Raw genomic sequence first — 1,077,835 nt, 5'->3', positions numbered from 1 at the left:
ACCCACAGCCAATAAGGAGGGAATATGCTAATCGACTGTCCCACCCTCAAAGATGGCAACGCCCACAGCCAATAAGGAGAGAATATGCTAATTGACTGCCCCGCCCTCAGAGATTGTGGTGCCAGTCCCCTCAGCCCCCCAGCTGCCCAGGGTCGGCCCGAAGCACAGGCAAGCCTTGGATGGCAGCTGCCCAGCCACCCAGGGCCACCCAAGGCTCAGGTAACCAGGGCCAGCCGAGGCTTGTGCTGCCAGCAGTGGCAGCAGCAGAGGTGTGATGGGGCATCACCTTCCCCTGATTGCTGGGTCACCTCCTGCGCCTGAGGGCTCCTGGACTGTGAGAGGGGGCGGGCTGGGCTGAGGGAACCCCCTCCAGTGCATGAATTTTTATGCACCGGGCCTCTAGTCAATATATATGAAAGCCTAAGTGACCATTCAACCGTTCAACTATTCAACTGGTAACTATGATATGCACTAACCACCAGGGGGCAGACAGGTAGGTTAACTTGCTGTTGGGGTCCAACCAATCAGGACAGGGCGAGATGGGCCGGAAACGCCCTGGAGTCCTCCCGCAGTCCCTTCCCAGCCCTGATCAGCACCAATCAGGACTAGGCGAGATGGCTCCAATTGGCCCGATCAGGACTGGGCAAGATGAGCTGGACATGCCCTGGAGCCCTCCCGTGGTCCCTCCCCAACCCCAATCATGCACAGGTGGGGTCCTGGATTGTGAGAGGGCACAGGTCAGGCCAAGGGACCTACTGGTGCATGAATCCATGCACTGGGCCTCTAGTATTGAAGTAAGTATGTATGGTATAAGGTGGGTTATTGGGATGATCACTTAGTAAGTTATATGATGTCTAATCACTGGGTTGTACACCTGAAGCTAATATAATATTGTACATCCACTGTAATTTAAAAATAAAAAATTATTTATTTAAAGTCCACAAAGAAGAATAGACTGAGACCAAAGGTAGAAGAAGGGAAGAAAGTTGAGAGCCTATTGCAATAATCCAGATGAGAAATAATGGTGTCTCAAAACAGCATGACAGAAGTAGAAATAGTGAGAAATTTCTAGATACTTGATATATCCTATACTAATAAAAGAGAAAAATGGTAATTGGCGTACAACCGATACCTTTTTCATTGGCTAATCAGCGAGATATGCAAATTAACTGTCAGCCAAGATGGCGGCTGGCAGCCAGGCAGCTGAGAATAGGAGGCTTGGTTGCCCCAGCGATGGAGAAAGTCAAGGATCCCCGCAGCTGCAGGGCTCTGAGCTCCTGAAGCAACAGCTCCAAAAGATACAATGTTTCAATTAAAGAAGCTAAAAGATGGCGGTTAATTTGCATACTCAGGCTCCAAGCAGAGCGAAGCCAAACAGCCCTGAAGCAGCAGGGCAGAGAGGCCTCAGGGCCTGGGATCAGCAGAGTCGAGAGGCCTCCCGGCCCCGGTGATCAGTGGATCCGAGAGGCCTCCCGGTCCCAGTGATAAGCGGATCCGAGAGGCCTCCCGGCCCCGGTGATCAGCGGAGCCGAGAGGCCCGGCCCCGGTGATCAGCGGAGCCGAGAGGCCTCCCGGCCCCGGTGATCAGCGGAGCCGAGAGGCCTCCCGGCCCAGGATATCAGCGGAGCCGAGAGGCCTCCCGGCCCCGGTGATCAGCGGAGCCGAGAGGCCTCCTGGCCCAGGATATCAGCGGAGCCGAGAGGCCTCCCGGCCCCGGTGATCAGCGGAGTCGGAGGCCCCGCGATCAGCGGAGCCGAGAGGCCTCCTGGCCCCAGTGATCAGCGGAGCCGAGAGGCCTCCCGGCCCCGGTGATCAGCGGAGCCGAGAGGCCCCGCGATCAGCGGAGCCAAGAGGCCTCCCGGCCCCAGTGATCAGCGGAGCCGAGAGGCCTCCCGGCCCCGGTGATCAGCGGAGCCGAGAGGCCTCCTGGCCCCGGTGATCAGCGGAGTCGGAGGCCCCGCGATCAGCGGAGCCGAGAGGCCTCCCGGCCCTGGTGATCAGCGGAGCCGAGAGGCCTCCCGACCCCGGTGATCAGCGGAGTCCAGAGGCCTCCCGGACCCGGTGATCAGCGGAGCCGAGAGGCCTCCCGACCCCGGTGATCAGTGGAGTCCAGAGGCCTCCCGGCCCAGTGATCAGCGGAGTCGGAGGCCTCCCGGACCCGGTGATCAGCGGAGCCGAGAGGCCTCCCGGCCCCAGTGATCAGCGGAGCCGAGAGGCCTCCCGGCCCCGGTGATCAGCGGAGCCGAGAGGCCTCCTGGCCCCGGTGATCAGCGGAGTCGGAGGCCCCGCGATCAGCGGAGCCGAGAGGCCTCCCGGCCCTGGTGATCAGCGGAGCCGAGAGGCCTCCCGACCCCGGTGATCAGCGGAGTCCAGAGGCCTCCCGGACCCGGTGATCAGCGGAGCCGAGAGGCCTCCCGACCCCGGTGATCAGTGGAGTCCAGAGGCCTCCCGGCCCAGTGATCAGCGGAGTCGGAGGCCTCCCGGACCCGGTGATCAGCGGAGCCGAGAGGCCTCCCAGCCCCGGTGATCAGCGGAGTCCAGAGGCCTCCCGGACCCGGTGATCAGCGGAGCCGAGAGGCCTCCCAGCCCCGGTGATCAGCGGAGTCCAGAGGCCTCCCGGCCCAGTGATCAGCGGAGTCGGAGGCCCCGCGATCAGCGGAGCCGAGAGGCCTCCCGGCCCCGGAGCCGAGAGGCGTCCTTGCCCTGGGATCAGCGGAGCAGCGAGGCTTCCCAGCACCGGGATCAGTGTGACAGGGTGCGGAGCTCCAACCCTCTGATCGGCCCTGCTCTGTGCATGACAGGAGTGGCGCTGCAACCTCCCTATGGACCCTGCCTTGAGTGTGCCAGGGGGTGGTGCCCCAACCCCCCAATCAGCCCTACCCTGAGCATGACTGAGGGTGGCATCGCAACCTCCCAATCCACCCTTCTCTGTGCATGACAGGAGGCGGGGCCCCAACTCCCCAATGGGCCCTGCTCTGAGCCCGACCAGAGGTTACACCTAGGATTAGGCCTGCCCTCTGCCACCCGGGAGCAGGCCTAAACCAGCAGGTCCTTATCTCCTGATGGGTCCCAGACTGTGAGAGGGCACAGGCCAGGCTGAGGGACCTCCTCTCCCAACCCCGAGTGCACAAATTTTTGTGTACCGGGCCTCTAGTTTAAAAATATAATGGACAGGATTTTGAAAGCAGAATGAACAAGAACTGATTGGATATGAGTTATGGAATCAAGGATGTTGTCAAGGTTTTTGGTATCAGTAGCTGGAATGATGGAGTTGCTATCAGCAAACTTGAGGAAGACTGTGAAAGGGGGATTTCTGGTAGGGGTGTTGAGGAGGAGGTATTGTCATGAGTTCACTTGTGGATGTGCTAAGTTTTAAGTCTATTAGACATCCAAGTTGAGGGTTAAGTTCTTGAAGCACAAGTGTGGGTTCAGGGAGGATATCCAGACTGAGCATATAAATTTTTTTAATTCACCAGCCAACAGAGTGTACTGAAAGCCAAGTGATTGAATGAGATTACTAGCAAGTGAATTTAGGTAGAAAAGAATTTGGGTGTCCTTGTTCCTAGCTTTAAATTATAGAAGTAGTTTTATTACTGTGGTAGAAGAGAAGAAAAGACATTGAAAGGTAACTAGAATTATCTCCCTGATCACTCCAGTCCCAGGCTGGGCCTGGTCAGTTAGTAAGAATGCATGGATATTATTGAACTAACCCAATGTCCCAGGGGCGTGGGTCAACACTGAGAGTGTAAGAACAAACAGACTCATCTGAACCTCTAAATCTCAAGTCCATAAGGAGCATGGTCCTAGACAAGGTAGAAAAGCTGTTGACTAGCAGCTGGTAATCCAGCTCTCTATATTCTAGCTCAATGATTCTCAGTGTTGTCTATATTTTGTAATCACTTCGGGAGCTTTAGAATCCCTGAGGCTTAGGTCTTGCTCCAGAATTCTGTTTCAGTTGATCTGGGTGCAGCCAGAACACTGGAAGTTTTAAACACTTACCAGGGATTGCAGTGCCGGTTGAGAATCAGCCTTGTAAATGAAAAACACTACATTATTTTAATACTGTAGATGAAAGACACTACAATTAATAAGTTACCTTTATTAGCCCCTTTAGGAGCAGCTCTTTGCTTTGTGCTCAAGAAGACTTTAGAGCAGTGGTTCTCAACCTTCCTAATGACATGACCCTTTAATACAGTTTCTCATGTTGTGGTGACGCCCAATTTCATTGTTACAAATTGAACATAATTAATGCATAGTGATTAATCACAAAAACAATACGTAATTATATATGTGTTTTCCGATGGTCTTAGGCAACCCCTGTGAAAGGGTCATTCGACCCCCAAAGTGGTCGCGACCCACAGGTTGAGAACCGCTGCTTTAGAGAGAAGTTACTACCCTGTAACAGTATGACAGCTTAGAAGGGTGAATAGTAGACAAAGTGTAAAGAGGTCTTGAACATATTTTTAATTAATTAATCTTTATTGAGGTAATATTGGTTAACAAGTTTCATGTGTACAATATAATTTGACATCTGTGTACTCTATATATTATAAATTGCTTCTAGTATGTCATTTCTCAGAACATTGGGCTGTATGCAAGCAGAAGGACAATTTGGACTTTTTTGTAGTTTGTGATACAGTAGATATCGTGGAGGATAGCAGAAAAATCATCAGCTAGTTTGTGAGCAAAGAATAACGAAATATGCACACAGGATGTATTCAAACCTAGGCTATGGTACTGAATTTAATACCTGACAATTTTCAGGATGTGGGAAAAGTGAGGATATAAAAATGGTTTATTGATGCAAGAAATTTCTAGCTGTTTAGACAGTGCTTTCAGAACTCCTTCCAAACACATTTCTAGTATGTCGCTTTGTCAGACTGTTGTTCCTTTTGTACCCCATGCAGTTGACCCTGAAGAAGTCACACACAAATCTTGTTGCTGGAGTGCAAGAATGTCACATCCACAAAATGGGTTTTGTGACACAGTGTGGTGAAAAATGAAAGTATTTTGAAGGGCAAACCCCCATCACCATTTTGCTCTTCATAAAGTAACTTGACTATAATGTAGGAAGAATAAGTAAATTGCTAAAGAAGTAGTACAGTTTGTTCTATGTCAGTATTAGACAGAGGTTTGGGGGCTCAATTGAGGTAAAGCAATTCAACATATTTTCTCTCAAAGCCTCACATATTCACAAAAAATCTGACCAAAAAACAAAATGGATACCCAAATGAAAACACAATGTTTTTTACTCCGTATTTCCTAGTAGTTGTGTTTTCCTGCAATGCTTTTTTTTCCCTGAGGCAAATGGCCTTGGATCATCATGCTGTTATTTCCTTTTAGGGTGCATTTAATCCAAGAAAAATGTGCTTCTGGGCTTTGAAATGCCAAGGTCAAATTTTAAACCACTAGGAAAATAAATTAAGCAAATATATGCTGTTATAAATAGTAATAGGTGGATTAGTTCTCAGGCACCATGACAATTTTTGCTTCAAACCAGATGTTTAATTCTGGTCAGAATGTTAAATTGTGTTCTAAGGGATGACTAACATTGGTATTGTATGAATTTTAAACAGGAAAGTTATCCATATTGTCTCTTCTTATTAGCTACATGATCTTCAGCAAACTACTCAACGCCTCTGAACCTCAATTTCCTTCTCTGTAACATCTGTCCTACCCATTTGCTTTTACATGATTTTGGAACCAAATGTGATCATTTTATACTAGAAATTATAAAGAGTTTTTATAGTTATTATTTAACAAGTTAACAATAGCATACTCCACAATTTGGATCTGCAAGTAGTATTGTAGCATGTATTTGTGAAATGGTGATATTTTCACAGGTAATATAAATGTTCTCTAAAAGAGGATTGAGAGGTTAAAAAGGAGTTTTACAGTTGGTATCTCATTATTTATCCTGACATAATCTATGAATTTTAAAGGTAAAGTAAGCAACTCAGAATTATTCACATGCATATGTACATGTGCACGCGCGCGCGCACACACACACACACACACACACACACACACACACACACACACAGAGTTACTGGGCTACTACTTTGTGTCTCATATTGATAAGCACTTTAACCTGTTTCGTTAGTTCCAAAATAGGCTTCAAATTTAATTCATTTAACTCTCTACTGCTCTCTCCACTACCTAGCTCTGTTTAATCACATTGGGCATTTTATTTTATTTTTTTTAATATATATTTTATTGATTTTTTACAGAGAGGAAGGGAGAGAGATAGAGAGTTAGAAACATGGATGAGAGAGAAACATCAATCAGCTGCCTCCTGCACATCTCCCACTGGGGATATGCCCACAACCCAGGTACATGCCCTTGACCGGAATCAAACCTGAGACCTTTCAGTCCGCAGGCCGACGCTCTATCCACTGAGCCAAACCGGTTTCGGCACATTGGGCATTTTAAAGGAAATACTTATGTAGCAAAGGGATAACGATTAAAAGATACCATCTTAGTCCATTCAGACACTATAACAAAATACCACAGACTGCGTGACATAAACAGCAGAAATTTATTGGTCACAGTTTTGGAGGCTGAAAGTCTGTGATCAGGGCACCTGCATGGTTTGGTGACTGCCCTCCTCCAAGTTACAGACTTCTTGTGTGTCCTCAAATGGCAGACTGGGCTAAGGAGTTCTGTGGAATCTTTTATTAAAGGGCACTAATGCCATTCATAAAGGCTCCAACCTTCTGACCTAAGTACCTCCCAAAGGCTCTACCTACCAATACCATCACCTTTGGGGTTAGAATTTCAACATGTGAATTGAGGGCACATGAGGGACACAAATATTCAGACTATAACAAATATAGTGAAATCACATGCAAGTCTTCCATGGGTATGTGAATGACAGATATGGACATAGCACTTCTTTTTTTCTGGTATAACAAGATGTTCCAGGCTAATCTTGTACATTCCCTGCTTCAGCCATGGAATTGTCCATTTCTCCAAGGAGCCCTGTTTCATTTTAGTGGGGACTGGTATCTAGAAACCAACATTTGGTGCAAGATTTATGCTCTTTTTCTACTGAAGTATCATTGCTTCTAGGCTTTCAGGAGACATATATAGGAGATATATATATATATAATATATATATATATATATATATATACACACACACATACATATATATATGGAATAAATGTATATACATATATACACAAACACACATACATATATATCTACTTCTATCTGTATTCATATAGATATCTATTGGTCCATTGACAAATAGTATAGTAGATAGAATTCTGAAGATAGTTTCCCTAACATTCTTGGTTCTCTTTTAGTCAATCAAACATTAATGTAGGTACTGCTGTGAAGGAATTTTACAGATATAAAGTTCTAAGTCATTTGCCTTAAAATAAGATTATTCAGGTAAGCTTGGTCTATACAGGTGAGTCATCTAAAAACAGTTGTTGTTGTTTTTTTTTTCATCAGGAAGCAGAAAGGAAGTCAGTGACATGAAGCACAAGGTTTGACATGCTGTTCCTGGCTTGAAGATGGAAGGGCAATATTTTGAAAAATGTAGCTGGTCTCCAGTAGCTAAGGATGGCCCTGGCTGTCAGCCAGAAAGAAAATAGAGACTGCAGTCCTACAATTGCCAACAACCTGGATTAAGCCAATTCTTTCTCAGGACCTACAGATGAAAAGCCCAGCCTGACCAACACCTAGAGCTCTGAGGATAGAACCCAGACCAGTGCTCCTTGGATTTCTAGTATCAATGTAAGAAACATTCAAACTTGTAGAGAATTTTTAAGAGTTTATTTGAGCCAAGTTGATGACAATTGCTGGAAAGTAAAACCTCAACGGATTGAAATTAAGCTCCAGAGAATGACACTCATGCACTTAATTTTATTAGTGTATCTTACAATAAGAAAAGAAGACATAAGTGGGTTACATGAAATCCATTGGTGATTGGTGATAGATTAGGGGTAGGGGGAGGGGGACTTCTGGGATTGGATAAAAAGTAAAATGATAGACATACACTATGCTATGTAGATGCAAAAAGACAATAAACAATTAGGGTAAAGATTGACTTTTGTTAGGGAAAAATACTGACTTAGAACATGACTACCCACCATGAACTGCTTTAGTTAAAAAGTTTTTATTTTAGACCATCTTAGGTGGTTATTTAAGTCTCTGAGTTTGTAAGGCCATCATGCAGCCTTCCAGGAGTTTGTCAGGTTTTAGTATGTGGCCCCTTTCTATCCACACTAACCTACAGAACTGTGAGCTCATAAATGGGTGTCATTTTAAGCCACTAAATTTGCAATAATTTGTCACAATAGCAATAGAAAACTTATACAAGTAGACATTGATATAAATATAAAACTATGAGTTTACACTAATTCTGATAAAACAGCACATTTTTCTAATCTCCCTTTTTTCATATCTTACCTTCAAAAATTAATAACCTGATTCCTAATCTCCAAAATATTTACTTATTTGTTTAACTCCCTTATTTTAACCAATCTATTCACCATGTGGGTCATCTCTCTTCAGCCTTGGCCCTGCAGAAGTTCACTGGTTGAGTTTCCACCTGCCCAGACTCTATCATACGCTAAACCCAGACCTCTTCACCCATGGTGGCCATGACAGCCAGTTATCCCTGAACTTGTCAAGTCTGTCAGGTAGCCCCTTTTTTGTACACAGTTTGCCCGTTTGGTCATAAATCAATCTGAAGATTCATTGATGAGCAACCTTTTGGTTGTGTGGTACGCAGTTAAACAGACATGAGCAGAGAAAGGATAATGGGCCAGGTACAGAAGAGCAAAAAGGCCTGTGTGCCTAGCAAAGGACAATTGTAGGGTGGGACCTCATCTCCAGGGTAACCTTTCCTCCCCTAGCATATCCCTGGCCATGAGGTTTGAACCCCCTGACCTTTCCTCCCTAGAGATACTAGTAACACCTGGACCTCAGTTGTGTTTTCAGCTCCAGGCCCAGAAAAACAAAACCCAGACAAGCAAAGCAAGGCTGACCTCAGGACCAGGTACTTAAACAAGAACTCCCCTGCCCTGCCACTGATGAATCAATCCGTGGAAACCCAGACCCTGAAAGGACAACACCTGAAAAGCTGCTGAATATTCTATTGAGATCTTCCCCTGGCACCTCCCCTACATCTCCACCCTTAAAACCCTTAAGACAGAGGACCCAACTCACTCTCCCTCCTGGAAGCACTCCCGCACCTTTCCCTTTCCCGCATCCCCCAGGAGCCTCGCCTTCACCTTCCTCACTTCTAAGCTCCAAGGGCCTTCCTTTGCCTCTATAACTTGTTTCCTAAGCCCATTTTTTCTATGAATTGCTTCTTCTACCTCTGTGATTTTCCAAATAAATGTTCTCTTATAGTTTGAGTCTTGGCTCTGAATTCTTTCCTAACCAGATTTGAGTATGTACCAAGGTTGCTGAACCCAAGTCTGGCCTGCCTCCACTGGTCTAACAGCTGATGTGGTTCTTGCCACCCCAGAGTTGGATAATGTGGTTCCATGGTGATAGGAAGGTTCACTCCTAGGAAGTCACAGTGTCAGTTTTGTCTTGTTGAAATAATGGACCAGTGGGGATGGGGCAAAACTATGACCACAGGCCAAATTTTCCCAAAAGGGAAAGGATAAGTAAATGGGAGGTGGTCAGGTCCTATGGGCCTTCATTATTAAAAACTAGAGGCCTGTTGCATGAAGAGATTCGTGCAATAGGCCTTCCCTTCCCCTGGCTGCTGGCACCGGTTTTCCTCCGGTGCCTGGGACCCAGGCCTTCGCTCCGGATGGAGCCTTCAGTCTTCACTCTGCCGCTTTGCCCCTATGTATGCAAATTAACCACTATCTTTGTTGGGTTAATTTGCATACTCTCCTGATTGGCTGGTGAGCGTAGCAGAGGGATGGTTAATTTACATGTTTGTCTATTATTAGGTAAGATATCTGGATCATTTCTAAACTGTGAGCTATCATGTTGCAAGTTCATTTTTTACTTTATGCATCCAAGTAAATTTTTTACTTTATGCATCTAGTATAGCATTTACATAACAAAAGAGGCATAAAAACAGTGGTTCAATAACATAAATTAGAAACATAATGTGACATATTAAGTAAGGCTGAGCTTAAGGGGAGTAAACAAAGAACCTTTCACATACATCATCATATTTTTTTTTATCAAACTAATAATGTGTTTTCCTCCTTCATCTGTTGACATCTGTACCTTATGATAGGTTCTGCCAATGTACAAAAGAATTTTAGTTATTTCATGATCTAAAAGTTCTGTCCAATCAGTTTCCATAGAAATAACGTTATGGGCAAGATTGAGTTCAATCTGCCAGTACATTTGATTTCAGTGTTAATACTGTTTTAAGTTTTATTAGCCTCAAAGTTACTTTACCAATAACCTCAATATTGTATGATATTCCTGTGGCATTTAATATAAATTTAGGGTCATTATATTACAGGATAGGAGAAGGGCTCGTCTCCCACAGTTGCTTGTGGAAGTGGGGTTCTTGAGGTGCTGCTGGAATAAGCATTTCTGGAGACCCCCACTGGAGGATGAGATATAGTAGAAAGCTTTATTTCTGTGGAATTATATCCCTGGGTTTCCAAAATCCTATTTACCATAGTCCAGTCATAAAAGAAGTGTAGCTGTGGCTTCAGTATAGCTAAAATCAGAGCCAGTGTCCAGGGTTTCCTTTCCATGTTGGAGCAGGATCCAGTCCAGCACCAGGCTAGCTTAATTTGTGCTTCCCTGCTGTAGTCCATTAGTCCATTGCATATGAGGTCCGCATGGCCATGGGCCATAGTGATGATTGCAAGGAAGCAGGAGCAAAAGAGCCCCACAAACCAAGAGTCAAGGGCAACAAAAGCAATAGAGAGAGGATTCCTTTGTTTAGGAATGTGTATTCCCAAATTTTTGCCTGCCTGCAGTGGCCATGCCCATTGTGGCCAACTATCTCTGTTCCCAGGTGTGATTGATAGACAGGTACCTTTCCTATGTCACCCTGCCGGAAGCCGGTCCATCCTTGCCTGCTAGGGCTGGACCCCAACATATGGCGCCCAAACAGGATTCCCCTAGGTAAGCCTCCCCTCCATTGAGAGCCCCCACACTCAGGACAGATAGGACTCCACCAGGGTGCTGCAGACCCCCCTATAGAGGATAAGTAGGGTAAGAAGGTGGATAGTACAGATCTTAGATTGAGAAGATGTGCCATACTGAGTCCAAAGAAAGAAGACTCCGTATTGATCTTTTAACACATGCTTGCTAGCAGAGGAGTTAAGGTTACTCCCAGTCAGACAGAACATTTTATACAAGAAGTATGTCCATGCTTTTCTGAGGAAGAAAAGGTAAATGATAGATCAAGACTCAGGTAATAGCAGAAAGCGCCAATCCTTCTCTTAAAATGGATACAAGAGAGCATTTGGGGTTTTTCTTTTTAATGCCTGCTTTGGATTGAGTAAATGCATTTTACTCAGTTTTAACACATCAAAGTTAGCTCTTGACACAAAAAGAAAAATGACAATTCCATCAATATAAACCTTTTCTATAAAAACAAAAAAGGGGGAGAAGAATGTTATATGTTGAATTTTTTAAAAAAATACAATGCAGAGGGTTGTACAGCAGCCAAAAGGCATCAGGCCTCCTGTACAATAGCCTCTGCCGACTCAGCCTGGTAGAAGGATACACAAACCAGTCGAGAGTTTTACCAGATCTAGTAATGATATAGGGAAGAGGTTGTGTTTTGTGTCTTTCCAGAAGGAGCAGTGCAGACAATTTGGGTACCAGAGCATTACGTGCATCACCACAATGGACCCAGAGGAGCTCCTTGTCCCATCGTTCCAAAGACTTAGAGTTGCCTTGATGACAGAAAAGCGGAAAAAAGAAGAAAAGGAAGGCTATGCAAGGGACTGAGGTACCAACATGGGGTCAGCTGAAGAAGTTAACAACTCCCTCGTCAAATGGAGAGAATTACTTTCAGGACTTTTAGCCTGGGGGCGAGGATATGCTTGTATATTTCCACAGGACGCATATTCATCTGTGTGGATTCCAGACCCTCTAGTCAGACCTTATGTCTCACCGCCCTCCGTCCTCCTCCCTGGTATCATCCATATGGGCAGACCCAGAGGGCACAGCTGACTCCTCCCCGGACACCGACACCACCATCAAGCACGGCCCTGATGGACCCTTTGATCCAGCCGTTCAACACGCTGACACTTCGACACTTCGGGAAGCCCGTCGCCAATGACACCGCCCACTAGCCAGATCAACAAGGACAACCAAACCACTGACTTGGGAACAGCTGAAATCCCTTGACTGAAGAGGCCAGCAACCTTCTACAGGAAAAAGGCTCTGTGTGCACTCCATCCACTGTGTTTATAGCTACACTCACTGTCATTGCTTGCCAGTCTTCTTCCGAGTCTTAAACAACCCAATCCGAGAGGTGGCCGCTGATTTACATGCGCTATCATTTAAAAAATAAAAAAGGGGGAATTTGCCAGAAGCTGCTCCATCCTTGCTGCTTGACACAGTCACTGCAGGGAAGAAACATCTGCACAGCATGTTTTTAAAGGGACCTGGCGTATATGGCATACTGTTCTTAATATGTTTGCTCCCCCTCTTAGCACTATGTGTTTTAATCAAGACCACATCCCTGAGAAAGGTTGTTTCCCCAGGTGAGGATTTTTTCCCTGAAGTTAGGGATTAACAGGACTAAGAAAGAGAATAAATCAGTAAATCCCCCTAGTGTTACAGAAATACCATGTACTATTATGAAGAACTTGGACTAAGACTGTTGGCAATAAATTTGGTACTTGTTGAGCCCACATCCCCAGGGGTCTGCCCACCAGGGAAAGCACCAAAGCCTATACCCCTGGGAAGGCAAGCAGAGAGGCTGGGAGGCCATAACCTTTACTGGGTAGGATAATCTCCTTCAGTCACTTCCTTGTAGCTTATCAGTAGAGCAGTGACCTTGGAATAGCCCTTATAATGGAACACAGAGATTAATTTAGACAGGATTAAACTCAATAGAACTAGATTAACAAATGCCCTAACCTTTGGAATAGAATTGATAGGATTAAACTCAACAGAACTAGATTAACAAACGCCCTAACCTTTTGAATAGAATGGATAGGATTAAAATCAACTGGTATAAATACAGATGTAATAAGAGAATAAAGACAGAACCTAGCTGGAGAACTTGACTAGAGAACCTGGCTAGGCTGCTGATCAACTGAACGCTGTCTCCATGTCATTTCTTCTTTGCTGACTCCGTCCACACTTTTGGGAACCCCTGGACCTGCTGGGGTTGAACCCCAACATCACCCCAACTTTACTGGGCACGTGTGTATCTTCTCTTTGTTGGATCCCTTCCCCCAACATTTCTGCAAGGAATAAATAGGGTGGTGGTTCCCTGGGTAACGCAAAGCTGCAGCTTCCTGGTGATGCTGCCCAAATGACATGCCTATAATGTCTGGCCTCTCCTTTGCTCCGATTCTATCCTATCTAATAATAGACAAACAGGGTAATTGACAGTACCTTTGCTAAGCCTCCTATTGGCTAATCAGCTCAATATGCAAATTAACCACCAACAAAGATCAAAGATGACGGTTAATTTGCATATGTAGGCTCCAAGCTGCGAGCAAAGACTGAAGGCGAGCTGGAGCAGCGAAGATGGAAGATGGAAGGCGGCTCCCGCCAGGGCTGCGAAGACGGAGGACAGAAGGCGGCTCTGGCCAGAGTGAAGGCCTGGGTCCCGGGTGCCGGAGGAAAACCGGTGCCTGCAGCCAGGGGAAGGGAAGGCCTATTGCCTGAATCTCTTTGTGCAACAGGCCTCTAGTGTATATATAAAAGGCTAATATGCAAAGTGTCCCCTCTGGAGTTCTACTGGGAGACTGGGAGTTTGATCACTTGCTATGATGTGCGCTGACCACCAGGGGGTGGCCCGGAATGAAGGAAGGCCCCGGCCAGCAGCTGGAAGGCCCTGATCAGCCCTGATCGCTGGCCAGGCCTAAGGACCCCCCTACCGGTGTATGAATTTCATGCACCAGGCCTCTGGTTATTAATAACTAGCCAATTATAGCAGTATCAATTACAATAGAAGTTACTTACCAATCACAGAGAAATTCTTTAATCCTTCCCAACAAAAACATCAAAAACATCCCTTTCCCATGTATCATATATTATTATTTATTGGAGTAGATAAAATAGATCGGGTTTTGGTGAATTTAGAATTTCATAAAGTGAGGGCATAACCATTTACTTCTTTCATTTTCATGACTGACAATGAGATGAGTTTCGTATGTACTGTTATTTTTTAATATGATCCATTTACTTCCCAGTGGAAGTACCTGAATGTTATTAAGAATAGTTCCTATGCCAGCCAGTTAAACTATTGAGAGTTTTAGTTAAGATTTTAGCAAGGGTGGCTGAGCTAATAAAATTCAATGTCACACTGGTTGGTGTGGCTCAGTTGGTTGAGCATCATCCCATGCATCAAAAGGTTGCAGGTCTGATTCCCAGTCAGGGTACATGCTCTGATTGTGGGCTCTATCCCCAGAAGGGATGTGCAGGAGGCACCCGATAGATATTTCTCTCTCACATAGATATTTCTCTTTCTCTTTCTCTTTCTCTTTCTCTTTCTTTCTCTTTCTCTTTCTCTTTCTCTTTCTCTTTCTCTTTCTCTTTCTCTTTCTCTTTCTCTCTCTCTCTCTCTAAAAAAAAGAAAAAGAAAACATTTTTTAAAGTGCCTAAACAAAAGGTTCAATCATTTAAAAAATAAATAAAATAAAATACAATGTCATAAGTTTCATTTTCCATCTAAAAGTTTCCAAAGATGAGTGTGGCAATAAGAGTCTCACAGGAGTTTGGCCTGGGCTTCTGCATCCATTATAGTTGGCCATTGTTTTACAGCCATTTCAGATTCCATTTGTATTAAGATGGATAACAGACCTTGTTGAGTTAAGGTGCAGGCGTTAAGTAATAAATCAGTTGGTGAAAGGCAATCAGAATTAAAGGTCTAGTTAGTCTATTTTCTTGATCCAAATGTATATGCAAGCAATTTATGTATAGCAGGAAGTGTTCAAATCATCTGAATTAAAAGGAGATAGGGCTTGGTAGATCGTTTCTATTCTTTGTGCCACCATACTTTTGGTCTGAGCAGATGAGTTCAAGCAGTGGGAAAGACAATAGACTATGAGTTTGAATGCTACAAAAAGGATCAGAAAACCTACCAATATCATGATAATAATCTGTAACAGAGATCAAAACAAAGTTCCTAACTTCGAAGGTAGCCAGGTAAATAAGTCATATAGTTGGGTCTTTTCTTATTTCTTGTAGCCACTTAGTTTGTTGAGTGACCTTTTCTAATTGAGTCTCTGAGGTGTTTAAAAATGGGCAACAGGTAGTGTGAGCAAAGCACAAATTCTACCTTGTTCCAACCTTCTAATAACTTAGTCTTTCTGGCCACCAGCCCCATCCTGAAACTAGCTAGGAACCTCACCCTCAGGCACTCATTAGCATATACTCAGACTGTGCTTGAAAGGAGCTTCTTAAGAATAACAAAAGACACTCATATATTACTCTGGAAATTCAAAGGGTTTTATGAGCTTTGTGCCAAGAACCAGGGACAAAGACCAAATATATTTCTTATTATACTACTGATAGCTGCAGAAAAAGGCACCAGGTGTTAGAAGAGTGGAGTCAGACCATACTCTGGTTCAGCAACTTCAGTACTTAAGTTCTGGTTAAAAAAGAATTCAGATCCAAGGCTCAAAATATAAGAGAGTTTATTTAGAAAGTCACAGAGGTAGAAGTGACCTGTAGAAGAAATGGGCTCAGGAAACAAAGTACAGAGGTAAAAGAAGGGCCCTTGGAGCTTAGGAGAAAGAGAAGAAGAAAAACACACCTGGGGAAAGGGATTGGGGCAAGGCTCAGCATGCTCTGTAGAGGGAGCCTCACTGGGTCCCTATAGCCAAGGGTTTTTATCTGGAGGCCTCAGGGGAGAATCCTATCTAATAATAGACAAACATGGTAAGTGACTGTACCTTCACTGCACCTCCCATTGGCTAATCAGTGTGATATGCAAATTAACTGCCAACAAAGATGGTGGCTAATTTGCATACTGCAGGCAGGGTGGGACAGTACCATCTAGCCTGCCCTGCCGTTATCCAGGCCTGCCATCTGCGACCCTGGGCAGCGAGTGTCCATGTGCGACCCGACCCAGGGTGGCCAGGTGGGGCAGCAGCGATCCGCTGGCCCACCCAGTTGTCCTGTGTGCGACCTGACCCGGGGTGGCGCCCCAACCTCCGGATCGGCCCTGCTGTGTGCGCGACCTGGGGAGGCAGGGCAGGCACCTAGGGATCCGGCCTGCCATCTGCCACCCAGGGAGCAGGCCTAAGCCAGCAGGTGGTTATCTCCTGAGGGGTCCCAGACTGTAAGAGGGCACAAGTGGGGCTGAGGGACACCCCCCACCCCCCTCCCCCTCCAGTGCATAAATGTTTGTGCACCGGGCCTCTAGTCTATATAATAAAGGTCTAAGCTACCATTACGGCGGAACAACCAGAACAACCAGTTGCTGTGATATGCACTGACCGCCAGGGGGCAGCTCCTGCATTGATCGTCTGCCCCCTGGTGGTCAGTGTGCTCCCATAGGGAGAGTGCAGCTTAGCCAGAAGTCGGGCTCACAGCTGGCAAGAGCATCTCCTGCCTCTGCAGCAGCGCTAAGGAGCAGCGAGCAGGCTGGCGGTAAGGAGCAAGGGATCCTGGACTGCAAGAGGGATGTCCGATTGCTGGGTTAGGCCTACTCCCTGTGATTGTGAGAGGGTGCAGGCCCACTCCCTATGACTGGGAGAGGGCACAGGGGGACCCCACCCCCAGTGCATCACTTTTGTGCACTGGGCCTCTAGTCCCAATATAAAATTCACCAGCTTTCCAGGTGTGCCCCCCTCGTTGTCTCCACTGATTGGTCTTAATGTTGGCCATGGCATAACGCCATCTGATTTTGCAGCTTCTATGGGCCTGGAACTGAAACACAGCTGAAGCCTAGACATCATCTTCCAGGGGCTTATGCTTGAGGGAGTGGTCATGCAAGGGTTTACAGTTTTGCCTGTTGCTAGGCACCCAGGACTTTCCCCCCGGTAACTCTCTGCACCTGGCCTATCAGCCTAACTACCTACTGGAACATGTCTTTGACACATTTTTCTTCCTTTTGGGGCAGAGAGAGAAAGAGAAGGACTGGATTTGGGAAAATATGAAACATACATGTTAATTAAAATAGGCAGGTAATATACAAAACTTGTTTTACTATCTATAGAAAAAGAGCTCTCTCAACTAAATTTGGCTGAGAAACAAGGACAAAATAATTATATATTCACCTCAGTCTTTCAATAAAGGCAGAAAGAGCTTTCCATTTCAAATTTGTTTTTGTTTTGTACCACATGTGGGTTAATTAGATAAAACCATGTCATGTGCCAGATTCAATCAGCCTGGAAATAATCAGAAAAGTGAGTTTGGCATTGTTTGTGCTGTTTTGGCTCAGATGGACAAAAGCACAAAATGTAAATTGGCTCCAGAAAATCGCATGTGTGTACTGATGCCAGCTTTTCTTTCATGGGATTATCTCTGGCTGGCACCTGAGCAGAAGATGCTGCTCTGGATGACCATTAGGCAAATCTACATAATGTAGATACCCATTTTCCATGACAACCCCATGAATGGCACTTACTTTACTGCCTTTGACATAGGCCAAAGCCAGCTTGCCAGCTATTGGCAGTCAGGCAACTGCAACTGAAAATGCATGTTGAAGTTAAAGGTGAGAACACTTTTTTTTTTTGGCTTATCCCCTAGTGACTTTTAAGTTCCTTTCTTTGTCTTTTAAATCTCCTGTAAGATTAGAAATAAAGTCCTGCTTGAAACCACTCATCAGCTGTGTTTCCTTATTGTAGGTAGTTTAGTGAAATATTAAGGGAAAGAAGGCAGAGATTTTCACTGTCTTCCTACTTCAAGTTCATGAACATTTTAATGAATATCCAAAAGTGAGATCGTCATTTTCCAAACCTACTCATCTGATTGTGTTGTGCCCAGATTTCAAGATTCCCAAGGGCCCACCAGGGAGCCAGCCAGTCCGATGCAAAAGCAAAGAGTCCTTCATTTCGAACTAGTTCGGCTCCCCGACCACACTCACTGATGCAACGGTAAGCCCAGTGGCCGAGAGAGCGAAGCCTGATGGGACTGTGGGTTTTATAGGGGGGTGGAGTGAGGGCAGGAGAGGGGACTGTGGGCCCCGCCGATTGGCCAGGCGTGAGTCGGTGTCTCATGGTGTCTCATTACACATGATGTGGTCATAGCGATGGCGTGCACCTCCCTTGATTGTCATTGGCTAGTCCAGAGAAATCCTGGGTGTGGCTAGCAGAGGCCTGGGCCTCTGGGAAGAAGCCTCACCGCGCAGATGGCTCTGCCCAAAAATGGAGGACCCAGGGCAAGATGGAGGGCGCAGTCCTCGCCCCTCGATAGGCGTCCTTCCCCGAAGGCCACAGGCCGCTCCCCAGCACCCAGGAGCCCGAGGCGCCGTTCCCCTGCTGGAGGGGGCTTCCCCAGAGCCCCGGGCCCGCCCCCTCTCCGCAGCCCTCGGCCTTCCCGGGCAGGAAACTAGACCGGGGGCGGCCAACCCACGGGGAACGCCGGGACTGACCACGGGGAGCGCTGGGCATCAGGGCCTCTAGGTTGAGGTCTCGCCCTTTCAATTGATGATAAAATCCAAATTAGCTAGTTTTTCCTTCTCTTCCTGCTGTGTAAACTCTCTGATATCTATACCTGGAGAAATAGGATTACATACTGCTCTCCTTATATCTTTTTAAAAATAACATAGTCTATAATATTCTAGAATGTGGGATGAGTGATAATCACTTTCTCCCTAGTAAGGATGAAACTCCTTTTGCTCAGATTAACAGTGTCAAACTCAGTGGGCATATTTTATCCTTATCTTACTTGATTTATCTGTAGGTATCTGGCATTTTTCACTATTCCATTCTTCTTGAAATTTCCTTGGTTTCCATGACCCCACTCTCCTGACTTCCATCTCTCCTCTGTCTCTAGAATGCTTTGTTTGCAAGTACAGAAAACACAACTAAAACCTAGCTTAAATATTGGGTGACAGTTTCTTCAACAAGTTAAGGGCATGAATAAATGTGGGGGAAAGGAATTTTTGTGATTAAATGAGACTAAAATGACATAAACATCTTTTAAAGGTGAGAACTACCATTTTGTGGACTTTGGATCCTTATGTGAACAAACCAATTATTTAAGGTTTTTTTTGTAACAATCAGAGAAATTTAGATAAGAACTTGGTTATTAAGTAACACAAAAAGTTATTATTAATACTTTTTGTAGGGTATGTTAAAAAGAAAAGCCACAGGCCCCAAATGGCTTCACTTGTCCTCAAAGGCCATGATACCAACCTAATTGCAGTTTCTGCTTCACTTTGGGAGTGGAATTTTAAACCAATTTCAGTCTGAAATTTCCTGATCCATGAGAATTAAGTAATCTGCCTGATAAAACCCCCTGCCTTCCCCTAAGGGAAGGTATTGTTGCCAGTAAAAATACACTCTTTTAACTTTGTAGTCCCACCCTCTGTCTGCCTATGAAAACCTTCCGTGTTGTACAAACCCTCAGAGCACCCTTCTAGTTGCTAGATGTGATGCTGCCCAATTCATTACTCACTTAGTAAAGCAAACGAGATCTTCAAATTTACTCAGTTAAATTTTATTTTTAATAGGGTCTACAATGGTGTAATATGTTATAAAATGTTCATATTTAATAGGAACACATTGAATTATTAAGAGTGAAATGACATGATATCTTCATTTGCTTTAAAATACTCATTAAAAAATAGAAAAATTGTTGCAGAATCTTGACAATTGTTGAATCTGGATTTGGTGTGTGCGGGTTCATTATACTGTTTTTGAAATGCTTAGAGTTTTAAATACACAATTAAAGAGAAATTTTAAAAAGGGGAATTTTTACTTCATAATTTATTTAAAATACCGTTGTGGCTTTCAATGGTGTTTGCTTTATCTAAGACCATCTCTCTAATAGTAGGAGCACCATATATCCTGGTTTGCTAGGGCAATCCCAGTTACATCTATTGCCCTAATATAATAACTTATAGTATTATGTTTCATTTAAATGTGACCTAGTTTTGGGTGATAAATTAAACAGTCACCATGATTGCCAAAGGACTGCCAACCACAATTAGTGCTTCAGCTGTTCATGTGCAGCTGAAGAGAGATGAAGCTGTTTTCCCGGAAGCACCCAGCAAACCTTTCCTATAAACCCAATTTTCCAGAAGGGGTAAATGCCCATCCATAAGACAATCACCAGCCTAGAATGATGGGATACACTGGTTGGCTTTTGTCAAGCAGGGCTCTCCCTGAGCGTAGGGGACAAAGTCAGTCCTTGGCTCCTCGTTGGGTGAAGCCAAGAGAAACTAAGTGTGGAAAGGAAACCAATAATGGTTACTACACCTCTTCTTGCTATTCCCTGCCACTGCCCTAGTTTAGGCCTCAACATCCCTTACGCAGATGTAATATGAAGAAACCTTGTTTTCTTTAATCTGGCCTTTTATTTATTTTTCCTTTGACTTAAACTGGCCTTACCCAGCACCCTGACTCACCCACCTCCCTCTCCCTTGCTTAATCATTGAGCCCTCAGGACAATGAGATATTGGTCAGCATCCAGTAGCCTTAGAAGCAATGTTCTGGGTCTATTGACTACCGAGACAGACTTTTTAATCAAATTAAAGATAACATCTTGGCCTCAGTTGTCCTTTAGTTTCAGAGGAAAGCAGAATGATCTTTTGAGAAATCAGACAGAAAGACTCTATGGCTGCCATAAAGACCAGACACAATAGTCAATTACCTACTACCCTACCAATCAGTAGAGATCATGACCCTACTCCTTTAGTCACCATGACTAATGATTTTTTTTTCCTATACTGTATAATCCATCCCCTAGAAGCCATTGGGGAGCCAGGTCTTTGGGCATTAGCTCATCTGTGACTCCAGGCATGGTGCCATGTCCTCAATTAATTCTTTTATTTTTTTGGGGGGGGGCGGGGCACTGCAAACTCTTGTTCATGTATTATTGGGCTTTGATACATGCAGGTAAATGGACCCCTTCATTCTGGTCACACTGAGAATTGCAATAACTTTCTTACTGATCCTTCTTTAGTTTTGGCCCATCACTCCCATTTCACTACCAGAATGACCTTCCTAGAATGTAGATCTGATCATGTCACTATCACATTTGACATTTTTTAATGTCTTGCCTTCATCTATAGGATAAATTCTAAATGCCTTTGCTTATTAAATAAATCTGTTCAATATCTGGCCTTTGTCTGGCCTTTGTCTGTTTACCCTTATCCAACCTTATTGTCTTCTTTATACTTTAAGCTTTAGTAAAACTGAATTACTGGTAGTCCTGCTTACATACAATGAGTTCTCATACCTTGTTCCCACAAGCCTACCTCATTCTTACCAATCCAGCAAATTTGTATTCATCCTGCCATGGTCAACTTGGGTACAATCTTCTCTGACTCCTTCCTCGGTCTTTTCAGGCCCCTTCTCCTTTGTGCCCTCTGCACTTTGTCATACAGTAGCGCTCTCTTTTCTGACCAGACCAGGATAATGTTTGTGGATTAATAAAAACAAGAGAAAACAAAACAAAAAAACAATTAAAACTGGAATCATAATACATACTTAAAACATTATTTTTTAAATATCATGTAAACTTTTGTTTTTATCATCTACCCTAAGGAGTTTTGTTAGACATTTTTCTAATGACACCATCTTCCCTGCCCCCTATGAAATTTTAATACCACAAAAACATACACGATTGTAGTAAGTGTTTCCCTCCACGTCCTGCGTGGTTCAGGGTTCGGGTCTGGAAGAGGAGCAGCACAACAAATGAAAAAGAAAAGACAGGAGATAATTTGGGAATATTGGGGGACCAGGCCGGTGAGTCCAACTCAAGAGGAAGGACTTCCACTGTGCTCAGGCCTCACCAAGCTTTTTATAGTGAGAGGTAAACAAGGTAGTGGTTACCAAAGTTACACTGTTCTTGTGAGTTTCACTTGTTTTTGTTCTTGTGAGTTTCACTTGTTTACACCATGGTTATACTTCCTGAACTTCCTCAGCCCCTTAGCTTCTCAGATAAGATCTAGGGAGTGTTATAAGGACAAGCCTAATTATGCTAAAAGGACTGTGCCCTCTAAGCTGGGACTTGTTTGTGACTTTGCCAACAGGTCAGTCTGAGGCTTAACCCTATAACAGTTTCCCACACATGATAGCTATTCATGGAATCTATGCATATCTGTAGGGCCAAGAGCCTTTTATTTTGGTGAGTGTCCTCTGATTCATTCTGCCTCAAATTTTTTTCAGTGATAATCTAACCTCTAAATGTTTGTTTAAAATAAAGAAGGAACAAGACATTTTAAAAGTAAACAGTATAGAATCACACTCAGTTTTTATGATTCTTTTCCCATGTCTACCATTTGACAGCTTTAAAAAAAATTTTGCTTTTATCAAGTCATTTCAAAACATTTAATTTCATTTTCATAATCTCCCCCACACTTATACTTTACTAGGGGCCCAATGCATGAATTCGTGCACCTTGAAAGGAACTGTGGGCTATGAGGCTGCAGTGGGCACAGGGGTGGGTCTTGGCCCATCCTCTGTGCCCCCGCCCAGCTCTTCCCACTGCGGCCCCCAGTCCCCTGTCTGCTGGCAGCCCCGCTCCTGCCTCCACCACTCCCATGTGCTGATGGTGCCGGCCCGTTCGCCCCTGTTAATGGTTCAGAGCGATTTGGGCCAGTGCCTGTCAGTGGGTGCGAGCGGCGGCTGCCAGCCCCAATCGCCCCTCAGGAACAGGGGGAGGTGGAGAAGCCCTGAGGGATGATTAGGCCTGGCAGCTGCCGCTCACACCCACTGATGGCCCTGAGTGATTGGGGCCGGTGCTGGGCACCAGCAGTGGGTGTGAGCGGGGCCAGCACCGGCAGCAGGTGTGAGCGCCAGGTGGGACTGTGGTGTGTGGGAGCAAAGAATTTTCAGTAACCACCAGACACTTGTCCTAGTGACAGCGACTGGCACCCCGCCTTGGTCTGGCGCCCCCACTCACCTGCTCTACCATCCCGCCACAGCCAATGCCTGCAGGCTCTGCACTCTTCTGCCTGCTGCTGATGCCTGCCATGTTCCGTGTGTACCCCCTGGTGGTCAGTGCACGTCATGGTGACCGGTTGTTTGGTTGTTTGTTTTTTGTATAGTAGGGTTTTATATATGTAGATCACTACATAATGTTTACTTGAATTGTATAATTTCAAAGATAAGACAAACACACAACTGTTGTGGGGGGCAGCAAGGAGAAAATATACATGGAAACAAATAGGTGAAAGAGGTAATATAAAGAAAACAGTAACTAACACTTTTGTAGAACTTACTAGGTATCCAACACTATTCTAACAGCTCTACAAAAGTAAACTCACTTAATTCTCAAAATGGAAGTGTTGTTATTTTCTCCAACTTTACTGAGAAAGAAACTGAGGCACACAGAGGTGGATATATATATATATATTTCCTCCCCCAAAAGTCTTTTAAAACAACAAATGTTGACTGTTTTTTTGTTTTTTGTTTTTTTTTACTGAGATATTTCAGGATGTCTACTTTTCTTTCAAAAACTCTATTGAACATAATGTAATCTGTTAGTGGTATAACTAAAACAATTGGCCAGTGAAAATTGTTCTTTCTTAGGGGAGCCAGGAAAGTGAGTTTAGCTAGGTTGGGAAGAGATCCTGTGGGGAGACGATGACTTACTTGTTTCTATCCTTTCTTTCCAGATGAGGGTGACCTGAGCAAAAAACCAAAGGCTGAGAATAGTCATTGTGGACAATTTTCCTTTAAAACTACGGGTATAGGAGTAAATAACCTAAGCGGAAGTGGGACAGGGGTCAAGTCTATGAACAGCCAGCAAACTGCTCTCAATAAGTCTGTATCTAAGCTGAGGGGCAACCCTACTAAGCCCATCTCCCCTCCAACTTGCTATCCTCTTCCTGGCCCAGTTCTCCTTTCTCCCCTTTGCCTGACTTCTGCTCCAAAAGCTTCAGTTCTTGAGCAGAGGCATCAGCTGCCCTAAGAGGGTCTTGTTCCAGTTGGTCAGGCTGGCAGCCTGTGACTGTGAGGGCTAAGCCGCTAGGGTACACTGTAACCAACCCACAGACTGTGAACTCCAAATGATGCCCAAACGGTAAGCCAATGTTCTTCCGGGATCGTGTCTCATGAAGTTAAAGAATAAAATCATGGACCAGAAGATGTAAGCAAAACCGTGGAAATTTATTATAAGTGGATACAAACTCCCCACATGAGGGGGCCCAAGAAAGGGTTGCCATTGAATTCACTCATCTAGGGGTTTTATCCCCCCTGAGTCCACTGTTTGTCTACCCATGTAACTCTTTGACTGACTTCTTCTACCTTTCTTGCCTAGCAACCATTTCAAAACCAACCTCCTCTTTCCGAGGGGGAAAGAGAAGGGGCTCTTTTCTTTTTCTCTTGCCCCGTTTCTTGCAACATTCTGCACCTGCAAGATAAATATTCTTGTGGTTTGGAGCTGGGCCCTCCTTGACCGTGCAGTTATGTCCACACTTTTTTCTTCTTCCACCCCTGCTTCTTGTAACCTTCTGTACCTGCAAGATAAGCATTCTTGTGGCATTCTGTCTTTTTGCAAGACCAGCATTCCTTTAGTTTTAGTTGGCTCCAATGGTCACATCTATATTTCCTTCTTTCTTTTACCCCTAACCCTGTCTGCCTAACCCTGTTTCTAACTCCTCTCACAAAGAATCAGAGATCTTATTTGGGTACTTGACACTTAAGCCCTATGCCTAGAATAGTGCCTGATACCTAACAGATGCTCAATAAATACTTATTGAATAAATGAATGAATGGATAATAAAGGATACAACATGTACAGGTATACAACATTTATATCACTTATGAAGTGATCACCCTGGTAAGTCTAGTACCCATCTGACACCATATATAGTTATTACAATATTATTGACTACATTCCCTATGCTGTAGTCTACATCCCTGTGACTGTTTATAACTGGCAATTTGCACGTACCAATTCCTTCCCTCTGAAGAGTCTTGATGAGTGTTTTTCACCCAGTCCTACATACCACCTTCTAAATTTGTTTTCAGCTATAATTTCCATCTAAAAACATTTTACCTCATCATCTTCTTCTTCTTCTTTTTTTTTTTTTTTTAGATAGTGGGTGTCTGTATGGCATTATTATTATTTTATTGATTTCAGAGAGATGAATGGAGGAGAGAGAGGTAGAAACATTGATCAGCTGCCTCCTGCACATCCCCTACTGGGATCAAGCCTCCAACCCAGGCCTGTGTCCTGACCGGGAATCGAACAGTGACCTCCTTGTTCACAGGCCCACCCTCAACCACTGAGCCACACCGGCTGCATGTTACCCCTTCTTTACTGATTATCTCAATGGCTAAGCCTCCAGCAAACCTTTTCAGATGACCCTGGTTAAAAGAGGCCATTTCCTCCCATGAAAGCCAATAGCACTGTAGCAGTGACACTTTTCATAAGTACATTGCACAATAGGACAAATTACTTCCATATATTTTGTACATTTTATCCTTATAAGTTCCCTGAGTCAAACTATTGAACAAATGTTACTCACTTTCCACAGATAAGGAGAAATTTGAAGAGGTTAATGGGAATGCTCAAGGAACAAGCCTAGAAAAAAAATACACTAGACTCGGATTTCTTCCATTCTCCTAGTCCAGTTTTCTTTATTCTCTGTACAATGCATGTGCTCATGTTCTGGCATGTATTGCTATTACTCCGTGTCAGTGTTATTTTCCTTATGAGACTGTAAATTCTTATAGGCCCTAACTTATTGGGCTTGCTGATAATAGTAACTAAATGAATAAGTTAGCAGACCCTCAAACTTTAAATTCAGGAATAGGAAAAAGAACTATTTCTCTTCTTGTAAGCTGCTTTTGCAATGGGTATAAAGGGCAAAAATCCTGCCAAGTCGGTACAGGAGTTGGAAAACAGTATACAGGCTTCATTTGTTGGTTAATTTTTGTTCAAAAAGGCTTGACTTAAAAATTAATAATAAGGTGGATCTTCCTATATCCAAGTCAGCACAAAACCATTTGTGGGGAGTGAGATTTATTCTTTGCAATCTCATTTTAAAAATAGTCATTCATATGGGGGAAAGGGTAAGCAAACTGCCTCTAATATTGCTTTCATGCATGGGAGAACTGTGGCATTAAACAGAAGCCTGATCAGTAGTCGCGGGTAGGAAGAAGGGTCCGGAACCTGCAGGCACTGCAGTTTGATGAGACCAACATCAGCTCAAATGATGAAACCCTGGCCCTTGGCGCTGCGTGGGGAGGCCTCGTGTGGGCTTTGGACCGGTGGATCTGAAACATACAAAACGTGCTCCATGTCCCAGGGGACTCAGCTCTGGGTCTCACTCTTGGCTTTAACGGAACAAGTTGGCCAGCGCCTGGGTGAGAACCAGATCTCCCGGTGACCTGCCCTCCGCCGCCTGCGCAGCGGCCCGGCCTCGCCTAAACCCGCGGAGCCGCGCGCTCACTAGTTTGTCCCTGCGGCGCCCCGTAGGCGGCGCCCGGCGTCCCGTCTCCCTGGGCGCAACACCATGGCTGCCTTCGGCGGCGTCGCCCCCGCCGGCGAGGGCATCCGCCACGCCGAGTACTCGCCGCCCTCGACCAAACGGCCTGACGCGGACATCGACCGGGGCCTGGTGAGTCCTGCCGGCGCTCCCGCCTCTCTCCGGCCCCGGGCGGCCCGCCAGCAGCCCCGGTCCCCCCTAGTCCCTGCCTCACCTCTGTGAACCTCCTTCCCCGCGAACCCCGCTCCCGGCATTCATCCTTCATCTCTGCCCCTCCGCTAATCGGTGACCCGCAGTGCCTGGCGCCGAGACTAGGCGTGTGGAGAGAATGTCTGTCCCCTCGCAGCGGTTCTCAACCTGTGGGTCGCGACCCCTTTGGGGGTCCAACGACCCTTTCACAGGGGTCGCCTAAGACCATCGGAAAACACATATATAATTACATATGTTTTTGTGATTGATCACTATGCTTTAATTATGTTCAATTTGTAACAATGAAATTGGGGGTCACCACAACATGAGGGAGGAACTGTCTTAAAGGGTCGCGGCATTAGGAAGGTTGAGAACCACTGCCCCAGGGAGCTTCCAGTCTCGGGGACACCGACTGGAAGGGGCCCTTGGAGACGCAGCCCTGCGAGTGCTCAGGAGGGTTCTCCGCGTCACGTCGGGACCCCGGGTGTGGGGGCGGGGGGAGGTCAGGAAGGGCTGCTCAGGGAAGGGAAGCCACAGTTCAGCACCGGATGGGAGGAGGGGGAGCAGGTCGCCCAGCGAAGGGAAGACCAAAGTGTTTGTGGCAGGAGCGGTGTATCTACAAAGTTGCAGGCGGTTTATTCAGGCCGAAATGTGGAGCCGGGAAAAAGAATGGCGCAAGAGCTGCGTGCTGCCAGTCTCATGTGGTTTTAAGTTTTCTGTATTAAAAAAGTGAAAAGAAACAGGTGAATTTAATTTTAACAGTGTATTTTAGTTAATGCAGTATAGCCACAATGCTACTTCAGCGTGTGATCAACATAAAGAATTGTTACTGGCATTATAGATGCAGTATATGCTGTCTAAAACCCAGCGGGATTTTGCACGAACAGGACACCTCCCTGTGGGCTGCCCAGCCTGCAGGCGCTCACAGGTGGCTAGTGGCACCTTACTGACGCCTGCAGTTCCCAAAGGTCATTGGGGGCCGGAACATCGGAAGCATCTGCTAAACCACATGGAAGAGCTGGGGTATTCTGAGGGCAGTGGTGCCATTTTTCTGAGTTTTAAGCAAACAGGTGATAGGTGGGGCCATTGTAAAGGTCTGTGTGTAAGATGAATGGATTCGAGGGGGAAAGTGCGGAAACATGGCTGTTTTAGCCCTTTTCCACACCACATTCCCTGCTACTCCAGCCCACAGTGATAGATCTCGCCGACTTAATCTCCAGCAGAGCCTTACAATTTGGGGGGATGAAGACAGTTCTTTGTTGTGCAGGGTTGTCTCATGCATATTAGGATTTCTAGGACCAATAGTTCCCCGTCCACCAAGTGTCTTCCCTCCTACCCAAATTATTGTGACAACCAAAAGGTCCACAAATTGTCAAAATGTGCCTAAAGACCTGTTATGCTTCTGTTGAGAACCATTGGTCCAAGCATTGACCAATGATGAGGTAGAAGATAAGAGAGTTGATAATAATAACTTTGGGGAATTTGGAAGTACTGAAAGTAATGGGGAATTGACAAAGGTAAGTGTTAAGAAAGAATAAATGACCTAGGTGTGGACATATTCAATAATCTTTTAGGAACCAGTAGAAAAGAGTATGTTTTTCAAGGAGTTAAAGAAAAATTTTTCAGACCATTTTCAAAAAAGGTGCAATGTAAAGTTTTTAAACTATGTATCTGCAGAAGTAGATGTCAAATAACTTTTTCTCAAGTAAGCTTCTCTTTAGGAACTACGAATTAATGTTTATTAGCCTGCTTAAGGGATTAAAAAGATAAAAATGTTGGCAAAAATACCTGTGTAGTACCTTGAATAAAATAGTAACTTATAATTAATTGTTTAATAATTAGAAGTCATGTGAAAACTTTGCTTTAGCAAAGCTAGTTCTCATAGAAAAGTAGGACAGACACTTTAAGATTAAAAAGAGAATATCATCGCCCTAGCTGGTTTGGCTCAGTGGATAGAGTGTCAGCCCACAGACTAAAGGGTCATGGGTTTGATTCCATTGTGGCTCGATTTCCTCAACTAATCAATGTGTCTCTCTCACATCAATATTTCTCTCTGTATCTTCCCCTCCCTTCCATTCTTTCTTAAAAAAAAAAAAAAAAAAGGAAAAATATCCTCAAGTGAGGATTAACAACCAAAAAAGAATATCATCAATTTTTAAAGCAGTTTGAACAAAACTCAGTTTGTGTGTTAGCCTTTTAGTTTCCAGTACTTTTCTGAATAATATGACTCCTAGTGTTGTTAGGATAATGCAGTGATTTTCAACCAGTGTGCTGCAAGAATTTTTAAAACATGTGATAACTGACTACTTAGTCAGGGTTACTGCTGACCTCTTTTACCTTAGGTTGTCAGATAAAAAAATGACAACAGCCAATACAACACAGCCAGTGGTGTGAATGAATCAAACGTATACCTATTTTTTTGTCTGATTGCCAAATATATATATATTTTTGGTCTGCCGAAGAATTTCAGTAATTAGTTTATGTGTGCCATGAAATTAAAAAAGGTTGAAAAATTGCTGGGATAATGTAATGTATAAGAAAATTAGCCACACATGTATTTCAGTATGAGCAAACCTGATACATCTGGCTAAAACCTATCAAACACATCAATTATCAAGTATTCATTACCGAAAAAAAGAGACCACTTCTATTATTTTTTAATTCCAAGTTGATTTAAAACATATTTAACATACCTGGAGTCTTCCCTTTGAAGAAATCACATGGATTATTTATTGTCTATCCATATTTTTAAATTTGTTTTTTTCTTGCTGTTTTTTATATCGTAAATGGAGGTTAAAATGTAAGCATCATGGACAGAAAATTTGTTTGCTGTCCAATTTCCAGTTATTCTGGAATGGGAAGGTGCTGGGGTCTAGCCCCAGCAGGTCCAGGGGTTCCCAAAGGTGTGGACGGAGTCGGCGAAGAAGTAATGAATGACACAGAGACAGCGTTCAGTTGATCAGCATGGTTGGGTTCTCTTGCCTGGTTCTATCCAGGATCTCCAGCCAGGTTCTTTTATTGTCTTGTTACATCTGTATTTATACCAGTTGATTTTAATCCTGTCAATTTCTATTCCAAAGGTTAGGGTCTTATCTCCATTCCAGGGAGTAAAGATTATGTAGTTTAAGGGTGATTGTTTGTAGTTAAAGTGATTAACTACCCGCCTGGCACTTAGTTAAGGGGTTTTATCCCCTCCCTAACTTCAGGGAAAAATCCCTACCTGGGGAAACAACCTTTCTCAGAGAGGTGACCTTGGTTAAAACACATAGCGCCAAGAAGGTGAGCAAACATATTAAGAACAGTATGCCATATACGCCAGGTCCCTTGAAACATATGCTGTGCAGATGTTTCTTCCCTGCAGCGACTGTGTCAAGCAGAAAGGATGGACTGGCTTCTGGCAGGAAGGAATGAGGAGAACTATTTCTTCAGTGAATGGAGTTTATAAATTCAAAATACAAACTTCAGCTTATCTAAAATGTAACTCATATCTTCTTGCCAAAAACATGCTGATTCTCTTGTCTTGAATAATGCCATACTCAACTCCACTTCTCTTTTCCTTCCAACATTCAGTTCATGAGCCACTTATCCTGGTTTGTGTTATTTCCTTCTCCCTCCCTTCTCACTATTGTTCTGTTAGCCTTTATCATCTCTCCCCTAGCCTACTATAGTAGCCTTAAAAATTAGTCTCTCTGCTTCTGATATGTTACCCTTTTTAATCTACACACTGCCATCAGTTATCTATACTAATAAAGAGCTAATGTGCTAATTTTGGGGATGCCCTAAAGGGTAACGACCAGACCATTATCATATTAACTGGGGCATTGCTCCAGAGACGGGCAGAAGCAGGGAGGCGCCCGGAGGAGGTGGGACCATCCCGTGCCAGGGAGGGCAGGGGTGAGAGCCCACAGTACTCCCCTCACTAGTCCTTTGCCACCCACCACTCTCACTCTGAGTGCCCCATGGCCCACCTGCCAGGGGAAGGAGCACAGCGCAGCAGGTGGAGGCTTCCACATTCTCTTCCGGGGTCATGTTGGGGTGGAGTCACCGTGTTGCTCCGGAGACAGGGCGGAAACAGAGAGGCTCCCGGAGAAGGCAGGGCCAGCCCAAGGCGACTGGAGGGACTGTGGGCGGGGTTTGAAGTGGCCAGAGAAGGTGGGGGTGGTGGTGGTGGGAGGGGGGTGGTGGCTGGGCCAGGCGTGCTGGAGTGCTGTGTGGACAGGTTCGGGTGTCAAGGCAGGGCTGGAGGTGGGTGGGCGGCACTGTGTGATTTCACGCGCTGGGCTCCTAGTTTTTCTATAATACAGACCTTACAATGGTACCATCCCTTTTTATAATTTTACCATGGTTCAAACTCACTGGACTTTTCATGAACTGACCCCCAAAAGTGTATCCAGCCCTATTTTCCATCCTCTATACCAGTGATGGCGAACCTATGACACGTGTGTCAGAGGTGACACGCGAACTCATTTTTTGGTTGATTTTTCTATCACAAATATAAGTCTTTGTTTTACTATGGTTGCAAATATCAAAAAATTTCTATATGTGACACGGCACCAGAGTTAAATTAGAGTTTTTCAAAATCCTGACATTCTGAGCTCAAAAGGTTCGCCATCACTGCTCTATACTGTACTTTATCCTATGTTGTGATTTATAGTTTTCTCCTCTGTTTGGAACTTTGCCTGGCAAACTCCTATTCATTTTTAAAAAATGTTTTTATTGATCTTTTATAGAGAGAGGGAGAGAGAGAGAGAGAGAGAGAGAGAGAGAGAGAGAGAGAGAGATACATGGATATGAGAGGGAGACATCAATCGGTTGCCTTCTGCATGCACCATGACTGGGATGGAACTCACAATCTGGGCATTGAACTGGTGATTTTTTTGGTGCATGGCGCACTAGGATGTCCAACCTACTGAGCCACACCAGCTAGGGCTCCAATTCTTTTTTTTTTGATGCAAAGTTTTCCCTTACTCTAGTTCCCTTTTCCTAGTAGAATTAAATTATTTTATCCAACGTATTTCCTTATAAAGTCATACAATTTTTTAATTATAGTATTTCTTGTATCAAAATTATATTTTCATAAGAACCTGTGAAGTCTTTAAGGCAAGAACATTTATCTGCTGTGATTGGCATTGTAATTGACACATGGTAGTTACTTAATTGTTTAATAAATAAACAGCTATTAAGTTTACTACTATTAGTAACAATAAAAAACTTGGATGTTTGGTTCTAACATATTGTTGCATATTTTCTATAGGGTTTCTCCTTTATGTTAGCCTCTAAGGGAGAACAGTAATCTGTGTCTGTCTTTCTGACTTCCTCTCTCTCTCTCTCTCTCTCTCTCTCTCTCTCTCTAGAACTTAGCACAAGGCCTGGTGTATACAAAATAATTTTTGTGTATTTATATGGCAAGTGTTATCAATAAATGTTTGTTGAGTGAGTGAAGAGTCTCCATCTTTCCTCTCCATCACAATTACTACTTCCCTTTTTTAGGCAGAGGAATAATTCTTTTCCTTGTTAATTTCCTTCTGGTATAACTGTTCTCTATCTTGAACTTAAATGTTGCCGTCTCAAGATAGAAGTTTTAGCATTTTATAACACTTTCAGGCAATTTATATTTATCTAGAAAGTTATTTACTGCTTACGCTGTTTTGAAGGAATAAGATGCCTTAGGGAATTTGTAAACAATGTTGATGCCTTTTTTCCCCCTCAGCAGTAGCAGCTATGATGGAGTACACTGTTTTACCAGTTTTCAGAAATTCTTTGATTCATGGTAGATATTTGAGACTAGGTGACACTTACAGATATCTGACTTGGTCTACTTGTTGATTTGCTGGCATTATTTCAATGGCACTTATATTTTCCTATTTGAAATATGTGTTTTAACTAAAATTAGATATTTTTTATAGGCAGGGACCAAATTTTAAGGATCCTCATTCTCAGCTCCTAACAAACCAGGCACATGGATGTTATCTAATAACATTTTTGTTGAATGCTTAAATTAACAAATGAATGAAATAGCTGGATGGGAGAAAAATAGAGGATTAGAGAAACATTTTCTAGAATGGAGAACTGATGACCTTAAGGAATAAAAAAGAATAAGATAAATGACACTCTATTCTTTGACATAGAGGCCTAAATATAACTACCTAATGTTGTATGTAGTTTGGTTATTTTATTGCTTAATACCTTCAATAATAGGCATTCCCCACTTTATTTTTAAAGTTTGTCATTTCAATTTAGTGTAATAGATTTTTTTTTTTAACACCAAATACATGGGAGCAATATACTAGGTGTGTGTGGAGAGCATATGAATAAACCAGAATTTCCACCCTCAAGGACAGAGGTCAGCAAACTTATTTTGTCAAGGGCTAAAAAGTAAGTATTTTAGGCTTTGCAGGCCAAATGGCCTTTGTCACACTACTGTACTCTGCCAGTATAGAGTGTAAGAAGCCATAGATAATACATAAATGTGGCTGTGCTCCCATAAACTTTATTTACAAAAAGAGTTAGGGGGCCAGATTTGGCCTGTGGTTCATAAGTTTGCTCTAGAAGGCAAATTGGATCAAATTTAAGCATCCAATTGAAGACCAATTTTATTAGGTGCTATCATTTATTTGTTCATTCATTTAACGTGTTTATAGTGTCTCACTTTACTAGGTTAGGTACTGAGGCTAAGTGCTGCATTAGAAAAAAGATGATAAAACATGGCTTTTGTCCTCTAGGGACTTGAAATGTAAGAGAAGCCAGAAAAAGAAAAAAAAAAAAGTTTGTCCAAAATATAGATCATATCAATGAAAAAAAGTAAGGAAAATAAGTTGGGATAGACTCTTGATAGCTCTGAATGGCAGATTAAGGGCTGTGGATCATGTCTGTATGCAGTTGAAGTTTTGTAGGAGCTGTGTGATCAGGGAAGGGCTTTGGGAAGGTTAAGCCTAGAGCAATATGTAAGAAGGTACAGGATAGAGAAGCAGAAGCAGGCAAGACTATTAAAGAATGTGGGCAATGTTCTGGGAGTACAGTACAGGGGAGGAGATGATGGCAGCAAGGACTGTGATGGTAGCTAAATTGTTTTGTGCCAGGTGTTAAGCTAATGCTTTACCACTCATTTAGTCTGTGTGATAACTCTGTGAGGTAGAGATGCTGTTATAATCCCCCACTTATAAATGAGTCAATTGAGGCTTAAAACAATGACATAATTTGCCCAAGGCCGCACAGTTGGTGCATAGATGAACCACAAGGCACTCTGCTTTCTTGCCTCTGTGTTCTTACTCAGAATATATTCTCTCTTTATTTCTCTTTCCTATTCCATTTTTCTGTGAGTGTCAAAGACTAACCAGGAAAACAGACATAATTTGAGTTATATAAAACAAATGTAATGCAGAAAATTGGCTTTATAGGTAATGGAGTTGTAGAGGAGCCAAACAAGATTGTGAGGCAGTCCAGAGGTTGAGAACAGCAAGAAACCATTAGCATTCCTAGGGCTGGTGGGCTAACGGGAAGAATTCATGTTTTCAAAACCCCTCCAGTTAACTGGGTTCTGTCCACAGGGAGGTGGAGCCACAGAGACACTGATGCTGTTAGAGCTGCTGCTCATGACAGAGAGAAAAAGGGGGAAGCAACCTGCTCTCCCTCTCTTTACCCTCCTGTCCTTCACCATTGCATCTCCTTGGTCAGACTCAACTGGAGCCAGCTGACACCGGAGCCTGCAGGACTCAGGTCCTTTCCAACAGATCAGAGGAGGGAAGGGCAGGAAATGGACCAGTGAGGGCAGACAGGTCTGGGACCAACATGCTCATTTTATTTTCAGCTGTAAGGTGATTTGAATGCCACAGATGTTGAAAAGTTTGAAAGCATAGGCTTCTAAAAGCAGTATTATAGAACACTATTATGAATGGAGTTATTCCCTTAGCCCACAGAAATCTATTTAGCCTACAGGGTAAGAGAAAGAGTATTTTTCATGGAACTTCATTTTCACTGTCTTATGCTCTTTGAGTATCATTTTAATGCTATTAGGGATTAAATAAGCATTGTTAGCTCTCATGAAAATCTGATTACCATGAATAACAGTTTTTTCCTTTTAAATTGACTTTTTTCTTTTTAAAAAAACAGTAGTTTTAGACTTACAGAAAAAGTGAGAACGCCCTGACTGGTTTGGCTCGGTGGATAGAGCATTGGCCTGCGGACTGAAGGGTCCCAGGTTCGATTCCAGTCAAGGGCATGTACCTTGATTGTGGGCACATCCCCAGGAGGGGGTGTGCAGGAGGCAGCTGGTCGATGTTTCTCTCTCATCGATGTTTCTGACTCTCTATCCCTCTCCCTTCCTCTCTGTAAAAAATCAATAAAATATATTTTTTTAAAAAAGCGAGAACACAAAGTCTTCACATACCCCACACTCAGTTTCCCCTATTAACATCTTGTGTTAGTGTGGTACGTTTGTTACAATTAATGAACCAATATTAATAATCAAAAGCCATACTTTATTCAGATTCTTAGTTTTTACTAATGTTCTTTTAATGTTCCAGGATACCACTTCTCTTTAGTTTTCATGTTTCTTTTGGCTCCTCTTGGCTGTGACAGCTTCTCAGACTTGTCTTGTTTTTGATGACTTTGACAGATTTGAGGAGTACTCACAATTCTATTCAGGTGGGGGATGCCTCTCTACTGAAATTTGTCACTGGTTTTTCTCACAATTAGACAGATTATGGGTTTTGGGAGGAAGAACAGAGAGTTAAATGCTGTTTTCATCACATCATATGTAGAATACATATTATAAACATGATTTATCACTATTTATGTTGACCTTGATCCAGTCTGATAAAGTATTTGTCAGGTTTCTCCATTGTCAGGTGCTTTTCTGCCCCTCCCCCCTTCCCATACTATTATTTCTGAAAGGAAGTTGTTTTGTGTGGTCCATATTTAAGGAGTGGGGAGTCATGATCCCCCTTCTTAAGGGTTGAGTAGTCTATAAAATTATTTAGAATTCTTCTGCATGAGAGAATGTCTCTTCTCCCCCATTTACTTATTTTTATCAATCTAGATTCATGATACTTATTTTATACTTAGGTTTATAATCCAGTACTACTATTTTGTTGTTCAAATGGTTCCAGCTTTGGTCATTGGGAATCGCTTAGTTGGCGTCTGTGTATCCTTGGCATACCATCATTATTGTGGATTTTTTTTAGGACTTCCTTACTTTCTGCACTTACAAGGTGTTATAGCTCACTGTGTATATTTCTTGCCCCCAGTTCTAGAATCAGCCATTTCTCTAAGAAGCCTTGTGTGTATACTATTTTATCTCATGAGAAACTTCATTCTAGATCCCAACACTGGATCCTAATAATCCCATTTTTATCCTCTTACCCAATTCTTTCCTAGTTTTCTTATCTTCTCCCTGGATAGCTAATGAGGTATGAGAGTAAAAGATTTCCTTGTCTTGGGATCAATGATTGCTGCTTTCAGTCCACCAGGGAAAGTGGAATTACCCCTGCAGCTACAGCGAAGCTCTTCTTTGGTTGATTAGTTTTGGCTTTATTTTTGTTTTATGATATCTGGTGTTAGGGACTGCTAAGGGTTCTAGGGGATTGTTAAAGGACGGAGAGACCCATCAATCTTTCTGTATAGGCATTCCTCAGAGACATATCGGGTTCCAGTCCAGACCACTATGATAAAGCGAGTATTGCAATAAATGGAGTCATAATCTTTTTGCTGGTGGAGGGTCTTGTCTTCAGTTTGTAAAAAACATAATACCTGTGAAGTGAAATAAAGTGAAGCTCAGTAAAATGAGGTATGCCTGCATTCATACTTTCAAGTTTGTTATGTAATCTCAGTATGGGTCATGAGCAGAAGCACCTATCTCCAGGTCTAAGGTCAAATATGACTGCACATTCCTCTAAATGATTAAATATGATCTTCCAGAGAGTAATTTTCACTTTCTTTTGGAATACCTAGAATTTAACAACCACCACCACCGCAACTGAAAAAAATAGTTTGTATAGCAGATATATAGAACTGAAGGGAAGAGAATTAAACCAAGGGTGAAAACCAGTTACAGAATGGTAGTATCAGTAGCATTTCCCCATCCCCAGTATTGCCTAGTTACAGTGATGGTAGTTTTATTCACCAAGAACTTTACTACTTTATAGAACTTAGAACGTTTCTAAATATATTATACTAGAGGCCCGGTGCACGGGACTTGTGCACTGGTGGGGGGCATGGCCAGTGGGGATCGGCCTACTGTGGCAACGCCAGTCATCCCAGTCAGCGGATGGCTGTGGACCCGCCCTCTGAATGGCTGCTCCTGTTGTGGGAACACTGCTCATCCTGGTCAGCCAAGCAGCACTACCACTGTGGGAGCACACTGGCCACCAGGGGGCAGCTCCTGTGTTGAACGTCTGCCCCCTGGTGTTCATTGTGTGTCATAGCAACTGGTCGACCAGTAGTTCTGGCCATTCCACTTTTTGGTCGCTGGGCTTTTATTATATAGGATGGTTTTTATAAAGTATTTTAAGTAAAAGTTTTAATAAGTGCTGTGAATTGATACCCTAATGGGTATATTCTGTTTAACTATTTTGGGGTAACCCATTTCAGCCTTCCTTTCCATTCTAGAAAACTTGTGGTATTCTACCATTTAGAAACAGTTGGAATGCCATGCAGTTTAGAATTGTTGACTCATTCATTCTTATTTTTAAGTGTCAATAGATCTATTTCTAACACTAAATTTATTATCTGTATTTTATCAGTGTCATAATATTTTTAATTATGAGATTTTGTAAAGGATCATTTAGTCCCTTGCAGTAAAAATTCACTTTTGTCCAGTACAGGTGGTTTTCTGTGTTTGTTTGCTTTAAAACAATTTCCCAATCTTTTCAGATATAATGTCTTTTATAAGGTGAAAATTTTCATAACAGTCTCCTGCCCCATAATATCAGTTGTATTTTCTATTTTTATTCATTGACTATATAAAATAAGATAAAAATTAATGATATGTATGAAGATATTGAGTTCATGATGTGCAAGCAAATAGTTAAGGAGGAAGTGAACAACATTGAATGAATGTCTGCTATGTACCAGGCACTGTGTTATTTTCCCATTTCTCATAATAGCCCTGTGAAGTTAGATGTTACTTTTCACAATTTTCATTTAAGGGAACTGAGGATCAAAGAGGTTAATTAACTATCTCAAGGTTATACAGCTAGGAAGTGTCAGGATTGGATATGAAACTAATTTTGACTCCAAAAGCTCTTAACCATATTGCTGCTTCATCTTTTAGATATCAGAAATTGAGGAACTGCAACTTAAAGAAATGGTTTATAGTCTTAGTATTTGTGATAATTTTCAGAGTCTTCAGTTGCTTCAAGATATGTTTAAGAATTCTTAAACTTCAAAGCAGAGTTCGTTTTATTTTACCCTAACTCAAAAAGGAAGGAAAGAATACTGTGTAATGAAATTTAAGCTGTAAGCATTACCATTCTAAGAAATTGCTGCCTTAAAGTGAAATAGGCTTTTGTGAGAGAGTAAAAGCAGTTTTCAGAAAATTGGGTGATTTCCTAAGAAGAATTAGCAAAGCTACAAAGTGTTGCAGGTAAGGTGTACATCAGATGTAGGCCAAGAGAGTTTAAGGGGTACTTGCTAAGGACTTCACAGTCAGTATGATAAAAGTCTGTAGAAGTACATGATAGGGAGGAGGCTAGCTAGAGATGCAGCCAGATCAGGTATAAGGATAAAAAGGGGGGTACCAAAGATCAGTGCATTTATTTTCATTGAAGAGTGCCAGGAGGAATTTGTTTTTAAAGTTTCTTTTAAAGTAGACAAGTTTTTCTGACTTGAGAACTTAAAAATTATTAGGCTGCTTGACCAGGTAAGATCTTCCCAAGATTTTTCTAATAATTTATTTTTCTCCTGAATTTTTGTTGTTGTTGTTTTAATCCTTACCTGAGGTTTTTTTTTTTTGTCATTGACTTCTAGAAAAAGTGAAAGGGATGGTGGGAGGGGGGAGGGAAGGAGGAAGGAAGAGAGAGATTGAGAGAGAGACATCGATTGGTTACCTTTTCCATGTGCTTCAACTGAGGCCCAGGATCAAACCTACAACCAATGTACCAACCCTTGGCTAGGAATCTAACCCGAGACCCTTTGGTGCAAGGACTGATGCTCTAACCACCGAGCACACAGGCCAGGGCTTCTTCTCATTTTAAAAGAAACTATATATATAAAAGGCTAATATGTACAGTGTCCCCTTGGGAGTTAGACTGGGAGTTTGATCACTCACTATGACGTGTGCTGACCACGCGGAACATGGTGGGCAATCAGCAGTGGTGGCAGGGCGGTGAGGGAGTGAAGGAAGGTGGAGGTGGTGGCAGGGCGGTGAGGGAGTGAAGGAAGGTGGAGGTGGGGAACTGCACCGTGGCAGCATGCGGGTGGTGAGGGAAGGAGGAGGCCAGGAGGCGGGGAACCTGATCGGCCAGGCCTAGGGACTTTACCCATGCACGAATTTCGTGCATTGGGCCTCTAGTCCTATATAATAAAAGCCTAATATGCAAATTGTCCCCTTGGGCGGTGGTTCGACTGGGTGATCGGGAGTCCAACCGCTCACTATGACGTGCGCTGACCACCAGGGGGCGGCGCGGAACATTGCGGGCGTCGGCAATGTGGCCTGGCAGCGGGCGGCAGTGGAAATGCTGCTGGCCCTGATGGGCCCCAATGAGAGTGGGACCGTGGCAGGATGGTGGAGCAGGTGAGCGGGCAGCGCCAGGCCAAGGTGGGTGCGAGTGGGGGGGCCCGATTGCCCTGCAGATGGTGACTGGTGGCAGCGGCGGTGGCAGAGGGCAGGGCTGCTGCCTGGCTCCCAGGCGCTGAGGAAGAAAGGGCAAATAGCAATATTAAAATGTTTCTTCTAATTATTTCCCTTTCAATATGCATGAATCCGTGCACTGGGCCACTAGTTGTTTAATAATATCATATGGTAATTGTAATAGCTACAATTTATTAAATATTTACTACATGTAAAATACTAGGTGATATGTATGAATGTCCTAATTTGTGAAAATTCATACCAACTTGAGGAAGTAGACATAATTATTACCCTCATTTTGCAGGTAAGGAAACAGTAGTATAGAAAGGTTAAGTAACTTGACTAAGGTGAGGGACTTGACAAGTAAAGAGCCAAATTTCAAGCCATATTTCTTTGATGTAATCCAGACATTCTCATGATAAAAGGTACTAAATATGTAATTACTATTAACATTTTGGTTTATATCATTTTGGTTGTTTTTCTGTGTGTTATATGTGGTACATTTTATTATAATTTGCTTTTATTCTATATTTAGCATATTGTCTGTAAATTTTCCTTAATATAGTATGCAATTTTCGATGCATATTTTATATACAGTGGGACCTTGACTTACAAGTTTAATTTGTTCCGTGACGGAGCTCATAACTCAAATTACTCATATGTCAAATCAATTTTCACCATTACAATGAATTGAATGCTGTGCTGATGTTGTGGCGTTCACTGTGACGTTCGCTGCACCAACTAGCGGTGGGGTATCTGAAGCTGGCTCGTAACCCGAATTTTAGCTCGCAACTCAAAGCAAAAAATCGGCCGAGAGACGGCTCATATCTTGAAAAACTCGTTAGTCGGGACACTCGTAAGTCAAGGCCCCACTGTATGTCCTAATTTATTTACTTACCTTCTTTTGTGTATTCCAATTGTTTCCAATATCTATATTATAAATAATGCAGTGATGATATTCTCATGTGTAAGTTTATGCACTTCTTTGATTATTTCCCTAGGATAATTTTTAAGATTGTAGTTATATCAGCGGGTTACTAAATAAATGAAAAACAGTACTTAAAAGATTATTCTTAAGAAATCACTGTGTAAAGCAAGGATTTAAGTTTGGAGAATTTTAAAATTATATTAGAGAGTGGAGAAGTACTCATTTGTCATAAGCCTAAGAGTTCTGTTTCTTATGTTTTGCATTTGGTTTTGCTTTGCTTTGTTTTTGTTTTGCCCTCCTATTTACTCTGTTCTTGCTGTAGAAATGAATGCTTGTCTGTAGTTTAACATAAATTAAGTGACTTTGAAGTGGAGCAAATACAAATTAGTTAGCTTTGCCTTTCCTTTTTACTTAAAGTTTTCATGGGAATTGGTGTTTTGAAAGAAGATCAGAATTTTTTGTTTTTGGCAATGGAATAATAATGGTAAGGGTTAGGTAGATTAATGTGGATTGATTCAGTTTAGATATGAAAATCTGTGAAAGTCATGTTGGCTTGTCTTGAAAATTTTAGAGAAGGATAATTATAAAAATTCTCTTTCTAAAGTCATTTTACCATTTCTGATACTTGAGTATAAATTTCCTTCCCCTCCTTTTGATCTGCATATGTAACAGCTCTCCCAAATTCTGATCTGCAGGCAGTCTTTCTTGGTTCCTCTCTTTTCTCTCTTCCACTTGCTGTTTAAATTCAAAGAGCTTTTCTGGAAATTGAATCAAATAATAAGGCAGCATAAAACACTGAGTTCAGCAGATTTGCTTGTGATTGACTCTTAAGAATTGAGTTACTATAAGATAAAGGAAGAATGTTTTTTGAAACAACCTGCTCATTCTTATTTTCCACTTAGGTGAGACTTTTTTTTTTGGTAATAATACTGTGCTTGGGTTTTTATTTATCATTTCATAATGGCATGTTTTTAGAAAAAGAAGTCCAAAAGAGAGCGTATGACATCCTTTCTGTCCCCAGTCCTCTCATAGTCTTTCCTTTCAACAAAAGGCAACTCTGTTAAAGCAGTAAGTAGCCTTGGCATCCTTTTTCTCCCGCAGCTTTAATTGACAAATAAAACATTGTATATATTTAAGGTATATAACATGATTTGATATATATAAACATTGTGAAATGATTACCACAGTAAGCTAATTAACACATTAATCACCACACCATTACCTTGTGTGTGTGTGCATGTGTGTTTGGGTGTAATGAGATCACTTAAGATCTACTTAGCATATTTCATATATAAAACTTATAAAGTTTGACCAACATCGGCCTATTTCTCCTACCCCCAGTTCCTGGAAACACCATTCTACTCTCTGCTTCTATGAGTTTCACTGTATTTTACTTTTTTTAAATCCATTCATCTGTTAATGAATACCAATTTCTCTTTTTCTTTCATACCTCATATCTAATCTCTCAACAAATCTTGTTGCTCATAATATATCCAGAATCTGATAACTTTTCCCCATCTCCATCTCTAATCACTTTGGTCCAAACTACCATTATATCTTTCTTGGATTATTTTAATAGTTTCCTAATACACCTCCATGCCTCTGCCTTTGACATGTTTATTCTTAATATGACAACTAGGGATCATTTTAGAATTCTAAATGAGATTATCTTAAGCCTCTGCTCAAAACAGTAATGTTTCATGTCATTCCAAAAAAAACAACAACAACAACAACAAAAACTGAAGTCTTTATTTTGACCCCTAAGGACTGCCATAGTCTAATCCCCATGTTACCTTTCTGACCTCATTTCCTATTCTTTATTTACCCCATCTCACATTCTGCTCTGTGCACACTAACCTCCTGGCTGTGCCCAAGTACACCAGAAATACCCTGCCTTAGAACCTTCAACCATGTTCCCTCTACCCACAGTGATTTTTCCTTAGATATTCCTTCTTCATTTTCTTTTTTTTCTAAAGGCACCTTTTCAGTGAAGCTTTCCTTGCTCACTCTGAATTTGTCACTCTCTCCATATTTCATTTACTTGCTTAATTTTTCTATGTAGCCCACTCTCTGTTGTATATTTTCCTTGCTTAGATTGTTTGTATTTGGGCTCACGTTAAAATGTGCTTCACAAGGATAGGAATATCCTCAAGACTTCGAATTGTGATTGGCAATTCTAATAAACACTGAGTATTTTTTGAAATCAGTCAACCAATCAGAGATAGGAGATGGCCTCCAAATGGCTACTTGATAAGTTACCTAACTCTTTTATTGGGAATTTCTTTATTTTTGTTAATGTTTGTTTAGCAAGTCATTTATTCCTTTATGCGTTCATACTGTGGATTATCTTTCTTTCATTTTTATAATAAAATCTACCTGACACAGGTCCTAAACATCATTTTCTTTGTCTTCCATGAGACTTTTGGATATATTTATCCTAGTCCAGATATTTTAAGGCATGATTAAATGTCAATCTCTTAATCAAGCTTAACTATCATTATTCATTATATTTTTTCTCATTTCAAAACATAATTCCTGTTACTAGCAGACACCAATATAGTACACAGAGGCATCTGGATAGTAGGGGAGCTTTTCAAGACCATATTTATTCCATTACACAAACTTTTTAAAAACACACTACGTATTAGGTACTTTGGTAGATTTTGCAACTCCAAAGAGGTAAACATAGTCCCTACCTCCATAAGTTCACATTTTAGAAGGGATTTGAAGTAAGTAAACCATCCTATATAATAAAGCCCTAATATGCAAATCGAATGGCAGAACAACTGGTCGCTATGATGCACAATGACCACCAGGACGCAGATAAACAGGGGCAGCGCTGCTCAGCCAGAAGCCAGGCTCACGGCTGGCAGCAGCGGTGGCGGGAGCCTTTCCCGCCTCCACAGCAGCATTAAGGACCCCTTGGGGGATGTTCTGCGGGGAGCGGGCCTAAGCTGGTAGTCAGACATCCCCTGAAGGGTCCTGGACTGCTAGAGAGCACAGGTGGAGCTGAGGGACCCCCCCACCCCCAGTGCACAGATGTTATGCACCAGGGCCTCTAGTTATTAAATAATATACTAGCTATGATAATAGAGAGGTTTTCTAAGTACTAAGGGACACTAAAAAGTTTTACTTAGGCAAGGAAGTGGGCAGGGAAAGCTTTACTGAGGGATGACCTCGAAGCGGTTTCTTGGTAAGTAGGAATTTTCCAGGAGAACCTAGCAGAGTGAACAGAGAGGAGTAAAGTATTCAGATGTCTGATTGAAGAAAGGACTAACATAGAGTTTTTTGCCGTGTTTAGACAGTGTGCTGGGTACTTTTGTAACCTTATATTTCATTATGAGCATCCTACAACATAGATATTCACATTGTCAATTTATAGATGAGGAAATGGGGCCCAAGGAGATCAGTTCAGGGTCACAGCTGGTAAATGTTAAGTTGGAATTGGAGTCCTAGCCTGGTTAACTTTGAAGCTGATGGACTATCTATCTATAGCACCCCTCTATATACATGGAAGGGTGAAGTGGTGGAATATTGAAGGAGTTCATGCTTGTTGCATGGATGAAAAATATGAAGCTTATGAAAAAAGTGAAGATTTAAGATACTAAGAGCAAAAAGGGAGGGGTACCAGTTAAGGATGAGGAAGATGATGATATGGAGCAGAGTTGAAGGCCCAACCGTCGCCAGGAACCATACTTTTGTAATAATGCTATTTGGTGTGGACATAAGACTTCTTCTTTTTAAATTTTATTTTATTTTGTTATTGATTTCAGAGAGGAAGGCAGAGGGAGAGATAGAAACATCAATGATGTTTCTGCCTCCTGCACGCCCACACTGGGGATCGAGCCCACAACCCAGGCATGTGCCCTTGATGGGAATCAAGCCTGGAACTCTTCAGTCCTCAGGCCAAAGCTCTATCCACTGAGCCAAACCAGCTAGGGCTGGACATAAGACTTTTCTTCAGTAACACTTAGTGATCTTGGAAAAGGATTCTCTATGAAAATTCTCTCGTGATTTTGAAACCGACCAATGATTCTATTGAGCATTTACCTTTAAGCTGATTTCTATGGTGCTATTACGCATATGCCTGGAAATATTTAAATCTAACTTATTCATGCATTGTATCTGGTAATAGGGAGTGCAGTGAAAACAATGCTTTTTGGCCATTTTGACAAATATAATCTAAAGTCATGCATTTTTAAAAACTTAAACATTTTTATCAATATCACATAAATTTGTTTTGCACATTTTTTATCATGTTTGTTTTCCATGGTGACCATCATGCAATTGTTAAAAACTGAATTTACAAATATGGGGTAAATACAATGTTTTCTATTTTCCCAGCCTGCCCAATTGTAAAATAATTTATTGGTGGGATTTTAAACGGTTTGTAACTGGCTTATATTTTAGGTATATATGTGTACATATTTCTAGAAAGATCATCTTGTTCTATGTATGTGCTAGCCCAGTTTTGTACAGCATTCATTACACACACACACACACACACACACACACACACTATAGGCCCGGTGCACAAAAATTTGTGCACTCGGGGGGGCCCCTCAGCCCGGCCTATGCCCTCTTGCAGTCTGGGACCCCTCGGAGGATGCCCACCTGCTGGCTTAGGAACCTTGGCTTCCTCCATCACTGGAGCACACAAACCTCCTGCTCGCTTCAGCTGTGTGGCTGCTGGCCACCATCTTTGTTGGCAGTTAATTTGCATATATTGCTGATTAGCCAATGGGAAGCGTAGCGGAGGTACAGTTAATTACTTTTTTGTCTTTTATTAGATAGGATAGAGGCCTGGTGCATGGGTGGGGGCCTGCTGATTTGCCATGAAGGGTGTCCCGGATCAGGGTGGGGGTCCCCACTGGTGTGCCCGGCCAGCCTGGGTGAGGGGCTGATGGCTGTTTGCAGGCTGGTCAAGCCCCCCCCTCAGTGGGGACCCTCACCCCATGGAGGTTTGGCCAGCCTGGGTGAGGGGCTGATGCCTGCTTTCAGGCTGGCCACACCCCCTTTAGGGTGCAGGATCCACTGGGGTGCCTGGCCAGTCTGGGTGAGGGGTTGAGGGCCATTTTCAGGCTGGCCAACCCCCGTGGCAATGGAAACTCCCAGCCTCTCCTTTTTTTCTTTTTTTTTTATTCTGGGATTTATTTACCTTCTATAATTGAAATTTTCTAGCCTTGATAGGAGCTCAGAGCTGGCCAGGGGGGGCGGGAGGGAAGCCTCCTGCTTGCTCCAGCTCCGTGGCCACAGCCGGCTGAAAGAAGGTATCTGGGGTTTATTTACCTTCTATAATTGAAACCTTTTTGCTTTGAGTGGAGCTCAGAGCCTCTGCGGCAGGTGGGAAGCTTGGCTTCCTCCATCATTGGGGCAACCAAGCCTCCTGCTTACTCCAGCTCCATGGATGCCAGCTGTCATCTTGGTTGGGTTAATTTGCATATAGTCGCTCTGATTGGCTGGTGGGCATGGCCTATTGCGTAGCGAAGATATGGTCAATTTGCATGTTTTTCTTTTATTAGTGTAGATATATATAATTTGGTCTTCTGCAGGCTTAGAAAATGTTAGTTATTTTTATTTATTTATTTTTTAATATACTTTTATTGATTTCAGAGAGGAAAGACAGGTAGAGATAGAAACATCAATGATGAGAGAAAATCATTTTTTAAAAAAATTTTATTGTTCAGATTATTACAGTTGTTCCTCTTTTTTCCCCCCATACCTCCCCTCCACCCGGTTCCCACCCCACCCTCTGCCCTTACCGCCCCCCATCCTCATCCATAGGTGTACAATTTTTGTCCAGTCTCTTCCTGCACCCCCACACCCCTTTCCCCCTGAGAATTGTCTGTCCACTCCCTTTCTATGCCCTTGATTCTGTTTTATTCACCACCTTATTTTGTTCATCAGATTTTTTTATTCACTTCATTTTTAGATTCACTTGTTGATAGATATGTATTTGTTGTTCATAATTTTTATCTTTACCTTTTTCTTCTTCTTCCTCTTCTTAAAGAATACCTTTCAGCATTTCATATAATACTGGGTTGGTGGTGATGAACTCCTTTAGCTTTTTCTTATCTGTGAAGCTCTTTATCTGACCTTCAGTTCTGAATGATAGCTTTGCTGGGTAGACTAATCTTGGTTGTAGGTTCTTGATATTCATCACTTTGAATATTCTTGCCATTCCCTTCTGGTCTGCATAGCCTCTGTTGTGAAATCAGCTGACAATCGTATGTGTACTCCCTTGTAGGTAACTAGCTGTTTTTATCTTGCTGCTTTTTAGATTCTCTCTTTGTCTTTTGCTCTTGACATTTTAATTATGATGTGTCTTGGTGTGGTCCTCTTTGGATTCCTTTTGTTTGGGGTTCTATGCGCTTCCTGGACTTGTAAGTTTATTTATTTCACCAGGTAGGGGAAGTTTTCTGTCATTATTTCTCCAAATAGGTTTTCAATATCTTGCTGTCTCTCTTCTTCTGGCACCCCTATAATTCGGATGTTGGTACGCTTGAAGTTGTCCCAGAGGCTCCTTACACTATCTTCATATTTTTGGATTCTTTTTTCTTTTTTCTTTTCTGGTGGGTGTTTTTTACTTCTCCGTACTTCAAATCTTTCACTTGATTCTTGAGATCCTCTGGTCTGCTTTTGGAAGTCTGTATAATATTCTTTATTTCAGTCAGTGTATGCTTAATTTCTAGTTGGTCCTTTTTCATATCCTCGAGGGTCTCGCTAGACTTATTGAGAGTCTCACTGGACTTATTGAGGGTTTTGCTAAATTTATCAGCGGTTTCTAGAAAATTCTTGAAAAACCTTAAAACCCTGGTTTTGAACTCTATATCCAGTAGTTCGCTTTCCTCCATTTCTGTCATTTGTGACCTGTTTCTTTGTCTCCACATTTTGGCTGCTTTCCTGTGTTGATAGAGCGGTTTTTTTGTGCTAGGTGTCCAATAGGGCCCAGTGGCTCAGCCTCCCCAATTACCTGAGGTGGACACGCTTGGTGCACCGCTTTGTGGGATTTGTGCACAGTCTTGTTGTAGTTAAGCCTTGATTGTAGTTGGTATCACTGGGAGGAATTGACCTCCAGGCCAATTGGCTGTGAGATTCAGCTGTGTCTACAGTGGAAGAACTTCTGTTCTGGACACGCCCTTATGGGGCAAGACTTGTTTCAGTGGGACTTTGATCCTCACCGAGTCTGCCCCCTGAGTGTGTCCCTTATGGATCTGAGAGGTTGTAATCTGGATGGTCCCACTCTGACCACTGGGTACACTGGCACTTGGATCTCTAAGGAGGTGCTAATTTAGCCTCTTCCTAGGCTACCCAGCAGGAGCTATGGAGAGATCTGCTGATTCCTCTTCTTTGTTTGGGATTTGGAGGTCCCCAGATGAGGCCCAGCTGTGAAGCATTGCAATCTGCTGTGGGGCCTTGGGCCTTCTTTTGGATGATCTGGGTCTTTCTGACCCAGCTGCAGTTTGTTAGGTAATTTTAGATTGTAAAGGGCCAGGTCATTCATATGCAAAAGCCTCTGTGCACAGCTTGGGTAGGGCGGTGTCTCAGGGAATCAACACAGCGGAGCAAACAGCTATGGCTGATCCTCAACCCTAACCTGAGAGGTCCTGGGTCTCAGTATCCCGCGGTAATTGCTGCAAGCACCTCTGAGAGAAAGCTGCCCTTGAGTTCTGCCCGCTGCCGGACAGTCCAGTTTCTCCCCATATGAGTCTGGGTCCCCAGAGACTCACCCAACAGTGGAGTCAGGGCTGTTGGGAGCTTTAGACTCCCTCCCGATTGAAAAAGATAACCTCATCCTCAGTTGCCAGCCCTTTCCGCGTGTGCCTGGGTACCTCTGCACTTTACTTCCGCACCTCCTCTGAGTCTCGGTGTGCTTTTCTCTTTCTTTCTAGTTGTAGAATTTCTCCTCAGCCAGCCTTCCTGTGGTTCTGGATGATGTCCGTTTTGTCTTTTAGTTGTATTTTTGAAGTAGTTGTGCGAGGCAGCAATTTCAGGTGTTTACCTGTGCCACCATCTTGGTTTCTGCGAGAGAAAATCATTGATCCATTGCCTCCTGCATACTCCCTGCTGGGGATCGAGCCAGAGCCCGCAACCCGGATGTGTGCCCTGACTGGGAATTGAGCCATGACCTCATGGTTCACACCAGCCGGGCTGTTAGTTATTTTTCTAACCCATATACATTTGATTCTTCCAAGAAAATGTTTCAAAATTAAAACTTGCCCAAGGCAGTCTTGTAATTTTTCTTTTAAAGAGAAGAGTAAAGAAAAGCACCTTGTATGGCATCTACACTTTCCATTCACTATCTCCTACATATGTGTGACATGTATGGCAGTTTTAGCTTAGGCCAGTGTACATGTATACACACACCTTTCTTTTTAAATCATACTGCCTGATTTTATTTTCAGCACACATTCTAATTTTTCTAAGTCAAAGAAATCATAGCATTTCTCTACTTTCTATAAATGAACCATGCTGTCAGTCACGTTGCTTGAGCAATTTTAGACATTTAACCTGGTTATTGCCTAGTTGGTAGAAAATGAATGTACTTGTGGTACTAACACTATTCCTGATTCACCATTTTGCTTTTAAATCGCCTTTTCAATGTCATTTGTGTCATCCATTACTGGCAATTTAGATTTAAAGCATCATTATTTAAAAAAATATTCAAGTAAAAATTGAAGTACATCTTTGTTCTTGCCACTGAATCAAATACTATGTTGCATATGTAAAAGAAACAAAATAGATCCTACTAGCCTGAGGATACAATACTGAACTTTAAGTAAATGTGAAATAGCATAGTGATAAAGTATATATGAATTTTTTCAACAAAAGTAAAATACAGATGTTTATGGAATTCTCTATTAACACAGCTATGCTAAATGAACCATGGGCTATTTAAAAACTCCACTGTGTGTTAAGTATTCTTTTACTTTTAAAAATTCAAATAAAGGTTAGGTCAGAGTTCTGTGTGAACTACTTGCTCAGGTATCAGATTGACTGTATTGTACTACCTATTTCCTAAATTTGCAATTAGTTTATTTTCACTGTTTGGGTCATTCACAAATGTGGATGGTTAGGGAAACTTGTGTTAGAACTCTCTAAATTTGGGTCTGAGAAAACAATAACAAAAACCAATGATTTTTTAGTGAATGAAAAAATGTTAGGTAGTAGATACATATTTTTTCTTTCTGAGAAACAAATCATATTCCTATGTTGGACCAGTTAACATTAAAGGTTTAAGTTAATTGAGTACATCTAACAGCCTTAGTATTTTTATAGAAAACTTTATGAGGACCTTTATTCTTATTTCAGAGGACAAAATCTGGTTGGGCAGAACACATTATATATTTTTTAAATTTCAAGTTGGGCTCAGCTTCCAAATAATATATGTTTGTTTGTTTCAGTTGTTAATGCTAAAAAACAAACTGATTTACTATAAAGTTAATTAAAATACAGTTAAAGAGGTAGATCAGGTACAACACTTTTCCAACAAGAAATTTTAGTTCCAATAAAGAAATGAGACTTTGATTAGCTATGCTATACTTTGTCTTCTCAGTATGGAGCAGTAAGATTTTGATTGCATGCTTTTTAGTCATTTATTGAACATCCTTTTTTTGCTCTAGTGATCCACCTAATTTGGGTTTCTTTCTGTTGTTTTTAAAGGTGAATTTATCCTATCTAAAAAAAGAGAAACATGGTAATTAGCCGTACGTCTGCTACCCTTCCCATTGGCTAATCAGGGCGATATGCAAATTAACTGCCAGCCAAGATGGCGGCCGGCAGCCAGGCAGCTTGAAGCGAACATGAGGCTTGCTGGCTTCAGTGACGGAGGACTCCAACGTTCCCCGTCTGCCGCTGCCGGCCTCTGAGCTTGCAGTTTGAAACATTGTTACAAATATAGAATCTAAACAAAACCCCAGAAACCTGCTTTCAGCCAGTCGGGATCTGAGAGCTGGAGTTGGAACAGTGTTTAGATTATAGAACCCAAACAAACCAGATACCTGCTTTCAGCAGCTGAGGCCTAAGAGCTGGAGCCAAGCCTCAGAGCAAAAGCTGGCCCAGAATAAAAAAAGAAAAAAAGGAGCAGTTGGGAGCTTCAGTCACCTGCCAGCCTGAAAACAGCCCTCAGCCTCTCACCCAGACTGGCCAGGCACCCCAGTGGGGAACCCCACCCTGAACGGTGTGAGACCAGCTGCAAACAGCCATCATCCCCTCATCTAGGCTGGCCAGGCACCCAAGTGGGGACCCCCACCCTGATCCAGGACACCCTTCAGGGCAAACCAGCCAGCCCCCACTCATGCACCAGGCCTCCATCCTATATAGTAAAAGGGTAATATGCCTCCCCGCACTAGGATCACCGGAGCCACGAGGCCTCCCACCACCCGGATCAGCATGACGGGCCAGCGCCCAAACCCCCTGATCACCCTGTGGCTCTGTGTGTGACAGGGGGCGGGGCCACAACCTCCCTATCCGCCCTGCTCTGTTCGTGACAGGGGAAGGCGCCCCAACCCCCTGATCAGCCCTGCTCTGTGCCTGATAGGGGGGAGCTCCCCAACCCCCTGATTGCCCTACAGCTCTGTGTTTGACAGGGTGCGGTGCTCCAAACCCCTGATTGGCCCTGCTCTGTGTGTGACAGGGTGCGGCACCCCAACCCCCCCCGCCCCCCACGGGCCCTGCTCTGTGTGTGACGGGGTAGAGCCATAACCTCCCCATCGGCCCTGCTCTGAGTGTGACAGTGGCGGCACCCCAACCCCCTGTTCGGCCCTGCTCTGTGGGTGGTAGAAGGCGGCGCCCCAAATGCCCCCCACGGGTCCTGCTCTGTGTGTGACGGGATAGAGCCATAACCTCCCCATCGCCCCTGCCCTGCGTGTGACAGCGTGCGGCGCCCCAACCTCCTGATCCGCCCTGCTCTGTGTGTGACAGGGGGTGGTGCCCCAACTTCCCTATCGGCCCTACTCTGTGAGTGACAGGGGGAGCTCCCCAACCCCCTGATGGGCCCTGCTCTGTGCGTGACAGGGGGGAGCTCCCCAACCCCCTGATCAGCACTGCTCTGTGCGTGACTGGGTACGGAGCCCCAACCCCCCTGATGGGCCCTGCTCTGTGAGTGACAGGGGGTAGCACCCCAACCCCGATTGGCCCTGCTCTGTGCGTGGCAGGGGGTGGCGCCGCAACCTCCCCATCGACCCTGCCTTGAGTTTGACAGGGGGCGGTATCCCAACCACCCAATCGGCCCTACCCTGAGCATCACTGAGGGTGATGTTGCAACCTCCCTATCTGCCCTGCTCTGTGCATGACAGGGGGCGGCGCACCAACTCCCCAATCGGCCCTGCTCTGAGCCTGACCAGGGGCTGCACCTATGGATTGGGCCTGCCCTCTGTCACCCGGCCTAAGCAGCAGGTCATTATCTCCTGAGGGGTCCCAGACTGTGATAGGGCACAGGCCGGGCTAAGGGACCACCCCCACCGCCCCCCGAGTGCACAAATTTTTGTGCACCGGCCTCTAGTCTTTCTATAATGTTGGTCTTTAGAAATAGAGATCAGTTCTTGGAATCAAAATTATTTTACTTGTGTTATTGAATGAATAAAAAATGTATACATAAACGCAGGTCCTTGCTCTAGGAGAGTAAAGGTGCATAAAACACTTCCCTGGACTTCAGTGAGCTTGCCATGTATGTATGTATGTATGTATGTATGTATGTATTTATTTATTTATTTATTTATTTATTTCAGTGGTTCTTACGTTGGGGTTTGTGGACTGAAGGGCTTCAGGGTGTATATATATATTTGTGGTTTATTGTTGCATCTGTAGATTTCATCATATTTTTAAAAGGCTCTGGATACCTACAAAAGCTGAAGAAGGCAGGACACTTAACTATAATTTAGTGCAATAAATGCTGTAATAAAGGTCTTTGGGAGGTTAGCATAAACATTAGACTCCCACTATGTTCTACACAGGACCCTTTGTCTTGTTCCATGCTACTAAATCTCTTGTACAGAGTATAATGATTAGTATATAGTGTGATGTTTGTATCAGCGAGGGTTCTGGTAGTAACAGATGAATGGCTTTTTTTGAAGATAGTTTAATGGACTATTTGCAGAGGTGTGGGCCTGGTTAGGTAATAAAAAAGGGATGATAATTCTGTCAAGGACTTGGAACAGTTGGAAACTGTTACCCACCCAGGCAAAGGGGCAACGAAGGTGATGGGAATTGTATTCCAGAACTCAAGAGTTGTTGGCATGGAAGAAGAACCACTAAATAGGAGCTGTGTCCAAAGAGGAAACATAGCTGGGAATAATTTGTACTATTATTTCTATCTCCTTCCATTTTTTGCTTTTCTGCTGATGCTTCCTGTTGAGAAAGGCAAGGTCACATGCACAGGTTTTTGACTTTGCTCTGTCTACTTGAGTTTCCAACACTTCCTTACTAAAAGATGAGGAGCCACTCTGACTTTGCTCTGTTTATCACCTTCGTGGGACTATTAGTCCCTGCTTCAGCCTCTTTAAGTGGTCTTTGTTCTGCTTAAAGCAGTCAGTGTCCTCAGATATGCCTCCAGCTTTCAGTATTTTAGAATCCATGGGTGGAATGGAGTGGGGTGGAGGGAGGGGTGATGGGGTCTTTCTGCTGCAGCATTAGAGCATGCTCCTAGGCTTGTTTCCTTTTGACCACTGTCAGGGCACCCACTAGCTATAAGGGACCCATGCACACACTTGGTGCTGACCTTGCTCTGTTTCTTCTCTATGTGAGTAGAGCATTGTTCTATTCAGTACTTGACTGTGTTGTGTTTTCTTTTGCAACCTGACACTGAGATATAATGGGCAGAAGTATTTGGAGTCCTGTGGTGGGATTGGTAAACCAAGTGTAGCATTCTGTTCCACATGTAGTCCTTAGAGATAAGGGAGGCAGAGCTACAGAATAAGGCAAAGAAGGGTGGAAAATGTATCTATAGGGACAAATGGAGAATAATCAACAGAGTGTTAAATACTTACTTGTTCATTTAAATTGAATTTTTATTGTTAAACACAATTTAGCCTTACATATTGTTAGATTAAAATGAAAAATGAGCAAATGCCTCATAGCTTAATGTTTCTGATAGAAATACCTTAAAATAAAAATCCCTTTGGAATTGTAGAGGCAACTATTTGTTTCATATGTTTTGAATAGTTGAAATAGTAAAAATGATGCACTAATTATTAATCTATAAAAATGTGAAATTAGGCCCACCCTGTGTGGCTCAGTTGTTGAGCGTCGACCTATGAAGCAGGAGGTCTCAGTTTTTTATTTTTTTACTTTTAGGTTCTCCAGCCAGGTTCTGCCCAGGATCTCCAGCCAGGTTCTGTCTGGAGGTCTCCGTTTGATTCCAGGTCCGGGCACATGCCCAGGTTCTGGGTTTTGAGCTTGATCCCCAGTGGGGGTCATGGTTCTCTCATCATTGATGCTTCTGTCTCTCCCTCTCTGAAATCAATAAAAACATTTAAAATGTGAAATTAGGATAACTCAATTTTTTAAGGTTTTATATTTTTGAAATAATGTGTTTTTCATAATGTGGAAATTTGAATTATTTAATCCAGAGAAGAACTGCATTTTCTCGAGGCTACCTCAAAAACCACTTCTGCCGAAACCGATTTGGCTCAGTGGATAGAGCGTCGGCCTGCGGACTGAAGGGTCCCAGGTTCGATTCCGGTTAAGGGCATGTACCTGGGTTGCGGGCACATCCCCAGTAGGAGATGTGCGGGAAGCAGCTGATCGATGTTTCTAACTCTCTATTTCTCTCCCTTCCTCTCTGTAAAAATCAATAAAATATATTTAAAAAAAAACACACTTCTATGAACTTTCTCAGACAAATTTAAATGTTATAAAACATAATTCATATTTCTGTTATGCCACTTACATTGAACTAGAGGCCCAGTGCACGGATTTCTGCACTGGTGGGGGCATGGCCTGTGGGGATCGGCCCGCTGTGGGAGTGCCACTCATCCTGGTCAGCCAAGTGGCTGTGGAACCGCCCTCTGAGTGGCTACTCCCTCCGTGGGAGTGCCGCTCATCCTGGTCAGCCGAGCGGCGCTCCCACTGTCGGTGCACACTGACCACCAGGGAGCAGCTCCTGCGTTAAGCGTCTGCCCACTGGTAGTCAGTGCGCATCATAGTGACTGGTTGACCATTCATTCTGCTCATTCTGCCATTCAGTCGCTGGGCTTTTATATATATGGGCAATAGCTAGTTGTTTTTACCATATGCCAAGTCTCTATGCTGTCATTTACATACATTAATATATTTTTATTGATTTTAGAAAGCAAGGGAGAGAGAGAGAGAAAAAACGTCAGTGATGAGGGAGAATCATTGATTGGCTGCCTCCTGATTATTCCTGCTTTTAAAAGATTTTTGTTGGCTCTGACATTTCACACCACTAATCCGACAAAAAGATTTCTATGGTGTATCTCCTTAATTCTCCTTAATTCTGTATCCATACTAAGGGAGGCTTGGAAATATATGTCTGACTAAAAATGGAATTCTTGATCCCATAGAAGAAAAGAAGAATGGATATGGGTGGGGCAACCATTGATCTCTGATACATAAACCTTTTTATGTTGTGGTGTACCTATTTTCCTAAAGTGATTAGTGTGGTGTGAGAGGTAAATCCATAAGATCCAGCAGAATTATTATTATTTTTATTTTTATTGATTTTAGAACAAGAAGAAGGGAGAGAGAAAGAGAAATATTGATTTGGTGTTTCACTTATTTATGCATTCATTGATTGTTTGGCATATTGGGATGATGCTGTAACCAACTTAAGATGGAGGGCTGAGACTGAAAAGCATATAATAATATGGGGTATATACTAATTTAAAATAGATTTTTATCAGAATGAGCTCATAACTTTAGATTCTTGTCTGAACTCTTGTCTCTTGTTTAATAATTTTTACATCATTCTAGAAAGGTAGAAATAGACTAGCTTTTAAATTATTTACATTTTAAATAGTTTTTGGAAGTTTGACATATTTACTAAACTTGTATGTAATGTTTTACTAAATTTTTACATATAATAAATGCCATTGAGTATTGCAAGTGTAATGTAGTAGGAAAAATGTGCCTTTTATCTTTATAGAAGATAAATATATTAAACCCACTATTAACAATGGTCTGTAGAAAACATTTTAGCAATAAGTAATATAAAAGCTCTAGGTTAGAATGAATTCAAGTTTATGAAAATTAAATGAAACTCTAGAATTATTTTAGTTCACTGAAAACTGATTTGGTGTACAGGAGATATAATCCCATTAACTATAGATTTTTTTAAGTTCTATTGTCAGAAGAAATTGAAGAAAATGTAGTGTTTAACATAATTACTTACATTATTAAAAATGATTTACTTTTAAAACCCAGTGTGTAATACTGTAAGTGATTATTATTCTTCCTCCACAGGCAAGAAGCTTCATAGCTGTAGGACTGGGTGTTGCAGCTTTTGCATTTGCAGGTAAGATAAATAATGGTTACATATGAATAAATGTTATAAAATAAATTTTTCAAAAATCACTCCTTAATAAGCAGACTCTTCATATTCTGAGGTTTTGGGTTTTAAGACATTATACATTCCTATTCTCTTCACCATTTGTAATTATTGAACATTTTTCAGTGTAGCAAAATCTAGATAAACTAAGTAGTGAAGAAAAGTGATGATACAAAAGTTAGGAAAACTAGCCCCGATAATAGTGGATCTTCCTGGCAATTTTTTAGTCTGAGATATTGTGTACTATAAATAAAACATTTTAATATGAAACAGTATAATTGGTATGGGGTTTCTTTATTCTTCCATACTTATTTCTTCTTGAAGGTAGGATTAAACATTTCCTGAGCTGTCAGTTCTTTCTGGTGAGTGTAGTTGTTCCCTGTAGTGTATTTATTACTTCATTTTAAAAATATTTGTGTATTGTCTTTGATAAACTGCCAAAATCACTTTTTTTAGAAGGAACAGTTATAAAGAGTTAAAGCAAAATTGCTGTCTCTTCAATTTATAGTTTAGAGTCATCAACTTACAGTTTTAAATTACAAAGCTACTCCCTAATTAGTGTTTATCTAAGAGCATTTCCTTGTTGATAAAAATTTACAATATTTTGTTTTAGCATTTGTATCTAAGTTCCATGGATTTGCTCCTGTTAATTGAATGATCTTTTGGGTGAATTTACTTTCCATTGTGGTTTTATGTGGTTTATTGAGATCCAATAGAAAACTGAGGAAACCAAAAAAGATTTTTGTTTTGTTTCATGTACTATTTAATTTTGTCCACGTCTTGTATAAAGCACTTTAACAATAAGACCTTTAAAATCAAGAAGATCTGTGATTCAGATTCTCTTGGTCTTTATGCCATCAAGATCTTGTGTCTCATTAAATACATTACTGAGTTTTCCTGAGAAGAATATTCTATCTAAATAGAATTCTGGTAAACTTGCCACATAACCATAAGACAATTTTAGTAATAATTATTAAAGGAGAATGGGCATAGTTATTTCAAATTCAGATGTAATATTTTTATTTGAAATTAGAGAAAGATGTACGTTTGCCAGGGCCTTTCTAAAATCAGAATTGGTATTTATATTCTGTGCATACCACACTGTTGCCAAATTCCTATTACTAAATAGAATCCTATATAATAAAACCCTAATATGCAAATTGCCCCCTCGAGTGGGAGTTCAACCAGGGGGCGAGGCCAGCTGGCCAACCACCTGTGGATCCTCCCCCAGGCTCTGTGGGTGAAAGAGGGCGGCGCCCCAACCCCCCCGCCCCCCACGGGCCCTGCTCTGTGTGTGATGGGGTAGAGTCATAACCTCCCCATCTGCCCTGCCCTGAGTGTGACAGTGGCGGCGCCCCAACCCCCTGATCGGCCCTGCTCTGTGGGTGATAGAGGGCGGCGCCCCAACCCCCTGATGGGCCCTGCTCTGTGCGTGACAGGGGGGAGCTCCCCAACCCCCTGATGGGCCCTGCTCTGTGCATGACAGGGGGTGGCGCCACAACCTCCCCATCGACCCTGCCTTGAGTGTGACAGCGGGCGGTGCCCCAACCCCCCAATCGGCCCTACCCTGAGCGTGACTGAGGGTGGCATCGCAACCTCCCAATCTGCCCTGCTCTGTGCATGACAGGGGAAGGCGCCCCAACTCCCCAATTGGCCCTGCTCTGAGCCTGACCAGGGGCTGCACCTAGGGATTGGGCCTGCCGTCTGCCACCCGGGAGCAGGCCTAAGCCAGCAGGTCGTTATTTCCCGAGGGGTCCCAGACTGCAAGAGGGCACAGGCCGGGATGAGGGATCCCCCTTCCCCCAAGTGCAGAAATTTTTGTACACCGGGCCTCTAGTAATTCTTAATTTTCCAATCAGAAAATTACCCCAGGTGATCCAGTAACATGTAGAACTCCAGTAACCTAACTTATTTAAAAAACAAACATCCCAAACATTTTTAAAATACTTAAATTGATACTTTAGTGTTAAAATTATGGAAGATATTTAGATCCAAATATATTTTCTAAATAGAAAATATTTCACTTTTTGACTTAAAAGAAATAAACATAAAAAATATATATAAGTGATACATTTTCCCCAGGAACTCTGAATTAGTACCTTTCCCTCTAACTTTCTTCAAATTAAGAGAATTTATGGAGTTCCCTATACTGCACAAGTTTTAATGAAAGAAAATAAGACTTTCTAAGAGCATCAAATACATGTTTTCTTATTTACAAACATATACACTCTTCTCTCTCTCTCTCTCTCTCTCTCTAAAACATATTCTTACTGATTCAGAGAAGAAGGGAGAGGGAGGGAGAGAGAGAATCATTGATCGGCTGCCTCCTACACACCCCGTACTGGGGATCAGGCCAAAACCTAGGCCTGCGGCCTGACCTGGAATCAAACTGTGACTTCCTGGTTCATAGGTTGATGCTAAACCACTGAGTCACACCTGCTGGGCTCAATTCTTATTTATAAATTCATTCCAAGGATATATACAGCTTGAAAAGCTTTGGAAGCAGTTTCAAAAAAAAATTAGCTTTTAAGTAACAAGAAAACAGTTATAGAAGAAAGTTTAAATTAAAAGAAAAAAATTGTTTTAGTTTATTCAAGAGTGGGAACATCCTCCATGAAAATGTGTCCCTTGACTGTGGATGGCTGGGTGACCTTATCACACCTTAGGAATTCAAATCTACACTAATAAAAGAGAAAAATGGTAATTGGCGTACGACGCTACCCTTTTCATTGGCTAATCAGGGCTATATGCAAATTAACTGCCAACTAAGATTGGCAGTTAACTGCCAACTAAGATTGGCAGATAACTGCCAACAAGGTGGTGGTTAATTTGCATATGTAAGCACAATGCAGGGAGGCTAAAGGGAAAGCAGGAAGAAGCCCCCTGCCACTGACAGTGATCGGAAACCCAGAGGGGAGCTAAGAGCTGGGGGGCAGGGCAAAGGCAGCCCTGGGGCCGCCTTTGCCCTGCCCCCCAGCCATGATTGGAGAATCAGGCGCCTTTGCCGCCCTGGCCAGTGATAGCAGGAAGTAGGGGTGGAGCCAGCGATGGGAGCTGGGCACGGTCGAAGCTGGCAGTCCCGGGAGCTAGGGGTCCCTTGCCTGGGCCTAAAGCAGAGCCCACAATTGCGGGGCTGCTGCAGCTGCGGGTCCCCGCTGCCCGGGCCGGACGCCTAGGCCAGAGGCATTAGGCCTGGGCAGGAGCGGAGCCTGCAACCGTGGGGAGCTGGGGGTCCACTGCCCAGGCCTGACACCTCTGCCGGAGGCCTCAGGCCTGGTCAAGGGGCCGATCCGGTGATTGGTGATCGGAGGGTGATGAGGGTCAACTGCTCTGGCCGAGGCATCAGGCCTGGGCGGGGGGCTGAGCCGGGGATTGGGGAGATATGATGGTCCCCTTGCCCAGGCCTGAAGCCTGGGTCAGAGGCGTCAGGCTTGGGCGGGGGGGGAGCAAGCGATCAGAGGGAGATGGGGGTCCCCTGTCCAAGCCTGACACCTCTGGCGGAGGCGTCAGGCCTGGGCAAGGGGCCGATCCTGCGATTGGAGGGTGATGGGGGTCAACGCCTGAGGGCTCCCAGTATGTGAGAGGGGGCAGGCTGGGCTGAGGGACACCTCCCCCCCCCCCACACACACACCCAGTGCACGAATTTCGTGCACTGGGCCCCTAGTGCTTTATATAATGACAAGAAAGAGAGTTTTATCTCATTTCTCTCCCAGGGTAGATGTCTGTCAACAGAAGGTGGACATCAATAAAAGGAGGGGCTTGCACAATTAATCCAGAAAGTCAGCAATCTATGAATAATCCAGAACCCAGTATTTATCTCCTCTGCCACACACCCTCCCTCCCAGCCAGTGAGCAAGATAATTACTCTCAAGTCAAGCTAAGTGCCCCCCAGTCACAGTGGCCCAGTGCTGACATACAAAGCATACAAATAATTCTCACTCTGGCATAAAAGTGACAACTTTCTTGGAAGAAAAGCAGATACTCTAAATTTCTCAAAGTCTTTCTGAAACATTTTATAAAGTAATTTTTACTTTAGAAAAAATGCATACATGGCAAACCATCTGTAATAAAAGGCCCATTCTATAAAATTTTACCTGGTCCTACTCATATCTGCAATCATAATCATATTTACAGACAAATATATCTATACTAATAAAAGAGTAATATGCTAATTAGACTGGGAGACCTTCCAGGAGACCTTCCAGATGTTCTTCTGGACAAAGCCATGGTGGCGGGGCCGAGGTAGAGGCGGTTCGAGGCCAAGAGGGGAGGGCAGTTGTGGGTGATTAGGCTGGTGGGGGGCGTGGCCGTTGGGGGTACACAGACCAGCAGGGTGGCCAGTTGAGGGCAAGCAGGCCATCAATGGGGGTCAGTTGGAGGTGATCAGGACAGAGGGGCGGGCAGTTTGGAGTGAGCAGGCCAGCAGGGGGACAGTTGGGGATGAGCAGGCCAGTGGGGAGGGAAGGTAGGGGCGAGCAGACAAGCAGGGGGGGCAGTTTGGGGTGATCAGGCTGGCGGGGGGTCATTTGGGGGCAAGCAGGCTGGCAGCGGGAGGGAGCAGTTGGGGGTGAGCAGGCCGGCAGCGGGGGGGAGCAGTTGGGGGCGAGCAGGCCGGCAGCCGGGGGGAGCAGTTGGCGGTGAGCAGGCTGGCAGCGGGGGGGAGCAGTTGGGGGTGAGCAGGCCGGCAGCGGGGGGGAGCAGTTGGGGGCGAGCAGGCCGGCAGCGGGGGGGGAGCAGTTGGGGCCGAGCAGGCCGGCAGCGGGGGGGAGCAGTTGGCGGTGAGCAGGCCGGCAGCGGGGGGGGACAGTTGGTGGTGAGCAGGCCTGCAGGCAGAGTGGTTAGAGGCAATCAGGTAGGCAGGCGAGTGGTTAGGAACCAGCAGTCCTGGATTGTGAGAGGGATGTCCAACTGCCGGTTTAGGCCCGATCCCTGTAAACTGGCAGGACATTTTTCGAGGGGTCCCAAATTGGGGAGGGGGAAGGTGCAGTCCAGGCTGAGGAACACACCCTTCCCCGTGCACGAATTTCGTGCGCCGGGCCTCTAGTATAATATATATACTAGGGGCCCGGCGCACGAAATTCGTGCACTGGGTGGGGGGGGGAGGTGTCCCTCGGCCCAGCCTGCCCCCTCTCACATACTGGGAGCCCTCAGGCGTTGACCCCCATCACCCTCCAATCGCAGGATCGGACCCTCATTTCCCCCCATCACTGGTTCTGCCCCCAGCCCAGGCCTGATGCCTCTGGCCCAGGCATCAGGCCTGGGCAGGGGACCCCCAGACCCCTCCGATTGCTGGCTCTGCCCCTTGCCCAGGCCTGACGCCTCCGCCAGAGGTGTCAGACTTGGACAGGGGACCCCCATCTTCCCCCGATCACTGGCTCTGACCCCCGCCCAGGCCTGAGGCCTCTGGCCCAGGAATCATGCCTGGCCAGGGGACCCCCATCTCCCTCTGATCGCTTGCTCCACCCCCCGCCCAAGCCTGACACCTCTGACCCAGGCTTCAGGCCTGGGCAAGGGGACCATCATATCTCCCCAATCCCCGGCTCCGCTCCCCCCAGCTCCCCGCGGTAGCAGGCTCCGCCCCTGCCCCTGCGGGACGCCTCTGGCCTGGGCGTCTGGCCCGGGCAGCGGGGACCCGCAGCTGCAGCGGCCCCGCGATCGTGGGCTCCGCTTTAGGCCCAGGCAAGGGACCCCTAGCTCCCGGGACTGCCAGCTTCGACCGTGCCTAGCTCCCATCACTGGCTCCACCCCTACTTCCTGCTATCACTGGCCAGGGCGGCAAAGGCGCCTGATTCTCCAATCATGGCTGGGGGGCAGGGCAAAGGCGGCCCTGCCCCCCAGCTCTTAGCTCCCCCCTGGGTTTCCGATCACTGTCAGTGGCAGGGGGCTTCTTCCTGCTTTCCCTTTCGCCTCCCTGCATTGTGCCTACATATGCAAATTAACCGCCATCTTGTTGGCAGTTAACTGCCAATCTTAGTTGGCAGTTAATTTGTATATAGCCCTGATTAGCCAATGAAAAGGGTAGCGTCGTACACCAATTACGATTTTTCTCTTTTATTAGTGTAGATATATTCCCCCCCCGCCCCCCGCCCCAGTGACCGAACGGAATGACCAGAATGACTGGTTGACTAATCACTATGACGTGCACTGACCACCAAGGGGCAGACGCTCAACCCAGGAGCTGCCCCCTGGTGGTCAGTGTGCTCACACAGTGGAAGCACTGTGCGGCTGACCTGAATGAGTGGCTGCTTCTGCAGCAGGAGCAGCCGCTAGGAGGCCCAGAGTGAGGCTGAGTCTCTGCACCTATCAAATACCTGAGACAATCCAGACTCTGGCCTGACGCCACCAGCTGCTGTAGTCCCTCTGAAGTGTGTTCTAGAAAGAGTGCAAGGAGCTGGCATAGGCGGATGGCAAGAGGGGATGTGACTGTGGACCCCCCGGGGAGGCTGTCCTGATGGCTGAAGATCCTGGAGCACGGCTGTCTTCTGTCTCAGGATTCAATCATTTTTATTATTAGGATATCTAAGAAAGAAAAGCACAACAATAAAATAAATGTTTAGAAGAGTAGTCATCTTCAATGAGAAATTGTTAATAAATATCCTTGGCAAATATATCTTACATATTGCTTTTTTTAGTTTAGAGCTAACTCCATTAAAATGACTCCTGTATTGTATAGATTCTAAATAGTATTTGCTTTCCATATATTCAAAAGTGATTATCACTGCCCTGGCTGGTTTGGCTCAGTGGATAGAGTGTCAGCCTGCGGACAGAAGGGTCCCAGGTTCGATTCTGGCCAAGGGCACCAAAAAAAAAAAAATGATTTTCACTATATAAAGCAATACCAATAATCATTGCATATTCATGAGTATCTTCTTGTTAAAGGACTTCATCTACAGTTTTTGTGACCTATAACATTGCATAAGAAATGTATAACATTGACATTTTTTTCCCCGCTCTTGACAATCCCCTGGCCTCCCCTACCCCCCAGTGTCTTATGTACATTGGTTATGCTTATATGCATGCATACAAGTCCTTCGGTTGATCTCTTACCCCCCTCCCTCCTGCCCCCCAACCCTCCCCGGCCTTCCGGCTGCAGTTTGACAATCTGTTTGAGGCAGCTCTGCCTCTGTATCTATTGTTCAAAAGTTTATAATGGTCTCTATTATCCATGAATGAGTGAGATCATGTGGTATTTTTCCTTCATTGACTGGCTTATTTCACTTAGCATAATGCTCTCCAGTTCCATCCATGCTGTTGCAAATGGTAATGGTACTTCTTTTTTACAGCAGCATAGTATTCCATCGTGTAGATGTACCACATTTTTCTAATCCATTCATCTACAGATGGGCACTTAGGCTGTTTCCAGATCTTAGCTATGGTGAATTGGACTGCTATGAACATATGGGTGCATATATCCTTTCTGATTGGTGTTTCTGGTTTCTTGGGATATATTCCTAGAAGTGGGATCACAGGGTCAAATGGGAGTTCCATTTTTAGTTTTTTGAGGAAACTCCATACTGTCTTCCATAGTGGCTGCATCAGTCTGCATTCCCACCAGCAGTGCACAAGTGTTCCTTTTTCTCCACATCCTCTCCAGCACTTGTTGTTTGTTGATTTGTTGATGATAGCCAGTCTGACAGGTGTGAGGTGGTACCTCATTGTTGTTTTGATTTGCATCTCTTGGATGATTAGTGACTTTGAGCATGTTTTCATATGTCTCTTGGCTTTCTGAATGTCCTCTTTTGAAAGGTGTCTATTTAGGTCCTTTGCCCATTTTTTTGATTGGATTGTTTATCTTCCTTTTGTTAAGTTGTATGAGTTCCCTATAAATTTTGGAGATTAGGCCCTTATCAGATATGACATTGGCAAATATGTTTTCCCACACAGTGTGTTTTCTCGTTGTTTTGTTGATGGTTTCTTTTGCTGTGCAGAAGCTTTTTATTTTGATGTAGTCCCATTTGTTCATTTTTTCTTTAGTTTCAAGTGCCCTAGGAGCTGTATCAGTGAAGAAATTGCTTCGGCATATGTCTGAGATTTTGTTGCCTTTGGATTCTTCTAGAATTTTTATGGTTTCCTGTCGTACATTTAAGGCCTTCCTTATTTCTTGTTATGGCCTTCACTTTGAGGTCTATTTTGTCTGATATAAGTATTGCTACCCCAGCTTTCTTTTCCTTTCCATTTGCCTGAAAGATATTTTTCCATCCCTTCACTTTCAGTCTGTGTGAGTCCCTTCTAATGAGGTGGGTCTCTTGTAGACGGCAAATGTATGGGTCATGTTTTTTACCCATTCAGTCACTCGATGTCTTTTGGTTGGAGCATTTAGTCCGTTTACATTTAAAGTTATTATTGAAAGGTACTTGTTTGTAGCCATTTCTTCTTTTGTGTGGCTGTTTTCTTTCTGAGTTTCTTATTTCTTCTTTATACACCAGTTCCTTTAGCATTTCTTGCATTGCTGGCTTGGTGGTGATAAACTCCCTTAGCCTTTTTTTGTCTGTGAAGCTTCTTATTTCCCCTCCATTTTGAATGATAGCCTTGCTGGATAGAATATTCTTGGATTCAGTCCTTTGCTTTGCATCACTTTGTAAATTTCCATCCATTCTTTTCTGGCCTGATGTGTTTCTGTTGAGAAATCATTTGATAATCTTATGGGAGATCCTTTCTATGTAACTTTCCGTCTCTCTCTTGCAGCCTGTAAGATTCTCTCTTTGTCCTGAACATTTGCCATGGTAATTATGATGTGTCTTGGTGTGGGTCTTTTCGGGTTCACCTTGTTTGGGACTCTCTGGGCTTGTGTGACTTTTTTCTTCCTCACCTCAGGGAGTTTTCTTATATTATTTCTTCGAATAGGTTTTCTAATCCTTGTTCATCTTTCTGTTGTTCTGGCAACCCTATTATTCGTATGGTGTTTTGTTTAATATTGTCCCAAATCTCCATTAGACTCTCTTCCTGTCTTTTAATTTTTTTCTCCAATTGCAGTACATTTTGGGTGTGTTTTGCTTCCTTGTCTTCTAATTCACTAATTCGGTCCTCCGCTTCTCCTAGTCTACTGTTGATACTTTCAATGGTGTTTTTTATTGCAGCTATATCGTTCTTCATTTCTTCTTGGTTCTTACATAATTTATTTATTTTTTCATCTGTTTCTTTTTGCTTCTTGCATAGGTAATTGATTTTTCCATCCGTTTCTTCTTGCTTCTTGCATAAGCCGTTGATTTTTCCTCCATCCGGTTTATGCACTCTAGGGCCCTTATTCTGAATTGTTTTTCTGTCATGTTGCATGCCACCTTATCACTTAGCTGCTTTTCTGGCGAGTCCTCCTTTTCTTTCCTTTGGGGGTTTCTTTGTCTACCCATGTTTGATCTCACTGACATATCTAGACGTTGAGTCGTTCAGTGGCTGCTCTCTGGGTGGCAGTGGCTCCTTGGGTTGTGGTTGCTCCCCGGGCGGTTGCAATAGCAGCTGCTCCCCAGTTGGCAGCAGCTCCTCTGGTGGGTGCTGTTCACAGCTGTGGTGGCTCTTCTGGCTCGTGAGGGGAGGCTTCACATACAGCTGCTGTTCCTCAGACAGAGGGCGTGGTGCTCAGAAGGCTGCTGTTGCTTGGACCTGCTGCGTTGATTTAAAGGCACAAAATACAACACAACAAGGCACCACGTACCAGACACTGAACACAAATATATTCACGATATTAATAACTCCAAATAAAGATGACCACCTGAATTAAGAGAATTAGGGGATATGGAAGAAAGAAGAGAAAAAGATAAAAGAGAAAAAATTAAAGAATGGAAAAGTAGGGGAAAAAAGGAGTGCAAAAATGAAGTTGGAAAAAAGGAGGGGGGGGGAAGAGACAAAAACAAGAGCGAAAAGAGAGAATGAATTAGAAGAGGGGAAGAGACTACTTATATGAGGAGAAAACTGTGATAGAACCGCTACTAATCCCAACAAATTCCAGCAACAGCTCCCTGGAGATGAATGCAAACTAGAAGCAACCAATAATATCAAGAGAGGCAAGGAAAAACAGAAGCACAAAAATAACCAGGGTGGGGGACGGGGGGTGGAGGGAGGGGAAAAACCAGCAGAAAAAAATAAAAATAAAAAGCAAAACAACCTCACAACCAGTCCTAAAACACGCACACACACACACACACACACACACACACACACACACAGAGACACACATACACAAAAACAATATACTCAACAATGAAGTAAACAGCAACAAAACAATAGAAAGATAAAAGAAGAGAAAAAAAATTTTGTATAGTGAAGAAAGATAAGGGATATGTATATAAGGATATAGAGCAGTGGATTGGAAATAGGATATATAAGTAGGGTGAAATTTTGACAGGAGGTAAACAGAAGGAATAGGGAAAATCTAAAGTAGGAATAGGGGAAGAGAAACAGGACAACAAAAGGGGAAAAGTGAGGAAGAGGGTTTTAGCATAGACGTAAAATTGAGGTATGGAAAATTGATGCTAAAGGAACGATGAAAATAGAATGGAGAATCCTAATCCCAAAATAAAATAAAGAGAAAATAAAATGGCACTTTAAAAAATGGTAAAATGGTAGCAGTAATAATACTGGTTAAAAATAAAAATGTTGTAATTAAAAGGGTAAAACCAGGTGATGGAAAAAGAAGAAGGAAAAAAAATTGGTTTCTTAGTTAAAAGGTGAAAAAAAAAAAATTTGCAGTAGTGAAGGTCCTTCGGTTCTTCTACTCCTCAGTCTGGCTCACCTTAGTATTGCCAGGTATTCAGGAGAGTGTTGAATTTCCCTCGATACACTGTTCCTCCGTGTTGCAAACCACAGTCCTGATTTTAATGCAGGCCGTATTTGTGTCCCAGACTGCCTTAATTTGTGTTTAGCTAAGAGTCAGTTTGTGGCTCAGCCTCTGGGTGGCAGTGTTTTTGGGTTGGCCTCTGAGGCTATAAGGCTTCTCTATCCAGTAAGAAGGGTTTATTTTCTCTGTTGCACTTAAAACTGGTTTGGGGAGGTCCACATTGACATTTTTTATTCTATAATGAACTAGAACTTGACAAATTTAATAGTCATGATAATGATATTCAATAAATTTGGAATTTGAAAAAAAATATTGAAATAGTTATTGAAATGAGCTATATAAAATAAATTATCAATAAATACTGTGGGAAGCACTTTGTGGGTATTGACTTTGATTATAGAAAATGTATTTGCGCACTTTGTGGGTATTGACTTTGATTATAGAAAATGTATTTGCTTCTATTCCTTTTGCTTTTAGGTCGCTGTGTATTTCAGATCTGGAAACCTCTGGAACAAGTAATCACAGAAACTGCAAAGAAGATTTCAACTCCTGTAAGTTAAAGACAGCTTTCATTAGAAAGCTCATTTTGATTTTTAAGTATCATATTTGACAGTAATTCCAAAAAAAGTCTTGAATTTTCCAACTTTGTGGAAGGTTTACTTCTTTTATTATATCCTCAGAGAGTTTGTCTCATTTATTGATTTAGATTCTTTTAAGCTTCTTGGTCACATTTTTATATCCAACCTTTTTAATGATTTTGACATCTAATTATTTCTTACTATTGCATTCTTTTAGTATTATTACATCAATTTTGAGCTAATTTATTTTCCTTGTTTAATTAATATTCATTTGTTCACTTAGTGATTGTATACTGTAAACCAGTCCCTTTGCCATGAGCTGGGTATGGCTGGTGAACAAAATATATGTGATCTATGATCTTTTGTGGCCCACACAAGTGTTTATTTCATCCTGAAATTTGAAACTAATTCTCTTGTACTGCCACAACTGGTCATCTCGAACATAAAATTATAAGATTCCAAACTTGAAATCAGTAGGGCTTTTACATTAATCTACTAGCATCATAGCTGCACTGCTGAGCTAAAGGTAAGTGATGAATAAATGATAGGTAACTTTATAGGTTGGTAAACTGGTTTGGGACCACTGGAGACAATACAAAGAGAATTCACTGAAACATCTTACCTAATTAATAATAGACAAACATGAAAATTGACCTTACTTTTGCTATGCCTTAAGCCACGCCCACCAGCCAATCAGAGCAACTATACGCAAATTAACCCAACCAAGTTGGTGGCCAGCAGCCACAGAGCTGGAGCGAGCAGGAGGCTTGGTTGCTCCAGTGATGGAGGAAGCCAGCCTGCCACGGTCTGCTCTGAGCTACACTCAAAGCAACAAAGTTTCAATTATAGAAGGTAAATAAACCCCAGATACCTGCTTTCAGCAGGCCGTGGCCACGGAGCTGGAGAGAGCAGGAGGCTTGCTTGGTCCAGTGATGGAGGAAGCCAGCTTGCTACCGGCTCTGAGCTCCACTCAAAAGCAACAAAGTTTCAATTATAGAAGGTAAATAAACCCCAGATACCTGCTTTCAGCAGGCCGTGGCCACGGAGCTGGAGAGAGCAGGAGGCTTGCTTGGTCCAGTGATGGAGGAAGCCAGCTTGCTGCCGGCTCTGAGCTCCACTCAAAAGCAACAAAGTTTCAATTATAGAAGGTAAATAAACCCCAGATACCTGCTTTCAGCAGGCCGTGGCCACGGAGCTGGAGAGAGCAGGAGGCTTGCTTGCCCCTGCGATGGAAGAAGACAAGCTTCCAGGCGGCTGCTGCCTCCTCTCAAGGCAACAAAATTTCAATTATAGAAGGTAAATAAACCCCAGATACCTGCTTCCAGACACCATGGCCACGAAGCTGGAGCGAATTAAAAAAAAAAAAAGGAAAAGCTGGGAGCGTCATTTGCCAGGGGGCTTGATCAGTCTGAAAACAGCCATCAGCCCCTCACCCAGGCTGGCCAGGCACCCTAGCGGGACTCCCACCCTGATCCAGACACCCTTCAGGGCAAACCAGTTGGCCCCCACCCGTGCACCAGGCCTCAATTCTATATAATAAAAGGGTAATATGCAAATTGACCCTAACAGCAGAATGACTGGGAATGACTGGTCACCATGACACACACTGACCACCAGGAGGCAGATGCTCAATGCAGGAGCTGCCCCCTGGTGGTCAGTGCTCTCCCTCAGTGGGAGCTCTGCTCAGCCACAAGCCAGGCTGACGGCTGCCAGTACAGCGGTGGTGGTGGGAGCCTTTCCCGCCTCCTCAGCAGCACTAAGGATGTCTGACTGCAGCTTAGGCCTGCTCCCCGCTGGCAAGTGGACATCCCCCAAAAGCTGCTAGGCTGCCAGAAAGATGTCTGACTGCCAGCTTAAGCCCAATCCCCCAGGGAGCAGGCCTAAGCCAGCAGGTGGACATCCTCCAAGGGGTCCCAGACTGCAAGAGGGCATAGGTCGGGCTCAGGGACCCCCCCGAGTGCACACATTTTTGTGCACCAGGCCTCTAGTTACAGTATTACCATTGACTTCTGGGAAATAGATGCCATCTGGGATAGATCAGTTTGGCTTGTGGCAGTTTGAGAAAGAACGTCTTGTTTTAGCAAAAGCATTACAAGTTTCTATGGCTTAGTCATAAACAACAACCTCACTTTCAAAGTATAACATACTGACAAATAATAAAACTCAGGTTGAAAAGAACTGTAAGAGATTTTACAGATCTATAAATGCATGTCTCTGATTAGAAGGAGTATGTATTTATTTTCTATTTTTCTATTTATATTTTATTCCAATAAACTATTAATAGGTAGTTAGCATTTATTCAATAAATATTCATTAAGCACCTAGTATAAACCAGGCATTATTGTGTAGAATGGGATATAGTAATGAACCAGACAAAGACAATGCCATCTTGGACAGCGGTTCTCAATCTGTGGGTCGCGACCCCTTTGGCGGTCGAACGACCCTTTCACAGGGGTCGCCTAAGACCATCCTGCATATCAGATATTTACGTTACAGTTCATAACAGTAGCAACATTACAGTCATGAAGTAGCAACGAAAATAATTTTATGGTTGGGGCACAACATGAGGAACTGTATTTAAAGGGCCAGAAGGTTGAGAACCACTGATCTAGGAGCTTACATCTTTAGTGGAGACAGTTAAGAGATGAATACATGAGCTATATGATATGTAGAAGTGTTGACTGAGGGTAAGAGGTTAAAAAATAACAACAGAGAGGAATCTATATTTATAGGTGAGGGAAGGCCTCTGAGAAGATGAGGGAACAGAACCTGTGAACATCTCAGGAAAGAGTTTTGTAGGCAATGGGAATACTGCAAAGGTCCTGAGGTAGACATATGTTTAGCAGCAAGAGTAACTCCAGTGGATTATGGAAAGAGAATAGTTTGGGCCCAGATTACTTAGGGCCTAATAACTGATGATAACTGCAAATTTTCCTTTAAGTATAATGGGACCTTATGGAAGGTTTTGAGCATAGGGGCAATATGATTTTTTATTTAAATTATTAATTTGTCTGTTGCATAGAATATAGACTAGATATAGCGGTTGCCAACAGGTAGTCTGTGAGGTCTGAAAGGTTGGGTGACTGCTGACTAGAATTAACCAGAGTACATTGAAACCAATTAGAAGGCCTTGCGATAGTCCCGGTAATAAATTATAGTGACTTGAAATAGAATAATAGGAATGAAAAAAATACATAGTTCTTAAGTTGTTTTTTTTCCTCTCTTTTTTACAAATATTTTTTTATTGATTTCAGAGAGGAAGGGAGAGGGAGAGAGGTGGAAATATCAATGATAGGGAATCATTGATTAGCTTCTCCCTGTACTACCCCTACTGGGGATTGAGTCCACAACCCTGGCCGGTGCCCTTGACCAGAATCAAACCCAGACCCTTCAGTCTGCGGGCTGACACTCTATCCACTGAGCCAAACCAGCTAGGGATCCCTATTATTTTAACTGAAAAAAAAAAAGGTGAATAAATAACAGTCTTTTTTTTAAACATTTCACATTTATTTACACCAAAATTGAATGTTTTATCACCTTTCATTCACATTTAAGATCACTCTTGCCTGGTGTTCCATTTCTTTTATTTATTTATTTATTTATTTATTTATTTATTTATTTATTTTTATTATTTATTTATCTTTATTATTAAGGTACTAGTAGCTCTCTGCAGGGCCTGACCGCTCCGTGCCCACTGCCCAGAAGCTCTCCGCGGCCCAGAGGCCCATCCGTGGCTGGGAAATGCAAACGACTATTCTCAGGAACTCCAATAAAGGGCTTTCTTCCTCTTTCTCGTCTGGCTTTCACCCCTGTGCCTCTGCCAACAGTCCCTCCTGTCACACTATCCTCCACACCCTCCACCCTCTGGCCACCCGGATGTGACCTTGCCCGGGAGTTGGGGGCCACTCGACTCTGCTCAGCTCGCCAGTTCCTTCTCTTCGTATGCAAGCATTCCAAGCCCTGGCTGGCCAGAGGCCCACCCATGGCTGGGTGCGGAATGCTTGCTTCGTCGCTGTGGGAATGAAGCAAGCATTCCACCAGGCCACTCACATTGCCTGCTCTCAATGGCCACCGGCCGCCCCCGCCCTGTCCCCCCGGGTAGGGACTGGGGGACTCCTGCGGGGCTGAGACGACTGGGTGCCACCATCTTTGTGATGGAGTGACAGTTAATTTGCATATTACCCTTCATTAGATAGGATTATATATGTGTCCTTATCCCCTGTTTGCCCTCCCCCACCCCGCTCATGCCCTCACCCCCCTGGTGTCTGTGTCCATTGGTTAAGCTTATATGCATGCATACAAGTCCTTTGTTTGATCTCTTCCTCTTTCCCCCACCCTGCTTTACCTTCCCTCTGAGGTGTGACGGTATGGTCAATGCTTCTCTGTCTCTGGATCTGTTTTTGTTCATCAGTTTATGTTGTTCATTATATTCCACAAATGAGTGAGATCATGTGATATTTATTTTTCTCTGACTGGCTTATTTTGCTTAGCATAATCCTCTCCAGTTCCATCCATGCTGTTGCAAATGGTAGGAATTCCTTCTTTTTTACAGCAGTGTAGTAATCCATTGTTTAGATGTACCACAGTTTTCTAATCCACTCATCTGCTGATGGGCACTTAGGTTGTTTCCAAATCTTAACTATGGTGAATTGTGCTGCTATGAACATAGGGGTGCATATATCCTTTCTGATTGGTGTTTCTAATTTCTTGGAATATATTCCTAGAAGTGGGATTTTACTAGGTCAAATGAGAGTTCCATTATTAGTTTTTTGAGGAAACTACATACCGTTCTCCACAGTGGCTGCACCAGTCTGCATTCCCACCAGCAGTGCACGAGGATTCCTTTTTCTCCGCATCCTCACCAGCACTTGTCTTTTGTTGATTTGTTGATGGTAGCCATTCTGACAGGTGTGAGATGGTACCTCATTGCCATTTTGATTTGCATCTCTCAGATGAGTAGTGACTTTGAGCATGTTTTCATGTGTCTCTTGGCCTTCCGTATGTCCTCTTTCAAAAGCATCTATTTACGTCCGTTGCCCATTTTTTGATTGGGTTGTTTACCTTCCTTTTGTTAAATTGTATGAGTTCCCTGTAAATGTTGGAGATTAAACCCTTATCGGTGATAACATTGGCAAATATATTCTGCCATGCAGTGGGCTTTCTTGTTGTTTTGTTGATGGTTTCTTTTGCTGTAGTCCCATTTTGTTTATTTTCTCTTTAGTTTCCATTGCCCTAGGACAGTGGTCGGCAAACTGCGGCTTGCAAGCCACATGCAGTTCTTTGGCCCCTTGAGTGTGGCTCTCCCACAAAATACCATGAAACTTTCATGAAATTTTCATGAAAATACCATGAAAGTTTCAATACGATTGAAACTTCGTGGCCCGTGCGCAGAAGTTGGTATTTTGTGGAAGAGCCACACTCAAGGGGCCAAAGAGCCGCATGTGGCTTGCAAGCCACAGTTTGCCGACCACTGCCCTAGGAGTTGTAAAGGTGAAGATATTGCTTCGGCATATGTCTGAGATTTTGCTGCCTGTGGATTCCTCTAATATTTTCATAGTTTCCTGTCTTATGTTTAAGTCCTATATCCATTTTGAGTTTATTTTTGTGTATGGTATAAGTTGGTGGTCTAGTTTCATTTTTTTGCACGTATCTGTCCAATTTTCTCAGCACCATTTATTGAAGAGACTATCTTGACTCCATTGTATGTTCTTGCCTCCTTTGTCAAATATTAATTGAGCATAGTGGTTTGGGTTGATTTCTGGGTTCTTTATTCTATTCCATTGGTCTATATGTCTGTTCTTATGCCAGTACCAGGCAGTTTTGAGAACAGTGGCTTTGTAATACAGCTTGATATCTGGTATTGAGATCCCTCCTACTTTGTTCTTCTTTCTCAGGATCGCAGCAGCTATTTGGGTTTTTTTATTATTCCAGATTAATTTTTGGAGAGTTCATTCTAGATCTGTGAAATATGCTGTTGGTATTTTAATGGGGATTGTATCAAATCTATAGATTACTTTTGGTAGTATGGACATTTTAATGATGTTGGTTCTACCAATCCATGAACATGGTAAGTTCTTCCATCTGTTTTTGTCTTCCTCTGTCTCTTTTTTCAGGGTCCTGTAGTTTTCTGAGTAGAGGTCTTTTACCTCCTTAGTTAAGTTTAATCCTAGGTATCTTTTTTTGGTGAGATGGTAAATGGGATTTTTTTTAAATCTCTCCGTAAGTTCACTATTGGTTTACAAAAATGCCATAGATTTCTTGGCATTAATTTTGTATCCTGCTATATTAATGAAATAATTTATTAAAGTCTAATAATTTTTGGATGGAGTCTTTAGGGTTTTCTATGTATAGCATGTCATCTGCGAATAATGACAGTTTTATGCCTTCTTTTCCAATTTGGATTCCTTTTATTTCTTCTCCTTGTCTAATTGCTATGGCTAGCACTTTCAGTACTATGTCCAACAGCAGTGGTAAAAGTGGGTATCCCTGTCTTGTTCCTTTTCTTAGGTGAAATGGTTTAATTTTTGCCCATTGAGTATGATGTTGGCTGTAGGTTTGTCATATAAGGTTTTTATTATGTTGAGGTATGATCCCTCTATTCCCATTTTGCTGAGGGTTTTTTTTTTATCAAGAAAGTGTGTTGGATTTTTCAAATGCTTTTTCTGCATCAATTGATATGACTGTGGTTTTTATCTCTCAATTTGTTTATTTGATGTATCACGTTTATTGATTTGTGGATATTGTATCATCCTTGCATCCCTGGGATAAATCCTACTTGGTCATGGTATATGATTTTTCTGATGTAATCCTGGATCCAATTTGCTACAGTTTTGTTGAGGATTTTGGCATCTATGTTCATGTGGGATATTTCCCTGTAATTCTCTTTCATTATGTTGTCTTTATCTGGGTAATGTTGGATTCATAGAATGAGTTTGGAAGTGTTCCTTCCTCTTGAATTTTTTGGAATAGTCTAGGAGGATAGTTTTTAGTTCTTCTTTAAATGTTTGATAAAACTCCCCTGTGATGCTGTCTGGCTCCAGGCTTTTTTTTGCTGGAAGCTTTTTGATGACTGCTTCAATTTCTTCCATAGTTATCAGCCTATTGAGATTTGTAGATTCTTCCTGATTGAGTTTTGAAAGGTTGTATTTTTCTAGGAATATGTCCATTTCCTCTAGGTTATCTAGTATTTTGAAATAGAGATGTTCATAGTATTTTTTAACAATCCTTTGTATTTCTGTGGGGTCTGTTGTTATTTATCCTCTTTCATTTCTGATTTTGTTTATTTGAGTCCTTTCTCTTTGCCCCTTGGTAAGCCTGGCTAGAGCTTCATCAATCTTGTTTAACCTTTCAAAGAACCAGCTCTTGATTTCATTGATCTTTTGGATTTTTTTTTGTCTTTATTTCATTTATTTCTGCCCTTATCTTTATTATCTCCTTCCTTCTGCTCACTTTGGGCTTTTCTTGTTGCTTTCTAATTCTTTAAGTTGTAGAGTGAGATGATATATTACTATTTTTTCTTGTTTTTTGAGGCAGGCCTCTAGAGCTATAAGTGTCCCTCTCAAGATGGCTTTCACTGTGTCTCATAGATTTTGGGTTATTGTGTTTCATTGTCATTCGTTTCCAGGATGTTTTTAATTTCTTCTTTGATGTCTTTGGTAACCCAGTCATTGTTTAATAGCATGCTATTCAGCTTCCAATTGAATGACATAGTTCTTTAAATAAATGTTATTTATGTCTTTTCTATATTTATATATAGTAAATAGACAAAATTTTAGAAATCATTTGTCTTATGTTTTAGTTGTTCTTTAGTAGATACATTTATATTAGAGGCCCGGTGCTCGAAATTTGTGAACCTGCAAGGGGCGGGGGGGGGGGGGCTCTCAGCCTTGCCTGCACTATCTCACAGTCCAGGAGCCCTCAGGGAATGTCCCCTTGGGGAGCAGGCCTAAGCCATCAGTCACACATCCTTGGCGCTGCTGCAGAGGCGGGAGATGCTCCTGCCACTGCCGCTACACTTGCCATCCATGAGCCTGGCTTCTGGCTAAGTGGCGTTCACCCTATAGGAACGCACTGACCACCACGGGGAAGCTCCTGCTTTGAGCGTCTGACCCCTGGTGGTCGGTGGGTGTCATAAATGCTTGGTCGATTAGCATATTAGCCTTTTATTATATAGGATCATAAATAGAAGACTCCCAGCTTTTGTAGAACTACATTCTTTTACATTGTAAAGGATGTGAGAGCAAGAAAATGACAAAATTTTCACTTGTCTGTGGAGGCTCACAGATAAGATAGATTAGTTCAAGAGGTTATCCTGGGTATACTGAACTTGGCATCTGCATTTCTTAAGGAGAAAGAAATGATGCATGCTCCCTTTCTCTTTCCTGTGGGTTTCAAGTTAAGAAACATGGATTTTGATAAATGGTGCCTTGTTTTCCCAAAGTACTTGAAGTTTACAGTGAAACATTTTAGAATATCTTTATAAAATTTTTCTTAAAACCTTATTTGCTTCCTTTACACTTTAATATCATCTTGCTCTTAAATCTCTTGTTTCTTTTTCTCATACTTTTTTTGTTCTTTTTTCATTTTGCTGGAATACTGCCTAGAGTAATTTTTCCTATGAGATTCATGGATGATAAATGTTTTAAGTTCTTTGTTAAACTATTTGTTTCTTTCGCCTTCACTGTTAATTACCTTTTAGATGCTGGCTCCTTGGAGTCTGGTGGAGGCAGTATTAGAGAAGTATAGTCATCTTCCCTCAGATTGAATCTCAGTGCCCTTGTGCATGCTTTCCTGTGTACTTGCAGCCAGATATTTTTGGTACTCAGACTCTCAGCAGATTTCCTGGTGTCTTTATTCCTTGGTACTCTTTTAATTTTCTTTTGTTGTTTGTGCTTTTGGTTTTTAGGTTTTGGTGATTTTTGTTTGTTTAGTTCTGCAAATTTAGGGGATTTTTTCTTTATTACTGATGTTCTAAAACTTTAAGGAATTATTAGTGAGTCTTAACTATGTGAAATTATCTATTGTTTTGTAAGATTCTCTTATATATTTTTTTGTTTGTTATATTTTTCCGTTGTCTCTCTTTTCTGCTCCTGGAACTCTTATCAGAAAGATGTTTGTTGGATCTTTTAGTCTATCCTTTATATCTCTTAACATCTTATCTCTCATTTTCTATCTCCTGTATTTTTTCATTCTACATTCCACAGTATTTCCAGAGATTATTTTCCAGATCACCAGGTTGGCCTTTGATAATGGCCATTCTGTTATTCAGTCCATCCAGTAAATTTTTTACATCAATAATTATTTATTATCCAAGAATTTTTCTTGTTTCTTTTTCATAGCAACTTATTCTTTTATGAATGCGTTATTTCTTTGAATATTTCTAAAAGCAGTAAATCGCATTTTTTTTCTTCTGCTTCCTTATTTATCTTCTTCCTTAAAAGCCAGTTATTAACTGTTCATCTTCTTTTTCTTGAAGGAAATATTTATTGCATATTATTAGTGATCATGTTTTATAACAAAATTAAATGCATACACTTCTCACAAACATAAACTGGAAATCCAGGCATCTATCAAATTTATATACTGAACCAAAGTTCTGTTTTCAGAATTCAGCAGTCAATCATTATTCTGGCCCAGGGCCACCACGCCACGATTTCTTAGTGTTGAGGATCTTGTCAGTAATTTGAACAAAATCTCTTTATGTGCGACAGTTGTTTCCCACATAAAACGCTTTAAGGGCACAGTTATTTCGTCCTTGTGCTCCAATTTCCTAGTTGGCCCAGAGATTTCATTTGTTGAGACATCTTTTTGTTTTACTTCATCACCTAGTAGTTTGCTCTTTTTCTGGCTGAAGAAAATCAAGGAGCCCAGCATGGTCCAGGCGCCCAATGTGTAGATTGCAGACATCCACCAGTACCAAGACATGGCCTGGTCTGGACCCATGGCCTAGTTGTTCATCTTGGTTCTATTTTTCTCCCTTGATATTGGATTTGTTCAAATATCTGATGATCCTTGGTTATTGATTTATGTTTATGAGGATCAAGTTGATTAATATACCAAACTTCCTCAGCAGTTTGGTAGGCTTGCTTTAAAATTTAATTGAATGTGGATTTACATTCAAAAGGATTCTAAAAGGATTATCAGTGGTCTCTGAATATATAGGTGGGCCATGTCAATAGTCATGTCTTCCAAAGCAAGGAGCCCAGAGGCAGGCTTCGGACCTCCAGAGTCTAGGAGCAAAGTACTAGGTGTAACTGCCCCCCCTCCAGCCTTCTGAGTTTGGAAATGGGGTCTGTTGATACTCTTCTTTGTTTCTCTTCGGATCTACCACCCATAATAAGATGCATCACAGACATGATTCTCTCTTTAACCTGAGAGCTAAAGCAGCAGGTGGCAGGCTCTTTATGATTTGTATTAATGGAGTTAGGGATGGTTTATCTCTGCTGTTCTAGTTTAATTACTCTGATATTATTTTTTCTATTTGTTTACTCTGAATTTAGTGGGGTTTTTTCCTTGATTTCCGAGAAGTGTTTCTCTTTTTCCTCTGGGGATTGGGGCTGCTATGACTTTTGAGTATGTGCAATCTTACCTGTTTTTAATATTCCAGGATTTCTTTAAACTTTCTGTTTTTCTACTTGTTCCATTTCTTGTTTTCTAGGCCTATTATGGATTTTTGTTGTTTAAAATATCTCTGTCCTCATTTCAAGGTCACTTTGGAAAGCAAAATACCTAAATTATTCAGTCTGCTGTTTTGAACCATTACCCTTTTGCTTGTTTTTAAAAGTATTAATGTATATTATTGACTCAGCTAATGTCTAATTATCCCTATTTTTTTCTCTGGTGGGGGATATAAAACAAGTCATTTATCTTCTTTTGAGGCTTTTATTTTCCTATATGTGAATTTTCCTTTTTATTTGAATACAGTTTTTTCAAATTGAACTTCTATTGTTGTTAACATTTTGTTGTTAAGCAAAATTCATGGGTATAACACTAATTAAAATCATCCTTCTGTGGCTCTATAAATTAAATAGATTATTTTACATAATAAAAGTTTACAGTTTATGGTAAATAAGACAATGGAATGATATAGTTCTCTGGTTGTCTTGAGGGGCTTTTGTATTCCAAGCTATTGACTGACTGAGTAAATTAGCTAATGACTTTTTGTAACTTGATTCATTTCATATACGCATCCTTCAGTAATATATGGCACTACAACATTTAATGCTAATTTTAGAAGGAAAACAATTTTCATTTCTATTGTTTATATACAAAGCTGGGCAAAAGTCGGTTAACAGTTGTGAGTACATGAAGCACAGTTTATTCTTGTATTATTATTTATTAGTAGCCCTGTGCATGAATCTGTGCCTGAGTGACTCGCTGATGCTTGCCTCAGCAGGCCATCCCACCCACCAACGCTCTGTAGCTCGCTGCCCGCCCTCCTGTAGCTCTCCACAGCTCTTAGCTCACTGCTCCACACTCTTATAGCTCTCTGCCTGCTGCCCCGCCTTCTTGTAGCTCTCCCTGCTTGTGGCTCACTGCCCCGCCCTCCCCACTTATAGATGGGTTGTGACTTTAGGAGTCCTGGCTAATTTGCATATTCCTCTATTATTATATTAGATTATTATATTAGATTCTTATCCTATATAATAAAAGCCTAATATGCTAAGTGTTTGGTTGGCCGGTAGGCCATTCAACCAATCAAAGCATAATATACTAATGATATTCTAAGGCCGCTCAACTGCTCGCTGTGACATGCACTGGCCACCAGAGGGCAGACAGTTGACCAATCAACCAGTCACTGTGATATGCACTGACCAGGGGCAGATGCTCAATGCAGGAGCTACCCCCTGGTCAGTGCACTCCCACAGGGGGAGTACCACTCAGCCAGAAGCCAGGCTCATGGCTGGGAAGCACAGCAGCAGCGGTGGTGGGAGCCTTCCTGCTTCTGCGGCAGCTGGACATCCCCCGAGGGCTCCCGGACTGCGAGAGGGCACAAGCCGGGCTGAGGGACCACCGCCCCCCCCAGCCCCCGAGTGCATGAATTTCATGCACCAGGCCTCTCGTATTATGAGCAACTGTAAACCTATTTTTGCTCACCCCTGTATATACTTTATGAATAGAAAATACAAAATAATGTGTAAAGTTCAAACTGTATAACAAATAGACAGCATAACAAAACTAGCACAATTCCATTGTTTTTGTTCTTGGAAATTTTATTAGAAATATATAACCCCCTACTTTGTCTTTTTTATTATGTTGTTGTTCTTTATTATAATAATCTTATTTTTATGGATCTAAACATTTTCTTAACCCACTAGTGTTGTCAAAAATGATTCTGCATTGTGTTCTATCTATATATCCTCATGTAATGCGATATTGGTATATTATTTGTAAGCTTTAAAGGGCATTTTAGTTCTATTTAAGGGAGGAGTCAAGGGATACAGAGTTATAACTTTGTCCTTGCTCATGACACAGATACTAATTTATAATTTAAATTGAATAATATATTTAAAAACTCATAACATTTTATCCTATTTAAAATTATGTAATATACGAACTAAATTTTATATGAGTTTAGAAGGCATGGTTTTCTCTGAAGAAATGTGCTAACATGAGCATTTTTTCCCTCTGTCTGATTCTGTATAAAGTTCCCAAATATAAATTTCTTATCCTCAGAATGATCTAATTCTTTTAGAAGGGTTGTAATGATTGTATATATACAGATTGACTTACTCATAAGTAGGCGTGTGTTTTAGGCTATGAGCCTCACCCAGATGTAGTTTAAGTAGCCTTTTCTGAGTTTCTCCTTTTTTTTCATATCCCACATTTAGTCCACGAAGCAAATGTTAGTTCTGTTTTCAAAATACATCCAGAATTTGACCACTTTTCACTTTCTCCTTTACGTTGGTTCATACCACCATCATCTCTTGCCTAAATTATTGTTATACCCCCTTAACTGGTCTCCTGCTCCCACTGTTGCATCTTTCTTTCTAGTCTCTACATAGCAGTTGTTGGAGGAATCCTTTCAAAACAAAGTCAAATTGTGTAACTTCAGTGTTCTGGCTTCTTAGAATAAAATTCTAAATTGTTTCCATTGTTTATAAGTGCCGGGGTCCAACCACAGCAGGTCCAGGGGTTCCCAAAGGTGTAGACGGAGTCGGCAAAGAAGGAATGACACAGAGACAGCGTTCAGTTGATCAGCAGCCTAGTCAGGATCTCCAGCCAAGTTCTGGTCTCGATCTCCAGAGAGGTTCTGCTTCGGATCTCCAGCGAGGTTCTGTAGCCATGTTCCCTCGCTAGGTTCTTCAGCCAGGTTCTGTCCAGGCTCTCCAGCCAGGTTCAGTCACCAGGTTCTAGTCAGGTTCTCTTGCCAATTTCTGTAGTCAGGTTCAGTCCAGGATCTTTTGCCATGTTCTCTCCAGCGAAGTTCTTCTGTCTGTAGGTTCTGTGTTGGTTCTGTCTTCTTGGTTCTCTTCTAAGTTCTGTGTTCTAAATTCTGTGTCTTGCTGTCTTGTTACATCTGTATTTATACCAGTTGATTCAATCCTATCAATCTCTATTACAAAGGTTAGGGTGTTTCTTATCTCCATTCCAGGGAGTAAAGATTATGTAGCTTAAGCATGATTGTTCGTAGTTAAAGTGATTAATTACCCACCTGGCACTTAGTTGAGGGGTTTTATTCCCTCCCTAACTTCAGGGGAAAATCCCTACCTGGGGAAACAACCTTTCTCAGAGAGGAGACCTTGGTTAAAACACATAGTGCCAAGAAGGTGAGCAAACATTTTAAGAACAGTATGCCATATATGCCAGGTCCTTTGAAACAGCAAGGATGGACCGGCTCCCGGCATATAAGGCCTTCCACAATTTGGCCCTAATTACCTCTCTGATGCTACTCTCCTTGCTCGTGCCCCTCCAACAACATTGACCTTTCAGTCCAGTTTTCTGGCCTCTCTTGGCATTGCCTATCTGTTATCCTGACATCCTCCCCACTTGTCAGTTTCTCTATCAGTCTGTCTAGTAGCTCAAAACAATGTCAGTCATATCACATGAACTGATTTGGTTAAGGTGATCCAATGAGAAAATTACTGCAAGACTTAGAAAAAGATAAAGCCTTTTGCTGATCTCATATTCTTTCAGTTATATCTAAGTATATAAAATTATTATATTTGACAGTTAAAAAATTGGTAACATTTTTTAGGTGTTCATCTTGCTATTAGTAAAGGATCATTGTTTAGTGCTCCCCCCTCCACCCCCATAATTTCAAGATGACTTCTAGTAAAATGCATTATTCTTACTGCAACTATGTGAGGGGATTGAGGTCATGCCCTCTTATATATTGAATTAATTATTTCTTGCTCTATTTTTCCTGTACAGAGCCTTTCATCCTATTATAAAGGAGGATTTGAACAGAAAATGAGTAGGCGAGAAGCTAGTCTTATTTTGGGTGTAAGGTAAGTGTGCTGCATAAGTATTATTTTGTTTGTGCCCAAGCTTATATTGAAAAAGGAGAAAATGTTGCAGTAAAGTTATTTTTATATTTCAAATTATGAATAGAAGGCAGAGGAGAAATTATCAAGTTTTTACATTTTAAAATCTCTTAAGAGAAAATCTCACACTCCTAAAAAAAAACCCAGCAAAGTTGAAATGTGTCTTTATTCCATAACAAGGAGCTATTATATTTCTTCTTTTTCTTTTTCAAAAAATTGATTTGAGAGAGAGAGAGGGGGGGGGGGGCGGGCGGGGAGCAGAGAGAGAGTAAGAGAAAGAAACATTGATTTGTTGTTCCATTTATTGATACATTTGTTGGTTGTTTCTTGTATGTGCCCTGACTGGGGATTGAACCCACAACCTTGATGTATTGGGACAGTACTCTAACCAACCAAGCTACTTGGCCAGTGCTCAGGAGCTATTATATTTCAATATTAAAGTTTCAAAGCAATTATCATAATATCCCTCATTATGATACTGAATTGTTTCTGGATTCAGTTTTATAATTTGATATGAATCATATTTTCTATTATAATATGGGCTCTGTTTCACAATTATTTTCTAGTTTTGCAATTTGACATTTAGCATATTTTCTTAGACTTGTTTCACCTTTTAAACATTTACTAGAGGCCTGGTGCACGGATTCATGCACCCGGTGGGGTCCCTTAGCCTAGCCTGCATCCTCTTGCAATCCAGGACCCCTTGGGGGATGTTGGACAGCTGGTTTCGGCCCAATCCCTGCAGGCCAGACCAAGGGACCCCACCGGTGCATGAATCCATGCACTGGGCCTCTAGTATGGTTAATGTCTTCCCACCCTCCCCCATCCCCCTTTCCTCTGAGATTCATCAGTCTGTTCCATGTTTCCATGCCTGTGTATTGAGCGTCTGCCCCCTGGTGGTCAGTGCACATCATAGCTACTGGTCAAATGGCCGCTTAGGCTTTTATATATATACTAGAGGCCTGGTGCATGAAATTTGTGCATGGGCGGGAGGGGCTTCCTCAACCTGGCCTGCCCACTCTCACAGTCCAGGAGGATGTCCTCCAATGCAGGAGACGACCGGGCTGATCCGGGGTAAGGCTCTGCCCCCATCACCCCGCTGCTGTTGCCATTGCCAGCCACTGCAGCTGCAGGCCCTCGCTTCTTAGCGCTGGCCCCACCCCCTGCCCACTGGTTGGTGGGGGGCTATCTGGGGGCAGGCCGGCTGTGGGAGGGGCTGTGGGAGGTTGAGGCACAGCAGGTTGCACCCGTCCAGCCTTTGTGGAGGCATGGCGCCTGGACCAGGCCCACGCTGCTGTCTCTGTGGCTGCCTCTGCAGAAGGGGCAGCACTGGGACTGGGCTGTGCTGTAGCCTGTCCCGTGCCACCTCTGCAAAAGGGGCCACGGCGTTGGACCAGTGGTGTTAGACCAGCCCGCCCCTCCTATGTGAGCGCTGGACCGCCTCGTCTCTCCCGTGTTGCACCAGACCCTCGCAGCCGCTGTGGCTTTGGAAGGACATCCGAAAGACTTCTGCCCTAATTAGCATATTGCCCATTTATTAGTATAGATACTAGTGGCCCAGTGCACATTGAAAGGAAATTAATTAGAAGAAATATTTTAATATCACTATTCGCCCTTTCTCTATAATAGAAGTTTCAGATGTGAAAGAAAGTCACTGAAATGTATATGAAAATAATATATAAATTGATTAATAAATAATAATAACATGAGATAACAGCAAAAACATGATATAAAAACAACATTGATAAAAACAATGACTGATAAATTGATCAAACTTATTCTAATATCTCCCTGTATACCACATTAAGAGTAAAATCACTTTCAGAGTGCTTGACTAATTTCCCTTGTGATGAAGTATTTACAACTTTAACTTTAACGTCACACGCTCTTTAAACTTGAGTGAAAGCAACATATAACTGACCATGTCCAAAAACGGGTTCAGGTAGGAATATTCCTACTCTGTCTAGATTGGCACCAGCGAGAGCTTTATATCTAGCGCACATGCACGAGTCAACGTTTATTTTTAAATTGCCAGTGCACATCATATGTACCAGACAGTCGGATGGACATACGGTCAGTCACTTAGCCTTTTATATGTATAGATAGATTCTCTAACTTTGGTCAGTATAGGAGAAAGTTAATGATATTTTATGATTGCTGTGTGATATCATTTAACACTTAAAGTTAAGAATACTTTCCCTACCATAGATTTACCAGTAGTTATATTCAAATTTTTGTTGTTGTTAATCCTCACCTAAGGATTTTTTTCCCATGGCTTTTCAGTGAGAATGGGAGGGAGGAAAGAACGGGGAGAGAGAAAGAGAAACATTTATGTGAGAGAGAAACATCAAAAGGGGTGGGGAATGAACCCATAACCCAGGCACATGCCCGTGACTGGGAATTAAACCCGAGACCCTTTGGTGCATGGGCGGATGCTCCAACCATTGAGCAACACCAGCCAGGGATATATTCAAATTTTTATCTGATATTCCTTTAGAGCAGTGGTTCTCAACCTTCTGACCCTTTAAATACAGTTCCTCATGTTGTGACCAACCATAAAATTATTTTCGTTGCTACTTCATAACTGTAATGTTGCTACTATTATGAATCGTAATGTAAATATCTGATATGCAGGATGGTCTTAGGCGACCCCCGTGAAAGGGTTGTTCGATCGCCAAAGGGGTCGTGACCCACAAGTTGAGAACCGCTGCTTTAGAGCCTGTTTAAATTTTTGTGGGAGTTGGCTATCGTATAATATATACAACAAATCTCCTGGTGATTTAATCAACATAATTAAGCAAATATTAAAGTTTTATATTGGTATAATTTTTAAAAATCTCTTATAGACTAGCAGATTTTTAAGGCCAAAACATTTTATTATTTCTTATGACTTAACAAGAAAAATAAAAATGGGGAGGGAGGAAAGAAAATAGATCAGTTCAGCTTGAGATCTCTTCTCATCTGAGAATAGAAAAAGAAAAATTATTTTAAATAGGGGACCCAAATTAGCAAGTTATTTATATTGCTTACTATATCTTGCTTTAATATTATTCAGAATAGTATTTGTTATTTTTCTTGCATTTTTATTGGGCTCCTATAACATCCCATTCATAGTCTTGAAATGAACATATGAAATGTTTTATAAACACATTATAAAACCAAACACAAAGGTTTTTGAGAATATCATATATCATTCAAGGCACTCCTATTGTTAGGACAGATAACTATAAGTTGACTTAAGATACATTAAATACATGGTTATAAAGTTTTATCCATTGAACTGGAAGTTGTACAGAATTTCACAAGGAAAATTCAGTGATTAAGAACACAGACTCTGATAACAAGTGAATCTGGGTACGAGTATCAGTTTTACCATGTACTAAGTGTGTGACCTCAATTTTATCATCTGGAAAATAGAGGTTCTGTTAGTTTCTACTGCATACAGTTGTGAATATTAACACACGTGAAAATTTTAACATATTCATGGCACTTAGTAACTACTCAATAAATGCCAGTGAGGCAAAACAGATTCTTATCCTGGTCAAGTTATATTTAGCTTCTCTGTACTTTAGTCACTTCATTTTTTTAATATTTTTATCTATTTTTAAAAAGAGAGGAAGGGAGAGGAATAGAGAGATAGAAACATTGATGAGAGAGAAACATCGATTGACTGCCTCCAGCATACCCTGAACTGGGGATTAAGTCTACAACCCCAGCTTGTGCCCTGACTGGGGATCGAACCAGCAACCTCTTGGTTCATGGGTTGACTGCTCAACCACTGAGCCACACTGGCTGGGCTCTTCATTTTTGAATTGGAATTAATAATATGTAGCCATGTTAGAATAATATTAAGTGATATGATATGTTTTTATTTATTTGTAATATGTTTTTTTATTGATTGATGATACTTTTTTATAAAAGTACCTACCAAATAACAGGTGCTGAATAAATGTTGCCTCCTCTTTCTTCCCATTTCCATCATGAATACAGAAGCTAAATATTTGCCCTTAACCAATAAATAGAAGGGTAAAAACTTATTTGCTTCCCTCTAGCCCTTTCATTCAGGCAATGCAGATTTTGAGATTTTCAAGATGTAATTACAATGCTGTGGTTCCATTTTCTCTGGTCAGTGAATCTAAACTACTTAGACTATATAACCAAGTAGGTACAGGCAAAATGGAGCTGACTCTGATGACTTATTTAAAAAATACTGTGTGCTACAAATGATTCTGTACATTCTTACAAAATCTAAAATATTTTACTGTCCAGAAAAACTGTTATTACACCTGGTGTTTTCTGAAATGATGCACATTTATGACTTTCAAACTTTTTAAAAGCTTCTGTGGAACTCTGTTTAAATGTTGTTGAAAAGAAAAAGATGAAACCAGATTCTGCTCTATTTGCTGCAGGCTTGGGGAATACCTCAGTTCCACCCCACTGCCACACTCCCAGCAAAGTGTGTTCCAGGGAGCATAATTTGAAATGGCTGATCTAGGCAACATGGTATTTAAAGTTACATTTTCAGTTTCATGGTGAAATTGTCTACACTGGGAGATATATCAGAGCTACATTTCATTTTTATACTATGTTTAAGAACTAGGATTCTCCGCCTGGCTGGTTTGGCTCAATGGATAGAGCATTGATCTTAAGACTGAAGGCTTCTGGGTTCGATTCTGATCAAGAACACATGCCAGGGTTGTGAGCTTGATCCCCAGTAGGGAGTGTCGCAGAAGGCAGCCAATCAATGATTCTCTCTCATCACTGATGTTTTTAGCTCTCCCTTCCCCTTCCGTTCTGAAATTAATAAAATATATAAATATATGTATATGTATATGTGTGTGTGTGTGTGTGTGTGTGTGTGTGTGTGTGTGTATCATAAAAGCCTAAAGGCAGGCGGACATCCCCTGAGGGCCCCGACTGCGAGAGTGCACAGGCCGGGCTGAGGGTCCCCCCTACCCCATGCATGAATTTCATGCATTAGGCCTCTAGTATAAATAAAGAACTAGGATTCTCTCATCTTGTTTAATCTTTATAACAATAGGCACATGTATTAAGGTCCTAGGGACTTTAAGAAAAGGGGATAAACCTTGCACACAAAAGATACTACTTTCTTCATCTCAAAGCTAACCACTAGGAGTCCAATCATTATTTTCTTAAAGGTAGAATATTTTGAATGACCATATTTGTGCATATGAACTTTTCACTGACTTCAGTCTAGTTCATTGGTTGCTGTTCTTTAGTGTACGTAATGCTTATGGAGTTTTATATACAAACCCACATGCATTGTTATTGCAGGCAATGCAAATGATTTTCAAGGATAATTTTGACTGAAGTGCTAAATATTGTCTTATGTGTTAAATTAAAGCTTAATATCCAGAATAAGTTGCAACTTACCATATATACTTCCTCCCAAAAAATGCATACAATGAAAATTTGAATGAGTAGTCTGCATTTGATTAGCTTTATACAATAAGGTTTTTAAAGCTTCCCTTTTTTCATTTTAAGATTTTCTAAAGTACAATAATCTTTTAAAATGCTCATATTTACTAATACAGAACCTTTATTCTTCAAGGACTTGAACTTTTTACTGCCATTTATTTACAATTGGAGGGTGGTAAAAAATGCATTTAATACTAGATAGTATTTTAAGATCTGCCCTTCAGTAGGGAGACATGTCAAATATATACACAAAACTAGAAAACATAACTAATATAGGAAAGAAGTGTTATAGAGCAAGACAGGGGGAAAATTGTCAATGTAGATTAGGTACAGTAAACTAAATCATATTAGAATTTTTCACAGTAACATCTTTATTATTCTTGATAGGCAGTTAAACAATGAAGTGTTCATTGCCCTGGTACAATGGTAATGATTTTTTTCTCAAAATTTGGTACTCTTTGTCTCTGTCTGGGGAGGACTCTACAAACCAAAAAGTAAGTTTGAAATAGTCTTTAAAAGACTTCTACAAATAGCCAAAAGGAATACCCATAAGTCTTCATACTAAAATACTTATTACTTATTTGTTATTTATTAACATTTTTAAAATATCCCCATCCCCAGTTTTACTGAGATACAATTGGCATATAGCATTGTTCATTATTTTACGGTGTACAACATGATTTGATCTCCTCTATAATAATAAAAGCATAATATGCTAAGTAGACCTGATGTCCTTCCCGATGTCCTTCCTTCCGGACAAAGCCACAGCACATGGGGGCTGAGGCAGAGGCAGCAGAGGCCCCTGGCTGCGGTGGTGACAGGTGTGGGCCAAGGCAGAGGTGGCCACTGTGGCCAAGGCCCTTGCACGAATTTCATGCACCGGGCCTCTGGTATATAATAAAAGCCTAATATGCTAAGTGTCCGACCATTCAACCGTTCAATCAGTCACTGTGATGCACACTGACCACCAGGGGGCAAGGTGCTCTGACTGGTAGGTTAGCTTGCTGCTGGGGCACAGCTGATTGGGACTGGGCAACACGGGCTGGACACGCCTTGGAGCCCTCCTGTGCCCCCTCCCTGGCCCCAGTCGTGCACCAGTGGGGTCCCTTGGCCTGGCTTGCACTCTCTCTCAATCCAGTACTCATCAGGGATTGTCGGAGAGTCAGTTTTGGCTCCATCCCCGCAGGCCAGGCCAAGGGACCCCACCGGTGTACGAATCCATGCGCCAGGCCTCTAGTATGTATATACTGCAAAATGAATACCACAGTAAATTTAGTTAACATCCTTCACTTCATATAGTTAGTGTTGTTTTTTTCCTTGTGATGAGAACTTTTAAGATGTACTCTCTTAGGAACTTTGAAATACATAAACAGTATTGTTAACTGGTCACCATGCTGTACATTCTATCCCTGGGACTTACTTATCTTATAACTGGAATTTGTACCATTTCATCCCTACTCCCCCACCTCTGGCTTCTACCAGTCTGTTCTCTGTTTCTGTAAGTTCAGCTTTTTTAGATTCCACAAAAATGTGAGATCGTATACAGTATTTGTCTTTTTCTGTCTAACTTGTTTCACTTAGCATAATATTCTCAGGTCCATCCCATGTTGTCCCAAATGGCAAGATTTCCTTTTTATGACTCAGTAATATTTCATTTTACATAATTAACAGAAGTGGAATTACTGGATCAAATGGTAGTTGTATGTTTAATTTTTTGAGGAACCTCCATTCCTTTTCCATAGTGGTTGTATCAATTAACATTCCCACTAACAGTGTACCAGGGGTTCCATATCTCCACATTCATGTCAACACTTGTTATTTCTTGTTTTTTAGTGATGACGTGAGGTGTGATATCTCTTGGTGGTTTTGATTTGCATTTTCCTGATGATTAGTGATGTTGAGTCATACTAATCTCTTTACTTCTATTATCTAATTTTTCCTTAAGGTAATACTGGAAAGTTGTTTTATTATTTCCTTTTTACATATGAGGAAATTATAACTTATGAGGAAATTAATAAAACAAATTATATGGCTAATGAATGGTGGAATCAGGATTTTGAAGCTATATCTGCATATTTCTATAAGTACCTGCTTTTATCCATTGCAGCATGAATTACCCATACAAATTAAATTATTTTGAGCTTAACAACAACCAACCTCTACTTTGTCAGGTACTATTATTCCCATTTGAGGCCCAGATTTTGAGTACCTTAGATAAGATCTAAGTAGCAATACCAGGATTTTGTTGTTCTTGATCTTATTTTTTTTCTTGCTTAGAAAATGTACTAATGAGAAACATTTCTAATACTAGATAAATTAGGTTTTACCAAAATAGTTTTAGGTTTATTTAACTTTAATTATTGTTTAGAGCATAGATTCTGGCAGCCAAGCTTTTCTCATAGAGTTCTCAGAAAGTTAAATAAATTTTGAGCTATGACATGTTTTGAGATGCTCTGTTGAAACATAATAATAATAAAGCTAACTATTATGGAACACCTGTTACACAGCAGGTACCATTTTAGCACTTTTTTGGCATTAACTAATCCTTACAATTGCCCTACTAGGAATATGTTTTTCCTATGTTTTACAATGAAGAAACAGAAGCACAGTGAGTTAACAAATTGACCAATGTTAACCCATTCTAAGTGGCAGTGGGATTAACATCCAGCAGTCTAGTAGCTCTGGGGTCCAAATACCTGTCTTATACACTCTATACTGACTTTTCCCCAAATAATTTGAAGCTTGTGTTTTCAAACTTACCGTATAGTCTATATTGCTTTATTTTTTAAATGGGTTGAAAATAATGACTGATACTACAAAGGACTGAAGAAAAATACGTGCAGCATTGAATCAATTATTTATTTTGGTGGTTACTGGAATTAAGCGACAGGCTGTAATTTCATATTTATCCACAAGATGGTGAAATTTTCATTAGTTTTTAATTTCTTGAAACCCATATAAATTGTTAATTTATAATTTGACACCATTTATTATAAGCACTTTAATTTCTTTTTACAGCCCATCTGCCGGCAAGGCCAAGATTAGAACGGCTCACAGGAGAATCATGATTTTGAATCACCCAGATAAAGGTAAGTAAAATTCTTACTTTTCATAATATGAGGGTCAGAATCTGCTCTGAATTCCTTTCAGTTTACTTGAACTCATTATAAATGATTTATAGTTTAAATGGAAGTTAATATGCCAATGTATTATGATGTTTCTTATAATAAACTAGAGGCCGGTGCATGGAGGTCCCTCAGCCTGGCCTGCACCCTCTCAAAATCCAGGACCCATCGAGAGCTGGTTTCAGCTCGATCCCCACAGGACAACACCCAAGCAGTGCACGAATCCATGCATTGGTCCTCTAGTATGCATATAAGCTCTTTGGTTAATCTCTTCCCACCCTCCCCCCTTTTCTCTTCCCTCTGAGATCCATTAGTCTGTTCCGTGTTTCCATGCCTGTAGTTTCAGCTCCTGTGTTGAGTGTCTCCCTCTAGTGGTGAGTGTGCATCATAGCAGTCAGCCGGTCACTTAGGCTTTTATATATATACTAGAGGCGCGGTGCACAAAAATTTGTGCACTCGGAAGGGCGGGGGGGGGGGTCCCTCAGCCAGGCCTGTGCCCTCTCGCAGTCTGAGACCCCTCGGGAGATAACGACCTGCTGGCTTAGGCCTGCTCCCAGGTGGCAGAGGGCAGGCCCAATCCCTAGGTGCAGCCCCTGGTCGGGCTCAGAGCAGGGCTGATAGGGGAGTTGGGGCGCCGCCCTCTGTCATGCACAGAGCAGGGCGGATTGGGAGGTTGCGATGCCACCCTCAGTCACGCTCAGGGCAGGGCCGATTGGGGGGTTGGGGCACTGCCCCCTGTCACACTCAAGGCAGAGTCGATGGGGAGGTTGTGGCGCCACCCCCTGTCACGCACAGAGCAGGACCAATCAGGGGGCTGGGGTGCTGCCCCCGGTCACGCACAGAGCAGGGCCCATCAGGGGGTTGAGGAGCTCCCCCCTGTCACTCATAGAGTAGGGCCGATAGGGGAGTTGGGGCACCGCCCCCTGTCACACACAGAGCAGGGTGGATCAGGGGGTTGGGGCGCCGCCCTCTATCACCCACAGAGCAGGGTTGATGGGGAGGTTATGGCTCTACCCCGTCACACACAGAGCAGGGCCGATCAGGGGGTTTGGGCGCTGCCCCCTGTCACACACAGAGCAGGGCCGATCCGGGGGTTGAGGTGCCGCACCCTGTCACACACAGAGCCGCAGGGCGATCAGGGGGTTGGGGAGCTCCCCCTATCAGGCACAGAGCATGGCTGATCAGGGGGTTGGGGAGCCTTCCCCTGTCAGAAACAGAGCAGGGCGGATAGGGAGGTTGTGGCCCCGCCCCCTGTCACACACAGAGCTGCAGGGCGATCAGGGGGTTTGGGCACTGCCCCCTGTCACACTGATCCCGGTGCCGGGAGGCCTCTCGGCTCCGCTGATCCCGGTGCTGGGAAGCATATTACCCTTTTACTATATAGGATAGAGGCCTGGTGCACGGGTGGGGGCCGGCTGGTTTGCCCTGAAGGGTGTCCTGGATCAGGGTGGGGGTCCCCACTGGGGTGCCTGGCCAGCCTGGGTGAGGGGATGATGGCTGTTTGCAGCTGGTCACACCCCCTTCAGGGTGGGGGTCCCCACTGGGGTGCCTGGCCAGGCTGGGTGAGAGGCTGAGGGCCATTTTCAGGCTGGCGGGTGACTGAAGCTCCCAACCACTCCTTTTTTTCTTTTTTTTTATTCTGGGCCAGCTTTAGCTTTGAGGCTTGGCTCCAGCATTAGGCTTCCACTGCTGAACGCAGGTTTCTAGCCTTTGATTACCTTCTGTATTTGAAACAATGTTGTGATTCTGCTGGCTGAAGCCCGACGGACTAAAGCAGGTTTCTGGGGTTTTGTTTAGCTTCTATATTTGTAACATAGTTGCTTAGAGTTGCAGCTCAGAGGCCAGCAGCGGCAGGCGGGGAACATTGGAGTCCTCCTTTACTGAAGCAAGCAAGCCTCATGTTCACTTTAAGCTGCCTGGCTGCCGGCCGCCATCTTGGCTGGCAGTTAATTTGCATATTGCCCTGATTAGCCAATGGGAAGGGTAGCGGTCATACGCTAATTAACATGTTTCTCTTTTATTAGATAGGACTAGAGGCCCGTTGCAGGAAGATTCCTGCAAGAATAGGGCTTCCAGAGGCTGGAGTGAAGCAGAGAGGGGAGAAAACCTGATGAGGCGGGTTTCGCTCCCACTCCGAGCTGCTGTGGCTGGGTTTCCCCTCCCGCTCCCAGCTGCTCCTGCTGGGTTTCCCCTCACTCTCCCAGGCGCTCCTGCTACAATTCCCCTCCCACTCTCAGCTGCTCATGCTGGGTTTCCCCTCTTATTCCCAGCCACTCCTGCTGGGTTTCCCCTCCCTCTCCCAGGCGCTCCTGCTGCATTTCCCCTCCCACTCTCAAGTGCTGTGGCGGGTTTCCCCTCCCACTCCCAGGCGCTGTGGCGGTTTTCCCCTCCCGCTCCCAAGCGCTGCCCCTTCCCCTCCAAGCCGCTGCCCCTCTGACTGGCAGCCACTGTGGCTGGGCTTGCCCTCCCACCTCCCGCCTCCCACCTCCACAGCCTTGGCTCTGATTCTGTCCTCGCTTCGCAACTGGTATATGCAAATTAACCGCCATCTTTTAGCTTCTATAATTGAAACATTGTATCTTTTGGAGCTGTTTCTTCAGGAGCTCAGAGACAGGCGGCGGCAGGCGGGAACCTTGGCTTCCTCCGTCACTGGAGCAAGCAAGCCTCATGTTCGCTTCAGCTGCCTGGCTGCCAGCAGCCATCTTGGCTAGCAGTTAAATTGCATATCTCGCTGATTAGCCAATGGGAAGGGTAGCGAAGTTATGACTAAATACCATGTTTCTCTATTATAAGATAGGATTAGAGGCCCTGTGCACAAAAATTTGTGCACTCGGGGCATGAGGGGGTTCCTCAGCCTGGCCTGTGCCCTCTCTGTCTGGGAACCCTCAGGGGATGACCACCTGCTGGCTGAGGCCCGCTCCCCGGGGGATTGGGCCTAAGATGGCAATCAGACATCCCTCTGGCAACCCGGCAGTCCTCGGGTGCCGGGAGCCGGTCCATGCTTGCTGTTTCAAGGGACCTGGCATATATGGCATACGGTTCTTAATATGTTTGCTCACCTTCTTGGCGCTGTGTTTTAACCAAGGTCACCTCTCAGAGAAAGGTTGAATCCCCAGGTAGGGATTTTCCCCTGAAGTTAGGGAGGGAATAAAACCCCTCAACTAAGTGCCAGGCGGGTAATTAATCCCTTTAACTACAAACAATCATGCTTAAACTACATAATCTTTTCTCCCTGGAATGGAGATAAGAAACGCCCTAACCTTTGTAATAGAGATTGATAGGATTGAATCAACTGGTATAAATACAGTTGTAACAAGACAGAAACACTCAGAACTTAGAACACAGAACTCATGAGACAGAAACTTAGAACACAGAACTGAGAACACAGGGCTTGGAAGACAGGACCAAGAGAGACAGAGCCTAGGCACAGAACCTACACAGAACGTTCTCTAGAGACAGAAGAACTTCGCTGGCGAGAGCATGCCGGAGGATCCTGGACAGGGACTGGCCTCGGAGCCTGGAGGTGGAGCCTGGCGAGAGAGCATGGCAGGGGATCCTGGACTGAACCTGACTGCGGAGATTGACAGGAGAGCCTGACTACAACCTGGTGACTGGACCTGCCTGGAGAACCTGGACAGAACCTGGCTGGAGATCCTAAGCAGAACCTCTCTGGAGATCCAGACCAGAACTTGGCTGGAGATCCTGGCTAGAGATCCTGGCTAGGCTGCTGATCAACTGAACACTGTCTCCGTGTCATTCCTTCTTCGCCGACTCCGTCCACACCTTTGGGGACCCCTGGACCTGCTGGGGTTGGACCCCGGCACTCGGGGGATGTCCACTTGCCAGCGGGGAGCAGGCCTAAACTGCAGTCAGACATCCTTAGCGCTGCTGAGGAGGTGGGAGAGGTTCCCACCACCACCGTTGTACTGGCTTGTGGCTGAGCAGAGCTCCCCCTGTGGAAGCGCACTGACCACCAGGGGGCAGCTCCTGCATTGAGCATCTGCCTCCTGGTGTTCAGTGTGTGTCATAGTGACCAGTTGTTCCCAGTTGTTCTGCTGTTCGGGTCAATTTGCATATTACCCTTTTATTATATAGTAGTGCCTGGCCAGCCTAGGTGAGGGGCTGAGGGCCGTTTACCGGCTGGCCACAGCCCGTTCAGGGTAGCGGGTCCTGCTGGGGTGTGTGGCCCGTCTGGGTGAGGGGCTGAGGGCGGTTTTCAGGCTGGCTAAGCTCCCCAGCGGGGATCCTCACCCTATGAGGGTGTGGCCAGCCTGGGTGAGTGGCTGATGGCTGTTTTCAGGCTGGCCACAACCCCCGGCCACCCAAGCTCCCAGTGGTGGCTGGCTGGAAGCAGGTATCTGGAATTTATTTGTCTTGTATAATTGAAACTTTGTTGCCATGAGCAGAGGCCACCTCCGGCTCAAGGCAGGCGGGAAGCTTGGCTTCCTCCATTTCCTGGGCAACCAAGCCTCTTGCTTTCTCCACCTCCGTGGCTGTCGGCTGCCATCTTGTTTTGGTTAATTTGCATATAGTCACTCTGATTGGCTGGTGGGCATGGCTTAGGGCATAGTGAAGGTATGGTCAATTAGTATCTTTGTCTTTTATTAGTGTATACTAGAGGCCGTTGCATGAAGAGATTCGTGCAATAGGCCTTCGCTTCCCCTGGCTGCCGGTACCAGTTTTCCTCCAGCAACCGGGACCCAGGCTTTCTCTCCGGAGCCTTCAGCCTTCAGTCTTCGTGGCTCCCCATGGAGCCTTCAGTCTTTGCAGCTCTGGATGGACCCTCAGTCTTCGCTCCGCCACTTTGCCCCTACGTATGCAAATTAACCGCTATCTTTGTTGGGTTAATATGCGTACTCTCCTCGTTGGCTGGTGAGCTTAGCAGAGGGATGGTTAATTTACATGTTTGTCTATTATTAGGTAAGACTAGAGGCCAGGTGCACAACATTGGTGCACTGGGGAATTGGGTAGGCATCCCAGCCTGTGCCCTTTCACAGTCCGGGAGCCCTCAGGGGATGTCTGACTGTTGGCTTAGGCCTGCTTCCCGCCAGGCTCCCGCCACTACTGCTGCGCTCGCCAGCCGTGAACCTGGCTTCTGGCTGAGCAGTGCTCCCCCTGTGATAGCACACTGACTACCAGGGGGCAGCTCCTGCGTTGAGCGTCTGCCCCCTGGTGGTCAGTGCACGTCATAGTGACTCGTCATTCCGCCGTTCAGTAGATTTCCATATTATCCTTTTATTAGATAGGATAGATGAGGCTTTAGATTGATGTTCAGTGACCCACAGAAGTAGCAGGGGTATATTCTCAGCTTTTAAGAACTTAGTTACTGATTTTTATGTCAGAATACCTCACCCCTGTTTGAAGCTGCTAGCATTTTGACTAAGAAAGAGAAAACATGAGTTGTATATTTTCTGATTATGTAAACTGATTTGTGCATCATGAATTATATTTGTTTAACCTTAAATATAAAATCACAATATTTAGAGGATGTCCTCTAAATCTCTCAATGTGATATGTCATAGATGATTCTGAATGTCTTAATTTTATTCTGGAAGGCTCTGAGGCTGAGCCATTTATTTTTAACTGACCAGGTTTTTAATGTAAATTTATCTTACAGAAGACAATTATTATAACTTTAACTACACTACAGCTGCTTGCGAGTGAAAGCCCATATGTTCATTACTGTTTCTGCTCTAAAATAACAGATGGTAGAAAGTTGCACTGTATTTCAGAAGTCAAGGTGGGGAGTTGGGGGAGAAAAGGGAAGTGTTCTTTGGATTCTTAATTTAGACTTTCAGTTTTATAATTATTTTGAAAAAAATTAAAAACAAATTTTGGATTCATACCCATCCTAACTGACACCAAAAATAAGACTTTTTATTTCCCCCAGCTTTCCCACTTAATTACTTACTATAAAAATTCTTTTTACTAAACATTATCTCCTTTGGTTTTTGTTCTTGCTTTTTTTAGTGTGAATAAACAAGGGAATAAACTTTGAAATGAGGTTTTTCTTAAAATTTCTAAACAGCTTCAACAGTTACTGAAAGATCCACTCAACTAATTAACTTTGTATTGTGGGCTTTCAGAGTAATTACCTCAGAAAGAAAAGTGGTTACGTGCCTCCTTGAAGCCTCTGTCTCCTAAATATCCTCTGTCTTTTCCAGGTTTAGTGTATGCCCTTCTTTTATTGATCGCAGTAGATCAGGCACTCGTTTTTTAGATGATTGACAGGTGATTGATTGTGCCTATTGGCAAAGAAGCAAGTTCTAAAATGTATCTAAGAGAATATGTATTTTTAGATATCTTCAGTAAAAAAAGAAAATGTTTATATATCTTATGAGTCAATAGTGTTTAAAGAATTAATAACTTGACTTATTCAGAGATTGTATACTTATCAGAGGTATTGTTGACTGTCTATAGCATGTTTACTAATATCCTCCTGTCTGTTCCTGAGTGGGTAGCAGGTGTGAGGCCTGGAAGTAGGAGGCCAGCATTTTTCTGTCTTCTGTCTTCTAGTTAGCAACAGCCTAAACACTCTCCTTAACCTCTCCAAATGTCAATTTTATTATTTACAAAACAAAGTGATTTATTTTTAAAGCCCTTTTTGATTATATGATGCATAATATCTTTATATACCTATTTAATGAAGAACCTATATCATATATTTCTATTCAGATCACATTTTTAATTTAATAAAGATTCTTTTAATCTTTTTTGGATTATTGTCCCCTATAAGAATGTACTGACACCTGTGTACACTTGCTCATATAATTGCTCATTCACCCAAAATTTTAAAGTATTTGGATTTAAGACATTTCATAAAGTTCCTAAAACTTATTCGTATACACATACTTAAGAATTTCCTCTCTAATGAAAGTATGGTGAATTAATGAATACTGGAACTACTGTAGGGAAAGAACTTGTGTATGATAGAGTTGGGAGATGATAGGTTAGGTTATAAATCTGTAAATTGTCTTGTAAGAAGGAAGGTTGTTTTATTTTGTTTTTAATGGGAAGAAGATTACCAATTTTAAATAAAAATGTCTGATTTTCCTTGGAGAGAAAGCCAGGAGTATTTGAGGAAGTATGAGACTGGCCAACTCCTTTAAAAAAAATCATTTGAAATTTTACAATTACAGTTGACATTCAATATTATATTAATTTCAGGTGGACAGCATAGTGGTTAGACATTTATATAACTTATGAAGTGATCCCCGCCCCCATGAGTTTAGTATCTACTTAGCACCATACATAGTTATTACAATATTATTGCCTATATTTCTTCTGCTGTACCTTATATCCTGTGACTATTTTATAACTGCCAATTTGCACTTCTTAGTTCCTTCATCCAGCTCCCCAGCCGCCCTCCCATTATCCAGCATTTTGTTCTTGGTATCTATGAATTTGTTTATGTTTCATTTATTTATTTTGTTCTTCAGATTCCATATATAAGTGAAATCATATGGTATTTATCTCTCTCTGTCTGACTTATTTCACTTAGCATAATATCCTCTAGTTCCACAAGAAAGTGTACTCTTAATTTTGCCTCCCCTTTTTATAATTCTTCACCATGTTTGTTTTGGCCAAATCTGAGTGTTACAGGGGTTGCAAAAAATTAAATCCTGTACCCAATGCTTCTGAAATTCATGAAATGTTCCCTCACCTCTACTCCTCCACTACCCCAAGAGATTTTCTGTTGGATTTGCTACCTGATGGTAAAATAAAGTTAGAACTTCAAATGTGTAATCAACTGTAATTTATTACACATTTCATTATCAGCATGTGCAAAGAAAGTGACACCAGAAAATTAAGTGTGAGAAATGGCCAAAAATAAATCTTATGTAACCAGTTTTAAATGAGCATTAAGATGTGTTTTGGTAGAAAAGAAAATTTTGCTATTTTAATTTAATTAGGTAAAAGGTTAATTAATGTAGGAAAAAAATTTGATCTAATGCTTTTAGACTAATATCTTTTAGATTATGCTTTTTCAATTGCTGAAAAAAGCAGTTTCTTGTTATGAAATTAGTAGTTTGATATTTATGCCCAATGACTATAGAAAGGAGGACAGACTAGGTCAGTGATGGGCGAACCTATGACACGTGTGTCAGAGGTGACATGTGAACTCATTTTTTTTGGGTTGATTTTTCTTTGTTCAATGGCATTTAAATATATTAAATAAATATCAAAAATATAAGTCTTTGTTTTACTATGGTTGCAAATATAAAAAATTTATATATGTGACACAGCCCCAGAGTTAAGTTAGGGTTTTTCAAAATGCTGACACGCCGAGCTCAAAAAGTTCGCCATCACTGGACTAGGTACATTTGAAAAACTGTAGAACCGCAGAGATATCTTAGAGGCTATGTAATCCATTCAAAGTGTAGTCCACCTATTCATGCCAGAACACACTTTGTTACCTATGTGTACCAAATTACTAGTAAAAACAAAAGCAAAAGCAAGCATTTAGAACAGCAATTTTCAACCAGTGTGCCACAAGAATTTTTAAAACATGCAATACCTGGGCTGCCATTAGCTGAGCATTTCCTTCAATACAAGCCTTTGTTTGCCAACCACTCTTGCTTGTGAGAGTGGTTCAAAACCTACAGGTGCCCTTTAAGAAAAAAAAAGAAAACTTGCAAGCATGCACTATCTGACTATTTAGTCAGGGACACTGACCTCTTTTTCCTGAAATTGTCAAATAAAAAAATGACAGTAGCTAACACAACAATAAATGTCTGGTGTGAATGCCCTGTCTTGAACTATAAATATATGTTATATAATAGAGTTGTATTTTACTGGTAGCGTGACATAATAAGGTTGCATCTTATTGGTTAATTCTTGGTACCAGAAATCCTTATATACAAGTATAGGGAGCTAATTTTTAAAAAATATATTTTTATTTATTTCAGAGAGGAAGGGAAAGGGAGACAGAGATAGAAACATCAATGATGAGAGAGAATCATTGATCGGCTACCTGCTGTACACCCCTATTGAGGATTGAGCCCGCAACCCGGCATAGGCCCTGACCTGGAATTGAACCATGATCTCCTGGTTCATAGGTTGATACTCAACCACTGAGCCATGCCGGCCCAGCCACCTAATTTTTTAAAAAGTCACTTTGCAGCAATAAAAGTAGGTAATTACTATAATTTTTTAAATCAATAAAAATTATACCTATTTGTATGGTCAGTTAGTAAAAGAATATATTTTTTAGTGTGCCCCAGAATTTTAGTAATTAGTTTGTGTGCCGTGAGATGAAAAGTTGAAAATTGCTCATTTAGAAAAACTTATAGCGATTTTACATTACCATGACATCCAAATGTGGGGTAGTTTGCATTGTGTAAAACTATTGGTCCAACACAGAGTGGAAAAAAAATTTTTAAGTGCTTTTTGACCATAGTTTGAGGCACACTGATCTAAATCAATGCTGCCTCCTAAGTCAAGATTGTTTCTGCTCTCTTACGAAAAACAGCCTGATCACTCTCCTTAAAGATTTTTAGTGATGGAGAGCTTCCTGTTTTTGCAAGGCAGCCCTCTGGTAGGCAGCTCTAACTACTAGAAAGTTCTTCCTTACATTCAGTTAATATTTGCCTGCCTGCAGCATGAGATTATCAATCTTTTTCCATGTAAGTCTCCTTTCAATGAACATACTATTCTCTTCGGTAATAGTATTTAAATCAATATTAGATTAAATATTGCGATTAAAAACAAATCAAAGTGATAATTATATTGTTGAATGGATTTTTCTGATTACTCTCCTTGTAATAAAAGAACCTAAATTTGACATGAAGCCTTGGTAATAATATATTACAATTTATTACAGTATTTTACACTTATAAGATGAATTGCAAACATTTAGAAAAAGAAAGGTGATCACCAAGAGTCAACATGAATTCAGTAAAAAGAGAGTGATGCCTAATTAGCTCAATTTTCTCTTTTGATAGATGTATTTAGACTATTATTGGTTTCAGAGGGTTCCTCTTTCCTTTCCTTTCATTTCTGTTAATTAGATTGAAGGCATTGTATTTGAGTTCATTATTTTTTTTTAATTTTTTAATTAATTTATTACATATGTGTCCTTATCCCCACATTACCCCCTATTCCCCCCACTCATGCCCTCACCCCTCCTGTTGTCCGTGTCCATTGGGTAGGCCTATATGCTTGCATATAAGTCCTTTGATTGATCTTTCCCCCTTACCCCCACCCTCCCCTACCTTCCCTCCAAGGCCCGACGGTTCGATTGATGCCTCTCCGTCTCTGGATCTGTCCTTGTTCATCAGTTTATGTTGTTCTCATTATTTTTTTATAAAAATATTATTTTAGCATGTTGCTTTTCTTAATAAATGGTGAGACCTTTAAAAGTAAAGAACATCACATTAAATTTATAACCTGTATGTCTGACATTTAGTAAACTCCCACTATAGTATATATAGTGAATAAACAAGCAAATGCTTAAAACGAAGGCATACAAATAAAATTTACAGACACAAAAGAATTGTAATAACTAATATAATTATCATTTAAAAATTTATAGACTCTTTTGATTGATATGAAACCTGAAACTATTCTTTTATTCATTTAGAAATTGTTTATTCAACTTCTACAGAGTGCCAGACATTATACTAAATCTTGGGACTTCAACTGTAAAACAAGATAACTGGATCCTTATCCTCATTGAGCATACTTTCTAAATGGGGTACAGACAAAAATCCAGTAAATCTGTTTCAAGTTGGAGTAAGTGCAGTAAAGGTTACAATGGACTGAGATATGGGAAAGAGGCAGTTTTACATAAGGTGATTTGGGGAAGGCTTCTCTGAGGAGCACTAAAGAGTTAAAAGAAGCTTGTTGTGTTGTGTTTTGAAAGTCAAGGAACTAGCATGTGTAAAGGCTTTAAGGGAGGAAAGAATTTAGTGTGCTTAAAGACTTGATAAAAAAATAGTGGGATAGGGGTATAATAGTCAAGGGAAGAAATAGCATGACATAAGGTGGTGCCCAGATTTTGAAAATGATAGGTATACTTTATGATAATGAAACACTGTAGGTTCTGTATAATATTTGAAGTTTATTCTAAGAAGTTACCATCAGTTTTTAAGCAATAGAGTGATGTAATTCAATTTAATTTTTAAGAAATCACTTTTCTTTCAACCTAGTACTGGGAATATTTCTCATTGATATATTTTCTAGATCAATAAGTAAATAGACAACTTGAACAACACTTTATTTTTTAATATATTTTATTGATTTTTTATAGAGAGGAAGGGAGAGTGATAGAGAGTTAGAAACATCGATGAGAAAGAAACATTGATCAGCTGCCTCCTGCACACCCTCCACTGGGTTTGTACCCACAACCAAGGTACATTCCCTTGACCAGAATCAAACCTGGGACCCTTCAGTCCACAGGCCGACAATCTATCCACTGAGCCAAATTGGTTAAGGCTTAAACAACACTTTAAACAAGATAAAAAAATAATAAGACTAACAACAACAGAATCCTAGTATTGCTACTTAGATCTTATTTAAGGTACTCAGATTATCTGGGCCTCAAATGGGAAAAATAGTACCTGACAAGGTACTAACTGTTGTGAAACGCAAAATAATTCAATTTGTATGGATGATTAATGCTGTGGTGGATAAAAGCAGGTGCCTTTAGAGATATTCAGAGCCCAGGTCTCAAAAAGCATAGTTATTACTCTCTTAGAAGCCAGAGACTACCAGGCGAAGAAGACCAGGCTCACCTCCTGAAGGAAGAAAGACCAAGCAGAGAGACCTAGCCATCCGAGCTGTGGTCCCAGTAGGACATCCTGGACCATCCAGCCATAGTTGACCTGACACAGCTCAGAGGAACCATCCAGCTAATTCATAGAACAGTGAGAATCAAAAAACGTTGTTTTTAGCCACAGTTTTGGGGGTAGTTTGTTATACCATAAAGGCTGATATAGAAAGTGCCATGATGATAAGTACTTTTAAGATAAGCAAAGCAGAGTAGGGGAGGGGGACAAGATAGAGATTGGCAGCTGGAGAGGAGGCAGTTATAGTGTTCATTTATAGCCATCTTAGAAATTCTCTGTAAGGAAATAATATTTGGACAGAGACTTGAGGGAGTAAGTCATGCAAAAATAAGAAAATATTTCAACAGACGAAACATCAGATGTGAAGATCTTGAAATGAGAGCATATGATGTGTTTCTACAATTATAAAATGTGTTTGAACATAGTGAGCAAGGGAGGAGTGGTAGGAAATACAATTGGAGAGGATGCCCAAGGCCAAATTATAGAGTAGCTTGCAAGCTGTACTAAGAACTTTGGCTTTAATTTTTAAGTGTTATGGAAATGATATCTAATTTACAATATTAGAAAGAATACTCTGGCAGCTACAGAGCAAATAAGGAGTCAAAAGTGGAAGCAAGCCAGAGAGAGAAAGGAAAAAAGTATCTATCTAATCTAATAAAAGACAAATAGGGTAATTAACTGTACCTCTGACATGCTTCCCATTGGCTAATCAGGGCGATATGCAAATTAACTGCCAACCAAGATGGCGGCCAGCAGCCAGGCAGCTGAAGTGAACAGGAGGCTTGCTTGCTTCAGTGATGGAGGAGGCCAAGGTTCCCAGCCTGCTGTGCCGGCCTCTGAGCTGCACTCTAAGGAACAATGTTGCTATTATAGAAGCTAAACAAACCCCAGAAACTTGCTTTCAGCCAGCCGGGCCTCAGAGCTGGAGCTGCAACAGTATTTCAATTATAGAAGCCAAACAAACCCAGATACCTGCTTTCAGCAGCCGAGGTCTCAGAGCTGGAGCCAAGCCTCAGAGCTAAAGCCGGCTCTCAGTTCCAGTGACAGCCATAGAAGGTAAATAAATCCCAGAATAAAAAAAAGAAAAGAAAAACAAGAGAGGTTGGGAGCTTCAGTCATCCGCCAGCCTGAAAACGGCCCTCAGGCCCTCACCCAGACTGGCCAGGCACCACAGTGGGGACCCCCACCCTGAAGGGGGTGTGACCAGCTGCAAACAGCCATCATCCCCTCATCCAGGCTGGCCAGGCACCCAAGCGGGACCCCCACCCTGATCCAGAACACCCTTCAGGGCAAACCAGCCGGCCCCCACCCGTGCACCAGGCCTCTAGCCTATATAGTAAAAGGGTAATATGCAAACTGACCCTAACAGCAGAAGGACTGGGAATGACTGGTCACTATGACACACACTGACCACCAGGGGGCAGATGCTCAATGCAGGAGCTGCCCTCTGGTGGTCAGGGCGCTCTCACATGGGAGGAGCTCTGCTCAGCCACAAGCCAGGCTGATGGCTGCCAGTACAGCAGTGGTGGTGGGAGCCTCTCCTGCCTCCTCAGCAGCGCTAAGGATGTCCGACTGCAGTTTAGGCCTGCTCCCCGCTGGCAAGTGGACAGCCCCCGAGGGCTGCCAGGCTGCCAGAGGGATGTCTGATTGCCATCACAGGCCCAATCCCCTGGGGAGCGGGCCTAAGCCAGCAGGTGGTCATCCCCTGAGGGGTCCCAGACTGCGAGAGGGCACAGGCTGGGCTGAGGGATCCCCCTCATGCCCCGAGTGCACAAATTTTTGTGTATCGGGACTCTAGTGTATTATAAAAGCTTAAGTGTCATCTGACTGGTAGGTATGATGCTCACTGACCACCAGGGGGCAGACACTCAATGCAGGAGATGCCATGGCACACATTGGTGGGCACCACGGACCTGGCACTGACAAACCAACCCTTGGTGTCCCCCAAATGGGACACAGGCCCCGCCACCACCCCAGAGCAACACCCCACCAAATCACAGCCAATGTTTCCAAGACCCCATGGCTCAAAATGCAGCCCACAGCCCAGCCCAGCCCAGAAATGGTCACTGTGGTTACTGGGTAATGACATCACATAGCAGTACCCGGCTTCCTCTCCCTAGTGACTAGCCTCCTTGGAGATTCTTCAGCCCAGGAATATGACTTGCTTTATATCCAGGTGCAGACATTTTACACTTTAACCAAATGTTTGAGAAGCATTTTCACATGCCTCATATCATTTGATCCTCACAGAAGTCCTGGAGTAGGTAGATAGGAGACTTGGTAGAATTCTATTGCTTTTCTTTTTATTAGCAAGACAATGGAGATTTAGAAAATTTAGAAACTTGACCTGACTGAAAAAAAGTAAGAAATGGTGGAACTTGAAAATGACTTCAGGTTTTCTCACTGCGCAGAATATAGTCAAACATGACTACAGTTAAATATTTTACCCTTTGTTCTCCCTACGTGATTTGCAATAATAATTGTGCTTCGTGTTGATATTTACTGCTGTGTTGCTGACAATTACCTGAAAGAGAGTTGGGGTGCTTCACTGGGCTAGAAAAAGTTTAGCTAAATCATCACGCAGTTCTAATTAAGCAAATTTATTCTATGTCTATAAAAGGCTAAGTTGTATTGTGCATGCTTGTTACCTATAAAGCTCTCACTGGGCAATTGTGTGTGTGTTTCGATCTGTCATTGTTGATCGTGAATTTGGTTGACTTTTCTATTATAGAGAAAGGACAAATAGCAATATTAAAATATTTTTTCTAGTTAATTGAATCCATGCACCAGCCCACTAGTGTGTTGTGTGTGTGTGTGTGTGTGTGTGTGTGTGTGTGTGTGTATACACTGAGTGGCCAGAGTATTATGACCACCTGACGTTTGTAGGCATATTAGCTATAATTTCACAACGCTATAATTTCACACTGAAGTTGCTAGAGGGCCAGACCATTATAAATAGGGAAGCAGGTTGTTTACCACAACAGTAGAAGTGATTTTTTTCTGAAGATATGGGTAAACAATGTGATTTAACAGCCTTTGAACATGGGATGAATACACACACACACACACACACACACACACACACACATACTGAGTGACCAGATTATTATGACCACCCAATCAGTACTTCGTTGGGCCACCTTTTGCCTTCATCACTGCGGCGATTCTTCTTGGCATTGACTCCACGAGATGTTGGAAGGTGATGCGAGGAATCTGACACCATACCTGATGAATAATACTGTCCAGTTCTGTGAGATTTGATGGTTGTGGAACCAGCTGCCTAATGTCTCTTTTAACTTTGTCCCACAAATGCTCAATTGGATTGAGATCCGGTGATTGTGGGGGCCACCTAAGAAGGTAAAGTCTCCCTAATGTTCTTGAAACCACTCCTGCGCAATATGAGCACTGTGGCACGGCACATTGTCTTGTTGAAAGAAGCCATCTCCATTGGGATACGCCATCAACATGATAGGCTGAACTTGATCAGCAATGATACTTAGGTATGTTGTGCTATTCAGCGTTGTTCCACACGAATTAAAGGGCCCAAGTCATGCCAGGAAAACATGACCCAAACCATAACACTGCCCCCACCAGCTTGAAGGTTTGCACTCATGCATGTGGGGTGCATGCTTTCATGCTGTTTCTGCCAAATTCTCACTATGCCATCTGCATGATGCAACTGGAAACGTGATTCATTGGACCACATGACTTTTCCAATGCTCGACTGTCCAATCCTTGTGTTCCTATGTGAATTGGAAACGTTTCATCTTGGTAACTGCAGACTGCAAAGGTGTTTGAACAGGCCTTCGACTTCCATATCCCATATGATGCAGTGTACGGCTAATTTGCCTACAAATGTCAGGTGGTCATAATAATCTGGCCTCTCAGTGTGTGAGTGTGTGTGTGTGTGTGTGTGTGTGTGTGTGTGTGTCAAAGGCTGTTAAATTGCATTGTTTACCCATATCTTCAGAAAATAATCACTTCTACTGTTGTGGTAAACAACCTGCTTCCCTATTTATAATGGTCTGGCCCTCTAGCAACTTCAGTGTGAAATTATAGCTAATTTGCCTACAAACGTCAGGTGGTCATAATAATCTGGCCACTCAGTGTATGTGTGTGTGCATGTGTGTGCGTGTGTGTGTATACATATACATATACATGTACATATACATATACATATACATATATTCTTTTTTATTTTTTTGTTTTTTATTTTTCTTCATATATACTCATTCTCTTTCTACCTCCTCTATATTGAGTTGTGGCCATTTCCCCATTCCTTCAATTCCTTGACCTTACCTTCTGGAAATAAGCTTTGCCTCTTCAGATTCATCTGGGTGTTTGTTGTTTGGGTTAGTTGTTTGTTCTTTGCATTCTTCTCTGGGTATTTGTTTTTTTGCATTTTTTGGATTAGTTGTTGGTTTTCTTGAGTTTTCTCCCCATGTACATATGTTTTTCCCCTTTCTTCTTTCTTCTTTTTCTTTTCACTCTTACATTTTTTTCCTTTTCTCAATATCATTTTTGTACTCTTGTCTCTCCCCTAATTCTCTTTTCTCTGGTGGGCACCTTTATTTGGTGTTATTCATATTGTGAATACATTTGTGTTTGGTGCCCTGTGTGTTGTGACTTATTGTATTGTATTTTGTGCCTTTAAGTCAACACAGGACAGAGAGAGCTACATAACCAGAACATGGGGAGACAAAGAAACAGCCCATACACAAAAGAAAAGGAGGAATAACTAGAAAAAGAAGTAAACAAATGAAGGCATGCAGTATGTCAGAGAAAGAATTCAGAGCAGTGGTCATAAGGACGCAGAAAAGGATGGAAGACAAATTCAACAATATGTGTAAGAACCTAGAGGAAATGAAGAAGAACCAAGAAGAAATGAAGAATGACATCACTGCAATAAAGAACAGAATAGAAAGCATCAGCAGTAGACTAGAAGAAGCGGAGGACTGCATCAGCAAGTTAGAAGACAAGGTAGGAAAAAATACCCAAGCATAGCAGCAACTGGGAAAAAAAAAATTAAAAATCAGGAGGAGAGCCTAAGGGAACTTTGGGACAACACGAAACGAAACAACATCCGAATAATAGGGGTGCCAAAAGGAGAGAAACTGAGCAAGGAATAGAAAACCTGTTTGAAGAAATAATGACAGAAAACTTCCCTGATATTGGGAAGAAAAAACTCACACAAGTCCAAGAAGCTCACAGAGTCCCAAAGAAGATGAACCCCAAAAGACACATTATAATTGAATTGGCAAACACCAACAACAAAGTAAGAATCTTAAAAGCGGCCAGAGAGAGACAGAAAGTTACCTACAAGGGATTTCCCATCAGACTATTGACTGATCTATCAACAGAAACTCATCAGAAAAGAATGGAATGAAATATAGAAAGTCATGCAAAGCAAGGGTCTGAATCCAAGAATACTGTACCCTGCAAGGCTATCAATCAAAGTTGAGGGTGAAATCAGGAGCTTCACAGAAAAAAAGGAATAAGGGAGTTTATTACAACCAAACCAGGAAATGCAAGAAATGCTACAGTGTCTGCCATAAAAAGAAGAACTAGGAAGGGAAGAAGGAACACAGGCATAAAGAATAAAAATGGTGACAAACAAATAACTATAAATTAAAATGGTTTAAATCCCCCAATCAAAAGACATAGGGTAGCTGAATGGATAAGAAAACATGACCCATTTATCTGCTGTCTACAGGAGACCCACCTCAGAACAAAGGACTCACACAAACTGATGGTGAAGGGATGGAGAAAGGTTTTTCAGTCCAATGGAAATGAAAAAGAAGCTGGGGTAGCAATACTTATATCTGACAAATTAGACCTCAAAGTCAAGGTCATAACTAGAGATAAGGAAGTGTCATAATACTAAAGGGAGCATTTCAACGAGAAGATATAACTCTGGTAAAGATATATGCACCTACTGCAGGAGCACCAAAATACATTTAAAAAAAAACTTCTGGAAGATACCAAGGGAGAGATTGACAGCAATACAGTCATAGTAGGGGACTTTAATACCCTACTAACACCACTGCACAAATCCATTAAACAAAAATTCAGCAAAGAAACATCAATACTAGATCAGATGGAGTTAATTGACATCTTCAAAACATTCCATCCAAAAGCCACAGAATATGCATTCTTCTCAAGTGCACATGGGTCATTTTCAAAGATAGACCACATATTGGGACACAGGCAAAGTCTTTTCAAATTCAAGAAGATATGAATCATATCCAGCATCTTTTCAGATCACAACGGCCTAAAATTGGAAATCAACTACAATAAAAATAATGGGAAAAATCAAGTACCTGGAGGCTAATAGCATGCCATTAAACCATTACAGGGTTACCAAAGAGTTCAAAGAAGAAATAAAAAGCATAATTGCAACAAATGGCAATGAAAACACAACAATCCAAAATCTATGGGACACAGGGAAAGCACTCCTGAGAGGGAAGTTCATAGTTCTATAGGCCTACCTTAAAAAACAAGAAAAAATGGTAATAAATTATCTAACCTCACAACTCAAAGAGTTGGAAAGAGAGCAACAAGAAAAACCCAGCATAAGCAGAAGGAAGGAAATAATAAAGATCAGAGCAGAAATAAATTACATAGAGACAAAAAAAAAATACAAAAGATCAATGAAACCATGAGCTAGTTCTTTGAAAGGATAAACAAGATTGATGAACCTCTAGCCAGGCTCACCAGGAAGCAAAGAGAGAGGACCCAAATAAACAAAATCAGAAATAAAAGAGGTGAAGTAACAACCGATCCCACAGAAATACAAAAGATTATGAAAAAATACTATGAACAACATTCTTCCAACAAAATGGATAACCTAGATGAAATGGACATAATTTTAGAAAAATACAAGCTCCCAAAACTCAATCAGGAAGAATTTGAAAACCTGAATAGGCCGATAATTACCGAAGAAATTGAAGCAGTGATCAAAAATCTTCCATCAAACCAAAGCCCAGGTCTGGACGGCTTTACAGGGGAGTTCTCCCAAGCATTCAAAGAACTAAAACCTATGATCTTTAGACTATTCTAAAAAATTCAAGAGGAAGGCACACTTCCAAGCTCTTTTTATGAAGCCAACATTACCCTAATTCCAAAATCAGATAAAGAGGCCACAAAAAAGACAACTACAGGCCAAAATCTATGATGAATGTACATGATAAAATCCTCAACAAAATTCATTCTAGCAAATCATTGTCAGTGTTACATTAGAAGGATGATACACCATGACCAAGTGGGATTTATTCCGGGGATGCAAGGATGGTACAGTATCTGATAATTAATAAATGTGACACATCACATAAACAACTTGAGAGACAAAAATCATATAACCATATCAATCAGTGCAGAAAAAGCATTTGACAAAATCCAACACCCTTTCTTGATAAAAACTCTCAGCAAAGTGGCAATAGAGGGATCATACCTCAACATAATAAAAGCCTTACATGACAAACCTACAGCCAGCATCATACTCAATGGGCAAAAACTAAACTCATTTCCCCTAAGAACGGGAACAAGACAGGAATGTCCACTTTCACCACTCCAATATAGTACTGGAAGTGCTAGCCATAGCAATCAGACAAGAACAAGAAATAAAAGGCATCCAAGTTGGAAAAGAAGTAAAATGCTCCTTGTTCGCAGGTGACATAATGATATGTATGGAAAACCCCATAGACTCCATCAAAAAGCTAATAGACCTAATAAATGTATTTGGCAATGTAGCAGCATACAAAATTAACACCCAGAAATCTATGGCCTTTTTATATACTAATACTGAACTCACAGAAAGAGAAACTAAAAAAACAATAACATTTACCATTACACCAAAAAAAAAAAATAAAATAAAATAAGATACCTAGGAGTAAACTTAACTAAGGAGGTAAAAGATCTGTACTCGGAAAACTACATGACATTGAAAAAAGAGATAGAGGAAGACATAAACAAATGGAAGAACATACCATGTTCATGGGTTGGTAGAATCAGCATCATTAAAATGTCCATACCACCCAAAGCAATCTACAGATTTAATGCAATCCCCATTACAATACCAACGGCATATTTCAAAGATCTAGAACAAACTCTTCAAAAATTCATCTGGAATAAAAAAAAAACACACAAAAACCTCGAATAACTGCAGCAATCCTGAGAAAGAAGAACATACTTGGAGGGATTACAATACCAGATATCAGGCTATACTACAAAGCCACGGTTCTCAAAACTGCCTGGTACTGGCACAAGAACAGACATATAGACCAATGGAACAGAACAGATAACCCAGAAATTGACCCAAGTCATTATGCTCAATATTTGACAAAGGAGGCAAGAGCATACAATGGAGTCAAGACAGTCTCTTCAATAAACAGTGCTGGGAAAATTGGTAAGATACATGCAAAAAAATAAAACTAGATTACCAACTTACACCATACACAAAAAAGCAAACTCAAAATGGCTAAAGGACTTGAATGTAAGACGGGAAACCATAAAAAACCTACAACACTCCATAGGCAGCAAAATAGCAGACGTATGTCGTAGCAATATCTTACCAACACAGCTCCTAGGGCAATGTAGACTAAGGAGAAAATAAACAAATGGGACTACATCAAAATAAAAAGTTTCTGCAGAGCAAAAGAACATCAACAAAACAACAAGAAAGCCCACTGCATGGGAGAACATATTTGCCAGTGATATTTCAGATAAGGGTTTAATCTCCAAAATTTACAGATAACTCATAGAACTTAACAAAAGGAAGATAACAATCCAATCAAAAAAATGGACAAAGGACCTAAATAGACACTTTTCCAAAGAGGATATACAGAAGGCCAAGAGACACATGAGAACATGTTCAAAGTCACTAATCATCTGAGAGATGCAAATCAAAACAATACGGTACCATCTCACACCTGTCAGAATGGGTATAGTCAACAAAACAACAGCTGACAAGTGCTGGCGAGGATGTGGAAAAAAAGGAACCCTCATGCACTGCTAGTGGGAATGCAGACTGGTGTAGACACTGTGGAAGACAGTATGGAATTTCCTTAAAAGTTAAAAATGGAACTCCCATTTGACCCAGTAATCCCACTTCTAGGACTATATTCCAAGAAACCAGAAACACCAATCAGAAAGGATATATGCACCCCTATGTTCATAGCAGCCTAATTTACAATAGCTAAGATTTGGAAACAACCTAAGTGTCCGTCCACCAGCAGATGAGTAGATTAAAAAACTGTGGTTCGCCAAAACCGGTTTGGCTCTGTGGATAGAGCGTCGGCCTGCGGACTGAGAGGTCCCAGGTTCGATTCCGGTCAAGGGCATGTACCTGGGTTGCGGGCACATCCCCAGTGGGAGATGTGCAGGAGGCAGCTGATCGATGTTTCTCTCTCATTGATGTTTCTAACTCTCTATCTCTCTCCCTTCCTCTCTGTAAAAAATCAATAAAATAAAAACAAACAAACAAAAAAACCAAACTGTGGTTCATCTACATGATGGAATACTATGCTGCTGTAAAAAAGAAGGAATTCTTACCATTTGCAACAGCCTGGATGGAACTGGAGAGCATTGTGCTAAGCGAAGTAAGCCAGTCAGTGAAAGATAAATATCACATGATATCACTCATATGTGGGATATAATGATCAACATATTTTGATGAACAAAAATAGGTCCAGAGACAAATGGCAGGGGTGGGGCGGGGGCAGAGAGAGAGCAACCAAAGTACTTGTATGCATGCATATTAGCATAACCAATGGACACAGGTACTGGGGCAGTGGGGGCTTGCCCAGGGTATGAATGTCTGGGGGGGTGGGGGCAGGGGGCGTCAATCAGGGAAAAAGGAGACATACGTAAAACTTTAGACAATAATTTTTTTTTATTTTTTAAATATATTTTATTGATTTTTTACAGAGAGGAAGGGAGAGAGATAGAGAGTTAGAAACATCGATGAGAGAGAAACGTCGATCAGCTGCCTCCTGCACATCTCCCACTGGGGATGTGCCCACAACCCAGGTACATGCCCTTGACCGGAATTGAACCTGGGACCTTTCAGTCCGCAGGCCGACGCTCTATCCACTGAGCCAAACTGGTTTCGGCGACAATAATAATTTTAAAAAGTATGCTATCTATTTGAGAAATTAAATCTAGTTATAAATCTATCTACAAATAAAATGTTTGGCCAGGTTAGTTTTACAAGTGAATTTTTTCAAAAAATAGAAGGAAAAGATAGTATACTTTAATTCTTTTTATGAGGATAGCATATCTTTGATAGGAAGCCCTGATGAAGAAAGTTCTCAAAAGATATACACAAAAATAAACTAAATATTAGCTTTGTATAACTCTAAAAGTTCTTTGGTGCTCCTTCCCATTGCCAGTCTGTTTCCCAATTTGGGCCACCATACATTAGCTATCTTTTGTAGCATTTCAAATAAGTGGAATTATATAGTATACTAGCAGCGCAGTGCAAAATTCATGCGCCTTGAAATGAACTATGGGCCATGAGGCTGAAGTAGGTACGGGGCAGGTCTCGGCCCATCCTCTGTACCTCTGCCCGGCCCGGCCCACCGCGGCCCCTGGCTCCCCTGTCTGCCTGCAGCCCCGCTCCTGCTGCTCCCACGCACTGAAGGCGCCAGCCGCACTCGCACCTCCTGATGGTGCGGAGCGATTGGTGCCAACGCCATCGCTGAGTGAGGGCAGCGGCTGCTGTCCTGATCGCCCCTCAGGAGAAGGGGGAGGTGGAGAAGCCCTCAGTGGCGACCAGGGCCAGCAGCTGCCGCTCCCACCCACTGATGGCACTGAGTGATCAGGGCCGGTGCCGGGCTCCAGCAGCAGGTGGGAGTGGGACAGGTACCCCCCCTTGGTCTGGTGCCCCCCTCACCTGCTCCACCATCCTGCCGCGGCCAATGCCCGCCATGCTCTGCACACGCCCGCTGGTGGTCAGCACATGTTATAGTGACTGGTTGTTCGGTTATTCTGGTTGTACCGCCTTTCTATTTGCATATTAGCCTTTTATTATATAGGATTATATAGGATACTATCTGGTGTTTAGCTTCTTTGAAAGGAAAAATCAGTGCAGAATATTGGGCTCATCATAATGCATTTTTCTTATCTCTAGGATTTTACCCTCAACACTTGACTGACTGGGTAGACCTCCTGTTCTTTCATATTGATGTGTTGTATTTTATTCAACTCTTCTATTAGTGTTAATGGGATGGTGGATCTAAAATATAATAGTTCATGACACCCCAAAGCAGAAGAGTTCTAGCAGTATTTAGTGGAAGTACAAAGGTGCAGAGGTCAAGGGTGAGGTGGGTGTTCTAATTAAATAGAATCTAGATGGTTCCTCAATAAAATTGAGCAAAATTGAAAGATTCAAATGTATATTGTTCCCATTAAGTATAGGATATATGTCACATATTGTTATAGCAATCAAGAGTCAGTGCCAGAAACAAGATGCATTAAGCAGGAGGGCATTTAGTGCAGGGAACTAGTGTTTACAAATTGTTGGAAGGTCTGAAGGAATAAATTCTAAACTAGGCCTATAAGAATAACTCTCCAAACCAGCGGCTCTGTCAGGGAAGCTACTGCCTCCTAGACTGACACTAGAACTGTACTGAGGTGCTGTTGCTGCCACTGCTACTCCACGACCTCGCTTGCTGGCAGCAATAACAAAGAGGCCCAGGAAGAAAGCCTTACCCTCACTTCAGCCTTTCAAATTTCACAATTGGTAGCAAACACTACTTGAAGGGAATGTAGGAATTGTAATTTTTGGCTTAGGAACTTTTCCAAATCTTAGGAGGGTAGAATGAGAGCCAAGCCAAAATTTCTACTGTGCACATAAGTGAAAAGTCCAGCATTCCTCTAGCATTGCCATTGATGAGTATAATGTTTAATGAGACTTTCGATTTGTACCTTTGATTTTTTTCTGTCTGCTAAATGAGCATTTATAGACTATGATTTAAATATCCAGAATGCATACCAATCAATTAAAGGTTGTGTTTGAGTTAATATTTTAATATTTATTGAGGACATACAAGATGCCTGACATTACCTAGGTAGCTCTAAAAATTTAAACAGCTTAAAAAGATTGGCATTCCCTAATTCCAAGATTATTTTCAAATCATGAAATCAGTTTGTTTCATAATCAAGTGTGTATGGAAACTTTCATCAACTTCATGTATAATTTTTATTGTATATTCAAGGACACTGTGATATATTCCATAAGTACAGCAATTTAGATCTTGATATGAAAGTGTAACTGGTATACTCAAGGGCAAAAAGCTAAATTTAGCTTCCTCCTGCATTGCCCTGTATACTACAACACCATCTTTGTTGATCTGTTTTCCTTGCTTTCTTTTTCCTTAATCAATAAAAGATTTGAATAAACTCAGGACAATTACACCAGTACTATCTATAAGTTTTTTGGACCTTTTTAAGCTGCTGAGGTCTTAATGATGTTTTCTACAGCTATCGGTGATTGAAAATTCAAGGAGAGAATAAAAACAAAGAAACTGGTCAACTATAGTGATTGCTAGCTTGACTGTTAAGCAATAAAGTGTTTAGGACTAGAAGTTGAAGGCGTACAATGCTTGAACAGGTTTAATATGACAATATGGGGCTAGTATTTTTATATGTCAAATAGGTTCTGTTTGTGATTTATAATGATTCTGAATTTGAAATTTAGCTCAATTTTTCTCTTGCTGTTTGCATTAGAAAGAATTTATTTCAAAGAACTCTAAGAAAGAACTGACTTAATTTTATTTTGGGGCACAGTAAATGTAAAACTGTATTTCATAAGTATTCTAATGGATCATTTCAGAGAACAGGGAGAATTTCCTTTAACATTATTTTTATTATCATTCTTTTATTTGTTCATCTGTATTAGTAAATATGATTTTTAGAACTGGGTAGTACATAGTTGCCTTTTTAACTTGTATTTTATTTTTGTGAAATTATAAGGTTTGATTAGACTCTAAAAGAGCCCATGGATTTCTTTACCTCACCATTCACTTAATTTCAGAAAATTCTCTGGTTAAATATTTGAATGGTAATGTCTGATCAACAAAATGTTTGAGTGTTTTTCAAATTATTCCTGATTATAACTTTCTTTCATTATCTTTCTCAGATGTTGTCTTTGATTGTTGGGTATCTGTAGTGCTTCACTAAACAAGTTTAATTTATGCTGTTTTGATTTCTAGTCAGCTTATAAATTAATTTGTGAGAGAATGGATGGGTGGGAAAATATCAGAGAATTATAATTAAGATTGTTCTTCTTTTTGAGACTTAAAAATGTCAATAATAAAGTGTGTTTTAATTCAATTATTTTTCTTTGTCCTCAGGTGGATCTCCATACTTAGCAACCAAAATAAATGAAGCAAAGGACTTGCTGGAAGAAACCACCAAACATTGATTGATGCTCAAATACTACAATGAAGGAAAAAAAGGGGGTGCTTAAAAAACAAAGTCCTGTGTATTTAATCTAAACCACCACTGACCATCATAATTCCCGTATATGTACATGTGCTAACCCTAAATAATTTATTCCACTGTTATGTGGTATAATAATAAAAGATTAATAATCTGTCTTTTTATTATCTTTTAAAAGAACACCTTAAAATTCTATAACTGATCTTTTTTTCTTATTGTCTTACTTTCTCTGTGATAATCATACATTTTAATATTTCTGTTCTATTAGTTTAAAATTCCCCATATTCTTCTCTCTCACAAAAAGTATCCAAAAAATATGATCCTCAATAATGTAATTGGTATTTGTGAGCAATAAATAGAAATGTCTTTACTGTTTATACAGGGTAGGCAAAAGTAGGTTTACAGTTGCATTGAATTCTTTTGAGTTAATAAAGCTACTGTAAATCTACTTTTGCCTATTCCGGTGTTTATACTCACATTGTCCCAGTTTTCTCAGAGAAATTTAGTACTCTGTTGTTTAAGTGGCTTTAAATGTTTTGAGACCAAACACTGACTGCTATCCCATGGGGAAAGGATCTGAAACTTAATGGAATTTACAGAATGGTATTTTCTGAAGTAGTGGTTAGGACTCATTAAAGAACTCTGCTCTCTCTGAGACCCTATAGCTGAAGCATGAGAACTTGGAGAGCTACTAAAATGATTAAAGATTTACAAAATGAGCCCTATGAGGGAAGGCTGAAAGAGCTGTGAGAAGTCTGAGGAGTTTGTATTTAATTATAGTCTTCCGGTACTGTATATTTATTCAATTATTCATTCAGATATTCATTGAGCACTTACAATGTGTAGGATGCTGTTGTGGGCCCTGTGGGAGTTACAGGTGTGAACCAGACATAGATCCTGACCCAAAGGGTCTTATATTTCGAAAAAAGATAAATCACAAGAATACTATTAAAGATGTATAGATGATATACTAAGGAAGTTCAAGAGGAGAAAGTAATATTTTAAACTGAGAGCATTGAGGGAGCTCCATAGAGTAAGTGGCATAGAGCTGGGCTTTCAAAACAATAAGTGATATTGTTTTTATATGACTGGAAAGTCAGTACATTTCTTTTGAGATCAGTCAGAATAGTAGAAATGGGATATTTATTACTGTGAATAGAGTGTGGGGTTTCTCAAAAGCAAAGGGTTGACATATGGTGTTGAGGGGCTGGTCCTGTGGTTTACACTGCATTAAATTATTTCCTTAAAACAGCCACTGGTCATCATCACTTTACTATTCCAAAGGTGAGAAAACAGATTCAGATACAGAGTTACCAGCATTATTTTCTAGCATGTACTACTTTACAAATTCTGCATTCATCCCAGATAAACTGAACTACTGTATTTTATCTATCTAAAAATAATTTTTAATATCTAGATGCATCTTTGGTTTATTGCATCCTGTAGTTCGGAAGTTCTCCATGTTGGCAATATTATCAGTATTGAGTTGAATCATTCCTGTTGTGGGAGCTCTCCTGTGCAATGTTGGGCGATGGGCGACATCCATGCTTGCACCTGCTAAAGACCAGTAGCACCCCCTCAGTTGTGACAATTACAAATGTTTACAGACATTGCCAAATGATCCCGGGGGGTGCAAACTTGCCCCTGGTTGAGAGCCATGCTATAAATTTGTAGTATGTTTTCTTTTGGTACATAAACTAATGGCCTGACTTAAAGTTGATTGAATTTCAGAGTTAGTAAAATATCATTCTTGCTTTAAAGTCTCCTTGCACATCCTAATTTTATTGCGCTTCAATATTTTTCATTTTTCTGCTCACTGTTATCTTTGTACCTTAGATGCCCTTCTAATCCTCAGATCTTCATATGCTCAAAGTCTAGAGGTCCCTGAAGGCCAAACTAAAATGTATCTCTTCTTTCCTGGTGCTTCCAGTAAAAGTAATATGAATCAACTCTCGGAGAGCAGAGACCATATCTTTCTTGTTTACTGCCACATTGGCACCCAGTAAATATTGGTTGAATGAATGAATGAATATATTCTCACACCACTTTATTGCTCATTTTATAGTACTTACATCTTGGTACTGTGTGTAATACGCCTTATTTCTCCATTAAAGAACCTTTCGAGCAAAAATGTTGTCATTTATCTTTGTAACCTCTTCCATGTATTTAGTAGCCATCATAAAGTTGTAAGTACTAAGAAAATGTTTTCTGAATACTATACTTCACAAAATGTTACCACTAATTTTGAAAGTTATGCTAAGCAATATATGGGCACCCTCAGGACATACCTTTTAATTGACATACTTTCTAATGCATACTGTATTCGTGAGAATTTGAGTCCCCAGCATTAGCTTGGAATTTCTTTCATTCTCATTTTTCTACTAAGCATGTGCCGTAGAGTTAGTTGTTGTTTTGAATATTATCCTCCTATAACTTGATCTTGGGCAGTGTCTATAATTGCCTCATCTATAGAATAGAGGAAATGATAATTCTAATAAGGTGTTTTAGGAAATAATGTGTAAAGCATTTAGTCACATAGCAAGTACTCAAAAAATGTAAGTATTACTTCTTTCACTGCTCCTTTAAATTTAAATCTTTGAATACCTTGAATTAAGGTTTGAGGTGTGTTCCAGTAATCATTTATCTTACTCTTGAATCTGCAATTTGGGAGCACTTGGTGTGGATGGCTGGTCTCTATTTCATGCAGCCTCAATTGGAGCCACTTCAAGTTAGTACTGGCTGCTGGCTGGGAGCCCCAGTTCCTCTCCGCAGAGGCTTCTCCAGTGGCTACTAGAGCATCATCACACGATGGTAGAAAGTGGTCCAGAGACAGGAAGTGGAAGCTGCAATCCACCTCGCTCTGAACACTGGCAGTCATAGAGCCCGCCTAGATTTCAAAGGGAGAGGATAGAGAGAATTGTGAAATGATTAGTGGTCATCTTTACTATGTAGCAGGGCAGGATTTGGGTCCCCCAACCCTAGTCAAATCAGTTAAGGCATTGTTTTTTAAAAACATTATCAGGGCCCTAACCAGTTTGGCTCAGCGGATAGAGCGTCAGCCTGCAGACTCAAGGGTCCCAGGTTTGATTCTGGTCAAGGGCATGTACCTTGGTTGCGGGCACATCCCCAGTAGGGGGCGTGCAAGAGGCAGCTGATCGATGTTTCTCTCTCATTGATGTTTCTGACTCTCTATCCCTCTCCCCTCCTCTCTGTAAAAAATCAATAAAATATATTTTTAAAAAAACCCATAAAAACATTATCAGGAATGTAGAATTTAAGTACAGCTACCTGAAACAGTTTCAGATGATACAACTGCTATTTTAGGTAGATATTCAGTAGTCATTCTCTAAGTGGCAATGTCATAAAATTGGATTTTAAACAGCTACCCATCCTCATTATCCGTAAAGGCTTATTTGAATGGTTACCTATCTTCAGTAAAGATTGCTTGTACATATTTGCTGTCATTGCATATTCTTCTTAATTAAGTCTTTGTTGCTATTGCAGCTTCTGTTTAAATTTTTTTATCTTAGATGCAATCTGAGGGAGCAGGAAGGACCTTTCAAAAACAAAACAATTTAAAAAAAAACAAAACAATTTTTTCTTAGATTCCAGAGAAAGTGTAAGTCAAATGGACAGCCAATTAAAAGGGAGTCCAGGATGCCATTTAGACTATGGTAGATAGTGCCAATCTCCAGCATAAAGTCAAAAGTGGAGAGAAGTTACTAAGGGAAAAGTGTGTCGATTGTGGAAGACTATTTTATTTAGTCTTTTTTTTTTTTTTGCTTAAAGTATTACAAAGAGTAGTACATATGTCCTCTTTTTCCCCCCTTGACCTTCCCCCGGCCTCCCCTACCCCCCAGTATCTTGTGTCCATTGGTTATGCTTATATGCATACATACAAGTCCTTCAATTGATCTCTTACCCACCTCCCCACCCCCCGAACCCTCCCTGGCCTTCCCGCTGTAGTTTGGTGCTGCCCTGCCTCTGTATCTTTTTTTTCATCAGTTTATAATGGTCTTTATTTATCCTTAAATGAGTGAGGTCATGTGGTATTTTTCTTTCATTGACTGACTTATTTCACTTAGCATAATGCTCTCCAGTTCCATCCATGCCGTTGCAAATGGTAAGAGGTCCTTCTTTTTTACAGCAGCATAGTATTCCATTGTGTAGATGTACCACAGTTTTCTAATACATTCATCTGCTGATAGGCACTAAAGCTGTTTCCAAATCTTTGCAATGGTAAATTGTGCTGCTATGAACATAGGGGTGCATATATCCTTTCTGATTGGTGTTTCTGGTTTCTTGGGATATATTCCTAGAAGTGGGATCACTGGGTCAAATGGGAGTTCCATTTTTAACTTTTTAAGGAAACTCCATACTGTCTTCCATAGTGGCTGCACCAGTCTGCATTCCCACCAGCAGTGCACGAGTGTTCCCTTTTCTCCACATCCTTTCCAGCACTTGTCATTTGTTGATTCTTAAACCATTTCTTTATTTGATTTGAAATGCATCTTAGTCATTCAGCAAATATTGTACATTTACTATGTCATGCAGTAAAAATATAAATTCATTCTTAATATGTATAGTATGCTCAAACTAAATAGAAAAGATTCTTAAACATAGAGTGTTTTTTTTTTCCCTTGGTACTTTTGAATTAAGAAATGGAAGCTTATGATTACCCAGCAGGGTCATTAGAAATAACATATTTTATCCAAGTACAAAAATTCTTTGGTTGTCATAGGAAACCTTGAACACAGTAAAGAGCTTTTAATGACATATCTTCAACACATTTGGCAATTAGCTTAAGGTAGTTTAATGACATTTGTCAGAGATGATGAATGAGCCAGGCCCTTGATGGTCAAAGATGTGAAGTTTCTCTGACTCAACCCACCCACTTAGGATGAGCTACAGAGGCTGAGTGAGGAGTGAAAATCCAAGTAGGCCAGCTCATTTCACACCGTGGAACCACGCTCTCGCAGGCACTGCACCTCGCTCAGCAGTCACCTCCTGAAATAAGGCCTCTGCTGCACGGGGGATTTGATGGCAGAGAGTAAATGTGTCAGCATTGTTCCTCCCTCCTAATGGAAAGGCAACCAAAAAAGCGTATCTCATTAACACTAGATCAGTATCATGTACTTGTCAAAAACATTACATGAATTATGAGCTAAAATTTCATTTCTGGTGGAGTTATACATATGAAATTAAGATTTTTGTTAGAATAATTTATTAGCTGGTAAAGTTGAGAAGGTTTTCGGGGCTCATTTTTTTAAGGTAGAATCTAAGTTATCTGGATTATTGCCTACCAGTGAAATTGCTGGGCATGGTAGACAAAGAAAATGTTCCTTCTAATGATTTTTATGAGCTGAGTAGCTATTGTTCCCAGCTAAGTGCTTTTTTCCTTTTTATATTGTTGCTGAGCAAAAGAATTTATGAAAAGCTTTAAAAAATATTAAAAACCCTGCTCAATTGAAATGCAAGTTCATTAAGTACTGTTCATTTCTCTTTCTGCCATAATAACCCTTTCCCCCTCTGCTCTGTTGAACAGTGCCTAGCAGCACTGGTCAACATTTGAAGTCTGAACAGACTATGATACAGATATTCAATCTCCAGCATTCAGGGTGAGTTTAATTTAACATTGGCAGGATATGATCTCTTAAGCTAGATGTTAGCCAAAAATTTCAAATTCTTACCTCAACTTAGAGAAAGAAAGTGCCCCGTCCCTGGAAAATAAAAATCCACAGTGGAAAACTTAACTTGATTTTGACAAGATGAAAATCATCTTGAGATACTGATGCAATGCTGACATCTAAGCTTTAGTGCTAAAGACCAACAAATTAGAATCAGCTCATTTTCATTAATCCAAAATAATTTTTTAAGTGTTATTTATTGATTTCAGGGAGAGGGGGGAAATGATTTGTTGTTTCCACTTTTTCATTCATTGGTTGCTTCTTGTATGTTCACCGACTGGGGATTGAACCTATAACCTTGGCATATGGGGATGATGCTCTAACCAACTGAGCTACCTGACCAAGGCCATATATATATATATATATATTTAGTATTAATCTTCACCTGAAGATATGTTTTAATTGATTTTAGAAGAGAGGAAGGGAGAGAGAGAGCGACAACAATGTGAAAGAGATACATCGATCAACTGCCTCCCCTAAGTGCCCCAACCCGGGATCAAATCTGCAATCTGGGTATGTGCCCTGACAGGAAATCGAACCTGCAACCTTCTGGTGCATGGGGACAATGCTCCAACCAATTGAGCTACCCAGCCAGGGCTTAAAATATATATTTTTAATTTTATTAATAGCTAATACTTGTTAAGTACCTTATGCCAAGCTTCCTATCTCCGTTACCTCTTAATTTTCATAGCACCCCTAAGAGATTGGTACTGTTATCATCCCCATTTTACAGGTGCAGAAACAAAGGCTCAGAGGAGTTTAGGAACTTTGCCAGCATTATACAGCTAGTGAGTGGTGGGACTAGGATCCAAATCCAATTTGGCTTGACTAAAGCACATGCTCTTCCCATTTTATCATACAAATTCTGGATGCCTGGGAGTCAGTCGAATGAAGGGGCTTGCATGGCTCTTGGCTCATTCTTTGGTGTTTGTGACGCTTGTTTATAGATTGTGAAAATAGGTTTTTGGAAAGATCCAATGTCATTGGCATTATGAGCAAGGAGTACCTAATGCCTTTAATTCTGCCCTGGAAGTTGATGATGTCCATCCAGTTGTACATAGCAAAAGTTCAGTTGCAAAGTTTATCCGTGTGGGTTTCTCTGACTGAGGAAACTTGGAGATTTTACTTGAAACATTGGCAAGAGCTTCCAAGGAGAACATGTAGAGCAGGCACAGAAGACAGCTCAGGATTGTTCAGTAAAATTTTTAAAAATTGCTTTCCAATATTCTCAACTGTGAACTGGGTTATTTGTTCATGCCATGCTTTTATGTCAAATTCCAAATTTATATTTTGCACAGTTATAGGGTGTCTAGTAGAACCCATAAAACTTTAGTCACCACTGAAGAAAGTCTCTGAAATTATGCTTTTCAGTTGCTCAAATTAAGTAATGCAAAGATTCTAACCCCTAGAGCAGTGGTTCTCAACCTTCCTAATGCCACGACCCTTTAATACAGTTCCTCATGTTGTGGTGACCCCCAACCATAAAATTATTTTCGTTGCTACTTCATAATTGTAATTTTGCTACTGTTATGAATGGTAATGTAAATATCTGAGATGCAGGATGTATTTTCATTGTTACAAATTGAACATAAAGCATAGTGATTAATCACAAAACAATATGTAATTATATATGTGTTTTCTGATGGTCTCAGGCGACCCCTGTCAAAGGGTCGTTCGACCCCCAAAGGGGTCTCGACCCACAGGTTGAGAACCGCTGCCCTAGAGGTTTCTAACACCTCCTGACTATAATGCTCATACTTAACTTGTGAGTTCCCTGAATGCTAAATAAACCTATATTCAAAAATAAGTGCATTCCGAAGCCAACTCGGTCATTTTTCCATTTACCTGCTGTTTTGGATTATTGTTTTTGCTCTTCCCTTCTATGAATGTGAATAATCAGAGTTGATTTCAGAACTGTTTATATGTTGGTTTCCAAGCCTCTGGAGCAGGAAGAAATGATCTAATGTCTGTCCTCTGGTGGTGAGATGTCAGACTATACCTGCAAAGTCTGCTTCTCTCGGGTTGTCCTGGAATGCTGTGTAGTGCAGCGTTGCAGAAAGAGCAGCAGGCACACACGGAAATGCAACCCTCCTAATTAACACTGCTCAGATCTGACTTATGCTTCGCTCCTCAGCTTCTAGGTGCTTAGGTATTCAGTTTGCATTCTAATCTATTATATTTGATACTTATATGTATACTGTATACTTGTTTGGGGTTTTTCCCCCTTGTAAACAGATTTTTAAATCTAATATGTGAAAATAGATAAATACAGTTGTGTTTGTTTTGCTTTAAAATTGTAAAAGAAAAGCTAGATACTTTTATCTTTCTAGTTTCCCCAGTGCAGTTACAATAAAATCTGACTTGCTAAAATTGATTTGATACAGTTTTTCCGCTGTACAACTGGTAAAAGGTGCTAACCTAATGTAGCTTCTTCCACCTTGAGCATGAAGGACTGCTGCTTTTACCTCCTTACTTCATGAGATGTTTGGCCTAGTTGTCCCTCAGGATACAGTATTGATTAGTTCAGTTCTAAAGACAGCTATCAGAAACCAAAATCATAGACTTGCAGATTTTCTCAAAAGAAATTACTGAAACTTGGGTTTTTACCCTTATACCCAAATAAGCAATGAAAATATAGAAATCAGCCCAACAATACTTTACAATTGACTTTTGTATTTATCTTGTAATGCAAATGCCAAAGAAAGTGCCTGGTTCCTTGCTTTGTTTACTTGTTTCTTGCCTCTGGTGTCTTCATATCAATTTTTGGCCTGCAGTACTTTACACTGCATAAAGAGCTCTAAACATAGGCCTTGGTAATGGAAATGCTGACACAACCGAACTGTCACCCTTAAAATATGTTGTTGAATATGTCTGCACAAAGGCCCGGATCCCATACTTGGTGTAAGAGAAGAATAAGGCCACTGTTCAGAGTCCAGGTCTAACGGGAGGAGAGGAGAAATGGAGGTGCCCTCTGTTTCTCCTCTGACCCTTTCATCGTCTTCCTCCCCTCACCCCCACACTGAGCCCCGTGGAATGGCCACGCCTTAACGATCCACCAAGGCCAGTTGGACCTTCAGTGGTACAGTACACGTTGCACTCACTTCACTGGCATGGAGGTCCTCTTTTTGTCATCTGTGATCTCTTTTCAGATCAGATGAAGGACTGATAGTGTTGGGTTAACATACATAAAGGGACTATCTACCATAAAGCACAAATCTGAATTTTGTTTTGTCAGGGGAAGAGTATGTTTTTCACAGCAGTCTTGTGAATTAAGAACAATATATAGGATCACATGGTGAACACATTATCTCTGACTCTGTTGATGGAATTTATGTGTGGAACATCAATTTTCTTTACAGACATAATTGAGTCCATATTACCATGATATGAAGTTGCAAGAATCCATACGGAGTGTGGTATGTTAAATTTTAACAAATGTAAATGAAGGGGAAAATCAGAAAACCTGAAAATATACAATTGATAAAATTATTCATTTGAATTTTTTTTGCTCAAAATATATGCAAAGCAAAACTATTCTCTATATATTCTTTGTGTAGAAATACAAAGACAAATAGATTATTTTACCATGTTTGTGTGTGTATGTGTTTTTTTTTAATAGAGCATGTCGGACCGAAGGGTGGTTGCTAGGGTCTGGTGTGTGGCTCGGTGATGCACTCAGCTCCTTCCTTAGGGCTCTGAGTAGAGTGTCCGGTACCAGCGGGTCTGCGGGCCTCTTGTCTTTCTTAATATGAAGGGATTAGGGTTTTCGCCCCTAAAGCCGAGCTGACAGTTAGTTACTCCTGGGGAAGGAGGAACCATCTGGCTGACTAATTTGTCACTGGTCTAACTGACTGGAAATATCTGGAGCCACGGACACCTCGTTAGTGGAGGTTAGCAGGAGGTCAGGCGGTAATTGCTCGAGTCTCATCACTGGCAGCAGTGGAATTACCATAGTGTAAATTGGTTTTAGGGGAAACATTGATCAACCAAAAGAGCTTTAAAGAGTCTTAGTGTTCGGATTCAAGCTCGGGTTCCTACTTTCCAGACTCAATGAGGAAATGCATGGCCAGTGACTCTATGTGTTCCCCTTTTCACCCCCTGCAGCCACTTCTGTTCTCAAGGCTGCTTAAGCCTAAAACAGCTTTTGGTCTTTGCTGTCTTGGAGTTATAAATCCACAATGGTAGGAAAAGTTGGTGTGTTTTTTTTCTCCTAATAAACCTGTCTACCTTTGTCTTCTCTGACTCTTGCCTTTTTTTTTTTTTTTTTTTTACTTTTGTACCAGTTACACCATCAGCCATCAAGACACTCATGGCCTGGGGGCGCTGAGGCATGATTCCTGCTGGGCGGTTGGTAAGCTGTGTCCACAGCTCAGCTCCTCAGTCTGCCATGCCTTGCTTTCTCCTCATGGAATACCACCCACCTTCCTGCCCACAGAGTGAGACCGCGAGACTAATGAGAAAGGAGTGGGAAGTAATGAGAAATGCATTGAATGTTCTGGGCTCCTTGAAGAGAGGTGTTTGTTGGAGGCATTACTAATATTTTTGCGAGGAACAGCAACATCAATTTCTCATCTGAGAACCATTCTGCATTTGCACGGTCACTAGAGTGTTGAACCTTTCTCTTTTCTAAATGGGGGAGTGCCTCACCCATGACCTAATAGCACAGACTTGGATGTTGGTATTTTTTATTTCCAGCTCCAAGCATAAATCTTGGCTGCATTTTTCAGGTAGGTGGCTAGGAGAGCTTATATGTGTTTAAATCTATCTTAGGTAAATCTGCATTATTTTGTTTTCTCTCTGGGGCTGGGTGTATGAGTCAGTCCAGCACGTACTCCATTGTGCAAAGTGCCCTGGACTGGCCCCTGCTGAAACTTACCACACTGACAAATTTCCTTTGCAACCCAGCCAATCAGGTGTCCAACTATACCTTTAAGCCAATTAGTGTTTTTCACAGAGCCAGGTGCAAAGCTGCCAGGTAACATCTGCAAATGACTGGCCCTGCTCTAATGGGATCTGCATATGTTCGGCTCCATATGAAGATGTTTTTCATCTGACACAGAGTCATCTCTGGTCTTGTTCTCCACCCACTCCATTAAGCAGACACACCTACACGTGTTACCGACTTGATCCGCTTTCACGAGCAGGTGGTGCCTCGTGTTTCTCGCCTGGTGCTAATATTTATGTGATGCCTTTTGGGAAACTATCCACCCATCTCAAGCACTTTCAGAGGGAAAGGGGCAACAAATCTTTATGTAATTATCAAGGCATTTTCTGACAATTACTGCATGTCTTACCTAAGTTATCCAATAAAGGTTTATTTAAGAATTTCTTTTTAACAATGTTTAAAGATGGCAATTTTTCTCAAATGAGTTTCTATAACTTGGAGGACTGAGTACTTGAGTTCTAGTCCCCTAGCTCTGCAGCTAATGAGCTCTGTAACTCGGAGCAGGACACAGCCTTTTCCTGAGCCACTTGGACTGGCTGCACCCACTCTCCAAGGGGCGTACTGTCTGTAGAAGCAGCACACATTCCCGAGTCACTTCTCTGATACACTTTCTGTCAGCAGAGTGATCTTAGGGAAGTTTTGGTTTTCTGACTCATAAAATGGGTATAGTAATGTAGACCTTAAAGGGTTATTTGGGAAGTTTGATTTCACAGACATGGATGTGCAAGTTAATGCCATGGTAGCTTTTTAAAAATGATCATTTGTATTGCTTATCTTTTTGGCTCTACTGCTGTTTTATTTCAAGGACAGTACAAATATTACAACAATAATAAATGTTTTCTAAATAAAAAAACAAATTACCAGTAATTTCAACATCCTGATATTAGTCATTTTCTTTTTTTCTGGAGCCCCTTCCAGTACATCTTAATATAGAGACTAAGGGATTTGTCGTAGGAAATGCCTGTGGACAAATATGCATGTCTCTTGATTGGAAATCAAACTATAGTATTTTACAGTGACATTATAATGAAATTAGGATCTCTTCACTAAAATAAATAGCTGATCAGCAATACTTTGTCTTAGTTATTGTCTAATAGCTGGAAAATTGGTCCAAGAGAATTTAGAGAAAAAAAGATAGCCCTTTGGCCAGGTTTATGGCAAAACAAGGTCTGATATTAACAGCTGTCAATTATTGAGTGGCTGATATTTGTGCCAAACATTATGTGTATACATTATCTCTTTAATCCTTATAACAACCCAGTAGCTAGGTATTTTTATCCTTATTCCTCCCATGGAGAGTTGGTTCAAGGGCTTAAGCACCTTTCTCAGAATCACAATTAGCAAGGGACGGAGTTGGACCTGCTCCCAGGTTGTCTCACCCCGAAGTCCAGAAGTCTGTGCTCTGTCCCCATATCCTGCTGCCTCCCAAGGAGCATTCCCAGCTGAGTACACAGCTTGCCCCTAAGATTCTCAGCCTACGTTTCTGAAACTTTCCCTCCTGGCTTAAAGTGCATGCCTGGAATTTTATTGTCTTCTCCGATGGTCATTCATTCCGATATGACAACAATACAAAGACCGCCCGGCCTCTCAGGACATCTGTCACTTGTCATGTTGCATTTAGGACACCAGAGAAGGCGCCCAGCAAAATGCACTGGAGTCACTTTTGTGACAGACTGAAGAAGCTGGAGCTGGAACTGGAAATGACCTTGTGGACGTCCAGACCCTTAGCTGCAGTCTGATGGAGTTCCAGATCTGTGGCTTTTTAAAGCACTTCATTACCGCGAGGAGGATAAACACTGAGTTAAAAGGGAGGGCGGTAGGTCTGGGGGCAAGAGAGAACGTTATCACGTGTATGTTCGCTCCATTGGGAAACAGCAGGATTCTAACAACCCAGGCTTTGGAGGCAGACAAATGTGAGTTTAAATTCTGGTTCATATGCTTACTTGCTTTGGATAAGTTACTTAACCTCTTTGAGCCCCCAGTTTCCTTATCTCTAAAGTAGGGATAACATCACCACTTCACAGGATTGCTGTGAGGATGAAATAAAGTGATGTGTGTGAAACATCAAACATAGTGCCTGGTCCGTAGCTGTGTTTGTAAATGATTTCCTTTCTCTACTTTGGCTGTTTCTTGGAATCACCTGTGTAGCTTTTACAACTCTAATGTTCAGGCAGCATGCCAGACTAGCAGACTTTCTGGAGTGGGGGCCAAGCAACAGTATTTTTAAAGCCCCACCGGTATTTCCACGTCCAGCCAAGGTTGAGCATCCAGTGCTGGATGCAGGCTGAGTGTCCCAGCACTTGCTCAGGCCTGGTCTGTCTGCACGGGGTGTGGGAGCATAGCTCAGGAGGCAGCAGGGACTGAGGCCCTGGGCAGTGTGAGAGGGCCTGTCAGCTCTTTCCGGAAGCTGTGGGCAGGGCCATCCCCAGGGCCTGATGGAGGTTTACCACTCTGGGGCCTCTCCATCTCTCCTCCCCCGCCCCCCATTTTTATCCAAGTGAAACCAGCTTAAAATGGAATTCCAGAAAAGCCTGGTGAGGAATCACATGTAAAGAAGGCAGCTTAAGGAGGGGTGGTAAGCCAGGGGGAAAAGAGTCAGAAAAAGGATATGGTGAGAGCAAGCCTCTACCCACAGGTCCCGACCTTGACAGCACTCTGACTTTCAATGTAAGATGCTCAGTGTGATCATCTCTTTTTCCCTCCAGGAGTCAAGGACTGAGAGACTCATCACTGTAAATGCAGTTTGCTCAAATTATTACTGGGAAGTGCATTGTGGTCATTCCCGGAACCAGCAGCAACAGTCTCACCAGGGAGCTAGTTAGAAATGCAGAATCTCATTATAATCCACAAATGAGTGAGAGCATGTGATATTTCTCTTTCTCTGACTGACTTATTTCACTTAGCATAATGCTCTCCAGCTCCATCCATGCTGTTGTAAATGGTAGGAGTTCCTTCCTTTTTACAGCAGCATAGTATTTCATTGTGTAGATGTGCCAAAGTTTTTAAATCCTGGATTGGGGGGATGAGGGGACATTGGGGGGATAAGGACACATTTGTAATATCTTAATCAATAAAAAACATTTATTAAAAAAAAAGAAACAGAATCTCAGACCCCCTTGCAGACCTGCTGAGTCAGACTTGGTAGGGGTGGGGCCCAGGGCTGTGTGCTTTAACAGGATTCCCTAGTGGTTAGCATGCTCATTAAAGCCTGAGAAGCACTGACAGCATGGATGGACCTGCAGGGTATTACACTAAGTGAAATAAGTCAGAGAAAGACAAATACCATATGATTTCACTTATATGTGGAATCTAAAGAACAAAGAAATCTAGCAAACAAAATAGTAACAAACTCAGATATGGAAAGCAAACTGCTGATTGCCAGAGGGGTTGGGGAACTTGGTGAAAGAGATGAAGGGATTAAGAAGTACAAATTGGTAGTTACAAAATAGTGAAGGGCAGGTAAAGTACAGCACAGGGAATATAGTCAGTAATCCTACATAATAAAAGCCTAATATGCTAATTGTCTGGTCATCTGGTCATCCATTCAACCAATCAAAGTGTAATATGCTAATGATATGCTAAGGCCACTCAACCACTCACTATGACGTGCACTGATCACCAGGGGGTAGATGCTCTGACTGGTAGGTTAGCTTGCTGCTGGGGTCTGGCCAATCTGGACTGAGCAAGATGGGCCAGACACTCCCTAGAGCCCTCTCGTGGTCCCTTCCAGGCTGGCCAACCTCCTGCATCCCTCCCCGGCCCCAATCATGCACCAGTGGGGTCCCTCGGCCTGACCTGCACCCTCTCGCAATCTGGGACCCCTCAGGGAATGTTGGAGAGCTGGTTTTGGCCCAATCCCACAGGCTATGCCGAAGGATCCTACTGGTGCAAGAATCCATGCACCAGGCCTCTAGTATTGAAATAACTATGAACAGCGCCAGTTGGGGTACTAGAAATATCAAGGGGAACACTACATTAAGTATATGATTGTCTAACTTAGCCGTGGGCAAACTACGGCCCGCGGGCCCGATCCGGCCCGTTTGAAATGAATAAAACTAAAAACAAAACAAAACCGTACCCTTTTATGTAATGATGTTTACTTTGAATTTATATTAGTTCACACAAACACTCCATCCATGCTTTTGTTCCAGCCCTCCGGTCCAGTTTAAGAACCCATTGTGGCCCTCGAGTCAACAAGTTTGCCCACCCCTGGTCTAACTACTAAGCTGTACACCTGAAACTAATAAAAAATAAAATTGAAAGATAAAAAAATATAAAAGAGAGAGAGAGATTGAGAAGCACTGCTATAGTGAAAAACTTTAGGAGGAAACAATGTTTCTGAGTTTGAACTCTAGCTTACTGTGTGATCTTTGTAAAGTTACTTATCAGTTCTGAATTTTTCTTTTCTCATCTATAAATTGGAGACAAAATATTTGCCTTTATAATAGACAGACAAAGGAATTGTGGATGGGATATAGAGGGGTCTATAGTCTTGAGTAGGAAAATGATCATTGGTATTTTTACTAATCTCTAACTTAAATTTAGCATGATCTCCAATTATCAATGTAGGCAGCAAATCACTGTAGTGTTAGCAAACTGTACCTTTGTCAGCAGTAAAAATCTGTTATAATGGCTGTGACAGATATTTTCATATTATGTTGCAGTTACTGCAGATATCTCTACTTCAAAATTATCAATACTAATAAAAGAGAAAAATGGTAATTGGCGTATGACGATACCCTTTTCATTGGCTAATCAGGGCTATATGCAAATTAACTGCCAACTATGATTGGCAGTTAACTGCCAACTAAGATTGGCAGTTAACTGCCAACAAGATGGCGGTTAATTTGCATATGTAGGCACAATGCAGGGAGGCGAAAGGGAAAGCAGGAAGAAGCCCCCTGCCACTGACAGTGATTGGAAACCCGGGGGGGGCTAAGAGCTGGGGGGCAGGGCAAAGGTGGCCCTGGGGCCACCTTTGCCCTGTCCCCCAGCCATGATTGGAGAATCAGGTGCCTTTTCCGCCCTGGCCAGTGATAGCAGGAAGTAGGGGTGGAGCCAGCGATGGGAGCTGGGCACAGTCGAAGCTGGCAGTCCCGGGAGCTAGGGGTCCCTTGCCTGGGCCTAAAGCGAAGCCCATGATCGCGGGGCCGCTGCAGCTGCGGGTCCCCGCTGCCCGAGCCGAACGCCTCAGCCAGAGGCATCCTGCAGGGGCAGGGGCGGAGCCCGCGCGATCGCAGTGCCCCCCCCCCCCCCGCTGCCACTGCAGGTCCCCGCTGCCCGGGCCGGACGCCTAGGCCAGAGGCGTCAGGCCTGGGCAAGGGGCCGATCCTGCGATTGGAGGGTGATGGGGGTCAACGCCTGAGGGCTCCCAGTATGTGAGAGGGGGCAGGCTGGGTTGAGGGACACTCCCCCCCCCAGTGCACGAATTTCGTGCACCGGGCCCCTAGTCCTATATAATAAAGAGGTGATATGCAAATTGACCATGACAACCTTGCACAAGATGGCCGCCTCATGTGGTCAAAGATGGCCAGCAGGGGAGGGCAGTTGTGGGCAATCAGGCCTGCAAGGGAGAGCAGTTGGGGGCGACTGGGATGGCAGGGGAGGGAAGTTGGGGGCAATCAGGCTGGCAGGGGAGCAGCTAGGTGTCGATCGGCTGGCAGTGGAGTGGTTAGGGGGTGATCAGGCTGGCAGGCAGACGTGGTTAGGGGCAATCAGGCAGGCAGACAGGTGAGCAGTGGGAGCCAGCAATTCTGGATTGTGAGAGGGATATCCAACTGCCGGTTTAGGCAGTCGAACATCCCTCACGGGGTTCCAGATTGGAGAGGGTGCAGGCTGGGCTGACGGACACCACCCCCCTTCAGTGCACGAATTTTGTGTGCTCGGCCTCTAATAGTTTATAGACTTGCTGTTAGATCTTGATTTTTAATGTATTAACTTTGAGACATATACATTACTTGATCATAAATGTTTTTTTAGTTTTATGAAAACTATTTTAAGCCGATTGGTTTCATTTAAATTTTTTTATTTATTTTTTATTGTATATATCTGAAAACTTTATTCTGAAAGGGGGTCCAGAGGCTCATAGCTCCCCAAAATTGAAGAAATTCCTCTCTTGCCTTGCAAGTTGTTATGATGATCAAATAACAGAATCAAACCTAACGCTTAGCAGACAGAGACACCCATAATAGCACCCTGATTGTGCCGATCAACATCATCATGCTTTATCCTAAACCTGGACCAGATGATTTTCCAACATCTTCTGGGGGTACATCAGAATGCACATTGTGTCTAGTCAACTTTACCTGCGGGCATTTGTCTTGCTAGTCTGGTTTTATTGAATAAGAATTATTGCTTATTGAGTGCCTGCTCTGTGCCAGAGAGGTGAAGTATCTCACAGCTAGTAGCGGGGAAGCTGGTGTTCAACCTCCACACTGTCATGCATACTCCTACATCCAGATGTGGGGGGACAGGTGAAGGGCTTCTATATCCGTTGGTTCAAGAAGGTAACAGAGGTGATATCAGTTGGATCACTGAACATCTACAATCTCTTAGCTCTTACATTTTCAACAAACATTTATTGAGCATGTATTATGAGCCTGGCCCTGTGCTGGTTGCTAGGATATCCAGCTGGGTAACTCATGAGCCCTGCCTCTAAGAAAACACTATGTGCTCTGGAAGTGCAGAAAGAAAGCCCCTAACGCAGCAGGGGCAAGAGGTGGAAATAAAAAAGGGGACTTTGGATACAATGCAAAGTCCGTAATGGTTAATTTTATGTGTCAACTTGGCTGGGCCATAGTACTCAAATATTTGTTGAAACGTTATTCTGAATGTTTCTGTGAGGGTTTTTTTGGTTGAGTCTAACATTTAAACTGATATACTTTAAGTAAAGCAGATTGCTGTTCATAATGTGGGTTGGCCTCATCTAATCAGTTGAAAACTTAGTACAAAGAGTAACTTTCCCTGAACAAGAAGGAATTCTGCCAGCAGACAACCTTCAGATTTAAACTGCAACACTGACTTTTCCCTGATCTCTAGCTTGCTGGTTCACCCATCAGATTTTGAACTTGTCAGCCTCCATAATCATGTAGGCCATACCCAAAATTAATTTATATTATTTATAAATATATATCCTATTGATTGTGTTTTTTAGGAGGACACTGACTGATATAAAATACAACTGGACCAGGACAGTCAAATAAGATATCCCTCAATTATAAACTTCCCTACGACAACAATAATTTAGCTCTAATCCATGGACAAAAGTGACTTTGGCAAAGGTATAGTGTCCAGCATCACATACCAAGAGTCCCAGGATAATCTTTTTAAAAAATCTTTATTGATGAAAGTATTACAGATGTTCTCCTTCCCCCCTCCCCCACCCTATTGTCCCCTCCATCCAGTTCCCAAGCCTTCACCACCCTATTGTCTGTGTCATAGGTAACACATATATGCATGTAAGTTTTTGGTTAATATCTTCCTGTCCCTCCTCCCCTCTTCTCCTCTGAGATTCATCGTCTGTTCCTTGTTTCCAGGCCTCTAGTTCTATTTTATCAATCAGTTTATTTTGTTCATTATATTCCTTGTTTGTTTATTTTGATTTTTAGATTCAATTATTGATAGATATGTATTTATTGCCATTTTATTGTTGATATTTTTTAAATCTTGTTTTCTTCTTCCTAACTGCTTTTCTCTTGCTGCTTTTATGATTCTCTCTTTGTCTTTAACCCTTGGCATTTTAATAATGATGTGTTTTGGTATGGGCCTCTTTGGGTTTCTCTTATTTGGGACTCTGTTCTTCCTGGACTTGTAAGTCTATTTCTTTCACCTGGTAAGGGAAGTTTTCTTTCATTATTTCTTCAAATAGGTTTTCAATATCTTGCTTTCTCTCTTCTTCTGGCACCCCCATAATATGAACATTGGTACCCTTAAAGTTGTCCTAGAGGCTCCTTACACTATCTTCATATTTTTGGATTTTTTTTCTTTTTATTCTTCCTTTTGGGTGTTTTTTGCTTCCTCATATTCCAAATTGTTTATTTGTTTCTTGGAAACCTCTGCTCTTACTGTTGAATCCCTATAAATTATTCTTCATTTCAGTTAGTGTGTGCTTAATTTCTGACTGGTCCTTTTTCATGTCTTTGAAATTCTCACTAAGATCCTTGAAATTCTCACTAAGCCCCTTGAAGCTGTCATTAAGATCCTTGAGCAACCTTATAATCATTGTTTTGAACTTTGTATCTAGTAGTTTGTTTGCTTCCATTTCATTTAGTTCTTTTTCTGGAGATTTCTTCTGTTCTTTCTTTTGTGACATGTTTCTTTGTGTCTGCATTTTGGCAGCTTCCCTGTGTTTGTTTCAATATATTAGGTAGAGCTGCTATGACTCCTGGAATTGGTAGAATGGCCTTGTATAGTAGGGCCCTCAGTTCTGTAGTGCCCACTGGCTCAGCCTCCCCAGTTATCTGAGCTGGGAATTCTAAGTTTGCCCCTGTGTGGCCTGTGTGCACAGTCTTGTTGTAGTTGAGCCTTGATTGCTATTGGCGTCACTGGGAGGAATTGACCTCCAGTCCAATTGGCTGTGAGGACCAGCTGCGACTGAAGTGGAAGAACTGCTGTGCAGGAGACACCTCTATGGAGCAGGACTTGCTTCAGTGGGGCTTTGGTGCTCAATGAGTCTTCCCCATGAGTTTGTTGCTCGTGGATGTGTAAAGTTGTTATCTGGTGTGGTCTGAAGCTGTCCACTGGTTGCACTAGCTCTTTGGGCCCCCAAGAGGTACAAAGTCGTCAGCCACTGCTTGGGGCCACCAGGCAGGAACTACAGAGCAATCTGCAGATGGTTGCTACCTGTGTTGTGCTTGGAAGTGCCCAGGTTAAGTCAAGCTATCTTGAATCTCTTATTGATAGGTATGGGGCATGCTGATGCTAGCTGCTGCTTGTTTGAGAGATTTTAGGAAAGTTTGAAGCCTGAGCCAGAACAGTCCATTCATATGGAAAAGCCACTGCAAATAGCTTGGATGGGGCTGCAAATGTGTAGCACAGGGTCTCAGGGAATCACCAGGGTGGAGCAAACAGTGTGAGCCAGGCTGCCAGTCAGCTCTGCAACAGAGAGGTCTCAGAATAGGAACAATGACCCCTGCAAGCACCTATGTCCCTGGGTCCCCCGAGCTGCTGCCCCAGCTCTGGAGCTCAGAGGGAGTGGGACTGTGTAAGTTCATGTGGTGGCCCTTTAAGATGAACTGCCTGGGACTCCAACACCCACTGTGTCACTCAGCCACAATCCCCACTGGTTTTACAGCCTGAATTTATGGGGACTTCTTTTCCCAGCTTGGAACCCTGGGCTTGGAGTCTGGGCTGGGGTCAGGATCCCTTAATCATCAAGGGAGGGCTCTGCAGCCAAGATATCCCTCCATATTGAAAAAAGAAATGCCACACGTGGGAGTTGAAACAGCCAGTTCTGTGCCTCTGCCCCACCTACCAGTCTCCATGCTCTTTCTTTCTTTTTTTAAATAAATCTTTATTGTTGAAAGTATTACATATGTCCCCCTTTCCCCCCATTGCCCTCTTCCACCCACTCCCCCCAAAGCCTTCACCACCCACTGTCTGTGTCCTTGGGTTATGCGTATACATATATGAGTTCATTGGTTGATCTCTTCCCCCTCCACTCTCTCCTGTCCATGTGCTTTCTTCTTTACTTCTCCAGTTGTAGAACTTCCATTCAGCCAGATTTTAGGCAGTTCTGAATGATGATTGTTCTGAATTTTAGTTTTGATTTTGATGTGGCTATGGGAGGCCACAAGTACTGGTGTTTAGCTATGCAATCATCTTGATTCCATGGAAGATCTTGCCCATGCCATGCATCTAGCAATAGGTATATAGACTTTGGTCCCACTTGCAGAATGAAGAGGCCCATGAACTGGCTAGCTCCTCTCAGTCACAGTCCAGGAACCCTTGAAGAATGCTGATTTTAAAAGTTTCTCATAGGCAAGAGAGTCTTTGTGGAAGTCCAGTGGAGATGTTTCAGAAAACCATTGGAGAAAAATACCTGAAATTGGATGCATTAGAGAAAGTAAGAGGAACAGTTTGACTTTGCTTTTATTAACTACTTCTCCCCACTCCAAGATGGCACAGTTCAGGGCCAAAAGAACCTTTCTCAACCTGTGATTTCTCCCACAGGGGAAAGTGAGAGCATGTGGATACTTGCCTGGCTTCCCCAATTGTGCTGCTAAAGAGGCTCAGTTCTCTCTCACTCCATCCAAAGTACTGAGTTTTAAATGTCATGACTAGGAACAGTGATCAACTGGGTAAACAACAGCCAGGGCTTTAGAATGGAACATATCAAAGGTATGTGGATCTTATTGACTCTGTTATGGACTCATTGGCAGGCCTTCCCATTAACTGCTGGTTAGCTTAGTCTGCAGATCTCCCAACTGGCCCATGAGTACCTCCCACACTTTGGGCACCTCACCCGCACAAACACAATCTGTAGCCAGCTCCCTATGTGCACTCCAAATGACAAGCATGACCTTTGTCAAGTGGCTTGTAAGCACATGCAGAAAGCCAGCCTGAATCTGCAGTTATGGGAGATACCACAGACAAGCATTTAGTACCACCGTTGGGGGAGCAAAAATGAAGCTGTCAGGACTTGGTCTGGTACCTTGCTGAATCAATAAAAGATACATGAGCTTAAGACTTCTGCCACAAGAGGAAGCGAAAAGTGTGAAGTAGGCATATCCATAAGAGGACTGAGATTGCTTCAGAATCCCTACCAGGGCTGATTGATGAAAGGTATTTTTCTCCTAAAGTCAGTTAGTAAAGACTAGAGGAGGTGATGCTACCTCAAATGCAAACACAGGAATGCAAGACTTCAAGGAACATGAAATATCAAGAAGCATGACAACATGAAAGGACCATAATAATCTTTCAGTAACTGACCCCAAACATTTGGAGATCTGTGATTTACCTAGTAAAAAATACATAATAGCTGTTTTAAGAAACTCAAGAAGCTATAAGGAAACACAGAAAGACAATTAAATGGAATCAGGAAAACAATACACAAACAAAATGAGAAGTTTAAAACAGAGATAGAAATCATAAAATAGAAGCAGATAGAAATTCTGGAGCTGAAAAATACAATGTATGAAATGAAAAAGAAAATGCAATAGAGAGCATCAACAATAGAATGGATTAAGCAGAAGAATCTATGAAGTAGGACCTTTGACATTATCCAGTCAGCAAAGAATAAAAACAGAGTGAAAAAAGTGAAGAGAAGCTATGTGCATTTCTGCTTCTTGAGTTTCTTAAAACAGCCTTGTGAACTATGAGTATAGTTTATCAAGAGAAGCAATCTGTGGAATATTGGTATCACAGAAAAAGAAGAGAATCAGAAGGGAACAGAAAGCTATTCAAAAAATAAATGGGCGAGAACTTCCCAAATCTGAGGGGCAAGGAGATAGTGGGATAATATATTCAAAGTGCTGAAAGGAACAAGCTGCCAACCAAAAATACTTTATCTGTCAAAGCTGTCCTTCAGAAATGGAGAGATAAAAACATTGCCAGACAAACAAAAGCTAATTGAGTTCATCACCACCAGACCTATTTTACAAGATTGCAGAAAATTCTGCAATCTGAATTGAAAGGATGCTAATTGGTAACATGAAAATATACAACACACTGATAAAGATAAGTATATACTCAAATTCAGACTATTGTAATACTGTAACATGGTAGTGTGCTAACCACTTAACTCTAGCAAAAATATTAAAGGACAAAAACATTAAACTCTAACTAAAAAATAAGTTTCTAAAAATAATCTTAATTTTTTAATGAAAAATAACTATAGCTACAATTATTTGCTAATGAATACACAATATAAAAACAGGTAAATTGTGACATCAAAAACATAAAAAGTGGAGCAAAAAAGTAGAGTTTTTAAGTTATCAATGTTAAATAGACTATTATCTCTCTAAGATGTTTTATGTAAGCCTCATGGTAACTAAAGCAAAAAACTACAGTAGATATACAAAAAATGAAGAGAAAGAAAGCATACCATTATGGAAAATTATCAATTCACAAAGAACAACAGTAAGAGAGGAAGAATGTAACAGAGAACCACAAAACAGCCAGAAAAGAATTAAAAAGAAAGTAATAGCAAATTCTCACTTATCAAGAATTTCTCTAAATGTAAGTGGATTAAATTCTCCAATCAAAAGATAAAGAGTGACTGAATGAAAAAACAAGACCCAGCTATATACTGCTTACAAGAGACTCACTTCAGCTTTAAGGACACACATGTGCTCAAAATGAAGGGATAGGAAAGATACTTCATGCACTTGAAAACCAAAAGAGAGCAGAAATAGTTATACTTACAATAGGCAAAGTAATTTTTAACTCAAAAGCTGTAACAAACACACACACACACACACACACACACACACACACACACACACACACACACACCACAAACAAAAAGCAAAGCTGTAACCAAAGAAAAAGAGGGCCATTCTATAATGGTAAGGGATTAATTCATTAAGAGAATATAATAATATATGCATCAACATTGGCGTACCTAAATGTATTAAGTAAATACTAATAGATCTAAAAGGAGGAATTGACAAAAATACAATAATAGTATGGAACTTAAATCCCCCAATTTAACAATGAATAGATCATTCAGACAATAACCCTTACATATGTGGTTAACTAACATTTGACAAAGGAGTGAAGAATAGTCAGTCAATGGATAAAGGATAGTCTTCAGTAAATGATGCTGGGAAAACTAAATAATCACATGCAAAAAAAAAAAACAACACAAACAAATTTGGACTCCTATTTTACATGACTCACAAAAATAAACTAAAAATGGACTAAAGATTTAAACATAAGACCAAAGCCCATAAAACTTCTAGAAGAAAACATTGGGAGAATGCTCCTTGATATTAGTTTGGGCAATGAATTTTTTTTTAATTTGATACCAAAAGCAAAGGGAAGAAAAGCAAAAATAAACAAGTAGGACTGCATCAAATGAAAAAGTTTCTGCACAGTAAAGGAATCAATCAGCAAAATAAAAAGGCAACCTACTAAATGGGAGAAAATATCTGCAAATCACATATCTGATAAGGGGTTAATCCCCAAAATAGATAAAGAACTCATATAGCTCAATAGCAAAAAACCTCAAACAATATGCTTTAACAATGGGAAGAGAATCTTAATACACATTTTCCCAAAGAAGACATACCTATGGTCAACAGGTTCTTCTGGGAAATGGAAACCAAAACCACAACGAGATATCACCTCACACTTGTTAGAATTGCTATCCTGAAAGAGAGAAGAGCTAACAAGTGTTGGCAAGGATGTGGAGAAAATAAAACCTTGGGCACTGTTGGTGGGATTATAAACTAACGCAGCAACTAAGGAAAACAATATGGAGATTCCTCAAAAAATTAAAAATAGAACTACCACATGATGCAACAATACCATTTCTTGGTATATATCCAAAGAAATGAAATCAGGATAGCGAAGTGATAGACTCACTCCCATGTTCAGTGCAACATTATTTTCAACAACCAAAATACACAAACAACTTACATATCCATCAATGGATAACTGAATAAAGAAAATATGGTTAAACAAAGGAAAATGTGCTATATATATATACAATGGAATACTTTTCAGCCATGACGAAGAAGGAAATCCTGCTACTAACAACATAAATGAAACTTGAGGACATTATGCTACATGAAATAAGTCAGGCAGAGAAAGACAAACACTGTATGATCTCATTGATAGGTGGAATTTTAAAAAGCTGAACTCAACGAAACAGAGGTAGAATGGTGGTTGTCAAGGGCATGGGGTAAATAGGGAGATGTTAGTCAAAGGGTATAAACTTTTAGTTATAAGATGAATAAGTTGTGGGAATCTATTTTACGGCATGGTGACCATAGTTAACAATATTATATTATACTAGAGGCCACATGCATGAAAATGTGTGCAAGAGTAGGCTTTCTTCCCCCAGCTGCCGGCACCAGCTTCCCTTCTCTGGCCACCGGCAGGCACCCGGGACCTGGCTGCTTCCCTCCAGCCGCAGCTTTGTCAGGAAGGACATCCAGAATGACGTCCGGAAGATGTCTGGTCTAATTAGCATATTACCCTTTTATTATTATAGATACTTGAAAGTTACTAAGAGAGTAGATCTAAAATGTTCTCAGCACAAAAATAAAAATAATGCTAATTATATATGATGTGATGGAAGTGATAACCTTATTATGATAATTATTTCACAATTATTTTGTGTATCAAATTATCACCTGGTATACCTTAAACTTACGAAATGTTGCCATGGCCAGGTGGCTCTGTTGGTTGGAACATTGTCCCATACACTCAAAGGTTGTGGGTTCGATTCCCAGTCAGGACACATGCCTAGGTTGCAGATTTTATCTCTGTCAGAATGCGTATGGTAGACAACCAATCGATTGTTCTCTCTTAGATGGATGTTTCTCTGTCTCTCTTCCCCTTTCTCTCTTCTCTAAAATCAACAAACATATCCTCAGGTGAGCATTAAAAAACTTTTAAAATGTTATATGTCAACTATACTTCAATAAAGCTGAAACAAAAATATTAATGCATAAAAAAATAAAGTCCAACTGGCTCTATCCATTTATGATTATTCTCCTGTGTGTTTTACTTTCTGTTTGATTATGTCTTGTATTAAACAGCTCCTGGCCTGGGGTTCCGGGCCCCTGAGAGGTTTTTGTTTCATTACAGACCCTCTGAGACAGTGGTGTTTCTAGGCTAATGTAAGTTGTGCTGGTTCATTGGGCACAGATCATTTGAGGAGCTCTGGGAAGCCTGTGGTTAGGAGGAAAAGGAAATGACATTTATTGAGTGCCTATTGAGTGTGGGCACTGTGCATTTTACATTCATTTTAACTTCTAATTACTAGCTCAAAATGGTAAGTACAATTATCCCCATTTCACAGACAAGGAAACTGAAGTTTGCAGACCGCCTGCAATTACCCAGCTAGCAAGAAGGAACAGAATTGGAATCCAAACCCTAGTCTGTCTGCCTGACACCCAAGACAACCAAGTCAGGCTCTTTAAACCATAGTGTATGGTCACCCACAGAGGGTGATAGGCCCAGGGAAGAAGAGCCTTGCTCTACAGAGCCATCGCTCCCTGGCTCAGGACAGCGTCAGACCACCACTTGGCCCTTGCAGACACACCACCCCCTCATGTGAGCAATTACCTTATACTCTGCTTGAGTGCGTGAGGATGACACCAAATTGTTAAATAAAGGAGATTTCAGTCTCAGTGGAGTCTTTGAAATTCCTACTTTGATCTTGACCCCAGAGCTCGGGTTTTATTCAGGACTCTCAGAACCTTAGGCATATTGGTCTTCAAGTGCCACTTGATCCCTCCCTCCAGATTTTGCTCCACTATGACCCTGCCATGTTGCCCTGCTGATGAGACTATCACCCGGGGCAGAGTCAAAACTCTCCTGCCGTCCTAGGAGATTGCATCTATTGCTTGTTTCCTTATCTGTGCACGCTTTCATTCTACCAGACAAGGAAATTAAATTGGTCTGACACCATTTGCTCTCCAGAAAGCTACTTTGGCTGCTAAGTCTACCAAAGAGGGTGGATTTGTTTGGGTGCTGCTTTCCAAAGTGAGTGAATAGTCCTTTTCAGAGCCACCCACAATTAGCTGTAAGGCCTGAGCTGCTGCGCCAGGCCCGCCTGTCAAGAGGATTGCAGCCAAATGGGGCAGATGCAATCCAAGCAGGGCCAGCAGATTGCCTCTTAATTTAGCCCCAGAGGCATTTCCTGCTGTGCTCTGCCCCTCTCCCCCCGCCCTCCCACCTTGGAAATAAGAAAACGTGGAAGGCAAGAACATGTGTCAGAGAAAAACATCCAGGAGTTTGGACTCATAGACACAGACGAACAGTGTGGTAATGCCCAGAGGGAAGGGGGGCAGACAGGGTGGAGGTGAGCAAAAGGGGGGGGGGTGAATGGGGATATCTGTAATAGTGTCAAGAATAAAAATAAAGTTTAAATAAATAAATAAAAATGATTTAAAAAAGAAAAACTCACCTTCAGACTGCAACAGTGATTGGAAGAAAAGAGCTGAAAACCAAAATTAAATATTGGTTCTGCTTATGCTGCCTGGAAGGCTCTCCCTTGCCTAGTTCTTCTTGTGAATAAATGTCTACCTTTCCACCCTTAAAGGTGTCCCCTCTCGAAAGCTTTCCCAGCACTGACTCTTCCTGCCACCCCCCCCCCCTTCCCAGGCAGAGCCCATTGGCCCTTCCTTATGTATCCTTAGCATGTTTGAATGACTTTTTGATATAATTTTGGGCTCATCTATATATATATATATAAAAGTCTAAGCGACCGTTAGGACTGAATGACTGGTCGCTATGACACGCACTGACTACCAGGGAGCAGACACTCAACACAGGAGCTGCCTCTAGCCCACAGGCCCCAATCACCCATGGGGCCTGCTGGCCAACCTCCTGGTCTCTCCCCCTGGCCGGCAGGCCCTGATCTCCTGGTTGGAGTAAGGCCCCTAGTCTGGAACAGGGAACTGGGGGTGGGTGGCAGTGGACACAGCCCCTTTCTCAGGGGGGCCGAGGGCCAGCTCCCTCCTTGGGGCTGGTGGCCAACCTCCTGGGTCCCTCCCCCCGTCCCTCCCCACAGGCCCTGATTGGCCCGCTGCCTGCCCACCTTGATGGTGGTTGGCTCCTTCCCCTGGCTGGCAGGCCCTGATCACCTGATCAGGGCTCGTCCCTGGGTTGGGATGGGGAACCGGGGGTGGGTGGAGGCAGATGTGGGCAGCAAGGGAAGGAAGAAGTGGGGAGGTGGGGAGGCAGGGAACCTGATCTGCCCTGATTTCCAACCAGGCCTAGGGACCCCACGCATGCATGAATTTTGTGCACTGAGCCTCTATTATTATTATATATTTTTATTTTGACATGCTCCAAAAGCAGAAGGTAAGGTAGATTGCAAATACACAATTAAAATGTAAAATAAACTGCTTACTTTAAAGGAGGTGGCAAAATCAGGGCAAAGGGGCATAAAGTTAGAAATGTAAGAAAAAACAAAGAATGAGGTTTATGTATAAAATACAGTCTGGGGCCTTCAACTCAGATTCAGGTGGACCATTGCTTGGCCCTAAGTTTTCTGGCTGCCAACTCAACTCATTGAGGGGTTATGAACAGTATCCTGAACAATGTCCTTAGAATGGACATAATGTTTTCATGGGGCTGTGTCATGTCACACACTTTACTATCCACCAATGGCATCACACCTCAGTGCTCTTCAGGGAAAGCAATTCTGCAAGGCAACCTATGTAATTTATCTGCACAGGCTTCTGATGGCCTGGCTAGATTCTCTAGAAGCGTTACTGAAGCAGAGGGACTGCAGATACTGCTGGCCTCCATGAAGATTTGGATAAATGCTGTGTGGTGGTCATGAAGAAATATTCATTCTTTTCATCACTGAGTATCTGCGCCCTCTTCCTAATTTTGTGGAATTCCCTGAGTTAAGGTTGATACTGCTTTCCATTGTAGAAGCTGAAAGTGGCAACTATTTGCTTTGCCAGATTCCTTTGCAACTAAGCAGGTAGGCAGATGACTCAGACACCACCAACCTGTCCTAGAGCTATGACCATGACAATGGCTACAGAACAATGACCATTTGAGAGCAGCACTGGCAGCCACCCTGACCAGTGGCATCTAGTGATTGATGTTAGCAGTATCAATAATGTAGACAGTGACCACTTGAGCCAAGCCACTATCCTGGCTGCAAGACCCCCAATCTGGTTCTTCTGTCTTCCCAGTGGTTTTGTACATCTCTCAATATCCTTGTAAGGAGTTTATTCTCTGTTGATATCAACTTGAATTGGTTCTAGTGCTTGCAAGGAAAAAACCTGCCTGATGCTAGCAGCTCTTCTACTCTGCTTTCTGCCACCTACACACAGAGCAAAGGAAAGTCAAACTGCTATGAACGTCATGACTGCAGAAGGACTGAAAGACACAATCCAGGTGTGCCCGCAGAGAATCCGAGGAGGCATGGACAGGAAAATCGAACAAAGAAAGTCTTCCAGTTTGGGCCTACCTAGAATCTCAAAACCTAGCATAGCATTGTCCAATATGGTAGCCAGCAGCCACATGTAGCTGTTTAAATATGAATTTAAATTAAATACAATTAAAATCATTTTCTTAGACACACTAGCCACATACCAAGTGTTTGTTCAATAGCCACATGCACCCAATGGCTACCATTTTGTACAGCAAAGATATAGAACATTTCCATCATTGAAGAAAGTTCCATTGGATCATGCCGACCTAGAACCTTGTAATTCCAGTCTGAGTAGAAGGATGACTATCTTATTTGGCCATATCCATTGTTTCTGGTGGCTGATAAGGCTAAGAGTGCAAAGGCAGCAGTTCTATGCTTCTCTACCCTGGTAGACCTCACACCCACACCAGCTGGCAGGACGGGAAATACTCACTGAGTGTGCCCTGTGAGAAATGGCAGAGGATGGGGAGCCCCATTTACCCTTCTGCATCTTCTTCTTTATGTCCCTTATATTGCTTGTTGTTGGCTGCCTCAAGGAAAACAAAAGTAACGGCAACCTTGAATCTAATCCTCATCCATCATCCTCATTGTTCTAGGACCTGGACGAGGCTCTGCAGCCTTAGGGATGTCAGGACATGTGTTAGCAGTGAGGTTATGTGCTCACCCAGGACCTAGAACAATGTTTGGCATATTGGAAGCACCCAGCAAACATTCATTGGTTGACATACATCTAATGCAGACCCCAAGGGACCTGATATAAGACAGATAATTTTCATGCTAAATATCTTTCACTCAAGGAATGAGGGAGGCACTATAATGATTATATGATGGTACACAAATAAAAAATGGAAGTTTAGAGTATAAGTTCATTATAATTAAATTATGCAAAAGAGGTTACACATGTGAATATGTTTGGATTTATGAGAATTTTTATTTATTTATTTATTTTCAAATAACTTTTCTCTTTAAAAATAATATTCAAAATTCTTTTTTTGGAAGTGAAAATTTGTTTTTCCAAGAAAAATGATCTTAAATATATATTTTTTAAAAATTCCTTAAATATTGTTATATAAATTAAAGTGGTTAAAATATGTTCAGACAGATGTAATGCCTTCTGTGAAATGGAAGCAGTAATAATACCTACTTCTTGGGTTGTATGAGAAATAAGTGAGATAATGCATAAAAACATTTAGGATGGTCCTTGGCACATAAATAAATGTTAAGGTGATAATTACTGTTATTTTTGCACTGGAAATCTGAGGGCTAATAAAAGATCCAGGACCCTTGTCATTCCTTTCATGTTGTGGTTTTGATTCCCTTTCCTGAGGGCAGGGGTGGGAAGGATCTGGGCCAGCGGGGCAGCTGTGCTGTCTCCCTGTGTGCTCCCTTCTGAGGCGCTGCCAACCTTCTCTTTCCTTTCTATGCTTCTTGGTTTAAGCCAGTGGTTCTCAACCTTCCTAATGCCACGACCCTTTAATGCAGTTCCTCAGGTTGTGGTGACCCCTAACCATAAACTTATTTTCGTTGCTACTTCAAAACTGTAATTTTGCTACTGTTATGAATCGTAATGTAAATATCTGATATGCAGGATGTATTTTCATTGTTTGTGACCCACAGGTTGAGAACCGCTGGTTTAAGCCATGGGGTGGAGGGGGGGAGCCGGGCGGGGGGGGGGGGGGGGAGGGATTTTTCTTTTAATTCATGTCTGTCAGCTTTGCAAACAATTTTTCCCTTTGCAGCAATTTCATTCCTAACACAGACACTCTCCAGTGTTCTTTCTGTTGCCTTCATGACTCTATTCTGTTCACAACCTACAGCTACTTATGAGGGCCTGTCAGCTCCCAGAGGACCAAAGGAGCTGCTATCTATCTATCTATCTATCTATCTATCTATCTATCTATCTATCTGTCATCTATCTTCTATCTATTGTTCTATCTCTCTGTCTATCATCCATCCATCAGTCTATCATCTATCTCTGTGTCTGTCTCTATATTTCTTTTCATTTTTTTATTGAATTTATTGGGGTGAAATGGGTTAATAATATTATGTAGGTCACAATTCTATAATACATCATCTGTATATTGTACTGTGTGTTTTCCACCCCAAGTCACCTCTCCTTGCATCACCATTTGTGTCCCTTTGCTTTCTTCTACTTCTCTCTACCCCTTTTCTCTCTGGTAATCACCAGACTATTGTCTGTGTTTATGAGGGTGTTTTTAGTTTGTTTGTTGTTGTTTTTTTGCTTAATCCCTTTACCTTTTCCACCCACACTGCAACTCCCCTACTCTCTGACAATTACCAGTCTGTTTATAAATAGATCTGTTTCTATTTTGTTTGTTTTTATTGTTCACTAGAATCCACATAAGAATGAAATCATATGGTACTTGTCTTTCTCTGGCTGGCTTATTTCACTAAGCATAATGCTTTCCAGGTCCTTTGTCCTTTTTTATTGGATTGTTTGTTTTTATGGTGTTCAGTTGTATAAGTTTCTTATAAATTTTGGATATTAACCCCTTATCAGATATATCATAGGTGGATATGTTCTCCTATTCCATAGGTTGTCTTTTTATTTTTTTTGTTGATGGTTTCCTCTAATGTGCAAAAACTTTTTAATTTGATGTAGTCCCATTTGTTTATTTTTTCTTTTGTTTCCCTTGCCCAAGGTGATATATCAGAAAAAAGTATTGCTAAGAGAAATTTCCAAGATTTTATTGCCTATGTCTTCTTCTATGATTTTTATGATATGAGTCTACCATTTAAGCCTTTAAGCCATTTTTAATTTATTCTTGTGTATGGTGTAAGAAGGTGGTCTAGTTTTATTTTTTGCACCTATCTGTCTAATAGACTATCTTTAGCCCATTATAAGATTTTGCCTCATTTGTCAAATATTAATTGACCATAAAGGCATGGTTTATTTCTGGGCTCTCTATTCTGTTTCATTGATCTATATGTCTATTTTTATGCTAGTACCATGCTGTTTTGATTACAATTGCTTTGTAGTACCGTTTGATATCCGGTAGCATGATTCCTCCAATTTTGTTGTTCTTTCTCAAGATTGCTGTGGCTATTCAAAGTCTTTTGTGATTCCATATAAATTTTTGAATACATTTCTTTTAGTTCTGTGAAATACACCATTGGTATCTCTTTTTTAAAAATATATATTTTTTATTGATTTCAGAGAGGAAGGGAGAGGGAGAGAGAGATAGAAACAGTAATGATGAGAGAGAATCACTGATCGGGTGCCTCCAGTATGTCCCACATTGGGGACTGAACCAAAATGGGGTATGTGCCCTGACTGGGAATCAGACTGTGACTTCCTGGCTCATAGGTGACACTCAACCACTGAACCATGCTGGCTGGGCTACGCCATTGGTATCTTTATAGGAATTGCATTGAGTCTATGGATTGCTTTAGGTAGGATGAACATTTTAATGATGTTAATTCTTCTTTCCCATGAATATGGTATATGCTTCTACTTATTTGCATCTTCATCAATTACTTTCTTCAATGTCTTATAATTTTATAAGTACAAGTATTTTGCATCCTTGGTTACATTTGTTCCTATGTATTTTATTTTTTGAAATGTAAATAGGATTGTTTTCTTAGTTTTCCATTCTAATAATTCTTTACTGCTGTATAAAAATGCAACTGATTTTTGGATATTTATTTTGCATCCTACTACTTTACTGAATTCATTTTTCAGTTCTAATAGTGTTGTTGTTTTTGTTTTTTTTTTGGTGGAATCTTTCAGGTTCTCTATGCACAGTATCATGCCATCTGCAAATAATGACATTTTTACTTCTTCTTTTCCAATTTGGATGCCTTTTATTTATTCTTTTTGTTTGATTACTGTGGCTAGGACTTCCAGTACTATGTTGAATAAGAGTGGTAAAAGCAGATATCTCTGTCTGCCACAGTCTTTTGCAGCGAGGGTTCAAGAATCTGGAGAAGGAGCTGAGACATTAATGGATATACTAGACAAGAATTATAAATTTAGAAGGCATGGGGAGCCAGGCAGACCACTTCCCTCTAGTGGAGAAGCTCTCTGACTTTTCCGTCCCCCTTGTTTTTATTTACTAGAACATACATTTGCCCTTTAGCAAAGCAAACAGACATAGCAAAGGTAAAGTTTGATAAATAGTAAAAGATTATCAGGTTAAGGGAATTGCCTTCGACCACCATTGTCTCGACAGAACAATCGGTGCATAACCTTTAGCCCTTGCTAAAAGCCCAAGGTCCTTCAGCCTTCTGAAGGACTTCTTGCATAATTATGACAAGCCTCCAGTGCCTGTCTTGTTCCTGATCCTAAATAAAACACTTGCAGTTTTTGCCGTTAAGTATGATCTTGGCTGTAGGTTTGTCAAATATGGCTTTTATTATGTTGAGGTATAATCTCTCTATTCCCACTTCGGTGAGAGTTTTTATCATAAATGGATTTTATCAAATGCTTTTTCTGCATCTATTGATATAATCATGTTATTTTTATCCTTCATTTTGCTTATATCACATTTATTGTTTTTGCAGATATTAAACCACACTTGCATCGCTGGAATAAACCCCACTTGATCCTAGTGTGTGATCTTTTTCTTTAAAATAAATTTTTATTGATTTTAGAGAGGAAGGGAGAGGGAGAGAGAGATAAAAACATCAATGATGAGAGAGAATCATTGATCGGCTACCTCCTGCACTTACTGGGGATCAAGCCTGCAACCTGGCCATGTGCCCAGATTGGAAATTAAACTGTGACTTCCTATTTTATAGGTGGACACTCAACCACTGAGCCTCACTAGCCTGGCATGATCTTTTCAATGTATTACTGGATTTGTTTTGCTAATATTTTGTTGAGGATTTTAGCATCTATGTTCATCAGGGATATTGGCCTATAATTTTATTTTTTGTAGTTGTTTTTTTAAAAATATGGAACTCTTCACAAATTTGCATGTCATCCTTGTGCAGGGGCCATGCTAATCTTCTCTGTATTGTTCCAATTTTTATTATGCTGATGAATGAGCACTTGTAATGTTTTTATCTGGTTTTGGAATTAGGATAGTGCTGGCTTCACAAAATGAGTTGTGAAGTTTTTCCCCCTCTTAAATTTTTTGGAATAGCTTGAGAAGGATAGGCGTTAGTTCATCTTTGAATGTTTGGTGAAACCAGGCTAGATTGTTTATTTGAGGTCCCCTCCTCCCCCGTTTCTGCAGATAGCCTATAATGCAATGAATTTCCCTCATAGGACTGCTTTCACCATGTCCCATAGATTTTGGGTTGTTGTGTTCTAATTTTTATTTGTTTAGCAACATATTATTTAGCCTCCATGTCTTTGTGTGTTTTTCAGTTTTTCCCCTCTTAATTGATTTCCAGTCTCATACCATTATAATTAGAGAAGGTCTTGAAATGACTTCAATCTTATATTTATTGAGATCTGTTTTGTGTCCTAGCATGTGCTCTATCTTAGAGAATGTTCCATGTGCACTTGAATAATGTATATTTGTCTGCTTTGGGGTGAAATGCTCTGAAGATATTAGTTAAATCCATCTGATATAGTCTGTCATTTAAGGCTAACATTTCCTTGTAGACTTTCTGACTGGAATATCTATCCATTGATGCCAATGGGGTTTTATAATCTATTATGACTGTATTACTGTCAGTCTCTTCCTTTATTTCATCAATATTTGCCTTTACATATTTAGGTTCACCTATGTTGGGTGCATAAATGATTACAAGGGTTGTATCCTCTTGTTGGATTACTTCCTTTATTTTTAGTAGTGTCATTCTTTGTCTCTTACTATAGCCTTTGATTTAAAGCCTATTTTTTTCAGATACAAGTAATGGTACCCTAGCTTTTTTTTTTTTTCCTATCCATTTGCATGAAATATCTTTCTCCATCCTTTTACTTTTAGTCCGTGAGTATCTTTTGTTCTAAGGTATGTACTTATTGCCATTTTATTCTTTAATTTTGCGCCTCTGTTCCTCCTCTTTCTCCCTGTCCCCTCCTCTTCCTTCTCCTTCTCCTTCTTCTTCTGCATCATCGTCGTCTTCAAGAAGGCCCTTGAACATTTCTTGTAACACTGGCTTGGTGGTAACAAACTCCTTTAGCTTTTTCTAGTCTTGAAAATTCTTTATTATTTTTTTTCAATTTTAAATGATAGTCTACCTGGGTAAAGTAATCTTGGTTTTAGTTCCTTGCTTTTCATTACTTTGAATATTTCATGCCAATCCCTTCTGGCCTAAAATGTTTCTGTTGAGAAATCAATTGACAGTCTCATGGGAGATCCCTTGCTGCTTTTAAGATTATCTCTTTTTTGTGTAACCTTTCCCATTTTAATTATGATGTGTCTTGGTGTGGATCTCTGTGGGTTCATCTTGTTTGAGACTCTCTGAGCTTCCTGGACTTGTATGTCTTTTTTCTTCACCAGGTAAGGGAAGCTTTGCATGGTTATTTATTCAAGTAAGTTCTCAATCCATTTGTTCTTTTTATTCTCCTTCTTGTACTCCTCTCCTATGATGCAGATGTTGTTATGCTTTCATGAAGTTAAGGAAGCTTTGGGTCATTATTTATTCAATTCATTGCTCTTTCTCTTCTCCTTCTGGTACTCCTATGATTGCAGATGTTGTTATGCTTCATGTTGTCCCAAAGGTCCCCTAAACTCTCCTCATTTTTAATATTTTTTTATTTATTTTATTGCTTAACGTATTACAAAGGGTATTACATGTGTGTCCTTTTTCCCCCCCCGCCCTTGACAATCCCCTGGCCTCCCCTACCCCCCAGTGTCTTATGTCCATTGGTTATGCTTATATGCATGCATAGAAGTCCTTCAGTTGATTTCTTACCCACCCTCCCTCCTGCCCCCCATCCCTCCCTGGCCTTGCCGCTGTCTCCTCATTTTTAAAAATACTTTTTCTTTTTGCTGCTCTGATTGGGTGTTTTTTCTACCATGTATTCCAAATCACTGATTAGAGCCTTTGCTTCATCCAGCCTACTGTTTATTCTTTCTAGTGTAATCTTCATTGTAGATATTGTATTTTCATTTCTGACTGGTTCTTTTTTATGGTTGTCATTTTTCATGCTCTTGTGCAGGAAGCCAGTTCCAGCATGTCAACAGGGCTGAATCATCTGGAAATGGCTGAGGGCATTTCCCCAAACCTGAAAAGGAGCATTTAATGATTGCTTGCTGCCAGACAGCTAAGGGCATCTCAATCTACATGTTATTGCCTCCTACCGGCCAAACACCTGAACAGCCATAGGCAATTTCCCCCAATCTGAGAATGGATTCTGTATAACTAACCCTACCCTTTGATGTGTATACCTACCTTGCCTTAGGACAAATTGTGTTAATAAATAGCAAGGGGTCCTGAGACAAGGGGGACTTGGTTTCTTTAGCCAAGCTCCTCTGGCCCCCCAAATGCCTTTCAAATTATGTTTTTGGACTCTTGATTAATCTACGTATAGTGCCTTCCTTCTCCAGATTCCTGAACCCTTCTAGATGCTGGATCAAGACCAGCAGCACCCTTGAGCATCCTTGTAACCATTACTTTGAACTCTATATCTGATAGATTGCTTACTTCCATTTCATTTAATTTTTTACCTGGAGATTTCTCCCGTTCTTTTATTTGGGGCCTCTTTGTCTCCTCATTTTGTCTGCCTCCTTGTGTTTGTTTCTATGTATTATGTAGATCTGCTAAGACTCCCAGTGTTGGTAGGATGGCCTTATGTAGTAGGTGTCCTGTGAAGTCCAGTGATGCAGTCTCTTGATTATCTGAGGTGGATGCTCCAGGAATGCCCCTGTGTCTTTTATGTAGACCATACTGTTTTAATTGAGTCTTATTTGCTATTGGCCTGCTTATGCATGTGATCAACTCTCAGCTTAGATGACTCTGGGGATCAAATCCAACCAGTGTGTGAGCTGCTATGCAGGTGCTGACCAGATGAAGTGGAATTCCCTTTCCATATGCCACTTGTAAAGTTTATTGGATCTTACTCTTGTATTGTCTGAAGCTGGCTACCGGATGTATTTGTTCTGGGCCTCTTGGGATGGACTTGTGTGCAGGCCAATATCAGATGCTGCCTATGACTGGCCCTGAGCAATCTGTTGGAGCTGTAAGCAATGGACAATTTGTGGTTGACTCTGCTGTGCCTGGGTACTCACGTGAAGGAACAAGCTACACACTAAGGTGGGCTTTAACTAGAGATAGGCCTATGGGAAGGTCAGCAAAAGTCCCAAATCACCTCAAGAACCACCTCCACCTGCCTCCTCCTGCCAGCTACCTGTTAGGCTCAGGCACTGAAAGAGCCTCTGGCAATACAGGAGTTGCATGAAGTAGATTCTCAGTGAGTTACCAGGTAGGGGCTTGTGGATTTTACCAGATTGATATATGTTCAAATTCAGTGCCAGTCCTGGGTCTGAGAGCGCTTAACAAATGTCCTCAGTTATACCAAGTCTAACTGCCACCTGCTGTGTGTTCGAACACCTTTGTGTTAGAGCTGGGTCTCAGGGAGTCATCATGGTGAGGCCAGCAGAGTTTATCAGGCTCAAGCAGACCACAATTTGTCCCTGTGAAGGGAAGGCTCTACTTGGTTGGGGATGGGAGGAAAAAATGACCCCTGTCATTGAGTCACACAACTCAGTCTGTTCCAGATTCTACCAGGGCAGAAGCAGAGCTCAGCAGGGTGGGGAGTTAGGATGATAAGGCTAGAAGATGTCCTGTGAGGAGGGGTTGCTAGTTAGAGTTTTGGGAAGGTGGGGGCGGGGGGTGCACTGCCCCAGAGCCACACAACTCACTTAGTCCTGGATTTCACCTCAACCTTGGCAGGGTTAAGCCATTAGAAGTCAGGTAAGTAGAGCCCCCAAGCCAGAAATGTGGGTCTCCTGGAAGCTTGAAGGGTGGTCCTAGCAGATCTCCTGTGAGGAGGAAGCTCTAGTCAGGTTAATTGGAAGTTGGGAGAATGGCCCCTGCCTCAAAGCCACACAATTCAGTCACTGACACCCCCTGAGTCTGCCCAGAAATCTACACCCTGGCCAAGCATTTGACTCCTCAGCAGGTGTATGCTCAGCAGGGTAGGGCTAGATAAAGTCTAGAGTATGGAGCTATTGCTTTTCCCCAGACTGATGCCAGACAAAGGGTAGTGCTGCAACCAAGAAAGACAGTATCTGCAGTATAGAAGAGGGACTCAGTACAGGGATCCTGGTGTCTGTCTCTTCGGCTCTATTCTCAAAAACCCAAGATTATCCTCACATGGCTCTAGTCCTCTCTGCCCACACACTGCCAAAAACCAGGCTGAGTGGCTATGAACAAAATTTTGTGCATTGGCCCTAAAGAGGGTGCCTGTGTCTCTCCCTGATAGACAGAAGCCCTGCAAAGCCAGATGTTATATGGGTGCCACTTCCTGGCTCTGGTGCTCTGAGCTGGGGAGCCCAACATTGGGTTGAGACCCATACTTCTCAGGGGATCCCCCACAGCTGAAAAATCCCTCTTGAGCTTCAGCTGCTGCCCATGGGAGTGGGGCCAAGCACTTTTCACATCTCAGCCCTTCCTACCAGTCTCAAGGTGGCTTCTGTAAATCCTTGGTTGTAAGACTTCAACTAATATTTAGTTGGTTATTCAGGATGATTGTTCTCTAATTTAGTTGTAATTTTAGTTTGGTCCTGAAAGTGAATAGAGCTTCTAGCCACCCTGCTGCCATCTTGGATTCTCTGTAGTTGAGTTTTAAATGCTGTTGGCACATTCATGGGTGGGGTTCTCAGGTTGTCTGACTATATGGATAGCCCTCGATCACAGTGTTTGAGTTGCTGTGCAGCAGCTGCTTCTTGAGATGGAGTTGTTCCTAGCAGGGTCTGGTCCTCCCAGAATCCCTCTTTGGTTATGCTGCTTGTATGGTTAGTTGGGTGGAACTCTGGTATGGTATAAAGCTCACCTCTGGTTGCATTGGTTCTGGGTTCACTTTGGTGGGGTTCTGGTGCAGGCCAATGTCAGACACTGTGTGGACTGGGGTTATCTGTCTGGAGCTGCCATGCTATTCACTGTGTGTGGCTGGCTCTGATGGGTTTAGTTGTGTGTGGAAGGGGCCAAGCTACTGACAAGTGTTGGCTTCCTCCAGCTCTGAGCTGGTGGCAGATCAATAAAAGGTCCACCCTGAGGTCCTTCTTTACCTTTTGCTACTTTGCCACCCTTTGAGGTTGTCTGGTCTTCCTCCAGGGTATTTTGAAGACTATAGAGTGGGCTCAAGCTGGCCATAACCCACAGACCCTTCCATAAGGTATGAGTTTGGTAGGGCAGTTTCTAGTAGACTTCTTCCTCTTTCAGGTGGACAGAATTCCTGCTGATTTTCACTGTCAGATGCTATGCAGGCTCCTCTTCCAGGCTGTGGTGCTTTGGGCTGGGGATTCTGTCATGGGCTTAAGACCTCAAACTTCTCAGGGATACTTTTACAGTCGATATATCCCTCCAGATTCTTAACCACCACACATAGGTGCAGGGGCCAGCCCTTTCTGCATCTCTGTCCTTCTTACCATTCCTTATGTGGCTTTTCCTGTAAATCCTTGGTTATAATATTTCTGTTCAGTTGTCCTTCAGTTGGTTATTCAGATTGCTCTATAATTCTACTGTAAATCTAGTTTGGCACCAGGAATGGATGAGTGTAAGTTCTACCTACCCCACAGACATCTTGGAATCTAGAACAGAATTTTTGTAGCTCTTTGATTTAGTCTACCAATAGACATGCATAATAACTAACAATAAAACATTGTACTTTATCTTAACCCTTTCATAAACTATTTTTGGATTAATTATACCACTCTTTTTGCTTCTCAGGGTAACCTTTTTATAGTAGGAAAGGTGCTATTATTATCACCTCTATATTTAAAGTGAGAACTGAGGTTCAGAGAAATGTGATGATTTGCACACTGCCACAGAGTTAGTTTCATTGCTCCAGGACCCAGAATACTCATTTGCTAGGGAGTGTGATCCCTTGCCCTTCCCCTCCATGCCCCTGTCAGCACCAGGTCTCTCATTCCCACCAGAAATTCCAAATGACTCAGACCAAAGTTGCCCAAGAGAATCTATATGGCTTTGATGCATGAGGTGTCCTCTATAAATCATGGTCCATGGCCGCACATGCTTACTGGGGCTCCAGGCTGAATGGCTGCTCCGAGATCTAATCACTGTCCTGGTCTTAGACCACTGCAGTGAATCTTACATCGGAGCTGCAAGTGCTAAAGCAGAGATGCTGGTGGCAGAAGGAGCTTTCTGAGAGTTTGGTAGAATAAATTACTCAAACACTTGGGTTTTTCTGAAAGCAGTGAAGTTTTATTACTGGTATGATACTGAGATAAACAAAACGTAATCTACAGCATTGTCCAGCTCATCCAAATCGCATCTTCATTTTCCATGTAAGTAATTGAGAAAAAAATTGCAGAGACCTTCTGGAGCATTATCTTATTTGGATCTGATTTTAGACAGAACACAGTATTTCATACTGAAGGCAAGTGTATAGTAGCTGTAACTGCAGGCGAACTGCAAGGTGAAGTTGCTCCCCTGTACTATCACAAATGCAAATGTTTAAAGCTACTTAACAATTTCCCCTTGCAGCTGCCCATTTTATTTCTTGCAAAACTGGTAATGATATAAACAGTTGATTATGGTTTACAATAGCAATAAACCTCTCACAATTGGTTGTTTCCAAAATAAATAGCCATTCTGTTAAATGTTAAATAACAAGTCATAAACTGCTGAAAACAACCAATTTCTTGTGGATTATTGCCTGAATAAATTTAAAGCGGAATGGCAGATCATTAAGCTGTGAATGCCACTGATCAAAATCATTGAATTAAAAAATCAATCAATTAACTAATCCACCAAAAAACTCTTTAAAGAGTATCTATCCTGGTGGTTAAATTTGCCCATTTTGCAGGCATGGGATTTCATTCAGCTGTATTTAATAAGCACCATATTTAAAGTCCACAATATCCCAATTAATAAGAGACAGACTTGTTCACTAAGTTAAACATTTGAGTCAAATATATTCAAACTGCAGCCTTAATAGAGGCTGTTCTTGCAAGAGGAGTCAACTTCATTGGGGTGATTGACAGAAGATTCCTCGCCATAGCAACCAGGGTTATCTCTCTGGAATAACAACATTAACCTCCTTCATGACCAGTTTTTCATCCTTAAGTATAAAAGGCAGTTGCATGCATCTTGTGTGATTCTTTATTTTTGAATGAAGACTTAGCACTTAGCTAAAAATATGACAAGATGCGGGGAAAACAAATTAATTTTGAAGTCCTTCTAAAATAAAAAAAAACATTACAATGAGTCTTGTAGCAAGACAGTTAAAGGGCAGGAAGGGCCCCAATCTCTTGTGAGCACAGGGCGATGGCAGATTTCTAGTCATACGCTGCCTCTGAAATAGCCCAGTGCATTGATTTGCTTTGTGCTGTCATACAGCTAGGGTGAAGAGTTTTTTCAGATTTTATTCCTAGCTAAGTCTTTGACCTCAAATCCCTAGTAAATGTGTACATGTGCGCGTGCGGGCGCGCGCGTGCGCGCACGCACGCACGCACACACACACACACACACACACACACACACACCTCTTACCTGTTATCTAGTCTAAAGTAATGAATGATCTATATAAAATAGTATGAAAATGCAATTCTATCTGGAAAAACATGCATGTCCTGCAATCTTTTTGAAAGAAATTGCTAAATGGATCCTAAGCCACCTCCTCTGCCTTACATCTAATGGTTGTTGGAAGCTGTAGACATCATTGTCTTAACACGACACTGAATCACTTCCCAGCCCCGGGCAGAGATGCTGTGCCAATGCTCTGGACCTGACTTCGCCTGCCAGTCTCTGCAAGTGAAAAGTGTGGTTGCCGAAACCGGTTTGGCTCAGTGGATAGAGCATCGGCCTGCAGACTGAAGGGTCCCAGGTTCGATTCCGGTCAAGGGCATGTACCTGGGTTGCGTGCACATCCCCAGTAGGAGATGTGCAGGAGGCGGCTGATCGATGTTTCTCTCCCATCGATGTTTCTGACTCTCTATCTCTCTCCCTTCCTCTCTGTATAAAATCAATAAAATATATTTAAAAAAAAAAAAAAAAAAGAAAAGTGTGGTGCACGAGCCCTGAAGAATGTGGGGGCTGGGACTAGAAAAGACAAAGTGTAACTTGGCTGGGCCACCACTGAGTCCTGTTCTCTTTGTTTCTGATCTCACCTAAAGCCCATTTCCCTTTGGGTCTTCCAAGCGTTAATTGCAATTGCTACTTGAGAGGTTGGGCAAGCTTTCTTGAGGCTTGTGTGTCATTCAAAGTCACAATCTTGAAACCTAAGGACTCAGGTATAACCTCAGAGAACTCCAGTCCTCTGCTGAGGGAAGGTGTAGGGGCGGGGGTGGGCTGGGATCGGGGGAGAAGAAAGCTGCCACTGGGGCCAAAGCAAGAGGAATCTGGGAACATGACACTTAAAGAGTGAAACTGTGTGGCCGAAGAGGGGAAGAGGCAGTCCGGCAGTATTGTTCCAGGTGAAGCTCTGACCTGGTTTGGATTTTAAGCAAACAAACTACCCAAAGGCATGACAAATGGATTTTGAAAGGTGTTCTGTAAAGCAACTTTATACTAAGTTTGGAAATAGGAAGAACTCCTTGAGATCCCTATTGTGTTAGACGCAAACATTGGAGGCCTCCTAATATTCCCTTCATGACCGCCTTATTTCTGGAGATGCTGCCCATCTCCCCCACCACCACCAGCTTTGTTGCCTTTGCCAAGTTCTGGAACTGCCTGGACTCTAAGTTGAGCCCTGAGCCTCACAGCCTCATTCCCAGTTGCTCTCCACTCCAGGATTTGGATACAGTGAATGTCTCAGCAATAAGCATGGGACCTTGTTTCCTGAGTGGCTCCTGAGGGGACAGATAACACCAAGGAGAGCAGGTCTTGCTTCCCTGGGAGTGGACCTGGACAAGTCACCTGAGAATTCATTGTCTTCACCTTGAGGTGTATGTTCTCCTGGAAAACCTCCTGCAGAAGCCCATGGGGCCAAGGGGACACACCTGAAGAGCAGCCTGTGTCCGGCAGCTCACGGAGAAGCAGTGTCCAAGGCAGCACCATTGTATCTCATGCTTCCTGTCTTCCCTGTCTCTGTCCCCTTCCCTCCCATGCCCTCTTCCAGGGTTTTACTTCCCAAATAAAGTAGCTGTGCTGCCATCCTTGCCTGAATCTTTGCATGGGGGGTCAGTACTGAGAAAACTACCTAAAGCAGTCACCCTCAGGCAGTGGCAATGTTCTCTAAATGGCATTTTAGGGAAAGGACTGGGTGGTGAAAAGCATTGCCCTTCTCTCTGAATGAGTCCGAAGTCCCCCCTTCATTTGCTAGATGATTCTCTTTCCATTGCAGCCACCTCTGGAAGCTGCAAGTTTTCAGAAGGCTAAGGTTTGAGGACGGGTTCGTTCACCATTTTAAAAAGTAGTTTATAGCTTTTCTTATTCACTGACAAAGGGTAAATTGAAGAAAATTAAGCTTCACTGTAGTCAAAGTGTTTGCAATTAGTTTCTCTTCAAATAGAAAATAAATTTCTTTTAAAAGTCAGAAGAAGCCCTAGCAGGTTTGGCTCAGTGGATAGAGCGCCAGCCCTCGGACTGAATGGTTCCGGGTTCAATTCTGGTCAAGGAAACCTACCTAGGTTGCAGGTTCGATCCCCAGGCGCCTGCGGGAGGCAACCAATCAATGTGTCTCTCTCACATTCATGTTTCTCTCTCTCTGTCTCTGCCCTTACCTTCCACTCTCTCTAAAATTCAATGGACAAATATCCTCAGGTGAGGATTAACAACAACAACAAAAGTCAAAAGAAAAATAGTTCATTGCAGCGTTATTTACAATAGCCAAGACATTGAAGCAACCAAGTGCCCACCAATAGACAAGTGTAAAAAAGCCATGGTGCATATACATGATGGATATTATTACTTGGCCATGAAAAAATGAAATCTTACCATTTGTGACAGCATGGATGGACCTAGAGGGTATTATAAGTGAAATAAGTCAGAAAAAGACAAATCCCATATGATTTCACTAATATGTGAAATCTAAAGTACAAAATAAACAAAATTGAAACAGGCACATAGACACAGAGAACAGACTGATGGTTACCAGAGGGAAGGGGGCGTGGGGGAGTAGGTAAGAAAGGTGAAGGGAATAAGAAGTACAGTGGGGCCTTGACTTACGAGTTTAATTTATTCCGTGACGGAGCTCGTAACTCAAATTACTCGTATGTCAAATCAAAAAGTGAATGAGTGAGACACGTGATGCTGGGCTGATGTTGTGGCGATCACTGTGACGTTCGCTATGCCAACTAGCGGTGGGATATCTGAAGCTGGCTCGTAACCCGAATTTTAGCTCGCAACTCAAAGCAAAAAATTGGCCGAGAGATGGCTTGTATCTCAAAAAACTCGTTAGTCGGGACACTGGTAAGTCAAGGCCCCACTGTACAAATTGGAAGTTGCAGAATAGTCATGGGTGTGTAAAGTACAGCATAGGGAATATAGTCAACAATATTATAATAACTACATGTGGTGTCAGGTGGGCAATGGAAATATAGGGAGGCACACTTGTAAAGTATATGATTGCCTAACCACTATGCTGTACACCTGAAACTAGTACACAGTACTATTGAATTTAAGCTGCAATTGAAAAATAGAATGTAAAAGTTTTTTTTAAAAATTACAAGAATAGTAGCAACAGCAGCAAATCCTGAGTTGCAAATTGCTGGTGTGTTCGAATTGAGGAGACCCACTGCTTACCTGTAAACACACAGAGGCGGCACCGCCTTCCCTGGCCCAGAGGAGAAAAAGCAGATGCCCTTCCTTTTCCCCTCAATGCTCTCCTCAGAAGTCTTGCTAACCCTGTGCCTCATGGAAACATTTCATTATTTACAGGTGTGTTGGTTTATTCATGCGCCGGGCGCAGCCACCCTGTGATCTCTCTGTTTTGGGGAGTCTGTATGTTACTGCTTGGTTGCAACTGGTGCTAATGAGGCCAAAGTCTGGGTTCCATCCTCACAGGGGCCAGTTAACTCTACTCTGTTCCACCGCCAGAGGCTGCACCCAACCACTCTGGCTGGGGCTTGCGTGTGGCCCACTGGGCAAGGGCACTGGGGGGTCAGGTGGTCCCCACCTCTAGTGAAGGATTGCCACTCCCTGCACGTCTTCCCGCTCTACAAAGGTCCAGGATGACCTGCTTGATCCTCTCTGAGGTGTTTGTGTATGTGTTTTCAGAATTTCCCTCTTTCGTTCCATTGCTTGTATTTACCAAGTGCCTATTATGAATTAAGGACTGGGACACACTTCTTTTGCTTCCATTCCCTGGCTTGTTTATTCTTTATAAACATCATCCTCAGGGGTGGGACTGAGGGGAGATTGGTAGACATGAGAAAAGAAACTAGATGGAGTTACAGATTTTTATAGTGTTTTGTGAAAATACACAAGAAAAAATTATGCATTTATCTACTCACTCAACAAATATTTGTTGACTATCACGTCTTGGGCAGGAGGGCTACAGCAGTGAAACAAGACAGACTGAAGAACTCCCGCTCTGTGGAGTTTATGTTCCCTTGTGGGGGCTGAGGAACAGCAAATGAGGAAAGCTGGTAAACAGTATGTATGTATGTTACTGGATAAGTACAAAAGAGAAAAGGAGAGCCGGACCGGGAACAGAAGTTGCTGGGAATGAAACTATAATTATAAATACGTCAGTCAGGGCAGACTTCACTTGCAACAAGGACCTAAATGGGGACAGAGAGTAAGCTGTTAGGGGGCATCCCAGGCAGAGGGAACCACAAAGGCAGAGACCACGCAGAGCGGGTGTGCACGGCGTGTGAGGCACCCGGGAAGAAGGGAGGAACACTGTCAGGAAGGTCTGCCAGCGCTATGAGGGCTTTGGCTCCTTGCTTCTGGAATCAGAAAAGCCTTCATCAAAGACCTGACTTTGGAGCAAGCTCCCACAGCAGAGTAGTGTTGACACATTTGTCTGCATTCCCATGTGATTTGGGAGATGGCATGTGCACGTGCCGGGTGTGGTTTCAGACTTGAAGACTGTGTGGTTAGCCCCTGCTCCCTGCCCCACCCTTTGCCCCACACTGTTCCCCAATGCCACATGCTACAGCTACAGCCTAGGAGTCATGTGGAGACATGGTGGGGGCCCACACAAAGACTGGGATTATTTTAGCCACCAGCCAGGCAGGTGGGGGCTCAGAACAGACACAAAGGAATAAGAAATTGAGTCATTTCTTTCCCTATAAGTTATGGCCCTCCATTCATGCTTGCCAAAGAAGCATGTGAAAATTACCAAGCAAGGCAGCTCAAGGCCAAGTGAGTCAGGGAGAAAGCAGAGACTCCCTGAGTTCTAAGCAGGAAGGGGTCCCCTCAGGACTACCGGGAGGCCTTGGGAAGGGTAATAGAGAATACTAGAGGCCCAGTGCACAAAATTCATGCATGAAATTCATGCACGGGTAGGATCCTTAGCCGGCAGGGGCCTCCCTTCCCCTGGCTGCCTGCCACCGCTGCTGGCCTGGGTGGGGCCAGCTGGCCCTGCACCCTGGTCAAACTCCTGGTCGAACTCCTGGTGGAGGGAACAATTTGCATATTAGGCTATTATTATATAGTACTAGAGGCCCGGTGCACAAAATTTTGTGCACTGGGGCGGGGAGAGGGGGTCCCTCAGCCCGGCCTGTGCCCTCTCGCAGTCTGGGACCCCTTGGGAGATAACGACCTGCTGGCTTAGGCCTGCTCCCGGGTGGCAGAGGGCAGGCCCAATCCCTAGGTGCAGCCCCTGGTCGGGCTCAGAGCAGGGCTGACTGGGGAGTTGGGGCACCGCCCCCTGTCATGCACAGAGCAGGGCCGATCGGGAGGTTGTGATGACACCCTCAGTCACGCTCAGGGTAGGGCCAATTGTGGGTTGGGGCACTGCCCCCTGTCACACTCAAGGCAGGGTCGATGGTGAGGTTGCGGCACCACCCCCTGTCACGCACAGAGCAGGGCCCATCAGGGGGTTGGGGAGCTCCCCCCTGTCCCGCACAGAGCAGGGCCCATCAGGGGGCTGAGGAGCTCCCCCCGTCACTCACAGAGCAGGGCCCGTGGGGTGGGGTTGGGGCGCCACACCCTGTCACACACAGAGCTACAGGGCGATCAGGGGGTTTGGGTGCTACCCCCTGTCACACTGATCCCGGTGCCGGCAGGCCTCACGGCTCCGCTGATCCCAGTGCTGGGAGGCATATTACCCTTTTATTATATAGGACTAGGGGCCCGGTGCACGAAATTCGTGCACTGGATGTGTGTGGGGAGGGGAGTGTCCCTCAGCCCAGCCTGCCCCCTCTCACATACTGGGAGCCCTCAGGCGTTGACCCCCATCACCCTCCAATCGCCTGATCGGCCCCTTGCCCAGGCCTGACGCCTCCGCCAGAGGTGTCAGGCTTGGACAGGGGACCCCCATCTCCCCCTGATCACTGGCTCTGGCCCCCGCGCAGGCCTGAGGCCTCTGGCCCAGGAATCATGCCTGGGCAGGGGACCCCCATCTCCCTCTGATCACTTGCTCCACCCCCCGCCCAAGCCTGATGCCTCTGACCCAGGCTTCAGGCCTGGGCAAGGGGACCATCATATCCCCCCAATCCCCGGCTCAGCCCCCCGCCCAGGCCTGATGCCTCGGCCAGAGGAGTTGACCCTAATCACCCTCCGATCACCAATCACCAGATCGGCCCCTTGACCAGGCCTGAGGCCTCCGGCAGAGGTGTCAGGCCTGGGTAAGGGACCCCCAGCTCCCCGCGTTGCAGGCTCTGCCCCTGCCCAGGCCTAACGCCTCTGGCCTAGGCGTCTGGCCTGGGCAGCGGGGACCCGCAGCTGCAGCGGCCCCGCGATCGTGGGCTCCGCTTTAGGCCCAGGCAAGGGACCCCTAGCTCCCGGGACTGCCAGCTTCGACCGTGCCCAGCTCCCATCGCTGGCTCCACCCCTACTTCCTGCTCTCACTGGCCAGGGTGGCAAAGGCGCCTGATTCTCCGATCATGGCTGGGGGGCAGGGCAAAGGCGGCCCTGGGGCCGCCTTTGCCCTGCCCCCCAGCTCTTAGCTCCCCCCTGGGTTTCCAATCACTGTCAGTGGCAGGGGGCTTCTTCCTGCTTTCCCTTTCGCCTCCCTGCATTGTGCCTACATATGCAAATTAACCGCCATCTTGTTGGCAGTTAACTGCCAATCTTAGTTGGCAGTTAACTGCCAATCATAGTTGGCAGTTAATTTGCATATAGCCCTGATTAGCCAATGAAAAGGGTATCGTCGTACGCCAATTACCATTTTTCTCTTTTATTAGATAGGATAGAGGCCTGGTGCACGGGTGGAGGCTGGCTGGTTTGCCCTGAAGGGTGTCCTGGATCAGGGTGGGGGTCCCCTCTGGGGTGCCTGGCCAGCCTGGGTGAGGGGATGATGGCTGTTTGCAGCTGGTCACACACCCTTCAGGGTGGGGGTCTCCACTGGGGTGCCTGGCCAGTCTGGGTGAGGGGCTGAGGGCTGTTTTCAGGCTGGCAGGTGACTGAAGCTCCCAACTGCTCCTTTTTTTCTTTTTTTCTTCTTTATTCTGGGCCAGCTTTAGCTCTGGCTCCAGCTCTGAGGCCTCTGCTGCTTAAAGCAGGTATCTGGTTTGTTTGTGTTCTATAATCGATACACTGTATCAACTCCAGCTCTGGGATGCCGGCTGGCTGAAAGCAGGTTTCTGGGGTTTTGTTTAGCTTCTATATTTGTTACAATGTTTCAAACTGCAAGCTCAGAGGCCGGCTAGGCTGGCAGGGAATGTTGGAGTCCTCCATCACTGAAGCAAGCAAGCCTCATGCTCGCTTCCAGCTGCCTGGCTGCCGGCCGCCATCTTGGCTGGCAGTTAATTTGCATATCGCCCTGATTAGCCAATGGGAAGGGTAGCGGTCGTATGCTAATTACCATGTTTCTCTTTTATTGGATAGGATGTAGAGGAGGGGTGACAGGCGAGTGTGTCTTGATGCTTAGATGAGATGTGGGTCCGTGAATAGGAGCAGTGAAAGCGTTTCAAGTCTATGTCCCTGTGAGGGACAGTAGGATATTAGACATATTTTGGGGTCAGGAAGAGGACTTCCCAGGCTATGATGGGGTGACTGTGTTGGGAAAGAGCAGGAAAAGGGCTGAGAAAGAGGGGCAGTTTGTGGAAGTCCAGGCTGAGAAGTTCTGACTTTTTCTGAAGGCGATTCTCTGCTTTGGGTGGCAGGGCTGTAGCAGACAGAATCGTGCCTGTTTCCTTCATGCATATGTATGTGTATGTGTATGTGTATGTGTATGTGTATGTGTATGTGTATGTGTATGTGTTTGTGTATGTGGAAGCCTTGCCAGATATAAAATACAGGAGTCCCCGTTAAATTTGAAGTTCAGACAAACAAAAGATGCTTTTTCAGTATAAGTATGTCCCATGAAACATTTGAAATCTAAATAGAGGACACCCAGGTTAATTTGAATTTCAGATAAACAATAGACAATTTTTTTAGTATAAGTGTGGCCCATTTAATATTTGAAACATATAGTAAGAAAAATACATTGTTATATGAAGTTCACATTTAACTGAACATCGGGCATTTTGTTTGCTATGTCTGGCAACCCTGGCATGTGGTGTTTAATCAATGCTGCTTTCTGATGCTGTGGACTCCAGAGCAGAACCCCTCTCCTGCTCCACTAACTGGCCTGGACAGCTCTGTCGCCAGCAGCTCATTTCTTGGTCACCCTTAGGTGCTTGCTCAGCTCACTGATGGTTCCAGTCTGTGAGTTACTTATGAGTTACTTGTCAGCCCCCAGCTGCCTCCCAAGGGTCAGCTGCAGCTCCCCAAATCTGCCTCTCTAGAGCACAGAGTAGGAACCCTGACTTTTGCCAGCAGAGCTGTCACAGAGCTGAGAATCGATAGGCAGTCCTGATGTGCAGGGTGGGCTGGCATACCACCGCTACCCTGAGCCAGTACTGATTATGCAAGCGGGCTGTCTGTAAACCAAGCAGGCATGCTGAAATGGGATGACTCTTCAAACATCCCTCAAAGTCTCCAGGGCTCAGAGGGAGAGCCAGCAAGTTCTCTCACTAATGCAATGCTTTAGGGAGCTGCACCATATCCTCTTTTTCTCTTTTTAAATGCAAAGCCGAGGGGGTAAAAACTCATAACAGTCTTCTCTCCATTGAGACTCTATTAAATATGGGTCATTATTCAGTTTAAGAACCAAAGCACAAAACAGAAAAACTATTAGAAATTGCATTGAAAGCCTAGAATGTGCTGAGCATTAGGTATGTGTTATGGGGTTTTACTTATAATAATTTTATGAGATAGATATTACTGTACCATTTTTCAGATTAAAAAAACGGTGACTGACCCAGGCTCTTTCTGAGGGACAGGCAGCCTGTCAGCTTGGTTCAAACCCATGTCAGCTTGACATGCTGTGACACTGAATGCCACTGAAGGAGCGGGATATGTTGCTTACACCACTGGTCTGTCTGGCTAGAGCTAGGCTGTCCTTTAAAATTCCTAATTGATGAATATCCTCTGACGAACTGTCTCTGGTTGTTCTCAAAAAGATCAGGTGCCTCTCTCTGCTCTCAGATGATTTCATTCTCATCTGTGCTGTAGAAACTCCCTCGTTGTGCTGTAAAAAGCATCCACCTTTTTGCATCTCCATTTATCCCTGAGGTCCTCAAGGTCAGGAACCATGTCCTTCTCTATCTACAGAATCTAGAATATTGCTTGGCACACTGTAGACTCTCAATAACTATCTACTATTGGATGCTATTACTGTATTTCTAATTCTCTTTTCCCATTTGGTTAGAGAGCTCCAAGGATACTATCTTGTGGATGTGTTTTATTGTCCCTGCTGGTCTTCTGCATTCTTAACTATGGTTTTCCATGAGTTTTATATTTGCCTGTTTCCACTGAGCATTCATCTATTCAATAACAATACCGATAGAAGGTTCTTCCATGGTTGAGTAATTGGATAAGCATGGTTGCCAAAATGGCTGTATTTGCAGAAGCCCAAGCTGATCTTCTCAACTGCACTTCTCTGCGATTTGCTGGAAGGGTTTGAGAAAGCAAACCCAATAGGAGGCCTAACTTCCTCGACTTAAGGCCAATGTATTTTCAGTCCCAGTGATATAGGGAAGGAGCTAGATGCCAATGAAAGAGGATGACAGATTGGTTCTGATCCTACCTTTTCACTAAGCTTCTTAGAAAATGTCAACACGTGAAAAGAGCACGTGTTTCCATAAAACCTTCCAGGAAGTAGATAGGCAAATTTTCTCATGATTCTGCTTCCAGAAGGAAATGGTATAAAGAGAAACGTGTGAGGCCATGGGTACCCTGGTCCTCAGGGGTGAATGGGCTGTGGAGCTGATAGTCAGAACTCATGGGCAGGCACTGGCAGAGAGGGCTGCATGGTCTGGGAGCCCAGCCACCCGAACCTCAGGCCTAAGGAAGTGTATACATGGAGATTACAGCATTGAAATGTTCTTCCGCAGGTTTAAGGTCCTTCGAGGGTTTTGTAACCAACAGTGATTGCCCTGTACACCGGCTGTTTTTCTTCTAGGAACTGTCTGGGGTGAAGATGACTGTGACAGAAATCTGGGCTTATTCCTTTTATTATTATTATTATTGTTTAAATAATAATAATATGGCATTGGCTGCCTCCGCACCTTTTTCTCCTTCAACATCAAACTCTCTCCATCTCCCACTGCAAAGGTGCCTCCTGGAGTCACCCATCTTTATAGCTGTCTGGTGTGCAAATACATCTTCCTTGGTGTCATTCCTGTTAATGTAACCACATCCATTTCTTACATTGAATCATTTCACTGTTCCCCAAACCTTCATTGTGATGACCTTCTTGTTCCCGCTGGTAGGCACCACTGATGGGCCACCCCTCCCTGTGCTGCTGCCCATGGTGCCAGGCTTGGTGTCTGGTGGCTGCTAGGTCTCCAGGCTGCTCCCTGGGTGAAATGGTAACTGGGCTGGCTGCCAGAGCTCCCTGGGGGCCTCCCCCCCCTCCCAATTGCGCCCCTCACTCCGCCCCTGGGCTTGTTCTTGCTGACAGAGTTAATTTTGGTCTGTGTCTCTTCTGCACAAGAAGAAAGCCTGAGCTGCACTCAACAACGCCTTGAGATCAAGTCTGCAGGTGAGTTCATCTCTCTCATCTTCATCCTTTTCTTGCTTTTGTTACTGTACATATTTCAGAGATGTCAGTATTTTTTAAGGCTCCACCTTGGGGGAAGCTCAAGAAATGGTCTGTGTTAGCCTTGGTGAGGTTGAGACAGCTTTATGCGTAAGAGTGTGGCTGTTTATTGATCCCATAGAATAAGAAACCATTTGGAATATCCTGGCTGTGAGAAATGTAACCCTGCACCAGCCAAAGTCATTTGTCTGCTTCCACTGTTGAGAGAAGAATATTTAAAATTTTTCACCTGGGAGGAACTTCTTCAAAAGAATATTTCATGCAAACGAATACACTTCTTGGACTTGAATTAGAATTTGGATTAGAAAAATGAGCTTGTTTTGTCTGGGCCTACATTTTGTAAGAGACCATCTTGAGAATGAGAATGTGGATTACTCAAGGGTTTCTCGTGTATGCTCTATCTCGGAGTAGGTTTCAGATACAGTTTGCTCCACATCCCATATGGGGGGTTTGGAGTTTGAATTGCTGACACTGTTGATTTAAGGCTAGATGTTGCTGGGGAGGAGTTCAGCATTTTAAAATAAAATGTTAAAATATGCTGGCAAGAACAGTTTTCAGTTCCCACCGTGGAAGTTTTATAGCTAGTTGAAGGGGAAAAACATTCCAAAAATTAAAGTCAGAGATTCATATTTTTGTACACATTTTGAATTTGGGAGAACGTTACACTTTTCTCCGAAGGTTTTGCTTTGTTTTATAAAACTAGCCAGGTTCTGTGAAATGCACTTTCAACCCAGATTTTAAGTTTCGAGTGGCCCCCAGGGAGCTCTGGCAGCCAGCCCAGTTACCATTTCACCCAGGGAGCAGCCTGGAGACCTAGCAGCCACCAGACACCAAGCCTGGCACCATGGGCAGCAGCACAGGAAGGGGTGGCCCATCAGTGGTGCCTACCAGCGGGAACAAGAAGGTCATCACAATGAAGGTTTGGGGAACAGTGAAATGATTCAATGTAAGAAATGGATGTGGTTACATTAACAGGAATGACACCAAGGAAGATGTATTTGCACACCAGACAGCTATAAAGATGGGTGACTCCAGGAGGCACCTTTGCAGTGGGAGATGGAGAGAGTTTGATGTTGAAGGAGAAAAAGGTGCAGAGGCAGCCAGTGCCATAGGCCCTGATGGAGTTCAAGGCAAGGCAGGAAACGTGCAGCAGGCTGTAGCCATCATAGACATTATCCTCCTTGCAGGGCTCTCCATGCAATTACCAGCAGAATCACCAGAATAGTGAGTGGGGAAAAGCATGAGAGGTCAGAGAGCTCCTGAAAGCCAGGCCCAACAACCCTGGCCTTGCCGCAGGCTGTGATTCCCACCTTACTGCATTGGGAGACCCGCTGGGCATCGCCCACAGTCTTGCAGCCCACCTGTGCAGGGAGGAGGGGCAGAGGGTGCTGACAACCAGGGGGCAGGGGAGCAAGGTAGACCAGTGAGACAGAATATGTATGGGGGCTATAGACCCCGATTCCTCGCCGAGGACAGCCTAGAGAGGACAGCAATGAAGAAGATAAGGAAAATCAAGGCCATGAGACCCAAGGCCAGCAGCTACCTCAACGTCGATCCCGCCACCGCAACCTCAGTTACGGCCTGACACAGACGCCCAGGAAACCCTAAACCACATGGCGGCAAAGAGACTAAAGCAGCAGATCCGCCAGCTGAGAATTCGTTGGCTGTCAAGGCTCAGCAAGGCAGGGCCTAGTAAATGCCAGCTTACCATCTCTGCCATCACCCAGCTTGGTCATCCCACACACAGAAATGAATATGAAATTCCATCAATAAGAAATGAACAAAAGGTTAGAGCTGAAGACGTTAAGTGCTTGCTTTTTGACCATTGACCAGATAACTAGAACTATCTGCATTCTCTATGCATCAGGTTTTTTTTTTACTATTTTTCCATCATTTTATTCTTTTTAGAAATCTCTTTTTGGTAATGGCAAATGTATTTTTGTTTGTTTTTTAAAGCCCGGCTTTTCTCAATACACCTTTAAAGGGTTTTAAACAGTTTCATATCTGCTCAAGTTGAGATTCTTAAGAACCTCATTTTTAATTTTTAATAAAGTTTACAACTTGATTTTTTTCAAAAAACTCAACAACCTGCATGCACCTGTTAATAAAGATACACTGAAGTACTAACTCGCAGGCCTCAGGTATGATCTTATTTGGAAATAGAGTCATTGCAGATCAAGTCAGTTCAGATAAGGTCCCACTGGCGTAGGGGGGGCCCTGATCCAATGACACTGGTGTCCTCGTGCCGGGAAGGCTGCCTGCACACAGCAGCACACAGGGAGAGCACCGTGTGGCGATAAAGGCAGAGGTTGCCGTGACGCACAGACAAGCTGAGGAGTGCCGAGGAGGGCTGGCGACAAAGAGAAACGTGGAAGAGAAGAGGAAGGCTCCTCCCTTAGAGTCTTCAGAGAGAGTGTGGCCACCTTGACTTTGGACTTCTAGCTTCCAGAATTGTAAGGACATAAATTTCAGTTGTTTCAATTTAAGTCACCTGATTTCTGGTACTTTGTTTCTGAAGCTGTAGCAAGCCAATCCACCCTCTGATGGCCCTTGCGGCTGGATTGTAATTGCGTTTCTTTGTGAGCGGATCTGATCTCACTCAGTGGACTGGAAGCTCCTCGTGTTCCCAGAGCCAGCACGGACCACAGTCCACGGTAGTAAATATTGGTTGAATGAACACATTTTAGGAGATTAGATCTTAATGGTATATTAAATACAAACAAATATGGTATGAGAATTAGCAAGGGAGAAATGCCTGCTTAGATTGGTGCGTGTATTTTATTCATAACAACATCATATAATCTCATTTATGATTTGCATAATTGAACTATTTCACTGTAATTTGAAACCCAAATCAGTGGCCTCTTTCTACAACATGAATGAAATAAAACCAAGTTCTTCACCTCCTCTCTGGATGTTAAAGGTGATTGTTGTGTTAGTGAAACTAGGCCCGGATCTTCACCACCCCTTAACTTCTCAGCAGCTTTTCTGGTTTCTCACGGAGTTGGAATGGCTGCTGAGGGACTCTGCCTGCCTGTGAGATTTACATTATTGGAGATTTAAAGCAAACACTATTTCAAAACTAGCAGTAACTTCAATAATTGACTGAAGTTAATGCCCCAAGGTGGAATCTCAGATCATCAATTTAACTTACCTGCTTCTTAATCCCTGTGCAAGAGCTGGCATCTGGTGACGACTGTGTACCTAAGAGGCACAGCAGGAGGGACCCAGTGACTTGGGGGAGATTTGGGATGTTAATCTCACTGGGTCTTTATTTCTTCATGGATTCCTTTCTGAATAACAGCTTAGCAGATACTCAAGTGCCTGTGTGTGTTCATGCACGAGCTAGACCCAGCAGAGGGAAGACCACGGAGGACCCGCACTGCACTCACTTATGGAGGATATAAATAGTCCCCCTTATCCGTGGTTTTGCTTTCCAGGGTTTCAGCTACCTGCCATCAACCTCGGTTCAAACATATGAAATGGAAAATTTCTGAAATTAACAACTTAAAAATTTTAAACTGTGCACTGTTCTGAGTAGCGTGATGAACTCTCACCTTCCTGCTATGCCCTGGCCGGACATGAGTCATCCCTTTGTCCAGCACACCCATGCTCTATGTGCTCCCCACTTAGTATCGCAATGCTTGTGTTTAACCCTTATTTTACTTTAAAATGGCTCCAAAGCACAAGACTCAAGAGTAGTGATACTGACAATTCAGACGCCAAAGAGTAGCTGTAAAGTGCTTTCTTTATGTGAAAAGGTGAAAGTTCAGTACTATCTGAGGTTTCAGGCATCCACGGGGGTCTCGGAGCGTATCCGCCATGAATAAAGGGGGACTACTGCATGTGCCTTCTCCCTCCCTCCCCCAGAAGTAAAGTCATGAGGCCCCCAGGGAAGTCTGGCCTGACCCCCCCCCACTGAGTCACAGATGGAGGAGAAGGAACCAAGAGGGGAGACACCTGGCTGGGCTTCCCAAGAGCAGGCCTGCCTGGCTTGTGACCCCCCTGCCAACTCCACACCATGGAGCCTGGGAACTCACAGGAACCATCTGCCTGAGCACAGATGGGCCATGAGAGCAAGAGAGGGCTGAGCCTGCTCCCACTTTTAAGGCCAAGCACCCCTCCCACTGCTGTGTGGGATGTGATGCCAGGACTAGCGTCCTCCCTGGACTTAGCAACCAGGTCACTTCTTCCTCCTTTGGGAAGAATGAAGAGAGGGCGGGAAAGGGGACCAAAATATGCATCCCAATATTTCTTTCTGATCTTGAAGTAGAATCCCCCTTCCTCCATGAAAATGTGCCTGTGCATGGGGTGGGAGAGTGGGTGAGGCAAGACACAGGACTGCCACACGCCATCTCCACAGAGTGCTGCCAAGTGTGCAAGAAGGATTAGAGTTGGAATTCTCAGTAATCGTTTCTTCTCCCACACCTTCCAGACTTGGGCCTCCACTAGGAGGCTGTCCCCGCATATACCCCTAAGCTCTGGTCTTAAATTTCTTCCCTCTACTCACACACCCTCTAGCTTCCTCCCCAGATCTTCGTGCAGGGACCCCACAGCCACACCAGAAAATGGCCTGCCTTTCTACTAGAATCCTGTGTGCGGGAGCTCTGCAATCATGTTTCTTGCTCTGTCATCATAGCTGCAAGCCGGGGTGGGCTGAGGACTCCTGACTGTGGCCCAAGGAAAGCTGTGGGTGGGCTAACCACCTTACTGGTCATCTATGAAGATGCTACTAACAAGACAAGTACAGATTTTCCTTAGGGACCACACAGCCAGTCCTAGAAACCTACGTGGGGAAAGGAGTATGTTTCCAATTTGCCTGCTCTGGGCCTTGCCTCTTAGGGACAGTGACGTCCACTGCTCACCCCCCAGGCCCTGCTGCCTTTACAGGGCCACCAGGAGATGCCCCCTGCTGTGGAGGAAGACATGGCGCCAGGCCTGGAGCACTGCCTCGCGTTAAACTGTGTTGATCCAGGTCTTTTCTGTTAAAAGCAACAGGAAAAAGGAAAGGTCGCTCACTCCAATATAGATACGTTAATAAGTGAGATTATTCAGGGGAGAGAAGGGTAAGGGCTCCAAGGGAAGTGCCGAGAAACATTTGAAGCTTTCAAAGACTGGAAAGCTCAGCTGTGGGCCCCAGAGAATGAGCCCTGGAGGCAGCTTTGGGGGAGGCAGGGGCAGGCCGGGGACACTGAGAGGGACTGGAGGTGACAAAGCAAGTCCAGCGCCTGTTCAGAAGACGTGAAGGTCACCATTGGCTGTGGTGTAAGAAATACTTCAGGAGGTGGAAAGACTGGAAAAATATGAGGGAAGTAAGCCAGGCTGTGGAGTTCACACTTCATATGAGAGGCATCTGCAGTTACTCAAGGAGTCTGAAGAGAGTGATCTGGTCCAAGCAGCACTTGAGGAAGATTAATCCCATAATGCTGTGGAGGACGAGCTGGGACCAGTTAAAATAATGAGGAGGAGGAGGGGGAAGATAGTGGTGATGAAGAAGATGATTCAGATAAGATTTATAATGGCATTCACTGTCTTAAGCACTTTGCATCTATTATCACACTACTATGAGAGAAGACTACTGTTTTCACCATTTTACAGATAATGACACTAGGAACAGAGAAGTTAAGTAAGTTGCCCAGGGTCACCCAGCTAATAAGCGAAAGACCCAGAGTACAACCGGATGCTCTAATCTATCCATCCAGGCTAAACACAAGGAGAGGCAGCAAAAGTGCGACAGTGACACTAGAAAGACAAGGGGGTGTGATGTCATGGAATCAGAGGCCACCTGACCTTTCGTGATGGCAGGGGGTGCGGAGGGTTTGGGAGAGGGCAAGTGGAGAGGATCACGCACCTTATTGCCATAAGGCTCTGGGGGACAGAGGCCATGCCACTGAAATAGGGGAGCCCAGGGCAGGAGCTGGTCTCTGGAACAAGATGGAGCATTGGTGTCAGCCAGCAGCATCTCTGCTCTGAGCCACTGCGGTCCTACAACAGCCTTCTCGCTGCTTTTCCTCGTTTCCCCTGAGCCTTATAATCCAGCCTTTACATGAAGATCTCTACATCATGTAAAGCAGATCGCACTAGTCCCTGCTGAAATCCACGTGCCTTTCTCTGACTGACAAACCTCACACGGAGCGGCTCCAGCCAGTCCCTCTGACAACACCTCAGAACCCTTGGCCCGGTCTGCCTTGCTTCCTTCTCTCTGGCTTTTCATTGGTTCCCCATACCCGTGCGGCCCTGCCTACCTGCGAGCCACTGAGTGCCGGCCGGCGGTCTCTCTCTGCTCCTGCTCCCGGCTCACAGGTCCTTGTTGAAATGCTCACTTGCAGGCAGGTCTGCCTGGGCTGTGTCCTCTGTGGTGACCCCTCCAGTCACCATTAATCACGTCTCCTAGTTTTATCCATCACCACGCATGTAATCATGTTTAAGTGTACATGTATGTAAGTATTAGCTTCTTATTTCTGCTGAAACAAATTACCACCCACTTGGTGACTTCAAACAATAGAAGTTTGTTCTCTCACAGCTATGCAGGCCAGGAGTCCAAAATCAGCATCACTGGGCCAAAGTCAAGGTGTCCGTCAGCAGGGCCACCTGGAGGCTCTAGAGAACCTGTTCCTGCCTCGTCCACCTTCTGGTGCTTATTGGCATTCCTTGGCTGCTTGTGGCTGCACCGCTTCTCTCTCTTTTTTTAACTTCTAGAGACTGTTTATTTTCCATCCATCTTATTTCCATTCTGGTAAGAGTTTGTGGAAGGACACCTTAGGACCACTCAGTGGTTGTCCCTACCCTCTCAGTGGCCTGAGCAGTGGGGCTGCAGTCCAGTCCTCAGTGGGAGCTGAGTGCTCCAGTCTTCAGCAGGGAGCTGCAAGATAGGCCCGGAAGGCACCTGCACACAGGCTGAGCAGCATGAACTCAGGAGCTGGGGCAGTCCATTCATCCTGAAACTCCTCTTGGCCACAGCGTTTTCAGCTTGTCTAGGGCCACCCAGCTGTGGCCTGCTCTTCTTTTTCAATCTCGTCAGGATCTCCATAGAAGCAGAGTTCAGGTATGACCTCCCATGGGCGTCCATGGAAGATGGTACCATTCAGAACTCCCCAGGGCAGCATTCACCACATCAGAGCCCCCTTGTTTTCCCAAGGGCTGGCGATGTCCCAGGGCACACAGGAAGAGTGTGTGTTACACAGAGCAGAGTGATGGTAGAGAGGTTGACATAGACCTGTGAGAGGTCCTCTCTGTGAGAGGCTGATGGTCAGCCCTGGGATCAGAAACCACCAGAAGTCTTGGCTCCCGGAAGGCTCCCCGGGGCTGCTTAGTGAAGGTTCTAGGAGTGAAGTGTCCGGAAATGGGCAGTGGCTCCAGTGGCAGCAGCAAACTTCAGCACAGCTCGCTGCCTGGTGCTCCTGGACGTATGGCACTGATCCCAGCGGGCTTTTCCATGGCGTGAGCTGCTAGCAGAAGCTCGTCCCAGGTTCGTTACAGATTTCTGATGTAGATGCCATCACTTTTCCTTTTGTAGACGCACTATTCCATTTGGAGTCGGGGTCGGTGCCACCTAGGTGGGCTCCTGCTGCAAGGAATTGGAGGATATGCTCCTCCTTCATTTGCTGGGCATCAAGGGCTCCGGACATTGTGAAAGTTTCCCTTTACGTCATGTGGAAACCGAGAACAAGGCCACGTGGGCCTCTCTCTGGGTATCGCGGCAAGGGCTGCTCCACTTCACCCTCAAGGCCAACATTTCTCTGCTCCATCTTCCCTCACCTTCTCCTCAACGAGACTGTGTCAAAATCTCCCTCTGCTTCCCTTTGAGAAGAATAATCTTCCATGTCAAGACCCTTAACTTAATCACATCTCCAGAGAGCCTCTCTCCGTGCAAGGCGACGGGGGGTCATTATCTGCCTTCTGACAGCTTCCATCTCCCTTCTCTCGCTCAGGGAAGGAAAGCTGCTGCCTCCTGGGAGCCTAGAACTTAGTGGAGCCTCCACTGGTATTTATGAAATGACTAAAAGATTCATATAGCCAAGTGTATCGTATTCTAAAAAGCGTTTTTCATTATGTGTCTTAATTTAATAATAATACTCTATGCTGTTCTAACTTCTGTAACAATAAAACAGCTCTGATATGACAATCATCTTACACAAATGAAAACATGATTTAATAAAATGGCATTTTATGAGCTTTAGGCAAAGTTAAGGTTTGAATTATCTTGTTTAAATTAAATGGCTCTTTTGTGTTCAGTTGTAAGCATCACGAAGTGTGTCTATCTTGCTAATACAGCAGCATGGTTATATTCTGAATTATACAATTTAATTACATGTAACTTGGAATTTAAACTGAAATCTTGTTGTGATACTAGCCTGACCTTTGTGTCCACTCATTGCTGTCTCTTCAAGTGATGTGACACTCGGAACATGTTTTAAAATCTTTTAATTTTAATGGCACAAGTAAACCATAAGAGATGGACAAATCTGATTCTAACCCCTGCTTTGCCTCGTATGGCCTGAGTAATCCTGGGCACGATATTTAAAAGTCATGGTCCTCCCCCTATAAAATGGAGAAGAATGAGCTGAGGTAAGATGTGCCTCTCAGCTGTCAGCCACTATCAGTTCCCTCTTTGTCCTTCCTTTCCCACAAACATGCCAGGAAAATTCAACCTACTTTAAATCTGATAAGTAACTCCTAAAACCCACATATCCTATACATGAACATATTGGCCTAAAATATACACATATTAGCGTGTGAAGTGCTTCCCCTGCCAGAGGCCTGTGCTTGCTTCCTTTGCCATTGCCCTGTGCTCCCAGAGCTGCCAGAGGGAGGAGGGCAGAGGACAGAAGGGCGATGCTGAGCCTGTTCAGGGAGGATGCTGGACGCTGGCCTTTGAGGCTCTGGTGGTTAAGCAGAAGCTCCACATCACAATTCAGGCTGTGCAGGCTGGCACATGGGAGGGGAGGCTGCCGCCGAACTGAGAGAGAGAGAGAGAGAGAGAGAGAGAGAGAGAGAGAGAGAGACTGAAGCATGGAGATGACCAGTTTTTTTCTAAGGAGAAAAACACTACATACAGGGTGAATTTTTGGAACATGAAAAAGGGCCAGTTTACCAATCCCAGGCTGGCACTGGTGCCAGAAATCACAGAGTATACGCTGAAGAAAATATATGTCACATCCCAACCATTTAAAAGAGTGTTTTCTCATTTCCTCCTCTACTTCCTTTTATTACAGCTCATTATTTATTTCACAGAGTTTGGGCTCAGAGGAGTTGTTAAAGATAATTTGGCTCAACTTCCTTCCAGAAATCTTTACAACATTCAAAACAGATGGCTAGTCATTGTGGTGTTGCTTTTGTTGTAACTTATTTTTTTTAATAACCAGTTTTTATCAAACATCACTAAGTTAAATAATTTATTTTTCAAGTTCCCATTGAAATGACTTTCTCTTTACTGTGTGTGTGTGTGTGTGTGATATGGGAGTAGACCATGGGACTTTTTACCTCTGGTGTCTCCACCTATTAGCAGGGGCAGAAAGGGCAAAAGGATTTTCTGACTTAGCAACATTCCTGGGAAGGCTCAGTGCCAGGGAGTGGGGAGGGAAGGGTAGGAATAATCAAAAAGAAATCTCAGCCGTAACCGGTTTGGCTCAGTGGACTGAAGGGTCCCAGGTTCGATTCTGGTCAAGGGCATGCACCTTGGTTGCGGGCACATCCCCAGTAGGGGGTGTGCAGGAGGCAGCTGATCGATGTTTCTCTCTCATCAATGTTTCTAACTCTCTATCCCTCTCCCTTCCTCTCTGTAAAAAAATCAATGAAATATATTTAAAAAAAACTGAAAATGGAACTCCCATTTGACCCTGTGATCCCACTTCTAGGAATATATCCCAAGAAACCAGAAACACCAATCAGAAAGGATATATGCACCCCTATGTTCATAGCAGCACAATTCACCATAGCTAAGATCTGGAAACAGCCTAAGTGCCCATCAGTAGATGAATGGATTAGAAAACTGTGGTACATCTACACGATGGAATACTATGCTGCTGTAAAAAGGAAGGAACTCTTACCATTTGCAACGTCATGGATGGAACTGGAGAGCATTATGCTAAGTGAAATAAGCCAGTCAATAAAGGGAAAATACCACATGATCTCACTCATTCATGGACAATAGAGACCATTCTAAACTTTTGAACAATAATAGATACAGAGGCAGAGCTGCCTCAAACAGATTGTCAAACTGCAGCGGGAAGGCCGGGGAGGGTTGGGGGGCAGGAGGTAGTGGGGTAAGAGATCAACTAAAGGACTTGTATGCATGCATATAAGCATAACCAATGGACATAAGACACTGGGTGATAGGGGAGGCTAGGGGACTGTCTAGGGCGGGGGGATAAAATGGATACATATGTAATACCCTTTGTAATACTTTAAGCAATAAAAAAAATAAAAATAAAAATAAAAATAAAAAAAATAATAAAATATAATTGACATACAAAAAAAAAAAAAAAAAAAGAAAGAAATCTCAGCTTGAAAAAGGTCCTTCTGACCTTCAGTGTTGTTTTAATTTCAAATAATGCCAATTGAGATTTTCTCCTTATACCAGTAACTCAGGTTCAGGGAGACATTTTAGAAACACAAAACAAAGAAAACAAAAGCAAAAAACATTTGAGGGTCCTGAGATTACAATGTTTCTTCAGTTTTTATATTCTGCTCTCCACATTATATCATGGACATTTCCCGTGTTGTTATACATTCTTCTGTGATGTGATTCCTAATTGTGCACCGTATTCTATAGTATCATCCATTGTACAGCTCGCTCTAGTTTCCCTCACCTCTTGTCTCCTCATGCTGGTCGGGGAGCTCCCTCTGGCAGAAGCACTTCTTAATCTGCCTTGACTTTCGTCCAGACACATAAACGCTTGTCCCAGTGCATTTGGACGGGGACGATACAATTACAGTGCGTTTCCTGGGAGTAATCACAGCGGTGCTGCGGAGTCCATCTTTGGGTTTTGTGTGGATGATGTGTTAACTACACTCTGTCAAATCACAAACTTCTATTCCCCAAGCCTTTCTCAGCACACACAATCATTTTGTATTTCATGCCACAAGTGAGAATCAGTCTAAATGGTCCCTTTAAATCAGCCTTGGCTGCTAACTTTGGCTCCGTTGACATGCTATAGTCAAGGCTCAGGCAAAGCAGGGCCAGCGGGCTCAGCCTGACTGGACCAGAAGGACCGTGCAGGACTACAGCGCCGCCCGCTGTGACAGCTGGCCCAGGCCAAGGGCGGAACCAGGGCTCTGGCTCCCAGGGCAGGCAGCCCTGCGCACACACCTCCTCTTTCACCCGCCTGGCTTCTGCTGTCCCTAATCCAACGGGGCGCTGGGCTGCCCTGTGGTTGCTGACAAGAAGTGGCAGCGGGGCCTGGAGGCACAAGGCAAACACTTGCAGGGGGTCCCAGGGGAACCTCCATGACCTGCTGCTTTGTGAGGGACGTAAAGGATCGAGGCTTCTAAAGATATAGAATCTTGAATCTGTTTAGAGCTGACTGGCTTATTCACCTGGATTATTCAGCCCTTTAAGGGCACACACACACACACACACACACACACACACACACACACACACACTTTACAAGAAATCCTAGCCAATGAGACTCACCAGCTGGTTTGACTGATGAGCTCCCAACTCTCCATGTCATTTGGTGCCAACTGAACAGCTGCCCATAGGCCTGCCTTGGCACAGCCCTTGACCTTCTGGATTCTAATCACTTTTGCCTTCTCTTCACCTAGATCCACACCCTGGATAGTGTCTCTTTCTTCATCTTACTTTCTCTCACATCCTGTGCCAGATACAACTACTGACTTCATTAGGGGGTCTTTGGGTATTAGACCTGAATGTCCACATAAAAGAATGCCCTCCTTCCCTTTTTGTAATGCTCTCTGTCCCTTGGGCCTTTATCATGTGGCTTTGGAGGCGCTGCACATAGACACAGGGAAGAGCAACAAAGAAGGACATGTGTCAGGGACTGTGGTAACCATGGATTTTTACTTACTTTCCCCCAGTAACAGACTTGGCCTCCTAGCTGCAGGGATGGGCACATGCGTCCGCGCTAGCTAGTCATAGGGCCCTCTTTCTCTGGCCCATCCATCCGCCCAGGTGTGGCCGTGGGACCCATACAGAGGAGTCTGAGTCACCCCATAGGGTTGATTTAGGTAGCCATGTTCTACGCCATGTGGACAAAAAGAGAAAATACAGCCGGTACATAAAGAAGAGCAAAGGCAGCAGAGATGAGAGACAGGAGGAAAGAGCAGCGTTGTGGAGGCTCTGAGCACTGGTTCTGGTCGTTGAGGCCTTGTACCCTCCAGTGCTACTTCAATTACATGAAAATCCTCAGCATCCCTCTTAAAAATGGGGGCCAAGCATACTCTTATCTTGCACAAGCTAGTTTGTGATGGCCTCTGAACACACATGGCCAAAATGGCCCTGACAAATGCACTTTCAGACACCAGCAGGTGCCAGTTTGATTTATGAATATAGATGAGACATCCCTCTAGGGCAGTGATGGCGAACCTATGACACGCGTGTCAGAGGTGACACGCGAACTCATTTTTTTGGTTGATTTTTCTTTGTTAAATGGCATTTAAATATATAAAATAAATATCAAAAATATAAGCCTTTGTTTTACTATGGTTGAAAATATCAAAAAATTTCTATATGTGACACGGCACCAGATTAAGTTAGGGTTTTTCAAAATGCTGACACGCCGAGCTCAAAAGGTTCACCATCACTGCTCTAGGGACTTCTGGAAATAACACACTCTGAGAAAGACCCATTTCCTGCAGGCAAGCAGGATGAGGTCTCCTGCCATAATAATTTGGATTATAAAAGGGAAGTAGGCCCTTGTTCTGTAATCGTCGGCTGGTGAAACCAGCGACATGCCGGTTATACCCTCAGAAATTCATGCACGTCTCCCACCCAGTCTGGCTCTGGGCTGGATCTCCCCCACCTGCCGCTGCCCCAGCCTGAAACCTAGCTGTGAAATCACTTGGCTCCAGCCAGACATACCCTCTACTTCCCCCAACACTCTACAGAGGGCGGTTTCTAAGGGAGAATTGTGGAGGTTTTAATGGGCAGATAAATGTAGAAGGAGGAGGGGCAGGACGAGGGGGAATAATTATGGGCAACATCAAGATTTAAGGTTGTGAGGGAAGTGTTTGGTGACACCATTAACTTATCAAGTAACAATTATTGAGGGGAGAGCAGATATGTGGAAGAGATCAATTCAGAGTTGAAGATATTACACAGATGCACAGGTAGGACTGAGACCCACTGTTCCCGCTAACCAGACCCACCTGTTTAGCAGGTGTTTGGAAACACAAATCTAGAACTTAGGGGACAGTTCCAGGCCAGCACTTAAAAGCTAGATGTCACAGGCACATAGATAGAATTGAAGCCATGAGGATTAAATAAAATCACTTAGGAAGATAGTGTATTGGTTTCCTAGAGCTATTGTAACAAATTATCACAAACGCGGGGGGGGGGGCATTAAACAGCAGAAATTTATTCCCTCGCCGTTCAGCAGGGTAAAAGTCTAAAATCAAGGTGTCATCAGGGTCACACTCCCTCTGACAGCTCTAGAGAAGCATTCTTCCTTCCCTCTTCTGACCTTCTCGTAGTTTCTGGCACTTGTTGGAGCTCCTTGGCTTGTAGCTGTGTCACTACAGTCTCTGGCTCTGCTGTCACATGGCCTTCTTTCCTCTGTCTCTGTCTGGCTTTGTGTGTCCACTCCTTTTCTCATAAGGACACCAGTCCTGTTGGATGTAGGGCACATCCTACTCCATTACAACCTCATCTTAACTAATTAAAGCTATCAATACCTTAGTTCTAAATAAAGTCACATTCTGAGGTTCTGAGTAGACATAAATTTGGGGACACACTAAGGATAGAGGTGAAGAGAGAGGAAAAAGAGAGCAAAGGACAGAATCATGGGAAGAGTAACCATATGGTTAGAAGGTAAGTGTCAACATGGAAATGAGAGATAGTGGAAGGAGAAATGAGAGGGAGGAAGAAAGCAAGCCAAGGGAGTGAAGAGTGTTCTGCAAACACAGGAGTTAACCCACATCCACAACTTCTAAGAAGTCAAATGTGTGGGATGCAAACAGGTCACTGTGTGTGTTCATCAGAGATTACTGGTCACCTGGGGAGAGTGGACAAACATCCAAGATTGAGTAAAAGTGAGGGGGAGGGTGGCTGCCTCGGATGCAGGACTTTCAGTGCTAAAACCTGCACAGAACCAAACCCACCCTCCCTCAGCACCAATAGTTATTTAGAACTGAGGGTGGAGAGAAGGCACGGGTGAAGCATAATGGGTCGGGAGTGAATGGGACTTAAGAAATGTACTTGCCTGGGGCATGATTGTGGCTCTTCTGACAATTGCACCACATTGGGAGTTTTCTTGGTTAGAATGTGGTCTTGGGTTTTTAGTCCAAAGTAAAGTCTTCAGTAAGGTCATCTCAGTCCCTCACTGTCAGACATCATGGAACAACCAAATTACTAGAGATGGAAGTGCCCCTCAAATGCAGTGTAAGCCACTGTGATATCTATCTATCATCTATCTATCTATCTATCTATCTATCTATCTATCTATCTATCTATCATCTATCTACCTATCATCTATTTTAAATATGTCTTTATAAATTTTAGAGAGAGAGAGAAAGGGAAAAAGAGAGAGGAAGGAACACTGATGACAGGAAACCATCCATCAGCTGCCTCCTGTATGTCCCCTACTGGGGATTGAGCCACAACCCTGGCAGATGCCATGACTGGGAATGGAACTGGCAACTACTCAGTGCATGGGACGATGCTCAACAAATTGAGCCACACAGGCCAGGGCTAGGGCATGCTTTTAAATGACCCCAATTTTGAAAGTTCAAAATTGAGTGTGAGAGCTATCTTGCTCTGCCTTCAGAGCACTTATCTTCAAAGCATCCAATGCTAGGTAAACACCTTGGTTTTTTCGTTAAAAAGAAATTGTCAGAATATCTGACTCCATCCAGACCTTTGGAGGTGTGATTTCATTATTCATTGTCGGCGCTCCTCTTCTGGCTTTTGATCTGTAGTTTACAGAATACAGTATGTGCATAAGAAGGCTCTCTTTTCCATAAAGTGATCTCTTTACCCTCTCAGCCCAGAATTACTTTCCATTTATTCCTCTGATAAAGCATCGATGCCATGAGCCAGCATATATTAAATCTATCATTATACAAACACAGCACTAGACTTTTATCCAGCCCTGACCAGCAACCAGATCACTGTCCTTGCTCCTCGAGTGTTTGCTGATGATGGACACTAAAGGGACTTAGGGAAATTTTCATGACCATCAAATCTGAAGAAGGGCTACAGCCAGTCTCCCAATTCTATTACTAGCTTGCCAAGCTGCTTAAATAAATAATCTCAGTCTTTTAAAATACACATTCAAATGCCACTTAAATAAAATACTTCGTTGGCATTCCACCTCTTTTCTGATGGAGACCAATATTGTTTGCATGGCTTCAAGGACACTGCCTACCTCTTCAGCACCCTAGGCTCTCTTCCCCTTCTGCTCTCAGTCCTGCTGCCTATTTTCTAATTCTTCAGATGTGATATTTTCCCTTATGATACTTCCTCTGAGTTCAGTGTTCTTCATCCTCCTTTCCATATGCTTATCTCCAACTCATCCTTCTCTTGTCACCACAATTTTCACGTTTTCAGGGAAGCTTTTTCTAGTCGATCTTATGTCTCACTCACTACTCATCCCAGATCCCTCGGCTAGGGCAGAGTCTTTTATTTGCTTTTACAGAACCTCTACCAAGTCAAAATAGGCTGGATTTATAAGTACCACATCATCAAAATCTCAGGGTGGCTGAGTGAGGATCCACTGAGCTAGAGACACTCATCCTTCAAGGGTCAATGCCAAGTCTGTGAACCTGCCCTCTCTTGGGAGCTCATGAGTGTATGTATGTATGTATGTATGTATGTATGTATGTATGCATCTATCATCTATCTATCTATTTATCATCTATCTATAGCTCTATAAAGTTTTGTAACTCAATTGTGTTAAATATAGACATGCAAGTCATTTATTATTCATATTTTTAGATAATAAGCTCTTCAAGAGCAGGAAGATATTGTGTCTGGTTCACCTCTGAGTCTCTTGCAATGCGTAATCTTGCACTTATAGATAGTAGATGCTCTATAATGTTTATTGAATTAATTGATTAACTAATGTATGAATACTTATTGATAGCATTTTCTTTACTTATATATTTCTGAGAAATGTTAGATTCTTCATATCCTCTTATTAAAAATAGTTTCAGAAAACTTCATTTCCAATAGCTGTTAATAATGTAATTAAAAATCAAAGATATTTATCTAAATATGTATGGGTGATTTAAAAAAATTGATTTCAGAGAGAGGAAGGGAGAGAGAGAGACAGACAAACATTGATCAACTGCCTCCAGCACACACACACCAGGGATCAAACCCACAACCTGTGCATGTGCCCTGACTTCAGTAATCAAACCACCACCCTTGGTGTACAGGATAACACTCCAACCAACTGGGCTACATCAGCAAGGGCTATCTATAATATTTTTGACCCCATAAAGAGTCAACACAGTAAGTGTCAAGTGTCTGTGCTGCCCAAAGACCATAGTGTGTTAATAGGATGCATATTTCTGTGGGATAATTTGGGATAAAAAAATCTCCAACAAGTTTGGATTCTCAAGTCTAATTTTAGCAGTTACAAGGCAATGCTTCCATTTTTACACTATGGTCCTCCCTCCCTCCCTCCCTCCCTCCCTCCCTCCCTCTCTCCCTCCCTCCCTCCTTTCCTTCCTTCCTTCAACAAAAATTTGTTGAAGACCTATTAGATATGGTCATGGAAACTCTGAATTAGATATTTTGGAAGGAGTGAGACAAAAGAAGTCGTGCTTATCTTTTCCCATTTGGAAAGAAAAAGTTCAATAAATAAGGCATTTGACAGAGAACAAGAAACCTGGGTTTAATTCCCTACCCCTTCTCTGTCACTAAGTAGCAAAGTGAACTTAGCAAGTCACTCCCACATATCTGGGCCTCTGTTATATATAAAAAGAGGGTATCAGATTGATATCAGAATATGAGGAATTAGAAAGTCATTGTTCCAGATCGCTTTCACCAGTCACTAGAGCTGCTTGGCAGGAAGACATGATACCATCTCTTTTGGGCACCTATTGATCCCTATCTCCTTACATGGGACAAATGTTGAAGGAATCCAGTGGCAATTAGGTTAAATAGGAGGTCCTCTCACAATACCAGGGACTGAGTCCTGCTGCTGTGCTTCGGCTTCCTCCTCTATCTACAAGGATGGAAAACATCTCAAAGCCCACCACACCCTGCTGAACCTAATGCATAGGATTGGATATTTTATTAGCATTTTCAACTGAACCAGTGATTTGGAATAGATGATATATTTCTTAACCAATAATTATAAACCTTTATGGAAATATAGCTCAAAATCTAATAATTTCTATTTACTTTCTAATATTTTATATGATCACTATGAAGATATATTTAATTTTTAAAATTTTGGTGGATAAACATAAGTAATGAAAATAACTGGAGGCACTCATGTATGAATGATTATTGAGATGCTTCTTTCAAAGGAGTCTGAGATTAGATCAGTTAGCACACATTCAGTCACAGGTAAATGAAGACCAACTAGCAATGCCTGAAATCCTAAGAACGTTTTTGTTTATCCAACAAGGTCTCTGGAGTGGGTAGTTCCAGATGTTGGGAACTGGATTTGTGTTTATGCCATTCTTTTGCTTTCTCATAGTTGCAAGGCAGCTACTACAGCTCCGGATATCAAATCCTCATACGATTGAAACCTCAGAAAGGAAGTGGAGGACAGAATAAACCTCTCTCTGTTTCTCTCTCCTTTTATTAGAAAGACACACATCTCAGAAGCTTCCCCAGAAGGCTTTCCCTCTGTCTCAGCAGCAAAAGAGGTTGACAAAGCAAATATTCATGGTTGTTTTCAGCCTCTACTGTGGAAGATGTACAAAGGGTGAGAAAGTTGGGCATGTCTGGGGATAACCTGCCAGAGTGTTTGCCAGACTACATCTCCTTGGCTACCCACTGCCTCTAGACATTGTTCCTCCCCAACAGACACAGTAGGTGGAATGTTCTCACCCCCTGTCTCAGGGAGAACAAATCCACAAGATCATCTGGTTACCATAGATGGCACGAAATCTCAGCTCTCTGGGTGATCTGTAATTTTCTCCATCAAGTCTCAATGTAGATTCTTATAGAACAGCAGCTTATAGTTAAACAACTGTCTTTATACAGTTGTCTTTATACCTGCTCCAAACACAACAATGCAGGAGGAAGATACCTTCAATAAAAACTTCCATTTAGAAAAAAGGGTGATGAAAAACACACAATAAGCACTGTTTTTTTAGCACATATCTAGTCCTGTTGATCTAGAATAGTGAGAATAAGAGAGAATTCAATTATTTGGTCAAGCCTATCTGGCAGCCTATGATACTGTTCTTTGGAAAATATTTCTTATTCATTTCCCTTATGGCCTATCTGGAATATTAGGGGGGTACAACAGAGTTCAAGTCGTAGCCTGTTGTTGGCCAGCCTTAGGGTGTACCTTGCAATGAATACAGTGCCCTCAAAATGTTAGTGGGTTTTCTAATATTTTTGCTCAAGTCAATTCTTGTAACCAATGTGTCAGGTTGGATCCTTTGGGAAGCAGAATACTGAGATAAAAGTGTAAGAGATTTTTTTAGGGGGTAATATCTGTAAAAGTTATAAGAATAAGGAAATTGTAGGACAAGGAAAGCCTTCAACTATGATGTAGATCTAACACCTGAGAAAGGAAACAGTGAAGCATGCAGCATTGTGCAGGAAAAGCCTCAGACTACGACACAGATCTGACAACGTCTTTGCTAACTCAGGGAGCTTCAGAGCAAAACAGCTTATTCATTAGAAGAGCCCCACATTGGGCAGAAATAGCCAGTCCGTCATACTCCTGTACATATCTTGGAATCCTTGTCCTCAGTCATTGACTAGAGGCTTCTCAGAAAGCTGGACAGGATTTCAAAGGTACTTAAAGCTTGGAGGCCATCAGCTAATCCCTCTCATTACAAGTTCTTTCTTGAAGGGAGATCAGACTGGGGCACCTCCATGGCTATAATGGCCAAGAACCTGGTCTACCAGTTTTAGTTGTCTCCTGTCTTTATTAATTTAACGGTGGCCACTCTGAGGCAATTTGAAAGAAGAGGATTGAGCAGGGAGGCACCATTTCGATCAGACCTCTGCCAGCAGGCTTGTCCTCTTTGCCTGGGAAAGAATACCAAGTGAGAAGAGTCTGGGAGATTGGGCTCTAATTTGGCCAGTCTTATCTCTTGCTACGTCTGCACTTCCCTGCTTCTGACTCCAGCGAGTCTCCAAATTATGAAACTCCCAGTCACCTTAGATTATAGCAGAGGGCATCTCAGAAGGGTTCTTTTTCTCCTCTCCCTACTGACAGATCTCTAACCTATCATTATCTTTTTCTTGTAGGACCATGTTGGAAGCTTCAAGCAGTAGCTAATATAACCCAACATTCTAAAGCTTTCCCATCATTTCCCTTAATAGTATAGCCTCAGTAAGTGTGTGAGTTGAATCTCAAGTCATGACAAGCAAGAGTCTGAAACAACTGTCTTGCCACCATCTAATAAGTATTACCAATGCCCCAGCTTATAGGAGATGTCCTCACTGCCCTCTGCCTGCTATCTTGACTCAGCCATTCTGTATTGCCAGATATATTATTTGTGCTGCTCTATTTATTGCAGCCAAATAAAAAAAGAATGTGTTTAGCTACAAGTAAGAGAGAACCTCAATAACAGTGCTTTGAACAATAAATATGTTTTTATTAACTTATGAAGTCTGGAGATGGTTCACAGGTAAGTTTAGCATTTCTATGACTTTAAGACACCAGGTTATCATCTCATCCAGTTTTTAGGTTTCTTCTTGTGGTCACAAGGTAGCTGCCACAGCTCCAGGCACTATATCCTCACCTAACCATGTCCAAAAGGCAGAAAGAAGGGTAACATAAAAGTGTTCTCCTGCATGCCTCCTTCCTTTGATCAGGGAGGAAAAATACTTTCCAGAGGCCTCTCAGCTCAGTTCTATTAGCACGAAAAGCTCGTGTTGCTAAGGAGGCTTGGGTCATGAGTCTGTAGTATTTTCACTCTTCAAAGTGGGAGGAAGGAAAAAGGGAAGGGAGATTTGAAGTGCATATAACCAGACAGCAGTGTTTGCCGTAGGATTATGACTGTCGATCTCAGTCCTTCAACCTCCAACTTGGAAATAGATAAATCAGCTGTTGTCCCTTCCTGGGGAGTAGAAAGTTATGAATAATTTGTGCCCCTAGAGCCCAGAGAGCTCTTAAAACAAGGCCCTCATTTCATTAAACCTACATTCATTTCCATTGCTTATGTAATGGCACCTGATTGATTCCTAGGATAGGAAGTATTGGAAGGATAGGAGAATGGGTGAAAATTACCTCAAATCTACTCTACTACTCTTCTCCCCAGAACTGAATAATCATGAGACCCCCAGGTACTTTACTCATTTCTGGGTAGCAAGTGAGTTGAGGCTATGGGTAGGGAGATTGATAAGTTCCAGAAACCTCTGTGCTAGGGTTTTCGATAAGGCCATTGCAAAGAGAATAGATTATTGATGGAGCAAACTTAGCCACCAGTGAGGAATTGGAAGTAGGGGGAGCAGTGTGCCTTCACATGCCCCTGAAACAACGTCTTGATAAAGTTGCTGGTCCACCTTCCTGCCTTCAACACTATTCTCATCTCACTATAATTTTATCTTTCCAATTTTCTTAATCTCAGGATTCTTAAAAGGTTTTAAGCAAATTTTATTTCATTTCCAGATGTTTCCTTTGGAAGAGGCCTGGCTGATTGTGAACCCATAGATGTCATCTAGAAAGTTTGAACATATAAGAGAATGAGCAAAGCAGGGATCTTTGAAGAATTAACTATAGCCATGTAAAAATTATTATCACCTCTGGCCTGAATCTTTTACATTGGCCCAGCCTTCCTATGCCAAGCACTGGGAATACAAACACAGACACCAGCTTGTACCTCTGCACCCCCTCTACACTTCTGTCTTACGTATCTCACCCACAACTCTGGTTTCCTCTTCCTTTCTTTGACCCTCATTGCTTTGCCAACCTGGTTCATAACTCTCTGATGCAATTTGTTTCTTTGTTCCCTGATGTTTGGGGACACATAAAAAGGCCCCCACTGACCACTCTAGGCATACTGCTCTCGTTGGCCTACTCAGGTTTCCTAGGTCCATCATTCCAAGCACAGGAAAGTAATTGTAACTGTGAATACTTCTTGGATCTTGGTGGTTACTCTAAACTTTAATTGGCTTCTGTGGACATTTTCTGGATCTGGCCTGTACCTTTCCTGGTCCATGGTCAGTTCCTATGTTTCCCCCTCATACACTGGCCAGTGCTGGTCTGGTTCCCAGAAATGGGAATGATACAGGCCTTTCACACCAATGCCATCCACTATGATCTCACCTCCATGGGATGCCAGGGCTTGTTTGTGAGCCCTGACTTGACATCTGGTTTCTAAGCACGCCAATAGATCACAATCCCATCAAAACTTGGCCCCGCCTCGAATCCATTAGCTTGAAAGCTGAGAATCAGAAGAATTTGTAGCCCAATGTCACATATTTTATTTTTTTACTTTTGAGATTCCAATGGCATGGCTTCAGAGCACATGAACAGAAATATGGGCCCTATTTTCCCAGGTCCCACATCTGAGTACCTTTGTACTCACTGCATGATCATGTGCAGGTGACTTAGCCTCTCTGTTTCTTTGTAAAGTGGTCATAAAAACATCTTTGTAAATTTGAGGTGATGATTCAATAAATATTGCAATTAAAGCATTAAGTATGGGGCCAGACACACAATGTGACCATGAGCTCTGCCCCAGGAGGAGGAAATCCCTGTGGAGTAAGTTTACAGTTCTTCTAGTTATTATTGGCTCTGAATTTCTGCTTCAGCTAAAAGAGGCCAGTTCCAGGGACTGTCTTATCATCTCACGCTGTCTGATTCTTTTCTACACAGCCGCCCCGTGCTCAGTGCCACCCCAAATACCTCTGCTCTATAAGGTTGGGTATGCAGAAGGCTTCCTGAAGTTTTTGGGCAATGAGTGGGATTTATTATGTAGCACCACAAAACTTAGATTTAAATATAAGACATCCAATCCTTAAAATTCTTTGAATTCCACATCCCTCAGCCTTTATACCTGTTCCCAACTCTCTTTTCTGATTGCTTCTTTCCTTACCTTTGTTTCTTTGTCTCCTTAGGGCTAAATTTTTGGGGCTTTATCTTCTCAACCAAAATTCCCCATAAGTTATTATTATTATTTTTTTAACAAAGATAGTTCTCTTATCCTAAGAGGAACTCAAGTTGCAGTGTTTTAAATAATAAAAAATCCCCTTTTCATATGTTGATGGTCACTAATTGTGACAAAGATTTAAATGGGCACCAGTAATAAATGGCAACTAACAATTATGTTTTACAGTCTACAAAGCACTTTTAAATTCCTTGTCTCATTTGAATAAATTTCTTTTTTTGTTTATGCCCTAAGGGTTTACAAATAAGGGCTTCATACCAGAGGAGGGACAGGTATAAACACACACATAGACACACATGCACATAGCTTCCTGCTTTGCATGGGCTCGGTGATGCTCACAAAGCGCTGCATGAGGGACAAAGGGTCAGCCCACAGACAAAGTCATTGGTGTGGTAGCTATTGATCCTGAGTCGTAGGCTGGAAAGCCCTGAATCCCTGGGCCACCGTGGGCCACCTTGAGGAGCTAGCACATTCTTGATCTTTTAGTGGATACACGTATTTGGTTTCTGAAAACTCAGAGCATAGATAGGTTCATCTTTCTCTTGGATTATTGGGTCATTTCTCAGCATGTCTGAAGCCTGAACAAGAGTGAGGCCCTGATGGATTACACTCAGCATTCACAGTTCAAGAAGGAGAAATCTGAAATTTGAACAAAGATTTAAGTACTTATAAGCACAGAGCTTTCATCCTGAAGGACTAATTCACAGTATGCATTTTATATGTTTTTATAGGGTCATGTTGCCATTCCTGGACCCTATTTCTTAGCAAATGGGATGGGGGTTGGAATGACACTTATAAGTGAATGTATTCAGTGGAAAAGCTTGCCTTGACGCACATTGCATTGGGAGAGGCCATAAATATTTTCTGCACATGTGTTTTTATATCCCCATGATGCTTTATTTTGGAAAGCAACATTAATAATTGCATCATTAAGCAATAGAGAGGCTAATGTGTCAGCTGGCTGAATGGGGAAGACAAACCAGTGGTCATCTTGTCAAGTCATAAAATGGACTGTGCTCTGCCACCAGCTGCCTGCTTGCTTCAAGGTTCCACAGTTCCAGGACTTGAATTTATTAACCTTATGATCGTGACCTCAGGCAACTTACCAGCTTCCTTCTGCTCTCCAGGGTCCCAGCCAAGACTGAGATGGGAAGTTGCTGGACCCCACATTGGGGGTCATCATTTCCCAGGCCTTTTCAAAGTGTCCCTGAATAGCTGCAGAAATGGAGCACAGGTATGTCCCTAAGGCTCTTTGCTACCTTTGGACACACAGCATTGTACTGGCTTATCACTTTTCAATCTCCATCATTAGATCAAAAGCTCCATGCAGACAGAGACAGTGTCCTATGTATCTCCATGTATCCAGCTTCTAACACAATGCCTAGCATACAGTAATTAAGTAATAGGTTTGTTAATCAAGTGTATGAATTGCTGTATCCCAATTGGACAAAGGAATTTAGTGTGTGTGTGTGTTTATTTGTTTGTTTGTTTGTTTTCTGAGCTGAGTGGTTCCTCTATGACAATGCTCAACTCCCCTAATTCCATTTGGATTATTTTATATCTCTTGTGCTCTATGTAGGTAATGAATATTGAGAACATTTACACTTTATTTATTCACTCCCCCCCCCCCAAATATGGCAATATATATGGCAACAAATAATCAACAGCTATGGCAATAAATATTCTGATCATAAAATCAAATCAAAGGTTAAAGGGAGATAAAGTGGCTAGCAACGTAGGAGAAGGGATGCCTAAGTTGGTAAGTTGGTCCTGAAGCCAGGCAACATGGTGATGTATGAGCACTTCAGCTGAGAGCGGGTCTCAGTCACTTCCTAGGGGCAGTTTGAAGTGTGGATGGCTGTGTTTTTCATGACTAGAGAGAATTAGTGGCCCTTGATGGATGAGACTGCAAGATGCCATCCACCCAGTAACACCGAGTCAACCCTTATGATGAAGAATTATCTGCACAAATGACATTAATGTCCCAAATGGAAGTCATCTTTTATATTGTAAGTTAGTTTAACTTCAGGATATGATGTTTCTTTTCTCCCTCTATGTCTTGAGTTAATGAGGTTTGAGGGCTTATTTGTTATACAACGTCATAGCCTAGTATATGCTGTTGATTCAGGTTATTTTCCTGAGCAGAATGCCAAGGTGATTGCTTTCCTGGGTCCTTGTCCAGATGGATTCAAAGAATGCAGCCATGGACAAAAGGTAGTAGGAGAAAAGGGTGGAAACTTATTAGAAGCAAATACAAACTCCCACGTAAGGAGAGGGTCCCAAGGGGGTACCCCAATAAGCCCCTTAGTCTAAGGTTTATAAAAGCTGCTGTTCTTTGTCTCTTCATGCTCCCTTCTAATTGGACCCCTTCCCCACTTTACGATCCTATGCTCTCCTAATGGGTCACTCTTTTTGCCGAATATCAGCTTCAAAGCCCAAACCTACGTGGTGCTCCCTCCCTCTCTCCCCCTTTATCTCCTATGAAAATCTGTTTTCCTCTTTCTGCCATTTATCGGCATTTCTCTATCCTTTTTGAAAGTTTGTTTCCTTTTCCCACATACGCTGTAGGTTTTCCTTATCTTCTGTGAATGTATGTCTTCCTTTCCCCTTATCCCGTGGCACCTTTTATTTTCTCTGCGAATGTATGCCTTCAGGCAGCTGCAAGCCCTCACTTATGCATTCCTCCCCCACGGACCCTCTTTATTCCTAAAACTCCCTAAACCTGCCTATTTTATCCCTAAATTTCTTTTCACTATAATGAAAGATCAAAAAGGATGAAAGAGTGCTAATCAATGAACTGTTGCTGATTACCAGGAGAAAGTGATAAATTGGTGTATGAAAAGGCTCTGCTATCTGCCTATTAACGATCCGATAAGGACACTGCTATATGCTGATCAAACTGGAAACTGATAGGAGACAGGAGTGTATACCGTGTGTACCTGATGATAATATAACAATCTAAAAATAACTAAAAAAATTAAAGTAACAGGCCAAAATAAATATATATTTCTATAGGGCTGAAAGGAAACTCCTACACTTATGTTCAAAAAGCCAATTTTATAAGTATAGAATGGATGATATGTGAAAAATGACTTTAAGGTTTAACATGACAGTAAGGTCAATATAAGGTAAAATGATGAGCATATACATAATAATCTTCAGCTACATTAACAGAACTATGGAGTCTGAAACTAGATATAGTCCCATGCTACTGGTATTTAACACTGATCAGACCAGTACTGTACTTTCTAATTGTCTCAGATTAAATTTTAGAAATATCCCTGTAGAAAATAGTCACCAATATGTAGGGGGTTGAATTAATGGTATGGGGAATGATTGAAGGGACTGGACATGTTTTCTCTGGTTAAGTCTTATAGGGACTTTGAAAAAAAATGTTTTTGAGATATAATTCACATACCACAAAACTCACTCTTTTAAATTGTGCACTTCAGTGTTACTAATTGACTTTTAGTATATTTACAATGTTTTAAAAATATCACCACTAATTTCAGAATATTTGTGTCACCTCAAAAGAAATCCCATACCCATTAATAATCACTCTCTAATATTCCCTTTCCCTTAGTGACAGGAAATTACTGATCTACTTTATGCCTCTGTATTCATCTATTCTGGACATTTTATAAATAGAATTATATAATATGTGGCATTATGTCTCTAACTTTTAACATTTATCAAACTATTTTCAAACTTTTTCTATTTTGGTCCTGCCAGGTAGCTCAGTTGGTTAGAGTGTCATTCTGATACACCAAGGTAGCAGGTTCATTTCCCTGGTCAGGGCACATACAAGAATCAACCAAAGAATGCATAGCTGAGTGGAACAACAAATCCATGTTCCTGTCTCTCTAAGATCAATAAAACACAATTCATCTATTTTGTAGGATGTATCAATATTTCATTTCTTTTTATGACTAAATAATATTCCATTGTATGGATATACCACTTTTGTTTACCCATTTATCAGTTGATGTACATTTGAGTCCACCTTTTAGCTAGTAGGAATAATACTTCTATGAACACTGATTCATAATTTTTTATGTGACATATGCTTTTAGTCCTTTTAGGTATATACTTAGTAATGGAAATACTGAGTCATCTTGCAACTCTGTTTAATGTTTTGAGGAACTTCCAAACTTTTTCCCAAAGCAGCGGCACTGTTTTACTCTCTTACCAGCAATGATGAGCATTACAACTTCTCTACGTTCTGACCAACCCTTGTTATTTGTCCATGTTTTCTTATTATAGCCATTCTAGGGATGTGAAGTAGTATTTCACTGACTTGTGTTTTCCTATTGAGCACCTTTTCATGTGCTTATTGGCCATTTGTATATTTTCTTTGTAGAAATTTTTATTCAGATCCTTTCTCATTTTTAAATTGGCCTATCTTTTTATTGTTGATGTGTAATGATTCTTTTTATATTTTGGATACTAGACTGATCAGACACATGAGTTGCACATATTCTATCCCATTTTGTCTCTGCAGTTTCGTGATAGTGTCCTTTGATGCACATAAGTTTTTAATTTTGATGAAACTCAATGTATTTTTTCTTTGGTTGCTTGTTCTTTAGGTGTCATATCTAGAAAACTATTTCCTAATTCATGAAAATGTACCCAATTTTTCTACTCTTATATTTAGATCATTAATTTATTTTGAGTAAATTATGTTTAAGTAAATTTATTGTAAATAAATACATGGTGTGACATAGAGGTACAACTCCATCCTTTTGCATATGTATAGCTAGTTGTCCCAGCATCATTTCTTGAAGACACTTTTTTGTCATATTGAATGGTCTTGGCACCCTTGTCAAAATCCATTGGCTACCTTGCAGCGTGGATCCCGCTGTGCCTCCACTTTAGCGTTTTTGAGTCAGGAATTCCCAGCCAGGCGGGGGTATCCTGGGGCTGCAGGCCCCAGCTCCGGTCACTATGGACAGTTTTTCTCTTCCCCTGTGAACTCTTCAGCCACACCCGCCCTTTCACCTTTAAGGTAGAGGAAGGGGATGATGAGGATCATGTGCTGGCTTTGACCACGCTCTGCCTCACCGAGGGCACCAAAGATGAGTGTAATGTGGTAGGGGACCCGGGACCATGATCACCAGGAGACTGCAGTTCCTGTGCCAAACCTCAAGTTGTCCCGCTCAACCTCCTGTAACCTTCTGCCTGAAGTCAGGTTCTGGACCTGTGCGGATCACTCGGCGGCACCAGATTGTTACTGTAAGCAAAAGAGCGAAGAGAGGGGAGTGAGGAGGAGCAGGAAGCTGAATTGTGGCCCATCCTGCCTACCAAGAAGCAGAGGGGCAAGCCTTAGCCCTCCTTGGTCAGCTAGCTGCCTGCCATACCTGCCATGCGCCACCTTTAAGTATCAAGAATTTTAAATGTCTTCTTCATTGAAGAGAAGGGGTGGGGGGTCCTGGGTTGGTGCTAGGAGAAAGAGAGTCTCATTCTTCAGATGGCCCTGATGTTCTTCTTCTTTTTTTTTTCCTCTTTTGTTGAATTTATTGGGATGACACTGCTTAACAAAATTATATAGGTTCCAGGTGCACAATTCTACAACACATCATTTATATACTGTAGTGTGTGTTCACCACCCCAAGTCAAGTCTCCTTCTATCACTATTTATCCCACCCCATACCCTTCTCTACCTACTCCCAGTCTGCCCCCCCATGCCCAGAAATCACCACACTGTTTTTTAAAAAAAGAATTAGTTGATTTTTTTGGTTCCACAATGCTAATTTGACTGCTTTATAATTTTTACCCAGTAAAGAATTTTAGCCAACCTCTCTCCTTCTCTTCCCCATAAACTATATTTGATTTTTCACCTTTGCTTTTTTTTAATTAATATATTTTTTATTGATTAAGATATTACATATGTGTCCTTGTCCCCACGTTACCCTCTACCCCCCCCCCCCCCCGCTCATGCCCTCAACTCCCCGCCCCCCCCCCCCCCCGTTGTCCGTGTCCATTGGTTAGGCCTATATGCCTGCATGTAAGTCCTTTGGTTGATCTTTCCCCCTTACCCCCACCCTCCCCTACCCTCCCTCCAAAGCCCGACAGTCCAATCAATGCCTCTCCGTCTCTGGATCAGTCCTTGTTCATCAGTTTATGTTGTTCATTATATTCCACAAATGAGTGAGATCATGTGGTATTTATCTGCTCTCCAGTGCCATCCATGCTGTGGCAAATGGTAAGAGTTCCTTTTTCTTCTTCCTCTTCTTAAAGAATCCCTTTCAGCATTTCATATAATGCTGGTTTGGTGGTGATGAACTCCTTTAGCTTTTTCTTATCCGTGAAGCTCTTTATCTGACCTTCTATTCTGAATGATAGCTTTGCTGGATAAAGTAATCTTGGTTGCAGGTTCTTGCTATTCATCACTTTGAATATTTCTTGCCACTCTCTTCTGGCCTGCATGGTTTCTGTTGAGAAATCAGTTGACAGTCGTATGGGTACTCCCTTGTAGGTAACTGACTGTCTTTCTCTTGCTGCTTTTAAGATTCTCTCTTTGTCTTTTGCTCTTGGCATTTTAATTATGATGTGTCTTGGTGTGGTCCTCTTTGGATTCCTTTTGTTTGGGGTTCTCTGCGCTTCCTGGACTTGTAAGTCTATTTCTTTCACCAGGTAGGGGAAGTTTTCTGTCATTATTTCTTCAAATATGTTTTCAATATCTTGCCCTCTCTCTTCTTCTGGTACCCCTATAATTCTGATGTTGGTACGCTTGAGGTTGTCCCAGAGGGTCCTTACACTATCTTCATATTTTTGGAATCTCTTTTCTTTTTCGGTTGGGTATTTTTTGTTTCTTTGTATTTCAAATCTTTGACTTGATTCTTGGGATCCTCTTGTCTGCTGTTGGATCTCTGTAAATTATTCTTTATTTCAGTCAGTGTATGCTTAATTTCTAGTTGGTCCTTTTTCATGTCCTCCATGGTCTCACTATACTTATTGAGGGACTCATTAAATTTATCGGCGGTTTCCATAAAATTCTTGAAAAACCTTATAAACGTGGCCTTGAACTCTATATCCAGTCGTTTGCTTTCCTCCGTTTCTGCCATTTGTGACCTGTTTCTTTGTCTCCGCATTTTGGCTGCTTCCCTGTGTTGATAGAGTGGCCCTGCACGCCAGGTGTCCTGTAGGGCCCAGTGGCTCAGCCTCCCCAGTTACATGAGGTGCACCCCCTTGTGGGCTTTGTGCACAGTCTTGTTGTAGCTATGCCTTGGTTGTTGTAGGATCACTGGGAGGAATTGACCTCCAGACCAATTGGCAGTGAGAATCAGCTGTGTCTGCAGTGGGAGAACTTCTGTGCTGGAGACACCCTTCTGGGGCAAGACTTGCTTCAGTGGGGCTTTGGTGCTCACTGAGACTGCACCCTGAGTGTGTCCCTTATGGATCTGAGGAGTTGTGATCTGGATGGTCCCCCTCTGACCACTGGGTACAGTGGCTCTTGGATCTAAGGAGGTGCTAATTTAGCCTCTGCCTGAGGTTACACAGCAGGAACTACGAAGAGAACTGCAGATTCCCCTTCCTTTTTTTTGGAGTTTGGAAGTGCCCTGATGCTGCTCAGCTGTGTAGCAATGCAAGCCGCTGTGGGGCCTTGGGCCTTCTCTTGGAAGCTCTGGGTCTATCTGGCCGGGCTGCAGTTAGGTAATTACAGGTTGCAAATGGCTGGGGCATTCATATGCAAAAGCCTCTGCAGCAGCCTGGGTGGGGCAGGGTCTCAAGGAATCAAAGGGCGGAGCAAGCAGCTATGGCGGAGCCTCAGCCCTGCCCTAAGGAGTTGCAAGTCCCAGTGTCCCAGCAATGGCTGCAAGCACCTCTGAGGGAAAGCCGCCCTCAAGCTTGCCCGCTGCCAGACAGTCCAGTTTCTCCCCGTATGAGTCCTGGGTCCCCAGAGACTTCCCGGAACTGGATTTCAGAGCCATCGGGAGCTTGTGTCTACCTCGGGATTCAAAAAGACAGCTGAGTCCTCAGGTGCCAGACCCTTTCCGCGCACGCACGAGCCTCCGTACCTCTGCACTCCACCTCCGCAGCTCCTCTGGCTCTCAGTGTGCTTTTCTTTCCTTCTAGTTGTAGAATTTACACTCAGCCAGCCTTCCTGAAGTTCTGGATGATGTCCGTTTTGTGTTTTTGATGTAATTTTCAATTGTTGTGGGAGGCAGCAATTTCCCAGTGTTTATCTATGCCGCCATCTTAGTTTCTCCCCGGCCCTGATGTTCTTCTAATTTTATACTATGTCTGGGGCTTCCCTTTTCTCCAGGAGTGGGCAGAACTCTGAACTGACCTGGTCCTCTCTCTCTACTTGCCTTTGAGATTGAAGCTCAGCATCTGAAGCTCAGGGCTACACATTTTAAACACTTTAAATTTTTGGATAAAGGCTGAAATAAAGTGGTATAGAGTTTTTGCAAAATAAAAATTTTTAAAAATCAATTGACCGTAGCCTTGGTCCATGTTTTTCAGCAGTTAGAGTGTTGGACTGTGCATCCAAGAGTCAGGGGTTTAATATATCTGGGTTGCAGGGTTCCATCTCCCACCTTGGTCAGGGTGTGTACAAGAGGCGGCCAATGGATGTTTCTCTCTCTCTCTCAAATTAATAAATAATGAAGAAATAAAGAAAACCTACACTGCTGGGAAATATCCACCATCCCATCGTGGCTGGGAATCATGCTTCTGAGTACCACCAGAACCAGCACATGGGCTCTGTTGATTGTTTTCTTTGAGGTGAAGAAGCATTTTAGATTGATGCAATCTCACCTACCTATTTTTGCTTTTGTTCTTTGTGCTTTTGGGGTAATATCCAAAAGCTCGTTGTCCAGACCAATGTGAATATTTTTTCTGTTTTCTTCTAGTAATTTTACAGTTCCAGATTTTACTAGGTGTGCCAGTTAATAGAGCAGATTTTTTTAACAGATGGAGTTACACATATGTTGATATATATGCGATTTGATATATATGCTATTTTGATGCTATTTTGTTGTATTGACAGCAAGCTTCAAAACTTCATATGTCAAATTTGCTGAAGGTGTTAACATCATAGATATTTTTACACTTAAAAATGTTGAATTTCATGCCAAAAAAAGAGCATTTGAGAGAAGTTTTAATTCATTACTTTATTTTGAAGAAAAAGTTATCATATACTTCGGGAAGCTTATGGTGAACATGCTCCATCTCAGGATACTTGTGAATGCTGGTTTAAATGCTTTAAAAGTGATGATTTCAATGTGAAAGACAAAGAATGTCCAGGTCAACCGAAAAAGTTTGAAGAACAACAATTACAAACATTATTGAATGAAGATGTGTGTTAAACTAAAAACAACTTGCAAAAAGATTACACGTTGCTTAGCAAACAATTTCAGATGATTTACAAGCAATGAGAAAGATTTTAAAGGAAAGAAAATGGGTGCCACATTAACTGAATGAAAGACAAATGGAAAACCAAAAATTCATCAGTAAAATCTTGCTTCAATGGCACGAAAGAAAGTCTTTTTTTGCATCAAATTGTGACTGGCGATGAAAAGTGGACTTATTTTGAGAATCCCAAATGCACAAAATCATGGGTTGATCCAGGTCAACCCTCAACATCGACTGCAAGGCCAAATCACTTGGGAAAGAAGACAATGCTCTGCCTTTGGTGGGATCAGGAAGATGTGGTGTATTATGAGCTTCTAAAACCAGGTGAAACCGTTAATACTGATTGCTACCAACAACTAATAATCAATTTGAACCACGCTTTGATCATAAAACGAGCAGAATGGGCCAAAAGACACAGGAAAGTAATTTTGCTTCATGATGACATACCATCACACACTTCAAAACCAGTTAAAGACACATTAAAAGATCTTGCCTGGGAAGTATTAACCCACCCACTGTATTCACCAGACCTTGCTCCTTCAGATTACCACTTGTTCCAATCGATGGCACACACACTTTCTGAACAGCACTTCAAAACATACAAAGAAGTGGAAAATTGGGTCTCTGAATGGTTTGCCTCAAAACAAGAGAAGTTCTATTGGGACAGTATCCACAAATTACCTGAAAGATGGGGAAATGTGTAGCTAGTGATGGACATTATTTTGAATAAAACACTTTTGATGTTTCTCTTGAAATTATTGTGTTTTCTTTGATTATAAAATCCGCCATTATTAACCAGTACACCTAGTACATTTAAGTCTTTAATACATTTAGAATTAATTTTTGTATATTGTGTGGGGTAAGGGTTCAATTTAATTCTTCTGGATGTAGATATGCAGTTTCCCCATGACCATTTACTGAAGAGACTATCCTTTCCCCATATTGTGTCCTTGGCACCCTGCTTGACAATCAATCAGATTTATTTCTGAGCTCCCTATTCTGTTGCATTGGTCTGTACATCCATTTTTTCCCAGCACCAGATAGTTTTGATTACTGTAGCTTTTGTACATTTTGAAGTCAGAAATGTGATGTCTTCAACTTTATTCTTTTTGTCTCAAGATTTCTGTCATTATTTGATTTATTTGTTCAGTACAAACTTAGGATTATTTCTTTCTATTTCTGTAGTTAGCTTTGGGTAGTGTGGACATTTTAACAGTATTAATTTTTCCAATTCATGAACATGAAATATCTTTCCATTTTGTGGTGTCATCTTCAATTTTTTTTCATCAATGTTTTATACTTTTTGTGTATAGATAGTTCATCCCCTCGTGCATCTGTGGGCCCCTACCCCCCAGCCCCCCAATATTCATGTGTTTTTGTATATGTGTATATGTATGCATATCCTATCTAATAATAGACAAACATGGTAATTAACCGTACCTCTGAATGCTTCCCATTGGCTAATCTGGGCGATATGCAATTTAACTGCCAACCAAGATGGTGGCAGGCAGCCAGGCAGCTGAAGCGAACAGGAGGTTTGCTTGCTCCAGTGAAGGAGGGAGCCAAGGTTCCCCACCTGCTGCTGCTGGGCTCTGAGCTGCACTCTAAGAAACAATGTTGCAATTATAGAAGCTAAACAAACCCCATGCTTTCAGCCAGCTAGCGGAGCTGGAGATGCAACAGAGTTTCAATTATAGAAGCCAAACAAACCAGATACCTGCTTTCAGTAGCCGAGCCTCAGAGCTAAAGCCAGCTCTCAGTTCCAGTGACAGCCATAGAAGGTAAATAAATCCCAGAATAAAAAAAAAAAAGAAAAAAGGAGTGGTTGGGAGCTTCAGTCACCTGCCAGCTTGAAAACGGCCCTCAGCCCCTCACCCAGACTGGCCAGGCACCCCAGTGGGGACCCCCACCCTGAAGGGGGTGTGACCAGCTGCAAACAGCCATCATCCCCTTATCCAGGCTGGCCAGGCACCCAAGCGGGACCCCCACCCTGATCCAGGACACCCTTCAGGGCAAACCAGCCTGCCCCCACCTGTGCACCAGGCCTCTATCCTATATAGTAAAAGGGTAATATGCTTCCAAGCACTGGGATCAGCGGAGCTGCGAGGCCTCCCGAACCCGGGATCAGCGGAGCCATGAGGCCTCCCAGCACTGGGATCAGTGGAGCTGAGAGGCCTCCTGGCCCCTGGAGCAGCATGACAGGGTGCAGCGCCCAAACCCCCTGATCGCCCTGCGGCTCTGTGTGTGACAGGGGTGGGGCCACAACCTCCCTATCTGCCCTGCTCTGTTCGTGACAGGGGAAGGCACCCCAACCCCCTGATCGGCCCTGCTCTGTGTGTGACAGGGTGCGGCGCCCCAACCCCGCCATGGGCCCTGCTCTGTGTGTGACGGGGTGGAGCCGCAACTTCCCCATCAGCCCTGCCCTGAGTGTGACAGGGGGGAGTGCCCCAACCCCCTGATCGGCCCTGCTCTGTGCATGACAGGGGGTGGTGCCGCAACCTCCCCATCGACCCTGCCTTGAGTGTGACAGGGGGCGGTGTCCCAACCCCCTAATCGGCCCTACCCTGAGCATGACTGGGGGTGGCATTGCAACCTCCTGATCCACCCTGCTCTGTGCATGACAGGGGTCGGCACCCCAACTCCCCAATCGGCTCTGCTCTAAGCCCGACCAGGGGCTGCACCTAGGAATTGGGCCTGCCCTCTGCCACCCGGGAGCGGGCCTAAGCCAGCAGGTCCTTATCTACTGAGGGGTCCCAGACTGTGAGAGGGCACAAGTGGGGCTGAGGGACACCCCCCACCCCGCCAGTGCACAAATTTTTGTGCGCCGGGCCTCTAGTCATATATAATGATGATCTTTGTCTTTTGTTATAGTCTTTAGTTTAAAGTCTGTTTTGTTTGATATAAGTGTAGCTACCCCTGCTTTTATTGGTTACCATTTGTATGCATTATCTTTTTACATTCATTTACCCTCATCCTATGTGTGTGCTTAATGCTAAAGTGTGTCTCTTATAGGCAGAATATTGAGCCACTCTAAGATTTTAGGTGGGAAATTTAATATATTTTCATTTAAAGTACTTATTGATAAGTGAAAATTTATGGTTGCTATTTTGTTAATTGTTTTTTGACACTCGTAGTTCCTTTCTTCCTCTCTTACTGTCTTCCTTTGTAATTTGATGATTTTTTTTGTAGTGATATGCTTTTATTTCTTTCTCTTTATCTTTTGGGTATCTGCTAAAGGTTTTTCTTTGTGGTTCCCATGAGGCTTACATAAACTATCCTATATTTAAGATGTTATAAGAGTCTGCTTTAAAATCATAACTTCAATGATATACAAAAACTCTGTACTTTTACTTTCCCCCCACTATATTTTATGTTATTGATATTACAATTCACATATTTTATATTGTGTATCCATTAACTTATTCTAGCTATAGTTATTTTAAATAATTTTGTCTTTGAACTTTTATATTAAACAATGAATTACAAGGCATATCATTTTCATAGTAAAGAAAATCAAAGATAAAGAAAAAGTTTTGAAAGAAGCCAGAGGGAAAATATATCTTACTTACAGAGAAGCAAAGATAAGAATTGCATCTGATTTCTCCTCAGTAACCATGCAAGAAAGAAGTGAGTAGAGTGAAATAGAGTTGAGTGACTAAGAAACAACAACCTAGAGTTTTGTATCCTGTAAAATTATTCTTCAAAAATGAAAGAACAACAACAACTTTAATAGACTAATAAAAACTTGTTGCCAGTAGATCTGCCTTCCACTTCTTGCTGCTATTTGTTATTGATGATGTTTGTGTATTTGTTTCATCACTTTTCTGAGCTAATTTCATAAAGTCTATATATTTTGTAATTTGTGGCCACTGTGCTCTCTGCTCAGTTAGCTTAGTGGTCAGATAAATGATGCTGGGAAAGTAGAATATAAAACTTGACTCCTGTTCACCCTTCCCATATAAAAATCACTTCTCTATGAATTATAGATCTAAATGTGAAAGATATCAGAAAGTTCCTAGAACATTGGACAACATCTTCATGATCTTAGAGTAGACAAACATTCTTAGAACAATAAAGAAAGGTACTAACCTACAAAAATTAATGTCAATTCAAAAGTAAAAAAAAATATGATTATCTCAACTGATGTAGAAATTCAAAATCCTCTCATACAACAAAAACCATTTGCTAACAAAAATATGCACACACACTATACAGACAATGTTTATTAAAATACATTTTAGTGCCCTAACCGGTTTGGCTCAGTGGGTAGAGTGTCAGCCTACCGACTGAAAGGTCCCAGGTTCGATTCCGGTCAAGGGCATGGACATTGGTTGCAGGCACATCCCCAGTAGGGGGTGTGCAGGAGGCAGCTGATGGATGTTTCTCTCTCATCAATGTTTCTAACTCTCTATCCTTTTCCCTTCCTCTCTGTAAAAAATCAATAAAATACATTTTTTTAAAAATACATTTTAGTGTGTATACCTTTTTTGAGACAACCTGTATATATGGCTCACAGTGGTTTTATCTGGCCCACAATAGTTTTAACCCCCTCACCTCAATTTGTCACTAGAGGCATATCATTTTCATACTAAAGAAAATATAAATGTAAAAATACAAAGATTTTTACATTCATACCTGTCATTTCTGCCTCTGCTATAAAAATATGACAATAATGGGCCTCTGTGCAACAATCAGCAGGAGAGAACAGGCAACCCTTTTGACAAGACAAAGCCCTGGTTCTTTAGTTGGACACTGATGTACACTAAATAACCTGATTTCTACTTTTAATTTTGTTGCACATTTTGTAATCTCGGCAGAGTACCTGTCATTTCATGAAAATACTTAGTATATAAAAAAACTATAAAAACATCTAAATTTTACACTGCGTAATGCTGGAATAAAGTATATTAAACCAAAATTAAAAAGGTAAATTCAAGGTGTAGGTGGCAGGGTGGGGTTTGGAACTTGGACTTTAAGATTCCAAAGCAACCCAAACCATAGCTTACAGTTAGAAAATGTTACATGTGATCCTGAAGCTAACTTCAAGAAAATATCAGCAATTTGTAAGGGAGACTGACAGACTACAAAGGTGGTTTCCTTTCTTGTTAACTTGTAAAAATATCTCACTTTAATAAAAATTTAAAATGTTTAACAGAATGGAGGAGAACCAAGATGGCGGCATAGGTTAACGCCGGAGTTTGCTGCTTTGAACAACTACTTCAAAAGTGAAACCAAAAAAAGGAAGGGACATCACCCAGAACCACAGGAACGCTGGCTGAGTGGAAGTCCTACAACTAGGAGGAAAGAGAAACGCACACGGACACTCAGAGGAGGCGCAGTGCTGAAGTCAAATTCTGAGGTGCGGAGTGCGTGGAGCGGGCTGGCGGCGGAGGGCGCGGTTGTTGTTTTCAATCGGGAGGGAGTCGCAGACTCTGAGCACCAGATCCGGGCGAGTCTTTAGGGACCCAGACTCAAACGGGAGAAGCGGGACTGTCTGGCTTCGGTCAGAGCGAGTGCAGCTTTCTCTCCGAGCTTTGCAGCGGGTGCTGGGACTCAGAGAGGCAGAGCCCCTGGGGACAGGACTGAGAGCCGCCATAACTGCTCTCTCCGGCCCACCCTGTTGATCCTGTGCGACCCGCCCCGCCCAAGCCCTGCACAGAGGCATTTGCCGGATAGCCTCAGGCAAAGGCTAGATTAGCACCTCCCTAGAGGACAGAAGTTCTCTCACTGCTGACACAGCTGATTCTCATAGCCACTTGGCCTGGAGGTCAAACCCTCCCTGGAATTAGCTACAACAATCAAGATTTAACTATAAGACTGCGAACAAAGACCACTAGGGCGTGCACCAAGGAAGCATAACAAAATGCGGAGACAAAGAAACAGGACAAAATTGTCAATGGAAGAAATAGAGTTCAGAACCACACTTTTAAGGTCTCTCAAGAACTGTTTAGAAGCTGCCGATAAACTTAATGAGATCTACACGAAAACTAATAAGACCCTCGATCTTATATTGGGGAACCAACTAGAAATTAAGCATACACGGACTGAAATAACGAATATTATACAGACGCCCGACAGCAGACCAGAGGAGCGCAAGGATCAAGTCAATGATTTGAAATGTGAAGAAGCAAAAAACATCCAACCGGAAAAGCAAAATGAAAAAAGAATCCAAAAATGCGAGGATAGTGTAAGGAGCCTCTGGGACAGCTTCAAGCGTACCAACATCAGAATTATAGGGGTGCCAGAAGATGAGAGAGAGCAAGATATTGAAAACCTATTTGAAGAAATAATGACAGAAAACTTCCCCCACCTGGTGAAAGAAATGGACTTACAGGTCCAAGAAGCACGGAGAACCCCAAACAAAAGGAATCCAAAGAGGACCACACCAAGACACATCATAATTAAAATGCCAAGAGCAAAAGATAAAGAGAGAATCTTAAAAACAGCAAGAGAAAGAAACTCAGTTACCTACAAGGGAATACCCATACGACTGTCAGCTGATTTCTCAACAGAAACTTTGCAGGCCAGAAGGGAGTGGCAAGAAATATTCAAAGTGATGAATACCAAGAACCTACAACCAAGATTACTTTATCCAGCAAAGCTATCATTCAGAATTGAAGGTCAGATAAAGAGCTTCACAGATAAGGAAAAGCTAAAGGAGTTCATCACCACCAAACCAGGATTATATGAAATGCTGAAAGGTATCCTTTAAGAAGAGGAAGAGGAAGAAAAAGGTAAAGATACAAATTATGAACAACAAATATGCATCTATCAACAAGTGAATCTAAGAATCAAGTGAGCCGAAACCGGTTTGGCTCAGTGGATAGAGCATCGGCTTGCGGACTGAAAGGTCCCAGGTTCGATTCCGGTCAAGGGCATGTACCTGGGTTGCGGGCACATCCCCAGTGGGAGATGTGCAGGAGGCAGCTGATCGATGTTTCTCTCTCATCGATGTTTCTAACTCTCTATCTCTCTCCCTTCCTCTCTGTAAAAAAATCAATAAAATATATTTAAAAAAAAAATGTTTAACAGAATGACCACTTCCCAGGTAATTAAAACAACTTACATCTTAGACCACTATTTCTGTAAGCCATATCATTTGAAGTAGAAATCAGACCAAAAGAATGTATGGCAAGACTAAGTATACCTCAATTCCAGGAACAAAATAATTTATAGGTTTTTCTTTTTTTTCTTTTCTTTTTAATTGGGGGAGGTGGAAATAAGCAGGGTGAGTATATGACCTGCACTTTAAAATAAAAATTTTTTTCACTTATATTTTAAGTTACAAGCTCAGACTCTCACCAAGTGCTGAACACAAGGAACTCAGAAATAGTATAATAGCCAGTTAATAAGTAAAATCACCCAATAAATTGCAGTCAGAAGTCCCTTAAAAATAAATTCATGTATTTACATATTGTAGAATCAATGGCTCTTGTCTGCATTACTGAAAAAAAAAAAAACACAAACCATGTATATCTTTTTTTTTTAAGATTTAATTCTTTATTGTTGAAAGTAATACATATGTCTCCTTTTTCCCCCATTGACCTCTCCCTGGTGGGTCCCCCTATCCCCCTATCCCCTGTGCTCCCCCCCCACCCCCAGCACATGTCCCCACCCTCTTACTGTCAGTGTCCTTTGGTTATGCTTACACTAGAGGCCTGGTGCACAAAATTCATGCACCTGTGAGCCCCACCTCCCAGCCCCCCAATATTCATGTATTTTTGTATATGTGTGTATGTATGCATATTTTGGGTGTTTTTGTTAATCCTCACCTGAGGACATTTTTCATTGATTTTTAGAGTAGAAGGGAAGGCGAGACAGAGAGACAAACATAGATGTGAGAAAGACACATACATTGGTTGCCTCCTGCACATGCCCAGACCGGATCAGGCCAAAACAGCGTTCTGACAGGGCCGACTGCTGGTGGCTTACTGGGGCTCAGGCATTGAGCATATGGCAATTTTCTGTTTCTGCTTCCACTTCTGGTAGAGGTCCTGTTTGTAGGGGCTGCTGAAGTAGCGACCACTTTATGCCTTGATCTTCTTCTTGTCCTCCTGTCCTGACTCTCTCACAAATTGCTTCTTCTTCTGGTCCCACTTGAGCTGCTGCTGGACCCTGGTCAGGTTTTGGGCCTTGTCCCCCATTAGGTCCAGGACAGTGCCAGCCACCTGCTGCTCAAAGGCGCCCCGTCCCCACGAATGCTCAGGCCTCATTCACTGTTGAGGTCCTTGGGCCCACAGGGACATAGAAATCCTGGTCCAGCAGCTGGACCTCCTCCTTCCACCTCTTGGCTCCCCCTTTAGGTCCTGGCTGCTGACATTTCTGGCCCACGACCTCTGTGAAGACGTCCTCCACATGCTCTCCCGCCTCTTCCTCCTCCTCCTCTTTTCCAGGCTGCTCTGCCTGCTGTGCTGGGCAGTTTGGGGCTGGGTCAGCCATGCCTCCTGCCACTCTTGCTGGCCCTGATGGCTTTACAGTCCTTCTGCTGCTTGGCCCGCATCACCTGGCTGCTCAGGTCCCGGCTGGAGATGTTGCTCTCAAAGATGGTCACCCATGAGCAGTTCTGCTTGTTGCTGTCCACCAGCCTCAGCTGCCTCAGCTCCTCCTCCTTGAAGCTCGAACTGAAGATTGGGTGCAGGCCCAGCCCCACGAGGTCTAGCTCCTTTGGCCATTTGATGGACTCTGGCGAGGGCACCGGCCACGAGCGCACACATTGCTGCTGGGTGTTGTCTACCAGGCGGCCCAGGCCCTGCAGCTCCAGTGACGCCTCCAGGGTGTTCCGCAGGCCGCAGTCCTCATGGTCCATCATGCTCTGTGGCACCAGGCCCTGCACACAGTCCACACCTGAGGGCTCCTCGTGGGGGCGGGTAAGGGTGAGGGCACGGCCCAGGAACAGGTGCAGGTCCAGCAGGTAGGACCTCATCTGGGGCCATCAAGGAGTAGGCAGTGCCACGTGGGCCAGCTCGGGCCACATGACCCACGTGGTGCAAAAAGAGCTTGCCCTTGTCTGGGAAGCTGAATTTGATGATGTTGTCCACTAGCGGGATGTCCAGGCCCCGGGCTGCCAGATCAGTCATGATGAGGGTGGAGCACTTGCCCTGGGTGAACTTGGCCAGGTTGATCCTGCGGGCTGCCTGGCCCAGGGTGCTGTAGATGTGGGCAAAGCTCACCCTCTGGAGGGCCTTGGCCCCCTCAGAGACCTAGCAGCAGGGGGGATAGGCAGACGTTCAACGCCTGAACCAGGAGTGGGGGGGACCAAATGTGCAGTTGGCAACCGCAGTGCACGTCATAGCAACTGGTCATTCTGCCATTGGTCGATTTGCATATTAGCCTTTTATTATATAGAATGGTTGACCTCTTACCTCCCCCACCACCCTCCCCTGCTTTCCCTTCGAGGCTTGATGGTCTGTTCCATGCTTCTATGTCTCTAGATCTATTTTAGTTCATCAGTTTATGTTGTTCGTTATATTCCACAAATGAGTGAGAGCATGTGACATTTATCTTTCTCTGACTGGCTTATTTCACTTAGCATAATGCTCTCCAGGTTCCTCTATGTTGATGCAAATGGTAGGAGCTCTTTCTTTTTTTTACAGCAGCATCGTATTCCATTGTGTAGGTGTACCACTGCTTTTTAATCCACTCATCTGCTGATGGGCACTTCGGCTGTTTCTAAATCTTAGCTATGGTAAATTGTGCTGCTGTGAACATAGGGGTGCATATATCCTTTCTGACTGGTGTTTCTGTTTTCTTGGGATATATTCCTAGAAGTGGGATTACTGGGTCAAATGGGAGTTCCATTTTTAATTTTTTGAGGAAACTCGATACTGTTTTCCACAGTGGCTGCACCAGTCTGTATTCCACCAGCAGTGCCCGAGGGTTCCTTTTTCTCCACATCCTTGCCAGCACTTGTCCTTAGTTGATTTGTTGATGACAGCCATTCTGACAGCTGTGAGATGTAGTTTTGATTTTCATCTCTCAGATGATTAATGACCTTGAGCATTTTTTCATATGTCTCTTGGCCTTCTGTATATCTGCTTTTGAAAAGTGTCTACTTAGGTCCTTTGCCCATTTTTTTTAATTGGATTGTTATCTTACTTTTGTTATGTTGTATGAGTTCCCTGTAAATTTTGGAGATTAAACCCTTATCAGATATAACATTGGCAAGTATGTTCTCCCATGCAGTGGGCTTTCTTGTTGTTTTGTTGACGGTTTCTTTAGTGGTGCAGACGCTTTTTATTTTGATGTAGTCCTATTTGTTTATTTTCTCCTTAGTTTCCATTGTCCTAGGATATGTGTCCATAAACATATTGCTACAAGATATGTCTGATATTTGCTGCCTATGGATTCTTTTAAGATTTTATGGTTTCCCATTTTATGTTTAAATCTTTTATCCATTTTGAGTTTATTTTTGTGTATGGTATAAGTTGGTGGTCCAGTTTCATTCTTTTGCATGTGCCTGTCTAATTTTCCCAGCACCATTTATTGAAGAAACTGTCTTGACTCCATCGTATGCTCTTGCTTTCTTTTGTCAAATATTAATTGAGCATAATGGCTTGGGTCAATCTCTAGGTTCTCTGTTCTATTCCATTGGCCTATATGTCTGTTCTTGTGCCAGGACCAGGCAGTTTTGAGAACAGTGGCTTGGTAATGTAGCATGATATCTGGTATTTTGATCCCTCCAACTTTGTTCTTTCTCAGAATTGCTGCAGCTATTTGGGGTCTTTTTTTATTTCGTATAAATTTTTGGAGAGTTTGTTCTAGCAAACAAAAGCCCTGGTCCAGATGGCTTCACAAGGGAGTTTTACCAAACATTCAAAGAAAAACTAACACCAATCCTCCTCAGACTATTCAAAAAAATCCAAGGGGAAGCAATACTTCCAAGCTCTTCCAATGAAGCCGGGATTACCCTAATCCCAAAACCAGATAAAGACACTACAAAGAAAGATAATTACAGGCCAATATCCCTGATAAATATATATGCTAAAATCCTCATAAAATATTAGCAAATTGCATCCATCAGTACATTAAAAAGTTCATACACCATACCAAGTGGGATTTATTCCAGGGATGCAAGGCTGGTACAATATGTGCAAATCAATAAACGTGATATATCATATAAACAAATTGAAAGACAAAACCACATGATCATATCAATTAATGCCAAAAAGCATTTGACAGAATCCAACACCCTTTCTTGATAAAAACCCTCAGCAAAGTGGGAATAGAGGGATCATACCTCAACATAGTAAAAGCCTTGTATGACAAACCTACAGCCAACATCATACTCAATGGGCAAAAACCATTTCCCCTAAGAACAGGAACAAGACAGGGATGCCCACTCTCACCACTCCTGTTCGACATAGTATTGGAAGTGCTAGCCATAGCTATCAGACAAGAAGAAGAAATAAAAAGTATCCAAATTGGAAAAGAAGAAGTAAAACTGTCATTCGCAGATGAAAAGATACTGTTCATTGAAAACCCTAAGACTCCACCAAAAAACTACTAGACCCAATAAATGAATTTGGCAATGTAGCAGAATACCAAATTAATACCCAGAAATAGATGGCATTTTTATACACCAATAATGAACTCACAGAAAGAGAAACTAAAGAAACAAACCTATTTACCATTGCAAGAAAAAATTAAGATACCTAGGAATAAACTTAACTAAGGAGGTAAAAGACCTGTACTTGGAAAACTACAGGACGTTGAAACAAGAGATAGAGGAAGACATAAACAAGTGAAGGACATACCATGTTCATGGATTGGTAGGATCAACAGTACTAAAATGTCCATACTACCCAAAGCAATCTATAGATTCAATGCAATCCCCATTAAAAACCAAAGGCATATTTCACAGACCTAACACTTATATCTTTAGGGTAAAATGGCAATCCACATCTTTCTCAGGTCAGACTATACCAGCCCTCTCAGGACTGCAGGATGGTTCAGTTTGGGCAGCCCACCCCATGAGTCCCCTCGCAACATCCTAAACTGTCAGAGTCCAACTCTTGGGTTGCTCTTAAGGATTGCAGAATCTTTCATGGATTTCTGGGAGTCTGTGCCCAGTTTTCAAATAAAGTAAATGAAAAGAAGGGGATCACTCTCTGTGTGCCTCACTTCCCTTCCTGGTTTACTTCTCCTAGGAGTTTCCAGTCTTCCTGCATCCCACCATTCCAAACGTTTCAGAGGGATGGATAGCGTAGAGGCAAGAGACAGATTTGCCTCCACTTCTCCTTGAGGTCTGGGATGGCCCAGAATCCAGAAGTCGCTTAGAGTCGGTGACAGAAGCCTGCTCCTTTTGGCTCAGCAACTGCAGGGAGCACATTTCAGTGGTTTAGGAGCCACAGAAGGCTTCTGCGGATTAGTCACTGGGCTGCTCCTTCCAAGCTGCACAGTAAGCCCCACTCCTCAGGTGCTGAATTCTACAGAAATGCCTCCCAGGCGTGCAAGAGCAACAGGCTGCCCCTGTGAAGGGGCCCAGACCACTGTCAACTTCAGCACTTTCAGCTGAAGGTAGTGTGCGGGCAGCCCAGTTCCCCGGGTATGACAGTGGACACTGAGCACTCTGCCAACAGCATAGCTGGTCATTGTCTCCACCAGAGGTGGCTGGGGGAAAACAGGGGGATAGCAGCCCTGCTGTCCTAGTGGCAGGTTGTGATCTGGCGTGGAAGCATGGGCCAACACGAGAGGCCAGCCTGCACCTACATGTAGTCTCCTCTTGGTATCCGCAGGGGATTGGTTCCAGGACTCCACAGGACACTAAATTCCTTGGATTTGGGCGCTTAATCCCTTCCAAAAAATGGCAGAAGACAATGCATATAGTAAGCCCCTCCGGGGTGAGGATTCCCGACCACCATTGAAAATATCATTTTAGATGTGAGGAGGGTGGACTGCATTTTTATAGAGCGAAAAACAGCATATAAGTGGATTTGTGCAGTTCAAACCTGCTTTGTTCAGGGTCAGCTGTGCATTGGTTTGTGAATATTAAATCAAACTTGCTCCCACCCCCCCACTAAACCTAAATCGGTCATGATGAGTTAGCATTTTCTGTACATTGTTGTATTTGATTTGCTAAAATGTTGTGTAAGATTTTTGTATATATGTAAATATAATTTTCCTTTATTGTAATACTGGTAACCCTGTGCACAAATCTGTGTGCTTGTAGCTTGCCAGCAGCTCGCTGCTGCCCTCCAGTAGCTCTCCGCCCGCTGCCCCGCCCTCCTGTAGCTCCCTCTGCACCCCCCTTCCCCCTTCATAGCTTGCTGCCCTGCCCCCTCCTGTAGATCTCCGCTGCTCACTTGTAGCTCGCTGCCCCACCCTCCTGCTGATCTGTGATCCAGTCGATACGCTGTTGGTCGTTATGCTTCATGGCGTAATGACCATTTGCATATTACATCTTTATTATATAGGATTCTTTGCAAGTTTTGGTTTCAATGTTATGTTTTCCTCATAAACTGAGTTGGGAAGTATTCCCTCTTTTAATACTTCACAGAAGTTGTCAATTTGATATAATTTATTCCTTAAATACTTGATGGAAGTGACTGTTGAATTCTTCTGGATCTAGGATTTTCATTGATTTATTCCTTTGGAGTTTCTATTTGGTTTTGGTAAGTTGAGTTTCCTTAGTGTCCATTTCTAAAATTTTCAATTAATAGGCCTAAAGTTGTTTGTAATAATCTCTTATGATGTTTCTAATGTAGGATGTTTCTAATGTAATGATATCTCCTTTTTCATTCCTAACTTAGTTGTTTGTGTTGTCTTTGTCCCAATTTCTCTTCTTTTTCTCTCTTACAGACATGTTTTGTCCATCTTGCTAGAGCGATCTTTTCAAGGCTGACTTTGGGCCAAATCTAGCCTTGTACCTGTTTTTATAAATGAAATGTTATAGGGACACAGTCACACCTATTCGTTTATTGTCTATGGCTACTTTCACACCACAAGGCCAGATAAAGAGTTGCACAGAGACCATAAGCCTGCAAGTCTAAATGAAATTTATTTGGCTCTTTAGAGAAAAGTTTTCTTACTTCTGGTCCATGCTATTCATCTACTGAAAGAGCCAACTTTTTTCTTTGTTGCTCCCCTGTCTGTATGTTCATTTCAATAATACCTTTTCTTGTGTTTTTTTTTTAATTATTTTTTCTTGTTTATTTCAGTTTTAAAAAACTTCTTGCAATAGTTACTCAGATAAATTGGTTTTCAGTTTTTCTTCTTTACTAATTTATTTATTAAGAGATAAACTTCCCTCTAGGTAAGGCTTTAACTGCAACCCACACACTCTGATAGGTTTTCAATACTATTCAGTTCAAAATGTTTTGTAATTTCCATTGTAATTCTTTATGATCCTTGGAATATTTAGAATTGACTTAGCAAGTCCAAGCCTGTGAACAAATCAGAAAGAAATTATTAGAGATGCAGAAAACAGGTTTATACATAAGGATATTTAGTACAATATTTAGTAGAGAAATGATTGTAAAGAAAATAGTTAAAGGTTAGGACAATAATTAAATTATGGTACATCGACATGATAGAGTAATGTGTAGTGATTAAAAATCATGTTTTGAAAAGTATTTACTGATATGGGAAAATAGAAGATATACTAGTAAATAAAGAGGAAAACAGAATATCACAGAATATCATATGTTTCATATGGTATGATTCCAATTTTAAAAATAGGTATATCTTCAGAGCTAAAATGCTAGAAAGTTATAAAACAATTTTTAGTGTACTTAACTCTGAATGGTAAAGTTAAAGTTATTCTTTTTTACCAGATTACCCCCCGCCCTCCAGTTTTGTTGAGATATAATTGACATTCAGCACTGTGTAAGTTTAGGTGTAGAGCATAATGTCTTTCATATATTGTGAAATGATTACTACAATAAGTTTAGTTAATATATCCATCATCTCATATAGATACAAAAAAATTGTTTTCCCTGTGATGATAACTTTTAGGACCTATTCTCTTTAACAACTTTCAAACATACCACAAAACAGTGTTAACAATAGCCATCATATTGTACATTATATTCAAGAGTTTCTTTTAATTTTATTTTCATTTTTTATGTTTTTGCATTTTCAAAATTTTTTATATTGAGTATGTACTATTTTTATAATCAAGAAAGAGTCACAAAAAAGTAATTCCAAAGCTCACTTTTAATTCAGTGGTTATATAAATTGTTCCTTTAACATAAAATCTTTAGCAAGCTAAAGATTCTTTACAGTTTTAAAGATTTTGCTCCTCTATTTCACACTGAGAAATCAGACAAAGGCACTTGGAGGGAACCATATAGGAGGTGGCTGGAAGGTGACCCTGAGCATCTTCATGTTGTTCCAAGGAGCAGTCTGCTCCGTGGCTCCAGTGTCTGTTCAATAGCTGACAACACTTTCAGCCCTTGCAGCCTTGGTGGTCTTCAGAGCTTTACTGATTGAATCGATACCTTCTTATCTACCAAAGTAGAATAGACTTTTTAAAAGTCTTTCTCATTAAGAAAGGAATGCAAAAAGAAAAGAATGTATCCAACCAGATTCTATTAAGTAAACATTTTGTTTTTACTAGGTTCTATTAACTAAAAATTTGGTTGTAACGAAAATTTACATTTTCTTTATAGCATCAGATCATCAGTGGAAGAATCTTAAAAGAGGAAAGCTAAAAAGGGGCATTTTGGTTACTTGACTGATTACACAACATTTCCATATGGGATGTTTAATTTCACAATCTTGAATTAATCTTTAGCTAGTTTCTCATATCTGATGTCTAATCCATTTGGACTGGTATAACAAAAGACCACAGATTTGGTAGCTTAAACAACAAACATTTATTTCTCATAGTTCTGAAGGCTGGAAGTTCCAAGGTCAAAATGCTGGCGGGTATGGTGTCTGGTCAGAATGCACTTCTTGGCTCATAGATGGCTGCTTTTTGCTATGGGCTCTCATGGAGGAAGAGGCAGAGGGAACTCTCTGGGGTCTCTTTTATAAGAGCACTAATCCCACTCATGGGGGCTCAACCTCATGTTCTAATCACATCCTAAAGCCCCCACCTCCTAATGCTATTAGATTGAGTGTTAGGATTTCAAAATATGGATTTTGGGGACACATGAACATTTAGTCTATAGCAACAGACTTCTCTTGTCTTTCAAATGTTGCTGAACTAATATATTTTTTTCACCCTATCACCCTTCCTTCCCTAGCTGAGTTTCAGAAAACTGATGAACTTATTTTGAGTGTTTCTTCAGATATGGATGGTTTAGGAACTTTCCAAAGTTTTCCATTGATCATCTTGGCCCAAAATTTTCCTGATATCCCCAGAACACTGAATTCTGCCCTAATTCTATGATATGGTCTGTTTTCATATTAAAATGTTGGCCTGTAAGAGTAAGGCCTTCTTTTTATAAAAATTTAAATTCTTTATTGTTTAAAGTATTACATAAGTCTCCTTTTTCCCCCATTGACCTCTCCCCGGCTGACCCTACCCCCCAGCACACGCCCTCACTCTCTCTTACTCCCCCACCCTGTCTGTATGCTCATATGAATGCACACAAGTCCTTTGCTTGATCTCTTACCCCCTCATCCACTGCCTTCTCTCATAGGTTGGACAGTCTGTCTCATGCTTCTATGACTCTGGTTCTATTTTTGTTCATCAGTTTATATTGTTCATTATATTCCACAAATAAGTGAGATCATTTGATATTTATCTTTCTCTGACTGGATTATTTCGCTTAGCATAAGGGTCTCAAGTTCCACCCATGCTGTTGCAAATGGTAACATGTTGCAATCCTTTTTTACAGCAGGATAGCATTGCATGGTGTAGATGTACCAGTTTTCTAATCCACTCATCTGTGGATGGGCACTTAGGCTGTTACCAAATCTTAGCTATTGTAGATTGTGCTGCTCTGAACATAGGGGTGCGTATATCCTTTCTGATTGGTGTGTCTGGTTTCTTGGGATATATTCCTAGAAGTGGGATCACTGGGTCAAATGGGAGTTCCATTTTTAATTCTTTTTTTAAAAAAAATATATTTTATTGATTTTTTTTACAGAGAGGAAGGGAGAGGGACAGAGAGTTAGAAACATCGATGAGAGAGAAACATCGATCAGCTGCCTCCTGCACACTCCTCACTGGGTATATGCCTGCAACCAAGGTACATGCCCTTGACCGGAATTGAACCCAGGACCCTTGAGTCCGCAAGCTGACGCTCTATCCACTGAGCCAAACTGGCTAGGGCCATTTTTAATTCTTTGAGGAAACTCCATACTGTTTTCCACAGTGTCTGCACCAGTCTGCATTCTACCAGCAGTGCCCGAGGGTTTCTTTTTCTTCACATCCTCTCCAGCACTTGTTTGTTGATTTGTTGATGATAGCGATTCTGACAGGTGTAAGATGGTACCTCATTGTTGTTTTGATTTTCATCACTCAGATGATTAGTGGCTTTGAGCATGTTTTCATATGTCTCTTGGTCTTCTCTATGTCTTCCTTCGTAAAGGGTCTATTTAGGCCCTTTGCCCATTTTTTGATTGGATTGTTTATCTTCCTTTTGTTAAGTTGTAAGAGTTTCCTATAAATGTTGGAGATTGAACCCTTATCAGTGATAACATTGGCAAATATGTTCTCCCATGCAGTGGGCTTTCTTATTGTTTTGTTGATGGTTTCGTTTGCTGTGCAGAAGCCTTTTATTTTGATGTAGTCCCATTTGTTTATTTTCTTCTTAGTTTCCATTGCCCTAGGAGCTATATCGGTAAAGATATTGCTACAACAAATGTCTGCTATTTTGCTGCCTATAGCTTCTTCTAGGATTTTTATGGTTTCCCATATTATGTTTAAGTCCATTATCCATTTTGAGTTTATTTTTGTGTATGGTGTAAGTTGGTGGTCTAGTTTCATTTTTTTGCATGTATCTGTCCAATTTTCCCAACACCGTTGATTGAAGAGACTGTCTTGACTCCATTGTATGCTCTTGCCTCCTTTGTCAAATATTAATTGAGCATAATGTCTTGGGTCTATTTCTGGGTTCTCGGATCTCTTCTATTGGTCTATATGTCTGTTCTTGTGCCAGTACCAGGGAGTTTTGAGAACAGTGGCTTTGTAGTATAGCTTGATATCTGGTATTGTGATCCCTCCAACTTTCTTCTTCTTTCTCAAGATTGCTGCAGCTATTCAGGGTCTTTTTTTATTGCAAATGAATTTTTGGAGAATTTGTTCTAGGTCTTTGAGGTATGCCATTGGTATTTTAATGGGGATTGCATTGAATCTGTAGATCATTTTAGGTAGTATGACATTTTAATGATGTTGATTCTACCAATCCATGAATACTATATGTTCTTCCATTTGTTTATGTCTTCCTCTATTTCTTTTATCAGCATCCTGTAATTTTCTAAGTACAGGTCCTTTACCTCAGTTAAATTTACTCCTAGGTATCTTAATTTTTTTGTTTCAATGGTAAATGGGACTTTTTGTTTGTTTGTTTGTTTCTCTTTCTGTGAGTTCATTATTGGTGTATAGAAAACCCATAGATTTCTGGGTGTTAATTTTGTATCTTGCTACATTCGCAAATTCATCTATTAGTTCTAGTCATTTTTTGATGGAGTCTTTACAATTTTCTATGTACAATATCATGTCATCTGTGAATAATGACAGTTTTACTTCTTCTTTTCCAATTTGGATGCCTTTTATTTCTTTTTGTCTGACCACTATGGCTAACACTTCCAGTACTATGTTGAACAGGAGTGGTGAGAGTGGGCATTCTTGTCTTTTTCCTGTTCTCAGGGGAAATGGTTTTAGTATATGCCCATTGAGTATGATGTTGGCTGTAGGTTTGTCACATAAGGCTTTTATTATATTGAGGTATGATCCTTCTATTCCCACCTTGCTGAGAGTTTTTATCAGGAAAGGGTGTTGGGTTTTGTCAAATGCTTTTTCTGCTTTGATTGATATGATTATGTGATTTTTGTCTCTCAATTTGTTTATATGGTGTATCACGTTTATGGATTTGCTGATATTGTACCAGCCTTGCATCCTTGGAATAAATCCCACTTGGTCATGGTGTATGATCTTTCTAATGTAATGCTGGATCTGATTTGCTAGAATTTTGTTGAGGATTTTAGCATCTATGTTTATCAGGGATATTGACCTATAATTATCTTTCTTTGTAGTGTCTTTATCTGGTTTTGATATTAGGGTGATGCTGGTTTCATAGAAAGAGCTTGGAAGTATGCCTTCCTCTTGAACTATTTGGAATAGTCTGAGAAGGATAGGTTTTAGTTCTTTGAATGTTTTTTTTTTTAATATATTTTATTGATTTTTTACAGAGAGGAAGGGAGAGAGATAGAGAGTTAGAAACATCGATGAGAGAGAAACATCGATCAGCTGCCTCCTGCACATCTCCCACTGGGGATGTGCCCGCAACCCAGGTACATGCCCTTGACCGGAATTAAACCTGGGACCTTTCAGTCCGCAGGCCGACGCTCTATCCACTGAGCCAAACCGGTTTTGGCAAGTTTTAGTTCTTTGAATGTTTGATAAAACTCTCCTGTAAAGCTGTCTGGCTCCAGGCTTTTGTTTGCTGAAAGCTTTTTGATGATTGCTTCAATTTCCTCCTTAGTTATCGGCCTGTTGAGATCTTTTTATTCTTCTTGATTGAGTTTTGGAAGGTTGCATTTTTCTAGGAATATGTCAATTTCCTCTAGATTGTTTACTTTGTTGGAGTAGAGTTGCTCATAGTATATATATATATATATATATATATATATATATATATATATATATATTTACAATCTTTTTGTATTTCTGTGAGGTCTATTGTTATTTTGCCTCTTTCATTTCTGATTTTGTTTATTTGGGTCCTCTATCTTTGCTTCTTAGTGATCCTGGCTAGAGGTTCATTAATCCTGTTTTTCCTTTCAAAGAACCAGCTCTGGGTTTCATTGATCTTTTGTAATGTTGTGTGTGTGTGTGTGTGTGTGTGTTTTGTCTTTATTTCATTTATTTCTGCTCCAAATTTTATTACCTCCTTCACTCTTATTGCTCTCTTTCTAATTCTTTAAGTTGTGGAGTTAGATAATTTGTTACTAGTTTTTCTTTTTTATGAGGTAGGCCTGTAGTGCTATGAACTTCCCTCTTAGGACTGCTTCACTGTGTCCCATAGGTTTGGGATTGTTGTGTTTTCATTGTCATTAGTTTCAGGATGTTTTTAATTTCTTCTTTGATTTCTTTGGTAAGTTAATCATTATTTAACAGCATGCTATTCAGGCTCTAAGTGTTTGAATTTTTTAAATTGTTTTTATTATAGTTGATTTCTAATATTAGGCCATTGTGGTCTGAGAAGATGCTTGATATGATTTCAATCTTTTAGAATTTAGAGAGACTTTGCCTGTGACCCAATATGTGGTCTATCTTTGAAAATGTCCCATGTGCACTTGAGAAGAAGGTATATTCTGTAGTTTTGGGGTGAAATGTTCTGAAGATGTCAATTAAGTCCATCTCATCTAGTGAGTTATTTAGGATTGCTGTTTCTTGGCTAATTTTTTGTCTAGAGGATTTATCCAGTGATGTCAGTGGGGTATTAAAGTCCCCTACTATGAGTACATTGTTGTCGATCTCTTCCTTGTTATCTTTGAGGAGTTTTTTCATGTATTTGGGTGCTCCTGCATTGGGTGCATATATGTTTACCAGGGTTATATCCTCTTATTGTATCGATTCCTTTAGTATTATGAATTGGCTTTCCTTATCTCTTGTTATGGCCTTCACTCTGAGGTCTATTTGGTCAGATATAAGTATTGCTACCCCAGTTTGTTTGTTTTTTAATTTCCATTTACCTGAGAGATATTTTTCCATCCCTTCACTTTCAGTCTGTGTGAGTCTGTTTCTCTGAGTGGGTTTCTTGTAGACAGCAAATATATGGGTCACGTTTTCTTATCTATTAGGCCACTCAATGTCTTTTGATTGAAGCAGGTAAGCCATTTACATTGAAAGTTATTATTGATAGGTACTTGTTTGTAGCCATTTTTATTTTTTGTGTCTTTGTTCCTTCTTCCTCCTTTTTTTTTCTTCTTTTTACAACAGGTTTTTGATTGTTTGTTTGTTTGTTTTAGCATTTCTTGCATTGCTGGCTTGGTAGTGATAAAACTTCCTTAGCTTTTTTTTTGTCTTTGAAGCTCTTAATTTCCCCTTCAATTTTGAATGATACCATTGCTGGATAGAGTATTCTTGGATTCAGTCCCTTACTTTGCATCACTTTGTATACTTTCTTCCATTCCTTTCTGGCCTGGTGTGTTTCTGTTGAGAAATAATGTGATAATCTAATGGGAGATCTCTTATAGGTAACTTTCTGTCTCTCTCTTGCAGCCTTTAAGATTCTCTCTTTGTTGTTAACATTTGCCATTGTAATTACGACATGTCTTGGTGTGGATCCTTTGGGGTTCACCTTGTTTGGGACTCTGTGCTTGTATGACTTTTTCTTCCCCAAATCAGAGAAGTTTTCTGACATTATTTCTTCAAATAGGTTTTCTAACCCTTGCTCCTCTCCTTGTCGTTCTGACACCCCTATTATATGTATATTACTTCATTTCATGTTGTCCCAAGCTCCCTTGGGCTCTTCTCATGTGTTTTGATTTTTTCCTCCAAGTGCAGTTGAGATTGGGTGTGTTTTGCTTCCCTTTCTTCTGATTCGCTAATTCAGTTCTCCCCTTCTCCTATTCTACTCTTGAAAGCTTCCATATTGTTTTTTATTGTAGCTATATCACTCTTTATTTCCTCCTGATTCTGACATAGGTTGTTGATTTTCTCATCTATCCAATTTATAAACTATATGACCCTTATTTTGAATTCTTTTTCTGGCATATTTCATGCCTCTATTTCATTTAGTTCCTTTTCTGCCGATTTCTCCTTTTCTTTCCTTTGGATGTTGTTCTTCTGTCTCCATTTTTTCTCTCCACTAGGTGTTGAGTGGCGTGGGGCCTGTGGCTGAAGTTGTGAGCATGGTCGTGGGTGGCACTGCTTCTCAGGTGATCATGGGCCATCCATTCCTTGTGCGGTCACAGGACAGTGGCTGCTCATGGGGTGGCTGTTACTTGGGCAGTTGCAGGCAGCAGCTGCCCACAGGGAGGCTGCGCCTCGGGTGGTCCCCGGCAGCAGCTGCTCCTTAGGTGGTCGTGGGTGGCAGCTGCTTCTCATGCAGTTGCGGGCAGTGGCTACTCCTCTGGTGGTTGCTGGTGGCAGCTGCTTGCGTGGCTGCTGGAGTGGTCATGGTTCCCAGGGCTGCTGTGTAAGGCTCAGCTGTTCGCATGCATAATCGTGGTGCCTGGGGCTAAAGCTTCTGGCTGGGGGGAGGGGAGTGCCCTCCGGAACTCACAGAAGCCCTCAGCTGGGGTGGCTGGAGTCCCGGTGTCCGTGGGTCAGCAGCCGAGGCAGCAGGTCTCTGGCTGAGTGTCTGTAGGATCCCGGGTGATATCTGAGAGCACCCTACATGGAGGTGAGGCTAGGCTCCCAGTCACAGAAGCTCTCCCCTTTAAGATGGCACAGCCTCTGTGGCAGAGCCAGCACTCCAGAGAGATTATAGCAGTAGCAGAGGCTGTCTGGTTATGCAAGCCCGGTCCACCAGCCACCAAGGTTCCTGTGAGATCAGGTTGTCCCTCACTCAGACACACACACACACACACACACACACACACACACACACACACCATAAGTCCACACACTCCCCTTTCGCTCCCTCATTTACTCACATTCTCTCCCTTATTGCCATCCCCTCAGCCACCATCTTGTAATTCCAGAGTAAGGCCTTCTTGATACAGCCATGGTCAACTACCCTGAACTGTCACTCAAAAGCATATTTCAATTTTACTTAAAAGGTGTCTTTTTTTAATGTGTATTCCCCCAAAATAACCTTAACTAAAAATCAAATTTTAGTTTAGAGCTTTCTCTAGACCAATGTCTCTTTCTTCATTCCTATATACCAATAGAATTGTGCATTTTATTTTAACCTCAACCTGCCTGTGTTTAAAATTTTAAGCTAAGGTTAAGAGCTTTCTCTGCTAGCAATCCTACCTGGACATCTTATTTCCAAATAACTCTTTCCTGGAGAACATTTTACTGGCCCCACAGCTCAACCCTACTATATATGTCAATTTATCTGTATTCCCTTAGTTGAAAAAAATATTAGAATCATTTAAGAGCTAAAGTTTGTTTTAGATTTTTAATTTTATAAAATGTTTCCATGTTATTTTGATCAGCATGATTGCTGGAGCTGCCCTTTCTCTCTGCTCCAATCCCATAGCTCTTATCTCTGGGTGGGGGAGAAGAGCCTCCTATGAAGATTAAGAGGCATTAGGGTGGCTACCCCTGGCCTTCTCCTGCTGGCCCTGTACCTGCTTTGGTATGTTTCAGTGGAAAAAGGAGGAGAAGGCTTTAGGGAAGGAGATGCCTCCCCTGGACATTTTTGGAGTGGCTCCTTGATCTTGCCCCAGATGTTTCACTGACCTCATTTCCTTCTCTCCTCTGCTCATTACTCTCCAACAATGTCAGTCCTCAAACATGCTGAGTACTCTCCCATCTCAGCATCGTTGCACTTAGCATCCCTTCTGCATGCAATCCTCTTTCCCTACATATCTGCATGGCTCACTCTTCAACTGCTCAAATGGACCCCCATCAGACAGGTCATTGCTGACCACCATATATAAAATTCTTACTCCACTGTCAGCTTGCTCTTAATCCTCTTACTCTGCTATATTTTTATTTTCTTTTTTTTAAAAAAAATATAATTGTTATTGATTTTTTTTTTAAGGAGAGAGAGAGAGAGAGAAATATCGATATGAGAGTGTAAGCTCAATGGTTACCTCCCTCACACCCCTACCAGGGATTGAGCTCACAACCCAGGCATATGCCCTGACCAGGAATCAAACTGGCAATCTTTTGGTGCATAGGATGATGCCAAACCAACTGAGTCATAAGGGCCAGGGCTGCTCCATTTTTCTTCATAGCACTTGGCATCACCTGACATAAATATATATTTGTTCATCTCTCCACCACTTATGAAAAGGTAAACTCTGTAAGAAACAGGACTATGCTGCATTCCTACCATATCACCAGAACCTAGAACAGAGCTGGGCATGTAGTAGGTACTCATTGTTTAATGAATGAGTGAGTGAATGGAGATGACCTCATACATCTCTGCAAGTCAGAATTGGGAAGCCTCCTACAAGAACTTCTCATAAAGACTGCAAGAGTTTTAACCAAGATCTGAGAAGAGTAATTCTAAAGACTGAGTAGTGGCTATCTTTAGGCCCCAAGCCCATTGGACACATGTCTGAACTTTGACAAACAGTAAAATTGTAAATAAAATCAGAAAGATCCATTTCCCTGAACTATAGAGTATCGGTGCTGAACTAACACTGCCCTGGGGCTGTTGAATAGAGATAATTGTTTCTCTGATTTTGCCATGTGTTAGTTTCCTGTTTCTGTATAACACATTTCTAAAACTTAGCAGCTTAAAAAAGCTATTCATTACCTCATAGTTCTCTAGGTCAGAAGTCCAGGCAGGCTTGGCTGGGTTCTCTGCTTAGGATCTCACAAGTCTGAAGTCGGTGTGATTCAGATGGGAGCCACTGACTAATCAAATGTGAGTTATTACTGATCAGGTGACTGTGTTTGTACGCATAGGGTAGAGAGGACTGCAAAAACGTACTGGGGTCAGAGTAAATGTTACTAACTTAATCTGATGAGGTCTTGAAGATCTGATGTATGACCTTCTATGCAGTGGTTCTCAACCTTGGCTGCACATTAGAATCACCTGGGAATCTTTTTAAAATCCTGATTTCTGGGCCTCGTCCTCCGGAAATTCTGTTTCTTTGTTATCGGGTGGGGCCACAACATTAGTAACAAAGAAACAATTTCCGGAGGATGAGGCCCAGAAATCAGGATTTTAAAAAGATTCCCAGGTGATTCTAATGTGCAGCCAAGGTTGAGAACCACTGGAACCTTCTCCTTTCAGTTTCAAGATTGGACCTGGCAAGCAGCTAGCCAGAATTCACCTGTAGCATGTCAAGCTTAAAAGCCCATGACTTCTCTTAAGCACTCTTCCAGGGATAGGAAACATGTGGCATGCTTGCTGTGACTCACCACTCCCATGTCCCGTCACTGGCTGACCACGCAGACCTTCCCTCTGTGACCTGTGTAGCCTCAGAATCATCAAGACTGTGCTCCCGGCTGCCACTGTCAATTAAACAGAGTTGAAGTCCAGGGCAGAACTCATCTCCTGTCTGGACTACACTATACCTCAAATTTCAGGAATCCCAGAAACAGCAAGATTTCCACCTATTTCTTATTTTAGCTGCAAAATTACATATTGTAAATGTTAGGGGAACACCTTGACTCCCTCTATTGTGTACCATTAGCTGAATCTGACTAGAGAAAGGGAAGTGCAGAGAAGTGAAATCTTTTATACATTTTTTAGGGCTATTACTTAAACTTATATGAATTCTGGGATTCTCCTCTTGCAGAATTTCTCTTTTCTAAAGAGTGTAAAAGGAATTAAAATGATTAAGTAGAAGGAATATAGACTCAACATGTATGTAGTAAAGCCATTTGGGCTATTTAACCTTCTTAAAGGAAACTGAAAATATTAAGATGTTGTATTCTGTTCCCACAGAGAGGCAAGACAGCCTTAGGAGAGTCATTGGGAAGCTCAAGCTTATAGGAAGTTACTGGAAGCTATGAGATCTGTTTTTCTGAGAGGTAGAGGGGTCTCCTGAATGGTGTGGCAGCTCTGTTTGGATCTGGGAAGGTAGAGAAGGGGCTGCGGAGCCCTGTGTAGTTCTGTGGTTTGAAACTGGAAGATTAAGGAACCCAATGATCTAACCCGTGCCTACTCATCATTTCTCATGATCTGGATGGGAGTCTTGGGGTTGCAATTCTTTCTGTGTGGCTGTTCTTTCTCCCTGGTTTACTCTTTCCTAACTCTGTCTAGCTAACTCCTATCCAGTCCTAAGATCTCAAATTAAGTGTCATGCCCAGCAGTCCTGACCAGATGCCCCAGTTACACACCTGCCCAGAACCCCGTACTTGGGCTGAGTTACACTACTAAGTAATTCATTGCATAGTTCTTTGTTTAATAGATTGAAAGTTCCTTGAGGACAGGGTTGAACTCTTTCTTCCTCACTCATTTCTCTGCAAAGCCTGGCTCAGTATTTGAAACTCAGGCAAGAGCTCAGTAAATTTGTGTTGAATAAATGATGGAAAGAATCAAAAGTTAGGACAAGACCTTTCGCGCTCTTGCTATGATAAAGAGATGCCATACGTGGGCTTTATTTTTAGTATACCTTTTCCCTCTTGTAGCATCTCTCTTTTTGCAACAAACATCCACATATTTTGGGCTCATGTATTTAAGACTTAGCTCTCAGTTGTCTGTTAGGTATTTCCTTATTGTCAGGAACTAAGCTGACAATGACCAAGGTTATTGTAAACTATTTTTGGAGAATCTTAAACAAGATCTTTCAAAGTTCAGCTGCTTGGAAGTTTCTAAATTGGTAACCAAGATGTTGATCTAGTACAGTGATGGCAAACCTATGACACGCGAACTCATTTTTTTGGTTGATTTTTCTTTGTTAAATGGCATTTAAATATATAAAATAAATATCAAAAATATAAATCTTTGTTTTACTATGGTTGCAAATATCAAAAAATTTCTATATGTGACACGGCACCAGAGTTAAGTTAGGGTTTTTCAAAATACTAACACGCCGAGCTCAAAAGGTTCGTCATCACTGATCTAGGACATGTCATATGCAATAAGACGGTTCTCCCTAGACTGCTAGGAATCTCCAAAATCAGGCCACATGGCAGCTGGGGATGGATGGGAGGGAATTTTTTTGTGGTGGTGGTAGTGGAGGTGGGTGGATCAAGTAAGGAAAGGAAAGGGTCCTGAAACTGCTCCTCTAAATCAATATGGAGAGATAATGATGAACCTCCCTAAATTCCTCATTAGGCATGAACCCTGGGGGCTCGTTAGTACACCTCCTGCAGAGTTTCAAACTAAAGGTTAATGATTACAGAAAACAGTGCCTGTCCTTTCTAATCCACATAAAAATCATCTCAAAGGCTTTCAAAGTAATTCAGTTGTTTCCAGATCCAGTTTCCAGATTCCCTGAAGCCATGGGGCATGAGGATCCAACCTTATCTTTTCTAGACATTCTTTCCTTTTGTTGTAAGACTGTTTATTATTAAAATGTATGGACTATAATTGAAACTTTTGACTTTTCTGCCTATAGAAGCACCACTCCCTTTGGTAGGAGCACTCTTTCAAGGCTTCTGGGTTATAGTCCTCAGTAAGGCCCAAATAAAACCCTTAAATTTTCAGGGATTCAATTTTTCTTTCTGTTGACAATTGTGATAGTTGAAAATGCCTGACAAGACATCTAGCATTTTAATTAAGCATCCAGAAAATCAATATGTGCCTTACAGTCAAAGGCTCTACTTGGATGGCTGATTGGTGGATTGGTGGCTGGTAGGTAAATTGGTTGTTTCTTTACTTCTGGTCAAGGTTGGACTTTCTAATTCACTAGCAAAGTCATGATGCCTCCTTTACCTTGTTTGAAATGGGTCTTTCTGTTCAGGATTAATCACATGGGCCTTGGTGCTCCCACAGGCAGCAGTCCACTTAGGACAAGAAGGTGGCCACTCTTAGTCCCCTTACTCTGCTCTGTTTTGTGCATCACAAGTCAGTCCTTAAGACAAGTATGTTCATTTCAACTGAAGTGATATTATTAGAGTTGTCACCATCACTGGCCTCTCCATCACTACTGAGCATTGATTTGCCATGGAGAAATAGTTCTAAAACATCTGGCTTCCTTTCTTTTCCTCCCTCCCTCCCTTCCTCCCTCTTTTCCTTCCTTCCTTCCTTCCTTCCTTCCTTCCTTCCTTCCTTCCTTCCTTCCTTCCTTCCTTCCTTCCTTCCTTCCTTCTTTCCTTCTTTTCTTTCTTCCAAATTTCCTTTTTGCCTTTCTTTGTCTCCTTTCTTCAACCTTCCCTCTCAGTCGCATTCTCTGTCTTTTTCTGTTTCTCTCTGCATGGTCCTTTTTTTGTTTCTTTTTTCTTCCTTCTCTGTGCCATGTAAGGGTTTGTAAGGTGTTAACTGCACAAGGACACCTTGCCAAGAGGAGAAATGAGGGCGGAAAGCCAGCCTACACTGTGCTTGCTGAAGCATAAATGCTGTCATGGGGTTTTGTTGGCCCAGAGGAGTCATCTTTTCCTAATTTACACAAAAGCATTTTTGGAGCTAACAGTGACTTTCCCTGCCCTAGACTATTCCCAGGGGAAGCAGCTCCTTTGCATTTTTCTCTTGACCCAGGCTTCCTCTGAATCTTAATAGAAACCTCCATTGCCCTCCTTCTCCCACCTGCTGACCAATCCTGGGCAGGTTGCAATTGCATTTATATCAGAAATGTAGAATTAAAGTGTTTCTGCAATATTCTAGTGCTTTCATCTTTTGTTTGCTGATCTTTCAATTTTGCTGAGATTCTTCTGAGTAGAAAGAGCTAACCTTTCAATCACTTGCCTTAGATGTTTAACTCTAATTTTCTTTTCTCAGTTGTCTATATAACTAAGCCCTCCTAAGCTCTTGTTGATCCACTGGCAATGATGGTGCTTATTTGACAGTGGTGTTTGTTCCATAATCTCTGACTGAAAATATTGAGGATGCTTCTAATAGCTGTTGGACTATCAGAGAACTGTGGACTTGGAAGTTCAAGTTCTTGGAATGCTCTTGAGATTAAGGTTCATTTCTAAATTTCCTTTGTATCAGTAGTGCTTAGCACATTGCTTGCCACAGAATAGGCATTTATCAAGACTGTTGAGTGTCTGAGTGAAGACGTGCCTAAATAAATCCTCTTCTAACTGTGGGCTTCCTAGGAGACTCATCCTGGTGCTAAAAGTAGCCATTATAAATCCACATCAAGGGTGGTGTCCTGACCCTCACATCCAGCTGTCCCAGGGTATAGTGAGATGACACCTGTGTTAAGTGCTTGTGAGATACAAGAAACAGGTGCATGCTCAAGGTAAGCCAGTTTAAAAAACTTAAAGTATGCAGGAAAAGCCGGGGAGATTGGAAATCAGCTCAACAGCCATAGAGCAAGGCCTCATGCCAGGTCACTCAGGAGAGAAAGAGGGATTCTTCCTTGATTTACTGCACTTCCCTTGTGGTGACAGCGATTTCAGTCAGTCTATGTTGTTCCTATTGACTAACATTTTTGCTTTTTAAATCCTCATCCAAGGATATGTTTTTAATAGATTTTTAGAGAGAGGGGGAGGGAGAGGAGAGAGAGAGAGAGAGAGAGAGAGAGAGAGAGAGAGAGAGAGAGAGAGAGAGAGAAAACCATTATGTGAGAGAAACATCTATCAGTTGCCTCCCATACATGTCCCAATGGGGAATGGAACCTGCAATATAAGCATATACCCTTCCGGAGAATCAAACCCACAAACTTTTTTGTTTATAAGATGACCAGGGACATTGACTGACTTTTTGCTGTCCTCCAACCTTACAGTTTCTGGTTAGTGTCTGGTCTTAGAGTTCCTCCTTTCTATGACTCTTGCTCTAGTCCCATATCCAGCTTTTAGAGAGGGCTGGCAGGCAATGTTCAGCAGAGGCCCCACTGCAACATGCCGAGTCCATGTACCAGCCTGCCTCAGGGACAGTGCCCTTTAAATAGTGAGCTCCTCAGACAGGGGTTGTGGGAGGCAAATATTCAAGGCTTCCCAGATATGGTCAGAGAGCATGGCCTAAATGCCTCCTGAGGATTACTGCTTTCTCCTGAGTGTCAAACCAGAATGTTTTTATGGTTACAGTCATATCCCATTCAGTACTCACCCATTTAGTGCAGCTTGTCCCAGGAATACTTTTTTATTTTTATTTTTATGGATTTCAGAGAGGAAGGTAGAGACAGATAGAAACATCTATAATGAGAGAGAATCATTGATTGGCTGCCTCCTGCATGCCCCCCACTGGGGACCCAGTCTGAAACCCGGGCATGTGCCCTGATGAGGAATTGAACTGTGATCTCCTGGTTCAAAAGTTGATGTTCAACCACTGAGCCATGCCAGCCAGGCAGGAATACTTTTATGTTACATGTTCAAATCCAGTATGGTACTAAACTTTGCAGTAAAAGGACAGTGAAAAGACGATGGAACAGGCCAAACAGTAGAGGAGCACATTGAAGCGCCCCATCACTGGGCATGTGAAGGTCATAGAGACCTACTTTCCCTTGGTTCACAATCACTTTTACTTGCCTGTGAGTTCTCTTTATGTCACTGAGTCACAATAGCTGCCAAAAGGTGCTAGAGGTTCCTCAAAAGTGTCCAGGAAATGTACAACACTGGTGTGTTTGACTGAAGTTTGAGTCTCTTTCAAGAAAATGATTCAGAAAATAGAATTAGGGAATTAGGCAGAATCCATTGACATTATGAAAGAAGGGCATCATAAAACTCACTGCAGCCTGAGAAGACTAACTACAGTTTGTATGGGATTAGCAGAAATGATGGTTGGAACTTGTGAAACTTCAGGGGATTAATGAGAACTGTCACCATTTCTATTTTTTTCCCCAATTGAAGCTTACATTCAATGTTATTATGTATTAGTTTCAGGTGTACAACACATTGGTTAGACAATCATGTACTTTACAGAGTGGTCCCCCCAATATTTTAAGTACCCACCTGGCCCCATTTATATACACAGTTATTATGATATTATTGACTGTACTAGAGGCCCAGTGCACAAAAATTTGTGCACTCAGGGGGAGGGGGGTCCCTTAGCCCGGCCTGTGCCCTCCTGCAGTCTGGGACCCCTCAGGGGATGACCACCTGCTGGCTTAGGCTCGCTCCCCAGGGGATTGGACCTAAGATGGAAATCAGACATCCTTCTGGCAGCCCGGCAGCCCTCGGGGGATGTCCACTTGCCAGCGGGGAGCAGGCCTAAACTGCAGTTGGACATCCTTAGCGCTGCTGAGGAGGCAGGAGAGGCTCCCACCACCACCGCTGTACTGGCAGCCATCAGCCTGGCTTGTGGATGAGCAGAGTTCCTCCCATGTGACAGCACCCTGACCACCAGAGGGCAGCTTCTGTATTGAACGTCTGCCCCCTGGTGGTCAGTGCGTGTCATAGTGACCAGTCATTCCCAGTCATTCTGCTGTTAGGGTCAGTTTGCATATTACCCTTTTACTATATAGGATAGAGGCCTGGTGCACAGGTGGGGGCTAGCTGGTTTGCCCTGAAGTGTGTCCTGGATCAGGGTGGGGGTCCCACTTGGGTGCCTGGCCAGCCTGGATGAGGGGATGATGGCTGTTTGCAGCTGGTCACACACCCTTCAGGGTGGGGTCCCCACAGGGGTGCCTGGCCAGTCTGGGTGAGGGGCTGAGGGCCGTTTTCAGGCTGGCGGGTGACTGAAGCTTCCAACCTCTCCTTTTTTTCTTCTGGGATTTATTTACCTTCTATGGCTGTCACTGGAGCTGAGAGCTGGCTTTAGCTCTCAGGCTCGGCTCCAGCTCTGAGACCTCAGCTGCTAAAAGCAGGGATCTGGGTTTGTTTGGCTTCTATAATTGAAACACTGCTGCAGCTCCAGCTCTGAGGCCACGCATGGCTGAAAGCAGGTTTCTGGGGTTTGTTTAGCTTCTATAATTGCAACATTGTTTCTTAGAGTGCAGCTCAGAGGTCGGCAGCAGCAGGCGGGGAACCTTGGCTTCCTCCATTACTGGAGCAAGCAAGCCTCCTATTCGCTTCAGCTGCCTGGCTGCTGGCTGCCATCTTGGTTGGCAGTTAATTTGCATATTGCCCTGATTAGCCAATGGGAAGGGTGTCGGAGGTACGGTTAATTACCATGTTTGTCTATTATTAGATAGGATTCCCTATAATGCAATTTAAATCTCTGTGACTATTCTATAATTTCTATTTTGTATTTATTAATCGTTCCACCTTTCTCACCCAGCCCTCCAAATTCCCTCCACTTTGGCAACCATCAGTTTGTTCTCTGTATCTATGAATCTGTTTCTATTTTATTTTGTTCTTTAGATTCTACATATAAGTGAAATCATGTGATATTTGTCTTTCTCTGTTTGACTTATTTTAACATAGTACCTCTAGGTCAGCCGTGGGCAAACTACGGCCCGCAGGCCGGATCCGGCCCTTTTGAAATGAATAAAACTATTGAAAAAAAAGACTGTACCCTTTTATGTAATGATGTTTACTTTGAATTTATATTAGTTCACACAAACACTCCATCCATGCTTTTGTTCCGGCCCTCTGGTCCAGTTTAAGAACCCATTGTGGCCCTCGAGTCAAAAAGTTTGCCCATTCCTGCTCGAGGTCCATCTATGTTTTTGTAAAAAGGTAAGATTTCCTTCTTTTTTACAGAGCATTCCACTGTATATATGTACCGCACCTTTTTTATCTACTCATCTATTGATGGATACTTGGTTTGCTTCCATATCTTGGCTATTGTAAATCATGCTGCAGTGAACATGGGATGCATATATGCTTTCAAACTGGTGTTTTGGTTTCATCAGATATATTTCCAGAAGTAAAATCGCTGGCTCATAAGGCAATTTCATTTTTAATTTTTTGAGGAATCTCCACACTTTTTTCCACTGAGCCACACCGGCTATAGTTGCTGCACCAGTCTGCATTCCCATCAACAGGGCACAAGAGTTCCCTTTTCTCCACATCCTCACCAGCACTTTTTATTTGTTGATTTATTGATCATAGCCATTCTGATAGGTATAAGGTGGTATTTTATTTTGGTTTTGACTTCCATTTCTCTGATAATTATTGATGCTGACCAACTTTTTATATATTTATTGACTATTTGTATGTCTTCTTTGGAGAAGTATCTACTTATGTCTTCTGCTCACTTTTTCATTGGGTTGTTTGTTTTTCTGGTGTTGAGATGTCTGAGTTCTTTATAAATTTTGGGTATTAACCCCTTATTGGATGTATCATTGCCAAATAACTTCTCCCATCCGGTAGGTTGTCTTTTCCTTTTGTTGATTGTTCCTTTGCTGTGCAAAATTTTTTAATTTGATGTAGTCCCATTTGTTTATTACTTTTTGTTTGTTTACCCAGTCACCATTTCTTTAAATTTTGCTATAATGATTCAGTTGGTGCTCTCATTTTGGGAAATGCATTACCATTACTCTGCCCCAACCACCCCCTATGCTATTTTCCAAGAAATGAACACAAAACAATAACCAGGAGAAGAGCCCAGATCTTTCTCCCATCCTCGCACAGCTGTCACTTACTGGCTGGCATCTTCTCTGTTCTGTGAGAAATAAATGCTGCTGCATCTCTTCTCTTGTTCCACAGTGAGTGTCACGGCGAGTCCAGGTTGTTCCACTTTCGGGGCCTCGGCAGGTTGCTCAGGCTTTCTTCCAGGGGTTAGGTTGTGGGGAATTGAGGAGAGGCTGCTCAGGTCATTGTTCTTGTCCCCTTTGATCTCTTCCTTTAAGCGGCAGTTTCAGTCACTGACGCTATCAATCTAGCACATTTCATAAACAGTAAATTCGTTTTAAAAACCTGCTGCTGAGCAGCCATCTGTCTCCATTTTTGTCAATCTGCTATTATAACAGTGCAACTGTGCCATGAGGTCATCTTTCACGGAAGATTCCTTGTTCTGAAGGCGGACATGTTAAATGTGGAGACAAGAGCTATGGGCCAACTGACAACATTTCCGCCCACTAGCCTTTCATCACTGGAGCTTGGAATTTAAATCTTGTTTTTGACCTAAGGTGATATTGATGGTTTCTATATGTTGCTACGCTTGATTTATATACTTTAAGATTACAGAATGTCCCAACATCCTGATTTATTATTTATTAGGTGGGAATAAGGAAAACAGATGTTAGTACCATTTGAGTACTGCTGGTAGGTAAACTAAGGCACCGAATGCTCACAGTCAGATAGCAAAGGAGGAGAAATGGGAATGTGTCACAGAGCTATGATCTCTTTCTTGAACAACTGAGTCATCTTTCTTTATCTTTTTTTTTTTTTGGTACCATTTAAGCAATTCACAGAACTGCTATATGTGAACATTTTGCTCTCCAGAGGCCAGTCTGAACATAAGCGAGAGAACTGGAATTGGCTCTGAGCTGAATTGTAAGAAGAAGCTGACACCTGCATCCCAAGCCAGTTTTTAATACTTTACATTCTACAATGTATTCTCCTTGCAGCACTTATGACCTCTTTCCACTAATCATTTCTATTAGGGGAAAACATTTTTTAAAACCCTCAACAACATAAAATCCATGAAACCGCCCAAAGATGCAGACAGCACCAGGAGGGATTGTGGGCACTTGAAACCCTTCTGGCGAAGGCGGCTTGTTAACTTATGCTCAGTTCCCACATGCTTGTCTCTAGATGGAACCATTTACAAGAGCTTGGAGTGCATTTTACTGTATTTACCATCAATGATTACCTTTAAAAGCTATTTTGGATGAAAGAAGAAGAATTTAGGTGGGTAGCAGGTTTTCAGAGCTCTTGAAAATTCCATTATTTCCATGACAGTGGCACATCTTATCTGTTTACATAGAGACTTACCTAAAACAAGTCAAATCTAATCTGTAAGCATGGATTTTAAGGAAGAAGCCAACCTGTTGTGCTCATTCCTGCAGCATCCTGGGCTGTTACTGTCTCAATCGGTCCCCTCCACCTTCCTCTGACATTCCCTCTAGTCTCCGTGTTAACCCTCTTTGTAGCTTTCTCATTGCTTTGCTCTTGTTTTGAGCACAGTGCCCCCTTCCTGCTGGAATTAAAAGGGCCACCTTTCCTGTGAACAATCAGTGGATGTCAAGAATAATACTTTTGATTGCCTTATTCTCATTCCTTGTAGTGATGGTTAAATTTAAGTGTTAACTTGGATAGGTTATGACACCCAGTTGTTTGGTCAAACACTAGTCTAGATATATCTGTGAAGGTATTTTTTTAGATGTGATTAACATTTAAGTCGGTAGACAGGTTTCATCCAATCTGTTGAACACTTTAAGACAAAGAGAGTTTTCCCAAAGAAGAAGCAATTTGCCTCAAGATAGCAACATAAAAATTCTGCCTCAGTTTCCAGGCTCCTGGACTGCCCCGCGGTTTTTACATTCAAGACTGCAACATCAACCTGAATTTCCAGAATGTTGAGCTGCCCTATGAATTTTGGGTTTGCCATCTTCCATAATTGCATGAACCATACCTTAAAATAAATACAGGGTGAGGCAAAAGTAGACTTACAGTTGTTTGTATGGAAAATAATATAATAATTAATAAATAATAATACAAGAATTAAATCTGTTTCACATACTCACAATTGTTTTATCCCACCCTGAATCTCTAACTCTATCTCTGTCTCTGCCTTTCTCTTTCTCTCTGTCTCTGTCACTGTCTCTCTCTCCACCTCTTTCTCCATATCTGTCTATCTATCTACCTACCTACCTGCCTACCTAGACACTTCTTATCTATTGGTTCTGTTTCTCTGGAGAACTCTGACTAATACACTTAGTTAATACCAAACTTATTTCTTTCTTTCCAAAGGACCATCAGGTGATTAAAACATTTCAGAGTTTGTCCAGTTGGGACTCTGACTAGGTGTGTGATATTTGTCAAATTATTAATATCCCTGTCTCTGTTACTCAGCATTTATATAGGAATAAAGAGCCTTTCTCCGTTACCCAGAGAGAGGTCCATATGGCATTGTTTTGGGTTCCCATTGTAACTTAAAAGGAAACTTTTTAAAAATAAATCTTTATTGTTGAAAATATGACTTATGTTCCCTTTTCTCCCCATTGACCACCTTCAGCCCACCCCTGTCTTCAGCACCCTATTGTCTATGTCCGTGAGTTATGCATATATGCATACAAGGTCTTTGGTTGATTACCTCCCACCCACCCATTCTCCCCCCACCACCCCTTCCCTCTGAGATTCCTCAATCTGTTCCATGATTCCATGTCTCTGGATTCACTCCGCTCATCAGTTTATTTTGTTACTTAGATTCCACATATGAATGAGATCATGACTGGCTTATTTCACTTAACATGATACTGTCCAGGTCCCTCCATGCTGTCTCAAAGGGTATGAGATTCTTCTTTTTTACTGCTGCATAGTATTCCATGGTATAAATGTACCACAGCTTTTTAACCCACTCATATGATGATGGGCACTTCAGCTGTTTTCAGATCTTAGCTATTGTAAATTGTGCTGCTATGAACATAGGGGTGCATATATTCTTTCTGATTGATGTTTCAGAATTCTTAGGATATCTTCCTAGAAGTGGAATCACTGGGTCAAATGGAAGTTCCATTTTTAATTTTTTGAGGAAGTTACATATTGTTTTCCATAATGGTTGTACCGGTCTGCATTCTCACCGGTGTACTAGGGTTCCCTTTTCTCCACATTCTGACCAGCACTTGTCATTTGTTGATTTGTTAATGGTAGCCATTCTGACAGGTGTGAGGTGATACCTCATTGTCATTTTAATTTGCATCTCTCTGATGATCAGTGAAAGGGAAACTTTCTTTAACAATGTCCAGAGCCCTTGATGTCCAACAAATGGAGGAGGATGTCCTAAATTCCTTGCAGCAGGAACCCACTTAGGTGGCGCAACTGTTAAGGGCCGCTGGCAAAAAGCACTTGGTTTAAATATGTCGGCTGAAACTCAGAGCGAAGGCAGAGCCACACCCTGAGGGTGGACCCAATCCAGAGATTGGATGCCACTCAGTCTGACTTTCCCGCCCAGTGTTAAGGGGATGGATCTCATGATGTCGCCAAAAGCTCAAGGCCCACCCAGATGTGATGTAACTTCCTATAATTTACGCATATAATAAACTCTTTCCGGTGCTGGCGCTCTCTGTCTGTCCCTTGAGTCAGAGGGCAGACACTACACCCAGCCCAAGATTTTAATCTAATTTTGTGTCTGTCTTTTCATTTTTCTTTAATCCCATAAGCACCTCCTACTTAAACGAACAGGTTCACGTCTCTCTCTCCCCATGCGGGATGCAGAGAAGAGACCCCAGCCTGACATACACAACCTTGACTCCAAATGGAATAATGCATCTACAAAAGGAAAAGAGATGGCATCTGCATCGTAAATCTGAAGAGAATCTACAAGAAGTTTCTTCCGGCATCTCATGTCATTGTTGCCATTGAAAACCCCACTGAGGTCAGTGTCATATCGTCTAGGAGCATCAGCCAGTGAGCCACTCCCATTGCTGGACACTTCTCTCCAAGAATCTTCACTAAACATACTGCAGGTAGGCTTCCAGGAGCCAAGATATCTGGTGGTGACTGATTCCAGGCTGACCACCAGCCTCTCACAGAGGTGTCCTACATCAACCTGCCTACCGTCTCTCTGCTCTGTGTAACACACACTCTCTGTGCACTACGTGGATATTGTCATCCTCATGCAATAACAAAGGAGCTCATTCAGTGTGTGATGTGGCCTGGGAGGTTCTGAATGGTACCGTCTCCTGTGAACACTCATGGGAGATTATGCCTGACCTCTGCTTCCACAGAGATCCTGATGAGATTGTACAGGAAGAACAGGCCACTCCTGAAAGCACTGTGACCAAGGAGGAATTTCAGGGTGAATGGACTGCTACTGAACCCAAGGTCTCAGACTGGTCTGAAGGACTGCAGGTGCCCTCTGTGCCTATCCACCAGTTCCCTACTGAAGACTGGAGCTCTCAGCTACCACTGAAGCTTGGCTGCAGCTCCACTGCTCAGGTCACTGAATGGGTAAGAACAACCACTGAGTGGTGTTCAGGTGTTCTTCCTAGATTCTTAAACAGAAAATGGAAATAAGGTTGACAAAAAAGGTACAAAGAGAGTGTTCGCTCTGTTAGGTTGTTAGAAGGATTAAATGAGCATCTGCCACATAGTGAACACTACATGTTTATTAAATTTATTGAGTATCATAGTCTATTGATTTAGTGTTGTGGGCATAAAAAGATGTCCATGTGCACACTACTGTGTGAGGAGAGGCAGGGAGAAATGTGGGATGCCCGTCATGGTGCTCCCAAACCATTGTTTCTAGTTTTTCTGAAGGAATAGAGTTGGTAGCAGTGAAGGAAAGAGCATAAGCATTTGGAGGTAGATAAACCCATCTTCAAATCCTGGTTTCTCCATCTGGTAGCTGTATGCGTCAAAGAAAATGCATTAGTTGCCCTAGCCGGTTTGGCTCAGTGGATAGAGCATGAGCCTGTGGACTGAAGGGTCCGGGTTCAATTCCAGTCAAGAGCACATGCCTGGGTTGCGGGCTTGATCCCAAGTAGGGGCTTGTAGGTAGCTAATCAATGATTTTTCTCTCATCATTGATGTTCTATTTCTCTTTCCTCCCTTCCTCTCTGAAATCAATAAAAATATATTAAAAAAATAAAGCAAATGAATTAGCTTTTTGAGACTCCAGACTTTTTAAGATCCTAGCTCAATAGGGGTGGAGGTCTTTTGTTCTCAGATGAGTCCATGGAGACTTCACTCTGAGGGAGAAGGAACTGGAGGATGCATGCTTTGGTGTTCCACCCTGGCTCACAGCACTGGGAAGCAAGACTTCTGAATACGACACCTTGTCATGCCACTGTAGTCCTCCCCAGTTTTTCCACTGAATTTGTCCCAAAGTGCTTAAGAATGTGGGCTACAGAGACTCGGATAATGGTCTCCTTATTAGAACCTTGGTAAGGAGCTATAAAGCCTGGCGAGTAGACCAACAAATGGTACTGGGGGTGCAGGGCAAGTGGAAAAGAAACAGAACAACTGCCCAAAAAGTCTGACTTGAACAGCTGTGAAAAGTCCCGACTACACACAAGGGTGATGGGTTGGAGGGAAGCTTGGCACCTCTGGGGCATTACTTGGTTGCGGTAGTGGTGGTATCTATTTTTAACCAAAAATAATTAATTAATTAATTAATTAATTAATTAATTAATTGGGATTTTTTTTCTTCTTCTTCTCATATTATAGAGAATTTGCATCCTGGGGGATATTTGACAATGTCTGGAGTGCTTTTTGATTGCTACACCTGGGTAGGGAGTGCTATTGTCCTCCAGATCTGTTAACCATGCTATGCACAGAGCAGCACCACAGCCATGTACAATTTCTAGGCCAAATGTCAATAGTGCTGAGTCGGAGAAACCCGCCCTGGAGGCCCTCCCTGACCTAAAAGGCAGGGAAGCTATCCTAGTATGTACTGCTAGCTTGGTGGCAGTAGAAGCATAGGAGCTGTGTTGCTTCTTCTAGGACAGGAGACTTAAATATATTTTAGATGTTTTCTCCAAGGCCAAGAATTTCATTGAATGCCTAGTGTCGTACTGTGGGTGCTGCCTCACAAAAAACAGATATTAGACCATAGATTTGGAAATGACTTTGAGACTAATTCACCTCATTGCCTCAGCCTCAGCAAGATGGTGAGATAAAGCCAAAATGGATCTCATGACAGTAGAATCGTTTCTGTGACAAAGTGACCATACCTCTGCCGATCAGTTGGTGTTTTCCATGTGGCCTCAAGTTTTATGTCCCTAGGACAAACTCAGAGCTGCCAAGAGCTATGAATTCTCCTTTTTTTTTTTTTTTTTTTGGAGCCTCCTACCATTCCTAACAAAGGGCAAGCCTCAGGAAAGCAATGTTTAATAAAGGAAAGTTACCACCTAGCTTAATGTAGTCCAAGAGGCTGACAACCTGAAAAAAAAAATTAGGACAGGAAGAAGGAAACCATCTTTAGTGATTAATGTTCTAAAATTAGAGTCTGCAGTACTGGTATTGTATTTCCTCAGAATATTAATATGCCCTCACTGGAATACATCATTAAGATTTCACTGGAAAATTAGATAGGGCTAGGGCAGAGTTTCAGGCCGGAAGGATATTTTGAATATCCTAAATGATTAAAATAAACACATTTAAAAATGAATTTATTATGTTCAGGACCAGGTTAGTAACAAGGCAATAACTTTTAGGTCATTTTTATGGTGGCAGATGGGGAAGCCTTAGAGAATTCTTGTGTCCCAAAGAGCTGTTCATCAAAATATTTTCCAGATTCTTTGAACTGCAAGGGAACATAAAGCATGGCACTTCCAATCTACTCTGCGTAAGAGGTTGTGACCTACTCCAGATCACTTAGGTAGTAGCAAAGCCAGGACTAAAACCAATTTCTCAATTGCTAGGCTGTCACCGCGTGCTGCCGTGCCTGCCATTTGTCATGGTGTCTGACATTCTACCACTGACAGGAAAACAGATAAAAGATGATGGCGTTTGGTCAGGCAGACATGGCTGTGCATCCTAGCTTCACTACTCCTTTTCTGTGTGGGTTCCTGAACTTTTCTGAATCTTTTTTTCTTTTTCATCTGGGAGCTGAGAGAATGATTACTGTGAGTAGCTATCTGTGCCATGGAAACGTCTAGGTCTCCTAAAGCTCTTTATTGGGATGCAATTATTACAACGAGTTTTCTCAGACTGTGACTCAGGGAACACTTGTTCTGCAAGATGTGTTCAACTGTTTTCTGTGATTAATGTTGTTAAAGCACAAAATTTAACTGAGCAAATTTAAATATCTAGTTGGCTTTATTGAAGGATTCATGCATCAGGCACCATCCTATCTACTAAATAGAAGGGGGCTCCTAGGAGTTGTACAAAATGGAAGGTTTTTATAGGCAGCAAGAGGATGGGACAAGGGAGTTAAAAAAGTAGGTCCTTTCAGTCAAGGTCACCTTCTTGAATGCTCTTCCCTTAGGAGAAGGTAAGGGGTCTTATCAGGCAGATTGCAATACTAGAATTGACCAGGAAATTCTAAGCTGATTGGTTTAAAATTCCACTCCCCTGAGAGACTGAAATTAAAGTCAGGCTTGGTATTAAGTCATGGTGTGTCCCAGCACCATTGATTTAATTTCTTTTAAGAAGTGTTTCATGGTTAAATAAGTGTTGGAGGAGATACCAGTTAAACCAAGGTAAACAGACATAGACATTCTCAGAGATTTTTTTCTTGTGTCTTACCAAGAGGATATAACATGCAGAATTTCATAAATTTGCACTACCATAGAACTTCTTTTTAGTGGAATATCTCATAACATGTAGGACACTCATTTTCATGGCAGACAGTTTGGGAATTCCAGTAGGTTGATTGCATTTAAGGCCCCACCCCTTGTTTCTGGCTTCAGCAGGGACTTATTTTGGTCAATCAGTTGTTAGCAACTATGATGCAAGCAGAGGCTTGGGAAGTCCTTGTGCTTTGAGGTTGATTCTCTTGCTGCTTTTCAAAATCATGGCCTTAATCATACTCTTCTCTTGCTCCCTGAGTGTATGCTAGGACTAGTCTGCTGAAAGGATGAGAGAGACTTGGGGAGGAGAGTGGATTTGTCACAAATGAGGTCATTTGAGACATGTGTGCCCCAAGCCAAACATCACCAAAAACATGATTCCAACAGCAGCCAGCTGACCTAGAAAACATACAAGTGAATTCAATGAAGATCATGAGAAATATCCAACTTATCACAAACCTGCAGACCTGTGAGCTAAATAAATGATTGTTGTTTCAAGCTATTCAATTTTGAGTAATCTGTTATTCAGTGTTACGCGTGGCAAGAGAAAATTGATACAGACATTGGAATGGAAACTGATATAGAAGTGGAATGTGTATACTCTGGCTCCAACTATCCATTTTATTTCCACACCCAAAACTCATTCCTTTCTCCCAAGATCCCTTAAGATCCCATCTAATCATATTAACAGGCTCAATGTACAGGATCTCAAGATCAAATTTGGCTCCTTGGATGCAGTTCCTCTGAGTTGAAAACCTATGAACCAAAAAGACCAGCTATTTGCCACCAAACTTAGTACATGAGAGCAAGAAAGGACAGGATAATCATGGTAAAAAATCCCATGTTAAAAGAAGAATAGAAAACGCATTCGAGTCATTGGTTTTTACCAGTTCTGAAGTCTAGCCTAGCAAATGCTTTCAGGAGCTCCAGTTCAAAGGAGGGGACTGCGCCTGGCTTAGGCCTCAATTCTGCCCCCTGAGAGTGACTCTCCTGTCCATTATTTCTGTGGCTCTGTGCTCTTCCATCTGAGATGTCTTTACTTTTGCACTCTTCTTGGTCATCTCTGTGTCCTTTGAGCAATTTTTTCAGCCTACTTCATGTATCAGTGTCTCTTACTATCTGCATGTTGATACATTTCTGCACGAAAGAAATGTTAGAGAAATAACGGACCACTGTGTAGGCAAATTTAGATGGTCTAAATTTAGAGGGACCAGAACTTCTTGGTTGAAAATTGAAATTGTTTTTCATCTCTGGTCTCTTCAGTTAGCAAAAGATCCTCAAAGTAAAACATAGCCTGAGGCAATGACCCAATCAAATATTTATATTTAAGAATTTTTATTAATGACTTCTTAAAGAAGTAAAGTAGGACCTAGCAGACCCTCTATAGTAAACAGAAGGACTGCTAGGAATCTTAAGAACATTGTCCCACAGCAACCTGACTTGCATCAAAACAGTGGTTAAGTCTATAGAGAGATTTGGCTCTAAAAGAATCATAGGAGTTACTTTACGCTCATCAGATTTGTAAGAAACCCACAAAAATTTTTAGGGTACTGAGTTGTCAAAAGTTAAAATGAAAGAAAACCCCTGGTTCCCTCATTGCCTCAACTACATATATTGTTCATTCTCCTATGGGGTAGGCCAATCTGTTTTCATAACCATAGCAGAGTGCAAGAGCGTACAAATCTAGTCATGCAAGGGGGCAAGCAGAAACTTAAAGGTGCTTATCCAGCTTCTGCTAACATCTCATTAGACAAAACAGGGTACATGACCAAGTCCAGAGGTGGAGTGGGAAAAGATTGCAAAGTTACATGGAAAGAGTTTTGGATATAAATCATCCATTAAATTGACTAATAACAACCTCCATCTATGATAGGAGTTATTTCTGTGGAAATATAACATTTACTAAGTTAGAAACTTATCTTAGTGCCTCCCTGGACCATGCCTCACTGATGTACTACTCATGGTTTGGCCATCTCAGTTTCTTTGCTTTTTTGGCTGTTTTGTACATTTGTTTGGAATATTTACAAACCCACTTCTATTACTTGCTAGTATCATCTTTTCAAAGTAGGTTCCATATATATTAATTACCTACAGGGTTGAATGGCATCATCTCTTATTTGTCCTAAGTTAATCATCCTACTGGGAAGCATGAACAGCTGATAGAAATGGAGGAAAGAGAAGGAAGAACCTGAGGGATCTAAATTGCTGAAAGTAAAGGTATTTGAAGGTCAATGAAATTGTGAATGCGTATAAATGTGGCTATGTATGTACATTTGCATTATGTGCTATATGTGTATGTGTGACAATTTTTATTAGTGCTCATGGTGGTGGGTATTCCTTCTTAGTTTATTTAAAAATACCATTACAGCCCAGCCGGCATGGCTCAGTGGTTGAGCATCAACCTATGAACCAGGAAGTCAAGGTTCAATTCCCAGTCAGAGCACGTGCCCGGGTTGTGGGCTCAATCCCCAGTGTGGGGCATATAGAAGGCAGCCAATCAATGATTCTCTCTCATCATTGATCTTTCCACCTTTCTTTCCCTCTCCCTTCCTCCATGAAATCAATAAAAAATATTTAAAAATAATAAAAATACCACTACATTTGCCCTGATAAATCAATGAAACAGTGAGATAAGTATTGAAAGGGCAAAGCCACAGGGAAATGAAGGAAATATGAAATAGGAGTCAACTCTTGGGGGCTCCTGCACCCCATCCTGCACTAAAAGGTTTGAGACTTTCCAAGTGGCAGTAATGAACATTTCCTTCTCCCCATATATCCTTTTTTAAACTTGGAGGATGGGGAAATATGGGATAAAACATCCACGTTGCCTTTCCATGAAAGTAATATGAAACAGAGACGCACAAGATAGATTTTATACCTTTGATTCTCTCACCAAAATGCCCCATCCTAATTGGAGATAAAAGGATCAGAGAGAAGATATCTGGTTCTTTCTCTGTCTCAAGAGTGGGCTGTTGTTCTATTTCCTCTGAAACACTTTATATTTGAAAAAACACACCAGGTGAGTCTTTGCCAAGACTCTCTTCCAAGAGGCCTGATTTGAGTTAGGAGCTTTACTGATTATTCACTGATTTCATGAGTCCCTCAAACCTCCCAGTGAGGCCACGGAGTTCTTTGGAAGTCCTAGTTCTAGTCCCATGCCGTCCACCAGGCTCCCGGGACAGCTGGGAGGTTTCCTGTTATGTTTTGTGCAAGCATTTGTTATTCCACTTGATATGTAAGTGGTGACATCTGGGAGGAAATACTTTTCAATTGGCAGGGGAGTGTGAGGCCATGAGGTTGAAACGTTTGCTAGAAGAGTTCTATAACCTTAGACGACTTAGTAAAACCCAGTTAGTGGTTAAAATTACAGAAAGCCGCTCTAACATAGTTGCTACTATTATCCCCATTTCAGAGATTACGTATCAAAGAGATGAAATCACGTGCCTATGATCACTCAATTGTAATGAATCCAGAATAATGCTCTAGAACACCTCATTGTATTGCCTCTACTGCCAGGCCATCTGACCCCTTCCAAGACCCAAAGGCTGGAAGCTTCATTTGCCAGCCCCTCATAGTTAGAATCAGTACAAATATTTGACTCTAGGTTGGCACAGTCTAGATTTCGCTATCTGTCCTCTGCTACCTATAGTTTGATTGCATACCAGACCCAGCACCACAAAGCCTTTCTTTGGTATGCATTGAACCTAAGTTACTTTCATGTGCTCAAAGAACAGATAATTAGACACAAAATCCTACTCAGATATTGCTCAGAAGTGACAATTATCCTCAGTAAAAATGCATAGCACTTCCTACTTGAAACTTGATTTACTGTGATTGTAAGTCATAAAAATGATGCATGATATATTGATTTCATGTAACAATCAATATCTGTTTAATAACAAACAATGATTCATACTGGTTTTTATACATTATCTTTACCTGAAGACAGTTTTACTTCCCAGCCCATTCTTCACATTCTGTCTTAAAAATACTAGAGAAACAAATCCTTACTTTTGTGTAAATACATTCAAAGGCAAAGATTTATTTATTGATGAGCCTCAAATTGACCAATTTTTAGCTTTTTCTTCTAAAAGAAGAATGCTTTTTGAAAAGAGATTGCTACCAGATGTAGTGGATTACATAGCACTTGCTCAGATATGAAAAACAGATGAAATATTCTGGCTTCTGATTCAGTCCTTTTCTTATCTACACTGTTCTTCTTAAGTGAACTTGACAGTATTGTGGGCTGATATGAAGATGCACTACTTTGGTAAACAAGAAAAAAGGTTTTTATCCCCTACAATAGCAAATAAGCATTATAATAGAAATTTCCTTGTGCGGGGGAAGATATTACAATTTTCAACACAATAAATATATTTCCTAGGCAAAAAATGCATTTCATTACATGCAATGTTCTATAGTACATTAACCACTTTTTGCCATGTATGGAAAAATATCATTTTCTACTGTAAAATGTCTGCAATTTATTTTTATGAGTCTGTTTTTCCTATGAAGTAAGAACATTCCATTGCATAGCTCCATACCAATAAATGAACATTATATAAGAGGTGATATGTGCAGTACAAACGTCTGAGCTTTATTGTCTGGATATCTGTACAGTTCTGAGAGCAGGGAAACAATTAAGATTTGGCCCAGAGTAGCTAATTTTATTAATACAACCAGTCTGTAATTACTAAATTTACTGGAGTCCTTTACTTTGATACTCTAGCAACTATAATGGATGTGTATGTTCTCTAAAATAATACTATTGCATGCTCCAGCTGCAATTATAGTTTTTCCTGACAATGTTTCTGCTGGGTTAACACCCCCCACACACATAATTGATACTTTATTTAATCCTTGCATACGCTGTACTTACTTGACCATCATTCAAAATGGCAGTTGCCCAGAGCCATATAGTTTCTTCACAGTTGAGTGTATTTGACCCTGATTACTGTTTATTGGAAATACACCAAATAAGTGAAAAGGAGCTGCAACAAAGAATTCCAGCTCTACATTTTTCCAGTGCTGAGGGTTATTGCCCATCTGCTTTATAAGAGTTGCACAAGTCTTTGCAGCTTAGAGGATTATAATTATTTTGCTTATGTCAAGCTTACACTTGAAATATTTAATGGATATTTTGTAGTGATTATGCTTGTCTTATATTTATTTATTTATTTATATTTATTTAGTTAGTTATTTAGCTATTGTTTAAAGTATTACATGTGTCTCCTTTTCCCCCCATCAATCCCTTCCCGGCCATTCCTACCCCCCAGGACAAGCCCCCACTTGTCCCAGTGTCTGTGGCCATTGGTTATGCTAATATGCATGCATATAAGTCCTTTGGTTGATCTCTTAACCCCTCACTCCCTGCCTTCCTTCTGAGGTTTGACAGTCTGTTTGGTCTTTCTCTGTCTTTGGAACTATTTTTGTTCATCAGTTTATGTTGTTCATTATATTCCACAAATGAGTGAGATCATGTGATATTTATCTTTCTCCTACTGGCTTATTTTGCTTAGCATAATGCTCTCCAGGTCCATCCATGCTGTTGCAAATGATAAAAAGTTCCTTCTTTTTTACAGCAGAGTAGTATTCCATTGTGTAGATGTACCACAGTTTTCTAATCCACTCATTTGCTGATGGGCACTTAGGCTGTTTCCAAATCTTAGCTATTGCAAATTGTGCTGCTATGAACACAGGGGTGCATATATCTTTTCTGATTGGTGTTTCTGGTTTCTTGGGATATATTCCTAGAAGTGGGATCACAGGGTCGAATGAGAGTTCCATTTTTAACTTTTTGAGGAAACTCCATACTGTTTTTCACAGTGGCTGCACCAGTCTGCATTCCCACCAGCAGTGCACAAGTGTTCCTTTTTCTCCACATCCTCGCCAGCACTTGCATTTGTTGATTTGTTGATGATAGCCATTCAGACAGGTGTGAGATGGTACCTCCTTGTTGTTTTGATTTTAAATTATATTTAGAAACATAAACATTGACTATTTATCCCTAAGGACAGGGACAGGCTGATAGTAGGAAAAGGGCTTGACTATTTTGCTTGTTTGGGATGATGTATCTAAAGTACTGTTTTTGAGGAAACCAATGCCTTCAGTCTGCCTGGTTCGGTGTTATGTGCTGTATGCATGCTATCTTATTTAATCATCAGAGCAACCTCATGCAGTAGGTATCTGCATTATTATTTCATGACTCTGGGACTAGTGCCTCACTGTGGTTAGGTAACATGCCTTAAATTCCCAGCCTCAAACATTAATAAGGCCAGTGAATATTGGTGCTGAGACTAGACCCCGATACAAACTGAGCACTTTCTTACACAATATGAGTAATTCCCAAATGTTTGAAATCCATCAAAACACACACATACTGAATCACTTCAAATCAAAAGAGGAAATTTAGAGGTAGTAGAACTAGACACAATATTTTTGGTGAGCAAATATATAAACACATTCAGTATAACTTGTTTAACTCTGAAATGTTCATGTTTGGTGTGCCACACAAAAAAAGTATTTTTTCATAAAAAGTAGTTTATTCAGATAGTGATGACAGACTGATTGAATTATTGTGTAAACCTTTAACCATTTTAATATGAAGTGAGCCAAACTGTAGGATTTTAGGAATCTATCATCTTTTTATTTCCTCAGCTTATAAGAAGAAACTATGAATTTTATGGTACCATAATTCTTATGTTTTGGGGATAAAATATTCTTTATTGAGTCTAATAAGTAAACACGGCAGCCATTTTTAGAAAAGGGATGAAAAAAAATCACAAACTCAAAGTAAAACATCCCAAACCCCAAGAAAAAAAGGCATATCACATTTATTACAATGGCTATTTGTTTAAATAATCTTGTTTTCTACAAATTACTACCAACTTCTTCTGATTTTGTCATTTCATTTTATCATCCTATATAATAAAAGCCTATTATGCAAATTGTTCAACTGGGAGTTCAACTGCTTGCTGTGATGTGCACTGACCACCAGGGGGTGATGTGGAAATATGGCAGGCATCAGCGATGCAGTGCTGGCAGCAGGCTGCAGTGGAAGCGCTGCCGGCCCGGCCCTGATAGGCCCCGATGGGCCCCGACAAGAGTGGGACCGCGGTGGGATGGTGGAGCAGATGAGCAGGTTGGGCCAGGCCAAGGCAGGTGCAAGCAGGGACCCAATCGCCTCACCAATTGCCCCATGGGCAGGATGGTGGAGCAGGTGAGGGGGTGGCACCAGGCTATGGTGGGGTGCCAGGTGGGGCTACGGGGCTGCGAGGCTTGGGGTGCAAGCTGGGGCTGTGAGCCTGAGGGCACAAGCTGGGGCCTGATCCCTGCAGGACACCCATAAGGACCCCACCGGTGCATGAATTCTAGCACCGGGTCTTTAGTCCTTAATAAAAATGAGAGGTTTATCTAAATAGAAACAAACTTTTCTACACGTTCAAATGTTATTTTTGATGTTGTATTTATAAAAAACATTTAAGTACAATATTTTCAAACATAGACCACTGACTTTTCCTTGCTGTAATAGGTAAATGATACCTAAGCCAGCAAGAAGAGTTTTCTTATAATGGAATATTAGTCAGTCTTGAAAAGGAATTAAGTTTTGACACATGCCACAACATAGATTAACCTTGAAGACATTAGGGTAAATGAAGTGAGTGAGACACAGAAGGACAAATATTGTCTGATTCCACTTACATACGAGACATAGAATAGGCAAATTTAAAGAGACACAAAATAAGAATAGAGGTTACAAGGGACTGTATAAGGGTTATTATTTAAGGGCTACATTAAACTTTTGGGGGGATGATGATGAAAAAATTTTAGATATCGAGGTGATTGGTTACATAACATTATAAATGCATTTAATGCTATGGAATTTTACAATTGTGAATGGTGAAGATGAGAAATATGGATATTTTACGATAATAAAAGAAATAGGTAAGAATTCTGCCGAGATTTTACAACTGAGTGACAGAAAATTTAGCCTCTATTGCTGGACCTAATACCTGAATATGTTCCATTCAAAAAATTCAGAAGGTTCATGTGTGGGCTTTAATTCATTTGGTTTACTCAGCCAATAAATATTTATTTTTATTTAAAAGTCACAGTATGTCATGTCAGACTCCGAGGGACTAGATGGATGGGTAAGAAAGGTCTCCTGCCACCAGGACTGGGAGAGACAGCTACATTCGTAAATGATTAAAATACAGTTTAAGGGCTGCAGTAGAAATAGAAGGAATAATAGTGGGAACACAGGGGAGGAGGTTCCTGCGGGGATCAGGGATGCAGAGAAGAGCTGATAATTGATCTGGGTTTGAAGTTTGAGAAGGAATTGGATTGCTCAGATGTATTTCAATATGCACAACATTCTCACATTTCTGCCTTAAGTCTTAGACTAAAGTATGTACAGCCTTTTCAAATATTTAAATTTTTTTTACCCTTGTGTATAAGCAAACTCATCCCTGGAGTCAGAAAAACATCTTAGTTAATTTTCTGTCCTACTTATTAAATATTTATAAGCAAAACCACTTTGAGAAATAACTCCAAGTCAATGAAACATGCTCAAATCCTGTAACAGTATGCAATTTCGTAGGGAGATGAGGCAGAGACAGCTGGCCAATAAGCCCTGAAGAAACAGTCAATGCGGGCTGGCCGTGCAGAGGCAGGAGAAATGACTTCTGCTGGGAGATGGAGAAGCACTTCATGGAGCGGGCAGGTGGGGCAGGAGGTGTTTCCATTTTCCTCTGAAGCCTGTGTAGAATTAGGATGACTAGGTGCAAGTTCACTTCATTTGGATAGAATCGTATGAGCAAAAGCAGAAAGGCAAAAAATATTAGTCTTACGCAGGAAAGCAGTGAAAAAGCGAGCCAGAAAGGCCCGTTGGGGCCAGATTATGAGGCTCTCCAAACCTTTAATGTTCTGCTTATTCTTGGAATCCGAGAAGCATGATTTGTTACTGTGTAGATTTAGGAGAGAAAGGCCAAAGAGTCTTCACATCTCTATCCATGTACAAGGGATAATGGAGAAGAAAGGCCGTGATCCAAAGGCACCGGATGGGCACTGGGCCTGTGGGAGGGGTGGGAGCAGACAGAACTAGAAGCATGACATGATGATAAAAAGAACATGTTCTGGAGTCAGTCAACCCTGGGTTCAATTTCTGTATTCAAAACATACTAACTATGCAAACGTGGTCAAATTACCTACATTTTCTGAGTCTCATTCTCCTTGTGTGAAAATAATAGTAACTTCATATAGGGCTATTCCAAAGACTAGAGGATGGGGTGACAGGCTTCTGTAGACTTCAGATGGCCCTCAGAGACACCAGGGATAGTGCCTTCCTTGGGTAATTTCTAAAGTGCCAGCTGAACACAAATGTCTGTGAAAGAATTTAGGTTTTTCTTTCTGCAAAAATAAGTGATTCACATAATTGAAGTTATAATTTATAATTAATATATCCCTAGATAACTACTATAGTTAGTTTTAAGTATAAATAAAAATACCATAGCTGAAATAGATTTTCCTAGTGCAGACAGTTATCTGTGGGACCTACTCAAATATTTTTGAAAGCTGAATTAAGCATTTCATTCCTCTTAGTTGCCATTTAGGGCTCAGGACCACGTATTTAAAAAATAGTGTCTTGTTGTCAGATCTAATATAAGGCCCCTCCAATTCCTTTTCCTAATCAGAGCTCTTTGTTAGGGTTTTACGCTGTGCAGAGTATGCTTCTGCTAAAGTGACTATGGGCCATACTCAAAAGTATGAATGCAAATTTGAAAACATCCCCCATGCTTTCAATAAGAAATAGTCTAGATGGTGGTAACTTGTGTCCCTTCCAGACTTTATGTCTTTGTAACTAGCTTTTTCTTCTAATTATATTTCAGGTGACCCTCTTAGATTTTCTATTTTACATAATAACATTATCTGTAAATGAGGTCATCTTTTTGACTATTGTATCCTTATTTGTGCCTCCTGATGTAGAGTTAGATGTGCCAGGATGATGGTGGTAGTGGGCATCCACAGATGGAATATTAGTGTTTCAACATTTGATATGACATCGCCATTTAGTTTGAATCCCATAGCACGCTTGTCACATCTTTCCTGTCACCTAGCTCACATTATATAGGAACTTCTGGGAAATGTCTTTTTCTCATTGAGCCTGTGCTCATTAAGGAGAGGGTCTTTCCTTATTCATCTCCATATGCACAGTATTAGCACTGAGCCTGAACCAACGTATGTGTAGATATTTATGGGAGGTACAAAAAGTACCTTAATGTAGCAGGGCTCAATAAAAAGATCTCGAGGACAATAATCCAATAGGAAATTATGAACCTCTTTTTATAACTTCAAAGATCATTCACAGTCAGCTATTTTTCTAAAAAATGTTTTACTTAAAATTAATCAATATCTTAAATACTTGTCTTTTTGGTGATTCTTATATAAGAAAGCAGGAAGGAGATACAATTTAAAGCTCCATTTTACTTGTAATTAAAAGAAAAAGAAGAAGCTCAAATTCTGTTTAGATTGTTGATCCAAGTATGAATCCTTTAATTTTTTTTGTAACTTCCAGCAAACATACAAATAAATAAATCCAGGAATTAATAAGATTAACTAATTGGTTACTTTATAACTGCCCATAATACACAAAACAAAGGTAAATTTTATGTTGATTGTCTTTGGATGCTATTTCTTGGTATTTTCAAACAATTACTCTAATGTTATATGATCGCCTTTTCTTAGTACTCTCACTTCACAATTTTTATATATTCCTGTTTTAAATAATGTTTGGCTCTTAATGTCACTCATGTATTTATTCATTTGTAAATAATGGGATATGAGATGGGCTGAATAATGTGAAAATTTCTTAAGGAAGAATTAAAATATAACAAAGAATAATTTACAAAACCAATACGGTAGAAGTCATATTTATTGAAAAAAATTAATATCTTTGCTATAAAATTTGTAACAGGAATATTTACTGAATGTTTATTTTGATGCATAAACCTGAATATTACATACCAAATACAAGACAGTAGCACTAGTTTTTCCTTTATTTACATTTTATGAAAATTGTTACGCAGTCCATGTTAAAAGAACTTATGATGGAGAATTGTTACATTAGAAAAATAATATTCTTGATAAAGCATTCCCAAGGAGTCCAATCACATTTTCTGCCTCTTCAATAAGGCAAAAGTCCCTGGAATAGCATATAACTTAATTTACAAAATACAATAACTGTTCAGACACATATTCAAGTTTTCTTTTGGTATGATTTTTCCTCACTGTAAAATTACTTTTTTCTCTCTTTTTTCCCCCCTTTTTTTGCTAAAACAGGAACATAGACTTTTAGGAAAATGTCATTGAATGATTTTAGCTATACATTACATATACAACTCTGTAGCCTAGCAACAACCATTGCTACACCATCATTAACTTTAAATATTTTGCTTGGTGAGCTCTTCTCAAATGTAGCATATTTTAAGATTTTGCCATCATTATGATTGTGGAATCACTGTTCGGTTTGCAGAGGAAACAGACCTGTCAGTGTAGAAGCTCTGTTTGTTTAGGGAACTGGTACACAATTACATTTCCACTCACAAGAGAACGCCACAGATGCAACTAAAGTCAGGCTCTGATGGCTCCGCCGAGGTCCTGCCCTGGACAACCCCAACCGCCTGCCCTCGCTGCACAGCCCTGGACGGGTGCAGCAGCTTCATTTCCAGACGTGTGTCAGGTTTGTGTTTCAGAGTTAGGTAGTTTTAATTCCTTCAAAGGCACACAACTTCCATCTTTTCTCCAGCGTTGCTCCCACGCCTGTGAATTCCTGTTTAAACATGCGAGGCAGCCTCATCAAAAGCATTTCAATTTCATTTGCAGATATCTGTTAGAAAAGAAGTAAAGTCTGTGTTAGGAAAGGAACTCATCTTAAAGGTGGCGAGGGGCTGGGATGAGCTTTTTCAGTGCGATAAACAGCATGTGGTTTTACGTGTGGCTGTCAAGTAAGATCCTTATAAAAGGAACTTGAGGAAAGCGCTGAATGTAATTCTCTCATTCTGTGAGCAGCTGGTGGTGTGGGGCATGGGGCAAACAGACAGAAAATTCCAGGTTACCCTTCAGGTGGTGGCACCCTTGCTGGCAGTGCCACGCCTGACTAGCCTCCCTTGATATAAAAGGAGATAGGGGGAGGGACTTAAGAGAGCTCCCAGTAAGTTACCGCCGCTCCCAGAAACCATCGGTGCCCTCACTCTGCTCTGCAATGGCAGCACTTGTATGAAACTCGGTGAGGGCAGTGAGGACATGGTAGGCTTCCTGACACTCTAACTTCTTTCTCTACCTTTAACTTTCACTGGGACCAGAACACAATAAAGGATCAGGAACAGAAATAAAACCCAAAACCTACAGCAATAAATCTTCTTTTTTAAAATATATTTTTATTTATTTCAGAGAGGAAGGGAGAGGAAGAGATAGAAACATCAATGATTGGCTGCCTCCTGCACATTGGACCAAGTCCACAACCCAGGCATGTGCCCTTGACTGGAATCAAACCTGGGACCCTTTGGTCCGCAGGCCAACGCTCTATCCACTGAGCCAAACCAGCTAGGGTAAAAGTCTTGATATCTAGTCATAAAATCTAGGTAGACTTTTTAATTCAATTTTTTCTTCTACCAATTTTTAAATTTCATACTTTTTCATACCAATAATTCATTTCCTCTTAAAAAAAGAGCTAATTAGCCACAATCCTGCTCGAATACAGCCGCTGCTCTTGTTTTCTTGTGCTTGCTTCCTCACTGTGCATGGGGGAGGCTCCTATATAGCGAGGTGACTAAGGCCTTGGGTTCGGGGTCTGACATTTCTGTTTGAATCTTCTATCTACTATTGTTACGCACTAGATGACCCCTACCAAGATAGTTAGTCTCTCTACGCCTCAGCAAGTGGGAGTAACAACATTTCATTAGGATGTGTAAAGACCACTGGCTTAGCATAGATTGAGGCACATAGAAATGTTCGATGAATCAGACCGATTATTATTTTCCATTTGAGAGTCTACACTTTTCATTTAACACTATTAAGACTAATTTTAAAGAGAGATCAAAGAGACCAGGAAGTCAAATCAACTGTTGACTTACTAGTAATATTCACATGGAAAAGATTTCACATGGTGTATTCAATATTTCTGGGCCTATAAAACAAAACTTTAAGTAGTGGTAGCTCTAAAAGTTGAAATCAACTGTACTGTAAAATTTTCGTGTGAATTATTTTGAAATCTGAATATATTTCCCCATAAAACCATGCTAAATGGATAATTAGATTCTCAGATCAACTCACAAAAGCCTACTAAGCAGATGATGAAAGGTTCACAGTGGTTTTGACAAGCGTACTTCAATGAGCACTGTGCAAAACACCTCCACCAGCGTCCTCACTTCATTCAAACAACACTCCTGAGACCTGCGAGGCAGCTGTTACATTCTCCATTTTATAGCTGGGAAACCGGAGTGAATTGCAGAACTGTTTTATGAAAGACAGACTTTGGGGTGAACCTGCTGCATGTGGTTGGGACCTGAGCACTGGCATGCCACTAGCTCTCCCCAGGACTGTAGTCGGCTGCGGGTGAAGACTCACGGGTGCAGCTGTTTCTTTTTAAAATATCAAGCACCTGGGGTACTTATTAAAAAAACAAATGATCTAACCCCTTCTTTGGAGACTCTGATTTAGCTGATCTTAGGGTATGGCCCAGATAATCTAATTTTAACAGTCACCCCAGGTAATTCGGATGTTCAGGCATATTTGGGTTAAGAATGAGAGCTTAAATCAGACAGGCTTGGATTTTAATCTGCACTAGTCCTCTAACAAACCGTGAGACTTTGGACAGGTCATTGAGTAGCTGTAATTCTGTTTCTTGGAGTGTATAATAGAAATAACAATATCCCTCCCAGTGTTATTGAGAGAATTATACATAAAATGTAGCACAATGCCTAGCACAAATACACTTTCTATATATACCATATGTTAATGCTGATAGATGTAACACACTAATATCAAACTTTTTGCGGTAAGTGGTTCAAGATCTGTGTCCCTAGGACACAAGAAATAAGTACAGGGAGATATGCTGCCAAACTCCATTTCTAGTTGGTCTGGGAGGCAGTTTTCCTTCAGCTTTAAGGCAAGTTCTCCTCCAAACAAGCTCCTATGGACGAAAGGGGCCACATGCTCACCTGACAAGCTCAGGAAAGGCCTGCATGGCGGTCTTGCAAACTCAGAGCCCTAAAGTAACCACAAAGGATGGTCTGAAATTAAACTTTAAGTAAAAGCAGTTATCGTGGGTAGTTACATCCTAGGCCTTCTGTCTTTTTGCATCTGTAATAACATACCCTTGAAATGTCTGGGTAACTTGTAACTTCTCTTTTTCTGGGCCCCTTGGGGCACAACCTAATATGCTGGGCGCCAGGACAGATACCACAAATTCCTTCATTATCATGTTAATTGTTCCTGCACCCACCTAAGTATGTGTCTATCATTTTACTTTTTATCCAATCCCAGGGGTTTTCCTGCTTTGCTTTCTCCTGCTTCTCTAGTCCATCACCAATGAATTTCATGTAACCCACCTACATCCCTTTCCTTTGATTGCAATGTATAAATACAAATGTAACCAGTCATTCTCCGGAGCATTATCTCAATTCATTGAAAGTTCTGCTTCCCGGCATATGTCGACAGTTTGGCTCAAATAAACTCACAAAAATTCTATACAGATTTCAATGGTTTTTTTACATTAACACTCTCTTCTTTCTTTGTAGCAGGACAGCACAGGATGGGCAGTCCTTCCTCAGATCAAGCAAAGACTATAGAGAAGCTGGCAGACCAAGGTGACAGCCCGCCCATCATAAGCTTATTTCTAGCATAACTGCCACCTCCCTTAGCCTTGTGCTATTCATTAGGAAGGAAGAAAAAGCTGAATTCTTTTTTTTTTTTCATTCAACTTAGAAGATTCTAAGGATATATATTTTTTTAATCTTTATTGTTCAGATTATTACAAATGTCCCTCTTTTCCCCCTCATAGCTCCCCTCCACCTGGTTCCCACCCCACCCCAGGCCCTCGCCACCCCACTGTCCACAACCATAGGTACTGCATACATGCATATAAGATCTTTGTCCAATCTCTTCCCGCACGCTCCCCATCCCCTTCCCCCTAAGAACTGTCAGTCCACTCCATTTCCATACCCCTGATTCTATTACATTCACCAGTTTATTCTGTTCATCAGATTTTTTATTCATTTGATTTTTAGATTCACTTGTTGATAGATATGTATTTGTTGTCACTTTGTTTTCATAATTTTTTATCTTTATGTTTTTCTTCTTCTTCCTCTTCTTAAAGAATACCCTTCAGCATTTCATATAATACTGGTTTGGTGGTGATAAACTCCTTTAGCTTTTTGTTGTCTGTGAAGCTCTTTATCTGACCTTCAATTCTAAATGATAGCTTTGCTGGGTAGAGTAATCTTGGTTGTAGGTTCTTGCTATTCATCACTTTGAATATTTCTTGCCACTCCCTTCTGGCCTGCATAGTTTCTGTTGAGAAATCAGCTGACAGTCCCTTGTAGATAACTAACTGTTTTTCTCTTGCTGCATTTAAGATTCTCTCTTTGTCTTTTGCCATTGGCATTTTAATTATGATGTGTCTTGGTGTGGTCCTCTTTGGATTCCTCTTATTTGGGGTTCTCTTCGTTTCCTGGACTTGTAAGTCTGTTTATTTCACCAGGTAGGGGAAGTTTTCTGTCATTTTTTTTTCAAATAGGTTTTCAATATCTTACTCTCTCTCTTCTTCTGGCACCCCCATAATTCAGATGTTGGTATGTTTGAAGTTGTCCCAGAGGCTCCTTACACTATCTTCATATTTTTGGATTCTCTTTTCTTTTTGCTTTTCAGGTTGGGTGTTTTTTGCTTCTTCGTATTTCAAATCTTTGACTTGATTCTTGGGATCCTCTAGTCTACTATTGAATCTCTGTATATTATTCTTTATTTCAGTCAGTGTGTGCTTAATTTCTGACTGGTCCTTTTCCATATTTTTGGCATTCTCACTAAGATCCTTGAAGGTCTCATTAAGTTTCTCGGAGGTTTCTAGAAGATTCTTGAGTAACTTGAATCTTAACTGTGGTTTTGAACTCTATATCCAGTAGTTTGCTTTCTTCCATTTCTTTCATTTGTGACATGTTTCTTTATCTCCGAATTTTGGCTGCTTTCCTGTGTTTGTTTCTATGTATTGGCTAGCTGCTAAGTCTCCTTGAGTTGATAGAGTGGCCTTGTGTAGTAAGTGTTGTATAGGGCCCAGTGGCTCAGCTTCCCCAATCACCTGAGGTGGACACTCTTTGTGCACCCCTTTGTGGCCTGTGTGCACAGTCTTGTTGTAGTTAAGCCTTGATTGCTGTTAGTATCATTGGTCTCCAGGCCAATTGGCTGTGAGGACCATCTGTGTCTACAATGGAAGAGCTGTTGTGCAGGAGACTCCCTTATGGGGCAGGACTTGCTTCAGTGGAACTTTGGTGCTCACTGAGTCTGCCCCTTGAGTGTGTCACTTATGGATGTGAAGAGTTGTAATCTGGTATGATCTTGCACTGACCACTGGGTACACTGGCTCTTGGATCTCCAAGGAGGTGCAAAGTCAGCCACTGCCTGGGGCCACCCAGCAAGAGTTACAGAAAGATCTGCAGATTCCTCCTCTTTGTATCAGGCTTGGAAGTGCCCAGATGAGGCCCAAGCTGTGAAGCAAGGCAGGCTGGTGCTGGTGCCGGTCTTGGGCCTTCTTTTGATAGCTTTGGGGCTCCCTCACCCAGCTGCAGCTTGTTTGACAGATTTTAGGTTGAGAAAGGACAGGCCATTTATATGCAAAAGCTGCTGTGCACAGCTTGGATGGGGTTATAAATTGGGTAGAGCGGGGTCTCAGGGAATCTCCAGGGTGAAGCAAACAGCAATGGCTGCCAGTCAGCTCTGCACTGGGGAGGTCCCAGCACAGGAACAATGACCGTTGGGAACACCTCTGTCTGGAAGAAAGCCACCCTCACATTCCTGCCCTGATGCCAGACAGTCCAGTTTCTCCCCATATGTGTCTGGGTCCCCCAGAGTCTCGCCCCGCACTGGAGCTCAAAGCAAGTGGGAGTTTGTATCTCCCTCCTGATTAAAAAAGCGGCACACCTGGGTGCCAGCCCATTCTGCACCTCCGCACCGCCTACCAGTCTCAATGCACTTTCTTCTTTACCTCTCTAGTTGTAGTACTTCCACTCAGCCAGCTTTCCCGAGGTTCTGGATGATAAGTTGTTAGGCATTTTAGTTTTAATTTTGATGTGGTTGTGGGAGGCAGCAAGTACAGGTGTAAAGTTTACCTATGCCGCCATCCTGGTTCTCTCAAAGCTGAATTCTTGAGGGTAAAATAAAGACGTTATTTGAAGATAACATGTATGTTGGAGGCTAGATGGGGTCATCAGGTCAGGCAATGCCACCCAGCAGTCCTGCAGCTGGTTGTAAAATGTGTAAAAACTATCACCCAGAACCTTTTCGTTGCCAAATTCTTCTGAGTAAGGAGAGTGCCAGTAGGGGCTGTGTGGGAGGCAGTCGATCAATGATTCTCTCTCATCATTGATGTTTCTATTTCTCTCTCCCTCTCCCTTCCTCTCTGAAATCAATAAAATATATTTCTTTTCTGAAAAAGATAACATTTGCTTTAATCTTACTACACTCTCATAAAGGAGGGAATAATTTACAAATGAAGAAACTGAGGTCCAGAGAGATTAGGTACCTAATGCAGGGTAACTCAGGGTAAGTGTGGAGCTGGGGTACAGATCCAGGCTCCTTGGCCTTGTTCTGAACCATGGATGCCAATCACAAATACATGCCACCGCGAAGCAGATGGTGACGGAGATAATGGACCTTCCCTGGAATTCCTAACAGGTCAACATGCCGACCCCGTGGTGGGAACTTCCTCAGCTGAATACCGTGATGACCCCTGCAGCAGGAACTTCCTCAACTCATGCCCCGGGCCCCTCACCAAACACCTGTATAAAAAGAAATGCCTCCCTCCCTGTTGGCTTGAATTCACTGGCCCTGCCTTTGGGGCTCATGGATTTTCGCCTGGGGACACAGATTAAACCTTTCCTTTTCTTTCTTTCTGGCTGAATCGACTCTCTTTGTTTCCTGCACCACTAACTTTACAAATACTTGAGTATTTAGGGCCCAGTGGCCCAACATCAACAGAAAAAATTGAAAATGCCTAACTCAAGAGGGTTGTATGCATTCATATGCTAATGAACCCCACAGGAACCTTTCACCAAAACAGCAAGCAGATCATGGGGAATCTTGTTTTCCAGGGTTTTTTGACCTGAGATTAACTAATTTCAACCGCAAAGGCAGCAGAAGAAAGGTAGCTGCCATTTACTGAGTCCTCGCTGTGGACAGAGCACGGAATGAGTGCTTTATGTGCATTATCTCATAGAAAGTTTATTAAACAAGCAAACAAACTCCTCACTTGCTGGGAGAAAGAAACATAGAGGTAAAAGTTTGGATTCTACTCCTGGCATAACCATTAAACAGCTTCACCACCTTGTCTAAATCACAAATCACCTTATCTTTTGTGTGTTTTCTCATTTGCAAGACAAAGAAATGGGGGGGAAAACTCACTGAATGATCTGAAGACTTGGATCTGAGTGCTGGCCCCACCATCTTTGGGCAAGACATTTAAAATTAATCTGCCCACTAGGGTTGGGACAAAGATTTCAAACTGAGAGGATGTAGTAGGTCTTTTGGATACGTTAAGCACAAAACAAATGGCAGCCAGCACTTAGCACTTACTGTGTGCCAGATACTGTCCCGAATGCTGTCTATATATTGTCATTTAATACAGAGGGTAAAATTGAGGCACAGCGATGTTAAATAAGTTGTCCACGGACACACAGTGAAGTAGTGAAACTGGGATTTGAAATGTTTCTGAATTCTTATTTTGAATACCCAATTAGCCATTCCTCAGATTTTGACATAGCTAGAAATTAATATCATGGAAATTAGTGTCCTCAAAAGTAATTAACTCTAAGTTGCTGTTCGTAGTGCACAGTGATAGCCTGACTCTGCCTTGAAGATGTAAATAATGTGGACAGGGATGTGTCACAATTATAGAACAGACCAGCTCAAATGAAAGTCTATCTAATATATCCATTTAATGAGGCTCTCAGCTGAATTCTGGAGTATTTCCTTAAAGATGTTTGTATCTCATGCCAGAAGAAAGTTCAAGGAGAAACTGCTTTCAGGTTAGGTTAATGGTTTTTAAACATTTTCCAAACCCAAACAAAATAACCTTTGTGACATATTCCATTTTGGATTTTCAACACAAATTCAAGAGAAAATTCAATTTGTCCTCCTTTTTTACTTTATGGCCAAAGAATTTTTACTTTACAAATATCTTCACTTATTTCATTTCCATTTTCTGAAATCTCAGTTTCCCACACATCATGCATTTGGTGGTCTAGAAGGTGAGGAAGGTTGTCATAACAGTTTTATTACCCTCATACCCAGCTGGCTTTTGTTTCAAGAAACTAGGGGCTGTGTATTTTCAGCCTTTGATGCTGTCAGAGGGCCCTCCCATCCCCGTGTTGCTTAAAAATTTCTAAGTCTAACATATATTCTTTTAGAAAGGATTAATTTTCTCTAATTTAAAAAAAGAAGAAAAAAGGAAAGATAAAAAGATAATAAGGAATAAAGGCTCCATGTGTCAAAGGGGCTTGTGTGGTTGGTAATTTGTAAGGTCTGCTTGAATTTTTTTCTGATTTGTTGACTCTTACCCAAGTTCACTGCCTCCTTGCCAGGTTTCTAAGCACATGTGTAAATTGACACGAGCAGACCTGAACCAATTTTATTATAAGGATGGTTGGCTCTACATCAAGTAAGGGGAGCCGAGGGACTGGGGGTTCTTATCTGAGGCAGAGAAGGACACCAGCATAGGCTTTGTCAAGGCTGTACTGTCAGAGCAGCTGATTGTAAACCGAGATTTCCTTCCACAGGGTAAACTGACTGGTTGCCTGTAGTGCACAGTTTTCACATCCCTGGGCAAAGCATGGCCTCAGCACACAGATACATTTGCAGAGAGAAATACAGGAAGTGGGTGTTGGGGAGGGAAGGGAGTGGGAGATGGACATAGGAAGGAAGTATGGAAGAAATAAGGAAAGAAGGTAAGTGAGGAATGAGGAACAGAGGAAAAGAAAAGGAAAGAAGAAGGTAAATAGAAGGAAACAATTAGAAGGAGAAAAGAAAAGACCTGAATGGAAAAATGGGAGAAGAAAAAACAAAGAAGGAAGGGGAGAAAGAGGAGAAAGGGAAGAAATGTGGTAAGAAGAGTTAACATGTCCCAGAGGGAAGCCACACGGATAAGCATGGATTCAAGGATATTTCCCGTTAATAAACATGACTCAGTAATTTCACTCTTCTCTAACTCCTATATCACTAAATATTTGTTTGCCCAACTTAGCACTTCATTAGTTCATGTCTGATTCTCAAAATGGTTTGTAGATATTATACCATTTCCTCAAGTAGACCACAAGCTTTTTGAGAGCAGGGTTCTTACATTTCTTTTGTTCTCTGGCCATTCCCTGTTCTTCCTAGTCCCTAGGACAGTGCTGAGTTTCTGAAAAGCAGCGAATTACCTGAGCATTCACTGGATCCCTGGTAACTGCCAATTTCTCTTGCTATAGGTGAGCAACTGTCTTTTTTAAAATATATTTTTACTAGAGGCCCGGTGCACAAACATTTGTGCACTCGGGGGGGGGGGGTCCCTCAGCCCGGCCTGTGCCCTCTCCCAGTCTGGGACCCCTCAGGAGATAACGACCTGCTGGCTTAGGCCTGCTCCCCGGTGGCAGAGGGCAGGCCCAATTCCTAGGTGCAGCCCCTGGTCGGGCTCAGAGCAGGGCTGATTGGGGAGTTGGGGCACCGCCCCCTGTCATGCACAGAGCAGGGAGGATCGGGAGGTTGCAATGCCAACTCAGTCACACTCAGGGTAGGGCCGATTGAGGGGTTGGGGCACCACCCTCTGTCACACTCAAGGCAGGGTCAATGGGGAGGTTGCGGCACCACCCCCTGTCACTCACAGAGCAGGGCCCATCAGGGGGGTTGGGGCTCCGTACCCTGTCACGTACAGAGCAGGGCCGATCAGGGGGTTGAGGAGCTCCCCCCTCCCATCACTCACAGAGTAGGGCCGATAGGGGAGTTGGAGCACCACCCCCTGTCACACACAGAGCAGGGCGGATCAGGGGGTTGGGGCACCGCACCCTGTCACACTCAGGGCAGGGCCGATGGGGAGGTTGCGGCGCCACCACCTGTCACGCACAGAGCAGGGCCAATCAGGGGGTGGGGTGCTGCCCCCGTCACTCACAGAGCAGGGCCCATCAGGGGGGTTGGGGCTCCGGTACCCTGTCACGCACAGAGCAGGGTCGATCAGGGGGTTGATGAGCTCCCCCCTGTCACACACAGAGCAGGGCGGATCAGGGGTTTGGGGCACCGCACCCTGTCACACTCAGGGCAGGGCTGATGGGGAGGTTATGGCTCTACCCCATCACACACAGAGCAGGGCCCGTGGGGGGGGGGGGGGTTGGGGCGCCGCACCCTGTCACACACAGAGCAGGGCCAATCAGGGGGTTGGGGAGCTCCCCCCTATCAGGCACAGAGCAGGGCTGATCAGGGGGTTGGGGCGCCTTCCCTGTCACGAACAGAGCAGGGTGGATAGGGAGGTTGTGGCCCCGCTCCCTGTCACACACAGAGCCGCAGGGCGATCAGGGGGTTTGGGCGCTGCCCCCTGTCACGCTGATCTTGGTGCCGGGAGGCCTCGCGGCTCCGCTGATCCTGGTGCTGAGAGGCATATTACCCTTTTACTATATTGGATAGAGGCCTGGTACATGGGTGGGGGCCGGCTGGTTTGCCCTGAAAGGTGTCCTGGATCAGGGTGGGGGTCCCCACTGGGGTGCCTGGCCAGCCTGGGTGAGGGGATGATGGCTGTTTGCAGCTGGTCACACACCCTTCAGGGTGGGCGTCCCCACTGGGGTGCTTGGCCAGTCTGGGTGAGGGGCTGAGGGCTGTTTTCAGGCTGGCAAGTGACTGAAGCTCCCAACTGCTCCTTTTTTTCTTTTTTCTTTTTTTATTCTGGGCCAGCTTTAGCTCTGAGGCTTGGCTCCAGCTCTTAGGCCTTGGCTGCTAAAAACAGGTATCTGGTTTGTTTGGGCTCTATAATTGAAACACTGTTTCAACTCCAGCTCTGAGATCCCAGCTGGCTGAAAGCAGGTTTCTGGGGTTTTGTTTAGCTTCTATATTTGTAACAATGTTTCAAACTGCAAGCTCAGAGGCCGGCAGTGGCAGGCGGGGAACGTTGAAATCCTCCATCACTGAAGCAAGCAAGCCTCATATTCGCTTCAAGCTACCTGGCTGCCGGCTGCCATCTTGGCTGGCAGTTAATTTGCATATCGCCCTGATTAGCCAATGGGAAGGGTAGTGGATGTACGGCTAATTACCATGTTTCTCTTTTATTAGATAGGATTGATTTCAGAGAGGAAGGGAGAGGGAGAGAGAGATAGAAACCTCAATGATGGGAGAGAATCATTGAATGGCGGCCTCCTGCGTGTCCCTCACTGGGGAATCAAGCCCACAACCGGTCATGTGCCCTGATTAGGAATCAAACCATGACCTTCTGGGTCATAGGTCAAAGCTCAACCACTGAGCCATGCTAGTTGGGCAGCAACTATCTTTTTATTCTTTATGCAGCCAAATGGAAGTATTGTTACTTCCAATGCTTGTCATATGTCATAAATTTTCCTGAGGTGCTGTGATATCTATAAAACACATTCATTATAGCCTGTCTAAGCAACAGAAAACTCATTCAATCATTAATATATTGTGACAGGTAGTTATTTAGGAGAACATACATACTATTAAATATACATACTATTAAAAATTACTCAGGTGGGCAATCTTACCAACACTACTGGGAACATTTCATCTACCCTTTTCCCTAGCCACAGTCTGGGAAAGAATGCTCTCCACTTAAGGCTGATATGAATCTCCTTGAAACTGACCAAATATTTTAGTTTTGTATTTCAAGAGGTATGCTTTTTTTGTGTGTACAGAAATGCAAATGGTTCAACCCTGTGATGGGAAATGTGCATGTGTCCATGCACCACCATACAGTGGTCTCATGCCCAAATGACAGGCCTTTCTAAATCCTCCAGCATCTGCAGCTATGTTATGTCAAGTCTGGTTTTCAGAATCAAAGCTCCCACTCAGTGGGCCTTGGGAAGAGGTTGCAGGTATACACTAGTAGAACGAGCAGCCAGACACACTTGGAGAACTGGGTCTTAGTCTCCAAAAGCATTCACAAGTTGGGGGAGGGGCAGAGGGATCTGTCCCATTGGCCATAAGAAAGGCATGTTCACCTGCTAATGCTCCCCTCCTTGCTCCTTAGGATTGAAGGGTTCCGGGCTGCTGTGGGAGATTCTCTGTATGGATCAGAAACCATTTTCCAGATGGTGCTGCCATCTGAAGAGCTAAGCTGCCTGGGCCCAGGACATGGTTTTTGACTCAGCACAGCTTCAGGGAGCCATGTGCCCCTACTGCCTTTTCCCTGTCTTCCTCGGAATGAATTGCTTATTGGTCATATGTTATTGATACATCAGAGCTGAGTGAATGAGAGTGAGTGGTTTAAAAGCAGCAGAGAAGAGAAAGATATGCAATTATCATTTTCAAGAGCAGGAATAATATTTAACTGGAAAATGGTCCATTATCGGGTTACAGAGTTTTAGGGAGCCTGTGCAATTTACCTGGCCAGGAGAACTTAAATTAATTCCTGTCTCTCCTTCCATTTCTCATCATTCTTATACCTGTGTGTGGCCGTTGGGGAAATCCTAATAAAAACAAGCTGCAGGCTGGATTGAACCTGTTTTCCTTGCTGTCATCAGCACTGGGATAGGCAGAATCTAAATGTAATTTTGCAACATTTGTGGTGATGGCGATGGTGTCCTATGTGAAGGAAACTGTTGGTCCAAGTGGAGTCTTTAAAAAGCTGTCCTAATGCTCTGGTTTCTCTTCAGACCGCATAAATCTTTCGCCTTTTACTAAAAAGCTGTCCTACTGGAGTCAGCACCCCTCCACCCCATGTTGTGAAGGGCAGGAGGAAGCCACTGCCTAAATGCGACACGGACCAAACCTTGTGTGTGAGGCGGGCGGGGGGGGGGCACCCTGGGGCCCTCGAGGCAGGTGCACCAGGCCGCCGCACTGGACAGCCTCGGCATGAGCGGGCTGGCTGTGGCTCTGGCTCCGGGATTATGAGCCTTTCGCAGCTGGTGCAGGGACAAGGCCCTGGTGGATGCTTAGCCGGCAACCTTTCATTATTTTGTTTTCTGCTTAAAGCCCTGAGGATATGGAATCCCAGCATAGAGCAATAATTTGCTGTCTGGATTAAAAAGTCAATATCCTTTCAGCTTCACTGGGATAGAAAGAATATTTAGTTCAATCACTAGCACCCAGGAGTTTTTAAGTCAGAGCACTTTTTCCACATATTTTTTTACCTTGGGCACGAGAGAAAGGTTTGACAATTCTCCTGAGCATTTCCTTCAGGAGATGGAGGGCTGTCTGGGGGAGACCCTGTGTATTTCGTCATTATCTTGTAAATGAGAGTACCAGTCTGAGATGCAGTGGAATTCCCTTTGACCGATTCCCTTCCTGGAAGGCCCATCATTTGATGACCAGAGACCAGGTACGTGAATGCTCTGCTCTGAGATGTCTGAGGAGACCACACAGGCCTCACCCGACAGACACTCTGTTTTGAGGGTGAGAATAAAACAAGAGCTTCTACTCCACCAAAATAATTAATTATTTATCACCCCCGGTGATTTTACACACGCGCACGTGCACACACAGACACACACGCGCACGCACAAACACACACTTCACAGATGCACAGATCAGCAACCCACACTTGCTGGAGCAGATGGGACAAGCGCCCTGGAATTCATCGATAAAGAACAAGTGGATTCTTTGGCCGTTTCAGCTCACACTAAAACCCAACAGCTTCTCCACAAAAGCTTCCCACTTAGGATTTCCACACGGGGGGAAAGACATCAACAATACAAGGGAAGACAATGGCAGCAATAGGAATAATCTCTTGAGGGCTTATTCTAGGCCAAACACATTGGTGTGAGCAGTATTACATTTAATTCGCCAGGCAAAGGTAGTGGACATATTAAGGAAGAATGGTATTGGTGAAGGAAGAAAAAAAAAGCAACAAAGAAGCCTTTCAAAGCGTTATTTCAACAAAGTGACATCTCCAGCTCTCCCCTCCCATTCATGTGAGCTAAAATGAGCATTTTCTAACACCCCCCTATCCATAGGAGGGGAGCCCACCAAGAAGACACATTATGACTCTGAACTTCAAGAATCCTACAGCCTCCGCATTCCCTTTCACTCTGTTTGGTCTACCCTATCACCAGCTGTGAGAGCATAAAAGGGCATGCATCTCTGTGACTAAAAAATACTTTTTATTCGAGATGACTTCTCTCAAAGGCAAAGAATAAGCCCTATTAGAAAGGTCAAACAGTGGTGGGATCATGAATTGGTAAAATCATTTGAATCAAAGTAAGAACACAGTGTAGTGATGTAATTGATACTGACCATAGTATATTTAGAATGACAATGCGTGCATTTCAGGGTCAGAGGACTGCCGGCTGTGCTCCTGGTCCTACACACCCCGTGCTCTTTGCGGTGCTCTATGGAAGAGCTTCTTATTGCCATTTTTTCTTCCCAGCAGGACGTTTAACAAGCTGCTCAGTGACAGGCCCTGCCTCTCGGTTTGATTCTGTGTCCATCCCTTTCCAGGGCCCCCGCAGGCAGTACTGGTTAATGACATCACTTTATTTCGCCAGGGGCCCTCTCATGGTTCACCGGAATTCCATACATAACTTGAGCTCTTGTGCCCCTTCTCTTCGGGCACACAAACACTGCAGTGGGCCAGGAGTACAGCAATTTGCCAATGGAAGAAACAGCCACAGAGAAATGAGGAGTGATGTCCTGACTCTGGAAGTGACCCTGGAGGGACAAAGCTGACTCAATGGTTATTTCTGTCATTTAGAGAATAATGCTGAAAAACAATCGTTAATACAGTTTTCTTGAGAGTCATACCAGATCTTTATGTTATTTGAGGTGATTTTTCCTCTCTTGTGTGGAGTTCTGTGAGAACATGGTCTAAGGATAATGGCCCATTAGCTACCCTGACCTGATTTCTCCCTTGTTTTGGGAACTTTTCGGACAACCTGCAATTTTAAATCCCTCATATGCTTTTTAAAGTAATTTGGCATCTGATGAAAAAGTCACTGTCATTTTGGATAACTGCTCTTCTTTCTACAAGACAAAAGTGAAAAGAAAACAACAATCTGCCCAAAACCCAGGTCTTGTAGAGGAGAAATGCTGACTGACCTCCATCGGTTCGTGCACCCCTAATGCAGCTCACAGGCCCCCCTGCAACCAGAAACTGACATGTCAATTCCAGCAGTGCAAGTCCCCTCAAGAGAAAGAATTTACCTTGGAGTCCAGCTGCTGCATGTATGACCAAAGATATTCTATATTGGCTCCAAAAGGATGGACATGAAGAAACGTTGATATGATGCCTGAATTAAAGAGACAAATATTGGACATTATTAAGAGGCAAATAAGAGTCTCATCTATGAGATGACATGTCATAATGTCACCTAACTCCAATGATGGTTTTGTCAGGCTAAGTTATTTATGGTCTTGCCATTTCTAACAAGCATTCAGTAACAGCCACTCTGAAGACAGTCACAGTAACATGACAGACAGAACTACCTCATGGATTATAGTAGTTGGAGAAGCTAGAGCCCGAGAGACGATGTAGATGAATAAAGGTATTGCTAAACAAAGGCTCCTGGAAGCATTTCAACTACCAATTTTATGCTTGATTTACCAATATAAAATTGTAGTTATTAGAAGGATAAAATTATCTCTTTTCTTTCCCTCGGTGGACTTTGTTGTGTGAAAAAGGCTCACACAGCTGTGTCAGAAATTACGCTGCCTCAAATTTCCCTGATAATTATAGCTGCTAGTTATGAAAAGTATTTAATCCATATTTCCCCTAACTGCCACTGAAGGAAGCATAAATCCTGTCTGAAGCCTTTGCTATTGCTCCCTGGTTGCTGCTGCTGTTTGAAGGGAGCCCTCTTGCTTTCTCCTCTCTGCTGTAATTTACACGATCATTCAAAAGGTCCAGGAATGGATGGTTTGGTTGGAGTCTGATTATAGATCAGAAGGCTTTAAAATTAAATAAATAAATAAATAAATAAATAAATAAGAAGGCTTTTCTAACGTGAAAAAAATCAACTGTCAACACTGTATTGATAAATGAAAAACTTGATGTTGGTCTCAGGGCTGAAGTACTAGCATTGCCTTTCTACTCTCCCTGCTCTCACATACAAAATCAAAGTAGAGGACATGAGGACTTTGCTTCCATTTGTTAAGAAACCGTGTTTGGATGACACTTGTTTAGTTCTCTGTTAAGCAGGCTTTGAGATGACTTAAATCAGAGGATAAGCCCTCACATTGTTTATTTGGAAGCTTTGATGCTTGAAAGCCAAAGCAAAGGGACGCCCACCTTGTATGAAATGAGGTCAGGGGGAGCCCTAGACAAGAGCTCCTCATTCTTATAGGAGGGCACCCTGTGAATAGCCAGTGACCGTGGGTTGCTCTGGGGTAGGCTCTCATGGTGCCCTGATCGCCTGTGTGATACTTGGAATCTCTGGGATGCCTGCCAGTTTATTCTGAAGCATCTGGATAAGCGCCCTCAAACACCTGTCCTCAGAACCCTGCTTTTAGGTGGGCTGTATTGGTTTGCAGTGAAATGAGGAAGATAGAAATAATTTATTACATTTCTCCATAAAGCTCAAAGCTCACTTTCAGAAGTGGATCTGTTTTTCTTGAGATATTAAAGCCCTACTATTTTATTCTGAGACCACAGTCTTCCTTTTTTTTTTTTTTTTTTGCTAAAATGTCTTTTTATGAAATAATGGTGATGATAAAAGGTAATAATGGTAATATTAATATCTTCAGGTGGCAAATCGCCATTTTTAGTGTACTTAGTTGGCATTGTTTGGTTCCCCTCCTACCGCTGGGTGCATGTGGGAAGGGCCAAGCTGTACATCCATGCCGGCTTTTCCCAGCACCAGGCCTGGGGACAGGTCAGCAGAAGTCCCAAGTCACCCCAAGATGCACCGCCCCTCTCTCACTCCACCAGCTGCCATTTAGGCTCAGTCACTGAAATAGCTGCATGAGGTAGGTTCACAGTGTGTCGCCAGGTAGGGGTGAGTGGTGTTCACCAGACTGTTAGCAGCTCAAACTCGGTGACAGCGCTGGGCCTGAGGCCACTCAGCAAATGTCTCCAGTTATACCAAGTCTTGCTGCCACCCACCGGGTGCTTGCACACCTTTGTGTTGGTGTGGGGTCTCAGGGAGTCATCAGGGGAGGCCAGCAGAGAGTGGGCCTACCCCGATTAGTGCTGTTTAAAGATCATCAGGTCTTGTGGTTTGTCACAGGGCCAATCCCTCCCACTCCTCTCTTTTTGTCTTGTGAACTTATAAACTTTTTTGTTTACCTGATGAGAACAAAATATCAAGTTGTACATTCAGTTTAGTCAGTGCAGTATTCTCTTTGAGTTGAATGAGAAATGGGATCCTACCAGAATATACTTCCCTTCCTCAGGCTGCTTGGAGTTTCATTCCACACTGTGTCACACTGTATAGTTCTGGCTGAGATTAGCTTCCCCTACATCCACACTGGTTGCTAGTCTTCTGGGAAGCCCGGAAAACTGTGGGTCTATCAGCTCACTGGGGTGGGGTGGGGATGGGGGGGGCGGGGGAGGAGCAGCCCTAGGATGTCCAGGAACCTTAGCACTGCCGAGGAACAGCTATCTCTCTAGAAACCAGTGGAGGCCTGACCATAGCCAACTTGAAGTATTCCGGCTTCCTATAGCAGCCCATTCAAAGGCTCTAAGGGAGTAGCAGGAATGATGCTATGTGAAATCTGGGTCTTCCACAAAGCCACAAGGGCACAGTTGTCTGTGAGCAGTGCAGAGTGATAAAGCAACTACGGGAAGTGGAGAGAGGGAAGACTGTGAGTCAGTGGCAGAAGACTGATCAAACACTTGTGGTTTGAGCTGATGGTTCTCAGCACCTTGAGATTCTAAAAAGCTTAAAGTCCAAAAAGGAGTTTGGTCCACTTATTTGGTAAGTACTCTATTTGGGCCTTTCAGTAAATTTCTCCTTGTATCTGAAATGGCCTTGGAACTCCCTTGTTTATCCAGAGAAACTCCATGTATTGTTTCTTCTGACAAGGCACCTATAGCATAAGTAGCCCCTCTCTGTGTTTCTGATTTTAGTATGAATCACATTTCATTGTCATTAACTGCTTTCTTTCTCACTCATCTATGAACTTCTTGAGGTAAGAGATCATCTTGTCACCATTTCTTTGCTAACACAGTTCTTGTCATATGGCAGGCCAATAATGCTCAAAACGTGGTCCCAGAAGTGCCTGCTTCAGTATCACCTTAGATTTTAGTTTCACAACACACAGAAGCTGTGCATGCGTGGCTACAGATTCTGCCTTTTAAACAAGTGCCTAGATCAGCGGTCACCAACCTTACAGACCTCACGGGCCACCAGTGGTTCGCAGACCACTGGTTGGTGACCACTGGCCTAGATAACTCCTTCCCACAATGAGGGTCATTTTTACAGAAAGTTCTTGACAAATGTCTGCTGATTTATTGAGATGGGCATTTGGGTCTGGAAACAAGAGTTAGGTCACCTTTCATGTGAGGTTACAGTAAGAGGACAACTGTCTATGAGGAAGTGAGCCCTCACAAGACACAGAATCCACCATACCTTGATCTTAGACTTCCCAACTTCCAAAATTGTGAGAAATGCATTTGTTGTTTATAAGCCCCCACTCCACTTCCTCCAAAAAGATTTAGGTCAATGACTCATTCTTTATGGTCAGTAGTTTCTAGAGGAGAATACACTCCCCCATTTACTTTTCTCAGGCGCAACCTAAATATAGTCTCAACTCTATTCACTGAAAACATCAAAACATCACCACTCAACCTTTACTAAGTGCATGTGCCTACATTGCATTCTACTTCCTAATACCCAGGTATTAGGGGGAACATTCCAATTCAGATGTAAACTGGTCTGTGCAGATGTGTGAAATCAGACAGTGATGGAAACCATGGTGGTGGTAGGGGGAGAGCTTGATGTAAAGAAGCATCTTGGTTACACATAATATGTATGTCCTGATCTGCAGAGGAGCCGGGCATATGTAAAGGGTGTGCCTGAGCGGGAAGACCTGGAGGATGCAGCCAGGCTCGGGGAAGTTCAGAAGAACAGATGTTTTATAAGAAGAGTTATTAAGAAGGTTTGGACTGTATCTGGATGGGATTTACAATGATGACTGGCAATGACAGGGGGCCCAGGCTGCTGGGATTAGAAATCTATTGTAACAGAACAAATTAAAAAGCAAGAGAAGTTGGAGTGATACAAACCCAGAGTTTGTCTGTCAACATCTCTTCAAAGCTATTTGTCTCTCAATAAAAAAATTTTGACCCATTTTCCTTCAAAACAATAGCCAGTGGTTTCCAGCCAAACACAGCTCCAAAGCTTTGGTGCTAAATCAAAAGTATTGACTCATTTTATCTCACACAAGTTCAATGCATGCCAAAACCAACATGTAGGCCATATGTGAAATGAAGAAAGAGTCATAGCATAGGCACCAGGCAATGTCAGGCTGCTCTAATGTGTCGTGGGATATAAAATGCTACGCTGCTATGCCCCCATAAAAATGCAATTCTTTTAGGTCCAATTATATGTCAACCTGTCTTCACAAGGAATGATTGCAAAATTATCCACAAATCACAATAATAAAGTGGTTTCTAAGGGCCTATCTCCTTTAGTTGAATTGGAACATAGCACTCTGTCCCATTAACTGCCAAGCAGAAAATCTGACAGAAAGTTGGAACTCCCAAGGGAGTTAGGATTCAAATCTGTAAAGCTCCAAATAATGTTACCAATGAAATCCCACTGCTCTTCTGTGATATGTACCTAATTGGTATGGTTAAAGACTCCAATTTTATAAAAATTGTCATTAGAATGTCTAGAAAGAATACATACTTTTGCTCAGATAAATTAGTGTCACAGATCATCACTAATAACTAGGATCACCTGTTGTTGGGAAGTTCTAGCCCTAGTTTTTGGTGTTTTTTTTTTAAATCCTCACTGGAGGATATATTTTTACTGATTTTTATGGAGAGAGAGAGAGAGAGAGAGAGAGAGAGAGAGAGAGAGAGAGAGAGAAACATTGATCTGCCTTCCATATGTTTCCCAACTTGCAGGGATCAAATCTACAACTAGGTATGTACCCTGACTGGGAATTGAACCTGCAACTTATTTTTTTCTTTTGGTGTATGGGATGATGCTCCGCCAATAGAGCCACCTGGCTGTGGCCTGGGCAAGCCTCAGTTTTATGTTCTCTGTAGATGGAAGCCATTTGAGTAGCTTATTTCTCACTCCCTCTTTACCTTATAGGCAATTAAAACAATCAAGATTTGTGCCACTGCATTTTTTTATATAACATTTGTCTGTCTCAAAAGGGTATTGAATTATCTGAATATAGTCACATATAGCATATACTATAGGCATCCAGATGTGATGAAGATTTTGCCAATAAGTATTTCCAATGGAGGGCATGTTTTTGCTGTGCTCCTGGCCTTCCAGACTGACTGAGTAGGCCCAATGTCTTCGATATGGGATCTTCTAAGGGAAGATCCAGGGAAGTTGCTAATAGCATTCCTGACTATAGACATATCAGAAGTCCAGGAAACTCCCAAAAATTCTATTTATAAATATTTGTTGGGGGGGGGGGGAGTAGCTCCAGCACTAGAAACTCTTCTCTTTAACTAGGGCCAGAGTAGTTTGGGACACATATTCTGACATTCTGTCCCTTTCACAGTTCTTATCTAGATCCTAGAACCTGTAGGAGAGGTCTTTATTGTCCAATATTCAGGTATCTACAAAGTATGAATGGCCAAAGTCATTTAGCAGAGGGACTATTTAGAAGACTGTGTAAATAAACTGTGTTCTCCAAGTAGAACATAAAAGGAAAAGCTATCTGAAGTGAGAGGCAGAAAATAAAATAAAGAAAATAGAGGCCCATTCCCATGTTTTTTGAAACTTAAAGTGGTCTGTATTATTCAGACTTAAACAAAGAGGGAAAGTGCACTGCTGGTCATCATGGGCTTTGCTCAGACCCTAAAAGCATCATGGGGGAAAATCACAACTTTGTCACACTGAGCTAAAGAGAAACAGTTGTCAGAGTTTGACATGTTTTCCAATAGAAGAAAAATCCAGTTGCTAAATCCATATGGGTTCATTTTGGGTTCTTGGAACCTGGTAGCACATCAGCATGTCTTATGAAACTGGTGCACGGCATGTTATTACAGCTGTATATCATCAGAGAGAAAAAATAATTGGTTTTCCTTGGAGTATCTCTAAGTTGATGTCATATTCAATAACCCTGTAGTTGAAAAATCTATATATGATGGATGAAGTTTGGACTGTCTTCTGAATTTATTCCTCCTGTGCCAGCTTCTCAAGCCCTGGTGTACCTGTCATTTTGAGGTGAGTGTATGTGGCATTTTGAAAATGCAGCCAGGTGCTCCTCCTGCCAGATAACGACCTAGAGAAGAACAATGTGTCTCATATGTACAGCAGTCTCATTCTTCACTCGTAACCGTGCCAAGGAGGAGCCCACACTAGGCCCAGTGCCAAGGTGCAGCTGGAATCAGTGCTGTGTCTGCAGGAGTGAGAATGGCAGCTGCTCCTTCTCTGGATTTGAGGACGTGGGAGAGTCTTAAACACAGTGGCTTCTAAGGTGGGGTTCCAGGCACGTCACCAACACGTCCTCAGCAAGGACTCCTCCTTGTGAGGATAAGTACCATTGCTGGATCTGCTGCTGATGATATCAAAAGAGAACTTTTAGAGCTTTGTCTCTGGTCCAGACAAAGAAAAAAAAAATTAGTTGTATTTGGTGGGGCAACTGAATGGTTTTTTTAAAATTTTAATTTCTATTTTATTTATTTTTTAAGAGAATCTTTATAAGAGCTTATTTAACCTAAACTGATGATATAGGCTAGGGAGAAAGATTTCAAATGCTTTCTGACTGAATTTTTTTAGGTGAAAAGCAACTTCCTTCTTCTTTTCTCTTCCTCAAGGGGCAGTTTATTTTACTTATTTGGATTAACAGATCCAAATGGGCAGGCTGAGAAGCCTGGATTAGACTGTACTGGAGCAGCCTAGCACTGGTATTGATGTCCGTATATGGGCAGTGTGGGGTCCAGAACAAGTCACCACAAGATGTGCTTCTGTGCTATGCAGATTGTTTGACCTAAAGGCAACATTAGCCACAGGCTCAGGAGGAACTTCTGCCCCAACACTTAGCTACTTAGAAGAAACTGAATTATAGTTTTGGCTCATAAGAGATTATCAGCCATAATCTTTTCAACCCACCTACATGGCAGGGTAAACTTTTATTTACTAAACGTCTGCTCTTCCTATCCTGCGATGACCCTTTGAAGACTCCAAGGTGCATTACATCATCCCTAGCTCAGGATGTCTTATATACCTCAACCCCCCTTTCCATCTGTCAACCTCTCCTGCATGTGGGGTCTCTGATGCTCTCATATGCAAGGTTCCCACACATACATTTGTATTAAATTTGGTTACTTTCTCTTCCTGTAAGTGGGCTGAGTCACCTCTGAAATAGGGTTGCTGTTCACTTGACCCCCCCCCCCCCCCCGCAAAAAACACACACCACACAATCATACAAATCAACAGGTTCAAATCTTTGTTCACTTTAAGAACACTCATGAAACTGCACAGGCCTTCAAGGGTATGCATATCCGCAAAGACACCGAAGGCTGTCACTATACAGAAGATGTGTGCCATTCCATCGTTACAATGGTGGAGTTGGTAGGTGTGCCCAGGCCAAACACTGGGGCTGGACACAGGGTTGGTGGCCCAAAAAGAGTGCTGCATTTTTGCTGCTTAAAAATGCAGAGAGAGCACTGCTGAGTTTATGGGTTTAGATGTAGGTTCTCTGGTCATGGAGCACATCCAGGTGAACAAAGCTCCCAAGATGTGAGGTAGAACTTACAGAGCCCGGGGGTGGACACATGAGTTCTCCCTGCTACAGTGAAAGGCCTCTTACAGAAAAGAGCAGACTGTTCCTAAACCAGAAGAGGAGGCTGCACAGAAGAAAAAGATGCCCCAGAAGAAACTGAAGAAACAAAAACTTATAGCCTGAATTCAGCATGAAATGAATGCTAATGAATGAAAGTAAAAGGGAAAAATTTTTTTTTGTCTGTTATTTTCTCTTGTTAATCTGTCTCATGTCTATTTGATTATTAGACCAGCCAGAAGAACCTTAGGGATAGAGGAGTTTGTTCCTCCCTAAATAGTTGGTCTGTGGCTGGAGCCTCACACTTACCCATGAGGCTGCTGCAGGTGAGGGGTTCCTGGGGCGTCTGACACAGGCCGGCAGAGGCCCCAGCTACACTTCTTTAAATGGACTAAGGGAAATGGGACTTTGGAAACCCAGGAATATAATTCCACGGAAATAAAACTTTCTACCTGTGGGGGCCTCCAGACATGCTTATTCCAGCAGTACCCCAAGAACCCCACTCCCACTAGCAATGGAGAAAGACCACCCATGAACACTTTTCTCTGATAACAAAAGCTCCAAAATATGGCCAGGCAGAAATGTGGGCTGAACTCCATTAATGGCTATCAAACTGCTGCTAGCCTTCAAAGAAACTGTAAGCTAAAATGACAATAGCTATTATGAAATTAGCTATTATGACAATAGCAATTAGGAAAAAAAATGAATAAAGTGAACTAAATAAAGTGAACCTTGATGAAGTTAAAACAAAGATTTTAGCTCAGCACTACCAAAGGCTGAATGGGCCAAGGTGATCCCTAGTTGGTCACCTAAGATTAAAGGCTCCAAACAAGTCTGCTTGGAGTGGAGAAATTTAAAAGACTGTAAGGAAGAGATTGCAACGAGAAACCTGACCAGCAATCTCTGTGGGCAACAGTCAGGCTGGTTAAATGATACCAGATCCACGGTCCCTTGGCTTGACCCCTTGCTGGACTCAAAGCCTTTTTACTCAAGAGTGGGTAAAATGATCAGGAGATTGAAAAGAGGAATTCCCAGAAAGCCTTTATATGGGAATTCCTGAACTGTGGTACAAAAACCCATCGGTGAAGTCCTGACTCAGGCTACAATTAGAATAAAAGAATATGGACATGAAAGGATAAGATTATGAAAATTGAAATTGTAAGAGTGAAATGCTTCCTCTCTCTGGCCTTCAAGTTTGCTAATAGCTCCTGCTGTGCATATGCTAATTAACTAGAGCAGCCCCTCTGTCAGTGAAGAGGTGGGGAAACAAGCACTAACTAATGACTCCAGAACCAACGCAGATCAGCAGGTGTCAATGGGCTGACCAAGAACAAAGGGATTTAGAAATTTTGTGCTTTTCTCCAGCTCCTGGCTTTCTACAGTCCCCACCTACCTCTTCATCACCCATTCTCTCTTCCCCTGATACATAAGATGCCTGAATTTTTAGCTCTCTTATTTGCCCTAGCCGGTTTGGCTCAGTGGGTAGAGCTTTGGCCTGCTAACTGAAAGGTCCCAGGTTCATTCCAGTCAAGGGCACATGCCTAGGTTGTGGCCTCGACCCCCAGTGGGGGACTTTCAGGAGGCAGCCGATCAATGTTATTCTCTCTCATCATGGATGTTTCTATCTCGCTCTCCCTCTTCCTTCTTCTCTGAAATCAATAAAAACATATTTAAAAAAAAAAAAAAGATGGATTTGAGAATTAGTTCTCCCATCTTCTTGAGCTAGGCTTTCGCAATCAATAAACCTTTCCTTGCTCTGAAACTCTGATCTATTGAATTTGGCCTTTCTTTTGAAACACTGGGCACACAAACCTTGTACTGGTATACAATGTTTAAACAGGCTTTATGTTTTAAAAAAAAGTTATGTCTCCTGGCGGGTATGGCTCACTGGTTGAGTGCTGACCTCTGAACTAGGATAGGAGATCACGGTTCAATTCCTGGTCAGGGCACATGCTCAGGTTGCAGACTGGATCCCCAGTAGGGGTCGTAAAGGAGGCAGTCAATCAATGATTCCCTCTCATCATTAATGTTTCTATCTCTTCCCTCTCCCTTCCTCTCTGAAATCAATAAAAACATATTTTAAAAAAGTTATGCCAACTTTGGTTGATTGCATCTCTTTTACTTGATTGCATTACAGAAAAAGACATTGTGTCTCATTGGGGAACCGGGACATAAAGGCCATCAGTTCTTTCTTTGGCTATCAGAAGGAAGGCTCTAGAACAGTGATGGCGAACCTATGACACTATGAACTCATTTTTTCGGTTGATTTTTCATTGTTAAATGTCATTTAAATATATAAAATAAATATCAAAAATATAAGCCTTTGTTTTACTATGGTTGCAAATATCAAAAAATTTCTATATGTGACATGGCACCAGAGTTAAGTTAGGGTTTTTCAAAATGCTGACACGCCGAGCTCAAAAGGTTCGCCATCACTGCTCTACAAAGTAGTAACCTTTGTACCCTCTTGGGTCCAAGGACTTTTAATAATTCTAGAAATGTTAGGTTTGGTGGAGCAATTGAGTTGATATCCTTCCCCAGGGAACTGGCTTTCCAGGTCATTTCACTATAGACATTCCCTTTGCTGAAGACCACATTTCACTTGTGGTGACCACATTCCATTCTCTCCCCTCTGGGTATGCATAAAGAAGTCTCTGCCCAGAAAAATCCCGCCCAAAGTCCTTTAAAAGCTGCTGACTCCCCTCACTGGGTGCTGGAGCCATCCAGGCCCAGCCACCTAGTGTGTGAATGATCAAATAAATTCGTAATCCCTCACCACTCTGGCCTCGTGCTTTCCTCCTTCGGCGACCTAACAAGAAATATTTACTATGTGCCCCAGCTGAAACCTGACAATATATTTGAAAGGATTTACCAACTTTTTGATTAGAAATTTGGCCGAATTGGAAACTAATGCCAGGGCCTGATAAGAAATCTACCTAGGGGGAAAGAAAGCTTCCAAAAATGGGTGGATGAATTTGTCAGTCCTCTGCCAACATTTAGGTGGCGACCCATTTCTTCAGGTATTACAAAATAGCTGTCCTTTTTATTTTCTACAAATGAAGTCTTTACAGGGCCAGAGTTGTGTCTCTAGAAACAACTCAAAGCCTACCAATTCCTTTTTTATTCCCCAAACCTACCCTATTCATCTCAAAAGGCTTACAAATATTGGCTTTATGAAACCAAAGTCCTTCTAGGTGCTCACATTTCTTTCCCTGTACCTTTGAGATGTAAATTCTAAGAACTCTTATCTGGGCCATCTTTTAAAATACAAATTTCAGGGAGGTAATTCTTAATAAAAGAACAGTCATCTGAGCAGATCAATTTAATATACTCAAACTGTTTTTTGTTTTTTTTCTAAATTAGTGACGTTTGTTTTATGGCTAAAAGATCTCTGTGTCTGTATGTTAATGTGTATTATAGCATTTTCTACCTCTGCATGGTATTGTTGACTTATTTTAAAAGAGCTCTATTATATTGCTTAAACAAGCGTTTATATGAAAATTCTTAAAAATATAATAAAAACTAACCCAAGTGCTTTTCAGAATCATGTGATCTGGAAAAATATTTGATATTAAAGTTAGTTTTGAGTTTAATTTGTATGAATAGGCATATCTCTAGAATCATCAGCATTAAATACAACTTTTGTTCTACCTGGGTTTATTAAATAAGTTGATATCTCTGTTGCAAGATTTATCAGCAAAAAAATCGGTTTGATGAAGTTTTCACAAGTAATCTAATCTTAATTGTTAGGAACAAGTAAATTAGATAAATGTAAATAGGATAAAGGTTTTTAGGTGAACTCTTCAGCAATAATTATATTGTTAAAAGTTGTTTCCTAAATCTCTTTGGTAACCTGAAACTATAAAGTTTTGTTAGCTACCTAAATTAAATGATGGATAGTCATTGACTGCCTAGGCCCTAGACCAGCCGTGGGCAAACTACGGCCCGCGGGCTGGATCCGGCTTGTTTGAAATGAATAAAACTAAAAAAAAAAAAGACCATACCCTTTTATGTAATGATGTTTACTTTGAATTTATATTAGTTCACACAAACACTCCATCCATGCTTTTGTTCCGGCCCTTGGGTCCAGTTTAAGAACCCATTGTGGCCCTCGAGTCAAAAAGTTTGCCCACCCCTGCCCTAGACCATTTCCAAATAAAATCGAATAATGAAACATTAATTACTGAACATAGATTTATCTACTTTCTGCTTATTATAGAGGAACTAAAGCTATTTGGGTCTGATATCATTGTAATTAACTAGTTGTTAATAACAGAAAAGGAGCAAAGAGAAGACCAAATATTATAGGCATGTCATTTGGGCAGCTTCGCCAGGAAACTACAACTTCACACATCCCAGGGATCCGATGGAGGGGAGATAGTCACATGCCCAGTAAAGTTGGGGTGACATAGGGAAGGTACTTGTTTGTCAGTCACACCTGAGAACAGGTCATTGGGCAGAATAGGCTTGGCCACTGCAAGGGCTTAACATGTGAAATATTTAATCCCCTAACAAAGGAGTTTGCTCTATTGTGCTCTTGGTTTCTCTTGGCTTTCTTGGGACTCTTGTTGCTTCGGGCATGTTCTCTTGGCTCTCCTACAATCTCCCCCATGGTCCAGGTCATGTGGACCCCACACGCAATGGACTAATGGACTGCAACCAGCCTGATGCTGAACTGGACCCAGCTGCAGCATGGAAAGGAACTCTGGACACTGGCTTTGCTTTTAGCTCTACTGAAACCCCAGCTACACTTCTTCCGTGACTGGAATGGGACTTTAGATAGCCAGGAATGTAATTTTGGAAAAAAAAAAAAAAAAGCTTTTTACCATATCTCACCCGCCTGTGGGAGCCTCCAGAAATGCTTATTCCAGCAGCACCTCAAGAACCCCACTCCCAATAGTAACAGGGAAAGTCCACCCATGCTTTTCTCCAATACCAGGTCCATTAGCAACAATGTCTAGTGACACATTAAAAAATGTGCTATGAGGAAATATATTTTTAGAAAATTTTAAATGTGTTTATAAATGTACCAACCTAAAAACTACTGGTATAACAGATAATACACAATTATTTACTTCTTAGTTTTCACTAGAAATTAAGTTTTTTTAAGGTTATAAATTCTGATATATGTAAATAAAGCTACAGAAATGAAAAATAATAGGGAAAAGAATGGTATACAGGGAAATAGTGTATGTTTTGGCTTTTAGAAAATGGTATGAGATATGAAGATGTATTTTCATTAAGGGAAGTGAAATAATTTTTTCCTGGTTATTTCTGAATGTGTGTGTATGTACTAAAAGGGACACAGAAAGTTTTAGAAAGTTTATGAAAAATAAATGTTGAAAAAGGAAGTTTTATGCGTGGTGAATAAGACTGAAATTTAATCAGGTAAATGAATTTAAATATCACAAGTAAGGTGATACAAACTCAGACTCTGGCTCTCTGAGAAAAGGGCTATTGGTCTGCTGCTGATACCGTGAAAACACAGACAGCCACGATTCTCTGCTTTATCATGATAATTTCTGTTTTATATTGTCTCAATCAGGTCCTTGATTACTTAGGAAAATTGAACCTCCTCAGTAGTAACAACTAAGTTTTGCTAACCATTATGTAAACTTCTGTATTTTCTTCAAAAATTTTCATTGCCACTTTGGTCAAATGGATACATAAGTATCACTTCATAATGACTTATGATCCTATTTTGTCAAATGTTCAAACCTCTTTATATATTTTGGCAAACTTCCCAAAATTTAAATTATAAATAAGAGTATTGACTGGGGAATGATTTTGAGGTGTTCCAGAAGGGCCCCTGGAACACCTCAAAAATCTGTTTTCTCTTCTTATAAAAGAGAAATGTTAAACAAATTAGGCTTATTTCGGTGTGTTGAAATTACATGGGAAGCATTATCAAATAAAAAAAAATAACATTGAGCCTTCTTTATGTTGTATTTATATAAGTTTATGTTATAAATGTTCTAGAAATATATGTAAAATTGCTGAAAATCTGAAATGTCCTGAACCAAAATGTTTGTCATCAAAATTGAGGGACACACTAAACCACTGAACCTCAGTGTCAGATCGTGGCACTTGAGGGACACACTAAACCACTGAACCTCAGTGTCAGATCGTGGCACTCGTGGGCGAGGGCCATGCTGATGTCCTTGTGGCATGGCAACACTCTGCTCCTGAATCACAGAAATCACGATGGGTAAACGGTGACTGTAAATTACATGAACACCTGGGGCTCCGGGAAAGCCAGGACAGCTGCGTGGTTCTAACCGGCTCCCTGGCATCTTCTCCAGTTTTCACTGGTCCATTCCTTCATCCACGGTAGTACATTTGGGCTGGACTTTGTTCAGTTGCCGCTTAGTCCGGGTTAACAATATATTCTTGTTGTTGTGTGAATGTTTTCCTAGAGGAGCAGAAGCTTTCCTCTGCCACAGGGCTGATGTCCTCACAGAGGCAAAGAAACTATTAAACTATTAGAAAAAGTGTTTTCCCACTGGGGTGTACCTTCCAAAATCTCTAGTGAGTGAGGCACCCACTTCACTGAGAAAAACATATGCGCTTTGATGGACAACCTTGCAAACTTCTTGGAATTATCATTGGCCCTATCGCCCTCAATTTTCAGGCAAGTTGATAGAACTAATGGAAAACTAGAATCAGGCAAACCAAGTTTAATTACACAGGATTGAATGGACAGATAAGAAGGGTCATAATTTTACGACTTTTTACTTAAAATATTGCTAATTTCTAAAGTATTGTTTTCCAGATAACAGAAATTTTTCTTCTTTACACCTTTGTTATGTTTCTCTCTAAATGATCCTTCCAGACTTTGCAAACTCAATAATTGAGTAATTTTATTTTCATGGCATATAGCCTCTTCAGTAGTAACAACTAAGTTTTGCCAACCATTATGTAAACTTCTGTATTTCCTTCAAAAATTCAAATATATATATTGCGTATGTTCAACAGGAATCTGTTCTCTTTATAACAGGACACAATTGGAAACTAGATATATTACAGGGCTTTGATTGGAATGTCATATTTGAGAGAGAAATGCCTAAGCTCATATATGACTAGAAAGCTTTAAGGAATTAAGACTGACTTTGAAAGCCAATAAAAACAATCAATTAAAAAAGGTACCAGCTTGAAAAAACAGTCTGGTACCTTGCTAACCGTGGTTCACCGTAGTCTTTCCAGATAAGGAATGAAAGTTGCTTCCTGGGAGATGCAAAGAAAGAAACTCAGGATATTTTGGGAACCCCGAGAAGAAAGGAATTAACCCCAAATCTAGAGTTAGTGTAGGCAAGGTCTGATGGCTAGTATGCAGCTTGGCTTCTTAGCTTCGAGAGAACTTTAAAATTCAATCTGAAGATTCCTTCCAAAAAAGTCCAGCAAAGCCAATTTAAGAGAGGCTATGTGGTTGATTACTATTCTTGCTGGACTTATATCAGGCCAAGTTTATTGAAACTAGACTTACTTTGCAAATAAATTTGTTTCCATTTGGCTATATTTGACAAAAAATGAGGGTCATTTTAGAGAGAAAATTGTTTCAATAGTAACTATAATATACCTCTGTGGATATTAGGTTCTAGCGCTGTTTATTATCTTTTCAGTTAAAAAATTTTTTTTCTGCCTATAAACTAAACTGGATTCTGAGTTTTTATATTTTTCTTAAATATCTGGCTGCAGTCTTCCAAATTAACATTTTCATTTTCCCATCCATTGACTTAGCATCATTGGGTACTGAAATTGCCTGTTTGCCAAGGCCAGGCAAGCTAAAGTGGGACAACTTAAGGTAGACTTCGGAGAAATCATCACAACAATTCATCTATGTACAATCTTTGTTCCTGCTACAGAAAGATCACCACAGACAGTCAAACGTCGGACCAGGAAAATCTATCAGACTGTCACTCCTACGCTCACGCCATATGAAGATGATTCAAAACAGACAACTAGAAATCTCAATCACCTGCCTTCAGGACTCAGAAACTGAGATTATAGTCTGCTCTAAACATGAAACTTTGTTTTTCTTTTGTTTCCATAGAGAGGCCTCTTACTAAACACCTGACTGTTTGCACCATAGGCTTAACCTTGGCAGCCTACTTGCATCACTGCCTCCTGAAATGAGACATAACTGTTTACCTGAACTGAGCTTTCCTCAAGTCTGAGAATGGTTCAATGACATATAGAACAATCTAGCAACCCAACTTCTGCAGTGTCAGACTTCCAGAAAGTTTCAGATAAAAGTCACCCTAAGATGTGCTTCTGTGCTATGCAGATTGTTTTGAGCTAAAGGCAATTTTAGCCACAGGCTCAGGAGAAACTCTGCCCTCAACCCTCTGTGCCTAGAAGAATTTGAATTAGAGGACTTACCCTTAATAGATTATTAGTGATAACCTTTCAACCCACCTTCATGGCAAGGCAAACTTTTATTCACTAAACATCTGCTCTTTCTTCATTCTGCCATGACCCTTTGAGTCCCCCAAGACGTATTTCCACATCCCTAGCTCAGGATGTCTTATATGCCTCAATCCCCCTTCCCATGCCAACCTCTCTCTCCTGCATGTGGCGTCTCTGACTCTCCCAGGTAAGCAGGGTTCCCATTCACGTGTATGAATTAAGTTTGGTTATTTCCCTTGCTAATATGCCTCATGTCTATTTGATTATTAGACCAGCCAGTAGAGCCCTGAGGATAGAGGAAAGTTTGTTCTTCCCCCACAGCAGCAGTATCGGTCTGGCCTCAGGACATGGCCTCTCTTGAGCCTGGAAATCTGGCTTGGTTTGGTATTTTTGGACTGGACACAACCTGGCCTCTAGTTAGAAGCGATGTGTCACGATTTTGAAATTCAGATGCATAACATGTGGGATGCAAATTAATCTGTCTTCCTGTACTCAGTTTGATGTCGGACAACTAATATACATGGTTAGAGAAGAGCAAACCCCCATTGATTTGTACATTCCTAACTTGAAATGTATGCAATGTAATCTCGATAAAGCAAATCTCACCTCTGCCCAGAAGGCAACGCTGTTTAAATTGTTAACATGTTGGAGGTGAATTGCTTGAATATTTTTAATTGAATTACCTAAGAATTACTTTAAAAAAAAAAGCACCAGACGAGGAAAACAGAATATCCTTACCAATTAGTAGAGCTTCTTTCTCTGATTTTAAGCCTTGACTTCTTTTCTCAATGTTGTTCTCTCGGTCTTGGTTGACCAAAGCGACTGTCAACACATTGATTTCCTATAAAATTAAAAAACAGATATTTATGTAGATTCTGTGCATTTCAGTAAAAGCACCAGGTCCCTTAAACTCTAAAAAAGAGGTCATCACTTACATTTATAACTGTAGATCAATTTTTATAAGTAATTGCTCTATTTGCCCAGCGGTAGAAAATAATTCTAGAACTTAGTCTCCTGACTACAGCTCCCAGATAACCAAGTAATTCTCTGCAAAAATGGCAATTTGGTGCAAATTATCTTAGGTTTTTGTCCATGTTCTTATTTACTAACTATTACCAAAAATGATATTTGACTGTATCAACTTTAACAAGTTTTATTTCAAATATGACAAATTTTCTGAAAAGCATACACAGGCTGATTTATAATTATATGCCAGTGTGTGTGTGTGTGTGTGTGTGTGTGTGTGTGTCTGTGTGTGTGTGTGTGAACAGGGCCCATTGGGAAAGGGAGATAGAGTTGTTAGGAGTGTTTAAGTTGAGTATATATCCTTATACACAACTGCAAACAGTAGATAAAGAAAATGTTGGGCAATTCTTTTCTTTGGAAACTAAAAATGAAGAATTGTACAACAAACTAATAACACATGCAATATTGAGGCTTGGCTATCTTTAGTTCTTTCTATAGTCTTTTTTATTTAAAATCAGAGAAGAAAAATTTAACTCATCCTTTCAGACTTTATATTAGGACTCAAAATAGAGAGTGATTTAACAGAAAGTCAAGTTTAATTATCAGAGACTGCATATATGGGGCTGTAGAATCATTAGGGTAGTTGAATCCTGTTGGGGGGAAATTTCTTACTGATAGATAGGTCTCAAGGAAGAATTAGTATATTGAGCAAAGAGTTAAGGATGGTGTTCTAATAGATAGTAGGGGATCTGCCAGAGGACATGGGATAGGTAGGTAGGAAGGAAGGAGAACTTAGAAAGTCTGGGCAAATGGTTTGGCAGGTGTTACCAGGACTGGAACTGGCTATAGGATATTTAGCTACTTACTGCAAATTAACAGAATTGGCCAGGTAAAAGAATACAGGAGATTGTTGGGAATAATGTTGAGCATATAAAGAACACAAGTCCCATCTGAAGGCATTCAAATAAAAAAGAGAAGGAAAAAAATAACCCTCAGTGCATGCCAATTAATATAGATCTGTGAGCTGACTTTAATTTATGATCTACTACTTTGTAAATCAGGGATAATCATAAATTCCCAGGAAAGAAGGTCCTGTTGAAAACTGCAGTTACTAAAGCACCATTTGTTGAGCATGTTGGAGGCTTCTCTAAAGGTCACACTTACCTGCTGAAGACTGCGTGATCGGGTCTGAGTGAAAGGTGAAGATCGGTAAGATAAAGGACGGGGGAACCAGTGCTGTGACAGGTCACAGGGAAGGTTTTGGTTGACTAGAGGGTACCAACTGGGGCCTGAGGCTGGTGGTAGGAATGTGCCCATGAGGACAGGGGTCAGAAAGTTTTGGGGAATGGGCTAAGGAAAGTGTGGAGCCAGAGGAACATAAAAGATCTTTAGAGAAGAAAAATGTCTGGTAGCAAATGGACAGTTGCCAAAACCCCTCGCAGTAGGGACAGATGCACCATAATAGTGAACACTAAAGTAGCCCATTCTCAAAGACATTAGAGGACACACCAGTTTATGCTTCATATTTAATTCTGGAGAAAACATGGTCCAATTCTTAAGTCCTATCTTAAGAGTTTCCTGTTCTCTACATAGGATGTTCTAACTTATCTAGTTAGTAATTGGGCAACACATTTTACTGGGACATTGGATCATGAGTTAGCAAGGCTTGTCCCTTTTTTAAAAATTCACTGTCCTTATTACTTCCTCCCATCCCAAATCTTGAGACAGTGGAAGGAACATGAGAATGGGAAAGGTTCATTATTAGAAATAAAAAAATTATGAAGATCCTTTATATTTATCCCATTAAAATCCTTTTCTAATAGATCTAATATGCCCTGAAGAATGATATATCTACTAGATGTTCTGGAAAAGGTTCCAGATGCAGAGAAACTGAAAACTGGGCATGGATAAGAGTGGAGGGGGCTGGAGGGAAGGGAGGTTACTAAGAATAAATTGTTAATGGTGTCCAAAGTACACAGAGGGAAAGAACTTTGGGATTGGGGTATCAAGAGTTTCCTTGCAGTGAGGTCAATAGGATTATGAAATAGAATTCTAAGAAAAGTGGTAAAAACATCATTCACCTACAGACTGAGAAGCACTCAAGACTAGAAATGCACAATAGGTAACAGCTCTGCACTGGGGAGAAGAATGGACAAGATTATCTAGTAAGTCTTCTCTCTTACCTTTGACTGTAATTTCTGTGACAGCTAGAAGAAATCATTAAAGGGCTGGAAGAGGTTTTCAATAACTAGAAACTAGATTTCATGGCTTTTTTTTTTTTTAAGACTTCTTAAAGAGTTAGCTACTTGAAGTCAGAAATTTCCCCTCGGAAGTGTCCTTACCAATTACTTTGAGAAATGATACTTTTTAGGAAAACTCTTTCTCAATAATTTACTGAGCTAGAATTGTACTTTGTTGTTGTTTTGTTTTTGTCCCTCTCTACCCACCCAAGCCCCCAAGAACCAAGAATAATGGTTTCCCGATACAATAAAATCCTTTCATTATTCCCTTCATTTCATTACTCCTGTGGCCTCCTTAACTTTGGTGTGGTTTGCTCTCTACTGCAAAGCTTTTTGAACATGTGGTGTCTACCCACTGTGTCTACTGCCTCATCACTTGAAATCTCAGCTTTCTCATCAGTCACACCAGGAAACTATCCTTTAAAAGATTTTCAGTGACTCCTGTATTTTCTCAGCCTTCTTACCATGTGATACTTGACGTTAGCACCTCTTAACCATCTGCATCACTTGCTTCTGCTACATAAGATGTCCTGGTCTTTTTCTTCCTAATTTTTTTTTAGCCTTCACTGGCTTTTTCACTCCCTCTGCTGGCCCAGCATACATGGAGAAGGTAGCTTTCTTCTTCTTATGCTCTAACTTTGGTACTTGCCCAAGGGCAGTCACCAACTTTTCTTCTCTTTTCCCTTTTATCAGAATTCTTTTACTTTCATGGGTTCAATTATCATCACAACAACTTTTTAACTGTGTCTTATCATCACCTGACCATGGGGCTTGTCTGCTTGAATCGATCACTGCCCAGTTCAAATTCAAAGTGAGAGTGGGTAGGGGAGACAGACTTTAGCTGTGGCTCTTTCGCTAGGAACTGGCTGACCTTGGGCAAGCCCTCTCCTTCTTAATTGCACTTCCACACACAGTACAAGCCCCGTATCTCTCAGAGGCATTTATTCCAAGCTACTTGCAAGGTTTCCTTATCTCAGCACATTTCCTTTGTCACTTATGTAGCAGTTGATCACTTACATGGTTAGACAGAACTGACTTTCACTGGAGTGTGTTTTTTCAACAAAACCAGCAATTCCTTTAGGGCAGTCACAATACCTGACAAGGCGAAGCAGCATGGCCAAGTGGAGCTGTGTTCTGATTCTGTTGCTGTTCTTTATGTGTCAGGTAGGGCATCTCTTAACTCCCTCTTATGTAAGACATGCATAATAACCTATGCCTGTCTACTACCCAGAGCTACTGTGAGGACCAAATGTCAAACGTGAGATGGTGCTTTTGAAAATTGTAAGTATCTATGAATATACTGTGGCATCATTATTACCAATATTATTCACAGGACTGACTGGATAATAAGAGCTGCATAATACATACTTGGGGTACAGAATCCATGTAAAAAGTATGTATTAAACTTTGACTGCAATCATCTATACCAATAAAAGGGTAATATACTAATTAGACCAGGAGACCTCCCAGGAGACCTTCCTGACGTCCTTCCGGACAAAGCCATGGTGGCAGAGGCAGTTAGGGGCAATCAGGCTGGCAGGGGAGGGCAGGTGGGGGCGAGCAGGCTGGCAGGGGGCAGTTGGGGGTGAGCAGGCTGACAAGGGGGGAAGTTGGGGACAAGCAAGCAGGGGGGGGCAGTTGGGGGTGATCAGGCCAGCAGGCAAAGTGATTAGGGGCAATCAGGCAGGCAGGCAGGTGAGCAGTTAGGAGCCAGTGGTCCCAGACTGTGAGAGGCAGTTTAGGCCCGATCCTGCAGGGATCCCTGTAGGATCGGGCATAAACCAGCAGTCGGACATCCCCCGAGGGGTCCCAAATTGGAGAGGGTGCAGGCCGGGCTGAGGGACACTCTTGTGCATGAATTTTGTGCACTGGGCCACTAGTCTATATATATAAAAGGCTAATATGTAAAGTGTCCCCTAGGGATTTTGACCAGGAGACCGGGAGTTTGATCACTCGCTATGATGTGTGCTGACCACCAGAGGGCGGCATGGAACGAAGGAAAGCCCTGGCCGGCAGCTGGAAGGCCCCTATCAGCCCTGATCGCTGGCCAGGCCTACGGACCCTACCCATGCATGAAATTCATGCACCGTGCCTCCAGTATAAAATACATATGCAAAAATATACACACAAACTGTGGTAGTGTTCAAACAGTGCATATTTTCTATTTTCTACATGTTCTGTGGCAATGCTGTTGTACAGCTATCCTTATAATTTAAAAAGAAATAAGAAGAAGCCAATGACATACAGATGTCATTTTAAAGAGCTACAGGTAAGCATAGAGTGTAGCTGACTACTTCATTGAATAACATACTGAGCGACACTCCACTCCACACACACAGTAAATAAGGACACTACAATGTGATTTCCTCTGTGGGCCTCCAAGGGCTACAGCTACTAGTGCAAGGTGAGTGGGACCGTTGTCAGGATCTGCATGGTGAGGATTCACCAGCTCACCTCCCACTCTGCCAACACCATCACACGGCTCTTCTCATTCCTTCTCTACTTTCCTTGTTCCACAGCCTCATTTTTGCTGTTTGCTTCTAAATCCTGCTCTTAAATATTACACTCCACAAAACCAGGGGCATTGTAGCCACAGTCAACATGCCAATCAGCTATTTCAATATCCTTTACTCATTTTTTTTTTTTGTCAAGGTACCAAAAGCAATCCACCAAGTGCTTTGCCAGTCTCCACTAAGATATTGCCCATAAGATTAGAACTGTGGTTGGGAAGGAAGGAAATAGCGATACCTCTCACACTTCTCTTCCAGAGCCAGTGACTAGCATGTAGCAGTCGCCCAGTGGCTGATAAATGAAAGAGTGACCCACAAAAGAAAGTCCTGAAATAGTGAAGAAATGATGGATTTAGAAACAGTAGAATGGTCTTAACTGCCACCGATTTGCTGTAATCTCGTTTCCCTATTTTTATTTGTAGAAATAGATGATCTACAATGTCTTTTTGCTCTAAAGTTCCATGCCTGCTCTGTTCCCTCTTTCCTGAGTTGGAGCTTCCCTTCAGAGTAAAGCAGCTAACTTGGTACAGACAGTATGTACTTATCCTGGCTTTCAATGCAAAAAAAAAAAAAAAAAAAAAAAAAAAAAAAAAAATTAGAAGGGTAAGAGGAGGCAGAGGGAGAAAAATAACAAAAATGCAGATGGATGAGAGAATGGTTGATGAGAATGAGTGATGAGTAAGCTTCAAAATTTCTTATGGTTTCAGGGAAAATAAGAATTTGCCAATCCCCAAGTGCAAACAGGATCTCAGGACTTTTCTGTGGGTAAGAACTCCCAGGGCCCCACTAATACCAGTGGCCGAAGTGTAGTAGCGCCAGTTCAGAGGGTTCTGGGCTCCCACCCATCCGTGCCCTTTCCCCAGAAGCCTTTGATACTTAGGGCCTGCATGAGGGAGGCAGGAGAACCAACAGGCTTCCACCTGAGAGAGGCCATTTGAAAGCAGACATGTGGGACTCCTGCTCTCAGCCAAGATTTAGCAACTCATCACAATGCAACCACATTCTACACGCTGAGATGTCCTGCCTCACTGGGGTTCAGTTGCTGGCCATGTAGCATATATTCTTAGATAACTCCAAAACGGTGTTTTCTAAGATTTCCAATTGCACAGATTGGAATAGTTACAGGTCATAAAGGAGAAGCCTTTCAAGAAAGAGGTGTGGTTTAGGTGCCAGAGATCCCAGATGCAGCGCTTCTCCCGGCGGCCTTCCTTTCAGGGCATCCTTGGTTATATCCATCGAATAAAAACTTATGTAGTGCTTACTATGCACAAGTAGTATTAGAAGAACTTTGCAAATATGAACTCATTTAATCCTCACTACAGCTCCATGAGGTCATTACTACTGCTTTCCCATTTTACAGATGAGGAAATTGAGACACAGTGATGCTGAAGGCCACAAACTAGGAAGAAGCAGACTCTGGACTTAACCAATGCTTTCTCCTTACAGATGCTTTACTGTGCTACGTCACCTCTCTTGACTGCACTCCGAGCACCTATGATCCTTGCAAACTGAAAGTGCTGATTAAGCACTGGGACCAAATCCCCTCCTGTCCTGACCATTCAGAAGCCTGCAGGGGTTTCAGGCAGGACCAGTGAGCAGTTTGCACGGTTATGAATGCAAAGGCGAGCAAGGCAGGCAGCCAGGAGGGGCCTGGCTGAGGAGCAGTGTTGGTAGGGATGGGTCAGCTCTGTGCTGCTATTAGGTGGTGACAGTCTTCCTTTGTACAAATGTGTCTTGTAATCATGGTCTTTGCAACAGGGAAGGGATTCAGAGGCAGAGTGCCCGGACAATGAAGAAGATGCAGCACACTGCTCTCCTGGTTGGGAAGATGTCGGGGAGGAAAGCCAAGATCAATGCAGCACTTCAGAGACCAAGTGTGGGTCACGTGCAGGACTGACTGAGCTGATGAAGAGGCTCAGGAAGAGGGCCCATCCTATATAATAAAAGCCTAATATGCTAAGTGTCCAGTCGACCGGTTGGCAGTTCAACCAATCGAAGCATAATATGTTAATGATATGCTAAGGCTGCTCAACTGTTTGCTATGATATGCACTGACCACCAGGGGGCATACAGTCAACGAGTTACTATGACATGCACTGACCACCAGGGGACAGACCACCAGGGGCAGACACTCTGACCAGTAGGTTAGCTTGCTGCTGGGGTCCAGCTGATCAAGACTGGATGAGATGGGCTAGACATGCTCCGGAGCCCTCCCATGGTCCCTTCCTGGCTGGCCAACCCCCTGTGTCTCTCCCCAGTCCTGATCATGCACTGGTGAGGTTCCTTGGCCTGGCCTGCGCCCTCTTGCAATCCAGGACCACTCCGGGATCTTGGAGAGCCAGTTTCGGCCCCATCTCACCGGCCAGGCCAAGGGACCCACTGGTGCATGAATTCGTGCACTGGGCCTCTAGTGTGGTAATATGGCTGAACCACTGAGGTGAAGGGATAAGCAAGAACAAAGGGGTACAGAAGCCATTCTAAAGGAAGAATAGACCAATTCTCTGTGTGTGAAGTAGATGGAAAAAAGGAAAGTGAATTAAAAAAAAAATTTAGAAAAATCTGGATGACTAGCAGAATAATGATACCAGAATTAAAGATCGTAAAGAATGAGAAGTACTGGCTCCAATATTTCAGAAATATTGGCTGTGAGGCCTTGGAAAGGTAGTGAGTGGGAAATACAGGGAAGCGTCAGGACACCTGGGCTGGGAGTCACTTTGTAGCCTGTCTTCTGCCTCTCTCTGTCCTGCATGGTCCCAATGCACATCTGTTGTTCCTGTCACGTCCAGAAGTGCCCCTGCCTGGACTGTATGTGATGGCTCTGCCTGTAATCATCCCTCTACACAGGAAAAATGTCCTCAGCACCTAGCCTACTCTCCTGCACATGCTAAATCTGCAACTGATACTTTTTGAAAGAACTGTAGACCTTTGAGAATGTTTATTGAATTATATCAAGTGATTCTGTTACTACATAGAGAGGATAAGTTTCATAGGTGAAATAGACTGGCCTTGGAGATTTGGTCAGTATCCTTGGCCTGTAGTGATTTATTAAAAGTTGGTAAGGAATATATAGAGTGGTTAGTGAAAAAACTATACAATCACTATGGGTATTTTACATCATTTTGGTCCCTAAAATGCATTTATGATTGTGTCATATTAAAGGAAAATAATTTCTTTACTATCTTAGATTAAAGAAGGTAAAAAGTTAATTTTGAATTTGTATCTATTATTAATGCTTTCAATATGTCTTTAATTTAATATTAACTTTTTTGAAAACCACAATATAAGCTTATAAACTTTTCCCTTTCCTTTCTTTTCCAAAATTTAAGACAATTCTCTAGTTAAAACTTTAATTCTTAGTAATAACCTTTCTGGGTTTTCTCATTGTAAATATATATATATATATATATATATATATATATATATATATATATATATATTCAATGTGGAAAATTTACAAAACATAAAAAGAAAATAAAAATAACTGAAATTCTACTACCCAGATATAAACACTATTAATATTTAAATATTTACCTTTTATACAGTTTACAGTTGTTTGTATGGAAAGCAATACAATAATCAATAAATAATAATATAAAAATAAACTCTGTTTTGCATACTCACAATTGTAAACTTACTTTTGCCCCACCCTATATTTCATATATAACCCACCACACTTAAACTGTGGTCTCAAGCTGGCAATTAAATGACTTTCTTTTGGCATAGTTCTGTGACAGCTATGTTAAATAAAATCCATCTAAAAATAGAAAAAAAATGTCTTTGTATCCCAGTAACTCCATTCATGATTTAAAGTGTAGGTTGTAGTATTTTATTTTTAGTTGTATTATATGCCACTGTAGATGTTACTCAATGAAAAAATACACTGGATCTCAAAAACATCTGTGTGTTTCTCACCACTACGTAAGTGTCATCCACATTGCCATATCTATGCAAGTCCACTCCGTTCATAGCCTGAAAAAGTGCTGACATGAAAAATCTCCTCTACCAATAAAAATGAAGCAGCAACAGAAGAAAATAAAGTGAAATACTTTTAAATGTATTTATGTGCATCCAGAATTAGTCGGTTTGATTTATCTTATATGATACTGACTCTATTGCTGGTGAAGATTAATTGTATTACGGTGCTCTTGGCATGTTATTTTCCCAGTCCATTTCTCAGTATGATGTTTCTTATTTTTCTCTGCTACACAGCACCCACTATCATAATTTTCAGCTGCAGAGTTTACATTACTAATGGTAATATTAAAATTTAGAGTCTTTTTGACTTTTGTAGTGGTAAACTGGGTCATGAGAATAGATGGGATGCAATCTGATAAATGAGAAAGAGAGACATTTAATTATTATTAAAGTAAAATCAAATTTTACAAGGTTTGTAGGGCATGCTCTAAGATCTCAGTAAATATTAAATATTCTCCCCTTCCCAACAAAAAAAAAATCCAATTCTCTCTCCTCACTGCCTTCTTGCAGATGCCGTGTGTGATAAATGTTCCAAGAACTGTGTGTTCTGGATTGCCGATGCATGGTGCCTGATGAATGAGGAATTTGAGGTCCTAAGTAGGAAACAGTATGACTAATGACAACGATGGTAATACTAATAGATAGGCTTACTGGGTGTTTGGTAGATACCAGGTTCTGGTACTTGTATCCATATTTTGCAAATGAAAAAGTTGAGGCACAAATAAGCTTCCTAAGCTAACGTACCTAAAATGTGGTGATTCCAAGACTGGGCCCCAGGCAGTCAGACTCTGGAGCTATTAGTCTTTACTGCGTGTGTCTGAGGGAATCACAACCTTTTTACTTTGTTCAAGCCCCTGATCCCAACCAAGTCTTCTTCCTTATGGAGAGAACTGAAGCCAATCTTTGTGGAGTTTCCTTTTCAGTATATGCTGTCTCTCCAATGGGCTGTTGCCCCATGAGGATAGTGACTGGGCTGTGATTGGATGTGCTCCCTAAGTCCATGTGGACGTGGATGGACATAGTTAGGAGTGGCTCATGTCAGTCATGCATACTCTCCAAATGAATGTGATTTCTTATGAACCAGAGCCTTAAAATTAGTAATTGTATATTTTTCTTATTGGGTTAAGTAGCAACAAAGTTCAACATTTAGACTGAATAAGATCTCAGTTCAGTATGATCTGATTAGAATTTATTCAGCCTCCATCACTCTTCATTCATTAAATATTTATTGAGCACCTACTATAGAATAGGCTAGACCCGTGGTTGGCAAACTGCGGCTCGCGAGCCACATGCGGCTCTTTGGCCCCTTGAGTGTGGCTCTTCCTAAGCCTTAGGAGTACCCTAATTAAGTTAATAACAATGTACCTACCTATATAGTGTAAGTTTAAAAAATTTGGCTCTCAAAAGAAATTTCAATCGTTGTACTGTTGATATTTGGCTCTGTTGACTAATGAGTTTGCCGACCACTGGCTAGACAACAAAATTCTAAAGTGATTAATAGTGGTTTCTGCTCTCAAAGAAAGTAAAAGTCTAGAGGATGGATAGGATGTAAAAAAATATTAAAATACAGTGAGATAAAAGCTATGACAAGGGTTGGCCTCAGGTGCTATAGAAGCCCAGAGCAGCACCTACCCTGGACTGGGGCGGAGAGTGGGCAGCAGTTACTCCCTGTGTGGTCCACAGACTGGTAGCATCAGTCTCATCTGGGAGCTTAGTAGCCAGGCCTTCCCCATCTTAAACTCTAGGGTGGAGCCCAGCAATCTGTGTTTTAAGAAGCTCTCTGATTCTGTTCCTTACTAAAGTTTGAGAAGTATTGCCTTTGAAAATGTAACACTCACAGGTACATAACAATTAGTCAAGAACACATACATCAAATTAAAATCTGTAAAATAAGAAAGTTGGATGAGGTGACCTCTGTCACCTCTATTCTAACTTTCATAGTATGTAGAATTAATGCACAGCAAAATGAACTAGAATGAAATGTGCTTATCTTCAAGATCCCCTGCAGATCATATACAGAAGGAGTGTTTGCATCACTTACCTAACCAGGCCAAACATACTGGCAGAGCTGTCTGAAGCTGCTAGAAGTTCTATGTCAATTCATCATCAAGCTAATGTATGACAAGTGTACCCATCTGCATAGGCTTATCACTGTGTGAGATTCTGTAAGGCACACATACACAACACCTCCCCAAGGCACTTAGATCTGAGCTGAAGATAGACCTATCATAACTGGGCTGTTTAGAATGTCTGCAATGATGATAAATACTGTGGGGATATGGAGGAAATGGTAATTGTTTGGGCTGATCTTACTCTAGAATAAGGCCCCAAGAAATAGGAATTGAGCTGGGCTTAAAAACAGGTGGAATTTGCATTGCACGCAAAAAGGATGACATGATAGATGGGAAGTGGAATTATCAATAAAAAAATCTAATTACTTAGAATTTTTAATGAATGGTGCAGTTAGCTGAATTCGACCTGTTGACTAAAGCCATTTATTCAACATAACCAGGCCAACAGTTATTCTGTCCTTACCCGGAGGGACAATTTGAATATTGTTATATAAAATAGCCAGGAACAATATGTAAGCTCCCAGCTGGGAGACGTACTGTGCCCGTGTTCGTGGGCATGTGTGTGTGTTAGTGTAGCGAGGGAGTGGGGGTTACACCTACCCAATTCAGGGGCTTCACCCAGCCTGCACTTGCAGACCTTTCTCATAGTTTTAAGTCATCACTCCCAAAGCTGGCAGGCAAAGAAATTGCCTGTGAAAATTAGATTCTGGAAGTCTCATAAACATAAGTGCTCATCAGCACACACTGAACAGTCTGGAAATTGCCCAAAGAAAGCCACTCTGTAATCTCATGGGGAAGCTGACATAATAAACGCGATAGCGGTGCTGAGCATCACAGCCACAAATCTCCTCCACAAGGCCAATGCCAGGGTCGGGAAGTCTGAGGCATGTGGAATTTTCTTGATAAAAAATAATCAAATGAACAGAAATCTGGAAGTAGCTATTAATGGTTCCGACACTGGTCAGCCTTTCCAGGGGAACCTGCAGCGTTTTCGGAGCAGGACTACCAGAGACCTGGCGAGGGACTGCTTGTTGTCTCCCTGGGACTCTCACATGGCCACACGGCTGCGGCCCGGACAGAGGGCGACTGCCTCGGCTCTGATGCTGGCACAGCTCAGAACTGCAGACCCATTTCTTCAGGAAAACCCTACTGTCTCTCTAGAACAAGCATGTCAAACTCAAAGGCTAACACGGGCCAAATAAACAAGGTTTAAGTTTATGTGGGCCGCAGAAAACCAAAAGCTTCCATTTTCATAGAAACGTAGGTTTATTTTGAAAAGTATAGTATTTAAAAAAAAAAAGAACAAGAGCAATGATAAAATTAATGTTTTTTTCCTGACACTTGGCATCTCTTCTCTGCTACTATCTTTCCTACTTTGGGGGAAATCTTGTTCGCAGTGATTACTTTCAAAACTGACCCAAGGTGAATGTCAGTAATTCTGGATCTGACAGGAGACTTATTTCCTTTCATAATTGTAAATAACCGCTCACACCGTTATATGGGCTGGGCCGCAAAAATATTTGTTGTGGGCCGCATGGGGCCTGCGGGCCATGAGTTTGACATGTTTGCTCTAGAAAGAACAGAAGACATGCAGGCCTTTTGCTTTTGAGAACAACTTTTCTTCAGTTTTATTTTCCCTCTGTGTGAATTAGGAACACATGGAGGGGACTTACACCAGGTGTGGTTTGCTCAAGTTCTGAGGTTTCGTGATGACCTAAATTAGATTTAAGTGTGAGGACAGCAACCTTCTTGGAGGTTTGATTACGATGTCATTACAGGCGGCCGCAAACAAACATGGTGTCTGGTGCCAGGGTGAGCGGCTGGGCTGGTTTCTGATCTTTAATCCTGGTGTCCCTCTGGGCCCAGTGGGCAGGGAGGTGAAGCTGGCGGACCCACCTGTTAGACCCTGCGGAGGGAGGGCTCATGGAGAAGCGGCCCCAGCAGAGCTGGGACGATTTTTGAGGCTGAATGATTAGAACACCTTTCACTTTATTGTGGGTGTTTGCATATATTTATTTTGAAGTCTAACCTTTGTAGTTTCCCCCAGGAAGCCTACTAATATTTTATTTGCAGATTAACACCTGAGCTTTTAGCTTCAAATTTGAGAACCTTACTTTTGGCTCCAGTTTGCACTACGTGTTTATACTGGGGCAGGAGATTTCCCTAGGAGAGTGGCCGAGGTGCAGAGACGGTGAAAGCCCTCGCTCCTTGACCTGCTAGGGTTGACCTGGAAGTGCTGGCGGGCCCAGCACAGAGCAAGCCAGAAAACCCTTCCTGCTGCCCTCTTGCCTGCCCTCGCCCTTTTCTTCTTTCTCACCTTCCACCTACTTTCCTACTTTGTCATCTTCCTACACATTTCCTCAAAGAAATGCCACAGCTCAGTGCATTATGTGGCAACATGATGGATGAGCTCTGGCGACGAGCAGCGTGCGGAAACTGCCTGCCCTTTGCAGCATTGCCTGGTCTCCCAGGAGAGCCAGGCGCTGAGCTGAGCCCCCGAGGAAGGCCAGGGGCACAGCAGGTGAGCGGAGCAAGGCAGGGCCAGCCCTGGCTGCTACATTTCATACCTCTCCCCTCCCGGGCTCCCCTGTGGTCGGCAGAAACCAGGCGTGTGGAAGTCACTGTAGAATGTTTAATATTGTAAACGACAACAAGCACCATCCAGAAAGCCCTATGGCTCCTGAGTAAACTTACGGAACTATCAAGAGCAGGTTCACCTACTGGTGAGTCTTTGTTCCTTGCTGTTTTCTAATCTTTAATCCTCCTGACACAGCTCCTGACGCTCCCCTACTGTCTTCCAGGGGCACTAGGAGAAAATTCTGCTTCTGTCCACCTTTTGGGTTCTTGGCTTTTTAAGTAAATGCTCCTAAACTTTTTTCCTGTTCACTTTTGATCAACATACCAGGCAGTGCTAAGCTGTATCTCTTGGGAGGCAGGGATGCTGTGACTGAGACTTCCAGGTTTATTCGACTTTAAAATTATTCCTTGCACTCAAGGCACATCTGTATGTTTTATGTATGCCTCTCTTGTTGATGCTTTAGAGCTTGCATGCATTTTCTTGGCCATCTTAGAAATAAAACTTTAATGTTCGTTTGGGGCTAGAACTCGTTTTGTTCTTTTACTTGCTAACTCTTTCATATATTCTCTTGAGAGGGAAGACAAGCCCCATTTGGGTCTCGGCGGCCTGGGTCACTGAGCCTTGGTCTGGGATGCCCCAGGACACAGGCTCCACAATCCCCGGACCAACAAGGAGACTGATCTGCAGTTCCCAGCACAAAATCCTAAATGGCACATCTCCGCATTGTTCTAAATTATTTACCACGTATATATAATTCGCCTTTTTCTTCAGAATTCAAATATTCTTGGGAGTTATTTTCCTGTCCTGTGGAGGAACTCAGAATCCTCTCTATGTAGTACTACCCCAGACATTATTGGCTGTTTATTTCATCCCTTACCAGGTAGGGGCTGCGCTTGGATCTTTTAAAAGAAGCAGTGGATCTCCCTCTATTTCTAAATCCCAATCCAGTGGAAGGGCTTCTCCATTTAAAAAGTGCTTAAATGCCCGGCCAGTGTGGCTCAGTGGTTGAGCATCTACCTATGAACCAGGGGGTCACAGTTCGATTCCTGGTCAGGGCATGAGCCTGGGTTGTTGCCTCAAACTTCAGTGTGGGACGTGCAGGAGACAGCTGAGCAATGATTCTCTCTCATCATTGATATTTCTCTCTTTCTCACCCTCTCCCTTTCTCTCTCTCTAAAATCAATATCCTATACAATAAAACCCTAATATGCAAATTGACCAAAGGGCAGAATGTCTGGTTGCTATGACGCACTCTGACCACCAATGGGCAGACGCTCAACACAGGAGCTGCCCCCTAATGGTCAGTGCACTCCCACAGGGGGAGCACTGCTCAGCCAGAAGCTGGGCTCACTGCTGGTGAGCGCAGTGGCAGTGGCAGGGAGTGAGCCTAGACCAGCAGGCAGACATCCCCCAAGGGGTCCTGGACTGCGAGAGGGTGCAGGCCAGGCTGAGGAACCCTCCTCCCCCCAGTGCACGAATGTCGTGCACCAGGCCTCTAGTATATGTATAAAGTGCTTAAATGGTGTATGAATTAGCTAATGCATTGTTAAAGAATATTCATTGCATACTATCTGTGACAGCAAAAACAAATAATATTTTAAAGTCCCATGGAAAGGACTGATTAAATAAACTGCAAACTGCAGCACATCTGTGGCATGAAGTATTAGGCATTCATTAAAAAATCATATTAAGAAAACGAGAAAATGCTCATGATTTATTAGGGAAAAAGTCTAGGCTATAAAACTTCCCATATGATATGCTGTAAATTTGGTAAAAAATATATATATATATATTTGCACAAAGACAAAGATGAAGGAAATACAAAGAAATGGAAGCACTGATTTTTAAGAGGTAAGACTGCAGATGTTTCTTTTTCTTTATATTTTTCTGCACTTTCCAAATTTTTCACCCCCAAACATGGTACTGTTAGGATAAGAGCATTTATTCGTATGTATATTGGATCCATAAAAATTACAATCATCCATTCTAATTGATTGCTTTTGCTTCTGCATCAGGTAGGATTATCATGAACCATTTGGGGGAAGTAGTCTGCAAAATGGAACACGCTCGTCTCAATCTTAGCTTTAGCCCTATAGGTACCAGGTTCATGCAGACCATCTCCCAGGGAGCTGGCATTTGCGTCTCCTCCTGCTTTTCTTAAACCTGGCCTAGGGGAAAAAGGTATTTTCACTTCTCTAAGCCCAACCAGTCAGCTTTATTAAACATGCACTCATCCTGTTACATGCTCCAAATTCACTAATGGCAAGCAGGCCTTACCAACTCCTGTGCTGACACTAAGGGCAGCCTGTAGCCCCAGGTTCCAGCTGTGGAAACACACTGTCAGCAAGCAGGGAGGCTCCGGGTGCGGACACTGGTCCTGAGTGTTTACTGGAAACCAGAGCACTAACCATGAAGCCAGCCCCTGCCTCCGCTTCACGCAGCTTCCTCGCTTCCTGCGGGAAAGTGGGGCCCAGCAGGGTCTCCCCTAGTCATCAACCTTTTCAAGGGGCTGGGCTGGGGTGTGAGTGGGTTTTTCAGATGCGATTTTGGGTCTCACAGCAGAAAACATGGTTAACCAGCGGGAAAAGCCCAGCTGGTGGGGGCAGATTTAGAGAGTGGAGGTGGGGAAGGAAGCATCAGTGGCAAAAAGCAATAATTTACAGGAGCTGTAACTTGAGAAAAGGCCAACTTCGAGGTATGAGCATTTAATATGGTAACAGGGTCGTATACTACAGGGTAAAGGAAATATTAGTCCATGAAAAGTCTACCCTATTGATTTCAGACATGCACAAAGCAAGGGTAACCTCAGGCATTGACAGACACGAATCCGTCCTCCCCTGAAGGAAGACACAGTGGCTTTTCAGAGGGTCTTATACCCTACACACCCGCACATTGCACCCAACTCCCATCAGACTCTCCTCTCCACAGAGCCAGTCCTTCCAATAAAGGTCTTGTCTGCAGAGAGTTTTTGGAAACATGCAAACAAGCCCATTATTCCCACTGTATAACCGTCAGGGACAGTGAGTCCCGATGGAACGAAACAGTGGACAAGTTTTGGTTAGGACAGTGAGGCAGCTTCACCTGGGGCAGGAACCCCAAATCTCTAGAGCCCCGCACAGCACCAGGCACGCGGGAGGCTGGAGCGATAGCAATACCTAGCATGTACTGCTCACATTGCCCTGTACGCACCACTCACATCAGCCCTATGAGGCAGGTGTGAGTATTACTTCACTTTAGAAATGAAAAAACGGTGGATCAGTGGATCGCTCAGGGTCACCCAGACAGTAACTGGCAGAGCCAGGACTGAAACCAGGTCACTTGGCTCTCAGATCTGTTCTGAAACTTACACTCTGTCCTCTCCTTCAATGGATACTTATTGATTTACTGAGCACAGTTGTATGGCAGGCTGTGTGGGAGTACAAGCTGAGGGACTCGGTAGAGGCCGGGGACAGAAGGAGATGGTGAGAAGAGAGACAGGCAGGGGCTGGAAGCACTGTGACATTGCAGCCTCGCACCACAGTGTCTGCCGGCTCATCCTCCGCCCTCTCTCCTGCTCCCTCCTGCTCCCTCTGATAGAGCCTGTGGGATCGGGAGCAGCAGGTGCGAATCCTGACAGGAGGTGTTCCTTACTGTCTCCTCTACTCCTCTTACAGTTCAAGGTCGGGTCTCCCAAGAGCAGGGGGCAGGTGGTCACGGGAGGAAAGGATAGAGCCTGAGTGGTGTTTGCCCTTTAAGGATGTGGTCCTATTTCCTGGTGGGGATTTTTCTTTTTCTTTCTCACCTTGTTTAATACATTCGTATGTATTCTTAGCTCACGTGCTTACCTGCCTAAAACAGTGATTTTTCAACCTTTTTCATCTCATGGCATATGTAAACTAATTACTGAAATTCTGCAGCACACTAAAAAATATATGTTTTGCAGATCTGACAAAAATAGGTATAACCTTGATTCATTCATGTTGTGTTGGCTGTTGTCTTTTCTTTTCTTTCTTTCATTTTTTTTTTTTTTTGACAATCTAAGGGAAACGAGGTCAGTGTCCCTGACTGAAAAGCCAGGTATTGAATATTTTAAAAATCCTCACGGCACACCAGTTGTAAATCACTGGACTACAGGATGAAAGCCACGTTTGAAACGGCAAAACACTGGCACTTGCGGGTTCTGCCACACACACCATTAAACTGCGTGGCTGACAGGAGCTTGCTGCTGCTGCGTGCTAAAGCTGAGGAATGCTCCTCACACAGCATTTCTCCCGCGTATGCCTCACTCACATCTTCACTCCGCCAGGTTTAAAGACATCTCTCGTGGAGGCAAAGTGAAAAACTGAAATCTTTTCTCTTTTGTGTGTTTATTGTGGGGCAGAAAGGGTGTTTAATGGACAGTGGTAACCTTCCTCTTTAAAGACTGCAAGTGATTTCTCTGACCGCAGTGTGTGGCCTGAATTGTGCAAGTAGGGAATATGGGGTGGCAGCTCTCCTGCAGCAGAAACAGTGCAGGGGGAGAGAGAATTCACGGGAATCTCTTAGACCAGACCGGCCTGTACACTGAAGGCCGAGGCTGTCACTTCACCTGACCCCTCCCACTTGTTCCTACATTCCTCGCGTCCGCTCCCTTCCCTCCACTTTTGCACCAAACATACACACATTAGGGTCACGGATGGAGGTGCCTCTGGGAGGAAGGTCACCAAAAAAGATGCCAGATGGGGACTTTATCTTTTCTTAATTTAAGATTTTGATATCCATTATGCATAATTGCCAGGGACCAGGCTACGTATTCAGCACTTCTGGGGATTGGAAGACTGCTCAGTGATGGAGATGCAACAACAACACATAGCTTTGCTTTTAAGGGAAAAAAAAATTGGATCTGGAATAACTGAACTCAGGAACTGTGGTAAAGGCTAGTTTTAAACTTGGGTCCACTTAAAAGGTTGAACCGCCCACTGTCATGAATATGTCCAGTTCCACACACAAAGAAGACCCTGTGTAAAATCAGAGAGTGCAGTCCTCTTGCGAGCAAGGCCTTTGCGGCTGATCTCAGTGTCTGGCTCTCACAATTTTGGAGTAGTCTTCCCCTTTTCTTATGGGCACGGGCTTCCAAAAGATCTGTCATGTGGGGACAAAGGTGGGCCTCCTGAGGGTGCCTCTGTGTGGGGACCTCAAAAACACCAAACAAGGTGGTCAGATACTGTGGTTGCTCAATAAAATGTAAAAACAATAGAAAAGCAATATCTAGATTAGCTGGCATCCTGTAAGCTTCCCAACTCTCTAGCCAGCTGTTCTCAACCTGTGGGTCGTGACCCCTTTGGCGGTTGAACGACCCTTTCACAGGGGTCGCCTAAGACCATCCTGCATATCAGATGTTAACATTACGATTCATAACAGTAGCAACATTACAGTTATGAAGTAGCAACGAAAATAATTTTATGGTTGGGTCACAACATGAGGAACTGTATTTAAAGGGCCAGAAGGTTGAGGACCACTGCTCTAGACTAAGGCAAAGGTTGTTTGTAAATTGCAGGACTCAACATGTCATGTAGAGGCTCCCTCCAGGACAACTAATGGATTCCACAAGTGAGCATCTGCCACACTGATGTTCTGAACGCTAACGACTCTGTGAGTCTGAAGCTGCCTGCCAGACTTCATGGCACAGCGATTGACACACAGAATGCCCCGGAAACGAATGTGAGAGATGCAGACTGAGATTTATGGGCATGTTAATTACAGCATTGTTTATAATAGTTAAAAAATGGGAAGTTAAATGCCTAACTCATAGGTGCATAGTTCTATTATTTCATATCTACATTATTCAGCTATTAAGAATCTTGTCTTCGAAGAACATTTGGTGACAAGGAAAAAACTTATGATACAATGAGAAATCAAAAAGGTACAAACTTGAAGACAATGGTAATATTTATTTATTCATTTATTTATGGCTTTTCCCTCTGGTCATATACATGCACATGGCAGAAACGAACTAAAATAAAATATTCATAGTGGTTATCTTTGAGTAATGAGAAACTAAATTACTTCTCTTTATCTCTGTATTCTTTTCTGTAATTTTTTAAGTTTCATACAAAGTTTTCCTTTCTACTTGTACAATAGTATAGTTTTTAAAAACCAATTGTCAACTCTCACAAGAATACCCAGCTATACTGGCACCAATCTACTGTGTAATTATTATTAATAAATGATAATATAGTGAATCCCTACCCTCACATGTGAATAATTATGCACACAAAAAACATCTATTTGTCTCAGTCAATAACCTCTGGGCCAGAGGCTTTAAGCCTTAAGATCTGCATTAAAATGTATCTTGTCAAAGTACTGCCTACTACTAGTATATTAAATACCGTTGAGTACATACCCCGGGCCAGGTGTTTATCTATGTGCATTCATTTAAGACACTTAAGGATGAGGACGGTGAAGTTCAAAAAAGATGAAATAACTTGCCATGGTCATAAGGCTGTTTAGTGATCAAAATAGACTCAAACCCTCTCCTCTCAGCCTGGTTTGAAAGCCTTGTCTCATTCGACCACCACAGGGCTGGTGGAAACTTCAGATGACACCGAGACTTCATTTCAGACATTTAAAAATATCCTCACACAATATTTTGGTAGCATCCCCAGTGTGTGGCCCAAATAAGTGATTTTTGTTTCTTTTCTTTCACATAACCCTAGAGGAGGTGCTAGGGAAACTGTGCAAAGGAGACAACATTACAGACAAGAAAGAGGACACATGAACAATTCACCTACTGGGAACCCCTGAGAAAACAGGTTGTAAATGTAGCCTGGGCCTCTGAACAGAGACTGGCAGGTGCTGCTGGTTCTGAGGCTCCACAAGTATCTCACCTGCTATTGGTCAAGGTGCTGCTCCTCCCTCCTACCGACCTGAACCCCATCTCTCAGCAGTCAGGTCTTTGGGTTGGTTACAAAGCCCACACCATGGACCCAAAAGAGCTATTTTTAAAATCTAAAAATGTTCCTTTAAAAAGGCCAAAGCCCTCAAAGATGATCTCCTTTAACTTTTCCCATCTATGTATATAAAAGCCTAAGTGACCATCTGACTGGTAGCTATGATACACAATGACCACCAGGAGGCATATGCTCTGACCAGTAGCTATGATGCACAATGACTACCAGGGGGCAGATGCTCCAACCGATAGCTATGATGTGCACTGACCACCAGGGGGCAGATGCTCAACGCAGCAGCTGCCGAGCTGCAGTGACTTGGCAGCTGCAGTTACTTGGCAGCTGTGGTTCTTGGGTGACACACCCAGAACCAGAGAGGAGGGAGCCTGATTTGGGGGTGGGTCACCGAAGAACCGCCCTCTCGCAATTCAGGACCTCTTGGGGGATATCGGGAAGCCAGTTTTCGGCCCGATCCCCACAGGCCAGGCCAAGGGATTCGTGCACCAGGCCTCTAGTTTAATAATAAATGCCTTTCAACATTCCTCAAAACAGAGCCTCAGGGCTAGATATGTGTCATCTAATTTCATTCAATCAGCATACAAGATTATAGTGGTAACAACATCCTGCTCAGGTAGAACCTCACAATGACCAGGTGCTTCCACATCCGTTAGCTCCTTTGCTTCTCACACTAAGCCTCAAGGAAGGAAAGACAGGCAATATTACCTACATTTTACGGACCGAGGAGTTAAGGCGGACTGCCGCTTTCTCTGGCCCATTGGATTACCCAGCAGCTTCCTTGGAAGGCACAGAGAGCCTGGCTCGGGGGAGTGCATACCAAGCTGGGGTTGAGAATATGGCAGCAGTGTGTCCCTGAAGCCAGGATCCTGAAGAAGATTTTTAGGGTAAGAATGGGGGTAATGAAACACTGAGGTGGGAAGACATCTCTACTTAGGGCACAGTGTCTCCTATGGGGATCTCCGAATGAATGGCTTCCTCCTCAAGCTTCCTATTTTCTCAGTTCTATCCATTCGTCAAAGTCAAACACAAATGCCACAGACCCATGAAGCATTCTTCATTATCCAGCACAAAGTAACCTCAGTACTAACACCTTAAGGTTTTCACGTTCTTCAGCTCATTACAACATCATGATACGTTTTTGAGGTTTTGTCATTCATTTTACAAATGCGGAAAAGGAAGCTCAGAGATTTAAGTAACTTGTCAAATTGACACAGGTAACAAGCAGCAAAGTCCAAATTTCAAACTACATCATGTCATAGTGGCCTCACCTTCCTGTACACTTACCCCATCTTATATATTGCCCATGTGTTCCTTAACTCCTCAACTGCTTCACAAGTTCTTTGAGGGCAGACAGCAAGCCTTACAATTCTTTTTGTTTAAAAAAATGTTTAATCCTCATCTGAGTGTGTGTGTGTGTGTGTGTGTGTGTGTGTGTGTGTGTGTGAATATATACATAGAGAGAGAGAGTGGAAGGGAGGGAGGGAAGGAGGGGGAGAGAGATAGAGATAGAGATAGATAGAGATATAGAGATAGATATTGATGTGAGAGAGACACATAGATTTGTTGCCTCTTCCACGTGCCCTGACTGGGGCTGGGGATCTAACCTGCAACCCAGGTATATGCTCTTGACTGGGAATTGAACCCAAAGACCTTTGATGTGCAAGGCAACTCTCTAACCACTGAGCACACCAGCCAGGGACTAACAATTTTTTGTAAACTACTCCCTCCCCGGTACCTAGCAGAGCTCCATGTACACAGTAAGGTCTCAATAAGCATCACATGTTAACTATCTGTTTGGTGGAAACAGTAATTAATAAGAGGGAATTTCTGGTACTCTGCATGTCAGGCTCTCTGCTGTATAAAATTAAAACAAGAGGAAACATGAAATGAATCATTTCTCCCAGCTCTAGCTAATCAGGCATTGATTACCATGTCTGATTCTGTGGTATGTGAAAATAACTGCTTAGTAAGCATTTTCTGTGATGAGGGTAATCAGATACATATAGATATCAGAGATATTTTTTAAAAGACAAAAAAAAAACCCACACAAGACCATCAAACATATGGAGAGACAATGATCTACATGGTATAATATTGCACCTGAGACTGAAGAACTTCCAAGGCAAAGAGAGCACTTAATAATTTGGGGCAATTTAAGGAACACTAAGAGAGGCAGTCAGGCTGCTAACTGGGGCCTTGTACCATGATGCCTGTATCAAGAAGACAGATGCATCATGCTACTGTTGTGGGTCTGACACAGAAGAGGGGTACACTTTTCCGGGCTTTTATGGGAGAAATGGTTTGCCCTGATACCTCCTCAACATAGCGATCATTTCATTACCATCTGCATTGACAGGCAAATTGAATAAATATACATGCAATGTCTTATTAACCTGTTGGGTCTCATTCTATCTGGCCTCCCAACACATCATTAGTTTATAGCTTTGGAAATATAAAGGGCTCAAACAAATTCATTGAGATTAGAATTTTTATGGTAGAGATTAGGTCAGGTACTTCTACGTTGGCATCCTGTAACCTGAGCTACCAATAGCAGTGCCTATCTACTATATTTGATTGTCAAGGCAAGGACGGTGATCTTAATAAGCCACGGAGAGGCAGGAGTTCTGATTTCCTTTGTGTTATAAATACAATGCCACATTCCCATGAGCATTCAACCAACATCAATTAAAAAAGAAGAACAAATACCAGGTTTAGGGTACCTACATTTGTATCCTCATGGCTGTGGCCATTGGTCTCCACCAATTCCTTGGTACCTTTTAACTGCAAATTCAAGAAAAACAAACACAACACACCAAGTGAATAAGCAAGCATATCTATTAAGTGTATATCATCTTATTAACTCTGGTTCGTCTGAGGTTGCACTTTATAAAACTTCCAAGGAGGGAAAACACAGATGGGCCCATAATTCTAATGAGTCTTCCTTGGGTCAGTTTGAGACCAATATTTTATGAAACTTGACGGCTGGCAAAAATAAATGGATCTTGTTCATTATTTTTTAAATAACAAGATTTGAAAGCAATCCCATAGGCATAAAATGTACAAAAATTGGTTCTTAAGAATAAAAAATGATTTCATTTTCCAGTTGCATTGCTATTAATTTAAGCCCTGCAGTGCTTGCAAGCTGCCACCAGCAAAATGATGTGATAGCAACGGTGACTGGTGAAGGGTGGTTGGTTGAATAGGCCACGGAGCGACTGCCATGTCCTCTGTGAACACGTTTCAATGGCTGACATGGTGTCTGGAGGCCTAAAAGAAGATGGTTTGCTTCTTTTCATAAAGGAAGAACTGGGAAGACAGCTCCTTGGTCACCGAGGCATTAGCAGAAAAGCTATTTTGGACAGTGAACATTTGAAAACACTACTCCCTAGACTCTCTCTCTCAGAGGATTATGAGAAATCAGCTGTTACCAGAGTTCTGGAACCTTTAATTGGCATTTTACCCTAGCCTGACTCAAAGCAGACATATGGAGGCAGAGAGCAAGGGCAAAGGGTGAGCAGGCCTTGCAGCTGTTGCCAGTATTTCTTCCTGGCTTATTATGCTTCGAAGCAGCACCTTCTGTGCCATTTTTAATGCCTGAAATAAAGAATTCATGGTGAGAAATAAATGCTTAAAGTTTGAAAGAAAATAAATGCATATATACCATCTCTGTGCTTGATTCGAACACTGGTTTTCATGGCTACTTGTATACATTAAAATGAAAGCTTCATTATATTTTTAAGGCAATCTCAAACTCTAAGCAAGAAAGACATATGTTCTTTGTGCCAAGAGAGGGGCTTTGCCAAAGCAATGGCGACTGGAAGACAGTGAGTATGGGGAAGCTGGTTATGGCTCATGTCCACATCTCTCCCATTTATGAAAAAAACTGCCCACGATGCTTCAGGGCCACATCATTGATGTCTGTACATATAACAAGTATAAGGGAGCATGGGCAATGGGTGACCTATATGAAAAGAAAAGGGCGCGCAGTGATAAAGTGCCATCTATTGTCAGTGGGCACAAAAGGACTTTAAAAACCCCTCTACATTTTCCTATCTTACGTTTTCTTATTGTAGGTGTTCCTCACCTTCCTCCTCTCTTTGCTCATCCCACCTTAGGGCTGTAACTTGTGCCACTGTTAGAGTGGAGTTAGCTCAGAGTGTTTTGTTATTTTCAGCCGAAGTATAGGACTGTGCTGTTAAAGTGCTTCACCTTTGCAAGCTTAATGCCATAAATGTGCCCTTCTCCCCTTTAAGTCAATTCCATCTTCCTCCTCCGTGTTCTCATTATCTCTGCCCTAGCTTCGTCCACTACACATTTGCTCTCATCTCTCCCTGTTCACCAGCATTGCCGCTTCCCTACTCTCCTCTGCCAGGACTGATGACCACAGGTCATGCCTCCCTCCTGCAGGTTCCCCTCTCCCGACAGCTGAAGCCCTCGCTGGCCTGCTCCTTGGTGTATGAGTCTTGCTAACAAGACTCCCTGTTCTCCTCGCTGCTCCCTCCTCCAGATGGTGGGATCCAATACCGTGTCTCATGGGACTTGGGTCTTTTGAACAAGCTCCAGGTATTAAGCCAGTGGGGCCTGGAGGGACCTGGAGATGCTGCATCTTAGCAAACAGAGAACTCAAGGAATGAGCCTGCCTTCCCTGGAGGGGTGGGGTCGCCGATGGTAAGGTGCCCTCACAACCTAGTCTTTCTTTTCAGGGTCCCCAACAAGTGGCAGTCACTTTGAATAGCAAAATTCCAAGTCTTCTGGGAAGGGTCCATCTCTCTCCCTCTCTCTCTCTCTCTCTCTCTCTCTCTCTCTCTCTCTCTCTCTCTCTCTCTTTCTCTGTATGTGTGTGTGCAAAAGCAAGACTCCAGACCCAAACAATCAAAAGCTCTAGCAGTGAGGCCATTTATCTAGGCCTTACCTATGCAGGCACTGAAAAGGTGTTCATACATGTAGTTACCCTACACAAGTCCAAAGAAAGTCTTGGAAGGCAATGCTCATGGAGGTACATGTGCATTTTAAGTGTATGTCTCTGGGAGTGGTGGGTGGCTGCAAGATGAAAGGAACATGCCCACTGCATGCCACCATTAGCAGGGGTGACAGGAGCACCAGGAGAGGGGCTGTCAAGAAAACAGCTGGTGGTAGGGGTAGGACCCAATGCATTTGGCTGCTGTGGGCCTGCTTAGATTTAAATATTCTCAGTGCCTTTGCTTAAAAAGAGCCACCCCATTTAAATAGTACAGCAGATTTAAAAATGCGTTCTTTCCAGTAGTATTTCATAGGTTTCTAATGATGTTAGTGGCTCTGAATCTTCTCCACATTCCCATCTATTTCTTAAGTAATGGAGAGTGAAGTGTGATGCCTCACCAGTGACTGTGTCTGTGCTTTAATGATGCAAACCCTACAAGAATATAGCAATACTCTGAAAAACCGGGGTTCAGACTTCAAATCACATAAAGGATTTGAGTCACTCAGGGAGGGACTGCACATGTGCAAGCACAGGAATATAAACCACAAAGGTGAGAGCTGTCTGTTTGATCGGGAGCAAGTTTGAACCAAATCAGCTCCACTTGGCTGGGAGTCTCAAGACTGCAAAGACAGAAAGGTCCATGACTGCAGGTCTCCGAGACAGTCGGCCATGTGAATTTAGTAAACAGTATTTTTCAGCTCCATCTAACTTATCCAAAATTGTACAAACTTAGCCTCAGTCTAAGTTACTTAATCTATACTAGTAATAAAAATGTATGCACATTGTCTGGGATGCCGTCACAGTAACAGTAATGACCGAACAGCAGGCTGCGTGGGGCGACAAGGCCAGCAGGGGGGTTAGTGAGGGATGATCAAACGACTGAGCAGCAGGCTGCATGGGACGACCAGGTTGGCAGGGGGGACAGTTGGGGGTGACCAGGCCAGCAGGGGAGGGCTGTTGGTGAGGACCAGGCTGGCAGGGGGTGCAGTAAGGGGAGATCAGGCTGGCAGGGGGGGCAGTTGGGGGTGACTAGGCTGGCAGGGGGTGAAGCTGGGGGTGACCAGGCCTGCATAGGGGGACAGTTGGGGGCAATCAGGCCGGCAGAGGGAGGTGGTTAGGGGTGATCAGGCTGGCAGGGGTGGCAGTTAGGGGTGATCAGGCAGGCAGGTGAGCAGTTAGGAGCCAGCGATCCCAGATTGTGAGAGAGATGTCTGACTGCCGGTTTAGGCCTGATGCCAGGGATCAGCAGTTGGACATCCCCCGAGGGGTTCCAGATTGGAGAGGATGCAGGCTGGGCTGAGGGGAAACCCGCCCCATGCATGAATTTGTGCATCAGGCCTCTAGTATATCTATAATAATCTATAATAATAAAAACATACTATGCTAATTAGACTGGACATCCTTCCGTCCTTCTGGACGAAGCTGCGGTAGTGGGGGCTGAGGCAGAAGTGGCCGCCGAGGTGGCGGGGGCTGAGCCCCTTGCACAAATTTCGTGTATCTGGCCTCTAGTCCACACTAATAAGAGAGAAACATGCGAATTGGTGTCACTTTGCTATGCCCACAAGCCAATCAGATGAGTATGCAAATTAACCCAACAAAGATGGCAGGTTAATTTGCATACGCAGGCGTGGAGTGAAGACTGAAGACTAAAGAGGCTTGGAGCAGCGCAGAAGCCAAGCCTTGCTGTGTCCAGAGGGGGAGAAGCCTAGCCTCAAGGCTTGGCTTCTCTGCTCTGGCCAGACCAAAGGCCTGGGTCCCAGGTCCGGAAAACCAGTGCCAGCAGCCAGGGGAAGGAAGGTCTATTGCACGAATCTTCGTGCAACGGGCTTCTAGTATTAATTATAAAAGAGAATGATTTGTGTTACAAAGCATTTTCCTCCAAAGCTATAGAAGCTTATAAAGTGTCCAACACCTTCACTTTTCCCTCACAAATCACTTATACTTTTAGGGGAAAGTAACTAAAAATATATTTTCTTGACCTCAAACCAGTAAAAATAAACATCTGTAAAGTGACTGAGTCACGGCTGAGTAGGGTCACACTCTTCCAACTTCATATTTAAAAAATGTCACTTTTGCAGTTACTTATATTATACAAATAATGTTTTCATAGATCACCGTAAGTTAAAAATTTAAAACAACTGAAATTTGGTTAGGGTTGGAGTTACTCTGTGTGAGCTCCCCTCCCAGTTACATGCATTACGTCACAGGCAGCAAGTGCAGGCCCGACTAGGGAAGCATTCCAACAGCTCCTCCCCCACTCCCACCCCCATCCCTGCTCTTCCCATGTGGATGCTGGGCTGGACTCACTCTGTGCCGAGCCATCCATCTTACCCGCTGTAAGACTGCACTTTCAAATCCACTTATCATTGTCAGGCCACACTTTGCTATCACAGGAAGCCAGGATGAAACGATCAGATTTACAAACTTCATATAAAAGGTTTGCTGCTCACCGTGGTGAGATCGGTGGCCTGGTGCACAGGGAAGGTATTTCTTTAATGTTGCCATGAATCAGTCCTTCTTATGCACACGTCTGCAGGCGTGCCAGGGGTATGCTAAACTCATTTTCCTCACTATTAGACTTAAGAGGAAACTAGCTGCTTGCTAGGAAATATATCTGCACTGCCAATATTTTAAACCTTTACCAAAATTCATTTATCTTCTGGAAGAAACTCTCCCACATAGCTGGTGGGCTATGATAATCTAAATAGGAACCTATGAGTGACAACAGAGGTGCTGGGAATGAGATTATAAATTCCACAGAGCAAAGCCCGGGGAGGCTGGCCGGGCAGGGGGCAGGCTAATTGCACCGCAGGTTCACTTCCGTCATGCTTGCGCACCCAGCGCCCAGGGGACGCATGTCCATGCCTGAACCCGTCCCCAGGCAGAGCTGCTGCGGCCACTTACTTGCTCCTGGAGGACTTTGAGTAACGCCTGTGTGTGCGACTGCTCTTCCTTTGCTTGTTCCAGTTCTGACTTTTTGTTGTTTAACTCTTCCTGGATGGTCAGCAATTGCTGTGAGATGGAAGGATATGTAGGGTGAGTAGGACTGAAGGCCAGTGACTGTAAGACATTCAGAATATCCACTGGAGACCATGAGGAGATTTGTACAAGTCTCGGAGCTTAGTCCGTACTTCACTTAACTTCTGTGTGTGTTCCTCTGCCCGCAACTGAGTGTAGCAAGTCTTGTAGTTTAGGGACACACAAGGCTGTTTGTGACATTGCTGCACAATGAAGCAAGTTTGTTGTAGTATTTGTAAGGCACCATTATATTCCTTTTAACAAATGCATATTTGTGAAAACATGTAGAATAGTGTTAATAAACAACATATTGAAGAAGTAATATATATATATAATCGGTCATCTTGTCCAAGATGACTTCATTTTACTTACGACAGTAAAGCTACTTCACCGGTGGCTGGGGCCACGAAGGATCCTTTTACTTTCCCTGTTATGACAGTGATGTTTTATTAAATCAGCAGGACTGAAGTCCAAACTGCAATCAATATATCAGCCGAGAAAACTGCTGATATAAGCTGTCAAAACACTAAGCTATGGCCTATGCTGCTATTTTTAAGCCGGGCCGCTGAGGGGGATTTTGGTAAACCTTTCCTTGCCCTCTCAACTGTAACTGGTGGAGGCTCGCCTGTCTGCCAAGCACAGCGCTGCCCAGCACTAATTCTTTGGAACGGGTTGTATATTAATACACACACGGGCTGGGACACATTCAAGAGCTTCAGAACAGGCTCTGGAAACAGCTAGGTCTGTTCAAAGCCTCCTGACAACAGAGGGCTAGTTTAAAGAGACAGAAGCGCATTTCTTCTGCTCCTGTCCACAGAAGATGCTTCCCTAATGCTGTGAACATACGAGTGTTTCCCTGCCTCTTTGGGCCCCTGACAAACTGGCTGCAGAGCTTCCCAGCCAGCTCTTCACGGAAAGGCCTGGATAAACACTGGCACTGGGCTTCTGGTGGGGAAACCCACCAACTGGAAGGATTAAAAGATTTCCTTCAAAACCACTCCTTTCGGGGCATGTTGGGGGAGTAAGCGCTCAGAAAAACACACTGCGTTCCCTTGGGTTGGCTTGCTCTGTTCCTACTCTGGCACCCGATACAAGCTGAAGAACCTCCCTTGGTCCTCAAGCATAAACAGTGATTCCCTTGCAATTTTGTAATAACTCAGTGCCTCCTATTTCACCAGCTGCTCGCAGGTGAGGTAAAACACATCCCACACTGGCTCCCTGAACACTCCATGTGATTTATGCATCGATTGATTAAGGTACAGAAACCAGGGAGCCCGTCTTGTACTTCGGCACTGTGACAAGTACCTAAGATGACAGTTTACAAACAGTGAGGAATGACTCTGTTCCTTCATTCTCATTCATGACTCGTCCAGTTCTGAGGGGATCTCGTGCTCACTTTGATGATGTCAAGTAAATGTGTTTTGTTTTTCTTTAATCCTCACCTGAGCACATGCTTAGAGAGAGGAAGGGAGAGAGAGAAGCACGCGTGTGAGAGAGAAACATCAACTGATTGCCTTTCATACGCTCCCTGACTGGGGATCAAACCCTCAATCCAGGTATGTGCCCTGACCAGGAATCAAACCAGCAACCTTTCAGTGCACATGACCAACTGAGCCACTCTGACCAAGCGATGCCAAGTAAATTTTTACATCATTAGATAATTTCAAATCTAATCCTTAAACCTCCCTTAAAAATGAACCGAAATGAAGGGCAGGAAATTATCTTCAAAGGCAGGTTGCTTATGTGTGTTCCCTGAGCACTTGGAATAGCAAAATTTAGAGCAACCTCTGTCCAACAGAAGGGCTTGGCTACATTAATGATGGCACATCTGTACAATGGAAAACTATGCAGCCATTAAAAATGAAGCTGCACAGCCTGGCCAGAGTGGCTCAGTGGTTGAGCATTAACCTATGAATCAGGAGGTCATGGTTTGATTCCCGGTCAGGGCACATGCCTGGGTCTCGGGCTCCATCCCTGGTAACGGGTGTGCAGGAGGCAGTTGATCAATGATTCTCTCTCATCATTGATGTTTCTATTTTTCTCTTCCTCTTTGAAATCAGTACAACTATATATTTTTTAAAAATGAAGATTTTTAAAATGTCTCAGGACATAGAGGAAGTGCATCAAGCATTGTTCTCTGAACAAAAATTTCAGGTTTCTAAAAGTTTTCACTGAACTGCAACATATTCACAGAAAAGGATCAGGATACCATTTCTGGGCGAGTGGGTTTAAGGATGTTTCTGTTAATTTTTGCTTGTAATTTTCTGCTATGTCTCTATGGAGCATATACTGCTTGAGTAACGAGAAAAAAATCAAAAGAACTTGATTAAGGTTGGGGAAAGGACAAAGAAAGGAATACTACTTGGGTTTAACTCTCAGCTATTATTACCAATGCTGTGAATAAAGAAGAGGGAAAGTGAGAATCCCATTAAAGTCTGCTATGTCATTTACGCATTTATAACATTCTTCATTCTATTAAATCACACACACAATGTCATGGGGATGTAATGAACAGCATAGGGAATATAATATTGTTAAAATGCCAGTATAAATGTAGCTAACACTAATAGACTACATTTAAAATAGCTAAGATGGTCAATTTTATGTTATACAAACTGTACCATAGTTAAAAATTAGAAATTTTAAAAAGTAAATACACACACACCCTTTCCCTTTATGTCACTGCCCATTTTTAAGCTTCCCTCCTATCTCATTTCTTGATATCACACTTTTTAAATAAAATGTCTTCTTTCTTATTCCTACCTCCTTTTATTCTCATATGTAGATAACCACTATCAATAGTTTCTACTTTTTTATTCAAATATGTTTTTCTAAAATATATAATGTTCTTATTTGAGTATGCATTTTTATGTAATTGACAGTGTCACATTTACTTACTAAGCACTATGTTTTTAAGGTCCGTCCATTTTAATATGTACACAGGGTGGAGCAAAAGTAGGTCTATATTTGTAAGTCTACAAAACACAGAGTTTATTCTTGTATTATTATTTATTAACTAGAGGCCCAGTACACCACAGTCGTGCACTGGGGAGGGGATCCCCGAGCCTGGCCTGCACCCTCTCGCAGCCCAGGACCCCTTGGGGGATGTTAGGCTGCTGGTTTAGGACATCCCTTGAGGTGTCATTAGTGCTGCTGTGGAGGTGGGAGAGGCTCCTGCCACTGCTGCTGTGCTTGCCAGCCGTGAACCCTGCTTCTGGCTGAGCAGCGCTCCCCCTGTGGGAGTGCACTGAAACCAGGGGGCAGCTCCTGCATTGAGCATCTGCCCCCGGTGGTCAGTGCATGTCATAGCAAACTGTCATTCTGCCGTTTGGTCAATTTGCATATTAGCCTTTTATTATATAGGATTATTGTATTATTTTCCATACAAACAACTGTAAACCTACTTTTGCCCTGCCCTGTATAAATAATCTATTGCTGCTGATGCTGCATAATATTCTTTGGAGTGCATTCTCCCAATTATACCTAATGTACTCTCCCAGCGAAGGCCACTCCGATTATCTTCATTTCTCCCTCCTCTACACAAGGCTACAAAGGAACATGCTGGTGCACGTTCCCTAATGGGCCTAGGGAGGATCCCTTGCTATGTTTCCAGCCACAGAACTGCTGGTCCATAGGGTGTGCCTAAGGAGTTACTTAGCCAAAGCTACTCTACAGAATGGCTTCACCATTCTACCCACCCACTGGCAGTATATAAGAGTTACTGTGTCCCACATCCACACAAATGCTTAACATTATCCAACTTCTTAATATTTGTCAGTCTAATAATATAAAGATTCTTCATCTTTTAAAAGTTTTGTGCTTCTCTGACTCCTTGTGATTTTAAGCATCTTAGCTGCTGAAGTTTATTTATACTTTTAAAAAAAAATGTTTTCCTCACTAAAGGATATACTTTTTTAAAACTGATTTTAGAGACAGGAAGGGAGAGAGAGGGAGAAAGAAAGAGAGAGTGAGAGTCATCACCAGGTTGCCTCCAGTACAGGTCCAAATTGGAGATTGAAGCTGTAACCCAGGTCTGTGTCCTAACCAGAAATTGAACCTGCCATGCCATTCTTCGATGCATGGAATGGTGCTCCAACCAACTGAGCCACACCTATTTATACTTCCTAAAAGAATAGTCAAGGAATGTGGTTTTTAAAGGTGGGGGGCCTTAAAATGCTGATTCCTGGGCCACATAGAAGACCAATTAACTCAGAATATCTAGAGCTGTGACCCAAACAACTATGCTTTAAAAAAACACACACAAAAAAGCTTCACATATAATTTCATTTATATGTGGAATCTAAAACCTCAAATAAACAAAAAAACAAAACAGAAACAAACTCGTAGGTGGGAAAAACAAATTGATGGTAGCCAGATGGGAAGGAGGTTGGAGAGATGGTGGAAAAGGTGAAGGGATTAAGAAGTACAAATTGGAAATTACAAAACATTCACAGGGATGTAGAATACAGCATAAGGAATACAGTCAGTAATCTACACTAATAAAAGAGAAACATGCAAATCGGTGTCACTCTGCTACACCCACCAGCCAATCAGGATGAGTATGCAAATTAATCCAACAAAGATGGAGGTGAATTTGCATACACAGGCACAGAGCTAAGACTGAAGACGACTGAAGATGGCGGCGGCCATGGAGCTGGAGCAAGCAGGAGGCTTGGGTTGCTCCCAGTGACGGAGGAAGTCAAGCTTCCATCCTGCCCTGGGCTCCACTTAAGGAGGGGCTGGGGGCCTGGGTCACCAGGGGCGACCCATGCTTCCAGCTGGTCCTGGCCTCTGCTCAAGGAGGAGCTGGAAAAAAAAAAAGGAGGAGCTGGGAGTAGTCAGAGTGAAGAAGCCAAGCCTCACTGCTGAGGCCAGACTAAAGGCCTAGGTCCCAGGTGCCAGAGAAAAACCAGTGCCAGCAGCCAGGGGAAGGAAGGACTATTGTGCGAATCTTCGTGCAATGGGCCACTAGTATTCTAATAACTATGTATAGTGTGAGAAGGGTACTAGATATATCAGGGTGATCACTTCATAAGTGATGTAAATGTTTCATCCCTATTTTGTACACCTGAAACTAATATAATCCTATCTAATACTAAACAAACATGGTAATTAACCATACCTCCAACACGCTTCCCATTGGCTAATCAGGGTGATATGCAAATTAACTGCCAACCAAGATGGCAGCCAGCAGCCAGGCAGCTGAAGCGAATAGGAGGCTTGCTTGCTCCAGTGATGGAGGAAGCCAAGGATCCCTGCCTGCCGCTGCTGGCCTCTGAGCTGCACTCTAAGAAACAATGTTGCAATTATAGAAGCTAAACAAACCCCAGAAACCTGCTTTCAGCCATGCGTGGCCTCAGAGCTGGAGCTGCAACAGTGTTTCAATTATAGAAGCCAAACCAACCCAGATACCTGCTTTCAGCAGCCGAGGTCTCAGAGCTGGAGCCGAGACTCAGAGCTAAAGCTGGCTCTCAGTTCCAGTGACAGCCATAGAAGGTAAATAAATCCCAGAGAAAAAAAAAGAAAAGAAAAAAAGGAGAGATTGGGAGCTTCAGTCACCCGCCAGCCTGAAAACGGCCCTCAGCCCCTCACCCAGGCTGGCCAGGCACCCAAGTGGGGACCCCCACCCTGAAGAGGGTGTGACCAGCCTCAAACAGCCATCAGCCCCTCACCCAGGCTGGCCAGGCACCCAAGCGGGACCCCCACCCTGATCCAGGACACCCTTCAGGGCAAACCAGGCCTCCCCACCCATGCACCAGGCCTCTATCCTATATAGTAAAAGGGTAATATGCAAACTGACCCTAACAGCAGAATGACTGGTCACTATGACACACACTGACCACCAGGGGCCAGACGCTCAATGCAGGAGCTGCCCTCTGGTTGTCAGGGTGCTCTCACATGGGAGGATCTCTGCTCAGCCACAAGCCAGGCTGATGGCTGCCAGTACAGCGGTGGTGGTGGGAGCCTCTCCTGCCTCCTCAGCAGCACTAAGGATGTCCGACTGCAGTTTAGGCCTGCTCCCCGCTGACAAGTGGACATCCCCCGAGGGCTGCCAGGCTGCCAGAGGGATGTCTGATTTCCATCTTAGGCCTAATCCCCCGGGGAGCGGGCCTAAGCCAGCAGGTGGTCATCCCCTGAGGAATCCCAGACTGCGAGAGGGCACAGGCCAGGCTGAGGGACTCCCATCCCCCCCAAGTGCACAAATTTTTGTGCACCTGGCCTCTAGTATTATATGTCATCTGTAACTGGAAGATGAATTAATTTTAAAAATATTGACAAAGCAAATAACAAAAACCCTTCACAGATAATTCTAAGGTGCAAATGGGATGAAAACCCATTTCCTTTCATGCTTATTTATCCCTCTTTCTACTACAATGTGAGTTTCATCCGTAATACCCTACTCAAACTGTTCTCACTGAAGTAGCCAATGCTTTTCTAATTGCCAACTAAAGGCCAAGTTCTGTTTTTTCTCTCAATACACGCTCTCTTCAGGTGATCCTTTTCACACCCATGGCTTCAAGTACACATCTCATCCACTTATGCTTCACAAAACTGACTATATAGTCTCCACCTCACTCCTACCACTCACTAGACCAGGGGTGGGTAACCCCTGGCACGCATGCCAAACATGGCACGCCAGGAACTTTTGCTGGCATGCAAAATCTCTCTTATAGTCTTCCATTTACAATTTTTTTTCATAATATTGACTTTTTTATTTTTCAGAGAAATTCAGTGTAGGTGCATCTTAGATACATAAATAATTGTACATAAAAAGTTATCTTAAAGATCATAGACATGGATTGACAAGAGAGGGGAAGAGCAATTTCTATGCTTCTGCCTTAACTCTCCCTGCCTTCCTAGATCCGACCAGTGTTTTGGTTTCATCCACATACGTTTGTGAATCTTTGTTCTCAGTGATGAATTTTGTTAAGTCTCGTAATAGGAGTAGCCTGATGGATGAAAGTAGTAGCTCGTGCATATCTCTGAAGGTCACAAAATATAAACCTGATGTAAAACCTCTGTCATCAGTGATGCAGCAGCAAAAGTCCCACAGATAATATCAAACAGAGTCATAAAGTTTTCTGTCGGACTAGCAGTATACATGTATACATTAAAAAATAAATGTATTTTTCATCATCATATACTGTGTTTTTGTCACTCAAATGAATTTTATTATTCTTCAAGGTTCTTCACATACATACACCTTAAGAGATATCAAGTAGGCATCACATGTTCTCAAAAAATTAGGGTTGGCACGCAGAAGAATTTTGAGTCAGAGATTGTGCTGTTTTTGACACGCACTCACAAAACTGTTGCCCACCCCTGCACTAGACACTTATTGTTTCAAACCAGGCCTATTATCACCATCTCTCCACCCTGGCTTTACTCTATTACTGGGGTATCTAGAATTAAAACCTTGAAGTTAAACCCTGCTTCTTCATTGCCTTCACAGCCTCTCAGCCTCTCTGCCTTCTCTTGGTTGTCATGGTAAAGGTGACCATGGATCTGCTCCTTCCCTGTCATCCACTCCACACTCCTGGGAGAAGTGACCATCTAGGAATTAAAGTGCTCCCATTCCTGAAAAATACTGTTGGTTCCCCAACCTCTACTGGATAAAATCCAAACTACTGACCTTCTTGTCCTTCCCCAGAAATACCGGTCCTTTCATCACTCTCTGACATGCTCACTACTCAGAATCAGGCCTGCAAGTTTCCAATTCATTTTTTAAGCCAACTTAAAGAATGCATTTGAGCTAACACCAACCTATATGCGGACTTCATACAATAGAAAAGAGGCCCACTCTCTAGGGAGACACAATTTCCCACAAGAGCACATGGCTAAGTAAGGAGGTTGGGCTTGATTTCAGTCCCACTTGCCCATTTGGCCTGGTGCACTCCTCCAGGACAGAACTTGCATAACTCTGTGCAGTATGTGTGGGTTCCTCCTCAATAAAGACCTGTCCAACCACCCAAGCCAAGTTAGTTGCTCTAACATCTATACTCCCAAAGCACTTACTATGGTGTATTACATTTCATAGATAATTCCCAGCCAGATTACACCATCCAATAAATAGGTTCAGAATTTGGTTATCTCTCACACATAGTAGGTGATGAATGAGTGAACCTCTAACACATAGTAGGTGATGAATGAGTGAAGAGATGAATGAATACTTGCTCTGGTTTCTCCCACTTCTATAGGATTAAGCCATGATCTATAGCAAAAACAACACAAAACAGAAAACTGCACACACAGACAAAAACCAAAACAACCACAATAACAAAAACCACCTGAGAATCTATTACTGGATAATTTATTATTCTAGACATATGGACATATGAAACTTTCAGAGGAAAATAGCATTTAAGACATTTTGATTCATTACTCTGGCAGTTCCAGATGTCTTTCTTAATATAAAGGGGAATATTTCTTAAAAGGCTAAGAAAATCCAGTCAATGAATTTATCATTATGTAATTTCTTCCCCATGTTCCACCATAAAAAATTAATAAAAATAACAAAACCACCACTGGAAGAAAAATAAAATAAATACCCCTAGACTGTTTTCTGCATTCTTCAAAATTAATGCTTTCTTTTGTTTATGAAGCATAAACTTGTGAAACTAATATTTATGTATTCAAAACAGTGGCAATTCAAAACTGCTCTTCTTCACTTGACTAGATGTCCTATAAAAGCAACGTGATAATCCACAACTAGATAACTGAAGTCAGTCTTTCTGGTCCCCTTCCAGTTGAAATTTATGAGCCTGTAAAATATTCTTTCTAGTTTGAATTTTTAAGTACCAAAAGTGCCTCACAGAAGTTCACAGGCAGCTAAAACTTAATCAGAAGTGTCTCTCGGCTGGATTGGCTGACTGCAGCATGATTTTAATTTAACATTGGAGAGTATGGCATTAAACAGATGCACTATTGCATTTTTTTGGTAGTTACAATTGAGTGTGTTCCAATTAGACAATTATCCATATGCCAATCAAGTTCAAACACTCTGGTGGACAATAACAGGTAAATAGATGTGGTACCTGATACATCTTGATATTTCCAGGCCACTGACTTAATAGGATCATTTGTAATGCTCTTTGGGGATGCAGACTTCAGTGTGTGCTGGGTCTTTCTCTCTGACAAATTCAAAGAGCATTACAAATGTTATTTGGAGCCCCAGAACAAGTGAGGTCACATTTCCATTTTTACAGATGGGTGCATCATAGGCACACAGAGGTTGTCACATATGCAAAGCCACACTGGGAGAGACCACATGCACAGCTCCATTTCCTGCTTCAAACTATGATTTCTACCCTGGCAACACTGCACTGTCACTTTGAAATGGAAATCAGGACACGCGAAACTAAAAATCCTCCTAGCTACAACTTCTTTTTTTTTTTTTTTTTTTTTTTTGACATGCTTGCTTTATTTATTTTTTTTTTAATTAAATCTTTATTGTTCAGATTATTACATTTGTTCCTCTTTTTTCCCCCCCATAACTCCCCTCCTCCCAGTTCCCGCCCCACCCTCCACCCTCACTCCCCACCCACTGTCCTCATCCATAGGTGCACGATTTTTGTCCAGTCTCTTCCCGAATCTCCCACACCCCTTTCCCCCCCAAGAATAGTCAGTCCATTCCCTTTCTATGTCCCTGATTCTATTATAATCAACAGTTCATTCTGTTCATCAGATTATTAATTCACTTGATTCTTAGATTCACTTGTTGATAGATGCATATTTGTTGTTCATAATTTGTATCTTTACCTTTTTCTTCCTCTTCCTCTTCTTAAAGGATACCTTTCAGCATTTCATATAATCCTGGTTTGGTGGTGATGAACTCCTTTAGCTTTTCCTTATCTGTGAAGCTCTTTATCTGACCTTCAATTCTGAATGATAGCTTTGCTGGATAAAGTAATCTTGGTTGTAGGTTCTTGGTATTCATCACTTTGAATATTTCTTGCCACTCCCTTCTGGCCTGCAAAGTTTGTGTTGAGAAATCAGCTGACAGTCGTATGGGTATTCCCTTGTAGGTAACTCGGTTTCTTTCTCTTGCTGCTTTTAAGATTCTCTCTTTGTCTTTTGCTCTTGGCATTTTAATTATGATGTGTCTTTGTGTGGTCCTCTTTGGATTCCTTTTGTTTGGGGTTCTCCGTGCTTCTTGGACCTGTAAGTCCATTTCTTTCACCAGGTGGGGGAAGTTTTCTGTCATTATTTCTTCAAATAGGTTTTCAATATCTTGCTCTCTCTCATCTTCTGGCACCCCTATAATTCTGATGTTGGTACGCTTGAAGCTGTCCCAGAGGCTCCTTACACTATCCTCGCATTTTTGGATTCTTTTTTCATTTTGCTTTTCTGGTTTGATGTTTTTTGCTTCCTCGCATTTCAAATCATTGACTTGATTCTTGCGCTCCTCTGGTCTGCTGTCGGGTGTCTGTATAATATTCGTTATTTCAGTCCGTGTGTGCTTAATTTCTAGTTGGTTCCCCAATATAAGATCGAGGGTCTTATTAGTTTTCGTGTAGAGCTCATTAAGTTTATCGGCAGCTTCTAAACAGTTCTTGAGAGACCTTAAAAGTGTGGTTCTGAACTCTATTTCTTCCATTGACAATTTTGTCCTGTTTCTTTGTCTCCGCATTTTGTTATGCTTCCTTGGTGCACCCCCTAGTGGTCTTTGTTCGCAGTCTTATAGATAAATCTTGATTGTTGTAGCTAATCCCAGGGAGGGTTTGACCTCCAGGCCAAGTGGCTATGAGAATCAGCTGTGTCAGCAGTGAGAGAACTTCTGTCCTCTAGGGAGGTGCTAATCTAGCCTTTGCCTGAGGCTATCCGGCAAATGCCTCTGTGCAGGGCTTGGGCGGGGCGGGTCGCACAGGATCAACAGGGTGGGCCGGAGAGAGCAGTTATGGCGGCTCTCAGTCCTGTCCCCAGGGGCTCTGCCTCTCTGAGTCCCAGCACCCGCTGCAAAGCTCGGAGAGAAAGCTGCACTCGCTCTGACTGAAGCCAGACAGTCCCGCTTCTCCCGTTTGAGTCTGGGTCCCTAAAGACTCGCCTGGATCTGGTGCTCAGAGTCTGCGACTCCCTCCTGATTGAAAACGCCAACCGCGCCCTCCGCCGCCAGCCCGCTCCGCGCACTCCGCACCTCAGAATTTGACTTCACCACTGCGCCTCCTCTGAGTGTCCGTGTGCGTTTCTCTTTCCTCCTAGTTGTAGGACTTCCACTCAGCCAGCGTTCCTGTGGTTCTGGGTGGTGTCCCTTCCGTTTTTTGGTTACACTTTTGAAGTAGTTGTTCAAAGCAGCAAACTCCGGCGTTAACCTATGCCGCCATCTTGGTTCTCCGACCTAGCTACAACTTCTGCCTAGGTGTTCACCATGTCCTTGAAGGGCTGGGGGCTGTTGGCAACATGCTTTTGTGTATACATCTGAGTGGTGTGGTGGATTTAAAACTGTAACACCATCCCTCCTTGCCTTTTTTCCCCTTAAATTTTATAATTTTATTACCAAGGTGAAGTTTTAATATAGCTAACAGAATACAGAAGGTTAGATCTCATGAAAATCACAGACTAAAGTGAAAATACTCTATATGAAATATACCAGCAGCATCTCATTATAAGCTGACATCCACAGAATTGTGATAACTCGGGAATCTTTGGCAGGACTGATGGGTGGCAGGGGGATGGAGGTGGTGGTTGGCATAAATTAGAGCGGACCCCTAAATGGAACACTGATTTTTGTGTCATGCCTGGTGGTGGAGAAGTACCTTTTCTAAATTTAGGTCAGAGGCAGGTAAGGTGAACTCCTGCTATCAGGTAGCTATATACCGATCATGACTGACACCTTCCTACACACACAGACACATGTGTGTGCATGTATGAATGCATGCTTTTTTTCTTCCCGTCTTCCCCTCGCTTCAGGATTTCCCCAGTGCTTGGCTCTGTGTTCAGTTCTTTTAAAAGAATCCGTTGATATTCATTCATTCACCAATTCATTTGATCAATCAATAATCCATTTATTCCTCAATCAACACTGATCGACTAGTACACAGTGCTGGGCTAGATCATGTGGGAGATGCCAAGGAAGCAGACACTAAGCAGCCTGTCCTCTCGATGCTGCTCCGGGGAATGCTATTAGGCACACTGCAACTAATTTAAGGTGGCACAAGGTGCCAAGAATGACTATAACCAGGGGAGTTTCCATAGCAGATTTTGGGGGATCAATGTAGGTGTTAGGAAAATGGGCTCAGGAGATCCATTTTGAACCAGCACTTGTTCTACTTGTTAGAAACGAGCCACTGAATCTGCACGCACAAAAGTCTGGAAACAGGAACCCATGGAGTGTCATCAAGTTAATGTGCTTTTGGTTGCTTCAGTTTTAATAAATGTTATTCCGTCTCCAAGACTTTGCTATAAATCAGATGCCCTACTCAGTGGGCTGTGCATGTAAGGCCAGTAGACTATCACCTGAGAAAACGAGGTCCAGGGACATCCAAAGAGAACGGTCTGCCCAAGGCCATGGCGGGTGTGACTGTGTCCGGTGGACTGTTTCATATCCATGCTGTGCCATATTAACTATAATCAAAGGTCTGTGTGGCGATGCCCTGTCTATGCACCTGGCCTCCACCCTGAGTTCTCCACATGTTTCAGCCTGCCACCTGAGCCCCATTGTGGCCAGCGCTGCAGTCTTGTCCCCTTTTCTTGCTGTACAGGGAGAGGATACATCCATTAATCCTGCCTCCCTTGGTGAGATCCTGCTACCCAAACACACAGCATACAGCTGCTTCTTTGCTCCCCGGCACTCTCACGGCCGCCACCACCTCAGCCCTGCTCTGGCTCTCAGAGACCTCAGAGCCACTCGGGCCAGTGAGCCTTAGGTCCTGTCCTGCCCATGAGATCTGCCTGTGCCTGTTTGACATCGACTACCATCAATCCCCAGCCAGCTCGGATTGTTAGGGAAAGTTTGAGGTGTAAAAAAATCAAGTACTATTATTATAACTTAAGAGCAAGGCTTTGCCTAAAGGCAAACACATCTAACGGAGGCGGGGGAAGGACAGTCATTTACCACCTGGAACTACAAGGTTCGCTTTTCTCCTTGGGGGAAAAGAGATGGAATTGGACTAGCTTAAATTTTCTTGTCACAGGAGGTGGTAAGGCTACTCAAGATCTATTCTAGTTTAAAATGTCATCTGCTTCCACCTGGGGATGAAACTGCACTTCAATTTAGGGCGAGATACAAGGGTAACCAAGCTCGCGGACCGGTTTATCATTCCTGGCGCCTGCCTCTGCCTCCAGCGCTGAGACCCCTGGGGGAGACACATCTCTGGGAGAGAACTCCACATTCAGATGACTGATAACAGGAACACTGGATCGTAGAAATGAAATTGTGCTCAGAGCCTAATATCCTATTACACCAGGCTATACATATTTAATTCCTTGGGTCTTTCCTCATAAATCAATTCCTTCCGGCCTTTAATCTCGTCAATATCTTTTCTGATACTGAATTTTAAATGCCATTCTCATTGCTAGGCAGAAAGGCAATCTCTTGCTCGTGCTGGGATGAGGCTTCCTCTACAGCCTGGAGCTTGGCCCTGTGCCCTGACCCTGCTGTTAAGAGCCTAAAGTCAGCCAGAGCCCACAGCCCAAGCGCAGGCCTGACTGGGCTTGTCCCCTGGGGTCATGCCTTTTAGTGCCCTGGGAGCCTGGGCAGCTCTGGAGACTGGCGCAAAGGCAGAAATCAGTGTTTTCAAGGGTCTGAGATCTCAAGATGGGTGCCTGCTCCCACACACGCAAGGATTCTTTGGATTTAGATCATTCGAGCTGGTTTTAGGGACAGTGTCTCCAACCCTTACATATATGCCTACATTTCCACATAAGATCTGAAATCAACAATGACAGTACACTTACTGCAAAGACCAAGAACTAGAACTTGAGCTACTTCAATTCATTCCACAGGACCTCTTAGAGAATGCTTACATTTATTTTATTTTTTTAAAAATATATTTTATTGATTTTTTACAGAGAAGAAGGGAGAGGGATAGAGAGTTTGAAACATCGATGAGAGAGAAACATCGATCAACTGCCTCCTGCACACCCCCTCCTAGGGATGTGCCCACAACCAAGGTACATGCCCTTGACCAGAATCGAACCTGGGACCCTTCAGTCCATAGGACGACGCTCTATCCACTGAGCCAAACCGGTTAGGGTGAGAATGCTTACATTTAAAACTTAAACTAGTGAAACATTGTGAGAAACATGAGTTGTATTATTTTTGGTTGGTACGTGCAAATTTTCATATGTAAAATATTTTTACTAAATTTTAATATTTAAAAAATGGAAATGTATTCTTTTAAAATTGTTAATATTTTGCTTTGAAACAAAAGAACAAATCAAGAAAATGTATCAGTGGTACAATTAGTAGTTGTACTGGCTTTATTAAAATTCACTTACTGGATAATTATTTACATACTGTGTTATATTAAATATAATCAAAGGATCAAAGTTCAAACTGTTAGGTAGATTACAAAAACTATTGAGTAGATAGTTGTGATTTTTTTTTTCATTTCGCTGTACTATTTTATTTATTCTTTATAGGCATAATTATATGTGAATTTTAATATAAGAAACATTTTGCTTCCTGAATTTCTTTCTTGGCTAATATTATTATTACTAGAGGTTGATGCATGAAATTCATGCAAGGGTAGGCCTTCCTTCCTCTGGCTGCCAGCACCGGCTTCCCTCTGGCACCAGGGACCCCGGCTTCCCTCGCAGCCCCGGCCTCGTCCGGAAGGTTGTCTGGGGACGTTCGGTCTAATTAGCATATTATGCTTTTATTATTATAGATTTTCATTTCATGATTATTACTGCAAATAATTTTGTTATTTAGAGGAGGAGGACATTTACAAAAGGATCCTCTCTGAGTGTCAAATTGCACTAAGCACACCACTGGCAGGAAGCCTAGTGTCTGAGCAGGAGGAGGAGATCATGACCTTGGCCTTCTGAGTTGGGGAGGGGGGGAACTCTTTCAGTAGACATAGCCTTAGATACCACTTATTTAACGCGGATATCCTACTGGGAGGGACTTGTGAAAGACGGGTGCTTTTTAGCAGTTGTAAAATCCAGTGGTGTCACTAGTCATGATGGACCATCTCCTGATAAGGCAACATTATTACAAAAAATACATATAGCCAAGGATTGTCCAAAAGGAAAAATCAACAACAAAAAAGCCACAAGTCATTATTTCAAAGGTTCACATGACTTGCTGTGTGACCTTGAACAAGCCACCTTACTGCTCCGGTCTCCTCTTTTTCCTCACAATTGTCTCCTGAGAATAATGCATCATTTGCAAAGCAATGCACCAACTTCTTGAGTGCTGACCACAGGGGAAAAAGCTGCAAAAGTGGTTTGGAATGCTCTAAAACCCATTTTCACTTCTTCAGCTGATTTTTCAAAATGGTGTAATTTGCAGGGTCATTTCAGCTTCCTGTTTTTTGGGTTTTTTTTTTCCCCCCATTTTCTTCACATGTTAAATAAAGTTAACAATATTCGCCAGTGGGGTATTGTGAGACTGAAGAACATCAATTAAGTAGGTGAGGCTCCTTGGATGGCAAAGGGTACCAAGTTAAAGGAAACTGCTGTCATTATCCTCTTTGCAAAAAAGGAGAGAGTAAGAGCCAGCGAGGTTAAGTGACTTTCCACTGGCATGAGCAGGCACTACTGGGGATTAATATTCAGAGAGAAAAAGGTCTGGTGTTGAGCCCCACCCTCTGGTTGCCTTCCTTCTGCCAATTTTCAAAGCACAGGGCCAGCCAGCTTGAATTAACACCATTCATGCAATTCTCAGGAGATAAGTGTCAAATGCCTTGCTGAAGGAGGTATATGTATCAGTGATAGTCTCTCCATTGGCTGTGCTGGCAAGTCCAGTGCAAATGATTATCCAATTTGCTGGGATTTATTTATTTTTATCACTTTCTTTTTTGCAACTACATGAGGTAGTCATCACCCCAGCCTCTGGGCACATGTACAGCTGGTAATGTAGAAATTTAAAATATTAACATGCTTTCCAGCCAGGTTGGCCCATTTGCTTCAAACAAGAACCTGATTGAACAGCTGGGCCTTGTACTGTGGCCCAAAGGCCAATAGACATTTGTTGGGTTTATAACTCAGTCACGATCAGAGCTTATAGCTAGAAAACCCTTTTTGGATGGCTTTTGACCAAAATCCTGTGGCCATCTTTGAAGGTGCCTTACACAAAGTGACCTGGGCCTTGTTCCGGAGGCTCCTGGAGGGCCAAACCATGCTCATTCTAGCATCATTAATAGCAGCTATTACCACCATCACTAACTTCTTGACTGCAGTTTTAGGAAAGCAGCTTTTGATGTAATGGTTATAGAATAAGAATGCGTTGGGGTCTGAGATATTTTGGTTGAATCCTAGTGGTGAGAAAGTTCTAATGATCAAACATGTTCTGCAGATAAACAGATACAATATAGCTGAAGGTTGTGTCTCTACATCAGCCACAGATGTCTCAGGATGGAAACTCTATATTGTCCAGCTAGAAGGCCTTCATCACCTATGTTACCTGACTCCTAATTAACTGTAGAACTTTAGGGAAGCTAACTGAGTGATTACAATATTCCCAATTGTCGTAGCATAATTGGGAATATTCTCTGCTAGGGGCTGTACCCCCGTGGAAGCTGGGTATTGGAAGACCGTATGAGCAGTTGTAGGCATATAGGAGAGACTTTATTGCAGACCAAGTAGCCATCAGACAAAACAGCTCTTCAAAGTAGCCCCACAAAGCAGCCGGCTGGTCAGTAACACATCTTTATACCAACTTAGACAAAAGAGGCTTCTTGTCAAATAGTGACATCAGTATTTGGGTTATAGAAAGGTACGCCTGCTCAGTGCACACAGTAAAAATGCTGTGTCATTGTCTTTGCACATGCGTATGGCAAATTGGCCTTGACCATTTAAGGTACTCTGATTACGGCTCCCACACCAATTTTTCTTTCTTTTTATTTTTTAAAAATATATTTTATTGATTTTTTTTTTTTACAGAGAGGAAGGGAGAGGGATAGAGAGCTAGAAACATCTATGAGAGAGAAACATCAATCATCTGCCTCCTGCACACCCCCCACTGGGGATGTGCCCGCAACCAAGGTACATGGCCCTTGACTGGAATCGAACCCGGGACCCCTTCAGTCCGCAGGCCGGCGCTCTATCCATTGAGCCAAACCGGTCAGGGCCAATTTTTCTTTCTTAATACAAGTTCACATTGTTATGAGTAGGAGATGCCAACATTTAAGGGCAGAGTGAGAAGAGCCCTGAACTGATTGCCGCTGGATCCTTAGGTGTCTCTGGAGCAAGCTCTGCAAATACATGGGCGCAGACACCTATCCCAGGAGAGGTGCAAGGCAGGCCACACCTGCTCGTTCCCCCAAAGTCTCCCAGTTACTTTAACGCACTTAGGTTGGTCTGGAACCTCATGGTTTAGGAGTTTCAGAGTAATCAAAACCTCCTGGAGATCCAAGTTTCACCTGTTCCCTACGCCAAGCCCTGGATAGACAGGTGAGGGCTGCGGCAAGTTGCTTCCCTGAATGGCTTCACTCCTCTGCAGGCAGGTGTTCCCTGTGGCAGCTACGTAGCCTCTAGCCCAGTGGTTCTCAACCTGCGGGTCGCGACCCCTTTGGGGGTCGAATGACCCTTTCACAGGGGTCGCCTAAGACCATCAGAAAACACATATATAATTGCATATTGTTTTGTGATTAATCACTATGCTTTAATTATGTTCAATTTGTAACAATGAAAATACATCCTGCATATCAGATATTTACATTACGATTCATTAACAGTAGCAAAATCACAGTTATGAAGTAGCAATGAAAATAATTTTATGGCTGGGGGTCACCACAACATGAGGAACTGTATTAAAGGGTCGTGGCATTAGGAAGGTTGAGAACCAGCTCTAGCCTATCTCAGTTTTGCCCTGTCTCTGAGCTGCAGATTGTCTTTAAGAAAGAAAAACAATAGCAGCAGCAGCAGCAACGAAAGAAAACCTCTACAAATAGTGCCATTGCAGATGGTCTTAATATCTGGGGCTGAGATCTATTTGGTAAAATAAAATACAGTACCACCCAGCCTGCACAGATCTCAAAAGTGCAGACAGAAAATTACCATTTTTAAACCAGTCTAATCTTCTCTGCTTCAGAAACATTAAATATGGAAGGCATTAAAGTAGTGAGCTGAATTACCCAGGCCCTTTACAATAAATGGTGTCAGGATGGCCATGAATGATAACAGCAAAAGAAAAAAAAGAAAAGAAAAAAGAAAGGCTCCCAAGCTATAAAAATTAGAGCTGTTAGAGCTGTAGCTTTATGCTTAATGGCCATATCCATTTACCCTGTGATGAAGTGTTCCTCCAACCTCAGCAATCCCCCCACTCGTGATCAGCAATTGCATGCGTTTTAAATTACATGTGCAAGTCTACCCATGTCCTTTTAATGAAAATTTCAATCACAGGTTTTGCTGAATTCAGCTGAAAGGCCAGCTCCTAAGGATGATGGCACAGATGAGATCATCATCTGTGATATGTAGCTAGTTCAATAGGGAATAATTCCAAGGTTAGTGTTGGCTTTTAATTTTTCAAAAGGAAAGACTAGGGAAACCACAATTTTAGGGCCTGCTAATAGACTTTGAACAGCAATCTTTTTAATTTTTTGTTTTCAGATGACAATTTGAAAATGTAAATTACTATACAAAGCAAGTGATATAAAGCAGTTACATTCTAGTCCAAGTAATTGTATTGGGATTAAAAGGATTATATCAGGATTACTCTGGGAGGGTTAAAAAAAATCAATTGTTTTGTCACTGAGCTCACTATGGATAGTCTTTAACAGGGTAAGTTCTCTTGTATTGCAAGTTGATTAAAACCTCATTTTCTTTTGGTTGTTTTAAATCATGAATGGATATTCTGTAGCCAATTAAAATGATTGTACTAATCTGCTTTAACATGTTGTAATGGAATACATTTTATTAATAGACATTTGTAATGTTGAACCAACCTTGCATTCTTGGAATAAATCCAATTTGTGGTTTACACGATACCAGAATAAAATAGCTTTTTAAAAAAGAATTTTAAATCTATATTCATAAGTGAGAGTGACTTGTAATCACCTCCCCCCTTTTTTTACTGCCCTTGTCCTGTTTTGGTATCAAGTATACTAGCCTTATGAATGAGCTGGGACATGTTTCTTTCTTTTCTATTCTCTGAATGACTTTGAGTCTTACTTTGATGAAAATTTTAAGGTACTAATTTTATTTTTAAATGAGATTATTGAGGCTTTCCATTTCTTCCTGATTTAATTTTGATAAGGTATTTTTTTCCTATAGGATATCATGTGCCTATATCACCTAAGTTTAAAAGCTTGTCATAGAGCTATTCCTGATATTCTAACATCTCTTTAATCTGTCACATCTGTAGTTATACCTCACTTTCATTTTTTATTTCTTTTTTCCATTTTAATTGATTTTAGAAAGGAAGGGAGAGGGAGAGAGAGATAGAAACATCAATAATGAGAGAGAATCATTGATTGACTGCCTCCTGCACACCCTCTACTAGGGATCAAGCCCACAACCTGGGCCTGTGCCCCGACCTCGAATCGAACCGTGACTGCCTGGTTCATAGGTTGATGCTCAACCACTGAGCCACACTGGCCAGGCCTCATTTTCATTTTTAATATTTTTTATTACATCCTCTTTTTTGTGATCAATGTTGACAAAGATTTTCAATTTTATTAGTCTTTTCAAATAAATAACACCTGGCTGTGTTGATCTTCTCTACTGTATGGCTGTTTGCTATTTTAGTAATTTCTATTCTTATCTTTATTTGTCCTTCCTTCTTTGTGTTTATTCTCTTTTAATAAGATGCTTTCTCTAATTTTTCCTCCTCTTAAAGCAAACATTTAAATTTTTAAATTTTTCCTCTAAGTTCTGTTTTAGTTGAATCTCACAAATTTTGATATGTTGTATTTTTATTATCAATTACTCCTAAATATTTTAAAATTACAATTCTCTGGGTTCAGATGTACATTTTTAAATGTCCAAATATATAGGATTATTTTAGTTGTCATTTCTTTCACTGATTTCTAAAATTTCTTTTGTGATCAGAAAATATGAAAACACTCCTTCAAAATGACTGAGACTCGCTTTCAAGTCTAGCATGGGATTACTCTCTGTAAATGTTTTAGGTATATTTGATAAGTGCAGTTTTCTATACATATTCTACTCACCAAGCTTATGGAGGTTGAGTTGTATGGAAATGATTCATCGACTACAGACATTGGCAGCAACAGCAAGTGGAAGGGAACAGCAGAACAGCTTAGAAAAGTGTCCTCGCTCCGACATCTTCAGGGTCCTTGCACTGGAGTGTGATTGGCATGTTCCCCATTGCCCTTAATGTCTCAATTAGTGACCTATTCTCACTTTCAACATCAGGAAAACCAATTAGAAAGAAGTTGTAAGCACTGTATTGTCTGGTTTGGAGACTCCTCACCCACCCTTTCTACACCTTGGTTCGTTGACAAGCGTGGTGCTGGTTCGTTGACAAGCGTGGTGCAAATGAAAACATCATTAAGGCTCGTAAAGCATCTGGATAGTAGAAAGATGTTCTGAAGAGAAACACTGTTGACTGCACATACACATAGTCTACAAAATTGAAAACACCACAGCTTAATTCCCGATGGTGCAGTCATTCTTTGGAGTCCTAGGGCCTCGGGGGTTGCTCTGAATAAGGTCGGCGACTAATACTCTCTAGGATCTTTAATACCAGCAGAGAGCATTTGTGACCTTTACAAATAGAATGACCTCATCAATCCTTAAACTTCTACACAGTCTGCCAGAAAGCTAGTTACTCTCAGTAAGATGAGGTAATTATTTACTTGGGCCTAAATAGGGAAAGCAGTGAAGATTAAGAATTAGGGAAGTTGGTTTAGACTTTCAGTCTTAGAATAAAATGTGTATAGTAACTCAACAATTTGTTCTTTTCTTCATTCCTTTATTCAGATAGCAGTTGGATACAAAGTACTAAATTAGCCACAAAAGACTGGTCTTAGATGTCAGAATCAGTTTCAAGTCCAACATCAGAAGAAAAAAGAAACTAATTTATTTAACATGTCAGGGGGAAATCATAGCCACTGTGTCTCAACTCATGTTTTCAGGGAGAGAGGAGACAGATACAGATGAATGTAAAAGGAAAAGATTCTCAGAATGCAAACAGAGTATGAACTTGAGGGCCAGGAATCAGGAGCTCTGGGCAGCGAGATGAGGCTGGAAGGGTGAGGGGCTTAGCTCAGAGACTTAACCTCACTATTTGATTAAAATTAGGAAATAAATGTTAGGGCCCACTCATGGCCCTCCTGGTTTTAACAGCCTGTATATTGCAGTCCGCATGCTGTAACAACAGTGATAAAATTGAGCCCAGGTGCAGTCCAAATTTTATATCTAAAGCAGACTCCTCATTATTGCATTCTATCACGCTTTCTTACTGCGAGTGCACCGTGTAGCCAAAGCAAGGCATGGGTTTCACATGAGTAATGGCCAGAAATTGTGGGTTTAAAATCAAGCAAGTTGGTCACCAGCTGGGCAGAGAAGCTGGCTGGAGGGCCCAGTGTAATCAGAGGAGTCCTAAGGACCCAGGAGGGAAGGGCCAGGCCTGGGAGTGCTCCTGCAGTGACCTGGCGAGTCTCTGAGATCAGTCTGAGTTCATGTTATCAGGTGTAGGGTGGAGACACTACTTTAGGAACTCCTGTTTTTCCCTTTCCCCCAAATGATAAGTAGGAGGATTCCTGCAGGGGGAGGGGGAGGTTATGTTTGTAAAGAGAAACTCGGCATGCCAGCTTTTTATGGACTTTACAGCTAGATCGCTATCCAAATCTTCCTGAAACAAACTGAGCAGCACTGGAGATAAATACAAACCACGAGGGAAGAAACATAAACCCAGGAGAAGAGAGGACAAGGCGCACAGAGAATCACAGAGGGATAGACCTGCAGGGTACCACTCTGCTACATGGTGGGAATGACTCACTCAGGACAGGAGGTAAATCATGGGCGAGAGGCTGCCTATCTGATACTGTGAGTGAGAGACGCCCCCCCCCCTCCCGTCTTGCCACTGAAACCCCTCTGACTGTAATGCCTGGGTAATACCTGGCTTAAATCAATTAAATTAGTGCTGGTGGTAGAAGACATAAAAAATGGAATGTATATGCACAAAGACACCGCAGAATAAATTAAGAGAACAAAAGGAAGAAGAAAAAGAGATAATAAAGCTTTGAAAAGTCACTCTGCTCTTCCTGCATTTAAAAGCATTACTTGCAACACCCCTTCCTTGGAAACCTACAATCAGAGTTCAAGTATATTGTCTCCTTTTCTATAGTCTCCAGCACTTCCAGCAAATACAGCTGTTGTGGCTGTTTACTCAGTGGTGTGTGTGTGTGTGTGTGTGTGAGAGAGAGAGAGAGAGAGAGAGAGAGAGAGAGAGAGAGAGAGAGAGAGAGAAATTAGAGGAGGAAGGAGAAGGAGAGAGAGGCACAGAGACACACAGAGATGAAACAGAAACCACAAAAACATGGCGAGGTAACAGCCAAACTGAGGAAGTAGCATCCAGAAAAGGACTCCCTGAGGCAGGGGCTTTGCAATGATCCACAGAGTGAGGTGGGTGGTCTGTAAAGTGAGGACCAGATTGGGCACTAACTTTGTTTAGGTTTCCCTTGACGACTATTCAGCATGCTTTGTTAACAGGGGAGAAAACATAGTCTTTAACTACCCATCTAACAATATCTTGGAACTGAATTCCCCATTCCACACTGTGGGTACAGTTCCAGAAACTTTAAGTGCTAAGCTTGGCTATTCCCCTGGTCAATATTTGAAAATGATTACCCCTATATGTGCCTGTGAACCTAGAGAAAAAGAGCGAAAGGATACATGTCAATGTTAACTATAGTTTTACCTGGGTAGTGACACTGGGAATGATTTGTTTCCTTTTATATGCTTCTTTTATGTTTCCAAGTTTTCTGCATTGGTATACATTCTTTTATAAAAAGGAAAATAAAACAAAAATTAAAATGACAAACCTAGATCCAGAAAAACTGCAACTCCCACCTACGTTTCTCTTCCTCTCTGTTTATTCTCTTACTCAGATAAGGAGGGCTTTTTTCTCCGACTCGTTCTTCTCCTTTCAGATTGTTTCCACGTTGTATTCTCTCACCCCCACCACCAGCCTCCCTGCTTTCTCTTCACAGCCTTCATTTCTGATGAGAAGAAAATTGGCTGGTCTTTCTAATCCTCATGCTTCCTCCCCTAACCAGCTGCATGGAGAAAGCCCTGCAGCACGAATCCCTCCCAACTGCAGCCCACTGTGAGAGATGGATAATTACATCAGTCTGGCTGCGAGCGTGGCACCTGCTGTATACAGGCGGCGGTGTGTACGCCTGTGGTCAGGGCTGCAGCGTGGATGGGGCTGCGGCTTTGCACTGGCAGACTATACCGAATGAAGTCAAGGCCAGGCCACAAGGATTCATTTTAGTGTCCGTGGCTGGAGGGAGACACAACAGTGGTCAGACAGAGTAAAAGGCCAGTATGCGTCTGCAGCAAAAGCCTGTTTTGATTTATAGCATTTAAGAAAAGATCCATTTCACTATAAATCTGGCACTCGTGGTGTGATATGGCCTACAAGGCAGGAGGCAATTTCCAAACGAGGGGGTGGAGAGGAGGGTCACGCAAAGGTCATCCAACCACCGCAGCTGGTGTGTTGGGAACAGCAGAGCTCCTTTGTCCTGGGAATGGCTGCAAGTCTATGGGAGACACTGCAGACTTCAGGGAGGAACAGCGAAAGGTAGAAGCCTGAAGATTTGAATGTGTGCAGGGCAATGCCACTGGTTCTCCCCCTGGCTCCTACATAGATTCTCTGCTAGCCTCATTATTTTTAGAAGGGACAATTACTAATGAGGAGGGATTTAATGATCAAATTAATCAATGGCAGTGCAGGATAACAAATAATGAGATGAAGACTCCCGTAATTAAGTTTTATTAGGGCTTCTCCTTTCATTCCCAGAAGTGAAGAGTTTTATTTCTACAGTCCAAATTAATAAGTAAAAGCCACATATATGTTACTTTCTTTTTGCTAGCTCTCACTCCACTAATGTAAAGACCAAGTTAGGGGCTATGACATGGAATCAGAAAACAGGCAATGGCTTTTGTCAATAATATTTCCAGCAACTGACAAGCACGGGAAGGACAGAGCGGCCTGTCTCTCCTGCTCTGGTGATGACAGCATTCTGAGCACCGTGTCCAGAGTACCAGCGTAAGCTGCAGAAAATTACAGGGTAACAGGGAGAGCACCGGGGGCTGGGATGTGCCAATCACCACGTGCATTTGTACAACAGCTTTTCAAAATGCATGCACATACATAACCTCACTTTATTGCAACAAGTTTGGTCTGAGGTTGGCAGGACCCATTCTCCAGAGGAAGGACCCTAGGTCCAGACAGCTGACTCTCAGAAAGCTGTACAGAAAACACCTTTTCCTTCTACTGGTGCACTGTTTTCATTTCCTTGAGCAAAAGCCTGGCACCCCTTGGGTGGCTTATCTCGTTCCTTATCGCGTGATCTCTGTTCAACGAAAACAGCCAGACGCCCAGTGGCCCCTTCTTTGTGAAACTGCTAAAACACTTAGAGAGGCTCCCTTCCTAGTACTTTTACCTTTGTACCTTGGGCAGAGTCCAATGGGAATGTGCTTTAAACTCCAAACCCCTTAGCAGATGTCAGGTGCGATCATTTCAAGCAGGTAGACTTTTGTAATGTAAAGCCCTGGGCCCGGAATTAAAGAATTGGTTTCTATTTCTGGTTCCAAATGCACCAACCGTGCCTTCGATAGTCTCACACTGCAGTGGGATATACGCTTTCTTCAGATGTGCCAGAGAATGCAATCTGCAGATCTCAGAAATGCACAGGCTGCCGGCAGGAACTCTGCAAATGGCTTCGGCCGCCTGATGAATGGTGCCGCTGAATTATAAATGAGGATTATCGTCACCATCTTGTGTGCTGCTAGTCTAAGGCAACATCCCAAGGTGCTTGGCTGAAGAATGGGTAGGAAATGAAACAACAAACTCCAGGGTAGTTCAGTGAAAGGAAAAGAAGTCCACAGTGGATCCCAAATTTGGCAGCTACTATGAACCCTGATGGCCAGTCATTAACCTTTTTAAAGCCACATCATCTGACAGATGTGCATTTAATGACTATTCTGATTATACTAAAATGTCAAAGAACTTCTAATACGAATGTGGGTTGTTTTTGATTTAAAAAGAAACTTCAGCCCTAGCTGGTTTGGCTCAGTGGATAGAATATTGGCCTGCAGACCAAAGGGTCCCGGGTTCGATTCTGGTCAAGGATAGTACCTTGGTTGCAGGCTGTTCCACGGCCTAGACCCTGATCAGGGTTACTGCAGGAGGCAACCAACTGATGTGTTTTTCTCACATTGATGTTTCTCTCTGTCCACTCTCCCTAAAAATCAATGGGAAAATAACCCCAGGTGAGGATTAACAACAACTAAAAATAAATAAAACAATAAAAAGAAACTTCATCTGGGTCATTGAAATAAACATAGGGTCTGTTACTGCAGTTGTAGCTTGTGTTATTCCAGATTTTTTGTATGTTCATGATATTTATAGTCACACCTATTTTTGAACTTTTGAACTTTGTAAAACAAATGTTTTCCTACTTACACAGGAAAATCTAAAAGAAAGCCCCTTTCTCTACACGGCAATAATGTGATTCTCCTGCCCTGTCCAGCGATACTGAATTATTTTCTGCACTGATGTATGTTTCATATATTAACAATATTATGATAATGCTGTTATATGCTTCTTCCCCAGTGAGTAATCAACCAGATAATCATGGATATGCTATTCTCTTCCAACTGAACAATTCTGAGCTTCCTGAGGGAAGAGTCCTACTTAGAGGGCAGATCCTCATAATACATCCCACGGATTCCAAGCTAATCAATCTTTCATTTTTCACATTATGCATCTAGTTCATTTATCTAAATATTTTGCAAAAGATCTGAAAATTGATTTATCATTGTAAAAATGTTGAGTCTAATCTTTTGGACAATTTTTTTTCTCTTCTTATCCTTCCATATTTGTGTAATTTTCCTTAAAACAAACAAAAAACTCTAGAGGAAGAACTGCTCTTCCCCTGCCTTTCCCTGACCTCTGCATGTACTCACCCCTCCTTCACTCTTTCTACTCTTCTCCTCTTTGCACACCCTGCTGCACTTAGGCTTGCCTGCCTTGGTACTGTCAGTTTTGTTTTGTTTTTTTATTCCCTGCCTTCTTTTCTTCTAGGTCAAAACATCAAAACAGAATGGAAAACAGTTAACCATGTCACTATTATTATTATTATTATTATTATTATTATACTAGAGACCCAGTGCATGAAATTCATGCACTGGGGGAGGGGCATGTCCCTCAGCCCAGCCTGCACCCTCTCCAATCTGGGACCCCTCGGGGGATGTCCGACTGCATCCGGGGTAGTCGGACATCCGTCTCACAATTCAGGGCTGCTGGCTCCCAACCACTCACCTGCCTGCTTGCCCCTAACTGCTTCTGCCTGGCAGCCTGATCACACCCTAACCACTCCCCTGCCAGCCTGATCGACACCTAACTGCTCCCCTTCTGGCCCGGTCGCCCCCAACTGCCCTCCCCTGCCAGCCCAGTTGCCCCTAACTGCCCTCCCCTGTAGGCCTGGTCCCCCCCAAATGACCCCCCCCCGACGGCCTGGTAGCCCCAACTGCCCTCCCCTGCAGGCCTGGCTGCTCCCAACTGCCCTCCCCTGCCCTCTCCTCCTCTTGTGGTGTCCATCTTGTGGCCACATGGGGGCAACCATCTTGTGACCACACAGGGCAGCCATCTTGTGAGGGTGTGATGGTCAATTTGCATATTACCTCTTTATTATATAGGATATTGCAGCCTCTTCATGTCACCTTTCCTGGACTGTCTTCCTTTCCTCCTCCCTCAAACTCGTCTAATCTGTGTGTCTGCCTCCTCATCCCCAGGCAGCTATCTTTAGTCCCCATGTTCCTTTCTCTTAGACATTTGGAAAGCATGCTTACCATTCCTCCTCTCCCTGTCTGCTTCTGGACAGCCAGAATAACCTGTAATACACCTCCCCTGCCCTCCCTGGCCCACATGGCAACCAAGAATTCATTCCAGGGCTGCATTACAGCTAAAAGCCCCTAGAAGGGCTTTTGTTTAGAACATCAGACATATCCCATGGGTGTTTGCATTTTGTTTCCTTCCTCCAGAGACTCTATTAAAATGCCTGTCAATGAATAAACTTTAGGCAGCAAAGGGAATGGGAAGGGAGTTCTAGGGAGTTCCTAGTGTAGGGCAGTTCTGGCTTTTGTGCCAATCAGTCCTCATTCACGGGAGAGAGACCACGTGGAACACGTGGAGAGACAGACACCTGGGCTCAGCAGGGAGCCAGCCACGCCTTTCATTCCCCAATACAAACAGACGACCAGGTCCCCTCCCATGAGAGAAAACCTGTGGCATGAGAGAGACAGACTGAGATATAAAAACCAAACAGCCAATCCTGGAATACACAGAAATGATTCAGGAACAAAGAGAATTTTTTAAAATTCTGCTTAGTATTCTCAAAAAGATTTGAGAAGATAATGAAACCAAAACATAAAGATAATATTACATGAAGAGACAATAGTCAAAGAACAAAAATAATATTTGCAAATAAAATGTGATTATCAAATAGAAACTTAAATAGAAAGGATAAAAGATAAAGTTTAAACAGATAATATGAGAGAAAGAAAAATGGGCACAGAGCATCAGCCTAGTAGTTCATTTTCTGACCAGCGAACATTTCAGGAAGGAAACAGAAAACAAAAGTGTAAAATTATCAAGAAAACAGAGAGATGCCTATTGCAAACTCTGATCACTTTGGTCTGGTTCTTTGCTCGCAGCACTTCACCTAATGTAGCACCACCTTTTTATTTCCACTGGGAGCAGAGGGGCTGGGCTTTCGAGGATTTTCACAATTTTTAAGGGACAAGCTGTGTTTTTTTTTTTTCCAGAAATTAAAATAAATCTCTAAAATTTTCTTGGATATGCTCATTTTTACCTGTCCCCAAATTTTCTAATATCAGAAACACCACCACCCTGCCACAGCCACCTTCTCCACGGGCACCTTAACCGCTATAGCCATTACTGTCACCTCAGTCACCATGGTCAGAGAGTCACGTTCATCAGCACAGTCCCCTTCATCACCCTCAGTCCTGCTGCCATAGTAATTATCCTGATTTTGACATGGACAAATCAGACTTCCTCACGTATGAATTTCAGAGAGCAATTGACTGCAAACTATGTACTATTTCTAAATACTTACTAAGCAACAGAATAGCATAATGGAGATTTTAGAAGAGACGCTTAATGTAAGTGGTCAGATGCACTCACTGATGTTCTCATTTCAACACACGTTCATTTATTTATTAATTATATCTCAAAGACCATCTCTTGCCCAATTTGGCAAAACTAGCCAGGGTTACTTTATACTTTAGTTTCTAAAATGGTGTTGATCATAATAATCTTCTTTCCCCGTTTTTTCTGATCTTCCCTTGTTGAAAGTTATCCAGAGAGCTGACTTGCCTGGTCTTCATTCGTGTCAAGCTTCTGCTCTATGTGAGTCAATGGTTTACTGGCCTAAGACAGCTAGTCTTTAGGCAGCATCTGTTAATACTATGTAAAAGCACCAACGTAAAGTATTCATGGGAAAGTCTTCTGACATACTCATCATTAGTCACACATAGTTTTATGATCAGCAGCTTATAATTGTATCCTGTTATTTTATGAATATTTATCAGTCCTTTCAATATGATTTATACATGGCTTCAAAAAGAATTCTGATATTTTTAAGTCTGTTATTTAAAAATATGACATATTGGCCTATCCTCAAGAATAAAAATACAAATATTGTTTAAATTTAGGTGTGGTTAAAACCATAATGAGATACCACTGTATACTTACTGTAGTGGCAAAAAAAAAAAAAAAGACAAACCAAAACAAGCTAACCATATCAAATGCTGACTGATGGGGACACAGAACATCTAGAATCCTCATATAGTCCCATGGGAATGCATAATGGTCCAAGACATTTTGCAAAACATTTAATCAGTTTCTTAAAAAGTTAAACACCCTTACCATATGACCCAGCAATCTTACTCCTGGGTATTTACCCAAGTGAAATGAAAAATATGACCAAACAAAAAGTTTGCAAGTGAATGTTTACAGCAGATTTATTCATATTTGTTCCAAACAGGAAATCACCCAAATGTCCTTTAACTAATGACTAGGTAAACAAATTATGGTTCTTCCTTACGATGGAAAACTATTCAGTGTAAAACAGAATGAACTGATACAGTAACATGGATGGATCTCAACTTCATTATGCTAAGTGAAAGACGCTAGGCTCAAAATATTGCATACTGTATGATTCCACTTACATGACATTCTGTAAAAGGGAAAACTACAAGGATAGAAAACAAATCAGTGGTTGCTGGGAGTGAGGGTAACTAAAAAGGAGCATAAGAACACTTTTTGGTGATGATGGAACTGTTTTATACATTGACTGGGGTAGTGGTGGTTACATAAGTGTATGAGTGTATGAATTTGTCAACATTGATAGAACTGTACCCCTAAAAAGAGTATTTTATTGTATGTATATTTTACCTCAATAAACCAAAGAAAACAATTCAGTGTGGAAATCTGAAGATAAATAAGCATTTAAAATATGCATTATTGCCCTAGCTGGTTTGGCTCAGTGGACAGAGCGTTGGCCTGTGGACTGAAGGGTCCTGGGTTCAATTCTGGTCAAGGGCACATGCCCAGGTTGCTGGCTTGGTCCCCAGTACTGGGCATGCAGGAGGCAGCCAATCAATGATTCTCTCTCATCATTGATGTTTCTATCTCTCTCTCCCTCTCTCTTCCTCTCTGAAACCAATAAAAATCTTTAAAAAAATAAAATATGCATTATTTTTCAATATATACCTAAAAAATAAGAATGAAAGCCAACAACCTCACTATCTCTGTGGCAAAAACAGGTTACCTTCATTGCTAGCTTAAGATCAGGAAAAGGCTACTGTGTTACCATGGTTGTAAGCTATTATTGAAACATCTAATAATATTAAATTATGACTCACATGTAATGTAGGGGTAGAGTGAGAAACAACCTGACAAAATCACCCAAGGACTTTTCATTTTTAGGGACCTTGCCCATAATGTTTTCTTCATGAAAGTAAGAGATATGCTGTGATGCTAGTGAACATATACTTAATGAATTAAAAGAAGAAAGGTTAGAAACTTTTTGGCTAAACTTGAAGTTAATTCTAAAACTTGTATGCTAGTTCTAAGGCTGTTGAGACTCTTTTTTTCCCCCCTTTTGTTTATAACAGAAAAAATTTCCCATACATGGATTGCTAAATCAATGACATATGGGAGGCCAACCCCTTCTCTACCTGTTGACATGCCCGTGACATCATGATTTCCTAGTTTAAAAAGTAGACAGCAGACAGAATGAGAGTAGGTTTTAGAGTGAGGAGAGTTATTTGCTGTGGGTCTCAATTTAGCAAGTTGTGATAATTTATTCAAAGTGATGTGAAGGTAGAGATATAAATCTTAACAAGCGTATACGGTATATTTTAAAACGATATTAAAGACGGGTTGCCACAGAGATTGCAATGCATCTACCTAACAACCAGTAAAAATTAAACTCACATTTACTGCCACTGGGTTAGTGCTTCCCCTGTGCTAAGGAGGCGCTCCACAGTCAATCCCCCAGGATGTCAGCTCTCACCACTGTCTGCCTTGCTGTTTATGACCCAAGAATCCCAAATGAACCAGAACTCCTGACAGGCACCATGCTCGTTCGTGCTTCTGTGTCTTCGTCCATTCATTCCTCCATTCCAAATATATTCTGACTATCTGTAACCCACCCCAATATTCGTTTGATGTTGTTTCTGTAAATGCTGACTCTGACTAATATGTAGCTTATAGATAAACAGCATATTTGTATAAGTATCCTAGGAACTAACTTCAGAAGATACAGACTCCAACCTTCAGGCATCCTAGTTCTAGGAGAATTGCTGATCTTCAACCATAAAACCAAGATGACATAAAACCAAGATAATGAAAATCAGGATAATGAAAACCAGGATGACCCACAGCAGACCCTCATGTGACCAGTTTCAAGGTCCTTATTGGAATGGACTCTGCTGGTCTGAGACCCTTTCAACCCTCTCCATTTAATCTCTGTTCTGCTTTCCTTCTTCCTCTGTATAAAAACCTCTGCCTGCACTGAGGTGTGAAGATGGCTTTTAGGACATGATTCACTCATCTTCCTGACGGCCAGCACCTGAACAAACCTTTTCCCTCTTTCACAAGCACCTGTCTCAGAAGTTTGGCTTTTGTGGCAGCAGGTAGCCAAACCTTGGTCTCGGTTACGTATGTATTATGTACTTGTTACTGATTGAACTGTATATTCCCCCACCAAAATTTATATGGTGAAGTTCTAGCCCCATGTACCTTAGAATGTAACCTTACTTGAAAAGAGTCATCGCAGATGCCATTAGTTACGCTGAGGTTAGAGTGAAATTTGCCCCTTAATCCTATACAAATTATGTCCTTATAAAAAGTGAAAATTTGGACACAGACACACATACCTGTGAAGAAGAAAAAGGCAAAAAACAAGGTGTTGTGTTTACAAGCCAAGGAAGCACAAGGATTCCCAGCAAACTACCAGGAGCCAGGGGAGAACCATGGGACAAATTCATCCCCACAGCCCTCAGAGGAACCAACCCTGCTGACATTTTGATCTTGTACTTCTAGCTTCCAGAACTGTGAGGTAGTGAATTTCTGTTGTTTAAACCAAACCAAAACAAAACCCCCCAAAACAAACAAAAGAACTATACGAAAATAATTTTCCTACTAAGGAGATTCTGCAAATGCATGAGAAGCTGCAGCAACCGAATTCCCCTGAAAGGGGCTGTGGTTGGGTGGTGGCTTCTAACACTGCTCCTGTGTGGACCAGGCCCTTGGCTGCCACACACACACACCTCCCCCGAACCTACTTTTTTTCTCCCTGACTGATGAGCACATCCTCATCTCCTCTGACTTTCTTAGATTTGAATCTTCAACCGCTTTAAAGGTTTTACCAACTTTTAAAGCAACTAGGATAATCTTTCCTGGAGGAAAAGAGGGCCGGTTGTGGGAGGTGTGGCAGAGTGGCTTGTGGTCTTTTGGGAAATTAGCAGACCCTTCTCTTGGCAAGGGAGCCAATACACACTCAGTGCTGGGGCATCTGGACAACGCTAGGAGACTCACACAGCAGCTGTCACACCGATTTCCAAGCACGGGGACCTGAGCAACAACTGTCAGGACATTTTCCTGGTGAACTCTTACCTCTGAGTCTCACTGATGTGCCTAACACACACTGTGAACATCAACCAGTCAGACTCAAAGCCAAGACTCAAAAATTGCTTTAAAATTGCAGTAAATGTTTAAGACATAGTTTCTGTGACTTGGTCATTAACATGTTTATATCTTAATCCTCATTTCTTTTTTTTTTTTTCTTTTTAATTAAATCTTTATTGTTCAGATTATTACATTTGTTCCTTTTTTTTCCCCCCATAACTCCCCTCCTCCCAGTTCCTGCCCCACCCTCCGCCCTCACTCCCCACCCACTGTCCTCATCCATAGGTGCACGATTTTTGTCCAGTCTCTTCCCACATCTTCCACACCCCTTTCCCCCCCAAGAATAGTCAGTCCATTCCCTTTCTATGTCCCTGATTCTATTATAATCACCAGTTCATTCTGTTCATCAGATTATTTATTCACTTGATTCTTAGATTCACTTGTTGATAGATGCATATTTGTTGTTCATAATTTGTATCTTTACCTTTTTCTTTCTCTTCCTCTTCTTAAAGGATACCTTTCAGCATTTCATATAATCCTGGTTTGGTGGTGATGAACTCCTTTAGCTTTTCCTTATCTGTGAAGCTCTTTATCTGACTTTCAATTCTGAATGATAGCTTTGCTGGATAAAGTAATCTTGGTTGTAGGTTCTTGGTATTCATCACTTTGAATATTTCTTGCCACTCCCTTCTGGCCTGCAAAGTTTCTGTTGAGAAATCAGCTGACAGTCGTATGGGTATTCCCTTGTAGGTAACTGAGTTTCTTTCTCTTGCTGCTTTTAAGATTCTCTCTTTATCTTTTGCTCTTGGCATTTTAATTATGATGTGTCTTGGTGTGGTCCTCTTTGGATTCCTTTTGTTTGGGGTTCTCCGCGCTTCTTGGACCTGTAAGTCCATTTCTTTCACCAGGTGGGGGAAGTTTTCTGTCATTATTTCTTCAAATAGGTTTTCAATATCTTGCTCTCTCTCATCTTCTGGCACCCCTATAATTCTGATGTTGGTACGCTTGAAGCTGTCCCAGAGGCTCCTTACACTATCCTCGCATTTTTGGATTCTTTTTTCATTTTGCTTTTCCGGTTGGATGTTTTTTGCTTCCTCGCATTTCAAATCATTGACTTGATTCTTGCGCTCCTCTGGTCTGCTGTCAGGCGTCTGTATAATATTCGTTATTTCAGTCCGTGTGTGCTTAATTTCTAGTTGGTTCCCCAATATAAGATCGAGGGTCTTATTAGTTTTCGTGTAGATCTCATAAAGTTTATCGGCAGCTTCTAAACAGTTCTTGAGAGACCTTAAAAGTGTGGTTCTGAACTCTATTTCTTCCATTGACAATTTTGTCCTGTTTCTTTGTCTCTGCATTTTGTTATGCTTCCTTGGTGCACCCCCTAGTGGTCTTTGTTCGCAGTCTTATAGATAAATCTTGATTGTTGTAGCTAATTCCAGGGAGGGTTTGACCTCTAGGCCAAGTGGCTATGAGAATCAGCTGTGTCAGCAGTGAGAGAACTTCTGTCCTCTAGGGAGGTGCTAATCTAGCCTTTGCCTGAGGCTATCCGGCAAATGCCTCTGTGCAGGGCTTGGGCGGGGCGGGTCGCACAGGATCAACAGGGTGGGCCGGAGAGAGCAGTTATGGCGGCTCTCAGTCCTGTCCCCAGGGGCTCTGCCTCTCTGAGTCCCAGCACCCGCTGCAAAGCTGGGAGAGAAAGCTGCACTCGCTCTGACCGAAGCCAGACAGTCCCGCTTCTCCTGTTTGAGTCTGGGTCCCTAAAGACTCGCCCGGATCTGGAGCTCAGAGTCTGCGACTCCCTCCCGATTGAAAACAACAACCGCGCCCTCCGCCGCCAGCCCGCTCCACGCACTCCGCACCTCAGAATTTGACTTCAGTACTGCGCCTCCTCTGAGTGTCCGTGAGCGTTTCTCTTTCCTCCTAGTTGTAGGACTTCCACTCAGCCAGCGTTCCTGTGGTTCTGGGTGATGTCCCTTCCGTTTTTTGGTTTCACTTTTGAAGTAGTTGTTCAAAGCAGCAAACTCCGGCGTTAACCTATGCCGCCATCTTGGTTCTCCTGCAATCCTCATTTCTTTTCATGTCCATTTTCCTCAATTATTTTTTTCCTGCTTGGTGAATGTTTCTGTAGCAGCTACCTCTAATCATTAAGATAGTTTTGTAGGCAAATCATGCTCCAGATCTTAAACAGCAGTCAATATGGATGGAGGGATTTAAAAAATATCATTGATCATATATACACTAGAGGCCTGGTACATGACATTCGTGCACTGGGGGGGCGGTCCCTCAGCCCAGTCTATGCCCTCTTGCAGTCCAGGACCTGTCAGGGGGTGTCCGCTGTTGCAGAGGTGGGAGAGGCTCCTGCCATTGCTGCTGTGCTCGCCAGCCGTGAGCCCAGCTTCTGGCTGAGTGGTGCTCCCTAGTGGGAGTGCACTGACCACTAGGGGGCAGCTCCTGTGTTGAGCGTCTGCCCCCTGGTGGTCAGTGCACGTCATAGCGACCGGTCATTCCGTCGTTCAGTCGATTTACATATTAGCCTTTTATTATATGGGATTTAATTTTCCATTATCCTACTTAAATTTCCCATTGTTTAAATAAAAACGATCTCTTTTTCTTTCTTTTTGCCAGGAAAGAGTGGTTAGTTTACATATTCAGAGGAGTAAAAAAAAAAAATACCTATGTATGATGATAATTTGTACTATATTATTCTATGATAACTCAAAGGTCCAAACACCCTACGTGTATCAGATATCAATTGATGTTTTCAGGTATAAATCCAGCTGTGAATCTTTGATTTGGTTCCCCCACTGCCAGGGCTCAGCTTTCCCCTCTCTTCAATCCCTCATTTCTCACAGTCTGTGTTCCATTCCCTTCTTCAGAAGCCCACAGCATCTGCCTCCTTCTGGTAATTGCTGGAAATACACATTTAACTTGAGTGTGCAAGGTATCTGGAATTCATTAACAAAAGCACACAGATTGACTTATTTGTGAGTTGCCAGTTCCCCCAAATTCTAGTGCTTCATCCATCCCATCAACAACATGTCTTAACTATATACCTAGGGTGCTCGTGGAACCTGACTAGATCCCAGGTATAATCCAGAAGAAGTGGGAACAATGTAGCTTATGTTTCCATTGATCTTGAAAATAAACAAACTCCCCATGCTTCTGTAAATCAGCATGCTTTTGATTTAAACGTTCTGAGATTACAAAGCACCTGTGTCACAATCAGGATTTTTGCCTGTTTGCTGCACAGCTCAATTTCATTTGCAATCCTTTCCATCACCTAGACTTTCTTCCTGTGTTTCCTACCTGGGGGGTGCCTTTCTCAACGTAATTTCTTTATCTGGGGTTTTCTCCAGGTTCTACCCTCCCACACACAGTCATCACACTTTCCTGTCCTAGCAACTTAGCTTTTCAGTTGTCATTTCTTCTTCTTCACCTGCCCTGCAAATGGCTCTCATTTCACGTCCAAAGACTACACACATCCCTTTCCTGAAAAGCAAGACAAAAGAACCACAACACGCCTGGGCCGGTACCTGCTGCATGCCTTGCATGGTCTGCTGCAGGAACTGGAGCTGCTGGTCCTTGGTGAGGTTGTCTTCTGTTCGGAAAAGCTGTTCTTTTTCTTGCTTCAGCAGCTCCACCTCATTCCTGTAGGCATCCAGCTGCCAGCGGAGGCTGTCATTCTCCTCTTTCAGGGCGTAGGCCTGAGCCGCCAGGGCTGGGGGGCAAACAATGAGTTCAGGTGAGTCACCTTCCTGCTTAGACTGACAGGGCCTTCTGTGGGAAAGGGACTCTCGCCCAAATTATGAACAGGTGGTACCAGCTCAGAGTAAAACCAAACGCCTTGTTCCAGGGCTCCCTGCCGTGGGTGAGCATCATTTCTTTTGCAATTTTCATCTATTATATTTGTCTTGTCTTACATATGAATGTTTACTGTGGGCATAGATTTAATTTCTTCCAACGTTCTGTCTCATGACCTCTCCCCATATCCTCGGCACCCTCTCGAAATTTAGGATGTGCCTCCCAGGCAACAGCCCCACCAACACGCTGCGTCCTCTCCCCTCTGCCCCGCTGCCCAGCTCCTTGGTGGCTGCTCAGGGTGAGGCGGCAGCAGCAGCCCTGGGGAGGGCGGATTGATATGCGCACCGTCAGCCTCCTCTGCTGCTGGGGCAAATTGTTCTAACTCCTATCAGAATGGTAACCTCGTTCCATCGGTTTTACCAACAGTTTAAACCAGTTTTTCTCCACAAGGCCGAGTGGGTACGTGCATACTCCTCCCTGAACCCTAAAGTTCTCTGTGTGTAGATCCAGGCCTCAGTCACATCTCCATCTACCGAGAAACTGAGACAGTCCACTCAGGCTCGTGCACATCAAGCCTTCGGAAACAACGGAGACTGAATAAAAGCGGAGAATGAATGAAGAGAAAATTAAGCATGGGGAACCCTCCCCCACATTGCAGCGAATTGCTTCGTGGTCTCTCCCATATGAATGTCATTGCTTGCTGAGCACTCACCATATATAATGGACACTGGGCCTCGAGCTTCCCATGGACTGACTCACTTTTACAACTATCCACCCCGAAGCCTATGATGCCGGTGCTGCTGTTATCCCACTTTTTGCAGATGAGAAAAATGAGGCACGGAAGAGTCAGAGAACTTGTCCAGTCCCTCAAAGCGAGCAGCACAGCGTTCACGCCCAGGCTGCTGGCTCCGTCTTCGCTTTGAGTCATTGGGCTGCTGTGCCGTCCAGATGTGTTCGGTTCTTATCAGATTGTTTGAAACCAGTCTTGGACTCTCCCCTTTCCCTCTCCCACCAGTTTTCCATACTCTTTTCTCCCTCCCACAGAAAATTCATTCTCTACTCTCGGAAGCAAGAGAAAAGTGGGAGAAAAATGTAACAGCCTGTTATCAGTAACTTCTTCCTAGAAGTAAGTTTTGGTTTGTGGGGGCATAGTGTGGACCTACTGCACATCTGGTTCTCAGTCCATGCTCACCACCACCACCACCCAAGCCCAATCAGAGAGCCAGGCCGGGGGCAGCCTCCCAGAGGCTCTACCTCAGTGGTTCTCAACCTTGGCTGCACGTTAGAATCACCTGGGCCTCATCCTCCGGAAATTCTGTTTCTTTGTTACTAATGTTGTGGCCCCACCCCATAACAAAGAAACAGAATTTCCGGAGGATGAGGCCCAGAAATCAGGATTTTAAAAAGATTCCCAGGGGATTCTAATGTGCAGCCAAGGTTGAGAACCACTGCTCTACCTGCACCTCACAGTTCAAGGATGACAGGTCTGTACCAAGCGCTGTGACACCCACTGCATTCTCTCCTCAAATATCAAACATCAATTTATGTCACAAATAGTCTTACAGTTGAGTGTTTTACGGTATTCTGCTTTTCAAAATGATAATCTATGTATAGTCAACACTGAATTACTAATCAAATAGAACATGCAATTAACCAGAAAATTCCCTAGCACCAGCCATTAGGGATCAATTAGTCAACAAGCATTTACTGCATACTTTCTCTGTGCCCAGACCTGTCTGGGCATCTTGGATCAGAAAAAGGAGACAAAATATATCTCAAGGAGCTTAAAATGTAATATAAAGTGACACATTTGAATGAAACTAACACATTCAAAGGAAGAGAGGGCAGTGTGCTGCCTGCCATAGAGTCAGCGCTCAATAAATGTTGGCTGAATGACTAAACAAGCAACTTAGTATCAAGGGATATAACAAGGGAGTGACCAATGGGAGTTCAGAGAAGAGAAGGAAACATGCAGGCTGGAATAATCAAAGTGGCTTAGAAGGATGCAAGCCAAGAACTGGGAAGGGCAGCTAGTCAGGAGCCAAAGCACAAGCAAAAGACCAGAGACGAGAGCAGAGGAGGGAGTATTTGGGGCAGGAAGCAGGGGAAGGCTGACCAAACAGGGAAGAGTCTGTGTGGAAGCAGAAAGGGGCAGGTGAACCGTGTCAGGTGATGAGAGAGGACGGAGGCTCAGGAGTCAGAATGCAGAGTTGGGCTCACTGGAGTGACCAGTTGAGAAGCACTGACGGTGCTCGGGCAGTGGGGGCACATGAGGAAACTGGTGATTTAGGATGATTGGTTTGGTGCTGGTTGTGGAATGAACTGGAAGCTGAAGGGAATGAATAGGGGAAATTTTATTTGGTGTATGTGTGGGAGTGAAACTAAGGATCAGCTGATTTTAGAGGTTTTATGGACTTAGAAAACTAGAAATGGGCCAGGGTATACGCAGGAACATGAGCTAGTATGTTTTGGCACCGTGCAGCCCAACTTCAGATCTTGTCCACACCCTGAGACACCAACTCCTGACAGTTCAGTTTCCCAATCCATAAGGAAATAGTTATGAGGCATCATTTGAAAGAGGGATGTTGTAATAGGGCAGAATTACAGAAAATGCAAATGATGAAGAAAGTGTTGGCACTACATAGGCATATTACTACATTTAGTAGCATTCAAAGACACTTAAGTCATTTCCTTAGGAAGCTCTATTTGGCCCTTTCTCAATTCAGACTGGCATTTTTATTATCATAACTGATAGCAGGTGTTTGTGAAGAAATCGATTAGTATGCAGGGATGAAAATTACATTTTCCAAATGAATTGCATAGTCTGCACGATATGCTGAAATCTGTGTAGCAAAATGCAAGCAGCTATAAAGCATGAGCCAGCAACATTATTTAAATATATTATCTGAACATAATACATATAGGAGAGTGCACTATCCATTATTTTAGGGGTTCTCTTATAAGCCTGTGAAGTGGCACTACTGACAGTTCTTATTCTTGGCTAAGCCAATGACCACTGTGCCTGCCAAGTAGGATAAAATGTTGTTCGCATTTCTGGAATAGGAATGTGATATCATTGTCTATATAAAAACCCCAACACCTGTTCCTCTATCCAACCCCCTATTCCCACCCCCAAATCAATACCATAGCCAATCGCATCAATGTTTTTATAATTGGGCATATAACTGATTCACATTCTTGATTAAATGATTTCAAGCAAGATATTTTTAAAAAAATATGGTTACTCATGTGACAGCAAAATGGTTATCTTCTAAAGGGTGAGAAATTGTATATTGACTCCACTTAACTCCAGGCCACATGTTTGTAAACATTATTCAGCATCATGTTGCAGCCAACATTGACTCCACCCGGGAGGAAGCTAGATTATGTTTCTTGGACCAGAGCTCTAAAAGAAACAAAATCCTAATAATTTTTAACTAACATAATTTCTCAGTGTATTAAGAATTCCAAAACTCAAAAGGTCCACTCATTTCTCTTTAGTTCTTTCTGGGACACTGTATTAAATTAAATGGTTTTGAAAAATGTGTAATGAAGCTTCCATGATAAAATTTACCCTTGAGAGACTGCACAATAAATCCACTATTCAAATAAGCTTGAGGATTAAAAATAAACTACGGTATGCATCTTTTTGTAAGAATCCCCAAGGAGTGCACTGTGTTCCAATAAATGGAATATTTAGCTAACAGCTACCACATGTGGATGACTGATTTTCAATTTTAAAAAAGCATACAATAAGACACTTTAAATGTAAACTCTTCTGAACATAATGAAATCTTCCTTTGGCGATTTTAAAGGCACTGCTGAATGTAGTGATGCCTCTGGATTATCATCAGTTCATTCACCATCTACCTCTCATCGAGAGGCCGGGTGCGAGGAGCTGCGGCAGACACCAGGGTAAGGCCAGGGCAGCCATAGCTGTAGACTCATCCGGGACTTTAGAAAAACTGCTACTGAAATCTCTTGATTGAATCAAAACTGAAATAATAACATTGAAAAAGCTTTGCTAAACAAGATTAAGTTACACTTTAAAAATTAGCACCGGATTACTAAAATTACCAAAGTGATACTAGTATGAAAATTGATCCAAAGATTAAATTACACTGCTGAATAAGGGGTTTTAAAGGTATTACGTCACCTCACTGTACTCTTTCCTAGATGCCACATAAACCATTATCCTTTATAGTAATTATGGTCAAAGTGACCTCCTCCTCTGTCTCTTGTATTACTTATGTGTGTTTCCATGGAAACAGATAAGGCATGCATAACTTCTCTAAGTAAATAATCTGATGAAAGCTTTGAAACCTCTCTCTTACCGGCCTGAGCCAGCCTCAGAAAAATAATTAGCACTAAATGAAAAATGTAAGTTATTTTGGGTTATGTCCCAGTAAGCTAATAGTAGGTTAATATCCTTTTCATGCTCAGGCAAGAGGTAACTAACTAATAAAACACTTTAACAAATTGTTTCTAACAATATCGGGATTTCTCAAGAACAGTTTGTCTTTGTGTCTTTGGGGAACTCTGTGTTTAACATCTTCCCTCCGCTTTGCCAGATGTCCTTCTGGAACGTGGGTGGAATGCCCAGGGACATAGCTAAACTGTGCTTCTTTCCCATGTGCCAGGAAAGTCCTTTCCAAGGATTTCATCCGTTGCTGCCCAGGTAGGGGCTGTGCTGGTAGGTCCAGACCCTGGATGACTGGATGGCTCTGAGGCCTCAAAGGCATCCCCAGGGTATCTGCTCGCCTTCCAGCCTGGGTGGCCTGGTGACTTAGAGACACTCCAGGCTGCAGGCCTCCCTGCAGGGCACGGGGTCCCCGGGTGGTCTTCTGTGGCAGAGATGGCACTGTTTCCTCTGCTCGGGGCAGTGCTGCCCCTGAGAGGTGAGTGCCTCAGGGGTCACCGTGTGACTACTTTTCACCAGTGGAGCCTGAGGGGCGTGACCTTTGCCTTCTGTTCAATCCCTCGTTCTCTCCCCGTTGCTGGCATGCACCCGGGTCTCTGAATCACCACCCAGAGGACAGGTGCCCACAGGCCAAGACTATCTGCTTTGGAGTCTTCTGTGCCCATGAAATAAACATACGTTTTTTTAAGCCACTGAAGATTTGGGACTTACTTATAAAAAGTGGTGTTATTCTAACCCAATGTTCCTAGTTATTGGCACATCAGACTCCCCTGGTGGGCCTGCTGAAGCACATATTTCTGGGTCGTACAATACGGTTTGTCCGGGATGAAGCCTGAGAATCCGCATTCCTCCAAGCCACAGGGGGTGCTGCCGCTGGTGGTGCCCAGAGGACACTTCGAGAACCGCTGCTCACTCTGTCACCTGGGTCCTGGACTGCGGTTCTGGGGGCTTACTTGGACAAACACTTCTGAAGGTATTAAGTGCTTGGCTTGTCCTTCTGGTTTCATACCTTGACTTTTATTTGTATGGACCCCCGCTCCAAGCTCTGCACCCTGAAGATGGTCCTATGTCAGCCCTGTCCCAGTGCCCTGAGCACCTGGTAGGGAGTGAGGAGGAGATTCGGGCAAAAAGCCACTACTCTGTTTTCCTTCCCCATTTTCCCCAAATAACAGCAGCGATAGCAGCAGCAGTAATAGTAACAGTGGCAGGAAGAGCTAATATTTTCATGTGCCAGGTAATGTGATATGTTTGCACCCTCACAGAAACATAATGCAGGAAATACTAGGTTAGCATTTCCATTTCCAGCTGAGGAGACCGAGTTTGCGGACACGAGTTGCACAGGCTGATACTGGGTGGAGGGTTTGCACTCAGCAGGTGTGACTCCGCAGCCTAAACTCTGAAGCTCTGCATCAGGGCCTCAGGGCAGGTGGACGTAGCGGCTCCGGAGGGAAGGGAGCCAGGGCCCTTCTGCGAGGCTAACCTGCTCCTGCAGAGGGACACGCCCTCCTGCCTCTGTCCGGGGAAGTGTTCTGTTGGAGGGAGGTTCTGCTATGAAAGCAGAGGATGGCCCCCCTTTAAGACAAACACACACGTTTACTGCAGGAGAAATTCGGAAATGGCCCCGCCCGCCTGGCTGTCTGAGGCTGATCGGAACCACTGAGGGGTCCCTTCTTCTGCCCCGCGGTCTCTCTCCTCTGACGGGGCCACACTGATAGCCAGTAACTGCTCAGCTCCGGAGCCTCAGCAGTTCCTACGTTCCATGTGGAGAGCTGTGTCCCAGGACTCACGCTGCTCTCAGAACTCCGGAGGCACCGCCGCTAGAGTGCCTACCCCACGGCCTCCTCCCCTACGTTCTGCTTTGTGTGTCCTGCGCCTTCAGTTGCAGTGGTTCTCAACCTTCCTGATGCCGTGACCCTTTAATACAGTTCCTCATGTTGTGGTGACCCCCAATTTCATTCTTACAGATTGAACATAATTATAGCATAGTGATTAATCACAGAAACAATATGTAATTATATGTGTGTTTTCCAATGGTCTTAGGCGACCTCTGTGAAAGGGTCGCGACCCACAGGTTGAGAACCGCTGATTAGAGTAAAGGTGGCAGAAACCCCTCTGCCCACACAGGTCTGCCCCCAGGGTCTGAAGGGGCCCGAGGAAGGTGCAGCCCCCCCCCCCCCTCAGATGATGACGTGAAGCACTGGCTCCTGAGGCTGTGGTCCCTCGGTCGCCCCTCGGTAGCTCTGTGCTCCCAGCACCCAGGCTCAGAGCTGGGAAGCATGGAGAGGTGCCTGCGCAGGGCCAGTCTCCTGCTAGATCGCCTCGTCTGGTATCCACGAACCACATCGATCTGTGTTGCAGTAACACCTGTATCACCACTGAAACAGCAATCTTCCTCAAATTGCCCACAGAAATTCCTTCTGCTACACTGTTGCAGGATGATTATTATTACAACTTAGCATTGACATAACATTTTATACTTGCGGTGTGTATTACAGTCTGCGCATTAGTTATTATTGGGGAGAGCTAAACAGAAGCACAGTGCAGTGTCTGCTTCCTTCCTTGCGTGAGACCAATGGAAGGAGGGTAATTTGGAGAGTGCAGGTAAAGCAGATCCTGCTATTATAATGGCTTAAATGTTAGTCTGAAGGCACAACCAACAGCAGGCGCCTTGGAGAAAAAAACCCTCTGCCCTCCCTCCACACAGCTCTCCCTAATGAAGTGGTCTGCACGGAGGCAGCGACTGGGTTGCTTCCGGGCTCCTGAACTATTGAGAATTCACATCACGCTTCATCACTTTCCCATTGACATTATCCTCCGGTACCTCCCAAATCTACCCCCACTGTCCTCAGAGGAAAAGAGGGGAAGGAAACAGGCTTCCAACAGCAGGGTGCCTCTGCCCTTTAGAAGGTCACTGCAGGGCGCTGTGCTGGTGAGGGATGCCTTCGGAGCGCCAGGGTGAGGATGCCTAACCCCAGGGAAGCACATCTGCAGTGACTCCTGGGAACCTTAGCTGAGCGCCTGCTCTAGGCTCAGAGCGGCTCCCATCTGACCTGAGAAGTGCCCCTGCCCCCAACACAGGTATGGGCCTGGGGCAGCTTCTGAGACCTGCCCTGGGGGGTGGGGGCGGCTCGCCCCACAGGGTGTTACAGTGGTAGGGCCCCGGGAGAGGAGGCTCCAGGCTGGGAAAGCAGAGCTGAGTGAGGGCTAATTCATGAAGGAGCCCGGGCTGGGCAGCCCAAGTCAGCTGGGGGGAAGCAGGAGAGGGCTGCTCCCCAGCAGAGACGTATCCACAGGGGCCCAGCCGTCTCCCGGGAAAGTGCGGAGGCCGATGGCAAGGATCAGTGAGGCTGAGGAGAGGAGCTGCGCTAAGAGCCCCAAGTCCAGGCAGCAGGCACATCAAGAGGGGCATCGCCGGGACGCCTTTTCTTTTGATGAGACTTCGTTTCCTTTTTCACTTTCAATCCCTGTTTCCAATTCCAAGATGCAGGAGTACTTTTTCCTCCACCTCTGAGGTGTTAAAGATTCTTTACAGCAGTGGTTCTCAACCTTCTGGCCCTTTAAATACAGTTCCTCATGTTGCGGTGACCCCCAACCATAAAATTATTTTCGCTGCTACTTCATAACTGTAATGTTGCTACTGTTATGAATCATAATGTAAATATCTGATATGCAGGATGGTCTTAGGCGACCCCTGTGAAAGGGTCGTTCGACCGCCAAGGGGTCGCGACCCACAGGTTGAGAACCGCTGCTTTACAGGGAGTCAGATTTAAACCAAGGTAAACCCACACTGACGCGGTGACCCCTCCCGTGGCCTCGGCCTCGCCCCACCTTGGGAACAGCACTCCACCAGTGGGCCTGCTCTGCAGACTCACCCTGCGTTGTCGTAGACCTTGTCCAAAGAAAGAAGCTTTTTTTAAAATAATTATTTATTGAGAAAAGCTTTGAACAGCAACCCTTCCCCTGAAGGAATTACTCCTCTCAGATGATCTGCGGCAATGTTAAGGCCGTCACTTCTTCCTCCTTTTAACTAGGAGGTTTCTTTTCCTTTTAACAAAAGATCACTTCTAATTTCCTTCAAGAAATCTTGCCTCAGGAAGTAATTTTTCCTACTCTCCCTAACCCCCCCTAAACCTCCCCCCACACACTCCTGAACTGGAGGTTTCTACCACATAAAACATCCACTTCCTGAAAGGTGAAATGAGGGTCAGCCCCAAAGTTAAGTATGTTCTCAGTACGAGGCATTGCCCTTTGCAAGGATTAGCGACTTTTCCCACAGTCTTTACTTTATAGTAAAACACCAAATACTGTGGTAACAAAGATGAGTTGAAGAGAAAAGCCCCCCCTCCCCGCTTCAGTTTTGGCCTTATAGAAACTCTGTCTAGTCTAAATGGGAACCGAGACTTTGTTTTAAGCTTGGTGGGAAGTGATGGGCTGCCCGAAGTCTTCTCCAGCCCATATCCTCGGCACCGACGCTGAGAGTGATTGATGCACGCCTGGTGTGCCTGGCATTACCACGCAGACCCTCTCTAAACGCACAGCCAAGGGAGAAGGACACGGGTGTGAACAGCTCACTGGCATCGCCAGGCCGGTGTCTGTGCCACAGACAGCCCCCGTCTGTCTCACCTTGGGATCTCTTAGGTGAGGCTTCCTGGTCCCGTCCCAGACGTCTGAACCCGAGTTTTTGGAATGGGGCCCAGGGATATGCATTTCAGCATATTTCTAGGGTGATTCTAATGCATGCTGAAGTTTCAGAACCCCTTCCCTAGCCTTTTAAAAATGTATCTTCTTTGTTGACAGTATTACAGATGTCCCTCCCCCCCCCCCATTGACTCCCTCCACCCAGCTCCCTTCCTCTCCCTAGGTCTTCCCTGCCCTATTGTCTGTCCATGGACTTTGCATATATGCATATACGTTCATTAGCTAATCTCTTCTTGCCCCCCTCCCATCTGAAATAGGTCAGTCTGCTGCATGCGTCTATGTCTCTGGATCTATTTTGTTCCTCGGTTTATTTTGTTCACTTCCTTCCCACTAAACCACTTTATCTCTTACTCCATTTTTATTTTCCTCTCATTCTCATATTTTACTGCCTGACCTCAACCTGTGTTTGTTTGTTGTTGTTTTGTTGTCTTCTTCCCGACCTATTATTGACAGCTATCCATCCTCCTGTTACATGCCAGTGTTTCCAATCTTTTGTGCCCCAGAATCACTGAGGGGCATTTTAATAACACCGCCGCCAGGGCATTCCACATATGAGTGAGATCATGAGATACTCTTCCTTTCACTGGCTTATTCCTTAGCATAATGCTCTCCAGGTCCCTCCATGCTGTCTCAAAGGGTAAGAGAGCCTTCTTTTTCACAGCTGCATAGCCTTTTAAAACCATCCCTATTTCCTCGGGCTTTCTTTATAACCGTCTTCCACTCTTAGAATTGTTTCATTATTGTTGGACACCTGCTTTCTCTCCGGCTTTTCTAGCAGCTTCTCTGTTATTGAGAGACCCTCTCCTCTCCAGCTTTTAATATCCAACATGTCCGTTAGGAGTCTCTGCCACTTGCCTTGCCTTCTTACATTTCGTTAATCTACCCACCTGTTCCTCTCTGAAAGCCGCTCACTGCCTCTCCTGTGAGGACACTGTGACGGTATGTTTTCAGAAATCCTCAGCGCAGTCTCTCCACAACACAGTGCTCTGATCTACTAGATGTTGGGTATTACTTTTCTTCGCAGCCGCGTTTCTGGAGAAGGTTCCTGCTGCAGGGGGCTGTGGCCTGCGCCCAGGAGCGGCCCTGCAGTGCTGTGTCTGTGGGAACTCACCACCCTAGACTGAGCCTCTCACTGGAGGAGACAGGGCCGGGCCTGTGTGCAAGCTCTCCCCAGACAGCCGCTAGATCCGCTGTCTTTTCTCTTTCTTATATGTCCACGCATCCCTGCTTCCCTCTCTCACCACTGACAGATGAGCAAACAGTCCCTGGCTGTTCTCCCAGAGTCAGGAAAAAAAACACAGGGACCCTGTCCTTGGTTCTCATCACATGTCTCTGCATCAGCCTGCCCTCATGCCTTCTGTCCTCCCAGGTAGCCTCTTTCCCAACTAACCACAAGCACTTCAAGTGCACTTGCCACTCACAGGATCAGGGGAGTCCCCCCTGTGTCACATATGTCATACCTAAACTAAAAAACGACCTCCCTTTCATTTCTTCTTTGTTTTTTTTGTTGTTGTTGTTTATTATTATTATTATTGCCTATGCCAGTCACTTCCTTCCCACTAAACCACTTTCTCTCTTATTCCATTTTTATTTTCCTCTCATTCTCATATTTTACTGCCTGACCTCAACCTGTGTTTTCCCTTCTTCCTGACCTATTATTGACAGCCATGAATCCTCCTGTTACATGCCAGTGTTTTCAATCTTTTGTGCCCCAGAATCACTGAGGGGCATTTTAATAACACCGCCGCCAGGCCACTAACTCCCAGCCATTGGTATTTGTAGGTAGCTCCCCAGGTCTGTCTCATGTGCAGCCAGGGCTGGGACATCTCATTTAGACCTTCTGTTATTGCTCCAGTGTCAATTCTCAACACTGCCAAAGTACCTGGGATTTGCAGATGCCATGGAATCCCTTAATTGGTGATTTCTTACAATCTTGAGGAAACTCTCTCAGGATGAGCCTTGTGTTACTGCTGAGGCTTGGAGAAGGGACCTCATTTGCCAAGCCACCCCGGAAACAAAACTAAAATAGCTCAAGAGGCTCCTGACCTCATCTGGTTCACTTATTTCTTTGCTCTTTTCAGTGACCCTAAACTCTCTCTTCCAGGGATACCTATTCTCACTCATGTGGGCCACCTTTTCAGAGTCTTTCTAATGACGTGGCCACCCACATGACCCTCTCTTCAAAAGAGCTTCGCGGAGAGCTTGACATTCCCCAGTCAGCCCTAGAAAATGGGAATGAAGCCTCTCAGCACTTACTGCAGGACTCTTGGTTTCTCATTCATTCAGTTGGCTCCACTTCGCATTCTTCAACAGGACACATCTTCTCATTACTTCTCAGCCCCAGAGCCTGAGTACTACAAATCCTGCTCCCATAAACCTAGCATTCATCTTCTCTGAGTCCTTGGGCAGGGAGAGTGCTCATATTTTAAAATCTGTCTGCCCCTGGCCAGTGTTGCTAAGTGATTAGAGCCTTGGCCCACACACCGAAGGGTCTCGGGTTCGATTCCTGGTCAAGGGCACATACCTGGGTTGCAGGTTTGATCCCTGGCCCAGTAGGAGCGTGTGGGAGGCAATCAATCTGTCTTTCACATCGATGTTTCTCTCTCTCTCTCTCTCTCTCTCTCTCTCTCTCTCTCTCTCTCTCTCTCCTTCCCTCTATCTCTCCCACTCTCTCTGAAAAGCAATGGAAAAAGTACCCTCTGATGAGGATTAGCAAAAAACCCACACAACCAAACAAATAAACAAGAAAATTGTCTGATAGCTAAATTATAGCAATATTTCCCTGGGAGATATTAAAGCCCTCTATGTATTGATCATGATAATCTCTTTCAATTCTCCAGAAAAAGCCATTTTTGCTTTTTTGCTTTGCTCCTTAAGATGATTTGTTTTTGGTTTCTGATGAATATATTTTCAGAGAGCAATGATTTATTCTTACTAGCAAGTCCTTAAAAACCCTCTGCAAGTGCTAAATCCCCAGTTAAGTACGAATAATCAAACACTAATGCTTTTAAACACCTCTACCCCCTTTTCCAAGTGAGAAATAGAGCTGTTTGGGCAAGTTTATGAGGTGACCTTGATTGAATTAAAGAGGTCAGGGATGGAACAGATTTCAAACTTATGCTCAATGATTTTAAAGAAATGACTTCCATCCAATTAAGCAGGAATTAGCATGAAATATTTTATTTCTGAAAGGTTAAAAGAATTCCTCTGAGAAAGCAGCTCTCTTGTTACTAGCTTTTTATTGAACATGAGAGAGAAGGTGCCATGTATAGTTTTACATAAAGTGCTTTGTGAACACAGTGCTGATGATCTGGCATCAATTATACGATTCCTTGGGGCATAAACGTTCTATGGAAGGGGCAAACAGTCCAATTAAGTTTTAATTTCTATTTCAAAAGCCAAAGGATCTAACAACTTTCAATTACTAAAAATAAATAAATAAATAAATAAATAAATCAAGATATATTTTCCATCTGCAGTAGTCTCAACCTAGTTCTAGAGGAGAAAGTTTGAAATGTTACCTTACTAATTTTTTTCTTTTAGCTCCATCCTTTACTTTGAGAGAGCATGTCGTTCTTCCTGCTCTGAAGTGTGACAGAGTCTCTGATATATAATGGTGGAGCAGAACTCCACAGCGGAGTGAGGAGGGACTGGACTCAGTGGGAGTTTGGGGACTCGGAGGCATTTCTGGGAGGGGAGGCCTGAGAGGAACTATGGTGATGCTGATCTGCATCTCACATTTTGGTGCCACTGACCTCAGAGTGCCATGCAGACACGATTATATATTGGAAGGAGGCCACAGGGTATTAGAGAGAGAGAGAGAGAGGTGGGGCTTTAATTACGCCTGGGGTCCTCATCTGGAACACATAGTCAGGTCTGGGACAATGAAGTAGATGTTGTGTTGTTGTTGTGTGTGTTTCCTTTGGACTAAACAGGAAAAAAAATCCTTCAACAGATTAAAATTTCATTCTTCCTAGTTTTTTTTAAATCCTCATTGAGGATATGTTTTTACTGATTTTAGATAGAGAAGAGGGAAAAGAAAGATAGAGAGAAACACTGGTGTAAGAAAAACATTAATTGGTTGCTTCTCATACAAGTCTCAACTGGGATCAAACAAGGAGCCCAGGCATGTGCCCTGACAGGGAATCAAACCCGCTACCTTTTGGTGTACCGGATGGTACTCCCACCAACTGAGCCACTCAGCGAGGGCTCTTCCTAGTTTTAATTTCCTATCTATTCACTGAACAAATTCTTGTCCACTTACTGTATAAAATGCAATGCACTGGCCAGAGAGGAAAAGATCCTGAACTAGTCTTTAAGGGGCATAGCAGGTGGAAGGTCTTCCCATCTCTGCATGTTTTCACCCTTATTTGCTAAAACAAAGAAACAAAACAGCCCTAGCTGGTTTATCTCCATGGATAGAGCATCAGCCTGCGGACTGAAGGGTCCTTGGTTCAATTCCAGTCAAGGGCACATGGCCAGCTCGTGGGCTTGATCCCCAGTTGGAGGCGTATAGGAGGCATCCGATCAATGATTCTCTCTCATCACTGATGTTTCTAACTCTCTCTTTCTCTTCCTTCCTCTCTAAAATCAATAAAAATATATTAAAAAATAGAAACAAAACAAACCTTCTCCAGGTATAAGACAGAGTTCTGATGAACAGATTTATACAACTTCTCAGATACTCTCAGCTCTCACAGGTTTTTTTATTTTGTAGACTTTATCTATTAGTGTTGCTGAGACTTCTGAGAATAGAGAGCAGGCACTGTATGGAACCATGACCCAGTGCTATTCCAGAACAGAGAGAACTCTGATAATATGCTACTAGGATTTTTTTAGAGTAGATAAGCAACACTCTTAGATCAAAACTGAATATTAGTCTTAGAAGATTTCACTTGCTATTTTTTCCCTTAATCTGGCACTGCAAGTAAAATGATATCATGTTCTCACATACATCATGAGAATTCACTGAATATTTGTTGTTTTAGTTTTATCACTGCTTGGTATTATGACATTGCTTAAGACAACTTAAGGAGGAAAAGAACAAAGCATAGAGAAATGAATGACTAGGATGCTCAGATCATGTAAACTAAACTAGGAAAGTCTAGGATAGCAGGTGGAGACATTTCTTAAACAACTGATTGGTAGATAACTGAAGGAAGAATGAAATCCCCTATCCTATCTCCAAAAGATTTGCCAAATAAGTTGTGCCTGAAAACTTATAATTGCAAAAATTACCCACTATAAACTTGCAGAACTTTCTCAGCATTCCAACTAATTATTGTGGCGGGGGGGGGGGGTAAAAAAAAAACACCCACATTTTTCTCATTAATTTAGAACATGGGGTGGTATGGGAGAGGACATATTACTTCTAAGATTTCTTCTAGGCCAAATCTTCTCAGAGTCTGTGCATCTCAGTAAGATTGATATTATTGCAGATCTTCTCCCATTGACTCTTATTTTAAAGATTTATTGGGAGGTACAACTCATAAAGAAAAGCCTCAGGAACAGGAAGCAGGAAGAGCACTTCAATTAAATCTTGAAGTTAGATGGAGAGTCAATAAAATGGTGATGGGCAGGTAGGTTCTCCCTGGCCCTGGAAATGCAAAGGAAACATGGGAAAAGAAGGGAAGTTAAAGGGCTAGTGCTGTAGCTCAGATCATTGCAGATCAACCATCAACTCTATGCCTGTGCTTTGAGAAATGTCCTCAGTTTTAATTTTTTACTTTTTTTGGAGAGGTAGGCAGTGGAAACATGGGTTGTGACAATATGCTGTTTACCAAAGGAAAGCATTTCTTCTTTCTCTTGCCTAAAACCATTGAGCAGACTGTTTCTGAGGAAATACATATCACCCAACTAGAAAAGGGATCGTGCCAATTTCCTGAATATTTTTAAAAGTTGGAATGAGCTTAAAAACTGTTTCTGGATACACCACCTGTGTTGAAGCCAATCTCCGGTTAGTAGAAAATACGGAAAATAATGGAAAGACTAAGCATAAGGCCCAGCCAGCTTTGTCTGGGTTGACATGTACTGAACATCTCCAGTCTACCTTTGCCTCCAAATGGCACCACAGGGCCACACACACAGCAGGCATTCAAAGTCCCTGGTGGATTTTATTTGGCAACTGACTCTTAGGATGCCACTTAAGGCATTTCAGGAATATTCTGGCACTTTTCTCCCATGAAATTAGTCATGCCATGGAAAAGTCATTAGCCTAGAAAGAAGGAAACTGGTGTTGAGTTCTAGACTTTCCATTTACTATCTTGGACAAATAACAAAATTTCTCAACATGGACTGCATATTCCTATTTGTGAAAAAAGGAGGAGGCTATACAAGATGATTTCTAAGGGTCTCTTCTATGCCTGGAGAGACTCATCATTGCCAATCTCTGTGGGTAAGAACTCAACATGTCTGGCTGGTTTAGAACTTGAATTATTTGTTGGATCCTTAATAAATAGTTATGCAAATATGATCAGCCCTTGAAATAGGGAATGGTAAGACAGTGTGGTCTAGAAAGGTAAGCATATTATGGTAAATGAAATGTGGAAATTCCCTAGTTTAAAGCAAAAGAAGGCAACCAGTAAATGTCCTCCTGATACTTGTTACTGTTCTTTACTGCTTTTGACTGTCTTCCTAAACCAGTGGTCAGCAAACTGCAGCTCGCAAGCCACATGCAGTTCTTTGGCCCCTTGAGCGTGGCTCTTCCACAAAATACCACGTGCGGGTGCGCATGTACAGTGCGATTGAAACTTCGTAGCCCATGCGCAGAAGTCGGTATTTTGTGGAAGAGCCACACTCAAGGGGCCAAAAAGCCGCATGTGGCTCGCGAGCCACAGTTTGCTGACCACTGTCCTAAATGATTGAAAATGACCAGGTGGTACTGCCCTATCAATAAGAATTTTACCATATCCTCTTAATTTAAAAATTAGTATTTAAGGTAGCTTAATTATTAAAATAAAGCAATACATGAGCATATTATGGAACTTTTTTTCAGATGCACAAAGAAGAAAACAAAATCATCTTTTCTCACACCATCTAGAGATAATCACTCAGAATTTTTTGACCTATAATCCTTACAGATTATCCCCTAACATACAAATTGTGAGTCTAACACATACACAAACACACAACAGGAATGGCCTATACATTGATTTGTAACTACTTTGACTTTGTGAACAGAAATATCTGAAATGGTCGCTAATTGTCATGGGATCCTGAGGTGGAGACAGGAGGCCATGGAGGAAGTTGGTCTTATGCACGTCTATACCTGGATGGCACCTGGACTTTTAGATGGTGAGAACCATAACTGGCTACATCTGCTGCCATGCTCAGACTGAGGCTTATTTCTATGAACTCCAGCCTAGCAAACAGCATGGTAACCTATCCCCATATTAATTAATGTTAGTTGTTTTTGTCTATGCCAACCATAACTCTTTCAAATCAACTATGTAAGCCTGCGGGTTGTACTTTTATAAACATTGTCTTTTTCCTCCACCCTCAGAGCACAGTTCAGGTTCCTCTTGAATCCCTAAAGTCCCCACATAAAGATTTGGACTGCTTTGAAGCCTCAGTTATTTCTTGTTTAACAATCACTTAGCAATGTATCAAGAGCCTTCTCCCATGCCATTATATAGTTTTCTAAACATGATTCATTTTAAGGCTGCGTATCTATACTAATAAAAGGGTAATGTGCTAATTAGAGTGGATGTCTTCCAGATGACCATCCGGATGTCCTTCCAGATAAAGCCACGGTGGCTGCTGCGAGGACCAGGCCGAGGCTCAGGCAACCTCGGGCGGCTGTGAAAGGCCCAGGCTCAGGCCGGCAGTGGCAGCAGCAGCAAGGTAATGGGTGCAGTGCCTTCCCCTGGCAACCCTGGCCAGGTCACCTCCTGCAGAGGGAGGCCAGACTGTGGCTTAGGCCGGGGACTGAGGCAGAGGCAGTTAGGGTTGATCAGGCCGGCAGGGGAGCAAGGTAGGGGCGATCAAACTGGCAGGCAGGGGCAGTTAGGGTCAATCAGGCAGGCAGGCAGGTGAGCGGGTAGGAGCCAGTGGTCCCGGATTGTGAAAGGGATGTCTGACTTACTGACAGTTGGACATCCCCGAGAGGTCCCAGATTGGAGAGGGTGTAGGCCAGGCTGAAAGACGCTCCCCCCCCGCCATGCATGAATTTCATGCACCGGGCCTCTAATCTATAATAATAAAAGCATAATATGCTAATTAGACCTGACGTCCTTCCGAACGACCTTCCAGATGAAGCCAGGGCTGAGAGGGAAACCCAGGTCCCGGGTGCCAGAGGGAAGACAGTGCTGGCAGCCGGGGGAAGGAAGGCCTACTCTTGCATGAATTTCATGCATTGGGTCTCTAGTCCTATCTGATAAAAGAGAAACATGGTAATTAGCTGTACGTCTGCTACCCTTCCCATTGGCCAATCAGGGTGATATGCAAATTAACTGCCAACCAAGATGGCGGCCAGCAGCCAGGCAGCTTGAAGCGAACATGAGGCTTGCTTGCTTCAGTGACGGAGGAAATCAACGTTCCCCGCCTGCCACTGCCGGCCTCTGAGCTTGCAGTTTGAAACATTGTTACAAATATAGAAGCTAAACAAAACCCCAGAAACCTGCTTTCAGCCAGCTGGGATCTCAGAGCTGGAGTTGATACAGTGTTTCGATTATAGAACCCAAACAAACCAGATACCTGCTTTCAGCAGCAGAGGCCTCAGAGCTGGAGCCAGAGCTAAAGCTGGACCAGAATAAAAAAAAAGAAAAAAAGGAGCAGTTGGGAGCTTCAGTCACCCGCCAGCCTGAAAACAGCCCTCAGCCCCTCACCCAGACTGGCCAGGCACCCCAGTGGGGACCCCCACCCTGAAGGGTGTGTGACCAGCTGCAAACAGCCATCATCCCCTCACCCAGGCTGGCCAGGCACCCCAGTGGGGACCCCCACCCTGATCCAGGACACCCTTCAGGGCAAACCAGCTGGCCCCCACCTGTGCACCAGGCCTCTATCCTATATAGTAAAAGGGTAATATGCCTCCCAGCACCGGGATCAGTGGAGCCGCGAGGCCTCCTGGCACTGGGATCAGCATGACAGGAGGCAGCGCCCAAACCCCCTGATCGCCCTGCAGCTCTGTGTGTGACTGGGGGCGGGGCCACAACCTTCCTATCCGCCCTGCTCTGTCTGTGACAAGGGAAGGCGCCCCAACCCCTGATCAGCCCTGCTCTGTGCCTGATAGGGGGGAGCTCCCCAACCCCCTGATTGCCCTTCGGCTCTGTGTGGGACAGGGTGCGGCGCCCCAACCCCCTGATCGGCCCTGCTCTGTGTGTGACAGGGTTCGGTGCCCCAACCCCTACCCCCATGGGCCCTGCTCTGTGTGTGATGGGGTAGAGCCATAACCTCCCCATCAGCCCTGCCCTGCGTGTGACAGTGGCGGCGCCCCAACCCCCTGATCCGCCCTGCTCTGTGTGTGACAGGGGACGGTGCCCCAACTCCCCTATTGGCCCTACTCTGTGAGTGACGGGGGGAGCTCCCCAACCTCCTGATGGGCCCTGCTCTGTGTGTGACAGGAGGAGGGAGCTCCCCACCCCCCTGATTGACCCTGCTCTGTGCGTGACAGGGTATGGAGCCCCAACCCCCCTGATTGGCCCTGCTCTGTGCGTGACAGAGGGTGGCACCGCAACCTCCCCATCAACCCTGCCTTGAGTGTGATAGGGGGCAGTGCCCCAACCCCCCAATCGGCCCTACCCTGAGCTTGACTGAGGGTGGCATCTCAACCTCCCGATCCTCCCTGCTCTGTGCATGACAGGGGGTGACGCCCCAACTCCCTAATCGGCCCTGCTCTGAGCCTGACCAGGGGCTGCACCTAGGGATTGGGCCTGCCCTCTGCCACCCGGGAGCAGGCCTAAGCCAGCAGGTCGTTATCTCCCAAGGGGTCGCAGACTGCAAGAGGGCACAGGCCAGGCTGAGGGACCCCCCTGCCCCCCGAGTGCACAAATTTTTGTGCAGCGGGCCTCTAGTATGTATATAATTAATTAACCAGTGCCCTGGTGTTAGATATTTACATGTTTCTAGAGTAGTTCTGATAATTGGAGAGTTAGGTAACTGTGTCAAGTGGCAAGGACCCACATGGCCCAAGTGGAGATATAGGGCCTCTGGGACCCAGCAGCTCTAGAAGTTACAGTGGGCTCATTGAAGAACCTGCAACACCCAGCCTGAAACCCTATAGAATAGACTCTGCCTTAAAACATCTGCCCCTCCTTCTCTGCTAGTATAGGAGTCTAATACAACTTCCTTTCTCTGGCCACCTCCCAGAAGGCTTCCACATTGTGCCCTAGAACCAGGGAGAACAGTTGCTGAGTACTTAGTCCCTCTCTGGTATCAACGACATTCACCCAAGTGAGAGAAGTGTCTCTAAGCCATTTAGATATGGGAGGGCTTACTATACTAGCTTTTAATTAGCAAACTTCAATATCCAGGGCTTCTAAGTACAGTTAAGTCTTCACTTAACATAATCCATATGTTCTTGAAAATTGTGACTTTATGTGGGACAATATACGACAAAACCAACTTGACCATAGGCTAATTGATACAAATGGGAGTTAAGTTTCTGGAGCATATTTCTGATCACAAAAACATTACCAAACTTCTAAGCTTAAATACTTCTAATATTAAACATTGAAATAGACGTAAGCCATACATACATTTAAGAGAGATTAATAAAGACAAGTAAGATCATTTTTTCCAACCCCTTTGTTCCAGTTAAGGGTTGAGGTGGCTCTGCAGAGCCTATCCCAGCAGCTCAGGGCACAAGGTGGGAACTAACCCTGGCCAGGACAGGACACCATTCCATCGCCGGGCGCACGCACACCCACATCACCCAGACGGGGACAACTTAGACACTTAACCAGTTCACCTCTCCGGAACATCACTGGGACGTGGGAGGAAACGAGAAGCTGGAGAAACCCACGCAGATGTGGGAAAACGTGCAGATTTCGCACAGTGACTCCAGCCAGGAATCATTTTTTTTTTTCTCATCAACATTATAATGAAATAGCTCTGAACAAAACGATGCTACATGAGGACCTGCTGCATCAGTATCATACAGCAGCAGGCGGAATTTCTAAGGAAGGGAAGAAAGTGATTACTTCTTTCAATTATTTTTTTTCATTAGTTGCATAGCAATGAATGTGTATGACCAAATGGAATTCTGTAAGACATTCTCCCGTCCTCATTTTTGTATTCATACCATAAATCCAGCATCTTTAGGTCTTTGATTAATGAAGCTTATGAGCAACAGTGTTAGAAATCAATATAATAGTTTTATGCCACGGATAAGCAATGCAGTATGAAAGCAGAGGAGAAGTAGGACAATGATGTTCATAAACAGCAAGTCCATCAGTAAGTCCACCAGTGTGCTAAGAAGTTGGTCCCAACATATGTTTTAATAGGGTCTGTTATTGATTCTTTTGGCTAGTGTCCCACTTTCACAGTGTTAGAGTCACACTTGAAGGTGTAACTGGAGAGGCACAGAGGAAAATCAGTAGATGCTCTCTTTCCACTACCAACCAGCTAGGTAACTACAGCTTCTCTGCCACACGCACATTTAAGGGATCTGGAACATGCTTTTGGGAGGGCTGGTCCAGTTTTCAGGATTTTAATAACCTCAGGCATTCGCTTTGGACACCTCAAAGATTATAGCATCAATTCTCATAGGTGCCTGTGAAAGAGCCCATGATCCTGGAAGGATACACATGATTTGCTCTAATTTTCTATTTCATTAACATATAAAAAGGAAGCTTAAAAAATTCACTTGTTATATAAGGTCTGTCTGAAAACAAAATCATGCAGAATTACTATGTCTGAGCTTTAAAAATACATAGAAAAGTGCTTACATAGTTAATCTTTGTAGAAGAAAAAATAGAAACCACACAGTCTTTTATAGAAACTAACACGATTTTATTTTCTTCTTTTTTAAAAAAAGTTCTCAACTAAAGACAATTTTTAAATTGAATTTAGAGAGAGAGGAAGAGAAAGGGAGAGAGAGAGAAACATCATTGGTTGGTTGCCTCCTTATATATGCCCAGACCAGGAATGGAACCCGCAACCTTTTTGGTCTATGCGATGACCCTCCAACCAATTGAGCCACCTGGCCAGGGCTATTTTCTTCTTTCTTTATTATTCATTATTAGATCTTCCAAAATGACCAGGTGTTATTTTTATATGAAAAACAGGTTTGCCTTGGCTGGTGTGGCTCAGTTGGTTAGGCATCATCCCGCACCAAGAGGTTGCTGGTTCGACTCCCAGTCTGGGCATATGCCTGGGTTTGGGGCTTGATCTCCGGTAATGGGCATGCAGGAGGCAGCCAATTAATGTTTCGTTCTCATATCGATGTTAATGTTTCTCTCCCCCTCTCCCTCTTCCTTCCTCTCTTTCTCAAAATCAATTTTTAAAAGAAGTTTGAAAAAGAAAAACAGAATTTATGTTTAACATGTTACATGCTACTGGAGGGCCGTGAGCTGATCTACTAAAAGTGCTTTCTATGAGCACCAATAGAATCAGAGGAGAGCACTCGACAAATTGTGTCAATGTTGAAAAGGGTGATCCCTATTTCACAATCAGAAATTCCTACTTGTTATTTACAAACTAAAAAGCAAAATTAGGAATAAATACTACTAGGAATTCTTTCCTACATTTAGGAAAGAAAAAGAAAACTTACAAACTTACCCAGATGAAGTCATCTAAATTCCCTCAAAAATATTCTGATTTTTTTTTCAGAAGTTGTGAAAACCACACTTAAAATCTAACAGCACTGTGTTAATTCTGCTCAAATACAACCTGAAAACATATTTTAACATCCTGTCAGAATGAGATACCAAGAGTGTCGATAAAATGACACTAAAATAAATGTAAATTTAGATTGCTGTTACAAGTGGCTGCCTGGCTCTGGGAAGATGTTGGGTTGCTATAGTATTTTCCATAGCAACTTTGCATCTTATTACATAAATATTCCCTCAGTGTCCTGAAAGCCTGCTAAGAAAACAGGATTACATCTACTCTCCTATGCAATGATCCTGCATCAACTTATCAGACGATATGCCCAGAGAACATAATAAACTGTAATCCGGTAACAGCGTCCCTGGCAGGTGAGGGGAATCCACACACTGGGGCTGTGCACCAGCAACTGGGCTGGGCCCTTGTGCTTCTGGCCATTCGGTTACACTCTTCCCAGGTCAGGGTCTGTGTGGTTCTTTCTGAAAATTGGCTGTTAACTTCCTCACTCTTCTCCTCTGACTGCCAACAGCCCAACATCCCAAGCCCTTCACCAGGCTCCCCGGGCTCATGTCACTAGGCAAGAAGCCAGGGCTAACAGAGCCCGAGTCTACTCTGCACATGCAGCTGGAGAAGGTGCTGGCCTATTGCACGGAAGCCAGTGAGAGCCCACCAGCTCCAAGCCAGTATCAAGCAGGTGGTTTGTTTGAGAACCTCCGCGAGGGCGCCGGTTTTGTGGAGGTGCAGCGCACGTGAGTGGTTACAGTGTCGGGGAAATCCGTGCTTTCCTAGACACAATGCGATTTCAGCAGCACAGATCAACTTTACATAAAACACACGGTTATGGAAAATGTGTGCATATCTGAGAGCGATGTCAGGAATAAGGCATTGTCAGGCGCCACGTAAAAATAAGATTCTAAGGGGCTAAACTTAAAGACAGTGTAGGCTCCAAATGTGAATTTACAAAACAGATGAACACAGCCTGGCTGGGCAGAAGGAACGCTTCCCTCCCAGGTAATAGCACCTGTCTCTTGCACTTAAAAGGTAAAGCAATTTACAAAATGATGATTTTATAGTTTTCAGGAACATGTTCATTATGAAGAGAGAACCGTAACGGTATATAAAATCAGGGCACTGAAAAAAATCTATCCAAAATAAACATACATTGGAATTATTTGGCAAGATTAGCAAGAAGAGAGAGAGAGAGAGAGAGAGAGAGAGAGAGAGAGAAAGCCTTGTGTTTCTGGCCATTCGGTTATACTCTTCCCAGGTCAAGCGACAACTATGCTTGTAAATGAAGCTGTTTCCAGAATTTAGGAATGAAGCAAGCTACCGAGCCCACCTCGGAAGATGTATTTTATCATCTTGAAGCTGTATTAGTTTTAATTAATCACCCTTTCTTGTTAAGCATTTGGGCTCCCAGGAGACATTCCTTTGTGGTGAAAATATAATGCTTGTCTTTAACGGGGTGGTCACTGATAGACACACACCACTGCTGGATTCCTCCTCCGGGCTGTCATTACATGTGCACACAGAAGGCGACAAACAGCTTGTCCTCCCAGGCTCCTCTCACCACGGACATGCTTGCCCTGGGTCTGCTGGTGCAGGAGCTCCACCCCGACGGCAAGTGGCGTGGACTCACTTGCCCCATCTGAATGCTTGTGGCCCTCTGCAGAGCTCTAAGCAACTCCAGAGTAAGCCTGCTCAGATCGCACTCAATTCAATGGGAAGCGTCTACCAACTGCGAGTGAGATGGCCCCGGCCCCCTTCAGTTGGCCCCGCCACGGGCTGGAGGACCCTGCGCTCCCCTCCAGCACCCAGTGTGGTGCTGGGGTGGCAGTGAGCCCGACTGTGACTGTAACCTTCCCGTTGGGCACCCTTTATGTCTATCAAAAGCACTCCTGCCGAAACCGGTTTGGCTCAGTGGATAGAGCGTCGGCCTGCGGACTGAAAGGTCCCAGGTTCGATTCCGGTCAAGGGCATGTACCTGGGTTGCGGGCACATCCCCAGTAGGAGATGTGCAGGAGGCAGCTGATCGATGTTTCTCTCTCATCGATGTTTCTAACTCTCTATCTCTCTCCCTTCTTCTCTGTAAAAAATCAATAAAATATATTTAAAAAAAAAAAAAAGCACTCCTAAGCAGGAAACAAACTAAATCAGAAAAACAGGCAGCCCTGGTGTTCAAAGAGATGAAGGGGATAACAAGAGAGAGCCTTATTATTAAAATTTTTTAAAACTAACGCTTCCAGCTACATATAAAACTATTCAGGCAGACTGAATACTGCTAATTCCAACTGAACTTAATTATGAATCTCAAATTTGACTCGGCTGGCTGAAAGATTTGGCAAATCTTTCCAAATGATTTCTTATTGAAAAATTTTTTAAAAGTCTGTACCTATGATGTGGTGCGTTTCCATGGAAAATTGACAACCCAGAAAACATTCTTCATAATTAAAAAAGTAGTTGCTCCCCTAAAGAACTCAGAGCTTAAATGAGGTGTCATTAAAACCCAAGAACATTTGTGCATTATGGAATGGTTTAAGGGTTGTCTATTAAGCAAAGGACATATTAGTTTTATTCTTCTAAATTTTGTGTTCAATATACAATGTATACTCCCTAAATACTGGATGAGGCACATACACTGGGGAAATTATGTTCATTTTGGTTTATACTGAATTTAAATTTGTGGCTTTAGAACATATGTGGCATTAGGCATTGTATTTTTATTAGGTTAACATATTTCTTCTCTTCTAAAAGCATCTCACACTGTGTCTAACCCTCGCCCTATGCCCAGGGTCCACAGAGCCTTGAACACAACCAGGTGCTTGACAGATGTTTAGTAATAATCAGAATGACGCTGGGTTTCAACTTTCTGAAGGGTAGACTATTGAGCATGTGGCACTGTATTTTGTATGTATACATGTTCAGACCATGTGGGGGAAATGAATTATCTTTGTTTAAACATACTTATTAATACTTGCTATTTAATATTCTTTTTCTTTTTATGTATTTATTTTTTTGACCTTCACCCAAGGATATGGCTTTACTGATTTGAAAGAGAGAGGAAGGGAAAGAGAAAGAGAGAGAAACTTCATTGTGAGAGAGAAACTTATCGGTTGCCTCCCATATACACCAGGAACAGGGATTGAACCCCCAACTTGGGTATGTGCTCTGATGGGAATCAAACCTATGACCTTCCAGTGTATGGAACAGCACTCCAACCAACTGAGCAATACCTGCCAGACTAATGCTTGCCATTTAATTAGAACAAATGTTCTTAGGGTTGCCATCTTCCTATTACTTATGGAAAAAAAGCATAAAGACCAGAAGAAGGGGAATATGCAGTTGAAGTCAACACACTTTGCTTGAGCGCTGGCTTGGTGAAAGGCCTGGGGCCAGGAGCTGGAGGACGACCAAGATAATAAGCAGAGTCAACGCTGTAAGCAAGGCCTTTGCGTGCATTGATTCATTGGACGCTCACAGTGCTAAGACTGATCAGGTTCTGCTATCTGAGGCCTTAAGATCTAGGACAGACTTCCTCTTTTTTCTCCTCTCTTCCTTGAGCTTTCTTGTCCTCACCCCTACAGTCAACCTGGGGCCTGGGGGATGGGGGGGGGGAGGAGGAATTAAAGAGAAAAAGAGAGGGAGAAGGAGGGGGGAGGAGGAATAGATACAGCTTTTAAAGTCTGGCTTGATTCCAGTAGGAGGTAGACTATGCAATAATAAATTGAATTTTTATCAAAAACTATCTTCACAGGCTTCAGAACAGGATGCCGATCTTCTTGAATGAATGCTTCGATAAATCTGTCTTGGTTTTCAAATTTATTAACAAAACTCATTTTCATTTTTATCATCATCTTAGTTTTGCTTCAGCAAACTGCCTTCCCTTTCAAGATCCAGCTGATGAGGAGCAGTGAACAGCCTGCCCAGAACTACTACGATATTGTAGTGAGAGCCGTGCGGGGAACTCTAGTCAGACGCGTGGTAAATTATTATGGGTGGTGAAAAGCGGAAGTACAATGAAATAGTCTTCATAACCAGAAGATCAGAGATATGTTGACCAATTTTGATTTTTTAAAAAGAATTTAGCGCAAGGTATACAAGTCCTCCCCATGATACATTGTGTCTTCTCTAGAAACCAGTTCTCCCCGGCTGCCCCTCAGAAATAAAACTGCCTGTTAGCTTTTGTCCCAGGGGACAGAGGAGGAGGAAAGCCAGCACTGGGGGACCAAACTCCAGCATCCTGCGGGGGGGGGGGAGGGGGGGCAGCCTCACCACAGGCCTCCCACAGGCCCCGCATCCCAGAGGGAAATCCCTTCAATTTCCAAGAATGTCTGGGGCAGCTACTGCTCAGAGCATCCAAGACAAAATCTCATTGTTTTAGCAGAAACGAAAAGGGCAAGGGATTCTTTAGAAGATGGAGGATTTTACTTCTATTTCAGCGTTTGGCAATTCCCGCTAGTGAATTAGAACTACATTTTGAAGAGGCCTGCTCACAGGTGCCTGACAGCTGCAAATGTGTACCTACAATTAGTGCTGGGTCACCTGAGGAGATACCACTGAAAGATCCCCTCAGGTTGCCGCCGCCCCCCCCCCCCACCCCCCGCGCCCCACACCCGGTCCCTGGGTCCCTGCTTCAAGCAGCTGTTGGAAGGAATCTGTCTTCGGCTGGGTAAAAGACCAGATGGGAATTCCTGCTCTCCGACAGTGGCCCCAACATGCAGCCGAAAGAAAAAACCGCTGCCTGCTTTTGGCATGATCTTCGGGGCCCAGTGGAATAAAAAAGGTTAGTTGCTTGCCTTTCCCTCTAATCAGTCCTGAGCTTTCCTCATAAACCACATGCCACGTTCCCTGGTCCGTCTCATTTTGAAAGCACAAAAAAGACTTTGAACTCCTGGGGGCCTGGCATTTGAACTCCAGTTCTTTCATCTTTTCCCTCAGCACTCAGTAGAGAACAGGCTGTGTTGTGCTCATTAATTCTACTGACCAAGTAACAAGCCTGGTGAAAGCTTCTGAAAGCTCAGGTCCCACTTCAGGCTCTTACCAGACGCCTGGGGAAAACCAAGAGAGGTCAGAGAGATGCCTCTCAGTCAACCTTCCAGAGAGGACACTGTGGTCCCTGCGAGGGGAGAGGTCTTGGCACCTCTGTGGATTCTTTTGCAGCAGAGCTCAGGGTGATCATACAGGGACACGCTCGCTGCCATGGTCTGTAACCTCCCCTGTGAGCCACTGTTCTCAGTCATCATTCTGGCCCTATCCTAAGCAGACTACAACATTAGACACATTTCTTACTCGGGAAATTGATTGGTTGTTTTTTAAAAAATGTCCTTTCCTTGCCAAAAAAGCCACAGGTTCAAATAAAATTTTTTCATTAACTCTATTCTTTTCTCCTACACATACCTTATTAAGTATGTTAAAGATACAAGTTTCATGTAGACCTGCCTCTCATCTAGAAACTTCAAAAATGATGAAAGCTTTTTTGAGAAAAATATTTTATATTTTTATGGGAAGATGTCATTGAGTTTAAGAAAATCACACTAAAATTTACTCTTTTCCTTTGACAGATGAAGGTGTGCGGAGTAGAAATGCCGTGAGGAAGGTGGTTTCCTCAAACAAGCAAATTTAAACCCAGTTACGAAGCAGTCCTGAGAAATCTGTAGCGTCTCACTAGGAGGCACACAGAGACACACACATGCTAGCTTCACTTTTCAGACAAAGGCTTCAGAAAAGAGGGGCATGGTGCCTTCGTTTATGCCAAGCTTCTGAAAGATATAAGATATAAATAAATGGAATTTGAGGCTAAAAGGAAAATGTTCTAAGGTGGTTGGTCTCAAACTTCAGCCTGCAACAGAATTCCCTGCAGGGCTCAAATCGCAGATAGCTGGCTCTCACCTCCACCTCCCTGACAGTTTCTGATTCAGTAGGTGTTGAGCAAGGCCTGAGAATGTGCATTTCTAGTAAGTTCCTACCCGTGGTCGGCAAACTGTGGCTTTCGAACCACATGCGGCTCTTTGGCCCTTTGAGTGTGGCTCTTCCTAAGCCTTAGGAAGTACCTTAATTAAGTTAATAACAATGTAACTACCTATATAGTTTAAGTTTAAAAAATTTGGTTCTCAAAAGAAAGTTCAATCGTTGTACTGTTGACATTTGGCTCTGTTGACTAATGAGTTTGCCGACCACTGTCCTAGACGATGCTGGTGTCGCTGGACTGACGACCACACTTCTGAGAACCACTGCTCTAAGGACGCTGAGCTCCCTCTGCTACCCCTGGACAAAGCAGCTTTCCTTGCGACCATCATTACGCCTCTGATTCTCCTTGAAAGCCCTGGAGAAACAGGGCATTCACACCACTCTGCAACCCTGATGACATGACCATTTTCTGAATCTTGATTTTGGCTTCTACCAACAAATTAGCAAAGGTCACCTGTTTCTGGTTACCCGACTCTTCCTGTTAAAAAGCTTGGGACAGGTGAGTGTTTATTCACTGGTACATATGAGGAGATAGATCAAATCTGTCATGCCTCTATTTGTCTTTTTCTTTCTTTTTTTTTTTTTTGCAACAGTGGCAACTCTGGTTCTTCCTGGGCCCTGTACACCAAACTCTTCCCCTTGGACAAGCAGTCCCCATTGGTGTCCCCTATGTGGAGTGCCCACGTCCTTGGCCTGCTTCTACAAGACCAAGGGATTCACATATACACAATTCAAGGACAGAGTTTTACATCAGTATCTCAGATGAGACGGAGTACATGAACCAAGTTCACTCTGAGCTTCTCTCCTTTTTACAGCTCAAGAGTGATGCCCCTTCCTTGGTACAAAGTGGGCCAACCCTCTGACGGCAGGTTAGGTGAACCAAAGTTCACTGGAGAACAGTCTAATTCTCCAGCGAGCTCTTTCAGAGGCTAGAAAGCTTCCTCAGGGATTAAACAATTCACATGTTAGGACACTGACTGAAGCTAGATTTTATCTGCATTGCAGCATCAGTGGTGGCTACCATATTATGGAAAAGGATTTTTATGAGAACAGGCAAGTATCCCTGAAAAAAGTATAATGGCCTCAGACCTACTCATAAAGAAACAACTGGAACCATTTAAATTACTATGTTCCCAAGAAGTGTAAAGTTCTACTAATAAAAGACACAGTCACTCAGAGATGAAAGTTTAGTATAACTCAATAAAGGTGAGTTATGTGTTCATTTCCCAATGTATATGCCCCACCTGGGATTAGGAACATCATTGAGATACCTCACGGTGTGTGGCGGTTTTCAGCGTTACCTGATTCATCGACTCTCATTTTTTTAGTTGGGCTGTCACAGTTCTCATCATCTGACATTTCCATCTCCTCTTCGCGACGGATGCCCATAAGTTGCTCACTTTGAGCATTCCGGAGCTCCTGAAAGTTAAGAGTACACGAATGTTAGTCACTTTCCCAGTGGTCTTTTAGTGTATTATGGCTGACACATGAGCACCTAGAATCTGCAGTTTTCCCCTTTCAAACATTGCCCCACCTAATCTAGGAAAACATTCTGAGGGGTACAGAAGGTGGGGGTGGAAAGACAGAATCTGGTATCGGACTTGGAATAATTCCTGCTCACCAATGACTAGTCAAGGGCTCTTCAGCAAATTATTCAATCTCTCAAGTTTCAATTTCCACATTTGTAGAAAAGGAGATAACAACATCCACCTAGCAGGGCTGTTGTGAGGATTACACAGAAATACCTATCACCATGAGTGGCACACAGGAGGGGCTCATCGCTAAGGTTTAGGAATACAAGCAAGGAAATGTTTAAAAGACTGGTCTGCTACTGACCCACTGTACTGTGTAGCTCTAGGAATGTTTCTTCACCTCTCTTAGCCTCAATTTACTCACTGGAATATTGTGATGATCATACTTTTGAGAATAAAATAAATTAATGCATGTAAGATACTTAGCCTCATGTTAAGCACATGGTTCTCCAAGTTGAAAATGCAGACCTCTATTATTCTTCCTGCAGAATAGGGGCCATGCCTGTGAGCATTTGGCCCTGCGTGATCACACACACACACACACACACACACACACACACCATTCATATATTCAAATGGTCAAATTTAAAAATATGTTGGAGGGCAAAAAAACACCAGATGGCTTCTTTTCCTAGTGTTTTACATTATGGTGTAGAGTTTATTGTTTTTGTTGTGATGGTTGCTTTAGCATCACTTTATGATCTTAGGATTATATCTTATGCCCTCCACCTATTACAAGAGTGACTGCAGCCAAGGCATTTAATTTCTTTGAGCCTTTGTCAACTCACACATAAATGGGGAATAGTAGTAATAAAGGCCATTTGAATGCAAGCGTGCCATGTGAAAACTTATAAAAATAAGGAATTACAGAATATTGTTTTATAACTGTATCTAAAAATCAGAACGCTGTAATCATGTATGTTAAATAATCATATTATTTGTATAAATTTCTATATTATGTATTTGTGAATCCTTACCCATTGTGTTCTCTTATATGTGTTTCCCCTTTTTACCTCATTTAAATTGAAGTCTTTAAATAAAGTCAAATAGTTAAAATAATTTCACTTTATAATAAACCTTTGAGTAACAATAAAGCTAAAGTACGACGAGGTACTGATGGCATGACTTTAAGCATAGTTCTAAGGCCCATTCAATCAGTGTGTGCACATAGTAGTCTGTGTTATAGGTCCTTTCCGTTGTCTTCCCTGCTTAGCTCACAGATGTGTACTGCAGCATGATGGGAAGGAAAGTATTTGCCTGGTCAACTCTGAACCCTGGGAATCACCAATACAGAGGACGGGGAGGGGGATCAGCAGAGAGGCAAGGTCCCTGGGACAGGGACACATGTCAGGGCAGTCCTGATGGCCACCAGGCTGACAGCCCAGGCCTCCTTGCGTGACATGCCACCGAGTAGAAGGGGTGCCAATCCTGCCTTAAACAACACCATGGGTATCAGAGGCAGATGTCACATGTGATTAGTGGGGAAGTTTTTAGGTTGTGGACAGCTAATTTTTCTGACAAAGAGGCCAATTCCCAAAGAGGTGGCCTGAAAATACTTAAAACAAGGAAAAGCCAGGCGGAGAGAATAAATGAGCCTGAAAGAGCCTGTTGTTTAGTCCCCACAATTAATGACAAACTGTCATACAGTAGCTGTTCTAGTGGGGGAGGGCGGCAGAAAGGAAAACAATGGGAGGAAAAAAACAAGCTGAGGGTGTTTCCACAGGGTGCCTCTGGTTCAGCAGTAAATCACTCGCACACTCTAATAAATCTGCAAAGGTGTTGCAGATAATTAACAGATGCTGTACATGGGAACGCGGAAAAATCAAGCCAATTATCAAGCTTATGTGCAACTGAGAAATCATCCACAATGTAAAATTACCAACTGGTACTTAATCAATTAAGCGACACGTCGGAGAGAAAATCAAAGGTAATTTAGAATCCTATTTCCTGGTACATCCATAGAGCTGGCGGGAGTGGCAGGGAGCCATAAAGGCTCTTCGCAGGCACAACGTCAGGACAGCATCCTTTCTACCCCTCAGCAGGGAGCAAGGCGAGCAGGCTTCCCTGGAATAAAGCTGGAACCTCGCGTGTCCTGCTCCGCAATGGAGAGGACAGCCCTGGCCCCAGCACGGGGGACGCCAGGAGAGGGGGCCAGACGTGGCAGGAAGTGTGAATTAAATCAGTAGCTGATACTTGCTGACACTCACTACTAATGCCAGCCTTTCTGTGCACAGGTTTATTCAGCATCATGCCACTTGCCTTTTTCTTAATATTTCTTTTAATCATGTTTGGTTTTTACGTGAAGGAAAAAAATAAGCAATTCATAGATTGTTCCCAAATCTGAATCATAGTTCATGGATTCTGATCTGTGTTTCATAACGCTCAATTTGTATATTTCATCATAAACTAGGGCTCTTTCCTCCAGAAAATCAACCTTAACTGGGATACCGGGGTCTCGATTCAGTGTCTGGGGGAGCAGTAGGGAAGCATCCTTTGTTTTTTTCTGGCCCCTGAAAAGTTAAAGAGAAACCCCACCTTCTCCTTACTCACAATGCTGAACAGAGGAACAGAACTGCATCACTCACCATCACCTTCTTAGGCATTTGTGAACAAAATAAAAAATGTCTTTCTTAACAATAAATTGCACTAGCACTTTAAGTGTCCCATTATTGTGAAGTCATCGGCATTCACCATAATAACAGTGATAATAAAGGATTCATTTGCTATTCATGTGGATATTATATCTAGTGCCATTGGTATTCAGCTGTAATTTAGCATTAGTTAATGGGCACTTAAAATGCTACCCAAATGATTGATATCACAGTACTTTGTGGTTCTTCAAACTCTATATAAAACACTTATTTTACAAGTGGGAGCCAAAATCATTAAATAAATAAACCTTACCTTCTATAAGTTTGGGATTTTGAAAGGGGAATATCATTTAGAGAACTCTGATATCAACATGCTAGAGATGGAGAGACATCCACATGAAAAACATTCTCTCATTAAAAAAAGAAAGAATAAGCAAACAAAGACAGTATACTTACTGTTAAAGTACAGGTTCAAAGCGTACACTACACTGTGGAGTTAAAAATAACAGCCGGACGACCAATGACTAATGACACATTTTGGCCCTTCTAGGTGTCAAAGAAGGTCAAGTTCTGGACTCTTCCCTTGGGGTGAATACTCACATTCACACATGCATTGATGCAGAGGGCAGACGTGGCTAGCCCGGCCGCTCCCTCCCCTGGGGAAGTTTGCGCCGGGAGAGGTGTGGTTTAACCTGCTGGCTAGCATAGGGACTAAGGCATTGCTCATGAGGAGAAAGCGTGCATGAGAGGCATACCTGCCATTTCTAGACCAAAGAACAAACTCTCCTCATCATGTAGCAGAACAGCGACAAAACTCCGTATTTATTAAAAACTGGTTTTCTGTTTTACTTTGCACTTCATTTCATAATCATCAGGCCAAGTAGCTTGGTTTATTTCTGAGCTCTTGGCTATGAATGGAAGACGTTCTGCTCTCCCACTGCAGGGGAGAAGAGCTCTCTGTCCTCTAAGCAGGAAGTCAGCTCTTTGCTGGGTAAGGAACAAATCTGAGCTGGATTTGGGTGACAATGAGACAGGACAACGGCAAGATGACTGCCCACTCTAACAAAAACCGTAATGACTGCAGCCACACTATTCTCTGCCAATCCAGCTGTGTGATGGTGTTTAAAAAGTAATAATAAAATCACCAACCTCAGAATGTTTTCGCCAAATGTCTATGTTCTTGCGCTGAGCTTTCGAGAAATGGTCCCAAGCTTTTTGTCTGGTAGAAGCGTTGAAAACGGCCACAATCTGCTCAACTTTGGTGAACAAGGAAGTCAAACAAGACAAGTAATTTATGTTGTGATCACTATAGGGAAGCAAAGCAAAGACACTAGGAGTCTATGGATGATGTCACAGTAGAAATAACATCATCAATATCCATCCAATTTGTGCCTTTTGTACTTACATTTTAGCAAGGTTGGGATGTCTCCCTTCAAGTCTGTCTCCATAACCTTAGGTTAAAGCAAATTCTAAGTATGACTGGGGAGAGTCCGGGGAGACTGGCTTCCATGCATTCTTTACCTTGTTTACAAATGGACTTGGTATATGTACAGACTGCATGGGCACTGGTGTTGGCCTTCAGATACAGATAGATAGACAATGTAATGCCTTGGTTGGGGGCTTAGACATGAAGTTGGGGTAGAGTGGCTGGATGAGGAAGAGCCAAACATATATCTTTTTCTCTTTTGGTCTTTATCTGAAGGAGTCAGATGTAGCTCGCTGAAGACATTACTGGGTCCAAGTTCTAAGTTGGGGCCATGAGTAGCTGTGTCACATCTCCCCTCAATCTCAGGGCCATTTTTACTCCTTGGATCCTTTTTCTTCCCCTGTTGCAACCAATGCCGCCATCCCACCAGCCCTTGGGCAGGGAAGAGAGACCAAGGCTCGCCCAACCAGCAGCTCTGCCATGCAGACCTTACGTTCACACCCTCCACAGTTCATCACGACCACATACCATTCTGTTATTTCATTTTTCACTTTCTTCAGGCTCCCCTCCCTCAGCTCCCAAACCCCTTGAAGTTCCAACTCTATCACTTGGACCTCATTTAGAACTTCCGTGGCTTGCAGGCACAGTGTTATTGGAAGAATAAATGCCAAGGGGTTGTGAACAAAGCCATGCAGAGAAATGGATGGGCTCTTAATAGTGGATGTCACAGGTGGGGCCAAGCAATTGCAGATTCAGTCTTGCTTAAACAGTTATTGATTTAGTAGGCATGAGATTAAGGAAATTATAGCACTGAATTCACCATATGATTAAACATAAACTTCTAAATATTAAGTTAGGAAGGGATAGTTAAAATTAGCTTCTCATAGATGCTATCACTCTATCAAACGTATTTTTTTCTTAAGTGATTGCCAAGGCTCTATTATAAAAAAGGACATCAAAGCTCTTCCAAATCTTCCAGGTGTCCAAAGAATGTCAAAGAGCAATAGGATAATCTGCACAGAACAACAGCTGGTGCCACAATTTTAAAAATCAGCGCACAAAATAAACAAGTGTCTTATGGAGCATAGGAAGCAAGCAGATTCCATTCACTTCCCACATTGTGAATATCTTCTCATGCTAATAAGCAGCTACTTCCCGGCCTATGGGTAGTTTTCACGGGGGCGTTTATGTTTACTGTTTTCTACCTCAAGAGAATTCCAACTCCAAACTTTCCTATCTATCAAACTTTATCATCATGTCATGCAATGAACTTATTGCACTTAATTTTAACAGGAGGATTTGCCATCAGCTTATCTCACACTCTTCTTGACTGCCAGGGGCTTCCCTCTCCTCAGCTCACCCGGAGGAGGTAAAGCTGCCAGGCTAGCCAGGCTGAGCTGCTCTGAGGGTTGCCTTTCAGCTGACCACCTAAGCCCAGGGCTGGTGTCCGGCAGCATCGCTGGCAGAGGAGAATGCTGCAGCTCACTGCCTGGGGTTCCTGCTGTTCTGTCTGCATGCAGGCTGGGTTCACTGGGGACTTCAAGCTGCCTTTGCAAGGGCAACATAGAGTAGTCAGCCCAAACTATCATGTTAAAACCCTCAGATGAGATTATCTGGCAGGGACAGAGATGGTAGTGATTGTGAGATTTTTTAAATTTTTTTAAAGATTCTTTGGTCAGAAGGGACTGTTCAGAAGCTGATGATGTTCTTAAAATATATTTTTATTGATTTTCAGAGAGGAAAGGAGAGGGAGAGAGAGTAGAAACATCGATGATGAGAATCATTGATCAGTTGCCTCCTGCACGCCACCCATTGGGGATCAAGCCTGCAACCTGGGCATGTGCCCTTGACCAGAATCAAACCAGGGACCCTTCAGTCCACAGGCCAATGCTCTATCCACTGAGCCAATCCAGCTAGGGCTGATTGTGAGATTTTTAAAGAGAATTGGTCCCATTGCTTTTAATAGCAGAACTCTTTGATTGGAGTCAGTTAGAAGAGTAAGAACTGTGGTGTCTAACACCAGGCCTGAGGGGAAGGCACAGTAAGGGTTGAGGCTGAGAATTTGGGTTGTGATGGCCAAAATTCTGCCGTCAACCAGAGAAGGCTGTTAATAAAGGTGATGCCACTAGAGAGAAAATTGTGTGTTCATATGTTTATGTGTGTGTAGAGTGGAGGGAAGCTAAGAGAGACTAGCAATGCGCTTGGAGGTGTACAGAAGGGAAAGCACTTAGAAGAAAGACCCAATGGCCAAAACTGCACATGTTCAAGGTTAAAACTAGATCCCCGAATGTTTACTCAAGTCGTGTTTCAGATATTCCCTGTTTCAGGTTAAGTGCCTCTGTTGCTCAGACCATGCTATTAACATATTCTGGGCCATAAGTTCAATTCATTCATTCAGCAAACATCTGAGATCCTACTGGTTACGAGGCACTTGACTGATTGCTGGAAATATATGATTAAGACGTGCCCTTGCCCTTGATGAGATTACAGAGAAATCTCATCTGGGGAAAAAGCAGATAATTACCTTTTGCAAGAGAGGTATGGATGACACCTATGGGGACACAGTAACTAACTCAGTAGGTGGAGTCAGGGAAACACACCCAAAGAAAACCATATTTTTGCCAAGTCTTAAATAGTGAATCAAAACCTGCTCAGTTGAGAAGGCAGGGCTGCCACTTAAAGGCTGGCATGGAATGTGAAAGGACTTTGTGTGAACATAGGTGACAGGGATGGGGCTAATGCTGGCTGAGAATAAATAAGGACCATGTATACCAAACCATATTGTGTATTTTACATGCTGGCCAGAGAAGGCAGATCTGAGTAGGATTTGCTTGGGAGAAATGAAGGCGGAACTCTGGAGTGGAGGGAGAAGCAAGAAGTCATTTGACAGGGCAAGATACAGGACACAGTGTGACTGACTTGCTGTGAGGGAGGAAAAGAGGGAGACCAGCACGACTCAAGCTTGGGAAGAGCATCAGAGCCCAAGAGGATGAGCACAGGTGGAGGTCTGAGAAGAAGATAAAGAATTTGCTCTTGGGCATGCTGAATTTGAGAGGCCTGAAGGTCATTCAAATGGACCTGAAATACATACTGCGGGTCCAGAAAGAAGTCAGAATTCAAAGAGATATGATGTCTTAAATTGTCTGGGCATATCTCAATTTCATGTAATTGTATTCTTTCCAATAGGGGAATTAATTAAAAGCAAAACTAAATGTGATTAAGTTTATACTTCTTATTAATTTTTATATTTTCTCCTCCCCCCACAGTAACAAATAAAAAACACACCAAAGAACAAAAACTGTAACTCAACTTAGGTTTAAAAAATAGTTTCACAGTATTTCTGTGGCCCAATTTACTTTTGTCTTGCAAATAACAGCTCTTGGGCACTCAAAAGGACCCAGAAAGAGTGCTCAGATCAGCATAAATTCATCATCATTACAGGAAAACCACCTCAGAGCCTCTACCCTAATGAATGTGACTCAAAGACAGCATATATTAAAGACCATAAATGGGGTGACCACTACAACTGATGTCACAGGTAAAGACCATACACTCTTCACCAGCTCTAGCAGAGACACCAAAAACATGTCCATAAATTTGACTACCACACACTACTTCTCCAGTATAATTCTTACTGCTCATTCCATATACGATGAAGCTAAAAGCAGTTACTAACTAAATGGGATATTTAAAACTCTACTTAGAAGCCCAGAGAAGAGATTAGTAGACAAGATGGCGTTGTGATGCAAGCAGAACAAATTCATATCCATCCCCACCAGTGCCTTTACCATCTCTAGTGGTTTAAAGTGATGGCCGAAGGCCCACAGGAGCCTATATCAGTTAGTATACTTAAACATTCTGGAAGTATGAGAAAGAGTAACAGAAAGAGTTATCAGTCAGAAAATTTAATTTTATTCTTTATGCTTTTCAAATCTTTCTTCCTTAATTCTATGTTTGATGTGGTTTGCCCAAATTAGATTGTTTGAGGAGCATAAAAAATTACCTGACTTTTCAGAAATATGCTTGAATGTCAGTTTTAGATGTCATAATATAGTCTCCCATACATATCCAGCAGGTATCAATGGACAGAAGGGAAGGATAAACAGAGCTGTGATGAAGTTGGTCACCATTCTTTGCAAATCTCTTATTATAAGATAAGCTAGGGCATATTGAAAATTTAAAGAGTTTATTTGAGCAAAAATCGATTCAAATTCGGCAATGCCAAACTGGAAGTGGTTAGGAAAGCTCCGGTGACAGGAGCTGGGGAGAGGCTTTAACAGAGAAAAGGCAGAAGGAAAGGAAGGAAATTCTTGATTGGCCATAGCTCAAAGTCCTTAGGTTTCAACCTCAGGCACCTGACAGGCTTAGATTTTGATTTGCTTACATAGGCCACCACAGCCTTAGAGCTACCCCAGGCTAATGGCTCCTTGTTTGATAAGTGTAACATTCTACTAGGGGTTGATTATTCACTATCTCATACATGTGTAAGTGAAGAAACATGTATACCCACATGCACACATATAACATACACACATATATGTATATAGTTTTCAAAATTTCAAAAAATAATCCATAAGATCAAGCAATTTAACACCCCTTTCAGTACTTTCCCCCAAATGCTTGGACATCTGCTGAGTTCAGAGCATAGTCCTGACTTGAAAGAGGACTTTATAAATGATCTTGAGAAGAAGTTGTCTTCAGTCTTCTCAGGGAAGGACAGCTTAGGACAGGACATTCATTTACCCAGAAACAGGACAATTTAGACAAGTTTTACAGTATTTCAGAACAGGGTGTCCAGCACAAAACTTCAGATTTCTGGAATTTCTTTCCTCTTGAACTTTGATCTCTGGACAGAAAAGCATTGGAAGCAGCGGAAGAGAAAGGTTAGGTTCCGCCAATGAATACAAACAGGGCCCTTTCTCCCTCATGTCCTCCTTGCTGCATTCCTTCTCATAGTTCCTGCACCTTCTGCATTTTTTGTTCCAGCTAAACAGCTGTGAAAGGGCCTTAAATCCACTTAGTGTCCCAAATATCTGGAGAAACTGATTAAGTCCTCACCAGCAGCAGGCCTGCCTCAACAGAGCACCTGGAACAGATCTCTAGGCTTAATTTTTGGTTTTAATGCTATCCGGGCTCATGATAGAGCCTTAAGTCTATAGGGTTCAGAGGAAATTTCATTTTCCTTTAAGGGATAACATTTTTTTCAAATCCTTTCTGAGTAGCTCATAGGAAATTTTCAAAGGCATATAACAAATGAAATAGGAGATCTCTGCCACCCTAGCTTGTTATTGCTGTTTTTAAATACTCAGAGCTGGGTAGGACTGTGAGCCTTGGCCCCGAAATGAATAATTATAATGGAAGGAATGTAGTAAGTGATTTGGGCTCTCAGGACGCCCAGAGGAGCAAGACAAAGCCAGAGGGAGGAGTAGTTAGCATCAAACACGACAGGGACATGGTTAAGAGGAAGTTGCTAGGAGAGATCCTGGGGAGATTTCTGCTCACTCACTCAGGCAGGCTCTGCATCCCGAGCTCCGAGGAGCCCGCCCGACTGTCTGGCGGGAAGCCCAGGAGACAGAAAATTAATATGGTCAAACCCATACATTAGGGAGGCATTGACTGGAATTTCAAGTTGAGGAGGAAAAAGGGCATTCTGGGGTTTTGTCCAGAGATGAGTAAAAAGAGCATTGCGTGACACCATGACTCCATTACAGCCACCTCACCCCCGAGGCCAGCAGCAGGCATTTCCGAAGTCCTGACTCTGTGAGAACAGAGATTTTGTTCTTCTGGGAAATGGGATGGGGAAAGAAAAACATGCTGATCACATTATAAGAAAAGAAATAGGATGTTTTTGCAACTATTAAGCAAGCCAGAAATGGTCATGTTGTTCAAATAAATTAAGATATACAGTGACTTTTTAAACTCTGTATACATTCCAGTACATTTCAGGGAACTGTAGATCCCCTTATGAATGTATTAAAATATTTTGTAAAGTGACGAAACAGAAATCTATGAGAATATTACCAATTTATAGGTTGTTGTTTTTTTTTCTTTTTTTTCAATATATTGCCTATATTAGGTTTTTAAAATTTAATAAATCCCCCTGCCTAGATTATCCTTATGGACTAATTAAAGTAACATGCATATATAAGAAAAAAGGAATAAAATGAAAAGCAAAGCCTACTTTCCCATCCTGAGTGCCCCCTCCCCATTTTTCTCTTTAAAGGTAATGTACAGATTCTAGCACACCCACCCAGAGAAAACGGTATGCAGAGAGCATACACTGTGCATAGTTTCCTATGTGTAACATCTTTTTTCACTTTCACAAAAGTGCTAATATGATATGCACTGTGCTGCACCTTGCTTTTTTCACTTCACATATCATGAAAATCTATCCATATGTACATTAACAAGACTGCAGTGAACATCCTCAGACAGACCTCCTGACATTCTTACATATTTTTTAAAAAATATGTATTTTTTAATTGATATCAGAGAAAAAGGGAGAGGGAGAGATAGAAACATTAATGATGAGAGAGAATCATTGATTGGCTGCCTTCTGTACACCCCCTACTGGGAATTGAACCTGAAACCTGGGCATGTGTCCTGACAGGGAATCGAACTATGACTTCCTGATTCATATGTCAACACTCAACCACTGAGCCACACTGGCCAGCCTCTTACATAAAAAAAAAAATGTTAAAAGAAATTCTTAGCAGTGGGAAGGATAGATAGGAGAATATCTGAATTTTTAATTTTTGAGAGCTAAACTACACTCCAATTGTATGACCAGTAAGTGTTTTTCAAATTATTTTCCTACCCCTTGTCAATAGTTGGTTATTGCATATTTATTTTTTGCCTTCCTGGTAGATGAGAATAGGCATGAATTGCATGATAGTCAGCTCTCTGTACCAGAGCTACCCACATTTTCAGGTGCATTAGGAATCACAGAAATAAGTCCACAGACTCACCAGACCCCCTTTTATCAGTAGTTGACTTCTTGCTAAGAGTGATTATTTGGCAGGAAGGGGTTTCTAGGCACTTATTCTCCTTTGATTTTTTAAAAAATATATTTTAATTGATGTCAGAGAGGAAAGGAGAGGGAGAGAGGGATAGAATGATGAGAGAGAATCATGGGTTGGCTGCTTCCTGCACACCTTCCACTGGGGATTGAGCCTGGAACCCAGGCATGTGCCCTGACCGGGAATCAAACCGTGACCTCCTGGTTCATAGGTCAATGCTCAACCACTGAGCCATGCTGGCCAGGCATGTCTTCTCCTTTTTGACCCTCAAAATGGTGACCCTGCTTTCCTTTGAGTTGCCACTAAGTTCATTAATGTGCTACAAAGATTACTTAATAGCAATCGGCTATTTCTAACTACTTAGATTTTCTGGGCCAGGCACTCGCTTGATGATGAAGCAGTAGTCTTCAAAGTGTGGTTCCTGCGCCAGCATCACCATCATCTTTTGCAAATGCTCAACCCCAGACTTACTGAATAGAAACTCTAGGGGTAGGTTCTAGCAGATTATTTTTTAAAAATACATTTTTCCAGTTTTCTTGAGATATAATTGACATGTAACACTGTATAAGTTTAAGGTGTACAACATGATTTGATACATGTAGATATTGCAAAATGATGACCACATAAAGTCTAGTAAAGCCCTGGCTGGTGTGGGTCAGTGGTTAGAGTGTAAGCCCACGCACTGAGGGGTTGTGGGTTCAATTCCCCATCAAGGGCACATACCTGGGTTGCAGGTTCAATCCCCAAAACTGGTTCGTGTGCATGTAGGAGGCAACCAATTGATGTATCTCTCTCACATGGATTTTTTTTTCTCTCTCTCCCCTCCCTCCTCCCTTCCTTCCACTCTCTCTCTAAAAAGCAATGGAAAAAATATCCTCGGGTAAGGATTAACAAACAAACAAAATTTTTAAAAAAGCCTAGGTAACATTCATCACTATGCAGTGTTACAGTATTTTTTTATTGTAATGAGAACCTTTAAGATATACTCTTAGCAACTTTCAAATATGCAAGACAGTATTATTAACGACAATCACCATGCTGTCCATCCCAATCCGTGGGACTTACATATCTTATAATTGCAAGTTTATACCTTCTGGCCCCCATTACCCCTTCCCCCACCCCTACCCTCTGCCTCTGGCAACCACAGATCCAGTAAGTCTGTATCATTTGCATATGCATTTATACTACAGGCCAAAGTCTATGTGCACTGAGAAGCCTAAGGAACCAGATACTGTACTAGACACTGGGGATAAAAAGATCCAAAACCATTGCTGGTCCCTGCAGTCCTGCGGGTGGGGGTGGGGCAGGGGAACACACAGCCATATACAGTATTCCCTGCTATTTGAAAGTTTGCTTTATGACACTTCACTTTTATTAAAGCCCTAACATCAGTACCTGTTTTTGCTAACTGGAAGAAATCTGAATAGGATTTTTGCTTTTATGAAGAAAAGTGAAAACAACGTTCAGTGTTGGTTTTGCAGCAGCCGACACTGGAGGCAGCGCACACCTTCAGCATCCACAGTGCCCACCAAGCTCCTTCTCGGGAGCCACACGCATCCTCTCGGCATCAAGCCCCAGAGCTCTGAACAGCGTCCGAGCATCTGTGCTTTATTTCGTTTATTGTGTGCGTCCCTCAGCAAGACGTGTCCTAAGGTAAATAAGAAAAACCTGAGAGAGCGCGTAAGCGTGCTACACGTAGCATAAAACTGGATGTGATTCAGTGCATTTAGTATGATTCGGTAGGTTATTTTGGGGGTCTGGGAGTCCTCAAAATTTTTCTATAAAAATCAGTGATAATTGTGCCTTCACTTCATGCCCTATGAGTTTACAAAAGGCTTCACAGGAACATACATTTCAGGATGGGAGAACCTGCACATGACTGAGTCGCAGTGCGAGGAGTGCGGAAGGGGAGCTGTGGAGAACGCCAAAGGAGGCGGGAGAGGCTGAAACTTTAAGGCAAATGGAAGTTTGTGCCTGCCAAGAAGCCAAACATTCCATGTTATGATGGAGCAAGGACCGGCATATATCCCTCTCCAAAAGTGTACTGAGGACTCTGAGCACACACTTTAATCTAAAATACACTCTGCCCTATTTTTATCACTGTTGTTGAAGAATAAGCCTCAGCAGAGGAAACTAGTGAGGTGGGGCCCAGGGAATGCTGGCGGGACCCCACTCCTGCCTGTGAGAGCAGAGAATCAGGACGCCAGTGTTGGTCAAGTCATACTCCACCTCTGAGCAGCTGTGTGGCCTGAAGAAAGCTCCCCCTGTTCGGACACTGGGGACGGGCTGGATAAGCCTGAATGTCCTCTCCAGCTCTGTGACCCTGCAGAACAGGGTCAGCAAACATTCTGCAAAGGAAGAAGGTGAATATTTTTGGCTTTGAGGGTCACAACCACCTGCTAGTGAAGGTGTCTCCCTACTCAAGCAGTGTGCCCCTTATCTGTGGCTCCTCTCATCATCCTCTCTGGGCACAGACTTCTTTTGTTTGAGCTGTACTCTGTTTCAGCTGCACAAAGAATCAAGAGCATGTCAGTTCTGCCTTAAAGTAAGTGGACTGACACCTCACTTTCCCTCAGATCTAGTATGAAAGCATCCTGGCTTTAAAAACACTTTGTGACATTTTCCTGCGTGTGGATTCTTTCCAAAGCAGTGCAGAGGCTATCTCCTCATAGCCCTCCCTACCCATCCCCAGCAGCCAGAGTGTGTTAGCATATGTACACACACACACACACACATATGCACACACGCACTCTCTCTCTCTCACACACACACACACACACACACACACTCACAGGCATCCTCTCTCTCTCTCTCTCTCTCTCTCTCTCTCTCTCATACACACACACACACACACACACTCACTCACTCACTCACTCACTCACTCACACACTTCCCCAATACAGTGCCTTTTTCTCCAGGCCCATGCCAAGGTGTTAGGGTTTCCAGCTTCAGCTTCCAAAGTTATATCTTTCCTGAATGATTATGCTTCTCTCAGCACATATCAGTAAAAGAATGTTGAAGTGTTAATGTTAATAGTGGTATTCATTGGCTCTATATTTTCAGTGAGAGTGAAAGGAAAGATATGAAAAAGGCTCAACGCAGCCCTGGCCGGCCCCCAGCACCCCCCGCTGTCCGCTTTGGTGCCCTGTGCAACAGGAAATGCTGTGCTCGTCCTTGATGTGGAAGTGTTCATAAAAACTATTTTCTCTGGACATCTATTCCCTGTGAGCGAAGAGGTATTTTTAATAAATATTATGCTTCCTGCACTCAGACATTGCTATCAGTATGATTTTTGAGGAGAAATAGAAAACCTGCCGAGCTGCTAGCACAGTTAAGGGCTTTTTTTTCCCATGGACGAATGGATGATAGCCATGATGACCACAGACATGGGAAAGCATTTTAACAATTCATAAGGTTCTTTTTCCACAGTGGGGACAGAGGAGCCAAATTTCCCCTGGCAGGAATGAAATGTTCAGCTGAGATGTTCCTAAGAAGTAAGCAATTTCAGAAAGAACTATTTAGGCAGAAGAAATGTGGTGCAGGGCAGCAACCTGCCAGGAAGCGGGGTCATGGCGCACACGGAGATCAGAAAGCCCTCACATTTCACTGCCATGCTTGGTGCACTACCTGACACCTAGTAGGAACCCAATAAATATTTGTGGATGAATTTCATCATTCATTCGAATGCCTGAGGCTTTTATGACTTTAGTCAAGCAAAGAGACGAGGATGTGACAGAGGAGATGGTCGGTGCTTGATGTGGCCTCTGACAAGACTTCTGGCCAGTGTGTAGCACCAGGGGGTGTCCCACATGCTGTCAGCATTGAAATGAGGCTTAAAATTCACAGGCCGTCAGCAGACGTAACCTCCATTGCAAGGCAGAAACAGAACATGTGCATGGAGCAATATCTGAGCTTCTGGTCTGGGATCAGTTCGGAGCATCTGCCATCATGACTAGGTCCTAGCCCATATTTGTGTTTAGATATTCAGAGATATTAAAGGGTTGAAGGCATTGATAGGATGAGGGCTGTAGAATTTTCAGAGTGGTGATGAAACTTAGGGGACTGTTTAGTCAAACCCTTTCACTACAGAAATGAGGAAATGGAGACCTAAGAAGCTTAAAAGACTTTTCTAAAGTCACCTGGCTAATTGATGATGGAGCTGAGATTAGAACTGGGATCTCTTCATGCCTAATCAAGTCTCTCCACTATTCGCTATTTTCAAGATCTAAGATGAAGTTGATGCCAATTTCTCTGATAAATGTATGAAACAAATTTGCATGATAGTTCTAACCTTCCCAATCTCCAGGTTAAAATCTATAATAATAAAAGTATAATATGCTAATTAGACCAGACAGCTGAACAACCTTCCGGATGTCATTCCAGACATCCTTCCGGATAAAACTGCAGCAGTGGGGCCAAGGCAGATGTGGTTAGGGGCGATCAGGCAGGCAGGCGAGCAGTTAGGGGCAACCAGGCAGGCAGGCAGAGTGGTTAGGGGCAATCTGACAGGCAGGCGAGCAGTTAGGGGCAGTCAGGCAGAGTGGTTAGGGGTGATCAGGCAGGTGGGTGAGTGGTTAGGGGTAATCAGACAAGCAGGCAGGAAAGCAGTTAGGAGCCAGTGGTCCTATATTGCGAGAGGGATCCCGGATTGAGAGAGGGTGCAGGCCGGGCTGAGGGACCCCGCCCCTCCTGTACATGTATTTCATGCACTGGGCCTCTAGTTATAGTATTAACAGTACTGTAATAACACTACTGTAAAATTCTCAACTAAAGTATATTCTACATATTCTAGAGTATATATCCTTGACCAGAATCAAACCTGGGACCCTTGAGTCTGCAGGCCGACTCTCTATCCACTGAGCCAAAGCAGTTGGGGCTACATATTCTAATTTAGGCAAATACTTCGTTTTCTAACCAGATAACAATATCGATAGCAGTGTAATGCCAGCACACTTCTGCACCTCCACCTGGAAACTATTCATTTACAGGGAGAATATCCTCCTCTTATCATTTTTCTTTTCTTTTTTTTTTTTTAATTTGGATAAATGTCAACTTGATTTTTAAAAAAAATCTTTATTGTTGAAAGTATTACATATGTTCCCTTTTTTCCCCCATTGACCCTTCTAGTCCACCCCTGTCCCCACTCCTGCCCCAGGCTTCTGATCATTTTTCATGAAAAAACACTTGGTAGTAGAAAGCAAACTGTTCAAGGAGCCGACAGTCTTGGATTCTAATCTGCCCACAGATTTCCAAATGACTAAGGCCTATCATTTCTGCTCCCTGAGCCTCAGTTCCTAGCTCTGTAAAATAAGGGGTTGGAGCCAACGAGTGCCGCAGGTCTCCTCCAGCTCTGACATTCTACAATTTCTACTTCTCATTCTGTTCATTATGTTTATGGCATGTATTTTTAAATTAATATTAATAAACCCCTTTCCACTGCCATCTGCTTTCCCATTTGCCTTTTTTTTTGCACTTTGCTTCCTTCTCTTTCCTCTCTCTCCAGGAAGCATGTTGGCAAAGTACCAAAGTGGGAATATCACGGAGTGTTCAAGCTTTCATTAGATGTGTGTGTTGTAACAAGGCATGCACAATTGATCATCTTGACATGCATATTAATAATTGAATGCCGTGGTACATGCTTCCTAAACTTTATAAACAACTTCTCCCTGAGCTTTGAAATGATGAGCTTTGCTCATAACTGAAAAACTGAAAGTGGGCAGGCCTACGAGGAGTTCCTAGGAAGCATACATTTTTTTGTAGAATAAAGAGAAACAATTTTATTAAAAGCCATATTTGAATTAGGTGTTGTTTTAAGAATATTTTAATAATCTCTAGTCTTTGTGAAATTTTAAAACTCATTTGCAACGTTGTACTTTGTATTACCATGGGTTTAATTCTGCTTAAGAAACGAGACCCACAAAAACGGGGGGACTCTTTCCACTGGAGATCTGTTTTATTCCACGAGTAACAAAGGGAAAGTAATAATCTCATTATGAAATTTGGGTCAGAAACATACATTTTTTAAAAGCAAAGAAGATCGAAACCCAAAAATCTCTCAGTTGGGAGACGTGGGGAAGTTTCTGCTGATGGACAGTTTAAGAAATGACATAAACATGAGACAAGGACGATATAAGGATACGATAGCATAGGAATAAGATGATTCATATGAGCTGGAATTTTTTTCTCTTTCTAATATATCTAGCAAATGAGAGCTACCCAGCTGGCCCAGAAAGGAAGAGACACCCCCACTCCAGGACAGATGATGTCCTCATCTAACACCTTTGATAACTGCACATCCATGGTCAGAAGTAAAAAATGATCCCAAACAGAAGTGAATGGAGGCTCTCCTCCCCCAATCTCTTGGTTGGGTTCAGTCGCTGCCCCTTGATGGGCTAATCCAAAGCTCAGGTGGAAACAATGCCTGTTTGATTATATTTAATAGCTGATCCTGTGGTGAAGGCCAGGGATATGAAAAAAGGTTAGAACTTAAACAAATGTTGGTGGAACATAACACCAACACAGCTAGAAGGTAACTGCTGAGCTTTGATGAAGTAAATCACATTTTTAAATTTATGTTATTATTAATGGCTCTTAGTTTTTTTCCTCTTTGAGCAAATGTCACTTGCTCAAATAGGAAAGCAAGGACAAATGTGACAAGCAAGGAAAGGAGAATGGGGCATCTAATTCAGCTTAATGGGCTAACACTTAGTGAAATTCCCTTTTCATGCTCAACTAATTGGCTATTTCAAGCAAAAATCTATATAGGGACCCACCTGTTTACTGTGCCTGGAGCTTTGCAATGTACCTGACATTTCCTGGGAGTTGCTACATGAGCTGTCCCTTCAGGACACCAGGCCAGCCACACTTGCTGTCATAACCTGGTTCATCAGTATACTAGGACCTGCTTCCAAACTGCTTCAGAACAATTTCCCGACACTTGGCTTTCTGATGGAGAAGAGCATTGACACTAGGGATCTTTATGTGGAGAGAGTGCTTGGGAGCTTTCCCACCACCAGGGAGAAAGCTGAGATGCCATTCCTGAATTTTGGTGCTTAAAAACCCTAACCTAATTCTAAATGAGAAAGACAAAGTGCGATTCCTATGGTGTTTGCCAGGAATACAATGCAGATAAATGGGAGTATGACTGGTTCTGTTTTGGGGAAATACAGTATGTAAATCACTGTGGACAAAGCAGTTATTGTTTTAAACTCAACTCTAGGCACGGATACCAAGGTCACTCTACCACATGGAACCAAGCTGGAGGAAGCAAAAAATATGGTTGAGACAAATAAACATAACTCCAGCAGATATGACATGAGAAATATTTAAAATTCAAAGGATGATTGCCCTAGCTGGTTTGACTCAGTGGATAGAGCATCAGCCTGCAGACTGATGGGTCCTGGGTTCAATTCCAGTCAAGGACACATGCCTGAAAGCAGCTGATCAATGATTCGCTTTCATCATTGATGTTTCTATCTCTCTCTCCCTCTCCCTCTCCCTTCCTCTCTGAAATCAAATATATATTTGAAAATTCAAAGGATAATGAAATGAGCGTCTACCTAGAGTTTACTAGGTTACTGCTAATATTTTTATGATGAATGCTAGGATTTGGTTCCCCTTTGCATTGGGGAGCAACCAGCTTTATAACAGCACACAGAAGAGAATGAAACATCCTGAGGTTGCTCAGTGAGATATGCAATCTTCCTGCTCCATCTCACAGGCTTCATTCCAGCTCAGGCTCACTATTAAGGACTCACAGGAGGGCTGCTCAGGCACTCCATGGTTGGGATGTGTACCCCTCAGCCAGCACTGAGGCTGTCAAGATCAGCTAGAATGTCTGTAATCTCTGTTGATATCTGCTGGCTGCTGAAGTATTTCCCAGAATCAAATTACAGGGCTAAGTGTGATCTCCCAAATAGTAATAAGGATATGGGAAATGTGAAGGTTGTTGGACAGTTAGTTACAGTTGGGAATATGTAAAAATGATTTTTTTGTTGTTGACTCTTCCACTTCAACTCTCTTCATATCTCCCAGCCTGCTAGCAAGTGTCTGATAAAGTATAGCAATTTCCAATGAAAACATAGCTAGCTAGCTCTTTTCATGATTTGCTTGATTACACATGCATGTTGAAACCTCATTACCCATGTGATGGGATTTCCTTTGTGATGCTTGTTAAAATAATCAAAAGCAGACATATCACTAAATCATCACTCATTTTGATAAATGCTCCAAGGGACCTAATAAGATGCAGTGATGGTGAACCGACTAGAAAAGGGTGGATCAGACCTAAAGGAGGAGAAGGGTTCAAGCATGCAAAGAGTGGGGGGAAGAGCACATCAGGCAGAGGGAACAGATGCGCAAAGACTCCAAGGTAGGAGGGAGCTCTGAAGGGCTCAGCAGGAAGGGTGACGCAGAGTGAGTCAGGGAAGACTGACGTGGAAGAGCAGGCATGGAGAGCTTTTTAAGCTAGGGAGAGAGACTATTAAAGTGAAATGGGAAGCTATGCAGGGATTTCAGTGAGGAAGATATGATATGCATTATATCAGGTTAGAGGCCCGGTGCATGAAATTCACACATGGGTAGGGTCCCTAGGCCTGGCCGGTGATCAGGGCCAATCTGTGGGGCGACCAGCAGGGTGATTCGGGGGGCCCCTGCTGGCACCCGCCTTGGCTGGCCTGGGGCCTGTGGGCTGAGGGAAGCTCCTGCATTGAGTGCTTCCCCCTGGTGGTCAGTGCACATCATAGTGACTGGTCATTCAACCAGTCATTCCACTGATCCTTCCACTGGTCGTTCTGCCATTCGGTTGATTTGCATGTTAGGCTTTTATTTTATAGAGTAATGTGTAAAAACTAGCCTGAAGTGGGATAAAAGTGGAAAGGGAGGAACTACAGGGGTGGGCAAAAGTGGGTTTACAGTTGTTACTGTGGAAAAAATATAATACAAGAATAAGTCTGTGTTTCATGTACTCACAATTGTAAACCTACTTTTGCCCACCCCTACATGTATGGCAGAAATTGAAACATGTGCTCCCATTAGCCACTGTCCCCTTCCTCCTTACTGTGAGAACTCAATTTTATTCTGGAGCGCAAAGGGTCCAGCCAAAGTAGGACATTTCCCATTTTCTTTGAAGGTGGTCAAGGCCACATGTAATAATTCTGCAGTTAGAAATGAGTCTGCTGAGGATCTTTGGGCAAGTTTTGCTTTCCTGATCTAAAGTTTTGAGATTAGAGTGTGTGTGTGTGTGTGTGTGTGTGATGGCAGGATCAGTAGCAGTCATCTTAGACAACCATCTAGGAAAAGCTAATCATATCATAGAAACTCAGGCTTGACGGCCTTGAACCACTGAACTGGTACCGACAAACACCAAAATCCGGATTTTACTCTGTGTGACAAGAAAAAACTCCATTTATGTAAGATACAGTTGGGTCTGGTTTTCCGTTCCTCACAGGTTGACACAGTGTCTCACTGACACACCAGGCTACTATTGTGCCCGGGCAGCCTGCACTGCAGTGGCAGCAGTTAAAATGGGGAACAGTGGGCCTATTTGAAGGGGGAAGCATCGGGACTTCCTGATGGCCCAGATGTGGGGCTTGTGGTGGGAGATGATGGGTGTAAAAGTTATAGGATTTTGGCTTGAGAATTTATAAAAATGGGATGGAAAACCCAGAAGAAGAACAGGTTTGAAGATTAAAATCAAGAAGCCAATATTTGATATTTTCCAGTTGAGGCACCTTAGAGGTATTTATGAGAGTAGTCTCCACTCCTGTGGTTTCCATGGGGTGGGATTTCCCTCCAGGACTCCTGGCCCTGCTCCAGCCCTTCATGTTCTCCACAGCCAGGGGGTGCAGCAGCCGGCCTAGAGAGACACTCATTCCCCTTTGGTCCTCCACCTGCACCTACAGGTGCAGACTCCGGGGGAAGAGGCCTGTGGCCAGATGCTCAGCCCTGTCAGGAAGCCCATTCTCCATTATTGCTGCAGATCTCAACCTTGTTTTCCAATTTGACTTTTCTCAGCAATAAAATGCTGAGGTCTGGATCTTCACACACTAGACTTCTGTGTCTGGCGCTCATTGGTTTCGAGCCTAGGCCAGCTTATTTGTGTATCATGTTAGGCAGGCACGTCGTGTTCTTCCAGCCATGACTGAAACCTTGTTTTAATGGGTGCTTCTTTCAGAAGGTATTGCCAAAGAAAACTAAATTCATCCCTTTTTCTAATACGTGGCTGCCTTGGTCTTCATTGTTAGAGTTAAGGGTTCAGTCTTGCCCCCCAAGCAGGACTGTAAACTGCATAGGAATGAGAATTTATTTAGAATGGATGCCAGTGATCATCTATTGTTCAGGCATTTGGCTTCTTGCCTTAATTTTACAGGAATGGTATTATTAGAATTGTGTGGCTTTTCCCTGTCTCCCTTTTCTCCACTACTAATCCACCCTTCCCTTCCTCTACCCATTAATCCATTCTTTGCTTCCCTCCTTTGAAAGGCGGTATCAATACTAGTGTTCTTTATCCTACCCCTAGTGACCTTAACTTCAGGATTGCTGGGCATTCACAGCCAGGTAAAGGGCCATTCCTAAAGACTGGGGAATGTGGGGAAGCTTGTCTGATAGTGGCCTGTAGGAGACAGAATATGTAATAAGACAGTGTCCCAGGATGGTCTCACATTGGATATTTGGCCACTTATCAGAGTTTATGTTTGGGAGTTTCTTAGATAATATTTTACACTGCCACAAAAATGGGCTTTTGACAACAGAGTTATATAAAACACTTCTACACATAAGATCCTGGTTTTTCTTGGCCCTTTCTCTCCCCATTCTAACAGATATATTATCTCTTGGGTTTACACTGATGAAAGAGGTGCTAGCCATTTTGGCACATTATATCACTGACAATAACACATTCCCAGAATGAATATGTAAATCACAGTCACCCTCCAGCGTGAGATCCTGCACCTGGTGTGGAATGGAGCACGGCATTGTTACCGTGCCATTCAGTGGCTTTTGCCCAGCAAGGGAACATCGGCAGCTGTGATGCATTATGCCGCTGTGACGTTAACTACAGACACAGATAGAGTGCCCATAAAAATATACGCCCTTTTTTTAATAGAGCCTTGGGCAATTACCCTGACTATTGTTCTATGAGAAAGCCCCATTTATACCCCTTCATCAATTTAGGACACAGACATGAAAAATCACCAGCATTAAGTAGTTAAGGCAATTTGCTTTCCAAATGAAGAAAGGACAAAAAAATAATACTGCAGAAAAATCTCTGCTTCCTGAGTTGCCCGAGTTGACAGTCAAAAGCTCACCTCAAAGGGTCCTGAGGAGGCGTTTTCTGATGGTACCTTCTTCCTAAACAGAGCCCAAGGGTAATGTGTTCAGGGTCTCCTCCTACTGTCAGCACTAGGAGGACATGTGGGGGGTGGACAGCCCACAGGTGTGGTGTGGACTGTGGTAGGTCTACCTGATGGCTGGGCTGGGTGTTCTGAGGAAAGGCTACAGAAACGTTGCTCACCTTGAGAAGTAAGCTCTCAGGGCAGGTCCGTGTTCCTCCAAGTTGCCACAAAACATGAAATAGGTTATGAGGCTTGCCATTCGATATGGAGTAAGATGGGAAATTATTGAACTACTTACCCCCAAATGAAAAAATAAAATGAATACAAAAGAAAAGGCAAAATCACAACACGACACATGGCCCCCAAAATCTTACTTACATTGAGTGAGAATTCCGGTTAAGGCATTTTTAAAATTCTCCTTGGCTTCCTCCATCTCTTGCTCATGAGTGGCCTTTTCATTCATTAGCCGGCGGACGTGGCTGTTGGCCGACTGCACCATGGAATAGAACTGGTTTGCAGAACGCCGATTCACTTCTCCTCGTTCAATCCAGGAAAGTAACACTGTGATAGCCTCTGAAAACTTGCTATCATCTGGAAACAGAAAACCACCAAGTACAAATCACGCCAAGGCAAGAAAATACAGTTCACATTGGTTCCCCTCAAAAGACAGAGCTTGACCCATCCTAGTGGATTCATTTTCAGAATTTGACACATTAGTTTTCCTGAGACTAATCATTCTATCATCACTTAGCTTTCTGTTCCCATCTAACTCCCTGGCATCATAGATATACAAGAAACAAAGGGACATTTTCACCCTCCTATCTACCAACTTGCTGAGCTCAGTGTTAGACCTGTTATGGGCATTCCTTGTAATTACATACAATTTCATTCTTCCTTCAAACCCTGATTTCTCTTTCTGAAGTCTGGCTCAAAAACTGATAGTAACCTATATGGACTCCATTTCTTTATTCTTTGATCAGAAATAATTATACTGTGATACCAGTTTTTTGACTTATAGAATCAGCTGAGTTAGTGTCAAACTGAGGAAGACAGATTAAAGCACTGTAAAACTGGTTGTAATATAATATATTGTTCCTGAGGTGGTAGTAGGAACAAGTCAATTCTTGTTCTACTACAGTTCAAAACTAATTTTATTTTAGGTATAGTATAACATACTTGAGTAGGCTGAAAAATAGAATATTTCCTTGTTTTCAACAAAAGAGGACCTGGGGTTGTCAGTGTTTGCTTGGGAGGCTACTGAAAACCTATTTGAACCTGGTTTAAGGCATGTATGTGGTCAAGGAGGGGGATAGGAGTGGGTAAATATGTAATAAAGTTTATTTCAAAGAAAACAAATGGATTTGCCTGTTTGGAATTGGTTACTGGAACAGACCTGTGTTGTATGGCTTGGAGGTGGAGAAAAAGCATGTGTGAAGGTGATTAAGTTAATTGGAACTGGAAGTTATATGTCAGTTATTACAATATTAATCAATCCTACTGCTGAAAGCTCATTCGCATTTTCCAGGTAAACTTAAAGGGCGGAGTCTTTTGTTGGTATTTTTCTACCCCTGAAAAATGTGATTTAAGAAAAATATTCTACATTTTTCAAATAAACTGGGTAGAGTCTGAATTCTAAAAGTAAGGAGCAAAATTAGAAGAGTCAGATTCTTACTCATTTGACAAATACTGAGTGCCCACTATGTGCCCTTCCCTGGAGGAACATCAGAGACATCCTTATGTATTGTGTGTGTGCTTGTGTGTGTGTGTGCATAGATGCATGTAATATATATTACTATATAGAGTTTACATATTAGTTATAGTGTTTATACATACATATACACATATATACACACATACATATACACATATATACACATACAAACATCTATATTTATAAAAGCCTGCTTGACCAGTTGACTGGTCGCTATGATGTGCACTGACCACCAGGGGGCAGATGCTCAAAGTAGGAGCTGCATCCTGGTGGTCAGTGTGCTCCCACAGCGGGAGCACCGCTCAGCTGACCAACCCGTTCCGGAGGTCCACCAGCCTGGCGGCAGCCACTCACTCCCTCAGTAGATCTGTAGGTCCAATCTCCAGAGAACAGGCCAGTTACTGACAGACCGGTGCCATTGGCACGATCCTAACAGCACCGCTGGCCTCCTGGAAGTAGGCCTCGGGCACCTTGGCCCCTTCCCCTCCCTAGATGCTCCATAAGAAAGAAATGGTATAAAAGCACCTGCCAGGTGGCTCCCGACAACCAGCACAAATGTCAGCAGGACAGATCCAGATCCTGGGCCGGCAAGGGCATCCCACAGCCTGGAGGGCTGATCAAGGATGGGCGCCAGACACAGGGCCCACAGGCCACCCTGAGGACCCCATCCATGCACAAATTTGTGCACCCGGCCTTTAGTAAACATATATACACTCCAGATGAATGGATAGAGGGTGATTCATATTTGGTAAGGGAATTTTATTTTACTACTAGTGGTCTGGTGCATGAAATTTGTGCACATTACAAGGGAATTAATTAGAGGAAATATTTTAATATTGCTATTTGCCCTTTCTTTATAATAGAAGTATCAGAGATGAAAGAAAATTAAATTAGTAAAATGTATATGAAAATCTCCCTCCTGTCAGAGTCTGGGGTGCACCATGGGACCTAGAGTCAAAACCCACCCACCACCCACACATGCTTTGAAAACACAGGAGACCCAGACCCAGCCAGCCCCACGCCCATTGGGTGATACCCAGACCTGGCTGGCCGCACCCCTGTCAAGCTCCTCTGGGTGGGGGGTACAGCCTCAAGTCCCCCAGCCCAGTGCCGGGCAGGGGGTGCAGTCTCAGGTCCCCCAGCCTGGCACCAGGGAGAGGGCCATGGCCTGAGGTCCCCCGTCAAGCCCTGCTGGGCAGGGGGCACAGCTTGAGGTCCTCCGGCCCAGCGCTGGGGCCAGGGGCGAGGCCTGAGGTCCCTTGCCCCGGCCAGGCGCCATGCAGCCTCAGGTCCCTACTGTTTGGTCATGATGTTATGGCATCCCGGCTAATTTGCATATTCCTCTATTATATAGATAGATTTTATTTTATTACCTTATCTTATTCACAAATGTTTTGGAGTTAACCATTGTTATAATTTTACCCATCATACAAAACCTGCATTCGTGGAGTGCTTTGTGAATTTTGCAGAGTCCTGTAGAAATACTTTATCGTATTTTCACAGAGGCCCCTCCCAGACAAGGTACAGCTTCATTGCTGTGGCTGTGGCTGTGGCTGGGCCAGGAGGTATGCAACTGCGTGAGGGTGGATCAGCCTAGGCAGTGCTTGTGGCGTGTGTTCTGCCTTTTCCAGGACAGAAGCAGCTATTACCCAGGCACTGCTGACCAGCCACTCAGGCCTCCCCTGCTCGCAGTGGCAGCCTGAGCTGGGGACCAAAGCTTTGTGTCTGTGCACACCTGCCCCCGCTGCCCTGGCACTTTTGCCAGAGGAGAGAACTGGCTTGGGGAACGCCCACAGGGCACCCTGCAAGTGAAAGACTCACATTTTCTTGAAAATCTCCACCCACAGGCACAAAACACACTTGTTCGGCATCATAGCTGGCTCACACAATTTTGTTAACTCTGGAATTTCTGTCTAAGTTCAACCCTCCGTGAACTTCAGCTGCAGTGATTTCTTATCTCATTTTGTGGACCTGAGCGGCTCGCACAAGATAAAATCCATCATACAACTTAACATTACATTCAGGCCATGGAGAGGCCCATAATTTAGCCTTATGTTTGTGAGAGACCGGCTGCAACTGTTACAGCCAGAATAAATTCTGCCTCCCTCACACTCTCTACCTCTCTCCCTGCCAATATATGTTAGGAGAATGGACCACCAAAAAGACAGCAGAAATAAAACTAATGCTCATAAGAAATCTTTTTTTTTTTTTTGTCTCAAAAAATAAGAACAACAACAAAAAGAGGGCACGGGCTTCTTGTACCATTTTTCCCCTTGCCTGTGGCTTTCATTTCTATAGAACACAAAGGGAAAAAAAAAAATCCTCAACCTGTTGTTAGAAGGAGCAACACTGTTCTATCTTTCCTTCCCTCGCAAACTGGTAGTTTTTCTCTCTTGCTTGTGGTCACTCAGCTCGTAGATATCCTAATTCACTGTTAGGAAGAAAATGTATGTTTGCTTGAATTGTCTAAAAACCAAATTTTATTGTTCGTCACCCCTAGTCCTAGAGCATAAGCTCACAAGCAGATTATTGTTAGCTGACAGTTTTTAGAAAGAGAGAAAACATTCTTAGGATTGTGCAAGTGCAAATATGCAATTTAAAAAGTAAGTAGGAAAGAGCCTTTCTAACATTTTAACAAATAATACTAGATAGAACTCCATTAGCTTAAAAGAAGTACATAGGTTTGAAAACTCCCAATTTTCATCCTTATTTCTGAACTTTCTGAAACTGGCAGGCCGATGTATGATTGATATACTGACATTCCAAGACAATGTAAAAAACATTAGGTAAAGCACTATTGGTAACTCTAGTCAATATCTGTTGCCATGTAAGAAGTGATTTTGTCTTAATCAAAACTAGGCCAGTAACTCTCTGAATGGCTACCAAGGAGTATAGGGAGTGGTCATTTTCAATTTTTAACTGTTTTCAATATCTATCTATTTTCAATATCTAAATTCAATTTTGCACTCACTGCAAAGATCACTGAGAAGCAGAAAACAATATAAACTAAACAGGATTTAGATTGCAGGATTATTAAAACTATTCCTGTGAAAAGAAATTAACCGTGTTCATAAAAATCACATCAGACACACTTATAAGAATTCCAAGTACTTCCTATGAGCATGTTTAGGCACACCTCTGAACATGGGTGCAGATGTGCTTTTTCCACAGTAAAAATTCGGAATATTGGTACAGTATTGTGAAATGACTATGGAGAATTTTCTCCTTAAAAACTGACCAACGTTTTGTAACCAGGGTCCTTACAATGTCACACCTGGGTTTACCTCATAAGTTTTATTCCTTAATTTGCCTTTTACCCTTCAGTCCATCCCACCATCTCTTTGCCACACTCCTCTTTGTTCGACGCCTGGCACGTCTCCCTGCTTTTGCACATGCTCTGCACTGGTCCTAGGCCCTCCCGCTCTGGTCCACCTGCCTATTAGTCTTTGCTCCAGATTCAGCCTGAGTGCCTTTCATAAAAGAAGCTCTTCTATAACCCTAGGGTGAATTAGGTGCCCCTTTGCTATATTTCCACAGTTCTCTACATATCCTGCTATTAAAGTATCAGTCATTTTGTACAATAATTGTTGGTTCATGGATCTGTCTCCAGTTGTGAGAGGCTAATATCAGAATAAAACTTCCAGGAAAAATATGCCGTCTGCTGGTTACTCTGAGTTTTTCCCTTGGAAATCTATCTACAGGGAGGGGCAACAGTAGGTTTACAGCTGTTTGTATAAAAATTAATAATGCAAGAATAAACTCTGTTTCATATACTCACAACTATAAACCTACTGTTGCTCCACCCTGTTTATTTCATTATACTCCATTTCTAATAGATTTGCAGTGATAAACACTAGAAAGCTCCAAATTCAAAGTTGGGAAACATCAGTTGTCAATAAACATTTTAATTTCATGATAAAGAGTATTGTCACACTGCTTATCAGAGATAAACGGCACTTAAAGCTGGCTGATTCTTTTATCCTTCAGGCCCCTGAGGTCATTACCATTGGCAATAAAAGTTAAGGGCGATGTCAGATAATCACACAGAAGCACAGCCTCTACAGCCATGCATTAACCAGCTTATCAAATGGCTCAAAAATCTTTTTGAAAGCATTTTTAATTCTGAGAAGGCAATAACCATTTCTAATTTTGTGAGGACAAAATAATATGATGACTATCTATCATACTTCAATGTCACTTCCTGAATCCATACCCATCTCATTTCATTCCTGATCACTTCCGATTGTCAGCCTCCCTCCCTTTCCCTCTCTCCCATGCTTATTGAGCATGTTGCACAATGTAGGTGTTACAAAATCACAAGTGAATAAATCTTTGCTATTCAAAAACCACAAGCATGAGCCTCCTTTGGGAGCTTGTTTGCAAATGCAGACTCCCTCTTGGGCCTTTTGATTCAGAACCTGCATTTTCTTTCTTCCAGGTAATTCATATGCACATTAAAGTTTGAGAAGCACTGGAAGAAATTGTTCAATGGAGCCAGGGAACTGGTTGGGAGCCCATCTAAGTTCAGAGATCCTGAAAAGCTGAAATGGAAAGTTGCAGCTGGGATATTAGAGAAAATTAGAAAGATCTGATGTGATTCTTAGGAACTTTGAGAATCTTGTCCCCAAACTCCCTACCCCATTTAAAGAATAGCTGCTGTTCTGTCATCTCTATCCTGGAAGAAAACATGTGGAAAAAAGTTAAAGACTTGGAAATGGGCCTAGAGGTGACTGCGGATCCTTTCAATGGAATGCTGGGCACAGACCAGAGGCCCCTCTCCAGTGCCCCTGGTGATCTGATTCTACATGGGTGTGAACCTTAACTGTTTTTTGATGAGGCTATGTTAAAATGTGGTAGGGAATAGGACATAAATTGTGGAAAACTGATAACAATGCAAATAATTCTTCTCTATAATAATGCAAACAATTTTTGTCCAGTAGGAAATATAAATATTCAGAAAGCAAATTCTTTTTTGAACCAGTTTTAACTTCTTACCGATTCCCTCATTAATTAAAGAGTTAAACAGAATCACTGGCATGTGGTCATTTAACATTTGAAAGGCAGTCATGATTTCACTGTCATCGTGTACTTTAGCACCCATAGAACTGCAGACTCCACAGGGGCAGGGCCCAGGCTGCAGCACAGAGCCCAGGACTCAGCAGGTGGGCACTCTGTGAACTTTTAATCAAACTGATGTCCAGCTAACAAAGGGGGAAAGGAATCAAACTGGTAAGCAGCTATTTTCTACTCCTTTGTGTGCAGAGGCTGATCTGGCCCTAAATTTCAGAAGAGCACATGGGGTAAAAGTCAGGGCATGAACAATGAATATGAAAACACTGGTGACTGTAGTACCCTTATTTATGGCTGGGTCTATAGAGGAGCAACAGGAGGGGAGATTCCAGGTTTGAATACAATGTATTGAAAATGAGAAAAAAAAAAGGGGGGGGGGAGACATTCTATAGCACATTTGTTTTCAAAGACATGGGATACACAGACACATGTACACATGTGTACACACATGTGTACACACACAATGGTGTGTCTTTACAGCTGTCATTGATTTCTAGCTTCTGTGATAGCTGGAAGCAGTAGTTTACAGTGTATAGTTACACACTGATGCAAGGAGAATGGGAATTCCAAGATGGCTACAACTGCTACTACCGTGTTTGTAAAATTTCACTGTTTCCCCACACACTGGCCATCCCTACACAACTCTCCATTTTCTGGCTGCTCAATTAACCATCAAAAGGGGTGGTACCTTAACTATCCTCCAAATCATGAATAGCATAAAAGGCTATACACATAGTATTCCTCACTATCCCCAACACACACACACACACACACACACACACACACACACACACACACACACACACTTTCCCTAATTAATTAGTACCTGTAAAAATTTGAAAACTAAGGGGGGAAGTATGAAAATACACTGATTATTCCTGCATTGGAGTCATGCAAAATGTTTCTAAATGAAATGGCATATCTTCCTTTTATGAAGATGAGTAATGTTCGAAGAAGTGATTCGCAAACAGGCTCCTGTGCCCTCAGAAGGAAGTCTGGTTTTTACTAATGGAACTTCCACTTGGCTAATAGTATTATCGATTTTTACATTCTTAGAATCATAAATAGTGGCAGCCATCTCAGCACAACGCTAGCACCACGTCCACCCTTTCTCTCCCTGGCAGGCAGACGCTGGGTCACTCTGTATGCAACCCAGAGTCCAGTCCCCTGGAAATTATGGGTGTTGACCCCAAGAGGTCCAAATTTCTGACAACACATCGGGAAATCCCAAGGGCACTGCTTGCCAAGTTTTGTGTCAAAACTTCACCTGATGCACAGAAAAACTCTCCATTTCATCACACAAAGATTATGTGAAGCTTTCCAAAGCAGGGAAAGTACACAAAATATTTTAAATGCTCTTGCTAGGAGAGATCCTCAGTGAATTAGGATATAATCTCTCCCCACTGTCTGATCAATTTCTTCCTTCCACAGTCCAAACACAGGGTTCCTCCAGGGGTGGATGGTCTGTGTTAGACACTGAAATTCATTATCTTGTCTGCCTGGTGCTACTGTTTCCAATAAAGTGTAATTATGGTGTTATTGAGCTCCTGCTCACTTTCTCAAAGCCCTGCTATAAACTTTGGTCTGTGAGCACTTCCCAGTCAGTCTTCATTAAGTTGAATTGTCTCAGAACAATGTCTATTTAATCAGCAGGACGCCTGCTAATTTTCTTTTTTAGAATTTGTACTAACGTAACCGACACTGGAGCTCCATGCCTTAGGTGCGACACAGTTACACCTCATTGTTTCTTCTGGCTTCAGAAGGCCCTGTGGCCACTGAGCGCAGGTTTCTGGTCCCAGAAGATTCCTCCGTCTCACCCTGTACCTGCCAGGTGGGGTGCCTGCCTCTCCTGGAATAGCACCCTGCACTTGTCACTTGCAATAGTGGAAGTACAGCGTGCTTTGTAAATTGCCTCTATCACTCAAAAAACTCGAACTCAGTGAGGTAGAGGCTTGTATCCTGTTTTCTTTTCCCACGTGACAAATACTTGTGGAGTGATTGGAATAATGGCCGAGTGCAATCACTTCCCTAACTTTTGGCCATGGGTCATGCCTGGTAGCACTGTTGGCCAGAAATGCAACATGCTTATAGATCCAAATAGCTAAGAAACAAAGAAAGCAAATAGTTTACTGAGCATATATTATGTGCATACTTTTAGCACTGAGCAGGATAGAAAATGCCTTGTTGGTTGTAATAAAGACTTGGCCTATACAGATTTTGTTGGATAAAACTGATTTTCAAGCCGAAACCGGTTTGGCTCAGTGGATAGAGCGTCGGCCTGCAGACTGAAGGGTCCCAGGTTCGATTCCGGTCAAGGGCATGTACCTGGGTTGCAGGCACATCCCCGGTGGGAGGTGTGCAGGAGGCAGCTGATCGATGTTTGTCTCTCATCGATGTTTCTAACTCTCTATCTCTCTCCCTTCCTCTCTGTGAAAAATCAATAAAATATATTTAAAAAAACAAAACTGATTTTCAAAAAGAAACTCGTAGGAATGAACAAGTACGATGTAAATTTGGGGAAAATGTTTGTACTAAACACAAGATAGCAACATTGCTCTAGGGCAAAAAGAAAAATCCAAGTAGGTATTTTCAGATTGCTTTCCCACTTCTTTCTGACCTAGGCGTCTTTACCTTGGACTGACTGCATTTGATATCCCCATATCAATGAAATCATCTTCAGGGAAACAGTTTCCTCGGCTCCTCCTGTCTGGCTTTGCAGCATTATAAGGAGCATGAGTGGATTTCATCTCTGAGGCAGCCAATTTCCTAAGCAATTAAATGCTGTTTATATTCCAAGCTCTGTGCTTGGGTTGAAATCATCAAGCTTGATATTACCTGACTGTTGCCTAAGATGTATCCCCAGCTAGTTCATTCTACTGTAACTGCCATCTATTAAAATTTCCAATCTGTTCTCTCTCAAGGGATCACACGGTACTTTTTAAAGGTGCAGCTTCTAAATTTTGCAAATTATATATATATATATAATATATATTCTTTTCTTTTAAAAATGGCAAGGCTTGCCAATTACTTTACCAAACTGACATCCCAATCTGCTATCCTGCTATCCTAACAGGAAGGGCAATGCAGTATTCCTCTGGTATGTGTAGATACTCTCTGTGTTGACTCCTTAAAAAAAAACATAATGTAGATACCAAACTTCCTGAAATTCCTTCATGAGGTCACAGAATCAAAGTGATAGTTTTTGTCACTCCTACGAGTGGACACGGCAGAAGCTGATAAATACAGAATGCACTGAATCTGAAAGAAACAAGTGTTTGTTCCCAAATCAACATTCCTGGTTGAGGATGGTGCTCTTTCTCTTTCTGGCCACTTGGTATGGCTTCGAGTCTGAACGGAAAAGTGAGAAGATGCATTTACGTTTTATAGGCTTGTTGTCAGAGGGACAGTCATGGCCTCTGTGTCACATTGGGGCACTTCAGTGCAGCTGCAGGTTACTAGGGTTTCCCAGCCCAGAACAGGGGATGGGGGCTGGAAGCAGAAGGTTTTTTGTTTAAAAAATCTTTTTTTTCAAGCATAGAAAAACTGTTCTTCCTATCTTTCTAAAATAGGATTTGGGCAGTTGTTCATATACTTCCTGTAATGAAAACATCCAATCCACTGTACACATTGACATTTAATACACTGGCTATGCTCTCAAATACTCTAAGGACCAATTGCATCTCTCCCCTCATAAGAAACCTTCCGTGGCTTTTCCACTGTGGATGGAATAAAACCCAAACCCAGCAGCAGCCTTCAGGCCGCACTGTACGGCCCAGCTGCTTTTCCAGCTTCATGGGCCTCTACGATTTTCATGCAGGCCTCACCTTTGCCAGAGCAGACCGCACGCCTTTCTCCTTGGGTGTCAGATTCTCTCTGCTTCCTTCTATCTTTATTCCCAGGGCTCCAGCCTCTGACTAATAATGTGTTTATGCCCATTCTTTTTTCGAGGGAAAAAAAAATCTTGTGTATCCTGCAAAGTTCAAATTCAGCCTCCTCTCTGAAGACTTCCGTGACACTTTCATCAACAGTGTTTGCACTCATTCCTCAGCTCTCAAAGCACGTTGCTCATCCCTTGAACAATCATGTCACTGACTTTGTATTACCGTTAATCGTTTCCTTGTAGACACCTCTGTGTGGCCGGCGACTGTGAGCTATGTAACTCTCATTAAAACCTGACACACCTAACAACCTGAGGACAGACTGTAAAACACTCAGATGTTGCTCATGTCACACAACTTTGATCAGTAATGGCAAAAAATCCACATACACACCCAATCCTCATTTCAAGACCTGGCCCCTCCCCATTCATTTGTAGTTCACTAGGGCAGGTAATAAAGCCTCCACGTGTTTATCTCTCATAGCATCCAACACAGGAGAGGAACACAGAAAGCATCTGAAGAACTGAAATATACACACTTCTCGTCCTCCTTCTCTGGTAGGTGTTAGCAGTGCCCCCTCAACGCCATCTCTGAAGCCAGGAATCCTACTCTGCATGTCTCTTCTGTCCCAGCGCAGAGTGACACGGTTAAGGGAGGCTTTGTGAGGAGGGTGGAGTAGGTACAAGCTCCCCAGAGCAGGAGGAACACCAGGACCGCCTGCCCAAGGGGTAGCGCCAGCCTAGCTCATGCAACACAAGTCGGAGGGCAGTAGACAGCTTTGGGGCTAGAGCTCATGGCTCTTCTCCCCACTTTGCAGGCAATTGTTGAGTGGCAGTGCACACACATTCCCAGACCACAGCGGTGACAGCTCTGGAAAAGGGCAGGGCTCTGTCCCAACAGCAGGACCAAGCTCAGCAGAGTCCTTCTCCCAGTGACTCCCCCCCGCCCGCCGCCCCCCACACCCGTCATAGGGAATCAGCTCTTGAAGGAACAGAAAAACACAGGGCTTCGGTGTGGAGGGGCCACAGCCTTTCTCTTTCACTGGGCAACGGCCTCCTACCTTTCAGCTTTTCGGCCAGCAGAGCGGCCTCGTGCTCCGAGTAGTGCATGATGGCCGGCGGGGAGGGTGGCCGCAGCCGGTCCTCCTCCAGCTTGCGCCGGTGCCGCTCCTCGCGGGCGCGCATCCTCTGCTTGCATTCCCACTCGTAGAAGTCATCCCGGGCCTGGGCAAAGTCCACGTGAAGGCGGCCAGAATCTTTTTTGTCCGTGCTAGACCCTAATCGCATCCGGTAACCTGAAACCAATGGAAAGCCTGGTCACATAGCAAAGACGCAGCACCACGGTTTGGTCCAGGCCCCTGATCCAGGTGCACTGAGTGCTGTCATTTCCTTGTCCTTACGGAGGACACCCTTCCCGTTGGAAGGGGGAGGCAGCTCTCCTTCCCCCCAGCGACCCAGAAGCACTGCCAAGTCAGGCTCCTTATAGATTAGGGGACATGCACACTGCTCTGAGGTGTCTGTCTTAGAGGGTCTCCTATCATTTGCAAGCCAGTGATACCAAGAGGGTGATCTCAAGAACCTGGGCTAACTAATTCCTTCTTCCCTCTGGCTTCCAGGAAGCTCAAAAACAAATCTGACACATAGCTTTTTCCCTCCCTCCTACCTTTTTTTATGGCCCTGATTTTATATTTTCAACTTACTGTAACTCTATTGCATAAACTCCCTTAAATTCTTTTTAGAAAGAGATGGAGTAGGAGTAAAGAGTGTCCATGATATTTAAAGAGATCTACAAAGTAAATTCCACAACACCTCACTCAGGCTATCACTTTATTCTCTTCGAAAATGTTGCTGCTCAGTTCTCTCTCAGCAGCTGCAAAAGCCACAATTACCAAGGCAATTTTGCAATGCTGTTTTATTTCCACTTATCCTCTGGGGCACACAGGAGAATATTTTACCTTCAATCAAGGGGCCTTGCCGCTGTCTTCCTGACAGCCCTGCAGCAGCTCATCTGGCATGCAGCACCGCACGAATTGTCCGCACAATCTTTGAAGGCCACAGGAGCCAACACGAGAGCCCAGAGCCAGGCCAAATAATGGGCCTGCAAATCTTTGGGGGATTTACTGTGAGCTGCCCAACTTACAAAGATTGTGAGCAGAAATTTGATCTGAGAAATCAACAGAAACAGCACTGAAACCAGACAGCCAAACTTCAAATGAAGAAGACTTGGCTTTGAGGTTGCTCTTCAGTTTGGGGTACTCAGAATTAAAAAACATCAATTCAGGTCCCAGCAGGATGAGGGCTGTCAGGGCCTGCCAGAGGAGGGAACAAAAGCAGCACTTTTGCTGTGTAGGGGCTTTGCAAATAAGACACCACTGTGAAATGCTAGGCCACACTGGGCAGATATTCAAGACCTTGTGGCAGATTTCAATGGATTATCGCAGTATTTTGGGTTGAAACTCAGCTGAAAATCCCTGAAAAGGCTGACTTCTCCCCAGTAGGGCCCTTCACACATTTGAAAAGTTACAAATATGAAACAGATCTCACATCTGATTCCATTATGCCTTTCTTGTGCCTCGGTTTCAACTGTGTTATCTAAAAATGGAAAGACATAACAACAATACCTATCAAAAACTCAAACATCTGATCACAGATGAGCAGAATTAAATCTAAAGCACAGTGTATCTTGGTTGTGGGCCATGGAAATTTAACAAATCTGCAGGCCACAGTGAATATATATATATATATATATATATATATATATATATATATATATATATATATATATATATAACAGCTGAGCAGGCAGGGCAGCTTGAGACTGGCTAGTGTCCCAACTGGCTAAGCAACTTTCCCTTGCTCATGGCCAGACCATTGCTTTTCAGACATTTCTGGTTCCAAAAAGCACCCCCTCTTTCACCAAAGCATCATCATTAAGGCCTTAAAAGAGATCTGATGAGGCTGTCTCTAAAATTAGCTTGGCCTTCAGATGTGAACCCGGTCCTAAAATTAGACAAGCCTTCCATCTGGGCTCAGGCTTGCAGAAGCTCACACGCAGGAGGAGCAGCCCTCCCCCCTTCCTGTTCCTCACATTAATCAGCCTTTCAGATCTTCCTGTGACTGATGCTGCAGCCTCCACAGGGCAGCAGAGGCATAGCTGGGAGATGCCCACGCACCCGGGCAGGGGGGCTGGAGGTAAGGCCTTTGCTGGGGGTTCCTCCTGTCTCAAAAGGGCAGACCAAGGAGCACCGCAGTGCCCTGCTGAGAAGCAGGACCAGGGTCCAAGCTGGCAAAATCATAACATCAAGGCATTTATAAAGAAGTACCTTCACGTGCCTACGTTGGGTGTGTTCACCTTTGGCAATGTATTATGGGGTTTCTGATTGGGTCTAAACATTGTGCTCTGTTGGTGTTAAAGCACTTTTCATCTACTCTAACCCTCTCATCTAATCAGGTGGGATAAAGTAATAGTTTTATTGGTAGTGCTGGGATTCGAAACAAATCAGTTTGTCTTTATCATCATCAGAATGTTTGTATTAAAGATAACCATTTACGTACTGAATGGTTCCTATGTTGCAGATGCCTTGCTAAGCACTTAAAATCCATTATCTTGATTTATTCCCCATAACAACCCTATGAGGTAGTATCGTCACTATCTCAATTTTGCAGATGAGGGAAAGGAGTCTCAGAGGGAGGTTATCTTGCCCAAGGCATGTGAAGCCCAGTGCCAGGCACTCAACCGAGTCCCCAATTGTCTAATGGATCGCTCTGAGGCTACAGCTCAGGAATACGTGAAAAGTAAAACATAGCTGTCTGTGTGTTGTAAAATATCTTTATCCTATGTTTCACCTTCCATCTCCATTTCGGAAAGCTGTCAGATTTTTCCCCCCTCTTTGTAAGGTTTTATGGGAATAAGGGGTTTAAAGTTCTCCATATCACTATCTTGCTCAGGAAAGTTTCTGCCTTATTGGATTAACCCCAAAGCTTCTGGGGTTTGCAAGAGAATTTCATGGCCAATTGCAGAAATCAATCCGCAGTAATGTTCAGATGTGCTCTGTTTTGTTTTTTTTCTATCCTTTTTTCACCTTGCCCCATTGCTTTTGCCTCAGGAACAGGGAGGTAGTGCCCAGAGTGACTTGCTAAAATATGCAGATTGAGAGTGTGAGGAAATTGCAATGAGTAGAATCTAAAATACATCCTTCTAAAGCCACATATCAATACCAGCCCGCAATTCTTAGATTGGGCAAAGGCCTTGCAGAGAGACTCCATACACTTGCTCTGACACCCACAGAGCCAAAGGCAGTATTAGGTCTAATTACAACACCTGTAAAAATCTCCCATGTAAATTGGTACCAAAGAAGCAGGGATCATGGGGTGGGCTTAACCAAGATAAATGTACAAACGATTGGGCAATGATACTGGGTCTTTCCCTGGCTCCCACAGACTGCTTTCTGCAAAGAACTGATCTTGATTTAGTCTCCTGGTGTCTAGAAAGTGAATCACTTCTGAAAAACGGAAATTATGCTAAGAGAGTACTTTAATCTCCCAGAGAATTACATCCAATAATCATAATGGTCCTCAGTATTCATAATATTGCTTTTCATCTAATAAGCACTTGAGATCATTAATTAGAAGCTTGATGGAATTCCTAAAGACTGGATGTGGGAAACCATTCCTGCAGCGAGGTGCATTCACAGACTTAAGGTGGAGCTTCTGGCAGCCTAGGGAAAAGGCAGAATCCCTCCTTTTCTAGCCCCAAACTGTAAGGATTTTTATTGTGCATTAAGGCAAGAGGGAATAAACTCACATTAACATCATAAAACATAACAAAATGCCCAGAAAACCCCTTATGGAATGCAAAGTACCAGAAAGGTAAATGGCTTTATCAACCATGAATTCCTCTGCAAAGCGAATGTGGCAAAAATTCTTCTTGCTTTTCCGAATCGCTGTGATATCACCACACTGTTCAAAGACTTCTTGAATAATTTCCTCAGTGGCATTTTCTGGCAATCCTCCGACAAACACTGTCTTACAGCCAGGAGGTCGTTCTCTTGTGGAAGGAGGCGGAAGATCTAATAATTAAGCACAAGAAATAGAGGGTTTTGCCTTTGATTTCTTTGCGTTCTTTTTTCCGGTTCACCTGGCAAAAGTAAAACTCGCAGAGTAACTGTCTCCACTCTGGATAATGATAAATTTCTACACCGACTTACATTGATCATGGGCTGTCTTGTTTTTCAGTTCCTCTCCCCACCTCCTCCCAACTTTCTTTTCTCTTTTTGTTCATTTCTACACAGAGTAGCTAGGCTTGTCCGTGAACAAAGATAAAGTAAATGTTAGCATAATTTCATTTTTCCTTCATAATATGGAAACCCAGAAAACGAGGAAAAATCCTTTGCAAGGTACAAAGCATGATGAAATGACAACATGATGAAAAGCCTCGGTTCGTTATCTGCTTTGTCTTGTTTCGGGATAAGGAAGCAGCAAGGCAGAACGCAGAGAGCCGAACCTGAAAGCTCGCATGGTACTTACTTGGCTGGGAAACCCCGGGCCTGAAAAGAACTTTTTTTTTTTAGTATTATTCACATTGAAATGAGCAAACTATTAAATTTGGGGAAGGCTGTATAAAAAGATAAAATGTACACTGTCACAACATTTTACCTAGTTTATATGTAGATTACTAAAGCAATCTCCTGAAAAGTCCACTTAAAAAAAGGCAACACTGATTAATATGAATAAAAAAAATCCTAGCTATTTAAGCCCATAAACTTAGTATCTGAGGCTAAATTAAAAAAAAAATTCTGACCCATTTATTTCATCAAATGTATGTTTCCTTCAAGCAAATGCAATTTGGCCCAGGAGATGCAGGCTCCCCCCAAAATTGCTAACCGCCAAATTAATTCAATTTTCCATCTAGCAAAAAACATTTCAGAGTTTTTCTCCCGCAACTGTGAAGATGGATGGAAGTGCTCACATATTTCACACTAAGTTCTGCAGCAAAAGTCAGACCTCACTGCATGCAAAAAGATTCTTAATGCTGGATATATAGTTCCAAATCACAGGTACTGCCTTTACGGTGTTGAGTCAGCTCATGGACAGACATATGGACATATCTCCTCCACATGCATTCTAATCTAGAGATAAGGAACTTCTGTGGAATGGATCCCCCCACTCTAGTATCTATGTGGAAGAATTCTGAGTCACATCTGAAAATGAATGCAATGCTATGATAAAAACAGAAGAAATTTAAATTGATAAGCAAACATTTCTCACAGACATCACTTACTTGGATTTTGAGGGAAAAGAGTGCAACTCTTGCAGTGGATTATTTCTTTGATGACAGTCACTTCTGTTGGCGGCGGGGGTGGTACCAGTCCCAGGCCTGGGATCATTGGGTTAATGGGGGTGATCCCAGTCATCATGTTGAGGCCTGGATCAAAGCCTGGTACACAGATGGAGTCTGGAAAGAACACAAGATAACATTTTGGCTGGAGGATCTGAAATCTTTTACATTTTTCTAAAAATATCATTTGACTTTATGGTTTTTATTTTTTAGGAATTTCTCCTAGCACTGTAGAAAGCTATTCCAGAATGGGTGAGGAGAAAATAAAAGATGAACTTAAAACTACATGAAAAAGAAATTATACTATTTAAAACACTAACATGGCAGAATGGGACACAGCATATTAAAGTGTAAAACCATGCGCTATGAAGCTTTGCTAATATTGTGAATGCAATTTCTGTTTCTTAACACTGATGTATCATTTACACTGCTTTATGACCCAGGATGTAGGAAGAAATATCATTTAATGTTGAAGTGGCCTGTGAATCTAATTGTCAACCTACTTTCATCAGAAGAGACTTCTTACCCAATTGACCTAGATTTAGAAAAGTTCAATTTATATGTGCACATTTTATAATGGTGCATCCAGGTCCAACCGAACCCATTTCCCCCAAGAAATAAAACACACACACAAAGAGATATTATAATTACTACGGATGGGTTAAATACATGCAGGCATAAAATTAACTATATACATTTTTTTATTGTTATAGTATTACATGTCTCCTTTTCCCCCCAATTAACCTCCCTGCCACTCCCACCCCCAAGGTCAAGCCCCACCGCCCCAGTGTCTGTGTCCATTGGTCATGCTAATATGCATGCATACAAGTCCTTTGCTCTCTAACCCCCTCCTCTCCCCGCCTTGAGCAGACCTTCCAACTATATACATTTTTAAACCATACTTTCTTCCGGTAATTCAATCAGCAAATAACTGACCATCCTTCTGAAATCTTTATTCCCTGTATAAAAAACCAAATTTATGCCCTTATAAAAATTTGAAGGAGGCAGCAAAAAAAAAAAAAAAAGAGAGAGTTTTCCAATATAAGCACTGAATTGTTCTTTTAGTGTGATAAAGAAGCAATTAATTTCAAAGGTGATATAAAGGGACTTTGTTGTTTTCTTTTTTAAATAAGTAAGACTTTTCTAAGAGCAGGGGCTGTTCAAATGTACTGAGTTTCTAGAGTAGCTGCGAGGGGATCCCTCTCCTGGGAGATCTGTTTGCAGAAAACAGACACTCCCACTGGTGGTGTGATAATGTTCCCAGAAAGACAAATAGTAGCACAGATGCCACCAGGCGTAGTAGTCATGGTGACCCTCCACCACAGTCCTCAGGGAGGACATTCCCTTCTCTTACTTTTCCTACTTTTTCTCCCTCCTTCTTCTACATCATTCTTCCTTCCTGCCCCCTCTCCTCTGTGGCTCTCAGGTACCGCCTGTGCCTGGGCCTTGCACAGCCTTGCTCTTTCCTCACCTGTGCTGAAAGGTCACATAAGCCCAGAGGCAGATGGTATGACAACTGCACCTGGGTTTACTAAGCCATCCCAGAGCGTGTAGAAGGACCCACATGTGCTCTTCCTTTCTGGGAAAAGGTTTATGATAGCTTTTCTCCAGCCACCCTGGATGTTTCCACTCCTCCTCTGGGCCCCACAGAATAAGCAGGGTGATGCTAATCTATAATCCCAGGAGGACTGCTGTCCCACTTATTAAATCCATTTAACTTGATGATAGTGTATCACCAGGGCTTCAGCAAAATGAGGTTGTTGTTGTTGTTGTTGTTGTTGTTGTGTTTTTATTTATTTATTTTTAAATTCTCACCTGAGGATATTTTTCCATAGATTTTTAGAGAGAGTGGAAGAAAGAGGGAAAGACAGAGAGAAATATCAATGTGAGAGAAACCCATCCATTGGTTGCCTCCTGCACAAGCCCCCACCAGGGCGCGGAAGGAGCCTGCAACCAAGGTGCATGCCCTCGACTGGAATTGAACCCAGGACCCTTAGGTCCACAGACCACTAAGCCAAACCAGCTAGGGTGAGGTTGTTATTTTATTTTAAATATTTATTTTTGTATTTTTTTAACCCTAAATATAACTGCAAAATAAGCATTGTCTTTGAAAGTAGCCACCTTGGCATTCTAGTCACTTCCTCTATAATTATGATTCTCATTTTCTTCATCTGTAATGGGATTGTTGACTGGAGAATTTTCTGGAGCACTAGCATTCCAGACTCTAAGGCCCTGTGCTGATTTTGCTCAAAACCACAGTTTTACCAAAGACATACTATAAACATTTGGAAGTAACAGAGACAAGACTCACACTTGGGTTACTCATTTGAAATCCTCATAGTTTCATAGATCTTATTCCCACTTTACCGGTAAAGCAATTGAGGCTTAAAGCATTCAGTGACATTTCCAGCATCACAAAGCAAACATGGCAGAGTAGGAACTAGAACCCGGGTCTCTGCTCCATGTTTAAACAGGTCTCTTTTTAACTACTTCCAAGTTTCCACCAAGAATGACCCAGTGCTTGACCATTCACCTAATACATGTCACTACTAGAAATTTACTCTTTAAAAAAATCAAGACGTAGCCTTGTGATCCCCAGGCCAATTCTAAAGGAAAAGTTCCAGAACACAATGGTTCTCAATGTCATCATCAGTGAAATAACATACTGGCTTTCACAGTGACTATATTAGAAATAAAAATGGGAATATCAGCATATTTATGCCTTTACTTAAGCTCATTCCAAACATAAGCTTTGCCCATCTCTTTCCTGGCCTGTCCCTCACTATTGTTTGCCAATACGGGGTGATTTAAGGCTGAAACCGCTCAGGGCTGCAAACCCTGGAATGAGAGCCCATGAATGATATTAACCAGATGTTTCCCACAAATGAGATGAGAAGCCCAGTGCCTGTAGGCTGTTTTGGTTGTAACAGACTTCTGTTCTCTTTATGAAGGCCACATAAATAAATAGTCAGAAAGGGGAATGAAAGACACTACTCCTGAGCATGCATTACTTGGCTTTTTCCGAGACACCCAGAGAAGAAACTCTGGGGTTTAATGGAATCTACATGGTGAGTGCGCTAACTTGAAAAGAGCTTAGAAAGGAATTAACACCTAAATTATGTTGGACCCCAAAGGATCTGAAATTCAGTATTTGAGGAAGTAGGGAAGGATTAAACTTTTTTTTTTTAAGTACCGCTACTTTTTAACAATATATGAACAGATGAAAATTGCTTTCTCGAACAGCACAGGGATCTACTACATACTAACTCGTTAAAGCCAATGCACTATTTCCGAAAGTCTGAGAAAGACACACACACAGGACGACACAGGTGAGGAGAGAATATTCGCTCTGAGAGTCAGTTCCTTGCTAAGAAAAGGCGTCCTTGTGAACTTCAGAGATAATGAGCTATAATCCCACTCGGGGAAAAGAGGAAGAAGGCTTAAATTGCAGCAAGAAAGAATCCAATTAAGTACATGGTAGAACTTTCTTTTAGAAACTGCACTTGAACAAGAGGGAGGGTTATTTATTTCCAGGACTGCGGCCCTGTCAGCTCCTCTCTGTATTGCTGACTATAGGCACAGAGGCAGCAAGGCCAAAGCTCAGCAATGTTTCTTTTTAGTTGTCTTTTCCCAACCGAACAAGACAAAAGCAGAAACAAATATCTCATTCACTGGTTCATATGTAGTCCGGTGTTTAACAATTAGATGGACATTTTTCAGAGGGCAGTTGGGGTTTTGTATTCAGGACTTTGGAGGCATGGTGGTTTCATTCATTCATTCACTCACTCATTCATTCATTCAGTGTGTTTACTGGGCACATACTATTGCCAGGATCTGGAGTTACAGTGGTAACTGTAATATGTGCCCCACTTGAGGAAACAACTGAGTTTGAGTAGAGCAAAAAGGATGGGCACCAAACTCAAGAGAAGAGCTAAAATATGATCTGAGGCTCAAAGGATTAAAAGAGTCATCCAGGAAGGGACCTGCCCAGGAGGGCCTGAGCCCTCTGGGAATTCCAAGTGGTTTATAAGTGAGCACTCAGTAGAGTGGCTACAATGTTCTGAGGAGCCATGGGAGTCAGATCAGATCAGAAGCTCAGATCAGAAGCCACCCTGTCATTCAAGCTAGTAAATGGAGCCTTATTCTTTCTGGGGTGGCAGCAGCTAAATGTCAGTCAGATGTGCACTTGGCCTGGCCAGAGGCCCATACTGACTGGGCTGCCCTCCCTCCCTCCTTCTCTCTGTCTGCTGAACCTAAAAGGCTTGCCCCTTTTCTGCCTTAGCAAAAAGTCTCATTTGAGGTGAGAACTAGACCCGGATTGGAAGAAAGGTAATAGAAGCGAGTCTCCAGTCAGGGCTGGGCATAACTAGGTTAGGTGGATCCTGCACTAGGCTGGGCTGCAGCTGAGGGGACATAGGCAAGTTTTCAGCGCCAGGATCGAGTCTGGCCCAGAAAGTAGGACATAGTGCTCCAAGAGAAAAATACAAGAGAGGCAGCAATCAAGCCAAATGGTAGCACTGCACGTCTAGTCTTGTGTAGGGATTGTTAGCAGCAAGACCAGTCTAGGCAGGCCAGTGTGCCAGGGGGTCACTGGGCACATGTCACTGGGCCCGAATCCCCCAGGTCTAGGGTTCTGACTAGGGTCAGGGGGAACTGAGGTTTGGCAATAACATTACAGTGTCACAGGTCAAGAAATACCAGGTAATCATGCAGGTTAACTGAGTTGTGACTCAGTCTGGGGAAGCAAGACAGGGTCCTGACACCAGAACCGAGGCCTGGGGTTTGGGATGGAGGCAGTTCCAGTTATCGGTCCTGGGACACAGGGCAGAGCCTGACCAGTGTCAAGCCCAGTTAGATGCTGGGTCCCAAAAGGCAGGGCTCCAGGGCCCCCTTCCTCCTCCATGAGACCCAGATGAGACCTCAAGTGCGTGGAGAAGCTGAGCACATGGGAGCAGTGCCCAGGACTTGTGCCGGGCAGAGGGACAGACGGAGGGGCTCTGACACGCCTGCAGTGGCTCCTCTCCCTTCTCTAGAAGAATTATGGACCCAAAATATGATCTATCTTCACTGAACATGAAACTACGAGATACACATTCTGTTTACTGGAACAGGATGGAGAAACCGTTTCTCACAACAGTGTCCCATTGCAATTTCCAAGCCCTGTTTGACTGTGTCAGTTAAGATCATGAACTATTACAGTAATGCTTTTTTTTTCAGTTCCATGTCCTCCTTTTCTCAAATATTCTTAAAATTATTTCATGATCAACAAAGGAAAGCCATTTTTATAAAGGTGACCTTGAAGTAAAAGGCTCAAGTCACAGCTGGTTCCTTCACCTCTCTGGGCCCCAGGTCTCCATCAGGTGAATACGAACATAAACACCAGACAAACTTGCTCCGCAAAATGGGGGCATCAGAGGGGACAGTCTGTGCAAAAGCAGTTCTCAAAGTGCTAAGGGGCTGAGTCTGCAGTCCAGTGCACCTGTGATGAGGTCCTGGGTCGGCCACGCCCTGGCTTTGTGACAAGTAATCTTTCTAAGTTTGATTTATAATATCTGTAAAATGGGGATAAGCATATATAAATGTTAATATTCTTGTGAGGATGAAAAGGGATTAAAAAAACCAAAATGTTTAACCTAAATGTCCAGCACATGGTAAATACTCAGTAAATGGTAGCAATTACTTACAATATCAATACATGTATATGTTATGGAAAATAATATAACATTGTCTACACATAGAGGATCATGATGATGACGGCAAAGTGTTTCGTTTGAGAAATATGTGAGTGCCTGCTAGGTGCTCTATGTTTTGCTAGGTCCTTTGCCTGAAAAGGCATTATACAGTATGAGTCCTTCCTTCATGGAAGTGAGAGTCCAGTGGCAGAAACAACTAACCAGAAAATGACAATACAGTATGACAACTTTTGTGAGACATTTGAATAAGAGGTGCTATGGAAACACAGAGAAGGGGCCATGAAAACCAGTCTGGGTGGGGGACTGTTATGGGTTGAATTTTGTCCTCCTGAAAATATATTTTGAAGAGCTAATCCCTCTGGTACCTGTGAATGTTACTTTATTTGGAATCAGGGTCTTAACAGATGGAATAAAGTTAAGATAAGGTCATACTCAATTAGGATGTCCCTATGTAATATGACTGGTGTCCTTATAAAAAGAGGAGAAAAGCCCTGGTTGGTGCGTTCAGTGGTTAGAGTGCTGGACTTGCACAGAAGGGTCACAGGTTCAATTGCAGGTCAAGGGCACGTACCCGGGCTGTAGGTTCGCTCCCTGCCCCTGATTGGGGCCTGTGCAGTAGGCAACCAATCCATGTGTCTCTCTTACATGGATGTTCTTCTCTCTCTCTCCCCCTTGCTCCCTTCCCCCCTTCCACTCTCTCTGAAAAACAATGGAAAAAATATAAAAATATTCTCAGGTGAGGATTAAAAAAACAAAACAAAAAAGAGAGAGAGAGAGAGAAGAGACATTGACAGACAGACAGAAAGACTGCCATGTGACAATGGGACAGTGACTGGAGATAAGGAGCTACAAGCAAAGGAACACCAAGGACAGCAACAACAACAACAACAAACAGAAACTAAGTAAAAGGCATAAAACAGGCTCTTCCCTAGATCTTTCAGAACGAGGATGGCTCTGGCCAACACCTTGGTTTCTGGCTTCTGGCCTCCAGACTGTGAGAGAAGACGCCATCCAGTTTGTGGTACTTTGTGGTGGCAGTCCTAAGAAACTAAACGGGGGATAGAATCATAGAAGGAATCCTTGAGGAGGTGACAGATGACTTTAGTCTTAAAAAGGATAAATTCTATGTATGCAAATAGAATGTAAAAATGGTATTCCCCAAATATACGCATAGGAATAAGCAATGCAAAGATATTCTAAAGCAATGGTTCTCAACCTTCTGGCCCTTTAAATACAGTTCCTCATGTTGTGACCCAACCATAAAATTATTTTCATTGCTACTTCATAACTATAATGTTGCTACTGTTATGAATCGTAATGTAAATATCTGATATGCAGGATGGTCTTAGGTGACCACTGTGAAAGGGTTGTTGGACCACCAAAGGGGTCACGACCCACAGGTTGAGAACTGCTGTTCTAAAGGTTCTCTTTGGAAAAATATTAAAAACTAGTCCCCAGGAGGCAGAATTGCTCCTATGTTTTCCCCTTTGGGAAAAGACAAACTTTGAAGATTGTTACCTAGTTATTGAGGACAAATTAACCACTCAGCTTATAAATTAACATATTAGTGTACTTATAAGTAAATGCCAACAAGCAGAATCTTTAAGAAAGTAAAATTAGCCCTAATTGGTTTGGCTCAGTGGATAGAGCAGGGGTGGGCAAACTTTTTGACTCAAGGGCCACAATGGGTTCTTAAACTAGACCAGAGGGCCGGAACAAAAGCATGGATGGAGTGTTTGTGTGAATTAATATAAATTCAAAGTAAACATCATTACATAAAAGGGTACGGTCTTTTTTTTTTTTTTTAGTTTTATTCATTTCAAATGGGCCAGATCGGGCCCGCGGGCCATAGTTTGCCCACGGCTGGGATAGAGTGTCGGTCTGCAGACTGAAAGGTCCCAGGTTCAATTCTGGTCAAGGGCATGTACCTTGGTTGCGGGCATAACCACGGTAGGGAGTGTGCAGGAGGCAGCTGGTTGATGTTTCTCTCTCATTGATGTTTCTAACTCTCTATCCCTCTCCCTTACTCTCTGTAAACAATCAATAAAATATATTTTTTAAAAAAGAAAGTAAAATTAAAAACTCTTCAGTGATCTTTCCAAAGAGATCCAGAGGTGGGGAGATGTGTCTTCCATTGAAACCCAAAATGTATATCCAAAGTGAGTTCCTGGAGCCCTGCTGTGCACACACTACAAACAAAACCTCATTCTGTCAATAAACCCCTGTCTCCTTTGACCAGGGATGCAATGCTAGCAAACAGAAGAAATGCAACCTTCAATGGATACGTAAGTAATGTTGACTTGAGTGGGGAGTTATGTGTCCATATTTGAAAAGATGACACGACACACAATGAAGAGACTTTCATAACTTCTGACCAAAACTGGTGCAGAGAAGAGCTGACTGCTGAAAGAAGTCTGTCAGATCTTTCCAGCAACCTGCACACAGAACCAGATTTGTTTTGAGTGGGCAGGAGGGGAAAGCCTATCAAAGATTCTATGAAATTCACTTACACTGGGCCAGGGACTTGAATTGACACCAGCGCAATTCTGTGCAGAGGCTTGAGCTGTCACACTCAGAGTAAGTCACTCTGTGTTTCCTGAAGCTACTGAAATACACTCTCCAGATTCCAGATGCAATGGGCCTCATAGCTCAGGAATGAAAATCATGCCGGCACATATCAGTGAGGCATGGAGGGGATCACTTTGACAGGAAGCAAAGGACATTTGGCGTTACCAAAGATCCTGCTATTTCAAAGCTGAGAGACTTGGACATTTCCTAGTCCTACCCCCCTTGATTGAGAAAATTGAGGCCCAGGATGGTAAGTGACTTGCCCAAAGTCTAGTTAAGAGTGGAGCTGGAATTAGAATCAAGAGTCCTGCTGCTTCATCACTGTGCCTTTGAGTTCTCCAACATCACTCCATCCTGTCTTCCTCAAGACACATCTAGTGATGATACATTCACTGTCTCCCAAAGTGGCCCATTTTATTTCCTATTAATTTTTCCAATGAGATATTTATCCCTCATCTGTTGACTCAGAACCTGATATCATGTAGTGAAATCCATTGTCTGTATTCTGCACGCCTGGACTATACTCACAGGTAATTCTCTTTCCTACCATTATTGACCAGATCCATGAAGAAAGCCCACAAGAATAGCCGAGTCTTTTCTCAGCCAGCCTCACCACCCTGCTTCCTTTAATCCTTCCATGTAATGACTCTCCTTCTCTAAAACCCACTTTTGAAGACATCTAAGATTATCCCCAGAAATGGTACAGGTAGAAAGGTGTCCAACCACCTGCCTGGTGGGCCAATAGCATCCTGGGCCCCACCACCCATGCATGAATTCATGCACCAGGCCTCTCGTAGATAGGCCTATGGGGTCCTATGGGGGCGTGGGGGGCAGGATGCTATTGGCCCTCCAGGCAGGTGGTGGGACACCCTTGCTGGCCCAGGATCTCTCTACCTTTCGGAAGCCTAAACTTTATATTTTTTATGGACTTGGAACTAAACACCATGGTCATGTTTAAAGGCTTACTTTGTGTCAGGCCTGTGTTGAAAACTTCACATCATGTCATTAAGTGAATCTTTCCCACAGTCCCCGTCACAGCTGACACAGGTCTAATGACCTCATTCAAGTAAACCACAAGTCTTGTCTAATGGCACAGTGCATTATGCAACCTTGAGGAAGACATTTTGAAACAAAATAAAAGAGTTTGCATTTTCCATTGACTTTCCCAAAATCTATCTTCATAGGTTTTCTTCCTGTTTCAAATTTTCCCTCCTGACCCTCAATGTCTATATATTGGTAAGACAACCCTTTCTTAAAGTTCCTGTCCCTTCTAATCCACCAGCACATTTCTCTTCAAAGGTCAGATTCAGCCACAGAAGCAGAGAAAATGCTCTTAGACAAATCCATTTAGACACCTTCCCTAACACTGACTTCTTCTGAACCCTTGTTGTTGATTTCCAGTTTTGAGGGCCATTGCCAAATCTCATTGCATGTGCAGTCATTCTTAATTCCTTGTGTTGGAGGCTCATGCTAACTTATTTTCCCTGCTCTGTGACCTGCTAACTTATTTTACCTGCTCACTTGTTCTACATCTTGTCTGAATGTACTCCATAGCAAATCATTTGCAATACCAGGGCCATGCATCCTACCATTCTTTGTAGACATGCTTGAGCAGATTAAGTAATTTGAGGTGAGGGTCTGCCTATTTCCTTCAATGGTATTCTCCTTTCCTCTCAGTTCCTAGTTTAAAAACCATCATATGCCAAGACTTTTCAAACAGACCTACCTTTGAATGGTTTTCTACATCATCATTTTTGTCCCCATTGCCATTTAGGTTCTCATTTGGAGTATTGCAAAAGCCTCTTTCTGTGCCCAGGAGCTATAGCTTCTATATCTTCCTCCCTCTTCTTCTGCCCTTTCCTCCTCCCATCCCTCCCCCAATACCCTTTTCATACGCCTGGACCTGGGATCAGCCAGTGGTGCCACAGAAAACCCATGAGAATAGACTCTAATTGGGGCCTCTAAATTACTTATTTTGAACTTCTTTTCACATCCCTATCTCATTAGCTGATGATTAATTTTCTCTCTGTACTATGTTACGTGACTTTGTACAGCAGGACTGTTATATAATGATTTTTTAAAAAGCACTGAATAGGCACTTGGTGTTCTCCACTTTGTCCTGACAGGCTCATGGCAGAGAAGCAAAAAGTAGAGGAAAAAGACTGTTGAATCTTAAGAAATATTTTTGAATATTCAGCCAAGCACATTGAAAGCACTCCTCAATTAGATAATTGTAATGATCTATTTGTCCACTTATCTGTCTATCTTTCTAAGGTGGTGGTGGGGGGTGGTGATACTCTAGGTATATGTTGAAAGACTAAATAATTTATGTCAACATATTTCTTTCTGGCATTCAATGCCTCCTTGCTTTGTTGTACTGACCCCTTTCTTTGAAGTCAGGCTAAGAGCTTAGAGTCATATTGATGCCAAGCCCACTACAGTCAGTGGGGATGACAGCCGAGGTGGCATTTCCCAGCACAGAAACATCTTCGTAGGGATCTTCCCTTTGAAACCTGCATCTTTTCAAGGCAACAAGGAAGGTATCACCTTTTGATTTCATTTATTGACCTTGGTTTCAGTTTACAAAGCATCTGGGAGATAGGTAACATCTCATAAATTTAAACAAGAACAAAGGAAAGCTTATTCAATAGTTAGGTTCAAAGAAAACATTCACATCTTATTATTTTAAACAATTTATGTAGGTTTCAATTTAAACTTACTGTTTGAAGGCATTGAAGCAATACAGAGTTGGTCTCTTTAAATAAGATCAGCACAGAGCTGTGGACTTGGGAAAGAAAATAAGCCTATTTTAAAAGTAAACACACCACGAGTGCTCCTAAAGGAAAATGCAGATCACATGCTGTTTTTAAATAACAGGGTAGTCTATATTAATTTAATTTTTCTACTAGACTGTGTGGGAAAGGACAACTGGCTGACTCATCATCACCTTATCTATCACGACAAACAGTCCTTGCCACATAGTACCATCTAAAAGAACACTTGTCAAATGAATGAACGAAATTACGAAGCTCACAGAATTTAGAGTTCACACCAAAGGGACAAGATAATGAAATATTTGGTTGTTCAATCCACAATATCACCACGTAAATTCACATAAGGTTCTAGAGCAAATGATGGCTGCATTCCTTATATTCACCTTATTAACTGAACAATGGGAGCCTTGAGGGTTTCTGCTGGGTGTGCCTCTTATTATCATTAGAAAATGTTGATGATTTTACTTACATGTTACAGATAATGAGACTGAGAGGCACAAGGATTGAGGTGGTGCTCAGGATCACAGAGCCCACTGATAGGACTGTTCTCTGAGCTCTGGTTAACACACCTCTGTAAGATGCACCCGGACTCACCCTCCTGCCAGCCCACGGCTGCAGAAACACAGACCTGATCTTAAAGGAATGAGATGGAGAGGCAGGAAATGGGAAAAATAAAGGAAATGTAGATTATGGGTAAGAATGAGGAAATAAGGGCAAGAAATAGAGTTGAAGAGGGAGAGAAAGGGGAGGGAATCTTTCCTCCCGGAAAGACAGATGAGGGATAGTCTGAATCCCAGGTTCAAAGACAGGTTCAGTCTCCTTCCCAACTGCCTAGCTTCTCTACATCTCAGTTCTTAATCTGCAAAAGGAGAACGAAAAATCATGCAGTGGTTCTCAACCTGTGGGTCGCGACCCCTTGGCGGTTGAACAACCCTTTCACAGGGGTCGCCTAAGACCATCCTGCATATCAGATATTTACATTACAATTCATAACAGTAGCAATATTACAGTTATGAAGTAGCAACGAAAATAATTTTATGGTTGGGTCACAACATGAGGAACTGTATTTAAAGGGCCAGAAGGTTGAGAACTGCTGCCTTATAGGGTAGTTGTGAAGATTAAATGAGTTGAGATATATAAAGAGCTTAAAAGAGTGGCTGGTACAGTGGAAGCACTAGATGCATATTAGCTATCCCTTTAATGGTGAATATTATATATATATTTTGATGTGTACAACTATGGATGTGTGTTATACAGTATACATAATACAACATTGCCTTCCTTTAAGAAAAAGACATATGCCAATTCTCTGTTGCTCTCTAAGTTAATATTTTATTATCTATGAGAGTCCTGGTGCATGAATTCATGCATGGGTGGGGTCCTATGGGGGGGGAGGCAGGATGCTATTGGCCCTCCAGGCAGGTGGTGGGACACCCTTGCTGGCCCAGGATCCAGATCCATCCCACTGACATTCACGCCAGTTGTTGGGAACCACCTGGCAGCCACTTTTATATTGTTTCTTCCTTGCAGAGTGTCTAGGGAGGGGAAGCAGCCCTGGTGCCAGAGGCTGACTTCCAGGAGGCCAGTGGTGCTGTCGGGAGTGTGCCAGTGGCGCTGGTCTGTTGGTGCCTGGCCTGTTCTCTGGAGATTGGACCAGCAGGACTACTGAGGGAGTGAGTGGCTGCCCCTGGCTGGTGGGCTGCAGGGACAGGTTGGTCAGCTGGGCATCGATCCCGCTGTGGGAGCGCACTGACCACCAGGGGAAAGCTCCTGCGTTGAGCATCTGCCCCCTGGTGGTAAGTGCACATCATAGTGACTGGTCATTCTGGTCATTGGTCGCTTAGGCTTTTATACATAGAGATTCTAATTTCAACAAGTGATTCTTTTTTTTTTAAATATTTTTATTGATTGTAGAGAGGAAGGGAGAAGGAGAGATAGAAACATCAATGATGAGAGAGAATCATTGATTGGCTGCCTACTGCACGCCCCTTACTGGGGATCAAGCCTGCAACCTGGGCATGTGCCCTTGGCCAGAATCAAACCCAGGACCCTTCAGTCCCCAGGTCGATGCTTTATCCACTAAGCCAAACTGGCTAGGGCAAGAAGTGATTCTTTAGGTAGAAATCAGGAGGGTCTTCTAGGAAAACAACTGAGGAGGCAGTGCCATATGGTTTCCCCACAGGAGAAATTGCTCCCACTTTAATCTTAAGTAAAAAGCTTCTCCCTCTCCCCAAGGACCCAAGGCATTTCTCTGTGTCTGGAAATGGGAATTACAGGATTCAGAGCTGTTTTCTCTCTGCCTTTTGTTCCAGGTAGGTTAGGTGTTAAAACCACACATGCCAACTGTGTGTTCATTCATATACTCAGCATATCTGCTTTCCCCTGAAACTTAGTTTTCTCCTTTGTAACCCTACATTTTTAATTTAAATGAATATGTCTATGTTATTAAGCTTTTACACACCTATACACACACACACACACACACACACACACATAACAAATGTGTTTTTAATACATTCATATGCTGCTTAATGGTAGGGATACTCTCTAAGAAATGCTTCTTTAGGTGATTTTGTCATTGTGCAAACATTTAGTGTGTACTGACCCAACCCTAGCGGGTATAGCCTAAGACGCACCTGAGCTAATGGTATAGACTATTGCTCCCAGGCTACAACTGGTACACAAGACGAAAATGCTGTGTGAGTGCAAGACTAAATTAAAACAGAGCAGTGCCAGACTTTAAAAAACTTCATTATATCCGAGGCCCTGGCCAGATTTAATTATTTACATGTTCATGTGTATTTTAATTTAGAAAGCACCAAGGCCAAATCATGCTCTCCGGTAGTGTTTCCTTCAAGCAACATCCTGAGTGATTCCAGTAGCTAACTTCTCAGAGAAGTAAGCTAAGGAGAAATAATTTCACTAACAAATTGCCACTGAAACCTAACTCAGCTTTTTGGCTGAGTGCAGTTTACTTGGAGGAACATTTCTTTCTGTCTTTCTTTTATTTATTTACTAGAGGCCTGGTGCACAGATTCTTGCATGGGTGGGGTCCAGCTGGCCTGCCCTGATGGGGGCCCATTGGACCGGGCTGGTGGAGGGGAGGGGTCGCTCGCAGTTGGATGGCCAGGGGGAAGGACCATGGGTGGTTGGCCGGCCGGCCCCGCCCCCGATTGGGGTGTTGGGGGCCGATTAGGGGCAGAGCTGGCCAGGGGTGGGGGGACAATTGGGGCCAGATCAGGCTGGTTGGCTACCACAGTGCAAGTCATAGCCATCAGTTGTTCTGGTCGTTCTGCCATCCTGGTCACTGGGCTTTTACATATATAGTAGAGGCCTGGTGCACAAAAATTTGTGCACTCGGGGGTAGGGGGTCCCTCAGCCCGGACTGTGCCCTTTTGCAGTCTGGGACCCCTTGGGGGATGACCACTTGCTGGCTTAGGCCTGCTCCCCGGGGGATTGGGCCTAAGATGGCAATCAGACATCCCTCTGGCAGCCCGGCAGCCCTTGGGGGATGTCCACTTGCCAGTGGGGAGCAGACCTAAGCTGCAGTCAGACATCCTTAGCGCTGCTGAGGAGGCAGGAGAGGCTCCCACCACTACCGCTGTACTGGCAGCCATTAACCTGGCTTGTGGCTGAGCAGAGCTCCCCCTGTGGAAGCACACTGACCACCAGGGGGAAGCTCCTGCATTGACCATCTGCCCCCTGGTGGTCAGTGTGTGTCATAGTGACCAGTCATTCCAGGTCTTTCTGCTGTTAGGGTCAGTTTGCATATTACCTTTTTACTATATAGGATTGAGGCCTGGTGCACGGAAGGGGGCCGGCTGGTTTGCCCTGAAGGGTGTCCCAGATCAGGGTGGGGGTCCCCACTCGCGTGCCTAGCCAGCCTGGATGACGGGCTGATGGCTGTTTGCAGCTGACCACACCCCCTTCATGGTGGGGGTCCCCACTGGGGTGCCTGGCCAGTCTGGGTGAGGGGCTGAGGGCTGTTTTCAGGCTGGCGGGTGACTGAAGCTCCCAGCCTCTTTTTTTTTCTTTCTTTCTGGGATTTATTTACCTTCTATAGCTGTCACTGGAGCTGAGAGCCGGCTCCAGCTCTGAGGCCAGGGCTGGCTGAAAGCAGGTATCTGAGTTTGTTTACCTTCTATAATTGAAACTCTGTTACCATCACTGGCGCTCTAAGCTCTGAGCCCACTGCTGGCTAAAAGCAGGTTTCTGGAGTTTGTTTAGCTTCTATGATTGCAAGATTGTTGCATCCGGAGCTCAGAGCTGGGCTGAGGCAGGTGGGGAACCTTGGCTTCCTCCATCACTGGAGCAAGCAAGCCTCCTGCTCACTTCAGCTGCGTGGCTGCCAGTCGCCATCTTTGTTGGCAGTTAATTTGCATATCCTGCTGATTAGCCAATGGGAAGGGTAGCGAAGTTACAGTTAATTACCATGTTTGTCTATTATTAGATAGGATGTAGCTTGTTGACAGTATTACAGTTGGCCTGATTCCCCACCCCCTTTACCCACCTCTTCCCAGTCCTCACCTCACCTGCCTCTGGCCATCACCACATTGTTGTCTATGTCCATGGGCTATGTATATAAGTGGGCTAATCCCTTCACCTTCTTTCATCCAGTCTCCTCACTCCCTTCCCTCTGACCTCTATCAGTCTGTTCCATGTACCATGTACACATGGCTCTGGTTTTATTTTGTTTGTCAGTTTGTTTTCTTTATTAGGTTCCTCATATAAGTGAGATCATGTGATACTTATCTTTCTCTGACTGGCTTATTTCATTTAGCATAATAATCTCTAGGTCCATCCATGCTGTCACAAAAGATCAGAGTTCCTTATTTTAATTAATTTTTTTTTACAGCTGCATAGTATTCCACGGTGTAAATGTATCCCATTTATCCACTCCTTTACTGATGGGCACCTGGGCTGTTTCCAGGTCTTGGCTATTATAAATCACACAGCATTTCTTAACAACTTGTTTTGAATTATTTTCATTTTAAATAATTTCCTGTCCAGTTGTAAATTCAAAGAAAGTTTTCTTCATTCGGGGGTCTACATCTCATTCTCATTCCCAGGGTTTTGAATTGTTACAAAACCTTTATATCACACTATATTTTCAAAATCTTTTTTCAACCATTTAATAAGTTGTTCTCATGATATCACTCCAAGATTTTTCCCCCTTTCACAGATGAATGAGAAAGTTGAGGCTTTTAATCTCAACTTGAGACATGTGCCCATGGCATCATTACAAATGGAAGAGAGGTGCCCTAGCTGGTTTGGCTCAATGGAGAGAGTGTCAGCCTGCAGATTGAAGGGTCCTGGGTTTAATTCTGGTCAAGGGCACATGCCTGGGTTGTGGGCTCGATCCCCAGTAGGGGGCATGCAGAAGCCAGCTGATCAATGATTCTCTCTCATCATTGATGTTTCTATCTTTCCCTCCCTCTGAAATCAATAATACACACACACACACACACACACACACACACACACACACACAAACAAACAAGCAAAAACACAAATAGAATAGAGGCAGGTTGTGTCATACTGCCCTGGCTGCAGTAAAAGTCTGGTTGCCTACCACTAGTGCCCAGGGAGGCATGGGCAGAGGGGAAAAGCTGTGATGAACAATATTTGGGGTCCAGTCTCATGTCCATCCCAGGTTCCTCATCTCAGAGGTAAGGCTACCTGCACTGCCTAGTTCATTGTTATTAGGGATGCCAAATTATGTGCCTGGCATTTGTGTGTCAGAAGTTTACAAACAAAAAAAATCACTATTCAAATGTAAATTACAGTTAGGATTTTCTATTTCAAAGACCTCTGCAGCTCCACAATGGTGCTACGTGCTTATCTTCTGTGAAAAGAAAATTCAATATATTACTCTACATATTATTGTGCTTTATAGTATATACACAAGCATGACAGGAGGGAGGGGAGAAAAGAGTGAGAGGGAAGGAGAATGGATGTGGGTGTGTGTTTTCTCACTCTTCTCACTATGACCCATAGTGAAGGGTCTTGGTCTCAGCAGAACTATGCTATTCTGCGTGTTGGGGTCATCTACTAAATTCTATTGCTGAAAAAATTGAGTGAGTGGCACATTGCCCTAAGTTCCTCTGAGATACTTGCTCACTGAACATATTTAATCATCTACAAGGTTGCTAGGCAATGTGCTAGATGCTGGGGCAGAGGGATAAGTCAGGATCCCTGGCCTAAGGTGCTCAGTGCACTGGGACACAGACATGAGCACACAGCTGCATTAGAAAGTGGCAGTGGAATTAGGAAGGCAAACACAGTACCCGGGCCATCATCCTGAAAACAGCCCAAGCACACTCTGAATTACAAGTGGTTTTCCGCTTTGAAAGTATCTATTTAGCTGAGCCATTATGTCTCCAAAGCCAAGCACAGAACACTTTGTAAATACATACCCAAGTCACAGCATGGCTGCCCTTCGGGGCTGGAGCCACACTTTCAACCACAGTTAATTTTACTGCATTTATCAAATGAATTTTTTTAAATTCTTACCCGAGGATATGTTTTTATTGATATTTAGAGAGAGAGGAAGGAAGAGAGAGAGAAATATCCATCGGTTGCCTCCTGTATGTGCCCTGATAAGGGATCAAACCTGCAACCCTTTGATGCATGAGACGAGAAACCAACTGACCCACCTGGCAAGGGCTCACATGACTTTTTGAGGGCAGAGGACTGGTGGGTGTGTTATTTATCTTTATTTGTATATATTAGTATATGTGCTCCTCCTCCTCCCAATACCAGGACCATTCTGGGTCAGCAGGCCTCCTTCAGGTGGAGTTTACATGAAAAGCACCCTCTGTGTGGAAGACTGAGATTACAAAGCATAGCCTTGTCAGCGAGGGGTGCAGGGCTAGCTAATCTGTAAATCCTTGTTACAAATGGATGGGGAATTCACATGGGCCAGAAACATCAGAATAGGAACAGGAGCTTGGGCATTTATGTTTTTTGTTTGTTTGTTTGTTTGTTTGTTTGTTTGTTTGTTTTGGTTGCAACAAAAACAGGTGGTCACATTTTCCCAAATACATTTGTTAAGTTAGTCAAAAGAATTTGAAAACTTCCTCATACTTCATACAGAGGTATGAGTGAAGTGAATAATCTCAGCATAAAGTATTTGTTGAATACACAGAGCTAAGTTAAACTACAATAGAATATAATAAAAGATAAAATGTTTGAATGAAAACAAGTAGACAAGTGTTTAGGCTTCTTGCTTCCAGAGGGATCAAAATTTTCAGAGAAAATTAAAGGGACAAATAGAGTATCTTAATTTGTTGGAAAGCATCCCCAAATAAAACGAAAGGGCTGACAATACATACAAGACTGACACATTCACAGTAGATAATAAAAAGAAAGTCGGATGTGTAGGGGGTAAATCATCATCTTTAAGGACGCTATCAGAGAAATCAAGTCCCACAGAGCATCCCTCACACTGTCCCCCTCTGCCACCATTCGTTCAGCACAGCTCTGAATTGTTTCACCTTCAGCAGCAGAGAGGTATGAGCAGGAGATGCAGGTCTGACAACTTCCTGACAAGCTCCTCTAACTGAATTGGGGTACCTCTCCCCGCTTACCCCTCCATACCTGCTGGGGCTGGCCTGCCTTGCACTGGCCTCTCCAATGGCTGTGGGCACCAGCTCCTCTCAGACCGACTCCACACCATCCTGCCTGGATGGTTTCTTAGCTGTGGTGACCACGGCCCAAGCTTCTCCCAACCCACCACCGCTGTTCTGATCCTTTCAGATCCTTTTCCCCATAAACAGCTCCTAGGAACTGTCTCTTTTTCTCTTGGGTGAACTGCCTTCTGAGTAAAAGTCTGCTGTTCGCAAAATACGGTGCCTGGCTGTGAGGAACCCAAATGGATTGTGGAGACTTAAGTAATGGAGGAAATGTAAGTGAAATTGTCAGCTAGAAATGGAAGAGTCCAAACTCAAAACTAGGTTATTAGTCTTCTTGCAAAGCTTACTTTGTCTCACTGGGTTCGTCAGTGACAAATCCCTGAATTGGGTAGGTTATAGGGTTTCACCAGTACACAGAACTGACCTTTAGCTGGAAAACACCAGTATGGCCATATCATTCGTTCAGGCCAGCCTCCAGTCTGTTTGGTTAGTGCCCAAGACCTATCCGTTGTTAAATATTTGATACCATTGTTGCTCTTATCAAAATAAAATATGTGGCAAACAACAAATGTTTGGCTTCTACTCCTAGCAAGGAGAGCGTAACAAAGACCAGATATACTCTCCCACCTGAAACAACTAAAAACCCAGATAAAATATATGAAACATACTTTTCAGACATTGGATATCAGGCAGTGCAAGGCAAAGATCCCTGAGAGAGGGGAAATGAACAGGATGAGTCCTCTAATTTCCCAGTGCACTGCCATGAGAGAGTTTCCAGGCTACAACACAGGAAGGAGGAACCCTGAAGGGGCCCCGCAGTCTTCCTGAGTAAAGATATTGCTAGTAGTTCAAGGAGGCCAAGACCACTAGAGTTTGCAAGGCAGAATATTGACAAAACAAACAAACAAACAAACAAAAAAACAAAACTGCGCGCGCACGCGCGCGCACACACACACACACACACACACACACACACACACAACATGCGTATACATAAACACACAGAGCTCAGAAATAGAGCGTGTACACCTCAAGTCCTCAGCTGGGACCTGATCAGTGTATGTGTGTGTGAGCGAGGAAAATACCAAGGCTGGAAAGAGCAACACCCTAAAGATTAGAAAGAATACTCCATAGAGATCACCAAGGCTGGGAAGAGTTTGTTACCTTATCAACTAGAGTAGAAAAGCTTGAAAATTCATGAGGTTGTGGCTAGAATATTCAGAATGAATGTTAAGAATTGTGCCCCAGTAGCAGGGCACAATTAACCCTAGACCAGTGGTTCTCAACCTTCCTAATGCCGCGACCCTTTAATACAGTTCCTCATGTTGTGGTAACCCCCAATTTCATTGTTACAAATTGAACATAATTAAAGCATAGTGATTAATCACAAAAATAATATGTAATTACATATGTGTTTTCCGATGGTCTTAAGTGACCTCTGTGAAAGGGTCGTTGGACCCCCAAAGGGGTCGCGACCCACAGGTTGAGAACCGCTGCCCTAGACTAAAGGCTACTCTGATCTCAAATAGCAAATCTTAAACTCAAGCCTCAAAAGTTTCAAAGTGTTTCCAATTAAAGTCAATGTATCCTAGAATAAACCTCAGGATATTTATAGGAATACAAAAATATCCAGCACCTATAAAGATGAGATTCACAGTATCTGGAAACCAATAAAAAACACCAGGTGTGAAAGGCTAATCCTTAAAAGTGTAATTATTTTGCATGGCAAAGAAGAATTAAGACTGTAAATGGCCTTGGGGTTGTTAATCAGTTGACCTTAAAATAGAAAGATTACCCTTAATTATTCCAAGGGGCTCAAAATAAGCACAAGATTCCTAAAAGGGGAAATAGGGAGGCAGAAGGGAATGTTAGAGTGATCTCATGTGAGAAGAATTCAAGCCACCTTTGCTGGTTTTGAAGATGGAAGGGTGTCCACAAGCCAAGGAATGCAGCCAGCTAGAAAAGGCAAGGAAACAGATCCTGCCAGGCAGAAGTGCAGCCCTGATGACAACTTGATTTAAGCCCCGTGAGATTCTCTAATCTACAGACTATAAGATAACAAAGTTATGCTTTTTAAAAGATACTAAATGTGTATTATCTAGTTACAGCAACAGTAAAAAAATAATATAGCAAGTACACACAGAAGCAGAAAAATGTGACCAATAATAAGGAGAAAAATAAAGCAATAGAAAAATACCATAAATGACAAATATAAGTGGCCTAATATACTTGAAATTAAATTCCTCAAAGAAAGGAGATTGAGACAGAAAAATATTTGAAGAAATAATGGCTGAAGATTTTCCAAATTTGATAAAAAAAGTATAAACTCAAGTCCCAATAAGTTAAAAAAAAATAAGACACGAGAAAACTAAAGAAAAGATTTATTATAGTCAAGTTACTTAAAATCAGCAATAGAGACAAATTCTTAAAAGGACCCAGAGAAAAAAGATATGTTATATACAGAGAAATAAAAATCACAATTAGATCAAATTTCTTATTGGAAATAATAAAAGACAAAAGAGATTAAAGTTTTAAAAAAGAAACTGGTGAAAAAATGTCAGTCGAGGATTCTATACCCAGTAAAAATATCATTTTTAAATATTCATTTAAAATGAATATTTCAGACATAATAAATTATAATAATCCATCACCACAGTTTTACACTATGAAAAATAAGAAGGAAAGCCCTTTATGCAGAGAAATAGGATAGGAAATGCAAATCTTCATCTTCATCTACACAAAGGAATGATGAATATCAGAAATGATAAATATGTGCTTCACTGTGAAAGATATTATTAAACTTTTTAAAAGGATAATTGGCTGAAAAGTAAAAACACCAAGAATGTATTTTGGGTTTATAATATAAGGTGAAGTAAAATGTATGGCAGCAAATAGGACATAGGACAAGAGGGGGAGATAAAAGTGTCTTGTAAGGTTCTTATATGTAAAGTGATGAGCCAACAAAAGAGATATAATTAGAATCATAAAAGATAGATACTCCATTCAAAATAAAGCAGAAATATAGAAAAGATGGAATAAAGAACAGAATAGACAAATAAAATCACTTAGTAAGATTTATTGCAACTCAATCATACTGATAATCATATTCAATGTAAGTGGCTTAAATATCCCAATTAAAAGGTAGAAATTATTAAATTGGATTAAAAATAAGTCTCAATATAGGTTTGTAGCAGAAACCCACTTTAAATATGAAGCTACAAATAGGATACAAATAAAAGTATTGAAAAATGTACACCATGCTAACAAATCAAGACAGCTGGAGAGAGAGCTATATTAATATCAGACACAGTAAGTGTACTGGTTAATAATGCAAAATTTTTTCAATAGATGGAGTTACACATATGTTGATATATATGCGATTTGATATGTATGCTATTTTGTTGTATTGACAGCAAGCTTCAAAATTTCATATGTCAAATTTTGTGAAGGTGTTAGCATCATAGATCAGTGACGGAGAACCTTTTGAGCTCAGCATGTCAGCATTTTGAAAAACCCTAACTTAACTCTGGTTCCATGTCACATATAGAAATTTTTTGATATTTGCAACTATAGTAAAACAAAGACTTATATTTTTGATATTTATTTTATATATATATTTAAATGACATTTAACAAAGAAAAATCAACCAAAAAAATGAGTTGGCGTGTCACCTCTGACATGCGTGTCATAGGTTCGCCATCACTGTCATAGATATTTTTACGCTTAAAAATGTCAAATTTCATGCCAAAAAAAGAGCATTTGCAGGAAGTTTTAATTCATTGCTTTATTTTGAAGAAAAGTGCTGCTAAATGTTATCGTATACTTTGGGAAACTTATGGTGAACATGCTCCATCTCAAGATACTTGTGAACGCTGGTTTAAGTGCTTTAAAAGTGATGATTTCTATATGAAAGACAAAGAACGTCCAGGTCAACCAAAAAAGTTTGAAGACCAACAATTACAAGCATTATTGTATGAAGAGGTGCGTCAAACTAAAAACCAACTTGGAGAAAGATTAAACGTTGCTCAGCAAACAATTTCTGATCATTTACAAGCAATGGGAAATATTTTAAAGGAAGGAAAATGGGTGCCACATCACTGAACAAAAGACAAATGGAAAACTGAAAAGTCATCAGTAAAATGTTGCTTCAATGGTACAAAAGGAATTGTGACTGGCGATGAAAAGTGGATTTATTTTGAGAATCTCAAATGCACAAAATCATGGGTTGATCCAGGTCAACCATCAGCATCTACTGCAAGGCCAAATTGCTTCGGGAAGACGACAATGCTCTGCGTTTGATGGGATCAGGAAGATGTGGTGTATTATGAGCTTCTAAAACCAGGTGAAACCATTAATACTGATCGCTACCGACAACTAATAATCAATTTGAACCACGCTTTGATCGTGAAACAACCAGAATGTGCCAGAAGACACGGCAAAGTAATTTTGCTTCATGATAATGCACCATTACACACTTCAAAACCAGTTAAAGACATGTTAAAAGATCTTGCCTGGGAAGTATTAACCCACCCGCTGTATTCACCAGACCTTGCTCCTTCAGATTACTAAAGGGTGTCCCAAAATTCACGCAAGAAGTAATTTTGATATAAAACACAGGTTTATAACTAAAAATTGTAATTTTTTATTGATTCATAAAGTATAGAGTATAGGGTTATGTATGGAATCGCATATCGGGTAAATGGCCTCCACGGCTTTGCTGGCACATACGCACTCTTTTGTTATTGCCTGAGCAGCCGCATTTTCGAAGAAGAATGGTCCAATGATGCCTCCAGCCCCAAATCTGCACCAAACAGTGACACGTTGTGGATGCATTTGTTTCTCAACAATCACTCGTGGATTTTCTGAACCCCAAATGCATGCGACAATTTTGTCGATTAACCAAGCCATCAAGATGAAAATGAGCCTCATCCAAATTCAGCCACATTTATGCAAAACGGTCATGGAAAATTTCAACAAAAGAGTGCGTATGTGCCAGCAAAGCTGTGGAGGCCATTTACCCGATATTCTATTCCGTACATAACCCTATACTATGTACTTTATGAATCAATAAAAAATTTACAATTTTTAATTATAAACCTGTTTTTTCTATCAAAATTACTTCTTGTGTGAATTTTGGGACACTCTTTACTTGTTCCAGTCAATGGCACATGCACTTCCTGAGCAGCACTTCAAAACGTACGAAGAAGTGGAAAATTGGGTCTCTGAACGGTTTGCCTCAAAACAAGAAAAGTTCTATTGGGACGGTATCCACAAATTACCTGAAAGATGGGGAAATGTGTAGCTAGCGATGGACATTACTTTGAATAAAGCACTTTTGATGTTTCTCTTGAAATTATCGTCTTTTCTTTGATTACAAAATCCACATTATTAACTGGTACATCTACCGGTTCAAAATAGATTTCAGCACAAAGTTACCAGGAATAAAGAGGGTCATTTCATAATGATAAAGGTGTCAAATCATTAAGAGAACATAACAATTCCAAACATTTATGCATTGTACAGTAAGATTTTAAAATACAGGAAGTACAAACTGATAGAATGAAAAGGTAAAGGAGATAGGTCCTCAGTAACAATCAGAGATATCAATAACCCTCTCAGTAATTGTTAGGACAAAGAGACAGAAAATTAGTAAAGACATAGAAAATTTTAATTACATGATCAACCAATTTGACCTGATTGAGATTTTAGAGTACTTCACCCAACAGCAGTGGAGAACACATTTTCAAGTGTGTATGGTATATTTCCCAAATGGGCCATATTTTGGGCATAAAGCAAATCATAAAAGCATATTCTTGGACCACAATGAAATTAAATTAGAAATAAATGACAGAAAGATATCTGGAAAATCACAAAGTATTTGAAAACTAAATAACATTTTTGAATAAGCTGTAGTACAAGAAGAAATTAAAAGTTACTTTGAACCAAATAAAAACAAAAACAACATGCTAAAATTTACAGGATGTGACTAAAGAAATACATAGAGAAAAACTTGTGGCACTAAATGCCTTTATTAGAAAAGAGTCTCAAATCAATCACCTTGGCCGAGACTGGTTTGGCTCAGTGGATAGAGCGTCGACCTGCGGACTGAAAGGTCCCAGGTTCGATTCCGGTCAAGGGCATATACCTGGGTTGCGGGCACATCCCCAGTAGAAGATGTGCAGGAGGCAGCTGGTCTATGTTTCTCTTTCATCGATGTTTCTAACTCTCTATCTCTCTCCCTTCCTCTCTGTAAAAAAATCAATAAAATATATTTGAAAAAAAAAAAAAAAGTTTAAAAAAAAAAAAAAATCAATCACCTTGGCTTTCACCTTTCAAAAACTAGAAAAAGGAAATCAAATTAAGCCTAAAATAGGCAGAATAAGAAATTAAGAAAGAGGAGCAGATATATAAAACAAAAACTTTAGAGAGATTCAATAAAACCAAATTCTAAGTTCTTTGTAAAGATAAATGAAATTGATAAACTTCTGCCAGGAAGAGAGAAGATACCAACTACTAACATTAGGCATGTTAGAGGCAAAATAACTACAGGTCCTGTGTAAATTGTAAGTATAAAGGAACATTATGAACAAACTTATATCAATAAATTAGATAACTTAGATGGACTAGATTTCTTAAAAGACACAAATTGCCAAATAGAACTTTAAAAATATATATAGTTCTATATCTATTAAAGAAATTGAATTTGTAGTTAAAATCATTCTATAAGGAAACTTCAGCACCAGATGACTTCACTAGGAAATTCTACCCTAGTAGAAATTAAATGTTAGAGAAAAAAATAATGTAATTCTCTACATCTACAATCTCCTCCAGAAAAGGAAGGAATACTTCTCAATTCATATTATGATGCCAGCATTACTCTGATAACAAAACCAGACAAATACATTAGAAGAAGAAAAACTTATAGATAGTATCTGTTATGAACTTTGATACAAAATTTTAACAAATTGAATCTAATGATCTACATAAAACATAATATATCATGACCAAGTAGGTTTTTACCATAGGAACGCAAGGTGTGTTTAACACTGAAAAAAAAAATCAATTTGTGGCCTGGCCAGCATGGCTCAGTGATTGAGCATTGACCTATGAACCAGGAGGTCATGGTTCGATTCCTGGTCAGGGCACATGCCCAGATTATGGGCTCAATCCCAGTGGGGGGCATGCAGGAGGCAGCTGATTAATGATTCTCTCTTATCAGTGATATCTCTATCTCTTGCACCCCCTCCATACTTTCTGAAATCAATTAAAAATATATTTTAAAAAAAGAAAAAATCAGTCTGTGTAATCTACCAAAGTAGCAGACTAATAAAGAAAAATCCCATGATCATTTTCATCAACACAGAAAAATCATTTGAAAAATTTCAACATTTATTCTTTTAGCAAACTAAACTCTGAAGGAAACTTCATCAATTTAATAAAGATGATGTACTTAAACTTACAGCTATCCTTATATTTAATTGTATTTTCCTTATAATGTCTGGAATAAGGTGAGGATACCCACTCTCACAACTTCTATTCAGCCATCAATATATGTAACAACAAAGATGACTTTCAGAATAATTATGCTCAGCGAAAGAAGGCAGAAAGTGAGTACATTCTGTATAATGCCATTTATATGAGATTCTGGAAATGCAAAATAACTTATAAAGACAGATAAAAGATACAAGGTTGCCTGGGAATGGGGGGAGTAGGGTTAGTTTGAGTATATGGGAGAGAGAGATGATATAGGCACCAAGGAAAATTTTTGGTGTGACAGATATGTTAATTATTTTGATTGTGATGATTTCCTAAGTGTTATACTTATGTCAAACCTTATAAAATCATACAATATAAAAATGTACAGTTATTTTATATTAATTATACTACATTAAAGCTATAATATAAAACTGATTATTTAGGTCATCTGTAAAAATGCAAGCATTGCCACAATGAACCTAGTTGAATCCAGTCGAAGTCATAGGAATGCATTATTTGCTGTTCTTCCTGACATCGACATGAAAACATTAGGTGTGCAACAAGAGATACTTAATAGATTCCCTTTTAAACAAATATAGTCCACCATTATGCCAATTCTACAATTTCAGAAGTCAACAAGAAGAACATTGGGGATTGCACATAAGTTGAGCAAAATTTGGCAGGAAATATGTTTCAGGACTGAAAATTTTTGAAATTGTAAATGATTTGGTAGGGTGGGATTAATTCTCACTCTCAACTCAATCCAAGAAAGATAAAGATAAAGGAAGGCTCCTACATAACATAAAAACTTGCAGGGCTTTAGATGTCACTTTATATCTGAATTTGCGCTACAGAAATTCTTCTCCCAACTTGTTAAATTTCAAAACTACTCCTTGGAGCTATGAACAGAATAAAAAAAACACAGATGGCTCAACCTCACTGTAATAATGATTCAAGGCAAGTAAAGCCTAAGCTGTTTGTATTTCAGATTAAAATAGTATGGAGGAGAGAAACGTAATTATCCTGGGTACTACAATGAATATTAAGACAAAGCTGGTTTAAATATTGCTAATATTGCGATATTATTACTTTGGGTTTTCAATGCATGGGAAATCCTTACATCCTTCTATTACTTCCCTTAGAATTGGTATTTTCAATAAATTCTACACGCTTAATAAGGTCTATTTATTTACTCAAAGGCAACAGACCCTATGGTACTATCAACAAAGGCTTCCTTCATAATCTAGTACAGTGGGGACTTGACTTATGAGTTTAATTCGTTCCGAGACTGAGCTCGTTAAGGAGCTCGTTAACTCAAATTACTCTGTCAACTCACTGCAAAAAATCGCCGGAGAGACAGCTGGTATCTTAAAAAACTCGTTAGTTGGGACACTCGTAAGTCAAGGCCCCACTGTATTTCTGATGTTGATAGGGCTGCAACTACAGAAAAGGGTTCTTGGCAAAACAAGAAATGACGCCATTACTGTCCACAGGAATTCTCCTGGCCCTGCGGAGAGTCTTTATTGAAAGAAATACAAAGCCAGTGCCCTAACTGATTTGGCTCAGTGGCTAGAGTGTCGGCCTGCAGACTGGAAGGTCCCAGGTTTGATTCCGGTCAAGGGCATGCATTTTGGTTGTGGGCACATCCCCAGTAGGAGGTGTGCAGGAGGCAGTTGATTGATGTTTCTAACTCTCTATCTCTCTCCCTTCCTCTCTGTAAAAAATCAATAAAATATATTTTTAAAAAAAGAAATACAAAGCCAGTTTGTTGTTGGCAGAATGTATGGGTTTTGTTTAGTCGGAGCTTTGTACTTCTGGACACCACCTTGCAGGTAAATTACTCTCAGCTCTGAGCATCCTCCTTCTCCCCTTCTAGGAGGTGTTTCCACACTTTTCTGAGTTAAATGTCCCAGAATGAGAAGGCAGGGGTTCCAGGAGGCATCGGAGCAAAATGTGTGAGACTGATACACAGGGGTGCCCACTGCTGGTGTTCACTTCCTGGCCGTACCACTCACTAGCAGCGGGACTCAGAACAGACTCCTTGGCCTCTCGGCACACTGATGTGCTTATTTGTAAAAATAAGGTAATAATAGTATATGTTTCATTAGATGAACATTAGATGAGATAATAAAAACGAGGTGCTTAGAAAAAGGTCTGGCACAGACATGATTAATGTAAACAATTATTAGTAGTAACATAGCTTTGCTGACACAACAGCAGTTGTGGAGAAAGGATGACAGAAGCACCTCTAATCTGCCCCTTAATGGCAAGCACAGTAGGAATAAGAAACATAACTACTTCCTCTAATGATGCAGCAAACTCTTCTGGGAGAGAGAAACGTACAAAACCAGTCTATCAAATAATAATTATACGAATACCACCAATTACTGAGTACCTTCTGAATGCACTGCAGTGTATAAAAGATATCACATACACCACATTATTAATTTCTACAACAACCCATGAAGGAGAAGAGAGAACTCCTATTTTCCAGACCAGGAAACTGGAAGTCCGGAGAAGTTAAATCATTTGCCTCAGTTTATGTGGCTGGTAAGAGCATTTCTGCACAAAACTGTCTGGCTAGTAGCCCATGGTTTTCATACTATGCCATGCGGCTTTTCAATCCACAAAGTGTTGGTGTGTGCTGAGCGAAGGTATTCAGGAGGAAAACAAATCTGTCAGGAGGCAGAGTTTCCAATAGTGCATAGTTTTTTGAAATCATAAAAGAAGGATAGCCTTAAGTACTGCAAGCCAACCTGGTTGCCCCCAACAACCCCCCTCTGCCGGCCTGGTCGCCCCACGCAGCCTGTTTGGTCGTCCATTCGGTTGTTTCGGATATGACGGTCCCTGGCTCTTTATATATATAGACTAGAGGCCCGGTGCATGAAATATGTGCACTCTGGGGGATCCCTCAGCCCGGCCTGCACCCTCTCACAGTCCAGGAGCCCTCGAGGGATGTTAAACTGACGGCTTAGGCCCATTTCCCACAGGGAGCAGGCCTAAACTGGCAGTTAGACATCCTTAGAGCTGCTGCAGAGGTGGGAGAGGCTCCCACCACCGCTGCTGGGCTCACCAGCCATGAGCCTGGCTTCTGCCTGAGCAGCACTCCCCCTATGGGAGCGCACTGGCCACCAAGGGGCAGCTCCTATCTTGAGCGTCGGCCCCTTGGTGGTCAATGCGCACCATAGTGACTGGTCATTCCACTGTTCGGTCTATTTGCATATTAGCCTTTTATTATATAGGATAAGATGATGAATGTTAACTAAACTTATTTGGTGATCTTTTACAATAAGTTTAAGTCAAATCATTACATTGTACATCTTAAATATATACAGTGGTGTATGTCAATTATATTTTAATAAAACTGGAAAATTTTTTGAAAAGGTTCAAATAAAAGCAAGATACTTATTAACCTTTCACTACCAAATATTTAAAATACAATAATATCAGTTTTAGCAAGGATTTGAGGAATGGATCAACAATATGTGTAGCTATGATAATTATGCACTCCAAAATATTAATTGACATACAAAACTGTGTATTTTTAAAATTACACCATATTTTAAAAATTAAATACATTTGTTTATAAATTTGTAGAAAAAGTGACTATAAGGAAATACATTTATGAAACAGTGATTATTTCTAATCACAATTTTTTCTTCAATTTTTTATGTATTCAAAATTTTTATAATAAAATCTTGCTATTAAAACTTTTCTCTGCACATTCCAAGTTCATTTTATCCTTTTGCCTCTATCTTTGATGGGAAGTAGGTGTAACAGGGTTTCCATTACACAACCCTTCATGTCACTACCACGACATGTCAGGCTGATGATGTATAAAATGTCTTTGTAACAATGTTGTTGTTTTACTAAGAGAATTATTTAAGAATGGATGAGTAGGTCCATTGAAAAATTTCACTTTACATAAAATAATTTTTAAAAGTTCTGGTTCAGCAAAGAGAAACTTTTCTATGATAAAGGCATAAAGAGAACACAGATTGCATTATGATATTATCATTTTTCTCCAAACAAATGATGTACTTAATAGCTACTTCCCACTTAGTAAATTTATAATTGGGGAAAAATCTAATGAAATTAATGTTCATCAAAGAATAATATTTATATACTATTTTTTAACCACCCATCATTGACTTGGATATAAAATTTTCAGTTTTTGTTTGGACAATTAAGAAATTAGAAGAGATCTAAGATAGCAGCAAAGTAGGTGGAAGTTACACTCACCTCCTTCCAAAACTAAACTGGAATTACAACTAAAATATAGAAAAATCAACCTGAATAACCAAATGAAGACTAGCTTAATAGAAGTCTTAGAGCCAATGATTGACAGAGGAAGCCACATGCAGACTGGTAGGGAGGGTGGCGATGTGCAGCCACGTGCTGTGGCGGAGAATTTGGAGGGATATCTCAGCTGCAAAGGTCCCCCTGAGGAGTGAGGGGTCTCAACCTCACAGTGGGTTTCCCAGCCCAGAGCACCAGAGCTGGAAAGAGGTGCCCATATCACATCTGGCTGTGGAAATCCGTTGGGATTCTGGCAGCCAGAGAGAGACAGGAGTTTCCTGGAAATCCAGACGTCCCTTAATGGCCCAATGTACAAAATCTTGTTTGTAGCTACTCATCCCGGGCCCCAGTGGAGGGAGGGTGGAGCAGGTGAGACTCATGTGAGGAGAGGGTAGGTTTTGTGGCTCTGGAGAGAAAGCTGAAGGGACAGCAGCCAGAGTCCCTGTGCTGAGTCCCTCTCCCACACTGCAGATGCAATTTCCTTGGGTGGAGCACTTCCCTCCATAAGGCATCAGATAGAGGAATGTAATAGCACAGCTCTCCTATCTCCCTGTCACCCACCCTGCGGGGCTCATGCTCAGCGGGGGAGTCAGCTGCCTGGGCCCTGGGTGCAGAGATCCAGGCGGAGTCAGGAAGTGTCAGTGACTGAGTTGTGTGGCTCTGAGGTGAGAGCAATTCCCCACCTTCCCATGAACCTGACCAGTGTTATGTCTTCCTGGGAGATCCACTAGCTCTATGAGCTCAGGCTCTCTAGGATGTCCATGAAAATCCAGGATGGACTAAGTTGTGGCTTTAGGTCAGAGGCCATTTTTCACTCGCACACCCATCTGGTGCAAAGCTCCCACTTCACATGGCCAAATCCTGGTCTGTTTGGGCCTGATAAACTCTGCTGGCCTCACCCTGATGACTCCCTCAGACCCCGACCCACCACAAGAATCTGTGGGCACCCAGCAGGTGGCAGCTAGCCTTGGTGTATCTGGGACTTTTGCTGAGTGGACTCAGACCCTGCACTGGCACCACATTTAAACTGGCACCAATCTGATGAACACCACTTGTCCCTACCTGGTGACTCACTCAGAAGCTACCTCATGCAACTCATGTATGGCCAGAGGCTCTTTCAGTGACTGAGCTTTTCAGGCAGCCAGCAGGTGGAGGCAGGCAGAGGTGGATCTCTGGGTGCCTTGGGCATTTTTCTGACCTGCTCCCGGACTTGGTACTGGTGGAAGACAGCCTTGTTGAGCAGCATGTCCCTTTCCAAGCACACCCAGGGTAGTGCGTATCACTTTGTAGCTCTGAGCAGTTCACCCAAGGCTAGTCATAGGCAGCATCTGACATTGACTGGCATTAGAATCCCTCCCAAGAGACCCCAGAAGCAACACATGCAGTGACCAGCTTCAGACAACATCAGAGCAGGATCCAATAAGTGGATCATCACAAGTGGCACATCAAAAGGGAATCTTCGCAGGTACCAGGCCCTGCGGAGGCAAATCCCGCTTCTGCACCCACACAGCAGCTCATACACTGTGGTGGGGGTGGATCCTCACAGTCATACAGCCTGAGGGCAAACTCCACACAAGAACGGGCCCACAACAATCAGGAATCAATGATAACAGGGGGACTCATATAACCCACCAAAGGAACATCCCTGGAGCACCCAGCTCAGGTGATCAAGGAGACTATACCACTGGGTACCATAGGACACCTACTACATAATGCCACCCTACCAAGATTGGGGGTCATAGCAAATCTACATAATGCACAGAAACAAACACAGAGAGGCAGCCGAAATGGGGAGATGAAGAAACATTAATCAAATAAAAGAACAGGAGAAATCTCGAGAAAAAAACCTAAATGAAATGGAGGCAAACAATCTATCAGATATAAGTTCAAAACAATGGTTATAAGGATGCTCAAGGACCTTAGGGGAAGAATGGATGAATCCACTGAGAGCTTGTCAAAGAGATAGTAAGCATGAAAAACAACAACAACATCTATAATAATCTATAATAATAAAAGCATAATATGCAAATAGACTGAATGGCTGAACAGTGGAACGACTGTCCATATGACCTTCTGGATGAAGCCGAGGCTGCGAGGGCTGAGCCCATTGCATGACTTTTGTGCATCGGGCCTCTAGTAGAAACTATAAAAAGAACCAGGCTGAAATGAAGAACACACTAAAAAGAAAAAAAATAATACACTAGAAGGAATAAAACAGTAAGTTAGATGAAGCAGAGGATTAAATCAGTGATTATATCAGAAAAAATAAACTCTAAAACAAAAGCTATGAGACAAAGAAGGAAACTACATAATGATATAGGGACCAATCCAAGAAGAGGATATAACCCTTGTAAACATTTATGCACACTACATAGGATCACCTAAATACATAAAGGCAAATCTTGACAAACATAAAGGGACAGTAATACAGTCCTAGAAGGGGATAGTAACATTCCATTGACATCAGTGGATATTTCTCCCATACAGAAAATCAACAATGAAAGAACACATTTTTCTCAAGTGCACATGGAACATTTTCTAGGACAGACCACATGTTAGGGCACAAAATAGGTCTCAATACATTTAAGAAGACTGAAATAATAAAAAGCATTTTCTCTGACCATAATGGTATGAAACTAGAATTCAATCACACAAAAAGCTGAAAAACATATGAACACAAGGAAACTACATAACATGTTACTAAACAATGAATAGCTTAACAATACGATCAAAGAAAAATAACAGGGGATATCTTAAAATATATGAAAATGAGAACACAACAACCAAAATCTATGGGACACAGAAAAAGCAGTTCTAAAAAGGACGTTCTTAGCAATATAGGCGTACCTCAAGGAAAGAGACAAATCTCATATAAACAACCTAACCTTACATTTAAAGGAATTGGTTCTTTGAAAAGATAAACAAGATTGACAAACCTTTAACTAGACTCATCAAGAAAAAAAGGAGGAACCAAATAATGAAATCAGAAATGAAAGCGGAGAAGTAACAACTGACAACAAAAAAGTACAAAGGATTATAAGAAAATATTATGAACAACTATAGGCCAACAAATTGGACAATCTGGATGAACTGGATAAATTCCTAGAAATATAAAATCTTCCAAAACTAAATCAAGAAGACATAAAAAACCTGAGCGGACCAATATAACCAATGAAATTGGAAGTTAAAAAAAAAAACTTCAAAAAAGCAAATGTCCTGGACTGAATGACTTCATAGGTGTATTTTATCAAACATTCAAAGAAACACTAACACCTTATACTTCTCAAATTATTGCAAAAAAAATCATGAGGAAGGAAAACTCCCAAAGTCATTTTACAAAGCCAGCATTATCCTAATTCCAAAACCAGAAAAGACAATACTTACTAAAAAAAAAAAAAAAAATCATAGGTCTATATCACTGATCAACACAGATGCAAAAATCATCAACACAATATTAGTAAACCGAATCCAGCAATACTACATTAAAAAGATCATACACCATTATCAAGTGGAATTTATTCCTGGGATGCAGGGTTGGTACAATATCTGTAAATCAATTAAGGTAATACACCACATAAACCAAATGATGGATAAAAATCATATTATTATACCAACAGATGCAGGAAAAGCTTTTGATAAAATCCAGCACCCATTTATGATAAAAACTTTCAGCAAGTGGGAATAGAGGGAAAATATCTCAACATAATAAAGTTGATATATGACAAACCCACAGCCAACGTCATACTCAATGGGTAGAAACTAAAAGTGTTTTCCTTAAGAATGGGGGGGAAAAGTGATGTCTACTTTCACCACTCTTATTCAACATTGTACTAGAAGTCCTAGAAACAGCAATCACATGAGAACAAGAAATAAAAGGCATCCAAATTGGAAAGGAAAAAGTAATACTATCATTATTTGCAGATGACATGATACTGTATATAAAGATCTCTAAAGATTCTATCAAAAAACTACTAGAACTGATAAATTTAGTAAGGTAGCAGAAATCTGTTCCATTTTTATACACCAATAATAAAGTATCAGAAAGGGAAATTAAGAAAACAAACCCATTACAATTTATAATAAAAAAGCCTGTAAATAAATTTAACCAAGGTGGTAAGAGATCTGTACTCAGAAAATTATAAGACACTGAAGAAATAAATTGAAGAAGATACAAATAAATAGAAGCATATACCGTGCTTATGGATTAGGAGAATTAACATTGTTAAAATGTTTATGCTACCCAAAGCATAGATTCAATGCAATTCCTATCAAAATACCAATGACTTATTTCACAAACCTAGAACAAATAATCCAAAAATTTATATGGAACCACAAAAGACCTTGAATAGCCACAGCAATCATAAGAATAACAAAGTTTGACAAATCATGCTACCTAATATCAAACTATATTACAAGGCCATAGTCACCAAAACAGCATGGTTCTAGTATAAAAACAAATATATAGATAAGTGGAGAACAGAAAAAAACTCATGCCTATATGGTCAATTAATATTTGACCAAAAAGCAAGAAAATACAATGGGGTAAAGACAGTCTATTCAATAAATGGTTGTGGGAGCAAGTTCCTCCTTGATCCTGCTCCACAACACCGACTGTGGGAGCTCAGCTCCTTCTCTGCTAGGGGCTGTACCCCCGTGGACACCGGGCATTAGATGGAGAAGACATAAGAAGTTGCAGGTGTATAGGTATTACAGACCAAGTAGCCACTGCTACCAAGGAGCTATCAGACAAAACAGTTCTTCAAAGTAGCCTTACAAAGTAGCTGCACAAAGCAGCCTAGCCCCATAAAGCTGCCTCTTAAACATAGGAGCCACCCACCTGCCGGTCAGCAACACATTTTTATACCAACTTAGACAAAAGAGGCTTCTTGCCAAATAGTGACATCAGTATTTGGGTTATAGAAAGGTACGCCTGCTCAGTGCATACAGGAAGATTGCTGCGTCCTTGCTTTTGCACCTGTGTACAGCAACTTGGCCTTGAGCATCTGGCATACTTTGATTAGGGTTCCCACAATGATGGTGGGAAAAATGGACATGTATAAATCAAACTACCTTCTTACACCATAATATAAAAGCCCAGCAACCACAATGGCAGAACAACCAGAATGACCGGTGACTATGATGCTCACTGTGGCAGCCAACCAGCCTGATCTGGGCCCTGATTGCCCACCCTCCCCCAGGCTGGCCCTGCCCCTGATCTACCCCCAACACCCCGATCAGGGGAGGGTCAGGCTGGCCAATTGCCCACGGCCCCACCCTCTGGCCAGCCCCACTCCCGACAGGCCCCCAACACCCAGATTGGGGATGTGGCTGGCCAGCCAACCACCCGCAGACCCTCCCCCTGGCTGGCTCTGCCCCCGATGGGCTCCCAACACCCTGATCGGGGGCGGAGCCAGCTGGCCAATCACCAACGGCCCCTCCCTCCCCACCAACCTGGCCCAATGGGCCCCAATCGAGGTAGGCCAGCCAGACCCCACCCATGCACAAATTCATGCACCGGGCCTCTAGTACAATAATAAACTAAAAATGGATTAAATACTTAAATGTAAGACTCAAAACCATAAATCTACTGGAAGTATACACAGGCAATAATATCTCAGACATTTCTTGCAGCAATATTTTTTTGATATATTTCCTTGGGCAAGAGAAACAAGAGAAAAAATAAACAAATGGGACTATATAAAACTAAAAAGTCTTTCCACAGCAAAAGAAACCGTCAGCAGAATGAAAAGACAACCTCCAAAATGGGGGAACATATTCACCAATGAGACATCTGACAAGGAATTAATATCCAAAATTTATTAAAAAAAACTTATAAAACTCAATACCAAAAAACCAAACATAAAACAAACCCACAAACAAACCAGTTTAAATATGGGCAAAGGACCTGAGTAGACATTTCTCCAAATAGGAAACACACATGGTCAATAGATACATGAAAAGAAGCTCAGTGTCATCAGAGAAATGCAAAGGAAAACCACATTGAGAATCTCCTCACACCTGTCCGAATGGCTACTATCAATAAATCAACAAACAACAAGTGTTTGACACGGACGTGGAGAAAACGGAACCACAGTGAACTGTTGGTGGGAATGCAGACTGGTGCAACCGCTACTAGTATAGAAAACAGTGGGGAGATTACTCAAAAAATAAAAAATAAAAAAAGAAATTGCCTTATGACCCAGCAATTCAACTTGTAACGGAAGAAAACTGAAACACTAATTGGAAAGAATATATGCACCCCATGTTCATTGCAGCATTATTCACAATAGCCAAGATTTGGAAGCAACACAACTGCCTATCATTAGAGGAGTGGATTAAAAAAGCTGTGGAACATTTACATCATGGAATACTACTAGGCCATAAAAAGAAGGAAATCTTACCTTTTGTGACAGCATGGATCTGAGTAGAGGATATTATGCTCTATAAGATAAGCCAGTCAGAGAAAGATGGATGATTGCCAGAAGGAAGGGGATTTGGGACAGTGGATCACTTTGTAAATTATATGGATCCCTATTAGAGGGTCACTTTGTAAATTATGCGATTGTCTTAACCACAATGCCGTGCACATGAAATTAATACAAAAGAATATTGAGTGTAAACTGTGACTAAAATGAAATTTACGAAAAGAAATTAGAAGTAAAATTACTGTTAGACATTAAAAGGTACAAAAAGAGAATGACATTCTCTTTTAGGATATTAACTTTGAAATTTTACTCATTTTAGTAAGTAGTAATTCTCCTTAGCTTTTCTTTTAAAATATAGAACTGATTTTAACATATTTTATTTTATTCTTTGGAGCAGCCTTTGATCACACCCTTTTAAATTTCTACCAGAAATTAGAGTTCAAATATCAAATTTTGACTTGATAACATTAACTATAGGAAAAGTTTGTGGAACACCTTTAGAAAAAAAATGTTGTTAAAAAATAAACCCAAATGCATTTAGAAATAGAAGAAAATCATATGAAAGTTTTAGACTCCTTTAAAGCTAATGCTGCATTGATATACTTTCCCCCAGCAAATATGAATATATGCCCTCTATGTGCCGGGCAGTAAGAACTGGAGAGACAACTTTGAACAAGATAGGCTTGCTCCCTGTTCTCTTGAAACTTACTTACTAGTGGGGATTGATGGAGCATAAAGAAACAGTAAAGCAAGAAGTTAATTTCAGATTGTGATTAGTGCCAATTGCAGGGACATAACCTGGGGTGGGAGAGGAGGGAGGAAGCCATTTAACTGGTTTAGGAAGGTCTCTCTGGAAACTAGACATTTAATTGAGCTCCTAATAACAAGGAGCCAGGCTCCGAGAAGTCAGCATATTGGAGAGAAGATTCTGGGCGGAGGTAATGGATGGAGCAAAGGCCTGAGGGCAAGAACAAAGCTTAGCTTGTCCCCAAACTAAAAGGAGGCCAGTGTGGGTGGAGCCTGGTTGGACAGCGGTAAAGCTAAGAGATGTGAGATCAGGGTTTTAAACAGTGCCCCCAAGAGCCTCCGCATCCTTATAGTTAACTGGATAATCACTATTTTTTATGCCTATTGACTTTCTGCTTGAGTGATAATTCAAAAGTGCTCTAATGCTAAAAAGAAAGATTTGAAAACTCTGTAAATACTTTTAACTCTCCTACGTGGTAGAGGATATAGAGAGATATACACATATACTTATGTATATGTAATATATGTACATGAGGCTATATAAACATACATGCATGTTTATAAACATATATACTATATATGCATACGCAAAACATGTACATACTCACAAACACACACACACACACACACACACACACACACACAGTGCTTTTGAGCATTTGACAAGGATTCATACCAGAAGATCAGTGTCTTAGAAACTGTGGCAGAGGAGGTAAAACTGAACACTCATGGTTTGGAAGCACTTTAAGCTGGGGAGGCAAAGTTAACCATAGGGGGGTGGAAGCGTTTCCCCAGCTGGAGAAGCTCAATACATCAATGAAACCAGAGGCTACTAATAAAAGACACAAGAATGACATGCAGGCATATTCTGAAAAGAGCAGAGTTGGAAAATGCTAACATTGGAGACAGAGTCAATAAAAACAGTGTAGACACCATTCTTTAAGTGGATTGTGTCTTTTTTCTTTTTTTAAAAATATATTTTATTGATTTTTTACAGAGAGGAAGGGAGATAGAGAGTTAGAAACATCGATGAGAGAGAAACATCCATCAGCTGCCTCCTGCACATCTCCCACTGGGGATGTGCCCGCAACCCAGGCACATGCCCCCGACCGGAATCGAACCCAGGACCCCCCAGTCCACAGGCCGACATTCTATCTACTGAGCCAAACCGGCTTTGGCAGATTGTGTCTTTTAAAAAAAAATATATATATATATATTTATTTATATATATAATATATATATAATATTATATATATAATAAATACATAAATATATATATATCTACACTAATAAAAGAGAAAAATGGTAATTGGTGTACGACGATACCCTTTTCATTGGCTAATCAGGGCTATATGCAAATTAACTGCCAACTAAGATTGGCAGTTAACTGCCAACAAGATGGCGGTTAATTTGCATATGTAGGCACAATGCAGGGAGGCGAAAGGGAAAGCAGGAAGAAGCCCCCTGCCACTGACAGTGATCGGAAACCCAGGGGGGAGCTAAGAGCTGGGGGGCAGGGCAAAGGCGGCCCCCCAGCCATGATCGGAGAATCAGGTGCCTTTTCCGCTCTGGCCAGTGATAGCAGGAAGTAGGGGTGGAGCCAGTGATGGGAGCTGGACACGGTCGAAGCTGGCAGTCCTGGGAACTAGGGGTCCCTTGCCTGGGCCTAAAGCGGAGCCCGTGATCTCGGGGCTGCTGCAGCTGCGGGTCCCCGCTGCCCGGGCCGGACACCTCAGCCAGAGGCGTTAGCCCTGGGCAGGGGCGGAGCCTGCAACCGCAGGGAGCTGGGGGTCCCCTGCCCAGGCCTAATGCTTCGGCTAGAGGCCTCAGGCCTGGTCAAGGGGCCGATCCAGTGATTGGTGATTGGAGGGTGATGAGGGTCAACTCCTCTGGCCGAGGCATCAGGCCTGGGTGGGGGGCGGAGCCAGGGACTGGGGGGATATGATGGTCCCCTTGCCCAGGCCTGAAGCCTGGGTCAGAGGCATCAGGCTTGGGCGGGGGGTGGAGCAAGCGATCAGAGGGAGATGGGGGTCCCCTGCCCAGGCATGATTCCTGGGCCAGAGGCCTCAGGCCTGGGAGGGGGCCAGAGCCAGTGATCAGGGGGAGATGGGGGTCCCCTGTCTAAGCCTGACACCTCTGGCGGAAGCGTCAGGCCTGGGCAAGGGGCTGATCAGGCAATCAGAGGGTGATGGGGGTCTACGCCTCTGGCCGAGGCATCAGGCCTGGGCTGGGGGCAGAACCAGTGATGGGGGGAAATGAGGGTCCCCTGCCCAGGCCTGATGCCTCTGTCAGAGGCATCAGGCCTGGGCAAGGGGCCGATCCTGCGATTGGAGGGTGATGGGGGCCAACGCCTGAGGGCTCCCAGTATGTGAGAGGGGGCAGGCTGGGCTGAGGGACACTCCCCCCCCCACACACACACCCAGTGCACGAATTTCGTGCACCGGGCCCCTAGAGTGTGTGTGTGTGTGTGTGTGTGTGTGTGTGTGTGTGTGTGTGTGTGTGTGTGTATATATATATATATATATATATATATATATATATATTTATATATTATTGATTTTTTTACAGAGAGGAAGGGAGAGGGATAGAGAGTCAGAAACATTGATTAGAGAGAAACATCCATTACCTGCCTTCTGCACACCCCCCATTGGGATTGAGCCCATAACCAAGGTACATGCCCTTGACCAGAATCAAATCTGGGACCCTTCAGTCTGCAGACCGACACTCTATCCACTGAGCCAAACTGGTTAGGGCAGGATTGTGTCTCTTAAGAGAGCTGATGTAAATGGAGAAGAAATTTGACCCACTTTGTGAGAAGGCTTAAGGTGTTCTGTTAGAGGAGAAACAGATCTCGCTCACAGGAAAAAGTCAGAAAAAAGAAACAAACAAACACAAGAAAAGACAAAGAACAAATAAGACTGTTAAGAAAATAACAATGTCTGAAAACAAAGCATAATAATAAATTGCATTTGCCTGTTCAGAGTTGGAGATGTGATGTGAGGGAAGAGCAGGCTTTTGTGTGCTCCATTACCCTTTGGAGTAAAATCTGTTTGATAAGGGATTTAGTCCAGTACGACCGACAGTATTAATTTTGCACTTAAGTGTGGTTAGTACCGGGCAAGAAAGTGTCTCTGCTCAGAAACAGCAAAAACCTGCTAAAGAGGAAAGGCACGGGGTGAACATCACCTGGCGGGTGGAGTATATCCATCTTTCAAAATCCTACCAGCAGGGAGAATAATGGAAACAAGTTGAGTATAGCCCAGGGTCAAATCATATGGTAAGACGATAATTGCCTGGATGTGGGGCGCAAAGGGCATCAGTGCAGTTAGCCAGAGCTACCAGGGAAGGCTCTTCAGTAGAACTATGAAGTGGGACTTGAGGTGCCCTCACAGGAGCTGGAAGAATTTAGGCAAGTAGAGAGCTAGGGGAAGGTGTTCTGAATCATTAACAGCTCAGCAAGACCAGTTCAATCTGATCCAACTGTGAGTCTGGAAATATTGCCTAATTATTAACTAGCAGGTGAAAGAACAGAAAACAAACCTCTGGTGTCACTGCCAGGCTTCCATCTGGCTGCAGGACCATTAGGGGGCCCTTTAAATTATGGCTCGTGGGCAATAAAAAGAAGACATAGCTTTTGCTTACTAAATTAGCAAATTATTTGAAATTCCCCCGAGAGTTAGCAAGTATGCTAAGGAGAAGATATTCCGGCATCTCTGATGATAGTATAAATTGCAAAACTCTTTTGAAAATAATCTTGTGATGTCTCAGGAGTAACTGAAATGATCATATCATTTGTTGACTTGGAAACTGAACTTAAAGGAATATTTTAAATGGGGAAAAATGTCAATGTTAAGAACTGCAGAGTTGTTTATACTATTTGAAATCAGGAACAGCTCAAAGACAGAGCTGAGTCACCAAAGTTAAGCAAATAGATGGGTTAGATCATTTTTCACTATGGAGACAGTAAAGGTTAAAATAATTTTAAATATCTACCATTGGTGTGAGTGTAAAATGGGTTCAATTTTGTACAGAACAATTTGGCAGTATCAAATTTTTAAATCTATACTCCTCTGTTTCAGTCTTAGAAACAGAGAAGGGAAATGATTATATAGTTAAAACGCTTATAATGTGTAAAAGATCCCAAGGCATCTGTTAATTTCCTTTTTTAAACATTTGATCCTTGAAAAAAAAGATAGCACAATAGATATTGTTGATAGGCCCATTTTCTAATGTAGAACCCGAAGTCATAGAGAATAAAGGATTTACCCTTACTAGCCCTAATTTTATATGCCTAGCAAGTTAAGTCAAATATTTTACTAGTGTTCCATGATGCAGACGGTGGGACTTTCACAAGGCTAATATAGTCATCCATTTATGTGAAAAAAAACAACAAAAATACCCCTCTTTGTTCAGATGTAGGACTCCATTCAAGGAGGCAAACCACTGGGGTCTGGGGAAATAATGGCTGGCCTATTTTTTCTGTGGAACAACAGATAATACTACTCCCACTCCATTTGAAGGGAAGGGAGGGAGATAAATGATTTGTTGTTCCTCTGACTTAGCAAGTGTGAAAAAACAAACAAAAATAACTTGTATACATATAGAAGATGCAATGTGAATGCTTACAAGGAGGTGAGAATTGTGAGAGATCTAGTCTTCACAAGCATTGCATATACTTGGAGAAAAGGTCCAAACAGGGAGGTGAGGCATTATTATTTCACAGCAAGAGAATAATTCTTATCACTTCTAAAAGCCATGTAGACTCCAGTGGGTTTTAATATAATCAACTCATTAACCAAAGTAAATATTTAGAATGTGTTACAGCACAAAGATAAGAAATCAAGGCATATAAATGAGCTTTAGACATATAAAATTACTCTATAGAAGGAGAGATTACTCAAAAGGGAGAAGTGGTGTTGCACCAGATGGCTGTGTCCAATAATAACTTCAGTGGACACATATTATAATTGTTCTATTATTTATAAGGGAAATTGTCTGCAAAAATTCAGTCATTTTATATATATATATATATATATATATATATAAATTGTTATATAATATAAATATATATAACAATTTTGGCAAATATAAGACTGTGTCAGTCAATAATGTATTTCATTTTGAGTTTTAAAATCCTCCTTCTCATTTATGGAGGTGGCTCATTTATCTGATCGTTACCATTGTAATTAGCTAGTTATTAATAATAGAAAAGAGCAAAAGGGAGGCCAGACATTATAGGCATGTCATTTGGGTCGCTTCACCAGGAAGCTGCAGTTTTACACTCCCCAGGGAACCACCCGTCCCTTCCCTGCAGTTCACTGGGGAAAAGGACCAAACAAAGGGGAAGCTGGGTTCATGTGCAGTGGGTAGGGTTGACAGAGGGAAGTTGCTTGCTGCCAGTCAAACCTGAGAACAGAGATCATTGGCCAGAACGGGCAGGGTCACTGCACGTCCGAGAAAATTTGGGAATACAGAATCCCCCTAGACCAGGGGTGGGGAATCTTTTTCTTGCCAAGGCTATTTGGATATTAAAACATCATTGACTTAACTCACTCAATAAAAATGTATGTTGCTATGAAAAAAACTCCTAGATTTATTGAATTTCAACTCCTGCCAGCAATTGCCTTGGCAGGACCAGACCAAATGATTTCACAGCCTTACACAGCCCTCGGGCCAGACATTCCCACCCCTGCCCTAGACAATGGAGCTCTCACTCTTGGTGCTCTTGGCTTTCTGGTTGCTTTGGTTTTACTCCTGTTTACTTGCATTCACCCATGTTCCTTCTATAGCCATGTGGCCCTGTGGACCCCACACACAATGGACTGATGGACTGCAGCAGGGAACACAAGTTGGGCTAGCCTGATCCTGGGTTCGACTGTGAAGACATGGCATAGGAACTCCAGGCAGTGGCTTTAATCCTAGCCGTATTAAAGTCACAGCTGCTCTTCTTCCGTGGTGGGACAGAGGGAAATGGGACCTTGGAAACTCAGGGGTAGAATTCCATAGAAATATGGGGAACTCTGAAAACTCATATTCCAGCAGCACCCCAAGAACCCCACTCGCATCAGCAATCGGTGGGGACAAGGAGCTCTCCCCACCAATGACAATCCCAGAATAAGGGGTTCAATTTCACTATATGTAACATGGACTGATAAGCTTTGTCCAAATCAGGAGCTTTGGGGTTTCTTACTTTCTACAATAGCCCCTCTATCCAATCAAATACTTCTTCCTACCAATGGATATTTCCAAAAGTTTATTGTCATACTTACTCTACTTTGTCTTAATGTTCTCTTGATTGCATATCATACTCAAGTTACCTCTAAATTTACCTGCCTCCTTTCTAGACAAACATCTTCAAAGACTTGACTATGAAAGATGTTTCTATTTTTCATTTGTCATTATTCTTTCTTTCCCTCCCTCCCTCCCTACTTTCCTTCCTCCTTCCTTCTTTCCTTCCTCTTTTTTTCAGAAAAGTGGTTTACTAGTGGGTCAAAATTTAAATGTAAAACAAAAATGAAAAATAGTGACCATTAACATCACAAAGGTACTATTACTACTGATAAGCTATTTTCTTTGCCCTTTATGGCTTTCATAGGGCCTCCCTATGCACCATCCCACTTGGCCCTTATGATATCCTTCCATTTTTAACTCACAAACCTGCTTCTACCCCTACAACTGCACCAAATGGCTCTTGTTAAAGTCACCAGTGCCTTCCCCCATTGCAATCTTTTTACTTGACCTTTCATAAGAAATCATTCCTGCTGGCTACTACATGGATGATATATATGGCTTGGTTCCCAAAATGTCACACATTTTTGTTTTCCGTCTAATTTTTTTGGCTGTTTCTCCTCCTCAACATCCTTTACTGACTTATGTCCTTCTTTCTAAAAGTTAAATGCTAAAATTTTTCAAAGCCTACTCCCACACTCTCCTCTTTCTCTGTTCTCCTTATGCCTGTTCCCTCATGGCCATAGTGCCAATCCTGTTCTACCTGCTGTTGAACACAGATATCGCTATATGTATAAATGTGTGGCTCACACTTCTGTCACTCAGACACATATACCCACCTTTCTTCTTCATATCACCACTTAGATGTCTTGTGAGAGCTCAAACCTGAGATGTACAAATCTGAATTTGTGACTGTCCCCTTTATTTGCTCCTCCTATGTTTCTCATTTCATGCAATACAACCACCATTTACTCAGTTGCTTAAGATAAAACTTGGATTCATCTCTAATCCCTTTTCTCTCATCTAATCAGGAAGTCCTAAGTCCTCTACCTGAAAAATGTATCACAAATCATTGTATTCTCTCTAGCTTTACTACCATCCCCTAGTCAAAGCCTCACCCCTTGCTTATCTGGACTTGCATGGCCTCTTTACTCATTCCCTCGCTTTCATTCCCACTGATCCTTAAAATTCATTCTCTTTGTTAATTCTGATTCCATCATGGAACACTTCTGTTGAGTGAATGAACAAAAACAAACAAACAAATAAACAAATAAACTTCAGTTAACCTTAAAATTAAGCCAAACTCTTTCCCAGGACAGCCAAGGCCTCTAACCACCTCTTCAAACCCTTCTAACAGTCTCCACTCGCCCACCAAACTGGCCCTCTAGTTGATCTTCAAGTAAGTCAAGCTCCTTCTGCCTTGAGTGTCCTTTCATACATTCTTCCTCCCACTCTTTCCAGAGCTGGCTCCCTCCCATCCCCAGGATCTCAGCTTGAATTTTGTCTCCACAGAGAACCTTTTCCTGATTATGTGAAGAACCATGGCAGATTTTCCCCTTTATGCTCTGTCATTGCAACATCCTATTATTTACTTCATAGTAATAATTATAATTTTTAATGATATACTTATTAATTTGCTCACTATTTGTCTTCACCATCAGAGTATGAGCTGAGCAAGAAATAATTTTAGTTCTTCACACTGAAAGCTAGTCAACAAATATGGAAGGAAGAAAGGAAGGGAGGTAGGATGAGAGGGAGGGATGTAGTAGAGGGAGAAAGGGAGGATAAAAGGAGGGAAAGATGGATATTGTCAAACTATGACAATAGAAATACTATGGCATCCCTAAAAGTGTGTATGGCAGAGGTATAATATTAATTCGAAAATCCATTTGTTTTTCTTCGAAATAAAATTTCACTTTCGATATTTTCTGTACATTTTGGCTTGCTTTATCTATACACATTAAAATATGCTTTTCCTTAAAAGCTGTAATTTCTTTACAAATTTGTGTTTTCATTCAAAGTGTAAAATGAATGACTCTACTAAGAAGTATTTTAAAGAAATCCCTTTCTGTGTTCTTTTTTCTGTCCTTAGACCAAAAAATACTAATGCAAGGTTGCTAGAATGGATAGCCATTATAAGTTGGTACCAGAGTTTGAGGCAAACTCAGGCACAGCTCTGCAGGTATTTCTGATATTTTGAATTAGTCATTATAAGTAATTCAGGTGGATCACAAAGATTAAGAAAAATAATATGAGGCATTGTATGTTTTTGAATTGCTGATGGAAAAATAATTTTTAGCTAAAACACAGCAGTAGTTCCCTTGACATGCATTTGGCTGGAAGTACAAGTATCTGGGAACAAGTAACTTACATGTTCTTTGAGCTGCCAGCTGTGGACTTCAGTAGGAAAGGTAAGCAACTTCTGCCATGAGCATGGGAATAGTATTAAGACACATTTGCCAAAAGGAGGATATCACCAAGTTTTAAATGAAATATTGTATCTGAAATTGCTTAGAAAAATTAAACACTAAGTACCGATGAGAAATTACTATCTAAAGTCCTCTCTAACTCCCAAGTCTTATTATTTCTACTGCGTTGGTAATATCAATGGATACCACATTACAATAAATTCTTAATCATCCATACTTCAGTTATTTTTTTTGCCCCAAGTCTTGTTTTCAGATTCTCATTAACAATTGGAACAAGCATGGCCTTATTTACTTTTCCTTGCTAAACACCGGGCCCAGCAGGAGGCCATTTAAAACAGACCACTGAGTGTATGCATCCAAGGAAGGAGCCAGGCACACAGACTGTCCAGGTGTGGCACAGAGGCTGTGGCTCTTACCCGCAGTTCAAACATGGGCTTGAGTACAGCAAGAGCTTTGCAAAGGAGATAAGAGGAAATGTACATCTCTGGTTCCTTCTTACTCATATTTTTACAGAGCTCCTAATTTTCTTTAAGGAACTCTAAATTCAAAAACCAGATATAGCCACAATGAAGGCAATTAAAAATAAAAACAAGCAAGGCTACGTATTTAGAATTTTAGGTGGTCTGTACCGTATTTTCCAATGATGGGAAAAACTGGAATACAAAATGCTCTGCTCACACCCTTCTTAAGAGTGCATGAACTGAGACCCTCCAGTTTCTAGCATCTTCACTGATGCTCATTTTATATTTGCCCTTACTCAGCAGGAATAACCACTGCTGTGTCAAAGGCCTTGAAATGAGCAGTAATATGTCCTTCCTTCTCTTATAACTTGATTCTTCAAAGACTAGAAAGACTTAAGTTCCTCACCACGATTCTCCCATTTCACTCACACGGCTACCTGTATGATGAACTCTGCAGGTGCTCTCTGGATCTATTAGGGCAAATACACAAACAAACAAAAACACAACCACCACCAAAAAGATTATCTTAATTATAGAGATACTCTTCCAGTGGCTCCTGCTGAAAGCTCCTCTCTTGCTTTATTTAAGGCATTAACTGGGTGCCGTCCACTCTAGCATTGTGCGTAGTAATGTCTTATGATTTGATTTTTATGATTTTCCTAAATCACAGAATTTCAGTGCTTTAAGGGAACCTGACACCCTCATTTGGCAGGTGGGTATAGCAAAGCCCTTGAAATCCGTGTGACTAGGCCCTGGTCCCTTAGCCACCATGTGACAGAGCAGAGAAGGAATAACCATGTGTCTTGTCTCTGGCGCTCTGCTTCCTCCTTTGTTGCTGATTGGCTTTTTCTGTACCTCCGTGCCCTTCTGTCTTCGCTGGTCAGTCAGGGCCTGCTGCACACGCTGGGCTCTTCCCCCTGCTCCTATGGAGACTCTGGCCTGCCCCTCTCCTGGCCCAGTCCCAGCAAGATGACACAGAAATCCAGACAAGGATGAAATCATCGTCTTCCTCTATTATTTTTCTAAATTGCTTTTTTCCTACCCATGACTAGGCAGTATTTTCTCACAGCTGGGGATGAACAAATTCAAAAGATGTTCTCAAATACATGGTTTCCAAGAGAGAGGCCACTAAGTTTTGAAAATACGAAATGAACATTTTTGAGTGATTTCACAGCTCATGGAAATGTCTCTGGTTAGAACCTCATCAGCAATGATTCACTCTGTGAGAAGATCCCCTGTGGAGACTTTAGTCACCTCATGTTAGGGCGTCGAGGCCTGGTTTTCCTGCTGGGATGGAATACATGACTAGGAAGCATTAACTGATGGAGGCCACAGAGTCCCATCCCGTGAAGTGAGGAATATTTTTTTAAAGATGCCCTTATGGTCTGAAAGATTTATGAATGTGAAGACTACAGTATTTCGCCTTCCCCTTAAGGATAAAGTGTCCCTTTGCCCCACAAGCATAAACTTTCAGAAGTGAAGCTTCAAGGTCAAAATGTTTCTTCTATGGCAGCAAGCAAATGTCCTTGATGAGGAGGAAAATATAGCTGATTACAGTTCAAGCTTGTGTGTCTTGATGTCCAGGACATCCTTTTCCAAGATAGAACCTGATTAAATGAGATTTTACCGATTGCTTGAGCATAGTAGATACTTAACATATGCTTTTTACATTTGCATCTGCAGTTACCTTTTAGGTACTTTTTGCTTTAGGCTCAGCTGCTTTTACAAAACAGTTTCAGTTGTAAAACTGCATTGTAGGTAAGACTACAGAAATGCAGCATGGGGCAAGCTTCCCGACCCATCCCCAAGCCAAATGGGCTGTTTTTGTTGCTGTTGTCACTTCCCACCAGCTCAGCCTCTGAAGGAGGTAACTGACATCACTTAAGTCAGCTTTAGGGAGCCGCAGCCTTAGGCTTCAGTTGTAGTCTCCAGGACCTCGTGTTTTTGAAGGTCTGAAATCTACAGTCCAGGACCAGTTGACCAGTGACTTATGGAAAACACTGAGTAATGCTGTCGCAGAGCTACAGCTGACGGGCAGGCCCTGGGTGCAGTGGACGCCTCCCGTGGCTTCTGGAAGGGAATGCTTGGCACTGCTCCTAGAACAGGGAAAAGTCCGGACAAAGGAATCGTTTTTCACAGGAGCCAAGTCTTTCCTTTTTCTTCCTTTAAAATAGGGAGTCATCTAAAGTCCCCCTACTCCCCTTCCCTATTCCTTCTTAAACCCTTCAGGGATAGCAAAGAAAACGAAAATGCTTGTGTTCCTCCAGTATGTCCCACACTTTATGTGACCAATTCTGAAAGCTGCAATCATTCTCTGATATTGATATTATCTCCCTCTTTACAGACAAACTCAGAGAAGTGAAATTTATATGCTACATTCCACAGAAGAAAAAATAACTATATTTCAGAAGACTATATAATATTATGTAAGCATTTGAAAAGGACTTTCATTATATAACCTCTCTAGCCAACAAGGATATATAGACTGTGGTCACCCATGAAAAGTTACTTGCGGAGCCTTGATTTGGTTTAAGTGATGTCCATGACCTTGTGTGCTACACAGTACAGGCCGAAGCAAACATTTTTTTGGAAACAATTTTCTCCAAATTCTCTTATCTCTAGAAACACTATAGACATACACATCGTAAACGCAGCATTAGAATGACACCCCAGGAGGATCTTTGTGTCCCCAGAACCTTGGCAATGCCTGACACATCGTAGGTGCTCCATGTTCCAGTCCCCTGTGGACATAGCTAGGCCCTCTACTCCATAATCTCCTTCTGGACTTCCATCAGCCCTCTAGATGGACTCCCAGACTCCTTTCTTGCCATTCTTCAGTCCAGCCCTATAAAACAACTCAAGTAATTAAAACACAATTAAGTCAGTTAGAGCTTACTTCTCCACTTATAATCTTTCCAAACTCTGCAAACAATATCTGTCCTCTTTACTGTGGCAGGCATGATCTGGCCCCAGCCAATCTACTAGCCTCACCCCACCCAGGCCCTCTTGCCCTCATATACCACCTTTTACTTCCTTAAAGGAGCCACGCTTCTATCATGTCAGGCCTTTATGCAGAGCATTTCTGCTTTTAGAATTATCTTCCCAAATTACCCTTTTCTTCCTGCTCTTCCCGCCTGCCACCTGGATAACTATCATTTATCTTTTGGGTCTTAGCCTAAATATTGTCTCTTCAGAGAAGCTTTTTTTTTTAATTTCATTTATTTAATTTTTTTAGAGGAAAGGAGAGGGAGAGAGAGATAGAAACATCAATAATGAGAGAGAATCATTGATCGGCCGCCTCCTGCATGTCCCCTACTGGGGATTGAGCCCACAACCCGGGTATGTGCCCTGACCGGGAATCAAACCATGACCTCCAGTTCATAGATTGATGCTCAACCACTGAGCCATGCCAGCAGGGCCAGAGGAGCCTTTTCTGAGCCCCCTCCAGCGCCTCCTAGCTATGTTATGCCTCCCCATCCCTCTTTTGTAATACCCCACAATTATAATTAAATAATCATCTGCACAGTTATTTGAATAACATCTGTTTCTTTAGAAATATGTATTCTCCACAGGAGTATCACCTGTCTGTTGTGTAAATTGCTATTTCTCTAGTGCCTTGTAAAATACACTGTATATTTTGAACCTCCAGTAACACTTTGGTGAATGAATAAATATACCAATGTACTTGTCCTAATGTCCTGGGGAAAAAAGGGTAAATAACTCTGGAAAGTGTAACGGAACTGTCAAGAATACAGGAAATCAGGTACATAAATTGTGAAACATAAGTCAACAGCCTATTTGTTTTCTGACACTTGATAATGAGAAATCTTTCAACAAATGGAAAATAAAAACAAAAGAGGACTCTGAGCATTATCTTATAGAGAGCTCAACAGCTATAAACCAGGCTATCTACATCCCCTGAATCACTCCAGTGTCAGTGTATGTCACCATTAATATCTGAGGGGACTGAAGAAAGGAACTTTGCTGGTTTGAGTATCATTTTCATTTTAAAAACAAGTATGTGGGATGGTTTATCAACAGACAGTCCATCTAAATATCTGTGAGCTGATGAAATGATTTCAGTGTAGAATCCTAGATTATATTTGTTTTATCTAGGACTTTTTTTTCCCCTCAGTTCAGACCTTGCAGCCCAGCAATGGAAAGGAATCTAGTGGGATAAAAGAGAGGATGTAGAGAAAAAAAATATGTGGAGACACAACTGGAGGTTGGGCTGACACTTTAGTGAGCAGCTAGGGGTCTATTTCTAATTTCACAGCAAAAGTGTTGCTAGGGGAGAAAGGCACACAGTGTCAGTGACTACCCGCATGCTGAGGCTGTTAAAGTTGCATCTACATCCACCCTTCTTTTGTGAGTCCTAGAACCTAAATGTGACTGCCTACCGCATGTTTTCTTTCAACTGGCTATTCAAATTCAACACATCCAAAAAGAAACCACCTTCCCCAACCCTTTTATTTCTTCTAGGCTTCCTCATCTCAGTAAAAGACCCCACCACTTACACAATTTCCAAAGCGAGAAACCCAGGAGTCATTGTAGGTTCTCCACTCTCTTTACATTCTGTGTGGACTCATTCATTAATTCCTGCTGTTTCTATAATTCAGTGTCTCACAGGTCCCTTCACTTCTCTCCACCTCCATTGCCATGATCATTATTGCCATTACTGCCATTATTTTCTCTTATCTGAGTAACTGCTACTGCCCCCATCCCATCTCCTTGCGACCAACCTTTCCACACTCCCATTAGTTATCTGCAGGACTTACAAAAGTGCTTGGTAAAAATACAGCTCTAATCATACTACTCCCCTGCTTAACACTCTCCAGTGACATCCTACAGCACCTTTATCTGTTAGTGGCAGAACCACTTATCATGTTGATTTGTATTTTGCTTATTTACCCTTCTCTATATCTCCCAGTAGACTCTAAAACATGAAAGTAAGGTGTATGTCTCATATTCCTGTGTTCAGCACAACATCTGGCTCAATAAATCCCAGTTAAAAGAGTGATGCTTTAGGAGATGACAGAATTTAACAAATGCCTCTTCAAATCTGGCATATTAAAGAGGATCAAGGTGTTCCTGGGAGGATTAAACAACCCAAGAAGGAAACTAGAAAAAATATTCAAGGAAGCAGAGAGGAATAAAAATGCATCAGTGAATGGGAGAGGGTAACGGGGAGACTGTAACTCATGTTAACCTCCCCCTCCCCCCATGAGTTACAAAGCTAACCTCTCCTCCGAGTGGCCGGGCACAGAGGCAGTGATAGTAAATTCAGGGCTTCTGAAGAAGAAACAGCAAGGTATGAGCCAAAGGACAATTCAGAGCGTTCACATCTACAAGATATTCTTTTCTTGGCTCCATGCTGGTCCCTGATAAGGCATGTGGCACTGTTTTGTTTATAGCCTTTCATAGCTAACAGGGAGGTGTGATGCTTGTTCAGAACACGTATTTGAAATGTAACAAATGGCATGCTTAGAAACTTGGGGTAAAAGATGTGTCAACTTAAAGTCAATAACAACTAAGGGGGAATTGCTGACATTAGGGAAAAAAAATTTTCAAAAAGTTTAGAGACAAGCAAGGTATAATCTCATGGCCAGGGTATTATCCAGAAAGCATTACCGTTCCCATGCATGCCTGGACAAGAAAGTTAAAACCTGGAGACTGAGCTGCTTTTCAACTCTTCCAGTTGATGATTATAACTTTGGAAAAGAAGCCAGGGTATATAGGAAGGGAGCAGCTGGTTCCACAGATGGTTTCAAAACTCAGGATGCAATATTCTGGATGTCAGCTTATGACCCCAGAGGTTGGGGGCTCCTGGAAAGTGAGAGTGCAGGTCATAGAAAACTGGGAGGGCTTCAGGCAACCCCCGACCACAACAGGGTTATTTTAAAATGTGAGATTATGGAGTGACACTGTTCAGTGAAAACACAAACAAACAAAATTGTAAACTAGATCACAGGGAAGATATCACTTATGGCAGAGAAAGATAGATGGTACTGGAAAAGCATCTCCACTGCTGGTGGGAAAATTTGGTAGATGGCTATATTCTAGTATCTCCTGAGATGCTAACATATTTTTTTAAAAGGCTGACTTAAGTTTGGGGAATCCTACATACTAGATATGACTTTGGAAACTACACTTTGCACATTAGCATAGTAAAGGCTCCGAGGAAACACACAAAGACAGCAAATTGCTTGAGTTAAACACAAAGTTTACCACGGCTGTTAGACCACGTAAATGCTTATATGACATCTGCCCTACCTAACAACAACTGTGGGACACAGATGTTCCCACAGAGCAGTTTAGAAAACCTGGATCTACACTCTGGACCCCGAGAAAGAAGATGCCTGCTAAGAAGAGCTCCTGGTGGCTAATTGGCTAAAATTTAAAAAACAGAATCCAGCAGCCATTTCTACACAGGGGCCTCTCATGAAAACCGCACTTCAGTGAGAAGCCTGCACTGAACTGCCTGCCTGCACTGTTTCTGCCAGCTGACCCAGCCTTTATAAAGGAGTTTCGGAATCCTATTTCAATCAATAGGATTGAGGTGGTCTCCATCCAATCAGAGCTACACTGACCACTCAGAGCAGTTCTATTCTGACCAATCAGGAGAGTGCCTTTTGCATCAATCAAACTTCAAGGATTTGGAGTCCTAGTTTGCATGAGGACAAACCAATCAGCAACCAGGGGCAGAACCTTTATCTTTATAAGTCAGCTCCCCTCTGGCTCTGGGAGTGTGCTTTCCCTTTCCACCCAAGACTAAAAACTGTTTCCCTGGCTGGAGCTGAAACACCAAAGATGAAACACCAGAGATGTCTCACGCAGCAGAGCAGAGCAAACCGGCATAGGGCAGAGCAGACCTGTACAGAACAGAGGGAGCAGAGCAGAGCAGAGCTATCTAGCTGGAGAGGGGCCTGGTCCCAGGGCCTCCTAACAGCCAAGCTGTTTTCACAGCTGTGCTGAATCACAATTAAGCGGTTTGCACTGAGTAAAGTTTCCTTCTCCACTGAACCTCAAATTGGGGAAGCCTATTGATGTTGAATTGATGCCAACAGCCATAAATTGATAATGCCAATGCACAAAATAATAAGAACAAATCAACAACAATAAAAATAATTCTACAAAACGAAAAGTATGGGGAATAAAATAAACACAAAACAATAACATAGAAGGGAAATATTATCTTACAGATAAGCCAAGACTTTGGAGTACGGGATTTAATATAATGATATATTTTGGATAAAATAAACAAACTCAACGTAATGATCTCAAGTAGTACTGCATATTGAAGAAAGTAAAAGGGAAGTTCCTGAAAGTGGAAATGGGATTGTAGTTGGGGAACATCTGGATGATGAAGTGGGAGGAAAATGGAAGAGGTGGAATTGTGGGAGCTTACAATTACAGCTCAGAAAGGCATGTAATAAGTGATCTGAGGTCCTGAAAAATCACTTTGCTAAAATCAGAGGATATGAAACTATACATCTTGCTTTGGGAATAATTTTATTAAACAGAAGAAGTAGTAAGAAATGGGTTTAGTGTCAGTTTAATTTTAACTAATAGGGGAAGAGTAGTTGGTCATTTAGAAATATCAGAAACTTTGAGAAAAAGCCAAGTGCTCATAAAATCCAGCCTCTCCATAATCCTGTCAGAAATATTTTAGAGGAGATTTCTTGGAAGGAAGGTTACACTAAATAATCTTAAAATCCCTTCTGAGACATTAAAGACGGCCTCTAACATTCTACAGCCAGACTGAAGAATTCCAGAGGTGGTGGTATGAAAACTGAGAGAGAAGCAACACTCTGCAGCTCTCTGACTATGCTGGAAAAAAACTAACAGCTGTATTTTATGCAATTTACCATATTTAAATCTAACAATAGTCCCATGAAAGAGATACAATCATCATTGTACAGAAAAGATGAAATGCTTTTATAGGCTTGACGAAATTAAGGTCTCCAAAGAAATTTGGCTAGTCAGAGGGGAAAAAATGGAATCAGCTTACATGTAAAATTAGAATAATTAAATAAAGTAGGAAATATTTATTCAACAGAGTTTTATAATTTTTAAATATAAAACTGTAAAATGGAAAATAATTTAGAATAAGGTATTAAAATGCATATAGAAAATCTTATATCTAATGTGATTAAAATATTTGTACAGGAAAAAAAAAGCCTGTAAGAAAATACATGAACACTAATAAAATAAAACAGAGCCTGACCCTGAGATACTGCATACCCTGCTGCTGGCAGCCAGCCCTGAGAACAAAGCGAAGTTGGAAGATAAAGAAGGGATTCTTAGGAAGACCATGAAAGGCAGTTTGGCTAATAAGGAGATACAGAACGTAATTCAGGACAGATATGGTAAATCTTCTATAATGAGTAGGGCTGTAATCCTTTACATGGTAAGTTGCTGAGAAAAGCATGAATTGGTCATGGTTAAAATGTCAGAAGACTCAAAATAATAAGAAAAAAATAATGAATTGTTGAGGTGTGGCTCACTCTGGAAGCCACCCAACATTTTCTGAGAGAAGTGGGAGGTGGAGACAAAAGTAAAGTAATTTCTGTTACATGAATATTTCAATTATGTGGATAGAAAATGAGGAAGAATGTGGGTAGAAAAATACAAATCTTTATTCTCAAGTTGTTAGAAGGAACTATCTACCTAAATTAGCTTTGGGAAAAAGGAGTCTGAATAAACACACATTTAAGCATCAGAAATGTCATTCATGTGCATATACACACATCCCATAGCAGGCTAATCTTCAATTGTATGACTTTTATAACATTTTGGAGAATTTTATAAATATCTTAAGTATAATGTTTTATAACTCAATTTTTGACTTTCCTTTTGCTGTCTCTCACTTTCCCCATCTCCCATCCTCTCTTGTGTTCATTCTTGTTATACTTAAGAATTTTATATATTTTTATGTATGTGTATATGTATACATATGTGTGTACATATATGTACACATAAGCATAAAAATATGTATAATTTACTATAGCTAGTTTAGACTTTCACATCTATGGCCAATATTGACCCCCAAAAAAAAGAAAAAAAAGAAAGAAAGAAAGAAACTAAATGCTTAGTCAATTCAGCACAAACTACACAGGCCTGTAGGCATGGAACGTAGTATTATAATTGACTGTCACCTCTCTATTGCACATTCTGAAGGGCAAGGACCATGCCTGTTTTGTTTACTGCTGGCGTCCCTGCACCAGGATAGTGTCTTAATAAATATGTGTTGAATGAATGAAGGAATGAAGGAAGGAGTGAATACATACAAATCCTATGTATCTTTCCAGACAGCTCAACTCCCATCTTCCTGATAACATCTTCCTCAGAGCCTCAGTAATATATCTTTCTGAAAATTACTACATTCCTAGTATGAACCACTACTTAACAACTGATTCTACACATTATATTTATGCTGGGTTTTGTTGTTGTTGCTGTGTTTTTCAATTTAGGGAGACATGCTCCTCAAGGACACTTGTATAGGTATATCTTTTATTTCTCAAAGCTCTTGTGAGAGGGCACATAGAAAATCTCAATAAACATGTATCAAAGTAAGTGATGACTTCCTGCTTTGTGACATTTCTAAACATTTTCCCTATTGAATGCATTCTATTTTGATTCCAAAGTGTGGTGGAAAGAAAAGGTGGAACTGAATGGATTTCTAGCTCTGCCACTTCAATGCTGGAAAAGTAACCTGAACTTTGTTCCTCTGCTTCCCTGTTTTTAAAATGAGAACATTAACAAGAGCAACGACAATAAGTATCCATCTGTGTCAAAGAGAAGACTGTGGATTCAAGTGGCTTAAGGCATGTGACAGAGTTTTGCAAATTGCAAAGCAAATCTTAGCCCTCTGTTTACCAATTTTTAAAAATATGGAGTTGATGTTGCAATGCTGCAGATGATAGATGCTGCATACGGCCTTTTTTCTGAGAACGGCTATTAGGCAAAAGAGCAAGGTGATGAGGAAAAGAATCTCAAGCACAACCTGCCAAACATGCCCCAGTCATAAATCACTGGCCATGCTCAACACTTGCGTGCGGAGAGATTACTGGGCACCTGTCACCTCCACCCTTTGGCACTGCTGCTTCAAACCCAGGAGAGAGCTTACCAGACACAAGCTGCTGTCCAGGCAACCCCACGGGAACCATGCCCAGATTATTCATGGCGGTGGCCCAGGCTGTGGGATCTGTCACCGACATGTTGAGCTGGGTTGTGTCTATCGCTATACTCCCCAAACCATCCGCGGCTGCAGGAAAAAAATAAACAATGACTGAGAGTCAATAGGCAAGGGTATTTGTTTTAAAGGAAACTACGTTTCCAGAGATGTGCAGCTTCATTTAGCATTTTCCCAGACCACAGAAAAACAAAGCACATAATCTACAGCAATGTTTCCTTCAGCCATAAGTATAAAGAGTTTCCGAATACATTCTGGGAGGAAACTTAATGACATGTAGTTTATATTATACACAGAATGCCATTAAGAAAGTACTTCTGGAAAAACGAAGAATCGCTTTCTTCTCCTAGTGAAACAACATCAGTTCAGTTCCAAGGTTTCCAGACAAAGCAGGAATACTCTCATGGTAACACAAGTCAATTGGCTTGGTAGATGGAAAATACATAAATTCTGGAGCAGGCACACCTTCCAACTAATAGAATCTCTAGAATAGTTGTAACTCATGAAAATGGTCCTGACTGAACTTATTGTTACCTTGTAACAGATTTCCTCCTTTACAAACTCTTTACAGCATTGCATTAAGAAAATGTGACTTCTCCAAAATATTTCTTATAAGCAAGCTTTCACTAAAGCAAAATAAACAAATAAATGGTACTACAAATAGCACAGAGCTAAAACAACAACAATATATACACACCACAAAATATGTCAAACTTGACTTAATGTTCTTTGATGTTCACTTGTTCCACAGCCTGATTTCTTTAAGGATCTCAGGTTCTGGGTTCCATGCATAGTTTCATGCCTGGGCAAGCTTTCCACTAAGAACTCAAAAATGCTTGTGTCCTGGGCTGGCCACCGACATTTACCTGCAGCCATCATCTGAGGAAGCCGTTGGGGACACTGGGTGATGCTTTCAAGGCCACCAGCATCTACTACTGAATTACGAGCATCCTGCGGGGCAGGAGCACTTTGAAGGCTGAGTGCAGGGTCCCCACGGAGATCATCAGATTCTGCAAAAAGGGAAAAGGAGTGAAAACCATAATAGTAAACTGAGGGAGCCTTCTAAAGAAAAACTGTCTATTCAAAAACAACCAACAAAGAACAACATCTAATCACAGGCACGGAAGTAGAGCTGTCTCCTGGGTTGGCTTCAGAGCCCTCTGCGAAGGTGGGTCAACTCTGAACCCAGCTAGGGCCAATGCTGGCTGAATAAACAGCCCATCTGCAGTGAGCGCCTGGCCCCCTACTGAAGAGACTTCACAAATGGGGCTTATCAGTCCCTGCACAGCCTCTTCCACACACTACACATCAATGGAGAGGGCAGGCTCAGAGCTAAGTATGATTTTTTTAAGTTAAAAAATTAACTGATGTTATTTTGGAAGACAGTCATCTGTGAAATATATTCAGAGAGGAAGAAAAAGTATGGAAGAGGGAGAAAAAAAGCAAGAATCTATTCACCATGAGACTGGTAAAGGAGTGCGCCCAAACTACAGTAGTCAGGAAAGGCCAAAGGAAATAATGGTATGCTGCTCATGAAAGAACATCTAGAGCGTGTGGAGGCAGCAAAGGAAAAACATTTGTCTTTTTAAGTCTATGGAAAGATAAATTTAACTGGTCACAATTTATATATAATAAAATCTAATTTTAATATGTATAAAATTAGATTTTTCAAAGCACATTTCTAACAAAAACAAATAACAATAAAACATTAAATAAAGTTGCAAAGGGGCCATCTACATCACACTCTTTATAAAATTCTATGCCTTCTCTGCATTCTTAAAAATGCAAAAACATAACATTCATACATATTTTCAGTGCACTTGCACCAATCCAAAACTGGATGGTAAAACATGCTGCACTTAGATGAGCGATGTGAGAAGTTTGACTTTTAAGTAGCTTTAATCTAACAATTGAACTTAAATAATTATTTTTATTTAGGTATAAATTTAGAAAATTTTTAAAACCATGTTTCTGTTAATGGATATTCTAGCATTATATGTTTGAGAAAGGCCTTTGATGTAAGAACAGGGAAAAGGCCCTTCTTTTTCCTTGCTGTGGCCTTGCACAATTTATGAAAAGCACTTGGTAATTAAACCCCAAGACTGTTAGCTCCTCTGATTCAAACAGCCCCTCTGTTCAAACTGCAAGACAAGATAAGTTACTCTCAAGGCTACATTCTTGCATACCCCTCCTCCCCACTGTTTTTACAACTCAGGGATAATTAGCACCAGGGAGTCTGTAGTTAGTAGAAAGTTCCCTTCCTCTTTTCCCTTCAAACAAGCCTCTTTCGAGTTCTTCATAACTTTTGCTGTAAGCATGTTTTATAGGCTTGGCAAATATACTGATAAGCCTCCTGCCTAGGACACCTCCTTAGGTCTCAGCCCCAAACCTTCCTCCCTTCCTTATCACATAGCAATCGCAGCTGTTACCCTTTAAAGGATGAAGCTGCCTTTTGATTCTTGCCCCTGTATTTATTAGCAATGCACAGACCGTTTCCCTTTGGGGAAAGTAAAATAAACTCCCTCTCTAGCATCTATCTCTTCTCTCAGTTGTGAATTCTTTCACAGTTCGCATCACCTGCCAAACCCTATATGGTCTGTTAGTCAGTGTATCTAGTGTGAAGTTTGGACCTTTTATGGCACCCTCTTTTATTTCTTTGATTCTTCCATGCAAGAAACAGTAACCCTTTGAATATGAAACTGTCTAAGAACAAATTGTTGACAATTGAGAATACATTTAATTTAAATGGAAGCTTAAGTTTCAATATCTCAAGGATATGTGGACAATAAGCAAATTGTTTCCATGCTCTCCACAAATCTCTAGCCCTCAACTAGAGGAGCCTAAGAGATAGTGGAAAATTTTTTCCATCAGACAAGAGATCCGCACCATATAAAATAAATTCAGTGACATAAATATGTAGCTAACTAAAATGTCTGCCCTTTAGCTATCCACATACCAGCAATATTTCTGTGATGAAACCAAACCTCAAAGCAATTTTTTTCTGTTTACCTCCAACCATTTCAGAATACCAAAGCAGAGTCTGGCTAGAATGTGTCCATTCTTCTCCTCAAATGGGCATGTAGTGGAGTCCTTTCAGATGATCAGAAAGTCACTATTTATCTTACTTATCTCCCCAAATGAAGTTTCGTTGACTGGCTTCCTTGTAGCTCAGGTTATCCCCAATGGGCAATATTCACAATTTTTTTTTCCTGTATAGTGAATCTCAGTTCTGGACCACTCTATCAGAGAACATCTCTTTACTTTGTAGGCTTTATGACTGTGCCTGACCAGCCTTACCTTGCGTTGCCTTTTTGATCCAATGTTTTAGAGATGATATTCGCTTTCCTTGGCTCTGTAAATGTCTGCCCCAGTAGTAGTTTTCACCTTAGTGATTATGGCTTCTACCCATCTTCACATTGTTCATGCCCATCTTAACAAACTGCTACTGTTTCATAAAAAAAGCATTGGCAAGATGTGGTTTGTAAACCTGGATTTATTCCCACCCAATGAGAAGCTTTGAATTTCAATTTATTGCACCTCTTCAATCTACCAATCCAATGGTTTGAATGACACACAACTTCATGTGGCTACAATGTACTTAGAATGGTGACTCTAAAGTAAGTTCTATCACATCTTAGGCATTCCCAATAGTATCAGGGATGCCATGTAATTCTTTTAAAAAATAAAATTGAGGAGATTACTCAGCTTGCAAGAAAGGTGATATTTTCAATTAATTACTATCTAGTATGAGAGCTATTTTTGTTCTCTGCTAACATCTATTGTTCCTATTGAATACCTGCCTCCTCAAATGATTCAAGATCATAACGCCTAATTTATCATTCAAATCAATTTCTCTGCCTTAGTTTTCATATTTATAAACCATAGAAAAATTAATATTTTTAGAGAATCTTTATGAGTTTATTTGAGCCAAACTGATGACATATGCTAGGGAACAAGATCTCAAATGCTCCAGAAAATAACAGTTTTGTAGCTCCTTTTATGCACTTGAAATTAAGGAAGATTGGAGAAATGAAGGCAGGGTTTGGGATTATAGGATAGTTAACAAGGGCATGTGCTCTCTTAAGAGTTAATAGTCCCTTTGACGTGTATTACTTCTAGTATTTCAAAAGTGTTACCCGAGATCAGTGGTCGGCAAACTCATTAGTTAGCAGAGCCAAATATCAACAGTACAACGACTGAAATTTCTTTTGAGAGCCAAAATTTTTAAACTAAGCTTTGTTATTAACTTAATTAGGGTACTCCTAAGGCTTAGGAAGAGCCACATTCAAGGGGCCAAAGAGCCGCATGTGGCTAGCGAGCCGCAGTTTGCCGACCATGGCCCTAGATGCACAAGAACAATGGACAGGTTGGCCTGGGATGTGACTACCCACCATAACCTGCCTGGTTAGGAATTAATGCTCAGATCACCCTGTGAGGTTACTCTCCATAGAACCCCTTTTTTTCACCCATAGTTCTCCCTTTTGGTCATACATCAGTCCAAAGGGTGCACTGATGACCAATTTTTTGGTCAGACATTGTGGTCTCACTGCACTAAGAAGCCACATTCATAAGAAGTCTCAGTATTGACATTTTGTTTACCATTGGGAATGGGGTAATATTATAACTATGGGATCTGAGTTGAGGGCAAATTTTCCCAAAAAGGGAAAGGCAGGTCTTATGGCCTTCATTACAAAAACCACTCTGAACCATTTCTATCCTATCAACTACATGATCCAAGTCCTGCTGTATTTGCCATCTACTGTAACAGAAAGATTAATATCCTTAATGATATTTATTTACACACAGAGATGTGGGTAGTTAAAAATTATAGCAAATAAAGCACTTGGAATATAGCAGGTGATAATTATTTTATTTGGAAGTGTAGTGTTCCCATTAAGGTACCCTGGGATCTTTGTGTTCTGCTGGATAATTATGTAATTAATTCTAAAACAGTGAATAACACTTGATATTTCTAAAAGTAAGCATTGCCCTAGTTTTCTGTGCCACACCTAAATTGTAGAAGCATGTCTTCATTTTCCACAATTCCTTTATAAAATAATATAATGTAATTTAAAAGATGTATGAATTTTTCTACCTAAGTTTTTTGTGTGTGTTTTTTTGTGTTTTTTTGCCCATGCAACTACAAAACCTTTCATGAAACTCATAACCAATTGTGCAACTGGCTTTTAGTGAAGTAAGATTTTCACAATCAGATGTACAAAGGCCAAAGTTTTGTCTAGGAATCACCTAAAATTTAACTTGTTTTTTGTTAAGGTATATTCAAGTACAAAGCTTCATGCTCAATTTTATAACTGTTCAATGAGATATATTTATGCTCAGAATTTCATGGAGCTATATCAATAAGGCAAATAGTTTTTGAAACTCACTAAACCTATAAAAATACTATTTAGCCTTAAAAATGGCACAGGCTTCTCCCATCCTTTATAACACAACTCTTTCCAACTTTGTTCAACATTTATAGGTCCCAAGGAAACACACACACACACACACACACACACACACACACACACACACTAATAAAACTCATCCGTAATTGTCCACAAAACATAGATTCATAATGAAAGGGGGTGGAGAGGAGTTCAGATTTATTAATGTCTTGTTAAAGTCGATTCCAAAGAAAATTTTTCATTTGGCATATGAAATATGCTTATTTTATAAAAATTATTCATTAGCATTATCATATATGTATTGTAAAAAGAAAAATATATATTCTGAAAGTTCTACTTTCTTCTTCTATCACTAAGAAAATATCTCACTTTGCTCATATTATCAGTAGGCTACTCTATTGAACTTATGAAAATGTTACATAGTTCAAAGCAATATAGAATATTGTTAAATAGATGTTACTTATGTATTCACTTCATAATTTTTAAGCAGCTGTCTATGATTAATAATGGGAACATTTTTTTTTCTTCCCGTAATGGCAAATTAAGTTATTCATACCAACTCTGCCATTGAGGAACAACTAGAAAAGCTTAATGTCTTTCAGCAGTTTTATATAATTCCCTCTGTTATCTTTCCAAACTCTAAAAGATCCCAAGGACAAGCTGTACTAGTAATTACCGTAGGGGATTACGAAGCAGGCTTCTAAGGAGAACATGTTCTGTTAACTGCTGGATCTTTTGTTTTACAAACCTAGGAGGTGAGTGAATCTGCAACTTTTGAGGCAGAGTGGAATTGCTCTGCAAAATGTGGTAAAAGAGGGAACTAAGTATAAATACTTTGATGGGAAAGAAAGAAGGGATCTTTGGTGGCCATCCAGGGAAAAGGGGACTCCAGAGAACGGAAATGATTTAGGCAGATTTTCAGGTGGTTCCCTAGAAAGTACACTATGTAAATCTTTCCCCTGCCCCTTCCACAAAATGTCATGAAGTCTACATTGGTAGGGGTGTTTTGGGGAGAAAGCTTGAAGAGGATTATGAAAAGGCAGCTGAAAATGAAGATTACCTAAGGTACTACAACATAAAGCATGATAAAGTTTTCAAGTCTGTTAAATATAGTCATGCACCTTATTGACAACATTTTGCAAGGATGCCATGAAATTCTTTACAAAAAAATAATGGTCGATGATAGAGCACATGTATGACAGTGGTATAGCTTATAAGACCAGGTGTGTAGTAGACTATACCATCTAGGTTTGTGTATGTGCATTCTATGATATTCGTAACAATGACAAAATCACCTAATGGCTCATTTCTCATGACATAGACCCAACGTTAAGCAGTGTATAACTGTATACTGGAAGTTGGTTATTAGTGATGAAAAATCTCCTTATTAATGGTAAAGAAAAGAATTAAGATTTTGAAGAAGAGATTTAGAATAGATTAGATTTTATGAGATATTGCATTTTATAGGGAATTTCTAATGAGAGAATTATAAAGTAAGAACATTAGATCTAATAAAGCTAAAAAAATCCTTCTTGGTGTTAGAGAGAAAAGTCAGCTTTAGGAAATGGTATGAGCAGAGGATGGAACCAGGCAGAGATCAATTCAGTCAGGGCTGAACCAGACAGTGCTTTATGTCAAAGTCTGAAATCAAAAGGTCTTCTTTAACACCTGACCTGTTACCTTTATACTTATAAAATCCCCAAACTCTTCAAAAATGTCATGAATTGACACACATCACAGCACAGTAACCTGAGGAGAGATGCCATTCCTGTTCCATGTAGTTTTCAGTTTATTGTTCAAGACAAGAAGACAAAGGAACTATGTACTCCCTCCTCTGCGCTCTCATAGCACTCCGCGCCTTTCTCTACACCAGCATTTGTAACTTCATGTTCTAATTTCATGTTTATGTCCCTAATAAACAACAAGATTAGAATGATTAAGGAAACAAGTCACCTTTGCATACCCAGCTGCTAGCACAGGATCTGGAATGTGCTTTCTCTTTTCCTATAAGTTTATAAAAAATATTAAAATTATATAGAAATTACATGTATATGCATACATATATATGTTTTCAAATGAATTTAAGCATAGAAGGAAGAAGGAAAAGTAAAAAAGGAAAATAAAAGGGAAAGAGGAATTATTGAAGGAACAAAGGGTCCAATCCCAAAGGTTGGAAGTTTGAAAACTAAAAAACTCAAAACGGGGAAATGCTGTCGGAGACTAGAACATAGATGAATTTAAAATTTAAAAAAATACAAAAACTTAGATTTAAACAAAAAGTTAGATCTTTCCAGATAAACTTTTGGTGAGTTTAACAGGGTCATTCTCTGAGATCTAAGAGCCCACACCTCCCTGGCAGCCAATGTAGGGTCATATGCAGGTTACAGTGATGTTCTCCTTTTGTGAGATTTCTTACAGCTGCTCATGGAATGAGCCGAAATCTATAAATAAGGGCATCTCCAGACCCATTAGGCAGTGCATTAGTGTAACAATGGGATAATGTGTACAGTGCTTAAGAAGTGAAATCATTGGAAGAAAGGAAAAGTTTCAATTGGCATGCATCACAGAGGATCAAAAGCAGATCTGGTCATTTCTCAAACACAAAATGCCATTAAGAGTCTATGATTACATCCTCCACTTTTCCACCTTATCTAGCAGCCAATTTTATTCTACAAATCACTGTTCTATCTTAGGAAGAAAATGGATACTGACTGAATGGTAAGGTTTTACCCATGTCTTCAAAGAACTCAATGTGGAGAGAGAATGAAAGGGAACAGAAGTTCTCCCTCTGAAATCACGCAATCAAACAAAACAACCAACTTTGCCAAAGAGACAACTCAACCAGGATAGTAAATAAAGCCAATTATCTTTTGATACAAAGAAAAATACAATTTGGATTACTTACATAAGTATAGAGCAGTGACAGAGGTAAAATTGTTTTGTTTTCAGGAAACCTGTGCTTTTAAAAAATTACTCTTTATATGTTTAAATTGAACATAATAATAAAAGAGAAAGTTTGAGATCTTAGAAATAAAGTACTTCCCTTTCCATTAAAAACAGAAAAGAAAACAAGGCTGGATGTTATTATGGTATATGTAATTTCAGAGTCTTTTAATAGATAACATTTAAAATATAGGGCCTTCCACATTTAGACTCTTTCAAATTTTCTGAGGACAATATTACACTTGAAGATTATTTATGAAGTATGTAATGAGTCAGCTCATTCCTCTCATTAATGGAAATCTATCAAGCACATATACAATATGTGATCCTATGCTGTTTTCCACCTTCCAAAATACACCTATTACAGGAAAAAGTTATCATTGCTGACTCTGCTGTGAATTATTAAAGAAAGCAATCTAATCTGTAAACATAAGCCTGCATTCTTTAAAGCTAGAAAAGTCTCACTTTAAGCAAAGGTTTTCTAAGTCCCTGAGGATTCAGGACAAACACTCAGGTTCAAAAACATCAATGTTCGAGCCTTAGAGTTCATCAATTCCAACTTCTCAAAGATACAGAAATCACAAACTATGTCTGACAGGCAACTATTTCAAAATAGCCTTACAGTTCAGAAATTCTTCCTTCAGCTGAGCCCTTCTCTAGAGAGTAAGAGATTTGAGCTCTGCCCTTGAATCCTACTTCTGCAGTGATGTGTGGCCTTGGTAACATAATTCGTCTATCCCCTGAATAGGGATATGAAGGTCTAATTGCAAGCTAACTAAGTCACATACAAGTAAATAAGGACATATAAGAGGGTTCTTGCTTCTACTCAATCAAGAGTTGTGTTTTTTTCCTGTTTGCATTCTCTGTTCTCTTCAAATCCCCATTCAAAAAAGTTCTACAGAATAGACAAAGTAAACAGAATGCTGCAGCTACATAAAAGCTTCACTTGAAATGGCAAAGCCATGAACTCCGGAGAAAGAGCAGCCCAGAGACCAGAGCAAGGAGTCCTTTTGAGAAAGGGGACAACATATTTGAAACACACTGCAGGTGATGTCAGGCTTCAAGAGAGGTGAATTCAGCCCTGACCAGTTTGGCTCAGTGGATAGAGCGTCAGTCTGTGACTGAAGGGTCCCAGGTTCGATTCCAGTCAAGGGCATTTACCTTGGTTGCGGGCACATCCCCAGTCGGGGGTGTGCAGGAGGCAGCTGATCAATGTTTCTCTCTCATTGATGTTTCTAGCTCTCTATCCCTCTCCCTTCCTCTCTGTAAAAAATCAATAAAATATATTTAAAAAAAGAGAGGTGAATTCTATAAACCACAAACACCACAACAAATCAAATAACAAATTTGTATGCATGCATAGTGTAGAAAGACATATCGGCACACACTGGTCTTTTCAGCCACACTTACATACAGAAAGCAATTTCTATAAATTTTGTTTTCTTATATAAGGGAAAGCAGACAATATAAAATTTTCTTATTTGTGCTGTTTTGTACATTTTTTTTTGTTCTGTACTCATTTTACACCTTGACCCAACCATGGAAAACATATTAAGCTACAAGGTGGAACATTTTAATTGTAGTGGGTGAATAACTGACCCTTAAATGGCTGCAAACTCTGGTAAATGAATCATCTATTTCCCACAAAACCCTGATTAGAGCTCTTTCATCTATGGAAATTTACCTGCAATAAAACCCAGATCAGCCCACATCCAGCCTGAGCCAGTTGCTCATCCTGTTTAACATTTCTCCTAGTAGGGTCACGAAGAACATGTTAGTTACTCTTTAAACTAATGTGCTCTTAATGAAGCCATTTCGACATGATGAATAAAGCATTAGCTCTGTGGTCATGGTCGCCCAAGGCTTTACAGACTTAGCAGGCCACCCCACCTCCTAGGAGTTGCCCCGGGCTAGAGACCTTGTTTTCTCTTTCCCTAAATGACCACCAACATGCTCCGTAACCAGTGGGCTCCCTGGGACGGTTGGTTTTGCTCTGAGGAACTCACAGGTGTGATCATGTTATGCAAGTGAGTTCCTCAGGAGAGGGGTATTGCGGCACAGTGCCTGAGGGAAATGCATGTGCAGTGCAATGCCCAATTGGAAAGTTCTAGCCTGGCAAGAAGCATTCTGTGGAAACAGGTCAAACCTCTGGTGCCACTGGCTGTTTTCAGCAAGATTCAACTGGAAGTGCTCAGACAAGCAGATGGCTTGTGGGGCCCAAAATTTCTTGAGGCTTGGGTGAAGGTGGTTCTAGCGCCAAGGACATTCATGATTCAGAAGCTAATAGGAAGAGTGTCCTGGTTCTTTCTTGGTGAAAATGTTTATGCTTTAGCTGTTTTGGAGGTCAGGCCTTACCATCAGAAGTAAGGCTTGTCTACATACAGTGGTCCCAGCAAGGCTTACAACACCGAACACCTCCATGGAGGTTCCTGCTCCCCAAAGAGGAAGGTGTAAAATAAATGCTGATGGGAAGGTTCCAGCACTGGAAAAGGTTGAAGATCGCTGTAAATACTGCTGCTACAGCTATAACTCCTTCTGCACTCCTTTTCTATCTTGGTTATAGACTTCCATATAAAAGTGAAAATGTGCTGCTCTCTACCCCACCTTCTCCCATGTTAACTCATTCTTCCCATCAGTAGGAGACAATATTTGCCTCTTAAAAAATGTCATATAGAAATCCTTTCCTAGAAGGGAGGGTTAAGCTTCTCAAATAGAATCTGTTTCTACTCCAATCTTCCAGACCAAGGACTCATTGGCCCCTGGGAAAGTAGCCCATTTTTCTAACCATGGTTGTATCAACAACTAGACCCATATGACAGGAAGTCTATAAACATGTTGGAGAGCTGAAAATGTTGTGGCAACAAAACATGAGTTATCAAAAACAAATGATTATTTAATAAAATTCTTATAAGTTTTGTATCATGACAGCTTTTCTAATTATCAAATTTAATACTCATGTTGACATTATTATAGTTGAATATCATTTGTAAGTGGGGCTTTCTCACTTTGTAAATAATTCCTGAGTCTGAACAATTTTGGAGAAATCGGAGCTTGTTTTAAATAAAAGGAGTAATTTGTAGGCAAATAATTTCAAGAGCAAAATTATAAAAATCTTGTCCAAACGTCCTTTAAACAAAATTAAACAAATGTCAATGTAAGTGCGTTCCACACGTTTGATATGTGTGGCGAAGTCTGCAAAATTAAAGCTGCTGCTGCCTGAGCCCACGGAGGCTACACGGCTGGTCTGAGGCACCGTCCGTGTCCTTCCTGCCGGCTGCACGTGGGATAAACAAATCTCTCATTCCCCCCAAATTCGCCAAACTTGGGTCAAGTGCTATCCTAGTTATTTATTCATAGATTACTTACAAATTATCAGGGGAAGGTGGAGAAGCAAGCAAAAAATTGACCCTAAAGAACACAGACGTGAAAGAAAAACATCTGGCCAATGGTACCAAATGTAATTTCATGTTAGCTTAGTGTAATCATATTTATTTATGGTTTTATTATTTATAAAAAATTAGGCTGAATGTGCTTTGCGGGAATGACAGTATGTTGCTATTGCTACTGTGGTTTATTATTTTCACAGCTAGATGGCTTAAATTCAATCTAAACAAATATTGTAAAAGAATTCCCACTAGCATTGTCACATTTCTTCCTTTCGAGTCGATGAAAAAGACCTGTTTTCAAGTCCTGTGATGTTCTCACTCTTGTGCAATTCTAAATTTTATGGTTGATTATGAGATACTGTTTATTATAAAATGATGGCTAAGAAAACAGCTGTCAACTAGTGGTGGTTAAACAGTGCGGTGTACCAAGTGATGGCATTTGAGAAGTGCAGTGGCTGTCAACTCCAGGCCTTGCACATTGAGCCATTAGGATAATTACTCTGTTACTTGTACAATGAAGTAGACATGTATTCATGTACTGATCCAACATATTAACCTGACACACACTCTACAACACCAATAGTTTTATTAATAAGCTAAAAATAGTTGACATAACAATATTTACATAATCAACCTTAAACTCAATGTGGCATTATTCCAGATTTCTCACAGTGCAATCTCTGCACACCAAACTCTTACTTGAATAGCAGACATCATCTTCATTCAGACATATTCCCCAAACTCTTGCTACCAATCCTAGCTACCAGCTAATTTAACTGTCCTTTTGTCTAGCAGTGAAATTTGCATGAAAATACAGTGACACAGTTCTTTTCAATCTGAGAACAAACATTAATATACATTAGGTAGATGGGAACTAATATTCTTTATAAGGACATTTTAATTTTAAAAGGTATCATTACTAACACTAATACTTGTAATGAGTTAAAAAGCTAAAGTCATAAATTACAGGAGAATATCATCCCCTTATCCCTTCCCCAAGAGGCACCCACTGGGAAAATAGCTTACTACAGAACAGTCCCACATAATTGATCTTATGAACACTCACAACAACCTATGAGATAGATGTTATTAGCAACTTTTTACAAAAGAAGGAAAACGAAGATTCAGAAAGTGAAGACTTTGGGTCATTTACCCAAGGTCACAAAGCTAATGAATAGTAGGGCCCAGCGTTCTGTTTGTCTTGGCCTGGACCTCTATTGTTCTAGATTTGGGGAACTAAGGTTTTCTCCAACAAGAAGGCAAACAAGGAAGTCCTTGGTTTGACTGGCTCTAAAGAGAGAGGAGTCTGGGGTAAAAGGATTAATTTTTTGCCCTGGGGATGCACTCGCATAACAGATATGTATTTAATGCTTACTCAATGCAGATCACTGTGCTTGAGATCTGCTATATAATGGTGATTAAGACATAGACCCTGGCCCTGACTGGTGTGGCTCAGTTGGTTGAGCGTCATTCTGTGCATCAGAAGTTCCCAGGTTTGATTTCCCATTAGGGCACACACCTAGGTTGATCAATGTTTTTCTCTCTCCCTTCCTTCACTCCTCAAGGTGTTTGCAAATTAAAAAGTGTTAGCAGACTTGAGCTTGCTATAGTGTGCATAATAGAGACTCACAGGAGCCTGCCTAGTATGAGAAAACAACAACTAGATTCTGAATATAACTACTTATTAATGTATTGCTGGGCTTGCAGGAAGGAAGGAAAGTTACTAAGATTACTCCATCCTCCTTCCATTCCCCACAAGAAAGAAAGACAAGTAGAGAAGGAGCTGCTGTGAGCAGTAAGGAAACATGAAGCCAGAGTTGCTTGGAGGGAAAATGCCAGCATCAGCACTGTGCCAGGAGACAGCCTGCGGTGGCAAGGTAGAGCCGGCTGAGGATCCCATGTGATCAGGACCTGGAAGCTTTGTTGTCTTTGCATGGCCGCCCTTACCCCAGGCCCAGTCAGCCATCCTAACCCCTCTACTTCAGTCATAAAAGTAGGCAAGGAAAAGAATCTGAGCAAATCAGCACAACTCACTGCCAACAAACATCTCAAGATCCATGCTTTATTGAGTAGCACATTTTTCTTAAAGTCAGAAAATTGATTGCACATTAGAGAAAAGGAGAGGGGGAACAAATGCATAAGACGTCCACCTAGGGTTGATCTGTATGTAGCCTGGGAGTTTCAATGGGCTAGAGTTTATCAGAAAATCTTACAGATGCCTTAGCCCAAACTGGGCTTAATTTTGTCTGAATACATCTATTGAGGGTAAATCTGTGGTTTGAGCTGAGAGGTTGGTATAAGCATCACTGCCATCAAGGACTGCCTGGAACTCTTCTCCCTGTGCAGACAGCTCCTTCACCAACACCAACACCAACACTTCTCTCCTTAACAAAATATAGTAGTGATAGATAGGAGGGCAAGGTGGGAAAGCTGGTCAGGGCAAATGAGTGGGATGCCTGGGAGGTAAAGTCGGATTACTAACTCCTTTACCCACCCCCTTTGTGCCAGAACCCCTTCCCATCCTCATCCCACCACTTCTCCCCAACACAGTGCCTCTAACACAGCTGTCTAATTCCATTGTCAGCTAGCTACAAGGCAGGCCCGGAGTTCGGTTCTCCTTTCTGCCAGCCAACAGGAGCTAGAGAGTAGGAAGTGGAGGTACCATGGAGCTTGGCAGAGCCACAAGCTAAGTAAACCAGAAATCCCAACTTCTAATTCCTGTTTCAAGGGAACACCAACCTACTGGAGGTTCTGGAAGCACAAGAGTCTATGTTATTGTGGGATGTACATCTGAATCAAAGTCTCACTGTGTTCTTATCAGATTCATTACCATTCGACACTTAGCTTTTTCATTCCCAGGAAAGACATTCTTAAGCCCTGAGAGCTGATGTGGGGACATCCCTTTTTCTGCCTCTCCTATTAAAAGGTGCATAGCAGTGTGGCAGCACAATTTGCATATCATAGGAGAGCTCCAGTCACAAGTTCCCTGTGGGCCAGTTTCCTGAGCTTTTCCACTTCATGCCTTCAACCCTCCTCTCACAAGTTATTTGAGGGGCTAAATGCATAACGCCCTTTGAAGAGCTGAAGGAAATGACACGTAACTGGCAACACTGTCAGACATTTTGATAGTTAAATCCAGCCCTTTAGCTAGGTTCTCATACAGGAATTCTTTCCATTACAAAATAGCAGCAAGAACTCCACGTAGGACAATTTTGTAAGCATACCACCCCCCCCCCCCCCAAAAAAAAAAGTACATATTCTGATCTCTCTGGTTTTTTTCTATCAGCATTTTGGTTTAATTCATTGTTGGTGCAAATGACACTAGACTAATAAATTAGGTGGTCTGAGCCTTTGTGTGGCAGGGTTTCACTGTAGCATCTCTGTAAACTCCTGTGGTCCAGTAGATCAAACAGAGGGGAAAGCTAGTAATCTTGCTGTCTTAATCCAGCAAACAAAATTCAGAACAACAGCCAACAATGGCAGGACGTTTTGGATATGTTTTGTGCTCTTAGATCACACACATGGGAACCAAGGAAATGAGCAGACCATTTTAGGAAGGGCAGCAAATTAAAGAGAGACTGTGAATTAATACTGAAAACGTGATGCAGAATAAAATAGAGGTTATAGTCTTATACTTCCGATCAGATCTGTATTGAGCACAGATTGTATCTGAATTTGCAAGTGCCTTGTTGCGTTAAATTGCAAAATTTAGTTTATATGAGGATAAAGGTGACATCTGAAATATATTAAATGTAATCCAATGGTTATAAATTTATACATGGAATCCAGAAACGTATATTTCCTCCCTGCCATGTGATCGCAGTTTTGGTGTATGTGCAAGCAGTGGGGCTCAACATGGAGGTAACCAAAGCAGGTGGTGCAAAGCATTGCTAATCTTGTCCACTGCAGCAAACAACATGCACAGTATTAGTAAGTGGTAGGTGACTTCTGCCTCTCTCATGTGGATGGAGAGGTGTTAGAACTAAAACAGAGAAGTAGCTAAGTGAGCCAACTACTCTTCAGTTTCCTCCCTTTACCTGAAACTAAAACAATGGACCAGCTACTAGTTAATAGCACATTTCCGGTTTGCTGAGCGGAAGAAGGTAGTAGCAGTAACAAGACGCTGCGGTTCACAGAAGACGGTCCATTTACCTGCACACACTGAAACTGAATTGGTAAACTGCAGCATATTGGGTCAGACGGTCTTTCTATTTATAATGTTTTTTCCTCTTTTTTGTTCTTCAAAGAACACCTTTGTAGATATGGGTTTTTTAAAATTCTGATCAGAATTGGCAGTAGGAAAAGAGCTGGGGAAATAATGGAGATTCCAATACTTATGTGATACATTCACAAACCCTATGAATTTTTAATGAAGGAACAATGTCCACAATTAGATTTGAAATGAGCTTTTCTTTATGGGTGCTCTTATGGTAAGTGAGGTGTGCATGAATTTTACTTTATATTCAGTAAATGACACAAGTGTAAAAAACACCATGATGTAATAGAAAATAAAAGCAAATTATTGATTGTTCACAGATTTTCCTTCTCCTAGATTTACAGAAGTATGGCAGTTTTTAAATTTACATTTCATTTTATTTAAATGTCACATATATGCCAAAGAACTCAGTGCATTTTCAAACAGTCATGACCTGAAGCTGTTCTTTTGTATCATATAGAAAATTTTTTTGTTTAATTTGTTTAAAACTGAAAAAAAAAATATGTTAAAATTTAGAACTTTGGGGAGAAAGATATTACGCTTCCCCATTTGTAAACTGAGCCATCACAATGAATATAAAAATATTTAATAGTATAGAAGATAAGAAAATAGAGTGGGGTGATGACGATTTAATTTGCATTCTGAGGCTAAAGCTGATCTCTTGTCTTCAGATGGCGTAAGTTTCTAGCACCACAGAAACATGCACAAACAGCTTCCCATCGCTCTTGGACGGCCTCCAAACTCCTTCAGAATCTGCCTTCTGGTCACCTTGGCAACCTCAGTTCCTACGGCTTTCTGTCCCCTGGAGCTCCCGGAACACAGGGCTTATTACTCTTCCTTGAGCCTGACAAGCATTGTCCTCCCTCAGTGACTTTGCACCGTGGCTCCTCTAGATACATGTACAACCACCCTGCTCGCTCCCCTCAGTCCCTTCTCTGCTGAAATATCACCCTGTGCAGGCAGGCCTTTCCTGACCTTCCTAAAATAGCATTGTCACTTACCTTCTGTCCTTCTACCAGCTCTATTTCTCTATAGGATTTCTCAGTCTCAGAGGTCATATTACATAATTATTTCTTTGGTAAGTTGGTCTGCCATAAGGGCAGGCTGACTTTTAAAATTTTTAAATAGTTTTTCTGCAACATCACCATCAGCCAAAACAGTGTCTGGCACACAGATACCCATGCTCCCTCCCCTTCAACAAATTCACTGAGCAAATATTATGAGTGTGTATGTTGCATGTGTGCACATATTTACACACACACACACACAAACATATAGATAAATACTGTATTAATTTTGTTTCCTATTTCCTGTGTCTCCGGATGCTTTGCCATCTGGGGACTTGCTGACACTAGAGAGCTAGCCCGTTCCTCGAGACAGCAAACAGTGCGCCTGGAAGCACACCCTTCCAATGCAAACCAACTTTCCAGAGCGCATCCCCTCCATCAGCTCCTTTGTGGGGCTCCCACCGGCCACTATCCCCGGGGCAGGTCCTAGACGTACAGAGTCAGCCCTGTAGCTCAGAGCCCTGGAGTTAGTCGGACTGGCCAATCCTAACCCGCACACCCTGCTCCGCCTCTGCCCTCCCTGGGAGGCCACAGGAAGGCCTCTGGCCAACCTTTTCCCACCACTGCCTCGATGTCCTGACTGACCCTTGACCCTGGCGCCTCTGATGTGGCCTTCTGTGGTGTGGCAGGTCCTCTCTTCTCAGGAACTGTAACAAACTATCTTTTCTTTTTTTTTGTTTTTGTTAAGCCTTACCAGAAGATATTTTTTCCATCACTTTTCAGAGAGAGCAGAAGGAAGGGGTGGGGGCAAGGAGAAGGAGAGAGAGAGAAACATCGATGTGAGAGACACATTGTCTGGTTGCCTCCCACACACACCCCAAACTGTGGCAGGGAGCAGGCCCTTGACGGGGAATCCAACCTGTGACCCCTTGATGCATGGGCCAATACTCTAACCACTGAACACACTGCCAAGGGCACAAAATATCTTTTCAACAGCAATCTTGTCCTGGTCTTTTGGCTTCACCATACCGGAAAAATAATGAAGTCTGTATTTTAAAATGCACATATACAAATTTGTTGAATGACTCAATTAAACATGAAATTCACTATATCTTCAGGAAAGGGATATGTAATCGTCACCAGGAGTTATGGTTTTACTGGACTCACAAGAAAGAAAAAGACAGTGACAATTTCAGGATTTATATGTAATTTAGCCCTCATCTTGGCTCTGAGATGGATTGTTTTTGTGGTTATTACTGTCGACTTCTATTTTGAACCTCAAGCTTTTTTGGGGGGAGAGGTTAGACACTATTAACTCAAGGGAGCAGCAACTCTGACTTGTTCTTTTTGCCAGACACAAATAATTAACAGTAGATAGCAAACACCAATAAATTGTCAATAAAACATATACAAGTTTATGCTCTTTCAATATAAGGAAATAAGGCCTACCCATAATTTTCTAAATTATAGCGAGCTCTAAAAATAATGAGGACACAGTCCCACCACTTGAAGTACTCGGGGAGGTTTTATTTTTGTGTTTTGTTTTGTTTTTTAAACACATCAGAGCACAGTTGTTCTCTTTTCATTCCAAGAAAATATAGTTCATGTTGTTCCGTGGCCCGTGGGCAGATGCCTCCATGTTCCCTGCTGGAACGCACCTCAGGCAGGGCTGAGCCTGGGCCTGACAGCTGTGGAAACTGATCCTGGGAAACTGACTTTTGATGCCCCCTCATAGAAGCTCAGAGGAATGTGCTGGGTGGTTACCCATTCTTTGCACCTGGGAAGGTGGAAAGCCTGAGGCGGGGGTTTTCAGCACAGTCAGGAAGGGCCAGAGGGATATGAAGACATCCACAGGCATGGCAGAGAGAGCGCCCGCATGGGCTGGGGAGAGGTTCGCCCCTGTCCGTCGCTGTCTTTGGCAGGGGAGCCCTCACTGGGCTTCGACAGGCAGGGAGCCTGGCTCTCTAAGGGGGAACGTGCCACGAAGCCTCCCACTCCATGCAGCTGTCTTCCTGCAGGCACACCATTGCCCCTGTGCTTACATTCCACAGCGCTGTCCAACCACGGTCACCTTGCTGACAGCCACGTGCTCCCGATGGAGAAGCCTGACCCTGCTTAAGGTATTGGTAATATTAAGAGAATATCACCTCGCTTTTCAAATAAATTCAAGGATTACGAATTTGCATTAGAGGAGACAGGAGCGTTCTCTCTGGCCCATCAGCCTTCCTTTCTCACCAGGGATGCACACTGCCTCCTACATGTCCTCACCCATGGCTGCTCCCTGTGAACATGGATCCCCCTTCTCTTCTCTATGCATCCTTCCCTTCGGGCTCACATCAAGGCCCACCTTGTCTGTGAAACCTTACAAACCAACTTGTTATGACTGCTTGCTCCTTCTATCTCCAGAATTCCTCAAGGGTGGTATGTCCTAGAATTTAATGTGTGATGTGGAATCATTAATTTAATTTTTAATAGTTATGTTTACTTTGAGCCATGAAATTAATGTTTTCGTGGATTACAAAAATTGTCAAATATTGGCAGTTTCACATATTTCAAATTAACATGTTCCAGAAAGAAGGGTAAGATTTTGCTGATATTATTGCTTAGAAAGAGGCTAAAATAGATACTTTCCTGAGTTTTATATAAAGAAATAAGTAAATAAATATTCTAATGGTACAGATACAGCAAACATAACTAAGCTAGTATCCACCATCAAACTACAGAACGGCATGTTGGCAAGCAGTGTTCTTTATGCCCTTTTCCATTTAACATGACCACTTTCTTGTGGTTATTTCCTATGTGCGTTTTCTCTCCGACTAGTTTCCCAGATCAACCTCGTAGCAGTCACAGCAGACACACCTGAGAGAGGGACTTGTGTGGTCACTTATGATGATATCTCTTTAGGAAACACGATTTGTTCTCCTTGTTATTTATTCTCACATTGAAAACTGACGGGCCAGGCTGTTCTGGCCGGGAAGCTTTAGACCAGAAGCACTTTAAAACTCAGGCCTCTGAGAAACTCAGCACGTTAGAAACTGCCCCAAAGTATTAAGATGCCGTGTGGTCTGTTGGAGAAAACATGAGTTGACCATCTGGACTCGCTATATTTAGCAGCATAATATGCAGTCTCCTCCACGTCCCAGTTCTAACAGACAATGTCACAAACAGGTGGAAGAAAAAAGACTGTGGGAGCCAGATCCTCCTAAAATATCCTCTCGGCACCTGTCCTCTCTGCACAGCCACTGACCACTGCGGCCAGCACCAGGTCCAGCTAAAGACTGTCCTGTAAACTATGAGGCCCTAAAATGTGTGTGTGGGGGGGAAAGAATGACTCATATTTCAAGATATTAACTAATGGGACTCACACATTTCTCTTTTAAAAATGTATAAAGTTTTAAATGCAGTTGGTATTCTGAAAGCTATTGTAACTTATGCTGTTTTCCAAAAAAATACAGTAAAGAAAAACAAGTATTCCTACGAACCAGTCTTTATTGCCATTTACAGAATGATACATCTCCACAGTAGGAGCCACCACTAGATGTTAAAACCAATGATGTTTTTAAGATATTGTAGAAATGTGTAATGAGGAGAAGGGAAAGCATGGTTTTCGTCTGGGTGTCAGGGAAGCACCACAGCACAGACAAATACGGACTGAGTGTTGAAAGATAAAAAAGACCTCAATAGGAAGAGGAAGAGGGAAAATGAGCAGGCATCTGAAGAAGGGACGGCAAACCCCAAGGTGTGAAATGAAGAGTGTGTGGAGGCCACTGGGAGGGCACAGCTGGCTCCTCACTCTCTCACATTTAAGGGAGCTTATTCAGATCACACTGCTCTTCATATCTATGTAATGACCATGGGAGCTCTATTCTCTAAAAGGCTGCTCTGAGGGGAATGTCAAGGGATTTAAATGCATACTTCCTCCATAAAACGTTTTTCTACATAAAGATGCTAGCTTATCAACTAGAAACCAAAGTGAGCTTTTTTATAAAAGATAGACTGAAAAGATTAGAGAAGTCTTGACAATATAAACATGTATTTACTCACCAACTCATAAAATACTAAAACTAGGATTTTACTGCTCAAAGCATGAAGGAGATCATTTTAGTAGAAAGAAAATAAAGTACGTTTTTACAGCATAGAGAGTAATCTCAGAATTCATTAGCCAAGAGAACAAAAAATACACAAGGTATCATATATTTTAAGACAGTTTTAAATAAAGTCAGGGGGAACAGATTTAAAGTGGTTTACTTAAAAAATAGGTTAGGAATGACAGGAATCTGTTTGCAATATTTAAGGACTGGGAAGAACTACATAATAACTGTAATATTGACCAAGTATAAAAAAACGTCAATAACAACATGAAGATGACAGGACTCTTAGAAGAAAGTTGCTATATCAGCCTGACATTCATAATCGTGAGGACAGAGAACATTAATTCTAACCAGATTCATGCCATTGATTTATGAAAAACACTTTAAAAAGTCAGCAAACTTTTATGGGCATAATCTAGTGAATGAAGAGGGGATGTCACTATAGAAATCACCATCTTTTTACAAGAACTTCTCTTACAAATTCTGATTCCCAAAGGAAAAAAAATAAATTGAAACAATTACAGAAAAGTAAAAACAGTCGCAAAAGGGCAGGAGGACAGGAAGAAGTCTTAGAACAACACTGGAGAGGCCTGGATCCAGAAGCACCGGGACTGATCATTTTGAAAAAAATATCTGAGCCACTACTTGGAATATATTTTAAAATGTCTGAAGAGAAGGAATAAGAAAAATACAAATACCTTTTGGGAAGGCCACTAACAATAAATAACAAAGATGACAGAATTGCTCAACTCCCATTTTGTGAGTCTCTTTCTGCAAGCAAAATAATCCATAAACAATGCAATCATGAAGCATTAGCCTGAGATGGTGGTGGGAGTGGAGAGAGGGAAGACAGTAGAGCTAGCAGCAGATATTCTCAGAACAAGCAGCAAGCTTACACTTCCAAGGTGATATGCTACTTTGTCAAATGCTACCCACTCTCTTACAAATCTGAGCACATTTATCAGGATTAGGTTATGAGACCTTGAGAACTGGCAACTTTGGAAACTGCCCATAATGACTATTGGAATTCCAAAGTTGGGTGTCAGTTTTGGAATGACAACTTACTAGCTTGTGACTTGGGGGGAAAAAAGATGAAAGTAATCTTCACATATTAGAAAGAAAGCTAATATAGGTGATGGTCCAGATGTTATAAGTAATACGCCAAAGAAGAATTAGAACCAGTGAGTAGGGGATGGCGAACTGGTTTCAGGTTCCTTCATTCTTTTCCCATTCACTCAGTAGATATCTAGTTAACTCCTTCTGTGGGCAGAACCATTTTAAGTTCTCCGCAAAAACAAAACAAAACAAAGCTCTTTCCTCAAAAGGGAAGGCCAGACAGATAGGTCAGTATAGAGGCAGGTATGTAGATAAATGGGTACATTAATTAAAACACAGGTTAATATAAAGAACACAATGAAAGAACCAGTAAACTCTGCCAGTGAAGTAATTTTAGATTTTCCTGAAAGATGGATGGTGAAAATCAGGGGCATAGGGGTTATTAATATTAAGAAGAAATAAAAAGGTATTTTAGGCATCAACAACACTATGAGCACGGACACTTAGGCAGAAAGTGTATGGCATGATGTAGAAAAGTGAGTAGTTTTGCTTGGCTAGAGAGTTTAAGGGGCAAATGGTGAAATGAAGAAGAATGACACTGACATTGACCAGGGCCATGCTGAAAAGTTTAATTCCCATAGGCAGCGGGGACCTAACAGAGTACTGTAAATCTGGAGTAACAGGATCGCATTTGTAATTTAGAATGATAACCTTACAGAAATGGAGTGTAAACTCACAGTCAGAGAAGCTCGAGGAGACACAACCTATTCCAGATAATTAGCAGAGACCAGGCAAATTGAGGTAACAGTAGTGGAGGTGGAGGGAGCGAATAAATTTGGGAGATATTTCTGGAAATCGAAACATAGGATTTGAGCAATTGGAATTTGGCGATGATGGTCCTAGAAGGTATACTCAAAAACTATTCAAAGCTTTCTCACTTGGGGACTTGGTAGATAAAAATAGGAGATTTCCAAGGCACAAGAACTGTTTTAAAGTGATTTCTTTAGTTCATTTTGGAATGAGAAAATGTGAGCTTTCTACAGAGCAATCATATGCTTCTATCACTGAACTTATATAATACGTGAAAGCATGTCTGTCCCCTAGCAGATATCCACTGTCTCAGTAGCCATAGAACTAGCCTCTGTGCCTGGTCCGCAGCCTCTTAACGTTTCAAGGACATTAGAGTCAGTTGAGAAGGCTCTTACAAATACATATGCTGGTCTCCAGCCCCAGCAGATTCTGATTCAGTGGATCTGATGGGAGGTCCAGGTATTCTTTAAAAAGCTCAAGGAGATTCTGATGTGCATCAAAATTTGACAGCCACTGTCATATATATTCAATAAATAATTGATTAATTAATTAGAAAAAGAAACTGAAGGAGAGAAGGCTTCTGGAGTACTTGAAGTAGCTGGTTGACCTATACTTAACAGTTTAGTAGTTTTAAATGTTAAATTATCTAATCTAATAATAGACAAACATGGTAATCGACCAAATCTTCCCTATGCTTCCCGTTGGCTAATCAGGGCGATATGAAAATTAACTGCCAACTAAGATGGCAGTTAACTTCCAACAAAGATGGCAGCTAATTTGCATACTACAGGCAGGGTAGGACAGTGCAAGCCGCCATCCAGGCCCCCATGTGCGACCTGGGGGTGGGGGCTCAGGCAAAGCGATCGCTGATCGCCTTGCCGGAGCCCTCGCCCACCCACTGCAGACACGTCCCAATGCGACCCAGGGGTGGGCGGGGGCTGGGGCGAAGGCAAGCGGTGCCGATCGCCTCGCCTGAGCCCTCGCCCGCCCACCAGAGACACGGGGCCCACTCTGAGAGAGAGAGAGAGAGAGAGAGAGAGAGAGAGAGGCGGAATTTGGCACCCCGCATCCCTCCCTGATTGACCACTTCGATTCCAAGCCAGAGAGGGCTGCCTTCAGGCCACAGCTCCAGGTCCCTCACCCCCACCCCAGGCCCGAGGGCACAGTGCTGGGCAGGGCACCCAGGGGTTTGGGAATGCAGCGCGAAGGGCCGGCACAAGGTGGGGGGGGGGGGCTGTGTTTACAGTGCCAAGTTCCCCACTTCTGCCCTAGCCCGCGTATGCCTCCTCCTTCCCCTCAGAGGCCCAGCTCCTGCCTACATGTTTGCTGGGCAGGCCCAACTGCACCGGGGAGTGAGCCATGGTGATCAGGATGGCAACTTCCTGGGATGGGATGGCCAGACCACGGCGATTCATGAGGGTGAGGAGGCCCATGGGGCATGCGCAGCCCTTGGGAGGCGGGGGTGGCCGGCCAAGCCGAGTCTGGCTTCAGTGGGGCCAGTGGGAGCCCGATGCCACCCCAACCCCCACAGGTCCCGGGCGGATGGTGGCTCAGTGGAGAGCCAGGTGCCCAGGGGTGACTGAGAGCTGCTGCAACCCCGCCCACACTTCAGGGAGGGGGAGAAGGCTCGCAGCCATCAGCACCTAAGGCTGCACCACCTGAGCCTCAGCCTGCCAGGTTGGCAGGGTCCAGAGCAGGTGAGCTGCTCCCTTCCCCCAGTGGTAGAACAGGGAGGAGAGCGCTGGGTGCAGGGAGGGGACCTCAGCTGGGATCCTCCTGGTGTGGGGAAGGGGCCCAGCCTGGGCCCGGTGGGGAGCTTAGGAAGTCTGGCTAAGCAGGCGCTGGTTCATACCAACTCTTACTCTGCCATCTTCCTCCAGCTCTTCAAGCTAGCACCCCTGCCCCACCTGTCTGGGGGAATGGGCTCTGGGTGACCTCCCTGAGCTCAGACTGTGGACCCAGAGACCTCAAGGAAGAGTGCCCGGCCGGGCCTGGGCAGGGGCTGGTGCAGAACTACCAGGGCAGAGTTGCTTCAGTGTCTCGGTGAAGTTTGCAACTGACCCAAGGAGGAAACCCGAGAGGGGAAAGGCCTGGAGGCATGAATTGCCAGCACTTTAGCCACTTGAAAACAGCTCCACTTGGAATGTGAGGCGGTTGTATGTTCAGCTGAGAAGTGAGGGGGCTGAACTCCACTGTCGCTGGGCTCCTGTCAGTCCGAGGCCCAAGCGTCCACCACGACAAGGAAAGAACAGAGTGAGGGGCCCGGAGGAGGGGAGGACAATTGAAGAAAACCGTGTCTAGACTTTCCTCAGCCCTCTTCTTCTTTCTGCTGCCTACAAGAGCCCCAGGCCCAGCCACAGTTCTGTCTCCACCTTTTAGTCCCCTATTCTCCAACCACAGAGGAAAGACATAAGGAAGGAGTCTGTGCTGCCTTCAGAAAGTATCTATATACCTGATTGGCCAGTTGCCTTCCACAGAGGGAGGCCAGACTGCGGCTTAGGCCCCCACAGGGGCATCAGTAGGTCATCCTGTGAGGGCTCCCAGACTGTTAGAAGGGGCAGGCTTGGCTGAGGGATGCCCCCCGAGTGCACAAATTTTTGTGCACCAGGCCTCTAGTGTGTGTATGTGTATGTGTGTGTGTGTGTGTGTGTGTGTATATATATATATATATATATATATATATATATATATATATATATATATTTAACTTTATTTTTAAATTACAGAATACATTCAATATTATTTTGTGTTAGTTGCAGGTGTACAGCATAGTGGTTAGACAATCATGTACTTTATAAAGTGTTCCCTCAGATATTTCCAGTACCTTCCTGCATCATACATAGTTATTGTTGACTATATTCCCTATGCTGTACTTTACATCCCCTATTCTGTAACTACCAATTTGTACTTCTTATTCCCTTTATTTTTCTTACCCAGTCCCCCATCTCCCTCCCCTCTGGCAACCATCAGTCTGTTCTCTGTGCCTATAAGTCTGTTTCAATTTTGTTTGTTTGTTTATTTATTTTGTTCTTTAGATTTCACACATAAATGAAATCATATGGTGTTTGTCTTTCCCTGACTTATTTCACTTAGCATGCTGCCGCAAATGGTAAGAATTCACTTTTTTTAATGGCCAAGTACTATTCTGGTCTATGTATGTACCATGGCTTTTTTACACACGTGTCTATTGATGGGCACTTGGGTTGCTTCCATATCTTGGCTATCCGACATAATAAAAGCATAATATGCAAATTGTCCCCTCAACCGGGACTTTGACTGGGAGTTTGACCAGGAGTTCAACCAGGGGACAGGGCTGGCTGGCCAACCTCCTGCTTCTCCATCCCCGGGCCAGCCTGGCCCCGATCGGCCCCAATCAGGGCGGGCCAGCCGGACCCACCTGTGCACGAATTCATGCACTGGGCCTCTAGTTGTAAATAACTCTGCAATGAACTTAGGGGTACATATCTTTTTTTGAATTCATGTATCTGAAGAAACTCACCAGTATAGTATTTATTGGGAAGTTTGCAAGATGACCTTCCAGATCTCCCAATCTTAAGGGTTCATGAATATGATGTTACTAGAGGCCCGGTGCACAAAAATTTGTGCACTCGGGGGGGGAGGGGTCCCCTCAGCCCGGCCTGTGCCATCTCGCAGTCTGGGACCCCTCAGGAGATAACGACCTGCTGGCTTAGGCCTGCTCCTGGGTGGCAGAGGGCAGGCCCAATCCCTAGGTGCAGCCCCTGGTCGGGCTCAGAGCAGGGCCAATTGGGGAGTTGGGGCACCCCCCCGTAATGCACAGAGCAGGGCAGATTGGGAGGTTGTGATGCCACCCTCAGTCATGCTCAGGGTAGGGCCAATTGGGGGGTTGGGGCACCGTCCCCTGTCACACTCAAGGCAGGGTCGATGGGGAGGTTGCGGCGCCATCCCCTGTCACGCACAGAGCAGGGCCAATCAGGGGGTTGGGGCACCGCCCTCTATCACCCACAGAGCAGGGCCCATCAGGGGGTTGGGGCACCGCCTTCTATCATCCACAGAGCAGGGCCCATCAGGGGGTTGGGGCACCGCCCTCTATCACCCACAGAGCAGGGTCGATCAGGGGGTTGGGGCGCCGCCACTCTCACACTCAGGACAGGGCCGATGGGGAGGTTATGGCTCTACCCCATCACACACAGAGCAGGGCCCGTTGGGGGGCGGGGGGGTTGGGGAGCTCCCTCCTATCAGGCACAGGGCAGGGCTGCTCAGGGGGTTGGGGCCCCGCCCCCTGTCACACACAGAGCTGCAGGGCGATCAGGGGGTTTGGGCGCTGCCCCCTGTCATGCTGATCCCGGTGCCGGGAGGCATATTACCCTTTTACTATATAGGATAGAGGCCTGGTGCATGGGTGGGGCCGGCTGGTTTGCCCTGAAGGGTGTCCTGGATCAGGGTGGGGGTCCCCACTGGGGTGCCTGGCCAGTCTGGGTGAGGGGCTGAGGGCTGTTTTCAGGCTGGGAGTGACTGAAGTTCCCAACCGCTCCTTTTTTTCTTTTTTTTTTTTTTTTTTTATTCTGGGCCAGCTTTACCTTCAGGCTTGGCTCCAGCTCTTAGGCCTCCGCTGAAAGTAGGTTTCTGGCCTTTGCTTACAATGTTGCAAATCTGCTGGCTGAAGTCTGGTGGTATTTGTTACAATGTTTCTTAAACTGCCCGCTCAGAGGCCTGCAGCCACAGGCGGGGAATGTTGGTTTCCTCCAATGATCCTCCGTCACTGAGGCAACCAAGCCTCATGTTAGTTTCAAGCTGCCTGGCTGCCAGCCGCCATCTTGGCTGACAGTTAATTTGCATATCTCGCTGATTAGCCAATGAAAAGGGTAGCGGTCGTACGCCAATTACCATGTTTCTCTTTTATTAGTGTAGATGGTATCCCTGGCTTTGACTCTTACAGACAGAGCACTGGCTGGGTAATCATTGGTTTGATCAGATGAATCTTCCCTGACATCTCTTACATTATAATGGCCATCCTCTTTTATAGTAACCTGTTCTTTAACTACATAATATTTGTGTATTTGTCAATACATATTTTTCTCCATCTACAATTTTTCCGAATGTCTGTCTCTCATACTTGACCGAAGTTCCATGCATTGTTTCTTTTACTCACTATTGTGTATCTAGCACAAGTGTGGGAGCTTTTTTTCTGCCAAGGGCCATTTGGATAATTTATAATATCATTCCTGGGCCATACAAAATTATCAACTTAAAAATTAGCCTGTTATATTTGGTCAAACATTTAATTAACTTACCCCTAATGCCTTGGCAGGGCGAGACCAAATGATTTCGAGGGCCTTATGAGACCGGTGGGCCAGGCCAGACATTCCCCACCCCTGACTCTAGCACCTAACTAGAAAAACACAGATTTCCAGTGAATGAATGATCGATGAGTCAGATTTTTCTTGTGAAAGTTTTTAGAGCACATTGCATCACTTTTAGTGGGCCAAAGATCTGTCCGTGAGTGAATTATAGACCCTGAAAATGGTTTCAGATAACTTAAAAAAATACAACTAGAGACAAAGCATTTTTAGATTTTTTTTGATGCTATATAAGACAGCTTCTTATATAAAACAAAAAATGGAAGATAGATATCTAATAGAGTAAAACAGGCACAGGTGTTTAACCTGAGAAATAAAATTTAAACCCTAGGGTTGTTCCTTATGTAGATCTAAGAAACCTTAGGTTCAAAGTCTGATGAACCTAGGACTTTCGTATTATTTATAGGTTATTATTAGGCCTAACAATTAGGCACAAAACAAATAAATGAACTAATAGGAAAACCAAAGCTCATATTAGTAGAATAATTAAAGTGAAAACAAGTGGGTAACTTAAAGAGCCTAATTGTGACCAATGTGCTCCTATATGTCTGAACAGTTAAGTATTTTCTGCCGTACTGATTACAATATTTCACTAACGCATGACAGTTTTTGACATTTTACTTCCCTGAGACTGAATGTGAGTTATTTTACATAATAATGATCAAAATCAGAATTCCAGTTTACTTAAAATTTGCCATGCACCTCCCAAATACTACCACTTTCACATATATCATCTCATCTAATTCTCACAACAAATCTATAGACCAGGAACTAAAACTCAGAGTAACTTAGATGTATGTCTAAAACTAGAATGCTGTAAAAAGTGTTCATTATAATTGTAAAAATCCTTGAAGTATCATTTAAATTCAGATGAAAATGTATATTATATTTATAAAAGCATATTTTTACTAATACCAAACATAAACTGTAATCATTAGAATGGCTAGAATATTATGTTCTAAGTAATGATATAATTTGGACAACTAAAGAGAAAATATTGTTTCAACTATATTATCAAAAAGATGTTAAAACTAGTAATAACATATATTAACATTATATGCACCCTTTGATAGAATACACTGAGAAGGGTATATCACCTCTGTGGTATTCTTGCCAAAATTATATAACCTCAACTTAATCATGAGAGAACATCAATCAAAAACAACTCAAAAACATCCTACAAATGACTAGCCAGAACTCTTGAAAATTGTCACAGCCATGAAAGACAAAGAAATAATTCGTTTCAGATACTTCTGATGTATTCAGATCATCATTCTGAAGAGCAGTAGTCAATACACAGTACTGGATGTGTTCATGTAGGTTTAAGAAATCGGGATAATTCCATAGCATATCCAAAATATTAGCTACATCCTATGATACAAACTTCTTTTACATTATTTGCAAGTGTACCAGGACAATTACAAATCAAGAAAAAGATTCCCTATGAACCAGAGATTTCTGTGAACTGGTTGCAAATTACACTGAGTTAAATTTACAAATCATCTCTTACAAAGGCTATATGTTTCTCTACATAAGTATCTCAGCTCAGATTATTAGAGTTATGATGGTTACTTCCTTTGGACAAACAGAAAAGCAGACAAAGAAAAGCAAAACAAAAATGGTGTGTGTGTGTGTGTGTGTGTGTGTGTGTGTGTGTGTGTGTGTTGTGAGGGGTCGGGGGCAGGGGCGGGAGGCGAGATTTGAAACAAGAATGAAGGAAACACATTCATTAACCTGGGAATGCTACTAGATGCTTCAGGCTAGAAGTGAGCAGCTTGCTTCTAAACAGATTTTAATTTTTAATCCAGTGGAATAGGTCAGATGCAACTCTCCCATCTGGAGGCCCCGTCCCAGAACCTACCTGCCCTAAGGCAGTACTGTGGGTCTGCTGGTAATGGTCACCTTTGGGTAAAAGCAATCTCCAGGCAGCCACTTGGCTCTGCGTATTCTGATCCCAAGGACCAGTAATAAAACTTGGATGAATTCTCCCAACGGGGAGGGGGGCTTCTCCTTAGATATATTTTAGGAGTGAGAAAAGACATAGCCAATAAAAACATTTTTTAAAATAGCAGTGGGGGGATATCTATGTTTGAAATAAAATTCTAATAAATAAAGATCAGCTTTACCTCTTAATTAAAATTGGGTTGAGGCATATATGCTGGTCCAAATGCGATGCTCACGAGACAAAAGCTCAGACATGAGAGAGAGCTCCTGGGAAATTAAGTCGCCTGTATGGAGGGAGTGTTGAACAGAGCAGGCCTCAGAGCTTCCACGCATGGAACTAAAACAAGCAAGGATGAACCGAGTCTGACTGATTTCCAAGCATTTCCCAGACCTCAGATTAGCTGGGTATTAGTGCAGGCAGGTCTCAGCTGTCCATGAAAATGAGAACACATTTTAAAAGCTGTGTTTGAATGTTAAAGGTACTCAACATTTCTAGTATTGTTTACTAAAAAAGGTCAACACCCTAGTGTTTGATTTATGCACACAGAACCTCAGTCTAAAAGCACTAGGTTTCCCACATGGCATTTGCTGAGAGTGTGTTAAATGCATAGTTTCAGAGCCAGGAATATTTGTTTCAGTGAATGCATTATTAAGGACCTCTGCTGTGCCCACCACTGGGAGACAGGAGATGAAGCAGCAGTGACCTGCAGTCGGAAGGCCAAGGACGCTGCCTAACTGAATCACTCACTATAAACTCTAACAGCAATAACCCCAAACCCACACTCCTCCACAGCTCTCTTCAATTCCCTTTTGACCAGTATAGAAATAAGGAAAATGAAAATGTTCAAATAAAACTCATATAGAACTTTAGTTCCAAGATGGTGGTTTGAGCCTGGTGTCTTTTTCTATATCCAGATCTATAAGCATTCACATCAGCTCTTAGTTCTTGCAAATCAAGAGTTTAACATACTGACTCGTCCCAATAGATTTGAGTTAAAATGATTAAATGCCCATGCAAGTAAATTTTTATTAGTTGAACCAGAAATAATGCATACCAATTTTAAGATAGCGAGAGGAGTTATTCACCTTAGTAAGCCAAGAATATATGTTGTATCAATTAAAAACCTTCTTAGGAGTAAGTCCAGTGTTTCAATAGACTATGGAAAAGCATAAAATGAATGTCAGGTAAATTTTGACTGGAACACAGGAGAGCCTCCCTTTATCATTCTAGAAAACATACTTCTCTAGTACAGGCAAATCCCCTGATAAATTCAGACATTATCCTTTTCATATAAATACTTTTCACTTGGAAAAGTGTTTTCTTTAAATTGAATCCTTAGTACATTTTAATACATAATTCGATTTATACACACTAGACTTACATACAACTTTTCTAGAACACATTGTTTGCATAAAGCCAAGTGAACCTGTGATAAAAATTTCTATCCTATTTAGACGTGGGGAACAGTACTCTCATATACATAGTAACATATGCCTAGTTTTATATAACAATTTCTCCTTAAAAATAAGAACATTAAAAAACGTAAGTCTCAGGAAATTTCAGAAGACTGTGGTGTTTAAATTACCCTTTTACTTGATACATTTTCCAAAACCTCAGAACCCTTATATTAAAGAGGTGGTGCTGACATGATCTGATTCTGCCCCATGAATAGGTACAGAGCCTCCCGTGCACTTCCGCCCCTGTGCTCTGTGCAGGTGATGCAGGATGAACCAGGCACCGTCCGCGCTGCCTGCCTCGGAGGTCACCCTGGGTTGGCAGGACACACACAACTGGTTGCAATGCCCTGGGATTACACTCCCGTGGTCTGAATAAAACGCTCTGGCAGCACAAAATAAAGAGTGAAGATTATGGAAGGGACATGGGAGCAGAGAGGGTAGTGCCCAGCAGAGGAGACGACATTTGAGCTGGATCTTGAAGGATGAATGGGATTAGAGCAGGCAGAGGAGAGGATTCCAAGTGTGTGTATAGGGGTGGAAGGGGAGGGGTGGGGGGATCAGCCCGTGCATGCCAAGTTCTTAAAATTTGACTTTTAAAAGTGTTTTACTCAAAAAAAAAGGTAAGTTTTCAATGTCTGACATAAAATAAAAATCACAGACTAGATGGTTTCTCACTGGCCTGCGCTTCCTCCCAAGCACCCTACGTGCACTAAGAAGAAGGAGAGGACTTCACGCACCTGAGCCCGGTAGGCCTGGGAGGGAGGAGTGCTACCGCCACTGAAAGGAGAAAAAGCGACTGCAATAATCACCTGTTTTCAGTGAGACTGAAACACAAGTTAAATTAATCTTCATGAGAAAGAGGGTCTGCTATGAAAAAAAAAATGTCTGCAAATCAATTGCAGGGTTTATAAGAATTTTGCTGTGTGCTGGAGAACAAGGAAAAACTGCTCATTTTCTTTTATTAATTTACTTGAACTGGTACCCTGGATGGAGATAAAGGCTGGCTCCTCTGCTGGCACAGAAGGAAAAGGAAGGAGGGAAAGCGAGCTCCCCGGGGTAGACCTGGAGAGAGAAGTTCTGGGAAGTCCTCGTCTTCAGGTGGGTTCTAAGTAAGGGCTCTAAGCCCCAAGGATGCTAATGCTCCAGTGAAGATGACGGTATGTATATGGCTGAGACTAGGACAAGGCCAAGGCTGAAGGTGCTCACAGTGCTTAGAAGCTGACTAGAGTAGGATCCTCAGGGAGCCCTGGCCGGTGGCTCAGTTGGTTATAGCATCATCTCATATACCAAGAGGTTTGATTCCTAATCAGGGCACATACCTAAGTTTTGAGTTGATCTTCAGTCAGGGTGGCAACCAATCAATATCTCTCTCTCTCTCTCTCCCTTCCTCTCTCTCTCTCTAAAACAAACAAACAAACAAACAAACAAACAAACAAACAAACAAAATGAACAAAAAAACTAAGGGAAATTTGTTAGCTGGAATCCAAATATAATAAATCATATTTTTTCCATATTTTATCTAATGAAGTTCATTCATATTGCTATTTTTCAAAGATGTGTACATGCATGTGTAAGTACACCTGTGTGTGCAAGAGAGAGAGGTTAAAAAAATAAACAAACCAAGTATGTATGTAAATTATGTTCACTGTTTACTTTTCTTTGAGCCACCTACATGTAGAGTCAAGCTGTAGGAAGAGTTATTTATGAGGGCACGTCTTAGAGTCTTAGAGCAGCCGTGGGCAAACTACGGCCCGCGGGCCAGATCCGGCACATTTGAAATGAATAAAACTATTGAAATAAAAGACCGTACGCTTTTATGTAATGATGTTTACTTTGAATTTATATTAGTTCACACAAACACTTCATCCATGCTTTTGTTCCAGCCCTCTGGTCCAGTTTAAGAACCCACTGTGGCCCTCGAGTCAAAAAGTTTGCCCACCCCTGTCTTAGAGAGTTAACTCTTTTTTAACGCCCCCATGTAAAAGAAGGCAGCTTCTGAGAGCTAAGCACTTGGGTTCTTGGATCCCCGTGTTACCCTCACCACCGCGCCTGAGGGAAGCACGGTGTGCAGGCTGCCGTGGCTTCCTGAGATTTGGGCTCTGGCCTCCAGTTCTGGGTCTGCCTCTGACTCAGTGTGTGAACATGGGCTGGTCAGTTTTTTCTGCTAAAAACAAAAGTCAGGGTTTGGATTAGACACTTTTCATGGCTGTTTCCTTCTCCAAGGTCCTCTGATTCAGTAGTACAATATCATGTTCTAAAGAAATGTTTCCATCCTTCTGGGTTTTATATATTCACATTTTAGAGCCACTGTAATAATAACAATGCCCCATCTAGTGCCGACACAGGGAACATTGGTACAGGAGTGTGGAGCGGGGAAGGGCTCTCTAGCTTCGGGGCTCAGCACGGCAGTCGGCACACGTGGTGCCCCGGTGAGCTTGTTATGCCCCAATGACCCAACCTGGTGATGCAGGGCATCTTTTAAGAGACTGTGTTTTACAACTTTTATGTGTGATGTACAACACTAGCACAATAGGACTTTTATTAAGGTTGCACGAAATAATCATTCCTATTATTTTTACTGGCAGCTGCCACCACAAACATAAAAGAGCCTCCAGGGGTGGAGATCGGCAGGCAGTACCTTCCTGATGGAAGATGGGAAGGGACACGGGCTGAACCTCAACCAGATTCTGGCATCTCACCGAGGTTTTTCAGACACGGACCTGGGAGTTCAGCAAGGTTTTAATCGCTTCACCATTCCCTTTTTATTTCTTTCTTTCCAAATGCTCTCACAAGGAAAACACTGCTGACTGGCTAACACCTCACCACACACTCTTAGAACGTCCCGGGTTCCACACCACACTGTCCCTCTTCTCACTTAATGGCATTCACAGGAAAGCAACCAAGGCAGGGAACAAACACAATGACTGTGTCCGTATGTATCATTTAAACAAAGGATGCGTGTAGTTCCCCTGTGCTTATTTTTCTCCATTCAGTGCCATGGTAATTTACTTTAAACTTTTTGTACTGCCATGTAGAAATCACTTAATTTTGGAACCTCCCTCCCTTCCATCTTCCCTCCCTCCCAGAAGCCAGGTGCATTCAGTGGAATATTTGTGGAGTGTCTGCCGCATGCCAAACATCGTCTTAATGATGTCTGGGCTGAGAGAACATAATGAGCCCAAACTCAGAAATTCTCCATCATGCTGCCAGTCCTGCTCACAGCCCTGTGACCTAGATTAGTGGAAGCACACTTGACTTCTGGTGGCCAAATTCTCGGTGGCAAAGAGTTTTCTCCTTATTACCCCTGACCCTGATTCTTTCAATGGTTGAACCCACCCCAGCAGCTGCTTGTCTCTCAGAATGCTCCCATGCCCACTGGGCTAATGGCTGGCTCTGGTTGCTCACCTGCTTGTTAACCTGCTTTGATATCTTCTAACCTGCTCCCTCTCTGTGACCTTCATCACCAGTCTGCCTTCTCTCCTTACCTTCTATGGCCTAGAATCTAGGCAATCACTTGGAATTCTACCATCTAGCCCAGTGATGGCAAACCTATGGCCCGCATGTCAGAGGTGACACGCGAACTCATTTTTTTGGTTGATTTTTCTTTGTTAAATGGCATTTAAATATATAAAATAAATATCAAAAATATAAGTCTTTGTTTTACTATGGTTGCAAATATCAAAAAATTTCTATATGTGACACGGCACCAGAGTTAAGTTAGGGTTTTTCAAAATGCTGACACACCGAGCTCAAAAGGTTCGCCATCACTGAATTCTAGCCCAATGCCACTTCTCCCCAACCCTCAACCTGGACTTGCCAGTTTAATCTGCTTCTACTGTGATCCACATTCCAAAATCAGCTTGATCCCAGGTGTCCCAAATTGTCCTTAATTCCCTCATTACACAGCCAGATATTCCTGCACCATGATCTTCATGTCCATCCTGAGGGCAATGCACCCTTTGACTGATGGTCAAAGGTTCAGAGTGATGGTCTCTGCTCAGTTCCACTGATCTCAACCCAGGTCTGGCAGCTGTGGTACTCCTGAGTACAGCTGTTACCTGGTAACCAGCAACTGAGGTAGCTCAAACTTCCCTAGAGGGCCACCAGAAGCTAGTGGTCTCTTAAAAAATACTAAAGAAAGGAAACATATAGAATAGGACCCGGTACATGACAGGGCCTCAATTTTTTTTGGCAAATTATGTAAGGGTATATTTTAAATAACAAATTGCCAATGTCCAGAGTTAAGATTGAATACTGTAAGCTTCAGGATAGGAAATCATTTTGGTTTATGTCTCTATCCCCAGGACCTTGCACAGTGCCTGGCATAAAGTAGAGTTGATAAACATTTGTTGAATGAAAATGACTTTGTTGAGAAAAGTATGTCAAAGGCACTTTTGGAGGGTATCTAATTTCCCAGGAGTTTAGATGAGACACCTTAAGATGTGCAGACAAAACTATCAGATCTTTTGGACCCCTACATCTACATGCTGTGGCAGTAGCGTGTGGGAGTCCATCCCATGGGCATGGACAACACAGGAGAGGAGTGAGAACTCGACAGGATGGCCTGTGGCCTAGTGTCCACTCCCTTCCTGCTGGGATCCTCTGCACCTTCAGGTTTGGCCGAGGTTGTGGGAGGGCCTTCTGATCAGCTACTTACTCATAAACAAAAACAAGAATCTGGGTTTGGCCAATCATCTCCCATGTTTGAAACACATACAAGCATGAAACAGCCTGCTATAGGCCCTCTAATGGAGCCCAACACAGCTGCCAGAACAGCTGGATGACAATGGGCTAAGAATGTAATGCTCTTAGTGAATGGTCTGAGGTCAGTGGAGCATTTAATTTTTTTTTTTTTAGTTCAAACAATCCAGAAATGTAGAGAACACTATACTTAGGTCAATCAAGGGAGCATGATTTTCAAATTATATTAGCACTCATTTCACATTAAATATAAAGCATTTGTTTTTTAAATGCTCATAGGAATCCATGAGCAAAAAAAAAAAATATATATATATAGCTATAGAAATGCTTAGTCCTAGCTGTGGTTCCTGATAGTCATCTTGAGATAAATTTCCACAACGGATGTTGCAATTAAGACAGTAATATTTATTGAAAGGTAAACCATAAATGTATAGCCCCTTGAAACATTATCGAACAGAAGTAATTTATACTACAGCTGGTGCACTGCATTTTAGCCCTGCTTTGATTTTATCAGCATTTGTCAATTAATCAACTTGAACCTTGTAAAACATGTTCTCATATTAGTAGAAACAAGCAATTGCTTGCCGACTTTGAAGGAAAGGTCGTTTAATAATTTGCTAATTGTACAAAGATAGATTTAAATTTTAAAAAAGGTAAACATTCATTACCACAGAGTATAAACTGCACTTTGTTTCAGATTAACCTTGCTAACTTAAATATGGTCAATGGTTTCACTTTTTTTTTTTTTTAACTGAATAGTAGACAAATTTGACAGAAAGAAATTAAGCTACCTTCAAGTTTTTAAAATTTATTTTAAGAAACTTTTTTGTTGTCACCTTTGCCATTTCAATATGTTGCTAGCCTGGAAGCTATGATTATAAACAAATCAACCATATTTTCTTGTCAGAAAGGTGAAGAGAAAAAAGACAAAGCACAAGAAACAGGAAATGGAGAAGCACAAAAGAGCCATGCAGTGTCAATGTTCCTTCCCTTCCCTTCCCTTCCCTTCCCTTCCCTTCCCTTCCCTTCCCTTCCCTTCCCTTCCCTTCCCTTCCCTTCCCTTCCTTCCCTTCCTTTCCCTTCCTTTCCCTTCTCTCCCCTTCTCTCCCCTTCTCTTCCCTTTTCTGTTCTTTTTGCCTCAACTCATCCTTCCAATAGATGAGATGTCAGCTCCCTGCTTCTGACTGCTGGTTCATTTTAGGTTCAGTATGTGGGAAAGAAGCTGAGTCAAGCTTCTCCAGCAACCCATGCATCAGCACACTCGCCAACTCTCTGGCAACCAAGAAAGCACTTTAACTCACTGCCACAGCATCACACCACCAACCACTGTGCGGTCATAAAGGACTCCACGAAGTTTAAAACGTACCTCGGAGAGCAATGTCTACACTGGGGTCTGCAGGGCTGAATCGAGAAATCCGCACCATCTTAGAAGCGTAAGTGAAACTCGAGATGAGCTGGCCTGCCTTGAGGCATTTGTAAGAATATGAATTTTGCAGGGAGTTTACAGAGACAATGCTTGTTGAGTGGAGATGGGTCTTGCCAGACCCAGTCTTGGCAAACTGCTTTGCTGCACAGTTCCTTTTATAAGAGTCCTAAGGCCCAGGTTGCTCTCTGCCTGCTCAAACTGGCTTATCAATCCATTCCATTCCATTCCATTCTGGTCTCTCTTCTAAATAAGTCATTATTACAGGCACATTTCCCTAAGCAGATGCAAACACTCTTTCCCTGTGCCACACTCCCTTGGGCAAATGAGGTTTCTTGGAAAAGGGTCAAGGAGCAAACAAAATAGCTGCTGAAAACAAGCCTGTGGTTTCAGGGGACATTGTTACAGGCCGCAAGTCAGATTGTAGACACGGCCTGGGCAGTACAGTGGCTCTAGTAGGGCCAGTTATGGGGAGCAAAACCTGACATCTGCAGCCAAAGTTTCTTTTTGTGGTCACAACAAATAGGTTTCTTTACTTATATTTTCCAGTTTTAATGAGGTATAATTGACAAATAAAATCGTATCAATTTAACGTGTGCACATGATGATGTAATATACATATACTGTATATTGTGAAATGATTACTGTAATAAAGTGAGTTAACACTATATATCACCTCATGTAGTTATGTGTGTGTGTGTGTGCGTGTGTGTGTGTGGTGAGAAGGGTTTATTTCTTATGGAAACAATTCTGATAGTCAATGAAAAATTTCCTTGTCTAATATTTCTAATTAAAAGCTGCTAATCAAATTCTAATTACTTAATAAGATGGTAGTAAAGCTTTTATAAGGGAAATGTTACTATAAAATTACTATCTTCTGTTCTCATCATCTTATCTAACAAATATGGAATATTTCTGAAAAAGATAATCCTTATTGTATTTTTTTCACTTTGAGTCATAGGGAGAAAAGTCCCCTTTATCTTCTTTTAACATTTGCTTTTATTAACCTCAGCTACAGTTAGCTCACTGCCACATACCAAGAATCTTTTCAAACAAAGGAGATAAGAGGCAATGCCCATGTGGGAGGGAGGCGGCATGGCGACAGGAGACGTGTCCACCTAAAGCACAGCTACCATATTAAGAAGCCACAGGGAAAATGAATGGATGCGGATGGCAGGTTTTCATTTGTTCCCTTAACACCTCAGAATACTGTAAGTAAGTTTGTGTGTTTCCATTCAAACGGTTCCATTATCTTGAAAGTCTTAATCATTTCTAATCGCAGTTTCTGAAGTGTTCAAAGCTGTGCTTAAGGAGCATTATTGGTATTCAAAGTAGTCACACTACATTAAGCAGATTTACAGCCTTGTTCATGGTTATCCTTGATCATCTGTATTTAAAAGTAAGTTTAGGCTGATGAGGTGGCTTAAGCATCCTCCCATGTTTCAGCCTGTTAGTCATGCCACACCAGAACATCTGGCTCGGCTGGGCACCCTCACACTTCTTCAAATGAAAATGAAGCTGGCAAGTCAAAGGGGGAGGGGGGGAGCAGGTGGCAGTGAACTAGGAAAAAATTTAAAAGGGCAGCCTTGTTTTAAAATGTACCTGGGATTTGGTTTTATTCAAATTATGGCATGTTTGCCACTGAAAAGATAGTTTGCTACTGACAGTTCCCAAGAGGAGGGGCCATGCAATACCATGCCGAGCCACACTGGGCCACAGGGGCAGGCGCCAGAGCAGGTCAGGAGCAGAGGGAGTGAGGAGAAAACATGGCCAACAGCCTTTACTGTGGCTTCCATGGGAAAGGCAAAGCAGGCAAGGTCAGAAAGTATAGGATTGGACAGTTTCAATAATGTCAGTGTGATTCAGTTGGTTGTGTGCTGTCCCATTCACCCAGCGGTCTCGGGTTCAATTCCCTGTCAGGGCACATGCCCTGAGATGTGGGCTCGATCCCCAGCAGGGGGCGTGGAGGAAGCAGCTGATCCATGGTTCTCTCTCATGGATGTTTCTCTCTCCCTTCCTCTCTCTCTGTAAATCAATAAAAACATTTAAAAAAATAGTTTCAGTGGGTTGGGGTACAGGAGTGGTTCCTAGTTGTCCAAATACTAGCCCTCTGGTGATTTAGGGAAGGGGGATCATGTTCTGGACCGCAGGAGCCTAATAAGGTGAGGCTGGTGGGGACATAGACTCAGGATTGCTTGGTTTGTTTATCAAAGTGTTTGTAGTCCCAGGCAAAGTGTTTGCTATCTCTAGAAATTAGGGCACCCCGGGAAGGATCGTGCCTTCACCTGGGTCTCCAGGGCCCTAAGATAGCAAGTATCATAAAATACAGAAAATAAATACATGAATAACCTAAACCTGTCTGGAACACTGCTACAAGAAGCTGAAAAACAGCTGCTCAGGACTTACTGTGCGTAAGAATCACCTGGGTATTCTGTTAAAGTACAGATTCTGATTCATTAGATCAGGCGAGGCTTGAGACTGCATTTCTAATAAACTCCTTGGTGATATTGGGACCACACCTGGAGTAGTTATAGCCAAGAATATATCACTAAGAGTCTTCTATCTGAGGCACCTCTGCAGGGAAAGGGAGTACCGCCTTGAATCAGATACTGCTAGACACTGAATACACAGACTCCATTCTGTTTTGCTTGGACAATACCCTTTGTTCATAGGAAAAATTATCCCAATTTTATAGGTAAGGAAACAGATTCAGGGTGGTCAAGTAACCTGCCCGGCTCATCTACCTGCAAGTTAGAAGATATAAATGTATCTGATGTAAACAACCCCCTCCCCAAGCATAACTACAGCTGGCACCACTGTGACAGAGAAGTGTCTGTTGGTAAAGGTTTCCTAAAACATAAAGTCCATGGGCTTAAAATGTGGCCCACTTACAACTTGACTTCTACGAAGAAGAGAGATTGTGCATGGTGTTCATTATCTCAGATCCAGAAATAACTAGCGCTGACTAAATAACCTCTATTTCATTATAGCCATTTGAGGAACACTTTAAATGGGATCAAGCTAGTGTTTTTATTTTAAAAAGCGATACACATACACGGTGAGATACATACTCTCAAAGTGAGTCTTCCACCCACATACTCCTAGTTCAACTGCTCAGAGATAACTACTGCTGGGCTTGGCAGACTTCCAGAACTGTGCTGTGCAAATAATAAACTTTTTTACCATATTCATGCATCCAGTCATTCTAAGGCACTAGGAGGAAAAACAGTAAATAAGCACACAAAATACCTCGTGCAGCTGGCATACTAGTAGAGGAGGTAGATCATAAACAAATGAATAAAATATATATTATGTCAAGTAGGGATAAATGCTAATGGAGAAAAAGCCAGGAACAGGAGTGGGCAGTATTTGCTGTTATAAGTACAGTGGTTAAGAAAAGCCTTATTGAAAAGATGGTACTTGAGTAATGAATGACATAAAGGGGGTAATCCTATTCCACACTAACTTTTTCCTGTTGCAATGTATGTTAAAGCCCTCCCTGGATCAGATCTCATAGATTCTACCTTATTCTGTTTAATGGCTCTGCGGCATTCTGCTGTTTGTACACACCGTAATACTGATGGTCATTTGGTTATCTGTATGAATGGCAAGTATTTGGTAATACTGGTATAACTGGTGAGGTGATAATTTGAATGGCTATAAAGACATGTGGGGAATGTGATATAAAGTGTGATGAAATAGAACAGGGCTGAGCTTAGGAAGCTGTGGTTGCAAGCCTGAGCTGCACCTCAGTATCTAGGTGACCATGTTATGCCATTGAGTGTTATTGATTCCTTTTTATATTAGTGGTCTGGCCTCATGAGAGGTTTCCCTTTTTCCTGCTACACCTTGAGCTGTGTTACTGCCCCTCAGGTGCAAGGGCATGTCCAGGAGCTTCTCTACCTGGAGGCCAGGTGATGTCCTGCTTGCAACACTTTCCTCAGTGCCAGGCTACTTGTAACCCCTGCAGAGACAAATAAAAACGTCAACCTCCAGGTGACAAGTGTTTCACGTTCCTCACAGAGGCAACATGAGAACTACTTTAGGGAGCAGTTTACCCTCTGGGCTCTGAGCATGATCTTCCCCCTTAGGAGAAAGCACATAAACTGTCTTAAAATTAAAACACAGAAACCTTACCTCCAGTCCTATTTATTTACATGGATACAGATGTTTAGCATTGGGCCATATGAATGAACAGATTTCACATTTAATGAAAGATTAATTTATTCATTCAATTAGTATCTGAGTCAATAACCTGGAATATGCCAGCACTCTCCCAGGCTCTATTGGAGGAACAAATATCACTACAATATGTCGCCTTCTGGCTCTTAACAAAGACAGGACAAGTTCAAAATCTACTGTGATGCAAGGCTGCTTATGGTAAGTGGTGCCAAGGGCAATGCAATAGTAATTAAAAGAAAGGGGAAATGCTATGATCCATGAGCTGAGATATGAATAGGTAAGGGATGGTGGCGGAACAAGAGGAGTTTGTGAAGGGTTGAGTGTGTGTCTGTGTGTGTGTGTGTGTGTGTGTGTGAGAGAGAGAGAGAGAGAGAGAGAGAGAGAGAGAGAGAGAGAGAGAGAGGATGTGAACAGAAGGGGAACAATAACTGTACTACTCCGGTGAGGGAAAGCACAGGAGTTGGAAAGGGAACATGAAGTGGCCCAGCAGAGCTTAGACACAGCATGTGGGGAGCGGTTGTAGAGTCAGGAGATGTTGGCTGGAGTGAGCCTGGCAGAGGGTCCTGAGGCCCATACTTTGTTATGAGATAAGGGACACATAGATGAGTTCTGAGAGATATCAAGAAAAACACCATCACCATCTTCCTCTGTTTTGGGTCCTGCTTTTTTTTTTTTTTTTTTTTCTTTAGGAGTATTTGTGTACTCTGCTTTTATAACCTCTAAGTTCACTAATTTTTAAAACCAACTTTATACTTATCCAAGTAATATATGCCTATAGGATAAAAAGGCAACTACCATTGTAAGCCCTATAACCCAAACAGGAAACCCCTCGATTCTTCAAAGGAAACCATTTTGTTGTTTGTGCCTATGATGAAAGGTATTTATTTGCCAGACCGAGTAACCACAGATATGGGTATCACTTTTGCCCGAACAATTGTTCTCAGTTTGGTTGTGTAATCCCCCTACCCCCGACACACGCCCCTAAGGAGGTTGAATCCTGTTATGGGAGAGGGACCTGGAGAGTATTATGCTAAGCCAAATAAGCCAGTCAGAGAAAGACAAGTATCACATGATCTCACTCATATGTGGAATCTAATGAATAAAATAAGCTGTTCAACAAAATAGAAGCATGGAACAGACTGTCGAATCTGAACTCAGAGGGAAGGCAGGAGAGGGAGAGTGTGTGAGAAGAGATCAACCAAAGAACTTTTATGCACATATGGGCGTGAAAGCACGCGCGTGCACACACTAGGATGGTGGAAGTGGAAGGGAGGGGTGGGAGAAGAGGGCCATAAGGGGTCAATGGGAGAAAAAAGGGGGCATATATAATACTTTCAACAATGAAGACTTTTTTTAAAAAAGCTTTGGCTGCTAAATAAACTTCCTCAAGCACCAAAAAATACCCCAACCATTGAAAACTTTTAAAAATATATATATTTTTATAGATTTCAGAGAGGAAGGGAGAGTGAGAGATAGATAGAACATCATAGAGAGAATCATTGATTGGCTGCCTCCTGCACACCCTCTACTGAGGATCGAGCCTGTAACCCAGGCATGTGTCCTTGACCAGAATCAAACCTGGGACCCATCCGTCCACAGGCTAATGCTCTATTCACTGAGCCAAAATGGTTGGGCCATTTAAAACTTTTAATTATGACATTTGATTCCATACATCTAAGTAATGTGTGCATAGTGATGTTTCTTAAATTGTCATTTTCAGAGATTATTTAATGTCTTACTACTATGCAAAATGAGAAAGATGTAGCACTCTTATCCCATCAAGCTTTCTTTCCCCATCTTTCCAGTAGGTTAAGTAGCAATTTGAGGTTAAACTGATATTCTATGTTTATTAATATGACCATGTAATATTGTTACTGTTGAGCAATGCAGTTTAAGAATACATTTCCTATCTTGTTCAATATTTTGTTTTTCCTGATGTTGTCTTTTATTTTTTCCTCTTTTTGTGTGTTTATTACTCACTGTTACTGAACTATTTAAAGGAACTACAAAAGCCCTATTAAAACCAGGTCTTTCCCTCTCCCTCCCTCTTTGAAATCAATAAAAATATATTTTAAAAAAGAAAACAATCCAATTTATAATTGAAGAAAAAAAATATGTAAGAATATATTTAATCAAGGAGGTAAAAGACCTGTAGACTGAAAGAATTATAAGACACCAAAGAAAGAAACTGAAGAAGATACAATTTAGTGGAAGTATACACTGTGCTTATTAGATAAGGGCAATTAGCAGAGTTAATATTTCCATATTATCCAAAGCAATCTATAGATTCAATGCAATCCCTATCAAAATACCGATGGCGTATTTCGCAGAATTAGAACAAATAATACTAAAATTTATATGTAACCATGAAAGATCCCAAATAGCCACAGAAATATTGAGAAAGGACAAAGATGGAGATATCATGCTACCTGATATCAAACTATACTATAAGGCTATAGTAATCAAAAAATCATGGTACTGACATTAAAATAGACACATAGATCAATGGAACACAAGAGAAAACCACAAAACAAACCCACACCCACATGGTCAATTAATTTATGACAAAGGAGGCAATAATATGCAGCCTATTCAATAAACAGTTGGAAAAATTGGACAAATACACATACAAAAAAAATGAAACAAGACCACAATCTTATAGCATGTATAAGAATAAACTCAAAATGGATTAAATACTTAAATATGACTCAAAACCATAAAACATTTAGAAGAAAGCATAGGCAGTAAGATCTCAGATATTGCTCTTAGTACTCTTTTTATCTGACATATCTCCTCAGGCAAGAAAAACAAAAGGAAAAACAAACAAATGGGACTACATCAAACTAAAAAGATTTTTCATGACAAAGAAAACCATCATCTACTGAATGTGAAAATATATTCACCAATGGTATATCCGATAAAGGGGTTAACCCTTCGTACTCCATACAAAGTCTGTAGACGCACGCACGCAGCAGACCTTCCTCATGCACAACGTAAGTCTATAGCCGCAAACCTCGCATATCCACTCTGGTCGCCCAATTTTAAAATCAGACTTGTTAGTGACATCACTGGGTTTGTTAAGAAAATTATGGTAACTTAAGTCTGTAAATATTCCAGCACTTATGGAAGAAATTCCAATATCGATATATAGGGCTGCCACTCAGACTAAAAGAGAAACACCTCAACACTTGAGATTTTTTTTTTTATTCATTGTGACACTTGAGTTTTGTTTGTGTTATCATGAATTTCATGCATAAAATGGTAAACATGGTGTGCATTCTTCATTTTTTTCTTTTGAGCATCAAAAAAATTTAGTGCTTTTGAGACTTTTTGTGTCAATGATTTATTTTTATTTCATGCTCGCTTTTGTTGATATTTCCATAGAATTGAAAATTATCATTACTTTATTATTGAATTTATTGTTGTACTATATTGTGCAAATAGAATTCAATTCCCATAAATGGCATCAGATGAAGAAATAATCGAACCAAGCACCTTGCAAGAAGAAGAAGATGACATCGTTTATTGGTTTCCGTTTTGGACGCATGGCAGTTAACTGGTTAATATTCAAAATTTATAAAGAGCTCATACAATTCACCACCAAAAAAAATTAATAATAATAATTTTAAAAAATTGGCAGAGGAATTGAATAGACATTTCTCCTAAGAGGCCATACAGATGGCCAACAGACATATGAAAAGATGTTTAACATCACTAATCATCAGGGAAATGAAAATTAAAACCATAATGAGATGTCACCTCCCACCTGTCATAATGGCTATCATCAACAAACAAGTGTTGGCAAGGATGTCCAGAAAAGGGAACCCTCTTGCACTCTTGGTGGGATTGCTAATTGGTACAGCCTCTATGTGAAACAGTATGAAAGTTTCTCCAAAAAATTAAGAATAGACCTACCTAACAACTCAACAATTCAACTTCCGGGTATATATCCAAGGAAATCCAAAACACTAATTTAAAAAGATATATGCACCCCTATGTTCATTGCAGCATTATTTACAACTAGAGGCCAGTACACAAAATTCATGCACAGGGGGCGGGGGTCCCTCAGCCAAGCCTTCACCTTCTCGCAATCCGGGACCCCTTAGGGGATGTCTGACTGCCAGTTTAGGCCTGATCCTGGAGGCATCCCTGCAGGATCAGGCCTAAACTGCCTCTCACAATCCAGGACCACTGGCTCCTAACTGCTGGCCTGCCTGCCTGCCTGCCTGATTGCACCTAACCCCTCTGCCTGATTGCCTCATCACCCCTAACCACTCACCTGTCTGCCTGATCACCCCTAAATGCTCACCTGCCTGCCTGATCACCCCTAACCACTTGCCTCCCTGCCTGATTGCCCCTAACCACCTCTGCTTCCCTGTCTGATCATCAATAACCCCTCTGCCTGCCTGATCGCCCCTAACCACTTGCCTGCCTGCCTGATCATCCCTAACTGCCTCTACCTCGGGCCCCGTGGCAACAGCTTCGTCCGGAAGGATGTCCGGAATGACATCCGGAAGGTTGTTTGGCTTTCTGGTCTAATTAGCATAATATGCTTTTATTATTATAGATAGTCAGGATATGTAAGCAACCCAAGTGCCCATCAATAGATGAACAGATAAAGAAAATGTGTTACATATAACAATGGAATATTACCCAGCCATAAAGAAAATGAAATCTTACCATTTCTCATAACATAGATAGACCTAGAGAGTATTATGCTAAGTGAAATAAGTCAGCAGAGATGTGTGGAATCTAAAAGAACAAAGTAAATGAACAAAACAGAAACAGACTCATAGATACAAAAATAAACTTGAGGGTTGCCAGATGGGAGGGGATTAGGGACTGGGTGAAAAAAGTGAAAGGATTAAGAACTACAAATCTGTAGTCAAAAAATAGTCATGGGGATGTCAAATACAGCATAGGAATATAGTCAATAATCCATATATATAAAAGCCAAACGACTGGAAAAACAGAATGACTGGAACAACCGGAATGACTGGTCGCTATGATGTGCACTGCAGCCCCAACCATCCATGGACCCTCCCCCAAGCTGGTTCCCTCTCCATCGGCCCCTCCCACCCTGATCAGGGGTGGAGTGGCTGGCCAACTGCCTGCAGCCCCTCTCCCCAGCCAGACCTGCCCCCAATTGGCCCCCCACCCTGATCAGGGGCAGGGCCGGCCAGCCAACCACCCGCTGCCCCTCACCCTGCTGGCCCCCTCCCTACTTGGCCACCCCACCCCAATCAGGGGTGGGGTTGGTCGGCCAACCTCCCATGTCCCCCCACCCCCATTGGCTGGCCTGATGGCCCCCATTCGGGCAGGCTGGCCAGACCCCACCCATGTACAAATTTGTGCACCGGACCTCTAATATTGTAATAATTATGTATGGTGCCAGGTTGGTACTAGACTTATTAGGGAATCACTTTGCAAATTATATGAGTGTCTGACCCCTTTGCTGTACACCTGAAACTAACAAAATAATATTGATGCCAACTGTTACAATAAATAAATAAATATTTTAAAAAGATACAGGTTTTAAAAAGCTTTTCTTTTATTTCATGAGTTATCTGAGCTCCCTTCCCCCTTTCTATCAATCTCTCTTTGATCTCTACAAGGTCTCCCCCAAAAATGTATACATACTTTAATAGCTGATAGCTCAATTTTGAAAATGAAATTTTTTAAATAAACACTGCCTTTATAATTATTCAATGTGTGTGTATACATTTTTAGAGAGACCGTATATATTTTATTCTTTATTTTATATTGAGGGCTATACTCAAATATCTGGTGACCCTTTCAGTATTCATTTATATTTAGGATTCATATGTATTATATTATATATTACTAGAGGCCTGGTGCACGACATTCGTGCACGGGTAGGGTCTATAGGCCTGGCCAGCAATCAGGGCCGATCTATGGGGTGACTGGTGGGGCAATCCAGGGGCCCCGCGGGCACCCGCCTTGGCTGGCCTGGCGCTGCCTGCTCGCCGGCCCCACCCCCCACTGCTCCTGCAGGAGGTGACTGGCGGGGTGATTGGGGAGCGGTGCTGGCCTGTTCACTGGCTAGCCCCACTCCCCAATTGCGTCGCTGCTGCCGCTGGTCACCAGGGTGATCAGCAGGTCGATTGGGAAGGTCCCCACTAGCACCCGCCTTGGCTGGCTTGGGGCCTGTGGGCTGGGGCAGCTCCTCCGTTGAGCGTCTGCCCTCTGGTGGTCAGTGCATGTCATAGCAACCAGTCATTCCTCCAGTCGTCCCACCGTTCGGTTGATTTGCATATTAGGCTTTTATTATAGAGGATACTTCTTTATATATATGAATATCTTAAATGTATGGATATATAAATATATATAAAGAAAATATAAAATTCATTTATATTTAGGAATAGTCAGTCCCAATAAGACTAATTAGAAACCCTGAGTAGGGGTAGAGTGTCCTTAATACCTGTGATATTACTGGGTGAGGCATGTAGCCATTTCCATGGGGATTCTAAATGCCAGTCAGGTAATTTCTTTGGGCTATTTAATTTATTTAGTTGAAAATCTGGTGATATAAGAGGAATGATGGTGTGAGAGAACCCCTTGTCCTCTCCCCCTGAAACTTCAACAAGTTAACCAACTATAATTCAATATAGAATTCCCTACTCAATAGAGAGGCATACCTAAGAGACCCATGCATTGGTACATCTAATGGTTGGCAACCAGGAATAAACAGGGAGACAAGAGGGAGGATAGCACAAAAGACTTGAAAATACAGACCTGTAGCCTGAGCTTGAGGCTCAGCCTGGAGAGGGGAGGAAGCCAATGGTAACATGTGCTTCCTTTGGCCTAGAAGGACAGAGAGCTGCAGGGCAAGTATAAAGCAGAGCAAACAGAGACTGAGCCAGTAGGCACCTGACAGAGCATGGGTTCTACTGTGCAGCTCTTTTTGGGCCAGGCAGTTTCAGAAAGAGAAATGTTACCACAGTGCCCTGCTGCCACCACTTAAGCTACCAAAACTCACCTCCCGCCGCCCTTGGAGTCAGGTCAAGGAACCTATTATCTGTAATCCAAGACCAATTACAGTAGAATTGTTGTTTCCCTCTGTGACTGATCCCCAGATGGGAGGCTTGAGGTAGTGATCCCAAGGAGGTCAGGGGTCACCATTATGGTGAATGCAAAACAAATCCCACCCCCAAGCAGCAAGGCTGTACTGTCTTAAGGAAGCCATGGAGGTCAAGATTGGGAGATCACAGGGGTAAAAAGTCTTCAATTCAGTGCCATCTACTGGAAAATATTAGGAAGACTTCTTCAGAAGAAGCTGCTATTGGCCAGGTATATAGACATATATAAATGCCTAGGCAAAGGAGAACAGAAAACACCATGAATATCCACGGTAACAAGGATGCTCAGAAAGAAAATGAAAAATCCCCAGAAAGCAAGCTGGAATACATGAAAATCCTATATAATTACTCTAACACACAAGATGGCCACCCCCATGTGGTCAAAGATGGCCGCCCCCATGTGGACACAAGATGGCCACCACAAGATGGCCGGCAGGAGAGGGCAGTTGTGGGCGATCTGGCCTGCAGGGGAAGGGAGTTTGGGAGGGACAAGACTTGCAGGGGAGGGCAGTTAGGGGTGACTGGGCTGGCAGAGGAGAGCAGTTGGGGGAACCAGGCCTGCAGGGGAGGACAGTTGGGGGGAGACCAGGCCTGAAGAGGAGGGCAGTTAGGGGCGAACAGGCCAGTAGGGGAGGGCAGTTAGGGGCGACCAGGCCAGCAGAGGAGGGCAGTTAGGGGTGACCAGGCTGGCAGGGGAGGGCAGTTAGAGGCAACCAGACTGGCAAGAGAGAAAAGTTAGGGGTGACCAGGCCAGCAGGGGAGGGCAGTGGGGGGCAACCAGGCCTGCAGGGGAGGACATTTAGGGGCAACCAGGCTGGCAGGGGAAGGCAGTTAGAGGCAATCAGGCCAGCAGGGGAGCTGTTAGGCATCAATCAGGCTGGCAGGGGAGTGGTTAGGGGGTGATCAGGCTGGCAGGCAGAAGCAGTTAGAGGCAATCAGCCAGGCAGGCAGGTGAGCGGTTGGGAACCAGCAGTCCTGGATTGTGTGAGGGTAGTCAGACATCTCTTGAGGGGTCCCAGATTGGAATGGGTGCAGGCTGGACTGCGGGACACACACCCCCGTGAACGAATTTCATGCACCGGGCCCCTAGTATGTTATATAATAGACAGAGATTTCAAGATTGCAATTTTGAATATACTCAAAGAAGTAGGAGAAAATACAGACAGGCAATTCAACGCACTCAGAAAACAAATCAATGAACAAAATGAGTACTTTATCAAAGAGATTGAACATTTAAAAAAGAACCTATCAGAAATCCTGGAAATGAAGCATGCAATTAAGGAGATTAAGAGTGAACTATTAAGCATAGAAAAAAGAGCCAACCAGATGAGGAAAAGAATTAGTGATATCAAAGATAGGAATCTAGAAATGATGCAGTGGATAGAAAAGAGAGAAAAAGGGAAGAGCTCTATGAAAACTGTCTGACTCCATCAGAAAAGATAATATTAGAATAACAAGCATTCTGAAGGAGGAAGAGAGGAAGCAGGGAATGGAGAATCAATTCAAACTAATAGTGGATGAGAACTTCCCAAATCTATTGAAAGAACTAGATCCTCAACTAAAAGAAGCAAACAAAACACTTAGTTACTTCAACCCAAAGATGCCCTCTCCAAGGCACTTGGTATTAAAACTGTCAAAAAATTAATGACAGAGAAAAAATTCTCAAAGCAGTCAGAGAAAAGAAGGAAGTGACCTACAAAGGAAAAGCCATCAGAATTTCATCCCACTTCTCAGCAGAAACTCTATAAGCCAGATGAAAGTGGAATCAAACATTCAAACATCTGAAAGAGAGAAATTATGAATAATATATCCAGCATAATTATCATTTAAACTAAAGGCCCAGTGCATGAAATTGCATGGCCCCACCCACCTGGCCACTGCCTCGCCGCACTTGCAGCCCCGCCCACCCGTGTGCCTCGTCACACCCACCTGCCCATCGCCCCTGCCTCATCGCAAACGCAAACACACCTGCCCGCTGCCACCAGCCTTGCTGCAATCAGAGCCTGTGGGCTGTGAAGGAGGGACTGAAAGGTGCTCCATGCACCTCCTGGTGACCAGTCATTTGGTTGTTACGGCATTATGACCACTGGCCTTTTATAATATAGATATGAAGGAGAAGTAAAGACATTCCCAGACATACAGAAGCTGAGGATTTTATCACCAGAAAACCCCCATTTCAGGAAATACAAAAGAGAGTTATTCTACAGGAAAAAAGAACATAAGGTCACAACACTAAGATATTATCACCAAAAAACTTACAGCATAAAAAGGGATAATTTGTGAAAACAAAAACATAAAAGTGAAAGGGTAAAGGTTTGAACTGCCAAAGGAGGATGAATCAGATCAGATGCACTCAAAAGAAAAATACTGAATGTATGCAATATGAGAAGATATTGAAACCTTAAATATAAAAGTACATCGTTTTTAATAAATAGTGTTTGCTTCCATTTTTTGGCATCATATCACCAATAAGCTGGTCAACTAGAAGCAGTCATCAGCTACTGAAGAGACATGAGGAAAGTTCTTACAATTAGTGAAAGCAATGCAAAAATGGGGGAAAGAAAGCCTGGAAAAAGATTAAGGAAAGTATTTGACTCAATATCAATTTTTTAACCTTTTTGAAACTGAGTTTACTTCAAAATTAGAAAGTTGGATGAAGTCCCTCCAGAAGTTCTCTAAAGAGTTCTGTGACTAGATAATTTTGGAACATGCATGTTTCGTCTCATGTCCTCCTCCCTCCCCCACTGAATGCACCAGTTTAATTTTGTTTTACCTAGCATATTATTAACTTATTTGCCTACAAATCCTCCCTACTATTTTTTTCCCTTTGCTACTACTCATTAACATATTTTAGAAATGAAGCTTAAGTTGACATGCAATTTCCCATTTTACAATATGTTTCACTGAGTTTCACAACTTCAGCTAAATGTTTTGATTACAGAAAAAAAGGGGAAAACATAATACGTATATCAGAAGTTTTATTCACTATGCTTTCTCTTATAATATCATAGAAACTTTTAGAGTGGGAGAAAAATCTACCACAATTTCAATGAAACTAGACATTTCTAAGTATAGTTTAACATCTCATTTGTGTGGTACCAACAATATCTTGGGCAGCTGATCACCAAAGCATTGGCTGAATTGCTGCTAATTCAGTGGGTTTTATTTGTTTATGAAGATAGATGATTGAGACACATCTGACAATTTTGGCAATCAATGAACGAAATAAATCAACCATGTGGTGACTGGACTGGCTTCTCAGTGATCAATGTGACTTAAACAGAAAGTAACTGTGGGAAAAATTAATCCTTAAGCTGCAGGATTATGCCATGATATCAAAATAAAACTCAAATGGGCATTCATGATAAATACTTTTTAATGCTATAATTATAAATTAAACTATTAAACTGTTTCTGTTATTAGCCCATGTACACAGACAATAATGTGTTGAAGGCCTTGGGGTGGGGGGAGGCTCTGGGTGGAGTGGAGCCAAAGGGGAGGGGGTGGGGGGAAATATGCAATAGTGTCAACAATAAAAAATATAAATAAAATTAAAAAGTGACCCTTTTCTTAAACACTGAAAAAAAATATGTTATTAAAACACTTTCACCTTTTCTGTCTGCTATTACCTGAAAGGAAGAGATTATGCTAAATGCTTTTGGGAATAAAAGTTTGTATAATAGGAAAGAGGCCAAAGAACCTATCAGAAAAAAACCTGGGAGCCAGATGCTTTACATAAGTAACTTTTCTCATAGACTTGAATATGTCTTGGTTTTCCTACTTATAAAAATAACTATCTGCAAGGAGCTTATAGTTTCATTGATTTTATTCACAAGTTTGAGATTTTCATGTAATGCCTCCTTAAACTAAAAAAAAAATCATTCTTAATTTATATAGTGGAGATAAAAGTGAATAAATGTTTTGATGTTCTTTAATTAAGTACATGTAATAAATTCCCACCTTTATCTTTATAGCAGGAATTCTATCAAGAACCTGTTGTAATGTTTTCCCTTTTCTCTTGATATGTTTGTTTGCCCTCAAGGCTGCTAAAGTTTGAAAGTGTTCTAATTATTTCTATTTTTCCAGTAAATATTGTACCCCTTCCCCAATACTTTTCCTTCTTCTCAAAAGAAATCTTATCAAAACATAATTCTGTAGTATCCAAAGAATGAGTGTGTTGGTTGTAGGTTGACCAACTGTCCTGGTGTGCCCAGTACTGAGGGGTTTCCCCACTGGGTAGGACTGCTCACAGTCCCTGACAAACCGAGACGGTGGGCCACGCTGATTGGTAGCTTGAAAGAAGGACTGGATGTAGCAATGGATGCCTGCATCACAAGTTGCAATTTCAAGCCTCCTATTAGGAGGCTTCTTTCATTGCTAAACAGCTGTAGGAAGCAATCAAACACCCGATGGATGGATGAATTTAATGACCTTTAAGTTTCCCTTACACCAGTGGTTCTTAATTCTGGCTTTCTAATAGAATTATGTGGTTAGCTTTTTTAAAATGATACAAGTCTCTTGATATACTGGATCTGAAGGTGATTCCCAGTCATCAGATATGTGTTTGAAATTCCCCAGCTGATTCGAATGTAAGCCAGAGCTAAGAAACACTTTATATTCATTCTGATATTCAAACTAGTATAGGTCTAGCAAGAGCCATTCAAAACAGGAGGAAATCTAATTTATGATCTCTCAATTTTAAAATATTACATGAGTTTCCACTTCACATTTAAAACAAATGAGAACCCACAAACTGACTTGAAATGTATTCACCAAGAGTTCATGATATATGAGTTTCTCCACTCTCATATTTTCATTCTGATTATCAATCACTATCATCTATTGACATAATTTTTGCAGAAGAAACTGTATTAGGCAGTGTGGGGACACAAAGATAGAAAAGTCAAGAACTCTGCCTTTAAGGTAGTTCACTGTAGAATACATGAAAGATGCCTAAATGAACAAGCAAATGACCTTGTAAGGGAAAATGGCTGTGGCCTGAGATGGTTGAGAATTTGCACAAAGCCAGCAGGATTTTAAGAAGGTTTTAAGGACTCGGTAAAATTTCTATGAGAGGCCATAAAAGGGAGAAAAGCAGTATTGAAGCAATCAGATCGCCAAACTTAAATATATATGCAAATAATAAAGTTCACACTGAGCAATTCAACTATATGTAGGGATGCACATAGCCCTACATGAGGCCAACTGCTGAGCAAGGGGACATAATTAGCGTGATTACTTTTTTGGTGATAACTATTCATAATATTAAAAAGAAGACAAGCAGACGAAGCAGTTGGTTCAACATAGAAGACAAGACAAGCTTGGCCTCTAACTTGGAGAACAAGCCACTGAAGAGAACTGTACACCTCCCTTCCCTCTCTGAAGCTGGGCCGACTGAAGAGACCTAATCATCTGGGAATCGAGGCAAGTGCTGCAGACATCATTGCCAAACCCTTGAAGTTCCTACTCTAGTTGATAATATGATTATTTAATATTAAAGGAATACATTTAGAACATAAACCACACAAAGGTTATATGCTATCATTTGTCATGTTATGTGATTATCAATCATCAATTTATGAATTACTTTTATAATGCAATGGGCTTTTCTCTGCATTTCAGAATCAAAGCACCACTGTTCCACTTGTCTTTGCCTCCTAAAACAGTTAACTTTCATAGTTATTCTAATATCTGGTCTTCATGCAAGATGCTAACTAAATGCCAATGAGTGATCTGAATGTGCTTCATCTTAGGAAGTCAGTTGGCAAAATTAACATTTAAAAGGAGGCACCACTGGTTATTTCACACACTATTAACTTATATTACAATTCAAATAAGCTTACAGCTGGCAAAAAAAAAAATCTCTTCTGTAAAGTGATCGCAAACATAATAGGCTTAATCAGAGATAAATTAAATTAGGCAGCCATGCATACTATGGCATATTAATTCTGAGTAGTTATTAAGTACATTTTCTGTTATCAGTGGTGTGAACAACATTATATGCAAACACATTCTTCAAGAGGGTAGCAAGTAAAGTTTATGTTTGAGATGCTGTGTGGCTGACATGTTCCCTGCCTTCTTAAAATGTTAAATAATCTTTTATGCTAATAATAGCACGAGGTTAAGTCCCCATAAATGAACTGACTTCCCTCCCAGGCAATTAAGCAAAAGAACAGCAGACAAAACTGCCATCATGGTTTTAGATTTTTCCAAAGGGAACTTTTTTACCTTTCTATGACAATTTTTAAAAGAAGGCATTAGTGCATAGTCATAGCAAAATTGTCAAAAATATAAGCTAGTAAATGGTACATCTCATTCTGCATTTTGGGTAACCTGTGTTGCCTGAGAATATTCAAAGGGGATTATTAAGGTTGAATGCGATTTTGTTATAAAGATCCAACCTTTTTCTCTTTCCTTAAATGGTAGTAATTTAAGCCATCAACTAGCACTAAATTCAATAAGTTAGCAAATGGTGCTTCTGTGAAAGAAAATAAAAAAGATACATCTGAGCCTTTATACATATAAATATATATACAAACACACAGGAAAGTATGTATGCGTGAGTGTATAGACACATATTACCTTTCTAGGTGTACTTTTGCCATATCATCTTGTTCTTTTATTAATCAATCAGGCCCAGAAGAAAGTCAAGTTTTGAGGTATGATACACACACCCAAGTCTAAGAAACATGTTTTACATTCTTTGTGCTTTGCACATTTAAAACCCAATGTAAGGTGACAAGAACATTAAGCTGCCCAGTGAGCAAAATGTGAAACTAATCACCATCTGTTCTTAGCTGTGGGTACAATAATTGGCAAATTAAAGTGCCTGAGAATAGCTGGGCCACCTGCATCACCTTGGAATGGCTAATGAAGACAAATGTATGCAGCTAGCTTTACTGACAACTCCTTCAAAAGCAGGAAGACTGAAAAGGCAACGTCACAGTACATATTTCATTTACTGTAAAGTGCACACCATGTAGAATTTTTGTTAATTAAAGGAATAAAACCCAATCACCTTCAATATTTTGGTTGAATTAAGATTATCACTTACTCCTGAAAATCCAAGGCTTTTCTTTTTAAGCTGGCAAACTGGGATCAACTTGCTTATTCAGATGTTAAAATTGTAGTTTTATAACAACTATATTCAAATAAATATAAATATTACAAAAAGGAAATACCTTGACCTGGCCCATGTGGCTCAGTGGTAGAGCGTCAGGCCATGCACTAAAGCAAGCATGTCAAACTCGTGACCAGCAGGCAGCATGCCTCGTTTATTTGGCCATGAGTTTGACATGCTTGCAAAGGGTCATGGGTTTAATTCCCAGTCAAGGGCCTATACCTGAGTTGCAGGTTCCATCCCTGGCCCTGGTTGGGGTGCCTGCAGGAGGCAAACAATTGATACGTCTCTCTCTCACTGAAGTTTCTTCTCTCTCTCTCTCTCTCTCCCTCACTCCCTCCCTCCAGTCCCTCATTTCCTCCCTTCCACCTTCTCTAAAAATCAATGGAAAAAAATATCCTTTGGTGGGGATTAACACAAAAGAATTTTTTTAAAAAAGGAAATACCTTAGTTTCAATAAACTTGCTACTATTCATCCATCTATCCATTCATTCAACATTTACTGAATACCTACTATGTGTTAGGCACTGTGCATGATACTGGCATAGAGAGATGAGTGTAATCTGCTTTAGAAGCTTGTCCACTGTTGGAGGAAAGGTTCATGCATACGGAGATGCATACAGACAACTAGGAGGGACTACAGGCTATTGAGGAATACTGTCAGAACCCCTCTCTTCCTCTTAGAGACTTCAAAGAGGACTCTTGAGCTGAATTCTAGGAGCATGTAGAGAGGGCATAAGATGAAGAGTTTTTGAAGCTGAACAAGCTTGAGAAAAGTTTTCCAAACAAAAAGAATACCACATGTACAATCAAGAAAAGGTCACTGTCTGCTTGAAGAAAAGACACTGCCTTCAAATAGATGAAGGAAATAAGTACAGGAGGCAAGAGGTCAACAGATGATTAAGATGAAAGCGAGGCAAGGGTGAAAATATAAAGGTCCCCAGAAGACATGTCAAGGAGTTTGGATTAAATTCTACAGGATAGCAGTTTGCAAAACACGTACCAGGGAAACGGGGGTTCTAGGGAGGAAGGGAGGCTGACTGGGAGATGGTGATAGGAGTGGAGGAGAGGTCAGGCAGTCAGGACTCCGGGCCCTGCAACTTTACTTCAATCACAGTAGCTTTGCTCATACCTGTTTTATATTGGGCCTTCTTACGTTTTTGATAACTTTTTTCTTTGGAAAACTTTAGACTTACAAAAAAGTTACCAAGATAATACAGAGTTCCCACAAACTCCTGACCCAGTTCCCCTGTTTAACATCTTACATGGCCATGGCACACTTGTCACAACCAAGAAACCAACACTGAAACATCGCTGTTAACTAAAATCCAAACTTCACCCATATTTCACCCATTTTCTGCTGGTGTGCTTTCTCTGTGCCAGAATCCAATCCAAGACACCACATGGCATTTAGTCATCATGTCTCTTTGATGTGTGACAGTTTCTCAGCTTTTCCTGGTTAGTCATGACCTCAGCAGTCTTGAGGAATATTAGCCAGGTATTTTGTAGACTGCCCCTCATTTGGGGTGTGTCTGCTGTTTTCCTCTTGACTAGATGAGGGTGACGGGTTTTGGGAGGAATACCACAGAGACGAGGTACGTTTTTCACCACAGCACATCAGGAAACACACATATCACTTGTGATATGAACCTTGCCCATTTGGCTAATGTAACATTTACCAGGTTTCTCTACAGTTAAGTTACTTTTTTTCTTCTTTACATGCTCTCTTATTTGGAAATCGGTCACTGAGTCCAGCCCACATGGCAGTATGAGGGTAAGCTTCACTGCCTGGAGGGAGCTATGGCTACCTACATTATTAGGAATTCTTCTGTAAGAAAGATTTTTCCTTCTACTCCATTTATTTATTTGTTCAGCTATTTATATTAGAATGAACTTATGTGTATTTATTTTATACTTTGGGTTATAATCCAATATCATGTTCTCTAGTTTGTGCTCAGATTCTTCCAGCTTTCACCACTGGGAGCTATTTAGGTTGGCTCTCAAATCCCCTAACTTGCCCTGTCCTTGTGTGTATGTGTGTGTGTGTGTTTTACCATTTTATTGCTTTAGAGTATCCAAGTTGCTCCAGGCTTATACTGTATTTTTACTGTCCCAGCCCTAGAACTAGCCATTTCTCCAAGGACCCCTAGTTCCTCTTATTTAGAAACCAAGATCTGGGCACTAATGTGCAAGGTACCACAGGGGTATCACTGACCCCAAACTCTCTCAGCGAAAGAGCTAGGGAATACAGAGGTATATGCACATAGCTATAGTTGTTTCTATATCTATATCTATATCTATATCTATATCTATATCTATATATCTCTATCTATATCTATGCTAAACATGACTTCCTGCTGACATGTCTAAGTCTAGTCCAGTATCAGCCTTACCTCCTTCCTTACCTAAAAATGCCCTGACAGGGAGAAACCTGTCTCCCACCATACATTACTTATTTGTTCAATTCCAATATGCAAACTTTCTTTGAAAATAGATTTCTATTACTTTGATATAATAGAAAAAAGGCTTGAAAATAAATGCTGTAAGAAAAGGCCATTAAATTATTTAATATAGAAAAATGACATAATTATATTAATATTTTTAGAAACATTATCCTGAGACAGAGTAAGGGATGGATAGAAGGTAGCTAAGGCTTGAGGTAAGGATAATGTTAGCAATAATGCTAGGATATTCCACACAGAATATTAAGAATCTAAGTAAAATAGTAGTTATGGGAATACAGAAGAAAAAATCAATATCAAAGATATTTTAAAGTATTAATACATAGAACCTAAGTGACTGTATGTGGAAAGTGAGACAGAGATGTTGCCTGTTCTGGGCATTTCATATAAGTGGAATTATACAATGTGTGGTCTATTGTGTCTGGTTTCTTTCACTTAGCAAAAGGTTTTCAAGGTTCATCCATACTGTGGCATGTATTAGTACTGCACTCCCTTTTTGGCTAAATAGTATTGTATTGCATACATACACCATGTTTTGTTTATCCATTCATCAGTTGGTGGGTATTTGGGTTGCTCATACATTTGGATATTAGACTAGTATCACTATGAACATTATTTACAAGTTTTTGTGTGAGCATATATTTTCAGTTCTCTTGGGTCTGTACTTAGGCATGGAATAGCAGTATAAAATGATAACCCTATTATTAGCTTTTAGAGGAAATGTCAAAGCATTTTCCATAGTGGCTGCAACAATTTTACATACCCATCAAAATATGAGGGTTTTAAATTCTTCACTCCTCACCAACATTTATTATTGCCTGTCTTTTTTTATTTTTCCTATAGAGAATTGTTTAATTTTTTTAATATTTATTGTTGAAAGTATTACATATGTCCCCTTTTTCCCTCTACTGATCTCTGCTAGTCCCCCCACTCGTGTCCCAGTCCTCCACCACCCTATTGTCTGTGTCCATGGTTATCATATATACATATAAAGTCTTTGGTTGATCTCTTCTCACCCACTCACCCTCCCCTGCCTTCCCTCTGAGATTCCACAGTCTGTTACATGCTTCTATGACTCTAAATCTATTTTGTGCATCAGTTTATTTTGTTCATTATGCTTATCTTTTTATTATAGTAATCCAAGTGGGTATGAATTGATTTCTTATGATTTTCATTTTCCTAATGATATTGAGCATGTAAAATATTAAAAATTCATAAAATTCTTAGTGGTAAATAAAACATGTATAGAAATTCATTACTAAAAACTACAAAATTTGCTGAGATATTAAAGAACTATATAAATATAGAAAGAGTATATGTTTATGGATTAGAAGGGTCAATATGAATAATATGTCAATTCTTCCCAAATTGAGCCCTAGATTAAGCATATTCCCAATCATATCCCCATCCAGCTGAGTATTTTTAGACACCGGAAAGCTAATTCTAAAATCTGTATAAAAATTTAAAAGAATTAGGATAGCTAAACTAATCTTGTAAAAGAAGAACAAGAATGGAGTGCTTGTACCATCTGACTTAAAGACTTACTGTAAGGCTACAGTAATCAATACAGTGTGGTATTAGCATAAAGAGCAACAAAATCAATGGAACAGAATAGAGAGCTCAGAAATAGATGACCACTTATATTCAGTCATTGGATATTTGAGAATAGAACTAAGGTATTCCAATAGAGATAGGCAAGTATTTTCAACAAGCAGTGCTAGAAGAATTAAACCTCAATAATAAAAATACAAACAACCTAACATAAAGATGGCCAAATGATTTAGTGGGTGCTTTACAAATGAATAACCAGTAAACACATGAAGAAGATTTCAACATATTAATCATCAGGGAAAATGTGTATTAGATCACAATGGAATATCACTGCTAACCAGGAGATGGCCAAAGTTAGAAAACCTGACAATACCAAATGTTGAGAATATTTAACAATGAAAACCAGCATATTTTTTTTATGGGGATATAGAATGGTGCAACTACTTTAGACCAGTGATATTCAGCTTCTTCATCTCATGGCACATATAAAATAAAATAATTACTAAAATTCTGTGGCATACCAAAAAAATACTATACTTTTTGCCAATCTGACAAAAAGAAAATACGTATAGTTTTGATTTATTGAAACTGAACGGCTATTGTTGTGTTGGTTGTTTTCATTTTTTAAATTTGACAATTTAATGAAAAGGAGGTCAGTACCCTGACTAAATAGTCAGGTATTGCATGCTTTAAACATTTTTGCAGCTCACTGGTTAAAAATCGCTGCTTTAGACAAAGATCTGGCAATTTCCTCTAAAACTAAATATACAACTACCTATTATTAAAACTACTAGTGGCCTGTTGCATGAAGAGATTCGTGCAATAGGCCTTCCTTTCCCCTGGTTGCTAGCACTGGTTTTACTCCGCACCCAGCACCCAGGCCTTCGCTCTGGCTGGGCTCCGGCCAGAGCCAGCCCCTGAGCTGTGAGGCTTTCGCTGCTCTGCCGGCCCCCCAGGCTGTCAGGCTTCGCTCCACCACTTGGAGCCTACGTATACAAATTAACTGCCATATTTGTTAGGTTAATCTGCATATTCTCCTGATTGGCTGGTTAGCATAGCGAAGGTATGGTCAATTTACATGTTTATCTATTATCAGGTAAGATACTCTTAGATTTTGATCTAATAGAAATGAAAGCCTATGTTCACAAAAAGACTTGTTCAAGAATGTTCATAGCACCTTCATTCATATATTCATAATCTGGAAAGAGCACAGGTGTCCATCAATAGAAAATGAATAAACAAACTGTGACACATTCATACACTAGAATACCACTTAGCAAGAAATAGAAAAGAGCTGCTGATAACCTCAAGAACAGATTAATCTCAAAAACATTACAATGTGAAAGAAGCTGACACAAAAGATTATATAATGCATGATTCTATAATATGAAGTTCTAGAATTCAAGTTGATTTATTCTGGGGGATAGTTGCTTGGAAGGGGTGTAAGGGATCTTTCTGGAATGATACAGATTTGGTTGGCATAGGTGCACACATTTACTGAAACTCATGAAAATGTACACTTAAAATGTGTGTTTCATGTAAATACACAGATAAATTTTACTTTAAAATTTTTATTAAAAATCATAAACTTTGAATTCTTATACTATACATGTGCCAAAGTATTTAGGGGAAATTGTAGTGATGTTTATACAATTTACTTTGAAATGTATCCAGAAATAAAATGGGTTCATGGATGGAGAGAAGAATGGAATGATGCATAGTGGTGGGTATATTAGTGTTCACTATAAATTTCTTTCAACTTTGCTGTACAATGAAACATTTTCAAAATAAAATATTGCAATAGAAAAAAATTTTAAAAATGATTCACAATCTATATATATAAAAGCCAAGGGACCAGAACAATGGAATGACCAGAATGACCGGAACAACCAGTCACTATGACATGCACTACAGCGGCCAAGTGGCCTGATTGGGGCCCCGATCGGCATCCCCCAAGCTCCCATGGCCCCTCCCCCTGGCCAGCCCGGCCCCTGATTGGCCACCCCCACCCCAATTGGGGGTGGGCCCAGTCAGCCAACTGCCCGCAGCCCCCATCAGGGTGGGCCAGCCAGACCACACCCACTCAAAAATGTATGCACTGGTTCTCTAGTAAATAAATAAATAAGTGAAAAGACAAAAAGAAGAAAGCAATCCTGGCTTCATAGTTATTAGCCATTGTGAACTTGAAAAAGTTTTTAAATAAATAGTCTATATTTATTTAGTGTAAATAAAACAAGAGGTATACAGAAATTCTATACTAAAAACTACAAAATTTGCTGAGAGATATTAAAGAAGAGCTATATAAATATAGGAAGAGTATATGTTTATGGATTAGAAGGGTCAATATGAATAATATGCCAATTTTTCCCAAATTGAGCCCTAGATTGAGCATATTCCCAATCATATCCCCATCAATAATTTTCTTATTTATAAAATGTAAATGATAAATAATATCTACTATTCAGGATTGTTAAGGAACTACACTTGCTAATACATGTAAAGAACAGTTGATGGGATAAATAAGCACTTACTAAATGTTTTAGGTACTATTTTTAGTGAGCATGGAGGGCCTGTGGCCATAAACCTACAAAATTAAAATGTCTCTGAAACTAAAGAGGAAGTCAATGTTTGCACTTGGTTAAAGCATTTATTATGCTTGTTGCATAGATAAAATGAGATCCCCTGTGATTTTTTTTCCCTGTGTGAATGTCATTTATTGGGATTCCTAAGTAAATAATCTAGTAGAAAGGAAATACTATATTTTTTTAAAACCCATAAAACATATTTTTAGAAATGGTATTTCCTTCACTTTCATTCCAGGAAAATGCTAACACATGGCATGGAGCATGCTAGGCTCAGAAAAGAAAGCATGCCAGATGCCACAGCAATAAATAGAGTACGGCTTTGGAGAGGAAATGTAAGAGGAGACTTGGAGCATTAAGTCTCCACCACCCTTCCCATCTGATAGTTAGCCCACTGAAGTTATGGGCTTTTGGGAAATTCACCTTTGTAGGTCACCTTTATTAATTTTCTTATTTATTTGTTTAGCAAAAAGTTAAATGACAGACTACTTTGGTAAAGGTCTATGCATGCCCTCTAGATCCTAAGCAAAATGAAGCTGGGTAAGGTAATTTTAGAAAAAAAAAATTCTAAGTGCAGTGAAAGAAGAGGTAAATATTGCCACCTCCTTTTTCAATATTTGTTTTAAAAACACAATTTTCAATCAATAGATAAAGCAACAACATATTTTTATAAATCATGGGAATTCTTAGAGGAAAAAAGGTTATATAATTTATGTAGATTATGTATTACTTTGCTGAGAAGTACGTAAGTAAAAAATATTTTTATAAATTATATTTTCTAAAGCATTTATAAGTATCATTTTTATAAATAGATATTTTAAACACAGTGGGATTTCTTAATCTGCGGTCCTTTAGTTTCAATTTAGTAATGTTTCTGATAAGAAAAACTGAGCTCTAGAATGTTAACAACTGTACCATCCTATTATGATGCTGTCCTTTGTGTTGTCAGATACAAATACTTGTGATAATTCTAGGAAAATGTGATTAGTGGATTTTTACCCAGGATTTTAAAACAAAAACAAAAAAAGATCTTTAAAATAAAAGGAAAAGTAAATTCTATTCCTTTAACTCATCTTTATTTTGGGATTATGCATTCTCTACTAAAATTTAGAATGGGATTTCTAACCATGATGGCATTGTTCAGTTAATAGCAGTTCTCTCTGTGTGTGAAAAATTTCAAATGAATGGAAATGTTCTCAGACATTTTCTATGGAAAATGTTCCCCCTTAGTATTTATTCAAATGTTGTCCATATTTTCAGGAAATAATATAGAAAAATATATTTCTATACCAAGATGGTTCTTTTTGCCAATTTAAGAAGGAACTCCTACCCTAGCCAGTGTGGCCCAATTGGTTGGACATTGTCCCATGCACAAAAAAGTTGCCCATTCAATTCTCATTCAGGGCACATGCCTGGGTTCTAGGCTCCATGCCAAGTAGGGAGTGGGTAGTAGGCAGCCAATCAATGTTTTGCTCCCACATCAATGTTTTTCTCTCTCTCTCCCCCTCTCCCTTCTTCTCTCTAAAAATCAATATTTTTTTAAAGGAACTCCTTCCTGTACTTCCAGCACACACATACATACACAAACCCTGTGCTATCGATGCAAACTAAAAATCAAATTAAAGAAACATTGGCAGCAAGCCAAATTCTGGGATAACAGGAAAGAGAAAGCTGGTCAGCAATCACCTCTCTTAGCTCTTATCTTTTCCTCCCACTTACTTCAACAGGCTAGGGGGACTGGGATGTCTATAGTCTATGATCCCTTTCTTGAGTGAAAACAGAAGCTATGAATCAGGTGTCCTGCACTTTAATACTATATTATTCTTCCTCTTGAGTGAAACCTTGCTGTTGAGGGGAAATAAAATGTTATATATAAATGAAAATAGTCATTTGGAAGTCATCTTTCTGGGTTTCACCACCAATACACTCGTAATTTTAAAGCACCCTTTGAATTTAAATAGTAATCAATTTGTCAAAGAACTATATTAGGAGAGCTATATTCAAAGAAAGGTTACACTGACTTTAGGTGAATCCTCTGTTTTCTAAATAAATGCAGGTTGTTTAGGAGGGCAAAAAGCCAAACTTTTTAATTCCTCCCAGTGTGAATCATCATAGAGTAAAATTATTAGGGGGAAACTAGGGATTCATGAAGCAGTATAGAGGTTTTTGTTGCTGTTTGGTTGAGGTTTTTATTAGCCACAAGTTTATACTACTGTATTTACTTGAGAGTGTTTAACTGTCCTTGAAATTAATCATTACATAATTCCAACAAGTGCACTCTTTAGTTTACCCAAATTAGAGAGGCTTCCCTATATTAATTTTGTGTCGTTCACAAGCATCCTTGAGATTATTTGTCCTTAATTATTTACGTTTATGTCTCAAGTATTTAGAGCACATTGAAACATAATTTTTCTAAGTTTCCTAATACATTAGCTTTGTTTTCTGCCTAAACTGTTAACCTCAATTTTGTCTTCAACAGTTTCTGATAATGCATTGCTTATCTTTAAATTTGGCATAGTTGTGTCTGTAGTAAAGAATCCAAATTCAGGTTTTAATTTACTCAAAATGAACTTGCTGACTCTCTAATCTGAATTGAAACCACACTTATTTTCTCACTCCTCTCCATTCCATTTTGAATTTTAACAGATATTTTCTCAAATCATACTTGAGAATTTTATAATCCAACACCATAACTAGTCTTATTTCTGCCAAACCATCATTGGCCTAATTATCTTCTTTTTCTTCCCTTTCTTTTAAAAATCTATGGACCCACACAGGGATTTAAACAGAAAATGTGGAAGGATGACAGTAAGCCTATTATGGGACACATTTCCCCATTTCCCATTGCAGCTTGATCTCCTTGGCTGGTGTCAGAACCCAGCTGCTCCACTCTAGCTCCTGGGAGCATGAGCCTGCAAAGGAAGGGAGAGAAAGGCAACAAAGGCTGCTGATCATCTGAGCTGAGTCCCAGTGCCGCAACTTGGAGGCAGATGGGTGGATAAAGCAGCCATTTGACTTCATAAAGAAAAATCTACCAGAAATAGTGTGCAATTTGTTGAAATTTCATCACACTTATTAACCAATAAGCCAAATGAGAAGCCATGGCTACCTGTGGATCTATTATTGCATGGGCACTGATAAAAATCATACACCTCTGTTAGAAAATAGTACTAATAATATCATACTAGAACAAATTCTACTGAAGAACATGTGACTAAGATTGAAAAGCATTTCTCCACTGATTCCACACATACCTACAGGCTAAATAGTATGCTGATGCCCCGCAGCAGCTATAGGTACTATTTGCAAGAATTTCTGACAGAAACCGTATTTTGTGAGGTCTTACACTCAGTCACAAAGTCTGCTAAAAACTAAACTTGGGGAGACTGCGCCATCTTGGGTAGCTGTTGCCAGCAACCAGAGATCAGCTACTAACCTGGAAACAAGGGATCTCAAGCAGCATGACTGCCTGAACTCAGACGAGCACTGCTTCTTCTCACGGAAAGGTTGGACATCCCCTAAAGGTGCGGTTTGCAGTTCGGGTTGGAGGGAGGACCAAGCTCGCGCGCGCGGGGCGGAATCTGGCTCCACAGAGTCCGCAGCCGTTGGGACCAGCGTGACCCGCGAGTGGGGAAGGGGCCCCACAGGGCTGCTGGCAGAAGGGAATGCGAAAAATGAGCCCATAGCTGGACTGGATGTAAAGGAGCAGCCTTGGACTTTGCCAATCTGCTGGCTGCTTGGGGCCAGGGGCGAGTGGGCGCACGGAAACTGCGCGTGGAGACTGTGCGCAGACCTGGAAGGTGGAGGCTTGTGAATTCGCACAACTATCAGGCTCTTGTTACAGATCCCCTTTGATCCGTGCATTTGATTATTAAACCCAGTGCATGGGATTCCCCAGTTGGGGTCATTCGCAGAGCCTGTAGGGGAAAGTTCTTTTTGGGGAGCCTGGGAAACAGCGGACAGTGGCAAGGAACCAGCTCTGGGCAGTGGTCTTTCCAGTTCCAAATACCATAGAGAAATACAAAAACAAAACCCTACTGATAGAGAGGACTTATAGCCTCGGAGGTCAATCCAGACACACTGCCACCCAGAGGCAGAGCCACGAACTGTCTCTTTTGTGATTACAAATAAAGGCAGTCTGGTAAACAAATACAACCTGCCTTAAAATCAGGTCTGTGGTTTACTGCACAGAGGGACAGTGTATCGCAGGGAAGTTCAACACTCCCCTGAATGCCTGGCAGGACTGAGGTGTGCCAAAAAGAAGAGTGGAAGATCTGAAGCACCTTCACTTCCAAATATATATATATTTTTAAATTCTTTTTTTCACCATTTCATCAAGAACCTATTTTATTTTATTTTTATTTTTATTTTCATCACCTGATTTTACCATTTTAATTACTACATTTTTTAACCAGTATTATTGCTATCCTTTTACCATTTTTTCAAGTGTCATTTTATTTTTTATTATTATTTTTTTTATTTTTCTTTATTTTATTTTGGGATTAGTGTTCTACACTCTATTTTCATCGTTCCTTTAGCATCATTTCTCTCTATCTCACATTTACCCTTAAGCCAAAACTCTCTTCCTCACTTTTCCCCTTTTGTTGTCCTGTTTCTCTTACCCTATTCCTGCTTTGGATTTTACCTATTCCTTCTTTCTACCCACTAAATTTCACCCTACTTATATATCTAATTTCCAATCCCTCGCTCTCCCCATACAAATAGCCTCTTCCCCACCTCTATTTCATTCTCTTAATTTTTTTGTTGTTGTTGGTTTTTTTGGTCTTTTTGTTCTTTTTTCTCTCCCTTTTCCCAATCTCATTTCGGCACTCCTTTTTGTTTTTTATTTTTCTCTTTAATCTTTTTCTCTTTTTTCTTCTTTATCCCCTAATTCTCTTCGCTTGGGGGGTCACCTTTATTTGGGGTTATTAATATCGTGAATGCATTTAGTTTGGTGCCTTGTACGTTGTGCCTTGTTGTGTTGTATTTTGTGCCTTTGAATCAGCGCAGCAGAGAGAGAACTACATAACCAAACACCTTGAGAAGAGAAATCATGGTGAAACAAAGAACCAACTCAAATATGAAAGAAAAACAGGCATCATCAGAAAAGGAAGTAAACGAAATGGAGGCAATGGAGGCAAGCAACCTGTCAGAGAAAGAATTCAGAGTAATGGCCATAAGGTGGATGAAAAGAATGGAAGACCAATTCAACAATATGTGTAGGAACCAAGAGGAAATGAAGAAGAACCAAGAGGAAATGAAGAGAAACCAAGAAGAAATGAAAAACGACATCACTGCCATAAAGAACTCAATAGAAAGCATCAACAGTAGACTAGAAGAAGCAGAGGACCGCATCAGCGAGCTAGAAGACAAGGTAGAAAAAAATACCCAAACAGAACAGCTTCTAGAAAAAAAAATTAAAAAGCAGGAAGAGAGCCTAAGAGAACTCTGGGACAATGCTAAACGAAACAACATCCGAATAATAGGGGTGCCAGAAGGAGAGGAAACTGAGCAAGGAATAGAAAACCTGTTTGAAAAAATAGTAACAGAAAATTTCCCTGATATAGGGAGGAAAAAACTCACACAAATCCAAGAAGCTCACAGAGTCCCAAACAAAATGAACCCGAAAAGACCGACACCAAGGCACATAATAATTAAATTGGCAAACACCAATGACAAAGCAAGAATCTTAAAAGCAGCCAGAGAGAGACAGAAAGTTACCTACAAAGGATCCCCCATCAGACTAGCGACTGATTTCTCAACAGAAACACATCAGGCAAGAAGGGAATGGAATGAAATATACAAAGTCATGCAAAGGAAGGGTCTGAATCCAAGAATACTATACCCAGCGAGGCTATCAATCAAAATTGAGGGTCAAATCAGGAGCTTCACAGACAAAAACGGTCTACGGGAGTTTATTACAACCAAACCAGCAATGCAAGAAATGCTAAAGGGTCTGCTGTAAATAGAAAAAAAACAGGAAACAAAGAAGGAACGCAGCGGTAAAGAACAAAAATGGTGACTAACAAGTTTCTATCAATAATAACTTTAAATGTAAATGGATTAAATTCCCCAGTCAAAAGGCATAAGGTAAATAAGTGGATAAGAAAACATGACCCATATATCTGCTGTCTACAGGAAACCCACCTCAGAAAAAAAGACGCACACAGACTGATGGTGAAGGGATGGAAAAAGGTTTTTCAGGCCAATGGAAGTGAAAAAAAAGCCGGGGTAGCAATACTTATATCTGACAAATTAGATCTCAAAGTGAAGGACATAAAAAGAGATCAAGAAGGCCACTTCATAATACTAAAGGGAGCAGTCCAACAAGAAGAAATAACTCTGGTAAATATATATGCACCCAATATAGGAGCACCCAAATACGTAAGAAATCTTCTGGAGAAGATCAAGGGAGAGATTGACAGCAATACAATCATAGTAGGGGACCTTAACACCCCATTATCTCCACTGGACAAATCCTCTAAACAGAAACTCAGCAAAGAAACATAAATCCTAAATGACTCACTAGATCAGATGGAATTAATTGACATCTTCAGAACATTTCACCCCAAAGCCACAGAATATACATTCTCCTCAGGTGCACATTTGTCATCTTCAAAGATAGACCATATATTGGGTCACAGACAAAGTCTCTTCAAATTCAAGAAAATTGAAATCATATCAAGTATCTTCTCAGACCACAAAGGCATAAAACTGGAAATCAACTACAACAAAAACAATCCAAAAAAATCAAACACATGGAGACTAAATAGCATGCTATTAAACAACGACTGGGTCACCAGTGAGATCAAAGAAGAAATAAAAAACATCATGGCAACAAATGACAATGAAAACACAACAATCCAAAACCTATGGGACACAGCAAAAGCAGTCTTGAGAGGGAAGTTCATAGCTCTACAAGCCTACTGCAAGAAACAAGAAACAATGAGAATAAATGACCTAACTCTACAACTCGAAGAATTAGAAAGAGAGCAACAAAAAAAGCCCACTGTAAGCAGAAGGAAGGAAATAACAAAGATCAGAGTGGAGATAAATGACATAGAGACCAAAAAAACAATACAAAAGATCAACAAAACCAAGAGCTGGTTCTTTGAAAGGATAAACAAGATTGATACACCTCTAGCCAGGCTCACCAAGAAACAAAGAGAGAGGACCCAAATAAACAAAATCAGAAATGAAAGAGGAGAAATTACAACAGACCCCACAGAAATACAAAGGATTGTTAGAAAATACTATGAACAACTCTACTCCGACACACTAGACAACCTGGAGGAAATGGACATATTCCTAGATAAATACAACCTTCCAAAACTTAACCAGGAAGAATCTAAAAATCTCAATAGGCCAATAACTATGGAAGAAATCGAAGCAGTAATCAAAAATCTTCCAGCAAACAAAAGCCCGGGGCCAGATGGCTTCACAGGGGAGTTTTACCAAACATTCAAGGAAGACCTAAAACCTATCCTCCTCAGACTATGTCAAAAGATCCAAGAGGAAGGAACACTTCCCAGCTCATTCTATGAAGCCAACATCACCCTAATCCCAAAACCAGATAAAGACAATACAATGAAAGAGAATTATAGGCCAATATCCCTCATGAACATAGATGCCAAAATCCTCAACAAAATCCTAGCAAATCGGATCCAGCAGTACATCAAAAAGATCATACACCATGACCAAGTAGGATTTATCCCAGGGATGCAAGGATGGTACAATATCCGCAAATCAATAAACGTGATACATCACATAAACAAATTGAGAGAAAAAAACCACATAGTCATATCAATTGATGCGGAAAAAGCATTTGACAAAATCCAACACCCTTTCTTGATAAAAACTCTCAGCAAGATAGGAATTGAGGGATCATACCTCAACATAATAAAAGCCATATATGACAAGCCCACAGCCAACATCATAATCAATGGGCAAAAACTAAAACCATTCCCCCTAAAAACAGGAACAAGACAGGGATGCCCCCTCTCTCCACTCCTGTTCAACATAGTACTGGAAGTACTAGCCATTGCGATCAGACACGAAGAAGAAATAAAAGGCATCCAGATTGGAAAAGAAGAAGTAAAACTGTCCTTATTTGCAGATGACATGATACTGTACATACAGAACCCTAAAGACTCCATCAAACAATTATTAGACTTAATAAATGAATTCGGCAATGTAGCAGGATACAAAATTAATGCTAAGAAATCCATGGCATTTCTTTACACCAATAGTGAACTTACAGAAAGTGAAACTACAGAAGCAATCCCATTTACCATTGCACCAAAAAAATTAAAATACCTAGGAATAAACTTAACTAAGGAGGTAAAAGACTTATATGCTGAAAACTACAGGACACTGAAAAAAGAGATAGAGGAAGACATAAACAGATGGAAGAATATACCGTGTTCATGGATTGGTAGAATCAACATCATCAAAATGTCCATACTACCCAAAGCAATTTATAGATTCAATGCAATCCCCATTAAATTACCAACGGCATATTTCACAAATCTAGAACGAACGTTCCAAAAATTCATCTGGAATAAAAAAAGACCCCGAATAGCTGCAGCAATCCTGAGAAAGAACAAAGTAGGTGGGATCTCAATACCAGATATCAAACTGTATTACAAAGCCACTGTTCTTAAAACAGCTTGGTACTGGCACAAGAACAGACATATAGACCAATGGAATAGAATAGAGACCCCAGAAATCGACCCAAACCACTATGCCCAATTAATATTCGACAAAGGAGGCAAGAGCATACAATGGAGTCAAGACAGTCTTTTCAATAAATGGTGTTGGGAAAATTGGACAGATACATGCAAAAGGATGAAACTAGATCACCAACTCACACCATACACAAAAATAAACTCAAAATGGATAAAAGACTTAAACGTAAGACGGGAAACCATAAAAATACTAGAGGAATCCACAGGCAGCGAAATCGCAAACATATGCCGAAGAAATTTCTTCTCTGATAATGCTCCTAGGGCAATGGAAACTAAAGAGAAAATAAACAAATGGGACTACATCAAAATAAAAAGCTTTTGCACAGCAAAGGAAACCATCAACAAAACAACAAGAAGACCCACTACATGGGAGAACATATTTGCCAATGATACCACCGATAAGGGTTTAATTTCCAACATTTACAGGGATCTCATGAAACTTAACAAAAGGAAGATAAACAATCCAATAAAAAAATGGGCAACGGACCTAGATAGACACTTTTCTAAAGAGGACATACAGAAGGCCGAAAGACATATCAAAACCTGCTCAAAGTCACTAATTATACGAGAGATGCAAATCAAAACGACAATGCGTTATCATCTCACACCTGTCAGAATGGCTATCATCAACAAATCAACAAACAACAAGTGTTGGAGAGGATGTGGAGAAAAAGGAACCCTTCTCTACTGCTGGTGGGAATGCAGACTGGTGCAGCCACTGTGGAGAACAGTATGGAGCTACCTCAGAAGACTAAAAATGGAACTCCCATTTGACCCAGTGATCCCACTACTAGGAATATATCCCAAGAAACCAGAAACGCCAATTAGAAAGGATATATGCACCCCTATGTTCATAGCAGCACAATTCACCATAGCTAAGATTTGGAAACAGCCTAAGTGCCCATCAGCAGATGAATGGATTAGAAAACTGTGGTACATATACACAATGGAATACTATGCTGCGGTAAAAAAAAAGGAACTCTTGCCTTTTGCAACAGCATGGATGGAACTGGAGAGCATTATGCTAAGTGAAATAAGCCAGTCAGAGAAAGATAAATACCACATGATCTCACTCATTTGTGGATTATAGAGAACAACATAGACTGATGAAAAGGGACAGACCCAAAGACTGAGAAACAGCAATCAGGATATCAATCCCCAGAAGGAAGGTAGGGGAGGGTGGGGTAAGGGGAAGAGATCAACAGAAGGACTTGTATACATGTATATAAGCCAAACCAATGGACATGGACAATGGGGGGATGGGAGCATGAGTTTGTGTGTGGGGGGGAGGTTGGGGGTTAATGGGGGGGGGATGAGGACACATTTGTAATACCTTAACTAATAATAATAATAAAAAAGATACAGAAAAAAAAAACTAAACTTGGCACAAATCTTAGCTGAGTAGAACTCCATCAAATACAACAAAGATGAAGATTAAAGGGGGGAAAAAACCTATAAAGTTGACTTTCAGAAATGAGCAGAACATAGCTTGCAAGGGATTCCAAAGAAAATTCTCGATACTTGTTAATCTTTTCATATAGAAAATTATATTTGGCAAGTGGTAGGATCATTTACAGTCTAATAATTCCCTGTATCTTGAAGGAATAAATAATTTAAAAGAGTGAGAATTAAACCCAGGAAAGGTTCCATCAGTTCTAACAATAATTGCTTTTTCTCTTGAATTTTTCAAAGTTGCATTTTTTTGTGTGTGGTGTCAAGTGGCTCAGTCCATAATCATATACAAAAATTGACCATAAAAAGCTTTCATCTCTTAGAGTAATGAAACAGAACAGAATTTGAGAAGAGTCTAAACTCTAAGATATATAGCTCTTATAATTTTAAGGAAGTGTACACTTATTTTTTAGAGCCCTAAGTCATCTGGGAACTTTAATCAGAGATTTTGATTTTAACAACTCTTGGGAGTTGATGCTCTCAGTTAACTCTTATCTTCCATTTGTTTTTAGACTTCAGTTTTCAATCACAGGAGGTCTAAATGTTGAAGTTCAGTGTTCTACCAGATAACAGATGATTGCTAGGAATGTTAAAATACCTCCAAGTCAAATGACCATGTAACCTCTATAAATATTTACTGTAACCTCAACAAATTTTTAATACTTTGTTTATGCATTCAATTGTTCAACAAAGATTTATTTAGTGCATGCTAGGGAAAACACAAAACACTCCTAAAATCTACTAAAAAGTACAAATATAGATTTACTTGAGGATTTTTTGACAGGTTCCAATTTTAGAAAGTACCAGGTACTAAACAACCATTTAACTTGAGATAGATCTTGAAATCATGAAAACTGTACCCGAGTCATGGATACCAATTGAACCTCAGAGGCTAAGGATTAGAATATATCCCTTCTTCCTTCGTTCATTCTCTCTTCTTGCTTTTGCTCTATTTCTTTTCTCTTTCCTCCCTGTTTAGATGTAATGCCAGTTGATTGAGATGGATTTGGTAAAGCCACATTAGAAACTGCTCAGGGGAAAAATCAGTAGGAAAGGGCAGAGGCACATCTAACAGTTACAAAATAGAAAACTGTGTTGAGAAGAAGGAAATAAAGGTTTTGTAGTTTAATTTAGAGAACAAATATTTTCCAAGCGCTTATTTTATGGCAGGTAGGATGCAGTAGTACCGCATGGTAAACGTGTGTCTACTGTGAACCATAAAATGGGTGCAGGAAGATGGTCCAGAAAAAAAAGACTGCTAAATGCTCTGTTATGAGAAGGTAAACACACTTTATTTGTGGAAGACTATACAACAATTAACTACTAAGAATGAGGTCGATGTCCTCATAGTAACAAATAATTCTGGGGAAAAAAATGTTCAGGAAAAGCAAGTTGTAAAGGTATAAATTGAGTATAATCACATCTGAGTAAAGTTAAAAATAATATTCTCTTTATAAATAGATAGAAATATATATTAGCTAGGGATATATTTGATATATAAAGCAATATATCCATAACTAATATTTACATATTAAATTACCCATGGGGATGGATGAATTGGAAGAATAGTGAGTTTTTTTTAACTTAAAAAAATAAAGATCCAAAGCAAATATGGTGTTATCAACAAATATGGGGGTGGGTACATAGGTTTATTATTGTCTTTAAGTTTAAACTACTTCATAATAAAAATTAACCTGAAACTAATATAATATTGTATGTCAACTGTAATTGAAATTATTTTAATTTAAAAAATTAATATATATTTTACATTTATGGTTTAAAAGAAAAATGCTGTAGAAATTTGGGTGATTAGAAGGAGCTGTCACAGTAAGTCCAATTTTCTTACTTTTGAGCCCAGTATATACAAGGCTGATTATTTTTTATCTTCAACAAGAGGAGCAATAGAGATTTAATGTGGAAGAAAATACTTTTCCTGATATGATAAGTCAGTGGCAATTTTGCAAATGGATGATTATTTCCAGATAGAAGTGAATTATCTGAACATAATTATACTGAATCTTTTCAAAAGGTGTTTTAACTCACATACCATCCATGCGGGTTACTCTTTTTCTTCATTATAGGGTGTGGCTGTGAGATTTAAGAGACATGGCTAATGAATGCTACATTTTGATTGCTGTTAAAAATGTATGATTAGAGTCAGGACTTTGGAATAATGATTTGTACATTTAAAGTACTGATTAGCTGTGCAAGACTACAATTGACTTAAAAAAAAAACCCTCACTAAGACTCCCTTTTCCTTCAAAATTGCCACTAAACATTTTCTAAAGTAATTCCAAGGAGCTCATTGGATGCTTGGCAACTCAAACAAAAAGGGGAATCCACAAACATTTTATTAACTTTGAATTACATGTAATTCTTAAAATTAATAGCAAGGAACCAGAAGTTTTTGTTTTTGTTTTTGTCATAGTGGTAAATAAGTCTGATACATTTCACTGGTGAGGCAAGAGTCATTTGAGATATATTGTTAAATATGAGGGGTGGGAATACATCATATAAACAAGTGATATTACACAGCACACATTTTTCTAAGAAAGTAGTCTCCATGTATGAGAATAAGATATATACCCACAATAAGAGGGCATATTGACCTATAATTTTCAATATTACATCCTTGTATTTTTTTAATTATATGCTATTTTTCAACTAGCAGAGGAATACAGTCTCATAAAGCTAATATTTATTCTTCCGTGTTTATGGAGCTCGTCATGCATTGCAGGAACTGGGGAAGTGTGAGAAGTCAAATATAACTTGGTGTCCTGTGCATAAAAGAAGTCAGGACAGGAGAATCACCATGTTTAAAACATCCAGCTCAGGAACTGGGTCATGAAGCTTCAAATAATTAAATCACAGGAGATAAGGAAAGCCCTTGATGTTACTATTTCTCTCTCCATAAATGTAGCCTTTTTATAGATGGTAACTCTTATCACGTAGGATTCTTCACTTTACTAGGAAGCACAGAAAAGAGTCCTTTAATCCAGCTCTGCTCTTACTGCATGTCTTGGGAAAGCTGAGGCAGATAGTAAGTGTAATCAAATACAACAACGGAGACACCTCTGCTTAGAATTGTACCTTTATGTCATGAATTCTTCTCATTCTGTTATTAAGTGACGTCTGTACTAGGGAATTCAATGAATTTTTATGCTAAAGTCAAAGAAAATAGCAGTGAATGAGAATTTGTTTTTCCATGGACCGATTGGATTGTACTTGTATTGTGGTAAATGTCTCAAGAGATCAGAGCCTTAAAAGAAAGCTTCTGTGGGAGAATTTCCCGGAAGCTCATTTTTTTCCCCCTAAATCTTTCCTTTTAATTTATAACCTTACCTGACACTTTGGAAGGATCCAGAGAAATAAAAGTCACCGAGTCATGTCCTAATCTCTGCATGCGTAACAGACAAAGTGGGGGCCTCAACAAGTAGTGAGGGCTAAGACAGAAACGCTGATGGAGGATAGGAGGTGGGTAGGCAAGGGAGAGAATTTCAGCTACAGTCAGGGCCCTGTGAGCCCCCCACAAAGTGATCCTCAATTTCAGTGACATGGAGTAGAGAGTGGAAACTTGGCAGAGTGGTGAAAAGACAGTGAAAAAGTACTTCCTTTTTTACTTACCTTTTCCAGTTTTCTCTCAGATTTCAGATTGTCTAGCCCTCTCTACCTCAGTGACCGCACTGGGACCTTTACAACATCAGTCCCACCATTCCCTTTGGTCCAGGCCCCATCCTCTCCCTGAATCCCCAGAGTTGTCCTCTCTCTGCTATTTTCCTGCACTGAGTTCTGATATTATCTTTCCCATATTCATGTTCACATACCAAACAACAGTGATCTCCTTTAAGCACCAAACCAGAAATCATGGTCCTCCAAAAGAGCATTCATATACATACATGTTAGTGTGCTTTTAGACAGCTAAAAGGCATGTAAGCACAGAGTAGAGGTATGATAGAGTGGGAAGGAAATGGTGCCAGAGCTCAAAGCTGGAGTCTAGGCTCAACTCCAACCTTCATTCAATTCTGCTACTTTCAGTATTTTTAACTCTAAGTGAGGCGTTTACAGTTGGGCATCCTGGTCCCCAGTGCAGGGAAATGCACATCTGAATTGGTTATCATGGTGACCAGGAAGTAGGGAGGTAACTTTGGTTCCTGGGAACCAGGGCTATTAACCATTCTAAAATCCATGGTATGATCCTGCATCATAACTACTAATAGTGTCCCCTTTGAGAAATACCAGTAGATGATTTTTAATGCTCCTCCAATGAGTCTGAGCTCTTAAACTTAAGTGGAATATAGAGAACTTAAGAGACTTGGGAAAGAACAGTGAGAATACATTTTTGGATTGCACAGTTTTATAGGAAGGAAAATAGGGTGACCAGAGTTTATGATGATACAGGGGGACTCTGACCAATAAATTCTCTCTTTCCATGGAAGAAGAAATAAATTGCTATCCTAGGAGGTTAGGAATTACATAGGCTTTCTTGACAACAAGGTCTACGAAAGAAGAATCTGTATCAGGTTTCAAAAGAAAAGTGAGTACCTAAATATGAAGTTTTCAAAACAAATAGATTCTCACTGGATTCAGAAAGTTCAAGTGAGATCTTGTTTGCAGACTAGGGAGGAATATGTAGGTAGCTTCTCAAGTCCTGTCCAGCACTTCTGTTTCTATGGATACACTTACTAGGTTTCTACACATTACAACCTTCTACCAAAGTGACAGAATGGAGAGTTGAAGATGGAGGCACAAGTTCCTCTCCACTTTCTCCCTAATACACAGCGTATGCCTCACACTTCAAAGCAAGTCAATCATGAGGCCCAACACAAAGGGCGCAGTGGGAAAACTGGAATCTAGCCCAACGCCGCAGTAAAATCTACTTTGATTTCTCAATAGAAATGAAAGAGAGGGAAAAGCACACACACACACACACACACACACACACACACACACACACACACACACCCCAGTACCACAGTAAAGGGCTTTTAGGGGAGAAAATATTTGTCACCATGGACAGAAGAAAAGTTCTACCAAATGAAATAAATGTTTGTGGGGAAAGATGTGTCATTCCAGGGAAAGGGCTGTGTTCCTTTTCCCTTGCTCTTCATTTAGTTTTTGTCCATTCAATGTACCAAGCAGTAACTTCTCCATTTATAAAAGATGCATGGATTGGATATATCCTTTGAGTAGGTCTTTTGTCAGAAAGCTCTTTCAAAATAAAAGTGTTTTACTTGTACTATCTCAACAGCAAAACATGTACTTCCAAAATTGGTTTGCTAGCAAGCTTTTTCCTTGAGTAAGCAACACTATTGTTAGTAACTTTCCAAGCTGTTAATATACACCCATTAATAGAAACAACCACCCTCTTCTACCACTATGAATCAGAGGGTGAGCAGCCCTTGGTAGAACTAAATGAAAGCATTCTGGCCACTGAGACTTTTTATACTTTGAAAGAAGTCATAATGATAATACTATTTGTTATTGACAAATGAAGTTTTGATTTTCAATGTTTCAATATAATTCATCCACAAGGCCTTAACTAATTGAAAGTACTTAACAAAATCTGATATATATGGGCATGCAATATAAATTTATTGAATCGGTTCAGTTAGAATCTATGAATGCAGAAATAAAATTTGTTTTAAGCCAATGTGGAGAATGCTCTATTTTTAATAGCTTATAACAGCAGAGTACAGAGTAATAAGTATGAGAAGTAGCATATCAAATTTCTTTTCATTGATATCCATCTCCCAATGACATCAAAGGATTACAATCTGTCCATAATCTACTTCCAGAGTTCTTGTTGCAATAGAGAAGGACTATTACCCATTTTTAAATATCACTCAGAATTAATATCTTCAGTGAGAGAAATGGAAAAATTAACACAAACCTTAAGACCTCCAGCAGATAGAAGAAAATGTTCTTTAGGGACTTGATTGAAGCAGTGTATTCACAGCAGTCTTTTCAATGGAAGGCATTCACAAAGGAAGTCCCATGGAAGACAGTGTGGCTTTGACATGCAAGGTGTTTCTGGAAGGAAAGAAAAGCACACCATTAGATTATGCCCACAGCGCGAACACTGCCCGTCTCAGCCTTTGTGGTCAGAAAGCACTGTTAGCATGTATTGCTATTATTAATATAATAGTAGTAAATTCTGTTAATATTGTTCCTCCCAAGTCTCCTTATGTATAAATGTCAGAGTGGGAAATGGTAACCTTTCAGCACTGCTTTTAGAAATTTCTAAAGGTCAGATGTATTTTACTAATTAAGGGAAATATGCTTCTCCCTTTATCTAAACAGGCTGAGGATTGAAGAACTGTGGATGGTGTATGAGTCCAAAGGCAGCAACACTACAATTTACTGAGTGCCTACCTGCTGCAAGGCACTGTGCAAGAGGTTTCGTATACATGGACATTTTAACCTGAAGAACAGCCCTACAATGGAGAGTATTGGCTCCATTTTACAGATGAGAAGACTAAAGCACAGTCAGGCTTAGAACTTGGGTCTCTCAAAGCCCAAAGGCCTCAGGTATGGCTCTTATCCTCATTTCACTTGTGGCCTATCAGGTTTAGAAAAATTTTTCACAAACAAAATGTATGAGAACAGATAATGTTGCAATATACTAAATTAATTCAAATATTAATAATTTAATTAAGAAATCACTTACTTTTATTTTATTTTTTACCAAATATTGTCTTTTTTTTTTTATCCTCACCCAAGAATATGTTTTCACTGATTTTTTTTTAGAGAGAGAGAAACATCAGTTGCCTCCCATATTCTCCTCTACCTGGGATCCAACCCAAAACCTAAGTCTGTGCCCTGACCAGAAACAGAACCCACAACCTTCTGGCATGTGGGACGATGCTCAATCAACTGAGCTCAAATATTGTCTAATTCAGTCAAGCCCCACAGAATACAGACACTAAGCTTTAAGCAGTGCACTTCTCCCATTTTTCTTTCTTATGCAAAGAGACGGAACTCATTGGAAACCCAGCAGCTCCCTTGTGTTATGGGGCAGGTTTGTGTGTTGTGTCCCATCAAAGAGAGGGACACAAACATCTGGTCTTCCTATAGTCCATTCGCGTGACTCACAGATCCTTCACTGTCTCAGTGAAAGCGAATGCCTTCTTTCCCAAGGGTTTTCCTGACGCAAGAAAAATGGAACCCCACCTTCTGCGGATATCCCTGAGTGCTATTACTGCATCTCCTCATGGCTGTCTCCATCATAATGGCTGAGAGTGACTGAGCAAGGCTCAACAGGACTCCATCTAGATTTCTACTCCCTTTTTAGTCAAATATCTGCATGTTTCAGGTGGTTCCAGTGCCCACACAGATAGCCCACAGCTTACCCTCCACCAGCTGTCCCAGCATCCACTCCTACTGTGTGTTTCAGGGTCACTGCCCACCAATTAATCACTTCAAAATTTCTCTTGAAGTTCCAGCCTTTAATGCCACAGACTTCTGTCTGCATCTTGGAACTTTTAGTGCATACCCACACTGCGTTGGGAAGGTTAGAAAATGATGGAATAGAAAGGTCACACTTAGCTTTTTAAATTTTTTCTTTTCTTTTCTTTTCGGCACCAAAAGCTTAAGTCATGAATAAGAAACAAGGAAAAAAGACTGATAGTATTTTCAGAGCTTTGCAGGCATGTAGTCTGGGATTATTACATTGGGAATAAAAGAAAAAAGAACAGAGCCAGAGCAGTTTATCTTTGCATAAAAGAAGGGGGGAAAGCATGACAAAGAATGGGGAGGTATTTGGACTGCAGAATCCAACCAAAATGACAGGGACACAAAATAAATGGAAGCTTGTCTTAAAGTGTCATATACTAGTGTTCTGTTTACTTTATACAATTTCAAAACAAAGTGTCATATTATATGCCTAAACTTGTAGACCCCTTTTCCCATAAAAGCCCAAAGGCAATTTTCTAGTACAGTGCGGCCTTGACTTACGAGTGTCCCGACTAACGAGTTTTTCGAGATACGAGCCGTCTCTCGGCTGATTTTTTGCTTTGAGTTGTGAGCTAAAATTCGGGTTACGAGCCAGCTTCAGATACCCCACCGCTAGTTGGCGCAGCGAACGTCACAGTGAATGCCACATCAGCCCAGCATCACGTGTCTCACTCATTCACTTTATGATTTGACATACGAGTTACGAGCTCCGTCACAGAACAAATTAAACTCGTAAGTCAAGGCCCCACTGTATTCACTCAGCCACTGTTTATTGCATACTTATGAGTTAATCAACAAGTAAGAAAACTCTAGGAACACTAAAATAAGCAAGATAATCTTTCCCCGAATCATGTTACTACCTTGCAGAGAGACACAACTAGGATGTTAAAAATTATAAGAAGGTGGTACTTGAAAGAATGGGGTCTGGACCAGACCACCTGGAGTTGTTCCTGCTTTATCACTTACTAACTGTATGACCTGGGCAAGGTACTTAAACTCTTTAACCTCAGCTTCTTCATCTGCAAAATGCAGAATGACATGCTTCTGGCACAGGTGGTTGTGAGCATTAAGTAAAAATCAACACAGAGTGCTTGGCCCAGCCAGTGGCACTTGGCAAGAACTCATCAAATGTGAGGAAGATGGAGAATTAGTGCACAGCAGAACAGGATGACACTGGTGAGGCAGAAAGTGCTCAGACTCCAGTGGGGAAGGTAACATGCATAGCCATCCATAACTAAACAGGCACAAATGATTAGGCTTTTACAGATTCTCTGATGATTATTGAAAAGCGAGACAATGTGCTTCTTTAGAAAACAATAGATCTATGGAATTAGACATTATTTTCTAGGATTTTGTGTGAAAGTAGATAACTACCATAACAATATAGCCGGAAATGATAAAAACAAAATCTTTCTATTGCTATTAAAAAAAGACACAATATCCCACTGGACTCTGTTCTATTCAATTGTAATCCAAAAATGACACCGTGGCTTTTAATGGAACCTGGCAAGATCTATACATACCATTTTAAAATTCAGCCTCAAATTTAAATTACTGGGCTTGTGATATCATACAGTAGTGATTTTTTTTCATTATTTATGCTTCTAGTAAATCTTAAAATCAGGGAGTGAGAGTCCCCCAAGGTTGTCATTCTTTTTTTCAAACATGTTTGACTCGCCCTAACTGGTTTGGCTCTGTGGATAGAGCGTTGGCCTGCGGACTGAAAGGTCCTAGGTTCGATTCCAGTCAAGGGCATGTACCTTGGTTGCGGGCACATCCTCAGTAGGAGGTGTGCAGGAGGCAGCTGATTGATGTTTCTCTTTCATCGATGTTTCTAACTCTCTATCCCTCTCCCTTTCTCTCCTTAAAAAATCAATAAAATATATTTTAAAAAAAGTGTTTGACTCAATAAAAAATATAGAGAAAAAAGTGATTCTTATAAGAACTTGTATTTCTATTAAATTTTAGAACCAATTTGTTAATTTCTCAAAAAAAAAACCACCAACAACAACACACATCCCACCTTTTGGGAACCATGTTCAATCTATATATTACTTTGGGAATAAAACAACATCTTCATAACACTGAGTCTTCCATTCTAGAATATGGTATCGCTCTTCATTGATATAGGTCTTCTTCAATTTTTATCACAAATCTATATATATAAAACCCTAATATGCAAATAGACCGAATGGCAGAACAACCAAATAACCAGTTGCTATGACCACCAGAGGGTGCGTGCGGAACATGGCAAGGGTTGGCAGCAGGCAGCAGAGCACAGAACATGGCGGGTGTTGGCCACGGCAGGATGGTGGAGCAGGTGAGTTGGGGTGCCAGAACAAGGCAGGGTGCCAGCTGCTGTCATCAGGGCAAGCTTCTGGTGGTAACTAAAAATTCTTTGCTCCTGCTCACCGCGGTCCTGCCCGGTGCACCTGCTGCCAGTGCCCAGCGCCGATCCTGATTGCTCGGCGTTGTCAGTGGGTGCGAGCAGCAGCTGCTGACCTGATCGCCCTTCAGGGCTTCTCTACCTCCTCCTCCTCCTCCTGAGGTGCCATCGGGGCAGCAGCCACTGCTTGCACCTGCTGAGGGCGCTGGCCCTGCTTGCATCCACTGCTGGTGCCGGCCCCAATCACTCTGCACCTTAAGCAGGTGTGAGCGGGGCCAGTGCCTTCAGCACATGGGAGTGGCGGAAGCAGGAGCAGGGCTGCTGGCAGAGAGGGGACCGGGGGCCATAATGGGAGGGGTTGGGCAGGGGCGCAGAGGATGGGCTGAGACCTGCCCCTGTGCCCACCACAGCCTCGTGGCCTACAGTTCCTTTCAAGGTGCACGAATTAGTGCACTGGGCCCTAGTGTTTTATAATTTTCAGTGTACAGGTCTTGTACTTCTTCATCTAAATATATAATCTTATGGTTTGATAGTATTATAAAAGGTACTGTTTTTTCATTTCATTTTCAAATTATTTCTTGGTTTATAGAAAGAAAATTGATACTTTTATATTGACCTGTATCCTGAAGCCTTGATAATTTCAATAAATTTTTGCTGTTCAAATGAAACTTTTTAGGTTCCTTAGGATTTTCACAACCATGCTATTTACAAATAGAGATCATTTAATTACTTTGTCCTATCCAATATGTTACCTTTTAAAATTTATTTTTAGTGAATCCTATTGCATTGGCCAGTACAATGTTAAACAGAATTAGTGAGGGTGGATACCCATGTCTTATTCCTGATTTAAGAGAAAAGTATTCATTGCCTTATATTGTTAGTGTAGGTTTTTCATAGATGCCCTTTATCAGATTAAGAAAAATGCCTTCTATTTCTAGTTTTGCTGAGAGTTTTTATCACCATTAGGTGCTGAATTTTGTAAATGTTTTTTCTGAGTCTACTGTGATAATCACATGATTTTTCCTCTCCTTTATTCCATTTATGTGGAAATATTATTTGAATGTTAGCGTATACTTGCATACCTGGAATAAATTCAATTTCATTAGGATGTATTATTACTTCTATATATCACTGTATTCTATTAATAATTATGGGTTTAATATTTATAATATTTTTGCATCTATGGTCATGGAAGGTATCAATGTGCAATTTTTGTTATAGTGGCCTTATCATGAGTTAGTACTAAAATTATACAGATTTCTGCCTTGGCCGGGTAGCTCAGTTGGTCAGAGCATTTTCCCAATATGCCAAGATTGTGGGTTCAATCCCTGGTCAGGGCACATACACAAAGCAACCAATGAATGCATAAACAAGTGAAACAACTAATCGATCTCTCTCTCTCTCTCTCTCTCTCTCTCTCTCTCTCTCTCTCTCTCTCTCTGTGTGTGTGTGTTTCTCTCTCTCTTTCAATGTGTATTCTCCACATTGGCTTTCTTCATGTAAGTATCAGGTAAATCTCATTTCAAGACTGTCTTTCTGAAAATATGTTTTCCTAAGGTTTAATGCTATCTCCTATCTGGAATAACTCTTTAATTTAATTGATGGATCCTTCTTTAAGGATCCATCTCCCCTTCCTCTCACACTTTCTAAAATCAATAAATCACAAATTAAAAAATAAATAAAGTTATGCAGATTTCAGACAATGACTTGGGAAGTGTTGTCTCTATTTTCTGTATTTTCTCAAGATTAATATTATTTCTTCCTGAAAAGTTTGAAGGAATTTACTAGTACTAATACCATCTGTATCTGGAATTTTCTATTTGGGACAGCTTTCAATTACAAATTCAACTAATTTAACAAATACAGAGTTATTCCTATTTTCTACTTCTTCTTGTATCAGTTTTAATAGATCTTATCTTACTAAACAAGGGATTGCTCCAATTCATCTAAAATGATTTTCTTTGTCTCTTACTGTTTCTCACACCCTATAGTAACAATTCCTGCACTTAATGTCTTTTCCATTCTACTTTACTTGACTAAACTTTATCCATCTCTCTGAGTCTTCTTCCTTGACATATTCCTCTAAACGATACTTTTTTCTTCTTTTCTTAGCTTTTCTAGCCCTTACTAATTTAATCTTATACTCTGTATTTTTCATTATCTTTTATTAGTTTCCTTTTTTCTCTGAAAATAGATTATGGGATCCTTGAAGGCAGAAATTATATCTTAACCTTCACTGTTTCATAGTATCTAACATAGTCTTTAACATTAAATAAATATTTATAAGATTATTGATTTGTCCACTCTTTGGGTTAATTGAACCATCCATTGTGGATGAATTTGGAGCATCTTACAGTGCCAGAAAGCATGGAAGTGTTAAAAATAATAATAAAGCCCAGCCAGTATTGCTCAGTTGTTGAGAGTGGATCTATGAACCAGGAGGTCACAGTTTGATTTCTAGTTATGGCACATGCCTGGGTTACAGGCTCAATGCATGCAGGAGACAGTTGATCAATTATTTTCTTTTATCAGTGATGTTTCTCTCTTCTCTCTCTCTCTCTCTCTCTCTCTCTCTCTCTCTCTCTCCCTCTCTGAAATCAATAAAAATATTTTTTTTAAAATAATACTCATAAAAATAAGGAACTAAACTTGGGCATGTCAAAAGGCACAGGAGTCAACCTAAAATAGCTCCCAATGGCCACAACTTAAACCACTTGAGTAACAAAACAAATAATCTTACTATTAAGATTTCTCAGTAGCATGATTATTGCACCCACTTTCAATTTTAATTTGTGACATGGCATTCCCAAAGGAGTAATACTATTAAGAAATTCGATGGAAAATGTTCCTTTTTGGCATCATCTGTTGAATCGATGGAATCATCACTCAATGCGTGAGTCAACATTTATTTTTAAATTGTCAGTGTGCGTCATATGTACTGGCTGGCTGGTCAGTTGGATGGTCAGATGAATGGACGGTTGGTCACTTAGCCTTTTATATATATAGATACCTTTTATACAAGGAAAAGGTACTTTTCTCTAGAATCCAAAAGCCTCATCCATTCATAACAAAAAAAGAGAGAGAAAAAAGAGTTCTAGTCTATAAAACATTTGACTTATACTCTTCAAAACTGAAAGGTTATGAAAGGCAAGGAAAAACCGAGATTGGAGGAAAGTAAGGGGACTTGATCCCTGTGGTATCCTAGATTGGATCCTGGAACAGAAACAAACAAACACAAAACAGAATTGAAAAACTGGTGTAGTGTGGTTAAAGGTATAGCTAATTTTACTGTACCAATGTTAATTTCTTTGTTTTAATAAATGTACTATAGTTAGGGAACCACAGCTACCATTGAGGGAAGCAGGGTGAAGGATATACAGGCACTTTCTGTATTGTCTTGGTAAATCTAAAATTATTTCAAAGTCAGAAGTTTTTTAGATGAAAAAATATCTATTATTTCATTCCACACATTTATGTTCGGATTTACTGGTAGTCTGTGCTCCTTGTGCTTATATTAATAATTGAACTTATGTTCTCTTTTATGATAGAGTAATTTGGATTTATAATTAAACATAAACTAATTTTATAAAATGAGCTAAACAAGAGTAATTTATCAGTAACATTATAATTTACTAGTAATATTACTAATAGCCATATTACTAATAGCCATGTTAGTAATAGCCATAACAACTGCTTCCAAGAAGACACAGGGTACCATAAGGGAAGTAAATAATAAAGGTCAATATCCATTACCACTCTTACTTTAAAAATAATGGAGATAATACTGATCTCTAAGAAAATAAATGATGAAATGAAACATAGCTATCCTTTAGTGAGGTAGTACCAAATTACTTCACACTGTAACTTCTTAAGCAACTGTAAAAAAACATGAGATCTATACTGGTTTCCACCTCAAGATGGTAAACAGATCTCATCAGTTTATTCCATGCATTCTTAGGTTCTCATTAACATTAAAGTCAACAATACAAATTTTCATAAATCTATAAAAACAAAGAAAATGGGAACTGATGAAACATTCCAGCAAAATTCTAGATAATAGAATTGAACAAAGACTGATAACTTGGATACATGTGAGAATGGAGGATGATCAAAAGAATGCAGAATCGTAGAGACCCTGCTGGGAAACACAGTAGAAAGTAAGATCCTGGACCATCATCTTTATGATCCTGAGTTCCCAGTCAAATTTTCATTCTTAAATATATTTGGATAATGACTATTGAAAAACATTCAAAAAAAGTTGGAAAGATTAAAGAAAATATCTACTATAAGCAAGCAAACAAATAAATAAAAATGACCTTGAGGAAACCTCAGTAATTTTTTGGAACAAACAGGAATTTAAAAAACTTTAATAAACAAGAACAGAATTCTATAAAAAGAAGGAACAGAAAATAGGAAGAAAGAGTACTAGAAGATTAAAAGTATAATAGTAAAAAAAAATTTATTAAATCAATATAAGGTAAGAAAATAGTTTTGAATGAGTCTCCCAACAAGTTAAATAAAACATTGAAAGAAAAATGGAAAACACAAGAGAAAAGATGTACAGAATCCAACCTGGAGGACCAACAACTAAAATTTCTAAAGAGAATTCCAAACACAAAAAACAGAGGAGAAAGATTAATCAGAGAAATAATTTAAAAGAAATTCCCACCACTAAAGGTCACAAGTTTTCAGAATAAAAGGGCCCATTAACAGGCCCATCAAAAGGGCCTATCAAGCAAAGAACTATACTTAGATATGTTTTACTCAGAAATCCTAAAAATAAGTTTCTAAAAATCGAGGGGAGAAAAAGCAACTTTCAAAGGAACAAGAATCAGATTTCTTATCAGCAACACTAGATGTTAAAAATAGGGCAATGTCTCCAAAATTCCTAAAGAAAATTATTTTAAGCTATACTTCTTGATTTAGCAAAAACATTAATCAAGTCATTTTTAGATATGTAGACATTCAGAATATTTGCCTCCTGCATGCCCTTTCTTTGCAGATTTCCGAGGATATGCTTCGGCAGCACGTGGAAATAAAGTGAGAAAGAGGAAGACATGGATCCAGGGGAGATCGGTGCCTAGCCAGCAGTTACTCCAGCCCGGGACAGAGGAAGGTGCCCAGGAAAAGAAGGAATTTCAAAGATTTCGTTCTACCTACTGAGAAGCTGAAGGTAGATAATGGTGCCATAAAGGTAGATGATGCAAAGAAAAATAAAAGCAATTAGGAACACTAAGAAACACAAAACACTATAGGAAATAAGTCAGTGTAATCATAGTACATTACTTTGGTCAGCAGTGAATAATCCTATATAATAAAAGGCTAATATGCAAATCAACCGAATGGCAGAATGACCGGTCGCTATGACACTCACTGACCACCAGGGGGCAGATGTTCAACGCTCCATGGCAGCACTAAGGATTTCTGACTGATGGCTTAGGCCCACTCCCCATGGGCTTCTGGAGTGCATGATTTACATGCACTGGGTCTCTAGTAATTACATATTCATAATGCATTTTATTAATTTTTACCTTTAGAATCAACCTAAGATAAAATACTAAGTTTGTTTTATGGTTAAAAAACAAATTTAAAGGATATCAAGCATAATAATACAAAATTAAAAGTACAAATGAGAGTACTAGAAGGCATTGAAGAAAGAAAAAGTTATGGAAAGGGTAACATTCTCATCTTACAAAGTAAGAAATCATTAGATACTATCTACGGTTAATAAGATTGATAAGGAATAAGTGTGTTATTTAAAGCCCCATAGGTAACCAGAGAGAACTAAAAAGTGAGTGTGTATTGGGAGTGGGGAAGTAGTAGTACAAATAAGCTAGAATCTTATCTATTATAATAAATCAACAGATAATATCTAAATTTCACAAATCAAGAAATGTTAATTATACACACAAACACACATACATGTACTTGACTCAGCCAGTCTCACAAATATATTTAGAGCAATAAAGGCACTAACAAAAGTATAAACACAGAGACATCAAAATAATTATATTTTGCTTTTCTCTGCAATAAATTTGGAGGTGAGATCCGGGACTATAGTTTTTCATTATAAGCCTACTGTAATTTTTCAATTTATAAAGGTATATATAGCTACATTATTTTATTGATAAAATAAATGTGAAATATTTATTAACATTTTAAAAATATCTATTTGGAAATCATCCAACTAGACTATGTGCTTCATAGTATAGCCCTCCGTATTTAAATTAGGTCTTGTTGGTATTTCAGAAATTAAAATACTATACTTCAAAGTCTTAAACAGAAATGTCTTCTCCAAATTCTATCCCATGGCAGACAATATCACAAAAACATTTTAAAATACATGATAAAATAGCCTACTTCAGGGATATTATTTGCTAAAGAATTTTTTTTAATATGGTTAAAATATTTGTGGAAACTACATGAGGTAAGTAAATGCCAGTCCTTCATACACTCCAAGATGAGACTTCAGACACAGCAGAGGAAAGGGCCAGATCAGTCTCTTGTGCTCACTCGCACAGCAATGGAAGCTGCTTCAATCAGAGCCATTCTGAAATATCCTGAGCCTGTCACTTATGTCCTTTGGAACTGCCAATAAGCAAGATGACAAACGGCCCATCAGAATCAGGGTCTATGAGCTATATCCCCAATTTTCATTTCTAGGACACAATACCTCCACCATCAAACATGATATGGCTCAGATGACTTTAGACATACTGGGACCCAACAGAACTTATGTCACTTGAAATTTGGATGTACTCGGCATGGCATGAAGTTGAATTTTCTGAATATAATAATGATTCTGTGATACAAATTTGGAAAAAAATAAAAATGATGTGGAAAATCTTTAAAAAGAAACAAATTTCAATATAAGAAAGATTGTAGAGCCTGTGGATGATACTCTCATTCATCTTCAAATTCCCTTTGCTTTGCGTTTAAACATCTCAAAGAAAGAGTTTTCTAATGTCATTCAGTATAGGCCAACATCTGAAATTCAACGACAGACTTTAAGTACTTCCCATCTTGTAGCAGCTTTAAAAATAAATGCTGGCTTGCTTTTCATAGGGAGAAAAAAAAGCAGAACCCCCAACCCCCTTTTCCTGAATGAGAATCTTCCAGCTGCTGCAAAGTTTCTAGACACACATTCTCAGGCTTGGGTAGTCCTACATATAAATACTCACTTTTAACAAAAATTAGGGCTTAGAAAGGCTCACAAGTAGTAACAGACTTTAGATCTCTGTTTGGAAATCATGGAGTTTATCTGTACATATATAGAGATAGATACTAGAGGCCCGGTGCATGAAATTCATGCACTGGGGGCGGGGGGGGGGTCCCTCAGCCCAGCCTGCACCCTCTCCAATCTCGGACCCCTCGGGGAATGTCTGACTGCCGGTGGAATTGGGCCTAAACCGGCAGTCAGACATCCCTCTCACAATCCAGGACTGCTGGCTCCCAACCGCTCGCCTATCTGCCTGCCTGATTGCCCCTAACTGCTTCTGCCTGCCAGCCTGGTCACCCCCTAACTACTCCCCTGCCAGGCTGATCAACGCCTAACTGCTCCCCTGCTGGCCTGATTGCCCCCAACTGCCCTCGCCCGCAGGCCTGGTCCCCACCAACTGTCCTCCCCTGCTGGCCTGGTTCCCCCCAAATGCCCTCCCTTGCCAGCCATCTTGTGGTGGCCATTCTGTGACAACGACAACATGGGGGCAGCCATCATGTGACCATCTTGTGCGAGGGTGTAAGAGTTAATTTTCATATTACCTCTTTATTATATAGGATGATTAGAAGAAGGAAGTTACCAAAATGTTTTTGCAATAGAATAACAAGCAATAGAATAAGTTCCATGACAGCAAGGATGTTCTCATTTACTTCTATATCCCATTATCTAGAAGATAATCCTACATGTAATAAGTATTCTATAAATGACTGTAAATAATTTTATTGTAAGAGCAAAGGAGCAAGTGCAGGTGAGAGTGCTTTATAAATTCTAAAACATTCTAAGAGTTTAGTTTTCACTGTTGTTATTTCACATAATTCAATCCCCTGTCCGGGCCCTAGCAAGGCCATTCCCTGCATGTTGAAGGCTAACACTGCCCTGTGTAATTAGTTTCACCTACAGGCGAGGCAGAATAGTGCAGTTGTTCAGAGGATAAACTCTGGAACCAGACTGTCTGAGTTCAAATTCTGCCTCTAAGTCTGACTTACTGGCTGTATGACTTTGAGCAAGTTATTTACCCTTTTATGCTTAGCCTGTCCATCTATAAATTGGGAGAGAGTAATGCCTAACTTATGGGAATGTGAGAATGAAATGGGTTTCTGTGTATCACTCACTGAAAATGGGCTGGCACACTGAAAGCACTAAGGGCTGTTGCTAGTGCTGATACTACTGTTTTACTACAAGATGTAGAAAAGGAAATTCAATGTTATTTTTTAACTAATGTCATATAACTTTTAACAATATGTTTTATGTTCCCGAATTCTTTAAGTTTCAACTTTATGCACCATTTGTCTACATACTTACCTGCTTAAAGAGTCCAGTGGAGTCACAACCCAGTAACTTACATGATTTGAATACCTTCTGGATGTTGGCTGAGGCATTTAAGCACAGAGGCAGCTTCAGGGTCTCTATCCTCTGCATGCTTTTGAAAGCACATTGCTAAATGTTCGCTCTCTCATGAAGGCCTTTTCATGTGACTTGGACATGACACGCTTCTTTAAAGTAAAACAGTTCTAACTGTTAGTGGGATTGGCTTTAGTAGCATTCTTAATGTTGATAAGTTAACATACTTTCAGATAATTTCATTCAGAAGAGTTTAATTATGATTTTATGAAAAAACATATTGTTTGTTCAGTTATATTTATATGAAATCTCTGCTCCATTAGTATTGAAATTCAGATGTCAGTTTATTTCCATGTGAACACAGCAGATTGATGTGAAGTTTTCTGGATACTTTAAAAGGAAAAATCCAAAATAAAACAACACACCACTTCTGAATCATATTCTGAGTTAGGAGTAAGAAGTTTCAGGTAGAATTTACTAAATTAGATCAAGGAGATCTTCTGGCAGGGAGGGGGTTGCCAAAGACATTCTGAAATTCCCAAAATAAAGCATAAAGCAATGTGCCATTTCACTTGCTCTTTTATAGTGCTTTGGGAAATGTTAGACTGCTGATCTGCATCCTTATAGGAGGAAAACTATCACCAGCAGCTGCTTCAAAGTGTAATACTCTTGCAGGATCATACTAAGAGATGTGAGAGGAGGTCACCAGAAATTTTCTTTCCATAGTGATGCCAGCATAAAGCTTAAAAGTGCGCGTGTATTCATATTTGTGTATGTTATAATATATATACAGTATACATACAGAAGGTGGTTTGTTGACTTATACTTTTACAAGAGCAGGTTGAGTTTTTCTATTAGCAGTAGGTCTAAAAATGGCTGGTCAGATTATAACTGTTACAAACAGTTCCACAAAAATCTTCCCAGAATATCAGAGCTACTTCTCACTTGCTTTCCTTCTGACTATACCGTACACTTCTAATTACACAAAACTGTTTGAGGCTCTCCTACCATTTTGCATATTTTCATCCAAAAATTCAAACCTATTCCATCCTGAGAACAAAAGCTGGCAAGAAGCACTCAAGTGATGAGTGAACAAAATGCAATAAAAAAGCAACATACTGACATAGAAATGTCATGTGAGCTGCTGAATGGCACGCGGCTCCAAAGTTTACCAAAATATTTTAAAACACTTTGCCAATGAGCATATAATTGACTGAAGGACTTGCCAGCACTATTCTAGAGATGTCTAACATACTACATAATAAAGAAAATAATTTACAATAAAAAATTAAATGTTAGAAATACATTTTTAGAGCTCTTTAAAAACCAGTGCATACTCTGGTTTCTCTTCAGATCGCATAAATCTTTCGCCTTTTACTAAAAATCAGTGCAGTTTGCCCCCCAATTTAAGCCAAGGAAATAATTTGATATTATCATCTTTCATATGCTGATATTCATATTTTACTTGCTGCCTATCACTTGTATTTTTGCAAGTCAAATAAATCAGTCAATCAACCTGTATTTATTTTAAGAACCAAAGGAGTATAAATTTCCTGGTTAAATTATTAATAGTAAGATCCTGATTCATGGAGCCAGAATCTGCCATTCTTTATAAGTATTATATTCTTCCATACATACACCCACCCATCCACGTATCCATCTAGTCGTCCAACCATCTATCCATTTTTTTTCTGACAAGTATTATTAATCAAGTACCTAAGATGTGTCAAGCATTGTGCCGATTGCTAGAGATACAGTAATGCATAAAATGAAGTTTGTGCCATCATGGTATTTATAGGATATCTGGGAAGACTCATAATAAAGGGAGAAATAATCACAATTTGTGCTCAGCGCTAGGATAAAGAAAGAATAGCATGGGGGAGTAGAGAGATCATATTCCTGAAAGAAATAGCATTTACCCTGAGGCCTTATGAATATGTAGTACTAAAAAAAAGAAGAAGAAACAGTACTGGGTCAGAAAAACACACACACACACACACACACAAAAACCCATGAAGGGAGTGAGACCAGAGGGAACAGCACAATGAAATACTAGGAGAGGGTGTGAAATATTAAAAACTCAGAGAAGGAAGGGCTAGTGTGTAGACAACAAGGAGAGAAGTGGCAAGAAATAAGACTAGAGAGATGGGCATAAGTTGGGACTATTCTTATTTTTCTGAGATTCATTCTTAGCCCTTGATGACTCCTCTCTGATAATTTATCATTTTAATAAATACTGAACAGGGTAACTCTAATAATATACCCTGCATTAGTAAAAAAACAATGTAAGTATTATTCCATTATTTTTAACACAAATCTCACCTTGCAACACAATGAACTTTCTATTACTAAACACAAGCCACTATCCGCTTATTCCCCCAGGAAATTTTAGAGATCTTTTTAAATGATAGGTCAAGCATTGTGTCCACATCTCCATCGCTGATTTACACTTCCTTTATGAGACTTATTATGATGGTGAAAAATAACACAAATGTAATGAATACATTTAAAATCAGTAAATAAAAATAGAGAAAAATCACAAGTGCTCCTTTACCTTCAAGTAAAAGTTCTCCATTAGCTGTTGAGAACATAGTTTGAAAAAAAACAATAGTTTTCAAATAAAAATATGGATCTTAACACTACATTTTTTCAATAATTTATTGTATAAACAAATATCTCCATAGAAAACATCAAAATCTTCAACTATGAAATGCATAGGCCATGCTTGTTTACATTCAGACACATTTATATACTCATTTGCAGTGCATATATTTCTCTCTGAGCAGGCAGTGAAAGGAGCAGCACTAATTAGCTTTTATCCTTGTGGGTTAAACAGAGCAATACTACCTACTTTGTATTCAACTCCAGAGACAAAGAGGCAATTTTGGATTTCAGCCGTTTTTCCTGCTGGATTCTATTTAAATTAAAGTAGAATAAAATATACTTCAAACCAGTTTTATATATCCTAAATTTCTAATTGAGAATTTTTAAAAATTTTTTTAGTCCTAAATATTTTGTTCCATCACATGAGTCCCTAGGGGTAGCTGCTAAATTCCTAAAGCAAGAGCAACTATATTTTAGGAAAATTTTTATATCTAACACCAAATACATTTTTAATCTTATTAAATTATAAAATGTCTCTCAATCCTTACTTTTTTCCTAAATCCTCTCTTTTCACTTTGGCATGTGAACTTGTAGCTTCAGCTAAACATGACTTGAGAGGGAATGTGATACTTTGCCAGCCAATCCTCCTCTGTGCTCTCCCCTCCCAAGTTCTGGGTTCAGGTCCCACTCAATCCTGTTCTAATGAACACTTCCACAACTCAGTTGTTCTAAAACCATATGCAGAAATCTACTGGCAGGCCCATTTTGGCTTAATATGTACAACTTTCTTACAAGCAGAGCTGTACATAATGGGATTGTTTATCTTATGAAGCAATAACTCCCTTTACCTATGCCTGCTGAGTGCTGGAATACTAACTGGATAATCAATCAAGATGTCATAGGTGGATTCTATGAAGAAAAGTGGCCCAGCTTCAATAACCTTCCCTCTCCCTCCACAATCCTAAACTCACCTTGTTATCAAGACTGAGGCTTCCTGTCTGCCCAACTATGGGTTCTGGCACCCTCATTTTTAATAATAATACCACTTAAAAATGGCCAGTTCCCAGGTGCCTTTTAGATACACATTACATTGCATTTTTATACAGTGCAATGATATTCCCAAATAACGGGATGTGCATAGCTTTAACTGACTTGTCTGAGGTCACACAACCAGGAAGTGTCAGAGTTGGGACAGAACACAGGTCTGCTGAGTCCCTGTGGCTCACAGGCTCCAAAAACTCAGGAAATGCCTCAAAAAGATCCTGGGATCATCTGCTTTATAAAAAAAAAATCACTATGGGTGATTTTTTAACTGCACATTCCTGTATCCCAGCCAAGAGCTAGAAACTAGATTCTTGAAGGGTGGGGACAACAATCTGCATTTTAATATGCTCCCTGGACAATTGCTATTCACAGCAGTTAGAGAATTACTACTCCAAGTCTTTTCTTCTATCTCTAAACTTTGGAGAGTTAGTCAGCTTTCGTTGGGAACATCTCTGGGATTTTTTGAAATTCATTGTTTTAGTGTCTTTTATGAGCAGCCACTGCCCTGACCCTCCTGGCCTCACATTTTTTATTTAACAAATACTTACATAGTATTTACTACATGGAAGGCTCTTTTACGTGATTAAATTCTCACCACGACCTTATGGGGTAGATAATATTTTTACAATACCCATGTTATAGATGAGGAAACATGCATAGAGAGGCTAAAGGGACTAGCTTCAAATGATGGCAAGATGTGATTCTTGGCTGTCTGGCTTAAGTTCACGTGCCAACCACAGCGCTATGCTAGGCCTGCAGCTCCAAACAAAGATTTGCAGCCACCATGAGAAGGGCTGGATGTCCTCCTGTCCCATCCCGCTGGGCCTTCACCAGTTCTGTTTCCTCTGCTAACACTTCCTGAATGCCCCCTTCCCCTTATTTACACGGTTAATTCCTTCTCCTCTGACAAAACCTGGACACTATCGCTGGATGACCAAGATGACTTAGATTCTCCTTTTCTGCACTCCCAGGGGCGGTGCACATTGGCCTCGGGGCACTAATTACACTGAACTGTGCCCATAGATGTGCTCCCAGCTTCCACTGGAGTCTGTAAACACCCTGAGGGCAGAAACCAAGCATTATTATTTTCTGCCCAGTTGTCTGGTGGTCGGCAGGAGCTCCTTAGGTGCTTGAGGCACAAATGAACGGTTGTACCGTATACAAGGTAAGAAATGGTTATTTGCTTTATAATAGAATTTACCACTGGTTTCCAAACCCCCACTTTCATTTACATATCATTAATTTCTGGACAGAAAGCCTGGAGGGCAGAAAGTTAAAGCTACTGCCAATTGGAGATCAATTCAAATTTCAGATAAAATATCTCTGAAATTATCATTTAAATCAGTGGGAAATTCTCTACTGATCTATGAAAATGTGAATTAGACACAAGGTTTTCTGGGATTCTCTTGCTGCATAGAGGGAGGTGTAAACATTAGCACGCTGGCTTCAGGGCTAGAAATGCGTAAGCAGATGGGGGCTGTGAAGCTTGGCTTGTGAATTCAGTCCTTTCTTCTCCAGCTGGCAGAAGCAAAGAATTTTTGAGAGCTCTGTTCTCCTGGCTGCTGAGGGATCAAGTTCCCCTGCTCTGTGATGACCAATGAAGCCATCTGGGGAAAACAAAATTCTTTCATACAAGAACACAGGGAGCAGGGGGGAAGCTGTAATACTTTCGTTCTTTGACACCTACTTCTAAAAAAGGCTAGTTGGTGTTTGATCCAACTTATCTCCCAGTGACCTAGTAAATCAAACAAGATAGTTGCAAAATGTTCTATATTCTCAGGGTAAGAATTTCTTGCATGTGCAGAAAGCCACCCCAGTTATAATGAAATTCCTTAAACAAGCAAAGCAGCCCCAAACACAGAATATTAGCTTCCCCATCTTGTACAGCTTACTAAATTCTTACTATTTTACACATGCTAAACAGACTAGCCAACATTTTTTTCCTTTTAAAGAAATTTAGTATTTTCCCTCACATCAAAGAAAGTATATCAAAGAAATACAAAACAGAACTCGTGATTAGTACAAACAGACCATATTAATTTTCCCTTCTAAACAATACTCTTAAGACAAAAGCAGGCTAAAGCCATTATGCTGATTCCATGATGGAGTGCTCAGATTTCCACACAAATAAACAATGTGCTTCAGATAAAAGTGCACTGTACCTCGCAATTACATTTTATGATGGAAAATATGCCCATGAAGCTTTTGGCCTGCCAATTTTAAGGAAAATGCCCTCAAGTTTTAAGTCCCTACACGATTCATGTGAAAATGCAGGTCTGTGAAACCCATATTTTATGAAAAAAACCCAGTCAACATCTTTGACTAAAAGTTCTGGAGTGAGTGCTCTCTGCCATGGCTGTAAGTTTGATCAACTCTTCTGGGCCAAATATCTCTGCTCTGCCCCACGGTTAGAAACACACTATTATTTCTCTTCAAAATGGATCTCATGGGATGATCAGAGAGCTCTGGGACATGACCAAAGAGAGCATCTCCAAAACAACCAATCTAAAGAATGCACTCCTCACCAGGAAGAGCTATCAGTCATATCAACAAGGTTCCTCCCCTGTAATGTCTCCCCTCCATACCTTCACTCAGTTCACTCTCAGAAAGTGTGTTGTGGAACTGATCTGAGCCAATTTGATCATTCATTGATAATAGGCTCTGTCGGATGGATGACACCTGTAGGTCTCCTCTCCCATAACCTTGCTACGAAACTCTGCCACAAATGCAAACATCTATTAGCAAGTAGGTATAAAATAGCTATGTAGTTATTTCCATGAGAAGTCTCTCTCTGTGTTCTTTTTGGTGTTCCAACAGCATTTTGGATCGAAAGTTTAGTACTGGTAGATATCAGAATATTCTTGAAGCATAGTAACCTCCATCTTGTGTAAAAACTACTGTTTGAAATTTTAACCCTGATATTTTGGCTTCTATAAACACATGCTTGCTTAAATAATAGGGAAAGTAAGACTACTCCCATTCCAGAGAGGCCATAAACTATGTCCCAGACAGAGTTGTTGGTGCTGGCGCCAGGCCAGGCCTTCAGATATGGTCTCATGGCCCCTTCCCAGCACGCGGGGCTTCTTTCTCAGAAGGTCCAGAAGTCTCATTCCAAATTTGGAAGACAAAGGACTGAAAAAAGTATAAATAGAGAGAGCTTTCTCCATGTTTTTGCTTAGACTTTGTATACAATATTCCTCTAAGCCTGCCGGTATAATAAAGGACTCCAAAATTTGGCTTATTAAGGTGTCTCACATCAGCTCATTCTCATGCAGCACTCAGCTAACTCTTTTAGTTATTTAGAACAATCTTGCATATAAGATGGTGGAGAACTATACATCTATGGTCATATTCAAAAGGTGACTAGATTTCTAATATTTGCTTTACTAGACTCTTACATGCACTTGGTATAGAATCTACAAATCTTAAACCCCACTCATTTTACCACTGGGGACAGGGGTTCTAAATTCTCCTTGTTGATCAAATACAAAGATGGTTGAAGCATTTGTGTTAAGCATCTCATGAATCTTTCAAATACTAGCCATGTGTTGAAACCTAATGCCCAATGTGATATTAGAAGGTGAGGCCTTTGGGAGGTGATTAGGTCATGGAGTAAAGCCCTCATCAATGGGATTAGTGTCCTTATAAAAGAGGCCTGAGAAAGATCCATTGCACCTTCTGCCACTTGTGAGGTTACAGTGAAAAGACACCAGGAAATGGGCCCTCACTAGACGGACTCTGACAGCGCCTTGATCTTAAACTTCCCAGCCTCCAGAAATGTGGGTGATAAAATTAAGTAGTTCATAAGTCACCCAGTTTAAGGCAGTTTTGTTACAGCAGCCCAAATGGCTAAGATAATTGTTAACACATATTGACTTATCTCCTACTTCGTGGAAGGAACTAGATTAGCTGGGTGGGGTCCGAAAATGATATGACATCATCTTTCTTCTCACAGAGCTTTTTATCCAGATGGATATGTGCCCAAGAACAAAACCACCAGCAAATGAGCTACACAGGATGCAAGACTAGGCAGGCTTTGCTGTGGTGGCCACTGGCCAGGCAGGGTAGAGGGTGTTTGTGGAGAAGGTGGCACTAAGATAGGTGTGATGTAAGCACTTAGGGGTCAAGGAAGTGACAAGCAGGTCTAGGCCCTAGGATGTTTTGCAACAACTTTAGCAGCAAAGACACCAGGGTCAGGACCAATGGGAAGGCAGGGAAGAGGCAGGCTCTGTGTCAGGAACCTGCATGTGCCAGGAATCACAGCAGCAGGCGCACCCTGGGCAATAACTGTCACCTGCACTGACCATTCCTCTTTAACGTCAATCCTTTCATAAATTCTCTCTTTCTCTTTAGACGTTAGGATAAAGAAACAATGCACTAAGCTAAACTAACTAAGCTGCTGGAAACTTTTCGGGGTGGCATATTTTTACTAGGTAGAAGAAGTGATCTGGCAAAAGCAGGGTTGCTAAAACCACCCCAAATTAACCACAAATGGCCAGCCACTTTAGTGACACTGCAGCAGATGAGTAATTAACATGGACCACATTGAAAGGTGAAGGGCACAACTGCATGACATAGCAGAACTTCCTTCTTCTGGGCAATCTCCAGCCACATTAAACTGCATAAACCCAAGAACCCTGTACTTGAGAGCTTTAGCTTTAAAGATCTGGCATAAGAATTCTAGACTACTGTCTTTCTTTTCGTAGACACATTATAAGATATCAGCACAGCACCTGGAATTTTCCTCAAAATTAAACTGAATTTTCATCAGAATGTTTTTCCATTGCAGAAATATACATGTTTTTATTATCTGCAGAGGATTTAGCATCATCTCTGTAAGTTCAACAGGAGGTATGTACTTAAAAAATTTTTATTACTTCAGAGATTTGAAATACAAAGACTGCACCTACTAATTATACCACAGTCATTTCCTTCCCTCATGTACAGTCAGGCTAGGTGAGAGAAAGGGAGGGAACACCAACATTATTTAACTTCTATAGTCCTGTGAGGTAGGTGAGATTATTTTAATTTTAATAGATGGTGAAAGTGAGGCTAAAGAGTAATTTGTCCAAGCCATAAAGCTCATAAATGGTACAGTTGGGGCTCATACCCTGAGTCAAAAAAACTCGTTTGTCCTTGTACACAAGAGAACAGGAGTCAAACACCTCGCAATGTTCTGTGGAGGACAGAGGAGAGCAGGCAAGAAAAGGGGGCAGTGTGTGAAGAGGCTGCTAATCCTTAGGCCCTAGCACTGAGCAGAGTGAACTGTGATGAAAATACTCATGACAACTGGTAAGGCCAGGAGAGGCCTAATCAGGCTCAACTGAATGGAAGGGGAGAGATATTTATATAGATACTTGGAGTCCAATGAATAATAAAAAAAGAGTGCTTAGCCATATGGCTATACTTACAGCTATCAGATGCTACGCTTTTAAAAATAAAATGTTATGTCAAATATCTCACTGTAAATAAACATAACTGTCTCTCTAGATGATCTGGCTGTCTGCGATTACCTTGGGCTGGCAAATGTGCAGAGAGGGGGGTCTCCATCAGAAGACCCCCATTGTTCACTCTGTCACTCCATCACTAACCCCCAACTATCGTACACTGATTAGCACGGGAGATAAGATTCCTGTCCTTAAGGAACCACTGCACTGTGAGGGAAGACTGACAAACAACAAAGATTCCGATACAGTTAAATGGAAAATGTACAGGATCAATAGTAATTACCTTAGGAGTCCAGAGAAGGGGGGAACACAGCCTCTCAGGACATCAAGGACCATCCCAGCCACCCTGCCACCACCACCCTCAGTCCAGATAAAAGCAGAAAGGAACAACTGAGTGGGGCCACATTTTACCCTTGTTATCTCCCACATCTAAACCACAAGATCCCTTCCAACATAGCTAAAAGGGAGGGAGAGGGAGCAAGGAAGGGGAGGGGCAGGCGGGAGGGAGCAGACTCCTATGTAGTGACTTCTAGTAGTTTGCCAGAAACTCCGTATGATGCAAACTTTGTATGTTTACTTTGCCAGAAACGGTTTTCTTTAACATAGCGATGCAAAACAGATCCCCATTTTCTAAACAGAAGAAGAACATGCTCTGGCCCAGCACTCTCACGTGGAACTGTGTGAAAAAGTCAACATAATTTGACTTCCATCCAGACCCTTTGCATGAGGTACACTGACCTCTTGTGTCTGGAAACAGGCTTTTTTCTATAATAAGAGAACAATTAAATTCTGTCTTTTATAGGTACATTATGAAAGACACAAATTGATGAACTCCAATGTTTTACTGACACGAGCAACTGAATAACAAAACACCAAGCATCACTTTTAGAACAAGGAGCTATGCACGCTTAGCGGACATTTTTGGATGCACCTGATGTGCTGATGCACCCTGTGCAGGACACCACAGTCCTTGTGGAGAGGAGCAGTCGGGATTGCCCCCAGGACTGATGCCAGAGGCTCAGCCCATTTGCTCAATAACAACTGGTTCTGGGCCAGTACTCCTGCTCCCACAGGAGCGGCTGGGCCCCAATTCTCTTTCCTATCAGACCAGCGACTAACCCCACAAGGAAGGCTACGAAGTCCCCCCATACACTATAGAGCAGTGATGGCGAACCGTTTGAGCTCGGCGTGTCAGCATTTTGAAAAACCCTAACTTAACTCTGGTGCCGCGTCACATATAGAAATTTTTTGATATTTGCAACCATAGTAAAGCAAAGATTTATATTTTTGATATTTATTTTATATATTTAAATGCCATTTAACAAAGAAAAATCAACAACAAAAAATGAGTTTGTGTGTCACCTCTGACATGCGTGTCATAGGTTCGCCATCACTGCTATATAGCTTACACACAAGTCCTTTGGTACCAAAGTAGTTCTTTGTGACTGGCCCTACAAAGGTCACTGTCATGGAGGAAGGACAACAGAGAGCCTGAAGGCCAAAACAGCCTCTGCAGGTTATGGAGAGGAGTTAAGCACACCAATGGCCTCCCTGACCTACACCAAAAGACATGGTGCCCTAAAAGGCCACTGCTTGAAGCAGACATGACTAGAAGATTGCGTGTAAAGACTGAAAACATAAATTTTCCAATACTGCATTTTAATCATGTCTTTGTAAAACTCCTCTACTTGAAGAGGAGCTCCCCAAGGCCCAGGACTGTGTCCTCAAGGCCTAGCTCAGTGTTTAGCAGATAAAGCAGGCGCCTTTTATGTTTGCTGGATACACAAAAAACGTAAGTGCTGCAAGGTAAGAGAGTTGCCCTAAATGGAAATTTGAGTTTTAAAGCTGATGTGGCATTTGAGTGTTTATATGACACTATGGAAACTGAGTTGCACAGAGGCATGAGTAGAATCAAACTCTAAGTATCTGACAATTTATTTGTGGACCAAAGCAGTGGAGCAGAATTGTGGATATCACGGTGGGTCCACCTTCTGAAAAGCCAGAGACTGATGCTCACTGATACAGACTTCTCAGTCACATCCAGTTCTTGAAGTCTGAGGAAAAGCTCTATTTAAAAATAGGGTAATTGAAAAAACAAAACAAAACAAAACAAAAAACCACGTGAGTCTTGCACTAATGAAATTCAGATAATTCAATGTTTTTACTACTAAACCACAGAAATCTAGATTACTAGGGAATAGCAATTGCTTTGAATTAAATACCACTCTGGGTAAGCCAGTGTTGGCTTAATGAGTTATTGTATACTGGGCTTAATAAAAAATTGTATTAGTCATTTCATACAAATATGGTAGAATTGACGAATTACTCATAATGAGGTAAAACGACCCTTAATCTGTTTTAATATTTCTCTTATTTAAAAATATAGAAATTTATCTTTAAGCACACAAAATCCTAGATAATGATACAGGCCCAGAGAAATGTAGTGATTTTCCAAAGTCACATAGCTAATTAAAGATGAGATAAGATTAGAATCTAGGTCTTGGAACCTGTCCGACTACCTTTCACTACTTCAATGTTTTCAAACAGTGCTCTGCAGAGCCCACCAGGCACCCAGAAGAGGGCCTGGGAGGGCAGCGTTCCACTGTTTGTCTCATACTTTCTTTCCAGGTAGACCCATTTGACATGAGTGCATTGGTATCCATATTTGTGGATCTTATGGCATTAAAAAATGGCTACATACAATTATCATCCTATATAATAAAAGCTCACGGCCCCTCACCCCGCTGGCTGCCCCTCAGTGAGTGGTTAGGGGCGATCAGGCAGGCAAGCGAGTTGTTAGGGGCAATCAGGCAGGCAGGCAGAGGCAGTTAGGGGCAATCAGGCAGGCAGGGGTGCAGTTAGGGGCCAGCAGTCCTGGATTGTGAGAGGGATGTCTGACTGCTGGTTTAGGTCCAATCTGATCCCTGCGGGATCAAGCCTAAACTTGAAGTTGGACATCCCCCAAGGGGTCCCAGATTTTGAAAGGGTGCAGGCTGGGCTAAGCCCCCACACACATACAAATTTCATGCACTGGTCCTCTAGTTATGCTATAAAAGAAGGGATATTTTAAAATGAAAACATTTAGAGGGACAGAATCTCAGAATAAGTGGAGGTTCTTGATAAAATACAATACTGTCCTACATTTTCCTCATTTCACTATGAATCACAAAAAAATACAAACCCAGAAAGTCACTGTTTTGTGGACCGGAACTTGGGAACCAATGGTTTTGTGGAAAGAACAAAATTTGGGTCTCAACCACATCACAGTAGAAGGACATCCTTAGGTAAGTCATTTTGATTTCTGTCTGTTTTCTATCCATGAAGTTCAAAAATAATTCCTGACCTACCTACCCACTAAAAGGTTGTTCCTTCACACACACACACACACACACACACACACACACACACACACACCCCAAATCTAGTTTGGTTATTCTCAAAATTTGGCTTCAAGATGACCTGCATCAGAATCATCTGACATGCCTATGTAAAAACCCAAGTTCCTTGGCCTCATCTTGGATGAGGCTCTCAGGAAATGAGGTTAGAAGGCAGGAACCTGGGATCTTATTTTTTAAATGATGGTTTACAATGTCTGTTCCAATTGCTGGTGGTAAGGTTACAAGGAAACAATCCTTTGAAGCCCTAGCTGGTTTGGCTCAGTGGATAGGGGATCGGACTGAGGACTGAAGGGTCCCAGGTTCGATTCCAGTCAAGGGCACATGCCCAGGTTGCAGGCTCGATCCCCAGCTAGGGGCATGCAGGAGGCAGCCTATCAATGATTCTCTCTCATCATTGATGTTTCTATCTCTCTATCCCTTTCCCTTCCTATCTGAAAACAATAAAAAATATATTTATAAAATCCTTTGAAAATCTGCAATAACTATAAAAGTAGAAAGGAGGAAAACAGGGAAAGGAGGACGAGAGTGAGAAGGACTAGAATAAAGAGGACATCACTTACCTCACAGTCCGTTTTCTCATTTGACAAACAAGGTTGGTGGCCAAAATCTGTGACTTTTTAACCCCACTCTTAGCAGTTAAACTATTTTCAAGCAAAATCTTTGAGGGAAAATCTTTCCACAAATGCAGAGCTACTCTGGTAAAAGTGACTGGGAGCTGTGTCCCTCTGCCTGCTCCTCCAGGGAGCCTCTGAGGTTCCCTCTCCCAGAAGACAACAGAACTACATTCCTCTTCTCTGAGGTATCATTCTGACTTCAGAGAAGATAAATATCTAACCACCAAACACCAATTAATGCATTGGTTCTACTGTAATTAGCAAAGGAAATGTAGCCACTCAATCCCCAGATCCTCCTTCTTCTTTTTATTTTTTTAATTTTTTTTTTTTCATTTTGCCTTTTTTTATTTACAAGTTGAAATATCTCAAATGGTTAGAAAATACAAACATTGGTATACAGCTTAAATACAAGTGTCACTAGATATTAAAGAACTTGGTTAATAATTTTTCCAAATGCTTAAGAAATATTTCCCAGGAGGCAGGTTAAACGTTAGGTGCTCGAGGTGCAAAGAACAGAGCCTCAGCTTGTTCAGATGGTCGCACAGTCCGAACGTGCTTTCCACTCAGTGACGCACACGGCAGCAGGACAAGCAGTGCCACCAGCCTTTGTGCCCCAGCTCCACAGCTGCCCTGGGGCTTCTTCTGTCATGGGAAAGAGTCACATTCTGGGACAAATAAACCACTTTAAAGATGAAACTAGAATGGCTCCGTTCCAGGGCCTTCTGGTGTAACCTGGGAAGTTAAGGCTCCCCCAAATTGTCATCAAGGGCTAATGGGTAAAAGAGTCAAGTCAGCCAGATTCATGCAGGACACATTTTGTTGTTCCATATCTTATTCTCTTCTTTAACTCGTGTGAACTGTTTGTATTTCACATGTGTGTAAAAGGTGCCAGCCAAATCAATTGTGTCTAACTCCGACTTGACCCAGTGTGCCCAATATTAGGGATCTTTTAGCCCGATCATACTTCTGGGTGAAATGTCTATATGTTAACATACCTCAAAGTTTACATTTTCATTATAATAAATTAGCTTTAATGTTACAATTAACAGCTCAGAAAACTGAATCTAAGTATCTTGACCTAGCATACTAATTTGAACTAATACCATCTTCCCTATCCATTTTGACCAATCCCCAGAATCAGCGGAGACTTATTTTATCTACATGTAAAAATCTTCACCCGAGGACATATGCATTAATGTTGAGAGAGAGAGAGAGAGAGAGAGAGAGAGAGAGAGAGAGAGAGAGAGAGACATTGATGCAAGAGAGAAACATCAGTGGGTTGCCTCCCATACATGCCCCAACCAACGGACCAACAGGGGATTGAACCCACAACTTATGTATGTGCCCTGACCAGAAGTGAACCCGTGGCCTATGGACAACACTCCAACCTAGTGAGCCACATTGGCCAATGCCAGATTCTCCCTGATGAGGGATTCACATTCAGGTGAAGTGGAATAGCCCACCATAAATAAAATCAAGGAGAAGATACTACCCTTCACTTTTATTTTTAATAGCAACAAAAAAACTTATTTAGACCCACTGGTATAAAGAAATATTACCAGAATAATATTTCTTTCTAGTCACTATCAATATGGCACATCATGTTTACATTGTAACCATGGTGTATGTACAACCTTATCCCTACATGGTGCCATTTTTCGTTTGCTTTCTCTTTTCTTGTTTTTCAGTTACAGTTGAGTCAATATTAAATTAGTTCCAGGTATACTGCATAGTTGTGAGACATTTTATAACTTAGGAAGATATTCTCCTGATAAGTCTGGAGCCTACCATATATAATTATTACAATACTATTGATTATATTTCCTATGATCACTACTGATTATATTACCTACTCCTCCATCTTGACCAGATGTCCTCAGCCATTTCTTTAATCCATTTCCATTCTTCACTTAAGGCAGAGCTTCTAACCAAGTACTTTGTTCCCTTTTTCTCTCCACAATACCTATGCAATTTGTCTTTTCCATTCCATCCTCTATGGCCACAGCCACACTATAATTTTCTAGAAACTATCTGAGCCACTCAACTGCCTTCCTCACATTGTCCCAGACTTTAGGTCAGCGGTTCTCAACCTGTGGGTCGCGACCCCTTTGGGGGTCGAAGGATCCTTTCACAGGGGTCGCCTAAGACCATCGGAAAACACATATATAATTACATATTGTTTTTGTGATTAATCAGTATGCTTTAATTATGTTCAATTTGTAACAATGAAATTGGGGGTCACCACAACATGAGGAACTGTATTAAAGGGTGGCGACATTAGGAAGGTTGAGAATCACTGCTTTAGATCCTTTTAGTTAACTGTAAGCTTTTCTAACTCATTGTTTTGATAAGGGCATCTGAAACTCCAACTGTGATTGGATTTAAGTTCTCACAGTATATTCTTCACAGGGACACATTAACTGCCACATTCCCTAGCTCCCCTCATTGACAAGCATATTTGCCTAGTGTTCATTTTGAATCATTAGGCACCGACCTCTTTCCCCACCCTGGACCTGTGTTCCTCTCAGGGTCTCCGTCTAGATGAACAGCAGATTCCACTATTCACCTACATGCTGAGGTAAAATATTTGGATTCACTCTTGATACATTTGCTTACCTCACGTCTGATCTAGCCCAAGTTCTGTCCTAGACATGAAATACAGCCACTGTCCCCCTTGCTCAGCTCACTCTGCTCTAGCTATATGGGCTCCTTGCTTTTCCAGTTTCCAGGCCTTTGTACATGCTGGTTCCTATACCTGGAATACTCTTCATCCAGATATCAGAACAGATATATCCCTCTTTTCATTCAGGTTTCAAAGAGGTCTTACTCCATTTAAAATAGTGTTCCTGTTTATTTCTCTATCATTACCCTGCTTTATTATTTTTATGTGTTTATTATCTGGTTCCACTCTCATAAGTTATTCAGCAACATGAGTTCTAAACAGTAACTTTGTGTTTGACCCAGTATCCCAGGTGTCAAGAATAATACAAGACACTTATAAGGTATTTTATAAATATTAGGCAGGAAGAAAGAAAGGGAGAGAAGGAGGTGGGTGAGCAAAGAGGGAGGCAGGAACGAAAGTGTGACTTTGTTCTTAAAGCCCTTATTTTATCAACTATCCTTTTATATGCAATGTCAAAAATGTATATTTATAAATTTTATTATGGTAAAACATGTATAACAAAATTTACCATATTTATTATTTTCAACTGTATAATTCAGTGGCATGAAGTACATTCACATTGTTGTGTAACCATCACCAATCTCCAGAATTCTTCTCATTTTGCAAAACAAAAACTTTGTATCCATTAAACAACAACTCCCCATTTTCCCTACCTCCATCCCCTGGAAACCACAATTTTACTATTTCTATGAGTTCCACTATTCTATGTATCTCATGTAAGTGGAATTATACAATTGTGTTTTGTGGCTGACCTATTTTACTTAGCATAATGTTCTCAAGGTTCATACATGTTGTAGCATGTCACAATTTCCTTCCTTTTAAAGGATAACTAATATTGCATTGTGTGTATATATCACGTTTACCCATTAATATATTGATGGACAATTAGGTTGCTTCCAACTTTTGGCTATTGTAAATAATACTGCTATGAACATGGGTATACAACTGTCTTTTTGAGACCTGCTTTTAATTCCTTTGGATATATATCCAGAAGTAGGATTGCTGGATCATAAGGCAATTTTGTTTTTACTTTTTATGAGGAACTGCCAAACTATTTTTCCATAGCGACTAATCATTTTATATTCCGACCAGCAGTCCATACATGTTCCAAGTTCTCTTCATCCTCACCAAAACATTATTATTTTTATACTAGCCATCCCACGGGGTATGAGGTGATATCTCACTGTGGCTTTGATTTGCATTTCCTTAATGATTAATACTGTTGAGCAACTTTTCATATTATCTGTTGATCATTTGTATGTTTACTTTGAAGGAATGTCTATTCAAGTCCTTTGCCCATTTTTTAAATTGAGCTGTTTGGTTTGTTGTTACTGTTTTTGAGTTAGAGGAGTTCTCTATATATACTGGATATTAATCCCTTGTCAGACATATGGGATTAATATGGGATGTTTCTCCCATTCAATGCGTTCCTAAAAAATTATATTTTAATTGCTTCCTGTAATTTATTTTGGATGATGTACTTCCAGAGAACAGAGAGTGTGCCTGCTGGTTTGATCCATGCACTCTTAGCAAACAATGCTCCATGCAGGCTTGATGCCTAAAGTTTGCTGAAGATGATTATGAACCAATGTAGGATACTATATGGTATCACTTTTTCTAATGGAAGTACAACTGTTAATTAAAAGCACATAATGCTGCTGATTATGAATAAAATGCCCCAGCTCACTAGAGCACAATTCCTATAACATTAGTAGAGAATTAACTAGCTTTATTAAATATTTGGAGGACTAGTTACTTTTTCATCCTCTTTTAATTAAAACCTCTACATCTTGCACTTGAAAGCATTTGTTTCTTAACCATTCTTTTCATTATTTATTCTAGCCTTGAAAATCCAGGATGAAAAATTTTAAAAGTAAAAAAGTTTCTAAATAAGCTTTTCATACTCTGCAAAAATAGAAGACATCGTATTCTAAAATACTGGAGGAAAGGGAATTTAGAAAAGTGGGGTCCCAAAAGTAAAACAAAAGAAGGCCAATTAGAAGAAAAGCAGTGGCGAGCAGAAAAATTTGGATTTAAAGTTCTTTTTTGTCTATAATAAATTTATATTAATATATAATTTTTCTCTACCTCCGACTCACACTGACTGAAAGATACCATAGTTCAGAGGTACCAGTACAAAGTCCTAAAGTGGGAAATCATCCAGTTATAGCGCAGCTTGCTTCACTTTCTTCTTAATTTGGAATGGTTGCTTGCTCTGAAGTACCTGGTACAGCAAGACATGGCCTCTCTCAAACTTGGTTATCTTCTTCCCCCAAAGATCCATACATGAGTGCCTCACACAGTGCCTGATATGTAGCACTGACACTCAATAAAAGTTTGTTACATAAATTATTAATTTAGATCACATTAGCTAGGATTTGCTGGGATTATGTTCCAGGCCTTGTGCTATATGCTTCATTCATGATGACACAACTCTAGAGGCAACTGTCATCACTTCATGAACACTATTTTTGACTACTCTCAATTTCATATTATTCCCCATAAGCCCCCAGTTATGAACTTTCTCTCCTCTAAAATTTCTACTGTATGCTACTTAAGGAAAAGAGAACTTACTTGGCATTTCTTATATGTATCTTTGGACCCCACATTTCTAAATCCCTTTATAAAAGCAGAGTTTACTGTATAGCTAATTTCAGCCCAACTAAGAACTCAAGAACTAATATTTTTTTTGTTTCATCCTGTCACTAAATATAACTTGATGCATCTAGCAAGAAAAGAACAGTATTATAACATGATAAAAAAAAAATCTGATCTGAGTGATAGAGAGCAATAAGAGAGCCAACTAACTTCCTACACCAGAATTATTATTTGTTTGATTGATATATAAAGACACCTAGTGCCCTGGCCAGAGTGGCTCATTTGGTTGTTTGGGTGTCGTCTCATGCACCAAAGGTTGCTAGTTCAATTCTGGATCAGGGCACATGCCTGGGTTTTGGGTATGATCCCAGGTAGGGGGTGTGAAGGAGGCAGCCAATCAATGTTCCACTATTACAAGAATGCTTTTTCTCTATCCCTTCCTCCCTCTCTCTCTCTCTTTCTCTAAAAATAAATGAATAAATAAAAATATATAAACATATATCTATAATAATAAAAGCATAATATGCTAATTAGACTGTATGTCCTTCCAGATGACCTTCCTGACAAAGCCCGGGATGCAAGGGAAGCCCGGGTCCTGGGTGCCAGAGGGAAGCCAGTGCTGGCAGCCAGGGGAAGGAAGGCCTACGCTTGCACAAATTTCGTGCATCGGGCCCCTAGTGTATATATAAAGACACTTGAGTTTATCTTTTCTGTTTATGCTGTTTGAGTCTCATTAAGTCTATGTTTCTACTTTGTTTTAAATATTGTTTTCCATATTTCAAACATCTAATTAAGTAAAAACAATGCAAAGAGAAATTATATACTATTTAGAAAACAATATAATCAAATGTTCACTGTCGTCATAATATTCTAAAAGGGGTGGAAATTTTTAAGCTTGATTTCAGCTCAAAACTAAATGTTCTGCAACTCTAATTCTAACAAACTGGTGAACCTAGAAGAAATGGACATATTCCTAGAAAAATATGACCTTCCAAAACTCAATCAGGAAGAATAAAATAAACTGAATAGTCCAATAACTACCGATGAAATTGAAGCAGTAATTAAAAAACTTCCAACATTGCCGAAACCGGTTTGGCTCAGTGGATAGAGCGTCGGCCTGCGGACTGAAAGGTCCCAGGTTCGATTCCGGTCAAGGGCATGTACCTGGGTTGCGGGCACATCCCCAGTAGGAGATGTGCAGGAGGCAGCTGATCGATGTTTCTCTCTCATCGATGTTACTAACTCTCTATCTCTCTCCCTTCTTCTCTGTAAAAAATCAATAAAATATATTTTAAAAAAAACTTTTAAAAAAATAAATAAATAAATAAATAAAATAAAAAACTTCCAACAAACAAAAGCCCTGGGCCAGACGGCTTCACAGAGGAGTTTTACCAAACATTCAAAGAACTATCGTCCTCAGGCTATTCCAAAAAATTTCAAGAGGAAAGAACATTGCCAAGCTCTTTCTATGAATCCAGCATCATCCTAATCCCTAAAACCAGATAAAGACATGAAAAAGAAAGAGAATTACAGGCCAATATATCTTATGAACATGGATGCTAAAATCCTCAACAAAATTCTAGCAAATCGGATCCAGTATTACATTAGAAAGATCCTACACCATGACCAAATGAGATTTATTCTGGGAATGCATGGATGGCATAGTATCCACAAACCAATAAACATGAAAGATCACATAAACAAATTGAGAGATAAAAATCACATAATCATATCAATTGATGCAGAAAAAGCATTTGACAAAATCCAACACCCTTTCTTGATAAAAACTCTCAGCAAAGTGGGAATAGAGGGATCATACCTCAACATAATAAAAGCCTTATATGACAAACCTACCGTCAACATCATACTCAATGGCCAAATACTAAAACCATTTCCCCTAAGAACAGGAACAAGACAGGGATGCCCGCTTTCACCACTCCTGTTCAATGTAGAACTGGAAGTGCTAGCCATAGCAATCAGACAAGAAGAAGAAATAAAAGGCATCCAAATTGGAAAAAGAAGAAGTAAAATTGTCATTATTCACAGATGACATGATATTGTACATAGAAAACCCTAAAGATTCCATCAAAAAACTACTAGATTTAATAAATGAATTCAGCAATGTAGCAGGATACAAAATTAACACCCAGAAATCTGTGGGGTTTGTTGTACACCAATAATGTACTCACAGAAAGAGAAACAAACAAAAAAATCCCATTTACCATTGCACCAATTAAGATACCTAGGAAAAAACTTAACTAAGGAGATAAAAGATCTGTACTTGGAAAATTATAGGACATTGAAAAAAAAGAGATAGAGGAAGACACAAACAAATGGAGGAAAATACTGTGTTCATGGATTGGTAGAATCAACATCATTAAAATGTCCATACTACCCAAAGTAATCTATAGATTTGATACAATCCCCATTAAAATACCAACAACATATTTCATAGACCAAAAATTCATATGGAATAAAAAAATACCCTGAATAGCTACAGCAATCTTGAGAAAGAAAAACAAAGTTGAGGGGATCACAATACCAGATGTCAAGCTACATTACAAAGCCACTGTTCTCAAAACTGTCTGGTACTGGCACAAGAACAGACATATAGACCAATGGAACAAAACAGAGAACCCTGAAATCGACCCAAACCATTATACTCAATTAATATTTGACAAAGCAGGCAAGAGCATACAATGGAGTCAAGACAGTCTCTTCAATAAACGGTGCTGGGGAAATTGGACAGATACATGCAAAAAAAAGAAAATGAAACTAGACCACCAACTTATACCATACATAAAAATAAACTCAAAGGGGATAAAGGACTTAAATGTAAGACGGGAAACCATAAAAAACTTAGAAGACTCTATAGGCAGCAAAATATCAGACATTTCGTAGCAATATCTTTACTGATACAGTTCCTAGGGCAATGGAAACTAAGGAGAAAATAAACAAATGGGATTACATAAAAATAAAAAGTTTCTGCACAGCAAAAGAAAACATCAACAAAACAACAAGAAAGCCCTCTGCATGGGAGAACATATTTGCCAATGCTTTATCTGATAAGGGCCCAATTGCCAAAATTTATAGGGAACTTGTACAACTTAACAAAACAATCCAATCAAAAAATGGGCAAGGACTTAAATAGACAGTTTTCAAACGTGGACATACAGAAGGCTGAGAGACATATGAAAACATGCTCAAAGTCACTAATCATCTGAGAGATGCATGTCAAAACAACAATGATATACCATCTCACACCTGTCAGAATGGCTATCATCAAAAAATCAACAAAGGACAAGTGCTTGTGAGGATGTGGAGAAAAAGGAACCATTGTGCACTGCTGGTGGGAATGCAGACTGGTGCATCCATTGTGGAAAAAAGTATGGAGTTTCCTCAAAAAATTAAAAATAGAACTCCTATTTGACCCAGTAATTTCACTTCTAGTAATATATCCCAAGAAATCAGAAAGGATATATGGACCCCTATGTTCATAGCAGCACGATTTACAATAGCTAAGATTTGGAAACAGACTAAGTGACCATCAGCAGATGAGTGCATTAAAAAAAAACATTGGTACATCTACACAATGGAATACTATGCTGCTATAAAAAAGAATTCTTACCATTCACAATAGCATGAATGGACATGGAGAACATTCAAAATAAGCAAAATAAGCCAGCTGGAGGAAAATTAAATATCATGTGATCTCACTCATTTGTGGAATATAATGAACAACATAAACTGATGAACAAAAATAGATCCAGAGACAAAGAAGCATGGAACAGACCTTCTAACTTCAGAGGGAAGGCGGGGGTGGGGGGTGGGGGTGGGAGGTGGTAAGATATCAACCAGAGGACTTGTATGGATGCATATAAGCATAACCAATGGATACAGACACTAGGGGGGTGAGGGCATGTGCTGGGGGGTAGGGGTGAGGAGGAGAGGTCAATGGAGCAGGGGGTGGGGGTGGGGGAAGGAGACATATGTAACGCTATATGTAATACTTTAAACCAGGGGTCCTCAAACTATGGCCCACAGGCCACATGCAAATACAAATATTGTATTTGTTCCCGTTTTGTTTTGTTTTTTAATTCAAAATAAGATATGTGCAGTGTGCATAGGAATTTGTTCATAGTTTTTTTTTTAAACTATAGTCCGGCCCTCCAACAGTCTGAGGGACAGTGAACTGGCCTCCTGTTTAAAAAGTTTGAAGACCCATGCTTTAAACAATAAAGAATTAAAAAAACTGAATGTTCTGGATTCATTTGAATTTGGAGAAGATTCAAGTCAACCTTTTCTCTGTTCATTACATCAGTTTGTTTCCTATAAAATTTGATCAAGCTTAGTATCCTTTTTATTATTGCAGCCTCTAACAGACTTCAGGACCCATTCTCCTTCTGAATTCTTGGGCACTTAACGTAATTACTTAAGTCATGTAAATGGTACAGAAGACTACTGAGATGATGTTCTTTGCTCAATCTTCCATTCCTACCCTTTGCACAATGTATCCCCAAGCACACACCCTTTCTATACATAGGTCTGCTGTCTTACTATGCACATCTAGAATTATTAGATCAAATGGAATGTGCATTTAAAATAGTAATATATGCTGCCAAACTATCTTATAAATGACTGCATTAAATCATTATAATTTCACCGTGGGGTACATTTATGATTGTACACATTCCTTATATTCACCAACAATAAATATTATCAATGTGTTGATAAAAATCTTTATTGTTATTTTAACATAATCATTATATAATTCTATAATCGTTATGAGTTTTAATATTTTATTGTCCATTTTTTCACTCACTCACTTTGCTTTTCATTTTGTTGTGGTAGATCTGTAAGTTATTCTTTCAGAGAAGGTTTGCATCTCTAAAAATATCTTCATTTTACCTTCATGTTTGAGATTTCTAGTTTCAAAGTAATTTTCCATGACAACTTTAAGCTTTATGCTTCACTGTGCTGCAGAATCCAGGGTGGCCAAAAGAAGTCTGCTAACATAATTAATGCTCATTTTTTCTTAGGTAGCGATTTTACTTTGCATCTTTGGATAACATCTTTATCCAAGAGTTCTGAAATTTCATCAAGAGGCACCTAGGTATAGTTTGTCTTCTTTCATTGCAGTGGCAGTGGCCAAGCCATTAAATCTCAAGACACAAGTCTACCTTCATTTTAGAGAAATTGTCTTCTGTTATTTCTCTGATAATTTCTTTTTTTGATTCTTTCTTTTCTATTTTCTCTGTTACCAGCTAGAGTTCTTAGTCAATAATTGTTTGACCTCTTGGTTGATTTTCCATGTCCCACTTTATCTCATATTTTCATTCTTCTGTCCCATTGCTTTGTATTTTGAGAGGAGTGCCTTATCTTCCCAAGTCACCATTTTTGGCATTCAGCATTTTCTTTCTATTATTCAGGCATTCTATTTTTTTTTTAATTTAGTAAATTACATGTTTACCAGTATGTATTTCTTGTTCTCTGACTCTACTATTTTCAGGTTCTTACTCTTGTCTAAGCAGTACCATGTTCTCTTACACTTGAAATAGACTTTAATGAAGCTAAAGTATGCAAAACTTGACTCCCAAACTCTGTGTACTCTAATATGGCATTTTAGTTTACATTGCTTAATGCAGAAATTTGGATGCATTGCTTAACATTATTGTGTGCTTACCTAAAAAAAGAATTATACTACTACTACTAGTACTAACAGTAGTTAACATACATTGAAAATTTCCATGTATTAGCTCATTAATCCTCAAAGAAATCCTGTTTTTCCCATTTTACAGATAAAGAAATTCATAGAAAGTTGCTAACTAACTTGCCCAAATGACACCACTTGAAGTGGAAGAGCCGGGTTTAACCTTGGGCAAAGTATTTCCAATATTTCCAGCGCCCATTCAACTTACAAACACAATAGTTTAACCAATGTTTGCATAACTATTAAAACAGCAAACAAACTATTAATGCAGCTGTCACACTGAGCTGTCCAACCTGGATTAGTCTAGTTTATACACCAAGAATGCCTCTGACTCAGAGTCTGTCTGAATCAATTATTACAGCTAGATGACTCTCCTGTGCATACATTATGTTTTAATATTCATTTAATATTTCATGTGACTTGTGAGCAAAGGCTATCTTAAAGCAGAAAGGAAGTTAAACAAAGATTCCCATAGTCACAGTATTTCAAATAACTATCATCTTCCATAAATCATCTGATTCAATGGAGGTAACAAACTTGACACAGATACTGTTAAGAACTGAAGTATATAATCAGAATAGACAAAATGTTTGAGGGATTTACTTTGTGATAGAAAAAGCAAAATTTATCAGAAAGAACCAAAGCTGTACAAAGGGAAGGTGCTACAATTCATTTATTTCTTACTTATCACTTTTGATAGAAAGCCACCTGGCAGTGAACCCACAGAGTCTGCCTGTGTTAAAATGCCCCCATCTAGAGCTTATCACACACATGACAGGAGGAAATGAAATTATATGACTTAGAAATGGGTTGTAGCTGAATGCCAACCAGCAGAAATTCTCCTATGTAGACAGAACTTATAAATAGTCATCTTTTCACATTAGCCCTAAGCAGTGCAGAACAAACCAGGTTGTGGTTAAAAGTTAAAAGAGTGTAGTTATAGTGAAAATAACATTAAACAAAACTGCCTAAAGTACCTCTGGCTATTTTTAGATTTTTAAGAACAAACAGGAATTTGCTAAATCATTAAAATCAAATTAGTATAATTATGATCTAAAATCATTCATCAACACTAATAAAAGAGAAAAATGGTAATTGGCGTACGAGCTACCCTTTTCATTGGCTGATCAGGGCTATATGCAAATTAACTGCCAACTAAGATTGGCAGTTAACTGCCAACTAAGATTGACAGTTAACTGCCAACTAAGATTGGCAGTTAACTGCCAACAAGATGGCGGCTAATTTGCATATGTAGGCACAATGCAGGGAGGCGAAAGGGAAAGCAGGAAGAAGCCCCCTGCCACTGACAGTGATCAGAAACCCAGGGGGGAGCTAAGAGCTGGGGGGCAGGGCAAAGGTGGCCCTGGGGCCGCCTTTGCCCTGCCCCCCAGCCATGATCGGAGAATCAGGTGCCTTTGCCGCCCTGGCCAGTGATAGCAGGAAGTAGGGGTGGAGCCAGCGATGGGAGCTGGGCACGGTCGAAGCTGGCAGTCCCAGGAGCTAGGGGTCCCTTGCCTGGGCCTAAAGCGAAGCCCACGATCGCGGGGCGCTGCAGCTGTGGGTCCCCGCTGCCCGGGCCTGACGCCTCAGCCAGAGGCTTCCTGCAGGGGCAGGGGCGGAGCCCGCACAATCGCAGCACCACCTGCTGCTACTGCGGGTCCCCGCTGCCCGGGTCGGACGCCTAGGCCAGAGGTGTCAGGCCTGGGCAAGGGGCCAATCCTGCGATTGGAGGGTGATGGGGGTCAACGCCTGAGGGCTCCCAGTATGTGAGAGGGGGCAGGCTGGGCTGAGGGACACTCCCCCCACACACACACACCCAGTGCACGAATTTCGTGCACCAGGCCCCTAGTTATTAATATAATAAGTACATTTCTTTAAACACAGTTAATGAAAAATCACTGCTACTTTTAGGAAGAAATTGCATTACCTAATGTCATTGGGTAACATTTAGATTAGCTAGTTCATCTCTATATGAGCCAAAATTTGTTCCAGTAATAAAAAGGCTAATATTTTCTATATACTGTAATTAAAATGAAGTTTCTGTGATATGTACAATAATAAGCGGAAAAATAAATTCTGCTACTCCATGAAAAACACTATTCAAATACAAATAAATATATAAATACAAATGAATAAAAACTAAAATGAACAAGAAGTAAAAACAAATAAATTCTAGAGATATGTTGTACAACATTGTACCTAGAGTCAATGTTACTCTATTGTATACTTAAAAGAGTTAGGGTAGGTCCAGCTGACGTGGCTCAGTGGTTGAGTGTAGACTTATGAACTAGGAAGTCATGGTTCAATTCTTGGTCAAGGTACATGACTGGGTTGCAGACTCGATCCCCAGTGCGGGGTGTGCAGGAGGCTGCCGATCAATGAGTCTCTCTCATCACTGATATATCTCTCTCTCTCCCCATCCCCCTTCCTCTCTGAAATCAATAAAACTATATTTTTTAAAATCATCATAATTTATTTTCCTTATTGTATCAAGGGACTTTTACTTATCCTTCTTACATCACCTGATACAGCTCTGTTCCTCGCTCTGTGCAAGAACGTTATAATTTGCACATATTATAATTTGTGAGTGTATGAATAACTGCAGTGTCACATTCACTAGAATAATAACCTGTAGCATAAATAAATAGGACTGTATGAAAGGCATATGCCTTGTGAGAATATCCTTTAGGCCAGTGGTTCTCAACCTACCTAATGCCGCGACCCTTTAATACAGTTCTTCACGTTGTGGTGACCCCCAATTTCATTGTTACAAATTGAACATAATTAAAGCATAGTGATTAATCACGAAAACAATGTAATTATATATGTATTTTCTGATGGTCTTAGGCGACCCCTGTGAAAGGGTCGTTCGACCCCAAAAGGGGTCACGACCCACATGTTGAGAACTACTGCTTCAGGCTCTGCAGTTCAAAAATGAAGTTCTGTCTTATAGCATTTCATCCATTCAGAAAAAATTACTGAAAAGGTAAAAGCTCCAGTTAGATGCTGTATATTTTTCATTGATTTGGATTAACCCCAACTGATTATTTTTAAGTGAATGTAGAAATACTGTAGAAAAATAAATCAGGTTTTAATTGTCATAATGTTGTGTCGTTTACTTACACCAGAAATGATCGGTGAATCTGGTCTGGTGGTATGTCCTAAACAAGCCAATTAGTACACAGATTAACCTCTGCAATCACTCTCTAGCCAATTGATTTTCATAATATTTTAATAAAATTTGTTTGCACTCATATTTCTTCATGAAGCAGGTAACTAGCCTTGCATTTCAGGAATTTGGTCTTCGAGCATAGAAAAGTTTACAGAATTTTATTTGGAGAAATTTATTGCTGATTTACTTTCATGTAATAAAAAAATCCCCTATTTTACTGAAAGCCTTCAACCCATAAGAGGATAGAAGATAATTAGTTTTTGGAATATTAGAAGGCAGAGAGTTTTACTTAAAAAAAAAAAAAAAAAAAAAAAAAAAAAAAAAACCTCCATAGTTTCTCAATCCCATAAAACCTTTCTTCCAGAAAAATACACATTCCAAACCAGAATGATAAAGGATACAGAGAAGTATATGCATGGCAGCCTTTCTCCTTCAAAATATATCACCACTTTCCATAACATTACTTTTTCTGGTCACTCGCAATCTTATATGATCCGGAAGGAGTGTTTTTAATATCTAATTGTGAAGAGCGCTCTGCCATTTCCTCTTTTGTGGGAGCAGGCGTAGAAGAATCCTTATTTGTGTCCTGTGTCTGAGCTGAAGCCCTGTCTCCCCTCCGAGTCAGGTTTTATCTGGTATTTCTGGAGAAGTGAGGGGAGGATTCTCTTTGGAAAAATCTACTAGAGAAACCAAGGGGAATGGTACAGAAATGCAGAGGAAAAGGAGTGACACGGGAACAATTTTCTTCTAGGACAACAGACAATAATATAAGGAAAAAAAAGTGATGTTTTGAACAATATGTTCGTTCTTTGAATATGGAGAGACTGTCCCAGCTGGCACGCCAGAGTCCCAAGTAGAGAAATTACAATAAATGCAGAGCCAGAAAAATAGGAGCGGTTTATCTGAAATCTCAGTGGGCCATGAGAAATGCAAGACCTTAGGTGCATTTGTCCAGTAGCATGTGTCAATGTATGGGAGATGACACTCAGTCCTGGGCTGCAGCTCAGTGCCCTCAGTGTGAGGCCCTGCCACCCTTGGATGAGCATCGGCAGGAACCACAGAAACTCTCCGTTACCAATGACACCAGGACCACAACCGCTGGAAACCTTCCCTGGTTTCCAGTAAGCTGGCTGGCGATTGGTGATAACCCGGACATGCACTCACAGAATATATGTCAGACGCTCACTGGAGACTCCAGCGCTGTTTGCAGGAATCTGAGAAAGCTAGCAGGAGCCAAAGAAATGTTGTCTTGTACTGTTATTGTGATTTGTTTTTATTCCCAGAATGAAGTGATTGGGGAAATACAGCAAACATGCAGAAGTAATAATGATGACTGTGATAATAGCTACTTTGTTTTCTATGTAGTTCTGAGAATCGTTACTGTGAAGTAGGACAACTGTACCAAAATATTTCACTGGAAACTAATAAGCTCTCAAGTTAAATTATAAAAGACCCTATGATGTAAAGCATAATATCAAAAAATATTGAACCAGGTGGAGGAAACTGCTAAAAATCAATTTTTCTTCTATCTTCTCATGATGATAAACCACAGACATAAAAAGTACCCTGATTTATTACTGACTAGAACCAAGGAGTAGAAGAACTGTCTCATTTACCTGGAGTCTAGCAGCTATTTGGGGCACCCCTAATACCTGAGCAGTTTCTTGCCCAGAAACAGTCTGTCTGGCCACAGTTAACACCCAGGGGGCAGACTTCTCACCCCTCCCTGGAAGCAGAAGTCATGCTATGGGAAACTTCGCCTCTGTCCTCCAGTCAGACAACAGCCCTGTCTCTTGATGAATTTGCATTTCCTGGGCTCTGGATCCAGCCCCCTGGCTTCACAACAGCTACCCATCCTCTCAGCACTAGCTGATTTCTTTTAGTTGGTCTAGGGCAGTGGTCGGCAAACTCATTAGTCAACAGAGCCAAGTATCATCAGTACAACAATTGAAATTTCTTTTAAGAGCCAAATTTTTTAAACTTAAACTATATAGGTAGGTACACTGTTATTAACTTAATTAGGATACTCCTAAGACTTAGAAAGAGCCACACTCAAGGGGCCAAAGAGCCGCATGTGGCCTGCGAGCCGCAGTTTGCCGACCACGGGTCTAGGACAGTGGTCGCTAACCTTTCAGACCTCACAGACTGCCAGTGGTCCGTGGACCACCAGTTGGCAACCGCTGGTCTAGGGCTTGACTTTGACCTTCTTTCTAGGCCTGGACCTCTCTGCCAATTCTGCATTCCTGCAGAAGCTGGCATTCTCTCAGGCAATACCTAACTTCAAATCATCTACATCTGTATATATAAAAACCTAAGCAACCGGACAACCGGCGGGTAGCTATGACCCTTTCAACACAGGAGCTGCCCCCTGGTGGTCAGTGCACTCCCACAGCAGGAGGGCTGCTCAGCTGACCAATAGGTGCCAGGCGCCAGGCTCACGGCTGGCAAGCACAGCTGCAACAGCACGAGCCTCTCCTGCCTCCACAGCAGCGTTACCGAGGCGCTGCGGCAGAGGCAGGCACCGCGGGGCTAGGATAAACAGGAGCTGTGCAGCACCTGGCCTGGGCTCCAGGTCCTCCCAGGCCTCCTGCTGCTTCACGCACTACTACATCCGCCCGAGGGGTCCAGAATTGCGAGAGGGCACAGGCCAGGCTGAGGGACCCCACCCATGCATGAATCCGTGCACCAGGCCTCTAGTAATGATATATTTAATCTAATTTTTATAGGAATTCTATATGGCATCAACAAAATTTTTCCTTAATTTTCCTTTTATTTCATCTTTTTTTTTTTTTCCAAAACCACTGAGAAGATAAGTATCAAAGGTTGAATGTCATAGCACAGGTCTGAATGAGGCCAGAAGGACCCTTGACAGGACACAGGCTTTAGTTTTAGATTTGGGGTGCATATATATAAAATACACTGTAGATACACTTTTCAGATTAAGAAAACTTCCTCTTTCCTGGTATACTAAGAATTATTATCATTAACCAATATTGAATTTGACTAAATACTTTATTGGCATATAATGAGGTAATCATATGATTTTTTTTCCTTTATAAAATTAGCATGGAAAATTACATTAAGCCAATCTTGTATCCCTGGTTTAAACACAATTTGTTCATGTATTAACTTTTTATACGTTAATTGACTTAACTTGCTAATATTTTCTTCATAAAATTTGTACGTATTAAAGTTTTTTCCTAATATCCTTTTATTATATTTTTTAATGTCTGCAATAAACTATAATGATATCCCCTTTATTCATTTCTAATGCCTGGCTATTTTAATCACCTTTTCCTTCTTTGAGCTTGCCAATTTTAATAAACTTTTTAAAGAATAAACTTTGGCTTTGCTGACAATCTCTGATATATGTTAAGTGTTTTAAAATTATCATTATTTGTTATCTTTATTTTTTTCTTCCTTATATTTTCTTTCTGGTTATTTTTCTTTCATTATTCTAAGCTTTTGAAATGGGTGTTCAGTTCATTAATTTTTAGTTTTTATTTTAACATATGCATTTAAGGCTATAAATTTCCTTCAAAGATGCATTTTATACATGCTTATATGTCAAAATTTAATTATCATTCATGTCAAAATATTTCTGATTGTCATTGAGATTTTTTTTCTTTGATCCATTATTTATTTAGCAATATAATTCTTAATTTTACATATAGGAATATTTAATATTTTACTATTGTCTTTAAGATTATTGTTACTGATGTAGCTTAAATGAATAGTGATAAATTTTTATTCCTTTGTAAAATTTTAATCCTTTCAAATATTTTGAGACTTGATTTTTGACTCAGTATCTTGTCAAGTTTTTTATGTGTTCCATGTCTACTAGACAAAGTGGTTTTGTGAACTTGTGTGTTCAATGTTCTTTATATGTCCATTAGTAAAGTTTGTTATCATATTGTTCTAACTTTCTAAATGCTTACTAACTTTTTGTCTGTTCTCTCAATTACTGAAAGAGATATATCACAATCTGTTACTACTTATAAATTTTTCTCTCCTCTTAGTTCTGTCAGTTTTGTCTCAATAAGATTATATTAAGTAGCTAAAATTTGAGAATTATAACTTCCAGGTGAATTAAAACTTTTATTAAAAGATCTTTATGTTTTGGTAATGTTTTTGCTTTGAAGTTTTTTTATTATTATTAATATAGCTACACTGCCTTCTTGGGAGAGTGTAGAAGGGGGACATTGGTATTCGCATTTTATGTTTTTTCCATTTCTCTATTTTCAACCTTTTTACATCCTTATATTTTTAATATATCTCTTAAAAGTAGCATTAAGTTGTGCCTTATCCAATCTGACAATCTTCGTACTTTAATTGAAGCAGTCTATGTATATTGAACACAATTGCTAATATATTTAGACTTGAGTCTATCATCTTGTGATCTACTTAGCTTTTCTGAACATAATATCAACTTCCAAAAAATCTGTCATCAGAAGGTACTTAGGAAGACTCTGAGGAGGACAGGGGCTCAGTGAGTTCCTGAGGAATGGAAAGGAGGCCAGTGTGGCACGACGTGGTGACATTAGCGAGATGGGCATAAGCTGGATCCTGCAGAGCTTGATGGGGTTGTTTACTATGTTATAAATGCACTTCCCCGTACACAGGGCAATGTCTGGTCTGATTTATGTTATGAACAGTTCGATTGGACAGCTATAGTGAAACCTGATTAGAGAAGGCGAAAATGGAAGCGGGTGGATGACAAGGTAGCCATTTCAGTCTCCTAAAGACATCCCCCACAAGAAAGAGGTGGTGCTTTGACTTGAGGAACAGAAGGAGGTGAATTCGAGGTATGTTTGAGGATAGGATTAATAGGACATAAGAATGGGTCATCATGTGTGGAGTGTGGGGAAGGGAGGTCTCTAGGATGATGTCCTGATTCTGGCTCAAGAACCATGCTGGTGCAAAGTGTTTGTAGTGAATTTCTGTCTGCAGTGAAGTCTCATGCTTATAGACCATTTACAAAATCGACTGCTTATTATCTTATTTCTATGATCTTATTATCTTATTCCCATTACTTAATATTTTTTTAAAATTATAAGCTTATTAAAACCTCTCATAGTTGCACAATCAAACTCCAATTGCTCTTTAATATTTTTCCTCTGCAGTTTCTGTGCTCAAAATGATATCAAGCAAAACTGAACAGTGCATCACATAGCAAACTGTATTATTACTCTTACAAAAGGCACTATGAAATTCGGCCAGACACTCTCAGTGGTTCAGACCAGTTGAACATTTACTGTAAAAAAAATAAAACACAAAAGTTTTTTTTCTGTTGCATTCTTCATGAGAAAACAAAAATGAAATAGATAATTCTGGTGAAAGGCAATTTATTTTTCCCTAATACAAAACTCCAGTGCCACTATTTTCAAAAGAAGATTTCTATAATAAAAACCATCATGTTTGTATTTGAAATGATAACCCTCAAATCATTTACTGGGCCTGCATTTCATTTAGGTTTTCAAGTTTTGGCCTTTCTCTAAAATAAAAAGATAAAGTTCCTAATGAAATTATAAAACTTTGTTAATTAACAAGTTTTTCTTCTTTTTTCAGTTATAAAGTTATGTCAAAAAGCATCCAAAGAAAGAATATATTTTCTGACCATTAGAGAAGCTTCATTTACTGGGCGGGGGAAATCCCCACAGCCATCAATCTGCAGAGCATCGCTGACAAAAGAGACACTTCGCTCATGTGCTGCCAGAGGCCCCTGGTATTTAAAGCACAGATAGGTGTGGAGGATTAGCGGGGTGGGGGGTGGGGGAGCGGGGGCTGTGTGTGTGCACATGTGTTGTACACGAGGATGTGGAACTAGGAAGGGTGTTAGTGGTTCTATTTTTGCTAGTGATGTTTCACCTGGGGTTGAGGGATAAAGAGAGGAGAGGGAATATTTTGAGGAATTAGACAGAGCCTTGCTTTTCAAACACATGTTGTGAGCCATTAGTGAGTGGGTCAGGGGCAGAATCTATTGTATTAACTAGAATAGAAGATGTCACAATATTTCATATGTAGTAGAGGTAATATGTCATGGAACTCTTGTTCCACATATATCAGTACATTTTGTGAGAATATATAAACGTGTGTGCTTTGATTTGCCATATAAAATGTTCTTGACTATGGTATATAGTAAAAAATGAGTCAATGAGCTATAGTAAAGTTTCCCTTCCCTTTCCTTCCAACGGGAAAGGACGGCTACATTAAAGGCCTGTTGTTCATTTATCACTTGGGCTTTATGCCTTCAAAACAAAACACTGGGTTTTTACTTTATTCCTGTTTGCAATAATGGACCAGAGAAGGAAACCTTCCTTCCAACTTTTCAGAAATCATCTCTTGTTTGTCTCAGCAGATGCCCTATGCTGGCTCTCTGTTAAATCCTTGTCAATCCCTTTGCCGTACTAGGTCATTGACTTTCAAAGAATGTAAATATAATATATCTCCCTTGTTAGTCTCTTTTGTAATGATCTTTAAAACCTGGCATCTGAAGTGGCTTTATTTAAAAACACGTTCCTATCTAAATTACTGTCCAACTGAAAAAAGTACAAAATGAATCCGAATCACCTCCTTGCTGTTTAAACTTGGAAAGGCATTCATTCATTCATCCTCTCTGAGCCTCAGTTTCCTTAGCTGTGAATTACAATTAATACTGTCTCTTTAGCCAGCTTTTTGCAAGGAGTGGAGATGATTTGTGCAAAGTGCCCAAAAAGTGAAGTGTTCAATTACTGACTATTTGAATTATAATAAAATAAGAACCCAAGCACACTTGGTTCTTATAGGCGTATGTTTTCTACTTTCATAAGGAGCATGTTCCACATCCTTTCATCCCCTGAGTGTAGCACATGGTCTGACACATAATAGGTGCTTGATAAAAGTTGACAGCTTTGAATTAAGGAGAGATGCTGTGTGTTTCCTAATATGAGAGTGTACTTATTGCCAAAATAATTACAAACGCTGGTCTTTTTGCCCATATCAGCTCATTGATTTTTTGGACTGGGAGCGTCATCTCAATAGAGAACACCACCTCCCAAAGGGTCCAACCACAAAGGGACCGCAAGACCAATTAAGCTTCCATCAGGTGAGCTTCATCCTCCCTGACAGGATTGTACCGCATCTCTCGGCTCTGGGAAGCAGTAATGGAAAGCGCCTGCTGGTCAAGACAAAAAGAAAACCATCTAAGGAGAGAGTGATATTTTTGCTTATCTTTAAAAGAAAAGAAAGAATCCTACATAATAAAAAGCTAATATGCTAATTAGATCGGATGGCGGAATGACCTTCCGGAACCACCTTCCAGAACAATCTTCCAGAACAACCAGTGGGAGGCAGGGTGGGGCCTCAGGGCCCCGAGGCAGCCTGCTCTGCGAGGGCCGAGGCAGCTGGAGCTGCAAAGGCCTACCCTGGCATGAATTTCATGTATCAGGTCTCTAGTGAGTTAATAAGAGAACAGTCATTTTTCTCTGAAATAAGCCTAAGAGAAACCAGCCCTTCTTTTCAAAACTTCCTTTCATCTGCCCCCATCTATTCAGAAACACCACATACCCCTAGCCCTGCCCCCTCTGTTCTGTGCTCTAAATCAGTAGCCCCAGAGGTCTCAGGGCTTCTGTGAGAGCCTGTCCAGCTGACCTCACCAGGCCCCACTGTCCTGTGACCATGGAGCTGTGTCTGAGGGAGGAGAAGAGCAAGAGCAAGATGCTCGAGGGCAGTGTTTTGAAATTTCAAAGGAATTCCAGATGTCATTCAAACCAAACGACCGTGCCTCCAAATAAAACAGGCCATGTGTGTCTCAGTAAACTGACCATCATCTCTACAGGACCTATAGGTGTATGAAGTACTAAGTTTTGCCATCCAACCATCTTCAAAGTAACAAGAAAAATGCAATTCTTTTACATCCAGCCTTTCCAGCTGACTCTAGGGTAGCATTTGCTGTCTATTCTGCCATTAAATTGGCTCACAAAAATAATCTTTTTGCCAGGTTTCTTTCTGTTTCCTCTATCACACACCAGGGCAGGAGGAAATGTCAGGCCGAGAGGGGAGAAATGGGATCCTGTGACGGCCTCCGTCAGAGGCCTGGGCTGTGGCCCCAGTCACCGGGAGGCAGGCCAGGAAGAAGGAGTGTTCCCATAGCTCACTTCTCCTGCTTCTCTGCCAGGATTTCACATTTCATAAAGCAAACTCAAAGGTCACACGTGGAGAAATGGCAAGAAGCTCTCAGAAACTTCATGACTTCTGCAAACTGAAGGCCCCGCTGTGTAACACTGTGCACGTCCCCAGGGTGGTGAAGAAAGGGCGACGGCTGTTGGGACAGAAAGCTGTTTCAGAGGAAGGTGTGTCCTCCAAGCAAGAAATACATGTCAGTTGTTAGCATCCACTGTCCTCTCTCCTCTTTCAGCCAATAAAGCCAGCCAATTTGTCTGAACCACAGGGACCACTGGCAGGTGTGGGGTGGGAGGGATGGAGGGGTGCTACTTCAATTGGTTGAAGCTTTCCCCATAATGGCAAGGGGCAAGAGAACTGTTCGTGTACATTTGATAATTATATAACAATGGATCAGCATTCAAATAGGCCTAGAAAATTCAAGTGGTCATTGTTAATTGAGCCCCTATATTGTGCCAAATGATACTTAGGTGCTAGGAGTTTGGTGGCAAATAAGGTCCTGTCCTCATGGAATATAAATTGTAGGAGAAAGAGACAGAAAATAGGCAAGCTAAAAAAAAAATTTCAAATAGTGATGCGCACTAGGAAGAAAGTAAGACATGGTTACTGGAAAAGTGACTGGGTATGGAGTAGAGGCAATTTTAGGCAGGTTTAGAGAAGGCATTGAATGCCATTCGAACTGGAAGTCAAAGGATCAGAAGGAGCTGCCAAGCTCTGGTTCTGGTCAATAGCACTCAGGCAGCAGGTGCAAATGCCCGGTGGTGACTGCTGAGGGTGAGCTGGGCCCATGTACTGCAGCCTGGTAATCAATAGGCCATGGCATGAGAAGAGGTCACGGTGCAGGAGGGCCAGATCCTACAGGGGCTTGTGGATGGTGAGTGGGAGTTCCTATGTCACTCTAATAACAAAGGGAAAGCATTGGAAGGGACCTAAATGAAAATAAATATTCTTTGACCCCTCACTGTATGTCTCCAACTCACCACCTTCTAAGGATCCATGCTTTCCAGGCTTCTTCAGAATCAGCAGCACAGAGATGCATTCTCCATACTCCCAAATTCTGCTTTTTTGTTATTTGTGATTCAATCAGGACTAAACTTTGATGATAAACTGTTCCTATTAAATTAACCTATCATTAAAAAAAGAATCTGTCACCTACAGCCACACTTCACTTACCATTCTAGTACTTTAAAATGGCTTGGACAGCAAGTAACAGGTGCCAGAAAATAGTCAAACCTGTACAAGTGAATCTAAATTACCCTTCGCACAACAATCCTGAGATTGGTTTGCCAAGTCCTATTGTCAAATGGGATTCCCCGGGAGTAAGTGCCTTCTGCAAAGTATCTCAGACACAGATAATGCGGGCTGGACTAAGCTGCTCTCCTTCCCCTATGAGCTGTCAACATCTCCCTTTGGACCAATCAAGGATTATTGTTTCAATACTCATGCAAGCTCATTGTTTGTAAGCTGGCGCAGCCAACCATGAAATCATACAGGAAGCAGGCCTGGCCCATCTTCTTGCCTCTGAACTATATCATAGTTAACGTCTCCAAGAACCCCACCCTCTGTCCACAGACCAGTTGGCAACGAAGCCTCTTTAGTGAAGTCTGAATTTTGTTTCTATGAGGAAAGATGTTCCTAATACAATCAACTACTTTTGTCAAGTTAATGTTCTTAAGTTTGTATCTGCTTTGATTTCCCTAAATGAAAACAAACCAGAGACAAAAGCACAGAAATGAAGCGGTTTTGAACAGCCAAGAAGCCCACAGAAAAACATTAACTTAATTTGTGCTGCCAGATTAATGACAAGATACATGTATCAGGAAAGTAAACTTTCGAAAAATTCATCAGTTGTGTGTGAAGATAAAATTTCCCTTTGACTGAAAAAGGTAACTGATAATGACATCAAAGAGAAAGATCTGCTAAATAATCACCAGATTAGTGGCAATTCTGGCTTGTTTTAGATTATGGGTCCAAAGGGAATGCTTTCATTTGACACGGTGAGCAAACAACTCAGGAAATTTTACTATTCGAAAGAACTAGTTGGAGTTAACAATAGTGATCAGATATTGTAAAGCCATGTTCTGCCTAAATACATGGGCATCTCTTCAGAAGGCTCACAAAACCGACAGTGAGACTAAATAAGCGATAACCTCCTCAGAGGCACTTCTGAAAAGTGGCCTCTCTGGTGCTGAGGCATCACGCTGAAGCCAGAGGGAGGGGTCTGAGACCCATGCGCTGTCAGGCAGGGCAGGGACAGACCCTACGCTGGTGCGCAGCCTGACTGCCCACGGTCAGCAGCACCTCGCCTGGAAGCCTCGTCCTTCCCACCAAGAGGGTGACTGGAGTATAAACACAATAAACAGTTTACATAACACCAATGACTTTCTAAACCTAAAACTTGGCTAAAGACTTCTTTTGAGTATAATGGATATACAATTCTGTTCTGAAATAAGAGAAAAGTTTTAACACTGAGATTAAATGTCTGATTATTAGAACATATCAGAGGAAACACTCCTCTCTGGGAACTGCCACTGTTTCTTTTTAACCCAAAACTAATAAAATTGCTTGAAAGCAATACAAGTCTTAAAAACAAAACACTGTATTAGAACTACTCTGGTTTCAAATGACAGAAACAGAATTCAAAGAAGCTAAAGTAAGAAGGGGGCTTATTGACACACGTAACTGAAAAGTGCAAGGGATGATGGGTTCAGCTATGTCTAACACTATGTACTAAATAGTCTTATCAGAAACCTTCTCCACCTCTTAAGTCCGCTACCCTCTGCACTGGCTTCATTTTTAAGCATGCTACCTTTACCAGAGACAAAATGACTACCAGGAGCTCCAGATACATGTTGTATCATAAGGCAACCTAAGTTTAAAATAAACCAAAAATAAACAGCTTTTTCCGTGAGTTCAGCAAATATTTTAGGATGGGGTCTTACTAACCTGGTTTGCTCCCATGCCATCTCTGGAGTCTGCAAGGTGAGGAATGGTCTGAATGGCTGACTGACAGGGCCTGGGGCCTACGCTCCACTCTGCAGCCAGAAGATGATGGTAACACCACGTGACTTCTACAGGTTAAGAAGAAGCCTGGCTCCCAAAGGACAACTTGAGGTGCTGCTACCAAAAAGGAGTGCACGCTGCCTGCAAGGCCAACGCTCACCATGTAATGTCCATGCTGTTCCCTCCATTTAACTGTTTCCTCCCTTTTCATCATAAGCCTATGAGTTCAAGTTCTGGTAAAAATGGTAAAATAGGTGAACGCTGTGCACACCTTCTCCCATGACCACTTCAAAATGAAAATTAAATTACAGAAGAATCAACCTGGAGAACCAGCTGAAGACTAGCTGAGCAGAAGTCCTGTAATTAAGGACATGAAGAAGCCACATCAAGAATGGTAGAAGGGGCAGAGACACAAAACTGGTGGGCTCCACACTCACATGTGGGGTTCAGAGTCAGGAGGGATATCTCAGCTGCAGAGGTCCCCTTTGGGAATGAGGGGTCTGAGCCCCACACAGGCTCCCCAGCCCAAGACTCCAGTGCCAGGAAAAGGAGCCCTCACAACAGGTGAGATGGAAGGCTGCTGGGAAAGCAGGCATTCTCTTAAAGACCCTGCAGGCACACCACTGGCTGAGAGGCACGTACCCTGGAGTCTGGTGGAAGGACAGTGGCTTTGGAGGTGCCAGAGACATACAGGGAGAAATTGAGTTGTGTGGCTTCAAGGTGAGGGCCGGAAGGACAGCCTCATTGTTCCTGTGGTAACCCTCCCCCCACCCCCCTTGGCCAAATCCAAATCTGTATTAGCCTGCTGTACCCAACTTACTGAACCCTGATGACTCCCCAGTTCTTTGCCCCACCCAATTCATGCACTTCCAGGGGCTATTGAGGGGTCAGGCAAATGGCCTTGGCCTGATCTGCAGCTTTTCTTAAAAAGTCTCGAAGGTCCACAGGCCCCAGGCAAGTGGCTTCTGCCTCAGTGAGCCCTATGCCTTTCACTGAGTGGACCCAGGTTCCGCATCGGAGCCCAATCTGAATGTTCATTAACATGGTGAACACCACTGGCCCCAACCTGATGATCCCTGAGATGCAGCCTCACCATGCTCACATTCTGCCCCAGGGTCTGTTAGTGGCTGATTACAGGGATGCCCTCTGCATTTGCTGGTTTACCCCAGGCCTGGTACTGGTGGCAGCCCCCTTAGTTTGCAGCGGGCCTCGTCTGTAAGCCTCCTGGTACTGCACAAGCAGCTACCGACCATGGATCACTTTACCGCTCCTACCAGTCAGCCCTCGGCCAGTGGCTGAACTTGGCCTGCACCGGAGCCCCTCCCAAGAGGTCTCAGAACTAACGTACCTGGGAGCCACCTCCAGATCACAACAGAACACTACCCGGTTAGCTCCACAAGTGGCAAACCCAAAGCGAAGTCTCAGCAGGCACCAGATCCCGCTCCTTGAGGTCGGCCTCCACACAGCAGCTGGTACACTGTTGCCATGACCAACACACAGCCAGTCAGCCTGAGGGTCAATCCCACCCACAGTATGGGAGTTCTGAAAAAGTTTAAAAATGGAACTGCCTCTGACCCAAGAATTCTACTTCTGGGAATATATCCTAACAGACTCAAAATACTAATTTGAAAGAATATGTGACCCCTATGTTCATTGAAGCATTATTTATAATAGCCAAGATATGGAAGCAGCCCAAATGTCCATCAGTAAACAAGTTGATAAAAAAAAAAAAATGGTGGTACATCTATATAATGGAATATTAGTTGGCCATAAAAAAGAATGAAATGTTACCATTTTCTACAGCATGGATGGAACTAGAGGGTATTATGTTAAGTGAAATAGATCAGACATAGAAAGACAAGTATGATATGATTTCACTTATATGTGGAATCTAAAAAACAAAATAAAAGAACAAGCAAAACAGAAACTGACTCAAAGATACAGAGAACAGACTGATAGTTGTCGGAGGGGAGGGGGTTGGGAAGCCAGGAGAAAAAGGTGAAGGGATTAAGAAGTACAAATTGGTAGTTATAAAATAGTCACAGGGATATAAGGTACAGCGTATGGAATATAGTCAATAATATTGAAATAACTATGTATGTTGCCAAGTAGGTACTAGACTTATTGGGGGTATCATTTCATAAATATTATAAATGTCTAACCACTATGCTGTATACCTGAGACTAATATAATATTGAATGTCAGCTGTAATTGAAAGATAAAAAAAGGGAAAAGAAATAATATGGCATATTTCTGCTCCAGGAAGCTACTGACCTTTTAAAGCTACAAAGCATTTTTATATAACAAAACATTTTTTCATCTTAAAAGGTATATTATAATTTAGTCAAATTTGATATTCATCATATGCAATAGTTGAAGATTGTATTAGAAAATAGGAACAGCAAAGCAAAAGAAAACCATCTTAATATCATTTAAATTGCACATAATATCACGGTGGAACAATTGCCCACAAAACTGTTCTAGCCTCTGGGGCTTCCTTACAATTCTCTCTCCACGGCTACACTTGGCCAGAGCAGGAGAGGATGGACCCAAAACAACTGCGCTTGAATACCAACTCACACAAGACAAGATTGTTTTGACTTAACGTGTACACAGTAAGCTTAGTGTGTTTAAATTCTCTTCACAAACACTTAAATCCTCCCCTGCCTCTTGCTTCTTCAGTTTAGGAAACATTAATTGTCTAAGTAGCTGGGGTTTTCTTAGCTTCTCTCTATTTTGAGTCCTGCTGGCCTACCCTGTCTCTACCTGATGCATAAATGCCTGAGCCATTTCCAATCTCTGCCAGAAAGAAGGGGGTGAAGGGAGGGGAGCTTTAGTCCTGCCACCCAGAGAGGAGAGGTTTTTGATCTCTTAGCAAACCTCTTTGCAGGTTGTGGATTAGGAAGGAAAATGCATAAAAAGACAATGCTGAAGTATTTATTGACAGCCTCAGCCTCACAGTGGGAGAGGCTCTCTGATGTCAGCCAAGGGCCATGCAGGAAGCTGCATAGCAATTGGCTTTTAAATTCCTAGGAGCCACAGACAAAAGCTGACCTTTGCTGTAGGAGGTGAAGAGCACTGCATCATATATTTATTAACGTGGAAGCATTTAGCCAATATACCCTTTTACTGTTCTTAGTCCAGAGCCCTCCTCTTTCCCTTTTCATTCCATATGTTATTTCCTCCCTTTTCCTTTCTCATGGACACCGGATTTTAGGGTCAGAAGAGACCTTGAAGGTTAAACAATTCAGCTCCTCTGGCTATCCTTCCCCCTCCCTTTGTTTCCCCTGCATGTCCAGCCCCAGCTTGCTTGCTCTCATCCCCATAACTGTTCTTCCTCCTCCAATGTGCTCTGAAACTACTGCTATCTACGGGAGGTAGGATCATGGGCATGCCTCTGTATAAAGAGTGGAACCAGGACAAGCCTAACATAAACGTTTGGCTAGTGTCAACCCTCTCAAAAGGATCTACCAACCTCCTAGTCCTTTATCCATCTTAATACAGAAGGTAAGACCAGGCACGCAGTTAGCTACTGAAGTAATGAATGAATTATTGCTTATCCAATAAATAGCATACTTGAAGACTGTCATTCTCCTTTAAAATGGAAACACAACCATAAGAGCCTTAAGGAAGAGGCTTCTTCTGTCACCTTACTATGGATTAGTTTAATCATATAACTTTTCCCTAACTTACCAGCCATAATAAAAGAAAAACAAAGCAAGAGTTTGTAACAACACTGAAGAGGAATAGGTAATTTTAGGGCCTGAGATATTTGTATATGGGCAGATGGAGGAGTGGGGTTGGGGGCTGAAAGGTCCTGAAACAACATGGGAACTTTGGTCAGTCAGAGGCAACCTAAAGATGCCATAGCAACTAAAGACAGATGAGAAAGTGGGGAAAATATACAAAAATGAAAGATGGCAACCAAGATGAACATAAACATATATATATATATATATATGGTATATATATTCTATATACTGAACTGGGGAAACTTGCATTGAGTAGTCAGCCCATGAACCATGAAGAAGCATGGTATAAGTTTACAGTGACTGTAAGACAACAACCATTCCACAGTTATTTTAATTTTCCAAAACAAACAAGATAAACAATGCTACCCCATGAGACAGACTGGGCTTGACATGTGGCTGCCCTGATGATAGATTTGAAGAGAAAGTTCATACTTTACTGGCTCACTTAAATATATCTGCCTCCTTCCTATTTGGCGTCATTTGTACAATTCACTTTTGCTTTGGTTTCTGGTTTTACAAATTGTTAGTTCCTACAGATTATGACAAGTAGAGGGATTAAAGGAAGTGCAGGATAATGAACAAACAAAAAGCATGGCATAAATCAGGCACCCAGTACAGTCATGTTTACTTATTTCCATTCGAGACCTATAATACTGTGAAAAAGCACAAAGTGTATTTCCAAGTGCATTAAAGCCACTTGGGGGAAAATATAAATAATTACCAGTGGTTCTTGGATAATAGGGGCTTTCTTTGTTATTTCTAAAGCAATTTCATAATCTCCTTTGGAGATTTCAAAGAGATTTCTCCATCCCTTTCCATAATGTATACGGGATGGCAAAGGCAGGTGCACATGAGGACCCAGCCACACATCTAATAAGAAGGTACAGCACAGACCAAAATAGCTGGTTATAGAATCATCCTGATATGCCTAGTTTGAAGGTTTGATCCCGGATCACGGCACATACAGAAAGCAACCAGCCCTGGCCAGTGTGGCTGAGTTGGTTGGGCATCATCCTGTGCACTGAATGATTCCTGGCCAGGGCACATGCCTGGGTTGTGGGCTTGATCTCAGGTAGGGGGTGTGCAGGAGGCAGCTGACTGATGTTTCACCCTCACATTGATACTTTTCTCTCTCTTGCTCTCTCTTCCTCTCCTTTCCTCTCTCTCTGAAAATCAATAAAACAAATCTTTTAAAAAGGAAGCAATCCATTGAATGCATAAAAAGTAGAGTAGCAAATTAAATGTTTCTCTCCCTCTCTCAAAATCAATTTAAAAAATTTTTGAAGCCCTAACCGGTTTTGCTCAGTGGATAGAGCGTCAGCCTGCGGACTTAAGGATCGCAGGTTCGATTCTGGTTAAGGGCATGTACCTTGGTTGCAGGCACATCCCCAGTAGGAGGTGTGCAGGAGGGAGCTGATCAATGTTTCTCTCTCATTGATGTTTCTAACTTTCTATCCCTCTTTCTTCCTCTCTGTAAAAAATCAATAAAATATATTTAAAACAAATTTTTTTTTAAATAGTCACTCCAAAAATTCTTAGAACTAATAAAAAAATGGAGTAAAGTTATAGGATACAAAATCAACATACAAAAAGCAGTTGCATTTCTATACATTAAAAACGAATGAAATAAAGAAAACAATCCTATTAAGTATAGCATCAAAAATAATAATATACTTAGGAATAAATTTAACCAAGGAAGTAAAAAATCTATACATTGAAAAGTACAAGACACTGATGAAAGAAATTGAAAATGATTCAAATAAATGAAAAGAAATCCCACGCACATAAATGGAAGACTTAATATTGTAGTGATGCTAGTACTATCAAAATTGATATACAGATTTCATGCAATCCCTATCAAAATCACAACAGTATTTTTTTCAGAAATTAAAAAACTCATCTTAAAATTCCAAAGGAATCTCAGGGATTATAAATAGTTCAAGCAATTTTGAAAAAGAACAAAATTAGAGGTTGCATACTTTCTGACTTCAAAAACTTACTAAAAGCTACAGTAATCACGATATTATGGTACTGACATGAAGGCAGACACATAGGCCAATAGAACAGAATAGAAAGCCAGAAATAAACCATACATATATGGTCAAATGATTGTTGACAAGAGTACCTAGACTATATAATGGGAAAAAGTCTCTTCAATAAATGGTGCTGGGAAAATTGGGTATTCACGTGGAAAAGAATGAAACTGGACACCTATTTTACACCACTCACAAAAATTAACTCAAAATATATTAAACATTGAAATGTAAATTCCAAAACTTCAAAACTACTAGATGAAAACAGGAGGAAAAAACTTCTTGACCTTGGTCTTTGCAACAATTTTTTTGGATATAATACAGAAAGCACAAGCATCAAAAGCAAAAATCAACATAAAACTAAAGAGCTTCTGCACAGCAAAAGACACAGTCGGCAAAATGAAAAAGCCCTCTACGGAATGGGAGCAAATATTTGCAAACCATATGTCTGATGATGGGTTAATATCCATAGTACTATGAAACTCACATAACTCAATAGCCAAGAAAACCCCACAAATATATATTGATCTAAATCTGGGCAGAGGACTTGAATAGATGTTTTTCCAAAAAAGACATACAAATAACCAAGATACATGAAAAGGTGCTCACCATCACTAACCAGTAGGGAAATGCAAATCAAAACTATAATGAGATATATCCTGACACCTGTTAGAATTACTATTATTAAAAAAAAAAAAAGATAAAAGATGAGTGTTGGTTGGTGAGAATGAGGAGAAAAGGAAACCCTGGTGAGCTGTTGTTGAGAATGTAAATTGGTACAGCCACTAAGAAACAAAGTATGTAGGTTCCTGAATAAACTAAAAATAAAACTACCACATGATCCAGCAATTCCACTTCTGGTTATATAACGGAAAGAAATGGAATAACTATTTTGAAGAGATATCTGCACCCCTATGTTCACTGCAGCATTTTGCACAATAGCCAAGACATGGAAGCAACAAAAGTGTCCACTAACAAACAAATGGATAAAGAAAATGTGATGTATATATAGTATAGAAGCATTATTCAGCCATAAAAAAGAAGAAAATTCTGCCTTCTACAACATGGATACGCTTAGATGGCATTATGCTAAGCGAAATAAGTCAGACAGAGAAAGACAAATACTGTATGCTCTCACTCATGTCTGGAATCTAAATATGCTAAACTCACATAAATAGAGAGTAGAATGGTGGTTACTATAGGCTGGAGTGCGGGAGAAATGGAGAAAGGTTGGTCAAAGGGTACAAACTTCCAGCTATAAAATGAATAAGTTCTGGGGATCAATTGTACAGATGATTACAGTTAATAACACTTGAAAGTTGTTGAGAGAAGAGATCTTAAATATTATTACCACACACACACACACAAAAAAACAATAGGTAATCACATGAGGGGATGGAGGTTATTAGCTTTATGGTGGTAATCATCCTATATAATAAAGAGGCAATATGCAAATTGACCATCACACCATCACACAAGATGGCCACCCTCATGTGGTCACAAGATGGCTGGCCCATGTGGTCACAAGACAGCCACCTCCGTGGCATCACAAGATGGCCACCACAGGATGGCTGGCAGGGGAAGGCAGTTGTGGGCAATCAGGCCAGCAGGGGAGGGCAGTTGGGGGTGACCAGGCTGGCAGGGGACAGTTAGGAGCAACCAGGCCTGCAGGGGAGGGAGGGAAGTTGGGGGGAACCAGGCTGGCAGGGGAGAACAGTTGGAGGCAAGCAGGCCGGCAGGGAGGGCAGTTGGGAGCAATCAGGCCAAAAGGGGAGGGCAGTTGGGGGCAATCAGGCCAAAAGGGGAGGGCAGTTGGGGGCAATCGGGCCAGCACAGGAGCAGTTAGGCATCGATCAGGCTGGCAGGGGAATGGTTGGGGGTGATCAGACTGGCAGGCAGAAGTGGTTAGGGGCAATCAGGCAAGCGAGCGGTTGGGAGCCAGCAGTCCTGGATTTTTTAGGCCCAATCCCTGTGGGATTGGGCTTAAACCAGCAGTCGGACATCCCCCAAAGGGTCCCAGATTGAAGAGGGTGCAGGCTGGGCTGAGGGACATGCCCCCCAGTGCATGAATTTTTTTCACTGAGCCTCTAGTTTGATCATATATATGTGTATCAAATCACCATGCTGTATACCTTTCATATTAATAAAATCTCAAAGCTGGGGGTGGGGGAAAGAGTTATATCTCTATACAATTTACAAAGTAAATTGGACATTAATTATCTCCTTTGATTTTTACAACTTTTTTTGCATTTTAGCTCCAAACTGCTTAAATTGGTGCCTGGAAGACTTATATGACCACTATAAGTACACATGGTGAATGGTTACAAACTCAGGAATCAAACCTGATCTTCTGACTTCTCACCCATTACACTTTTAGTTACATCAGCAATGTTTTTCTTATTTTCAAAATTGGGTTAATTATACCTTAGACACTAATTAAGACTTGAAAATACAAAGTAGTTTTATAGGTAACAAAATTTAATCATGTCTTTCTACCAAAGAACTCAAGTGTGAAATGATATATTCCTGTCCATAGGTATCTTGAGATAACTAAACTCTAAAAAATGACTCTAAAAGAAACTCAGAACCCACTCATATCACTAAGATTTCATAAGTAAAAAGAAGGTAGGGTCAAGGAGAAAAGCTATAGAGGAAAAGTGCTAATGTTACAACATCACCTTAGCTGTGTCCTAGTAATCACCAGAAGACACCTGCCATTGGAGCATGTGTCCTCAGCCACAGGTGTTCTCAACCCTTGCTTCTTTGCCATGTACCTAGCTTCACTAATTTCACCATACTGTACAATACTTCTTTGAATTATATAAAAAGTACTCTATTTAGACACATTGACTTCACTAATCCTATATAATAATTGACAAACATGGTAATTAACCGTAGCTCTGACACGCTTCCCATTGGCTAATCAGCGAGATATGCAAATTAACTGCCAACCAAGATGGTGGCCTGCAGCCAGGCAGCTGAAGTGAACAGGAGGCTTGCTTGCTCCAGTGACGGAGGAAGCCAAGGTTTCCCACCTGCCGCTGCTGGCCTCTGAGCTGCAGTCTAAGAAACAATGTTGCAAATATAGAAGTTAAACAAAACCCAGAAAACTGCTTTCGGCCAGCTTGGCTTCAGCCAGCAGGATCGCAACAGTGTTTCAATTATAGAATCCAAACAAACCCAGATCCCTGCTTTCAGCAGCTGAGGTCTCAGAGCTGCAGCCGGGCCTCAGAGCTAAAGCCTGCTCTCAGCTCCAGTGACAGCCATAGAAGGTAAATAAATCCCAGAATAAAAATAAAAAAATAAAAAAAGGAGAAGTTGGGAGCTTCAGTCGCCTGCCAGCCTGAAAACGGCCCTCAGCCCCTCACCCAGACTGGCCAGGCACCCCAGTGGGGACCCCCATCCTGAAGGGCATGTGACCAGCTGAAAACAGCCATCATCCCTTCATCCAGGCTGGCCAGGCACCCCAGTGGGGACCCCCAACCTGAAGGGGGTGTGACCAACTACAAACAGCCATCATCCCCTCACCCAGACTGGCCAGGCACCCCAGTGGGGACCCTGAAGCAACAAGATGGCAGCTAATTTGCATACTGAAGGCGGGCAGCAGTGGGCAAGGCTGTCTGCGGTCCGGGACCAGATCTGTGACCCTGCCGGGCAGGGGGCAGTGTTGAGTCTGTCTGCGGTCCCAGGACCCAGATCTGTGACCCTGCCAGGTGGGGGGCAGTGCTTGAGGCTGTCTGTGGTCCCGGGACCTGGATCCGTGACCCTTCCTGGCCAGGCGGCAGCTCACACAGGGGCGGATCGGCCAGGGTTGGGCAGGGCAGGACACCTGGCTTCCACCCAGCCCCAGTCACTCTGGGTCCGTGAGCAGCGCAGAGAGCCTCTGGACAGGGGAGGCAGGCCTGCAGAGGGCGGCCTGTACTCCCCACATGGCAGTGGGGACAGCTGTGAGCGCGCCAAGCAGAGCCTGAAGTAGCGCCTGCAGGCCATCAGCGCCCAGGAGTGGCTGCGCAAGATCCTCCTCCTGGCCCAGAAGGTGCAGGATCGCAGGGACAGCCACTGTGGCGGGCCAGACTGACACCCTCCTGGCTGCACCACGGGAGTTTGCAGATCTGCAAAGCCAGAGGCCTCCGGTGTGCACATCCCCCCTGGCGTGCGAACATCCCCCAGCACACTGTCACCCTCCCACGCCTGCAACAGTTGCAAACCAAGCCGTGCAAAAGTTCCCCCCGCCTCTCCACCACACTTCCATCAACCCGGCATGGCATGCCTAACACCCCCACAGGATGTGCACACATCCCCTCTGATGCGCTCAGGTCCTTTGGAGAGTGTCTGGGTGTTCTGGGTGCTGGGGGTGGGCGCCTGTGAGATGACAGTGAGAGGGCGGAGTGGTGATGCCCTGTTCCCACAGAGGCCAGTGCAGCTACGAGATCACCTCTAGGGGGTTAATGCAGATGCTGAGGCGGGAGCCGATGCAGACAGACACACCTGGTGGGCCCGGGCAGCCCTCGCTGAGGTGCCTTCAGTCAGTGGTCAAGATCAAGAACCCAGGGGTGGAGAGGAATTCCGTCCTCTCAGTGAAACAGTGGGATAGTCCGGGCGACTATAGAGGAGGAATGGGAGGAATGTGCACTTTGGGTGCCAGCACCCATGAGCAAAGGCTGCCCTGACTGAGCCTCGCTTGCTTGGGGCCTAGCGCACTCCTGCCAGGCAGCGGGTGACAGGATGTGCTTTTCTGAATTAATGAGAGAAAACGTTGATTCTCCTGCTGCCCATGAAGGTGGAAAGTGAAGTGGGGAGACATGTGGGGAGTAAGCGAGGTTCCCTGTCTGGGGGTTCCAAATCTGCTGTTGGTTTCTTTCACCGCTGACTAGAGATATACAGGGTGTCCCCCCAAAATGTATACACACTTTGAATACCTACTAATTCCAATGGTTTTAAGCATAAGAAAGAAACAACAATGGAGCTGTTATCTGTTAAAAGTGTGGGCACAAACAGGTAGTTGGACATTCCCTGAGGGGTCTCAGATTGGAGAGGGTGAAGGCCAGACTGAGGGGCCCTTTTTCCCACCCCTACCTCGGTGCATGAATTTCATGCACCGGGCTACTAGTTAGTCTATAAATACTTGACTTCTACCTACTGCTTTGGTAGATGAGATAATTGTGGAGGAAAGGCCAAAGCATTGATGGTCAATCAGATGATGAGAAAGGGGATGTGCTCTTTCAGCTGAGTCAAGTATAAAATGCTACATGTCAAGGCAGAAGCTATTAGCAGGATCAATATTCATCCTAGACCTTAATAAGTTATTATATCAAAGCCCCGACACAGGATGGAGAAAACCTGTCTATCTACATGGAACAGTCCACATTGGAAAATAAAATTCTATTTAAATTACAAAGACTTAATTGGTACACAAGGGCAATGACAGTTACAAAGCCAGTCTCCAAATTCTGAATGTGTTAAGAGTTTTTGAATCATTAGTGCAGGAAGAAAAGCAGAAAGGCGAAGAACACGGCTACTGTCTGGGCTCCGTGTTTGTAATTTGCAGCTGATGAATATGTATGAACCTGCTCCACGGCAGCTATGATGACATACTGCTTTTCAGAGACAGCACACAGCAGAGAGATCAAAGGAGAGGGAGGCTCAGCAGTTATATCCTACCCACTCCCACATTTAATGGTTTTCAATCTTGTCAAATCTCCCTTACTTAAAATTCTCATACTTTGATGCAAGAGGCATAGTCAAAGCATAGCAAAAACTGTCCCATAGACAGTTCCAACTGTAAGTTAACAGTATTTTTTTCTAAACCCTTAACCTCTCCCATTCTCTTTGTTGCGTTCAAGAAAAGAAGCAAGCAATTAAAAAAAAAAAGTTGCCAGTCTTAGTTGTTCAATCATTTTAAATATAGAACAAATTATTTTTTTTCTTTTCTAGTACATAGCAAAAGACAAAAACACACACATTTTTTCAGTGATCGATGTAGAGAACACTAGGCTTTTCATTAAGGACACTATATTTCTTTTAATTATAGAGATGATAGTGAATACAGATACATTTTTGACTCTACTACAAATTATACTTTTTACTTATGATATTATTTTCTCACAGCTCAAATTATTTGACGGGTGTTCCCTCAACTCTCACAGCAAGTTAAAGCTGAGAACTAAAAGGTCATATCAAAAAATTGTTTCAAAAGGTCATAGCTAACATATCAGCCACAGAAGAAGGCAAGGCTCCCTAATGTCTTAAAATGTTTATCTGTGATTGATGAATTCTTTCTTTCATTCAACAAACACTTATCGGACAATTCAATATTAGAGATAAGTTTGATGATAATTATATCAAAGAAAGTTTCCATAACATTCTATCCTCAAAGAGCTTGACAAGCTAAGGTATATAAGGCAAAAACACTTAAGAAGTTAAATGGCATTACAACATTTAAATTATAATACAAAATAAAAGTTGATTGTCACAGCATTGCATATAATTATGTGCCATAGAAAGGCTCTAGTAAGATTTAAAAGAGAAATTTCTATGGACCAATGTTTTTAAGAAAAGGGTCAACAACCTGAGCTCAACAGGATTTGAGTAGATGAAAAGGAAATGACAAATATTTCAATCAGTAGGAAAAGCAAGGACAAATAGGTAAAAGCTCAGAGTCCAATGTGAAGCAGGAGAAGATTCGCTGTTGCAGATTAGAGGTGCCTAAGGTAGAAAAGTCCATCCCAACAGGCAGGAAGGATGGCGGCAGGACTGAGTGAGCCTCAAGGTGAGAAGGAGAGTTCTCATACCATCTCCAAAGGAGGGCTATCCTCAATATGAGAGAGAAGTTTCAGTTATGGCTAGGAGGTGGTAGGGGTGGGGATTTCTATAAAGAAGTCTGAGGCAACCAGGAAGCCTGCTTACCATAGAAAATGGGTTTCAGAGGACCTAGGAGCAGGCTGCAATTTCAGGGCAGGGCATTGGGAGGAAGGTTCTGGTAGAAGAAACTCCGTGACAGGAACAGAAAGAGTGTATGAGAGAGGACCTCCCCACTGTGAGGGCTTTCTTGTGAGAGGGGCAAAGATGGCAGAGATGAGAAGCACTGTGGCTTTGACTGGTTCTGAGTGGAATCTGGTGTCGTGCCATATCCGGAGCTTTACTCAATGCTAAAATAGAACCCTACTCCACCTTCCTATGCCCCATCACTGGCAAATTCACTTTGTGGCTGAAAGTAGGGAGAAAAAAAAAAGGAATGGGGAGAAATATAAGATATAAGGCATTTTACTGGTTAGGAGGTCATAGCTGATGTGGCCAATGCTACTGGAACTGATATTCTCTGATACTCTTACATATCTCGTGCTTTATGAAGTTTCAGCAAATCGTGGCCCAGGATCTTACTATGGGAAATCGCAACAAAGAATTGGAGGGGGTCCTGTCCACGAGATTGCACCGGGAGCCAGTGCCACTCGGAGGCTGCTTCTGTGGTGCCTTCTGAAGACCGGGAAACCAGCACGGTGTGAGCTGTAAGTAGGCAGCATCTGCTGTTCCGTACCTCCGGGGAGAAGAGAAGACTCTGCTGCGCTTCTCATTGGTAGCTGCCCTTTTCGCTCTCCATAAGCAACTTTCTGACTATTTCAGTTTTTTCAGCCAAAGCCCATCAGCTGTTGTGCTGATGATGGGGCTTGACTGGTTAAACAAATTTTGCAGTCTCCAGTGTGAACTATTCCTCTGGGTGTCCTTGTTCAAGCAGCAGTTAATTTGAAAACAATTAGCCAATTGCTCACTTCCTGAGGCATAGCAAGGCTAGATGGCCTATCCGACTGGACTAAGCTACCGGCCCCACTCTGAAGGAGCCAGCAAGTTTCCAGGATGGGTCTGGGTGCATGTCAGCATCAGGGAAAGTTCAGTGCTCCTTTCACTGGTCATAGTGCACTAGTCACCCATTTGCCTTGCTCTGGCAGGCTTTTATTTGTTTACTCTTGCCTCTGTAACAAGGAAACACTTCCACCTTCCATCACTAAATAGATTAGAAAACTCATTATTTTTCTTTTTTCCCCACTCTTCCAGGTAAAGGGAAAAATGGATCATTATGACAAATTATAAGTGAGAAATCAACAAAAGATGCAAAGACTAAAGAGAGGTGGATTTTTATTTTAAAACTAGAGGCCTGAGGTTCTCCAAGGAAGATGGCGGCTGGCAGGATGGAGGTGAGGGATAGGAAGTGAGTGAGGGAGGAGAGTGTGTGGATGTGTGTGGTGTGTGAGTGAGTGAGGGACAGTTAAATCCGGCAGGAGCAGCAGAGGCTGGCAGACCAGGCTCTCTGGGACACAGAGAGACTACCACTGCTGCAGCACTCCCCGGACTGCGGGACTCGGGCACGGAGCCCACGCCATCTTAAAGGGGAGACTGGCTTCTTCTAGGAACTTAGCAGCACCACCACTCAGACAGGCTGTGACCGGCAGCCACTCCAGCAACATTCCTGCAGCCACACCCGCAGACTCTGGGACTCTGCACCAAAAGAGCAACACACCCCTGGCAGCAGTAAGTGCAGTCTCCCCCTCCCCAGAGGCATACCTCTGACACTGTCTCCAGCTCGCAGGCCTCCGAGGCACACCACTCCATAGACTCCTCTTAGGAGTCACTGGGAGACTAAGCTGGGTGTGATTTTGTACAGACACAGGCTCAGCGCCAGGGAACTGCCCCTGCGAACTGCATCGCCACAGTTGCTCACTCCCCCTCAGCCCATCTATCCACAGGGCACTTTGGGGAAGCCTTGGTGAGCCTCTGCTGGGTCCGATCTTGGACTAATAGGGACGCACTCCCCTGGGCAGTAGAAATTCGGAATTCACCCATCCTGGATACCTGCCCAAAGCGTGCCAGGGCCCTTCAGAGTGCTTCAGTGCGCCTGCGCTAAAAAACTCACTGCGGGTGCTCCTGTGTGCCACTACAGGGAACGTGAGCCTATCCACCACAAGTGCACCAGCAAAATCTGAGTTTCCCCACCCCACAGCTGCAGAACTCTGGACACTACAGGTGCATGCTTTTCCAGCGTGCAGGTCTCCCAAGTCCACCGCTCCACAGGCAGCCCTGGGCCCCACTGCAAGCCCTGCTGGCCATGCACTTAAACAAACGGGTGCAGTGCTGGGCTGTAGAAACGCTGAATTCCCTCTTCTGGGATACCTGCCCACAGACACTGCAATCCAGTGGCTTCAGTGCAAGGGCCCTTCAGAGTGTATCAGTACACCCTGCTGGCAAACACACCACAGGTGCCTCTGTGAGCTGCTGCTGGAATCACCTGTATCCAACCACAGAGGCAGCAGCAAAAGCTGAGTCTACCCACCTCACAATGACAGAACTCTGGACACCACAGTCACGCTTTGCCAGAACGCAGGCTTTCTGAGCTCCACCACTCCAATAGACGGTTTCTGGGTGCCATTGTGGGTCCCTGCAGGGCACGCATAATTTCAATCAAGGGCATAAGACAGCAAAAATTGGAACACCCCCTCCACAGCTGCTGACGTACAGACAACTCAGTTGCACCTTTCCAGCTCACAGGCCTACATCAAGAGAACTCAAATAGCCCGAGTAGAGAGCTACACTAGACTACCAAACCCAGGAGACCTGAGAGGTCACACCAGTAGCACCACACCCTAAAGAAACTGGGTAGCAAAGCAATCAGAACTACAATTAAAACATTACAGCAAAACATGGGAAGACAAAAAAAGCAACCCACAAAGGAAAGAAAAAGAGGAGTCACCAGAAAGGGAGTTAAATGAAATTGAGGCTACTAACTTATCAGAGAAAGAATTCAGAGTAATGGTTATAAGGATGCTCAAACGGCTGGATGACAAATGCACACAACTCAATGAGAATTATAAGGAGCTGAATGAGAATGTCACCAACATGAAAAGGAACCAAAAGGAAATGAAGAATGACATAGCTGCAATAAAGAACACAATGGAAGGCTTGAACAGCAGACTAGAAGAGGCTGAGGACCGCATCAGTGAATTAGAAGACAAGGTAGGAAAAAACACACAAACACAGGAACAACTGGAAAACAAACTTAAAAAGCAAGAGGAGAGCCTAAGGGAGCTTTGGGACAATGCAAAACGAAACAACATTCGCTTAATAGAGATACCAGAAGGAGAGGAGGAGAAGCAAGGAATAGAAAACCTGTTTGAAGAAATAATGACAGAAAACTTCCCTGATACAGTCAAGAAAAAAACTACACAAGTCCAAGAAGCACATAGAGTGCCAAACAAGATGAACCCCAAAAGACCAACACCAAAACACATAATTAAATTGGCAAACACCAATGACAAAGTAAGAATCTTAAAGGCTGCCAGAGAGAGAAAGAAAGTTACCTACAAGGGATCTCCTATTAGAATATAAGCTGACTTCTCAACAGAAACACACCAGGCAAGAAGGGAATGGAATGAAATATACAAAGTTTTGCAAAGCAAGGGAATGAATCCAAGAATACTATACCCAGCAAGGCTATCATTCAAAATTGAAGGTGGAATCAGGAGCTTCACAGACAAAAAAGGACTAAGAGAGTTTATTACCACCAAACCAGCAATGCAAGAAATGCTAAAGGGACTGCTGTAATAAGAAGAAACAGAAAGACAAGAAGAAACACAATCATTAAGAATAAAAATGACCACAAACAAGTACTTTTCAATGATAACATTAAATGTAAATGGATTAAATGCTCCAATCAAAAGACACAGGGTAGCTGAATGGATAAGAAAACATGACCCATATATTTGCTGTCTGCAAGAGACCCACCTCAGAACAAAGGATTCACACAGACTGAGAGTGAAGGGATGGAAAAAAATTTTTCAGGCAAATAGAAATGAGAAAAAAGCTGGGGTTGCGATACTTATATCTGACAAAATAGACCTCAAAGTAAAGGCCATAACAAGAGATAAGGAAGGCCACTACATAATACTAAAGGGAGCAATTCAACAAGAAGATATAACTCTGGTAAATATATATGCACCCAATACAGGAGCACCCAAAAACATAAAACAGCTTCTGGAAGATATCAAGGGAGAGATAAATAGCAATACAGTCATAGTAGGGGACTTTAATACCCCACTGACACCACTGGATAAATCCTCTAAACAAAAAATCAGCAAAGAAACAGCAATCCTAAATGACTCACTAGATCAGATGGACTTAGTTGACATCTTCAGAATATTGCACCCCAAAGCTACAGAATATACATTCTTCTCCAGTGCACATGGGACATTTTCAAAGATAGATCATATATTAGGACACAGGCAAAGTCTCTTCAAATTCAAGAGAATAGAAATTGTAACAAGCATCTTCTCAGATCACAATGGCATAAAATTAGAAATCAACTGCAATAAAAACATTGAAAAAAAATCAAACACTTGGAGGCTAAATAGCATGCTATTAAGCAATGACTGGGTTACCAGAGAGATCAAAGAAGAAATAAAAAGCATCCTGGAAAAAATGACAATGAAAACACAACAATCCAAAATCTATGGGACACAATGAAAGAAGTCCTGAGAGGGAAGTTCATAGCTCTACAGGCCTACCTCAAAAAACAAGAAAAACTGGCAATAAATGATCTAACCCTACAACTCAAAGACTCAGAAACAGAGCAACAAGAAAAGCCCACAGTATCCAGAAGGAAGGAAATAATAAAGATCAGAGCAGAAATAAACAACATAGACACCAGAAAAACAATACAAAAGATCAATAAAACCAAGAGCTGGTTCTTTGAGAGGATTAACAAGACGAATGAACCTCTAACCAGGCTCACCAAGAAACAAAGAGAGAGGACCCAAATAAACAAAATCACAAATGAAAGAGGTGAAGTTAACAACTGACCCTACTGATATACAAAGGATTGTCAAAAAATACTACGAACAACTCTACTCCAACAAACTGGACAACCTCGATGAAATGGACACAATCCAGAAAAATACAAGCTTCCAAAACTCAACCAGGAAGGATCAAAAAACCTAAATAGGCCAATAACTACTGATGAAATTGAAACAGTAATCAAAAAGCTTCCAGCAAACAAAAGCCCTGGACCGGATGGCTTCACAGGGGAGTTTTACCGAAGATTCAAAGAAGAACTAAAGCCAATCCTTCTCAGACTATTCCAAAAAATTTACTTCCAAGCTCTTTCTATGAAGCCAGCATTATCCTAATCCCAAAACCAGATAAAGACACCACAAAGAAAGAGAAATACAGGCCATTATCCCTGATGAACATAGGATAAAATCCTCAACAAAATTCTAGCAAACTGGATCCAGCATTACATTAGAAAGATCATATACCATGACCAGGTGGGATTTATTCCAGGAATGCAAGGATGATACAATATCTGCAAATCAATAAACGTGATACAGCACATAAACAAGTTGAGAGACAAAAATCACATAATCATATTGATTGATGCAGAAAAAGGCATTTGACAAAGTCCAACACTCTTTTCTGATAAAAACACTCAGCAAAGTGGGAATAGGGAGATCATACCTCAACATAATAAAAGCCTTATATGACAAACCTACAGCCAACATCATACTCAATGGAAAAAAACTAAAACCATTTCCCTTAAGAACAGGAACAAGACAGGGATGCCCACTTTCACCACTCCTATTTGACATAGTACTGGAAGTGCTAGCCAAAGTGATAAGACAAGAAGAAGAAATAAAAGGCATCAAGATTAGAAAAGAAGAAGTAAAATTGTCATTATTCCCAGATGACATGATACTGTACTTAGAAAACCCTAAAGACTCCATCAAAAAATTATTAGATGTAATAAATGAATTTGGCAATGTAGCAGGATACAAAATTAATGCCAAGAAATTTATGGCATTTTTATACGCCAACAGTGAACTTACAGAAAGAGAAATTAAAAAAACAACCCCATTTACCATTGCACCAAAAAAATTAAGATACCTAAGAATAAACTTAACCAAGGAGATAAAAGACCTCTACCCAGAAACTATAGGACATTGAAAAAAGAGATAGAGGAAAACATAAACAGATGGAAGAACATACTATGTTCATGGATTGGTAGAATCAACATCATCAAAATGTCCATACTACCCAAAGCAATCTATAGATTCAATGCACTCCCCATTAAAATACATATTTCATAAATCGAGAAAGAACTCTCCAAAAACTCATCTGGAATAAAAAAACACCCCGAATAGCTGCTGCGATCCTGAGAAAGAAGAACAAAGTAGGTGGGATCTCAATACCAGATATCAAGCTGTATTACAAAGCCACTGTTCTCAAAACTTCCTGGTACTGGCAGAAGAACAGACATATAGATCAATGGAACAGAATAGAGAACCCAGAAATCAACCCAAACCACTATGCTCAACTAATATTTGACAAAGGAGGCAAGAAGATACAATGGAGTCAAGACAGTCTCTTCAATAAATGGTGCTGGGAAATGTGGTCAGACACATGCAAAAAAATGAAACTAGACCATCAACTTATACCATAAACAAAAATAAACTCAAAATGGATAAAGGACTTAAATGTAAGACGGGAAACCATAAAAATACTAGAAGAATCCAAATGCAACAAAATCTCAGACATATGCCGAAGCAATTTCTTCACCGATACAGCTCCTAGGGCAATGGAAACTAATGGGAAAATAAACAAATGGGACTATATCAAAATAAAAAGCTTCTGCAAAGCAAAAGAAACCATCAACAAAACAACAAGAAAACCCACTGCATGGGAGAACATATTTGCCGATGATATCTCAAATAAAGGCTTAATCTCCAACATTTATAGGGAACTCATACAACTTAACAAAAGGAAGATAAACAACCAATCAAAAAATGGGCAACGGACCTAAATAGACACTTTTTGAAAGAGGACATACATAAGGTTGAGAGACATATGAGAACATGCTCAAAGTCACTAATCATCCGAGAGATGCAAATCAAAATGGCAATGAGGTACCGTCTCACACCTGTCAGAATGGCTATCATCAACAAATTAACAAATAACAAATGCTGGTGAGGATGCTAAGAAAGATGATCCCTCGTTCACTGCTGGTAGGAATGCAAACTGGTGCAGCCACTGTGGAGAACAGTATGAAGTTTCCTCAAAAAACTAAAAATGGAACTTCCATTTGACCCAGTGATCCCACTTCTAGGAATATATCCCAAGAAAACAGAAACACCAATCAGAAAGGATATATGCATCCCTATGTTCATAGCAGCACAATTTACAATAGCTAAGGTTTGGAATCAGCCTAAGTGCCCATCAGCAGATGAATGGATTAAAAAACTTTGGCACATCTACACAATGGAATACTATGCTGCTCTAAAAAGGAAGGAACTCCTACCATTTGCAACAGCATGGATGGATCTGGAGAGCATTATGCTAAGTGAAATAAGTCAGTCAGAGAAAGATAAATATCACATGCTCTCACTCATTTGTGGATTATAATGAACAACATAAACCGATGAACAATAACATATGTAGAGACAGAGAAGCATCGATCAGATGCTCAAAACTCGTAGGGAAAGCAGGGGAGGGTGGGGGTTAGGGAGAAAGATCAATCAAAGGACTTGTATGCATGCATATAAGCATAAGTGATGGGTGTGGACAACAGGGGGTGAGGGTGAGGGCAGGATTGGGGGGATGAGGAGACATTGGGGGGATAAGGACACATTTGTAATATATTATTCAATAAAGGAATAAATAAATAAATAAATAAATAAATAAATAAATAAATAAATAAATAAATAAAACTAGAGGCCTGGTGCATGAATTCATGCATGGGTGGGGTTCAGCCAGCCTCCCCTGATGGGGGCTCATTGGGCTGGGCTGGTGGTGGGGAGGGGCCATGGGTTGTTGGCCAGCCAGCCCTGGCCCTTATCATGGTCAGGGCTGATAGGGGCCCGGATCAGGCTGGCGGACTGCCGCAGTGCACATCATAGCCATCGGTCATTCTGGTTGTTCTGCCACTCTGGTTACTGAGCTTTTATAAATATAGAAAGCTATAGGATTTGTTTTTTAAATATTTTTTATGTAGCATATTTCCTTTCACCAGCTGGCCAATACAGTCTTTGGATCTGAGATATCTTTCTGATAAAAGAGCATTTCTTTTCTGCCATTTAATCAATTATCTACTTCTAGCCTTAAACCACATTTTGTCCCATTAAAGAGGACAGAAGGAATATGAGGAAATGCTTCTCTTGTTTTCAGCCTTCCTACCCCTTGCCCTTCTTTTCTACAAACCATTTATTTGGCTTCCACAACAAAAAGGTGCTACAGACAGAGTAAAAATATGTTACTAGGGACTTTCTCACTTCATTGCACTTCTCACTCAACTAAATCTGGCAGACTTGCACACATCTGGCCTATTGGCAAGATTCAATAGAGTTTAGCTGTGTCTGTTCAAGGCAGCACTGGGATAGTGGAGAAAGTTAGACCAGCCCTCCGGCTTGCTGACTCCTCAAATGTGCAAGGGTCACAGGCCACAGAAACTTCCCCTACAAACACAAGCTGCCTTACTGGGTGTTTTTATAGCTTTTTCTCATTTTCAGTGCTCCAGTATTTTTTCTTTAATTAAGACCTTTATATATGTGTGCTTTGGCTGTATGTAAACTGCACTATCATCCAGTATTATGCTCACAGCCTCATTTTCTGCACAACATGGGAGAGAATACAAGATTCAAGGGGACTTAAGATTAAATCTATGGACCACAAACTTACTGCAAATTCTTCAGATTTAGACCTTACTGTCTCTAGCAGTTCAGACAACTTCTGAAAAGGAGTACTTATGTACATATGCTTCCTTTGTTGTTTTTGATGTGTATAAGTATCCAAAGCTATGAGAACAAGGATCATAATTACAGAGAAATGTGTAATTTCCTCCTTCAAGTCAGTATCCAAAGGTAATACAGTGGGAAAGGAACCTTCCAGAACAGTGATGGGAGTGAGAGTCATGTAAAAGGTTATCAAAACATATGGTGTTTATAATTTACTAGTGGCCCCGAGCATGAAATCTGTGCATATTAAAAGGGAATTAATTAGAGGAAATATTTTAATATTGCTATTTGCCCTTTCTCTATAATAGAAGTGTCACAGATGAAAGAAAATTAGTAAAATGTATATGAAAATCTCCGTCCTGTCAGAGTCTGGGGTGTGCCGCAGGACCCAGAGTCAAGTCTCCACCCACCCACATGTGCCTTGAAATTGTGTGAGACCCAGACCCAGCTGGCCTCACCCCCTCAAGCCCCACAGGGCAGGGGACGCAGCCTCAGGTCCCCTGCCCCGGCATGAGGGCAAGAGTGCACAAGGGCATGAGGGCATGACGACCATTTGCATATTAGCTCTTTATTATATAGGATAACAAGGAAAACCTAAATTCCTAATAGGAATTACAACATGCCAGAAGCATGGACCACAAGGGAAAATACCTAATTCTTTGAGTTAAGTCACTTTTAAAAAATTCTGAAGCATACTGTTCTTTAGTAAAGTGCTTTAAGTAGTTTCTTATTAGGGTTTTTCTTTAAAACTAATATATAATTAAAGTAAAAGTTTCAACTGGTTTAAAAACTAAGTAAGAAATGTAGGCTTCCCTCCCACCAAGGTCTTATTTGCTAGAGATAATAACCATAAACAGTTCCATGTATATCCTGTGCATTTATAAGCATGTATATCTTCCTACTGTCACATGTGCACATTGGCTGTTATATGCTCAAACTATGTGGAAATGTTTGCTATTTTATTCAAATGTGCTCACCTACATATAACATTTCCTGCAGCATTGGTACATATCATTGGCAAAGATTCACTTGCTCTTTTTAAAAAGCTACATTGCATGCTCTCAAACAAGTTTTTATAATACCTACTTCGTTATTGATGTACTTTCAGGTTACTTGTAAGTTTTTACTATTATAAAAGAAGATGCAATATACTTTCCTATAGTGATAGCTGTAAATATTCTAGATAAAACTAAAACTCCTCCAAAAAATATTTTGCCAATCTCCATTCCCTCCAACAATGTGAAAACCTCTCACCATCACTGGATGGTAGCAACAGTTTTCAATTGACAATTTAAAAATACTATATTTTTTTTTGTTAAATTTTGTTTTATTGCTTAAAGTATTACAAAGAGTATTATATATGTCTCCTGTTTTCCACCTTCTTGACATTCCCGTGGCTTCCCCATCCCCCAGTGTCTTATGTCCATTGGTTATGCTTATATGCATGCATACAAGTCCTTCGGTTGATCTCTTACCCGCCACTTCTGCCCCCCAACCCTCCCCAGCCTTCCCGCTGTAGTTTGATAGTCTGTTCCATGCTGCTCTGCCTCTGTATATATTTTTGTTCATAAGTTTATAATGGTCTTTATTATCCATAAATGAGTGAGACGATGTGGTATTTTTCTTTCATTGACTGGCTTATTTCACTTAGCATAATGCTCTCCAGTTCCATCCATGCTGTTGCAAATGGTAAGAATTCCTTCTTTTTTACAGCAGCGTAGTATTCCATTATGTAGATGTACCACAGTTTTCTAATCCATTCATCTGCTGATGGGCACTTAGGCTGTTTCCAGATCTTCGCTATGATAAATTGTGCTGCTATGAACATAGGGATGCATATATCCTTTCTGATTGGTGTTTCTGTTTTCTTGGGATATATTCCTAGAAGTGGGATCACTGGGTCAAATGGGAGTTCCATTTTTAACATTTTTAGGAAACTCCACACTGTCTTCCATAGTGGCTGCACCAGTCTGCATTCCCACCAGCAGTGCACGAGTGTTCCTTTTTCTCCACATCCTCTCCAGCACTTGTCCTTTGTTGATTTGTTGATGATAACCATTCTGACAGGTGTGAGATGGTACCTCATTGTTGTTTTGATTTGCATCTCTCGGATGATTAGTGACTTTGAGCATGTTTTCATATGTCTCTGGGCTTTCTGAATGTCCTCTTTAGAAAAGTGTCTATTTAGGTCCTTTGCCCATTTTTTGATTGGGTTGTTTATCTTCCTTTTGTTAAGTTGTATGAGTTCCCTATAAATGTTGGAGATTAAACCCTTATCAGTGATAACATTGGCAAATATGTTCTCCCATGCAGTGGGCTTTCTTGTTGTTTTGTTGATGGTTTCTTTTGCTTTGCAGAAGCTTTTTATTTTGATGTAGTCCCATTTGTTTACTTTCTCTTTAGTTTCCAATGCCCTAGGAGCAACATCAGAGAAGAAATTGTTTCGGCATCTGTATGAGATTTGTTACCTTTGGATTCCTCTAGTATTTTTATGGTTTCCCGTCTTACATTTAAGTCCTTTATCCATTTTGAGTTTACTTTTGTGTATGGTGTAAGTTGGTGGTCTAGTTTCATTTTTTTTGCATGTATCTGTCCAATTTTCCCAACACCATTTATTCAAGAGACTGTCTTGACTCCACTGTATGTTCTTGCCTCCTTTGTCAAATATTAATTAAGCATATTGGTTCGGGTCAATTTCTGGGTTTTCTATTCTATTCCATTGATCTATATGTCTGTTCTTCTGCCAGTACCAGGAAGTTTTGAGAACAGTGGCTTTGTAATACAGCTTGATATCTGGTATTGAGATCCTATCTACTTTGTCCTTCTTTCTCAAGATAGCTGCAACTATTCGGGGTCTTCTTTTATTCCAGATGAATTTTTGGAGCGTTCATTCTAGGTCTGTGAAATATGCCATTGGTATTTGAATGGGAAGTGCATTGAATCTATAGATTGCTTTGGGTAGTATGGACATTTTAATGATGTTGATTTTACCAATCCATGAACATGGTATGTTCTTCCATCTGTTTATGTCTTACTCTATCTCTTTTTTCAACGTCTTATCGTTTTCTGAGTAGAGGTATTTTGCCTCTTTAGTTAAGTTTATTCCTAGGTATCTTAATTTTTTTGGTGTGATGGTAAATGGGGTTGCTTTTTTAGTCTCTCTTTCTGTAAGTTCACTATTGGTATATATAAATGCCATAGATTTCTTGGTATTAATTTTGTATCCTGCTACATTGCCAAATTCATTTGTCAAGTCTAATAGTTTTTTGATGGAGTCTTTAAGGTTTTTTATGTACAATATCATGTCATCTGTGAGTAAGGACTGTTTTACTTCTTCTTTCCAAATTTGGATGCCTTTTATTTCTCCTTCTTGTCTAATAGTAATGGCTAATACTTCTAGTACTATATCGAACAGCAGAGGTGAGAGGGGGCATCCCTGTCTTGTTCCTGTTCTTAAGGGAAATGGTTTTAGTTTTTGCCCATTGAGTATGATGTTGGCTGTGGGTTTGTCATATATGGCTTTTATTATGTTGAGGTATGATCCTTCTATTCCCACTTTGTTGAGAGTTTTTATCAAAAATGGGTGTTGAATTTTGTCAAATGCTTTTTCTGCATCTATTGATATGACTATGTGGTTTTTCTCTCTCAATTTGTTTATGTGATGTATCACGTTTATTGATTTGCGGATATTGTACCATCCTTCCATCCCTGGGATAAATCCTACTTAGTCATGGTGTATGATCTTTCTGATGTACTGCTGGATCCGATTTGCTAAGATGTTGTTGAGGATTTTGGCATCTATGTTCATGAGGGATATTGGCCTGTAATTCTCTTTCATTGTGTTGTCTTTATCTGGTTTTGGTATGAGGGTAATGCGGGCTTCATAAAATGAGCTTGGAAGTATTCCTTCCTCTTGAATTTTTTTGAAAAGTCTGTGGAGGATAGGTTCTAGTTCTTCCTTGAATGTTTGGTAAAACTCCCCTGTGAAGCTGGCTTTTGTTTGCTGGAAGCTTTTTGATGACTGCTTCAATTTCTTCCATAGTTATTGGCCTAATGAGATTTTTAGATTCTTCCTGATTGAGTTTTGGAAGGTTGTATTTTTCTAGGAATATGTCCATTTCTTCCAGGTTGTCTAGTTTGTTGGAGTAGAGTTGTTCATAGTATTTTCTAACAATCCTTTGTATTTCTGTGGGGTCTGTTGTTATTTCTCCTCTATCATTTATGATTTTGTTTATTTCGGTCCTCTCCCTTTGCTTCTTGGTGAGCCTGGCTAGAGGTTCATCAATCTTGTTTATCTTTTCAAAGAACCAGCTCTTGGTTTCATTGATCTAATGTATTGTGTTTTTTTTTGGTCTCTATGTCATTTATTTCTGCTCTGATCTTTATTATCTCCTTCCTTCTGCTCACTCTGGGCTTTTCTTGTTGTTCTCTTTCTAATTCTTTGAGTTGTAGAGTTAAATGATTTACTACCATTTTTTCTTGCTTTTTGAGGTAGGCCTGTAGAGCTATAAACTTCCCTCTCAGGACTGCTTTCATTGTGTCCCATAGGTTTTGGATTGCTGTGTTTTCATTGTCATTAGTTTCCAGGATGTTTTTAATTTCTTCTTTGATATAATTGATAACCAAATCAATATTCAATAACATGCTATTCAGTTTCTAAGTGTTTGAGTCTTTTGGATTGCTTTTATTATAGTTTATTTCTAATATTATGCCATTGTGGTCTGAGAAGATGCTTGGTATGATTTCAAGCTTCTTGAATTTGGGGAGACTTTGCTTGTGACCCAATATGTGTGGTCTATTTTTGAAAATGTCCCATGTGCACTTGAGAAGATCGTATATTCTGCGGCTTTGGGGTGAAATGTTCTGAAGATGTCAATTAAGTCCATCTGATCTAGTGAGTCATTTAGGATTGCTGTTTCTTTGCTGATTGTTTGTCTAGAGGATTTATCCAGTGATGTCAGTGGTGTATTAAAGTCCCCTACTATGATTGTATTGTTGTCGATCTCTCCTTTGATATCTTCCAGGAGTTTTTTTTTTTATGTATTTGGGTGCTCCTACATTGGATGCATATATGTTTATCAGTGTTATATCCTCTTGTTGTATCGATCCCTTTAATACTATGAAGTGGCCTTCCTTATCTCTTGTTATGGCCTTCACTTTGAGGTCTATTTTGTCAGATATAAGTATTGCTACTCCAGCTTTTTTTTCATTTCCATTTGCCTGAAAGATATTTTTCCATCCCTTCACTTTTAGTCTGTGTGAGTCCCTTCTTCTGAGATGGGTCTCTTGTAGACAGCAAATGTATGGGTCATGTTTTTTTATCCATTCAGCCATTCGATGTCTTTTGATTGGAGCATTTAGTCCATTTACGTTTAAAGTTATTATTGAAAAGTAGTAGTTTGTAGCCATTTTTTTTTTTTGTCTGTGTTCTTTCTCAGCTTTTTATTTCTTCTTTTTACACCAGTTTCTTTAGCATTTCTTGGATTGCTGGCTTGGTGGTGATAAACTCCCTTAGCCTTTTGTTGTCTATGAAGCTTCTTATTTCCCCTTCAATTTTCAATGATAGCCTTGCTGGATAGTAAAAATACTATCTTATTTTAACTTTTTTCTTTCATTAATGAAGACATGTTTCCTGGCCATTGTATTTTTCTTTGAACTGACAATTCATATTCTTCACTCATTTTCTTCTAATGGGTTGTTACTTTTCATTGGTTGATACATATGAGCCCTTATTTAGCAAGGAAATTAGGCCATCATCGGTTGTTGCATGGCAAATACTTTTCTGAAATTTTTGTTCATCTATTAACTTTGTTTTTTTTTTTATTTGTTTGTTTTTTGGTGGGGGACAGTCTTCTAGAAGAGAACACATTTTAAACAATACATCAGAAACTATAACATGTGGTTATAGTTTGCATGGTGCCAACCATGATCCTATTGGGGTGCTATGCTTATCTTAAGTAAAAAGGTCATAAGGACTAATTGGCTGATAACCCCCCAAGTTTCCACAGTCACAAAGGCCCTCTATGAAGTGCTCACTCGTACCTGGCCACTTCCTGTTTTATTCTAAGTCGGGATGTACCTGCTCCTTGTACCTAGAAGTCATGCAAAGGATAGTAAACAAAATTTATTTACTCTTTTATATCCCCTTCCATTCCTCCCAGCAATTCTGGGAGGTGTGGGGAGAGAGCAAAGTGTGTAACCAAAAGACAGGTCTAGAAATTATTATTTTACTGATGAAATAATTCAGCCGATTCCTTTGTTTTCTTTTGCATCTTCAGAGCGATTGCCTGAGATCTTATATTTTGGTGATTTGCATCATATCCCTTATTATTATCACCTACAATATTGAGAGTGTACTCTGTGTAGGGCATTGACTGAACTTGCTACTGGTATGCTGAGAATGACAGGCCCTGAGCCCAGTCAACAATGCCCTCACCTGTACTGTTCAAATGCAAAGGCGAAGTGTGGCATGGGAGCCAGCTGCAAGGTGCAAATCCTACACCCCCCCCACCCCCCCGCAATGTGTTCACTGTATTACCCAGAGCCAGTTGACTTTAGGGGCAATGAGTGTGTGTACAACAAAAGGCTGTGTTTGATAGAAGGAGGAAAAATGCATATTGCCTTTCCTCCAACAGTGGACAGGGTTCCCTTTTCTCCACAACCTCACCAGCATTTGTTGTTTGTCGATTTATTGATGATAGCTATTCTCACAGGTGTGAGGTGATATCTCATTGTGGTTCTCATTTGCATTTCTCTGATGATTAGTGATGTTAGTGATGTTAAGCATACTTCATATGTCTATTTACTATTTGAATGTCCATTTTGGAGAAGTGTCTATTCAGGTCCTCTGCCCATTATTGAACTGGATTGCTTATCTTCCTGGTGCTGCAGCCACTGTGGAAAACAGTATGTAGTTTCCTCAAAACATTAAAAATTGAACTTCCATTTGACCCAGGGATCCCACTTCTGGGAATATATCCTAAGAATCTCGAAACACTAATTCAAAAGAATATATGCGCCCCTATGTTCATTGCAGTGTTATTTACAATAGCCAAGATTTGGAAGCAGCCCAAGTGCCCATCAATAGATGTTTAGATAAAAAAGCTGTGGTACATTTACACAATGGAATACTATGTGGCTGTAAAAAAGAAGGAAATCTTACACTTTGTGATAGTATGGATAGACCTGGAGATTATGCTAAGTGAAATACGCCTGTTAGAGAAAGACAAATATCAAATGATCTTACTTATATGTGGAATCTATTGAACAAAAATACTGATGAAAAAGTTAGAAACAGAGGCATGGATACATGGAACAGACTGACAGCTGTCAGAGCAGAGGGATTAGCCAAAAAACACACATCTCTCTATCTCTATCTCCATCTCTATCTCTATCTCTGTCTCTGTCTCTATCTCTACATCTGTATCAGTATCTATATATCTATATATCTACATACCTATATACCTATATATCTATACTAGAGGCCTGGCACACGAAATTCGTGCCCAGGTACAGACCCTAGGTCTGGCCTGTGATCAGGGCCATCTTCCCCAGCTGCCTGTAGCTGGCCCCTCCCCCCTCCCCCCTCCCCCGCCCCAGCCACCACCCACCCCCAGTTCCCCTTTCGCCATCAGGCGATTGGTGCCTGACAAAAGGGTATTGGGGTTGGTTGGAGGTGTGCAAAATAGGAATAAAATAGGAACAAAAAGAGACTTTTCTTGGGGTGATGGGTGGCCAATGCAGTGTGTAGATGATATTTTGATGAGTTTTACATTTGAAACCTGTATGATTTTGTGAACCAATGTCATCTGAATAAATCCAATAAAAAATGTATACTGCCAAGGAGTTAACCTCTCAAACATCTCAGCCCTGTTTATTTAAATAAGAAAATGTTTACTTATTCTTTGCTCTCAATTAATAAACTGAATCAGATGTTATCACAGAAGTAGAGCTAATCCCTAACTTAAGTAAGTTGTGTTCCAAAAGTTTATCTCTAGGGCAAATATTTGTAAAGAGAAACACCTGTGCTGCTGTGCAGGATGGAGACTTTCCAAGCTGGTTTCCACAGCCCCTATAAATCCTGCTAAGGCAGAGTCATAATATTATAGCCTGTCTTCCTTCCTTCCTTCCTTCCTTCCTTCCTTCCTTCCTTCCTTCCTTCCTTCCTTCCTTCCTTCCTTCCCTCCTTCCTTCCTTCTTCCCTCCCTCCCTCCCTCCCTCCCTCCTCCCTCCCTCCCTCCCTCCCTCCCTCCCTCTCTCCCTCCCTCCCTCCCTCCCTTCCTTCCTTCCTTCCTTTGTAGTTTGACAAATGCCTAAATGCCTACCACCAACCAGTGCATCGCTCTCCTAAGAGAGGGTTGACAGTTTTGAACAAAGAGAAACAAGGTTTCTCAGGAGGCTTATATTTCTCTGTGGGGAAGGGGAGTAACAAGGAACACAGAACATAAAAATAAACAAACAGATGAAAGATGTTATTCAGGCAGTAAAATGTGCTATGAAGAAAGTAAAAGTGAGTGTCATCATGTGGTAGAAGGCCACTCTGCGGAAGTGACATCTGGCTGATACCTGAATGATGAGCCAGAAGACAACTGGCAGGCAGTTCCCAGCAGAGAGAACAGTGAGAGCAAGGATGCTAAGGCTGGAAAACGCTGGTGTGTTCACAGAGGAGAAAAGGGGGCCAGGGAAGCCCTAGCAGAGTGAGAGGGAAAGTGCCAGGGGCAATGCTTCCTAAACAAAAAGAACTCTGAATCCCAGCTTTGGACATCAAACGCACATCTCCCTCTTCCTTCTGCGGGCTGCAGCTTTTGTTGGCAGAGCCTGCCAGAGGTTTAGCTGCTCAAGCTGTTGACACAAAATGCACGAGGTTGGGGACCTCAGAAGCTCTCACCCATGGATCCAGGATGGGACCTTAGTATCCAAAGAGCCCGATGGGAGAAAAGTGAAAGGCTTGGGTGAGTGAAGGGTAACTAGGGGGGTGCGGCTCAGGCACCTACAAAGACACACTCGAAGGAGTGAGAGTGGGAAATTTCAGTGCATCTTCAGCATAATTTTAGTGCAATTGGCTTAGTTAGTTAAGGAAAAGATTCCTGCCTTTTGTTTCCTTATTTTGTCTGTGATCTTCCAAATTAGCACTTTGGACAAAAGCAACTGGAAATAGAGGAAATCCAAGAGTGAGCGATATGTAAATCAGGAGCAGGGAATAAAGACAATTATTGGTGCATCACTAACCATTTAAGATTTATGTAAAAACAAACAACAACAGTAACAACAAAGCATGCCATCCTACTGAATGTCCCTTGGGGTCACTCTGACAAACAAAACAAAACCACTGATGGATGGGAAATAAATCTCAGCTGTTATGACAATTTTTAAAAGTATTTTTCTATTTCACTTGTTAGCTCATTTTTAAATGCTTAATCTTTATAGTCACCATGAATATTATAATATCTAAATAACTCGTGACTAATGGTAATTAAGAATGGGAAATTCAGAAAATACTGTTTTTATAAGCCAAGTTTCAACCAAATGTTTCTGCTACTAAAATGCGGCCCTTTTATACAAATGTTGAATTTAAGTAACTTTGTTTTGGAGATATTCAGGTTTACATTTTTCCCATTTGTTCTTTATTAGCATGGATTAAGAGCTAGTCTACGAACTCTAAGAACTAGTATTATCTGGACTGGTATCATTTGAGAGGAGAATAATTATAAGACATTATTTCTATTCTCAGAAGAGTAGGTAAAGATCTTTGAAAAATTTAATAACTTACTGCACTAATTGTATTGTTGTTGTTTTTTTTATTGATTTCAGAGAGGAATGGAGAGGGAGAGAGAGACAGAAACATCAATACTGAGAGAAAATCATTGATTGACTGCTTCCTGCACCATCCCCACTGGGGATCAAGCCCGAAACCCAGGCACACAGGCACGTGTCCTAAGTGGGAATTGAACCATGACCTCCTGGTTCATAGGTCAAGACTCAACCACTGAGACACACCAACTGGACTATCCTTATATTTTAAATAAAGTGAGGTTAAATGTTCATGTGTGTGAAAATGCTTTGCAAAGCACATGAAGTACTGTACAATTTAAGGCCATGACATTATTAATATTGGAGCTGTTTTATTTTGCCAATTATTATGACTAAAATCCTGTCTATTATTTTTTAGTGACCAGGCTCAGATCATCTAAAATGAGAATAAGTGGAGCAATCTTCTCTCTTAGAAGCAGAGACAGCCAATGGAAAATGTTATTCTATTCAAGAAATAAATTTGTTTATGCATAATCTGAACAAAATACTTCCATGTCAATTCCTGATTGGTCTCTCCAAGAACTTTCTTAAACTCACCAGGACAGATAGAGGAAAAAAACACACACACACTAAAACTTGATAGCGTAATTAGTGGTTTTGAAGCTTGGAGTAAAAGCCATGTAATAAACAAGTCCTTAACAAGAAGTTCACTATCAGGGCATATTCCTTACATTTATACTTTGAAGAGTTAAAAAAGTAACACAGTTTTTTAAATTGATTTCAGAGAGAGGAAGGGAGAGAGACAGAAATGTCAATAGGTTGCCATACCTTGATGGGAATCAAACCCACCACCTTTCGGTACACAGGACGACACTCCTACCAACTGAGCCACACTGGGCAAGGCAAAAAAAGTAACACATTTTATACAATAACAGCATCAAGTGTTTTTCTCCACCTCAGCACTCATTTTTATTGTTTTAAAAATTATGTGACCTTCAAATAATCCATCACTTTTATCTAACCTTTCTATAATAGTTTTTAAAATGTTTATTATGCTTTAAAATGGAGAAAATTATATCCAAAAGCCAAACTGCTTGCCAAGAGGTACTTAAAAAAAAAGACTATAATTACCTGAATGATAAACATAACCCCTGAAGTTAAGTTTACCCCTGTCTAGATGTGGTCCAATATTAACTAATCTCTACATATTTATGGAAAGTAGGAAAGTGAGAATGATGAGTGCCCCTCATTGATATGAGAGAAACTGAAGCACAGAGAGACGAGTACCTGGTGGTAGAGTAATCACTGTGTAATCTACACATCTACTCTGCTCCCTTCCCACAATCTGCGCTGCAGGAAAGGAAAGCAGAATTTATAGGGTAGATTTGTAAATCATGATAGCATGTGTCAGGGTATGATTATGTAACTTCAAACATCTTTGAGTTTAACAAGCAAAAAACCCAGAGCTTGATATTTACTGAATTGCATACATGCCTTTTCCTGGTTTCTTGTTTACAATAAATTTTGTGGCAGGATTTTTCAACTTGTGAATTCTAGCCAGTCTGCTCTCTAATGAGACTCCAGCCTGTTTGGGTTTAAAGCTTTCTGACATTTAAAAATGTTTACTCTGGGCCTCTAAAAACCACAGGAAATATTCCCCTGCTATAAAAATGCTGATTTCTTCTAGTTTCAAAACATAATATAAAAAATCCCTAGGTGATGAATATTTCCTGTGATAGAATACAGGCATACCTCAGATATACGAGTTCCATCCCAGACCACCACAATAAACCTACCATCTTGATAAAGCAAGTCAGACGAATGTATTGGTTTCCCAATGCACATAAAAGTTATGTTTACACTATAGTCTATTAGTGTGTGATAGCATCATGTCTAAAATAACACTATACATACTCTAATTAAAATTACTTTATTGCTAAAATATGCTAACCACCATGGGAGCCTTCAGCAAGTCTTCATCTTCTTGCTGGTGGAGGGTCCTGCCTGGATGCTGATGGCTGCTGCCTGATTAGAGTGGTGGTTGCTCAAGGGAGGGGTGGCTGTGGTAATTTCTTAAGATGGAGTCTGCCACATCGACTGCTTATTCCTTTCACAAATGATTTCTCAGAGATCACTGATCAGAGATCACCTAACAAATATAATAATAATGAAAAAGTTGGAAGTAATGTGAGAACTACCAAAATGCGGCACAGGGACACAAAGTGAGCAAGCGCTGTTGGAAAAGTGACGCCAATAGACTTGCTTGATGCAGGGTTGCCACAAACCTTCAATTTATAAAAAATAATAATAATAATTTAAAAAATCTGTGAAGCATGATAAAGTGAAGTGCAAGAAAAAGAGATATTCCTGTATCACTCTTTTTTCAATTCTTTGGCAGCCAGCACTATTATTTATAAACTTGATTTAAACTAGATACTATATAACTACATCCACATTGTTTTGGTTAAATAATGATAAATGCTTTATTCAAAAGTCTAATCCAGAAATCATTTCCCCCTTCCCTGATATGCATGAAACCTTCTACAACAGCTGGCATGGAGTGCACTGTGCAGGGAGAATGACATGGGTTAAGAACACCCAACATCCAAGTTAAAAGTTCAGCTTTTGACAATGAATGAAGAGTTACCCTCAGCAAACATGTCAGGGTGCCTTTCAAAGAAACTCAGAGACTCCTCTGGCCATTTCTGTGGCTAAGAAAGAGGAAAATCACACTTTAAGCAAACCAGCGTCGGCATGATAACCTCTGCCCAGAAACACTTTGTTAGATCTGCCCAGCTCACCAGAGGGTGAAGTCAGATCACAAGATGGAAGAAGAGAGAGCAGCACAAGTAAGGAAGAAGCAAGCCCCTGAGGTGCTGGCCCCCAACATGGTCAGCAGCTCTGGCTGCAGCTCTGGTCTGTCACCGAGGGCAGACCCTGAAGCTCCAGAGCTGTGGGTTCTGGATCTGCCAAAATCCACGCTCCCTTAGTATAATTATTATTTTCATCACCAAAAGCATGAAGTTTCAAAAACTCATTCTATTCATGAGACTAGACAGAGAAAGGCAAAGACACTTCATTTCAAAAGCCAGTTTTGACCTATTAGCAGTGGCTGCTAGGGGTCTGAGCTGAGAACTCTGAGACTGGGTATGGCGGGAAAGCGCAACCTAATGATTTCACATTGCCCGTATGGAGGCAGGTCTGTCAGATCCCCAGGGCTGACCGCACAGACAGGTAATCAATAAATATTTATTGAAACACTGATTTTATGCAATGTGGCTGAGGTTTCTCTGTAAGAAAAGCTTTACAAATTAGGTAGCAGACAGTAAATAGCTGTATGCCCTTAGATATAAAGGTTTTCCTTCACTTATGTATCCACTCACTTCACCTTTCACCTGGAATACTTCAATGGTTCCTTAAGGCCTCTTCCTGCCTACATCCTCACCCCTTTCCAAGCTGCACTGATATGAAAATGAACTTTTCATAACAGTGTTGAATCACGTGTGCCCGTCTCATCCCTCCTTCTTTATTTGCATTGGGCTCTCTTATGAAGCATGCCATGTACGCATACAAAAACCGGCCATGAGAAATAGATTGGATCAATGGATGGATGGATGGACGAATAATAGATGAGATAGGTAGATAAGATAGATAGATGATAGATAGATAGATAGATAGATAGATAGATAGATAGATAGATAGGTAGATAGACAGATAGATAGATAGAACCTCAGATAATTCATCCAGGACATTTTGTTAATCAATTTAGCAGTATTCTCTGTTTTCTGTTCCCGAGTCTTCTTTGCTTTTGCCCACATACCTTCTTGAAAGCTTTACTTTCCTTCTAACCCACAGGCTTGGGTAAAAGAAATTTCCAGTGAGATTTTCAGCAGAGAAAGAATATCCTGGCATTACTACATGAAGAGTCATATTGAAACAATGCCTCTTCCTTTGTTAAGATCTTTTACTTGGAGTATAAAGAAGAAGCTCCTAGCAGTGCATAAACGTTCTTTCTCCTCTGGCCCCTGCTGCTCTCACTCAGCTTCATTTATCATCAATCTTCATGGCCCAAGAGTGAGCCCCCTATAACTTCCTGGTGTTTCTAATTCCATGTCTTTGTTTGCCTGGCAAACCCCAACTTGGTTTTGAAAACCCAGTTGATAACTTACACCAGTTAACTGGTAAAAGTTAACCATTCCCTTCTCTGGATTATCTCTGCTGCTCCCATAAATACTTCCGTAGTTGTGCCAACCACATGCTTTTTAAATTAATTTCAATTAATATCTGACAACTGATTGAGACAAGGAACTTCTTCTTAATTTGTCTCTGTTTTCTTAGCACCCACTGAATAGAACTGAGGATGCCTTCAAGATTTTTAGTTTAGGAGGCAAAGGGAATAATGATAACATTAACCAAGAGAAGGAATAAGAAATAGAAGCAGATTGTTTTAGATGTAATTTGTTTCATTTGGAGATGTTCAAATTTCCAAGTCACAGTAAGTTGTGCCCCAGAAGAAACCAGAAAGTTGGGAAATCTGGGCCCAGAGCTGAAGGTAGTCATTTGGGATTCATTAGCAAGTAGGTAGTGGAAGCCATGGGGGGATAAAGAGGACCCAATAAAATACAAGAAGAGGAGGTCAGGAAAGAACCAAGAAGAAAGGCTTTGGGAAACAATAAGATAGCAAAGAACTTAGAGGACTTAAGAGGCCAAAGGCATTGGAAATTTAAAATAAGAAGGTATATCAACCCTGTTAGTGTCTCATAATGGTCAAGTGGTATGAAAACAAAACAGAAACTATACATTTTACAACTTTGGGGGACAGGATGTGGGGGAAAAGTGAGATATCATTGAGAGCAATTCAGTGGAAGAAAGGGGCCAGGAAAAAACAAACTGTGGCTGGTTAGACTGAGTGAGTGTCTTTCATCCAGACTCATTACAGGGACTCTGAGTCTGAATGAAAGATGTTTTGATTATGAAGCCTGCCAGTCAGAGGAAAGAAGGATGGCAAGCATGTTGAGAAGGAATTAGCAAATGAGAAAAGCAGAAAGGATTCTACTCTTCCCACTGTAACGTTTTACATATTTTATATTTGGGGCAAGATGTCTTTAAGAAAATGAGCTCCATAATTCCTATTGGTGATGAATGTTTATCCCCCCATTCTTCATGTTTCCTTAGAAGAGAGCGGACATCCACTTTAAAAGATGATACAGTCACTGCCTTCCTTCCCATTCACTTCTCCTTAGGAAGAAGTAATTTATTTGATTTTTGTTCTTGGGCAAACAAATTGAGCTTATTCAGCTCATCACTTTCCTCCCTTAAATTCATAGGAGCCATGGGACCTCCTTTGTGTTATGCTTTCAACAGCCTGCCGCAGCTAGGGAGGGCTGGGGCTATCTAACTCTGCCTATAATTGAGGGGTCAGTTTATATCAACCGGGCTGTATTAAGAAGCCCAGTTGTAAGCCATATTCTCCAATTCAGCCATATTGATGATAATAAAGCTTACAGTGCATGTTCCATTTGACTCCTGTTTGCTTCTCAACTAGACTGGAACTCAAGGAAAGAATCTACACTTAAGATTAAAACCACCTTTCAAAGAGATTGTTTAAAAAAAGAGAGAAATATAAGACCTCCAACCCCTCATTTGAGATTAGAAGGAGTGGAAGTGGTAATCTCTAAAGTCCCTTTCATCCAGCTTCAAACATTTTTTTGTTATTTTGTACAGTCATACATCAGAGATATTATGGGTTCAGTAACAGATCACCACAATAAAGCAACTATTGCAATAAAGTGAGTCACACAAATTATTTGGATTCCCAGTGCATGTAAAAGTTATGTTTACACTATACTATCATCTATTAAGTGTGCAATGGCACTATGTCTTAAAAACAATGTACATACCTTAATTAAAATACATTTTATTGCTAAAAATGCTAACCATCATCTGAGCCTTCAGCAAATCATAATCTCTTTGCTAGCAGTGGGCCCTGTCTTGATGTTGATGGCTGCTGACTGGTGAGGGTGGTGGCTCCTGAAGGCTGGGGTGCCTCCAGCAATTTCTTAAAATAAGGCAACAATCAAGTTTGCCACATGGATTGAACCTTCCTTTCATGAACAATTTCTATATAGTATGTGATAGCATTTTACCACAGAAGAATTTCTTTTTAAATTGGAGTAAATTCTTGCTGCTGCTTTATCAACTAAGTTTAGGTAATATTCTAAATCCTCTGTTGTCATTTCAATAATCATCACAACATTTTCATCAGAAGTAGATTCCATCTCAAGAAACAATTCTCTTGCCTCATCCATTAGAAGCAACTCCTCATCCATTAAAGCTTTATCATGAGATGGCAGCAATTCAATCACATCTTCTAATTAGAGGCTCCATGTCTAATTCTATTGCTATTTCCACCACATCTGTAGTTACTTCCTGCACTGAAGTCTTGAACTCCTCAAAGTCATCCATGATGGTTGAAATCAACTACTTCCAAACTCCTGTTCAAGTAAATATTTTGACCTCTTGCCATGAATCATGAATGTTCTTAATGGCATGGAGCATGGTGAATCCTTTCCAGAAGGTTTTTAATTGACTTTGCCCAGAACCACCAGAGGAATCACTCACTATGGCAGCGATAGCCTTATAAAATGTATTTCTTAAATAATAACACTTGAAGTTCAAAATTAATCCTTTATCCATGGGCTAAAGAATGAATGTTGTGTTAGCAGGCATGAAAACAACATTAATCTCATTGCACATTTCCATCAGAGCTCTTGAGTGACCAGGTGCATTGTCAATAAGCAATAATATATTTGTAATCCTCGCCCAAGGATATTTTTATTGATTTTAGAGAGGCAGTGGAGAGAGAGAGAGAGAGAGAGAGAGAGAGAGAGAGAGAGAGAGAAGTGCTAGAGCAGGAGTGGGGAACATCTGGCCCATGGGCCGTATAAGACCCATAAAAATATTTGGTCTGTCCCTGCCAAGGCTTTAGGAGTGAGTTAATAAAATGTTCAACCAAATATGCAGGCTAACTTTTAAGTTGATAATTTTGTATGGCCTGAGAATGATGCTATAAATATCCAAATGACCCTTGGCAGAAAAAAGGTTCCCCACCCCTGTGCTAGAGAAACACCATTTGGTTGACTCCTGTACTCACCCCAATTGGGAATTGAACCTGCAACCCAGGTATGTGCCCTGACTGGAATCAAACCAAAAACATTTTGGTGTACAGGACAATGCTCAACCAACTGAACCACAAGCTGGGTAAGCAAATAATATTTTGAAAGGAATTGCTTTTTCTAAGCAGTAGGTCTCAATGGTGAGCTAAAAATATTCAGTAAACCACATTGTAAACAGATGTATTCTCATCTTGGCTTTGCTGTTCCATTTATAGAGCACAGGCAGAGTATGGTTAGCATACCTCTTAAGGAACATAACATTTTTCAGAATGGTAAATGAGCACTGGTTTCAACTTAAAGTCACCAGCTGCATTAGCGCCTAACAAGAGAGTCAGCCTGTCCATTGAAGCTTTAAACCAGGTATTAACTTCCTTTCTAGTTAAGAAAGTCCTAGATGGCATCTTCTTCCAATAGACGGCTATTTTATCCATATTGAAATTCTGTGGTTTAGTTCAGCTGCCTTCATTAATTATCTTGGCTAGATCTTCTGGATAACTTGCTGCAGCTTCTATTATCAGTTCCTGCTAATGTCTTCTTTCCTTAAACCTCATGAACCAACCTCTATCAGTTTCAAACTTTTCTTTCACAGCTTTTTCACCTCTCTCAGCCTCCACAGAATTGGAGAGAGTTAGGGCCTTGCTCTGGATTAGGCAATGGCTTAAGGAAATGTTGTAGCTGGTATGATCTTCTACCTGAACCACTAAAACATTTCTTCATATCAGCAATAAAGCTGTTTCACTTATCATTTGTGTGTTCACTGAAACAGCACTTTTAATTTCCTTTAGGAACTTTTTTTTGCATTCACAACTCAGGTTATCTCAGCTTTCTATATGCCTTCCTCACTAAGCTTAATCATTTCTAGCTTTTGATTTAAAGTAAAAGACATGCAACACTTCCTTTTACTTGAACAGTTAGAGATCACTGTAGGGTTATTAATTAGCCTAATTTCAAAATTGTTATGTCTCAGAAAATATGGAGGCCCAAGGAGAAGGAAAGAGACAGAGGAATGGCCGGTCTGTGGAGCACTCAAAAAACACACAACATTTATAAATGAAGTTCGCCATATTATACGGGTGGATTTTGTGGTGCCCCAAAACAATTACAATCACCATAACAAATATACTAATAATGAAAAAGTTTGAAATATTGTGAGAATTACCAAAATGTGACACAGACACATAAAATAAACAAATGTTGTTGGAAAAATGGTGCCAACAGCCCTGCTAAATGAGGGATGCCATAAACCTTCAATTTGTAAAAAGCACAATATCTGCAAAGCACCATAAGTGAAGGGCAATAAAATGAAACATGCCTGTATGTATGCATATCAGACAAGTAGGAGTAACCAGGAGTTAGACACATCTCAGAAGCAAAAGGGGGTGAGAATTTTAAGTAGATACAGGTGGTCAACAGTATAATATAGTAGAAATACTCTTAGAATAAAGACAGATTAAGAGATCATATGATATCTTATTAATAGCATTCTCTGAAAAAGGAAGGGATCAATAAAATGAAGATTGCCATATATAAACAAAAATGCTTATCTGCACCTACAGACACATGGACAAAGACATACACAAAAGAAAAACCAAATAGATACTCAACCTGGAGAAAAAAAATTCTTCCCAATTCCATCAGTTGGAATTCTAGGTTTTATATAAGCCTCTTACCTCACTAGATTATAAAACTTAGTGCCGTTGCATCTAAATTTTCCCTGAGGAAAACATAGTAGCCACAAAATGCTTAAAAGCAAATGCTAAGGCCTATTTGGCTCAAAGAACAAAAAAGAGCCTGTTAGCCAAGCTGAAGACAGTAGGATGTTATTTTGCTCTCTTGTCCCTGTGAGACCTTTCACTTCCAACAATCCACATACAAGGTGCTTGGTGAGGAGGGTTTCCAGGCTCTGGGATCAATGAAAACAATGATGATCCATGGGGGTCATCGCAATCGTGGCTTAAGGACTAATGGATTTCATCTGATTCATCAGTCAGCACCTCCGGAACTGGAGTGGAAAAAGCAATTGCTTTGCTGCTGCTGTAAACAGAAATCTCATTCAGACTTGCCCTGAATTCTTGTACAGAAAATCTCTGCTCACCTGCCTTTTGAGACACAGGTCTCCATCGGGCACTCTCCAGAGGCAGAGAAAGTAAGATGTGTTCTGTGCAGTGAAATCAGTTGCTATGCGTTCCATTGTGGCAACCACAAGTCACAGGGGCAAAGCGGATCCACCACAGCTTTCACTACAATCCCCCTGGAATCTAGCCTGCCTGTTACAGGGATCATCATCTGGTTATCCCCGAGGCCAGTTCTTACAGTTTTCACATAAAAATCACCTCTTGGGCCCTAACTGGCTTGGCTCAGTGGATAGAGCATCGGCCAGCAGACTGAAGTGTCCCAGGTTTGATTCCGGTCAAGGGCATGCACCTTGGTTGCCAGCACATCCCCAGTAGGGAGTGTGCAGGAGGCAGCTGATCAATGTTTCTCTGTCATCGATGTTTCTAACTCTCTATCCCTCTCCGTTCCTCTCTGTAAAAAAATCAATAAAATAAAATTAAAAATCACTTCTTGGGTAAGATGTGAAATTTAAAATCATCCTTTTATAGATATCACTGAATCACTCCATTACCTTTGGGACTGATATAAATTATGCATTTTTTATTCTCTTTACATTGTAGAGGCACATAGGGACAGAGAAGGGTCTCATTGGTACAAAATATAAGGCATTCCCGGAAGAAACAGAAACATGTGTGATATTACATGCTATGAGCACCAAAGGTTCTCTGCTTGGTCAAGGAAATTGTATAAAGCATGGAAAACTAACAGCGGGTAAGAGCGCTAATTACTGCTGGTGACAAGGAGCCACTGAATCTTACTGCTTCATGTCCTTATGCTGCTCACTTTTCTTATCTCACTGACTTTTCCTTTCATACACCCCTGTGAATTAGCATCCTTCTAAGAAGGCACTAAAAATGTCCATATGCACCCTTATGCCTCTCTCTTATCCCAATGTCACTTGTTAATATTGAGAAAGTTATTTGTTTGTACCATGGAAATGGTGTTGTATGAATCCTCTGGAGTTAGTTTGATTTTTACCTCTAGAAGCTGCCAAGGCTTGTTATTACACGTGTATTGATATTTCAGAGAGGGTGTGACATTTTCATAATTAGCATGAACAAATACAATGGCTGTCACTGCAGGAATACAGGCATTTGTGTGTTCCCATGCTCTGCTGCGACGATGACCTATTTCACACCAGCATCTGCTCAGTCAGGACTGATGAACCAGTCCAGATGTAAGCTGGCAACACACCACTGCAACTATGTTACCCAGACATCCACGGATGGCGACAGATGTTTCATTCCATAGTCCCCTTCAGTATGAACCTGACTACATTTTTTTAATAAAGGAACATTCCTTAAAGATTCAAACCCAAAGTATACTGTTTTCCTCAGATGCTTGGTAACTTTGGTACAAATAAAAGACTAATACCCCCAAAAAAATCAGTTTTGCTACAGAGGTTAATTCAACTGTTTGGTCTTTGCAGCTGCTGGCTAGAGTGTGAGGAGTTATCTGACTTATGGGAAAAGTGAGACAACTTCAGTATCCTGCCTTAAAGGCTTTTCTGAAGCAAAATACACTGTGAAATATTAATTTTTCAAGTGAAAAATGAAATCACATTCCCCCAAACAGAAAAGAAAATCACCGTTCTGATGCTAAAACACGTACCATTGTCACCAAAACATGTGCCAATTTTGTACAAAATGCCTCTAAGCCCTTGACCTAATGAGGTTAGTGACAGGGATATGAATGACTAGAACAGAAAATGAAACTCAGAAAGAATTTTGTTCATGAACTGCCATATTTCCCCTGTCATTTAACCAATTTCTCCCCACAAGATGACAACATGGACCACAAATCTTCAAGGCTAATGCTGCCCATGACAGACTAAGTGCTTTTTAAAATGTAATCTTATATGTGTCAATCTGATAGGGAAAAACAAGAGCCCATGCAAAAGGCTTTTCAGATATGTAGGGGTCCTAAAAGGTTATAAAGATGCCAATCAGGAAAGCGAACCACAAAACAGCCTTTCCCTCCCAAATAGAAAAAGTATGATGTCATCAGCGGTTCTGCACAGGAAAGAACCTCTCAGCCTGAGCAGTCAGAGGCATGTGCCCACCACATTAATGTGACTTCTGATGTACAAGCAACTTCTACTAAGTTAATAGTTTGGGTTAAAATCAGTCCTTTGAAGACATTAATGGAAATGATTTAATGTGTGCATCAGGCATACTGTTTCCAAAGTTTTCAGTCTTTGAACTAACAGGAAGCTTAACTCCATCATAAGCCAAAACCATGAGAGACGGAAGAACAATCAGAATTCTAAAATTTCTAAAACTGCTGACTAAAATGTTCACATTTATTTTCAACTTTCATCCCAGTTAGGGCATCCATGTTATCTATCTTTCTATCTATCTATCTATCTATCTATCTATCTATCTATCTATCTATTTATTGTGGGCAGGTAGTATTCTTTTATTTTAATTTTTTCTTTATTTTTTCCATTACCATTTATCCCCCCATACCCTTCCACCTCTACCCACTCCTCTCCTCAGCTCAATCACCACACTATTATCCTATGTCTATGAGTTCTCTCTCTCTCTCTCTCTCTCTCTCTCTCTCTCTCTCTCTCTCTCTCTCTCTCTCCTCAGTCCCTCCACCCTCCCCCAACACCTACACACACACACACACACACACACACACACACACACACACACACACACACATACCAGGCACCAGCGCTGTCTGCCTGCTTTCTATCTGTGGGCATCTGTATTATTTAAACACCTGTCATGCTTGAATTCTCAGTAAAGACAAAGCACTGATTTTCTACAAACACAGCTCATCACAATAGGGAACTTTCTCCCTCCAGAATCACTGCATGGACATTGACTGGGGTTCACTCCAGAGACACGGCGGGTGGAAAATCCAGGTTATTAAATATTCCTCCAGAGTGACTGAAATCCAGGTTGAGAGATACCAATTGCATTATGCCTGAACTTACCAATGCTCTAGGAATTATATGTCATACTTAAACGTGACAGAAAGGGAAATGGACTGGTCCAAGCTGTTATGTTCTCTTTCCTTCCCTTGTAGAAGTTTCTGAGAAGTGGGGCCTGAACACAAAGACCAGACGAAGAAAATAAATGGGGCCATGAGATACAGAAGGCAAACAGGATTAAGAGGACTCAGGAGAAGCTCTTTTTAGCCAGCTGAGTGGCAGGCAGAGGGCACCCCTTGCCCCTTGCAGTAGCAAAGAGGAAAACAGCATTCCTGGAGAGGGGGGTAAAAGAAAGACTCAGATGTTTTGTGGGAGTTCATGGCTTTAAAAGGCTGGACTCAAGTTCACCTAAAGCTGAATTTAAAATGTATTTTAAGCACCTGTAATTTTAAAAAAACATTTTATATTTTGAAACTAGGACTGTCACCAGAAAAATAAGACAAAGATTTCTCAGTAATTTGGCAAACTGCTAGCGATGGTCCTCCTCACCCAATAAAATGCCTGTCTTGCCATTTGGAATGTTATGCCAGGTCCCACGTCTATAAAATCATCAACACAGGTGGAGTGGCAGTCTACTGCAGTTACAGAAGATGACGATGTATATCTTGATTGCATCTAGGGGCTAACTGCCTGGGTTGAGAAACATTTAAGAAAGGGCATCCTAGAAATATATTGTAAGATGTAGTTCCTAAAGGCTAAAAAGAAAAAATATATAATCATTTGCATTCCATTGAAATATGTTGACCTTGTGGTCTAATGGGAAACTTGTGAGAAAAGATAATGGAACAAAATATGCCTTTTTCAATTAATAAGACCACTCGGAGAAATGTTAAGAAGAAAGAAAATGGGATCTTAAAAGCAATCAGGGTAATTGTATAGGAAATACATATCTAATCCCATCATTTTTTAATGCAGATTGGCCCCAAATCCTTCATTTAAACTTTGGCGAGAGGACGACAGAAGCTATTTAAGGATTGTGAACTGGGAGGGGGACAATATAACCTCTCCTCTGCTCTCCTGAGCCAATGCCTTTTGTCCTCCAGGTTTTTGCTTTTTCCAGGAAACGTTCCCACAACTCACTATGGGGCTAAGCTCTTTACAGTATGACTGTGCAGGGCCCTGGAATTTTTCTTAATAAATATCACTCGTACTTGTAATTATTTTTCAGTTTCTATCCCCCTAGATATGTGCTGTTCAACATGGTAGACACTAGTTGAGAACTTGAAACATGGCTAGTTCAAATTGAGATGTGGTTTTTTTGTGAAGCCCAGATTGGATAGGGATGACTTAGTATGGATTCCTCCAGAAGGAAAATAGCCCTGAGGACACCTTGATTTTAGCCAAGTCAGAACTACACGCATCTCCTGAACTTCAAAGCTAGGAGAACAAATTTCGGTTGTATTAAAGCCACTAAGTTTGTGCTAATCGTTACAGCAGTAATAGAAACCATGAGGCTACTGGAAAGTTTACATGTATGAGTCACATACTTCTAATGGACAGCACTGGGTTCAATTATAAACTCCATGAGGACAGGGACATACCTGTTTTATTGCTGCTCCATGCCCTTCTCCAGCACAGTGACTTGCTCATCCTGGTCAGCCCAAAATAGTGGGAATGAATGAAGCAATTTAAATAAAGAAGTTTCCTCTCTTTTCAGAAATTTGTAATCCATTCATTACTCTAATAAACATTCATAAAGCACTTACTCTGAACCAGGTACTGTGCAAAGCCCCGAGGATACAAAAACAAGAAGTGGTTGCCAGAGGCTGCGGGGAGGGTAGGATAGGGAGAAACTGCTTGGCAAGTATAGGGTTTCACTTTAGAGATGATGAAATGTGTTGGAACTAGATAGCAGTGGTGGCTGGACAACATTATGAACGCATTATATGCCATTGAACTGTTCAATTTAAAATGGTTAATTTTTTGTTATGCAAATTTCACCTAAAAATAATTATAAGATAAACAAGAAAAATGGCATGATTCCTCATCCCTGACCTCAAGGATCTCAGTGTAGCCCAGTATACATCTGCCATAAAGCACTAGAGGCCTTATGTCAGCTCACCCTATCCAGGACACAGCTGGTTAGGAAGTAGGATAAGGGCAAGGTGGAGGATGTGCAGAGATTTTTAAAAGATATGGGTGTCAGGGAAAGTTTGAGAAGTGAAATGATGGCTGTTTTAGCTAAATCTTCAAAGATAAGTAGGAGAATTTTTAAAAATCATGTAAACTATGTAAGGAAGAGTATTCCAAATTGAAAGCTTAAACATTTATAGTATTCCTAGATGACTTTTCAAACTCTTGGCATTCTCTATCAATCAAAAACTCAGCTTCCATGTCCCTATCCTAATTGACAGTCCTTACAGAATAAAATTTTAATCCTTAAAGTTACAGCTACTGTAATTATCAGAGCAATGAGCTGTTTAAGGTGGAAACTATAGAGAAAGGAAAATAGGAACCAAACACTTGATTGATTCTATGAGAAATCCAATCAAATGTGCATGTAATATATAATTAGAAAGAAGAAGGAGGGACAAAAAATCAACACACCAGTTTTGCGTAGGGTTTATCTGACTACAAATGATAGCCATTTGAAACCATCTGGCTTCTGATACAAAGAAGATGTACAGCCATAAGCACAATTTGGAAAGAACTTTAAGGGGTCATCAAAATCACAGGACAGGGCCCTTGCTGGTTTGGCTCAGTAGATAGAGCATTGGTCTGTGGACTGAAGGGTCCCAGGTTCGATTCCAGTCAAGGGCACATGCCCAGGTTTTGGGCTCAATCCTCAGTAGGGGACATGCAGGAGGCAGCTGATCAATGATTCTCTCTCATTGTTGATGTTTCTATCTCTCTTCCTCTCCCTTCCTCTCTGAAATCAATTACATATATATATATATATATATATATATATATATATATATATATATATATATATTTTAAAAATCCAAGGACAGACATCAAAGTAGATAAGACCAGTTGGCTTTTCTTCTGGTTGGGAAAGATTTAAGTGCAACCTAGAAATATCAATAAAATGATTTCAACTAAAAGCTAACTCAAATTCAATAGTATTCTTACCTAATAATAGACAAACATGTAAATTGACCATACCCTTGTTACGTTAACCAGCCAATCAGGAGAGTATGCAAATTAGCCCAACAAAGATGGTGGTTAATTTGCATACATAGGTTCCAAGCGTTGGAGTGAAGGCCTGGGTCCCGGGTACCAGAGGCAAACTGGTGCCAGAAGACAAGGGAAGGGAAGGCCTATTGCACGAATCTCTTCGTGCAACAGGTCTCTACTTCTCAATAAAGAAGAAAAGGTAACTTAGAAAAATGTACTATATTTATGCTCTAGGAGGATTTGATTTTATTTCTAAAACTTTTGACACAGATGAAAACTTTAATTTTAAATCTATATATATAAAAGCTTAAGCGATCTTTACAATGGAATGACTGGAACAACCAGAACGACCAGTCACTATGATGTGCACTGACCACCAGGGGGCAGATGCTCAACACAGGAGCTGCCCCCAGCCCACAGGCCCCAATCGCCAATGGGGCCTGCCAGCCAAACTCCCGGTCCCTCGTCCTGGCTGGTAGGCCCCGATCGCCCTATCAGGGTCAGGCCCCTAGACTGGGACAGGGAACTAGGGATGGGTGGCAGTGGATGTGGCCCCTTTCCCGGGGGGGGGGGGGGGCGGCGAGGACCGGCTCCTTCCTTGGGGCCAGCGGCCAAGCTCCCCAGTCCCTCCTGCTGGTCGGCAGGCCCCAATCAGTCCGCTACCCACCCACTGCGGTGGCAGTTGACCCCTCTCCCCCACCGGCAGGTCCTGATCACCTGATTGGGGCCAGGCCCCAGGCTGGGATGGGAAACTGGGCATGGGTAGCAGCAGATGCAGGCAGCGAGGGAAGGAGGAGTGGAGGCTGCAGGGAGGTGGGGAGATGTGGAACCTGATTGGCCCTGATCACTGGCCAGGCCTATGGACCCCACCCATGCACAAATTTTGTGCACCGGGCCTCTAGTCCTTAATAATAATGAATAAAATACCAAATATTTGTTCTTAGTTCAAATGCTACCTCCTCAAAAGGTCTTCCTATCTAAGTAGAATCACTCAGCAATTATAATAAAATCATCTTGCTGTATTTCCTTCTGATCATTATCTGATACTTTCTTTTTCACTATTTACAGATGCCTCCCTGCTCTAGAATGTAAGCTGGCATGTCTTCCTTACTGCTTTATCTTCAGCATCTATAAGACTGCTATAGTATGTACTTTTGTTGAATGAATGACTGAATCAATTAATGAACAAATTTAAATATAATCAATTATCTGAATTAATTCCATATCCCATCTCCTCCATGCAATGATTTATAAAACTTTATAATTGGAAGATATATTAATTTTGTATCTAGTCTGGAACTCATACTAGACTTATTGAGTATTGCAGGGTTAATTAAGAGCATGGGACCAGAAATCCTATGGCCTAGTAAAAATTCTAGCTTCTTCATTTTTTTTCTTCTAGTTTTTCAGCCTTGGATAAGCTACTTAAGCCCTTCTATGACTGTGTCCTCATCCATAAGATCAAGTTATTAATATTTTCTATGATATAGGGTTTTTTAAAGACTAAAAGTGTATATAATAGTTTCTGGAACCTATTAAGCACTCACTTAATATAAACTCCATAATGGGTTGAAGTCACCAAGAAAAGAATGGTGGCTTATTAAAATGTTAGGATTTTCTATCCTCAGATATTGCTAGGAGTAAGTTATCTATACCTAGAGGTGTTCAAACAGAAATGTAATTATCAACTTGATGAAGATACTGAAGAGAGATTCATGCATCACAAAGCCATTGTATTAAATAAATTTTAATATTCCCCTTCTTATTCTTCCAAACCCGGGATTCTATGGTGATGACTAACACTGTGAACTGAAGCTAAGAAGTATATAGCGCAATTTCCAAATGCAAAAACAAAGAACATGTCAGCCTCCAGTATCCAGCAAATGCATTTAGACTATTTTCACAAGAGAGTCGATGGCATATGGGGAACTTCCTGCTGACCTCTGACCATTGGTGTCTCTGTTCCTGGCCTCTCATAAACTACAGGGAATTGGGGGTGAATGAACATGGGAACTGGACCACAGGTGTTCTTGGAGACAGAAAGAGTTAGGCTTCTTAAAAGGCTCATGAGAAAGAAAACTAAGAGTAAGCTTGAAGAGAAGTTGTAAAGACCTTGAGATCTGCAAATGAGACAAAAAATAAAAGACCCAAAAAGAGTTCTTAATGGGAAAAGAAGTATTTAAATGTATTCAAATTCCAAAAGCCCATATCTTACTGCAGATAGAGGAATAGGAAGCTGGAAACAAGCCAGCCTCTCCCAAAAAAGCCCTAGAGTAGGGGATAAGCTTCAAGGGGTTAATTGAGGTGACCATCAATTCAACTAGCACAGAGGGCAGGGGTGGGCACTGAAGGCTATGCATGCAGTGGGGAACACCCAGATGCAAGTAGCTGGTAGTTGGGTCTTTTAAAGGAGGGGAAACCTGAAAAATCTAAATCCAGATTCAGAGTGAAAAAAAATGAATCAGTGGGCTGCTTCTAAATCTGTGGCATCAGGACATAACCTGGGATACACTTGTCCTTGAGATACATAAAATCCTAACTCTCCTGCTACACCAGAAAAGACCAATTAGAGGGCATTCTGCATTATTTTTATGTTAAGTGGAATTTTAACATATTCCAATTTTTTTACAAATTAGCAATCTGGGTGCACTTGATTAGCTGACCTTTAGCTTTTTCGTTTTTCTAAACAATAACATACTCTTTTAGCACCAACAAGTAATGTTATGAGCATTTGCAGACAGGATATAACTCAATTCTCACCAGTGGTAGATTTGGAGTAGCTTCTCTATGAGGTATTTTCAAGTGCTGACCAGAATAGCAGCTGCAGTAAGAACAGTTCCTGTATGCTCAGGTGAAAACCTAAAACTACACACTTATTCTCCTTTCTAGAGCAAAGTCATTTTCAACCACCCTACAAAAGACTTTGATATCAATGTGTGTATCCTCAGCTAAGCTGTTTCCTATACAGACATTATGGGGGAGAGGGGAGGGGAAAGGGTTCTTTCAAATTCTGATAAGCTAGCCAAAAGTTGCTTTGAAAGTGTTATACTCCTTCCATACTGTTTGCATACAAGTTTTAGTAAGCTCATCTTGAACTTCAAAGAACTTCAGAGTTTATTTTTATAGGTAAGGTTCCACCCTCTCTCAGTGAAACTCTGGTGTCTTTTGTGCTATATGGACATAAATTTGCTGAAGTCTTTAGGAATTTATTTTAGAAACTTGGGAAGTTTTAAATTACATGTATATATGTTACTTAGTATGCAATATTTATATTCACAAACTTCTCAGTTTAATATAGCTTGCCCTTTAGGAGATTAATTGCAGCACCTGGTAATAAAAGTTATGACTGTTGAAATATGATATAAAGATTTATTTTAAGTCTATTGGAAGAGTTAGTTTATTTGGTAGACCTTGCAGTCTCTTGTACACAAACACAGAGCAAAATATTGGAAGGGGGTGTGTCTGAGCTAAGCAATTTTAGATTCCTAATGGCTCCTTTTGGCATCACTATTTCATTGCTTTCATCCAATTCCCACACAGGGAGAAAAACTCTTTCATATACAATCAAAAACAAATTATTTAAAAATCTTAAATTTTCCCACAAGACATATAGAACTGTCATATAAAGAATGAAAAAAGTTTAAGATAGGAGTCCCAAGATGACTATGAAGTAGGTGGAAGCTACATTCACCTTCTCCCAGAACCAAACTGCATTTACAACTAAATTATAAATCAATCAACCTGAATAACAAATTGAAGACTGGCTGAACAGAAGTATTATAACCAAGGATCCACAGAAGAAGCTACACTGAGATTGGTAGGAAGAGCAGACATGTGAAAAGGGCTGGCCCTGCACCCACCTGTGGCAGTTGAGAATCTGAAGGGATATCTTGGCTGCAAAAGTCCCCCCTGAGGAGCAATGGATCTCAACCCCATCCCAGTATCCCCAAACCCAAGCACCAGGACCAGGAAGAGAGCCTGCATAGCATCTATAGGTGAAAATCAGCAGGAATTCTGTCTGCAAGGGAGAGATAGGGAGTTTTCTAGAAACCCAGGTGCTCTTTTAAAGGGCAGGCACACAAGATGTTGTTCTTGGATATTCACCCGGTAGAGGGAAGGTGACTTAGGGCACACTGCAGTCATACAGAGAAAATCTGGGTGGAGTGTCCCCAAGGAGAGATCTGGAGGGTCAGGTACTGAGATCCCTGTGCTGAAGCTCTAACCCATACTCCCCAAAGATGCCATCTTCCCAGGGTCAAACACTCCTATTCTTATAGTTCCAGTCTGCGGAGTGCACTAGACCAGTCTTCCAACTACTGGCAGCACCACCCTGCTGAGCTCAAGTTCTGCAAAAAAGTCTGCTGGATGTACCCAACCAGGAACTTTGTGTGCTTATTTTCTTGAGAAGCCCTAGGCAGGGAGACACTGATTTGTGTAGCCACAGAGCATGGCCCGTTCTTCCACCCTCTATGGCGCTAGAGGCCCTCCCTTAACAGGAGACCCACTTGTCCTGTCCTTCTGACTTCTGGTGGCCCAGCTCTGCTGAGCTCAAGTTCTTCAGAGGGGTGGGCTGGCTATGTACAGCCAGGATCTTTAGTGCACATTTTCTTGGGAAACTAGGGTCAGACACTTGGACAGGCACTGAATTGTGTGGCTCTCAAGCAGGGGGCATTTCCCCCTGCTGTACTATGCCAGCTCCTGTCTCCCCAATGGGAGACCCACACATCCTGTCCTTCTGAGTCAGTGGCCCCACCCTGCTAAGCTTACGTCCTGCAGAGGGATCAAATACTTGCACCTCACCTGAACCTGCAATGTACTCTTTCACCAGGAGCTAGGGTCTGAGACTCGGACAGAGGCTGAATGGTATGGCTCTGGTGTACAGGCCAATTTCCCACCATGGAGTGCCTGATGATGCTGTCCCCAAATAGAAGATTCATTAGTGTCGTCCTCCAACCCTGTTCGCCTCATCCTATCAAGTTAGCACCTTGTGGAGAGATGGCAAGCTGCGGACAGCCAGGGCTCGTGCTACAGACTTTCTCTGGAGAGCTCTCAAGGAAGACCAGGCAGCTTCAGGGGGTTGCAGAGCAGCTGACAGGGGGAGGCAGATCTTGGAGTGCCTTAGGCCTTTTATTGAACTGCCTCCAGCTACATAATTGGAGGAAGCTGACCTTTGTACACAGCCTGGCCCTCCCATTATACCCAGGCCCAGGAGAGGTACCCACAAACAGTGAATATCTTGATAGTTCCAGATAGGTAGCTCAAGGCTAATGGCAGCATCTAATGTTGACCTCATTGGGAACCCTCCCAAGTAGACCCAGAACCAATATAACAAGTGGCGGGCTCCAGACCACACCAGAGCACAACCTCACTAGCCAAACAAGCAGCACACCCAACAGGAGATCCCAGCAGGCATCAGACTTTGCTCAGGACAACTCCTTTTTAGGGGGCAGCCCCTGCACAGGCTCATACTCTGTGGTCAGGGTCAATCTTCATGGCCAACCTGAGGCTTAACCCCACTCACAAATAAGCCAATAGCATTCAAGATTCCACCACAGTGGTAGTGCTCACACAACCCATTCCTAGAGCACCTAGCTCAGGTGATTGTGCCACTGAGTCCCACAAGACATCAAAAACAAAACCCCCCAAACAAGTTTGAAAATTATAGCAGATCTACCTAATAGACAGAGACACACCCATAAAAAGCAGTCAAAGTGGAGAGACAAAGAAACAGGCCTCAGCCCTGATCGGTTTGGCTCAGTGAATAGAGCGTCGGCCTGGGGACTGAAGGGTCCCGGGTTCGATTCCAGTCAAGGGCATGTACCTTGGTTGCGGGCACATCCCCAGTCGGGGGTGTGCAGGAGGCAGCTGATCGATGTTTCTCTCTCATCGATGTTTCTGACTCTCTATCCCTCTCCCTTCCTCTCTGCAAAAAATCAATAAAATATATTTAAAAAAAAAAGAGCCAGCACCAGTTTGGCTCAGTGAATAGAGCGTCGGCCTGGGGACTGAAGGGTCCCGGGTTCGATTCCAGTCAAGGGCATGTACCTTGGTTGCGGCACATCCCCAGTAGGGGGCACGCAGGAGGAAGCTGATCGATGTTTCTCTCTCATCGATGTTTCTAACTCTCTATCCCTGTCCCTTCCTCTCTGTAAAAAATCAATAAAATATATTAAAAAAAAGAAAAAGGCATCAAATAAAAGAAAGGAAAAAAAGAGATATCCAAAGAATTAATTGAAATGGAAGCAACTGAGTTACCAAAGGCAGAGTTCAAAACTATGGTAAGAAGGATGCTCAATAAACTTAGAGGAAGAATGGATAATCTCAGTGAGAACTTAAACAAAAAGGTAGTATGAATTAAAAAGGGTATAACAACCATAAAGAAACAACCAGTCAGAAATGAAGACTACAATGTATGAAATGAAAACTATACTAGAAGGAATGAATAGCAGGTCAGATGAAGAAAAACACTGAACCAATAAGTTAGAGTACAAGATAACAGAAAATAAAACAGATCAACAAAAAGAAAAGAGAATTTTAAAAAAATGAGGGAAGCCTAAGGGACCTCTGAGGCAACATCAAATATAACATCTGGATCATAGGGATACCAGAAGAAGAAGAGAGAGAGCAAGGGATTGAGAATTTATTTGAAGAAATAATGACTGAAAACTTCCCTAACCAGCTGAAAGAAAAAGACACATGAGTACAGGAAGAACAGAAAGTCCCAAACAAGTGATATTTATCCTGAGATGAAAGTTTGGTACAATATCTATAAATCAAAAAGTGTGATATACTACATAAGCAAAAAGAGGCATAAAATCACAAGATCATATCAATAGATAGAGAAAAGACATTTGACAAAATCGAACATACATTTATAATAAAATCTGAGCAAAGTGTGAATAGAGGGACCTGATATAATAAAGGCCATATATGATGAACCCACAGGAAACATCATACTCAATCAAAAATTAAAAGTGTTTTCCTTAAGGTCAGAAACAAGACAGAGATGCCTGCTCTCACCACTCTTATTCACCATAGTACTGGAAGTCCTAACCACAGCAATCAGACAAAAAGAAGAAATAAAAGGCATCCAAATTGGAAAGGAAGAAGTAAAACTGTCATTATTTGCAGATGACATGTTACTATATGTAGAGAACCCCAAAGATTCCACCAAAAAACTACTAGAACTGGTAAGTGAATTCAGTAAAGTAGCAGGATACAAAATACATATTCAGAATTCAGTTGCATTTTTATATACCAATGATAAAATATCAGAGAATGAAACTAAGGAAACAATCCCATTCACAATTTCTTAAAAAAAAGAATAAGCCCAGTCAGCATGGCTCAGTGGTTGAGCGTCGACCTATGAACCAGGAAGTCATGGATCGATTCCTTGTCAGGGCACATGCCAGGTTGCAGGCTCAATCCCAAGTGTGGGGCATGTAGGAGGCAGCAGGTCAATGATTCTCTGTCATCATTGATGTCTCTCTCTCTCTCCTCCCTTCCTGTCTGAAATCAATAAAAATATATTTTTAAAAAGAATAAAATACCTAAGAATAAATTTAACCAAGGATGTAAAAGACCTGTATTAAAAAAATGATAAGACACTGAAGAAAGAAATTGAAGAAGATATAAATAATTAGAAGCATATACCATGTTCATGGATAGGAAGAATTAACATCATTAAAATGCCCATCCTACAAAGCAATGTATAGGTTCAATGCAATTCCAATCAAAATACCAATGGCATATTTCATAGAACTATAAAAAATAATCCAAGTATTTATACGGAACCACAAAAACTCCAAATAGTCTCAGCAATCTTGAGAAAGAAGAACAAAGTTGGATGTATCATGCTACCTGTATCAAACTATACTATAAAGCTATAATAATCAAAACAGCATGGTACTGGCATAAAAATTCACATATAGATCAGTGGAACATAATAAAAAGTTCAGAAATAAATCCAGACCTATGTGGTAATTTAATATTTGACAAAGGAGGAAAGAATATACAATGGGATAAAGACAGTCTCTTCAATAAATGGTGCTGGAAAAATTGGACAGATAATATGCCCAAAATGAAAGTGAACCACCTTCTTACACCATATACAAGAATAAACTCAAAGTGGATTAAAGACTTAAATATAAGATTTTAAACCATAAAACTTCTAGAATAAAATATAGGCAGTAAAATTTCGGACATTGTTCTTAGCAATATTTTTTTCTGATACATCTCTTTGAGCAATGGAAACAAGAGAAAAAATAAACAAATGGGATTACATCAAACTAGGAAGTTTTTGCATAGCAAAGTAAATCATCATCATAAAGAAAAGAGAACTTATGGAATGGGAGAAGATATTCACCAATGATGCATCTGATAAGGGGTTAATACCCTAAATTTATAAAGAAAACAGAAAACAACAGAAAAGCAACCCAATTAAAAGTGGGCAGAACACCTGAATAGATACCTTCCAAAGAGGACATACAGATGGCCAATAGAAAGATGAAAAAATGCTCAGTCACTAATCATCAGAAAAATGCAAATCAAAACCACCATGAGAAATCACCTCACACCTGTCAGAATGGCTATATCAATAAATCAATAAACAACAAATGGTGGTGAGGATGTGGAGAAAAGGGAATCCTAATGCACTGTGGGTGGGGATGCAGATTGGTACAATCACTAGGAAAGCAGTGTGGAAATTCCTCAAAAAATTAACAATGGAATTGCCTTTGATCCAGCAATTCCACATATGAGACTATACTGAAGAAACCCAAAACACTAATTTGAAAGAATATATGTATCCCATGTTCACTGTAGTGTTATTTACCATAGGCACGGTTTGGAAGCAGACCAAAATCCCATTAGTAGATGCAGATAAAAAATGCAGTGGTACATTTACAAAATGGAGTAATACTCAGCTGTAAAATGAGAGGAAATATTACCCTTTGGAATACCATGGATGGATCTAGAAATGATTATAAGAAGTGAAATAAGCCAGTCAGAAAAAGACAAATACCATTTTATTTCACTTATATGTGGAATCTAATAAACAAAATAAACAAACAAACAAAACTGAAACAGACTCACAGATACAGAGAACAGACTGACAGGTATCAGAGGGAAGGGGAGGGAAGTTGGGGGGCTGGGTGAAATGGTGAAGGGATTAAGCAGTACAAATTTATATTTGCAGAATAGCCACAGTGATGTAGATTACAGCATAAGGAATACAGTCAGTAATGTTGAGTTAAATATGTATGTGGCCAGGTGAGTACTTGAAGCAACAGGGGAACCAATCTATAAGTACATGATTTTCTAAACACTTTGTTGTACCTCGAAACTAATATAGAATAATACTGAATATGAACGATAATTGAAAAATAAATTTAAAAAGCTTAAAAAAACATACTTGCAATCATAGGTGGCACTAAATTACAAATGGCACTCTCTCTAGTACCCTAGTAGGTGTTTTTGGTTGTGAAAATATATTGAGGACTCTACTGGCCTTTAATATGTAGAAGTCAGGGTGTGCTAAACATCCTTCAATGAATATGACCACCACTCTTCATGAAAAATGGTCCTACCTAAAATGTCAGTAGGGGACACAAGGAGAAAACATGGAAACTGATTAAGAACAGAAAATTATCTCTTTCAATTTGAGATACACCAAGTGGACAAAAAAATACATAAATGCAGAATATTTGACTGCCATTATTAAATGGCAGATCTACTCAGTATGTATCATATCTGCACCCTGGAAACAGAAAAAAAATCTGTCCAGTATCTATCAAACAGCCACAAAATCTGACACTGTATTATTCCACAAGTAAAACATCAACACATTCCCCTAAATAGAAAAGTATAGCAACATTCTCTTATCACAATAAAATAAAACTATCAATTATTAACAGAATTAAAAAATTATATACCCTTTCTTCTGAAAATATTAAAGCTCTCATCATTTTGGGGATCAAGAAAAGGAAAAAAAAACTAGAAAACAACAATATTTAAAAAAAAAACACACCACAGAATAGCTAAAGCAGTACTCAAAGAAAAAGTCAGAGTTAAATAGTTTATTAATAAACAAGAAAGAATAAAAAATAAATTAAACATATAAATTTGGAAGTTAAAAAATAAACTATAGATAGCTGGAAAAAAGATTAATACACATAAGTATAAATTAATCAGAAGAAAGTATAGTAGATAAATAAATCAAAATGATAGTACTTAAACTCTTACCTAACTAAGTCAGAGGGGATGAGGAAGGAGGTTGATACAATTATACAAAGTAAGAAATAATACGAGGCAAATAATACAAACATACAGGACATTTTTAATCATAAATTTCTTTGCTCAGTCATGTGCAAACAAATTTCAAAACTTGGATAAAAGAGGTAATTTTATAAAACATATTACTGGTATACCAAAGTGTCTCCAGAAAACAGAAAAAGTCTAATCAGATCAATTGATAATTATTAAGCTGTTAAATAAGTACCACCAAAACTGGACACACACACACACACACACACACACACGTGTGCGCTCCAGATGGTTTTGCAGTACAAACTGCCAAACTTTTAAAATAATAGATAACTCTAATATACCTTTGAAACTATTCCACAGCACAAGGGAAAAAAAGAGAAGGGTTGTTTCCAAGTTCTTTTTACAGAGCAATAGTAATACAGATATCAAAACCTGACAGACTGCACCAAAAGAAAAAAAAAAAAATTATAGAGCAAACTCAGGAATGTCAATGCAAAAAGCCTAAACTAACTATTGACAAATGCAATGCAGTTTTACATAATTCTTTGCATAGCCAACAGAAGTTATTTCAGGAATATAAAGAATAAGAAAAAGATTTTTAAAAAATCTTAAGAAGAAATCTGTCAATACCAAATTCCTCACTGTAATATTCAGTGCCTTTTAGAGTATGATAGTTTTCCTTTCCACATTCATCCTACCACTCCAATGTTAGTCATTTAGTCTTCTGTGTACTTGTACAATTTTGCAAACTGAAGACTTATGAATAGTGGTTTTCCTTAAAATGTTACTGCATGTGCAGAGAATGAAAAGTTAGAATCTGAATTCAGCAGGGCTGTGGCCACGCCAGCCCCACTATCATCCCGCAGCCAGAATCATGGCAGCATGAAATGCACTCAAGCTCCAGACTAAGAAACTCTAATTGCTTTCAGCCAGCGAGTAAGCTGACAGTAACAGACAAGGCAGAAGCCAGAAAAAACAGCTGAAACTGTCAATTTAAGGCATGGAGGTGGAATGAGTAAAGACGGCAGGATGGAATTGTTGGTTTCAGTAGATAGTTGTTTTGGAAGCAAGTACTACACAAACACATACACACACAGACTATACATACTTATCCTCTTCATATTTTCATTTTCTTAAAGCCCAAATGCTAACCTGTATTGTAAAATTTCACTGAAAATGTATAAGCTCATGAGAAGTAATAATGCAGTCCTTCAAATGCGTGTGCAATTTGCTAAGCGCAGCAGGGTCAACAGTTCTATCAGAATTGCACAAAGGTTTGCTCTGAACAAAATAGTAAACAGAGCAGAGACTAGGGGGTTGAAAGTGAGAAACTGACATTAGGTTAGGATGGTACAAAAGTCCATACTCTAACCATTGTTGATACACTTTTTGAGAACTGGACTTTCAAAATAAACCTGTTATTCTGGGTACAACTTCAAAAGCAATGGAATGATAAATTTCTGGTTCATTCTGAAAATAAGTGTTACAGTTTATTTTAAAATAATGTAAAATAAAGAAGTGGACATACCCAGTACTGTCCTAGTATGGAAATCTAATAGCTCCTTTTTTTTCCTGTTCCTCATGTCAACCCATCCCTCCTTTCTTAGATTTGACACATTGCCTCGGTTTTCTCCTCCTTTTCGGATGTTCCATCATCTTCACAGATCCCCCTTTTCTCCATCCGCCCTTACATTTCAATATTCCTCTGGCCTCCATATGCAGCCCTCATTTCATCTCATGTCATTTCAGATCTCACTATTATTCATGGTTCAACACTAAACCAAAATCAAAGTCTTACATCACCAAAATGTCTATCTCCAGATAAGAATCACATACCCACGGGCCCCAATTTATCAACCTGGTGTGTATACAGTGAGCTCACTTTGCTCCATCCCAACTGAGAGAGGCTGAAGGATTGTTCCCCCAAAGATGTCTACATCCTAACTACCAGACCCTTTTATGTTGCCTCATCTGGCAAAAGGGATTATACAGGTGTGATTTGATTAAGGGTTTGGGGATTACCCAGGTGGGCTCAATGTAGTCAAAAAGGTGCTTATGGGAAGGTGGCTGAGGAGACAGTATAAGAGTGACTCAATGTGGTGAAGACTTGACTGACCATTGCTGGTTTTAAAGAAGGAAGGGGCCACGAACAAAGAATGTAAACAGACTCTAGAAACTGGAGGAAACCGGAAGGGTTTTTCCCTAGAGCAGCGGTTCTCAACCTGTGGGTCGCGACCCTTTTGGGGGTCGAACGGCCCTTTCACAAGGGTCGCCTAAGACCATCGGAAAACACATATATAATTACATATTGTTTTGTGATTAATCACTATGCTTTAATTATGTTCAATTTGTAACAATGAAATTGGGATCACCACAACATGAGGAACTGTATTAAAGGGTCGCGGCATTAGGAAGGTTGAGAACCACTGACCTAGAGTATCTGAAAGGAGTACAGCCAAGTTGGTGCCTTGATTTCAACCCAATAAAAACCCATTGCAGACTTTGACCTTTGGAATTATAAAATAATTTTGTATTAAGCCACTAAATTTGTGGTAATTTGTTACTGCAGCAATTGGATATTTAATACCACCAATTCTCTTCCTAGTCTAGGTACCACTTTGAAGCATCCTTAGGTTCAGTGATCACTCTTGATACCACTCTGCAACATGACTTGCCAAGACCTCTTGCCTCCTAAATTCTTTATGTTCCCTCCCACTCCATCTGTTCCTCTCTCCACGGGCACTCCCTGAGACAGATCTGTGTCCTGCCAATCCTTACTAGTTTCCCTACATCTACTCAGGCCACTCTCCCCCTATCCCAACCTGGGCAAGTTCAGTTTGCAAACTGTCCTCAGAAGATTTTTTTCAAGATACAAATCTGATAAAAAGTCTCAAGCAAAATAGCACACTACTGACGACAGAATGACAATTAAGTTTCTTTACTTGACAAAGAGGTCTTCCTATTTCAACACCCACTTAATCATCCGATTTTAATTTCTGCCTTTTGTCCAAATTTGGTGTTCTATCCTATCCACCATTCCATCCACACCTGGTATTTCATATTTACTCTGTCTGTCTGTCCTCCCATTACTTGTCAACCTGGCAAACTCCTACATGTTTTTCCTTACAAAGCTAACTGTATTGGCAGGCTCTTGACCATGAGCTCCTCCATCTCTTTCTCCACAGTACTTAGCCCAGCATTACTAGGAACAAATAGGAAAGACAAGCCTTCCCTTCTTATGACCTCTGGCTTATGCCTGCTCTATCTTTCTCCTAGTTTGGGCTCATGTTTGACCTTGAGAATTAACCCTGTGATACACCATGCCTTCATACTCCTGTATTTTCTATGAGCAGGTGCTAGATTTGAGAAGTGGTACAAGAACAACCAGCTCTGGCAACATGGCTAAGAACTTCATCTTTAAAGATAGATTTAGGAGAAGAAGTACCTGTCAGTCCCAAGTTTGCTATCAACAAAAACCCACTCAATACTATTCTTGTGTCACCCCTTTGCTTTCCTTTCTTGGTTATGTAGAATTCCACTTTCTTTCTGTTCTCAGCATAGATAAATTTTTGTATTTTAAAATCCTTTTCATTCCTGTTTTCTGGCCCATCTCCAACTTCCTAATATTGTATTTAAAATATGGAGATGAAAATTAGACTGTAACATGGCTTTATCAATGTTGAGCACAGTGCATGGATGATTTTATAGTCTTGGGTGGTACATTCTGGTTAAGACAATCTCAGGTCATGCTTGCCTTTCTGATAACAGCCCTATATTTCTGACTCATATTCCAGGGTGACAGGGTGAGAATGGGTTTTTACCTGCAAAGTACATATATGTCAATTCCATTCTTTATGAGGACTAGGATAATCTATCAACATTTTTTCCAGACTAATAAAAACCTCACACTTTTGCAAAGAACTGTCTGGTGCAGAATTACAGTTCATCTTGACTAGATGTTCTACTCTATAATTGAAAGCATTTGAGTCAAATCAAGACCGCAGAAAGTTCTCTACTAGTTTTCTTCATCTTTAAACATGTTGTATATTAAATGTAGGTAACAATTTGATTCAAAGTAAAAATAAATACACTTGATTATTTAACTATCATTGATACAACTTCATTATAGAAGCTATAAACACCAGAGATAATGATTTAGACAGACCATGTGGAAACAGTTTAGGGTTACCTTCTGATTCCACTAACCAATGTGTATATATTTTTTTTAAGCCTACAGTAAGAGAGACACAGTTAAGAGCAGAGAATGCTTTTTCAGTTAATCTGCCCTTCTGATAAAGCAGTGGAATTGAGGCCCAAATTATGTTTTGAAGTGAAATGGGAAAAGATAAACAAAAAGTTCATCTTTAATTGGCTCCTGGCAAAAAGAAAATCTCAATCCAGATTATGTTTCTATTATTTTATTAAATTAGTTCATTTTTCTCATATTAACCTGATAAAACTGAAGCATATATATTTAAAATTTTTACATACTTTACTGATTTAATATTATCTCATTAAAACAAGATATAAAATGAGTGCATTTAGAGTGGAAAAACCTGGATCATAGTCTCAGCTCATTCGCTATTAAATCAAAAACTCATTACCCCTCCAGATCTTCATTTCTTTTATTCAGTAGTGCTCATCCGTAATCATGCCAATGCTTAATGTCTTCTTTCCTCTGCTGTCAGCATGGCTGAGCAATCCACACTACACTTAATAGGATAACAAATAAGAATAAGATCCAAATGCAAACTGGTGAGGTAGACAATACAGTCAGTGGAACAGAGCCTAGCACTCGGTGTAGAAAGAGTGGGGTTAGCATGAGTCTGAAAGTCTTCGTTGAGCAGCATTTCCCACACCTTCTAGAGGTGTGCCTTCGGACCTGTAGTTTAGTTCATCAGTGCAGGAGACTAACTGCTCCAGTTTCAAAATTCGGTCCTACCGTGGGAATTCTACTCAGAATTTCAATAAATAAAGAATAAAAGCAGTGGTACTTTGTTGCTGAAGAGGTGTGGATGCAGGATCTTGCTCACTCTAACTCTCCATTTCCATCCCATACCCAGAGCAAAATTTTAAAACTAATGAATGAGAATTTTTTTAAAAAAAAAACAAAAACACACAATGAATGAGATTGAAACATGGCTGCTTCTAATACTAAAGTCTGCCCGTCTCCTAACTATAATGCAATGTTCTTGCCCTTAAAGGCATATCTAAGAGGTTCCATCCACAAATTCTGCCAAAGGATTATGCGATAATCATGGATTCAGCTAATAAAAGTTTAAGGTAACTCTTTCCAAGGAGCCTTTGAAGTCAAAAGACCAGGCTTGGCTTTGAAGCACCCCCATAACCCGCATATCTGTCAGGTGACACCTCGCAGCTCCCCTGCCACCACACAGTTCCACGATGGAGGTGACTGGAGGAGTGGCCTGCAGACCACTTCAAAAGGCTTCCCGGGGCCTCTTCCAGACAGCTAATCAGTCCTAATTATCCCAATGCTCTGTATATGTTTTTCATAGTGTATGGCCAGCAAGTTTTTAAGCATTCATCTCACTGGGAAAAACCATTTCAACATCTTTTTGACTGGATATGAAATGTGAAAGGAATCCAAGAAAGTGTGCCAGTACAACTTCTTGTAATTAGATAACCATTTAAATCTGAGTGACTTCTGGATTTACTAGTAAGACTTGTCACGTATGTCAGCTGATCCATGTTCCTAAAACATTCAGCCCTTAGAAACACAACTCTGATATATGCAATATTTTAGAATCTTGAGCATCTGGGACAGGTAACAATGTGTGATTAAGTAACCTAGGGAAATACTCACTTGGTTTTAACTATAGATGATTTAAAATACTATCACCGTTTACTCTGGCCAGTAGCTCAGTTGGTTAGAGAGTCATCACAATATGACAAGGTTGTGCATTCAATCCCTGGTCAGGGCACATACAGGAATTAACCAATGAATACATAAATAAGTGGTACAACAAATCAATCTTTCTCCCCCCACCTCCTTCCTACTTCTTTTCCTCCCTCCTTCCATCTCTAAAATTAATAAATAAAAAATTTAAATACTATCACTGTTTTAATAAAAACACATGCATAGGATGGAAAACAAAATTCTAGTAAATAAACATTAAGAATCAGGCCATTTGATTTACTCCTGTAATAACAGAACATCAATATCTATTAGTATGTGATTTAAATTAATCATCCACAATTAGTTTGGTTGAATTTTTGTTCTTACATCAGTATGCAAAACTTATCAGTATAGCTTTTTCTATGCTAAAAATGCAATCTTAAAATATATTATTGCAGGAAGGAAGGAAGGACGGGAAGAAAGGAAGGAAGGAAGGAGGGGAGGAAAGCAGAAGGAAGGGGAGGGGATGGGAAGAAAGAGAAGGGGAAGGAGGGGTGAATTAGTCTTTTGCTAAAGACAGCCTACAGGATTCAACTAAGCCAACTCAAGGTACATTGATATTTGTCAGATTGCTAACCTTCCCTGCAGAGGAAATGTTCTGAAAGCATTAATATTCATTATAAACTCTCCTAAAGTCAAATTTGGAGCTGATAGATTCAATAATTCTTCGGCAGTCTGAAAATCAGTTTCAAGTATGAGCTGCTAATAATTATTCTTTTGCCAGGTACCCATACAAAAACAATTTCAGAAATTTTTAAGTTCTACTACATATCATATATAACTGAATTTCTCAAAGATGTCAGTACCTATTATAATAGTCATTCAGTAATAATTTTGGCGAGTGCTTCATATATTAACAGAATAAATATCAACTACTTTCAAGAACTGCTAGTGTAATTGGATTAACATTTTTGATATAAATTATTTTAGAGGAGAACAACAGTCTAGCATGTAACAAAGATTGCTTCCTGGAGTATTTACCTTCCTGTGGATTTTTTTTTTTTTTTTTACTGTTTTGCTGGCAATAAGGGATTCTATTATTTTACCAAAATGTATCTCCAGGTATATTTCCAGAGAAGGACCAGAATGAAGAAACAACTCTATAGCTTTACCTACTGATGAGATTAGAAATAAAATAATTTGGAGATGGGATGAGTAGAGAGAGAGTGAGTCTGAGAGGCTGCTGTGGGAAGACCCTTCCAAGTCCCTGTGGAAGCGGGTAATGCCCCAACTTTGTGGCTTCCTCTCAACTCCCAGGTGAAGGGAATTAAGGAGAAGCTACAGAGAGTGTCCCTGACTCAGCAGGAATCGGAGAGGGTGGGAGGCAGCCTCACCCTTGAGGACCCATTTGGACTTGTGATTCTATTATTGCCACTACCCCACCCTCACCCTGATACACACAGGCACCCCCTTTGAACAATTCATTAGCCGTCCTTCAGGGGAAGGTTTGGACTATTTAACATAGGAGGGTGCTCAGTAAGTATTGGTTTCCTGAACTTCTCCTCTTTCCATTATCAAATATAGGACTTGTTTTGCACAGAAAAAGTTGAATGATGGAGCTGAGAGGCACAGTGAAACTGGAGGTTCAGCCAGTTGAATCCTTTTGGCGTTTTGGACTGGTATTCAATCCTCCTATCCTGTAGGTCTAGTGATATCTACAAGGTCAGCCAGTAGATGTTCCTCCATAAAAGTCATTCTCTCCTACTGAGCCTCATGCCCACCGAGCCCCATTTGTGGTTGGCTGGTTAAAGACATGTGAAACTGCATAAAAATAAAGCAGAAGAAATTCTCCCAAGATGCACAGATAATCTGTTCCTTCAGATGTATCTCCTCCCTTTGCAACCTGGAATGTAGTATCTAGGAATGTGGTACAAACTTTGCATACAGGATTTTAATTGTCAACAACTATGAATGGCATCGATGAAAACAGAAACTGGCTTGGGATTACAAACAGAGGTCAAGGACTTCTTTTCACATGCACTGTTAGCTAGACTGTGTGTGCCTGGTATAACAGTGAATGCGCGCGCGCGTGCGCGCGCGCGCACACACACACACACACACATAAAATGCATATATCCAAGCACTCCTCAAAACAGCATTTAAATAGGAATTGTTATCTATATAATAAAAGCCTATTACATAGGCTGTGATGCGCACTGACCACCAAAGGGCAGACGCTCAATGCAGGAGCTGCCCCCTGGTGATCAGTGCGCTCCTGCCAGAAGCCAGGCTCACGGCTGGCGAGCACAGTGCTAAGGAGCAGTGAGTAGGTGGGTGGTAAGGATTGAGGGGTCCTGGACTGCAAGAGGGTGCAGGCCGGGCTGAGGGTTCACTCCCACCCCCCATGCATGAATTTTGTGCACCGGGCCTCTAGTATTTGTATAAAACAATGTGTTTGAAAAGTATAGGCAATGTAGCAACAATTCTAAATTATCCTTTTGTTTATTTAGTACTTCAGTACAAAAAGCTAATTAGTATTTTGTTGCAGTTGTAAGAAGAGAGGGCTGAGGCTGCTATGAGATTCACAGTATCTAATCTTTGGCATACAAAGGAGGTGGTTAGGATATGCCAAGCACTGTACTGCCTTCCATTTATTATTTCACTGAATTTCACAACAACCCCAGGAAGTAGGTATTATTATCTCCATTTTATAAATGAAGAAACGAAGGTTGAGAGAGTTTACATAACTTCCCATGGTCCCATTGCTAACTATTAATAGAGAAGAGACAATATTCAAACCCAGGCCTAACTCTGAGTCTTATACTTGAGCCTACAATACTATTTATTGGGAGATGTATATTGAGGCCATGAAGGAGCCCTGTTCCAGTCTCCCTTCAAGAGAACCTGCTGCAGGGAGCAGAGCTGATGAACAGCTGCTGCATCTTTGCATGCATTGTGCCTTTCCTCTGAAACCATGATTCCCTGGGGTTTCTCTCAGCCCATGACTGAGCATGGTGGATACCAGAATTGATCCATTTGCCCAAGAACTGGGATTCCTTCAAAGTTGTGCTGTCCAATTCAGTAGCCACTAGCCACATTTAACTACTGAGCACCGGACATGTGGGTAGTGTCACTAAGAAACTGAATGTTTAATTTCATTTCATGTTAATTATTTTACATCTAAATAGTCCCAAATGGCTATTGGCTACCATATGGGATAACATAGACATGAACATTTCTACCACTGCAGGAAGTCTATTAAACTACACTGCCCTGAAAGGGCAACTTTTGCTTAAACAGATCATCGGGCTAAACTCTGTACAGATCCAAAAGGGAAGTAAAAATGCTTACCTTAGAGGCACTTGCCTCTGAGGCTGTTGTCTCAGAAGAACCTGCAGACACTGGGAATGTTATCAGGGGTGAAGGGCTCAGGTACTTTATCAGAAAGGTGGGTGGAGAATAGGCAGGCGGTGGGCATGGACCTCAGATTGTTACCACTGTAATTAGCAAGTTATTAATATTAATAATAGAAAGAAAGCAAAAGGGAGGCCAGACATGAGAAGCATGGCCATCTGGGCAGCTTCACCAGGCAGCCGCAACTTCACACTCCCCAGGGAACCACTGGGCCATTCCCTGCAGATCACTGGGGGAGGGGGTCCAACGAAGTGGAGATGGACACATGCACAGTAAAACTGGAGTGACACAGGGAAGATGCTTGCCTTTCAGTCAAACCTGGAAACAGAGATAATTGGCCAGAGGGGTGGAGTCACTGCTAGTGCACAAAATCTTAGAAGGCTAAAATCTGCAGACAAAGGAATTCTCTCTTGTTCCTCTGGCTTTGCTCCCACCTCCTTGCACTCAACTATGTTCCCACCATAGCCATGCGGCCCTAGAAGCCTTATGACCAATGGCCATGCAGCTCCCCATGCAATGAACTGCAGCAGGGAACACAAGCTAAGCTAGCCTGATGCTGGACTGGACTGTGCAAATATGGAGCAGAAGCTCTGAATGCTGGCTTTAATCCTAGCTCTGCTGATGACAAAATGAACTTTTTCCTTGACAGGACAGAGAGAGATGGGACCCTGGGAACTCAGGGGTTTAATTTCATGAAAATAAGTATCACTCGTTCTCCCATGCGAGTATCAGAAAATTCCTTTTCTCGTGACAGCACAAGAAGCCCACTTCCACTGGCAACTGGTGGGGATGAGGAGGACACCCCACAAATAATAAGGTGACTCAGAGACACCCCTTCTCTCTGGGACTAGACCATGCCTAGAGAAAGAAATGGAGAGTAGCATACCTAGATCAGAATGGGGCTTAATGGATTTTGTGTGGCTTATTGAGTGAGAAGGGAAAGTAGAACTCAAATGAGGTAAAGGCCTAGGAAGAACAGAGTTTTATGAAGTAATGCCAGGTAGAGGGAATTACTTCTTTTTTCTTCATCAGTTTCTCTTATGCTCTTTTTTCTCTTTGATTATTTGACTCTAATCTTATTTTTAAAAACATACCCCATTCTCCCTCATCTTTTCCACCCTCTGGTCACCATAAAATATTTAACTCAATAAATATTTTATTCCTTTTATGCATTAGACTTTTATGTTCATTGTTCTTCATACAGATTATTGAACATTAAATATTTTCTTTCACAAAATGAGTTAACTGCTCTTTTAACATGTATTATGGCCCTCAGTTAACACTTTTTCATAGCAACGTGGAGTCAATGGCAAAGAGAGGTTATACTTTTAACCTTCATCAGAGGTATTTTCACAGGAAAATATTGGTTAACATTAACTTTCTTATGTGGAATAAAAAAAAAACACTTGTGAAAGTCAAATGCACTTATAAAATATGTATATACAATTTTACTTACCAAAGAGCTATAATTAAGGCAAAGGTCTTTTCTTAAAACAATCAACTTTAGGAGCTACTTGCAAATTAAGTGTCTGTTCTTTACCAGTCATTAGCCTGAATTGGTACTCAAGCTATAATATGAGAAAATAAAAGATTCCTATAGACTGTTTTAAATTCTGTATTCTCAATTACCAGGCATGCTCTTATTAACTGGTTCTATGAATTCATCTTCAGAATGTATGGAATTAATACATTTATCTGGAGAAGCAAGTGAGTATTCAGATACAGCTTACAACAAAAAATTCAGAAACACAGATGTTCTACCAGATTCTCACTTGCTCACTCCAAGCTAAATTCAACCTCTGAGCTTTAAAAAGATTTTCTAATCTGTTAAAGACAAAAAAATGACATTATACATTCACATCTGCCTCTGTCACCATTTAGGGCATGTTATTATAGACATTAAACATCTGCGTGGGGGGAGGATGTATTTGGCAGCTTCTGTCTACCATGACAACTCAAGCATACTATCTCAAAAAAGTTCAGTCTCTGCTCGGCTCATCTACTACTTTTTATTATTATTATTATTATTGTTGTTGTTGTTGTTTAAAGTATGACATATGTCTCCTTTTCCCCTGATTGACCCCTCCCTGGCCACTCCCACCGCCCAGGACAAGCCCCCACTGCCCCAGTGTCTGTGTCCATTGGTTATGCTAATATGCATGCATACCAGTCCTTTGGTTGATCTCTTACCCCCGCCGCCCACCCTCCCCTGCCTTCCCTCTGAGGTGTAATGGTCTGTTTGGTGTTTCTTTGTCTTGGATCTATTTTTGTTCATCAGTTTATGTTGTTCATTATATCCCACATATGAGTGAGATCATGTGATATTTATCTTTTTCCAACTGACTTATTTCGCTTAGCATAATGCTCTCCAGGTCCATCCATGCTGTTGCTAAAGGTAAAAGTTCTTTCCTTTTTTACAGCAGTGTAGTATTTCATTGTGTAGATGTACCACTGTTTTTTAATCCACTCATCTGCTGATGGGCACTTAGGCTGTTTCCAAATCTTAGCTATTGTAAGTTGTGCTGTTATGGACATAGGGGTGCATATATCCTTTCTGATTGGTGTTTCTGATTTCTTTGGATATATTCCTACAAGTGGGAATACTGGGTCAAATGGAAGTTCCATTTTTAACTTTTTGAGGAAACTCCATACTGTTTTCCACAGTGGCTGCACCAGTCTGCATTTCCACCAGCAGTGCAATAGGGTTCCTTTTTCTCCACATCCTTTCCAGCACTTGTCGTTTGTTGATTTGTTGATGATAGCCATTCTGACAGGTGTGAGATGGTACCTCATTGTTGTTTTGATTTGCGTCACTCAGGTGATTAGAGACTTTGAGCATGTTTTCATATGTTTCTTGGCCTTCCTAATGTCCTCTTTTGAAAAGTGTCTATTTAGGTCCTTTGCCCATTTTTTGATTGGATTGTTTATCTTCCTTCTGTTAAGTTGTATGAGTTCCCTGCAAATGTTGGAGATTAAACCCTTATCGGTGATAACATTGGCAAATATGTTCTCCCATGCAGTGGGCTTTCTTGTTGTTTTGTTGATGGTTTCTTTTGCTGCACAGAAGTTTTTTATTTTGATGTAGTCCCATTTGTTTATGTTCTCTTTAGTTTCCAATGCCCTAGGAACTGTATTGGTGAAGATATTGCTTCGGCATATGTCTGAGATTTTGCTGCCTATGGATTCCTCTAAGATTTTTATGGTTTCCCGTCTTTCATTTAAGTCCTTTATCCATTTTGAGTTTATTTTTGTGTATGGTGTAAGTTGGTGGTCTAGTTTCATTTTTTTGCATGTATCTGTCCAATTTTCCCAACACCATTTATTGAAGAGACTGTCTTGACTCCATTGTATGCTTTTGCCTCCTCTGTGAAATATTAATTGAGAATAGTGGTTTGGTTTGATTTCTGGGTTCTCTATTCTATTCCATTGGTCTATATGTCTGTTCTTGTGCCAGTACCAGGCAGTTTTGAGAACAGTGACTTTGTAATATAGCTTGATATCTGGTATTGTGATTCCTCCAACTTTGTTCTTCTTTCTCAGGATTACTGTGGCTGTTCAGGGTCTTTTTTTATTCCATACTAGAGGCCCAGTGCACAAAATTTGTGCACGGGTACGGTCCATAGGCCTGGCCTGCAATCAGGGCCATCTTCCCCAGCTGCCCATAGCTGGCCCCGCCCCTTCTTCCCCACTGCCACTCACCCCCATTCCCTTCGTCATCAGGTGATTGATGCCTGATGGCTAGAGGAAGAGACTGAGAGGTCAGCTGTTCCTGCCCGCTTGCTAGCCCCACTCCCACATCAAGTGGCCATCAGGCAGTCAGAGCTTGCCGTCTGGGGAAAGGGACCAAGAGAGAGTCAGTGCACCTCATAGTGACTGGTCCAGTGGTCCTTCTGGTCTTTCTGCTGTTAGAGTCAATTTGCATATTATCCTATTATTATATAGGATGAATTTTTCAAGAGTTTGTTCTAGGTCTGTGAAACATGCCCTTGGTATTTTAATGGGAATTGCACTGAATCTATAAATTGCTTTGGGTAGTATGGACATTTTTATGATGTTGATTCTACCAATCCATGAGCACGGTATATTGTTCCATTTGTTTATGTCTTCCTCTATTTCTTTTCAACATCCTGTAGTTTTCCAGGTACAGGTCTTTTACCTCCTTAGTTAAGTTTATTCCTAGGTATCTCATTTATTTTGTTGCAATGGCAAAAGGGGTTGGTTTTTTAGTTTTTCTTTCCGTGAGTTCATTATTGGTGTATAAAAAAGCCATAGATGTCTGGGTGTTAATTTTGTATCCTGCTATATTGCCGAATTCATTTATTAAGTTTAGTCATTTTTTTATGGAGTTCTCAGGGTTTGCTATGTATAATACCATGTCATCTGCAAATAATGACAGTTTTACTTCTTCTTTTCCAATTTGGATGCCTTTTATTTCTTCTTCTTCTTGTCTGATCACTATGGCTAGCACTTCCAGTACTATGTCAAACAGGAGTGGTGAAAGTGGGCATCCCTGTCTTGTTCCTGCTCTTAGGGGAAATGGTTTTAGTATTTAGCCATTCAGTATGATGTAGGCTGTAGGTTTGTCATGTATGGCCTTTATTATGTTGAGTTATGATCTCTCTATTCCCACTTTGCTGGGAATTTTTATCAACAAAGCATGTTGGATTTTGTCAAATGCATTTTCTGCATTGATTGATATGATTATGTGATTTTTGTCTCTCAATTTATTTATGTGATGTATCACGTTTATTGATTTGCGGATAATGTATCGCCCTTGCATCCGCAGAATAAATCCCATTTTATTCTGTCATGGTGTATGATCATTCTAATTTAATGCTGGATACGATTTGCTAGAATTTTGTTGAGGATTTTAGCATCTACATTCATCAGGAATATTGACCTATAGTTCTCTTTCTTTGTAGTGTCTTTATCTGTTTTTTGAATTAGGATAATGCTGGCTTCAGACACAGAAAGAGCTGTGTCTTCCCCTTGAATTTTTTGGAATAGTCTGAGGAGATAGGTTTTAGTTCTTCTTTGAATGTTTGGTAGAACCCCCCTGTGAAGCTGTCTGGACCAGAGCTTTTGTTGGCTGGAAGATTTTTGATTATTGCTTCAATTTCATTGGTAGTTATTGGCCTTTTCATGATTTTTTATTCTTCCTGATTTACATTTAGAAGCTTGTATTTTTCTAAGAATATGTCCATTTCCTCTAGATTGTCCAGTTTGTTGGAGTAGAGTTGTTCATAGTATTTTTTTATACAATCCTTTGTATTTCTATGGAGCCTATTGTTACTTCACCTCTTTCATTTCTGATTTTGTTTTTTTGGGTCCTCTCTCTTTGCTTCTTGGTGAGTCTGGCTGGAGGTTCATCAATCTTGTTTATCCTTTCAAAGAACCAGCTCTTGGTTTTATTGATCTTTTGTATTTTTTTTTTTGTCTCTGTGTCAGCGGTTCTCAACCTGTGGGTCGCGACCCCTTTGGCAGTCGAATGATCCTTTCACAGGGGTCGCCTAAGACCATCCTGCATATCAGATATTTACATTATGATTCATAACAGTAGCAACATTACGGTTATGAAGTAGCAATGAAAAAAATTTTATGGTTGGGTCACAACATGAGGAACTGTATTTAAGGGCCAGAAGATTGAGAACCACTGCTCTATTTCCACTCTGATCTTTATTATTTATTATTATTTATTATTATTTATTTCCACTCTGATCTTTATTGTTTTATTCCTTCTGCTTACTCTGGGCTTTTCTCGTTGCTCTTTTTCTAATTCTTTAAGTTGTAGGGTTAGATATTTATTACCATTGTTTCTTGTTTTTTGAGGTAGGCTGGTAGAGCTATGAACTTCCCTCTCAGGACTGCTTTCACTGTGTCCCATAGATTTTTGATTGCTGTGTTTTCATTGTCATTTGTTACCAGGATGCTTTTTATTTCTTCTTTGATCTCTTTGTTAATCCAATCATTGCTTGCTATTTAGGGTTTGATTTTTTTCATTGTTTTTATTGTAGTTGATTTCTAATTTTATGCCATTGTGATCTGAGAAGATGCTTGACATGATTTCTACCTTCTTGAATTTGAAAAGACTTTGCTTATGTCCTAATATGTGGTCTATCTTTGAAAATGCCCCATGTGCATTTCATAATGTATATTCTGTAGCTAGCTCATCTACTTCTAACACCTCTACAGTCCTTTCATTTTTATTTCAAAGCTGAGTAGAACCATTTTAAAAAACAATCATCATAGTAAGTAATATTTATGTGTAGAATGTAAGTTCCTTAGGGATGTTTCTCTTGCTTCTGTCCTACATTAGTACTATGGATACTACAAATTTTTTCAATTTACAGTGATACAGTTAAAGTAGTTTGGATTTTATGGATTTAAGACATGGAAGGTTTATACTTTTGAGTTACTGAAGAGATGGTTTTTAATGAAAGAGTCTTAATGAGAACTGTTAAAATTAGCCACCATTATTTTTCCTATGAGAAGCCTCCTTCTGAATGTTCACAAGGTGGTCCCTCCCAGTTCATCATTCTAAATGACATAAAATATGAATAATAATTATTATTATAGCTTCAATATATTAATGTTTTATGTTTATTGCACTTTGGACACATCATTTTTCATTTAGTCTTAATGAAAGTTGGTGTTATTATTTAGATCTCACGGTTGTGGAAACTAAACTATGGAGAAAGGTCCAACAACATTTACTCAACAAATATTTACTAGGTGCCTACTATGTGCTGGCCACCAGGAACATAATGATACCAAGCATTAAAGCACGTTCCTACCTTCATGGACCTTATTGTCCAAAGACAAGACTACAGGTCAGCCCAAAGGGAAACAAACAGCTAGTGAGAGACAGATTAGCCACAGAATCTAAGTCTGACCTCAAAACAAAAAAATCTCAACTCTAACTGACTTCTAAACTAAAAGCCCTAGGTGTCATCTTTGACACATCTCTTCCTGTCACACACTATACATCCAATCCTTCAGCAAATCATGTTGCCTCTAGTACAAAATCAACCCAGAATATGACCACATCTGACTACAGTGGTCCAAATGATAACCATGTCTCACTTGGATTTATATCAGCTCCTTATTAATCTCTGAGTTTCTAGCCCTTTCTCCATTTAGTCTATTCTCATTACAGAGGCCACGTAGGTCTTGTTAAGTCAGACCACATCACTCTTCTTTTTCAGACCCTCCAAGGTCTCCCATCTCACTCAGAGAAAAAGGCAAGTCCTCCATGGCCTGCAGGGCCCCATACAACACAGCCCTTACCACTTCCCCTACAGCTCACTGTCTAGCTCACTCTTCTCTGGCCATGTTGGCTTTGTTGTTTACCTTCCCACTTCACAATCTTGTACTTGCTGTTCCCTTCACCTGGAACTTCCTTCCTAGGTATCTGCATGCTTGCTCCCTCACTCCTGAGTTTTTACCCAAATGTTACCATCCCAGCAAGGCTTTCTCTGATCACCATATTTATGATTGCAACCCTCCTCTAACATTCCCTTCCCTGCTTTATTATCTTCTATAGCACACAGACCTATCTGGCATATTATGCATTCTACCTATTTATTTTGCTTATCTGCTGCCTCTCCTGGCTCTCCTCAACTCCAGATAGTTGATTATACACCTCTTTCCCTAACTCCTATTCAGTGCCATTGCATTGGTAGCCTGAAATCAGGTCAAGAAATGCTAAATGGTAGGCCTTTTTCCACTGAGAGCCAAATTACTAGCATAATCTCCTCCTAAAAATATATCACCCCTCCCCACAAACAAAATATGCTCCATGGAGGTAAAGTCTTTGACTAGTTTGCTCAATGCCTTTTCCACAAGACCTATAATGCTTAAACCATTGTAGAAATTAAATATAGAATGGGGCAAAAGTAGGCTTACAGTTGTTTGTCTGAAAAGTAATACAATGATTAATATAATAAAAGAATAAACTGTATTTTGTGTACTCACAACTGTAAACCTACTTTTGCCCCACCTGTATTTATTGAATGAATTAATATTTTACTGTATCTCCTATATTCAGATTGAAAAAGCAGCAAAACTCCAACCCTCTATTCTCAGAGTTTCCATAAATAAATTCTGGGGTTTAGAAAGCCTGGCATTTCCTGAGACTACTTCATCTGTTCATATAGGGACTCCTCTCCACTAGCTGGGTCATGAGCAGAAGACGCAGAGATTTCCAGTGAACCCTGGTCTCAGGAAATACCGCCAACTGAACAAAAGGCAACTGGTAAATTGCAGAAAGCCTGGCACAGCTGGGGTTTATTGTTATTGTAACTTGTTAAAGCAAATATTAAACTACAGGTGATATGGCGTGCTATGTATAAAAACGTAGAGAAAGTTTGAAGCTCCTTTAAAATACACTATTTAGGATTCAAGGAGCAGTTTAACAGAAGCTCTAAAGGAAACACCAAGCTGACAAGGATCTGTAAAGGTTAAATGCTATTCTCCGTGGTAGGTAAAATGTTTCTATCAGAGCGAGAACATTGCTGACCACTTAAAAGTGCTAATAGGATCTTCACTAGATTGAAGAGAAAATACTAGAGTTTTAGTGAGCTTGCTGAGAACTGTGGAGGCGGTCATAATTCTGCTGAGAATGTGAAAGAGTCTCTGACGAAGACATGAGAGTACTAGAGTCAAAGTGTCGGATTAACTGGGCCAAGAGTACATAGTTTGTATTTATTGTGCAAGAAGGTTCATTCTTCATAAACAGCACTTTCTAATTTCCTTGCATTGGAGTTACCAATATACCTTAAATAACTCATTTGTAACTGCACACCTTATTAGTAAAATATTACTTATAGTTTTCCTTATTTTAAACCATCATTCGTGGTACTTAGATAACACATCCTTGGCAGCAAAGCTATCAAAAGTTGGTCTGGCCACAGAGAGAACCCTGGGCTAATGTGTTTATAGTACTTTCAACACCCCCCCCCCCCGACCACCACCACCACATCAGACAAATCATTTCATATGATCTGACCTATATTTCTGTAAGGCAACTATTATAATACTTACAATTATGAACACCGAAGCTCAAGGAGGTTACAACTCACCAGTTAGGACAAATATGATCACTGGAATCACAAACCACAGACTCAGAACGTATTTTTCTTTTTATCACATGATGCTAATTCTCTTGGTCCCTTCAGGGACGTGTTAGGCCTGGGTAGTTACAGGATGCCCTGGCCAAGCCTCAGGTAAAGATATCTTAGGGAATGTCTGCAGTCCTCACCCCTGAGTTTAATCTGGCAAGTCCCACCTTGGGGTTAGGGTATCCCATGAGGCTAAGGCGAGGAGCACCCAAGTCACGGAGCTTAGAATCATCTCAGAAAAGCAGGAGGCGGGGAGGGAGCCTCTGTCTGGCACAGGTGACGCACAGTGGTAGAGAATAATCCCTCCATGTGACTGCACCTTTACAATACCTTCCTCCGTTAAATGTGCCTAAAAGCATATTGTAAAATTATCCCCTTTGTTACGAAAGATGCTTTAGTAAATGAACCCTTAATTAAATGCATAAAAACATCTGATTGTGAGGGTTGAAAATGGGTAGGAATATGGGTAGGGCAATGGATGTTTTCTGGTTTAGTCTCCTGATAACAGGAATACTGGATTCTAAACAACATGATTTTCGCCCCACACTTAAATGATTTCTGTTCTGTTCACTGTCACAAATATTTTACCTACTATATAGCAAACATTGTGCTAGACATCAAAAGATATAAAGATGAGTAAGAGATGATTTCTTCCCTCAAGGAATCATCAATCTAATGGAGAGATGGAAATCTTTCTCAAATATATGCTTTACCTGAGTCTACCTTCTCAGAAAGAATACACTGAATATTATACAACTTTTCCTTGGTGATTTCAGGATCATCGTATGAACGTGAGCTGCTGTCCTGGCCACCACAACAGGCATAGCTGTAGTAAGAAATGAGTGTGACATAGGCGTCAAGAGCTACTGATGACAGGAGTCAACCAAGAACTTTCCTTCTGCCTTCTTGAATTGGATAGATGGACAGAGAGATGGACGGGCAGGCAGATGGACAGAGAGACAGATATAAGCACCCCTGTTGTCAGTTTGTTTTCTGGTCTGCTCCTGTTCTTCCCATGCCACACATGACCCATAGATCTTCTGTAGGACAAATGTGCTTCTGAATGAGCACAAACCTGCCTTTAGTAACCACTGCGCACAGTGGAAGCCTCCCCGTGCTAGGCAGCCTTCTGAGTCTCCAGAGCTGCCTCCTCTCTGACATCAGTGACCCACCACCCTTTCATAACCTGACGTTCCACACCGATCGTACCACCCCTTCTAATCTCTGCCAATTACTCTGCTGCTCATCACGCTCTTCCTTCCTCTCATATTACAAGTGCGTGAAATTGAAATGTCTGGCCCAGTGCTGTCACAGAGCAGCTCGCTCCTCACCCAACAGGCAATCTCTGATCCGGCACTTTGCCCAGCTCCGCGGACTCACACTGCTCCTCTTTGTGGAAAGCAAACCAAACAAATCACAAACCATCACTTTTTGTGCGTGCACATCTATGGGCCAAATTTTCTTTTTCTCTCACCCTGCATAAGACACTTATGTTTGTAATAACTCACTTGTGACAGAATAGTTTGGGAGCTTAAAAGTTCCTTATTATTTTCATAAATTTTCTCAACCCAGTGGTTCTAATTTCATAAAATAGCCACTTTCACTTTATTTATATTTTTATAAATTGTTTATATTTTGGTTACAGTGTACAGTTCAGGGTCTGAGTTATGTTATCACGAATATGCAAATCGAGCTTTCTAGAAGCCATCTCGAGGCATTCTGATGCTGCTTCCTCTCACCTAAGGATGACAGGATCTGAAAGTCTGTGGTTTATATCTAAAAGGCAAAACAATTTTAAAGTATGACACATATGGTATCTGATTATTTCTCCCCATATAACTTCACAATGTAATTTTAAAGTTCTTCTCTTATTTATAACATAAAGCATGTCATGAGATCCTTTTACTTTAATCTCCTTATAGGCTCTCATTAAATAGCATACATAATGTAATTACATTTAAGAATTAGTGATAACTAATAGTGATAACTATTACATTTTATGGCATAAAAATTAATGTAAGATGGATTAGCACACATGTTAAAAATGACCACTGCAAGAAAAACACTACTCCAATATACTCTCAGGCATTTCATTTCTGTAAGAGCTAGTTCCATCTCCTGCTCATCCAGGCAAGAGCCAGATAAATCAGTGTCTTGTTCTAAACATATCTTTACTCAGAAAATAACTTCCCATGATTCCCCCAGTTTTAAAATTTTGCACCCTTTCTTTCATAAGCATATGAAAATTCCAGCATTTTACTCTGACCCATTTCAAATTTATGTGGCAGCATTCCAAATGCTGGGAATTGCATAGCGCCCATTCTTAGCACGTGATATCAACCATCTGCCCTGGCCATCAGCACAGAGTCCAGATATTTCTCCAATGGGACATTACAAAGTCAAAGTGCTCTTGGCATTTCCATAATGTTTGTGCAAAATTTTGCAGGTGATAAATGGATTCTAGCTTTCACTCACACCTCTCTCTCTCTCTCTCTCTCTCTCTCTCTCTCTCTCTCTCTCTCTCTCACACACACACACACACACACACACACACACACAGGTTCTGCCAAATTGAGATTGAATCATATGGGTGTCCCAGAACAGCTGAAGGTTTGGTACCCAATCAAACTGCTATTTTTGAAGTATTTGCTCAACGTTTATTAAATAGAGTTGGGTAAGATTTGTTTTCTATTAACAAAATTGTGTATGTCTTTATGGTTATTTAACAGAGTTAGTTCACTTACTGAATAAACACACCATTTGCACTTGCTTCAACCTCTTTCATTCCACGGTTTTTTGGCCGGTCATTACTGGAGAGTATTAGTTACTCAGGCTCATGAGGACAGAGGTAACTCACACAGATATAACAAAGTCACAAAATAAATTTCAAAGTTCTTTTGTTTTTTTGTTTGTTTACTGTTATGTTAACAAAACATTTCCCACTTTTCCATGCTCCTTTATTCAGTTCAGTTTTCTCAAATTAGGCAAATTTTTATAAAGCACTAATAACTTGTGAATTTAAAATCACTCATTTCCAATAAAGAGACCTATTTAAAATACTACTAGGTATAACATTACCAAATTCAGATGATTCCAAATTCAGATGGTGGTAAGGCTTGCAGTAACATGGTGCAAAACATTCAAGAGATAGTTCAGTAATGCCAACAATTTTTTGTTATTTTTGTGAAAATATTTAGTAGAGATAGTTCAACAATGGCAACAATTCTTATTGTTACCTGGTTTTCACCCCATGATGGTGCTGGAACAAATTTTTTCTTGCCAATCGCCTAAATGTTACATGTTGACTCCTGAGTTACCATGTGCCATGTTTCGCACTTATACCAATAACATTCCACCAGCATGCAATGGTGCCCTGGCAAGCTGCCATTCCCTAATCTAGCTCTGCTCACCCAGACATGCACATGCACCCATGGACCCATCTGACAGGCACCATGAATTACAATACTTACACAAATAATCCTGTCGTCTAAATGTTTAAATGTTAAATGCTAAATATACACTGAAGGATTTGAATCGAGGAATTTGCAAACATGACTCAGTCACACATCTGGTTGTCAGAATCCATTAGTCACTTTGAACTTATTTATTGTGCGACAAATCAAGTCACAATCCATGTGGTCTCACAGGTCTACTTAGATGATGAAGACCTATGATACCCTCTGAAGTATCGCTGACTCTCCAACATTACTAAGAATGCAGTAGTACCTCATTTAATGAAATGTAGGGGGTACATTTCAATACCCTAGTGGATGCCTGAAATGCAAACCCTATGTAAACTATATATTGTTCTTACATACAGACACTTTATAGCTTCTTTTTGGCATAGCTGAATTGCTAGTACCACTACTCTTGCGATTTGGGGCCATTATTAAGTTTATGAAGGGTTACTTGAATGCAAGCATTGTGATACTGTGAGAGTAGGTCTGATAACCTAGACAGCTAGTTAAGTGACTAAGGGCAGGTAGCATATGCAGCCTGGATACTCTGGACATAGGGGTGATTCTTGTCCCAGGTGGGATGGAGCTGGACAGCACAAGATTTCATAACACTATTCAGAAAAACATGCAATTTAAAACAAATTTTTCATTGAATTTATTGGGGTGACATGAGTTCACAAAATCAGACGTGTGTCAAGTGTACAACTCAACAAAATGTCATCTCCACACTGCACTGGGCACCAATCATCCCAAGCAAAAATCTCTTTCCGTCCCTTTTTTCCCTCAATTTTGCCCACCTCCACCTCTCCCCCTACCCCAACCTACTCCCACTTTCCCCCTGGCTATCACCACACTGTTATCTGTTTCTATTTGTGTGTGTGTATGTGTGTATTTTTTTTTCTTTTTTTCTTTTTTTTAATATATTTTATTGATTTTTTTACAGAGAGGAAGAGAGAGAGATAGTTAGAAACATCGATGAGAGAGAAACATCGATCAGCTGCCTCCTGCACATCTCCTACTGGGGATGTGCCCACAACCCAGGTACATGCCCTTGACCGGAATCGAACCTGGGACCTTTCAGTCCACAGGCCGACGCTCTATCCACTGAGCCAAACCGGTTTCGGCTATTTTTTTTTTCTTAATGCCTTCACCTTCTTTTATCCAGGCTCCCCTCTGACAGCTGTCATTCTCTTCCATGTATCATGCCTCTGTTTCTATTCGGTTCCTCAGTTCTTTTTGTTCATTAGATTCTACATATAAGTGAGATCAGATGGTATTTGTCTTTCTCTGACTGGATTATTTCAATTTAGCATAATAAGCTCCAGGTCCATCCATGCTGCTGCAAAAGGTAAAAGTTCCTTCTTTTTTTCCTTTTTTTTTTTTTTACAACTGAGTAGTAATCCACTGTGCAAATGTACCACAGCTGTTTTATCCACTCATCTACTGAGGGGCACTTGGGCTGCTTCCAAATCTTGGCTACTGTAAATAATGCTGCAATGAACATAGGGGTGCTTACATTCTTTTGAATCAGTGTTCTGAGTTTCTTTGGATAAATTCCCAGAAGTGAAATCGCTGGGTCATAGGACAGTTCCACTTTTATTTTTAATTTTTAAAAAATCTTTATTGTTGAAAGTATTACATATGTCCCCTTTTTACCCCCACCTTTCTAGCCCACCTCTGGCCCCACCCCAGGCTTTCAACACCTTATAGTCTATGTACATGGGATATGCACGTATGCATACAAGTTCTTTGGTTGATCTCTTCCCACTCACCCACCCTACCCCATCTTTCCTCTGAGGTTCAACATGTAGTTCCACTTTTAATTTTTTGAGGAAACTCCATATTGTTTTCCATAGTGGCTGCACTAGTCTACATTCCCACCAACAGTGCACAAGGGTCCTCTTTTCTCCATATCCTCTCCAGCACTTTTGTTTGCTGATTCATTGATGATAACCACTCTGACAGGTGTGAGGTGATATCTCATTGTGGTTTTAATTTGCATTTTTCTGATGATTAGTGACAGTGGCATTGAATATTTTTCATATATCTATTGGTCATCTTGGAGAAGTATCTATTCAGATCCTTTGCACAATTTTTAATTGAGTTGTTTGGCTTCTTGGTGTTGAGTAGTATAAATTCTTTACATATTTTAGAAATAAACCCCGTATCAGATGTATCATTGGCAAATATATTCTCCCATTCAGGTTTTGTTTTTCATTTTGTTGATGTTAAAACATAAATTATTGATATCTGGAATTTTCCATTTAGTAGTTTTGCACTGCAACTGTTCACAGATCACTGAAACGGCAGAAAGCAAAACTGAAGATGAGGGGAGACAACTGTATAAGCTTCTCACATTTAAAATACCCCAAATCAGTGATTTTAGCCACTGGAATAAAACATGTTGCAGCATGTAATTTAGATTATTTCAACAAAGCCAGTTCAATCCTACATCATCGTTTCTAATGCATTCTAGCAATGCTTCTTTTATAAAGCCACTTCGCACAGTAGTGCTAGCAACCACAGAATGTGACTTAACAATAATTACTTGTACAGTTTTCAAAACAAGTGAGCCTCTCAGTGACTGGGAGCTTTGCCCGGAGGCCTGAGCTTGCCCCTGGCATGGTAACTTGCTCTTCTTCTTGAGTTCCAGCAATGTCACATTGCTTTCCAGCCCGCTAATGCCTTGGCCTCATAAACAAATTCACTAAATGCTCTCCAAGATTCTGACATGACATTCAGAATAGACACTTTCCTTTTTGCAAATTCTGCAGGTATTTTTTTCAGTAACTAATAGCCAATCAATCACTGCCAATAATCATCTTCATATATGAATGTTAATACTGCATTATTAAAGAATTCTTGGGCCTTGGCTAGGTGGCTCCATTGGTAGGAGCATCATCCCATAAACCAAGAGGTTGTGGGTTCAGTTCCTGGTCAGGGCACATACCTAGACTGTGGGTTTGATCCCTGGTCAGGGCCAAATGAGAGGCAACTGATCAATGTTTCTCACATTGATGTTTCTCTCTCTCTCTTCCCCACCTTCCTCTCTCTCTCAAATCAATAAAAACATATCCTCGGGTAAGGATTTAAAAAAAAAAATCTTGGTAATTTGTTTTATGGGGAGAGTTGAGGAGAGTTGCTGTAGGAGGGCAGCCAAAGGAAAAACATTTCAACGACTTTGGAAGCTGGCCTCTGTGAAGCAGTCCATGTGTTACAGCTAGGAAAGGCAAAGAAAGTGGATCTCACAGTGACCGGGCAGTTAACAGTAGCAGAAAATGTAAAATGAAAACACAGATGTGCCCTGCATGGATTACACTCATGTTTGTAAGTCACTAGTTTGAAAGCACCATATTTAAGAACAGAGTTCTTCCGGATGGCTGAGAAAGATCTGGAATGGAACTGGATTATCACTGGCAAACAGTTCTAACTCATAGAAATAACATCTTTGTTGGTGTCCCACCTGTCATCGGCTATAAAAGACAAATTTTCATTTCCTTTTTTTAAAAACTTAAAGCTTAGACATAGTATTATGGGTATTTTCCAAAAGACTAAAAAGGTAGTAGACAATATGACTTTTTAAACATTCTTACCCAACAATCCCCCTATAAAGTAGATTTAAAAATAAATGCTTTCAGAGGAACTTATCAAAAAAATAATCTGGCCAATTCATAATCATAAATTGTCCTCAACATTTTTCTCTTCAAAAGTTTCATGATATATTTCCCCAGTTAGATCAGTAGCATTTTGTTCTGTGCCTTCCACTATAAGCCAGTATTTTGCCCCATGAATATGTTATAATAAATTTCATTTCCCATCACCTATCACTCTTTTTCTTACCTTATCAACAAAGGTTACTCAATTTGTAGTTGCAAAGAATAGTAAGCCTTATGTTTTATAATAAATATTTAGAGTGATAAAACTATTCTTAAAAATATGTCTAAGTGATAATATTTGTACTATTTAATAATAATCAAATATTATTTTAATAAATTTTATTGTTAGCAAAACCATATATAAAAATTTATCATATTAACTACAGTCAAAAATTGGTTCTCAAAGTTATTCATATTCATTCCAGTCAAAAATAGCTTCTCAGAAGTCCATAATATTTATATAGTTAAATATGGCTCAGCCTGCTAATGGGTACACAGTTACTTTTTTGAATGATGAAAATGTTCTAAAATTAGATTGTGATAATGGTTACATAACTCTGTACATATGTTAAAAACCATTGAATTATATACTTAAAATGAGTGAATTTTATAGTATGCAAATTATATTTCATTAAGCTTTTTTAAAAATTAGTAAATCAATGAAGCTAAGAGTTGATTTTTTGAAAAGATAAAACTGACAAACCTTTAGATAGACTAAGATAAAAAGAGAAAAGTCAAGTAAACAATATTAGAAATGAAAGAGAAGATATTTCAACCGATACCACAGAAATGAAAAGGATTATGAGAGATTTTTATGAATAATCATATGCCAACAATTTGAATAATCTAAAAGAAATAAATTCCTAGAAACATACAAACAATAAGAGTGATTCATGAAGAAATAGTAAATCTGAACAGACCTATAATGAATAAGGAGACTGAATCAGTAACCAAAAAATCCCAACAAAGAACAGCCGAGGATCAGATAGCTTCAATGGTGTATCCTAGCAAACATTTAAATAAGAATTATGCAAATCCTTCTTAAAATCTTCCAGAAAATTGATGAGGACGGAACATTTCCAAACTCATTTGATTAGGCAACATTACCCTGATAACAAAGCCAGGCAAAAATACTACAAGAAAAGAAAACTATCAGCCAATATCTCTGATAAATAAAGGTGTAAAAATCCTCAACAAAATACTAAAAAACTGGGATCAACAGCACATTAAAAGGATCATATCCCAAAGACCAAATGGGATGTATACCTGGGGTGCAAGAATAATTCAACATTTGAAAATCCATCAATGTGATAGACATATTATTATAAAATGAGGAATAAAAATCACATGAAAATCCCAATACAAAAAAAGCATTTGACAAAATTTAACAGCCTTTCATGATTAAAACAAACAAGTCACTAACCAAATTAGAAATAGAAGAAAAATAACAACATTATAAGGGCCATATATGAAAAGCCCATCCCCAAGATCATACGCAATTGTGAAAAACTAAAAACTTTTCCTCTAAGATCAGGAACAAGATTAGAATACCACTTCTAGTCAACATAGTACTGAAAGTACTAGCCTGAGCAGTTGGGGAGAAATAAAAGGCATCTAAACCAGAAAAGAAAATATAAAGCATCTTTGTTTACATATAGCATGATATATATAGAAAACCTCAAAGATTCTACATATTTACAAAATTATTAGAAATTATAAATGAATTCAGCAAAGTTCTGAGATACCAAATCAACATACAAAATCAATTGTATTTCTGTATACTAACAACACACAATCCCCCCCCAAATTAAAATAGCATGAAAAAGAATAAAATACTTAGAAATAAACTTAACCCATTAACAATAGCATGAAAAAGAATAAAATACTTAGAAATAAATTTAATCAAAGAAGTGACAGACACATTGAAAAGTATAAAACATTGATAAGAGAAGTTAAAAAAGACACAAATTAGTGGCAAGACATCATGGCTAAAAAGACTTAGTATTACTAAAATGTCCATACTGCTCAAAGCAATTTACAGATTCAATGTAATCCCTATCAAAATCCCAATGACGTTTTTACAGAAATAGAGAAAATACTTTAAAAATTTTATATAACCACAAAGGTGTAAAAAAATCTTGAAGGGGCAGGGAACAAAGTTGAAGTCCTCATATTTCCTGACTTCAAAACATATTATAAAACCACAGTAATCAAAATATTATGAAACTGGCATAAAGACAGACATATAGACCAATGGAATAGAATAGAGAGCCCAGAAATAAACCCAGGCATACAAAGTCAAATGATGTTTTACTAGGATGCCAAGACTATGCAATGGGGAAAGACTATTCTTTCTCTTCAACAAATGGTTCTAGGAAAACTGGAGGTCCATATGCAAAAGAATGACAGTTGTCACTGTCTTATACCATTTACAAAAAAATAACTCAAAATGGTTACAGAATTAACCACAACGACTAAAACTATAAAAATCATCAAAGAAAACACAGGAGAAAACTTCAAAACATTGGTCTGGACAATGGGTTGTTTATTTGTTCATTTGTTTGTTGTTGTTTTTAAATATATTCTATTGGTTTTTTTACAGAGAGGAAGGGAGAGGGATAGAGAGTTAGAAACATCGATGAGAGAGAAACATGATCAGCTGCCTCCTGCACACTCCCTACTGTGGATGTGCCCGCAACCAAGGTACATGCCCTTGACCAGAATCGAACCTGGGACCCTTCAGTCCACAGGCCAACACTCTATCCACTGAGCCAAACCGGTTAGGGCAATTTGTTTTTGATATAACAAACGCATAGGCAACAAAAGCAAAAATGGACAAGTAGAACTACATCAAACTAAGAGGCTTCTGCTTAGCAAATGCCACAGTCAACAGAGTGACAAGTCAACTTACAAAGTGGGACAAAAATATCTGCAAACCTAATACAGAGTTAATATATGCCTAATAAGGAGTTAATATATGCCTAATAAAGAGTTAATACCGAAAATCTATAAGAAATTCCTACAATTCAATAGCAAAACAAAATAAAACAACAACACAAAAACAGATAAAAAAAACCACACAGATAACCCAACAAATAGGCAAAGGACTTAAACAGACATTTCTCCAAAGACACACAAATGGCCAACAGTATAAGAAAAGATACTCAAAATCACTAATCCTCAAAACATGTAAATCAAAACCACAATGAAGTATATAACCTCATATCTGATAGGATGGCCATTATTTTAAAAGTCAGGGGAGAAAAAACAAAACAGAAACCAAGTGCCAGTGAAGGTCTGGAGAATTCAGAACCGCTGTGCACTGTTGGCGGGAATGTAAAATGGTGCCGCGGCTGCTGAGAACAGTAAGGATGCTCCTCAAAGCTAGAACTACCATATGGCCAAGCAGGTCTAACTCTGGACATATATCCAAAGGAATTAAAATTGGGATCTCAAAGGGATAGCTGCACTCCCATGTTCATTGCAGCATTAGTCACAAAAGTCAAAACGTAGAAACAATCTAAAAGTTCACGGGTGGATGAAAAAGAGATGTAGCAAACAAACGCACTCACACACAGTAGAATATTATTTAGCCATAAATTGGAAATCCTGCCATCTGCCACAGCATGGATGACCTTGAGGACATAATGCTAAGTGAAATAAACCAGTCAGAGAAGGGCAAATATCGCATCATTCCATTTATATGAGGTATCTAAAGTAGTCAAACGCTACGAAACAGAAAGTAGAACGGTGTTGATCAGGGGCTGGAGGGAAGGGAAAATAGGAGTTTCAATGGATTTAGAGTTTCAGTTTTGTAAGATGAATATACATTCTAGAGATCTGCTGTACAACGTGTGTTTATAGTTAACAATGTCCTGAATACCTTAAACATTTGTTAAGAAGGTAAATATTATGTTATGTGTGTGTGTGTTTTACCACAATTTAAAAAGCATGGGTTATCTCTCCTAGAGGTGCATGATATCAAAAGTAGGAGACCAGAGCATCTAGTGCTTTTTCATTTACGTGGTAACACAAAGTCCTATCTCTATTATTGCTGGAATAGTGTTGCAAAAGCAGCCTCTTCAGAGCCCTCCATCCTGTGCTGCTCCACCAGTACTCTGCAGTTAGCTTCACGGCACGCGAGCACAATGTCACAGGCTCCTTACCTTGGCAGGAGGAACCCGAGACACACTGGCCACAGTCAGCTCCAAACGATAATCCCAGAAGAAGTCACAGGTGGGACAGGCTGCCTGCTGGAAGGGTTGTCACCGCACTCAGCATGCCCCAAACCCTGAAATGGAAACACCCACCTCTGTGTGATCGGAGTTTAACAACTCAGTCTCTCTTTCTAAACTTCTAAATCCCCCAAAGAACCTCACACGTACTACCTCACCTGTGCTTCTGATGACAGGCCAAATACGAAAACAGCCCGCCTGTCAATGTGCTCATAAACAGCTCCCCAGAGCAGTGGGTGAGGAGGTGCCTTTCTCAGCACTGGCTCACTGGTGCTCGCTCTCTCGCCCTTATTCTCTAGCACACATCTGCTGTCCTTGGCTGTGATACTTGCTTCAAGTAATCTAGATCCTACACTTACATTCCTGGTTGCATAACCACCAGCTGCCCATAAGGGCCACTAGACCAAACAAACAGTCCCCTCCATGTGGAGGGCATGAGGGCAACCTCCTGCCCCCCTCGCCCCCCCCCCCTTCTGATGGGGGAGATGCTGGGGACAGGTTAAAATGCTGCGGAGCCTTGCTATCCACAAAGTGGTCTGCAGACTGGCTACAGAGGAATCCCATGGCGTCTTGCCAAACATGCACAAGTTCTTGAGCACACAGTTATTTACAGGAGTAAATATATAATATTAATCAAATATGTATTTGTTAAATAAATGGTTAACTTTCTTTAAAATAACAGCAATAAATAAATTCAATTATTATATGTATAGGGCCTTAAAACATCAGTAAGCTTAACAGCCTTCTACAGTAAGGCTTAAACACATATTCTTCCTTTGTATTTTTATGACTTTGTTGTTTCCATACAGTATCTTTAAATTGTATAAGTAGATGTGTTATCATAACTTAATAATATTAGGCAATAACTCTCTCCCCAAAAAAGAGGGAATAGGGCATCAGTAAATGCAGCTCACATCTTAACAAATGACTTTTGCATGAATTGAAGGAAACTGAAGTGCCAGAGCCCCCGTTCCTACAAGTTTCTAACAAGTATCAGTAACTAGAACTATACTCAAACTGGGTTCTCTTTTTCTTAAAACCCATATAACTTTAAAACTTCATAAAACATGAGACCATCCCTGACCAAGTAAATTATGAAAACTGTTTTAAGTTTGGAGTATCCAAGACTTTTTAGTTTCTTTCAATACACTAGGAAATACTTAGAATTACAACACTACCATTTAATCTATAAACAACCATAACTTAAATGAAAGATGACATAAATCTCATTTGTAAGAAACAAAAACTCTTAGCAATAAATTTCATATTTTTCAATATTATAATTTAATATCATTAAACTTAAACATATGGTTTATGCAAATTTCTCTCTGTCTCCTTTCTTTTTTCCTTCCATTTTAACTTCAAAACGTGATTAATACTGGGGTCGGGGGAAAATAGCTGGAGGAAATACACAAAAATACTTTTCAGGTCTTTCTGTTTACTTTTGTTCTGTTATTTTCTTCAGGAGTTCAAAAGTGATATATCTACCTGTATTTTTCTTTTTCTTTTTCTTTCTTTCTTATTTTTTTTAGCTATATGAAGGGGGAAAAAAGAAGAGAGTAAAAAAATCACACAAAAACCTAGATAAATTCTGCTGACATTTTAGTGGATAGTGTTTCGGGTGTTTTTAAAAATGTGACTTTGAGTGTGTATATGTGTGCATGTACGTAAGTATGAGAGAAACAGACCTGAAAATTATTTTTTTTGTCACCAAACTACTCATATAACTTTCTACACATATAAAAGTAGCTTTGCCTCAGTATATCCGGCTACAACATAGTCCACATGTACCATTATTAGTTAAACAAACTCCTAAGGCTGGGCATTTAGTTTGTATATGATTTTTAATTTTTACAAATAAAGCTACTAATATATTGTTTCCATAAGATATCTTTGGAAGCTCCCCCTTCTAATTTTCTCATTCTCTTCTTAGGATAACTTTTTTTAAGTATAAAAGAATATCAATTTTTATTTTATTTTTTTTCGATCTTTAATTTCTTTATTGATTAAGGTATTACATATGTGTCCTCTTTAATGGAAATTGTTGAATAAAATTTAGCAACACAATTAACAGCGTGTCTTTTGAAAACTATTATATAGAGTGTGACCAAAATAAAATTTCATTTAAAAAAAATGTTTGCCAAAAATGACAGCCAAAAAATCTTATTTGTATGTTTGTTTCTAAAACCACTCCATTAACATAAAATATGCACACAGAGTAGTATATGGCTTTATGCATTATCACAAAGCAAACACACACATGTATCATCTGTACTATCTCCCAAGATTCAGAACATTAGCAGCAGCATGGAAGCCCCCTCATGTCCCTGCCAGACATTACTTCATCCTTCCTCTTGAAAACTAATCAGTATACTGACATTTAATGCCGCAGATTGTTTTGCAAATAGCTGCTTTGGCTCAACACCAAACCCTTGAGATTATCAATGCTGCTCCTTGTGTTGGTGGTTTTAGTCATGTTTGTTGCTGCGTAGTAATCAATTTTATATGAATATCTTGCAATTTATTTTGCCACTCCTTGTTCATAGGTATTGTATCACTAAATATAGTTTATATATTTCATTACTGCTATTTTGGTCATACAAAAGGGTAAACCGTTATATGACTAAATCCACTATTCTTTTCCTTTATGATTATGCTAGAGGCCCAGTGCATGGACTCATGCACTGGTGGGGTCCATCGACCTGGCTTGCGGGGATAGGGCTGAAACCGGCTCTACGACATCCCTCAAGGGGTCCCGGATTGCAAGAGGGTGTATCTTGAGTGACACACCCTGGAATTGGGCTCGCTCCTCTGGTTCTGGGTGAGTCACCCAAGAAGCGCAGCTGCCAAGTCACCAGAGCTTGGCAGCTCCTGCGTTGAGCGTCTGCCCCTGGTGGTCAGTGCATGTCATAGCTACCAGTTGGAGCGTCTGCCCCCTGGTGGTCATTGCGCATCATAGCTACCAGTCAGACCTTCAGATAGTCACATAGTCGCTTAGGCTTTTATATATATAACTAGAGGCCCGGTGCACAAAAATTTGTGCACTCGGGGGGGAAAGGGGGGTCCCTCAGCCCGGCCTGTGCCCTCTTGCAGTCTGGGACCCCTCAGGAGATAACGACCTGCTGCCTTAGGCCTGCTCCCGGGTGGCAGAGGGCAGGCCCAATCCCTAGGTGCAGCCCCTGGTCAGGCTCAGAACAGGGCCGATTGGGGAGTTGGGGCGCCGCCCCCTGTCATGCACAGAGCAGGGCAGATCGGAAGGTTGTGATGCCACCCTCAGTCACGCTCAGAGTAGGGCCGATTGGGGGGTTGGGGCACCGTCCCCTATCACACTCAAGGCAGGGTCGATGGGGAGGTTATGGCTCTACCCCGACACACACAGAGCAGGGCCCGTGGGTTGGGGCTGGGGCGCCGCACCCTGTCACACACAGAGCTGCAGGGCGATCAGGGGGTTGGGGAGCTCCCCCCTATCAGGCACAGAGCAGGGCTGATCAGGGGGTTGCGGCGACTTCCCCTGTCATCAACAGAGCAGGGCGGATAGGGAGGTTGTGGCCCTGCCCCCTGTCACACACAGAGCCGCAGGGCGATCAGGGGGTTTGGGCACTGGCCCCTGTCACGCTGATCCCAGTGCCGGGAGGCCTCACGGCTCTGCTGATCCCAGTGCTGGGAGGCATATTACCCTTTTACTATATAGGACAGAGGCCTGGTGCATGGGTGGGTGCCGGCTGGTTTGCCCTGAAGGGTGTCCTAGATCAGGGTGGGGGTCCCCACTGAGGTGCCTTGACAGCCTCAGTGAGGGGATGATGGCTGTTTACAGCTGGTCACACACCCTTCAGGGTGGGGGTCCCCACTAGGGTGCCTGGCCAGTCTGGGTGAGGGGCTGAGGGCTGTTTTCAGGCTGGCGGGTGACTGAAGCTCCCAACCGCTCCTTTTTTTCTTTTTTTTTTTCTTTTTTTATTCTGGGCCAGCTTTAGCTTTGAGGCTCGGCTCCAGCTCTTAGGCGTCAGCTGCTGAAAGTAGGTTTCTGGCCTTTGCTTACAATGTTGCGATCCTGCTGGCTGAAGCCCGGCAGACTAAAGCAGGTTTCTGGGGTTTTGTTTAGCTTCTATATTTGTTACATAGTTTCTTAGAGTTGCAGCTCAGAGACCTGCAGCGGCAGGAGGGGAACGTTGGAGTCCTCCGTCACTGAAGCAAGCAAGCCTCATGTTAGTTTCAAGCTGCCTGGCTGCCGGCCGCCATCTTGGCTGGCAGTTAATTTGCATATCACCCTGATTAGCCAATGGGAAGGGTAGCAGTCATACACCAATTACCATGTTTCTCTTTTATTAGATAGGACTAGAGGCCCGATGCACAAAAATTTGTGCACTCGGGGGGGGAGAGGGGGTCCCTCAGCCCAGCCTGTGCCCTCTCGCAGTCTGGGACCCCTCAGGGGATGACCACATGCTGGCTTAGGCCCACTCCCCAGGGGATTGGGCCTAAGATGGCAATCAGACATCCCTCTGGCAGCCTGGCAACCCTCAGGGGGTGTCCACTTGCCAGCGGGGAGCAGGCCTAAACTGCAGTCGGAAATCCTTAGCGCTGCTGAGGAGGTAGGACAGGCTCCCACCACCACCGCTGTACTGGCAGCCATCCGCCTGGCTTGTGGCTGAGCAGAGCTCCTCCCATGTGAGAGCACCGTGAACACCAGAGGGCAGCTCCTGCATTCAGCCTCTGCCCCTGGTGGTCAGTGTGTGTCATAGTGACCAGTCATTCCCAGTCTTTCTCCTGTTAGGGTCAGTTTGCATATTACCCTTTTACTATATAGGCTAGAGGCCTGGTGCACGGGTGGGTACCAGCTTGTTTGCCCTGAAGGGTGTCCTGGGTCAGGGTGGGAGTCCCCACTGGGGTGCCTGGCCAGCCTGGATGAGGGGATGATGGCTGTTTGCAGCTGGTCACACCCCCTTCAGGGTGGGGGTCCCCACTGGGGTGCCTGGCCAGGCTGGGCGAGAGGCTGAGGGCCATTTTCAGGCTGATGGGTGACTAAAGCTCCCAACCTCTCCTTTTTTTCTTTTTTCTTTTATTCTCGGATTTATTTACCTTCTATGGCTGTCACTGGAACTGAGAGCTGGATTTAGCTCTGAGGCTCGGCTCCAGCTCTGAGACCGCAGCTGCTGAAAGCAGGTATCTGGATTTGTTTGGCTTCTATAATTGAAACACCACTGTTGCAGCTCCAGCTCTGAGGCCTGGCTGGCTGAAAGCAGGTTTCTGGGGTTTGTTTAGGTTCTATATTGCAACATTGTTTCTTAGAGTGCAGCTCAGAGGCCGGCAGCAGCAGGCGGGAACCTTGGCTTCCTCCATCACTGGAGCAAGCCATCCTCCTATTAACTTCAGCTACCTGGCTACCGGCCGCCATCTTGGTTGGCAGTTAATTTGCATATCGCCCTGATTAGCCAATGGGAAGCGTGTTGGAGGTATGGTTAATTACCATGTTTGTCTATTATTATATAGCATTAGTGCTACACTTTTAAAAATAAAGATGCTGAGCTGAGAGTGACTTCATTACCACTGGGCAATGGTGAATGTTCTGAATCTCCACAAGGTCTCTTCTGTCAGAGTCTCAGTAGGAAGGGGGAGGGGTACCTACTTTTTACCATATGGAGGTGAAAGTCAAGATGCCCAAGTGATCTCTATCGATACTGCAGCAAGGAAGAGGAAAGGAGCAATCCGTTACTGGCCAGCGGGGGTGAAAATCCTGGCTTCTTACTTTGCCTCTGATGCCACCTCAGCAGGAATATCGACATAGCCTCTGGAGAGTAAACATCTAGACTCCCCACTCAGCTTTTCCTGGCAGGGTGGGGTGAGGCCAGGTTTTTCCTGGTGTCTGGTGGAATGGAGAGGTGATCCTCTAAAACCGTTCTATCTCGCTATGTTCTTTAACTTACTTTTCTGATGGAAAGAGTCTACTTTTATTGTGGCTTTTTTGTCTGTAGCACTGGAATTGCCAGGTTGCTGGCTTCCTCCGCATCAAGTTTTGGATATTGAGGCAAGAAGGAAATATAGGGAACACACCACTGGGTCATTCTACTATTGCTGATGTCCCTTAATCGGTCTGCCTCCTTCTCTTCTTCACATTTCAGAATCATCTATTTGTTCTATGTATGCTGTCCCAGGGTTTTTATGTGTTCTTAGTGAAAGGAATAAGAGAAAGGTATCTACTACAATTACCCAGTCAAAGTCTACATTTTTTTATTTAGATTATTATTAGCTATTACTTAATTGCCTTCCACAGATACTATACCAATTTACACTTCCAGAGAGTTGCTCTCACTTTTTATGCTATTGGTTTTCATTACAGAAATTGGCATCTATTTTTGCCCTCACAGCTAATTTTCCCAGGTTATAGGGATTCCATGACATTTTAGAGTCAACTGAAGATTTCTTATAGGAATTCTTTCTTATCCAGTACAAAAGAACTAATGGCTGCCATTCAGAAAGAAGCTTTCAGTACATGCACTCCTTCCACTTGCCTGCCTTCCACCCAGTCCCTGCTTATCTAACTTGAATGCTATTAATGGAGCTTTTCTAAACCTCCTCCACTTACGGTAGAGAAATAAGTGCTACACTGAGACCTGAGAAGGGAAATTTTATTCCGATTCCAACTTTCTCTTTTCATTAATTTTAAATAAGACTATATTTGACTAAACTTTCTTGATATTGGCTGTATTCTCCCATCTCATTATCTGTCCCCCTCCCCCCACCAACACCAGTACCACTACTACACATGCTTGTTACTACTATCTGTTATAGCCAGCATTTGGAGAATATGTGTATGGGAACGTCCATCTTTCAGAGAAGCCTTGACTGCACACATTTTTTAAAATATATATATTTCTTTTATTGATTTCAAAGAAAAATGGAGTGGGAGAGAGAGATAGAAACATCAATGATGAGAGAGAATCATTGATTGGCTGTCTCCTGCATGCCCCCCACTGGGCATTGAGTCACAACCCGGGCATGTGCCCTTGGCCAGAATCGAACCTGGGACCCTTCAGTCCACAGGCCGACACTCTATCCACTCAGCCAAACCAGCTAGGGCGAGTGCACACCTTTTATCAGTTGTTTCTTTTCAGAGACAGACACTCACGACATATGTGAGAAAATCAAGAATGAGCAACAAAAGTTTTCTTAGATGAGAATCCATGTTCACTTAGCCTCAGCCTTGATAACACCATGTTTATCTCCCAGACACTTTTGCCTTATTGTCCTTAAATGCTACTTTGAACACTAGTATGAAACAGAATATTCTAAGAAGTACAAGACGGAAATGCAATGCAGAAGCCGTGTCATTTAAAACAGGAATGCAATTAAAACAGCCTCCCTTGGTAAGTTTACTGTCATTAACATACAGTCACCAAAACAGGTTTTGTTTGCTTTTTAAATTGAAGCTCCTGCTTTTCTCTACAGAGAATCACATATACATAAACTAAAATAATTAACTCCTTGTAGACCTCACTGTAGGGTATGAGGATGTGTGTATATGTATACATACTTCTTATAAAATATTTGCTCACAGTAGAATATTTTTGGAGGAAGAAGGAATGCATAAAAATATAAACCCACATAATACCATCTAGCTAGAAACTACTGTTAAAGTTTCTTTGAAAACAGTCCACTCTAGTTTATTCCCATGCATTTATAATTTTTTTTTCTTTTTCTAAAATGAGCTCATACTATAAATGCCATTTTGGACCCTGCTTTATTCACCTAATAATGTTTTCCAATTTGGTTTAATGGTCTTTAAAAACACAAGTCTTAAATGTCTATAATAATATTCTACCTTAAGAAGATGCCATAATTTATTTAAACATTCTTTTAATTGTTAAGCTACCTAGGAATAAACTTAACTAAAGAGGTAAAAGACCTCTACTCAGAAAACTACAGGACATTGAAAAAAGATATAGAGGAAGACATAAACAGATGGAAGAACATACTGTGTTCATGGACTGGTAGAATCAACATCATTAAAATGTCCATACTACCCAAAGCAATCTATAAATTCAATGCACTTCCCATTAAAATACCAACGGCATACTTCAGAGATCTAGAACGAACTTTCCAAAAATTCATCTGGAATAAAAAAAGACCCTGAATAGCTGCAGCAATCCTGAAAAAGAACAAAGTAGGTGGGATCTCAATACCAGATATCAAGTTGTATTACAAAGCCACTGTTCTCAAAACTGCCTGGTACTGGCACAAGAATAGGCATATAGATCAATGGAATAGAATAGAGAGCCCAGAAATCGGCCCGAACCAATACGCTCAATTAATATTTGACAAAGGAGGCAAGAACATACAATGGAGCCAAGAGAGTCTCTTCAATAAATGGTGTTGGGAAAATTGGACAGATATATGCAAGAAAATGAAACTAGACCACCAACTTACACCATACACAAAAATAAACTCAAAATGGATAAAGGACTTAAATGTACGACAGGAAACCATAAAAATTCTAGAAGAATCCAAAGGCAACAAAATCTCAGACATATGCCGAAGCAATTTCTTCACTGATACAGCTCCTAGGGCACTTGAAACTAAAGAAAAAATGAACAAATGGGACTACATCAAAATAAAAAGTTTCTGCACAGCAAAAGAAACCATCAACAAAACAACGAGAAAACCCACTGTGTGGGAAAACATATTTGCCAATGACATATCTGATAAGGGCCTAATCTCCAAAGTTTATAGGGAACTCATACAACTTAACAAAAGGAAGATAAACAATCCAATCAAAAAATGGGCAAAGGACCTAAATAGACACCTTTCAAAAGAGGACATTCAGAAAGCCAAGAGACATATGAAAACATGCTCAAAGTCACTAATCATCCGAGAGATGCAAATCAAAACAGCAATGAGGTACCATCTCACACCTGTCAGACTGGCTATCATCAACAAATCAACAAACGACAAGTGCTGGAGAGGATGTGGAGAAAAAGGAACACTTGTGCACTGCTGGTGGGAATGCAGACTGGTGCAGCCACTATGGAAGACAGTATGGAGTTTCCTTAAAAAACTGAAAATGGAACTCCCATTTGACCCTGTGATCCCACGTCTAGGAATATATCCCAAGAAACCAGAAACACCAATCAGAAAGGATATATGCATCCCTATGTTCATAGCAGCACAATTCACCATAGCTAAGATCTGGAAACAGCCTAAGTGCCCATCAGTAGATGAATGGATTAGAAAACTGTGGTACATCTACACGATGGAATACTATGCTGCTCTAAAAAGGAAGGAACTCTTACCATTTGCAACGTCATGGATGGAACTGGAGAGCATTATGCTAAGTGAAATAAGCCAGTCAATAAAGGAAAAATACCACATGATCTCACTCATTCATGGACAGTAGAGACCATTATAAACTTTTGAACAATAATAGATACAGCGGCAGAGCTGCCTCAAACAGATTTTCAAACTGCAGCAGGAAGGCCGGGGAGGGTTGGGGAGCAGGAGGTAGGGGGGTAAGAGATCAACTAAAGGACTTGTATGCATGCATATAAGCATAACCAATGGACATAAGACACTGGGGGATAGGGGAGGCTAGGGGACTGTCTAGGGCGGGGGGATAAAATGGATACATATGTAATACCCTTTGTAATACTTTAAGCAATAAAAAAAATAAAAAAATAAAAATAAATAAAACAAAAAAAAATACAAAAAAAAACACACATTCTTTTAATTGAAGGTAAGTTCCTACGTTTTTGCCATCCTATCTAATAAAAGAGAAACATGGTAATTAGCTGTATGTGTGCTACCCTTCCCATTGGCTAATCAGGGTGATATGCAAATTAACTGCCAGCCAAGATGGCAGCCTGCAGCTAGGCAGCTTGAAGCAAACATGAGGCTTGCTGGCTTCAGTGATGGAGGACTCCAACATTCCCTACCTGCCGCTGCTGGCCTCTGAGCTCACAGTTTGAAACATTGTTACAAATATAGAAACTAAAAAAAAACCCCAGAAACCTGCTTTCAGCCAGCCGGGATCTCAGAGCTGGAGTTGAAACAGTCTTTCGATTATAGAACCCAAACAAACCAGATACCTGCTTTCAGCAGCTGACACCTAAGAGCTGGAGCCAAGCCTCAGAGCTAAAGCTGGCCCAGAATTAAAAAAAAAAAAAAAAAAAAAAGAAGAAAAGGAGCGGTTGGGAGATTCAGTCACCTGCTAGCCTGAAAACAGCCCTCAGCCCGTCACCCAGACTGGCCAGGCACCCCAGTGGGGACCCCCACCCTGATCCAGGACACCCTTCAGGGCAAACAAGCTGGTACCCACCTGTGCACCAGGCCTCTATCCTATATAGTAAAAGGGAAATATGACTCCCAGCACTGGGATCAGCAGAGCCGTGAGGCCTCCCGGCACTGGGATCAGCGTGACAGGGTGCGGCGCCCCAAACCCCTGATCAGCCCTGCTCTGTGTGTGACAGGGTGTGGCCCCCAACCCCACCCCACGGGCCCTGCTCTGTGTGTGACGGGGTAGAGCCATAACCTCCCCATTGGCCCTGCCCTGAGTGTGACAGTGGCGGTGCCCCAACCCCCTGATCGGCCCTGCCCTGTGGGTGATAGAGGGCGGCGCCCCAACCGTCCTCCACGGGCCCTGCTCTGTGTGTGATAGGGTAGAGCCATAACCTCCTCATCGGCCCTGCCCTGAGTGTGACAGGGTGTGGCGCCCCAACCCCCTGATCTTCCCTGCTCTGTGTGTGACAGGGGGCAGTGCCCCAACTCCCCTATCGGCCCTACTCTCTGAGTGACAGGGGGGAGCTCCCCAACCACCTGATCAACCCTGCTCTGTGGTGACAGGGGTGAGCTCCCCAACCACCTGATTGACCCTGCTTTGTGCGTGACAGGGTACAGAGCCCCAACTCCCCTGATGGGCCCTGCTCTGTGCGTGACAGGAGGTGGCGCCACAACCTCCCCATCGACCCTGCCTTGAGTGTGACAGGGGGCGGTGCCCCAACCCCCCAATCAGCCCTACCCTGAGCATGACTGAGGGTGGCATCGCAACCTCCCGATCCGCCCTGCTCTGTGCATGACTGGGGGCAGCGCCCCAGCTCCCCAATCAGCCCTGCTCTGAGCCTGACCAGGGGCTGCACCTAGGGATTGGGCCTGCCCTCCGCCACCCGGGAGTGGGCCTAAGCCAGCAGGTCGTTATCTCCCGAGGGGTCCCAGACTGAGAGAGGGCACAGGCCAGGCTAAGGGACACCCCTGCCCCACAAGTGCACAAATTTTTGTGCACCGGGCCTCTAGTCCTATATAATAAAAGGGTAATATGCAAATTGACCGAATGGTGGAACACCAGTCAGCGGAGGGCGGGGCTAGTGAGCGGACTGCGTCAGGCCAGCCAAGGCAGGTACCAGCAGGCAGAGGGAGGGGATGGCGATCAGGAGGTGGGGCAAATAGCAATATTAAAATATTTCTTCTAATTAATTCACTTTCAATGTGCATGGATTTGTGCACCAGGCCACTAGTTTTTAATCATGCATTAATGTATATCTTTTTACATAAATCATGTCTTTATTTTTCTTAAGGTATACTGTTAGCATTTCGATTAGTGAATTGCAACTACTGACAGCACATGGATCTTTCTAGAGCAGGAAGTACTGCTGTGGGTCAGACCCAAGTTCACTTTTGGCCACATCACTGAAAAGAGATTGCAAATTCTGCATCCTTCTGAGAACGCTGTCAGGGTTCTCTTCAGAGCACTTATTTCGTGTGCATTAGTGTGCCAGGCAAACCAGGGGTTCCTCCAGTGTGCATAAAGACTTGTTTGCCTCCTCTTCTTAGAAGAACTGCTAGGAACCAGGGAAGCTGAGTCATGTGTATGTTTTCTCTGGTCTGTACCTTGCCTCTTTTCACCACTGGAGTATTAGGACCAGATGAGAGTATGAGTCAGGAGAATGGTGTGAAACATTTTATACAGGAAGCCCTACTTACTAATATATTTCAGGACCAGTAAAAAAGTTTCCATGCTATAAAGAAACAGTATCTTTAAAACAAAATCAGGGACACAATACCTATATGTAACTTTTTATTGTTTTTTTCTTTTTTATGTGGCTTCAAGGTTTTACACGCTGTGTGATAGTGCTGTGCCTCTGCTGTTGTATTGCTGTCAATAAGGCACTTTTGAATCTCTTTTCCTTAGTAGATCTTGTATGTTACTTAATTGCAAACATTTGGCTTGTCATATACTACTTTTCAATATTATATTCTTTAAAACAAGAATGTATTCCATTACTGTGAATACAAACAATAGTATTTTTACACAAAAGAAGTACTCAACTTCTTTTGTCAACGCACTTTGAAACACCCATTTTCAAATACATTGGTGAATATGTTCTCCCATTCAGTGGGTTGTGTTTTCATTTTGTTGATGGTTTCCTTTGTTGTGCAAGAACTTTTTAGTTTGATGTAGTCCCATTTATTTATTTTTTTTCTTTTGTTTCCCTTGTCTGAGGTGATATATCAGAAAAAATATTGCTAAGAAAAATGTCCGAGATTTTATTGCCTAAGTTTTTTCTAGGATTTTTATGATTTCTAGTCTAACATTTAAGTCTTTAATACGTTTTTAGTTTATTCTTCTGTATGGTGTAAGAAGGTTGTCTAGTTTCCTCTTTTTCCCCCATCTATCTGTCCAACTTTCCCAATACCATTTATTGATTGGACTATCTTTACCCTATTGCATGTGTTTTTGCTTTCTTTGTTAAATATTACTTGACTATAAAGACCAAAAATAACAAAAAATCCAATTAAGGAATAGGCAAAGGACCTGAATAGACACTTCTCTAGAGAGGACAGATGGCAAATAGACATATGAAAGGATGCTCAATGTCTAATCATCAGAGAAATGTCAATTAAAACCACAATGAGTTATCCCCTCACACCTGTCAGAATGGCTATCATCAATAAATCAAGAAAAAAGTGTTGATGAGGATGTGGAGAAAAGGGAAGTTTCATGCACTGCTCATGGGAATGCAAGTTGGGAAAGTCACTGTGGAAAACAGTACAGAATTTCCTCAAAAAATTAAAAATGGAACTGCCTTATGAGCAATTCCAGTCCTGAGAATATAATCAAAGAACCCTGAAACACTAATTTAAAAAAATATAAGCATCCTTATGTTCATTGCAGGGTTATTTACAATAGCCAAGATATGGAAGCAGCCCAAATGCCCATCAGTAGATGAGTGGATAAAAAAAGCTGTGGTACATTTACATAATGGAATACTACTCAGCTGTAAAAAAAAAAAAAAAAAAAAAAAAAAAAGAAAAAAAAAAAGAAGAAGCAAATCTTGCCCTTTGTGACAGCATAGATAGACCTGGAGAATATTATGCTGAGTGAAATAAGCCAGTCAGAGAAAGACAAATGCTATATGATCTCACTTATATGTGGAATCTAATGAACAAAATAAACTAACAAAGTGGAGACAGACTTATAGATACAGAGAACAGACTGACAAGGGGAAGGGAGTGGAGGCTGGGTGGGAAGGGTAAAAGGATTAAGGAAAGAACAAAGAAAGACTCATGGACACAGACAATCCTATCTAATAAAAGAGAAACATGTTAATTAGCCGTAACTTCGCTACCCTTCCCATTGGGTAATCAGGACAATATGCAAATTAACTGCCAGCCAATATGGCGGCCGGCAGCCAGGCAACTGACACGAACAGGAGGCTTGCTTGCTCCAGTGATGGAGGAAGCCAATGTTCCCCGCCTGCCGCAGCCCAGCTCTGAGCTGCAGTCTAAGAAACATTGTTACAAATATAGAACCTAAACAAAACCCAGAAACATGCTTTCAGCCGGCTGGGATCTCAGAGCTGGAGTCACAACAAAGTTTCAAATACAGAAGGTAAACAAAACACAGAAACCTGCTTTCAGCAGCCGAGGTCTGAGCTAAAGCCGGCTCTCAGCTCCAGTGACAGCCATAGAAGGTAAATAAACCCCAGAATTAAAAAAAAGGAAAAAAGGAGAGGTTGGGAGGAGCTTCAGTCACCTGCCAGCCTGAAAACAGCCCTCAGCCTCTCACCCAGGCTGGCCAGGCACCCAAGCAGGACCCCCACCCTGATCCAGGATACCCTTCAGGGCAAACCAGCCAGCCCCCACCCATGCACCAGACCTCTATCCTATATAGTAAAAGGGTAATATGCCTCCCAGCACTGGGATCAGCAGAGCCGCGAGGCCTCCGGCCTGGGATCAGTGGAGGCACAAGGCCTCCCGAACCCGGGATCAGCGGAGCCACGAGGCCTCCTGGCACCGGGATCAGCGGAGCAGTGAGGCCTCACTGCCCCTGTGTCAAGCGGAGCTGCGAGGCCTCCTGGCCTCTGGAGCAGCGTGACAGGGGGCAGCACCCAAGCCCCCTGATTGCCCTGCGGCTCTGTGTGTGACAGGGGGCGGGGCCACAACCTCCCTATCCACCCTGCTCTGTTCATGAAAGGGAAGGCGCCCCAACCCCTTGATAGGCCCTGCTCTGTGCCTGATAGGGTGGAGCTCCCCAACCTCCCCATTGGCCCTGCTCTGTGTGTGACAGGGGGCAGCGCCCCAAACCCCTGATCGGCCGGCCCTATATGTGACAGGGGTGGCACCCCAATCCCCTGATCCACCCTGCTCTGTGTGTGACAGGGAAGGTGCCCCAACTCCCCTATCGGCCCTACTCTGTGATTAACAAGGGGGAGCTCCCCAACCCCCTGATCAGCCCTGGTCTGTGCGTGACAGGGTACGGAGCCCCAACACCCCTGATGGGCCCTGCTCTGTGTGTGACAGGGGGCAGCGCCCCAAACCCCTGATCGGCCGGCCCTATATGTGACAGGGGTGGCACCCCAATCCCCTGATCCACCCTGCTCTGTGTGTGACAGGGAAGGTGCCCCAACTCCCCTATCGGCCCTACTCTGTGATTAACAAGGGGGAGCTCCCCAACCCCCTGATCAGCCCTGGTCTGTGCGTGACAGGGTACGGAGCCCCAACACCCCTGATGGGCCCTGCTCTGTGTGTGACAGGGGGCAGTGCCCCAACCCCCTGATCAGCCGGCTCTGTATGTGACAGAGGTGGCGCCACAACCCCCTGATCTGCCCTGCTCTGTGCGTGACAGGGGGTGGCGCCGCAACCTCCGCATTGACCCTGCCTTGAGTGTGACAGGGGGTGGCGCCCCAACCTCCCAATTGGCCCTACCCTGAGCATGACTGAGGGTGGCATCGCAACCTCCTGATCCGCCCTGCTCTGTGCATGACAGGGGGCGGCGCCCCAACTCCCCAATTGGCCTTGCTCTGAGTCCGACCAGGGGCTGCGGGGCAGGCACCTAGGGATTGGGCCTGCCCTCTGCCACCTGGGAGTGGGCCTAAGCCAGCAAGTCGTTATCTCCTGAGGGGTCCCAGACTGTGAGAGGGCACAAGTGGGGCTGAGGGACACCCCCCCAACCAGTGCACAAATTTTTGTGCACCGGGCCTCTAGTAATACAATAATTGGCAAAGGGAAGGGGGTGGAGGGTTAGAAGAAGGTAAAGGTGGTATAGATAGTGGTAGAAGGAAACTTGACTTGGGGTGGTAAACACACAATACAATATACAGATGATGTATTGTAGAATTGTATACCTGAAACCAGTACATTATTATTAACCAATGTCACCCCAGTAAATTCAATACAATAAGAAATGCTTAAATTTAGTACATTAAAACATATATTTTTTATTTTAGTGTTTGTTTAGTACACCTTCCCAAGACCAGAACCATCTATAATATTAAAAGCATAACATGCTAATTATACCAGATGTCCTTCTGGACGTCCTTCCAGACAACCTTCTGGACAACCTTCTGGAAGAAGCCAGGGCTGCGAGGTAAGCCCGGGTCCTGGGTGCCAGAGGGAAGCCAGCGCTGGCAGCCAGGGGAAGGAAGGCCTACTCTTGCATGAATTTCATGCATCGGGCCTCTAGTATATATATACTATATATAAAACATATATGCTGTACATTTTTCTTCTAGTTTTATTATAATTTTGCTACTTCATTATTATCTCAATTTAGTTTACTATGATTTTAGACAATTAATAATATATCATTTTTGAGAAATTATTTGATTCATTGACTTTTTTTTCTCACCCCAGGGTATGCTTTTATTGATTTAGAAATCAAGGAAGGGAGAGAAGCAACATCTACTGGTTGCCTCCTTTACACTCCCCAACTGGGGGTCGAACCTGAAACCTAGGTATGTGGCCTGACCAGGAATCGAACCCACAACCTTTATGGTGTACAGAACAAAGCTCCAAACAACTGAGCCATGTTGCAAGGGCAGGATACTTCATTCATTGAATTTTATGTAATTCTATCATATTCTAGACAATTTCATACACTAGGTCTTTTATAGCCTTTGTTATTGTACCACCGTGTTGTTGATTCATAACTGTTTATGGGGGGTGTATCAGATATTTAATATCTTATAAGAAAATTATTTTTTTAAAAAATATATTTTATTGATTTTTTACAGAGAGAAAGGGAGAGAGATAGAGAGTTAGAAACATCGATGAGAGAGAAACATCGATCAGCTGCCTCCTGCACATCTCCCACTGGGGATGTGCCCGCAACCCAGGTACATGCCCTTGACCGGAATCGAACCTGGGACCCTTCAGTCCGCAGGCCGACGCTCTATCCACTGAGCCAAACCGGTTTCGGCGAAAATTATTATGTCTTTCACTAACTTTTTACTTTTTCTTTCCCTCAAAATTGTAACTAGTTCATCCATTTATTTTTCTAAATAAATTTTAGAATCAATAATTCAAGTTTCAAAATAAAAATCATCTTATATTTTAAAGATAGTATTTAAATTTTATGATTACTAAAGATGTTTACAACAGTTAAATACATAAAAAGGCACTCAATTTCACTACTAATCATAGCATTGCAGGTTATCTAACAAGTAATAAAAAAACTTTAAGTTTGATAATCTCCATTGGTGGTCTTAATATGGGGGATATGGGCATTTTCATTGCCCACAGATGAGCAAAGAAATTGGTAGCTATTTTAGAGGAAATTGTCAGTATCTATCAAAATGCAAAATGTGTGTACCATTTAATCCAACAATTCCCTTTTAGGAATCTGTCTCATAGACACTCTTACACTTGTTCACAAAAACAAGGCAGTTCATTATATCATTGTTTATAGTAATCCCTATTGGAATCCACAAATAGTCCACCTGTAATGGAATGATAAGTAAACTATGAAGCAACCATACAATGGGTTATTACACCACTTTTAAAAAGAATAAAGTATATATATATATATATATATATATATATATATATATATATATAGAGAGAGAGAGAGAGAGAGAGAGAGAGAGAGAGAGAGAGAGAATCTCTAAGATATATTATTAAATAAAATACCAATTTCAGAATAATATGACTAACATAATGCAATATATATTTTAAAATATCTGTGTGTGTGTGTGTGTGTGTGTGTGTGTGTGTAGGTAGGGAGGGAGGGAGGTAGGCAGGTAGTGTGTATACTAGTATGTATAAAAATTATTTAAAAGAACAAACACTAAAAGGGTAATTGCATTTACTTCTGGGGAGATAAGTGAGATTAGAAAGTATAAAGACAGCTTATAATTTTTTACCTAAGTATTTTTATATTATTTTATTGATCCATATCGACCACAAGCTTCTGTTCATGCACAACTTGAATGTTTTAAATTTAAAAAAATATATTTAAACAGCATCTACTCACCACTAACATTACGTTTTCCTGGACTGCCGTTTGGGGCATCTTTGTGTCTGTTCACTTTAGAATTGGGGGTAAATTACCACACATAGAATTGGCCGACAGACAATATCTATGACTCCTAGCTGGCAATGCCCTGTGGGTGGTACTTTCTGAATCCTTTCCTTAGTACTAACTCTGTGGTCCAAGCTGCCCTGGACACTTCTAGTGTTTAGTTAGCATGCATCCTTGACTACATTAAGTGACTGGGTAAGATGCTTTTCTGTCATTGCATATGGCTCAATCCCAAAACCCCATCAAACGAAGAGTACAAGAAGTGCCACTATGCACGCACCCAATGCTGGGTAGACAAGCTCCGCCGACCTCCACTCACATAGTCAAATGGTATGCTTTGACTTTGAGGGAAGGGAACGCTTACCACCAGGGATGGATTTTGTTCTTCACCTCCAGCACCACCCACTGTATAAGGAGAATACATTTCTAGGAGTTGCAGTCTATGAATATTTATGAAAAGTTGGTAGAAAAGAGAAGATCAGCTACAGGATTTTGAACATATCAAAAAGCACATGGCCCACAGAAGGCACATGCTCAGGCCTTCTTATTGGTGCATAAATCCAATGTTAGCCGATGATTTTTATTCACAATTCAGCTCCATCAGCCTTATAATCAGTAGAAACTCCTGCAGGAATCCTGCAAAAGGCTCTCAGTCTTATTTCTCACCAGTGTGCTATTTGTTTGTTTGCCTTTTCCTGTGTCACCACTGGTATTTAAGTGGAAGATTGAGAGAGGCTATATCCAGGCCTATCAGCCACCATAATCATACTCGTTTGTAAATTTAAAAAAAGTCCTGAGCATAATACAGCAATGCTAATGAACCAAAGAGGCCATAAGCAGGAAAGGCACATGTGGGCAAACACAACCCTTACAACACTTTTTTACACCACGGTGGGCTTGCCTGCCACTTACTAATCAAGCATGGTAGCTCTCCAGGGTGCGAGTTCTCCCAAAGCCCAAATAACCAATTATTGTCTATGTGTGCGGAGAACAGGGAAACGTTTCTGTGGCAAGAGCCAAGGGAGAGAAGGGAATGAAGAAAAGCACTAAGGAAATCAAGAGGCTGAAGTGTGAGTGGGAATAAAGGCAGACAGTGGGGGATGAATAGGGGATTAATACCTGTGACGTGATGAAAGAGGACAGAATCCAAGCAGGGGTGCAAGAGAAAAACTAAATTATCAGCGGGAAATAGAAAAGACATTCAACTTAATTTCTTTTGGACTTAAAACTGGGATTTATTGCCACCAGAAAATAGTAGGTAAGCATGAAAGCTGAGGCAATTTATCACAGTTATCATTTCCACTGATAAGCATTTCTTTGTTTGAACAAATGACTACTATTTTTCAAAAAATCACAATTGAATTAACAACTCGGCTTCTGGTAATATTCCCTGTAAAGAAACTTAGGAAAAAACATAATATGGAAAGTATGAATATGTGATTTTTTTGGACTTTTGACAGAGATAAATGTGCTAGAAGGATATCTTCCACTATTTACTTTAAATGTAGAAATACACGTTCAGTTCATATACTTCCTGTAATTTCCACATTTGAGAAGTGAGATACAGTACTTAAAATTACCCAATATCGGTAAAACATGATATATATCAGGATATTGTTGGGTCTTGTCAGCTATTCATAACAAAATAAAACAGCAAAGGAGAGGCCAGAACTTGTATCAGACTTGGAGCGAGGTGAGTGTGTGTGTGTGTGTGTGTGTGTGTGTGTGTGTGTGTGTGTTTTGCACTGGGTAAATGCATAATGCTCACGCTGACCTCAATTCAAGGTAAAAGAAGCAAAGAGAGTTCTAGGACCCAGGACAACATGCAGGAATGGGCCATCAGTTCTTGGAAGCTCTCCTGCCATGGTCAGCAGGCATTTATCTGTCAATATGGAAGCCATAGGGGCCAATCCCTGGCGGGGGAGGGAATTCTGGGGTAGCACAGTTAAGGTGCAGGGGCAAGTTCTGCCAGCGGAATTAGGTAGGGCCTCATTCCTAGACTGAAGACCAAGTGATTGAATAAGAAAAGAGTTCTAACGTAAACTACCTTCAAGTTGCCTAAGATTTGGGAGGTTGGGCACATACATTTTGCTTTACTAAAAGACATCAGGAAGGGCTAATATCAAATGAGCAATGCTGACAATGGGTCATGAGCACTGGGTAGCATGCCCAGGGTCATACAAGTAGCAGTGACACACAGCTAACGCTACTAGTATACAAGGGTATCTCTCCTATTATCACATCCAAATTCAAAAGACAGAATCTTCTCAAAGGTGAACTTTGGCTTTTATAATCTGTGCTTAGTAATTCTTTCACATAATTATGGGAAGATAACTCCAGAAAAGTAGGCAGATCATCAGAATGTACCCAGGCTCCAATGTAACTAGCTACTTAACTTTGATCATCTTCACTTAACCTTCCAGGGCCTCAGTTTTCTCATGCCAATCCACTCTTATGGCCACCTCTAGAAACTCTTCAAGCCCACACCTTTTTTTGCTTTGAGGCTCTTACTACAAATATTCTCTTAGTAAAAGTTATCCTATTTTGTGACATTGCTACTTATCCAATAAATCTAAAGGGGACAGTCACACTCAACAATGGATGTTCAGAGCACTGCAGCTTCCTTCACCAAGTCCTTTGTAAAGCAGATGTAGTAACAAACAAAGCAAACCTCGGTGGCAGAGATCCAAGGAGACAAGCAGTAAGGAGCAGAACTAAGGGAAGAAGGGAGATCAGTCCCTGAAGAAATACTAGGATGCAGTAATCAATTACTAGGAAAGAAACCAAAGCTTAGAAAATAGACCCATCAAGGCAAATAAATCAAACAAGCAAGTGGGTATTCTCTGTTATGTGGAGCACTAGGGAAAACAGAACCATGAATGAAAAGCTTGGGCCCTAAGTCATGCCAGAGCTCAATTTGAGACCTTGATCAACTTACAGCTTTTCCAGGCTTGGGTTTCTATATGTAAGATAAGGAGTCGGGATCGTTGAGATGACACTGAGGAATACATGGATGTCAGGTACTATGAGACAAATGGAGCAGAGCCACAGACTGCCTGGGTCTCATTTCATGGAGAACAGCATGACTTTCTAATGCTGCCCCCCGGGAGCACCGCTGAATAAAGGCATGACTCAGCTTGCAGCCCCTCCTCTTTCATAGAATTTCAACCCTGGCAGAGCACACATGCCTTAAATTCACTTAAAAGCAACTTCTGAAGAATCTGAAATATTGCACACAAATATGTGTTTTTAGTCATCTACAATATCTTGTTTAGAGACTGTTGAGAAATGAACAAAGCAAGGTTAAAAAATTTAAAGAGAACAGACAATCTACCACAGATGATACAGAAAGTTAAGGAGGACACTTGGAAATACTGGTCCCTAAAGGAGGAAATAAAAAAAAATCAGTGGCTTATCTGCAAGCCTCTGTGCCCTGAAGCTCCCTGCCCAGAGACCTCTGGCAGAAGCCAGGCCTCCCCAAAGCCCTTCCTGTTCTCAGACACTGATACAGCAGGAGGCAAATTCTGAGCGTGTACAGGAGGCTCCCCTGCCCTCAGTAGGCAATCACCACATTCGAATCAAGTCCTTTAGGAACAACACTAACCAATGCTCACTGGTGTCTCACAAATGCTTTACCTAGAGAAATTTTCAAAAAGCTCTTTCATCTCTTGTTTCTCCCCACTTTCCTAAAAGCCTCCCCAACATTTGCAGTATAATGAGTTCCTAATGGTTCCTCAGCAAGTGAGTCTGAAAACGGCAGGCACACTTCGACTGAATCTGCTAGGATTTCACAAGGTTGAGAACCCAGGTTCATTTTGAAATCCATCACCACAAAACCATCCTCATGTGGCAAAGAGAAGAACACCAATCATAACTCTCTGCTGAGAGTCATTAGAGGCAGCCAAAGAAAAAGCAGGGAAAAGGGGCAAAGAGCAACTCTTGAACTTACAGAAGCATAGGCCACTGTGTTCAACGCCTAAAATCAGAGCCTGCTTTATGCAACAAGGATATATATATAGACTAGGAGAATTTTATCACTGCTGTTTCATTCTACAAAACAGGATGGCCACGAAATAATGGTACATGTTGTAAATGTAGGTTGGTTACTTCAGGGAGGGGGGATAGGAATTAATTTCAAACCTATCTCAGTTTCAAGTTATTTCCCAAGAGATTTCACACCGGGCCACAGCACTAGAAGCCATAATTTCCATATTTATTGGAAACAGCATCTCAGCCAAAGTGGTGCATTGCGTCCTCTAGAGAGACCTCACCCAGGGAAATAGAATTAACTCACACCATCATCATGAGTATCTAGGGTCTTTTTCAGAAAACTGCAATACTTGACCCCCTAATTCAGAGAAAGTTTCTTTCAATGTGCTTTACTTTAGCAAAGACTATAATTTAAGGAACTGATTTCTAACCTAATAAACTTCTTTGCCAACTAAACCAAAAAGTGTAAATCTGTGCAGCACATACCAGTAATAAATGATAATAGAAACAAATGGCTATTTTTTAAAATCTATATGTCTTCTGGTAGCATTGTTTAGCTAGGTCTTTGATAATTTATAGTTACATATTTTACTAGAGGCCTGAAGCACAAAAATTCATGCAAGAATAGGCCTTCCTTCCCCCAGCTGCAGGTACCAGCTTCCCTCCAGCACCCGGGACTCCGGCTGGCTTCCCTCAGGCTGCCCACAGGCACCCAGGACCTGGACTGGCTTCCCTCTGGCCCTGGTTTCGTCAGGAAGGATGTCTGGAATGACATCCAGAAGATGTCCAGTCTAATGAGCATATTACCCCTTTACTATTATAGATTGTCCGAGAATGTTTAACAATCTATAAATACTAGTATATATATATATATATATATATATATATATATATATATATATATATGAGAGAGAGATGTGCTTATGTGTGTGTTTGCATGGGCATATGTTTATATGTATTTATGCATGTGTGGATATGTGTACAGGCTCATGTAAATTTAGTCTCTGATGAAACAATAATAAATAATGTGTAATATATGTGAATATTGAATTTTAAAACCATTGCTGATAGTTGGCAGTATGTAATTAATTCACTAAGGCCTCCTTCTAATTCACTTAGAATACAACTCTCTACAAATTTGGATTTTTAATTTTAGTTTCCTTTGTTAAAAGAGTATTAATACCTCTCTAGGGATTATAAACAGTACACACTTGGCATGGACATTAACACAATTACAAAAAAATGTGACATATACAAACTCTTGCACACAAAATATTTAGAAATTTAATAAGATTAGTTAATGAGAACAAACTGGCTATTGCAGGGGTGGGCAAACTTTTTGAGTCGAGGGCCACAATGGGTTCTTAAACTGGACCGGAGGGCCGGAACAAAAGCATGGATGGAGTGTTTGTGTGAACTAATATAAATTCAAAGTAAACATCATTACATAAAAGGGTGCAGTCTTTTTTTTTTTTAGTTTTATTCATTTCAAACGGGCGGGATCCGGTAGTTTGCCCATGGCTGGGCTATTGTATCAAATTGATACATGCTTATAAACTGAATTGAACTGAAAATAAACAATATTGATTGGGACAGTCTGAGTTAGGAGCAAGCATTTAACCTTTGGGGTTGACTACAGAACCCTCCCAAAATATATCCTAATTGGTGGAGAAGTCAGCCCAATCTGGTTTTTCTTCTTGTTTTCAAATATGCCCTTCACATATATAAGTGATTATTTACAGGTTTTTCAATGCTATTTTAAATAAATAAAAATATTTGTTATTCTTGATATTATTATATAAAAACACACATTTTGCCAGTCTCAAAAAATTAATCTTAAAATAGTTCCCCAAAATTATTACATTCAAAACTAATTTATACTTCTAAAAAGAGGCCCTACCGCGCCTGGCTAGCTCAGTCGGTAGAGCATGAGACTCTTAAAAAGAGACCTTGTTTTTATCTCTGAGTATTTGTTATTCCCTATTTAAAATGTCATAGTTAGCCCTGGACAGTTGTCTCAGTGGCTAGAGCATTGGCCCTGGGACCAGAGGTGTCTCAGGTTTGATTCCTGGTTTCCTGGGTTGCAGGTTTCCCAGCCCCGATAAGGGCACATGCAGAAGGCAGCCAATCAGTGTATCTCTCTCACATCAATGTTGCTCTTTCTCTCTCTCCCCTTCCTCCCTCCCTTCCACTCTCTCTGGAAATCAATGGAAAAAATATCCTTGGGTGAGGATTTTTTAAAAAAATCATATTTATAAGGAAAAAATTAAATTTTCAGGTTTATCATAATCATGTCTAATTCCAGAGCTCCTCAATTCCAGGATACATGCTTTTTTCACATTTTAATATTTTTGAAAATGAGATACATCTTAAAATAATATCTACATTAAATGCAGGTATGCTCTTTTTTTAAATTCTAAAACACTATTGCTGCATCTAGCAATCTGTAGCATATTAGACATAAGAAAATATACAATTTTCACACAGTTTTTCTGTTTGCCAGGTTCTGCTAGATCAGCGGTTCTCAACCTGTGGGTCGTGACCCCTTTGGGGGTCGAATGACCCTTTCACAGGGGTCGCCTAAGACCATCGGAAAACACATATATAATTACATATTGTTTTTGTGATTAATCACTATGCTTTAATTATGTTCAATTTGTAACAATGAAATTGGGGGTCACCACAACATGAGGAACTATATTAAAGGGTCGAGGCATTAGGAAGGTTGAGAACCACTGTGCTAGATGCTTCATATAATAGTACTTCCCACACACAGAAATCTCTAGTAGTTTGATGTCTTTGTGGGCTACTATACCCACAGCCAACACCCTTTTTGTTTAAAAGAGAAGAAAAGAGGTGGCACCACCAGCCACTAAAAATAATAGAAAAGTGGATACTTGCTCCTCCAGTTCCTTCTCAGCAAGCATGGGCATATGATTCAGTCTGGCCAATGAGAAGAAAGCAGGCAAGTAGCAGTTCTAAGAAGGCTTGCATTTAACTGATAAAGAGGTCACTGGCTGGCATGACCCCGTTCCTCCCTTCTTCCTGCCTTGCCTTTTAAGGCTCAGAGAGGTTACAATAAACAACTCCTCCAAACAGTGCAGTCAGCAAGTGGCAGAGCCAGAGTCAAGTCACCCTCCCACCCCCAGCAATTGCCCAGTTCCTTAGGAGCCAAGTTCTTTAGTGCTAAAATGTTACCTCAATGATAAGTACCAAACAACACACATTTCATCAATGCAATCCTTTATATAACAGCAAAATATAAAAACAGCACAGCACTCTCCAGTAGGAAAAGGCCTGTCCCATGCCCCACCCATGCAAAGAAAATCTTCCCAGAATCACCTTTCTCTCTTGTTGGAGTAACCACATTTACGGCCAGCTAACACTCTGAAATCAATGAGCATGGCTTGTGCTCTGTGACTGATGAAAGATCTTTTATTATCTAAGGTACATCTTTTATGTGCCTCCCAATTACTTGTTTTATTTAGAAAACACACACACTGTACAGTAAAATCAAGAAAAAGGAAAACAGAAAAATGTTCACTACTTTTACCCCTAGAACATTGATCTTGCCTTAGCCAGAGAAAGTACATAAATTAATGGATCTGTTCATATATTGCATTTTTATTACTGCAAATAATTTCTCCCAAGCCTCCATTAAAATTTTTAAAGAAATATTTGAAGAACATAGATGTGGTGCAATTAGGAACCCTCACATACCTTGGACCAGATCTCAGCAAAATCAGAACTCAAATCTCAGGTCTTTCTGTCTCCACAGCTGGCTTTAGGACTTCAGAAATCCTTAGTTCAGAAAGGTGAATGGAGTAACCACACAGCTGGTAAGAAAAAGAACTAAATCCAGCCCCCAGAGCTTGGTCCAAATGTGCTGATCGCCTGCTCTGAGTATGCACATCCCAGAAGTGATGTACAGAAGAAAGACACTGCTGCCCTCAAGGCCCCTGAGTCCCTGTGACCAATTGCAAGATTTAATTCAACTTAGCTGAAATCAGAGACACTATCAGTAATAGAAAAAAATTTAAAAAGAAATCTCATGTGCCTCTTAAGATATCCCAAATTTTTTTAAAAAGCTTATAATTTGACAAAATCTTCAAATACAAATGATCCCAATAAAAATAACCAAAGTGATAATGGCTACAATGGTAACACTTATTGTGCACTTACTATGTACTATTTTAAATGCTTTCCAAATTTTAATATACAAAAGGAGCATTACAGTCTATTCTTATCCTAATTTTACAGGTGAGTAAAAGGGAAAGCTTAAAGAATTACATAATAACTTGCCCAAATTTACACATTTATAATCACTTTTAGTTCAAAAGATCCTGCCGCTGTCCTATAAATAGTTCCTTAAAAAGGGGATAACAACTCCCGTGGGGAGTGGGGAGGGGGGAAGAGAGGGAGAGAGAGAGAGAGAGAGAGAGAGAGAGAGAGAGTTTTATGTGTCTCTACAAGTTTGTTTGCTTTAAATATCATAAAATTTAATCAACATCAGGAAAGAAAGTTAGGAGCTGGAAGCAGAGAGAAATGCTATTTGCCATTTCTTGTAAATAAGTAAATCAATAAGGTGAAGAACAGGAAGATTTTAAACAAAAGTTTCTAAGACTTTATGCTTTAAGTAATCTTTATTTGAAGAAATTACTGGGGTAAAAATACAGTATTATTCAAAGAGCAATTAAATTTAGCCTATAGTGTCACTGAGTCTAAGGTCATTTCAACAAAAAGGATTTTCAAAGTAATAGAAGCAGAACTTAAGGTACAAAGACCCAAGAGGTTCCATACAATAGAATCAAAGACCTACTTGGCCCAGTTTTCAAGAAGAAGAAAGCATAGACCTCATTCCCCGAGATTCCACTGGGATTGGATGCCTTTACTTAATTAACTACTCATCCATGACACTATCTAAAAAATGCTGACCCTGCAGCTTTGTGCACATAACTTGCTGTAGCCTCAACAACTCTATTTATTGGAATATCCATTTCCTTGTCTAATAGAGCCCAGAGTTTATATTCTATTTCCTCCTGTATGCTACAGCAGTGTTTCTGGGATATTTGTGTCCAATCATATATAGTCTAAAGCAAAGGAAAATACAAGCAGAAAAGAAAAAGGAAGAAAGATTCATTTCACTGTCTTTTAAAATAAAAAAATGTACAGTTATGTAGAAAAAAATCACCTATAAAAATTAACTCAAATCCTTCTTTATTTATTGATAATGAAAAATTGCTGCCATAGAAACTGATTTAAATATATGCATGGTCTTGTCGCAGCAAGTCTCCCCATCCTATTACCAGGTTCTTGTAAGCAAGGGTTAGATTCAGAAACCTAGTCTCTTACATGGGCTGCCAAGGCCTGAGGTGGGTGTACAGTGCTGGCTGGGAATGAGCTGAGAGGATATGCTAAGGATGATGGTCAGTTTAGTCTGAGGACCCAGTCCAGTGCCCTGCCCATGGTAGGTGCTGCATGAATGAGTGGGAGTTACCAGAAATAATGTCAACATTTTCCAATTACTGCCATGAACACTAATTTAGAATAGCTTTGACATAATTTGCAATTGTTCATTTATTTTCCCCCTTTAGAATGCTACTATTTTTAAAGTTTTGCATATGATAATACTTAGCCAGAAGTAAATACTTAACCCGATCTATACTAATAAAGCCCTTAACATTTTATATACAATCTGAATACATATTGCCTAAAAATAAAATTTATATATATATATATATATATATATATATATATATATATATATATATACACACACACACACACACACACACACACACATAGTGACATTTGGTGTAAAAGCTGGTCTCCTCAGATAGTGCTGTTTTCTACATGGTAGCAGGAATAGAGATTTACACATCAGAAGGAGGCAGGCACCTTAACATTTATCTTCCATCATCCCATCTGCTGAAATACATCAACTTTTCTTTCCCTTTCTCCTTACCTCTGCGGTCATGGCAGTCTTCATAGAATATAGTAGCCACTTATTTTTAAGAGCATAGAACATAATAATCTTTTGTTCATTGTACTTTCTCATTCCATTCCTATTGCAAAGCTTTAAAGTTGTTTGTCAAATCTAAAATTTCTTTCCTACTTTTCATTGGGGAGATTGATTAAATTGCCAAAAATAGACTCCCAAACTGCCATAGCTCTTCTAGTCATCTTAATTAATTGTAATTACTTTTTAAATGTTCAGTTACTGATTTCTGTAAAACTGAGGGCATCACACAGGTGAGCTGTCATTATTTCTTCATTCCAGCACTGGTCATAGATAGAAAGGTAACCGTCCAGTATTCCCTGTCGTCTTTCATATTTTCAACCCTGATTAGTATGAGTGTGGCTGGGAAATAATTGAGTTAATTTTATTTTGAAAGCTGCAAGGCATCTTACTCTGGGACTTTAAGCCAGCCCTTGCTTCTCCCTAGATAGCTCTGTGTATGCCTGCAATAATAAATTGGAGCAGATTTTTTACTTTTCCATTAGCATCTAGCAATTTATGAACTTTTGATATCCATGGAATGATTTTTAAAGAATGATTTTAATTCCCCAATGTACCTAGATAACTAGAGAAATAACAGACAATAAATGAGTACTTTAGAAAGGAATTTAACTAAGAAATTAAAGCTTCACCCAAGCTGAAAGTAATCAAGAAAACTCTATAATGGTCCTGAGATGACTTCAATATCAGCTTGGAATAACTTGTTTCATCTAGGTCACACAACTATCCTATGATGCAACAGGCATTATGGCAATTTGTAGATGAGGATACTGAAGCTGCAGTTCAATACAGATCCAGCTACATCTAAAGCCTTGTCCATAGCACTGCACCAACTCCCATGGAGCACTGGGGCCTCTAGCTCTCTGACATTTACAATACCAGGTGGGTCCTTATATCCAGTTTAAACCTAAAAAAAAATCTCATTCGAAGTTCTTATCTATTATCCAAGTCATTTGGGTTCAATTTGTTACTGACTACATATAGATAGGCAATGATAGATCTTCAATATTTAACCATAAACATAAATAAAGACTTAACATATTTAGGAAATTAACTGAAAAATCAAATATAAAGAAACTTTTACATCACATAGTAATTTTCCCATAAGATTTTTCCTGGAAGTTTATTGTGTATAAGTTTCCATCAGTATCACCATTATCAAAAGCATAAAATTCTTACTTTTGTTAATCCTGTACCTAAAGCTGATCAAAGAGACAACCAACTTATGCCTTCTGAACACTTTATGTAAATAATTTTTAATTAAAATATCAGTTAGTTACCAATTCGTTAGATATTCTGAACTCATAGTAATTGAGTATTTAAGCAGTAAGTCTGGCTGAATCACCATCCTAAAAATATTGAGCAGAACTCACTAAGTGAAGAGAATTAGAAATGGATATTTTTCTCAAACAAAATTCAGATTTTATCAACTCACTGATACAATTATGTATATATAAGACAAACACCTTTTATGGGTCAAAAAGAATGTAGCTAATTATGCATTCATTTCTAATAGCTAGTTTTACTACATGCCTTGTGACAGCTTTTGTCCCAGACAGTCTTTTCAAGGATGCTTATAAAGCAAACAGCCTGGAAAGATAGAGAGAGTCTCTGTGCTTTCTGACCAGGATAATGAAGGGTAGGGAAGCTTGTCAGCAGCCCTTTATAAGCCTGGTGACTTCCTAGACCAGTGATGGCGAACCTATGACACACGTGTCAGAGGTGACACGCGAACTCATTTTTTTGGTTGATTTTTTTTGTTAAATGGCATTTAAATATATAAAATACATATCAAAAATATAAATCTTTTTTATACTATGGTTTCAAATATCAAAAAATTTCTATATGTGACACGGCACAGGAGTTAAGTTAGGGTTTTTCAAAATGCTGACATGCCGAGCTCAAAAGGTTCGCCATCACTGCCCTAGACTCTTTGTTCCTCAGCTGTGACACAGACCTGCTGTGTGTGAAACACCCACCTGGACCTGCTCTGCATTGCCCTGTGGGGGTGGGGAGCAAGGGACACCCCCGATATAAGCATGAAGCTCATGCTGCCTGCTGTGTCATGAGGAAAAAGTCCTTTGTGTCCGACCCAGGAGTTTCGGGTCTTCGGCCAATATGTATGAGACCGTGGTTGGCTGACTTATTAGCTTACAGGCAGGGTAAAATCTCAAAGCCTTCACTGCTCTTGAAATTATGTATGATTGATTATTTGCATAAGGATTTGCAGAGGCTCACTAACTCCAAAAGGAGTGTCTGTGCCTCTCTATAAAGCCTGGAGCTCCCAGCTGCCACTTGTGCTTACACAATTACCAGGCAAAACCACTGAAGAACACCACATTCCTACAAGGCATTCTTGGGATTGCCTGGCTACCCTACAGCTACTAAAATGAAAGGGTGGACAGCAGTAACCAGAATTTATACCGAAATTCCCAATCATTATTTGATCCTCCCCTGGAGGCACAGAGGAACAGGATTTGTATTCTCTCTTCACAGAGGTTCAGTGGCTCGAAGTGGCTTGACCCAAACTCTACACTGGTAACCGAGGAAGCACACATAAACTCAGGGCTTTGAACCCTTGTCTCTGCGTGCTTGCTCTTTCTATTTCATGAAACCCAGAAGCCCAACAGATGGTTCAGCAAGTTGTTTGGTACAGAATGTCTCCCTCACCAACCCCTCCCAGGAAATGCCTGTGGGCTGTGTGATTCTGCTTCCTCCTGAGCACAGATATATCTTCACATCTCCTCCCTCCCCGCCCCCCGCCCCGCACCCAACCAACCCACCCCCCCTGCCCCAGCAAGCTCCTTGGCACCCAACCTGGTCCACTCTCCGGCTCCCTCAGCCACTCTATAATTGGCCCCATTGGAGCTCCAGTGGTGCAATCGGTTAGCGCGCGGTACTTATAATTGGCCCCAGGAAAAGTGGGGAGAAGGGAGGTATAGTGCTTAGGAAGCAGAGTCTAGAGCCAGATGGTCTGGGGTTTTGAATCCTAGCTCAGTCACTTATTAGTTATGTGATATTAGACAATTTATTTAACCTCTCTGTGCCTTAGTTTCACCATCTGTAAAATGGGAATAAATAACAGTACCTCTATTACAAGATAGTTGTAAAGATCACATGAATTAAACAATTTCTCCAAAGAAGCCTGTATTCAATAAATGTTATCTGTCACCATTATCACCACTACTGTAGCTGCTCCAAGTCCCCTTTGGACACAATGATCCATTTTGGTTAGTAGCCCAATTTCTGATTGTCAGGCCTGGTTCTAAATTCAGGTAAACTTTTCCAGGGTCCCCAAACATAATCCTACAAAACAACAATCTAGTCTGGCCTACTCTGCCACCAGAAACAATATGTCAAGGAGAATATGACACTCTCCACAAATATTTCTTGTTGAATGAATAAATGAATTGGGAACTTGGTCTTTCATGATACATATTCTGGAAGAGAAATGATGCTCTAAGCTGGACCATCCCTCCACTCCTTTTGTGAGTAAGTTCATCTGTTTGGCAGAATAATGACATCTCCACACCACCCTCCACCCTCAAGTTGTCGACATTCTATTCCCTGGAACCTGTATGTTACTTTACATGGCAAAAAGGACTTTACAGACATGATTAACATTAAGGACAATGAGATGGGAGATCTCCCTAAATTACGCAAGTAATTTAAGATCAACCTAAACACGATTCCTTAAAAGCCAAGAACTTTGCTATAGAGAATCGAAGAGATGGCAGCACACCCCATCCCCATTGCTGGCTTTGAAGATGAAGGGATTATGTGTGTGGCCTCTAGAAGCTGAAAAAGACAAGAAAATGGGTTTCCTCTGGAGCCTCCAGATAGGAATGCAGCCAGCTGACACCCTGCTTTTATCAGACTGAGACCTACCTGTATGGGAATTCTAACCTCCAGAACTTTAAAATAATATGTCTGTATTATTTAAGTTGCTAAATTTGTAGTAACTTATTACTATAACAACAGAAAACTAATATAGTCCCTTTGGTTTCTCCTACTAGGAAAAGACCACAACCCAATACCTGGGCATGATCCTGTGAGACTGAGCAACAGAAAAGCACATATTAACTCACTAATTCATTCATTCATTGATTCACTCAGTGAATTCATTGAGCACTTGCAAATAGGCCAGATACTGTTCTATGTGTTACAAAAAACAACAGTAAACCAGAGGGTTGTGGTTGGCTCCTGTTTCCATGGAGTTTACATTCCAGAGGAAAGAGAGAGAGACAAAACCAATAATTTTTTTAAAATCACTTGAAAGAGTAATGTGCTATGAGGAAAATAAAACAGGATGATGGGATAGAGAATGCACAGCGCAGAGTTGGAGGAAGAAAACCCTGGACTGGGTTGGGAGAAAGCTGAGAATGACTTTGGAACTAAAATCATGAAAGTACAAAGAGTTAGGAAGGCAAAGATCACAGTGAGCTCCTGAGCCACTAACCCATGGCTGACCTGGCTCTCTTAAGGGTACTTCAGGAGATGAAATATCTACTTTGAGAAAGTGACACGTGTTGCTCCGAGGAAACGTACACCCTGGGAATTGCTATACTCATTTCCTGTCCTCACCCTTCGCAAGCATTACTTTTAAGGCTTTATTTTTAACATATTTATGAGCACTGTAAAGACAGCATTATACCATGGTCCCTCTATGTCATTCTCAGTGAGCGCAGTTTGTGTTCTCCTTATCTGAATGTGGATGTGGTTAGGGTCCTCCCAGAGATGGCCAGATCGCTGCTATTATGATGGGTTTCCCTATGGCTGGCTGCTGCATGTAACAGCAATATTGATTCCAGGACCAAAGCCATTGCTCACGGTCACATCGAGCCTCTGTAGACCACACTGGTGCCCCTGCACACTTAATTATGACCCTCCTCCCCAAAAAATCAAAGTATGTTCATGGTGAGAAAATGTATCAAATTCTCCTGTCCTATCATGTAGGAAGGATGGCTTTTGACGTCTGAGGCATACATACACAGAACAGGCCACCTGCTTGACTGACCACAGTGTGCTACTCTGACATCTGTGGAGATAGTGAAAACATCTCTAATTTTGATTAAGGTTATCATAATTATTTCTCAAATTATTCCTTTCAGAAGTTCATTTTAAAGATAGAACCAGATTGTCCAAGTAATCTGTGCTAGCCCAGAGGCCCCATACACACACACACACACACACACACACACACACACACACACACACACCCTGGAGTACTGTGCAGGACCTTGCACTCTCTGGGAAGGGTTTCTCCTGCATCCACCTTCCCATGTGAGAAGGTGATTAAGTTGAGACACACAAAACAGTTCCAGTTCTACGCACTTCTATTGTTTTATATGTCAATAGAATGAACTTACAAATGGACTTACTATTGAGAAAGCTTTTGTGCTGGGGGAGTGGGGTGCTGAGTTAATACTGGATGGCAATAATTCATTGGGTTTTAGAGCCAGAATACCTGAGTTTGATTTCTAGCTCTACCAGATGATAATATATGACCTTGAATAGAACATATCTCTGATGAGGCATCAATCCTTTTATTCTCTATACATTGAGGTCAAAAGCAACAAGCTTTCTGACTGTTTCATAGGGTTCTCACAATTACAAAATGAGACACACTTTGTGAACAAAAACCTCCCGGGCACCTCACTCCTGTGCTACAAATACGCTATGTTTATGGTGATAGCCCAAGCCCCAGTTCTCTCCCCCCAGTGACTCCCTCCAGGCTGGCCTGATGGTCGGGGAAATGGGTGTCCCCCACAGGAATAGACCCAGGGCCTGGTGCTTGACGGCCCTCTTTTCCTCTCTATTGCTCTTCCTCTGCCCCACTGACCTTTATCACTGTTATATACAAGTCACAATCAACCCTCTGACAACATTATCTGGACAAATAACTTCCTCTAGAGCACCAACCTCAAGGCCCAGGCCTCAGCAAAACCATGTACACTCTTGGTCCTTCCTCTTTGCACAAAGGGCCACCAGGAAACAATTGTTAGGCATCTCCAACCAGTTCTTTGCAGGGGTCAGCAAACTCTATCTGTTAAGTGCAAGATAATAATAAACATTTTAGGCTTAATAGGCCTAAATATTATATCTCTGTGGCACAGTTTTCTTTGATTGCTTTTTATCATGTTTTAAAAATGTGTAGACAATTCTTAGCCTTTGTTTCTTACAAAAAACAGGCCACAGGCTGGATCTGTCCCAAAGGCTAGTTTGCTGACCCCGGCTTTATGCCATGACCCTAGTTTATGCCACAATGTACTTGTTTTGCGTGTGTGAGGAGGAGTCTGTTTTGGGTGAGAGGGGTTGAGGGGAAGCTAGTTAGATCAGGGGAGGTACCTGGAACCACTGCTCCCTCAGGCACCCAGGCCAGACCCTGTCCCTCCGTCTCGTCTCCTCTCCGGCAGATTTCTTCACTCATGGCTTTCTTTCGGGGACCCCATCACTTCCCTCCATCCAGACTCTTTGGAAAAATCCTAAGTTCTGTCTTCCTCATACATCTCCAGACCACCCCAGCTTCTGTGGGAGAGATCAGTACACGTCTGAACTCCAAACATGAGCCAGGCTCAAGTTCTGGCACCTGGGCCCCTGATCTCTATGTAAATCAAGCATGAAGCATCTACATTCCTAAACATTCTATGACAGTTAGAAGCCGTGCTGCCCACAATCCAGCCTGGAAAAAATGCATCTCTGATCCACCCAGAGTATTTTATAATTTATTAGCTGCTATATTTATCATCAAAAAAACAGGAGGAGGAGGAAGGGTATGGAGGGAGAGGAGAGAGGATGAAGAGGGGAGAGGAAGAAAGGGGAAGAGAAGCTACGGCAAAATATTTTGCCTACATGTTATTATTATTGCAAAACTATTTTCACCAGATACTTATATCAGATTCATCGAACACTGTCACATAATTCAAAAGCAAAAGCAAGATTCCCCACCATTCATAGTTTCTAAAGGAGAGTGAGTAGATTTGTTCTTTCTTTTGATATTTTCCCTTTTTAATAGAACACTTCACTTTGTTTCTTCTTGAATTTTCCATATGTACCATGAGTCAAGGCCTTTACAAGCTTACAGGGTGCCCAGCTACAAATTACTAAATGACGTCCCCTCAGCCAGCAAATGAGTTAGAAAATGGTGCCCCTTCAGCTCTGTGTCTCAGCAGTGTGACCACAGAAGGTGCCTTTGCTGGGAGAGGAGAGCCTTGGGAGGTCGGCCACCTCGTGGCCTGGCAGATGCAGCTGTGCCCGCGGACATGGGTAGCAGAGCAGAGCGAAAATGGATTCTCAGCCCCACTCATGTTCTTCACCAGGCTTCACAACACACAGGCACCCTGGGTTTGGATGGATGTCTACTTCAGCAGAGAATGGTGAACCCCCAAAGGTCTAAGTACTGCAAGATGACTTTCTTCAATTGTGGGAAGGAAGGTTTGGAAAGCCTCGTTTGGGACTGATAGAAGAGGAAAGAAGCTGAAAAGCCAGGAGGAGGGTGACAAGGTTCCAACTGTCCGAAGGGGAAAGAACAGAAGCTGGGGTGGTCTGGAGATGTGTGAGGAAGACAAAATTTAAAGCTGCATGGGAGCTGCCAGGCAGAACCCAGCCACAGATGGGAGGGATTGAGGAGAAAAGGTCATGTGGAGTTAGGATGACTTGAGTTCCCGTATTTCAGTTGCCAAGACAACAGGCCTAAATGACAGCCAGAGAGGCTACAGAGTCTCTCTCTGGGATGCTCCTGCTGTCTGTTATGCAGGGCAGAGCTGACCTTCCCCCCTAAAAGCATAATATGCTATTCTGATATGTGAGGTGTGTTTACCAGCTAGCATGACTCGCACCTAATTGTACCAGGTTGCATTCATGCTTCAGACACACAAATTGTTCAGCATTGTTAATAGAGACAATATCTGCAACACCTAATCCAAATTCATTCATAGGACAGAGAAGTAAGAATGTTCTAGTCTTTAGCATTGGGCATAACTTCCTTAAACACGGAGAGCCCTTCAGCAGAGATCTACCCTTCCAGTAGAGAATGCACTACATATTTTTCTCTGGAAACAAAGATATTACATAAAACTTGATAATGTATATTCTTTCAAAGTATTAAATTTTAAAGCAGCCAAAATTACTAGTAACCAGGGAAAGTACCAGCTTATAAATTATGTTCTCAACAGATAGTATACATTGTGAATTTGCATGCATATCAAATGCAAATAACCAGAATAGCATAGCATTAAGGCTTCAATTTTATATGTGCAAAAGACAGTAAATTCTAACATTAAAATTCTTCCCAGAAAATATTAACTCCCCACATCCCATGTGATTGTCACACAGTCAGCGGATCAGGCTCACTGCACAGCTTGAGAGGCCAACAACCTGCACCCTGGCCCCCCCGCACCCCCCCTCCCCGTATGCTACCCACTCCCCAGGAAGAGCAGACAAAACCATTTGCTATCATGTGACACAGAATTATGGTGCTGATGTCACCTGGATTTTCAAACACTTTTTGTAATTTAATGATTTGACAGAAAAAAACAGTACCACTAAAACTGCCACCATTGAATCACTTACAGAATCTCTCTCCATTGTAAAGATTTCAACTTTGAAGAAACGGGACAGATAACCTGACTCAGCTCTTTCACTACAGTGAAAAAATGAGATATGTGATGATAAAACTTTGCCTGTCAACACGGTGGGCTATGGTGCCCAGCTAGGTGGTCCAACACTAGTCTCTTTATTGCTATAGAGGTATTTTGTAGATGTGATTTAACATCACCGATCTTTAGGTAAAGAAGATTACCCTGAATAATCTGAGTGGGCTTCATCCAGTCAGATGAAGGACATACAGTAAGAAAAACACCTGAGTTTGCAGGAGAAGGAATTTTGCCTCAAGACTGTAACATGGAAATCCAGCTGAAATTCATAGCCTGCTTGTCTGCCCTATGCATTTCCAACTTGCCACCTCCCACAATTGTATGAACCAATTCCTTAAAATAAATGTCTCAATACATATATACTATACACAGATATATACACACATATGTGCATATCTATTGACTATTTCTCTGGAAAACCCTGACTAATACAAGATTCCAGAGGATTTCCGGTTTAGAACTAACTAACCAAGTACACAATATTATAGTTGATCCAGGTGTGTGGTGAGTGCTGCTTGATTTTTATTCATGTAAAAATTGATGTATTTTTTGTTTAAAAAATTTTATTGAGATATAATTGACACATATCATTATATTAGTTTCAGGTGTACAACTTAATTATTCAATGTATGTATATATTGTGAAATGATCATCATAAAAATTCTGGTTATTATCCATCACTACACATAGTTACAAAATGATTTTTCTTATTAGAAAACTTTTAAGTCTACTCCCTTAGCACCTTTCAAATATATAATACTAGAGGCTTGATTCACGAATTTGTGCATGGGTGGGATCCCTCGGCCTGGCTGGCGATTGGGGCTGATCAGGGCCATCTTGCCCAGTCCCAATCGGGGCCGATGGGGGCCAGGCAGCCAGGGAAAGGGACTGCGGGAGGTTGGCCAGCCATGGGAGGTTGGCTGTGGGAGCGCACTGACCACCAGGGGGCAGCTCCTGCATTGAGCGTCTGTCCCCTGGTGGTCAGTGCACATCATAGTGACAGGTTGTTCCGGTCGTTCCACTGTTAGGGTCAATTAGCATATTATCCTTTTATGATATAGGATAGATTCATTTCAGAGAGGGAAGGAGAGGGAGAGAAAAATAGAAACATCAATGATGAGAGAGAATCATTGATCAACTGCCTCCTGCATGCCTCCCATACAGGGGATCAAGCCCACAACCCAGGTATATGCCTGACTGAGACTTGAACCATGACCTCCTGGTTCATAAGTCAATACTCCACCACTGAGCCAAGCCAGCTGGGTGAAGTTTGTATCTTTTGACCAACTCCATCCATTTCCATTTTTCTTTGTTTGTTTAAATAGCTCTACCACTATGGAGTACAAGATTTTCTTTCTCTTTTTTTTTTCCCCACAATATTTTTGTGTGGGTTTTTTTTGTTATTTGCTTTTTTCTTTTAGAGAGAGAGGAAAGGAGAGGGATCGAGATAAACATCGATGTGAGAGTGGAACATCTATCGGCTGCCTCCTGCACACCCTCTTCTGAGGATCTAACCCAAAACTCCCTCATGTGATCTTACGGGAATCAAACCAGCAACATTTTGGTGCATGGGACTACGCCCAACCCCAACTGAACCACACAGGCTAGGAAAATACAAGATTTTCTTAAAATTTTCTTTTCTGGTGCCATTTAAAGAATTTTCATGGTTTACTCTAAGAAAAATAAGGGTGAATTACATTTGTAAAAGATGAAAGACTCATGAAAATCTTTCTAGTGGTTGAATATCTACTCAGCCATGCCAGTTTGGGGTCTGACTTTGCTGTATCTTGATTGTGAATTCTCTGTCTTGGGGGATGAATCTGTCCTTTCATTTATGGCCTAAAAGTACAAATTATACTGTCAGACCTAATGAAGCAAATATCCAATTAAAGTGTAGATCAAACACTTGCACGAGTTTAATGCCACTCTGATGGCTCCTTCTCTGGCTCTTTTCTCCCTTGGCCTTCTCACAAAGCAGCTCACAGTATCTCCGTCCAAACCTCTTCCCTTCTCTGTGACATGAAATGCTTAGCCACACACACCGAGATCCAATGACTGTGTATACACAGACGATCCCCTGGCCCATACCTCCTTCTCTGACCACTAACTCTGATCTCATGCCTTTATATTACTGTCCTAGGGAATCCTGGGAGCCAGTGGAATGGAGGGAAGGGATGTAGCACATGCAACTGAGAAATGACCAACTTAGATTTCTGTCTTTTTCCAACTTTTCCATTTCCACTATTCCACCACTTGCAAGCTGGGGAGAGAACTGACCTATTCCAGAAGGCATTTAGTCATTTTCTGTATAATAAACTGGATAGCCTGCTCTTTTGTGGGGGGAGGGGCTACTAGGAATGGGGGGAGTTCTCCAAGGCAGCAATCTAGCTTTGACTAAAAGATATCTGTAACTTCTTTGTATTTTCTATCAATCCTGTTGCCAAGTCCAATCCCTTCTCCCTCTTCCTTCCTCCTCTTCAGTCCTTGCCATGTGCCAGCCTTCCTCCTCCTCAGAGTTACTTTATAAGTCACAGCAAGAATCATCTCCTCCAAATGTCATTTTGATCACGTCACTTGTTGTCAAATGCTCCAAATGTTTCTTCTTAAATTTCTACCCCGGATCTAAAAGTCCACCAGCTGACTCCCTTCTGTGTTTCCCTGACTCTCTCCCTCCTGGCGTGTGCCTGCTCCCTTGCTCACCCGTCTGCTGAGCCCGCACTGCTCTCCAGACTATAACAAACTCTTTTTCCCATTATTCCCCCTAACAGGTGCCTGCACTCCTTCAAATCTCCACTCAGAACAGATATCCCTTAACACAGAAAATGACCCTGTTCATTTTTCACTGGAAAAAGTAAACAACTGATGTGTTTCCTTGATCCAAATAACAAATTCACCGCGATTTCTCACGGTTCCTAATTCAGATCATAAAGCAGGATTCATCTACAGCTCACACCCAGGAAATCCTGGGGCAAAAAGTAGGTAATTACTTGAGTAAACACTACCTTAATTTCACTTGAAAGCACCCTATTTTTACCATTCTTAGTAAAGTCTCATATGAGGAACCTCCCCCCAATTTAACCTTTCCTCTTACAAATCCTTGTAAGCCTATCACACAAGTGTAATGCATGCATATCACAACACATTTCACATTGTGATTTATGCATGTTACATATAATTATGGACATATTTTTGGAAAGTTGTTTTTTAAATATTAAATAATCATTAAATGGATAAAGTAATACTTTGCTCCTTACGAAATTGTAAGAAGTCATTCTAGCACTTTTTGCAAGTATTTGCCATTATAATCAGGATTTTGGGCAAAAAGAATGCCAATGTTTTCAAGCATCACTAGAAAAAATATAACTTTTTTAAAATTAAGACTCTAAAGTTCACCTGCATTAATCAATTGCTAATGCAAACTGGGACTATTTTCTAGGATTTGAATGGCTTACCATCATCAACACATGTCACAAGCTTCATTCAAATTATTCAGTGCCTACCATGCATTACTCTGAACCTCGCAGAAGATAAAACAAGAATAGGCAATGAGAGTGAAAAACAAAAGGGAAAGTGAACCACAGAGATGAGACCTCAGGCTAACAGTATAAAACCCTTGAGGGGGTTTTAAGGACATATTAGAGGCCTGAAAAATGAGAACAAATCAACAGGCCGATTAACTGAGCGGTGAATTAAAGCACCATTATTTCCCATTTCAGCCTGAATACGGAGGGCACTAAAGGACCACTCTGTCCCCTCGGCAGAGGAGAGCTTTCTCTATGAATATTCCCAAGTGCCTCTCTTCTTTGCTAGTTGACTTAGTGAAAGAGCGACTGTCCATTTCCTAACTCTTCTCCCAAAACATTATTGCTAACTTCTCTAGGAGTATGTCAAAGGGACAGCAGGAAAATAATCAATTACAGATTCAAAACAGAAGCTACATTCCCCATTAATTTCAACTTCTTTTACTTACATTTAAAAAATGAAGTTTGCTATCTTTATATGAATTGTCCTTTTCTTTATCTTAATACTTAGGATAAAATAGTACAATACAACATGTAGGTAATTCATAAATAGCCTCCATGTAGACTATATTTTACAGTTGTATACATTTTATTATCTCATCTCATGAAAACAGAGCTGAAAGCAGCTCTCTCCAAAGCCTGGAATAAGCCGGTCAGAGAAAGACAAGTATCACATGATCTCACTCATATGTGGAATCTAATGAACAAAATAAACTGATGAACAAAATAGATCCAGAGACATAGAAGCATGGAACAGACTGTGGAATCTCAGAGGGAAGGCAGGGGAGGGTGAGTGGGTGGGAAGAAATCAATCAAAGAACGTGTATGCATAACCCATGGACACAGACAATAGGGTGGTGAAGGCCTGGGGTGGGGGTGGGGGCTGCAGTGGGGAGATGGTGCAGGGTGGAGGAGGTCAATGGGGAAAAAAGGGGACATTTGTAATACTCCCATCAATAAAGATAATTTTTTTAAAATGTAAAAATTAGAAAAAAAGAAAATAATAAAAATGTAAGAGAATACTACTAATAATAATAATAATAATTTTAAAAGGTCTAGAAAATCTAGTATGATCACACGGGAGACTTTTTAAAAAATTGTTTGTATTAATACCAATTTATTCAGTTGCAACTGTTAAATGACGGTAGTCCCAGAGGTTAACTGCTTTCACCTCTTTATATAATTATTTTGGACTCTGGTTCTACATCTGGAAATCACTGCTTCCCAACTGGTATCTACTGGCACATTCTGTGCTCTGAACTGGCTCCAGGTTTCTAGGAGGTATTGACACCCTCAGCCCCAGGGAACCCAGCCTGGGGTAGCTGGCACTTCTGGACAGGTCCCTCTCACCTAGAAGCCTTCTATTTGTATCGTCTCTACAGAAAAAATAATACAGTCCCCATTCTCCTGTGGGAGGGAAGAGAGGCATTTACCTGCGTGCATGCAGTTGGAAAGCAGATCTGAACTTTCAACCATGACTCCTAATTTTAATCCAAGGCGTTCTTGTTGCTGAAAATTCCTGAGCCTTGCCGAGTTCATCAGTGTAAACTGGGCTATTTCTTCCCTGCTCCGCCACATTGAAGTTCCACTTTCCCAGGCCAGCTCTAAGCTACTGCTTATCCAGCTATACCCCAGACTTCAAAGTGCTGTAGGTTGTTGCCTCATTTCTTTGTTCTTCTAGGTGTGTACCTTTTTTAAAAAAAATCCCTTAAACATGATTTTAATGGATTTTTGGGCATGGCCAGAAACTAAAAGATGTATTCACCTTTAACCTGAAACCAACAGTCACACTTCATCCTTTTAAACTGACATTGAAATGAGAATTACTCAATTTTTTTTCAACAGTAAAACAAGGCCCAATATTCAGGAGAAACAAGATCTGAGGAAAATAGCAATTGGAGGATTTAAGTGAAACAATTTAATAATTGCATGTCCTTATAATCTAGTGTATCTCATTGCCCTAACAATGCACAGGGCATTATAGGAAGTAAAACTATGTCCTTATTTCAGAACAGCCTCTAAGAATTCTCAAATTGATAATTAACCTAAAAAGGAGTATTCAGAGGGAAAAAACCACTAGGCAAAACAGTGAAATGTTAAGAGGCACATTCATGGAGAAAAAATGGCTAAAACTCAGTTTTCAAAAATAAATGGTACAGACATTTCTTCTGCAGAGTTTGCATAATGTGTATTAGATATAAAATTATCAATTGATTGAGGAATAAAATTTATTTTATGCAGACTAAGGTTGCTGGCATATGATTAATAAAAAAGCCCTCCTGCTTACAATACAGCTGCTTTAAGTCAATATTCTCTCTTTTTTCCTCCCCATAGTGGGTCATTAAGATTTTGAAAAAAATGTTTTTAAATACCAGTTTAGTTCACTACAAACTTGTGAAGAAATAAAATAAAATGTTGTATTTTTCAGTGATCTCAGGTTTTTATGCTATATTCCTATAGAGACTGAAAACGCCATCACTATTGAAATAACTGCAGGTAAAACAACGTTGTTATTGTGCACCTGCAACTCTATAGTCCCTAACACCATTTAACCACTAAAATGATTATCTTCATAACATGGTTTTTTATAATGCACAGTTTTAAGAAATCTACTATTACCTTAGGCAAAACTGACTCTAAATTGGATAGATATAAATATGAAAGGCAGAATTCCAAGGAGAATATTGTGCCTGTTCAAAAAATGGGATGGTACAATGCAGAGACAAACCTGTCTGCCCCAGCAGGTCCAGGTAGGAGGCTGGTGGGAGTTCAGTGTGGATGGGCAGTGGGAGGCGTCTGAATGCAGAAGCTCTTCAAAGCCATCTAGTGGGGAATGAATTCAAAAGAACAATGAGCCTATAACTTTGTAGACAAAGAGGAGACACTGACGTTTTCTGAATAGGGAATAATTTCATCAAAATGATGCTTCAAAAATGTAATCTGCCAGAACAGGGCAGCAAGCTTAGTGCCCCCCTCCCCCCAAAAAAACACAACAGTTCAGACCCTAAATAATGCAAAGATCCACGGTCATACAATGCTGTCCTGGATTGCCCAGCAGTAGAAATGTGAGGGAAGTCACTTCAGAGATCAGTGAAATTGCATAATCTACATTTATGATACTGTTAGATAGGCAAGTAAAAGGAAGGACGTGAATTAGCACCGACAAAAGGACGTACACTGTAGGTGTTCTTAAACTCAATCCATGCTACCCTTCAGTTTTTTAATTCAAAAAATATCTACTGAATATCTACCATGTGCACAGCATATAGTCTTTTTTTCATCATTCATCTCATTATCTTATAAGCTAAATATAAAAAAATCCAGTGAATTGATTTCACAGACTGATTGATGTTCTTCTGTAAGAACAACAGATTGATTTTTTTATAGACAGCAATACTAATTCTTCCATTATGTCCTTCTCTTTCTGTGTGCATAGTCCAATCGACTTCAGGGCCAACTCAATACAAAGAGCAGAAGAAAAGCATTAAGAGAACAAGGTCCATTAGGCCCAATATTGCCTCAATTACTTTAATTCCATTATTCCTGTTCATATTACTTTTTTAATCAATATCCCCTTTCAGTTTACCCTTTTCAAAATCACAACTAATAGGATTATGGTCTTTTGAGCTCAGTGGCAATAGACTTTCATAAATATATTTCTGAATCTGTGGTTATCTCCAGATCTGCAACTGAGAAGTCTTAAATTGAATCAAGTTTTCCAGAGGCCATCTCAGGTAAAGAAGCAGAGCACTGCAATGCAATGTAGGTGTTTTTACCTGTTATGTCATTTGTCACTCACTGTCCAGACCGGTCACATGTGGCTTAATGGCTTTCTAAGTTTCTTCCCTCCATGTCTGAGCCTTAGGGCAGTTTAAATAGTTTTCAAAGTGAACCTCCTTTCTGTACACAGCCCTTCTTTTTATTTAATATAATCCTTCTACCTTCACAGACAGTTATTCTGTCCTGCAAGAGTTCCATCTGGACGTTGCATTAACCACCGCCTCTTTCATGTGGCAATCCCTCCATTCCACCTCTGTAACAGCCTTGCAAATCAAAGGAACTCTGTCTCCCTCCATTGTTTTAACAAACAGCAATGCAGTATGTCTACTCTATGCAAGAAGCTGCACTTTTAGCAGAAACAGGATGCATAACAGGTAGCTAGCCCTCCCCTTCAACACGTGGCAGTCCTTCCATGGGTGTTACAAAATAACGTGTGATATAAAGAAGCATGTGGAGAGTGTGAATGTGAAGAGGCCACTTAAAGTTCTTCTGGAAGTCAGACAGGGTAAAAGTACTTATGAGTGGAGAAAAGTTTCATAACGGAAATGCATTTGAGTGAGATCTTGAAGGATGGGAAAATGGAAAGCTAAGGGGGAAAAGAACTGTGTGTGAGAAACAAAGCAGGACACTCTAGCTTGAGGAAAGAAAAAACCTCTGAGATCTTCACGTGTTAAGTTAGTAAAGAAGGCCTGACTTCCTTTTAGCAGCAGCAAGACCTGGGAGGAACTAGGCAGAAAACAAGCAGTCTTGAACACAGTCGGGCTGCTGGCAGCATGCAAGATGAACCGATTGTGAACCTGGCAACTGCAATCTGTAGACATGAGATAAAAAGGGAGACTCAACAACACGTAAGGGGGCTTCCAAGATTTGATTCCTCTTCCCTCCCCCACAGAGCCTCTTCCAGCCCAACATCCTCCTCCAACTGCATGCTCCAGTATCATCCCAACATCAAGATGTACACAAATACACCCAGATCCCTCCTGCCTCCCTGCCAAGACGCCTACCCTCTATATCCTTTGAAATGTTCTTTGTCCACCACACTGAGTCACCTGGCAATGTCCTATTCCTTCCGATCTCCACTCAAGTGCCATCTTCTCTATAAAGCGTTTCCTGACTCCCCCAAGCCAACACAGTTGTTCTTCTTCCTCTGTGTAAAGAATACTTAATATATAGCTCATCACTGCAACCATTTTTGCACAATCACCTCCCACCTTTAAAATATAACATCCTCAATGTTATCTCCAGAGCCATTTTTAGTACATGTGAGAAGGATAATACATGAATGAATGGATGAATGAATGAACAAATAATAATAAAAAAAGAACGCACAAATGAAGAAACTGTATGGTAGAACAAACGAAAAAAAAAGGAAAGAAAAACCTGGTCATAGATGAACAGGAAAAGGGAAGTAAAAATATGAAAGCATTATAGAAACTTGACACAGAATTCAGTGATAACTAAATATAGAGGAAGTAAGAGATGGAGGAGAATGCAAGCTTCTGAGCTCTCTGCCAGAAGCCCACTGCTCATCTTCATTAATTCTATATTATCAGTTTAAAACCACTGAACATAAGCCCTGTCCAGGTAGTTCAGTTGGTTAGAACCTCATCCTGATAACGCCAGGGTTTGATCTTTGGTCAGGCACATGCAAGAGTAAATCAATGAATGCATGGATAGGTGGAAAAACAAATCAATGTTTCTCTCTTTCTCCTTTCCTCTCTCCCTAAAATCAATAAATATATTTTTTTAAAGCACTGAACATAAACACATGGGTTTTAAGGAAACAAAGAAGAAACCATCAAGAGATAGAAGCAGAAGAAGACCCCAGAGAGAACAAACACCAAGATTCTTGGAGAACACAAAACAAAAGTGGGCAACAACACATTAGTTTTCAAGGCATTAGAGGTTTTAGTTTTGGTTAGTTTTCTCTTTAATAGTAGAGAAGTATTAGTTACACATAAAATAGCCTACTTATTAAGATGATATTTATTAGACTGTTATGATTGTAGTAGTGCACACTTTAGAGTACTTAGCAGGATATTTAAGGACCATTTAAGAACTGGAATGCAATTGATCACTTAACTCTGCATATAATTTTCAAAGAACTATTCCACCATAGCTCTGGTTTGGTCATAAATTAATTGTTTCATTTTTAATAAAGCCCTAGACATTCTCACAAACCAAACAAGGAGATTCACATGGAAAGTTACAGAAGACCTCTAAGAGAGGGTAGTAAGCTCTTGAACAAAATGGCAAAGAAAAGTAAGCAGTGGAGGCACGGGGGTGAAGCCATATATCTGTATATGGCATTTGGTAGAATTGCACTTTGGTGCATCACACACTCCGTAAATGTGTCACTTGATTTATCGATTTTTTTAGGACTAATGTTGGCATGGAAAATGAATTTTTATTTTCATATTCATTTTCTACTACCTGCCATCATCTTATAAATTCAGTGCTGTCTAGACCAATGGTATTAATTGGCAATACGACAGCCTGAAGTCCCACCCCCAGGAATAAGAAAGCTCCTGTGGGGTTGGGAAGCCTGTAAGTCAATTATTCCAGCCCACCTGCTGTTCAGCCTCCGGGAGGCCAGGGCCTGAACTACACAGTCAATATCTAGACTTTAGTCTGTCTACACTAACCCAGGGACTCTAATGAACTCACCAGGTTCTTAAAGATGCTAGCTTCACTTCCAGAAGGAAATCTGCCACTGGCCTTTGCCTTCTCTCAGGAGAAGGCTTCCTTTTGGAATAATAAAGTAATTATTTCTTGGAAGTCAGAGTAGACATTTTCTTAAATCTTTCCCCTTACAGAAAATAAGGGTTTTCTAAATGAACATCTCTAAAGAATGGGTCATTCAAGTGCTACCTTGAGATCAGTATCCTCATCTTTTATCAACACTCAAATCTAAACATTCAAAAGATATAACTTCTAATAATTTTGCACTAAAGAAGCATAGAGCAGAGCGAAGATGCCACTACAGTAGATCTGTTTCAGGACAGCATTTATAGATTAGAGCCAGGGAACAAAACGTTAAATTTAATAAGTGCAAAGCGATGCAGCTGGAAAGAAAGAATGGCCTGCCTAAGTGTGATTTAAATGGCATTGAATTAGCTGGAAAGATATCTTGATGTACTGATAGAGCAGCATGTAAATTGGCAATTCAGCCTGAGATGCCAACAGAAAAAGCATGTCTTGCTCCCACAGAGGGAGGGCTATATTTTATAAAAATGCTACTGATTACTGCTTTTTTAAAAACCTTATCACATTTTAATGTTGTTTCACTTGGACTATCCTGAAAATAAGAGTTTACTGAGGACAAAGGTCAGCATAATCCCTAGGCTCACCTCTAGTCACTGCACTTTGCTTTTAAAATAAAATTTTACCATGGCCATTGTAGCCTTTGCCATTCAACCAATAATTCACCAACAGGTACTGTGTTAATTTCCTTAGGGGAAACCAAAAGAAATTAAGTCTCCTTTCCTGGTACAGACAGTGTGATGGGCTGAATTGTGTACTCCAAAAAGATGTTGAAGTCCTAATTTTTCACAGATGTAAATGTGACTTTATTTAGAAATTGAATCTTTGCAGATGGTCCAGTTATGATGAGATCATTACAACGGTCCCTGATCCAATATAACAGGTGGCCTTATAAAAAGCGGAAATTCGAACACAGAGACAGACAGACATAAAAGGAATTCTATGTGAAGATACAGGGAAAAGGTGGTCATCTAAGACCAGGAATACTGAGGCTGTCAGCAGAGAGGAGAAGGCGTGGAATGGATTTTCCCTCACAGTTCCTCAAAGGAACCAACCCCGCTAACACGTTGGTCTAGACTCCAGAACCATGAGCTAAGTGTCTGATCTTTAAGCCACCCAGTTCATGCTACTTTGCAATAGTCACCAGATTAGGTCACAAAAGAAGTGAGACCAATGACAAAACTGCCATGGTCAACAGAACTCCTTAGGTGGATCTAGCTACAGATGCTTTAGCTCAGTTAATGGGGCCAGGTCCAGTCGCTGGACCACAGATCACCACCTTCTACATCAGTTCAATCAAAGAAAACAATGGTTCATGTTCTTTACAAAGGCTGACCCAATGGGGACTGTTTAATCCTCTAAAAAATGATTAGAAAGAAACAGAAGCAATAAAGGTTAATGGAAAATTAATCCTGGTGACCTACTTGGGCAAATCAAAGTTGTAAGAGATGCGTTTATTTAGAAAGAAGATGCAAAGAATATTTAGAACAGCAACTTCAGATAAGGGGACAGAGATAAGACTTTAATTAAAAAAGTCTTCAGTATTCACATATTTACATAAATGCTGAAAAGATAAAAGCCTTCTGATAAGGTAATAAAGATGAACAACAGTAATAATTCTATGTTAACCCTGTAGAAGATGGTAAGAGATTTCAGGTGACCATCCTGACTCTTTACTGGCTGTTTACAGAGGCCCTGTTGTAGGTGCTTTGTCGATGCTCCCAGCTGCACATTAGTTCACTGAGATCACCTATGACAGGCCCTCTACGCCCCAGGAGTAAGTGAGCAGAACACATAAGGAGAATGATGACAATGGCATCATTAAGCTGACTCACTTCTCATGCAGTGACAAACATCCTGCCATTAGTCCTGCTCATCACGTGCCATGCACACCATCCTCTCACCTGTGCCGGGTGAGCTTTCTCTCTTCCACGTGTTATAAATATGGTGCAATGCTGGCTGCAAAGGGCCTACAAAGATAAAAGCCATCTTGTTAGAAAAAACTTCAAACATCAAATTCAGAGAGTTGTTTGAACGTATATAAGCAGATGCAAGGTTTTGCCTGCCAAGTGCCAGCTGAGCATTGCCCTTTCCTATTTCCAGCCATTCCAACTCACTGCCCTTGAAGAAGGTTTCCACATGGTGCTAACCTGGTAACAATCAATAAATGTGAAGGTCTCATCATAAACACAGCCTGGAGCTGTCAATCTTCCAAAGAATATTTCTGCTTTAAAAGTCGTCCTTGTTGCTGAAGTAGCTACACCAGGGCCAGGGCCAGGGCCTCCCAAATCTGAGAAAGCCTAAATAAATAAAATTGTATGTTAATTAAGGGCAGTATAACCTAAACTATCATTCAAAAGAAGTTTGAGGAGCTGGCCAGTATAGGAGTATTATTTTTAAGTGAGGGGAAGCCTTTTTGCAAATTTCCAAATTGAAATGAGATTTAGAGATGTCTAGGTTTTCTCTCAGAAAAGCTGTTGTGTTGCAAACTACAAAAATACATCTTGATATTTTCACAGAATAAACCCCAACTTTATTTTCTAGGAAGTTTTTTGAAGCTTTGTTACTCAGGCCAGGCGCATGGACCAGCACCATGAGCATCACCAGAGCTGAAGCGCTGAAGCTGCGGGCCCACCAGAGACCAACTACAATGAATCTGCACTTGAACGAGATCTGGAGGTGATTCCTATGCACATTATAACCCTCCCGCAAGGATGTGTTTTTCATTGTTTTTAGAGGGAGAAAGGAAGGGAGACACACACACACACACACACACACACACACACACACACACACACACAACACACATCAACCGGTTGCCTTCCACACACATCCCGACTGGGGATTGAACCTGCAACCTAGGTGTTTGCTGTGACCAGGAATCAAACCTGCAACCTTTCAGTGTAAAGGACAACACTCCAACCAACTGAGCTACGGGACAGGGCTGAGAAGTGCCTTATGCATCTGGCCAGAATCACACGTAATAGGTTGCCTGAAGCTTTAAGACTCTGGTGTCCAGGAGTTTATGAACTCACAATCCCTTTATTATAGTTGCATGAATCTGGGGACATACTAAACTTCCCAAAAGCCACTTAATGCTGGCTAAATCAACTTCTCTTTTCCAGAACGTGCAGGCTGATTATAAACTGACATCTAAAAGCATAGCTGATTCTAGAAGAATTTTGTTTTACACTCAAAAGACCAGCATCACAGGCTATGCATTCATTCCATAGCAGTTAGTGGACAACTACCTAGGTTTTCCATAATAACCAACATTGTGCAAAGAGCTCCAAGTCTGGTGGAGGACAGACATTACAACATGAAATGGTAGCTCCAATAGGGAATGGCCAGCACAGGAAGCCAGGGTGCAGAGGAGGGCACTCTGGGAAAGCACCTGACCCAGGCCTGGAATGCTGGGGAAGGCTTCCTGAGCTGAGCTTCATTAAAAGAAGAGGAGAAGTTTTTCAAGCCCACCTATAGGCACAGTGAGTGTGCTGTTGGGTTAGGCCAGACACCCAGAGCAGCAATGAAAGAGTCAACTGCCTTATTTAGAAAAAATATTGGATCATGGTTTTCCAGATTTTTTTCAACTGCTTTGAATATTTGCATGCACAAGCTGTAAATGCGGCAGCCCTTAGGAACATTTTTCCCCCTTTCAACTCGCCTACCTGTAGACAAGGGGGAATGGCAAACATCAAATGCAAGAAGCACTGACTCAGAAGTCTGCTGAACACTGCAAGGGGACAGGCATAACAGAACTGTGCCTCCACATTTGCTATTTGATCACATAGAGTGTCAATGAAACTGCAACCAGCATAAAGAGAATCGCATTAAACTTAATACAAAAGTTAGGAAAATGTCTTCAGTAAGGGACACTGGCTATTTGGCAGGTGTACCGCTGAGAGCAACTGAAGGCTCTCTGTGTCACCACCAGGTCCACTCCCCTCTCTGTGCCTGACTCTTCTCCCTCATTTAAATAGTTCTTATCCTGTCTCCTTCCTCCTCACTTTTGTAATTTTTCTGACTCATTTTCCTTCTCCCTTACTACCTCCAAATGCCCTCCCATCTCTAATTCCACTCTCTTCTCTCCCCTTTCAATCTGCCTGCTATTTTATACCCTCCTTGTGTGAGAAGAAGGAAATAGGAAGAGAAGCAAGGACAATCAAACATTTTTCTACTTTCCCCCCCTTGATCCCATTTCACTTTTATTCCCACATCTACTCCCCACTTCCTTGCTCTCTTTCCTTCCCTAGAGTTGAGTCTCTGTTATCAGCTCTCCCAAACACAGAGCTCAGCAATGACAGGAAAGTCCTGTACTCCTCTACTGTTCCATTGTCATACTTAGAGTTCTCAGATTCTCCTAACCTGGTGCCAACTCAACAACTGAGAGGATAAATACTCCTTTTTAAAAAATGTCGTAAGCTAGCTGTATGTATTTCTTCATTCCCACATGCTTTAAAAAGCAGGACAATTCTTGAATGTTCAGCCACTGTGCTCAAAGGGTACAAAGATGTAAAATATATTAGGCAACAAGATTTGATTTTATCCCCAGTTTCCCATAAGTACATTCCCTCTAGCACACCGTGAATCCTACCCTTTTGTTAGTCTTATCCCTCCTTGTGCAGATTGCCCAAACCCTCCTGGAATGACTGAAATGTGCCTCATTACCAGCCCAAGGCAAATGATTGACACAGGTCGGAGTTAGCAGGGTGCTGATTGACAAAGACACAGGTGGCACACAAAAGGGCTCACTTAATGCCCCATGAGGAAGCCTTACACGTAGCAGCTTAATAAACATATGAAAATTATTGTAACAGAGAAAATGTCTGGTACCACTTCCCACGGGAAATGCACCTATGGAGAACTCTACGTGATGCAGGATAGTAAGAAACTAAGAAAATTCCTTGGCGAGTGGAATGGGGAAACTGAGACAGATAGCTAATTCAAACTGGCCCCATCCAGCTCCCTGGCTCACCTGCCTCCTTCTCCCTTGCACAACCAGTCCCTCAAGCATTAAGCCCTTGGAACAATGAGGTTCTGATTAGTATCAAATAATTTTAGGAACAAAGCCTCAGGTCTGTTGACCACAGAGAGAATTTTGGTTAAGCTAACATCTGGGCCTCAGTTGTGTTTCAGTTCCAGACCCAGAAAAGCAGCAAACCCAGACAAAGTGACACCATGATTGACATCAGGACCAGCTGCAATGACTAATGACCCCCTGCCCTAGTGCTGATCAATCAATATAGACCATGACTCTGAAAGGACACACCAGGAACATTGATGAATGTTCTATTGAGATCCTCCCCTGAAGACCTCCCCTAAGATTCCGGCCTTTAGAGAATGGATAAGAACCTTTAAGGCAAAGGACCCAACACACTCCCTCTCTCTCTCCAGAGCATACCTGCACCTTCCCCCCTTCTTTCCTTAGATGTGTATCCTTCGCTTTTTTCCTCCTAAGCTCCAAAGGCCCTTCTTTTACCTCTGTAATTTGTTTCCTGAGTCCACACAGCCCAGCTGGCTCACTTCTTCTGCCTCTGTGACTTTCCTTCTAAAAGGCTAAATAAACTTCTTGCATTAGAGTTCTTGACTCTGAATTCTTTCTTTGCCGAACTCAAGAACCAAGGTCTAACACAGCTGCTACCATGAGGAGTAGGCTGTGATATGGCGATCTCACACATATGCTTAGAATTGAAGAAAAACAATTTGGTTTTCTTTAGGTATTTCACTCTTTAATTTTCAATCCCTATGTACTATCATCAAAACTTTAGGGACAAATTTGGTTGACTACCCTTGTATCCAAGTACCTACATGTAGTATATGCTCCACAAATATTTGATGAAATGAATATGTTAATCAAACAATTAACTGACAACTCAATATAAGCCTAAGGCACAACACAATTAAGTAGTTGCAGGAAAATACTTCACACACTAATAAACTTTGAAGATTTCCCCCAGATTTTTATTAATGTCACCTATTAATGTCATAGGGTCAACGTAGGCTCTTGGATATAACTCGCCTCCAAGAACTAGGAAGGGAAGAGGGCTGCTTTGGGCAGGGACACTGAGCAGGCAGAGGAACAACTAATATTCTAATAGAAAATGAGAAAATAAAAAGCAGACAAAAATTCTCAAAAGAATACAGTAGCCTGGGATAAATCAATCCTTCTATTTGTTCCCACGATAGTTTGTACATACCCTATTATTACTGATGTTTTCATCACACCATTACACTACTTCAGTGGTTCCTGAGTTATGTAGAGAGTTGAGGATTTGATCATAGAACACCAAGATTTTCTAAGCAAGCGAAGAAGGCTCCAGAATGGATTTACTCAAGAAGAGGATTGTAATCCTATCTTTGATGAGTGGAGCAGTAGACATAACAAGTGGAGCTGTGGCTGAATAGAACCCTAAACAACTTAACCTCTCTGGATTCACCTCATAATGCAGAAACCAGGTTTGCAGGTCCCCAAAACAGGGAATGCAAGTCATTCCACAGCAATAAACCAAGAGTTTAGAGGTAGGACTAGCCCAGCTGCAGTGAGAATTTGTTATAGCTTGCTGGGAAGCTGTTAAAAAAACACATATTTTATTTATTTACTTTTAAATATATTTGTATTGATTTCAGAGAGGAAGGGAGAGGGAGAGAGAGATAGAAACATCAATGATGAGAGAGAATCATTGATTGGCTGCTTCCTGCATGCCCCCTACTGGGGATCAAGCCCACAAACTGGGCATGTGCCCTGACCAAGAATCGAACTGTGACCTTCTGGTTCATAGGTTGATGCTCAACCACTGAGCCATGCTGGCTGGGCTGAAGCTCTTACTTTTAAAAATGTATTTCATTTTGCATGATCAACAGAGTTCCAGAAACTGGAATTCATTTTCTTCATGTTTAAAACGTATGAGAGGTTTTTTGACATTAATGTTAACATTGGATTGAGATGGTCATGCTTCCTTTTCTGGAGAGAAAAGAACTCTTTAGAAACCTATTCGATCTATCAAATAGAGAGAACTTCCTGTGTTAACTTTCAACTCCATTGCCCACTCAGACTTAAACCAGTTTTAGCAAATGCCCTGCCTCACATCTGAAAAGAAGGACTTGACCCCTTGAAGAAGAAACTTTGATAGCTCCAGGACACATGTATTGTAATCTACAAAGTATCTTAGTAACCCATCAATGGAAAAAGAAAAAAATAACTATTGTAAAATAACCCCCAGAAACTACTCCTATCACTACACTGCATATCATGAGATCAAGCTTGTTACCATTCAGCAAATAGGGTTTTCTAATCAGAAATTGGAAAAAAGATAGTGTAGTTTAACCTCCTCCAACCTTAAATTTAATTTTGAGCTTTCAAGCAATATAGTTTCCTAGCTATATAAGAACTACAGTTCTATGATTTCAGACTTGTCTGTATTTCACTATAAGTATTTCCAGGAAGAAACAAATCATTGTTTTTGCCTTCTGCATTCACTAGCTAAATTCTAGAGCTATGTTTTGTACTAGGGCTTTAAAGATGGCATAGGAAAGTGTGGGAAAGGTGTCACCTCCCAAAGCCAGTTCTGAGTGCCTTCTCCCCCTGTGATTCACATGATAATTTTTCCAGATGAAGTCCCTGTTCAGACTCTCCAGAACATCAGCATCTTTGTACCTCTTGTATTCTCATCTCAATATGCTACTGCTTATGGGAGAATAAGAAATAAAGCCATTTCCTTCCATAATATTTGTGTGTATATATATGTGTGTTCACCTCCTGTATCATTTTCAAGTTAGAACTCAAGATCAAGTAATCAAATAGTGAACTCAAAACAAGACCTAAAGAATGGAAATAAATGAATGAAGGGGTACTCCTAGCAAAAACTTCCTCTACATTAGCTGAAAAATACAATCCATTTAATCTACTTCTCGGACTCTGGGTCCAGGCAAGCTTCCATTAAGCAGACGTTCCTGGCCTGGCCATTGTCGCTTAGTTGGTTGGGCATTGTCCCATTGTTCCGTGTACCTAAAGGTTGACAGTTCAATTCCTGTCCAGGTTGCAGACTAGATTCTGGTTAAGGAGAGTGCAGGAGGCAGCCAGCCAATTGATGTTTTTATTTGATATCTCTCTCTCTCTCTCTCTCTCTCTCTCTCTCTCTCTCTCTCTCTCTCTCTCTTCTCCCTCTCCCTCTCTCTCCAAAAGAAAAAAAAATCAATGAAAAAATAAAAACACACCAATAAACAGACCTTCCTGACAGAGAACTAGGTGACTGTCTCCACAAGAGATCACCACTGTTTTCATAGTTTACTAGGATAAAGCAATTACAGCTTCAACCATTCATGAAAAAAGCCTCTTTAACATTTTAATGGGAACATTAAACTTAGCTTCACTTGGTTTGGCCTCCCTAGAAAGTCTTATCCTTAGAGAATGTTTCTTTAAAAAGCAATAATGAAATTGCAGGTCTGTCTGTGCCCCATAGGGCATGACTGGGCCGCAAACAGACCGCTCTCTCTCCTGAACTAGCCTATATATTTTGGTAAGACTACACTTTGGTAAATGAGAGAAGGCATCTGAAGAAATACCTTCCTCTCTGCAGTATTTGTGTGCTTGTGTGTGCTCACTCATTTTATATCTGACTTGTCTCCTAATTCGCTTTTTAGGTTCTACACAGCTTTGAGTACAATGTGTGACTCCATAAACGTTAAATCATACTTTTCTGCTGTTTTCCCTTAATCATCTTCTACTGCCTCTGCTCCCCATACAGTGTGAGTGATTCCCACCAGGACTACCCACTGCTGTTAGTCGGGAGACCCATTAAACTCGGCAGACAACCAGGAGAGCTTCAGAAGCCAAAGGTGAACAAGAAATAATTCTCATTCTCAGTGACTTAACGTGAATGTCTGCCTCTTTGTCTGAACAAAATCTGAATCAGTGTGAATAAAAGCGTTTGTCACTTAAAAATCAAGTAGTAGATGCCCTGAAGAGTTTGGCTCACTGGATAGAGTGTCGGCCTGTGAACTGAAGGGTCCCAGGTTCGATTCCGGTCAAGGGCATGTACCTTGGTTGTGGGCATATCCCCAGTAGGGAGTGTGCAGGAGGCAGCTAAATCGATGTTTCTCTCTCATCGATGTTTCTAACTCTCTATCCTTCTCCTTCTCCCTTCCTCTCTGTAAAAAAAAATCAATAAAATATATAAAAAAAACTCAAGTAGTAGAGAAGAGTAAAACTAAAGGGAATGGATATTCAGGTCATTCACGTACTCAACTCTTCACACATTTACTGAGCACTTACTATGGACAAGGCCTGCCCTAGGTAATGGAGGATCCAGCCAGGAATAAGGCAAACAAGACCTCCACTCACACACAGCTCAAGACCTAGTTGCAGAAACTGCAGTAAACAAAAAAAGAAATGTCAGGCCCTGACCTGTTTCTTAGTGGTTAGAGCATCGGCCTGTGCACTGAAGGACCACAAGTTCCATTCCCAGACATGGGTGTGTATTTGGGTTGCAGGTTTGATCTCCAGCACCCTAGGGCATGTGTTGGGACGCAACCAATTGATGTGTCTCTCACATCAATGTTTTTATTTTTTTTTCTCTCTCTCCCTCTCCTTCCCTCCCAACCACTGTCTGTAAAAATCAATGGAAAAAAATATGCTTGGAAGAGAATTGGCAAAAAAAAAAATGTCAGAGAGTACTAAATGCTATGAGGAGCATACAGCAGGGCGGTGTCATGGCAGGAGGTACTTAAATAGGGTGGACAGGAAAAGCCACGCAGAGCAAGAGGCTACAGCCAAGTACTTAACTTTTAACTTCATGAAGAGACATGGCAGAACCTTAAATGCATACCACTAAGGGAAAGAAGCCAATCCGAAAAGGCTACTTACTCTATGGTTCCAAGTAAATGAAATTCTGGAAAAGATAAAACTATGGAGACAAGAAAAGGATCAGTAGTTGTCAGGGGTTGGGGGGAGCCAAGGTAGATGAATAGAAGAATGGCAGAGGATTTTTAGGGCAGTGAAACTTCTCTGTCTGATACAATAATGGTGGACACATGTCATTATATATTTATCCAAACTCTTAGAATGCACAATCCAAGAGTGAACCCGAAGGTAAACTATAGACACTGGGTGATAACGATGAGTAAATGTAGGTTCATCAGTTGAAACAAATGTGCCACTCTGGTGCGGATGCCCACAGTGGGAGAGGCTGCCCATGTTCAGGACCATGGGGGCAAGAGATACATGACAATCTGTATTTACTGCTCAATTTTGCTGTGAATCTAAAACTACTCTTAAAAAATAAAGTGTTTTTAAAAACCTTAAGGATAGAAAGAGTGCAGTGTGCTGAAGAACTGAAAGGAGTCCAGCTTTGCTAGAGGGTAGTGAACATGGCGGGGGGAGGGGGGGATGACGTCAGGGTAAGCCATGGAGGTCAAGGTTAGAAGTTTGACTTTCATTCTGAAAGCACCACAAGGCACTAAGTTTAAGCAGGGCTGGTCATAATGTGTTTCTGAAAGCCACTCTGGCTGCACTGTGGAAAATGTGTGGAAAACCGAGAGGCAATGAACAGAGGGTGAGGATGGTAGACATGGCGGATTTGAAATCTGTTTTGAAAGAAGAGCAACTCAACATGGGGGGTAGGAGAGTCAGAGAAATGAAAGATTCACGAATGGAAGGAGATACTGTTTACTGAGATAGAAAGATCCTTGTGGGAGACTACAGATGAAGACCATGCCAGGTGCCGTGTGTCATGTGGCCGACCTATGGAAATGGTGGGAATGTTCAGGTCCAACAGGAGAACCCACGTTCAGCTTGCTTGATCTCTCCCTTAGTGTAAATAGCAAATGTATGTGTGTGTGACATACATGTATGCATATCTGGGTATATAGAAACATATAGAATGTTTAATAGATGATCTTTGCAATTAAAAGCATGGTGGTATCATTTCAACAATCTTTCAAAGACCAAAGAGAAAAAGTTGTTATTGTTCTGGTTCCCACTAACTTGCAAAGAAGTTGAGGGCAAATAAGGTGAAGAATCTTGCCGAGGTCACTCAGCGAGTTGTCAGCAGAGCTGAAACCAGGACCCAGGTTTCCGTGCAGAAGAGCACACACACACCACACTCCTCTGCATGTCGCCCGGCGCACGCAGGGAGCCCTGGAGCGCTGTTCTCCACGCGAGAACTCGCGCGCTGGACGCGGCAGGGGTGGAGGTGCTGCTGCCGCCTCCCCTTTACTCGTTCCGTGGAGATGCTATGTAAATAATCTGTAAAATGTGGCCAACCTGTAAAAACTGAAAAATAAATAGTACAAAGGCAGACCTTACAGAGAACAAATCAAACATTAAAGTGCAATGTGACACAGATTTTTAAAAAGACATTTTAATTATGAACTGCAAGGCCTCGCATGCATACGCCCCTCGGAAACCCTCCTCAGGGCTACCCGGCTGGGGCTTCCTCATAAATGGGAGAAACACAGGTGCCCGTGACTCCCAGGCTTACCAGTACCTCTTTATACACCCACCCCCACCCTCCCACCCCACCCCCCGGAACTGCTCACCTCTCTTTTAGGATTCTCAAAGAACACCAAAAGCACTACACAAATCTTAGGGGGGAAAAACAAAAAAACAAAATACTAGAACCTACGATGTGACAGGTCAGGTCTTTGCAACACTATTTAAAGGAGTAAAATTGGATGAAATTACCACCCAAATAATTCAGATCATATTTAAAGCAAGCAAACACTGGGGGTGGGCGGGAGGCCTGCACATGCTGTTCAGTCTGCATACTACCTGCACAAGTTTCAAAAATAGGCCCCATTTTCATCTGTCAGGCCCTCCATCAGAAGCCGCCGAACTCCCAGCTCTCCAGTTTGAAGTATGAAAGGGAAGCAGTGAGGGGGTGTCTGCCTCTGTGTTTGCCTCTGTGAGTCATACATTCTCTGTTCTTATTGAATGTGGGTTGTTTGTTTTCTTGTTGATTTGCAAGCTTCCTCTCTGCTGCTTTTCTCGAACAATGTTTTTCCAAAGGCCCCCACGTTGCTAGCACAGACCCACTGATGAGCACCCTCGTCACAGTCAGTGCTCCCACAATAGCTGGACTAGGAACAGCCAAAGAAGGGAGTTCAGGAAAAAGAAGTCTGAGGTGTTTGGTCAGCTGCACCTTGTCCTCCAACCTGGAGATACAAAAAATCACTTTTCAGGGCTCAAACCATGACGGTCATGTATGTTAAGATGGGAACCTCTCTCCGTCACCACTGATTTTCTTACCAAATGCTTTCACAAAGGTACATGAGACTGACGTGCTCCCAGCACACACAAAGGACAGCGGACATTGCCCTGTGTTAGATAAATACTCAGGGGGATCACTCTCTGAAACTGACCATGACTCCCTCCCCACAGGCCCACTCATATCAAGATCATCCACCTGGACCTCATCTCCCCATCCGTTCTGCCTGTAGGACCCTTTCTACTGCATCGACGCATTGTTTTCCTACTTATATTTTCTCAAATCATTACATTTTTCCTTCTTTTGATAGTATGGTGATGGAGATTTCCAAAGAGAATCCCGGAAAGGCAGATGGCAAGAGTGAAGGCAAACAGGGCAATTCACAGGGGACTTGTTTCAGAGTCTGTTCCTAGGAAGATGCTAAGCCAGTAATTAAGATAGACCAATGATGGGAGGCCTGGAGAGCAGACAAGCACACAAGTAGGAGTGACTGAAAGGAAACAGTGGATTAGAAACCAGGCAGGCATTCCAGGTGGTGGGCCTTTGACACCACTATGAGCACCTCAGAGGCAGCTCCAGGGGCCTGAAACACAGGCAGCAGATGGCAGAGGCATCCATCCCTGGAGATGGTAAGAGAGTGAGTAAGCAAAAATAAGGCAAATAATGCTGACACTCTACTTCCTTTATAATCAAAACATCCTCTCTCTGCATTTCTATTTTTCTACATTCTTCTTCCTTTCAGAGCTTGAGCCCAATGTCAAATGCCCTATTATCCTCATATGACACCTGAAACCATGGCCTGCCAATTATCATAGTGATGATCCTATAAAGATCTGTACATAAGCACATACCATAACTTACTTAGCAAAGCATTTTTCACATCTGCACTGTTAAATAAATAAATGCAGATTCAAAGAGAAATTTTGCACCAAAGAACCTTCATTTAAACCTAGATCTTCTAACTTGAGATCCTGTGCTTTCTAGAATACACTGCTGTATATTTCTTGTTTTCTAACTGTATATGCTGAAAATTTCATTAGTTTAGACTTCAGTGATTCAGAATGGGTGAGGCAATAAAACATCATCATTATTTGATACCCCACTTACTTGGAAATCTGCGAGGTGCTATGAAAAAAAGGTTGTACATCAATTACAGGATACTGAATGGGAAGCTATCACCCGAAGGTGGAGAATAAGAAAGTTTGCCTTTGTTTAGTCATTAAGGCCAACATCAGCAACTTAGCATGTATATGCAAATTTTTTAAATGGATTTACTAACTACAATGATTTAATTCTGTTTCATAGATTATCAATGTTTTTTTAATAGGTACAATTTTGATTCATTCACACTGGATGATTCTTGTTGTGTTGGCTGTTGTCATTTTTTAGATTTTATTTATATCAATGTTTTTTAAAATTTAAAAATTTCCCCTGAATAAAAGCTCTGATCTTAAAGTAATAGTAGGCTAAATTAAACACACACACACTCATATGGTTTTGTCAAGTACCTTTATTATTTACTACTAGAGGCCCAGTGCACGAAATTCATGCGGGGGGGGGAGGGGGTGTCCCTTAGCCCAGCCTGCACACTCTCACAATCTGGGATCCCTGATTCCTAACTACTTGCCTGCCTGCCTTCCTGCCTGATCACCTCTAAACACTTTGCCTGCCTGCCTGATTGCCCCGAACTGCTCGCCTGCCTGCCTGATCACTCCTAATCGCCTCTGCCTTGGCCCCTGCCACTATGGCTTTGTCCAGAAGGACGTCCGGAAGGTCATTCGGCTGCCTGGTCTAATTAGCATATTATGCTTTTATTATTATAGACTAGAGGCCCGGTGCACAAAAATTTGTGCACTCGGGGAGGGAGGGGGGGGTCCCTCAGCCCGGCCTGTGCCCTCTCCCAGTCTGGTACCCCTGGGGAGATAACGACCTGCTGGCTTAGACCTGCTGCCGGGTGGCAGAGGGCAGGCCCAATCCCTAGGTGCAGCCCCTGGTCGGGCTCAGAGCAGGGCCATTTGGGGAATTGGGGCACCGCCCCATGTCATGCACAGAGCAGGGAGGATCAGGAGGTTGCGATGCCACCCTCAGTCACGCTCAGGGTAGGGCTGATTGGGGGGTTGGGGCACCGCCCCCTGTCACACTCAAGGCAGGGTCGATGGGGAGGTTGCGGCGCAACCCCCTGTCACGCACAGAGCAGGGCCAATCAGGGGGTTGGGGCGCTGGCCCCTGTCACTCACAGAGCAGAGCCCATCAGAGGGGTTGGGGCGCCGCCACTCTCACACTCAGGGCAGGGCCGAAGGGGAGGTTATGGCTCTACCCTGTCACACACAGAGCAGGACCCGTTGGGGGGGGCGGGGGGGGAGGGGGTTGGGGCACCACACCCTGTCACACACAGAGCAGGGCCGATCAGGGGGTTGGGGCACTGCACCCTGTCACACACAGAGCTGCAGAGCGATCAGGGGGTTGGGGAGCTCCCCCCTATCAGGCACAGAGCAGGGCTGATCAGGGGGTTGGGGCGCCTTCCCCTGTCCCGAACAGAGCAGGGTGGATAGGGAGGTTGTGGCCCCGCCCCCTGTCGCACACAGAGCCGCAGGGCGATCAGGGGGTTCAGGGGGTTTGGGCACTGCCCCCTGTCACACTGATGCCGGTGCCGGGAGGCCTCGCGGCTCTGCTGATCCCCGTGCACTGGGTGTGTGTGGCGGGGGGAGTGTCCCTCAGCCCAGCCTGCCCCCTCTCACATACTGGGAGCCCTCAGGCGTTGACCCCCATCACCCTCCAATCGCAGGATCGGCCCCTTGCCCAGGCCTGATGCCTCTGGCCTAGGCGTTCGGCCCGGGCAGCGGGGACCCGCAGCTGCAGCGGCCCCGCGATCGTGGGCTTTGCTTTAGGCCCAGGCAAGGGGCCCCTAGCTCCTGGGATTGCCAGCTTCGACCCTGCCCAGCTCCCATCACTGGCTCCACCCCTACTTCCTGCTATCACTGGCCAGGGCGGAAAAGGCACCTGATTCTCCGATCATGGCTGGGGGGCAGGGCAAAGGCCGCCTTTGCCCTGCCCCCCAGCTCTTAGCTCCCCCCTGGGTTTCCGATCACTGTCAGTGGCAGGGGGCTTCTTCCTGCTTTCCCTTTGGCCTCCCTGCATTGTGCCTACATATGCAAATTAACCGCCATCTTGTTGGCAGTTAACTGCCATCTCAGTTGGCAGTTAATTTGCATATAGCCCTGATTAGCCAATGAAAAGGGTAGCTCGTACGCCAGTTACCATTTTTCTCTTTTATTAGTGTTGATATTATCCTGTGGTTCAGATTTTCTATTAATTCATATCTGCCTTTCCTTAAACAGTCTAGCTGATTTTAAAATATTTTTTGAGTGAGTGAATGGATATTTATAAATGAATGCACATGTTCATCAAGTTGCACTCTTTGTCAGTTGAAGAATAAAATACCACTTCCTTCAGAACCTGTGCCTTGGCCTGAGAATCACTTAGATACAGATTCAAATCCTACTCTTTGGCATCTACATTTCTTAGGAAAATTGCTTCACCTCTTGATTCTAAGTTGCCTAATTTGCAAAATGGAAATAACACTGAGTACCATGCAGAATTGGTATGAGAACCAAATAAAGTCGCAGACTTGGCACATTTCTTAGGTTTCAGAAGTTGCTACATTTAGTGGAACCTTGCACACCAACCTTTATAATTATGCTTCACTATACAATACCCTATTGTAAATTTAGTGCTAAATAGCAGCCCTAGCTGGTTTGGCTCAGTGGATAAAGCATCAGCCTGTGGAACAAATGGACCCAGGTTCAATCCTGGTCAAGGGCACATAACCTTAGTTGCAGGCTCCTCTCTATCCTGGCCCTAGTCAGGGCTTGTGCAGGAAGCAACCAATTGATGTGTTTCTCTCACAGCGATGTTTTCTCTGTTTTTCCCTCTTTCTTCCACTCTCCCTAAAAATCAATGGAAAAATATCCTTGGGTGAGGATTAACAAAACAAAACAAAAAAAATCGACTTTATTTACAGTGATCAGCAATTTTCCTTCCACTAACATCAAATTCATCTATTCACAGTCTCAAGATAAGTTATCATGCAACTAGGTGTTCAACAAATTTGATGACTTTTGAGTAGATGTCTCAGAGAAATGAAGCTCACCTTCTTATGCACAAAAAATCTTTCTATCTGAAAGTTTTCTAAAATGTATTATACACTTAACCACTTTGCTAAAAGAGCAGTTTGAGAGAAGTTTAACCTTTTCTTGACTCGGGATTATCAACATGAACTTATTAAGACTTAGCACTGAAATGAAAAGTTATAATTCTCTGGAGGCTTTTCAAGTCAGTAGATTTGCTTACACCAAATGTCTCCAGATTTATATGCTGTAATCATTCCTTTCATTTCTTCCTGTGGTCAGCAGTTTCATCTCCTGAAGGCATGAGACATCGGGGAAGTACAAAGACAAAGTCCTTGTCATCTTCAAAGAGTTGACTATGAACTGCTCTCAAATATTTCTCATCTGTGGCCCCTGACACACATTGGGAGAAGCTTCCCGCAGGGCCCATATCTTTGTGGAGTACAAGGAGGACTGCTCCGTCCCTGATGTCTTACTCATAATAGGTACTCCACAAATATTTATAAAGTGAACTAAAGAATGAACAGCCTGCAACCTTTGTAATTATTGTTTTCTATTTGGAGACTTTGTTCCAATCCATGACTAATGACTTTGTTCTAATTCATGACTAACTAGGCCCCTTACTCATTTGGGGCTGTACTTTTTCATCTGCAAAACAAAACAATTGGACTAAATTATCCCTAAGATCCTTTCCAATATGAATTTCCCATGAGCCTATATTTCTGGGCACATATATGCCAGATGACAGAGCTGCTAGAAACCTGACCACCAGATAAGTGAGGTACGAGAAAACATAATAAATAAACAATATATCCTTCACCCTCTAATACAAGACCTGAGCAAAAAGGTATTATCCTTGTACCATCCTGATAAATATTCCTTTCTCTAACCCCTAATATCATATGTAAGAGTAGAAATATTGACCTTGATGTATAAACATAAGGATCCTTTGTGTGTGTGTGTGTGTGTGTGTGTGTGTGTGTGTGTGTGTGTGTGTGTGTGAAATGTTTATAATAAGTAAAAAACCTAGTATTATCTTAAAAGAAGTCAACTGAGTTCAGGCAGTTTTCTTAAAGAAATATTTTTTCTGAGAACTAAGTCTAGTGCTTTCATTTACCCTTTGTTCCAAGCTTTTCCTGAAAATACCAATTGGTTCATATAATATCAGCTGCATTTGTTTAAATAATACTACAGCATCACCCTTTGCACAGAAATCTAAAGTCTCTACACTACGTTCTAATTTGCTCTATTAAAACTGAAACTTCTAGATTAAAGAGTCCACAAGTCTCACACAAAATGGGCAAAAATCCTTTCAAGTAACAAGTCAAATATCTGTCAACAAGCTCACTTGGGAGGCCTGAGGAAGGGAAGCCTGGGCAGCTTTCTCCTTCAGGCAGCATTGGGTTCCTTTAATTCAACCCTACACATACTCAAAATATGCTTCCTCAAATGGTGTATCAAATTCTCAAGGGGATACAAAAAACATTGACTAAGAGACGGTATCTCTGCCTTGGAGGAGATGCAGCAAGGCTGAGTGGGTAAGAGCAGTGACCCTGGAAAAGGACTGCCTAGGAGAGCATCCCAACTTTGCCATAATTAGCTGTAAAACTTGGGCAAGTTACTCAACCTCCTGCTCCAATGCCTTTATCTAGGTAACAGTGATGATAACAGGCCCTATCTCTCAGTGCCATTATGAAGATTAAATACGTTATTACTCCTGAAGCATTAAGAATAGTTTTTTCACACACTCAGCATTCAAGGTCAGTATCATCATCATGAATATCATCATTATCTTCATTATGAATTTACAATCCATGAGTTTAAACACTTCTTTTCTTGGGGCTAATCCTCATCTGAGGGTATTTTCCCCATTGATTTTTTAAAGGGAGTGGAAGGGAGGGAGGGAGAGAGGGAGAAACATCAGATGTTAGAGAGACAGTCGATTGGTTGCCTTCTGCTCATGCCCGGACCTGGGCCGAAAATCAAACCTGCAACCGAGGTATATGCCCTTGACCAGGAATCAAACTCAGGACCCTTCAGGCCGACACTCTAACCACTGAGCACACTGCCAGGGCTCATTTATTTATTTAATAAAACTGAAGCTATAACAGATTCTAGGAAATGAAAAAAGGGCGGGGGAAAACTAGAAAATGATTTTTTTTGTATCTTGTATCTTCCTGACAAATTCTTACTACAACCAGTCCTTGGTGATATAATGATAATGTTGAATGAGAGTGTGGAGAGACATGTAAATACACAAAGAAGCATGAGAAAGAGGAAAGAAAAGAAGAAAGAGAGGGAACAGACAGGAGGAGCACTTTTGAGTTATCTAAGGGCATCAGTTAGGCAGGAATTAAACTGAAGATGGAGGGATAGAGAACATTTGTTGCAGCCTTGCCCTGACTTGTTTTTTTCTCTACCCAGAAAACCCGTCCTCACGCACTGAGCTACCACACTTAGCTTTTCCTTATGCTTCTATGCTTTTCTTTCCACTTTTGTATTACAGAATACTAGATGTAGAAAGGACCTAATCCAATACTCTTATTTTATACATGAGAAAACCAAGGGCCAGTGAGACAAAGTCACTTGCCCCGGGTGGTACAACTCTGTAATGGCACAAGCAAAATTAAACCCGGGCTCCCTGTGCCCCAGGTCTGTGCTGTCTCCCTTAAGACAACAAAATGGAGTCTCACTGGCTCTCATCCCATTTGGCAGATAAATTTTTATCTTGGAAAGAAAATCTTGAGAAATATTTTCAAATGAATTAACAAGAAGTTTACTGTTTTTAATTCAATAAACGTGTTTTATAATTAACGTCATTGTCTGTTAAGCCTAAAATTGGGTTTTCCTATGCTTGAGCAGGTCCTGCCTAACCAACAACAGGACAATCAGATTTCAATTAAAGAGATTCTCTCACCTGGGCCATAAACATAAACACACACACATTCACACAGGTGCATGCACACGTGTATACACACAATCAAGAGGCACTTAAAGTTTCAGGCTATTCTTGGTGTTATCTTCTGGCCTGTGTTTAAAAGAAGGATATCTCAAATATTACAAGACTAGTGACCCAGTGCACGGATTCATGCACATTGAAAAGAAATGAATTAGAAGGTGGCTGGCAGGCCGGGACTGGGTGAGACAGGCGGACATGCCCTGGAGCCAACCTCCATGGTTCCTCCCCAGCGTCTGCAGAGTGAGCAGGGTCCCTCAGCCTGGCCTGCAGGGATTGGGCCAAAATTGGTTCTCCAACATCCCCGGAGGGGTCTCAGAGTGCGAGAGGGCACTCTGCAAAGTTGCTGTCAAACAGAGTATGGGACGCAAACGCAAATGTGCAGTAAACCAGATTCAGAGCCAACAATGCCTCAGCATCAACATAACCCAAGGCCGAAGGTGGAATTGCAAGGCCCTGCGAGGAATCGGGCTCCCTCCTCTCTGGTTTTGGGGTGCATCACCCAAGAACCACCTCTGCCAAGTCACTGCAGCTCGGCAGCTCCTGTGTTGAGCGTCTGCCCCCTGGTGGTCATGCACCAGACCTCTAGTATATAGATAAGGCTCTCCTAATGTAGCAACTTGAAATAATTAAACTTCCAAATCAGAAACAGGTTTCTTACTATTGCTCCATATACTATTTCTAATTCAACAACAAAAGGCAGCCTAATCACTGTTTACTTAACGAGCTTTCATATCTGGTTCCTGGGTGTCCTTGTATGCTTTGCCCAAACCAGGTCAATAGTCTCCTAAACGTTTCCTGATTCCCAGCTTTCAATTCCACCATGGAAGACAGAGTCTCTGAAACCAGGTCCTTTTAATACCCTCTCACAATACATTTAAAAATGGACATGGTAAGTATGTTTTCCGGTTGTTGTTATATCTCAGATCCGTAAGCATAATTATCTGGCTAAAACAATCATTCTGAAACAAGAAACAGCCCCTGGCTGGTTTACACTCTCCCCTTTTCCTTTCCCTAGTGTCAGGGCAGCAACTTCGTTCTCAGTTGTTTCACCATGTGGGGTTTCAAAGGTATGATGTCACTGTGATTAAGGGAAAGATTGGCAGTCTTCTCACAGTTGTTTAGGCTACAGAAACATCTGAATCTGGGCCACTAGAAAAAAAAAAAAAAAAAACCTCAGCTCTGCTGTATAAGTAGGTGTTTACTTTCAGTAGACTAGACACGCTTAAAGCCGATTTATTAGAACTGTGTTTAGTATGTATTATTTACATGGATCTATACTCTACTATGACTCTGTATTTTATTTTTCTTCTTTTCTCTACTTTTCTTTTACAATAAATATAGGCTGGCCATCATGGCTGGTGGCAGCTGTGGTTGCCATTCTCACTCATATGAAATTCTATAATAGGAAAAGCAGAACCCAGCATTATAAGAACAATTGAAAAATCAAACACTCAAGCTCAGAAGGACTTGAGCCAAGATTTTAAAGTTTCTAAAGACAGGAAAAAAAAAACATGTTGCTGCATCCTCCTACCCTGCATGCCAACTAGCAGTGGCGGCTTGGTCTCTCTGGATGCTTCTCAAAAATACAAAAAAAAAAAAAAAAATACAACAAGCCACAAATGTAACAGGAGCTGAGATCCCAGGGGAACCAATTAAACTTAAGCCACTTTCAAAATTCCATAAAAATAAACCTATGAAATTAGAAAAAAACTTGGCACTTGAAATGACATTTTACACGTTCTGCGTAGGGCTTGTGGAATAGTACTTATATAATGACAACTTGTCACACTTATAAAATAAACCTTGGGTTTTTAATATAACAGAATAGAATCATTAGCTAGTAAAACAAACAGCTTCAGAGGAAGAATGTGGCACATCATGTCTAATAGGTACCTCATCCGTCATCTTTGGAATTATCAGCCAAACATGACAAATTAGGCCAAGGTCAGTGGCAGATAACTGCAGAGAAACTCTGCCCTGGATGGCTGGATGTGTACACCTTTGAGGTTCCTGCAATTAACTAGCAAAGTGAAGATGGGGACAGTCCTGCAAGGTACAAAAAACTCTCAGATCCTGACACCCCCCCCCCCAGGTACAAGCTTCTCAATGTCCTTTTAATAATCTACTAGAGGCCTGGTGCACAAAATTTGTGCACTGGGGTGGGAGGTGTCCCTCAGCCCAGCTTGCACCCTCTCTAATCTGGGACCCCTGGGGGGATGTCCGACTACCGGTTTAGGCCCACTCCCTGTGGCAGTCGGACATCCCTCTCACAATCCAGGACTGCTGGCTCCCAACTGCTTGCCTATCTGCCTGCCTGATTGCCCCTAACCGCTTCTGCCTGCCAGCCTGATCACCCCCTAACCACTCCGCTGCCAGTCTGATTGACGCCTAACTACTCCCCTGCTGGCCCAATTGCTCCCAAATGCCCTCTTCTGCCAACCCAGTCACCCCTAACTGCCCTCCCCTGATGGCCTGATTGCCCACAACTGCCTTCCCCTGCCAGCCATCTTGTGACAGCCATCTTTGTGTGAGGGTGTGATGGTCAATTTGCATATTATCTCTTTATTATATAGGATGACAGAAGAGTCTGGGGTTGGGGAGATGAGTAGCTCTTAGAAAAGATTTCCAGAGTCTCCTCAGCTGCAAAAAGCATCTGGAGGGACTGAGCCATCACTACTAGTTAGCATGCAGGATAGGAGGATGCAGCAGTGTGTGTGTATACGTGTGTGTTTCTTTTTCCTTCCTTAGCAACTTTAAAATATTGGCTCAATTCTTCCATAGCTTGAGTGTTTGATTTCTGCGATTGTTTTCGTATGCTGGGTTCCATCAGTTGGGTTTCAGCTGGTAGTGGGAACAGAGAGCCCAAGTCCCCTGACTCCTGGAACTCTCCAGAGCTCACTACACTAATCGATGGCTTCTGCGAGTTAGGCATAACCTTTCTTAAATAGATGTAAAGCAGATGTGTCAAATACAACAGAACTAGGCAAAAACACAGTAAGACTTAAAAATACACCAATTCAGTTGAGTTTCTGTGATGGTTTCTCTCTGTTCCAGGGTGAAGTAGCCACAGATCCATCTCCAGAGATAATTTTGTAAAAGCAACCAGACTCCACTCCTTCAACTCTCATTTACTCCTCCAGTCTCTCTTTAATATGACATCAAAGTAATTGTGCCAACAAAACCAACGAAGAGTTCGAAGGAAACATGCCCTCTTGAGAAACATCTCAGGGCTGTTGAGCAAGGATATGCTTTTATTTTACTACATGGTTGAAGGTTACAATCGCATCACTTCAATCCTTCTCCTAGAAGAAATGGTTAGTTTATTTCATTGCCTCTGGTGACAAATATGTATGAGGCATCTACTCAGTGTTAAGCAGTGACCATATGTCAGGAAGAACACTACGGAAAGAGAACTCAGGTCCTGCCTCCACAGAGATTCTGCTCGAAGCTACTGAAGATGCACATGTCTGTGAAGGAAGCAACCCACCTGTCAAAACCTGATCTCTTTTAAGGTCTGCCTTAAACAGAACCTGTTCCAAGCAGCTGTTCTGATGTCCTAATCAGAAATAACATCTTCCTCACTTGGGTTCCTATGTCCTTTTCAATTTTGTGTTTTAGTCATCTATGTAATTGTCCTATTGACCTTTAAACTCTGTGGACAATCATGTTTTAATGACTAGAAGGAGCAAAATATGTCAGTAAATGCCAACTTCTTGACTGTGTGGTAGAGACAAGTATCTCAGTTACTGAGGAGCCAAAGTGGTCAGAAAGGACTTGACCCAGCTACACTTGATGGAACAACAGAGTTATATTGTCAAAGGGAAGTACAAGCAGCATGTCTACTAGTAAATAAAGGCGAAAAAAAAAGAGGCAAGAGTCTAATGTCTAGGGACATCTCCCAACACAGATATTTAAAATGTGGTAGGTTCTGATGGCCCTCTAGGTGGCCATAAAGGGCTATGAAAAGTCCTTTTAAATCCTATCAAGCCCATGGCAGAGCTCCTGAGCCACACCAGCGATAGGAGTGACTAGGGGATAATAAGACCTTTGTTTGCGAAGCCCTGGAACTCCTTTGAGGACCATCGCCCCACGGAGAACAGGTAATCTGCAGAAAGGATTGAATCCCCATGTTTGCATTTACCACAGTGAATAATGTGGCCTCTTTGCAGAGAGGGCTTATGCACAGTAGCTATAGCCAAGCACAGAGTGTGACAAGCTGTGTCTCTTTATGGGCATTTTGGAACAATATTTTCCCTAGATAATTATAAAATGAGAATACATATATTGTATCAGCCAAACCAAAGAATTTCATCGCCATAGCTAAATAGTATCACTATAAATATTTGAGCTTTGAAATGGTTTTCAAACAAATGGCGTTTAGAGTATTTCTTTAGAGTTGATAATTTTTAGAAATCACTGCTTTAAGCATTTACTTTCTTTTTGGCCTCATTGTGTAAATCATGCTGCTCTTCCTCAATTTCCCAGGATCCCCAAGGTCATTCTCTACGGTATTTGCTTTAAACACAACTTGGTGCCAAAGACTGCCTTGGCTTTCAATTTCAAGTTCTCTCAGTGACACTTTCCCACACTGGGTCTCTTCACATCTCCCTACATCCAGATCTAGCTGATCTGCATTTTCTGCAAACAGTTTCATTTCCAGTAACTGCAATCTACCTCTTACATAGTTTCCTTCCATTCCCCTGGGTCGGTCACTGCCAGGAAGACTGCAGAGAGGAGGAGCTGTGTGATACTAATGAGGCCTCAGTGCAGGACTCATAGCTAAAGTGAGGAGCTGAATCTGGCATTTCTCTTGGGAGAGCAGGTGAGCGCAAATGTAAGGGCACAGCTGAGAGTCATTTGGGCACCTTGCTGTTAGCCTAAAGCAGATATTCCAACATCTGAGCAGTGACCTGTTAATGGTTTACGTAATGAAGAAATGAGTCAGTGTACTTGGCAGTTCAGACCTGAGCTCTGTAAGGCCTTAATTCAAAAGGAAATTTGGGAAGAGAAATAGTGAATGGTGACAGATTTTTTTTCCTTTAAGTGGCTGCTTGTGGGACAAAGGCTAATAAATTATGGACATTTGTATTTTGCTGTTTGCATCTTTCTAGACTTTCAGACAACTGTGAGCTCCACTTTGAGCTCAGCTAGTGTTGCTTCCCAGGTATCCTGGGGAATGACAGCACCTTGGCCTGCCAACAGGCATATCCTTACTTATAAGATCAGCTCATCTTAGCAACAGAAGAAACTTGCTGCAAGAACTGGGGGCAGGGGATTATCACATAGTTTTAAACACTGAGAAATCTGAAATAAATGAAGTCTTGACCAACATATACCAACCAAAGAATCATAAGTCATTATGAGACCTTAAGGTAATCTTACAGCAGGCTCTTGCCAGTCATGGTTGGATGACAAAGGGAACGTGTCTGACATTCTAAAGAGAGGAGAAGCAGCCCAGCTGGCATAGCTCAGCGGTTGAGCATCAACCTATGAACCAGGAGGTCACAGTTCAATTCCTGGTCAGGGCACATACGGGGGGATCGGGGGGGGGCAGGCTCAACCCCCAGTGTGGGGGCATCATCCTTGATATTTCTCTCTCTCTCTCTCCCTTCCTCTCTGAAATAAAAAATATATATGTTTTTTAAGAGAGAGAGAGAGAGAGAGAGAGAGAGAGAGAAGAAACAATAGGCAAGCCTTAGATTTTTAGACTTAATAACAAAAGATAAAAGATTACCTGAAGGAGCTCTTAGATATACCAAAATTTTATTTAGATGATCTCATTTAATCCTCACAACAATCTTTTGAGGTAGATGTTGTATTAATATTTTACTATTGAAGATGAGGAAACTGTGGCTTGAGAGCTTAAGTAACTGATCCAAGTCTCCCCAGTTAATAAGTGCCAGAGATGGAATTTGAATGCATGTTATCAATTACTTACATAGCAGAGGCCAATGAGATTGTTTGTTTTTAAATCAAGATCAGTCTATTTCAAAAAAAAAATCTGAAGAATGAAGGAAAGGAGTGAGCAGGAAAAATAAAAATTAAAAAAACACACAGAGGAATGAGGGAAACAGAATTTCTCCAACCATAATAGTATTGTCAGTTCATTTCTGTGTTATCTGGCTTAAGGAGGCAAAAAAGATTCTAATGTCAAACCATATGTAAGTTTGCCCACAAAGACTGGGGTTTGTTCTTAGCCGAGTGAGTCATATATTTAAAAAGTCTCCCATGTAGACTTGAACCTCATTCACATGGCACCATTCTTACTTCAGTGAGATTTGCCCCATTTGTCTATTTCAAGGGCTCCACACCCAGGAACTGAGTTTCCTTCTGTGCCTCCTCCGCCTTGGGGAGGCCAGGGAGGGTGGTGACATCGTGGGAACAGTGTCTGTCTCTTCCCCTATGACTCATTTGAATATGTCAAAGACATGTTGCTATTACTAGTCCTGCAGCAAGGCATTAATTATTTGATCTGCCCAGCAAATTCATGGGGAAAACAGCATCCTATGTCCATCCCAATCCCCAAAGAAAAGTAGGAAAGGCAGCAAAGAGAAACTACTCAGACAAAAGCAAACCACAGGAGAGATAAACTGTACCCACATCCTTCACTCATACAAAAAACAAACAAACAAACAAACAAAAAAACCTGTATATACATTCCCATTTTCGACTTGCCAAAAGCAGCTAAAAACAGAATTTGCTGCTTTCTCTGTGCTCTCATGATACACTGTACAAATTCCTAAATTGCAGTGTTTACCATATTGTCTGTAATTGTATTTTAGGTGTCTGCCTTCCCATTTGTATACTAGCCCCTTTTTTATCCTTAATATTTGTATCCCATGCACCTGGTGTGATGCTTAACAAATACTTGTTAAGCAAACTAATGAGAGATTGGATGTAACAATAAATGGATGACAACTTGCTCAAGGCCTCTCTCTAACGAGGACAAGAAGATGTGTTCTTTTCTCTCAATTCTTTATGACTAAATGTGACACTGTCACACTTAGAATGGGGGCAGATCATGTCTCTTTGTATTATTTAGTGTCTGGAATGTTTTGGCACTTAATGAGAGTGGTCTGCATGTGGTTATACATGCACAAATCTTGCAGGTTCCTCTGTTCCTGTATTCTAAACAGTTCATCTCTCTCCCACCTTGAACCCACTAAACTTGCCTATCTCATAACTGGCTCCCTTAATTGCTTATTATCTTGGGACTTAATTCTATTAGAATCATTATTCTTAAAAAAAGGCCTTCTCCTTTTTATTGGAGGTTCCTGGAGGGAGGGAAGAACAGGAACTGTGACTTGGTCTTACCCACAGTGCTGCCCACAACCAGCCAGCCATGTTCCAAGTATGATGGATACTGATATTCAGCAAGACTCACTACAGACACGGCCCTCCTCTTGCAGAATTTACCGTCAGTGGAAGGAAGAGAGATAAATAATAGGGCCAGTAAAGTACAGTACCTCTAATGACAGAGGAAACACAGGGAGCTGTGAGAGCACACAGAAGAGAGACCAAACTTAATCTGGAGATCAGGAAGGACTTCCCAGATAAAGCACCTTTTAAATTGGACCTGAGAAATTAAGTAAGGCATCCAGGTGAAAGGGGAATGTGGGGAATGGGAGAAGACCCAGAGACAACGGAGAACCAGTGTAAGCAAAACACTTCAAGAGATTAGGAACAGCTGGCGTTCAGGGAAGAGGCCGGTCTGGGCCTCAGCTGTTTCATTCTAAGGGCAATGGGAAGCCACCAAAGGATTTTAACCCAGGCGATGACATTTAGAGCTGAATGTCAGGAGAGATCCTAGGGTGGCAGGGAAAGACACGTAGACTTGGGAGTTGTGTTATGTGTTATTAGAATAGGCTACGTGTAGTAATAAACAGATTTTCAACAGTCTCCTTTAGCAAGATTACTTTGGAGAATGGATTGTAAGACTGTGAGACTAGGTCACAGAAACCACTCAGGATGCCATTTCAGTAATCCAGATGAGGTCTTTAATGGTGATAGTGAAAATGGAAAGAAGTGGATGGATTCAAGAGAATAGTAAGAAGACAGAATTAACAGAGTTGGGCAATCAGCTAGATTAGAAGTTGGCAAATTTTTCTATAAAGGGCCAGAGAGGCAAAGTTTAGGCTTGCCAGCCATATGGTTCCTGTCACAACTACCAACCCTGCAGTTCCAGTGAGAAAGTAGACACAGACAACATACAAGGAAATGAGTGTGTCGGAGTTCCAATAAAATTTATGTATAAAAAAAGCAGGTCAACGAGACAAATTGAGCCCAGAACTGAGGTTTTCTGACACCTGAAATAATGAGGGATGTGGCAGTGAGGGCAGTCAAATGGCTCCCAGGTGTGCGTCTTGAGCATCTGCTTGGCCAGGGCCACTATTTACAGAGGAAGGGGCACTGGAAAAGGAGCAGGGTCAGAGAGAGGGAGGGAGCAGTCAGTGCTTAGACACACTGAGTTTAAGATACCTGAGAGACACTACCCAAATCACCTCCACTAAGCACTGGCATATTTGGATCTCGGTTTCAGGAAAAAAGATCTGGGCTCTAGGTAAAGACACATGGATTTGTGAGTTGTCCTAGTTAGGTTAGACTGAACTTTATGAATAGAACACCAAAATTCAGTGGCTTTGTACTAAGTTTAATTTCTTTCTCACATGGTAATGCAAGGAGCTCAGATGGGGGTGGGATGACAGTCATTCCTGGAGCCCAACCAATAGCAGCACCCATGTCACTCAGCCAAAAGGAGAAGAGCTGAGGGAGGAGCACATGGAGGAGGTTGTTGTGGGCCAGGCCTAGAGAAGGCACACACCATGCCACTCACATTCCCCTGGAGAGATCCAACTCACCGGGCTACGTAACCTCACGAGGCTGGGAAACGCAGCAGAGCTGTGCATCTAGGATAAGGGCAGAGTGGATGTTAGCCAGAATCCACCTCTAGACTCAAAATATATACACAGGCCAGGAATACATGAGGATGAATAAAAGTGACTGAGGCAGCTGAGAAGAGTGAAACCAGGTCCAGAGTTCTGAAGAACACCAATGTTAGGAGATGAAATGAGGAGTGAAAAGATCCAGCAAAGGACAAAATGAAAATAAAACTGGGAGGTTGTGTTAGACATTTAAATGAACGTATGTAAAAATGAGTACAAATTTAGTCATTAAGAATTGAGCCCATAATGAGCCAAGTTGCCTTTAAGAGAAAATGGTAAAAATCAGCTCCTCTAAAAAGCCAGATTTTTATTACCATTCAGATGGACTGCTTTAGGGCTATGTATTATAATACTCATTTTTACCATTCATCTTTGTGTCAATAAATCAACCTATATAGGTAAAATGTATATTCTGCATCAAAAATTATATGTGATCTTGTGCACATGTAAACATATTAATATAAACATGAATATATACCTGTATATATAAATATATATATAAATATATAAATATAAATATATATACACACTCAGCACTCACAGGTTTCATTACCACAACACACTTCTTTTTCATTTCCATTTTTTGTAATTCTCCATGCTCTCTGCTTTGCTCAAGGCTTCTCCTCCCAATGAGAAGACCACGGAAAATAAGTTTGATTCCAACCTGATAACATTTTAAACATTGCTTCATTATTTCAAAATACAACAGAGCCTGCAGCTTAAACAAACAAACAAATAAAAATATTCAGGCCAGAATACCCATGCCCGCCTCCTCAGCAATTCTGAACCAAGGAGACTTCAGCTAGGAAAAGAGCCTGAGACCCTACAGAGCTGTGCTGCCAGCCTATTCACTTTTTTCAGAATGTCAAGTCTTCGGAGCAAGGAGAGGGGTTCTGAGGTTTTGTATCTGGAACATTCTTTTTTACAGAAGAGCAGACATCCTTGCTCATAAATAACTAAAAACAAACAGGTTTTTAACTGATAATCTTTCCAGCAGGTACACAGATGAAAAAATAAAATAAAATCAGTAATCTCTTCTACTCGCCCCACATAATTTATTAGTATGTTCAACCTGACCAAGTGGCTATTAAAAGCCTACCCTAGAACACAGTGGTATTCAATAAATATAAATTGAGGATGGTGACAAATGCTACCAATGTTATTTCCTTACTTAATGACACACAGTTGGTGGTTCAGTGGCACAAATCATATGCACTTTATTCTTCCTAATAGAGGCCCAGTGCACAAATTCATGCAACAGTGGGGTCCCTCGGCCTGGCCTGCAGGATTGGGTCAAAACCGGCTCTACAACATCTTTTGAGGGGTCCCAGATTGCAAGAGGGTGCAGGCCAGGTCTAGAGACCCCACCAGTGCATGATCAGCACCAGGGAGGGATGCGGGAGGTTGGGCAGCCAGGTAGGGACCGCCAGGAGGGCTCCAGGTCATGTCTGGCCCTTCTCGCTCAGTCCCGATCAGCCTGACCCCAGCAGCAAGCTAACCTACCGGTTGGAGCATCTGCCCCCTGGTGGTCAGTGCACATCATAACTAACAGTTGAGCAGCCTTAGCATCATTATGCTTTGATTGGTTGAACGGACAACCGGACAACCAGACACTTAGCATATTTAGGCTTTTATTATATAGGATACTGATGCTCACATTGTAAAACTCATATCAGTGTGAATCTAACTATTAGAAATAGCCTTTCAATTAGCAAAATTAATTCTTCCTTTATTTAAGAGAGATGAGCCTGTGTATATAAGCAGAAAAAACTTTGCAAGCAGTATTTCTCTCCTGCCTTCTGTGATGAGATTTTCTGTCAGCTGCAACAAGTCTTTCTTATTGCTACTTTTATAGAGTCATCATTAGTCAGTCTACTCGCTTCAAATATCATCTGCAAAGCATATCTAGAAATTCAGCTGCCGATGCAGATTATGTATAAAACTGAGAAATAGCAACTTGTCTCTCAGTGGCCATGTTAAATATATAGTTTTTAAAAAAAAAAAAAAAAAATCTGGACTGTCAGCTAGTCCCAGGGAGAGTGTAGGAGAAGGGGAGGAGTTCACCACCATGATGTATATGTAGCCTGTGAAGAGTCACAGGCATGTGTTCCAAAAGGCATACGTGGATTTAACATTCACAATTTGAACACTCTATCTAATTCCTTCAAATAGAAAAGGGGCTGGAAGCCCATTCGTTTTGTTTGGTCAGATCCTGTCCTTCTCCTAAGCCACCAAGTTTACTTTGCCCTCTCCTCCACCTCACAAGACAGGCTTGTCTGGAGGCCGCTCAGCATGCTGGGACACTTGGAGCCACTGGAGCTCTTCCACCTGCATCATCCACCATTCCTCAAGAGTAATCACCACAACAGGCCTCTCCTTTGCCCCTCCTCTCCCTACACCACTTCCACCTTGGTTCAGGTCCCTGTCACCCTTATTTGGACTGCTACAGACATGTCTAGTAATCTCAATGCCTACAAGCTACTTTCTCTAGAAAGGGTCGTATACATGAAAAGAATTTATAAAAATCTAAAACACAAATTAGACAGTGTCAGGCCTCTGCTTAAAACACTCACAATATACATCTGAAAATAAATCTAAATTAGTTACCTGACCGTGTCATCTATGGCCTCATCATTTCTCATGACATTTGCCTCATATTTCATAACACACACACACACACACACACACACACACACACACACACACACACACACACACCCCCTGCTAGTTCTAACCTCTGGGACCATTCACACTGAAGTGTTTGCCTAGAATGCACTTCCACATTACCCCACCTGACCTTCACTTGGCTCACTCCTACTGCATCTTTAATGTTTATTCAGAGGTCACCTCCTGAAGTTTTAGAAATCCAGGGCTCTCAAAAAACTCTACCCAGCGTTGGCCAGGTGACTTAGTTGGTTGGAGCATTGTCCCATACACCAAGAGGTTGCAGGTTTGAATCCCAATAAAGACACATACCTAGGTTGCAGGTTCAATCCCCAGTCAGGGCACACACAGGAGGCAACTGAATTGTGTTTCTCTCTCTCTCTCTCTCTCTCTCTCTCTCTCTCTCTCTCTCTCTCTCTCTCTCTCTTCCATCCCCTTCCCTCCCTTCCTCTCTCTAAAATCAATAAAACATATTCTCGGGTGAGGATTAAAAAACACACACACAAGCCCTAACCGGTTTGGCTCAGTGGATAGAGCATCGGCCTGCGGAATCAAGGGTCCCAGGTTCGATTCCGGTCAAGGGCATGTACCTTGGTTGCGGGCACATCCCCAGTCGGGAATGTGCAGGAGGCAGCTAATCGATGTTTCTCTCTCATTGATGTTTCTAACTCTCTATCCCTCTCCCTTCCACTCTCTAAAAAGTCAGTAAAATATATTTAAACACACACACACACACACACACACACACCTCTACCTAACTGGGAGGGGAAGCTAACACTGCTGTATGACAATACATTTTTGTATCTCTGACTTGGAAGCACGATACTAAATCTATGGAACAGAACAGAACAAACAGGATTAGATCCAAAGGCCCACGGGAATTTTATGTATGATGAAAGTGGAAAAGCAATGGACTCTGAAATCATGGTGCTGCGCTAGTAAGTTAGACATGTAGAGATAATAATTTCGGGTCCTGAGCAAGTATCTTTACCCAAATTAATTCTAGATGGAGTAAATATTTTAAAAATCACAGAAGAACTAGAAAATTTAAAGGACAATTTCCATAATACAAAGTGAAGAAGGTTTTTTCCAAGCATGATTTTAAAAGCCAAAAAACTACAAAGATTAATATATTTGATTAGTTAAATAAGTATCTTTTTAATTGGGGGAAATACTATAAATTCAAGTAAAAAGACAATCAAAAACTTGAGAAAAATGCATATTTGGCATCTTGGCTGGACCTAATTTATTTTGATGAAATTGATTTATAGAGCAAAAGTTGAATCTCTCTCTCTCTCTCTCTCTCTCTCTCTCTCTCTCTATATATATATATATATATATATATATATATATATATATATATATGTATATTGAGTGGCCAGATTATTATGACAACCTGATGTTTGTAGGCAAATTAGCCGTACACTGCATCGAATGGGATATGGAAGCCGAACGCCTGTTCGAACACCTTTGCGGTCTGCAGTTACCAAGATAAAACGTCTCCAATTCACACAGGAACACAAGGATTGGACAGTCGAGCATTGGAAAAAAGTCATGTGGTCCAATGAATCACGTTTCCAGTTGCATCATGCAGATGGTAGAGTGAGAATTTGGCAGAAACAGCATAAAAGCATGCACCCCACATGCATGAGTACAACCCTTCAAGCTGGTGGGGGCGATGTTATGGTTTGGGGCATGTTTTCCTGGCATGATTTGAGCCCTTTAATTCGTGTGGAACAACGTCTGAATAGCACAACATACCTAAGTATTGTTGCTGATCAAGTTCAGCCTATCATGTTGACGGCGTATCCCAATGGAGACGGCTTCTTTCAACAAGACAATGTGCCGTGCCACGGTGCTCATATTATGCAGGAGTGGTTTCAAGAACATCAGGAGACTTTACCTTGCTTAGGTGGCCCCCACAATCACCAGATCTCAATCCAATTGAGCATTTGTGGAACAAAGTTAAAAGAGCCAACAGGCATGTGGTTCCACAATAATCAAATCTCACAGAACTGGACAGTGCTATTCATCAGGCATGGTGTCAGATTCCTCGCATCACCTTTCAACATCTCGTGGAGTCAATGCCAAGAAATATCAAAATATCACCGCAGTATTGAAGGCAAAAGGTGGCCCAACAAAGTACTGATGGGATGGTCATAATAATCTGGCCACTCAGTATATATATATATATATATATATATATATATATATATATATATATATATATAATTATCTCCAAAAGGTGGGAATATGAATTCCCTCTTCATACCTTCTTTTCCTCTTCATACTCCGGTATCATCTTTTTAAACTAGAAGCATGAGCATGTATATTTTTATAATTAAAACATTAAAACAACATAAATATTCCCATTATATATATATATATGGAATATATATATAAATCCTTGTGACCCAATACAAAAAGACTAACTTTCCTGTAAAAAAAATCAAAACAAATGACATGAACAGGTACACAAAGTACCTCTAAATTTATTTGCAGTTTTCAAACTCTGAAATCAAATAAATTCAATTGTTCAATGATATTTTGCACACCAGAATGACAAAGTTTAAAAATATATTCTGTTATTGAATGTACTAGGGGCCCAGTGCACGAAATTCGTGCACTGGGTGTGTGTGTGGGGGCGGGGAGTGTCCCTCAGCCCAGCCTGCCCCCTCTCACATACTGGGAGCCCTCAGGCATTGACCCCCATCACCCTCCAATCACAGGATCGGCCCCTTGCCCAGGCCTGATGCCTCTGGCCTAGGCGTCCGGCCCGGGCAGCGGGGACCCGCAGCGGCAGCGGCCCCGCGATTGTGGGCTTCGCTTTAGGCCCAGGCAAGGGACCCCTAGCTCCTGGGACTGCCAGCTTCGACCGTGCCCAGCTCCCATCGCTGGCTCCACCCCTACTTCCTGCTATCACTGGCCAGGGCGGCAAAGGCGCCTGATTCTCCGATCATGGCTGGGGGGCAGGGCAAAGGCGGCCCCAGGGCCGCCTTTGCCCTGCCCCCCAGCTCTTAGCTCCCCCCTGGGTTTCCAATCACTGTCAGTGGCAGGGGGCTTCTTCCTGCTTTCCCTTTCGCCTCCCTGCATTGTGCCTACATATGCAAATTAACCGCCATCTTGTTGGCAGTTAACTGCCAATCTTAGTTGGCAGTTAATTTGCATATAGCCCTGATTAGCCAATGAAAAGGGTAGCTCGTACGCCAATTACCATTTTTCTCTTTTATTAGTGTAGATGGCAAAATGAACACTGTTAAATACTATTGTTAAGAGAGTTCTGAAAAGTAGTTTAACAGTGAGTATCAAAAATTATGACCCAGAGTTTTCACCATAATTTACCTAGAGAACATACTAAAAGTCCATCAAGAGGGAGTTGCTTAATACTATATACTATAGTAACTCTTTATACTGTAACATCAGATAGCCATCAAAATCAAAGCTATATGCATATTTACTTACATAGAAAGCTACACATAATACATTACAGAAGTTTTTAAAATTGGGTTAAAGACAATACATAGCAATGTCCTATGTTAAAATGTTTGTTTATATATCCAGAAAAAATGAAAAGAACAATCACACACTTGGAAGAATATTCACCAAAACATAAATAAATCATTATCTCCTAAAGGTGGGAATATGAATTCCTTCTTCAGACCTTCTTTTCTTCTTCATATTCTTTATTGTTATCTGACTTTTCTTAACCAGTAGCATGTATACTTCTATAATTAAAATATTACCAACAACATAACTATTCCCATTGTTTAAAAAGAATGAATTAAATGGACAGAGGAGACAAAAGCATGCTCATATGAATGGACTGAGAGAGCAGGGTCCCATGTCTAAAAAAGCCGACATTTTAACTAAATTGTACCAACCAAAAACAAGAAACACTCATAAAGTTCATCCTCCACAAGTTTTCCAAACAGTTAAAAAATACCACAGGACCAGTTAAACTACTGCCTGAAAAATTAACACTATAAATTTACTTTTTTGAACCTTTCTCATACACAAGACAGTAAGTAATGTAGCTATTCTGATTCTTGTGAGCATAAAATAAGGATGAACTATTCAGTTTTATAATATTGGAGGTAGAGCGAATTTCCTCCCCACCTCTCTCTGTCTGCCTGTTTTTAGTCAGGAGAAGAAAAAGTTGGAGACTGTTCAGGTGTAAGGATAAAGCCAAGAATAGGTTACCAGGACGTGCTGCAAGTCTATACATATGTTACATATGTTTCTTTTTTCATCTTTTTGTCTATGATTAGCTAATTGTAAATCTCCCAAAAACAGATGGCGATCAGAATAAGGTTAGAAAAATGCCACAAACAAAACGTCAACTAAGTTTTAAATTCAACAGATTTTATTACCCAATATCAGTTTAAGCCCATCATTTTAAAAATGGGCTTTTCAACCATAAGAACTAGGGGAAAGCCAGGACCTAGTGGCTGGTCTTTCTGTAAACAAAAGAAGCAGAAGTTATTTATAGTGACCTTTTAATGTTTACCTTAGAGCTGGCTAATCAGATGTAAATTGTCACCCCATGGATATGCTTAATCAACTTTATTCCCTTTGCTAATTGAGAAATAGAGCTGTTAATGTCAAGAAACATTTGAAAAATGCACCAAGCTTGCTCAACAGAACAAGTTCTTTATAAAAGTCAGACTTTCCATATGGTAAAATCATGGAAATTAGGCTTGGAGGGGGAAAAAAACACTAAGAAAGACTAATTTGTTATTGAGCTAGTCTGTGCTGGAACAAAATCAGTCTTAGCACCAAACCTGGATTTTTTTTTTAACCACTTCTTATATTCAAAAATAACTCCTTCAGCTCTTACAAAAATCATTCCATCACAAGGCGCCTCTCCTGCTGGGTTTATGCTTTTCTAGCTGCAGTGGCTCTACTAACAGTCACTTTGCCAGGACACTCATTACCTACAGAACTGGTTCCCACAAGCCAGCTTTCCCCTTTCTTTAACTCTCCACAGGTCTTCTCTGAGCTTCCTTTAAATCTGACCGCGCTCAGGGAAATAGTTTCACTTCCACTGTGCAAACAGGGGACAATATACGCCCTTGAGTGATGCTTCAGGATTGTCTCCATCTTTGTAACACCAGGAGAAGTATGCATAATTTCAATGTATTGTTGATGCAGAAACAGATATGGTTAAAGCAGCAGCTAACCGCTAAGGACCACCCTACCTTCTCCTGTTGCAAGTTCAGTCCCACCTCCACCCTTATTCATTGGCTCCTTTGTTTTATGAAACACAAGTGTTCTCCCTCCTCCTTAAGACAATCCTCATTAATGACCATTCTCTCTCTTGCAACAGCTTGAGTAAAATCCTCTCCTGAACTGTACATGCATGTAGTCTTTCACGAGATGCATTTAAGAAATAAGTCACCCCGAAGCATAGGCCCCAACCACTCTTCTCTCATAGAGATGAGCAACTACCACTGTGTCCAGTGAGGATGGAAAACACAGGCACCAAGTGAGAACCCAGGAACAAGTAGCACACAAGTCTACCTCACCCTCCAAAGAACCAGAGGCAGGCAACAGGGGGTGCTTCATCCTGAGAGTCCAGACTTCACACTAATTCAGTAATTGAGCCTCCCAGAGTGATATGTTCACAAAGCATGTCTGATATGAGATGCATGATCTTCTGAGAAGGAAACAAAATCAATGGAATAAGTATGGGTTTAGAAGAATAGATCCTTACCCCATCCCCACCGCACAGTGCACACTGCAGGGTCCTCAGTAGGGCTAGTTAACCTCTCTGAGACTTGATTTCCTCATCTATAAAAGTCCCTTAACTAGCTTAACCACCTTGGTTCAATGAAACATTCAAACCCTTTGTTTATACTGTAACAGCAGATAACCATCCCCTAACATCAAAGAGCCCACCTTGGTTCAACGAAACATTCAAACCCTTTCTCCTTTTACCTTTAAATTATTTTTATTTTTTATTTTTTTTTGTAAGAGAAAATATATTGGGTAAATTATAGAAGTAGAAAAAGTAATTCCTAGAAGAAATGGGCTTAAGGAATAAGTTCTAGAGTAAGGCCCTTGGTGGCTGGCAGTGAGGAAGCTAATGGTTATGTGGCTAGGGGGTGGGGGTGGGGGAAGGGAGGTTGGAGGGGGTTAGAATTTTTTTTATTTTTAGTAACAACTTTATTGACATTTAAGTCACATATCATAAAACTTTTACTTTTTAGAGTGCACAATTCAGTGAATTTTACATATTAACAGAGTTGTACAATTATTACACTAATTCCAGAAATTTTCATCATCCTCAAAAGAAACCCATACCCATTAGAAGTCACTCTCCACCCCTGCCATCACAATGCATGGCAGCCACTGATTTTTACTTTCTGTTCCTATGCACTTGCCTATTGTAGACATTTCAGATAAAGTGAGTCAGCAAGTGGCTGGCTTCTTTCATTTAGCATAAGGTCTTCAAGGCTCATCCTTGTAGCTTGTATCAGAACTCCATTCCTTTTTAGAGCCAAATAATATTGCATTGCATGAATATACCACTTTTTGTTTATCCACTCATAAGTTGGTAGTCATTTGGGGATTTCCATTTTTAGCATAATATAGACTAATGCTGTTAAGAACATTTGTGTACAGGTATTTCTGTGAACATGTATTTTCAGTCTCCTGGTTATATACTTAAGGGAATTATTAGTTCATATGGTACCTCTATATTTAAACTATTGAGAAGCTCCCAAACTGTTTTCCAAATTGGTTGCACCAGTTCTTTATTTTTTTACTTCTTTTGGTTGTGTGGGCTTAGCTGGGAAAATAACTGGGGTGACTATAAAGACATTTTCTGCAGAATGGAAATTTTTAACCATTATAGTGGACACAAACACAAGGTAGTTGAGGTGATTTGGGGACCACAGAACGTGGTGCTACTTAGCACTCAGAAACGTATCCTCTCACTCTCTGCGCTGCTCAGGAAAGGCTCAGAAACCAAATGCAATGAGCCTGCAGGTGCTTGGCTACACCAGAACCAGGGTTGAGGAGGAAAGGATAAAGCCATAAAGAACACCCACATCTGGCAGGGCAAAGAAGGAAGAGGGAGAAAAGGGATACAGCAGAGAAACATTCAAACAACTCTGTGCATGAGCAGAGAATGAGGACGAAGCAGACCAGGGAAATTAGAGGAGAGGACTCAGAAGAAAAGGTTCCACCGGGGAACCTTTTGATCTCACTGGTTTTCACTCTCACAAATGATGCTTCCTTAGCCCATTTTACAAAGCTCCCTTCTTTGTTTGTGTCAACCAATATATAAGAGTGGCAACACTTGCATAAATACCATTTGGTAACTTTGGTAAACATGTTCAATCTTGACCTAGAAGCTATCTTCAGAGCAAGGAAAGATCAACAATATAAAATTGGAAAGGTAGGCCTCCAACAGCCCTCCTAGAGTAGCCAGCAAAATATCAGAAATTCTGCAGCATGTCAAGTCACAACATAAACAACAAAATGTTAAACTCAGCAGTTAGAAAATAGACAGAGTATTACATAAAAATTAAACAATTAAACTATACTATAAAGAGGCATCTTTTAAAAATTTAAATTATTACAACTTTAATACAAATAAAAACTCACAAAAATGAATAGCTGTTTCTCCCCCCCATCATATTTTATTGAAGCTAAAAATAAAACAGAAATCATCTTAACACCAAGATCAAAAATAGAAAATTTCAATCAACACTGCACTTTTCACAAAATTATAACAGGCTGAAAATGGCAAGTAGCACATGTCAAGTCTTCTGCACACTTCACTAAAGATATATTTATTCAAAACAAAATGCCTCCCAGTGATCCTGCTCTAGAAGGAACATGAGTCATATATGCCAAGACACTCTCCTCACAGTTTTAACCTTTTAGGTAAAATTCATAGCTTCCAGTCCATATACTAGTAAAGGAGCCTGTGAAAAACAACTTCACAGTTATAAAAAGCAAGAATTGCTTTGGCACTTTGATGCCTGATACCCAACATTTTGGATATAGAAGCAAAGAACTCATCCCAGTTCATTATTGCCTTAGAATGTGTGAAGCAATTGCATGACTCATTCTAGAACCAGTACAGAAACTGGGACAAATTCCACAAACCTTGTAAAGGAAAAAACAAACAAACAAAACAAAACAGGGGATAATAAATCAGCATGGTGGCTCAGGCCCTCTATGTAACATCTCATGGAAAAGTTTGGTGGCCTCTAATATCACTGGGGAAACAACTTAGAAATGAACTAATGAGAGAATGCCTACAACAGAATGCTCAACAAGCCAAACAAATCACTTCATGTTTACATGGTGGCTTCTGGAGATTGATTCACAGTTCTGATTAGGGACTCTGCAAAGAAACACACACTCCCATGCTAGGGGAGAGCAGCAAAGAGATTTGTTCTCTCCATCTCAGGTGAAGAAAGGGCCCCAGAACAACAATAGCAACTGCTAGAGGGATATCATGCTCCAGAGCATTCTTAGAGTTACTCCTTTCCAGAATACTAAGGAATTTTTTGGCTGTTTGAATGAGCTGAAAACCAGATTTGAAGATAAGATAATAAGCTATTTCTATAGGTAAAAAGAATATTAGAGATTATTTACTTTTCTATAATTACTCTGGCACATAGGAAGACTGGCTTTCAAATGCTACTCGTTTTGCATACAGGGTTTTCAATAATAAAGAAAAATTAGTTCATATTTTGAATATTTAGGGGTTTGTACTATATATTTTTACTAAAGAGTGAACACTGGTTAATGCCTGTGCAGTGAATAATAATTACCAAAACCATTAATTGTTCCTAAGTCTGTACTTCTTTCCCCAAAACAATAATTTGTTTTTAAAAAGCATCTTGATTTTATTACAGCCAATGGTAAATGATAATATCTATACTAATAAAAGGGTAATATGCTAATTAGACTGGATAGACCAGACATCTTCCAGACATCCTTCCAGACATCCTTCCAGACAAAGCTGTGGTGGCTGCAAGGGCCAAGGGCCAGCAGCGCAGGAGAGGCAGCAGTGCGGAAGAGATGGCGGCATGGGCTGGTCCAGCACTGTGGCGCCTTCCACAGAGGCAGCAGGAGAGGGGCTGCGTGGTCCTGGTTCCAGTGCTGCCCCTTCTGCAGAGGCAGCCACAGAGGCAGCGGCATGAGCCGGGTCCCAGCGCCACGCCTCCGCAGAGGCTGGTAGGAGTGCGACCTGCTGTGCCTCAAACTCCCAGGGCCCCTCCCCCAGCCGGCCTGGCCCCAGCCCCCCGAGGGCTCCCAGACTATGAGAGGGGGCAGGCTGGGCTGAGGGAACCCCCCTCCCTGCCCCCCAGTGCATAAATTTTCATGCACCAGGCCTCTAGTATTTTTATAATCACAAATGAGTTTGTGTTTCATAAGTCTTGGATTTTAAACAAGGAAGCAAAGCAGTCAACATCTCATCCATTAAGGGCAGAAACTAAACCTCCTTTTGAGTTTTCAAAAATATTCAGAAAGAGATAAATGCACTTTCAAATTGCACTTTAATATATTACAGGATAGTTTCTTAGTTTTCAAGATTATGCGTGTGATGACTTTAGCGGGAACAAAGTACATTACTGCGAAGGCTCTCATAGCATGCTTGGCTTTTAAGTTCTAGTTCATCCTTCCCCCTCCCCCTGCTTTTTAGATGAGGAACTAGATTAAGTGACAATATTGGCACACTTTTTAAAACTTTTTATTTTGAAATAATTACCAACTCACAGAAAATTACAAAAATATTACTGAGAGTTCTGTATACTGTTAGCCTAGCTTCCTGCAAATGATAACATCTTACATATCTATGGCACAGCATCAAATCCAGAAAACGACATTGGTACAATACTCCTACAGATTACAGGCTTCATTCAGATTTTACCACCTTTAACATGCACTCGTGTGTGTGTGTGTGTGTGTGTGTGTGTGTGTGTGTAGTTCCATGCAATTTTCTCCCCTATGTAGATTCATGTCACTGCCATTACATTCAAGATACAGAATTCTATCCCCACCAAGGAACTCTCTTATACTATCCCATCTCTATCCCCCGACCACCACTAATGTGTTCTCCATCTCTAATTCTGTCAATTAAAGAATGTTATATAACTAGATTCATACACCATGTAACCTCCTGAGATAGGCTTTTTTCCCCCACTCAGCATAATGCCCTTTAGGTACATCAAAACATTATAGTATGCATAATTTGTTTGAACCATTTTTATTGCTCTAAAAATTGCTATTATTTTCATTATTGTACAAACGAATTTGGGGTACAAAAATATAATGTTGGATTTTAAAGGATTGACAAGACTCCTCTCACGTTCCAAGAAAAATCAAAAGGCTAATGAAGCAGGCACATAGAGATAAAGACATACCAGTGCTTTACTATTCAATCTAATTGGAGAACATGGCTTCATATCTGCTGCCAAAATGTTGGCTAACATTCTCCTGAAGGATTAAACCTATCCACTGACATAGTTAAAAAAACAAACAAACAAAATTACTGATGGGTAGATCTCAAAGTCCAAGGCATGCCAAGTTTCTATGCCCTAACTTATCCCTCAGGGAACTTCAAACCCAGCAGAGGAATGAGTGAGGAGACACACTGAAATGGTACTGTTCTGTCCATAATCTTCCTTCCTCAAATGTATAAATTTCTTCTCCACTATGGAATAATTGTTCCACCCAACAACTTGGCTTTTTTCTCTCATCCCATTCAGTTTCTTCATGCTTATCCCCTTCTTTTACAGGTACCCAGAAATGTGTGTATCCCCCCTGAGTAAAGGAACTTATCAGGACCATAAATCCAGGCAGCTACAAATGGTATTCTGAGCTACCTCCTTAAGGCTTCTCTGGGAATGTTACATATCTATCTCTTCCTTTTGTCAAAAGGCCCAGGGATGAGCCTATTCTAAACTGAGTTCTACAGAACACCCAACATTATTTTTCGGTAGTAGATTTTCACTCAGGAGTTGAGGCATTCAAATCAAAATATATAATAAATAGGTGATATGTTAGGAGTTAAAAAAGCTTACCTTAAATTCCTAATAAAAACTTGTATTGTCTCCCCATAATATGGGCTCACAAAGAAAACACTAGCTATAACAAAATAAACCATGTCTACCAATTCCTTCAGAAACTGTTTATTAGCCTCTCACTTCTACTTTTTAAAAAATAACCCTGTATCTAATGGAATTACATTTATTTTAAAATAACTATATATTCAATTGATGGCAAATTGGAAACTAGACACTGGATGTTGTAGCTACTCCATAGCCTCAAACCTGAAGACAATAGCTTTGATGACAAAGAACTGAAATTCTAAAATACCAAAATGACAGCGATGGCAAAGACACCAAAGACAGGTATACTATTGTACTTTTCTTCAAAGGGAGGATTATGAGTAACAAATTGAGATATTCATAGAGAAAGATTAGAAATAAGAGTATATTTTAATAAGTTAGGGAGAATCACCTAAAGAATATAAATAGAATAAATATATATTTTTTAAAATTATATATTCAAAGGAAATTTTAAAAGAAAAAAGAATAAACAAAAAATACCCAGTAAATATAAAATATAAGGCAGCAGAAACAAGTCCTGATATAACAGTACTTAACATCATTATAAATAGTTTAAACTCACCGATCAAGACCTTCACAGGGGTACTGACTTCTAATAATGCTAGGGAAGCTTTTATCCGATTAACCCTCCTGCTGAAAATAAGTACAAACTTAACACAAAATATACAAACAGCTATTTGAAGTCATTGAAGAGAAAGCAAACAAAGGAGAACTGACCTTTGAAAGAAAGAAACCACACTGGATAAGATCTAGTGTTATACATCTTTTCCCTTGGGGCAGTAGAGATGGAATTCAAGCAGAAATCCATATTCTTATTGGTCTGAGGAGTCACTGGACAGTCTGGGGCTGCCAGAGCACTGTGAAAAGTGGCCCGGGTCGGGGTCCAAGAAAGAATAAATCCATAGAATAGAAACACAAAACCTACAACCTACACATAAATCCTTGGCTGATTACTTAAATTGTGCATGCATGCATGCATGCATGGGGCAAGACTCCAAAGAGCACAGGCGACAACTAACCAATGGAAGCCTGAATGAACCAAATGTAGATTTTCAGCAGCTGCTCATCTCAGAAGAAACAAAATTTGTAATTCAAGTCCTGCCTACTTAGGTGGAGCTTGGAAAACAATTTGAGCTTTCTAGTAACACCACTGAAGACCCAAAACTTAGAAGAAAAAACTATGTTGAAAAATATATATAACATGATCTCACTCATTTATGGAATATAATGAACAACATAAACTGATGAACAAAAATAGGTCCAGAGACAGAGAAGCATCGATCAGATTGTCAAGCCTCAGAGGGAAGGTAGGGGAGGGTGGGGGTAAGGGGAGAGATCAACCAAAGGACTTGTATGCATACATATAAACCTAACCAATGGACACAGACACCAGGGGAGTGAGGGCATGAGTAGGAGGATGGGGGGGGGGGGGCAATGGGGGGATAAGGACACATATGTAATACCTTAATCAATAAAGAAATTTAAAAACAGAAAGACTATTTCTCACGGGACTAAAGGCAAAACTAAAGTAGACTTAACCTAATGAAGCGTAATACCAAGCCTCTACAAGTTAAATGTGATCATTACGTAACACACCTGGCTGCTACAACACCATACAGAAGTAGTCAAAGGAAATTAACAATCTGGAATATCTACCACATATCATCCCTGATATTAGCATGCAATAAAAATTCACTAGATAGAAAAATAAATTTAAAAATGTGATACACAGTCAAGGAAATTCAATCAATAGAAGCAACTTTTAATATTGGCATTAGCAAACAAAAACTTTAGAATACCATAATGAACATGGTATTTGGGTCTAAAGCATCAATTTTCAACCTTTTTCATCTCAAGGCACATATAAAATAATTTCTAAAATTCTACAGCAGACCAAAAAAAAATATGTATGCTTGCCGATCTGACAAAAAATAGATATAATTTTGATTCATTCACACTAGACAGCTATTGTACTGGCTGTTGTCATTTTTTTTTTATTTGACAATCTAAGGGAAAAAGAGGTCAGTGCTCCTCCTGACTAGTCAGGTATTGCATGTTTTAAAAAATTCTTGTGGCACACCAGTGTGCTATAGCACATGGTTTAAAACTCACTGGTCTAAAGGATGACTATAGGGGAACTTCAGGAAAGACAGAAACAGTATAAACAGGACAACTAGAAATCCTAAAATAAAAAACACAGTATCTGAATTGAAACATTTACTGGATGTGCCTGGGTATGGCTCAATGGTTCAGTGTCAACATATGAACCAGGAGGCCACGGTTCAATTCCCGGTCAGGGCACATGCCTGGGTTGTGGGCTCGACCCCTAGTAGGGGGCATGTAGAAGGCAGACAATCAATGATTCTCTCTCAACTTTGACGTTTCTATCTTTCCTCTCCCTTCCTCCCTGAAATCAATAAAAGTATATTTTTAAAAAAAATTAATGGATGTGATTAACAGCAGGCTGGCCACAAGAAAGAATCAAAAAGCTTAAGTGAGGCCAACAAAAATAATCCAAACTAAAGCATAGAAATCAGAAATAAATATACAAATAAGTATATTATTACAGAGGCTCAGTAAACTGAGGGATATTAAAAAGTAGTCTGACATACTTGTGATTGGAAACCTCAGAGGAGAGAAGAGACAAATTGGAAAAGAAAACTGTTTTCAGAAAACATACTGTCCGAAAATTTTACAAATAAAAAAACAACAATGACAAATCCAGTATAAATAAAAAGAAAACCACAGCTTGGAAAATCAGTCATACTCCAAAAGCAAATATAAAGAAATAAAAAATAGTCTATACACATACACACACACCCTGGGAGGTGGGGGTGGTAGGGGAGAAAATAAAAATGATAACAGATCTACTATTAGAAACAATGAAGGCCAGAGATAATGAAATGACATATTTAAATAGCTGGAAGAAAAGCACAACTAAAATTCTATATTTGGCAAAATAGTATTCAATATCTTTCATTTCAAATGCAAAAATAAAATAAAGATTTTCAGAGAAGCAAAAGCCATTTACAGCAGGGTCTGCACAACAAAGAAAGATTAAGGGAAATATTTTAGCTGAAGTGAAATGGTGTTGAGATCAATTCAAATGTTGGATATTGGACATTGAGATCTACAGGACAAAATGAAAGATTGAAATAATTAACATTCGGATAAACATAAAATACTATTTCTTTATTTCAATTTTAAGTCAGCTCACTAATACAAAAGCAGTAATAATATATTCTGAGTTTGATAACATATAAAGAAGAAAAATATGATACATCAATAGCACCATGGCAAAGAGAAATAAAAATGGGCATAGATTCTTGTAAGGTTCCTCCATTTCATATTCAGTTTTATAACATTAACTGAAGGTAGTTTACAATGAGATAAAATTAAGTATTGTGATCTCTAGAGCAACTATTAAAAATAATACAAAATTTAAATTTAAAAAGTTATATAAAATGGATATTAAAATATTAAACTTAAAAAAATGAAATATTCAATTAACTTAAAAAGCACAAGAAAGGAGAAACAACAAAACAAAAACAGAGGTGACAAATAGGAACCAAATATCAAGATTGCATAAATACAAGTATCAATAGTTACATTAAATATACATAGACCAAATCAACAAATTGCAAGGCATAGATTGTTAAACTAGATAAGAAAGCAAACAACTACATGCTCTATAAAAATGCTTTAGATATAAAGACACAGATTTTTAAAAAGAAAAATATATTATGTAATATGATACATCAGAAAGTTGAGTTGGCTATATAAATATCCATTTCTCTCTCTCAAAGTGTGATAAAGAAAATAAAAAAGACAGATAAATAAGATTTGAACAATAATATTAACCAAATTTAACTTGAAATATATGTAGAATACTAAACAATGCAGAATGCACATAATATATACATTCTTGCAAGTTCTTTGAAGAATATTCAATAGGACAGACAACATATTGGAAGATGAAATAATTCTCAATAATTTTAAAATATCATGTAAAATATGTTATCTCTATGACATATGTCCACAAAGAATTTACATTAGAAATCAATAATAAACCTGGCCGGTGTTGCTCAATGCTTGAGTGTCCACCCAGGAACCAAGAGGTCCCCAGTTTGATTACCAGTCAGGGCACATGTCCGGGTTTCAGGCTTCATCCTCAGCAGGGGGCATGCAGGAGGCAGCCAATCAATGTTTATCTCTCCTTGTTTACATCTCTTTATCCCCCTCCCTTCCTCTCTCTCTAATAAACAATAAAAACATATTTCTTAAAAAAGAAATCCATAATAAAAGATCTAGAAATTCCAACCCAATTATTTGGAAATTCAGCTACTCACTTCTAAGTATCCATGAATCCAAGGAAGAAATCATAAGAAAAATTATAAAATATTTAGAACACATAAATATAAAAATTTTGTGAAATTAACCACCGCGTGCTTAGCGGAAAACTTACAGTTTTAAATGAAGCTTATATCTTGTATAATAAAAGCCTAACATGCAAATTGTCCCCTTGACCAGGAGTTTGACCTGGAATTCGACTGGGAGTTCGATTGGGGGGTGTGGCCAGCCGGCCAACCGCCCACGGCCCCTCCCCTTGATCGTCCCCCCACCACAATCATCCCCCCCCCCCGCTACCCCAATCAGGGCAGGCTGGCTGGACCTCACCCATGCATAAATTGATGCATCGGACTTCTAGTTAAAAGAATAAGAATTGTTTAAAACCAAAACCTATTCTGCCAAGTTATAAAGCTAAGGAGAACGCAATTTTAAAAGTAACTAACAGGCTGGCAATCTCCCTAGAAACTAGAAAAGCTGGCAGATACATTCCTTATCTTCTCCCTCTAGCCAGCTCCCAGTTGCTTCTATCTCCCTACAAGGAGCCTGTTTGCAAGTGTCGTACCTCAACTTTTGCAGATGCTGCCCTAGGGAAAGAATCCAAATCACCTGGCTCTGATGGTGGAACTGGCTTCATAAGTCCCACAGGACTGTTCTGTAGTTTGTAACAGCACAGGACACCATCTTCCAGTGCTATGTATTAGGGTGCAATGCAGAGACAGCAGGCAAAAACACCAATTTCCTAGTTTGTCCCTGGAAGGAGCTTAACTGCATACTTCCCCAGCTGCTGACTGAGGACCCAGTTTCCATGAGCCTGCATCTAGGTGCTGAGTATGGTCCTCCCCGTGGGAAACTTACAGGTCTTGGGCACCCTCAACTGCTGAGAGCAACTGAGACCAAAGGAGGCAGCTTGTACAACCACAAAGGTTTAACAGACAGCCAGGAGCTCAGCCCAGGCTGATTGACTGGGTTCACCTCCCACATGAAACCACTCTATATTGGGCTCTATCAGGTGAAAGAAAAATCTGTGAACTCAAAGACAGAGCAGTAAAATCATCCAAACAGAGAAACAAAAACAAACCAAAAAAATGAAAATGACTGAAGATAGTTTGAGGGTCTTATCAGATACCATCATACAGATCAATATATACCCACCAAGGCCACTCTACCTGGCAAAATCATCTTTTAGAATTGAAGGAGAGATAAAGAGTTTTCCAAACAAACAAAAGCTGAAGGAATTCAGCGCCACCAGACAAGCTTTATAAGAAATGTTAAATGGAGTTCTTTAAGCTGAAATGAAAAAATGCTAGTTAGTAAAACATATGAAAATATAAAACTCACTGGTAAAAGTAAATATACAGTTCAATTCAGAATACCCTAATGCTGTAATGGTAGCAGATAAATCATATATAACTTCAGCATAAATATTAAAGCACATATGTATTGAAAATAACTATAATAATTTGTCCATGGATACACAAGGTAAAAAGATATAAATTATAATATCAAAAACAAAATATGGGAAGGGTGAAAAAATGTAGAGTATTTATAGGAATTTGAAGTTAAGTTCTTATCAGCTTAACATAGAATAAATAAAATGTGTTTTTTGGAAGCCTCATGGTAAGGACAAAGCAAAAACTTATAGTAGATACAAATAATAATAATAATAATAACAACAACAACAACAGAAGAAGAAACTAAGCCGGAAGTTACTAAAGGAAAGGACATAACAAAGAACAGAGCAGAAATAAATGAAACAAAGACCAAATGTCATTGAAACTAAGAGGTGTTTTTTGTTTTTGTTTTCAAAAGATAACAAAATAGACAAAAATTTAGCTAGACTCTCCAAGAAAAAAAAGAAGGGACTCAAATAAATGAAATAAAAAATGAAAGAGGAAACATTACAACTGATACCACACAAATAAAAGAAATAAGAGACTGCTATGTACAATGATAAGGCAACAACTTGTACAACCTAGAAGAAATGGATAAATTCCTAGAAACATACAATCTAATAAGACTGAATCATGAAGAAACAGAAAATCTAAACAGACCAATTACTATTAAGGGACTGAATCAAGTAATTTAAAAAATTACCAACAGCCCTGACTGGTTTGGCTCAGTAGATAGAGCGTTGGCCTGCGGACTGAAGGGTCCCAGATTCGATTCTGGTCAAGGGTATTAAAAAAAAAAATTACCAACAAACAAAAGTCCAGGACTGAATGGCTTTACTGGTGTGGTGAATTTACCAAAAATTAAAAGAATTAATACCAATCTTTCTCAACCCCTTAGAAGGGAACACTTCCAAACTCATTTAATGAGGCCAGCACTACCCTCATACTAAAGCTAGACTAGGAAACCATAAGAAAAGAAAAGACAGGGCAATATCTCTGATGAACATAGATGCAAAAATTCTCAAAAAAATATTAGTAAGCCAAATTCAACAGTACATTTAAATGATTACATACCATGGTCAAGTGGTATTTTTTCCAGGGATGCAAGGATGATTCAATATCCACAAAACAATCAATGTGATTCACCACATTAACAAAATTAAGAATAAAAAACATAATCATCTTATTACATGCAATAAAGCATTTGACAAAATTCAATATCCCTTCATGATAAAAACTCTCAACAAACTGGGTATAGAGGAAAGATGTCTCAACATAATATAGTCCATATACGATGACCCCACAGCTAGCATTATACTCAATGGTTAAAAGCTGAAAGTTTTTCCATTAAGATCAGAAACAAGACAGGATGACTACTCTGGCCACTTCTATTCAACATAGTAATGGAAGTCCCAGCCAGAGCAATTAGACAAGAGAAAGAAATAAAAGGCACCCTAATCCCTAGAAAGACAGAAGTAAAATAGTCTCTATTTATACAGTAGGTAATATATTATACATAGAAAATCCTAAAGACCCCACCAAAAATCTGATAGAACTAATAAATGAATTCAGTAAAGTTGTAGGATACAAAATCAATATACAAAATCAGGTGCATTTCTATACACCAACAAAAAACTATCAGAAAGAAATGAAGGAAAAACCCCATTTACAATAGTATCAAAATTCAAAAAAAAATACTTAGGAATAAATTTAATCAAGAAGATGAAAGATCTATACACTGAAAATTGTAAAACATTGATGAAAGAAATTGAAGATAACACAAAGAAATTGAAAATAACACAAATAAATAGAAAGATATTCTGTGCTCATGGATTAGAAGAATTAATATTGTTAAAATGTCTATACTACTCAAAGCATTTGACGGGTTCATTGTAATCCCTATCAAAATTCCAATGGCATTTTTCACAGAGTAAATTTTTTTTAAAAAAAGCTAAAATGTGAATGATACATGAAAAGGTACTCACTCAACATCACAGGAAAAAACAAATCAAAACCACAGTAAGCTATCACCTCACAATAAGCTATCACCTCCCAATAAGGCTATTATCAAGAAGAAAAAATATTACAAATGCTGGCAAGTATATGGAGAAAAGAGATCCCTTATACACTGTTTCTTAGTATTTCCTCTGTAAGTAACCATGTAGTCTGGAAAACAGAAACAGTTTACTTCTCTCTCTCTCTCTCTCTCTCTCTCTCTCTCTCTCACACACACACACACACACACACACACACACACACACACACGACTGGACCTCAAAAATGCATTTAGTAAGGCAAGATGATAGAAAGTCACTACATAAAAATCAACTTTATTTCTATATACCAACAATGAAAATCTGGAAAAGAAATTTGAAATGCCATTTCTAATAGTGTCACAAAATATTAAATACTCAGGAACAAATGTAATGAAAGATATACAAGGCCTCTATCCTAAAATCAACAAAATGTTAGAGAATAAAATAAAGAAAACATAAATAGATATATTTCATGTTCACAAAACTGGAAGTTCCAATAACATTACACTGTCATCTGCCCCTGAGTTCATCTATAGATTCAACGCATCCCAACCAAAATCGCAGCAGGATTTTTGTGGCAATTGAGAGCTGATTCTAAAACTTACACAGAAATATAATGGACTTGTAGTCATCAAAATAATCTTTAAAAAGAAGAACAAAGTTGAAGGATTTATCAAACCTGACTTTAAAAATTACAAAAATGCTACAGTGATAAATATGAGGTGCTGATATAAGGACTAATAAATCAGTGAAATGGAATAAAGAATTGAGGTATATGTGGGGACATATATGACCAATTAATATCCAATGAAGTTACAAAAATAATTCAACAAAGTAGAAACTATAAATATATAATAATTAATGAGCCTCAAAATATATAGAAAAAGTAATCCAAGGTATTTTATAGTCCTAAACATAAAACTAAAATTGCAATGCTGCTCTGTGAAAATATAAGAAAATACCTTTATGTCCCTAGGATGGCAAAGATCTTTCTGCACACAAACTCACTAAGGGGAAATTTGATATATGGAACTCATCAAAATTAAAACTTCAGCTCTTCAAAACACATCACTTAGAAAACTGAAAAGACAAGCTATATATAGGAAGAAAACATTGAAAATATACTGCAGTGAAGGCCTGGGGGGTGGCGGTAGGGGGGCGGTGGGTACAGGGTAGAAGAGATCAATGTGAGAAAAAAGTGGGACATCTGTAATATCTGTAATATTTTCAACAATAAAGATAAAATTTTTTAAAAAGAAAACACACATACCTGACAAAGGACTTATATCTAAAACATATTAACATATTTTAAAATTCTGTGATTCAATTAAAAAAGAAATAGACAACACAATAAAAATAGACAAAAGAATTAAATAGAACCTTCACATAAGAAGATACAAATGATCAAATAACACATGGAAAGATGTTCAATTAGACATCATTAATTGACTAAGAAATGTAAATTAAAACCGCAAGACCTAATTACCAGAAGAATGGTAACTAAGAAAGCCTGAGAACATGGTACAACTAGAACTCTCAGACATTACTGATGGAAACATTAAAAAAACAAAAACATAAAACATCACTGATGGCAATTTTTTATATACCTATCCATGACTCAGCAATTCCATTCCCAGTATTTACACACACCACCCCTCCACCCCCAAAGAAGGCATTGTACACACATTTTTGTACCAGCTGTATTTATAATAGACAATCAAAACTAAAAATCTCATCAATAGGCTGATAGATAAATACAGTATGGTAGCCCTAGCTGGTTTGGCTCAGTGGATAGAGCATCAGCCTGCAGATAGAAAGGTCCAAGGTTCGATTCGTCAAGGGCACATGCCCGGGTTGCAGGCTCAGTCCCCAATAGGGGGTGTCCAGGAGACGGTTGATCAATGATTCTCTCTCATCATTGATGTTTCTATCTCTCTCTCCCTCTCTCTTCCTCTCTGAAATCAATAAAAATATACTAAAAAAAAAAAAATACTGTATGGTATATCCATGCAACAAAATACTACAAAGCAATAAGAGAAATGAACTGTTGATACAAACAAAACTTTGGAGAAATCTCAAAAATGTCATACTGTGTAAAAGAAACCAGACATAAGAGTATATAATTTAATTCATATTAAATTCTATAATAGGTGAAACTAAGATACACTTATAGACACTGGAAAAGTGATTGTATCTGCACTTCAGAGAAGTGGTGTGAAGTGACTGGAAAAAGGCATAAGGACTCATTTTGGCATCAAAACTTTCTATACTTTGATTGGTGTGAGAGTTACATATATATATATTTGGTACTTAATATCTCTGCCATTTATATGTCAATTATAACCTCCTGACCAAAAACAAAAAACACACACACAAATATTCCCCATATGACTTTAAAAAGCAAGTAATATCTTGTTTGTAAAAATCATAATTTTAAAAAAGGTATATAAAATGATAGAAACAAAAGGTAAAAATATATATAAAATATAAATGAAAAGAAAGCTATTATAGCTATCTCAATATCTGACAAAATATAGAATTCCAGGAAAAAATCATAAGGCACAAAATTACACGTTAGTAAAAGGAATAGTAGATTGAGAATATAAGTCCATCATGTACATAAATGCACCTAACAAGATTCCCTTAGAATATACAAAATAGTAGTTGGAAAAATATAAAGAGAATGAGTAAATCTAAAATCATGATTGTAACATTAGCACACACTTTCAGAAACTGATGGATCAAGCAGAAAATAGGGCAACTATATTCAAGCAAAACTATAGAATAGCATAACACAATGAATAAACTGAAACTAATAGATGTAGATGTCTCTACATGAAAATAGAGAAATGTGCATTAAAACATTCTCCAATTTTTATTTTGAATAGGTCACAAGAAATAATAAGTCCTGCCCTAGCTGGTTTGGCTCAGTGGATAGAGAGTCAGACTGTGGATTAAAGGTTCCCGGGTTCAGTTCCGGTCAAGGGCACATGTCCGGGTTGGAGGCTCAATCCCCAGTAGGGGCATGCAGGAGGCAGCTGGTCAGTGATTCTCTCTCATCATTGATGTTTCCATCTCTCTCTCCCTCTCCCTTCCTCTCTGAAATAAAAAATATTTTCAAAATAATAATGATAACGATAATAAGTCCCATAAGGTCAGTATCATACAGAAAATGTTCTATGACCATAACATGTAATAATCACAAACTGATAACAAGAGAAAGCTAAAAACAAACAAAAATATATGTCTGGAAAATAAATAACAAACCATGTAACAACCATGAAAAAGAAAATTTTAAGGGAAATCTAATTTTAAATATGTTTTTAAGTAAATAAGAAATACTAAAAGCAAACAAGTTAAACATTCAATACAAGAATCTGGAAATAAAAACAAGCACACAAAAAGGAAATAAATAAGAATGATGAGTATAAAATAACAATGTAAAAAGAAAACATTTATAAAGGGGAGATGGAGAAGGGAGGGGGAGGAGGAGAGAGGGATGAAGAAAGAGAAGGGAGGAAGAGAGAGGAGGAGTGAAGGAAGAATATTACAAAGGCTGTTTTTTTAAAGATTCCAAGTTAAACATATCTCAGACAAATCTGAATAAGTTTTCGTAAAGATGCAGATTAACATCAACAACAAAAAGAAAGGGGTTGGAGTGGGCAAAATTGGTGAAGGGGTTCAAAAGGTACAAATTCCCAGTTATAAAATAAGTCATGAAGATATACTACTAGGTTACCATAATTAAAACTAATATATTGTATATTTGAAAGTTGATAAAAGAGTAAATTAAATATTAAATATTTAATGTTAAATCATCATGTTGTATGCCTGAAACTAACACAATCTTATATGTCAATTATAACTCAATTAGATAGATTAAAAACAGAAATAACTACAAATAAACAATCTAAATGAGGAAAGATTTGTCAAAGATTCTTGAAAATATTGTTAGTAAATGTCAAAATTATTTAAGATAAAATAGAAACCTGAATTTAAAAACAAGCATAAAAATAAAATTTTGTAGTAATAATAATTTTAAAAATCTCTTCCACAACAAAAAGTTCAAGGCCAGATCATTTTGCCAGTGACCTCTACTTTCAATAAAAAGAAAATTCCTACCTTATATAAGTTTTTAAAGTACACTAAAAGGAAAAGAGGAAAAGCTGCCTAACATATAGACTGAGAACAATAATATCTTAATTATAAAACATGATTAAGACAATGCAAGAAAATAGATGCAGCTATCTTAAAGCAAACATTAACCAAACAAATCTAACAGAGGATCCTATATAATAAAACCCTAATATGCAAATTTACTAAACAGTGGAACTACTGGTCGCTGTGACGTGCACTGACCACCAGGAGGCAGACGCTCAATGCAGGAGCTGCCCCCTGGTGGTCAGTCCGCTCTCACAGGGGGAGTCACTCAGCCAGAAGCCAGGCTCATGGCTGGTGAGCACAGTGGTGGTGGTGGGAGCCTCTCCTGCCTCTGCGGCAGCGCTAAGAAGTGGGCCTAAGCCAGCAGGCAGACATCCCCTGAGGGGTCCTGGAGTGCAAGAGGGTACAGGCTGGGCTGAGAGCCCCTCTTCCTTCCCCCTCAGTGCATGAATGTTATGCTCTGAGCCTCTAGTTAAAATAATAATGGGGGAGAAGGAGGAAGTAGAAGAGGAAAGGGAGAAGTCATGATCAGATCCTGGTATCCAAGCACATCCTATGTCTGGAAAATAAATATCCTGGTAATTCAAGCATAATTTGACATAAGAAAATCTATTAAAGTAATCCACTACATTAATAGGTTAAATGATAAAATCAAATGATTAGCTCAATAAATGAAGAAATAACATTTGAAAGAGTGTAACAGTTAAAAATTGCTGACTACTAAGAATGAGGCTAACTTTTTTACAAGATAAACATTATGTACCAAAATCTATACCAAGCACCATAACTGAAAAACTGTAGACATCTAGTACTACCTCCTACTTCAGGCCAAGACTATGAACAAAAATAAATAAATCAGAGGCATAATGATTGAAGGAGAAGAGAAAAAACTGATTAGCAGAAAGTGTAATTATCAACATAGAAAAATTAACGCAATCAATAGATAAATAGAAAATCTGACCATCAATATAAAAATAAACAAAACCAACAGATAAGAATTAATAGAATCAATGCATAAATATGTTAAAAACAGAAAAACAGAAGAAATTTGAGCAAGGTTATTAAATTCAAGATCAGCTTACACAAATCCACAACACTGTTCTAAAAACCAAAAAGAAAATATAAAATAAAATAACAGCTACAATAAAACAAAAGTATATTTTAAATTAATTTCAGAATATACGAGACCTCTATGGAGAACTTTAAAACTATGTCAAAACCAGCTATAATCGATATATGAATTCATGGGGAAATATTTCATGCATAGGAAAAAATTATTGTTAGTTGCTGATTTCTTTTTCCTACCACTCCTCTTCATCTCTCCCTGAAGGCTCAGGGTCTAATTCCAAGCTAATCTCAATGTAAAACAATTAGCGTTTAACTTCATACTGGTCACTGTTCCATGAAAGTTTGCAGCTAGTCACTCTTCCTGGATCACCAAGATTCCTAAGGCTCTTACATTGCCTGTTAAAAATCAGATGCTCTTCAGCAGTGATAACTGGGTACTTATATTTTCCACTGAGATATAGTGCTCCATACCTACCCACAGGTACACAGAGAAGCACACACTCATCCGCATACACATGCACACACATCAATCAGCACTTACATGTTCAGGGTTATGTGTGGGTTTTAGTTTCTACGATTCTGTCTTGCTCTAGTCTAGCCTGTCCCTCTGCCTGGGAGCTGGAGCTGTTCAATGCACTGAATCAACATTCAAGTTCCCCTTGAATCCTCCCCAACCCAACGGTCATAATACAGTGGCTGAGAAGCTGTGAGATAAGGAGATCACAGATAAAGGAGAGGAAACTACTAGTACGCACCAAGTCCTACGGCACTAACAGAAAAGACACCTGATTTAAGCCCTCTCCTCAGCATAAGGAATCCAAAGCTGCAACCATGGAAGAACTAAGTGCAGCTTACCAAATATGGACAGCCTGGAAACATGAAATGGAGCAGCCAGGACTCTTAGAGACCAGTCAGAATCCTAAGGGCTTTCCACACCCTTTGCCATGGACCTAGTGGGCCATACCACCTCACAACCCTTAGCCAATCCAAATGAATAACTCTCCTGCCCAAGTCTGACCTCTTGTTTCAGGCTTCTAGAAAAGGTCTCATAAATCATTTGCTATCTCTAAGGCATGATAAGGGCAACATATTTAAATTCACTAAAGTTTTCACATATACTAGTAAAGAAAAGAATCTACATCATGTTCACCTAATCCTCTCTTCAAGCAGACATATTTGAAAAAAATTCAAGATTCTGATCTCTAACTGTAATTCTAAAAGCAAACCAGAGAAAAAATAGTGTTTCATTTGGGGGGAATTGTCTAAAGATTATATAAATTACTTACATTATTATTGAAGAATCTCATATATAAATCTGATGATTCTCTCAGGACTATGTTTGCAGACTTATAGGTCCTATGCACTATAAATTAGAATAAGGAAACAAGGGCCTTATTCCATCATTTTCATGCAACAGAGAGTAAATGTTCTTATAAAACTATCATGTTCTCTTTTCTCAGGCCACCCTGGGCTGCATCTGCTCTCTGAACCTAATCCCCCATGCTTTTGCACAAGTTTTTTCTCATGTAGAAACCTTTTTCATACCTCTCTTTTAAAACTGAGATATAATTGACATTTAACATTATATAGTTGACCCTTGAACGGTGTTCTAAATATTAGCCAATCATTTATGCTGAAAATGACATGGAAGAAAGGGAAAGAGAATGTAACCCCTGGTTTGTTTTCCATTCAGTTTTCCTTAGCTATCTGTAAGCCAAAGGCAGAGAGTATTGGATAGAATATGTGCATGTCAAGAAGTGAAATAAAAACAACTGAGGTAGTTTGGTGCAGTGTTTCCACTGTTTCGGTAAGAATAGAATACATATGAACTGTGTAATTGCAGTGATTCCACATACAAACTTAATGATGGTGGTAGATATTGTCTCTTGGTGTATCCTAAATGCTGAACACAATGAGAAGGCACTTCACATATCTTATTAAATCATAAAAACAAGTCCATGAGGTGGGCAATATTCCTCTAATTGCTCTTATTCTTACTCTAAGGCAGGGGTCCTCAAACTTTTTAAACAGGGGGCCAGTTCACTGTCCCTCAGACCGTTGGAGGGCTGGACTATAGTTAAAAAAAAAAAAAAAACTATGAACAAATTCCTATGCACACTGCACATTTCTTATTTTCAAGTAAAAAAACAAAACGGAACAAATACAATATTTGTATTTGCATGTGGCCTGCGGGCCGTAGTTTGAGGACCCCTGCTCTAAGGGGTAAAGAAGAAAGGTTAAGTAATTTATTCAAGACTTGAGGTCCAGTGCATGAATTCGTGCACGTATGGGGTCCCTTTGGGTGGCCTGCAGGGATCGGGCCAAAACCTGCAGTCCAACACCTCCTTCAGCTCCTACCTGCTGCTCCCACTCATCCTGGCCCCATTGTGCCTGCCGCGGGCTCACACCCAATCAGTCCTGATCGGGAGAGGCTTGTGCTCCCTCAGCAGCTCTTGCCAGCCATGAGCCCTTCATCTGGTGCCCTCCCAAGGGGAGTGGCCTGCAGGATCGGGCTGAAACCGGCTCTCTAATGTCCCCCAAGGGGTCCCATATTGCAAGAGGCACAGGCCAGGCTGAGGGGCCCCATCAGTGCATGATCGGGTGGGGACGGTCCACATGAGTGCTCCAGGGCATGTCTGGCCCATCTCACTCAGTCGTGATCAGCCAGACCCCAGCACCAAGCTAAACTACTGGTCAGAGCATCTGCCCCCTGGTGGTCAGTGCACATCATAGTGACTGGTCAACTGTCTGCCCCCTGGTGGTCAGTGTGCATCATAGTGAGTGGTTGAGCAGGCTTAGCGTATCATTAGCATATTATGCTTTGATTGGTTGCACTGCTGTTCGGTCTATTTGCATATTTCCCTTTTATTATATAGGACTAGAGGCCCGGTGCACAAAAATTTGTGCACTTGGAGTTGGGAGAGGAGGTCCCTCAGCCTGGCCTGTGCCCTCTCACAGTCTGGGACCCATCAGGAGATAAGGACCTACTGGTTTAGGCCTGCTCCCAGGTGGCAGAGGGCAGGCCTAATCCTAGGTGTAACCCCTGGTCGGGCTCAGAGCAGGGCCCATTGGGGAGTTGGGGCCCCGCCTCCTGTCATGCACAGAGCAGGGCGGATTGGGAGGTTGCCATGCCACCCTCAGTCATGCTCAGGGTAGGGCCCATTGGGGGGTTGGGGCACCACCCCCTGTCATACTCAAGGCAGGGTCCATAGGGAGGTTGCAGCGCCACTCCTGTCATGCACAGAGCAGGGCCGATCAGAGGGTTGGGGCTCCGCACCCTGTCACACTGATCCCGGTGCTGGGAGGCCTCGCTGCTCCGCTGATCCCAGGGCCAGGACGCCTCTCGGCTCCCCTGATCCCTGGCCTGGAGGCCTCTCGGCTCCGCTGATAACCGGGCCGGGAGGCCTCTTGGCTCCCCTGAACGCGGGGCGGAGGCCTCTCAGCTCCTCTGATCACCAGGGCGGGAGGCCTCTCTGCTCCGCTGATCGCGGGGCCTCCGACTCCGCTGATCACGGGGCCGGGAGGCCTCTGGACTCCGCTGATCACCGGGGCTGGGAGGCCTCTCGGCTGATCACCGGGGCTGGGAGGCCTCTCGGCTGATCACTGGGCCGGGAGGCCTCTGGACTCCGCTGATCACCGGAGCTGGGAGGCCTATGGACTCCGCTGATCACCGGGCTGGGAGGCCTCTGGACTCCGCTGATCACCAGGGCTGGGAGGCCTCTCGGCTGATCACCGGGCCGGGAGGCCTCTGGACTCCGCTGATCACCGGGCCGGGAGGCCTCTGGACTCCGCTGGTCACCGGGGCTGGGAGGCCTCTGGACTCCGCTGATCACCGGGCCGGGAGGCCTCTGGACTCCGCTGATCACCGGGGCTGGGAGGCCTCTCCGCTGAACACCAGGCCGGGAGGCCTCTGGACTCTGCTGATCACCGGGGCTGGGAGGCCTCTCGGCTGATCACCTGGCCGGGAGGCCTCTCGGCTCCGCTGATCACCGGGGCCGGGAGGCCTCTCGGCTCCGCTGATCACCGGGGCCGGGAGGCCTCTCGGCTCCGCTGATCACCGGGGCCGGGAGGCCTCTCGGCTGATCACCGGCCGGGAGGCCTCTGGACTCCGCTGATCACGGGGCCGGGAGGCCTCTGGACTGCGCTGATCACCGGGGCTGGGAGGCCTCTCGGCTGATCACCGGGGCTGGGAGGCCTCTCGGCTGATCACCGGGCTGGGAGGCCTCTGGACTCCGCTGATCACCGGGTCTGGGAGGCCTATGGACTCCGCTGATCACCGGGCTGGGAGGCCTCTGGACTCCGCTGATCACCGGGGCTGGGAGGCCTCTCGGCTGATCACCAGGGCTGGGAGGCCTCTCGGCTGATCACCGGGCCGGGAGGCCTCTGGACTCCGCTGATCACCGGGCCGGGAGGCCTCTGGACTCCGCTGATCACCGGGGCTGGGAGGCCTCTGGACTCCGCTGATCACCGGGCCGGGAGGCCTCTGGACTCCGCTGATCACCGGGGCTGGGAGGCCTCTCGGCTGAACACCAGGCCGGGAGGCCTCTGGACTCCACTGATCACCGGGGCTGGGAGGCCTCTCGGCTGATCACCTGGCCGGGAGGCCTCTCGGCTCCGCTGATCACCAGGGCGGGAGGCCTCTCGGCTCCGCTGATCGCGGGGCCTCTGACTCCGCTGATCACCGGGGCTGGGAGGCCTCTCGGCTGATCACCGGCCGGGAGGCCTCTGGACTCCGCTGATCACGGGGCCGGGAGGCCTCTGGACTCCGCTGATCACCGGGGCTGGGAGGCCTCTCGGCTGATCACCGGGCTGGGAGGCCTCTGGACTCCGCTGATCACCGGGGCTGGGAGGCCTATGGACTCCGCTGATCACCGGGCTGGGAGGCCTCTGGACTCCGCTGATCACCGGGGCTGGGAGGCCTCTCGGCTGATCACCAGGGCTGGGAGGCCTCTCGGCTGATCACCGGGCCGGGAGGCCTCTGGACTCCGCTGATCACCGGGCCGGGAGGCCTCTGGACTCCGCTGATCACCGGGGCTGGGAGGCCTCTGGACTCCGCTGATCACCGGGCCGGGAGGCCTCTGGACTCCGCTGATCACCGGGGCTGGGAGGCCTCTCGGCTGAACACCAGGCCGGGAGGCCTCTGGACTCCACTGATCACCGGGGCTGGGAGGCCTCTCGGCTGATCACCTGGCCGGGAGGCCTCTCGGCTCCGCTGATCACCGGGGCGGGAGGCCTCTCGGCTCCGCTGATCGCGGGGCCTCTGACTCCGCTGATCACCGGGGCTGGGAGGCCTCTCGGCTGATCACCGGCCGGGAGGCCTCTGGACTCCGCTGATCACAGGGACTGGGAGGCCTCTCGGCTCCGCTGATCACCGGGGCCGGGAGGCCTCTGGACTCCGCTGATCACTGAGGCTGGGAGGCCTCTCGGCTCCGCTGATCACCGGGGCCGGGAGGCCTCTCGGATCCGCTGATCACCTGGGCTGGGAGGCCTCTCGGCTCCGCTGATCACTGGGGCCGGGAGGCCTCTCGGCTCCGCTGATCCCAGGCCCTGAGGCCTCTCTGCCCTGCTGCTTCAGGGCTGTTTGGCTTCGCTCTGCTTGGAGCCTGAGTATGCAAATTAACCGCCATCTTTTAGCTTCTATAATTGAAACATTGTATCTTTTGGAGTTGTTGCTTCAGGAGCTCAGAGCCCTGCAGCTGCGGGGATCCTTGACTTTCTCCATCGCTGGGGCAACCAAGCCTCCTATTCTCAGCTGCCTGGCTGCCAGCCGCCATCTTGGCTGACAGTTAATTTGCATATCTCGCTGATTAGCCAATGAAAAAGGTATCGGTTGTACGCCAATTACCATTTTTCTCTTTTATTAGTATAGGATTACAAAGCTACTATGTTACGAAGCCAGCCATCTTCCACTGAATTCGCTTTAAACCCTGAGATTCCAAAATATCGGGCAACATTTACCCACATGCTAAATGCAATAAGAATGACTGCAAACCCCATATCTGAACGTGAAATACTCTCACCATGTTACCCTTCAGTTCCACACAAAGTGACACTATCCATCTGAATCTCCATGAGAAAACCTAAAAGATACACTAAACCTATTAAAGAGAATTACATAATTATAAAGTAGGGCTTTTAAACCATGAAGGAGCCAAAAGAGGTTTTCTTCCAGGAACATCAGCATAGGTATTGAGTTTACAGCCTTCTCAAAACTGTCCCACCCCTTGAAGAAACATTCTAGGTCCCGCAGCTCCATCACTCTGCAGAGACCCTAAATGGAGCCCTTAGCTCAACCTTGGCAGAGTGAGTGAGAGCCTGCACCTGTCACACCACAGCTCTGTCCCATTTTAAGACATGTTTTGTAGGTTTTTATACTTCAACATCTTGAAAATCACTCTAGGGAAGCCACATTTGGCGCTTGGAAGTCTAGCAGGTGTGAAATTACTTCTTGGCGGGACACTTTCTTTTTTCTAACTTATCTCCTACCACTTAAGCCCAGAACCAGTATCTATAAAAGCAAAGCTGGGATCCTCATTCAAATGATTCCCCTTCCCATAATCACTCAGGAGCCATGTAAGTGTTCTGTATTCCACCTGTTAGGATTGTTTTGAAATGACATCACCACAAATTTCAACTAAAAATTAAAAATTGGAACACAGCTGACTCTGTTATTTCTAAAAGCACTTTAGAGTCTTAGTCTTCTTATATTCATTTCAACCAGGTAAAAAGCACTCTGTGAGTACAAATGTATTTTTAACGCACTTTTATAAAAAGGAAAGCCCAAGACAAAATGAGTCATTGAAGATACTCACAACTAGAAGTGAATCGATATCACAGCTATAAATGGGATCCAAGACTCTTTTTGGCTACGTGGGGCTCTCTTTCAAATTGGTGGTGGCACTTTACACATCTATATAATTGCCTGAGGAAACTAAAAAGACAAGAAAGAAAGAAAAAGAGAGAGAATTAATTAATTAATTAATTAATTAATATGTGAAAGAAAGAATTGTACAAAACCCTCCAGCTACAAGTAGGAAAAATAGGATATTAGACTCCTGAACATTTCATTAGGATAAAAATGTCCAAATATAAGTTTTGCCACTGAAAACAGTTATTCTGGGCTATCTAATCAGCAGTACAACACCTTATCTCTTCCCATCACTAAGCAGTTTTTATATTTGAAACTACATAATATATTACACTCTAATACCTATCTGCTTCTAACACAGTAGAAAAATACCTACACAGCATAAATCACATGTGACATCACATTAGGTCTTTTAAATAATGCTGTGAACACCAGGACCAGATTCTAGGGATTCATTTTTCATGTTCTTTTGCTATTGCCCAGATAGAAGTGCCTAGTTTGCCTCTTCGCCAGTTCCTTTCAATTAAATAAATCAAATGTATACAAAGGACTTCTCATGCATGAAAGGTAACACATGCTTCTGCAGAAATGGGAATGGCATATCTATCCTCCCCAGGACCCTGAGTGCTGGGTCCAAACTGGCCTGGTCTCTCCGCTACGTACTCTCCCTTATATGTCTGACACCTGGCTTCTCCTTCTGTCCTCCTTTTGACATCTGTTTCTTTAATCCCAAGGATGGAAAGGACAGTAGAGAGAACTCCCAGAGCACCTATGCCGCCCTCTCTCCTTGGCAGCACAATCCTTCTACAGTGATGAAATAATCTATTTTTCTGTACCTGAGCACAAGAAATGTTTTATTCATTTGAGTATTTCCCTTGACCAGAACTCAATAAATACCAAAAGCATATGTAAAGATTAAACAAAAACTAGTAAATTTGCCTTTGTATTATAATCCCAATAATAGACTTCAGAAGAAAATGAACTTGAAGATTCTGCATGGTTTCGAATTCATATTTATCTAATTCTTCCTTCCTCAAAGGAAGACTCTCTTTCTCTCACCCCTCCCTTTCTTTTTCTTTCTTTTTTTTTTGTTTGTTTTGTTTGTTTTTTAACTTTTATTGAATTTATTAGGGCGACACTGGTTAATAAAGTTATATAGGTTTCAAGTGTACATCTGTATATTGTATTATGTATTCACCACCCAAAATCAAATCTTCTTCAATCATTATTTATCCCCCCTTTACGTTCTTCTACCTCCCCCACCTCGCTTCCCTCTGGCAATCACCTTACTATTGTTTGTGTCTGAGGTCTTCTTTGTGGCTTAATCCCTTCACCTTTTTCACCCAGCCCCTAACCCCCCTCTCCTCTGACAGCTGTTAGTCTGTTCTCTGCACCTATGAGTCTGTTTCTATTTTGTTCATTAGATTCTTGGAATACTACTCAGGTGAAAAAAAAAAAAAGCCCTGGCTGGTGTTGCTCAGTGCTTAGAATGTCAACCTGTAGACCGAAAGGTTGTGGGTTCAATTACTGGTCAAGAGCACATACCTGGATTGGATGTTCGATCCCCAGCCTCAGTCAAGGGGTGTGTAGGAGGCAACCAAGTGCCAAGTGATGTGTCTCTCTCACATCAATGTTTCTCTGTGTCCCCCTCTCCCTCTTCCAAAATCAATAGAAAAATATCCTTGAGTGAGGATTAACAAACAAACAAAAGAAATTTTAACTTTTGCAACAGCGTGGATGGGCCTGGAGAGTATTATGAAATAAGCCAGTCAGAGAAAGACAAATACCATGTTTCACACACACAGAGCTTCTATTTAAATCTATGCAAGAAATACACTCTTACTTTAGTGACTATGAATGTAGCATATCTAAGATCCCTACAAAAGAAAAATTATCTGACTCTACTATTCTCATCATGAGGACACAGAACCATTGGGAGAAGGGGAGGAGAGCAGGACTGCCACCACTGAATGCTCTGGTGTTTGACACAACAAAACTAATGTTCTCGTGCATGTGTAGCATTCAAATGTTATTACATGGGATGTATTTCCCAACTTTCTTGATTATTAAGTTGTGATTCTAAAGCATTTGACCTTGGCAGGAAAGGGTAAGCTAATATTTTTCTGACTGTTATTTAGAATGAGTGATGGAAACATTTTATTTTTTAACTAGAGGCCCGGTGCACGAAATTCATGCACTGGGTGGGGGGGGGGTCCCACAGCCCAGCCTGCCCCATCTCACAGTCTGGTAACCCTCAAGGGATGTCCTACTGACCCTCACAGTATGGCTGCGGCAGTTTGGAGCAGATACCCCTATGTGTCCACTGAGGGCCTGCCCCCAGCCATGCCACGGAGGCTCAGAGCAGGCACTCCTGCATGTTGTTCTCTCAGGCTCCGGGTCACACCTGTGTGTTGTTCTCTCAGGCTCAGGGCCACGCCCAAACCCTCCTCCTGAGCTGGTCATGACCATTACGGCATCCCTAGCTAATTTGCAATATATATATATATATATATATAATGAGAAAGCCAAATATGGTTTCCATTCCCACTGAGTAAGCAACCATTAGCCAATCACTCTGAGACAGTTGACTGTAGAGAACCCTGCTTCCCTGAAATGATTGAAGGTTAAGAAATCAGGACATGGCTAATTGGGTCTTTATAATCACCAGCAATCTAAAGAATGCAGGCCTCAGGAATCACCAAGTAGTGATGCTGTTATTCGCTTGCTGTGAAGTGTACCAAACAGAGGGCTCGAAAGAGCTATGGGGTGTCAGTCAAAGTCATGCTCCTTTCCCCGAGGCCAGGGCAGGCATTGGGAAGTCAGACTTTTACAAATAAGAGCATATCTTTTGTCTCCTGAGTTAAATTTATCTTCCACAAGTAAGAAATATCTGCATGAAAAGTGACTGTTGATCTCTGCTGTTGTTATTTCTACAGCCACTTTCTGTTTCTGATCAGCTGTAAGCCACTTTTAGATAGTTTTGATGCTCCTAACTTTTTTGGTAACCAGATATGGTCCAAGGAGCACATGATGACAATATTACTTCTCAAAGCAAACCACATATTTACAAAAAAAGGGATAAAACAAAGTGTAATCATGCAATTTAGAACACATAAACCCATAGGAAAGCTCACAGCAAAGGACAAAGAAAATCTTGAGGTTTTTTGTGTTTTTTTAATATATTTTATTGATTTTTCACAGAGAGGAAGGGAGAGGGATAGAGAGCTAGAAACATCGATGGGAGAGAAACATCAATCAGCTGCCTCCTGCACACCTACCACCCGAGATGTGCCCGCAACCAAGGTACATGCCCTTGGCCGGAATTGAACCTGGGACCTTTCAGTCTGCAGGTTGACGCTCTATCCACTGAGCCAAACCAGCTAGGGTGGCAAAAATCTTGAGGTTTTAAACTCTGACTTCCGCTAAGCAAATTTTCATGTTTCAATTTTAATTATTCAGTGACCATTCTATTATCTGCGTGATTTTGAAAAATGAACTACAGACAAACACCTGAATCCCCCAACAAATATTACACATACTTTAAACAATTAAGGGCAAGAAGAATTGGCTTGATGGGGGAAGGAGAAATTCTCCTTTAGACAGAATTCAGCCCTAAAAGACGGAGGAAACGTTTCTTTTAGGCAGAAGTGTTTGAGCGTTGACCTCAAGGCCATGTTTGCACTAGGGAAGACCTTACACCTCTCCCTGATTCCCCCCATGCAGTTTCAGTACTGACCTCCCTGCTCTTTTCTGGTGCACTTCTCCCCATCTCAAACTCTAAGCAAAGGCAGATGTCCCCAAGTCATTTTCATGGGGTCAAGTTACATCCTTCATAATAACTGTTCTGTAGCTATTTCATCATCACACTTATTCAGCCAGGTGGGAATAAAGAGCAACACTTTCTTGTAAACCCAACACTAACGGGTCGTTCTCACCCCTCCACACCCCACTGAAGTTCTCTTAGCAAGGATCCTGGAAACTGTGCTAGCCCTCCTTCTGGGTAGACAATAGAGACATTGAGTAAAATGGATTCAATCTGCGTTCTTTTCCATTTGACTGTCAGACAACATAATTAGGCTGTCATTACAAAGTTGTTCTAGAAAGTTTATTTTAGGCATGTGGCTCCCTGAGGTCAGGGGCGGCAAAAGTGGCTGCTGAGGAGGAAAAGGGGAGAGAGGAAAGCCCAGGCAGGGGTGTGGCAAGGGGTGGTCTGAATAAATCTTACATTGGCTGACTGTTATAGACAGCCTCTCTCTAATCTCCTTCCCAGACTACCCTCTCTACTGCCCCCACCATTAGTGAAATGTATGAAACCATTTGAAAAATATTATCAACTTTGAGGAGTTGTTTTCTTTTAAGACTTTGCTAGAATTATTATCATTATTTTTAGGGATTTGCTTATTGATTGTTTGATTTTAAAGAAATCAAATATTAAGGTTATTGTAGATCCAAAATAATCATTAGCACATCTCATATAAATACTATTATCACCAACCCACAACAACAAATCATTCCAAGTTTAAAACAAAAGCCATCCCCCCCTTACTATTTTCTACTATAAAAATGTAGAATAGGCTAATGTACTAAAGGCCATGATGCCAGCTGCCAGAATGCAATACCCCTAGAGCTTTTATAAGCACAATCACCCCTCTTCCTATTTTCCTTTCCTGTTTTCTTTTCATCTTTCTTTTCCTTCTTCCCTGGAGAAAGGAGAAGGGGCAGGAATGAGGTAGGGACAGGGCTAAAGACCTAAGAATCAAACCAGGTGGCGTTTCACAAGTCAGGGCACACTCTGTTCCTAGGACTGTCCTCACAATGAAACAGTGAAACCTCAAATTCATAAGTTTCAGTTCAACTATCTTGCTTACTGTGCAACTAAAGACGATCTGAATAAAAATGGCATTACTTGTCAGTTTAAAGCTCTTGAGGGGGGAAAAAGCATTTTATTTCATTCCATATGCATTTTCCAGGCTTCTTTAGATTGTAAGAATTGACAGGGTGGTGATATGCATCTGAGTATAGCATAGCACTCATCTCTTTGGCATTTAATACCCTATACCTTCAGTGAACATCTGGAGAGCTTAGGCAAATACATCATTGTTCCCCATAAAATTTTCTAAGATCAAGGACTCTCTGGGATGGTAACATATTCTAAGTAAAACAGGAATTCATTTGAGAACTTCCAGAATAAAAAATATATCTGTTTGCAGGAGAAATTCCTGGAAAATGTGAGACGCATTGGGAATTTCTGAGAAAGGGGTTTGGTAAGTAGTATTTTCCAGGACGTATCTAAACACTAATTCCTTTGGTTGAGTGCCAATAATGAATCTATAATAATAAAAGTGTAATATGCAAATCGACCCAATGACCAAACAGCAGAACCATGTCCAGACAACCTTCTAAACGACCACGCTATGACATGCACTGGCGCCAGGCCAGCAAGACGGGTGTGATTCGATTGGTCAGGGGGGCCCCCACCTTCACCCCACAATCATCCTGCAGAGGGAGGTCCAGGCCACCCTCTGCAGGGAGATTGATGGGGGAGCTCTACAATCGATCGCCCCCAAAGAGGGAGGCCAAGGCACCAGCCAGCAGGGTGATCTAAGCGGGTGGGGACCTCCATGATCGTCCCAAAGAGGAAGGCCCAGGCCACCAGCCAGCAATTGCCCCGCAGAGGGAGGCCCAGGCCAGACAAGCGATCACACCTCACACCTGTCGCCCACAGAGGGAGGTGACTGGTGGTGGGGGCGGGGGAGGGCAGTGCCACACAGATGGTAAGCAGTGGTGGGGGCGGGGCCAGCTGCCAGCAGCCAGGGGAAGGAAAGCCCCGATAGGCTCTGATCACCAGCCAGGCCTAGGGACCCTACCCGAGGGGCACTGGATTGCGAGAGGGCACAGGCCGGGCTGAGGGACAACCCCCATGCACGAATTTTGTGCATCAGGCCTTTAGTATTCTATAAAACACAATTTGGAGAAAAAAAACGGACCACATATTTATAATCCAATCATGAATCTTTGTAAAACATTTTGTCTAAATTATTTTATTTTTAAAGATTCATTTTTGTTTGTTTTTAAATAGTTTAACATGTTTTTAAAATTTAACTTTATTGTTGAAAGTAGTACAGATATGCAGCTTTTCCTCATTGACCCTCCACATCACACCCATCCCTCCAAGGCGTTCACACACTATGGTCTGTGTCCCTGGGTTATGCATGAATGCATATAAATTAATCTCTCCCCACACATCCCGGCCTTCCCTCTGAGATCCACCAGTCCATTATTTTAAATAGCAAATGGAGGTGTGTGGAACATCAAGAATCTGAGTGATTGGGAGAAGAAGAGAAGTTTCTGCCCTTTCTTTGGCAAGTTGAGCTCTTAGTGAGTTCCCTGGCACACAGCTACCTTCCAACTCAAACCTGAGCCTCTCTCAGCTTTCATCACTCAATCAAGAATAATAATCATAATAACCACAAAGCCAATGACTTAGTCCAGTCCTTCTGTTTTACACATGAAGAAAACAGAGGCCCAAAGAAGTTATCTCCTTTGCCTGATGTCATTCAGTGAGAAAGTGGCAGAACATGGGACACATAGAAAATTCAATCTTCCACAATATCCAACATTCCCTACATTTGCATTTACTCAATATATACTCCAAATATAATTATATACGCTAAGATAAAGTAGAAAGTCTAAATAAGTATCCATTTGACTCAGATTAAAACACTATTTTTTTTTTATTAAATTACAGTAGAACCTCTTACCTCATACTCTGCAAATTTGGTATTCAGAATAATTCAGATAGGCCAAGTAAACATTTCTCTTTGCATTGCTTATGAAGAAGGCACATGTCTAATATAAATACGATTTAATTCATGTGATAGACAAAAAGTGATTTTCAAACATCTGAACAATAACCCACCAAAAATTCATGATTTTTTCATCTATTAACACATTTGAAAAACTTTGTTCATGTTTGTTACCTTGAAAAATAAATTGGCACACAAAATATTCCTAATAAGAGTAGTCTTAGGTAAACATGTGTAGAATAATCTCTGCTATTTCCCCATCACCTCACAGAAGCCAATGTTTTGATCAAAGTGGAATCAAAGTGTAAAAGTTAATATCTTAAAGGGGACTATAAAAGAAAGCAAAATGGCGAGTGGCCTGAAAATATTAATGTCTATCTAATGGAAGAAGTGGGTAAACCTTTGTCTTAGGGACAGAAAAAAAGTGAACTTTGTAAATCACACAGATCTTCTCTGCACTGGGTCCGTTTTTTAATTACCACCCACTCTTTAGGGAGGAATCCCCTCTGTTCCTGCTCTGGGAGCCCATCCCTCATTTTTGGAAGATCTCTTCCACCCTGTGTGTAGGGTCCTTTCTATGCTCGTGGGGGATCCCCTCTACCCTTTGAGGTGGGGGGGGGGGGGCGCAGATCTTTCCTATTCTTACAATTTTATCTTCCACCCATATGTAATGACTCCCAAATCCATTACTATAGTTGGCTCCAATGAATCTATAGTGAAGCAGCAAAGAGAAGATAAGAAGGGAAGAAGAAGAAGCTGGTAGGTGTACCTCCAGGGCATGCCTTGTACCAGAGGATCTGTTTATATCCCATGACATATCAAATTAGGCAAATCCTCACCTTCACCCAAAACACTGATCCTCCACTTTTGTTCTCAATTTCATTTGTTAACACCAGCAATCCATTAGATATATAAACAAGGTGTCAGAGATTCATTCTATTTTGTTCCGTTGCCCTCAGAATCTACAGTACATCCAGTTAATCTCCAAGATCTGCTGTTTTTACTAACGAGATTCTAATGTTTTCCTTTTTTTTCCTGGATAACTCAGAAAGTCTCCTAACTGGTTTGCATGCCTCTGGACTTGTTCCAGCCTCAAATCCATCCTCTATTCAAGAAACCACACCCCAGAGATCTTTGTAAGACACAAAACTGACTCCATCACATCCTTACTTGAAACCTTCAGCAGCACCATATCATCTACAGGACAAAACCCAAACTCCTTAGCATAAGTTCCAATCTGGCCTCGGTCCACTCCTCACCTTCCCATCACTGCCCCTCATCTCTGTGGTCCAAGAACTGCTTGGGGCTTCCTGTTGTGCCTGTGCTACTTCTGACCTCAGTGCTTTTGTTCATGCTGTCCCCTCATCATCACCTCCATTCTTCAGGATTCAGCTCAGGCATCACCTCCTCCCAGTAGCTTTCTCTGGCTCCTAGGCTAGTCTAGCTATCCATTCTCAGTATTTCTATGATAACCTGTAACCTACCACTGACCTTTTATGTAGCTTCCTAACTCTTTCTTTATGGTGTGTCTCATCCTTGAGAGCAGAAAGCAATGTCTTACTCATCTGTGAATGCTCACTTCCTAGCACAGTGTCAATTACACAATAGGTGCCCAATAAATGTCTATCAAATGAATAAAACAAGTAACCCGTTATGACAAGCACAGCTCCACTAAGCTAGCCCAGGTTTTCTCTGACTCCCTCCCCACTACCCAGAACCTCTGCTGAATTCTAGGTAATGGCCTTGGATAATCACATCAATTTGTCAAACACTAGAGATTACATTAATTTAAACTTCACTATTTTAAATTTCCAAGTCTGTTTTAATTAATGAGGCTTTCTCTATTGAGATAGTTCACATGGAATGTTTTCTGAATTGAATTATTCTGATTATGTGCTTCAGTTTTCTGTCACTTTCCATGGATGGAGCCTTCTACAGAAATGACACAGTTTACAATTTTTTAAAGTTCCTGTTGAAGATATTTCTAAGCAGAATATTATAGCCACCTGTTTTCACTCAATCATAACTCCTTTTCTCAGCCAAACCTTTTTAAGTTTGGCCCCAGTCTTATTTGTCCTTCTTTCTTTGGTAATAATCAGAGAAAAAAATTCACTTTGCCATTCTGGAGTGAAAGAAGATTAGAAATGATTAAAACATACTTTATATTGAAGGTGTATCTGCTTTTGGCTCAGAATAACCAACATAATTTAAAAATGCATTTAAACTACATTTCAATTTAGTACCTAGCTTAGTCTTCCTTATGAAATCACTTAGTCTAACCTGCTTAAAGTAAAATAAAATATTTTCAAGTTGAAAGGACCAAAGCTATCACCTAGAGTAAATGCAATCAGCATAATACTTTAGCAGAACATCATGATTATTATAATGCATAACAGTAATAAACATTTCTGCCATCGGGGTCCTTCACACTACAGAGGTGGGAAAAGGAGCCTGCCCATGGGCTTATAATCTAAATTAAACAAGCAATATGAGTCGCACAAGTTTCACAGGTGAGAGTTAATTAACATTTCATCCCAAGCAAAGAAAGAAAATGGAAAGAAAATTAAAATCAATACTAACAGCATTGGAATTCATTTCAAACCTTATCGGAGTCATATGTAATGTGAATATAATTGAAAAGGTTTACAACACCACCCCCTTGCTCCTGCACCTACATAGCTAACCCTTTAAAACAGCACATTTGCAGTGTTAATCTTGTACAGCCTCACACAGCCAACAGCAGACCTTCCTGGAGACACAAGACAGATAAAGATGAACTCCAGGGACCCACTCCCATTTTATGACTCAATAATTTTTAATAATTTGTCTTCCCCCACTCCTGATGACTAAGCATCCAACAACAGAAAGCACATTAAACCTTTATCTCACCATGTTTATTCAAATCCTTATTACCAATTGAAATTGACATATGACCATTTAAGCCTCTCGAATACACAGTTGACCCTTAAATAACAAGGGCTTGAATGGTGTAGATCCTCTTATATGTGGACTTTTTTTCAATAAATATGTCCAATGCTGTAAATGTATTTTCTATTCCTTAATTTTCATAATAATGTTTCCTCGAACTTTTTATAAAAATCCTACATAATAAAAGCCTAATATGCAAATTGACTGAACAGAAGAACATATGGTGGAACGACCAGTCACTATGACGTGCACTGACCAGCAGGAGGCAGACACTCAATTCAGGAGCTGCCCCCAGCCCACAGGTCCCAGGCCAGCCAAGGTGGGTGCCAGCTGGGGCCCCCCAACTGCCCCGCTGGTCGCTCCGCAGAGGGAGGCGACTGCCACAGATTGGCCTTGGTCACTGGCGAGGCCTAGGGACCCTACCCGTGCACAAATTTCATGCACCAGGCCTCCAGTAGAATATATAATGCATATTATGACATACAAAATATGTGTTAATCAACTATCTGTGTTATTGGTAAGGCTCCTTCCACTCATCAGTAGGCTATAAGTGGTTAAGTTTCAGAGGAGTCAAAACTTATATGGAGGTTTTGACTGCATAGGGCAGCAGTTCTCAACCTGTGGGTCACGCGACCCCTTTGGTGGTTGAATGACCCTTTCACAGGGGTTGCCTAAGACCATCCTGCATATCAGATATTTACATTACGATTCATAACAGTAGCAACATTACAGTTATGAAGTAGCAAAAAAATAATTTTATGATTGGGTCACAACATGAGGAACTGTATTTAAAGGGCCAGAAGGTTGAGAACCACTGGCATAGAGGATCGGTGCTCCTAACCCTCACACTGTTCAAGGATAAACTGTACTTCCATTCTTATAACGTTAGTTGCATTTTCCACCAAGTCATTAAAACACATGTACCAAATAAGGATGAATGCCCAATCAGCTCCCTACCATTTACCAAAAAAAAAAAAATTAAGTCAATTGGCTTCCAACTGCTAAGCACTGAAGATAATACCAAACATAGTACCCTTACAAAAAAATACAGTGTGCTATTACATAAAAAAATACATTAAGACATATTCACGTTAAATCTTGCTCCAAGATTTTCATAATTGAGAATCCCCTTAAGAATTAAGTTGGTATTTTCAAAAAATTCAGAGAATAAAGCATGGCAGTATTCAAATTACTGTCCATTAATAATTTTTTGTTGTTTTACTGGCCCACAGCGCTCACTGGATTCTCTGTAGCCTTACACTCCATCCCAGGAAGGCCAGACAAAGCAAGTTCCCGACCAGACTGCTCTGGGTGTGGGAGTCAGTGGCCAGGCTGAACGCAGTAACAGCTCACATCCCTGACACAATACATATAACTGCACAAAAGCACACACAGAGTATAAAAGGCAGCCCACACCTAATGGGCTGGGCCAGCTGCAAGATTCACTGCTAACTGCCCCCTCAATGGAACCCTCTTTCTAGACAGGGTAAAGGGCAAACCACTCTCTGGTGTATACCTTCTTACCTGGATGACCAGACCCCATTCTATACACACACACACACACACACACACACACACACACACACACATCTGTATTGTATGGGATGGGAAATAAAAATATCAGTATTTCATACACCCTAAGTAGTTTTATATCATCCACATAAGAGAACTAGAACAACAATAACAAAATACAACAAATGGTATGGAAAACACCTTCTGTGGCAAACAAAGAGCAAAGACCAGACAGCAATTGCTATGCGGGAAGGTCAGTAACTGTGTTATTGAAAAACACCATCAGCTCAGTTATTTTCCACACAAAGAACTGAAAGATAATAACCTCTATGCACAAACGAATCTTGGGCTTTACAAACATGTCAGGAGCATCAAAAGGCATTACAGAAAGCCACCTCCAACGGGGTGATTTATCCTGGCCTTCCTCTGAATGTTCCAAAGGGAGACAGAGACCCAGATTTTCAATGCACCAAAGGCGTTGTCCTTTAAAGAGCTTTGCCATCTTTCCTTGGACCACAGACTTGTTTCCAAATTCAGTTGTTCAGACCCCTGACCTTCAGTTTGAAGCCCACACCAAGAACTCTCTGTAGCTTGGACAAGGAAAAGCTGCAGAATTTTTATGTGTTGAATTGTGTTCCCCAAAATACTATGTTGAAGCCCTTATGTCCAGTACCTGCAAACCTGACCTTGGAAATTGGGTCTTTTAAATTATGATCAAATTAAGATGAGATCATCGTGTGGGCCTTAATCCACTGTGACTTTACAGGAAGAGAAAGATACGGACACAGGAGGGCAGACTCCATGTGACAACCAAGGAAGAGATGAGAGTGCTGGGGAGCCCAAGCCAAGGAAGGCCAGGGATTGCCAACACCCCCCAGGAGCTGGCATGAGGAAAGGAAGGATTCTTCCCCCACAGGTGTCAGAGGAAACATGGCTTCATGTCAGACTCCTGGTCTCTAGAATTATGAGACAACCAGTATTTGTTGGTTTAAGTTACCTGTTCCTGGGCACTTTGTTACAGCAGCCCTAGGAAACTAACACGAGGATGGCGTCTCCCACTCCCGCTTCCAGCAGGACTTCATGAAGATCAAACCTGATGGGCAGACCGAATTGAGGCCACTGAACTCCTCTGTAACCTCACCCAATGGATAAGATCCCCTCAAATCAGAAATTCTTATCTGTAACCAAGAGATAAATGAAAAGTCATTACTGCAATTCACCACCTTCAAATCTGAAAGTATCTCTGGAAACTACTGGGGCCCCCTGCCTTCCTTTTCTAGGAGAATTGTCTTGGGGAAGGCAATGAGGCAAACGCAGAAGTGCAAGCAATCAACTGCTGACCCTTGTCATCTGCTTTGCAGAACTCCCGGATCTAAAGACCTTCAGTAACGTGCTGTTTTAACATCTGCAGGTATGAGCACAGAGATAATAACAACGCTATATCATTTAATGAAATCACAGCACACACCACCAGCAATTGGGGAAACTGAGCATTCCTGTTAGAGAGACTATAATAACGTCCAATGTAAAGGAGATTCCAGTTTGCTCTGCTTGGAACAAAGCTTTATCGGATATCTCTTAAAGACACAAAATCAGAGAACTTGCTCTTAGGGACTAGTTACACTTTTAGAGATCTCATATCATAATCTTATAGGTAAGAAAAATCATGCTCAGGATACATCTTGAAGATACGATTGCCAACCTTGATTTAGGCAGGCTCTCTACCAGACGGCTGCTATCTACCGGCTTCTCTGTCTCCGAAGAGGGGTGTGTGACTGTATTATTTGTAATGTACTTTTAGATATCTCAGTTAAACCAATTTTATGTCAGAATTTCTTTTTAAAGGCCTACCATTTTAAAATGGAAAATGAGTTTAGGAAAATAGAGAATGTATTTCTACGCTAAAAAATATTAATAAAAATGCTCAATGTTTAAATGTATCAGAAAGCATGACATTTAAAGGAACAATCCAGTAGCTGGGCCTTTAAAGATCACAATTACAACTTGGCTTTTCTGAACAGACACAAAAACTCCTCTCTGCTACATAACAAACAATAATGCAATCATAAACACATGATGGTATTTACCAGACTGAAACAATGAAATTTATTACCAGTCATTTTTAATAATACAAGTATTTGTGGAATCAGAAAGTATGAAAGGAAAAAGGCAAATTTGGAGAAAAATAAGATGTGAAATATAAAAGACCATGGGGAAAAGGATTCAAAACCCCCAAGTTGGATGACACATCAGGAGGTCATTCAAGGTTCAGGCTTAAAACAGCATAGGCCTTCCTTCCACTTAGTACTGACCACAGCACAGGCACTGAGGTGAAGAATCTCTGCTTCCTCAGACTTCCCGTAAAAGTGCAACATTAAAGATGGTAAAGTGCGCAACAGAGAATGATGATCAAAACCCATTTTCAGGAATAACTCTTTCTATTTCCCTCCTTTTATTGATTTTTTTAAACCTGCTTTGCCCTCTCTCGGTCATCTGGGTAGCAGAGAACATCGCTTAATGTATCTTATTGATTCAATTGCACACATTTATACTTGTGTAGACCCTTCTGCTATAGTGCACTTATTGATCTTTTAATTATTAATGCAGGCCAGAAAACCTGAAGAGCTTTGTTATAAATATTTTCTTTTATTTTCCCAAAGAAAATTATCAAGAATTTTCAGCAAATCAAGCATGGTAGTTGCTTAATTCCCTTTAAAAAGCTAGTCAACAGGCTATGTTTCAGAGGTGATGGCAATAAGAATGTTTTCCTAAAGTCAGAATCATACAACACTGAACAACTCATTGGAGGAAAATGTTTTTTTGTTTTAATTTCTAGGAATATTACTGATACGTCCTTAATTTGGCCCTGAGAGTGGCAAGCATGTGTTCTATTTCCATGTGACCATATTCAAGTTACATAGAGCTCATCGGGTAAGCAAGCTTCCTGGAAAAATTGCCACACAAAATTCAGACCTGTGCTAACGGCTGTGGATAAACTGTGAAGTGTCATATAGTGTCTGATGTATTATTTTATCACACTTAAAGTAGTTCTTAATATTTTGTCTCTAATCTGCAGCATGGCCCTCTAGCTCTAGAGAAAGACTCATTCTCACAAAGATACTGTGTAATGCATTAACAACAGAAGTTAAGGAGACTATCTGGGAGTATGGGGGGGGGGGCGGGATTTGTTTGGAACAAGCTCTAAGGCTGTAATGAAAAGTGGGTTCTGGGGCCTTTAGGAGAAGTGGAAGGGGTGGTTCTGAGCCCTTATTGAAGACATGGGAGGCAGCAAAGACACTGGGTTGGAGGTACAAAAGGATGAAACATTGGCTGGTTATACTTTCTTATCCAAACTCGTCCCTCACTCTCCCTGCAGATCCCACTTTAGGGAACCTTAAAAATAGTCAACTTAAACTTGGATGAGTCAAGTGAACCAGAGATAGAAACCTAATACAGGTCAGGTCTACTCTGACTCTGCCATAGAAGATTAATACTGACCAGCAAATATATTTCCCATTACAACTAGTACTTCCCAATATCAAGGCAATGATATATGTAATAAAATCTAGTAGAGCCTCTGAAAGACATCCCCAGAAACATGGATCGAATTGGGAAACATTTGCATTGCTACATAGTCTTGTCCTTTAGGTTTTTCCAATCCCAGACAATAGTGGGAAGAACTGCTACTTCTGGCCTAAATGGTCCTGAATATTAATAGAGTGGCTACATATCTTGGAGTATTTATAATAAATACCAGACAGCCTGGGCATTGGGCCCCTGATGACACAGACTTCCTCAAGCAAGTGTAGGTCTGCATCTCTGGGAAATGTCTGCATTGCTCAGCAGTGGCAATAAAAGCTTGACTAGTATGACAGATTCAACTCTTCCGAGCTCCACTGTTCCTGAGCACCGTAACCTGGTTCAGGTAGGTGGGAGCCCTTCCTCAGAAGTGATCTCACTGGCCAAGGACACCACCCAGGTGCACAAATTATAGCCATTACCCAGAATGCATATTGAACATATTTGCGTACCATGAGTGAAAAAAGCACGATGATATATTCAACAAGAAGAGACCTGGCTTGACCTTCTAGAAAAGACCACCAGCTTAAAAGTCTGGTATCTGTATATATAAATGTTATCAAGCAAGTTATAATGTGTGAGTATCATGAATGTACCTTGACTTTTATTATTTAGAATCCATGGATAGCTAATTGCAATCACACTGAACACACAATGGGCTCTTACATAGCAAACATGCCTAATAATGGGGGGTCTGATTCCTATTCTGCTCAACATCCCATGCTTGGGATCTGCCTCATTTGAACCAATTCTAATAGAACTGGGAATGTGATTTTAAACCATTTTTCTCTTCCTTCTATAGAATTTTTTACCTTAATTTAAACCTAAATATATCACCATAACTAGTTTCCTTGAAAACCTTGTGTATTTTAAATGAAAATGTGCAGAAAATGTTATTAATAAGATGGCATTTTTCAAATATTAATATAAACCATTGGGAATACCACATTATTTTATTTTATAGTGTGAATAGTTTCAAAAGCCCTTTTACCCAAGCTCAAAGAACACACAGTATGTGATATAGCCAAGAGTAAAATAATTTTATAAATTAAGCTTTAGTATTTTAAATGTGTTTTTAATCCATTTTAACATAACAATATACAGCTGTACAGTCAAATATATAGTCAAACAATCTAGTAATTTAAGGAAAAGCTCTGTGACATTATGTGAAAAAGAAAAAAAATGTCTTACACCAAAAACACCTATTTTATGATTAACTGCCTTTTTCTAGTGCCATATGTGGATTTGCAATGGCACTAGTTTTTAAATTGTCAATTTCAAAGATTAATTGGTAAAAGTAATATTAAACCATCCCTCACCCACATTTAAATAGAAATGTTTTCATTCACTACTTTTCAAAGAGATATGACATCCAAATAATAATCCTTTCATTGCATATCATTAGAAATGTTCAAAATAATAATAAAATGAGTTAATGTCTAACAGACATACCAAGGTGACAACCGATTTTTCTTGGGTTATGTTTCTTCACTTCCTTTTCATGATACCTAATAATAACAAGCATATATTGATTCTTTTTTGGCCTCAAAAATTCTAAAACTGTCTCATCTACTCATACAGGTTTTGCTAACCAATAACTCAATTCTTAAGAAGGTCTAGCACTCACACTCACTCTAATTAAAGCTGCAAAGAAAGAGGCGCTGCCTATTAAGCAGCCCTCTTCTGCTTCACTAGTTCCTTCAGGCGGTTTCCTCTCTGAATCTGTTTCTCAACTAGCACCCAAGACCCTCACCCTCCAAATTCGTGTCTTAGTAGGCTTGCCCCATTACAGGCAGAATCTACCATCCAAAACTTGAACTGATCTGCAAAGGCCCATTATAAAAAAAAAAAAAATCTATCCTATTTCACATTTCTAATGTTTCCTGGGTTTCAAGTAGCTAATCACAGTAACTGATACCAACTGTTCACTAACAAACTTATATTGATTCCTTGATTCAACAAATATCCATTGAGCATATGCTACATGCCAGCACTCTTCTATGTTCTGGGATGTATTGGTGAAAAATACCAGACCAAACTTCTTGCCTTCATGAGAGATTAACACAATACATAAATGAATTAATTAATATATATGCATGCACATATGTGCATGTATATATTCTGTTAGATGGTTCTAAAAGCACTAAAGAAAAATAAGAGAAGAGCTATTGTAATGAGGGTGCATCTTATCTAATAAAAGACAAAGATGCTAATTGACCATACCTTCACTATGCCCATCAGCCAATCAGAGCGATATATAAATTAACCACCAACAAAGATGGCCGATAATTTGCATACTGCAGACAGGGTGGGCCAGTGTGAGCCGCCATCCAGACCCCCATGTGCAGCCCTGGGCGGCGGGGCTTAGGCAGCACGATCAGCCCAAGAAAGCCCTATTCTTGCAGGAATCTTCCTGCAACGGGCCTCTAGTTTAAAACAAGATGATTAAATAAGGTGATAGCTGAATAAAGATCTGAGAAAAGTGAGAAACTCATGTGGATAGTTACAGGGGAAAGCATTCCAAGCAGAGGAAACAGCAGACTCCTAACTAATGAGTTAGAAATCTTAACATTTCTGAGAAACAGAAATGAGTCCAGTGTGTCTAGAGTTGGGGTAAATAAAGCAAAGTGTGTTCAAGTCAAGGAGATACCAAGCACCACTGTAAAGACTTTGCTTTTAGTCTGAATGAAAAGGGAAGCTATTGGAGGGTTTTGAGCAAAGGATTAATATCATTTGTTATTTTTAAAATATCTGTATTGAAATATAATTGACAACATTCATTAAGCCATTTAAAGTGTACAATTCAGTGGTTTTTAGTCTAGTCACAGAGTTGTGAAACCATCACCACAACTCAGATCCCATCTGGAGCTGACAGGATCAACTTTAGAATATTTCATCACTCACTCCAAAAAGAAACCCCAGACCCCTCAGCAGCCACTCCCCCTGCCACAAACCGGTCACATACTTTCTGTCCCCACAGATTTGCCTATTCTGGACATTTCATACAAACGGCTTTCTGCAATATGTGGCCTTTTTGACTGCCTTCTTCCACTTAGTCTTAGAATAATGTTTTCAAGGTTCATCCTTGTTACAGCATGTATCAGTATTTCCTTTCTTTTTATTGCTGAATAACATACCATGTTTTGTCTACCCATTCATTCGTTGATGGGCATTTGAGTTGTTTCCACCTGGTAGTTATTATGAATAATGTTTTGTGAACACTTGTGTACTAGTTTCTATGTAGACAATACACTCAATTCTCTAGGGTAAGTATCTAGAGAGTGAAATTGCTGGGTTATATGGTTACTCCATGTTTAATCCTTTGAGGAACTGTCAAACTATTTTTCCAAGTGGCCAAATATTTTTACATTCCACCAGCAGTGTATGAGTGTTTCAAACTCTCCATATCCTCAACACTTGCAATTACCTGTCTTTTCATCATAGCCATCTAAATTGGCATGGTGTGGCATCTCATAGTGGTTTCTATTTGAATTTCACATATGGCTAATAACAGTGAGCATCCTTTTGTTTGCTTATTGATCATTTATATATCTTTGGAGAAATGTCTATTCAGATCCTTTGCTCACATTTAATTAGGTTATGTCTTTTATTGAGCTGTAGGAGTGCTTTACATATCCTATCTACAAGTCCCTTATCAGATATATGATTTCCAAATATTTTCTACAATTTTGTGGGTTGCCTTTTCACTTTTTTTTATGGCATCCTTTACACAAAATGTTGATTTAAATTTTGATGAAATCTAATTTATCTATATTTTTCTTTTGTCACTTATGCTTCTAGTATCACATTTTAAAAACTGTTGCCTACTCCAAGATCATGAAGATTTACATTTATTTCTTTTTTAAGGGTTTCATAAATTTAGCTCTTGCATTTAGGTCTTTAATCCGTTTGGAATGAAAGTTTGTATATGGTATGAGAGAATGGGGTCTATCTAACTTTATTCTTTTGCACATAGAAATCTAGTTGTCCTAAACTATTTGCTTAAAAGACTGTTCTTTCCCCCATTGAATTATCTTGGCACCCTTGTTGAACTTACATTTTAACAGAATTTGTCTAGCTGCTGTATTGCGAATAGGCTAAATGGGCAAGGGTGGAAGTAGAGAGAACAGCCAAGAGATTACTGTGATAAATCATAGTGATCTTGACCAAAAGAATACAGTGGAAGTGGGGAGAAGTAGTCAGATTTGGGATATGTTTCAAATTCTTGGGGGTTATAGGATGTTCTTAAGAGTTTAGATGTAGGTGTGAGAGAAAGAAAAAATTTGAAGTTGACTCCAATATTTTTTTTTTATTTTAAAATCAGACAGGCTGCAATTTTGGTTTGGGGGAGAGCAACATGATCACCCTGGCTGCTATATTAAGAACACAGAAGCAGGGTGAAGAGAGAAGCAGAGGGACCAGTCAGAAAGCTGCTGAGATACTCCTTCATTGAGAATCTGTTCAGATTGTCATGAGTACATCTTAGAGACATCATAATTCACCCCAAATAATGAATTGTGAGAACTACAAATCTCACCACAGACCAATGGAGGAGATATCACAGGCTAGATGGGATTTGGGGCACCCCTCAGAACACACTCCTCCAAAATATTTTTACTGGAAGACAGGAGAGCCTCATTTCCTATTTGCTCAGAAACTGTTTTTAAGCAGCTTTTGAAGTAGATTTTCTAATAGGTGCAGCCCAGGGGGTTCTTAGGCATAAGTCTTTAAGTTCTACTAAATCCCCTTGAGAAGATGGTCAGCGTGCTGCACTGGAGGGAAGCACTATCTCTAGTGTCTCCTGAAGAGACTCAGGAGTCCTCCCTGGCCTCGGGAGGCAGGTGTGGCAGGATTAAGTACTGCAACACAAGGGGGAAACAAGCTTAAAGCTGTCTTTTTCTGCATAAAAAGGATGATTTTTCTTCTGGACTTAGCAGCTTCCCACTCTCTTCTATCCTAGACAAGATTTCCATTTCAGGGAAAATCTACTGAGTTCACAGGACATAAGGAATGATTATTGGTCCTTCCCAGTGAACGCATGAGGCTTTGAGGCTTCTCTAAAACACATTTGAGCAACCCCTGAAGTATATCTGAGAACCTGTTACACAAACAGGCAAAAAGCTCCACTCAAGACCCTAATAAACCCCTCAAGTAATTTTTTTTCAGTGAACCAACAGCTAATGAGAAAGCAGTACCCCTCGGCAATAGAGATATCGGGAGCAAAGGAGGCCAGACTGCCAGGTCAAGGATTGCTAAGGCCCACAAAGGGAAATGTAAATCCGTCCCCAGGCCTGGAGACAAGACAGAAGCCAAATGGAATCCTGGAATAAGCTGTTATGCAGTTACATGTAGAGGAATGAAAGACTTGTGATGAATCACTCCAGGAACTGATATTAAAACAAACCAACCCGAATGTAAATATGGAGACTATTTACTTCAATTAAGTCTAAGCTACAGGAGTGTGAACTTTAATGTTTCCTCAGTGTACAGCTCTGCCAGCGCTTTCACCATTATTAAAGTGTGTTTATACAGGGTCTGGCTTTTCATCTATTATGGAAAAATTACATCTTGCCAACAGCACTACAGAGTCCTAAACACAGTAAATCCTCCACTGACCTTGAACCCAAACTAAAGCAAATAGTCACTCTCCTTGGTTCTGAACTGCCTAAATAATGCACTGCATAAATGGCTCTGAATATAAATTACATCTACAGTGCATCTTGGCACTCATGGATTACCAACAGGGTATACTCCTTTTTGTGGAGGACAGTATTTGTAGAGGCACTGCAATGTGGAGAAAATTCTTAGGGAGATAACTGAAAAGCCACTCAGTCACAATGATGACCATGTACTAGTACGTATTAAGCACTAAGAGTGTGTGTGCTGGGTCTTGAGCACCACAGAGGAGGTGGCCAAGGATGCCACCGCCTCTATTCAGAAGGTTTCACGAGAGCACAGGGAAAAGAGGTTGCTTAGCAGAGAATATGTAAGAAGAGAGGTAACTGTAATGGAAAAGTTGAACTAGTGAAGTATCATTAGATGGGTAACAGAAAGCAGGAGAGTAGAAGTCAAAAACATCAACCAGGAAATCAATATAATGGAAACTGACTTTTCCATTAGAACCACCAACAAAGTTTATCAACGTGGAAAAAGCGCTTATAAAATAATCCTAGATAATAAAAGGCTAATATGCAAATTGTACCCTCAACCAGGAGTTCAACCAGGAGTTCAGCAAGGAGTTTGACCAGAGGGCGGGGCGGGCAGCCAACTGCCCCCGGCCCCTCCTCCCAGCCAGCCCCACCCCTGATCGCCCCCCCACCCACCCAACTCCAACTGAGGTGGGCCAGCCAGACCCCACCAGTGAACGAATTCATGCACCGGGCCTCTAGTGTTAAATGATAAAGATATAAAATGATAAATACACAGTGGTTAAAACAATGTATATAAAAGGCTGAATTGTGGGAGGGAATATAGAAAACTCCAAACCACTAGATGTGAGTAGTAGAATAACAAACATAGTTTTCTTTGAAAATTCCCTTTAATCTTATTGTAGATACACATATTTACACACACACACCCTATCTTTTATAGGCAATTAGAGTATATATGAATATTGATTGCAGCTCTGCGATGATTAAAAATGGGAAACTCAAATATCCATCTATAAGAGACAGATTAAATAAATTCTTACATGTACAAAAAGTGACCTCCTATATCACTTTAAAAATTCCAGTATATCTATTTTTGTTAACATGAAGATATACCTGTGGGATATGACCAAGTAAAATTCTTTAAAGCAAGTGGCAGAAACATATGCATGATATAATCATTTATATGAAAATAAAGAACTGTGTTAATGTATGTTGGTCTATACACAGGAAATAAAGCATTTGGAGTAATAGGCACTACATGAAGGGGAAATTATGGGATTTCATATTTTTATTTTCTACATTATTGCATTTATGAAATGTTGGAATTTTGTATACCTTTGTATTATATGTCATTGGAAAACTTAAAGAGTAAGAATTGAATTAAAAATGTTAAAAACAACTGGTATATAGGGACAAACTTTTTAGAAGTTTATTTTAGGGTAATGAGGGATAAAATCTAAGAGGAGTTTTGAAGGGCAGAGGGTGGTTAGGGATAGGGAGGGCAGACTAGCCAGGCAGGGCAACTAAGGAATGAAAATAGGTGGTCATGCTGAGCTCTAACCTGAACAGATATTAACCAATCACCCTAAGCTGATGGGTAGCAAGAGTGCGAAAACCACCTGAACATAAAGGAGAAGGTATTTCACAGGGTACAAAAGCTCACTGTTCATCTGCAGAGTTCTGGCAAAAAGTAGTTGTGGATTTCTAAAAGGTAAAAGAGAAGAGGTGACAAAAACATGGAAAAGTGAGGCTGGGAATGAATGGGAAATGGTAAATGAAACAGCACAAAAGAAAAACAGAAGAAGAGTAAACAGAATTTATGAGCAGACTCAGAACATATGGCCAATTTACCAAAAGCTAGTCAAGCACAAAGTAATCTGACTCCAAATCCATTAACCTGAAATCCACTTTCTTGCTTCCAAATAGCAATCTGAACTTCAAAATGCAGTTTGTCTGCCCTTAACAAGTTCAGCAAATTTCAGTTGAAAATCACTGTTCCTATATATCATGTTAATCTGTGTCACGGTGTCTTACAAGTTCCTGGGAATCAGGCAGCTTAATTGCTCAGTTACTGAGCCCTCCCCTCCAGCTGGTAAGGCTGGGAGAGCTGTTAAGAGTAGGTGGTACCACTCAGTATAAAAAGTAAAATGATTTGCTCTACCACTTACAAGCACATCAAAACCACTGCATAACTCAGATTCCTAGACTAAAAATTGGATATAATTTCAAAGAACTGTGGAATTATAATTGATAGACAAATTAATAACTCAGTGCCTGGGACATAGTAGACAATAAATATTTCTGAATGAAAAAATGAAGCAATGTGGTATGGTATAATATGATACTATTTTGTGCATGAAAAGAAGATATGGGGAAGGGTAATAGGCTAATAGATTCTATCATGGTAGCAAAGTCAATAAATTTACTTTCAGAATCAAAGTCTCTCATTTACTGCTTTTATTACTGTTATTGCTCTTCATGAGCAGGATTCCTAGGCAGTGTCATCCCATCCTCAACCTTGAAAGTGTATTTCTGCTACTGTCAACTCTCTTTAGAACTGTAAGATCTAAGATAGGGCTGAGTCTTCATACTTCATGAGTAGGCAAATAACCAATTAACAACATAAAGGCATTCTTCCTCAGGCTCAGGGAGAACCTCTACAGGGTGGCAGTAAAGGGGAACCCAGACCGCTTGGCAATGTTGAGGCACAAAGTTTTGAGGGTCTAGATGTAAACAGCACATCAACTTGGATAACTTTACTTGAAGAGCATAAGATTAACCAAAACGCTCTAGAGTTTGTTAATCTGGGTTCATGGATCCCAAAGGGGTCCATAGATAGAATTCATGGAGGCACTTAAACTCAGATGGGGAAAAATTAGATCTATATTTTTACCAATAGCTAGCTGAAATTTAGCATTTGCTTCAGTTATGAATTTAGGCAACAAATCAGGATAGCATTAGCAGCACTTGTGCAACTGTCACCAACAGAAATCATAGGAATGTTCATATTGCATTGTAATGTTGGTATTTCAAAATATCATCCAGGTTCATAACCAGTTTATAATTACAGTGGCCATTATGCCCAAAGCAAGATCTAATAGAATATGTTAGTAAAGAAGCACATGTATTACCACAAAACAAATTTGTTTTAATAATTTGATAACTCCTTCAATATAACCAGTTCCTTGTCATCCTATGTATTTTAGTTTATGCATGCACATACTTTACTCAAGAAGAAGGACATAGACTCTACCAGATAATCAAAGATGCCCATGACACTACACTGCCCAATAATGCAAGCGTTGTTCAGGCACCAGTCCCTTTGCTTGAAACATTTTTTAATGTGAAGATAAAATCATTTGAAAATCTGCAACCATTCTGATATGTTTGAGTTATTTTAACCAAAAAATCAAAATTAATGGTATGACTTATATAATAGAGCTGCTTATACATGAAACAGTCCAATTTTGGTTCTTTTCATTACCTTTTAGCTCAAGATGAAAAACAAAAGCATTTGAGTCAAGGACTTGGCTTTGAATCCTATCTCAAATTTGCTATCTGGCCTTGAGCAAGCCAGTAAACCTCTCTAAGCCTCATTTTTCTCATCTACAAAATGTCAATGATAATACCTGCTTCAAACATTATGAAGAGGATTAAATAAAATGTGCAAAACACTACATAGTACATGCAAAGTACTTAGCACAGTATCTGGAATAGTAAGTACTCAATAAATTGCAGCCATATTACTGCTTTATATTAGCTATTAATGCCATTTAAATCATAACTTACATCGAGTCTTTAAGATGATTTCTTCAAAAGATTATATAATTAAGAGGCAATATCATACATCATTTCAGAACACAGACTCTAACATCAGACTGCCTGGGTTTGAATTTTCCTCCACCACTTACAAGCCATGTAATACCAAGTTATTTCATTTCACTGAAATTCAGTTTCTAGATCTGTAAAATGTGGAAAATATTAGGATCTACCTCATAGAATTGTTTAAGCATCAAATTAGTAACAATATGTGAAGTACATTAAAAAGTGCCCAGCACACAGTAAATACTTTGTAATTATCAGCTATCATCATCATCATCATCATCATCATCATCATTGGTTATATAATGGCTATCAAATAATGGTTTCTCATCAAGTTACACAGAACATTTTCTGCCTCCTTTATCTGAATTTTATTAAGATCTATTATAAATGGAGTCAGTCCCATTTAAATGAAATTATTTATGTGAATATATTTTGATGTTAATAAGAGCAAGGCAGGAGGCATATTCAGCTACAATTATTCCTGGGAGGGATTAAAAAGACCCCACTTCCCATAGCTCTTTAACCAAGTCAAAGCCTATTCAGGAAAGGTTTTCTAAAGCCTGAAATGCTTATTTTTTTATAACAGATTTGTGTCATATTTAAATAAACATAACTTTGCTTTTGTATCTTTAAACAGGTATGGAGAGGGGCCCCAGGCTGGAGCTCACCTTGGAGAAAGGAGCCATGGGAACGCTGGGCTCGATGACAACAGCAAGGGCCACGTCCGCATCACGGGAGCAGAGAGAGGCACCTATTTCCCAGCAGGGGACTGGCCTTGCTCCTCACCTGGCAATTAGTAGGGTTTGACTTCATTTAAAACCTACACAAACCCCTGATCTCTGAGAATGTGCCTGATGTTATTTTCTGAACTAGGAGTCACAGTAAAAACAATAATAATGATAATAAGAAACCTATTCAGTTCTCTCCATATTTTAAGGTAGTTGAATAATTAGTATCTCAACAAATAGTCATTAACAGCTAAATTTTAAAACAAATGAAATTATTCTCGCCATCATTTTATTTCATTGTATTTTATTTATGAGTTTAAGAATCCAGGATTCTTTGCTGAATATATTAATCCTCCCAGCATATAAAATGGATATTAAAATCAAATGATGATGTATATATCCTAATAATTAGAATCTACTAGAGGCCCAGTGCACAAAATTGCTCGGGTAGGATCCCTTGGCCTAGCCAGTGATCAGGGCCACCTTCTGCCCGTTTGCCAGTCCCCAGGCTGAAGTTGCCTCCGCTGCCAGGACGGGTAGGTCGCCCTGCTGCCACCCACCCGCTTCCCCGTGTTTCCCCATTCACGTGTTTCCCCATTCACCTGCGGGTGGGAGTGGGGGAATGGGGGAGGTGGGGGAGGGGAGGGACTGAGAGGTGGTCAATGCACCTCATGGCAACTGGTCGAGCGGTCATTCCAGTCATTACGTTTATGGTCCCTGGCCTTTTATTATATAGGACAATAATAAAAGTGTAATATGCTAATTAGAACAGACATCCTTCCAGACTACCTTCCAGATGAAGCCAAGGCTGCGAGGGAAGCCCAAGTCCTGGGTGCTGGAGGGAAGCCGGTGCTGGTAGCCGGAGGAAGGAAGGCCTATTCTTTCATGATTTTTTTTGTATGACATACTATTTTTTATTTATTTTTTTATTGATTTTTTACAGAGAGGAAGGGAGAGGGATAGAGAGTTAGAAACATCGATGAGAGAAACATCAATCAGCTGCCTCCTGCACACTCCCCACTGGGGATGTGCCTGCAACCAAGGTACATGCCCTTGACTGGTATTGAACCCGGGACCCTTCAGTCCGCAGGCCAATGCTCTATCCACTGAGCCAAACCAGTTAGGGCTCTTTCATGAATTTTGTGCATCAGGCCTCTACTATACTATGAAATTTAATTGCATCACCATCCCAGTACTCAACAAACATGCAAATGCTGGATCTGATTTTCAAAATAACAATTAAAAGATTACTAGACCACTAGCATTAAAAGTCAGAGGCAAAATATTTAGGTTTTCCCCAGATGCAAACGGAAGTATCCCTTGAACAAACTTAGTTTTCCAAAACATATGGCTAAAGGTCCATTCTCAGTAAGAAGGAAAAAACAAGGTTTTCCTACCAGGTAAACAAATCTGGCATACTCTGAGTTTAGTGGCCAAAGATGATCAGGAAGTGGAAATGTTTGTTGTGGAATCAAAGCAGATTTGGTAATTAGAGGGGTCTGGACTTTAATGCTCCACTCATGCCAGAATTCTTATTTCCAGCATCCCTTCAGGGTTTTCAAGGTGTAACATTCCAGCTGAGGAATTATCAGCTGCCTTTGCAATGCTGGCTTTCAAACACCACAAGGGGCGTTTCAAAGCACCCCCGGGAGAGGTAGGCCTAGTCTTTAGTGCTAGGCCACTGAAGCTCAACCACACAGAGGTGCCTTCAAAATCTCAAGGCTGCTGAGTTTGGTTCTCACATCCATTCTGATGTGATTCTGCAGTGAAGCACTTTTATAATTTAGATTAAGGCAAGATTTCTGATCTGGAAACTTTTGACAAAAAAAACCCTGAAACAAGATTGAGGAATGTGCCCTCTTTTTTAACAGGTGGGGTGAGTGAGGACAGGACTGAATCCAGGAATGCATGTCCATGTGTATGTGTCTGCACAGCTGGCTCCTGGTACCATATCTTCCATGTGATCAGATTCCTTTCACACCCTTTAAAATAAAATACTTTAACAGCGAGTGTTCATATGGAACATTTATCAATGGAAAAATCTCTTCTTGACTAAAATTCTAGATATCTTTAATTATTATATAAGCATTCCTTTTAGTAGGAGAATAATCTTCCTGAAAGTGAATATTCTCTGCTACTGCTCAGTGGCTCCCCTGTCCCTATAAGCCAAAATCTTAATATTTCAAAATAACAAGCAAAACCTCCTATGGTCTTACACCTACCTACTTCTTTAGCTTCATTTACCTCTATGGCTGCCAGGATGCTAAACCTCTCCGTGAGTCCTTAATCTTGTTACCAAGTTCCTTCACACCTATTAGCCCTCCCTGAAACTACCTCCTTACCTAGAATGTGTTGTGTCTTCCTGTCAGTTCCGACAAATGTTTCTTCACCTTTCCCAGCTCGGCAAAGACCACCTTCCCTGTAAAGCCCCTACCAACTTGATTCCCCAGAAAAACTAACCCACTCCTTTCTTTGTGGCCACAAGTGCCCTGTACCACTCCTACTCTCCAGTCTGCCACAGAACTTTAATGCTTTATGGAGGAATAACTCCAATACAACACACTGCACATTTTAAAGTATACAATTTCATAAGTTTTAACATATGGTTATACCTGTGAAACCACAGTGACAATCAAGATAATGACCATATCCATTACCTCCAAATGTTTTTCATGCCCTTTGTTATCTCTCCCTCTCACCTTTTCCCATACCCAGGCAGCCACTGATTTGTTTTCTGACATAATGGGTATGTTAGCATTTTCCGTAGCTTTGAATATACAGAATTATACAGTATGTACTTTTATTTTTCACCTTGCTTCTTTCACTCAGCATAGTTATAGTGTGATTCATTCATGTAGCTGCATGAATCAATAATTCATTACATTTTACCCCTGTGTACTTTCAGCACAGACATGGCTGTGCTACAATGAATGTCCTTTCACCTGTTGAAGAACATTTGAGTTTTGGGCTATTACAAAGCATATTGCTATGAACATTCATATACAAGCCTTTGTATAGACCAGGAGTGGGGAACCACTTTTGTGTCAAGGGCCATTTGGATATTTATAACATTTGAGGGGCCATGCAAAATTATCAACTTAAAAATTAGCATGCTATATTTGGTCAAACATTTAATTCACTCCCTCCTAATGTCTTGGCAGGGACAGACCAAATGATTTCATAGGCCTTAGACAGCTAATAGGCTGGACATTCCCCATCCCTGGCATAGGCACATATTTTTTCTTCCTCTTGGGTAAATATCTAGATGCCAAAATGGATGAACCATGTGGTAGATCTATGTTTATTTATTATTTACTAGGGGCCCGGTGCACGAAATTCGTGCACTGGGTGTGGGGGTGGGGGGAGTGTCCCTCAGCCCAGCCTGCCCCCTCTCACATACTGGGAGCCCTCACGCGTTGACCCCCATCACCCTCCAATCGCAGGATCGGCCCCTTGCCCAGGCCTGACGCCTCTGACAGAAGCGTCAGGCCTGGGCAGGGGACCTTCATTTCCCCCCATCACTGGTTCTGCCCCCAGCCCAGGCCTGATGCCTCTGGCCCAGGCGTTAGGACTGGGCAGGGGACACCCAGACCCCTCCGATTGCTGGCTCTGCCCCTTGCCCAGGCCTGATGCCTCGGCCAGAGGCGTAGACCCCCATCACCCTCCGATCACCTGATCGGCCCCTTGTCCAGGCCTGACGCCTCCGCCAGAGGTGTCAGGCTTGGACATGGGACCCCCATCTCCCCCCCGATCACTGGCTCTGGCCCCCGCCCAGGCCTGAGGCCTCTGGCCCAGTAATCATGCCTGGGCAGGGGACCCCCATCTCCCTCTGATCGCTTGCTCCACCCCCCCACCCAAGCCTGACGCCTCTGACCCAGGCTTCAGGCCTGGGCAAGGGGACCATCATATCCCCCCAATCCCCGGCTCAGCCCCCCGCCCAGGCCTGATGCCTCGGCCAGAGGAGTTGACCCTCATCACCCTCCGATCACCAATCACCAGGTCGGCCCCTTGACCAGGCCTGAGGCCTCCGGCAGAGGTGTCAGGCCTGGGCAGGGGACCCCCAGCTCCCCGCGGTTGCAGGCTCCGCCCCTGCCCAGGCCTAATGCCTCTGGCCTAGGCGTCCGGCTCGGGCAGCGGGGACCCGCAGCTGCAGCGGCCCCGCGATCGTGGGCTCCGCTTTAGGCCCAGGCAAGGGACCCCTAGCTCCCGGGACTGCCAGCTTCAACCGTGTCCAGCTCCCATCACTGGCTCCACCCCTACTTCCTGCTATCACTGGCCAGGGCGGAAAAGGCACCTGATTCTCCAATCATGGCTGGGGGGCAGGGCAAAGGCGGCCCCAGGGCTTAGCTCCCCCCTGGGTTTCCGATCACTGTCAGTGGCAGGGGGCTTCTTCCTGCTTTCCCTTTCGCCTCCCTGCATTGTGCCTACATATGCAAATTAACCGCCATCTTGTTGGCAGTTAACTGCCAATCTTAGTTGGCAGTTAACTGCCAATCATAGTTGGCAGTTAATTTGCATATAGCCCTGATTAGCCAATGAAAAGGGTATCGTCATACGCCAATTACCATGTTTCTCTTTTATTAGTGTAGATTTTTTATCTTTATTGTTGAAAGTATTAGAGATGCTCCCCCAACTTCCCCCCATTGCCCTTTCCACCAAGATCCATCTTGTCCCAGGCCTTCACCACCCTATTGTCTGTGTCCATGGGCTATAAATATCCTATAAAATAAAAGCCTAATATGCTAAGTGTCTGGTCATCTGTTCAACCAATAAAAGTGTAATATGTTAATGATATGCTAAGGCCGCTCAAAAGCTCACTATGACGTGCACGACCCGACCACCAGGGGGCAGACGCTCCAACTGATAGGTTAGCTTGCTGCTGGGGTCTGGCCGATCAGGACTGAGCGAGATGGGCTAGACATGCCCTGAAGCCCTCCCGCAGTCCCTCCTCCGCTGGCCAACCTCCTGTGTCCCTCAGCCTGACCTGCAACCTCTGGAAATCTGGGACCCCTTGGGGGATTTCAGAGAGCTGGTTTCAGCCCGATCCCACAGGCCAGGCTGAGGGGCCCCACTGGTGCACGAATTTGTGCACTGGGCCTCTAGTATGCATATAAATTCTTTGGTTGATCTGTTCCTGTGACCCCTCCTCCTTTCCCTCTGAGATTCATCAGTCTGTTCCATGTTTTCATGCATCTGGTTCTATTTTATTCATCAGTTTGTTATTTTGTTCATTTGATTCCTTGTGGGGTTTTTTAAATTTATTTTTAGATTCAGTTGTTGGTAGATATGTATTTATTGCCTTTTTAATGTTAATATGTTTTATCTTTTTTGTCTTCCTTTTCTTCTTAAAGACCTTTTGACATTTCATGTAATACTAGTTTGGTGGTGATGAACTCCTTTAGCTTCTTCTTGTCTGGGAAGCTCTTTATCTGACCTTCAATTCTAAATGATAGCTTTGCTAGGTAGAGTAATCTTGGTTGTAGGTCCTTGCTTTTCATCACTTTGAGTATTTCTTACCATTCCTTTCTGGTTTGCAAAGTTTCTGCTGAGAAATCAGCTGACAATTGTATGGACACTCCCTTGTAGGTAACTAACTGCTTTTCTCTTGCTGCTTTTAAGATTCTCTCCTTGTCATTAACCTTCGGCATTTTAATTATGATGTGTCTTTGGGTTCCTCTTATTTGGGACTCTCTTCACTTCCTGGATTTGTAAGTCTATTTCTTTCAGCAGGTACGGAAAATTTTCTAACATTATTTATTCAGGTAGGTATTCAATTTCTTGCTCCCTCTCTTCTCCTTCCAGAACCCCCACAATGGGAATGTTGGTAAGCTTAAAGTTGTCCCAGAGACTCCTTACACCAGGGGTCCTCAAACTTTTTAAACAGGGGGCCAGTTCACTGTCCCTCAGACCGTTGGAGGGCCAGACTATAGTTTAAAAAAAAACTAGTCGGCTGCTAAGCAACAGGCAGCGGCAGCAAAAACACCTGGTGGGCCAGATAAATGTTTTTGGCAGGCCGCATGTGGCCCGCAGGCTGTAGTTTGAGGACCCCTGACTTACACTCTCCTAATATTTTTGGATTCTTTTTTTTCTTTTTGGTGTTCTGATTGGGTATTTTTTGCCTCCTCCAAATCCCTGATTTGATTCTTGGTATCCTCTACTCTACTGTTGATTTCCCAGTAAATTTTCTCCTTTTCAGTTAGTTTTATCTTGCATTTCTGACTGGTCCTGTTTTAAGTTGTTGATGTTCTAAGTTCCTTAACATTCTCACTAAGTTCCTTGAAGCTCTCATTAAGTTCCTTGAGCATCCTTATAACCATTGTTTTGAACTCTTTATCTAGTAGTTTGCTTGCTGCCATTTCATTTAGTTCTTTTTCTGGAGATTTATTATGCTCTTTTATTTGTGACATGTTTCCTTGTCTCTGTATTTTAGCTGCTTTCCTGTGTTTGTTTCTGTGTATAAAGTAGAGCAGCTATGTCTCATGGAATTGGTAAAGTGGCCTTGTATAGCAAGTGTCCTATAGGGCCCAGTGGCTCAGCCTTCCCAGTCACCTGGGGTGGGCGCTATAGTTGCACCCCTGTGTGGTTATATGCACTGTCCTGTTGTAGCTGAGTCATTGCTGTTGGTGTCACTAAGAAGAATTGAGCCCCAGGCCAATTGGCTATGAGGGCCAGCTGTGACTACAGTGGAAGAGCTGCTATGCAGACAACATCCCTATGGAGCAGGACTTTGCTTCAGTGGGGCTGTGGTACTCACCAAGTCCTGCCCTTGATTATGTCACTTGTGGATGTTGTAGGGTTGTAATCTGGTGTGGTCTGAAACTATCCACCAGGTGCACTGGCTCTGGGTCCTACTGGGAGATGCAAAGTCAGTAACTGCTTGTGCCTTGCCTGAGGCCACCCAGCATGAGCTACAGAGCAATCTGTAGATGGCTGCTACTTGTGTTGGGCATGGAGGTGTCCAGGAGAGGCCAAGCTGTGAACCATGGCAAGCTGCTGCTAGTGCCAGGCCTGGGGCCACTTAGCAAGAGGTATGGGGCATGCTGGGTCCAGCTGCTACTTGTTTGAGAGATTTTAGGAAAGTCTGAAGTCTGAGACAGAATAGGCCACTCATATGGAAAAGCCATTTCAAACAGCTTGGGTGGGACTGCAAATTGAGTGGAGTGGGATCTCAAGGAATCACCAGGTCAGGGGGAACAGGTTGATGGAAACTTAGATATGGTCTGCCAGTTGGCACTGTAGGGGGGAGCGGGAGTCCTAGCAGAGGAACAATGGCCTCTGCCAGCATTTTTGTCTGGGAGATAGCTGCTCCCCAGTTCTTGCCCTGATACCAGACAATTTAGTCCCCATGGCCATATGTCCCTGGATCCTTTCAAGCTGCTGCCCCAGCACTGGAGCTGAGAGGGAGTGAATCTAAGAAAGTCCATTTGTGCCCTTTAAGAGGAACCGGCTGCGTCTCCAGCAGCCTCTGTGTCACTCAGCCACATCCCTGCTGGTTTTTACAGCCCAAAGTTATGGGGACTTCTCTTCCCAGCACTGGAACCCTGGGCTGACTGACTGACGGTGCTGGTATGGGACTGGGACCCCTTGCTCCTCATGGGAGGCCTCTCAGCCAAGATACCCCTCCTGATTAAAAACACACCACACAAGGGTGTCATTCCAGCCTGTTCCACATCTCCATCCCTCCTGCTAGTCTCAATGTGGTTTCTTTTTCAATTCTCTTGTTGTAGGGTGCCATTCAGCCAGATTTCAGGCAGTTCTAAATGATGGCTATTCAGTATTTCGGTTGTAATTTTGAGGTGGTTGTGGGAGGATGCAAGTGCTACATTTACCTGTGCTGCCATCTGGTTCTATATGTTTAATTTTTTTAAGAAACTGACAAATATTTTTCCAAAGTATCCTTGCCATCTTGTAGTCCCACTAACAGTGAATTAAAGTCCATTTCCTCCATATCCTTGTCAATAATAGACAAGGTTAGGTGTTTTAATTATAGCCATTCTAACGTAATCTCACTGGGATATCAATTTGCATTTCCCTAATGAGTAATGATTTTGAGCATCCTTCCATGTGTTTATTTACCACTCATATTTCTTCTTTGGTAAAACATCTGTCCAAATCACTTGCCCATTTTTTTTTATTATTATTAAGTTTTGAGAGTAAGTTATCCATGTTCTGAATGCAAGTCATTATCAGATACCATATATTTGAAAATATTTTCTCCCAATCTGTGGCTTATCTCTGCATATTCTTCACATTACCTTTCAAAGAGCAGAAATTTTTAATTTTGATGAAGTCCAGTTTATCGATTTGTTTTTATGAACTGTGTTTTTAGTTTCACATCTACAAAATCTTTATCCAACCCATTACCACAGATTTTTGCTATGTTTTATTCTACAAGATTTAGTTTTAAGGATTACATATATGTCTGTGATCTATTTTGTGTTCTTTTTATTTATATACTAGAGGCCCGGTGCACAGATTTGTGCACTGTAGGACTCCTCGGCCTTGTCTGCACCCTCTTGCAATCCAGGACCCCTTGGGGGATGTTGGACTGCCGGTTGCAGCCCAATCCCCGCAGGCCAGGCCAAGGGACCCACCAGTGAACAAATCCATGCACTGGGCCTCTAGTATGCATATAAGATCTTTGGTTAATCTCTTCCCGTCCCCCCCATCCCTCTTCCCTCTGAGATTCATCAGTCTGTTCCATATTTCCATGCCTGTGTATTGAGCGTGTGTCCCCTGGTGGTCAGTGTGCGTCATAGCTACCGGTTGAATGGTCGAAAAGTTGGCTGGTTGCTTAGGCTTTTATATAGAGAGATACTATAAGATATGATTCAATGTGCATTTTTTTGCTTATGATACCCAGTTGTTTCAGAGTCATTTGTAGAAGAAACAGTCCTTTCTCCACTGACTTGCCTTTGCATCTTTATCTAAAATCAGTTGTCTCTACATGTATGGATCTATTTCTGACTCTCTCTTGTTCCAGTAATCTATTTGACTGTTGTGATACCAACACCACACTCTTGATTACTGAGCTTTGTAAGTCTTGAAATCAGGTAGTTTTAGTCCTACAACTTTGTTCTTTTTTTTAAATTGTTTTGGTTATTCTAGGTTCTTTCTGTATCTATGTGACTTTTAAATTTATCTTTTAAATTTCAAAGACTGCTGGCATTATTATTGGAATTGCATTAAATCTATATATCAGCTTGGGGAAAATTGTGAGATTTCTCACTGTGTAAAAGTTATAACTTAGCATTTATTTAGGTTTTCTTTAATTTTTCTGAACAATATGTATGATTTTTCAGTGTACAGGTTTTACACATCTTTTGTCAGATTTATCCCTAAGTATTTCACATTTTTGGTGCTATTATAAATGTCATTTTTATTTCAATTTCTAATTGTCCACTGGTATTATATAGTAATATAATTGATTTTTGTATCTTAACATTGTATCCTGGAATTGCATCCTTAAGAATTAAGATCAGCATCTCAATGCCCAGGGGAGGGAAGAAAGTTGATCACATACCTATAGGCAAAGGTATGCTGTGGAGACAGATGTGTTAGGGGAGAGAGGCAAAGCAAATATATCCTCAGCATTTCTTCTTCTATGTCTTTGGCCTAAGATGGTGAGTCTTTAAGACACCAGCCAAGTGGTTTGGTTAAATTCTAAGATGTAATGCAAATGGTCCTTCCTAAAATAGTTTCTGAAATGTGCAACAGTACAATCCCTCCATCAGTAACAGTCATGCTTCACCTTTCTTTTGGTCTTTATTCCCCTGGGCTGGTTTGCACTTCTTTTCCTCATCCTGCTATGACCAGGTTTTCTTCATATGAATCTAGTCCTTACCTTTCAGAACTGGGCCATAAGTTGGAGTTATTTCCTCTATGTATCTGCTTACATTTTGAATGATTAGTCTTGGGTTTCAGGCTCTAAATTCCACTTATAACTCTTGTTGACTGACTGCATAACTCTGCTTATGTTCTTGTTCACCCCATAAATAGGATGTTTGCTTTACAATGCAGCACATCCTGCTGCTTGGTTCTTCACAACAGAAAACTGAGGGGTCACATGCTTCTCCATCCTTCACATCATCAGAACTCTATCTGCTTGAGGCATAAAAGAAAGCACATCATTGTTATAAATCCCAGAACACAAACCACTTGACTAGTCCACCCTGCACAGAAAACTTCAAAGCACTCCTTCATTGCTGGTGGGAATGTAAAATGGTATAGCCACTGGAGAAAACAGTTTGGCAGTTTCGTAAACATGAAACTACCAACCACATGTACTCCTGCACATTCATCCCAGTGAACAAAAACCTGGGATGTTTTCAAACAGAAAACCTGTACATAAATGTCCACAGCAACTTTATTCATAATAATCAAAATGTGGAAACAACCCAGAAGTCCTCTGACAGAAAAATGATTAAAAAGTTGGACTACTCCTCAGCAATAAAATGGAAAAAAACTATTGGTAGAAGCAAAACTTAGATGACTCTCCATGGAATTATGTAGTGTGGAAAAAAATCTAACCCCAGAGACCACACACAATATTTATATAACAATCATGAAATGACAGAATCATAGACTGTAGAAAACAGACTGGCAGTTGCTGGGGTCATAGCCATGGGAGGGGTAAGAAGAGAGGAGATGGGTGGGGACATAAAAAGGCAACATGGGGATCCTTGTGGTGGTGGAAATGCTCTGCATTTTGATGGGATTGGTGTCAGAATCTTGGTTATAATATGTATTGTAGTTTGGAAGATGTTACCATTTGGAGAAACTATAAAGGGATCTCTCTATATTATCTAATAAAGAGGAAATATGCAAATTGACCATCAAGCCATAACAGTCAAGATGGCTGCACCCACAGCAGAGGCAGGGATTCTGCAACACAAGATGGTTACGCCCACAGCGGAGGCAGGGATTCTGCAACACAAGATGGTTACACCCACAGCGGAGGCAGGGATTCTGCAACACAAGATGGTTACGCCCACAGCGGAGGCCGAGTTCCCATAACAAGCCTTAATGAGCAATCAGCAGGGACCTGAGACTGCATGGCACTGGGCCAGGGCAGCGGCCCTGAGGCTGCACCCCCCGCCTTGTGGGGCTTGACAAAGGACCTCAGGCTGCACCTCCCCACCCACGGGGCTTGACAGGGAACCTCAAGGCGTGCCCCCCCGCCCTGGCCCAGGCCCGGGGACCACAGGCCACACCCCCCTCCCCAGCGCTGGGCCGGGGGACCTGAGGCCACGTCCCCCACCTGGAAGGGCTTGACAGGGACCTCAACACATGACCCCTGCCCAGGCCCGGACCTGGGGACCTCAGGCCGGGCACCCTGGCCTGGGCCAGGGGACCTCAAGGCGCACCCCGCAGCCCGGGCCAGGGGACCTCAGGCCACACCCCCACCTGGTGGGGCTTCACGGGGGTGGGGCCAGCTGTGTCTAGATCTAGCCCAATGGAGGTGGGGCCGGCTGGGTCTGGGTCTCGCGCAATTTCAAGGCGCATGTGGGTGGGAGAGGACTTAACTCTGGTTCCCGTGGCATGCCCAGACTCTGACAGGAAGATTTTCATATACATTTTACTAATTTTCTTTCATCTCTGACACTTCTATTATACAGAAAGGGCAAATAGCAATATTAAAATATTTCCTCTAATTAATTCCCTTTTAATGTGCATGAATTTCATGCACTGGGTCACTAGTTTTATCTTAAAACTGCATGTGAATGTACAATTATCTCAAAATGTAGTTTTAATTTAAAACTAACCACCTAAATGGTTTGGGGGAAATTACTAAGCTTATTTATAATCCCTGATTTCCTTATCTGTAAAATGGGGATAAAACAGTGCCTAATCTGGCTTAAATGAGATGGTTAAATGAAATATTTCTAGAAGATAATCAGTATTCAATAAATGTTGTTATTGGTAATATTAGTAGCAAAAATAACAAATAATAAATACAAATAGTAACAAATAATAAACAGTCACATAATTAAATATTTTCTGTTTGTTTCAAGTCCAGCCAGATTTGGGGGCAGGACAGCAAGGCAGACAATATTCCTGTTGTCATGGTGCTGGCCTTATCCTACCTAACTTTTTCTGCCCCTCACTCTATGCTAAGTCTCTACCATGCCTACTAATGAAATGTCTCAATATTCAACTTCCAGTGATGGAGAAGCCACTCTCTTTCTGAGTAAAATATAATTGAAAAACTCTACATCAGAGGTTGACATTCCAAGCTGCACATCAGAATCATCTGATAGGCATCTTAAAAATAAAGATTAATGGTTTCTACAGGTATGGAATTTTATATCACCTTGGGATGATAGAGAGTGATGTCTCTTCAGAATGTAGCTATAGGCAACACTTAAGATATTTATTTCTTGGTTGGTGTCTGAACCCATCCAAGATACAGGCTAATCAAGCTGCACTATAGGTAGGTACATCCATCCATTCAATAGATAATTGCTGAGCATTTGCTGTGTGTTACATACTGTATTAGATGCTACAACTATAAAAATGAACAAACTTGACATGGTCTCTGCCTCTATAAAACACATATTCTATCAGGAAAATAATATCATTGCTTGAGTATCATAAAATATACAATAATGGGGATTACCGAGGGGCTTTGGGAAGACCGCCCTAGATGCAGAATCATCTACTCATCTGAAAGGTTATGAATAAGACTCTTTTATACATGATGCACTGTGAGAACATAGATCAATTTTTTCCATTTTACATAATTAAAATAAACACTTTGATTATATACCATCATCAAAGAGTATGGTGGTCTGATTAAATACCTTACAGAAAGCTGGAAAGCATCACTGTGCTAAAATTTATTTAAAACTTCTAAAAGCGAAATCCTTCTAAAATGCAACAAGTATTTCACTGTCCTGGTCCCTAAAGCAGACGAGTGACTGTAACTTACTGTTTCAGTGGCCCTTGGCGATCATTATGAATGCCAGGGCCCTGCACTCACTTTGAACTCTCCGGAAGTATGGAGAGATCGTTTGCACAGCCTGCTGTCTGTCCGCCCCCCCACCCGCCGCAGCCAGGGACTGCCCCTGCACCACACATCCCGAGCGCACTGATGGAGTCTGTTTCCTTTAGGGTCCATTGACTACACGGGCACTTGTCCATACCGCCTGCCTCTGCCATCATTCCCCGCTCCGAACCTCTTCTCTTTGCCACAATGTTCTGCATTGCATTACACGAGACCAAAAATGAAAATTTCCAAGGAACCCAAACAACAGGCACCATATAAAAAGGAAAAAGACACTTTGCCTAAAACAAAGTTCAAATGCACAGAACTTGTGGGAAATATTTTCAGGGGCGGAGGGGTACCGTGCTTTCCTGACTTTACTCCCAGGATCGCAAATATCCCAGAGTGTCTGACGTAGAAAAAACAAAGAAGTAAGCAGTGAGCATTACGCTGCTTATGCTTTTCCCCTACAAAGAGCTCAAACATTTGCACTATTATCTCATTTATTTTCCCCAAATTTCTGAGATGCAGAAAAAGGTAAGTATAATTATTAATACTTTGGGAGAAAAGTTGTGACTATCAACATTTTAAGGGAATTTTCAAAGTCACAGAAAGAGGCCTGAGGGTCTCCCTGCCTCCTGCCCTCATTTTATTTCCAGGAAACAGCACTTCCCCCATAGAAATGCCCACAAGATACCAAACCTCCTCTCAGATAGAGCGAAACTGAGGTAAGGTAAAGCAAGTTCCTCAGGAGTACAATAGTAAAAGTTTCATAAGTGTTTTCAATCCAAAGGAAACCACCTTTATTTCATACAAAAACTAATGCAGAAAATACCTAAGATTCATAGGAAAATACCCTCAACTTTCTACACCATGAAATGAACATGTTGCCTTTCCAAACATCTTGCAATTGCTTCAGATAAATGCAGCAACTCACTTTTCATACCGTGGAAACACCATGCTATTCTAGGACAGTTATATAAAACTACACATTTTCACTGAAATGACTTTCAATTGGCATGTTACAAATACCCCAAATCATTATCTTGGGGTGTCATCTCACTTTACTGCATTAGACTGGATTGCTTTCAATGAATTTCACTAAGTTAGGACCCACTTCTCCTCCCTATTCTACGAGGGACTGTGGTTCCTCTTCTTTCTCCTCATTTGTGTCAGATGAATCACCCAGGATTCTTGCTGTATAGAGCATTTTTCAGTTTTCACAATGTTCTCACCGCTTTAAGCCAAATCTGTGTCACTTTTCTGCCTCAATTAGTGCAATACTACAAACTTTTACAGGATCAGGAACTGGAAACAGTGTCCCAAGTAGTCAGGAACAGACAGGAGGAAAAACAAAAACAATAAAATAAAAACATGTCCCTGCTCTTCTCTGGGTCATGCTACCACATCCTGGAAACCTAATCAATGCACATCCTCCTTCTTTACTTTCCCTAAAGTAAATGTCAGATAAAACTGGACTTACTGGTGCGAGTAGAAGAATCATGTTTAATGTGCCTCGGTATGTTTGAGATGGATATGGCTGCTGAGATATGTCTTGAGGGTTAGCTCAGCATTGGCGAAAGTCTGAAGAATTCATCTGGCAGCATTTCCAGTTAAGTGAGAAACTCGTGTATTAAAGCAGCTCAGGGGCAATTTAAACTCTGTTACCAATTCCATTTCCGCTTCTCCAGCGTGCCTTCTCTCTCTGTTTGGAGCGCCAGGGCAAAGGTAAGCTACAGGGGCAGTCATTTCCATTTCTTCTACACATACCTCCCTTCAGTTTTCCCTTTACTCTCTGGGCTGTCAACAGCCAACTGCTGGGAAGAGGAAAGGGTGTGCATGTTGGGAGTTATTATTTATTCTACAGGACAGCCAAGTCCCAGTTTTCTGAGACAATTGAGGCTGGGTATAAATGAGCTTCCTTTCAATGATCAGATCTGAGTTTCTTCCTTATCAACTTTCTCACCTGTTACTTGATTTGGACTCCCTATGACTGTTCCTATACCTCTTTTTAAAAATTGATTTTTAGAGAGAGAGAGGAACAGAGAGGAGGGGGAGAGAGAGAAGGGGAGAAAAAAAGAGAGAGAGAAACATTGATGTAAGAGTGAGACATCAATCAGCTGCCTCCTGAACACCGCCTACAGGGATCAAGCCCAAAACCCAGGCACTTACCCTGACCGGGAATCAAACCGGCAACCCCTCGGTGCATGGGATGACACCCAACCAACTGAGTCACATTAGCCATGGCCCTATATCTCTTTTAAGTGACAGAGTGGTAAGTATTAAACAAGACAAAACACAATATAGAAAGAAAAGTAGAAGCACAATCTGGGTCTCTTGCTTCCAGTAAGAGTAAGCCAGTGGTACCTACTTTCACCAGATGGAAGTTAATAATCTGGGACAAGCACTCGCTTGGAATCCCACAGTCTTATAAAGGCACTGCTAATGCCCAGCTGTGAGAATTAGGCAAGATATCTACTCTCTTACTATTTTACAATACAAAACAATACTCATTCCACCCAAAGTTAAAAGACAGTTTAAGGAGGAAAATGGTGTCACATTATAGGAAGCCTGTGAATAGGCATATGTGTGGAACATATATATTATTCTTCATGTAATTTAAAAGGTATCTAAATAATTCAATTAATTCTCAATTATCCCTAATAATAGAATTGATCAATATAATGGGTAACCTAAAAAGCAGACTGTATAGTTTATAGCTCATAAATCCACTCTCTTTATCATTGGCAAACGAGTGCACTAAATATTATTCAGATTTAATAAAATTTGTCACTTCAGAGCAGTTGAGAATCTTAAAGAGTCGTTTTTGTCCAACTCTCTTGTTTTGCACCCAAGGGAAATTTGGCTTAAAATGTTTCAGGGATTTACACAGTTGTTAAATGGAAGAGCTGGGCTTTAATCTAGCCATTCCAACTGACATTATGAGGTGGAGCCATGTGGACTATATTCAAAAGATGTCTGAAAACCAACTAGTAAGTATCTTCCCTGCCCAACCCCATCCTTAGTTCAACCCTCAGGCCTTATTCACTTCCCTAATACCAGTAACAAATACCTCCTATGTATAGTCTAAGATTGATAAGATACTCCAACTTAATAGGACTCAAGGTCCTTTTATCTTTCTATGGCTCAATTGATATCTTCCTTGAGGAAATAATTAGCAATTTTGACTTAAAGAAACCCTTATTGAAAATGTTGCTAGCCTATAATAAGCAAAAGGATTTTGTAAATCAATTATGCAAGAGGAATAACATAACAACTTTAAAATGTAAACACAATCTGTAAATAGTTACACGTACTATTACAAATCTATCAGACGCATACAGAATTTGTATCCTATACATATGGGAATTTCCAATGTTCCTTAAGAATTCCAAAGGAGATTCCATAGCTTCTCACAACATCCCCTAGCAGCACCTTTAAATGCTCACCTCTCTCACCACCATCATCAAACACCTATTTAAAACCTGCCTCCTGCAGCTTAATAGGTATAGTGTTTACTCTAATTTTGCCAAAATGAGGTCAGTGAAGATATAAACTGGGGATATAGTGCCTCTCAAGTGTCACCCAAGTATAGCAGGATAAAAATTCCCCAAAACCACCTTTCCCTAATCCCAGACCATACCCTGATATATCTATGAAAACATTTTTTTGTTGTTGTTGTAAGTAGCTTTTTATTTTATTTTTATTAAATTTATTGGGCTGGCATTTACAAATAAAAGTTACATTTAAACATAACAAAAATTTAAATGAGAGAAATCCGTAAGATGTCTGTGAAAGAAAACCCTGCTGGAACAGAAGGCCTTAATTCCACTATGAAACCTCCTCATAAACCCAGCTGAGAAATGAGCCCACTTGTAACAGCACAACCAGGAGCCAGGATAATTACAATAGAAACACTTTATTTCAAATCATGAAAAGAGTTACACTTGATCTTCTTGTTAGCAGAGGCTGTGCAGACAGCAACATTTACTGTGAAATGTAAGGGCAGATAACAGCTGATTTGAAAAGGGATTGTGTAAATCTAGTTAAAGAGCAACTTTAGAAGATTATTTTCAATTACTAAGATAACATCATGCCTCTTGGGGAAAAAAATGGAAAGGTTTGTTCTTTACACCACATACAGTGTATAAAATCTAACAAAACCGCCTGCTTTTAAGCAATAGTATCAGCCAGCAGCTAACATGCCTTACCTCCACTCTACTCTCCTTCAAGTCATTTTCAATTACTTCTAGCACTTACTCATCTCTGTGAACAAAAAGTCATTTTCAACAAGAAACATAACTTTAAAAACACCATCCCCTTCAGAATAATTACTAAAGCTTTTAGATTTCCAAGTAACTGTGGGCTGAGGCCCAAACACTCTCAGCGAGTGTCCTGACAGGTGAAGCAAATGCAATTTTATCAACCTCAAACAGGTACCCTTTTACTGCGTGACCCCAGCCACAGTGCAGAGGTCTTAGCTTTTATTGTACTTAGCTTTATTGCATTTCACAGATGCTGGGTTTTTGGGTTTTGGGGTTGTTGTTTTTTACAATTTGAAGGCAAGACCCTCCATCAGCAAAAAGATTTGGTGATCTGGAATCGAACCCACAATCTCTCTGAAGTGTGCCTGTACTGCCTAGTCCAGGGGTGGGCAAACTTTTTGACTCGAGGGCCACAATGGGTTCTTAAACTGGACCAGAGGGCCGGAACAAAAGCATGGATGGAGTGTTTGTGTGAACTAATATAAATTCAAAGTAAACATCATTACATAAAAGGGTACGGTCTTTTTTTTTTTAGTTTTATTCATTTCAAATGGGCCGGATCCGGCCCGCGGGGCCGTAGTTTGCCCACGGCTGCTAGTCCATCAAATGTTGCCACCTCAAAACTTTTTAAAAGCAAAATATCATTTCTCTAGGAGGATAGGTCCATGGTGCACTAAAGCAGGGGTCCTCAAACTTTTTAAAGAGGGGGCCAGTTCACTGTCCCTCAGACCGTTGGAGGGCCGGACTATAGTTTTAAAAAAACTATGAACAAATTCCTATGCACACTGCACGTATCTTATTTTGAAGTAAAAAACCAAACGGGAACAAGTACAGTACTCACATTTGCATGTGGCCCGCGGGCCGCAGTTTGAGGAACCAGGGCTGAGGCAGCTCTTTGCAGAGAAAAGGGTAACTAAGGGATCTGAGAGTGAGCAACAGCAAGATAATGACAACTAAGGATTCTGTGTTAAACATTTCTCTTCAAACAGCTCTGTTCTTTCTGACCAAAATACTTTCTTGTCACAAAGATAAAGAATTCTCTCATTCGATCAAGACCACTGCTGTCACGATAATAAATCCTAAAGCAGTGTCAATAGCGTGGGGACGCACAGTGTCATAGCCGTGTCCTCTCGGGCCCTGGGACAATGCGGGTATTGTCACTGCAGTAGCTCAGTTGTGGAGAGATCGGCTTTGGTACACTGAGGTCTAAAAATCCATAGGCTCACAGCTGCTCCCTTATTTGTTCGTCATGATTATTTTAAGGTGACAGATAACTAAACTGATGCTCACGTCCCAGTGTTCCCATTGCTTAGATTCTAAGCCTTAGAAGAACTAAACAGGTCTAATTTCTACACTTGTAGACATAGACAAGGTTAAGCTATGGCCATTCAAAATCCCACAGAGGAGTTAAACTAATCTCCTCATTGGATAGAAGGGTGGTCACTGAGTTCTCCCTGAAAGAATGAAAAGGCTATCCCAGCTGCGAGTTAGCATAAGGTTATTGGCTCATCATCTGCCTGGCCACAGCTGTATCCAACTCTCAGTTCACCCAGAGATGCATGCTCTCCTCGTGCCAAAATGTCTCTCTTAAAAAAAAAAAAAAAAAAGCCCAATTGAAAACTCTCTGCTCTGCATCTTTCAATAGAACTGAAGTGCACTTCACCAACACAGAGCAGGGGCATCTCGAATTAGCAGAGAACTATTTTTAACACGTGAAGGATAAGATATGAAATTAGTTTCACGGGGAATGAGAACCTTGGAGATTATTTACTTTGCCTTAATTACTTTGACTTGCCATTAATTTGGCTTTCCTGGGGTACTAAATATTTCACGCTAAGATTTTGAGACTAAAGAGACATGAGTACAAATTTGGAGCACTGGAAGTCTGCAGCAGCGTCTTCAACACCAAGCCACAGACGCCCCCACTGGGCATGCAAGGCCATTCATGGATGCACTGCTCAATGACATTTTTGTTGCTTTTCTCTGTTGTTTTAACCCTGGGACCGAAAGCTCTGCCCTGAAGTGTGCTGGGAGCCAAACTTATTCAGCTTCTGTTTTACTCCACAGCCAATAACCTCACTAGTGCTCACAGCTACTCATGGTGACTGCCAAATAGGGCAGGCAGCAACTGCCTCAAGCCAAGGAGAGAAAAGTTTACAGTGCACATTAAAAGTTTTAATGATCAATGCAATTGGACAACAGAGTCAACTCTAATAAAGGTGACTATGGAGATAATATAGCAGGTATTCTGTAACAGGTTCATTACAGCATCAGTGGGAGGATGCATTCTGCTCCCACCAAAGCACTTAGAGTGAGCGGGGTGTGCCATATAGCTGCACACATGCCAAAGCCCTGTGCTCTCCCCATGGCTCTTAATGGGTTGTGCACTGGCAGACACCACGAACACAGGCAGTGCCTGGCAGCCAGCAGAGCTCGGGGAGAGCAATGCAAGTGTTGCCAGATGCAATAGGAGACTCACTAGGACCACTCAGTCTGTCAGTGCCCCCAGCCCCACCTGGCATTTGGCAATTAGCCAGGGAAGAGCAAGAGAGACTGGGAGCACTAGAGCCCTCCTTTGGCCCATGCTCACAAAGAACTCTTGTTCTAAATGTGAGCAGAACCTGCCGGTGTTACATAATTCCATTCCTGTGAGTTTAAGCCATTACTTTCATCCACTAAGTATTCTATACCTTAACACTCTCTTTCATAGTACAAAAGTATCTGATAAAGTTGTGCTTTTATTATAAACTAGAGGCCCGGTGCACAAAAATTTGTGCACTCGGGGGGCGGGGGGGTCCCCTCAGCCTGGCCTGTGCCCTATCGCAGTCTGGGACCCCTCGGGGGATGACCACCTGCTGGTTTAGGCCCGCTCCCTGGGGAATTGGGCCTAAGGTGGCAGTTAAACATCACTCTGGCAGCTCAGGAGCACTCGAGAGATGTCCACTTGCCAGCGGGGAGCAGGCCTAAGCTGCAGTCAGACATCCTTAGCGCTGCTGAGGAGGTGGGAGAGTCTCCTACCACCACCGCTGTACTGGCAGCCATCATCCTGGCTTGTGGCTGAGCAGAGCTCCTCCTGTGGGAGCACACTGACCACCAGGCGGCAGCTCCTGTATTGAGCATCTGCCCCCTGGTGGTCAGTGTGTGTCATAGTGACCAGTCATTCCCAGTCATTCTGCTTTTAGGGTCAGTTTGCATATTACCCTTTTATTATATAGGATAGATGCCTGGTGCATGGGTGGGAGCTAGCTGGTTTGCCCTGAAGGGTGTCCCGGATCAGGGTGGGGGTCCCGCTGGGGTGCCTGGCCAGCCTGGGTGAGGGGATGATGTCTGTTTCAGGCTGGCCAAACACCCTTTAGGGTGGGGGGTCCCCACTGGGGTGCCTGGCTAGTCTGGGTGAGGGGCTGAGGGCCGTTTTCAGGCTGGCCAAGCCCCCCGGCGACAGAAGCTCCCAGCCTCTCCTTTTTTTCCTTTCTTTTTTTATTCTGGGTTTTATTTACCTTCTACAGTTGAAGCTTTGTTGCCTTCAGTGGAGCTCAGAGCCGGCCAGGAAGCTTGGCTTCCTCTATCACTGGAGCAACCAAGCCTCCTGATTGCTTCAGCTCCATGGCTGCCGGCGCCTTCTTGGTTGGGTTAATTTGCATATAGTCACTCTGATTGGCTGGTGGGCGTGGCTTAAGGCATAGCTAGGTATGGTCAATTTGCATGTTTGTCTTTTATTAGTGTAGACTAGAGGCTTGGTGCACGAATTTGTGCATCAGTGGGGTCCCTCGGCCTGGCCTGTGGGATTGGGCCGAAACTGGCCCTCCGACATCCCCCCAATGGGCCCCAGATTGCAAGAGGGCTCAGGCCAGGCCAAGGGACCCCACCAGTGCATGATCAGGGCCAGGAGGGACGTGGGAGATTGGCCACCTGGGGAGGGACCATGGGACTCGCTCCAGCGAGTGTCTGACCCATCGCATTCAGTCCCGATCTGCTGGACCCCGGCAGCAAGCTAACCTACCAGTCAGAGCATCTGATCCCTGGTGGTCAGTGCACATAATAGCGACTGGTTGACCAATTGACTGTCTGCCCCCTGGTGGTCAGTGCATGTCATAGTGGTCGAGCGGCCTTAACATACATTAGCATATTATGCTTTGATTGGTTGAATGGCTGACCAGCTACTTAGCACATTAGGCTTTTATTATATAGGAATCCCCATTTTTTTCTTCTTCTTGAAAAGGATATTGTTTGACTTAATTGAGTCATACTCTTCTAGTATCCTGAACCTAAACAAACACAACAGCCAACCAAGTTCACACATCTCCAAAACCCCACTACTGCTCTATTATGTAATAAAATCCTGCCATGGAAATATGCTTTCATGATAAACATTTCTGATTGGACAGAATAATTTATATTTCTTCATCATAGTCATAGCTTTAGAATGTGCTCACATATACCATATCACTTTATCTTATTAAGTTTCCCTATTTGGCCCCTCTCCACATGTCTCATGCTCATGGGACTCTCATCCTGTTGTCATTTTCCACAGATAAGCCTGTTCCCTGTTATCACAACTTCCTTATTTTCTAGGTCACAGGTCTTATTTGGGCCATTTGGACTTTCAGTCATCTTTATCATTTACAATTCCCAGGTGAGTCTTCAATGCCATATCTCAGTTTCAATACTGAACATGCATTCCTTCCTTTGTGCCACCAATTAAAATGAAATAAAGCAAGTTGCTATTCATAATTTCTATTTTGGGAGAGAAGGAACATCAATGTGTTGGAAAGGAGAGTTCAAAATTCTTGTTTCCTCCACCTACTAGCTATGACAGCAGGCAAGTTACTTAATCTTTCTGAGTTTTTCCTCTTATTACTGACATAGTTGTCATGAGGACAACATAGGATGGCATATGTAGCTGTGTCTGAAAATACTCAAGATATGACTATCATTTTGAGATCTGCTGGGTTTCCATTCAAATGCCCTTTTTGTTCACATGAGTAAAGGCTATCCTGTCTGTTGCACCTGAATGCTACTGTGTACCTATGAGTATGTCATACCAATGAGCTCTCCACTCACATCGTCAACACAAAAGCCAAGGCATATACAGTCCTGCCATCCCAGAGATCACCAATTTCTAAGTTAATGTTTTCTAGTAAATTCAATTGTAAAAGTTCGTAAGTATTGCAGGCAAAAGTGCAGAGTAAGCGCATGGATAGCGATCAGCTCCCAGCACTTCCAGTCACACCTGACTGATCTTTATATTACACACGGGAATGGGAAGATGACCAGTAACAGTGACTGCAGAGCATGTGACAATGGCAAGGCTCAGGTGGGCACTCAGGGGAAGGCAAGTAGTTTACCCTAAGCCAGTGGTTCTCAACCTTCTGGCCCTTTAAATACAGTTCCTCATGTTGTGACCCAACCATAAAATTATTTTCATTGCTACTTCATAACTGTAATGTTGCTACTGTTATAAATCGTAATGTAAATATCTGATATGCAGGATGGTCTCAGGCGACCCCTGTGAAAGGGTCGTTCGACCGCCAAAGGGGTCATGACCCACAGGTTGAGAACTGCTGCCCTAAGCATTACCCACCAGACTTGCAGCTGGTGGAATACATTCCTCTCCATCCTTTTCACTTTCCTGGCCCAACATTTAATACCATAGAAGTTTTTACTTCAAATTATGTCACTTCAAATCTGTCTTGCTCAGAGAAATTCTGACCACTGAAAGTCTCCTTTAATTCTGAAGTCTCCACTTAAAGATTCAGATGAAAAAAAAAAAAAAAAAACACACACACACACACAAAAAAAACTCACAACAGGCAGTTGAGGGATTTCAAGGTATAATAACATATAATGAATATATAATTGGCAAAAGTGTGATTTTAAAGCTTTGATGGCTTATGGTTATCAAATTATAAAATCAACAAACCTTTTGATCCAGCAATTCTTCTAATAAGAATTTATCCAAATGAGACTATTGCAGAAGTATAAAATGGTACACAAAGAAGAATGCTTAGAGCAGTGATGATTTTTAGATTGAAAAACTGGAAACAACATAAATGTCTCTCAGTAAGCCTTTTAAACTCTAACAGACACCATTAGCTGCCTCCCCAGCAAGCCCTTTCCCCTTCTTTTCTAGAAGAACTCTGAGTTTCCTGCTCATGAAGTTTGCAGGGGATTAGCATTAACTTCTACCCAAATCTGAAACAATGCAAAGGGTACCCCCTGGTCCCCAGTCACATTACCTCAGGTGGTCCAAGTAGAAGGCAGCCCGGGATTTTAGTCTGATGATTAAGAGAAGCTCTCCTCTGAATAGTGAAGGGGCCTTCAGAGGTGCAGCTATTTTGCTACCATAAGGAGCATGAAAAAGAGTAAGAAAGAAAAAAGTATAAAGAAAGTAATCCTCCTAAATCTGAATTAAATCATGCCAGAAGTCCCTACCCACTGGAATTTTCAATATATTCTTATTATTTAAGCTAGTTTGCCCTAGGATTTTTGTTAAAGGAAAAGCATCAAATAAAAGTATTCAGTCATTAAAAGATAATCTATATTTACTGACATGGAAAGATTACCACCACATGTTGTTAGGAAACAGCAGACTATAGAATAGCACATAAAACAAAATCCCATTTATTTAAAATTTTATCTCTATACAGTATGTACACGTGACTATATATATATGGTGTCATTGTGTCGAGAAAGAGAGAGAGGGAGAGAGACACCAAGAAATATGCGTGGAAGAATTTTATTAAAAGGTCAACAATTATTATCGCTAGTATTTCTGAATAATTTCACTCTCCTTTTTGTATTCCGTAGCATTTGCTCATATGAAGGCATAATTTTTGTGGATCAGAAAAATTAAGCTTAAAAAAAGCTGGCTATTTATTTTTTTATCTTTATTGTTGAAAGTATTGCATGTGCCCCCTTTTGTTTCTCCCATTGAAAAGCTGGCTGTTTACAAATTCTATTTATCTTTAGTGTAAAATTAACGAAGAGCTTTGCCTCATATTCATCTCTAAATTTAAGTGCTCCAGAAAAAAAAAGTTGAAGAAGCTAGTCAGGCACTCAAAATATTATTTCATTATAAAATTCCATGATGATGCAATGAAACCACTTAAAGACATAAATTTGTACATGCTGAAAAAGAAACACAGCCAGCGGTTCCTTAGTGTCTTTCCGGAAGTGTGGAAAAAATATTAATCAAAATGAAACATCACCTTACAAAAGCCGAGCACTTCCTATTCCAAAAAGGTGGAGTCCCAGTGGGGAAGGGCCAAAGGTGCCAGGAGAGCAGCAAACACAGCTGCTGCCAGAAAAGGGCAGGTGCCATTGAAGCCACTCAGAAGGTGCAGAGGGGCGGCTGGTGTGGGGTGCTATGTTGTTGGTTAGAGTAGAGCAGTGATTCTCGACCTTGGCTGCACATTAGAATCACTTGGGAATCTTTTTAAAATTCTGATTTCTGGGCCTCATCCTCCGGAAATTCTGTTTCTTTGTTACTAATGTTGTGGCCCCACCCCATAACAAAGAAACAAAATTTCTGGAGGATGAGGCCCAGAAATCAGGATTTTCAAAAGATTCCCAGGTGATTCTAATGTGCAGCCAAGGTTGAGAAACACTGTAGTAGAGGGTTTAATCCCTGACTGCCATTGCATATCAAACACACATTCTTATGGGGTTAAACCCCCAAGCACCAACCCTCCCCCCCTTCTCAGTAACAGAGCCTTATGCCAGTCACTTTAAGCACATTGGATTAGGGAAGGAAAAAAAAGAAAAAGAAAAAAAAAAGCAGAAGTCAAAAACAAAATCTTGATTTCTTTATCGGTGATTTTTACTACAGCTTGTAGGATTTTCTGACTATGAAGTCTCCAAAACTGGCTTCTAAAATCAGTTAACTGGAGTTAACATCTCTTTAAAGTAATAGGAATCTTGTAGATACAAGCTAACCCTAAATAATACTGCAATGATTTGTTTTTCAAGTTAATTTCCAGCAGTTATTTGTTTCTTTTACAATAAATTATTACACTATAATTGCATTGTATTTCATGGTAATGCCATGAAATACAATGGTAATGTCATTGTTCTCAGTCAGTCACCATTTAATTCTGGGAGGGTCACAATACTCCAAGAAAGAAAAGAATAAAAAATAAACACACCCATAAAATTGTCCATATAACATATCTGCCTTTATGATCAAATTTAAAATGCATCCCCCAAAAAGCATCCCTCACACTCAAAATTACAAGCATGCACTAGGTTATCCTTTGTCTATTCTGTGTCTCATTCTTATTCATCCCCCTATGATGGACTATTGGTAGTCTTCAAACTTAAAAGGCACAAGAATGACAAAGAGGACAGCAGTGAGTGGTTCTCAAGCCCCATTTGCAATAAGAGTCCCTTAGGGTCCCTCCTCTGTCCATTGGCATTAGTGTCACGAGGTAGACTTAAGTCGCTGTGCTTTTAACAAGCATCCTAGATAGATCTGAACAGGGTATGGACCAATCTTTGGGAAACAGTGATGTAGACAACTACAAGGTGACTAAGTCACTTATAGGTAATCAAACCTGATTATATAACTCTGTCTTGGATAATTCTACTCTTCTCCATATCTGTGGTCACTGTTCTTGTCTCTTGTCCAGGAAGCCACCAAGACCATTATGCTCTGCCTGGACTTGAGCATAATTTCCAGTGGACTGTCTTGATTCCACTCTTGCCCTCTCCAATCTATTCTCAGAAACTTGCAGAAAGATCATACATATTAAAAATCACACCACATCACTCCCTTAAAACCCTTTAATGGGTATTGGGTTTCCTTTTGGGGTGATGAAAACATTTTATAATAGATTCAAGATTGTGGTTGCACAACATTGTGAATACACTAAATGCCTCTGATTTGTTCACCTTAAAATGGTACATCTATGTTACATGAATTTTACCTGTTTGAAAAAAGAAAATGAAACAAACAAAACACTTCTATGACTATCCATTGCACTTAGAATAAAATCCAAAATCCTCAGTACAGCCTAGTAGGTCCAGCATAATCAGGCCCTAACCTACACCTCAACAGCCTAACTCCCAGCCACAGTCCACCTCATTCTCTGCACTCCAGCCACACTGGCTCTCTTTCCGTGATTTCAAAAGCCAAGCTCTTTCTCACATCTGGGTTTCCAACCCTGGACTCCCTCCTGGATAATCCCAATTCCTATTTGGGACTTAATTTCTAAGTTCCTATCCCATATAAACCTTCCCTGACCACTTCACCCTCATTATAACCTTTCAGAGAAAACTGGTGTTTTCCAACTACTTATCATGAGTTCCAATTACATAATTACTTTTGCTTTGTTTAATGTCCTTTCCAGTAAACTTCGGACTCACAGGAGGAGAGAAACAGTCATCATTTGTGTTCATTACTGCATCTCCTAGCATGAACAGGGCACAATAAACACCCATTCTTTTGGCACAATGAGTATGCAGCATGCCTTCTTCCAAGAATGTTAAATCTCTACTACAAATGGAGTATCAAAAGAGGCCACAACATTATGTGAGATTTAAGATATATGTCCACATTTTTCTTTTAACAACCAGATGAGAATAATCAGAAACTGCTTAGAGCCAACTCAGCACACTATACCAACCAATGCACAGAAAACAGTTTCTCTAACTTCTGCTGCGCCTGCTTCATTTCTGGACAAAGTCAAGTCCCTACTGCCTAAAAAAATTCATTTAAAAACATTCTCCTCTGCACAGTACTAAGTAATAAGGAAAGAAACAGACTATATTTTTGCAGAAAGATGCAACTGAAACAGGTAAATGACCAGTCTTCAGAAAGATGTCATGACAAACTGTTGGGGGCTCTCATGTGGGCACCACTTTCCTGAAGGAAAGGGCAGAGGGGGAAAAGGGCCCTGCATTCAGTCCGTTCTGAGAAATAAAGAAAAAAGGTAAGTAAGAGGAACAGCTCACATAACAGCAGGCATAAATGGTGTTTTGTTACTGAACAAAACGCTCCTTAGCGATTATAAGTGTGCAAGTGATTTACTTTTTCAGTCTTGCATTTGTATTAACTAGAACCCTAATTTGTCCATGAGGCTAAAGTGTGACTTAATTACCTGCCTTCAAAGCTTATGCCCATTAAAAATAAACTTATTGCTTTTCCACAGTTAGTTTACCCAGAGCCGCCTCATCCACAGTCCCGCTGCCCCTTGTGGTCATTATGGAGAGCAGAGGTAAGAGTGGTCTAACGGGCAGCCCCAGAGAGCTCCCTCTGTTCAGAACCGTGTCCACCAGCCAACAAGACATGCCCCAGCCCTGTTTCCACTGCAGCAGCAGAACACGAAGACCCGAACACACTTAAGGCCCATGCCACAGCCTAGTTTTCAATATTTATATTCTTCTTCAGCCAAAGCTTTGAATTTCCCCAGGCCTAATCCTATAGACCCAGTGGTGATTCCCATGGCCACTGATTTTAAGACTATCTTCACGTACACTATATGCCTGGAGGTACTGCTTCTGGCATCAGAGGATGGGGTACCTACAACTGCATTGTTTGTGCGACCTTCTGAACATCTTAGTGCAGAGAGCTCTAAATCTTTCTCCCTCTTCCAACTCTCAGCTCTCTGTGCTCGGCTAGGGAATGCCTGGGGAAGGGATGAAGCTGCCCAATGTGCCAACTATGGGACCGCTGTGGCAGCAACCACCAAGACTGCCCCCAACAGGGGAGGAGCCCGAGCCTTCACTCCATCACCCTAATACCTTTTCTAAAATACCAAGTGTCTCTTTTGTGCCCCTTTTGTTAAGGCAGCTTGTGTCCATCACATAGACCCCAGCTCTGCTTTATCTGACAGGGCTTCTAAACTTGCTTTATATTTAAAGACCAGAGGCCCAGTGCACGAAATTCGTGAACAGGTAGGGTCCCTAGTGCCTGCTGGCTGCCGGCCAGGGTCTCCCTTCATTCCGCGCCACTCCCTGGTGGTCAGCATATGTCACAGCGAGTGATCAAACTCCCAGTCTCCCAGTCGAACTCCTGAGGGAACACTTTGCACATTAGCCTTTTATATACATAGGTGCTACTTGAGTCCCGTTTCCTTCTTCCAAAAGCATCCTTACTAACATTCTTACCATTGTTTTTGTTACAGAATCACATGTACTTCTATAGGAGATGAGGTAAAGGAGCCTGGTAATACATATTTAAAAAGCACTCTAGTGCAGCAAAGTGAAATGCCAGCAAAACCAAATCCTCAACTGGCAGAGGTCTGACCTGTGAACCAAAGTACATTCAGGACTGAGTCATGGGACCAACTTGCAAATACAGGCATAAAGATATTAGACACGGCAATGAGGTCAGTAAGTACTACTAGCAGAAGATCAGGTAGACAAACTTGGTAAAAGAGGAGCTCAAGAATAGATTAACAAAGACAATAGGGGAAATTGCCAAAATGCCAAATATATTTGACAAAGAAAATTAGTGTTATATTTGATAAAGGGAAATTAGTGTTTGGAAAACCAGAGACTAGGAAGGAAGGAACAGTCAGTAAAGGGACAGAGATTCCTAGGGGAAGGGCTGGGGTCCTAAATACAGGTACTTTCTATTCTGACTGTAGCTGGCAACATTTTTGCAGTGGAAGAAACCAGAATGTCAGAAGAGGAAAACCTTATCAGATGTATATCATCGCCATGCTTTGAGGAACTGGGGAATGTCTAAATAGGAAAATAATACTGTCTTCAAGTATTTTTTCATGGAAGGAAATTTAATATAGAGAATTGGTTGCCCAGGTGATGAAGGAGCAGAGAGCCTACTACAGGATACTGAGGTAATCCAGAGGCTGTCATGAGCAGGGAGCTGCTACCAACCCAGGCTAAAGAGACAACTGCAGCAGGTGGTGTTGCTGGAGTCCATGGGCCAAGTTCACTTGTGAGCAGCTAGAATCAGAGGTCTGTCAAGTATTAGCAGTGCTGTAGAGGAGGCATTCCTACTGTCAGAGATACCACAGGAGGCTAGAGGAAAGAAAACAAAAGGCAGGCTTCTAATAATCTCGTATATGAATACTAATACTCTGCCCTTCTCCCTGCTATCGCCCATGTGCCTCTCACATGGGAGCCAGCTGACTCAGAAATCTGGAAAAGCAACATGAAGAGGAAGAGGGAAGGGCGGGGAATACTGGAAGGGAAGGATAGAAATGCTGGTAGAAGGAAGAGGAGTAACAATAGCTTTAACAAGCAAGCTTCTTTTACAACAGTCACACTTTTAAAAGGTTTTCTTAATGTCATATAATGGTAACCAAGGAATAAATAAAATGAAAGCTACATTTGGCCAAATGCCCCGTGACCTTGCTGCCACGTTCAGGTGACCCCTGAGGATGTGCTGCAGAATCACAGTCTTGGAAGGGGGTTGAGGAATTTGTTCTATAGCACCTTTCTTCAGTTACAATTAAGCCAGTACTAGTCTAAACAAGTGAATTTTATTTTCAAAATTCTAGAATGGAAAAGGCTCTTTTCAAAATAAAATATCATCAGTATTAAATAGAAAAATAATGCACATATGCACTTATGTAGACACAACACACCCAAATGAGTAGAAGTAAAAATGGAGAAATCTAAATGAGATTAGTGGATTATATCAATCAATATCCTGGTTGTGATATTGTACTATATAGGTTTGCAAGGTGTTACCATTGGGGGGAAATGGGTAAAGGGCACACAGGATCTCTTCTATTACTTCTCACAACTGCATATGAGTCTATAATTATCAGCAAATAAAAATTTTAATTTAAAAAATCATAAATGGCCCGGCCAGCATTGCTCAGTGGTTGAGCATCGACCTATGAACCACGGGGTGACAGTTTGATTCCTGGTCAAGACACATGCCCAGGTTGTGGGCTCGATCTCCAGTAGCGGGTATGCAGGAGGCTGACGATCAATGATTCTCTCTCATCATTGATGTTTTTAATCTCTCTCCCACTCTCCCTTCCTCTCTGAAATCAATAAAAATATTTTAAATAAATAAATGATTAAAAAATTAAAAAACATAAATGCATATAATATGCTAAATTTAATAAGGCCTCTTCCTTTCACCATATTACACCCATAGTGTCTCCAGCCTCTTTACACTCATATGTTCAGTATTTCTACTGTCATGATTTGTTCTCACTGTCAAGTAAGGCCAGTGAGCTCCTTGCTGATCATTCAACAATTTCTCATAATTTGGTTTCCTCTTTGTCATTGGCTCAATTCTACTTTTGCAAAAATATGACGGTCTCAGGGTGCTCTGTTTTCATTATTCAGTCTTTGCCTTTCTCACTAGACAGAGCCAGAGTATTAGTATTCATACATGAGACAGTTAGAAGGCTGCCTGATCTTATTTCCCATCATCTAACAAGTTTAAACCTGCTCATTTCATAATTAAGCATTTAATTCAAAATGGTTCTCTTTATGGATTTATACTTTCCTCCTCCCACCCTCTGATCTCTTTGGGGAACTGGTGGCCTAAGACTGGGCAGGAGAAACTGCAGTCAAAAGCCTGGCATTTTGACAGAACAAGAGCAAAGAACCAGCCCCACCCCCAACTATCATTCAATCACTTAGCTAAAACACAGGATATTAGAGGATCAGGGGAAACAATAGACATAAGTGCATGCTAGGTCTTCCAGAAATTGATGGTAGATGAAAATTACCTCTTAGCCAAAAGTATGGGGGTGGGGGCCGGGAGAGGGAGGAGGGCGCCACCGTAATCACAAAGTGAACATGCATCACAGACATCTTCCAACTCTTCTTTCTACAATGCCACAATATGCATCTTTCTTCTTTTAATGATCTGGTAGTGAATTATTTATATTCTTTAGTTTATTCTTTTACTTATGCCCAGAATCGCCCTACCTAAACCTAGTAATCCTGATCACAATTACAGGAAAGACAGAGGAGTCTCAGCCCTTCAAGGGGTGCCAAGCCTAACGGGCCGGGTAATGGTGCAGGACAGAGTGAACCCTGGTTTTGGACGGGCAGTGAGCTAAGTGACCACGTATCACAGGCCTCCATGCCATGCTGACGTTTCCAAACAGCTTCCCATCAGATCCATTTTGTATCCTTTCCCCACCGCCACCCCAGAGCCGCTCCCTGGGATTAGGTGCTCTTCATTGTGTTTGCCTGGACACCTCCTAGCTCATCTCCATGTCCCCAACTCTCCCTCCATCAGTGCATTCCCCACTCACCTGACTGCATGGTCTTTCTAAGTTGCAAATCAAACAGTGGTAATGCAATGCCCTTATCTTAGTCCTTCAGTAACTCTCTCTCACCTAAGGCTGGGTCCTTTAAGTTTGCCGCATTTTAAAAACCAGTGGGGACATTAACAACAACTAAAATAAAGCAGATTCTTCAATATCACATGTTGGGTTCCTCCAGAAACAGACCCTGAGATATAATGTAAATGCAAGTTATTTACTTGGGAGGAATCATAGGAACTACTGGTAGAGGAAATGGAGATAGTCAATAAAACAGGTTACTAGCAGACTGCCATTATGGGCAACTGAGGCTCAGTTTCACTGGGGAACTCTGGGACACAGTGTAGAATGTGTGTCAATTATTGCACCTGAGAGCCCAGGATGCTAGTGCATTACCACCCAGCTCTCCTTTGTCATTGTCTAAAGTCCACTTTTTAAAAAATATATATTTTATTGATTTTAGAGAGGAAGGGAGAGGGAGCAAGAGAGAGAAACATCCATGATGAGAGAGAATCATGGATTGGCTGCCTCCTGCATGCCCCCTCCTGGGGATCAAGCCCGCAACCCAGGCATGTGTCCTTAGCTGGAATCGAACTTGGGACCCATCAGTCCGCAGGCTGACGCTCTATCCATTGAGCCAAACCAGCTAGGGCTGAAATCCACTTTTGAGGCAATTTCCTTCGCGGCCCTACCAAGCTGCCCCACATATGAGTGAGAAAGCCCTCAGGTGGAAAACGGTAGGTACCTGCTGCAGATTTCTGCAGACATGTACTACAGCAGTGAGCATCTTGGCATATGAGCATGAAACTGACCATGTTTGTTCCACCAGGCCACTTCTCTGAAGATTTTGATTCAGTAGGTCTCGGGGGCAGGGACCCAGGAATCAGTACTGTAGCAAGCATTTCATGGGATTTCTTTGAATAGGTAGGTTGTAAAACACGGACATATCATTAAGTGCAAAATCTTTGGTGGGCTTTACTAGGTCCTCCATGGTCTGTCTCTTGCCCTGCTCTCCAGTCCTACTGACCACCCTGCATAGTCATTTGAAAACCACACTGAATGTATACACTCCCATGCAAGTACCATATATTCTCTTCCGTAAGCACAAACTGTGCCTTAACAATCTTTATGACTAGAGCCAAATACTATGCCATTCATATAGTAAATGCTCCATAAATGTTTGTTAAAGAAATAGTCCTAAAAGAAAATAGTATGGTATTGTCTAAGTAGGTTTCCTGAGCAAAACTATTTTCCATATCAAAATAGTAGGTATAATTCCACTAGTAAAACTAAACAAATTTTGAGCACCTACTATATGCAAGACACTCAAAAATTACTCCAAAAAAAAATACTGTAACCTTTTTTAGCCTGACCTTAACAAAGACTTTCTGATAAGAAACTGTTAATTAAATCCTACAAAGGAAAGAAACACCTAGAAAGTGGTAGAAAGCTGAAGGATTCTTCAAGAGGAACTGGAAACTTGTCAGATTTTTCTTGCCTTGTGATTCTGCCAGGGTTTCCCCAAGAGACCTCACAAAAGAGGGAGCAGGATAAAGAAGCAAGTCTTCCCTCAATGGCACTGAACTCTTGGTTGGGATGGTGACTTCCTCCAATGACCAGAAATGTGGTATGGGGAATCTGGATGGTCACCCTGGGCTCTAGCCCTTATGTACACAACAGCCTTGGCAATTTTCAACCTTTTCAAGATGCTCTCTGGCAAATGAGACCAAAGAAGAGGTTGTAAGTCACTAAAGACTTCATCGTGGCTTTTCTCCCAGTGTTTGGGATGTGAAGCACAGCACCTTGGCCACATTCCAGTCTGGATAATTACACTGTGGCTAGCAAGCTTCACCCTCCAGGTCCAACTAAATAAAGTATTCCTTCGGACTAGCTGCCATAACCTTTGTTATGCTGCTGTAGGCTATTAAAGAGCTGGTCTGTACTCAGGATGGCTGTATTTGTGAAAAATCAATACCCCTAGTGTAACTTTCTATGCTAACAATAAATATATTCCAAAATATCACCGGCTAAGTTAATTATTTCTACCTTTTAATGCAGTGTCAGAAACAATTTTAAAAACCACAGTAATATCTTCTCCATTTTTTCAACTTTTACTCTTCATATAAATACAAATTGAGTTATTTACAATGTTGGAAAAAGAAGGAAGGCAAGTGCACAATCTATAAAACACACACTGAGTTCCTACCAGGTGCCCGGCTCTGTCGTTGCAGGCACTGTTGTAAGGGCCATGAGTTACAGTCTCAGCATAAATTTAAAAATCTCCAACAGGAATAATTCAGTTTAATTCTTCCAAATGCTATTGCCTTTCTGAAAAAAATGAATAAGTAGTAATTGCTTTTAAAAACGACCATACACAGGTTTCCCAATCAAATACTTTTACAATAAAAAACAAGAGTCTATAGGACCTTAAACTCAATATGTATGTGGGTGTGTGCGTGGAAATATATGTGTCTGAGAATGAAAAATATACTTTCTTGGCTAGCCTGGAGGGTAGCAAATGGGATGATGCTTAGATGTGTATTTATTTGTTTCCTTGTTTTTAGTAATCATCCTATTTGTGTGGGTGAGAGTTTACAGGCTATAATAGCAGAAGCTGACATAAGAAAATTGAAAACGTAAATATCTCTTGCTTATGGCTTCTCTTTACTATATTAAAAAGGAACACAAATCAAGTTCTTTTGTGTTCGATCATAAGGATGAAAACAACAAAAAGGAAAAAATGTAAGTACTGTGTATGTGTTTGCATATATACATACAAACACATTATCTTGTACATGAAGGTAGGACAGGAAAGGTAGTTAAATTTCAAGATTCCAGTGGATTAAAGTAAAATGTGTGAACTACAGCATGTTGAATATGACACAATATAAGGAGAAATATATAGTTCAGAAATTTAAAAAAAATAACATTAACCTTAAAATTCAGATTAATCCTAGAGAATAAAAAATAAAAAAAAAAACTTGTCTTGGACAAACTCATAGCCAGACCTGTTTTTTTTTGTTTGTTTGTTTTTTTAAGAAATCAGTTGACATTCACTTGAAATCTGCCAAATTATTATTCTGCTTGAAAACCCTTCTAGCTAGAACAAGTTAATAGCAGACTTCTAAAACTAGGTTAAACATGCTGTAAATCAATTTATTCCCCCTACAAATCTGCTAAAGTGCATGCTTTTCTGGTGAAAATGGCTCTTCAACGGTACTTAATACTGTCACTCCATTGTTTCTCCAACCAGTCCAGCCCAAAATTTTCTACTTAAGGTGTCATATTAAAGTTAAATGCCTACCTTCACCATAAGTATTATCAAAGGATTATAAATTATTTAAAATAGCATAAGAAATCTCAAAACACATCACCCATGCAATATACTTCTTAAGTTAGAAGGGATGCTTAATAATACATATGTGATCCAAGTTTGCCTCCCCCAATAATCTATGCATTATCATGTTAGAGTTGAGAAACAATCTGCACTATTACCATCTCTCACAGATAAATGACTTGTCCTCCGCAAACAGGCTTCGGGTAACACTTGTGGCGAGACAGCTTTGATAAAAGACTGAAACAAGTATTACGCAATGACACAGTCCGTCTCACATACATTAAAGAGCCCAGATCACTACAACAACAGCATGTCTATCATGTTGCAGACAGAAGACTGGAACCAGTGATTAATTAGCTGAAATGTTTAAACTCTTGCAGGTATACAAGCTGACCAACATAATCTTCAATCTCATCCCTGTTTAAAATTCACATAGAGAATAGTAGATCATTAAAGATTGTCCAAAGCTGTAAACAACTACCAAGGAAAAAGACTGGACTTCTCCAGTCTGGGGAGAGGTGGGAGTCTGCACTTTCAGAGGCTAAAGGCGGGATACACAGTATACAATGAATCCTAAACTACAGTCTAGTGCAGGGGTGGGCAAACTTTTTGACTCAAGGGCCACAATGGGTTCTTAAACTGGACAGGAGGGCAGGAACAAAAGCATGGATGGAGTGTTTGTGTGAACTAATATAAATTCAAAGTAAACATCATTACATAAAAGGGTACGGTCTTTTTTTTTCAGTAGTTTTATTCATTTCAAACGGACCAGATCCGGCCTGCAGGCAGTAGTTTGCCCATGGGCCGTAGTTTGCCCACAGCTGGACAAAACTGAATTCTCACTCCAAATATCACCGGACTTTCTAAGTATCTTTATCAGGATAAATATCTTGGTTATAAATTTTATGTAAATAAAGAGCAACAACAAAGGAGGAGGAAATGAGGGGAAATTTTTTTCAGTTGTGACCTGAGGGAAGACATTATGGAAATGGCTTTGTCCCCAGGGTCAAGTCACATCACCTCACTGTGCCTCAGGGTCTGAAAATTAAAGGGTTAGGCCAGAGCACCAATCTCAAATCTCCTCCTAGCAGTTAAAATCCAGCCATTTATTTAGGTATCATAGAGAGCTCCAAAGTTTTTGTAAAATTCTAAGAGCACCTATGGCGGCAGAAAACGTGCTTACTGAACTATAAAGGAAAGAATAAGAAGAGGCTAAACACTCCTCCCAATCTTGCATTTTTCAATTTATACTGGACTAAAGAGGGCAACTGAAATTAGATGTTTCATTTCACCTCACAATAACAATATAATTCTTATTATAATGAAAGGTTTAAATATTCTTGTTTAAAAATCTCCAAAAAGCAACAGCTTCACTTTACGCAAATGAAACTTCGTAAATGTGTCTCATTTGAGGGTTGCAATTCCTGAGCTACAATATGAGTATCAGGATGTGGAAGCAGCTGTCACTGCTTTGTTTTTCATTCACAGTAAGTGGTTGCCAAGCAACAAAATACTATTGTCTGTTTCCATGATCTATTGGCCAATTCTACTGGTGATAATGCTTTCTACAGTTTAAAACAGGGCCACCTTTTGGACAAGAAGATGTAAGAAAATTTTCTAAGAATGATGACAACGTATATATAAACAAACACACTGAATGTGTTCCAAAACTATATATATTAATATATAGCTGTGAGCTGATATACATGCATATATTTTGCATAGATGAATATGTGTGAATATATATATTCTTCTCCTGACTACCTCCAAATACATTATATTTGATAGGCCGAAAACTAGAATCTAAATCCCTGAGGGCAAATCAAGGCATGACTTAAAGATATGAAAACATAGTAAAAATTATTTTCTCAACAATAGCAATAATTTCCAGTTTGCCAGTTGTATCAAATTCATAGAGTCAGAATATTCTGTCTATTTATATAAGATGATGAATGGAAAGCCTTTACTATGTACTTCAGAATCATCTAACATTTAATATGCTACTTTACCTAATATCATGTGCTACCACTGTGTACAAAGATAATAATTCAAATGGGAAAATTCGGTTGCTGTTTACACCTAAAAATCTTAAAATATATTCATTTTTTTAAAATAATTGAATTATTCTCCCTGGAATAGCCTCATGTGATTCCCACTTTGTTTTGATATGGGTCCCTGGGGAATAACAGTCATGCTATGTTACTCTTGCATATTTTACTAGCTTACAAATAAAATAACACACAGTGTACTCAATATAAAGTTGTCAACATTAACTTGCATCAGTTGCTGTTTGTTTTGCGACAAGGCTTCTAACGATAAGAATTACAATATTCCTGATGTACAGACACAACATCAAAACAGCCTGAAGGAATTAAAGCTTCAAAATGCTAGAGCCAATCACACTTTGAAATGAAGAGAAATCAGTATTATTTATGCATACTCATATACTTCAGCAAGGGCCCTAAATAATGATAGAACAACCTTTGGATTTTATGCAATGCTCACCAGCCTTCCCTCACAATATTTCAAAAGCACTCTAACTTACCTATTTTAGTGCATCCCTCAGAGAAGCCTTTGAAATTCTTTTTGAAATCCATTACTAGTTGCAAATCTATATGTTACAAGAAATTGGAATAAGCAAAATCCACTAAATGGATTGACATTATTACTATAAAGTCTCCAAGGGCAAAACAGAAATTAAGTATGTTAATAACGAACTAAATACTAGCTCAAAATTACCGCTTTCCCAGACGGAATCCTCTCCAAAACGCACTTACCTCCACCTGCCAGGAGCGCCTGTCTGGGTTTCTCTTTCACATCTCACTCCACCAATGACCCACTTCCTTCTCCCTCAGCTTCCCAAGCTTGCTCACCTCTGTCTCTCCTCCAAACAACAATTTCCTTCCCACCTTTTCAAACCCTCTTCAGATCCCTCACGCACCCATTACTTCCTCCAAACTACTGGACTCAAACGCGCAGCCCAGTTTGCCATGAACCTCCCACACAGTTTCCTTCATTCTTCTAGATCTGCTTTTAAAAATCACTGCCAACGAACAAATACAATGTTAATAAAAGTAGGGTTACAGGCCAATTTTCAATGTTACAGCAGTAAAATGATGAGAAAGAGACAGAAAAGGAGAAAAGCAGGAGTGTAGGTGGAGGAAAGAGGGTGGTTGAGTAGCTATACACAATGGGACCGGAGGATCCCACCCAAGCAGCTTGGCTACCTGTAGACCCCACTTCCCCCATGCGCACGCCTGGGGATGACAACTACAACACACAGAACCACCCCCACTCCGAAAAGGAGGCCGGGTTACCCCTTTAGCCAATCAGGACCTGCGAGCCCCGGGTGTCCAACCTATGGGGTGGCCGTGGCCATGAAGGAGGAGAAGGGTGGTCGGGGATGGGCCATGTCTGTCTGTGGGAGGCGCGCACGTGTCGAGTCCCGGTAGGTGGGAAGTCGGAGAGGCGCGGGTTCTGCACCCTGGCAGCTTCCGAGTCCAACTGTTCCCTGCCTCTTTTTGCCTTGGGTTCCGCAGGGCAGGACCTGCTCCCACCGAGGAGGACCCATCCAGGGTGTCTGAGTTACCCGCGTTAAGGGGACAGTCACCAATAACAACAATAGTACCTAGCGCAGGCTAGCAAGGAGGAAAGTTTCTGGCCCGCACCAGAGCCGAGTCCGCCAAGGCAGGGAGGACAAGGGATGCAGGGCAGGAGGGTGGCAACCTGGAAAGAAGAGGGCAGCGGGAGGGTGACGGGAGCAGGACGCAGTCCCGTGTAAGGTTCCGGGGGCGGTGGGAGGCGGGGTGCGCTGTCCAAGGTGCACGGGAGGTAGGAGGCGCGCGGCGGGTGCGGAGCTCGGAGCCAACACTGGCTGCCCGCAGCGGGGAGAGAGGCGAACAGCTGTCTGGGGCGCCGGACACCCCCGGGCTCATAAAAGTGACAGAGCTGGCACTGGGGGAGGGCGAAGAAAGGCTCGGGGGTGTTGCCCAAGCCCCTACACTTCCAAACACCCACCCTACCAGCCTCACCTCTGGCTCCAGCCACCTCCCCCAGCCCCTGCCCTCTCCTCCCCAAGCCTGGACCCCCGCGCCTTGGCGGGGGCGGGGTTGGGGAAGCCCGGCTCCAACACCGGACGCTCCAGGGATGCTGCGGGCCCCGGAGCTGCTTACCTGGAGCCGTGATACCGCGAGCGGAGACAGCCCGTCGCGCGGAGCCGGGCGCCGGGCGCGGCTCCTCCTCGTCTCGGTGTCCTCCTCCGCTTCTCCCGGACTCCGTCCAGGGCACGGAGCTGCGAGAAGGGGCCGGGCTGCAGCCACGGTTCCGTCCGCCGCCTCCGCCGCCGCTGCCGCAGACAGAGGACGCCCCGTGGCGGCTGGAAGCCTGTGTGAGTAGCGGCGCCCGAAAGAGTGGGCTCTGCTGAGCGGCGCTGGAGACTCCGCGACTCGGGGCTCGCGCACGCGCGCCTGCAAGTGGGAGTGTGTGTCTGTGCGCGCGCGCCCACGGGGTGGGGGAGTCGCGAGGGGAGGGGAAGGGAGGCCGAGATGCTCGTAGGGACCGAGGCGAAATTCTTCACCCCCGGAAATCCGTCAACCTGGGAAGAAGGATGGACCGAGCGTCTCGCCTAAAGGAGCTGCCCGCGGGGCGGCGGCAGAGGGGGAGGGGAAGGCAGGCCGGCGCGCGCGGGCTCCGGATCGAGCGGGGCTGAGCCGGGCGAAGCGCTCGGAGCCACGGGTGCAGCGGAGGCGGCGCCCAAAGCCCACTGTCGCGCTGCCCGTTCTAGGAGGGGCCGAGCCGCTCGCTCCCGCCACCGCTGTCCGGACTCTGGCTGGGTGCGGGAGGGTGCGGGTGGGGGGACAGCGATGGGGACCCCACGGTTACCACTGCAACACTGGGGGCGCCGGGACCAATGAGGGGCCGGGCGGAGGACCCGGGCGCACGTGGCAGCTCGCTGGCTGGAGCCGGCTGGTGCGAGGGCTGCAGGCGTGGAGTGGGCGGTGGAATCCGGCCGAGCGCGGCCCACCGCCTGGCCTGAGTACAGGATGCGGAGCGGGGAGCCGGGAGGAGGTCGACGGAGGATGCTGTCAGCTTACACGGTTGGGTAGCTGGGGGTGCTTCTCACTCCAGGTGGAATGTTGCCCTTTTTCCTTCTTGGAGGGCACTTTTCCTCCAAGTTATCCACATCCCAGGTAAAAGTGCCAGCCTCCTTTGTTCGGATTCAGCTAACTGTGCAGACAGCTGATCGGTGCCTCTTTGAAGTCAGGCTCCTTAGAGAAAGGGCTAGTGTGGCCACCGGGGCGCCTTTAGCCCCTTAAAACCCCTAACTCATTCATCCGCCACACTGTATAACTTAGAAATAATATTTTCAAGCACATTTACATGCCCTGTCTCCTTAAGGGTGTATTGCCCTAGCAGTATCCTTTTCCATGTGTACTTAAAATACTGAGTACAATTTTATTCACCCAAGAATTTCTCGAAGGGTCACAGGTCTGGGGATACTTGAAATAGCCTTCCTGTCAGGAATCCTCTGGCCAGGGATTACGTTTTGCCTCCTCTTGCATGCCCTCCAGTATTTAGCACAGTACCGTGTACTCTGTGTGTTCTCTATAAATGTTGAATGAAAAACATTGTTTTCCATCTTCATGTATCCTGAAGGCAAAGACTTGGATCCTGGGAAAGTCATTACTGCCCAACCAGGCTTGCATGATTTTAACTTATGCCATTTCCCTGTGTGTGTAGCTATTTTCCCCTCTGGAGGCCAGAGCCCCAGAGCAAAGAAAGACAACAGAGATTACTGATCCATTGTGCAACCTTCCCAGAGGGTGCAAACAGAGCGCACTCTGCAGGGAATCCAATGGGATACTCTGGGCGGGAGAAAGCTAAGGGTGCTTTATTTCAGCTCTGGGGAAATCTAATCTCTGGAAGCATGGATGTCACCATTTATTAGCAGTTTGTAATGTCCCTTCTAGATTAGAAGGACAGGAGACGTCTTTTAAGAGAAATGCACCTTTCTAAAGGCTTGTCAGGTACAAGCTTTTCTCTTGTAAGGAGCATTACTTCATGGCCATTCGCCAACACAACCAGGGTCACCCTAGACTACTAATTCTGCTGAAGCACCAAGCCCACATGCTTCAACCTTGGCATTTCTACAATCATACTCTTAGAAGCAAAAGTCCTCAATTTTACATTCCAGGCTAAATTTCAATTCCTTTGAACTTAGGCCCTTCTATGAGCTGCTTCTCTCTCCACTCATGAGATCACAGCTTTGAAATATAACTGAAATAAAGTGAAAATTAAAATGGATTTATTTGGGTGCTGCCTTGTGTTCTTAGTGGGGGTTCCTTTAAATGGCTTCTCTTCTGTCACTCAATTTACAATCTTCTTAGAAGCCATTTACTGTGATATGGAATTCCTGTGCCTTTTTGTTATGTTAAAACCTCAGATATTTAAATTTTTTATTTGAAAGGAAGCTCTGGAACTTACAGCAGGAGCAGAAAAACTCTGATAACCAAAATGGACTCAATAACCAACCATTAAAATGGGTATGCAACACAATCTTCCAAAATAATTTTAAAGCTCTGTTTTCCTTAGGAAGTTCCCTTTAGGATTTCAACAGAATTCCACATGCTTTTCTTACTTGTGAAACTGAAGACTGTAACAGAGCCCTATCTTCCCTGATGACCAGCAAGGGGAGCAGTCTTGTCTTTGTAAAAATAAATACATCTAGTCACAAGAAGCCAACATTTGAAAATAAGAATGTAGACTTAAAACAATCTCAACCTATATTCATTTAAAAGATAAACAATAGAAAGAATAAACAATAGCACTATAAGATATATAGTATTTCTGACCCACTTAAAGGTAAAAGTTGGAACAGCTAAGATTAAAATACTATAAACCATAGCCCTTCATGTTACTTAAACACTAAATATAATAAAATGTACTGCTGCCCTAGCCGGTTTTGGTCAGTGGATAGAGCATCAGCCTGCAAACTGAAAGGTCCCAGGTTCGATTCTGGTCAAGGGCACATGCCTGGGTTGTTGGCTTGATCCCCAGTGGGGGACTTGCAGGAGGCAGCCAATCCATGATTCTCTCTCATCATGGATGTTTCTATCTCTCCCTCCCTCTTCTTTCCTCTCTGAAATCAATATATATATATATATATATATATATATATATATATATATATATATATATATATATAAACAAAATAGAGTAAAAATACATGTACTGCTAAAAATGCATTTTTATATGTTATTATCATTTGGATTGAGAATCAGTAGCATAATTATAAAGGTTTGATTTTTCTTCCTAAAAAGGGAATGTTCCTTAGTATAACTGCTTTTTTTCAATTTGTAGCAGTGCAATAAACTAGTCAAATATTAACTTCCTTAAAAACACATTATTGGGAAAGGGTGGGGTGTGTAGAGAAACACTTTAAACTGATTTGATCACAACTAACTAATCTTTTCTGTCAGTGTATGTTAAAAAAAACCCAAAAGCTTTCTACCTCTGAAGACTGGTGAGTTTAGGCTGTGAGGTGTACCATAAATTCATGCTGAGAGCAGATTGCCCCAAATTCTTAGAAGTGGCAAGGCAGGGACCGTTAGCTGAAGTGTTGCCCTGGATTTTAGTGGCTGTGAGCATGCATAAGGATATAGCTAATTTCCCCCATAATTAGGTCCCAGATCACTTTGTCCATTTGAGTTTTAAATGATAAGAAAACACTTTGGCCTGTACCTGGACACAAAGTGCCAACTTAGTACAGAGCAGCATGGGATCAAGGAGAAGTCTCAAGTTATCCTGTGTGTTGTCATGCTTTATACATTGCTTTATTCCAGATAGTACTTAGGGCAACAACCCTAACTGGAGATCAAGCATCTTTAGGAAAATCAAAAATGAAAAGAAAGAAGAAAGAAAGAAAGAAAGAAAGAAAGAAAGAAAGAAAGAAAGAAAGAAAGAAAGAAAGAAAGAAAGAAAGAAAGAAAGAAAGAAAAGAAAAATGTTATAGTTCATTCCACGCAAAAGTAGATAGGTTTTCTTAGTTATCAGAGCTGACATTTCAGGTGCAGATGGATATTAGGCACCAATGGTTCTTCCTAGTTTATGGACTTAAGGGTTTGCTGAAAGCTGAAGAAAGCTATGGATCATATCAGGAAAGTGAACATATGGACACACAAACAATTTTGAATGTAATTTGAGGGAGTTAAGGGAACCTCCTCTGAAGCTCAGGTTAAGAGTCCTGTTTTACATAGCTCCTTTGCTCATTGCCATTTATGGCTGAAGGGAAATGAATTGGTCAATTTACTAATGTCCTCACTTCTATTTTTAACCTAAAGAAGAGGCAAAAGCAAATCAGTAAACCCAACAAGTTATTTATTAAGTACCTTCTGCATAATCAGTTCTGTTCCTCATGCTGATTGTATTTATTTATATTTATACCAATAAAGTATAAAACACAATCTATCCCTGCCTTGAAGAAGCCTAAGATCTAGCTATCATTGTTCTTGGAAACAAAACAGTGAGCATAAACATAATGTATCACTTGACCAGATACAACAAACTTCTATTTGAATTACCAATACAACTTAATGAAGCCATTTATTAAATAATTCAGTTGAGAATTGATTATTAGTAGCTAATGTATATATCTATTTTTTTCATATTTTATCCCCTAGTAGTAATCATTTAGATGATCACATGCAGTATAAAGTAGAAAGCTATTCTACTTCCATATTCTGAATTTTAGATTGGGAATAGGAAGAAAATTACTGTCAAGGAAAAATGGACCATGCTGTGGATGGCAGCTATGGATTAGCTATCACTGGGGATCCCTGGGTAGGGTGGAATTGATTAGAATATGTTAGAGTTTATATTCAACTGATAAAAAAATAGTAGCCAGCAGTCTATTCTTTGATAATTTTAACATAATATGACTCTAACTTTTTAAATGTTATCATCTCTGGTTTGTTTTACGTATTAACACGCAATTACTTTGGTTACTGTAACTTTAAAAATACAACTCCTTCACTCAATTCGTAACAAAATTATAAAGAGTGGAAAAGCAATAGTTGAAGGAAACAAGAAGTTTTCAGTGCTCTAAAGGTAGCGTTACCATCAACTTGATAGAATGGCCATAAAGCCAGTCACATAATTAGAGCCGTTGAGAGCCCAAACATCCATGTATTGAGCACTTTACATAGCTTATCTCCTCAAGGACCTCAGGAAAATCAGGCTGTCAGTTGTCCAGATGTAGTTTTAGTTTGATAAAAATAGCTCTCGGCATCAAATCATAAGATCTGAATTCAAATCCCAGTCTGGGAAACAATTTGCTGTGAGACAGACAACTCACTTTCTCAGCTTCAGGTTCTCCTCCCCCCTCCACCCCCTGTAATGAGGAGAGTAAAAACTACTCATTGCTTAAGAAAACTACACTAGGTAAAGGTGAGAAAGTGTTCCGAATGTCACAGAAGGTCAGTAACTCTTTGTGTAATCTTGGGTCTAAATCAAAAGTGTGTGGCAGATCATTGGAACACATACATGAATCAGAGGCTCCTGCAGAAATGCTGGAAGCCTTTGTTAGATTATAACTGAAAGAACATTGAACTGATGTGATGATTCCTGGAAGTTCCTTCCAAAGATATTTTAAGAAAACCACAGACATCCAAAAGTTGGCAGAAACAGACACATGTTGGAAATTGTGGGTTCCATAATTCTAGAGATGCTGTAATTCTATAAATTCTGCTGCTGTTGCAAAACCCAAGCTTTTGTGTTCATTTGTTTTTAATTAGTCTCTGATTTTTTTCATCACACAGACACTGTCTTCCTAGTGGTTCTTTGCCCTGCTAATTTAGCTATGCAAACATTTATTTTGTAGATTAATACCAACCTTAAAATTTACTTTAAAAAAACAAAAATAGTTTACTGTTTTCTCCCCTTTAATTGTAAAAGCAGGGTGTGTGCTAACTGTAGGGAGGAGGAAGGAATAGGCAATACAGAAATGTATAGAGAAGAAAAAAAATTCTTAACATCAACTCTCAGGGATGAACTACCATTACTATTTGGTATATACCCTTCCAGATATTTTTTTTACATAGGTGTTTTGTTTGTTTGTTTTTATTGTTCAGATTATTACAGTTGTTCCTCTTTTTTCCCCCCATAGCTCCCCTCCACCCGGTTCCCACCCTACACTCTGCCCTTACCCCCCCCCCACTGTCCTCATTCATAAGTAGACGATTTTTTTCCAGTTTCTTCCCGCACCCCCCACACCCCTTTCCCCCCGAGAATTGTCAGTCCACTCCCTTTCTATGCCCCTGATTCTATTATATTCACCAGTTTATTCTGTTCATCAGATTATTTATTCACTTGATTTTTAGATTCACTTGTTGATAGATATGTATTTATTATTCATAATTTTTATCTTTACCTTTTTCTTCTTCTTCCTCTTCTTAAAGGATACCCTTCAGCATTTCATATAATACTGATTTGGTGGTGATGAACTCCTTTAGCTTTTCCTTATCTGTAAAGCTCTTTATCTGACCTTCAATTCTGAATGATAGCTTTGCTGGGTAAAGTAATCTTGGTTGTAGGTTCTTGGCATTCATCACTTTGAATATTTCTTGCCACTCCCTTCTGGCCTGCAAAGTTTCTGTTGAGAAGTCAGCAGACAGTCATATGGGTACTCCCTTGTAGGTAACTGACTTTTTTTCTCTTGCTGCTTTTAAGATTCTCTCTTTGTCTTTTGCTCTTGGCATTTTAATTATGATGTATCTTGGTGTGGTCCTCTTTGGATTCCTTTTGTTTGGGGTTCTCTGCGCTTCCTGGACTTGTAAGTCTATTTCTTTCACCAGGTAGGGGAAGTTTTCTGTCATTATTTCTTCAAATAGGTTTTCAATATCTTGCTCTCTCTCTTCTTCTGGCACCCCTATAATTCGGATGTTGGTACGCTTGAAGTTGTCCCAGAGGCACCTTACACTATCTTCATATTTTTGGATTCTTTTTTCTTTTTATTTTTCCAGTTGGTTGTTTTTTGCTTTTTCATATTTCAAATCTTTGACTTGATTCTTGGGATCCTCTAGTCTGCTGTTGGATCTCTGTATAATATTCTTTATTTCAGTCAGTGTATGCTTAATTTCTAGTTGGTCCTTGTTCATATCCTCGAGGGTCTTGTTAGATTTATGGAGGGTCTCACTAAATTTATCGGCGGTTTCTAGAAAATTCTTGAAAAACCTTATAACCGTGGTTTTGAACTCTATATCCAGTCGTTTGCTTTCCTCCATTTCTGTCATTTGTGACCTGTTGTTTAGTCTCCTCATTTTGGCTGCTTCCCTGTGTTGATAGAGCGGCTTTGTGCGCTAGGTGTCCTATAGGGCCCAGTGGCTCAGCCTCCCCAATTACCTGAGGTGAACACTCTTGGGGCACCCCTTTGTGGGCTGTGTGCACAGTCTTGTTGTAGTTAAGCCTTGATTGTTGTTGGTATCACTAGGAGGAATTGACCTCCATGCCAATTGGCTGTGAGAATTCACTGTGTCTACGGTGGGAGAACTTCTGTGCTGGAGACACCCTTATGGGGCAAGACTTGCTTCAGTGGGGCTTTGGTGCTCACTGAGTCAGCCCCCTGAGTGTGTCCCTTATGGATCTGAGGAGTTGTAATCAGGATGGTCCCACTCTGACCACTGGGTACACTGACTCTTGGATCTCTATTGAGGTGCTAATTTAGCCTCTGCCTGAGGCTACCCAGCAGGAGCTATGGAGAGATCTGCAGATTCCTCTTCTTTGTTTGGGGTTTGGAGGTGCCCAGATGAGGCCCAGCTGTGAAGCAATGCAAGCTGCTGTGGGGCCTTGGGCCTTCTTTTGGTTGTTCTGGGTCTCTCTGACCCAGCTGCAGTTTGTTAGGTAATTTTAGATTGCAAAAGGCCAGGCCATTCATATGCAAAAGCCTCTGCACACAACTTGGTTGGGCGGGGTCTCAGGGAATCAACAGGACGGAGCAAACAGCTATGGCTGATCCTCAGCCCTGCCCTAAGAGGCCCCGGGTCTCAGTGTCCCGCAGTAATCAGGTCTCAATGTTCCTCGGTAATTGCTGCAAGCACCTCTGAGAGAAAGCCGCCCTTGACTTCCACCCGATGCCAGACAGTCCAGTTTCTCCCCGTATGAGCCTGGGTCCTCAGAGACTCGCCCGGAACTGGAGTTCAGAGCAGTAGGGAGCTTGAGACACCCTCCTGATTGAAAAAGACAGCCATGTCCTCAGTTGCCAGACCTTTCCGAGTGCACCTCCGTACCTCTGCACTTTACTTCCACACCTCCTCTGAGTCTCAGTGTGCTTTTCTCTTTCTCTCTAGTTGTAGAATTTCCACTCAGCCGGCCCTCCTGTGGTTCTGGATGATGTCCATTTTGTCTTTAAGTTGTATTTTTGAATTTGTGTGTTTTGTTTGTTTTTATAAATGTCATTCAAGTCAAAGTTCAGCCGTTTAAATGCTAGCATTTTAACAAAAATAGTTCAAACACTTTCACAAAAAGGTTCAAAAGTATTGTGATTTTTTTTTCTTTCATATGCTGTCTTTCCAAGATGGGCTCTTTGCTCAGCAAGTCCTTTCAATGGGATTTTAGCTAGTTATTCTTAAAACCTGGCCTTTTTATTTCCCCACTTTCACCACTTCTAACAATGAGTATATTTTAATGACCCTTTTAAAACTTAATCTCACCTTCAGCTGATGTGTTCTGGAGTCACAAGCCCTGCTCCTTGGCCTCTGGCCATTCTGTGTATGCTTTGCATTACTTAACCTCCACCCCAAGATTAGGTCCAGCTCTGACCTTGGATCTGGTACTACATTCCCTGATGGAGCAGAAAAGAGTCTTGATTTTCAATAAGTAACCAGAGTGTTTACTGGAGTGACCATCTACTGGTTCTGCGGAAGGTTAGCCTGGAGGTAAATCATTTGAGTTCATGTTTTATGTCAATTGCTGCAGGCAAAATTAGGGAATTTTTTTTTATTTGTTTTTAGGAGCTCATAAACAGTCCTTTACAATGCAAATGCTGGCTATAACGCCAACATATTTTCCTACTTTTGCAATTGAGCATGTTCACTATTTTACACAGAAAGCTATCATTATTAATTAAATGTATAACAATGTGTATAATTTTTCCAATGTGCTAGTTGTACAGAGGGCTATTGATTCCCAGAGTAAAACAACCCCAATTCAGCCTCTCTCACCTCTGGTACAATATTTTAAATGAAAGCTAAAGAATTGACAGTAGTAAAGAAGGAAAAAATAAAATAAGGTAAGATTATCTATAGTAGTCCTCTGAAGAATATATCCCCTACATTGCAAGTTATGAAAGTTTTAAGTAAATAAGTTACCATCCTGTATGTGCAACTCATACAAGAAAATAATGAGGTAATAAAATGCAACATAAGAGAGAAACTATAATCTTGAAAATTGTTTACAGTATTTGGCATAACAATAGGCATTAAAAAGCTTTGGAGAATTGATGGCATGTCTCTAGCATTAATCAAAGGAGAGAGACATTGTATTTAGCACATCAGAGAATTTTAGCAACTAGAAAGATGTCCTTTTCTCGCACAGGATCACTTATCTTGATTCTTTACTGTGCTGGGTACTACAAGTTTCTCTGTGTAGGTCCACCTTGGGCTGAGAAGTAGCCTTGGGCAGAAAGAGTACCAAAGTCTTTATTGAGAGATACCAAGTATATAGCATTGGATCCGAAAGGTGATGTGAGGGCAGAAATAGAACATTTGAAACTGGGGTGGAGCCAGTGGTCCAGAACCAACTTCATATGTTGAGTAGCCATGGACTACCCTTCAGATGCAATACCTGGCTTAGTTGAAGCTCAAAGAAATGGGTGCTCTCCACCTCCATTTCTTTTTACTTCATTCTAAAAAAATCAGTCTTCATATCAATATGATAAAACCATATTTGACCAGAATAATTAATAAAAATGGTTAATTTAATGACTTTGTAGTAATTCTGCTAAGATAAAGTACGTTGTATATCTTTTAACCTAATCTTCACAAATCAGAATCACTAGAATAAATGTTAATGTTTAATGCTAAAGAATAGAGCATAGAAAAGTGAAATTATGGTAAGATTTAAGATCAGATTGAGCTGGATTTGAATCATGAGTTAATTTAGATAAGTTTTTTAACCTTTAGGCTTTGAGACCTCAGTTAATAATTTAATACTGATCTCTTAGGACAATTTGTGAAGATTAAGTTAAACATACTAAGAATTTTCTTCTTCCATCATGTTGACATACCCTTAGTGCATACTGGGGGTATATAGAGTTTACACTCTGGAATGGTAAATTTTTTTTATCAACTTGACTAGATCATGGGACACCAAGATATTTGGATATTTCTGAGTGTATTTGTGAGGGTGTTTCTGGAGAGATTAGTATTTGACTCTGTAGACTGAGTAAAGCTGATTGCCCTCACCAATGTAGATGGGCATGATCCAATCTGTCAAGGGTCTGAATAGAACAAAACAAAAAAATGAAGAAATAGAACTCACTCTCAGCTTGATGCCATCTCCTCTCTGGGTTCTCAAGCCTTTTGACTCCAACTAGAACTATACTAGTGGCTTTCCTGAGCCTCAAACTCACAGATAGCAGCTCATAACCATGTGAGCCAATTCCTTATTATCAATATACTAGTGGCCCGGTGCACAGATTTGTGCACACTGAAAGGAAATTAATTAGAAGAAATATTTTAATATCATTATTTGCCCTTTCTCTATAATAGAATTGTCAGAGATGAAAGAAAATTAGTAAAATGTATATGAAAATAATATGTAAATTGATTAATAAATAAACAATAACAACATGATATAATGACAACAAAGACAGGATATAAAAACAATAAAAACATGATATGAAAACAACAAAAACATGATATAAAAACAACATTGATAAAACAAATGACTGATAAATTGATTAAACTAATTAAAATATCTCCCAGTATACCACATTAAGAGTAAAAACACTCTTAATACATTCTGTGGATGACACCAGCTTCTTTCGGCTTCAGAGGTACATTGTGCCAATAGTTGGTCTTCAGACAGATTCTGTCGATGAGACCACTTTCTTTCAGCTTCAGAATGTCAACAAAAACAACCAAATTCACCATCAACAATGACAGATTGAAACACACGTGTGCGATTGGCGCCAGCGAGAGCTTTATATGTATCGCACATGCACAAGTCAACATTTATTTTTTAATCGCCAGTGCACGTCATATGTACTGGCCAGTTGGACAGTCGGACGGATGGACAGTTGGTCACTTAGCCTTTTATATACAGAGAGATATAAACATAGTTGACAGTTCACCCTTGAACAACACAGGAGGTTAGGGTGCAGTCAATATCTGCATATAATTTAAGTTGGCCCTCCACATATGCGGAATCCCAAACTTGGACCAAAAATGCCTTTTTAAAAAATATATTTTTATTTATTTCAGAGAGGAAAAGAGAGGGAGAGAGAGATAGAAACATTAACAATGAGAGAGAATCACTGATCAGCTGCCTCCTGCATGCCCCCCACTGGGGATTGAGCCCACAGCCAGGGTATGTGACCTGACGGGGAATCGAACCATGACCTCCTGGTTCATAGGTTGATGCTCAACCACTGAGCAACACTGGCCATGTGAAAATATTGTTTTTGATGTATAGTTGGTTGAATCTGTGGTTGCAAAATCCAGGGATATGGAGGGCCCACTGTATATTTACTGAAAAAAAATCCACATATAAGTGAACCCACACAGTTCAAATTTGTGGTGTTTAAAGGTCAACTATAAGTGTATTGGTTCTTTTCTCTGAAGAACCCTAACACACCCCTTCTTCCACCACATAGACTTTGAGTTCAAATGTCTACTTTTCCTATATTTCTTTAAGATGTCAGTTATCTCTTCTTGTTTCTATCAATATAACTGACTGTAGATTCTTCTCTGATCAAAAGACCTCTATAGATAGAATTGGGAACATCTATTTTTCACTACACACAGCTCTTTTTACTTACTTCCCATGTCTAGGCTTTATTCTGAATAAATTATTATTGGAATTGAGTTATTTAGATACATTCATATCTAAAGAACAACCCAACAGAAAAGGCACATACCTGTCTTTCCTCCTTGTTCAACTTTCAGCCCTCACATAGTACCACATATTCACCCTTCTAAATCAGTTTCCTGTGATTTAAATTAGCATAAATCAGTTCCTCAGGGCCTAACCACCCCTAAGTTTTTGGAAACTGCAAAATTCTACACCACGCCACAAACTATGAAGATTTCTTCAAGGGGTTGCATCCTGTGTGACCCAACCTAAAACATTCAGTGGGTTTCATATTATAAAAATCATAACACAAGTTTTTGTGAATAAGCGGTCTCAAGTTACTTTCTATATAGAAGATATTCTAAGAGTCAAGTTTTCACATGCAAAGATTCAGCCTACATATTTATATTTCTTAATATGTTGCATACAAGGGATTTAATCAAAATATAAAGACTTTCCTGACCAACAAAGTGATTATATCCAAATTGAATTCATTAGAAAGATGGTGGAATTGTCCACTCTGAAGCTCTTTTTAAATAGATCTAATTAAAAGTATTTATACACAGTACTTTTTAAAGCCAGATATTGTTGATCGGTAAAAAACTCTTCTAGTCAGATGATTCTCTGAAAATCCAGACTAGTATGTTATTTTCATACATTTTGATAGATAGTGTTATTTCTTGGCTTTTATAGAAGAAAAAAATTAAAAGAAATTGGCCTTTAGCAGATTTTTTTTTTTAGTGAGACATCTCCATTTTATATTTCTAGAATATAGACAATAGTCTAAGAGAAGAAACAAGATTTTATTCTTATTGTGGTAAAAGATGTTGTTCCTATTGTGGTGGGGTGGATGGGGGAGAGGGAACAAGCTAAATATGCTAGGTTACCTACTATGGACTGAACGTTTGTGTCTTCGCCCCCACCCCCCACACCCAATTCATATCTTGAAATCCTAACCCCCAATGTGTTGGTATTGGTATTAGGAGATGGGGCTTTGGGAGGTAATTAGGTCACAGGGGAAGAGCCTACATGAATGGGATTAGAGCCCTTACAAGAAGGCAGAGAAGAGTTTGCTTTGTACCATATGAGGAAACAGAAAGATAGCCATCTGCAAGCCAGGAAGAGAGCCTTCATCAGCCCCTGGATCCGCCAGCACCTTAATCTTGGACTCCCAGCCTTCAGAACTGTGAGAAATAAATGTTTGTTGTTTAAGACACTCAGTCTATTATTTTCGGTTATAACAAACTGAACTAAGACACTATCCATGGATTTATTGTAGTTGTTGTTTTCTTGTACCCTAACTTTGCAAAGGGGGCATGTAGTAATGGGTTCTCGGACTAGAAGACTATTCAAATTTATAGAAAATCATTAAAATTTTGCTAACAACAGTGCATAATTATGTGAATGTGTATGGGCTTTTACACGTATAGCTTTGTCATTAATACTGTTAACTAGAATCTTATTTAATTCTTAAAATGGAAATGTCAATTATGACTTTGTTTTTGGCTTATATTTCTTTAAAGCCATTTCACTTTTTAGTGTATCTCACATCAACATATCAATCTCTTTTTTAGGTATACCAACAATACTATGAAATAAATGTATGCTACTCATATGTAGAACCACAATCCACAATGAAACTTTTACAGTGACATTCCTTAAAAATACACTGTTTGCTCAGAATCACCTTTGAACAAAGTCCTTTTAATGGCTGCATTATTCTGGAAACCAAATAAGAATTAATTTCTAAATACTACAATGGAATAAGAGGAGAGGTATGAGAGACTATGGTTCCAAATTAATTCCATGCTTTAAATTTGCCTTTTAATTTATTTTCCAGATTTCTTTCTTTTTTCATCCCATTATCATGATGCTTTGTTTTACACTGCTCATTTTCTCATGTGAAGTGAAGATGTAAAATACATCTTAGAGTTAAAAAACCTGGGTTCAAACCATGGGTGTCCCACTTCCTGTCTTACTTTGAGTTGAATTATTTTACTTACTCCTGTCCAGATTTTTCATCTCTAAATTAGAGAAAATGGTGATGCCCATCTCACAGTTATTACAAAGATTAAATTAAATGGTCCACATAAAAATTCTGTAAAATCTAAGGCACTGTATAAATGCTAAAATATTTTCAGGTTTTGCTACACTTATTACTTAAAATATTAATATTTTAAAAGCTATGTATAGTATCACAGTGAACTATGAGATTCAGAACTACTTGGCATAGTTATTAGAGTAAAATAAAGAATCCACTTGCAAACTGAGTTGCTATTCATCTCATGTCAGCATCAATGTTTCCCCCACCTGGGTTTCAGCGTATTACAAAGCATAGTAAAATGTTCAGTACACCCTGTTGGAATCAAATCCCCATGAGTTATTCAATAAATTCCCTTCTTTTTACTCAACTTCAGTTCTTTTCAGTCTTCCTGTACCATTCTTCTTGTTTCACATTATGTAGGTTATTTTTGCACACACACACACACACACACACACACACACACACACACACACACACACACAATATCCTTAGGACTAAGAAAAATGCCCATAGCACTTTCCATCTAAGAAATGCATAGATAGGCCTTCTGTAAAGATAGCAATGGTCATCATACAGTATTGTCTACCTTGAATGTTTTCTCATCATTTTATCACGCATGCCTGCCTAGTTTAAAATCACAGAGTAGGAACTCTGTCTAATTCTATTTATAAATCAAGAACAGAGCATTGTTGTTCAATAAATGCCAAGAAGCAACAGCATCCATGTGAGCTGAATAGGTAGAAATTACTTCTGTCTATTGCAAGGTGAAAATAAAATAGGTACTTTACAATATTCAAAGCATTCTCATATTGATTATCTCATTTGTCCATCACAGTGACACTACGGAGAAGCTACAGAGCCTCCTTGTATGGAAGCAGACAGTGAGGCTAGAGGTTAAATGCCTGTCCAAGGCCCCTCTGCAAGCCAGCAGCCCAGCCAGAGAGGACTCTGCACCAGCGGAATCTCTGTCTCATGCTCTTCTCAAATGACGCCACAGGAGCCTCATAGCAATAACCAAGGTGGTTCTGTGAACATGTCAAGAAGCATGTCTAACCCTAACCAGTTTGGATCAGTGGATAGAGCATCTGCCTGTGGACTGAAGGGTCCCAGGTTCGATTCCGGTCAAGGGCATGTACCTTGGTTGCGGGCACATCCCCTGTAGGGGGTATGCAGGAGGCAGCTGATCGATGTTTCTCTCTCATTGACGTTTCTAACTCTCTGTCCCTCTCCCTTCCTCTCTGTAAAAAAATCAATAAAATATATTTTTTTTAAAAAGCATGTCTACTTTCTTTCCTTTGTGTTTCAGCACTTAGCTCTGACTTGGCCCACAGCAAGTGCTTCAAAAATAGTTGTTTAATTAATTAATTAATTAATTGTATGGATATCTTATCAACAGGACTCAAGAATCCATGGCAAGGCCTGATATTCTTGTCATGTAGGCTGCTGCTCAACCCATGAAAACCACTCTATCTTGATAATTTTTTATTTCATTTAGTAAAACTTGTGATGCCAGTTTTCAATATCACTTTCCAGTCATATCATTCTTCCAAGAAGTTGCTACCTCTGTTCTGTAGCTCATTGCCACTTCTCTATGAAGCTCAACTATAACCTGCAAAATGTAGTAAGTGGAAGAGCCTTACAAAGTTCAAGCTTAACCTTTCATTTCACTAAGAAAATGTGTGATGTGTTTACTACTAAAATCTTCTGGGTTTCCCAGAATGCAGATACTAATATCAGGACACACATGACTTGCAACTGAGAGCCTGCTATTAATGTCCTCTCGTTCGTGCTAATGGCATAAGAGTTTGGAGATATTTGTGTGCTATATTGAGCTTTGAAACGTCTTGGGCACACAAGCTGGATTGTGCAATAAGAGAGTTGGGGAATAGTAGAGAGTAATGAAGGGAAGGGTGTGTATTTCTCAGTGGCTACTTTCCTTAGGTGTGGCAGGAAACAAGCAGTATTCTTATTAGCTAAACGAGATTTGAACTGAAAGTATCTAAATATCAACCAGTATCAAAATATCAACCAGTCTCATTTAAAGTAAAGCATAGAAAAATTCTTTTAGGTGTTACTCAAGTAGGGGAGTTTGTTTTTATTAATATGCGTGAACAAATGAATGGCCTAGAAGCAACATAATGCCTGGCCCTTTGATGTTCTACAATATATTTCATTGTACTTAAGAATGTTTGCTACAATATTATTTTTGTTAAAATGTAGATGCTTTTTAAAGACATTCTGTTCGTTCTCTTATAATTATGTTTAAAAATAATTATCAACAGCTAATTTTTATTGTTGCAAATCCAGATTTTTATATATGAAGTTGTTTAAGGGCTCACCTATGCGCTGAGTTAATTTTTCTTCAGATATTGGGCATCTCCTACATTTCAGGCATTGTGATAGAATATACCAATCACTTCCTGTGGGGCATGCATTATTCACCTCACTTTTTATACATGACAAAGCCTGCTCCAGAAAGGTTAAGTAAGTTCCCAAGGTAAGAAAACTAATAAATGCTAGTATCTATCTAGGAATCCAGACCTATCTTTCTCCAAGACCCATGCTTATTCCAGTATATCATGTGGCCTCTCAAATTTTAAAACCATCAAGTTTTATATAGGTATATGTACTTGCAAACTTACATGCACACAAGCAGAGTAGGATTCTTTCCTTTTCAAAAATAGCCATGAAGTGTGTCACCCGAGAACCGCCCTCTCACAATCCGGGACCCCTCAGGATGTTGCAGAGCCGGTTTCAGCTGATCCCCGCAGGCCAGGCCGAGGGACCCTGCTCACTCTGCAGATGCCCTTTGAATCGGTGCTGCCCCAGGTGCGCCCTCTGGGGAGGGACTGTGGGATGTTGGCTCCAGGGCATGTCCAGCCTATCTTGCCCAGTCCCACCCTACCGGCCACCTTCTAATTAATTTTTTTTTTCAATATGCACGAATCCATTCACCGGGGCACTAGTAATAATAATAAAATAAGAAAGTTGGTTAGAAAAAAAAAAGTCATGTCATCCAGGAAACAACTGCACTGGAAAGACATGAGTATCAGTAGTGGACTTCTGACATTTTGGTACATACCTGCCTTGGTTCTAACCTTTGGGCCAATCTTGCTGACTCTTCCTTGCTCTTAGTAACATAGGTATGATTTATGAAGGAGACAGTTCCCATTTGATGCACTCAAAACATTTGTGTCAAAGATATAAAAACAGTAGATTTCATAAGTTATAAATTTCCATTATGAGAGAAACCCTTATTATTCACTAGGAATAGTCTGCATTTTGGGATACTATCGTCGATGGCAAAAATAACAATTGAAATTCTGAATACATAAGAACCACAGTATGTTGCAGACCCAATTAAAATTGACAACCAAGTGAAGCAAATACACATGGATAAATACAGAAAATTCAAGTTATTATTAGGATGATTGCCCCTCTTCTCTTTACTAGAATTTTTTTTTCTTTTTCCTTCTGGATATTCTCATTTACTTTGTTAATCTTTTTCTGCTTGGTTCCTGAATTTTAATCAAATCGAATGTGAACAGATATCAAATTTTAATTCATAGCAGAGTATCTTGGAATTTTGGTATATTTAGTGTTCTGATGTTGGAAAACTATCACTAACTAGAAATACTAGCTTTGTAGACAATATGTAATTTTCATAATCTTAAAGCAAGATGGGAAAAATATACACTGCGCTGAGCATTTCAGCCATGGTTCACCTCTTTGTATTAAATTAGCATTGGCAGCTGAGAAGGAGATGACAGGGTACAGCCGCTTTAACCTTCAGCAGTAAATGGTGTTTGCTGATTGCCTCCATGTGCCTCTAAAGCCCCCAAAGCTTAAAAGTATAGGTTCGATGCTAATGATGAGAAAACACAGTAACGCAGCATCACTAGATTGAAGGAGAGTTAGTACTAAATATATTGCTAATGTAAAATTATGGAATTTATTTTTCTGAAGTTCCTGAAGTTTTGTGTAATGCATGCCTGACTCTAGGAGTTTAATTTAATATAAACATAAACAGTATATCTCTACTTGAATACCTACTATGCATCATGCATTGTATTGGATGCTTACATTGTCTAGTTTCATTATCATAATATCCCTGTGGAGTAGGCATTGTTATCACCTTTATGCACATGGTAAAAATGATGCTCAGAAAAGTTAATTATATATACCCAGAATCTTGGGACTGGAACCCCAAAACCCATACCAGGGACCCTATGATTTCAGTGTCCTACCTCATCAGTTACACATTGTTCTTTCTCATGTCAAAAGACAATAAAATATGTGTTCATAAATGTATTATAATGTTGGTGGGGGAAAGATGCCAGGGAACAGCTAGGCGTAATTCCAGTACAAACACAATTTCATTTAAACAGTGCATTCTGGTCTGATATTGATTTTTAACCTATATCTTTTTTTGGAGAGAGAGCATCTGTAGTTGTATGGGGGCTGGTGGGGGTGGGGGCAGAAGAATACAGCTTCCAAGCAGCATTGGGGGGAAAAAAGAAGCAAGTTAACTGCTTTCTGCTCTCAGACAAGATTAATAATCCTTAAGTACTTTTCTATTTAATAAATCGTGACAGAGTTACTCAATGTGGGTTCGGAAAAGGACATAATGATTGGGCTCCTTGTAAGTAATGCTTTTTAAAAATGGAAGTTGGATTTATATTATTGTCAAAACAAATAGGTTTGGGGATGCGGGGAATGTTTTCTCACTGAAGTCACTGTGAAAAGCAAACAGTGCCATCTACTGGGCTTTAATTCTCTCTTACATGTTTGCAGATGATCATAACTGTTGTGTCTGTTCAGTACCTCTACACAACATAAATAAGAAGAGACCTTTGTTTCCTGTCAGGAAGACTCCAAGACATTTTTTAAATGGCTATGTTTATTTATTTATGGATGCATTCTAAGTCACTTTACTATTGCTATTAAAAGAAATATTTCATAAAAGCAAAATAATTGCCTTCATAGAAGTCTATAGATATCTTAAGGCTTTCTAGAAAGTATCATGTAAGCATCACTCAGTACAAATTGAAACCTCCACTTGTGAAATAATTCATCTCCTCTGCTGAGCTGACAACTCTCCTCTCCATCCTCAACCGGATCCACCTCGGAGGAAGAGAAACACTTTCTTTCACTAAGTAGGCCATGACCTATGTGGTGTAAACAAATGCCTATTTTATGCTTCCCACGTGTTGGAAAGAAGGGGTTGGGCTTCTCTACCACCGGTGTACATTCAGTCCTGCACAAGATGGTTTGTGATCGTGTTCTGGCAACACCCCCACACAGTGTCTCAAATTGTTGTCCTGAAGCCACCTCTGTCAGGACCATCTGGGAGCTTATGAAGGACACAGGTTTCTGGCCTGAACCTAAGACATGTTAAGTCACAAACCTCTGGTCTGGGGCTCAGGCACCTTCGTTTAACAGGCTACTCATGCGCATTGGACTTCGCTAATCACTGTCTGGATCCTTCGGATTCTTTACTCAGTAGCTTCTGCGGTGTCCCAGATCAAACTGCAGGTGGGTAGGCCCCCAAGGATCCATTCCACACCTCCTGGGAGGGCTGTTCTACAGCCCTGTGTGCTCGCTCTGCAGCACCATCTGTGCCACTTTTTAAAAGTTGTACATTCCTGGGTCCCCTCTCAGTGATTCCTATTCACTGGGTAGCTCCCCAGGTGATGCCAGTGTACAGCCAGGCTTGGTAAGCTGTGGCTCTAGGCAAACTCCAGCACCACTCTGCAAAGACAGTCCTCAGGAAAACTGTGGAGCAGACAGCACGTGTTAGGCTGTGTCCCACTACCTTTGAGTGCCTCCTCCTCCTTCCTTTTGGCACCCCTGTGGGCCCCTTCTCCTCTTTTACTCCGCACTTTCAAATTCCTTTCATTTATCCCATTCTTTTTTAAAAATATATTTTTTATTGATTTCAGAGAGGAAGAGAGAGCAAGAAACACCAATGATGAGAATCATTGATCGGCTGCCTCCTGCACTACTACTGGAAATTGAGCTTGCAACTGTGACTTCCTGGGTCATAGGTTAACACTCAACTGCCCCCTGGTGTTCAGTGCCCACTGAGTCACACTGGCCAAGCCATTGATCCATTCTTTTTGTTGTTGTTGTTGTTGTTGTTAATCCTCACCTGAGGATACTTTCCATTGATTTTCACAGAGAGTGTAAAGGAGCTGGAGAGACAGAGAGAGAAATATTGATGTGAGAGAGACACATGGATTGGTTGATTCCTGGTCGCTCACCGACCAGGCCAGGGATTGAGCCTGCAACCGAGGTACGGCGTGCCCTTGACCAGAATCAAACAAGGAACTCTTTAGTCCGAGGGCCAACCCTCTATCCACTAAGCCAAACCAGCTAGAGCATTTTATTCTATTCTTGATAAAGTTCGTTGTTGACAACCAACCTCTTCCAGAATGAACTTGGGTGCCCAAAATATGACCTATAAAGTCTAGAAACATTAACTATTATTTTATCATGTATTATAATATCAACTAGAGGCCCGGTGCACAAAAATTTGTGCACCCCGGGGGAAGGAGGGTCCCTCAGCCTGGCCTGTGCCCTCTCACAGTCTGGGACCCCTCGGGAGATAACACCCTGCTGGCTTAGGCCTGCTCCCGGGTGGCAGAGGGCAGGCCCAATCCCTAGGTGCATCCCCTGGTTGGGCTCAGAGCAGGGCCGATTGGGGGGTTGGGGCACCGCCCCCTGTCAAACTCAAGGCAGGGTCGATGGGCAGGTTGCGCGCCATCCCCTGACACAGACAGAGCAGGGCCCATCAGGGGGGTTGGGGCTCTGTACCATGTCACACACAGAGCAGGGCCCATCAGGGGGGTTGGGGCTCCATACCCTGTCACGCACAGAGCAGGGTCGATCAGGGGGTTGGGGAGCTCCCCCCTGTCATGCACAGAGTAGGGCCGATAGGGGAGTTGGGGCACCGCCCCCTGTCACACACAGAGCAGGGAAGATCAGTGGGTTGGGGCGCCGCACCCTGTCACACTCAGGGCAGGGCCAATGGGGAGGTTATGGCTCTACCCTGACACACACAGAGCAGGTCCCGTGGGGGGCGGTTGGGGCGTCGCTCTCTATCACCCACAGAGCAGGGCTGATCAGGAGGTTGGGGCACCGCCACTGTCACACACAGAGCAGGGCCCGTGGGGGGTGGGGGAGTTGGGGCACCGCACCCTGTCACACACAGAGCAGGGCCGATCAGGGGGTTGGGGCACCGCAGCCTGTCACACACAGAGCCGCAGGGCAATCAGGGGCTTGGGGAGCTCTCCCCTATCAGGCACAGAGCAGGGCTGATCAGGGGGTTGGGGTACCTTCCCCTGTCACAAACAGAGCAGGGCCCATAGGGAGGTTGTGGCCCTGCCCCCTGTCACACACAAGAGCCGCACGGTGATCAGGGTGTTTGGGCGTTGCCCCCTGTCACTCTGATCCCAGTGCCGGGAGGCCTCTCGGCTCCACTGATCCCGGTGCTGGGAGGCATATTACCCTTTTACTATATAGGACAGAGGCCTGGTGCACGGGTGGGGGCCGGCTGGTTTGTCCTGAAGGGTGTCCTGGATCAGGGTGGGGGTCCCCACTGGGGTGCCTGGCCAGCCTGGATGAGGGGATGATGGCTGTTTGCAGCTGGTCACACACCCTTCAGGGTGGGGGTCCCCACTGGGGTGCCTGGCCAGTCTGGGTGAGGGGCTGAGGGCTGTTTTCAGGCTGGCGGGTGACTGAAGCGCCAAACCGCTCCTTTTTTCCTTTTTTTTTCTTTTTATTCTGGGCCAGCTTTAGCTCTGAGGCTTGGCTCCAGCTCTTAGGCCTCCGCTCCTGAAAGTAGGTTTCTGGCCTTTGCTCACAATGTTGCCATCCTGCTGGCTGAAGCCCGGCCGGACTAAAGCAGGTTTCTGGGGTTTTTGTTTAGCTTCTATTTTTGTAACATAGTTGCTTAGAGTTGCAGCTCAGAGGCTGGCAGCGGCAGGCGGGGAACGTTGGTTTCCTCCATCACTGAAGCAAGCAAGCCTGATGTTCGTTTCCAGCTACCTGGCTGCTGGCTGCCATCTTGGCTGGCAGTTAATTTGCATATCGCCCTGATTAGCCAATGGGAAGGGAAGCAGTCGTACGCTAATTACCATGTTTCTCTTTTATTAGATAGGATAAACCATTTATTCTATATTCAACTATGTTTTCAGATACAGTGCTCCTTCTTAGATACTAGAGGCCCAGTGCACAAACTCGTGCATGGGTGGGGCCCCTCTGGGTGGCCTGTGGGGATCAGACCAAAACCCGCAGTTCAACGCTGCCTTGCAGCTCCCACTCATCCCGGCCCTACTGCACCTGCCACGGGCTCACGTCCAATCAGTCCTGATCAGGAGAGCCTCGTGCTGCCACAGAAACACTCACCAGCTGTTAGCCCTGCATCTGGCACCCTCCCAGGAGGAGTGGCCTATGGGATCGGGATGAAACCGGCTCTCTGACATCCCCTGAGGGGTCCTGGATTGTGAGAGGGTGCAGGCCAGGCTTAGGGACCCCACTGGTGCATGATCGGAGCATCTGCACCCTGGTGTTCAGTGCACATCATAGTGAGGAGTTGAGGAGCCTTAGCATATCATTAGCATGTTACACTTTGACTGGTTGAACAGTTGACTGGACACTTAGCATATTAGGTTTTTATTATATAGGACTAGAGGCCCGGTGTACAAGATTCGTGCACTAGAGGAGGTCCCTCAGCCCAGCCTGAATCCTCTCACTGTCCGGAACTCCTCGGGGGATGTCCAACTGCCGGCTTAGGCCCGATCCCCCTGGGCCTAAGCCAGCAGGTGGACATCCCTCTCACAGTCCGGGACTCCTCATTCCTTACCACCCACCTGCAGTGGAGGCAGGAGAGGCTCTCACAACTGCTGCTGCACTTGCCAGCCATGAGCCAAGCTTCTGGCTGAGCAGCACTTCCCCTGTGGGAGTGCAGTGACCACCAAGGGGCAGCTCCTGCATTGAGTGTCTGCTCCCTGGTGGTCAGTGCACGGCATAGCGACGTGGTTCCGCTATTGGGTCGATTTGCATGTTAGGCTTTTATTATATAGGATAATGTCAATTGCAGGCCTTTGCAGAAGTTGGCTTGTGTGAGGTGCAACCATCCTGGTGATGCTGGTGCACATTATGAAAACCACAGCACTTACATTCTGACCCACTACATGATATTTAGTTACAGACTTTAAATTGTTCTTATGTGTGGTGAAGAACAAGGATATGAATAAAGATGACATGAAAGTGAAAATATGAAGTGATATACAATATGAGCTAGTACAATTATTATAATTCATTGGAAATATGTTCATTAGAGGCAGGGACCATGTCTTGCATTTATTTATATCTTTTATGGCATCTCATACAGAGCAAGTGTTCAATAATTAGTGACTCATTTGATGCAACTTTTTCTCTCATACATCTCCCCAGGAATAAGATATGATTTTTTTAACTGCTCAAAATATATTTAAATGCAGAATGTGTTGGCTATTCCACAAATTGGTGATTACAAGGTCACAGAGTAGAATATGTCTTAGATTAAGAGATGCTCTGAACATCATTGTCTTATCATTCATGTTCAGACCCTTCCCAGACCAAGGCCTTCTGACTTGGTGATTTTAGAAGCCTACTTACTTAGTCTGTCAAGCTCTCATTGGTTCTCCATGCTTTTCTCTTTGTACAGAACTGATCCTGAGGCAATCCTGTTTTTCCCTAAGCACATTTTTTGTTCTGTTCTCCAGAGTCTTCCACAGCCATAAAATACATACTCTTCTACTCATTGTTGGTTTAACTTTTCCAGTGGGTCTCAACTCTACATTGGAAGTATCTAGGTAACTTTGTAGGTTGCTGATTCCCAAGCCTACTAAGCATTTAATTGGTGTGGAGTGGGGTCAAGGATTCAGTGTGTGTTTTTTAAAATCTCAGATAATTCTAATATGGAGCCAGAATTGAGAACACTCTACTTTCCTTGTGCTCAGTTATAAAGTTTCTATTTTGCCTTTCACTTCAAATTTAGGTCAAAATTCCTGACTTGAGGTTTAATGATTAAAAATTAATATATGGCCTGGCTGATGTTGCTCAGTGGTTGAGTGTCAACCTATGAACCAGGATGTCATGGTTCTATTCCTGGTCTGGGCACATGCACAGATTGTGGGCTCAATCCCCAATAAGGGGCATGCAGGAGGCAGCTAATCAATGATTCTTATCATTGATATTTCTAGCTCTCTTTTTCTCTCTGAAATCAATAAAATATATTTTAAAAATATATAAAAATATAGACATATATTAATTATATAAGAAGATAGTGATAAAACGTAAGAATACAGTTATATAGACTATTGAAATCTGAATATAACTATATGAATACAGTGTAAAAGAATGTTATACTCTACCCTACTTCTATCACCTTATGGGGGTAAGTAGAATCCTCAGCTATTTCAAAGGTTTAAATTCTAGAGATCCCTGCAGATTGGTACAACCATTATGGAAAAGAGTACGGACTATCCTCAAAAAATTAAATATGGAACTGCCATTTGACCCAGTGATCCCACTTCTAGGAATATATCTTAAGAAACCCGAAACACCAATCAGAAAGAATGTGTGCACTCCTGTGTTTATAGCAGCACAATTTACAATAGCTAAGATCTGGAAACAGCCCAAGTGCCCATCAGCAGGTGAGTGGATAAAAACTCTGTGGTACATTTATACCATGGAATACTATGCAGCAGTGAAAAAAGAAGAATCTCATACTCTTTGAGACAGCATGGAGGGACCTGGACAGTATCATGTTAAGTGAAATAAGCCAGTAATAGAAAAACAAGCATCACATGATCTCACTCATATGTGGAATCTAAGTAACAAAATAAACTGGTGAATGGAGTGGATCCAGAGACATGGAAGCATGGAACAGAGTGCGGAATCTCAGAGGGAAGGTGGGGGAGGGTGGGTGGGTGGGAGGAAATCAACCAAAGACCTTGTATGCATATATGCATAGCCCATGGACACAGACAATAGGGTGCTGAAGGCTTGGGGTGGGAAGCAGGGCAATCAGGAGGGGGTCAATGGGGAAAAACAGGGGACATATGTAATACTTTCAACAATAAAGAAATTAAAAATATAAATAAATAAATAAAATCTAGGGGTTCCCCAAATGTATTTAAGAACTACCTAATTGCCAAAACCGGTTTGGCTCAGTGGATAGAGCGTTGGCCTGCGGACTCAAGGGTCCCAGGTTCGATTCCGGTCAAGGGCATGTACCTGGGTTGCTGGCGCATCCCCAGTGGGGGGTGTGCAGGAGGCAGCTGATCGATGTTTCTCTCTCATCGATGTTTCTGGCTCTCTGTCCCTCTCCCTTCCTCTCTGTGAAAAATTAATAAAATATGTTTAAAAAAAAAAAGAACTACCTAATTAATATGTGAATTATTAATTGGTATGAAATGAAAAACTCTGTAAAACAAGATCTTAGGTATCTTCACCAATGTTCTCTCTTCCCAAGCATTTCTCCAAACCTCTAAGGCTAGAGAAATTAAGGAGTCAAGAGATGTAATTTGCTTTGAGGAGAGGACTGCCTTGAATTTAGAAATATGACTCCCACTCAAATGTGCTGCCCAGTAGATGATGTTGCCAACTATCATATCTAACCCATTTACTGCCCACTCAGTGCACTGTTTCCAGGATTTTAAATGTTAATTACCACTGAATATAATAACATGGGATATTTCTCAGCCCACCACTATGTTTTGCATAGCACACAAGTATCTTGGGGATATGTGAATGGCTAATAACAATGGAAATATGTTCATTAGAGGCAGGGACCATGTCTTGCATTTATTTATATGTGTGTAATAGGTTTCATAAAAATAAAATGATTCACATTAGGACAAAATGCCCTCCCTTCATCCATTTGAAATTGCTGTATTTAATTTGATGCCACACTATCAGATCCCTAACATTTCTGTCAGTAATCAATGGAAATGATGATGGCATAAAATTTGCATGTCTAACACTTATTTTATCAGGAAAAACTAGCTGATCTGGAATAAGCAATTAGTTTGTAAACTGTGATTTTGAACAGTTGAAGAATGAGAGTTTTTATCTGCCAGTTTCAATAGCTGGGCATTTATGGGAATATAGGGAACTTTGAGGACTACTGTAACAGAATTCATAACCAATTGAGAGATGAGCCTTAGAGAAGTAGTATTGAACTACTGACCTAAATTGCCATGAAACTGTTTTGGATTCCCCAAAACATATTCTGTGCTGTGCGCTGGGAAGAGCCATTTCTATTTCTGTTCCACCTTCCTTGCTTTTCTTTTCTTTCTTTCTTTTTTTTCCGGAATTTTAACAGATTTGCCACTTTTAGTTTTTTGGGTTTTTTTAAAAAAATCTTTTTGAGGATTAAGAGATGTGTAATTGAAAAAAGCAAAAAGATTTGACAAGTCTGAAAGCCAGAGTGAGAAGCAGAATACATAGATGTTATTCTTGAAAGGCCCCATGTCATGCTGCCTTCCTTTTAGTTAGCAGACCCATTTTGTAGGTTTATTTTCTTTGGGTTTTTTTTTCCCCATTGACTAAGCATGTCAAAGATGACCCAACAGCTCCCAGACTGCGTCATTCTCTAAGGCTTCCCCTGCTTCTTCTGAGCCCTTACTATCTTTACAAATCAATAACTAGCCTCGTGGTTATTTAGCATCTGCCTTCCCTGCTCAGTTATACGCTCCATATCTTCAGGAACTACATCTATGTTTCTGCACTGGATCTCAGTAGCTTGCACAGAGTGGCTGCTCCATGGGGATTTTTGTTAATAATCTGGGGATATGTGAAGCATGGTGGGAGGTGTGGGCCAGAAAGTGTGGCAGCACAGGCCAGACTCCCCATCTAGCTGCTCTGTGAGACAGCGGGGGGATGGGGAGGGGTGAGAAGACCAAAACTGTCCTTTCACTCATGCAACTGTCCAGGGTTTTCTGATTCAGAGGCAGCTTGGTGTTGTGTCCGACCTGCTGTCAGTTGGGGGTTGTAGGATATATTCTGGCAGGTTTTGTTCAAGCATTTGTCAAAGTAAAAGTTACCAGGCCATTTCTTTTTATTTTCAAGAGGCTTGATAATATGGCATCAACCCATTAGCTACATTTAGATTTGTAAAAGTAAAACCATCAGAGCTCAGTTTTGGGCTTTAAGAGAGAAATTAAAATGTTTAAATTGCTACCTTTTCACTTTTATTTAGTATTCTTTAAGACTTTCAAAAGAAAAAGTATAGGTTGCTTTTTTAAAGGCCTTGTGGCTTGCTCCCAAGGTAGTAGTTTCCAGTTTAACTTGGGTGAATGACTTGGTTGACTAAGGGTAGCTTATGGGAGAGAGAATTACTTTAATGATTACAGAACACTGTTCTTGCAGATTTCGTGTTTTGAAATCAGTATGATGGAGTTATTATACATAGTAGTACTTATACAACATTATATAAAGAAGCATGCATAGTGGTATTTCATGTCCAAAGCACCCCAGAGGAGCCAGAATCGGCAGATGAACCAGTGGTGGCGGCTCTCAGAGATGTTTCTCTTCTCTCCCTCGACCAAGCAGCCCGCCCAACCCAACCCAGCCTCTGAATCTCACTGTATCTAATCATTCTCCTTTATTCCTTCCCCAGCTAGACCTGCTTGCTGTGGTTGTTCCAGCACACAATGGCTCTGGTTTGAAATATCCAAGCTTTTCCTTTTCTTTCTACCCAAATCCTGTCCATCATCCTGAAGATAGCTCATGTGTTTTTCTTCCTCTTCAAATGTGTGAAGCACAGTGGGATTTTATCATACTTGCCCTTTCAATGTTGCTGAACTGATGCATCTTTTTCATGTCTTACTGGCACAATGGGGTGTAGGACAAAGGAGAGAGAAGAACATATATTGCACATTATATTATGTTGCAGAGAGATTCAGTTAGCAGATGTACAGTTGTTGAGAAAATGATCCAGAGCCTTGGAATAATTAATTACATCAAGGTACGCATTTGCATGGTGCCCTAGCAAATGTCCAGCAGGTCTTAGGTGTTCAATAAATATTATTACTCCACTTGCAATCTGAGATATTGAGATTAGTTTTAAAATAAGCCAACAAACCAAACAGACAACTTCTCAGGTATATTTTGAGTTGGGCTTTATCTTTTACAGCTTCCATATTTACCATACACTACTATATTGGAGGAATAGCTATTCAAAACGATGAGGTAAAGATTCATAATTATTAAGAAACTAGAGGCCCGATGCATGAAATTTGTGCAAGAGTAGGCCTTCTCAGCCCTGGCTGCCTCAGCTGCCTTCGCAACCCCAGCTTTGTCCAGAAGGTCATCCAGATGGTCGCTCTGCTGTTCGGCCATTCGGTCGATTTGTATATTATTCTTTTATTAATATAGATAAAAGTTAAAATGTGTTTGATTTGCCTTATTGTTATTGTTATTTTGAAAAAAAAATATTCATAGTACTGTGATAAGAAACTAAGATTCTCAGAATGAAAGAAAAATATACCTATAAGTTTTAAGATATTAAGTAAAACTCCATATAATATTTGAGTTGAAAATACAGTATGGACCTTATGATTTATTTATTTTTTGTTAAAAAATATTGATATCTCCTACTTTAGCCTGCTGAGAAGCCCTAGGAATCAGACAACTCTAATATCAATGAACATCTTTTGTGCTCAGCTTTTTTCTAAATATCACCTCCTAATACAGTAATAAGAGCCCCATGGTAAAGTAGCAGGTTTCAGATCTGAGGCAGGGAATGTAGAAGATGAGTCTGAGATAACTTGTCACTCTTTAATGCAAATAAACTATGAAAAACTTGGGGTTATGCCAAGAGATATACAAGCTAAACTGCAGAATCTCTCACTGGTCAAAGATGGGCTATTTGAATGTTAATAATAGTACTGTCATTGATTAAAACATTAAATATATACAAATCTATGAGCCCTGACCGGGTAGCTTAGTTGATTAGAGCATTGTCCTGATACATTGCAGGTTCAATCCCTGGTCAAGGCACATACAAGAAGCAACCAAAAAATGGATAAATGAGTGGAACAACAAATCAGTCTCTCTCTCTCTCTCTCTCTCTCTCTTTCTCTCATCAATAAATTAAACCATTTTTTTAAATCTATGAGTTCATTATAATGCTTTAAATATATAACTTGGGTTATAACCAATAGAACTTGTTAGATATAGATAGACCCCAAGAAGAAAATTATCTACTAAGATGGACTCAGACTCTCAAATTATCTACTAAATTGGACCTAAATTTAAAACTAGAGTCTAGTGGACATTTACTGACAGGGCCTCTAATGTACTCTCTATACCAGGGAGAGCCACAGGCTGAGCTCTCCGTTTCCCACACTATGCCTGGTTAGGCAGTCTGAGTCACCTGCTGCCAGGAAGTTCTGTGTTCTGCCATTGCCACACTAACATCCACCCAACAGGTTGTGACCTACATGGACCAATCCAAACTGTGCAATTTGGAAACCTCATTTACATGAAACAGGCTGATAGGGAAACCATGGATAGGAAGTTTTTCTGTGCCTCTTCTTTGTCTGCAGAGCACACTTTTGGTTTCTACTAGAGGTTGCATCTTTCTGGTTGGTAAACTCTTATAAGGTTTCTCCTTTTCACTCCAGTGCCTTGTGGATTCATTTACACAGGACATCAGTTCATTATTCTAAAACTTGAAAATTAAAGTGAGAGAATCTAGTATATATATTGCTTCTCTTTTATGAACCACATATATTTCTAGTTGCCCAAAGTTTTGGTGAAGCAAATTTTTTCTTTATGTAAGAACCTTAGGGAATAAGTTTTTCATCTCTAAAATGGAAACATTTGTAATCTATTACATAGTGTCTCACAGTAAAGGCTCAGTAAATGTTAGCTTTTGTGACTACTCTTTTGAAGAGTATAATTTCTCTTTATGAAGATGTTATAGAAAGAACACACATGCTATTGAGAATATTATTAAATTTTTTTCCTAATTATATAATATTTTATTTCAATTAAAAATAATTCAATATCCTAAACAAATTTTGTTGTCAGATATTACATTCCATATGCCATTTCATAAGGTTCGAGTTAATAAGAAAAATTTATTAAATTACAATAATGGTTCCATGGTCAGGCAAAAAACTGAACTCTTTGTATGCCAACATAATCTCTGTTTGAGGAGTGAGTTCAATATGAGTGAGCAGTATGATAGAACTACCATAAAAGCCCTTGTAAACTTGGGTTGCATTAAAAAAAAACAAAATCCCAAATATGGAGTGAAATAGGCCTCTTCTACAAGTAGCTGATCAGACCATACCTTAAAGTATCCTTTTCTGTTCTGCATCTTTCACAGGACAATACCAAGGCAGAGTATATCTATAGGGTTGTGACGAGAATTGTGAAGGAACTCAAACTTAGGTCACATGAGTTGTCATAGAAAAACTGGGGATTTTTAGCTGAGAAAACAGTACTTGGTCTAGATGTGAGCCAAATGTCCCCAACTTTTTGAGACACAGCTCATAATCACTTTTTAAAAACATAATTAGAATTATTCATGTTTTATAATCCACTTTCCCTCTTAACTCATTCAAGGAATTCATACTCTTGGTAATATGTATATTAATAAGTTTCCCCCCCATCTATCTACACTAATAAAAGAGAAACATGCAAATTGGTGTCACTTCGCTAAGCCCACCAGACAATCAGATGAGTATGCAAAATAACCCAACAAAGATGGAGGTTAATTTGCATACACAGGAGCAGAGCGAAGACTGAAGGCAATGTAGAAGGAAGCCAAGTGCTGTAGAAGGGAGCAAAGCTGTGGAGAAGCAAGCGGGGAGGCGAAGATGGGAGGGAAGTAAGCGGGGCAGCGGAGGTGGGAGAAAAGCCCGACTCAGCGGGTTTAGCTCCCTTCTCTGCTTTGCTCTCGCGGCCGCAGGAAGCCCTATTCTTGCAGGAATCTTCCTGCAATGGGCCTATAGTATATATATAAAAGGCTAATATGCTCAGTGTCCATCCGACTGGTAGCTATGACACACACCACCAGGGGGCAGATGCTCAACACAGGAGCTGCCAAGCTGCAGTGACTTGGCAGCAGCAGTTCTCGGGTGATGCACCCCAAAGCCAGAGAGGAGGGAGCCCGATTACTCGTGGGGCCAAACAATTCCACTTTTGGCCGTGGATTGTGTTGTTGCTGGGGCACGGTCGCCCCGAATCTGGTTTACTGCACACTTGCGTTTGCGTTCCACACCCTGTACGACAGCAGCTTTGCAGAGTGCCCTCTCGCACTCTGGGACTCCTCAGGGGATGTCAGAGAGCTTGTTTCGGCCAGATCCCTGCAGGCCAGGCCAAGGGACTGTACCTGCTGGAGCAGCAATTCTCAACCTGTGGGTTGCGACCCCTTTGGGGGTCGAATGACCCTTTCACAGGGGTCGCCTAAGACCATTGGAAAACACATATATAATTACATATTGTTTTTGTGATTAATCACTATGCTTTAATTATGTTCAATTTGTAACAATGAAAATACATCCTGCATATCAGATATTTACATTACAATTCATGACAGTAGCAAAATTATAGTGATGAAGTAGCAACAAAAATAATTTTATGGCTGGGGGTCACCACAACATGAGAAACTGTATTAAAGGGTCACGGCATTAGGAAGGTTGAGAACCACTGTGCTAGAGGGACCCTGCTCACTCTGCAGACGCCCTTCAAGCCAGGGCACTACCCCAGGTGCAGCTGGTCAGGGAGGGACTGTGGAAGGTTGGCTCCAGAGTGTGTCTGGCCCATCTCTCCCAGTCCTGCCCCACTGGCCATCTTCTAATTAATTTCCTTTGAATGTGCACGAATCCATGCACTGGGTCACTAGTTATTTAATAAGTATGTTTTGCCTTTCATTTTTTATATTTTACCAATTCATATTTTACTAATTACAGCTAATATGTAATTTGTAGGACAGATGATAGAATCAGTCAGATCTTTATTGATAACAAACTAATGTTTTTAAAGCTTTTTCACTGATATAGAAAGTACAACATGTATATGTTGTGGTGAAGAGTAGTCATTATGGAAATGCAAACGTGGACGTAGCCAGTATTACCTCTACGGAATCTGATTGGCATTGGTTTAGAATTCTGTCAGTCCATTTAAAGACAATATAAGAGGTAAATGTTGGACATAATACTCTTTGCCCTTTTACACAATACATTTTGCTGACTTGAATACCACAGAATGTGAGAAAGATATAAGAAATGTGTCTTTGGGGCACCAAGTCTAGGAATGTCTTAATTAATGCATACACTTTAATTAGTTAAACTTTCTCAGTGTTAACATTTTTCTTTTGTTTCATGAGGATTTATATTATTTTTAAATTTACTTTTTTTCCTTGAATTTATTGGGGTGACATGGGTTAATGAAATTATATAGGTTTCCGGTATACAATTCTACAATACATTATCTGTATATTGTCTTGTGTGTTTACCACCCCAAGTCAAGTTTCCTTCCATCACCATTTGTTCTCCCCTTTACCTTCTACTATCTCCCTCCACCCTTCCTTTCTTCTAGCAATCACCATACTATTTTCTGTGTCCATGTGTCTTTTTTTTTCTTTACTTAATCCCTTCACTCGTCTCACCCAGCCCTCAATCCCATCCCCTCTGACAGCTGTCAGTCTTTTCTCTCTGTATCCATGAGTCTGTCTCCACTTCATTAGTTTATCTTGTTCATTAGATTCCACATGAAAATGAAATCATGTAGTACTTACCTTTCTATGACTGGCTCATTTCACTAAGCATAATACTCTCCAGGTCAATCCATGCTATTGCAAAAGATTTCCTTCTTTTCTGCAGCTGAGTATTATTCCACAGTGTAAATATACCACAGCTTTTTATCCACTCATCTACTGATGGGAACTTGGTCTGCTTCTAAATCTTGGCTATTGTAAATAATGCTGCAATGAACAAAAGGTGCATATATTCTTTCAAATTAGTGTTTTGGTTTCTTTGGATATAAACCCAGAACTGGAATTTTAATGAGGCAGTTCCATTTTTTTTATTTTTTTTAGTTAACTTCATACTTCTTTCCACAGTCACTGCACCAATCTGTATTCCCACCAATAATGTACTGCGGTTCCTTTTCTCAGTATCCTCACCAACACTTGTTGTTTGTTGATTTATTGATGATAGCCATTCTGATAGGTATGAGTGATATCTCATAGTGGTTTTAATTTGCATTTCTCTGATAAGTAGTGACATTGAGCATCCTTTCATATGTCTATTCATATATATTAGTATGTCCTCTTTGGAGAAGTGTCTCTTTAGGTCCTTTGCCCATTTTTTAATTGGATTGTTTGTTTTTGTGTGTGGGTGGGGCGGGAGGGTTGGTGTTGAGTTTTGTAAGTTTTTTTAAAATTTTGAATATTAAGCCCTTAACAGATATATTGACAAATACAGTGGGTTGTCTTTCATTTTCTTAACCAGAGGCCCAGTGCACAAAATTCATGCACTGGGAGGGTATCCCTCAGCCCAGCCTGTACCCTCTCACAGTCTGGGACCTCTTGCTCCTTACCACCTGCCTGTTCGCTGCTTCCTACCATTCAGCTTGCTGCTCCTTAACGTTACCACAGAGGTGGGAGAGGATCCCACCACCGCTACTCTGATTGTCAGTCGTGAGCCCAGCTTCCGACTGAGCGGCGCTTCCCCTGTGGGAGCACACCAACCACCAGGGGGAGGCTCCTGCTATGAGCATCTGTCCCCTGGTGGTCAGTGCGCATCATAGTGACTGGTCATTCTGCCATAACAGTGCTTAGGCTTTTATTATGCAGACTAGGGGTCCGGTGCACAAAAATTTGTGCACTCAGGGGGGCCCCTCAGCCCGGACTGTGCCCTCTTGCAGTTTGGGACCCCTTGGGGGATGACCACCTGCTGATTTAGGCCTGCTCCCTGGGGAATTGGGCCTAAGCTGTCAGTCATACTCTGACAGCCCTGCAGCCCTCGGGGGATGTCCACTTGCCAGCGGGGAGCAGGCCTAAGCTGCAGTCGGACATCTTTAGTGCTGCTGAGGAGGCGGGAGAGGCTCCCACCACTGCCGCTGTACTGGCAGCCATCAGCCTGGCTTGTGGCTAAGCAGAGCTCCCTCTGTGGGAGTGCACTGACCACGAGGTGGCAGATCCTGCATTGAGCATCTGCCCCCAGTGGTCAGTGTGTGTCATAGTGACCAGTCATTCCCAGTCTTTCTGCTGTTAGGGTCAGTTTGCATATTACCCTTTTACTATATAGGATAGAGGCCTGGTGCAGGGGTGGGGGCCAGCTGGTTTGCCCTGAAGGGTGTCCTGGATCAGGGTGGAGGTTCTGCTTGGGTGCCTGGCCAGCCTGGTTGAGGGGCTGATGGGTGTTTGCAGGCTGGTCACACCCCCTTCAGGGTGGGCGTCCCCACTGGAGTGCCTGGCCAGTCTGGGTGAGGGGCTGAAGGCCATTTTCAGGCTGGCCGGTGACTGAAGCTCCCAGCCTCTCCTTTTTTTCTTTTTTTTAAATTCTGGGATTTATTTACCTTCTATAATTGAAACTTTGTTGCCTTCCTGCTCGGCCTACTGAAAGCAGGTATCTGGGGTTTGTTTAGCTTCTATAATTGAAACTTTGTTGCTTTCGGAGCTCAGAGCTGGGCCGTGGCAGGTGGGGAACCTTGGCTTCCTCCATCTCTGGAGCAAGCAAGCCTCCTGCTCGCTTCAGCTGCATGGCTGCCGGCCGCCATCTTTGTTGGCAGTTAATTTGCATATCTCCCTGATTAGCCCATAGGAAGCATAGCGAAGGTATGGTCAATTACCCTTTTGAATTTTATTAGATAGGATGGATTTCTTTGCAGTGCAAAAACTTTTTACTTTGATGAAATCCCATTTGTTTATTTTTTTTGTTTCCCATTCCCACAACAATACATCAGAAAAAATAATGCTCTGAGAAATGTCTGAGATTTTACTGCCTACATTTTCTTCTAGGAACCCAAATAGCCACAGCAATCTTAAGAAAGAAAAACAAAGTTGAAGGAATCACACTACCTGAAATCAAACTATACTACAAGGCTATAGTAATCAAAACAGCCTGGTGCTGGCATAAAAACAGACATATAGATCAATGGGACAGAATAGAGAGCCCAGAAATAAACCCACGCTTCTATGGTCAATTAATATTTGACAAAAACGGCAAGAACATACAATGGGGTAAAGATGGTTTATTCAAGAAATGGTGTTTAGAGAATTGGGCAGATATTCGCAGGAAAAAAAAATGAAACTAAACCACCTTCTTACACCATACACATGAATAAATGCAAAATGGATTAAAGACTTAAGTGTTAAACTTGAAACTATAAAAATCAAGAAAACATAGGCAGTAAAATATTGGCCTTTCAATTTGTATTTACTCTACCCTGGTGTCCAAGATATTAAATGTATTTTAAATTCAGATTTAAAGAATGGTTACAGTTTCAAGGATTCTCATATTCTTTGAAATAATTTGCTTAAATTGTAACATATTAGCAATTATAATAGTTAATATCACAGAATACACATTTTTTCTCTTTGGTATATGGGATATTAAACCATGTTATTGTGGTTGTTTATTCATTGACAACTCAGTACTTTTCCATTTTGCTATGTAGATTATTTCCAAAATATCCCTGGTTAAAGCAGTCCTAATTGTACTAAACTGTATTTGAAATTAAAGCATCTGGGAAACATTCTAATGACAGTTCAAAACTCCCTTTGTACAAGAAAAGTATTCCTCTCTAAGGCTTAACAATCAGGTTAAGGATACATCTGATATCAAACTCTGAAAAGTACCCTGTGCCATCAGCTAATTGAATATTGTAATTCTAAGGGAAAAAGTAAGGAACATTTGAAAGTGATTAAAATAGAGTCTATTTTCAGTGGTGTAAAGAATAATAAATAGACATAGGTTTTCTGAAAATGATGTTGCTACAGATGTAATTAGGAAAGATATAAAGTGTGTCATTGGAAAAAATTATATTAGAATGATAGTTAAGCTCCATAATTATGCATAACCCATATAGAAACAATAAAAACAAAGTGAAATTGCTCAAAATTATCCTATATATGAAGTAAATTTATTATTAATGTATACTATATTTAGAGAAATGCTATGATTTCAATTTTTAATAAAGATTTTTTTCTATTCCCATACAGTCCCACTTGTTAGTTGTATTTTCATGAAATTTGTTACAGCTTTCTTTTTAAAAGGATGAAGCATTTTACATATCTTTTCAATATATAAAACTCTTTAAAAGCATGATTCATTCAAAGTATTTATAATTGAAAAACACAAAAGCATATCTCTTACGGCTTTTAAAGCATGTTTAGTTTAACTAGAGCTATCCAATAGTATAATTTTATTTTCTAGAAAAGCATTTTTTTTAATTGTGTTTTTATAAATATTCAAATATCTTGATTTAAAATTATAAACAGATTTTGGGGGTAGTCATGGAACAACTAATTATCATTTTATAAATGATAAATGAATTATTTGGTATCATCCTATGTCAATCAAATAATCCCATGCCAGACTGTGCATAATAAAGACCATTTTTTAATTTTTATTTTATTGATTAAGGTATTATATATGTGTCCTTTTCCCCCCATTGCCCCTACTCCACTCCCTTTCATGCCTTCACTCCCCTGGTGTCTATGTCCATTGGTTATGCTTATATGCATGTATACAAGTCCTTTGGTTGACCTTTACCCCTTACCCCCACATTCCCTTACCTTCCCTCTGAGGTTTGAGCATCTGATTCAGCTGTGGGCAAACTACGGCCCGCGGGCCGGATCCGGCCCATTTGAAATGAATAAAACTATTGAAAAAAAAGACCGTACCCTTTTATGTAATGATGTTTACTTTGAATTTATGTCAGTTCGCACAAACACTCCATCCATGCTTTTGTTCAGGCACTCCAGTCCAATTTAAGAACCCATTGTGGCCCTCGAATCAAAAAGTTTGCCCACCCCTGATTCTGATCGATGCTTCTCTGTCTCTGGATCTGCTTTTGTTCATCAGTTTATGTTGTTTATTATAGTCTGCAAATGAGTGAGATCATGTGATACTTATCTTTCTCTGACTGACTTATTTTGCTTAGCATAATGCTCTCCAGTTCCATCCATGCTGTTGCAAATGGCAGGAGTTCCTTCCTTTTTACAGCAGCATAGTATTCCATTGTGTAGATGTACCACGGTTTTCTAATCCACTCATCTGTTGACGGGCACTTAGGCTGTTTCCAAATCTTCGCTATTGTAAATTGTGCTGCTATGAACATAGGAGTGCATATATCCTTTCAGACCACCAACTTACACCATGCACAAAAACAAACTCAAAATGGATAAAGGACTTAAACATAAGACAGGAAATCATAAAAATATTAGAGGAATCCACAGGTAGCAAATTATCAGACATATGCCGAAGCAATTTCTTCACCAATACAGCCCCTAGGGCAATGGAAACTAAAGAGAACATACACAAATGGAACTACATCAAAATAAAAAGCTTCTGTACAGCAAAAGAAACCATCCTCAAAACAACAAGAAAACCCACTGCATGGAAGAACATATTTGCCACTGTTATCTCTGATAATGGTTTAATGTCCAACACTTACAGGGAACTCATTCAACTTAACAAAAGAAAGATAAACAACCCAATCAAAAAATGGGCAACTGACCTAAATAGATACTTTTTGAAAGAGGACTGCCAAGAGACATATGAAAATATGCTCAAAGTCACTAATCATCTTAGAGATGCAAATCAAAATGACAATGAGGTATCATCTCACATTTGTCAGAATGGCTACCATCAACAAATCAACAAATGACAAGTGCTGGCAAGGATGTGGAGAAAAAGGAACCCTCATGCACTACTGGTGGGAATGCAGACTGGTGCAGCCACTGTGGAGAACAGTGTGGAGTTTCCTCAAAAAACTAAAAATGGAACTTCCATTTGACTCAGTGTTCCCACTTCTAGGAATATATCTCAAGCCCGATTTTAAAAGCTTAAAATCATTTTAACCTATTTTAAATAAGAATTTCCATGTAAGTTCTCCACATTATAAACATTTATTTTTATTCAGGAATCATGATAGATTTTTTAATACTTCTGAAGTGTGGCATTACAGAGAAACTGAGGCATTTTAAATGAGTAGCTTTACAATTAACATAACCATTGAACTTGGTTCAGAAGATGAGTTAGAATTTATCCCTTAAAGGAGGAGAGAGAACTTTCAGCAGAGAAAACAATGTATGAAAATACATGTTTATAGAAGCGTCAGAATTGTATTTGGGTTTGAGTATAGGGTTTAATATTAAACAGAAGAGGAAAAAATGAGGGCGAGGGAATATTCATTAGGAACAGTTAAGGAATCCTATGGATGATGAAAGAGATCTATAAAAGGTACTCTAAGGGACAATTGGTTACGGGAGAATAGGAAGAGAGCTGTAGGGGAGAAGTGTGCATCTGAGGAGACAAGGTGAGAGAGCAAGAATGTCATCCCACTGGAGTGAGTGGAAGCTACACTGACATGTGCCCAGGACCAAATTGAATTACAACTAAAACACAGAAAAACCATCCTGAATAATCAACTGAAGACAAGCCAGAGAGAACCCTGATGACCAAGGATGTAAGTGGAGACCACATAGTGGTTGGTAGGAAGTGTGGAGGTGAGAAAGGGATGGCTGGGCTCCCACAGACAGGAGCTGAAGTTCCAGAGGGAACTGAGAACTCGGGGGTTCTAAACCCCAAGCTGGGCTCCCCAGCCCACAGCACCAGAACTGAGAAAGGTGCCCACAGAACACCTGGTTGTGAAAAGCAGCAGGGTTGCTGTCTGCCAGGGAGAAACAGTTGGGAATGCAGGAAACCTCTTAAAGGGCCAACACACAAAATTTCATGCACAGCCACTCAACTTGGGCTATGGCAGAGGGAGAGCAGAGTGAACTGGAGCTGTGTGAGCAGAAGCCAGGGTTGGGGGCTCTGAGGTTAGTGCTCAGAAGGCAGACACCCCTGTTTCCTGTGCTAAGTCATTCCTTCATATTGTAGAGGACATCTTGCTCTGGCAGATCTTTAACATCCAAGCAATTTTTTCCTGAGAAGGGAGGGGAAGAAATTGCCCCACTCTATTGAAAACCCCTTGGCCCATCCAGTGGAGTTTCTGAGGCTCATTGAGAAACTGAGAATAACAACCATCTTGCAGGAATAAGCAATTGTTCCACCCTGTTGGAAAACCTCTTGCCCCACCCTGTGATTGATGGCCCAAGGCTAATCAGACTACAGACAGAAGCAGGTCTCTGGAGGCTTTGAGTCTTTGCCTGATCCAATTTGAGGACTGGGGCTAGGGAAAACAGACCTTGGTGCACATATTGGTCCTTTCTAAAGGCACTCAGCTCCAGCAGAGGGAGCCACAAACTGTGGATTGCTGATAGCTACAGATAGGATATTCAGGGCCAGTCATAAACAGTGACTCATGTTGTCCTGCACTAGAGATTGTGAGTCACAGCAGATTTATCTAATATACATACAGAAACTTAAACAGGCAGCCAAAATGGAGAGACAAATAACAAGCCCCAAATGAAAAAAACAAGAGAATTCTCCAGAAGAAGAGCTAAATGAAATGGATATAATAAATGTATCAGATATAGAGTACTGAATAATGACACCAAGCATGCTCAATAGTAACTATGAAAAAAGACTAGTCACAAGTAAAGATTGAGAGTGCACTTAAAAAAGGCATTGGGAGGAACACTCAGTAGATTAGGGGAAGCTGAGGATCGAATCAGTGAATTAGAAAACAGGGTAGAAAAAAATCACTCAAGAAGAGAACCAAAAAGAAAAGCAAAACAATTAAAAACAGGAAGACAGCTTAGGGAACTGTGGGAAAACATGAAACTCTACTGGATGGGCCAAGGGGGTTTTCACAGGCATGGCCATAGGGGAAGAAAGTGAGCAAGGAATAGAGAACATGTCTGAAGAAATGATGGCAGAAAACTTCCCTAACCTGGTGAAAGAAAAATTCACACAAGTTCAAGAGGCGTAGAGAGTCCCAAGCAAGAAGAACCCAAACAGTCCCATGCCAAGACAAAGAGTAATTAAAATGCCAAAAATTAAAGACAAAGAGAGAATCTTAAGGGCAGCAAGAGAAAAGCAAACTGTTACCAACAAAGGAGCTCTCATAAGGCTGACACCTGATTTCTCATCAGAAATTACAGATGAGAAGTGAATGTCATGAAATACTCAATGTAATGGAAAGAAAGGATCTGAAACCAAGATTATTATATCCAGCAAGGCTATTATTCAAAATAGATGGTGAAATAAAGGGCTTCCCAGACAAAAAAAAACTTAAAGAAGTTTATCACCACCAAACTAACACTGCAAGAAATGTTAAAGGGACTGCTATAATAAGAAGAAGAAATAGAGAGAGACACATAGTCATACCGAATTAAAATGGCAATAAATAAGTACCTAGCAATAACAACCTTAAATATAAATAGATTAAATGCTCCAATCAATAAAAATAGGGTAGCTGAATGGGTACAAAAACAATACCCAATTATATGCTGCCTACAAAAGACCCACCTCAGAACAAAAGAGTCACACAAAATAAAGTTAAAGGATTGGGAAATTTTTTTCATCAAATGGAAATGAAAAAAAGCTGAGGTAGCAATATTCATATCTGACAAAATAAACTTCAAATGAAGAACATCACAAGAGACCACAAAGGTCGCTACATAGTACTAAATGGATTGACCCAATAAGAGAATATAACCCTGCTAAACCATTATATGCACCCAATATAAGAGCACCTAAATATATACAAAAAACTTCTAGAGGACTTTAAGGAAGAGATCAACAACAATACAGTCACAGTAGGGAAGTTTAACACCCCATTGACTTCACTGGATAGATCTTCCAGACAAAAAATTAACAAGGAAATAGTGACTCTAAAGTTCACACTGGACAGATGAATTTAACTGACATTTATAGAACATTTCACACTAAAGCTGCAGAATTTACATTCTTCCCAAGTGCACATGGGTCATTCTCAAAGACAGGACACATATTAGAACACAAAACAAGTCTCTACAAGTTCAAGAAGATTGAAATTATATCAAGTGTCTTCTCAGATCACAATGGAATGAAATTAGAAATCAACTACAGTAAAAACACTCAAAAACATTCAAACGCATGGAGGCTAAATAGCATGATATTAAACAATGAATGGGTTACCAATGAGATCAAGAAAGAAATAAAAAACTTCCTGGTAACAAATGAAAATGAACACACAATAAGCCCAAATCTCTGGAACATAGCAAAAGCAGTCCTGAGAGGGAAGTTCATAGCAGTACAAGCCTACCTCAAAAAGAAAAAAGAAAAAAAGAAAGAAAGAAAAGAAAAGAAAAGAAAAATTTAACTGTACAACTTAAAGAATTAGAAAAAGCACAATAAGAAAAGCCCAGAGTAATTATAAGGAAAGACATACTAAAGATTAGAGCAGAAATATATGACATAGAGCATTAAAAAAAGTCAATAAAACCAAGAGATGATAAACAAGATTGATGTACCTGTAGCCAGACTCATCAAGAAACAAAGAGAGAGGACCCATATAAAATCATAAATGAAAGCAGTGAAATAACAATTGACACCACGGAAATACAAAGGGTTGCAAGAAAATACTATAAAAATCTGCATGCCAATAAACTGAAAAACCTGGGTGAAATGGACAAATTCCTAGAAAAATACAATTTCCCAAAACTGAATCAGGAAAAATCAGAAAACCTGAATAGGTCAATAACAACTAATGAAATTGAAGCAATAATCTAAAACACCTAGCAAACAAAAGCCCTGGTCCCAACGGTTTTACAAGGGAGTTTTACCAGACAATCAAAGAAGAACTTGAAAGGGTGAGGACTACGCCCTCCATCTTGCCCCAGGGTAAGGGCTATGCCCTCCATCTTACCCTGGATCCTCCATTTTTGGGCAGCCATGTGCTCGGCAAGGCTTCTTCCCGGAAGCCCAAGCCTCTGCTAGCCACACCCAGGACTTCTTTAAACTAACCAATGACAATCAAGGGAAGTGCGTGCCATAGATATGACCACATCCTGTGTAATAAGACACCAACTTGCGCCTGGCCAATCGGCAGGGCCCACAGTCCTTTCTCCTCCCCTTACTCCAACCCCCTATAAAACCCCTCTTCCCACAGGGCTAGCTCTCTCTGCCACTTGCTGCTGCATCAGTAAGGAGGGTAGGGGAGCCAAGCCCGGGCTTGAATAAAGACTCTTATGCTTTTGCATCGGAGATGGCTGGCTCCCTGGTGTGGTCTCTTGGGGATCCTGAAATCTGGGTATAACAGAACTAACACTTATACTCCTCAAACTATTCCAAAAAATCCAAGAGGAAGAAACACTTCCAAGCTCTTTTTATGAGGCCAGCTTTATCCTAATTCCAAAACCATATAAAGACACTACAAAGAAAGAGAATTGCAGGCCAATATCCCTATGAACATAGATGCTAAAAATCCTCAACAAAGTATTAGTAAATTGGATCTAGCAATATATTAAAAAGATCATAAACCATGACTACGTGGTATTTATTCCAAGGATGTAAGGCTGGTACAATATACACAAATCAATAAACAGGCTACATCACATAAATGGACTAAAAGACTATATCCACATATCAATAGATGCAGAAAAAACATTTGACAAAATCCAACACCCATTTTTAATAAAAAAAAAAACTTTCAGCAAAGTGGGACTAGAGTGATCATACCTCAACATAATAAAGACCAAGTATGACAAGCCAACATCATACTCAATGGGCAAAGAATAAATCCATTTCCCCTAAGAACAGGAACAAGACAGGGATGCACACTTTCACCACTCTTATTTAACATAGTACTAAATGTGCTAGCCACAGTGATCAGAAAAGAGGAAAACATAAAAGGCATCCAAATTGGAAAGAAGAAAGTAAAACTCTCATTTTTCACAGATGACATGATATTGTACACAGAAAATCCTAAAGACTCCACCAAAAAATGAATAGAATTAATAAATGAATTTGGTAATATAGCAGGATACAAACTTGACACAGAGAAATCGATGGCATTTTTATATACCAACTAGAGGCCCAGTACACAAATTCATGCATGGGTGGGGTTCCTTGGGGTGACCTGCAGGGATCAGGCCCCAGCTTGAGTCCCCAGCCTTCCAGCCCTGCAACCCCACCTGACACCCTGCCATGGCTTGGCGCCACCTCCTCACCTGCTCCACCATCCCGCCTGCAAGGCGATAGATTGGGGCCGGGCTCCCTGTCCAGCTCCTTCAGGGCTTGGGAGCCGGGCAGTGGCTCCGCCCCACCAATGCCACTGGCTGCAGTCTGCAGGGTGATCGGCTGGGTGATTGGGCCCCCGCTTGAACCCACCTTGGCCTGGTACCATCCGCTCACCTGTTCCACCATCCCGCTGAGGTCCCACTCTTATTGGATCCCATTAGGGCCAGCAGCACTTCCACTGCTGCCCGCTGCCAGTGCCGCATCGCTGACGCCCGTCATGTTCTGTGCCACCCCCTTGTGGTCAGCGCATGTCATAGTGAGCAGTCAAACTCCTGATTGAACAATTTGCATATTAGGCTTTTATTATATAGGGAATGAATTCTCAGAAAGAGAAAATAAACAAACAATCTCATTTATCATAACAACAACAAAATTAAGATACTTAGAAAATATGTAACCAAGGAAGTAAAAAACTTGTACTCAGAAAATTACAGGATGTTGAAAAAAGAGATAGAGGAAGATATTAACAAGTAGAAGAATATACTGTGTTTATGGATTGGTAGAATTAACATTGCCGTAGACCAATTCCAGCATGTCATAATTTCAAGAGTTTCATCAAAAGGTTGATGAAATTTGGGGACTCAACAGGGTTGAGTCACACAGGTAGTCACCAGCTGGGAACAGCTAAAAGGCATTTCCCCAAACCTGAATAGGAAACTGATTGTGGCTGCCAGACAGTTAAAGGGCATCTTAATCTACATGTTATTGCCTCCTACTGGCCAAACACCTGAACAGCCGTAGGCTATTCCCCAAACTGACAATGTTTCTGTACCCTTTGAAACCTTACCCTTTGAAGTGTATTATCTCCACCTTGCCTTAGGACAAATTGTGTTAATAAAAGCAAGGTTCCTAGACAAGGAGGGAGTCTTCAGTTCCTTTAGCTGAAGGTCCTCTGACCCCCAATGCCTTTCAAAATTATATCTCGTCTCTGGACTCTTTATTAGTCTCTGGATTCCTATGTCATCTACGCACAGCGCCTTTTCCAGATTCCTGAACACTTCTTGATGCTGGGACAAGAACCCTGGCAAACATCATTAAAATTTCCATACTACCCAAAACAATTTATAGATTCAATTCAATCCTTATTAAAATGCCAACAGTATATTTCACAGATCTAGAACAAATATTCCAAAAATGTATTTGGAACCAAAAAAAGGACCCTGAATAGCCACAGCCATCTTGAGAAAGAATAACAAAGTTGGAGGGATCACAATACCTGATATGAAGTTATACTACAAAGCCACTGTAATCAAAACAGCCCGGTACTTGTATAAGAACAGGCATATAGATAGATCAATGGAACAGAACAGAGATCCCAGAAATCAACTCAAGCCATTAAGCTCAATTAATATTTGATAAAGGAGGCAAAAGAATACAATGGAGTCAAGACAGTCTCTTCAATAAATGGTGTTGGGAAAATTAGACAGATACATGTGAACAAATGAAACTAGATCACCAACTTACACCATACACAAGAATAAACTCAAAATGTATAAAAGACTTACATGTAAGTCATGAAACCATAAAAATCTTAGAAGAAACCAGAGGCAGAAAAATCTCAGACATCTCTCATAGCAATATGTTTGCAGATACATTTCCTAGGGCAAAGGAAACTAAAGAAAAAAATAAACAAATGTGACTACATCAAAATAAAAAGCTTCTGCACAGCAAAACCATCAACACAAAAGGGTTGGGAGAACATATTTGGCATCTGATAAAGGGTTACATCTGATACATCTGATGAAGGATTAGTATTCAAAATACATAAGGAACTCATACAACTTAACAAAAGGAAAACAAACAATTCAATCAAAAATGGACAAAGGGCCTAAATAGACACTTCTCCAAAAGGAACATACAGAAATCCAAGAGACGTATGAAAAATGTCTCCTACATTTGATCATGAAAAAATGCTCAAAGTCACTGATCATAAGAGAGATGCAAATTAAAACAACAATGAGGTACCATCTCACACCTGTCAGAATGGCTACCATCAGCAATTTAACAAATGACAAGTGCTGGTGAGGATGTGGAGAAAAGGGAACCCTTCTACCCTGCTGATGGGAATGCAGACTGGTGCAACCATTATGGAAAACAGTATGGAGTTTCCTCAAAAACTTAAATATGGAACTGCCTTATGACCTAGTGATCCCACTTCTGGGAATATATCCTAAGAATTCTGAAATAGTATTTTGAAAGAATGTATGCACTGCTATGTTCACAGCAGTGTTATTTACAATAGCAAAGATCTGGAAGCAGCCCAAGTGTCCATCAGTAGATGAATGCATTAAAAGATGTGGTATATTTACATCATGGAATACTCTGCATCAGTGAAAAAGAAAGATCTCTTACCCTTTGAGACAGCACGGAGGGACCTGGAGAGTATTATGCAAAGTGAAATAAGCCAATCAAGGAAAGACAATGTGGGAACCACGCCAGGGTCCAAGGATAGTCAAGGCCAATGGAAGCACAGAGGCCTTGTTGTCAATACCCCAGAATGGCCAAGGCCACTCTGAGCATGAGCCTAATTGGGGTGACCAAGGCCAAGATACCATATATAGCTGCAAGGTCACAGCGATCACATGGCACACTGTGCCCTTCTGTACCCCAAATGATTGATGTCACTGTTGGCAACTAGCCTCTTTTGTCTACGTAGCATTAAAAGTATATTACTAAGGCCAATGTGCTGGGAAGAGAGTGGCTAGAGAGCTCAGAGACGCAGATGCCGGGGACACAGAGGCTATAGCTATCAGAGAGGAGAGCTCAGACAGAGCTAAGAGCTGACACTACTATGATGTGAAGCTAAGAGCTCATAGAGAGCGCAGATATAACTACAGTGTTGACCAGCCAGTATGCTGAGAGAGAAGTAGGAGGTAGTTACTATGTGAGGCTACAGAGACCAGCCAGTGTGCTGGGCAGGGGAGACAGGAGAAGCTGCTGAGCCAGAGAGGCTGCTGAGGCAGCGAGCTTAGGTACCGCTCCGATGTGAGGCAGTGAGTGTAGGAGGCAGCATGTGGCTGCTCAGATAATAGCTGTGGGCACAGAGACTATTGCTGCTTTGTGGGAAAGATGCATCTCTTCACCAGTCGGTGTACGGCTGCCTGCCTGTATGGACTTTGCTGTGAAGGACTGTTTTGCCGTATAGGACTGTTGTGCCACTGGCTCCTGCAATAAAGACTCATACTTATATACCCAAACTTCTCATGGCTTCTCCGTCTGCCCTGCCGCCGAGAATTGACCTGTGTCTCTGACAGACAAGTAATGCATGATCTCACTCATATGTGGAATCTAATGAACAAAATAAATTGATGAACAAAATAGATCCAGAGTCATAGAAGCATGGAACAGTCTGTGGAATCTCAGAGGGAAGGCAGGGGAGGGTGGGTGGGTAGGAAGAGATCAACCAAAGTTATATGAATATATGCATAACCTATGGACACAGACAATAGGGCTGTGAAGGCCCGGGGCAGGGGTGGGCTAGAAAAGGTCAATGGGGAAAAAAGTGGAGATATGTTATCTTTCAACATTGAAGATTTTAAAAAGTAAAATAAAATAAAGAAAAAAATGAGGTTGAACAAGCCGGTTGGGGAAAATTTTTTTTAAGAGTTTCTGTTTATTTGTGAACTGAATTTTGTGTCCATAGAATGTTCTTCCTTTTTCTTTCTTTTTAGTAAAATATTGCATGCTCAGTGTTTACTCAAAGAAGAGAACGTAAGCAATAGTGCTAATAGTAATATTAGAGATAGGAGTGACAAAGATGGGAATGTTGGAGGATACTGATAACGAGAATAATGGTTGACTATCTTATTCACTAATTCATCCAGCATACATCAGAGCACCTCTTATGCATACCAGGTAGCTATTAGCTGGTGGAGATACAAAGGGGAATAAACTAGAAACGTTCTAATCTGATGAGTGGAAACTATCATGAGAACTTAATTGCTACTCAGCCCACCTCAATTCTCACCCCTTCTTTGAAGCTCTCTACCCCTGTTTGGAATTAGTTGCTTCCGATTTTGTGTTTCTGCAAGACTTGGTTGATGCTCCTATTGCAGGGTGTTTTATTTTGTAGTTGACTCTCTTGTCAACGGAATTGATCTTCTAGATGGAAAGAATTACGTTGTATTTATTTTTTGCAGCTACCTAACACGGAGAAGGTAGAACATAAAAATTTTTTATTTGCTCTCAGCTCTCTGTTTTTGGCTCTAAGCCGTACCAGTCAGGTTCTATTTCAGACTGTGTCACCAAATAAAAGCCAATATTCAAGTTATGCACCCATTGCTGGGCCCCACTCCATAAGTGTATGACATTTGCAGCAGTTTTAATTATTTATGCAGAGAGGGGGTTGGGGGGAATAGGTTTATAGCTGTGAGTATGCGAAGTTCAGAGTGTATTATTGTTTATTCATTATCGTATCATTTTCCATACAAGCAACTGTAAACCTACCTTTGTCCAACCATGTATACCAGCTTCAAGTTTTGAATTTGAATGTTTAAAAGTTTAATGTTTACAAATGTTTAGGAACTTTAATATTTACAAGTGTTTTGAGGTCAAGAGCAAAAGTGGTTATATTTACTTAGCCTATGATAAAATCATTTTCACAACACCAATATTTGTTTTTGATAACTGTTACTCAGTTTGTATTTTGATATTGCTCTAATAAGGACATCACAAAGACATAATAATATAGTATTAGCAATAAATACTCTTCAAGTCACTGTAAATTTTCTGATCCTATTACAGATTATACAATTTTATTATTTCACAGTGTTCTGTCTTATAAAACCATATTATCTTTACCATCCTCTGTGCTAATTACTCTTGATCTACAATATACTTTGATTCTACTGTTCTTGAACTGTAGGTGAGGTAGACAATGATTAAAAATGAGAATTGCTAATTTTTTTAAAAGTGGGAAATTTGGGAAAACTTGGTTTGAGAGAACCAGGAAGATGTTATGAGCCTCTTGGCTCTGAGCATGTGCACCATGATTGAGTTCTGTCCCATCTTTGTCATCTAGTTGGAATGAGAGCGACCAAAATGTTTTCCTCAAATAGCACCTCTGTTGTCTGGTTGCGTGAATCTTCTAATAAATCTGCCTAAAATCATGCGATCTCAACACAGTTGAAAAATATTTGAAACTTTTAAATTTGGGGTTTCAGAATGAAGATTTATTTAATGAATTTATTATATGTAGCAACATGGTAGTTCCTAAGAACACTAACATAAAAAAAATAATATAAAATAGTGATTGATTTATTATATTTGAAAGTTAATAGTGTACTTTTATTGTTGTACTAAAACTTGGAATAAAGTTTGTGCCTTTTGGCTTGCTTTTCTACTTTTAAACAAGTAATGTTATAAATATACTAAATGGGACAGTGATTAGATCTCACAGGTGCTAAATTTCTTTTTCTTCTTCTTCTCCTTCTGCTGCTGCTGTTGCTGGAAGTAGAATTGATCTGGAATGAAGAACAGAAGTAGAGTATAGTCATCTCTTGAAAACAGAGTTTTCAATACGTGGTTATTTTTTTTGCAAGATGACTTAGTTTGGGCTTCCCAGAAGCAGACGCCGAGCAAGGGATTTGTTACTGAAGTCCTCTCAGGAGAAATTGGTAAGAGAAGCTAAACTGATAAGGAGGAAGAAGCCAAGCAAGCCTGCCTTAGCAGGCAAAGTTCTTTTGAGGGTAGCAAACCTCCTGTAGTCAGTCTTAGATGATAGCCATTGGAAGCAAAAGTGAGTCTCAGTTGGGAGAAGAGTTTTCAAAAAATATTTAAAAAGATCTGAGAAGATCTGGGCAGAGTACTGAACTTGCCCACTACACAACGTTTCTGAGGAAGTTAATCTCTGTGAAGCATTTTATTTTATTGTTTTATTTTTTAAGCTTTGACTTTTTTCATTACATTTTGTTGTCTGTTTCATTTTTAATTGATGTATACGTAGATATTAGTTAGGTGTACAATTCTATGAGTCTTGATAATTGTATACACATGTGTAACCACCACTCCAATTAAGATACAGAACATTTTCATCACTCCTGAAAGTTCTCTTGTGCCCTTCCAATCAATCCTACTCACCACAGCCCATCCCCAGGCAACCTCTGTTCTGATATCTATCACTATAGATTAGATATACCTGTGGGGTTTTTTGTGGGTTTTTTAAATTAAATCTTTATTGTTGAAAGTATTGCATAGATCCCCTTTTTCCCTCCATTGACCCCTTCTAACCCCCCCATCCCCCAACCCTAGGCCTTCACCACCATATTGTCTGTGTCTGTGGGTAATGCATATATGCATACAAGTTCTTTGGTTTCTCTCTTCCCCCACCCTCCACCTTCCCTCTGAGATTCCACAGTCTGTTCCATGCTTCTATGGCTCTGGATCTATTTTGTTCATCGGTTTATTTTGTTCATTAGATTCCACATATGACTGCGATCATGTGATACTTGTCTTTCTCTGACCGACTTGTTTCACCTAGCATAATAGTCTCCAGGTCCCTCCATGCTGTCTCAAAGGGTAAGAGATCCTTATTTTTTTACTGCTGCATAGTATTCCATGGTGTAAGTGTAGCACAGCTTTTAATCCACTCATGTACTGATGGGCACTTTGGCTGTTTCCAGATCTTAGCAATTGTAAATTGTGCTGCTATGAACATAGAGGTGCACACATTCTTTCTGATTAGTGTTTCTGGTCTCTGGGAAGCATTTTAAATAAATGATAAGTTCTTTTGCAGGAGTCAGATTTAAATGAAGAAACTGTTTTTAGTGTTTGGGATCTAACTTTAGGCCAGTAAATGAAAATTTGGAGTTACCACAAAAATAAGAATTGGAACCTGAAGATGATACAACTGTGGCTGTTCAAGGAGTAAAAGATGGTATGATTTGAACAAGAAAGTGTCCTTTTTGGTGGAATGAAATGAAAGAGAAATGAGAGAATTTTACTATTTCTTAGGAAACCATTTATGAGTAAATTACACTAACAGATTGAGACTGAAAGGCTTAGAAGATGAACAATCCAAATTAGTGAAAGATTAGAAAAGAATGAACCTTTTTGAGAATTGAGTGCTGTATACAAATCTTGTATGAGCCACAAATTAAAATAATATTAATATTATATAACTGCCCAACAAAGTCAATATCACACCTAAGGGATGGAGTATCATCAAAGAGGTCTCACTCTGAAAAATGACAGACACTTGAGAATGACTGTGTAGGTCTCTGTGGAAAAGGTAGATGAAGAGAGAGTTGTATGATATTTTCAGACAAGCATATGTGCTGAGATCTAGCTTCATCACTGTGCATGATTTAGCTACCACTAGTCACTGAAGACGGAACAGCTCATGCTTGCTATTTTTTTTTTTTTTCATGTCATATGCACAAAGAAGTGTAACCAGACAACCAAAGGGTCCGGACTGCCTATCATCACTTGGGCCAATTAAGCAGAGACAAGGCTGAATCATATATGAGCTTTTATTCCAATAATGCCGGCAGTATGGGAGAGCAGTCAGTCACCCACAAAAATCTGCTCTGACCCTCCCCCCTTGCCATTGGGCTGGTTATATATGGTCCACACGAGGGAGAAGATAATTACGTGCAGCTGTCAGCTACGAGTGTAACATGGAAAAGGAAGGGTGGAGTCTGCAGTCTGGCCTTCAGGAGCTCAAAGTCTGATAACAAGGAGGCTAATCTTCTACGGTGTTACAAACAGCTCAGCCTGTCCCTGGGACCAGAGTGTTCCTGAGGCAAATTCCCAGAGGGGGTCAGGGCCCAGGCACAGCAACCAAATCAAAGATTGCCCTGTCCTTGGTCTGTTCTCAAAATGTACTTCTTTTCTGCATAATGGACCCATTGAGGCATCTTATCTTTTTTTTAAAATATATTTTATTGATTTTTTACAGAGAGGAAGGGAGAGGGATAGAGAGTTAGAAACATCGATGAGAGAGAAACATCGATCAGCTGCCTCCTGCACACTTCCCATTGGGGATGTGCCCTCAACCAAGGTACATGCCCTTGACCAGAATCGAACCTGGGACCCTTGAGTCCGCAAGCTGATGCTCTATCCACTGAGCCAAACCGGTTAGGGCAAGGCATCTTATCTTTTTATAGCCTTGTTCCTTCCTCCATTTTCCCAGGGTCTGTAAGAAAACGTATCTATAGTTAGTAAGGTGAATAATTATGAGACAGCTGTGGCTCTATTCTCGTTACATGTCCTTCCTCACTCTCAGAAGCACTATGGGTTCAAGGAGGAACAGTCTTGAAAACACCTCCAGGAAGCTTCTCCAGTGCAGGCATGGGGATTACATAGGCCTGTTCTATGCAAAGCAGTGTCATGGGGAGTAATGAGTGATAGTAGATGAAGTGGATTGTACGTCTTGACAACATTTTGGACAAAAACTATTTGAAAATATATCTTAAACTAGCTGTGGGTTATTCTTGCCTCTAAATTACCGTGTGCTCTGTGACTGAGTGATATGGGAAAATATCTGTAATTTAAGTGTTTTGTTTCAATTTGACATGATTGTTCTGTAAGAAAGCTTTTTGGAGAATATTTTTAAAATTACTTACCACATGAATTCTAGTTTTGCTTTTGGAATACACCATCTCATTAATCAAGAGATTGAAGTTTCGCCAAAACCGGTTTGGCTCAGTGGATAGAGCGTCGGCCTGCGGACTGAAAGGTCCCAGGTTCGATTCCGGTCAAGGGCATGTATCTGGGTTGCGGGCACATCCCCAGTAGGAGATGTGCAGGAGGCGGCTGATCGATGTTTCTCTCTCATCGATGTTTCTAACTCTCTATCTCTCTCCCTTCCTCTCTGTAAAAAATCAATAAAATATATTTAAAAAAAAAAAAAAAAAAAAAAAGAGATTGAAGTTTCAAAACTTCATGTCTGTCTTCATTGGATTATATAATCAGAACTTTGTCATTAGCAAATCATATGCTATTTTTATTTTCTCAAGATCTAGATTTCACAGCCATTATTTAAATGAAACATTACAGAAGAGAAAAAGACAATTTCGGGCATCCCATTCTTAGCTATGTATTGAATAAATCTATTGTGCTACTAGTTTCTGTTTCAATTTATTTTTCCTGATTTTGATCATAGTTCAGTAATATTTAGGAGAAAGTGTTCCACAGTACCTAATGTGATATAGAAGACATATTCCTTACAGAAAAGTTAAACAAACAAGCAAACACAAACCTCTTCCCTTAGAAACACATTATACATTCAAATAAGCAAATATAGAATAGGCTATTTTTGATTTGCACATAACTTTTAGCCTCTGATCATTAGCTTTAGTAATCATTAGCTTAGTTAATGAAAAAGAAAATATTTATAATATTGAAAATATGAGCAACTAGCTAATCAAAACATTTTTAGTTGCAAACCACATGTTCTTCTGAAACTGCTGAATCAACTCATCAAAAAATGGTCCCAAACCTTCATAGTATTAGTATAAGCCTTAATGATTTTTATGGATGAATGTTAGGTTCCATATTCAATGCAAGGTGATACAAAATAGAGTTTTAATTGCAGTCACCTGTGTGACCTTTAAAAGATTCTAAAGCAGTTTTTATAGCAGGATTTCACTTTCCTTACCAAACTTTTACTGACACTGATGCTCATTTGGTATTATCTGTGCATTTGGGTGCTTTTTATTTTTAAAAAATACCTAATTTTTTAAGAGAAGTTGTAGGTTTACAACAGAATTGAGTGGAAGGTACATAAATTTTCCATATATGCCGTGTACCCACACATACATAGCCTCCTCCATTATTAACATCATTTACCGAAGAGATACATTTCTTTTTATGAAGGATGAATCCACATTGATAAACCACAATCAACCCAAGTCCATAGTTTGCCTTAGGGTTCACTCTTGGTATTGTATATTTTATGGGTTTGGACAAATGTATAATGACATTTATCCATCATTATAATATCATACAGAGCGTTTTCATTGCTCTAAAAATTTCCTTGCTCCACCTGTTCATCTCTTCTTCAACCCTACTTCCCTCAAATCTGGCAACCACTAATCATTTTACCATCTCCAGAATGTCATATAGTTGGAATTATACAAGCCTTTTCAGATTGGCTTCTTTCACATATGTAATACAAATATAAATAATCATTCAAGATTTTTCATGTTTTTGTCATGTTTTTCATAGCTTATTTCTTTTTAGTATTAAATAATATTCTAGTGTCTGGTTATAACAAAGCTCATTTATCCATTCACCTACTAAAGAATATCTTGCCCTGGTCAGTGTGGCTCAGTTGGTTGGGCACCATCCCATGCACCAAAAGGTTGCCAGTTTGATTCCAGGTTGGGGCACATGCCTGAGTTGTGGCTCGGTCCTTGGTTGGGGTGTGGAGGAGCTGGCTGATCAATGTTTCATCTCATGTTCATATTTCACTCTCTCTCTCCCTCTCCCCTCCTCTCTCTCTAAAACTCAGTAAACTATTCTTAAAAAAAAAAAAAGTATATCTTGGTTGCTTCCAAGTTTTGTCAATTGTGAATAAAGCTTCTATAAGCATTTGTGTTTTTTGGGTGGACATCAGTTTTCAAATCCTTTGGCTAAATACTGAAGAGTGTGATTGCTGGATCATGTGGTAAGAGTATGTTTAGTTTTGTAAAACTGCCAAACTGCTTTCTAAAGTGGCTGTACCACTTTGCACTCCCACCAGCAATAAATGAGAGAGTTCCTGTTGCTCCACATCCTCACTAGCATTTGGTGTTGTCAGTGTTCCAGATTTGGGCAATTCTAATAGGTGTGCAGTGGTATGTAATTGCTGTAATAATTTACTTGATGACATATGATGTGAAGAATCTTTTCATGTGCATATTTGCTACCAGAATATCTTTTTTGGTGAGGTGTCTGTTCAGGTCTTTCCCTCTTTTTTAATCTGGTTGTCTTCTTACCGTTGAGTTTTAAGAGTTATTTGCCTATTTTGAATAATAGTTCTTATCAGATGTGTCTTTTGCAAATATTTTCTTCCATTTTGTGGCTTGTCTTATTCTCTTGACTGTGTATTTTACAGAGCAGAAGTTTTTAATTTTAATGAAGCCGAGCTTGTAAATTATTTATTTCATGGATTGTGCCTTCAGTGTTATATTGAAAAAGACATCATCAAATCCAAGATCATGCAGGCTTTCTATGTTATCTTACAGGAGTTTTCTAGTTTTGCATTTTACAAATGAGTTAATTTTTAAGTTAATTCACTTTTAGTCAATTTTTGTGAATTTTCTGTGTCTAGATTCATTTATTTGCATATGGGTGTACAGTTGTTCCAGCACCATTTTTTGTACGAACTGTATTTACTACATTATATTGCCTTTGCTCCTTTATCAAAGAACAGTGATTATATTTATATAGCACTATTTCTGGATCCGCTATTTTGTTCTATTGATCTTTCTATTATTTTATAACTAGTTCCCGGTGCACAGATTTGTGCACATTGAAAGGAAATTAATTAGAAGGTGGCTGGTGGGGCAGGACTAGCCGGTCAGGCCCTGGAGCCAACCTTTTGTGGTCCCTCCCTGGCTGGCTGCACCTGGGGCACTGCAGCTTGAAGGTCATCTGCGGAGTGAGCAGGGTCCGTCCCTTCAGCACGTGGGGTCCCTTGGCCTGGCCTGCGGGGATTGGGCTGAAACTGGCTCTCTGACATCCCCCAAGGGGTCCCGGATTGTAAGAGAGCAGTTCTTGGGTGACACACCCCAGAATCGGGATCCCTCCTCTCTGGTTCTGGGTGTGTCACCTGAGAACTGCAGCTGCCAAATCACCACAACTCTGTAGCTCCTGTGTTGAGCGTCTGCCCCCTGGTGGTCAGTGCACATCATAGCTACTGGTTGGATGGTCGGATGGTCATTTAGCCTTTTATATATAGACTAGAGGCCTGTTGCATGAAAAGATTCATGCAATAGGCCTTCCCTTCCCCTGGCTGCCAGCACCGGGACCCAGGCCTTCTCTCTGGCCAGAGCTGCCTTCAAGCCCTGGCTGCTCCGGCCAGAGCCGCCTTCAAAGCCTTTGCTGCTCCAGCCGGAGCCACCTTCAGTCTTCGATCCGCTGCTTCACGCCATATGCAAATTAACCACCATCTTTGTTGGTGGTTAATTTGCATATCATGCTGATTAGCCAATGGGAGGTGTAGCAAAGGTACAGTCAATTACCTTGTTTGTCTATTATTAGATAGGATACCATACTATCTTGGTTACTGTTACTTTATAGTAAGTCTTCATGTCAAATAGCATCAGTTCTCCAACTTGGTTCTTCTTCAATATTGTGATGACTATTCTGGTCTTTTGCTTCTTCCCATAAACTTTAGAATCAGTTTGTCAATATCCATAAAATAACTTGCTGGGGGTTTTTATTGGGATTTCACTGTACTTATATTTAAAGTTAGGAAGAACTAACATCTTTGCAATATTGAGTTTTCCTATCCTTGAACATAAAAATATCTCTCCATTTACTTAGTTCTTCTTTTGATTTCTTTTATCAGAGCTTTGTAGTTTTTTTTTTATAAAGATCTTGCATATATTTTGTTATATTTATACCTATTTCATTTTTGAGGTGCTAATGTAAATGGCATTGTGTTTTTAATTTCAAATTTCAATTGATCATTGCTGGTATATAGGAAAACAGTTGACTTTTTATTTTTATACTAACCTTATATCTTGTAACTTTGCTATAATTGCTTATTGGTCTCGGGAGTTTTTTGTTGATTCTTTTGGATATTCTACCTAAATGATCATGGCATCTGCAATAGCTTTATATCTTCCCTCCCAAAACATATGTTTTTGTTTTATTGCTTTATTGCATCATCAAGGACTTCCAGTATAATGTTTTAAAGACTGGACATAGGAGACATCCTTGTCTAATACCTGATCTTAATAGGTATGCTTAGAGGTTTTCACCATTACCTATGATGTTAGCTGTAGGTTCTTGGTTGATAGTCTTTATCACATTGAGAAAGTTTCCCTCTATTCTTAGTTTGCCTAGAGATCTTATCACAAATGCATGTTAGATTTTGTCAGAATATTAGTATGCATCTATTGAAATGACCATATGATTTTATTTTTTAAGTCTGTAGATGTAGATTACATTAATTGATTTTCAGATGTTGAACCAGCATAGAATACCAGGGGTAAATCTCACTTGGTCATGGTACATAATACTTTTTTACTTTTTTGCATTTTATTTGCCATATTTTGTTGAGGATTTTTGCATCAGTGTTCATGAGAGATATTGGTCTGTAGTTTTCTTTTTTTGTAATGTCTTTGTCTGATTTTGGTATTAGGGTAATGCTGTCCTCATATAATGACCATGTTATAGCCTCTCTTTAATTTTTGGTATTTGCAATTGGTATTCTCTCTTCTCTCTCTCTCTCTCTCTCTCTCTCTCTCTCTCTCTCTCTCTCTCTCTTTCTCTCTCTCATTTTTTTAATAAGCCTGGCTAGAGGTTTATTGATTTTATTGATCTCTTCAAAGATTCAGGTTTTGATTTTGTTGATTTTCTCTTTTCAGTACTCCATTTTCAATTGTATTTATTTATGCTATAATTCTTTTTTTCCCCACATACTTTGGATTTAACTTTATTTTTTCTATGGATTCCTAATGTGGAAACTTAAATGATTAATTGTAGAAGATCTTTCTTCTTTTCTAGTAAATGCATTCAACTCTATAACTTTCCCTCTTAGCACTGCTTTCACTGCATCCTACAAATTTTGGTAAGTTGTGTTTTCATGTTAATTAGTTCAAAATGTTTTTTTTGTTTAATTTCTCTTGAGATTTCTTTTTTAATCAATGTGCTATTTAAAAAATGGTTTGTTTAATCTCCATCTATTTTGGGATTTTGCAGTTTTTTATATTATTGATTTTTAGTTTAATTTCTTTGCAGTCTTGCAGATGACAATTTGTGGTTTCTACTCTTTTAAATGATTTTTAAAATTTATCTTTATTTTTGAAAATATTATAGATCCTTTTCCCCTCTAACCCGCACCCGCCCCTCGCCCCAGGCCTTCACCACCCTATTGTCTGTGTCCATGGGTTATGCATATATGCATATAAGTTCTTTGGTTGATATCTTCCCACCTGCCCACCCACAAACCCACCCCATCTTTCTTCTAAGATTCTTCAACCTGTTCCATGCTTCTATGTCTTAGATCTATTTTGTTCAACCGTTTAGTTTGTTCTTTAGATTCTACATATGAGTGAGATTATGTGATACTTGTCTTTTTCTGACTGGCTTATTTCACCTAGCATAATACTCTCCAACTACCTCTGTTGAGTGTTTCCTTCCACGACTCGCGTGGAGTAGGGTTCAGTATCTGAAAGAGGAGCCGCACAACAAATGAGAGAAAAAGACACGAGATAATTTTGCAATATTGGGGGACCAGGCGGCAAGTCCCGAAGGACTTCCTCTCTGTGCTCAGGCCTCACCAAGCTTTTATTGATCTGGGATGCACCCATAGCATAGCCCTAGGCAGGTGACCCCCTGCAACAGGCAGACTAGCCCATCAGCAAGGATTTACATAATAATAAATGGGGGAGTAGTTTCAGCTACCACTGTCTGGACAGACAGAGGTGGCGCCTAGCTCTGACCTTTGGGAGGGCTTCAAAGGCACCCAGCCTTAGGGGGTTTCTCTGTCTATGCTTATCAGATAGTGAAGGCAATAAACAGTTTCCCACATCTCCCCCTTATTTTTTCTTTAAAAAATAATCAAGTCCCAATTTCAATGTCCAAAAGTTCTGAGTCCATGTTTCAATGTCCAAAAGTTCATGTGTACACGCCAGCAATGAAATGTTGGTTCTGGATGGTGGAAAATGCAGGTCAGGTCCTTTCTGGTTTGGTCCTGAGCAACCTGCAGCTACGCACAGCTGCTGACTGCTAGCATGGCAAGGCGTCTTCACCATCTCCATCTCTGAACTGTCTCTCCTGTCTTTGTGGCTGGAGCAATCTGTTCAGTTTCTCTCCTGGATCCCTTGTTGCAGGAATCCACATGGTCTTGGAGTTGTTCTCTGAAAGTATACAAACATATTCTCTCGACCAAAGGTTAATAATTGAAATTTTACTTGGGGAATCCTTTTTATATTTGCCCAAATGATTTTCCTTTGGCTTATTTTGACACCACATATGTTTTTCATGGGTGTCTTGCTGTTAGCATCACAAAATGAAAAAGAAAATTTTCTAGATGCAATTTTAGTTACAGGATATTTTTCCTTACATGGTATTCTTCCACTATATTATTCCACTATCCCCCCTTTTTTTGATTTAATTAGGAGGCTTCTTGGAAACTTTATAATGCAGTCTAGATAGCTTTAAATATTAATTTTTTCACACAAAAATATTGAACCTGAACATGCTTCAGGTTCATAGTATGTTTACCATGAAATGAAAGTTTTTGTTAATACTTTTTGAATAATTACTTATTTCAAATTAGCCAAATTTAATTAATTTGAAAACTATTTTTGCTGTCAAATTTAATATTTTAACAATAATCTTAATTTACACTGTAAATATTAATTGAAAGGATCACTTTACATCCTTGTGAAGGCTCTGAGCATTCCTGTTGTTAGGCTAGATTTAGACATAGGGTCTGTTAGCCAAGCCTCCGTTTTTTTTGGGTACTGATTTCAGCTGGACCAAATCTCTTCTATTTGGTTCCTGATCTGGGCTGGGCATGGGAAGCAAGAAGCAGCCATGGGGACAGGAGACCTTCCTCAGAAGGGCCGAGTGTTCAAGCCCGTGCACCATTGGGGGGGGGGTGAGGATCTGTGCCCCACCTTTGTTGCACCCCAAGTTTTCTCCTACTGGCCCCCAGCTGTGCCTGTCTTAGGTCGTCCCACCCTGTGGGATCTTACCCGTCGTTGACTACCAGCTATCTCTGGGCCAAGTAGGGTGATGTGAGGTTCAGTTCTGTCTCCTTGATAGCCTATGTCCCTCTGGCCTCCATGCCCAGCAACTGCCTTTGGATCCCCTCCCCTGCTGGCGGGGCTCCGGCATTGATCATAGGGAACCCAGGTTTCTTCTCCAGAGAGGGCCCAGCTTACGCCATTGGGCAAGAGACAGATCCGTGGTACCAGCTTTTCATGATCCCAGCTTGAACAGAGAGCTCAGATAACAGCTGTAGGCAATTGGATTCCTCTTGGCAAAAAAAGTCAAGATAGGTCAATACAGAATGCTTAAGTGCCTTCCCCAGGAGGCCCTCCACACAGTGGAAAGGAATAAATCCCTTCATGTAAAGCATTCAAATTCATTTGTAAATTTGTTTGGGATAAATGCACAATATACTGTTATAAAGCATCAAAAATTATTAATAAAACTTTGTAGAATAATACCATGCAAGAATATTCTTTGCTCTAGGTCATGACAACTTAATTTTAAACTCAAGGTTTGGAATGAGGAACCTAGTTTTCAAAAAAAAAAGAAGAAATTTACAGAAGCAGAGACAGTATGCTATCTAAATTACAGTTCTGGGTCTCCAGAGCACTGAGTTGATATGCTAACTGGATCCTTATGACTTTGGAATAGCTATGCTGTCCTTCCCAGGTAAAGGGAAAATGTGCCTTCTAAGACATATGAAACTTATAGTTTTTACCTGAATTAATTGTTACCATACTTCACTTTACCGTGCCCCAGGTGGTCTCTGGGCTGTTGGTTGTCTGGTTTGTCTTCCTCCTGTTCCTCATCTTCAGTGGACTGCTTGGAGTCGCTGCTCTCTGTGGCTGAGGTAGTTGATTGTTTACAGCTACATGTTATGGCTCCAGGCACAAGATCTTCAGTCTGGCTAGATTCCTGATGCAGTTTAATATTTCTAGCAGGAATCCATACGGGTTTGGAAAAATTCTCTGGGAATATACAAGTGTACCCTCTGCCAAAGTTTAATAATGGGTCAGGTCCCTTCCATAAACCAGATTCGGGATCCTTCCATTTAACTAGACCATTTTCTTTTGTTTTATTCTGACACCAATGTAGCTCCATAGGTGTCTTTCCGTCAGCATCACAAGTGAAAAAATTTAGAGTAATTAAGGCTTGATGCAGCCTACCCACAGGTGATTTCTCCATCATCCCCCTTTTTTGTTTTCCAAGTTGGGATTTTTAAAAGCTGATGAGACTCTGAAGCCTCTTTTAATAAAGCAACCAATTGATCAGCATGTGCATTTCCCTTAGTTAATGGGCCAGGTAATACACTGTGAGCTCTGATGTGAGTGATATAAAAAGGGTATTTTCTCTGCTGCACAATCTGCTGAACTTGTTTAAATAGTAAGAATAAACTTTGGTCACTAAACCATTTCAACTGGGCAGTTTCAATTCTACTTACTAGGCCCGAAGCATAAGAGGAATCAGAAATTATGTTAACAGGCTGTTGGAAATCTTGCAATGCAGCCTTAATAGCTTCTAATTCAATTCTTTGCACAGAAGTATGACTGGTCAGTATGACTCGGTCAGAATTTATAGTATGATAGGCAGCTTTCCCATTAGATGACCCATCAATAAAAACAGTTAAAGTTCCAGGAATTGGTTCCTGCCTAGTGTTTTTTGGTATAATGATGGAGGTCTTATATAAAAATTGTAAAAGTTTATATTTTAATAGGTGACAGCTAAGTTCCCCTGAATATCCACTTAGCCCAATTTGCCAATTTAAGTCAGTTTGAAACAACATTCATTCTTTTAACTTTACTTGTCCTAAGTTATGGACAGTAAATGACATTAATTAAATTTCTGGTATTAGTCTTTAAGTAAATTTACATAAACTTTGTTTAAGGAGGCAAAACACAAATTATTTAATTTAGCTTATGAGGTCCAATATATTGATTTTTAATTTTAGTTAGACATCTGAAGGAAACCTCTTTTCATTTCCTTCCAGACAGCTTTCTTTCTCATACAAGCAACAAATGTAAGGAACATGGTTGCCTTTTGAGATTTTAACAAATGCTGTTGCAAAGCTATATATTTCAAGTGATTTTTCATTTATGGTGACTAAATTATTGTCAGATTTAGTATTTTAACAACAATCTGTAAATGTTAGCAATTATATTTTTAAAGAATATACCCTTTGGCTTATTTGCATATACAGAGGAATCGTGGAAAGCCTTCAGTAACCTTTTTAGAAGAATTTTACTTTACTAGGATTCAATTGCTTACAAGGATTAGTAAATTCAGTAAAGTTTTATGTCTGATACACGAGGTGCAAATGCTGCTTCACTTCCAGCCTAATTTAAAATGCAGCGGTGAGGAGCTTTTATTAGTTTAAATACAGACATTGCTACTAATAAATCAAATTTTTTCTTTTATTTGGCAAAAATTCCTTATGCAACCAAGTATATTATATTTTCAAATGTTGTACTCTGGAAAAACTGTCAAATGCATATTTAATTAAAAAATTTTTAACACTTAAAAACAGTTCTCAACATAATAGGATCTAGTCTTGACCATGGAATCAAGTACTATTAATTTGTGTATCATATATGTATAACTGTGGTTCTACTGAGAATTTTAGATATCTTTTAAAAACGTCTCTATCTACAAGCCTTTTAAGAAATACGAGCTCTATTGTCGGCCCTTATAAAGCCAACTGCTCAAAACATTGGTCTATCATACCACTGAAATTATTTTAAGACCGTGATTGCTAATTTATTAAGTATTAAAAATATCTTCTTAAAAATAGTATTAAATAAATCCGCGAGGCAAGCACACTTTCTGCCCCATCCGCATTTCCGCAGTAAAATTGCTTTAAAACTCCACCCCTGAAATCCCATCCTGCCTCCATGAGCAGACATTCCTTTTGTGATTGGCTAAGTCAGAGGGTGGGCGGGGCCTTGGTTGTTCCAAGATGGCGGCCCCCAGGGGAGCGGCAGGCCATGCGGCCAACATGGCGGCTGCCAAGTCAGGCAGCTCAAAGTGGCGGCTGTCTACACTGTTCTTTGACAGAGCAAACCAAAACCCCTAAAAGATAGATGGCCAACATTATATTGCAGACAAGCAGAAATCCCATTAGCTGTTTATACCTTTTATAATTGTCTTAAAGAATATCAATCAAATTTAAACTGGTTTTTGTATTAAAAATTTTCAGTTGAGATTACAAAATTAATCCTTTTTATATCAGATCAATGAGTAACATATTTTGAATTCCTAATCATGTAAGAGAAAACACATTTTATTTTTTTTCAAAAACAAGTTAGACATTAGATATTTAATTAATTTCTCCTGATTCAATTTGCACTTTAAACTTTCAGAGCTTACAAGTCAAATATTAGCAGTTCTTTGATTAACTACACTTTTATATTTTTAAGAATATATTTCAAATAAAATATAAGGCAATTTCAATTAATAGATTAACTTCTATCATCTAGACTTCATACTAGGCATACTCAGATCAACATTTCTGTATTATAAATTTCAATACTTTTAGATGATTTGAACTTAAAAGCTTTAAGTTTCCAGCCAATAAGCCTGGCATAGCTGCTAAAATGGTCACAATTTTCCTGTTGGGGAAGTCAAGAAGCAAACCCATAGCTATTCACATGTAAACTTTGACTATCAACTTCCTGGTGGTACTTGCCTCAGGGCGGGAAATTTCAAAAGAGCTACTTTAAATCGCCTTGGGAAACCTGCCTGTATTTCTTTGTCAGGTTCATCTCCACTGTTTTTAAGGCCAAAACAGTCTCGGGTTTTTATTCTGTACCCAGCAAAAGGTCAAGTTCAGCTCAAAACTATGCGCACTCATTTTTAAGCTGGCCTTTTCCCTCTACATGAGCACAGAAATCCCGGATGCATTTATGAATTTGTAAAAGCTTTTCAATTACTAGAAGGACTTTAATTTTAGAATACTTGAGGAGGGGGCGTCCACACTGGATCGCCACATGCTCCTTCTTCCCTTTCCCCACATCCTGCTTTTGGGGGAAGTTTCAGCAAATGACTCAGATGGTGTATTTTTCCCAAAAAGACATTTTAAGTTTTTCCCTATTTCGCTTTCTAAAGTCATGGCTAGCACCCAAGGTTATCTTAGCTAAAGTTTGGTTGTCATAAGATGTTCTCCGGTAATTTTTAAATAAAACATTAAGTAATCTCATTGTGGGAGAGCTTATTGCTCTGCGCTCTCCTGCTACCTTTGAATCTCTCCAAACCAGAGAGAGATTCGGCAGCGGGGTTTCATTTATTACAGATAGATTCCAAACACAAATTAAGATAAGAAAACACATTAAGATGACCATGGCACTATTTTTTTTTTCTTTTTTCAGCCTGATCTAAAAGAGTACCTTTTTCAAGAAAAACAAAGGTTATGTTCCATAATAACTCACAAAGAACTGTAAAAGATTACCTTCTAAAATTTTAACACTTTAAACATGCAAATCAAAAGTCTATAATAAAGTTTCTTACTTTTCTAAAAGCCAAATATACCTTTTTAAAGCCGAATCTACTTTTTAAAAGCCAAATCCTTCCCCGTTTGTTAGCCTGGTTAAGAAAACGTTCCCAGTTTACTTACAGACCCGGGCTTCTGTAGTTGATCCTGGGCATTGCGTGCGGTGGAATCCCCTCACCTTTTTTCGGTGAGTTTTCCACACCTTTTCGGTGAAAACTTCCTTTTCTCGCTCCAGCGAGACCTGCACTTCCAGATTACCCGTTGGGCGCCAGATGTTGAGTGTTTCCTTCCACGACTCGCGTGGAGTAGGGTTCAGTATCTGAAAGAGGAGCCGCACAACAAATGAGAGAAAAAGACACGAGATAATTTTGCAATATTGGGGGACCAGGCGGCAAGTCCCGAAGGACTTCCTCTCTGTGCTCAGGCCTCACCAAGCTTTTATTGATCTGGGATGCACCCATAGCATAGCCCTAGGCAGGTGACCCCCTGCAACAGGCAGACTAGCCCATCAGCAAGGATTTACATAATAATAAATGGGGGAGTAGTTTCAGCTACCACTGTCTGGACAGACAGAGGTGGCGCCTAGCTCTGACCTTTGGGAGGGCTTCAAAGGCACCCAGCCTTAGGGGGTTTCTCTGTCTATGCTTATCAGATAGTGAAGGCAATAAACAGTTTCCCACATACCTCCATGCTGTTTCAAAGGGTAAGAGATCCTTCTTTTTTACTGCTGCATAGAATTCCATGGTATAAATGTACCATACCTTTTTTATCCACTCATCTACTGATGGGTACTTGGGCTTTTTCTAGATGTTAGCTACTGTTAATTACACTGCTATAAACAAAGGAGTACATATATTCTTTTTGACTGGTGTTTTGGAATTCTTAGGATATATTCCCAGAAGTAGGATCACCGGGTCAAATGGCAGATCCATATTTAATTTTTAAATTTGTTAAGGTACTTTATGGCTCAGAATGTCATCATTTTTTTGAATGTTTCATATGAGCTTGACAAAAATGTGTGTTCTGTTGTTGAATGATGTAATTTATAAATGTCAATTATATCTAGTTAATTGATGGTATTGTTACATATGTTCTTGTCCTTACTGATTTTCTGCCTGCTAGTTTCTTTTTCTATGTTCTTTCTTAGTTTATATAGACCCATTTCTGATAAAAAGATAGTTGAAGTCTGCAACTATAATCGTAAGCTCATCTAATTCTCCTTGGCAGTTCAGTTTTTGCCCCAATAATTTGACTTTCTATTGTAATATATGTATTTTTCTTTGAAAACTTTTTTACTTTGAAGCCTGGTCTGTCTGAAATGAGCAGAGCTACTCTTGCTTCTATTAGTGTTATTATGATATATTTTCTCTATCTATTTACTTTTAATGTATGTGTGTCTTTATATTTAGAGTGGATTTCTTGTAGACAATATATGTTTTTTATCCACTCTGACAGTGTGATTATTGATTGGTGCATTCAGATCACTGACATTCAAAAAGATTATTGATATAGTTAAATTAATATCTATCATATTTGCCACTATTTTTTTATTTTATTAAATCTTTATTGTTCAGATTATTACATTTGTTCCTCTTTTTTCCCCCCATAACTCCCCTCCACCCAGGTCCCACCCCACCCTCCTCCCTCACGCCCCACCCACTGTCCTCATCCATAGGTGCATGATTTTTGTCCAGTCTCTTCCCGCATCTCCCACACCCTTTTCCCCCCACAAGAATAGTCAGTCCACTCCCTTTCTATGCCCCTGATTCTATTATAATCACCAGTTCATTCTGTTCATCAGATTATTCACTTGATTTTCAGATTCACGTGTTGATAGATGTATATTTGTTGTTCAAAATTTGTATCTTTACCTTTTTCTTCTTCTTCCTCTTCTTAAAGGATACCTTTCAGCATTTTATAATACTGGTTTGGTGGTGATGAACTCCTTTAGCTTTTTCTTATCTGTGAAGCTCTTTATCTGGCCTTCAATTCTGAATGATAGCTTTGCTGGGTAAAGTAATCTTGGTTGTAGGTTCTTGGCATTCATCACTTTGAATATTTCTTGCCACTCCCTTCTGGCCTGCAAAGTTTCTGTTGAGAAGTCAGCAGACAGTCGTATGGGTACTCCCTTGTAGCTAACTAACTTTCTTTCTCTTGCTGCTTTTAAGATTCTCTCTTTGTCTTTTGCTCTTGGCATTTTAATTATGATGTGTCTTGGTGTGGTCCTCTTTGGATTCCTTTTGTTTGGGGTTCTCTGCACTTCCTGGACTTGGAAGTCTATTTCTTTCACCAGGTAGGGGAAGTTTTCTGTCATTACTTCTTCAAATAGGTTTTCAATATCTTGCTCTCTCTCTTCTTCTGGCACCCCTATAATTCGGATGTTGGTGCACTTGAAGCTGTCCCAGAGGTTCCTTACACTATCTTCGTATTTTCAGATTCTTTTTTCATTTTGCTTTTCTGGTTGGGTGTTTTTTGCTTCTTCATATTTCAAATCGTTGACTTGATTCATACAATCCTCTAGTCTGCTGTTGGGATTCTGTATAATATTCTTTATTTTAGTCAGTGTATGCTTAATTTGTAGTTGGTTCTTTATCACAACATCAAGGGTCTCATTAGATTTCTTGTAGGTCTCATTAAGTTTATCGGCAGTTTCTAGAAAATTATTGAAAGACCTTAAAATTGTGGTTTTGAACTCTATATCCAGTCGTTTGCTTTCCTCCATTTCTGTCATTTGTGTCCTTTTTCTTTGTCTCCACATTTTTTATGCTTCCCTGTGTTGATAAAGTGGTTTTCTGTGCTAAGTGTCTTCTAGGGCCCAGTGGCTCAGCCTCCCCAATTACCTGAGAAGGACACTCTTGGTGCACCCCCTTGTGGTCTTTGTGCACAGTCTTGTTGTAGTTAAGCCTTGATTGTTGTAGGTATCACTGGGAGGAATTGGCCTCCAGGCCAATTGGCTGTGAGAATCAGCTGTGTCTGCAGTGGGAGAACTTCTGTGCTGGAGACACCCCTCTGGGGCAAGACCTGCTTCAATGGGGCTTTGGTGCTCACTGAGTCTGCCCCCTGAGTGTGTCCTTTATGGTTCCACGGAGCTGCAAACTGGATGGTCCCACTCTGACCTCTGGGCTTCCTGGCTTCTGGATCTCTAGGGAGGAGCTAATCTAGCCTTTGCCTGAGGCTATCCAACAAAAGCCTCCCTGCAGGGCTTGGGCAGGGCGGGTCCCACGGGATCAACAGGGCGGGGCTAGCAGTTATGGCTGCTCTCAGTCCTGCCCTCAGAGGCTTTGCTTCTCAATGTCCTGGTAATCACTGCAAGCCCCTCGGAGAGAAAGCTGCCCTCGAGTTCCGACTGCTGCCAGACAGTCCCGCTTCTCCCGTATGAGTCTGGGTCCCTAGAGACTCGCCCGGAACTGGAGCTCAGATCCTGAGACTCCCTCCCGATTGAAAACGACAACCGCGCCCTCAGCCGCCAGCCCGCTCCGCATGCACCTCCGCACCTTAGTATTTTACTTCCGCACTGCGCCTCCTCTGAGTCTCGGTATGCTTTTCTCTTTCCTTCTAGTTGTAGAATTTCCACTCAGCCAGCCTTTCTGTGGTTCTGGGTGATGTCCGTTCCGTCTTTTAGTTGTATTTTTGAAGTGGTTGTGCTAGGCAGCAATCTCCGGTGTTTACCTATGCTGCCATCTTGGTTTTTCCCACTATTTTAAACTTGTTGTCATTGTTTTTTGTTCCTAATTTTGTCTTCTACTCTTTGTGGTTTTAATCAAGTATTTTATATTATTCCATTTTTTTTCTCCTTGGAGAATATCAGTTACACTTCTTTTTACTTTTTTTTTTTTTAAGTGGTGGTTCTAGAGTTTGTAGTAAACATTCACAACTAGTCCAAGCCCACTTTCAAATAACACTATACCAACCCTCAGGTAGTGTGAATACTTTATAATATAATAACAAAATAATTCTAATTCTTTCCTTCTGTCCTTTGTACCATTGCTGTCATTCCTTTTACTTCTGTATAAGCATTCATAAGTATATGTATGTATGTATAAGATGTATATATGTGTATATATATATGTATAAGATGTATATATAATTAAACATAATCAAATAGAGTGTTTCTATTTTTATTATTCTTGAACAATAATAAAAGTATCCGTTAACTTAAATAAAAGAACTGATGAACAAGATAGGACCACAGACATGGAAGCATGAAACAGACTGACAGATCTCAGAGGGAAGGTGGGAAGGAGAGCAGGAAGAGATTGGCCCCAATCAGGGTAGGCCAGCCAGCTGAGGAGAGGGACCGTGGGAGGTTGGCCGGCCAGCCCACCCTGATGGAGGCCAATCCAGGCGGGATGGTTAGGGGTGGGGTCCATAGGAGGTTGGCTGTGGGAGCATACTGACCACCAGGGGGCAGCTCCTATCTTGAGCATCTGCCCCCTGGTGGTCAGTGCATGTCATACCAATCAGTAGACCAGTTGTTTGGTCATTCAGTTGCTTATGCTTTTAGATAGATGATAGATAGATAGATAGATAGATAGATAGATAGATAGATAGATAGAGATAGATAGATAAATAGATATATATATATATATCTATAGATATATAGATATATAGATATGCGTAGTCCATGGACACAGACAATAGACAGGTGAAGGCCTCGGGTGGGGAGGGAGATGGGTGAAGGGGGGCAAAGGAGGGAAAATGGGGGACATCTGTAATACTCCAAATAATAAAATAATTTTTAAAAAAGAATAAGAATTTTAAAAAAAGAATAAGAAAAATGAAAGCTTTTATTTGAACTTCACTTATTTTTTTTTTAATATTCTTTCTTAGTTTATGTAGAGTGCAACTTTCCTATACATTATTTTCTTCTCTCTAAGGAACTCCTTTAAGCATTTCTTATAAGGCATATCTACTGGCAACAAATGCTCTCAATTTGTCTGAAAAATCTTTATTTCTCCTTTCCTTTTGAAAGAAAATTTCATAGGGTACAGAATTTTAGGTTGATGGGGTTTTTTCTCTCAACACTTTAAACATTTCACTCTTCTCTTCTTGCATGATTTCTGAGGAGAATTCTATATAATTATAACTTGATGGTAAAGCTCAATATTGTTTTAGCTCTCAGAGTTGTTCACACTGCACCTTCAGAAATTCATCAATTACAGTTGAGGTTTTCCCATCCTGCCACTGGTTCCCATGGTGATTTCTACCGGTGAGTCTCTGCTCTGATCTCAGCAGTGACTCCCTGTATTCACCTGTCTGTCTTTCCAATCTTGGGCAGCAGTTTGCCCTCTGTCCTCACCTCTCTTAGGGATCCAAGAAGAGTTGTTGATTTTTAGCCTGTTCGGTATTTTGCAAGCTCCTTTCATGAGGAGCCCCCTGTTTTTGTTTCTTTTAATCATAAAATTTATCTTTTTTAATAAATTCATGTTATTCACTGAAATCTATTAAAATAATTGATTGAATATAGAAATTAATTATTATTTACAGTAAATTGAGTCTTACCATTGGACACATTTCTTACAGTACCATGTAATTAAAGAAATAGAACTTTGGGTTTCTATTCTGCCCCTGATGAGCCTTGTGATAAAATCTCAAGAAAGTTACTTAACCTGTACAAGCCTTAGTTTTTCCATCTGTAAATTAGGGATAATAATACATGCCTTACTTACACCATTATTCTGGCAATTAAATAATGCAATATATACAATTTCAGAGCATCATTGCTCAGTATATTACTATTATTAGGGTTATTTCATATCTGTAGCATTTTGAAAAATGACATGATTAATCAATTGGGAAAACATGGCCTACCAGATAACATATAGATCATTTATATTGACTATGACCATTCCATGATGGCTGATTTGACTGGCTTTAATGTGTACTATCTTGTGTTTTCCATGGTTAAGATATGGCTTAAACGTAGATATCAATTTCTTTACATTGATAAGCTGTACTTTTCCTATAAGTAATATTTTGTTATATTAATTATGGGATATTTTTCCCCCCTCTGCTTCCTGGCACTAGTTACATTTTCCTAATCACTTGGGTACTAGAGCCTAGCGGGCTTGCATCAGGACATATACTGCTGAGATGTAAGAAGTCATCATTATTTTGGAGCGTCATATTAGGCTTTTTAAAAACTCTACAGTAAAAGCAATAGTCTTGAAATCATAGCTTTCCTTTACCGAAGGCTGAGTATTTTGAGAGAGGAAAAAATTTGAGTCCCAATGCACTAGGAGCCTTTAAAGACTCATTTATGCCAGAAATTGAAGAGAGAGGAAGAAGGCATGAGTAAAATAACAGGCCCTCAAGAGGGAAAAGTTAGCTAACATACAGAAAGAGAGAATTAAATAGGACCATAAGAGGCCTTATGATTGGATCAGGAAGTTGACCACATTGACTGGAGAAAACCACAGCCCCTAAAGTATGGACAAAATTTGATACTTAAGATGAAGAAGAATGGATTACACCTATGCAGAGGCCAGTAAGGTTGTAAATAGCACTTGGACCAGGACACTTCTGCTGATGACAAAGCAATATATAGGAACTTAGACTTCTTTCAAGAAGAAAATGAGGAAAATAAGGGTAATTTTGAACTTAGTAGTTTCCAAAAAGAGATGATTTTTTTAAACCAAAAGCATATGTGAGAAAGGCCACTAAGCAGAAGAGTTCATATTCTAAGCTAGGTTCAGTTACAGAGAAATTTTAAAATTACTTTGATTTTCTATCATAATTGTGACCATGTTGAAATATCAGATCCACTAAATACATGATCAGACTTGAGTATATATCAACTGTTAGTTCTTCGTGGTTAATGTGAAAACCTCCATCACCTGAAATGATCTTCAAGAGCAAGTTCAGAAAAAAGTTTTCTCTTTCAAATACTTCTTCCAAATGTCACAAAATTTAAAATAGGTACATCTATTAACATGGATATTTTAGAAAAGTAGGTTAAAAATTACTTTCTCAAATAGGGAACATTATCTTAAGCTGATTATACCTATTTTCTTTATATCTTACTTTATATCTTTCTTTATATCTTACTTTAATTAAAAACACTTTTTTCCAATTACAGTTTACATTCAATATTAAGGTGCTTGGTATTTATCCATTTTTTTCCAGATTGTCCAATTTGTTGGCATATTTTCTTATAATTCTTTGTATTTCTGTGTTGTCAGTTGTTACTTCTCTCTCATTTCTTATTTTATTTATTTGGTTTTTTTCTCTTTTTTCGTGATGAGTCTGGTTAAAGGTTTATAAATCTTGTTTATATTTTCAAAGAACTAGCTCTGGTTCTTGGTTTCATTGACTTTTGTATTGTTTTTTAGGCTCTATTTCATTTATTTCCACTCTGATCTTTATTATTTCTTCTCTTCTTCTCACTTTGGACTTTGCTTGTTCTTTTTCTAGTCCCTTTAAGTGTAAGGTTAGGTTGTTTTATTTGCTTTCATTAAGTGGAATTGTCCATTTTGTTTTTCTGAGTGCTTACAGGGCAAGGGCGTTGTTGTTTTTACAGTACTGGCACATTTCACATTCTCAGGGCACATTTACTGAAGCAAGAGCTATGATGAAACATCCTACCACTAACCAGATTAGATATTAGGGAGGGATTCTAATAATAAGTGGCACACATCTAGCTGGAACTGGAAAAGGGCAACAAGAGGCAAGCTGCTCCAGCTGAACCCACTGGACTCAGGAAGCCTGGTGTCAGCACTATAACTGCCTCTTGAGCAGAGAAAACAATGCTCAACATACCTCTCTTGGAGAGTCTCCAAGGCATGGGCTCTCCTGGGCCAAGGGGGACAAAAGAGCAGGACCTGCAGAATCCAGGGGCCGTTAACCCCTAGAGTGCCGGGGAGTGCAATTGCGCTCCTCCTGTCCTTCACCAAAAGTGCCGGGAGCGCTTTATTTTAACAATATATGTTTTGTTCAAAAATTTTTTTCTACTAGTATTATTATAATACGTGTCAAAGATGAAAGCAAATGTAGTAAAGGTTTCCTTAAGTTTTTGAATATGTAACTTCATTTACTTGCGATTCATAATTTTTTTCCTAAACTGCTGTAAAATCAGCAAAAATGCCTTGGCAATTTTAGCATAGTTCCTAGGATATTGCTTGGCACTCAAAGGGTTAAGAAGTATCTCAAGACCTTCCCCATTGTTTTTCATGTCTGCTTTTCTCTGGAATGTCTAGTTTACTCACAAAGCCTTCTCATCAGTACCGAGGTGGTGATTCGTGGCATTTTTCCAAAGGAAGTACAGAGACTAAGCCAGATTGCCTTGGCCCTGACTCAAGGATGAGTGGTCCAATGGACCGCTGCCAGTTACTGGCTGCTATACACACAGACTTCGATCCCAAGACACCAAGCCTCGCTGTGCTCAGAAGAATATTCTAAAACAAATATAAGTGTTTTCACTATTCTGACCTTGATGTCCTGTTGAGGATATCAAGGACTTGGCTCACATTATCCTGGGAAAACGAGACTCAATGCTTGGAAGGTAGCAGATGGCATGGACCCAACCACTGTTGTGCTAAACAGATCTTCTACTTGCACAGACTTCTGCTGAGATCTTCTGTCCAACATATTCATTGTATCTCTCAGCTCAGAGTTTCAGCAATATCTCCATGGTCTTATGAGTTTACCGCTTGCTACTAAAACATTCAAGGATGTCACTTTGGGTTCTCAGTGCATGACTTCCTAATCTCCCAAAAACTGGTTTGATTCCCAGTCAGGGCACATGCCGGGGGTGTGGGCTTGATCCCAAGTAGAGGGCATGCAGGAGTTAACTTAGTGATGTTTCACTCTCATTGATGTTTCTATCTCTCTTTCCCTATCCCTTTCTCTCTCTCTAAAAAAAAAATCAATAAAAATATATATTTAAAAAATTCATCTGATCTAGTGTGTCATTTAAAGCCACCCTTTCCTTGTTGATTTTCTGTCTGGAAGATCTATCCATTGATGTCAATGGGGAGTTAAAATACCCTACTACCATTGTGTTACTGTCAATCTCTCTTTTTATGTCTATCAAGAATTGCTTTATATATTTAGATGCTCCTATGTTGGAGGCATAAATGTTACAAGGGTTATATTCTTTATCATTATGCAGTGTCTTTTTTTTGTATCTTACTATAGGCTGTGTTTTAAAGATTATTTTGTCAGATATGAGTATTGCCAACCCAGCTTTTTTCTTCCTTTCCATGTGAATGAAATAATTTTTTTCCATTCCTCTCTTTTACTCTGCATGTGTCTTTCTTTCTGAGGTGAGTCTCTTGTAGACAGCATATATAGAGTCATTTTCGTATCCATTCACCTCTTCTATGTTTTTTTATTGAAGCATTTAAGCTATTTATGTTTAAAGTGATTATTGATACATACCTATTTATTCCACTTTATTCTCTATAACTATGATCCTTTTTTTTTAAAATTTCTACTTCTTAAAGAAGACCCTTTAACATTTATTGTAATACTGGTTCGGTGGCAATGAGCTTCTTTAGCTTTTTCTTGTCTGGGAAGCTCTTTTAATGTTTTTGGTTTTAAATGATAGCATTGCTAGGTAGAGTAGTTTTAGCAGTAGGTCCTTGCTTTTCATCACTTTGAATATATTGTGCCAATCCCTTCTGGCCTGAAATATTTCTGTTGAAAAATTAACAGACAGTCTAATGGGAGCTCCCTTGTAGTTAACTGTCTTTCTCATACTGCTTTTAAGATTCTCTCTTTGTCTTTTACTTTTGCATTTTTATTTATGACTAGGGGCCCGGTGCACGAAGATTTGTGCACGGGGGTGAGGGGGACAGAGTCCTCTCAGCCCAACGTGCACCCTCTGTCACGTTCCAAGACCCCGGACGCTCTGGGCCTAGGTGTGGGCCTACAGGCTCGGGGTGGCCTGGCTCCCGAGGATGCCTGCCCCAGGGACACAGGCCTTTTGGTGCTGGCACATGCGCAAGCAGCCGCAGAGCAAGAACTTCTGCTGGCACCTGCCCACGCACTCCAGTGGGGCAGAAGCCATGGCGACGTGGGGAAAGCCCCAAGCCCCACCCCCAACTTCCACGCATGTCACCCCAACCCCAGCTCCCCTGCGCCTGCAGGTGCGCAAGCAAGCTGCCGCGGGGTGGGAACTTCCCCAGCATCTGACCCCATCTCCCCGGCACCTGCGCGTGCGCACCAGCCAAGCAGGAGCTTCTCCTGTGTCACCATGGCGACACGGGGGAAGCTCCTGCCCCAACCACAGCTCCCCAGCATTCACATGCCCCGCCCCATCCCCAGCTCCCCGGCACCCGTGTGCACGCAAGCTCCTGCCCCGATCCCGTCTCCCTAGTGCCTGTGCACGTGCAAGCTGCTGCGGGGAAGAAACTTCCCCAGCATCACCATGGCGACATGGAGGAAGTAACTGCCCCGCCCCCACTCCTCATTGGCTGGTGGGTGTGGCTTGTGGGCATGGCTTGAGCATAGCAGAGGGACAGCTAATTTGCATGTTTCTCTTTTATCATATAGGACTAGAGGCCCATTGCAGGAAGATTCCTGCAAGAATAGGGCTTCCTGCGGCTGGAGCAAAGCAGAGAAGGGAGCGAAACCCGCCTCAGCGGGTTTCCCCTCCCACCTCCCGCCTCCGCAGCTTTGGCTCCATTCCTGTCTCTGCCACCTCTACTATGCTCCCTTCTGTAGCACTTAGCTTCCACGTTGTCTTCAGTCATTGCTCCCAGCCGGTATATGCAAATTAACCGCCATCTTTGTTGGCGGTTAATTTGCATATCATGCTGATTAGCCAATGGGAGGCGTAGCAAAGGTACGGTCAATTATCATGTTTGTCTATTATTAGATAGGATGTGTCTTGGTGTGGGCCTCTTTGTGTTCATCTTGTTTAAGGCTCTCTGTGCTTTCTAGGCTTGTGTGTCTTTTAACCAGGTTAGGAAAATTTTCAGTCACTATTTCTTCAAATAGGTTCTCGATCCTTTATTCTTTCTTTTCTCCTGGTACCACTATGATGTGGATATTGTTATGTTTCATGTTGTCCCAAAGGACACTTAACCTACCTTCATTTTTTAAAATTTGTTTTGTTGTTGTTGCTCTGATTGGGTGTTTCCTTCTACCTTATCTTCCAAATTACTGACTTAATCTTCTGCTTACCCAACCTACTGTTATTCCTTCTAGAAGATTTTTCATTTCAGATATTGTATTCTTCATTTCTGACTGGTTCTATTTCATGGTTTCTATGTCCTTCTTATGTTTACTGTCTCTTTAAGTTCTCATTGATTTCATCCATTCTCCTAAGTTCTTTGCACATTCTTATAACCTTTAAACTCTATATCTGGTAAATTGCTTGCCTCCATTTTATTTAGCTCTTTTCCTTGAGATTTCTTCTCTTCTTCTATTTGGGGCATGTTTCTTTGTCTCCCCACTTTGGCTGCCTCTTCATGTTTGTTTCTATGTGTTAGATAGATCTGCTATTACTTCCAGTCTTCATAGGGAAGCTTCACAGGGTGGGGCTACAGGGAGTTTGGAGGGTGGGGCTGTTGCAATCACTCAGGCTGATGCTATGTGGAGAGGAGTCTTTCACCCAAGAAAGATGGCATCTGTGGTGTGGGAGAGGAACTCAGAACAAGGATACTAGCCATGGTCCCTTCCACACTCTCCCTGGAGACACAAACCCCAGTCTCTCCTCACAAAACTCTGGGCCCCTCTGCCCTCTCTCTTCTGGAGCCCAGGGTGAGTGACTACAAAAGAGATTTTGTGTGCTGTCCCTTTAAGAAAGTGCCTGATCTCTAGTAGGTTCTCAGCTATCCCTGGTGGACAGAATCCCCACTGTTTTCACAGCCAGATATATCTGGGTGTTTGTTCCCAGCTCTGGTGCTCTGAGCTGGAGTCGATGGCATGAGGTTGAGACCCTACACTCCTCATGGGGACCTTTGCCACTGAGCTATCCCTTCAAAGTCTATCACCACCTGTGGAAGCAGGGTGAGCCCTTTTCATGTTTCTGCCCTTCCTACCAGTCTTGATGTGGCTTCTATATATCCTTGGTATCATTTTAATGATGTTGACTTGAAATAATTAAATCCTAAAGCAAATATATGAAAATCATATATTCAATAAAGTACAGTATAGGGAGTATCCTATATAATAAAAGCCTAATATGAAAATCGGCTGAATGGCAGAATGACAGGTGGAACAACTAGCCGCTATGATGTGCACTGACCACCAGGAGGGGATATGCTCAATGCTGGAGCTGCCCCCAGCCCACAGGCCCCAGGCCAGCCAAGGCAGGTGCCAGCAGGGCCCCCTGATCACCCTGCTGGTGGCCCCGCAGAGGGAGGTGACTGACGGTGATGGGGGGGGGGCAGCTGGCAAACAGGTGGCAGCAGGGGGCGGGGCCATCCAGCAAGTGGGCTGGCGCCACCCCCAAATTGCCTTGCTGGTTGCCTTCTGCAGAGGGAGGTGACCGGCAGTAGTGGAGGGGTAATTGGGGGTGGGGCTGGCAAGCAGGCAGCACCAGGCCTGCCAAGGCAGGTGCCAGCAGGGGCCTCCTGATCGTCCCACCGGTTGCCCCACAGATCAGCCCTCATCGCCGGCCAGATGTAGGGACCCTACCCGTGCATGAATTTCATGCACCAGGCCTCCAGTAGTCAATAATCTTGAGATAACTATGTATGGTTCCAGGATACTGGAAATATAGAGAAAGGAACACTTTGTAAAGTATATGATTATTTAATCACTATGCTATACACCTGAAACTAATACAAAGTAACACAGAATGTAAGCTCTAATTGAAAAATAGAATTTCTTAAAACAATAAAAACCATGTACTTAATAATTAATATTTTATTTTTGTTCCTAAAAATTTTATTCAATAAGACCATGAGAAGGAGCACTTTTATCTTACAAGGGACAAATTAAATTTTGATTTCTGCCATGAACATAGCATTTGCCTTTCAATAAAAATAAAAAATAAAAACATTTGTCTATAATGGTTAACATTTTTAAAGAGATTATAAGTTTACTTTACACAATGTTATTTTAGTCATAGAATAGTAATAAATAATTTATAGACATGAACAAAAAAAATTATGCTTTGCAACACTCTAAAAATATATTATCTAATAACAAAGAAAAATGATTGCCAGCTTCTGAATGAAGAAGAAAAACTAAGAAACATACCTGAGGCACTGAACATATAATATTATTGTAAATGTTAATATTTATGGACTGCTGTGAAGGCAGTAGTAAAAAAACAAGTTTTAATAAAGTTTGAAAAAGGCAACCATTTAAATATTTTAACAATTTAAATGATTATAAATTCAAGAATTTCTTCTAAATTTTTACTTCAAATAATAGTGAAAGCAACAATTTATAAACAGGCATTCATGAGTACAATACATCTTATACATAAAAAAGGTTCATGGAGTCATCTACTATTCTTCTGTAAGCATTCCTATTGTCTTTCTACTGCTATCATTTGTAGGGGTGGAAGGACTAATTAAAAAAAGATAAATATATCTGCCATTAGGACAGACCTCTGACAGTGGAAGCTCATTGGTAAGATATATAAATATAGAATCACTGTGTTGCACACCTGAAACAAATATAATATTGTATGTCAACTATACTTCAATAAAAACTAATTAATTAGAAACAAGAATTTGAATGATTTCTCAACATTCTTGCCTGTAATTTTTTGGCAATACTCTGCGCTCTACATTGTCCTACGGCCATGTTAATCTTTCATTGCAATGCATTTTCTTAGTTCAGCTGCAGTTTTTTCTAGTTGTTGAATGTTCCACTGCCATTGCTTTCTATTTGACTGAAGCTTGTTCAGCTGACAATGCAAACGCTTAAGAATTGCACCATATCTCTTATTTTGTACCTATGAAAAGAAGAAAACACATCAACAGGGCTTTACTTGACCCTTATTATATTTTAGTGTGCTGAGAGCCTTTTGCATATAATTAAATTCTCATTACACCTTATGATGTGCATATTATGATACCCATTTTTGTAAAAGGTAACAAAAGATAAAGAGATTACATGATTTGACCAAGGTTTCAGAATAAACAAGTGATGATGTTTGAGATTTGAATCTAAATAAAACATCTGTGATGAAGTGCTTTCTACTTATTAAGCAGTTACCAGTTAAGAGTAATTTTTTTTTTGTATCTAGTTGTTCACTGAAACAGATTAATTGATCTAAAAGTTCTATATAATGTCCAATTCCTTGTCAGTAAGTAGATCATTGTGTATGTTGAGCCAGACAATGTGACACTGGAAGGCAATGAAGCACTGTGAAAAGTATAAGGGTTTTGGTGTCCAGGCACAAGAAAGCAAAAACGTCATCATAACTCCTGAGATTAGTGTTGGCTCTACAAATAACTTTTTTTAACAGTTTTGTTGACATACCATACAATCCACCCTTTACACTGTACCATTTAATGGATTTTAGTATATTCACAGGGTTTAGCTATCACCACAACCAATTTTAGAACATTTTCAATAGCCCAAAATGAAATCTGGTACCCATTAATAGTGACTTCCCATTTCCCCATCCTACCCGTAGCACTAGGCAACTACTAATCTACTTTCTCTTTATATAGATTTGCCTTTCTGGATATTTTATAAAGTGGAATCATATAATATGTGGTCTTTTATGACTGGCTTCTCTCACTTAGCATAATGTTTTTAGGGCCATCCATGTTTTAGCATGCATCAGTACTCCATTTCCTTTTATTGCCAAATAATATTGCATAATATACTATATCTTACTTACCCATTTTATCAGTTAATGAGTATTTCACCTGTGGCCACTTTTTGTTTATTATGAATAATGCTGCTATGAACATTCATGTACAAGTTTTTGTGTGGTCATGTTTTCATTTCTCTGGGGCTTATAACTAGGAGTGAAATTACTGGGTCATATGGTAACTCTATATTTAACCATTTGAGGAACTGATGGACTGTTTTCCATTTTTACATTCCCATGATCAATATGTGAGGGTTTGAATTTCTTCACATCCTTGAAAATACTTATCTGTATTTTTTATCATAGCCATTTAGTGGGTGTGAAGTGGTATTTCACTGTAGTAAAACACCCACTTTTATTATTTTTTTAAATTTGTTTTTATTGTCTAAAATATTACAGATGCCCCGCTGTCCTCCATTAAACCCCTCTACCCTTCTCCTGCCCCACCACATAGGCCTTCACTGCACTATTGTCTGTGTCCATGGGTTATGCATATATACATATATGTTCAAACCAGTTGATAGAATAATGGTGCTGAGAACTTTTCTCTTCATTCTTACATATATTAGAGAATGCTCTAGTAAGTCTGGTGGGTGGTTCTAAGTCAATTTAAATAGGGGTCAATTTGTCAAAACACCAATTCACCAAATTAATAAAAATAACCTGTCAAAAGTAAATTTATAGCCTGGGAGACAAGGCTCTGAATTTCTGTCCCTGACCTGACTCTCTTTTCTCTCTCTCAGCTGTTATTGGGGCCCAGATTGTACTACATGCTGAATCTTATCAATTTCTTCCCCAGGAAAACTTCCCCTCTTTCTTTCCCAGCTCCTCCCTAGCGCAGGGCTTTTTATTTTTTGTACCTTTATTTTGCCATGGATCATTTTTACAGTATGGTGAAGACTACAGACGCCTCAGAATAATGCTTTTAAATGCATAAAACAAAACATACAGGATTACAAAGGAAAGCAATTGTATTGAGGCACAGTTCTGCAGCAAGCAGGGGAACTGGGACAGAGACACTCAAAGCATTCCAAAAGATTGTTATAAAAGCAAAGTGAAAACTTGTAACTAACACTTCACATAAATTGCTATAAACTTAATGCAACTTTTTAAGTTTTCAATTTTTGGTAATTTTTCAAATTCAGATAATTTACTCAAATTAGTGAATTAGGTCTGCTGGTATGTTGGCAAATAGAAAATGACTTTAAAAGGATTAGAAATAAATATGGGATAAACTGAAATACTATATTAAATAATGAAGCTATATTTGAAATATTTTTATACACTGAATATATTCAAGAGGATATATATCCACTGATATGTATGTATATATAGATATATATAATTGGAAAATTTTTTGGTTAATCAATAAATGTGTTTGGTTGCATATGAGCCTCTTCTGAAATTCTTCTTCAATGGTTAAGGTACAAAATGCATACACAACAGATCAGAACAGAGATGTACAAGTTCCCTTAGTGTGACTCTAGAGCACCAGCCACAGTGAATGCTACGTATCTTATTTACATATCTTTTTTATGTCTGTCTCTCCAACTAAAACACAAGTTCCCTGAGAACAGGGATTTTTATCAATTTATTTTGTTCAATACTCTATTGTAAGCACTTAAAAGAGTAATTGACACATAGTATGAACTCAATAAATATGTTGAATGAATTGATGAGTGAATACATAAATAAAATCAGACAGTTTTGTAAATCAAAGTGCTATCCTATTTTGAGAAGAACACTGTGTGAAATATGTTGCTAAATTCTGTATTGTCTACAATTTCTCCATATATGTAACAAACACACAATGTCATTGTTTTAACATGGAGAATATACTGCACTAAAAGACTTGGTGCTCACTTGCTGTCATTTGTATGTGATGCAACCTCTATTTGCTTCCACTATTTAAAGAGTATGATTAAATATTTTTATTATAGTATAAATATACAGACTTTTTCATCCTCACCCAAGAATATGTTTTTTTATTATTATTGATTTTATAGAGAGAGGAAAGGGGAGGGAGAAACAATGATGTGAGAGAGAAACAGTGATCCGTTGCCTCTGAAGGCACCCAAGCTGGGGATTGAATCTACAACCAAGATATGTGCCTTACCGGGAATTAAACCTGCAACCTCTTGGGATGATGCTCTAACCAATTGAGCCACCAGGCCATGGTAACTCAGATGCTTATTAATTGTATCAAACTAGTCACAAACAAGTTAAAGATATGTATCTTTTTATTTTACAAATTAATACCTTAAGAGTGAAAATTATTTATTTGAGCTTAACAACATATTCTTCTCCATTTTAATTTTCATTCATCTAAACAATAGTGACTACAGAAGTCTATCAGTGGTATCCCAAACGCGGTCTCACTTTTAATTTTGTATATCAGTTTTTAAAATTAGACTCAATATTTGCAAATATGAAGTCAGAGGGGTTTGTTGTACTGACTTTCATTGTTTTTTCCTCTCTTTTGAGGAGTCACTGATGTATATCTAGGAAAGGTCATCTTTTCTGACTCAATAGCCTGTTTTCTAATTAATTGGGTACCAGGTTGTTGATGGAATTAGATTTGGAATAATTTTAGGACAGATTGAAATAGGAGTGAGTGCTTGCTTTGTCTAAATAGATTCATATTTCAATACCTTTGAATGAGGGAATTATCTCTAATTATCTATTAACTAGGGGCCCGGTGCATGAAAATCATGCATGGGTAGGGTCCCTAGGCCTGGCCTGCAATCAGGGCCTATCTTCCCCAGCTTCTGGCAGTCGGCCCTGCCCCCCACCACTGACACTGGTTGCCCTCTGCATGTAGGGCGACTGGTTGGGCAATCAGGGCCCTGCTCACTCACACCTGCCTTGGCCTGGTGCTGCCCATGTCTGCTGCCACCCACCCCCGGCTCCCCATTCTCCATCGGGTGATCGGAGCCTGCTGGCCAGGGGGAAGGACCAGGAGGTTGGCCAGCAGGTCCCAATTGGGTGATCGAGGCCTGCAGGCTGGGGACAGCTCCTGCTTTGAGCATCTGTCCCCTGGTGGTCAGTGCACATCATAGCGAGTGGTTGAGTGGCTTTAGCATATCATTAGCATATTATGCTTTGATTGGTTGAATGGACGACCAGATGGCCAAACACTTAGCATATTAGGCTTTTATTATATAGGATGTGTTGGACTTTTCTAATGCTTTATGTAGTTCTTTATTGTTCTTTAGCTATTTGGGGATTGAGAATAAACTGTGGAAAGTATGAAAATAATGTAAGTTTAAGAAAAGATTCCATAAAACATTGAAATCCAGGTGATCAAGACTTACCTCTATTTCTTTTCTTAATTTTTCATGTGTCTTATTTTCTTCCTCAAGAAAACAAGTTTTTTCAATGATAGATTCTTTTGTAGTTGTGATTTTATCCTTTAGCTTTGTAATGTCTTCCTGTATGTTTATAAAATTTAATACATACAAGTCAAACTGTGAATGATCAATATAAAGCCAAGATTTTCAGTGTTTCTATAATTTAATAAAACTAGCCGTAATAATTCTTTTTGATAAATAGAATTAGAATATTACCTTCTATAGGAACAAATAATAAAAACAAAACTATAATACAAATAAACAAAAATTATGTTTGAGCATTTAGAAAATCCAAATGGAATAACACGTAAAGGATAGTGGTAATTATAGTGGCAATTGTTCGGCAACAGTGTAAAGGATACTTGTAAGTCTCTAGCAAGACATAATAGATATTTTAAGTTTGTCTCTCCCACTGTCTTCAAAGAATAGTAAAAGAAATAGAAAAATGTGTAAGCTGCAATTATTAATTCATATTATTTGCAAAACAGCATTAAGCATACTAAATTGTCTTGGATTGGTCTGGATCCATTAGCTTGGAAGCTAGGGCTTCAACATTTTTGTGAGTTACACTCTCTGCAACAAATGTATTAATTGTTCACTGTGATTTTGTTTTACCATGCATTTGTATTAGTCCACATGGAATTTGGGGATGTTTTCTTTATGCATTTGCACATGTGGCATAGTTGTTACATAACTCATGTGCTTATCCAAGTTTTTTAAAGTTGTGAAAATAGTTTCTGAATTTCATTAGAGCAGCCATGGGTACTTGGTTAAGTTAATGATAAATTTATCACTTAATAAGTGTACATGAAAAAAGAGAATAGCTCAGCCTGAGTGGTTCAGTTGGTTGAACATCATCCTGTGCAGAGAAAAGTTGCCAGTTCAATTCTCACTCAGGGCACACATCTCGGTTGCAGGTTCAATTTCTGGTTGGGGCATGTAGGAAGGCAGGAAGGCAATTGCTCTCTCTCTCTCTCTCTCTCTCTCTCTCTCTCTCTCTCTCTCTCTCTCCCCTCTCTAAGCATGTCCTCAGGTGAGGATTTAAAAAAGAAGAAAAAAAGAATAGAAAAGGTTTTAATAAGTGATGTTTCAAACCTGTACTTGTTTCATCCGGTTTCCTTCTGGATTCTGGAGATCTTGCCTAAGTTCCTCTTTCATTATCTTCAGTTTTTTAACAAGATCTTGTTTTTCACGTAGTTCAATCATAAATGGCCATTTGCTTTCTTCCTCCCCCAAGCTATCTTTATGCACTTTAATTTTAGCATAGTATTCATTATATTTTGTCACGTGTTCCTTGAAATCTTCTTGGGCTGCTTCTATATCAAATTTAAGCTTTACATTTTCTGTATGTAAGGATTTGATTTGTGTTTCCAGGTTTTCACACTGAAGTTTGCTATTCTCTATGGCAACATCTTGCTGATAAATTAGCCTTTCTGTTTCTTTAGTTTCTGCAGAAACAGTTGCTATTTGTTTTTCTAGCTCATGAAGTTCATTCTGTAAAATATTTCAACATTATTATTATCAATTCATGATACTCAACATGAGAGGAAAGTCATTTTTCTATCCATAGTGCATGTAGGAAATCAAAATATAAACGCATTTATCAGATATAGAAAAATTGATGTATAATGGAAGGAAACATTCAATAACATAACAAAATTATAATCTCAGTGGAAGCCCAATTATATATCTATTTTTAATATTCATATAATTCTAAATGTTAAAATTTTATCACTTGTCTTAACATTTTACATGTAAACAATATTTTACAATCACTTTAATAATATATTTACATCAGAAGTACACACTAAAGCAGCGGTTCTCAACCTGTGGGTCACGACCCCTTTGGTGGTAGAACGACCCTTTCACAGGGGTCGCCTAAGACCATCCTGCATATCAGATATTTACATTACGATTCATAACAGTAGCAACATTACAGTTATGAAGTAGCAACGAAAATAATTATATGATTGGGTCACAACATGAGGAACTGTATTTAAAGGGCCAGAAGGTTGAGAACCACTGCACTAAAGAAAGACAACATGATAAAAATGATAACACCTTGGGTTAAAAAGAAATCAAAAGGCCTAGGTTCTAGTTCCCTTACTGTTATTTACTAATTGGTATGATCATACGTGGCAAACTTAATTAACCTATCCAGACCTACTCATTTGTAAAATGAGTATAAAGATGTCTACTTTACCTCTCCTGGCATTTGGCAATTCCAACAATATTATTGGCTATATTCCCTATGCTGTACTTTACATCCCGTGCTATTTATAACTACCAATCTGTACTTCTCATTCCCTTCAACTTTTCCACCCAGTCCCCCAACGCCCCTCCCCTTCGGCAACCATCAGTTGGTTCTCTGCATTTATGAGTGTTTCCTGTTTTCACATCACCACTCTTCTCTGGTTCTCCCAGATACTGCTGAGCATTCCTTCTCAGTCACAATGGTTCCTTCTAAAGCAGATCTTTCTTAGGGCGCCATTATCAGAATTTTCTCCTTTCATTCTATATATAATTCCTTGGATAATCTTATCCATACTTATATGTTGACTATGTCTATGCTGATAATTCACAGAACTTAAGTGGCTGTTGAGTCCTACATCCAGTGGCCACTAGCCATCTCAAATGCAATATGTCAAAAAATCAGACTAATCCTTGCCTCTATTCCATCCTGTTCTTTCTTGTATCAATTATGTAGCGTTAGAATGGTAAAACCTCAGTAACTTACAAAATAAGTGTTTATTGCTCACATGACTGGGAGCAGTGGAAGTTGGCTAGATGTTGACCTTGGTCGGATTTGCTCAAATGTCTGAGGGTTTGCTGGCTGTTACATGATTTAGTTTGGCCAGCTGGGGTGTCATGCCTTTGCATAACATGTATTTTATCTTCCAGTGGGCCACGCCAACCATGTCCTTCTCATGATGATAGCAGATGCAGAAGAATGGAAGCCCAATTATGGAAGAGCTTTTTCAAGCTTCTCTTCAAATAACATCTGCTCACACCCCAGCTGATCACATGATGAAACTCACCGTCAAGGAGCAGATATATGCGCACCACTATGGCAGGCCATTATAATGACACATGGCAAAGGGTCTAATATACACAAGGATGAAGAATCGGGACCAAAATGCAAATTACCACACCCCTATTTTCACAAATTAACTAATGGTACTACTTCGGGAGCCACCTTATGTCCTTCCTTCTCTTTATTATCTAACTGCCCCCAAAAGAACTCTGCAAGCCGTCCTCCTTTTTTTTCTATCTGGTATGATTATATTCTTTGAACACATAATTTTGAGAGGGAGTCACTGTACAAAAAAGGCAGACCCCAATCTACCCTTTTCCTGGCAGAGACAGAGAGGGAAGTACACTGAAAAATGCAACATGCTGATGAATTTCTATCTTTATCTCCAGTTGACATTTCTATTTCTATATCTAATAAACATATCAACTATACATGTTCAGGAAAGAAAATTCCATTTACATGCTCAACATGTTCCCCTTCATCATCTTGATTTCAATAAGCTGTACCACTTTCCACCTGAATACTCAACAATCTAGAAGTCTTTTCTTAGTTCTTCCCTTTACCCTTCCCCCAACACCTATTTGTGTTTGGTCTCCAAAATAAAATCCCAGATTCACTTCTGATCAATTTTTTTAGCACAGCCTAGCTTCTGCTGGTCTTCCTGTTTCCATTATTCCCCCTGTACCTCAACCAGGCTCCATATATTAGGCAGAATAATCTTTTTAAAAACATAAATCACATCATTCTATTGTATTCCTTTTCTTTATTTATTTATTTTTGTTTTCTCTCTTTGGAATTTATTGGTAAGAAGAATCAAAAAGTATGAAGGAGAAAGGTCTCTTTAGATTAGAGACAGAAATAAAAGGTAGCAATCAATAAAAGTTATTAAGAGTAAGCTCAGCAAGAGAGAAATGATAAACCATTCCACTGTCTGATGCCTCTGGCTCCTGAGCAGAGAAAGCTCACATCTTTTTTGGTGTTGGTACCCTTTCCTCTGTCCTCAGAAAAAAAGAGTAAGGCAAAAGGTGATTCTTTCCTATTTAAAATGAGTTTGAGATACAGGATGAGGCTGCCTGTAACCTTAAATTCTTTCTTTCTAAATTTAAAACCTTTTTGCTATTTGATACAGAAACTGAGTTGGGCTGGGCCATGCTTGCTGTCAATGTCAAGTGTTGGAATTAGCACCACAAATCCATCAGGACTGAGTGTTGGCACCAGGCTTTGTCCATCATCAACTTGAATATGAGAAAAGGCAAGCAGAAGAAATAGCAGCTGTGAAAAGGAGAGCCAGATCGGGCAAGGGCACAGGTGAAGGACATGGTGGAGGCATTTCTTTCACTATTAGTTTCCTTCATCAGAAAATATAGTGGACCTATAGGAAAGCACAGGAGGTAGCAAAGCCTGGGGAAAAGAATGGTAGTAAGAGAGATGAGGTAGAAAGCTAGTTCTTAGCTTCACCAAGGGTTGGCTGAAAAAACCTAGGGTTAGAAACTCCCTGTGTGGCAGGTACAACAGCCACTTGAGATTGGAAGATGTGCCAGGAAATGATCTGGCATATTCCCTGCCTGCTTATTTTTAGCTCAAATTCTAATAATGTTGGAAATATTTGGAGATCTCTCTCTTTCTCCCTGCCTCCCTCCCTCTCTTATCTAGATATTATAGAAAAGAATGGATAAAGATGGAAGAAAATTTAAAAAAAACACCACCAGATTAGGACTGGCTGGCATGGCTCAGTGTTTGAGCATCAACCTATGAACCAGGAGGTCACGGTTCTATTCCCGGTCAGAGCACATGCCTGCATTATGAGCTCAATCCCCAGTGTGGGGCATGTAGGAAGCAACAGAGCAATGGTTCTCTTTCTTCATTGGTGTTACTATCTCTCCCTTCATCTCTGGAATCAATAAAAAATATATTTTTAAAAAAAGCTGATTATGAGTAAAGCCCTCATTACACATGGGTAGAATTAACCCACAAGTCAAAGAACTTTGAAAAGTACAAGGGAAGGAAGGCAGAGGGCACTACTTCTGCAAAGAGACAAAATGACAAAGCTAGCTTAGTGCTGGCTTAATAACACTGTCTCCTACCACTTGAGATTTTTGTCTTTATTTAAAGAGAGACAGAGGGAAGAGTTCAGAGAGCCAGTGTCACAGATTAAGATGTTTGACATCTTAATCTTTCTTTCACTATTAGTTTCCTTCATCAGAAAAATATAGTGAACCTATAGGAAACTGCAATAGGTTCATCCAATGACACCACCATGTACTTCACCTGTGCCCTTGCCAGATCTGGATTTCCTATTTGATAAGAAAGGCTCCTGAACTCCCATTCTTTTCTTTGCTAACAGGACTAAATAATCTCCTACATTTAGAAGACAAAGGCCTTATTTATAATATGCTTAGTCTTAGGATCTCCAAATCAGGGATAGGAAAGGAACTGTTCTTTCATAACCCAACATGTCCACACCACACATGTCCTTATCAACATTATGGGTTCAGTTTTCACACTTTCGGGAAGAAAATCTGCTCCCTAGCAGTCTTTAAACTACCTGACAAACATTATACACCCTCAGCCCAAGCCCCTCAATTCCATTAACATTCCAGCTTATCACAGTGTTAATTCCATTAACATCTACTTATCACAATCCAATCCCATTTGAGCATCTATAGCCGCTATCTTGATACAATCATGTTCCAAAAGCTGAGTGTCCAACAGCAACAAAGGTCCATTAGTATAAACATGTGGAGCCAATAATACTGAAGTTTGGTTTCTAAATGCATTTTTTGTCAATTTGGCTGGGAAGATCTAGACAGCTGGAAATGAGCTTCTCCATCATTTTCTGTTTCCTTCTTTGTATCAATTTTCTGCCTGTGAAGCCCAACACCCCACCACCAAGGGCAGCTATAAGCTGTAATTCCTGCCACTTTGCAAGGAGGCCAATAGGATACCCCCACACACACCACATACACACACACACACACACACACACACACACACACACACACACACACACACACACACACCGCTCCTCTGAGGAATGTACCTGCCACAGGCAGAATTGCCAGGTTGTATTTTGCAGCCTTCCCCAAGTTTCTGGTTCCCTTTTCAACATTCACAGCAGCACGGTTGACATGGTCTTCAATGCTGTCAATCTTCTCCTGCTGAGAATCCACTAGGAGAGATAATTCTGTGACCAGTTGGCTAAGTTCAATTAGGTCCACTTCTAGGTTTCCCATGATTCTGCAGCATATTGATCTTGAGGGATTTCAGGCAATGCATATATCTGAGTCATACTCTGAGGATCAGCTTCAGTGTCAGTAGTGTGAAATGCTCCACCAACAGTCATAGACTTAGTCAAAGAAGGCTGTAATGAAGTTTCCTCATCATTAAATTGTTTCTCAAGTTCTTCTACAGATTCCTGATGGAGCTGGAGAAATTCCACTGCCGCCTGCTGCTGCTGCTTCTTTAACCAGGATCTATCACCCTCCTCAGAAGTACTAGGTCATCTTTCTGGGCTTTCCAACAAAGCTTCTCCATATTGGAGTGGAGCTGCTGAACTGCACATGTGCACATCCCCCATTGATATGCTCTTTATGCAACTTGTCCCAGATTCTGCATCTCTGATACTTCTCAATATTTATCTGGTGCCTTCTTAACCTTTCCAGGTCTGTAGGGATTACTATTTTAATGAATTTCTGGATAGCTAGTTCAAGATGGCGTAATTTCACTTTTTCTTCATCTTTAGACATCCTAAAAAATGTTGTCTTCTACTTGCCACAACTGTCTTCTCTACTTATATAGGAAAACCACCTGCCTGGGTGTTCGAGAGCGATCTTCTTTTTATTTCTTTACTAGAGGCCTGGTGCATGAAATGCATGCATGGGTAGGGTCCCTAGGCCTGGCCGGCAATCAGGGCTGATCTGCGGGGTGACCAGTGGGGTAGTTGGAGGGGGGGGGGGGGCTGCTGGCACCTGCCTTGGCTGACCTGGCACTGCCCGTTTGCCAGCCCTGCCACCTGCTGCCAGCCTGCAGGCTGGGGGCAGCTCCTGCATTGAGCGTCTGCCCCCTGGTGGTCAGTGTGCATAATAGTGACCGGTCATTCTGCATTTAGTCAATTTGCATATTAGCCTTTTGTTATATAGGATTGCTGTCTTCCCTTACTAGAAAGTAAGCTCCACAAGGAACTTACTGTCTATCTTCTTTATCATCATCTTCCCAGTATCTGGCACAAAATGGTGCTCAATAAATATTTATTACATGAGTGACTAGTGATGCACATGGAATGGTCAGGAAAGAAGCACATGCACTGCCAAGTGGATCAAGCTATTGACCCTATTGATCAACATGGGAAGAGATGACATTGGGTAATCATCTCTTCTCTTTCCTGGACTAATGTAATAGACTGTTTACTTTTCTCCCTGGTTTTAGACAGTTCCTCCTACACTCCAATTCTCCTTCAATCCTTTTCACTAGAATTATAGTTCTTGCTGTTGTTACTGTTCATCTTCCCCTTCACCTCTCCACCTCCTCCCTCTCCCCCTTCCTTGTCTTATCTCCCCCCCCATCTTCCTCCCCTTTTTTCTTTTATAGATTTATTGAAGTATACTTGATGTAAATAAACTGAAGATATTTAAACTTTACAGTTTGATGACTTTTACATAGTTTTATGCTCATGAGACTATCACAATGAACATAGTAAACATATCCATTACCCACAAGTTTCTTCCTATTGCTTTAAAATCCATCTTTCCTCCTCATCTGTGTTTCCAGATACAATTCACCTACTTCCTGTCATTAAAGATTAGTTTACATTTTTTAGAATTTTATAAGTAGAATTATACAAACTATACTTTTTAAAGTCTAACTCCTTTCACTCAGCATAATTGAGATTCATCCATGCTGTTGGATATATCAGAAGCCCTTCCTTTTTATTGCCAAGTAGTATTCCTTTTGTGGATGTATCACTTTTTTTTTATCCATTCATCTGATGGGCCATTTAAGTTGTTTCCGGTTTCCCAATAGACATACACTTTTATTTCTCTTGTGTAAATAAATATCTGGACATTGAACGGCTGGATTATATGGTAGATATATTTTAACCTTTTTAAAACTGTAAACTGTTTTCCCAAGTGTTTTTACATTCCAAATAACAGGGTTTGAGAGTTCTGTTCTTGCATATCTACACCAACACTTGGTATGGTCAGTCTTTTTAAATGCAGTCATTCTAGTGTGTATTGAGTGCTATCTCATTGTAATTTCAATTTGCATTTCCTTAACAATTATTGATATTGAGTATCTTTTCACGTGCTTGTCTTTTATAATAACTTCTTAGATGAAATGACTATTGAAATCTTTGGCCCATTTTTAAATTGTTTGCCTTCTTAAATAATGGAAGTTCTTTATATATTGTAAATACACATACACTGCCAGATATGTTGTTAAATATTTTCTCCCAGTCTATGACAATGCAAATTCCAAGAGGGTACCAGAAAATGTATCTCACATTCATTTTCATTAGTTTCTTTTGAACAAAAACTTTAAAAAGTATATTTGATAAGCCCTGGCTGGGTGGCTCAGTTGGTAGGAGCATCATCCTGTACGTACACCGAAAGGTTGGATTCAGTTCCTAGTCAGGGTACATACACAGGATGGATGCGGGTTTAATCCCTGGTCAGGACAGGTATGGAAGGCAATTGATCAATGTTGCTCTCACATCAATGTTTCTCTCTCCCTTCCTTCCTCTCTAAAAATCAATAAAAACATATCCTCAGGTGAGGTTAAAAAAAAATTGATGATATCCAATGTAAAAAAAAAAAAATTGTGTCCTATTTAAAATATCTTTGCCAAATCCTACATCACTAGGCTTTTTTCCTATGTTTTCTCTGACACTGTGTAGTTTTAATTCTTACATTTAGGCCCATAATACATTTTTAGTTACTTTTTGTATGTGGTATGAGGTGAAAGTTGAGATTCACTTTTTTTTGTATATGGCTGTCCTCCACTATTTGTTTCTCTAATGAACTGCCGTGGCACCTGTGTTAGCTCTAATGCACTGCCATAACAAAATACCATAGACTGGGTGCTTAAACATAAACACTAAATTCTCATCGATCTGGAGGCTAGAAAGTCCAGGATCAAGGTGCAGAGGATTCAGCCCCTGGTGAGAGCCCTGTTCCTGCCTTGTAGACAACCACCTTCTAGCTGTGTCCTCAAATGGGAGAGAGAGAGAAAGACAGCTCTAGGGTCTCTTTCTCTTCTTACAGTCCCATCACAGGGGCTTCACCCTCATAACCTCATATAAACCTAATTATCTCCCAAATGCTCCACTTCCACATACCATCGGGGACACAAACATTCACTCCATAACAGCACCTCTTTGAAATCAATTTATATATGTGGGGCATTTCTAGACACTAGTCTGTTCTATAGAACTGTATGTCTATCTATGCCATATCACACTGTTCTGATTATTGTACTCTATAATAAATTTTAAAATCAGATAATGTAAGAATGTCCAGCATTGTTGTTGTTCTTCAAAGATGTTTTGGCTATTACTGATTGTTTGGATTTCCATATGATTTAGAATCAGTTCATCCATTTCTCAAAAAAAATAAAGCCTGCTGGAATTTTTATCGAAATTGATTTTCAACTGTAGATAAAATTGAAAGAACTGACATGTTAACAATACTGAATTTTCTGATTTGTGAAAATGGTATATCTCTGCATTTAGTATTTATTTTAATCTTTAATTTTTCTCAGCAATGTTTTGCAGTTTTCAGTATAGAGCTCTTATAAATGGTCTTAAGTCTGCTTGGGCTGCCACAACAAAATACAATAGACTTAGTGGTTTAAACAACAGAAATTTACTTCTCACAGTTCTGGAGGCTGGGAAGGACATCAGTATGGCCCAATACTAGTGAGAACTCTGCCTGCCTTACCTTCTCACTGGGTCCTCATGTGGCAGAGCGGGGAGAGAGAACAAGCACTCTGGTGTTTCTCCTTGTAAGGGCACTGATCCTGTCAGTATGGCCCCACACCTTTATGATCTCCCGTAATCCTAATTACCTTCCAAAGGCCCCATCTCCAAAATTAATCACATTGGGGATTAGGGATTCAACATGTGAGTTTTGGGGGGACATAAACATTCTGTTCATAACACAAACCTTTGTCAAATTTACCCCTAAGTATTTCATAGTTTTGATGCTACTGTAAATGACACTGTTTTTTAAATTTTAACTTCTGATTGTTTCTTTCAATATATAGAAATACAACTGATTTCATAGTTAATCTTATGAGCTTTCTAAACTCACTTATTGCCCGGCCAGTGTGGCTCAGTGGTTGAGTGCTGACCTATGGACCAGGAGGTCATGATTTGATTCCCAGTTAGGGCACATACACATGTTGATCCCCAGTTTGGGGTATGCAGGAGGCAGCTGATCAATGATTCCCTCTCATCACTGATGTTTCTATCTCTCTCTCCCTCTCTGAAATCAATAAAAAAAATATTTAAAAAATAATAAAAAAATAAACTCACTTATTAGTCCTAACAACTTCTTAAAAAATAGATTCCTTGGGATTTTCTAAATATAATCATGCTTATGAATAAAAAAGTTTTACTCCCTCCTTTTCTTTTTTTTATTGTATTTTTTTTATTTTATTGTTTTATTGCTTAAAGTATTACAAAGAGTATTACATATGTCTCCTTTTTTTTCCTGCCCTTGACAATCCCCTGGTCTCCCCTACCCCCCAGTGTCTTATGTCCACTGGTTATGCTTATATGCATGCATACAAGTCCTTCGGTTGATCTCTTACCTCCCTCCTTCCTGCCCCCCAACCCTCCCCGGTCTTCCCACTGCACTTTGACAATCTGTTTGAGGCAGCTCTGCCTCTGTATCTATTATTGTTCAAAAGTTTATAATGGTCTTTATTATCCATGAATGAGTGAGATCATGTGGTATTTTTCCTTCATTGACTGGCTTATTTCACTTAGCATAATGCTCTCCAGTTCCATCCATGCCGTTGCAAATGGTAAGAGTTCCTTCCTTTTTACAGCAGCATAGTATTCCATCGTGTAGATGTACCACAGTTTTCTAATCCATTCATCTACTGATGGGCACTTAGGCTGTTTCCAGATCTTAGCTATGGTGAATTGTGCTGCTATGAACATATGGGTGCATATATCCTTTCTGATTGGTGTTTCTGGTTTCTTGGGATATATTCCTATAAGTGGGATCACAGGGTCAAATGGGAGTTCCATGTTTAGTTTTTTGAGGAAACTCCATACTGTCTTCCATAGTGGCTGCACCAGTCTGCATTCCCACCAGCAGTGCACGAGTGTTCCTTTTTCTCCACATCCCCTCCAGCACTTGTCCTTTGTTGATTTGTTGATGATAGCCATTCTGACAGGGTGAGATAGTACCTCGTTGTTGTTTTGATTTGCATCTCTCGGATGATAACTGACTTTGAGCATGTTTTCATATGTGTCTTGGCTTTCTGAATGTCCCCTTTTGAAAGGTGTCAATTTAGGTCCTTTGCCCATTTTTTGATTGGCTTGTTTATATTCCTTTTGTTAAGTTGTATGAGTTCCCTATAAATTTTGGAGATTAGGCCCTTATCATATATGACATTGGCAAATATGTTTTCCCACACAGTGGGTTTTCTCATTGTTTTGTTGATGGTTTCTTTTGCTGTGCAGAAGCTTTTTATTTTGATGTAGTCCCATTTGTTCATTTTCTCTTTAGTTTCAAGTGCCCTAGGAGCTGTATCAGTGAAGAAATTGCTTCGGCATATGTCTGAGATTTTGTTGCCTTTGGATTCTTCTAGAATTTTTATGGTTTCCCGTTATACATTTAAGTCCTTTATCCATTTTGAGTTTATTTTTGTGTATGGTGTAAGTTGGTGGTCTAGTTTCATTTTCTTGCATGTATCTGTCCAATTTTCCCAACACCATTTATTGAAGAGACTATCTTGACTCCATTGTATGTTCTTGCCTCCTGTGTCAAATATTAATTGAACCTATTGGTTCAGGCCACCTCCCTCCTTTTCAATGTGGATGCTTTTTATTTTATTTTCTTCCAAGTGGCTCAATGCACTAGTACCAAAGAATGAAAAGTGGCAAGAGCACATATCCTTGCCTTGTTCCTGATCTTAGAAGAAAAACATCGTCTTTCACTATCCTATATAATAAAACCATAATATGCAAATCAACTGAACGGTGGAACAACCTGCCGCTATGATGTGCACTGACCACCAGGGGACAGACACTCAATGTAGGAGTGAGTGCAGCGGTGGTGGCAGGTGCGGGCCTAAGCTGTCAGTCAGACATCCCCCAAGGGGTCCCGGACTGCGAGAGGGCACAGGCAAGGCTGAGGGACTCCCCACCCCAGTGCACAAATGTCATGCACCGGGCCTCTAGTTAGGTATAAAATTGGCTGTAGGATTTATGTAGATGCTCTTTTTTATTATTTTTAAATATGTTTTTATTGATTTCAGAGAGGAAGGGAGTGAAAGAGAGAGATAGAACCATCTATGATGAGAGAGAATCATTGACCAGCTGCCTCCTGCATGCTCCCTACTGGGGATTGAGCCCACAACCTGGGCATGTGTCCTGACTAGAAATTGAACTATGAGCTCCTGGTTCATGGGTCAATACTCAACCACTGAGCAACACTGGTTGGGCTTAGATGCCCTTTTTTAGAGTGAAGAACTTCTATTCCTAATTTGCTGAGAGTTTTTATCATGCATGGCTGTTGTGTTAAAAGTGTTTTATGATATTTCTAGAATTTTCCTTCTAAAATATAAATTTAATTACTTGCTCCCTTGCTTAAAGCCCATCAAAACCTTTCAAGTAAAGTCCAAGTTTCATACCATGACATACATCTCTCACCACTTCTGAAAACACACTCTATGCTATACCATCACTGAACTACTGATAATTCTGTCAACATACTAATGCTTTTTTAGGCCTCTGTGAATTTTCTCAGGTTCTTTTTATCTGGAATACTACCCTTCTCACCCCTTAACTCTTAAACCTGTCTCACACACCCAATCATTGAAGTGAACTCTAACTGTCCTTTAAAACTCAAGTGAACATATCTTTCTAACTCCTTCAGTGTTAAGTCTATATTCATGCCTCTATTGTTGACACTGCTGCCCTGCATGTAATTATTTGTTTAATTCTTTGTCTCCCTCTTCAAAAGATAATGAGCAACTTAAAAAATGGACCCTCTTCAGCAAAATGCTTAATAAAAAGCAGGCCCTCAATATAAGTGAAATAGTATCTGTGACATTCTTTGAAGACTGGGAAGTGTTACAGAAAATTTCTTTATAGAAATCAAAGACATTATTTTTTGTATTATATTCTATTGTAAACATGTATTCTGTCTAATAGTGACTAATGTAATGCAAATATTTATAAGAAATACATATTACCATGACAGTATAATTATCATCATATCTCTGCTGGTGCATTAATATCTAAAGCCAATATCAAAATTAAAACTATACTGTCCACTGGGGCCTGAGCAAGGATATCTTACATAATATTTACAAGTGTTAATTAATTTAATCATCATGAAAACCTTATAGGCAGGTCCTATTATTATATCCATTTTAAAAAGGAGAAAACAGAAGCACAGAGAAATTAAATTGCAGACCTGGAAGTAGCAAATCTTATCTTTCAAACTAGGCAGTTCAGCTCTTAAAACTGTACAAAGCACATAGTAAAGGTACTGTTTCCATTTTGCTTTTTTAGCTATATTAACTGGATATTGTCACCTAATTATGCTATAAGCAAAAACCAAACATGCCTTTGGGATTCCCTGTGGAATTATAAATATATTATGAAATATAAGAAACAGAAATGTTCCTTATCTACTTAAAATGTTCACTGACAACTAGCAACTCACAAGTCATAGCCTTCAAAACACTAGCTTAAAACTTAACCTTCCTTAAATTCAGCATTTTAGGAAAAAATATCAAATAGAAGTGAATTTGAAATAATTCTATGTGAGACATTGGGTTTCATATGCTCATACTACAGTTGCAATTACACTGTTGAATATTTGTATATTGGGTGTATAAAATCTTCCACAAAATTGGAATACTCAAGTAGATTTCACTTAGGGATAACAGAATAATTAAGAAAGAGGTAAATATAAAAAATTCATTTAAAATTGACTAACAAAATTAAGTATCCTCAATAACTTACTTGTTACTAATATAGTTTTAAAGAAAATAAAGACTCATTTAGAAGACAGTATGAAACAGTTACCTGTAAATGAAACAGAACTTTTTTGTTTTTTTCTATTTCTGATGTTTGTGATTGTTGTTGCTTTGCAACTTGCTCTACAACATCGGTTAATGAAGATGTGTCTTGGTTAGCCAGAGCTAGACAAAGGAATAATGTATATCATAAAAATTTAAATGCAAACAAGTCATGTTTCTTTACTCAAAGTCATTACAAATGTGATGTTTTTTCATAAGAAAATTTAGGTTTGCAATTTTCCCTTTCTGACTATAAACAAAACCAAAATCAAAGGCCATCATAAGAGATAATTCAAAATAGCCTACTGCAATGTTGTACCTATTTCTTTATAGAACAGTATAAATATTTTGATTGTCCCAATTGTTTTTATCCAGACCACTGGCATTCATACTATAATTATACTGCCACCATAGCAACAATATAGCAATTATAGTTGATGAATATTCATTATAGGCCTGCATTTTCAGGTTGTTATACCTTTTCTAAACACTAAATAAGTTTCTTCCTGGAGAAACTTAACAGCTTCCCAGTATCCTAATTTTCCATAAAATTTAACACAATTATCCTATTGTGTGCTTTCTTGTTGCTGCTTATCTTTTAATTATTTATTTAAGATTGCTTCATTACCGTCTTCAGGAACTCCTTGACTCTTCCTTTCTTGGTTGACTGACATTCTCCTGTAACTCTTTCCCACTTATGGGTTACCTCTTTATTCCTGCAAAATAATCAACATTGATAATCTTTCATTTTTCTATGTTGTTGTTTTTGTTGTTTTTTAGTATATCCTGGTGATCCTGAAAATAAATTAATTGCAAATACCTCATAGGGATGGCAATGATATTTCATCATTAGTTCCAATAATTAAATTACAATGGTTAAGTGAGAGATTTTTAGAAGAAAGCAGAACAGTATTTGAATCTTAGTTCTCCTGCTTTTCAGCTGTTATGATCTTGAGCAAGTTTCTTAACATTTTTGGTCATTGGTGTCTTCATCTGTAAGACCTCACAGGGCTGTTGTAATAATTAAAGTAATATCTATAAAACATGCTCAGCACAGTAACTGACATACTCAGTGAATAATTAATTACTATGGATTAGTAGCTGGTATTTCCAGTACTGTGATGAAATGGATTCTAAAACTATAGCCAGAGTCAGGGAAAAACAGTGCCAAGTTGGATTAGCAATATCTGCCATAAGCATAGGATGTAAAAAATATAGCAATCCTGTCCAGTGCTATACTGGCCAGAGTAAGCTCTATGAAGCTTCAAAATCATACTTTAATTTCTTCTATATCTAGGATTAACTGATAAGATGAAGGGGTAGATATTTTTCTCCTTGGAAAGATGGAGACAGAGTTCCTACCTCTATCAACACAGAAAATGAAAGCTGAGGTGGCAATTAGGTGAATCCCCTGTTTCTCTCCCAAATCATAGTGTCATCTCACTGTCAGCATTATTCCCATTAACCCCATTCCATAGAAGCCTAAGGCACCAGGTCATTCCTACTTATGAAGACTTGCCCTTATTTGTCTTAGAAAGTCCCCTAATTTGATATGTTACCCACCCCCCAATTCGTTTATATACGTCCATTGTGATCCTGGGAACTCCCAGTCCATCTTTGGCAAAATAGGCCCCATAATCAACCTCTTCAGTGAACTTCTCCTTCATCTTATTTTCATTTAGAACTGAAATCCTCAAAGATACTGCTTTCTCATCCTCAAGCCACTAAGTTTGAGGTGAGGCACTTTTTCCTGTTCTCCATTACTACTGCCAAACTATTATCCTCTACTCTCCCTAAAACTACTTAGTTTCTTTGAAGTTCATGCCATCAGACTATTATATAAGCTCTACCCTTCCTTGCTGGTATCAGTTGACTTCCAGATCTCTACTCCCCACTCCTAGATTATACCATCTAATTTACTATGCCTCTATTACTACTACTCTTATTTTCTTTGGGATTTCAATATCCAAACAATGATACTTCTAATAACTTGACCTCTTAGTTCTTTGATATGTACTCTCATCCATCCTTCCCAAACATCCACAGATTATAACTGCACTTCATTCATAATCTCAGATTTAAATTATTATTTTTCATTTTCAGCTCATTCCTTCCAGCATTTTGACTATAAGAGCTATTCAACCACAGTGACTCTTCCATATTTTCACACTCCCTCAGCCCATCACATATTCACTTCACCTTTACCTGGCTTAGATTCCTTAGCATTCTCTTACAGCTCTTTCACTGTCCTATTTCCCTGGAAAAATCCCAACCAGTTGCTTTGCTTATGCTCTATTTAGCTGAAATGCCATATAAAAATACCTATTTTGTGGTCTCATTTTAAATTCAAAACTATTTGTTTCAAGTGGACCATTGATGTTAGGCCATTAGGATTCACCAAGTTTCACAGATATTTATTTCACTCCTTCTCCTCTGTCTTCAAACCTCCCATATCTTTATCTGGTATTGGAATTAGGATAATGTTGGCCTCATAAAAGGAGCTTGGAAGTATTCCTCCCTCTTGGATTTTTTGGAATAGTTTGATGAGGATAGGTGTTAAGTATTTCTTTGAATGTCTGGTAAAACTTCCCCGTGAAGACATTCACACCAGGGCTTTTGGTTGCTAGAACTATTTTTTTTTTTTTTACTGGCTCAATTTCCTCAGTTGTTATTGGCTTGTTCGGGTTTTCTGATTCTTCCTGATTCAGTTTTGGAAGATTGTATTTTTCTAGGAATTTGTCCATTTCATCCCCATTGTCCAGCTTGTTGGCATAAATATGCTAATAGTATTTTCTTACAATCCTTTGTATTTCTGTTATGTCAGTTGTTCCTTCACAGCTTTCGTTTCTGATTTTAATTATTTGGGTCCTCTCACTTTGTTTCTTGATGAGTCTGGCTAAAGGCTAATCAATCTTGTTTATCTTTTCAAAGAACCAGCTCTTGGTTTCATGGATCTTTTGTATGTTCTTTTTTTAGTCTCTGTCATTTTTGTCTGCTCTGATCTTTATTATTTCCTTCCTCCTATTTACTGGAGGCTTCTCTTTTTGTTCTCTTTCTAATCCTTTAAGTTGTAGGTTAAATATTTTATTATTAATATTTCTTGTTTGAGGTAGACCTGTAGTGCTATGAACTTCCCTCTCAGGATTGCTTTTACTATGTCCCAGAGATTTTGAGTAGTTGTGCATTCATTTTCATTTGTTTCCAGGAAGTTTTTTTTGTTTTGTGTTTTAAATATATTTTATTGATTTTTTATAGAGAGGAAGGGAGAGGGATAGTTAGAAACACTGATGAGAGAGAAACATCAATTCAGCTGCCTCCTGCACACTCCCTACTTGGGATATGCCCACAACCAAGGTATATGCCCTTGACCGGAATCAAAACTGGGACCCTTCAGTCCACAGGCCAACGCTCTATCCACTGAGCCAAACCGGTTAGGACTCCAGGAAGTTTTCCTTTCTTTCTTGATCTCATTAGTAACCCATTCATTGTTTAGTAATATGCTATCTAGCTCCATGTGTTAGAATGGTTTTACTGTAGTTGATTTCTAATTTCATTCCATTATGATCTGAGAAGGTACTTGATAAGATTTCAATCTTCCAGAATTCATAGAGACTTGTTTTGTGTCCTAAGATGTGGTCTATCTTTGAGAATGATCCAGTGATCCATGTGCACTTGAGAAGAATGTATATTCTGCAGCTTTGGAGTGAAATGTTCTATAAATGACAATTAAATCCATCTTAACTAGTGTGTCATTTAGAGTCACTGTTTCCTTTTCAATTATTTGACCAGAAGATCCAGTGAAGTCAGCAATGTATTAAAGTCCCCTACTATTACCGTACTGCTGTCGAATTATCCCTTAAAGTTCTCCAGACTTTTTTTTTTTAATATACTTAGGTGCTCCTATATTGGGTGCATACATGTTTACCAGAGTTATATCCTCTTCCTCAATCAATCCATTCAGAATTATGTAGTGACCTGAATTGTCTCTTGTGATGGCCTTCATTTTGAAGTCTATTTTGTCATATATGAGTAATGCTAACCCCGCCTTTTTTTTTTGGTTGTTACATTTGCATGGTAAAGTTTTTTCCATCCCTTTACTATGATCCTGTGTGAGTCTTTTGTTCTGAGGTGGGTTTCTTGTAGACAGCATATAATTGGGTCATGTTTTTGTATCCATTCAGCTACTCTATATCTTTTAATTGGAGCATTTAATCAATTTACACTTAAGGTTATTATTGATAGGTACTTATTTATTGCCATTTTAATTCTGTATGCCTATGTTTCTCTCTATATTTCTTCTTCTCATTACAGCAGTCCTTTAGCATTTCTTGTAATGCTGTCTTGGTGGTGATGTAGTCCTTTTTTTTTTTTTTTTTTTTTGGTCTGAGGAGCTCTTTATTTCACTATTTTAAATGATAGCATTGCTAGGGATAGTAATCTTGGTTTCAGATCCTTGCTCCTTGCTTTCCATTACCTTGAGTATTTCATGCCATTCACTTCTTGCCAATAGAGATTCTGATGAAAAATCAGGTGTCAGCCTTATGGGAGCTCCTTTGTAGGTAACAGTTCTCTTTTCTCTTGCTGGCTTTAAGATTCTTTGTCTTTAATTTTTGGCATTTTAATTATGATGTGTCTGGGCGTGGGCCTATTTTGGGTTCTTCTTTCTTGGGACTCTCTGTGCCTCCTGAACTTGTGTGACTTTTTCCTTCACCAGGTTATGGAAGTTTTCTGCCACTATTTCTTCAATGACGTTATCTATAGGGTGTCTCAAAATTCACGCAAGAAGTAATTTTGATAAAAAACACAGGTTTATAATTAAAATTGTAAATTTCTTATTGATTCATAAAGTGTACAGTATAGGGTTATGTATGGAATAGCACATCGGGAAAATGGCCTCGACGGCTTTGCTGGCACATATGCAAAGCCGTGGTCTTCATTAGTCTTCATTGTCCCTGCTCCTGGGCCATAATTGGAACTTGGTAATGCTTATCAAATTGAAGGGCAACAGATATTAGAATCTGATTCAATAAACCAAGTAAAATTAGGCTTTTATTTTTTGTTGTTGTTGTTGATGCTCACGCAAAATTCAAATCTTGCGTGAATTTTGGGACACCCTGTATTCCTTGCTCACTTTCTTCACCTTCTGGTACTCTTCTCATGTGAATATGGTTACATGTCATGTCCCACAGGTCTCTTAAGCTGCCCTCCTTTTTTTAATTGCTTTTTTTCTTTTTGGTTCTCTGATTGACTTTTTTTTCTACCCTATCTTCTAATTCACTGATTCAGTCCTCTGCTTCCACTAATATGCCATGTATTCCTTCCACTGTGTTTATTACTGGTATGTCATTCTTCACAGTTACTTTATCTTTTCTCATGTTGTTGAGCATCTTTACCATCATTATTCTGAACTCTGTATCTGATAAATTTCTTATCTTCATTTCATTTAGCTCTTCTTCAGGATAGTTCTCTGGTTCTTTAATTTGGGGCTTGTTTTATGTCTTCCATTTTGGCTGCCTGCTTGGTTTGTGTCTATGTACTAGGCACATCTGCTACACTTCTCAATCTATAGCGCAGTACATTGTCAGACACTGTTTCTGACTGGCCCTAAATAACCTGTTTGGAGTTATCAGCAATCTGTAGCTTGTGGTTCCCTCTGCTGGGGCTGGTGGCTTTGGAAAGCCAAGATGAGAACCAATATCTGCTTTTCCTAGCTCTGGGCCCAGACCTCATTCAGGCAAAGACTCAAAGCCTCTGCTTGCAGTCTGATTGTATTCAGTATTGATCAACCTCAGACTATCAACCACAGGCTGGGGCGAGAGGTTTTCCAACATGGTAGTGCACTTGCTTCTACCTGCAGGCTGATTGTTATTATATATATATATATATATATATATATATATATATATATATATATATACACACACACACACACACATATACATACATATATATATATGTACACACACATACATATACATAAATATATATATTGATCTCAGAGGGGAAGGAAGAGGAAGAGAGAGATAGAAACATCCATGATGAGAGAGAATCATGGATCGGCTGCCTCCTGCAAGCCCCCTACTGGGGATGGAGCCCAAAACCTGGGCATGTGCCCTTGACCAGAATCGAACCTGGAACATTACAGTTCACAGGCTGACGCTCTATCCACTGAGCCAAACCGGCTAGGGCTATTTTCAATCTTTTAATGGGCCTCAAAAACTCCACAGGGTGGGGTAAGAGATTTTCCAATAGGGTGGGACAACTGCCTTTCCCCCAAGCAAAAACTGCCTGGATAACAAAAGTCTACCAGAGAAAGTTGTCCTCTACAGCAGCAGTCACCAACCAATGGTCCATGGACCACTCGTGGTCCGTGAGGTCTGGAAGGTTGGTGACCACTGCTCTACAGTATGAGGGAATGACTCAGCACATGAAACCACAGTGTCTGGCTTCCAAGGTACAACCCCAGAGCCCCTAATCCTAGCTTCCGTTGACACAGCTCCAGTCCACTCTGCTCTCCCTCTGCTGGATCTCAAGGTGAGTGGCTGTATATGCAGTTTTGTCTATTGGCCCTTTAACCAGTTAACTGCCATACATCCAAACTGGAAACCATCCCCACATGCCATGACATTTTGAATTTAATTAAAAAATCAATTTGCAATGATTATAAAAATAAATATATTACTCACAATTTGGGTGTTCTTGAATATTTTCAGCTGAAAATTCTCATGAAAAATGATTTTAAAGTTGGTCAGGGAAAACTTTTTTTTTTTTATAGATGTGTGTGGCATATGGGGAAGGTCCTCCGCTTACGTCTACAGATGCTTATGGCATACAATGGGTTAAATGTTGCCTGCATTTCCAGCTGTTTCTCCCTGGCAGACAGCAGCCCTGCTGCTTTTCACAGCCAGATGTTTTATGGGCCTCTTTCTCAGTCTGGTGCTCTGGGCTAGGGAACCCAGCTTGGAGTTTAGACCCGAGAGTTCTCAGTGGGAACTTCCCATAGCTAAGATATCCCTCCAGAACTTCAGCTGCTGTCTGTGGGACCCTGACCAGCCCTTTCATACCTTCTCACTTCTTCTCAGTCTCTATGCGGTCTTCACTTTCCATCCTTGGTTATCAGGGTTCATCTAATCTTCAGTTGGTTATTCAGGATGGTTTTTCTGTGTTTTAGTTTAATTCCAGTTTGGTCCTAGGAGCGTGTCAGTATAGCTTCCACTTACTCGGCCACCATGTTGGAATCCACTCATGTTTATTGATGACTCAGGACCAATGCTATTAGCATAGATGTCAACATCAATTATGGTAGATTTCACTGCAAGGTCACTGTAGTGAGTCCCACCTACACTGCCTGGCACCCTGGGACTCGGGGCACCAGGAACCAGCAGAGCAGTGTGGCTTCTACATCATTTCCAGCCTCCTGTCCAGCTCAGCTCCTCTTCTGCCTCTCCTTTCACTCTTCATTCCCTGTTTCATCACTACAAACTTCTCAGGCTTGATATTTGGCAGACTTCCCTTCTTGACTACAATTTTTTGCTCCTACCCTGAAGATTATTAAATTACTCATTTCCAAGTACTATATATATATATATATATATATATATATATATATATATATATATATTATACATAATGCAAATGGGTCTTAGGGTGCATAACTGTCAAAGATCTGTTGACTTATATTTCTGACAGATTTCACTTTTCCCTCCTCCTCATCATCTAAAACCAAATATAAACTTCTCAGAAATTATCTCTTGCCCATAGTGAAGTTCCACACAAATGGAAAAACACATTATCTCTGCTAATGTCATTCAGTCTTATACTTTCATTTTTAATGGTAACAATTATACTTTGTGGAATAATTCTGTTTTCAAAGCTGCCAGCTGAAAATGTGGTTCAAGCCCTAAATTTATAGAACACCAAAAAATAGATAGCCCAATTTCCTGATGAGAGATTTTTGGAACCCTCTTCACCCCTAGTTTTTAAAACAAGTTCTTAACAAAGTATCTGTGACCTCTATGTTGCCACAGTCAATGTACAAGTTCAGTCCTCTTCTTTCTTGACCTATCTGCATCATTTGATATATTTGATCATGTCCTTCTTCTTGAGACACCATACTTTTGGTTTCCTTTGCTGGTTCCTCCTTATCTTTCTCATTTATGTTAGAGTGCTCCAGAGCTCAATCCTCAGGCCTCTTCTTTTCCATATACTCACTCTGCAGGTGATGCCATCCAGTTCCATGGCTTTAAAATCCATTTAAAGGCTAATAACTCCCAAATTTATATCTCTAACCTGAACATCCCTCTTCAGCTCTAGACTGATACCAAACTGCCTACCTGATATCTCCACTTGGATTTCTTATAGTTTTTTAACTTAAATGTTCCAAAGTGAACTCCTGATTTCTCTGTCAACTGCTATCTATCACCACCACAAAATCTGCTTCTTCACAGTCTTCTCCATTTCAGTAAATTCTAAGTTAATTTTTCTTGTTCAGGCCTAAAAACTTGGAGATATTACTAGGGAGGTCTCTAGAAGAGTGTAGAGCCCAGGGCAACTGAATCAGACTTGCTTAAGATAATCTATAATAATAAAAGGATAATACGCTAATTAGACCGGACACCCTCTGGATGTCCTTCCAGGCATCCTTTCCGACAAAGCCGGGGCCGGAGGGAAGCCAGCCCAGGTCCCGGGTGCCTGCAGATGGCCAGAGGGAAGCCTGCCCAGGTCCTGGGTGCCAGAGGGAAGCCGGTGCCGGCAGCCGGGGGAAGGAAGGCCTACTCTTGCACAAATTTCATGCATTGGGCCTCTAGTCATAAATAAGAGCTCATTGTTGATCATAGGTCCTTTCAAAAATCCTCCCTAAGTAAATGGCCAATGATTACTGCCCCATTTGTTTTACCCAAAGAATGAGCCAGAATCTTGACTCTTTTCTTTCTCTTACAAGCAGCATGTAATTTTTTTGGCAGACTCATTGTTTCCATCTTTAAATTACATTGGAATCCAGTCATTCCTTACCACTTCCAAATACTATCTTAGTAGAGAAGTCTTCCTTGATAACCCTCTCTAAAGCATTACCTTCCCTCCTTTATCCTCCATTTCCTTACTCTGCCTTGCTTTTTCCTTAAGAGCATTTATTACCACTGATATCTTATACATTTATTTCTTTTCTTCCTTCATTTACTAACATAAGCTCCATGAGGGCAGAGACCCAGAACAATACCTTACACATAATAGGTATCTAACTGTACTCTACCTCCATTCCAGTTCAATACTACTGATAATGCTCCTAAAATCCTGTTCTGATCATGTCAACATTGCAACCAATCTTTCAGCTCTCTGTAGATGGCCTCTTCTTTAAGAAGTTTTTCTTGATCTTGCTAGGTAGATATTATTTCTCTCCTCTCTCTCTCTTGCATGAGCACATGCGTGCGCAATTTTTTTTTACATATTTATTAAATTTTGATTTATAAGAGTATAGAGTAAGACAGAATAGTCTTAAATCCAGGTGGTGCCATTTACTATTTTATTAGGTAAATTATCCTCAGATTTCTTATCTGTAAATGGGAACAACAGCATACTTGCCTTGTTAGGATTATTGTGAGGACTAAATGAAATAATACATGTAAAGCATTTAGAAAACTGCTGCTGCTCAACAAATTTTTATTCTTACTATTTCCATTATTTTATACTATATTTCTCAATTAGACTAAGCTCCAGAAAGGCAAATACAAAGTCTGATTTATTTTTGTGTTCTCTAAAGTATTTGATAAATAAACCTAAAAAATAAAATAAGATTCATACAATAAAAAATAAAGTAACTGGTACTTCTTGATCTATATTTCGAAAGCAACATAAATTGTCCTAGCTGGTTTGATTCAGTGGATAGAGCTGAGGACTGAGCGGTCCTGGGTTCAATTTCGGTCAAGGGCACATGCCTGGGTTGAGGGCTCGATCCCTAATAGGGGGCATGCAGGAGGCAGCTGATCAGTGATTCTCTCCCATCATTGATATTTCTATCTCTCTCTCCCTCTCTGAAATCAATAAAAATATCTTTTTTTTAAAATTAAAGCAACATAAATTGAAGAACTCTTGGGGTGATATTTACTTAAACCAACTATTCATGAAAAAACATCTGCTTTAAAATAGGGAAAGTTTTAGTTCTTTTCTGGATTTCTATTGTAGACTAGACAAAATATAAAAATGAAAACAAACTACTGCCATCTATTGATAATTCATTATAATAGTATAAATCAATTAAAACAAGAGTTTAGAGACTAAGTAGGATGGCATCAATTACTCTCTCATTGAAACCACATATGTGGATGCATATTTTATGTAAGGCATCATGGGGAATACAAAGATGAATTAAGTGACTGATTCCAAAATAAACAAACAAGACCTAACTTACTTGATAGTTAACTATCCAAACATTAAATATAAAACAAAATCGTTTAAAAAAAGTTTCAACTAAAAAAGCTTTACAGAAAACAATGCAATGGAAACACTGTAATAATCAACCATTCTATATTAACTATAGTACTCAGCACTCTTTTAAGTGCTTTTACATGGATTATCTTTTTTCCCCCCTCAGAGTGATCCTACAAGCTAGGTTTTATTTTTACCTATATTTTGTAGATGAGAAAACTACAACTTGGAGAAATTAGGAAATATGCCAAAGGTCACATATCAAACAAGTAGGAAGCATGGAATTTGAAGCAATTAGGGTCCAAATTAACATTTACTAGGTACTTAATATTTAATAAAGTACTATGATAAGCATGATTTGTACATGATCTAATTTGAATTTATGAGATAAGCTCCTATACTTGGACCTTGGAAGGATATTTTAAAAAGGCTATTGTTCCAGCTTTTGTAAACTCATCATCTGGTACGTCCCTCCAAGGTAATGAGCAAAATAAAGCAAGTCTGTCAAACTCCACTGGGGCTTTTGAGAGCTTTCGGCTTAGAAGGACTAAGAAGAGGCAATTGTACGTGTGCTCCCATGTCACACAGGCACCATTTTCCATTTTGAATGAAAAAGGCTGGTGTGTGAACCTACTAGGTAGTGTAAGTAGTTAAATTTGTAATTTCACCCTACCCCTTTTAGACTGGATATTTTATTAAAAAACAAGCAAAGAAAAATTGTGTAGATAATTTTCACATAAGTGTGAATTGTTTTTGTTTTCTAAGTGGGAGGGGGAGTTTAATATTAGGGCTGACGTTCGACTAGGCAAGCTACAAAAATTAATCTGGGGAAAGATGAAATAAAAGCTGTTCCTGGTATCAAAGGAATTTATTAGTATGGTTTATTTTTATAATGCGCATGATAAAATAAGATCAGCACAGATCAATTTCAACAAATAAAGAGGCATAAGGGGGAAAATGTGACATACTACACAAATGCGTAATAATCAATGATACATACTTCAGGTAAAAAAGATTGTATGTCTTTTCAACCTCATATTTTCAAGAAATTATAACATCATCAGAGTCATCCAAAAGGCGTTAATTGAATCATTTAGAAAAAATTGCATACCTGTTTTATATCAATGTCTTAGAATCCACTGAAATGGGATTATTCTCTTCTTTGACTAGGAAATGAGATTAAAGTTTCAGAGTGCTGAAAACAGAAAGAAACCAGAGGATTTGCAGTATTCCTTAATATCCTATCATAGACAATATTTATACATTACCCATGTTGCTTATAACTTTCTACCAAAGATGAGATTTCTCTGAATGTACTGATAATACTGGACTACAAAAACATCATGTTTTGGGAAGCAGACATACAAGAACTGGTGTGTACCTTGAATCCAGGCTTTAACAGATATCTAGGCCTCTGTTCGAAAATTATAGCTCTTTGGTGAAATGTAGCCATAACCTACCTGCTTGTCTTATTCAGGAGAGTAAGGGGAAAGGTCTTTTTTAACTCTATAAATAATCAAGCATGGCTTCTAAAACAAGAGGAGCTTGTAATGGGTTCAAAGGTGCTCCCCAAAAATATGTTCATGTCCTAATCCCCAGAAACCATGAATGTGATCTTATTTGGAAAAGGGTCATTGCAGATTAAGGATCTCAAAATGAGATCGTCTTGGATTTAGAGTGGGGCCCAAAGTAATTGGCTGATGAGAGACTGAATATGCAGTGACCAGACTAAATATAAAAATAGAACTGTGACCCACACCCTGAAGCAACCAACCCAGGAAACCTCCACTCACCCATCTATCATCTAAAGTAACCAGCACAAGAAGCCATTTTGTAAATCTGTAAATCAGATTTGTAGGAAGACCATAATCTCTAATAACAATTGAGAAATCCAAACAATCCCTCTAACAGTTGGCTCCAAATGGCCAGTACTTGATTAATTACTGACAGCTTCCCTAATTTTTGTCCCCACTTCCACCTTGGGATCAACCAGACAAAAACAAATATGTATCCTTAACCAATCATATAGAACCTCCTGCTTCTAGTCAGTCCACTACAGCTTACCCATGCCAACCACCTCCAACCAGGGCATACTTGAAGATTTCCCTTTTTCCACTATAAAGCTTTCCCAGTTCTCTGCCTGCCTTTGAGTCTCTGCCAAAATGTAAGTGATGGTGGCTGGCTCCTTTGCTCCAGCAAGCTGTGCATTAATAACTTTTGTTCTTATATGGTGGGCCTTTCTTTATTTCCATACTCATGTCCTTATTAGAGAAAAATAGGGGGGGATTTGATACTCAGACACACAGGAAAGTAGACCATGTAAGGATGAAGCCATAGAGCCCTAAGTCATGGAGTCACCAGAAACTAGAAGCACGGAAACCTTTGAAGGGAGTATGGTCCTGACAACACCTTGATTTGAGACTACTGCCTCCATAACTATGAGAGAATACATTTTTGTCATTTACAGCCAACTAATCTGAGGTAATCTGTTATGGCAACCTTAGGAAAATAACAGAGCTTGTAACAAAAAAATTTGCATGTTATATGTCTTTTTCTGGAAGTACCCATAGACCTTAATGTAAATGGCTTAAAAACAACTGTTTAGATTTTTTAAATTCCACTTCTTCTCGTGAGAAGATTTACATGGTAATATGAGACTGTCTGGGGATTTCCCTAATAGTTCCCCTTAACAGCCAGGCACTATCTCTGCCATCGAAGTGCTCTAAGTCTCTATGAAGGAGACAGACACATAGTCAAATAATTAAAATGTAGGAGGTAAGGGAAATACTAAGCCTAATAACAATCTCTAGCCAATTAACTCATTCATTTTATAAATCATAAGCTGCTAATTCCCATATTATGCTTAATGCTAAATGGTTAAGAAGGTCCTTTGTGGAGAATCTGCCTAGTTCTGCTCCTAACCAATTGATTTGTACACTCTGAGGGGTTACTTGTGTTTTTCCCAAACCTGTTTATGTCAGTTGTACTTATTACTGTGCTTTCACAATTTAATTAAATGTTATAGAAACCATTGAAATAGTGTGGAAATAAAGTTTGTTGTTTCTTTAAAATCTATGTTTAATATTTTGGCAACACCCAATGAAGGTGAGTTTTTTGAATGTTAGATACTATGAAAGATTATAAAAAAGAGATCTTACTCAGCTTCGCAAGTGTCTTTAAGGTATTTTCCTCTTAAAGGAAGAAAATCTTGGGATAGCTTAACTGATGGTTTAGAGGCATAGTTTATGCAAGAGATACAATGCAGAACTCTAGTCAGCAGGCCATGTATAAAGACAAGGCCTTGGCTTTCTCAATCTAGTGACAAATGAGCAAACAGTTGTTTTAGGATAAAACAAAATATTTATGGTATTTATGCTATACTTTCTCATGACTCTCTGGTTTGACTGACTTCCTTTTAAACAGATTTACTTAGACATAATTTATATACCAGCATGTTTATCCTTACAAAAGATAGTGTACAATTCAGTGTTTAATTTTTTTTTTCAATTTATTGCTTGGCTATAGGTCCATGCCACATCTATAAGAGGGCTTCTTCTGGATGAACAAAAGGCTAAAGAAGCAATTAATTCCACTTGGTGAGGAAATGGGAATTCAAGGAAGGTTATGTTTGAACTTGAAGGGTCTTGAACAAGTAACAGTTAAATAAGTGGAGGGAACCAATGGGGAGGGGGGGGAGGGACATCTGTAATACTTTCAACAATAAAGATAAATTTTTAAAAGAGAGAGAGAAGAGAATTCTAAGTGAAGAAATAGCATATGTAAAGGATGAAATCATGTGGCCCTCCCAAGGAACAGCCTTGAGTTTGAGTGGCTTGGGAATGGGGAAGTTGTTTTTTCAAAACTAATTATGCATATGAATCATCTGTAGAGATTAAAACAAAAGAAAGCAAAACATGCCTAGACTTGACCACCAGAGATTGTTTCAAATGTATATCTGGAGTCCCTGTTTTTATATATTTATTTACTGATTGACTGATTGTTAATCCTCACCAGAGGGTATTTTTTCCATTGATTTTTAGAGTGGAAGGGAGGGGGAGAGACAGAGAGAGAAACACTGATGTGAGAGAGACATACAGATTGGTTGCCCCCTGCCTGTGCACTGACCAGGGCCAGGGATTGGGCCAGCAATCGAGCTTGACCCGAATCAAACCCAGGACCCTTCAGTCCATAGGCCAATAATCCAACCACTGAGCCAAACCAGCTAGGGCTGGATTTATTTTTTTAAAGTTCTACTTGTCATTCTGATGTGCAGCCAGGATTGAGCACCATGGCAGTTGGTGACTGGAGATGAGGTAAGAGACTGTTAGAAGATGAGCAGTAGGACCAGATGAAAGGAAACAGTACGTCAATAAAATAGTATGACAAATTCTCTCTTCCCTGACAGCTTCTCTACATTGAAATGTTTTTTAAAAAAAAAGTCACTATTGTAACATGAAAGAAAATTAATTCCCACCATTGTCTATAAAAAAGGATAAATGTGTTAAACTGGCTTTGTAACTAAAAGACTGTGGGGCGCGGCTATCGTGTTTTGGACAGGTTCAAGCCTCGGACTGAGGAGAGGGCACAGTCCGCTCATTGCCACGTGCAAGTCCCAGCTTGGAGGGCAGAGCCTTCCCAGCAGAATTATAGCCAACAGCTACAGTTGTAAGCTTGAATCTGGTCCAAACACGTGGCCCCAGGTGCCTGAGTGATAGAGTTCAGGTGCATGTAGTTGAGTAGGATTGAAACCAATGAGAATGCTGTAAACATCTTGGTCACGCCCCTACTTTGCCTCCTGGCATCTGCTATAAAATAAAGACACGGCTTGTGGGCGCTGTCCATCAGAGGAGCAGCGTCCCACCGAGACCCAGCTTTCATTCTCTTGTCTGTCTTTTCTAAGCCTTTCACCACCCGGACTCAGGGTCACTGAACCAGGCTGAGCTGGCGGCACCTAAGGCGCCCTGGGGCTGAGTATGCCATGGCCTTGCCGGCTGGACACAAAAGACCTCCTATTCTGGGTTAGTGATCCCATTCTCTAATCGGTTTCGAACCCTTTGGGGGTAGAACGACCCTTTCAGAGGGGTCGCCAAAGACCATCGGAAAACACATATATAATTACATATTGTTTTTGTGATTGATCACTATGCTTTAATTACGTTCAATTTGTAACAATGAAATTGGGGGTCACCACAACATAAGGAACTGTATTAAAGGGTCTCGGCATTAGGGAGGTTGAGAACCACTGAAATAGAAGCATTTGCCCCCTCCAAATGCTGTTCTCAACTCCCAGATATTGAAATTCTTTCTCTTTCAGGTAAAGCTTCTTGGCCCTTATCACCTGAGCGGCTATAAAATAAAAGGCATCTCTGCCTCCCATCATGACCAGTTCCACTGAAAATATCCTTTCTCCTACTCTTTACCACAGCATCCGTCTTCCACATCATATGTTTAATTTTAAAAAATAAATGGATGTTATACGCTTTGGGGGCTGATAGGGTATGCTAACTTGCACCTGTATCACAATTTTAATGGTTAGTACCTTCTAATTTTTCTACTAGCGGCACATATTTTTATTTTTATTTATTTTAATCCTCGCCTGAGGATATGTTCTCATTGATTTTTAGAGAGGAAGGGAGAGGGAGACAGAGAAACATCCACGTGAGACAGAAACGCCAATGGGCAGCTGCCTCCCGCCCACCCCGACCAGGATCCAACCGGAGACCTGGCGGCGCCCGCACCGCTGCTGCCGGCGGCGCGTTTGAAAGGCGAGCGGGCCCCGGGCTGGGGGAGGGGGCCGTGCGGGGCAGGTCCGGGCGAGGAGGGTCCAATCCTCCAACTCGATTCCGAAAATAAAAGCAGGAAACAAAAATCCCCCTTCGGAGGCCCATGGCTTAAACATGAACAAAACAGACTGCCTGCCTGGTGCTCAAGCCGTGCGGCCTCGGGCCTGGGCTCCGGCGGCGACCGGGGTCCCAGCCCCCCCCCCCGGCCCCCCCACCGCAGGGCAGCGAGCAGTCCCCCTGGACCGAAGGGCGGACGCGGGGAGGGCGGCCCGCGCCGAGCGGAGTCAGCGCGACGGGATCCGGGGCGCCCCGCCCGCCGCCCGCGCCCCTCCCGCCCCGGCTTCCCACCCGCCGCCCGCCGCCCGCCTGGCTCCGGCGCGAGGCCCTCTGCGTTCTGGTTCCTGTTCCTCTTCCCTCCACGGGGCCGCGGGGAGCGGGCTCGACGGGCCGCCTTCGCCCGGAACTGCTGACTCCCCGGCCCGCCGCCCCCCACTCGTCCCGGCCTCCCAGCCGCTCGCCCCGGCCGGCAGTCCGTCCGCAGCTGCGGGGCCCTAGGCAGGCCGGGGCCGGACTGGGACTTCTGGGGACTCGCCCGCGGCTCCCGGGTGAGGCTGGGTCCGGGGTGAGGTGGGGAGGGTTGGGGTGAGGTGGGCTGGGCTCAGGGTGAGGTGGTCGGGGCAGAGCCTCACCGCAGGCCGCGGGCGGGGTGGAGCCCAGGTTCCGGGCGGGCGGCGGGCGGGGCGCGGCCCGCGGAGGGCGTGGTCCCTGGAAGTCCCCGCGGGCGGGTCCGGGCAGGTGGAGGCGGCGCGGCGCCGGGAGCCCCGCGGGGCCGCCCGGGCCCGCCCGTGACAGGCGCGTCCTGGGGAACCTCGCGGTCACCCCGCTTCTCCTGATGTCTCCACAGCCCCGATGCACCGGGCGGGAGAGCGTGCTGTCCGGTAGGGAGCGGACGCTGGGCGCGCGGCGAGGGGAGGCCTGGTCCCGGGTCCCGGTGAGGAGGCTCACCCCTATTCTGTGAAACTGCTCTTTGGAATTCTCTGCTATTGCTTAGACGGCCTCTTATTCTAAAAAAAACAACTTTGCTTTCTGGCCCGCCCAGCCTGCTTGGATAATGAGGACGATAACTTAGCTGCCTGACCTTGTAGGCCGGAGACCAGACGCGCCCATCGTGAGGGGCTGACTCCAGACTCTCCGGGCGCTGCTGGGTTTACCCGGTTACTGTGAGGGGCTGACTCCAGACTCTCCGGGCGCTGCTGGGTTTACCCGGTTACTGTGAGGGGCTGACTCCAGACTCTCCGGGCGCTGCTGGGTTTACCCGGGTACTGTGAGGGGCTGACTGCAAACTCTCCGGGCGCTGCTGGGTTTACCCGGTTACTGTGAGGGGCTGACTGCAAACTCTCCGGGCGCTGCTGGGTTTACCCGGGTACTGTGAGGGGCTGACTCCAGACTCTCCGGGCGCTGCTGGGTTTACCCGGGTACTGTGAGGGGCTGACTCCAGACTCTCCGGGCGCTGCTGGGTTTACCCGGTGGTTACTGTGAGGGCGGGGCGGGAGGGGCGGGAGGGGCGGAGACCCCGGCCGGGAGGCGGAGGGAGCGGGCAGCAGGGTCTCGCACAATCCCAGCCGCTCCGTGGCAGTTGCCGCGCCTGGGGATTATGTCAACCCCGGCGAGAAACGCATAGTCACTTCGGCTTTCTCTCTTAAAAACGCGATTTTTACAGTGCGGCTCCGTTTAACCGACTGAATGCAAGGCCCCCGTATTTCTCATGAAGGGATGTGACCGACCATGGCAGTCATGTCAGGATTGATGATATATCGCATACATTGATGCCATGTCGTTAAAAAAACAGGACTTTGTCTAAGTCAACAGGTAAATTCCTATTTAAAATTCCCTGTATGAAAACAAAAACAGAGGAGCTGCTGCCTTTCTGGAAAGATGTACACATCCTTTTGGAAGATGAATTAGGAAATAACTTTGCTTTAATTGTCATGATTCTCTTATGACAGTTTTCTGACTTTTCTGGGAGGGGCCTAGTGTTACAGTTTTGGTCACATTTTTAGATCAATGCGATTCTCCCCCCACCCCCACCCCCCACCCCAGCCATATGTTTCTGTTGTAACTATAGGATTGATCTAATTTTGCATTCTTATTTATGCTAATATTTTGTTACAGGTGATTTGGGGGGAGCACAAAAGTCTTCTTTGAAGAGCTTTGTACAGGTACTGCAGGATGGCAGAAGCAGTGTTGGTTGATCTATTTGGTTTGACATTGAACTCTCAGGAAAACTATCCGACATTACTGAAGACATTGGATGCTGTTAGATCCCACCATGCTGCCAAGGCCAAGCTCCTTTGCATAATGTGTTGCAGTAACATCAGCTGTGAAAGGAACGGTGACCTTGATACTTACGAATTAGAAACAACCAATGGATTGTCAGCTCTCTTGAGAGAATTTGAGATTGTTAGCAATCCCAGTATGGCTGCCTCTTTGTATACCATTAAACAGAAAATTGATGAAAAAAACCTGAGCAGCATTAAGGTAATGGTACCCATGCAGCGGAAGACATTAATGAAGGCTTTTATTGATCAACTCTTCACTGATGTTTACAATTTTGAGTTTGAAGATTTACAGGTAACGTTGAAGGGAGGTCTTTTGAAACAGTCCACTGAGATAAGCATGATCACAACTCAAGAACTAGAAGCTATACAGAATGAAATAGAAACATATTTGAGAAGTCTGCCGGCACTGAAAGGAGAGTTAACCATCCTCACAACTCCTTTGATCTCAGGTATATTACACACTATCTGTTGTTTTCACCAGGCATGTGAAAAACCGGTCATTCTTTAGAAGTTGTTCACTTCTTTTTTTCCTTCTTTCTTTTGTAGACTGGGCTTATGTGCTCATTACCATCAGTTGAAACATGGGAATGTCATGGGTGGTCTGGTAGTGTTAGGGATATTAAGGGATAGTCCCTTAAAAGCCCTCTACATAAATACATTTGCTTTATGCAAATTTGCTTTAAGACAAATCCCCAGGCTTCCTTTAAATGATATTTCCTGTTTAGCAATTCTGAAATCTTAACTCATTGTCATCATTACAAAATAGTGAAATTTAAAACAGTCAATCTTCTTGGTTAAATGATATTTATTATGAGCTATAGACTTATTGGGAATAACAAAGACAACTGGGACAGATGATACCCTTTGAAGAGCAATAAATCCATAGGAAAGTTAAAACAAACACAAAGCAGTGTATAATAACATCCGGACGTACAAAGTGCTATAAAAATTAGGTGCCAGATAAACAAAAGCAGGCTGAAATAATCAGGGAAAGTCTTACCAAGAGATAGCGTCTTTAATGCTTTTTATAGTCTTTTGTATAACATACTTATAATCTTCATTACTTATCTTCAACAGACATTTTCATACATGGATTTACTACAAGAACAGGTGGGATATCTTACATACCAACTCTCAGCTCATTCAATCTCTTCAGTAGCTCCAAACGAAGAGATCCCCGGGTAGTTGTTCAAGAAAATCTGCGTAGGTTGGGGAGTGCTGCAGGATTTAATGTGAAGAAATTTTACAGAATAAAGGTAAAATTATGTTTCATATTTTGGAAGATCTGAAGTATATTACTAACTCTGCTAATGATTAATGGACCTTAATCAAGCTATTTAATTTTTGCATCTGGTGTTTTATGTAAAACGTTAGGATAATTCTTAGAGTAGATGTTTTTTGATTCGTATACCATAGCCTAAAAATATGTGTGTGTGTGTGTGTGTGTGTATACACATATATGACAATTTATGACATATGACAGACACATATATGACAATTCTATGGGAATATATATGTATATATTCACCTGGAGCTCCTCACATGTAAGAGTACAGTTAACTCTCAGAGAATATAGTACCAGTGCCTTTTTGATTTAGAAGAAAGGTTCCTGAACTGTGGAAGAGAAAGGCCATTCTTTTCTAAGTTAACACCAGGGTACAATTGATGAGGCAGTGCTTTATTTGTTACAGAATTCTAGTTTTAATTGAATCTAGGAAAAGGAAAAGTATCATTGACTTGGTAATTAATTTCTTTCAATGCATTAGTTCATTGTGGAAAGTACTACATGTAGAGACCCATCTCTAGTAGGAGGTATTTATGAAGGACAGTATTGAATTTTAGCATGTTAAAGTCTGCTTTCCTTTGAATAAAATATACAGAAATTATAATACCAAAAGTTAAATGATAATAAATTGGTATTTTACCATATGTAGAAGGGATATATTTAATAAATGCTAGTAATCTTAAACTGGTTATATACTTTTGTACAAAATGAATACTTTCAGAAAAGCTTATGGTATGATAAATGCTACTTTCAAAACATTTTTATTGCACATCTTTGGTATTAGACAGATCATGCCAATGACGTCTGGGTTATGGGAAGGAAGGAGCCGGAATCTTATGATGGAATCACCACAAATCAGAGAGGAGTCACCATAGCAGCTCTTGGTGCTGACTGTATACCGATAATTTTTGCAGATCCTGTTAAAAAAGCATGTGGGGTTGCTCACGCTGGTAAGCATGTTTAAGCATTTAGGATTTTACCATTTTTGTAGCACAGGACAAATTATAAATTTTTTCCGGTAGGCATAACAGACACATAAACAGTTAATTATTTTACATGGTGATAAGTATAAAGATAGGGGTAGGTTCAGCATACTCCTATTATAGAAGCAGATAAAAGCAGTAACTAAGTCAATTTATATGAATCAGAATAGAATTCCCCCAAAAAATGGTACCTAGGCTGATTCCTGAGGAATTTGTAGAGTTTGGCTAGGTGCCAGTGTTTCTCAGGAGGGGTGCTGGGAGCATTTTGGGCAAGATAATTTTACATTGCAGACAGTTTGCTTGGCTTTCGAAATTTCCAGTTGTATTTAAAAAAAAAAAAAAAAAGCCTTCATGTTTTTCAAACACTCCCCAGGGTGTGGCACTACCACTGAGAAGCCTTGAAGTCTAGACAATGAGGAATAGGAAGGTGAGGCATGTTGCAGAGAGGTGTTCATAAAGATGCAGCAGCATGTGTAAAGATATGGAGGTAAAAAAAAAAAAAAGTGAGAAATATTGGCAAATTGCATTTAGCTTAATATGCTAAGAAAAAATAAGGTTTTTTAGATTATGTGCTAAGGTTATGGAATTTTATTTTCTGGAGGTGTTTTAAATTACTGTTTTAGGTTATCCAGTGGTTGTATATCTATGGGAAGTGGGGGATGACTTTTTGGATTTCCTTCTATTTGTAAATCTATGACCGCTTTGCTTTTTAGGCCATAGATAAATAATAAAGTGGCTAAAGTAAAAGAATTAGACCACTAGACATTGCTAAAGTTATTTAAAATTTGAATCTTATTTCCTGAATATAAAAAGGGAATATTATTTGTTACTTTTTAGGTTTAAAACATTTTTAAAATATCAAAGATAAAGCTGATAAAATGAAACTATTGAAGAAAAACAAAGTTAGAGGTCTCATACTTTCTGATTTCAAAACTGATTTCAAGGCTATAGTAATCAACGCAGAATGGCATAAAGACAGATATATGCATCAATAGAATAGAATAGAGAATCCAGAAATAGACCATTTCATATATGGTCAGTTGATTTTTAACCAGGTATGTAAACTATACAATGGGGAAAGGACAATCTCTTTAACAAATGATGCTGGGAAAACTGGGTATTCACCTGGAAAAAATGGATGCTAATATCTTACAACATATAAAAATTAACTTAAAAATGGATCAAAGAAGTAAATGTAGAGCTAAAGCTATAATACTCGAAGAAGAAAACAAGTGTAAATTCTTTTTTAAAAATATATTTTATTGATTTTTTACAGAGAGGAAGGGAGAGGGATAGTTAGAAACATCGATGGGAGAGAAACATCAATCAGCTGCCTCCTGCATACCTCCTATTAGGGATGTGCCCTCAATCAAGGTACATGCTCTTGACGGAAATAGAACCTGAGACCTTCCAGTCTGCAGGCCGACGCTCTACCCACTGAGCCAAACCAATTAGGGTAGTGTAAATTCTTATGATCTTGGATTAGGCAATGGTTTTTTAGATACGACAATAAAAACACAAGCAACAAAATTAAAAATAAATGGGATCTCATAAAAATTAAAATTTATCTGCATCAAAAGACACAATCAACAAAGTGAAAAGATAGCTCACAGACTGGGAGAAAATATTTGCAATTCACATATCTGACAAGTGATTAATATACAGAATATATAAAGAACTCCTACAACTCCACAACAATACTGCCAGAAACCAGTTTCCAGCATGTACAGCAGGTCTGCATCTGGGAATGGCTAAAGGCATTTCCCCAAACCTGAATAGGATACATTAAATTGATTGTGGCTGCCAGACAGTTAAAGGACATCTTAATCTACATGTTATTGCCTCCTACTGGCCAAACACCTGAACAGCCGTAGGCTAATTCCCCCATTCTGACAATGGACTCTGTACAAATCCCTGACCCTCTGAAGTGTGTATCTCTGCTTCGCCTCAGGACAAATTGTGCTAATAAAAAGCTTGGGGTCCTGGGGACAATGAGAGAACCTAAGACCTTAGCCTTAAGACCTTATATCTTAGCTCCTTTAGCTAAGCTCCTCTGACCCCCAAATGCCTTTCAAAATTATATCTCGTCTCCGGACTCTTTATTAGTCCCTGGATTCTTATTTAACATCTACACACAGCCTTCTCCAGATTCCTGAACCCTTCTTGATGCTGGGACAAGAACCCCAGCACAACAGAAAACAAATAACCTATTTAAAATATAGGCAAAGTATTTGAATATACATTTCTCCAAAGACAATATACAAATGACTAATAGCATGTGAAAAGATGCTCAGCATCATGAATAATTAGGAAAATACAAATCAGAACCATAATAAGGTATCACTTCATACCTATTAGGGTGGCTAATATTTTTTAAAAGGAAAATAACTAGTGTTGATGAGGATGTGGATAAATTTGAACCCTAATGCAATACTGGTGAGGATGCAAAAACAGTGCAGATGCTATGGAAAATGGTATGGTGTTTCTTCAAAATTTTAAAATAGAATTACCCTATTATCCAGCAATTCTACTTATGAGTATGCATCCAAAGTAATTGAAAACAGGTTCTCAATAAGATATTTGCACTCCCTTAGTAATAGTAACATTATTCACAGTAGCTAAGATGTTGAAGCAACTCAGGTGTCCATTGATGGATTAAAAGATAAGCAATGTGTGCTATATACATAAAATGGAATATTATTCAGCCTTAAAAAAGAAGGAAATCCAGTTCGGCTGGTGTGCTCAGTGGTTGAGCATCGACTCATGAACCAGGAGTTCAAGGTTCGATCTCCCCCCCCCCCCCGCCCCCGTCAGGGCACATGCCCAGGTTGCTGGCTCAATCCCCAGTAGGGGGTGTGCAGGAGGTAGCTGATCAATGCCTCTCTCTCATCATTGATGTTTCTATCCCTCTCTCCCTCTTCCTTCCTCTCTCTGAAATTAATAATGACATATTTTTAAAAAAAGAAGGAAATTCTGATGCATGCTACAACATGAATGAACCTTGAGGACATTATGCTAAGTGAAATAAGCCAGTTACAAAAAGAAAAATATTGTATGATTCCACTTACATGAGGTACCTGGAGTAGTCAAATTCACAGAAACAGAAAGTAGAATGGTGGTTTCCAGGGACCTGGGAAGGTGGAAAGGGAGATTTATTATTTAAAACTTGTATATTATATAGAGTTTCGATTTTGAAGATGAAGAAGTTGTGGAGAGTTGTTGCACAACAATGTAAATATGCTTAACACTACTGTCTTTTTTTTATTATTATTGCTTAAAATATTACAAAGAGTAGTACATTTGTCTCCTTTTTTTCCCCCTTGACCTTCCCCCAGCCTCCCTTACCCCCCAGTGTCTTGTGTCCATTGGTTATGCTCATATGCATGCATACAAGTCCTTTGGTTGATCTCCTACCCCCCCCCCCCAACCGTCCCCAACCTTCCTGCTATAGTTTGACAGTCTGTTTAATGCTGCTCTGCCTCTGTATCTATTTTTGTTCATCAGTTTATAATGCTCGATATTATCCATAAATGAGTGAGATCATGTGGTATTTTTCCTTCATTGACTGGCTTATTTCACTTAGCATAATGCTCTCCAGTTCCATCCATGCCGTTGCAAATGGTAAGAGTTCCTTCTTTTTTACAGCAGCATAGTATTCCATTGTGTATATGTACAACAGTTTTCTAATCCATTCATCTACTGATGGGCACTTAGGCTGTTTCCAGATCTTAGCTATGGTGAATTGTGCTGCTGTGAACATAGGGATGCATATATCCTTTCTGATTGGTGTTTCTGTTTTCTTGGGATATATTCCTAGGAGTGGGATCAATGGGTCAAATGGGAGTTCAATTTTTAACTTTTTGAGGAAACTCCATACTGTCTTCCATAGTGGCTGCACCAGTCTGCATTCCCACCAGCAGTGCACAAGTGTTCCTTTTTCTCTGCATCCTCTCCAGCCCTTGTCGTTTGTTGATTTGTTGATGATAGCCATTCTGACAGGTGTGAGATGGTACCTCATTGTTGTTTTGATTTGCATCTCTCGGAAGATAAGTGACTTTGAGCATGTTTTCATATGTCTCTTGGCTTTCTAAGTGTCTTTTTAAATTGGTTAAAATTGTAAATTTTATTTTATTTTTTACATTTTTTAAAAATGAGGGGGAAAAAGTGAGGGAGGGAGAGAAAGAGAGAAGAATAAGAAGGCATAATGCCAATGGAAACTAAAAGTACAGAACATTTTTAAAAGGAAGTGGAAGGGACACCTCTCCCCCATTAAATATCTCTTCTGTATCAGGGGCTATGTATAGTATACCTCATTTAAAAGCCAGTATTTTAGTTAATTAAGTCATTAGTTAGCTCAATTTTGTGATTCATTTACTATTTCTGGATTTGGAAAAAAACACAAACTGATTGTGCTTATTTTTAACTTAGATAAAAATTAAGGTAAAATTGTTCTGCCTGGTGTGGCTCAGTTGATTGGAGCATTGTCCATTATCAAAAGGTCTAGGGTTTGATTCCCAGTCAGGCCAATTGATGTTTCTCTCTCTCCCTCTCCCTTCCTCTCTCTCAAATAAATAAATAACATATCCTCAGATGAGGATTAAAAAAAAAAATTAAGGTGAAATTTTGTTATGTTTTAACTGTCCTTATCTTTTTCTTTCTGTTTACCAGGTTGGAAAGGTACTTTGCTAGGTGTTGCTATGGCTACCGTGAATGCTATGATAGCAGAATACGGTTGCAGTTTGGAAGATATTATTGTCATACTGGGACCTTCAGTAGGACCTTGCTGTTTTACTCTTCCAAGGGAATCTGCAAATGCATTTCATAATATTGATCCTGAATGTGTGCGGCTATTTGAGTCACCAAATCCCTATGTTGACATTCGTAAAGCCACCAGGTATGTTTGATTTCATGCCAGAACTGCAAGTTTTTAATGAAAATTAATTTAGAAATCAATTAATAACTCCAAGAAAAATTCATTTGGCAAATATTGAAATAGCTGTCAAATACGTGTACACAAAAAACTAATTTAAATATGAAATCTCTTCTCATCTAAGTTTTAATAACAGACATTTTTCTGGCTGGTATCTCTTTGATTTAAAGGGGAGGTTAAACTTCATAGAGAAAAGTTGGAATGTGTTTTACTTCATAGTTATTCCTCGGCTAAATTCTCCTAAATATAATAAACTATTAGGAAACCGGTATTTAAAAAATTTTTTGTAATCTCTAACTAGAGAAATATACTTCTCAGCATAAATATGGATTTGTAAAGTTTTGCTATTAATAGCTGTTAAAATTATGTGTCTTTTCTACAAAGGAAAATTGATGTCTGATTTGAATCATGTTTCTATTCTACTCAGCTAAACCTTGCCTAGGTTCTGTCTCACTTAGCACATTAGCAGAAAGGATTGAAATATGTTAAGTGTTACTTGCAGAATAAGTATCACTAATTGATAGTCATATTTCATATCATAAAGTTTTATGGAGAAGCAAATTTTCTGTGAAAAAATTGGTAATAGGAGAAAGAAGATAGGAGGGTCAAATGACTAAAAGGCATGCTCTGTCTGAATCAAAGGAATCTTATCTACAAATAGCCTGGTAACTTTAAAGTTCCTTCTAAAATAAGATCTTGATTTTTATTACAAAATCCTGTACTCAGATTATATCTGCAGTACAATATGAAAGGTTGTATAGTTCATATATGAATGTAGGTGACAAATGGTGATAAAATCTACCATTTCCTGACTAGTCCATGTTCTATAACTGAATAACAGTTTGCATTGTTCCATGCATATCTTTCCCAGAATTCTTTTACACCAATATCCATACTTATTTCATACTGCTTTGGCTTTTGGTAAAATAAACTTGCTATCTTTTGAAAAATCGTTATCCTAAGGATTCTTCTAGAACAAGGAGGAATTCTACCACAGAATATCCAGGACCAGATACAAGATCTCAACCTCTGTACATCCTGCCATCCTGAGAAGTTCTTCTCCCATGTCCGCGATGGCCTTAATTTTGGTACACAGATTGGCTTCATATCAATTAAAGAATGAGGTACAGTACCTTCTTTTTCCCCTCTCCCCACTTCTCCCCTTCGTCCTTCCTCTTTATTCCTTTTCCTCCCCTCATTTAAAAAAATAATTATATTTAACTTTAAGCCTTTATTTCCATAGGAAGAATTAATTAACAAGTTTCTGCTTGTTAGTAAAACAGCAGTGGTAGAAAAGATACTTTTCAGTGGTATACTTGAATATAAAGAGCAGCCACTGCTTTTCCTAGTTAATGAAAAATAATCAGGTAGGCTTATTTTTCATATGTTAAAGGTATTGAAATAAAATAATTTATTCTTTAAAAAATATCTGTACATTTCTAATCATAACATCCCTTTTTTAAAAAAATAAATTTGTTGGGGGCAATATTGATTAATAACATTATATGTTTCAGGTATACACCTTTATAATACATGGAATGTATATTCCATTGTGTGCTCACCACCCAAAGTCTGGTCTCCTGTCACCATGTATTTGACACCTTTTACCCTCTTCATCCTCCCCTCTCTCCCCTTCCCCTTTGATAACCACCATACTGTTGGGTGTGTCCATGAGTTCATCTGTTTGCTTGTTACTTTTTTTAAAAAAAAATATTTTTTATTGATTTCAGAGAGGAAGAGAGAGAAACATCATATAGAAACATCAATGATGACAGGGAATCATTGATTGGCTGCCTCCTGCATGCCCCCTACTGGGAAGCGAGCCCGCAACCCAGGCGTGTGCCCCCGACGGAGAATCGAACCAGGAACCCTTCAGTCTGCAGGCCAACGCTCCATCCACTGAGTCAAATCGGCCAGGGCTGCTTGTTACTTTTTATTCTATATTTCACATATCACTGAAATCATATGGTTCTTACCTTTTTCCATCTCACTTATTTCACTTAGCATGATACTCTGGAGATTCTTCTATATTGTTGTAAATGGCAGTATTTCATATTTTTTATGGCTGTGTATATTTATCATATCTTCTTTATCTAATCATTGGTTGAAGGACACTTAGGTTATTTCCATGTCTTGGCTATTGAAAAATAGTGCTGCAGTGAACACAGGGATACATATATCTTTACATATAAGTATTTTCAAGTTTTTCAGGTAAATACCCAAAAGAGGGCTTGCTGGGTCATAACATTCTTATACCTTCTTAAAAGCAATATTTTTTTTTTTTTTTTTTTTGGTTTTTGAGAAGGAAACTGCAGAAATATTCTAAAGTCTAGAATAACAAGAAATTCTCACATATACAAACTAGCTTGGTTTTCAACTAGATTTTTTCTAACTGATTATCTACAGCAGGAGTTGGCCAATTATCTCTAAAGGGCCAGAAAGAAATATTTTAGGCTTTGTGAAACATACGATCTCTGTCTGAACTACTCAACTTTGCAGAATAAAAGCAGACAGGAACAATACAGAAACAAATGAGTATGGCTGTGTTTTAATAAAACTTTATTTACAAAAAAAATAGGTAGGAGCAAAGTTTGGCCCACAGACTATAGTTTGCTGACACCTGATTGACAGTCATAGAGCAATATTGAATGCAATTTCAACATATTACCAATTATTAGATTTTTTAAAGAGTTATAAAAAAATATTTCATGACCGTGATTTAGCACTGACCCTTTAGCATATATCTAATCTTCCTTAAAGTTACTTTTAATTGAATTAATCTTTTTAGTCTTCAAAATGTCTTTAACCCTTTAACATACAAGAGTTTAACAAACTAAATGATTCTTACTTTGATATTCTAGTAGTATTAGTAAGGATCTCATATTTGATTTCTATTTATTTTTACAGATACTTGACTGGATTTTTAGAGAACTATTTCCTGCCTCCTTCCAAACTGACTGCAAGAGAGAAATTTAGTTGTTTGATTTACTTAACACCAAAAGGATTACAATGGAAAATTCATGTTTAGGGTAAATGTTCACTATTATCCAAAATCCAATGATTTTCATTCAATTCTAACAATAACTAATTCTAATAATAATCAGTGGGATGTGGTTTATACATTTTATATAGGTAAGGATTATTCTTAAAGTTTGTTTCTCTGTTACATAAATCAAGACTAGGTCTGTTCAGTTCAGGATTTATTGGGTACCCTCTATCAGTCATTGTGTGAAGCTTGGGTGAAATCAAAATAAGTAAGACTTTTTCCTGTTGAGTGTAATGCTATGGAGGAGATAAAAAAAACTTCTAACACTTTAATTTTAATAGCAGTAAGAAAAGTACAGAAGAAGGAAGGATTAATACTACCTTGAAGGCAGGATAGAGAAGATATTACAGAAAAAATGGATGACATGGGCCTGAAAAATGTACAGGCTTTTGACAAATGAAAACAACCATAACAAATTAAGGGAACACCATGAACTAGGACATGAAACTGAAAGTTAACATGTTCTAGAAAGAGAAGGGTGTGGACAGAAATTACTGGCAAAACAGGTTAGAAAGATTATTTGGGATCTCAAATGCCATGTCAAAGGGTTTAGAGTTTATTTCCAGGCAAGGAATAGGCATAAAATGTAAGGGAGTGTTTTAAGGTCCTTAGCATTACATTGAGAAAGGTTGATAACTTTCTGATTTTTCACTGGGCATTATTTTGTTTGAAGTTTATAAATTTACAGAATATTTTACTTTATGAATGAAAATATTCAAAATCCAAATAAAAATTGTTTGATTATCTATGATTTTGGATTATCTGTACCAAAGTATATAGTGAAAAGTTGTCTTCTTTGGTTTTATTCAGTGAAAAGTATGGATTCAGTAACTCAGAAACAAAATAACTAGGTTCTAAGTAATGATATCATATTGCCTCTATAGGATCTCTATCACTCTTAAGCATTTGTTTATAGGTTTCTGGGACGTTTAGTGTGCAACCACAGTGATAATTTTTCTTTAATTATTTTATTTTATTTTTTTTAAAATCCTCACCCAAGGATGTTTTTCATTGATTTTTTAGAGAGAAAGGAAGGGAGAGGGAGAGAGCACCATCAAAGTGAGAGAGAAACTCGATCTGTTGCACCCCAGCCGGGAATGGAATCTTAAACCTGGGTATGTGCCTTGATCAGGAATTGACCCAATGACCTTTCGGTATACAGGATGATACTCTGACCAATTGAGCCTCAGGGGCCAGGGCCACAGTGATATTTTTTTAAAAAGTCTTATTTTGTTTTCAATCTAAGCACTTAACTTTGCATAGGAAATATCAGTTGTAGTTTTATTAAGAAGAGAAATTAGCCCTAACCGGTTTTGCTCAGTGGGTAGAGCTTCGGCCTGCAGACTGAAGGCTCCCAGGTTCGATTCTGGTCAAGGGCATGTACCTTGGTTGCGGGCACATCCCCAGTAGGGGACGTGCTGGAGGCAGCTGACCGATGTTTCTCTCTCATAGATGTTTCTAACTCTCTATCCCTCTCCCTTCCTCTCTGAAAAAATCAATAAAATACATTTAAAAAAAAAAGAAGAGAAATTAATTTTAGAAATCAAACAGGAGTTCATGATATGATTTTTGGAGATACTAATTACCAAACTAAAAGTTAATTAATTGTACTTTTAAATTATGGGTAGTATAGTGACTAAATATGCTATACTCCATTGTTTTGTAAAACATGAAAAAAAAAAAATCTTTCCACTAGAAGTAGTATTTCTGCAAGTAGCTATGCTCTTTTTTTATATATAAAGTTAAATTACTAGTACAGGAAAAAAGGAGGGCATTTAATGTTAATTAATGTTTTGCTCTTAATTTATATATAATATATTATAGTTCAAGTAGATAAAAGCATTTAGGAACCCTAACCCCCCTGGATTTCACTTCTTATAGAATCTCCAGTAACTGCTTTTCTGTAAGTAGACTTTTTTCTTGGGGGAGCAGAGGGGTGAGAGGGGGGACTGTAAATAAACTTACTCTTTATTACATGACAACAACATAAGTAATATCCATGGATTCAGAAGCTGGAAGATTAGATGACAGTGGCATCTGAATTACATCATTTTATATCTCAAAGTGGGATTTGGTATTTGTTTTCACTAGATTGTCCATTGTACTTTCACTAGTATGTCCATTTTTACTTTTTATGTGAACTTTGAGAATGCCACCAACCTATGGAAATCCACCACTTTAAAGAAAACACTGCTCAGTTTTCTTGTGTGTTTGTATGTGTGTGTATGGATCACTGTGTGTGCTAAATGGTAAACAAGAAACATGTACCTCCTATGTAGGATATATATATATCCTATCTAATAAAAGAGAAACATGGTAATTGGCTTACGACCGCTATCCTTCCCATTGGCTAATCAGCGAGATACGCAAATTAACTGCCAGCCAAGATGGCAGCCGGGAGCCAGGCAGCTTGAAACTAACATGAGACTTGCTTGCTTCAGTGATGGAGGACTCCAACGTTCCCTACCTGCCTTGCCAGCCTATGAGCCTGCAGTTTAAGAGACATTGTAACAAATATAGAAGCTAAACAAAACCCCAGAAACCTGCGTTCAGCGAGCCGGGATCTCAGAGCTGGAATTGATACAGAGTTTCGATTATAGAACCGAAACAAACAAGATGCCTGCTTTCAGGAGCGGAGGCCTAAGAGCTGGAGCCAAGCCTCAAAGCTAAAGCTGGCCCAGAATAAAAAAAAGAAAAAGAAAAAAAGGAGCGGTTGGGAGCTTCCGTCACCCGCCAGCCTGAAAACAGCCCTCAGCCCCTCACCCAGACTGGCCATGCACCCCAGTGGCGACCCCCACCCTGAAGGGTGTGTGACCAGCTGCAAACAGCCATCATCCCCTCACCCAGGCTGGCCAGGCACCCCAGTGGGGACCCCCACCCTGATCCAGGACACCCTTCAGGGCAAACCAGCCAGCCCCATCCATGCACCAGGCCTCTATCCTATATAGTAAAAGGGTAATATACCTCCCAGCACTGGGATCAGCGGAGCCGCGAGGCCTCCCGGCACTGGGATCAGTGTGACAGGGGGCAGCGCCCAAACCCCCTGATCGCCCTGCGGCTCTGTGTGTGACAGGGTGTGGGGCCACAACCTCCCTATACACCCTGCTCTGTTTGTGACAGGGGAAGGTACCCCAACCCCCTGATCAGCCCTACTCTGTGCCTGATACGGGGGATCTCCCCAATCCCCTGATCGCCCTGCGGCTCTGTGTGTGACAGGGTGCGGCACCCCAACCCCCTGATCGGCCCTGCTCTGTGTGGGACAGGGTGAGGCGCCCCAACCACACCCCCCCACCCCCACGGGCCCTGCTCTGTGTGTGATGGGGTAGAGCCATAACCTCCCCATCGGCCCTGCCCTGAGTGTGACAGTGGTGGTGCCCCAACCCCCTGATAGGCCCTGCTCTGTGTGTGACAGGGGGCGGTGCCCCAACTCCCCAATTGGCCCTGCTCTGAGCCTGACCAGGGGCTGCACCTAGGGATTGGGCCTGCCCTCTGCCACCCGGGAGCGGGCCTAAGCCAGCAGGGCGTTATCTCCCGAGGGGTCCCAGACTACGAGAGGGCACAAGAAGGGCTGAGGGACCCCCCCACCACCCCCCGAGTGCACCCCCTCAGGGTGGGGGTGCCCACTGGGGTGCCTGGCCAGCCTGGATGAGGGAATGATGGCTGTTTGCAGATGGTCACACCCTCTTCAGTGTGGGGGTCCCCACTGGGGTGCCTGGCCAGTCTGGGTGAGGGGCTGAGGGCCGTTTTCAGGCTGGCGGGTGAATGAAGCTCCCAGCCTCTCCTTTTTTTCTTTTTTCTTTCTATTCTGGGATTTATTTACTTTCTATCCACTGAGCCAAACCAGCTAGGGCAGTGATGGTGAACCTTTTGAGCTCAGTGTGTCAGCATTTTGAAAAACCCTAACTTAACTCTGGTGCCATGTCACATATAGAAATTTTTTGATATTTGCAACCATAGTAAAACAAAGATTTATATTTTTGATATTTATTTTATATATTTAAATGCCATTTGACAAAGAAAAATCAACCAAAAAAATGAGTTCACGTGTCACCTCTGACCCGTGCGTGTGTCATAGGTTCGCCAACACTGGACTAGGGTGAGACTTTTTTGTTTTATTTAATTCTCAGGCTGGGGTGTCCGGTTACTGTATTTTATTAAACAATTACAATTTCCAGCAAATTGTCTAGTTCAAAATACCACATTGCTTTCTAACAACAGCAAAAGAAGAATACTCTCATTTCATGGGAAGCATTTGTAGAAAATAAGTTCATTTCTGGTGACAATTGGGTTTTAAGTTTTTAATATCCTCATTTTCTTTTTTCTTTTTAAAAAATAAATCTTTATTGTTCAGATTATTACAGTTGTTCCTCTTTTTCCCCCCATAGTGCCCCTCCACCCGGTTCCCACCCCACCCTATGCCCTTACCACCCCCCCCCCACACTGTCCTCGTCCATAAGTGTACGATTTTTGACCAGTCTCTTCCTGCACCCCCACACCCCCTTCCCTTCGAGAATTGTCAGTCCACTCCCTTTCTATGCCCCTGATTCTATTATATTTACCAATTTATTCAGTTCATCAGATTTTTATTCACTTGATTTTTAGATTCACTTGTTGATAGTTATGTATTTGTTGTCACTTTTTTGTTCATAATTTTTATCTTTACCTTTTTCTTCTTCTTCCTCTTTTTAAAGAATACCCTTCAGCATTTCATATAATACTGGCTTGGCGGTTATAAACTCCTTTAGCTTTTTCTTGTCTGTGAAGCTCTTTATCTGATCTTCAATTCTAAATGATAGCTTTGCTGGGTAGAGTAATCTTGGTTGTAGGTTCTTGCTATTTATCATTTTGAATATTTCTTGCCACTCCCTTCTGGCCTGCATAGTTCTGTTGAGAAATCAGATGATAGTTGTATCGGTACTCCCTTGTAGGTTACTGTTTTTCTCTTACTGCTTTTAATATTCTCTCTTTGTCATTTGCCCTTGGCTTTTTAATTATGATGTGTCTTGGTGTGGTCCTCTTTGGATTCCTTTTGTTTGGGGTTCTCTGCACTTCCTGGACTTGCAAGTCTATTTCTTTCACCAGGTAGGGGAAGTTTTCTGTCATTTCTTCAAATAGGTTTTCAATATCTTGCTCTCTCTCTTCTTCTGGCACCCCCATAATTCAGATGTTAGTATGCTTTAAGTTGTCCCAGAGGCTCCTTACACTATCTTCATAATTTTTTATTATTTTTTCTTTTTGTTTTTCCGGTTGGGTGTTTTTTGCTTCTTTGTATTTCAAATCTTTGACTTGATTCTTGGGATCCTCTAGTCTGCTGTTGGATCTCTGTATAATATTCTTTATTTCAGTCAGTGTATGTTTACTTTCTAATTGGTTCTTTTTCATATTCTTGAGGGTCTCACTAAATTTCTAGGAGGTTTCTAGAAGATTCTTGAGTAACCTTATATCCATGGTTTTGAACTCTATATCCAGTAGTTTGCTTTCCTTCATTACTTTCATTTGTGACCTGTTTGTTTGTCTCTGCATTTTGGCTGCTTTCCTGTGTTGATAGAGTGACTTTGTGTGCTAGGTGTCCTAAGGGCCCAGTGGTTCAGCCTCCCTAATTACCTGAGGTGGACACTCTTGGTGCACCCCTTTGTGGGCTGTGTGCACATTCTTGTTGTAGTTAAGCCTTGATTGCTATCACTGGGAGGAATTGACCTCCAGGCCAATTGGCTGTAAGGACCAGTTACATCTACAATGGGAGAACTGCTGTGCTGGAGACACTCTTATGGGGCAGGACTTTCTTCAGTGGGGCTTTGGTGCTCAGTGAGTCTGCCCCCTGAGTGTGTCTCTTATGGATCTGAAGAGTTGTAATCTGGTATGGTCTCACTCTGACCACTGGGTACACTGGCTCTTAGATCTCCAAGGGGTGCAAAGACAGCCATTTCCTGAGGCCACCCAGCAGGAGCTACAGAGAGATCTACAGATTCCTTCTCTTTGCTTGGGGTTTGGGGGTGCCCAGATGAGGAGCAGCTGTGAAGCAATGCAGGCTGCTGTCGAGCCTAGGTTTCTTTTGGAAGCTCTGGGGCTCTCTGACCCAGCTGCAGTTTGTTAGGTTTTAGATTGCAAAAGGCTAGGCCAGTGGTCAGCAAACTGTGGCTCGCAAGCCACATGCGGCTCTTTGGCCCCTTGAGTGTGGCTCTTCCACAAAGTACCGGCTCTTGCACAAAATACCGACTTCTGCGCATGGGTCACGAAATTTCAATCGCACTATATGTGCACACTGCCACGTGGTATTTTGTGGAAGAACCACACTCAAGGGGCCAAAGAGCCACATGTGACTTGCGAGCCGTGGTTTGCTGACCACGGGGCTAGGCCATTCATATGCAAAAGCCTCTGCACCCAGCTTGGGTGGGGTTGTAAATTGGGTGGGGAAGGGTCTCAGGGAACCAACAATCCAGAACAAACAGCAATGGCTGCCAGTCAGCCCTGCCCTGAAGAGCTCCCTGGTCTCTGTGTCTCGCTGCCCTGTGCAGGAACAATGATTGCTGTGAGCACCTCTGAGAGAAAGCTGCCCTCGTGTTCCGGCCAGATGCCAGACGGTCCAGTTTCTCCCTGTATGAGTCTGGGTCCCCAGAGTCTCACCCAGAACTGGAGTTCAGAGCAGTTGGGAGCTTGTATCTCCCTCCAGATTGAAAAAGACATCAGCGTACCCAGTTGCCAGCCCGTTTCACACACCTCCATACCTCCACACTTCTGCACCTCTATACCTCCTCCCAGTCTCAATGTGCTTTTCTCTTTCCTCCTAGTTGTTGAACTTCCACTCAACCAACCTTCCCATGGTTCTGGATGATATCCGTTTTGTCTTTTAGTTGTAGTTTTGATGTGGTTGTGCAAGGCAGCAACTTCAGGTGTTTACCTATGCTGCCATCTTGGTTCCTCTTTTCCTCATTTTCTTAATTTTTAGTTTTGAATCACACATTGCTTTAGTTTACATCTTACCAGTACTTCCATTCTTTTAATTTCCTTAAGCACATATTTAGGGTTATTTTCTTATCCACTTCCCCATCATCCTTGTTTTCATAATTGATACTTCATATTCACAAGTTAACTTAATTCTTTTGAGTTTTCTACTTTTAAATATGTATTCAGACTTGGTTATAGAATTGCTTGTTAGAAATGTCCTCTGAGCCTCTCAAATACAACATCCTCCAAAACTCAACTCATCATTTCTCTCCAAAACCTGTTCTCCTCTGGTGTACTAGCTCAGAGAATGAAATTATCCATGCAGTGGCCCCTCCAGAAACCCTAGAGTGTTTTTGAATGCCTCCCTTTTCTCTCTTCCCTCACTACTATCTGTCCCTGTGTCTCTATCTCAACTTCCACAGACATTCAGATCATCACCTCTCAACTACCTCACTAGAGCAGCCTTCTGATAGTCCATCCTCATTGAATCCAAAATACAAATCTGGTCATATTACATACCTAAAAATTATTTTATGGCTTTTTAACTTTCCTAGATAAAGACCTCACTAAAGTTTATAACTGCTGTCATGATCTCATCCTGCTTACCTCTTCAAGTACCACCACTCCTCACAGAATACCATATATTCCAGCCATTCTGTATGTTTTTTCATTTCCTAGAATATGCCATTAAGCTAGGTCAGATCACAGAAGTGGGTGTACATTCAAAGACTGATTAGAACTCAAATTGGATTCAAGGCTACTTTCCCTTAGGCTTTCTACTAAATTAGCAAATAACCAGTATCAAGGACATATAAAATATATACATCTGAGTGAATGAATATAGCACTAGTGTCCCTTAAGCTCCTCATGGAGATATAACCAAAGTTACATTGTAAATGTAGTATATGCACAGTGAGTAGTATGCCAGGCCATATAAGGAAGCTCAGTAGCTTTTCCATTAGTCAGGGTGATGGGCCATGTTAATGCAAAGGTCTACATTCTACCACATAAGTTAAGTTTTGCTATATCTAAAAACATGAACAAATATTTTTTTCTGTCATTGGGTCCATAGCAGGTCTTGTCATGATCTTCCACAACCATGTTTACTCTTGCCTCTGTGGCAAGAGTAAACCTAATGCTGGTTCTGGATGCACAACAAATCTCAACCCCACTTCTCTTGAATAACATAACCATTCTTTAAGGCTTGGATCAGGGGTCACCTCTTCAGAACAACCCCTTGGTGGTTTGTCTCACTAGCATCCTGTGCACTATTTTTTATATATTTGTTTTAAATATATACAGCCACTCTCTGTTCCCCTGGACAAAGGTTTTTAAAGAGTACTAATCTAGCTATGGTGCATTAGCCTACAGGAAACTTGGCTGTTTTGCCCCTTCAAATTCTAGATATCCAGCAGAGCCCTCTTTCTCTGTTATTCCAGGCAGCTCCAACCACTAGCCAGCATCCTTTCTTTAAATGGTAGAGTTAGGCACAGATCCCAGTGCATGCAACCCCTGAACTTGGGAACCACAGGTCAAGTTTAGTAAGACTTCTTAAATGATCTGCTTTAGATTGGTTGAAAAATGATTACTATTTTAATGCTTCATGAAGCAGACAGTCCTCATTTAGAGAACTAAAAAATGGGGCAAATTCTGCTTTCTGTGCTTGGTTCTCTAGAATATGGAGCCACTGTTTTCAACTTTAGCCATTCAACAAAGACTTCACAATAAGTAAAAAATCTAATGTTCTAAGTTTATGGGAAATTACATCTCAAATTTTCCGGCCTACACTAGAAGAAATAAAAGATATATATATATATATATATATATAGAAGGAATCTGTATCTGCTTTATCTTTTCTTTGCCTGTTTTTATTCATATAATTTTCTTATGTAGTTTTTAATTTATAAACCTCCAAAGATCACATCCTATACTAATAAAAGGCAAACATGCAAATTGACCGTACTTTCGCTATGCCTTAAGCCACGCCCACCAGCCAATCAGAGCGACTATATGCAAATTAACCCAACCAAGATGGTGGCTGGCAGCCATGGAGCTGGAGCGAGCAGGAGGCTTGCTTGCTCCAGTGATGGAGGAATCCAAGGTTCCCCGCCTGCCGCAGCCTGGCTCTGAGCTCCACTGAAAGCAACAAAGTTTCAATTATAGAAGGTAAACAAACCCCAGATACCTGCTTTCAGCCAGCCATGGCCACGGAGCTGGAGTGAGCAGGAGTGGGTTGCCCCTGGCAATGGAGAAAGCCAAGCTTTCTGCAGGCCTCCACTAAAGGCAATAAAGTTTTAATTATAGAAGGTAAATAAATCCCAGAATTAAAAAAAAAAAGAGAGGCTGGGAGCTTACATTGCCAGGGTACTTGGCCAGCCTGAAAACGGCCCTCAGCCCCTCACCCAGACTGGCCAAGCACCCCAGTGGGGGCCCCCCCACCCTAAAGGGGGTATGGCCAGCCTGAAAACAGCCATCAGCCCTTCACACAGGCTGGCCAAACCTCCATGGGGTCAGGGTCCCCACTGGGGTGGACATCCTCTGAGGGGTCCCACACTGCAAGAGGGCATAGGCTGAGCTGAGGGACCCCCCGAGTGCACAAATTTTTGTGCACCATGCCTCTAGGCTATTTATAAAGTACATGATGAGATTAGATTCCACATATGAGTGAGATCATGTGATACTTGTCTCTCTGACTGGCTTATTTCACTTAGCATAATACTCAGAATAAACTGATGAACAAAATAGATCCAGATACATCAAAGCATGGAACAGACTATCTCAGAGGGAAGGTGAGTGGATGAGAAGAAATTAACCAAGGAACTTGTATGCATATGTTCATAACACATGGACAGAGACAATAGTGTGGTGAAGGCCTGGGGCAGGGGCAGACTAGAAGGGGTCAATGGGGGAATAAAGGAGGACATATGTAATGCTTTCAACAATAAAGATTTTAAAAAAATAAAGTACATGATGAAAATCTGGCTTTGATAATAATACTCAGTGATTAATTGCAGATCTTACTATTTGAGAATCACAGTATGAATCTCTTTCACCATGACTCTACATTTTCCTTACAAAAGCTGTGGGCTTGGTTGGAGATATAGTTGGAGTAGTATATGCCCCAGATTTCATTTGCTAAAATTCTTATTCTATACTTTTCATATTGAAAGTTTTGAGCTTCTCAGGCCTGCTTTTCTCGGTGCTAAAGGGATTCCTATGCTTGGCCTGAAATTGTAGGCTATTCAAAGTGCTGGTGAAGGAAAGGAAATAAATCACATGATGGGAAAAGTTTCTTCCTTTCTAGTTGCAAAAGAACAAAACAAAACTATGTTTATAAAAGTTATTTCTAACAACCCTCATACAGGCACTCAGAGTTCAGGACTTGTTAGAATGCTCGGTGACAATAACCTTTAATCTCTTTTTAAAATATCTGCAACTCTAATTGATTGTCTTACTGAATAATTTGTTGGGAAATATTGTAGATTTGTGATCATGTAGCAGTTTTGAATAATCACTTTAAATCTCTTACTGAAAACCAAACAGAACAACAAGATAGAAAAAACAAACAAAAAGCTTGATAGCATCTTTAACAAAAGTTGGTGACATGAAATCCCTCAAAATCCAAGAATAAAGGTGCAAGTGGCCAAATCACCAACAGGAGCATGGTCTAAGCAAGATGAGAAACTATGCTTAAAGAGTTGCTAAAAGTAAAAGGGGGTTACAAAACCAAACCAGAATGTCTAGAAAATAATGATAAAAATTAAAATCCATGGGATACAACTGAAATGTTACAGAGAACATTTATTGCTTTTAACATTACATGACCTTTACTATTATTTACATTTTCTATTAAAAGTATTAAATACCTTTACCAATAAAAATAAAAAAATGAATTAAATTTACAACCCAATGGAACACACACACACATACACACACACGAAAGTTAACTAAAAGTAAGCAGTAGGAATTGATAAAAATAAAGGCAGATATTCATGAGCTACAAAAGAGAAAAAAAATTCAAAAAATGAGCTGGTTAAAGAGATTAACAAAAATAAGCAAGCTATTAGTTAACCAAATTAAAGAAAGTACAAGTTTACAAAATATAAAATGATAGGAAAAATAATCTTTGAAACAGAAAAAAAATGAGAGCAAGAGAGACTACTTTGTATAATTCTATGCAACTATACTTAAAAACCCTGAAAAGTTGTCAAATCTTCTCTTGGCTACTCCTCTACCTCAATTCCTTCAAGCTTGATTGATTTCACCAAGGAATTCTACCAAACTTTTCAAGCTCTGACATACCCTATGCTACTAAATTTGTTCCAGAGTATAGAAAAACAAAACTTCCAAATTATTTTTACAAAACAATCATCTATACTAATAAAAGCCTAGATCAGTGGTCAGCAAACTGTGCTCGGCAAACTGCAGCTCGCGAGTCACATGTGGCTCTTTGGCCCCTTGAGTGTGGCTCTTCCACAAAATACCGACTTCTGTGCATGGGCCACGAAGTTTCAATCTCACTGTATGTGCGCACCCACATGTGGTATTTTGTGGAAGAGCCACACTGAAGGGGCCAAAGAGCCGCATGTGGCTCGCGAGCTGCAGTTTGCCAACCACAGGCCTACGTGGTCCTCGCGTCCTCGCGTGACACCCTCACGTCATCACAAGATGGCTGCCCTCATGTTGTCACAAGATGGCTGGCAGGGGAGGACAGTTGGGGGTGACCAGGTGGGCAGGAGAGGGCAGTTGGGGGCCATCAGGCCAGCAGGGGAGGGCAGTTGGGGGTGATCAGGCTGGCAGGGGAGCAGTTAGGCATCAATCAGGCCAGCAGGAGAGCAGTTAGGTGGCAATCAGGCTGGCAGGCAGAAGAAGTTAGGGGCAATCAGGCAGGCAGGCAGGTGAGCGGTTAGGAACCAACAGTCCAGGATTGTGAGAGGGATGTCTGACTGCGGGATTGGGCCTAAACCCACGGTCAGACATCCCCTGAGGGGTCCCAGATTGGAGAGGGTGCAGGCAGGGCTGAGGGACACCACCCCCTCCCCGTGCACGAATTTTGTGCACCAGGCCTCTAGTCTATAAAAGCCTAAGCAACTGTTCAACCATTCAACTGGTAGCTATGACGTGCACTGACCACCAGGGGGCAGAGGCTCTGATCAGTAGGTTAGCTTGCTGCTGGGGTCCAGCCCATCGGGACTGGGCAAGACAGGCCAGACACTGGAGCCATCCCGTGGTCCCTTCCCAGCCCCCATGGGTCCCGATCAGAACTGGGTGAGATGGCCAGACATGCCCTGGACAAATCCATGCACCAGGCCAATTTCAACCCAATCTCCACAGGCCAGGAACCCCATCGGTGCATGAGTATGTGCACCGGGCCTCTAGTATTAATACTACAACCTAATAAAGGTTATTTAAGAAAGAAAATTACAGGTCAATCTCACTTATGAATATCAATGCAAAAAATATATGATCTCACTTATATGTGGAATCCAATGAACAAAGTTAACAAACAACATAGAAACAGACTTATAGATACAGAGAATAGACTGACAGCTGTCATAGGGAGGAGGTTTGGGGGCTGGGTGAAAAAGTTGAAGAGATTAAGCAAAAAAAAAAAACCACCCTAAAGCAAAAATCTCAAAGACACAGACTGTTGTATGGTGATTATCAGAGGGAAGGGGGGTGGGGCAGGTAGAAGAGGATAAAGGGTGGATAAATGGTGATTAAAGGAGACTTGACTTGGGGTGGTGAACACACAATACAATATACAGATGATGTATTATAGAATTGTACACCTGAAACCTACATAATTTTATTAACCAATGACACCCCAATAAGTTCAATAAAAAACAAAAGTAAAATAAAATAAATATTAAGTTGAATAAAAAACATTTAAGAAATACAATATAAGCTAGTGGGATTCATTTTGGGAATTTCAGAATTAGTTCAATATTAGAATATTAGAAAAGAATTATATAATGTAATATAATATAATAACTTATATAATTTATAAATTCATCATACCAATAATTATAAGAAGAGAAATTATGTGATTATCTCCATAGATATTTAAAAGGCTTGACCTAATTCAATATATATTCTTGACAAAAGAAAGGGGGAGTGATAGAGGGAGAAAAGGAGGAAGGAAGAAAAGTAGGAAGGAAAGAAGGAAGGAAGGATAAAGAAGAGATTAACCAAAGAACTTATATGCATATATACATAACTCATGGACACAGATAATAGTGCAGGGAAGGCCTGGGGAGGGGGCAGGAGTGGGGTGAAGGGGATCAATGGGACATCTGTAATACTTTCAGTAATAAAGATAAATTTTTTAAAAAATATATATTTTATTGATGATTTTTTACAGAGAGGAAGGGAGATAGAGAGTTAGAAATATCGATGAGAGAGAAACATCGATCAGCCGCCTCCTGCACATCTCTCACTGGGGATGTGCCCGCAACCCAGATACATGCCCTTGACCGGAATCGAACCTGGGACCCTTCAGTCCGCAGGCCAATGCTCTATCCACTGAGCCAAACTGGTTTCGGCAAAGATAAATTTTTTAAAAAAGAAAACCTCAGTAAGAGTCTATGGATATTTCCTTAATATGATTTAATCATAATGAGGCCACCAGACATTGTTGCTTCCCAATGTGCTGGATAGGAAGTGCACAGAACCACCTTGAAATATTCCTCCCACAAATATTGAGTCTAAATCTAATCAAGCTCTAGAGCTAACTATCAATTTATAAGAAATAAATTGAAATAAATAAATATGGAAGAGGGAGGATTAAGTTTAAGATACCACAAATTCAGAGTGGTAAAAAAAAGTGATCCATTTTCCCCAATTGGCTGATTTAAAAAAAAAAAAAAAGGTGGGAATATTCTGATTAAAAGAAATTTAGAAGACATTACAATTCCATGCAATGAACAGACCTAGTTTTGATTACCATGAGAAGAAAACAACTACAAAAACATGTTTTTGAGACAATTGGGGAAATTTTAATATGACTAGGTAGTAAATAGTACCACAAAATTATTGTTAATTTTTATATGTTGATGACAATGCAGTTATATGGAAAAGAATACCTGCAACTACACTTGTTGATGTATATTGGACTACATAGGACTTAACTAATGTGTTATTTCTGAGTTGCTACCAAATCCTTCAATAATAATAATAAAAGGAACAGATGATGCAAATGTGGCAAAACCTTGATAATTTTTGAATCTGAATGATGGTTATCTGGAGGGTTTGTTGTACTACTTTCTTTACTTTTATGTATGTTTGAAATTTAGTCAAAATTCAAAAACCTTTAAACTTCTTTCCCTGGTAGTAATATTTAAAGTAACATTTCTATTTGTACATATACATGCCAGTTTTCTTTGTTAAAGCAGAAGATAACATTGTCAACTCCCTATTTTCATACATGTGTAGTGTGAGGAGGGAAGGGAAGAAAGCAAAACTCTCTGACTATTGGATTCTTATTTAAACAAAAAGCCTGAGAGTCTATGCCATATATTTTAACACAGAGAACAATTTTTATAGAGGTCCATAATTCACAAAATAGGAGACAATAAGGAATTATACTTTCCTGCTAGAACTGCTAAGTAACAATTATTAAAAGAAGGAGCTTACTCTTACGTTTTCTATTATGTTAAATGAACTCTGGTTGGTGATTCCTTTAATATGAAACTATATCAGAATAACAATGAAAGTTAAGAGTATGACTTAATAGTAGTTTGAGGTAAAAGTCAGGTTTTTTCCATGGGAATTAATGTGATTGCCAAAAAAATCTCATGGGATCTTAGGTAATCATATAGAGTTATATTTCTAGAATAAGCAAAGTAATGTTTCTATTCTGCCCTGCAGTTATTAGATGATACTGGGTTATTTAGTCTCTTTTTCAGACCATTCCTTCCATGGAAGGAATGGTGAAAGGCATTAGAAAGTATTAGCTTGGAGAAAAGATCTTTCAGTGGCATCTGCAGTGGCACACTGCAGATGGTTGAAGTACAGCATTCTGAAGGGATAGAAGAAAAGTTAGAACCAATTATGGAAATTATAGGAAAGCTGATTTTGGATGAGCATGAATGCTGGGAAAGGCAATCCACCATGGACCTGAAGTAGCCCAGCGAGGCCCTAACTTCTCTGTTGAGGCCATTTATCAGTGTTGAGTTTGCAGTAAGCAACCACTGAGGGATATGTTGATTCCACTTTGGAAAAAAGGTGGATTTTCTTGCCACTTATTATAAAAGCAGTGGATTCCCCAAACTCAGTACTCTTAACCTAAGACACAAACCTATTGTGTGCACAAGATACACCTGGGCCCCTCTTCTGTTCCTCCATGGGGCTTGGGGTATAAGAGAAACTAACTGAAATGTGATGTTCATCCTGCTTGTTAATTGTAAATAGTGAAATCTTTTGTCTCTGACTCAGGCATCTCTGTCTTCTACCAGCATTGATGAAACAGTGATAGGCCAACTTATTAACTTATAAGTAGGGTTAGATCAATAAACCCCAGACCCAACAAAGGAGAAGCACATACTGGTTCCCTCTCTGGAGGTATTCAAAGGGGAATGGGATAAACCTCGTGATGAGAATGCCACATAAACATAGCAAAAAATAAAGCCCCAGATTAGTTTTCCTTGGATTTTCAATGTCATTCAAATTGCATAAGTTCTATTATTCCTTTTAGGAAACACAGTATATAGACTTGGCTGCAAAATACCAGAAGAATTTTAGCACCCCAGGAAGTCAAGATTTGAACCTCTAAACTCTGCTTTGACAATCCTCTTTCTGCTCTATTATAAGTATTTCCAACTTGTCTTATTGGAAATTCATGGACATAAGTTTTATTAGCCTCAATGAGACTTTAGTGTCTAATGTAGTAGTAGGCATACTCAACATTTTTCTCTCATTGCTGAAGGCCTCTGATATATTTATCAGAATATTTTGAAAATGTGTATAAAAATCTACTCTGGCAATTTAAATAAGTGGTGTGGTTCATGTCTGGATCACATGATAACTGGTTTTCACTGACCATAAACAAAGCTTTACTACCTTCCTTTGTCTTTTCTATTGCAAATGCTTTGTGCATCATACACATTTGTCCACTGGGTGGCAATATGTACTCAAGAATGTTTACTGTTTCTGGTTTATCAATCTAGTTGAATCCAAGATGTCAAACTCTTTGCATCTGGAAATAGCCATTGTATCAAATCTTAAGAAACAGTATTATCTGAATTCAAGATGCTACCTAGAAGTGACTAAGGAGATTTTAATAATATTAATACTTCCTAAACTTAACTCAGCACACTCTTCTCTCACAACATGTTCATACATCACACATTTGCAAAATAGATTATCCCTCCTGGTCTTCTCATTCCTTGCCCTTTTACAGTTGTTCATACCCCACTTCTTAAACATATGCCCTTTTTAAATTTCCCTAAACTGTTTTCCAACTCCAATACTCTTAGTGCCCTATCTCTTATTTCAGTGACTACTGCCTGACAATGAACTATCCCTTTTTTTCATTTTGTTTCTTGATTTCACTCCTCCACAGTGAAATACCATCAAGTTCTCGTGTGATACCACATGCATCCCCTCTGGTTTGGTCCTGCATCCTAGAGAAGCAGAGTAGATCTTGGATGTTCATATAATCTTGGGAAGTCACATAGTTCTTTTCACTTTAATTCTGCCCAAAATGCAGAATACAACCAATTAACTAGCTCTACGTAAGATTTATCTTCAGTTAAGAGAGAGAAAAACTTCCGAGAAATGAAATTGTATATTACATATGATTACAACATGAGAAAACCCACGAAAAATATATATACATATTTTAAAAATTGAAAACAATAATAATAGTTGTTGTGTTGGATGATGAAATTATGAAAGCTTGCTTATATTTCTCCTTTTGGCTTTTTCTATATTTTCCTATATTTTATTTAACAAAATATATTTTTTCAAGCGAACAAGTATAACTGTGCAAAAACCATCTTTAATCTTTCTCCTTCCTTGATTAAAAAAAAATTCCTGTTGCTTTAATATATCCTTCTATCTAATTTTCCAAAAAGTACTTAATAATACTTTGACATTTTCTTGAATCTCCACATGGTGCTGAGTGTGATGGGAGAATTGGCTTATGCTCTTTTTTAAAAAAAGTTCTTTATTTTAGAATAGCTTTTAGATTTATAGAGAATTGCAAATATCCCATACCCAGTTTTCCCTATTACTAACCTCTTACATTAATTTGTTACATTTGTTACTAATAAGCCAATATTGTTACATTACAATTAACTAAAGTCCATACTTCGTTCAGATTCCCTATGTTTTCACCTAATGTCCTTTTTCTGTCCCAGGACCCCTTCCAGGGGACCACTTTACAGTTAGTCACCGTGTCTCCTTTTGGCTGTGACAGTTTCTCAGACTTTCCTGATTTTCTGCGACTTTAGCAGCTTTGAGGAGTAGTATTCAAGTATTTGGTAAAATGTCCCTCCAGTGGGATTTCTCTGATGATTTTCTAATGATTTGACTTGGATGATGGATTTGGGGAGGAAGACCACAGAAACAAAGTCATATCAAGGGTAGGTACTATCAACATGATTTAGCACTGTTGGTCATCTGGCTGAAGCAGCATTTGCCAGGTTTCTCCACTGTGAAGTTGCTCTTTCAACCCCCTCCATGCTTTCCTCCTTGGTGATGCCTGCACAGCCACCAATTAACTTTGCTCCACCTCGGGAGGGCAGAGTATATACAGAAATTATTTGAAATATTTCTGCACAGGTAACTTGTTTACTTTCTTCCATTTATTATTTATGCCATACTTTATAACAGTAGAGACTCGTGGATATTTATTTTATACTTTGGATTATAATTCAATAGTATTTTATTTTCTTGCTCAAATTGGCCATTTGGAACTTTTTCAGTTGGGCTCTTGTGTCCTTTTGACATAACTCTATCATTATGAGTTGTTTTCTGTTTTGTTTTTCTTCCTCCTTCTTTTCTGGCACTGTATGTCTTCCAAAATCACCTTGTATAATTCCTGCCTCACTCCTAGAACTGGCTCATGCTTTTTAACTCTTCATTATAAACATAAATATTAAAAAACACTGAATGTCTATTGCATGCAAAACTTTGTGTTAGTAATACATTTTTTAAAATGTCTTTTTTAAAATGTGGCATATCATGCATTTTAGCTGACCAAGTTAGACAAATGTATACTACCATAATTCTATATATTAAGCCTTACATTAGCCTAAAAATTCATAGTAATATTTGTTCATTCTTTGCTTTCTACCCAGAAATATTTGAGGGAGGGGTCAAGTATGCTATAGGTAACGTGCCATTGTGGCATATGCTGGGCACTCTGCCTTGGGCCCCAGTACCACTCTCTTGACCTTCAGATCAGAGCACTTTTACCACAGAGCTTTGCTATATGTAATCATTGATTTATGCATTCAACTCATTAGTTAATTAATTCATTCAACAACAACAAAAAATATTTAAATAGCTGCTTGGCACTGTTAGGGTTTGCATGTACAAATTTGGAGAGGTAAGCCACTTAAAGAACTGAACCTGAGATTGAATTAACTGCCACCAAGTGGAGTAAGCCCTCAGGTTGGCAAGGACATTGTTGGTAGGTAACCATTCAGATTTTCCTCTTAGACATATTTTCAAAATCAGATGGTGGAAACTGGTCTGACTGTGCAATCCAAGCTTATCATTTCCTGTGAAGGTGCTACCAGTCTTCCAGCATCTCAGGCAGAAGTCTTTGAGTTATTTTCCTGTCTCACTTCATGTTTTATTTATCGAGTCACTGCTTTGTTCAAATCGGCTCCTTCTCTCACCTTTAGCCCCTTCATGAAGACCTCCAAGTTAGCCATGCCAAGAAGCAAACACTCTGAGAGGGTCTCAGCCAACTACAAGTTCACTGCTGCTCTGAGCCTTTTCTCCTATTGCTCTCTCCTGTGAGATTCCTTTTCTTTTAAACTCTTTCATCATTGACTTGCCCGTGTTCAGCAAATATTTGAGTGGTTATTATGATAGCAATATATGGAAAGCAAAACTAGGTACTCTTCCCATACCAGAATTTGCTATGTCCCTCCCTATCCTTCTGAAAGGAAAGAAGATCTAGTTGGTACAATGGGTACATGAACAAATATGTGGAAGCCGTTTACCTTTACCAGGCATAGTGGTGACCAAAGTATCAGCCTGTGGGGGGGGGGTAGTCAGGAAAGAAATTGGTCCTTAGATTAGGGATGAAAGTAACTCAAATAGTTTAAATAGAGTCATAGATGGTTTTACTTGGTGAGATGAAATGGCCTAGTATTTCAAAATCTGACAATTTTAGCATGGCAAGAAGGCATGGTGCACCATAGGAAAATGGTCAACATTTTTTTTAATATATTTTTTATTGATTAAGATATTACATATGTGTCCTTGTCCCCACGTTACCCTCTATTCCCCCCCCCCCCCGCTCATGCCCTCACCCCCCCCGTTGTCCGTGTCCATTGGTTAGGCCTATATGCTTGCATAAAAGTTCTTTGGTTGATCTTTCCCCCTTACCCCTCCCCTCCCCTACCTTCCCTCCAAGGCCCGACAGTCCAATCAATGCCTCTCCGTCTCTGGATCAGTCCTTGTTCATCAGTTTATGTTGTTTATTATATTCCACAAATGAGTGAGATCCTGTGGTATTTATCCGCTCTCCAGTTCCATCCATGCTGTGGCAAATGGTAAGAGTTCCTTTTTCTTCTTCTTCTTCTTAAAGAATACCTTTCAGCATTTCATATAATGCTGGTTTGGTGGTGATGAACTCCTTTAGCTTTTTCTTATCCGTGAAGCTCTTAATCTGACCTTCTATTCTGAATGATAGCTTTGCTGGATAAAGTAATCTTGGTTGCAGGTTCTTGCTATTCATCACTCTGAATATTTCTTGCCACTCTCTTCTGGCCTGCATGGTTTCTGTTGAGAAATCAGCTGACAGTCGTATGGGCACTCCCTTGTAGGTAACTGACTGTCTTTCTCTTGCTGCTTTTAAGATTCTCTCTTTGTCTTTTGCCCTTGGCATTTTAATTATGATGTGTCTTGGTGTGGTCCTCTTTGGATTCCTTTTGTTTGGGGTTCTCTGCGCTTCCTGGACTTGTAAGTCCATTTCTTTCACCAGGTAGGGGAAGTTTTCTGTCATTATTTCTTCAAATAGGTTTTCAATATCTTGCCCTCTCTCTCCTTCTGGTACCCCTATAATTCTGATGTTGGTATGCTTGAAGTTGTCCCAGAGGTTCCTTACACTATCTTCATATTTTTTGAATCTCTTTTCTTTTTTCTTTTTCGGTTGGGTATTTTTTGTTTCTTTGTATTTCAAATCTTTGACTTGATTCTTGGGATCCTCTTGTCTGCTGTTGGATCTCTGTAGATTATTCTTTATTTCAGTCAGTGTATGCTTAATTTCTAGTTGGTCCTTTTTCATGTCCTCCATGGTCTCACTATACTTATTGAGGGATTCATTAAATTTATCGGCGGTTTCCATAAAATTCTTGAAAAACCTTATAAACGTGGCCTTGAACTCTATATCCAGTCGTTTGCTTTCCTCCATTTCTGCCATTTGTGACCTGTTTCTTTGTCTCCGCATTTTGGCTGCTTCCCTGTGTTGATAGAGTGGCCCTGTGCGCCAGGTGTCCTGTAGGGCCCAGTGGCTCAGCCTCCCCAGTTACCTGAGGTGGACACTCTTGGTGCACTCTTGGTGCCTTGGTTGTTGTAGGATCACTGGGAGGAATTGACCTCCAGGCCAATTGGCTGTGAGAATCAGCTGTGTCTGGAGTGGGAGAACTTCTGTGCTGAAGACACCCTTCTGGGGCAAGACTTGCTTCAGTGGGGCTTTGGTGCTCACTGAGTCTGCTCCCGGAGTGTGTCCCTTATGGATCTGAGGGGTTGCAATCTGACCACTGGGTACAGTGGCTCCTGGATCTAAGGAGGTGCTAATTCAGCCTCTGCCTGAGGCCACACAGCAGGAGCCACGAAGAGGCTCAGCTGTGAAGCAATGCAAGCCGCTGCGGGGCCTTGGGCCTTCTCTTGGAAGTTCCGGGTCTGCCTGGCTCAGCTGCAGTTAGGTAATTATCAGTTTGCAAAGGGCCGGTACATTCACATGCAAAAGCCTCTGCCGCAGCCTGGGTGGGGCGGGGTCTTAGGGAATCAAAGGGCGGAGCAAAGAGCTATGGCTGATTCTCCGCCCAGCCCTAAGGAGTCCCGAGTCTCAGTGACCCGATAATTACTGCAAGCACCTCTGAGGGAAAGCCGCCCTCAAGTTCGCCTGCTGCCCGACAGTGCAGCTTCTCCCGGTATGAGTCCTGGGTCCCCAGAGACTTCCTGGAACCGGAGTTCAGAGCAGTCGGGAGCTTGTGATTCAAAAAGACAGCCACGTCCTCAGGTGCCACCCCCTTTCTGCGCGTGCCGCTGTACCTCTGCACTTCACCTCTGCAGCTCCTCTGGCTCTCCCTGTGCTTTTCTTTCCTTCTAGTTGTAGAATTTACACTCAGCCAGCGTTCCTGTTGTTCTGGATGATGTCTGCTCTGTCCTTTGAGGTGTTTTTCAATTGTTGTGGGAGGAGGCAATTTCCCGGTGTTTATCTATGCCGCCATCTTAGTTTCTTTGTCGTCAACATTTGATATGAAAAAAAAATGGCAGGTACCAGACTATGAGGGTCCTTGAATGACATGCAACAAAATTAGGGGCTTTGTCTTTTAGATAATAAAGGTCATTACAATATTTAGAAAGAGGAATAACTTAAACAGTGGTCTGTATGTGGCATGGATTGGAGAAAGGTGAGACCACATACAAGGCAACCAATTAGGAAATGACCATAGAGTCTGGGTAGAGATGCCAAGGCCTGAATCAAGATAAGAAGTGTGCTGAAGGAGAGGCAGGAATGAATCTGAATGAATATATATATATGTATATATATATATATCTTTGTCTCCATTCCCAGCACAGAGCTCCTAAAACCCTTGGAATTTCCTTTTATGAAAGCCATAAAGGTGTCTTTTGTTATGTTAATGAGATGACTTTTGGAAAGCTCCTAGGTAACCTAAAGATGGAGACTGATTGACAAAAGAACCAACCCTATGACCAGAGGGTTAGAATTTACAGTTCTACCCTCTAACCTCTGGGAGGTGAGAATGGCTGGAGGTTGAATCAATCACCACTGGTCAATGATTTAATCACTCATATCTATATAACATAGTGTCCATGAACAACAAAAGATGATTCAGAGAACTTCCAGATAGGGATTCTGGGAAATTGGTTCATCTAGAGAGACTATGGGAGCTCTGAACCTTTTTCCACATACTTTGTCCTCTGCATCTGTTCCATCTGGCTGCTCCTGAATTATATTCTATTATAATAAACTAGAGGCCCGGTGCACAAAAATTTGTGCACTCGGGGGGGAGAGGGGGTCCCTCAGCCCGGCCTGTGCCCTCTCACAATCTGGGACCCCTCCAGAGATAACGACCTGCTGGCTTAGGCCTGCTCCTGGGTGGCACAGGGCAGGCCCAATCCCTAGGTGCAGCCCCTGGTCGGGCTCAGAGCAGGGCCGATTGGGGAGTTGGGGCACCGCCCCCTGTCATGCACAGAGCAGGGCGGATCTGGAGGTTGCAATGCCACCCCTAGTCACGCTCAGGGTAGGGCCTATTGGGGGGTTGGGGCACCGCCCCCTGTCACACTCAAGGCAGGGTCGATAGGGAAGTTGTGGCGCCACCCCCGGTCACGCACAGAGCAGGGCAGATCAGGGGGTTGGGGCGCTGCCCCCTGTCATGCACAGAGCAGGGCCCATCAGGGGGGTTGGGGCTCCGTACCCTGTCACACACAGAGCAGGGTTGATCAGGGGGTTGGGGAGCTCCCCACTGTCATGCACAGAGCAGGGCCGATCAGGGGGCTGAGGAGCTCCCCCCTGTCATGCACAGAGTAGGGCCAATAGGGGAGTTGCGGCACCGCCCCCTGTCATGCACAGAGCAGGGCCCATCAGGGGGGTGGGGCTCTGTACTCTGTCACACATAGAGCAGGGCGGATCAGGGGGTTGAGGAGCTCCCCATTGTCACTCACAGAGCAGGGCCCATCAAGGGTTTGGGGTGCCACCCTCTATCACCCACAGAGCAGGGCCGATCAGGGGGTTGGGGCGCTGCCACTGTCACACTCAGGGCAGGGCCGATGGGGAGGTTATGGCTCTACCTCGTCACACACAGAGCAGGGCCCGTGGTGGGGGGGGGGGGAGATTGGGGCGCCGCCCTCTATCACCCACAGAGCAGGGCCAATCAGGGGGTTAGGGCGCTGCACCCTGTCACACACACAGCTGCAGGGCGATCAGGGGGTTTGGGTACTGCCCCGTCACGCTGATCCCGGAGCCGGGAGGCCTCGCGGCTCCACTGATCCCGGTGCCGGTGCCGGGAGGCATATTACCCTTTTACTATATAGAATAGAGGCCTGGTGCACTGGTGGGGGCTGGCTGGTTTGCCCTGAAGGGTGTCCTGGATCAGGGTGGGGGTCCCACTTAGGTGCCTGGCCAACCTGGGTGAGGGGATGATGGCTGTTTGCATCCGGTCACACACCCTTTAGTGTGGGAGTCCCCACTGGGGTCCCTGGCCAGTCTGGCTGAGGGGCTGAGGGCCATTTTCAGGCTGACGGGTGACTGAAGCCCCCAACTGCTCCTTTTTTTTTTTTTTATTCTGGGCCAGCTTTAGCTCTGAGGCCTCGGCTGCTGAAAACAGGTTTCTGGCCTTTGTTTACTGTCTGTATTTGATACAATGTTGCGGTCCGGCTGGCTGAAGCTCGGCTGAGTAAAGTAGGTTTCTGGGGTTTTGTTTATCTTTTATATTTGCAACATAGTTGCTTAGAGTTGCAGCTGAGAGGCCGGCAAGTCAGGCGGGGAACGTTGGAGTCCTCTGTCACTGAAGCAAGCAAGCATCCCTATTCGCATCAGCGGCCTGACTGCCGGCCGCCATCTTGGCTGGCAGTTAATTTGCATATCACCCTGATTAGCCAATGGGAAGGGTAGCGGTCATACGCCAAATACCATGTTTCTCTTTTATTAGTGTAGATTAATGACCTAGTAAGTAAAATGTTTCTGAGTTCTGTGAGCCACTCTAGCAAATTAATTGAACCCAAGCACCTGTGTCATTGAAACCTGTGATCTATAGCTAGTTGGTCAGATGCACAGGTGACAACTATCTCTAGGAGCTAGTGTCAGAATTGAGGGCATTGCAGAACACCCAGCTTGTGTCAGAGAATTGCTTTGTGGTGTGGGGAACTGTGATATGGAATTGGTCCCAGAACCTTTAAAGTAGGAATACAAAATGAGAGTAAGGACAGAATGCTGGGTAACCACCAGTTTCTTGGCTCAGGACACTGGGTGAATGGTGATGTTATTAATTAGGATAGAGGATACTGGAGGCTAAATAGTTTTTTGGAAGGGCTGGGGTGTGGTGATGGTAAATGTCTTGAATGTACTTTGGGACATATTATCTGATTATTTGCACTAATCAACTTCATATATTATCCTATCTAATAATAGACAAACATGGTAATTGATCATACCTTTGCTACACCTCCCATTGGCTAATCAGTGTGATATGCAAATTAACCACCAACAAATATGGCAGCTAATTTGCATACTGCAGGCAGGGCAGGCCAGCGCGAGCCGCCATCTGGGCCCCCGTGTGCTGCCTAAGCCCTGCCCCCAGCTGGGACCCCCGTGTTCGGCCCTGGGCGGGTGGGACCCCCGTGTGTGGCCCTGGGTGGCGGGGCTTGGCGGCGATATTGGCCTGAGGTAGCCTTATTCTTGCAGGAATATTCCTCCAATGGGCTTCTAGTTAACATATAAGTTAGAACGCAAAGTCTCAGCAAAGAAAAACTTCCTTATTACCATTCATCAATCAATCAATATACCAGTCACACATATTTTAGTGCTCATTTATGTTTTCTAAGGAGTTCAGTGCAATAGATACTATGGACCATACATTCCAAATTTTCCAAGATACTTTCACTTTTCTACAGTATTATTCTGTTCAACAAATGCAATTTGTTAAAATTAATGTAATCTAATTTTTATATCTTGTAAGACTTTTCTCAGAAGCAAGTTCATAAATCATTAAAAAACTTAAGGCATAAGTCTTCCAAGTAAGGATAATCCAGAAGAAGAACTCAACTGCCATTAAAGAGCCATGTATTGATAACTGTGTTTTGTTAGGGTTCACAGATATCCAGAAAGTGACTGCTGTTTTGGGTGGGGGAGTGAGAGAGAGCTGCACTGAGGAGAAGCTGAATGGTAGCATGGCTCGGAAAATGAACAGTATCTGAAAAGTTAGACAGGGGGTGAGGAGAGCAGCATTAGGAAAGACAGGAAGTTGGAAATGATCTCAACGTGTTCAAGGAAGATTGAGGACTATGGCCTGTCTTGATTAGTCTTTTGACTCAGCCAGATGGGTTGTATGACTCCTATTACTGCTCCCCTTGTCCATCTCCTGTTCAGAATTCACTTTGTGATAATTTTTCTTAGGTATGATGAAATTTCCTAGTTGTGTAGTGTATAGAATATGTTTTTCCATTCCCTTCTGGCTTTTTACAATTTGCATCTCATGCTGAACTTTAGCTTTTCTGACCTTAGTCCTAAATGCTTTTGCTAAATTTTAGTTTCCCCTTGCCAACTTAGTTTCTATTTTTGGTAACATTTCCATTTCCCTGTGAGGTCTACATGTACCCTTTTGAGTTAATGAAATAGAAATTCCCATTAGCGTTACTGTATAATAATGAAATATTCTTCTAGCATATTTTAAAGAGCTGTGGATCAGCCCAGCCAGCATGGCTCAGTGGCTGACTGTCAACCTATGAACCAGGAGGTCATGGTTTGACTCCCGGTCAGGGCACATGCCGGGGTTCTGGGCTCAATCCACAGCAGAGAGGGTGCAGGAGGCAGCTGATCAATGATTCTCTCTCATCATTGATGTTTCTATCCCTCTTCCTCTCCCTTCCACTCTGAAATTAATAAAGATATATTTAAAAGAAGTAAAGAGCTGTGGATGAAATAAACACATGGTACTGAAAAATCTGTAATGTAACAAGGATATATAAAAGTGCCTCCTGCACAGTCGGCATCCAATAATCTTTTCTAAATGAATGAATTTTACATAATAACCTATTAATAAAGAAGAATACTTCTTTCGTATTACTTACATTTTACAAGCCCTGTTTACTGGCCAGAGCAAAAAATACCTTAGGCAGTTCAGGAACTACGCAGCTAGGTGCTGGTTCCTCTAGATACACTTTCCCCAGCTTCCCCTTCATCTAGTCAAACTTTGATTTCTGCGGCTCCAGGTTAAGATGAGTGAAGGTCAGGGACCTGGTGCCTTCACCCCCACCCCTACCTTGTTTCAGGGGGCCCTAGCTCAGGAATCTGTACGAAGTGTATCAAAACACTAGTCAAGTGGCTGACCTCTACTGCAGCTATTTGTTTACAAATAGGAGCTCTGAACACTTTGAAAACAGTTTGTTCGTTACAGTTGGTGAGCATTCCTTTTATAATTTGTTTACACCATGTGTTGAATAAACTACTGACGCCACTGATAGAGAGCAAAAGTAAAATTAAAATTCAACTAGCCTCACTCTGACGGCTGATCATAAATTCCAAATTAGCAAAGTGCAAATTAATAAGAGTGCATTATCTGTGTCTTTATATGTATGTATATAGGGTTCACATGCATGTGAATTAAGAGTTATAGCAATTTAGAACAGGAAGGAAACATTAAAAAATTCTGTTCAAAGCCTACATTTTGCAGATGAAGCTTGTTCTTGTACCCAAGAGACTAGTTCTATGTTTAAACACAATCCAGAAATAACCTTCTTTACAGATATAATTTGCTGTAATTCCATGGCTCCACTGCGCACATTAAATGTTATGTAATGCTCTTCCATTAGTTGTCTTAGCATGTCCTATGAGTCTCCCGGAACTTTGAAGGCAGGGGCTTTGTTTTATTTACTTTGTGTTACCCACAGTGTTTGTCCCAGTCCAGCCCCACCTCTGATATGGGATGGCATATCAGTCCATCTGCAGACAGCCTGATGCTACACTGAGATGAAGAAAACAGGCATTAAGGAGCTAGGTCTCCTGCAGGCTTTGCAAATGTTCTTCTCCTTCGGGATATCTGTTAGTTTCCCTGGATAGCCTTATTTGCTGTTTGGAGCCTTGTTGTCTGCACTCTTCACCTGATAGTTATGAAGCTGTGACCCAAAGTGCAGGCCCTCCCACCCCAGTGTTCCCCCACCTATACCAACAGTGACATTGGACTGGGCTGGACTTGTCATTCCCTGGTTTGGACACAAATTGGAATTGCTGCCGCTCTCCAGCCTCCCCCTTCAATGCGGCCCCCAGCTCAACCTCCTTCGTCCTGGAGTGCTGCATGGTAAGTAACTCAGGCAGCCTGCAGTGATCCACGCGTAGAGTTCCAGCCATTGCTGACCTGGCACTGCTACATAAAACAAAGGGGTGTTGAACAATTCAAAAGAATGAATGTTGACATTAATTGTACGCTCAACATTTGCTCAACATTTGCCGTACCAGACCCTGTTCTGGGTACTAGAGATGCAGCAGGGACCAAAACCAAATCCATGCCCTCAGAGAGTTTACATTAGTCATGATAAACAGATAAGTATAATATAAAATCACTGCTAAAATATAAGTGCTGTGTAGAAACATAAAGCAGAAAAAAGAACAGAAAATGACAGGAGGGAGTATTGTTTCAGGAAAAACAGTCAGGGAAGGTGTGAACTTAGAGACATTTTGGATTCATCTGCACATAGATGGTATTTAAAGCCATAGGAGGAGTGAGATCATCTAGAGCAGCGGTTCTCAACCTGTGGGTCACGACCCTTTTGGGGGTAGAATGACCGTTTCACAGGGGTCACCTAAGACCATCATAAAACACATATATAATTACATGTTGTTTTTGTGATTAATCACTATGCTTTAATTATGTTCAATTTGTAACAATGAAAATACATCCTGCATATCAGATATTTACATTACGATTCATAACAGTAGCAAAATTACAGTTATGAAGTAGCAACGAAAACAATTTTATGGTTGGGGGTCACCACAACATGAGGAACTGTATTAAAGGGTCGCGGCATTAGGAAGGTTGAGAACCACTGATCTAGAGAATAAATGCAATCAGCGAAGAGAGGTGTGAAGATTTGACTCTGGGAATTCCAACATTATGTTAGGTAAGGAAGATGAGGAGGGCTCAGGAAAGAAGGTCAGGAGGGAATACCCACTGAGATAGAAGGACAGGCAGGAGAGGGTAGTGTTCTGGAAGTCAAATTGAGAAAGTATTTCAAAGGGGGACAATCAACCAACAGCAAGAACTGAACGTTGAATATGTCAGTGTAGAAGTTAAAGGTGATCAAGGAGGTAGCAGTTTTATTGCAATGGAGGAGACCCCGGTTGGCGTCTGCTCGAGGTGGAACAAGAACTGGAGGGGTGGATAATCCAGCGCTTGAGGTGCGCTGCTGCAAAAGGAAGCAGAAGATGACTGGGGATAGCCAGAGAGGGCAGTGGGACCAAGAGAGGCTTTGATTTTTCTTAGATGGGAGAAATCACCGCATTTTCGTGTGCAGGGAGAAAACTGGTGTTGCAAGAGGGGGGTTATTGTGCAGGTAAGAGGCAATATGCCCATAGACCACATTCCCCCAGTAAAAAGAGAACTTTCAGCCAAAGACTTAGGCAAAACATTTCAAAAGAACACAGATAGTCAATGGTAAATTCACCATTGAGCAATCATGCATTTCGTTTCTGCTCTGTTTTGCTTTTTCATCATTAAGTTACTGTTCATGATATAAGTGAAGTTATACTGATAATATTAATGTCATTATAAGGAATTTTAGACACTGATCCTTCGTGAAGTCAGTGGATCTTAATGAGTTACTTTCAGTTTCTAAACCTAGAACAACTTGAGATTCCTCTCTTCGGGATATGATAAATAATCTGCCACATTATTATGATTAGAGTCATATTAAAACAATAGCAGCCTCCTTTCTGTAGCACTTCTGTTAATGGGGTTTTGATTTTCTCGAGGAAAGCCTCAGAAAAAAACAAAACAAAAAAGAAAAGGGAAAGGTATGACCCTATGAACAGAAAATACAACCTTTCCTGTTTGGGTTTTTCTCTTTATAATACCTCAGTTATAAGTTCCCAGGCATAAATAGGAGTAAAAACTGATAAGAAGTCCAATATACTTTTTCCTTAAAAAAAAATGTTTTCCACAGGATAAAAAATTTAGATAAGGCAAATAAGAAACAAGATTTTCAGGACATCAGAGTTGTGGTCAGAAAGAGGAGCACACTCAGTGAGTATAAAGCCTTAATTAAGAGAGATGTGATTGATTCCTGTTATGTAAAACTAGAGATTTTTTAGCTCTGGCCCTTTGTTTCCAGTGGTTAGAGCATCAGCCCGCACACCAAAGGGTCTTGGGTTCAATTCTTGGTCAAGGGCATATACCTGGGTTGCAGGTTTGATCCCCAGGCCTGGGCTGGGCAAGCACGGGAAGCAACCAACCAATGCGATGTTTCTCTGTTTCTCTCTTTCTCCCTCTGTCTCTTCCAGTCTCTCTAAAAATCAATGGAAAAATATCCTTTGGTGAGGATTAACAACAACAACAACAACAACACAAATACACAAAAAAACTAGAGATTTTTAGATCTAGAATAAAATATTTAAGATCATTTATTCCAATCACTTTACAGATAAATAAACTCAGGTCCAAGTGATTACATAACATACAAAGAAGCTGAGGTGATTACTGGCTATGTTGGATGAGTTTTAAAATTAATAAAAAGAAAACTGAAATAGTAATTATAGCAATAATAATTATAACATTATTGAGTGCTTTCATATACCAGGTAATGTGCTGACCACTTGACTGGTATAGTCATAACCTCATTTAAAGTTTATAGCATCTCTATGAGATAAGAAGTAAGAGATTTCTTTTTTTTTTTAATTGAACTTATTAGGGTGATGCTGGAAACCAATTCCAGCATGACAGCAGGGCTGAATCTGGGAATGGCTGAAGGCATTTCCCCAAACCTGAAAAGGGAAGATTGCTTGGCTGCCAGACAGCTCAGGGCATCTTAATCTACATGTTATTGCATCCTACTGGCCAAACACCTAAACAGCTGTAGGCTAATTCCCCCATTCTGACAATGCTTGTGTATACCCTTTGAAGTGTATATCTCTGCCTCGCCTCAGGACAAGTTGTGTTATTAAAAAGCATGGGGTCCTGAGTGGAGGAGACCTTAGACTTTAGACCTTAGACCTTAGACCTTAGACCTTAGATCTTAGTTTCCTTTAAGCTAAGCTCCTCTGACCCCCAAATGCCTTTCAAAATTATGCTTGCCTCTGGACTCCTATTTAATCTACTCACAGCCTTCTCCAGATTGCTGAACCCTTCTTAATGCTGGAACAAGAACCCTGGCAGGGTGACATCTATATAAATAAAAGGCTAATATGCAAAGTGTCCCCTTGGAAGTTTGACTGGGAATTTGATCACTCACTATGATGTGCACTGACCACCAAAGGGTGGCACGGAATGAAGGAAGGCCTTGCCTGGCAGCTGGCAGCTGGCAGCCAGGGAAGGAAGGGCCTGGCCGGCAGCCAGAAGACCCCAATCGGCTCTGATTGCCAGCCAGGCTTAGGGCCCTACCCGTGCACAAATTTTGTGCAGTGGGCCTCTAGTTGTTTAATAAAATTATATAGATTTCAGGTATACAATTCTACAATACATCATCTGTATATGGTATTGTGTGTTCACCAACCCAAGTTGAGTCTACTTACATCACCATTTATTCCCCCTTTACTCTCTTGTATCTCCCCCAACTCCAATATCCCCTTTTCCTTTGGCAATCACCATACTGCTGTCCTTGTCCAAGAGTCTTTTGTTTTTATTCTTTGCTTAATCCTTTCATCCATTTCACCCAGCCCCCACCTTCCCCCATGACAACTGTCTGTCTGCTTTCTGTATCCATGAGTCTGCCTCCATTTTTAATCAACTGTTATTTAACTGACTTACAAAGTTCATCACTTATCTCCATTTCCTTCTCTGTGAAAAAAAAAAAAAAAAAAAAGACTGATGCCTAGACCATGTTGAATGATTGAGGCTGGTAAATTTCTTTCCACTTATCTAATCTGCAATCTGCAGGCACAATCTACATTGGTATCTGCCTCTATTGGGAACTTGTTACAAATATAAATTATGAAACCGCACCCAGACTCTCATGGCTAGATATCATGCTCATTGCCTTATCTCCTTCAACTCACATAATGCTCCCATGGAGAGTTCCTTACGCCCTTTGCCTGAGGAAAAATAATTTGGTTCTAGTTTACAGATGTTTCTGCCCAAATGCCAGCACAAGGCATTCAAAGGGACCTAAACAACAATGGAAAATGGAAACCTCATTCAATACAATTTCAAACATAACATTTCATGGTAAACTTTGCCTAAGGAGGGAAATGTCTTGTTTCAGGAAATTGTCCTCAATTTTAATCATATAGCACTGGAAACATCACACAAATAACACATTTACATTAGTAGGTAATCTACTGAGTTCAATTAAACAATTGATTCATTCAATAGTTATAAAGTACTAGAGGCCCGATGCACAACATTCATGCACGGGTCGGGGGGAGGGGCCCTCAGCCCGGCCTGTGCCCTCTTGCAGTCCGGGACCCCGTGGGGGATGTCCGCCTGCTGGCAGTCAGACATCCCTCTCACAGTCCAGGGCTCTCGCAGTCCAGGACCCTCGCAGTCCAGGACCCCTAGCTCCTTATACCGCCTGCCTGCAGCTGAGTCAGGAGAGGCTCCCACCACTGCCGCTGCGCTTGCCAGCCGTGAGTTCGGCTTCTGGCTGAGTGGCACTCCCCCTGTGAGAGTGCACTGACTACCAGGGGGCAGCTCCTGCGTTGAGTGTCTGCCCCTTGGTCAGTGCGCATCATAGCGACAGGTCATTTCCTGTTCAGTTAATTTGCATATTAACCTTTTATTATATAGGATAGTCTGCTTTGATAACTAATACTCTAGCAAATGGTGCATATTCTTTAAGGGAACACCATCTCTATTAATTAGCTATGCCACAATAATGCTGTTGAAACTCAGTGATATTGAGTAGTAATGTTACCAGAAAGGGGACTTGGCCCTTAGTGGATCTGCCTAGGACTGGTCAGTAGTGTGTGGGTTCTTAACTTCATGCAGGAAAAATTTCAGAGCAGGAGTCCAGGTGACTATGAGGGAACATTTTTTTTAAAGCTGGGGACAATAAAACAAGAAAGGGCTTAGCATAGAAGAAGCAATAGGAGACCCTAGTCTGGGCTTCCCAAACTCTCTGGTAAGTCAGAAAAGTGGGCCTTGGGGACAGGTTCAGGGTTTGCTTGGGACAAGCTGCCACTGCCCATTGCTCCCTTGGTTGCAAGAGTTTAGGAGATCCATGCCTATGGGAGAAGTAGGGTAAGAAGAAGGGGAAGGGAATGGCATGCAGGCTGCTCCTCAGAGGGAGAGCAAAGCTGGGTCCTTTGTCTAGGCTTATTCTTCCTTTCTTGTAGGCAGGAATCTTAGGGGAGGTCTCAGAGGAGGGTTTCAACAGAATATTTGTCAGTTGTCTAGGGTCAAATAAGAAAAAACCGAATAGACCATTGTGTTCTTTGGTCTTGAAAAGTAGAAAGGATTGTGGGCAATAACAAGGAATTCTGAGGGCTGGAGTGTATGAGTATTTATGACTTTCAGCTCTGTTAGCCACCACAAAGCTATTGTTATAATATTCTACAGCAATATTTCCAATATAAAATGGCTCCTTATATTTGTTTAGAAGACTCTCAACAAGCCAATGTCTGCAGAACCTTAACCATAATCCTGTTATGGCAAATTATAGGTACCATATTATTGTTCCCATGTTTAAAAAGAGAAACTAGAGAGAGAAATAAAAAACAAACAAACATGCATTTCACTTTGGTAAATTAACAAATCACTGGAAGAATCTAAGATAAGCCAGGAGTCTCGCCTGGACAGTAGATTTTTAATTCTTTAAACAAAACTTTTGGGGAATGTTAGGGCACAAAAACAAATCTAATCACTAAGGCTTACTTTTGTGTGGCTTGTCAGAGAGAAATTTAATAAGCACATTTAATACTTAGGCAAGAACCAGCATAATTATGAATATTAAAAGGATTAGGAAGCTTGGTGAATCAGAAAAATTTTTCTGTGCTATCATTTTACACTGAAGGATATTTATTTCTTTCAGTGAGTGTCATGTTTGTTATTTGGGGCCTGGATTTTAGTTAACTTCTGTTATACTTAGTGTAATACTGAATGCCAATATTTTGTTACTTCAATTTCCCCACTTTTTCTCCCAATTCCCAAGCTTGCCAGCACTACAGGGATTCCTTTTGTGGAGACTTAGTATTAAAATCTGTCTTAGTTTTGTGAGTTTCTTACACAAAGGCCAAGTCAAAGCTGCAGGCATTGGTCCCCCTCCTTGATGACTGAACATTGCAGCTGAGTTGGGCCTGTTTTTCAGGTCACCTTCACTTTTGAATCTATTAGAAAGCACAGTCAATAAGTCTCTGATGGAATCTGGAAATAATGACAAGAAAAAAAATATACATCACTCAATGTCAAGTCTAGATACTCAGACATCTTATTTCTCGGTGGGCATACATCCTTAGAGATTTTTAGGAGCTGTTCCCACTTGTGAGTGCAATAGAAATAGAAGCTTGAGTGTCTCTAATTCCTGAAAGGATATTTGTTTACACAAAAGAGAGGTGAGATGTTTTAAAATGACTTATCTATGAACATATATGACCAGATCACTCTTATAAGGAACTGTATCTATTAAAAATCAATATATTTTTTTCTTCTTACTTTCTTTTATTTCTTATTTTTAGAGACTTGTGGATGAAAAAAACCTATTGGCCCTCTTACTTTAGGTCAAAAGGTAAACATTTTCTCATCATGGGATAAATTATTTGGGAAAAGGTATATTAAAGAGATAGAATGATTTGAGATGGGAATGTTCAACCTATTTCTATGCCAATAATGGATTTTTACTTTATAGCTATGTTTGAAATTTTCCTCAGCCTGTTTGTAAGGGCTAGACTTTGTCAATTCAAGCATTTCCAGTTTGATATTTCAACATCTGAATTTTACACAGTTGTTTCTAGCTAGAAGGTAACTTGTCTGGTTCTTTTAAAAAAATATTGAAATAGCAAAAGTTTCCAGGAACATTTCTTTTTTTTTTTTCCTTATAAGACTAAACTGCTTCAATAGTCAGTTTCCAAATTAAATTATTATGTCTTTAATTATCCCCATGGTTTGCAGGGTTATGGTTGTAAAAATAAAATGTCCTACAGAAAACTCATGTAACTTGTATTACCATCTTTCTTTTTTAAAATTCCTGCCATTTTCCCCTCTCATACAGATTGAAATATGTGTGCACCCTTTTTGTATTAAGGCAGACTATTCCATTTCTTTCAGGCTGTTAATTCAATAATTATATCCTCTACTATAGGTATGACTCAGCTAAACTTATTATAATGACTTGTTTCTTTTATCTCTTTATTTTGGGGATGGATTGGTAGTGCCTTTCTTTCCTTTGAAGGGACCTTATTATTCTTAGGGTGAAGGTTCTTAATTTATTTAGGTATCTCTAAGCTATAACTTAATTGTTTTATGGTGGTCAGACTCCTCCCCAGCTCCAGGCCCCGCCCCACCCCCGTGCCTTTCTCTTTTTCTACTTATGCTTCAGATGGTATTGCTATTCTATTTTAAGGAAAATTGATCTTCTATCTTATAGAAAATATTTTTAAGGTGTGATTCAGGCTTCTTTTGTCCTGTATTAGGCACTGCAGATATGATTATTTGATGAAGTATATATAAATGAAAACTAGAAGTTGAGGTGGAAGAGCTGATTTTTCAAAGTGCCATAGAATGCCAGTATCAAGGCCAGAACCCAATTGCTCCTCTCTGATTACAGATCCTAGATTTGTTTATTGGCTCTGTTGTCCTTCTCCATTGACCAGCCTCTGAGGGAGAACAGTGGCTGAGAAACAACAATAACTAGTTTAGATATTCTAGGACAGATCTGGGTCTGGGAACTCTATCTCTTTCTGCAAAGTACCCTTTGAAAGTCCATTGGCATTCTGAAGGAAAGGCATTAGAATTCTTCATCACTTATCAATTAGTTAGTCAATCAATATGTATCTACTATGCCAGTTATGGTGGGTATACAGAGGTAAATGCAAATAAACCTTTCATTATTATTTTTTTAAAATATATTTTATTTATTTTTCACAGAGAAGGGAAGGGGTTACAGAGCCAGAAACATCGATGAGAGAGAAACATCGATCAGCTGCCTCTTGCATACCCCTTACTGAGGATGTGCCCGCAACCAAGGTACATGCCCTTGGCCAGAATTGAACCCAGGACCCTTCAGCCCGCAGGGCGACACTCTATCCACTGAGCCAAACCGGTCAGGCGAACCTTTTATTATTGAGAAAAACTTTTCTAAGAACTTTTTTATATTCCTTTCTAATCCTCACAACCATCACTCAAGAGAAGAATTGTTCTCTCCATTTTACAGATGCGTAAACTGAGACTCAGAGATATAAAATGACTTGCCCAAAGTTACACAATCAGTAAATAGCTGAACTAAGATTTTTAACTCAGGTCTGTGTGGTTCCAAACATTCTCTTTCTGTTATGGCATATACTGTCCATTCATTCCTCCTTCCATGAGCAGGACTTGGTCTCTGCCTGTAAAAGATTTACATGTACACAAAATATCACATATTAGATTATTGCATTCATATGAAATGTCCAGAATAAGCAAATCTATACAAATAGAAAGTAAATTAATGTTTTTCTAGTGCTAGAGATAAGGGGGTGGGAATGATTGCTAGTGGGTATAGGATTTCTTTTTGGGGTGACAAAGTGTTCTAAAATTGTGGTGATGGATGCATGCCAGGACTGACTGGCAGAACCTGAGCGATGGATGAATGGATTACCCTGACACATATTTCTGTGAAAGAGAGGGCTAAGGGACTGCTTGGCTATAGGAACCAAACAGAGCCATTTACCTGCCTCCTTAGGCTTTTATTGTAACAACAGCTTGAACTATTAGTAAAATTAACTATTAGATACAATCAGCAGGGTAAGTATCCTTGAGAAAGCACAAGCTTCTACAAGGTTGGGTCTAAAGTCTAAACATAGAGATTCTAGTAAAACGCTCAGGGACTGAGACTTGTTTGGAAAAGTCAAATCAGGGGCTGTTGCCTTTGGCAAGGTTCCCTGAGGGGCCCCCGACCTTTCAGAGAATCCTCCTTATAAACTTTCCAACCAAATCCCATGCTTCCCCACAACTAAACAACTCTGTAACTATACTAAAAGTTATTCAATTGCACACTATAAATGGGTGAATTGCATGCTATGTGAATTAACCTCAATAAAGCTGGTATGTGTTTTTGTTGTTGTTGTTGTTGTTTGTTTTTTAAATAAGATTAACAGTGTAGTAAGGAAGACAGATCTATAAATCGCTAACCTTACACCAGGCAACATGAAAACAGATATGAACAATGCACCCTGGAAATTGAGGGAAAGGTAGAGTTGTTAATTTCAAGGGACTGGACGATGCCTTTATAAAATAGGGGGAATTAGAGCTGAATCTTAGAGCCACCTTAGAATATTGGCACGCAGAAGAGAAGACTCTGAGAAGAGAATGGACGCATGAGCAAAATACAGGTACATGTAAGGACATGGTTTTTCTGAGAGAATGGCAAGTCACACACTTGAAAGTTGATGAAGGGCAAGTGGGGGATATAAAGGGGCATGACGTTGGAAAGGGATCTGACCTTAAAATGATGTGCTAAGGAGTTAGGCATTATTCTATATATTATGGGGAAGCTTTTTCAGGTTGAGAGAAAGTATATTTTATTTTGTAACTTCTTTTCAGTTTTATTGAAGTACTAGTGTCCCGGTGCATGAAATTCATGCACATTAAAAGGGAATTAATTAGAGGAAATATTTTAATGTTGCTATTTGCCCTTTCTCTATAATAGAGGTGTCTGGCCGGCCCCACCCTCATTGAGCAACACCAAGATCCAGCCGGCCCCACCCCCATCGAGTGTGGGACTCAGCCTCACGTCCCGGTGCTGGGGCGGGGGGGTCATGGCCTCAGGTCCCCCAGTTCGGGAGGCGGGGTGGGAGGTGCAGCATCAGGTCCCCCGGCCCTGGCCTGTGCCACGCAGCCTCACCCAGACCTGCCGTGTTGTGCAGACCCAGACCCGCCATGCCGTGGGACCCATCAATACACCTCCTGGTGACCGGTTGTTTGGTCGTTACAGATGAAAATAAAGTCATGAATTTAAGCATGCACATTCATTTTCAATGCCTGATTTGTCTATGTTCTCTAAATTGCAAAATAAATAAGATCTTCAGCCATATAGCGTCATAATACCAAGTTCTTTATATAATGACACATACCATTCTCTCCACTCAGTATGCTCCATTTGAATGGATTACATGTATGTGACTCATATGAAAGGCACTGCTGCTTGCTCTTAATAGAGGAAGCATTAGCTCATTACCTAACACCATAAAGTGGTTTAAATGGCATATACTGACTTGAAGAACAGAAGGAAAAATAACAACAACAACAACAAAACAACATTCAGTGCTGTGGACAGCAGGATCCTCTCTTTTTCCCTTTGTTTTTTTCTGCTTTTTCCATGAACCTATTTGCGCTCTGCCTCAAAATCAACACAGAAGACAAAATCAGATGCTGTAATCTGCATTTTATAGTGCCACTTGAGTACAAAGAGGTGTTTTTCAATTTTTACTTTTTTTTTTTTTATTAATTCAGCTCAAACTTGCTCCCAACATTCCAGGAGCCAGGCCAACATGGCTGTGTGGACACACCTTTGCTAGGTGTTGTCAGGCTTCAGGGCTGGGGCAGGGAACACGCCAGGTGTTGCTGGAAGCAAATCAGCTCTCCTCTCTACATAGCAGGAGTCTTTTCATTATAAAATGCAAAGTAGCAGCCATTTTCCATTACCCCCATCCCCAGCCCTCCTCGCCCGGGGGTGTAGGAAGGGGCTGGGAGGATATTTACTCTCCGCTCTTTGATTTCTCTTATGTTACTGAGCCCAGTGACAGCTGCTTCTCTGAGCACAACACCAGCTGGCTCAAGGCTAGCCACACCTGGAAGGCAAGTGACCAGGGGCTTTGACCAAGCCCAAGCATGCGGGTCACAGCAACCTTGGCAGGCAGTCAGCTCCCGAAGACTCTAGGCCCCTCCCAGCTCTGCACCCTAGCTCCCTGCTCTCCCCCTTTCACCCACAGGCCCCATCAGCACGGTGTGCCCCAAGGCTTGGTGTGTAGACACCAGGGTTGCAGGTTCAAGACGTTCTGCCTCCTCCTGGCACTTTGAGCCATAAGTGCCAGCAGGGACCTTTCCACTCGGTCTTGGTCTTTGGTCACTGCTGAGGTTTTCTGGACTCTCTAGGCCAGGGATAGCCAGGACCTTTGCCTCTGACCAATGCCGTGCCTGCAGTCTGCCTGGGGTACCCCCAGCCCCAGGAAAGCGTGGGGCATGGTTGGCCTGGATGAGGGGCTGTGGGGGGGGGGTGTGGGGAAGTTGGCTAGCCACCTCACCCTCAATTGGGGTGGGAGAGGCTGATCAGGGGTAGGGCAGGGGAGGGGCTGGGCAGGGCCGCCATCTTGTGACAGTGTTATGGCATGAGGGTTAATTTGCATATCACCTCTTTATTATATAGGATAATTAACAAATAAAATTGTATTTAAGGGGACCCTGGCTGGTGTGGCTCAGTGATTGAGTGTCAGTCCATGAATCAGGAGGTCACCATTGGATTCCTCATCAGGGCACATGCCCTAGTTACAGGCTCGATTCCCAGTGTGGGGTGTGCAGGAGGCAGCCAATCAATGATTTTCTTTCATCATTGATATCTCTATCTCTCTTTCCCTCTCCCTTCCTCTCTAAAATCAATAAAACATATATTTTTAAAAATTGTATTTAGAGGGGGTGTAGAGGGATTAAGAAAAAAAATAAACCACTCATGCACATGAACAACAGTGTGGTAATTGCCAGGGAAGGGGGGGTGGAGAGAAGTGGAAGAGGGTACAGAGCGGGTAAATGGTCATGGATGGAGCCTTGGCTTGAAGTGGTGAAGATGCAATATCGTGTACAGATTATATGTTGTAGAATTGTGCACCTGAAACCTGCATAATTTTGTTAACCAGTGTTACCCCAATAAATTCAATAAACGGGGGGGCGGAAATAAAAGGCCATTGCCACTGGGCGGGGGCGGGGCATGAGGGGAACCTATAGGAAAAAAGTTTATTAATATCTTTAGCTAAATTCACAAATTACAGTAACTCCATTTTCCTAACACTGCACACACATGAAAAGTAGGAGCTGAAGAGAGATAACACAATAGGGAGGGAAAAAATGCCTTTATAGTGTACAATGTGCTCTGGCTTGATCAGTGGTTAGAGCATCAGTCTGTGCACAGAAGGGTCCAGGGTGTGATTCCCGATCAAGGACATGTATCTGGGTTAGGTTTGATCCCCAACTCTTGGTCAGGGCCCGTATCAATGAAAAAAAAATATTCTTGCGTGAAGATTTTTTTAAAAAGTGTACAATGTGATGATTTACATACATATACTTTGTGAAATGATTATCACAATTAGGTTAATTAATACATCCATCGCCTTAATAAAGGGGTAAGGAAAAGTAGGTTTACAGTTGTGAATACTCAAAACCCAGAGTTTATTTTTATCTTATTATTTATTAATTATTGTATTTTCCCATACAAACAACTGTAAACCTACTTTTGTCCACCCCATAGTTACTATTTTTTATTTGTGTGTGATTAGAATATTTTAAGTCTACGCTTTCAGTGGATTTCAAGTATACAATACTGCTGGGAGCCGGTCCATCCTTGCTGTTTCAAGGGACCTGGCATATATGGCATACTGTTCTTAATATGTTTGCTCACCTTCTTGGCACTATGTGTTTTAACCAAGGTCACCTCTCTGAGAAAGGTTGTTTCCCCAGGTAGGGATTTTCCCCTGAAGTTAGGGAGGGAATAAACCCCTTAACTAAGTGCCAGGCGGGTAATTAATCACTTTAACTATGAACAATCATGCTTAAGCTACATAATCCTTACTCCCTGGAATGGAGATAAGAAACGCCCTAACCTTTGGAATAGAGATTGATAGGATTGGAATCAACTGGTATAAATACAGATGTAACAAGACAACAGGACACAGAACCTAGACACAGAACCAACACGGAACCTAGACACAGAACCTACACAGAACCTAGAGACAGAAGAACTTCGCTGGAGAGAACATGGCAAAAGATCCTGGACAGAAACTGGCCACAGAACCTGGATAGAACATGGCAAGAGAACCTGACTAGAACCTGGTGACTGAACCTGGCTGGAGAACCTGGACAGAACCTGGCTGGAGAACCTAGCAAGGGAACATGGCCACAGAACCTGGCTGGAGAACCTGGAGAACCTGGCTGGAGAACCTAGCAAGAGAATATGGACACAGAACCTGGCTGGAGATCCTGACCAGAACTTCGCTGGAGATCCTGACCAGAACTTGGCTAGAGATCCTGGCTAGGCTGCTGATCAACTGTACGCTGTCTCTGTGTCATTCCTTCTTCGCTGACTCCATCCACACCTTTGGGGACCCCTGGACCTGCTGGGGTTGGACCCCAGCACAATACATTATTAACTAGAGTCACTGTGCTGTAGATTAGCTCCCTAGAGCTTATTTATCTGATAACTGAAGGCTTGTGCCCTTTAACCAGCATTTCCCCATATTCCCCACCTCCTGAACCCTGGTAACCATTGCTATAGAGAGAGTATATTTTAAAACTAAATCTGGCCTGGCCGGAGTGGCTCAGTGGTTGAGCGTTGACCCATGAACCAAGAGGTCACGTTGGATTCCAGGTGAGGGCACATGGCCCCTTGCAGGCTTGATCCCCAGTAGGGGGTATACAGGAGGCATGGTTCTCTCTCACCATTGATGTTTCTCTCTCTTCTTCCTTCCTAATGCTGAACTCAATAAAACATATTTAAAAAATAAAAATCTTAAAAAACTGGATCTGAGTTTCCTTTTTTCTACATCAGAGAGCTAGTTTCAGCAAACCGCCATGCATGAAATTAATGTTGCAAATTTAAATTTTCCTCAGTTTGTTTTAAAATGTATAGTATATAATTGTAAATTCCTTTTGGTTTCATCATTGTATAATTATTTAAAGTGGAAGGAATTTATACCTAGTTGTATGCTTTCATTAAAAGAAAATAAATGGATTATTTTAAAAAATCCCTTTAAAGGGAGCTCATACTTTACTACGTGAGAAATATTAGTCTAGGAGATAAAATATTAATCGATGACTCTTCCAAACCTGGCCTGGAGGCACCGGTGTGTACGAGAGGACACTCTGGGTATCCTACTCTGCAGAGCTGAGAATCTGTACCTAAATTCAGCACCAAATGTACATTATAGTAGAATTTTTGTATAAATTTTATAGTTTGCAGGAAATCTGACCTATTAAGGATTAAAAATTTAGATAGTCAAGCCATTTGGAGTAGTCACTAGGTATATCCTACTGGAGGATGGTACCTTTGTTATTAATTTTATCTGATGATTTCAAATTTTCTTTAGGAAATATGGCTCTAATTATCGCTATGGGGAATAATGGACAAATTTCCAGCAACTTTTTCCCTTTTACACTCATCTAATTTAACATTTTGGCAGATTCATTTGCTAGAAACAAATTGGCTGACCCTTTAGCCCTTCTGCCAGAAACAAAAAATAAATAAAAGAGAGAAAGAGAAAGCAAACAAACAACAAACAAACAGCAACAAAAAACCCTAAACACATACACACACACACAAACACTCCATTGTATTTTAACTAATAGGCATTAGGAAGCAGTAATCTTTTTTCTTCCCTTGTTTCAGAGAGATAATTGACATGTCTTTGAAGACAAGCTCAGAGTTCATTTTCTGGTGAAGAAGATACAGGAACTTTGAAAGTGGAAAAAGAAATAAGGCTTTCCTACATCTCTTTCTATATTTCACCAATTATTGTATCACTAGAGGCCTGGTGCACAAAAATTTGTGCCCTCAGGGGGGAGAAAGGGAGGGGTCCCTCAGCCTGGCCAGTGCCCTCTCACAGTCTGTGACCACTCGGGAGATAACGACCTGCTGGCTTAGGCCTGCTCCTGGGTGGCAGAGGGCAGGCCCAAACCCTAGGTGCAGCCCCTGGTTGGGCTCAGAGCAGGGCCGATTGGGGAGTTGGGGCGCCGCCCCCTGTCATGCACAGAGCAGGGCGGGTCGGGAGGTTAAGATGCCACCCTCAGTCACACTGAGGGTAGGGCCGATTGGGGTGTTGGGGCACCGTCCCCTGTCACACTCAAGGCAGAGTCGATGGGGAGGTTGCGGCGCCAGCCCCTGTCACGCACAGAGCAGGGCCTATCAGGGGGTTGGGGAGTTCCCCCCTGTCACGCACAGAACAGGGCGGATCAGGGGGTTGGGGCACCGCTGTCTATCACCCACAGAGCAGGGCCGATCAGGGGGTTGGGGCGCCGCCACTGTCACACTCAGGGCAGAGCCGATGGGGCGGTTATGGCTCTACCCCATCACACACAGAGCAGGGCCCGTGGATGGGGGGTTGGGGCACCGCCCTCTATCACCCACAGAGCAGGGCCGATCAAGGGGTTGGGATGCCGCCACTGTCACACACAGAGCAGGGCCAGTGGGGGGAGTTGGGGTGCTGCACCCTGTCACACACAGAGCAGGGCCAATCAGGGGGTTGGGGTGCCACACCCTGTCACACACAAAGCCACAGGGAGATCAGGGGGTTGGGGAGCTCCCCCCTATCAGGCACAGAGCAGGGCTGATCAGGGGGTTGGGGCGCCTTCCCCTGTCATGAACAGAGCAGGGTGGATAGGGAGGTTGTGGCCCCGCTCCCTGTCACACACAGAGCCGCAGGGCGATCAGGGGTTTGGGCGCTGCCCCCTGTCATACTGATCCCGGTGCCGGGAGGCCCCTCAGCTCCGCTGATCCCAGTGCTGGGAGCCTCGCAGCTCCGCTGATCCCGGTGCTGGGAGGCATATTACCCTTTTACTATATAGGATAGAGGCCTGGTGCATGGGTGGGGGCTGGCTGGTTTGCCCTGAAGGGTGTCCTGGATCAGGGTGGGGGTCCCCACTGGGGTGCCTGGCCAGTCTGGGTGAGGGGCTGAGGGCTGTTTGCAGGCTGGCAGGTGACTGAAGCTCCCAACTGCTCCTTTTTTTTTTTTTTTTTTAAATTCTGGGCCAGCTTTAGCTCTGGCTCCAGCTCTGAGGCCTCTGCTGCTGAAAGCAGGTGTCTGCTTTGTTTGGGTTCTATAATTGAAACACTGTATCAACTCCAGCTCTGAGATCCCGGTGGGCTGAAAGCAGGTTTCTGGGGTTTTGTTTAGCTTCTATATTTGTAACAATGTTTCAAACTGAAAGCTCAGAGGCCAGCAAGGCAGGCAGGGAACGTTGGTTTCCTCTGTCACCGGAGCAAGCAAGCCTCATGTTAGCTTCAAGCTGCCTGGCTGCCGGCCACCATCTTGGCTGGCAGTTAATTTGCATATCGCCCTGATTAGCCAATGGGAAGGGTAGCGGACGTACGCTAATTACCATGTTTCTCTTTTATTAGATAGGATGATGCCTTTCAAAATGATGCAAGAAGGAAAGTTATCATATTTTGTCAAATGATACCTTGTTAGAAATTTCCAGATAAGGATATTTTAACAATTCTTTAAAAATTAAAGCATTATAAATAATTTAAATGTTTATATGTTCCTATTGTCAATATTTAAATGAAACGGTCATTATAAATTCAATAAAGAGAAAGCAAAAGGAATGAAAGGGAGAGGTATTTTATAATTACTTCAGTTTTTACCAGTAGTCATTACATTTGTTTCGCTTATTTTTATTGGTATATCTGACTCCATTTGGTTACTCTTCTCCTCTCTCATGCCTACCACCCTTTCTCCTCTTTATTCCTTTTTTATTTACCAGTTTCTCTTTTATTGCCTTCTTTCCCTTCCCTTTTCTCTCTTAATGGACTATAATTGGGACTAAAGGATAATTTATAGAACTAATGTTGTGCATTGAGTATGAATAAATACTATTTATTATTTTCTTAAGATAGAAGGAATTAAACTTTTTATAGTTTTGCTTTAGAAGAAAGCAAAGCAATTATGTAAGTAACTTTTCTTTTATGCATAACCATTTATGAGAATGATGGAACTGATGTGAGGGTGATGGAATTAGGTGTGTGCATGCACTCACTGTAATTGTCTTTAAGAGAATTCTTTGAGGATATCAGTACCTATGCCGGGGTCTTTTCTTTGATTTCTTTTACTCCCTATTGTGGTCCTGGCATATAGTGTTCATCTGCAGTTGAGAGTATATCAATTTAGTATTAGTATGAGTTTTGCTTGCATATGTAAACTAGCTAAGTGCCCTTAACTCCAACTCTAGAAGCAACATCAAGTGTGCCTGACTTGGCCTAACTGCTCTTGTCATTGGTGAAGTAATCAGGAATTGACAACATGTGGGAATTCCTTTCTGCAATTTCAACAACATCGCTGAGAAGCAGAAGCAAATGTTCCTCAACCTCTAAGAATAATAACCTCCCTTTTTCTTCCAGGACTCACAGTTTGACCCTTCTGGTTCCTTTCCATCATCTGAGACCTCTAATTGCCTTACCAACACATTCTTAAAACTCTTGCCCATTTAAAAAGTGAAATTATTATTTCCACTTGTTGTGCTTGAAGAACAGGAAGTGAAACCATTCCTGTGGCCACTGAGCAAATCAACCTGGGAGCCAGAAGTGGTCCTCAGTTGCACCACAGGCCACTGACCACTTGTTGTCTAAAGGAGGCAAAAGGAGCGGGTATAATTCTCATCCTTCCAGGGACTTCTGGAGGAAATTTTCAACTATCTTATGCCCATGGTAATCATACATTTACAACTACGAGTATTAAGCTATATCTCTAAAAACAAGATCTATGACATTGAATTTAGAATTCTAATAATAAATTGACACATTCTGTTCTATGACAAACCTATTATTCTGAATTTATTTCTCTTTCACTGTCAGGCTCAAAGGCTGGAGAATGGACTACTATGGGGATGCTGATTTTTTGATTCACCCAGGACATCTCCATTCCACCTACATTAAGTAAATTGAGTGTTTGGGGGGGATTCAAGTCTAGTGTCCATTCTGGGGATGTTACCAGTTTGACTTTCTGGTCCTCACACTAGTGCCCTGCCTTCAAAAGATCTTGTCTTCACTTGTTTTGGTTTCTTTCTCTTCTTTCCATCTATAAAGTGACTCAGTCTCATTTAGAATTTAGAATGACATGTAGTCATTCTAAATTCTAAGAAAGGGAACTCAATTTAGGTAAGGTACTCATGTTTGTGTCAATTTGCTTAATTAAAGGAGAAGAAGTAATATGGTACAAATACAGGGTGTCCCCAAAACATATACACAAACTTTAACAGCTGATAGCTCAATTGATGTTTCTTTTTTTCAGCCAGTCTAAGCTTTGAACAAAGGAAATTCATCCTAAAATGGTACTGGAAGTTTGAAACTCCAGGTGAAGTACAAACACTGCCTTTATTTTATTCAAAGTGTGTATTCAAAGTTTAACTGGTTTGAAATAATGGGTGAAGCCAGACTAAGTTTTGAACAAAGAAAATTTATCCACTAGACTTTGTTTTATGGGGATACATAAAAAATAAAGTTTATGGTACAAAACTGGCAACAGTTGACAAATTGAGGGCACAAAAATACTGAATGAAATGATTCTTGATGTTTGCGATTCCATTGCTTCGCATTGTCAGCAGTGCCTGGACCAGAACGGTCATCAGTTTGAAAACAGGCATTGATTAAAAAAATTTATTCATTTCTGTAAATTCTTTTAAATGTTGAAAATGAATTGTATGTTAATACACACTGACTTTATAATCATTCAAAGTGTGCATACATTTTTGGGACCCCCTATATAATAGCAGGGGTTCAGAGCTGAGAAAGAATTTACAAAGAAGGGGCATGGACTCAGCAGATATTAGAAAATGTGTTTACTTCAGGTTTGTAGTTTTTAATATTCCACAAATTAGCAACAGGGCATTGATGGTTTATTAAAAAAGGTCTATCTAAATTTAAAAGAGTTGCAATAACTATGTGCCTCTAAAAACTGGAATTTGAGCTAGGTAAGAGTTATATGCCTAAACACAGTCTGTAGTTGCAGACCAAAGATGAACCTAACACCTCTTAAGTGAGGAGTGAATGGTAGAGGTTCCATTTCTGTCAATATGGCTGAGAATTTTCCAGAATTCATGAAGGCCACAAATCCTCAGATTTAGGGAAAACCATGGCTCCCATGCCAAAAAGCATGCAAGACAACATTATACTGAGACTACAGACCACAAAAGATGAGAAGAAGGTTTTTAAAAGCAACTAGAGAAAAAAAATATCAATATCAAAAGATAACTCTTAAAAAGCTGCATGTGTTTGGAAATTTAACTATAAATTAAAATTTTTAAAAAAGGTATAAGGGTAATCTAGGCTATTTAGTTCTTCTTAGGTGAGTTTTGGTTATTTGTGTCTTTCAAAGAATTTGGTAGTTTATGTGTTTTTTTCTTTACCTGATCAGTCTAGCTAGAGATTACTAATTTATTGATATTTTTTATTGCTTTTCTGTTTTTTTATTTCATTGATTTCTATTCTTATCTATTTCAATTCTTTTTATGCTTTTTTGGGCTTAATTTGCTCTTATCTTTCTAGTTTCTTGGGGTACAAACTTGAATCTTTCATTTTAGGTCCTTCTAGTTTGCTAATGTAAGCATATTATGCTGCAAGCACTTAATACAAGTTTATGACGCCCCAAAACGCTCTTTAGGTAGATTCAACAGATTTTGATATCTTGTGTTTTTGTTATCATTCACCTTAATTTCTAATTTCTCTCATGATTTGTTCTTTGATCTATGGGTTATTTAGAAGGGTGTTGTTTCATTTCTGAGTATTTTGAGATTTTCTAAATATATTTTTGTTTATTGATTTTTAAATTGAATTCCATCATGGTTAGAGAATGTGCATTATGTGATTTTAATCTTTTTATGTTTATTAAGACTTGTTTTTGGTCCAGAATATGATCTAATCTGATGTTGTGGGTTGACTTGTGTTCTACAAAGTGATATGTTCAAGTTCTAACCCCTGGTACCTATGAACATGACCTTATTTGGAAATAGGGTTTTGCAAGTCTAACCAAGGTAATACTAGTTTAAAGTGGACTTAATCCAATGGCTGTGAAAGAATAAATGTCTGTTGTTTTAAGTGACCTAATTTGCTATTTTGTTATGGCAGCCTTAGGAAACTAATACATCTGGTGAGTGTTCCATGTACATTTGCAAAAAAATCAATACTTTGCTAATATTGGATGGAATCTTCTGTGTTAATTAGGTCAGGTATGTTGGTAGTACTGTTCAAGTCCCTTACATATGTAATGATTTTCTATCTAATTTGTCTGTCAATTATTGTGAGAACAGTATTGAATTCTCTGATACCCACAGTAGATTTATCTTTTGTTTTCTTTTATTTTGTTGTATCATCATTTTTTTGCTTCATGTATTTTGAAGTCCTGTGGTTGATAGGTACAAATCCATTTAGAATGATGTCCTCTTGATGAATTGCTTCTTTTATCATTATAAAATGACCCTCTTTATTCCTGCTAACATTCTTTCCTGAGAAATCCACTTTGTCTGATATTAATACAATTCCAAGTATTTTTAATTAGTGTTATCATGGACTATCTTATTAAAATTCTTTCACTTTAATTCTGCTTTTTTACATTTAAAGTAAGATTCTTATAGATAGCACATAGTTTGACATCTTAGTTGAGCTGACAATCTCTGCTTTTTATCTGGTGTCTTTAGAACAATTACATTTAATATAATTAGTAATATTATTGTGTTTGATTCTATGATTTTTCTATTTACTTGTTATCAAGATCATAATAAATTACAAATTTTAGAAAGCTGACAAACATAAAAAATTTTAGATATAAATAACATGTTTTTAATTGTATAGCTGCTTAAATATATTTTGATTGCATTTCCTTTTAATCTCTGTTTGATTCTTTATATGACAATTTCTTTTATAATAGTTTCTATAAAAATAATAGTAAGGTAATACTGTCTTCTATTATGATTAATACAAATTGTTTCCATTATTGATAATGTTTAAAACAGTTTGTTTGTTTTTCAGTTTCATAACTCATCCTAGGAACAATCATATATATTTTAAGGATTGTTGTCAAATTTGGGAAAATCCAATCAAGTTTATTTTATATATGACTTGTAATTAGAGGAATTTTCCATAGATTACCTTCTGGATCCAAATATTTCATGTCTTATTTCTTTGCTACCTATGCATTTCTAGTGCCAAATGCAATGTTGATATCACTACATGTCTTCTGGCCACATATTATTTCACAATTTTTGTGACAATTGGTATGGTAAGTGGTAGAAACATTCAGGAAGCCATTCTCATATTAGGACAGCTAGGAGTAACTTAAGTATACTTGGAAATGACTATAAACCACATAAATACAGTATATTTCACTAAACTCAAACTAAATAAATTCCCAACTCAATAGTCCCTTAGAGGATCTCAAAAACCTAAATTAAAGACTTAGTGACAATTCTGGGTCAGTAGGAAAAATCATTGATTTCCTCTGTTCTTGAGTGCTTTGCTCTAGACTTTGGTCCCTTCTCATCCTCCCCATTCTCTCCAGAATCTCTCCTGTTCCCATCGACTCAACTGCCACCCATATATTAATAATTTCCAAGTATAGGGAGGGGGGAAAAATGGACACATATGTAATACCCTTTGTAATACTTTAAGCAATAAAAAAAAATATCATTTTAAAAAATTAAAAAAAAATAATTTCCAAGTATAAATCTCTAGCCCAGTCCCTCTTCTGAGATTCAGACATGTATATTCAACTGTTCAGTAATATTCCTACCTCAAGAACCTCTTGTCTTCCTTTTCAACCTCCCTTTACTGCCTGAATTGAACAGAGCAAAATCCTGAGAGGTTCTAGGGCACTTCCTGGCACCCAGTTGGTATTAGAGACTTGCTCATTATCATATTTGTTTGGTGACCAGAAGTGTCAGAAGTGAAGTGTTTGGTGTGAGTAGTACAGGAGACATGCAAGGAGTTTTATCCTTCATAGTAAGGGAAAAACTGAGTGTTTGAATAAATAAACTGTAGGACATACAAACAATGGAATATTATTCAGCACTACAAAGAAATGATGTGTCAAGCCATGAAAATACATGGAAGAACCTTAAATGCATATTACTAAGTGAAAGAACACAACCTGAAAAGGATACATATTGCATAATTCCAACTATATGGCATTCTGGAAAAGGCAAAACTATGGAGACCACAAAATGCTCAGCGGTTGCCTGGGTCAGGAAATGAATAGGCATAGCATAGGGTTTTTTAGGTCAGTGAAAATACTCTGTATGATATTTTAATGGTAGATACATGTCATTATACATGTATTCAAATCCATAGAATATACAACACCAAGAATTAATCCTAAGGTAAACTATGAACTTTGGGTGATTGCGATGTGTCATTATAGTTCATCCCTGGTAAAAATGTACCATGCTGGTGCGTGATGTTGATAATGGAGTACACTATACACATGTGGGGGCACAGGACATATGGAAAAATCTCTCTACCTTCTTCTCAATTTTGTTGTAAACCTAAAACTGTTCTAAAATAAATAAAGTCTCAAAAAATTAAATATTGGCTTCTTTACTATACCCTGAAAATAGATTGACCACACAAACATAACACTATTCAGATGGTTCCAGTGTAGCCAGAGGGGCACAGGGTCCTCTCAGATTTCGGGTTTAGACTTATTTATTATAGAAACTAGAGGCCCGGTGCACAAAAATTTGTGCACTTGGGTGGGTCCCTCAGCCCACCCTGTGCCCTCTCGCAATCTGGGGCCCCTTGGGGGCCCCTTCCCCTGGCTGCTGGCACCAGTTTTCCTCCGGTGCCCGGAACCCAGGCCTTCGCTCTTCGCTGGGAGGGGCCCACATGGTGGGCGAGGGGCTTAGCTCTTTTAAAAATACTTCTGAATGTTTGGTAAATAACCCTGTAGGAATCTACTTTCTGAAACATGCTGGTTGTTAAGGGCTGATTTGGGTAATCAACAAAATGTATGTTAAAATCCTAATCCCCAGAACCTCAGAATGTACCTGTATATGGAGATAAGATCTTTAAAGAGGGGATTACATTAAATTGTGGCAGTTCCAGTGGGACCCTTAGCCCATCTCACTGAAGTCCTTATAAGAAGAGGAATGTTGGGGTCCAGCCCCAGCAGGTCCAGGGGTTCCCAAAGAAGGAATGACACAGAGGCAGCATTCAGGTTATCATCATAGCCAGGTTCTCTTTTTATTGTCCTGTTACATCTATATTTATACTATTTGATCCTATAAACATGCCTCTATAAGCTTTTTTTTTTTTTTTTGCATCGGGTCCGTTTATTGGGGGGTCAGTCAAAGGGGGAGCTGGCTAGGGTGGGTAGGGCAGCAGCTTGTCTGGCCCCCGAGAAACCCAACTTAAGTCCAGAGCCTCGAGGGCTTAGAAGCCAAAGTCTTCCTCCACCTTTATCTGCACGGGGGCCAGCTCCGGAGTCAGCGGGACTCCTGCCCAGTGCCCTTCCTATGGCACTCGCCGCCTCTTCCAACTGCTGGGCCCCTCGCCAGGGGCCGGGCTGCTGGCTTCTGTGGGCGCTGGCGTCCTCCTGGGCGGGGACAGCCCCTCTTTCTCTGGAGGCTCGTTCTCAGCGTTGCCTGGGTTGGGGGCGTCTCTGCCCTGGCTGCCCTCGTCCTCCAGTAAGATGGTGAACTGGCTGGCCCGGTAGTTGTCACCGTAGGAGTCCAGCACCTTCATGAGGAACCTCCGCTCCTGCTGGAGTCTCCATGTTATCCTCTATATCATCTGATGGAGCCTGTTCAGGACCCCCTCCTTCGCCTGCCCGATCTCCCTGCAGCGCCGATCCAGCGCCTGGTACTTCCTGCGATTGAGTTCCTGTTGGCGCCGCCCTTGCTGGCCTCAGGCTGCCTTCTCCTCTTCGTCTCGCTCCTGGAGGCTGGAGCTGCCCAGACCCCCAGACACGAACTCCACTTCGGTCTCAAGCTCGCTCTCCAGGATGTGACCACCTTCAGCGGAGGCAGCGCCAGCTCCCAGCCGGGAGGTGCTGAGAACTCCTCAAAGCCCACAGCTGCCATGGCCCCCTCTCTCTGCTCCAGCTCCATTTCTCCCTGGCTCCCGACGCAGAACTTCCAACCTTGCAAGCCTCTAGTTTAAAGTGGCTTGCGAAACTACAGCCCATCCGATTTCACAGCCAGGCACCCAGGCCCTGGCCACTAAGCCTCCTGGGAGTTGTAGTTCTCGATTTCTGGCTTGCCTCCCTCGCCCCACCCCCACCCCAGTCGCAACTGAAAGGCCCTGCTGGCTGGTCTAACCCTGTGGCCAGGCATCTGAGTCACCTCGGGTCTTTATTCCTGTCCCGACACCATGCCATCTGACCATGGAGACTCTCCTCTTGCGAGGCCCCTGGGTCTCCTTCTGGGTCTCCTCAGCCCAGGCACTGGATCGCGTGCCCCAGCAGCGATACAGCCCTGGGGCCTGGGTCTCCTTCTGGGGCCTGGCTATATCGCCCCCAGACGGGATGGCATGCCCCAGCTGCGATGCAGCCCCGGGCCCTGGGTCTCCTCAGCCTGGGCACCGGATTGCGTGCCCCAGCGGCAAAAACAGCCCCGGCGCCTGGGTCTCCTTCTGGGTCTCCTCAGCCCAGGCACTGGATTGTGTACCACAGCTGCAACTCAGCCCCTGGCCCTGGGTCTCCTTCTGGGGCCTGGCTGCTTCGCCCCCGGGGGACCGGATCGCGTGCCCCAGCGGCAACGCAGCCCCAGCGCCTGGGTCACCTTCTGGGTCTCCTTCTGGGGCCTGGCTGCGTCGCCCCTGGGGTCCAGATGGTTCTGCCGGCCAGATCAGGTCCGGGCAACTGCTGGCACTCACGCCCCCAACCCGCTCTCGCGGGTTGGGGGCGTGAGTAGGGCGGACATCGCAGCCGCCCCGCCGGCCTGTGTCCTGGTCAGCCAGCGGGATCTGGTCCCCGGGGACCGCCAGCAGTCACGCCCCAATCGAGGGTTGGCGGCGTGAGTAGGGCGGACACCGCAGCCGCCCCGCTGGCCTGTGTCCTGGTCAGCCAGCGGGATCTGGTCCCCGGGGACTGCCAGCACTCACGCCCTCAACCTGCTCTCTGATGGCGCTGTACCATCCTGCCTGCAATATGCAAATTAGCCGTCATCTTTTTTGGCGGTTAACTGCCATCTTAGTTGGCAGTTAATTTGCATATCTCACTGATTAGCCAATGAAAAAGGTATCGGTTTTATGCCAATTACCATTTTTCTCTTTTATTAGTATAGGATATTTGACAGAGCCGACTTCCTGCTTTCTGTTCACCATTTTTTCTCATCAGTATTCCATCCCTGAGGGCCAACCTCTAACAATATAATAATAAAGGAACAATGTTTTGTGTATCCTAAGACTCCTATCTTACTCTACCTCACACACCTATCTCACATCCCTTTTTGTGCTTGAATTATTGACCCATTCTCATATTAGGACAGCTAGGAATAACTTAAGTATACATGAAACTATTAGATTATGAACTATGTCTTAACTTTTTACGTAACCTCTGCAGCTTTTATATGTGTCTTTAGCAAGGATTCCATAAATGCTTGTTAAGCTGAAATGAATTTAACTGGCAGGCAAAACAGACCCAACTAATCTACTCTAAAATGTAGCAGTAATCTACCAGAAGAATTAAAAAACAACCATGAACATAGAACCTCAGAATACTGGGGCATACACAAAAGCAGTCCCTGTAGTTTGGCAAATTGGCAGCACTGGCAAGTTGGGAAGGTAGCTATGCCAATTACAGAGTGAAAAGGTGAATAGTACTGCTGAGAATGAGGAGCAACAACATAGGTTGGGCCTCTATGTCCTGACTTAGCCTCTAGTGGTCCTCAGGGGAATCTGACAGGCAAAGCCCCCTGGTGATCCAGGAAATATTGCAAACCCAGGGAGTTCAGTCCATCGTTACTGTTGGCCAAGAATCATACACAGTATGAGTTAGAAAATACCAGAATTCACAAAACAAAAATGCTTTTGTCTTTTTTGTAGGCATCTAAAAGCGGAATCATCTGCCAATGGGAAAGAAAAGAAGCAACCAGATTCCTCCAGAGGAGGGGAGAGGATTGATTCCTCTTATTTTTTTTTTTCTTACACGTTTTTCTATCGCTAGCAAAAGTATGCTCATTGGTCCCTTGGTATCACACAGTATCTGCCAGGCTCTGTCCATCTGTAAATCACCCACCTTCTCCCACGCTTATGGCATTTGGAGGTCCCCTAAGAAGCAACATCCTGCTTGAAGCTGAAATAATTGCTTATTTTTATGGAGGCAGAGAGAGGCCTGAGGGAGGGAATAATGGAAATAGAGACTAAGGGCAGTAGGGAAAGGGGAGAGTGATTGGGGTGGGGAGGGGAGAGTTCGCACTTGGAGGCAAATCGACCAGTTTGCAAAGTAACCTTTTCCTAACAAATTCAATTGAAAGCATTCACAAGTCTGCACATCCAACCCTTGTTGCCTGGTCTTTTGCAGTAGCAGAAATCAGAGATGATGACAAGGCTCTGTGAATTCTGGGTGGAAGAAAGATCTTCATTCACGTGGTGTGCCCCATGGGATGTTCTGCCTTCCAGCTGACAGCATCATCTGTTTCAAAAACCCCCACAACAAACCAAAAAAGCCTTTGTGTTTTCAATCAAGACTGAAGCTGAGAAATTTTCCTGACGGGGTGAAAGTTGTAACATGCATGGCCTGTCAGATTTGCATTCTTTGTACGTGAGACATAAAGTCACTATCAACAAATTGAAATACCTGGGATATGCTATCTCTCTTAGTCTTTCATCCATACACTTACCCCTACTCTCCATGTGCACGCACACATACACACACCCCACTCATTACTTTTGAATTAGGTCTTTTTTTTTTTTAATAGTTATAGGTGGAAATCCTCTTTCTCTTTCTTTCTCTCTCTCCCCACCTCTCTCCCTCCTTCTCTTCATCTCTCTCCAATATTTCCTAAATAAATAACTAATTTCCCTTCCCTCCCCACAAGTTTTGTGGTTTTAAATTCAGGGCCACTCTAATAGTGAAAAATCAGACAGAGGCCGAAAAACCAGGACTACAGGCTTTATTAGAGGAGAAGGACCTGCGGGCTGTCTCGCAAGGGGAGGCCAGCAGCATGTGCAGGGGTGGGCATGCCTTTTGAGGGGCGGAATGGGAAGGGTTGGGGGCTTAGTGTACTCGGCGCACGCTGATTGGTGGCTTACTGCATGATCCATATAGGACAAGAGCTTAGGGTATTTGGCAGGTGTGGATTGGTGGTCCAATGTATAGTCCATATAAGGTACATGGTTAGTCACTCAGGTATTTCTGGGCTGCAGGTTGCGTCATACCCCGCCCACCAGTTGGGGGAAGGGAGGATCTATCAAATAGTACACTGATTTTTTACCATTAAGTAAATTTGAAGGAAAAAAAAAAGTGCCACCAGTTCTAAAGGAAATGCCAAAAGGTCATTCTAAACATTTTTTTTTTGAGTAGGGATAAATTTTGGAAATAGTGAAATAAGTGATGGTTTCCCACAATGGCTAATTTGAAGGACACAGAGGCACCTAGAAGTATAGAGTCTGGTGTGTTTCATAAAAACAAAACAGCCTCCTTATTTTACCATTATAGCTTGTGTTACACGTTTCTTCCTAATGTAGAGATGTTGCCAAGGCAATACCTTGGCAATCTTCTACGTGGCTGCTTTTCACATCAATCCACACAGGTTTCACGGACATTAATCTTTATAACACAGCTATGCAGTCCAAAGCGGACATTTTTAGTCTGTGTTTCATGGAAAGGAAAGAACATTAGAAGGCAAGCTTTTGTGGTCTCCTTTCTCTTTTCCAGGACATGATGTCCGTGTCCAGACCATGGATTTTGAAGTGGCCTTCGAACTTTACCTCAGGACGGTGGAGAAAAAAAAATCAGGTGGCCTGAATGGAATATATGCAAAAACCAGGTCAAGGGCTGATGGTCAGAGATGGGAATTCTGCTACTGAGACAAGGTGGAAGCCAGGAGGCAGAAACCGGGAAGGAACCAGAGCCAAAAATCACAGCTAGCAAAGCTCAGGGCCAATGCCCAAGACAGGAACCAGAGGAGCAATTAACCCGGGAGCAAGAATGTCCTGAGTCAGCATTCAGAAACTGCCCTCAGGACAGTTCTTCCTCACCCTGGATGGGGCAGCTCCTTTGGAAAGCACTCACCACCTCTGGGCTTTGGAAGTGCAATTAATCTTGGAGTCATTAGTCTTATGCTATGAGGAGACAGAAGAGAGACAAACTCTTCGCACCCTAGATGACTGGAGCCATAAAGCTCACTGAGTTAGTATCACTGAGGCAGGGCCTTGACTGGGGTGGGCGAGTGGGGTGCCTGGGGTGCCCACATAGGGAGGCATTCACTCAGGGTCAGACAGAGGCAGGTCGCTGAGGCTCTGGGATGGGAAGGCTGAGCCCCACTGGAACCGACTGATATCTGATGGGCTCTGTTTCCCTTTGACAAGAGGCCACAAGTCCACTCTGAATCAGTCTGTGGAGTTCATGGTGTTTCTTGAATTAAAATACATGATTAACATTTGCTGTTCCCTGGCATTTAATGATGAATAAAAATAAACTCTTAAACTAATGCAACAGAAATTTTTTATTTGCACCATGGTAATGGCATTTTCCCCCCTTATTCTTTTGCTGACCAAGTTCTAAATCCCTTTCAAGAATACATCTGTTTCAAAAAGAGCAGAGAGGAAGTTACTGAGAGACCCCAGTAGATGATGAATTAGAACTGAGGACAGGGAGAATAGGACTCACATAAACTCTATGAAAGCATTCCCGTTCCTTTATTTTAGTTTCATCAGGTGATTGAAGTTATAAGCTTGTTTTATTTTATAGACTTTTTAAAACATCCTTTTACAGAAGGTATAAGAGGAAGTCGTATTAAGTGCCCACAAGCTTTTCCCTGAAACTTATTTAAATTACTTTAGTTGACTCTGACCCCAATCAAGTACGATGTGAAAGAAAGAACAACAGAAATGATATAAAACTTTATCCAACCATTTAAAAAGAACTTGTTAGTTAATTTCAATTGGGGTTGAGTATGAAGAGATTCCCCAAATCCATATTGTAAATCTAAACAGAGTTTTCTTTAATTAAAATATGTTTTTATTGATTTTAGAGAGAGAGAGAGAAAGAGAGAGAGAAACATCAATGATGAGAGAGAACATTGATCTGCAGCTTCCTGCATGCCCCCTATTGGGGATCGAGCCCACAACCCATTCATGTGCCCTGACCGGGAATCCCACCTGCGATTTATTGGTGCATAGGACGACCACTCAACCAACTGAGACATACTGGCTGAGACATAATAGGAGTTTCTTTAATTTGCCATTCAAGAAGACATTTTTCTTTCCTTCCTTTTTCCCACTACGCTCCCCAGATTGGGCTGTATCCTTGCTGCTTCAGAGGTTGTCATCTGCTACCAGGATGTACTGTTGTTGACAATGTGCTTCAATAATTTATAAGGAATGGGGTTCACTTTTTGTTTTCCCTTGTCTCAGTTGGCTCAGTGATGCAGAAAGATTAACAACATGCTTTTTATCAGAGAAGTAAATTAATAGGAATCAGAGACACCCTAAGAGGAGTAATACATGCTGGAGGAGTTAACTGCACCTAAACAGTTTTCCACCAATACACGACCAGATAAAAACAAAAATACCAGCATCTGTGGTGAACCTTGAGTTTTGCTCTCCTGGTGACTGTACTTAAGCCTGCTCTCTTGCCTATCCTCCAAAATGTGGAATTCATTTATACTGAGTGTACTGGCTTTCAAGTTTTAACGAAGGGACATTTAAATGAACAAAATGCAATTCTAAATTCAAACGCTCACAGTTTAGAACCTGTGGCATTTGTTTGCTAATTATGTTAGTAAAATGTGTAACCAGCAAATATTATGCATTGTTTCTATAACTCTCTTCAAAAGAAGATGCCTGTGATTTCTGAGTAGCCTCTGACAGCAGGGCAGGAGGGAGAAGGCCCTGCAGCCATAACTTCCAGTCCTCGGGTCCAGGAGGAAGAGCCTCCTGGGGTATGCCTCCGTGGCATGTTTCTTAAATATTAAATGTAACAAGTTCTGTGTGGGGCTTAAGTCCCAGCCTGACCGGGCGTACAGAGTCCTGACTTTGTTGGCTGAGTCTGCTCATTGAAATTCAGTGGAGGAAGAAAGTGCCTCCTCCCACAGCCAGCTCCTCTCCGGGAGCAAACATGACTGCAGCTCAATTTCCACAGCCAATTCCAGTGCTCGGTTCCTCTCTGAAGCCAGTCACCAGACACACACCGGGAGGTCACACACTCCTCTAGATAAAGAATGTGTTTATTTAAGTTCATTCAGAAACCAAAGAAGGAACTCGGTGGTTGAGAAAATCCTCCCCCGGCCCTTGCAGCTGAGCAGAGAGCTGTTTCTGGCTCAGCCTGGCTGACCACTCCAGGCTGCTCGTGTACACACAATGCCCTTTTGGACTTCAGATACGGTGACTTTTCAGTTTGATTTTGGTATTAACTGTTTTCATAAATGTTTCTTCTTTGTAGTTTCCACATATCTCATGCCATTATTAAGAGTGTGTTTTGGGCCTTCGCCAATTTGGCTCTGGATAGAGTGCCGGCCTGTGGACTGAAGGGTCCCAGGTTTGATTCCGGTCAAGGGCACATGCCCAAGTTGCAGGCTTGATCCCCAGTAGGCCGTGTGCAGGACACAGCCAATCAATGATTCTCTCTCATCATTGGTGTTTCTATCTCTCTCTCCTCTCCCTTTTCTCTCTGAAATAAAAAAAAAAAAATGTTTTGGATAGACTGGTCCTAGCAATTGAGTAAAAAAGTATGATCTTGCCCCTAACCGGTTTGGCTCAGTGGATAGAGCATCGGCCTGCGGACTTAAGGGTCCCAGGTTCGATTCCCGTCAAGGGCATGTACCTTGGTTGTGGGCACATTCCCAGCAGGGGGTGTGCAGGAGGCAGCTGATTGCTGTTTCTCTCTCATTGATGTTTCTAACTCTCTATCCCTCTCCCTTCCTCTCTGTAAAAAGATACGGTCTTGAAGAGTGTTTTCAATTGAATATTACAAATCTCACTATCTGGAAGCCAGCTGACATCTGATGCATCCTATTATCTAAATATGTAAATATGCATGAATATATGTATAGTTTTAGGTATAAAATATTAAGTAATTTATTATAGTTTTCTTTAAGTGCCAGAGACCAATTCCAGCATGACAGCAGAGCTGCATCTGGGAATGGCTAAAGGCATTTCCCCAAACCTGAATAGGATACATTAAATTGATTCTTGGCTGCCAGACAGTTAAAGGGTATCTTAATCTACATGTTATTGCCTCCTACTGGCCAAACACCTGAACAGCCTTAGGCTAATTCCCCCATTCTGACAATGGACTCTGTTCTGAAAACCTGACCCTTTGAAGTTTATATCTCTGCCTCACCTCAGGACAAATTGTGTTAATAAAAAGCATGGGGTCCTAGGAGACCTGAGAATTTAGATCTTGGATTGTAGCTCCTTTAGCTAAGCTCCTCTGACCCCCAAATGCCTTTCAAAATTATACTTCGTCTCTGGACTCTTATTTAAAATCTACACACAGCCTTCTCCAGATTCCTGAACGCTTCTTGATGCTGGGACAAGAACCTCGGCATTTACGTAACTATATATAAACTTTAACCTCGATTCCACTTGGCTTTTGGCAGTAAGTTGGCATCTGATTTTTCATCTGACAAATGCACATACTTAATAAATGAGTTTAAAGAACATAATTTTTACTTTTGTTTTCTTTAAAATGCAACTTGAGATTGGAATAAAACAGAGTAAAATCAATGGAGGCAGAACCTTCCTTAAATTTTAATGTGACAAAACTTTGGTGCCTGGCACCATAGCCCTTGAAGACTACATTTCTCCAGAAATTATAGTTATTTAATCTGATTGTTTAACTCTTCCTTCATATTCTGAAGCTTGTGGTGGCCCTAAAAGTGTTGCCAGTTCACTCTTAGAATTTTGCCCCAGGCTGAAGGGAGACCTTACTCAAACTGTGTTCTGACAGCACCATTGGCTCCACAAAGGTGAGTCCTCTTAGTGTGAAAACTGTCGTGGCTCCAGATACAAGAGGTGTGGTCTAGGCCTCACTGCAGTGGCTGCTGGGAGCAATCAGCTTCCCCTGGTATATGCCATATAGATACACACCAAAATACTACAATTTCTTTTTTCTCATACTATTACCACTGAATCCAGTGATGAATTTTCCCAAGGTTACTTCCTTTTATTTCTTTCTCCCCAACCCCCAAAGATCTAGTATTCTCTAGATGACATCCAAAAAACAAATGATCTTGAGGTATCTCATACAACCTCTAGCCAGTGGTTCTCAACCTTCCTAATGCCGTGACCCTTTAATACAGTTCCTCATGTTGTGGTGACCCCCAACCATAAAAGTATTTTTGTTGCTACTTCATAACTGTAATTTTGCTACTGTTATGAATCGTAATGTAAATATCTGATATGCAGGATGTATTTTCATTGTTCTCCACCCACGGGTTGAGAACTGCTGCTTACATTCTGGCTTTGAATACAAGGAGAAAGGGGGAGAGAAAAAGAGGGAGAAACAAAAGACACAACAAAACTCCCAATCTAACAATGAAAATGCTTCCTCAAATAAAATTCTATAGATTATCTTTGATTACTTTGATAAGGGTTATAATCAGTTTAAAATTCATTCATTCAAAATTCAATAATTTTTTAGTGAGAACATACCTGTTACATGACAGATAAGTAAAATATCTATCCTCATGATGTTTATTTTTAATTAAGGGAGATATTTAATAAATGAGGGAATATTTTTTAAAGCACAATAATTTCAGATAATGGCACATGCTTGCAATGAACTCTATGATGACTCTTCCAGATATCCCTTTGGGTCTATTGCTCTTATTTCTCCAGCCACTGGGAATGCTGCCAGCAGATGGCCCTCATTTCTCACCATCCTTTGGGAATTATTTTAAAGAGAGTCACCTTGCCCTTTCTAAGGTAGTCCATATCCAATAACTGGCCAACACCAAGGTATAAAGAATGAATACCTCACTCCATTCAGGACAACTCTTAAGGTCCATACCAGCTTTCTGTATGGTCAGCTGAGGCCTTTGTTGAGACTGTATCATAGCCCAACTTCTTCCTCTGCCCGATCCTGCTTCTTTCCCTTCCATGGGCACTATCTAATAAACTTCCTGCTTACGAATCACTGTTTCAGTCTACTTCTTGGAAGCCCTGACCTACAACAATACTAGCAGGGACCAAGGACACAGACACTGAATTAGAATTTGGGGTCTGGATTGTCTATTACTTAGATAGGAATAAAGACACCATTACCGTACTGAGATGAATGCTGTGCATTGGCCCAACAGGAGTCCAACCTGCCAACAGCAGAGACCAATGCTGAATTCCCTATATAGCACCAAACCTTGAGGATACCACCAGCCACTTGAGAGCAAGTTAACCACAATAGACCTCTTCTACCCAGGAAGGGAAAGCGGCTCATTTTGACAGAAATAGAAATATATTCTGTGTTTGGGTTTCCTTTCCTTCTCACAAGGCTTTGGCCAGCACCACTATTTGTGGTCTACAGAATATCTGACCAATGGGCGTGGGTACCTCATATACTGCATCAGAGTTGGGGACCCACTTTCAAGAAAAGGGAATGCAGGAGCAGGTGCATAACTATGAGATCCACTGGTCCTATCACATCCCGCACCATCAGAGGCTGCTATCTCGGCAGAGTGATGAAATGGTACATTCAAGGCATAGCCGACACAGTAGCTTTGAGATTATACCTTGTGAGGAGGAGAGTGGTCATCATCTAGGGCACAGTGTGTACTTGATATCAATGAATTTTATTTTTATTTTTTTAAAACATTTTTTTTGATTTTTTACAGAGAGGAAGGGATAGTGATAAAGAGTTAGAAACATCAATGAGAGAGAAACATTGATCAGCTGCCTCCTGCACACCTCCTACTGGGGATGTACCAAGGTATATGCCCTTGACCGGAATCGAACCTGGGACCTTTCAGTCTGCAGGCCGATGCTCTATCCACTGAGCCAAACAGGTTAGGGTGATATCAATGAATTTTATATGACGCTGTATCTCCAATAGGTAGACTACAGTACATGAGGCAGAAATGCAGGGTAGGAATGGCCATGCTTATCATCACTCCCAATTACCTGCTTAGGGGAATTTGTCTCTCTCTCTTTGCATGTCTGGGCTCTGTGGGTTTAGTCATTCTGGTTCCCAAACAGGGAATGCTTCCACTGATGGACACAGCAAGAGCTCTATTAAATTGTAAGCTACAGCTGGCTCCTGCGCACTTTGGGTTCTTTGTGCCAAGATACCAACATGCAAAAAGGGAAGCTCTTGGCATTAGGAGGCGATTGGATGACTGTTATACAATGGAGATAGAACAGATATATTTGGCACCCAAGTGATTTATTTAGGCACCTCTTGGTAAACATCTGCCCCATTTTGACAGTAATAGGTAAGTTCAGAGCCTTACTCAGATAAGGGCATGGTGACTAGGATCTCAGTCCCCTCAGGGGTGGGAGTCTGGTTCATGCCAAGAGGTTTGACAACTAGGGCTACGGAAGTACTAAGTAAAGTTGGGGAAAATATAGAATGGGATCATTTGTGATCCCAAGACTGGCTGCAGTGATTAGGGCTGTAATTCATTACGTTTTACCGAACCGAGAAAAAGATGCATCAGCATCCTAACAAAGCTGCTTCAAGAATATACACAAAACAGTGTATCCAAAGGGTGGACCCAGGTAGACTCTGTGAGGTGCTGCCCACATCCTCATTCGGTACAAAAAACCTATTCCTCACGCTGCTGGGAGTGCTGCAAGCAACACTTTGGGAAATGTCTCAACTGAAGGGAGCTGCTGCGCCTCTTGGGGCAGCTGGTTACAGGAACAAATTGGTGCGGGGCTATAAAAACCTGTCATCTCTTGCTGAAACTTGGTATTGAAGCCATTGAAGCATCAGAAGTTAACTGTGGGGTTGGCTGCGGCCATTTTGAACAGCAATGTTCCGGTGAAAATAACAGAAAGACCCAGCTTTGAACGATTTCCCAGCCAGTCATTAGTTGCATCATATTGGACCACTTGTATCTTCTCAGACTTTTAGTTTCTTGTAAAAGTAGGAATAATATACCTAACTCATAAAGTTACAGGAGGATTAAATGATTTCATGAGCATAACACAAGCAACCCAGTTCTTTACGCACTGCAGGGCTCACTAATTTAGTCTCACTCTCTCTCAAAAAAGTATAGTCACAAATTACATTAGCATTTTAAAAAGTCATTTAAGACCTTGGGCATTTACAGAATTTTAACATGTGCGGTTCTGACTGTTGCTCAATAACCCCAGTGGTCCACGTAATGTAATGTAATCATTTGAATTTTTCAGAGGTGCACATTGAATCGGACACACTGGGAGAGGCTGGTTGGCAGGAGTGAGTCACTTTCCTGGGCTGGAGCCTACCCAATGCCAAGCATTTTCATCTTAGCCTGACGTTTTGCTCTTATTATCTTCCCATCCATGTACCTTTTGTGAAGCAAGAAAGTTTTTTATGGAAAATCTGGTTTTTATGGAAAATGCCCCTGCTAAACAAAAGAACAAACATAAAAAAACAAAAAACAAAACAACTAAAATCAACCAGTGAAGAGTGTTGGCATGGAGGTGAAGAGAAAGCTAAGCAATCTGAGCAACTGGTGATGCTTACACAGTCAAATTGAATTTGGGGATAAATTACAGAGTAGAATTCCACATTGCAGTGTTTTGGACTCATGATAAGAATGCTTTTTTTCCTTATGCGCTCCATAAGGAAATGAGGAAAGGCAATTCACAAACGATTTCAATAAATTTCCTAGACAGAATTCTTATTATTAGCTTTATAAATGAGTCTAGTCCTCTATTTATAGAATTATAAAGGTCTTAAGGGGTCAATTAAAAGTTTTAGTGATACCCAATTGAACTTTATGAGAGAAATTCTATGCTATGATTGTATCTGTGATGTTGGGACTTTGTAAATGTCTCAGCATGTATCTCTTAAGAATGTCAGGGTATGTGTAATTATTTTTAATACTACCACATAGTTCCTGTTGTATAGCAAATTGTAAAATGTAAATTATTAACCATGGCTTGATAATCACATTGTAAAGGGAGAATTTGCACCATTAATTGCCTGTTTTACAGCAAGGATATGGCATTTGTCAATAGATATTCAACACCAGGTACAAAAGCTCCATGTTATGATGTACATGGACAAATTAAGCATGGGTCATGCCCTCTTTTAAGGAAGAAAAAAATACTGGTTCCAAATATAACCCTGAGAATTGGAAGGTAAAGTGTCTTGAGGAAAGAATATTGGGATCCATGACTGGCAGAAGGTCATAATATTGGCTCATTTAAAAAGCTGCTTATTCCCCTCATACTCATTTAGAGACAAAAGGGAGATATCAGCACAGAACTGGCTCTAAGAAATATGACATATCCTACATGTGAGCAGTAAATCTCAGCACTTTTCATCTGTTAAGTCACTTAACTTCGTGTGACTGAATGCTCCCTGTGGTAGGTAGATCTAACATTTAAAGATAGATATATTTCCACAAAAATGACTTTTACACATCCATCCATAAAAAATAGCAGTCTCACTTTCACAAGGCTCCAAGCAGTCTCAACACAGTGCTCCTTTCATTTGAACTTTGCAGTCCTTGTAGGAACAGTGGTTCCACATTATACTGTTTTAAGAGTCGAGTTGAATTCTGTGGACAATTAGAATATGTTGCAGAAAGACTGGTATTTCCTGGGGCAGGATAAGGGGAATAATCCATAATTGATTATAATTCAACTGGGCACTAACTTGTTCATATTATCTTCTGGAATCCTCATTTACTAGTAAATTGCATATACTCCAGGGAGGTAATATATTACAGAGTATTAAAGAGTAAAGCTATTAGTAAGAGAGCTGCCAGTGTCTATTTCCATCCTACTCCTAATGACTTCCACAGAATGTCACTCATTCTTACAAGTGCTTTTAAGACTTTTCAAAAATTCATTTGGAAGTCTTATCAGAGATTTCCTGGTCTCCTGTGAAGATGTAGGCTACCCATTAGTATACAGAACACAGGGAAGTGTATGGGGGGGGGGGGCAGAGAGGGGGAATATAGAATGGTATTCAGCTATTCTTAATCAAAGGAAGAAAATACACTTTTGTTGACTGTCTCCCACGTGACTGCTCTGTCCTATGTGTTTTCATATGCAATCTCCAATGTATTATTGTTACAATTATGACCATTTTATGGATGGAAAACTGAGGCTATGGGAGGTTAAGTAATTACCATGAAGATCTAGTATGAGTCAAACTTGGATCTTGGAGTCAAACTTGACCTTATTCATTTCAAAGTTCATTAATCTAAGAAAAGGATAGGGATTTTATCAATGGAATTTGATTCAAGGTATTTTGGTTTTATTCCTCCCACTCAGGTTTACTTGATTCTTATTTGTTGTAAAGAGGAGTTCAGAGGCTCCTTCAAGGGAAGAAAGGTAGAGGATAAAATATTAAAACATCAACTATTATAATATCTATTATTGAGCAAAATTTGAGTAAGCAATGGAAGAAAGGCCATTTCCAATGTCCTATTCTGAAGAAGTTTCTCATTTCTTTATTTTTAGAATGTTAAAAAATTATATTCTATGACAAAACTAAACATAATATTACCATATGATTCCTCAGTCCCAGGTATTTACCCACGTGAATTGACAAATCGCTGCTTTAAAAGATATATTAATTTTAAACAATCATTCTAGAGCTATCTCATTCTTCATATGGCATATTAAAATATATCAGTTATAGCTAGAGAGAACAGAAGGAATAAGAATAGTGTAAAAGAAAGGGAGAGGCAGGGAAAATATGAGAATTATAAAGTGATAGAGTGAAACTTGTGCCACCAGGAAAAAAAAGTTTAGAACTTGACAGAGGCATCTTTTCTTTATGGGTTTGTTTGTTTTCCTGCCTTTCTTCATTCTGGGGGTATGGGAAAGGAGCAGGGCTTGAGAAAGCTTAGAACGTGGGATAAAACTATAATCTATATAGTTTCCCCAAGAGCAAGCGTTTTACTTAGAGTTGATGTCTGAAACAGTATGTATTTATGAGATGACGAAGCTTCAAATGGTTAAACTTAAACTGAGTGGTTAGAGGAGAGAGAGGTTGATGTTGTGACACTGGAAGAATCATGGGGCTGAAAAGCTGGGAACCTACTTTCAGCGTGGCTCCAAGAGTAAGCAGGACACCCCAGGGTTCCTGGAATTCAGAGTGTCATGGTGATGCAGAGACCCAGAGTGAAGTAAAGGAGCTTAAACAGGATGTAAGAGGATGTCCCCCAAACAAACTTTTCTATTGAGGTATAACACATACAGTAAAGTGCATGAATCTTAGGTGTATATTTTGTTGAACTTTTATTTATGAACATATCCATGGATCCACCAGTCTTATCAAGATAAAGAATATTTCCAATATTTCAAAATGCCCCTTTGTGGTCCTTTCTATCAATACTTTCCGGGAGTATGGGAAGGGAGCAGGACTTGAGCAAGCTTAGAATGTGGTAATCACTCTGATGTCTATCATTAAAAATTAGTTTTGCCTGAAAATCTCAGATAAACAAAATCATACTGTATGTATTCATTGGTGTCTAGCTTCTTCCAATATGATGTCTGTGAGATTCATCCATATTGTTGTATATAATTAATGGTGGGTTTTCTTTTTAAAATTGCTACTCAATCTCTTTGAATGAAAATACCATAGTTCATTTATCATTCTTTTGCAGATGAAGATTTGAGTTGTTTCATGTTTTTACTTTAATGCATAAGTGGGCTATGAACATTCTTGTATACGTCTTTTGGTGGATGTATCGGTATGCATTCATTCCTCCTGTGTGTACGCCTAGGAGTGGAATTGCTGGCTCATAGTATAGATATTGGCAAACAACTTCCCCAAATGGTTATACAATTTAAATATCTACTAAAAACATATATGAAGATTCCAGTTGCTTCTCCTTTTTGCCAACTTTTAGTATCACTTGTATTTTAAATTTTAGCCATTCTGGTGAGTGGAATGTTATCCATTCTGTGTTTGTTTGTTTTCATTTTTCTTTTTAATCCTCCCCCAAGGATATTTTTTCTCTTTGATTTTTAGAGAGAGTGGAAGGGATAGAGGGAGGGAGCGGAAGAGGAGGAGGAGGAGGAGAAGGAGGAGGAGAGAGAGAAAGAGGGGAAGAAAAACATCAATGTGAGACACATCAATTGGTTGGCTCCTGTACACATCCCGACCTGGGCCAGGGATTGACCTGCCCTCACCTGACTGAGAATTGAACCAGAGACCCTTTTGTATGCGGGCTGGTGCTCTGACCACTTAGCAACACCAACCAGGGTCTAGTGTGGTTTTAATTTATATTTGCCTAATGAGTAATAAAATTGAGCATTTTTTTTCAAATAATTATTTGGATAGCCACTTCTGTAAAGTTTTAATACAAATTTCCCCCCATTAATTATTTTGGATTGTCTTTTTATTTATTTTTTAAATTAAAAAATGTATTAGCCCTAACCGGTTTGGCTCAGTGGATAGAGCGTCGGCCTGCAGACTGAAGGGTCTAGGTTCGATTCTGGTCAAGGGCATGTACTTGGTTGGGGGCACATCCCCAGTTAGGGGTGTGCAGGAGGCAGCTGATGGATGTTTCTAACTCTCTATCCCTCTCCCTTCCTCTCTGTAAAAAAATCAATAAAATATATATTTTTAAAAAAGTATTAAATTTATCAGGGTAATATATATATATATATATTTCAGAGAGGAAGGGAGAGGAAGAGAGAGATAGAAACATCAATGATGAGAGAGAATCATTGATCAGTTGCTTCCTGCACACCCCACACTGGGGATCAAGCCCACAACCAGGGCATATGCCCTGACCAGAAATTGAACCTCCTGGTTCATAGGTCGACCCTCAACCACTGAGCCATGCCAGCTGGGCTATTAGGGTCACATTTGTTAATAGCATAAAAAAACTTTAGGTATATAATTGATTTGTAGTTCTTTATATGGTCTAAATGCAGGCCTTTTGTCAGATGTATGTATTGCAGACATTGCTCAGTCTGTGACTTGCTTTTTATCTTAGTGGTATCTCTTAATTAATAGAAGTTCTTAATTTGGATGAATTTAATTTATCAATCTTTTGTTTCATAATTAGAATATATCTTGTACTACTTAAATCTTAACCCAAGTTCATAAATATATTATCTTGTCCTCTTCTAAAGGCTTTATTTTATTTTATTTTTTACTTTTAGATATATAATACATTTTAAACTAGCTTCTGTATATGGTAAAGGTCAAGGTTCATTTCCCCCACCCTCAAAGATATCTAATTAAATCTGCAACATTTATTGAAAATTTCAACCTTTTCCCTCTAAACTACATTGATGCTATTGCTGCAAGTCAGATGACTGTATATGTATGGATATTTTCTTCATTCTACTTTGTTTCATTACTGTATTTGTCTAGTTCTCTGTCAGTACCACTCTATCTCACTTATGAAGCTTTACAAAAAGTATTTACATGCCTTGGCTATTCTAGATACTTTGCATTTTCATACACATTTTAGAATCAGTATTAATTAAACTCTTCTTCTTCTTTCTTTATAATTTGGATCCAGTAAGTTGTAGCTAGCACATTTTTAAAATTTTATAGTTAATTTTATCTTTAATCAAAGTTACATATATACATAGTTTAAATACTCAAATCTTATCTAATAAAAGAGAAACATGGTAATTAGCCATACGGCTGCTACCCTTCCCATTGGCTAATCACTGAGATATGCAAATTAACTGCCAGCCAAGATGGCGGCCAGCAGCCAGGCAGCTGATGCGAACAGGGAGGAATGCTTGCTCCAGTGAGGAGGAAGCCAGGTTCCCCACCTGCCTTTCCGGCCTCTCAGCTGCTCTCTAAGAAACATTGTAACACATATAGAAGCTAAACAAAACCCCAGAAACCTGTTTTTAGTCAGCCAGGCTTCAGCCAGACGGACCGCAACATTGTTTCAAATACAGAAGGTAAACAAAGGCCAGAAACCTGCTTTCAGCAGTGGAGGTCTCATAGCTGGAGCCGAGCCTCAGAGCTAAAGCTGGCCCAGAATTTAAAAAAAAAAAAAGGAAAAAAGGACAGGTTGGGAGCTTCAGTCACCCGCCAGCCTGAAAACGGCCCTCAGCCCCTCACCCAGACTGGCCAGGCACCCCAGTGGGGACCCCCACCCTGATCCAGGACACCCTTCAGTGCAAACCAGCCGGCCCCCACCCATGCACCAGGCCTCTATCCTATATAGTAAAAGGGTAATATGCCTCCCAGCACCAGGATCAGCGGAGCCGCGAGACCTCCCGGCACAGGGATCAGAATGACAGGGGGCAGTGCCCAAACCCCCTGATCGGCCCTGCTCTGTGTGTGACAGGGTGAGGCCCCCCAACTCCCCCCCGCCCTCCCACGGGCCCTGCTCTGTGTGTGACAGGGGGGAGCTCCTCAACCCCCCAGATCGGCCCTGCCCTGAGTGTGACAGGGGGCGGTGCCCCAACTCCCCTATCGGCCCTACTCTGTGAGTGACAAGGGGGAGCTCCTCAACTCCATGATTGGCCCTGCTCTGTGCATGACAGGGGGGAGCTCCCCAACCCCCTGATTGGCTCTGCTCTGTGCGTGACAGGGTACGGAGCCCCAACCCCCCTGATGGGCCCTGCTCTGTGCGTGACAGGGGGTGGCGCCGCAACCTCCCCATCGACTCTGCCTTGAATGTGACAGGGGGCAGTGTCCCAACCCCCCAATCGGCCATACCCTGAGCGTGACTAGGGGTGGCATCACAACCTCCTGATCTGCCCTGCTCTGTGCATGACAGGGGGCGGCGCCCGAACTCCCCAATTGGCCCTGCTCTGAGCCCAACCAGGGGCTGCACCTAGGGATTGGGCCTGCCCTCTGCCACCCGGGAGCAGGCCTAAGCCAGCAGGTCGTTATCTCCGGAGGGGTCCCAGACTGCGAGAGGGCACAGGCCAGGCTGAGGGATCCCCTCTCCCCCCCGAGTGCACAAATTTTTGTGCACCGGGCCTCTAGTAGTTTTATAAGGTTATAGATGAAAAATCAGTGGTCTCTTACTCTACCTCTTTCTATCCCCAAATCCCACTTCAAGAAACAATCTCTTCAGCTCATGGAAGGTTCTGGTAGGCCCCTGAGAGATAACCTACTCTGGTGATGCAGTACCATGTACCCCAAGTGCAACTTTTCCAGGGAGTGCTTCTAGAACCCCTGAGACTCAGGGCTGTAGCTCCCCTCACCCCTCCTCCTCCCACCCCCTATAGCAGAAACCAGGTGGACAGAGAGAGTCTGAAGAGCACGTGACGAGGCACCAGGAGGGTGGGTCTTGGTGGCCCCCTGACATATGGGGCACTGACATCTGGGACATATTTTGGGAATCTCCGGGCAATCAAAGTTGTGTCCTGGAATTTGGGTCTGTGGTTTGCTGAAAAAGTCTGGTCCTGCTGGGCTCTAGACAAGGAAGAAGGGAGAGGGCCAACGCTCCCTGCTGGCCCCGCACCCCCCTCCACAACCAGTGCCTTGGGTGGAGCTGGGAAGTAACCCAGGCAGCCACTGGGATGCCCTTGGTGGATAGGAGAGGGTGAGCTGGACTGGGTGGTCAGGTGGTGACTGGAGGTTGGTGGCGCTCATTGGTAATCAAGTATTTGGAAATATGGAGCAGAAAATCTGATGTGAAATTGCTGGATAGGGACTGGGAAACAGTGCACATATCCTTAAAGAATTTAACTAAGCCACCATGAATGCTGCGGAAGCAATTCCTCTTTCTGAGCCCTGTCATGTGACTGAGCCCAGCACCCCTTCTAGAGAAACACTGCCCTTAACTGGGGGGTGGCGGGGTGGGCAGCGATGGTGAGGGGCTGACCTGCCCTTGGGCCCACAGGGAGGAGGGTGTGCAGGGAGGCAGCAGCCCAGGTGCACCAAGTCCAAGCCTGGATTCTGGGCTCCTGGCGACTGGACGTGATTGCTCAGCTGGTTTCCTCCTAACAGAGAGGCTCTAACACACGTAGACCCAGCAGTTCTGTTGACCTTAGCTACCCAAGCAGGACTGACATTCCTCCAGGCAGTCACAGCTGCAAAGGTCTTTTGTCTGCGCCTCCAGCGCTTTAGCACAACCTGGGAATGATGGGGCCTTCCAGAACTGTAGGCTGGGCCAGGCTTTCCTTTCAGACCTGTGTTGGTGGTTTCTAAGGTACATGCCAAATGTGTGTTGTTGTTTTTCTCCAGTTCTTTGTAATATACATTTTCTGACTGGGAACTCATTGTACACTTTGTAAACATTTTGCTTTAAAAAAGGGCAGTCTTTCAAGTCTTTTAGCTTTCTTTTGGCATTCAATTTTGTATTTCTCAATAATATGCTTCAAGTTATATTTCTTAGTTTTCAGCTTTAGATATTATCTACTAACTTCCTACTATGAAAGGTCATTTAACTCACATTTTCTCAACCTAATTTTCCTTAGATGAGTATTCGTTATTCGTTAGATGCATTATTGTAAATATTATTCACAGCATTCGTTTATATCCTTGTTTTCCCTACAGTTAATAATCACCTCCTTTTCTTCATTTCTTTTGTTTATATACTGTTTACTACTGTTCATTCATTCTTTTTTTAAAATATATTTTTATTGATTTCAGAGAGAAAGGGAGAGGGAGAAAGAGAGATAGAAACATCAATAATGAGAATCATTGATAGGCTGAATCCTGCATGCCCCTTCCTGGGGGTTGAGCCCGCAACCCAGGCATGTGCCCTTTACCAGACCCAGGCATGTGTCCTTGACCAGATCCAGGCATGTGTCCTTGACCAGAATTGAACACGGAACCCTTCAGTCCTCAGGCCGATGCTCTGTCCCCTGAGCCAAACCAGCAAGGGCTGTTAATTCATTCTTGAACTCCCTACCAAAAATATAGCTCTCCTCCGAATTTTTTTTAATTACATCAGGTAACCTATCACATCATTCTTTTTCTTGAAGATATCTCTCTTGTCACCATCTATCCTCCCCCTCCCCCAGGTCTTCACTGGCTCATCTCTCCGCCTGTCTCACAGATGTTGCCATGAAATCTTCCTTCATTACCACATTTGGGAATCCCCTTTCCTCCCTTCTATGTCAGACCCACTGTCTTGTAAATCCCATGTCTTCTTACTTTTTGGTCTCCTTCATTGTTTTGATGTTGCATAACTTGTGGTGGCTTCCTAGGAAAGTGTCAATAGGAAATAAGGTCTTTTGAGAACTTGCTGTCTTTATTTTTATCTTACAATTAATGGATCATTTGGCTAGGTTGTTAGAATAAAAATCACCTTCCTTAAGATTTTGAAGATCTTGCTCCATTATCTTCTAGATTCTAATGTTGCACTTTATGTTACTTTGCAGTTGTTGTAATAACATGATGTTGATGTAATCAATGTTAGTTTGATTCCTGATCTTTGTGTTTCATTCTCTGGAAGGTTTAGAATTGCCTTCAGCTGCTATAGTGTCACGACTACAGGACTTGGTGTAGATCTTTGCTCAGGCCTTGTGCTGGGCGTTTTGTGGGTCCTTCCATTTAGAAGCTTTTTTTTTTTTTTTTTTAAGTTCTCACACATTTTCAGATTATTTCTTTAATAATTTCTACCCCTCTGTTTTATTTCCTGTTTTTCTGAAGATTCCATTAAAATGACGTTTGACCTCTAAATTGATCCCCTAATTTTATATTTTTTCCTATTTTCTACCTTTTTAACAGATAAATTATACTTTGGACTTGACTTACCAAACTTTATCTTCTTTCTATTAAAATGTTTATTTCTGCTGCCTTTTCCTAATTCCCACAAATTTGTTTATATTCAATAAATATTGCTTTTTTATAGCCTCTTTTTCTTGTTTTGTGGATGTTATATCCACTTTATTTTTCTGAGGATTAGTTATGTTTTTTGTTTGTTTGTTTGTTTGAAGTTTTTCTGACTCTCTTTTATTTGTTTACTTTTGGTCTGTGTTTTTCATATTATAGAACTTTCTTTTTTTTTCTAGATCTTTTTTACATTCAGTGTTATTGTTGGCTGTGTACTCATATTCAAGAGACCAAAAAAGATTGCTTATAAGTTCTGAGTGGATGGGCCTTGTCAAGAAGTGGGCTTCCTTCTAAGATAAGATAATCTTGCTGAGTATTTTCTTAGAGGAACCCCAGCTTTCAATACTTTTAGGACTTTTTAATTTTATTTTTTGCTGGGTTAGTTTCCCTAGAGATGAATTCTCCAGTTTCATGCTTGAGAGTTATGAGTTCCTGCCATCATTCTGGGACTGAGTGGGAGAAGGGGTTGGGGCAAGGGTGGGGAGGGTTCACCTTTCAGAGTTTCACATTTGGTCTGTTCTCCATGTTTCTTAGTACTATTCTCCTGTAGTATGTGTCACAAGATGAGGCTAGAGCCCCTCTGGTTCAACCTCTCCAGTACAAACCTTTTGTTGTCTTTCATGATGGGGTAGTCAGTGGGCCCAGCAACCTGGGGGAGGAAATCTATGAGATTGTTTCTTACATAGATTTTATTTTTTAATTTTTATTTATTGATTTTCAGAGAGAGAGAAAGGGAGAGAGAAACACTTATTTGTTGTTCCACCTATTATGCATTCATTGGTTGATTCTTGTATGTGTCCTGATCAGGGATCAAACCCACGGCCTTGTTGAATCAGATGGATGTTCTAACCAACTGAGCTACCCAGCCAAGGCTTCTGGCTTTCAGTCACACTTGAATCCACCACTTTTAGAGGCAATTGATGACCAATTATAGACTATGGAGGCTTTCTGTGGCTGTAACATGCACCTGCTTATTTCTGGAGTTGCACCGAGGCTTCCCTACCTCAAACCACTTTCAAGCTGTTTCTAGTTTCCTAAGGCAGTTCTCACTCACTCAATTTAAAACTTTCAAAATGTTGTCATTTCTTTTCCTGATCTCTTTATATTTGTGAATTTATATTTTTACTGCCTTCTTAGTGAGGTTTCTGGAGGGAAAATAGTAAATAGTATTTAATCTACATTTTAACTGGAAGCTAGTTAGTAAATATTTAAGAATTTAAAGTCAGCTCTTGCCTGGCCAGAGTGACTCGGTGATTGAGCATCGACATATGAACCAGGAGGTTCTAGTCCGGGTCTGGGTACATGACCGGGTTACAGGCTCAATCCCCAGTAGGGGGTGTACAGGAGGCAGCCGATCAATGGTTCTCTCTCATCATTGATGTTTCTATTTCTCTTTCCCTCTCCCTTCGCTGAAATCAATAAAAATATTTAAAAATAATAATAATAATAATAAAATAAAGTCAGCTCTTGCCTGAAAATACAGTGACCATCTCTTGACATAGTAAGAATATTGCTGCTTTTCCTCTGTTGTTCTACTAGCTGATTGACAAAGAAAAGTACTCCTACTTAATTCATTTGGGGGATGTGATAGAATGGAATGGAGACCAAGAACTGGATCATTGCCATAGAGATATTTTTGGAATGTTTTTTCTGGTCATACTTAGGAACAAATCTCCACCAAAAGGTGGCTACATTATAATATAAACTGCTGATCTGGATTTGTTGACTTGATTGTTATAGGACAAGTACAAAAGAAATAACAGAATACAATCATTTTTAAACATGTGGTATTTATTTTTGAATGATTATTTTACTCATTTGATGCAAACACTAGAAGGAGCATTCAGACTTTCTTTACCAGAAATACTTCAAGTAAATGAGCATATTTTAAATATTCTCTACTTAGGCTTTGAGTTTTCATGAAATTAATTCCATATTTTACAGATAAAGGTCATGTGTTACAACCAGTCATAGGTAGTGATTCTGGATAGTCGAAAAATACACATTTGTTAAGAAATCTGATGCTAATTTGGGATAATGATTTGTTTTTACATTTTGCTTTGTGCAGCTGGAAAATAAGGCTGCATTTTTAAAGGAATGAAATAAAGCAGCATTTGAGGGATTTTAGTGATGTGTTCCTCACATGCCATCATCATGCACAACCTCATCTTAGATAACTGCTTCATTAGTCTCCATCATTATGAACAGAGATTTATTTGGCATCATAGTGGATATCTGCCACGGCCAGATTTAGATGCTGCTATGATCCATATTACATAGGCAGAGAAGTACAAGATAGGAACAAATGTGGGAAAGTATGTTTGTGAGTAGCAAACTAATAGGGGCAGATATAAAACTCCTCTAAAGAGACTTCAGAAATCTAAAGATTTTTTTCAGACTGTCCAAATACATGGAGTATTTAACAGTGAGGAATGTGGAGGGTAGCTGAGTGGAAATTGTTTCAGAGACTGTTTGCAGGAGTTATCAGGGAGAAAAGGGAATGACGGGAATTGTACTTAGAGGGAAGGAGGCAAATGACAAAGGTTGAGTGAGGTGGGGAAGAGCCTAGACACCCAAGAATGTCTTGAGTGTTGTGTATACGGTAGGGCCTTGACTTACGAGTGTCCTGACTAACGAGTTTTTCGAGATACGAGCTGTCTCTCGGCCGATTTTTTGCTTTGAGTTGCGAGCTAAAATTCGGGTTACAAGCCAGCTTCAGATACCCCACCTCTAGTTGGCGCAGCGAACGTCACAGTGAACGCCACAACATCAGCCCAGCATCACGTGTCTCACTCGTTCACTGTTGATTTGACATACGAGTAATTTGAGTTACGAGCTCCGTCGCTGAACGAATTAAACTCGTAATTCAAGGCCCCACTGTAGTGAGCTTTTTAATGAATGACAGCTGACATTGTAGCAGAGAAACTGATAAACTGCTGTAGAATTTAGAGTTTGAAGCTGATGTAAACTTAAAAAGCTATGAACCATGGCTTTTTCAGTCAGTAAGCAGTGTCACATTTACAAAAGCATAGTAGAAGCAGGAAACTCAAGCTTTAATATGGTTCTCAAACAGTCAAGAAAGTTCAAGTATGTGACTCTTGGCTTTTCTTGCTAACATCCCTTCGTTTTCTGATCTGCAGCACCCACCTCTCAGATGGTTATGTTTGCGAGTCTTTAAACTCACCTGTCTTTACTGAGAAGGTTACCTAATAAATGAGACTAGACCTATTTTGGGGTATTGTTAGCAGGCTTTTCGAGAAGGGCAGTGGTACCTCCTATAATCAAGCAGCTTCTAGATGATAGGAGGCTTTCTATGGACATCCTTTTTTTTGCATCTAACCAAGTTAAAGGGAAAGGTGAGCCACCTACATTTTTTGGCCTTCAAACAAGTACTGCAGAATCCCAATAGTTATCATGGCCTATTCAGTGTCTTTGTGCTAAAAGCTTTACTGACATGACTGCAGTTGTTACTGAGAGCTGTGATGCCCCCATTCATTCTCCTTGAGTTATTATTTTCTCAGGAAAGAGACTACAAAGAGGGCATTAAGGAGATAAATGCTTTTCCAAAGGAGCCACAAGTCCCTCTTGTGTATTCCCATGTGAACACCAGTGCATTGGAAAAAGTTACCACAAAGTACCTAGTGTTAATTGAATGATTGAATTCTGTACTAAAAGAATATTATTGGAAAAATTCCTGTAAAAATTAATACATTAGAATCAAATCAATTGATTTAATAATTCAGCCAAAGCATAGTTTATCCTTGTTAAGTTACAATTGTGAGAAAAGCTCAAGTTGTATATCATAACAAACTAAAGGACAAATCCATTTCATTTTTATATTAAAAATGTTTTTCTAAATCCAATCCATAAAGTCATAAATGGTTAAAATATAAAATTTGACTGAAAAGTTCACACCAAAAATATCATTCGTTTTAATTTTTCACCCTTGAGAAATCCTGGGGTAGATTTAGGACTCTTTATAAAATCAAATCAGAAGACTATATATTCATGAAGCACATATGATGTGCCAGGCTTTGCCTTACGTCCTGTAGGAGGGACAAAGAAGGTCTTCTTAAGATGCAATAGAGGATTATTATGAAGAACTAAAAGTTTAAATGACATAATAAGATAGAAGTAATACTTTAAGACAGCAATGGAAATGCAATCAAAACCAATTATGAATACAAGTCAGGCATTAAACTTATTTTGGGACTCAGTAGTTCAATTATTGGCTAAATAACAGGGTTTTTGAAAAATAAAGGAGATACGCTTAGAAAGATAATTTGGGTTAAAATTATGGGCCTTCGAGGGTAGGCTAAGGTTTTAGAACTTGATGTTGTAAGAAAACCATTGAAAAATTTAATTCAAACCTTAAGTGAAGAAGTGACAAAATCAGAGCTGCATGTTGGGGAGATGGATCTTTCCGTTGTGCACAGACAAGACAGAGAAACTTCAGGTGCTGAGAGATGCTGAAAGGCTACTGCCATTTTTTAGATTGTTTCGATCATCCCGTGAGACGGGCTCACCACCACCCCAACTATGGATTAGGTATCTAGACTGACAGTGTCACACACATACCCTAGAAAGATTTTTTATTACACAGACATAAGGTTGCAAGAGTGCTGAATGAAGGTGCTGAATGAAGGTGCTGAATAAAGTGCTGAATGAAGGTGCTGTGTTAATGTTAGATGAACTATAAGCCCCCACCTATAGAACCTGCATTGTGGGAGGCAGGTCTTCGGAAGAATGGATGTTGCCATTCTTCCAAACATGTGGTTATATAACATGCAATTTACAGGCCCATTGAGAGACCTTGGAATGTCAGAGAGGAGGTCTCCAGGGCTTTAAAATAAACATCCCAGCAATCCTTGACCCTTTGTTCATGCATTCCTTTTTAAAAAATTTGAATACATTGTTTCTATTTTGAAGAAAGATTTTCTTAAAAGATGCAAAGCTAAATGGAGATTGCATCTGGGGTAATAATTATAGATTCTAGTGTTTAATAAATCAGTCAGCTTTGGTTTGAGCACCAGTTACATGTTGTGGACTTATGTGTGCAGTGAGAACCATCTAGGAAACTTGTTTAAAATGTCAATTCCTGCCCTCAACCCCAGGGATTCTGGATGAGAGGTCTTGGGTGGGTCTCAGGGATGTTCCTTATGACCAATCTTTCTTTCTATTTAAATTTTATTTTTAATTACATTTTACATTCAATATTATTTTGCATTAGTTTCAGGTGTATGGCATAGTGCTTAGACAATCATATACTTTACAAAGTGTTCCCCTGAATATTTCTAGTGCCCACCTGGCACTATGCATCGTTATCACAATATTATTGATTTTGTCCCCTATACTGTACTTTACCTCCCTTGACTATCTTGTAACTATCAATCTGTACTTCTTAATTCCTTCAGCTTTTTCACCCCTCCTCCCCTCTTTTAACCATCAATCTGTTCTCTGCATCTATGATTCTGTTTTACTTCTATGTGTTTATGTATTTTGTTCTTTAGACTCCATATAGAAGTGAAATCATATGGTCCTGATGCCAGGTTGACATGCCTCACCTGAGAAACATTGCCCCACATGCACCCACCACTGCACCAGGCATTGCAAAGGTTTCGGGCAAGAGTCTAACACACAACCACAAGGAACAAAGAGTTGGCTGCTCTCCCAGCTTTTTCCCTGCTTAACCAATCTTTTAACTTCTGAACCTATGAAATTGTCCAAAGCAAAAATAAAACCAAGACTACAGTTTTGTTTAGTTATGGCTTAGGCTTTCGCACTGCTTGAATGCTTACTATGAGAAAAGGCTTTATACATATTTTCTAATTTAATTTTCAAAGTCAAGTAATTTCCACATTACAGTGTAGATGATTGGGACTCAGTAAGATTAAGTGACTTGCCTAAGTAATGCAGACGCTAAGTGGTAAAGCTAGATTTCAAACCTAGATTCCAAATCGACTTGCCTTATTAACCAAGACACTCTATTACTGCCCAAGTCTGGTACTATAAAGGTCTCACTTGAGTGATGATGTGGGTCCCATGATTCTCAGAGCAGGGGAAAATCACACAGTGCCCACTTAGTTTTCTCATGTATTGACAGTAAAGTGACAGATGTTGGTTGTATATCATGAGGAACTCTGTCTACCAGGGTAGAACCTTCCTCATGACTAGCATCTCAACCTTTCCATGGGCTCCGAAAGACCTGAGCCTGGGAGGTTGCTTCCCTGCAAGTACAGTTTGTCTGGTTTGGAATAACACCTTTTGTACCAGGCACTTTGGAGAGGCTGAGAGGAATGAGTGTCTGAAGAGGGTGAGAAGAAAAGGGTGACGTGATTTGGGGTGAGGCAGGTAAGTATAGAGGGCCCAGGTCATAGAAATTTGGTTTTTATTCTAAGTACTAGAGGCCCGGTGTATGAAATTCATGCACAGGGGCAATCACTAGGCCTGGCCAGCAATCAAAGCACAAGCATCTGGCGTGGAAGGGCAGGTCCCAGCTGACCTCTGGGCCCTGGGCAGCACCTGGGTCCCAGGCCCCCACATTCCCCCCTCTGCCTTAGTCATGGTGTCCAAGTCCCCACATGGAGATGTGGTGCAGCATGGGCCTCTGGGCCACCCAGTGGCACCACATGGAAGCTGGGAAGACAGCATGCTCTCTCCCAGTCAGCCTCTCAGACTGGCTCCTGCGCGAACCCACTGGGAGCTCAACTGGCCCTTGCGGTCCCGATGGCTGCAGCCTGGCTCACCTGGAAGAGGCTGCGCAGGTGTGGTGCTGGTTCCTCATGGCCACCCAGCTCCTGAATGTGGGGGCTTCCCCTGCCCATGAGCCCTGGTGTCCCAGGGGGAGGGTAGCAGGGGGAGTGAGAACGAGCTCGGTGGACACCCTGCATTCTCAGCTTACCTCTGTCCCCGTCACCCCTGCCCTCAGATAGCCATAGAGAGGTCGCAGCCCCCAACCCAGGCACCACGGAAGGGTGGTCGCTGCCACCCACCCCCAGTTTCCCGTGTCAACCCAGAGCCAACCCCAATTGGACAATCAGGGCCTGCTGGCTGCTGGTTGCTGTCTGCAAGGCAATCATTTGGGGCGGGGCTGCCGCCTTTCCCTCAGTGCCTGGGAGCTGGGCAGTAGCCCCACCCCTATCACCGCCACAGTCTGCAGGATGATCAGCAGGGTGATTGGGCTCCCACTCACACCCACCTTGGCCTGGCACCGCCTGCTCACCTGCTCCACCATCCTGCTGCAGTCCCACTCTCATCGGGGCCCATCGGGTCCAGCAGCGCCTCCACTGCTACCCACTGCCAGCACCGCATCACTGATGCCCACCATGTTCTGCGCCCCACCCTGGTGGTCAGCACACGTCATGTTGAGTGGTCCAACTCCCGGTCTCCAAATCGAACGCTCCGTTGAACAACCACCCAAGGGGACAATTTGCATATTAGGCTTTTATTATATAGGATTGTAAGAAACAAATGGAGTGTTTTAGACAAAGCAGTTAATTATCTAATTTTATGTTTTAAGATAACCTTTTGTGCCGGGGCTGACCGGCAGACCCTGAACAACAGATGAATGATTACTCTGACACATTTCTGTGAAAGAGAAGCTAAAGGGTTAGTGTGCATAAAGAGCCAAAAGAGCCTTGGTTGCCTGCCTCGTTAGCCTTTTATTGTCACAGCAGCTTAAACTAAAATTAACCTCTAGATATAAGCAGCAGGGTAAGCATCCTTGAGAAAGCACATGCTTCTACAAGGTCAGATCTAAAAAACTACACATAGATTTTAGCAAAACACCCAGGGGTTTGGGCTTGTTTGGAAAAATCAAGGTAGGGGCTGCCACCTTCAGCAAGGTTCCCCCAGAGGCCCCCGAGCTTTCGGAGAATCTTCCTTACAGACATTCCAACCAAGTCCCGTGCTTCCCCACACTTTTGGTTGAATGAGAGGGAATAAGAAGTGAAAGGAGGTTGTTTTACCCTCTGAATATTTTAAGTGTGTAAAAACCCTCATGAAAGAAAAACCAACAAAGGAAAAAACTGATATTTTTAGGCTTGATGAGCAGCAGTAAAGAGAGACTCAGAAAGAATTCTAGAGGTTCCACCACCTCCTCCTCAAAGTAAGCTTGGAGAGAAGGTAGGAAGTGAAGGACAAATAATCAGGACTGGAGCATTTTCAGTTTTCATTTTTGATCCTTTTTATCATTCTAAAATTCCCCCAAGTATTTTTCTCCTCACCTTTAGCAGTGTCAACTCTGAAAGCCTAGATATCAGGCAGGTACCTAAGGTGATGATACTCTCTTAAGAAAATTACAAATGTAAATGTGTTTTCCTAGTAGAGGTGAAGAGAGCATTTCTTGAGGGTGGATGAGAACCCAGCTCTGGAACCCAGCTTCAGCAGGTAAAGTTCCTGAGGGGTGGCTTGAAGATGGCATACTCCGTGTCAGAAGGCACGTTTCTACTTGCCTGAGGTAACGTGACTCAAGCTGCCCTGAGACCAGAACAGAGGGCTGGTTTCATAGATGCTGTGCTTTTCCACATATATTAAATGGAACTCCTTTGATTGTAAGTGACAGAAACCCAACTTGGATTACCATAATGGAAAATAATGTTTCTTTATAAGGATAGAAGCATATCTCATGGAAAGCAAGGTCAGAAAAATAGCTGAGTCTTTGGAACAGCTGGAATGACCCTAAGTCAGTCTTGAAAACCCCAACTCCCACATTCACTTTTCAGCAATTTTATTTTTATGACAGAAAATACAGCTGCTTAAAGCAAAGCTCCCTAAGCTTTAGCGGGAGGGAGGGGGAGAGAATGAATGTGACTCTCAGTCCCACGCCCAAACCGCCCAGAGGAGGAGCTTGATCGCTCTATTGGAGTTGGGGTCTTACCTGTGGGAGTCAGTTGTGCCAGAGGAGGGTAGCACTGGGCTAACAGAGTAGACCCTACAGCATCCATGGAGATAGTAGCTCTCCTGGCAGAGGTGAAGAAACAGTTTCTTCAGGGCTCTCCAGTGATAGAAGGCTACTAGGTAAAAGTCCCATAGGTGTGCACAAGAGATTTTTGTGTATGTAAATATTGGAGGACCAGGTCACTTAATTAAATTAATGACAGACCTAAACTATCAAAAGGGCAAGAAAACAATCTAAAGCGATATCTGAAAATCAAGAAAATCCAATGAATAACAAGCAAAGATAGGTACTGTGTTTGTCTGTTAACTGTTATTTGGGTAAGTCATTTCATGGAAGGATTGGCTACTTTGCCTTTGCTAATTAAATGGTATGATACTCTCCACCAGCTGGATTTTCCTACACCGGAGTAAAATTTAGCAAAGGCCTTCTTAATGGCCCTTCCCCCAATTTTCCCAATTCTCAATATGCTGTGTGTAAACTTTGATGTAAGCTCATCAGAGGGCCTTATGGGCAATAGGAGTCCGTAATAGCACATGGTTAATGAGGACACTCCTGGTTTTCCCTGGGAGAAGGCTACCTTAGGGTTTTCAAGAGAAGCATAACCAACAGGGTGAATGTGTGTGACTGCATGTGTGTGTGTGTGTATTTACATGTGTATATATATAGATAGAGACAGAGAGGCAGAGACAGATAGATAAATATATAGAGAGATTTTAGAAACTAGTTCACATGATTGTAGATGCTTTGAAAGTCCAAAATCTTCAGGGTGGGCCAGCAGGCTGGAGACCCAGGGAAGAGTTGCAGTTCAAGTCCAAAGGCTGTCTGCTAAGGGGAAGCCAAATCTTTGTTTCACTAAAGCAGGGGTGGGGAAACTTTTTTCTTCCGTAGACCATTTGGATATTTATAACATCATTATCGGGTCATACAAAATTATCAACTTAAAAATTAGCCTGCTATATTTGATCAAACATTTAATTAACTCACCCCTAATGCCTTGGCATGGCCAGACCAAATGATTTTGTGGGTCTTATATGGCCTTGATGTCATGTAGCAACGCCCAGCTTCCTCTCCCTGGTGACAACTAGCCACCTTGCAGTTTCTTCAGCCCAGGAACACGACTTGTTTTATAGCCAGGTGAAAACAGTTCACACTTTAACCAAATGTCTGAAGCGTTTTCCCATGCCTCATCTCATTTGATCCTCACAGAAGTCCTGGAGTAGGTAGATAGGAGACTCGGTGGAATCCTATTTTCTTTTCATTAGCCGGAAAATGGAGATTTAGAAAACTTAGAAACTTGACCTGACTGTAAAGAAGTAAGAAATGGTGGACCTTGAAAATGACTTCAGGTTTTCTCACTGTGCAGAATTTAGTCAAACACTGCTACCCTTTGTTCTCCCTGCGTGATCTATGATAATAATCTGCTTCATGTTAATATTTACTGCTGTATTGCTGACAATTACCTGAAAGAGAAGTTGAGGTGCTTCACTGGGCTGGAAAAAGTTTAGCTACATCAGAAAGCAGGTCTAATTAAGCAAGTTTATATATATCCTCCTATCTAATAATAGACAAACATGGTAATTGACCATACCTTCGCTATGCCTCCCATTGGCTAATCAGCACGATATGCAAATTAAATGCCAACAAAGATGCGGTTAATTTGCAGATGTAGGCTCCAAGTGGTGGAGCGAAGCCTGGCGGCCCCGAAGCTGGTGGAGCAGCGAGGCCTGATGTTTCCGGGGCCGGCTCCGGCCGGAACTCGGCCAGAGCGAAGGCCTGGGCCCCAGGTGCCAGAGGCAAACTGGTGCCAGCAGCCAGGGGAAAGGAAGACCTATTGCACTCATCTCTTTGTGCAAAAGGCCTCTAATATATATATATATATATATATATATATATATATATATATATATATAAACATATATATGTAAAAGGCTAAGTTGATTACATACATGTGCAATACATATAAAGCTCTCACTGGCACCAATTGCACGCGTGTGTTTCAATCTGTCATTGTTGATTGTGAATTTGGTTGACGCTTCTATTATAGAAAAAGAGCAAAGAGCGATATGAAAATATTTCTTCTAATTAATTTTCTTTCAATGTGCACGAATCCGTGTATTGGGCCACTAGTGTTTGTTTATTATAGTAATGCTGGGAGAAAAAAAAAAACTGTGAGCAGGAGCTAGATGGGGAAAGAATAACCCCTCACTGACTACAGCAGGGACATTTCCCATGTGGCAGCGGGTTCTCACAGTGGTTGTGGAGCAGAGTGACCACTGGGTATATATGGAAAAACAGCAAAAGTCTGAGCGGCAAGAGTGACAGTGGTCCTGCCTGTGGCATAGTGGTACCAACTTCTTACTTTTGTTCTGTGTCCTGTTCTGTGTCTGCACGTGGAACTGGGACATGCAGGCAGATGGTGGCCTTTCTAGGTTATGCAGTGGTGCCAGGAGAATCTTGGCAATGATTCTCAGAGGCCATGTAAAAACATGAAAAAATAAGGCAACCTAGGAACACCCCATTCCCAGGGCCAGACTAACTCATGTGGGGAGGCCGGGAATTTAGTGCTCTTTCAAACTAATATTTGAACAGAAATATTCTATTTTGTTACTGTTGTTGGTGGGGGCAGAAGCTGGCTTTCTATGAAAATGATACAGCACATTTTAAATTGGCTCCTTTGTCCCTCCTTCCCTCCTTTTCTCCCTCCCTTTTTCTTACTTTCTCTTTCTGTCTTTCTTTTTTTCTTTGTCTCTTCTCAGTCTTTATTAAAAACAATGCAGTCTCCAGAAGTTCTCCAAGCTGATTTTCCTGCCACATCTCTGCACTTACTGTGAGTTATTCCCTCCAGGTCTACACAGGCAAACCGCCACTTATTTTTCGCCACCAGAATTAATTCTCTGACCTTTCTCCAAGTGTCCCTGAGTGGATCACTTTCTTCTTTAAGACACTGCTATATCCTCCCTATTCCTCACTGTGGCACCATGTTGACACTATTTCTCTCTCTCCCCTCTATCAGACCCTAAATTGCTTTTCAGAAGTTATCTTCATGGCTTAGCATTGTGTTCAGCTTGGTATAGCCTCATGCCAAACTCCACGTACAGTTCATCAGATAAATTGTAAGATGTATTTTACAAAGGAGGAAAACATTTCCATTTATGAGTATCCTGCCTTGCACAATAGGTCTAAGCAAAGATTCATAACAGACAAAGTGGTGGGAGGGAGGCAAATGATTCTGGAGTTGATTACATTTTTTTTTTTTGTAGTCCAAATTCTTCAGGATTCTCAAAAAGAAAAATTCATTGAATATTCTTCTCTCCTCTCACCCATTTTAAAAACCACTTCTATAAAGAGCAAAGGTAGCTGATGGAAGTGTGCTGCTAACCTCATTTTTATTGTGCAGTGCAGGAGGCCTGGGAACAGGAACGATGAGTCCTCATTCATATTTTAATGTTGACAGACCCTTCTGGAAGAATCTGAACAGCAAGAGCTTTTATACACAAGGGCTTCAAGAAACACAAAAAGGAGAGTGGTCACATGAGTATAAAGAACGTATAAAACTAGATTAGCCTGTAGGTTTAAAGACTGCTCATAGAATTATAAAATAAAATTTTAGAGCTGCAAGGGACTGTCACAAACATTTAAAACAGATCTTTAACCTAGCAACTATCAATCAAGTGTTGACTGACATTGTTAAGGGGTTAGCATGTTCCTCTCACCTTGCTTTCAGCATAGGAACTTCCAGGTAATCCCTGCCTGAGAGTGATGCAATAGCCTGCTCAGCTCATGCTGGGAGGGTAGATCCAAAAGATAAAATCAATGGAGATAAAACAAAGAATAAATGACTTTTGGAATGGGGATGGGCTGTCCTTAAAGCCGATCCCCATTCCTAAAGTCATTTATTCACGTTATTTATCATTTGCTTTATCCCCCCAATTTTTTAGAATGTACTAGTATCTGAAAACATACATTCAATGCTACAGGATAGTCAAGGAAATCAGAGGGAATTGAAAAATAAAACCAGAGTCAAAATGAAAAAAAAGTTAATATCATATTAGAGAAAAAACTTGTAAAGAATAAATTTTCATAGACATGTCTGAGTCCACATTAGCATTTGAAATTAGTATTTATCAATTACACTAGCAAATAGCCTCACATTTTGAATTTTCAGTTTTAGAAAACTGTTAATGGAAATGTGCAAATATATATAAAGATAGAATTATAGTATCAGTGTCTATGTCCTACCCATTACCAATTTCAACAACTTTTAACTCATATTCAATTTTATCTTTACCTCATCCTCTACCACTGCTGTACCTGATGACTTTGAAGCTAATCTCAAATATCATGACTTAATCTATTAAGATTTTATAATGTGTTCTAATAAATTTAATTATAATCTGAAATAAAGTTAATGTATTGCAATATACTAAAAAAAAAAAATGATTACCCATATTTAAAATACACTGCCTGAAGGAGATTTCAGATTTGGCTCTGAGATTTCTAGCTGCCAAATAAAAGGAACCATAATTGATTATAATATTTGGAGTGCCTAAAAAGAAAAAAATACACAACACATTTTTTCAGAGATGCATCTTCCTGATATTGAAAGCTGAGAGAAGCATCTCCTGTGATTTCCCATGGAGATCAACATCCTCAACAATATTTCTGCACAAAAAAATGGCAAGCTTAGACCGACTTCTTCTTGTTACCTCCCTGTATGCGAGTCAAAGGCACTCAATGCCAAAACATAGCTCATATATGAGAGACTAAAGCAATGAAATCTAAAGCAATGTTTTATCTCTTTGACTCTTTTAGATTCAAGAAAAAGGAGTGCATTCTCTATAGTTTTATGGTATTTTTTCTTGAATGATATTTCTTAAAACTAAGCTTTTTATTTTCAAAAAAATAGGCTCCACAAAGAACTTCACAGTATATTGTCTATGTAGAACCCAACCTGTAGGTTACTGATAAAGAGAAAGTCCCTACATATATTTTGAGAATAAACTGAGAGAAGGGCAGGTTTGACAACTTCCAATGAAATTTTATAAATAATGAGTCTAACCAGGGCATGTGGTTGGGTAGAGGATATTCCCTTAGGCAGGGTCAAGATTTACCCAGAAAGTAATTAATTGTTTAACTTGACCCCACAGATAGACAATCCAGGCTTAGATATATTATTGTATAATACATGCCCATGAAATTTTTAACCTGGAAAATATTACAATTGAGTGATATTAATCACTTAAAATATCCATTTAAAAAACTCTCAAAGATAGTCTAATTTAACAAACTAATGTCAAATACTGTTTAATATAAACTAATTAAAATTTAGAGTCTCTGAACTCAGAATGATAGGATTTGGAATGATCCATGCTCATTTGTTGTTTATAGAAACAGCTGTCTAGTTCATGACACCAAACAATGTCATCAGTTTCCAACTATGAAGGAATAACTTGTGGCATACCTATGGAAAATAAAATCAATAAAAAAAATTCTTTTTGAAGTGTTGCCAAAGCAACCAGGACATAAGGGGCTAAGATCCCAGAGAAAAGTGAATGGCAGAGGTGCACTGGCTTTTGTGTCTGCTTTTCTTCCTGAGCATTTGCTGATTCTTGGTCCAAAGCAAGAGATGGGACTCTGGGTAGAGAGCCACAGCTACGAGGCAGAACTATATATATAAAAGGCTAAGTGACTGACCGTATGTCTGTCTGACCGACCGACTGGCTGGTACATATGATGTGCACTGGCAATCTACATATATATAAAAGCCTAAGCAACCGTTAAGACAGAACGACCAGAATGACCTGAATGACCGGTCACTATGATGTGCACTGACCACCAGGGGGCAGACACTCAATGCAGGAGTTCTTCCCTGGTGGTCAGTGTGCTCCCACAGTGGAAGCGCTGCTCAACCAGAAGCAGGGCTCATGGCTGGCAAGCACAGCGGCAGTGGCAGGAGCCTCTCCCACCTCTGTGGCAGTGCTAGGGAGCTAAGGAGCGAGCAGTGAGTGATAAGGAGCAAGCGGTCTGGAGCAAACGGTTAGGAACATTAAGAGTGAGCGGCGAGTGGTAAGGAGCAAGCAGTTAGGAGTGAGTGCTGAGCTGTTAGGAGTGCCGAGTGCTCGGGCTCCTCCCGGCCGCCTGTTGCTTCGCACACTGCTGCATCCCTCGGGGGGTGTCAGACTGCCAGTTTTGGCTGATCCCCGTAGACCTGGCAGAAATCAGCAGTCCAACATCCCCGAGGGGTTCCAGATTGCGAGAGGGCGCATTCCAGTCTGAGGAACCCCAACCAGTACACGATTCCTTGCACTGGGCCTCTAGTTTAAAAATAAATGTTGACTCGTGCATGCACGATACATATAAAGCTCTCACTGGTGCCAATTGCACGTGTGTGTTTTGATCTGTCATTGTAGATCGTGAATTTTCGGTTGACACTTCCATTATAGAGAAAGGGTGAATAGCGATATTAAAATATTTCTTCTAATTAATTCCCTTTCAATGTGCATTAATCCATGCACTAGTGTTTAAATAATGAAATATTAACTCCTTGGGGTGGGGGGGGGGCGGGCGGGGAGCGGATATAAATGTAGAAAGATAATTAAGTGAAGAAAAAGTAAACATGTGTACCTGGCTAGGAGCAGGGAAGTCAATCTCCCACTGTCCCAACCCATGGCTGGTGGGTGATCCCCCCCAAATTACAACTTCTGCACCAGGAGGCACTCAGTACCTGGTTTAAGGGTGGGTAAGAGGTCCAGTCAACCCAGGAAGGGGAGTTGCCACCCTGGAGTGCACGTCCTGACCTAAGGCGGTGGGAAGCACATTAGCTCTAATTCAACCCGTCTGCTGCCTAAGCTCAGCAGGGACCAAAGGGAAGCAGCATTCCCTACAAAGAAGCGGGAAGGGGAGACTGACATGCAAAGGAGGGGGAGAACGGGTGGCTACGAGCCCATGCCGGGAGGTGAGTTGAGATGGGCTCTCCTTTGGCTGAGGCTCCAAGCTAACAGCACACATTCCATGGTTTTATTAGACTTCATTTTTTAAACACACAAATTCAAGGAGAAAAATAAAAATCTTATGAAACAACCTCAGAAGATTAACCCCCGGTGAGTCTGGGGCTCTGTGAGACTTGGCTCGTGCTGTGGCCCCGAAGCTGGATGTGGTGGGGAACGTGTGAAAGGTTATCAAGCCCGGTCACCAGCTGTTGGTTGAGTCCTCTTCTCGTGCCAAGTGTTTCCTTCTTCACACTTTGTTTTTTCATGCATTATGCTTCATGTTAAGCACAGCATTCTTTTTCTTGCTATAAATTGGCTTTAATAATTTCCCATGTCTGAAATCTCTCATAAAAAAAGTGGAATGAATGTACTGCTAATTTTCGGGGATAGTGTATTAATATTCTTAATTTCAACAAACAAACAAAAACCCACTTTGACTGATTTTCACTGGGTTGGGTTAAATTTTGTCTCTGTGATTTCCTGTCTTTTCTTTATTTTGATCATCAAAGGCACTATTTAATTCTCCAAGGGACTCTTCAGATAGACTAGTTTTCATGGTTTATTTTGAGTGGAAAATTAGAATCTCCCTCTGGTTTTCAAGTATGGATCTGATGAATGAGAATATTGTAGTTCTCCTCAGAAAAATACATGTTTAACTCCCAAAGAGGTAAATATGATTTTTTGGTAAGTTTTTTTTTTAAATTTTGTTTTCAAGATTTCTAGTAAACAGTGGAGCCCAAAGCCAAATAATCCTACTAGAAACACTTTGAGCTAAGATTGACTGTTAAGCCCCTCTTCTAGAAACTTGTATGATATTCTTACTTGGACAGCCAAAACAGGATCTTGAAATTATACCTTCTCATGGCACAACTAACACACTTTGTTTCCTGGATATAAAGAAAAATATAATCTTAAAATGTGTCCAATACCTCTTAAAATATACTCTGACTCATCTTCCAAACTTCAGGCCCCATATTGCTGCTGTAAATTAGATATCTGAATACATGTTAAAGCCTCAGGGATGCGAGCTTCGTTAGAGATGAGCCCTACTTTCTAATATGCAATGTTCATTTATTTTCCTTCTCTTTATGGGGCATTTCTGGCACATTCGACAAAACTGGGTTGGAAGCATTAGGAAAGAACTCAGCAGCTTAGGCAAAGTAATGGAGAAAAGAAGCCTTCGAGGAGGGAATGGCTCCCTCCAGGGCCAGCGAGATTGGACATGAAGCATGTACAATAGAACAGAGCAGCTTTCTGCATGACTAACCAGGTGAAAAGTTGTTATCTAGTGCTCCCAATATTGCTTGCCAAGAACCTCCAAAAACACCCTGGTTCACCTGCAGAGTGCCTGGGATGGGCGGCAATAGCTGAATGACGTGGTATTAGGAGGTCATGGTGATGGGGGAGAAAGAAGGCTTCCAATAGGTTGGTTGATAGGC

General features: G+C 41.3%; 4 protein-coding genes, 1 long non-coding RNA gene and 7 pseudogenes across 15 annotated transcripts; 6 read left to right on the top strand and 6 right to left on the bottom strand.

The window, feature by feature from the left end:
* Nucleotides 1-26,674: 26,674 nt before the first annotated feature.
* Nucleotides 26,675-115,889, top strand: DNAJC15 (DnaJ heat shock protein family (Hsp40) member C15). The gene is made up of 6 exons (XM_059684707.1): nucleotides 26,675-26,830; nucleotides 56,023-56,074; nucleotides 67,356-67,429; nucleotides 81,830-81,906; nucleotides 90,400-90,470; nucleotides 115,648-115,889. Exons 1-6 carry the CDS (start codon nucleotides 26,726-26,728, stop codon nucleotides 115,716-115,718), a joined length of 450 nt encoding a protein of 149 aa, XP_059540690.1. The 5' UTR covers nucleotides 26,675-26,725; the 3' UTR covers nucleotides 115,719-115,889.
* Nucleotides 115,890-149,348: 33,459 nt separating this feature from the next.
* LOC132228865 (U6 spliceosomal RNA) lies at nucleotides 149,349-149,449 on the bottom strand (annotated as a pseudogene).
* A 17,006-nt stretch (nucleotides 149,450-166,455) lies between these two features.
* LOC132226696 (Y-box-binding protein 1-like) lies at nucleotides 166,456-169,369 on the top strand (annotated as a pseudogene).
* A 5,066-nt stretch (nucleotides 169,370-174,435) lies between these two features.
* Nucleotides 174,436-175,314, bottom strand: LOC132226343 (small ribosomal subunit protein uS2-like; annotated as a pseudogene).
* Nucleotides 175,315-188,216: 12,902 nt separating this feature from the next.
* Nucleotides 188,217-195,481, top strand: LOC132226695 (nucleoplasmin-3-like; annotated as a pseudogene).
* Nucleotides 195,482-207,398: 11,917 nt separating this feature from the next.
* LOC132226694 (ATP-dependent RNA helicase DDX54-like) lies at nucleotides 207,399-212,842 on the bottom strand (annotated as a pseudogene).
* Nucleotides 212,843-235,996: 23,154 nt separating this feature from the next.
* On the top strand, nucleotides 235,997-237,274 carry LOC132226693 (small ribosomal subunit protein uS2-like; annotated as a pseudogene).
* A 14,535-nt stretch (nucleotides 237,275-251,809) lies between these two features.
* On the bottom strand, nucleotides 251,810-863,654 carry ENOX1 (ecto-NOX disulfide-thiol exchanger 1). Of its 5 annotated transcripts, XM_059684703.1 has the most exons (19): nucleotides 863,261-863,654; nucleotides 799,216-799,334; nucleotides 733,592-733,686; nucleotides 690,832-690,956; nucleotides 553,299-553,438; nucleotides 475,297-475,440; nucleotides 474,365-474,502; nucleotides 417,445-417,618; nucleotides 416,027-416,233; nucleotides 412,226-412,459; nucleotides 400,885-401,097; nucleotides 381,878-381,984; nucleotides 377,907-378,024; nucleotides 348,488-348,672; nucleotides 312,326-312,433; nucleotides 307,186-307,242; nucleotides 283,936-284,038; nucleotides 267,082-267,167; nucleotides 251,810-252,376 (listed from the first exon to the last, which is right to left on the bottom strand). In XM_059684703.1, the coding sequence occupies exons 6-19, from the start codon at nucleotides 475,307-475,309 to the stop codon at nucleotides 252,245-252,247; spliced, it is 1,875 nt and encodes a 624-aa protein (XP_059540686.1). In that variant the 5' UTR covers nucleotides 475,310-475,440; nucleotides 553,299-553,438; nucleotides 690,832-690,956; nucleotides 733,592-733,686; nucleotides 799,216-799,334; nucleotides 863,261-863,654; the 3' UTR covers nucleotides 251,810-252,244. The 5 variants fall into 5 exon arrangements, with proteins under 5 accessions (XP_059540686.1, XP_059540685.1, XP_059540687.1 ...); XM_059684702.1 differs by lacking the exon at nucleotides 733,592-733,686; XM_059684704.1 differs by lacking the exons at nucleotides 733,592-733,686; nucleotides 799,216-799,334.
* Nucleotides 863,655-939,762: 76,108 nt separating this feature from the next.
* CCDC122 (coiled-coil domain containing 122) lies at nucleotides 939,763-975,744 on the bottom strand. 6 transcript variants are annotated; one of them, XM_059684695.1, is made up of 7 exons: nucleotides 975,483-975,744; nucleotides 970,872-970,955; nucleotides 959,967-960,054; nucleotides 959,346-959,461; nucleotides 946,138-946,536; nucleotides 945,007-945,123; nucleotides 939,763-940,822 (listed from the first exon to the last, which is right to left on the bottom strand). In XM_059684695.1, exons 3-7 carry the CDS (start codon nucleotides 960,010-960,012, stop codon nucleotides 940,673-940,675), a joined length of 828 nt encoding a protein of 275 aa, XP_059540678.1. In that variant the 5' UTR covers nucleotides 960,013-960,054; nucleotides 970,872-970,955; nucleotides 975,483-975,744; the 3' UTR covers nucleotides 939,763-940,672. The 6 variants fall into 6 exon arrangements, with proteins under 6 accessions (XP_059540678.1, XP_059540680.1, XP_059540679.1 ...); XM_059684697.1 differs by having other exon boundaries at nucleotides 970,872-970,926; XM_059684696.1 differs by having other exon boundaries at nucleotides 975,499-975,744.
* LOC132225903 (syntaxin-17-like) lies at nucleotides 950,705-951,886 on the bottom strand (annotated as a pseudogene).
* Nucleotides 975,745-976,299: 555 nt separating the features above from the next.
* LACC1 (laccase domain containing 1) lies at nucleotides 976,300-988,877 on the top strand. 2 transcript variants are annotated; one of them, XM_059684694.1, is made up of 8 exons: nucleotides 976,301-976,481; nucleotides 977,264-977,412; nucleotides 977,716-978,331; nucleotides 978,960-979,138; nucleotides 979,952-980,117; nucleotides 984,819-985,044; nucleotides 986,044-986,204; nucleotides 987,988-988,877. In XM_059684694.1, the coding sequence occupies exons 3-7, from the start codon at nucleotides 977,773-977,775 to the stop codon at nucleotides 986,201-986,203; spliced, it is 1,290 nt and encodes a 429-aa protein (XP_059540677.1). In that variant the 5' UTR covers nucleotides 976,301-976,481; nucleotides 977,264-977,412; nucleotides 977,716-977,772; the 3' UTR covers nucleotide 986,204; nucleotides 987,988-988,877. The 2 variants fall into 2 exon arrangements, with proteins under 2 accessions (XP_059540676.1, XP_059540677.1); XM_059684693.1 differs by lacking the exon at nucleotides 977,264-977,412 and having other exon boundaries at nucleotides 976,300-976,534.
* A 33,177-nt stretch (nucleotides 988,878-1,022,054) lies between these two features.
* Nucleotides 1,022,055-1,044,178, top strand: LOC132228385 (uncharacterized). The gene is made up of 3 exons (XR_009451344.1): nucleotides 1,022,055-1,022,089; nucleotides 1,041,984-1,042,219; nucleotides 1,043,340-1,044,178. It is a non-coding gene; the product is annotated as an uncharacterized LOC132228385 (long non-coding RNA).
* Nucleotides 1,044,179-1,077,835: the final 33,657 nt, after the last annotated feature.

Source organism: Myotis daubentonii, chromosome 2 (assembly GCF_963259705.1).
Source record: "Myotis daubentonii chromosome 2, mMyoDau2.1, whole genome shotgun sequence".
Classification (NCBI taxonomy): domain Eukaryota; kingdom Metazoa; phylum Chordata; class Mammalia; order Chiroptera; family Vespertilionidae; genus Myotis; species Myotis daubentonii.
The sequence above is the reverse complement of the archived record's forward strand: the minus strand, read 5'-3'. Positions and strand labels throughout refer to the sequence as shown.

Excerpts from the sequence above, each read along its gene's own strand:
- CCDC122 (XM_059684695.1), bottom strand. The coding sequence starts at position 960,012 with ATGTCAGTCAACCAAGAAAGGAAGAGTCAAGGAGTTCCTGAAGACG. Across the intron at positions 959,462-959,966 it reads TCAAGGAGTTCCTGAAGACG|CTCTGGCTAACCAAGACACA; the intron begins GTAATGAAGCAA and ends TCCTTTGTCTAG. Across the intron at positions 940,823-945,006 it reads AATTAAGAAAAGAAATAGAG|GTACAAAATAAGAGATATGG; the intron begins GTAAGTCTTGAT and ends TTCTTTTCATAG.
- LACC1 (XM_059684693.1), top strand. The coding sequence starts at position 977,773 with ATGGCAGAAGCAGTGTTGGTTGATCTATTTGGTTTGACATTGAACTCT. Across the intron at positions 978,332-978,959 it reads CACAACTCCTTTGATCTCAG|ACATTTTCATACATGGATTT; the intron begins GTATATTACACA and ends TATCTTCAACAG. Across the intron at positions 979,139-979,951 it reads AGAAATTTTACAGAATAAAG|ACAGATCATGCCAATGACGT; the intron begins GTAAAATTATGT and ends CTTTGGTATTAG.
- DNAJC15 (XM_059684707.1), top strand. The coding sequence starts at position 26,726 with ATGGCTGCCTTCGGCGGCGTCGCCCCCGCCGGCGAGGGCATCCGCCAC. Across the intron at positions 67,430-81,829 it reads CAAAGAAGATTTCAACTCCT|AGCCTTTCATCCTATTATAA; the intron begins GTAAGTTAAAGA and ends TTTCCTGTACAG. Across the intron at positions 81,907-90,399 it reads AGTCTTATTTTGGGTGTAAG|CCCATCTGCCGGCAAGGCCA; the intron begins GTAAGTGTGCTG and ends TTCTTTTTACAG.
- ENOX1 (XM_059684703.1), bottom strand. Across the intron at positions 378,025-381,877 it reads TTTGGCGAAAACATTCTGAG|GAGCTCCGGAATGCTCAAAG; the intron begins GTTGGTGATTTT and ends CTTAACTTTCAG. Across the intron at positions 348,673-377,906 it reads AATGAGAGTCGATGAATCAG|CCCTGGCGGCTCAGGCCTAC; the intron begins GTAACGCTGAAA and ends TTTGCCCCCCAG.